At 48.4% G+C, this 932172-nt stretch overlaps 4 protein-coding genes, 2 long non-coding RNA genes and 1 other non-coding gene across 29 annotated transcripts; 4 read left to right on the plus strand and 3 right to left on the minus strand.

Moving 5' to 3' along the window:
* The first annotated feature begins 6254 nt into the window (after window positions 1–6254).
* On the plus strand, window positions 6255–22431 carry LOC142587336 (uncharacterized). 17 transcript variants are annotated; one of them, XR_012829478.1, is made up of 5 exons: window positions 6274–6316; window positions 7293–7365; window positions 9033–9221; window positions 11495–11631; window positions 15747–16243. XR_012829478.1 is itself a non-coding variant. In XM_075698252.1 (4 exons), the coding sequence occupies exons 1-4, from the start codon at window positions 7323–7325 to the stop codon at window positions 17111–17113; spliced, it is 300 nt and encodes a 99-aa protein (XP_075554367.1). In that variant the 5' UTR covers window positions 7125–7322; the 3' UTR covers window positions 17114–17280. The 17 variants fall into 17 exon arrangements, 11 of the variants coding, with proteins under 11 accessions (XP_075554365.1, XP_075554375.1, XP_075554371.1 ...); XR_012829473.1 differs by lacking the exons at window positions 6274–6316; window positions 9033–9221 and adding exons at window positions 18602–18692; window positions 21695–21788 and having other exon boundaries at window positions 7129–7365; window positions 15747–15815; XR_012829479.1 differs by lacking the exon at window positions 7293–7365 and having other exon boundaries at window positions 6255–6316.
* LOC142587338 (uncharacterized) lies at window positions 7374–8837 on the plus strand. Its single transcript, XR_012829486.1, has 2 exons — window positions 7374–7539; window positions 8667–8837. It is a non-coding gene; the product is annotated as an uncharacterized LOC142587338 (long non-coding RNA).
* Window positions 15849–33731, minus strand: LOC142587337 (uncharacterized). 5 transcript variants are annotated; one of them, XR_012829481.1, is made up of 3 exons: window positions 33526–33731; window positions 17358–17458; window positions 15849–15973 (listed from the first exon to the last, which is right to left on the minus strand). It is a non-coding gene; the product is annotated as an uncharacterized LOC142587337 (long non-coding RNA). The 5 variants fall into 5 exon arrangements; XR_012829483.1 differs by lacking the exon at window positions 33526–33731 and adding an exon at window positions 31241–32354; XR_012829484.1 differs by lacking the exon at window positions 33526–33731 and adding an exon at window positions 22357–22420.
* A 5294-nt stretch (window positions 33732–39025) lies between these two features.
* LOC142587339 (isoaspartyl peptidase/L-asparaginase) lies at window positions 39026–751920 on the plus strand. Of its 3 annotated transcripts, none has more exons than XM_075698262.1 (6): window positions 39026–39165; window positions 377307–377511; window positions 599147–599289; window positions 601680–601846; window positions 659278–659507; window positions 751626–751920. In XM_075698262.1, exons 2-6 carry the CDS (start codon window positions 377325–377327, stop codon window positions 751820–751822), a joined length of 924 nt encoding a protein of 307 aa, XP_075554377.1. In that variant the 5' UTR covers window positions 39026–39165; window positions 377307–377324; the 3' UTR covers window positions 751823–751920. The 3 variants fall into 3 exon arrangements, with proteins under 3 accessions (XP_075554377.1, XP_075554376.1, XP_075554378.1); XM_075698261.1 differs by lacking the exon at window positions 39026–39165 and adding an exon at window positions 275444–275533; XM_075698263.1 differs by lacking the exons at window positions 39026–39165; window positions 751626–751920 and adding exons at window positions 275444–275533; window positions 722632–722772.
* Window positions 232775–234426, minus strand: LOC142588559 (uncharacterized). The gene has a single exon (XM_075700399.1). The coding sequence runs from the start codon at window positions 234424–234426 to the stop codon at window positions 232930–232932; it is 1497 nt and encodes a 498-aa protein (XP_075556514.1). The 3' UTR covers window positions 232775–232929.
* TRNAS-UGA (transfer RNA serine (anticodon UGA)) lies at window positions 346552–346624 on the minus strand. Its single transcript has one exon. It is a non-coding gene; the product is annotated as a tRNA-Ser (tRNA).
* Window positions 751921–811086: 59166 nt separating the features above from the next.
* LOC142587340 (uncharacterized) lies at window positions 811087–878741 on the plus strand. Its single transcript, XM_075698264.1, has 3 exons — window positions 811087–811349; window positions 843457–843567; window positions 877012–878741. Exons 1-3 carry the CDS (start codon window positions 811125–811127, stop codon window positions 877117–877119), a joined length of 444 nt encoding a protein of 147 aa, XP_075554379.1. The 5' UTR covers window positions 811087–811124; the 3' UTR covers window positions 877120–878741.
* Window positions 878742–932172: the final 53431 nt, after the last annotated feature.

Below are 932172 nucleotides of genomic sequence, written 5' to 3' on the forward strand. Positions count from 1 at the left end.
CGTGATGCTGTGCAAGCATGTGGCGTTACCTTACAAGAGGCACCCAGAAAGTAAGTTACAATTTACTTTTAAATGAAGCATGGACATCAGAAAAAATATATTTATATTACTAGTTAGAGTGGTTCGCAGTTTTTCCAGATGTGTACTATCCTTTTTTTCTTAACTCATTGCAGCACAGTGTTTTGTTTCATATACTGGTGTAAGGCTATTGTGCCCCCTGTAGCTGAAACAAGGATGTAATTTTTGCCTGAACTGCAGCATCACTGACAAAATTTTTCTTTGCTAGAAACTATTTCAATTTGGTGGAGACCCAGCAGGGCGAAGTTTTGTCAATAATGACGTGTTTCATGCATAGATGTTCTTGTTTAGGTCAATGAGTGAACATTGGAATTATATCAGCATACAGTACAGATCTTTTTTTATTTGCAAAATAATTCTGCCAGGTGGCATTCAACTGATTGGTCTAATTAAAAAAGCACAAATTGACCAATGAGGCTGTACTACACTATTCCCATGGTTCACATCCGAAAAAGAACTACCTCTGCATCACTCTATCCGACAATATAAACTTTTTTTCCTGATGTCCATGCCTCGTTTAAAATAAATTGTAACTGTGGGCAAACGTCGCGTTACTGTAACAGCTGCCGCAAAAATTTGAGGGAATGTCTAATAAAAGTCTTCAGTTGTTCTTGTCAAGCTGTCCATTAGCCAACTTTTAGCGTAACGTTAGTAGGGCTTACTGAAGTACCTCTAGACGTCCATGGCTACAAAATGTCTTGACCAAGACAGCTACTAGGCTTTTGAATTAGCCGTTCAAGACATCTTTTAGACATCAAATAGCTGCTTGCGTGTTTCGTGGGATATCTGGTGCATCCAGGCACCGGTTGTTCGCACTGGAGCAGCCAGAGAAGGCTGTTGGTCGCTGCTGTGGGACATCAGGATCTCAAGTGGTGTTACAGGCAGTCGAGCGAGGCGTCGGCTCCGGCGTGGCACTTGCTGCAGCAGCTCCGTTGTCTTGGTCGAAGTACCCAGCACCTCCACCACAAAACTGTTACGGTTAATGTTAAACCGGCTTTATTCAAGGGACGAGATTGATGGTAAAGTCAAAATGGCGTCCTGAGGCTGCACCAGCTCACGTCTTCTTCCTCTTCTCCTCGCCCGGCTCATGCCGTAGCAATATGATAAGTACGGAAAGAAGGTTACAACGAAGCAATCTAGGATATAATCTGTTGTAAGCGGAAAGGTTGTTGAGCAACCGGGTTTAATATATGCGGACAATATTGTACTGTTATCAGATAGCCAGGAAGATTTGCAAACTCTGGTTAATTACTGTGGAGACGAAGGAGACAGTTTAGGTTTCAGTTTTAGTGCAGCTAAGTCTGGTGGGATGTTTTTCAGCGATACAACTGATCAGGAGCTTACAATGCAAGGCCATGAAATACCCCGAGTGGCCGAATACAAATATCTCGGGGTAGGGATAAACAAAGGGCAGATGTACATAGAAAAGCACGAACAGTCTCTCATAGCAAAAGGGCGAAGAGATGCCGGGATAATGAAACATAGGGCATTGTGGGGGTACCACAGGTATGAGGTACTGAGAGGTATTTAGAAGGGAGGAATGGTGCGGGGGCTTACTTTCGGGGATGGGGTCCTGTGCTTAAGGGCAGAGGTTTAGTCGAGACTAGAAGTAAATCAGAGAGCTGTGGGAAGATTAGCACTCTGTGCCCACGGGAAAACCACAAACGAAGCAGTACAGGGGGATATGGGCTGGGCATCGTTCGAAGCACGGGAAGCTCAGAGTAAAATCGTATACGAAAAACGCCCGAGGAAATTGGACGATAACAGCTAGGTGGGCAGCTAAGGTATTAAATACCTATACAGAAAGAGCGTTCACTCACAATGGCGGAAAAGAACTAGGAAGCTAACCAGTAAGTATGCCCGACACGAGGACGGAGAAAGACAGAGCATTAAACGACAGGTTAAAGGGACCCTGAAACGCTTTTGACGATTTTCTACAAACGTACTGAGTCGTTAGAGTAGGTCCTTCTGATCATTAATTGACACATCTAAGTGCCCCGCGTAAAGCGTGTAATTTATTATAAGGTTTTAAAGATGCACATCGCTGCCGATCGCAGCACTTTGCTCGGCGGAATTTTAAGCCGCCCCTACCCATATGACCGAAATCACCCATGCGACGTCAGTGGGGCGAGCTATCCGATTGGCTGACAAGAGCGCGTGATCGATAATTTTTCCAGCTTTATGGTAAACAAATGATCTTCATAATAGTTGGAATGTTAGCTAATTTGTTTTTATGAAAAGACAGTAACATAAAGAGAATGCACAAGAATAATTTTTCAGTACACTTGAGCACTTCCGGCACACAGCAAGTGTCGTCTGCTTGTGTTACAACATACTCCATTTTGACGAGAGCTCCGCGGTCAGAATCGGTCTGTCTTTTCGCGAGCACTATGATTCGACTTTGTTGCCTTGTGGACTGCAAACGTAGCGAGTGGCAATGTGTCAAGCTGCGACATCGTGTCCCTCTGCAAGGCAGCGTACGAGCGAACTGGCTGCTGGGCATCGGACTGCCGCTATCCGATCGGCGCCAGGATTTGCGCGTTTGTGGCCGTCACTTTACACCGGAAGATTACTAACGCAATAGCGTTTCGCGAGTCCGGTATTAGGGCAAACGCAAGCGCAAGGGGACAGAGTTTGGCCGCTTGACTGTGCCGTAACGGGATGACCCATGAGATGAGCAGAAGGGCAAATGTGAATGGTCTGCACGGTGCAGCCACCTGGTGGCACAGAGCTCAACCATACACAGTAGCAGCATGGAAGTGTTTTCTTTGTTGCTGGTGTGTATTTTTTGGAGGAGTGTAATCATAAACACGTTGTTTTTATAAATGTTTAAAATGTCTTACACTTGGTTAGAGCAATATTAGCGCTGTGTTTGGCTGGTTAAGCGCTGCGCCAACAAGTGTATGGACCGTGCAGACCGATCAGGCCGCTCACGTACGTCTACGCTAAAGTTCCTTCATCAACTTGAGTTTATGCCTCCAGTCGTTTGCCGAAATGACCAGCTTGCCTGTGGTTACCGCTAGTGTGTGGTTAACGGAATACCAGACATGTTCGGCGCTACGACAGAATGCTCGCAACGCACGCTGCTTCGATAGCTCTCGCTTGGGGTCGACGGCCAAGCGGCTAGCGGAGAGGTCTCGCGCGGGCGGGGGCGGGCTCCAAAACAACCGGAAGTGGACGATGTGACGTCGCATCATGACGCTGAACCACTGAAGGCGGAGCTTAGCCCCGCTCGCTCGGCGAACGAGTTGAGGAGGAAAAGCATGGCTAGGAAGGAGGGTAACTTCTAATCGCTTGTAGCTCCATTAATACGTAACGCTTCACTTAAATTGTGGTGCGAATGTTCTACTTAAGCTGAACCCTACGAGTCTACAAAATTTGTCCGAACCGTTTCAGGGTCCCTTTAAAACGCGGAAGGTAAAAATTGGATGAATTCAATGGAAAAGAAGCATATTGTGGAACTATATCTATACTGGAAACAGCAGATTACCAAGGAAGCGTTTTATGATAACTCAAGAGGCAGTGCCCTAGCTACTCTTTGAAGCTAGGTCAGGGTGTCTCAGAACGCGGAGCTATAACAAAATTTAACGAATGGAATGGAAAACTTTATTGGTTCCTTAAGATATTAGCGGGTTGAGGACTTTCTTCATTCTTGAAAACTTTGAGTCCTCTTCAGCCTTGGGTGGGCCCATGTACAAATGTAAATGTGCAGTACCACACATGCACTGTGTGTGGTAAATACATAGAGTTTCTCACTACATTACCTAGAGGGAAATCTGGCGCTGCTGCGCTGTGGTATGCATGGGAATGTATGTTGTGGATTCGGATTGGCGTCGTTCTCGTAGAGACAGGACACCATGTTGACGCGCTTGGCAAGTACCGTTCCGTCTGTAACAATGATTCACTTTCTACTAAAGCAGCACGTGAAAAGCTGTTTTAGCTTTATTATTACGCGAAAACATGTTTTGTTTAACTATGAGAACTTGTTATTGTGTGTACGACTACATGTTACGTAAAAAGTATCAGCGGGCCGCCAAAGTTGGAGAACAGACAACAAGGTTCGCGCTCGCTTTGAAACAGTTGGTCGTCTGTTCTTGCTTTTCTTCGCTTGGTCATGCATCGTGGGTGAGTAAAGATGTAATATGCGTGAATGGAAACATTTTATGAAGATTTTACTTTGAGAACGCGTTATTTGCGTAGCCATATCCACGTTTTAGACGAAGCCTCTTACAATACCAGCCAACACGAGCCTCGCAGACACATATACTATAGAGGCTAGAAGGTTATCCTAGTGTCGGGAGCGGGCGCCCTTTCCCGAAGCGCCGGAGAAACCAGTTTGGATGCTTGGTGGGGTAGTTCGAAGAGGGCGCTGCGCTCCTGTGGCGGGTTACCGACGACAGCCGAAGGAATGCAGACACAAGTCGTCGTCAGTTTTGGGTAGCACGTGTACCGACTTAGTTCACTTTGTTGCAGCCTTTATTTTCGTTGAGACCGTAGTGCCACGGCTCGGTGCGACGCGACGTTGAACTTCTGTGATAATGCCCTCAAAAAAAGAGAGGACATGTTTTGTTCCCCTTTGTAAGGGCGGTTACAAGTCGTTATAGAAAAGGTGTCGTTGTTCCGCGCTCCATCCGACCCTGTTCGCTTGAAGGCATGGGCAAGGAACATCAAGAGAGACGTTGGAAAACGAAAGGCTGACCACCTAACAGAAATTATTGATGAGCTGATGGCAATTTGGAGTGTGCAGAATCTGTGTTGAAAACACAAGGCAAGCAGTTTGATCATGACAACTGTGTCGAAAAGCACAGTGACAGTAGATTAGTATATTATATAGCCGGCTATGTTGTCAGAAAGTCTTTAAAAAATTTTCCATGCCCAGAGTGTGCCTCTTGCCTTTGTATTTTGCCCCTACAAGCAGATTCTGATGTAAATTCTATACTAACCAGGCAGTTTGATCATGGGGGCTTGATCTTCCCTTCCAATGCTGTTGAGGAGCTTGTTTGTAAAGTTGAGGACACATTTACTGTGTATTTCAGCAGGAATAAGCTTCATGCTGAAAGCATGGTCTGCTTTTTGCATTTCCTTCAGGGAGCGAAGCTTAAAGAAGTGGGTTGCAGTGAGCATGGGCGGTGTTTGACAACAAACATAATAAAGCGCTATGCACTGACGAGGCTGCACTTCTTTGCAAAAGCAAAGAGCATGGAACGGAGCAATCAAAGAGAAAAACAGAAGCTCCTGAAAATGAGGCGATGCATGACAGTCGCGAAAATGCTCCCTGCTTTTGTACATACCTTCGTTGTGCAATAAAAAAAAAAGAACTTGTAACATAGGTTTTGAGAGCGCTCCCCATACAGCGTTTTTGCGGACCATAGTGTGCAATCTTGTAAAGCTGCAATAAACTATATGCACGAGAAAAACGGAATGCATTCCATTTTCTCTCCACGCTTGTGGGCTGATTAGTGTCGCTTATCCCGTAGAAAAAAAATATATACCAACCCCATTTTATTACGGCCGCTTGCGTAGCTTCCGTCACTCTGGTTAAAATGGCAGCACAACAGGGACGAAGACAAGGCACATAGAAACACATGACGAGTGCACCGTCTAGTTTCTGTGTGTCTTCATCTCTTACGCTGCCATCATAACCAGCTATGGGCTAACTAGCCCAAAACGAAGTTTTATTTCACCGCTCGTCACGATAAGCGTACTAGCCAATATAGTAAGGTTGACTAGCCCTCATAGATTATTGCGTGCCTGTTTTCTGAACTTGCAAATCGGCGGAAAGCGCCGGTCACTTGCGAGCGCCCGCTGCAAAGCGCGCCGGAGCCCGCAAGAGCAATCCGCCAGCGAGCGCTGGCGCCATCTGCCGGAGCATAGCAAAGTATTTCACGTCGGCACGCGCCTTCACGACACTAGCCACCCTAACGACACTAGGATAACCTTCTAGCCTCTATAGCATAGAGTTTCTCACTATTACCTAGAGGGAAATCTGGCGCTGCTGCGCTGTGGTATGCATGGGAATGCCAACGAGCACATCGAAATTGGATTTCACCGCTCTTTCTGCGCACGCGCGAGGAGCAGTAGTTGCGAGAGAGAAATGTGGGGACTTTTGGTGCTCAAAATTTCTCTTCGCCTAGATACTACGGGGAAGAAAGCTGTTAGCTCCGTTTGTCCCTAGCCGAGCTTGCAGCACAGAATCGACAGGATGCGTGGGCGGCAAGACCAGGAAGCCGCGTCCGAGGTGAGTTTGTTGCTATTTTGTTGCAACGGCAGCATATTAAATTTTGTAGTCGCAGGGGATACGTTTGGAAGTGAGGTGTCTTCTCGAATGACTTTAGTGGCAAAGTATTACGTCGTGCCGATGCATTGTTCATTAGTGTCGTTGATCAAGGTCAGCATACCACGCACTTCAGGGGAATCGCGGGAACGGAAACAGTTTATGAATTAACTGCCGTGCCGATGCATTAGTTCTTAATGTAACTGAGCATACAACACACTTGGAGATTCGTGGGAATGGAAATTTTGTACTCTGTATGTGTATGTGTGTACTTGCGTCGCCATGCGATCGAGCCGTAGATCGTTGTGAGAGCTGTACAGCCACACTGGCAAAACACTACGCCCTGCGGATGAATACGGAAGAAATGTATGCTAAAGAAAAATGGTCGTCATGCAACTTCATAGCAGTAGACCTTTGTGAAAGCTGTACAGTAACACTGATATTGGCTAGTACATAATCCCGGCTGTTACAATGTCTAGCTCATATAAGGGGCGCTCTATGTGGACGAAACAAGGGCTCAGATCGCTACAACCGCATGCGAAATACTCTGAATGCCTGCCAGTACACTTGTTCGGCGTCTCCGTGCTTGTACTGCGGCAGGAGACGTGACGGCAAGTGGGCGCGTATATCACAGTGGCCGCTTTCCACTCTTGGTATACTTTGCCGCAATACAATGCGCATGCTTCATTGCGCGACACTGGTGCCCTGCAGCGAAGCTGGCTTTAGGCAAACGGCATTATGCAACGCTCGAGCCATCTTGTCCTTCACTGCGGATAGAAAACGCATACACGTTCAACCTATTTGAGCTGCATCATTTTGTCGATGTTTACCCCTCTATACTAAATGAAGAGGATAACGTACGCCAGCGTGGGTGATTTAAAAGATTAATAAAAAGCCCGGTAACATATGTGCTGTCAGTGAAAAAACACTATTAATGCAGGTCTCCACGCTCCTGTAAAGAAAAAAAAAGATGCAATTCAGTGGTGACCCTCTGGAGGTGGATCCGTACCTATGTAAGCACAGCCGGCTCATTAGTCACAAAGTAGGGGCTGAAGAGAACTTTTTAATGCTCATTAGACTACATTGACAGCGATTATTTGTGGTCAGCCAGTGACAAATGCATTGCACCAAACAGTGAGACTTCGTCTTAATCCGCAATGCTTACGTGGCGAACAGGAGAGCAAAAGGTGAAAACAATGTTTTCATACAAGGCAAGTCATCCATGTAGTGGAATTGCGTTTATCGTTGGTGTAGTGTTGATGCACTTTCTGAAGTCCAACCTTTAATGCAGCTTAGTTTCCGTTGGTGCAAGTGCTTCTACTGGAAACATCCAAAATATGATTTATCAAATCAGGTTGCCGTCTTGTAATTTTTGAAATTTTCCTCTGGTCTTAAGTCTTTTCTGAATCTGGAAGAGCTGGCTGATTGTACATTTCATCTCGAGATAGTTTACACACTTCCAGCAACACAGGTTACCACACTTTGTTGAGTGCAGATGAGCACTGCAAATTCTATCATTTTGATGAGGCACCGATCTAATGCCACTCACTCTTTCCACAACGCTTTCTCAACTTGTACTGTACTTGTTTCTTCCACCTTCCATTTGCAGCACCAGGGCTAAGGCACAACAGCAATAACATTTCTAGCAGAAAATGCTTGCTCCTTGGCATCTGATCCCCCGTTCATTTGCTACTTTCTTCCAATTTTTTTTAATGTGATGCTCCTGCCTTCACACACTGTCAGACTGTTCTCCTTCATGCGTTTCCTTGTACTCTTTCTGTCCGCTTCTTGCTCAACATACCGTGCATGCCTTCAGTCTTGTCCTTTTCTATCTCTCCTCCAGAACCTGCAACTTTCAACAACCTGGCATTATTTTGCTTCTTTTTGTGATAGTGCCTGGCTATCTGTTGCTGATGCCACACATTCACTTTGCAATGGTTTATTAGACCACATACATAAATTAATAGCTGTATAAAACCTTGACCCTCCAGCACTTCCACAAAATTCATGCAGAAGTGGAAACAAAGATTACTTAATTCCTCACCACACGTTACTATGTCTGCATCAAAGCTTGATATTACCAACATGTGTGCAGTGTCGTTGCCCATGCTTCCTGGACAGGAAAGCCAGTTGCTCCAGTTCACAAGGCTAGAACAACTGCGAAGTGATTGAGCTATCTGCTTGTGCTGCATTTTTTTGCCACAAGCTGTACAAGGTCATGGCTTGTGCTGCAGAAACCGCATCTTTTTGCCTGCTGCATTCCTTTGTGATGCATTGAACGTGTCTGCTTCTGTTTCCCCTGCTATTTTTACAGAGAAGCTGTATATGGCTAGGTTCTGACCATGACCAATAGTGCATACATCGACAGGGTGTGTAGAAAAAAGTTGCGTCGACAAAATTGAATCCACAGTAGCCTGCTGTGCGCCAGCAGTGCTCAGTGGCTCCGGAGTGCATGGCAGAATAATAAAACGTCATTGTGTACCCACCAATGTCTGTGCCTCGTTTTCTTGTGAAGTCGACATCGCTCTAGCGACATCAGCAGTTTTACTTTGGTCCTGCTATGGCCAGGACGCATCTAGTTCGTACTGAAGAACAACAATGTGCATGTTAAGAGCACCGGTGTGAGCAACAGCGTGAAGGCAACGGGCAGTTGCTATAGCCAGACCCGCCTTGTCTGCAGATCCGTAATGTCGGCTAGCTGCTCTGTGACCGATGAAGAACAGCGTGCCCGTGAGGATCACCTTTGCAAACAGAAGCGGGAGTGGGCACGAAAGCATCGGCGACCAATTGCAGTATATCACAGTGACCACAAAGCAATGGTTACCATGGTGACAAAGTAAATAGAAGATCAAAGATAACGAAGTTGTGTGTATGTTTCTTTATTTAATCAATATAGCAATTAACCATATATAACTCAATATACTTGTCAACAAGTACAGCTTCAGCTGGTCTTCCATCTTCACATAGTGGAAGGGCTCTGAATTGTATTTTTTTTATCATTTGTCATCAAACTTGTGCATTTTCTTTTTGTAATGCTACAGCCTGTTTCGTGCCATTACTGTTTTCTCTGCTTTTGCCTATTCTGCAGCAGTTGCTGGCATTGTCTCTTGCCTAGGTGTTGGTCCGCACAACATGCTAGAGATGCCATAGACAGTTTAATCACAGGGTGTTCAATGTAAGAGAAGGTCAAAATTACTGGTGTTTCTAATTTTTTAAGCAGCGATTTTTGAACTCTTGTGTGATAAAATCTCGCTTTGTTGATAAACAAGTGATTATCTTTGACAAGTTGTTTCCTATGACAACATTTTTTCTGCGTCGAAAGTTCACACATTTGCCAACAAGGTGCACACACGAGTCAAAGAACTTTGAAACTTTATAGGTCTTGCTTCATGCTTTGTCACTTGGTTTGACATTTTATTCTCATTTTTGATCTCATTAACCTGGCTGCTGTGTGGGAATACCGAACTTGCTACTTAGTACTCAGCATGAAACAATGCTTTAAAACCACTGTGTTGTCCACTGGCCTCACCATGCCACTGTGTGGTTTTGATCAGAATTTTCCATCATAAGTACACTGTTACAAACTTGCACATGACAAGTATGTTACCCTATATGCAAGCAATGCACTGTTTAAAGCCGAGCTAAATACTTCACCAAAAGAACTGCTTTCACCTCCAGTCCACTCTTTTTAGTCTGTTGTCTAAACATCCTGCCAAATACTGTCATTGCTATTGCGTCCTGCTGCAAATGTTCATTGTCAGTATACCTTAATTGTTTTGCCTGCTAGCGCAAGTAATATGCCTGAAAATGTACTATGGTGGTGTCCTGTCCTCTTAAGGATGACCAATTTTCCTGGAAACCATAGTAGCCAGAAGAATGGTATTTAAAATGTGCATCACCAAGGTCCTGCAGAAGAGCAGAGCTCAGTGTTTGAGCTTTGACATCACTCCATAGAATACCTGCATATAATTTGTGCTCAATTAACCTTGCTGCAAGACTTTTTCCAAGGGCAAGGCCTAGAATGTTAGTCAATTTTTGATGCTCTGACCTAGTTTGATGTGATTTTCTGTGACATTTTTCTCTATTCCTTTCTTGATTATCTTGGATAGTGGCCTTCTTAGGAGCTATTGCTTCATTAGATGTTTCCTAGGAAGGAAAATCTTGGAAGCCATTATACCACACTAGTGCGCATCATCTGTAAGGAAACAAAGCACTGCATGAGCAGAGGTCTGTCTGCGGCAGCTGCTGTGAATTGCGCCCACGCATCACCCATGTGCTGCTCTCGTGGTCTTCCAATTAGCAACGCAGTTGCACCACACCTTGCTTTGTTTGCGAAGTGCCACACGAGATAGATTGTCCATGCTAGCCAATATATTGCGAAATGGAAACCTGTATAGAGCTGCACGCAAATTTCGCATTAGGCAGTAGGCGAAATATTTTGTAAAAGTAACAATTATATAAATACCATGCAATGAAACCAATCAATATGTACTGAACCAAACTTGTCACCTAATCGCACTGCAGGGAACCCCTGATCATTCTAAGTTACACCAAAGGCTTGTCATATTTAAATAGTCTCTTGTGCACGCAGTGTATGAATGGGATATCATTGAAAAATATGTGAATGCCTAACGGAGTGTAATCAGGACTGGCACTTTTTCACTGTAACTGTCAGTTCCCTATATGTTGCTTTGCTATAGGGAGGTTATGCTCTAATAGAAACAGTTGGAAGACGGTTCTGTCCACATTGTCACTTCCATCTATATTTGTGCATTCGTTTAAGACCCATCAACTAGCCCAAATTAATTTACATATCTCATAAAAGCAAGTGCACTGCAGTTGGAGCTTTGGAAATAGGCCTGTGTTTAAAACAGATTCGAGTGGTCGACACATGAAGTGGGCTCGTTCATGCGAGTACCCATGTCAGTGCTGTATTGTCTTTTTTTTGAAGAGGATCGATCTATTGTTCCTGCTTTAGATAAAGTCTAGTGATCTAGAGAGCATATTTTAAAAGGCTGATGAAAAGGGGAACACTTTTGGATTTTGCGTGCTAACTACTATCTTGTCAGCTGCTACAGTTTTTGTAAATATTCAGTAAATATATTTGGTGCATCTCTTTTCCTCTGTAACACTTTCATGGAGGTTGCGGACGCTTCCAGACGCAAGACTTATTTATGCAGCAGGTGCTCCTTGGCTGCATCTGCAATGCTAGCTCAAGGCGAGAATGCTTTGGCCACGTTGCCATCTGCATCCACAGTCATCCTGGCACAACCGCCATGGTATGTTGGCCACAGAAACGTCACGTGGGTTGACAATATGTGTAGGCTGCTGTGAACACAGTTGGCAGGTGGGCTTTGCTTGCCTTGCATGGTTTAGATTCCAGCTTATGATCTTGAAAATCTCACCTTGTGCTTCTATTGAAGCATTACAAGCAATGGTGTCTGTCCTTTGGCATCATTATCTAAAACTTTTCACCTGTGTTGCCATCTGTTTACAGCAATGTTTCTCTAACTTATCTTATGTTCAAGTGCCATTGTAAGTTAATTCTGGTTCACACATTTGACCCATTCTGTCATGTCTCGGCACCAAATGTTACGGAACCTGTATCTGTGAAAATAGAGGGTTTTCACACCATTTTCTCCTCTAACACAGGATACTGATGATGTTTATAGCATCAGCAAATGTTGATAGCGTCTTGTTTCTGCAGAGAAATCGGCAAGGAAATGCTCTGTCCTGACAGACGCATGTACCGTGATGGGGCCGATAACACCTGTGTGAATCAGGCCTTTGTGAGGAACATAGTTGTCAATTTACCTTTTGACTAGTCTGGCCATGTCAAGAATTGCTGGATAAAACATACTTCTCTCTTTCAGAAAGAGATAATTGAAGTGTTTTGGAGGTTTTCCTAATTTCCTGCCTCTGGCTTGAGCAGGTGTGCAAGATGCAAGCATTAGGTCCATAGAATTGACTGCACCATTTGAAGGTGCACCACTGTAAATGTTCGGTTTGCCTGCAAGACTGTGAAACATGCTTTGTTAAGAGTCTTATGGCTTTGGTAAATATTACATCTCAATGTGCAGAAATACGTCTCAAGATGTTGAACTTTAAAGGGGTACTTACATGATATTTTTGACTATTCATTTCTTGCGTTAAATCAAGGTCCTAGACTTCTAAACTCTAGAAAAAATTGTGACAAGCTTCAGAGCGCAGTTAGTAATTAGTAGTACTGACTTTTCTACAGCCAATTTCAGTGTCGTTTTTTTATACAGTGGAACCTCGATACGATTCTGCTTAATACGTTTTTCGAAATGTTAAGTTTTTTTTTTTTTTCTTGAAAATCCGATTTGGTTGGATAATATGTTGGATGATATGATTTTCCTATGGTACACTTTATTTTCCAGTTCCTGTGAAGATCGTATCAATGAGGTTCTACTGTATTTCAGTTTTTAATTTATTTCTCATTAACCCTTTATTGACAATTGTTGCCTACAGGCAACATACCAGAAAAAAGAATGTTTGTCTTGCGTAGTTTCATTATTCAGTACCAAGTTTCTGGCTAGGTGTCTTTGGCCAACACTGAATGAGAGGCAACAACTGTCATTTGTTAGTTCAGAGCAGACGAGGAAGAAGTTTGGCATGTGACTCACTGTCTTTTAAAAGTAAGGTCAGAGGATACAGGCCGATGTAAGATATCCAACTGCGGTGGTGTCACACATCTGAAGTAAAGCAAAAGAAATGTACACCTATGGTTCATATGTGACGAGAGCTGTCTATACAAATTGAAAACAAAGCCTCAGGTGACTTGGGGTGAGGCCCACTTCCAGATTCCTGCCTGGGGCTATTGTATTATTATCATAAATATTTACCCCTTCATATCAGTAAAATCATAAAACTTTCCACATATTTATTCATGAGGTGGAAATGTGCACATCAGCTGCTGTGAAATATAACCTCGCCGAGCATTCGACCTCAGTCAACCTCAAATTTGTCCATGAGGTTGCCACTGCCATAGCTAAAAAATTTTAACAGCCAACCAATGTCGCATCACTTAGGGAGGTTGAGATCAGCTTAGGTTGACTTCATTACGTCAGCCGTGTGAACCTTGTGAGGTTGGCCATCTTTGCATGGAAGCCTACATTCTATGGCCCCCTGTAGAATCCTGGGATGCTATAACATAAAATGATTCCAAACTTTTCTATTCCAATTCTGCAATCAGCCCACCACGATTGGTCAAAACTTTTTCAGGCCACTCCAAACTTCACCCGTCTGTCACGAAAACCGTGATGGCTCTCCATCTGCTATACATGTACACACTGAGTATGAATGATTAAACTGCACAAAAGAAAAATAATTATTCCTGATTCAACGCCTTTTCACCATTGGCCCTCTGCTATTGGTTCAATGTTTTTGGGTAACACCCACCTCGCCTGTCTGTCACGCGACCTCACAAAACCACAAAAACTGACTGCATCAAAGTGACGTGTACGTGGAAAAAAAATGCATTAATATGCTGAACAAAACTGAAAATTTTTCTGAATAGCCAGAGACTGCCCCGTTCTGAAAGGAATAGAAGATGGCTGCCCGCCGATTGCTCAGGCCCTCGCTACTCACACCTGCCGGTCAGCATGTATTTATTTGCACATTATAACCCTTTTTGCACGGCAGTAAAACGTTATCGAGCCCTTGCGGCATGTATACAGCATTGCTCTGCCAACTCTTCCTTGCTGAGGATTTGTTTTAGCGGCATTCTTATCCTTCTGTTGCAAGCCGCCGCGATTTTCGACCAGCCACCGCAAGCTAAATAAGGTGAAGCGGACCATTCGGAGAAGCCAGCACCACCCTCTTCATGCGGTTATCTATTTTCACTGTGCTGGCTCGGCCCCATCGAAACCCTCTCCACTAGACCGTACACCTCGCCTCTTGTCAGCTAATTAGATAAGAAAAACCGCTGAGTGTAGGCAATGTTATTGGTTTTGGAAGTGAACAAAGGTGACCTCCTATAAACGAGGAGAGTGTTTGGTTGGGTTGCTCAGACCACGCTGCAAGTCACTGCCCGATGCTTGCGCCGGTTACATAAATTTGATGTCAGGAGATTGGAATCAAAACAGTTTGAAATCATTTTATGTTATAGCACCCCTGAATGTGCTTTACTTTAGGTGCGTTCAATTCGCCTGCACCGCCTGAACCAGTTCACAAGGTGTTGCACCCTGCCATTCGTTCCAGTGGTGCAGCAATGGCACCCGCTGAACCACTCCGTTCGTTTCAAAAGGTGCAGGGCTGGTTCATGATTTTGCTGCACCTACTCCGCTGTCGGTGCCGACTTGGTGCAGGCGTACAGGTGCGATGCAGCAGTGCAGCAGACAATCCAGCACATGGGTGCAAGCACCATTAAAAGCCCGCTTACACACGTCTGATGTGTCTACAAGTGTGGTTTGTAGTTAGGCCCACAAGCTGATAATTCTTGTAGTTCACAATCTTTCAAATGTACGCACTCTGTGCACATTAATCGGGCATAACATAACGCCTGCACCGCATCTGCACCTTGGCATTTGTTTCGAGTGTTGCGCTGTGCCTGCACCGCAGAAACAAGCTGCACAATTTCTGAACTTCTCGTGAACCTCCGTTAACTGGTTCACAGTTGTGCAGGTGAATTGAGCAGACCTTTTAAGTGCTTCCACATGAAGCTCTTATTTGCCCTTACGTTGCTTGGTGGCCTGATGGCTGCTTCAGGTATTGTACAAAATGTTCGATTCAACATTGAAAGAAAATTCAAGGATATGAATGCTCATGAAGGCCAAAATTCAGTGACATACAAATGCATTAATTCTGCACATAAACTAAAAATTGTCAAATTTCCTTCTTCCTAGCTGCATTCAGTTAAGCATGCTACTAAGTTGTAATTGCTGGAAAAGTGTAAAAAAAGGCAATTCTCTTTTATAGTGTAGAGTGTCGACTGATAACTGGCCTTACGGCCAGAAATGATGTGCTTACCTTGAGGAGGATGCTCTAGTTCAGTGCCAACTCTAATCTCTTCATTCAAATACATGTAAAATGCAGAAATGCTTTTGAGACTACTGGAATAATTTCAATGAAATTTGTTGCATTTGAGAGAAAAAGTTAAATTTTAGTCATTCTAGGCTGCATAATTTTGATTTAGGACCTTGAATATTTAGGAAAAATTGCTGAGAGTCAGTAAGCTTACAAATATAAGCACAAAGTTTACAATTTCATAGTTTTTGTATCAAGTTGTAAACTTCATACGGAAGTCTTTTTAATTTCACAATTTTCAAAATTTCCTGCCACAAAAAATTGCCCCCTAAAACAGTCTCTACATTTCAGCTTTTTTTTTTTTTTACATGTAACCAACCTCATCGAATTCTGCTGCTGGCTTCAGAGAAAAACTATTTCTCTGTTCCCATGTATTCAGATAGGAGCTCCCAAGATAAAACTGCCTCCAAGTCAGGTAAACCATTGTATTAAAGAATATTATAAGGAAGAGGAGGAGAAGGAAAAACATTTATTAAAAGAAAGAAAGGAAAAGCAGGTGTCTTTCTGCTTGTGTGGGAGGCGCCCTTAGTCCAGGACTCCTGCGGCTCTTGCTGTCTCCCGGGCTTGCCACACCTGGTGTAACAAGAATTGTGTTCTCATTTGAATTACTGGAGTATACTTTTTCCTTTGTCATAGGTGGAAAAGTAAAGTATCAGCAACGTTCTCACACCAACACTGTCCTTATTGGTATGTAGTGTGACTAAATTCTGCTTTTGCATTAGTTGTGTTGATAGCATGCTTGTTCCAAATTCTTATTTGTTCCTTTTGCAAATTTTCATTTTGTTCACAGAACTTTCCAAAAGGGGAACGTATCCAATAAAATAAAGCACTATTTTACTTTCATGCTGAAGATTCATAACTCTTACAAATTGATGTGGTTTCTACCTGGTGATCTTCACTTCACTAAAGAGTAATGAGCTAGGTACTAGGGTATCCCAGCAACATCATGAGCAAGCAACACCATCTTCTCTCATCTCTTAGAGAAAAAAAAAATCGTTATAACTTTACTTCACTCTGCAAAATGCTTAAAGCATAAAAATATCACTCGTTTTTTTTATTTTTACATGTTATAGTACACAAGCGCCTATTAAACAATGAACAGTACACCTCATTGTCTTCTCCCATCCAGTCATCCCTGGCCCAAGACTAAGCGACTGCCAGGTCAGCAAGCCAAATTAAAGAAAGTGTACCACACATGAAATAGGACGCTGAAAAACTTTTAGATAAATTGTGTTGTAGTTTAACCTAACCCCTCCTCCTACATGACAAAAACTTGTTTGCATGTCAAGGTAGCATCAGAAAATACTAAATTTCTTTTCTGATTGAAATTAAACCTGGAAAGTATTCTATCAAGTGCAGAGGGCAGAAGGGCATTAGCAAATAGCATCGCTTTCAAGATATTTCACGCGGTGCCTATAGGTTGCCTTGATGCTGCCTCCAATCTCCCTTGTACTGAAGCATGCACACACACATTATACCTCCATTGATACCGAAGTCCCACTCAAAAGTCTCTGGCCAACGCAAATCATCCTGCATGTACCGCTGACAAGGTGTACATCTTTGGCGAAGTTATTTCCAATTCAAACATCTGATGGGCCAGAAAACTATAAATTTCGTTATGTCACCATTAACCAAAACACGAATTAATATTCCTGCTTGCAGGGACACAAACTGACTGCTGTTACTGAACAGCGCTCCGTGGCATTCAAGTGAAGAATGATCTTGATCGTCACTTATACGAATAATCATTCGGTTTTATGGCTGGGATTCCTAGGTCATGTGAATTGTAGTGGAGCTGCTTAGTGTAGTGACTGATTTGGGGCTGCTCAATATTTTTTTTTTTTTGATGCCACTCTAATGTCCACCAAATAAAAGAAAATGTTTCTTTCTACATTGTGTCTTATCATTGCTTTGCAATTTGCAAGCACAGTACAGCAAAAAAGGGGCTTTGCCTTACATTGGTTCTATTTGAAATAGGCTGTTTATTTCGGCATACATGCTGCAGCTTGTGCTCTCCAGGTCTCCAAGCATGAGTACCTGCTTCTGAGAAGATGACAGCTATAAGAAACAAATGACTCTGTGTCACACAATTACAAAAACATGAAAGTGCCTGCTTTATGATAGATACAAAAAAATGACAACTCAGGCAGACTGGCAGAGCAGTCATCAATAATAAAACAAGACATTGCACAGTTTATTTGCCTAAGAAATGAGGTCTGCACATCAAGCTTAGCAATTCTCGGCAGCTTGCTCGCTTTATACAATCAGTCCACATTGTTAGCTCAACATATCCGTTTGATGGATTTCACAGTTCTCTTTAACACTCTGCCTGTCCCTTACTTCACCAAATCTGTTGTTGCTGTGAGCACCGCTGAAATTACAGCGGAATCTCATTGATAAGTGTCCAGGAAATTGTAGCTGTCATTCGTTTTAACATCTATTTCAACAAACCAGTTGGGCAAGGGCCTAAAAACCAGCAATTTGGAACCATCAAGTTACAGTGCACAGGGCTGGGCAAACACTTTGAAATTGGGTGCCAACAGCACAGAAGGTTGCACTACCCGCCGTGGTTGCTCAGTGGCTATGGTGTTAAGCTGCTGAGCACGAGGTAGCGGGATCGAATCCCGGCCACGGCGGCCGCATTTCGATGGGGGCGAAATGCGAAAACACCCGTGTACTTAGATTTAGGTGCACGTTAAAGAACCCCAGGTGGTCGAAATTTCCAAAGTCCTCCACTACGGCATGCCTCATAATCAGAAAGTGGTTTTGGCACGTAAAACCCCACAATTTAATTTTAATGTTTGCACTAACTTTCCAAATGCAGGCAGATTTAGGTGAACAATCACATTTAAGGTGGAGGTTATGTGCTGCTGATCTATGGTGTAAAAACACACATCTTGCTTTTACGTTGGCCTTGTTAATCAAAGAAACATATGTGCCATAGAATCTTGACTGTGGGTAATATTAGTGATAGCCACATTAGACAACTGCACCCGTCCTTCTGGGGAGCTTCTTTGCATTCTTATGAGAGGAACTTTTGAAGTTCAACCATGTTATAGTGCTGCACAGCGAGGGCAATTTCGTTTCAAGGCCAATGAACCAGGAACGCAAAACATTTCTCTATGGAGTGAACAGCGTACCCTACTTTTTTAAACTTACCAAGCTGATTGAGCGTATTTTTTCTGTCCATATCGCCAACAGAAATCTGCCAATATCCAGAACGAAGATCAATAGAAGAGAAATAGCTGGAACCATGGAGGCAGTGAAGGACATCGTCTATATTTGGGAGCAGGTAGACTTCCTTCTTAGTAATTTTGTTCAGATGACGGTAGTCTACACAGAAGCGCCACGTGGCGTCCTTCTTAACCAAAACCACAGGTGACGCCCAGGGACTTGAAGAAAGCTTAACGATGTTTTTATCTAGCATTTTGTTCACTTCACTTAGAATTACTCGGCGTTCCGATGCAGAAACTTGATATGGTCATCGGTGAATAGGCGTAGCATCGCCAGTAGAAATCCGATGCTGGACCGCGAGCGTCTGGCCTAAAGGGTGATCGTTTGAAGTAAAAAATATCTCGGTAGGAGGATAATACGTGGCAAAGGTTGTCAGCCTGCGCAGAGAACAGGTCCACCGCAACCATTTTCTTTATGTTGGCATCGGTGCCCGAGGCTGGTGCAACGGGCTTGCTAAGCTCAGAAGAACCATCGGTTGATAAAGCTGCTACGTGATAGTCGCCGAGACAATCAACGTTGACAAGGCAAATACCTTGCAGTAGGATTTGCTTTCCCAATCAAAAGTTAAAGATAGGCATGCGAGTATGGTTAGCAGTAACAGTCAGAATGCTGTGAGGCACGGTGATGTCATACTGTGGTGGAATGTTGGGCAGAGGAGTGACGAGGTACTCGCCATCAAGAACAGGTGGGCAACACAACAGTTTAATATAGGCTATTGACTTCGGTGGCAGGCGAATAAAGCAGGTGAGGCGTAAGCGACACTGGGGTGCGTTAGAAGGTTCTACGAGAATCGGCAACTCAAGGCAAAGGGTACTGGCAGAGTAGTCAATAAGAGCAGAATGCGCAGAGAGAAAATCGAGTCCGAGAATTAGGCCATGGGGCAATGAGCAATCACGGTGAAGAGGACAGGAGTGTGGCGGCCGGCGATGCTCACACATGCCGTACATATGCTGATGATAGGCACAGTACCGCCATCCGCAACGCAACCAACGTGTGCAGACACTGGGGTGAAGTGCTTTTTCAGTCGTCGTCGGAAGGCAGCACTCATAATAGAAAGATGTGCTCCTGCATCGATGAGTGCAGTGACAGGTGTAATGGTTGGAGTCGGGCATGAAATAGATGGTAGCTGGCCCATGCGGTCATCGAACTTATCCACGCTGAGGACGTTGTTGAAGGGAGAGACTTGTTCTCATCAAGAATGAGGAATCTGGGATTTATTTACAGTATCTGCATGAGAATGTGACAGTTCATCAGTCTAACATGACTGAAAAAGGAATGCACCCTGAGGAGCTGCCAACGGCTCCTTAAATACACTGTCCTCCCGAAATCCCTAGGTGAGGGAAAACGGCAGTTCACCGCCGACTAATTCGGAGCGTCCAAAGTCATCGTAACCAACCCGCCTTTGAGGGGGAGGGTTTATGCACTCACTTCTGCACAGGTTGCACTGACCACACCAAGGTGAGAGGGTTTTCGCAGACACTGTGCTTGACCCGAGCAGGCGCCTCTTTATTCCAGAGTTGACCCTGCAGTCAGTGGCCGCCGCATCTGTCCATTGATTGATGCGTGAGACGGGTTCTAAGCTGCCTGAGACGGCACCGCAAAATATCTTCCAGGAGCTCCCCTGCTCCAAGCAGACCTTGACGGTGAACACACTAACAATACTTGCTCCGTCCACTGTGTCTAGCCATCTCGGCACCCTTCCGTTGGAAACGAGGCGCATTGTCCTCCTTACAAAACCAGTCGCCGCCACAGCCATGGTAGCGCCGATGGGCTGGGGACTGATGTCTGGTCGTCCTTTCAAAGCGAGTCGTCACAGCAGACCTGGTGGCGCCTTCCCGTCGGTCCCTTCCTCGAAGATCGCCAGCACCAGCTGGTCGAACGTAACACAGGATACCCGTCAACGTCAAGAAAGTTTTGGTTCGTAGGTAACATGAGCAGAGAATTTGAGGGCAGGGTCGACAACACAGCTTCACCTCCAGAAGCTGTGGTGCCTAGTTTTTTGGCTGCATCCAGGAGGCAATAGGCGGCGAGGAGAAGCAACGGGCCTTGGGTGTACGAGACTAATGGCATTGAGATGAGGGCGAGTGGCTGTAGCGAAGGTTCGGAGGTGGGGCATCAGCGGCAGTGGGTTCTAGGCGGGTGGCATAGGGAACAGTAGGTCCAAAGGTGCAGGAATAAGCGCAGGCGTATGTCCGAGGAGGTGGTGGCCATTGGTTGCGGCAGTGACAAGCGACGTGGTCGATGCGACAGCAGTGGAAGCAGATCGGCTTGTCATCAGGGGTACGCTATTTGGACGGGTTGCGATATGTGGCAGAAAAAGAGTGCCGGGGACGAGGAGGGCCGCTAGAGAACGGGGGAACGCTGGGTTGAGACGTGCAACACACGGAGTTCAGACCCATGTTCTCAAATTCCTGTCTGACGACGGCCTGAATCCTGGCAATTGTGGTTGCTGGCGGGTCGGGAGGTGTTGCAGAGAAGGCTGGCCAACAGGTGGCCTCGAGCTGGCGGCGAACAATACGGGTTCGGTCATCACAGGTGGTCGCCTGATGTGGTCGACCCTCACATGTCGACGTAGCAGCAGTGTTGGGTAGCTGCGTGATGTGGTGTGTGATACGGCGGCTCTTAGCTTGTTCAAGGCGACGGTATTAATTTGTCATGGCGCCGATAGGAAAGACGTTGCCGAAAACAAGAAAATTGAAAGCGTCGTAGGCGATGCCTTTTAGCCACCTTATCTGCTTCAGACATAGTATGGTGGGCTTTGTGGCAAAGAGCCAAGACGTCTAGGATGTATCAAACGTATGGCTCTGTAGATGTCTGGTCACGAGGCGCAAGAGCCTTTCTCGCGGCAACCTTGCACCCAAAGGGGTCGCTAAACAGTTCTCGTAGCTTTACTTTGAAACTGTCCCAGCTTATTATCTCGTCATGCGTTCAGAGTCGCATGCGTGGGGTGCCACCGAGATAAAAGATTACATTAGCAAGCATAATTGTTGGATTTCACCTGTTATTAGCACTGGCGCATTCATAGAGCTTGAGCCAATCATCAACGTCCTGTCCCTCCAGGCCACAGAAGAGACCAGGGTCACGATGTTGGGCAACCATGACGATAAGAGCAGTCGGACAAGCTGAAGCCATTGCAGATGCGGTCTCGTCAATGGGAGGTATGGTGACAAGCTCGATGTACCGACCACTTTGGAGTGCTGTGACGAGGACGGGGATCGCTAACCTCCACCAGAATGTTGCACAGACACAGACGAAATACACAGATGAAAGAGGCTATTTACATGCTATTTACACTGGAGCCAGACAGCCAGGCCGACACTCGCTCACGCCATGAGCCCAGACACACTTCATCTCTTCCTCGCGGCGGCTCATCTCTTGAGCATCTCTCGATGAGATCGTAATAATATGAATGTCTGTACTACATAGTGTGGTGTGTAGTGTGCGACACTGTGCAGCAGATGGAGAGAGACAATAAGCAGACGAGAAAGAACGTGCGCGCAGAGGCGAATTCCGTACTGGATGGAAGACAACGTTGAAGAGCGTCCGGCACGTGAGCACGCAGCACAAGAAAAAAAAAAAATGAAAATGCATCCAATCAGAAGAAAACACAGAGCTTCCAGGGGCCAATCAGGAAACGAAAAATCGACGAGAGCAGCAGAAAAGCGAGGTGCGCTGGCAGAAGGGAGAGTTCTAGGAAGCGACGCCAAAAGAAGGTCGGTTACCGGACTGGGAGTTCAAGACCGACCGGCAGGTTGCGGACCCGAGCCACCAGGACTTCACCCAACTGGGACCTCCTGCCAACCCGTTCCTGGTCAATGACCTGTCAATCCTGCTCAATGACCTTATTCAATGTGTCGAGGATTGTATTGACAAATATGGTGCCGTAAGGCTTTCACAGGAAGCAGGTTGTTTCAGTAGAAGGGTATTTAGAATTATGGTGTTTTTACATGTCGTCAACATTTGCACAGTGGAACAATAGGCTGCATCTGCAGAAGAAAGGCATTTGCATAGGGTTGTGTCTGGCTCCCGTCTTTAGCAACCTATATTTAGCACAATTAGATAGGCACATATATGACCACCTCACGGGACTAACAGTTTTTCAGCGAGCTTTTAGATTTGTCAACAATTTTTTAGTGTATCTGGATTTCCCTAGTAATAGTTTTCTAGAAAAATGTCCTGATGTCTAAGATTTTTTGCGAGTGTTTGAGACCTCTTGAAGTGCAATACGTTTCAGTTTCTTGACTTTCAGTTCATCTCTACTGATAGTAGGACTTGCTGGGCTTACAGTCCATGAGCTAAGAAACCCCTTCTCCAATTTCGTTCAGCCCATTTGAATTTGGTGAATAGGGGCATAACTAACTAATAGGAATGGCTTTCTGCCCACTGCTGCGCATGTGGATGTAGGCCGAAATTCAAAACATGTTTTATCGTTGCAAAACACAGAGACCGTGTTACACATGAGATAATCAAAGCGGGAGAAATTCTACGTTTAAAGAATGGTTGAATCAGCACCCCTCTATTGCTCTCACTGACGAGGAGATCAGACACCTCGGGCTATCACCACGTTGAATTTTGTGTGGCTTTGTCGTGGCGTTCTAAGTATGGTTGGTGGGCTATTGTGTGACTATAAATAGCGATGCTTTCTGAAAAGAAAATAAACAGTTGGAAGTTCAGCACTCCGTTCTCTCTTCTATCCCTTCTGGTGGCTTTGCGCTGTTAACCTGAGTTTGAAGCATAATTTATCAACAAGCCCAATCTTAAACCCTTCGTAACTAACATGTGTTTCAAAAACATCCTGATGAAAACCAGTTTCCAGCAACAGGCTGCAAGTCTTAAGGAGGCTGGTTACCCTAACCATGTGTTGGTGTCAATGGCAGAAAGGCTGCTCAAACAGGAACGTTCGAGACGATGCCTCCGTGCAAATGCAAGAGCTAGCAGCCGTGACCAGGTGAAAACCGCTGTGATTCTGTATATACACCAGATATCACATAGCCTGAAAAAGATAGGAAGCCAAGGTAACGTGCGGGTGTTTTTTCAGCTCCAAATAAGCTAAGCACCTTGTGTAAAACCACTAACCCAATAAGGACAAAAAAGCCGGTTTGCGGTAGAATCGCAAAGATGAGTTCGTTGGATGCGCTGTAGGAGTGGTCTATCATATTCCACTGTCATGCGGTAGATGCTACATAGGCCAAACCGGAAGATGCATTAATGAGCACTTAAGAGAGCACAGAAATATAGTGTATCAGGTGATGATTTTCTTGCTTTGCATTGCAATACATGTCCATGTCGCCCTCTTCTAAATGACACCGCTGTTATATACAGGGATAAGCACAAGTGTGTAAAATTAATAGTAGAAACTGGGCAAATCCTCTCGGCCGCTGACCAATGTATCAGCGAACTATCACTATCATTGTCCGTGAGAAAGTTAGATTATTTGCGCATGCCATGAAAGTTGACTGCATTTGCAATGGATCATTTAGGTTTCTTGGTGTTTTCTTGTTGTACCGGTTTTAGACAGTGGTGGCTCTACTCATGAGCCATATATACAGTCGACTTCCATTAATTTGATCACCTCTCTGGGGTTTTACTTGCCAAAACCAGTTCTGATTATGAGGCATGCCCGTTAATTGATCCTGACGGGACCATTGAGACTGGTTGAATTGAACAAAAGGCATAAAAGAACATTGAAACATGCCATTGCTTCACTTTACAGTATTTGCCTTTAAAATTAACTTTGGCCGCGTTTCAGTTTAGCGCTACACCTGCAACCATCAACAGCTACCAACTCGCCCAGTTTACTATTTTTCTTAATTTTAGCTTCACTGCAATACAGCCATGTTATGCATAGAACCATACCAAGCAGGGAAAGATGCCATTGTTGCAAGACAGCACGTGTTCCCTAGTTTACGTACATGCACATGTGCAGTCTCCAGTCACAGTATGAGCACCAAGACGCCTAATAGGTGTATGGGCAGGCCTTCAGAGTTTGATATATTCACACTCTTTTGTTGGCTTTTAACATCTCCTCGGCTTATCGCAGTTTTTTCAACTTACTGCCTTCCTTTTTGCTAGCTTTCCCAAAACACATGATTGTTTTCCACTTCTCTGTGCACGGCACATTTACTTAAAGAACACATACTAGGCCTCATTAATGGTCTCATATACGAGACATGCATGGAAGGTGAAAAAAGGACTCAAATCACCACTGAAACGTAAGAAACAGCTCTGAATGGCTGCCAGTATGCTTATTAGGTGGCTAGGTGCTCCTACTGTGACAGGAGACTGCATGCCTGTATAATCAAGGAACACGTGCTATGTCCTGTGACAGTGGCCCTTTTCCATTCTTGGTATGCTTCACCACAGTAAGTTGCATATGCTTCAGCGCTTAACACAGCTGTATTTGGGCGAATCTGACCAGTGAGGTTCGAATTATCTGACGAAGGCCAATTTTGAGATTGAAATAACAGAAGTTTGGGCTAACAGAAACATATTTCATTAAATAAAAAATCAACAAAACTTTACTTAAAAGGGGTGACTGACTACTTCTATATCATTAATATATATTAAAAATGACAAGAGGCCAAGCATGCTGCTTTGAGGAACACTGGAAGTAACTAGCACTTCATGGGAAGGGCAATCGCTTATGCTGACAAATTGTTTGTGCTTAGTTAAGTATGCAGAGATTCAGCCAATTAAGTATGGCAGAAGATTTGTGATTTCGAGCTTCTCAATTAGTTTTGAGTGTCAAACAAGCTCAAATGCTTTTCTGTCTGCAATACAGGAATGTAGCATCAATCTGGCCAGGTTTATCAAGAATGCTAGCAAATGCTTGCATGTATAAACCCGTGATCCAACTTCCAATAAATCGTTGAAAGTACCACTTGTGTGTGGTCTCTTCTCTCGTCTGTCTTGTGTATGGTTTCTGCGCTAAGCACTAAAAAAATGTTGTACCAACAATGTTAAAAGTCCACCCTTGCAATGTAAAGTTTCTTTTTTTTTTCAAAAATATTCCACACTTCTCTGAAATGTGAACATATTTGTTATTCAATATTCAATTGGTCAGTTTCGTCAAATATCCATATTTAATTCTATCCAGAAATATCAGAATATGAAAACCCCTACTACACATGGGCCTTGAGTGGAGCAGTATGGCCTTAAATGCGTGTAATCAATGCTACTTACAGGGGACACAAGAGGTGAGTCTGGGGTTTTATGTGCAAAAACCACGACATGATTATGAGACACACAATAGTGGGGGACTCCGGATTAATTTTGACCACCTGGAATTCTTCAATGTGCACTCAATGCATGGTAAACAGGTGTTCTTGCATTTCTTCCCCGTGGAAATGCAGCTGCTGCAGTCGGAATTTGATTCCGCGCCCTTGGGATTAGCAGCACACAATGCCAAAGGCATTATGGCGGGTTTTGAAACTCGAGAGGTGGAAAAGAAACCGCGGAAAGCTTTAGAAGAGATGTTTTTTAGATTGTTTGACACATGTAATGCCAGTCACAACCAGGCTTCTGGTCAACTGATAAGTTTGTGAATGAGAGTGACTGAAAGGTAATAGTATCTGCCGCACCAAGAGGACATCAGGAACATGTTCACATTGTCCAAATGATAATTTTTACAGCCTCAATTGAGAAAACAAATCTGTTGGCTGCCTAAAGGCGAGGCATCCCTACTGCGTGACTAGAAATTACTAAGCAAAGCAAAAAAGTACCTGCTCTATATGTCCACTCAGGAACTGCAGTTCCCTTTGAGAATGGTCACCACATGCACCTGACTTTCTCCCTAAAGATTCTAGTGTGTGTAATTATTGACAGAAAGGAAGATTTGATAACTTCTAATTGCGTGTTCTCCAATTGAATACAAGTCCAAATGGTCAACAACTATTTGATTTACATTTGACATTTTGAACATTCGCACAGCACAAGCCATACTCGAGAAGAACACCATCAGTGCAGATTGTGAAACACCTGACGAGTAGGGAAAAGAAAGCTTCGTTTTCAGGGCTCTGAAATTATTTTGAGTTTTGTGCAAGTGCACCGTCAGTAGCGTACCTTCTGGTGATCATCAAGGGTTCAGCATTTAATATATCTGCTCTTACCAACACTAACAATACGAGACATTCCTCTAACAATTCTTTCCTTCCTCAAATAAACACTAATTGTCAATGTTTACTGCTCTTTTATGGTGATTAAACACTAAATTAAACCACCCCCTATTAAAGCCTGCCGCACAACATTAACATTCAAGAGAGATATGAAGAAATATTTACTATCGACACTACTGGCTACAGACTCATTACTACGAACATATATTATATACAAATTTATTTTACCACTTTCAGTGCTTCTGTACTTGCCTAATGTATCGCTTTTATTCTCTATATCCCATTGTCTTTATTTTTTCCTTCCTTATTTTTAGAAATTTTAAGTTTTTTGTCGCACAATATATATTTCACTTGTACTTTGCATATTGTAAGCATATTTTTGTTTCTAATTATCTCGTACATTAACCCTGTGTTCTTTGATATGTGTCATCCCTATGTTTCCATAACGTGCCAATTACTACATTTTTATTTATTCATACACATCATCTATTTCATTTGCTTGCATTTGTAAGCACCTTCCTTGTATTTGATTACTTGCTTCATTAACTTCGTGTATTCTGATGTGTATCACTGCTATGTTGCCATAATGTATTCATTACTATATTAACTACTAATAGGTCCCACTGACAGTTTTTGTAACTCTGGGACCTCCATCTGTACTAATGATGAATGATGAAATAAAATTTAGGTATTCTGCATAAATTGTGTAATTATTAGGTATTAAACATCACCATTGCTAGATGTCACAGCGGCACCACTTCCCAGGTTTTGAGCCACCCCTAGTAGAACGAACAAGTGATCTTTTTTTCATGAAGTGGATTGGCTTCCCACATGACATCATTAAGAATACGCAAAGCAAGCCTCCTCATTAAGCTTATTTTTAGTAGGATATGAAGGCACAGTAATTGATGTACCTGTAAAAGTAAACACACTAATGTAAGACATGTAGATGTTTCTTGAGTCCAATGGTAGACTTGCCTGAGATAGCAGATTGTCTGCCACTGTTGTTTACACACATACTATTGACTAAGAAAGTTTACGGACCACGGGATCTCAGAAAACGCTAAATATCCGAGCAGCCTTTAAAAGTAGCCAGTAAAACCGTACATCACAATGTTCGCATATACTAGTAGAGGCTGGAAATGGGAATACCAGGCTTCGTTTTGAGGCTGCGGAGATATTCAGCTTTTTGTGAGATCCCTCCATTCGTTAACTTTTTGGGTCGATAGTACATTTGTATGTGTGTGGTAGGGAAGGTATGAATTAGAAAGTTTCCCCAAAAAATCAGGGCTTTGCTATAGATGTGCCAGGCTGTAGATGTGCAGGCAAAAAGTGAAAAAGAATGCAATAATGTTTAACAATAGCACAGTGACAACAGCAACCAAAGCAAAGCAGCAGAGGGGTACATGTGGTGGCAGAAACTTGCACTGTATCTATTGCACTTATATTCTTGTACTGCAGGGGAGTGCAGAGAGTAAGTTACCACGACTGCACACTGTACAAAACATAAGCGCTCTATGTAAACTTCGTTTTGAGGCCTTCATCACCACAATAACAAAAAAAAGCTGCATCTCTAAGTGACACAGGAACACACTAGGTTCAAGTAAACTGCAAGTAGCCAACACTACTGTCATTGTACGATGTTGTGTCCAATGAGGCAGGACATAGCCAAGGCCACATAGAATAAAAGTGACATTGGAGAGGAAAGGCTTTAGAGGAGGGTAATTTTTAACCACTTGCAGCTCTTTATATAGCATGGTGACATGAAGCTTTTTTGAGTAACCATTCGAGGAGAGATACTGTGTACGTGTAGGTAACACACAACTAAAATAGTTTCAGGGACCCTTTGGGTGATGAGGTTAACATTTAGTCTTTTTTTCTTTATGCAACCACAAGGTTCTGTTACACATGTACAGTTTTTCCGTGAACATTTTTTTTCCTTATCAATTTGTGTTGTACCTGTTTTTTCACCAATAAACTTCCAGTTGTGAATAGGTGCTCGTGTGTGTTCCTTACTTTCCTTGTACGATTTTGTTCTGTTTTCTTTAACTTCAGTCTTTCCTCAGCGGCAATGCTGATGTCATTGTTATTGATTTCTAGTGCTTTAAGCTAATATGGCCAGTCCTACACAATAGAGAAAAAGTGAAATAAAGAAATGCGCAAGATATGCATGCTGGGATGTGAAGTGATTGCTTACGATGGGGCAGGGTGGACACCTTAGGGAATGATGGCTGGAACAATGTTATAATTATTTTCTTTTTCACACTTTCTCATTGGTCTCAGCAGCATTCTGCTTACATTATCATCAGCAGGTCTACCGGTAAATGATAAACAAATTCTGACATTATACCAGCTAATAACTGCCTTGCTCAAGATGGACAACTGAGCTATTTCATGATAGGAGTGTTTGAAAACTTGCATCAATACTGACTGAACGAAATGCTATTTTGCTTCAGCTACCTAGAAAGAACTAGCATTATTGGGGTTGATCTCTTGATATGTCTTATGGTAAATGAATGGAGGTGCATTTGCCCATTTAGAATGAGAATAGTGGAAATTAATGGGACATTGAAAAGACACTTCAATATTCCGACTGTTGTTACAATTATGAAGGGGATGACAGTTCCCGTAGCATTACTGTTCTGCTTACCATTTAAAAGTTACCAGCTTACTGCTGTGGTTTGGACATTAAACTCTACATTCGACCTCACATTGGGTGTTGTTGTTGCACCTGCCTTGAACCCCACCCTTTCCATGCATATGAGGTGTGTTGAAAAAGAAACCGAACTTTTGCTATAACAGCTTTGCTGCTTATGGTACATCTTCAGTGATGTCCCCTTCAAAGTAGTCCCCTCTACTGGCAATGCACTCTTCCCATCTTTTCTTCCATTTTTTGGAAAGCCTCCTGGAATGCAATTTCTGGAATGGCATGCAGGTCTCTTCTCGCATTGTCCTGGATCTCCTCTAGGATTTGGAAAGGGTCTAGGTCCGGAGAATATGGTGGGTGGGGCACAAAAGGAGTGTGGTGTTTCGCTAAGTAGCTGCAGACAAGGAGCCACATGTGAGCCAGGGCATTGTCATGATGCAACATTCAAGCCTGATTTTCCCACAATTCAGGCCTCCTACTGCACACACAATCTCTCAAACATGTTAGGGTTCCCTGGCAAACTTCTTTGTTTACCATCTAACCATGTGGCACAAATTCCTGATGGGCAATGCCTTTGCAGTCAAAAAACACAACCAACATCACTTTCATTTTTGACCGACTCATGCGCGCTTTTTTTGGACGAACAGAACCTTTGGCCACCCACTGCGACGACTGCACTTTCGTTTCAACATTGTAGGCATAAACCCATGTCTCATCGCCTGTTATGATGTTCTTAAGAAAGTTTTCATCGTCATTGGCAGCGGCAAGCATTTCCTGGCTTATTTCAACACGGGTCTGCTTCTGTGCACCAGACAACAAACGTGGCACAAATTTTGCACTGACACGACGCATCCCAAGTTTGTCACTCAAAATTTCATGACATGATCCTACGCTGATACCCACGTCATCAGCGGCTTTTCAAACAGTCAAACAACGATTTCCACGAATCATAATTCGAACTCTCTCGATGTGGTCATCATCTGTGGATGTGGAAGGTTGTCCAGGCTTGGGATCGTTACCGACCAACATTCTTCCCTCTTCAAAACGCTTGAACCAATCATAGCACTGCGTGCGACTCATATAGTCCTCCCCGTATGCTTGGCTAAGCAACTGAAATGTCTCTGTGAAAGTTTTCCCAAGTTTATAGCAGAACTTCACACACACACACTGTTCTTCCAATTCCTTCATTGTCACTTTGGCACCAATCCGAAGAGCAGCTTGTTCATGTGCTCACTTCAGCGGCTGTAGCTCGCCAAATAACAGCCAGAGCGAAACGCAGCGAATGGCAGTTTGTTGTCTAAACCTGCCGCTACATGCGCTCAGTAGCCGCAGCGCGCTCTCTCTGCTGATTGACACGCTATTTCAAAAGTTCGGTTTCTTTTTGAACCCACCTTGTATATATTACTGTACACACACACACACACACACACAAAAACCTTGAGTCGTAAGTGAGCACTGTGTCTGTCCCCTTTCCTTTTCCAATCAGTTGACACTGTTTTTGTTCTAAATACCTTCTAGGTAGTAGGCCATCAAGAAACTGTCTTGAAAGTGCCCTATATTATCTGTGTTGTAGAGTCCAGTTTGTCAGTCCACCTAAATTTAGCATTGTTTATAAATTCTGCTTAAGTGCTTCAAGATTTTATGTATTCTGTACACTTCTGCAGGTCAACACGACCACATATTTCATGTAAGTAAAAGTTACTATGCAGAAAATGCTTGTTTTATTTGAAGACTAAGCAGTTTAAGTGATAATGCATGTCCTGACTAGGTAAAGTTAATGGAAAGTGACCAAACATATTTTTCATGAAAGAAAGGCTATGTATATGTACTACAGGTAATACAAACCTCTATTTGCATGCCGCTGCTATAGCTCCCATGACCAGTGTGACTTGCTTTCTGTAAGCAGTACAGGCTGTACAGAGCTGTCAAGTCAGCTAGTCTTTAGCCTATCTAGCTTGCTTTCCTGGTGCTTTCATGTATACAAACCAGAAGGCCGCCTTCTACAGTATTATGCTGAAGATTATAAACGGTTGCCTGACACTTTGCCTTGCAATGTTCACAGGCATTCGGCTTACCAGGAGGCATCATTTGTGTTGGCAACAGTAGGTGAGAGGTAAATAAAAAGTAAAGTACACATTAATTTAAAAGCCTTCATCTTCACTACATTGTGCAACATGATGCCTTTCCAAAGGAATGTAGCCAGTGCCATCTGCAAGCACATTGCTCACCAGCTGCAGTGGCTTCATATCGACACAGGTGACATGCAAAGACATCATTGTGCTTGAAGTGAGGTGCATGTAAAGCACCACAATCCAATAAAACTGCTCATCTTTTATACATGTACTGCGTTTTTGCTCCCACTTTGAGGATGACATGATGAGCCTGAATGCCATCAGCCATCCCATACAAAAACTGTCCCAACTTTCATTCAAATGACTCAACCTAACTGTGATAGGCTAGCAATTTTCTTGTTTGGATATGCTGTTCAGTTTGTGCATGTTATAGTGCAGGCATACCACCAATTGAGTTAAGCATTGTGAAAATCAAGTACACTACATTGCCTGCTTAAGCACATGAACATTAAGCAACAAAATCTTTTTCTGCTCATGCAGTGACCTACAGCTGCAAAGGAAGACACAAAGACAGTGCAGACGTGTAGGTAATATCAAGTTTTGATGCAGACATAGTAAGCTGTGGTGAAGAATGAAGTGTAATCTGTGTTTCCACTTCTGCATGAATTTTGTGGAATAAACCATTGCAAAATGAATGTGTGGCATCAGCAACAGATAGCCAGGCACCATCACAAAAAGAAGCAAAATAATGCTGGGGAGTGGTTGTCGAAAGTTGCAGGTTCTGGAGGAGAGAGACAAAAGGACAAGACTGCATCGATCAATTGGACATGACTGAAGGCATGCACGGTATGTCGAGCAAGAAGCGGATAGAAGGAGTATTAAGGAAACGCATGAAGGAGAAGTCTGACAGTGTGTGACGGCAAGAGCATCACATAAAAAGAAAAATTTGAAGAAAGTAGCAAATGAATAAGGAGATCGGATGCCAAGGAGCAAGCATTTTCTGCTAGAAATGTTATTGCTCTCCTGTTCGCCACATAAGCATTGCGGATTAAACGAAGTCTCACTGTTTCGTGCAATGCGTTTGTCACTGGCTGACCACAAATGAATCGCTGTGTAATGAGCATTAAAAATTTCTTTTCAGCTCCTACTTTGTGATTGATGAGCCGGCTGTGTTTATATAGGTGCGGATCCACCTGCAGAGGGTCATCACTGAATTGCATTTTTTTTACAGGAGCGTGGACGCCTGCATAAATAGTGTTTTTTGACTGACTGCACATGTTACCAGGCTTTTTATCAATCTTTTAAATCACCCACACAGGCGTACGTTATGCTCTTCATTTAGTACAGAGGGTTAAACATCGAAAAAATGATGCAGCTCAAATCGGTTGAACGTGCATGCGTGTTCTATCCGCAGTGACGGACAACATGGCTCGAGCGTTGCATAATACCGGTTGCCTAAAGCCAGCTTCGAAGCCAGCAATGAAGCATGCGCATTGTATTGCGGCAAAGTATACCAAGCGTGAAAGCGGCCACTATGATATACGTGCCCACTTGCCGTTACGTCTCCTGCCGCAGTACAAGCACGGAGACGCCGAACAAGTGTACTGGCAGGCATTCAGAGTATTTCGCATGCGGTTGTAGCGATCTGAGCCCTTGTTTCGTCCACACAGAGCGCCCCGTATATGAGCTAGACATCGTAACAGCCGGGATTATTCAACGATCTACGGCTCAGATTGCATGGCGACGCAAGTACACACATACACATACAGAGTACAAAATTTTTATTCCCACGAATCTCCAAGTGTGTTGTATGCTCAGTTATATTAAGAACTAATGCATCGGCACGGCAGTTAATTCATAAACTGTTTCCGTTCCCGCAATTCCCCTGCAGTGTGTGGTATGCTGACCTTGATCAACGACGCTAATGAACAATGCATCGGCACGACGTAATGCTTTGCCACTAAAGTCATCCGAGAAGACACCTCACTTCCAAACGTATCCCCTTGCGACTACAAAATTTAATATGCTACCGTCGCAACAAAATAGCAACAAACTCACCTCGGACGCGGCTTTTTAGCCTTGCCGGTCACGCATCCTGTCGATTCTCTGCAGCAAGCTCGGCTAGGGACAAACGGAGCAAACGGTTTTCTTCCCCGTAGTACCTAAATGACGAGAAATTTTGAGCACCTAAAGTCCCCACATTTCTCTCTCGCAACCACTGCTCCTCGCGCGTGCGCAGAAAGAGCGGTGAAATCCAATTTCGATGTGCTCGTGGAATGCCAGTATATTGTGACTTCGGATTGACATCGTTCTCGGAGAGACAGGACACCTTGAAGACGCGCCTGGCAAGTACCGTTCAGTCGGTCACAATGATTCATTTCCTACTAAAACAGCGCGTAAAAAGCTGTTTTAGCTTTATTATTACGCGAAAACATGTTTTGTTTAACTATGAAAACTTGTTATTGCGTGTACGACTATACGTTACGTAAAAAAATATCAGCGGGCCGCTAAAGTTGGAGGACAGACGACAAGGTTCGCGCTCGCTCTGAAATAGTTCGTCGTCTGTTCTTGCTTTTCTTCGCTTGGTGATGCAGTGCGGGTGAGTAAAGATGTAATATGCGTGAATGGAAACATTTCATTAAGATTTTACTTTGAGAACGCGTTATTTATGTAGCCATATCCACGTTTTAGACGAAGCCTCTTACAACACCAGCCAACACGAGCCTCGCAGACACATATACCGTCATTCCCATGACGGCACGGTGCCCCCTTAAGAAACTCCCATAGACGGTGGCGCCAGATTTCCCTCTAGGTATTATAGTGAGAAACTCTATGCTCTATAGACCGTTTTTTCGTAGGCGCCGCCATATTGTGAGCGCAGTGGCGCCGCCTATGAGCAGCGCCATACTGGCTTGGGTGAAAGCGGTCTTTTGCATGGCAGGTATACGCTCGGCGGTAGGTTGTGGCGTTTGTTTTCGCGGTCGTGCGGTCTGTTCAGTATGGCGTGCGTCTTCTACGTGGTAAACGGTTCTGTGAGACGTGCTAAAGCGGTTTAATGCGTCATGGCCAGAATTTCTGCTGGCGTTGAGGTGGACGGAACACGCAGCGCGATGTGTGCGCGCATGTTTGAGCCTACAATCAGCCTCGGAGATCAATTGTGTATTTCTAAATGTTCCAATCACTAATGTGACCTTATTGCAGTATTATCCTCTATTTCTAAGCTGCGGTTTATGAGCCATGAAACATACGCGACGATCGTAACAGCGTGGGTACCGTTCTGCTACGATGGGAGCTGTGCTGTAATACTTTGACAAGCGTTCAAACTGTTCGCGGCAGGTTACATTGCGTGACTACTTGGTTGGATGGATGAGGTTTCCACCTATGAATAAAATAGCTTTGGCTAGTAATAGCAGCATACCTTATAGTCTGAATTAAGCTTGTCCAGCAAAGCGACTATTTACGAACTGCGCGAGCGTCCTAAGCAGTAGTAGGTGCTGGATTACAGATATCTTTGTTCTATATAGCGCATGGTCCAAGCATACGGCATCAGCGGTTATATACTTGTAAACGTTGTGCGGCATTAGCCCGTTTTCTCTTGCTTTTTAGAGAAAGAGGATGGTAACCGATCTTTTTTTCGGTTGAGTTCGTTCCGTTCTCTACGACGCACTCACACGTATTACGGAAATTTTGTCTTCAAAAATAGGCATCGCATTCTTTTTATGCGATCCCTCTCATATATTACGGCTGTATGCAGGCCAAAAAGGCAATGCCGAAGCGCACACCTTGCATATGTATCGTGCTAGCTCACCAACCGCAGTGATCGCTGTGTTGAGCAGCACCATGGGCCTCATGCAGTAAGACATATGGTAATTTGAAGCACACTAGACTTGAAATGGGTGAGTACGATGCCAGTGTATCACGAATATTTGATAAAGCCTGCCGCTCAGATGGTTCGTGGTTGCCTTAGGTTGGCCGTGCACGAGCATGCACCCTTATGTTTTATGTTTTACTCCCTACGCCAATCGATCAGACAGTGAGCTGATTTACCATTTAATGCTGGTAATGCAGAGACGCCGGCTTTCTTTGTTGAATTGAAATAGATATAAGCAAAATAGTAAACAAACACGCACCGCGACTGATAATGCGCGTACATCGCGGCTGATTATGCGCGTCACACTTTTGCGCCCCCAATGCATATTTCTGCCTACAGTATAGTTACTGATGCACCGAAAGGCTTCCCTGACGACCTTATATGAACGAACATTTCGTAAAGTTCACAAAGTAAGGTCTAAAACATCTAGAAATCGTTCCGCAGCACGCGACAGCAATACTTTCAAGCAGCGCCGCGCCGGATCGCCCAAGCCAGAGAGGAGGAAAAACTCTCCGCGCGCCCTATCCTCCTCGTCCGATGAAACGGTCTATAGACCGTTTCATCGGGCGAGGAGAATAGGGCGCGCGGGGGGCCTTTCCTCCTCTCTGGCTTGGGCGATCCGGCGCGGCGCTGCTTGAAAGTATTGCTGTCGGGTGCTGCGGAACGATGTGGAGATGTTTTAGATGGTACTTACTGAAATTTAAGCCATTTCCTTTCATATAAGGTCGTCGGGGAAGCCTTTCGGTGCATCGGTAACTACAGTACGCGGAAATATCTCTTGGCGGCGCAAACACGCGATGCGCATTGTCAGCCGCGGTGCGTCTGTGAGTTGTGAAGTCTTTTGCATTTAACGGTTTTAATTCAACGAAGAGAAACGGCGTCTCTGTATTACTAGCATGAAATGGTAAATCTGCTCATTATCTGATCGCTTGGCATAGGGACTAAAACATAAGAGCGCATGCTCGTGCACGGCCAACCTAAGGCAACCACGAAACATCTAAGCGACAGGCGCTATCAAATATTTGTGATGCACCGGCATCGTTCTCGCGCATTTCAAGTCAAGCAGCCTTCAAATTACCATATGTCTACGCTATCCTTCCTGCATGAGGCTGATGGCTCTGCTCAACACAGCGATCACTGCGGTTGGTGAACCGGCACGATCTGTGCGCTTCGGCATTGCCTTTTTGGCCTGCATACAGCCGTAATATATGAGAGGGATCGCATAAAAAGAATGCGATGCCTATTTTTGAAGACAAAATTTCCGTAATACGTGTGAGTGCGTCGTAGAGAACGGAACGAACACAACCGAAAAGAAATTCGGTTATCATCCTCTTTCTCAAAAAAGCAAGAGAAAACGGGCTAACGCCGCAATAGGACCTCGCATAATCACGCCGCACAACGTTTATAAATATATAACCGCTGATGCCGTATGCTTGGACCATGCGGTATATAGAACAAATATATATGTAGTCCAGCACCTACCACTGCTTAGGACGCTCGCGCAGTTCGTAAACAGTCTCTTTTCTGGACAAGCTTAATTCAGACTATAAGGTATGCTGGTATTACTTGCCAAAACTATTTTATTCAGGGGCGGACACCTCATCCATCGAACCAAGTAGTCACGCAATGTAACCTGCAGCGAACAGTTTGAATGCTTGTAAAAGTATAACATCACAGCTCCTATCGTAGCAGACGCTGTTACGATCATCGCGTATGTTTCATGGCTCCTAAACCGCAGCTAAGAAATAGAGGATAATACTACAATAAGGTCACATTAGTGATTGGAACATTCAGAAATACACAATTGATCTGCGAGGCTGATTGTAGGCTCAAATATGCGTGCACACATCGCGCTGCGTGTTCCGCCCACCTCAACGCCAGCAGAAATTCCGGCGATTACGCCTTAAATCACTTCAGCACGTCTCACAGAACCATTTACCATGTAGAAGACGCACGTCATACTAAACAGACCGCACGACCGCAAAAACAAACGCCAGAACCTACCGCCGAGCGTATACCTGCCATGCAAAAGACCGCTTTCACCCAAGCCAGTATGGCGCTGCTCATAGGCGGCGCCACTGCGTTCACAATATGGCGGCGCCTACGAAAAAACGGTCTATACATATACCGTCATTCCCATGACGGCACGGTGCCCCCTAAACACCCAGCACAGGTAAACAAAAATAAAAAGCTGAGCATGGTGGCAACTACCATCCCCCGTTTCAAAGGGGACGCTCCTACCTTCCATCCATCCATCCATCCACTTTGTTTCCCGCTTGTGCCCGCACGCCTGCCAGCGCCTGCTCTAGCTGTTCTGCTGACACCTTGATCGCTACGAGACAGTCGTATTTGCTTTGTGTGTTAGTAATTTGATCAGCTTTATGCGGCTGTGCGATGGGAAAGTGCTTTGTGCCCTTCTTACTTATTTGCAAACCTGAGAAATAAAGTCTCATCATGATGTTCTGCCCGGGACTGTACATACCTTCTTGATGGTTACATATATAAAGCAGCTGGTTTATCAATTTCTCTACCTGTGCTACATGGGGTGATTACACTGCTTGAAAACATGCTCGTAAGTACGTTCCATTAGGTGTACAGAACAGATAAAGGACTGCGGAATTACTCCGTTGAAACTGGCTCAGCCACGTCGGTAAATCGCCTTCACCTCATGCCGCACACGGTTTTGACTGTTCTGTTGAGACGTACACGAAACATATGAAGCCTTTTCAGTAATTCATGGAAATAGTATTGCACATACAATGTAAGTGAAATCAAAGCGCCCACTGTAACTACGTAGTATCAGGCTCGAAATTTTCAGGAATGCGATCGAGTGCTCGGAAAGAATTTATATGCTGCATAGTCTGCAGTCGCGTGGAATGTGTCAAGGTATGAGGGGTTTGGCATGCGCTATGTGCTTGTAGCAATACCACGCAACTAAAGCGGTTTAACTGTAGAGCTACAATAAACATTTTTCTGAAAATATCCGTCCCGTAAAATTTTGATCGGGACTATTACGTGCTGCTTTTTAACACAGGCTGAAACAGCGACGATACATGGTTATTTCACCTAGTCCGGCGTTCTTTAAAATGGGCATATAAGAGCCGTCAGTAAACACATATTTGATGGACTTTGAGCGGGCGGCCGTAGTTACAGCTTAAGTCGGTACAGGGGCTAGCGCGGCAAATTGCACGTCCGCCGTCTGCTTTCAGGCGCCTGGAAAAATTTTTTTCTAGTGACTCTAGAGGGCCTCAGTTCGGAGCGCTACTGGTGGCGCGCTTTGAAAGCAGAGCATTAGCGCGCTGCGGCTCCCAGCGTCGTTCGCTCACCTAAAGTATTCTTCCATCGTGGTATAGTGTACCAGAATAGTACTAAGGTCAATCCCGCCCGTCACACTACCCCACTCTAGCCACCATGGCGCCAGCCGCCGCCCGTTACAAAGGGTATAGCCGCCATCCATCCATCCATCCATCCAGTAAGCCAACGAGCCAAGCCAAGCGACAAAATTAGACGGCATGCAGAAAGCAGACAGCTTTCCCGGTCCCTACGAGGCATTTTCGGGCATACCGTGGTAGTCGGCAAGCTGTCTGCATCGTTAACGAACGAACGGCGGCATGTCAGTGACACTTAGTGGCAAGCAGTTATCGTTCATGCTTTTTGTTTCCTTCTTGCTGGGCGTCGGCTTGGGCTACAAGCTGAAAAGCCTGCGCATCCATTTCCTCAAGCAGCGCCGGGACTGGCTCGCCTCCCGGCTCGCCACGGCGCAGCAGAAACTTGAAGGTGAACTGAGGCCCTAGCAGACCAGCCCCTGTGGAGGACAAAGCACTGTCGTAAGGCTTCTTGGTTTTCATATGCCTACGCTTATCGCCATGCCTGCTGATATGCTTTGGCTAGTGGACTGCACTTCTATGTCTCGGCCGGTTGTTGAATGCCGCAGGTCATCCTGCACCTAGTTTACTGAAGAACGCAGGCGAGCTGATCATCGCCCAATTGAGCTGGATAGATTTTGCAGGAAATGTTTTTGCATGTTCGGAAAGATTTCGAACGCCTTGCCGCTGTGCTTGCAGCCAATGAAGCTAGGCCAGGTAGCGCTGGTCATGCGCCTAGCACTTGCGGCACTCGACGATTTCTAGAAGCACGAAACCCAAAATTCTGCTAAGGAATCCCAGGAGCTGTTTAGATTGGAGACCATCGTCCGCGTGAAGACTTGTCTGCCGTAGCGCTGCGCAAACCAGCCGACGGACAAACAAAAACAGGCAAGGACTAGCGCTCGCTGTCTCATTTTTGTTCGCGTCTTCTAGCCACCTTGAGCTAGCCTACCGCAGTAAGAATGCATGACCAACTAGTCCAACAATCAGGGCCTCTAAAATTTTGTTGCATGTACTTCATGTTGCATAGGATGGGTATTTAGGGTAGTAAAAAATGCGAGTCCCTGTTCCGCAGAGTATCTGCGCTGCGGTCGAAATATTGAAGAACTTGGTGCATGGAGAAGGATCGACATTTGGACGAGTTGGTACTGGTTGAACATCTTGAAGGGGCAGCGCAAAAAGACGATGACAGAAGGCAGGAACACACAGGACAGCGCTGAACTCACAACTAACTTTATGCGAAGGCATACATACACTTATATACACAACCCATAGCCACGTGCTCTCCCATCCATGGCGTCCTTATCAGTGCGCAGGCAAAAAAACACGCAAAACCATTTAATCTAATGCTACGTTATGAAGCGGCTTAAAAATTCAAATTTACTATCATGCAAATTTATCGATGGCATGCTTACACAACGCGACCCTTTCTTCCGTATATAGAAGGCCTCAATTATCTCCCTCGTAGCCTGATTTTTGTGCGTGGAAAGTATTGTGGTGTCTTTATATATTGGAGTGCACCCATGCTCAGAGCAATGCCGCGCAACATGCGAGTAGGCATTACCCGTTAGTGAGCGCCTATGTTCAGACAATCTAATATTGAGGCAACGACCTGTTCGACCGATGTATACGTGACCGCAGGAAAATGGAATTCATAAACAACTCCCATTCTACAGTGCACAAACGGGGAAGTATGCTTAACAGTACAGCCTTTCCCAGCATGAGTAGAAGCAGCCTGGGCCAATTTCCTATCGATCTTACCACAAATTTTCATCAACTTGTTAGGGGCAGAAAAAACAACCTTTATATCAGATCTGCCTGCTACGGTCCTGCGGTCCGTATACATCCTGCAGCATACTCACTCATGAGTCCGCTGACTCCTACTCGCTTTGCCCGCGATTCATACGCGTGAGAGAGAGAGAGACGAGGACTGTCAGTGGACGTGCATGAGGGCATGCCAGTGAGTGGGAGTAGATGTGAGTATCGGCTTGAGTTGGGGCCAGTAAGTCTGTATGAAAGTGACTATGAACGCGAGCGAGCATTGGTGACTATGAGTGGCCATGAGTAGGAATGGAGTGAGTGCCAACTAGTGTGAGTGCACATTTTTATTTATTTGTTTGTTCAATACTGCCAGCAGCCTCTAGGCAGTTTTATGCTTTAGTTTTACAGCTTTATGAATGATAAGTGCAAAAATTAATACAAGTCATCAATGCATCAAAGAGTTTAATAATAATCTAACTGGCAGACTAATAAGTAACAAGCATAACAAAAGTAAGTTAAACAAGCTGAATATGATTGCAGGCACATTAGGCACTTCAATAAACAAAAGGAAACAAAACAAGGTAAATTACAACGCTGCAGAAGACTAGTCATAACCGATAAATAGGATTCTTGTGATATCACCTATGGTATATCACGAGGAAGGTAGTTCTGTTATGATATTGTTCTCAGAAAAAAAGAGTAACAATACGCATTTGCTTTCATTCAATGTCCTTTCATGTTTGCCCCAAGTCTATCGGGCCGTATTGTACTGCATGTAGAATTAAAATCAAGTTTTGTTCTGTTGGTGATTATATTAAAAACACTTGTAGCCAATGAAGTTTATGAAATGACTCTAGTGAGGGCAGTCCAGATTGAGCACGCAAGTTACAGACATATGTCTACCATTCCCCACAGGGGCGTCTGCGTAAGCAGGCGTTTGGTGTGTTGCGATCCCACGTACCCGAGCTCACGAGGGTTGGACGCTCCCGCATGTAGCCATGCACGGCTTAGCCGTGCCTGGGGAAAGGGGGATCCTGGGTGTTGAGCTGATGCCGGGTGTTCAGGCCTTTAAGGCCCCCCGGCAAAGGCAACACACCTCTTAGGCCTCTGCTTCACACAGACGGCCCCTCCAGACTTACCCACCCGGAGGAAATCGGCAGTCGCCTTTTCCTGTCCTCTTCCATCTTGTTGGGCTCTGTGGTGGGCGGCTGGCATAACTACCGAAGTGACATTTATTTTGATGACTTTTTAATCATTCCCCCAAATCCCTGATCGCCTTCTTTCCAAGAGAGGGTGCACCGATGACTTCCTGAAACTTTTCGGCCAGACCAAGGAAATTTACCCAACATACCATGTCTTAAGTTGTGAAAACCCTGATAAAACTACAAGAACTTTATTGCCATTTGTTGTTGCTAAGTGTCTTACTGAAAAACTAGGTCCCAGCTACAAGGTCATGAAAATGGCCAGCGGTGATCTGTTGCTTGAAGTTAGTGACAAGAAACGGTACGAGAAACTATCTGGACTTGTTGAAATTAATAGTACCCCCATCTCCATAAACCCGCATTGTTCTTTGAACAGTACACGCAGCGTATCTGAACAAGATCTCCTGGACTTCAGTGAAACCAAGCTGCTTGAAGGCTGGAAGGAACAGCACGTGACAAATGTCCAAAGAATAAAGATCATGCAAGATGGACAAAGAGATCCCCACTAAACACCTAATTTTGACATTCTGCACAAGCACTTTATCAGGATATATTGAAACAGGCTGTATGAAAATCCAACTTAGACCCTACATTCTGAATCTGTGCTGCTGCTTTAAGTGCCAGTGATTTGGCTACAGCTCGCAGAGCTGCTGGGGCCATACCACATGTGCAAAGTGTGCATCACACGAACATCCTGCCGATAACTGTACTGAGGCACCCCACTGCGCAAACTGCAAGGGTGACTACCCTGCATTCTCTCGGTAGTGTCTTTCTTGGAAGAGAGAAAAGGAAATAATTACACTCAAAATCAAGGAGAACATTTCTTTTCAATAAGCACGAAAGCGTATTTTTTTCCTTCATACCGCAGGATATGCTGGTGTGGCACGCAGGGGGGGTGACACCGCAGCCGGTTTTCAAAAGTGGTGACAGAACTGATCCATCGAATTATCGCCCGGTATCACTCACCTGTATTGCCTGCAAACTTCTTGAACACATAATCTATTCTCATGTTGCCTCTCATATTGAAGCTAACTCTTTCCTTTTCTGTAACCAGCATGGCTTCCGACCAGGTCATTCATGTGAAACTCAACTCTTTGAATTCACTACTGACCTCCATTTAAGCCTTGATTCTCTCCTCCAAACAGATGTAATTTATCTAGACTTTTCGAAAGTCTTTGACAGTGTACCTCATGAACGACTAATGATCAAAGTAAACAGCTTGTGTCTCCATCCTCTAATCACATCCTGGATCCAGTGCTTCCTAATTAGCCGATCAGTTTACAGTGATTGGACACCGTCGCTCTACAGTCACCGAAGTGTTATCTGGAGTACTCAAGGTTCAGTCCTTGGGCCCCTTTGTTTTTAATTTTCATTAATGAACTCCCTTCTGGTACTTCGTCATTCATATCCGACTCTTTACCGATGACTGCGTGCTGTACCGCCGTATAAACTCCCACAATGATCAGTTGCTTTTACAGCGTGACATCACTACTATTGAAGAATGGTGCACAGAGTGGCTCATGCAGCTAAACGTCAAAAAACGTAACTTCATGCGTGCATCACAGAAACACTCTCTCATTTCATACTCTTACTCTTTGCATTGCCTTCCTATTGAGCTGGTTCAATCATAAAGGTACCTTAGTATCACCTTCACTAGCAAGCTTGCATTGTCAGAACATATCCAAAATCTGGTTACTGCCACTAATCAATCCCTGGGATTCATAAGACGGTCACTATCATCATCACCCCCTGTGATCAGTCAACTAGCATATGAAACATTTATCCGTACTAAACTGGAATTCGGGTCTGCTATATGGAATCCCCGTCAAGCGTACCTTGTTGAGCTACTGGAAGCCGTCCAAAATTGTGCAGCCCAGTTTATTACATCCCAGTATGACTATCGGCTAAGTGTTAGAAACATCTAATCATCCCTTCACATCCAATCATTAGCACATCGCCGAAAAATCTCACGCCTATGCCTCTTTCAAAAGCTCTATTAGAATTTCCCGCATTTACGCGACACACTTCTTTTGCCACCCAACCGTACTTCATGCCGTCTCTCAAACAACCTCAGTATTCAACGTCTTCACGGCCCTACTAAATCCTTCAACAGCTCTTTTTTGCCGGTAGCCATTGCAGAATCGAATAGTTTACTGGACCGCTTAGTAATCGAACGTAACCGTACCAAGTTTTGAAACATAGTAACGAACTTTCTGAGTATTGATGCTTAATGGATTTGACTTATTTTTACTACATCGCACTTTTTTAATGCTTTTATTACTTTTTGTGTTTGACATTCATTTTATTACACCTTCTTTACCCTTCTGAATGTTATTGTTTCTTACTTCAGTCATGACTGTTTGTATGTTTCTTTTTCTTATGTATGCTCCCCCCTTATGTAATACCCCAACAGGGGCTTTTAAGGGTCAATAAATGATGATGATGATGACTGGGGCATCAGCCCACCAAGAGTGTGGCCGTGGCAGTGCCCCCAGGCGACAGCAGCGAGTGCTGCTGCGCCGTCTCTAAAGGAGGGCCCATCGACCTCTGGTTTGGTGGCCTCCAAGGCTCTGCTTTTCGAGGCAAGGCCTACCTTGAGAACACCCCGCCCTAGTGAGCAGAAGTCCAGCGGCTCCCAGGAGTCGATGGACACAAGCCAAGCGGCACATTCAGCGCCTCTGGAGCGGCGCGCTTCTCCTGACCGCTCCAAGAAAGACAAAGCCGAGATCACGGGGCCTGGAAAGGCTCCATAAGCCAACTGGCTCCTCTTGACACACAGCACATAAACACAAACAATATGGATGCACAAATATTACACTGGAGCATGAGAGGTCTGATCCACAACCTCGATGATATCAAAGAACTATTACACAAATACAATCCAAAGGTGCCGTGTATTCAGGAAACATATCTTAAATGTGTACAAACTTTCTCAGGCAACATGCTATTTTCTGGAAAGACCGAGGCGATGCTGTTGCATCGTCTGGCGGGGTAGCAATAATAGTCGACAGAGGCATTGCTTGTCGGCAACTGCAACTCTGAACTCCTTCTGAGGCAGTTGCTATCAAAGCAGTGCTATTCAGTAAACTAGTTACCATCATGTTTGTATACATATCCCCAACTTATCAACTCTCTAGAACAACATTTCAAAGCTTTATTGATGAGCTCCATTACCCTTACATAGTCGTCAGGGATCTAAACACGCCTAGTACACTGGGGGGCGACTTTCGCTGTGATGCGAAAGGACGGCTTATAGAAAACATCCTATTCTCTTCATGTTCCTGCTTGCTAAACAAGAAAAAGCCAACATTTTACAGTTCTTCACATAAAACATTTTCTTCCATAGACCTAAGCGTAGCGTCCAGTACAATTGTGCCATATCTAGAGTGGGATGTCATTAATAACCTTTATGGAAGTGATCACTTCCCCATCGTTCTAAACTTTAAAAAACAAACTGCGTGTCCTGCACATGTTCCTCAATGGAAAGTTGATTCAGCCGACTTGACGAAGTTTTGCAAACACAGCTGCCCTGGAATGATATCTGTAAACTTAGTCGAGACGATGCAGTAGCATACATAACAGTGTTCATTATTAATACTTCATCAGTATGTATCCCCCAAACAAATGGGTTGCCGTCGAAACAATGTATTCCATGGTAGAAGGAGGAGTGCAAGGAAGCTTGGAAACTCCTCCATAACTCCCCAACCACAGAGAACCTAATTAACTTCAAGGCGATCAAGTCGCAAGGTAGAAGAATGCGCTGCACTGAATGGGAAAGTTGTAAAAACTCCAGAAGCAGCATCAATTCTTATACAGATGAACGAAAAGCCTGGAACGGGTTGAACAAAATAAAAGGCCACGAAACTCATCCTTTAACTTTAGTAAATACACAAGGAGACAGTCCTGAGGACCAGGCAGATTGTCTAAGAGCACATTTTGAGCACATCCAATGAAGGCACATCCAATGAACTATACAATCGTCCATTTAAAATGGCTGAGTTCCAAGCCTCACTGAATTGCTGCAACAAGTCTGCTCCAGGAAGTGACAGAATAATGTATGAGATGATCAGACACTTATACCCCAAAAACCAAAAAATGCTACTGTCATTCTTCGACTCCATGTTTGCCGCCGTCTACGTTCTGTTTGCCTGGAAAGAAGCAATCGTAATCCCTATTCTCAAAAAGGGCAAGGACCCTTTCTTACCCAGCAGTTATAGGCATACAGCCCTGACAAGTTGTCTATAACTATTTGAGAAAATGATTAACCGTCGCCTCATCCATTTTCTTGAAAGCAACATGGTACTTGATCCCTTACAGTGTGGTTTTAAGGAGGGTAGATCCACAACAGATCATCTCGTCTGCATCGAGACAAATATCCGTGATGCCTTTGTCCAGAAACAGTTTTTTTTGTTAGTATTTTTGCATATGGAGAAGGCATACGACACAACATGGCACTTTTGAATCCTCCGTGATCTGTCTGAAATGGGATTTAGAGGCAAGTTGCTGAATGTGATTCAGAGTTACCCCTCCAATCGCACGTTTCGTGTTAGAGTTGGCAACATTCTGTCTCGTCCATTTATGCAAGAGGCTGGTGTTCCACAAGGTAGCGTGCTGAGCTGCACTCTATTTATTGTCGAAATGAACTCTATCCAGACTGCCATACCACGTACTATGTTTTATTCTGTATATGTGGATGACATCCAGATAGGTTAAATATCATTTAATTAAGTATTTGCGAGCGACAAGTACAGCTTTGCATAAATAAACTGTCTAAGTGGGTGGATGGAAACGGTTTCAAACTAAACCCTCAAAAAAGTATGTGCGTCCTGTTCTCTAACAAGAGGTATACTGGCTAACCCCGTAATAGATCTCAATGGAGAACGGTTATCTGAGTCATGAACACAAATTTTTAGGGGTCCTTCTAGACAGTAAGCTAACTTTTGTGCCACACCTGAAGTATCCTAAGGCAAAGTGCCTCAAGACTATGAATCTGCTGAAGCTAATATTACACACAGCTTGGGGAAGTGACAGGAGATGCCTTATAAAGATGTACAAAAGTCTAAGATTAACACGCTTTGTTTATGGAGCCATAGTCTATAATTTATAATTCTGCTGGACCTAGTACTCTGAAAATGCTAGATCCTATCCACCATTTAGGCATCCATCTTGCTACAGGCGCCTTTAGGACTAGTCCTGTGCAAAGTCTTTATGACGAATGTAATGAATGGTCTCTATACTACCAAAGGACATATTTAAGCTTTTCGTATACCTTGAAGATAAAATCGGCTGTGGATCATCCACGTCATTCAATTATTCACGACTTCTCCATGGCCAAGCTGTTCCGTAACTGCCCAGGTATCCGGCCTCCTCTGTCCCTCCGGTTGGAAGCACTCTCAGAAAAAACAGGGGTCCCTCTTATAGAGAATGTCCTGATAGCTCCTACTCTGCTTCCACCACCTTGGGAGTGGCAAACTATCCAATGTGACATCTCTTTCTTAGAAATATTGAAACGAGCACTTGAGGCTCACATACAATCACATTTTCTTGAACTTAAAGAGAAGTATTCCTGTGATTAATTTTATGCAGATGCTTCGAAGTCTCCTGCTGGTGTTGTTTACGCAGCTCGTGGACCCTCATTTTCAACGTCTGGGGCACTAAACCCACACACCAGTATCTTTACGGTGGAAGCGATTACTATACTTTCGGCTATTAAATACATAAGGCTCAGAAATGTCGCTAAGGCTGTTGTCTTCACAGATTCATTAAGTGTCGGAGAGCCCCAATTAGTTCACGAAAACATAAGAATTCTGTTTTGAATTAGCTGTATAGCTTGTTGTGCTCTGCATATATGTGCAACCAAGTGATTATGTTATGCTGGGTACCTAGCCACAAAGGTATAAAAGGCAATGTAGCTGCTGACAAAAACGCTATGTCAGTGAGTCTTAGTGACACAGATGGTAATGTTCCCATCCCTGCCACATACCTAAAGTCTTTTCTGCGTGGTAAACTGAGGAGTCATTGGCAAGGAAAGTGACACAAACATTGAATGAGCTCCACATGATAAAACCAAAACTAGGGAACTGGATAAGTGAGAAAACAGCATGGTACAAGGAAGTACTCCTTTGCCAATTAAGAATAGGTCACACGATACTCTTGCCTCTTGAGTGGGGGTGATCCTCCGACTTGTAGTAAGTGTGGCTTGAATAAGCTCCACATGATAAAACCAAAACTAGGGAACTGGATAAGTGAGAAAACAGCACGGTACAAGGAAGTACTCCTTTGCCAATTAAGAATAGGTCACACGATACTCTTACCTCTTGAGTGGGGGCAATCCTCAGACTTGTAGTAAGTGTGGCCATAGTCTGACAGTCCCCCACGTTCTTATTCAGTGCCCTGCAATAGCAATAGAGAGAAAAAAGTATTTCCCTTATGCATATCAGGAGAATATACCTCTTCACCCTGCATTTTTTCTGAGCGATGAACCGCTTTTTAAACTGCTAATAGATTTAGATTTCTTAGCCGAAACCGACACCCTGAAAATAATTTGGCCAGGTAACTCTAACACATGATTAACAGCCATTGTATTTGAGGGCCCTCTTGAAGTTCTACTGTCACTGTTGTTTCATTGTCGTATGTTTTTACCAAAACACAATTGCCATCATCCACATCCCTAACTAATCAGTGTCATTATTTTAGTACTTATACATTTTATGATGTATCTGCGTATGACATCCTCCAGTGCATTACATCTGCAGGCTTGGAGTGGCTCCTGACACCGGCGAAAGACGCTGAGAGCGAGTGGGGCTATATTAATCCAGGTACAACCAAATTAGGAAGGCCCACTAAGCTTGAACAAAGACATTCCCTCACCAGAACAGGAATTGGCCTCCCTGGTGCAGTATTCAGCCACAACCTCCCCAATGATATGTACAATTAACTCACGGCTCTCAGTCCCCAGCAGCTGCGAAGCACCTGTCCAAGGCGGCAGTCAGACCTGTAATGCAGCAGAGGGTGCTAAAAATCTCCGGGTCCGGACAGGCCGCCAATGGAAATTGACCCTGTCAACCTTTAATTGCCGAACTCGGTCGAGTGAGGCTAGCTTAGCAGGAATCTTTGAGGAACTATCAGACATTGTTTGGGATATCATCAGCCTTAGTGAGATTAGAACTGGTGAGGCTTATACGGGGCTGAATAACAGACATGTCCTCTGCTACAGAGTAGGATTCTTAATCCATACGGACATAGCGGGCAACATTGACGAATTCTACAGCATTAATGAGACGGTAGCCATAGTCGTAATAAAACTTTATAAGAGGTATAGATTAAAGGTAGTAGAAGCCTACGCTCCAACATCCAGTCACGATGATGAGGAACTAGATCTGTTTTATGAAGATGTTGAATTAATGATGAGAAAAGTGTGAACTCCGTATACAGTAGTAATGGGTGACTTCAATGCAAAAGTGGGGAAAAACCGAGCGGGTGAACAGGCAATTGGCAACTATGGTGTTGGTTCTAGAAACGCTAGAGGAGAGATGCTGGTAGAATTCGCAGAAAGGAATAAGCTGAGAATAAGGAACATGTTTTTCAGGAAGCATAGCAACAGAAAGTGGACCTGGAAAAGCCCTAATGGTGAAACAAGGAATGAAATAGATTTCATACTTTATGCCAATCCCAGCGTAGCGCAGGATGTAGAAGTGTTAGGTAGGGTAAAGTGCTGTGATCATAGGTTAGTGAGGGCTAAGATTCACCTCAATTTGAAGAGAGAAAAAGTAAAATTGGTCAAGAAGAAACAGGTCAGCTTAGAGGCAGTAAGGGTAAAAGCAAACAAATTTAGGCTGGTACCTGCAAACAAATTTGCAGCCTTAGAACAGAGAGATGATGATGATGATGATGACATAGAGCTATTGAATGAAACCGTAATGAGGCTGGCTTCAGAGGCAGCAACTGAAGTGGGAGGCGAGGTGCCAAGACAACCAGTAGGCAAGCTCTCCCAAATAACAAAGGACCTAATAAAAAAATGACAAAGAATGAAAGTGCCCAACTCAAGAGATAAGATAGAATTCGTGGAACTGTCAAAACTGATCAACAAGGTGAAAATAAGTGATATTCGAAATTATAACGTGAGAAAGACTGAGGAAGCCGTAAGCAGTGGACGCAGCCTGAAATCGGTGAGAAGGAAACTTGGCATAGGACAAACCAAGATGTACGCACTGAAAGATAAGCAGGATAATATTATCAGCGATCTCGAAGGTATAATGAATGCAGCATAAGAATTCTATACTGACCTGTACAGTACCCAGAGTACTCAGGAGAACTCCATTCTGAACGATAACGAACAGGATACAGAAACTCCTCTTACAACTAGAGATGAGGTCAGAAGGGCCTTGCAAGACATAAAATGGGGAAAAGCAGCAGGAGAAGATGGAATAACACTCTATGTAATCAAAGATGGAGGAGACATAATGCTTGAAGAACTGGCGGCTCTCTATACAAAATGTCTGTCAACTGCAAGGCTCCCAGAAAACTGGAAGAATGCAAACATTATAGTAATCCACAAAAAGGAAGACATTAAAGAACTGAAAAATTACAGGTCCATTAGCTTACTCCCAGTATTATATAAAATATTTACCAAAATAATCTTCAACAGGATAAGGGCAATACTGGACTTTAGTCAACCAAGGGAACAGGCAAGCTTCAGGAAGGGATTCTCTACAATGGATCACATCCATGTCATTAATCAGGTTATCAAGAAATCCGCAGAGTACAATAAGCCTCTCTATATGGCTTTGATAGATTATGAAAAAGCATTTGATTCAGTAGAGATACCAACAGTCATAGAGGCGTTGCGTAATAAAGGAGTACAGGCTGCTTATGTAAATACCTTGGAAAAGATCTACAGAGATTCCACAGCCACCTTATTTCTACACAAGGTAGGAAGATACCTATAAAGAAAGTAGTCAGACAAGGAGACACAATCCCTCCAATGCTATTCACTGCGTGTTTGGAAGAAATATTCAAGCTATTAAACTAGGCAGGCTTAAGAGTCAGTATCGACAGCGAATACCTCAGCAACCTTCGGTTTGCCGATGACATTCTTCTATTCATTAACGCTGCGGACGAGTTACTACAAATGATTGAGGACCTTAACAGAGAGCGTGTAAGAGTGGGGCTTAAGATTATATGCAGAAGAACAAAGATAATGATGAATAACTGGGCAAGGGAACAAGAATTCAGGATCACCAATCAGCCTCTAGAGTATGTGAAGGAGTACGTTTACCTAGGTCAACTAATCACAGGGAACCCTGACCATGAAAAGGAAATTCACAGAAGAATAAAAATGGGTTGGATCGCATACGGCAGACATCGTGAGCTCCTGACTGGAAGCTTGCCATTATCATTGAAAAGGAAGGTATACAATCAGTGCATTTTACCAGTGATGACATATGGGGAAAAGACTTGGAGATTGACAAAGAAGCTTGAGAACAAGTTAAGGACTGCGCAAAGAGCGATGGAACAAAGAATGCTAGGCATAACTTTGCGAGACAAAGAGAGCGGTTTGGATCAGAGAGCAAACGGGTATGGATGACATTCTAACTGACATGAAGAGAAAAAATGGCACTGGGCAGGTCATGTAATGCGTAGAGTAGATAACCGTTGGACCATTAGGGTGACAGAATGGGTACCAAGAGAAGGGAAGCGCAGTAGAGGACGACAGGACTAGGTGGTACGGTGAAATTAGGAAATTTGCGGGTGCTAGTTGGAATCTGCTGGCGCAGGACAGGGGTAATTGGAGATCGCAGGGAGAGGCCTTCGTTCTACAGTGGACATAATATAGGCTGATGATGATGATGATATTTTATGCCATTTACAGCGACAGTTTTTAGGCCCTTTTACAGCCATGTCACTTCTACCATGATGAATTCACTGTCCATGCCATTAACTATACATCGTTAAGATTACCATTTGTTGTGATGCTCTTTGTCCATACCTGGCCCATGCGCCATTAAACACCACATATCATCATCATGTCTACCATAGGTGTATTAGATAAATTGTAGGGCCTTGCACCATTTCTATACAATGGATGTCACTTTTTAGATATGGGTCCTAAACTGCGTCAGTATATTCAATAGCCGGACATATAAGGAATGTGTAGGCAACCAGTTTTGTTTTACTCATGCAGTGCTACAGTTGGTCCTTTAGCAGCTACAATTTTTTGCATGCAGCTGAGCACTCTAACTTGAATTTGAACTGCTGTATATGCCTAGATACTTGATTTAACTGGCTGGTGTGATTTTCTTGTTGTTTATGTGATATTTAAAATGAAATGTGTGTTTCTTTCGTGTCATAGTGATGTGTGCACATTTTAAAATATTAATATTCTTGTCTCAAGTGCGACACCAGTCAAACACTGCAGTTGAGTAGTTATTACGAATAACCTGGTCATTTTTGGATTTAGTGCTGTGATACAAAACACAGTTATCTGTAAAGAAATGGCAGGGGAATTGAATGACAGGTCATTTAAAGGGCCTCTTACGAGGTGTTGCCATCTGTAGCAAACAAGTGTAGTGCATACATGACATGCCGGCAGTCATGCCTGCAAAGCATTATGCATGCTGTGAAAACAGCTGAAATTTAAAAGCAAACGCCACACTCCTTCACTCTCGAGGCAGCACGCTCCCAACCATAGTCACACATTCTTCATTGATGTGCGTGTTTCCTCACTTGCCATGACTAGTCATCCAAAGTGGAAGACACAAGAAAGGAGGTAGAGCTTGCGCTGCAGTATGCCCCTCGGCTCTGGTATGGGAGAAGACAAGGAAGGAGCACCACTTGGGAACGCTACTAGAGGCAGAGGGAGCGAGTGTCTCTGTTGACAGTGATAGTCGCCTCCTGACTGCATGATAACAGGGCCATTAATTTTTTTCTGTCTCCTCCAATAATGAACCGATCTGAAAAAATTCTTCGGTAAAATGCTTCTGAGATGGCACTCTACAGCTTCTGGTGTATAACCAACCTTTGCAGTGGGGCCTGGTAAGGGGCCTTTTAGATATATATCAAGGAATGATTCAAGAACCGAGCTCAGTGGGACTTCAGATAAGACTGGCAGCAAGGATGGCTTAGGCGCTCCTATTTTAACATGCTGTGGTCTGTCTAAAAGATAAGAGTCAAGCCACTGTAATATCTTATCATTCTTTAGAAGGTTTCATAGTTTTACCATGAACTTGTTGTGTGATATCCTATCAAAGACCTTTAAACATGATCATTAAAACATGACGCTATTGTTATGCCTGCCACCAGTTGTCACGGGCTGGTTACCGTTGTTGCGGAGATGAGGTTTCGGCAACAGTGTCTGCTTGGAGCTCGAACCAGATTGACCATCGGAGAGGGTTTGGCAGGGAAGACCAGATAATGTAAAAACAAATAACAGAAGTTAATACATCAATACGGGTGAGCGGTGCACTCCAAAAAAAAAAGTACAAAAATGTTCAGCGTGCGTCTCCTGCACACACGCGCAGAGAAGATGTGTCCGTGGTGTCTTGCTGGCCTTCTTATGCGCTACACCATTCGGGCAACCTCATTCTTGCTTGCTTCCTGGTAGAGGGCTTTGTCAGCACACTGGTCAGCCCACACAGAAGAATACGGCGAAAACCCACTCACTGGTGTAGGTGTGGGGAGCGTAGGTTTAATTGGGTCAACACACTGGTCAACCCACACGCAGGAATTCAGAGAGCAACCACTCCCTGCCATATACGGGGTGAATGTAGGACAAAGGAGAGTCGGATTTGCACTGGTGAATAATCCCATCGCACACACCCGATGGACAAGTGTTTTCATGTTTATGAGCGTGACGATTGCGCACATAGTCTCAGGCGCTTGGCATCCATTCCATTCATCGCCGCACACAGTGAACCATAACAGACTGCCCTGCCGCAGCAGATCCTGATGGGTAGGGGAAACATCCGCTGGCCAGAGGGATGATGCTGGTTGGTGCTTGTAGTTGTCGTCGGTTGTTGCACAGCTCTATGTAGCACGAAGCACTATAGCCGTTTTCCCATGTTGCTAATGTCTAGGTCCAGGTCTAGATGCCTCAGAAGGGTCTGCAGCAGTTTCTCGTTCATAGCACGCCTTGACAGAACTACACCAAAACTCAGCCACTCAGTCAACAAGCACGAGACAAATTCTTGCTGAGCTCCACCACGTTTCCTCACTCAAAAGTGACAGTCTTACTGGACTTACAGCAGCACTAGATACATACATGAACTGGTTATATGCTTGACAAGACATGGCTCAACTCAATTGCGTGAAGCAATATAAGACCCTTCCAATTCTACGTCAGGAAGAAAGAACCCGAGTTGTGGGAAACGTTTGAGGCTGGTTCTCATTCTAGGGGCTTCGACTCAAGCTATCGGCATTGTCATTGAGAGTCCCCTTTTTATAGCGTATCTAAAAAGAATATTGCTGTAAAGCGAGACTCCAGTGCAGGAGACAGGCATTTTTGGAAGACGTCTGCAACCATTTGAGGACAATGATTCGTTTCGATGACAAACCTCGAGCCCACAAGATAGCAAGACAATTTTTGAACAGCGCATACGAGGCATGCGCATTGTTTCTCAGTAGTACTGTATGCCTGTTCTCAACTAGTGAGTTTCCAACTTGTGTAAAGGATGGGGTGTTCCTCTTCGCTCTCTCCCTTTTGGCATAGTACGATACCCATGCCTCGCTCGCTCAGAACACATTGAACCACAAGTCCCCTTGTGTAGTCCACCGATCTTAGAATGGGCTGAATCATCAGTGCGCTCTTCAGGGCGTTGAAGCAGGATTTCTTTTTTTCATCCCAGAGGACACTCTATGGCTTTTTTTTTTTTTGGAGAGCATCAGCTAGAGCGCTAAATAGTTCAGAATACCTAGGGATTTACCACTGGTAGTACCCGGCGACCCCTAAGAAATATTGGATGCCAGTCTGTGCGCGGCTTCAGGAAATCTCATGTTGCAGCCGCCTTTAGCTTAGAGGAATAGCCGTGGCCCTGTCCGATTACATGATCGAAATAGATCACTTCCGCTTCCGCCACTTGGCATTTTGGTGCCTTGACGGTTAAGCCTGCTTCACGCAAGTGGGCCAATGCTGCCCTCAGATGTTGCATGTGCTCTGACCAGGATGCAGAATACTATATCGTGACATCACGTAAGTAAGGCAAGGCGAACTCTTCCTGTCCTCGCAACATTTTATCCATAAGGCTTAAAAAATAGTACGTTGCATTCTTCAAACTGAAGCTTAGGATCTTAGGGCGGAATGTTCTCAATGAAGATATAAAGGTGGAATATCTGCTAGCCCATTCTGTGAGTGGAACCTTCCAGTAGCCTTGAACTAGATCCAGGATAGAAATGAATCAAGTGCTACTAACTTTCTCGTTGTGCTCTTAGATCTCTGGTATAGGATAAATCTGATCTTTAGTGATTCACCTGTGGTAATCTACGCAAGGGCGCCGTTCTTTGCCCAACACCTCAACTAAGATCAAAGGCGAGGTGTAAACACTCTCACAGTGCTCGATCACACCTAGATTCAACATTTTTTCCACCTCCACATCCATAATGTCACGTTGGCGCAGTGACACTTGATAAGCCTTTGAACATACCAGCTCTGGAGTGAGCTCGATATTGTGTGTGAGAACTGATGTCCTTCCTGAATGGATGGATGGATGAAAAACTTTATTAGGGTCCTTTAGGGCACGCACTAGCGCGCAGCGGGCCGCTCCCACGTCGCGACAGAGAGGTCGAGCCTCTCCGCCGCGTCGCAGGCCCGTTGGACAGCCCAGATGTCCTTCCTGGCCTACCTACAAATAAGTCCTGAAACTCCTGTGGGATTTCTTGTAACGCCATCATTTTTTGAGGCTCCAGTTGCGTTTTAGAGACTAGTTCCATAATTAGTTTTTCCCCAGCCTCTCCGTTAGTGACTGACACAAGCACCAGAAGCTCTACCGCAATCTCTTTGAGAATGTTTACCATCATGCATACAACTGCTTCCCATTCTCTGTAAGGCTTGAGCTGATTACAGTGATAAACCTGTTGTATCTTCCACTTTCCAGGCCAGCTTATAACGTAGTTTGTGTCAGACAGTTTCTGAACCACGTTTGCGGGATCTTCCCATTGCACCTCGAGCTTGTTTTTATGCGATAGTTGCAGAATTATTACCTTAGTGTTGACTTCAACTCGACAGGTCCTGGCTGTCCGGTTGTAATACACCTTGGACCGATGCTGGGCTTTAGACATGGCCTCTTCTGACAACTTCTGCACTTTGCTTAAGCGTTCTAGTAGCTTAAGTATGTACTTGACCACAACCAAGTCTTCCCCATATCCTTCCCATGATTTGCGGAGTGTGCGCAGTGGTGATCACAGCGAGTGGCTATAGTATAGGATCTCTGCTGGCGAAAGACCAGTTGCTTCATGCGGCGCAGTCCTCAACACAAACATGGTAGCAGGCAAGCACCGTTCCCAGTTTATCTTCTTTTCGAAGCATAATGCCCTTTACGCGCGCTTTGTAATAGAGTGTAGCATCTCTACGGAATTGGACTGAAGATAGTATGTACACTGAGCTATGAATGTGCCTTACCCCACATCGTTCTAGAAAGGTCGTAGTTTGGGCACTAGTAAACACAGTGCCTTGGTCGGACTGCACTTTGGCGGGAAAACCAGCTCGCGTGAACATCAAGAGGAGCACTTTAACTATTTCCACCGAATTAAGTTCTTTAAGTGGGATTGCTTCGGGGAACTTATCAGTGGGGCTAATCGTTGTCAAAATATTGTTACGAAGAGTTGCGAAGAAATGGTTTTATTTACAGGCGATGGATGATGATCGTAGCGCAGCCCGGCCTCTCAAACTCTTCGTCTTCTCTTCTTTCTTCTTGTCCGCACCTTTCGTATCCGTTACATTTCTCTGCAAGCAGACGAAGCCCATGGGGCGAGTCAGGATGGACAAGCAGGGTAGAAAGGCTTCAGGCGAGCAATATGAGTCAGCTGAGTTCTGCTTGATCGCCGACCATTGCACAGGAGGCGAGCTATGACATAAGCGAGTTCGCTCAGGCGGTCCACGACTACAAATGGGCCTGAATGTTGTGACAAGAACTTTTGGCACAATCCACGCTTGCATTGCGGTGTCCAAAGAAGAACCAAGTCACCTTTTTCCAATGATACTTGTACGTGACGGTAGTCGTATCGCTCTTTCGAACGACTTTGCGAGGCCAGAGTACGAAGACGAGCTATTCGACGGGCTTCTTCGGCGAGACACAAAGTCTTCGATACAGAATCGTCACTGTGCAGTACGAAGGGTAAGAAAGTGTCCAGAGGGCATCGCGGTAACCTTGCATACAGGAGATGAAATGGGCTATAGTTCGTGGTTTCTTGTTTCGCCGTGTTGTATGCGTAAGTGATGAATGGAAGCACGTCATCCCAGTTCTTATGATTGGAGGAGACGTACATGGCAAGCATGTTGGTCAGCGTTCTGTTCATCCTTTCAACGAGGCCATTGGTCTGTGGATGATACGGCGTGGAATGACGGAACTGTGAAGTGCACAAACAAAGTAACTCTTCAATGGCATCAGCAGTGAACTGGCGACCACGGTCGCTGATGATGACACGTGGTGGGCCATAACGAAGGACCACGGAACGCAGCAGGAAGACCGCCACACAAGCAGTGGTAGAAGACGGTATGGCTACAGTTTCTGCATACCGTGTAAGATGGTCTATGCAGACAATTATCCAATGGTTCTTGTTGTTAGATAACGGGAATGGACCCAAAAGGTCAATGCCTACTTGCTCGAACGGCATACTGGGCGGTGTCAATGGCCGAAGGGGACCCGGGGCTGAGGTGGTCAGTCGCTTGTGATGTTGGCACGTTTCGCAACTAGCGACATAACGCTTGGTTGTTTCGTACATCTTGGGCCAGTAAAAGCGCTCCTGGGTGCGGTGCAGCGATCGTACGAAGCCGAAATGGCCGGATGTCACATTGTCATGCATGGCGCGTAGAACGGCGGAGCAGAGACTCTCGGGGACAACAAACAGAAAACGCGCTCCATGCCCGGAGTAATTAGTTTTGTAGAGCAATTTATCACGGATAGTAAAGCGACCGCTGCCTTTAGAACTAAAAAGCGGATTGAGGGTAACATCATTCTGTTGTTCTCACTGAAAGTCTGCCGTGTCAGGGAACGTAGCAGTAACAGCAGCGAGACAGTCGTCGAAATTCTCAGCATCACAGTCGGTAGTCGCAAGAGGAATCCGAAAGAGGCAGTCTGCATCAGTGTGGCGACGGCCACTCTTATACGATACCACAAAGTCGTATTCCTGGAGGTGCAGCGCCCAACGTGCGAGGTGACCAGTAGGATCACGCAAACCGATCAGCCAGCATGAAGAATGGTGGTCGGTGATAATCTTGAATGGTCTCCCGTAAAGATAACACCGAAACTTTTGTATGGCGAAAACGGCTGCCAGGCTTTCCTGTTCCGTAACCGTATAATTGCGTTCAGATTTGCTCAGGCAACGGCTGGCATATGCGACATGTTCTGCGCCACTGTGATGTTGTACAAGCACCACTCCTATCCCAATTCCACTAGCATCAGTGTGAACTTCAGTCAGGCAAGATGGATTGAAGTGACGCAAGAGGGGTGCTGACGTTAGTATAAACTTCAGTTGAGAGAATGATGCGTCACACTCTGGTGTGCAATTGAAGGATGCATTTTGTCGCAAAATACTTGTCAACGGGTAAACGATGTCGGCAAACCGGGGAACAAAACGACGAAAATACGAACATAGGCCAATGAATGAGCGGAGTTTTCGTGCTGACTGCGGTGGCTTGAAGGAGCTCACCGCTTCAATCTTACGAGGATTGGGTCTGACGCCATCCTTGTCGACTAAGTGTCCCAGGACCAGTGTTTGACGTTCGCCGAACCAACACTTTTTTGAGTTTAGAACCAGTCCAGCTTTCTCGATGCAGTCGAGAACGAGGCTGAGGCGTTCGTTATGTTCTTCAAGCGTGCGGCCAAAGATTACAACATCATCGAGGTAACACATGCATATCTCCCACTTTAGACGACGTAGTACTGTGTCCATGAATCTTTCAAAGGTGGCAGGAGCATTGCAAAGGCCAAAAGGCATAACATTAAATTCGAATAGGCCATCTGGAGTCACGAAAGCAGTCTTTTCCTTGTCGGCAGGGTCCATAGGTATTTGCCAATACCCCGATCGCAAATCAAGTGTTGAGAAGTAAGAAGCAGCGTGTAAGCAATCAATGACGTCATCGATTCGCGGTAGTGGATATACATCCTTCTTCGTCACTGCGTTTAGATGTCTGTAGTGCACACAGAATCTCCAGGAGCCATCTTTTTTTCGCACCAGGATTATTGGGGCTGCCCATGGACTAGACGTCTCTTGAACGACACCTTTGTTCATTATCTCCTTGACTTGCTCTGCAATAACTTTGCGCTCGGACGATGACACTCGGTAGGGCTTCCAGCTAATGGGGTGTGCTGAGCCGGTATCTATTATGTGACGAGCGCGGGACGACGGTAAATGAAGGGGTGCATCTCCATGTGTGAAGTCGAATGCAGCCTCATGTCTGGCAAGGACCTGTACCAGTGCTTGCCGTTTCGATGTACCGAGAGCCTTGCTGATCATGCCGAGCATTAGCTCTTCAGAATGGCGATTATCGCAAGGAGAGCAAGCTGCAGAAATGTCCGTAGTTAGTGCCGCCATTGAGCTACATTCGGCTTTATCGAAGAGAGCAATTTTCATACCGCGAGGAAGGACAACCGGTGTGGCAGAACAGTTCAGTGCCCACAATGTGGCGACTCCTTTCGTCATGCACACGACAGAGCAGGGCACGAGTATATCTTTTTTAGCATAGTTTATGCGGAGAGGCCTAACTTCAAGGTCAACACAATCAGCATCAACAGTAGTTGCAGAAACACGAACGGGCGTCAGGCACCACGATGGTGCAATCACTTCATCAAGAACACTGAGAGTGTCTGCGTCCCTGTCTTCACCACCCGAGCTATGTTCGAACTGTGCTGATATAAATAACTTGTTCAATGATATTTCGCCACAACCACAGTCCACGGAAGCGCCGCACTCTTCAAGAAAATCTATACCAAGAATAACATCGTGCGAACAACGAGAAAGAACAAGGAATTCTGACACAAACACTTTCCCAGCCAACAAAACACTCACAGCACAAGCACCAAGGGGTTGAAGCCACTCGCCGCCTACTCCACGAAAGCTAATACCGTCGTTCCAAGAAAACGTAACTTTATGGCCTAGACGGTTCTTGAAAGCGAGGCTCATCACAGACACAGTCACCCCAGTATCAACTAACGCCATGGTCGGTATTCCGTCAATCGAGACATTCACTTTGTTTTTGAACATCACAACAGGCAGAGGTATTTCTTGCAAAGACCGTCCGGCGACCACACCTTCATTGGCCGCGGATGCTAGTTTCCCAGCGGCGGTGACGAAGAACGGGGCTGAGGGGACGGAGAGCGACGGGGACGGTTACTTGGTGGCGTCAAACTCCGCTGAGAAGCTGGCGAATCGCTGCGTCTGGTCGCGTGTGAGAAGTGGTCCATTGGAAGCAAATCGGTCGTCTGCAAGTCATATGAAGTATGGGTTCTGGGTGGCGAGAACATTGGTGGTATCCTTCGTGATTGATGGCCTTGGCGACAATACCGAGCTATATGGCCTGTGGAACCGTAGTTGTGGCACATGGGAGGGTCGCGGTTCACAGCGTCTTCCTCGAAATGAATGGTAGGCGGCTGCGGGCGGCGAGAAAGTTCGTTGTCATGTGGATAACATGTCTCTGCTGCTCGCTGAAATTCGTTATGTCGTTCATAAGTCACGTCGTGGTAGTAGGGTCGGTGCTGTTCTTGTCGCGGCGTGACGGAAGTCACAGGGCCTCGGGGGTAAAAACGCGGCTGCTCTCATTGTGGCCGAGCGTCGTAAGTAGGGCCTCTGTTGTAGAGACGTGGCCTCTGTTGGGGCGCGAGTTTACATTCCTCAGTGCCCCTCGCCGCAGGATACGGGGAGAAGGATGCCATGTTTGGCTCGAAATCTGGTGGTAGGCGGAAGTTATGAGTGCCTGGATGTGTCACTTGCGCGTGCAGGCTGAGCTCCTCCCGAACTGTTTGTCGTATCGTTGATGCCAGATCGAGGGGCTGGTTGCTGTCCACGCTTGCAACTGTCGTCACGTTGGCTAGCCTGCCAAACTTCGGCGTTATGCGCCTCGTCTTTAGTTGCTCGAAAGTGCGACAGTGCCGAATGATGTGAGCGACAGAAGCCAGGTTGTCCTTTGCGATGAGGAAATTATAAACGTCTTCGGCAATTCCTTTCAGGATGTGCCAGACTTTGTCTTCCTCAGACATTCCAGAGTCCACCATCCAACACAGTTTTATTACCGCCTCAATGTAGGTCGTGCAGGTTTCGCCTGGCACTTGCGCACGTTGCAGTAGCGTCTGTTCTGCCATTTTCTTTTTCACCTTAGAGTCGCCGAATGTCGCTTTGATTTCGGAAACAAATCTTCCCCATGTTGTAAACGTTTCCTCGTGATTGTCGAACCACAACAACGCAGTATCCGTTAAAAAGAACACGACGTTTGAAAGCTGAGAAGCGCTGTTCCACTTGTTGGTGGCACTCACCCGGTGATAATGGATGAGCCATTCCTCGACGTCTTCGTCCGATCTTCCGGCGAAGGGACGCGCATCTCTCAGTTGTAGAACACAATTTGTCGGCGCAGCTGTTGGAATGGGCCGTTGTTCGTCTGCGTCGTGGGACGTATTCAACTCCGGTAGATTCGGTGGGAGTCCAGTAAGGCGACAGCTCCGTCGAAGAACTTCTACTTCAGCCTCCGTCTTCGGGTGTCGATTACCCTGCACCTCCACCACAACTGTTACGAAGAGTTGCCAAGAAATGGTTTTATTTACAGGCGATGGATGATGATTGTAGCGTGATCGTAGCGCAGCCCGGCCTCTCAAACTCTTCGTTCTCTTCTCTCTTCTTGTCCACGCCTTTTGTATCCATTACAATATGATGGTATCTCGAGGTTGTTACTGGAAGTGGGCCTACTGTGTCGGCTACAAGCTGTTGAAAAGGCTCGGTGATGATCAGCCCTAGCTTGATTGGCTCTCTCGTCTTTTCAGCTGGTTTCCCCACGTGCTGGCATGTGTCGCAAGTCTTTGCAAATTTCTCTGCATCACGGAAACAACCTGGCCAATAATACTCCTGTAATAGTCTATCCTTAGTTTTCTTGACATTTAAGTTACCAGAACAAGAGCTTTCGCGTGACAACAGCAAAAGAGCCTGTCGACAAGCTTGGGGCAAGACCAGTTGGCCAGGTGTGACACCCCTGCAATCTACGTACTTCCGGTACAGTAGGCCGCCTCTCTCATAAAAATTCATGTTTTTCCATGCCACACCTTCGTTTAGGTTACCTCAGATGTTTCGCAGGCTTGGGTCCTTGTTTTGCTCGGGCTTCAAGGCTGAACTATCTACCTCCAACAGCTGCTGTAGGCCATCCGAGGTAGGCACTACAAACAAATCTGGTGACTGCACTTCCGATAACTCGGCTGCTGCCACTACCAAGACCTCTGTGTGTGCAGATTCAATCCCCTGCAGTTCCAAAGCGGCGGCATTCTCGATCTCTGCTTTCCGAAGTTCCGAACAGACATCCACCTCATTTAGCGCCATTTCTGCGACTGCTTTTGCGGCTAACACAAGCTTTCGATCTCATTAGTGCCATCATGCTAGCCTCTCTCAACATTAACCCTTTCTCGTGCAGAATCTGATCCGACCTACTTGAGAACAGGTAAGTAAGGATACTGTGGAGCAAGCTGAGGTGATACGACAGCTTCCCTCTCAAGTGTGCCGAAAGCACCTTTAATAGATACTTTTGCAACCAGAAGACATGCACTGTGAGCTTCTACAGCCTGCTTAATCCAGGTGCATTCACCCGTGAGCAACTTAGGTTCTACATAAGAGCTGTGATCCATGTCCATTGGAGACGTGGATTAACTCAGTACATGACATAGCTTCCCATTTACCTCAAGGTTTCGCATGTGCGGTTTGAGCAGCTTCATGTTTTCGTTGCTGCAGCTGACTGATAAAAACACTTCCTTTGCCTTGTTACATTGCATGGCAATGTGCCCTGGCTAGTGATAGTTGTAGCGAAGAAAGGGTTTCCTCACTTCCAATTTCTTTTGCTGCTCTGCCTAAACTTCGGGGGTCCCTTTCAACCATGAAGTATTACATTTGGGGGTATCCTCAATCATAGACAAGTGCTTTCTTTTTTTTTCAGCCTGGGTTTCGGCCTGCCGAGCCTGAAATTGGGATGGCCTTTTCCACCATTGCTGGCATCATGAGCCCGACACGTCACATATTCTTTGGCTAGCTTAGTGGCTCTGGCTGTCACGCTAACTTCTGGCCTATCTTGAACTCAGTACCTCACAATCTCGGGTAACTGGTTATAAAATTGTTCAAGTGGAAAGCACTGAACAACCTTCTTTTGATCACTATAGGCTTTTTGTTCCTTGAGCCATTCATCCATATTTTATTTATTTTCTAAAGGTGTTTATTTGGCAGAGCTCGGAGCAGCGCAACGTTGATGGGCAGGGCAGTCACAGCTTCCAAGCACGAGAGCCATTGCTGAGCAGGAGCGCTCGACCCACTAGCGTTTAGAGCCAGTAGTGCTGAACCCACTAGCGTCTCTCTTCGCTACAATCACCACCCAGGAGCTAGAAGGGAGCCGTCCGGCGACCTAACAGCTCGTCACGATGAGTGGGTCGTAGTAATGCTTTAAACGGTCGACATGGACAATGGCTCGTCCACGGCGGCGCATGTCTGAAGATAGCTCAACTGGTTCTATGACATAGTTCACAGGAGATGCGCATTCGAGAACACGATAAGGTTCTTCATACTTAGGGACCAGTTTTGATGAGAGGCCAGGGGCAGTTAAAGGGACTGAGAGCCACACGAGCGCTCCCGGATTGAAGGTCAACGTGGCAGTGGTGTCACTGTGAGTGCTCCTCTGGCGCTCTTGATCAGTGGAAGTAAAAGCCTGTGCGAGGTCGCGGCACTCTTCTGCATGTCTGACCGTGGCAGAAATAGGCACGCACTCGTATGCATCCGGCCGGTACGGAAGAATGGTGTTGATGGTGTGCGAAGGGTGTCGACCATACAGCAAGAAATAGGGTAAAAATCCAGTGGTGCTCTGTGTAGCGGTATTATACGCGAAGGTGACGAATGGCAGAATGGCGTCTCAGTTCGTGTGGTTGGAGGCAACGTACATTGAAAGCATGTCGCCGAGCGTACAGTTGAAGCGCTTTGTGAGGCCATTCGTTTGAGGGTGGTACGCCGTAGTCGTACGATGAACAGTGTGGCACTCTTTGAGAATCGCTTCAACTACTTCAGATAGGAAGACGCGTCCGCGATCGCTGAGCAGTTCTTGAGGTGGACAATGCCGCAAGATGAATTGGCGAAGCAGGAATGATGCAAAATCGCGCGCTGTAGCTGCTGGGAGAGCGGCAGTTTCAGCGTATTGTGTAAGGTGATCTACAGCCACAATGGCCCAGCGGTTACCAGTCGACGTCAGGTGAAGTGGCCCATACAAATCGATGCCAACGCGCCCGAACGGCCGGGTAGGGCAGGCCCACCCTACCCGGTTGCAGACCAGCTGGTGAGAGGTGGGGTGAAGATTTTCGGCGCTGGCAGTCGGGGCATGAGCGAACGAACTTTTGAATGTAGTTGTACATTCCTTGCCAGTAGTAGCGTCGTCGGAAGCGCTGGTAGGTTTTAAAAAGTCCCGAGTGAGCACACTGTGGATCAGAGTGGAACGATGTGCAGATTGCAGAACGCAGGCTTCGAGGTACAACTAATAACCACTGGCGGCCGTCAGAAGTGTAATTGCATCGACCAAGCAGGTCATCGCGAATGGCGAAATGGCAAGCTTGACGGCGCAATGCACGAGTGGTTGGCTGCGATGACGGATCAGCAAGGCAGTCATTATGGAGGCAATCCAGGGGTCCTTGCGCTGCTCAGAAGCGATGGTCCCAATGTCGACGGAAGAAACATCAAGCTGGGATATTGCGCAGCAGGCATTGTCATCTGGCAAGGGAGAACGTGAGAGGGCGTCAGCATCAGCATGCTGGCGTCTGTTGCAGTACAGTACGTGGATATCGTAATCCTGTAAGCGAAGCGCCCAGCGGGCAAGACGGCCTGAGGGATCCTTCAATGACAACAGCCAGCATAGCGCATGGTGGTCCGTGACGACATCAAATTGGAGACCATACAAATAGGGCCGGAACTTGGCAAGCGCCCAGATGATCACCAGGCATTCTTTTTCCGTGACGGTGTAATTGGTCTCGGCTTTAGTAAGCATACGGCTTGCATATGCCACAACATATTCAGGAAACCCTTCTTTGCGCTGCGCTAGGACAGCGCCGAGGCCAACACCGCTGGCATCTGTGTGTACCTCAATAGGTGCCGTTGGGTCGTAGTGGCGCAAAATGGGAGGAGACGTCAGCAAACGACGGAGCTTAGTGAACACCTCGTCGCACTCATACGACCACGAATGGAGAGGTCCGTTGCTGCCAAGGAGCTTCGTCAGGGGCAATATGATGGCGGCGAAATAGCGAATGAAGCACCTGAAGTAGGAACACAAACCTACAAAACTGCGCAGTTCTTTGACGGACGTCGGTTTAGGAAATTCAGCTACGGCATGAAGTTTGTCTGGATCGGGGAGAATTGCATCCTTCGAGACGACGTAATCTAGTATTGTGAGTTGCCGTGCTGCAAATTGGCACTTCTTTAGGTTCAGTTGGAGGCCAGCGTTTGCTAAGCACGTCAAAACACGCCGTAGGCGTTGAAGGTGCGTGGTGAAGTCAGAGGCAAAAACAACAACATCATCGAGATAACATAAGCACGTGTGCCACTTCAAACCGTGGAGAACTGTGTCCATCATGCGTTCAAAGGTTGCTGGCGCATTACAAAGTCCAAACGGCATGACGTTAAATTCGTATAAGCCGTTGCGTGTGACAAAGGCTGTCTTCGGCCTATCGACGTCAGCCATGGGTACTTGCCAATAGGCGGAGCATAAATCTAGAGATGAAAAGAATTCTGCTCCTTGTAGGCTATCGATGGCGTCATCGATTCGTGGCAGCGGGTATACATCTTTGCGAGTGATCTTGTTCAGGCGCCGATAGTCTACACAGAACCGTACCGAGCCGTCTTTTTTCGTAACAAGGACGACAGGGGATGCCCATGGACTGTTCGAGGGTCGGATCACTTCGCGGCGAAGCATATCGTCCACTTGCTCATTAATCGCACGACGTTCTGTGGCAGAGACGTGATATGGTCATTGCCGCAATGGTGGTTGGAAGCCAGTGTCAATATGGTGCGTGGCAGCAGACGCCCGGCCCAGGGAAGGTTGCCCGACATCAAAAGAAGAACGAAATTCTTCTAAGGTGCGCAGGAGCTGCGAACACTGAGGTGGTGTGAGGCCATGACTTCGGTGTAGCTGAGTGGCACAGCCGTTGGGATCTGTTGGGGCCTCTCTTCGCTACAATTTATTTATTTCATTACCCTCAGGGCCCGAGGGCATTACAGAGGGGAGTGAGTACATTCGATAAAGTGGAAACCGAAAAATAACAGCAGTCAATTTGTATAAAACTAAAAAGAAAAAAGAACAAGGTTACATCAGTACAATCATGGAAATTAACAATAAATAGTGCACAGTACATGGAGAAAAAAAAAAGCTGCTGAGCATACAAAGCATAAAGAGAACTTATCAACAAAAAAAGAAAACAAGAGAAATGGCTCTCAAAAGAGTAATATATGCCTACAGAACAGAGATTGGTGGGAAACAAAAAAAAAGGCTAAGGAAAAATGAGAAGGATGACAATGCTACCATCTTTTGTGTTATTGACAACAGCAGGTTAGTTAAAGCAGCTTTGAAGTTAGGATTATTAGATATTTCGACGACAGATTGAGGAAGGCGATGCCAACTTGCTGACGCACTGGGCATGAATAAATTGAAAAAAAATTATTGGTGTGGCACGAAGGAATACCAACCTTATGACAATGGTCGATGTGAGCTGAAACGTAACAAGGGAGGGTTATCAATTTATTCTTAAGAATGGGGCTGTCATAATATATCTGATGGAACAGGCAAAGGCAGAATATTTTTCTACGTTCGGATAGAAATGGTAATGATAAGCTTGCTTTCATAGTAGCGACACTGGAGCTGTGGTGATAATTAGAAAGAATGAAGCAAGCCGGCCGGTTCTAGATAGATTCAAGTTGATAGGTGAGCGTCTCTTCACTGGGGTCCGAGACAGATGCAGCATATTCAAGTTTAGTACGAACTAACAATTTATAAAGTAGTAGTTTCACTGAACTAGAAGAAAGGTAAAAATTGCGGCATATGTAGCCCAGCATGCTATTAGCGTTGTTTATTATATGATCTACATGCATCTTCCAAGGAAGATTAGAAGAAATAATGCCTAGATATTTGTAACAACACACAGATTCGAGGTTACTAGTATTAAGATGGTATAAGGGCAGTGTAATATTACGACGAGAAACACGCATGCACTTAGATTTGTTAATGTTTAGTTCCATGTTGCACGTGTTAGCCCAGTCAAGAGCATGGTTGACATCAGACTGAAGAAGACCTATATCAGAGTCACTGTTAATTTTGCGGTATATGACACAGTCGTCTGCAAAAAGATTAATTCATGAGCATAACCTCTTTTGTAAATCATTAATATGAATGAGAAAAAACAAAGGTCCCAGCACAGAGCCTTGTGGCACACCTGATTCAGCTGTAGAAGTGACAGAGGAAGTGTTATTAGCTGTGACAAATTGTGAACAATTGCTGAGAAAAGAGTGCAGCCATTGAAGGACATTAGCATCAAGGTTAAGTTTACATAGTTTTAAAAGGAGTAGTTGATCAGAAACCTTGTCGAATGCTTTCAAAAAATCTAGGAATATACAGTCAACAATGGAACCTCTGTCAAATATGGAATTTAGATGATGTGTAAACAATAAAAGTTGAATTTCACAGCAAAATGACTTGCGAAATCCTTGCTGATGTTCTGTAAAAAAGGCGTTTGACTGTAGGAATGATGCAAGGTGGGAGCAAATGACGTGTTCCATAATTTCACAGGGAATGCACATAAGTGAAATGGGCCAATAATTATATGGCGAATGGCTATCCCCAGACTTGTGTAGTGTAAGGAAATCACCTTCTCGACCTTCCAGTCTTCTGGAATGCAGGCTGTCTGAAGAGATTGCTGGAATAAATTAGAAAGTATTATAGCACTCTACACTGTAGTGCTGATTAAAAAATTGGAATTTATATTATCAGTGCCACATGACGAAGATACTTTTAACTTATCTATTATTCCTTCTAGACCCGCAATATCAAAAACAATAGGGTCCATTGGTAAAAAGTCAGTGCCGGGATAGGTAGGAGTTACAGAACATACATTTTTAGAAAAAGCAGAAACAAATACACAGGTAAGAACATTTGCGCATTGATCAAGTTGGATTAGTTGATCGCCTGAGTCTTTAAGGGTGATAGCCGAGTTGCCTTTTTTTTTGTACTATGCTCCAAAATTGCCTAAGGTTAGTAATTAGAAGAGATCGTAATTTAGTATTGAAAAATTAATCTTTGGCATGTTTGAGAGCTTTTTTGTATTCGGTAGCCACGGCCTGACAAGTAGTCCAACGTTCTTGAGTACCAGTTAGTTTTGCAGAGCGAAAATGAGTTTTTTTCTTATTACAGGGCCTTTTTAAAGGGACACTAAAGGCAAATACCAAGTCAATGTGGACTGTTTAAATACCATTCCAGAAACCTCGAAACCCTTGTTTAGTGCCAAGAAGAGAGTTCAAGAGAAAATTGCATCTGAAGGGTCGAAATACCTTTTTCGAAATTCAAATCCCCCACCACCCAATCGGTGGAGTGATGTTGCATACGCCATTATCGCCCTTTGCTGCCATTGGTGAGTAAAACGGCACCTGACAGACGGCGGCACTGAGCCAAGACTGAGCGGCAGGTTTGCCGCTGCAGCTGCTTTTTGGTCAAGTGGCGTAGACCATTCAGGCATCCCACAACATCACATGGAAGTTGAATTCTCTGCTAGTTGGTTTGTGCGAGTTTCACAAGCCAGCAAAATCAGTGCAGTACTACGCGATCAGGAAAGTACTGAAACGCAAAAGTGTGGGCAGCGCAGAGTTGAGTGAAAATGAAACCTTTCGACCACTCGCATCGTTGTCAACGGTAATTTCAATTAGTTCTTTTTTCTGAGCATGAAATGGAACTGCACAAGTAGCATTGTATTTAATCTTGTAATACAATACGAGGATGTGTTTTGCAACGAGTAGTTAAGTACTAGTGACAGAATTTAACTGAGGAGTGCTTTCGTGATCAGGCAAGCGCTTGAGTGTCCTGGGGGAGTCTGTAATCATGTCCTGCATTTACCTTGATTTTTTTATTATTAAAGCTCTGTTTGCTATAATATTGATGCCTTAGATTCTTGAGCACTTATTTATCACTTTAGCTTGACTTTGTATTTGCCTTTAGTGTCTCTTTAATGATTGAGTAAACCATGGCAATTGCCAGTTTGATGCAATGACTATGCAGGGAACATATTTCTCGGTGAGCGATGAAACTTTTTCTTTGAATAAATTCCAGTTAGTATTCACAGAGTGATCATGAAAGTTGGGAAAGTCATCATCTAAAAAGGCAGAGAGCTAATCTTTAATAGCATCATAATCAGTGTTTTTATGTCACGGATATATTTGTTGTGGTTGCTCTTGTGAGGCACAGTGCAAGTCAAAGAAAAATGAAGCAGTAAGTGATTGCTTAGCCCTGGTAGGTATGATATGGGATGAAAAAGATCAGGCGTAGTGGTGAGTACTGAATTGAGGATGTTAGAAGTAGTAGACATAATTCTAGTGGCCTGCATTAAAGGCTGGGACAACTTGAAATCATTGCACAAATTCAAAAATCTGTTGCCTTCACTGGAAAAAGGATGACAATAGGGATGTGCATTAGACCATATTATATTAGGGAAATTAATATCACCTAGTAAAATGAATGGGCTATTGGATACCGAAATGTGATCATATGGATGACATCGTAAAGGTAGTCAGCAAAGGTGGGTGAACAGGATGGCAGACAATAACAAACGCCCAATATCAATTTTTAGAGTATGTTTGTACTTCAACCAAGACAAGTTCTAAATCATTAGTAAGATGGATAGGAAAAGATAAAACGCATCAGATACTGCTATCTGCTACACCTAGCACCCCTGTCACACCGCTAAATGTTAGTGTTTTTTACAATCAAACAATTCATTATCAATCTTCGCAGATAACCAGGTTTCAGTGAGACACATGTCGGCGTCAGAAGCATAGATAGCAGAGCAAATATCGCCACGTTTGTGAATAAAAGCGAAAGTTGGTTACTTACCGGTAACTTTGATCCACTGTCCCTTGCGTGGTGCTATTCATAGGTGGGTGGTGCAGAAACATGACAAGATTCTACCGATGGCATGAAGGCATTAGAAATTTCACGCACACAATCATTAGAGGGATTGTAGGTGTAGCACTTTTTATTTATGTACAGTTTGTTGAAGCAAAGCTTGAAAGTTAAGGGTTGCGTTTTGCCAAATTCAACCAGTTTCTTCCTAGCAAGATGAGTAGCGGGCAAATAGTCATCACTAATGGTAATATTTATTTCCTTCAGCTTACAGTTATTGGGGAGTATTTGCTCTAAGAGCTCGAAAGAACAGAATTTGGCAATAATTGGTCTGCACTTATTCAAAGTATACCCGTCGAGCCTGTGTGTTCTCTTGATCAGTATTTCAGAGGGTGACATTTTCAAGCAGGATGTAAGCACATTGACCAACCAGCTTTCCCTCCAACTGAGCCCAGGACTCTGACTGGGTGTCTGATAGGCCGTAGAATAAAAGGTTGTCTCACCGCTGCATGTCTTCAAGCTCAGCTTGCTTAGAGCGCAGCTGAACATTTTCACTCTTAAATTGATTAATAGATTGGCAAAGGCACTGTACATCCTCCTCTAATTCCTCAAGTGCAACCGTTTTGCATTCAACCTCTGTTAATCTTTTGTCTATAGCTGTTTATTTTCCTGAAAATTAGCCTGTGTTTTTTAAGGTCATCAACAGATTTGATTAAATCCATCTGTTCCTTTCCCATTTTTTTTTTTGCTCGCCTGTTTACTGTTTGTAACATCACTAACATCTGATCAAATTGCTTAGACTGGGAATCAAGCACGGAGCCCTGCACTAAGGTTTGTGCTCTCGTGCTAGGCCCAGGGTTGAGCTTAACATCTCCAGACAGCATAAGATGTTGGTTTGCAACGTCAAAGTACTCAAGGAACATGCAAAACAAAACTCCCAGGCATGGGAACAGCAACAGACAAACATTATTCGATTTCTTCATACATGTAATAGGACTAACCTGGACGAAGAAGCAAAGCAGATTAGTGAGCCACATCACAGTGATGTTCATGGGCCCACTAAGGATGCCGGGTTTCCGCCAGCTCTTCATATAGGTAACAGAAAATGATGTTGTTGTCGATACAAATCCTTGTTGTGGTAGAGGGATGATCGTGAAAATGTCTGCTGCATGGCCAAGGGGATCCTCACGCGTCGTTGGATTGACAGGGCAACTTGCTGGTATCATTGGTAGATGAGGATAGCAGTATGCCGCTCAAGTAAACCCATGCTGTAACCTGGATGAAGAAGCAGAGTGGATTAGTAAGCCACATCGCAGTGCTGCACATGCACCCACTCTGTTTGACATAAACACACGCGCCCATTCTGTTTGACATAAACTTATATGCAAACTCAGTATGGGACTCATTCCTAGCCTTTTCAATCTTGCAGAAATTCTGCCGAAATGCTTCCGTTGACAGCTTATACTTCCTCAGCAAACTGGACTTTATCGTAATCTTCAGCTTCCTCTCTAGTTAAGTGAGCGATTACGTCCGTTGCCTCGCCCGGTAACAGTGTGAGCAAATGCTGTGGTCACATTTTGCGGGAGAACTCTTGCTTCTCGCACATCTGCTCAAGTTCACCGTGAACAAACCAATGTCCTCTTGAGCTTAAAGAGCTGCATTAGCTCCGTCATCTTTAATGATAAGCGCTCTCCTGTGCTGTTTCCTTTGCTACTCTTCCCTGCTGCTCAAGCCCATTCCATTTGAAGCTCCAGTCACTTCAAGTGCGTGTTCCCTTTCTTTTTGTTCTTTAAGTTCCCATTGTTCACGCTTCTGCTCTTTCTGTTTTTAATGTTCTCGTTCTTCACGTTCCCATAGTTTACTCTCTCCTGCCTGACTTTTTGCAGTCTCCCACTGTCTAATGATCTCCAGGCATTTCGTAAGCTCATCATCCATTGCCTCTAAAGCAAGAACAGCCTCAAAACTGGGGTTTTCGGAGTGCGTCAGTGATGTCCAGTTGCAACTCCTTCGCCAGCTCCAACAACTTCGGTTTACGCAGTAATTTCGAATTCATGGCTGTTTTCAGTGGTGCTCTCTCTACTGTACACAACTATCTTGCCACAACCTGATTAGGCGATAACAATAGCTGGAATTACCCGTTGTGGTCTGATTCTTCAACAAAATCTGGTAAAACTCAACAGTAAAAGTCTCACACTTCACCACCTTGCAGCCCAAAATTCAGCGTAGACCATTGCAAGCATCGCATTCAGTTGCAACTTGGTAGACGAGGCTCGTAGATCCATATCCCTCCGCTGCTTACCAGTTGTTTCAGCTGGTAGAAATTGGTACGGGGACTATGTTTCGGCGACCTTCAACAGTGCCTTCTTGGAGCTTGAACCAGATTGGCCATCGGAGAGGTTTCGGCAAAAACAAAACAGAAGTTTAATAGATCGTCATGGGTGAGCGGTGTGCTCCAAGACAAAAAGTACAAAAAACGTTCAGCATGCTTCTGCACGCATGGGCAGAGATGTGTTCGTGGCATCTCGCTGGCCTTCTTATGCCCCACACCATCTAGGAAACCTCGTTCTCACTTGCTTCCTGGTAGAGGGCCTTGTCAGCGCACTGGTCAGCCCACACAGAGGAATACAGAGAAAAACCACTCCCTGGTAATCCACGCAGAGTAATACGGGGAAAACCCACTCACTGGTGGAGAGGTGGGGAGCGTAGGTCATGTCGGGTCAACACACTGCTCAACCCACAGACAGGAATTAGAAGAGAAACCACTCCCTGGTGTAGAGGTGGTGAACAAAGGGGAGTAGGATTTGCGCTGGTGCATAATCCCGTTACACACACCTGACGGACAAGTCTTTTCGTGTTGACGAGCATGGCAATTAGGCACATCAAGTCTCGGGCACTTGGCATCTGTTTCATTCATCGCCACACACAGTGAACCGAAACACTGTGTAAAGTGGATCAGTAAGGTAGGAGCCATCATGTCGCAGTTTGCCCACTGTTTCATTCTCAGTCAAGTACAACGCGAACTTCTTCAGGCCGCTCGTAAGATAGTTTATTTTTATTCTCTTTATTTACAGAATACTGCAGGCCAACATGTGGCCCAAGCAGGACTGGATTTGTTTATATGGTAATCATATGGAATATGAGCATTCATAGGAGAAGGAAAAGAATGTCACATTAAAAAGAATGATGTACAATGCAAGGGATCGCGTAAGGTGCAATAAAATTAATAAGATTTTTTTGTGGAAAAAATAAGAGTGAAGAAAGATTTGCGACACAAGTAATCCCAGTATTATCAAGCATAACTGATCCTTTTTGCATGCAGGCTAACACACATTAAAGCACACACACACAGGCACATTTATTGTGAATGCAGTTTTGTAATGGCGTACGCTATGTTGTTGGACAGGAATATATAGGCTGGCAGGAAGTTCCATTGATTGTTCCTTGAAAAAAGAAAAACTTAAAGCAATTTGTGCACGCAAACATACAGGTTGTCTTGTGAGGGTGATGATTCCTTGGAGGTGGCTGATAGGGGCTGTAGATAGGATGAATGATCAAATTGTAATTTACATTTGCACAAGTGGAAAAGCAATTTTAGCTGTCCTACCTTTCTTCAGGATTCCAGGGTGGCAATATTATTTTCATTCATAAAATGAGATGGGGAATCGTAATGTCCATAACAGTTAAACATGAAGCGGATGGCAAGTCTGTTTATGTGCTCCAGTTTGGTAACGTTTTTCTTTTGTGAGAAGGTCCCTGCTGATGCAAGCATATGCCTATCGCGACCTTAGCAGTGTATTGAAGGCTAAAATTTTTGCACATGGAGGTGAGTGTTTCAGCTTGTGCCTTGGCAGGCTGAGTTTACGCGAAGAAGACACACAAACATCAAAGTATTGTGACCAGTTCAAGCGACTGCTGATTGTTACACCTAAATATTTGAAAGAGTCTGTTTCAGTGACTTCAGGTTGCTTAATAGCGTATTGATATGCTATAGGGTGTTATTTGTTGGTGATGCACATAAAACTGGTTTTTTTCTTCATTAAGTTTCATTTCTCAGATATTGCACCATTCAGAAATCGCAGTAGGACTTTTATTCAGGATTACTTGGTGATTATCATCGTTAATCACTTTGTAAAGTAAGCAGTCATCTGCAAAGAATTTAATACTTAATCGTCGATGCATACTGTTATGTCAGAAATGTATACTGTATTTTCCGGTATATATGTTGTGGCTTCTTCAGAATTTTTCGTTGTTGCGTCTTGAAGAATGGTGTGACTTATAATCGCTTTTGTTTTTTCGGAAAAACTGCCGTAAAAGTCAGAGTGCATGCTATGGCCATGCGAAGCCCACTGCATTGACCTCCTCTGGCAGTTGCTACGGGTTGTGTGCGCGCTATGGAGGTACCAGGTTCTTTTTGTGATCGAGTTGCCGAGTGCTGTGCAAGAAGGACGGAGCAGCAATGTAAGCGGCGGCAGACCAGCCGCGAGTCGACCGACCCCGAAGTCGTTGCATTTACAGATCGCTTTCAAGATACGGCGTGCACCGCTGCGCAAACTACGCAGTTGCTGCCAGAGTACGAGCCACCCTCTCCCTACCTCCCACGCTTCCTCGCCGCTTTCCTCCCTTGTGTGCGATTTGGCTCACTGTCACGTGCTTTCACTTGCATATACAGCATGCAGTGCGTGGGGACGATGTTATCGGCCTTGGACTTTATACGGAACATCACGGCGACTGCGATGGCAGAAGTGCACCTGGAGTGTCCACATCATTGCTATCGCAGTTCTACAGGAATGGCACCGATGTGCTTGCGCGTGACCCACGTTCACGGAGTGAAACGTCACTGTATTTTTTGTTACATCGTTTACCGAACGAAGAGGTGCGTGTTATATTGAGGTTGGAGGGGGTATAACTTACACAAGGGCGCAAGTTATAGACCAGGAAATACGGTACTAGGAAAAGTAGCGGTCCGAGCACGCTTCCTTGCAGCACTTCGGAGTGGACGGGGAGGCATCCAGAGTAATGGCCTTCAACATCCATGAATTGCCTGCGTGTGCTCAAAAATGTAGATATCCAGTTTACTATAGGTTTGGTGCAAAGCCATAGTTGCTTATATAGTTTTGTTATCAAATCAAAATGAGAGACCCTATAGAAGGCTTTGCCGAAATCACATTGCGGGAATGAGGCTGGGTTCAGTCATCCGGGTCACCAATTTGTGTGAGGTGGCGCGGAGAGGTAGCCGCTGTAGCCATGGTTTGTTTAGGCCGGTCATCTGTGGTGCCGTGAGATCTTGGGAGCGACCGACACTGCGGCTCCTCAGATCGAGTGTACTAGCGTGTTCTATCCTCGTGCTACATGCACGCGAGCTGTCTTTTTCTTCGCTGGGTCTGGAGGCGATAGTCACGCCGCTACAGGGCCCCCCTCCTAGTGCGAAGCATGATTAAAATAAAGTCCACGTAAAGTCTGCACATGCTGTCACCATTAGTAGAGAGATGTACCAGGCAGCACCGGCAGTGTAGGTTGTCAGCGAGGCACAGGCACAGTGATACTGTAGCGCGAAATTGCGACCTGGCACAGGTACTCATAGATGCCCAGGCCTGTAGAAGTCAGAGCTCCGAAAGTAGACTGTCTGGCAGCTCAGGACTTGCGCGGAGATAGCACAAGTGTTGGTCACTCATGTCGTTGACATAGAAGTGATTCTCGAGTTGAAGAAACCAGATGGCAGAACTGCTCCTCCAAAACCTGGACAGGCCATGCATCTGCGGAAGGTGTGAGCACAGAACATTGGATGGCTCGCCTGCTGCTGCTTGTGGTGAAATCTCAAATGCCAATAGCATCAGGGTTGCAGTGGTCATTGAATGCATTGCGAAGGTTGTGCTTGTGTCGTTGCCGTGCTTGCGAGAGAAGTTTCCACCTAGTGGAGCCGGTAGCAGGGCCTCTGAATCTGCGATGAGTGAGGTGCCCTTGAATGGAAAGCAGACAGCTTGCGAAAAAGTCCAAAGAAGGAAAGGTACTGGCTGTAGGGTAGTAGAAAGGGCTCGCCTTTGGCCCAGTGAATTCCTTGGAAAGAGTCTTCGCGTAGCTGCCTTTGAGATGAGGATGAGGTTCACGGATCAAGCAGAGGTGTGATGCTGGGGCCGGAGGGTGCTGTGTTTTTGAATGTGTATGCATGTTTTGTTTTGTTTCCAAGTTGTTCTTGAGCCGCTGTGTCTATCTTAGTGTTGATGCTTGTGATGATGTTAATATTGAACATGAACCCTGCACTTTGTATTGCTTTTTTGTTGTTACCGACCATTGTATATGTAACGACTGCTCCCCCCCCCCCTTATGTAATGCCCTAAGCCAAGTGCCTTTAAGGGTAAATAAATGATGATGATGATGATGACCGGCACGGGTGGATGCAGGCGATATGGGATGACAAGATATGGAATGACACGATGGTTCAATTGGCAATAGCAGTAATGACTGAGTGCTCGAGGTGACATTGTGAGCAAGACCGGCTGCCCGCAAATTGTCATAGAAGTCTGGGCCCGGGGGTGGCAACCGGAACGCCTGGAATACAGCAAGAGCTTGAAACCTTGTTGAGTGGCTATCTAGCTGGATGCACCAGATGTCCGGCATGTCAGTGTAGAAGTCCCAGACACCCTACAACAGCGGGCTGTCTGCCAGACTGCATGAGGCTGCGTCACTGGCCTTGGTAGAGTCGGTGTGTTGATGCTGGCATGGCTGGGCTCGGTCTTCCAGGTCACCAAATTGTGGGAAGGCTGGGTTCGGTTGTCTGGGTCATGAATTTGTGGGAGACAGCAGCGCAACTATTGCCTTCAGAGCCAGCAAAGAAGACTGCTCACGTGCATGCAGCGTGACAATAGAACACGCTAGCGCACTCGACCTGAGCGGCAGCAGTGTTGGGATCCTGCAGCACCATGGCAGGCTGGCCTAAATCAACCGTGGCTATGGCGGCTACCACTTCGCGCGGCTTCTTACAAATTGATGGTCGTGTTAAAGAGATGTTCGTGCATGCTCATGTGAAAGAAGTGGTATCTGGAGCCTTTTATTTTGGCCATGAGAGCCCAGTGCAGATTAGAAAGCACCCCATTCTTAATACATGAGCCTCTGCTTTTCTTCAGTGAAAGCCACTTGACTTGTCACATTAGTTGCAGTATATCCCATGTGATCCAAGGGTTCACATGCTTAGCCATATTTTTTATCTCAGAGGCACATATTTTGATATACATGGAGACTGTTCTTTTAAAATACAACCTTCAGTCATTTAGATATAATAGACCATTCATGTGTTTACTAGTAAAACTATCATATGCCATCTCAAGAAGATCTAATGCACTTTGATTTCGGCATGGTTGAAGTAAAATGTTTTTATTGTGATGTGCAAGACTGGACGCTAACACCAGGGGGGTGTTCAGGGAGGGTAAAATGGCTGCCATTTTGAAAGATTTATACTGGCTTATTTTTGTATGTGAATCAAGCACGTCGCTTACCTATAATAATTAGAGGGCACTTTTAAATTAGTTGCACCTAAACAAGTGAAAAAGAATTTGTGAGTTAAACTTAAATTCTGGTTAAGGCAAGAAATAAAAGTTTGGACTATAACACCGCTGAAGACACACCACCACCACCGCGGTGTGTGTATTATGAATGAAGACTAACTGCCTTTGCGTTGTGGTTACCGTGCACCTTGCCTATACATGTATACTGGTAGCTATGAGCAAATTTTTTTTCCACAGTCAGCGAAACATGTTTTTCGCTTCAGTTATGAACACTAGTTGCAATTTATATATAGATGAATACATGCACTTATCGCAAATGGTGATGTTAGATCTAATTACATTTTGCTTGCACATTGTTGGGCATGCAGACCCATTATTTGTGCACATATTAAGTTCTTCTCAAGGTTCTGTTTGTTTTTCATGAGATACCGATCCCTGTTTACCGACGGCTCCTGACATAACACAATGTAACCATGATACAAGAAAGATATGAATGTTTAGAAGCAAACAAACAAGTAACCTGATACTCAGGTCTTTTTGTTACCATTCGCACATTCTGCTTGCTGAGAAGTTTCCTTGGACTCGCAGAGAGCATAAAAGGGTTGCAGCATGGGCTAGTTGGGGCTAGCTTTTAATGGACTCTTCAAACATTGAGAGCAGTTTAAACCAAGAAGTTGTTCCTTCTTGGCAACTTGCAAAAATCTGTGAGGACCGTTTTGGGGGTCACTTGAATTTCTCTATAGACGCTGAGCACTGTTGGTCCGCTCAATCTGTCTTGGTTCATATGATTCTGGAGGTAGCTCTTCCGCCTTCTCAGTGTCAAGAAAGTCCATTCCAGGGTCGACGTTGACGCGGGTAATGTTGCCAGGATAAAAAGCAGGCTGTGAATGTTAGGAAAAAAGTTGTGGTTACACATCTCTAAGGCATGCAAAACACAAGCTGGGTGATCGTTTTCTTCGATTTGGCAGCATTTGCTCATCCGCAGCGTCAACTCTGCTTCGATGGCATCAGCCAAAGGAGTGTTGCCAAGGTAAAACCTTACTGTGTCATCAGTAGCAGAAAAGCTAGCCGATCTGTAGAATTTCAGCAGCAGCATGTCAAGCCCAACCACAACCTTCCTATGGGCATCGAAACGGTCTTTTAGTTGATTTTTGAAGTCCGCCAGCAAAATCAAATACACATTTCTCCGGTAGTGTTCTTCAGCAGTAACAGAACATGCGTTGCTTCTTTGCATCTGCCTTCTGGTGATGCATGGTAGGGCCATCTCAACATTTGTGATTTGCAGCAAAGAGCAACTTCTGAAAAATGTTATTGAATTCTGTTTCTACACTTGCCCTTTTTCTGGAAAGAAAGCCTATAACATTCTTCGAACACTTGAGGCAAGTCATAGCCAACTTTTTGTAGAAACTTGCAAAGCGGCACTGTTAAAGAGGCCGCTACAGATCTGAAGCGAAACGATAAACTCGGGCTTTGGGATGGCACTGAGCTGTCGAAAAGCCTTTGATGAAGTATAGGATCACACGCCCTCTTTTTCCAAATATTTGAGAAATTATACATGCCCATTGTCCAACTCAAGAAAACACTGAACTGCACCATGATTCTCCACGAACCTTGTCTGGCAAAAAGAGAGAACTGAATTGTTTTTGTTTTTGACTTCGTCTTGCAGCTGGTTCGTCTTCTGTGGCGAAGCCCCCACAAATGCACAAGTTGCAGATACAGTTCCCAAACAGTTGCAAATGCCGGAGAGTTTGCATGTGTGAAGCGGAGCAAGGTTTAATGAGTGGGCAACACAATGCACGTACAACACTTTGGGTGCGGTTTGACGAATGAAGGCTTGAACATTATTTAGGAGGCCACTCATTAATGCCGTATCCTTGCTGCAGTGCCTTGCCAGTGAAATCATACACGGAAACTAAACCTACAAAATCTTTTCTAAGTATGGGTAGTTCCAAAGCGTAGTGTTCAATGCATCCCACATAGAGAGAAATGTGAGCAGTGAAAGATATATCAGTGGCCTCATCAGCTAGAACTGAAAAACATGAATCCGAGTTGACGTTGTCAACTATCTTTCTTTGTATGATTTTACCAAAGATGGTGATCAACTCATTTTGAATTTTTAGGCTTGTGTACAATGCATTTAGGCTTGTGTACAATGCATTTGCCAGAGACATTTCAACACGAGCTCTCAAGGAGCCATCTCCACATTTGGCCTTCATGCTAAGCAGTGCAGGGAAATTTTTGTCATTTGTCAATGGGAGCACCTGAGACTTATTTATTGGGCCAGTGTCATCTGTGCCACGATGCGGCACTTCTTACCTGCCACTGAGAAGTATTATTTCTATTATTGGTAGCAAGTTCTTGCTGTTTTCTTCTGCCGGCTTTTTAAGGTCATGGTCAAGTTGTGTTAAGATGTCGTGCTGCGAGTGGGAATGAACTACTAGAAAGTTCTCAGATAGCATTGTTGACATGGTGTGGTAACTGCTGGAGGCACGGCTTTCTTGTAATTGGTAAACGCCTTAGTTACAAAGCAGCCCAAGCACTGGTGCTCCCCTTTTCCGGCACACTCGCCTGCGAGGACTATGCAATATTTGCATAATGCTCCTGGAAGGTTCTCTGAATAAACAAACCTTGGGTAACAATCTACCCAGTGAGGCTGGAACTTCAGGTTTCTTTTCTGTGTGGCTGGATAATCACAGTTAGATGGAGGGGCACAGGGATCAAGCAGTAGCTTCTCCATCGTCTCTGGATCAATTACATCAAGTCTCTGAGATAAAAAGCCCCAAGTCAAATATTTGCACTCATCCCACCGAGGGCGGGTGAACCAGAATGTGTAGGTGCCACGCCACTCATCTTGCTTCGGAATTGCTCCGTGGTGAAGGAGTCACTTTGCATGGCGTTGACTGTAGATCAAAGGTCACTTGGAGTTGCATGGTGGCTGCCATCATTTCCTGGTGGTGCATGGTTGTCGTGCTTGTCATCCTTTAGGGCCTGCTGCGATTCGTTCTCGGATAATTCACATATGCCTGCACATTTTCCTAAGTCACTACAGAAGTTTTAACACACCTGGCTTTTCGGCTGTGCAGAGGAAGGGTCAGTTTAGTTCACTGATGGAGGTAGCTCTTCTCGTCTGCCTGTTTCATCTGTTAGGACTTCCTTGAAGTAAGTTGCAAGTTTCATTTGCTTGGTTGTTGCAGCATGTCCTCTCATTTTGCTGCCACAGTCCTCTGCACGCAAACAGAAGTGGCCAGTGACTCCAAAGAGACACGTTTACGATTGCCGGGCGGAAATGTCAGACAAATGGAGAGAGAATGAATGCATAGAAAATCTGCCCTGACACCCTCTCCTGCTCGGCGCTTGTGTTCTTCTTAAAACTGCGGAATACCCTTGGGCTCCCCATTTTACTACAAGCCTTTTTTTCGGTAATCCAGCAGGAAGGGAAATGTCAGTTTCACTGCAACAAGTTCGTTGTTTTTTCTCTTCGTTTCTTTTTCTGTCTTATATGGAAGGCAAGGAAAAGCCACCTTCTTTCTTCCTTTTCCTCCCCTCATGCCACCCTGCAGGTTTTCTTTTTTTGTTTTCAGCACGCTCCCATACGGACAGAGCTGTGTGCTTGCTATCAACAGGCCGGCAAAGCCCGAACCACTCGTGTTGCCTGCACAGCACTACACATGGCTTGGGAACACTTGGCACACCTTTTTCGCTCTGTTCTTTACATCCACGCCTCCCCGGTGGCAGCAATTATCCTTTGACGGCATCTGTTTGCTGCCATGTGGAATTGCTTGCAATGCCTTCCTGTCACCACAATCGCAGCTGTCCTTCAACGTTTGCTTAGACTTCTTTTGTTTCTGTGTTAGGACCGAGGAACGGGGAGAGGTGACAGGTGTTGGTGTATCATTGTTCTGCAAATGACTGCAGACGGCTCGCTGCTGCCATTTATTTATTTATTATACATACTTTCAAGGCCATAAGACACTACAGAAAGGAGTGGTACATAATAAAGCAGTGTAATATGCAGACAATGGTATGCAGACAACGTTAAGCGATAGCAATGTAGACTGCTGTTTTGAATGAATATATATCTGTGATCTCAATGATGGAAGCAGGAAGGTGGTTCCAGTCGACACTTTTGCAGGGTAAAGCAGAATTATGATACTTGTTCGTTCGGCAGGATGGGACGGCAACTTTATATCTGTGGTCAGAATGGGAGGAAACGTAGAAAGGTGGGGTGATAAGTTGATTCTTGAGCACGTGATTAGAGAGATAAACCTTCTGGAATACGCAAAGACGAGCACATTTGCGGCATAATATAAGATCTTGCAGATTCAGGCTTTTTTTTCATGTAACACTGGGATGGCTAGGATAGTTAGACAAACTAAAGCGAGCTGCATGATTTTGAATTGCTCGGTTTACGGTTAATGACGCTTGGTTGTTATCCCAAATGGCAGATGCGTATTCTAGTTTTGAGCGAACTAGGGTCTTGTAGAGTGTCAATTTTACCAAAGTAGGAACGGCAGAACAGTTATGACGAAGATATCCTAGCATGCTTAGCATTAGCAGTAATACAATTAGTATGCATATTCCATGAGAGATCATTAGTTATGTGAAGGCCAAGATATTTGTGAGCGTTAACGGACGCTAATGAAGTGTCATTCATTACATATTGGCACTGATTGCTATTGCTGGCTATACGTGATATGCGCATCAATTTACACTTGCTAGCGTTCAGTTTTATGAGCCATTTCTTGGACCAGAGTGATACATTGTGAAGGTCTCCTTGCAGTTTACCTGAATCATCAGGGTTAGTGATATTTCGGTATATTACGCGATGTACTCCAGAATTTACGTGGATTAGTTGAACCCGGACAGGCCGCCATTGGAATATGAACCTGGCAACGTTTAACGCTAGAACGTTATCTAGTGAGGCGAGTCTAGCAGTGCTATTGGAGGAATTAGAGGGCAGTAAATGGGATAAAGTAGGGCTCAGTGAAGTTAGGCCTAAAGAAGCATATACAGTGCTAAAAAGCGGGCACGTCCTGTGTTACCGGGGCGTAGCGGAGAGACGAGAACTAGGAGTCGGATTCCTGATTAATAAGGATATAGCTGGTAACATCCAGGAATTCTATAGCATTAACGAGAGGGTGGCAGGTCTTGTTGTGAAACTTAATAAGAGGTACAAAATGAAGGTTGTACAGATCTACACACCTACATCCAGTCATGTTGACCGTCGAAAGCTTCTATGAAGGCATGGAATCGGCGATGGGTAGAGTGAAAACAAAATACACTATACTGATGGGCGACTTCAATGCCAAGGTAGGCAAGGAGCAGGCTGGAGACAAGGCAGTGGGGGAATATGCCATAGGCCCTAGGAATAGCAGGGGAGAGTTATTAGTAGAGTTTGCGGAACAGAATACTATGGAGATGATGAATACCTTCTTCCGCAAGCGGGATAGCCGAAAGTGGGCGTGGAGGAGCCCGAACGGCGAGACTAGAAATGAAATAGGCTTCATACTCTGCGCTAACTCTGGCATCATACAAGATGTGGACGTGCTCAGCAAGGTGCGCTGCATTGACCATAGGATGGTAAGAACTCGAATTAGCCTAGACCTGAGGAGGGAACGGAAGAAACTGGTACATAAGAAGCCGATGAATGAGTTAGCGGTAAGAGGGAAAATAGAGGAATTCCGGATCAAGCTACAGAACAGGTATTCGGCCTTAACTCAGGAAGAGGACCTTAGTGTTGAAGATATGAACGACAATCTTATGGGCATCATTAAGGAATGTGCAATAGAAGTCGATGGTAACTCCGTTAGACATGACGCCAGTAAGCTATCGCAGGAGACAAAAGATCTGATCAAGAAACGCCAATGTATGAAAGCCTCTAACCTTACAGTTAGAATAGACTGGCAGAACTTTCCAAGTTAATCAACAAGCGTAAGACAGCTGACATAAGGAAGTATAATATGGATAGAATTGAACATGCTCTCAGGAACGGAGGATGCCTAAAAGCAGTGAAGAAGAAACAAGGAATAGGCAAGAATCAGATGTATGTCTTAAGAGACAAAGCTAGCAATATCACTACAAATATGGATGAGATCGTTCAAGTGGCTGAGGAATTCTATAGATATTTATACAGTACCAGTGGCACCCACGACGATAATGGAAGAGAGAATAGTATAGAGGAATTTGAAATCCCACAAGTAACATCGGAAGAAGTAAGGAAAGCCTTGAGAGCTATGCAAAGGGGGAAGGCAGCTGGGGAGGATCAGGTAACAGCAGATTTGTTCAAGGATGGTGGGCAGATTGTTCTAGAGAGTAGAGTAAAACATCTTTATTAATAATATTTGAATGGCGAGAGCAGTGTGGGAGGAACCCTCAGTCCAGGGTCCCTAAGAGGATTCCGGCGATGTTTCGAGCCCGTTGTATCACTGCTCGGAGGACCTCGGGAGGTCCGTCGTGGAGGGCATCTTCCCATAGCTCTTTGTTGCGTAGGGGGTAAAGGAGAGTTGGCAAGGGAGGAAAGAGGTTTGCAGTGCACTCAATCGTGACGTGGAAGATTGTGGGCGAGCTGCCACAGCCAGGGCAACGATCTGCATAACAATGTGGGTAGAATTTATTGAGAGAGACAAGATTAGGAAAAGTTGCGGTTTGTAACTGGCGTAATGCCACTGCTTCCTCCCGCGAGAAGGATGGGGGTGGTGCGGCGTGGGTGCGACGAATGCGTGTATAATGACGGAGTATGTCTTTATAACGGAGCAAGGGATCCCCCCACTCTGAACTAGTCGCCTCACCACGCCGAGTCGCCCGGAGAGAAATTTCTCTGGCAACCGCATGTGCGCGTTCGTTACCTGGCAGCGAGGTATGACCAGGGGTCCAGAGTAAGTAGATGCGGGGAGGTGTGGTTAGTGTATTTTGCGGGATCTGTTTGAGAATTTGGTGCGCCGCTCTTGGGATGCCATGTCCTGATAGGAACGCCCGGCATGCCTGTTGCGAGTCCGTCAATATATACACTTCCTCAGGAACACTAGAGAAACTGGCCACCCTGTATACGCAATGCCTCATGACCTCGAGCGTACCGGAATCTTGGAAGAACGCTAGCATAATCCTAATCCATAAGAAAGGGGACGCCAATGACTTGAAAAATTATAGACCGATCAGCTTACTGTCAGTTGCCTGCAAACTATTTACTAAGGTAATCGCAAATAGAATCATGAACACCTTAGACTTCTGTCAAGCAAAAGACCAGGCAGCATTCCGTAAAGGCAATTCAACAATACACCATATTCACACTATCCATCAGGTGATAGAGAAATGTGCGGAATATAGCCAATCCTTATATATAGCTTTTATTGATTACGAGAAAGTGTTTGATTCTGTCAAAACCTCAGCAGTCATGGAGGCATTACGGAATCAGGGTGTAGACGAGCCGTATGTAAAAATACTGAGATATCTATAGCGGCTCCACAGCCACCGTAGTCCTCCATAAAGAAAGCAACAAAATCCGAATAAAGAAAGGCATCAGGCAGGGAGATACGATCTCTCCAATGCTATTCACAGCGTGTTTACTGGAGGTATTCAGAGTCCTGGATTGGGAAGAATTGGGGATAAAAGTTAATGGAGAATACCTTAGTAACTTGCGATTTGCTGATGATATTGCCTTGCTTAGTAACTCAGGGGACCAATTGCAATGCATGCTTACTGACCTGGAGAGGCAAAACAGAAGAGTGGATCTAAAAATTATCTGCAGAAAACTAAAGTAACGTTTAACAGTCTCGGAAGGGAACAGCAATTTACAATAGGTAGCGAGGCACTGGAAGTGCTAAGGGAATACATCTACTTAGGGCAGGTAGTGACGGCGTATCCGGATCATGAGACGGAAATAATCAGAAGAATAAGAATGGGCTGGGGTGCATTTGGCAGGCATTTGCAGATCATGAACTGCAGGTTGCCATTATCCCTCAAGAGAAAAGTGTATAATAGCTGTGTCTTACCAGTACTCACCTACGGGGCAGAAACCTGGAGGCTTACGAAAAGGGTTCTACTTAAATTGAGGACGACACAACGAGCTATGGAAAGAAGAATGATGGGCGTAATGTTAAGGGATAAGAAAAGAGCAGATTGGGTGAAGGAACAAACGAGAGTTAATGTCATCTTAGTTGAAATCAAGAAAAAGAAATGGGGGGGCATGGGCAGGACATGTAATGAGGAGGGAAGATAATTGATGGTCATTAAGGGTTACAGACTGGATTCCAAGGGAAGGAAAGCGTAGCAGGGGGCGGCAGAAAGTTAGGTGGGAGGATGAGATTAAGATGTTTGCAGGGACGACATGGCCACAATTAGTACATGACCGGGGTTGTTGGAGATGTATGGGAGAGGCCTTTGCCCTGCAGTGGACATAAACAGGCTGATGGTGATGATGATGATGATGAGTTAGTAAGAGGGATGGCAGTGTGACATTAAAATAGGTTTTTTTTGGCATTGCTAGCAGCATAAATGTACTTGGCTTCTACACGATGGTAAGCATCCCAACGATCGGCAATATTGGTTTCTTTGGCCAGACGGAAAATATGTTTCTTTTTGTTGCGTATTCGCTTAAGGTAATTATTAAACCAAGGTGAGTGTGAGTTATAAGGAATCTGCCTTCGAGGTACATACTGGTTAATTAAGTGGAGCAATTAATTTGTGTCGAGCTGCCAGTTTTCTTCGACAGAGCGTTCATCAAATTTAGTAAGGTAGTAGCTGGTAAACGTTTCCAGTTCACTGGTAATTGAGGCTATGTCAGCGTGGTTATAGTCAACAATAATTTTAGATTGTCTCTTTGAAGATACATGCATTTTCAACATGACATTAATAATCAAGTGATCACTTATGCCCTGGAGGTAAGCTAGTTTAGAAACAAGGTCAGGCACAGTGGTGAAAATAAGGTACAGGATGTTAGATGACATAGAAGTTGTATGGGTAGGTTCATGCACAAACTGTGACAAGTTAAAGTCTGAACAGATATGCAGAAATTGTGCATCCTCGGATAAGCTTTTTGCCAGGGTATGGAACCCGAAATCACTTCTCCACAAAATATTAGAAAAATTAAAGTCCCCCAGAATAAACAAAGGTGACGTAGGGTACCGAACAGTTAGATTGTTGAGAACATCATGTAAATCATCGCAGAAAGGTTTTGGTGCTGTTGGGGGTCTATAGCAAGCGCAAAAAATGCATTCATGATCATCAATAACAACACGTACACGCACAAGTTCTAAAGCAGACACTACTGGAACATTCAATGAAGACAGTGATTAGGACACCCCGCCAGCACGAACATCACAATCGTACCGGTAGATCCTGTAGCTTTTTTCACATTAAAAAAATTCACCGTCTTTAATTTTTGCTGAAAGCCAGGTTTCTGAAAGGACAACTATGTCAGCTGAGCATGCATCAATGCGAGATGATAAAGTTGTTCGTTTCTTAAGAACACTGCATGCATTGGAGAAAAAGATTGAAGCACCATTTGCAGATAGGGGAGGCAGCTACGCCAATCTGTCATGTGCTGGATTAGCAGGTGCTTTGCCATTGGAAACAGCACACGCCTCTCTAGGGGATTCCAGTTCACAAATAGTGTCAGTCACTGTGCTGTATATGTAGGCTTTATTGTTGATGACTAGTTTATTAAAACGAAGTGAAAAAGGCTGGCCGCTGGACTTGTCAAATTCGAGAAGTTTTTTTCGTGTCAAACACATTGCCCTGCAGAAATCTTCGCTAATGGAAACACCTGTACTTTTCAGTTTAGGTTTCTGTGAGAGAATACTTTCTTTGGTTTTGAAGGAAGAAAACTTCACGATGATTGGGCGTGTCTTATTTGCAACATAAGCACCCAGCCTATGTGCTCTCTCCACCATGCCATTTGTAATACGCAAATTTATATGACATAAGGGAAGCTCACAAATATGCTCTTCCAATTGTGTCGAAGTCTCGGAAACGCTGTCTGAGATGCCAAGAAACAGTAAATTATGCTGCCGTGACCCATCCTCTAGATCATCAAGACGCGAGGCCAATGCAACACTTTCAGCCTTAACAGCCTGGGCAACAAAACTACTGACATCTGCTGTAGGTAGTGCCATCTCAATACATTCGACAGTAGATTCAAGATTTGCCAATTTGCATGCAAGATCTGCGACTTTATGTGAAAGTTCCTCTTGGTTTTCTTTTAGCTCAGTGAATGCATGCATCACCTCTGAGTGGCGACTGTTGAATTTCGCTGAAAGGGCTCCTGTGGCATCAACCAATTCTTTGTGCGATTTGCTAGGGTCAGCGTTTAGTGGACCGGGATTTTCTTCTACATCCCCGCAAAGCAGTAAGAGTTTCACAACAAAAATGAATTCGCACAGAGTATCATAAAGCACAGTGGGGCACAGGAGCAGAAGCAGGCAAAGATTATTGGATCGTTTAGAATTAAGAGATGGAGTACCACCAACCTGCACATGAAAGAAAAAGGAATTCGTGAGCGACAGCATTCTTGCCGCTCTCCAGTGCTCTCCAGAAGGCGGACAGCTGATGCCAGTCCTTCAAGGGCTCACTGTGGAATGATGGCACTGGTGTTGCCGATGTGCCGCTTGAGTGCAATGCAAAAGCACGGCACCGGTCACGCAGGACAAACCAGTCATCTTTGCTGATTGCAGTCGTGACTGTCAGGGTTGGTCTTGAGTTCAGCACAGGTGACGATAAAGAAACACTTGGTCGACCGGGCAGCAGGGAAAGCCACACGCCAGTTGGGGCAACAAGCTGCACATGAAAGAAAAAGGGATCTGTGAGCGACAGCATTTTTGCCGCTCTCCCTTGCTCACTCTTGAAAGAGACATAAGCATTTTTTACAGCAACTTGAAGCTGACAAGTGCGGTCCGCACAGGTGGAGTACTTCTTGAGTGGCAATGGGCAGGGAAAGCATCTGGAACCAATAAGGAGCCGCCATGGAGCGAAAGCAGAAAAGAAAAAGATGAGACACAAAGGAACTGGTGGGTGAAGTGCAAGGCTGTGCGAGGTGGGCAGGCGTGAGAGGGAGCACTGAGGTGTTGTCAAAGGGAAGCATTATAGGAAAGGAGGAAGAGCGGAGTGATGTCGAGAAAGTTGCAGTGTATGAAAAATTTCGCTAACTGGTGGTGTCTGTGAAGGCATGTAAATATTTTAGTATCACCCAAAAACATAAAAGGATGAAGAAATTTCGGGGAGGGGGGGGAGCCAGTTACAGCCCTGGCCTAACATATTATAGGTCCATCCAATTCACATGCACCCTGTGAACCAGTTTACAGAAGTGCACGAGAAGTTCAGAAATTGTGCAGCGCAATTTCTTCGGTGCAGGCACAGCTTGACACTTGAAATGAACAGAGAGTTTTAGATTAGGGGACGCAAGGCCTTGGGGCCCCTAGCGCTTGGGTGCGTTTGCGTTTGCGTACGCAGGCAGAAACATGTTATAGGTTAGCGGCCCCAAACGCAAGCCGCAGTGAGGTCGCATGCGCTCGCAGCGCCATCAACGTCTGATCTTTGCTGCGTTATCATTTTTTAGAACATGAAATCAAGCATATGAAGTAAAGCACATAAAACTATTCTTATTAAAAGCAGTTAATAGAGAGGTTTAGAGTGTCCGGTATTCGGGTAAACGCAGGCTGGGGCGGAGCCATGAACGAGAGCGGCCTGCATGGTGCAGCCACCTGGTGGCGCAAAGCTCAAACAAACAAGAACAGCTAATATTGCAGTAAGCAAGTGTATTTTACTTTGCTGCCGGTGTAAATTTTTGGCAGCAACACAATTACGCCAGTGCCGAAAATTTACACCAGCAGCGAAGTAGAATAGACTTAGTTACAGCAATATTAGCTGCTTTTGTCCGTTTGAGCCTTGCGCCGCCAGGTGGATGCACCATGCAGGGCGCTCCTGTTTATGGCTCCGCCCCAACGCCTCAACTGCGTTTATCTGAATACCGGACACGCTAAACCTCTCTAATATATATAAAAACGACGTCTGTCGACACTTGGCGAAATATTTATTAGATAATTATCTACCCGCTAGCTACTCGTAAGTTCTCCTACACCGCGAGAGTCACGTGGGTAACGTGACCCTTTAGGGGCAGCGATGTTTTCGGCCGGCCAAACAACCCAAGGACGCAAGTAGACGTAGCGGTCGGCGCATGCGCAGTACCGTCGCCCCTAGTTCTTGCGTACGCAAGCAGCTTGCGTCCCCTAAACTAAAACTCTCTAATGTAAAGGTGCAGACACAGTGCAGGCATGTTGAGTTTTCGACTAATGTGCACAGAGTGCGTAAGCTTGAGAAGTGCTGAGCTGCTGGTATGATCAGCTCCTGAGGCATAAGTACACCCTTGCTTGCATAGACAGCTGATGCATGTAAGTGGGGTTTTAATACCGCTTGCGCATGTGTGCTGCGTCATCTGCTCTGCAGCTGTTTCGCACTTGTACATCTTCAAGTCAGCACATGCAGTAGGGGTTGCAGCAAGATAGTTAACCAGCTCTGCACTTTTGCTGCACTTTTTGAAACGAACGGCGTCGTTCAGAGAGCGCAATTGCTGCACCGCTGAAACGAATGGCAGTGTGCAGCATCTCGTGAACTGCTTCGGGTGGAGCAGGCAAATCGAACGTACCTTATATTTCAAGAAGGCTGACTTATGATCAGATATATTGATACAAGGCAGAAAGAAGCATTTTAAACAACGCGCGCAGATTCGTGCGCCCTCCCAAGAGGACAACGTTGTTTTGGAGGAAAAGACTATGAAATAATGGCATTTGTTTTCACCTCACGCACTCGCATCGTAGGTGGCCATTGTTGGCATGTACAAGAAGAAGAAGAGGTGAAGCGACGCTCGAGAGAGAGAAGGCATTCCTGATCTCCTGTTTAGAAAGCGGCAGTCTTTTTTATTTACCCCCAGGGCACAAGTTAGCCCACAATGAATAGTTGTGTCTGAACTCCCTCAAGTGTTAGTTACAATTCTGGTGGAGGTGCTGGGTAATGATTTCCAGCCCAATTCGAGTTGGAGAAAGCAGCCCGGAGCCTCACCATCTCAGACCCAACGAACTCACGCCAGCGCACGAGTCATCGCCTACGTGGTGAGCCACCTGAGTTTCCTATTTTGCCGGAGCAAACTATAGTAGCAGCAGCAGACAATACCGAAATGACATCCCAGACAGCCTCAACCCGCATCGTCGTTGATCAGCTGCGGGCGCCCGAGCCTTTTCACGGCGACACCTTCGAAGATGCCAAGGACGGGCTGGAAGGCTTCGAGTGCGTCGCGGACTACAATGGATGGGACGAAAACCGGAAGCTCCACAACGTTTACTTCGCGTTGCAAGACTGCATGAACGTGGTTTGAAAACCATGAAGGTGTCCTCCTGTCATGGGATGACTTCCAACGGGAGCTGTTGGCCACGTATGCGAGCACAGACCGCCGGGAAAGAGCTGAAGCCGCTTTGCAAGCAAGAAGCCAACGAAACAATGAAAGCGTGGCAATGTATCTCGAAGATATGTCCCGCTCATTCCGCCGGGCCGATCCGAGCATGAGCGAGGACAAGAAGCTTTGGCACCTGATGCGCGGTGTGAAGCAGGAGCTTTTTGCCGGTTTGGTTCGCATCCCTCCACGCACCGTCGCCAAATTTCGCTCCGAGGCGACAACTTTGGAAAGGACACTTCAACAACGAGCGAGACTCTACAACCGCAATATGAACGTTGCCTCTATGGATGCGATGTTGGCAATGTTCGGGAACAGTGTCGAGGTATTACGAGAACTCGTAAGGTCTGTGGTTCGAGAAGAGCTCCAGAGGCAACAGCTGAACAACGGCCCCACAGCGGTCTCTTTGTTAGCAGAAGTGGTTCGCGAAGAAGATATAGAAGCAGTCCATGAACAGCACCCGCACGTACAGCCGCAAGCGTGATCACCGGTACGGCCGACGGTATCGTACGCCGAGGTACTCAGAGGATCCCCAGGATGTACTTTTGTTGCGGCAACTACGCATGTACCCGAACCTCGATTATTGCCGTCTCCGCCGGAGACGAGATTGCGGAAGGCTGACATATGGCGCACTCCTGATAGTATCCCACTGTGCTACCACTGCGGCGAAGCTCATCATCTCTACAGTACGTGCGAATACCGCAGAGCGGGACTTCGGGGGTTTTCCGTAAATGTTCCTTGCCCAAGAAATGGTGAACGCCCTTTTTGTTGTGTCGGCAGCGGCAGGCAAGTGGGGGCCCACGCCCAGCAAACGCGCGGCGAGCGCCGGCGTAGTGAAGGAGACGCGGAGCTAACTGCTCCTGATGAAAACCGGAACGAAGACTCAGCCGGCTTGCGGCCCTTTATTACTAAATAGGACTTCACACGCCAGATGACACCTCCTGATTGGTCCCAGCTCGTCACATGACAGAAGGGGGGTGCGCCATCTAGCTAAACTACTATGAAACATAAATGTATGATAACAAAGAGATCTGACAGGGGGCGACACTATACTACATCATCCCCCCCTGGAAACAAGGAAGCATATAGTGAAACGCGCACACAAGACGCGCACTTAAGTCCAAGGACAAATTCAATTCGTTCCCCCCCATGTTCACACGCAAGCGTACCAGATGCACACAAGGCACGCACTTAAGTCCACAACGATTCAGTCCGTCCCCGCCCAAGTTCACATACACGCGCACCAGTCTTGGGCACCAAAACACAGGCAGTCAGTCAAAACAAAATCCGACAAGGAACACGACACAAGACTCACTGCACCGCAATAAGGAACACATTTTATACCTGTGTTAATGAAACATGTGAATTGCCTGAGACGGCAATACGCTCTACATTCAAAAAACAAAATCATCAAGCCACGGAGGCCGTTTTCTGTCACGATGAGGACGCGTGCGTACTTCAGAAGAACTTTGGGGGTTGCGACGCGTATCGGTCGACTTTAAAGACCCAGTCGTCCCACTACTATTTCCCTCCCCCTGGTTGGACAATTGAATGTGGGTGTCGCTCAGAGCTGGAGAGGGTTGCCCAGGAAGCTCCTCTCGAAGTCCCAACAAGTCCTGGGAGGCTACCGATTCCCCCACGGAATCAGAGACGACTGCTGACTGTGCAGACTCGGAAGCGATACAGTCAGACGAACTACTTAGCTGATGCTTATAACTATGAGAAGATGCTGTCACTACAGACGAGTCATCAGAATGACTATCCAGATTTGAATATGAGTACAAGAAGTCTCTATCACTTGTACACAATGTACCACCTGCTGGATCCTTCATCACTAAGGTTAACTTAGACACATGCCACGTCTTCCCATCACTGAGTAGAAAAGTAGATGGTCCTATCTGGGCCTTAACTGTACGAGGTTTACTGTACTTAAAGAATCCTTTCCCGTTAAATTAAATTCTGACGGTGTCTCCCACCTTGACACGAGTTGCCTGAGCACCTCTACGTTTGTCTACACACTGCTCAGTTTGCCACTGTTTCTGCAAGACCCTTTCTTGAACTTGAGGCACAAGACTGTCCTGTTCCCGTAGATCTACACAGAGCTGCATGGTTCCATCCTTCTTGCGCACCACCACGAGTGGAGACACCCACTCAGAAGCCTCGACGCGCTCGATGACGTCGCAGTCCTCAAGACGTCGCAATTCATTTGTTACCTGGTCACGGAGAGCCAGGGGTAGTCCGCGCAACTTTGAAGATACTGGTTTCGCATCTTGCTGCCGATGAATTCGGTGCACAAAGTTGTTGACGAGACCCAACTCGTCACTGGAGAGGTGATCAAAACCCGGAGGCACACCTGTGGGGCTCTGTACTGAAGGAAGCGATGGTAGACGACATGTCAGCGACGTACCGTCAATTTGTATGCCCAAGCGTTGGATGGCGTCTAAACCCAGCAGTGATGTTCCTGTAGTCGTTACGTGGAACGTGACGGAGCATGACCTTTGGAAAAACTGGACAGTGGCTTGAAACAGGCCTTGAATGTCGATGCGTTGCTTGGAGAGGTTTCTCAAGTCCACTGTTGCTTGTGACAGCCTGTGCTGTCGACCAAAGTTGTTTCTAAAATCTTCAGCCGTCATCAATGACACAGATGCTCCCGTAGCCACCAGCAGTCGCATGGAGACGCCGTTAACTACGACTGGAACTTCCAAATCTTTTTTAGTTTCAAAAGCGCTTTCCGTCAAGACAGACGCGGAAGGCTGCCCTGCGGAAGTTGAAGACAGCGTCTCTGCGGAAGAGACGTGTTGAACAATACGGGTTTTTCGGCATACTGATGCAAAATGGCCCAACGTGTGGCAGGCGTTGCACCGCCGGTTCCTTGCTGGACAATTCCTGTACGACGCGATATGGTTCCTGCTGACACATCGATCGCATGCACCACGGTTCCCGGAGGAGCCATGTGCGAAATGTCGGCCCTCTTGGCGGCTTGTCGGAAGAAGTCGGTCATCTTGGCGGCTTCTCGGAAGAAGTCGGTCGTCTTGGCGGCTTCTGGGAAGAAGTCGGTCGTCTTGGCGGCTTCTGGGAAGAAGTCGGTCGTCTTGGCGGCTTCTGGGAAGAAGTCGGTCGTCTTGGCGGCTTCTCGGAAGAAGTCGGTCGTCTTGGCGGCTTCTCGGAAGAAGTCGGTCGTCTTGGCGGCTTCTGGGAAGAAGTCGGTCGTCTTGGCGGCTTCTCGGAAGAAGTCGGTCGTCTTGGCGGCTTCTCGGAAGAAGTCGGTCGTCTTGGCGGCTTCTCGGAAGAAGTCGATCGTCTTGGCGGCTTCTCGGAAGAAGTCGGCCATCTTGGCCCGTCGACGGAACGCCAAGTTGAGATGCCTCGATTCTTCGTACATTTTCGGAGCCGAAAGCGCGGTTCGCTCGAAGCAAGGCTTCTAACGAGCGTCCAATTTCTTCGGCCTTGTCCAGGGACAGGGTTTCGCCACGAGCTAATAACTTTTCGCGAACGCTGGCGTTCGCTACCCCATGTATTATTTGGTCTCGGACGCGCTCGTTGTAAGTTGTGCCGAAGTTGCACTGTACCGCCTTCTCCTTCAATGCGGTCACGAATTCCAGGAATCCTTCTCCCTCGAACTGCCGTCGACTGGTGAATTCGTGCCTCTCCGCCAGAACATTTGTTGACGCGGCGAAGAGCCGGTCAAGCCGCTGCAAGAGTTTCTGGAACTGTGACGCTGGCGGGACCGCATCACTTGGCGTTGACGCTGCGCCGGTCGACTGCCTTTCTGCTTCGCTTGACGGTGACGCTGCGCCGGGCGACTGCCTTGCTGCTTCCTGCTCCTCGTCTGCAAAGTACTTCCGTTGTCCCTCACGCCCGAGAGGGCTGACGAGCGCGGACGCTCGTCGCGCGTTCGTCCAGTCGCCACCGCCGGCCGCTTCGAGGTGGGCCTGAAAATTTTTTTTTCCATCGATGCCATGTAATTCACGGTGGCCCGGGCACTTCAATAAAAACGGGAAGGTTCGCCGTAAAAGAAGCCATGCCCGGTAGTGTGCAGGAGGCAGTGCAGCAAACAAGCCGGAGCTCGCAGCAGGAATGGGGCAAGGAAGAACAAAGGGGCGAGTAGGCCTAGGCTCTGAAGCCTCGCGACGCCAAGTGCGTCGGCGGCGTTTGCAGGCCGTGCAGACACCTAAGGGACGCTTCACTTACGAAGCTCATTAGTTTCCCGGGGCTTCGGTCGGAACCGCAGCGGGAATCCCATCCTCGTCGCCATAAGATGTTGTGTCTGCAGCGGCAGGCAAGTGGGGGCCCACGCCCACCGAATGCGCGACGAGCGCCGGCGCAGTGAAGGAGACGCGGAGCTAACTGCTCCTGATGAAAACCGGAGCGAAGACTCAGCCGGCATGCGGCCGTTTATTACTAAATAGGACTTCACGCGCCAGATGACACCTCCTGATTGGTCCCAGCTCGGGGGGTGCGCTATCTAGCTAAACTACTACAAAACATAAATGTATGATAACACAGAGATCTGGCAGGGGGCGACACTATACTACACTTTTGAAATCCAGGAGTATTTGTCAACGCCCCGCAGGGGCGTCTGCGTCAGCAGGCGTTTGGTGTGTTGCGACACCACGTACCCGAGCACACGAGGGTTGGACCCTCCCGCGTGTAGCCGTGCGCGGCTTAGCCGTGTCTGGGGAAAAGGGGATCCTGGGGGTTGAGCCGAAGCTGGGTGTTTGGACCTTTAAGGCCCCCCGGCGGAGGCAACACACCTCTTCGGCCTCGGCTTCACATAGACGGCACCCCCGGACTGACCCACCCGGGGGAAATCAGCAGTCGCATTTTCCTGTCTCTCTCTTCCTACAACCTTCGTCTTTCCCTTACTTTCCACCTTTCCTGTCTCCTTCTCTCTTCTATTTACTTCCTTCTTGGCGGCAAGGGTTAACCCTGTGTGGCTATCCAACCTTGGGTACACCATATTGGGTTATAGTGATGGCGTACGGCTGGCGTCGTGCAGACTTGTACACAAGCTCTGCCGCGTCCCCTCGTTGGGCACCGTGGTGGGCGGTCGGCGCTGTTGCCGAATTTTTATATATTTTAATGGAAACCTCTTTCCCCAAACTTCCTGATCGCCCTCCTAAACGAGGGCGCACCGAAGATGTCTTCAAGTTTTTTGGACACCAGATCCAGAATTTCCCCCGCTTCCACGTTATTCATTCTGAAAAACCAAACAAAGCAGTCCGAACCATTTCACCATTCCTTGTCTCAAAGTCTTTGACTGATGTTTTTGGTCCAGGTTACAAGGTGTCCAGGATGGCAAGCGGTGACCTCCTCTTGGAGCTCCGCGATCTGAAACAATATGAGAATCTACAGAAATTAGTGTCATTCGGGGAGACCCACATAACAGTAACGCCGCACCGTACAATGAACACCACCCGTGGTGTTGTGTCGGATGATGATCTGCTTGAGCTGACTGAAGCGGAACTCCTGGAGGGCTTCAGTGAGCAAAATGTTATGAATGTTAGAAGAATAAAGATAAGGCGAGATGGTAAAGAGATTCAGACGAAGCACTTAATAATCACCTTTGGTTCAAGTGTGCTGCCCGATTCAATCGAGGCCGGGTACATCAAGCTCCGTGTTAGGCCGTACGTGCCCAACCCACTCCGTTGTTTCAAATGCCAGCGCTTTGGCCACAGCTCGCAGAGCTGCCGAGGCCGCCAAACTTGTGCTAAATGTAGTGCCCACGAACACACATCTGAAGCTTGTGAGAATGCTCTCCACTGTGTAAACTGTGACGGGGAGCACGCCGCATACTCGCGGTCGTGCCCCTCCTGGAAGAAAGAAAAAGAAATCGTAACGATCAAAGTTAAAGAGAATATTTTATTCAAAGAGGCACGCAGGCGGGTGTCGTACCTGCCCAAGAAAACCTTTGCCGATGTGGCGCGTCAGGGGGCAGCGTCACAACGGCCTCCCGCGGCTGTCCGACCCTCAAGCAGTGAGGCGGCAGCTACGCCATCTGCCCCCGCGGCGGTTGCAGCTAGCGCTGCTCCGCCAACCCAGCAGGCGGGGCCATCAACCCCGAAGGTGGGCGCAGCCGAGGCTGCCCCAACCTCCGAGGCCCCTTCCAGCGCTGGCAACGGCCAGCGCAGCCAAATCCCTCAGGGAGCCCCATTGACCTCCGGGCTGGTGGGCGCAGGGGTCTTGCCTTCCGGGGCAGGACTCTCTCGGAAAACCTCTCGCTCGCAAGAGCGCTTGTCCGGCGTCTCACAGGAGGCAATGGACACTACACCTGTTCTCAAGGCGCACCAAACGCCTAAGGAGCGCCGAGACTCGCTAGAACGCTTCAAAAAGGGCAGAACCCCTGTTACAGGGCCTCGAAAGGGCTCTGTAATTTAAGGCATCCTTTCCATTTTCCGTAAACACATCACCAATTTACTTTAAATATGGATACACAATTCAATGGAACATCAGAGGTCTCCTTAAAAACCTTGATGATTTGCAAGAACTCATCCACAAACATAATCCAAAAGTGCTGTGTTTACAGGAGACACACTTAAAATCCAAACACGCAAACTTTCTCCGAACGCATGTTACGTTTCGCAAAGATCGCGATGATGCCGTCGCTTCATCGGGTGGTGTGGCGATTGTCACTCTTAAAGTATAGCCTGTCAACCCTTACAGCTGCGAATGCCCCTTGAAGCAGTGGCGGTTCGTGCTGTTCTCCTAAACAAACTTATCACTGTGTGCTCGCTCTACATACCCCCCCATTACAAGTTATCTAAACATGAATTTCAGTCCTTCATAGATGAATTGCCAGAACCCTATATTGTTCTTGGCGATTTCAATGCACACAACTACCTGTGGGGCGACCCTCGTATAGATGGGCGAGGACGACTTGTTGAACAATTCCTTTTCTCATCTGGTGCGTGCATTCTGAATAAGAAAGAGCCCACATATTACTGTCTTGCCAACAAAACCTTTTCTTCAATTGATCTCAGCATAGTTTCTCCTTCTATTCTGCCTGAACTCGAATGGGAAGTTACAAACAATCCTTACGGAAGCGACCACTTCCCCATACTGCTGCGAACACCTAAAGAAAACGATTATCCACCACAGGCTCCCAAGTGGAAGATTGATACAGCTGACTGGGAGAAATTCCGAACTCTCAGTAGTATTTCATGGGATGACATGTCCGCGTTAGGAATTGATGCTGCTGTGGAATATTTTACAGCCTTCATAATAGATGCCGCAACTAAATGTATATCACAAGTAAATGGCTTGGCATGCAAACGGAGTGTCCCGTGGTGGAACGAGGACTGTAGGATCGCTCGTAAGAAACAGAACAAAGCGTGGGGGTTGCTACGCGCCTCTCCCACTGCGGAAAATCTGTTTAACTATAAGAAAGTGAAATCGTAAGGCAGGCGAACACGCCGACAGGCCAGAAGAGAGAGTTGGCAGAAGTTTTTATCCGGTATCAATTCGTATACAGATGAGGCCAAAGTCTGGAACAGGGTTAATAGGATAAAAGGGCGACAAACATATTCCCTTCCTTTGGTAAACACACAAGGTCAAACACTGAAAGATCAGGCAGACTCGCTTGGGGAACACTTTGAGAGCGTGTCGAGTTCAAACCATTATTCGCAATCCTTTTTGAAATACAAACAAATAGAAGAATGTAAGCCAATAATACGAAAATCCAGACAGAATGAACCCTATAACCGGCCTTTCAATATTGCTGAGTTGACAGCTGCCTTGAACACATGCAAAAGCACTGCACCGGGACCTGATAGAGTCATGTATGACATGATCATAAATTTACATACTGACACCAAACTTACACTACTCACACTTTTCAATGCTATTTGGGCTACGGGATACCTCCCATCCACATGGAAAGAAGCGATTGTGGTCCCTGTTCTTAAACAGGGCAAGGACCCTTCTTTGGCGGCAAGTTACCGTCCGATAGCCCTTACAAACTGTATTTGTAAGCTTTTTGAAAAAATGGTTAACCGCAGACTTGTACATTTCCTTGAACTCAGCAATATGCTGGATCCCTTTCTGTGTGGCTTTAGACAAGGGCGGTCCACAACCGATCACCTTGTGCGCATTGAGGGAAACATTCGCGACGCCTTTCTACATAAACAATATTTCCTATCCGCATTCCTCGATATGGAGAAGGCGTACGACACTGCGTGGCGCTATGGAATCTTGAGAGACTTGTCGGGAATTGGCATCCGTGGCAATATGCGCGTCCTAATAGAAAGCTATTTGTCCAACCGTACATTCCGTGTGAAAGTCGGCAATGTATTGTCGCGACCTTTTATACAGGAAACTGGTGTACCTCAAGGAGGTGTACTTAGCTGCACGCTCTTCATCGTAAAAATGAACACGCTTCGTGCTTCATTACCGCCAGCCATTTTTTATTCTGTTTACGTAGACGACATACAGATAGGTTTCAAATCCTGCAACCTTACAGTATGTGAGAGGCAAGTACAACAGGGCTTGAACAAAGTGTCCAAATGGGCAGATAAAAACGGATTTAAAGTGAACCCCAACAAAAGTTCTTGTGTGGTTTTCACTAGAAAGAGAGGGCTCATTGCAGAACCCAGTATCGAAATGTACGGTCAGCGAATTCCTGTGAACAAAGAACAGAAGTTCTTGGGCATCATACTTGATTCTAAATTAACTTTTATTCCACACATAAAGAATCTCAAGGTCAAATGCTTAAAAACAATGAACTTACTGAAAGTGTTATCCCAGGCAACATGGGGCAGCGACAGGGAATGTTTAATGAATCTCTACAAGAGCCTCATCCAATCACTGTTGGACTACGGTGCCGTGATCTACCATTCTGCAGCACCGAGCGCGCTAAAGATGCTAGATCCGGTCCACCATCTAGGAATCCGACTGGCCACTGGAGCTTTCAGAACAAGTCCCATAGAAAGTTTATATGCAGAATCAAATGAGTGGTCACTTCATCTGCAGAGAGCATACATCAGCCAAACATATTTCCTGACAGCCCACTCTAATCCCCAACATCCATGTTTTAATACCATCAACGATATGACATATGCTACGCTCTTTCATAATCGTCCTTCCGTAAGACAGCCTTTCTCGATGCGTGTGAGGGAGCTTAGTGATGAAATGCATGTCCCACTCCTCGAGCTCCGCCTAATGCATCCAGCCAAGCTGCTACCTCCTTGGGATTGGCAGCTCATAGAATGCGATATATCTTTCGTGCAAGTTACGAAACACGCTTCAGACATTGAAATCCAAATGCATTTCCGGGAACTCCAGCACAAACACTCCTGCACGGAGTTCTACACAGACGCATCGAAGTCACACGACGGGGTGTCCTATGCAGCCGTCGGTCCATCCTTCTCGGAAGCCGATGTACTGCATCCGGAAACTAGTATCTTTACGGCTGAGGCCTACGCACTTTTGTCGGCTGTGAAGCATATCAGGAAATCAAAACTCCAGAAATCAGTCATATATACGGACTCCCTTAGTGTTGTGAAGGCCTTGACGTCATTCTCTAACCACAAAAATCCGGTAATTAATGAACTCTATTCCGTTCTGTGTAAAACGTATATAGGTAACCAGCATGTCATCATATGCTGGGTGCCAGGTCATAGGGGCATCGAAGGTAATGTTCTGGTGGACCAGATGGCCACGTCAGTTGCATCGCATTCTGCTAATCCCGCCGCTGCAGTTCCTGTCACAGACCTGAAGCCCTTCTTACGGAGGAAACTACGGAACCACTGGCAACGCCTATGGGACGCGGAAACAAATAATAAGCTCCACGTGATAAAACCACAGTTAGGATTCTGGCCCTCTGTAACAAAATCACGCCGAACAGATGTCCTATTCTGTCGTCTCAGAATAGGACACACATTCGGCACCCATAATTTTCTACTCACCGGAAATGACCCTCCAACCTGCGGTAGGTGCGAGGAGAGGCTTACCGTCCTCCACGTCCTCCTGGAGTGCCGGAAAGCCGAATCTGAAAGAAACATTTTCCCTTAGCATACCGGCAGCACATTCCCCTTCATCCATTAATGTTACTCGGCCCAGAGCCGCTATTTGACACCAATGCAGTCCTAAGTTATCTGAACGATGTTGTATTGCATGTTGTTAGCCCCACATGTTCGTAGCGTCTCCTCTCTTAGAGGATGGCGCTGTGATAGTTCTTTCGTATAGCACGTGCCTCTAGGCCCTTGTGTTTCAAAGGCTCCGGCGAGGCAACAGTGCTCCAGGTATTTTTACCATCTCATATATTTTCAACTCTATGTCATTCTTTTACGATGGATTTTAATGTTCATAGCATTCGTCAATTGTCATCGCCATAATTTTATAGCACGTAGATTTTACGCACTTTACAGCGAATATTTTTAGGCCACTTTACAGCCAAGCTACATCTTCCATAATACATCGTCAACATTACCACGTGTCATGGCGCTCTTTGGCCAAACGTGGCCCTTGCGCCATTAAACACTACACATCATCATCATCATTTGTCAACGCGCCAAAGCCGGTAGACTTCACAGCTACACCAACCTCGGTCAACAGTGCCGCTGAGGTATCGATAACCGAGCCCGCGTCCATCCTCAAGCTCTCCAAGACGACGCCCCCAAAGCCCACGTCGGGAAAACTAATACCGGCAACCTGTGGAGGTAAGGCCGCTGTCGCCGCAAGAACAGAGCCTCCAGCGCTTATTCTGAAATATAACGATGGACGCGAGAGTAGTTGCAAAAAGAGTGACATTGCTTCCGATTTATGTGTGTTTATAGACGGCTGCGAAATTACTGCTTTAGTAGACACAGGCGCAGGCCATTCCGTTATAAGTAAAGTACTTGCCAGAAGACTGAAAAAAGTACTGACTCCTTGGAGAGGACCACAAATTCAAACTGCCGGAGGACACCTTATCAACCCAGTGGGCAGGTGCAGTTCTAGAATCGGAATACGCGGCTTTGCATACGCCGCCAGTTTCATTGTCCTGTCAGAATTCTCAAGGGATTTAATTATTGGAATGGATTTTTTTGCAGGCGAACGGTGCAGTAATCAACTTGCAGGAATCCTGTGTGTTGTTCTCAACGAAGCATGCCATCGCGACATTCGAGTGTGAAGAACAGTTTGATACGCTTCAGATTATAGAGGACGACGTCACGATACCCCCAAGATCCAGCATAGCTGTCGCCGTAAAAAGCACCGTATTCAGTGACTATGAAGGAATAGTGGACAGTAACATTGGGCTCTTACCCAAAAAAGGGATCTGTGTGGCAAGGTGTCTTGTTCGGCTGCATGACGGGTGTTCGAATGTCTTCCTGACTACTTTTGGAAATGAAGTCCAGCATGTTGCGAAGGGAACCGTCGTTGCCCGGCTTAACGATTATGACCAGATTACTGATTTGAGCCCTTCCGATGCTGCACTACTGGATTCTGACAACGTAGACTCCATACTTGCATCCGTCCACATCGAAGCACCACTAACACAGAACCAGAAGCAGCAAATAGAGAACCTTGTAGGAGAATTCGCCTCGTGTTTCTCAACGACATCGAAAGTCCAGAGAACATCCATCGCCAAACACCGTATCATTGTCGACGAAGCTGTGAGGCCTATTTGCCAGCATCCCTACCGAGTGTCGCCAAAGGAGAGAGATCATCAGCAAAGAAGTCAAAGAAGTGCTTAGTGACAACGTAATTCAACCATCGACCAGCCCGTGGGCTTCGCCTGTGGTGCTGGCAAAGAAAAAGGATCAGACCTTCCGCTTCTGCATTGATTATCGGAAGCTAAACGTCGTCACAGAGCAGGATGTAAAGGGAAAAATCAGACGTCCATCCGTTCGTAGCAATTGCTACAAAAGAAATCCATACGGGTTCCTCGAAAGAAAAGCCTCCGAGTTGAAGAAAAATTCGTCCTGGTGGTTCGTCCTGGTGATTCGTTCTACCAAATTCGTCTGAGGCTTTTCTTTCGAGGAACCCGTATGGGTTTCCTTTGTAGCAATTGCTATGAATGGGTGGATGCCTCATTTTCCCTTTATTAACTTCTCTCCACCTTGCGGGTTTCCGCAGAACTACTACTTCAAAAGCGGGGTGTCTATCCACTTCCGAGGATCGATGACACCCTCGATAGACTACGGGATGCGAAATTCTTTTCCTCTCTCGACCTCAAAAGCGGATACTGGAAAATAGAAGTGGACGAACAAGATCGTGAGCAGACAGCATTCGTCACACCAGACGGACTATACAAACTCAAGGTACTTCCGTTCGGCCTCTGTTCTGCACCTGCCACCTTTCAGCGGATGATGGACACTGATGCTCTCCGGGTTAAAGTGGCAGTCCTGTCTGGTTTATCTTGATGATGTCGTTATTTTTTCTACCACCTTTGCTCAGCATGTGGAATGACTAAAGACTGTGCTCAAAGCTATTAGTTCAGCAGGGCTGACGATAAAGCCACAAAAATGTCACGTCGGCTTCCATGAGCTCCTTTTCCTCGGCCATGTGATTAGCTCCGAAGGCATCCGTCCTGACCCTGAGAAGACCGCAGCAGTAGAAAAGTTTCCTAGACCAACCGATAAACAGGCCGTTAGGCGATTCCTAGGACTTTTCGCCTACTACAGGCATTTCATAAAAAATTTTTCGAAGATTGCCGAGCCGTTAACACGATTAATGAAAGAAGATATGCCTTTCTTCTGGCTAAGTGAACAAGAAGATGCATTCAATGAGCTACGATGGCGACATCAAAACCACCCGGTCCTTGCGCACTTTGATGAGGAAGCGGTAACAGACATTCACACAGACGCCAGCAATTTAGGACTCGGTGCCGTCCTCATTCAGTAGCAAAACGTAGAGGAAAGAGTGACTGCATACGCTAGCCGCACTCTTTTGAGGGCTGAAACCAACTACTATTTAGCCACAGAAAAAGAATGCCTCGCAGTAATATGGGCCATAGGAAAATCCCAACCATACTTTACCGTAGACCGTTCCGAGCAATCAGTGACCATCACTCATTGTGCTGGCTTGAAAACCTGAAAGATCCTTCTGGACGACTTGCTAGATGGAGTCTGAGGCTGCAGGAATACGACACAATGGTCGTGTACAAGTCAGGTCGCAAGCACAGTGACGCTGATTGTTTATCACGTGCGCCGGTCGAATCTGCTCCTGTGAAAGATGGACACGACTTTTCGTTTCTTGGAGCCGTGACCACATCTGAGACAGCCAAACACGAACAGTCTGACGCCGAGTTGCTCCTACTCATCAGGCACCTAGAGGAACACCCCGACCATGTTCCGTGAGTTTTCTGCCGGGGATTGTCATCGTATGTGATGAGAAATGGCGTCCTGTACAAAAGAAATTTTGAGCACAGCACAGAGGAATTTCTACTCGTCGTTCCTTCAGCTTTGCGATCCGAAATCTTGGAAGCCTGTCACGATGACCCATCAGCAGGACACCTCCGAGTGAGCAGAACGTTCGCCTGAATTCATGCTAAGTACTACTGGCCAAAGCTATTGAATTCAGTACAACATAATTGCCCAAAATGCAAAATGCCTCCATTAAAATCAGCAGGCCTCCTTCAACCAATAGAATCCCCAGGAGCCGCGTTCGAACGAGTAGGAATGGACTTGCTCGGTCCCTTTCCGACATCATCATCAGGGAAACGATGGATTGTAGTAGCGACGGACTACCTAACCCAATATGCCGAGACATCCTCTCTAATCAGTGTAACAGCCGTTGAAGTGGCTGAATTCTTTGTCACGAAGATAGTATTATGGCATGGTGCCCCTGGAATTATTATCATGGACCGAGGAACTTCGTTCACAGCCGGTTTGACGCAATCCATCATGAAACTCACTCATACCAGCCACAGGAAAACAACTGCCTATCACCCTCAAACAAATGGGCTAACCGAGCGATTGAACAGGATGCTGACCGATATGTTGTCAATTTTCGTAGACTTAGAGCACAGTACATGGGACAAGATGCTACCCTATGCAACATTTGCCTACAATACCACATTGCAAGAGACCACTCAAGTAATGCCATTCCAGTGTTTTTGGTCGAACAGTTACCACACCCTTGGATGCAATGCTGCCTGTCAGCGACAGTACAGAACAGAACCCTGACATCAGCGACATTACACAGAGGGCCAAAGAAACACGTCAGCTGGCACGACATTGCATTCAACAAAGGCAGCGCATCGACGCGGACCGATACAACTTTCGGCAAAGAGAAGTCGAGTATGTACCAGGTGACAGAGTATGGGTGTGGACTCCTTTGCAGATGCGCGGCCTGTCCGAAAAGCTTTTGCGCCGTTATTTTGCTGCATCAGTCCCCTGAACTATGAAGTTCCGCCAGAAGGACACGTGAGTTCATCACGATGCCAGCGTCGCACAGAAACTGTACATGTGGTCAGGCTGAGGCCATATTATGACAGGCAGTGAATATTCTACCAAACATCTATTCTGTGCCATATACCACTTTAGTATGGACAACAGCTTGTGAACAATTTCGTCGCTTTACGCATCGGGACAATGTGTTTTAGAGGGGGGATAGTGATACAAGGCAGAAACATATTTAAAGAACGCGGACAGGTTCGTGCGCCCTCCCAAGAGGACAACGGCGTATTGGAGGAAAAGATGACGAAATAATGGCACGTGTTTTCGCCGCAGGCACTCGCATCGTAGGTGGCCATTGTCGGCGTGTACAAGAAGAAGAAGAAGAGGTGAAGTGACGCTCGAGAGAGAGAAGGCATTCCTGATCTCCTGTTTAGAACGTGGCAGTCTTTTATTTACCCCCAGGGCACAAGTTCGCCCACAATAAATAGTTGTGTCTGAACTCCCTCAAGTGTTCGTTACAATGTCGGGGAAAGTGTCCACTGTGTAAACGGAATCACTAAGTACACTGGAGACAAAGATGAGATCAAGAGCAGAGCATGCGTTTGGGGTCATACAAGTCGGCATATCTGCGACCTGCTTGAATGCAGGAATAGCACGCAGTGAATCCCAATTTATCTTCGGCAAGTTGGAATTGCTGCACAAGACTATGCTTTCATAGTGCTTAGTACAGAGAGACAGAAAATCGTGCAATCCTTCCAGGATTGAAATCTCAGCATTGGGAGGCCTATAAAAAAGTGCCGACAAGAACATTGAGCTGGCGCAGGCAGTCCATGTTATTTCGATATTTCTGTTATGTGGAACAGATGTATACTTGAGCCATTTTTCAACACTACACCACCATCCTTGGAGTTGCCATTATAGCGCACAATTTCGTGGGATCTGGGTATAACATATGCGTCTGGAATTTCACTATTTAGCCACTTTTCTGTTGTTGTGACATCTGGACCCTAGCTAAGGAGAACACTTTCAAAATCATCATATTTATTAGGCAATTCTGGTAATAAAGGGGCCCTGAAAGACATTCTTAACTAATAGTAAAGTGGCCTCACTATAAAGTAGTGAGGCAGTCACTACATTGTCTGGTGAATCTCATGGTGGCAAAATTTTTCGAATCCTTCAACTAAAAGTGTGGATTAATTGTGTCTATACTCGGCTTTCTCTTTCTTTTTGTCTCCGCCAGGGCACTGGAAGCTACACAGCGGAGAAGCCAAGAGGGCAAAGCCCCGGCCAAAGGTTGAGCATCGCAGCGAAAACAGGGCTCGTCGTGGCACGCTGCACAGCACGCCACTGCCATCTCAGAGGCCGCGCACAGCAGGTGCAGCACGCAATTAAAAAATGATCTTTGACATTTTGCGATAACAGGCATATATATTTTCCATTTCTTTAACTCTAAATTAGCAATAATGTGTTACTGAGAATGTTCTTATGATCACGAAATTCGCAAGTAGCTTTGGTTGGCCAACTGCTTTCGATGAGCTTTCGATGAAAACATTGTGGATATGAGTGCTAGCATCAGTTTTAACATGAAATTGTAAATTTCCTGCTGCATTGCAGTGCAATAATATTTGGCCCACATGCCCACTGGAGCCTAATTAACAGATCGGAGTTTTTAAAAATATGTTCAAAAAGTGTTTCCGGGCCCCTTTAAGGCTCTTCTACACTGTGAAACTGCCCTTTTCGTTTGGCATTGTTGGAATAAGTTTGAGAGTTCTCTGTGGCTGATGACTGAAGTGCATGGTCACGAATGGGGCAGTCTGATTATGGCCTAAACGGAATCTGCTTCACCTGAGCCTCGTCCCAATGGAACAGTTTTCCATTTACCTTGACCTTGTTGAAGGACAGATACACCTTATCGTTGTCATTCATATTTTGCTTGGCTCAAGGTTTTCTACATGAGTGTGAGCGAGGACATAGCCTGTAAAAATATTGGTGAGTGAGTATCGACTTATCCTGCCAACCTATGCAAACAGTTTCTAATTGTGCAGTTGAGAGTTAGTAGCTCGCATGTTTCTGCGCAAGAAAGATTGCTCTGAGCCAAGCTGTGTGGCTGTATTTTTTTCTGCCACTTTGCCATTTCTCTGCTTACCTGTAAACGGCCTTAAAACTTGTCCGATATAACTCAGTTTGGTTTATCTCATCTAATATAATAGAACTGCGAGCATTTTCCCCATAAACATAATCTGTCTTCCTTTGCGGTCAATTCATTATAGAATTGCACGTCTAGCACGCTTTTACAGGATTTATCATCATCCTACAATGGACACGCAATTCTTTACAAGACCCCATTATGTATCACGCCTTGTTGATCACTGTCATAAAGTCTGGACCTATCTATGCCATGCGACGCATCTTTCCCAGTCTTTCTTTCTTCGTGCATACCCGCCGTGGTTGCTCAGTGGCTATGGTGTTGGGCTGCTGAGCACGAGGTCGCGGGATCGAATCCCGGCCACGCGGCCGCATTTCGATGGGGGCGAAATGCGAAAACACCCGTGTACTTAGATTTAGGTGCACGTTAAAGAACCCCAGGTAGCCAAATTTCCGGAGTCCTCCACTACAGCGTGCCTCATAATCACAAAGTGGTTTTGGCACGTAAAACCCCATAATTTAATTTTTTTCTTCGTGCATATGTACACTGGAACCACCTTCCCGCTGACATCGTAAATACTACTAGTCATAATAACCTTTTTCATGAAACTTGAGCTAACATTCTATAACCAGGAATTTCTTTTTTGTGACACAGCAGACAAAATTGTACAGAAGGAAACCTCTTGTATTTCAGCATTTTGTTTTGTTCATAATAATCACTGCATTTTGTTTACTTCCTATGTACCACTTTTTCTTTTGTACCACATCCCCCTATAATGTCTCTGGCCCTGAGGGTATGCTAAATAAATAAATGAATAAATAAATACTATTGTTATTCAGTTTCGTTATTAATTTCAGTTCTTTATTACCCAGGGGGCACTTCTGTTCTTTATTATATATATTGGTTGTATATGTTAAATAAATGGCTTTTTACTTCCGGAAAGCTGGAGCCACCTTCGGTCAATACCACATTGGCGACGAAGATGTCGTAAACGTACCCCGAGCCCCACTGCGCCGTCCGTATCTGCCCACCATTAGCTTCACCGGGCTTGCTCCGCCACCGTTTTTCCTTCCAACGTCCGGCCGTCTGTCATTGCCATGGGAGCAGTGGGAGCAGATCGTGTACTTGCTGGCATCCGGAGCCGCCGCATTCAAGCCGGAGCAACGCAAGGCTATTCTATTGCATTGTTTGGGGGCGGAGGGCCAGCGCATTTATCAGATGCTACATGCAGGGACCGGCGCTGCAGCACCGGCAGCGCCAAGTGCAGCAGCACTCTCCGATGACAAGTCTGTCGTGGCCCCTCCTGACGAATACGACTCTGCACTCGCCGCATTACGGCGCCAGTTTTCGACGTCGGGAGTTATGGCGCGACGGGCAGCCGAGGTACGGCCATCGTTTTGATGCCGAATTTCGACGGCCTTGTTATTCGCCATGCCAGAGATTCCGAGGGCCACGTCTTGTCGGTGGATCTTGATTGTGGCATTCAAATTGTTAATGTATATGCTCCAACCCGGGCTACAGAGCAGAGAGTGTTTTTAGATACATTAGAACCCTATTTGGTCGGTCCCTCTCGACTAATTCTAGTAGGCGACCTCAACTGTGTGTTAGAACTGGTTGACCGCCTCTCGCGTAGAGGGACTCCAATATCTAAAGATAAGCGTGGAAATGCTGTACTGCGAGAGCTCATCGATGGGCTGGGACTGGTCGATGCTTGGCGTGTACTTCGCCCTGGACAGTCAGGAATGACATGGACAGGGAGGGGCATGCAGAGCCGCATCGACCGTTTTTACATCTCGTCGTCACTGGCTCCCAGTATGCATTCTTCTTGGTTAATTCCTTCTGCTCTTAGCGACCACAGCTTCCTAATTCTGCGGTTCGCCAATTACAGCATAGTATCAAGAGCAAAGAGACCGTGGCGCTTAAATCCACGTCTCCTAAAAGACAGGCAGGCAACTGTAGCGGTATCATCCATTCTATTTCGATCGCTTCATAACACAGCGAATCTAAGTGGCACGGAATGGGATGACGTGAAGGTTAGGGTGCGTGAGTGCTTCAGGTCTTAGGGCAAGCGTCGAGTGGCGAGGAGCGTGAGGAGATTAAAATAGTCTCCGACGCGATCCTCCTGCTCTCGAGGCCACTGTCCGGCGGGCCTGGTGTTACTTCGGCGCTGGCCTCACTCCGAAAGGAACTTCGGATTCTCCTGCAGCGACGCTGGGATGGCTTGAGGGCCACAACCCGAGCAGAGCTGTGGGAAATGGAAGCGTGGCGCAGCAGAAACGTCCTACGTAAACATCTTTCAAGGAAGAGCGCAACTCTGTCTACCCTAATAGATCCAAGCGATGGTAGCATAGTCGACTCACCAGATGGAGTTCTTGCGCTGGCGAGGCAGTTTTACCTGTCTTTGCATGCCGAACCAGTTGCCTCTCCAGCTGTCTTTCCGTTTGCTTTACCAGCTGAGCCGCCGCAAGTGTGCGACTCGGCCATAGATGAGGACGAGCCATTTTCGGCCTTGAAGTCTATGAAGCATAATTGCAGTCCAGGATTCGATGGTCTTACAATCGAGTTTTATGTTAAATTTTGGACAGTGTTAGGGAAGCCGTTCACATCACTGGTGAACAGGCTACTCAGTGAAGGGACTTTGTCAGCGTCTCAACGAGAGGGGCTAATCACTCTCCTTTATAAGGACGAGTCGAGGAGCAACGATCTGAGAGCATGGCGTCCAATCACGCTTCTGAACTGCGATTATAAGCTCATAGCAAAGTGCCTGTGTACGCGACTCGCACCAGCGCTCAGCACTGTTTTGGGTCCGTACCAGGCATGTAGTGTCCAGGGGCGCTCTACTCAGCTTCACGGTTTAGCAGTGAGGGACCTTCTCCCGTGGGCAAACACCAGGAAACTTCCAGGTATTCTTTGCTCCTTTGATCAGGAGAAGGCTTTCGACATCATTAGCCATAGGTACCTTTTCTGTGTTTTGGAAGAGGCTGGTTTTAGTGGGGGTTTTCGGCAGATGGTCCAAGCTTTGTATTCTCGACCGACTTCTGCTGTTGTCATACTGGACCGCGTCTCGGAGGCGTTCATTGTGCGACGTGGTGTACGGCAGGGGGACCCCCTCTCACCTGCCCTCTATGTGCTCGCTTTTGAACCGCTTCTGCAGAGGTTGTCCTGTGACAGCAGAATTGGCAGGCTCCTCCTCCCACCAGGTTCCCCTCCGGTTGCACTTTTTGCCTGCGCGGATGACTTGTCCATTGTCGTCCCGGACGAAGCGTCAGCTTGCGGCGTCTTGGAGGTCATGGACAGTTACTGCAAGGCGAGCGGTGCAAGGTTGAATAGGTCGAAAAGTGCAGCCATGTACTTGAACTCCACTCCGTCCAGTCTGCAGCCCGTTCATGGTCTCCCCGTGAAAGCGCGGCTGCGCATTCTACGCTTCCAATTCGAACCAGATGGTCTGTCTCCTAAAAACTGGCAACAGGCTAAGGAGAAGCTTGAAACCAGAATTCAGGAGTTCAGCGCATTGTCATGCCCATTGACTGCTCGAGAGACAATCCTGCGCTCACTTTTGTTTTCGTTCCTGACATATGTGGCGTGTGTGTCTCCTGTTCCAACCCGAACCAAGCTTATCTTGGAGAGGGTCCTCTTTCGCTTCCTTTGAAAGGGTACAAATGGTTGTGTAGCTAGGCGGGTGCTCAAGTTGCCCAGGGATAAGGGAGGATTCGGAATTTCCGACCTGGGCATCGTGGCTACTGCACTGCACGTCAGATGGACCCAGGTCGCTCTTAACTCGGATATGCTCCTGACTCTAAGCTTTACCTCGTTTTTCCTTAGCACCCGACTACGCTTGTTTTCGCAGAGCACTTTTTCCCACTGTGTTCCTCGCTCAGGTTCCCCGTCCACCATTTATGCGGCGGCTGCGAACTCTTTGGTAAGCCTCCGCACGGTTCGCCCCGACATCAACATAGTTTCAACTCCACTCCAAGAATTAGTAGACATCCTTACCCCAGGCCTCCCCCCACATTGCCAAGTGTATGACCTGTCCATTCAAGGCCAAACTGGAAGCTCATCACGGCCAGTTTCCTCGACGCTAGGCGAGCCACTTTCATGTATCACCTGGCGCGAGGGTGCCTGCCGTTGGGCTACAGGCCCTTCACAGCCGTCCCGGCTAGTGGAGTGTGCCCGTTCTGTGGCGCTCGTGAGGACTCGGTTCATGCTTTTGCGCAGTGTTTGCTTCCTGCAGCTCTTCTCCGTAGGATTGCTAGTCTTTTTAATCTCCCAGGCGTTCCTTATCAGACAGTTCGATTTTTGCACCCTTTGCCTAATCAGGCGGCCAACCAGTTCGTGCTTCTCCTCGCCGAGTGCTCCTACCAAGTTTGGTTGGCACACAGCAACGCATTTTTGGGGGGGAGGGCACCGGGTCTTCATGAAGTGCTTGCGAAAGCACGGAAGGAGGTCTGGTTCCATCTCACTCGGGAGCGGCACCGCTTGGGCGAGGAAGTGTGGGCCCGTCCTGCAGTGATCTTTGATGAGTCGGGTGGAAAGCTATCCATTAAGTTATGATGCATGCTCCTAAGGTCGCTCGACTCGGCCGTGTGTGCCAGTCGATCTACGGGTTTTTGTTTGGTTCAATGGAACCCAGAGCTGGAACCGGTGGTGGCGCACCCTTGGTTGGTCGCGCTGCTCCGCGGACGGCTTTGGTGCTCTCCATGGTTGTATGCCTTGGCCTCCTTTGCGCCGAGGCAGTCCGAAGGTCAGTCAGGCTTGAGCCCTGTAAGACCGACATGGCTGTTTGTGTGTTGAGTGCAGTAACTCTGTTGCTGCACGACAACAGCCCCCTTGTCCGGGAAGGACCGTTGGCCCTAACCAAAGCCCCCCGCCCAGTCAACCCGGGTTGAGGGGGGGAACCGGGGTCAATGTATCGAATGATGCTGGGTTGATAAGTACACGAAAGCTCATGGACGCGGCGCCTTCAAAGGTGCCAAGTCCTTTTGCCATCTGACAACGGTTCCGTCTATTGGAGGGTGCCACAAGCCCTCCCTTGTTCACGACCCGGGGTGGATCGTGACAAGTTTGAGCAAGCGGCTGAAGAGCTAAAAGAGCTTTCTGCTTCGGTCGAAGCAATTTCATTGCGGCAGCGTCGTAAACCATCCTCGCATTCTTCAAAAAAAAAGGAAGTTACAACCGGCAGCCACCTTTCAGCAGAATTTAACGAGGAGTGCGGGCGATTCACGTGCGCCGCAGCGGAACCGAGAACAGAGTAGCCGCTCCGGCTCGCCACATTGTTTCCGATGCGGCTCGCGGGACCACATCACGTCAGCGCCGCAGTGCCCAGCGCATGGCAAGACTTGTTCGTTTTGCGGTCGCAAGGGCCACTTTCAAAGGGTATGCAACCGCAAGCTAACTCAAATGCAAGGCCGAGTCCGTGAAGTTGAATTTCATGAAGATGTTTCGTCATCTAGCAGTGCTGAGCAAGTTTTGACTGTGCAACGTTCCGCGCCTACCGGAATTCATATTCAGGTGCAAGTCGCGAATCTCACTTTGACATTCCTTGTTGATTCAGGGTCGTCTGTTTCAATCATGTCGGAGCAAGAATTCAGTCGATATTTTCGAAGCGTTTCGCTCCTGCCTGCTCCACATGTTACTCTGACTACTCTCAACGGCCGATTCCCGTGCTTGGTAGTTTCCAGGCAGACATTCTGTTTAAAGGCCGCACAGCGTCGCTACGTTTTTATGTTCACCGAGGAACTTGTCTGATCGGTCTTCACGGCATGAAAGCCTTCGATCTTTGCATTGAGGGTTCTGCTCTCAAGTGCTTATACACGTCCGTCGCTCCACTGCCGACTGTCGTTGACCCGCTATCCTGTTCCATTTCCACAATGTGAAGCACGCAGCCCCGTAACAAAGCTCTTCCGCCAGCCTTATCACATGAGTTCAGTTCACTTTTCAGTCCCGAGTTGGGTCTTGCTAAGGGGTTCACGCATCGCATCAAGACACGGCAAGGCGTGCAGCCTGTAACTTCGAAGCTTCGCCATCTGCTATATTCTCTCCGGTCACCAGTATCAAATGAGCTTCAGAGGTTGCTGAGCCTTGACATCATCGAGCGCATCGATGCTTCTGAATGGGTGTCCCCTATTGTTGTTAACAAGAAAGATGGTAGCATCAGGATATGTGTAGACCTTCGAGAGCCGAACAAAGCTATTGTTCCAGACAGTTTCCCATTGTCCAACACAGAGGAGCTGCTTCACGCTTTGGTAGGCGCTACACACTTCACCGAATTTGACTTGGATTCCGCTTACCATCAGGTTCTCTTGCACCCTGACAGCAGGGATCTGACAGCTTTCATCACTCATGATGGCCTTTTCCGTTTTAAGAGTTTGCTTTGGGTTGGTTTCTATCCCAGCGGCATTTCAGAAGATGATGGCGACAATCCTTGATCGCTGCCTTGGCGTGTTGTTCTACATTGATGATGTCATCATTTTTTGCAAAACCGCAGAAGAACGCAGCTCTGAAACTGAACAACAAATGCCTTTTCGACGTTCCAGAACTGGCGTTTCTACTGCACAAGGTCACTGCACCTGGTATCTCGCCACTTCCAGAGAAGGTAGTGACACGTGTACTTATCTTTATCGAGCAACCACGTTTCGCCGCCTAACAGATGTAATCGCACAGCGTGCGACGCGCCTGCATGTATCCGAAGTTTCTGGAAAGTTATCGATGCTTCTATCCGGTGTCTGTTGTCGCCGAACCTTATGTTATGTGATTTCATCACCTGACGCGAATGGTGTAGAACTTTGTGGAAGGCACGCGGGTCCGAACGATTAATCTGGAATATTCGACGACTGTTCTATAAAAGCCGACGCGCTTGACCCGCTGATCAGATTTTCCGACGATCGCCGACCGTGTTCGCCGCTATCGTTGTGCAATAAGTCTAGCCTGTTTTTGTGGGCACAGGTTCGCCCAATAAAAGCTAGCTTTGTATTCCACCGTATTGGTGCTTTCTTCACCGTCACTACCACGTGACAGTAGACTCCATAGTTAACACACCAGTGCCAACTGATGTTGCCACCCTTCCTTCGCTCCTGGGTCTCGTAGCATGCTACTCAAAGTTTGTTCCACACTTGGCAAAAGTGGTTGAGCCTATGAGAGTCTTACTTCGCAAAAATAAGCCATTCATCTGGTCTACCGAAGCAGACAGCAGTTTCAGGAGTGTCAAAGAAATGCTTTCGTCGAGTACAATCCTCCAGATGTTCGATCCATCACTTCCAGTTATTGTGTCGACCGACGCGTCCGACTGAGGGCTGGGAGCAGTCCTGCAGCAACAAAGTGGCCACGAGCTCCGCACAGTCGCTTTCACATCTCGTACACTGTCGCCTGCGGAGAGAAAATATTCAGTCGGTGAACGAGAAGATCTTGCATGTATCTGGGCATGTGAGCGATGGCACACGTACCTTTGGAGTCGCCATTTCACAATTCGAACAGACCACCAGGCACTGGTGTCCTTGCTGTCGTCACAAGGACATGGAAGACGGCCACTCCGAATTGCACGCTGGAGTGCATGACTGCTTTGCTACAATTTCACTGTTGAATACTGCAAGGGGTCCACAAACACTGTAGCAGATGCACTTTTCGGCTACCAGCACCTACCTCGGAGGCAGAGATTGCTAAGGAGGAAGAAATTGTCTTGTTCATTTGAGCCAGTCTGCGTGACAAAGGGGAAGTTCAGGCCGGCCGCCCTCGACGACAGTTGCCTGGAAACCATCAAGTCATTCGTGCTGAGTTCCTGGCCTCCAAAGAAGTCCATACCAGAAGTGGCGAAACCGTTCTACGCCATTTGGGAGGAACTTTCTGGTGTCAATAACCTGCTACTGCGTGGAGAGTGCATCGTTCTGTCCTCCATCACGGCTCAGATCATCGGCATCGCGCACGAGACACATCCGGGTATCACGCGCACGAAGGCGCGACTGCGTGAGCGGTTCTGGTGGCCAAGAATGGATAAGCAAGAGGAAACGGCAGTAAAAAAACTGCCATATCTGCCTGGAGGCAGATAAGTCTGCCAAAACATCACCAGCACCGTTGCAACCTGTTGAATGGCCTGACAGACCGTGGCAGAAGCTTGGCCTAGACATTGTTGGTCCTTTGGAGCATGCAGCTCACAACAGCAGATTTGCTGTAACGCTTGTTGACTACCATTCTAAATGGCCAGAGGTATATTTTTGCAGCGTCTACGAGCACCGTGAAAGACTCTTTAACAAGTGTTTTTGCCCGTGAAAGCTATCCAGAAGAGATAGTTTGTGACAATGGACCTCAGTTCACTTCGCGTGAATTCATCACTTTCCTGCAAAACAGAGGCATCAGTCTTTCACATTTATTCGGTTTACTGCCCCCAAGCCAATGGGCAAATAGAACGTTTCAATCACACATTGAAAAACTTCATTCAAGTATCACTCCTCGAAAGACGACCACTCCGGCAAGCTGTCACAGAATACCTTGCCATTTACCGCTGTACTCCGCATGCCACCACCGGGGTCGCCCCAGCAGTCCTGCTGCATGGTAGAATGCTAAGTATGGACAGCTGGGCTAGTTGGTTTGATTTTCGGTAGAATGCCCCGAACCAGGCTGGACGTCGTGGGTTTCTCGGCACCAGCATTTGCGGAAGACTCAGCCAAGGAGTTGGCGCGACTTCGACAAAGGGTTAGGCGTCAACAGCAGAGCAGCAAGCACTACACGGACAAAAGGAGAGCCGCCAAGAAGACAAGGATAGCTGTAGGCGACTTTGTCCGTATTAAAAAACCGTCCGTTCGTTTCAAGCGAGACTGCGCCTTTTCTTCACCAACTGAGGTGATCAAGAAATGGGGACCAGCCTCTTTCCGACATGGAGACGGCCGTGCGTGGAATGCCTCCAAGCTTTCCAGGGTTCCAGAGAGGGGCACCTGGGAACCAGGCCAGCCTGCCACGCCGCAGCCGTGGTCTCCTGTTGCGCTGCAGCCTGCCACGCCGCAGCTTCCTGATGCGCTGCAACCTACCACGCTGCAGCCGCGGTCTCCTGATGCGCTGCAACCTACCACGCCGCAGCCGCGGTTTCCCGATGCGCTGGAGCCTGCCACGCCGCAGCCGCTGTCTCCCGACGTGCTGCAGCCTGCCGTGCTACAGCCTCCTTCGCCCAGGACGCAGACACTGTCTCCTGGCATGCCGCAGCAGCAGTCTACGAGCTCGTCGCCAGTGCGACGTCCAAAGCGGCTGACCCGAGAGCGCGGGCCACCGGCCTGGCTCCAAGACTATCAGACCAACTAGTTGGCGGTCTGACGTTGTGTACATAGTTTGTAAATATGTGTAAATAAGTACAGTGTGCATGCTTTGGGATTTTTCTTACTAATACCTACTAACAACTAATCACTAAAATAAGGAAGGGAGTATGTTATATTCAGTTTCGTAATTCATTTCAATTCTTTATTCCCCAGGGGGCGCTTCTGTTCTTCATTATATTAGGAAAGGGCCAGGACTAACCCAGCGCTTGGCGAAGGGGGTGGACGACTGCGAGAGCTATCCCCTCAGGTGCAGATCGTGGTTTGCACGGTGCCGGAGGTGCCTGTGCGTGACAGTCATCTACAAAGAGCCGTAGTGGCTGCTAATGAGGCTATATGGAAAATGAGCCGAGTGAGAGGTTTCGAGGTTGTCGAAGTAAACAGCGAAGTGTGAAGCTTTGGTGGTTTTGAACGAGACAGGATCCACTTCAATTACAGGCTAGCACGAGAAGTGGGCTTGCGACTTGGTGGTCGCGCTGTTGCTTTTTTAGGGGGCCCGCGGGCGCTGAGGAGGTCAGAGTAGATAGTAATGAAGAAGGTCCCCGAGGGGAACATCAGAAGAGCATCGCCGTCGATAACAGAAAAAGGAGGAAAACAAGAAAAAGAGCTCGCCATGCAATAGGCTACATAAACATGCAGGGCGGCAGAAAAAAGGAAAAGTGGGCAGAGATTGAGGAGCAGTTACACAGAGAACGAATAAGGGTGTATGCGGTTACAGAAACGCACCTTAGAGACTCAGAAGAGCCGCCAGTCATTGAGAATTATGTATGGGAAGGGTACAACAGAACTAAGTCGGAAAAAAAGGGACAGGGAGTAGGAATGCTCATCCATCAGGGAGCCAAATGGAAAAGAGTAAATTCACAGTGTCAAGAGCATCTTTGGTTATCAGGTACAATGAGTGGGAAAGAAACTTGGCTGGGCGTTACATATTTGTGGACCGGAAAAAATTGCACAGAGAAGAATAAAGAGTTAGTGGAATGCACAAGCGCTGATATTAGGGGTTTCGGGAGTGGTGCTGAAATTGTCCTATTAGGTGACATGAATGCCCACATACAGGATTTAGCTGGCTATACCGACAATAACAGGAAGTCAATGCTAGACCTTTGCGAGCAACATAACCTCGTGATCGTGAATACAGGGCCTAAGTGTGAAGGACAGATCACGTGGGAAGTGGGAAACCGGCAATCCACCATTGATTACTGTCAAATGACAGAAGGAATTCATGATAAGTTGAGAGAAATGGTCATGGATGAAGAAGGGTTTAGCAGCATAGGGAGTTACCATAAACGCATCATTTTGAATATGGGATATGTAGTTGGGAAAGAGAGCAAGGAGAGCAAAATGGCCAGTCCAAATTTGAACGCTCAACAAATAGCAAATACAGTCACTAGAGTTGAGGAAGAACTTGGCAAGTGGCCAAGTAAGGAGTGGGAATATGGTGAGCTTCTAAGTGTAATAACGACAGAAATACGGAAAGAGAAACACCATGTTCGTTGGAAAGGAAAAAAAGAAACCGAAAAGCTGGTGGAACAAGGAGATACGAGAAGCGATTGCCGAAGGACAGAAAGCATCTCGAGAGCACAGGCAGGCAAATGAGGCGCAGTTGCCAGAGGATGAAGTAACCAGTAAATGGGAAATATACCGGGAGAAAAAGTTTATGGTTCAAATACTGGTGCAAGCAAAATTAAAAGGTGAAAGTGAACGTTGGTTGTCAGAAATACGCGAGAAAAAGAAGGCCGCACCTAGAATATTTTGGAACCACATAAAATTATTAGGCAGGAAGTCAACAACAATACAACATATCCTAGACGAAGATGAAAACAGACTGGAAGGAGAAACGGCAATAAATTACATCCGAAAAGCAACAGCCGAATCTTTCCAATGCAATGACGAGGTTGTACTTGATGAAAAAAAGAGCATGAAAGAGACACAAGTGGAAAAGGAGCTGGTGCTGACAATTTTAAACTGCAAGAAAGCGGAAGAGAAAATTCCTAAGTCCACAGCCACAGGGCTAGACGAGGTTCCCGTTAGGTTGATTAATGAACTAGGACCAAGAAGTAAGGAAGCTCTGGTGAAAGCAGTGGAAAAATTTTTAAAATATAGACGAATACCAGACATGGCGACAAAGTAGAATGAATTGAATTTATAAAGGTAAGGGGGGGAAAGACAGAATTCACTCGTATAGACCGTTGACCATTTCATCGGTAATATACAGGCTAGCAATGCAGGCAATCAAATTAAAGCTTCAAGCATGGGCAAAGAAGAATGGCATTTTGGGAGAGCTACAGAATGGTTTCAGAATAAGTAGGCGTTTGGATGATAACTTGTTTGTTCTTACTCAGTGTATTGAAATATCAAAAACAGAAAGTAGACCGTTGTATGTGGCTTTTCTAGACATTACAGGCGCCTACGACAACGTAGACCGCAACATTTTGTAGGATATTCTGGAAGGGGAAGGCTTAGGTAACGATTCTCTGCAGCTTTTGAGAGAGATTTACCTAGAAAATACCGTTTGCATTGAATGGGAAGAGATGCGCAGCGAGAAGAAAGTTAATTTCAACAGGGGACTGAGGCAGGGGTGCCCTTTATCCCCGCTGCTGTTTATGAGGTACATGGTGAGGATAGAGAGGGAGCTAGAAGGAAGTGATATCGGGTTTAATCTCTCATACAAACAGACGGTACAGTAATAAAGCAGCGACTGCCGGGTTTAGTGTGTGCGGACGACATTGTGTTGCTAGCTAACAAGCAAAGTGATTTGCAACGTCTGGCTAATATCTGTGGACAGGAAGGCAACAATTTAGGTTTGAAATTTAGTGTTAGAAAATCACGTGTTATGGTATTCAATGAAAACAGTGAACAGACAGTGCAGATACAGGGCCAAGAAATACCTCGGGTAACAGAATATAAATACCTTGGTATATGGATAAACGAAGGCAATGGATATATGGAAACACAGGAAAAAACCATAACAGTAAAGGGGAAGAGAAATGCAGCCATAATGGGGAAGCACAGAGTGCTATGGGGATACAATAGGTACGAGGTCGTCTGAGGCATGTGGAAAGGTGTAATGGTTCTAGGAGTTACTTTTGGAAATGCGGTTGTTTGCTATAAATCAGGGGTACAATCAGGACTCGACGGGAACCAAAGGTCAGTGGGTCGCCTCTCATTGGGCGCTCACGGGAAGACTACAAATGAAGCTATGCAGGGTGATATGGGCTGGACGAGTTTTTAAGTGAGGGAAGCTCGCAGTAAAATTGAGTATGAAGAACGGCTGAGGAATATGGAAGAAAGTAAATGGGCTGGGAGAGTGTTCATGTATCTGTACAGGAAAAACATTGATTCACAGTGTAGGAAAAGAACTAGGAAGCTTACCAGCAAGTGTGCGGCCTGTAGGGTGGACAACACAGCAACAAAGAAGGTCAAGCGGAAAGTCAGAGGCTGAATTAATCTCATGGGTGGCGGCAATGGAAATGAAACCTGCCATGAGTAACTACTTAAGAGGAAAAAACAAAATCAAGAAAGAAACCATTTATGATAACTCATAGGGAAGCTCATTACTTTTCGAAGCGAGATCGGGATGCCTTAGAACACGCACCTATAAAGCGAGATATAAGAAGGAAGAAGAAGCATGTGCTTGCTGCGGTAAAGCTAGGGAAACTATGGAGCATGTTTTATTAGAATGTGAAGATGTCTACCCAGCGGTCGATTTAGGCACCACTGGCCTCCTTGAAGCACTTGGGTTCAGAGGGAGCAGTGGTAAAGCAAACATGTCCGCAATAGACATTAGTAAGAGGCGACTGGAGGATTGGTGGAAGAAAAGTAGGGAAACGACAAAAGACGGAGACATAGAAAAGCACAGTTTGCAATAAGGGATGAGAAAAATTGGGCGGGGTAGTTCAGAGCGTTTTTTTTTCCTTTTTTCATTGTTTCACCTAGGTAGAATATTAGGCAGTATAGTAGGAAGTGCTTGGTGGCGCAACCCACTGCCCCATTCCAAAGGGGACGCTCATAATGTCCGTCCGTCCGTCCGTCCGTCCGTCCGTCCGTCCGTCCGTCCGTCCGTCCGTCCGTCCATCCATCCATCCATCCATCCATCCATCCATCCATCCATCCGTCCGTCCGTCCGTCCGTCCATACACACATACATACATACATACCTACATACATACATACATACATATGGTTGCATAAGTTTAATAAACGGCTTTTTTTACATCGGGACGGCTGGAGTCTGACTTCCACCTTCGGCCAATACCCCAACTATTGCATAGTGTGATGCAGTTAACTCAAGTTTTTTATTCACATGCACTCGTAGTAGGCTGTGGATGGCTTGTGGATGACCCCATGAGTTGACCTTGCTGGTTCATTTATTATCTTCTTTCTACATGTGGCTTCGCAGGCACTGTATGCTGTCTTTTGCGCTTCCGCTTAACAGGCTGCGCTGCTTCAACGGGCTTACAAAGCTCACTTATAACATCATAGATACTTTACTGGATGTACAGCACAGGAAGATGGAACCTTACTGGAAAGGCACACAGCACACATTCATTCGTGATTACCCCCGTGCCATGGGACACTGCAACACGCATTGCTGCAAATCCTGTATATTGCTATAAAATATAACAAACATTTTTTAACTTGTCAAGTGCTCTCACCGGACATGTACAGAAAACTGCAGACATATTGGCCAGTTGGTATACATGTACGGCTATCGTCACAATGCTCTGCCATCATGCTTCATTCAGCGAGGCACACCTTCTGCCAGTCTTGAAAACAGCACATCTAAGCAGGCCACGGAACAGCTACTGCTAGCCATTTGGACTGCTAGACCAGACTTGTCCTAAGCCTTAGCTGCCATCTCCCTTTGACGATGTTATTGCACACTTAGCGTTTGTTGTGTGTAAAAAGAACAAACCAGCATATGATACTTTATGTTGGGATTCGCCCCTTCACAATTGCATACATTCGTGGAATCCGAGTACAAACAAAAACTCACTTTTTCTCTGTGTTTATTTGTGCTTATAGAGTGATTGGGAATCACATAACTGTGTAATCTTTTCAGCTTCTACAATTTCCCATCAGGGGATCCCTGTCAAGGTGCTGCCAGGAACAAGAATAAAGGGGCTTTTATTCTATGTACAACGTATCAAATAACTTGAACATTTCAGCAGTCCAAAAGCTGAAAAGCTTAACACTAATTCACAAATTGACAAAGCATTGCATAAATTACTCCAAGAAAAAAAGTCAGACGAGACAAAATGTAGTCCAGCATATAGAGTGCAAGGAAAATATACGATATGCAAAGTACATGATACCTCTCGCGTGTCAGAAAAATGGACTGCTCCACCGATGAACTATTTGCAATGAGGCTTTTGTAACGTCCCACTTTGTGGCTGGTGCAGCACAGCCCAGGTCATGGCTGCGTCATGGTTGATAGCCAGGCCCATGCTTGCAGCATGCAGTGCTTCTGATGCGTATAAGAGCAGAGCCTGTAAAAACGACATGATTGAAATGGTTTCATCCGAAAAATTTCGCCGTTCCCACGGGATGGCTGGATGCAGACTGGCCTTTTGTAACCCGTGCGTTATGTAGGCGCTGCCACTGCGGTTGTCCTCGATGGTCTTTGCACTTGCTCCAATCCATTGAAAATAGCAGGATGCCACATTAATTCCGGTGTGTGATGATCTGCCTCGTGGTTGATAGCCAGGCCCGTGCTTGCAGCATTCAGCGATTTTGATGCGAGCACAGCAGAGATTTAAAAAACAGGACGTATGATTGAAATTCTTCCATGCGAGAAGTTTCGCCATGCCTGCGGTATGGCTGGATGCAGACTGGCCTTCTGGAGCCCGTGCGTTCGGCAGGCATTGCCACTGCGGTTGTCCTCGATGGTCTTTGCACATCCTCCAGTCTATTGAATATAGCAGGATGCCACGTTAATTCCGATGCGCGATGATCTGCCTCGTGGTAAATAGCCAGGCCCATGCTTGCAGCATGCAGCGATTCCGATGCGTAGCAGAGCAGAGCTTGTAGAAACGACGTATGATTGAAATTCTTCCATCCGAGAAGTTTCGCCGTTCCCACAGGATGGCTGGATGCAGACTGGCCTTTTGTAGCCCATGCGTTGGCCAGGCGTTTCCAACGCAGTTGACCTCAATGGTCCTTTCACATGCTCCAGTGTATTGAAGATGGCAGGATGCCACTTTAATTCCGGTGTGCGATGATCTGCCTCGTGGTTGATAGCCAGGCCCGTGCTTGCCGCATTCAGCGATTCTGATGCGTAGCACAGCAGAGCCTGTAAGAACAGGACGTATGATTGCAATTGTTCCATCTGAGAAGTTTCGCCGTGCCCACGGGATGGCTGGATGCAGACTGGCCTTTTGCAGCCCGTACGTTGGGTAGGCGTTGCCACTGCGGTTGTCCTCGATGGTCTTTGAACTTGCTCCAATCCATTGTATATAGCAGGAGGCCGCGGTAATTCCGGTATGCGATGACCTGCATCATGGTTGATAGCCAGGCCCGTGCTTGCAGCATGCAGTGATTTCGATGCGTATGAGAGCTGAGCCTGTAAAAACAATGTGTGATTGAAATGCTTCCATCCGAGAAGTTTTGCCATGCCCACCGTCTTTAAAAATTTGAAAGTATTTGAAAAATGTTTGCACTTATGAATATTGCGACTGTTTGATTTGAAGACTAAAGTTAATATAACACTATTCAACTTGTCATTGCGAAGTTTCGTATAATTAGGGTTACAACAGCCCCGACAGTGGTTCGAGATACTATGGGGCTCCTTGTTGCAACTTTCCACATAGTCAGACCGATAGTAAAACGGGCCTTTAATGAGCTTACACACAATTTCCAGTGAATGCACCTTTTCCACTTATTGAACAACCGCAAAATAATATGAATCACGACCAACTAGCCTGACTTTCCCTTCTTTTATCTGTAATCAAGAGATGATTTAATTCGAACGCACATGTTGCAATGTAGGAAAGCTTTTTTGAGGCTTGTCATTCCTTGGCCTGTGTCGGTATCCCTCTTTTTAACTAATCAGGAAAACCACCAACTGGCCCAATCTGCCATTCTTCTACAGTTTCATAGTCACTTAAGCTCTTTGTTGAGTATGGTGGAAATGTTTAAGGCTGCCACTGTCGGGTAGTTTTCTGAGTGAGCCATGCATGAACACATTGTTTTTGATACTATTGTACGTAGGTGCAGGGCTGCAGTTCAATGTGCAGTATGTTTCTGCACCCACCATTGACGTTGTGCTGCGGAGTGCACAAGGCGGAATTTGGCTGCATGCTCAACCAACCACAGGCTTTCCAAATTAGCCCACGCTCCTCCACTGCCTTGGGGTGTTTACCACGTTGACCCATTTGCCATGTAAGACCGTATTGGGCTTCACTAAATAAACACACAAGCCATTGTCTGGCATTCTGCTTGCTACCATGGTTAATAATTCCCTCTAAGCTAATGGAGAGGTGACCATCCCTCACATTGCCATTGTAATAATTTCAGTGTGTGTCGATGCAGCACTACTTTTTGCACAATGTGTGATGATGTGACCAAATGACTTGAGTATTGCTTTTTCTTTACTTACTAGATGTTGCATAACAAGAAGCGTTGCATCTTTAACAGTATTTGGTTGTTGTGACTCATAATTGTTATAACCAAGTTGCATGAAAAAAGCAGAGGGGACAAACATGGAAACATTTTACTAATAGAAAGATGTGCCCTAGAATCCGCTTCTATCTTTACTCGTTTTGACAGTACTTGGATGCGAAACAGCTGCTGTTTATTGTTGTTGATTTTGGTAAGTGGAAAGTGGTTTATGGTAACATAAACCACTTGTTACAACGTTCCGATGCCGCATTATTGGCTATAATAATCAAATTTGGCTATTGGGCATCTGTACCTAAAAGAAAAGGAATGCAAAATCCAGGAAAATAAGAAAATGCGAGCTGCATCGCTACACTTGCCTTTGTGCCATGGACCCCACGTGGCACACCTTCATCGCCTCTCTCTGTTGCTTAATACGTGCTACATAAAAGTGTTCTGAGCGTGAATGAAGGCAATGAATACACGCAAAGTGTCTCGAGCGGCCATCCGCCCGGCAATTTTGCGTGTATTCACCGGCTTCTTTCATGCTTGGAAAAACGGGTTTATGTGGCATCTTTTGAGCAACAGAAAGCTGTATCGGGAGTTTGTCATGTCGCTCAACAATTTTCTCATTGCGCTGTTAATGTAATTATGATAATTTAGAAGCTGATTAGGTAAGAATAAATATGTAATTAGGCAGAATCAAAAATATTATCTGAGTATCTCCAAGCGACAGTAAACATTATCTTGGTTCTGTCCAACTACGTGGCAGTTGCATACTTTTAAATCTTGATGCATTATAGTTGGGACACTTTGTATGATATAGCTCAAAAATGTTAAACTTAAAGATTAGCGACTAAATAATCAATCTCTATCTTATGCAGCATCACAGGTGGCCTTGCAACGAGCATGTCACCAGACTTGTGAATAAAGGACATGTCGGCAATATTCCGTGAAGTCCTATTTTTGTTTCTCGACTACACCTTAGTATTGGACAGCAATAGCCTACATTTGCTTTCTTTGCAGTGTAGGCAAAAAAATAAATAAAATAAATGACGGCTGCCTTTTCAAGAAGCTCTGTGGTCCATTAATCGGTGATTCAAACGCTGACTGGTTGTACCACTTCCTGCAGGATAGGAGAATGTGATGTTACCAAACCCTTTCCACACACAACCAACCTGTCATGGTGCCTAACTTTGCATTCACTATACTTTTGTGTAGTACCTTCAACCTTTCTTTCTACTTCTGCACGATGTGGCCCAACTCATTTCTTGCTGAAAAGACGCACTAAATCAGCTTGCCACCTTCCTCATGCAATGAGACAAGGCGTGCAGATACGGAATACTAGCAACTGGCCTCTCTTTAGCATTAGCCTTACTTGTCATGACACCCTTCGCTTCCAATTTTACCTTCCTCAGTATTCTATTTCTGAGGGAAGCCTATGTACTCACTCGATAACTTGACGGCGTAAGTATGTTGAATCGATTAGAAAAAAGCTCCAGTCATTCAGTCTGGACAAGACTTGCACAAAGCAGGTTCGAAACAAAATGTGGCGATACCATTTTTCACTAGCTTCGAGTGACCACAGTGGACATCCAGAATGGGTTTCAAAGGAAGCCCAAAGTGGCCTGAGAAGAAGTTTCCAGGGTCTAAAGAATGCAGTGTTTCCTGAAGTTGAACTGGATCTAACACACTTTCTTTGAGGGCAACGAGCTGTGCTGTCAACAGTGAGCTCCTGCAAGCAAAGGCGGGATTGCTAGAGAAAAGGGATTCCGCGGATGGACTTCAATGCATCCAAGAACTGAGTGTCGTTTTATGCGCCGTGCTGGATTTTCTATATGTCAGCGCACGTCAATATCGCAGAAGCTGCCAGAAAGCTACGAAGAGTTGCTTGTGGCCTTTCAACGTCGTGCGATTTCGCTGTAAAACTCGGTCAACTTCAAGCTGGGCCAGCTTGACAATGCTGATCAAGTGCCAGTATATATCTAGACATGCCCTCAGCACTAACAGTGCAGCAGAAAGGCTCCAGGCAAGTTTCTTTGAGTTCGAGTGGAAATGAGAAGATGCTGGTCACCATAATCTTGTCCTGCACGGCAGACAACCATCATCAGTCGCAAGATATACCACCCTACGTGGTGTTCAAACAATAGCCTATGCCGAAAGGGGACAATTTAAAAAATGTCATCTGCTGTCAAGAAAAATGGTGGATGGATGAATCACTGGATAAAGTCTGTGTGGTGTTGGTGGCACGGAGCACTGCTGGGGCTCTTCTTACTACTTGTCCTGGACACTTTTCGCCGTCACCTGGCCGACTCGGCGAAGCGACTGCTGTGCAAGTCTGGCGCCAAGCTCATGGTCATCCTTGCCTGGGTATGACATCGCAGTTGCAGCTCTTTGACGTGTGCATAAATAAACCATCCAGAGACAGCATCTGCTATATGTAGTGGATGAAGTCGGAAGAGCCTGAAGTGACTCCTGCCAGTTCGCTGAAACGGGCTCTCCAGCGATGCTCTGCTCGTGGATGGCCGACGCTTGGGCATGCATTCCTGAGAAGATCATCTGTTGCACGTTCAAGAAATGTCCGATATCGAACGCACTTGATGGTACTGAAGACACGTTTCTGTGGAAGGATATTTCCGACAAGCGACTCTCAGAGGAAAGTGCGATGGACAACGATGACTAAAGAATGTAGTGCAAGAGACAGTGATTAAAGAGTGAAGTGAAATGGAAATAAATGCTTTTAGTGTCTGTTTACCCTGGTCCTTATGCGGATGAAAACTTTTTTCCATTTATGCTGCCCCAAAATATACCTCGGACTATATGCGTGTCTGAGCTAACGCAGGTTTTTATGGTATTTGCGTTTCTGACAACAAAGTACAGTTGTTAGTCTATGCTAATTTCATGTTTCTTTCTCATATCTTGTTTATTATCTTGTTTATTCATCAGTAAAGAACGTCGAACACATTTTTTAAAGGTACACATAAGCTTGTAGCAACCTTTATTGAGTGCGTAATTAAGATTCATATGCTAATGTAATATGTTTTAATCTAAACAAACGCAAATGAACCAAGTTTGCTATTTGTTTCAAAGAAGTAGGATTATTATCGCCTGTTGGGAGCTTGGTTTGGCGGAAGCAAGGAATACCTCTATTGACAGATTCAGAATGGAGAGTCGACTGGCTTTATTCAAAGGTAGTGACTACAGTGACGGGGCCTGGTACTTGAACATCAGCACTACAATGACGGGGCCTGTCACTTTAACAACAACATAGTGACGGGACCGTCGCAATGATGTCGGTATTGGGTCGCGAGCATAGAGTTTCATACAACTATGGGGGCGAGGATTTACGGAGTCGCCATCTATCGGAAGCGCCTCACCTGCGTAGTCCGAGGGATAACGCAGTGTGCTCCGCATAGGTTTGGCTATCGGGGCTAAATAAAGATAGTACGCAGAAGCCCTCCTGGACATTTCTGCAAGTACTCTCGAAAGGACAGAAGTATTTTACCTTCAAAATAATAATCTTGGACAAACAAAGCACAGAATGGTTTACAGACGCTATCTCTTTATCTACTACGTGCAGTAAGCTGGGACACTGGGCGCGGTCGCTGCAATCGATTCCGCTGAAGCGGTTTCTTGCGTGAAAGGTAGGTAATAGGTGAGAAAGAACTATGTGCAATATGTTGTTGTAGTGAGCTGTCTGTGTAACCAAATGGAGCAAAGCAGAATGAAGCTTCAATGCAGCAATCGCACGGATTCGCGGTGGCCGACTGCGCATCTTCATGCATGTAAGCACACGATGTTTCGCTTTCACTGCGAGCGCGTTTTCGCACCGTGCTGTGAGCTTTATGCCGCAGTATATGAGCATCTGACGGTACGCAAGCAATCATTGTTACATGGACACTATCAGAGCTGTTCAAAAATAATTTCATTATGGCTAGGCTTCGACGCCTACGGCGACTTGTGATGTGCCATCGCAACGATTTAGTCTTTTCTTTTTTCTTTTCTTTTAAAGACTTGGAAGCTTCAATATAATTATTTCTCAAGTTGCATCGCACTGTATGTTTATCGGTCTTTATCGGTTTATCGGCGAGAAATTACCGGCTTCTGCTTAATCCAGTAGAATATACATTGTCCGGTGCTACACAAGTATGAACATATGCCATGACTTTTTTTATGTGCTTTTTACCGTTTCCTTTCCATTCAGAATTGGAATTCTAGTGAACTTTCTCTCTTTCTTTATATTTTGATCATAGGTGTTACACTAGTGCATACGCAAAAGACTGTTGGAGCCAATAGCCGCAGGCTAGTTAATGGGTCCGAATATGCAAAATATAATAGACATTCGGTACAAGCATAAGGGGATCAATACAGGGGATGAATGCAACACAGTAGCACATTAAAAACAGAAAAGATTTTTTTTACGGCATGCATAGAAATTATTCCCAGTTACATAAACTATCAAACCCCAAACAACTAGAACGCCAAGCAAGAATACAGGCACAATATCAGTGGGTTATAGCTAATAATTAGTGCTTTGGTGAAATTTTGTTTCTTATTTTGGAAGGTATGTTGTTCCATGTCTTAACTCCAACAAATTCAAGTCGTATTTTGCCCTGTACATTATGTATAGGAGGTAGGTCGAAATTTCCAGCGGCAGTACTTCTGGTAGCACGTGATGATGAAAAAAATATGGACACAGGGAAAGGATGATTACGTTTACCAACACTGTTTACATAGCTAGCTGTTTTATGCTCATGCATCAGATCGAATGACAATATGTTTAGTTGAATGAACAGTGGCCTGCTGCAGGTGTATCGGTTCGATCGAATGTGTCATGATTCTCAAAGCCCGCTTTTGTATAACGAAATGGAGCATAACAGAATGAAGCTTCAATGCAGCCGGGCCCCGTCACTGCCGTGTAGATTTTAAAGCGCCGGGCCCCGTCACTGCAGTGCAGATGTTAATGTGCCGGGCCCCGTCACTGTAGTCACTACCTTATTCAAAAGTAAAAGCAGGCTTGCCAAGTGGCGGTGGTGGCGCCCCAGTTGGGCAGCCGCTCTTCGGTTCCAAGAGAGAGCAGGGGGGATTGACCGCCACGGCGAGGCGGCAAATTGGATTTCCAGAGCAAGGGGCAATGACCCCCAAGGCGGTGACCACGGAGTGACAGACGGTCGCTACAAGAGCTCCCCCCTTGAATGCCGGAGGCTTAGGTGTGGATGGCGGAAGAAATGAAGAGTTAATGTTCAAGGTACGCTGGTTTCGCGCGGTGTCTGTTTCAGTGTCCCTTCGGAGCCGTGAACGTCAATCTTCAAAGTTTTCTCTGAATGCGAAACCACACGAAAGGGGCCTTCATAGGAACGAGTCAGTGGTGGCTTGATAGAGTCGCACTGCAGAAGGACGTGCGTGGTTGTGTCCATTGTTGGAAAACTAAACACCGGCTGCCTGTGGGCAATATGTGGGGGTGTAGGTCGAAGCTGGTCGAGCCAGGAATGTAGCCTCTCTAAGCGCTGCGCGACCGCTGGCGGAGTGAGTGCCTTGCTGGGTGCCGTAAATTGGCCTGGAACACAGATTGCTGACCCATAGAGCATCTCGGCTGCGTTGACTCCGAAGTCATCCTTGATTGTTGTTCACAGCCCCAGTAGTACTAGGGGTAGCCTTGCCACCCCGTGCTGTCTATCGAGCGTGGCGGTAAATGACGCCTTCAGTCGTCGGTGGAGACGCTCGACCGTGCCATTGCCCTGTGGGTGGTAAGCCATGGTGTTATGAAGGTGCGTGCCGAGCAGTCTCGCCAGGGCAGAAAAAAAGCGAGTTTTGGAATTGTCGGCCTCGGTTGGTAGTTATGCACGAAGGGCAACCGTACTGCGACACTGTCACAGAGTGCATGCCCGCGCCCCTCTCAAGATGGCCGCCATTGCCGCCGCAGCAGCAACGCCGCTTGCACGGCGATGGGGAAGAGAGCTTCCCATTGTCCCTGAGCTCGCCGGACCGGTTGGTGACGTGGGTCGCCTGAGCGCGACGGAGGGACGAGGCGGCTCGGCGACCGTCAGAGCGGTTTGGAAGACGGAGCAGCGTGGCGGTGCACCGGGAGACAGCTGAAGATGTGGTCGGCAGGCTGAGACCTCCAGGCCGAAGTCTTCGCCGTTCGATCGACAGACGGTGCAAGTCCGTCAAGATCTTCGGCAGCGAGGTACCAGCAGCCCGACTCTCTTCAGATCGGGATCTCGGCGTGCACGCCACAGATAAGCCTCGTGTTCCAGCCCGCTCTCAGAACTTTCCGCCGGACTGTATTTTTTAATCGCGTTTAATCTTTCATTTATTTATTCATCGCGTGTTGATTCTTGTATGTTCTGTTAGTGCAGTGTTTGCCGCGTTTATTGTCACTTGTATTTTTCATTTGTGTCGCGTATGTTTTGTTTATTCGCGAGTCTTAGGAGCTCCCACGTGGTGGGCTTAGCGTCGCGCGAGTGGCGTCAGGGCGTGCGTTGTGTGACCCGCACGCCTTCCGCGAACTAGGCCCCACTGCTTGTGATTTGTATGTTTCTTTTTTCCGGTATGTCTCGCGCATGATTTCATTTTATTAAATTGAGTGTGTGTGTTGTACGACGTCGCCTCCCGTCTCATGCCTCTGGTTCACGGTCGATCAGGCGTGGACCTTATCGCCGGTCAGCAGTCGAACCCTCAGTAAACGCACGCGGGGTGGGTTTGTCGTCACCCCATCCCCTCCGGTTCGGAGAGTGCGACTAGCTCACCACCAATCCTTGACAGACACCCATGTAGCAACAAATGCTTCCGCCACTGTTTCGGCCGTGATGTCTTGTAGAGTCGTCGCCTCGGGCCACGTTGAGTACCGGTCGACACACGTGAGGACGTACCTAAAGCCTTAGCAGAGTGGAAGAAGCCCCACCAAGTCTAAATGCACGTGATCAAAATGGCTTTCTGGTGATCGATACGGCTGCACCGCTGAACGCGTGTGCCGGGTCACTTTCACGGCTTGACAGGCTTGGCAGCTTCTTGCCCAGCTTCGAACGTCTTTGTTGATCCCTGTTCAGATGAAGAGGTCTGTGATAAGCCTTTGTGTCACTATGATTCCGGGATTGCTTAGCCCGCGCAGTGAATCGAATGTTGGGCGCCGAAACAAATGGGAAACGAACGGGACGAGGAGCTGCATGTCATGTGTCGCACGTGACCAACGTTTTTGTGTCGCGAAGTGGTACTTGCGCAAGCTGCAGCAACTAGCCTTTTTCCCACAATTGGTGCAGCTCGGGTTTATTTTGCTGGGCGGAGGCTAGAGCTTGGAAATCCGTAGGGCCACCAGGCACAGTGCCGATCCCAACAGTGCGTTAGTTGCCTGATTTTCAGTTCCAGAGATATGGCCATAGGCGCCGACTACAGGGGGGCTCCGGGGCCCGAGTCCTCTCCGGAAAACGCCGGAGAGGACTCGGGCCCCGGAGCCTCTGGCAACTCGGACTCGCATTGACTCGCATTGACCGGATAGGGCTGATCCCCCTCCGGTCAATGCCCAAAGCCTGGGTGGCAATGCCAAAGCCCCCCACACAAACTTAAAGCGCCATTACGAGAACTTTGTCACCCACGTCATTTCAGGTTTATTTTGACTTTCCTCGACCTTTTCACTTGAAATTCTACTGGAGCTAATAGCTTACTGCATAATTGTTGGCGCGGACGTGCACTCATACTATCGCGTTACTTCTCAAATCTTAACAATAGGAGGACAAGCGCATTAGAAGCCCCAGCGGCGGCTGCCTCATCCGTATTTTCTCACTTCAACATTGTTTTAATTTTCCACTCAAAACATGATGCACATGCACAACATACTTAAAAATACACACAGCGCTAAGTTTCTAATATTTTTGAAGAATATAGAGGTAGCCAACTAAAAATTATTTCTAAAGCTATGGATCGCCTGTGCCTAGAGAATGAATATGTTGCTGTATGTTCACCACGCGTCAAATTGCTTTGCGTGCTTTTCGGACCATGAAAAAAAAAACTTCAGTGACCCCTTCGGCAGAGTCTTTTATCAGTGGCGTGGGAAATGCACGTGAATGTCGTGTGTCTCAGTATTGCTTATCTTTCCAGTAAGCAATGCTAACGACTCATGAAGAAAAAAAAAACATTTTTAATAATTTACTGCATCTATTAGGGATCGAAACATCGTCAATTGCATGCAAATGATACAAATATATGCGGCGTATCTAAATTAACTATCACGCACTAATATTTAAAGAAAGAGCAATGCGTTATTCGAAAAAACCTAGTGCATATTGTTTGCAGTACAGTGCCCGATACAGTAGCTACCAGTAATTATTTGTTACTGAGATTTAAGCAGGTAATTGTACTTATTTATCTAACTCGAGATGTACTATCCTAATTATCAAAGTGTCAATGACGCATTCGAAAACAGAGACAAGGGACATCTGACTGCGGTATTTTTAGCGACGTACTAATTGCGTACTAATTTTTTTCCGACTGATAAATAAACCCCGCGAAATATGCAGAATACCACGCGACTGTGCTCCCACCTGCATAATAAAGCAGCGCCCTCGAACAGGCTCCCTCTGAGTTATTCAGAAAAAAATAAAGGAAATAAAGAAAAACATCGTGATCGAACCAGTGCTTTATCTGCTGCGCCACGGCTGAAGTAATTACACGTCGGGTTTGGTGTTAGCTGGAAACAAGCTGTGATAGCTGTTGTGTTAGCGTAGATAAAGTACACGGATGTACACAAAGCTTATCACTACAAAAGCGAAATGACCACATCAGTGCAAAGGTTTAAAGGTGCGTTTTGCTTCGTCCAATCGCCATGTCTTTCTGTAATGAGCAAAAGGTAAACGTGATCTTTGCCTTGGGGTCTGCAAATGGCAACAAGAGGAAGGCCGCAAATATATATATATATATATATATATATATATATATATATATATATATATATATATATATATATATATATATAATTTGGTTTGTCTCAGGTTCCAAGAAACAGCGGCAGAGGACTCAATCTTTGAGTCCTAGCCTACGCATGGATGTCCTAGCATTTATGGCCTCAAACAGTCATGCTAGTGTGCGGGACGTGGCCGCCCAGATACCAATTACCAATTCATCAGTTTGGAGAATTCTAAATGACGACCTTTCACCTGTACCACCTTAATCAGCACCAATGCTTAGAAGATAGGGACCTGTAGAATGGTCTAGATTTCTCGAAATGATTTCTCGTCCTCACAAAATGCCGATGAGTCACCGCACTTTTTGAAGACCATCAAGCGCACAGATGAAGGCAATTTTCACAGAAACGCTTAGGTAAATTTGCATAATGTACACTATTGGAGGGACTCCAATGTACAACGGGTAAAGTACAATCGGCAATTTACTCTGGTGCTATAATCAGTTCCATCTTGTTTGATCACACGCTGGCTGGAGAGCGTTATGGGAACGAAATCCTTGAAGGCATGGTGGATAAGTTTCTTAGCGAAGTCCTGCTGTCGCGTCTTCTACTTCTGTGATATCAGCAAGATGGGGCACCTGCACACAGCAGCAGCAGCGGAGCACGAAACTGGCTGGATGATACTTTCCATGCGCCATAGATTGGAAAGCAAGGGCCTGTAAATTGGCCGGCTAGGTCACCTGACCTCTCTCCACTGGATTTGTTTCTTTGGGGTTATGTGAAAGATCGTGCTAACATGACCGAGATGGACATCAGATTAGTTTGAGGCAAGGATAACGGATGTCTGCCATAGTATGCCGGTGTCGGTCATCAAGAAAGCCACTGAAGGTGTGATAAAACAGACACAGTACTGGTGTATAAGGAGACCTATACATTCGAACACGTCCTCTAGGCTTGTGTTCAGCGGAGCTTACGCATTCATAGATCATAAGCCAACACTGAAATCTCATGTTTTTTTGTGCAGATATCCTGATTGTCAATTCGGCTTATATAGAAATGGTGTATTTACTTCCTTGAACGCATTGGTTTTGCCTTTTCTCTTCACATGGGTCGCTTCCGGTCTGTTTGTTTCGCTTTTATTTTTTGACACAAAACTCTTTTTGCAGCTCGTATGCACTTTCATGAAAAATTAAATGCTCACTTTAATTTGGCTTTGGTCCGAAGCAAGTTTCTGACGCGAAATATAACTGCGCGCGCACTCTTTCGATGCGGTGGGAGCTAATACGATATTTTGAAACATTCCATGCCTATTACATTGCTTTTCTCGTTTCGTGCGTAGTCAGAGCGGTGCTTCGGTCGCGTTATCAAGGGGCTTTTGTTATCAATGTGATCAGTTGGCCTTGAGAGATGGATAATAAGTGTGACGTAGCGAGGAAGAAATAGCCACAAAAGTTGCTGTTGGTGCTCCTTCCCTACCTCTATCATGGTGATGCGCTGTCTCTTCAGGTTTGCGACAGGCACAGCAGTTCCTTTCAAACAGCTTATTTGAGGGCGCTGCTTTATGATGCGAGTGGGGGCGCACTCAAGTGGTATTTCTCATACTTGGTGAGTTTTTTTTTTTGCCAGTCGGAAAAGATTGTACGCAATTTGTACATCGCTGAAAACACCGCAGTTAGATGTCATTTCGGGGTGCCTACAAATACCGCATTGACCCTCTGAAAATTAGGACAGTGCTTCTCGAGTAAGATAATAATTGCAATTACCGAATTGAATCTCAATAACGAAAGAATTACTGGCACCTACTCCAATGCACCGGAAACAATATGCACTAGGCTTTCTTCGAGTAACGCATCGCTGTTTTATATTTAGTTTTTGAGCATGATAGTGGGCAACACTGTATAATTCACTTAGTAACCGAAATGAGGCCAACCCAAATTCACTCGAAATCAGAATCAACAGCAGTCGTGCGCAGCAGCGCTTATACTCGGACTCACAGAGAAAAAAAAGAGTTAGAGGCTGCAGTTTCACCGGAAAAGCAGCATTAGTGATACCCAAGTATGCGACAATTACACTAAGGAAGATTACACCACCGAGAGGACTCAGGCTGTTAAATGTAACTGTCTTCTACTATGAAGTGTTGTATATACTCATAGCGCGGTCACTCCAGCGCTCAATTCTTCGAGTTAACAGGAAGTTTCTTCAAGTGCAAGAATTATTATATATATATATATATATATATATATATATATATATATATATATATATATATATATATATATATATATATATTGCCACATCATATATGGTGGCCGCGCCTATGTGCCAGGCGATGAAAACTACGCTGAAGTAGCGCGCGAGTAGAAAAACAGAGACAACGACTTCGCGTTGACTGCTCTGATAAAATGCTTTCATGCTGTCACGTGGAGTGACGTATGAAGAACACAGTAGCAATACTGTGAAAGAAGAAACTAACTATTATTGGGCGAACCTGTGCCCACAAAAACAGGCTACACTTAAAGAACGGCGACAACGGCGAACACAGTCGGCGATCGTAAAAATCTGATCAGCGGGTCAAGCGCGTCCGCTTTTATACATCAGTCGTCGAATGTTCCAGAGTAATCGCTGGGACCCGCGTGCCTTCCACAGAGTTCTACATTATTCGCGTCGCGCACACATGCAATCAGATTACACACCGTTCGGTCACAGACAGCGGATGGAACCATCGATAACATTCCAGAAACTTCCTGTACATGCACGCGCGTCCTGCGCTGTGCGCTAACATTTGTTAGGCGGTTAAACCACAGAACACCTATACAAACTTAGAGAAGGGAAACTGTACCTTCCACAGTGCTACGGAAATAAGCGTAGCGGTGGCGTCGTGAACTAAAGTATGTGACCACGGGTGGCGCTGTACAACAGGAAACGGAAACGGGGTTTTGCACAGTATGGTCGCTTTACCTACTGGGTTCTGGCTGATGCGCATCGATCGTGCTCCCGCCAGTTAGGTTGCTGTGTGGCAAACGTAGCGCTTACATATGTATGTAGGCGCTACGTTTGCCACACAGCAACCAAACTGGCGGGAGCACGATCAAGGCGCAGCAGAATATATGTAGCGCTGAGTCATATCGAGTTAAGGCACACTCTGAACTGACTTTTAAGGGCATCCCGAGCGGTTTTTCGTTTATTACGCCGCCGTTACCCCGAGTTGTGCCGCCGCGCTCCAGCTGTTGCATTTCGTGTAGGGCTACTGACAGAATGCGGTTTCCAGGTGGCACGATGGCCTCGACTGGAATAAACGCTCACGACACCAAAGATTGAGTAAGCCTGAAAATATTTTATTTGCAGTTTACAAGTACAACAAAAAGCACACGTCTACGCATCCACACAAACGCGGTTACATATAGTCAAGAACATAGTCAAGAAATGGCTCATTAATAAGGGTAGCACAAACGCACAAGAAAGAAGACCTAAGCTACAAAACGTATGGTCGGCTGCTAAGTATAATAATTTCCCTGTCACCGCGTGTCACTTTTATACAGCATCTTTAAAGCACTACCAGGCCGGGTAGTTTGGCGGAAAGAACGCAACAGCTTACGGCCGTCAGCTGCCTCTTCCTTACGGGTGTCATAATTATCCTAATCTCCGCATCAACGTCGTGCAAGTCCGCATACAGGTATCTGTATCTGAACCATATGTGCCAGCTTAATACATGTGAAGTGAAATTATGATAACCACTGCGTCTTATCAAAGGTATTGGTTTTGCAAATGCGCATTACAGCTGACGGAACGACATACTGTAAGTGAAGCACAAGAGAACAAGGACAAAAGGAGAATACAACACTTGAAGAAGAAATGAAGAATTAGTAGGCGTACAGCAAACAAGCGATGACGGAGAACACACAATGATGCATCGAGTGTTCTGTGACATCGGTTTGCGTACTTACGGTGTTATGGAGATCAACGGCATAAAAACGTACCTTCAAGCGTACTCCCTCAACCTCCGCCGCATTCATTATGATAATCAACGCCTAAACAAAATGAGGCACTATTTTTTGCCAAGAGTAGACCTCTTTACAGCAAGTCTATGTAGTGACTCGCAGACGAAACCAGCATGCTTTCGAAAATGTTTTACCGCCGTAGTATTCGAACGCCAACGGCCAGGAAAACACATCGATACCAATAGGCTGTCGGCTGTCGGTGGTTAATCAAGTACAAAAACCTTGACGCTATGACTAAAAAGCAGCTTCAACAATCAAATTAAAAAAAAAATCAACTGCCTATTTGCCTGAGGTAAAAAAGCATCCTTAGACACCTCGATTGTTTATGTCAATGGTTTGTGTAAAGTAAAACATTCAGCATGTTCAGCGCCCCTAGCAGAGAAAGCACAAATTAAAGTATTCGACCAAATTACAGTAGCTCCACTTGCGCGCTTACGCTGAAACGCGCCTCGATTGATTTTTCGCCCTCTGTGGCCATTTTTTGAACTTGAGAGTGTGCGGGGCCTGGTTAAACCAGGCCCCGCACACTCTCAAGTTCAACAAATGGCCACAGAGGGCGAAAAATCAATCGAGGCGCGTTTCCGCGTAAGCGCGCAAGTGGAGCTACTGTAATTTTGTCGAATACTTTAATTGGTGCTTTCTCTGCTAGGGGCGCTGAACATGCTGATTTTTTTAATTTACACAAACCATTGACATGAACAATCGAGGTGTCTAAGGATGTTTTTTTACCTCAGGCAAATAGGCAGTTGATTTTTTTTTAATTTGATTGTTGAAGCTGCTTTTTAGTCATAGCGTCAAGGTTTTTGTACTTGATTAACCACCGACAGCCGACAGCCTATTGGTATCGATGTGTTTCCTGGCCGTTGGCGTTCGAATACTACGGCGGTAAAACATTTTCGAAAGCATGCTGGTTTCGTCTGCGAGTCATTACACAGACTTGCTGTAAAGTGGTCTACTCTTGGCAAAAAATAGTGCCTCATTTTGTTTAGGCGTTGATTATCATAATGAATGCGGCGGAGGTTGACGGAATACGCTTGAAGGTACGTTTTTATGCCGTTGATCTCCATAACACCGTAAGTACGCAAACCGATGTCACAGAACACCCGATGCATCATTGTGTGTTCTCCGTCATCGCTTGTTTGCTCTACGCCTACTAATTCTTCACTTCTTCTTCAAGTGTTGCATCCTCCTTTTGTCCTTGTTCTCTTGTGCTTCACTTACAGTATGTCGTTCCGTCAGCTGTAATGCGCATTTGCAAAACCAATACGTTTGACAAGACGCAGTGGTTATCATAATTTCACTACACATGTATTAAGCTGGCACATGTGGTTCAGATACAGATACCTGTATGCGGACTTGCACGACGTTGATGCGGAGATTAGGATAATTATGACACCCGTAAGGAAGAGGCAGCTGACGGCCGTAAGCTGTCGCGTTCTTTTCGCCAAATTACCCGGCCTGGTAGTGCTCTAAAGATGCTGTATAAAAGTGACACGCGGTGACAGGGAAGTTATGTTTAGCAGCCGACTGTACGTTTTGTAGCTTAGGTCTTCTTTCTTGTGCGTCTGTGCTACCCTTATTAATGAGCCATTTCTTAACTATGTTCTTGACTATGTAACCGCGTTTGTGTGGATCCGTAGACGTGTGCTTTTTGTTGTACTTGTAAAATGCAAATAAAATATTTTCAAGCTTACTCAATCTTTGGTGTGTGCGTTTATTCCAGTCGAGGCCATCGTGCCACCTGGAAACCGCACTCTGTCAGTAGCCCTACACGAAATGCAACAGCTGGAGCGCGGCGGCACAACTCGGGGTAACGGCGGCGTAATAAACGAAGAACCGCTCGGGATGCCCTTAAAAGTCAGTTCAGAGTGTGCCTTAACTCGATATGACTCAGCGCTACATATATTCTGCTGCGCCTTGATCGTGCTCCCGCCAGTTTGGTTGCTGTGTGGCAAACGTAGCGCTTACATACATATGTAGGCGCTACGTTTGCCACATAGCAACCTAACTGGCGGGAGCACGATCGATGCGCATCAGCCAGAACCCAGTAGGTAAAGCGACCATACTGTGCAAAACCCCGTTTCCGTTTCCTGTTGTACAGCGCCACCCGTGGTCACATACTTTAGTTCACGACGCCACCGCTACGCTTATTTCCGTAGCACTGTGGAAGGTACAGTTTCCCTTCTCTAAGTTTGTATAGGTGTTCTGTGGTTAAACGTGGTCGCCTGATAAAGATAGGCAAGTACACGTGTCAATGGGCACGTTGCAAGTGCTAGGCGGCGCCCTGTTTTTCCGACCCCTAGCGCCATCTGACGAATAGTTGCGCGAATGCGGTAGGATTACTCACGGCGTCAGGCGTGCGTCTAATTGTCGTACAAAAATCCGTCACGTGACCTGATCCTAGGTGCCTAGGGACAGGATCGTTTAGGGATTTTTGAGAAGGCATGATGGTGGTGCCGAACGACGCCGTGGCGTGTTCGTTCTCGGGGTGATCGTTCTCTGTCCCGCGCGGACCGCGCGTTGTTCAACGTTGCTTATGTGATTGTGCTTGCGTCGCTTGTGTGTTGGTTGTAGGTTCTGTGTCACTTGGCGGAAAGCCGCGAGGAGTGGTGGTGCGTAGGGCGGCTTTCGCCTCGGTGAGCTCTGGCAGTACAGAATCTGCGTTGCGAGACCCGTGCTTCGTTGACAATTTAATTGTCGAAGTGGCCTAGCGCCTCGGCAGCGAAGTTCTGCGAACTGCGATGCCGCGGCGCGCGTTGAATCTCCGGCCCACGCCTACCGCTGGTCGTGTGTCTCCGCAGTGGGTTCCGTATTTGTTGGCTAAAAGTCGTGCAGTAGTAGTGGTGTGGCATGTCGGATTTAAGTCTCGGTGAACTCTGGTGGTGTGAGATCTGTATTTCTGAAGAATTCAGCGCTGCTGACGATTGAAATATTCAAGTGGCGTAGCGCCTCGGCAATGCAATTTGCGAACCGGTGCTGTGCAGCAGCTTCGTCTTGTTCGCCCCTTTTCGGCAGCGTCATCACATCGCACATGCACCTTTACTTGACGGGACTCGTAGGCGGAGGTATTGCACGTGGTTTTGCCACGACTTACGTAAGTAATAAATGCTTAAGGTGATGTTTGCTCACAACTGTTCACGCCTCCTTGGAAATGGGGCAGCGCATGTTTTCAATAGTGTTCAGCGTTCGTGCGCTATCCGTGACTTCCTGTGATTTACTTTTATCGTGGGCTTTACGACAATTATCGCGTAGTGCTGTCAACATAACGGAGCTTTAGTGACATCACATGATCTGCCAGAATTGCACGAAATGCAGAGTAGATGTTTAATATTATTGATACTAGGGGCGCGATAAGCACAGTGAGGTGGAGCTTAATATGGTGCCCTGTGATGTTCAGCTGCATCTCTGCCCATTTTTCGCGCTCTTAGGTTTAGCAAGGGGCGCAGGGTTCGGTGCGAAGTTGGGACGAATGAATGTGTATATACGTCTGCAATAACTTCACCGCAACACATTTGTTACCCTGAAGATACTGCCCCGCCCGCTTTACTATAATCTCAGGTGCTCTCGAACTCTTTATTTGCCGGAATTTTTATTTTCGCATGCTGAATGGTCCTACCGCGGTACATATATATAGTGAGGTGAAGCTTATTAATGTTGCCAAATGCTTTGGCAGTGTCAGACCTAACAATTTTAGAATGACATGGCCAATACAACAGCCCACACCTTCACTTTAACAATTCTATTAGGACTGTCAAACTAATCTTACAGCACAGAAAAACAACGTAAACATCTCAAGAGTTGATTAGCAAGTAATATTGGAAAGTACAAGTCTAGTGGCCAAGGGTGTGGTGAAGTGCTTTAAACATTCAAGCAACACACCTTAAATGCTTAAAAATTTCTAGCATATTGATGCAGGTTGATCAGACTTACTGCGATATTGGTTGCTTTACAATGAAAATAATAGTACTGCATAAGAGGACGCAAGCGACTCGTGTGCTGCTTGGTTATGCAAACCACATGGGTGCCAGAAATACCCAAACATAGTGCTTGTTTACGCATGCTGCTTGTGTCCACTAATCTAAAGCTCTCTAATGTGAACAGCATGAAGAGAGGCTGTAAAAATATGGCTTTGAAGTTCACAACTCCAATTTCGTTTCTTCTGTACTCGTACAACCTACGGTTTCGTGACAGCATCTGCCTAGCTCGTTGCCACATTTTGCGACAAAAGCAGTGATGACTCAGAGTTGCCTGCCCTAATATTACTCCAATAATTCTATAAAGAGTTCATTTTTTAAGCACGAAGCATGTCATGCCCAACTAGAAGATTAAGCTATAAGCTACTAGAAGTGGCTAAAAAATCAGCAGTTTTCTGAAGACAGCTTGATTTGCAGATGCTAAAATTGGCTATTATTGAATTAGGGCAAGGAAGGAACAGCTTGAATAAACATACGTCTCATCAGAAAGTTTCGGTGGTGTGCTGCAGGCTAAGGTAGTGAAAGGAAGCCGTTTTGGCACTGGTCTACCTCTGTCCCAAAACCAGGCACCGCAGCCAAGGCGGCTTCACTTGGCTTTGACAGCTTCAAATTCGCTTTCACAAGCACATAATGCTCTATCGAGGTGAGCTCAATGCACATTACCTATACTGGAGATGCAAAGACGTACGGCCGAGAGGATGCCACCATGACGAAGCAGACACTACAGACCTCGAATTAACAAATGACACCAACTATCCCAACTGCCATACCCTCCATTCAAACCAGAAGGGCAGTACATTTACCTAGCATGGGAAACTGGGGCCTTCATCCAGAGTGTCAGTGCGACTCTGGCCCAAGAGGCAGCGACCATTATGTGATATAATACTTGATGTAGGGGTGAAAATGTGACACATTCACAAAATCAGAGTTTCAGGCTGGGACCATTTCCGTGATGCACTTGAGTCTGCAGAATATGAAGGTGTTGAAGAATCGCTAGCTACACGCATCCTTTAGACACTGCAAAGAGTGACATGCGAACTAGAGCTTACTGGGGCAACATCCAGCCCTGACAAGCATCTGCTGCAACTTTGGGCTGAGCAAGCCGAGCTGCATAATTAAATTGTGGCTGCACGCAACAAACCCTGATCAACGTTCTGCACAAGACTGAGCAGGCAAAATGTCATGCTAAGAAACTTGCCAGGGACCAGTGGATGGACCACTGCGCGTCATTTAAACGTATAGGACTCAGTAAGTTGTAATACATTCTCGGCTATTACAGGATGAACCAAATACTGTAATACTATTAAAAACACGCTGCTCGATCTTCAGTGCACATCTGAGAAATTTGAGGAACAAGCTGCAGTTGCTTTTCCCGACCACCTCACAGTGACTGACCGACACCTGAGTTGTACGCACCTTAATGACCACTTGCCAAGGAAGGAATGGAAAGCCTCTATATACGATGGCAGAACCTGTTGTTGCTCTCGAGCATGTCAACACTTAAAGTGCACGTGGCAAAGATGGAGTCATTTTGCAGATGTTGAGGAATCTTGCCGAAACGAGGAAGCAAGCACTATTGCTTGTAATCAATGAAATCTGGAATATTGGAATTCCCCACCGAGTGGAAACACTTGATCATGATGCCACTACCGAAGCGAGGCAAGAAACCTGACACCATAGACAACCTTTGATCAGTCTCACTCACATTGACAGTGTGCAAATTGACTGAAGGAATGTGCCTCGTGAAGTTGAACCAGCATCTGGGAAAGACAGGGCGATTTCCACCTGTGCCAGATTGGTTTCTGGCCTAAGGTTGACATGTGCCACAATAGCCTCTTGCTGCATCAAACCATCGCCAATGCCAGCTGCTTCGGAGGAAAGATATATGGTTTCTTAGTCACAGTCCAACCAAGAAGGATGTTGAGCACAGTCTGCAACGAGGAGGTACTTACTGGTGGCCTTTCGTGAAGCCTGCCCAGTCATTAGTGTTGCCAGTGTTGTCCAAGCCTCTTATGCAACCAAATGTTTGAATATGAAGTTACAGTAAACAGCCAAAGACTTTTACCAACTGCACAGGTGGAAATGCAGGTAAAACCCGGACCAGCACACTTGGTTGCAGGAGTGATTCGCTGAGGTAAGAAGGCGACTTAGCAGTTTGTGATAAGGCATACCGAATGCAGGTATATGCAGTATGTATATATACTGTTAGGCCAAAACAGATGAAATTTCTCCAAAGTTATATCAAAAGCTCAATTTTTTTTCAGGATGCGACTCGTGCTTTAGGTAAGTGTGGACATCATCATCATCAGACTGGTTACACCCACTGCAGGGCAAAGGCCTCTCCTATACCTCTCCAACTACCCCGGTCATGTACTAATTGTGGCCATGTTGTCCCTGCAAATTTCTTAATCTCGTCCGCCCACCTAACTTTCTGCCGCCCTCTGCTATGCTTCCCTTCCTAGCAGTGTAGACAGGGTTATATAAAGCGGCACAGGCAAAATGATACAACTAGATACAGCTGTTAAGCGTGATATTTTTTTCTTGCTCCGTGAACTCATTCGAGATCATGAACTGTAGCCCCAAAGTAGTGAACCACTACCAGAACAAAGGCATGTATTGTGCCCATCTCAATTCTTCTTATGCCAGTCTTCTTTTTTGCACCGAAAGCTGCTATGGGTCAACTCCCCTGGTTCTGATGTCTACTGGTGTTGTCACTCTAATTCCCAAATTTATTGCAGATAAAGTTCTTTGTGATGCGTGGATTCAAACATATGATCAAAAGATTGGCAGTCCACAATTCTACATTTCAGCCACTCTGCTGAAGGTACAGTCGTGGCGAATACTGATCCTGGAGAGTGCGATCTAGCCAACAGGTGCCATGATTGGCTAACACCTGTTCAATGTCTGCCTACTGTATATAGAGCTGGCGTGCACGCTTTCAAGTTTTTACTCATCACTTTCCCCACATGTGAAGGCAGTCCTATGTTAAATTTTCTCATTACATGTAATGACAGTGATTGGGTGCATCTGCTTCATTAATCTGCTTGGCTTCTCAGATTTACTGGATGGGGCTGGTTGATGGGGCAGAGCGCGAGACCTAGCAATGGGTAGCTCAAATATAGATTTGAGAAAACCAAATGAATTCAGCAGTAAGAAGCTAAAGGGTTGTTTTGGTGGAGACCAGTGACCAAGTCTGGATGTGAAAGAGGTGGAAGTAAGCTAGTCTTCCCACTTCAACACTGGGAGGCACAACTCCACAAATAAGTACGACTCATACTTATTTTATTTCTTTAAAGGAGATTACTGACTTGCACTGGCAAGTGTTCACTTCAACAAACACCGAATGAAGCAAGCTTCCTGCGCATGTTTCACCATCTATTGCATCACTTTCGCAGTATGAGTGAAACTCCAATTTTCTTTATGCCACAACTTGCCCAGCATTGTGTTTTGCAGTTGGATGTTAGCAGTGCTACTAAGGCACTCAAATATTCGTGAATAGTAGTAGAGAAAAAAACGTAAGAAAACAGTGGCTTTTTGTGCATCGATTATGCATACACCTGGTGCTCTCATGGCCATTTTTTCCACTATCTGCGAAACCATTCTAAACAAGAAAAGCTCACACACAATTACTGTGCAGAGTCGCACAACTAAACCAGAGGTATCCTTGGTAAGCAAGGTTTATTTATTTGGTGACATTTTCTGTGGACCTGCTATTGGGCTTTCCTTCCTTTTTCCGCTGTGCAGATTCATTAAGAAGTGACAAGACAGTTTGACAGTTTTAATCACTGAAAGACAGCGAAACCTTTTTGGGTTGTTTTTTCTTGCTTTGAGACTCTGCACAGTGCCTTTAAGGCATGTTTTCAGTGTTTTATTTTTTTATGGGGAGGGCATGATAACATCTTTACACCATGTCAAGTATGTGGTGCCATAATGTTCTTGGATGGAGTCTTGCCCTTTCATTCAGTACAATATAATGTCGTTTTTTTGTGTCGTAGGCCGTTTTACATTTGAGTATGAGTGTAGCATTTCGCCAAGTTATGCCTCTGTAACCCAAGCTTGCAAGTTTTCTACCCACTGCTGGTGACATGTGACACATGTGACTTTTGTTCAATATAAGGAAGTCTGTCACTTATCGTGTCCACTGGTTGTCTTTTTTAATTACAATTTGTTGCCTATATTAGTTCTTTTGTTGCATCTCAGATTAGGAATGGCTATCATGGTTGACATCATTTAACGATATTGCACACAATGTGGATGATACGTACTTGCAATATATGGCCACCATAAATATAAATAGAAGTTAATTCAAGAATAGTGCCTTTGCATGGTGGGGCAGCCATGAATTGTAGCTATAAGGTACCAGCGCTGCAAGTAGCACTGTGTGTGCAGAATATAGTTCAACTCTACTACTTTCAAACATCTTTTTATCTTTTATCTGCACTTGTATAGCTCCAGTTCCTGTGAACAACACACATCTGGTGGAAGAGTGGCTTGCAGCTGCAGTTGGGCCCAATGAATTGCCAAATTTCTGGCCGTTTTCATGTTATTAGCATATCAGTAGAGGCAGTCGTTCTTATAGTAGCCTGTTTGCCCAGTGTAGAAGCCACTGCGGGTGTCAGGATCTTGTACGCATCTTCAGCTTTGCAGGGGACACAGCATCTGGCACATAGTTTGTCACAGGCCGTGTCTTCGGGGCAAGTTGAGTTTACTCACTTGCAAAGGGAGAACCAAGCTTGTTGGATATGAAGTAAACCGCCTGTATACTCAGTGGCCTTCTTCATTTTGTGTGACATATATGGTTATAGCGATCCTTGCTTTATGCACTTCTTGTCCGGCAGCAGTCTGCTGCTTTTAAAACACGCTGGATAGCTTTCAGGAAGCTGGATGGGAATAACGCTGAAAAACCAGCAGTTGTTGATTTTCGCACTTATCATGCGAAACTTCATACAGTATGATGAGGGCGTAAATAAATGAGGGTGTTCTTTAAGGCCTTGCAGCACATGTCGTGAGTTTGGAGCAACGTGATGTATAGCACTTTTCTGATCGCATACTGTAGGTTCAGCAGGTGTAGCCATGGTTGAAGTGCAGCGCAAGGTCAAGAAAACAGATATCTATGAGCAGCACCCTGGCAAAGGAGACGCTGGGAAAACTATTGGAAAGCCTGTTGAACATCTAATTGACCAAGTTGCTGGCTTCATCAGGCAAAGTGTGATAAAGAAAAGGAAGTCAACACATCAGAAGGTTTTATCACATAGACACTGTGCTAAGGTTCTCTGGCAGGTTTCTTGTAACACGCCAACAAGTCTTAGTGCGCAGGCTATGCATAACCAACTAGATATGCCTCCTGTTTGGACAAAGAACTGCTCATTGTAACTGATGAAGATGGAGTGGACAAAAAAAACGGCAGCTCTATTAGTCTGATATCACTGATATCTACAGTGTTTTGTAAGTCTGCATCGCCATACTCCCCAATGCCTTCTTGGGTGGCACCAACAAGGACCAGCTTGAGGCAAGGGGTAGCCTGTCCACAGTAACCACATCTTCACAAGCTTAAAATGCATGCATGCATGGAGAGCACTTTGTGTCCAAAAAGTAGGCACTTCCACAGGGGCACTGGAAAAGGAGCATATTATTGACAGTGGGCAAAGACAAGCTTCTCTGCTACTGTACACCCAGCATTGTTGCCATGTAACGACATCTGAAACAATCCCTTTAAAAGAGGAAATCATCTTTGTGTATCCATAAAGAGGGCAGACAGGCAAAGCCCCTTCAGCAATGATGCCAGATTCAAAAGGCCCACTTCGCACCCATCCTGAATGCTTCCTTCTTAGACTTTGCTGGGCGCAAGCATTCTACTGTCCAAAAGTTGTCATTGAGAGCACTGTTGGTTTGGTGGCAATACAGTTCAAAAGTGATTGCAACAAACTTCCCTTCCTAGTTGGTCTGGAGGCTCACGGCGATCATGAAGCAACACCATGAGACAAGCAAGGTGACTGGATGCCTCCAAGCCCTTGTTCGTTTATCACACTGTTCTGTTAGTGACAACCATGAGATCTGAAACCAACAAGCTCAAGTTCGGCACTGCGGTTACTGTGGAGGATCCATAATAAAAAGTACAAAACAGAAAACTCAAATGAAAGGATAAGGCACCGTTTAACACTTAGTATTACTGCAGCCCACCCCCTTTTATTTTTTCTGGCCAAGTTACATTTTTTTTCTGTACATAGGCATGAACTTGTTCTGTGCACAGCTTACAGCAGAGAGCATAGGTGATGTTCCCAATCGGTGTCCGATATTTATATACACTACGTGCTAACTCAAAGAGGCTCGAAACACTTCAATGGACGCTTCTAGCAGAAAATGTGCCTGGAATAAAAATATGCTGTGCTGCAACCATCTTGTCCCCTTCATAAAAATTGTGCTTCCGTATCAACTTCAGCCCTGCAGTTTAGAGTAAAGTACCAGTGCACTTATGAACAGCGAATGAATTCTCAAAGAGCACGTGCAGTCCAGCCAGAAGCATAGGCATTAATCTGCATTGTGCTCCTGCATTGAAGGTGAATAATGCGTTACAAAATGGCGAATGTGCCTTAGTAAGCTTCCCTGAAATATGAATTTGTAATGTACAAAGAATTGTCAATGAAGCTTACCAAGAGCACAGATGCACTTGCAAATTATATCACAATTGAAAATAATGAGTAAACCTATGTGCCCTTTCCACTCTTAGTATGCTTTACTGCACGATGCTTATTTCCACCCCTGTATTGCGGTGTAGCAAGCTACGAAAGAAACGTTGCACAATTGAGCTTTTTAATATTACCTTTTTCGCAATACACCTATGTTCTGCGGTGAAGCCTAAGCAATGTACTGCGGTGAAGCATACTAAAAGTGGAAAGGGGCCACTGTCACTGGGCATAAAAAGAGTTCTTTAATTATACACTCGCGCAACCGCCGCCTCTCAGGTCGCCTGAGTGGACATACGATTCTGGGTGATAGCGGCCCCCTCCCACTTTTAGTATCCTTCACCGCGTAACTAAAATCTACTGCGGCGAAGAAGCAGTACATTTGTATTGAGTGAATAAACAAATGGTTTTTACAGCAGCACAGAAATAAACGCGCACCATGCATCAGTCTACCACATGGAAGAGCGTCGCAACAAAAGGTTGCTGATTCACACAGGCTGTGTAGCCCACTTATCAGTCGTAAAGGGTATTATGGGTAGTTCAAAATTTCAGACACACAGAAATATGTTTATATGTTTACGTTCGTCTTGCATAATAAGACTGCCAGAACTTCCACAATAGGAAGTAATTTACAATACACAAACGCAAACAACACACACATATGGCTTGTTTTGAACTCGGTCGTCATGCAAATGACATATAGCACGGAAAAACGTGAACATGCTGTGTGTTAGCATCGTAAACTTCATACTAGGCAAGGAGCACACCACAATCCCGCGACAGCCGCTAATGAGACCAAAGCGGGAGCACATATCTGTGAACGTGCAAATGGAGACCCCTAAGCCACTCTACTCCTCCTCCACCCCCCGCTGCACGGCTGCACCACTCGTTTCAAGCACAGTACACCTAACACACATTCAGCACTGAACAGTGGGCGGTCGACGCAGTCGCATTTACATGACTTGTAGCGAGCAGCACATCCGTCGATGTCCGTTATCCAAAGTCGGACACGGCGACGCCACATCGCGGTTCGCAGAACTTCGCTGCCGAGGCGTTAGGCCACTTCGACATTTTAATTGTCAAGGAAGCATGGGTTACACAACGCAGATTCTCTACTGCCAGAGCTCACCGAGGCGAAAGCCGCACTACCTCACCACCACTACTCGCGGCTTTCCGCCAAGTAGCACGGAACTTACAACCAACATACAAGCGACGCAAGCACGATCACATAAGCAACGTTGAACAACGCGCGGTCCGCGCGAGCCGGAGAACGATCACGCCGAGAACGAACACGCCACGGCGTCGCTCGGCGCCACCATCATGCCTTCTCAAAAATCCCGAAACGATCCTGTCCCTAGGCACCTAGGATCAGGTCACGTGAGGTATTTTTGTACGACAATTAGACGCACGCCGGCGTCAGTGGCGTCAGCAGCTCGCGCTGCGTGTTTGGCAACCTGTCAAACGGTAGCGATGGCGCAAAACAGCGTGCCGATATTAATTTTAACCGGGTTTCGGGAATTACAAGATTTTGACAGCTTTTTTCGTGAAAAGAATTTAGAGAAAGGAAGTCGTCTATTTGAAGTGGGGCACGTCTACGACGTGAGGGAAGTGTTGAACTCGCACTGATCGAAGTGACTGCTAGGTGTATTCCGCAAACGAAACATAGCGCACCAGCGAGATGCGTGAAGCTCAGCGTAAGTTACTTCGTTATCTACGGTGTGAATGCATGAAATTATAGGTGACATTGATTCTTGAAGATCGGCGACAGCAGACAAATCCCAGCGGGGAGCTGCGATTGCCGTGCTGGCTTCGCAGGGAAGTACAAGGACGTCGAGGTAGTTTCCCTGTACATACAGGACGGCAAATGCGAATCCAAAACATCTCATCCAAGAACGTGGGGCGTACGAACGACTCGTAAGACCTACCCGAGGTATTCTAACGTTGCTCTCCCCAAACACAAATAAAGGTGAGGAACTTACCAGTTGTGTTAGACTACGATGGGAAAATATTTTCGCCCAAGTTACTGGAAGTGCGATACTTTTATGTTGCGATTTTTCAGTGCGTGCAAAGGAGGTTCCAATAAACCAGGTCGTCAAAAATTTTAGTGATCTCAACTGCTCATTAGTTGATATGCTGGGCACAGGAGGGTGTACACCAGCTTAGCCAGCTGCAACCCCTCCTCAAATCTCTCAGAAGCCCTAGCGCTGTTTAATGGGAAAGGATTGGGAAAGAGTTCCACAGCTTTACTGTGGTAAAGTGCGGAAACAAACTACTTTGTTTGCTGCATATCCTGGCACGCACTGCAGGTGTCCCGTTGCTGCCATCATTGCTGTAGACGCAAAGAATTCAGCGTTAACGCACTTGGCATAACGCCGGAACATAAAACAGCTTATGACAGCTTAGACGAGCGCTATCCAGTGTTAACGCCGTTCTGCTTCATACGGTCGGCTTGGAAACCTGTCAAACTTTGTTCCACGTGAGTCGGTGTACGTGCTGTTGCAGCCCACTACGCAACAGCTCGGGTTGCACCTCGGCATTGCTCAGAAAAGGCAACAGCGGCGCGCGAAACAGTGCACAGACAGGCTTTCCGAACGCAAGCGGGCCGGTCGTATCCTGCCGGTTCCGCGCTCGCCGCCGCGAGGGGCGCCCTAGTAGGCGGGGGAACTATGTTCGCAACCTGCCTATAACCCCCTCTTAAGAAGCAACGACCCGATGCTGCAAAGAAACGAAAGTAATAAAGAAAAACACCCGTAGCAAAGAAACAACAAAATAAGGAAGTTACGTGCACCACTTGAGAACGTGCGCGGCGCCGCTGTGACTGCGAAACGCCGTCTGGCACGACCTCATAGTCCAGTGCGCCAATAGGTCGGATGACCTTGTAGAGTCCGAAATAGCGACGCAATGGTTTCTCACCGAGTCCTCGTCGGGGTATCGGGGTCCAAACCCGAACACGGTCGCCGGGCTGGTATTCGGCGAAGCGTCGATCGTCGGAGGTTGTAGTGTCGGTGCGCTGCTGGTTCTTGATACGTAGGCGGGCGAGCTGTCCGGCTTCTTAGGCGCGCTGGAGATAGGTAACGACGTCAACATTCTCTTCGTCAATGACGTGCGGCAGCATGGCGTCGAGCGTCGCCGTCGGGTTTCTTCCGTAAACCAGCTTAAACGGCGTGATCTGTGTTGTTTCTGGCACCGCCGTGTTGTAAGCGAAGGTATACGTGCGGAAGAACGGCATCCCAGGTCTTGTGTTCGACGTCGACGTACGTACATTGCTAGCATGCCGGCGAGGGTTTTGTTCAGGCGCTCCGTGAGACCATTCGTCTGCGGGTGCTAGGCAACTGTCCTCTTGTGGCTTGTCTGGCTGTATTGCAGAATGACTTGGGTGAGCTCTGCTGTAAAGGCCGTTCCTCTGTCGGTGATGAGGACTTCTGGGGCACCATGTCGCTGCAGGATGTTCTCGGCGAAAAAGTTCGCCACTTCGGCTGCGCTTCCTTTCGGTAGAGTTTTAGTTTCAGCCAAGCGGGTGAGATAGTCCGTCGCCACGACGATCCACTTATTTCCGGATGTTGACGTCGGAAACGGTCCGAACAAATCCATCCCGATCTGCTGGAATGGTCGGCAAGGAGGCTTGATCGGCTGTAGCAATCCCGCTGGCCTTGTCGGTGGTGTCTTGCGTCGCTGACAGTCTCGGCATGTCTTGACGTAACGGGCGACGTCGGCGGTCAGATGCGGCCAGTAATACCTTTCCTGTATCCTCGACAGCGTCCGGGATAACCCGAGGTGCCCAGCGGTTGGATCGTCATGTAGGGCGTGGAGTACTTCTGGACGCAGCGGTGACAGAACATCAAGAAGGTAGCTGGCGCGGACTGGCGAGAAGTTCTTTACGAGCAGGTTGTTTTCTAACGTGAACGAAGACAATCTGCGCTTAAATGCCCTAGGGACAATGTCAGTGTTTCCTTCCGAATGCTCGACGAGGCCTTTTAATTCCGCGTCTGCTCGTTGCTGTTTAATGAAGTCTTCCGCGCTTATTATTCCAAGGAAGCTAGGCGTCGTCGTCCTCGTCGTCTTGCGGCGGGGGATCGATGGGGGCGCGTGATAAGCAGTCGGCCTCAGAGTGTTTTCTTCCGGACTTGTATATTACCGTGACGTCATAGTCTTGCAGTCCGAGGCTCCACCGCGCCAGCCGTCCTGAAGGGTCCTTTAAGTTAGCTAGCCAAGACAACGCGTGATGGTGGCTGACGACTTTGAATAGCCTGCCATTTAGGTAAGGGCGGAATTTTCCTGTAGCCCAAATAATGGCGAGTCATTCCTTTTCATTCGTAGAATAATTGCCTTCCGCTTTTGACAGCGACCGGCTAGCATAAGATATGACCCGTTCAAGTCCGTCTTTCCTTTGGACTAGGACAGCACCAAGGCCGAGGCTACTAGCGTCAGTGTGGATTTTGGTATCGGCGTCTTCGTCGAAGTCTGCAAGTACCGGCGGCGACTGCATGCGTCGTTTGAGTTCTTGAAATGCGTCGGCCTGTGGGGTTTCCCACTTGAACTCGACATCACATTTGGTTAGATGTGTTAGCGGCTCAACGATGCGGGAACAGTCCTTTACAAAGCGCATGTAGTAGGCGCACATGCCAAGGAATCTACGCACTGCCTTTTTGTCGGTGGGCTGCGGGAACTTTGCGATGACAGCTAGCTGTCTTCTGTGGGTCGGGGCGTACTCCAGATTTGCTGATGACGTGGCCTAGAAACAGAAGCTCATCGTAAGCGAAGCTGCACTTTTCTGGCTTCAGAGTGAGCCCTGATGGCTTGATGGCCTCTAATACTGTCGCAAGCCGCCTAAGGTGATCGTCGAAATTTCCAGCGAAGACAACGACGTCATCAAAGTAAACAAGACATGTCTGCCACTTCAATCCTGCTAACACCGTGTCCCTGACGTGCTGAAACGTTGCAGGTTCGGAGCATAGTCTGAATGGCATGACCTTGAACTCGTAGAGGGTGTCTGGCGTGATGAAGGCAGTCTTTTCGCGATCTTTCTCGTCGACTTCTATTTGCCAGTAGCCATACTTGAGGTCCATGGACGAGAAGTATTCAGCGTTGCAAAGCCGATCCAATGCGTCGTCTATCCGTGGAAGGGGGCATACGTCCTTCTTCGAGATCTTGTTCAGTCGACGATAATTGACGCAGAAACGTAGGGTTCCGTCCTTTGTCTTCACCAGGACTACAAGAAATGCCCACGGACTTTTCGACAGCTGGATGATGCCGTCGCGCATCAATTCGTCGACTTGTTGCCTAAAAGCTTCACGTTCTCGCGCCTAAACTCGGTAAGGGTTCTGGCGGAGTGGTAGAGCGCACTCTTCGGTTATTATGCGATGCTTTGCAACTGGTGTTTGTCGAATCCTCGATGACGTCGAAAAGCAGTCTTTGTATCGTCGGAGAAGACTTCTGAGCTGTTGCTGCTTACTCATGGGGAGACCTGGATTTACGTCAAAGTCTGGTTCGGGAACTATGGTCGTCGAGGTAGATGCGGCAGAATCCGAGAGGACAAACGCATTGCTGGTTTCCAGAATTTCCTCGATGTACGCGATCGTAGTGCTCTTGTTGATGTGTTTGAAATTCTGGCTGAAGTTTGTCAGCAACACTTTCGTTTTTCCTCCGTGCAGACGAGCGATCCCTCTTGCGACACAAATTTCACGGTCGAGCAGTAGGCGTTGGTCATTCTCGATGACGCCTTCTACGTCGGCAGGTGTTTTGGTGCCGACGGAAATGACAATGCTGGAGTGGGGCGGGAAATTGATTTGACTTTCGAGCACTCTCAAGGAATGGTGACTACGAGAGCTCCGGCGGTATCACTTGATCTTCCGACAGGGTTATCGACTTCGACTTCAGGTCGATGACTTGCGACGTGTTCGTTTAGGAAGTCCATGCCGAGAATGACGCCGCGTGGAAATTGTGGAGGATAGGTGGCAGGGTAAGTCCGGTCGACGTGATGAGGTGTCCTCCAACGGTCTTAATTTGAGGGCCTTCCCATGCAGTCTTAACTTTCTTCAACTGGGCGGCGATGTGTCCGCTCATTACGGAGTAATCGGCGCAAGTGTCCTCTAAGACGGTGATTGCGTCGCCGTCCAGAAACACGTCGAAGTCGGCGGTTCTTTGTCTTGCGTTAGAATTAGGTGTTAGCGTCGGATCACGGCTGCGTCGCGTTGACCTGTGGCTGATACGTAGCGTCGTCAGGTTGCATTTCGTCGGTGTATTCTTTGCTTCCGGACTTCGTCGGGACGGCGGCGTGTCGTTGTTATGTCGTCGAGGTAGTCTCTTCGGCGTCTTCGTCGGTGACGGAGGATCTTCGTCAGTTCGACTAACAGCAACCGATCTCCATTGGTTGCTGCTTTTAGTTTTCCGGATATGGGCTCGCAGATCGGCTCCGGGCTGGGCCAGTCTATGGTCGGCGCTGCGGCGACAGGTAGCGGCCTGGTGATGGTTAACGGGACGGTAGGCTCCATTGAGTGGCGGCGAGGTAGTCGGCGATATCGCAAGGTCGTTCGCCAAGCTGTGGTCTCAGCGCGTTAACGGTGAAACCTCAGAGTACCCTGAGACATATCCGACCGATAAGTGCAGAGTCTGCCGGAGGGAGACGGCAGATTACACGCACATCTTGTGGGACTGCGTTAAAAATCTAGAGGAAGCAAAATCAAAAACGCTCCCACCGCGGCTCGAGGCAGCTACGAAGAGCTACGACCGAGACGAACAGCTCTGGGCCGTCCAGCAGGTCCTCGGGGCGCTCGAAAGGCAGGGATCCAGCGAGCCGGCAACGGCAAGGGGAGACCCGCGCCGAGTAACGGCGACTTCGTAGATGACGTAGGCCCTCGTCGGGGCGCGCGAGCGCCCAACTGCAGGCACAAATAAAGTTGGCTCCAATCCAATCCAATCAGAGTCCCATCTACTGGTATGGGCATCGATGGTAGGTGTGCCCGGATTCTCCGCAGTGATAGCAAAGTGGACGGTGGTCGGGGACGCGCCAAACATCAGTCTTCCTTGGAATGCTGCGTGGGGCGATGGGTTGGCGTGCTGGCGGCAGGGGTGGTGGCGGACGACGGAACTTTGTCGTCACTGGGCCCTGCCGTGGGAGCGGGGGGGGGGGGGGTACGTGACGGCGTGCTACAGCGGCGTTTGTCATCGCTTGCGGCTGAGGCTGCAGTAATTCAGGGGCTACTCCGAGTTGTTGTTGGAGCTCCTCACGGACGGCGCCGGCAATTGAAGCCACTTGAGGCTGGGATGAAGGTTTCAGCTTTTGTAGCTCCTCCCGCACGACCGCTCGGATAGTCTCGCGCAGGTCGTCGGTGGCCAGTGACTGAACTCCGGCGTAGTTTGTCGAGTTAATGCGGCGGTTCAATTGCCGGTTCCGCATTTCCAGTGTCTTCTCGATTCTGGTGGCCTCGCGAAGAAACTCGTCGACGGTCATCGGTGGGCTCCGTACCATTCCTGCGAAATGTTCCTCCTTTACACCACGCATCAGTAGGCGGACTTTCTTTTCCTCGGACATTTCCGGGTGTGCGTGGCGGAATAGGCGGCTCATTTCCTCTGTAAAAATCGCGGTGGTATCATTAGGCAGCTGCACTCGGGTTTCTAGTAGTGCTTGGGCTTGTTCTCGGCGTACGACGCTTGCGAATTTCTGCAGGAAGCCGCTTCGGAAAAAGTCCCAGGTCGTTAAGGTTGCTTCTCGGTTCTCGAACAACGTCCTGGCAGCGTCTTCCAATGCGAAGAAGACATGTCGCAGTTGACGTCGCTGTTCCAGCTGTTAAATGCAGCGACCCTCTCATACGACTCAAGCCAGGTTTCCAGGTCCTCGAATGTTGAACCGCGGAACGTCGGGTGCTCCCTGGGCTGCTGAAGCACGATGGGGGACGCTGGGGCTGCCATTGGGGTTGCCTTGGCCACAATCTTCTTGGTCTTCTCAGGTAGAAGTCCGTGTTGCGGGGGCAGCTGTTGAAGACGGCGGCTTGCTCGATGGTCCGGGACTACATTGGTGTCCTCTTTGCGGTCCGGGATTGGATCACGGCTTATCGGGGGCGTCCGGTACATGAACGAAAAGCACCTCCACCAGATGTCACGTGGAGTGACGTATGAAGAACACAGTAGCAATACTGTGAAAGACGAAACTAACTTTTATTGGGCGAAACTGTGCCCACAAAAACAGGCTATACTTAAAGAGCGGCGACAACGGCGAACACAGTCGGTGATCGTCAAAATCTGATCGGTAGGTCAAGTGCGTCCGCTTTCATATATCAGTCGTCGAATGTTCCAAAGTAATCGCTGGGACCCGCGTGCCTTCCACAAAGTTCTACATTATTCGCGTCGCGCATACATGCAATCAGATTACACAACGTTCGGTCACAGACAGCGGATGGAACCATCGATAACATTCCAGAAACTTCCTGTACATGCACGCGCGTCCTGCGCTGTGCGCTAACATTTGTTAGGCGGTTAAACGTGGTCGCCTGATAAAGATAGGCAAGTACACGTGTCAATGGGCACGTTGCAAGTGCTAGGCGGCGCCCTGTTTTTCCGACCCCTAGCGCCATCTGACGAATAGTTGCGTGAATGCGGTAGGATTACTCACGGCGTCAGGCGTGCGTCTAATTGTCGTACAAAAATCCCTCACGTGACCTGATCCTAGGTGCCTAGGGACAGGATCGTTTAGGGATTTTTGAGAAGGCATGATGGTGGTGCCGAACGACGCCGTGGCGTGTTCGTTCTCGGGGTGATCGTTCTCTGTCCTTCCGATACATGCAGGCGCGTCCTGCGCTGTGCGATAACATTTGTTAGGCGGTGAAACGTGGTCGCCTGATAAAGATAGGCAAGAACACGTGTCAATACGTCCTTTACATCGGCTTTCCCGTTTCCTACTTGGCTGTGACACTGGTGGAGGTGCTGGGTAGGATTGGCTCAAGCTCGGCACCCCTTCGTGGAGCCATACTTCGAACGCGGAATCACCTTCGTTAGTCGAAACTCCTGTTCACCGGTACAGTAGCTGCCTGATAGGCCTGATGCCCTAGTTCAACCCTTTGGAGGACCCTGCAGGAACGCGTCTACCTACTTCCGCCATGGCTACTGCAGCTCCATCGCAGGTGACGCTGCAGAATCCTAAGATCCCAGAAAGTTTCCATGGTGACGCTCTTGAAGATGACCAAGATTGTCTGGACCAATTTGAGCGTGCCGCCAGATATAATGACTGGGGCTCACAGCAAATGCGGGCTAATGTCTATTCTGCGCTTCAAGACAGTGCGCGGACTTGGTTTGTGAACAGGGAGAGAAGTTTGTCCACATGGGATGCCTTCCGCACCCAGCTGCTAGATACATTCACTAGTAGCGACAGAAGAGACAACCCGCAGCGCCTGCTCGAATCCCGTATTTAAAAACCAAATGAGAGTGTTGCCATGTTTGCAGAAGATATGGCCCGCCTTTTCCGCAGAGCAGACCCTGAGATGATCGAAGAAAATAAGTTACGCAATCTCTTGCGCGGAGTGAAAGAGGAACTGTTTGCCGGACTTGTGAATAACCCACCGACGACAGTGGCTGAATTCACCAAGGAGGCTACCGCTATAGAACGGGCACTACAGCAACGGTACCGCCAATATAATCGCAAGCACTCACCGGTGAATGCTTCAATTCTACCTGAGAGCTGCGGCGCATCTCTGCGGGAAGTTATCTGAGAGATTGTGCGAGAGGAGATCCGGCAGCTCGGTATTTCTCTTATGGCACCAGCGGTGGCTTCTGTCGCTAATATCGTTTGGGAGGAAGTTCGACAGGCCTTTTCGTCGCCCGACTGGCAGGCGGTGCGTCGACGATTAACCTACGCGGAAGCTGTTTCTCGTCCACCTCCCGCCACTTCAATGCTGCTGACACCGTCAACCACTACGACACAGCCATCACCGCTACCCCCGACGCCCTATTCTCGACAGTCGCAGCCCCCGCCAGCTATGCCGTATCGCCGCCAGCCGATCGCTTCGCCTCGGTCTTACGGCGAATCCCCTACCGGCTACCCGCTTCGAAAGACGGACTTGTGGCGTAACGCTGACCGCCGGCCGCTATGCCTTCATTGCGGCGAAGCAGGACATGTTTACAGCGCGTGCCACTACCGCGCAGCTGGGTATCCAAGGTTTCCCAACTGCAATTACCCTGTGTTTGATGCTGCACGTACCTGCGACGAAAATTCTACAAACTTTCGGTCGGAAGGTTCAACGACGCCTCGATCGCCTTCGCCTTCTCCGGCTAGTTACACGCCGACGACGGATGACTCTAAAACTCCGACGGCTCCAACCACACACCCTGTAACCGACGCCGTCAGCGCCGATCTTGTCGTTTGCATTGACGGCCACCAAGTGGCCGCTCTCGTTGATACTGGTTCCCATTTTTCGATAAGAAGTCAAAAGCTGGCCGACAGACTGAGAAAAGTGAAGACGCCGTGGACCGGGCCCAACAGCATAACTGCCGGCGGCCAGTTGATGATGCCGATTAGAAAATGCACAGCCAGAATAGTAATCGCCGGTTCAACCTTCGTCGCCAACCTCGTCATTCTCTTTGAGTGTTGTAAGGAATTTACATTGGGGATGGATTCCTTGAGAGAGTACGGTGCAGTAATTAAAGTCCGTGACCTCGTCGTCACATTTCTTACGAGCTCAGACGACGTGGACCGCACGGAACACCAGCGACCCCGCTTATGTAACGCCGACGACGACGTCACGCTTCCGCCGCGAAGCTGTTTTCTCGTACCTGTTATCCGCGACAACTTGAACACTGGGAGTGGCGTCGCTGAACACATCGACGCACTGGTACTGAGTTAAGGCGTTTCCATCGCCAGGGCCGTAATTAACGTACACGACGGACGTGCTGAACTCCTGCTGTCGAATTTTACCAGGGAACGTCGACACCTTGTTAAAGGCATGGCTGTTGCTTACTTCGACGAATTTACCTCAATACAGGACTGCCTCTCAGTGGAGCACGCGACGTCCACCGTGGCTGTGCCTGCCCCTATGGTTGATATCAATCCCACCTTATCGCCCGTCGAACGCAACGGCCTTCTCAAGCTCATCGATGAGTTTAAGAGTTGCTTCTCATCGACGTCACGAGTTAGGCAGACGCCGCTCACTAAGCACCGTATTGTCACCGAAGCCAACGCCAGAGCAGTTCGGCAGAATTCTTATCGTGTAGCACTGAAAGAGCGTGAGGCAATACAAATGCAAGTGAAGACGATGCTTGAGGACGGGGTTATTCGGCCATCTAATAGTCCTTGGGCATCGCCTGTCGTATTGGTGAAAAAGAAGGACGGTAGCCTCCGCTTCTGCGTCGACTATCGAAAACTCAACCAGATCACAAAGAAAGACGTTTATTTGCTACCGTGTATCGACGATTCACTGGACAGGCTACGAAACGCACGTTACTTTTCGTCGATGGACTTGACAAGCGGCTACTGGCAAGTAGAAGTTGATGAGAGAGACCGTGAGAAGACCGCTTTTGTGACGTCTGACGGACTTTATGAAATTCAGGTGCTCCCCTTCAGTTTGTGTTCTGCGCCGGCAACGTTTCAATGACTAATGGACACGGTACTCTCAGGCCTCAAATGGCAAACCTGTCTGGTGTACCTTGACGACGTGATTGTTTTCTCCGTCACGTTCGAGGAACACTTACGGATACTAAAGACGGTCTTTGAAGCAATGCGCTCAGCTGGAGTAAGTTTCAAACCTGAAAAGTGTCATTTTGGCTGTGCAGAACTTCAATTTATTGGTCACGTTGTTAGTCGTGAAGGTGTCCGACCTGACCCTGATAAAATGTCTGCCATTGCTGATTTCCCAACGCCACCAGATCAAAAGGCCGTGCGACGTTTTCTGGGCCTTTGCGCGTACTACCGACGGTTTATTGCGGAATTTTCGCGCATCGCATGACCATTAACACATCTCACCAGAGAAGATGTCCCCTTCGTGTGTGGTGAAGACCAGCAACGGGCATTTCACGACCTACGGCAACGGCTGCAGACACCTCCCGTGCTCGCACACTTTGATGAAGACGCTCCTACGATTCTTCATACCGAGGCTAGTAATGACGGCCTTGGCGCAGTGCTTGTACAGCGGCAGGACGGCACCGCAAGAGTGATTGCTTACGCCAGCAGGACGCCATCAAGGACGGAGGCTAACTACTCCACTACCGAAAAGAATGTCTCGCACTGGTGTGGGCCGTCCTGAAGTTCCGGCCATATATGTATGGCCGGTGTTTCACCGTCGTCAGGGATCATCATGCGCTTTGCTCGCTGGCTAATTTAAAAGATCCAGCTGGTCGGCTTGCGCGCTGGAGTCCTCGGCTCTAAGAGTTTGACTTCACGGTTGTCTACAAATCAGGGAAACGACACACCGACGCCGACTGCCTCTCTCAGTCTCCTGTTGAGACTGCAGTCCACGACGATGATGACGCGGCTTTTCCAGGCGTGCTAGATAATGTCGCCGTTTCACGCCACCAACGCGAGGACGCAGGACTGGTTCCTCTTTTCGATTACTTGGAGGGAAAAACAAGCAGCCTGCCGAGGTTATTCGCGAGAGGGCTGCCTTCATTTTGCTTGCGCCACGACGTTATCTATAAAAAGAACTTTTCACCTAGGGGCGGCAGCTACCTACTCGTCATTGACGCATCTCTTCGTTACGAAGTCCTGCATGCCTGTCAGAACGAGCCGACCGCTGGTCACTAGGATTACACCCGCACATTGGCAAGAATTAGGCTGAAGTACTATTGGCCGAGACTTGCGTCGATCGTGAAACGTTACATACAGACATGCCTGGATTGCCAGCGCCGCAAAGCCCTATACCCGGCAAGCCAGCTGGGCTGCTGCATCCTGTTCAGATGCCGCAAGCGCCGTTCGAACAAATTGGCATGGACCTTTTAGGTCCGTTTCCACTGTCTACTGCCGGAAATGGATAATCGTCGTCACGGATTACCTTACTCGATACGCCGAAACAGGGGCTATCCAACGTGGAACAGCAGCCGAAGCAGCGCCATTTTTCATCGAAGCCGCCGTCCTAAGGCATGACGCTCCCGCAGTGGTCATAACAGACCGAGGATCTGCGTTTACGGCTGCGCTTCTGGACACCGTTTTGCGATTAAGTGGTACGACTCACCGAAATGCCATGGCTTATCATCCCCAAACCAATGGGCTGACAGAACGTTTGATTAAGACTCTGGCAGACATGATGAGTATGTACATTGAAGCCGACCGCAAAAATTGGGACGATATTTTACCATACGTTACATTTGCGTATAATACGGCGCGCCAAGAGACAACACGCGTGACGCCTTTCAACCTCATTTACGGCCGGGAAGTGACAACAATGTTGGACGCAATGCTGCCACACGAGTGCGGTGACGACGAGACTGGTGCCGAGGAGTTTACGCAACGCGCAGAGGAAGCCGGGCAGCTTGCGCGTTTACGAATGCAAGAACAACAGGAATACGATGCCCGGCACTAGAGTCTTCAGCACAGACCCGTCACATACAACGTCGGTGAACAGGTGTGGGTCTGGACTCCGATTCGTTAGCGAGGGCTGTCTGAGGAGCTCCTGCCAAGATACTCCGTCCCGTATACACAGTTCTGCGCCGCATCAGCGATGTCAATTATGAAGTTGTCCCCGACAGCCGTAACTGCTCCAAACGCCGGCGGCATCTGCCCGAGGTTGTGCACGTGCTTCGTGTGAAACGATACTTTTCCTCGTGACCTTAAGTTTGCACCATCCGTGCACAGCCTTCGGAGGTTGGTGCATCGGGACGATGCCTTTTTTTTCCAAAGGAGGGGCAAATGCCACATCCTGTATGGTTGCCGCGGGTATGTCCCAGGCGATGAAAACGACGCTGAAGTAGCACGCGAGTAGACAAAGAGAGACGACTACGACATCGCGTTGACTGCTCTGATAAAGTGCTTTCATACGTCCTCTACACCGGCTTTCCCGTCTCCTACTAGGCTGGGACAATATATATATATATATATATATATATATATATATATACATATATATATATATATATATATATATATAGTAGGCAAAGAGGAATTCTCCAGGTTACCTTTCAAACAAAGAACTTGAGTGGTGCTACAAGGTAAACAGAACAAGTATTTAATTTCAACAGTTTCGATCGGTCGACCGATCTTCATCAGGGTTTACAAAAAGAAATGGCACTTCGGCCCGGGTAGTGACGACACCAGACTGGGTGCCCGGTCGTTCTCAGATACATCAAACCTAGAGGGACAGTTGTGACAGTGATTAACTTTCGGTGCTGTGGCAGATTTACAGCTGCCTTTGGCAGCTATGTAGGGCAAGAGGAAGGCGGAGTCCCATGTATGTAGAGCAAGGAGGTCAGTGAGAAAAAAAAAGAAAAAAGAAAAGAAAAATAAAAAGGCACACTAGAGGACGGAGACGTAAGTCGGAGAGTGAAAGGGGCGGGAAGTAGTGGCAGCTAGGTTCCCGTTGACCCGAGGCAAGGAGTGAAAAACGGTCGCTGCGCAACACCTGTGTGGGTGCTGCCGTTGTAGCGGGAGAGAGGGCAAGTTGAATCGGGCGGCGGCAACATGTGGATTTTCCACAAGTTGCCGCTCTTCTGTCTTCCTTCTGGGCCCCTTCTCTATTGCGCCCCCCGCCGCCCGATTCAACTTGCCCTCCCTCCACTCTTTCCGCAAGTTGCCGCTCTTCTGTCTTCCTTCTGGGCCCCTTCTCTATTGTGCCCCTCTCTGATTCAACTTGCCCTCCCTCCACTCTTTCCACAAGTTGCCGCTCTTCTGTCTTCTTTCTGGGCCCCTTCTCTATTGTGCCCCTCGCCGCCCGATTCAACTTGCCTCCCTCCACTCTTTCCACAAGTTGCCGCTCTTCTGTCTTCCTTCTGGACCCCTTCTCTATTGTGCCCCTCTCTGATTCAACTTGCCCTCCCTCCACTCTTTCCACAAGTTGCCGCTCTTCTGCCTTCCTTCTGGGCCCCTTCTCTATTGCGCCCACCGCCGCCCGATTCAACTTGCCCTCTCTCCCGCTACAATGGCAGCACGTACACTGGTGTTGCGCAGCGACCGTTTCTTCCTCCTTGCCTCGGGTCAACGGGAACCTAGCTGCCGCTACTTCCCGCCCCTTCACTCTCCTACAGTGTGTTTCTTTCCACAAGTTGTCGCTCTTCTGCCTTGCTTCTGGGCCCCTTCTCTATTGTGCCCATCGCCGCGCGATTCAACTTGCCCTCCCTCCACTCTTTCCACAAGTTGCAGCTTTTCTGTCTTCCTTCTGGGCCCCTTCTCTATTGTGCCCCTTGCCGCCCGATTCAACTTGCCCTCCCTCCACTCTTTCCACAAGTTGCCGCTCTTCTGTCTTCCTTCTGGGCCCCTTCTCTATTGTGCCCCTCGCCGCCAGATTCAACTTGCCCTCCCTCCACTCTTTCCACAAGTTGCAGCTTTTCTGTCTTCCTTCTGGGCCCCTTCTCTATTGTGCCCCTTGCCGCCCGATTCAACTTGCCCTACCTCCACTCTTTCCACAAGTTGCCGCTCTTCTGTCTTCCTTCTGGGCCCCTTCTCTATTGTGCCCCTCGCCGCCAGATTCAACTTGCCCTCCCTCCACTCTTTCCACAAGTTGCCGCTCTTCTGTCTTGCTTCTGGGCCCCTTCTCTATTGTGCCCCTCGCCGCCAGATTCAACTTGCCCTCCCTCCACTCTTTTCACAAGTTGCCGCTCTTCTGTCTTCTGGGCCCCTTGTCTAGTGTGCCCCCGCCGCCCGATTCAACTTGCCCTCTCTCCCGCTACAACGGAAGCACGCACACTGGTGTTGCGCAGCGACCGTTTTCTCCCTCCTTGCCTCGGGTCAACGGGAACCTAGCTGCCTCTACTTCCCACCCCCTTCACTCTCCGACTTACGTCTCCCTGCTCCTGTATCCTTTTAGTTTTTCTTTTCTTTTTTTTTCTCACTGACCTCCTTGCTCTACCTACATGGGACTCCGCCTTCCTCTTGCCCTGCATAGCCGCCAAAGGTAGCTGTAGATATGCCACAGCACCGAAAGTCAATCACTGTCACAACTGTCCCTCTAGGTTTGATGTATCTGAGAACGACCGGGCACTCGGTCTGGTGTCTTCACTACCAGGGCCGAAGTGCCATTTTTTTGTAAACCCTGATGAATATCAGTCCACCGATCGAAACTGTTGAAATTAAATACTTGTTCTGTTTACCTTGAGCACCACTCAAGTTCTATGTACATAATACGGGGTTCGGATAGCAGGTTGCACCCCCCCCCCCCGCAGCCCCTTTCGTAAATATGAAAACTCTCCGCCTATGGATATGGCAGATGTCCGTAGAAAATTCAGAGATGAAGGAAAGTTGCCGAAGCTCACATTCTGAGTGCGAGGGACTGTTGTTCTGAAAATGAAGGTTAATGGCTTGTAGTCGGTCAGAATGTAAAAGCTATAGCCTTCAAGAAAAAAAAAAAACGAAAATGCTTGACAGAACGAGAGATGGCCTAGATGTCCCTCCCGAAGGTGTTGTAGCGAGCTTCTGTAGGTTTGAGGTGCTTTGAGAAGCGCAGTGGCCTCCAGTCTGTGCCATCGTGCTACTACAGTACTGCACACACCACCGTGGTCGACGCGTCTACTATAAGGCGAGTTGGTGCGTCGGGCAGTGAATGAATCGGCAACACTGCAGTTGCCATCCGCGTTTTGGGTTCCTGGGAGGAGTATTCGTGCTCCGAGGACCAGTGGAAGGTAAGCGTTTTTTTGGAGGCGTGAAGCAGCAGGTCGGTGAGCGGCTGAAGAACTTGCACATAGGATGGTATGAAGCGCCTGTGAAAATTTATGAGCCCCAGTAACTCCTGCAACTTTCAAGAGGAGGCTGGAGAGGGGAAGTCCTCGATTTCCTGCACCCGTGATTCTAGTGGCGTGTTGCCTTGGGGTGAAATGCGATGGCCGAAAAAATCCAGGGCTTCAACTCCGTAAATGCATTTCTGGGGATTTAAGACCAGGCCGTGTCCAACCAGTCGCTCAAGTATAAGGCGAACATGCTCTGTGCTCTTCGTCTGTGTGGCTTGCAACGAGAATGTTGTTAAGGTAGACGAAAATGAACGGGAATCCCCGCATAACCTCGTCCATGAACCTTTGAAAAGTTTGCGCCGCATTCTTCAAACCGTAAGGCACACGGACAAACTCAAGTTGGCCAAATGGAATAGTGACTCCTGTCATCGGAGTGTCAGCGAGTTCAACAAGGACTTGGTTGTACGCGCTCATGAAATCGTTCTTGCTGTATATCTTGGCTCCTGCGAGACGAGCGCAGAAGTCATGTACGCGGGGAAATGGATATTGATCCGGAGTAAAAAGAAATTATGGGGTTTTACCTGCCAAAACCATTTTCTGATGATGAGGCACGCCGTAGTGGGGTTCTTTAACGTGCACCCAAATCTAAGTACACGGGTGTTTTCGCATTTCGCCCCCATCGAAATGCGGCCGCCGTGGCCGGGATTCGATCCCGCGACCTTGTGCTCAGCAGCCTAACAAGATAGCCACTGAGCAGCCACGGCGGGTCGATCCGGAGTAGTGTCGGCGTCGGAAGCTCGGTGAACACCATCGCCGCGGTCCTGCTTTGGAACCAGTGGAGAAGTGAGGACCAATTGCTGGAGGGAGGTCGAATAACGCCGAGCTGAAGCATGTGTTCGAACTCACGGTGGGCGACTTCCAACCTCCGTCCAGCGAGCCTCTGTGGCCGGGTGGCGACAGGTGGGCCAATGGTGGTGATATGCTGCGTCACATTGTGTTTTACGGGCAGCGCATCGTTTCGGGGCATCGCGAGTACTATCCTCGGCAAGTATCTTGTCGTTCATTGAGACCGGCCGAAACGTACGGATGCCAAATGAGGTGAAGTTGGACTGCAGGCCAAGTATATTGTCGCGAGAGGAAAAGGCAAGCAGTCAGTTCCAAGCGAACGGCCGTTTACTGTTCGCTTCTGCAGCAGCTACCACGCACACTTCATCCTCGGCTCCTAGCGTAGTGCCAATAGCGAGGGATGTGACGTTATCCTTTAGGCGCCTCGGCGTCAAAGTGACCAAGGATCGGTGGTGTCTGTAGATGTCGCTGAAGGTCGTGGAAGGCGTCGGATTGTACCGTGCCCCAAACAAATGTGACGTCGTTCTTGATAAGTCGTTGCAAAGGTTCGGCAATCTCACAGAAATTGGGCACAAAATGGCGGTAATTCGCACAAAGCCCTAAAAATCGGCGGACATCGTGCTTTGTCTTCGGTATCGGGAACAGAGCAACTGCCATGGCTTTGTCAGAGTCAGGGCGCGCACCGGTGCTACTGACAATATGACCTAGAAATTTATGCTCCTCGTGGCCAAAGGGACATTTTTCGGGCTTCAAAGACAGGCCGGCGGTGCGGAAGGCTTGAAGAACCGCTTAAAGCGGCTCGATGTGTTGCTCAAACGGGGTGCAAAAAACAACTACATCGTCTAAGTAGACTAAACACGAGTGCCACTTAAGGTCAGATAAAACTGTGTCCATCATGCGTTGAAATGTGGCCGCAGCGGAACACAGCCCAAAAAGGAGGAGCTTAAAGGGACACTAAAACGAAACAATAAATCAGTTTAGACTAATGAAGCGTTGTTTCAGAACCCTGCTGGCAGTCATTAAAAATAAAATAAGAATATTTTGATTATTAGATGAGAAAATGAAGGTCCAAGTATCAGTATTTGAATTTCGCGCCGAAACCCGAGCGCCGGTACGTCAGCGTGACGTCAGGGATTCCAAAGTATGTTTTCGCATTTGGGCAGTGTTGCCTGAGTAAAGGTTCCCTAAGCTTGCCATGTTTAATATGTGGTTCCTTTAGAACACAATGTAGTCAATATGTACCGCTATATATAATGAGTGGGCCCTAGAAGATGCCATAAAAATCCATGACGTGACAGCCCCCAGGTGCGGGAACTTAAGGAGGCGTCGCCACCCGTATTTCGTTCTTGCGCTTTTTCTGGCTTACCAAACGTCTTATTGTTGTAAGAGTGGTGTTTTTGGTGTTGTAGAAAGGTAATTTACTGATGCAAAAGAAATCATTTGTCACTTTGTTGTCCCTTTAAATTGATAGAGACCGTAGGGTGTTATAAACGCCGTTTTTTCGTGGTCCCGTTTGTCAACTTCAATCTGCCATTACCCACTACGCAGATCCATTGAAGAAAAGTAACATTGAAGAAAACTAAAGCATCTTTACTTTTAAACCTAAATCAATCATGTTTAAAAGCAAAGATTCTGTGGCGTGTGAATTGTTGGAGGCCAACCAGATTAAGAAATAAGGTGATGCCTGTGTCAGCACCCCGTTTCGGAATATTTACACAAATAAAATCATGTTTTTAGATAAGTTTTAGATTCAGATTAAACGCGATTCCCTTCATATATATCTTCAGTGTTCTCGCACGTGCGCATTCACATAATCAGTGTTCCTCTTTTTTCGCCCCCTCTCCCCATGGCGGTATAATCAGCCACCTTTGACTTCAATAAACAGTTGCAAGTAGCGCCTTGTCCTGTCTTTCTTCATTCCTAGTGTGCCGTCACAATTGGCACTTCATCTATTGAAAGTCACGCAGTTTAATGATGGCCCCATATTCCTGCAGAAAATCCATGCCCAGTATAATCAGCCGAGAACACTTGGGCAATACAAGGAAAGACGCTACGAAAGTCGAAGTACAAATTGCAAGTCTGGCGGTGCATCGTACAATGGGTGACACGAGGTGTCCTCCAGCCGTAATCAGATGTGGGCCGTCCCACGCTGTCAGCACCTTGCGTGGCCGAGTGGCCAGTGAGGCACTCATAACCGAGTGATCAGCTCCCGTATCGACAAGGGCAGTTACCGGATAACCGTCGGCGGAAACAGTAATAGAGCGGAAGTTGTTTTGGCAGTTTTGAATGAAGGCGTCAGTGGTACGTCGCGAGGGGGCGGCGTCGGCGGAGGATATTTGACGGTTCGCATGACAGTGGCCTCAACCCCGGCGGTCGCCGTATTCAGTTTCCCCGGCGCGAGCTTCCACCGTTGACTCCAGCGGAATCAAAGACGGGTCGAGCGCCGTTTGGTTACGCGTACCGACGAGGGGATGGCGACCGTGACAGTCTTCGCTGCGAGGCAGTAGGAAGCCGGTTACTTTACAAGTATTCCTCGATTTCGTGCGGGCGTTCGCCATAGCGCGGGCAACGGGCGTCCGGGTGGTATCCCCGCAGACCAATCCGTCGGTACTGACAGTTGCGATACAAGTGACCAGCCTCCCTGCAGTGGTAGCACAACGGACTGTTGTCGGGAGCGTGCCATACTGTACACTTGAGCGGACCAGGATGAAAGGCTGCCTGCAGATTCGTGCAGTGGACTGGACTTGGGAGGCGTCGAGGAATCCCAGCAGGTGGCTTTGAGAAACGGACCGTCGACAGCGCGCACACCCGAAGAGCATCCGCGTACGAGAACGTGGCAGGTTCATTACGTGTCGGTGGCGAGGGATGAACCACTTTGCCGATTTGCTCCCGAATGACATCCGTAATAGCCGCGGCACTCGGAAGTGCCGGAGCCGATGCATAAGACTTCTGCAGTTCTCAAACAATGTGCCGTATTAGTTCGGTAAGGGACTCCCTGTTATCATTTGCAGGTACGAGAGAGCATGCAGCAGTCATGGTGGTCTGGCGTTCATACTGCGAGAGCCGCTGGCGAGGAACACGTTCCATGACTGTTGCCTCACGAACGAACTGAGACACTGTTGTAGGAGGATTGCGCACGAGGCCCGCGAAAAGCTGTTCTTTTACGCCTCGCATTAACAGGCGCACCTTCTTGTCTTCTGGCATTAGTGGGTCGGCCCGAGGGAACAATCGCGACATGTCTTCGACGAAGATGGCGACGGTTTCGTTCCGCATTTGGAACCTTGAAGACAGTGCCTGTTCAGCTCTTTCTTTCCTTCCGGGGGTGCTGAAGGCGTCACGAAGCAGTCGGTAAAACTCCTGCCAGCTGGTAAACGAGGCTTCGTGGTTCTCGTACCATACTCTTGCCGCGTCTAAAAGGGAAAAGTAGACGTCCTTCAACTTACGGCGATCGTCCCAGCCGTTAAAGGCGGCGACCCGGTCGAAATGGTCCAACCAGTCTTCAGCGTCCTCAAAGGCGTCGCCGTGTAACGGGTTAGGCGTGCGAGGCGCATTGACAATGCATGGTACAGCAGAATTTGGGATGCCCTCCGCTTGGCTTGCGGTTGTTGTTGACATCTTCCTCACGGAGCTTGCCAGGGGACTGTATTGCGGTGGAAGACCTTGGAGGCGACGGCTGCTTCGATTGATTTCTGCCGTCCCCGAGGTACTGGCGTCGGTAGCTTCTGGTTCAGGACCAGTAGGCGTAGGATGGATGCGTACCCGGTGCCTCGACCAGTTTGTCGCGAGAGGGAAAGGCAAGCAGTCGGTTCCAAGCGAATGGCCGTTTACTGTTCGTTTCTGCAGCAGCTACCACGCACACTAGTGCGTGCTTCTAGCGTAACGAGCACGTGCCAATATCGAGGGATGTGACGCTATCTTTTAGGCGCCGATCGCAAACGCTCTCATCTACGTTGAAATGGCTGACAAAGTCCGTTTCCAGTATGGCATCTGTGAAAGCGCCCGAGTCCGATGTCTAGCGTTATTGACCGGACCCCGTGGATACGACGCGATGGCAATTATGTTCACTGTGTGGAGGGTGGGTGTGGACTTGCCGTGTTGGCAATCTGCGGCCGTGGCGAGAACGACAGACAGCTCGGCTGCAGTGTTGACGAGGCCGCGGGTGCGGTCGACTACGAAGAATAGGCAGCTTGCGCGAGGGCTGATGTCGCATGCGCTGTTAGCTTCTGGCCGGTGCTTCTCCCGTCCCCAAACAGGGCTGGGTACAGCAACTTGCTTGTTTGCGAAAGCGACGGTGGTACTAGAACAACTCCCGCGGCGAGTCTCAACGTGCGCTGAGAGATTGTGAAGGCGAATGGTTGCGCCGAAGTTGGTCGCCAATATTGCCACCCGTCGTCAGCTTCTCCAGTGCACTGGTAAAGCGGTCGGTTGTTTCCTCCAGGCGCGAGAGTCTGTCTGCTGGCTCTGAGACTCTCGCACCGGCGATAGGTAGCTGTGCCGCAGACGAGCAGTTGCATCTGTAGTCAGATAGTGCAGCTAGTCGATCGAGACTCGTCTCGTCGGAACCCAACAGTACCATGCTTGTGGACTGTGGGAGGCGTTGCAAGAATAGCTCGAGCAAAATTGGAAGCTGGCTCTCGATTGAGGAGTTTCGACCCAGTTACTGACGCAACCAGGGCAGGAGTTGTGACAGTCGTTGGTCGCCGAGTTCCTCGGAGAGCAGCTGCTGCAGCCTACTCTATTGCAATGGCTCGAGGCGCTGCAGTACCGTGAGTTTCAGGTCGTCGTATGTGGCCGAAGGCGCACCCGCTAGCAAGTCGTCTATGACATCGGCGATGTCAGAGGCTAGCGCGACGACGACGTGCAAGTACTTTGCTGTCTGTGAAGTGATGCGCCGGCGTTGAAAATGAACCTATACACCGCTTTTTCGTAGGCGCCGCCATATTGTGAATGCAATGGCGCCGCCTATGAGAAGCGCCATACTGGCTTGGGTGAAAGCGGTCTTTTGCATGGCAAGTATACGCTCCGCGGTAGGTTCTGGCGCTTGTTTTCGCGGTCGTGCGGTTTGTTTAGTATGTCGTGCGTCTTCTACGTGGTAAACGGTTCTGTGAGACATGCTGAAGTGGTTTAAGGCATCATAGCCGGAGTTTATTCTGCTGGCGTTGAGGTGGACGGAACACGCAGCGCGATGTGCGCGCATATTTGAGCCTACAATCAGCCTCGGAGATCAATTGTGTATTTCTAAATGTTCCATTCACTAATGGGACCTTATTGCAGTATTATATTTCTAAGCTGCGGTTTAGGAGCCATGAAACATACGCGACGATCGTAACAGCGTGGGTACCGTTCTGCTACGGTAGGAGCTGTGATGTTGTACTTTGACAAGCGTTCAAACTGTTCGCTGCAGGTTACATTGCGTGACTACTTCGTTCGATGGATGAGGTTTTCACCCTTGAATAAAATAGTTTTGGCTAGTATAGCAGCATACCTTACAGTCGGAATTAAGCTTGTCCAGCAAAGGGACTGTTTACGAACTACGCGAGCGTCCTAAGCAGTGGTAGGTGCTGGCTTACACATATCTATGTTCTATATACCGCATGGTCCAAGCATACGTCATCAGCGGTTATATATATAAACGTTGTGCGGCGTGGCTATGCGAGGTCGTATTGCGGAGTTAGCCCGTTTTCTCGTGCTTTTTCGAGAAAGAGGATGATAACCGATTTTTTTTTCGGTTGTGTTCGTTCCGTTCTCTACGACGCGCTCACACGTATTACGAAAATTTTGCCCTCAGAAATAGGCATTGCGTTCTTTCTATGCGATCACTCTCATATATTATGGCTGTATACAGGCCAAAAAGGCAATGCCGAAGCGTACAGCTTACATATGTATCGTGCTGGTTCACCAACCGCAGTGATCGCTGTGTTGAGCAGCGCCATCGGCCTCATGCAGGAAGGTTAGCGTAGACATATGGTAATTTGAAGCCTACTAGACTTGAAATGCGCGAGAACGATGCCGGTGCATCACAAATTTTTGATAGCGCCTGTCGCTTAGATGTTTCGGGGTTGCCTTAGGTTGGCCGTGCACGTCCTTGCGCTCTTATGCATGCTTTATGTTTTACTCCCTACGCCAAGCGATAAGACAGTGAGCTGATTTATCATTTAATGCTGGTAAAACTGAGACACAGGTTTTCGTTGTTGAATTAAAACTGATATAAGCAAAATAGTTCACAACACATACACACACCGCGACTGATAATGTGCGTACACCGCGGCTGATAAAGCGCGTCACATTTTTGCGCCCCCAAGACATATTTCCGCTTACTGTAGTTAACGATGCACCGAAAAGCTTCCCTGACGACCTTATATGAACGGACATGGCGTATATTTCACAAAGTACGATCTAAAACGTCTCGAAATCGTTCCGCAGCACGCGACAGCAATGCTTTCAAGCAGCGCCGCGCCGGATCGCCCAAGCCAGAGAGGAGGAAAGGCTCTCCGCGCGCCCTATCCTCCTCGCCCGATGGAAAGGTCTATACTTGCATAAACCTAATTCGGGTATTCTTGGGCCAAAAGCTGGGAAGCTGAAGCTCTGCGGCGAGGACAGGAGACGTAATCGTGGCGTTGTCTCTGTCAGCAGGAGTAAGAGCAGCATCGTCCATAGCTAGTGTTCGCAAAAAAAAAAAATAATAAAATAAAAAAGAAACGTGAATGTCGTCGGTCACCACTTGTTGGGAGCTCAGTTTGGCGGAGGCTAGGAATACACGTTTTGACAGCTTGAGAACGGAGAGTCGACTGGCTTCATTCAAGAATAAAAGCAAGTTTGCCGAGTGGCAGTGGTGATGCCCCTGTTGGGCTGCCGCTCTTCGGTTCCAAGAGCAGGGGGCAATGACCGCCACGGCGAGGCAAACTGGATTTGCGGAGCAAGGGGCAATGACCCCCATGGCGCGGACAACGAATTAACGGATGGTCGCTATACACCTTTTACTCTAATAAAGGGCCCCTCACCAGGTCTGGCCATGCTGAGTTGACAAACGCAGAGCATACAATGTGCGCTAGCGATCTTGCTTGCAAACAATTACATCGCTACGCGCCGCGGAGAGGTCTGAAATTTCAACCCGACGCCCTTTTTCTTCTTCTCGCGGCCGCCACGCTCCAAGCAACCCGCCGTGGTTGCTCAGTGGCTATGGTGTTGGGCTGCTGAGCACGAGGTCGCGGGATCGAATCCCGGCCATGGCGGCCGCATTTCGATGGGGGCGAAATGCGAAAACACCCGTGTGCTTAGATTTAGGTGCACGTTAAAGAACCCCGGGTGGTCAAAATTTCCGGAGTCCTCCACTACGGCGTGCCTCATAATCAGAAAGTGGTTTTGGCACGTAAAACCCCAAATATTATTATTATTATACGCTCCAAGCCGGACGGTAACGTACTCGTGTCTCCAGTGTGACGTCGCTCGTGGTGACACGTGACTTCGAGAATTATTCAAGGCAACTGACGTCTGTTATTTGTGTGATCTGTTGTTTGAATAGACGAATTGAAGTTTAGAGAAATAATAAAACGCGCAAACGGAATGTCTGCGGGCTTCTTGTTTTACTTCTCATCGAATCAAGAGAGATGTACTTCCGCTTCGTCTGCTTGTTCTCACGGTCGTGCAGTCACGTGCGCAGGTACCGAAACTATGTCATTTTCTACAGTGTTCCAGCGCGTGATCATGCTCTGCGACCCGCCTGTGCGGCCTCAGTATTCGTGTAGCACTGTATTATGCCGCTAGTCATGTGTCTTCGGGCGCAGCGCGCAAAATCGCGCGCTGCGCGAAGCCAGACAATCAGGATAGCTTGCTAGCGAGGCCGTCAGCGGAAATGCGCAGCGCCGCAAGAAGAAAAAAAAAAGCCGAGTACAAAAAAGAAGGTTGGGGCCCGTGACGTATGCGCCACGCGATCCTTGAGGTTCGCTATGGGAGAACGCAGGGAAAGAATTTCGCTTGCGGACGGGGTGAGTGGAGAGAATGCCTTGCTTGGCAGTGGAGCTCGCCTTCTGAAGCCATGCATTCGCGGCACTGAAGTATTCCTATCTCGGCTATTAATGAGCCGATTTGAAAAATGTCTGCGGCAGAACTCTCCCTAGAGGACACGTAACAACTTCCAGCGTATAACCAAAATTTGCTATGGGGCCTGGTGAGGGGCCCTGTAAAGAGGCCCTGAACCACCTCCGGGCTTGGTGAAATAACACAGTCCCCGGGTAGCATACCCTGCTGTGAACATCTCAGCCATGTTTTTCTATTGTACGCAGTGCGTGGAACTTGCAAGCGGAGCGCGAAGTGACCTTTCCCTCAATGGTTCTCTTCAACACAAGCCGGCCTCCTTGCTCTCTGAAGGCTTACGCTTTATTTCGTAAGTGGATTCCCCACACAAAACTGCTATTAGCGGTGAGAGTGGCGCCCTCTCACGCTGCTCGCTCCGGCTCGCTCGTCTGCCGCGTGCGCTGGTTCCCTTCGTGTATGTTTCGAGTAGGGGTGGCTCGAGCCGTACTTACTGATGGATATTGACACCTGTGCTTATCTTTATCTAGCGACCACGTTTCGCTGCCTAACAAATGTTATCGCACAGCGCAGGACGCGCCTGCATGTAAAAGAAATTTCTGGAATGTTATGAATGGTTCCGTCCACTGTCTTTCACCGCAACTTGTGTAATCTGATCGCATGTATGCGCGACGCGAATAGTGTAAAACTCTGTGGAAGACACGCGGGTCCCAGCGGTTAATCTGGAACATTCGACGACTGATATATGAAAGCCGACGCGCTATACCCGCTGATCAGATTTCCGACGATCGCCGACCGTGTTCGCCGCTATCGTTGTGCTATAAGTGTAGCCTGTTTTTGTGGGCACAGATTCGCCCAATAAAAGCTGGTTTTGTATTCCACCGTATTGCTAATAATAATAATAATAATAATAATAATAATATTTGGGGTTTTACGTGCCAAAACCACTTTCTGATTATGAGGCACGCCGTAGTGGAGGACTCCGGAAATTTTGACCACCTGGGGTTCTTTAACGTGCACCTAAATCTAAGCACACGGGTGTTTTCGCATTTCGCCCCCATCGAAATGCGGCCGCCGTGGCCGGGATTCGATCCCGCGACCTCGTGCTCAGGAGCCCAACACCATAGCCACCGCCGTATTGCTGCTTTCTTCGCCGTAACTACCACGTGACAATATGTCAGCTTCTTTCTGATGCCATGTCTGAGCCACAGTTCCTTGGATGTCGGACGCTATGTAGCGTTGAAGGGGCCTACTGGTTTTGCAATGCATATATTGCATTACATTAACAATTTACATTAACGACTTACCTTGCATGTGTCCTGCAATATCCGCATGTTTGCCGATAACTGCGCTATTTACCGCGCCGTCAATACCATCACTGACCAAACAACTCTTCAATGCGACCTTAACCGGATACAAGAATGGTGTGATCGTTGGCTGATGACACTCAACTATAATAAATGCAAACTTGTCTCTTTTACCCGTCGTCATCACCCGCTTCGCTTTTCTTATCGGATTGGTGAAGTCACCGGGGAATTCGTAGAATCCTACAGATATCTAGGTATCGCCTTGGCTAATGCTTTAACCTGAAATGGGCATGTTACTTATGTTATTTCATCGGCTAACAAAAAATTGGGATTTCTAAGACGTCACCTTCGCCTTGCTCCATTGCATGTAAAACTGTTAGCCTATACATCATTGGCAAGAAGGAAACTCGAATACGCACCTGCCATCTGGGATCCGCATCAAGCATATCTCGCCAATGCCCTCGAGGCAGTTCAAAATCGCGCCACCAGGTATATTCATTCCACATACTCTTATACCGTCACCATATCTTTAAAAAAGAATCTTCCTTATCGCTTCTATCCTTTCGTCGCCGCATTGCCGCCCTATCCCTCTTCCACAGGTATACAACGCTTAATCGACCGGCGTACGTTGTTGTCCCGACGCACCGGTGATGACGCATGGGCCACCCCCAGCAGATAGCACAACCGCATTCACGCTAAATACATTTTCAGGCTCATTTTCTACCGAGCATCTAAAGACTGGAATGGCCTTCCTTATCAAGTCGCTGCCATCACCTGCTCTTCACAATTTGTTCAAGATGTGAGAGCTTTTTTATTTACAGATATGCATTATAACACTTGTCTGTATATGTTGTATCCCCACCCCTTATGTAATACCCCTACTACGGGGTCTTTAAGGAAATGAAATGACATGAAATGAAATGAAATATGCACCGTGCCTGTCCATAAATTTTGCGTAAAACGAATGTCTGCAAATTTAGCTTATGATGCTTCGCTCAACACTTAGAGAAAAGTATATAACAGCTGTGTTTTACCAGCACTCACGTATGGGGCAGAAACCTGGAGGCTTACGAAAAGGGTTCTGCTTAAATGGAGGACGACGCAACGAGCTATAGAAAGAAGAATGATGGGCGTAACGTTAAGGGATAAGAAAAGAGCAGATTGGGTGAAGGAACAAACGAGAGTTAATGACATCTTAGTTGAAATCAAGAAAAAGAAATGGGGGGGGGGCATGGGCAGGACATATAATGAGGAGGGAAGATAACCGATAGTCATTAAGCGTTACAGACTGGATTCAGAGGGAAGAGAAGCGTGGCAGGGGGCGGCAGAAAGTTAGGAGGGCGGATGAGATTAAGAAGTTTGCAGGGACAACATGGCCGCTATTATTACATAATTGGGGTAGTTGGAGAAGTATGGGAGAGGCCTTTGCCCTGCAGTGGGCGTAACCAGGCTGATGATGATGATGATAGCATTCCCTTAGTACTTCGCTATGAGAGTCATTGCATTTTACATGGAAGAAAATCTTGGTATTTGGTGTCAGCACGTTATCCGTCTTACAAAGACACTGCCCGGCGAAGCTGTCATAATGATTCTTAATACTCTGGTGAACTGTTCTAGTCAACTATGGCCACTTTATTAATTAATGCGTAAGAGAAAGAGTTAGGTGCGCATTTCATATGAAAAAGTTTGCTGCTAGCTACTTTCACCCCTCTCTGAAATTGGCTCCCATAAAACGAATTGCTCATGGCTGCTAACACGACGGTGCGTCATGTAGAGTATTTATATATCTAATTCGCAAATACCATGGTAGCAATCGCTTGAAAGAAAAGTTGCATGGTTAAGATCGAGAGCCAATCAATTGCAAGCGATGAAATGTTTCATGGTGGCACTCAATAGCCTTTATCGACAATATGGCACACCCCTCACGCAACGTTAGCAACTGACTGTCGTTATTACTAGGCACGCATTGATTGCGAAACCCATCGGTTCACAACTTCGAATTGAAACCATGAAGCAGTTTTTTACACCGCAAATCGCTATGCCTGAGGTGTATACTTGAGGTACTACAGCGCAGCTTAGGGTGCCTAGAAGAGGAAAATTCAAGCACATAGCTTACCATGTCTCCATCCATCGGTGTTTAATTATACAAACGGAGAACTATTCGCTTCGTCAGTACATAACAGAGAACCTCGCAAACCTTCATAAGGAAGACACCACAAGGCTTACATATTTCACTTGATGTTTGACCCTACACCGGGGAATTATGGTATCTTCCAATATGTCCCATACTACTAATGAGTGAGGCTTCGGATTCTTTCTGGCTGCAGCCATACGGTCCAAAATGCATACTTCACTAAAAAATTAGGGCCGAGCAGCCTCTGCCAGTTCGCCAAACAGATTTTTCATGTACATTCCTCAAGCAACAAACACCAGTAAATTGCTCAAGTGAGTTGAACGTATAGCACCGAAAAGGGAATATATTGACACGTTTACTTGTTTATCTTTATCGGGCGACCACGTTTCCCCGCATAACAAATGTTATTGGACATCGCAGGAGGCGCCTACATGTATAGGGAGTTTCTGGAATGTTATCGATGGTTCCATCCGCTGTCTGCCACCGAACCTTGTGTAATCTGATTGCATGTATGCGGGACGCGAATAGTGTAGAACTTTGTGGAAAACACGCGGGTCCCAGCGATTACTCTGGCAGATTCGACGACTGATGTATAAAAGCCGACGCGCTTCACCCGTTGATCAGATTTTCGACAACCGCCGATTGTGTTCGCCGCTATCGTTGCGCTTTAAGTGTAACTTGCTTTTGAGGGCACAAGTTCGCCCAGTAAAGATTTAGTTTCGCCATTTACAGTTCTGCTACCGTGTTCGTCCTAGTCACTACCACGTGACATCTGGTGGAGGTGCTAGAGCGTTCATGTACCGGACGTCCCCACAAAGCCGCGATTCAAGACCGAAGCCTGAGGACAACACCAACGTCGCCAAGGACCAGCGAGCTAGCCGAAGACAGCAAGGCCTGCTACCGGAATACGGACCTCTTCCCGAAAAGACCAGAGGGATCAAGCACAAAAGTCAGCAACCCCAATGGCTGCCCCAGTGACGCGCATTCTCCTGCAACACACTCGGGAACCACCAATCTTACATGGGTCATCGTCTGAAGACCCAGAAACCTGGATGGAGATGTACGAAGGAACCACAACTTTTAACGACTGGGATTCCGACGACAAGCTGCGACATGTCTTTCTCGCATTGGAAGACGCCGCCAGGACGTGGTTCGAGAATAGAGAAGCAGCCTTAACGACGTGGGACCTGTTCTGAAGCGGCTTTCCGCAGACATTCACAAGCATCGTACGCAGAGAACGATCCAAAGCTCTACTAGACACCCGAATGCAGCTACCTAATGAGAACGTTACCATCTTTACGGAAGAAATAAGCCGTCTGTTCCGCCACGCCGACCCGGAAATGCCCGAGGAGAAGAAAGCCTGCTTGCTCATGCGTGGTGTGAAGAAGGCACTCTTCGGCCGAATGATACGAAGCCCACCGAAGACCGTCGACGAGCTTCTTCGGGAGGCCACCAGCATCGAGAAGACACTGTAAACGTGGAACCGGCAGTTCAACGGCGGCAGGAGCTCAATAAACTACGCCGGAATTTAATCACTGGCCACCGACGACCTACCCGAGACTACCAGAGCGGTCGTGCGGGAGGAGCTTCAGAAGCTGTTCGCTTCGTCGCGGATTCAAGTGGCTTCGATTGCCGGCGTCGTACGCGAGGAGCTCCAACAATCACTCGGAGTAGCCCCTAAATCGCCGAAGAGTCAGCCGCAAGCGATGACGTACGCCGTTGTAGCCCGCCGTCACGTTCCCCTTCCGCGCCCGCGGCAGGGCCCAGTGACGCCACAGTTCCGTCGTCCGCCACCACCCCCGCCGCCAACATGCCAACGTATCGCCCCTCGCAGCATTCCAAGGAAGACAGACGTCTGGCGCGCTCCTGACCACCGCCTGCTCTGTTCCCACTGCGGAGAAGCGGGTCACGTCTACCGCCAATGTCCATGCCGGGAGATGGGACTGCGAGGGTTCGCCGTTAACGCGACGCGACCACAGCTTGGCAAACAACCTCGCGATATCGCCGACTACCTCGCCGCCACTCAGTGGAGCCCTCGACGACCGTCCCGTTCTCCGTCACCAGGCTGCTCCTGTCGCCGCAGCGCCGACCATACACTGGCCCAGCACGGAGCCAGTCTGCGGACAGCTAAAAGCAGCAACCGATGGAGGTGCGGTCGCTGTCCGTCGAACTGACCAACAACCTCCGCCGCCGACGAAGACGCTTAAAAGTCTTTCTCGACGATGTATCAACGAGACGCCGCCATCCCGACGAAGCTTGGAAGCAAATCGATAACGCTGTCGGAAGACTAAGCGATACCGCCGGAGAGGTCTCGTAGTCACCACACCTTGAGTATGTTCGAAAGTCAAGTCAGCATCCCGCCTCGCTCCAGCATTGTCATTTCCGTCGGCACCAAAACACCTGCCGACGTAGAAGGCGTTATCGAGGGCGACCAACATTTACTGCTCGACCGTGAAATTTGCGTCGCAAGAGGGATCGCTCGACTCCACGGAGGGCAAACGGAAGTGATGCTAACCAACTTCAGCCAGGAGTTCAAGCACATCAGCATGGGCACGACAATCGCGTACATCGAGAAAATTGTGGAAACCAGCAATGTCTTTGTCCTCTCAGATTCTGCCGCATCTACCCCGCCGACCATAGTCCCCGAACCAGACTTCCACGTAAATCCAAGTCTCCCCATGAGTAAGCAGCAACAGCTCAGAAGTCTGCTCCGACGATACAAAGGCTGCTTTTCGACGTCATCGAGGATTCAACAAGCACAAGTCGCAAAACATCGCATATTCACCGAAGAGTGCGCTCGACCACTCTGCCAGAGCTCTTACCGAGTTTCGACGCGAGAACGTGAAGCTATAAGGCATCAAGTCGATGAAATGCTGCGCGACGACATTATCCAGCCGTCGAAAAGCCCGTGGTCATCCCCTGTTGTTTTGGTGAAGAAAAAGTATGGAACCTTACGTTTCTGCGTCGATTATCGTCGACTGAACAAGATCACAAAGAAATATGTACTTATTTATTTTATTTATTTCAAGTACCTGCAGCGCCCAAAGGCATTATTGCAGGGAAAATGCACAGTGTACATAAGCTTGACAAAATACAGAACTAATCAACCAAATATAACACAGCAATAGAAAAGTTCACACCGCTATAAATTCAACAGAAATGCTCTGAACCATGTTTCAGTGCGACAATCAGCAATTTCCTGCGGTTGCTCATTCCACTGTGATATTGTGTGTGGAAAACACGAATGCTTGAAGGGGGAGACGTTTGTCCTAGAAATAAGTTCTCTTATCTTTAAAGAGTGGTCACATCTGTGAGATAAGAAATGAGGGTGTAAAAGGTAAGTTCCTTTATCAATTTTAACCGTACCGAAATAAACTTTAAAAAGCATTTCTTATCTCATGTTTTGTCTGCGTGTGCCTAATAGTTCCCACCCCAAGTTATCCTTAAGTGCAGTTATACTAGAAGTCATCGCTATTACAGACAAAACGGGCTGCGCGGTTTTGTACACGCTCGAGCATATTAGATTTGGTTTGCGGGGCCAGGCCATACAGACATACTCTAATATGTGTCTTACGTTCGAAAAATAAAGTAGTTCTTTAATTTTGGGAGGAGCTAACCGGAAGTTGCGTTTAACAAAATTTATCATTTTACAGGCTTTCGCTGTAACATATTCAACGTGCTTAGCCCAAGTGAAATTCGATGAGAAATAAACACGAAGATACGCATGCTGACTTACTCGCGATAGCTGGACATTGTCTAATCTATAGTGAAACAGATATGGATTTTAAAAAATTATGGGGTTTTACGTGCCAAAACCACTTTCTGATTATGAGGCACGCCGTAGTGGAGGACTCCGGAAATTTCGACCACCTGGGGTTCTTTAACGTGCGCCTAAATCTAAGCACACGGGTGTTTTCGCCCCCATCGAAATGCGGCCTGCGTGGCCGGGATTCGATCCCGCGACCTCGTACTCAGCAGCCCAACACCATAGCCCCTGAGCAACCACGGCGGGTTGATATGGATTTTGTTTACGCGTAAAGAAGACGTATTGGCACTTACTGGGGTTCAAAGACATTTGCCACCTAACACACCAGCGTGTTATACAGTCCAGATTGCGTTGCAAGTACTCGTGGTCAGTGGCAGACCTAATGCAGTAATAAATCACACAATCATCCGCATACAGACGCACATTGCATGACACAACCGGAGCAATGTCATTGATGTAGACCAAAAACAGCAATGGCCCCAGAACAGATCTCTGGGGAACTCCCGGAGTAGCAGTAATTAATCAGATTGTGAGCCATTAATTACAACACGTTGCATGCGTTCTTGTAAATAACACTTAATCCAATGAAGGAATGAACGAGATACCGAGAGATGATAGCTTATGCAACAGCAACACATGGGGAACAGAATCAAATGCCTTTCTAAAATCTAGAAATATACAGTCAGTCTGTATACCGAGATCGAATGAATGAAAAAGATCGTGGCTGAATTCTAGGAGCTGTATCGAACAAGAACGACCAGACCTAAAACCAGGCTGATATTCGCTAAAAAATTGTTTTCTAGATATTTTGTTATGGCACTGTACACTATGGGGTCCAGTGTTTTACTACACACACTCGCTTGAGAAATTGCCCCCTAGAGAAATTTTTGGGCCACTTTTATGGATTGGTACCACGCTTGCAACTTTTCACTCCTTAGGTGAACAAGAAGTACTTAATGATTTCTCAAAAATAATAACCAGATAGTGGGCGATTGTGTCAGAACAAGCCTTTAACACATAAGAAGGCATACCATGAGGACTACTTGCAGAAGAAGCATTTATATTGTCAAGTAACTTGAGTATACCACCGTGTGTCACGACCAGTTCCGGCATAGGTTCGAACACATTGTCGGGAATACGCGGTAATTAATTATGACAGGGGGTTGTGAAAGAAGACTGCAAATAAAGATTGAAGCAAGAAACTTTATGGAAGTCATCAGTAAGAAGTACACTACCGCTTTTAGGCTCGGGATGCAAACTGATTCTTTGCTAATTGTCTTTAAGCACTTCCACATTTCTTTCGGGTGACTTTGTAACATTGGACCTAATGCTAAGAAGTGTTTTTCCTTATCAACTTTGTCTTTTTTTTACTTTTATATCATTTCCAAGGGTTTTTAGTATTAGAAATACAGAAGGGTTATGCTGCTTTCTATAAGCATTCACAAGACGATGTCTCTTAAATCAATCGCTTGACCTCCCGAGTAACTCAAGGCTTATCACTACGTTTTCTTTTGCAGACAACTTTTTACATGGAACATGTGTATCAACCAACTGCTTTACTGTGGAGGAATATGTATCCCACAGGATACTGTAATCTGTTGACTAAGCTGTGTGACTGAATTCTTGCAGAAATATGGTAATATCATTAGATAATGAAACGTAATTGCCTTTCTCAAAAAAGTATACCTTCCTTGGGTGATCATGTGCACATGACAAGGGGACGATCTGAACATGCGCCCACGGATACCCGCTACCATGGATAGACGACGCATTGGATCCGCTCTGCAATGCTAAATACTCCTCGTCGATGGATCTCAAGTCTGGCTACTGGCAAATAGAAGTCGACGAGAGAGATCGCGAAAAGACCGCCTTCATCACGCCAGACGGCCTCTACGAGTTCAAGGTCATGCCATTCGGACTGTGCTCGGCGCCTGCAACGTTCCAGCGCATCATGGACACGGTGTTAGCAGGATCGAAGTGGCAGACCTCTCTTGTTTACTTGGATGACGTCGTCATCTTCGCCGGAAATTTCGACGATCACCTTAAGCGGCTTGCGACGCGCTTGACCCGACACGCTTGACCCGACGCGCTTGACGCGCTGATAAGATTTCCGACGATCGCCAACTGTGTTCGCCGCTATCGTTGTGCTTTAAGTGTAAATTGCTGTTGAGGGCGAAATTCGCCCGATGAAGATTTAGTTTCGCCATTTACGTTTCTGATACTGTGTTCGTCCTAGTCACTACCACGTGACAATAAATTGGTATATTCCTTTTCGTATTCTGCAAACAGCTGTAACCATGAGTTAGGTTTACTTCAAGTTACCGCCGTTTAAAATAAACACGTGAAGAAACGCCTAATTTTCAGAAGCAGTTAAAGAAGCAAGGGGTGCTCGTAGAATCCAAACTGTAGTGTTAGTTAAGTCCACATGCTATAGCTGAGCGTTTCGGTGAAGAAATTCAAAAATCCGATATTATACCATGAACCAATGCTCATGAGCAAACCTGTTTTAGCGGATTAAAATCAAGGTAGAAGTCAGATATAGCCAGCGTTTGTGACATAATTGTTGCACAGCGTCAGGTATGGTATCATAACTATCTTTATATGCTATGTTGTTGCGGTTGTCGATCCCCGCATGAAAAAAGCGCAATGGGCTGGTCTGCGCTCCTTCGGCTGGCACTGTAGTGTTGCCTCTGAGAACTGTATTGTCGTCTAAGAAATACGCTATTTCAATAAATTTTCGCGAACGAAGACGTCAAAAAATATATTTGATGACCGCCATAAGTACGCAAGCAGAGGGAACGAGAGCGAATATTTAAAACAGTGCAGAAGGCACCCAGACACTGCCCGAACTGCAGCAGACAACAGGCGCGAGTCCGTGCCCTGACGTCACGCTCCCGGCGTCCCTGTAGTTCGTTCTCGGGGCTAAATCGCAGCTGCGGTCGGCTGCATAGCGTCGATAGCGCAATCACCGAGGAGACCAGCAATGGGCTGTCCAGCAGGCTCGCACAGCGACTGCCAGGTCGGTCCCTGCGTGGGAGACGCCCACTGCGTGCTGTAAGGATTGGGAGGTCAATCTCACCGTTCGTACCCAGTTGTCAAGATTGGAGTCGGGCGTGAATTAGGTGGTAGCTGGCCCGTGCCGTCCTCCAACTTATCCACGCTGAGGACCTTGTTGAAGGGAAGGACTGCTTCTCATCGAGAACGAGGAATATGGGTTTGTTTACAGTATCTACATAAGGACGTTGCAGTTCATCAGTCTAGCATGACTGCGAGAAAATGTACCCTGAGCAGCCGCACAACAGCGGTTTATAAACACTCGGTCCTCCCTCAATCCCTAGGTGAGAGAACCGTTCTATCAGACATCGTAGACGAGCCGCCTTTCAGCGGGCGGGCTTACGCACACACACACTTCCGCAACAGTTTCACGGACCCCAACGAGGACAGACGGTCTTCGCAGAACTCGGGGTTTACGTCAGGAACGGTGCGTGGGAAGAGGCCTCCAACTACGTTCCCTCGGGAACTCCCTTGCTCACAGCAGACTGGGTCGGCGGTGGCGTGTTCCGTCACAAAGCCTGGTTCATCAAACTCATCTCGGCTCCTGCGACGGAGAGTCGAGGACGCGGCGTATTGTTCTCCGCGCATAGTAGACTTAGTGACGCTGTGTGGCTAGAGGGTTGCGGTGGCTTTCAAGAAAAAGTCGACGCCGCTCTCGCATCTGGCTGGCAAAACTTGCACCTCAGCGGGCCGTTCTTAACAGCGCCTCCATGGCCCGGAAAATCTCGACTGTCCAGCGCTGACCACCGCTTGGCAGGAAGAGAACGGCTGGTAGCCAGGGGATGATGCTTTGGCTCGCAGCGACCACTTGTGTAAGGATGTCACCGCCCCAAAACATCATACAAGGACAGGCAACAGCAAAACGAACCCCACAATACGGCTCTGCGCCGAGATGACGTACCTTCGCTCTCACTATAGACCCGCTAGGCTTAAAAAAACATAAGTGCAGAAACAAAAAAATGCTGCATTTCGCTATGCCAATTTCTTAAGCAATTTCGTGCTGAGAAATTCAGCAATCATGGAGGGAATCCTGCTAAATGAGAGGGGAACTTCTTGGCTTAACAAAATTAACACTAGTAACCCTAAAATTCAGGTGGGACCCTCAAACGCGGAATTCAAATTAGTCTGCTCAAACCATTCGCATTGCTATGCAACTTTCCCTTCTTATATCTAACGGAGAAGTTGTGCTCTTGGAGAGTGAGACTCCATCGGAGCAAGCGGCCATTTATTGTGTGACATTTGATTGAGCCACGTCAGAGGACAGTGGTCGGTCTCGAAGATGAACATCGCTCCGTACAAGTAACACGACAACTTCTGGGCGGCCCAAACTAAACAAGCGCATTCCTTCTCTGAATCGCTGTAGGCTTCCTCCCTTACATTTAGTTTACGGCTGGCATAGAGGATAGGATGCTCCTCGTTATCGTCGCCGACCTGACTAAGTACCACGCCCATACCTCTGTCGCTTGCGTCGCATTGAACAATGAATTCCTTTGTGTAATCTGGCGCGCGAAGCACAGGACGAGAAACCAATAGCGTTTTCAAACCTTGGAAAGCGTTCTCTTTGTCCTTATCCGAGTGTACGCTACTTGGTGCTGCCTTTCGGAGGGTGTCCGTTAATGGACTTGGCATTTGCGAGTAATTAGGAATATATACCGTTGATAGTACCCCACAAGTCCCAAAAACGAACGAAGGTCGTGCGCGGCTGAGAAAATTGTCCGATCGTAGCTATTTTCAGCTCGGCCGGCCGTCTAGTGCCTTGGCCGACAACATGGCCCAGATAAATAACCTGTGAACAACCAAATCTACACTTTTCCGCTTTCATCGTTAAGCCGGCTTCCCTCAACCGTGAGAACACCTGTTTGAGGGGCAATACGTGTTATTCCCAGCTGTCCGAAAAAATTGCTACATCATCCAGATATGGCGAGGCAAACTCCTGCAAGTCTTTTAGGACAATATCCATTAACTTAGAGAAGCTAAACGGCGCGTTCTTCAGCCCGAAGCTGAGTGCGAGAGGGCGAAAAGTGCCTACAGGTGAGATGAATGCGGCATAGCGGCTGGCACTTTCTGAAAGGGGAACTTGCCAGTACACCCGCACGAGATCTATAGCTGAGATGTATTTCGCAGCGCTAACTCTTTCAATTCGTTCCTCAATGTTGGGTATCGGGTACAGCTGATCCCTAGTGATAGCATTTAACTTCCTGTTGTCAACACACGGACGAGGGTCCTTGTTAGCGGTTTCTACCAGTATTAGCGGTGACGTGTAGTCACTCTCGGCGGGCTCAATAACTCCCAACTCTAATATTGCGCTGTATCTCTGCCTCCATAATTTCTCTCTGTCTTGGAGACACTCTGTAAGGCTTTGATCTTACAGGTTCGGTTGATGTCAGCTCTATTTCATGCGTTATTAGTTTGGTTCTACCTGACCGATCGTTGACTCTTGTTGACTCGTTGACCGATCGTTGACAGAGATTCAAAAGGTCCTCCCTGTACCTACTAGGTACGACTACTGATCTAGAATCCTACCCTTTCGATCTCTTTAGTGCCGATACAACACTCCTCTCTCTTGTATCGTCACGTTGCGCCTAGCAAAGCCTTCTTTAGCTGTGTGGTGTAATTTAACGAAGCTGTCATAATTCTTTTGATCGGCTGCCAGTGACTCTATCCACACGTAAGAGCTGATAAATGTTCTTTGAGGCCGGTGATAACAACGACCCTGTCTCGCTTGGGATTGCGTCAGCTTGCTCTTCCTGCAGGCGTGAACTTTGACACTCTAGTGCTACGCTCTCATGGAACTGGTCAGCTGGCAGGCTTTCCTCAACTGTTTTTTCGTCACTCGAGCCTAGCTGGGATTCGGTTATTGCAGTTATCTCCATTGCTACTTCCGCTGGAGCAGCTTGTGCATTTTCAGCCGAAAGCGACGCGATTTTACTAGCTTGGCCTCGCGTCAATGCCTTTACTAAGCCCTCTCCCAGTTTAAGCCCTTTGTCACGCAGTAACCGATTTGAACGATTCGAAAAAAATCTAAGGGTACTGCAGTGATAAAAATTTGGAAACAGCAGCCTCGGTCACTAGCTCCTCGAATGGTCCACTGATTTTGACTTTGGCCATGGGCAGCCACACGCTGTGTTCTTCTACAACCTGTTTGATTCATGCTATTTCTCCGGTGAAGTCATCAACCGTCACGTAAGAGGGATGCACAATGTCCATCGTGGCGGCACTGTCTCTTAGCACCCGGCATGGTTTGCCATTAACTTGCAGGTCGTGAAGATATGGGCTCAAAAGTTCCATATTCTCGTCTTTTTCCTCTACGTAGGAAAAAACTATACTGGGCTTCCCCCAGTTTACAGCTATATGTCCCAGTTTGCGGCACTTATAGCAGTGGATCGGTCTAAAAGATTCGAATTTTCTTTTCTGTTCTTTTTGTGCGGTTTCCCCGTTAAGTTTCTCCTCGCTCTTTTCTGCGGGCTTTTCCTCCACGTCTACAGGCTCTGATCGTCTAGTCTGCGAACCCTTTTTGAACGAGTCCTAATTACCGTCCTCGGCGTTCAGCTTTCTACGCGTTGCGTGCTCTTCGGCTAATTCCGCCGCCCTTTCCACAGTGTTTACATTTGCTCTGTATTGCACCCACAGCTTCACAGATGGTGGGATGCTTTTGTAAAACTGCTCTAGACACATGCATTCAATGATCTTGTCTCTGCTATCGCACACTTCCGCGCTTTTCAGCCACTCGACTATGTTTGCCTTTAAGCTATATGCAAACTCCGGATACCCCTCGCTTTCTTTCTTGCCTTTGCTCCTAAATCATTGCCGAATAGCTTCGGCTGAAAGGCGGTATTTCTTCAGGAGACTAGCCTTAACTTTCGCATAATCATATGCATCCTGTGCGCTGAGTCTGGCGATTACTTCCACCGTCTCACACGGCAACATAGAAAGCAACCGCTGTGGCCATGTACTCGGACCGAAGTTCATCTTCTGGCAAGCCCTTTCAAAATTGCTTAGGAACAAGCCTGTGTCGGTCCCGAACTCAAATGGCTTTAATAGCCTGTCCATGCGGTATGATTCTGCCTCACTTGATCGTCCCAGAGCCCCTTCAATTCCTTGGGACAACTCCAAACGTTTGCTTTCAAGTTCAAGTTGCATTTTTCTTAACTCGCGATCTTATACAGTCTCTCTCTCTGTCCCGTTCTTCTCTGTCCCGTTCTTCTCTATCCCGTTCTTCTCTCTCAATGTCCCGTTTCTCTCTTTTTTTCAGAAGTTCCAACCCCATTTCAATTTCTTCCTCACTGGCCTGTTCGGAAATTAGCTCCAATAATTCCGATTTTAGCATTTCCTTGCGTACATCACCACCACCACCACCACCAGCACCACCACCATCAGCATCATCATCATCATCATCCTGGTTACGCGCACTGCAGGGCAAAGGCCTCTCCCATACGTCTCCAACAACCCCGGTCATGTACTAATTGTGGCCATGTTGTCCCTGCCAACTTCTTAACCTCATCCGCCCACCTTACTTTCTGCCGCCCCCTGCTACGCTTCCTTTCCCTTGGAATCCAGTCCGTAACCCTTAATGACCATAGGTTATCTTCCCTCCTCATTACATGTGCAGCCCATGACCATTTCTTGTTCTTGATTTCAGCTAAGATCTCATTAACTCGCGTTTGATCCCTCACCCAATCTGCTCTATTCTTATCCATTAACGTTACACCCATCATTCTTCTTTCCATAGCTCGTTGCGTCGTCCTCAATTTAAGTAGAACCATTTTCGTAAGCCTCCAGGTTTCTGCCCCGTAGGTGACTACTGGTAAGACACAGCTATTATACACTTCTCCCTTGAGGGATAATGGCAACTGCTGTTCATGATCTGAGAATGCCTGCCAAACGCACCCCAGCCCATTCTTATTCTTCTGATTATTTCAGTCTCATGATCCCGATCCGCCGTCACTACCTGCCCTAAGTAGATGTATTCCCTAACCACTACCAGTGCCTCGCTACCTATTGTAAATTGCTCTTCTCTTCCGAGACTGTTAAACATTACTTTAGTTTTCTGCAGATTAATTTTTAGACCCACTCTTTTGCTTTGCCTCTCCAGGTCAGTGAGCATGCATTGCAATTGGTCCCCTGAGTTACTAAGCAAGGCAATATCATCAGCGAATCGCAAGTTACTACGGTATTCTCCATTAACTTTTATCCCCAATTCTTCCCAATTCAGGTCTCTGAATACCTCATGTTAACACGCTGTGAATAGCATTGGAGCGATTGTATCTCCCTTAATGACACACTGTGACTCCCTTAATGACACACTGAGAGAGAGAGAGCAAATGATAAAGGAAAGATAGGGAGGTTAACCAGGACTGAGCCCGGTTGGCTACCCTACACTGGGGAAAGGGAAAAGGGGACGGAAATATTAAAAGAAGAAAAGAAAGTCTACTGGGTGTATCGTTCGGTCACGCAGTCCAGATCACAGACGCTGATTCAATCCAGTAGCCTTCAAATATCGCAGCAGAGCTTTTGTGACCTTTTGTAGCTGCGATATGCGAGGCCATGGTCCCAAGATCTTCTTCAAGGTGAACGGTGTTCTATCTAGCTGATTGAGAGCTGTGCAGAGGTAATGTCTTTCGTTTTGAAAAGATGGGCAGTAGCACAGTAGATGTTCTATAGTTTCCTCGGCACCGCAGGCATTACAGTCGGCGCTATCAGTCATCGTCACACTGACGATGACTGATAGTGTGTCATTGACTGATAGTGTATCAGTCAATGACACACTGAGTACCGCAAAAACTTGGCGCATACTAAGAGCAATTATGGAACCAACCAAAACCAAGAACGAGGGCTGTAAAGCGGTGGAACGGCTAATCCATACGTACCCAGGGACGGAACAGGAACTCAAAGAAGAATTATATAACAAGTGCTTCGGAACAGACCCATCTCCCGCACCCTGTGAGACGAAATATGAGGGGGGGCGCCTCACCCTGAACTCGATGAACCCATCTCCATCGAAGAAGTTAGAGCTGCCATAGCGAAAATGACCCGAAACACAGCGGCAGGCAAAGACCGGATAACTAACTCCATGATTAGAAACCTAAGCGATGAGGCTTTAGAGGCATATACTGCCTTTATAAATGAACATTGGCAACAGGGTACTATTCCAAGGGAGTGAAAGCACGCTCAAATAGTTTTAATTCCCAAGCCTGGCAAAAAATTAGCAATTAGTAACCTTAGACCAATCTCCCTAACTTCCTGTCTGGGGAAACTATTTGACAGAATCGTGAACTCTAGATTACAAAACTACTTAGAGGACAATGAAATCATTCCAGACACTATGTTTGGATTCAGACCAAAGCTCTCAACTCAAGACATCCTCCTACAGTTGAAGGATGAAGTCCTAACAAATATACCAAGATCAAGCGAACACGTTGTCATGGCCATCGACATAAAGGGCGCTTTTGATAACGTAAGCCACCAAGGAATACTCGATGGCCTGGCTGAAACAAACTGCTTAGAGCGGATATACAACTATGTTCGCAGCTTTTTAAACCAACGAACCGCTGAGATTAAATTTGGCGCAGTAGAAATCAAGACCTTCAAGGCACCCAACAAGGACACTCCCCAGGGCGCAGTGATCTCGCCAACGCTATTTAACGTGGCGATGATAGGCCTTGCAAGGAAACTACAAGCCATCCCGGGTACCCAGCACGCCGTATATGCGGATGATATACAGTCTGGTGTGTCACCGGGTCGCTACGTGAAAAAGAAGAACGATTACAAGCAGCTGCCTGTGAAATCGAGACATACGTGCGAGCCAGAGGGCTGCAATGCGCGTCAGAGAAATCGGAGATTATACGAGTCTGGAGAGGGAAAGGGAATCGTAACGTCCCGACGGACCCTGCCCTTAAACTGGAAATCAGACTCGGCAATGATGCAATACCTGAGAAGACCTCAATCCGGGTACTAGGCATATGGCTACAATCAGTTTAACACTGCCAACACGGGCTTAACCTCATCAAGACGGCAACACAATAAGTCTCAAGAATGATAAAGCGGGTAGCCACTAAAACGACGGGGATGAAGGAATCAGACACCCTTCACGTAATCAGAAGTCTGGTGGTTAGCCGCTTCATTTACAGCTTGCCGTATTACGAGCTAACGAGAACAGAGAGGGATGCGATTAATTCGTGCTTACGGAAAGCATACAAGATCGCCCTACAAATTCCGCAATGCGCCTCAACCGAAAAACTCATGTCTCTCGGAATTCATAATACATACGAAGAACTGGCAGAAGCTCAACTGATAACTCAAAGAAACAGACTTGCACAAACGACCACGGGTAGGAAACTCCTTGACAGACTCGGGTATCACGAGTTCCTAGAAAAACACAACCAAGCTAAACCCATCCCCACAATAATCAGAAACAGCATCAAAGTGGCGCCAATACCCAGAAATATGGACCCAACTCTACATGCAGGCAGAAGAGAAGCCAGAGCTGCATACATTGAGAAAACGCACGGCGACAAACCAAACTCCCGCTTCGTGGACGCGGCAAGATACCCAGGCAGGCAGAAAATAACGGCAGCTGCTGTCACTGACCATTCGGGCAGAAAAATCATTAGCGCCTCCACTCGTGACACCACTATCGTGGAAGCAGAAGAAATCGCAATAGCCCTTGCTATCAAAGCGACGGAACCAAACCAACAACAAATAACCATCCTATCATACTCTCAAGCGGCATGCAGAAGCTACCTCAGGGGACGAGTATGCACCGCAGCCTATAGGATTATACGAGATATAAAACCCCGAGCCAGATTTCACCTTATATGGGTACCCAGTCATGAGGGAATCAAGGGGAACGAAGAGGCTGACAGAGTAGCTCGTGCGCATGCTACACACCACGGGTGCTCACAGGACGCCTCTGAAGACCTGATGCCGATTGACCAGAATTACTCCGCAATTTTAAACTACCACAGAGGAAATAGAATGAAACTACCACCCCCAGATAAGAACCTCAGTAATGAAGAACAGGTATATGGAGAAAGCTGCAAACGTATGCATATAACAACCTGCACATTCTCCATAAAATTCACCCTGAAAGATATGCGGACACATGCCCATGGTGCGGAGCCACGCCAACCTTAGACCACATCTCATGGTCATGCACGGCATATACACAAAAGACAAACACAGAAATCACGGATCATACACAATGGGAGGCGGCGCTGTCCAGCTCACAGGAAGAGGTCCAAAGGGCCATCATCCGACAAGCAAGACGGCGTGCGGAAGCCAGTGGGGCCCTTGTCTAGGGGCTCCAACCATTGAGCGTTTTATTCTTCAATAAAGTTGTTCTATCTATCTAACTCCCTGCCTGACGCCTTTCTTTATTGCGATTTTGTTGCTTTCTTTATGGAGGAATACCGTGGCTGTGGAGCCGCTATAGATATCTCTCAGTATTCTTACATACGGCTTGTCTACACCCTGATTCCGTAATGCCTCCATGACTGCTGAGGTTTCGACTGAATCAAACGTTTTCTCGTAATCATTGAAAGCTATATATAAGGGTTGGTTACATTCCGCGCATTTCTCTATCACCTGATTGATAGTGTGAATACGGTCTATTGGTGAGTAGCCTTTACGGAATCCTGCCTGGTCCTTTGGTTGACAGAAGTACAAGGTGTTCCTGATTATATTTGCGATTACCTTAGTAAGTTGTTTGTAGGCAACGGACAGTAAGCTGATCGGTCTATAATTTTTCAAGTCTTTGGCGTCCCCTTTCTTTTGGATTAGGATTATGTTAGCGTTCTTTCAAGATTCCGGTACGCTCGAGGTCATGAGGCATTGCGTATACAGGGTGGCCAGTTTCTCTTGAACAATCTGCCCACCATCCTTCAATCTGCTGTTCCCTTATCCTCTCCAGCTGCCTTCCCTCTTTGCATAGCTCCCAAAGCTTTCTTTACTTCTTCCGGAGTTACCTGTGGGATTACGAATTCCTCTAGATTATTCTCTGTTCCATTATCGTCGTGGGTGCCACTTGTACTGTATAAATCTCTGTAGAACTCCTGAGCCACTTGAACTATCTCATCCATATTAGTAATGATATTGCCGGCTTTGTCTATTAACGCATAAGTCTGATTCTTGCCAATTCCTAGTTTCTTCACTGCTTTTATGCTTCCTCGGTTCCATAGAGCAAGTTCAATTCTATCCATATTATACTTCCTTATGTCAGCTGCCTTACGCTTGTTGATTAACTTGGAAAGTTCTGCCAGTTCTATTCTAGCTGTAGGGTTAGATGCTTTCATACATTGGCGTTTCTTGATCAGATCTTTCGTCTCCTGCGATAGCTTACTGACATCCTGCCTAACGGAGTTACCGCCGACTTCCATTGCACACTCCTTAATGATTTGACGTAGTAGTTCTGCGGAAACACGCAAGGTGGAGAGAAGCAATGAATGAAGGGGAAATGAGACATCCACCCGTTCGTAGCAATGGTTGCTACGAACGGGTGGATGTCTCATTTCCCTTTATTCACTCCTTAATGATGTACATAAGATTATCGTTCATATCTTCAACACTAAGGTCCTCTTCCTGAGTTAAAGCCAAATACCTGTTCTGTAGCTTGATCTGGAATTCCTCTATTTTCCCTCTTACCGGTAACTCATTGATCGGCTTTTTATGTACCAGTTTCTTCCGTTGCCTCCTCAGGTCTAGGCTAATTCGAGTTCTTACCATCCCATGGTCACTGCAGCGCACCTTGCTGAGCACGTCCACATCTTGTATGATGCCAGAGTTAGCGCAGAGTATGAAGCCTATTTCATTTCTAGTCTCGCCGTTCGGGCTCCTCCACGCCCACTTTCGGCTATCCCGCTTGCGGAAGAAGGTATTCATCATCTCCATAGTATTCTGTTCCGCAAACTCTACTAATAACTCTCCCCTGCTATTCCTAGGGCCTATGGCATATTCCCCCACTGCCTTGTCTCCAGCCTGCTCCTTGCCTACCTTGGCATTGAAGTCGCCCATCAGTATAGTGTATTTTGTTTTCACTCTACCCATCGCCGATTCCATGCCTTCATAGAAGCTTTCGACGGTCAACATGACTGGATGTAGGTGTGTAGATCTGTACAACCTTCATTTTGTACCTCTTATTAAGTTTCACAACAAGACCTGCCACCCTCTCGTTAATGCTATAGAATTCCTGGATGTTACCAGCTATATCCTTATTAATCAGGAATCCGACTCCTAGTTCTCGTCTCTCCGCTACGCCCCGGTAACACAGGACGTGCCCGCTTTTTAGCACTGTATATGCTTCTTTTGGCCTAACTTCACTGAGCCCTACTTTATCCCATTTACTGCCCTCTAATTCCTCCAATAGCACTGCTAGACTCGCCTCACTAGATAACGTTCTAGCGTTAAACGTTGCCAGGTTCATATTCCAATGGCGGCCTGTCCGGGTTCAACTAATCCACGTAAATTCTGGAGTACATCGCGTAATATACCGAAATATCACTAACCCTGATGATTCAGGTAAACTGCAAGGAGACCTTCACAATGTATCACTCTGGTCCAAGAAATGGCTCATAAAACTGAACGCTAGCAAGTGTAAATTGATGCGCATATCACGTATGGCCAGCAATAGCAATCAGTGCCAATATCTAATGAATGACACTTCATTAGCGTTCGTTAACGCTCACAAAATCTTGGCCTTCACATAACTAATGATCTCTCATGGAATATGCATACTAATTATATTACTGCTAATGCTAAGCATGCTAGGATATCTTCGTCATAACTGTTCTGCCGTTCCTACTTTGGTAAAATTGACACTCTACAAGACCCTAGTTCGCTCAAAACTAGAATACGCATCTGCCATTTGGGATAACAACCAAGCGTCATTAACCGTAAACCGAGCAATTCAAAATCATGCAGCTCGCTTTATTTTGTCTAACTATCCTAGCCATCCCAGTGTTACATGAAAAAAAAGCCTGAATCTGCAAGATCTTATATTATGCCGCAAATGTGCTCGTCTTTGCCTATTCCAGAAGGTTTATCTCTCTAATCACGTGCTCAAGAATCAACTTATCACCCCACCTTTCTACGTTTCCTCCCATTCTGACCACAGATATAAAGTTGCCGTCCCATCCTGCCGAACGAACAAGTATCATAATTCTGCTTTACCCTGCACAAGTGTCGACTGGAACCACCTTCCTGCTTCCATCATTGAGATCACAGATATATATTCATTCAAAACAGCAGCCTACATTGTTATCGCTTAACGTTGTCTGCATATTACACTGCTTTATTATGTACCACTCCTTTCTGTAGTGCCTTACGGCCTTGAAAGTATGTATAATAAATAAATAAGTAAATAAATAAATAAATAAATAAATAAATAAATAAATAAATGGCAGCAGCAAGCCGTCTGCAGTCATTTGCAGAACAATGATGCACCAACACCTGTCACCTCTCCCCGTTCCTCGGTCCTACCACAGAAAAAAAGAAGTCTAAGCAAACGTTGAAGGACAGCTGCGATTGTGGTGACAGGAAGGCATTGCAAGCAATTCCACATGGCAGCGAACAGATGCCGTCAAAGGATAATTGCTGCCACCGGGGAGGCGTGGATGTAAAGAACAGAGCGAAAAAGGTGTGCCAAGTGTTCCCAAGCCATGTGTAGTGCTGTGCAGGCAACACGAGTGGTTCGGGCTTTGCCGGCCTGTTGATAGCAAGCACACAGCTCTGTCCGTATGGGAGCGTGCTGAAAACAAAAAAAGAAAACCTGCAGGGTGGCATGAGGGGAGAAAAAGGAAGAAAGAAGGTGGCTTTTCCTTGCCTTCCATATAAGACAGAAAAAGAAACGAAGAGAAAAAACAACGAACTTGTTGCAGTGAAACTGACATTTCCCTTCCTGCTGGATTACCGAAAAAAAGGCTTGTAGTAAAATGGGGAGCCCAAGGGTATTCCGCAGTTTTAAGAAGAACACAAGCGCCGAGCAGGAGAGGGTGTCAGGGCAGATTTTCTATGCATTCATTCTCTCTCCATTTGTCTGACATTTCCGCCCGGCAATCGTAAACGTGTCTCTTTGGAGTCACTGGCCACTTCTGTTTGCGTGCAGAGGACTGTGGCAGCAAAATGAGAGGACATGCTGCAACAACCAAGCAAATGAAACTTGCAACTTACTTCAAGGAAGTCCTAACAGATGAAACAGGCAGACGAGAAGAGCTACCTCCATCAGTGAACTAAACTGACCCTTCCTCTGCACAGCCGAAAAGCCAGTTGTGTTAAAACTTCTGTAGTGACTTAGGAAAATGTGCAGGCATATGTGAATTATCCGAGAACGAATCGCAGCAGGCCCTAAAGGATGACAAGCACGACAACCATGCACCACCAGGAAATGATGGCAGCCACCATGCAACTCCAAGTGCCTTTTGATCTACAGTCAACGCCATGCAAAGTGACGCCTTCACCACGGAGCAATACCGAAGCAAGATGAGTGGCGTGGCACCTACACATTCTGGTTCACCCGCCCTCGGTGGGATGAGTGCAAATATTTGACTTGGGGCTTTTTATCTCAGAGACTTGATGTACTTGATCCAGAGACGATGGAGAAGCTACTGCTTGATCCCTGTGCCCCTCCATCTAACTGTGATTATCCAGCCACACAGAAAAGAAACCTGAAGTTCCAGCCTCACTGGGTAGATTGTTACCCAAGGTTTGTTTATTCAGAGAACCTTCCAGGAGCATTATGCAAATATTGCATAGTCCTCGCAGGCGAGTGTGCCGGAAAAGGGGAGCACCAGTGCTTGGGCTGCTTTGTAACTAAGGCGTTTACCAATTACAAGAAAGCCGTGCCTCCAGCAGTTACCACACCATGTCAACAATGCTATCTGAGAACTTTCTAGTAGTTCATTCCCACTCGCAGCACGACATCTTAACACAACTTGACCATGACCTTAAAAAGCCGGCAGACGAAAACAGCAAGAACTTGCTACCAATAATAGAAATAATCCTCAGTGGCAGGTAAGAAGTGCCGCGTCGTGGCACAGATGACACTGGCCCAATAAATAAGTCTCATGTGCTCCCATTGACAAATGACAAAAATTTCCCTGCACTGCTTAGCATGAAGGCCAAATGTGGAGATGGCTCCTTGAGAGCTCGTGTTGAAATGTCTCTGGCAAACGCATTGTACACAAGCATAAATGCATTGTACACAAGCCTAAAAATTCAAAATGAGTTGATCACCATCTTTGGTAAAATCATACAAAGAAAGATAGTTGACAACGTCAACTCGGATTCATGTTTTTCAGTTCTAGCTGATGAGGCCACTGATATATCTTTCACTGCTCACATTTGTCTCTATGTGGGATGCATTGAACACTACGGTTTGGAACTACCCATACTTAGAAAAGATTTTGTAGATTTAGTTTCCGTGTATGATTTCACTGGCAAGGCACTGCAGCAAGGATACGGCATTAATGAGCGGCCTCCTAAATAATGTTCAAGCCTTCATTCGTCAAACCGCACCCAAAGTGTTGTACGTGCATTGTGTTGCCCACTCATTAAACCTTGCTCCGCTTCACACATTCAAACTCTCCGGCATTCGCAACTGTTTGGGAACTGTATCTGCAACTTGTGCATTTGTGGGGGCTTCGCCACAGAAGACGAACCAGCTGCAAGACGAAGTCAAAAACAAAAAAAAAATCAGTTCTCTCTTTTTGCCAGACAAGGTTCGTGGAGAATTATGGTGCAGTTCAGTGTTTTCTTGAGTTGGACAATGGGCATGTATAATTTCTCAAATATTTGGAAAAAGAGGGCGTGTGATCCTATACTTCATCAAAGGCTTTTCGACAGCTCAGTGCCATCCCAAAGCCCGAGTTTATCGTTTCGCTTCAGATCTGTAGCGGCCTCTTTAACAGTGCCGCTTTGCAAGTTTCTACAAAAAGTTGGCTATGACTTGCCTCAAGTGTGCGAAGAATGTTATAGGCTTTCTTTCCAGAAAAAGGGCAAGTGTAGAAACAGAATTCAATAACATTTTTCAGAAGTTGCTCTTTGCTGCAAATCACAAATGTTGAGATGGCCCTACCATGCATCACCAGAAGGCAGATGCAAAGAAGCAACGCATGTTCTGTTACTGCTGAAGAACACTACCGGAGAAATGTGTATTTGCTTTTGCTGGCGGACTTCAAAAATCAACTAAAAGACCGTTTCGAAGCCCATAGGAAGGTTGTGGTTGGGCTTGACATGCTGCTGCTGAAATTCTACAGATCGGCTAGCTTTTCTGCTACTGATGACACAGTAAGGTTTTACCTTGGCAACACTCCTTTGGCTGATGCCATCGAAGCAGAGTTGACGCTGCGGATGAGCAAATGCTGCCAAATCGAAGAAAACGATCACCCAGCTTGTGTTTTGCATGCCTTAGAGATGTGTAACCACAACTTTTTTCCTAACATTCACAGCCTGCTTTTTATCCTGGCAACATTACCCGCGTCAACGTCGACCCTGGAATGGACTTTCTTGACACTGAGAAGGCGGAAGAGCTACCTCCAGAATCATATGAACCAAGACAGATTGAGCGGACCAACAGTGCTCAGCGTCTATAGAGAAATTCAAGTGACCCCCAAAACGGTCCTCACAGATTTTTGCAAGTTGCCAAGAAGGAACAACTTCTTGGTTTAAACTGCTCTCAATGTTTGAAGAGTCCATTAAAAGCTAGCCCCAACTAGCCCATGCTGCAACCCTTTTATGCTCTCTGCGAGTCCAAGGAAACTTCTCAGCAAGCAGAATGTGCGAATGGTAACAAAAAGACCTGAGTATCAGGTTACTTGTTTGTTTGCTTCTAAACATTCATATCTTTCTTGTATCATGGTTACATTGTGTTATGTCAGGAGCCGTCGGTAAACAGGGATCGGTATCTCATGAAAAACAAACAGAACCTTGAGAAGAACTTAATATGTGCACAAATAATGGGTCTGCATGCCCAACAATGTGCAAGCAAAATGTAATTAGATCTAACATCACCATTTGCGATAAGTGCATGTATTCATCTATATATAAATTGCAACTAGTGTTCATAACTGAAGCGAAAAACATGTTTCGCTGACTGTGGAAAAAAAATTTGCTCATAGCTACCAGTATACATGTATAGGCAAGGTGCACGGTAACCACAACGCAAAGGCAGTTAGTCTTCATTCATAATACACACACCGCGGTGGTGGTGGTGTGTCTTCAGCGGTGTTATAGTCCAAACTTTTATTTCTTGCCTTAACCAGAATTTAAGTTTAACTCACAAATTCTTTTTCACTTGTTTAGGTGCAACTAATTTAAAAGTGCCCTCTAATTATTATAGGTAAGCTAGGTATTATATGTAGCTCACATTAGCCTCACTTATTTCCTGAAAATACACTCAAATCATCAACATCCATGTTTTAACACTGTTAACGATATGACGTGTGCTACACTTTTCCGTATTCGTCCCTTTGTAAAACAGCCTTTCTCGCAGCGTGTGAAGGAGCTTAGTGATGAAATGGATGTCCCACTCCTCGAGCTTCGCTTAATGGATGCAACCAAGCTGTTACCACCTTGGGAGTGGCAGGTGGTAGAATGTGACATATCCTTTCTAGAAGCAACAAACACGCACCAGAGATGGAAATCCGAATGCATTTCCTAGAGCTCCATCACAAGCACTCCTGCGCAGTGTTCTACACAGGCGCTTTGAAATCAAATGCCGGGGTGTCTTATGCAGCCGTCGGCCCATTCTTCTCAGAATCCGATGTATTGCATCTGAAAACAAGTATCCTTACGGCCGAGGCCTACGCATTACTGTCTGCTGTGATGCATATAAGAAAATCAAAACTTCGAAAATCAGCGATATATACAGACTACCTAAGCATTGTGAAGGCCTTGATGTCACTCTATACACACAGAAGTCTAGTATTTAATGAACTCTATTCCATCTTGTGTAAAGCGCTCATATCTGACCAGGATATCATTATATGCTGGGTGCCTGGCCATAGGAGCATCGAGGGTAACGTTCTGGCGGACGAGATGGCCACGTCAAACGCATCGCAAACTGTTACCCCTACCGCTGATGTGCCTGTCACAGATCTGAGGCCTTTCTTACGAAAGAAACTGCGAAACCACTGGCAGTGCATGTGGGACGCGGAAACACACAAAAAGTTCCACGTGATAAAGCCACAGTTAGAATTCTGGCCCTCTGACACAAAATCACGCCGAAGAGATGTCCTATTCTGTCGTCTCAGTATAGGACACACATTTGGCACGCATAACTTTCTACTCACCGGAAACGACCCTCCAACTTTTGGTAGATGCGAGGAGTGTCGGCAAGCCGCATCTGAGAGGAGAAAATTTTCCTTAGCATACCGGCAGCACATTCCTCTTCATCCTGTCCAGAACCGCTTTTTAATACAAACACAGTCCTAGGTTTCCTCAGAGATGTCTTACATGTTATTATTCACGTACATTCGTAGCGCTTCCTCTTTTCAGACGATGCCGCTGTGATAGTCGTACTGTATAGCACATGCCTCCAGGCCCTTGTATTTCAAGGGCTCTGGTGAGGTAGTTGTGCTGTAGCTAATTTTTGCATCTTACGTGTTCCGTATATCATATAATTCTACCGCTATGCAGTGTAAGGCTCATAGTACTCATTAGTCATCGCCATAATTTTATTGCTCGTAGATTTTACGCACTTTACAGCGACTATTTTTAGGCCCGTTTACAGCCACGTCACATCTTCTTCACAGAACTCATCATTCCACCGCGAAATCACTAACACTGTCTTGGCGGTCTTTGGCCATACCTGGCCCTTGCGCCACTAAACAACACACATTCATTCATTCATTCATTCATTCATTCATTCATTCATTCATTCATTCATACGATGTGTCTCTTGACTGCAAGGGTCCCAAAAACTGGAAGAATGCAAACATTATACTAATCCGCAAAATGGGAGGCGTCAAAGTATTGAAAAATTATAGGCCATTAGCTTACTCCCAGTATTACATTGTCGCGGTACAACGCGGACAGAACACAGGGAGACGTTCTTCACGAACAACAGGACAATCTGTTCAAGAACACACAGAGTAGAGACAGGTCTTCTTCGTCATCATCCAATCTCACTCTGACCCACTAGGCGAAGTCCGTTAGTGCTCCCATCGTCGTCGTCTGCATAGAATACACGCGTCATTTGTCCCTCCCTACGAGAGCATCGTCCCGATGCTAGAGAAGAAATGTCACTTGCGGAAGTAAAGGCCGCTAGCACAGTTATTCGCTTACATACGGCTTCACGCGGACAACGTTCAGGACGGTGTGTGCGGCGCCGCGTACTGTTGGGATTATCGAGAACGACCTCGTAAGTGACATCACTGAGTCGCCGCAATACCCGATATGGTTCGAAGTATCGCCTTAAGAGTTTCTCGGAGAGGCCTCGTTTCCGTATGGGTGCCGCAACCCACACTCTGTCGCCGACTTCATAGGTAACTATTCTACGATGAAGATCGTAGCGGCCTGCGTCGTAGTCTTGCTGCTGGCAGATCCGCAAGCGTGAGAGCTGTCGAGCTTCTTCTGCGCGTTGCGTGAACACATCGGCGTACGTATCAGTGTCGTCAAAATCGCGTGGAAGCATAGCATCCAGCATCGTTCCTACATCTCGTCCGTGAACAAGGGTGAACGGAGTCATGCGCGTCGTCTCTTTTTTCGCCGTGTTATAGGCAAAGGTGATATATGGTAGGATGTCGTCCCAATTTTTATGTTCGACATCCACGTACACTGATAGCATGTCTTCAATGGTTTTGTTTAGGCGCTCTGTTAACCCATTGGTTTGTGGATGGTAGGCAGTTGACTTTCGATGGGCCGTTCCACTTAGTAGTAACACGTGATATAAACGTGCAGCCGTAAATGCGGTTCCTCGGTCTAATATTACGACGGTTGGCGCGCCGTGTCGCAACACCACGTGCTCGATGAAAAAGCGCGCTACCTCGGCTGCTGTGCTGCTCTGAATTGTCTTTGTTTCAGCGTAACGGGTGAGATAGTCGGTTGCGATGATAACAAAGCGATTCCCGGCAGTAGAAGTAGGAAGTGGGCCCAAAATATCCATTCCGATTTGATCAAATGGTCTTCGAGGGACCTGGGTGGGTTGTAGGAGGCCGGCTGGTTTCGTCGGAGGCAACTTGCGCCTCTGGCAGTGGAGACAAGTGCGAACGTGATGTTTCACAGCGGTGGTAAGTCTCGGCCAGTAGTACCTTTGCTGCACTCTGGCTAATGTTCGCGTGTAGCCTAAGTGACCAGAAGTCACCTCGTTGTGGCAAACTTGAAGTACTTCCGTACGAAGAGCTGCAGGAATGACAAGCAGATAGGGGGACCCGGTCGAAGAAAAGTTTTTTTTTGTAAAGGACCTTGGCCCGTAAACAAAACGACAACAGCCCTCTTGCGAAAACTCCAGGTGGTTTCGCAGATCTTCCCTCCAAGTAATTGATTAGTTCAAGCAACTCAGGGTCGTTCTGTTGTTGTTGGACAGAACACAAGGGGACGTTCTTCACGAACAACAGGACAATCTTGTCTTGTCTTGTTTCCCAGACAGTGGCGCGTACCCACTATGGGGGATTGGCCAAGAAGCAGGCGGTTTTCCGTATGGTTAGAAGTAGAGAGAAACTAGATTTGTATAGTGGAGCGTGGGACGATAGTACTGTAATTTAGAAGTGTAATTAAATATTGTTAGGAATTCCGATAAAATAAGTAAACGTAAAGAAATGAAATAATATAAATTATGGATAATTTTAGAAATTCAGCAAGGTAATCTTTTTGTGTCTCTAATAAAATTGTAAACTGCCAGAAAAGCATCCCTGTGGCTGGATCCCAGTGAAGTCGCCCCAAACGAAAGAATGGTTGGCGAGGTTAGCGAAAGGCTAAGTTTGGTAAATGAGTATTCTAATAGTTTTCTTTGTCTTAGAAAGCGGCGGCACGAGAGAAAGTAATGTTCGACAGTTTCAGGCTCACTGCAAAAAGAACATAGACACTGCGAGACCAGACCTGTGTAAGTAAAAATTTAGAGAAGGTATGCGACCTCTCAATTTTGTGAAGGAAACTTCCAATTGCCTTGAAGGACACCAATTAGTATTCCATGGGAAGCCAAGATGGTGGAAATCAGAAGACGGTGTTAGCATGGATATTGCAGAGTTTTGAGATATCGCGAAATTTCTGTACCTAGCCGCGGTGGCATAAGCTGATGTCGGCAAAACAGATATGATAGGGCCGTTCAGGGAAGCTCGTGCGAGTGAATCAGCCATTTCATTCAAATGCAACCCATGATGTCCGGATACCCAAAGCAAACGTACTTTTCGTAAGTACGGAGGCACCATCGAACGAAATGTTCTTTGAATTGCTGAATTTAAAGATGCAGTTAGTGCTGTGCATACAGATAGCGAGTCGGTCACAATAACAGCTAATGGGTCATTTTGGGGCAGTTTTCGTAATGCTAATAAAATCGCTAATAATTCTGCCTGATATATAGGTGTGAAGTCGGGAAGGCGAAGGGAGTAAGACCACTGAAGAGATTCAGAGAAGATCCCCACTCCTGCCTTCTCATTGCACACAGAAGCGTCCGTAGCTATTACATTGTCAGTGGTTAGCTGGTGTAGGTGGCCGTTTAAGATATTAATTAAATCTCGCCTGGGTAATAGCTTAGCACGATTTGGAAATATGTCAACGAACTGAATTTTGAGGTCTGGTAAGGCATCATTTGAATGGTAAACATGGCGTAGAGACACATTCAATTTTTGTAACTGTTCTTGTACGAATATTACCTGAGGACTGTGGAATCTCGACCACGATACTTGGAAAAACTCAGACGGTTCAGTGATAAATATATATTGCGTACGCCTTTAGAAATAATCATAAAATTTTAAAAATGTCTGAACCGTAAGTATGCGGAATCTGCAATCTAGGGTGGGTATATGAGCTTCCTGATAAAGAACAAGGTTGGCAACAAATCTAGGTAGCCCAAGGCATGACCGTAGAGCTTCCCTTTCTAAGAGTATCACAGGTTTAATTTTGTAGGTGGGGCCGCCGGAAAATATTACGCAGCCGAATTCTAATATGGGTCGAATATACATTTTATAGATCATCAGTAAGGTATCCCTGCGTAGTCCAGAGCGTCGATGGCTGAGCCGGCGGAGCATAGCTACGGCTCGTTCTGCCTTTGTTTTAATATATTCAATGTGACTGCGCCAGGTGAGTTTGCCATCGTAAATGACACCGAGGTACTTGACTTCGTCAACTTGGGGAATGATTTCCTGTCGGTATTGTAAAGATATATGCACCTGTGCAGTTAATGGGAATACTAATACCGCACTTTTGCTAATATTTAACGACATACATAACCCCTCTAGCCATGTCTCCAGCATTCCTAAGTAATTTTGCAACGACTGTTGTAGTGAATGTATATTATTTGCGGACGTAAAAAATGCGATATCGTCGGCATAAACATAAACACGCACTTCCGGAGACAACCCATGCAAAAACAGAGCAGAGACCCGTCTTCTTCGTCATCATCCACTCTCACTCTGTCCCACTAGGCGAAGTCCGTTAGTGCTCCCATCGTCGTCGTTGTCTGCATAGAATACACGCGTCAATATAGAATATTTACCAAAATAATCTCCAATAAAATAAGGGCAACACCGTACTTTAGTCAACCAAGGGAACAGGCTGGCTTCAGGAAGAGATACTCTACAATGGATTGCATCTTTGTTATTAATCAGGTTATCGAGAAATTCGCAGAGTACAATAAGCCTTTCTACATGGCTTTCACAGATTATGAAAATGCATTTGATTCAGTAGAAATACCAGCAGTCATATAGGCATTACGTAACCAAGGAGTACAGACCGCTTACATGAATACCTTGGAGAATATCTGCGGAGGTTCCACAGCTACCTTAATTCTACACAAGAAAAGCAGGAAGATACCTATAAAGAAAGGGGTCAGACAGGCACACACAATCTCTCCAATGCTATTCACTGCTTGCTTGGAAGAAGTATTCAAGCTATTAAACTGGGAAGGCTAAGGAGTAAGGATCGACTGTGAAGTCAACAACCTTCGGTTTGCCGATGATATTGTTCTATTCAGCAACTATGCAGACAAATTACAACAAACAATTGAGAACCTTAACAGAAAGAATATGAGGGTTGCGTTGAAGATTAATATGCAGAAGACAAAGATAATGATGAATAGCCGGGCAAGGAACAAGAGTTCAAGATCGCCAGTCAGCCTCTTCAGTCTGTGAAGGAGTACGTTTACCTAGTTTAATTCATCGCTGGGAACCCTGTGAGAAGAAAATTCATAGAAGATTAAAAATGGGTTCTATCGAATACGGCAGACATTATCAGCTCCTGACTGGAAGCTTACCATCATAATTGAAAAGGAAGGTGTACAATCAGTGCATTTTATCAGTGCTGACATGGGGCAGAGACGTGGAGACTGACAAAGAAGCTTGAGAACAGGTTATGGACCGCGTAAAGAGTGATGGAGCGAAGATTGCTAGGCATAACGTTAAGAGACAGAAAGAGAGCCGTTTGGATCAGAGAGCAAACGGGTATAGCCGATATTCTAATTGATATTAATAGAAAAGAATGGAGGTGGGCAGGTCATGTAATGCACCGGGTAGATAACCGTTGGACCATTAGTTTTACAAAATGGGTACCAAGAAAAGGGAAACGCAGTCGAGGACTGCAGAAGACCAGGTGGTGCGATGAAATTAGGAAATTCGCAGGGAGGTATGGCCTTCGTCGTGCAGTGGACATAAAATGGGCTGATGATGATGATGATGGTTCTAATCTTTAGCTGCACGTGGAAAGAAGCAAGCTGAAGAAGTAACAGGTTAGGCACGTGGACGAAAAACTTGAAGGCTGTGGTTTGGGCGGCGAGAACTATACGATGCTGCCATGATATAAGGTGAACGATCGAGTGATGAGTAATAGAACAGTAATAGGGTGGCTATACGATGGCGAACTGAGAGAGGCGGTAATGCAGATTGTTTTCAGAGCAGAAACACTAACGTCATACAAATGAGAAGAATGAATGAACCTTGTAGCGCGATTTTGGACGGCTTCTAGATCATTTATGAGGTTAACATGATGGAGGTTGCATGTGGCGTAATGTTCTAGTTTAGGTCGAATGAGTGACTTGTAGCAAGCAATTTCACGTGACGTGGGACGAGGCGAACATGACATTTAAGAAATCCCAGTGTTAGCTGATGATTTCCCGTTAGTGGCATGCGCGTTCCATGTTAGATCATTAGATGATGTGATGCTTAAGTATTCGAAAGACGATACGAACTCGTTAGCGATTTTGTACTGAAAGGCATGTATCTTATGCCGACGGTTAATGGAAAGGAGCTTGCATTTGCTTGGGTTAAACATCGTGAGCCAATTTTCACACCATTGTTAAGTGTGGCTAAGATGCTGTTGGATGAATTTTTGATCAGTAGTGTTACTAGGCGGTAGATAACGCAGTCGTCAGAAAACATTCGAGTTTGGCAAAACACGTGCAGTTGGAGGTCGTTGATATATATCAAAACAAATGAGGGGTGAGAACGGAGCTTTGTGGGACGTTTGATTATACAGAAAGAGGATAGGACTGGTTATTTATGGTGACTGATGGAGAGCGATTTGTTAAGAAGGCTTTAATTCACTTTAGTACGTTATGGTGTAGGTTTAACAGAGAGAGTTGTATTAACCGTTTATGTGCAACTTTATCAAATGCCCTAGCGTAATCGAGAAAAATAGCGTCAACCTGAAGGTACAGTGTCCAGGTCAGCATGCAAATCATTGAGAAACATGGCTAGCTGTGTTTCGGAAACCGTGCTGAGAGGGAAGAAATTGTTCGCGTCTAAGGAGTCCATAATGTGAGGGTATATGACAAGTCCTATGATTTTGGAAGGGACGCTAGCTAGAGATAAGGTGCGGTACTTTAGAGAGAGAGAGATAAATAAACTTTATTGCTAGACCAGGCTTCTTCGGCCCAAAGCTGGGTGGCCTCCTCAGTCTAGGTAGCCATGGCTCGCTGCCGCCGCCCGACCCTGTTCACCAACCGCAGCTGGCTGTCAGGGCCATGCGTCACCAGCAGAGGTTCCCACTGATCTTCAAATTCTTCCTCGAAATCTGCTTTTTTCTGCATGGGATCGCCTGGTGGTGATGATGACGGTGGTGCTTCTCGATTATTCCTGCACCCCAGCACTATATGGCGCAAGGTGTTGGGTGTGTCCGGCGGGCAGAACTTGCAGTCTCGCCCGTAGGCGCCCGGATACATGGCGTGCAGCAGTGTTCCGTGTGGGTAGGTTCCAGCCTGGAGTCTTCTCCAGGTTACCGCTTGTTCCCTACTTATCGTCTTATGCGTGGCCGGGTAGCGACGCCTCTGCTTCCTGTAGTGCGCCAGGATATCCGAGTACTCCTTGCATATCCGTTGATCATCCTCGTCAGCGTCGTTGGTCCACGTTCTCTGCGTGTCGGAGGTGGCTCGGCGTGCACGTCCTCGAGCCGCGGCCTGCGCAGCCTGGTTCCCCGCGAGAGACTCGTGTCTCGGCGTCCAGAGTATTTATGCTGCTTCTATCTCGGTATCTTGTTCTTTGCTGTTGATGCGTTCGAGTATGTGCTTGAGAGCCTGTATTCTCGCCCATCTCCTTTCCTTGTCGTACTCGGTATGCATGTTTCTAGGAATGGTACTTATGCGTAGCCTGTCTCTGATCTCGTGTGGGATACGCTGAGGTAGGTGCCTTTCATCCTCGACTTGGTAGCCCAGATATTGGAGTAGGGCTCTTCCCGTCTTTGCCAGCTTTAGTCTCTCCAGTTGGTTGACGTTGTGCGCTTCCACGAGCTCTTCCCACATGTTGTGGACTCCCATCTTGAGTAGTTTCGCTGTGGACGTGGATGGGGACAGGCGCAAGGCAATTTTGTAAGATTTCCTGATGAGGGCGTTGTCTCGTTGACCGCTCTTCATGTCAACGTATGGTGTCCCGTACCTGACGATGCTCGTGAGCAGCGCTTGGTATCATTCTCGTTCAGTCTTCTTCCTTGAGTCCGTGACTTTTGCTCATCACTCTTTTGATAAGGTGGGTTAATTGTTGCACTATTCTCTGAATTTTTTCCAATTCTACTCCCCCGGCCCCGTCCTTTTGGATCAGGAGTCCGAGGATGCGAAGTGTCGTAACCTGCGGAATCATAATGCTTCCCACCTTTACTACTGGGTCTGGTATGTTCTGCGGTTGTCGGCCTCTTGTGCGCTTTCTTAGCACCAAGTTCTCCGACTTTTCAGGTGCGCACGTCAGTCCACATGCTTCCAGGTACTTTTCCGTTGTGTCAACCGCTTCTTGCAGAGCCTCTTGCTGTTTACCTGTCCATCCTCCCGTAGTACAGATGGTGAGGTCGTCAGCGTATATTGCATGACGAATCCCTTTTATTTGCTTCAGTTGCTTCGATAGCTAGCTCATCACCATATTGGATAGCACGGCGAAATGACGGAGCCTTGTGGCGTTCCCTTTCACGGTATGTCAAATTGCTCAGAGCGTAGGTTGCCCATCCCCACTGTGGCTGTCCGTTCTTTCAGAAAAGCTTTGATGTTATTATAGATTTTTTCGCCGCAGTTATATACGTTGAGGTGTTGCAGTATGGCTTCGTGTGACACGTTGTCGAAAGCCCCTTTTACGTCAAGTGCGAGGATGGCTCTTTTGCTGTGCGTGTCCAATTTGTCAATGACTTTTTCCTTTACCTGCAGTAATTCGTCTTGCGTAGACAGGTGAGCTCTAAATCCGAACATGATGTTTGGGACGGGTCCGTTGTCTTCCAGATGTTCGATCATGCGGTTGCGGACCATGTGATCGTAGACTTTTCCAGCACACGAGGTGAAGGATGTAGGCCGAAGGTTCTGCACGCTGATGGGCTTGTTGGGTTTAGCTATCATGGTTACATTGGCATGTTTCCATTCCGGTGGTACCTTACCGTGTTCCGAGCACTCGTTGATGCACTTTAAGAGCGCGTCTACAGAGGGTCCATCAAGGTTCCGGAGTGTCTAGTTTATTCTGTCGTACCCCGGCGCCGTGTTGCGGGTGAGGTTGCTCAAGGCCCTCTCGATTTCTGCTTCTGTTAAGGGCCGATCCAGTTCTAGATTTAGGTTGCCTCGATACTTGTCAAAGCGCGAATCTACAGTTATGTTCCGCTCCATACCGAGGAACTTCTCCTTCACTTCTTTGATAATGTCTTCCTCTTTCCCTGGATGGTGCTGTAAGAGTACCTGCACTTTCTGTATTGCGGCGGTTTTGTTCTCCTTCTTTGATAGGAGAGTCTTGAGTACCGCCCAAGTGCACTTGCTGCTTAACGTCCCTTGAAGCTTGTTAAATGTTTCGCTCCAGTTCTTTCTTTCAAGTTGTTGAGAGTACTCTTGCGTTTCCTTGATCAGCTTGGAGATTCGAATTTTGAGTTTCCGGTTGCACTTGTTACGCTGCCAGCGTTTCGCGAGGCCCCTCCGCGCTTCCCACAGGTGGAGTAAGTGGGGGTCGACCACGGGGGTGACTTGCGACAGCTGGATTGTCCTCGTATGCTTCTCGGCTCTTTCCACGACTCCTCTGATCCACATTTCTATGTCGTCTATCGTCGCATTAATGGCGCTGTCGTCTTTGTGAAAGGCCTGCAAGTCCTCCATCTTGGCTTTTCCGATCTTCATCGTTGCTTTGTGGTGCGGAGTGATCGTTTGCACTATATAATGGTCGCTACCCAGATTCTCGTCCATGAAGCTCCACTCATACTGTTTGAGTCCGTGTATGAATGTGACGTCGGGGCTGGTGTTTCTAGATACACTGTTGCCGATTGTTAGAATCGGCCTGCAGGGGTAGTGCTCTGCAAAACTATGTCAGCCCGCTGCAGGTGCTTCGATCGATCCGTGGTGGTGGCGCCCTTCAGAGAACCAGCGAGGACGACAGCGCTAACCGACCATGAACTTCGGAGAACTGGAGACTACGGCAGCGTTAATCCACCATGCGCCTCGTTCGGAAAATTGGCGACGGCAGCAGGGCTGGCCGCGTTTGGCGCTCCGTTTATTGAAGGTTGATTTGCCGGGCCTTCATGGTCTCTCTGCAGTAAGAAGAGCTTCCCTAACAAAAGGGTGCTTTGCGGTACGTTTTCCTCGGGCCCCAGGATTCGTCACAGTCACTACCGGAGAAAGCCAGCTCTGGAATTTAGAGGCGCTGGCTGGGGTCAGGCGTGACCACCTGGCTACGTGGACGCGCTCAACTCGGGTTCTGGGAATCCAAAGTGCGTACGTGTGTGTGTGAGCCCTCCTCCTCCAAAAAGGCGGGTCGGCTATTATGACGTTGGACGCTACCAAGTGGCGATGAACTGCCGTTTTTCCCTCACCTAGAGATCTAGGGAACACGGAGTGTTTATAAGCAGGTGTTTGTCGGCTGCTAGGGTGTGCTCTGTGATCGTGCTCGTTAGCAGTGTGCTCATGCTCGCGAAGCAGTGTGTTTGGAGCTTCGTCTTTCGGGCTTCATTTGGGAGTCACGCTAGACTGTCGAATGTATCCCTTGCTCTAATGTAAATACCTGCAAATAAATCCTTCTCGCCTAGTCCTATCCCCCCAAGTTCCTCTCTACGACCCGACTCCAGCTCCTACATGATGCGCGTGTGTGTCTGCAGGTCGTTGAGTAGCGTGAGGAGGTGTTGTAGGGCTACGTTGTGCACATCTCCTTTTTGTGCACAGCCCCAGGCAACACGGGGATCATTAAAATCTCCAACGACTAGCAGGCCGCTACCGTTGCTCAGCTCCTTCACCTGTTGCTTTAGCTTGACTAGATCTTTTTGGTGGTCCTTTGGTGGGCTGTACACGTTTAACACAAAGAGGCTTTGCTGCTGCTCTTTCTCGGGTATGATTTCGACGAGGGTGTGTTTGATGCGGTGTTGGATGTCGTGTCGTTGAGCGTTGATGGCCTTCTTGGTCAAGATTGCTGTCGTCGTTTTGCCGTCGGAGATGTGAGGGAGGCAACCACTGACCTTGAAGTCTTCAGCTTCGGTTTCTTGTAAGTCCATAATATCTGGGTCAAACTGCGTGCCGAATTGTACAAGGTTGCTTCTCTTACATCGGATAGAATGACAGTTCCATTGCCAAATTTTGAGCCGTGGGTGTTGCTCGTAGTCATCTTTCGCTTTAGTTAGCCTCGCCATCTTGTTCGCCTAGGGCCTGCACTATCTTGGCTTCTCTCGCAGGGTACTTAGGTTTCTTGCGAGCATTATCTCTTTCTTCTAGCATGTGGATGCGTTGACTGAAACTTTCTCCGGATTGTGTCATTTTGGTCTGTAGAGCCTGAATCTGGTTCTCTATTCCACTCTTGAGAGATTGGAACCCAGTTTGTATCATCGGTGTTGCCGTGGTTTGCATAACCTGCGTTACTGTGGACAGTGTGGTGTCCAGCATGACGGTCACGTTGGCGTTGATGCGGTCTTCAAGTGTCTTGAGGTCGTTCTGGGTTATCACCGCTTGGTTCGACTGTGTTGATGGCTCCGGTCATGTTGATGATGATGGTGGTGGTGGGGATGAAAGCTGCGGTAGTGGTGTTTGCGATTGCTGGGTCTGTTCTCTCCGTAGTTCTATTTCTCGCATCAGGTATTTGAGCTATTTTTCTGTGCTGGCTTCCTTCTCTTGTGTCTTCTTCTTTTGCTGTTCTAGCTCTCACTTCAATTCATCGTTCTGTCTTCGGAGAATCATTATCGCCTCTTCGCACCTCGAGTGTCTTGTGGTTTGAACGCCATTATTTTCCCTCGACGTATGATTGTGCCCTGTGACGACGTTGGCCCTGCTTACCTTGCGCTGGGTGTTGTGTTCCACGCCCGTTGCCGTTGTCCGGGGGACGCTCTGTTTTCTTTCCCTCGATCTCGATCCTGACTTGGATCTGGATCTTTTTGTCGGCTCGGTCTCATTCGGTGACGGTGGCGATGGTGACATGGTCATCATGTACTCGTTGTCGTTGGTAGTTACTACGCTGGCCTGGTACCAGAAGCTTGTCTGTCTCGATCTTTAGCGCTCCCTGGCTCTCAACGGTGGCGGCGCCGGTTTCAGCTTCCTTCGACAGTCTCTACTCGCCGTTTCATGGGGCATTCCGCAGAGCTTACACTTAGGCTCGCATTGGTGGTTATTTGGATCAGCGTTGTGTTCTCCACAGTTGTCACATAGTTCGTCGTTTGGATTAGGGCAGGCGTCTTGTCTGTGTCCTATATCCCCGCAAGATCTGCGCTACTGGACTGACTTTCTGTAGGGTGCGCAGCGGGTGAGCTTACATCCAACTTTAACGTAGAACGGCACGTGCAGGCCCTCGAAGGTGATCACCGCCGACGTCGACCTTCCCAGCATTCTAGCGTACAGGATTTTGCACCTGTTGATCGTTGCTAGTAGACCTACTAGCTGCTCGTCGGTGGTGCCCTCCTCTATTCCGTGAAGAACGCCACGTCCAATGCCCGGAATTGGCTTGAGGTACGGTGTGACTTCGTATGTTGCGTGTCCTATTTCGGTGCTCAATATTTCTGCTAGTTTAAGTGCGCAATCGTCTTCTTCGGTACTTGCCAGAATTAAGTTTTGTAACCACTTTGTCTGTATGACACTTTGGCGTAGAACTCCTGGAGTGTAACTCCGCATGCTCTTGCCATCACTCCGTCTTTACAGTTTGATACTTCAACACTGGCTTTGGGTCTGTAAGCAATCTTGTAATGGTTTTCTGGTAGCGGTGGGGTCGTTGGCCAGCGAGGACGTGGCTTGCTTGCGTTGTAGTGGCCCCATGGCTTTTGAGGGGCTTGTTGCCGTTTTCCATCATTCGTGTTCTGCCCCTTGCTGTGCTCGTGTGAGAACTCCTTCTGCGTCTTCCACGTTGCGATGGATTCCTTCTTCTTCTGATGTCGCGCTAGTAGCATCACCCACGGTCCGGTCTTGCATATTGTTTTTCCGCTGTTGCTGTCGAACGTCGGCTCCGTGTCGTTTGTCTCAGCTTCATTATTTGTTGTTCCTGTTATGGCGTTCGTTCGGTCAACTTCCATAACGCTAGGTTGCGGCTACGTTTGAAGAGAGAGAAAACATTTAAAAAAGCCGTTGTCGGGCGGCCCGGCGTGCACGTGGATCTCGAGGCGCGAAGCGCGTGGCCTCAGGCAGCAGGGCTCGGCGATCGTGAGTAGGCGTAGCCGGGCACGGCCGCCACCTTGCAAGTTTCAGGATAGTACTTGCGTGAAGAATAAACTCACGTCGGTGTGCGTGGCCTGTCTGAATGGCGTTTCTTGAGGTGAGTCGAATGCTGCGGATAGTCAAGCGTTGCGAGGAGGCGATCCGCAGGAATTGCAAGCTGAATCGGGAGCACATGTAGAGCAAATCTGCTCGGTTTGTTCGGAGGACAATTTTTATCACCTGATTTGTAGAGCGGAACGACCTGCCCAGTTTGCCAGTCTTTTGGAATGAGACCTGTCGAAAGTAGCTGTCAAAGCAACAAATTCATATAGACTGCAGCATTATACTTCATATTTTTTAAGAGTTGAGATGATTTGGTCGATGCCGGATGACAAGGAAAGTTTCATTTTCTCAATTAAGGACCAGATGCCGTATGAAGAAAAAGTTATCGCATCTATCGGTTACGTCGTATAAGGGGGTGGCATCGATGAAGGCGGCTGTTGCACTTGTGCGACAACTGTTGAAAATGCGGTATTCAACACGTTAGCGCAGTCGGAGAGTGCTTCACCCGATGCATGAGCGAAAGCGATTTGCGCAGTTGGTGCAGGGTTGACTGGCCTCTTTGGGTTATCGCATAGCATGCGCGGCAGGTCGCTATTAAAGAAAGGGTGGTTTGCATCGCAGTCAAGTATTCTTTTTCGGCTGTAGTGTTTTTTCCACGCTCCAAGGTTTAACTTTAGCTTAGGAGGGCGACAAAAACGCTTCTTTTTATTTTCCAGTTTTCTAAGTGCCTTGGAAAAGCAAGTTAGAGAACGATTTTCACGAAACGTTATCCTGGGGATAAATTTCTGTGTTAGGTCCTGTAGTTTATTCTTAAACATCAACCAATTCTCGTTAACCGATCTCTGGTCAAAATTGGCTTCGAACAGTGGGAAAAAGTAGCTCGATTCGTGATTAAGGGCATTGTAATTACCTTTGTCATGCAAAGTGATTGTTTTCTTTCTTGTTTTATGACGCTCGGTAAAGAAGGAAAAGCCTGCTTGAATAAATTTATGGTTGCTAATGGGCTCTAAGTACGTAATGGATGAGAAAGTATCAGTATGGGTGCTCAGTATTAAGATTAAAATGCTGCTGGAGTTGCCTGCGATGACTGTTGGGCTGGTTACTAGTTGATTAAGGTTAAAGCTGAAACAAACAGAGAAAATCACTGGATTTTACGCGGATTAGTTGTGAATCAGAGCAGTTACGGCAATCTATTCTGGGTAGTAAAAATCCCCGAAGAGAAGAACATGTGCATTCCGGAATGAGGTCGTAAGTTGATTTAGCATGTTGTTAAGCTCATGGGAAGATTTTGGGTTAGATGGAGAGGCCAATGACACGCGCCTGTTTGAAAAGAAAGAAGCAGACACACAAAGATAGCGCTGTCTCCGTGTGTCCGTTTCTTTCTACCTCCTCGTTGAGTCACGCATACGCATTCTATCGTTGTTAATTTAGTTACTAAGCGAAGGTTTGCAAGTTTATACGGCCAATAAAACTAGTATCCGTACTTTGTACAGCTATCGGCTAATTTGCCGTCGCAATCGGGGCTTCGCCTTTCCGGCGGAACTGCGAATTTTTTTATTTGACTGAAAGCACAGCAGCAGTGTAGCCAGGCGTCGTATTGGCAGCCACGTGCTTAAACACCAAGTCCTCAACATAGTCTAAACGATCCACAAGCGAAAAGGCTTCTATTGCGCCGAAGTAGAGGCGTAAAAGAGCCAAAACAGCCACGGCCGCCGTTGAAGTCGGGCGCGGGGCAACGTCAGCGATTGCGGGATCAACCCCGGCAGCGTCTTCGTTTGGCCGCTACTTCAGCTGCGATCTCCACGTCCGTCAGTCGAATAATTTTGAAACGTTGTCGATGGCAAAGTGTTAAGTGGCGTCGGCGTCTATGAGTGAGCCCAGTGATTGTCAATGCAAACCGCCAGACCTCGCGAGGCGTCGCACCCAGTACAGCAAATGCAATGAGTCGTTGACGTTGTCGAACTAGCCAAGCCGCCGCGTGCAGGTGCAGTGAGCAGCAGTCGGGAACGCCCATCGCGCCACCGCTATCCTGGAGTGTGTTGCGGAAAAGCTCACCGAAGAGCGCACGTGGTCTGGGGTGGCGGAGTTCGATATTGGCCTGACGGGCTGCCCAGGTGGTGCTGCGGAAACGCCTAGGGTGCCTCGATGTCCTCCTCGCCCGCCGCTCCGTTCAAGGTGGAGACATTCTTTGACGGCGCCGGTGCCGCCAGAACCGGTTCGTTCTAGTAACCGCCGCCATGGTCATGCCCGCCGGGCGCGCTGCACGGTGCAGGTGGTAGGACGTTGCTGCGACGAGTTCGCTGGGTGTCGTCGGCACAATATGCCCGGCTGCTGCGTGCCGTTGTGCAGTAATCACTCAAGGTGTTTGTGTCAGCCAATTCTTCCACACACCGTCAACGACTAGCTACGATGTCGATAACGCACAGTACCTGATCGACCTGCTGTCGGCAGGTATGCAAGAAGCGGAAGCCGAGATTGAAGCTATCGATGACGCGGAGATTCCGTTTGTCGAAGAGCGAACATCAGCTGAGTGCGAGATTTTGTTTCATATCGGTGGGTTTCTTATAAAAGGGATCCTCAAATCTATTGGCCACTGGGAGCAGTGCAAGCCTGCATTGTTAGGCTCAAGCAGCAATGAGCATGAGTACTTGACGTCCCACAAGGAATACGTCTCTGAAGGCAGCAACCTTCATTACCCAAGCGATGCAGTCATGCTAGTACTCAAATCTTGCGAGAAACATTTTAATGGTATCACCACCTGGACGGAAAGCGTTTTCACCATGAAATCTCCTTTGAAGGCTGTAGCCGCATACTTGACAAAGTTGTTGCGGTGGGGCGTAACGGGCGCCTGTCAGGAACACAAAGAAACAGTGGAAAAGCTCCTTGTGTCAAACTACGCGAGTCTGAGGCTGCGTGTGCGCCTGCGTCAAGCCGCGGCAACGGGACTTGACGGGCATCTAAGCAAGACGTGTGCAGGAGTGAATCTACAGTGAACACTGAAATTAAATTTAAATGCATATCGCCAGAATTCAAAAACTTTCGTTTCATTGTGTTACTCTTTTAATATAGTTTTCGTTCATGTGTTTATTTTTACTTTGCTGTGCATGCTGATTTTTCACCTTGTGTGTGCACAAGTTTTCCGTTTTTTTTTCCAACTTATCGAGCTGAGCTGCAAGCTGACATTCTAATTTATTTTGTTCAAGTTAATTCAAGGCTTCTTTGTAGTTTCTCGTCGTTTGTCTGAGATCTACAAAAGACCTGTGGCAATTGACACTTCCTGACAGCTCACATAATAAAAACCTGCATGGCGACCCAAACGTCGTGACCGAAATCACGTATCTACTCGTCACTTATTGACCTCTTTTCTTTACCACCGGCATCTTCTTATGCAATGGGAATTTCCAGGGCTGCATACCAACACGCTCACAAGCAACACAGGTTCACGGCGTAACTCTTCTTGAACAGAAATGCTGGCAGCGTAGCAATTTTTGAATTCCTCTATGAACGCTTGTGTTAAACGCATCATTTCCCACTGTGAAACAAAGTGATTGCCTCGCAACTTATCTTCTGTATTTACAGTTCGTAAACAAAACACGCCAGGCCGCTGACCAGTGGTTGCAACGCGTTTTACGAGGGTACTTCCAGACGACAGCATTGAAACGACACTAAATTGAAACAGGAAATTGAGCTGGCATAAAAGAGGGGCCTTAGGGAATGCGCACATATTTTTTCGGTGCAAAAATATTTCTTAATAGTAGAGAAATTCGTAATCGAAGTAATCCAAGTAATCAAAAAAGCGCATTGCTTTCGTCAAACCGCTCATCCACACGCGCGCCAACAACGCGCCGCTCGAAGCGGGCAAGAACATGGCGGACGCCGTAGCAGACGACGCACTTGTCTCCACCCTGAACGGAGCGGCGGGCGAGGAGGACATCAAGGCACCCTAGAAACGCCTAGAGTTACTGTATGTGCTACCGCAGGCAGCATATACAGTAACTCTAGAAACGCCGGATAACCAGAGCCCTCTATGCCGCGCCTATACGCCTAGTGCACCGCCTACAGAGGCGCCACTGATAGCCACCTAGCGGGCGCTTCCAACAATACGCGCGGGAGCAGTAGCAAACGACAACCCTTTGCAGCAAGGATGGCTCAAGTTCGCGGCTGTGATTTCTCCTTTGTTCGGGTGCCAGACTGCTTCTTCTGCGGTGACAGGTGTAGGGAAGACGCTCACCTCTGTGAGAGCGTGTATGAACATGATGTTACCGGTGTGTGGGACAACATGGCCCACATATGCGCCAGGTGCGTCTCGCAGACAAACGCCATGAACCCCATTTACATGAAGTGGAGCTCATGTTAACTAGCCGATAAATTTTGTTGAGTTATGCGAGGTCTCGATCGTCTGATTTATTTCTACCCTTGCCGTAATGCTGCTTCTGTACCTCAATAATAAGCCCGCGTCGTTAGTGAAGACTGCAGACAAATCCGCATGATGCGATGTCTGCATATGCCGTAATGATTTTTCTGCCGATTAATACATGTGACATCGCCGAATAGGTGCAGTCAAAGTCACCTCAAGAAGAGTAATTGCGAATTTATTGATGGAAACGCGTACACTAGTCAACGAAGTCACCAAACGCACGGGTTAATAAAAGCGCGTGTTAGTGCTGTACCGCCGATAAAATTCTGCTGCATACGCCGATAAACTCACGTTCCCGCTGCACTTCTTGCAATTTTCAATTCCCCAAGGGAGCTGCTTGGAAACGTACAAAGCTAAAGTCTGACTAACTTTTCAGTACCTTTTTTTTAATGTTACTATAGAGAGGTGCCACATGATATATTTAAAGGCAGAACAGCGCCAGTCAAAGTAGATGAGCGCTGGCGGCAAGCCGAGTTTAGTCCTCTGTGGCGTAAGCAAAATAAGAAATAATTCAGTTGAGTACGAAATTCACATGCAAGAAAGGACTGCGTTGTGAAACAAACAAATCACTCGGCGTGTTAAGTCTGCTCAGACAGCATCGAGGTGTGATGACTTCCCAAACGTGACGCGAACTTTTCAGCGAAAGATGGAACAAAAGTACAATATGCAGCAACTATTAGCAATTTTCGCCCTGAACTACCTATTTTCTACACACATTTCCCAAGAAACCAGAATATCTAAGATGCCCTCGAGCGAAATGAATAAAGCTGTTAAAGAATCACTTGCTTGGTATCATTCCGATAAGACACAGCGTGAGTTATAGCTTTTACAAACGAGGCAGGCTGAAAACCTCGCAGCTCAAAAGAATCAACAAGAGTTATGCATGACGCAACTAGCAACAGTTAAACATGTGCGAAGCCACGCATAAGATAGAAGTAACGACATGAAGTGCGCGACCGCTAGTGCGAAGGTTTACCGGGCCACATTAAACCAACAATTTCAGTTCTTGCAAACTTCAGTAGCTTTAACATAGAACACAATGCGTTCGTGCAGTCGTGCTGCCTATATAGCGCAACGCGGTAAAGAAGCGGAAAACGATATGAGAGGCAAACGGCATTTCGAACTTTAGAGAAAAGCCTTTGAACCGCATGCTGCACTGCAGACGAACTTCGTCGCTTACGCGTCTAACTATGATCAAGTGAAAAAAAAACACCGACGCGCAAAGGAAATGATGAGACAAGGAATATCCCGCAGAAGTGACTATCCATTGCTACTGTTGCTTCCACTGATGAGGCTTTGCGGGGAATGATTAGAACCGTAACGCCGGCACGTTTTCGCCGGCAGTTGAGCCCCACAGCCTGCAACAATTTTTCTTCAAGATTCCTTGAAGCTTTGGCCATCCCACACATGCGGAGGGTGTTGCCTATTTTGCTCTGAAAACGTGAATAAGACGGAGAAGCGCTATCCAAGACACAACAAACTACGGCGCGCGCCTGGCTCCTCTCCTGTGTGTTCTGTGCAAGGCCGCAACCAGTGGCGCGTCCATCGGCGCGCACAACGGGAAAGGAAAAGTGAGCAGAGATTGGGGAAAAGTTAAATAGAGAACAAATAGGGGTGTATGCGGTTACAGAAACGCACCTTAGAGACTCAGAAGAGCCGCCAGTGATTGAGAATTATGTTTGCCAAGGGTGAAACAGAACTAAGTCGGAAAGAAAGGCAGGGGGAGTCGGAATGCTCATCCATCAGGGAGCCAGATGGAAAAGAGTAAATTCAAAATTTCAAGAGCATCTTTGATTATCAGGTACAACGAGTGGGAAAAAAACTTGGCTGGGCGTTACGTATTTGTGGATGGATGGAATAACTTTTCTGAAAGGTCCTGCGAGCTACGGGACGCAAGGCCCCATAGAGCGGGCTACTCCCACCTTGGGACCGGGAGTTGTAACTCCCTGGCCGGATTGTGGGCTCGCTGGATGGCCCGGAGCTGCTCCGCCAGGCCCGTGCTGCGTAATGCTTCTTGTAGCCTGGCGGAGTCTTGATTCCTGTTTACGTGGGTCAGACCACACGGCCAGAGCAAGTAACGCACGTCTAGTGTGCTATGGCAATTTTCGCAATGTAATGTGTATAGGTCAGACATGTAGTGACGTAGTCTGCTCTGCGTGGGGTACGTGCTGGTTTGAAGCATTCTCAGCGTGAGGGCTTGAGGCCTGGTGAGCTTATTGTGAGGTGTGCTGTATATTCTGCGGTCTATATAAATGTGCTTTGTGATCTTATGGTATGTGGAGGGAGGGTCCCGATTCTCACTGGGATGGTCACGACCAGAATAGGTGGCGTCGCGGAGGGTTAGGTCTCGCGCGCTCCAGTGAGCCATCTCATTGAGATTGGGAGGGGCATCCGCGCTCGATCTCTCCGAGGTGTGCCGGGAACAAGCAGATGGTGTGATTCTGCAGCGGTGCGGATGTATTGACTATATGTAGTGCTTGTCTTGCAACGGCTCCTTTCTGAAAGGCTTTGACGGCCAAGCGTTAATCGTTGTAGACGTGGGTGGTGGTCGGGTCTGTGAGAGCGAGGGCGATAGCGACCTGTTCTGCTATTTGTGGATCGGAAGTCATTGCACAGAGAAGAATAAAGAGTTAGTGGAATGCATTAGCGCTGATATTAAGGGTTTCGGGAGTGGTGCTGAAATTATCCTATTAGGTGACATGAGCGCCCACATATAGGATTTAGAAGGCTATACCGACAACAACGGGAAGTCAATGCTAGACCTTGGTGAGCAACATAACCTCATTATCGTGAATACAGGGCCTAAGCGTGAAGGACAGATCACGTGAGAAGTGGGAAACCGGCAATCAATCATCGATTACTGTCTGATGACAGAAGGAATTTATGATAAGTTGAGAGAAATGGTCATTAATGAGGAAGGGTATAGCAGCACAGGGAATGGCCATAAACGCATCATTTTGAAAATGGGATATGTAGTTAGGAAAGAAAGCAAGGAGTGCAAAACGGCCAGTCCAAATTTGAACGCCGAACAAATAACAAATATAGTCACTAGAGTCGAGGAAGAACTTGGCAAATGGCCAAGTAAAGAGAAGGAATATAGTGAGCTTCTAAGTGTAATAACGACAGAAATACGGAAAAAGAAACAACGTGTTTGTTGGAAAGGAAAAAAAAACCGCAAACCTGATGGAACAGGGAGATACGAGAAGCGATCGCCGAACGACAGAAAGCATCCCGAGAGCACAGGCAGGCAGAGAAGGCGCAGTTGCCGCAGGATGAAGTAGCCAGTAACTCGTAACTATACCGGGAGAAAAAGTCTATGGTTCAAATACTGCTGCAAGCAAAATTAAAAGGTGAAAGTGAACGTAGGTTGGTCAGAAACACGTGAGAAAAAGAAGGCCGCTCCTTTAATATTTTGGAACCACATAAAACTATTAGGCAGGAAGGCAACAACAATACAACAACTTATCCTAGACGAAGATGGAAACAGACTGGAAGGAGAAGCGGCAATAAATTACATCCGAAAAATAACAGCCGAATCTTTCCAAGGCAATGACGAGGTTGTATTTGAAGAAAAAAAAAAAGAGCATGAAAGGGGCCCAGGTGGAAAAGGAGCTGGTGCTGACAAATTTCAACTGGAAGAAAGCCGAAGAGAAAATTCCTAAGCGCACAGCCACAGGGCTAGATGAGGTTCCCGTTAGGTTGATTAATGAATTAGGACCAAGAAGTAAGGAAGCTCTGGTGAAGGCAGTGGAAAAATCTTTAAAAGATAGACGAATACCAGACATGGCGACAAAGTAGAATGAATTTAATTTATAAAGGTAAGGGGGAGGAAGATAGAATTCACTCGTATAGACCGTTGACCATTAAATCGGTAATAAACAGGCTAGCAATGCAGGCAATCGAAGTAAAGCTTCAAGCATGGTCAGAGAATAATGGCAGTTTGGGAGAGCTTCAGAATGGCTTCACAATAGGTAGGCGTTTAGATGATAACTTATTTGTTCTTACTCAGTGTATTGAAATATCAAATATAGAAAGCAGACCGTTATACGTGGCCTTTTTAGACATTACAGGAGCCTATGACTACGTAGATTGCGACATTTTGTGAGATATTCCAGAATGGGAAGGCTTAGGTGACGATTGTCTACAGCTTTTGAGAGATTTACCCAGAAAATACCGTTTGCGTTGAATGGGAATGGACGAGGAGCGAGGAGAAAGCTCATATCAACAAGGGACTGAGGCAGGGGTGCCCTTTATCCCCACTGTTGTTCTGGAAGGAAGTAATATCAGGTTTAATCTCTCATTCAAACAGGCGGGTACAGTAGTAGAGCAGCAGCTTCCAGGTTTACTTTATGCGGACGACATTGTGTTGCTAGCTAACAAGCAAAGTGATTTGCAACGTCTGGATAATATCTGTGGACAGGAAGGCAACAATTTCGGTTTGAAATTTATTGTTAGAAAATCAGGTGTTATGGTATTCAATGAAAACAGTGAACAGACAGTGGTGATACAGGGCCAGGAAATACCTCGGGTAACAGAATATGGATATATGAACCTTGGTATATCCTTGGATATAGAACCTTGGTATATGGATAAACGGAGGCAATAGATATATGGAAACACAGGGAAAAACAATCACAGTGAAGGGGAAGAGAAGTGTAGCCATAAGAGGCACAGAGCGCTATGGGGATACAATAGGTACGAGGTGCTCCGGGGTATGTGCAAAGGTGTAATGTTTCCAGGACAGACTTTTGGAAATGCGGTTGTTTGCTTTAAATCAGGGGTACAATCAGGACTCGACGGGAGCCAAAGGTCATTGGGACTGCTCGCATTGGGCGCTCACGGGAAGACTACAAATGAAGCTATGCAGGGTGATATGGGCTGGACGAGTTTTTAAGTGAGGGAAGCTCGCAGTAAAATTGAGTATGCAGAACGTCTGAGGAATATGGAAGAAAGTAAATGGGCTGGGAGAGTGTTCAGGTATCTGTACAGGCAAAAACATTGATTCACAGGGAAGGAAAAGCACTTGGAAGCTTACCAGCAAGTAGGCGGCCTGTAGGGTGGACAACACAGCAACAAAGAACGTTAAGCGGAAAGTCAGAGAGGCCGAAGTAATCTTATGGGTGGCGGCAATGGAAAAGAAACCTGCCATGAGTAACTACTTAAGAGGAAAAAATGGAATCAGGAAAGAAACAATTTATGATAACTCAAAGGGAAGCTCATTACTTTCCGAAGTGAGATCGGTATGCCTTAGAACACGCAGGTCTAAAGCTAGATATAAGAAGGAAGAAGAAGCATGGGCTTGCTGTGGTTAAGCTAGGGAAACTATGGAGCATGTTTTATTAGAATGTGAAGACGTCTGTGCAGCGGTCTATTTAGGCACCACTGGCCTCCTTGAAGCCCTTGGGTTCAGCGAGAGCAGTAGAAAAGTAAACATGTCCGCAATAAGTATTAGCAAGAGGCGATTGGAGGATTGGTGGAAGAAAAGTAGGGAACGGACAAAAAACGGAGACGTACAAAAGCACAGTTTACAATAGGGGATCAGAAAATTTGGTTGTGGGAGTTCCTAGTGTTTCTGTTTTCTTTTTTGTTGTTTAACCTAGGTAGGACATTAGGCAGTATAACAACAAGAGCTTGGTGGCGCAACCCATCGCCCTGTCCCAGAGGGGACGCTCATAACATCCATCGATCCATCCATCCATACTACGCGTATAGGTTTCGGGAAGTAGAAAACGCGATGCCCAGCTAATAAATGTATTGCGCCGTGGTATATCTTCTCGTCTGAGCTTCGCTGCGGTGGAAATTTTGGAGAATTTTGTGCATGGGAGGTTTTGTAGCATTCGTTCCGTCGCCAAGAAAGCACAGCACTGCGCAGAATGCGTGCGCTGCGCACGCGAGGTCGCCCACGCCGTTTCAGTGGCTGTCGCTTTCATGCGTTCGCTGTGCGAGTCACGCGATGCCAAGCTGCCACGGTAGACTGCTGCAATATGTGTCTATTCGCTTAAGCACGTGCACCAATCGGAACCGTGGCACAATAACAATGAATTAGTGAACTAATGAAATTAACGTAATAAACGGCGGCGTGAGCACCGCGATTCAGCTTGACCGGCTCTGGTATACATTGACACTGAGCCTGCCGGCTACCTGCATGCTTATGGTGGGAAAGCTCATTTCGAGACATGGTAATGAGTAAATGTTGTCATTGGGAATATGTAGCGTTGACATGCAGTAGCTTCTTCTTTTGCAGAAAGAATGATGCCGCAGCAACAGTTTCGTTCGTTGTCATTAATTTAATGACTGTAACATATAGTGTGACAATGGCTGTTTAAACATTTTTTATGTTCCATATCTTATTGCCGCAACCGACTCGGTCCCAGGCCAGTCGATGCATTTTCTTAGCTTATTCTCTCAGCAAAGCTTTCTGAAACAGTTCCACGCGCTCTATATGAAATTCTGCTTAATTAGGTGGGTGGCTTTACCATCAGAAATTCCTCTAAGTCCTGTAAGTTGCTGTCGGTGGCAGTTTTCTAATAGAAAGAACTCATCCGCATAAGCTAAAATGGGGCGAACTCTGGACGAGATGATCCCCTGGCTATTCTCCACGAACGCAGGCACCTTTTCCGATAGCTGAACACCAAAATAAAACGAGAAATGAACACCAAACACGCACACACAAAACATGCGCGATAGGCTGTATACAGCCCAGTGACAGCATAACTTGAGCTGCGATTTATATAGACCGTTTTATCGGGCGAGGAGGATAGGGCGCGCGGAGAGATTTCCTCCTCTCTGGCTTGGGGTATCCGGCGCGGCGCTGCTTGAAAGTGTTGCTGTCGCGTGCTGCGGAACGATTTCGAGATGTTATAGATGGTACTTTGCGAAATTTACGCCATGTCCGTTCATATAAGGTCGTCAGGGAAGCCTTTCGGTGCATCGTTAACTACAGTAGGCGGAAATATCTCTTGGGGGCGCAAAAATGTGACGCGCTTTATCAGCCGCGGTGTACGCACATGATTATCAGTCGCGGTGTGTGTATGTGTTGTGAACTATTTTGCTTATATAGGTTTTAATTCAACAAAGAAACAAGGTGTCTCTTTATTAGCAGCATGCAATGGTAAATCTGCTCACTATCTGATCGCTTGGCGTAGGGAGTAAAACATAAAGCATAAGAGCGCATGCTCGTGCACGGCCAACCTAAGGCAACCCCGAAACATCTAAGCGGCAGGCGCTATCAAATATTTGTGATGCACCGGCATCGTTCTCGCGCATTTCAAGTCTATAGGCTTCAAATTACCATATGTCTACGCTAACCTTCCTGCATGAGGCCGATGGCGCTGCTCAACACAGCGATCACTAGGGTTGGTGAACCAGCACGATACATATGTAAGCTGTGCGCTTCGGCATTGCCTTTTTGGCCTGTATACAGCCATAATATATGAGAGTGATCGCATAGAAAGAACGCGATGCCTATTTCTGAGGACAAAATTTTCGTAATACGTGTGAGTGCGTCGTAGAGAACGGAACGAACACAACTGGAAAAAAAAATTCGGTTATCATCCTCTTTTTCGAAAAAGCAAGAGAAAACGGGCTAACGCCGCAATACTACCTCGCATAGTCACGCCGCACAACGTTTATAAGTATATAACCCTGATGCCGTATGCTTGGACTATGTGGTAACAGGACAAAGATATCTGTAATCCAGTACCTACCACTGCTTAGGACGCTCGCGCAGTTCGTAAAGAGTCCCTTTGCTGGACAAGCTTAATTCAGACTGTAAGGTATGCTGCTATACTAGCCAAAACTATTTTATTCAATGGTGAAAACCTCATCCATCGAACGAAGTAGTCACGCAATGTAACCTGCAGCGAACAGTTTGAACGCTTGTCAAAGTATAACATCACAGCTCCTATCGTAGCAGAACGGTACCCACGCTGTTACGATCGTCGCGTATGTTTCATGGCTCCTAAACCGCAGCTTAGAGGATAATACTGCAATAAGGTCACATTAGTGAATGGAACATTCAGAAGTACACAATTGATCTCCGAGGCTGATTGTAGGCTCAAATATGCGCGCACACATCGCGCTGCGTGTTCCGTCCACCTCAACGCCAGCAGAAATTCTGGCCATGACGCATTAAACCGCTTTAGCACGTCTCACAGAACCGTTTACCACGTAGAAGACGCACGCCATACTGAACAGACCGCACGACCGCGAAAACAAACGCCACAACCTACCGCCGAGCGTATACCTGCCATGCAAGAGACCGCTTTCACCCAAGCCAGTATGGCGCTGCTCATAGGCGGCGCCACTGCGTTCACAATATGGCGGCGCCTACGAAAAAACGGTCTATACTGCCCAGCCAATTTTGTCCCTCGCCACCGCGTCGTCACACAGTGTGTTCAAAATTCCAACGTGTAAGACCTATGACCCTCGTGACAATTCATCACGCTTCCATAGCGGCGGTGACGATGCTTGAGGACCGCGTGCTGCGCGGCATAATCTGCCGTATGCTCGTCTACAGTTTGGCACCTACCAGTGGCGTAGCTAGGTCGTCTGGCACCCGGGGCCCATAGGTGTTCTGTCAACCCCCCGGGTGTTGTCGAGGAAGGCGAGGATATCGACAATTTCCGGGTTTCAGCGCCAGTACAGCCGCCTTGGACACCGCGCACGTCCCCCGTGAAATGAAAAACTAAAAATGCAAGCGATTTTCCAGGTGATATAGAAAGTGTTCGATATTCGCAATAATTCGATATATCCGTGATCTATATATATCGAGGTTTGACTTATAAAAATTCGCAGTTCCGCGGGAACGGCGAAGCACCGATTCCGACAGCAAATTAGTGGATAGCTGTACGAAGTAAGGATCTGTACGAAGTAGGGAGTACCAAGTTTTATCGGCCGTATGAAGTTGTAAACATTCGCTTACTAATTAAATTAACAATGATAGAATGCGTAAGCGTGACTCAACGAGCACGTAAAAAGAAACACACGGAGACAGCGATGTCGTTGTGTGTCTGCTTCTTTCTACATCCTTGTTCAGTCGCACTTACACATTCTATCATGGATTCCAGTCAACTAGCCCGTCAATGCGTTTTAACTAAATTACCCAGCACGCTGTCACGCGCGCCCAGGTAAACATGAACACACATCGCTTGATGACACGGAAACTTGTCTGTGAAAACGCTGGAGTTAGGAATCGCGGCAGTAGCCGCGAGCCAATCGACCTCCCTGCATGTGTCGCTTCAATGCATACGAAACGTCGAAAGCACACCGCATACGAAGCTACCGGCACTACGCACACTATGCAAACATCGCACATCACTTTGAAGAAGAGGCCCGCGCGGGCGTGCACTTTGGCCACGTCGCAGACCGCTTTCAAGACACACGAGCGCCGGCAAGGCGTTCCTTAAAGGGACACTAAAGGTTTATATTAAGTCAACGTGGACTGTTGAAATACTATCCCAGAAACCTCGAAACGCTTGTTTCATGCGAAGAAGAGATTTATTTTAAGAGAAAATGCGTTCTTAAGCGTCCGCGCACCTCTAGCGCAGTTCAAATCACCCGCCCTCCGATCGAGGAGTGGGGACGTCATCGTCTCATAGTGACGTTGCGCCGTCGATGAGTAAAACGGCGCCCGCAGATGGCGCTACTGCTTTTCTGTGCAAAACGCAAACGCGCGGCCACAAAGCCAAGGCAGAGCCGACAGCAGCGCGAAAGCGTAACTATTGTGGCTAGCGGAAGGGAACTCCCGCGACGATAAGCTGGTTCTTCATTTTTTGACGCCAACTTTGACGCTCGTTGCAATGGACGACCCTGAGAACGACACGTTGGCTCGCGTTGCTGGGCTCGATTTCAGCGATTTAAGCACTGGTGAACGTGACCTGCTGCTTAGGGCTCGCGCTGCCGGCGTCGTTCCGTACTACTGCGACGGCAACTGTATGTCATTTCTGTACATATTCGCACATTTGTAGCTTTTTCTTCGCGAAAAACAAATGCCGCAGCCACCGCCCCCCATCTTCGACCTGCAGTTGTTCTTGCGCTTCGGAGAATGCAGGCAAGACCGATGGAACAGCGCTACGGGAAAACATTATTTTGAAAGGCACTCCACACGACTTCAGTAAGTCCGCGTTGAACTCGTAATCCTCTGGACGAAAGTGTAGCGAGCACACGATGCGATTTTTCGGCACTTTGCCAACGCGCTGTGGCAGAGGTACGGCACTTAACCACTTCGAACGGAGAGCTTCACTCGTTGGCACACAGTGATAAGTAACGTTGGATTCACCACTGCAACTGCCCTTGGTCATGTTCCGCGGACCGTTCGCACATCCCACGACATCACATGGACGTGGCATTCTCGCTGCTTGCTCCAAATGCAAGTTTCGCGAGCCAGCAGAACCAGCGCAGCACGACACGATAACGAAACTTAAACTCCAAAGCGCGCGCGGCGCAGAGTCGAGCGCGCAGAGTCGAGCGAAAACGAAACCTTTCGATCACCCATACTACTGAAGGGTAACGGCAAAATGTTATTTTTTCTTAGAATCGAACAGAAGTAGACAAGTAGCATTTTCTTCCTTCCTATAACCTAATGAAATGTTCTTTTTAATACGAGTAGTTGAGTACTAGTGACATAAATTATGATGAGGAGTGCCTTCGTCATCTGGCTACTACTGGAATGTCGCTGGGGGGTCTCAAATCGTGTCATGCATTTACCTCAATTTCTCAGTTACTAAAGCTTTGTTCGCGATTATATTCACGCCTTAGACGTTCTAGAGCATTGCTTTATCACTTTAACTTGACTTCGTAGTAATCTTTAGCGGTCCCTTTAAGCCGCGTTCAGACTACAGTCGCATCCGCCATAAGTGGCGTATTTATTGCTATTTGCGCAACTGCTGGAACTTCTGTTTACGCAGCTAGCAACCGCCTATGTTCACATTGAGCCTTTCGGTAAGATACGTTTTTTTTACGACCGGCCATTCACCGCTCTGGGACAGCCGTGTTTCACATTTTTCAACATGGCGCCGATCAGCAAGCGTTTGTTAGCGACGCTTTTCAAGCCCAAAATTAGCTTATGCGCTTAGCCGACGCAGACGGAGGCATCGTAGAAGAATGTGGGCTCGTCAAATCTTCCTCGATAGAGCCGTTGACGGAAATTTCCACAATCTTTTTGCGAAGCTGAGAACTCGCGATACGGCGTTGTTCTACAACTTCGTGCGGATGTCGCCGCAGCAGTTCGACTTCCTGGAAAGCCTTGTTCGACCGCACATACAAGTTCAAGAGACGCAACTGCGAAAATCCCTGTCATCAGTTGAGCGCTTTGGCTATAACACTGTGGTAAGCGTATTAAATGGAAGTTTCTGTCATGTTCTCTGCTTGGAATGGTAGCGCATGCATCCGGGCCGAACACTCTCAAGTTCCAGCGATCGCCACAGAGGGCGAAAAATCAACCGCCGCGCGTTCGAGCATAAGCGCGCAAGTGGAGCTACTGTAATTTGGTCACATACTTTAATTTGTATTTGTTTCTGCTAGGGGCGCTCTACGCTCCCGCAGGGAGCAGAGTTGCGCATAAGTCCGGTTTGTGATACAGCTCTGCAGTGGAGCCACTCCTCGCGCGCGCAGGAGGCAAATGCCGCGCGGTGTTCCATTTGCTTTTTTATTTCTGCTGGTCGCGAGCTACATGCGGCAACTGTATGCAAGCGCTGAGCAAGATGACACTTTTTAATGCAGGCTAAGCTCCAATGATTGGCGTAGCCGGAGAGGTGCCAACCCCTCGAAATTTTTAGTTAGTGTCTGCATATATACACGCACATATACAAACACACGCACGAATGTAGATATAAGGAATAGGACCCCCTCGGTCCCTCGAAATACAATCCGGACTACGCGCGTGGCTCGAAAAGCTCAAAAGTTCACGTGCGAACGCGCATTACCTTGCAACAAAAAGCGGTACAATATTTTTCAGCATGCATATGACGTTTTCTCGCGGAGGCGGAAGGCAAGAAATGTTTTAAAGGTTGTTTAAAGAAAACTTCACACACGTGTGGTAGATATTTATGTGAGCACATTTTGGCTGCCGAAACGAGACGAATAATGAATCTCGCCAACAGAACTGTCGTGCCTGCAATTATGTCAGTGACCGTTGACGGTATTCAACACTAAACGTCGTTCACAGGAGCTGCACGTTTTCGATATATACGGTGCAGACGTGTAAATTTAAACGCATTTCAAATGTTCCCATGCGCATATGTTATGCGAAACTTACTTTTACGGTTCATACCGCAAGGTTAACAGCTGCTTCTTAGCAGCAAACCTGCAAGTGGGAAAAGATGCAAGATGCACGAGCTTCTAGATCAAAATTATTTCGTACAAGGGAATGGATCATTCATTCATTTCATTTCATTTATTTACCTTAAAGACCCCACTAGGGGGTATTACATAAGGGGTGGGTGTACATAAAAAATAAAACACTCAAATTTGTGACGACAGGTACTCAGTCACATTGGCAGAAAAAGATGATGGACAGGTGAGAACGACGATATTGCGAGGAAGGCTGTTCCAGTCTTTGGCTGCACGAGGAAAAAAAGATGCTGAAAAATTAATAGTTCTCATACGTGTACGGGAAACTTGCAGTTGGTGACCAGTGCGAGGAGATATGTATGTGGGTGGTGTTATGTAAGGGGCACTGTTAAGTGATGAATGATAAAGCTTATAGAATAGACAAAGTGTTGCTATGCGTCGGCGGAGGGATAAAGCTTGCAGCCCAGATTCCGCTTTGAGGGCGGTAACACTGATTTCGTGAGAATAAGATGAGTGAATGAATCTGGCGGCACGATTTTGTACCGCTTCAAGGTCATCTACGATGCATGCTTGATGTGGGGACCATATGGCTGACGCATACTCAAGTTTTGAACGGATAAGTGACTTATAGGCTAGTAATTTAACTTGTTGGGGAGCGTTACGAAGGTGATGTTTCAGAAAACCGAGAGTTCTATTTGCCGATGATATGATGTATGTAGTATGTGCATGCCATGAGAGATCATTGGACAAAGTAACGCCTAAGTATTTGAACGATGTTACTGCTTGTATAGGTTCGTTAGCAATTATGTACGGGAATGTAACTGGGTGCTTTTGGCGAGTAATGGAAAGAAGTTTACATTTAGTCGGATTAAGGGTCATTAGCCAGCGGTCGCACCATTCCTGGACACGGTCTAGATCATGCTGAAGTTTTGCTGCGTCGCAATGATTAGAAACTGATCGGTAAATTACACAGTCGTCAGCAAACATACGGATTTGGCAAGATAAGTGTTGAGGCAAGTCGTTAATATATATTAGAAATAGGAGAGGACCGAGAACAGAACCTTGGGGTACACCAGATGTTACAGGAACAGGGTCAGAGGTATGATTATTAACAAGGACGTGTTGGGACCGGTTAGACAAGAATTCCTTGATCCAAATCAGAATGTTGTGGTCCAGGTTTAACTGGTTTAGTTTTAAAAGTAATCGTTGATGCGGCACTTTATCAAACGCTTTTGCGTAATCTAAGAAAATGGCATCAGTTAGTATGTTGGTGTCGAGGTTAACATGCAAGTCATGAATGAAAATGGCCAGTTGGGTCTCGCATGAGAAGCCCTTTCGAAAGCCATGCTGAGATGGATGAAAAAAGTTATTTTTATCGAGAAATGCCATGATATTAGAATAAATGACATGCTCCATGATTTTGCACGGGACGCTTGTTAATGATATGGGGCGGTAATTTAGCGGGGAATCTTTTTTACCAGATTTGTAGACAGGAACAACCTTCCCCACTTTCCAATCATTTGGCAAGTGACCTACAGAGAGTGAATGTGAAAACAAAATACACAGATACGCAGTAATGGTATGTCTGGTGTTCCTTAACAGCTTGGAATTGATTTCGTCAACGCCTGTCGATGAAGAAAGCTTAATGTTATCTAACAAAGATAAAATTCCATCATGAGTTATTGTGATAGCAGGCATAGTAGACAGAGTTTTAGCTGGTGTCGTAAGCAGAGATGTGCTGGGTTCTTTTGTGAAAACTGTGCTAAAAGCAATGTTGAAGGTGTTAGCGCATTCTAGGTCCCCGACGGTTTCTCCCAATTCGTTGGTCAGAGTGATAGCGCGCGATTCGATAGGGTTGATGACCTTCCAAAATTTTCTCGGGTTATCATTTAACAATTTTGTCAAATCGTTGTTGAAAAATTTGAACTTAGCATTTCTCACAGCAATCAGGTAGGCATTCTCGGCAGTATAGTACTGCTGCCACGCAATAGACGAGGCTCTTGCCTTAGCAGCACGAAAGAAGCGCTTTTTTCTGCCTTCTAATGTTTTAAGTGCCTTAGTGTACCATGGCTTTTGGCGATTTTCACGGAAAGTAATTTTAGGAATGAATTTGTTGGCCAAGTCCTGTATTTTGGATTTGAATACCTCCCAGCTCTCCTGGAGAGGCATGCTGTAAAATTGGGCTTCAAATAACGGGAAAAAATTTCTAAGCTCGTAGTTAATTGCGTCATAGTTACCTTTCTCATATAGAAGGATTGTTTTCTTACATTTTTCGCGCCGTTCAAGGCAGAACGAAAACTCGGCGTGGATAACTTTGTGATCACTAATTTCTTGCAGGTAAGTTATATGTGATAAGCTCTCAGGATTCGTAGTTAGTATAAGATCCAAGATATTAGCACTGACGCCAGCAACACGCGTTGGTTCCCTTACTAACTGAGTGAGATTAGCATTCAAACATACTTCTATAAAATCCTTTAATTCTCTGTGGTTCGCACCTGAGGGAGCTAGTTCCTGCCAGTCGATACCGGGATAATTGAAATCTCCGAATAGCAATATATGTGAATTTGGATGTGCAGTACCGAGATCACTCAGGATACTGTTCAGCTCACTTGCAAAGTTAGGTGAAGTATGCGGTGCCCTGTAGCAAACACCAAGCAAAACGGATTGCGCCGGTGAGCGAAAAATTAACCATAACATTTCCAGATCAGAGACGATGTCTAATGGTGTGCACGATAAATTAGGGCCCACAGCAATCAAGACACCGCCCCCTCGAGTGCATCTGCGGTCATTTCTAAAGACTTCGAAACCTGCCAAGTCGGCAAGTACTTCTGTATCAGTGACATCGGGGGTAAGCCATGTTTCGGTTAGTATAAGTATGCTGCTGTTTGAAGAAATCATGATGTTAGACACGAGTTCACGCTTAGGTAGGAAACTGCGAATATTTGTGAATATGACAGACAATGAAAGATTATTTCTTGGCATGGTTTGGGGGCGGGTAATCACATTTTTTCGGGCGGACGATTGCTATAACACTTCTCTTACAGTTTCAGATACGCTATCAAACACATAGCGCTTCGGTCCGATGTGCAGGGTTTTGTAGCGCAGATTAAATGGGGCAGATTGCTTTCTGGCAAATGCAACGAGCTGGCTGCGAGCAATTCGAACTGCACGAGAAAAATCTTCGCCAATACTATAACTGGTACCTTTTAGTTTCCGGGCGCTCGACAGGACAGTTTCTTTTGTTTTGAAAAATGTGAATTTTGTTATTATTGGACGGGGTTTGTCGTTCGAATGACGTCCGAGACGATGGGCGCGCTCTATTTCTTTTGTGTCGATGTGTATATCTAAATGTTCGCGGCAATGTTTAATGATAAGTTGTTCTGATTGTGCGTACGATTCAGGTGTAGTTTCAGGGAGTCCGTAGAATACTAAGTTGTTCCGTCGCGTTCGGTTTTCCGCATCATCAAAACGTGCCTCTAGTTTTGAAATTAAGCGAGTAGCTTTAGTTGTGTCGGCGCGGAGAACTTCTGTGTCTGTTTTAAGTGTTACAAGGCTTTCGTAATGGCTCTCAAGTTCGGCCATACGTTTGCCGAGGTCAGATACATTTCTGTCTGTCGCTAATAACTGAGATTTTAGATCTTGAACTTCAGAAATAAGCTTGGACTGGCCAGTAGATATCTTCTTTAGCTCTGCGAGGATAGCTGCATTATCCGGACCGGGGTTAGTTTCAATATCTCCGGAAAGTAGGAGTAACAGCGAAAGAACGAGATGAAAACAATCAGCAAGAACAGCGTTAAGGCACTGTGGGCTTGGCAGCTGTACTAAGAAGTAGTTGTTAGACTTTTTGGCAAAGAGGCTGAAACGTTCACCAACCTGCATTACGAAGACGAAAGGATTAGTGGCCTGCGCAGTGGCAAAGCCGCCAAGCCCACAAAGTGCCACTGGTGGCTGCTCCTGTTTTATAGCTGGTCCTAGTAGTGATGCTGGATGCGATGGCGCTTCCCATTCTGCTGCGAGGGACAGGTAATCCAAGGACGAGTGTGTCGTTCCAAAGACGGGTGAAGCGATGGCAGTGGTTCGTTGACGGGCGCTTGTTACATCCACGCTGAGATGGGTTGGTAAAGATGAAGGTGCAGTCAGTGGCGTAGTCACCAGTCCAGGAAGGAAAAGACACGCGATGAATGGTCCGAGCACCTGCATTACGAAGACGAAAGGATTAGTGGCCTGCGCAGTGGCAAAGCCGCCAAGCCCACAAAGTGCCACTGGTGGCTGCTCCTGTTTTATAGCTGGTCCTAGTAGTGATGCTGGATGCGATGGCGCTTCCCATTCTGCTGCGAGGGACAGGTAATCCAAGGACGAGTGTGTCGTTCCAAAGACGGGTGAAGCGATGGCAGTGGTTCGTTGACGGGCGCTTGTTACATCCACGCTGAGATGGGTTGGTAAAGATGAAGGTGCAGTCAGTGGCGTAGTCACCAGTCCAGGAAGGAAAAGACACGCGATGAATGGTCCGAGCACCTGCATTACGAAGACGAAAGGATTAGTGGCCTGCGCAGTGGCAAAGCCGCCAAGCCCACCTTCAATGGGTGGTGGCAGCAGGGTATGAGTGCTGGCTCTTGGACCCTTGGGGGCACAATTCAAAGCCACTGGAGGAGGAGGAGGAATAAACCTTTATTGTACAACCAGCACTTTATGATGGCCGGGCCTAAGCCTCCCATGTAGGGACGTCGAGGGCTTGCCTCGCCGCCGCCTCGCGGGCGTGCTGGGTCGCCCAAGTTTGGTCGTCGAGGGCGGAGCTCCGCAGAGCCTCATGCAACCTCGACGAGAGAGTCGTGCTGTTAGTCTATGTGTACTGTGCTGGGCACTCCCACAGCATATGCGGAAGCGTAGCCGGGTGAATTCCACAGCACCGGCAGTTGGGGGTAGTGTAGACGTCTGGAAATATAACGTGGAGGCGGGCGGGTGAAGGGTACGTGTTTGTTTGTAGCAGACGCAGGGTTGTAGCCTGCGCCTGGCTGAGCTTGGGGTGAGGCGGGGGGAAGATTCGGCGACTGCGGTAAAAGGCCTTAACAAGATCGTTATAAGTTGTCAGATTGTCCCTGGTGTCCAACTCATCTCCAGTGACTCCGGCGCGGTTGACTAGGCCTCGAGCAATGGAGTGAGTGGGTGACCTCGTTGAGATTGGGGAGGTGTGGGTGGACAGGGCCCGCAAGGGCCAGGATCCATGTTAGGGAGATTGTGCTGTCTTTAGAGTGTGGTGCCTGGCAGAGGATGCGAAGAGCTTGGGGAGAAATACGGCCTTTGCTGAAGTTACTGACGGCTGAGCGAGAGTCACACACGATGGTGTGACAGGTGGGATCTAAAGTGGCCAGGGCGATGGCCACTCCTTCAGCCGTCTCGGCAGTGGTGGTAGTGACGCTGGAGGCGTGGTGTAGGACTCCATCGCGTCTGGCGACGGCCACAAATCGTGTGTAATGGCAATATTGGGCTGCATCAACAAATGTGACGCCAGGTACGTGAGCTAGGGCTTTTATGATAGCTCCGGCCCGAGCTTGACGCCGGGCCCTATTATATTCAGGGTGCATGTTCCTAGGGATAGGGTCTATGTAGATCCAGCTACGGATGTCGGTAGGGATCGGTTGTTTGGGGCCCTGTTGTTGATGGTAGGTGAAGCCAAGCGTGGATAGAATAAAGAGTCCCGTTACAGTAAGGGTGAGCCGTTCAAGCTGAGAGCGTTGTTGGGCTTCAATGAGTTCGGAAAGGTTGTTGTGAACTCCCACTTGGTTGAAGAGTTCAGTGCTGGTGCAATGCGGGAGGCCAAGTGCTTGCTTGTAGACCCCTCGCATGAGGGTGTCGAGCTTGTTTTGCTCCCGGTACCAGTTTAGGTACGCAACGTAGGTAATGTGACTTATGACAAAGGATTGGGCGAGGCGTAGAAGGCTTTCTTCTTTGAGTCCCCCTCGTCGGTTAGAGATACGTTTAAGAAGTCGTAGGGTGTTTTGAGATTGGGCACAGATCTTGTTGAGAGCCAAGGCGTTAGAGCCGTCGGTAGAGAAGGTGAGACCGAGGACCCGGATACTAGGGACGTGTGGGATAGGACTGCCATCTTGAAGGCGTAGGGTAATAATAATAATATTTGGGGTTTTACGTGCCAAAACCACTTTCTGATTATGAGGCACGCCGTAGTGGAGGACTCCGGAAATTTTGACCACCTGGGGTTCTTTAACGTGCACCTAAATGTAAGCACACGGGTGTTTTTCGCATTTCGCCCCCATCGAAATGCGGCCGCCGTGGCCGGGATTCGATCCCGCGACCTCGTGCTCAGCAGCCCAACACCATAGCCACTGAGCAACCATGGCGGGTAAGGCGTAGGGTGATGGCGTCACAGGGTAGATGATCAGATTGGTGTTTGGGAGGGCGACCCCGCTGAATGGGCTTGTAGAGCTGAAGCTCCCATTTAGCCGGCCAGCAGCGCAGTCCGGTCCCTTGGAGATTGGCTTCAACCGTGTCAATCGCCGTTTGGAGGGCTGACTCCACTTTACCATCACTGCCTCGGTACGAACAGATGGTGATGTCGTCGGCGTATATGGTATGGCTGATATTGTCGACTCGTTGTAGTTGCTGAGCAAGGCCAATCATGACTAAGTTAAAGAGCATGGGAGAGATAACTGAACCTTGCGGGCTGCCTTTGCTGCCAAGGGGAAGCTAGTCTGATCGTAAATACCCGGCTGAGAGGGTGGGCGTGCGATTGGAGAGAAAGTCACGAATGTAATTGTGGGCTCGCTCTCCCAGGTGGAGGTTGGAGACCTGGTCAAGGATAGCTGTATGGGAAATGTTATCAAGCCATTGGAAAGGCAAGAAATTTTTAGGAGTAACAGCAGGTTATATTTATTAGACTAATCACATAAGATGACGAACTGGCAAAGTAATTATTCACACATTGCAGACTCTAATATGATAGCACATTTTTCTTGATCTCTTCCTACTACTCAGGTTAATTTACTATAATACAGCGCTTATTAAACGTACAAAAATAATTTCACATTCCTGACGTCGACTAAGGCTGATCGAACAAGCAACATATTGCGGGCGGTAAATGCTGAAGCTATCGCAGCTGTCTCATAAGCAGGAGCGCACGGTGTTTTCGCTTACTACAAAACAATGAACACCAGCACATCAATCGACTTTACATGGAAAATCAGAACGCCGACAAAAAAATAAAAAAAAACGGGGCAGAGAGAAACTAGGGTGCAGCGGGCAAATTGTACGTGCTAGTATTTACTCTGTTCTGAACACACTTTTCTGGAGCCGCATAGTCAGAACAATCGTACAAACAACAAAGCTGATTGAGCGAGCTGGTAAGTTAACATTCTTAGCGTATATGTGCAGCGCGACAAAGGCGTGTCGTCCTTTATACCGCGTCTGTGTTGCGCTGCACATATACACCAAAAATTGGGCAAGTGAACAACCTCTCATGCCAGGCGTACGCATTTCAGCGTGTACAGGAGCGTTACTCGAGATAATTGCCGCTTTAGTGTAAACAAGGCGAACAGACCTCGCATATCCTGGTCCCTTTCGGAGCCGGTCGGTCTCGTCCGTCCGCACGGCACCGCGCGAAAAGCTTTGCCACCTTCCGTGCGGTTTGCGCAGTTTGGGGTGCTGCAACCCGTCATACTGGAATTCAAGTGTCAAAACAATCTGCTTCGTAGCACTTCACCAAGGTCATTAACTTAATATCCTCGAATACCGTACCTGCAACCCGGAGCCGATCGTTGCTACGCCCGCTCGACGGTCCGCTGATTGCAATTTCGATGGCACTGACAGAAACGAGTCGGCGCCATTTCCGTAAAGTTGGGTTCGCAGCGGCGCAGTTTACCAGTTGACGTCATTTTGCACCACCTGATAGCGCTTGGCGAATAGCGGTGCGAGCAGAGCCGGAAAAGTTATGCGGGACTCTGTTCCCTGCGGGAGCATATACAGGAGCACTACTACATATTAGTGTTCCTTTATATGCTCCCGCAGGGAGCAGAGTTGCGCGTAACTTTTCCGGCGCCGCTCGCACCGCTATTCGCCGAGCGCTATCAGGTGGTGCAAAATGACGTCAAATGTTCAACTGCTGCCGCTGCGAAGCCAATTTTACGGGCGCGACACCGACTCGTTTCCGTCAGTGCCATTGAAATTGTAATCAGCGGATCGTCGAGCGTGCGTAGCAGCAATATCGGTTCCGGGTTGCAGGTACGGTATTCGAGGATATTAAGTTAATGACCTTGGTGAGGTCATACGAAACACATTATTTTGACACTTGTATTCCAGTGACGGGTTGCAGCGCCCCAAACTGCGCAAACCGCACGGAAGGTGGCAAAGCTTTTCACGTGGTGCCGTGCGAACGGACGAGACCTGCCGGCTCCGAAAGGGACCAGGATATGCGAGGTCTGTTCGCCTTGTTTAAAGAGGCGAGCTCGGCTTGTTTACACTAAAGCGGCATTTATCTCGAGTTCGACTCCTGTACACGCTGAATGCGTACTCCTGGCATGAGAGGTTGTTCACTTGTCCAATCTTTGGAGTATATGTGCAGCGCGACACAGACGCGGTACAAAGAAAGGACGGCACGTCTGTGTCGCGCTGCAAATATACGCCAAGAATGTCAATTACCAACTTGCCCAATTCGCTGTGTTGTTTGTGCGATTGTTCTGACTATGCGGGTCTAGAACAATGTGTTGAAAACAGCAAATACTAGCAGATTCAATTTGCCCGCTGCAGTCTGGTATTTCTCTACTCTGTTCTTTTTCTTTTTAAAACTGTTTTGTCGGCATTCTGATTTTTCATGCAAGGTCGATTGATGTGCTGGTGTTCATTGTTATGTAGTAAGCGAAAACATCGTGTGCTCTTGCTGATGAGACACCTGTGATAGCTTCAGCATTTACCGCCCGCAATGTGCTGCTTGTTCGATTAGCTTTATTCGACGTGGAGAATGTAAAATTCTATTTATATGATTAATAAGTGCTGTGTTATAGTAAAAATAAACTGAGCAGTATGAAGAGATAAAGAAAAATGTGCTGTCACATTACAGTCTGCAGTATGTGAATAATTACTTTGCCAGTTCGCCATCTTATGTGATTAGTGCAATGAAAATAACCTGTTGTTACACTTAATAATTTCTTGCCTTTCCAGTGGCTTTGAATTCTGGCCCCCAAGGCTCCAAGAGCTAACACTCAAAGCCTGCTGCCATCAGCCATTGCTCATACATTCCTTTGTACGAAATAAATTTGATCTAGAAGCTCGTGCATCTTGAATCTTTTTCCACTTGGACATTTGCTGCTACGAAGCAGCTTTAAGCTTACGGTATGAATCGTAAAAATAAGTTTTGCATAAAATGTGCGCATGTGAACATGTGAAATGCATTTATATCTACGTGTCTGCACCGCATATATGGGAAACCTGTAGCTGCTGTGAGCAACGGTTAGTGATGAATGGTAGTCACGGTTAACGGTCACTGACCTAACGGCAGGCACGATAGTTCTCTTTACGGGGATCATTATTCGTCTGGTTTCGGCCTCGAAAATGTGCTCCATAGAATTGTCCACCACATGTGTATGAAGTTTTGTTTAAACACCCTTGAAAACATTTCTTGCCTTCCGGCCTACGCGAAGAAGCTTCATATGCATGTTGAAAAACATTGCACCGCTTTTTGTTACAATGTAATGCGCGTTTGCACGCGAACTTTTGAGGTGTTCGAGCAATGGGCGCAGCGACAATATTATTTCGAGGGATCGATGTGGGGTCCTACTTTTTATATGTATGTACGTTTGTGCGTCGGTTTTATGTGTGTTGTCAGATTTGGCAGTCGTAGCTGTAGGAAGGGCCTTGGGGCGACAGGACTAGGCGAGCAGGATTTATTTACATTATTTATATCATAGACAAGACATACATCGACAGTCTAGCACGACTCCCATATGTAGCCCGCAAGACTATCATACCACAAACAGCTTACGAGCACACAGCTCACGAGTACATTTCTAGCACGACAACGAGCACTCAGCTCACTAGTACATCTCGAGCACGACAACGAGCACTCCCTAGCAGCCGGCAATCGCTGCTTATAAGCACTTCGTCCCCCCTTGATTCCAAGCGGATGGAAACGTTCGTCCAGTCATCGTTCGACGTCACCGTTCGACGTCACCGTAGACCAGCCCTTTCGGAGGAGGATGAGGGCTGTTGGAGGAGGATGATGACTCACATACACGTGCCGCACATACACACTGGTGTAAAGCTCCGGAGCCGACGTCAGAGGGCTTCGTAGAACTCTGCTCCGTCCCGGGTGGCGCGGCAGGGTACTACATTGTCTGGTGTCTCGAAAAGCTCATGGACAGGTTCCGCCAATTGCCTCCCCTCGAGAACTCTCCTGAGCTGACCCCGCGCCACGTGGCTGCCGGTTGTTCGCAGTTCTCTGAAGTGCGCCCCGTCCGGTTGGATTGGAACACGTGCAGCGGGCTGAAATAGCTGGCACGTTGTCACCCTGTACGGCATTCCTAACAGCTCCTCCATGGCCCTGAAAATCTCGCCTGGCCAGTGCTGGCAACCACTGGGCAGGAAGAGAATGGCTGGCGATGAAGACGATGGCTTTGCTCTCTGCAACCCCTGCGTACTTGGAATGCCTTCAACCATCTCACAACAACTGGCACAGAAGAGTCGACCCGGCAACACAATACCGCTCAGCGTTCAAACACCCGGAATTAGCTGTTAACCCACCATACTTCCCATCAAAATTTCAGTGCAAGTCACTCAACTGGGAACCCCAAATTTTGCCCCGAAATTTTGTGCCGCGAAAGCGAGCGTTCACGTTCCTCTTGAGTTCGACCAAACTCGACCGTCGCGCTGCACAAGAGTAAATGTTTACGCAGAATTAAACCAAAGGCTCTCAAACACCAATACCGAAACATAACTTAAGCAGCCTAACTTTGCGAACAGCGTGTTCTTATCCTATCACAGTGGCGTACTTATCTCATGTACTGTTGCCACTGAACAGTCTGGCCAACTCCATCGGTACAGCGACGCGGCGTCGGTCAGAGTGCGCGAGGTGGAGGCGGTACTCTTCAAAGCGTGGCGCTACATTAGGAAGTTTAAAGGGCTTTACTAAATATTTGACCTATATATGTACATATAATAAATGACAAACACAGTTACCATGTCATTTTGTTGCAAAATAATAGAAATATGGCTTGGTGGACTTCTCCTATTAAAGTCTGTGTTTTATTACTTGTATAAAGGTTTTGAGACCTCACTGACGTGCGATATGCAGCAGCCCACTGGCATTGATTACAGTACGTGCCGTTTATCGATTAAAACTGTACGGCGGTGATGTTTTCGAAAAGGGTGGTCGTCTTTCTTGAGCAGCATCATGCAGGTTCGTTTTAATTAGATAACAATAATATCTCAGTCAATTTATGCGTACAACATTCGACAGCCGTCATCAAGCGAACGTGTGTAGCTGCGGCGTTTCACTGTGATAACGGCTGCATGCACGGCTTCCGTCGTTAGTGAACCGCTGCCTATGGCTGCGTAAAAGAGTGTTGCTTTTACAAAATGTGCTAGCTAGCGTGAAAATTTGCCGCTGAAACCGAGCACAGTCTGTTTCGAAACTACCCACCAAAACGGATTGACTTTGCAGCCTCTGGGTGTGTGCACCGGTTAGTAGAAAAGCAGTGCTTCGCATTTTCAACTTTGAATTTCTTTGCGTGCGAGGCGGATGCAACAGATTCCTGTAGTCATTTCTTAAAACAGGAAAATAATAATTATAAAGTTATTGTTCTTCAAAAGGAATTCAAAGAAAGCTCTTGTTATTTTGCCACGTTTATAAAATTCCCAACCCGGAGTACAGCATAAATTATAAATTGTGTTAGCTGTTTAGCATAAATAATACTCTGTGATAAATTCACTGCACATTAGCGCAAATGTACTTCCGGTGATAGATTAATTGCATTTGGTACATAACAAAATTAGTTTTTATTACCTAGTAGCTGGCAAAAAATGTCATCTAATCGGCGCTTCACTAAGCACAGCCCACACAAGGACACCATTGAAAGAAATGCAGACTAAAAACAGTGTTGTGTGCGTGTGCTTTTGTGTCGTGGAGCGTTTTGTGCACTGTTCTTAGTCATACATGACTCACAAACTCACCCACACTTCTGCTATAGTAATTAAGGCTCTTTTTTCTTTCTACTACAACCTCCAAGACGCTACTCATATTTGTTCGCCCTGTTGGTCTCTGTTTGCCCTGGACGTACAAGGCATTATTGAATGTGCCACCACTGGGCCAGAATCCTCACAAAGTATGTTTCCGAACTCTTCACCTAGAACCGTGATTTGTTAATTTATTTGACTAACTTTTGTTTCGCCACTTTTTGCTTGCATGTTTCTCATGGCTTCATCATTTTTCTTTTCAGGAAGACAAACAAAACAGAGATTATTAGTCAGCAAGCTGCCCATGCCAAGGCATAAGAAGCTCAACAGTCACCATAATGACAACAGGTCCTCTTGAACTATGTGCTTCACCATGAAATGTTTGCAAGCTTACCAGATAGGGGGGTGTGAGCATCAAAAAATCAGCAGTCTTCAGTTTTGTATATATCGAGCGGCAATGCTAAAATTTTACTTACAAGCTTACTTGGATTTGAGAGCGTTTCATGACAACTAGAGAAGTAACATGTTGCGTGCCAACTTGCTTCTTTTCAATTCGTTATGGTCCTGACAACCGGAAGAGAAACAATGTAGCAAGCTCCTACTTGCTAGTTCACTAACTATGTCATCTGCTCTTTGCAAATCAGTTTTACGGTCATTACCACCAAGTATCACATGGTTCCTCACAGCGTTAATTTGATACATGAAAATGCGAATAATTTTAAAATCTTCAGAAATGCTCAAAGAAATTTTGCAGAAATTATACTTCATGTTGACTGAAACCCTTTGAAGTGATTCTTCAGTTTATTCTATCTTTTATTTATTGTACCCTCAGGGCCACATGGCATTAAAACGGGGAGTGGTTACAAAGTAGTAGGGCAAAGCAAACACACAGACAAGTGCAGTGAGTTCTGGTAACGTATTGATTCTCCTGAGTATACAATGTTAGCTAATGTTTTGCAAAAAAGTTTGCTGTTGGTGATAGCTTCCATACTTGAGGGAAGATGGTTCCATTCCTGAGATGAACGGAGGATGAAAGATTGAAAGTTGTCAGCATCCTCTATGTGGCTCTCTAGGCTAGATACCAGGTGACCAGTTTCAGAGGTAGTAGCGTACACAGCTTCTAATTCGCTTCGCAGGGGTATCAGTGCCTGGTAGTGTTGTTCCAGTTCCATAATTCGCTTATTTAAATCTGTTAGTGTTGCATCGGTGCACGAAAGTTGATTCTTTAGACCTTGTACCTCAGTGACTAGTGTGCTTTGTCCAACTGTCAGCTTCTGCAGCTCAGCGAAAACGTCAGCTATACTAGGCCCCGGATTGGTTTCGACATCGCCCGACAGCAACAGCAATGACGGAATAGCATGCACACATTCACTAAGCATAGCGAGGCTGCACTGAGGGCTCGGGAGCTGCACCAAACAGTAATTGCTACATTTCTTACTGAAAAGACTGTATTTTGCACTGACCTGCATGGTGAAAGCCAGCATGTTACGGGACAGCGTTGTGGCGCAGCCACCGAGCCCACAAGGCAGTCGCGATGGTTGCTGCTCCTTATAGTAGACGGACTTGATAGTGCATATCATATTGACCGCAAATAAAGACGGGGACAGAGGGAGAGAACACATAAACAGCACGGGCGGTAACTTTCAACTGTGATATAGTATCAACTGTTATTTATACAGTTTCAACTGTGATTGATAGTGTCACTTTCGATGCGTGGTCCCACGCTGGTTGGAGGGTCCAGTACCCGAGTGGCGGCCTAGGTTTCTTCAGCAAAGGCAAGGTAGGTGAGATGTCGGTCTGGTTGGGGTATCGGCATAGTGATGGCGCATGCTCCGTTGGTCCCGTGATGCAAGCCATCCGCAGTGGAGGCAGCATCACGTGGCAAACAACGGCGGTGATCATCTGCATGGTGAAAGCCAGCATGTTACGTGACAGCGTTGTGGCGCAGCCACCGAGCCAACCAAGGAGGAAGCTCGCCGCGCTCGCAGCTGCAGTTGGCTGAGAAAAATTTGCATGTCGGCACCTCTGCAGGCCGTTCCTAACAGCGCGCAGTGCGACGAGCCCCACGAGCCGCTACCATAGCGGCCATATTACTCACTACTTAATAATAATGATATTAGTTTTGATTTTGCTAGCGCCATCTCTCGGTCGCATACTTTAGTTCACAACGCCACCGCTACTCTTATTTTCGTTGCAATGTGGAAGGTACAATTTCCCTTTCGTTGGATGCAGTCACCAGGAAATCACGGAGCGCAGCACGACCATATCACCCGTGGTGCGAGATACGTTCAAGGTAGATCCCCTGCCACATAGTGTCCAACCTCACTACCGTAGGGCGCCGGCTCGCCCAGGCTCGTTCCCCATTAAAAGTGGCTGTGTGCCACTCTGAATCTTCCATGTTTCGCTGACGCCGCCCAGTACGGGCGCTCTGATCACTATGCCGTAGTTTCGGTTGACTCTAATGGCACTCTCATCAACTGAGCATTCGTGCGAAAGGCTTATGCAACAGTAGCCGAGCAGGTTGCTATTAGCGGCGAGAATTTGGAGTGGCGCCCTCTCGCGAGTGACGTCATGGCCAGGGCGCCCCTCTCGCTCCGGCTCGCTCGGCTGCCGCGCGTGCTCGTTTTCTTAGTCCCTGCTTGTGGTATAGGCGGCTTGAGCCGTACTTACAGAAGGTTATTTTGGGTTATTTCTGTTGCCATGCGTGGACCGCAGCTCCTCCTTGGAAACCGCTTGAGTCATGAAAGTTTCCGACTGGGATATCGCAAGCTATGTAGCGCTGAAGGGGTCTACTGGTCTTGCAATGCATGTATGCACCCTGTCCATAAATTTTGCTTTAAAATAACGCCAGCTAGTTCAACACGCGAAGTTATTTATGATGCTCCTCTAAACGCTTACCATTCCCTTATTACTTAAGTATGAGAGACACAGCATTTTACATGGAAGGAATACCTTCATATTTGGTGTCAACATCATAAATCCGTGTTAGAAGGACACTGCCCAGCGAAGCTTTCAACACAATTCTTATCACTCTGGTGAGTTGTTTTAATCAAATGTGGCAACTTTATTAAGGCCTAAATGGAAGAAATAGGCGCGCATTTTGTGTGAAAAGGTTTGGTATTACTTACACCGTTCTCTGAAATAGGCACTGTTAAGAGCGGCTAGCTGCAGTGCAAGTTTTGCCACCCAGTTGCGACTATGGCGGCAACATTCCGGGAGCGTCGCCGCACACCTCTAGCCACGGCGTGACTAAGTCGACTGTGTGTGAACAACAATACGTGCGTCCTGGACTCTCCGTCGTTGGAGCCGAGTTTGACGAAGTCGCCATTGCATCTAAACGGGCTCGGCGGAACAACTATTGTTACCGAGCCGCGGGAACAATTACTGACACCCCTTCCCACAACGCCGGCCAAGACGCCAGACAATGCGCGGACGCGGGGGCGCTGCAGTTCGGAGAATAAATGCCCCTACGGTGCCTCGTTCTCCCCTACGGTGCCTGGTCAACTCGCCTACGGTGCTTAGACGGCCGTTTCCGTCACCTGGTTATCGGGAGATGACCGAGTGTTTAAAAACCGCTGTTGTGTGGCTGCTCATGACACTCTCTCTCAAGCAGTCATGTTAGACTGATGCACTTTCTCAAACAGTCATGTTAGACTGATAGAAATACTGTAAGGAAGAAGAAGTGCGCCGTGCAGAGCTCCGCAGCCGGATCGCCAGTGCTCCGGAAGTGGGGCTCGGGCTAGACGCTGTTCCTGGTGTGACTGGCTAAGCCTACGCTGTTGCGTCTTCTCGTCCGCGTCCATCGTGCCGTCCAAAGCCGTGTCGGACTTCTTTGCCATAATACTGTAAATAAACCCATATTCCTCGTTCTCGATGGGAAGCAGTCCTTCCCTTAATCAACGTCCTCAGCGTGGATAAGTTGGATGACGGCATGGGCCAGCTACCTTCTAATTCATGCCCGACTCCAATCTTGACAACGGATCACGAGCGATGGGATTGAACCCCCAATCATAACAACTGGCTGACAGCGGTGAGATGGACTTTGCGACGTGACTGCGGTGAGTGCTTGGTTCTTGCTTTGACTCTCTAGGCTTCATCTTGTGGTTATTCTGTTTAGAACAGTAGGGAAGCTAGATTGTTGAGTGTTAGCTATGTTGTGTTTTCCTAGCTAGATTTAGCGAGCAGGATCAAGGCAGTAAAGCAGCAATCATGGATTTAAGGAGACTGCTGAGAGACGAATTGTTGATTGTTGGTGAGGAACTGGGCCTAGATGAATGCAAGGAAATGCTAAAATCGGAATTATTGCAGCTAATTTCCGAACAGGCGAGTGAGGAAGAAATTGAAATGGGGTTGGAATTTCTGAAAAAAAGAGAAGAACGGGACAGAGAGAGAGAGGAACGTGAGTTAAGAAAAATGCAACTTGAAGTTGAAAGCAAACGTTTGGGGTGGTCTCAAGTTAATGAAGGGGCTCTGGGACGATCATGTGAGGCAGAATCATACCGCATGGAGAGGCTATTAAAGCCATTTGAAGTCAGGACCGACATAGGCTTGTTCTTAAGCAATTTTGAAAGGACTTGCGAGATGAACTTCGGCCCGAGTACATGGCCACAGCGGTTGCTTTCTACGTTGCCGTGTGAGGCGGCGGAAGTAATCGCCAGACTGAGTGCACAGGATGCATATAGACACGTGTACTTATCGTTATCAGGCGACCACGTTTCGCCGCCCAAATGTTATCGCACAGCGCGGGACGCGCCTGAATCTATCCGAAGTTTCTGGAAAGTTATCGATGCTTCTATCCGCTGTCTGTGGTCGCCGAACCTTGTATTATCTGGTTTCATCGCGTGACGCGAATGGTGTAGAACTTTGTGGAAGGCACGCGGGTCCGAACGATTAGTCTGGAACATTCGACGACTGCTCTATAAAAGCCGACGCGCTTGACCCGCTGATCAGATTTTCGACGATCGCCGACCGTGTTCGCCGCTATCTTTGTGCTATAAGTGCAGCCTGTTTTTGTGGGCACAGGTTCGCCCACTAAAAGTTAGTTTTGTCTTTCACAGTATTACTACTGTGTTCGTCAACGTCACCACCACGTGACGTCTGGTGGAGGTGCTTGTGCGTTCATGTGCCGAACGCCCCCGCAAAGCCGCGATCCAAGCCCGAAGCGCGAGGATAAAACCAACGTCGCCCAAGACCAGCGTGCTAGCCGCCGACTGCAAGGACTGGCCCCAGAGCACGGACTTCTACCTGAGACGAGCAGGAAGATTGCCACCAAGTCCACCGCAATGGCAGCCCCAGCATCCCCGGTCGTGCTGCAGCAGCCCAGGGAGCCCCCCACGTTCCGCGGCTCAACATTCGAGGACCCGGAAACCTGGCTCGAGACGTACGAGAGGGTCGCTGCATTTAACAGCTGGAACAGCGACGACAAACTGCGACATGTCTTCTTCGCATTGGAAGACGCTGCCAGGACGTGGTTCGAGAACAGAGAAGCCACCTTAACGACCTGGGACCTTTTCCGAAGCGGCTTCCTGCAGACATTCACAAGCGTCGTACGCCGAGAACGAGCCCAAGCACTACTAGAAACCCGAGTGCAGCTGCCTAGCGAGACCACCGCGATTTTTACAGAAGAAATGAGCCGCCTATTCAGCCACGCCGACCCGGAAATGTCCGAGGAAAAGAAAGTCCGGCTACTAATGCGTGGTGTAAAGGAGGAACTTTTCGCCGGTATGGTACGAAACCCACCGAAGACCGTCGACGAGTTTCTTAGCGAGGCCACTAGCACCGAGAAGACACTCGAGATGTGAATCCGGCAATTCGACTGCCGCACTAACTATACAAACTATGCCAGAGTTCAATCACTGGCCTCCGACGACCTGCGCGAGGCTATCAGGGCAGTCGTACGAGAGGAGCTTCAGAAGATCTTCCCGTCGTCGCAGCCTTAAATGGCCTCGATCGCTGACATCGTCAAAGATGAGGTTCAGCGGTCGCTTGGAGTTCCGGAGGTGCAACCTCAATTACCGCAACCCCTGCCCGAAGCGATGACCTACGCCGCTGTTGTACGCCGTCAAGGTCCTCCTCTGCGACCGCGCCAGGGCCCTGTAACGGCGCAATTCCGTCGACCACCGCCGCCGCCAGCACGCCCACCCGTCGCCCAGCGCAGCTACCCGAGGAAGACCGACGTTTGGCGCGCTCCTGACCACCGCCGGCTCTGCTACCACTGCGGGGAAGCGGGTCACGTCTACCGACGATGTCCATACCGGGAGATGGAACTGCGAGGTTTCGCCGTCAACGCTCCGCGCCCACAGCAAGGTGAACACCCTCGCGATATCGCTGACTACCTCGCGGCTACTCAGTGGAGCTCTCGACAACCGTCGCGTTCGCCATCACCAGGCCGCTACCTGTCGCCGCAGCGCCGTCCATACACTGGCCCAGCCCGGGGCCGGCCAGCGAGCCTATAACCGGAAAACTAAAAGCAGCAACCGATGGAGGTGCGGTTGCTGTTCGTCGAACTGGCGAAGATCCTCCGCCGCCGACGAAGACGCCGAAGAAACTACCTCGACGACATAACGACGCGCAGCCATCCCGACGAAGCGTGAAAGCAAAGAATACGACGACGAAAGCCGATCTGACGACGTCCCATACCAGCCACAGGTCAACGCGACACAGCCGTGATCCGACGCCAAGACCTAACTGTAACGCAAGGCAAAGGACCACCGACCTCGACGTGCTTCTCGACGGCCACGCAGTCACCGCCTTAGTGGACACAGGGGCTGGTTACTCCGTCATGAGTGGACACATCGCCGCCCAGTTGAAGAAAGTTAAGACCGCATGGGAAGGCCCTCAAATTCGGACTGCTGGAGGGCAGCTGATAACGCCGACTGGAATCTGCACGGCAAGAATTACCATTCATGACCGGACTTACCCTGCCACCTTCGTTATCCTGCAACAGTGTTCACGAGACGTCATCCTCGGCATGGACTTCCTGAACCAACACGGCGCAATCATCAACCTGAAGTCGAAGTCAATAACGCTGTCAGAAGATCAAGCGATACCGCCGGAGAGCCCTCGTAGTCACCACGCCTTGAGTGTGCTCGAAGATCAAGTGAGCATCCCGCCGCGTTCCAGCATTATTATTTCCGTCGGCACCGAAACACCCACTGACGCAGAAGGCGTTATCGAGGGCGACCAACGTCTATTGCTCGACCGTGAAATTTGCGTCGCAAGAGGGATCGCTCGACTCCACGGAGGGCAAGTGGAAGTTAAGCTAACCAACTTCAGCCAAGAATTCAAGCACATCAACAAGGGCACGACAATCGCATATATCGAAGAAAGTACGGAAACCAGCAATGCCTTTGTCCTCTCGGATTCAGCCGAATCTACCCCGATGAGCTTAGTCCCCGAACCAGACTTCGACGTGAATCCAAGTCTTCCTATGAGTAAGCAGCAACAGATCAGAAGTCTTCTCCGACGACACAAAGACTGCTTTTCGACGTCATCGAGGATTCGACAAACACCAGTTGCAAAGCATAGCCTAATAACCGAAGAGAGCGCTCTACCACTCCGCCAGAGCCCTTACCGAGTTTCGACGCGAGAACGTGAAGCTATTATGCAACGAGTCGACGAAATGCTGCGCGACGACATCATCCAGCCGTCGAAAAGCCCGTGGGCCTCTCCTGTAGTCCTGGTGAAGAAAAAGGACGGAACCCTACGCTTTTGCGTCGATTATCGCCGACTGAACAAGATCACGAAGGAGGATGTGTACCCCCTTCCACGGATAGACGACGCATTGGATCGGCTCTGCAACGCTAAATACTTCTCGTCGATGGACCTCAAGTCTGGCTACCGGCAAATAGAAGTCGACGAGAGAGATCGCGAAAAGACTGCCTTCATCACGCCAGACGGTCTCTACGAGTTCAAGGTCATGCCATTCGGACTGTGCTCGGCGCCTGCAGCGTTTCAGCGCGTCATGGACACAGTGTTAGCCGGACTGAAGTGGCAGACGTGCCTTGTTTACTTGGATGCCGTCGTTGTCTTCGCCGGAAATTTCGACGATCACCTTAGGCGGCTTGCGATAGTATTAGAGGTCATCAGGGCTCACTCTGAAGCCGGAAAAGTGCCGCTTCGCTTACGATGAGCTTTTGTTCCTAGGCCACGTCATCAGCAAATCAGGAGTACGCCCCGACCCACAGAAGACAGCTGCCATCGCAAAATTCCCGCAGCCAACCGAGAAGGCAGTGCGCAGATCCCTTGGCATGTGTGCCTACTACAGGCGCTATGTCAAGGACTTTTCACGCATCGCGGAGCCGCTAACACATCTAACCAAATGTGATGTCGAGTTCAAGTGGGAAACGTCGCAGGCCAAGGCATTTCAAGAACTCAAACGACGCATGCAGTCGCCGCCGGTACTTGCACACTTCGACGAGGACGCCGATACCGAAATCCACACTGACGCCAGTAGCCTAGGCCTCGTTGCCGTCCTAGTCCAGAGGAAAGAAGGACTTGAACGGGTGATATCGTATGCTTGCCGGTCGCTGTGAAAAGCGGAAAGAAATTATTGTACGACTGAAAAGGAATGCCTCGCCATCATTTGGGCTACAGCTGAATTCCGCCCTTACCTCTATGGGAGGCCACACAAAATCGTCAGTGACCAGCACGCGTTGTGTTGGCTAGCTAACTTAAAGGACCCTTCAGGACGGCTGGCGAGCTAGAGCCTCAGACTGCAAGAATATGACGTCACTGTAATATACAAGTCCGGAAGAAAACACTCCGACGCCGACTGCTTATCGCGCGCCCCCATCGATCCCCCGCCGCAAGACGACGAGGATGACGACGACTTCCTTGGGATAATAAGCGCCCAAGACTTCACTAAACAGCAACGAGCAGACCGGGAGCCAAAAGGCCTCGTCGAGTATTTGGAAGGGAACACCGACGTTGTCCCTAGGGCATTTAAGCGCGGGTTGTCTTCGTTCACGCTGCAAAACAACCTGCTCGTGAAGAAGAACTTCTCACCAGTCCGCGCCAGCTACCTTCTTGTTGTACCGTCAGCGCTGCGCCCAGAAATACTGCACGCCCTACACGACGATCCAACCGCTGGGCACCTCGGATTCTCCCGGACGCTGTCGAGAATACAGGAAAGGTATTTCTGGCCGCGTCTGACCGCCGCCGTCGCCCGTTACGTCAAGACATGCCGAGACTGTCAACGACGCAAGGCACCACCGACAAAGCCTAGCAGGATTACTACAGCCGATCGAACCTCCTCGCCGACCATTCCAGCAGATTGGGATGGATTTGTTGGGGCCGTTTCCGATGTCAACATCCGGGAATAAGTGGATCGTCGTGGCGACGGACTATCTCACCCGCTTTGCTGAAACTAAAGCTCTACCAAAAGGCAGCGCAGCCGAAGTGGCGAAATTTTTCGTCGAGAACATCCTGCTGCGACATGGTGCCCCAGAAGTCCTCATAACCGACAGAGGAACGGCTTTTACAACAGAGCTCACCCAAACGATTCTGCAGTACAGGCAGACAAGTCACAGGAGGACAACTGCCTACCATCCGCAGACGAATGGTCTCACGGAGCGCCTGAACAAGACCCTCGCCGACATGCTAGCAATGTACGTCGACGTCGAGCACAAGACGTGGGATGCAGTCCTGCCGTATTTAGCCTTCGCTTACAACACGGCGGTGCAAGAAACAACACAGATCACGCCGTTTAAGCTGGTTTCCGGCAGGAACCCGACGACGACGCTCGACGCCATGCTGCCGCACGTCACTGACGAGGAGAACCTTGACGTCGCTACCTATCTCCAGCGCGCCGAAGAAGACCGACAGCTCGCCCGCCTGCGGATCAAGAACCAGCAGAGGACCGACAGCCAATACTACAACCTCCGACGACGCTTCGTTGAGTACCAGCCCGGCGACCGTGTTTGGGTATGGACCCCGATACGCCGACGAGGACTCAGTGAGAAACTACTCCGACGCTATTTCGGACCCTACAAGGTCATCCGACGTATTGGCGCACTGGACTAATGAGGTCGTGCCAGACGGCATTTCGTATTCACAGCGGCGCCACGCACGATCTGAAGTGGTCCATGTGGTGCGCTTTAAACCCTTTTACGGACGCTGACGAAATTCCTTATTTGGTTGTTTTCTTTGCTACGGGTGTTTTTCTTTCGTTTGTATGTAGCATCGGGTCGATGCTTTTTAAGAGGGGGGTATTAACACGTGTACTTATCTTTATCGGGCGACCACGTTTCGCCGCCCAAATGTTATCGCACAGCGCGGGACGCGCCTGAATCTATCCGAAGTTTCTGGAAAGTTATCGATGCTTCTTTCCGCTGTCTGTGGTCGCCGAACCTTGTATTATCTGATTTCATCGCGTGACGCGAATGGTGTAGAACTTTGTGGAAGGCACGCAGGTCCGAACGATTAGTCTGGAACATTCGACGACTGCTCTATAAAAGCCGACGCGCGTGACCCGCTGATCAGATTTTCGACGATCGCCGACCGTGTTCGCCGCTATCGTTGTGCTATAAGTGTAGCCTGATTTTGTGGGCACAGGTTCGCCCAATAAAAGTTAGTTTTGTCTTTCACAGTATTACCACTGTGTTCGTCAACGTCACCACCACGTGACAATATGATTATGCAAAAGTTCAGGCTAGTCTCTTGAAGAAATACTGCCTTTCAGCCGAAGCTTTTCGGCACAGCTTTAGAGGCACAGGCAAGAAAGATAGCGAGGGGTATCCGGAATTTGCATACGGCTTAAAGGTCAACCTAGTCGAGTGGCTGAAAAGCGCGGAAGCGTACGACAGCAGAGACATGATCATTGAATGCATGTGTCCAGATGAGTTTTACAAAACCATCCCCCAAGCTGCGAAACTGTGGGTGCAAGACAGAGGAATGTAAACACTGTGGAAAGGGCGGCTGAATTAGCCGAAGAGTACGCAACCCGTAGAAAGTTGAACGCCGAGGACGGAAATTGGGACGGTCGAAATGGACCGCGGAAACCATTTCCGTTTAAAAAGGGTTCGCAGACTAGACTATCGGAGCCTGTAGACGTGGAGAAAAAGCCCGCAGAAAGGAGCGAGGAGAAACTTAACGGGGAAACCACACAAAAAGAACAGAAAAGAAAATTCGAATCTTTCAGGCCGATCCGCTGTTATAGATGCCGCAAACTGGAACATATAGCTGTAAACTGCGGGAAGGCTAGCATAGTTTTTTCCTACGTAGAGGAAAAAGACGAGAATATGGAACTTTTAAGCCCCTATCTTCACGACCTGCAAGTTAATGGCAAACCATGCCGAGTGCTAAGAGACAGTGCCGCCACGATGGACATTGTCCATCCGTCTTACGTGACGGTAGATGACTTCACTGAAGTAGCCTGGATCAAACAGGTTGTAGAAGAACACAGCGTGTGTCTGCCTATGGCCAAAGTCAATATCTGTGGACCATTCGGGGACCTAGAGACCGAGGCTGCAGTTTCCGAATTTTGTCACTGCAGTACCCTTACATCTTTTTGAATCGTTCAAATCAGTTACTGCGTGAAAAAGGGCTTAAACTGGGAGAGGGCGTAGTACAGGCATTGACGCGAGGCCAAGCTCGTAAAATCGCGTCGCTTTCGGCCGAAAATGCACAAGCTGCTCCAGCGGAAGTAGCAAAGGAGATAACTGCAATAACCGAATCCGAGCTAGGCTCGAGTGATGAAAAAACAGTTGAGGAAAGCCTGCCAGCTGACCAGTTCAATGAGGGCGTAGCACTAGAGTGTCAAAGTTCAAGCCTGCAGGAAGACCAAGTTGAGGCACTCACAAGTGAGACAGGGTCGTTATTATCACCGGCCTTAAAGAACTTTGATCACCTCTTACGTGTGGACAGAGAGTCACTGGCAGCGGAGCAAAATAATGATGACAGCTTAGCTAAATTACACCACACAGCTAAAGAAGGCATTGCTAGGCGAAACGTGACGATACATGAGAGAGGACGATTGTTGTATCGGCACTACAGAGATCGAAAGGGTACGATTTTAGATCAGTTAGTTGTACCTACTAAGTACAGGGAGGACCTTTTGAGTCTCTGTCCTGGAAATGGGTGGTCGGGCCACCTATAGGCATAAACAAATCAAAGGAAAGATTGCTTATGGAATACTACTGGCCTGGTTGTTTCAAGGATGTAGAAAACTTTGTAAAATAATGCGACGTCTGCCAGCGCTCTGGTAAACCAGGAGAGACATGGAAAGCTCCACTGAACGTAGTGCCCCTAATAACAGAACCTTTCAGACGACTCGTAATAGACACGGTAGGGCCTCTACCAAAAACGAAATCAGGTTACAGATAATTGTTTACCATGCTGTGTCCGGCTACAAAGTTTCCAGAAGCAATCCCTCCGAAAGAGCTCAGCTCCACCGAAGTAGTAGACGCGCTTTTGACAGTGTTTGCACGAGTTGGGTTTCCAGCCGAAATTCAGGCGGATCAAGGGTCAGTATGCACCCGCGCACTGACTTTCACATTCTTGCAAAAATGCGGGGTAAAGTTAATACACAGTTCTGTCTATCACCCTCAATCAAACAGTGTATAGAGGTGGCATTCAGTGCTTACGCGAGTTTTGCGTGCGCTCTGTTACGAGCATAAGGAGGACTGAGAGAACTGTCTGCCGGCAACTTTGTTTGCTTTGCGAACGGTTCCACATGAAGCGACAGGGTTCTCGCCGGCAGAACTAGTGTATGGTAGGAGACTCCGTTCTCCACTCAGAATGTTGAGAGCTGTGGGAAGAAAGAGGAGAGAGTCCAACAGTGGTTGAACACGTGCTAAATTTGCTAGAACGGCTAAGCGCAACCCAAGAACTAGTCGAAAAGAACATGGGAGTAGCTCAAAACAACGCCAAATTCTATTACGACAAAAATGCGAGGCTTCGCACGTTTAACGCCGGAGACCAGGTAATGATCCTCAAACCTTCAAGAAAGAACAAGCTTGAAGTTCACTGGGACGGGCCCGTTAAAGTGTTGCACATACTTTCAGATACTAACTATGCTCTGAAAATGCCCGGTCGCAGGAAGGAGGTGAGGATATATCACTGTAATTTGATGAAGCCGTATGTAGGGCGGAGCGGAGTCGTTAACTGTACCATGAAAGAGCAGGATGACACTGGTACCAAGTTTAAGGAGAATAAGGCGACCTCCAACTCTGAAATCGGCCTAGAAGAAGTAGTAAAGGATTCGGTAAGCTCGCACGCTCTAAGACTCGAGCAGCTAGATGAGCTAAAGGGGGTGTTGTGGGAATATCTCGACAGAGTCAACGATCGGTCAGGTAGAACCGAACTAATAACGCATGAAATAGAGCTGACATCAACCGAACCCGTAAGATCAAAGCCTTACAGGGTGTGTCCAAGACAGAGAGAAATTATGGAGGCAGAGATACAGCGGAATATTAGAGTTGGGAGTTATTGAGCCCGCTGAGAGTGACTACACGTCACCGCTAATACTGGTAGAAACCGCTAACAAGGACCCTCGTCCGTGTGTTGACAACAGGAAGTTAAATGCTATCACTAGGGATCAGCTGTACCCGATACCCAACATTGAGGAACGAATTGAAAGATTTAGCGCTGCGAAATACATCTCAGCTATAGATCTCGTGTGGGTGTACTGGCAAGTTCCCCTTTCAGAAAGTGCCAGCCGCTATGCCGCATTCAACTAACCTGTAGGCACTTTTCGCCCTCTCGCACTCAGCTTCGGGCTGAAGAACGCGCCTTTTAGCTTCTCTAAGTTAATGGATGTTGTCCTAAAAGACATGCAGGAGTTCGCCTTGCCATATCTGGATGATTTAGCAATTTTTTCGGACAGCTGGGAACAGCACGTATCGCACCTCAAACAGGTGTGCTCACGGTTGAGGGCGGCGGCCGCATTTCGATGGGGGCGAAATGCGAAAACACCCGTGTGCTTAGATTTAGGTGCACGTTAAAGAACCCCAGGTGGTCAAAATTTCCGGAGTCCTCCACTACGGCGTGCCTCATAATCAGAAAGTGGTTTTGGCACGTAAAACCCCAAACATTATCACGGTTGAGGGAAGCCGGCTTAACGATGAAGGCGGAAAAGTGTAGATTTGGTTGTTCACAGGTTACTTATCTGGGCCATGTATTCGGCCAAGGCAGTAGACGGCCGGCCGAGCTGAAAATAGCTACGATTGGACAATTTTCTCATCCGCGCACGACCTACGTTCGTTTTTGGGACTTGTGGGGTACTATCAACGGTACATTCCTAATTACTCGCAAATCGCAAGTCCATTAACGGACGCCCTCCGAAAGGGAGCATCAAGTAGCGTACACATGGATAAGGACAAAAAGAACGCTTTCCAAAGTTTGAAAACGCTATTGGTTTCTCGTCCTGTGCTTCGCGCGCCAGATTACACAAAGGAATTCATAGTTCAATGCGACGCAAGCGACAGAGGTATAGGCATGGTACTTAGTCAGGTCGGCGACGATAACGAGGAGCATCCTATCCTCTATGCCAGCCGTAAACTAAATGTAAGGGAGGCAGCCTACATCGCTTCAAGAAGGAATGCGCTTGTTCAGTTTGGGCCGCCGAGAAGTTGTCGTGTTACTTGTACGGAGCGAAGTTCATCGTCGAGACCGACCACTGTCCTCTGACGTGGCTCAACCAAATGTCATACAAAAAATGGCCGCTTGCTCCGATGGAGTCTCGCTCTACAAGAGTGCAACTTCTCCGTTAGATTTAAGAAGGGAAAGTTGCATAGCAATGCGGATGGTTTGAGCAGACTAATTTGAATTCTGCGTTTGAGGGTCCCACGTAAATTTTAGGGTTACTAGTGTTAATTTTGTTAAGCCAAGAAGTTCCCCTCTCATTTAGCAGGATTCCCTCCATGATTGCTGAATTTCTCAGCACGAAATTGTTTCAGAAATTGGCATAGCGAAATGCAGCATTTTTTTTTGTTTCTGCACTTATGTTTTTTTTTTTTTTGAAGCCTAGCGGGTCTATAGTGAGAGCCAAGGTACGTCATCTCGGTGCATAGCCGTGTTGTGGGGTTCATTTTGCAGTTGCCTGCCCTTGTTGGATGTTTTGGGGCGGTGACATCATTACACCAGGGGTCGCTGCGAGCCAAAGCATCACCCCCTGGCCACCAGCCGTTCTCTTCCTGCCCAGCGGTTGTCAGCGCTAGACCGTCGAGATTTTCCGGGCCATGGAGGCGCTGTTAAGAACGGCCAGCTGCAGTGCAAGTTTTGCCACCCAGTTGCGACTATGGCGGCAACATTCCGGGACCGTCGCCGCACACCTCTAGCCACGGCGTGACTAAGTCGACTGTGTGTGAACAACAATACGTGCGTCCTCGACTCTCCGTCGCTGAAGCCGAGTTTGACGAAGTCGCCATTGTATCTAAACGGGCTCGGCGGAACAACTATTGTTACCGAGCCGCGGGAACAATTACTGACACCCTTCCCACAACGCCGACCAAGACGCCAGATAATGGTTGGCCGGCGGGCGCGCTGCAGTTCAGGGAATAAATGCCCCTATGGTGCCTCGTTCTCCCCTACGGTGCCTGGTCAACTCGCCTACGGTGCTTAGCCGGCCGTTTCCGTCACCTGGTTATCGGGAGAGGACCGAGTGTTCAAAAACCGCTGTTGTGCGGTTGCTCATGACTCTCTCAAGCAGTCATGCTAGACTGATGTACTTTCTCAAACAGTCATGTTAGACTGATATAAATACTGTAAATAAACCCATATTCCTCGTTCTCGATGAGAAGCAGTCCTTCCCTTCATGAATGTCCTCAGCGTGGATAAGTTGGACGACGGCATGGGCCAGCTACCTTCTAATTCATGCCCGACTCCAATCTTGACAACGGATCACGAGCGATGGGATTGAACCCCCAATTATAACAGCACCCAGAAACGCATTGGCTGTTAATACGACGACACATCGCGTATAGCATATATATATATATATATTTTAACGAATACCATAACAGCAATCACATAAAAGAAAATTTCGTGTTTAAGATAGAGATTCAACCAAGTGCAAACGACGAAATTTGTCATAGTGACCCTCAGTAGCTTTTATCGACGATATGGCACACCCCTGCCGCAACGGAAGCAACCGACTGTTGTTACGGCGAGGCGCGCATTGTTCGCGAAACCCAGCAGTTTACTACAACTTCGAATTGAAACCATGAAGTAGCTCTTTACAGCTCCAATTACAATGCATATATAGCATGCTCGAGGCACTACAGCACAGCTTAGGCTGCGTTGAAATGGAAAATGTAAACGCATTCTGCCTCAACATGTCTCTATCCTCTTTGTTTAATTACATAGACTGAAAACTATTTGCTTCCTCAGTGCATAAAAGAAAGCTTCGCGTACCCGCCTCTTAAAGAAGACACCACAAGTGTCACATGAACGCTTGACCTCCACTAGGGAACAATGATATCTTAAATACGTGCAACACTACTAATGAATGTGCCTTCGGCTTCTTGCTGGCTGCAGCGAACCTATCCAAAAGGCATATTTTACTCAAATATTTAATTGGAGCAGCCTGTGTCAGTTCTACAAAGAGATTCATCATGTCTGTTCCTCAAGCGAGAAGCACCAGTAAATTGCTCAAGTGAGTTGAACGTGTAGCACGGAAAGGGCTGCAAACAGCTGTGAAACTCAATCAGCTTTGCTTCTAGTTACCGCCATTTAAATTTAACCGGTGAAGAACGGCCTAATTTCGAGAACCAGTTAAAAACGCAAGTGGTGCTGGCCGAATTTAAACTGCAGTGGTAGTTATATCCTCGTGTTACTGCCGAGGGTTTCTGTGTAGAAATATAAAAATTCGATATTATACCGTGAACTATTCGTCGTGAGCAAATATGTTTTAGCGGGTTAAAGTCAAGATAAATGTTGTAGAAGTCATATATAGTCAGCGTTTAAATGTGACAAGCATATTGCACCATGGTGGGTATGGAATCTTAACTAGATTCTTATGTGCTGTGCTTTTGCGTCTCTGCTTTTATTATAATTGTGAGCTACCACTCGAAAGTGTAGATCCGCGCATGAAAAACGCGTAATGGGCTGGTCAGAGCTTCCTCGGGTGGCACTATAGCGTTGCCTTCGAGAAATGCATTGTCGTCTAGGAAATAAGCTCCTTGATTACATTTTTGCGAACGAAGACATCGTAAAATATATATTTGAGAGGCCCGTCTTAAGTATACAAGCATTGGGAACGAGAGCGAACAAACGGAAACACTGCAGAAGGCGTCCTGACAGCGCCCGAACTGCAGCGGACGACAGGGGCGAGTCCGTGCCCTGACGTCACGCGAGCGGCGCTAGCAGCGCCACTCTAGGTCGTTCTCGGGGCTAATAGCTATAGCAGTGAAGGACCCTCTACGTCCCAATATATTTACAGACTCCGGGTCTGAAGCCCGGCTCGCTTCCGGCTCGATCTCAAAGGAGGCGGCGGCGATCCTCGGCAGCGATGGGGCTGCTGGTTTTCATATCATCAAATGGTTCCGGCCCATATAGGAATCAATGTGCACACTGAGGTTGTTAACGCCAATGAGTTGGCCCATGACTGTGAGCGCGGTCTTACACACCGCGGCGACTTAGGACTGTACAGGGATTCGCTTCTCACCTTCCATGAAATCTTGGCACATTATCAACTTGCTCGGCGGGCTTTTCCGCTACCACATCCTAAACTCACTAGACCACAATCGTCGGCCTTTCGCATGCTCCAAACGGGGTCGTTCCCCTCCACGGGTCGATTCAGTCACTTCGCGCCTAGTGTAGAACCCCACTTCCAGACTGTCGGGAGGCGTACTGCACTTTATCTCATATGCTCTGGGAATGCCCTGCGTTACGCAGCTCATCGCTTGCCACTCTTACGGACTGGGAGGCAGCCCTTAAGAGCAGCGACCTCTCAGACCAACTACGGGCTGTCCGGAGGGCCTGTAACAGAGCGGAGGACCACCATCTTCCGACCCCGACGTGGGTGCGGCCCACGACGGCTATGGGGACTCCCGAAAAGGGAGGTACCCTAACGCGGTTCCTCAGGAGCATCAATAATGTTCATTGTCTATCTGTCGGTCCCTTCTCTAAATTTATATAGGTGTTATGTGTCCGGCCGCGTTCCTCGCTCGCGCACGCGGGATTGAGGCGCGTTCGCCGGCTCACCCTCAGACGCTTTCGCTCATGCCGAACCCCACGGCGACGGCGACGGCAGAAGTGCGCCTGGAGTGTCCATATAATTGCTATCGCAATAGAAGATGAGAAGCACAATTTCGCGGTTAGCTTCGGTTGAATTGCCCAACAGCTTCAGTAAGTAGATCGACCTATATATATATATATATATATATATATATATATATGTATATATAATTGAAGAAACGAAGGAGCACACTAACGAAAATTACAGGTGCAGCGGTGGCGTAGAGGTAGAACACCCGCCTCGCGTGCAAAGAGGTCCGTGGTTCGAATCCCGGTGCCGGCAACTTTCCATCGGATGAAAAAAAAATCCGCGTGTTGATGAAATTGCACAAACAGGCCTGGAGTATGGCCTGATCCTGGTGACCAGAACCGGTAACGCACTCCCTCACCAGAGCAGGATTGGCCACCCTGGTGCAGTACTTGGCCGCAACCTCCTATATGAACACAACAATCAAACCCAGGCCCTCAGTCCCCAGCAGCTGCGACGCAATGACCACGGCGGCGGTCAGACCTGCGACGCAGCAGAGGGTGCTAAGAATCACTGGCTCCGGACAGGCCGCTATTGCAATATGAACCTGGCAACGTTTAACGCTAGAACGTTATCTAGTGAGGCGAGTCTAGCAGTGCTATTGGAGGAATTAGAGGGCAGTAAATGGGATATAATAGGGCTCAGTGAAGTTAGGAGGCCAAAAGAAGCCTATACAGTGCTAAAAAGCCGGCACGTCCTGTGCTACCGGGGCTTAGCGGAGAGAACTAGGAGTCGGATTCCTGATTAATTCCTGACCAAAGCCCTATTTATCCACCCAGTTAACTTTCCTACACACATCGCCCATTTCCTGGTCCTTCCTATTAGCAAAGATAAAGATACTGCTTAGTTCATATTCCCTAGGTGTGGGCAGCGCGACCCAGACGAAAGGCAAAGTGGGTGATACGAGCGGTCGTATCGCCCACTTCATTTCATTCGGCTCGCGCGGCCCCCCCCCTAGTAATATTGTTGCAGGAAGAAATGAGGCCCACGAGTATAAAATAATGTACATTTACAACAGAGGTATATGGCGTTCAGGGAACTGCCAGACTTCGTCTTCCTCTGGTCTAATTCAACTTCTTCCTTTTCTTCACCGTAACATCACCCTGCCGGCGGAGTAGCTCCGTCCCGGTGCAAGTTATAGAGCCTCACTTAATGGGGAGACATAGGGCTTGAGCCTGGCGACGTGAACAACATCGGTAGTGATGTTGGGAGGCACTGAAGGCTGACCGACTGGGGCGATCTCGTATGTCTCGTCGGACAGTTGGCGTAAGATCTGGTACGGACCACAATAACGGGAAAGTAGTTTTTCCAACAAGCCGACGCGACGTGAAGGCGTCCAGAGAAGGACAAGGGAACCAGATTAAAAATGGGAGTCTCGGTGCCAAAGGTCTTAGCGTCGCTTTTGAGAAGCTTGCGAGACTGTGAGGCGATGACGGGCGACTTCTCGGGCCTGGGCAGCTAAGTCAATAGCATCGCGAGCGTAACCAGCGCTGGGTGATTGTACTGCGGAAGGTAGCTACGTGTCAAAGGGCAAGGTGGGGTCGCGGCCATACGACAAGTAAAATGGTGAAAATCCGGCAGTGTCATGACGGGACGAGTTGTATGCGAAAGTTATGTACGGTAAAGCGACGTCCCAGTCGCGGTGATCGTCGGAAACGTACATGGCCAGCATTTCAGTTAGCGTGCGGTTGAGTCGCTCGGTGAGGCCGTTCGTTTGAGGGTGGTACGCGGCAGCAATCTGGTGTTCTGTAGAACAGGAGCGGAGCAGATCATCGACGACATTCGATAGAAAGTAGCGGCGGCGATCCGTGAGCAACTGGCGAGGGGCGCCGTGGTGCAGGATCACGTCGTATAGTAAAACGTCGGCGACATCTATAGCGCAGCTGGTTGGTAGCGCTCGTGCGATGGCATATCTCGTGGCATAATCTGTTGCTACAGCAATCCATTTGTTTCCTTTGATGGAAATCGGAAAGAGGCCCAGGAGGTCTAGGCCCACACGGAAGAAGGGCTCTGAAGGGATATCTATTGGTTGCAGCAAACCAGCGGGAGGCGTAGCAGGCATCTTCCGGCGCTGACACAGGTCGCAAGAAGCGACATAACGGCGCACAAGCGATAAATGCCGGGTGTTTTGATCGCACCTGCTGGTACGATCTGTTGGAAACTCGGCGCTGACGCCCGTGGTTGTACCTGGGTCGCAAGCCCCAAGGGTAGCGTTGGCCTGGCGGCCTGGGGTACAACTGGAAGCATCCGAAGGTCCCGGCAAAGCAAGAGTCGACTGGTAACAACGAAACAACTTGTTTATTTTAACATCGCAAAGAGTTGGCGGTCAGGTTTGACCGAAGTAGAGAGACGGGAGAGCACTTCACTCAACAGAAGAAATCGGAGCCCTCCCTTTTGGCGTCCGGGGGCAGCTGTTTTTATACTCTCGCAGTTGAGGGCAAGAAGGAACCCCTCAAAAGACGAGCACGTGAATGTACAATGGGCTAATGGTGACGCACACTGTCGTAGCGATGCCGTAGCACCATGTCGAGCACGATCTCGTAGCACCCTGTCGTGGCGCTGCCGGTCGGACACAATGACTGTAATGAGAGGATGGTCCCTGCTTTGGCATCGCCTGTTTCGGGCATAATGACTGGAACGAGATCCCTGCTTTGGCATCGCCTGTTTCGGGCACAATGACTGGAATGAGATCCCTGCTTTGGCATCGCCTGTTTCGGGCACAATGACTGGAATGCGAGGATGATCCCTAGGCGGTCGCATCGCCGCAGTCGCGCCTGGAAACACCTGGCGATGAGTGTTGTGGCGACGACGATCGGGCCAAAATGTCTGCCGCCCCGCCGCAGTCGCGCCGGCAAAACCACGTGTCGCAGGCGAAACGCAACAGACCGCCCCGCCGGGGGAAGGAGATCCCGATGGACAGGGGACTGCATCCGCTGTCCGGAGGGATGTCGCTCGATGATGCTCATAACCGAAGTCGGGCGTCCCTCGACGTTTCTTGAGCGCAGCGCACAGAGAAGGCCTCGTTCTCTTGTTCAGGTTCGCACGGGACACTGCAAAGTGACTTCGGGAGAGTTCACATTTTTTTGTTCTCGTTCCCGGCAAGCGTTAGAACTACGCTGAAACTCAACCGCTCAGTCAGCAAGCACGGCACAACCCTCACTAAGCCCTGCCAGGCTCTTTCCCCTTTTTATACCACTGCCTAGTTCCTTACAGTAGTCTAGCATCACTCAGAACGCGTCCACAAATTGAAAAATTGCACTAGAAAGCATATCATCACTTTGAAACACTAAACAAAAGCAATATGTTAAAAAAAATCCTGCCTCAGGAAGAAAAACATCAGTAACAAACAATTTTGAGGCTGATTCCTACGTTAGGGGCTTCGACTTAAGCCATCGGCGTTACCGTTGAGACTCCCCTTTTTGTAACGCACCTCAAAGGAATATTGTTGTAAAGCGAGGCTCCAGCGCAGGAGGCGGCCATTTTTGGGAGAGATGGTCTGCAGCCATTGGAGAGGGCAGTGATCCGTCTCAATGATAAACCTTGAGCCGGCTAGATAGCATGACAATTTCTGAACGGCTCACACGAGACACGCACACTCTTTCTCGGTGGCGCTATACGCCTGCTCACGACTGGACAGCTTACGACTAGCATACAGGACGGGGTGTTCTACTTCTCCATTTTCCCGTTGGCACAGTACAACGCCCATGCCTCGCTCACTAGCATCGCACTGAACAACGAACCCTTTGGAATAGTCTGGCGATCGTAGCACAGGCTGGCTTGTTAGGGCACTCTTTAGGGCGCTAAAAGCTCTTTCCTTTGTCTCGTCCCAGACGACTGTTTGAGGCTCTGTTTTTCTTAGAGCATCCGTCAGGGGAGCCGCGATATCAGAGTACCTAGGGATGTACCTCTGATAGTAGCCGGCGACACCCAAGAACGACCGAATATCGGTCTTGGTGCGCGGTTGCGGAAAGTCTCGCACAGCGGCCACTTTTATTTCAGAGGGGCGGCGACGACCCTGACCAATCACGTGACCGAGGTAGACAACCTCGGCCTGTGCTAACTGGCACTTAGGAGCCTTGACTGTCAAGCCCGCTTCGCGCAGGCGGGTTAGCACTGCCCGCAAGTGTGCCATATGCTCAGACCAGGATGCGGAGAATATCGCTACGTCGTCTAGATACGGTAAAGCGAATTCTTGCTGTCCCCGTAACACTTTATCCATGAGGCTTGAAAAACAGTATGGCGCGTTCTTCAAACCAAAACTCAACACTTTAGGACGGAATGTTCCCATTGGTGAAATGAACGCCGCATACCTACTAGCCTCTTCTGTAAGTGGAACCTGCCAATAACCCCTGACAAGATCTAGGGTGGAAATAAACTGAGCGCTACTAACTTTCTCAAGGCGCTCCTCAATGTTAGGGATCGGATAAATTTGATCCTTAGTGATGGAATTAAGCCTGCGGTAGTCGACGCAAGGACGAGGTTCCTTGCCCGGTACCTCAACTAAAATCAAAGGGGAGGTATAATCACTCTCACCTGCCTCAATAACACCGAGCTGTAGCATTTTCTTTACCTCAGCCTCCATAATATCGCTCTGGCGGGGTGACACCCGATACGCCTTGGATCGTACTGGCTCTGGGGAGGTAAGTTCTATATCATGAGTAAGTACAGAAGTCCTACCAGGCCTCTCAGAGAACAGACCTTGAAACTCTTGTAATAGCTGGTGTAGTTCGGTTTTCTGCTCAGGCGACAGCGGTGCTTTACTGATAAGGTCACTAATGACTTGACCGGTGTCTTCCCTGTTCGTCACTGAGCCTAGTCCTGGAAGCTCGACCGGAAGCTCTTCAGGAACGTTTACCATCATGCACACCACTGCTTCCCTTTGTCTATAAGGTTTGAGCAGATTACAGTGGTAAACTTGCTGTGCTTTCCGCTTTCCTGGCAGACTTACCACGTAGTTAACGTCTGACAGTTTCTGAACAATTCGTGCTGGGCCCTCCCACTGCACGTCTAGTTTGTTGTTTAGCGATGTGCGCAATATCATGACCTCATCGCCAACCTCAAAACGACGGGCCCTGGCTGTCCGATCATAATAAACCTTGGCCCTCTGCTGGGCCTTTGTCATTGCTTCACCTGACAACTCCTGTGCCCTTCTTAAGCGTTCGAGGAGCTTAAGTACGTACTCCACCACGACTGGGTCGTCGCCCCTACCTTCCCATGATTCTCGAAGCATGCGAAGCGGAGATCGAAGCGAGCGACCGTACACCAGTTCAGCTGGCGAAAACCCCGTAGCCGCATGCGGCGCGGTCCTTAAAGCAAACATCACCCCAGGCAGACACAGCTCCCAGTCAGTTCGATGTTCAAAACACAACGCTCTCAACACGCGCTTCATGACGGAGTGGAGCTTCTCAACGGAATTCGACTGTGGGTGGTACACTGAGCTGTGTAACAGCTTTACCCCACACCTTTCGAGAAAAGTTGTCGTCAAAGCGCTAGTAAACACTGTGCCCTGATCTGATTGGATTTCCGCAGGAAAACCAACTCGCGCAAATATGGACAGTAGTGCATTAACTATCTCAACTGAGCTGAGTTCTTTAAGCGGCACTGCTTCAGGGAACTTTGTCGCTGGGCAGATCACAGTCAAAATGTGTCTGTACCCCGTGGCTGTTACCGGCAGAGGTCCCACTGTATCAATAACGAGCCGTCTAAAAGGCTCCGTTATGATAGGTACCAATTTCAACGGCGCCCTCGATTTGTCCCCTGGTTTGCCCACCCGCTGACAAGTGTCACATGTCCTCACGAAATGGTCTGCGTCCCGAAAACACCCTGGCCAATAGTACTCTTGCAAGAGACGGTCCTTAGTTTTCTTGACTCCTAGGTGTCCGGACCACGAACCCCCATGTGACAAGCGCAACAGATCCTGACGATAGCATTGAGGCACGACCAGCTGATCGAACTCCACTCCTCGGCGGTCTAGATACTTCCGGTACAGGACTCCACCCCTTTCCACAAAACGCGCAGTTTTCCTGGCGATACCTTCTTTGACATTGCAGCGCACGTTTTCCAGGCTGCCATCCTTTTTTTGCTCGGCTATCAAAGCCGACCGGCTGACTTTTAGCAACCTATCAAGTCCGTCTGACGTAGGCGCGATGAGCAAATCAGTAGATAGCTCTTCTAACTTTCCCGTGTCGGGCATTTCCTCTCCAGTATCTGGCGCCTTTAACGTTACAGACTCAAGTTTATTCAGTTCGGGCGTGCTCGGAATATCAGCTTGCTGCGCCTCTGACCCTTTTTCGTTGTTTGATAACGTCGGCCCCGCAACTACCGCCTTTGCAGCGAGCTCCCGAACCTTCGATCTGGTTAAGGCCTGAACACTAGCTTCACCAAACAAAAGCCCCTTCTCGCGCAGGAGGTGATCGGACCTGTTTGAAAATAGGTACGGGTACTGGGGTGGCAGCATAGATGACACTGCCGCCTCTGTCTCAAGCGCTCCGAAAGGTCCTTCAATAAGCACCTTTGCTACTGGCAGACACACGCTATGAGCTTCCACGGCTTGCTTGATCCGTGCGCACTCGCCCGTGAACATATGGGGTTCTACGTAAGATGGGTGAACTACATCCATCGTAGCTGCGGAATCGCGAAGCACTCGGCACTCTTTCCCGTTCACGAGGAGGTCTCGCATGTAAGGCTCGAGAAGCTTCATGTTCTCGTCAGTGCTGCCTATTGAAAAAAACACAACTTTTGGTGTTGTTTCCGGACACTGCGCCGAAAAGTGACCCGGCTTCTGGCACGTATAACAAACGCCCGCTCGCCTCATCTCGAACCGCTTTCTGCGTTCGGCTTCGGCTGCCGCCGTCTCCTTAGGTTCGGTCGCACTGCTTCCACTCGCATCCGCACTACGCGTGTTCCCCTTTGCTCTCATGGGTGTGAACTTCGGCCTCTCAAACTTCGAGCCAAATTCACCCTTTTGACCGTCCTTAGCTCCGCGAGCTCGACGCGTCACAAACTCCTCGGCTAGCTCAGCGGCTCTAGCCACCGTACTCACGTCTGGCCTATCCAAGACCCAGTATCGCACGTTCTCAGGTAACCGACTATAAAACTGTTCTAGCCCGAAACACTGCAGAACTTTATCGTGGTCACCAAACGCTTTCTCTTCTTTGAGCCACTCCTGCATGTTCGACATAAGCCTATACGCAAACTCTGTATATGACTCACTTCTGCCTTTCTCATTTTCCCGAAACTTCCGACGGAACGCCTCCGCAGACAGCCGGTACTTTTTTAGCAGACTCGATTTCACTGTGTCGAAATCCTCTGCCTCCTCTCTATCCAAGCGAGCGACTACGTCGGCCGCCTCGCCGGGTAACAAAGTGAGCAAGCGCTGTGGCCACGTTTCCCGAGAGAACCCCTGCTTCTCGCACGTTCGCTCAAAGTTAACCAGGAACAAACCAATGTCCTCTCCAAGCTTAAACGGCCGCATCAGGTCAGTCATTTTGAACAATACTCGTTCTCCTGCACCGTGTGCCTGACTTCCATTACGAGCGCGTTCCATCTCTACCTCGAGACGCTTCATTTCCAAAGCGTGTTCGCGCTCTTCTTTTTTCTCTTGTTGCTCTCGCTCTTTCTGTTCTTTACGTTCACGCTCTTCTTTTTCTTTCTGTTCTTTAAGTTCGCGCTCCTGTTTCTCTTTTTGCTCTTTAAGTTCGCGCTCCTGTCTTTTTGACCTCTCCTCAATAGTCTCAAGGCATTCCGACAGCTCGTCATCCTCAGCCTCTAACTCAAGAATAGCCTTTAGCAGTTCAGGTTTTCTTAGTTTGTCTGAGACATCCAGACCCAACTCTCTTGCAAGCTCCAACAATTTCGGTTTGCGCAACGACTTCAAATCCATGGCTGCTCTGAATGCTGCTTTCTCTACTGCTTACTATTGTCTTGCCGCAAACTAACCCGGCAGCAACGACAACCACAATTACCAGCTCTGTTTCTGACACTAACAAAAGCCTGGCAAAGCTCAGAAGAAGAAAGTCCCGCACTCACCAAACCTCGCAGGCAGGAATTCCGCGCAGTCGTTCCGCTGCAGGCAACCAGTCGTCACACAGGGCTCGTTGCACTGCTCCCGGATCGTCGTTGAGCTGCTCAGCATACAGTCAACTGCATCTCTTCGCTGCTGGCCTCCGTTGTCGCGATCTCACCGCTGGCAGACAGTTGTTTGAAGTCGGAGGCGATCTCACCGCTGCCAACCAGATGTTTGGTTTGGGATCGGACTGCTGGTACGATCTGTTGGAAACTCGGCGCTGACGCCCGTGGTTGTACCTGGGTCGCAAGCCCCAAGGGTAGCGTTGGCCTGGCGGCCTGGGGTACAACTGGAAGCATCCGAAGGTCCCGGCAAAGCAAGAGTCGACTGGTAACAACGAAACAACTTGTTTATTTTAACATCGCAAAGAGTTGGCGGTCAGGTTTGACCGAAGTAGAGAGACGGGAGAGCACTTCACTCAACAGAAGAAATCGGAGCCCTCCCTTTTGGCGTCCGGGGGCAGCTGTTTTTATACTCTCGCAGTTGAGGGCAAGAAGGAACCCCTCAAAAGACGAGCACGTGAATGTACAATGGGCTAATGGTGACGCACACTGTCGTAGCGATGCCGTAGCACCATGTCGAGCACGATCTCGTAGCACCCTGTCGTGGCGCTGCCGGTCGGACACAATGACTGTAATGAGAGGATGGTCCCTGCTTTGGCATCGCCTGTTTCGGGCATAATGACTGGAACGAGATCCCTGCTTTGGCATCGCCTGTTTCGGGCACAATGACTGGAATGAGATCCCTGCTTTGGCATCGCCTGTTTCGGGCACAATGACTGGAATGCGAGGATGATCCCTAGGCGGTCGCATCGCCGCAGTCGCGCCTGGAAACACCTGGCGATGAGTGTTGTGGCGACGACGATCGGGCCAAAATGTCTGCCGCCCCGCCGCAGTCGCGCCGGCAAAACCACGTGTCGCAGGCGAAACGCAACACGGGCCAGAAGAAGCGACGCCATAGGCGGTCGTATGTACGAGTGATGCCTAGATGTCCAGCAGTAGGAGCATCGTGAAATTGCTGGAGCACGGCGAGTCGAAGGTGCTTGAGAACGACTAGGAGGAGCTCCGGGCCGTCAGGACGAACGCTACGACAGTATAAAGTTCCGTCGCGCAAGGTGAACACACGGAGGGACGGGTCGTTGGGCGAGGAGCTCAGGCGTTCCATAAGTGTTCGAAGAACACGATCTTTGCGTTGCTCGTCGCCAATATGGAGGAAGCCGGAGATGGATAGAACACTGGCGTCCGAGTCTGCATCGGCATCGTCCGGTTGATCCACGGGATTGCGGGACAGGCAGTCAGAGTCTTTATGCAGGCGCCCTGATTTATACATAATAGAAAATGTATATTCTTGTAGACGCAAGGCCCAACGTGCAAGTCGTCCAGTTGGGTCCTTCAAAGAGGAGAGCCAGCAGAGGGCGTGATGATCGGTTACGACGCAGAAGCTCCGACCGAAAAGGTACGGCCGAAATTTCGCGACCGCCCATACGAGCGCGAGACATTCTCTCTCAGTAATGGAGTAATTTCGCTCGGCCGTGGAAAGAAGGCGGCTAGCGTAACCGATGACACGGTCTTGGCCCTGTTGACGCTGAGCGAGGACAACGCCGATGTCATAACCACTCGCGTCAGTTCATACTTCAGTGGGCGCAGAAGGGTCAAAGTGTGACAGAATTGGGGAAGTTGTAAGCCGCTCAGCCAGGGTAGAGAAGGCTTTCTGCTGCAGTGGTCCCCAAGAGAAAGAGACGTCTTTCTTAAGAAGGTCAGTGAGAGGGTGAGCGATGTCGGCAAAATTTTTCACAAATGCACGGAAATAAGAGCATAAGCCCAGAAAACTACGGACAACGTTTGTTGAACAAGGTACAGAAAAATTTCGCATGGCGTGAACTTTCTGTGCATCAGGCTGGATTCCGGCGGCGTTTACGAGATGGCCAAGCATGTTAATTTCACGGTGAGCGATATGGCACTTGGAGGAGTTTAGCTGAAGGCCAGCCCTGCGAAACACGGAGAGTATGGTTGTGAGGCGCCGCAGGTGGCTCTCAAAGTTCGGCGAAAACACAATCACATCGTCGAGGTAACAGAAGCATGTAGACCACTTCAAGCCGCGCAAGACAGAGTCCACCATTCGCTGGAATGCAGCTAGCGCATTGCATAAACCAAAGGGCATAACTTTAAATTGGTACAGACCGTCCGGTGCGACGAAGGCAGTTTTCTCGCGGTCCTTCTCATCGAAGCTAATCTGCCAATAGCCGGAGCGGAGGTCAATTGATGAAAAGTATTGGGATCAGTGAAGGCAGTCGAGAGCGTCATCAATTCGAGGCAGGGGATAAACATCCTTCTTTGTTATCCTGTTGAGGTGATGGTAGTCAACGCAGAAGCGCCACGAGTTGTCTTTTTCTTTACTAAGACAACCGGTGATGCCCACGGGCTACTGGAAGGTTCAATGATGTCTTTGTCCATCATCCTGTCTACCTCTTTCTGTATTATGGCCCTTTCTGTTGCGGAGACACGATATGGCCGCCGATGAATGGGGCTGGCGTCACTGGTGTTGATGCGATGCGTGACAACAGATGCCTGGCCAAGTAAACGGTCGTCCAAATCAAAGATGTCCCAATAAGATGACAGGAGGTGACGAAGAGCTGTTCTTTGCTCGGAAGGAAGGTCAGGGGCGATCATCTTAGAAACATCGTCCGCGGGCGTCGAGTACGGAGGAGTGGGTGACAAAGGTCCGTTGGTACTGAGGAAGGATTCAGAGGCCAGAGAAGAGGCCTCAAATTCTTCCAAAGGAGTGACATGCGCTATGGCGATACCGTGTGGCAGCACATGCGACGAAAATCCAAAATTTAGGATGGGCACGCGAGTGCAGTTTTCGCGGATCCGGACTAACGTGCTCGGCAGGGCAATATTGCGCGAAAAAACCACGTCAATGAGCGGCGACACGACGTACTCGCCATCAGGTACGGGAGGACAGGGCGTTAGGAGGACATTTGTAGCCGTTTGTGGAGACAGCCTTGCAAACTCAGCAGAACATAAGCGGTGTGAAGCACAAGTTGTTGCGTCGGCAGGAAGCGGCAGATCCAGCTTTACAACACCTGCGGAGCAGTCAATTTGGGCAGAGTGTTTAGAAAGGAGATCGAGGCCGAGAATTAGGTCGTGCGGACAGTGCTCAAAGACGATAAATAGAACAACGGTATAATGGCCCCCAATGGTTACACGTGCTGTGCACATTCCAAGGGCAGGTGAAGTACTCCCATCGGCGACTCGCACAGTGCCTGGTACGGCGGATGTCAGAACCTTTCTGAGCCTTCGGCGGAGAGCAGAGCTCGTAACTGAAAGCTGCGCTCCCGTAACAACGAGATCTAACAGGAACGCCATCAACTTCAATGTCCAGTAGGTTTCCACATGTAGGCAGGGTCAACAGAGGATTTGTGGGCCGGGTCGGAGTTGCAGCTTCACCTCCGGGAGCTGCACCGCCTAGTTTCCCGAAGCGAAGCGACCGGTTGCAGAAGGGGACGAAGAGCGGTGAACGAGAGGCGAACGGGACCTACGACCTGGCGGAGACGGGGAGCGGCTGGATCTTGGCGGAGAACTGTCGGCGTTGATGTTCCTAGTCGGCGTATAGGGCGAGAAAGTACGATTGTCTGGTACTTGGCGGTAGTGACTCGGAGACGACCATCGAGGAGGCGACGACCAGTGGTTGCGGCAATGACGGGCGATGTGTCCAATACCGGAGCAATTAAAACAGATGGGTTTATCATCCGCTATGCGCCAGTTAGCTGGTTTGCGACGGAGTGGCGGAAAGCTTTGCGTCTGGGAGCGAGCGGCCGGAGAAATCTGGTAGGTGTTTGTATGGCGGAGCGAGCAGAGAGCTGGAATGCCCAAACTTGCTATTTCCTCCCGAACGACCGCTTGTATAAGGGAGATAGCGGGCACGCTTTCCCGACAGTCGGAACGAACTGGAGCGGGAGCCATGGCCTCAAGCTCACGGCGAACGATGCGCGTGATATCTTCCGGTCGTGTGGGTTGAACGAACCGCGGCGGGTCTTCGCAAAAAGATGTCGCGGCGGTATTGGGCAATCGGTCGAAAGTTTGTTCGCTTGTTCGAAGCGCCGGCACTCCTTTATAACTGCATCCACAGTGGCACAATCTTTGCACATCAAGAGATTGAAGGCATCGTCTGCAATACCTTTCAGTATGTGACCAATCTTGTCTGCCTCGGTCATGTTGTTATCAGCCTTGCGACAGAGGGCCAGCACATCCTGTACGTACATGACAGGATTCTGTGGACGTCTGAGCACGGCACGCAAGTTCTTTTTTTGCTGCCAGCTGACGACCGACAGTTCTGCCAAACAGGTCTCGCATTTTTTCTTTGTAGACATCCCAGCTCGTTAGGTCAGCTTACTGTGTGTCGTATCATTGCTTCGCAGTTCCTCTTAGATAAAATATTACGTTTGCTAGCATCATTGTTGGATCCCACCTGTTGTTGTCGCACACTCGCTCGTATATCGTAAGTCAGTCCTCGACGTCGGCGTTGTCCGTGCCACAAAATGTCCCTGGGTCACGCGGATGAGTGAGGATGACCGTTGGCCAGGGCTGCTGAGGCGTTGTCGCTCGTGTCGGTTGATTTGCCATTGTGGCGGCAGGTAGATGACGTCCGCTGCGAAGTTCCGTGATTGTACCCCGCACCTTCCACCAAAATGTTGCAGGAAGAAAGCAGGCCCACGAGTATAAAATAATGTATATTTACAACAGAGGTATATGGTGTTCAGGGTATGGTATGGTATGGTATTCCTTATGCGATGGCGCACACCCACTGTGGGGGATTGGCCAAGGTTTGGGTAAAATTTGGCAATCATTATTAAATACTAAAATTGGTCAAGCTAACTGGAGGAAAAGAACAAAAATAAAATGTTTAAGAATTCAAGACAATTTCTTTGTAGCAATTTTAAATTCCTCCACGCTTGAGCAAATATCCCTGTGGCACTTTTCAAGAGAGGAGGCTCCTAGAGAAACGATATTTATAATTGAAAAGCTTAAACCAAGCTGTGTAAATCTTGATTCTAGAATATTTTTCCTAAAAAGGTAAAACGTTCAGGGAACTGCCAGACTTCGTCTTCCTCTAGTCTAATTCAAGTTCTTCCTTCTCTTCACCGTAAGAATATGTTTAGTCACCATCGCTCAGCTTGCTGTCTTAATTTAGATTAGTTCATTGAGGACTCTAGGCGAATCCAATATATCAAGCATAAAAAACAACATAGCGATGGTTCAATAATTGTCCGTAACGCTTCTAAATAAACCAGAAACTTTAAAGCTTCTCGACGCGCTGCGTTTAAGATGCGCCCATTTCTTCCAAGTTTCTTAAGTGCAGATTTCTCTTAAGAATTCGGGAAACAGCTTCATAACAGCAACACGACCCTCTTGAGCACTCGTTTTGCAGAACATATATTTGATCGATACTCGTTTAACATCGCACACAAACTTGGCGTTGCGTACCCTTTTTGTTCGGAAAATTTGATCTCGGTTGTCGTTGTAATTATGGCAGGGCAGCAGTCTAAGTTTTATGCTTCTCGTAAAACACACTAATAATGCACCGTACTATCTGCATACATAGCCTCTTGCAAAAGCACGCATTTAAGCCACCTGTTTAGACGTTGCCTGCTTGTTACCTTATACGAGGCTCCCATTTTTCCCCACATGTGAACGTGGGTCATTTTTTGTAGTTCGCCAAGGGCATCGGGGAAACAAACCACGAGCCTCGTATGATGCGCGGAAATAGGGAAAACGAGAGTTCAGTAATACTGTGCAAGGCTTTCGTTTAAAGCAGGAACTTAAAAGTTTCGCAACGAATTTGAAGTTCGCATCTAGTGCAGTTGCTTTAGGAGTGTGGGAAACATTTCCAATGGTGGTAGAGTGACGTCTCGCAACTCTTCAATAGGTAACTTTCTACAAAGGTTGTAATGAACCTACATAGAATAAACATTTTTCACTAGTTACACAGAATGAGCTTTCTACTTCAACTAACCATAAACACCCTGCTTTGCACATTGTTTACCGACAAAACGGGGAATATCAACGAAGTGCCTTATATAACACATAGAAACTGGGAGAGAGCGAGTGTTTATATAGTCATTATTTTCAAAGCACATAAATAACAGACAGTTCCAACTTTGGAACTGTCTGTTAACTGTCTGTCTGCATCACCCAAAAGAACAGTCCCATTCATCTCTAAATACGACATCTCTGCTGATCTCGCTCTTGCCTGGGAACAAGCACTATTGTAACTCTTATGTAGCAACAACCTGAAAATGACATCGGCAGAATGCCAGAACACACGCTGACAGAAAAGTTCAGCTCAGTGCTGTAATGGCATTACAATGATTCTGCACGTTCGAGCAGTTCGTTTCTACCAACACATCTACTATAACACCTGATTGCACAACGAAATCCGACCGTCAGACCTGTAATATGATTGATTTGTTTTTAACTATGAAAAGAGACAAACTGCAATGCTATGTGGATGATCTGGTAGTTCTGGTATTAGATAATCCAACGATTTCATGTAATGCGTAAGATGTCGGCTTTTTAGCTCAGTGGGCCATTTGACACTTTCGCATCAATATTGCAATCTTATTTTGTGTTTTCAAATTTGATTAGGCCGTCCGAAAAAAACTGGGCATAATGCAAGAAGCGCAAGTTAAAATTTGTGATGTCGGGAACTGCCCGTATGGGGCAGGCGTTTTCCGCTACAGCGCGTCGATGCACGAAAGACAATCCTCATTGCCCAAGCAAGGGATATCTAATCTTAAAAGCATTACTTCCGTTGGCAATATATTAATTACGACAAAGCTTTGGCCTCAGCTGTAGTTTTCTTGAATTTCCCAGCGTGCCTGCTATCAAAAGAGGGTGGGAGGGTGACTTTTCAAAAGCACTTGTTTGTTGTTCCTCCCTCCTAGTCGTCGACACATGTGGTTAGTTGAAATATACTTTATATTTATATTATTAACATATCGTTATGTCGTAGTAAATTAATTGACCGCGTGCACATGCTTCCCGTCAACGCTACGGGCTTTAGTTGTGCAGCAGGCAACACTGGCAGGTGGCCGTTCTCGTGCCGCTCTCGCCTGACAGCAGACGCCGAGCCGATAAGCCCAACTGCACTGCCCGCTGACCTTGACACGGCAAGAAAAGGTGAGCCGCTGTTCGCTGAAGCCCTTTCCTTATTTTTTGGGCATATGAACCGAGGCTGCGCGTAACCTGGTGCTGTTTTGCGCGACTGCTGAGGCCGCAAGAAACGCAGCAGATGCAGCGTAATCATGTAAATGCCACCGCGTCGCTGCGGGCAGCTATGCTGTTCCCCGGCTCGTAGCACTTTTCTTATAACCCAAACCTGACTGGAGCAGTATTACGCGCGATAGCGACGGAAGCGCGAAACGGGCCTTCGCGCGACCAAATCAAGGTCCATTCGCGTAGGTCACCAAGGCGAGGCTGCAGCAGCGACCGCCTTGTTCCTGTGCTGCCCTCTGCCGCACGCCGTTGGAAGCGCTTTGGAATGGTGCCGGGGCTTTCGCCGGTTGATTTGTGTGCCTGTGCCTACATGTTGAGTGTGCGTCGGTTGTGTGTTCCGTGGATCGCGATTAATTAATTAATGGCTTCTCCGGGGCTGCATGACGCTCCTGGAACTCGTGCAGCACTCGACACTTCTAGGTACGCTGTTGTGCCAACAGTGCGGCCGATAAAGGCACGTCTGGCGGCGTCGCTGCCTTGAAGTTTGTCGTCGCTGATGTCTGCTCTAAGGGGGGGGGGGGGGGGGGTCTTTATTTATTTCTTCTGCACATTCTTTAGAAGTTTAGCATATTCAACAAGTCTTCGAGCGCAGCCTTTCGCGTCGGATTTGCCCAAGTGGTGCATTTGTTTCAGTCGACATCTACAGCCATAGATGGTTATTAGCTTGGGATATTGTGGAAACGGCGCATCGCTGAGATGAAATAATGTCAAAACGTAGCAAACATATCTGTGCATATGCGCTGCGTTGTTTCAACCTGAGAGGAGTCAATATGAGCGACCAAGCCACTTAACGGCAACTGTGATCTAGACACATATATTATTATATGTTATTACTGATTCTCGCTTTTCTTTTAACTTTATCATACAGTTTGGGCGTGCCATAAACTATTATTAGAAATAACTATCCCCGGCACACGCGCCCACTTGTTTACTGAGCGAGGCGGTTGTTTATATTGCTGTACCGAATGCAGTGTCTCTTCTTTTCCCGTTATACACAGAGGCAAACAATGCTTCTCTGGAGTTAACAAATGTGCCAGTATAGCAACACGTACAGACCCACTTAAATGTCACCTGTTGCCTACAGGAACGGTGGCGAACAGATGTTGGCACAGTGCTGCGTCGCCGCTATTGTGTACGCGCCGTGTGAAGAGTAGTTGATAAGAAATCGCTATGAGGCCATAACTGACCAAGAGGAGCTCTTTCCTTCGTCATAAGTGCTTATATTTAAGTTCAGGTCCACCGGTAGCGGGTGCACAAACTCGACGGTGCCACGCCCAACCCAAATTCGCCAATATTTTAAGTACTTTGCCAGGGCTTACGATATGTTATTCATTTCCAACTCAAAGAAAACGTCAACCGTCCCATAGCAAACAAAAATACAATCGAGACTACAGTAAAGCCGACTACGCATCAATGAACACACTACTTGCAGCTTTCGTCTAAAATATATGCCGGACTTTTACACTCGGAGCGTTGAACAGAACTAGTTCCTTTTGAAAAATAAAGGTAATGAATTAGTACAAAAATACATACCCTTCCGAGTTGTCCGGTGTAACCATCGAGCAGCGTGGTTTAATGCATCCCTAAAACGTGCCTTGAACAGGAAGAAGCGGCTGTTTCGCCAAGCTAAAAAACGCTACACAACTGATATCTGGTGTGGGTATCAGCGGGTTGCTTCACTCTTTAAAAACACAGTCAAAGAAGCTGAACGCATTTTATTTTACAATACACTTCCATTTCTGCTGATTCAAAATACTAAAAAATTTTGTAAAACTGTCAAGGGTTCCGATGTAACACATTATCGTTAACTGATGTAGATGGTGCTGTTGTTCCGCAAGAAGAATGTTGTTCTGTGCTTAATAAAGTGTCTTCTAAATAATTTTTGAATAACGTGTTGCCCTGTACTTCTCTACCTGAAGTTGTTGAGATGAATTTTCCTCAGATGGAGCCATTGTTCATTGATTGCGATGGGGTCGTGAACTTGATTCGCAAATTAAAGATTTCGTCATCGTCAGGAATAGACGATAATAATTCCAAGTTTTTGGAAAATACCGAATTTTACTGCTCCATAATTTTGTGCAACATCTTTTCGCAGTCTATTCTGTCATGTTCATTACCGAAGGATCTTAAACTCGGCAAGGTGGTTCCATTATTTAAGTCTGGCGACGTGCCTTTAATTTAAAGGCCGATTTTTCTAACAAGTGTGAGATGCAAAATTCTAGAGCATATAATGTACTCTAATCCCATCAACTTCCGAGAAACAACTTCATTCTTCTTTAATCGCGTCACCATGGATTCCGTAAATTATTTTCCTGTGATACTCAACTTACTTCATTTACACACGAAATCTATGCCGTGTTAAATAATGGATTTTAGATTGACACCATCTTCTTAGACTTTTCTAAAGCATTTGATCTCGTCTCTTAGCAATTAATTTGTCTAAAATTAAGTACACTCAACATTGACCGTGATAATATCTCATGGATTGAAAATTGCCTATCCAATAGAACACAATTTTTCTTTCATTTATTCTCTCATTTATATTAACGATTTGCCGAACTGTGTAACGTCCTCTATAAGGTTATTTGCAGACGATTGTGTCATTTCCAGAGTAATATCATCAAATTCTGACACTTTAAAATTACAATCTGATCTAGACAAGGTAACTAACTGGTGCGACACTCGGAAAATGCGACCTAAAAGCGAAAAGTGGAAAATGAGGATTTTCCGCAATACTACTTCTTCTAACCTATCCAACTATCACTTGATGAACTCTGTACTCGAAGAAGTCACTTCTCATAAATACTTAGGCGTCCACATAACATCTAATTTTTCATGGCCAACACACATAAACCACATAACTAACGATGCTAACCGCACGCTTGGTTACCTCCGTCGCAATTTCTCTGTGGCACCCGCTAACTTAAAGCTACTTCCGTACAAAACAATAATACGTCCTAAGCTTGAATATGCCTCTTCTGTCTGGGATGCTGGCTTAGATTACTTCACAAATACAACCGCTTCTATACAAAATTGTAGCGCATGTTTCATTCTCACTAACTATTCTCGGACATCAAGCGTAACATCTATGAAGGCTACTTTAAACCTCCATCTCACCCGCCGTGGTTGCTCAGTGGCTATGGTGTTGGGCTGCTGAGCACGAGGTCGCGGGATCGAATCGCGGCCCCAGCGGCCGCATTTTGATGGGGGTGAAATGCGAAAACACCCGTGTGCTTAGATTTAGGTGGACGTTGAAGAACCCCAGGTCGTCGAAATTTCCGGAGCCCTCCACTACGGAGTGTCTCATAATGAGGAAATGGTTTTGGCACGCAAAACCACATAATTTTGAAACCTCCCTCTCCTCTCATCCCGTAGGAAGTTAGCACGTTTATCACTGCTGCACAAAATTTATTACTACAATCCGGAATTAAAAAGTGAACGTTCGTCCGAAACTGCATACATATAACCTCGCACTGACCATCACCATAAACTGAGCGTTCCACACTGTCGCACGAACCTATTTTTATTCATTTATTCCTAAAACTACCAATGAATGGAATCAATTGCCGGCCTCAATTGTTAACATAACGGATACGTCTGCTTTTAGAACTACTATTGAAGAATACTTTTGTTAATGCGCACTTTCTAATTTGTTTTATTATTATACCCTGTTATCTGCACATGCTCTGTATTTCGTTCCACTCCCTACTGTAATGCCTTCGTTCCTTGTGGGTACAATAAATGAATGAATAAATAAATAAATAAATAAATAAATACAAAAATAAATAAATAAATAAATAAACAAATAAATAAATAGGATTAACATTGGCTCAAACTTTATGGGCGTGACTTGGAAGGACTGAAGCTTGTGCATTTCAACATCAAAGATATGTTTCGGCTAATTTTGACTGCGGTTAATCACAAATACAAGCGAAATATTGCAGCTATCGCATTGTCAGTTCGACGGCCCATCGCGTGTTATTCGGTTCTGAACATGGTTGTTACTTTGATATTGTCGGTGCCGTCGACAAGAACCATGAAACACGGAAGCAGCTGTTTTATGTCTAAAAGTTGTTTTGAACAGATATTCAAAAGTCTAGTATCTCTCTTGATCAAGTCATTTTGTAGCCGTGGACATCGAGAAGTACTGCAGTAAGCCTTGCTAAAATTGTGCTAAAAGTTGGCTAAGGGACATCTTGACAAGAACAACTGAAGACTTTTATTCCCTCAAATTTTTGTTGTAAGGTTTATAGTACTACAAGGTTTGTCCACAGTTACAAATTATTTTAAATGAGGCACTAACATCAGGAAAAAAATTATTAGTCGGATAGAGTAACGCACAGGTAGTTTTGCTAAATGTAAACCATGGGAATAGTGGTAGCACAGCCTGATTAGTCGACTAGTGCATTTTGCTTTGATCAATCGATTGAATTCCACCTGTCATAATTATTTTCTATATAAAAAAGAACTGTGCTGCATGCCGATCTCACGCCCATGTGCCCCATTGACTAAAACAAGGATCCCTGTGGTGAAAAATTGCTCGGCCCGTCCTCGGCCATATGTGCAACGGCCAACCACGGATTGCTCAGCAAAATAGGTTGGGCCGTGCTTGGGGATGGACATCAGCCGATTTTAGGTTCCCATTGTAGGGCCGACCGCTTCTGTTGATATGATGCCTAATGTTATCCATGCTAAATTTTTGGTTGGCTGATTATAGAGCCAACTATTTATGCCAACCTGTCTTATGTAATGCCTTGCAAGGCCCACAGGAAATTTTGCTTGGCTCTAGTAACCACTGTTGCCAACCTGGCCGATGTAATGCCTCACATGGTCCATAGCAATATTTTGGTTGGCTCTACATTGATGATTCACTGTTGCCAACCTACTTGCTCTACTCTACTTGCTTAGTCAAATGAAGCAGAGTGCATCACATGGGACACATTTATATTGTAAAAATATCACATAGTGGTTCTGATGACTAAAATTATGGGATTGTCGATAACATTTGCATATGCTCTTGCTTCCTTTGCGCAATAAAATAATTCAAATACTTAGCAAAATAGGGACAACGGCACGGCCACTTTCGCAGCCGTCATGTTTCGCTACAAAAACATTACTACGTGTCTTCACACGGCCTGCTGCAGCCCTTATCAAGGGTGACTCTCATTGCGTTCGCCTTCCCGGTCAGTGGCACCTATCAGCCGACGCTTGATGATGGCACTTGTTTTTAAACACACACCGCCGTGGTTTGCACTTGCACAACCTGCAACAAGTTGAAGAAAAAGGCATACAAGGGTACTGCAGTATTTCCCTCTCAATTGAAGCCGTTTGACTGCAAAATAAGCGATTATTCAGATCTATGATGTAGCTATACTACATGATACATCTGCCCACAACAGAAGCAGGGAGAAAAAGTCATGGCGCACGCATAAACATAACATATAAGTGCGTAAAATGTTGCTCAATGAAGGTGGCACGATTTGGCCAGTTTATAGTAAAACACAAAGCATCAAGTTTTCAGCGAGTATGGCGGTCATTGACATCGGAACAACCACTTTTTTGGATAAAATTCCTAAGGCCCATGGTAGCAGAGCAAAAAAAAAAAAGGAGCCAAACAACTCGTGTCTTCTTTTCGGCAATATGTTACAAACGTAATTACATGTGCCAACACTGAAATTGCACTTTCTTTACTTTCCTACAGATACTCCGCAGGGGCGTCTGCGTCAGCGGGCGTGTGATGTGTTAAAAACACACGCACACACGAGGGCTGAACCCTCCCGCGTATAGCCGCGCGTGGCTTGGCCGTATCTGGGGAAAGGGGAATCCTGGAGATTCAGCCGATGCCGGGTGTTCAAACCTTTAAGGCCCCCCGGCGCAAGTAACACACCTATTTGGCCTCTGCTTCACATAGACGGCACCTCCAGACTGGCCTACCTGGAGGAAACCGGCAGTCACCTTTTCCTGTCTCTCTCTCACCTGAAATCTTCGTCTCTCTCTCCCACTTTATGGCCTTTTCTGTCTTCTTCTCTCTTCCATTTACTTCCTTGCTCCTTGGAGGCAAGGGTTAACCCTGTGCGGTTATCCAAACTTGGGTACACGATATATTTAGTTATAGTGATGGCGTACGACTGGCGTCGGGCAGACTCTTATGCAAGCTGCGCCGCGTCCCCTCGTTGGGCTCCTTGGCGGGCGGTCGGTGCTGTTGCCGAATTTTTTATGTTTATTCATGGAATATTCTTTTCCCCCACTTCCTGATCGTCCTCCTAAATGAAGGCGCATCGAAGTCTCAATTTTCGGGCAACTGAACATACAACTTTTCCCACTGTCACGTCCTCCATTCTGATCAAGCCGGAAAGACGGTGAGAATGATCTCACCCTTTCTCGTCTCGAAATCTCTGACAGAACTCTTTGGACCAGGTTACAAAGCATCGAAAAAGGCAAGCGGCGATCGGCTACTGTAGCTCCGCGATCAGAAACGGCATGAAAAACTGGCTGATCTACTGTCCTTTGGGGATGCTTCAGTGACAGTTACCCCACACCGTACCATGAATACCATCCGCGGCGTAGTCTCCGATGCTGATTTGTTGGAGCTATCTGAAGCTGAACTCCTGGAGAGCTGGAGTAATCAGAGCGTCATCAGTGTCAAACGAATTAAGATGAGGCGGGATAGAAAATAAATTCAGACCAAACACCTAATACTTGCTTTCGGTTCTAGTGTTTTGCCCGAGACCATCGAGGCCGGGTACCTTAAGATTCGTGTTAGGCCGTATGTCCCAAATCCCCTGAGATGCTTCAAATGTCGAAGGTTCGGCCACAGTTCACAGAATTGTCGAGGCCAGCTGACCTGTGCGAAGTGTAGTGACAGTGAACACTCATCTGAAACCTGCCAGAACACCCCACACTCTCAACTGTGATGGCGAGCATGCTGCATGCTCGCGGTCCTGCCAGTCTTGGAAAAAGAAATCGTCACAATCAAAGTAAAGGAATATATAGCGTTTGAGGAGACTCGTAGGCGGGTGTCATACCTGCCAGCAAACAGCTTTGGCGAAGTGGTGCGTCAGGGGGCGGTGCCACAACGGCTACCGGCGGCTGTCCGGCCCACACGCAGTGAGCCAGCGGTCGCGCCATGTGCCCCCTTGGCGGCTAGCGGTGCTCCGCCACTCCAGCAGAAGGGGCCATCGAACTACGGGATGGGGGCCTCAAAGGTCTCTGTCAAAGTGTCGAGGCCTTCAGGTCAAGCACAGCGCTCAGAAGAGCGCGTGTCTAGAGCCTCGCAATAAGCCATGGACACAACCACCAGCCAGACGGCGCCACCAGTGTCTAAGGAGCAGCGACATTCTCGCGATCGCTCAAAAAAAAAAAAAAAGAGACATAGCTCGCCTCACGGCGCCTGGAAAGGGCCCATGAGCTGAGCTTCGTCTCTTAAAGGGACACTAAAGGTTACCAGAAATTCAAGTTAAAGTGGTAGAGCAATGTTTTAGAACGTCTAAGGGTCAATATAATCGCGAACAGAGCTTTAGTAACCGAGAAATTGAGGTAAATGCATGACACGATTTGAGACCCCCCAGCGACATTCCGGTACTAGCCCGATGGCGAAAGCACTCCTCATAATTTGTGTTACTAATACTCAACTACTCGTATTAAAAATATCATTTCATTCGATTATAAGACGGAAGAAAATGCTACTTGTCTACGTCCATTCGATTCTAAGAAAAAATAACATTTTGACGTTACCCTTCAGTAGTATGGGTGGTCGAAAGGTTTCCTTTTCGCTCGACTCTGCGCCGCGCACGCTTTGGAGTTTCAGTAGTTTCGTTATCGCGTCGTGCTGTGCGGGTTCTGCTGACTCGCGAAACTTTCATTTCGAACAAGCAGTGAGAACGCCACGTCCATGTGATGTCGTGGGAAGCCCTCGTTGCTTTCCCGCTCCGGAGAGCCGGTGTCGAGGCCGCAGTCGTAGTACGCAACGACACCGGCAGCGCGAGCCCTCAGCAGCAGGTCGCCCTCGTCAGTGCTCAAATCGCTGAAGTTGAGCCCAGCATCGCGAGCCAATCTGTCGTTGTCAGGGTCCATTGCGACGAGCGTCGAAGCTTGCGTCATAGAATAAAGTACCAGCTTATGGTCGCGCGTTTCTCCTTCCGCTAGCCACCATACTTCCGCTTTCGCTCTGCTATCGGCTCTGCCTTGGCTCTGTTTCTGGCCGCGCGTTTGCGTTTTGCGCAGAAAAGCCGTAGCGCCGTCTGCGGACGCCGTTCTACTCACCGATGGCGCAACGTCACTATGAGACCATGATGTCAGTACTCCTCGATCGGAGGGCGGGCGATTTGAACTGCGCTAGAGGTACGCGGACGCTTCAGAACGCATTTTCTCTTAAAATAAGTCTCTCCTTGGCACGAAACAAGCGTTTTGTGGTTTCTGGGATGGTATTTGAACAGTCTACATTCACTTAATAGTAACCTTTAGTGTTCCTTTAAGCACACATTACACAACACCTTAGTCAAAATGGAGGCACAAAGCTAGAGTGGAATGTTAGAGGACTCATTCCTAACTTTGACGATATTAGAGAACTTCTACAAAAACATAATCCAAAGTTGCTGTGTGTTCAAGAGACGCATCTAAAACGCACACAAACTTTCTTCGTCCCACTAACTTCAGATTCCACAAACTTAAGAAAATAGGACGAAGAGCGGCTATCGGTGTTCTTTTTCTGCTAAAAAAAAACTTGCACAGCTTTGCGTCAAAACCAATCCTGTTGCTAAGGAGCGTAAGTCTTGCAGTATCAATCACAGGGAAAGGTATACAGATTGTTCGAAAGGTGTAGTGTACAAGATACCCCTGAAATGCGGTCGGTCTTATATAGGGCAGACAGGTAGATGTCTCAATGATAGATTGCAAGAACATATCAATAAAGTGCGCAAAGGGCGGGAAGCGTTTCTAGGTGTCCATTGCGCACAATGCGGCTGTATTGCGCTGTTTGAAAAAACCAGTGTCTTAGGTAGGCATCCTAATGAAAACACTACACTTATCATTGAAGCAGCAGCCATGGGCTGAAGGTGACTCGGTTAGTAAGCCGTCAATTGCGTTAAAGGATAAAGAATGTACTTTTCTGAGGTCGCACATGCGCGCTCGTTCATCTTAGGGAGGCGGTCATGGTTCCTTTGAATTTTGAATGCATACTCATGTCGGTTTAGTGCTTTGTGAGGGGGGGGGGGGGCTTTTTTCTTGGTGTCTTCGTATATATGCGCGTTACTCAAAATAAAAAATAAAATAAAAATCAGTTGGAAGTCAGCGCTTGTCTTCGTCGTTCCTTTGGTCCCTGTCTATGTACGCGCTTTCAGTTTCTTCGTCAGTACGACAACTCCCGAAAAACCCCTGACGAGGCTAACGCCTCGTGCAATGGTGTAGCAATCCTTGCAGACAATTCCGTAGCTTGTCGCCACGTAGCCTTACAGACACCCCTTGAGGCAGTGTCAGTTAGAGGGTTTCCTTGCAATAAGTTGGTAACTGTTTGCTCCATATATATACACCAAGCTGTTACCTGCAAAAAATAGATTTCTATATCCTTGTAAATCAACTTCCTACATAATTGTGGGTGATTTTAACGCTAACAACACGTTATGGGGAGACGCGCGATGCGACGCAAGGAGCCGACTCATTGAAAATTTTATTCTTACATCTGGTGCCTGCCTGTTTAATAAGATCGAAACCTATTATAGCATCCAACACAGCTCATATTCATCGGTAGATATAGCAATGGGCTCTGCTTCTCTTATGCCTCATCTGGAATGGAGTGTCATCAATAATCCTTTTAGAAGTGACCACTTCCCTGTAATTGTAAACTTCATAACGCAATACGACAGCCCTACCCGTGTTCCCATTTGGAAATTAGCATTGGTGGACTGGGAGCATTTTAAAGAATGATCTTATCTACGACAAGATTTTATAAATGATTTTACTATAGAGGGTGCTGTTGCATATTCTGCCGTTTTTATGATCGATGCTGCCGTAAAGTATATCCCGCAAAGGAATGGTGGTCCACTTACAAGACCTGTTCCCTGGTGGAACGAAGACTAGAGACGCGCGAAAGAGACAGAACAAGGCATAGGGCGTATTGTGCCGACCGCCAAATGCCTAAAATCTAATTCAGTTCAAAGAAATTAAATCACAGGGAAGGAGGAGACGACGTCAGGCACAGAGAGAAAGCTGGGTGAGGTTCCTCTCTGGTATTAATTGATACACGCAGGAGGCGAAAGTGTGGAATGGCTTAAGAAACTTAAAAGGGCAACAAATCCATCCATGGAGCAGCGGTGGCGTAGAGGTAAAACACCCGCCTCGCGTGCAAGAGGTCCGTGGTACGAATCCCGGTGCCGCGCAATTTTCCACCGGATTAAAAAAATCCGCGTGTTGATTAAATTGCATAAACAGGCCTGGAGTGTGGCCTGATCCCGGTGACCAGAACCGGTAACGCACTCCCTCACCAGAGCAGGATTGGCCACCCTGGTGCAGTACTAGGCCACAACCTCCTACATGAACACAACAATCAAACCCCAGCCGTCAGTCCCCAGCAGCTGCGAAGCAACTGACCACGGCGGCGGTCAGACCTGCGACGCAGCAGAGGGTGCTAAGAATCCCTGGCTCCGGACAGGCCGCCATTGGAATAGAACCTGGCAACGTTTAACGCTAGAGCGTTATCTAGTGAGGCGAGTCTAGCCGTGCTATTGGAGCAATTAGAGGGCAGTAAATGGGATATAATAGGGCTCAGTGAAGTTGGGAGGCCAAAAGAAGCATATACAGTGCTAAAAAGCGGGCACGTCCTGTGCTACCGGGGTTTAGCGGAGAGACGAGAACTAGGAGTCGGATTCCTGATTAATAAGAATATAGCTGGTAACATACAGCAATTCTATAGCATTAACGAGAGGGTGGCAGGTCTTGTTATGCAACTTAATAAGAGGTACAAAATGAAGGTTGTACAGGTCTACATCCAGTCATGATGATCAGGAAGTCGAAAGCTTCTATGAAGACGTGGAATCGGCGACGGGTAAAGTCAAGACAAAATACACTATACTGATGGGCGACTTCAATGCCAAGGTAGGCAAGAAGCAGACTGGAAACAAGGCAATGGGGGAATATGGCATAGGCACTAGGAATAGCAGGGGAGAGCTATTAGTAGAGTTTGCAGAACAGAATAATATGCGGATAATGAATACCGTCTTCCGCAAGCGGGATAGCAGAAAGTGGACGTGGAGGAGCCCGAACGGCGAGACTAGAAATGAAATAGACTTCATACTCTGCGCTAACCCTGGTATCATACAAGATGTGGACGTAAGACAGCTGACATAAGGATGTATAATATGCATAGAATTGAACAGGCTCTCAGGAACGGAGGAAGCCTAAAAGCAGTGAAGAAGAAACTAGGAATTGGCAAGAATTAGATGTATGCGCTAATAGACAAAGCCGGCAATATCATTACTAATATGGATGAGATAGTTCAAGTGGCTGAGGAGTTCTATAGAGATTTATACAGTACCAGTGGCACCCACGGCGGTAATAGATGACAGAATAGTCTGAAGGAATTCGAAATCCCACAGGTAACGCCGGAAGAAGTAAAGAAAGCCTTGGGAGCTATGCAAAGGGGGAAGGAAGCTGGGGAGGATCAGGTAACAGCAGATTTGTTGAAGGATGGTGGGCAGATTGTTCTACAAAAACTGGCCACCCTGTATACGCAATGCCTCATGACTTCGAGCGTACCGGAATCTTGGAAAAACGCTAACATAATCCTAATCCATAAGAAAGGGGACGCCAAAGACTTGAAAAATTAGAGACCGATCAGCTTACTGTCCGTTGCCTACAATGTATTTACTAAGGTAATTGTAAATAGAATCAGGAACACCTTAGACTTCCGTCAACCAAAGGACCAGGAAGGATCCGCAAAGGCTGCTCACCAATAGACCATATTCACACTATCAATCAGGTAATAGAAAAATGTGCGGAGTATAACCAACCTTTATATATAGCTTTCATGGATTACGAGAAAACGTTTGAATCAGTCGAAACCTGAGCAGTCATGTAGGCATTGCGGAATCAGGGTGTAGAGTAGCCGTATGTAAAAATACTGAAAGATATTTATAGCGGCTCCACAGCCACCGTAGTCCTCCATAAAGAAAGCAACAAAATCCCAATAAAAGGCGTCAGGCAGGGAGATACGATCTCTCCAATGCTATTCACAGCGTGCTTACAGGAGGTATTCAGAGACCTGGATTGGGAAGAATTGGGGATAAGAGTTAATGGAGAATACCTTAGTAACTTACGATTCGATGATGATGTTGCCTTGCTTAGTAACTCAGAGGACCAACTGCAATGCATGCTCACTGACCTGGAGAGGCAAAGCCTAAGGGTGGGTCTAAAAATTAATCTGCAGAAAACTAAAGTAATGTTTAACAGTCTCGGAAGAGAACAGCAGTTTACGATAGGTAGTGAGGCGCTGGAAGTGGTAAGGGAATACATTTACTTTGGATAGATAGTGACTGCGGATCCGGATCATGAGACTGAAATAATCATAAGAATAAGAATGGGCTGGGGTGTGTTTGGCAGGCATTCTCAGATCATGAACAGCAGATTGCCATTATCCCTCAAGAGAAAAGTTTATTACAGCTGTGTCTTACCAGTACTCACGTACGGGGCAGAAACCTGGAGGCTTACGAAAAGGGTTCTACTTAAATTGAGGACGACACAAGGAGCTATGGAAGGAAGAATGATAGGTGTAACGTTAAGGGATAACAAAAGAGCAGATTGGGTGAGGGAACAAACGCGAGTTAATGATATCCTAGTTGAAATCGAGAAAAAGAAATGGGGGCATGGGCAGGACACGTAATGAGGAGGGAAGATAACCGATGGTCATTAAGAGTTACGGAATGAATTCCAAGGGAAGAGAAGCGTAGCAGAGGGCGGCAGAAAGTTAGGTGGGCGTATGAGATTAAGAAGTTTGCAGGGACAACATGGCCGCAATTAGTACATGACCGGGGTAGTTGGAGAAGCATGGGAGAGGCCTTTGCCCTGCAGTGGGCGTAACCAGGCTGATGATGATGATGATGGTGATGATGATGATGAAATACATCCATTGCCTCGGGTGAGCTACCAAGGGAATACCTTGCAAGACCAGGCAGACTCTCTTGGGGAGCACCTTGAGCGTGTGTCGAACTCAATCCTTTGCTCTCCATCCTTTTTTTAAATACAAACATACCGAAACACTTAAGCCAGTCTTACGTAAATGCAGACAGAACTAACCGTGTAAGCGGCCTGTCAGTATAGCCGAGCTGAGAGCTGCCGTGATCGCATGCAAGAGCTCCGCACATTGACCTGACAGTCATGCATGACATGATAGAAAACTTACACACTGACACACAAGTTACACTACTCGCGCTTTTCAATACTATTTGGGCTGCCGGATACCTTCCATCCACAAGGAAACAAGCGATTGTGGTCCCTGTTTTGAAGCAAGCACGCTAAAGATACTAGATCCCGTCCACCATCTTGGTATCCGTCTGGCCACTGGCGCATATAGAACAAGCGCTGTCGAAAGGCTGTACGTAGAGCCAGATGAGTGGTCACTCCATTTTCAGAGAGCGTGCATCAGCTTCACGTATTTTCTCAAAGTGCACTCTAATAGGAACATCCGTGTTCCACAACAGTTAATGACTTTTCGTGTGCAACACTTTTTCGTAATAGAACCTCTATGAGGCTACCTATTTCGCGGCGTCTGAAAGAACTTAGCGAATAAATGCATGTTCCAATTCTCGAACATCGCCTAATGCCTCCAGCTAAGCTATTACCGCCCTGGGAATGGCAGCTGACAGAATGTATCCTTTCTAGATGTCACAAAGCGCGCTCCTGTGCTCGAAATGGCTGCGCATTTCCGTGAACTTCGCTCGAAGTGCTCCTGCTCCGAATTCCACACAGACGCGTCGAAATCATATGCTGGCTTATCTTACGCTGCTGTTGGTCCCTCTTTTTCTAAATCTGACGTATTGAACCCCCTGACAAGTATCTTCACTGCAGGAGCCTGTGCAGTAGTGTCAGCGGCAAAACATATAAAGAAATTAAAACTTGACAGAGCAATCATGTGCACATGCTCATTAAGCCTTGTAAAAGCGTTAATGTCTTTACGAAAGCATGCAAATCCTGTTTTTATTGAACTTTACTCACTACTATGCAACATTTATTTATCAGTTAGACATGTAGTAATATGCTGGGTTCCTGGGCATAGAGAAATCGAGGGTAATGTGCTTGCGGATGAAATCGACAAATCAGTAGCATTGCAGGGTGTTCGCTCTGCTGCTGTCCCTGCCACAGACATGCAGCCTTCCCTACGAAACAAACTGCGAAGCCACTGGCAACGCTTGTTATATGCTGAAACGAGGAATAAGGTTCGTTTGATTAAGCCAAAGTTACGTTTCTGGCCCCCAACTACGAAAATACGAAGAGCAGATATAGACGACGACGTCGTCGTCGACGGAGTTTCCCTGCTAAGGTGGCTGCTCACCGCTCCTGTGAAAAAATCTCGCCTTCCGCGTAAATACGTTCCATACATTAAGAGATTGGACCCCAAGGCATCTGAGGACGCTCCGGACGTTCATGCGCAGTCTGGTTTTCTGACATTCAGCGAATGTCACTCCATCGGCCCTGCAGCTGAATTGTACACCGGGACCAGGCCTAGTGCCTCCGGTGAGGCGCTGGCGGAGGTAGATTCGCCGGCGCCGCTCGTCACGACGGCATTACCGGCCGCACAATTGACACCTGAGCCTGGATCCCAGCTCCTGGTTTCTGCTCAAAGTCCTTCTGCTACAGCCCACGCATCGCCTTCCCAAAATGCACATCAGACCGTGAGTGATCTGCCCTCAGGGCGGAGCCCGGCGACGGCTTCCCAGACACCGATCGGGAATGGGGCTCCAGTTGTTGTGCATGACGAAACGAATACCTCTATGGACTTCTCTTCTGCGCTACCATCTGTGCCGTCGGCCCCCCGTGGTTCTAAGAAGCGTCCTTCGGAGCAATCTGCACCAGATTCGTGTTCGGCCAACAGCGGCTCCCAAGGCAAGCGTTCCTGTCTAACGACTGGCCACCCAGTTGTGTCGACACCGGGCTCGGTTTGCTATAACGCAACCATTAAAGCTCTGTCCCCCACAAGCCTCACGGAGATTCCGAGCAGGATTATTCAGGCGAACCTAGACTCTTGTCTTGGCACCACAGGCTTCCGCGGCTTCGCGGCCAGGAAGAAGTCAAATACCATCGTGGTGTGGCTCCCGACATTGGCTGCTGTCGAGCGTTTGCAAACGCTTCATCGTGTCTCGATAACAAGCGAAGTCACCGTGCCGGTTCAGGTGTACCTGGTAGAGGGCTCGGATTTACAGCGCTGTGTCGTTTACAACGTTGACGTTGGCGAGGACCAGACTGCTCTCCAGCGTGAGCTCTACTGTCCTACTCACCGTGTCATTCAAGCGCGTTACGTGGGAAAGGGGCGCTCTTGCATCGTCACCTTGCAGGGCCCACCAACTCCCCCAGCCCGCCTTTACTACTATGGCTGCATTCTGCGACCTCGGCCATAGAAACCCAGTGTCGTCTATTGTTACAACTGTTTCCGACCGGGCCACATGCTCCGATCCTGTCCATTTACAGCGCCAGATGAAGCTGTACTAGCTGGCGCAGTGTCTTACCGATGTGGACTCTGCAAGACCGACGACCACGATATCACTTCTCGAACTTGTCCCACAAAGCAAAAGGCCACTCAGAAGGTTCGTCGCGGGATTCATAACCAATGGCCTCAGCATGCTGCAACACAACCAGCGCCAACATCTAAGAGGTTTGCGGCGCTCCAATGGGATGACGACGACTGGCCAGAGCTTTCCGAGCCAGACCCGCCTGCACCCCATTCCCAACAGACTTACAGTGACAAAGTCCGCAAAGACCGCCGTCGCCCGCTGGTTACACAGAAGCAGAGTGGGCCGGAACATCCGTGTGATGATACGGCAGCAGTTGACAATCAAATTGCCCGCCTTTTAGCGGAGGTATTCAAGCTCCGACAGCACCGTATCAGCACCGCAGCGACCCTTGCGCGTCGGCGACGTGCAGTGGAATCTCACACCACTACAACTATCGATTCCGCTGCATCATAGTCTCTATCACGCCCTGCTGTATCGGTCGCAGAGCCTGCCAGGTCTTCAGCTCCGTTGCCGGATAATAATAATAATAATAATAATAATAATAATAATGCCTTTATTTTCCATCCCAAGGATGAGGGAGGGGGAGAGAAAAAGCTAGATATCCAGCTTGACGGGCTCTCGCCTCCCCGATACAATACATGATGTTTAGAAAAAAAGGCAAACAGTACAAGCATGTGAGTACAGACAAAATATCACAATATCACAATATCACAAATGACAATTTTTACAAAAATGTACAATTCCAAAAAAAAACAAAAAAAAAACAAAGCGATGTGCATAATATCATATCGTATATTTCAAACAGAAAGTGCTGCCCTTCCACTTATAAGTGAAACAAAATGACGCAAATCTTTTGACCGGGTGCGTTGGAGATTTAAATTGTAATGTTGGCACAGGTTTAAGAGATGTGGAAGAGTGTTTCTGAGCATATGTTGTCCGTAACCTGTTCTGAATGAATGTATGTGCCAAATATCGGTGTTTCTAGTTGCGTAAGCGAAATTTCTTTTCTGCAGTGATGCCAGTTGTGCAATGAACGAGACGTTATTTTTGACCTCGGTAATGTATTTAGTGATTAGGCGGTATGCGTACTCTACAACATCCCTTTTGCGGTTCATGGTCAACCAGTTATCCAACCTGACATCAGTGATTTTACAATGCCTGGACTCGTAATCAAAATGGCGGGCACAGGTGTTTGTGGCGTGCTTCAGTGGAACTGTAGACGGCTCTCCACGAAAGTGGGGGAGCTTAAATCCCGCCTACGTATGAACAAGCTGCAGGTGTGGGCCCTGTTACTACAGGAGACTAACGCCTCGCCTGCCATTCCGGGCTTCAGTGGGTACGTGTCTCCTTCGATGAATGACCGTTGCGTGCAGACAGCTGCCCCTCCAGGAAAGGCGGCAGTGTATGTTGATACGCGCTATCGTCAGGTCTGCCTTCCTCTTGAAAACTGGTGTAACTCATATCAGGAGGTAGTGGCAGTAGCTGTGAAGTTACCCAAGGCAACTGTTGTGGTAGTGTCATACTACATAAGACCAGCCGGTGGCTCTTCTTCAAAGATTAATCTGGGCTGGTTAGTGAATGTCCGTCGCCAATACCCAGCGTGCCCTATTTTAGTTGGTGATGATTTCAACGCCCCTCACCCAGATTGGGGGTACCCTACTTCTAGCCCTCGAGGTAGGCGTGTGCGGGACGCCTTCGCGGATGCGTTGTTTGTACTATTGAACCATCCCGATTCAGCAACGCGGGCTGTGCCTCAAGCTCGACGTACAACATACGCACCGGATCTTACGTGGTGGTCGGGTCCCGGCACTCCCACTTGGCACCTGGAGCCCGACTGCTGGGGTAGTGACCACCACCCTATCATCATCGGCCTTCATCCGTCGCAGGCCCGCCGATTGCGCCGCAAGTGTTCTGTGGTCAACTGGGACACATTTCGCTCCGTTCTCCAAGATACCCCTGTGGACTCGTCACCACTACTTGTTGACCGCATACAAAGCGCGCTCAATGAATCTACAACCATCAGCTGGGTAGACGTCGATCGACCGGCACCGGATATCGGCCTGCTCAACTTGTGGGCTGCTCGCAGACAAGCTGAGCTGGCAGCATCTCTAGACCCCACTTCTGCACAAGAACGTGCAAGACTGAATTTCTTTACTGCTAAGGCCCGCAGATATGAACGCGACCTCTCGCGGAGGCACTGGCATACGTGGTGTGAGCGGTTTTCATCCAAGACATCGAATGCTTCTCTCTGGCGAACGTTCCGTGCCATGGAACACGGTTGCCGCCGTCCAGACGCGGCAGCCACAGCCTACTTCGCTGCTGGCTTGTCGGCGGATGATTTCGCCAGAGAAGCAGCCCAGAAGTTTTTCCCGCAGTACGACGTGTTGCCTCAAATAGCCAATGGTGCTTCCTTGGCTGGCATTCCGACACATGTCGACAGGTTGCCATCTACAGCAGACTCCGAGGGGATTGCAAGCTCTTTCACCATGCTTGAGTTGCTTGCAGCGATAGATGGTACCAGTCGCAAGACAGGACCCGGTCCAGACTCTATTACATATGAGGTCTACAAGAACCTGAGTTTCACTGTGCTGCCTGAACTCCTCGACACCATTAACAAGGTATGGCTAGATGGCGTTGTTCCTCCAGGCTGGAAATCAGCTATTGTTATCCCGATTCCGAAACCAAGCAAGCCGCCGACTGACCTTGGCAACTTCCGACCCATTTCCCTAACGTCGACGTTGTGCAAGCTTGCTGAGAAAATGCTAGCCACATGACTGTCGTGGTGGCTAGAGCACCACGGTTTCTACCACCCTGCTCAAGTTGGCTTCCGTCCATCCATAGGTACTGAAGATGGGCTGGCTGTCTTGGCATCCTCGGTTTTATCGTCAACTCGTAGCCACAGTGTCCGTACTGTCCTCGCTATGGACGTCGAAAAGGCGTATGATAACATCAGTCATGCTGCCATCTTGGCTTCAGTTAACATGCTGCATTTTCCCCCTAGAGTACGGAATTTTGTCAAATCTTTCCTTGAAGACCGACATCTTGCAATTCGCCCCAGTGGTGACGCCGTCGGATCTTTTGTCCCTCTTCGTGGCGTACCCCAGGGATCTGTATTGTCACCCACATTATTCAATATTGCTTTCATCCCCCTTGCATGGCGCTTACACGAAGTACCCGACATAAAGTTCTTGTTGTACGCTGATGACATCACGGTATGGACCACTCATCACGACCTGCAGACTCAAGCCGCTGCCCTTCAATCAGCTTTAAATATCACGGCGACTTACGCTTCTTCGGTCGGCCTTCGGCTTTCCGTCAGCAAATCTGCTTACATGTCAGTCGCCAATCGCTGGGGCCGGCGTAAACTCTCTGCAACACCCATTCGTCTTCATCTATCCGGAACCCCTCTTCAACAATGTTCAACTATAAAAATTTTGGGTCTGGTGGTACACGAGTCGGGAACCGGAACTGCTTGGCTCTCCAGCGCTAAAAAGCAGGCAATTCAGACGTTGGGTCTGATTAGGCGCATTGCTCCTAAAACGGGCGGCGCCAGCTCATATGTTGCGCGACAGTTGGTGAAGGCGGTAGTGCAACCACGCCTTGTTTATCAAGCCCAATTCCAGCATTTGACGAGGGCATAATGGGATCGCCTTGAGGCTGTTAATCGCGAGGCAATGAGGGTCATCACTTGCCTTCCCCGCATCACTCCGATCGTGGCTCTCAAATAAGATGCACAGCTCAACACACTAGATGAGCTGGTGCAGCAGCGACGTGATGCTCGCAGGCTTAAGGCCAGCCTTTCACACGAAACGTGTGCTCTCAGGGCTTACGCTTTCTCGAACTCGCTTCTACCACCACCATCGCCAGTTCTTCTTCCCTGAGTTATGTACAGCTGAGTGATAACAAGCCAACTGATATACATCGCCCGACATCAACTCACGCGGCGGCGTCGCTTCGTGACCGAATTATAGCTCAAGATGCCCACCTGCCGCTTGGCTCCATCGTCCTTTACGTTGATGCAAGCATTCAGGACTGTGAAACAACCACTGCAATTTATTACCCATGCGCACCTGCCCTTAATAAGACGACCCGGTTTCAAATCCAAGAACCTCCTTCCTCCTTTTGTGCTGAGCTCCTTGCTGTCCGAGAAGCGTTGTGCTCTGTGGCCACCTTTCCCATGGTCCCCACGGCCCGCATCGTCATCCGCACTGATGCCCTCCAGGCGACGCGGCTTCTGCGACGCGTCAGTCGCAGCCCTGACATATGCCAACAGATCCATCTTCTGGCGGCACGTATCCCGCAGCCAAAAGTGTGCAAGGAGATGTTGGTGCCGGTTAGACGGCGCCAGGTACTCCTCTTTTCTTTATTCAAGGGTGGGCTAGAAAAAAAAAGTGTCAAGCAGAGAGTAGAATGGAATACAACAAAAATTGGAGGACGCTTAAGCTTCGCCTTCAAGAGTGGAACGCGACAGCGTTCCCGTAGACCCGCGAAGCGGTGTAAGACAATGGGCTACAGCGCAGCGACTACGCGCCCCGCATCGGACGCGGTGAGCGTCGAGCAACGCAGCGTTCGGCGCGACAACGAAATGTGCGCCTGAGCAAGCGACGCACGCCTGAGCCTTAGAAACAGCTCGTATCTAAGGCAACACCGCGTTCACTAGAGGCGCTTTTGTACCGCTTTGAAGCATCGAACTCGTGGCTCAGTGGTAACGTCTCCGTCTCACACTCCGGAGACCCTGGTTCGATTCCCAGCCAGCCCATCTTGGAAGTTGCTTTTTATTTATGAAGTGCCTGCCGTGATTTATCGCTCACGGCCAACGCCGCGGACGCCGACGCCGACACCGACGCCGACGACACCGGCTTTTCTGCGACACGAGCTCCTTAACGCTATCGCGTTAATATCTGTCGAGTGGATCCCACGCGACCTTGTAAGCTTCCAAAGCCGTGCGGATTCTGCGACCCGTCTAGCGACCTCTCCATCGTCACTGCCTCAGCTCTTTCACCTTGATGATGCCACCCTTGTTTTAACAAGAAAGAAGCACCTCCGGCGCCGCACACGTGCTCTCATACCTCCGTGTGCGGTTAAACCTCCCCCGCGGTCTTACCCGTGCAGAGGAGGTTGCGCTTCGGAGGATCCGAGTCGGGGTCGCCCTCACTCCTGCCTTGACTAGGAAGTGACTGCACTTTCGCCCGTTATATCCTCGTCCTGAGTTTCCACTCTGCGAATCGCGAAATGCTGAAGCCGACATCCACCACCGGCTGTGGGTTCGCCCTGCACTGAAACCGACGAGGCTCCGGCACCTCGCAGCAGCGGGACTCTCGCCGCATAATTGGAGCGATTACACTGCTTGGACGCAGGGACCGCATTATCGATCCCTCTTTGACTTCATTAGGGCAGCAAATCTCTTTCATTCATTTAATCATCCTTATTCACCCCCATCCCATACCCCTGTATGCCCCGAGGCATTTACCTTCGCATTTAAAAAAAAAGAGCAGATATCCTATTCACTATACTCTGAATAGGACACACATTTGACACTTATCTTTCTCTTGACGGGTAACGAGCCTCCAAACTGTGGTAGATGTGGTGACAGGCTGACCGTCCTCCATGTCTTCCTGGAGTGCCGGGAAGCCGAAAGAGACAGGAAGAAATATTTTCCTCTTGCATACCGCTATTGTGTCCCTCTTCATCCAGCTATGTTTCTTGGTGAAGAACCGCTTTTGAAGGACAAAGCAGTCCTCGCTTTCTTGAATGATGTTGTCCTGCCTGTTATAAGCACATTAAATTCATGGCGCATCCTCTTTCCAGAGGATGCCACTGTGAAAGTTATTTTATATAGCTCATGCCTCTAGGACCTTGTGTTTCAAGGACTCTTCGTGAGGTAGTATTGCTCTAGCCAGTTATAGCATCTCACATATTTTTTATATGGCATCATTCTTTCGCAATGAATTTTAATGCTCATAGTACCATGTCATTAGTCATTGCCATAATCTTATTACACGTAGATTTTATGCAATTTACAGCAACTATTTTAGGCCCCTTTACAGCCGCGTCACATCAACTTCACAGAGTTTATCAGTCTACTGCAAAACATTACCATTAGCAGTAGAATGGCGCTCTTTGTCCACACCTGGCCCTTGCCACCACTCAACATCACATATTCATACTCTCCTACAGATACACATGATGTTCGAAAAATCAGGTGCTTACTAAGAAGTAGATCGTCGACTTTCTGCATCGTTGAAAAAGATTGTTTCTGTCCACGAGAGCCTTTCTAGCTGAAGTTCAGGGTGGCAGATTTCGTAAAGATATATCGTAAGAGGCCCCGCACAGTGTCTTGCACATTTGTACGACTAAAACGTGAGACGTAGGCAACCTGCAAGGTTAAGTGAAAGCAATAATTTTACAGATAAATGATAATTCAATAATTCAATGACTTTAGCTATTAAACTCAAATTTCGATCAAACAAATATTGAAAAGCAAAGTATACATTGTTATCTGGCCTAATAATATGCGGTTTAACAACGGCTGCTGTTGACCTATGTAAAAACAAACTGTGCTGGCATAGTCGACAAGCTGGCTGTTTCAGTTTTGTGCTGTGAAAACTTCGCCGAAAGACTCTGGCTGTTCCTTAAGCCTTTTTTTCGCTGATCCTGTGGCTGCCCACAGGTACCGGTTACTGCATATCTCAGCAACAATCTTTCACCACATTTTGCAAATATCTATGGACTTTTCGAGTGCTTGAATATCTTACTGCAATTCGCCTGACACTGTTTCCATTATAGGCGTCATGCTATTGCAGTTGTATTGATGTGACACTATGCACTACAATATTGACAATTTCTCAGTGCTATTGGGACACCATCCGACCTACGCAGATTATCCATAAACTCTACATGCCTCTAGTCTGTCTTTGTAATGCCCTTGCACATTTACTGCCATTGTCGCAAGAACGAAGGGAATGCTCACTATGGCTTGCTTCAGTTAACGGCTTTCCACTGCAGTCAACGTTGAAGTTATTTTACGTAGAATTCAAAGCCAAGATTTTTTTGACGAACTGAATTATTTGATGCTGGCAGCTTAGGGTAATCTTCCGGCAGTGTGGCGATTCTTCTGTCGGACGGTTTGACAGATGTGTGCACACATTCTTCTCAAAGGGTGAAACACACAAACGCACGCACACACAAACACAGACACACACACACACACACACACACACACACACACACACACACACACACACACACACACACACACACACACACACACACACACACGAACATTACAAAAAGGAAGAGGAGGATTTAGGTAGCCGCCTCCTGTTTCTCTATTCAAATAGATGGAACGCGCGAAATTGTTTTGATCAGGAATACGGTTGTCAGCCAGCAAGGGCATGTCACCATGAGTTGTAGTTGCATATATATATGTATATATATATATATATATATATATAGATATATATACGGTACCGTTTCCTTGAGCCTACTTCGAGTTCCCCAGACCGCATCGAATCGCACCACAGCTAATTCAGGAGCCCAGAAGCACAAATACCACATTCCTGAGGCATGGCACGTGCAAACAAGTTGGCGGCCCCCACTTCGTGTGCCGCCGGTGGAGCTATTCACTGGTTGACTCTTCCCGAAAATGAAGCGAGAGCCTGGCACTGTTCCAAGTAATGTGGGTCCCAAGGCAGGACGGCTGTAATGCACCGTGAAGCCACGACCGCGTCGCCCCCATCCGGCTATTGTGACGGCGCATTGCAAGTCAGCAAGGCAAGACTGCAGGGAGAAATAAGCCCTCGGACAATTGGGGACCCAGCGGCGACTTTCTTCGCCGGGTGTGACTCCATCGCACGGGCGCCTACCATTGGCCGAAAATGACGACACCCGAGCGGGCTCGCCGATTGGCCGAAAATGGCGTCACCTGAGCGGGCTCTCCCATTGGCCGAACGTGACGTGTCTTCGATACACCGAAGGGTTTAAAAGACAGAGACAGGGAGCATTCCTAGAGCATTCCTTGATTCCTCTCTTTCGAGCTTCTTGCCGCGGGCCGCAGCGTCCGAGTTGCTGCCGGCCCGTAATGACTTTAAGACTGTTAAGTGACTCTCACTGCAAATAACGTAAATAAACCTCCCAAGTTTTTCATCCCGACGTCCTCCTCAACTCTTACAACTTGTTGCTAGTGGTGGGATCGCCTCCAAATGCAACAACTGGTGGCAGCGCTACGGATCAACCTTCGTCGAGAGAAATCGTGAGGAACCCGGAACACCGAAAAAAAGCCTTCGTCCAAAGGAGTCGCGAGGAACCGGGAAGAGCGAAGAAGAGAGAGCCTTCGTCGAAAGAGGTCCTAAGAAACTGGGAGTAGCGAAGAAGAGCGAGCCTTCGACCCAGGGAGTCCTGAGGAACCGGGAACAGCGGACCAATGAACCAGATGGCGGGGTGCTGCAACCGTAAGTGAGCGTGTGGTTTTTTTCCTTTTGATTCGCCAGACTTCAAATGTTGTGTGTTTATTTTGATAGTTCTGGGAATCGGGAATTTGTTGCATTGTGTGTTTGCACGAATTAATTTAGGAAAACAGTTCTAACCACCAGCCGGGGCAGCTGCCATGGATCTTGGAAGGTTGACGAGGTTAGACTTGTTGTTGGTGTGCGACAATTTGTGAGTTGAGGCGGACGAAAAGATGAAAACGCCAGCTATCATAAAGGCGATTGAAGATAATGGCAATGCTGATAAAAGCATTGAGCTTGCTTGGGAGGTGATACAAGAACCACGGGAGCGTGAGCGTCGTGAACGTGAGCGTGAGCGTCGTGAATGTAAGAGTGAGCGTAAGCGTCAAGAACGCGAGAATGAACATGAACGTGAGTATCACGAACGTAAGCAAAAGTACGAGAAAGAGAAGGCGGCATTGGAAAAACAGATGCAATATTTTCAGCAGTTAAAGGAACAAAGACAACGCCTGTCTGCAAATTCAGTAGGCAGTACAGAGCAAAAGAATGAGAATGAATCTACCAGATTTTCGCCAAAAGCCGACGGAAAAAGTATTGCCTGTGAGATTGGCTGCACATTCATAAGTGAAGGGAAAAGGCTAGCTGCTAACGATGCCTTAGTGGCAACAGAGGCCGTTAAAGGCCGCAGGGAGAGCGACGAGGTGCTGTGCCAACAGATGACTGTAGAGACAGCCCGGCCAGCTGCGAACAAATTGGCACAGTTACCGCGCGTGTGCGTCGCTTGTAATGTTAGCAAGGTTGCTAGCGAAGAAAAGGGTACTGCTGACCCGACAGACACGAGCACCCATGTCAGGTCAGATCTGCGTATCAAAGTGCCAGCTGGACGATGCAGTTGAGGGTAATTCTCAGGATTGCCACCTCCATAGCTCAAGAGAAAACAACTGCATTGTTCAGGGATCGGTGCAGGTCTCCGCCAGTCTAGGTAGCCAAGAGAAGGGTGATTTAGTTATTAATCATTCGGACTGTGCGCGTGAGACAGCGATCGATACCGACGGGCTGTGTGCCGATGCACAGCGTGAGCTGGGCAATGCAGTAGTGGGCAGTTCGCAAGAGTGCGTGTTGCATAACTCCAGTAAAGCCTGCTGCATTGTTCAAGAGTCGGTTGAGCTGTCCGCCAGTCGAGGCAGCGAAAGTGTTGATTTAAATGAAAATCAATCAGACTGTGCGGGTAAGAGACCGATCCGGGCCGATGAGATGTGTAACGGCCAGCACGAGGCGCCAGAAGGCGACATGAAAGAGAATTCAAAGAGAAAGCGCCGCAGAAAGAAGCGTCGTAAAGATCGAAATGCGGTGGCTAATGTAGCGAAGCCAAAAACGGCGACGGGCGCGAAGAAAAGAAGGGTGCAGTCGTCGTTGACGATGTTGACCCATCCAATTGGATATTCGAGCCACCGGTCAAAGAGAGACCGAGAAACATGTTCTGCACGGACGCGGACAAAGGGCACGGGGCAGTTAAATTCCTCGTCGTTCCGTGGTTCTTTTCGAAGCTCAACGTGTAGTACAAAGAAGCGCAAGGTGGCAAGACGAGACCAAGTGGGCAGTATAGCGACGCGGTTAATCGAGTTCGTGATGAAAGCGGGGCGCCAGGACGCAAATAGGCAGGAGACTGCAATGTCTTGGGGGAGCTGATAGTGAGTCAGCCCTTTTGTTGTTCCTCGGTAGCCAAAGTAGCTTTCGGACCGCGACCACCTCGGGTACGGCTCAAAGTATGAGTCAGACGTAGGCGTTTGGAACGGGAGGCCAAGAGAGCTTCCGTAGAAGTAAAACATTGTTTTGTTTTATTTTTTGAGCATCGGATAATTTTCGCGATTTAAGTTTCTTTCAATATGTAAAAGTATGAGCTTTGTTTGTGTTTTTGTTCGAGAAGCTCCGAGATTAGAAAAATGAGTTTTATGTAAGCATGTAGTTTCGCGAGATGTTCATTATTGAGTAGATAGGTTTTTTTGTGTGTGAGTAACCTGAGTGTCAAGGTTATCGGTGAGAGGCCTATCGTAACGCGCATGTGTATTAGTTAACCTTCTTTTTTTATGTGTTTTTTATTTTCTAAGGTTAACCGCGTAGATTTTCAGGAAGTGCATCATTTGCACTGAGAAGCGTTCTTAGTTCCATTAGCGCGTGTCTTGTGTGGACGGAAGGAAGCAGATTTATCACTGGGTTGCTCGTGTGTGTTAAGGGCAGCCGTATTCTGACTTCTTTAGTAAGCGTGCGTAGTACTAGTTGTTAGCAGACGCATTTTTTTAAACAGGGTTCTGCGGAGTGCCTAAGTTACGCAAATTAAGTTCTTGTTTAGGTTAAGTGTCCTGTATGGACTAGAGAAAGACACGTGAGTAGGCGTAATTAAAAGTTTGCCTACGATGCAAGTACGCGTTCTGATTAGTGACCACAAGGCTAGCGCACTTGTGATTACGTGCTTGTGAAGATGACCAGACTATTCAGCGGCACCAATACGTGCGATAAGTACGCCACTACGATAGGGTGGAAACATGCTGTTCGTGTAGTTAGGCCAGTTATGTTCGGCTGTTTTCATTTTTTGTTTGCAACGGCAACGACCCATTGTTATGCTACAACAATGACACTGTGGTCTTGTCGGCATTCGGGGAGAAATGGATAGCGGTTTGGAAAGGTGGTTGGAACTGCTTTGTCAAAATTGGGGAAATAATTAGACGTCAGGGTCCATTTTGACTCAGTAATAGCCTGGCGAGTCGGGGGTGAAGAGCCTGCGCTTACACGTGGTGCAGCGCTGTGTTGTTTTGTTTGTTTGTCGTACGTTCTCCGGGGCCCAGGATCTCGAAGTTCGTCAAACGAGGCTCGACACCAGTGCCCTGCAGGTTCTTTCAGCGTTCCTCATGGCCAGCGAATTGAGTTCATCGGCAATTCCGAACTTCTGGGGCGAGGACGAGCTGTTAGATACGGGACCGTTTCCTGAGCCTACTTCGAGTTCCCCAGACCACATCGAATCGCACCACAGCTAATTCAGGAGCGCAGAAGCACAGATACCACATTCCTGAGGCGTGGCACGTGCAAACAAGTTGGCGGCCCCCACTTCGTGTGCCGCCGGTGGAGCTATTCACTGGTTGACTCTTCCCGAAAATGAAGCGAGAGCCTGGCACTGTTCCAAGTAATGTGGGTCCCAAGGCAAGACGGCTGTAATGCACCGTGAAGCCACGACCGCGTCGCCCCCATCCGGCTATTGTGACGGCGCATTGCAAGTCAGCAAGGCAAGACCGCAGGGAGAAATAAGCCCTCGGACAATTGGGGACCCAGCGGCGACTTTCTTCGCCGGGTGTGACTCCATCGCACGGGCGCCTACCATTGGCCGAAAATGACGACACCCGAGCGGGCTCGCCGATTGGCCGAAAATGGCGTCACCTGAGCGGGCTCTCCCATTGGCCGAACGTGACGTGTCTTCGATACACCGAAGGGTTTAAAAGACACAGACAGGGAGCATTCCTAGAGCATTCCTTGATTCCTCTCTTTCGAGCTTCTTGCCGCGGGCCGCAGCGTCCGAGTTGCTGCCGGCCCGTAATGACTTTAAGACTGTTAAGTGACTCTCACTGTAAATAACGTAAATAAACCTCCCAAGTTTTTCATCCCGACGTCCTCCTCAACTCTTACATCGTGTGCCGAAGCTTCGAGTAATGCTCTAGCCGGCTCAGTATGAGAAAACTGACCACAGTGTTTGAAAGAGGGCACACGTTTTACAGTGGGTGCTGCCTCACCTGAGAAAACCAAACATTAAGCACATGATCTTCATTGAAGACCGGAAAAGGCGATGTTAATTTTCGGTCTTTTTGATATCGCACACATGCATACTATTATTTCAACTGAATACGAGCGATAATACTATTACTGAGGATGTTCTTGTGATCAAGAAATGAGCCAGCACCTGTTGGGTATTCTTGCTGCATAGCGGATGACATTGCGAAGAGAGTAAGTGATTTTGGGCTGTTTTTTCACACAAGACTTTCTATGCCGCATGTAGTGCAATAATAATTGGCTCACAAGTAGACAGGAGACCTTTCTACAGATGGTCAGTATTTTTTAAAAATATGTTCAAAAAGTCTTTCGGGTCCCATTAAGATACTGTACTACGAAAGCTGCACCCAACGTAGTGGTATATTTCACAGTGGTGCGTATTTACATCAGAATCACATAATTTACATTACAATAAAGAAGAAAAGTCTCCTTCAAGGGCCTTATTCGTGCATTTTACAGAATTGTGGTAACTTTTTTAATCGCTGAAATGGAATTGCTGTCTTTGAATTAACAGAGCGAACTAAAGAATGGACAGTGAGTCAAACTACATGAGCGCCTGTCTCTTGTTTTCTTCGTGCTGTTGATCCAAAGACTATTTATTTATTTATTTATTTATTTATTTATTTATTTATTTATTTATTTATTTATTTATTTATCTGAACATACTGCTAGCCTCACATTTAAGCCTGTTGCAGGAAAGGGGCTGGATACATATTCAAGAGAACACAGTTCAAGTAGGCGCGGACATAGATAAGTTTGGGTCAACAAGGCAGTACATATGCACTCTATAATCATTGTACAATTTCTATAACAGGAGCGGGGAAAATGGTAGCAAACGCCATGTTGGAAGGTTTAGCACACAGAACCAAGAAAAAAAATGTAAATATTTTGGATGTGCAATGCGCAAGAGACAAGATTCAGCAGGTATTTATATCAGGGCAGAATACAAGACACTGAGAAGTGAATCAGAATGCCATTGTACGACGCAGCTCGCCTACGTGCAGATCGTAGCCACAGAGCATTGTTTGATAACTTGGTGATACAAGTTTCGAGTGGTGTGCAGGTGACATCATCACCAGGGCAGCATGTTCTATTCATGGATTGCATGTGGAAAAAAGGACTACCTGAATATGTCGTTGTGAAATCTAATCTGTTAAGTGCTTGGTGTGCTTTGTTCAAGAACTACGTGTATCTCTCTGTAGCAAGTAGTCACTCGCATTGATTTTCATGCTGCCAGTAAGAAAGAAAAGAAACTTAAGAGAAAGTAGTCGGGCTTGATTTTGTATAGTGGGAAGTTCAGCTTGCCTTAATAGTTCTCTGGGGGAGTCAAGACGGCGATACTTACTAAAAATAAATGTAATCGCCTTCCTTTGTACGCTCTCCAATTTTGCTATGTACTGCTTACGGAAGAGAAACCAACGTACTATTCCATATTCCAGTATAGAGCAAGCTAGTGACAGGTATGCTAAGCGTTTAGTATCTATTGATGCGGATCTAAGGGAGCGTCTTAACGAGTATAGAAGTGCCAGTGATTTATTAACAATATATGTTACCTGCTTGCCCCATTAATGATCTGATGAAATTATGACGCCTAAATATTTATACTGTTCTACTTACTTTAACATCTGTCCTTGTAAATAATACGGGTAGATCATTGGCGCTCTTTTATTCGTCACTGTCATACAAACTGTTTTTTTCTGTGTTAATCACCATCTGCCATGTTTGGCACCATTGTGTTATATTTTCAAGGGCACCGTTTAAGGTTATCTGGTCATCACGACAGGTTATTTCCTTGTAGATAACACAGCCACCTGCAAACATTCTTACTGTGGCTTTAGTATTAATATTTAAATCATTGATAAAAAGAAGAAAGACGATAGGAACTAAAACGGCTCCTTGTGGGACGACTGATAGCACATCGCCGCAATCCGAAAAGTAGTCTTTGAAACATACATGTTGACGTCGACCGGCAAGATAACTTTTTATCCACTTGGTGATGTTGTTATCACCGAGGTAGTGGATAAGTTTCTGAAGTAACTTTGGATGGGAAACTCGATCGAACGCTTTAGATAGATCTAGGAATATCATATCTGTTTGACTGCATTTGTCCATTGTAAGCGCTAAGTCGTGGATTGTCTCAATCAATTGAGTAGTCGTAGCCAATCCTTTTCTAAAGCCATGCTGATTAGGGACAATTAAATTATATTTTTCTACGAATGACACTATGTGTCTTAGGATTATATGTTCAAGGATTTTGCCGGCCGTACAAGTAAGCGAGATTGGTCGGTAATTTGCTATGCTGGTAAGGTCGCCGGATTTACGTATAGGGATAACCTCAGCAGTTTTCCATTTCACCAGAACCTCGCCCATTTGCAGTCATTTTACAAATATAATCAGCAAGAACTTGGACATCCATTCCGCGTAGCGCTTCAAAAATGCATTTGGTATGTTGTCAGGACCACAAGATTTTTTTTTTGTCTATTAAGTAAGAGGGAAAAAATTCCCGATTTGGTGAAGGTTAAGTCGTCTAGTTTTGCTGAGTAGCTAGGAAAAGATTGGAGGTTGGGTTATTTACCGTTGTCTTGTGTAAATACTGAAATAAATTATTCATTGAACTCTGTAGCCTTTGCCATAGCTTCAGTTGGTGATCAATTACTGGTCTGACGTGACTTCGAATTAAAGTATCGCCATAACTTAGACGTATATAAAATTACTTATGGTGACATTCATGCATTCATCTTTTGCCTTTTTTACGGCTGACTTTAGTGCCAGGGAGTTTTCGCGTATTTTAGTAGTGTAGCCTGGTAGCGGTAGTTTATTTCTCAGTTTCCTTAATGTGGCAATTTTTCGCTTTAGTTGTATTATGTTTCTTGTTATCCAAGGGTTTGTCTTACGCACTGGTTTGATCTTTGTGGGAATATATTTTGATAAGCAGTGCTGAATGATTCCTTCAAATGTTGACCATAATCTATCTACTGAAACTGTGTGATCATTCGAGAACGATCTAAAAGTGGAGTAAGAGTGATCTAGACAATCAAGAACGCTGATTCATCGGCATAACCTACCTACGAACTCTCCCAGCTCGCTGTTTTATTAGAGTTGCAAGCAAACTAATAGCTTTACGTTTTCTAATTTTGCAATTTTCAACCTATAAAAATGATAGGATTAGCTTTTACTCACTTCTAAATGCAACCTCATCAACAATGGTGCTCTAGCAATTGAAATACATTTCTCCATTCCCAGCTAATTAGATAGGTGCTCCAGAGTTAAACGCGTTTTAATACAAAAACCTCGTTCATAAACTATGCGCCAGCAAGCTGCACCTAAGTAACTATGCCTTTCGCATAGTTACTTAGGCTATTTACAGACTATTTACACTTGACTGGAGCCAGAGCGCCAGGCCGACATTCCCTCGCGCCAAGGGCACAGACCCACTTCGTCGTCGTTCTCACGGCGGCTCGTCTCTCGGGTATCTACTGATAATATCGTAATAATATTTATGTGCATTCAACTCGGGCAGCGAAATCTTTAGTATTAGCTGAACAAACACCCCAGCCTTTACATCACTATTTATTAGTATCGTGGTGTCATATTAACCTTGGCGTTCATATGACACCATCATTATCATGGGTATTGCATATCGATACTATTTGCTCCGCAGCTTACTTAAAGGGAAGCTAAAACACTTTTCGAAAAAAATGAGTTCCCTGCGGCATTTTGCAGTTTTGAGTCCACTGAACACGAATATCTCGTTTAAAAATGGCGGAAACAAAGGCAAGCGGCTGTTTTTTGGAAGAAAACGCGCACCAGCGCCTCAGCGCATCGCGCGAACGCCGCTGTTGCCCGTGTTCGGTCGGGACCGCTTTGACGTCATTCACGGGGATCGCCGGTCGGCGCCGCCGTTTCAGAGCGTAGCATGCTGTTCTGTTCTGGCTTCACAGCTGAGTTGTAAGCATTATGGAGCGTTCTCGCTGTCTCAGAAAGCTTGTATTTTCGCCGTAAATGTTCGAACCGACAGCCGATACAGAAAACGATGGCGGCAACGGGGGCAACGACGATGTTGAGTGTGCCAACAGCGAGAGCGATGTGTGCACCTTCTCGCGCGTTGGAAATCTTAGCTGGTACATATGTCTTTTCATGTAGCTGCACGTTCCAATGACGGGAGAAAAAAACGCGCTAGAGTGTCACTGGGAACTTGCTGCTAGAAGAATGCCGAAGCACTAACATCTCATTAGATTGTAAACACAGGTGGAATCCCGTGATGTCATGCACCTTGCCTCTGCTTGTCTAAAGTTCCGGGGTTTTTTGCGTGTTGATACGCGATCGCGAACATAAGTGCCGCGTTTGGCTCCTTCAAGCTCTTCAACATTATCTGCCTGTGTCACACTGGCTGCTTCAATCTCTTCGATTGGTGATGGTAGTGGAACAGGTTCATCAGGGGCTCGGTTCTCAAGGTGCTCTGCTAGAACCTGAAATAATGCAAGGCATAGATGTCATGAATTTCAGCATATCAGGCATATCAGCAAACATAACAACAGTTGGATTACTTACAGTAATTAAAATACCTTTTCAGTAATTTAAGTGATGGTCTGTAATCTCATGGCTAAAGTAAGTTATTAATTGCGTTAAATATGCACCATTAAGCTGTGTACGGCGCCAGAACGTTGGTAGTGTCGTGAGGTGTCGTGGAGGCACATGGGGGGGGGGGGCGGGGGAAGGCATGAAATGTTGGCAAGTGTATGTTACCTTGAAGAACGGTTGGTGTCCCTTAATACTTTGCTTTTTGCTTCTTGTGTGCATGAAAACTTTTTGAAGCAATCGTAAAGTAATACCATTACTTTTTTGGAAGCGGTAATTCGTAATGGAATTCAAATCGATGAGCGTAATAAGAATGTAATGAGTAATGTATAGTAACGCTGAGCTTAGTGTCCCACATTACTTCCCCCCCTCCTCTGGCTTCTGGAATGGATTGGCGCGGCTTGCTACGTGCTTGCGCGCGCTTTTCCGAGCGCAGATTGCTGTGCGTCTGGTTTTCGCACTACGCTTTTATACGATCGCTTGTCGCTGCTTTCCATTCGGCCCGGCTTGGTGCGGGCGCACAGACTTGGTGTGTGCCTGCTTTTTGCACTGGTCTTTGAACACATCGCTCGCTGCTCGTGCTTATATATATACGAAGTGAGCAAAGTGGGCGTCGCTTAGCGCAGAAGTGCTGCGCCGTGGGCGTACCGTGTATGTAAGCGCGCAGCAATGCCGGGAAACATTCATGCAAAAGCAAAGCGTCAGAAAACTGCGCTTTGTTTTCCATTATTTTGTCATGTACCTTCACCCTGGGTAGCGCCGAGCGATCGCTTATAACAAACGCAGAAATGAGTCTTTGCAGCGCGTGTGGCCATTAATAGACTCCCAACCCACAGCCATGTGAGGTGCGACTCCAGCAGTGGTGCAGTTACTCTGCAGCCGGCGGAGAGGAGGTGGCGCTTCACTTTCCGCAAATAACTTTCTATTTTTGCGTGTGAACGCCCGTGATAGCTCGTGAGGTTGTGCGGGACGAGCTGCTGGCGCGACCCCCACTCGGTGGCCCCGAAGGATTGTGCAAATTGATGAATGCCTCCTTCGCGGCAAGCGAAAACACAATCGAGGCCGCCTGATGACGGGCGACAAGGTTCCGCCGAGCCGACAAAATCACGGCGGCATTGCAGATCTTGGACCATGGGTATTCGGCATGACCTGCGTGACCACCGGGCAGCTCCGACTGTTCAAGGTCTACAGACAAGACGCGGCGACGCTAGGCCCCATTACTGCAGCCAACGTTGAACCGGGGACCACCATCCACAGTGATGTTTGGGCCGCATAGAACTGCATCCCGAACTTAGTGGATGCTAACGGAGCGAGCCTCAATCTGCAATGGGAAACTAAACCACAGCGTGAACTTTGTGGATCCGATCACGGGCGTTGGCAGGCAAAAAAAATGGAAAGTTATTGGCATGCAGAAAGTGAAGCGCCACCTTCTCTCAGCCGGCTGCGGGGTAAATGCATCGCTGCTGGAGTCGCACCTCACTTGGCTGTGGTGGGAGTCAATTAAGTGTCACACGCGCTGCAAAGACTTGTTTCTGCGTTTGTTAGAAGCGATCGCTCGGCGCTACCCAGTGTGAAGGTACATGACAAAGTAATGGAAAACAAAGCGCAGTTTTCTTACCCTTTGCTTTTGTATGATTGTTTCCCGGCATTGCTGCGCGCTTACATACACGGTACGTCCACGGCGCAGCACTTCCGCGCTAAGCGACGCTCACTTTGCTCACTTCGTATTTATATATAAGCGCGAGCAGCGAGCGATGTGTTCAAAGACCAGTGCAAAAAGTAGGCGGACACCAAGTCTGTGCGCCTGCACCAAGCCGCGTCAAATGGAAAGCAGCGACAAGCGATCGTATAAAAGCCGAGTGCAGCAACCAGGCGCACAGCAGTCTGCGCTCGGAAAAGGGCGCGCAAGCACGTAGCGAGCCACGGCAATCCATTCCAGAAGCTGGAGGAGGGGGGGGGAATAATGTGTGACACTAAGCTCAGTGTTACCTAATGTATTATATTTACTTTCAAACAATAATTTTGCCATGCGTGATGCATAGCTAGTTAAAGGCAAGAAAACATATTTTGTCCAGCAGCAATGCCTTTACAATGAACTCTCACTTGAGTGAACTTCAAGGGACCGAAGGAAATAGTTCACTTAACTGAAAGTTCACTAAACTAAATAGTCACTAGACCAACATAAGGCATGGCATACAGATTTAAAAGTTTGTAGTGCAATTCATGGAGGAAAAGGCATGGCATCCATAGTGTTAGAAATGTGTGAAATGGAATTTGTACATATCAACAAGTACAAGGTTCATAACAGTTATAACGCTGCGTTTATCACTTAAAAAATATCTGTAACCTTCTTCTGCACTTGTACTTTTAAAGCACAGGAAGTAGCAAAACTTTCCAAAGAGTCAATGTTTTTGTACACTTCTGGCACAACTTGTTGTTGAGACACAAAGTCTCTCAACTTTCTAATGTACCCTACAACCTCAGCAAGAGTTATAGGGCTTGAAACTGGCTCGGCAGCTGCCTCTTCTTCGTCTTCTACGCCTCTTCTTCAAGAGAAGGAGACGACGACCATACACATAGAAACACACACCACGTGGTTTATGGTGTGACAGATCGCCGCTTTGCACTGGAGGCGTTGTAAGCGCCAGCGATGTTACTTTGTTTATGGCCTCCAAGATTACAAGTTTGCTCATCTTTCGTGGAAGATCTCGGAGGCCATGCCTCGTTGCCGTTGGTTTTCCACGCCGCCGCTTTGCCCCAGGGGCGCTGTAGCGCCAGCGACGTTACATTGCCGCTGGAGCGGCGGTTTGACGAGGGCGGGCATCGGTTCTGATCGCAAGAATAAGCCTTTGTCCACTGAGCGAGTTCGTTAAACTGAAATATTCACTGTTCCGAAATTCGTTTAAGTGAAGCATTTTTGCATAGAATCTATAAGAAACCTGCCGGGAATTTTTCAAAAGCTCGTTATTCTGAAATATTCGATAAACCGACGTTCGTACAATTGAGAGCTTACTGTACAGGACATTGTGGTTGACGAGACGAACAAATCGTCTATTATATCGCCCTAAATAAGCTGGCTAGCACTCTGGAAATGTATAAGTTTGCAGAAATAAAAAGAAAGAAAAAGAACCAATTGGACAATATATCTCTACTTTCTCGTCTCCTTCTCACAGATGTGTATAATAAAATAAGATAACGCATAAAATAAGAAACGGAGAACTCCGTTTACGCTAAAGGGAGGTCTCTATCTTCTAAACCCCACAACGCTACTTCATTATTTGAGCCCATTCTCCTTGCCACGGGCGCGGGTGTGCCGACGCTCGTTTTTGCGGCATTTCGCTGCTGGTAGCAAGCTGTGAGTGCGAAATCTACGGAACGAGGTTTTTACACGACGAGTTCAACTACACTGTAAACGGAAATGAGCCGAAAAGGGTATTTTAAGGGATGTGACTTCCCTTGAGACTACGTGCCTGAAAACCGTGCTCCCCTACAGTGGTGCAGAAATATTCAGCGTCCTCCATCTCGCTCCCTCGCAAAATGGGGATGAAAGAAGTAGAAAGAACCTCAATTCTACAACCTCTTTAAGGGGGAGTTTAGAAGATAGAGACCTCCATTTAGCGTAAACGGAGTTCTCTGTTTCTTATTTTATGCGTTATCTTATTTTATTATACACATCTGTGAGAAGGAGACGAGAAAGTAGAGATATATTGTCCAAGTGGTTCTTTTTCTTTCTTTTTATTTCTGCAAACTTATACATTTCCAGAGTGCTAGCCAGCTTATTTAGGGCGACATAATAGACGATTTGTTCGTCTCGTCAACCACAATGTCCTGTCGCGCTGCAGGAACCCCCGGTCGGCACCTGACGACCTGACTTCGGAAGCGGGACCATGCAAAACTTCGACGGCTTCGGCCGCAGAATGTCCTCGCATCTGTTCGTTTTCCCATCAACTAAAAGTGAAACTGAAGGCAAAGCCCGCGAAGCGCCACTGGCGTCGGCACCGGTGACGGCACCTGTTCTGCTCTTTAGTTCTGCGTGTGTGTCTATGTGCGTTCTTACGAAAGAATTACGGCGGCCGTCGGAGAGTGTTTTGTACACTGTGGAACCTCACAAGAAAACTACCTGCCCCACTTCGCAGCACCACGGTGATCGGCCACCGCGTAGCCATCGCCTTGTGATCTGTGTACTTCAATACACTTTTGTGGTTCGCGCGGCCGTGCTCGGGCATTCCCTACTGCGCCACGATATGAAAGCGGCTAGTGAAACCTCACCCACAGTTCTCACAATATCGGAGCGCGTACGGTGTCGACTGCTTAGGAAACGGCGCGTTTCGGATTACCGCTTGCCCAGTTGCCTCATGTTTCACGCGGCCTTATATATTCAGCTGCGGTGGTGAGTATGGCGCGGGCCCATTGCGTAATGCACATAATGCTCACACCTTTTCTGTTGCTGTGTTGAGACCCGTCGGTCCGCTCAAGAAAACTGAAGGAGCTAGTGACGCACAAGAAAGAGACTTCTTTTTTTCAATTTCTCGCGTTTTACGTGCCGGAACCACGATCTGATTACGAGGCACGCCGCATGCAGTTTGGGACTTCGAATTATTATTGACCTCCTGGGGTTCCTTACCGTGCACAGTTCTTTAATGCACGGCGCGCGGGCGTTCTTGCACGCCACCGCATCGAAGTGCGGCCGCCGTGGCCAGGATTTGATCCTGCGACCTCGTGCTTAATACTAAGCACAACGCCAAGGACACTTATAGCAACCACGGCGGGTCAAAGAGTGTTTGATTTTCGTCATGAAGTGTGTTTGATAACCATTCCCTAAGTGTCGATATAGGTTGTGACAGCGATTTGTGTCACAGCAACGTTATTTCTAAGGCGGCAAATTACTGTTATGCAGCACGAACAATGCGAACAGCCAGCCTGTTTCTGTGTTAAATGGAGCCATGCAGTGTGTGCACACAATTATGTTTATTTTATCAGTTTTGTGAAATACGCTTAAAAGTGCATGCATTTTCACTGGGAAATCCGTACCAGCCCTTTCTTGTACCAAATTGTCTATGCACAAAAGTTTGTGCATTAGAAATAAATTTTAGGCATAGCATACAATTTCTTTTTTGTGTATGCAGACACCAACTGCGTTTTCATAGTCATGTATTGCACGTTTGACCAGTGCTGAAAAGGATAAATGGAATAAATTCAAAGAAGCCTGCGAATTTGTCTGCTTGGTCAGGCTTTGATGTATTTTAGTAACATATGTTCACGTGCAGATGTCGTGTGAATGCATACTTGGACTTTAGTTACGTTTCACTGCATTAAAAGAAAGCACCTAGCCAATCTCAGTTCTTTTTCTTGTTTCTTGCCCTTGGTGTCCACATACCTGAATGTATTCTGAGTTGTTGTACCAAGACAACGGCAGGGCATCACACATGCTAGAAACATTAAAACAAAGAACAAGGAATGTGGCACAAATGATCCACAGAGTCACAAAACAACAAAGAGGCTTCAAAGAAGCGGAGGCAGTCAGACTTGTGCAAGCATTCATTATTAGCAGTGTGACCTATAGGCTCCCCTTTCAAAAACTAAATAAGGCTGAAATGTCTAAAGTGAGCTCCATCATCAGGGCAGTTAGGGGTCCCAAAAGCACAAGCGCCAAAAATCTGGAGGCTCTTGGTATTCACAACACATATGCAGAACATGCCACAGCAGTGGTCACGCCTCAGACAGAAGGTCTCAATTCGACAAAACAAGGAAAGGCCCTATTGCAAAAGGTGGGATATCCCCTGAGAGCGCAGTATGGCTGGGAAAAAACAGTTTCGCTGCCCAGACAAACAAGAGAGAAAATTCTAGTTTCACCAATCCCAAAGAATATGAGCACGGAACACCACCAAAGCAGAAAAGTGCAATCAAAGGCTTTACAAAAGAAATATGAAAGAAATCCAGACATATACTACACAGATGCGTGTAGAGTGGCAACAGACAAATTCACAATAGTGGCCTTCAATCGGTTGATAGTGATAACCTCCATTCGGAACCCTTCAACCTGTACCGTGGATGCAGCAGCCATAGCACTGGCCTTTCGAGATGCAGAAGCAAAAGAAACAATCTGCATTGGCCATGGTATACTCTAAGGCAGCATGCTGTTTGTTAATGACGGGTACCGTCCCACGCAAAATTCACAGAATTGCACCAGGTGGTAATTTGGTACCCGGCGCATTCTGGACTCGAGGGAAATGAGAGGGCAGACCGAACTGCTCGGGCAATAAGCATTCGAGCACTAGTCGGTACTTTCAAGGAACCCCCCATTGACCCACACCACACCTTCGAAAACCAGGAAAAAGACAAAAATACAGCCGCCCGCACCTCAACCTTATGGGAGAACAGGCCAGGGATTGGCGCTGTGTACAGACTAACACATATCTACACCTACAAATACTCAGTATGATACACCCTGCATTCTATGAAAGTACGTGTTCTTGGTGCGGGGAGCTGCCAACTCTTGCCCATGTAACATGAATGTATAAATTACAGCCTCCAAATTCCAATTCGCCCCTTACGGCGCAAGTGCCAAGTAACAGACACTGGGATGTTTGGCTTGCTAGTGAAGATGTAGGGAGCTAGAGTGCTCTTCTCGATCAAGCCCAGCAAACCACAGAGACCAGTGAAGCCCTGAACTGAGGGACGCACCGACCACTCAAACCACTAAGACTATAGAATATAGATTGTAGATTATAGACTATACTACTACTACTTGCCCTTAGTGCTATCAGCCATCAAGTTTCCGTGCAATTACAAATGAGCCACATGTCACTTTATTCACGCAGTTTCCATCCAGAAAATGCACTCTTTGTCGGAGGGCATGCATGATTGCTTGTGTATGTGCAACATTTTGTTGCCACAGAGGGGCATGTAATATGGAAACCGACGTAAACATTAATACGCTCTGCAGTAACTTGTTCTGAATTGAACTTTTAAAAATAAAGAACAATTTCAGTAAATGACAACATCTGTTTGTTTTTTTATCTCGCTGGGTAGTGTGCTACCGTCTGGTTTTTTTTTATTCCACGTCGTAGAGGTGTGTGGCTGTCATTGTATTGCTTTCAAGCCTCTGCAATAAGTGCGCTTCTGGAACCTGGGACAAACTCTCAAAGCAAATATGTTTCAGATAATTGTGAATCCTAGTCAAACATGACACACATATTGCTGTATTTGTCTTGGAAAACTTATTCAAGAAAGCAGCTTTTATAGCTTCAGTAAATTATTCATTGGGGCCAGTTCAGCTGACCCTTTTCAAGACTAACCATTAATTTTACAGCAGTGGCTTCCTGTAATTCTAGTATTCAGTGTGTATACTGCTTCTTTTCAGGTATGTTAACATCATACAAGTCTGCATTCCTAAGAACTTAAACAGCCAGAGGCCACATTGCAAAGACGGGGATCTGAGTATCAAGAAAAAAATCAATAATGAAGGTAGCAAGAAGCACTCACAAGCAAATGTTTATTGTCAGAGGGATGCGAGAATAATACAGCCCATGGAGGGGGTGCACGAAAGCCAGATAATAGCCACAAAAAACAAAGCCTACTCATATGTCACAGCCATTTTAATCAAAAATGGCTTTTAACTCCAGTGTATTCATAATGAAGCCTTGCTACTTATGTCAATTTACTAGCATTACCGCCCAGTACTGCTGTGCTCCTGAATGGTGGCTCACATTTGCAGGCAGCAATAGGTGCAGCGACATCCATCATTCGTGCATCACTCATTTTGGACAATACACGCCTTGCTGTAAGGAAAAGGAGCCACAATATAGCTTTCTAACAATTCTTGGCAATTAGTTTGAGAGAAGCGTTTCCAACCACACCAGACTAGACTGGCATTGCCTTGCAGCATGCTCGACACCGGGAACCTAACTTCTTGCCCCCGAACCCAAAATTTCTGCTTACCTTACATAGGACGATGTGCAGACAATGCTCACCTGCCCCCAGCCCTCCTCGCCACCCCCCCTCCCTCAACACACGCACAAAAATATTCCTGGCTACGGCACTGGTCCTTGTTACAAGAAATAGAAGCACAGATCCTTGGTCTGGATGTTTGCCAATCTGGAACACGATAAAATTGACTAGGCAAAGTAAAGAAGACACCAATGTCAACCTTCCAGCTGATATGAAGGATTGCTTCAAAATATGGAGGGGCATGTACCGAATTAGCCAGTAATGTTGTTTGGTCTGTACTCCAGCCACGTATTATTTATCAGGCTCAGTTTTACTGGCTCTCACCGAAGCAGAGGGACCAGATTGAGATCATTATTCAGAACGTGATGAGGGCAATAGCTGCTCTCCCTCGGTTCGCTCAAGAACACGCCCAGGGGAACACCATGGCAGCGTTGCTAATTCAACGTGAATGAGCATGTGAATTAAAGAGGTTGCGTGTTGCAGTCACTTCTGATTGCTTGGGTGGAAGAACAGACTGCCATGGCACGGCTGTACACTGATGTTCCTTTGGACCAATGTATTTTGTACAGGCGCTGCTATTACACGAGATGGAAGCATAGTATGAGTCAGACTAAGTACTTCCCTCTTTCTAAAAATAAGGAATATACGATGGATGACTGCAACTCTACTTGAGCTTCATACCATACATGACAAGAGTCTGCAGAACAGGGCTGGTACACGGTAAAGTCACACATGACACCAATGAGGCAGCCTCATTTTTATCAAACATCGCCCAAATACAGACACACACCAATTCCTTGAGTGCCATTTAACAGCTGAAGCAAAGCAGTAAAGCAACATAGCTTTTTCAGAAGATACACAAGCTTCACAACTCACTTTTAATGCTTGCTTACACTAGGTACAGGGGCACTCTTCTGGCATTTTCAATGCCATGGCAAATAACAAACACAACATCAAGAACGTGTACCTCTTGTGCCAGGCTCACTTACCGTCTTTCTACCACGGAAAATTTGCTCTGATGCGACACATGCTTTTACGCTCAAATTCGACAGCCTTTGCTGCATCAATTTTGCCAGCACTGTCAAGGACACAGTATTCTTAACTGCAATTTATCATCAGGAAATACGTAATTTTAATAATGTGAGCACAGGCATGTTGACTCACTTATTATGAATGGAAAGAAATGTCACTGCTGCCTGAATGAAGAGAGTAATCTTCTGCAGTTGTAGAGAGTCAGTGCAGCTTCATGCAATACTGTTTCACAGCAAGTTTGTACAAAGGATCATTATAGGCAGGGAATTATAGGCCTAATTGTGCTTTTCACCTGCTCTGAATGTGACCTTAAACAAAGCATTGTGTGTAAAAAGGGCAAATGTTCTTTGAAATGGAGCATCTATCAGCAAGTAGAATTTCTCCTTTTGAGACTTTTTAGCATCCATGGTGGAGAGATTAAATTGCCAATGTATCTCTATAAGTCGTGCCTCGAAAGATGCACGTGGCGTTTAGGAAGGTAAATTTTTTATAACCAGGGAGGGGCATACGGAACAAACTTTAGTGAGAAAAGGATCTGCAAGGTTGCCAGCCTGGACTCGGGCCACTCGGGCATTATGTGCGGTGAGGCATAGCCTTTCCACCGCTGCCCACTGGATAGCCCATAGTTGGTTGTGTAGTTCCGAGCTAGTCAGAGCGCTTAGCCATCGCTCCTTGAGAAGGCCCGGTGCTATCTTGTCCTCTACATATATTGATCTGATCTGTGCGCACTTCCATAAGATGTGTGCCATGTCTGCGTGTTCGTACTTGCAGAGCTTGGAGCTCGCGTCTGGGTAATATGTTGAATTTACTCTGTTTACATGCACTGGGTATCCGAACGTTCTGGTTTGCAACCTTCTCCAATCTGTTTCTTGAGACCTGTCGAGTTGTTTGCGGGGTTGTGGGTATGTTTCTCTTTGTTTCGTATAGTGTGTCGGTATGTCGTGGTACCTGACCGGTCTGTCCCTGTTTCGTATCGCTACTTTGTTGTCGTCGCCTCCCCACAATCCTTCCTCTTTCCCCGAGGGTTTACTGGGCGTTGGGCCATCACTGTCCGAGCCGCAGTGGGTTAGTTCTCACGCGGCTCGATGGGCCTTCTCGTGAGGTTGGGAGAGCCATTCACGGTTACTTCTGCCATATGTGCCGGGATCCATTTGAGGTATTTGGGTCATGTCAGAGAAACACAAATGTATTGTTCCAAAATGGTACAGTGTTACCCCGCTGTTAGAAAGGTGATTCAGAAGAGCTCTCTAACTCCATTGACTAAATTTTCAGAGGTGATTGCAATGGGCGATTCCCCTGTTACTCTGGTATTGCTGGTCTGGTGCTTACGGTCGGTGATATACACAGCATACCAGTCTTGGAGCTCAACTTTCAAGAGCCAAGAGGCATGTCATGGGTGATTAAATCAAGGATTTTCTCAGACAGATGGAATTGTCACATTAAAGCTCTGTACAAGCATTTCATCATCAGTACAGCTGTGAAAAGGTGGTAGTTTTGTGTAGTATAGCCGCCAAAATGCCTGACCAGTGGCGTTCTTTGTTGAGTGGACCATTATTCAGGCCTCCCCGCTAGCTAAATTGTGGAAACCACAGGTAGTATCTCCTCCATGCTCGGTTACGAGTTTATTAGACTTTCTTTTAAACAAACAGAAGTGGATGTGGACAAATGCATGTGCTTGACATAAAAATTGTTACAGCGCAAACACATGCAACCACAAAGTACGAAGGACGGGACACAAGCGCTGACTGTCAACTAAATTTTATTGACGGAAGACGGATACCTTATATAAGGGGAAAAGCAGAAGTGTAGGGGGAAGGGAGTGATACAATCGGGGAAAATGACAATGCGCATCGATGAACGAACGTACCAGCAGTCAACGGAATCAGGCGCAGAAAAAACAAGAAAACGAAAAACTAGAAAAACACTAGCAAAAGACGAGGGATACAAACATACAATGAAATCAGTAAACAGTCGCTTCCAAAAAATGAAGCTCTGCCGCAAAAAGTGATACAGAAGGGGTGCTTACGCACTTGCTGCCATATTTGTCTATGCGGAACGCTTCCAAACTGACGCGCACCGTCACGTCGGCATTCTTGCCGAGAATCTTCGTCTCTCCCAAACGAGCCTAGCATCCTGTGCGTTCAATTACGTGCGCGACCAAATGGGCGTACTTGTCCTTTAAGCTGCTTAAATGTCGGGCATGTTCCCCCAATCGTTCATTAATGCAGTGGCCGGTTTGGCCGACATAAGCCTTTCCACGCTTCAAGGGAATGGCGTAGACCACTCCTGTGGAACACTTGATGAACGGCTTCTCATGTTTTAGCTGACAACCTCTTTGTTTAGAGTTGCAGATGCGTGGGCATAACTGTTCCAGCTTGTTGGGTGCCGAAAAAACAACGGGAACCCCATGTCTGCTGGCTACCTTCTTGAGACTGTGCGAAGTCTTGTGCAGGTACGGCACAACCAAAGGCTTGTCGGTCTTCCGACGGTCATCTTTTTCTCGTGTTCCCAGATTTAGCTTCTGAAGGAGGGTCTCAGAGATCGCAATCAAGACCGAATGGGGGAACCCCGCCACCACAAGTCGGCTGGCCTGATTCTCGAAACTTTTCTGCATCAGCTACCAAAGGGAATGTACAATGAAAAAGCGCGAGTGGCCATCAATAAGAATTTTGAGCCTATTAAGAAGAGTGCCGTTAGGGTCAAGACCAAGTTTGTTAACTTCTGTAGGGAATTAAATCTTGACAAACTTGCGAGGGATATTGCTAATAGCAGAGGTAGTAGCCTAAACGCATTTTTTACAGCCAAGACCCACAAACCAGATATACGATTCCGGACTATCGTTAGTGAAGAATGTTTGTGGCAAATAAACGTTAGTCGGTTTCTGCAAAACCATCTCAAAACGCTTGCTTTGGATGATCCGTTCCTAACAAAGAAATCTACGGATGTCGCGCTGTTTCTTGAGAGCATAGACAACATTGGCTTTGGTTTTTCCGTAGATGTACAAGACTTGTTTTATTGTGTGCCTCAAGATCAGCTTTTGTTGGCTGTTAGAGAATGCGTAGAAGAAAACGGCGAAGTGTCATTCGGGAATTCAACAGGCTTGTCAGTAGATAATTTTATATCGTTATTGCAGTTTTACCTGAAATCTACTTTTATTGTTTATGACAACCTGCCTTTCTTGCAGCGCGACGGTATCTGCATTGCGTCCTGCGTGGCTCCAATTCTTTGGGATATTTTTTTAGCAAAAGTAGATAAACCTTTAGATAGGTCTTTTTTTTTGGGGGGGGGGTTCGTTTTAAAGGTTTTTAGGTACGTAGATGACTTTTTAGTGCTTTTAAAAAAGCAGACGACCTTCACCTACCTCTCTACAGTAGCCGAAGTTTTAAACGCATTTGACAAGCATGCACTTGGGCTAAATTTTACTCATGAATTACCTGACGCAGATGTCTTACAGTTTTAGACCTGAGACTAACCTTTAATGAGAAGCACGTTTGCTGGGGCTACTTCCCTCGCGCAAAAAAAGGACTTGCTACCATATGATTCAGCGCATTCCAAAACTGTAAAAAGAGCTATAGCGTCGCACTGTTTGGAATCTTCGCTTCAGAAGTCGTGCCTGCACCTGATGCAGAAAAGGTTCGAGAATCAGGTCAGCCGACTTGTGGCAGCGGGGTTCCCCCATTCGGTCTTGACTGTGGTCTCTGAGACCCTCCTTCAGAAGCTAAAATTGGGAACACGAGAAAAAGATGACCGTCGGAAGACCGACAAGCCTTTGGTTGTGCCGTACCTGCACAAGACTTCGCACAGTCTCAAGAAGGTAGCCAGCAGACATGGGGTTCCCGTTGTTTTTTCGGCACCCAACAAGCTGGCACAGTTATGCCCACGCATCTGCAACTCTAAAAAAAGAGGTTGTCAGCTAAAACATGAGAAGCCGTTCATCAAGTGTTCCACAGGAGTGGTCTACGCCATTCCCTTGAAGCGTGGAAAGGCTTATGTCGGCCAAACCGGCCACTGCATTAATGAACGATTGGGGGAACATGCCCGACATTTAAGCAGCTTAAAGGACAAGTACGCCTTTTGGTCGCGCACGTAATTGAATGCACTGGATGCGAGGCTCGTTTGGGAGAGACGAAGATTCTCGGCAAGAATGCCGACGTGACGGTGCGCGTCAGTTTGGAAGCGTTCCACATACACAAATATGGCAGCAAGTGCGTAAGCACCCCTTCTGCATCGCTTTTTGCGGCAGAGTTTCATTTTTTGGAAGGGACTGCTTACTGATTTCATTGTACGTTAGTATCCCTCGCCTTTTGCTTGTGTTTTTCTAGTTTTTCGTTTTCTTGTTTTTTCTGCGCCTGATTCCGTTGACTGCTGGTACGTTCGTTCATCGATGCGCATTGTCATTTTCCCCGATTGTATCACTCCCTTCCCCCTTCACTTCAGCCTTTCCCCTTATATAAGGTATCCGTCTTCCGTCAATAAAATTTAGTTGACAGTCAGCGCTTGTGTCCTGTCCTTCGTACTTTGTGGTTGCATGTGTTTGCGCTGTAACAATTCTTATGTCAAGTATGCACCAACTCGCCCAGAAAGAAGTTTTAATAAATGTATGTGCATTGACTTGAACAGTCACCTGCGAAGGCCTAAAGTCAGGTTGCTCAACGGATTGAATAATCTCAGTTGGAAAGCAGCACCGAGTGTGTTCATATGCCTCTCACTCATCCAGTATACGTAAATGCATGCCTAACCAAGACACTTTCAGACTTTAGTACAATAAGTTAATATGTTGTGTAACACTGTTCAGTTGAGACTATGAATGGAACTGTTGTTAAAATGAGCAAGCTAGAGACAACTATTGCAGTGTTTAATGCAGTGTTTATAATTTGTGGTAAGTGCAGCATGATATTGCAAAAGAACATAAATAACGCTCATCTCAATGTTTCTATCAATGCCTTTCATTCATTTCTTAGTCTCTCTGAAATTAAGCAGCAGGGCATGACACAAGCACTGCTGCCTACGTTTATAATGAAGACATCAGTGGGTTTCAGACAGAGCCAACTCCTGTCCCTTACGCACATATTTTTGCACATATGCAATATGCACGGTACTTGTACATATGCCGCACTCATCATACGCTAATAGGAAGTTCGTTTACAGTTGTGTGCGAGAAAAATACTAAACATCCTTTCATCGGCATGTCGTCGGCGAGCAATATATATCTCATGAGAGCCTCTCATACGGTGCGATACATACGGTGCGATTCGGCAAACATGAACCTATCTTCAAGGCCAGCATATCACATGGATTCCTTTCTCAGGGTTACCGTTATTATTATTACCTACCGTCCATATAAACGACCTATCGATGATAGCGTACGTGCAGCACCGCAAGGAGAGGCCCTAGCGAGTACGGCACCTCGATCCGGCCTGCCTGCTCTATCGCCGACGACGTCGCAGGAAAAAAATATATATATTGGCTTAAAGCATAACCGTCGGAATAAAGTGATCGCAATCGCACCTACTGTGTAACACGATAAGAAAAAGCGAATGCCAATTAACAGAGCTGCGATATACGGAAGCGGCCGACGTTTCACGTACCGTCAACACGCTAACCTAACTGTTGAGAAAACATGATTTTACGACTAGCGCTGGCCAGACAGACAGCGTTGTCGGCCGCATATACCAAACTCGGTCCGAGGACGCTCGGGGCGGGCAAGCAATTGCTGACTCGGGCCCGGGCCGGGCTAGGACCTAGGAGCATCTGGCCGGCCCGGGAACATTCACTGGCGACAGCCGGGAAATCAGCGAGTCACTGAAAGCTCTTGCGCGAGGGAAACGCAAGCGAAATTCAAATATGTTCATTTCGACTACATATTTACAATATCCACCGTCTACAATCGAGCAGCGCGAAGCATTGGGCCGCCCAACTGCTACGCAGTTAATCTAAGAGCCCTCGGGCTAATCACAGGTCATATATCGAACCCCGCGTCGTAAGAATGGGCTATTTTCCCATGCCCTTCACTTGCGGGGTTCCCTCACGCAGCGAGCATACCATTTAAAAGTCAATCTATTATTGCCCAGCCGGCATCGCGTACGGCGGACGTGAGGCGGCACACAACGACGGAAGCTTTGCCCAAGCCGGATTAGCAAACGGCAAGAAACTGCCGTATTGTAATAAGTCGTGGTTATCAGCGCGTGAAATGACAAGGAATAGCTCGATCACAACCTACGCTTATCCGTACCGGCCTAGTCGCTGTGGTCGCGGATATGACACATAGCATTACAGAAAAGTGTTCACAAACCATTAACAGCTCTGCTCGTGTATTAACAACATCTTCTATTCATCGTATCTTTGCGCTAGCCGTTAACAAAACTAAGATAAATCCTAGCCACTTCGCCCACCTTGCAGTCTTGCTTACATAATATCACTGGTGAAAGTTATTCTAATGCATGCACATATATCGTATTCACATGTGCCTATATTGATTGTTTACTTCAGCATGTCAAAAAAGGATGCTCCATCTGTATAATTTCACATAATTACATTTTCCTTCCTTTCTTTCCTTTTTTTTACTGTTGTGATGGGTTGAGTATATATACAAATAAAATATTTATGTCGCTTTTGCACTACTCCATCACTTAGGAACAGCAAATCAGCAATCAGGATGACAGATATATTAATTTTCTTCTTATTATTAAAATTTGTATTCAGTATGAGACAACTCACACTTAGCTTGCTTGGTTTTTAACAAGCTCTTGGTCAAGGACGACACGTATGTTTAGGACTCGGAAGTAAACTGTGCAGTGCATCTGTCTCAGCAATATTTGGAATGACAAGCCAAACCTTCATCTTCTGCAAGTGTGGAAACTGACAGCTTATGCAACCACACACCAATAACACTTCTACAAACCTGTCATTTTTATACACAAACGGTTGAAGTGTGATGTCAAAATATATGTCACTTTCATCACTCATTGATTCATGCGCGACATCTCTTCTTGTACTAACCAAGACGTGGCTAAACGATACCATCTCCAATAAAATTTTTCTTTCCACATCTGCATAGAACACTTTTTGTTGTGAATCATGCAACTGCATAGAAGGTGGCATGCTCATAGCTTTAAAAAATAATTTCTTGCAGTTCCAACTGGCATTCGTTCATTCCTAGAGCACATTTTCATTTCACTTCAATGCTCAAGCAGAATGTTATCATAAGCGAATACTACTGCCCACCGGATGCAAATTAAGCATTTTCAAGCGAGTTTCATACCATTCTAAAGGAAGCGCATATGCTATTTTGGGGCATTCTACTCTGATCATTTATGGCAATTTTAATTTCTCCGTTATAAACTGGACAACAGAATCTGTCGCAGCTGCTCATGCTCAATAGCATGTTTTCCTTCATTCCTGTCTACACTTCACGTCACCTCAACTCATTACTCTCCCAACCTGTTCATCATGTACATTGGCCAATATTCTTGATCTCATCAGAGGCAAAAAAATTAACATTCAAATATGCAAAGCCATCAAAATCGCCCTGGGTCCTAACATCTACGGCTTTGACTACGAGACTTCTCAAAATGGGCGTACACAACCCCTGGCAAGAATTAGCTGAAGCTTATAAAGCCAGTCAGTTAGAGTAACTTAAGCTCACGCCCACCAGGAGATCAGTGCTGCAACAGCCGAGCTACGGTGAAACCTTTATAAGCCACCATGGACCGAAAAGGAATTCCTCCAAACATCCGCAAATCCCCTGCAAAGCACCAATCACACGCAACGTGCACCTCACGTACGACAAGAAAAGAAGATAAAGCCGAGTGGATGCCCTACGGTGAAGACACAGGCAAGATCCGGACGCCAGATACACCGACGTAGCCAAATACCCGCAAAGAAGTGCTTATGCACTGAACGTCGTAGATTCTCAGGGCAGAGAGCTAGCATCTGCCACAGTTCATGCACAAAACCCTGAGACTGCAGAAGAGACTGCAATCACCCTAGCAACTACCACGTGCAAGGACGCAGCTGTCGTTTTTTCTGATTCTAAAGCAGCTGTCTGGAACTACGCTAAGGGTCACGTGTCGACAGAAGCAGTAAAGATATTGAAGCATGACAGCACTCCGATCCCCTACACCTGCGTGACCTGGGTTCCTGGGCATGACGGGCTGGAGGGGAACGAAGCAGCACACACCGCGGCCCGAGGCCACACCGGCCGGGCCAACCCTTCCTCCTCTCAAGATGCCCGGTCTGCGTCAGCAGGGGCATAGACTGTACCCGTCACCTACTCAGCGATCCTTCAACATCACAGGCTGGAACGCAGGGTGTACCCACCACCTCACCCAAAGCTCAGCAAAGAAGAAAGTACCACACTCGGAAGACTACAGAGTAACACTTACACCAACGGAATACTCATGCACAGACTATACCTAATGCGACAAGGATACCACTGCCCAATGTGCGGCTTACCAGACACCTTGGCGCACCTTATCCTCGAGTGTCCATGGCATCTAGATACAGACGCATCGCCTTCACCGAAAGAGTATAACGCCAGACAAGAAAGCGAAGACCTCATTGAAACGTGGGAGGACAAGCTCGTCTCTGAGGACCTGGAACAACAAAGACGCCTCGTCGCCAGGGCCAAGGAGGCAGCGAAGGCCAGAGGGTTCCTGGAATGAGACCTCCCACCTAGAGTAGAACTGGGGTTTAACCCGGGATACTGTTTCGAAAATAAATGTTTATTCCTCCTTCTCATCTCGATGAGCGATCCTCTAATCTGTTCTGGCATTACTCACCCGGACGGGCTGTCTGATCATACAGTTACAGTAGGTCTGTTTAACTTCTCTTTAACAAAAAAGAAAACATGGCATGGAAAAGATACATATTATGTGACAAAGAATGCCAGATGCTACTAATATCCACACGTCAGCAAATTTACAGCTATGATTAATCATGAATAACAGTGATTATGGCATGTAACACACCCCTATTCACAGCCTGGCATAATCCTAATTCTGGTGGTGACGTAGTTCTCGAGTTATAGTGTGTGCAGTCATTAAATGACATGTTTTGTTGAGTGTCCACCTGCGAAGACATCACTGCATGCCCTGACTTCCCCATGCAATCTGACATGTCTGAAATTGTTATTAATAAGTCAGGCATTTTATCTTACTAAACAGATTAAAAAATTCATCTACATCAGGTCGCAGCGAATTTAATAACAAGCTACTTAAGAATGTGTCACAGTGTCTCGGCATACCTCCCTGGGTCTATTCCTAAGACTGGTGAGTGGCTAAAGTCATGCCATTCTATAAATCCGGCGAGTGTTTCTCACCCCTTAACTACCAATGAAGATCATCAACCAGTACAATTTGCAAACTTATGGAACACATTAATAATTCACACGTCATCGACTATTTCGAAGATCCCAGTTGAACATTCAACCAGCACAGGTTTTCATTTACATTACGACTTAACATGAAACCACCACATTTACTCCATCTTTGCAGCAGTTGGTCACTCTCTTGGCACCATCAAATGAAACCTAAAGCATGCTCTTGTCAACATACATAAACTTGCTTACACTACACTAATCCACACAAAGCTCGAATACGCATCGCTAATATAGTGCACTGGCAGGTATACATTGTTGACGAGATTGCATTTGTTCAAAACTGGGCTGCTCGCCTTCATATTTTCCGACTATTTTTCTTACACTTGCGTGTCATCATTAAAAGCACGTACTGATTTATAAGCACTATCCCTTCGCCAGAAATCAGTGTGTCTTTGCCTGCTTGACAAACTTTATAATCATACCTCTCTTCGCAATAATTTCTTTCAGTCAACACCTGTCGTCTTTTCATGCCTGGATCACCACCTCAAATTCAAGTGCACACCATATCACTCGTTACAATATCCATGCTCTTTTATACCCTGCACCATCACTGAATGGAACTGCTTTCCCTTTGATATTGCCACAGAATCTGACACTAAAATCTTACGACGTGCTAACGCACTGTTAATTAGTTGCCTTTTTATTACATTCTTGTTTAGTTTACTAATAAATATCTGTATTAATATCGTAGTTCATGTGGACATGCATATTTTCAACATTTGTTTGTGCTGAGCGCATAACTTTCGTTTTACAATTCTTATGATTTCTTATATTCTGTTTCTTAATAGCTAAACAATGTTAGCATACTTTTGTTCTGTACTTAGTCCTATTATTTATTGTAACTATTACTTTGTAATCTCATTTATGTTTGTACTCCTCCCTCGCCTGTTATGTGATGCGCTCAACTGAATGCCTTTAAGGGCACCATTGAGCACTTCAAAACTACTACTTATATGTAGCAGTGTTATGAGGCGTTTTGCCACCCCAGGTAAAATCAAACTACTGCACTCCTCTCTACTCTAGCGCCAAATTTAGGTGCATCATATGAAGAATTTTAAGACACATTGTAAGGCATTAGTAATTAATATGGGAAGAAAGTTGGTGCACAGGTTTCCAGGCATCACTTCATTGTTCTTTCAAAAGTCAGTCATCCATAGTGCACTTGAAATTGGATATTTTACGGAATCCAACATTGTCCTTTGCCCATCGGAGAAATGTAAATGTTAAAGTGGGGTGATGAACGACTAGGTGCGATGTGCCCATCTAGAGCTGCCAAATCTAAGTGGCCACTTGTTTCGCCTACAGAACAATATACCTCTGCTTGGTTGTGTTGCTTGTCAGAAATATACATACAAGATAACAGAAGGTGCTCCTGGGCCAATATATTCATAAAAGTCTTACATGATGATATAGGTGCCATCCATTAGCATCGAAACATGGCCTGCACAACAAGCACAGTATCTTCAGCGGAAATTGTAGTGTTATATCTTGCACACAGAAATGTAGAAAAGTGTAAACAAAGCACTGTGCTAAAATTTGTCTTGTGAATTCCTACTGTGCCAACTGTGCAGATTGATGACACATAGTTTGATGTGGGAGCTATGCCAATGCACATGTACACAAAGGAAAATCATTCACCTCTTAAATATGTGAAATGACGCCCAGGTAGGCACAATAAATTTTCAGCTCTTTATGCTTCAGTGTTATGCTAGAAGAAAACGCTTTTTTAGTGTGATGCTGATCCATAATTATATACCAACTATGCATATAGAAGAAGAATCTGCAATATTTTAGGCTGCGTGTTAAAATGCCATGTATACAAACCCAGGGAAAACATGGGGAAGGCGGGAGATGGAAATTTAAGACGATGAGCAAAACGAGAACACGGTGGAAGCAGGAGCCAACGTTTCAACAAGTGGGCTTGTCTTCTTCAAGGCGACATATGCTTTCCTCGCCGCAGTTACAGATATTAAGAATTAGCTTGGTTGATGCCCAGCCTGATACTGCGTGATTATACTGACACATGCATACAATTGTTTATACTTTGTGGATTGCATTTCACCTACTAACAACTGAAAGATATTAGTCAACGCGAGATGAAAATAGTGTTTTACTTTGCGGAAGGTATATATATATATATATATATATATATATATATATATATATATATATATATATATATATATATATTAGAAGAAGCCAACAAACACTGACACCAAGGACATCACCACCACAACACCACAACCTTCGCGAAATTCGAAGGCTGTGGGTTCGGTTCCCACCTGCGGCAAGTTGCTTTTTCATCCACTTTAATTTACATTATATTTATCGTTTCTTTATTTCATTTATTAAGCACATGTAATTGCGCCTATGTTGTCCTTGGTGTCAGTCTTTGTTGGCTTCTTCTAATACGAATAATAAAAATCGAGCACTCGGTTAACCCTCTTCTCGTTTATCTATATATATACATAGCACCAGTGATTACGTTACGACCTTTGACGAGTCATGTGACGCGCTTGACACACCTTGCTCGCCGCTAGGTTGCTGTGCTTTGAGTGCCACATGTTTTTTTGGGCACAGGTTTCACCAGGAAAGAGTTAATGCTTTGAAGTGATGTTGCCAGCGTGTTATTCTACCCTGTCACGACAACGCGACAATGCTCTGAAATATATTTATTGATTTGACAGCAACAATTTCATAGACATTTTCTGTGGCATGAAGGAAGGAGATGCAGATCTGAATCATTATCATTATTATATATACATATTATAACTGTATTAATCATTAATATACGTCGTTGTACTGTGTGGTAGTACAATATATAGTGTAGCGATCAACACAGTCAGTGCTCAAAGTTAGCCGGGCTCGAGAGAGTCCGGCCTCTCTTCCATTTTCTGAGCAAGGGCTCGGCCCTGCCTTTGCAGGTCAACTGTAACACTGCGGCACCCATTCGACAAGCACTGAAGGTGATGTTATTGCCAGTAGTGCCTTGTGAGGGGAAATTCCAACTCTCCAATTTTCGGAATAATGACTTAAGTAAAAAATAACGACTCTATTTACAACCTCTGTCTGAGCAGCGTGATCGTGAATGCCTTAAATTGTTGTATAATCTAATTAACACCCCATGCTACTCATTAAAGAAGAACTATCTGTCTCCTGATAAATTGAAACCTACTAGGAACAGCCGCAAACGTAACCTTGCACCATTTCAACCGCATACTAACCTATTTAAGTATAGCTTCTTTCCTCATACAATTGAAAAATGGAACTTCATTACTCCCGGGTGAAACTAGGTCACTGCCTTTAGAGAAATATTTGTATAATCTAACTTGATTCATGCTGTGTTTATTATACTGATTGTATTTTTATTTTGAAGTTATCATGTTTCTTAAGGTGGTGAAGTTGATTTGTGCAGAAGAATATTTTGTTATATGGAGTGTACAAACAGCATGTGCCTTATATCTTAAATATAAAGAAATCTAGACGGACATATGTTAGAACTTTGTTTCGTTCCGTCCATATTTAAACTCTTCTAGGTGGCGCCACAACAGCTCATCGAAATGCACGCGGCGCGAATTCGAATCCACGGCGAGATTTGAGCGCGGCAAGCTGCTTTGTGCCAGTATGCCGGGGTAGGCTAGACAGCTCAAAATTTTCTGTTTGTACTTACGAGGCAGCAGTATTTGACAGAAAATAATAATACTTTGATGCTCTTCTCACGCCTACAAGCGAGGCTGGCGTGATTAACAACACAGCGTAATGCGCAACGGTGAATGCCAACGAACTCCACCACCAACCGGACGAAGCATTTTGGTGAGCTTATATTTTATTTCTTGTTTGCAAAGTTTGTCGTAGGCAAACAATTTTTCCTTTATTCCTAAAAGGATCGCATTTGACTTCGCTATCGTGAGCCTCACGTCGTGAACAACGGCTTCTGCGATATCCAGAACGTATTGATGTGCTCAGTGCACATGCGTAATGTAAGACGATACTACTGATATGGAATAAGCAGAACTGTGTAACCTCTATATCGTACAGGGGGGAAAAGACACGCAGAAAATATGTCAGTTAAATAAAGACGACACGTATCGTTTTTACTCGTCCTTTTGTTTTAGTTACTGTATACTTTGTTAATGTATCGTCATATGGTTTACCAGCCATGGCCGGACTTGGTGCTCTCGTTCTCGCGTGCAAATGTCCCGGTTTGCTGAGGTGGCACTGTGAGCAGTGCCAGACAGGGCGCGATTCCCCCGCTTATTGAGCCCCTGGCCAAAAACTTATTTCTGGTACAGGAAAAATTTTCACAGCTCTTCACTGTACCCACCGTTGTCGCTTATAGTGGCTATGGTGTTGGGCTGCTAAGCACGAGGTCGTAAGATCGAATCCCGACCACGGCGGCCGCATTTTGATGGGGGCGGAATGCGGAAACACCCGTGTACTTTGATTTAGGTGCACGTTAAAGAACCCCGAGCGGTCAAAATTATTTCGGAGTCCCCCCACTATGGCGTGCCCCATAATCAGATCGTGGTTTTAAAAGGTAAAACTCCATGATTTATTTTTTTACATCTGCACTATGGTGTCTTGATATGTTCTCCCTTGTTTAAGCGTGTTGGTACAAGCTTTTACGTTAGTTTTAGCTTTATATTTGATCATATTCTCTCGGTGCGTAATGCATTTATATACAACAACCGTGGATAGAAGCTGCGACTGTTTGAGTCGTAGCGCCTTTTCCTCTCAGTTGTAGTGATTGCATGTCATTGGAAATGTGTAAGGCTTGAAATGCTTGTTTTCATCCTTCACATTCTGGAATACAAATTTATACTAGGGCAATTAAAACTTGCAAAATGCAGTGTGAAACTTAATACTAAACTTTATTTATTCAAAGAAAATAAACAATATTTTTAATGTCCCTTTATAATAGCATCATCTTGCACTGTGGACACTGAACTGGTTCGAAGGCACAAAGTGACTGAATGGATTCTTGTCTTGCTTTAGCATAACTCAGTTTAAGTGTGAGAGAAAAAGTACAGGTGACAGGATGAGCGCTAACTTTCAACTGGTTTTATTTCATGACCCTACTGCACATTATATGCCCCGCTCATAGCACACATGAGAGAAACAATTGAAACAACCTTACAAGAAGCATACGGCTGCAGTTCACTGAAGATGTGTCGGCCAACTTAGAAAGTAAAGTTCCTTGTCTGATAAAGATAAGGAGGTTGTACTCACGCACTTCCAACGCATTTGGCAATGGCGTTGGAAGTGCGTCTTAATAATCTTAATAATCTCGCGCATCAGTTGAGTGCGACTGCATCCTATGATGGCACATTCTTTAGAAAAACCAGTTTGCATCCACAAGTCTTGCAATGCATGGCAAGGGACCTACTTCATTAGCTTTTATGAAGGTTGTAACTATGCTCGCCCAAGCAATCATTGATACCCCTTCCCGTCTGTCTAATTGCACAAGGGAAACTTGTATACCACAGCTCAAGTGCAATCAACATGCCCGTTCATGTCTTTTTTCCAACCAGTGTGTCAAAACATGTGTAAAATACTGGCAAACATGCAATGACCAGTGCGTCACTTCACATTTATTCTGCGATACTCTGCTATGTCAACTGCAGGTTGCCAAGAATTAAAAATTACCAGAGGGTACTACTTGAATGGTGTTCACTGTACCTTGATGAGTGTTCATGGCAGCCACTGCAAATATTTCTCATTCATTGTCCACGAATATGTTTCATTAGCTAAATTTTAAGCTTACCTAATCGATGAGATGTCAGCGAAAAAGTTTTGCATGATGGTTACAAATGGCCGGTAACAGCATTTAAAACAGCCTAGGATTTGTGAAGACTTCCTTTAATGAGAAAACGCCCGTGAAATAAATAAAAGGCGAAAGTAAACTGTCCTGACCATGACAACGCTTCAGCGCACCAAATATTGCATTAATCTTTACGCAAACTTTGCCAAATAGGGGCACTGGGAAGGAGCAGCTGCAGTTTTTTTCTCGACATGTCAGCAGTTTTAGGCGTGTAAGTACAGCCCTACCAAACGCGAAGTAGCGCGATCTTGTTAACCGTTCACGTTGCGAACCTTTACAAGACTGTGCCCCAGGTTTGCACATTCGTAATATATGCAGTGCGCTGATGACAATGTTTCCGTCTGAGACCAGTTATATTACTGATGCGGGGCGCATTGTCACGTGAATTTTCAAAGAAAAATTTGCATGTTTTGTATCTTTTTTTTGTCGGAAAAAAAGACCACACTTGAACTAGGTTGTTGTAACGCTATTATCGGTCATTTCTCGGCGTATTCCACAACCTTTGCATTCGCACCGTGTTGGATAAGCAAGGAAATAAACATTCATTACAATTACATATTAATTGCTTGTTCACAATGGAAAAAGAAAACTTGAGTACCACTAACATAAGCCTATCAACATAGAGTGGGTGATGTTCACGGAAAGCACTCATTTATTTTTTTCTTGGCCACAGTTAGTTGTTACATCCAGTATGTAATTTAATGGTGGTTTCCGAGAAACCTGTACAGGTCTCCTTCGTAGCTTCATGCTAAAGTAGGGTGGGTGAAAACTTATCCTGTCATGAATTTTACTTGCCTAGCAGGCTTCCGCAGAACTGATCTGCCATAATCAAATAGTGCTCTGTAAAGTAAAATAAGGAACACCTTTTCTTCTTATGCCTGTATTTCACTCATTGACCTTTACCAAGCTACTCATGTAAACATGTATTTACTGCTCCAAAACGGGCAATTCATGCTCCAGTGTGTCAAATCTGCTGCTCCCAGAGCGGCTCCAGAACTTCTTTGACTGCTTCCATCCCTGTATGTGTGGTCCATATAATGTTTAACGAAATTATGACTGGCATCCCAGAAACTTCAACATGTTAGCGTCCGCCTGCCAAAGTGCCTGCATCTCAACATTTTGGTTAGAAATGATCACTTTATTTGCTGCAGGACTGAAGCTGCCTTGATATCTACAATACATTGGATACTACGTGCATGATAATGAATGGCTACCTGAATGCTGCTTGAAGCGGCAAGCTCTACAGCATCACTTATGCTCCTTTCCATGGGTTGGCAAGAGGAACCGTGGCACGCAACTCTACTGGCACCTGTGCTCTTCACTACCTTCGGAGGAGATACATTGGTATGCTGTACATATATTTGACTGTGGGTTCCAGCCGCATCTCTTGCATTGTCATTTGATGTGCAGGCAGAGAAGTTACTTATTGGGCGCACGTGTTGGTTAAAGATACAAAAAGGAAGGTGCTTCTTTGAACACCGATGACCCTGTCCTCCACTTATTTCTTTTCATTTTCTTGTTACCTTATTTTTGCTGATTATATAAAGGTCGCAACAATTAAGCCAAGAAAATAATTGGTGTAATTAGCTGTGGTTGAAATTGAAATGTAGAAAATATTGAAAAAAGAGTAATGAAAGCAGACGAAAAGACCTTGTCTCCGGTGGTGACTGAACCCAGAACCTTTGCAGTAAACACGCGATGCGCTACCAATTGCGCTAACTTGGGTATTTATGTGTGGTATACGTGGCCCTGTGAGTGTTAGCCAGCGCTATTTAGAGCCGTGGTGGGCTGATGTGGAACATCCTTTTTTGCATGATGGTGTCGTTTAACACCTGAACTGAAGAGAGCAGGCATGTGGCCAATAAACCCATACATGCTACCTTAAGGCATCAAGGCTATGAGGTTTCAGACCCTCGTAAGAATGAATGAGGAGGAAAATGGGTTTGATTATTTTTAATCACGACCATATAAAGCTAGCAGGCTTTTCTTTGATAAAGGTGATTATTCTGCCATTTCACAGGAATTATTGTGGGCATCATTAAGGAGTGTGCTATACAAGTCGGTGGTAACTCCGTTAGACAGAATACCCGTAAACTATCGCAGGTGACGAAAGATCTGATCAAGAAACGCCAATGTATGAAAGCCTCTAACCCTACAGCTAGAATAGAACTGGCAGTACTTTCGAAGTTAATCAACAAGCGTAAAACAGCTGACATAAGGAAGTATAATATGGATAGAATTGAACATGCTCTCAGGAACGGAGGAAGCCTAAAAGCAGTGAAGAAAAAACTAGGAATTAGCAAGAATCAGATGTATGCGTTAAGAGACAAAGTCGGCAATATCATTACTAATATGGATGAGATAGTTTAAGTGGCTGAGGAGTTCTATAGAGATTTATACAGTACCAGTGGCACCCACGACGATAATGGAAGAGAGAATAGTCTAGAGGAATTCGAAATCCCGCAGGTAACGCCGGAAGAAGTAAAGAAAGCCTTGGCACCTATGCAAAGGGGGAAGGCAGCTGGGGAGGATGAGGTAACAGCAGATTTGCAGCAGAACTGATAGTTGGGCGAGTTGGTATTTGTGATCCGGTATTTTTTAACACTGACATTTTGTTTTCAGATAAAATAAACTAACACGTGAAATTGCAGAAGCATTTCATATAAAAAAGTGCGCTGAAAGATGCATAAGCCAACCATCGGTTGTAATCACTGAAAATGAATTCGCTTTTTTAAATACTGGTTGAACCTTCTTAATCTGTTTTTTAATCAGTTTCTGTTTTACTGACACGCTCAGCACATGCTCAACGCTGATAGCTGGGATATATATGTTCTATCTTTCCGAAAATAAAAAAGTAGTTGTGAGTAAGCGCTAGTGTGTCTCCCCTTCACTGTGTCCTTGTCAATTGTGCGCGAAAAATATTTTACTATGATACCAGCAAATTTGTTGAAGGATGGGGGGGCAGATTGTTCTAGAGAAACTAGCCACCCTGTATACGCAATGCCTCATGACTTCGAGCGCACCGGAATCTTGGAAAAACGTTAACATAATTCTAATCCATAAGAAAGGGGACGCCAAAGACTTGAAAAATTATAGACCGATCAGCTTACTGTCCGTTGCCTACAAAGTATTTACTAAGGTAATTGCAAATAGAATCAGGAACACCTTAGACTTCCGTCAACCAAAGGACCAGGTAGGATTCCGTAAAGGCTACTCAACAACAGACCATATTCACACTATTAATGAGGTGATAGAAAAATGTGCGGAATATGACCAACCCTTATATATAGCTTACATTGATTACGAGAAAGCGTTTGATTCAGTCGAAACCTCAGCAGTCATGGAGGCATTACGGAATCAAGGTGTAGACGAGCCGTATGTAAAGATACTGAAAGATATCTATAGCGGCTCCACAGCCACCGTAGTCCTCCATAAAGAAAGCAACAAAATCCCAATAAAGAAAGGCGTCAGGCAGGGAGATACGATATCTCCAATGCTTTTCACAGCGTGTTTACAAGAGGTATTCAGAGACCTGGATTGGGAACAATTGGGGATCAGAATTACTGGAGAATACCTTAGTAACTCGCGATTAGCTGATGATATTGCCTTGCTTAGTAACTCAGGGGACCAATTGCAATGCATGCTCACTGACCTGGAGAGGCAAAGCCGAAGGGTGGGTCTAAAAATTAATTTGCAGAAAACTAAAGTAATGTTTAACAGCCTCAGAAGAGAACAGCAGTTTACGATAGGTAGTGAGGCACTAGAAGTGGTAAGGGAATACATCTACTTAGGACAGGTAGTGACTGCGGATCCGGATCATGAGACTGAAATAATCAGAAGAATTGGAATGGGCTGGGGCGCGTTTGGCAGGCATTCTCAGATCATCAACAGCAGGTTGCCATTATCACTTAAGGAAAAAGTTTATAACAACTGTGTCTTACCAGTACTCACGTACGGGGCAGAAACCTGGAGGCTTACGAAAAGGGTTCTACTTAAATTGACGACGACGCTACGAGCTATGGAAAGAATAATGATAGGTGTAACGTTAAGAGATAAGAAAAGAGCTGATTGGGTGAGGGAACAAACGCGAGTTAGTGATATCTTAGCCGAAATCAAGAAAAGGAAAGGGCATGACCAGGACACGTAATGAGGAGGGAAGATAACCGATGGTCATTAAGAGTTACGGAATGAATTCCAAGGGAAGAGAAGCGTAGCAGAGGGCGGCAGAAAGTTAGTTGGGCGGATGAGATTAAGAAGTTTGCAGGGACAACATGGCCACATTTAGTACATGACCGGGGTAGTCGGAGAAGTATGGGAGAGGCCTTTGCCCTGCAGTGGGCGTAACCAGGCTGCTGCTGCTGATGAAGACAGGAATTATTTGCTCATTTTTCTGTTTTTGAGTGTCTTTGTGGGAATTCTGATGTTGTACAAATGTGGTCTCTTTTGAAAACTAAAGTTACATAACTGGCGAAAAAGTACGTACCGAGTGTCCATTCACTTGGGCTGAAAAATTAAGAAACCATGGGTGAAGCCTAGTATTCTGAGGTTAATAAGGAAAAGAAGAGTATATAACGCAATCAAAAGAACACAAAGCAGTTATGAGTTTAAGAAGCAGGTCGAAGTAACTAATAAACATAAAACTAAAATTCACATTGGAAAGGGTCAGTATTCAATGGACTTAATGATAATTAGAAAACAAATCCAAAGCTTTTTTTTGGAAATACGTGAAAGGATGCGGTTATGACTCAAACGGAGTAAATGAAATCGTTCACCATAATAAGGTCCTATCCGATGATACAGCTAAGGCAGCTTGCTTTAATGATTTTTTTCAATCTGCATTCTTGCCCAAAACAGCCTTTGGAAAATTTCATGTGAGAGCTGAGCCATTTTATGGAACCTGTCGAATTCAGTGTTGGTGGTATCGAATCATTGTTACAAAGTATAGATGAAACTAATGTCCCTGGGCCAGATGGTATTTCTCCCAGCAAATTCAAGCGCTGTGCCTGGCCAATCGCATCCTGCTACACTAAATCTGTTTCTACTGGAGTGCTGCCGGATGATTGGAAAATGGCACATGTAGTTACGGTTCATAAGGGTGGTCCAAAAAATATGTAAACAATTATAGGCCTATCTCTTTAACATCCATTTCCTGTAAAATATTAGAGCATATTTTGTACAAAGAGATAAGGAAACATTTATTACAACACAGATTATTAATTGATAATCAACATGGTTTTCGCCAGGGACTGTCCTGTACAACACAGCTAATTGAATTCTATCACGACTCAGTGGCTCAGGTGTATGAGAACGGGCCAACAGATTGTGCCTTCTTAGATTTTCGAAAGGCGATTGACGCGTTTTGTCACTCATTGCTCCTTCATAAACTTCATGAGGGAAATGTTAATCAAGAAGTGTGTAACTGGATTGCCAATTACTTGTTGCAGTATCGGCAATGCGTAATACTGAACGGCGCTACTTCTCGTTGGGTCGAGGTCACATCGGGAGTTTCTCAAGGGTCTGTTTTAGGGCCGCTGTTGTTCTTAGTTTATATTAACGATATTCCTGCCGGGATATCTTCGCGATTACACTTGTTTGCCGACGACTGCGTAGTGTATAGAAAAATAAAAAATGAACAGGACTCCATCGGTGTGCAGGTTGATCTTACTAACATTGTCTCATGGTGTGAGAAGTGGAAAATTCAACTAAATACAAAAAAATGTGTTTATCTGTCTTTCACGAAAAAAAAGAAAATTATAGAAACCCGTTATTTTTTGAACACTGATATTATTGACCAGCAATATATGTATAAATATTTGGGTGTGACGTTTTCAAGTGATTGTTCTTAGAACGCACATGTGAGTAATGTAGTTGCAAATGCTGCCGGAGCGCTAAATTTTATTCAACGAAATTAGAAATCTTCACCTTTTGCCCTAAAAAATACTGCTTATATTTCATTCGTTCATCCGATCTTGGAGTATACGTGTTGTGTTTGGGACCCCCGTCAGAAAACCTTGATCGACCAAATCGAGAGAATACAAAACAGAGCGGCAAGGTTCGTTCATCGGCGATACAACTGAGAGGAGAGTTGCACTGCAATGAAAAGTGAGCTCGGATGGGAAGCGCTCTCGTCTCGCCGAAGGAAACTGCGACTAAAATTGCTATTTAGCACATATAATAACAAAACCGGAATTAATAGAGACACTTATTTTAAACCACCGCACCATGTATATAATAAAACAGATCATGACTTTAAAATTCGAGAATGCCGAACTAGAACGAACCTTTATGCTATCACTTTTTGCCCAAATTGTAACAGAGTGGAATCGATTATCTTGTGACCAAGTGTGCTGTGCGAATGAAGATGTGTTTTTTTCGAAGTTGTAACCCCCCTGCTTGCACGCCCCCGGGTTAAGTGGGGTATCTCTGAATATAGAATAAAGGCACTGAAGCGAAGAAAAGCATAGGGGTAACTAGCTGTGGTTGAAACTGGAATGTTGAATTGGCTCTGCGGCCATCTATCAAGCTTCACCGCAATGCATTATCGTAACTCAATGCGCAGCACGTTTAAAAATTATAATTCAGAAGACTGCCGGAATTTCAACAAATGATCAGTTAGCAAGAATGAGAGTGCGCGCCTTTCTAATATTCTGCGTATTTATGGCACTTATTTGTAACTTTTCTGCTGTGTTGTATCAGTGTTTTCATTCGGACCAAAACCGTGCTATTATGTAGCAAGGAGGTTACGGTCTAGTGGCGTAAATGTGCATGTTAATGAGAGGGCAAATCGTCTTGACGTTGTTAACTGAGAGTTGCTTAAACTTGGGCAGCCTTCCGAAGTCTACTTCTTTTGATGTTGCTGCCCATTGAGCTACGCTGGTGCACTGTGTCATGTGAGCTGCTGCAATGAGATGGCGCTACGTACACGGTCATGTAAGATGCAGAACTATGCCTCGGGGAGAGTGGACCAGACCCTGTAAGCCGAGCCGGCATGTAGCCATGCGTGTTTTGCATATGCAACCTAGTAAACAGTCCCCAGTTAACACTTATGTTTTGTCAATCACGTATGCTCGTCATCCGACCACGACATGGAGGCAGTGGTGGGATACTCGACAACGCTGTGAGAAATGCACCACGCAAGTAGAAGTCTACACCTGCAGCGCAGTGCGGTGAATACGAAACTTTGCTACGCATGGCTTCACCTACAGTGTCAAGAGCCCAGCACGCAGCTCCGCTTAACTCATTCGTCGTCGAACTGCCGAAAAAACTTTATTTTTGGCGACCCGAGGAGTGGAAACAGTGGTTCACGAGATGGGAGTGCTATAGAGCCATCTCCAGACTAAAGAAGCAATACGACGAGACGCAGGTGAACACACTCATTTATGCCATGGGTCGTGAAGCCGAAGACGTCCTAGCCCTGCTCAGGCTCTGTGATGCTGAGAATCTCTACTATAACACAGTAATGCAAGTGTTCATATTCATAAAAAAATTTTCTGCCACGGATGAACGTGTTATATGAGTGTGCAAAGTTCAACAGCCGGAAGCAAGACGCGCACGAGACAGCCGATAAGTTCATCATCGAACTCTTCAGACTAGCTGAAGCCTCTGAGTACAGTGCCCTGAAAGAGGAACTGATCTGTGATAGACTCGTGGTCGGTCCCACAGACACGCAGGTAAGTGAGAAGCTGCAACTGTACGCCGAGCTTACTCTGGAAGCCGCTGTCAACGCTGCTGAAAACATGGTGACAATCAAACAGCAGCAAAAGGACCTACGGCCACAGCTACAGTAACTTGAAGCTGTAGACACCATGCACATCTTCTCAAAGAGCAAAGGAAAGTCAAATAATTATCGAAAAAACCAGCGTGACCAAACTGCACAGACATGAAAGTTCATAGGGTTCAACAGAACACCTATGTTTCACCATCACACACTATGTGCCCAGCGAATGGCAAAACGTGCAGTGCCTGCAGTAAAAAGGAACACTGCTGCCGTATGCTTTTCTGCTTCCAAAAAGCAGAACAAAAAGCATATACAAAGCTGCTTTGGAAGAGTTTTACTTGGACAATTAACTGACCAACAGGATCCTGGGCCATGGAAAATCAATGTGATGGTCAATGGCTTGCCAATGAAGTTCAAAACGCTGGTGCAAATGTAACTGCCATGCCAACAAGCCTCTACGACAAACAAGTCATGGGCAACTTGAAGCAAGCAAAGGAATAGCTGCTCAGACCCAGTAGGACCAAAATAGCAGCGGTTGGAGTCTTCACTGCGACCCTGTGCTGAAATGGCTGGTTGTGTCAAGAAGAAATTTATGTAATAGACTAGCTGCATGACGCACTTTTTGACATCCTGCAATCAAATCCTTCAATGTCCTACAAGTCTCCTAGAAGTAGCAGAGCCAGCGACCCAGCCAACATTTTATGCCGCTACCTGTACCTAGCTACAGACCTGGGCCTTCTCAAGACCGATTACAAAATATCGCTACTCCTTGATGCCAAGCAGTGTGCTATTATGTACTCGAGGCGAGTACCTCTGCCCATGTTGCCGAGTGTCCAATGTGAGTTGGAGAGAATGGAGAGCCTGGGTGTCATCATAAAGGTAGAAGAGACCACAGAGTGGCGTGCACCTATGGTACTTGCGAAAAATAAAGGAGTCGAGCTGCAAATATGCAGTGACATTGGAAGGTTGAAATAGAACATTCTGTGAGAACGAGTCTTAGAGCCCACCGTCGATGATTGCCTGGCCAAACTCACCGGAGCTGCCTGGTTTAACAAACTTGACGCAAGGGCCCGTTATTGGTTACCTGTGTCCTAGAGGTACAACACTTTCCTGACGCCAATTGGCCATTTAAGTTCCTCCGATTGCCCTTCGGAATTTCCACAACAACTGAATTTTTCCACAGGGAAATGCTAAGACCGCTAGAAAGCCTGGACGGCCAAGCATGTCTGCAAGACTACAGATTAGTGTTCGGCCGCACGAAGGCAGAACATGATGCATGACTGCACAAATCATAAGCCAACAAACACTGACACCAAGAACAACATAGGGGAAATTACTTGTGCTTAATAAATGAAATAAAGAAACGATAAATTAATGGAAATTAAAGTGGATGAACAAACAACTTGCCGCAGGTGGGAACCGAACCCACAACCTTCGCAATTCGCGTGCGATGCTCTACCAATTCAGCTACCACGGTGCTGTTTCCCCATCCACTTTCTTGGGTATTTATGTGTACTAGTAGAACCCTGGGAGTGTTAGCCAGCGCCACCACTCACAGACCTTGGCGGCGGACGTGGAACGCCCTTTTTGCCGCAGGCGTCACGAGAACGTGATTTTTTTGGGTGAAGGCAACTGGTCAATAAACCCACACATGCTACCTGAAGGCATCAATATTGCCGGATTCGAGACCTTCGTTATGTAATAAACGAGAAGAGAGGGGGTAAACCGAGGGTCCCGATTTTTATTAGTCATGTTGTCACGTGGTCGTGACGTCAATGAACACAGTAGCAATACTGTGAAACAGAAAACTAACTTTTATTGGGCGAACCTGTGCCCACAAAAGAGGCTACACTTATAGCACAACGATAGCGGCGAACACGGTCGGCGATCGTCAAAAATCTGATCAGCGGGTCAAGCGCGTCGGCTTTTATACAGCAATCGTCGAATGTTCCAGACTAATCGTTCGGACCCGCGTGCCTTCCACAAAGTTCTACACCATTTGCGTCAGGCGATGAAATCAGATGCCATAAGGTTCGGCGACAACAGACAGCCGGGTAGAAGCATCGATAACATTCCAGAAACTTCGGATACATGCAGGCGCGTCCCGCGCTGTACGTGCGATTACATTTGTTACGCGGCGAAACATCGTCGCCCGATAAAGATAAGTACACGTGTCAATACCCCCCCCCCCCCCTCTTAAAAAGCATCGACCCGATGCTGCATACAAATGAAAGTAATAAAGAAAAACAACCTAGCAAAGAAAACAAAAATAAGGAAGTTCGTCAGCGTCCGTAAAAGGGTTTCAGACGCAACACGTGGACCACTTCAGACCGTGCGCGGCGCCGCTGTGAATGCGAAATTCCGTCTGGCACGACCTCATAGTCCAGTGCGCCAATACGTCGAATGACCTTGTAGAGTCCGAAATAGCGGCACAATAGTTTTTCACTCAGTCCTCGTCGGCGTATCGGTGGCCAAACGCAAACACGGTCGCCGGGCTGCTACTCGACGAAGCGTCGTCGCAGGTTGTAGTGTCGGCTGTCGGTCCTCTGTTGGTTCTTGATCCGTAGGCGGGCGAGCTGTCGGGCTTCTTCGGTGCGCTGGAGATAGCTAGCGACGTCAACATTCTCTTCGTCAGTGACGTGGGGCAGCATGGCGTCGAGCGTCGTCGTCGGGTTCCTGCCGTAAACCAGCTTAAACGGCGTGATCTGTGTTGTTTCTTGCACCGCCGCGTTGTAAGCGAAGGTTACATACGGCAGGACCGCATCCCACGTCTAGTGCTCGACGTCGACGTACATTGCTAGCATGTCGGCGAGGGTCTTGTTTAGGCGCTCCGTGAGACCATTCGTCTGCGGATGGTAGGCAGTTGTCCTCCTGTGACTTGTCTAGCTGTACTGCAGAATGGTTTGGGTGAGCTCTGTTGTAAAAGCCGTTCCTCTGTCGGTAAGGAGGACTTCTGGGGCACCATGTCGCAGCAGGATGTTCTCGACGAAAAATTTCGCCACTTCGGTAGAGCTTTAGTTTCAGCAAAGCGGGTGAGATAGTCCGTCGCCACGACGATCCACTTATTCCCGGATGTTGACATCGGAAACGGCCCCAACAAATCCATCCCAATCTGCTGGAATGTTCGGCGAGGAGGTTCGATTGGTTGTACTAATCCTGCTGGCCTTGTCGGTGGTGTCTTGCGTCATTGACAGTCTCGGCATGTCTTGACGTAACGGGCGACGTCGGCGGTCAGACGCGGCCAGTAATACCTTTCCTGTATTATCGACAGCGTCCGGGAGAATCCTAGGTGCCCAGCGGTTGGATCGTCGTGTGGGGCGTGCAGTATTTCTGGACGCAGCGCTGACGGTACAACAAGAACGTAGCTGGCGCGGACTGGTGAGAAGTTCTTCTTCACGAGCAGGTTGTTTTGTAGCGTGAACGAAGACAATCCGCGCTTAAATGCCCTAGGTACTACGTCGGTGTTCCCTTCCAAATACTCGACGGGGCCTTTTAGCTCCGGGTCTGCTCGTTGCTGTTTAGTAAAGTCTTCCGCGCTTATTATCCCAAGGAAGGCGTCGTCATCCTCGTCGTCTTGAGGCGGGGGATCGATGGGGGCGCGCGATAAGCAGTCGGCGTCGGAGTGTTTTCTTCCGGACTTGTATATTACCGTGACGTCGTATTCTTGCAGACTGAGGCTCCACCGTGCCAGCCGTCCTGAAGGGTCCTTTAAGTTAGCTAGCCAACACAACGCGTGATGGTCACTGACGACTTTGAATGGCCTCCCATAGAGGTAAGGGCGGAATTTAGCTGTAGCCCAAATGATGGCGAGGCATTCCTTTTCAGTCGTACAATAATTGCTTTCCGCTTTTCACAACGACCGGCTAGCATACGATATCACCCGTTCAAGTCCTTCTTTCATCTGGACTAGGACGGCACCGAGGCCTAGGCTACTGGCGTCAGTGTCGATTTCGGTATCCGCGTCCTCGTCGAAGTGTGCAAGTATCGGCGGCGACTGCATGCGTCGTTTCAGTTCTTGAAATGCCTTGGCCTGCGACGTTTCCCACTTGAACTCGACATCACATTTGGTTAGATGTGTTAGCGGCTCCGCGATGCGTGAAAAGTCCTTGACAAAGCGCCTATAGTAGGCACACATGCCAAGGGATCTGCGCACTGCCTTCTTGTCGGTTGGCTGCGGCAATTTTGCAATGGCAGCTGTCTTCTGTGGGTCGGGGCGTACTCCTGATGTGCTGATGACGTGGCCTAGGAACAAAAGCTCATCGTAAGCGAAGCGGCACTTTTCCGGCTTCAGAGTGAGCCCTGATGACTTGATGGCCTCTAATACTGTCGCAAGCCGCCTAAGGTGATCTTCGAAATTTCCGGCGAAGACAACGACGTCATCCAAGTAAACAAGGCACGTCTGCCACTTCAGTCCGGCTAACACTGTGTCCATGACGCGCTGAAACATTGCAGGCGCCGAGCACAGTCCGAATGGCATGACCTTGAACTCGTAGAGGCCGTCTGGCGTGATGAAGGCAGTCTTTTCGCTATCTCTCTCGTCGACTTCTATTTGCCAGTAGCCAGACTTGAGGTCCATCGACGAGAAGTATTTAGCGTTGCAGAGCCGATCCAATGCGTCGTCTATCCGTGGAAGGGGTTACACATCCTCCTTCGTGATCTTGTTCAGTCGGCGAAAATCGACGCAAAAGCGTAGGGTTCCGTCCTTTTCCTTCACCAGGACTACAGGAGAGGCCCACGGGCTTTTCGACGGCTGGATGATGTCGTCGCGCAGCATCTCGTCGACTTGTTGCCTAATAGCTTCACGTTCTCGCGTCGAAACTCGGTAAGGGCTCTGGCGGAGTGGTCGAGCGTTCGCTTCGGTTATTATGCGATGCTTTGCAACTGGTGTTTGTCGAATCCTCGATGACGTCGAAAAGCAGTCTTTGTATCGTCGGAGAAGACTTCTGATCTGTGGCTGCTTACTCATAGGAAGACTTTGATTCACGTCGAAGTCTGGTTCGGGGACTATGCTCATCGGGGTAGATGCGGCTGAATCCGAGAGGACAAAGGCATTGCTGGTTTCCGCACTTTCTTCGATATATGCGATTGTCGTGCCCTTGTTGATGTGCTTGAACTCTTGGCTGAAGTTGGTTAGCATAACTTCCACTTGCCCTCCGTGGAGTCGAGCGATCCCTCTTGCGACGCAAATTTCACGGTCGAGCAGTAGATGTTGGTCGCCCTCGATAACGCCTTCTACGTCAGCGGGTGTTTCGGCGCCGACGGAAATAATAATGCTGGAACGCGGCGGGATGCTCACTTGATCTTCGAGCACACTCAAGGCGTGGTGACTACGAGGGCTCTCCGGCGGTATCGCTTGATCTTCCGACAGCGTTATTGACTTCGCCTTCAGGTTGATGATTGCGCCGTGTTGGTTCAGGAAGTCCATGCCGAGGATGACGTCTCGTGAACACTGTTGGACGATAACGAAGGTGGCAGGGTAAGTCCGGTCATGAACGATAATTCTTGCCGTGCAGATCCCAGTCGGCGTAATCAGGTGTCCTCCAGCGGTTCGAATTGGAGAGCCTTCCCATGCTGTCTTAACTTTCCTCAACTGGGCAGCGATGGGTCCACTCATGACGGAGTAATCGGCTCCTGTGTCTACTAAGGCGGTGACTGCGTGGCCGTCGAGAAGCACGTCGAGGTCGGTGGTTCTTTGTCTTGCTTTACAGTTAGGTTTAGGCGTCGGATCACGGCTGCGTCGTATTGAACTGAAGTTGGAACGTCGCGTCGAGTCGTCTTTCGTCGGTATAGTCATGGCTTCCTGATTTCGTCGGGACGGCGGTGTCGTTATGTCGTCGAGGTAGTTTCTTCGGTGTCTTCGTCGGCGGCGGAGGATCTTCGTCAGTTCGACGAACAGCAACCGCACCTCCATCGGTTGCTGCTTTTAGTTTTCCGGATATGGGCTCGCTGACCGGCCCCGGGCTGGGCCAGTGTATGGTCGGCGCTGCGGCGAGAGGTAGTGGCCTGGTGATGGCGAACGCGACGATCGTCGAGAGCTCCACTGAATAGCGGTGAGGTAGTCGGCGATCGTCGAAAATCAGCGGTTCAAGCGCGTCGGCTTTTATACAGCAATCGTCGAATGTTCCAGACTAATCGTTGGGACCCGCGTGCCTTCCACAAAGTTCTACACCATTCGTGTCAGGCGATGAAATCAGATGCCATAGGGTTCGGTGACAACAGACAGCCGGGTTGAAGCAGCGATAACTTGCGAGAAACTTCGGATACATGGAGGCGCGTCCCGCGCTGTGCGATTACATTTGTTAGGCGGCGAAACATGGTCGCCCGATAAAGATAAGCACACGTGTCAATATCATAAGAAACCAACAAACACTGACACCAAGAACAACATAGGGGAAATTACTTGTGCTTAATAAATGAAATAAAGAAACGATAAATATTTGGAAATAAAGTGGAAGAAAAAACAACTTGCCGCAGGTGGGAACTGAACCCACAACCTTCGCATTTCACGTGCGATGCTCTACCAATTGAGCTACCGCGGCGCTGTTTCCCCATCCACTTTCTTGGGTATTTATGTGTACTAGCAGAACCCTGGGAATGTTAGCCAGCACCATCACTCACAGACCTTGGCGGCGGACGTGGAACGCCCTTTTTACCGCAGGCGTCACGAGAACGTGGGCTTTTTGGGTGAAGGCAACTGGTCATACAACTGGCCACACATGCTAGCTGAAGGCATCAATGTTGCCGGATTCGAGACCCTCGTTATGTAATAAACAAGAAGAGAGGGGGTTAACCGAGGGTCCCGATATTTATTAGTCATATCATAAGAAGCCAACAAACACTGACACCAAGGACAACCTTAGGGGAATTACTTGTGATTAATAAATGAAGTAAAGAAACGATTAATTAATGGAAATTAGAGTGGATGAAAAAACAACTTGCCGCAGGTGGGAACCGAACCCACAACCTTCGCATTTCGCGAAGGGGTGGGGTTCGTGACCAAAAAAGGAAAGTGAACATAATTGTATATTGTAGTTGCAGAACCTAAAACTAGGAAGTGAAATGCACTTAACCATTTCCCTACTGAGGACGAGCAAGGCTTGTCATTGAAATTTGTGCCTGTACAACTGAGGCTGCGCTGGGTTCGTCAAAAGTAAAACCACAAAGTTCTGCTTCGCTGTCCATAGGTTTGGCTCCACTACACACTTCTTTTTAATGCATGATAGATGATAGATACCACAGGGCAGTATGTTTCTGTACTGGCAGCCAACTTTTCAAAATGGTGTCATCATCTTGTAGAAGCTCTGATTGAGAACTCCCGGAGTCAACCTCACAAAACAAAGAACGCAAATCCCTAGCTACTCACGTCATGGCTTAGAAATAAAAATTAAATTCGAGGGTTTTGTATGCCATAACTACAATTTGATCTTAAGACATGCCGTAATGAGGGACTTCAGATTAATTTTGACCATCTGGGGTTCCTTAACATGTACCCAATGCACGGTACACAGGTATTGTTGCATTTCTCCCCTATTAAAATGTGGTGGCTGTGGCTGGGATTCAAGCCCTTGGGCTTAGTAACGCCGCACCATAGCCGCTATGCCCCCACGGCGGGTATGTTATGGCTGGTCACTTGCCAGTTCTCCATGTGCATTCTGCTAACTGCTAAATGTCAAAAGCTAACAAGGATACACCTGGCGTGCTAAAAACATCCCTCAGGTGATCGAAAGAGATGCACTTGAAGGGAAATCAAGACATGGTGTAAATACTGCTGCATGGCACTGGGCACTATTCATTGCTTTGGTCTTCAGAACGGTCAAAGCCAAGTTACACGGGCATTCATCGGTTATAGTATTGCTGTTTTGGAACAAAGAACACATCTTTTCAGCTAAGCTATTTCCTTCGCTTCTAGTAACCCACCTGAACCAGTAGAAGTGTGCTATATGCGACAAAGATACAACAAAGATAAAAGATACAAAGAACTTTTATGTCCCTGTTATATAGCTCACATTGTATTACCAGCATTGCTTGTGTTAATAAAATTACAGGGGACAACATATATTGTAGCAGAGCTTCTGCTTAAGCTACTAAGTCAGACATACTAGTAGACATATAGCACGAAGAAATGGGCACATAGAAACACGTTGAAAGTGCTCGCACCAAGTACCACCCGATTTTGTTCTTGGAGGGAGTGCAATTATAACCACATTCACTCTTTTTGGGCTAGTGATGAGTCTGACTGGTCCAGTGATTTCATTTTACCTACTCAGTGCCATATACAAGCGGCAATGTTTTCATCAGTTTGGTGCGAGTGATGTCAATTTCTGAGCAAAATGATATCTGAGGGTGCAGTGAACAGAAATTGTGCAGAAGTTGGTTTCCCTGGGTTCTAAAGATGACTGTGCAAAGTGAGGTGGCTGCAGTGACAAAGGTTGCCTGTCCAGTGCAAGAATCCCATATCATATCAAAATATGTCATGTATTTGTTCATTTGAAGTAAAGGATTGAAGCTGGAAAGCTAACAACGCATGTTTGGAGCTTCAACTTAATACTAATGATTGGGAGGAATATTTGGGCCCCTGGCGACCTGTTTAGAAAAAACACTTTTTTTACTTACTACTCTGTGGTTTACTTATCGTGCCGCACCTGCAATAACATATAAGAAGCCAACAAACACTTGCACCAAGAGCAACGTAGGGGAACTTACTTCAGGTTAAATGAAATAACGAAACAATAAACTAATGTAAATGAAAGTGGATGAAAATCAACTTGCCGCAGGTGGGGAATAATCCCACAAGTTGCGGCAAGTTGTTTTTTCATCCACTTTCATTTACACTAATTTATCCTTTCATTATTTCATTTATGAAGCTCAAGTAATTTCCCCTATGTTGCCCTTGGTGTCAGTGTTGGTTGGCTTCTTATGATATGACTAATAAAAGTTGGGCCCCTCGGTTAACCCCCTTTCTTCTCATTTATTACATAACGAGGGTCTCAAATCTGGCAACATTGATGCCTTCAGGTAGCATGTGTGGGTTTCTTGACCGGTTGCCTTCACCCAAAAAAGCACGTTCTCATGACGCCTGCGGCAGAAAGAATGTTCCACATCCACCGCCAAGGTCTGTGAGTGATGGGCCTGGCTAACACTTCCAGGTTTCTACAAGGAAACAAACACCCAAGAAAGTGGACGGGGAAACGGCGCCCCGGTAGCTCAATTGGTAAAGCATCGCACGCGAAATGCGAAGATTCTGGGATTGTTTCCCACCTGCGGCAAGTTGTTTTTTCATCCACTTTCATTTCCATTAATTTATCGTTTTGTTATTTCATTTATTAAGCTCAAGTAATTTCTCCTATGTTGTCCTTGGTGTTAGTGCTTGTTGCCTTCTTATGATATGACTAATAAAAATCGGGGCCCTCGGTTAACCGCCTTTCTTCCTGGAAGAACATGTTTCATGGAGGGTAAGAAAAGTACGCTTGACTTTCTTCCAAAAAATATGCTTCGTGTAGACTGTTTCGCGTCCTTGTCTGTTTGCAACCTAAAAAGATGACAATCAGCTAGTAAAAGACGGCAGAAAGTTGTAAACGAACTGCTGATATTGCAGTAATGAAAACTCTTCACAAAGAAGAGCTCGTAAAAATTGTTTGGAAATTTCGGTGGTTTTCTGAAAATAAAATTGGCATGGAAAAGGTTAATCTTGTATGGGGCACTAAGAAAAATAGTGAAACAAATTACCGTATTTATTCGAATCTAGGCCGGTAGTTTTTTTTCTGTTCAAATAATCATATTCCTAACTCTAGGGTCGGCTTAGATTCGAGGATTAAAAAAAATGCGCCAATTGTTAATTGAAACTGCAAAATATGGTGCATAGCTAGCGCCATCTAGAAAAGTCAGTATCGCAGCCGCTACTAGCCATGCCAGTAGCCAACCGTACACAAGCGAGGTTGCCATTTTGACCTGTGTTGTTTCGGCCGTATCAGTGTGCGGCGTGGTGTTATTGCTATGGCACCGAGCAGGTGACACTACAGTGCCGCTTTCAAGCGAAAAGTTGTGATAGCCGCAGAGGCATCGTCGAACCTTCAAGCCGAGCGGGACTTCGGCGTCGACGAGAAAAACGTCCGTCGTTGGAGGGGGCAACGACAGCAGCTCTTTGTGTGCGCCGCAATGAGGATGGCATTTAGCGGACCATAGAAAGGCCATCACCACGAAGTGGAGACAGTTTTGGCCAACTTTATTCGAACGCAGAGAGCAGCTGCCCTTCGAGTGACAACAGAAGTGCTCCATGCAACAGCTAGGGAGCTTTCGAGGGAGCGAGGCCAAATGCCAAAGGATTTCAAAGCCAGCCGGAGCTGGTTTCAGAAATTCATGAAGCGCTTTGGCTTCAGCCTCCGATGTCGCACTTCAATCACCCAGAAGCTGTCAAGCGATTTCGAAGAAAAGCTGATAGCTTTTCAGCGCTACATGCTGCGAAAGAGAGAAGCGGCAGGCTAAAACCTTGGTCAAATCGGCAACGTCGACCAGACGGCTGTGTATTTTGATATGCCAGTGGCGTACACCATGAATGAAAAGGGTGCCAAGGAGGTGAAGCTGCTCTCTGCGGGCTACGACAAGCAGTGCGCATCCGTGATGCTATGCTGCACAGCTGATGGACATAAACTCTCTCCTTATATGATATCTAAAAGGAAGACCGTGCCTGCTCGAGAAGCTTTCCCAAGAAATGTCATTGTGCAGGTAAATGAGAACGGATGGATGACAGGTGCGATTGTGGAAGAGTGGGTTAAGATTGTGTGCCGATGGCGTCCAGGAGCCCTTTTGACAAAGAACTAGCTCCTTGTCGTCGACTCTTACCGTGGGCACTTGACCGACAACGTGAAGGCTGCACTCGCCCAAGCGAACACGGACCTCGCTGTCATACCGGGCGGCATGACGGGCCAGTTGCAGCCACTTGATGTCTGCATCAACAAACCTTACAAGGATCATCTGCGGGAATATTACACGGACTGGTTGACTGACGAAGACCACATGCTAATGGCAACAGCGGCATCAAACGCGCATCGCTATCGCAGCGGGCGGGCTGAGTAGCTCAGCCTGGGACGACATCCCAGGTACATTGATCGTGCACGCCTTTAAAAAGTGCAGCATATGTAATGCGCTTGACGGTACCGAAGATAGTGCACTGTTTGAAGGTGACAGGGACAAGGAACACAGCGAAGAGTCTAGCAGTGATGACGACGTTGAATGAGCTCTGCACGTTCAGATTCAAAAATGCTGTTTCCATTTTGTGAACGCTGTCCTCGCTTTTTTGTTTAGCCTACAATCGAGGAGGTAATATATTTTTTTTTTGTTGGCATCCGACTTTAGGCGGTCGGCTAGAATCGGGGTTGGCCTAGATTCGAGTAAATACGGTAGTCACCTAACGCAACGTGTGTAATGAATCGAGGGTAAATGCTCTATAAAAATTACACGTTTTTAACGAGAGATGGTGATTATTTTCTGACACATGTTGATCTTTGTTTGCTATTGTAGAAAACCTCAATCACATCCCTGTCAGCTCTGTCAGGGCTCTTTGCAACTAACCTCATGTGCTGGAAGATAGGGAAACACCCATGGCTCATATGTGCAGCCAGATGGCTACTGTAGTTATTCTTCATGCAAGTTCTGGGTTCACCCACTCCCTCATTGAAACACTGATAATCGTTATGGTTACTAATACTCGTTTCCATCCAGGAGCAAAATCAGCTTGTAATGGGTGCTGGTCCTGTTGATAGGTCTTTCTCCTTGTTTTTTCATGCTATCATACTTCTTAGAATAAATAATCTTGCATACTATTGCTGAACGCTGCGAGATTTGGTTATTGGCATTAGGAAACAGTTGCTACACTATAAGATGAAGCACATGAAATGCACAGGATGAGCACTGCACATGAACTTGTTTTAGTACATGAGTGCGATTATATGCATGCATGACAGGCTCACATTTGCAGCAAAATTTGACTATATGTGGCATATGAGACACATCACTCATTCTATTTTGCGTGTACCATAGATCTTTTTCAAGTAATCAATTTTTCTATTCGAGATTTCAATAGGTGTGCTATTGCATTTATCGGTTTGTCTGGGAAGGCCCTTATATCAGTGAGCACTTTTAGCCTTACATTTTCTGAGTATCTTGTGCTGTTGTATTTTGCCATGTATTGACATCATTTACAATGTCCTGCAAGTTTTTCAGACCTTGCTAACCTGCGCAGAATGCTCAGGCTGTCTTTGGGGCACCTTTGAGTGCCTTTAATGCCTTCAGCAGCAAGTGCTACGTAGGATAGACCAGGATTTGTGGTAATGGCAGGCTGCAGGAGCATGGTGCACAGATGTAGGTGGTAAGAACATCTGGATATCTCGCAAAACATTGCAAAAGATGCCAAACTGTGCCAAAATTTGACTGTACACATGCCCATTGCAAATATAGGGCAGGGAAGTGCAGATTTGCATACTAGGCCTTTTCCATCCAAGAAACCAATAACTGCATTAGCAAGCCTTCTACAGGGGTCTTGAATAAAGAAGTTGGTTACTTGAACAATATGATGTATGACATGGGTGCATCATGAATCACATAGTTTATATGTCGTGTATTGTGAAATTTCCTGCGAATGTGTCGTTTTTATACCTGTAGTCATTGTTTAGTGAGGTCATTTCATTTCCAGCACCCATTCTCTGCATATCATGTTGGTATTTTGTTTTGTCTTAGAACTGTAATTATGTTTCATAAAACCTTATATTGCTAAAATTAGACTTTGGGGCAGTTTGGTCTTTTCATCCACGTTCACCCGCCGTGGTTGCTCAGTGGCTATGGTGTTGGGCTGCTGAGCACGAGGTCGCGGGATCGAATCCCGGCCACGGCGGCCGCATTTCGATGGGGGCGAAATGCGAAAACACCCGTGTGCTTAGATTTAGGTGCACGTTAAAGAACCCCAGGTGGTCAAAATTTCCGGAGTCCTCCACTACGGCGTGCGTCATAATCAGAAAGTGGTTTTGGCACGTAAAACCCCAAATATTATTATTATTATTCATCCACGTTCTTGTTTTTGTCATTTCCCTTACCATGTAAGCATTTTTCTGGAGCACTTGCAGTATTTCGTCATGCTCTTGCGTTTACGAGCCAGATGTCTGTCTCTGAACAGCCCAAACCACTTGAAGCGTGAAAATCTGATGCATCCTCAATAGAACCCCATAGTGAAAGTATTGCTAAAAATATTTTTCAGGGGATGAAGCACTTCTGTAACTGCCGAGTTTTGCAGCAATAAAGGAGCAGAATGCTTGCATCTGTGTAATCTATATATAACTTTTTCTTTGTATCAACTTTTATCTGACTGTCTGTCAGCATGGTAACATTGCATATTGTCTTCTTTCTTAGCATTCATAGGTTCCAAATAGCTCGTATAATGTTTTTGTCCTCACATTTTCCGCAATATCCTTCACCGGAAGGGCAACTAGCAGTTCACCTGATTTACCACTTTTACTGGCAACAAATTAACCATAATAGTAGTGTCATGCCCATTGCTTAAAAGCTCCTAAACAATTTTGCACATCAGAAAGTTCCTTGAATTCATGCAAGCTGGTGCTGTTTATAAGATGGCTGAATGCTCATGTGATTGGTTTTTTAGGCCAATATGAAAGAAAAACCCCAGTACCTGTGTTGCTTTATGATGTTGACCTGTATTTATTATTATGTCGGTGAACTGTGTGTGCACTCTGAAGATATGCGCATTACTACTGGTGTTTTGTATAATCTGTGTATTTAAAACAACGCATTATATTATCAAGAACACGTTCATTTTATTAGTTTTTGTAATGTGTTGTCATGATTTCCTTTCATTGTCAGTGCGCATCCTAATACCTAATTAAAGAGCTGTTGCAGATGTAAGGAGTTGATTCAAAATTTCAGAATCTTTTAATCACTGCAGCTATAGGTTCTTTTAATGATAAGCTCTTTCTTCATTACAAAATAGGGGTTCCCAAATTGGTTATTCATACCTATGAACCACCCTAGCTGGATGAAAATACCTTTCAGAAATTGCTCGAACGTCTATTATATTTATTGCTCGAAGGTCTATTATATTTAATAAAGTCAGAATAAGAAGATACTCTTTGCAGATACAAAACATTAATGGTCCATCTAAATTAATGAAACATTTTGGAAAGGCTTGTGGTCATTCGTAGAAACACTTGTTTGTAGCTTTGTCAGTGCCGTGATGTTTCAACCTTAGTCTACAAGATAACGATGCTCACATGATGTGAAATTTTCACGAAGTATTCTGTGTGTGTGCTCTGCAACTTAAAAGGAAGAGGTCCAAACACTGGCCAAAATGGTTTAAAATAGTTAATTGCATTTCGGCTCCCCCTGGGAGTTTTGTTCACAAGGCTCCCGTGGGGGAGCCAAAACGTAAATAACTATTTTAAGCCATGTTGGTCTGGTGTCTGGACCTCTTCCTTTTAGTATGCATCATCCTGACCAGACGGGCTTTTGTCATACTCTCGAATTCATCCAGTCTGCAACTGTACAATGCGCTCGTGTTGTCCACTTCTCTACTCTTGTGTCCTGTCTGCACGCCTCACCTTTTTTTGCATAGTGAATCCTTAGCAACTAGCTCAGCTTTCTGTCGTTCTAATGTACAATGGGCTGTAATTTTTCCTAAAATCTGAGGTGGCCAAGATACACTTGGCGTGGTAGCATTGAATGGCCCAGCACTGTTGAATAATTCGTGATGCTATGTTTAAATATTCATGTGGTGTCAGTTCGCAATACAATAGTACATAATCTATTTACGTTTGGTTTTTCAGGATGCCCCCTATCATGCACTGCCATCTAAACAGTAACATGGCTTTTTGTGTGGATTCCTTCCCTTTTGAAGGCCACCACTGCTTGCACAGCATCACAGCCTGCCTGCCTTGATCTTGCGGAAGAAAATACAAAATGCCTATTTTCTGAAATGCGTACATGGCACCACGCAACACCACCCGCCGTCGGGGTGTTAGGCCTTTTTGCAGAGAAAATGTTGGTAATGATGCCTTGTGTGTGCGCTGGTGGAAATGTTGGCCTCTTTGCCTGTGTGAAAATTTCACACTTATGGATACTGTTAAGGGTTCCTGTATAATTGTTATTACTTACAGGTTCCTGTTAAGGATTCCTGTATTAGAAATTTTTGTTTCATTATAAAACTAAAAAATACAGTTGAATTGCTGCTTTGTGTGATATGCAATATTCAGCTGAAGGTGATCAACAGAGGTCGAACAAGTGTTATATCAGGTGGAGAAATTTTTTTGAGAAGGGGATTTCTTCATTAGGGTAACAACTGTTTTCCTTGGCAGTATTTATATAGTTCACTTTTCTTCACTTCATGGACATCCAGCAAAATGACTGAGTGCATAGGGAGGGTGAGGCAAGTTTAAATGCTCAACATGGGGATTTAGTTTGGATAGCAAGGTGTGTAGAAGTAGGGGAGTTTGGCAGGTTGCTGACACCAATTTCTATGAGTGATCTTGTTGTTTGTGTCTATGTCGGTTATATAATGCGAGGCGTCTTTTGAGGCCAGAAATATTGAAAAAAACTCCTTATAGTTGTGGAAATTCAGTACGTGCCCCTGGGGCTACCATAGGTATGTGTGGCCATTGGTTATAAGCATTTGGGGCCACTGGGTAGATGCAGCTCTGCAATAAACTTTTTTGACACAAACTTGTTTATGTACACTGGGTGTGTGCCACTGCATATGTGCCACTCTTTAATGAGCCTATTTGATGCTGACTTAGGTCATGGGGCATCACAACAAGAACCTACGTAGTGACATCTGTGTATGCATGTAAGTGTGAGCTGAAATTGTCTGCTTGGATTTTCTTTCCCTGACGACTAGTCGCCTTGTTGAATTTACTTCAGCCTGAGATATCACCTGTTTGACTACTGTTATCACATTATGCCCATTTTGCTGTGAACTTGTCATGTTCTCAAGCTGGCAAGCTTGAATTTCAAGTATTGCACAGTGCTAAGGAAATTGATTCAGAGTGGATGGTACTACTTCGGCTTTTTCTTTGCAGCTGCGTGTTACATGAGAGAATAAGTTGTACGTAGATGCCGATTAGAAATAGCATAGGTATCCAAAGGTACTTTCATAATGTTCTAGGTCATTGGTGCTCTCTGGCCTCCTTGCATCATTCTTTGTAGTATGCTCGTTTACGGGCAAGAACAAATGTGGCCTGTTCTAATGCATGCAAGGACTGCCCAATAGCTCATGATGTTTTGAGCCACTCAATTTCAGTCTTGGCTGCACTTGCGGATTTTCAACTGTACTGAAGCTTGCAACATGCTTGAATTTCCTGTCAAACTGGTTTGCTTGTTTCTATCCAATTTATTGAATTATTCCACTTTCGTTATGCTAATAGCCATTGATTGTACTGTCATGCTGGCACATTTGATTCTGGAACTGCAATAAATTTCGAGCATTTTATTGCTTTGTCATAATTTTTGCACCTCGTTAGACACAATCTACTAAACACACACAAGAAAACTCCCTTCAACCTCGTAAAATTCCCAAAAGGCGCGTAATAAACTCCCAGACCTACCTGTAAAAGCTTTAATAAAGAGCTAAATGCACTCCCAAAACATCTGTTTAAAACTCCCTTAATAAAACAGCTCCCTACAGCTTTAAAAGTTCACTCCCAAACATTCTCTTATATATTCCCATAAAAAGCAAAAATTGAACCCTCAAAATTAACCATAAGTGCTCCCTTAAGCAAAGCTCCCAAAATATGGGAACAGTTGCTCCCATGTTTACACCTAAGCACTCCTACAAGGAGGCAAAATAATTTCCCAAAGCTCTCCTTCAACACTCCCTTAAGAAGCCAAACGTTTCCGAAAATATGTACGTAGGAACTCCCATCGCTTCTCCTATAAATTCCCATAAGCACCAAAATAAGATACCCATGTCAACTTGTAGAAGCTCCCAAAGCCCCTCATAAAAATTCCATAGTGCTGGTGTTCAAAAGAGGAACAAAAACTCCCAATGTTCCCCATAAAGACTCCTGCAACCGCTCAGGGGTTGGTGTTCAAAGGAGAATTAAAAAAAAAACTCCCATAATTCCCCATAAAACCACCAAACACAAGGGTGTGAATAAAAAAACTTCGTTCGAATGGAGGATATTGTCCTCCCTTAAGGGCTTGAGTTATGCAACGAGGCCAAAACTCCCTAAAAGGGTCAAACCTGTTTACAGTGTACTCTAACGCTAGCATGAAAATATTGCCGTAACGCCTTATGTCGTGCGATTTGAACACGAATGCTGAACAGCTAAACTTGCGGGCACCGCGTGGTAGAACGAATAGCAAATATCACTGAATGCGCAAGCGTACCTCCGGCCAGTTATTTCACCTTACCAAAACAGCGCCGAACAAACAGCCGTAGTACAGTGTTCCGTGACAAAGCGGAGTGGAAAAACAGGATGAAAACGGCAAGCACATTGCACGCATGTGCATATTCCCAGCTGTGCCTCCACCTCGCTTCGTCATAGACCGCTGTAAGGCCGTTTGTTCGACACTCAGGTGATCATTCGTTTAAAAAATTCCCCGTGTGCACAATAAAACCCTTACCTCACCCTTTCTCCTCTTGGCGAAGGGCGCTCTTGGAAGTGGCTAGGTGTTTCTCTTCTGGAAGAATATAGACGGAACAACGCGGGCCTTCAGTCGCGCCGAATGAATTGGAATACCGATTGCCCGCATCGTTGTCAAGCTCCGATGATAATCACTGTCGCGGAAATGGTCCGAACACAGCACCGTTGATTTCGTCGGCAAGAAATTATCTCTCCTCACCACGCGGACGCTGCAGGTTTGTTGTCCTTCGGGAACATGTGAAACACCACCTCGTCTCGCCTGCCTGTGTTCGCAGAGCCGAATGCTGCACAGAACGAGGGCATGTTGGGCGCTCTTGGCTGTAGGCACTCACGCAGCACAGAAAGGCAGCACAGTTCACGAAAACCGCAAAAGAAAATTGGAGGACGCTTAAGCTTCGCCTCCAAGAGTGGAACGCGATAGCGTTATCCCACCCCATTCGCACCGCCTACTCAAACGCGCTACGCCAGGAAAACGTCGCGATCGGCACAGATAGCCGGGCCCCGACGCGCCATGAAGGCGGACGCGGTCATGGGGCGAGCGGTGCCCCACGTGTCGGGGCAGCGCCGTACATTGCGAGTAGGGGGTCTTCTGTGTTTGCCGCAAGATGGCTCTGCGTATGCGCAGAGCGCAGAAGAAATTTTGCGGAAACGTACTTTGCTAATCGTGAAACTGCGACTTGTGTAAGTTACATGGTGATAATTACCGATATACACCACACTATAACTTTCTATGGCACGTTTCTAAGGCAACACCGCATTCACTAGAGGCGATTTTGTCCTGTTTTGAATGAAAGAACGGCTGAGTGGTAGCGTCTTCGTCTCACACTCCGGAGACCATGGTTCGATTCCCACAGCCCTTCTTGCAAGATGCTTTTTTTATTTTTGAATTACCTTCTGGGATTTATCGCTCATGGCCAACGCCGCTGACGCCGACACCGACGCCGACGACACCGGCTTTTCCACGACACGAGCTCCTTAACGCTGTCGCGTTAAAAACAAACGTGAACAGCGGCAGATCTCTCGTAGCGTCGTTTAGTAAAGCGCAGGACGGAAAGAAACATGCCAGCACATGCCAGCACGCCAGTCCGACAGTACGGTCCCCGGGAATGACGTCACTGTGGCCGGTTCTCTCCTCCGGCTGCCTTCTCACTCGGCGCTCCGGGAAGCGACGGGGGCGTGTCCGCGGGGGGATTTAGTAAGCGATTTCTGCCCCTTATATTGACAATACAAAGAAAAAATTCAGAACCGTAAATTAATAGGTCTGTTCTTCCCAACCCTAGCAATTCATGGAAATTGAAAACCGTTTCAGCTTCCCTTTAACTCTTGGATACCTTCGACGTAATCTGAAATACGGATCAATCGAGATAATAAAAAAATTAGCTTACTTCACCTTCGTCCGTCCAAAGCTCGAACACGCTTCATTAATATCGCATCCCTTACAAACGTATTTTACTACTAACTTAGAAGCCATACAAAACCATGCCGCTCGCTATATCACCACGCAACTCGCCATAAATCAGCGTCACAAGTCTAAAACTGCCCCTTTCGTTTCTGGCACTTCACCGGCAGCGTAGATTGTGAGCTAGGCAGAGCCACCGTGGTACCGTATTGCGAAATCGCGACCTGCCGCAGGTTCTAGTAGATGCCCGGGCCTGTAGAAGCCGGAGCTCCGAAAGCAGACCGTCTAGCAGCTCGGGACTTGCGTGGAGATAGCGCAAGTGTTGGTCACTCATGTTGTTGACGTGTAAGTGACTCTCGAGCTGGAGAAACCAAATGGCAGAGCTGCTTCTGCAAAACTTCGGTAGGCCATGCATCCGCGGAAGGTGTGTGCACAGAAGAACGGAAGGCTCGACTACTGCTGCTTGCGGTGAAATCTTTAATGCGATAACATCAGTGTTGCTGTAGTAGTCGCTGAATGCATCGCGAACGTTGTGCTTGTGTTGTCGCCGTGTCTGTAAGAGGGAAGTTTGCGCCTAGTAGAGCCAGTGGAAGAGCCTGAGTAGCGGTGATGAGTGAAGTGCCTCCTAACGGAAAGCCGCACAGCTTGCGGAAACGTCCAAGGAATGACAGCGATGGGCCGTAAAGTAGCTGAATACGCTTACGTTTGGCCCATTGAATTACTTGGGAAGAGTCATGGCACAGCTACCTTTGAACTGGGGAACAGGCTCACGAAACGGGTAGAGGTCTGCTGCTGTGGCCTGCGCGTGATGACCATCGGCACGGGTGCACGCAGCGTTGTGGGACGACAAGACGCCGACTGATGCGATGGTTCAATTGGCGAGAGTGGTTATGATTGAGCGCTAGAGTGGACGTAGTGAGCAAGGACGGCTGCCCGCAACTAACCGTAGAAATCGGGGCCGGGGTTGACAACCCGAGCCTTGTTGAAAAGGAAGTGGCTGTCCAGCTGGATGAACCAGATGTCCAGCATGTCGAAGTAGAATTCCCGGACAACCGCGGGACGTTTGCCGGACTGCGTGAGGCCACGCCTTGGCGCGGAGTGCGTGCACTGACGCTGGCAGGGCTCGGCTCTGTGGTCCGAGTCACCAATTTGTGTGAAGGCTGGGTTTAGGCGTCCAGGTCACAAATTTGTCGGAAGGCTGGGTTCGGTCGCCCGGGTCACCAATTTGTGGGTTGACGCTGGCATGGCTGGGCTCATGTCAGGGTCAACAATTTGTGGAAGGCGGCGCGAAGAGGTAGCCGCCACCGCCGCGGTTTCTTTAGGCCGGCCCGCCATGGTGCAGCGCGATCTCCGGAGCGACCGACACGCAGGTCAAGCGCACTGGCGTGTTTTATTCGCGCACTACCTGCGCACGAGCTCATCTTCTTCGCCTGCTTTGGAGGTGATAGACGCGCTGGTACAACATGTAACCTACAGCTATGTCGGGACAGTTTAAAGCAGCTGATAGAGGCTGTATCACACGTTGTGAAGCATGCTTAAGACATTTCTTTTTCACAAAAACTGTGTTTGATAGAACTCATCTACCTTCTTACAGAGCTCTGTCATAGTGTTGAACTAATTTTTGCTAAGTTGGATTTCAATGAAATTTGCAGTTCTGCCAGGGCAACTGGCTCAATTCTGCCCCGTTTGTTAGACACACATAACGCTCTAGAACGCTTGGATACATAATTTATTACCGCAGCCCCAATTACCGTACACATCAATGCGTACACATCACCCATCACCTCGGCACTGCTGTCACGAAACATAAAGAAGCTGTCCCGTTTAGTTCACTGAGGACATCAGGTGAACCAATATACGCATCACGCAAAAATTTGGAGGACGCTTAAGCTTCGCCTTTAAGAGTGGAACACGATAGGATTCAAAGATCTATGACTACTTCTCATACTTCCCTGTAAATGGAGCGTATGTAAGCGCAATGTTTACTGGCAAACGCTGGCCACGAACGTTATGCACGAAGGCGGGCTTTGCGGCAGAAACGCGGCCTTGGGCCGCGATGCGACGGAGGCGAGCGCCAGCTGGAGGCATTGCAAGGAACCGGGCGCGTCGCTCCGTGGGCCCCAAGACATCCGCGCGCGGGCGCGCTCAAATGGCGGACGCCGCCGCCGGTCTGTGCATTGTAGAAGCGCCGGAAAAGGGGATCGCTGGAGTCGCAAGGGAAGTGTTTTCTCGTAAGGCCAAATTGCAATCCGAGAGCTATCATGTCTGTCGGTCGTGTGTAAGTCATGGTTCACCATTTTCCCACGTATTTTAGCTCGGGAAATTCAATTAATTCAGTAAATTCATCGCGTCACTTGGAGGGCCTGGGTGGTGGAACAGTCTTTCTTTTTCCGAAACGATGTCCGACGCTGGACGCCGGGCGCTGGATACCGACGCCGGATTCTCTGTGACACGGGCTTCTTGACGCTATGGCGGTAAAAATACGCCAAGAAACAATGACTAATGATTATTATCGTGATGGCAATTATATACACACTCCAGGCCTGTTTATGCCGTCGGTGTCGCAGTCGCCGTGAGGTTCTGTATAAAGTCCAAGGGCGATAAAATTGTCGTCGCGCGCCGCGTGCTGTATGCGCGAGCAAAAGCGCGCGAGGGTCAGCCGGCGAACGCAGCTGCATCTCGCGCGCGCTAGGCAAGGGGTTGAGCGAGGGAGGGGGGTTGTTCTCCGGCGGTTGTTGCTTTCGGCGCGGCCGACCTCGTAAGCGTAGCGATCTGCGACGTGGCCAAAGTGCGCGCGCGCCGCATCTTCACAGCGATCGGCGATGTTTGGAGAGTGCGCGTAGTGCTCGTAGACAGCGATGTTACTGCACGCTGTGCTTCGACGTTTCGTTCACGTTGAAGCGAAGTTGCACGAAGGTCCTCCTTCTGCTGCCGCGATTCCTCCCCCTAGCATTTTGACAGCAAGTTTTCGCGCTCATCGAGCGAGATGTGTTCATGTTAGTCTGTGCGCGCGTGCCACCATGCTACGTAATTTAGTTAGAACACGTTGGGGGCATAGTTGGCTTGAATGCGTGATAGAATACGTAAGCGTGGCTGAACGAAGGCGTAGAAAGAAGTAGAGGCGCAGAGGCTGCGCTGTCTTTGTGTGTCTGTTTCTTTTTACGTCCTCCTTGAGTGGCGCTTAGATATTATATCATTGTTTATTATTTAGGCACCCTAAAGGCCTTGAAAGGCATTACATAGGGGCGACGAAATACAAAATTATTGTGTCAAATATAGAAACACTTGAACAAACAAGGAGAAAAAGAAACATATGGCTTGGATAAAAAGAAAAAACAGTGGTATAAGGAAGTTTAACGACATATTCAGGATACTATTCATATTTAAATCAGGCGCAACGAGAGGAATATTACACAATTTCTAATGTGCATAAATAACAGGAACACTGAAATGAATTTCGGAATTGGTAAGCACTCTAGTAGAATATGCAGGTTTTGTGACAGATATAAATATGCACGAGTAAACAAAAAAGAGAAACGTTATATTATACTAAGAGACCCATACACACAAGAATAGGCGTTATTCACGGAGATGATCCAGAAGTTCCCTTTGAAAACTGACTGCATCAGTGCAAGCGACATAGTTTTCTGGTAACGCGTTCCATTCGTTTGTTGATTTCAATAGAGGTGAACATTGGTACTTTAAGAGTAAATTCGGGTTGCACTTTGTGTTCATGGTCCCGCCTGGATGAAATGTGATGTTAAAGCGGTTGGTTGCAAATGTTGACTCGCCGTAATATAAAGAGTGAAAGAATGTTAAACGCGAATATTTACATCGGATGTTCAAAGCGGAAATGGTAATGCTGACTTTTAAGAATGACACCCTCGTATAGGATGAATATGAGGGAAGAATGAATCTTCCCGCCTTATTCTGTACTGACTAGATTCGGTTCTGCAGTGTAAGGGTACCTTGGTGCCGTATTATCGATGCGCATTCTAACAAAGACCGGATGAAAGATGTGTAAGCGTGAAGCTTCGTTTCTGAGTTGGCAGGATACAAACGGTGCTTGATTATTCCTAAATTTTTTAAATGCCTTCTTGGTTATATGTTCTATGTGTGTATGCCAAGTTAGATCTGTGGTTCAATAGACGCCCAGGTAATTGAAACTTCGCGCTCTCTCTATACCTGTATTGTCTAATGTGTAAACGTTTAGAGGAGTACTAGTAAGTGTAGATAATGAAATAAGCCTTGTTTTTTCTACATTTGTCTCCATATGCGAGACCTTGCTCCAATGGCTGAGTTGCACTAGGTCTGTTTGTAAGCTATAGCGACATCCTCGGGAGTTAATATCTGCCTTTAAATGACGCATCCGTCAGCAAAAACTCTAATTGGGAACCTGTGTTATCAGTTATATCACTAACATAAATGAGAAAAAGCAATCGTCCCAGAACTGACCCGTGTGGCACTCCTGAGATGACATGCGTGGTTCCAGATGTATGTTCCTTAAGAATAACTCGTTCATATCGATAAATTAAGAATTCGGCAATCCAACGTGTTGTGTTAGAATCTAATCCTAGGTTATCGACCTTCTGGATCAATCGGTTATGCGCAACGCGATCAAAATCTGTTCTAAAATCAATGAATAGTGCGTCTGTGTATGTTTGCTCATGTATGTAGTCGTGAAGGTGAGTAACTAGTTCGAACAATTGTGTTTGACAAAATTTTTTTGTGCCTGAAGCCATGCTGCCTGTCGGAAAGTTATTTGTTTTTAAATGAGTCACTATCTGTTCTAAAAGTTCGCTGCAAATTCAGGTCAGTGATATTGGTCGGTTATTATTAGGACTTGTGCTATTGCCGGATCGGAATGTGGGAATGACATGTGCCAATTTCCATTTATCGGGAATGCTCCCGATAAATGTGGTTATTATTAGGACTTGTGCTATTGCCGGATTGGAATGCGGGAATGACATGTGCCAATTTCCATTTATCGGGAATGCTCCCGCAGTTTAAGGACTGCTGAAAGATAAGCGACAGCAATATGGATGAAACGTGCACTGTCATTTTCAGAAGTTTAGTGTTGATCCCGTCAGGATCAGGGCTTGAATTAAGCGGCAATCGCTCAATAGCACGGGCTGCGCCTGGTGCTCTTGTGGTTGCTTCTGCTCATGGGTGACGAAGAGTTGAATCAGTGCCCTCAAGAATAGCTTGTAGAAGGGACTCATTAGGGAAAGTTTCAGAAAAGTAATTAATAAAGACATCAGCTGTGACTTCCGCGGGGCAGCGTTACGGCTTTCGTCGTTTATTGAAGGAATAGCGTGTTTGTGATTTAAACAGTCGCCGAAATTTTTCAGTGCTACTTCTTTATTAAGTTAGGTAACGTGTAACGTATAATTCAAGAAATTGTCTTTAGCCTCATTAACTGCTGTCTCAGCAGTGGCGTGCACCTCTTTGTAGTTTGGCCAATCACTGTCAGCGTTTTCGTTCGCTGTTAGGTACGCTCTCTTTTTTCCTTTTAAGGAAACATCTCGTGCGAACCACGGCGCAGCTGTTCTTGTTTTTATTGTTAATTTAGGGATACAAGCAAGTTCTATTTCTTTCATTTTATCGTGGCAGACGATCCAGTTCTCATTTGTTGTCCCTGTATTGAAGGTCACTTTGTACGTGGTGGCAAACTCATCCAACGTTCGGTTCGTTTTTGTGGTGTCAGCGCTGGAGTAATTTAGTATCTGCTTTGTGACCGTAGATTTTGCTTGGAGGGACAGTGGAAGCGTACAGTGAACGAGTCTGTGGTTTCCGCAAGTACATTTGTACAAGCTTTGCCTGGAGTGTTTGTGAACAGCAAATCGAGAATATGTTCGCCTCTAATCGGCTTGTGTACCAGCTGGACCAAATTGAACATGCTTATTGTGTGACGAATGTGGGAACAGTCGGGACGATTAGTCCAAGAGTTCATAGAGGACCTTGTCCATTTTATACCAAGGTAATTAATTGAGTTAGTAATTGAATGTTTACAAGTTTTTACGGTCAATAAACCTACTATCGTTACTTCGTATAATTATCTAATATTTTGCTATCGCAAGCGGTGCTTCGCCTTTCCGGCGAAACTGCGATTTTTTTGTAACTCTTTTAGTAAGCAAGAAACTTTAAAATTTCGCGACACATTCCACTTAAGCTGCGGCCATTTCTTCGCAGTATAAAGTTTGTAAAATGTAGATTTCTCTTGCAAATTCGGAATACGTAGATTGTAACCGCAGCTTGACGCTTGCAAACGATTGCTTAAGATGAAAAAAATTCCAGTAAATATATTTCATCAACACACATTTAACATCGCGCACAAACTTGGCGTGGCGTTCCCCCCATGTTTGCAAAGTTTGACTTCTGTTGCAACTGTAGAAATACCAGGGCAGCGGTGTACATTTTACGCTGGTCGTAAAGCACACTCGTAACGCTCTGGACCACTTGCAGACGTTATCTATCGCTAAAGAGGCGCATTTAACATACCTATTTGGAACGTTGCCCGGGCATTAGCAATACCTTGCCCATAATTTTCCCCAAATATGAACAAGGTTCCTCTTTAGTTCACCGAAAACAGTGGAGAAACAACCTGCGAACCTCATATATGACGAATAAGAATGGAGAAAAAACGAGGGTTCAGTAATTATTTACGACATCACATGGAAAGCAAGTACGTGATAGTTTAGCAGCAATTACACTAAACGTTCTCCCTATTTACATGTAACTTCAAGTTCGTACCCGTGCAGTTTTAGAAGTATGGGAAACATTTTAAATAACGGCAGTAACCATTTTAAACGGCGGCAGTTAACCCACAGATAAGCAATTATCGCTTGTCACTCAGTACGCGGTTGCTACTTCAATGGAATATAAACGCCTTGTCTGGCATAGTTAACTGAGGAAACAGGCAAAAGCAATTGAATGATTTGTGTAACGCATGACGGTTGGAAAAGAGTAGGTATTTAGTAACTATTTTGGAAGTACATAAACAACTTACAGTGTTTCGGCACATGAAGTGTTGAAGCTCGGGCACGGAGCCCGCCATCTTCGCTTCTGCGCCCGGCGTTCCTGAAGTCTCGAGGTTCGGACGCGCAGCCAGACAGCCTCGTCCCCGAGAGAACCTTTCTCGCTCCGCTCTCAGAACTCGCTTGTCTTCGTGATTGGCTGTTGATCGAGGTGCCGCGTCCAGCGAGCTCACGCCAAATCTCACTGTTATTTTTCGTCATTTAGAATCACTGGCAGTTGCCGCACCAGACACGCGCACGTTAGTCTTTATATATGGGAGTCAACAATTCGCCCAGCTGTAGACATTCTGGAAGGTCATTTTCACCAACATATCTAGGATAAGTGGTGATTACACAACGAAATTCGACAGCCTCTCGACATGTATATTCTCAGAAACTTCTTTATTCTTGAAGATTCCGCGCTACGACAACAAAGAAGTCGTGGCTGTGATGAGGATATGTACAGATACGATGATGATATATGCAGATGAAGAATATGAGATGCGAATAATTTGCTCACACTAATTTCGCCCTCTAGCGGAAGTGGCCAGCCTGGCCGCAGAATTACACTACGAAACGCGCCGTACATAAAGTTTCAAACGAGACACGTGCGCAATCTCGGTCCCGCGAGAACGACGGTCAGAGGGAGTAGAAAGAGGCGAAATGCGGTAATTAACAGGCGAAGTTCGTTCAAGAATCCGGTAGGGTCCAAGAAAATGACTGCGAAATTTGTCACATAAACCGGGAACACGTACAGCTGTCCAGAGTAGTACTTCGTCACCAGGGCAGAAAATCACACTGCGGCGATTGAAGTCGTAGCGGTGCTTGCAAGCATCTTTGGAGATGCTGGTGTTAAGGCGCGTGACGTAGCGGCAGTGGGCGAGGCGGGAAACAAATTGTTCGGAAAAAGGCATTGCCGATGATACAGGGGCCGAGAAGAAATATGCATCAAGGGCGAAAGTTGGTGAGCGGCCGTAAACAAGGAAGAACGGTGAAAACTGGTGGTACGTTGAGGTGCAGTGTTATAAGCTAAAGTCACAAACGGTAGGATTGCATCCCAGTTTGTGTGGTCCAGGCTGATGTACATAGAAATCATGTCGGAGAGTGTACGATGGAAACGCTCGGTCAAGCCGTTGGTCTATGGATGGTAGCTGGAAGTTGTCTTATGAAAAGTGCTGGTAGCTCGTAGAACTTCGGCAAGAATGGAAGAGAGGAACACGTTGCCGCGGTCACTGAGGAGAACGCAGGGTGCTCCATGGCGTAAAAAGATGCTTCGCAGGAAAAAGTACGCAACTTCAGAAGCTGTACCAGAATGTAGAGAAGCTGTCTCAGCATAACAAGTGAGATGATCAACAGCTGTCACGATCAAGCAATTACCATTGGCGGTCAGTGGAAGAGGCGCGTACAAATTTATTCCGACGACCTCAAAGGGAGAGGCCGGACAAGGGAGGGGTTGCAGGAGCCCAGTGGGCGCAGATGTAGGGCGTTTGCAGCGTTGAAAAGACACGCGAGAGGCGATATACTTGGCCACGGAGGAGGATAGGCCAGGCCAAAATTACCGGCTTCGGATCCGGTCGCACGTCTTGTGATATCCAAGGTGCCCTGCAGTTGGATCGTCGTGAAAAGCTTGTCGCTTTGCACAGAACACGGGGAATGACAGCTACCCTTTTGTTGCCATCTGGGTGAAAAATGTAGCGGCAACTGGAATTGGTCAAGCTGTCGCGCAGACGGGAGTTTGGGGGCAAGGAGAAACCGCAAAGCGGTAAAGAATTGTCCGGAAGTACGGGTCTGCGTGCTGGTGTGCAATAAGAACGTGATGACAGTCAGTGCCAAACCAGTGTTGCTATTTGTAAAGGGGATGAACATGGCTCGCGAGACGGGCTATTTTCTGGAAGCGTGGGTGAGTGATGCGAGAGCGCAAGCGGGCAGCGGGAGAGAGCGTCGGCTTCTTGGTGCATCTTTCAAAACCTGTACATTATGTCGAAGTCGTACTCCTGCAAGCGGATCACCCAGCGCCCAAAACGACAGTTCTTCAGCGAGGAGAGCCAGCACAGCGCGTGATGGTCTGTAACGACCGTGCAACGGCGCCTGTGTAAATACGGGCGGAATTTTCGCGCAGCCCAAAACGCAGCGAGGCGTTCCTGTTCAGTAATTGTATAATTTCTCTCAGCTGTCGACAGGAAACGACTGGCATAGGCAATGACTCGCTCACAAGAGGTATGGTCACGTTGTAAAAAAAACAGCGCCTATGCCATGACCGCTAGCGTTGGTGTGGACGATGGTAGGTGCAGCCGTGTCAAAATGGCATAATACCGGCTCGGACGTGAGCGCTCGCTTTATAGCCTGAAAAGCGGCTTCGCAGGGCTCTGTCAAGACGAAGGGTACGGCAGCTCGAAGAAGTTGGTGGAGCGGAGATGCAAGTGTTGCGAGGTTGCGTATAAAACCGCCGCATAAACGGACGTTTTAGATGAGGACTGCGACAATCTTCTTCGGGTCCGGTCGAAACCGTTTTTACTGTGTCCCAGAGCCTTAATGGTCTTGCTCGCGAAGTGGCATTTTTTGTGTGTTCAGCTGCAGTCCAGCCTTGGCAAGATAGGTTAAAACTTCATCAAGGTGCTCGAGGTGTTGGGAGAATGTTGAAGAAAAGACAAATATATCGTCAAGACAGCATAGGCAGGTCTTTCATTTAAGACCACGCAACACACTGTGTATCATGCTCTCGAATGTGGCAGGCGCGTTGCAGTCAGAATGGCATCACGTTGAATTCGTAGAGCCCATCCGGGGTGGCAAGTGTTCTTTTCTCCTTGTCAGGCTGGTACATTGGTATTTGCCAGTAGCCAGATCGAATATCAAGATCAAGACTAAAAAAGTACTCAGTGTCCTGCAGTGAGTCCAACGCGTCATCAATTCGTGGCAAGGGATAAACGTCTTTGCGTGCGATTTTGTTCAGGGCGTATTAGTCGACGCAAAAGCGAACTGAGCCGTCCTTTTTCGGAACAAGCACCACTGGGGAGGACCAGGGTCTTGAGGAAGGGCGTATTATGTTCCGGTCAAGCATATCGCACACATTTTTTTTTTTCGATGACCTTGCGCTCGGAAAAGGACACTCTATATGGGCCTCGGTGAACGATGCGGGAGCCATCGGTTTGAATGCGATGAGTGGCGGCAAGCATTTTACCGAGGACGGGTGAATGGACGTCGAACAAGGCCACGTGTTTCTTCAAGGAATCGAGTACATCTCGAGCCTGAGTAAGTGAAAGGTCTGGACTGATGAAAGTTGGCAGAAGAGAGCAAGAGCCGAAAGGAGGCAAAGTCAATTCCGTCAGGGCTACAGTCAAAGAAAGGAGGACAACGGGTTGAGTATCAACAGTGCATCTGACAGTTGATCCACAGGGCAACAATTGGGGATCGGGATTAGTATTCAATGCAGTAACCACTGCACACCCATCAGAGAAGCCAAGGAGGCTGGGAGTGATCACAATCCCTCTAGACGCAATGCGGCCGTAAGGGTGGATGAACACGTCGCCATGTACAATCTCGGCGGAACGAACGGCAATGATTTGTTCTCTAGAGGGCCAAGAAAGCACATAATCTGCGGCTGTTACAAAATGGCTATGCGCATAATTAGTAGAATGGCATTGCTGACTGGTGTCGGTCAGGGAACGGAGACGCTGGCGACAGCTGATAAACGCGGAGGCTGATGACAAGAAATGCCAACCCAAAATAAGTTTGTGAGTGCACTCACGTAGCACGGCAAATACTATGTGATGACGGATGCCATCGATGGAGACACGTACTGTGCATTGCGCGATCAGGTATATTCTGGCATTGTTTGCACCACACAAAGGAGCGCCGCAGTATGGCGTGGTAATCTTACGTAGACAGGAGCATAAATCAGCACGAATGATAGAAATGGACACACAAGTGCCAACAAGAACTTCTACGCGAACACCTTCCACAAACACTAATAATAGATTCGACGGATGCTCTGCAGAAGTTATAGGCAGTCCGATGGATGCAGTTTCCCCACGTAAAACTGCAGCGTGGAGTTTTCATAGCGGATGTCAGGGGCCTGTGAGGCAGGCCGAAGTGGGGACACTGAGCGACGATGTGGGGAACGTGAGCGGCGTCGAGATGAACGGTAGATGGAAGGCATATCGTGAGAGTGTGGGGGAGACGGCGAACGGTGCGACGAAGGTGGGTATGCCATCCGCTGGTAAGTCATAGGTACGTGGGCATCTAAGGTAATCGCAAATAATCAGTAATCGCAAAGGTAATCGATTGCTAAGGTAATCGCAAATAGAATCAGGAACACCTTAGAGTTCTGTCAACCAAAGGACCAGGCAGCATTCCGTAAAGGCTACTCAACAATAGACCATATTCACAAAATCAATCAGGTGATAGAGAAATGTGCGGAGTATAACCAACCCTTATATATAGCTTCACTGATTACGCGAAGGCGTTTGATTCAGTCAAAACCTCAGCAGTCGTGGAGGCATTACGGAGCCGTATGTAAAAATACTGAAAGATATCGTTAGCGGCTCCACAGCGACCGTTGTCCTCCATACATAAAGCAACGAAATCCCAATAAAGAAAGGTGTCAGGCAAGGAGATACGATCTCTCCAATGCTGTTCACAGCGTGTTTACAGGAGGTATTCTGAGACCTGGATTGGGAAGAATTGGGGATAAGAGCTAATGGAGAATACCTTGGTAACTGGCGATTCGTTGATGACATTGCCTTGCTTATTAACTCAGGTGACCAATTGCAATGCAAGCTCACTGACCTCGGTAGGCAAAGCAGAAGGATTGGTCTAATTAATTTGCAGAAAACTAAAGTAATTTTTAGCAGACTCGGAAGAGAACAGCAGTTTGCGATAGGTACCGAGGCACTGGAAGTGGTAAGGGAATACATCTACTTAGGGCAGGTAGTGACGGCGTATCCGGATCATGAGACGGAAATAATCAGAAGAATAAGAATGGGCTGGGGTGCGTTTGGCAGGCATGCTCAGATCATGAACAGCAGGTTGCCATAATACCTCAAGAGAAAAGTGTATAACAGCTGTGTCTTACCAGTACTCACATACGGGGCAGAAACTTCGAGGCTTACGAAAAGGGCTCTACTTAAATTGAGTACGATGCAACGAGCTTTGGAAAGAAAAATGATGGGTGTAACGTTAAGGAATAAGAAAGAGCAGATTGGTTGAGGGAACAAACGCGAGCTAATAACAACTTAGTTGAAATCAAGAAAAACAAATGGGGGGAGGGCATGGGCAGGATGTGTAATGAGGAGGGAAGATAACCGAGGGTCATTAAGGGTTACGCACTGGATTCCAAGGGAAGGGATGCGTAGCAGGGGGCGGCAGAAAGTTAGGTGGGCGGATGAGATTAAGAAGTTTGCAGGCACAACATGGCCACAACTAGTACGTGACCGGCGTAGTTGGAGAAGTATCGGAGAGGCCTTTGCCCTGCAGTGGGCGTAACCAGGCTGATGATGATGATAATGATGATGATGATGACACGGGCATCGGAGAGTTCTTGAGGAACGTAACCGCGCCTCTGGTCCTGTTGGTGCCGCCGGCAGAACCGGGAAATGTGTCCTCGGTATCCACAGTAATAACAAAGAGGGCGGGTAGGACGTCAAGTAGGGTAGGAAAGTTAAGGACGAACATGCGCCGATACTGAAGCCGCGGATATGTGAGCAGATGGTGTGGAGCCAGGCGTGGTCGTAAGAGGAGACATAGCGGTGATGTCGCCATATGTAGGTACAGTAGGAGCACCGGTATCGTCAGAACACATCGCATGAGGAGTAGACGCGAGCTCTTCTTTTGTGATTGTGCGCAAGTCGGCCGCAGAAGGGGAAGTGACGGCGCCAGAAACGAAGAAAGAGCATTGCGCTTGGAGTTCCTTGCGTGTGATATGATGGATCAAAGTGCCTCAGGAATGCGACCGTCGTACCTATCGGTGTGAACGCGAAGAGATTGCAGTTCCTCAAGGCGTTGGCACATGGTGATGACATCTGGCATACTGGTAGGGGTTGTGCAGCCAGGGCGTTGAAGCTAATAGTGTTGATACCCTTGATTACCTTACGGATGCGGTCACTTTCGGACATAGCGGAGTTTACACGCCGGCACAGGCGAGGACATCTTCAGTGTACGACGTGTACGACTCCCCGGAAAATTGAACACGCTGGTCGAGCTTCTTTTTCGCGATCTGAGTGTGAATAGCAAGAACATCAAAAATAGAACGAAACTACTGTGCGAAAGTGGTCCAGTCAGGGCAGTCGGGCTTATGGTTCAAGAACCAAGTTGTAGGATGCCAGAGAGGTAGAGAGGGGCGTCGCGTAGTTTACGAGAAGTGTCCCACCTGTTTTAGCCACTGACTCGATCGTAGTTATCGAGCAAGTCTTCAAAGTCTTCGCCGCGTAAGCCAGCGAACACTTGGGGGTCACACTGACGGCTGTTGATGGTCCAGAGGGAAGAATGCTGGGCAGAGACTGCGGCGTTAGTTGTACAGAGTGGGTCGTGACTGGACGTTGTAGCACACGGTGGGGCGATGCGACGACCTGAGCGGAGCTCCAAGGAGAAACTGTGCGAGGACTTGGGGAACAAGAAGCATCCTCCACCAATTCTGAGAAACTTCTTTATTCCCGAAGATTCCGCGCTACGACGACAAAGAAGGCGCGGCTGTGATGATGATATGTAACATTCGATGATGACATGAATCGATGATGATATGTACAAATGAGGAAGATGAGATGCGAATACTTTGCTCACATTAAACACAATAGTTCGGGTATTTGATGATCTAAAAATTTCATGGCTTAAGGTACGCCAACGTTGGTCGGGGCTGGTCCCCCCGCCTCGCCGTAGGTTAAATACAGCAAGCTGCTTTTGTGGTTCTAAAAATAATTAGGTGGTCCCTCCAAAAAAAAAACATTGTATGATGCCAGAAGCGCAACGTGAAATTTGTTTTGGCTGGAAGCGCCCAGCACCAGGCCTTCTCTACAATGCCAGCGTGTACGGCGCACGCTGTTCGTCGTATGCTACAGCTCTTCGCGGAGAGGCAGGAAAGAGAATTCTCACTGCCTAAACAGGGCATACGCAATAAAGAAAAGCATTGCTCACGTGGCTAATGCATTCAGGAAAAAAATCTGGCGTAGCTGCTCGATTTTCCAGCGTGCAGCCGAAGGCAAGCACCAGCTTTCAAAAGGGGGGGGGGCAAATGGAATACTTTGCCTGTCCACTTCTGGCACTGCGGGCCAAGTGCCCCTATTCCCCCCCGTCGGTAAATACGCTTATGCATCCTCTGTAGCTCCCCCACACAACTGCTCGGTTTCTGTCTTGCATGTCGTGGGTGCCAAGCGCTTGGACCTCGTAGATTGGGGTCGCCATTTGGCGATCATGTTTTCTCTGTCGCATTTCAGCGTCTTCTCGATGGTCGTGGCTTACGATGAAATTTCCGTGACGGGCTTCGGTGGGTTACGAATTATTCCGGCTGACAGATGTTGCTTCACCACCCTGATCAGGAAACGAACTCTTTTTTTTCTTAGGACGACAGAAAGCTGAGCTAGTTGGTAAGGATTTATTATGCAAAAAAGAAGTGAGGCGTGCAGACAGGACACAAGTGTAGAGAAGTGGACAACACGAACGCCGACTATCAACTGAAGGGAGCACTGAGGCGAAAAAAGAAGACACAAAACTTATCTGCGCATGCTCAGGAATGGTAACACCACGTGTCAGTCGGGTACACGTGCCGGTCTACGTGAGAGATAACTGTTAAGACACTTAATCTCTTCCTTACTTAAAGTAATCGAAGGCTGACTCACGCACGCACTTCCACCATTAAAGAAATGCCATGCCTCTACCATAAGACGCGTATGTTCATTCTTATGCCTGTACAATATCGCGCATTCATCTAACTCTGGGGTGCAGTTACAATTTCGGCAATGTAGCGAAAGATTAGAAGGCGACCCACCGGTTAACGACCTTTTATGTTCCATTAGCCTCTGATTGATACACCGTCCCGTTTGCCCTACGTAGAACTGGCCACAGCTAAGGCGAATTTTATACACCACACCCATACGACAGTCAGTAAAACTGTTGTTCTTATTGTGCTTCACTGGACAAATATCTGTTCGTTTTTGCCTTTTACCCGCTCCTTTTTATTCTGTACGGCAGCACATATCTTACCTAGCTTATTGGGAGCAGTGAAAGCAGCATTAACATATCTACTTGCAACTTTTTTAAGCCTGTGCGACACTGGATGAATATACGGAATAGCCACTACTCTTTCTGCGTTGGTGTTGTCCACTTCTCTACTCTTGTGTTCTGTCTGCACGCCTCACTTCTTTTTTGCATAATGAATCTTTTTTTCTGTTCGCTTGTCGTGTTATGCATGGCGAAACGGGTCATCTCTTCAGTGAAGTTGGCGATTTTTTCGTTAGGTAGTTACGTTCGACGTTTTAGAAGGACTTCGACCCTTTCTCTCGGTAGGACAGGTCGTAAATGCCTGCAGAAAGCTGCTGCAAACCAGGTCCCATCTCGTTAAGGTTGAATCTCGATTCTTAAACCATGTCCGAGCAGGGTCATCCAACAAGAAGTTGGCATAGGGCAGCTTTTCCTCGCGGTTCTAATTGTTGAATGTCGCGATTCTTTCGTAGGTCTCAAGCCAGGTTTCTGGGCCTTCAGTTCATGATATACTGAAGGTCGGTCGCTCTTGATGTTTGCTGCAGCAGGGCAGGCGTCGTTGGGATTGCGTTTATGTTCTGGTCTGTTCGGGTGAAGTCCGCGTTCCGAGGGCAGGTTTTGTAGCCTGCGGCTTACTCGGTGGTCTGGGGTGACCCTGGTGCTGTCTTTTGGTTTCGTGCTTGGATCACGAAATTGCGGGGGATTTCGGCGCATGAACGCACAAGCTCCTCCACCAGATGTTACGTAGTAGTAACGGTGAAGAACAGAGAACACAGTAGGAATACTGTGAATTACGAAATAAACTTTTTATTGGGAGAACCTGTGCCAACAAAGGCAAATGACCCTCAAAGCACAGCAATAGCGGCAAACACAGCTGGCGATCTTGAAAATCTGATCAGTGGTTCAAGTGCGTCGGCTTTTGTATATCACAAGTCGAAGATTCCAGTGCGATTGCAGATGCCCGCATTGTTTCCAGAAACAACTACAGAAATCGTGTCGCGCATGCAATCTGATTATACAAGGTTCGGCGAGGACATACACAACAGAGAGAATCGACGATACCATTCGCGTAAGTTCCAAATCAGGCATGTGCGTCTTTCACTGAGCGATAAAGTTTACCGTTTGTTCTTTAGAAGAATTTGTTGGACTAGTTGGTGCATATTAGCTAGCCAAGAATTTTGAACTGCCCGAATAAACGATCACAGAGAGAGCTGTGAACGGCAGAGCAAACAATGACTGCGCCTGTCCTTGTTTACTCTCTGTGTGATCGTTCGTGGAATTATAAAAATGTTTGCTACCATTTTGTATCTGGCGAAAAGCAATCACCGGAGAAAGATAAACAGGTACACTTGTCAATATCACCATTCCTGCTTTACGTTTCCGTAAATCTAAGGTACTGGCAGTCATTGCATTTGATTCCATTGGAATGCGGCCACCATGGAGGGAGTTGAACATGCGACATCTTGTTCAGCAAGAGAGCGTCATATTCAATGAGCCACCAGAATTGGATCTAGTCAGGCCTTTGCATTTCTTACACAAAGCGCATTTATTCCCTCTGTAGCGCTTGTGGCTGCTCATATGGCACAAACAGAAGCCATAAATAAACCGGACGCTTGCGCAGTGCATCATTCCAGAAGACGGGCCGCGCCACAGCACACACCGCAGCCTTTACATGACTAGTTATTACCTTCATTTCTACTTACATCAAAATTATACATGTCTGTGCTTATAGAATATAACAAATGACAGTATATAATGCCGGTGAAATTAGTTGAACATCAGAGATTGTTTTTTTTTTGGCGTCAGTACTAACCCACTTTCAATGTTTTGCGATCTTCAAGTTCTTCCGCCTAAATGAAGAATACTGGTACGCAAGAGTGACTAAATACGCTTTTAATGCGCGTTTGGCTTGTAGAGAAGTAGGCGCCGAAAAAGATCTGGAAATAATTTCACAGAAACAACACACGTTAAAAGATTTCCAGAAAGGACAATTTTTTAGCCTCTTCTTCAAAATTCAAGTTTGTCAGTTTTTGTTCGTGGTTTCTCTGTGTGCGGACATTTGAGTGCACTATATTCTCGTTAAAGAACGTCTGTAATGTAGGCATAAAGAGTATAAGAGCGTTGAATATTGTATTTGGTTTAGTTGCCTTCCGAATTGAAAACTTCGTGCATCGCAGTAGCCGCATTTTTTGCCTTCCGAATTGAAAACTTCGTGCATCGCAGTAGCCGCATTTCCCAGCTTTTCTCTGTTAACATTTTTTCTCATGAAATAGAGGTGTGCGCTGAAAAACAAGCTCGGTTTAATTTTGGTATGAAATTTAACATTTTATTTAAAATACAAATAGTCGGGACCTCCCTTCACTCTGCTTATCCGATCACACCCTTGAAGCTCAAGAGCACGGACTAGTGGGCGAGTTGGTTGACCGTGACCGCTTGAACGTGATCTTCTAGAACCTAGAATTAAATGAAAACATAAGAAAACAAGTTAACCTGGACAACCTATCGAGAATGTGAGTTTCAAATGATTCCGTGGAATTAGGATCCTTGGGCACTGGTGAAAATTGAAGAATGAGCTGATGCTGACAAAAATAGAGCTCACCATCTGGGCAAAGCTTGTGATTGCGACCCTCATCGAGGGAGCACGAATGGAAAAATTACTGCTACGATGACTCGACTAAAATCATATTTCACTCTTCTGCTTGGAGATACTAGATTTTTGCGTATGAAAATATAACGTTGAAGTGTAACTTTGAAATCTAAATCTACAAATGTATATCTTGAAACAAAAATTTAATTTTTTGATGTCGTTTATTCTCTCAAATCTACGAGAAGCACACCATAGACATTCAGCGATCAGAGAATTTGAAAGGTGACCAGAAGGTCAGATGTGTAGTGCGTCACGAATAATCAATGAGTGAGCTGCAGTTATTTGTCTGTTTGTTTCATCATACTCATTTGTCTCTATCCGCTGGCATTGCAGCTGACTCCGTGTGCAGGCATGCTTCCTGTTGTGGCAGTGCATGGTGGGGCCGGGAAGGTCTCTTCGCCCATTCTTGAAGAAAAGATGGTTGCCCTGCGTGCTGCAGTGGATGCGGGATACGCACTGCTTCAGAATGGAGGCACTTCTGTTGATGCAGTCGAAGCAGCCGTCCGGGTTATGGAGGACCACCCTGCTTTCAATGCTGGTGAGGCTGGCTCATTTGACCTTTTTTGACGGACTTGCATGCACTGAGTGTCACAGTTTTGTTTTCAGTTTCCATCAATTTAGGGGTGCCCCCCTACGGCGACGCCAAAATCTTGCGAATCTGCCGACAACAAAGGCACTTTAAGCGAAGCCCTGTTGTGTAGTGGATAGCGTCGGTTCCTTGGGGCGTAGCCATTGACTACAGTTGACAAGACTATTGGCAGTGCTGTGTCAACACTTGTAGCACTGAGCTTGAACTGGGGAAGGGACGCTTGAAGAGCATATTTCCAGCATGTTGTGGGATCTGTAAAGCCATGTGGCTATGTGCATTGGGAAAAAAACTGTCTTGCAACCAAAGGCTGCAGCATTTGCACCAGCCCAAGAACTCAAATACAGACATCAGGTCTCTATGAACGGTCATCAGGTGTTCTCCTATCAATTTAGACCATGGTTATTGCAAACTATTAGGTGTGTAGCGCAAGAGCACTGACTTTTGGGCTAGTCGGTTACGCATAGGAGATCATGGTGAAGTGCGCACAAACACGGACAAAACGAGGAGCCGACAACACAAGTATACTGTCCTGGTGAATGCAAAACCAAATCGAATCCAGTGCACTAAGCTTGATTAGCTTTATTTGAGGTTGTGAGGCACACACTATTTCATGTGTGGGTCGAGTCCCAGTTATGCAGACATCAGTGGCGCTGACCTGGTTGGGTTCAATACTCAAACGTAGAGCTTCGTATGACCCAGCGAAGCAGGACATTCATATTGTATCGAAGAGGAATCCTGGCAGAGATCCGTAGCCTGTTCGGAAAGCAGGTCATGAGCGATCATCTTTGAAATTATGCCGGGATCGGACACTGCGCAACTGATCGTACAGGAGGTGGCTGCAGACGAGGACGGAACGTCCAATACAGAGATGGCGGTATCGTCAATCAAGTCATGGGATCACCGCTCACGACCAGCAAATAGAACGGAAGTGTTGAAAACAGCAACAGTGGTTCGGGCAGTACACATGCCAAGCATAATTGGCGTTTCTTGGTGACGGTTAACGAACGACGTCGCCATGTGGTCTTACCGTCCGTCGCGTGCAAGTTCGGCTAGGCTTGCGGCTGGACATGGTGAAAACCATGAGGGACCATAGGAGCGCATGTATCATTGGCAGATGGGTGAAGAGTGTCAGATTTGGCAGTCGTAGCTGAAGGGACGAACTTGGTAGGAGCTAGGTGAACATGATTTATTTACATTATTTACATCTTAGACAAGACATATCGACAGTCTAGCGTGACTCCCATATGGAGCCCGCAAGAATAACATACAGCAAACAGCTTACGAGCACGCAGCTCACTAGTACATCTCGAGCATGACAGCGAGCACTCATCTCACTACGACGAGCACCCACTAGCAGCCGACAATCGCTGCTTATAAGCACTTGGTCCCGCCTTGATTCCAAGCGGACGGAAACGTTCGTCCAGTCATCGCTCGACGTCACCGTTCGATGTCACCGAAGATGACCCGCCCTTTTGGAGGTGGCGGGCTCACATACACGTGTTGCACACGTTTGAGTGCCGCACACACACACAGGTATAAAGATCCGGAGCCGACATCAGAGGGGCTTCGTAGAACTCTGTTCCGTCCCGGGTGGCACGCCGGGTAGCACATTCCTGAGCTGACCCCGCGCCACGTGGCTGCCGGTTATTCGCAGTTCTCTGAAGTGCGCCCCGTCCGGTTGGATTGGAACACGTGCAGCGGGCTGAAATAGCTGGCACGTTGTCACCACGTACGGTCATTCCTAACAGCTGCTCCATGGCCCAGAAAATCTCGCCTTGCCAGTGCTGGCGACCGCTGGGCAGGAAGAGAATGGCTGGCGAGCAAGACGATGGCTTTGCTCTCTGCAACCCCTGCGTATTTGGAATGCCTTCAACCATCTCACAACAACTGGCACAGAAGAGTCGACCCGGCAACACAATAACGCTCAGCGTTCAAACCCCCGGAATCAGCTGTTAATCCACCAAGCCTCCTATCATAATTTCAATGCAAGTCACTCAACTGGAATCCTAAATTTTGCCCAAAAATTTTGTGCCGCCAAAGCGAGCGTTCACGTTCCCCCTGAGTTTGACCAAACCTGACCGTCGCATTGCATAAGAGCAAGGATTTACGTAGAACTAAACCGAAGGCTTCTCAACCACCAATACCCGAACATATCTTAAGCAGCCTAACTTCACGAACAGCCTGTTCTTACCCTATCACAGTGGCGTGCTTATCTCACGTACTGTTGCCACTGAACAGTCTGGCCAACTCCATAGGTACGTAAATACAATCGCGGTATCTTTGTGGTCCCTATTGCGAACACACGCTTGCAGCATACAAAGTTTTCATCACGCTGGCTCACATTTGTTCCTTTAGTCCCTACAGGACACGTTCCTGAAACGAACAGCCCAACTTGCGTAACTTACGCAACACAGAGGAACCTTCGAACAAATGTGTCTGCTAATAACTCGTTTCACGCACGCTCACTAGAGAAGTAAGAATACGGCTGCCCTCAACACACACGAGCAACCCAGTCATAAATCTGCTTCCTTCCGTCCACACAGGACACGCGCTAATGGAACTAAGTACTCTTCTCAGTGCAAATGATGCGCTTACTGAAAAGCTACGTGCTCAACCTTATAAAATAAAAATACACTTATAAAAGAAAGAAGGCTAACTTAAACACACGCCTGTTACCATAGGCCTCTCACCGATAACCTTGACACTCAGGTTACTCACACACAAAAAAGAAAGCCTATCTACTCATTAACTTAACAACTCGCGAGACTACATCTTTACATAAACCTCATCTTTCAAATCTCGGAGCTTCTCAAACGAAAACACAAACAAAGCTCATTCCTTACACATTGAAAAAAATCCCAGTCTCAAATCGCGAAAATTTCAAATGCTAAAAACAACACCACGTTTCACTCCTACGGAAGCTCTTCTTGGCCTCCCGTTTCAAACGTTTTTGAGTGACTCATACTTTGAGCCGTAACCGAGGTGGTCGCAGTTCGAAAGCTATTCTGGCTACCCAGGAACAACAAAAGGACTGACTCACTATCAGCTCCTCCAAGACGTTAAAGTTTAATGCCAATTTGCATCCTGGCGCCCCGCTTTCATCATGACCTCGATTGACCGCGTCGCTACTCCCCACCTGGTCTCGTCTTGCCACCTTGCGCTTCCTTGTACTACACGCTGAGCTTCGAGAAGAACGACGGAACGACGAGGAATTTAACTGCCCCGTGTCCTTTGTCCGCGTCCGTGCAGAACATACTTCGCGGTCTCCTTTTGACCTGTGGCTCGAACGTGTTGTGTGCGTCAACATCGTCACCGACGACCGCACCTTTCTTTTCTCCGCGCCCTGCCTTTTCGCGCCTGTCGCCGTCTTTGGCTTCGCTACATTAGCCACCGCATTCCGATCTTTACCGCGCTTCTTTCTGCGGCGCTTTCTCTTTGAATCCCCCCTCATGTCGCCTTCTCCCGCCTCGTGCTGGCCGGTACACATTTCGTCGGCCCGGATCGGTCTCTTACCCGCACAGTCTGAGTGATCTTCATTTAAATCTACTCTCTCTTGGCTATCTAGACTGGCGGAGAATCGCACCGATCCCTGAACAATGCAGTGGTCTTCCTTTGAGCTACGGAGCTTGCAATCCTGCGAACTACCCTCAACTGCACCATCCAGCTCGCACTTAACTTCGGCACGCAGATCTGACTCGACATGGGTGCTCGCGTCTATCAAGTCCGTAGTATTCCGTACCTCGCTAACGACCTTGCTACCATGAGATGCGACGCACACGCGCGGTAACTGTGCCAATTTGTTCGCAGCTGGCCTAGCTGTCTCTACAGTCCTCTGTTGGCACAGCACCTCGTCGCTCTCACTCTGGCCTTTAACGGCCTCGGTTGCCACTAAGGCAGCGTTAGCTGCTAGCACTTCGAGTTCACCTGTGAACGTGCTGCTACTTTCACAGGTACTACTACTTCTATCGGCTTTCGGCTTTCGACTGAAATCTGGTGTCTACTTGCTCCCACTTTCGCTGCGTCCAGCCCACAGATTTCTCAAGCCGCTGTTGACTTTGCTCGATTAACTGCTCAAAATCTTGAATCCCATTGTTCAATGCAGCAACGTACTGCCTCGTTACTTCTGTTAGGCCTTCTTCCTGCGAAACCCCTTTCAGTTTCTGCCTAGCTTCTTCCTGTTTTTGCCTAAGTTCATCCTGTTCTTGCGTAATTGCTTCCTGTTCCCGTTTTTTACTTAGAATTCGATTGCCCATTTGTTCTAGAAATTTGGAATCATTGTTACTTTCTAGAATTGCCTTACGAATTTCTGCTTCCGTCAAGTCCTCCTCTACGTCTACCTCGATCTCCTCACACAACCACAACAGGTCAGCTCTGGTCAAACACATTAGGACCATTGTCGCTACTTTAAGCTTTGGCTCTGCTGCCACACAATACTTGCTGCGTTACCCACGCAAATCTGAATACAAATAAAAGATCCCAGCGAATCAAATCCAAAAACACAGAGAAATTGAAGCCTGCTAAATCTTACAGCCAAAACCAACAGCTTAGCCCCTGAAGCAGCACAATATCACCAGTGCTTCTCCGCCGTACCCATTCAGTTGCAAGGGGTGGTCAATCCCAAGTCGCCTCCAACTTGATCACGATACCGGTCGGTCACCATGTGCCAACGTCCGTCAGCTGCCGTTGCTGTCTCCGTGTCGTAGGCCGATTTAGGAGCCATAGGCCGATCTAGGAGCCGTAAGCCGATTCCACCGCTGTCAACCAGATATTAGAGTTGGAGCGGTCGTAGTTGTAGGGAGGATCTTGGGCGACAGGACTAGGCGAGCAGGAATTATTTGCAGTATTTACATCTTAGACAAGACATATCGACAGACTAGCCTGACTCCCATATGGAGCCCGCAAGACTAACATACAGCAAATAGCTTACGAGCACACAGCTCACGAGTACATTTCGAGCATGACAACGAGCACGCAGCTCAGTAGTACATCTCGAGCATGACAACGAGCACTCAGCTCACTACGACGAGCACCCACTAGCAGCCGACAATCGCTGCTTATAAGCACTTGGTCCCCCCTTGATTCCAAGCGGACGGGAACGTTCGTCCAGTCATCGTTCGACGTCACCGTTCGACGTCACCGAAGATGACCCGCCCTTTTGGAAGTAGTGGGCTCACATACACGTGTTGCACAGGTTTCAGTGCCGCACACACACACAGGTGTAAAGGTCCGGAGCCGACGTCAGAGGGGCTTCGTAGAACTCTGGTTCGTCCCGGGTGGCACGCCGGGTAGCACATTCCTGAGCTGACCCCGCGCCACGTGGCTGCCGGTTATTCGCAGTTCTCTGAAGTGCGCCCCGTCCGGTTGGATTGGAACACGTGCAGCGGGCTGAAATAGCTGGCACGTTGTCACCCCGTACGCCCATTCCTAACAAGAGCCGCAGGACACATGGCTTCCAGCTCACGGTGCACAATCTTCGTCAGCTGCTCTGAAGGCTGCTGCTGCTGCTGCCATGCAGTAGAGTCTTGTAGGTCTTCACAAGACGTTCTTACAGCCTTATTCGGAAGGCGTGCAAATGACTGGTAGATGCGACGGCTCTTCACCTGCTCGAAACGCTTGCACTCCATGATGATGTCATGAAAAAGTTGTGGGAATGCACATAGCAAAACAGGAACAATCACGCCAATGTGGTGTTAACTTACGACAAGGTAAGACTTAACGGCAAGCTACTCAGGTGGGATGATACACTCAACAAGGCAGTCCCCTTGAATGGCAAGTGACCAGATGCCGTAAACACAACGAACAACAGATAAAAACGAGAACAGAGCAATAAATTATTGAGTATGCTCCTGCCCCACGAGAGCTCACTATGCTATGTGCTTATGCTAGGAGTATAAGGAAAAAAACTATGAAACTAGAAAGTTTACTCTTGGCCTTTCGTCCGGATGCAACACTCCTAACCGAAACGGGGCTAAGCGAAAACATCTCGAATGCAGGCATAGTACCAAGCTCTCACATAATGGTCAGCAGGGATCGTGGCTCAAGAGGGGGTGGCATAGCAATTATCTTAAAAAGGCAATTGGCTTCACCATTATTTCTCATGCGACGAGTGTTCAAATGGCGTGGATTCTTGTTCATTTGTGTGAATGCAGCCTACTAGTCGGTGTAGTCTACAGGCGTCCCAGCGTTGACGTTTCGATGCTTCAGTCATTAAATGAATTTCTTCAAATAAACACCAAACGCTACAACAAGATTGTCATGTGAGGTGACATCCATCTGCCCAGAATAATCTGGAAACAACTGTGCTGACTACCGCCTTGCGCGCAGTCTGAAATGTTGCTTGAAATTGCGTACTGCTTTAACCTCACACAGCTTGTGCAGATACCGACATGTGTCCATTCCAGTTCCAGCACAACACTTGATCTTGCTTTTGTTTCTGAAGCCATTCATGGAAAGAGCCCTTGCTTGGTTGTTTTACCTGGAATATCCAATCACAACATTATTCTCTTCAAATGCAACTTTGCTATAGCAAGATCGCACGAACCTATGAAAAAATTCTTAGATTTCAATAACGCCAAAGACGAAAGCATTCTCGATTGCTTAGAACAAGATTTTGACATGTTTTTGCCAAAAACAAAGACAGAGTTCCCTAGGTGTCACTGAGCTGTGGCTACACTTTAAGATATGAAAACTGTTTACAGCGCAAACACATGCAACCACAAAGTATAAGGGACAGGACACAAGCGCTTGTGTCCTGTCCCTTATACTTTGTGGTTGCATATGTTTGCGCTGTAAACAGTTTTCATGTCAAGTATGCACCAACTCGCCCAGAAAGAAGTTTTAATGACACTTTAAGATCGCCGTGCATGAATGCGTCATAAATTACGTTCCTAAAAAGTGAAAAAAGATCAACCAAAAAAGCCCATGGTTTGCTCGTAAAATCCCGCACTTAAAGCGTCGATTAAAGCTATTATCAGGCTATCGGTCAAGCCACTCTGTCCTGGCGTCCCTCCGAGGAAATCTTAGATCCGAATTAAAATTAAGTAAGTACCATTTCTTTAATGTCAGAATGCAAAGCTTTCTAAAAGACAACCCAAGGAAGGTTTGGATGCATATATCGAAGCGGAACAGCCTTGTAAACAAGATAGCATTGAATGATGCTGAAGTTACCGACACTCAACGCATTGCGGAAGCTGCTAACACATTTTTTGTAGGTATTTTTACGTGAACCCACCCAGGAAGACGATGCTCACTGCGTTGGTCTCGAGCTTACAGATCTTGCCATATCTGAGGAAGGCATGTTCTCGTCACTCCTAAACTTAGATGTCAAAAAAACCTGCAGGTCCTGGCGACATGCTGTAGGGTTTGTGGTCGTAGGGAAGAACTTGGGAGGAACTAGGCGTACATGATTTATTTAAAAATTTACGTTAATACAAGAGATACATTCGACAGTCTAGCGTCACTCCCAAATGGAGCACGGAAGACGAAGCACACAGCACACGAGCACAAAACTCCAAGCACACTGCTTCTCGCGTATGAAGACACAGCTCACGAGCACACCGTAGCAGCCGAAAAACTGCTGCTTATAAACACTCTGTCGTCCCTAGATCCCTAGGTGAGGGAAAACGTTCTACCAGAGTCATCGTAGCCGAGCCGCGTATGAGCGGAAGGGCTTACACACACACACTCCCGCACAGGTTTCACTGCCCCCACCGAGGTGAGACGGTCATCGCAGAACTGCGTCTTGCGTCATGAAAGGCGCGTGCGACGGTGCCGCTCCCCAAACACCGGGTCGGTGGAGGCGAGTTCACTAACAAAGCCTGGTTCGTCGACCTCGTCTCGGCATTCGGGCGACGAAGGGCTGCCGACTCGGCGCATGGTCCTCCTCACACAGACGGTCGCCCCCGCAGACATCGTGACGCCAAGAGGCTGCGGAACGACGCCTTGTCGTCCTTTCAAAGCAAGTCGACACAGTAGACCTAGTGGCGCCGTTCGGCTGGAGAAGGACGGTCGGTTCCTCGAAAAGGCGAACCGTGCTGCTGCAGCTGACTGAGAAAACTTTGCATGTCGGCACCTCTGCAGGCCGTTCCTAACAATGCCTAATGCTTTTCTTAATCGGTTCGCCGTATGGTCCGCGAGATACCTGTTCATAATATTTAATGCAAGTTTAAACGAAGGGGATCTACCTAATCAAGGTTTGGGTAAGGGCTAGTTGGTATTCCATGGTATCAATCGTCACTTACAGCGCATACATAGACGAGGGACAAAAAAGGACGACGACGCTTGTCTTCGTCTTCCTTTTTTGTCCCTCGTCTATGTATGCGCTGTAAGGGACGATTGATCTACCTAATGACTGGAAAGTCGCCAAAGTAGTCGCAGTCCACAAAAAGGGAGGGAAGCTTAACGTAGAAAATTACAGGCCTGATGTAGAAAATTACAGGCCTATCTCTCTACTCTTCACCTCTTCTAAGGTAATGGAACACTTGATTTGTAAGCATTTAAGTTCCTTTTTAGAAAATAATGACTTCTTTAGGAAGAGTGAACACGGATTCAGGCGGGGCTTTTCGACCACTACGCAGTCACTTCGTATGACTAACGAAATACTGGCAATCGTGGACCGAGCTGGGCAGGTGGATAATCTCTTTTTTTTTTAGATTTCGAAGAAGCCTTCGATCGGGTTTCACACACAAAATAATGATGATGCAGCTAAACGGCATCATACGCAGCGAACAAATTTTGCGCTGGCTTGATTCTTACTTGACGCATCGAACACAATTTGTCGGCATAGGTGCTTCGAATTCATCACTCGCCTCTGTACTTTCGGGGGTTCCACAGGGCTCGGTTTTAGGGCCACTTCTTTTTCTTATTTACGCAAAGGACCCGGCTTTCAAGTTTTCCGTGCGGTGCCGCTTTTTTTGCGGACGACTGTATTGTTTTTACAAGCATTCAATCTGCGGATGATAAATCTAGCTTTACCGACTACCTAATAGCAATACACGACTGGTGTATCCAGTGGCATATTTATTTATTGGTACCTCAAGTACCCCATTTGGGGTTTTACATGAGGGGTGGGCATATTTAGGTCATATTTTCAGTGAGTGCCTTGAACGATGAATGACTGTAGTGGTGCACCGCTTCAGCAGGTAGATGATTCCAGTGTTTCGCTGTTTGAACGAAGAAAGAGTTAAGATGAGCGGAGGTGCGAGCTGGAGGGGGATAAACAGCCTTTGAATGGCTATAACGGGATGAAGTGCGATGCGCAGGCGTGATGTCGGTATGATGAAGTAGTGAGTCATAAAATTTGTAAAATAATTATAATATAACTCTAAACGTCTCGAAATGCACGCACATGGTTATTACCACGTAATGAAATCGGCTAATTTGCACCTACAAGATAAATAATATGGATATTAAACAAGTGGAGAAATTCACATATCTTGGAATTACAGTTCATTCTAAGATACGCCATAACGCTCATGTTCGGTATGTTTCTTCGGCAGCAACGAGAAAGTTATGCTTTTTAAAGCACCGTTTAAAAAAAACTGCACTAGTGCTACCAAATGAATCGCACATAAGGCAGTTATTGGGCCAACACTCGAGTGTGCAGATACTGTCTGGGAGCCTCACAAAAAGGCTGGTATAGATATTATTGAAAGAGTACAAAAAAAGCTCTTAGGTTTATCTGCAATGCTCATGGTTGGCGCATTTAGGTCACCGATTTAAGATTGCGATCTCGGCTCCAGACACTAGAAACTCGTCACGACAGGACCGTCTACAAACAATGGCTACAAACATAGTTAGCAACCACAATAAAATGAGATTTGACAACTACATGCAATTTAATAAATCGCAACTGACCAGAGGTAAGTTCAATCAAACACTATTATTGCCGCATGCTAGAACAAACGCATATCTTTCTTCCTTCCTGCCTAAAACAATTCGCGATTGAAGCGCCCTTCCGCAAAACGGGGTCAATTAAGCCACTCCCGATTCCTTCTTATCTGCAGTACAGACGTACTTGTAATGTCATGCGTTCATTGTTTCCTTTTGCTTGTGTTACATATTCTGATGTCTCTTTTATTACGCTTATCCATTGGCAGCAAATGTGATGGCGTCATCGTATTTCTTTTTACTTGTGTATTAGAATATGTTTGCCTTGCCTATTAGGCTGTCTTTTTATTATTTTTTGTTTTGTTTGTTTGTTCCCTTGAGGAAAGAGAGTTTGTAATCACGTGATGTTTGCAGGACTCCTGCCTGGGCTTCCAAATGGAAGGCGGCAGTATTGTGAAATAAATAAGTTAATTAATCTAAGTACAGGTCTTACAAATCGGTAGATCGAGGCGTCATTGGCGATGCGTTTTAAGACACGCCCAACTTTTTCAGATTCGGGCATTTCAACGTCGGCTTTGCGGCAGAGAGCCAGCATGTCTTGTATCTAGGCTATGTAACCCTCGGTGGAGGTCTAAGCTCGTGATGCCAACTCTTGGCGATTACCTTCCGACCCAAAGGTTTTCTGAAGAGATCTTGCAGCTTCTGCTTGCACGTCTCCCACTCACGGACTTCTCTTTCGTAATTTTGAAACCACACTCGTCCTGTTCCCGCCAAGTAAGCAATTATATTCACCAGCATCACTGTCGGATCCTATTTTTGCGACTGAATACCCACTCATACATCTCAAGCCAGTCGTCGAAGTTGGCGCCATCGGTGCCCCAGCACGTCCTCGTATGACACGAATGCGTGAGTACGAGAGTCGACGCAGTCGATGCGGGCGTTGCCAAACCTGGCACTGTCTCCTGCAACACGGGTGAAGAACCAATGTGGCGGCCACTGCGAAGCTCTGTTCTGAGTCGTTACCCCGCACCTTCACCAAATGTCACGAACAGCAAGCCCGGCGCACAAACATACGTATAACTATTTACATAGGAAAAAGTTAGTGGTTGACGCACAGGCTGGCACAAAGGTGACAGCTCCAGCAGACAGTCTACCACTTCCTCTCCCTCCTGCGTGCACTGTTCTGTACAAATGCACCGTAACAACAGGAACGCGATAGCGTTAAGGAGCTCGTGTCGCAAACGATCCGGCGTCGGTGTCGGCGTCAGACGTCGTTTCGGAGAAAGGATTTTCGAACTACGCATACGAACCATTCATGCGTACACAGAATCAGAGTTGTCCTGGCTTCTCCCTCGAATCTTTATCTCTTTGAAAAGGGATTCTGGGAAATAGCCAGGACCAGACGCGAACTGAGGGGGGCACATAACCTAAAAACGGCCAAGATAGTGTTAGTGACACTTCCTTTAGGTTGTTTCAATGGGAGATATATTGTTTAAATAATTGGTTGCCCCGCTAGGCTGGTGCGTTTTCTTGTTTGCTGCGTTCTGTGCGTCTTCTATTTCTCTATATGTTGCCACGAGTTGAAACGAGTTGAAAGTTACTACCCGTGTCGTTTTTGTGTTCCCTTCCGCTGTCCTCGTCTTTATTTGCAGTCTATATGATATACAGTAAACACCAACTAGGTCAAACTGAAGTTCTTCTGGAGCCTTAGGAGGTTCTTACAGGAGTACACAGGTAGAACACATACAAAATTTACACGTAGAAAACGCAAGTACAGCAGCGGAGAGGCTACATTGAGGAAAGGACATTTTGTCACGAAGCTTGAAAGACAACTGCGGAATAAGAATTTGGAAAAGAAGAGAAACGCACAACCGACAGCATTCTAGAAAAGCTATTAATAGGCAAAAAAAGTTTTTCTGTAAATGTATGTGAGTATTTATGCAATGACGCAGTAGGTTGTTCTATAGTTCCAAAGGAGATGGAATAAAAAAAATGTCAACTCTCATCTCCCATTCTTAAACAGTTCTGCTCCTGTTGCACGAGAGGTGCGCTGACCACGTACACATTTGCACTAATGGATCAGTAACTCTCCAGTGTTCGTTTGTGGGCGTTTTGCTTTTTCGCGGTCTTTTGGCAGTGGTTACAGCTGGTAGAAACACCTACTAATTGTGGAATCTGGCTCCTTAGACCTTCCATACACTTCTGATGCAAGCCATCGTGCGTTCTTTTTGACCTCGCTCCGCCCATTCGGTAAGCGCTGCCAATAGTGGCACGCCCAGGCCGCGATGTGCTGATTATCTCTCTGCGCAGTTTCCATGATTTTTGCAAAGGGCTGTGCACCTAGCGCACCTTGGGGGCCGTAATAAGTGGGCGTTTTACTCCTTGGAGGTCTTTTGGCAGTGGTTGCAGCTTGTGGAAACACCTACAAATTATGCAATCTGGCTTCTTACACCTTCTATGCACTGCTGATGCAAGCCATCGTGCGCTCTCTTTGACCTCGTTCAGCCCCTTCGATAAACGCTGCAAATAGTGGCACGCCCAGGCCACGATGTGCCGATCATCTCGCTGCGCAGTTTCCATGATTTTTGCAAAGCGCTGCGCACCTAGCGCCCTTTGGGGGCCGTAATAAGTGGGCGTTTTGCTCCTTGGCGGTCTTTAGGCAGTGGTTGCAGCTCGTGGAAACACCTACCAATTGTGGAATCTGGCTTCTTACACCTTCCATGCACTGCTGGTGCAAACCATCGTACGTTTTTTTTTTTACCTCGTTCCGCCCCTTCGGTAAGCGCTGCAAATAGTGGCACGCCCAGGCCGCGATGTGCTGATCATCTCGTCGCGCTGTTTCCATGAATTTTGCAAAGGGCTGTGCAGCTAGCGCACCTTGGGGGCCGTAATAAGCTGGCATTTTGCTCCTTGGCGGTCTTTAGGCAGTGGTTGCAGCTCGCGGAAACACCTACTAATTGTAGAATCTGTCTTCTTAGACCGTCCATGCGCTGCTGATGCAAGCATCGAACGTTTTTTTTTTTTACCTCGTTCCGCCCCTTCGGTAAGCGCTGCAAATAGTGGCACGCCCAGGCCACGATGTGCTGATCATCTCGTTGCGCAGTTTCCATGATTTTTGCAAAAGGCGGCGCACCTAGTGCATTTTGGGGGCCGTAATAAGCTGGCGTTTTGCTCCTTGGCGGTCTTTAGGCAGTGGTTGCAGCTCGCGGAAACACCTACTAATTGTAGAATCTGTCTTCTTAGACCGTCCATGCGCTGCTGATGCAAGCATCGAACGTTTTTTTTTTAACCTCGTTTCGCCCCTTCGGTAACCGCTGCAAATAGTGGTACGCCCAGGCCACGATGTGCGGATCATCTCGTTGCGCAGTTTCCATGATTTTTGCAAAAGGCGGCGCACCTAGTGCACTTTGGGGACCGTAATAAGCTGGCGTTTTGCTCCTTGGCGGTCTTTAGGCAGTGGTTGCAGCTCGCGGAAACACCTACTAATTGTGGAATCTGTCTTCTTAGACCGTCTATGCGCTGCTGATGCAAGCATCGAACGTTTTTTTTTTAACCTCGTTTCGCCCCTTCGGTAACCGCTGCAAATAGTGGTACGCCCAGGCCACGATGTGCGGATCATCTCGTTGCGCAGTTTCCATGATTTTTGCAAAGCGCTGCGCACCTAGCCCCTTCGGCGCTGCAAACGGTGGCACGCCCAGGACGCGATGTGCTGATCATCTCGTTGCGCAGTTTCCATGATTTTTCCAAAAGTCTGCGCACCTGGCACCCTTTGGGGGCCGTAATAAGTGGGCGTTTTACTCCTTGGAGGTCTTTTGGCAGTGGTTGCAGCTCGTGGAAGCACCTATAGATTGTGGAATCTGGCTTCTTACACCTTCCATGCACTGCTGATGCAAACCATCGTACGTTTTCTTTTTACCTCGTTCCGCCCCTTCGGTAAGCGCTGCAAATAGTGGCACGCCCAGGCCGCGAAGTACTGATCATCTCGTTGCGCAGTTTCCATGATTTTTCCACAGCGCTGCGCACCTAGCGCACATTGGGGGCCGTAATAAGGGGGGCGTTTTGCTCCTTGGCGGTCTTTAGGCAGTGGTTACAGCTCGTGGAAACACCTACCGATTGTGGAATCTGGCTTCTTACACCTTCCATGCACTGCTTATGCAAGCCATCGTACGTTTGTTTTTTTACCTCGTTCCGCCCCTTCGGTAAGCGCTGCAAATAGTGGCACGCCCAGGCCGCGATGTGCTGATCATCTCGCTGCGCAGTTTCTATGATTTTTCAAAGGGCTGCGCTCCTAGCGCACCTTGGGGGCCGTCAAAAGTGGGCGTTTTACTCCTTGGCGGTCTTTTGGCAGTGGTTGCAGCTCGTGGAAATATCTACTAATTGTGGAATCTGTCTTCTTAGACCTTCCATGCACTGCTGATGCAAGCCATCGTACGTTTTCTTTTTACCTCGTTCCGCCCCTTCGATAAGCGCTGCAAATAGTGGCACGCCCAGGCCGCGATGTGCTGATCGTCTCGCTGCGCAGTTTCCATGATTTTTCCACAGCGCTGCGCAGCTAGCGCACCTTGGGGGCCGTAATAAGTGCGCGTTTTACTCCTTGGCGGTCTTTTGGCAGTGGTTGCAGCTCGTGGAAATATCTACTAATTGTGGAATCTGGCTTCTTAGACCTTCCATGCACTGCTGATGCAAGCCATCGTACGTTTTCTTTTTACCTCGTTCCGCCCCTTCGGTAAGCGCTGCAAATAGTGGCACGCCCAGGCCGCGAAGTGCTGATCATCTCGTTGCGCAGTTTCCATGATTTTTGCAAAGGGCTGCGCACCTAGCGCGCTTTGGGGGCCGTAATAAGCTGGCGTTTTGCTCCTTGGCTCTTTTAGAAGTGGCTGCAGCTTGTGGAAATACCTACCAATTGTGGAATCTGGTTTTTAGACCTTCCATGCATTGCTGATGCAAGCCATTGTACGTATTTTTTTTACTCGTTCTGCCCCTTCAGTAAGCGCTGCAAATAGGGGCACGCCCAGGCCGCGACGTGCTGATCATCTCGTTGCGCAGTTTCTATGATTTTTGCAAAGGGCAGCGCACCTAGCGCCCTTTGGGGGCCGTAATAAGCTGGCGTTTTGCTCCTTGGCGGTCTTCTGGAAGTGGTTGCAGCTTGTGGAAATACCTACCAATTGTGGAATCTGGTTTCTTAAACCTTCTATGCACTGCTGATGCAAGCCATCGTACGTTTTTTTTTCCTCGTTCCGCCCCTTCGGTAAGCGCTGCAAATAGTGGCACGCTCAGGCCGCGATTTGCTGATTATCTCGTTGCGCAGTTTCCATGATTTTTGCAAAGGGCTGTGCAGCTAGCTCACCTTGGGGGCCTTAATATGAGGGCGTTTTGCTCCTTGGTGGTCTTTAGGCAGTGGTTGGAGCTCGTGGAAACAGCTACTAATTGTAAATCTGTCTTTTTAGACCGTCCATGCACTGCTGATGGAAGCCGTCGTACGTTTCTTTTTTTTACCTCGTTCCGCCACTTCGGTAAGCGCTGCAAATAGTGGCACGCCCAGGCCGCGATGTGCTGGTCATCTCGTTGCGCAGTTTCCATGATTTTTGCAAAGGGCTGCGCAGCTAGCGCACCTTGGGGGCCTTAATATGTGGGCGTTTTACTCCTTGGCGGTCTTTGGCAGTGGTTGCAGCTCGTGGAAACACCTACTAATTGTGGAATCGGTCTTCTTGGACCGTCCATGCACTGCTGATGCAAGCCATCGTACGTTTTTTTTTTACCTCGTTCCGCCCCTTCGGTAAGCGCTGCAAATAGTGGCACGCCCAGGCCCCGATGTGCCGATCATCTCGCTGCGCATTTTCCATGATTTTTCCAAAGGGCCCTTTGGGGGCCGTAATAAGCTGGCGTTTTGCTCTTTGGCGGTCTTTAGGCAGTGGTTGCAGCTCGTGGAAGCACCTACCTATTCGGGAATCTGGCTTCTTACACCTTCCATGCTCTAGTGATGCAAGCTATCGTACGTTTTTTTTTTACCTCGTTCCGCCCCTTCGGTAAGCGCTGCAAATAGTGGCACGCCCAGGCCGCGATGTGCTGATCATCTCGCTGCGCAGTTTCCATGATTTTTGCAAAGGGCTACGCACCTAGCGCACTTTGGTGGCCGTAATAAGTGGGCGTTTTACTCCTTGGCGGTCTTTAGGCAGTGGTTGCAACTCGTGGAAATATCTACTAATTGTGGAATCTGGCTTCTTAGACCTTCCATGCACTGCTGATGCAAGCCATCGTACGTTTTCTTTTTACCTCGTCCCGCCCCTTCGGTAAGCGCTGCAAATAGTGGCACGCCCAGGCCGCGAAGTACTGATCATCTCGTTGTGCAGTTTTCATGATTTTTTCCCACAGCGCTGCGCACCTAGCGCACCTTGCGGGCCTTAATAAGCTGGCATTTTGCTCCTTGGCGGTCTTTAGGCAGTGGTTGCAGCTCGTGGAAACACCTACCGATTGTGGAATCTGGCTTCTTACACCTTCCATGCTCTAGTGATGCAAGCTATCGTACGTTTTTTTTACCTCGTTCCGCCCCTTTGGTAAGCGCTGCAAATAGTGGCACGCCCAGGCCGCGATGTGCCGATCATCTCGCTGCGCAGTTTCCATGATTTTTTCAAAAGGCTGTTCACCTAGCGCACCTTGGGGGCCTTAATAAGTGGGCGTTTTGCTCCTTGGTGTTCTTTTGGCAGTGGTTGCAGCTCGTGGAAACACCTACTAATTGTGGAATCTGTCTTTTTAGACCGTCCATGCACTGCTGATGCAAGCCATCGTACGTTTCTTTTTTTTACCTCGTTCCGCCACTTCGGTAAGCGCTGCAAATAGTGGCACGCCCAGGCCGCGAAGTACTGATCATCTCGTTGTGCAGTTTTCATGATTTTTTTCCACAGCGCTGCGCACCTAGCGCACCTTGCGGGCCTTAATAAGCTGGCCTTTTGCTCCTTGGCGGTGATTAGGCAGTGGTAGCAGCTCGTGGAAGCACCAACCGATTGTGGAATCTGGCTTCTTACACCTTCCATGCTCTAGTGATGCAAGCTATCGTACGTTTTTTTTACCTCGTTCCGCCCCTTTGGTAAGCGCTGCAAATAGTGGCACGCCCAGGCCGCGATGTGCTGATCATCTCTTTCCGCAGTTTCGATGATTTTTGTAAAGGGCTGCGCACCTAGCTCTATTTGGGGGCCTTAATAAGCTGGCGTTTTGCTCCTTGGCGGTCTTTTGGAAGTGGTTGCAGCTCGTGGAAATACCTACCAATTGTGGAATCTGGTTTCTTAGACCTTCTATGCACTGCTGATGCAAGCGATCGTGCGCTTTTTTTTCCTCGTTCTGCCCCTTCGGTAAGCGCTGCAAATAGAGGCACGCCCAGGCCGCGATGTGCCGATCATCTTGCTGCGCAGTTTCCATGATTTTTGCAAAGGGCTGTGTCCCTAGCGGTCTTTGGGGGCCTTAATAAGCAGGCGCTTTGCTCCTTGGCGGTCTTTAGGCAGTGGTTGCAGCTCGTGGAAACACCTACGGATTGTGGAATCTGGCTTCTTACACCTTCCATGCACTGGTGATGCAAGCCATCGTACGTATATTTTTTTACCTCGTTCCGCCCCTTTGGTAAGCGCTGCAAATAGTGGCACGCCCAGGCCGCGATGTGCTGATCATCTCTTTCCGCAGTTTCGATGATTTTTGTAAAGGGCTGCGCACCTAGCTCTATTTGGGGGCCTTAATAAGCTGGCCTTTTGCTCCTTGGCGCTCTGTAGGCAGTGGTTGCAGCTCGTGGAAACGCCTACTAATTGTGGAATCTGTCTTCTTACACCTTCCAGGCACTGCTGATGCAAGCCATCGTACGTTTTTTTTTACCTCGTTCCGCCCCTTCGGTAACCGCTGCAAATAGGGGCACGCCCAGGCCGCGATGTGCTGATCATCTCGTTGCGCAGTTTCCATGATTTTGGAAAGGGCTGCGCTCCTAGCGGTCTTTGGGGGCCTTAATAAGCAGGCGCTTTGCTCCTTGGCGGTCTTTAGGCAGTGGTTGCAGCTCGTGGAAACACCTACGGATTGTGGAATCTGGCTTCTTACACCTTCCATGCACTGGTGATGCAAGCCATCGTACGTATATTTTTTTACTCGTTCCGCCCCTTCGGTAAGCGCCGCAAATAGGGGCACGCCGAGGCCGCGATGTGCTGATCATCTCGTTGCGCAGTTTCCGTGATTTTGGAAAGGGCTGCGCTCCTAGCGGCCTTTGGGGGCCTTAATAAGCTGGCGTTTTACTCCTTGGCGGTCTGTAGGCAGTGGTTGCAGCTCGTGGAAACGCCTACTAATTGTGGAATCTGTCTTCTTACACCTTCCAGGCACTGCTGATGCAAGCCATCGTACGTTTTTTTTTACCTCGTTCCGCCCCTTCGGTAAGCGCTGCAAATAGTGGCACGCCCAGGCCGCGATGTGCCGATCATCTCGCTGCGCAGTTTCCATGATTTTTTCAAAAGGCTGTTCACCTAGCGCACCTTGGGGGCCTTAATAAGTGGGCGTTTTGCTCCTTGGTGTTCTTTTGGCAGTGGTTGCAGCTCGTGGAAACACCTACTAATTGTGGAATCTGTCTTTTTAGACCGTCCATGCACTGCTGATGCAAGCCGTCGTACGTTTCTTTTTTTTACCTCGTTCCGCCACTTCGGTAAGCGCTGCAAATAGTGGCACGCCCAGGCCGCGAAGTACTGATCATCTCGTTGTGCAGTTTTCATGATTTTTTTCCACAGCGCTGCGCACCTAGCGCACCTTGCGGGCCTTAATAAGCTGGCCTTTTGCTCCTTGGCGGTGATTAGGCAGTGGTAGCAGCTCGTGGAAGCACCAACCGATTGTGGAATCTGGCTTCTTACACCTTCCATGCTCTAGTGATGCAAGCTATCGTACGTTTTTTTTACCTCGTTCCGCCCCTTTGGTAAGCGCTGCAAATAGTGGCACGCCCAGGCCGCGATGTGCTGATCATCTCTTTCCGCAGTTTCGATGATTTTTGTAAAGGGCTGCGCACCTAGCTCTATTTGGGGGCCTTAATAAGCTGGCGTTTTGCTCCTTGGCGGTCTTTTGGAAGTGGTTGCAGCTCGTGGAAATACCTACCAATTGTGGAATCTGGTTTCTTAGACCTTCTATGCACTGCTGATGCAAGCGATCGTGCGCTTTTTTTTCCTCGTTCTGCCCCTTCGGTAAGCGCTGCAAATAGAGGCACGCCCAGGCCGCGATGTGCCGATCATCTTGCTGCGCAGTTTCCATGATTTTTGCAAAGGGCTGTGTCCCTAGCGGTCTTTGGGGGCCTTAATAAGCAGGCGCTTTGCTCCTTGGCGGTCTTTAGGCAGTGGTTGCAGCTCGTGGAAACACCTACGGATTGTGGAATCTGGCTTCTTACACCTTCCATGCACTGGTGATGCAAGCCATCGTACGTATATTTTTTTACCTCGTTCCGCCCCTTTGGTAAGCGCTGCAAATAGTGGCACGCCCAGGCCGCGATGTGCTGATCATCTCTTTCCGCAGTTTCGATGATTTTTGTAAAGGGCTGCGCACCTAGCTCTATTTGGGGGCCTTAATAAGCTGGCCTTTTGCTCCTTGGCGCTCTGTAGGCAGTGGTTGCAGCTCGTGGAAACGCCTACTAATTGTGGAATCTGTCTTCTTACACCTTCCAGGCACTGCTGATGCAAGCCATCGTACGTTTTTTTTTACCTCGTTCCGCCCCTTCGGTAACCGCTGCAAATAGGGGCACGCCCAGGCCGCGATGTGCTGATCATCTCGTTGCGCAGTTTCCATGATTTTGGAAAGGGCTGCGCTCCTAGCGGTCTTTGGGGGCCTTAATAAGCAGGCGCTTTGCTCCTTGGCGGTCTTTAGGCAGTGGTTGCAGCTCGTGGAAACACCTACGGATTGTGGAATCTGGCTTCTTACACCTTCCATGCACTGGTGATGCAAGCCATCGTACGTATATTTTTTTACTCGTTCCGCCCCTTCGGTAAGCGCCGCAAATAGGGGCACGCCGAGGCCGCGATGTGCTGATCATCTCGTTGCGCAGTTTCCGTGATTTTGGAAAGGGCTGCGCTCCTAGCGGCCTTTGGGGGCCTTAATAAGCTGGCGTTTTACTCCTTGGCGGTCTGTAGGCAGTGGTTGCAGCTCGTGGAAACGCCTACTAATTGTGGAATCTGTCTTCTTACACCTTCCAGGCACTGCTGATGCAAGCCATCGTACGTTTTTTTTTACCTCGTTCCGCCCCTTCGGTAACCGCTGCAAATAGGGGCACGCCCAGGCCGCGATGTGCTGATCATCTCGTTGCGCAGTTTCCATGATTTTGGAAAGGGCTGCGCTCCTAGCGGTCTTTGGGGGCCTTAATAAGCAGGCGCTTTGCTCCTTGGCGGTCTTTAGGCAGTGGTTGCAACTCGTGGAAATATCTACTAATTGTGGAATCTGGCTTCTTAGACCTTCCATGCACTGCTGATGCAAGCCATCGTACGTTTTCTTTTTACCTCGTTCCGCCCCTTCGGTAAGCGCTGCAAATAGTGGCACGCCCAGGCCGCGAAGTACTGATCATCTCGTTGTGCAGTTTTCATGATTTTTTTGCACAGCGCTGCGCACCTAGCGCACCTTGCGGGCCTTAATAAGCTGGCCTTTTACTCCTTGGCGGTGATTAGGCAGTGGTAGCAGCTCGTGGAAGCACCAACCGATTGTGGAATCTGGCTTCTTACACCTTCCATGCTCTAGTGATGCAAGCTATCGTACGTTTTTTTTACCTCGTTCCGCCCCTTTGGTAAGCGCTGCAAATTGTGGCACGCCCAGGCCGCGATGTGCTGATCATCTCTTTCCGCAGTTTCGATGATTTTTGTAAAGGGCTGCGCACCTAGCTCTATTTGGGGGCCTTAATAAGCTGGCGTTTTGCTCCTTGGCGGTCTTTAGGCAGTGGTTGCAGCTCGTGGAAACACCTACGGATTGTGGAATCTGGCTTCTTACACCTTCTATGCACTGGTGATGCAAGCCATCGTACGTATATTTTTTTACTCGTTCCGCCCCTTCGGTAAGCGCTGCAAATAGGGGCACGCCGAGGCCGCGATGTGCTCATCATCTCGTTGCGCAGTTTCCATGATTTTGGAAAGGGCTGCGCTCCTAGCGGCCTTTGGGGGCCTTAATAAGCTGGCGTTTTACTCCTTGGCGGTCTTTAGGCAGTGGTTGCAACTCCTGCAAATATCTACTAATTGTGGAATCTGGCTTCTTAGACCTTCCATGCACTGCTGATGCAAGCCATCGTACGTTTTCTTTTTACCTCGTCCCGGCCCTTCGGTAAGCGCTGCAAATAGTGGCACGCCCAGGCCGCGAAGTACTGATCATCTCGTTGTGCAGTTTCCATGATTTTTTCCACAGCGCTGCGCACCCAGCGCACCTTGGGGGCCTTAATAAGCTGGCCTTTTGCTCCTTGGCGGTCTTTAGGCAGTGGTTGCAGCTCGTGGAAACACCTACCGATTGTGGAATCTGGCTTCTTACACCTTCCATGCACTGCTGATGCAAGCCATCGTACGTTTTTTTTTAAATCGTTCCGCCCCTTCGGTAAGCGCTGCAAATAGTGGCACGCCCAGGCCGCGATGTGCTGATCATCTCGCTGCGCAGTTTCCATGATTTTTGCAAAGGGCTACGCACCTAGCGCACTTTGGTGGCCGTAATAAGTGGGCGTTTTGCTACTTTTAGGTCTTTTGTCGGTAGTTATAGCTCGTAAAAACACCTTCTCATTGTGGAATCTGGTTTCTTAAACCTTCTATGCATAGCTGATGCAAACCATCGTACGTTTTTTTTAACTCCTTCCGCCCCTTCGGTAAGCGCTGCAAATAGTGGCACGCCCAGGCCGCGATGTGCTGATCATCTCACTGCGCAGTTTCCGTGATTTTTGCAAAGGGCTGCGCACCTAGCGCCCTTTGGGGGCCGTAATAAGCTGGTTTTTGCTCCTTGGCGGTCTTTAGGCAGCGGTTGCAGCTCGTGGAAACACCTACCAATTGTGGAATCTGGCTTCTTAGACCTTCCATGCACTGCTGATGCGAGCCATCGAACGTTTTTTTTTTACCTCGTTCTGCCCCTTCGGTAAGCGCTGCAAATAGTGGCACGCCCAGGCCCCGATGTGCCGATCATCTCGCTGCGCAGTTTCCATGATTTTTGCAAAGGGCTGTGCGGCTAGCGCACCTTGGGGGCCTTAATAAGTGGGCGTTTTACTCCTTGGCGGCCTTTTGGCAGTGGTTGCAGCTTGTGGAAACACCTACCAATTGTGGAATCTGGCTTCTTAGACCTTCCAAGCACTGCTGATGCGAGCCATCGTACGTTCTTTTTTTTTACCTCGTTCCGCCCCTTCGGTAAGCGCTGCAAATAGTCGCACGCAAAGGCCCCGATGTGCCGATCATCTCGCTGCGCAGTTTCCATGATTTTTCCAAAGAGCTGTGCAGCTAGCGCACCTTGGGGGCCTTAATAAGTGGGCGTTTCGCTCCTTGGTGCTCTTTAGGCAGTGGTTGCAGCTCGTGGAAACTCCTACTAATTGTGGAATCGGTCTTCTTGGACCGTCCATGCACTGCTGATGCAAGCCATCGTACGTTCTTTTTTTTTTACCTCGTTCCGCCCCTTCGGTAAGCGCTGCAAATAGTGGCACCCCCAGGCCGCGATGTGCTGATCATCTCGTCGCGCTGTTTCCATGATATTTGCAAAGGGCTGTGCAGCTAGCGCACCTTGGGGGCCTTAATAAGTGGGCGTTTTACTCCTTGGCGGTCTTTTGGCAGTGGTTGCAGCTTGTGGAAACACCTACCAATTGTAGAATCTGGCTTCTTAGACCTTCCATGCACTGCTGATGCAAGCCATCGTACGTTTCTTTTTTTTACCTCGTTCCGCCCCTTCGGTAAGTGCTGCAAATAGTGGCACGCCCAGGCCCCGATGTGCCGATCATGTCACTGTGCAGTATCCATGATTTTTGCAAAGAGCTGCGCACCTAGCGCACCTTGGGGGCCTTAATAAGTGGGCGTTTCACTCCTTGGCGGTCTTTTTGCAGTGGTTGCAGCTTGTGGAAACACCTACCAATTGTGGAATGTGGCTTCTTAGACCTTCCATGCACTGCTGATGCAAGCCATCGTACGTTTCTTTTTTTTACCTCGTTCCGCCCCTTCGGTAAGTGCTGCAAATAGTGGCACGCCCAGGCCGCGAAGTGCTGATCATCTCTTTGCGCAGTTTCCATGATTTTCGCAAAGGGCTTCGCACCTAGCGCACCTTGGGGGCCGTAATAAGTGGGCGTTTTGCTCCTTGGTGGTCTTTTGGCAGTGGTTGCAGCTCGTGGAAACACCTACCGATTGTGGAATCTGTCTTCTTACACCTTCCATGCACTGCTGATGCAAGCCATCGTACGTTTCTTTTTTTTTACCTCGTTCCGCCCCTTCGGTAAGCGCTGCAAATAGTGGCACGCCCAGGCCGCGATGTGCCGATCATGTCGCGGCGCAATTTCCATGATTTTTGCAAAGGGCTTCGCACCTAGCGCACCTTGGGGGCCGTAATAAGTGGGCGTTTTTCTCCTTGGTGTTCTTTTGGCAGTGGTTGTAGATCCTGGAAATATCTACTAATTGTGCAATCTGGCTTCTTAGACCGTCCATGCACTGCCGATGCAAGCCATCGTGCGTTTCCTTTATTTACTTCGTTCCGCCCCTTCGGTAAGCGCTGCAAATAGTGGCACGCCCAGGCCGCGATGTGCCGATCATCTCGCTGCGCAGTTTCCATGATTTTTTCAAAACGCTGTGCACCTAGCGCACCTTGGGGGCCTTAATAAGTGGGCGTTTTGCTCCTTGGTGGTCTTTTGGCAGTGGTTGCAGCTCGTGGAAACACGTACTAATTGTGGAATCTGTCTTCTTAGACCGTCCATGCACTGCTGATGCAAGCCATCGTACGTTTCTTTTGTTTACCTCGTTCCGCCCCTTCGGTAAGCGCTGCAAATAGTGGCATGCCCAGGCCGCGATGTGCCGATCATCTCGCTGCGCAGTTTCCATGATTTTTGCAAAGGGCTGTGCACCTAGCGCACCTTGGGGGCCGTAATAAGTGGGCGTTTTGCTCCTTAGTGGTCTTTTGGGAGTGGTTGCAGTTCGTGGAAACACCTACCGATTGTGGAATCTGTCTTCTTAGACCGTCCATGCAGTGCTGATGCAAGCCATCGTGCGTTCTTTTTTACCTCGTTCCGCCCCTTCGGTAAGCGCTGCAAATAGTGGCACGCCCAGGCCGCGATGTGCTGATCATCTCTTTGCGCAGTTTCCATGATTTTTGCAAAGGGCTTCGCACCTAGCGCACCTTGGGGGCCGTAATAAGTGGGCGTTTTGCTCCTTGGTGGTCTTTTGGCAGTGGTTGCAGCTCGTGGAAACACCTACCGATTGTGGAATCTGTCTTCTTACACCTTCCATGCACTGCTGATGCAAGCCATCGTACGTTTCTTTTTTTTTACCTCGTTCCGCCCCTTCGGTAAGCGCTGCAAATAGTGGCACACCCAGGCCGCGATGTGCCGATCATGTCGCTGTGCAATTTCCATGATTTTTGCAAAGGGCTTCGCACCTAGCGCACCCTGGGGGCCGGAATAAGTGGGCGTTTTGCTCCTTGGTGTTCTTTTGGCAGTGGTTGCAGCTCGTGGAAACACCTACTAATTGTGGAATCTGTCTTCTTAGACCGTCCATGCCCTGCTGATGCAAGCCATCGTACGTTTCTTTTTTTTACCTCGTTCCGCCCCTTCGGTAAGCGCTGCAAATAGTGGCACCCCCAGGCCGCGATGTGCTGATCATCTCTTTGCGCAGTTTCCATGATTTTTGCAAAGGGCTTCGCACCTAGCGCGCCTTGGGGGCCTTAATAAGTGGGCGTTTTGCTCCTTGGTGGTCTTTTGGCAGTGGTTGTAGCTCCTGGAAATATCTACTAATTGTGCAATCTGGCTTCTTAGACCGTCCATGCACTGCCGATGCAAGCCATCGTACGTTTCCTTTATTTACCTCGTTCCGCCCCTTCGGTAAGCGCTGCAAATAGTGGCACGCCCAGGCCGCGATGTGCCGATCATCTCGCTGCGCAGTTTCCATTATTTTTTCAAAAGGCTGTGCACCTAGCGCACCTTGGGGGCGTTAATAAGTGGGCGTTTTGCTCCTTGGTGGTCTTTTGGTAGTGGTTGCAGCTCGTGGAAACACCTACTAATTGTGGAATCTGTCTTCTTAGACCGTCCATGCACTGCCGATGCAAGCCATCGTACGTTTTTTTTTACCTCGTTCCGCCCCTTCGGTAAGCGCTGCAAATAGTGGCACGCCCAGGCCGCGCTGTGCTGATCATCTCTTTGCGCAGTTTCCATGATTTTTGGAAAGGGCTTCGCACCTAGCGCACCTTGGGGGCCGTAATAAGTGGGCGTTTTGCTCCTTGGTGGTCTTTTGGTAGTGGTTGCAGCTCGTGGAAACACCTACTAATTGTGGAATCTGTCTTCTTAGACTGTCCATGCAGTGCTGATGCAAGCCATCGTGCGTTCTTTTTTACCTCGTTCCGCCCCTTCGGTAAGCGCTGCAAATAGTGGCACGCCCAGGCCGCGATGTGCCGATCATGTCGCTGCGCAGTTTCCATGATTTTTGCAAAGGGCTGTGCACCTAGCGCACCTTGGGGCCCTTAATAAGTGGGCGTTTTGCTCCTTGGTGGTCTTTTGGCAGTGGTTGCAGCTCGTGGAAACACCTACCGATTGTGGAATCTGTCTTCTTAGATCGTCCATGTTGTGCTGATGCAAGCCATCGTACGTTTCTTATTTTTTACCTCGTTCCGCCCTTTCGTAAGCGCTGCAAATAGTGGCAGGCCCAGGCCGCGATGTGCTGATCATCTCGCTGCGCAGTTTTCATAATTTTTGCAAAGGGCTGTGCACCTAGCGCACCTTGGGGGCCTTAATAAGTGGGCGTTTTGCTCCTTGGTGGTCTTTTGGCAGGGGTTGCAGCTCGTGGAAACACCTACCGATTGTAGAATCTGTCTTCTTAGACCGTCCATGCACTGCTGATGCAAGCCATCGTACGTTTCTTTTGTTTACCTCGTTCCGCCCCTTCGGTAAGCGCTGCAAATAGTGGCACGCCCAGGCCGCGATGTGCCGATCATCTCGCTGCGCAGTTTCCATGATTTTTTCAAAAGGCTGTGCACCTAGCGCACCTTGGGAGCCTTAATAAGTGGGCGTTTTGCTCCTTGGTAGTGTTTTCGCAGGGGTTGCAGCTCGTGGAAACACCTACTAATTGTGGAATCTGTCTTCTTAGACCGTCCATGCACTGCTGATGCAAGCCATCGTACGTTTATTTTTTTTACCTCGTTCCGCCCCTACGGTAAGCGCTGCAAATAGTGGCACGCCCAGGCCGCGATGTGCTGATCATCTCTTTGCGCAGTTTCCATGATTTTTGCAAAGGGCTTCGCACCTAGCGCACCTTGGGGGCCGTAATAAGTGGGCGTTTTGCTCCTTGGTGGTCTTTTGGCAGTGGTTGCAGCTCGTGAAAACACCTACCGATTGTGGAATCTGTCTTCTTAGACCGTCCATGCACTGCTGATGCAAGCCATCGTACGTTTATTTTTTTTACCTCGTTCCGCCCCTACGGTAAGATCTGCAAATAGTGGCACGCCCAGGCCGCGATGTGCCGATCATCTCTTTGCGCAGTTTCCATAATTTTTGCAAAGGGCTGTGCACCTAGCGCACCTTGGGGGCCTTAATAAGTGGGCGTTTTGCTCCTTGGTGGTCTTTTGGCAGGGGTTGCAGCTCGTGGAAACACCTACCGATTGTGGAATCTGTCTTCTTACACCTTCCATGCACGGCTGATGGAAGCCATCGTACGTTTCTTTTGTTTACCTCGTTCCGCCCCTTCGGTAAGCGCTGCAAATAGTGGCACGCCCAGGCCGCGATGTGCCGATCATCTCGCTGCGCAGTTTCCATGATTTTTTCAAAAGGCTGTGCACCTAGCGCACCTTGGGAGCCTTAATAAGTGGGCGTTTTGCTCCTTGGTAGTGTTTTCGCAGGGGTTGCAGCTCGTGGAAACACCTACTAATTGTGGAATCTGTCTTCTTAGACCGTCCATGCACTGCTGATGCAAGCCATCGTACGTTTCTTTTGTTTACCTCGTTCCGCCCCTTCGGTAAGCGCTGCAAATAGTGGCACGCCCAGGCCGCGATGTGCCTATCATCTCGCTGCGCAGTTTCCATGATTTTTGCAAAGGGCTGTGCACCTAGCGCACCTTGGGGGCCTTAATAAGTGGGCGTTTTGCTCCTTGGTGGTCTTTTGGCAGTGGTTGCAGCTCGTGGAAACACCTACTAATTGTGGAATCTGTCTTCTTAGACCGTCCATGCACTGCTGATGCAAGCCATCGTACGTTTATTTTTTTTACCTCGTTCCGCCCCTACGGTAAGCGCTGCAAATAGTGGCACGCCCAGGCCGCGATGTGCTGATCATCTCTTTGCGCAGTTTCCAATTATTTTTGCAAAGGGCTTCGCACCTAGCGCACCTTGGGGGCCGTAATAAGTGGGCGTTTTGCTCCTTGGTGGTCTTTTGGCAGTGGTTGCAGCTCGTGAAAACACCTACCGATTGTGGAATCTGTCTTCTTAGACCGTCCATGCACTGCTGATGCAAGCCATCGTACGTTTATTTTTTTTACCTCGTTCCGCCCCTACGGTAAGCGCTGCAAATAGTGGCACGCCCAGGCCGCGATGTGCCGATCATCTCGCTGCGCAGTTTCCATGATTTTTTCAAAAGGCTGTGCACCTAGCGCACCTTGGGGGCCTTAATAAGTGGGCGTTTTGCTCCTTGGTGGTCTTTTGGCAGGGGTTGCAGCTCGTGGAAAAACCTACTAATTGTGGAATCTGTCTTCTTAGACCGTCAATTCACTGCGGATGCAAGCCATCGTACGTCTCTTTTTTTTACCTCGTTCCGCCCCTTCGGTAAGCGCTGCAAATAGTGGCACGCCCAGGCCGCGATGTGCCGATCATCTCGCTGCGCAATTTCCATGATTTTTTCAAAAGGCTGTGCACCTAGCGCACCTTCGGTGCCTTAATAAGTGGGCGTTTTGCTCCTTGGTGGTCTTTTGGCAGTGGTTGCAGCTCGTGGAAACACGTACTAATTGTGGAATCTGTCTTCTTAGACCGTCCATGCACTGCTGGTGCAAGCCATCCTACGTTTCTTTTGTTTACCTCGTTCCGCCCCTTCGGCAAGCGCTGCAAATAGTGGCACGCCCAGGCCGCGATGTGCCGATCATCCCGCTGCGCAGTTTCCATGATTTTTGCAAAGGGCTGTGCACCTAGCGCACCTTGGGGGCCTTAATAAGTGGGCGTTTTGCTCCTTGGTGGTCTTTTGGCAGTGGTTGGAGCTCGTGGAAACACCTACTAATTGTGGAATCTGTCTTCTTAGACCGTCCATGCACTGCTGATGCAAGCCATCGTGCGTTCTTTTTTACCTCGTTCCGCCCCTTCGGTAAGCGCTGCAAATAGTGGCACGCCCAGGCCGCGATGTGCCGATCATGTCGCTGTGCAGTTTCCATGATTTTTGCAAAGGACTGTGCACCTAGCGCACCTTGGGGCCCTTAATAAGTGGGCGTTTTGCTCCTTGGTGGTCTTTTGGCAGTGGTTGCAGCTCGTGGAAACACCTACCGATTGTGGAATCTGTCTTCTTAGATCGTCCATGTTGTGCTGATGCAAGCCATCGTACGTTTATTTTTTTACCTCGTTCCGCCCCTACGGTAAGCGCTGCAAATAGTGGCAGGCCCAGGCCGCGATGTGCTGATGATCTCTTTGCGCAGTTTCTATGATTTTTGCAAAGGCCTTCGCACCTAGCGCACCTTGGGGGCCTTAATAAGTGGGAGTTTTGCTCCTTGGTGGTCTTTCGGCAGTGGTTGCAGCTCGTGGAAACACCACTAATTGTGGAATCTGTCTTCTTAGACCGTCCATGCACTGCTGATGCAAGCTATCGTACGTTTCTTTTTTTTTACCTCGTTCCGCCCTTTCGGTAAGCGCTGCAAATAGTGGCAGGCCCAGGCCGCGATGTGCTGATCATCTCGCTGCGCAGTTTCCATAATTTTTGCAAAGGGCTGTGCACCTAGCGCACCTTGGGAGCCTTAATAAGTGGGCGTTTTGCTCCTTGGTGGTCTTTTGGCAGGGGTTGCGGCTCGTGGAAACACCTGCCGATTGTGGAATCTGTCTTCTTAGACCGTCCATGCACTGCTGATGCAAGCCATCGTGCGTTCTTTTTTACCTCGTTCCGCCCCTTCGGTAAGCGCTGCAAATAGTGGCAGGCCCAGGCCGCGATGTGCTGATGATCTCTTTGCGCAGTTTCTATGATTTTTGCAAAGGCCTTCGCACCTAGCGCACCTTGGGGGCCTTAATAAGTGGGAGTTTTGCTCCTTGGTGGTCTTTCGGCAGTGGTTGCAGCTCGTGGAAACACCACTAATTGTGGAATCTGTCTTCTTAGACCGTCCATGCACTGCTGATGCAAGCCATCGTACGTTTCTTTTGTTTACCTCGTTCCGCCCCTTCGGTAAGCGCTGCAAATAGTGGCACGCCCAGGCCGCGATGTGCCGATCATCTCGCTGCGCAGTTTCCATGATTTTTTCAAAAGGCTGTGCACCTAGCGCACCTTGGGAGCCTTAATAAGTGGGCGTTTTGCTCCTTGGTAGTCTTTTCGCAGGGGTTGCAGCTCGTGGAAACACCTGCCGATTGTGGAATCTGTCTTCTTAGACCGTCCATGCACTGCTGATGCAAGCCATCGTGCGTTCTTTTTTACCTCGTTCCGCCCCTTCGGTAAGCGCTGCAAATAGTGGCACGCCCAGGCCGCGATGTGCCGATCATGTCGCTGTGCAGTTTCCATGATTTTTGCAAAGGACTGTGCACCTAGCGCACCTTGGGGGCCTTAATAAGTGGGCGTTTTGCTCCTTGGTGGTCTTTTGGCAGTGGTTGCAGCTCGTGGAAACACCTACTAATTGTGGAATCTGTCTTCTTAGACCGTCCATGCACTGCTGATGCAAGCCATCGTACGTTTATTTTTTTTACCTCGTTCCGCCCCTACGGTAAGCGCTGCAAATAGTGGCACGCCCAGGCCGCGATGTGCTGATCATCTCTTTGCGCAGTTTCCAATTATTTTTGCAAAGGGCTTCGCACCTAGCGCACCTTGGGGGCCGTAATAAGTGGGCGTTTTGCTCCTTGGTGGTCTTTTGGCAGTGGTTGCAGCTCGTGAAAACACCTACCGATTGTGGAATCTGTCTTCTTAGACCGTCCATGCACTGCTGATGCAAGCCATCGTACGTTTATTTTTTTTACCTCGTTCCGCCCCTACGGTAAGCGCTGCAAATAGTGGCACGCCCAGGCCGCGATGTGCCGATCATCTCGCTGCGCAGTTTCCATGATTTTTTCAAAAGGCTGTGCACCTAGCGCACCTTGGGGGCCTTAATAAGTGGGCGTTTTGCTCCTTGGTGGTCTTTTGGCAGGGGTTGCAGCTCGTGGAAAAACCTACTAATTGTGGAATCTGTCTTCTTAGACCGTCAATTCACTGCGGATGCAAGCCATCGTACGTCTCTTTTTTTTACCTCGTTCCGCCCCTTCGGTAAGCGCTGCAAATAGTGGCACGCCCAGGCCGCGATGTGCCGATCATCTCGCTGCGCAATTTCCATGATTTTTTCAAAAGGCTGTGCACCTAGCGCACCTTCGGTGCCTTAATAAGTGGGCGTTTTGCTCCTTGGTGGTCTTTTGGCAGTGGTTGCAGCTCGTGGAAACACGTACTAATTGTGGAATCTGTCTTCTTAGACCGTCCATGCACTGCTGGTGCAAGCCATCCTACGTTTCTTTTGTTTACCTCGTTCCGCCCCTTCGGCAAGCGCTGCAAATAGTGGCACGCCCAGGCCGCGATGTGCCGATCATCCCGCTGCGCAGTTTCCATGATTTTTGCAAAGGGCTGTGCACCTAGCGCACCTTGGGGGCCTTAATAAGTGGGCGTTTTGCTCCTTGGTGGTCTTTTGGCAGTGGTTGGAGCTCGTGGAAACACCTACTAATTGTGGAATCTGTCTTCTTAGACCGTCCATGCACTGCTGATGCAAGCCATCGTGCGTTCTTTTTTACCTCGTTCCGCCCCTTCGGTAAGCGCTGCAAATAGTGGCACGCCCAGGCCGCGATGTGCCGATCATGTCGCTGTGCAGTTTCCATGATTTTTGCAAAGGACTGTGCACCTAGCGCACCTTGGGGCCCTTAATAAGTGGGCGTTTTGCTCCTTGGTGGTCTTTTGGCAGTGGTTGCAGCTCGTGGAAACACCTACCGATTGTGGAATCTGTCTTCTTAGATCGTCCATGTTGTGCTGATGCAAGCCATCGTACGTTTATTTTTTTACCTCGTTCCGCCCCTACGGTAAGCGCTGCAAATAGTGGCAGGCCCAGGCCGCGATGTGCTGATGATCTCTTTGCGCAGTTTCTATGATTTTTGCAAAGGCCTTCGCACCTAGCGCACCTTGGGGGCCTTAATAAGTGGGAGTTTTGCTCCTTGGTGGTCTTTCGGCAGTGGTTGCAGCTCGTGGAAACACCACTAATTGTGGAATCTGTCTTCTTAGACCGTCCATGCACTGCTGATGCAAGCTATCGTACGTTTCTTTTTTTTTACCTCGTTCCGCCCTTTCGGTAAGCGCTGCAAATAGTGGCAGGCCCAGGCCGCGATGTGCTGATCATCTCGCTGCGCAGTTTCCATAATTTTTGCAAAGGGCTGTGCACCTAGCGCACCTTGGGAGCCTTAATCAGTGGGCGTTTTGCTCCTTGGTGGTCTTTTGGCAGGGGTTGCGGCTCGTGGAAACACCTGCCGATTGTGGAATCTGTCTTCTTAGACCGTCCATGCACTGCTGATGCAAGCCATCGTGCGTTCTTTTTTACCTCGTTCCGCCCCTTCGGTAAGCGCTGCAAATAGTGGCAGGCCCAGGCCGCGATGTGCTGATGATCTCTTTGCGCAGTTTCTATGATTTTTGCAAAGGCCTTCGCACCTAGCGCACCTTGGGGGCCTTAATAAGTGGGAGTTTTGCTCCTTGGTGGTCTTTCGGCAGTGGTTGCAGCTCGTGGAAACACCACTAATTGTGGAATCTGTCTTCTTAGACCGTCCATGCACTGCTGATGCAAGCCATCGTACGTTTCTTTTGTTTACCTCGTTCCGCCCCTTCGGTAAGCGCTGCAAATAGTGGCACGCCCAGGCCGCGATGTGCCGATCATCTCGCTGCGCAGTTTCCATGATTTTTTCAAAAGGCTGTGCACCTAGCGCACCTTGGGAGCCTTAATAAGTGGGCGTTTTGCTCCTTGGTAGTCTTTTCGCAGGGGTTGCAGCTCGTGGAAACACCTGCCGATTGTGGAATCTGTCTTCTTAGACCGTCCATGCACTGCTGATGCAAGCCATCGTGCGTTCTTTTTTACCTCGTTCCGCCCCTTCGGTAAGCGCTGCAAATAGTGGCACGCCCAGGCCGCGATGTGCCGATCATGTCGCTGTGCAGTTTCCATGATTTTTGCAAAGGACTGTGCACCTAGCGCACCTTGGGGCCCTTAATAAGTGGGCGTTTTGCTCCTTGGTGGTCTTTTGGCAGTGGTTGCAGCTCGTGGAAACACCTACCGATTGTGGAATCTGTCTTCTTAGATCGTCCATGTTGTGCTGATGCAAGCCATCGTACGTTTATTTTTTTACCTCGTTCCGCCCCTACGGTAAGCGCTGCAAATAGTGGCAGGCCCAGGCCGCGATGTGCTGATGATCTCTTTGCGCAGTTTCTATGATTTTTGCAAAGGCCTTCGCACCTAGCGCACCTTGGGGGCCTTAATAAGTGGGAGTTTTGCTCCTTGGTGGTCTTTCGGCAGTGGTTGCAGCTCGTGGAAACACCACTAATTGTGGAATCTGTCTTCTTAGACCGTCCATGCACTGCTGATGCAAGCCATCGTACGTTCTTTTTTTACCTCGTTCCGCCCCTTCGGTAAGCGCTGCAAATAGTGGCAGGCCCAGGCCGCGATGTGCTGATCATCTCGCTGCGCAGTTTCCATAATTTTTGCAAAGGGCTGTGCACCTAGCGCACCTTGGGAGCCTTAATAAGTGGGCGTTTTGCTCCTTGGTGGTCTTTTGGCAGGGGTTGCAGCTCGTGGAAACACCTGCCGATTGTGGAATCTGTCTTCTTAGACCGTCCATGCACTGCTGATGCAAGCCATCGTGCGTTCTTTTTTACCTCGTTCCGCCCCTTCGGTAAGCGCTGCAAATAGTGGCACGCCCAGGCCGCGATGTGCCGATCATGTCGCTGTGCAGTTTCCATGATTTTTGCAAAGGACTGTGCACCTAGCGCACCTTGGGGCCCTTAATAAGTGGGCGTTTTGCTCCTTGGTGGTCTTTTGGCAGTGGTTGCAGCTCGTGGAAACACCTACCGATTGTGGAATCTGTCTTCTTAGATCGTCCATGTTGTGCTGATGCAAGCCATCGTACGTTTATTTTTTTACCTCGTTCCGCCCCTACGGTAAGCGCTGCAAATAGTGGCAGGCCCAGGCCGCGATGTGCTGATGATCTCTTTGCGCAGTTTCTATGATTTTTGCAAAGGCCTTCGCACCTAGCGCACCTTGGGGGCCTTAATAAGTGGGAGTTTTGCTCCTTGGTGGTCTTTCGGCAGTGGTTGCAGCTCGTGGAAACACCACTAATTGTGGAATCTGTCTTCTTAGACCGTCCATGCACTGCTGATGCAAGCTATCGTACGTTTCTTTTTTTTTACCTCGTTCCGCCCTTTCGGTAAGCGCTGCAAATAGTGGCAGGCCCAGGCCGCGATGTGCTGATCATCTCGCTGCGCAGTTTCCATAATTTTTGCAAAGGGCTGTGCACCTAGCGCACCTTGGGAGCCTTAATAAGTGGGCGTTTTGCTCCTTGGTGGTCTTTTGGCAGGGGTTGCGGCTCGTGGAAACACCTGCCGATTGTGGAATCTGTCTTCTTAGACCGTCCATGCACTGCTGGTGCAAGCCATCCTACGTTTCTTTTGTTTACCTCGTTCCGCCCCTTCGGCAAGCGCTGCAAATAGTGGCACGCCCAGGCCGCGATGTGCCGATCATCCCGCTGCGCAGTTTCCATGATTTTTGCAAAGGGCTGTGCACCTAGCGCACCTTGGGGGCCTTAATAAGTGGGCGTTTTGCTCCTTGGTGGTCTTTTGGCAGTGGTTGGAGCTCGTGGAAACACCTACTAATTGTGGAATCTGTCTTCTTAGACCGTCCATGCACTGCTGATGCAAGCCATCGTGCGTTCTTTTTTACCTCGTTCCGCCCCTTCGGTAAGCGCTGCAAATAGTGGCACGCCCAGGCCGCGATGTGCCGATCATGTCGCTGTGCAGTTTCCATGATTTTTGCAAAGGACTGTGCACCTAGCGCACCTTGGGGCCCTTAATAAGTGGGCGTTTTGCTCCTTGGTGGTCTTTTGGCAGTGGTTGCAGCTCGTGGAAACACCTACCGATTGTGGAATCTGTCTTCTTAGATCGTCCATGTTGTGCTGATGCAAGCCATCGTACGTTTATTTTTTTACCTCGTTCCGCCCCTACGGTAAGCGCTGCAAATAGTGGCAGGCCCAGGCCGCGATGTGCTGATGATCTCTTTGCGCAGTTTCTATGATTTTTGCAAAGGCCTTCGCACCTAGCGCACCTTGGGGGCCTTAATAAGTGGGAGTTTTGCTCCTTGGTGGTCTTTCGGCAGTGGTTGCAGCTCGTGGAAACACCACTAATTGTGGAATCTGTCTTCTTAGACCGTCCATGCACTGCTGATGCAAGCCATCGTACGTTCTTTTTTTACCTCGTTCCGCCCCTTCGGTAAGCGCTGCAAATAGTGGCACGCCCAGGCCGCGATGTGCCGATCATCTCGCTGCGCAGTTTCCATGATTTTTTCAAAAGGCTGTGCACCTAGCGCACCTTGGGAGCCTTAATAAGTGGGCGTTTTGCTCCTTGGTAGTCTTTTCGCAGGGGTTGCAGCTCGTGGAAACACCTACCGATTGTGGAATCTGTCTTCTTACACCTTCCATGCACGGCTGATGGAAGCCATCGTACGTTCTTTTGTTTACCTCGTTCCGCCCCTTCGGTAAGCGCTGCAAATAGTGGCACGCCCAGGCCGCGATGTGCCGATCATTTCGCTGCGCAGTTTCCATGATTTTTTCAAAAGGCTGTGCACCTAGCGCACCTTGGGGGCCTTAATAAGTGGGCGTTTTGCTCCTTGGTGGTCTTTTGGCAGGGGTTGCAGCTCGTGGAAACACCTACTAATTGTGGAATCTGTCTTCTTAGACCGTCAATTCACTGCTGATGCAAGCCATCGTACGTCTCTTTTTTTTACCTCGTTCCGCCCCTTCGGTAAGCGCTGCAAATAGTGGCACGCCCAGGCCGCGATGTGCCGATCATCTCGCTGCGCAATTTCCATGATTTTTGCAAAGGGCTTCGCACCTAGCGCACCTTGGGGGCCGTAATGAGTGGGCGTTTTGCTCCTTGGTGTTCTTTTGGCAGTAGTTGCAGCTCGTGGAAACACCTACTAATTGTGGAATCTGTCTTCTTAGACCGTCCGTGCACTGCTGATGCAAGCCATCGTACGTTTCTTTTTTTTACCAAGTTCCGCCCCTTCGGTAAGCGCTGCAAATAGTGGCACGCCCAGGCCGCGATGTGCCGATCATCTCTTTGCGCAGTTTCCATGATTTTTTCAAAAGGCTGTGCACCTAGCGCACCTTGGGGGCCTTAATAAGTGGGCGTTTTGCTCCTTGCTGGTCTTTTGGCAGTGGTTGCAGCTCGTGGAAACACGTACTAATTGTGGAATCTGTCTTCTTAGACCGTCCATGCACTGCTGGTGCAAGCCATCCTACGTTTCTTTTGTTTACCTCGTTCCGCCCCTTCGGCAAGCGCTGCAAATAGTGGCACGCCCAGGCCGCGATGTGCCGATCATGTCGCTGCGCAGTTTCCATGATTTTTGCAAAAGGCTGTGCACCTAGCGCACCTTGGGGGCCTTAATAAGTGGGCGTTTTGCTCCTTGGTGGTCATTTGGCAGGGGTTGCAGCTCGTGGAAACACCTACTAATTGTGGAATCTGTCTTCTTAGATCGTCCATGTTGTGCTGATGCAAGCCATCGTACGTTTATTTTTTTACCTCGTTCCGTCCCTACGGTAAGCGCTGCAAATAGTGGCACGCCCAGGCCGCGATGTGCTGATCATGTCTTTGCGCAGTTTCCATGATTTTTGCAAAGGGCTTCGCACCTAGCGAACCTTGGGGGTCGTAATAAGTGGGCGTTTTGCTCCTTGGTGGTCTTTTGGCAGTGGTTGCAGCTCATGGAAACACCTACCAATTGTGGAATCTGTCTTCTTAGACCGTCCATGCACTGCTGATGCAAGCCATCGTACATTTCTTTTTTTTACCTCGTTCCGCCCCTACGGTAAGCGCTGCAAATAGTGGCACGCCCAGGCCGCGATGTGCCGATCATGTCGCTGCGCAGTTTCCATGATTTTTGCAAAAGGCTGTGCACCTAGCGCACCTTGGGGGCCTTAATAAGTGGGCGTTTTGCTCCTTGGTGGTCTTTTGGCAGGGGTTGCAGCTCGTGGAAACACCTACCGATTGTGGAATCTGTCTTCTTAGACCGTCCATGCACTGCTGATGCAAGCCATCGTACGTTCTTTTTTTACCTCGTTCCGCCCCTTCGGTAAGCGCTGCAAATAGTGGCAGGCCCAGGCCGCGATGTGCTGATGATCTCTTTGCACAGTTCCTATGATTTTTGCAAAGGCCTTCGCACCTAGCGCACCTTGGGGGCCTTAATAAGTGGGAGTTTTGCTCCTTGGTGGTCTTTCGGCAGTGGTTGCAGCTCGTGGAAACACCACTAATTGTGGAATCTGTCTTCTTAGACCGTCCATGCACTGCTGATGCAAGCCATCGTACGTTTCTTTTTTTTTACCTCGTTCCGCCCTTTCGGTAAGCGCTGCAAATAGTGGCAGGCCCAGGCCGCGATGTGCTGATCATCTCGCTGCGCAGTTTCCATAATTTTTGCAAAGGGCTGTGCACCTAGCGCACCTTGTGGGCCTTAATAAGTGGGCGTTTTGCTCCTTGGTGGTCTTTTGGCAGGGGTTGCAGCTCGTGGAAACACCTACCGATTGTGGAATCTGTCTTCTTAGACCGTCCATGCACTGCTGATGCAAGCCATCGTACGTCCTTTTTTAACCTCGTTCCGCCCCTTCGGTAAGCGCTGCAAATAGTGGCACGCCCAGGCCGCGATGTGCCGATCATCTCGCTGCGCAGTTTCCATGATTTTTTCAAAAGGCTGTGCACCTAGCGCACCTTGGGAGCCTTAATAAGTGGGCGTTTTGCTCCTTGGTAGTCTTTTCGCAGGGGTTGCAGCTCGTGGAAACACCTGCCGATTGTGGAATCTGTCTTCTTACACCTTCCATGCACGGCTGATGGAAGCCATCGTACGTTTCTTTTGTTTACCTCGTTCCGCCCCTTCGGTAAGCGCTGCAAATAGTGGCACGCCCAGGCCGCGATGTGCCGATCATCTCGCTGCGCAGTTTCCATGATTTTTTCAAAAGGCTGTGCACCTAGCGCACCTTGGGGGCCTTAATAAGTGGGCATTTTGCTCCTTGGTGGTCTTTTGGCAGGGGTTGCAGCTCGTGGAAACACCTACTAATTGTGGAATCTGTCTTCTTAGACCGTCAATTCACTGCTGATGCAAGCCATCGTACGTCTCTTTTTTTTACCTCGTTCCGCCCCTTCGGTAAGCGCTGCAAATAGTGGCACGCCCAGGCCGCGATGTGCCGATCATCTCGCTGCGCAGTTTCCATGATTTTTTCAAAAGGCTGTGCACCTAGCGCACCTTGGGGGCCTTAATAAGTGGGCGTTTTGCTCCTTGGTGGTCTTTTGGCAGTGGTTGCAGCTCGTGGAAACACGTACTAATTGTGGAATCTGTCTTCTTAGACCGTCCATGCACTGCTGGTGCAAGCCATCCTACGTTTCTTTTGTTTACCTCGTTCCGCCCCTTCGGCAAGCGCTGCAAATAGTGGTACGCCCAGGCCGCGATGTGCCGATCATCCCGCTGCGCAGTTTCCATGATTTTTGCAAAGGGCTGTGCACCTAGTGCACCTTGGGGGCCTTAATAAGTGGGCGTTTTGCTCCTTGGTGGTCTTTTGGCAGTGGTTGGAGCTCGTGGAAACACCTACTAATTGTGGAATCTGTCTTCTTAGACCGTCCATGCACTGCTGATGCAAGCCATCGAACGTTTTTTTTTTTACCTCGTCCCGCCCCTTCGGTAAGCACTGCAAATAGTGGCACGCCCAGGCCGCGATGTGCAGATCATCTCTTTGCGCAGTTTCCATGATTTTTGCAAAGGGCTTCGCACCTTGCGCACCTTGGGGGCCGTAATAAGTGGGCGTTTTGCTCCTTAGTGGTCTTTTGGCAGTGGTTGCAGCTCGTGGAAACACCTACCGATTGTGGAATCTGTCTTCTTAGACCGTCCATGCAGTGCTGATGCAAGCCATCGTGCGTTCTTTTTTACCTCGTTCCGCGCCTTCGGTAAGCGCTGCAAATAGTGGCACGCCCAGGCCGCGATGTGCCGATCATGTTCCTGCGCAGTTTCCATGATTTTTTCAAAGGGCTGTGCACCTAGCGCACCTTGGGGCCCTTAATAAGTGGGCGTTTTGCTCCTTGATGGTCTTTTGGCAGTGGTTGCAGCTCGTGGAAACACCTACCGATTGTGGAATCTGTCTTCTTAGATCGTCCATGTTGTGGTGATGCAAGCCATCGTACGTTTATTTTTTTACCTCGTTCCGCCCCTACGGTAAGCGCTGCAAATAGTGGCAAGCCCAGGCCGCGATGTGCTGATGACCTCTTTGCGCAGTTTCTATGATTTTTGCAAAGGCCTTCGCACCTAGCGCACCTTGGGGGCCTTAATAAGTGGGAGTTTTGCTCCTTGGTGGTCTTTCGGCAGTGGTTGCAGCTCGTGGAAACACCACTAATTGTGGAATCTGTCTTCTTAGACCGTCCATGCACTGCTGATGCAAGCCATCGTACGTTTCTTTTTTTTTACCTCGTTCCGCCCTTTCGGTAAGCGCTGCAAATAGTGGCAGGCCCAGGCCGCGATGTGCTGATCATCTCGCTGCGCAGTTTCCATAATTTTTGCAAAGGGCTGTGCACCTAGCGCACCTTGGGGGCCTTAATAAGTGGGCGTTTTGCTCCTTGGTGGTCTTTTGGCAGGGGTTGCAGCTCGTGGAAACACCTACCGATTGTGGAATCTGTCTTCTTAGACCGTCCATGCACTGCTGATGCAAGCCATCGTACGTTCTTTTTTTACCTCGTTCCGCCCCTTCGGTAAGCGCTGCAAATAGTGGCACGCCCAGGCCGCGATGTGCCGATCATCTCGCTGCGCAGTTTCCATGATTTTTTCAAAAGGCTGTGCACCTATCGCACCTTGGGAGCCTTAATAAGTGGGCGTTTTGCTCCTTGGTAGTCTTTTCGCAGGGGTTGCAGCTCGTGGAAACACCTACCGATTTTGGAATCTGTCTTCTTACACCTTCCATGCACTGCTGATGCAAGCCATCGTACGTTTCTTTTGTTTACCTCGTTCCGCCCCTTCGGTAAGCGCTGCAAATAGTGGCACGCCCATGCCGCGATGTGCCGATCATCTCGCTGCGCAGTTTCCATGATTTTTGCAAAGAGCTGTGCACCTAGCGCACCTTGGGGGCCTTAATAAGTGGGCGTTTTGCTCCTTGGTGGTCTTGTGGCAGTGGTTGCAGCTCGTGGAAACACCTACTAATTGTGGAATCTGTCTTCTTAGACCGACCATGCACTGCTGATGCAAGCCATCGTACGTTTATTTTTTTTACGTCGTTCCGCCCCTACGGTAAGCGCTGCAAATAGTGGCACGCCCAGGCCGCGATGTGCTGATCATCTCTTTGCGCAGTTTCCATGATTTTTGCAAAGGGCTTCGCACCTAGCGCACCTTGGGGGCCGTAATAAGTGGGCGTTTTGCTCCTTGGTGGTCTTTTGGCAGTGGTTCCAGCTCGTGAAAACACCTACCGATTGTGGAATCTGTCTTCTTAGACCGTCCATGCACTGCTGATGCAAGCCATCGTACGTTTATTCTTTTTACCTCGTTCCGCCCCTACGGTAAGCGCTGCAAATAGTGGCACGCCCAGGCCGCGATGTGCCGATCATCTCTTTGCGCAGTTTCCATAATTTTTGCAAAGGGCTGTGCACCTAGCGCACCTTGGGGGCCTTAATAAGTGGGCGTTTTGCTCCTTGGTGGTCTTTTGGCAGGGGTTGCAGCTCGTGGAAACACCTACCGATTGTGGAATCTGTCTTCTTACACCTTCCATGCACGGCTGATGGAAGCCATCGTACGTTTCTTTTGTTTACCTCGTTCCGCCCCTTCGGTAAGCGCTGCAAATAGTGGCACGCCCAGGCCGCGATGTGCCGATCATCTCGCTGCGCAGTTTCCATGATTTTTTCAAAAGGCTGTGCACCTAGCGCACCTTGGGGGCCTTAATAAGTGGGCGTTTTGCTCCTTGGTGGTCTTTTGGCAGGGGTTGCAGCTCGTGGAAACACCTACTAATTGTGGAATCTGTCTTCTTAGACCGTCAATTCACTGCTGATGCAAGCCATCGTACGTCTCTTTTTTTTACCTCGTTCCGCCCCTTCGGTAAGCGCTGCAATTGTGGCACGCCCAGGCCGCGATGTGCCGATCATCTCGCTGCGCAATTTCCATGATTTTTGCAAAGGGCTTCGCACCTGGCGCACCTTGGGGGCCGTAATGAGCGGGCGTTTTGCTCCTTGGTGTTCTTTTGGCAGTAGTTGCAGCTCGTGGAAACACCTACTAATTGTGGAATCTGTCTTCTTAGACCGTCCGTGCACTGCTGATGCAAGCCATCGTACGTTTCTTTTTTTTACCTCGTTCCACCCCTTCGGTAAGCGCTGCATATAGTGGCATGCCCAGGCCGCGATGTGCCGATCATCTCGCTGCGCAGTTTCCATGATTTTTTTCAAAAGGCTGTGCACCTAGCGCACCTTGGGGGCCTTAATAAGTGGGCGTTTTGCTCCTTGGTGGTCTTTTGGCAGTGGTTGCAGCTCGTGGAAACACGTACTAATTGTGGAATCTGTCTTCTTAGACCGTCCATGCACTGCTGGTGCAAGCCATCCTACGTTTCTTTTGTTTACCTCGTTCCGCCCCTTCGGCAAGCGCTGCAAATAGTGGCACGCCCAGGCCGCGATGTGCCGATCATCCCGCTGCGCAGTTTCCATGATTTTTGCAAAGGGCTGTGCACCTAGCGCACCTTGGTGGCCTTAATAAGTGGGCGTTTTGCTCCTTGGTGGTCTTTTGGCAGTGGTTGGAGCTCGTGGAAACACCTACTAATTGTGGAATCTGTCTTCTTAGACCGTCCATGCACTGCTGATGCAAGCCATCGAACGTTTTTTTTTTTTACCTCGTTCCGCCCCTTCGGTAAGCGCTGCAAATAGTGGCACGCCCAGGCCGCGATGTGCAGATCATCTCTTTGCGCAGTTTCCATGATTTTTGCAAAGGGCTTCGCACCTAGCGCACCTTGGGGGCCGTAATAAGTGGGCGTTTTGCTCCTTAGTGGTCTTTTGGCAGTGGTTGCAGCTCGTGGAAACACCTACCGATTGTGGAATCTGTCTTCTTAGACCGTCCATGCAGTGCTGATGCAAGCCATGGTGCGTTCTTTTTTACCTCGTTCCGCCCCTTCGGTAAGCGCTGCAAATAGTGGCACGCCCAGGCCGCGATGTGCCGATCATGTCGCTGCGCAGTTTCCATGATTTTTGCAAAGGGCTGTGCACCTAGCGCACCTTGGGGCCCTTAATAAGTGGGCGTTTTGCTCCTTGGTGGTCTTTTGGCAGTGGTTGCAGCTCGTGGAAACACCTACCGATTGTGGAATCTGTCTTCTTAGGTCGTCCATGTTGTGCTGATGCAAGCCATCGTACGTTTATTTTTTTACCTCGTTCCGCCCCTACGGTAAGCGCTGCAAATAGTGGCACGCCCAGGCCGCGATGTGCTGATCATGTCTTTGCGCAGTTTCCATGATTTTTGCAAAGGGCTTCGCACCTAGCGCACCTTGGGGGCCGTAATAAGTGGTCGTTTTGCTCCTTGGTGGTCTTTTGGCAGTGGTTGCTGCTCATGGAAACACCTACCAATTGTGGAATCTGTCTTCTTAGACCGTCCATGCACTGCTGATGCAAGCCATCGTACGTTTCTTTTTTTTACCTCGTTCCGCCCCTACGGTAAGCGCTGCAAATAGTGGCACGCCCAGGCCGCGATGTGCCGATCATGTCGCTGCGCAGTTTCCATGATTTTTGCAAAAGGCTGTGCACCTAGCGCACCTTGGGGGCCTTAATAAGTGGGCGTTTTGCTCCTTGGTGGTCTTTTGGCAGTGGTTGCAGCTCGTGGAAACACCTACCGATTGTGGAATCTGTCTTCTTAGACCGTCCATGCACTGCTGATGCAAGCCATCGTACGTTTCTTTTTTTTTACCTCGTTCCGCCCTTTCGGTAAGCGCTGCAAATAGTGGCAGGCCCAGGCCGCGATGTGCTGATCATCTCGCTGCGCAGTTTCCATAATTTTTGCAAAGGGCTGTGCACCTAGCGCACCTTGGGGGCCTTAATAAGTGGGCGTTTTGCTCCTTGGTGGTCTTTTGGCAGGGGTTGCAGCTCGTGGAAACACCTACCGATTGTGGAATCTGTCTTCTTAGACCGTCCATGCACTGCTGTTGCAAGCCATCTTACGTTCTTTTTTTACCTCGTTCCGCCCCTTCGGTAAGCGCTGCAAATAGTGGCTCGCCCAGGCCGCGATGTGCCGATCATCTCGCTGCGCAGTTTCCATGATTTTTTCAAAAGGCTGTGCACCTAGCGCACCTTGGGAGCCTTAATAAGTGGGCGTTTTGCTCCTTGGTAGTCTTTTCGCAGGGGTTGCAGCTCGTGGAAACACCTACCGATTGTGGAATCTGTCTTCTTACACCTTCCATGCACTGCTGATGCAAGCCATCGTACGTTTCTTTTGTTTACCTCGTTCCGCCCCTTCGGTAAGCGCTGCAAATAGTGGCACGCCCAGGCCGCGATGTGCCGATCATCTCGCTGCGCAGTTTCCATGATTTTTGCAAAGGGCTGTACACCTAGCGCACCTTGGGGGCCTTAATAAGTGGGCGTTTTGCTCCTTGGTGGTCTTTTGGCAGTGGTTGCAGCTCGTGGAAACACCTACTAATTGTGGAATCTGTCTTCTTAGACCGTCCATGCACTGCTGATGCAAGCCATCGTACGTTTATTTTTTTACCTCGTTCCGCCCCTACGGTAAGCGCTGCAAATAGTGGCACGCCCAGGCCGCGATGTGCTGATCATCTCTTTGCGCAGTTTCCATGATTTTTGCAATGGGCTTCGCACCTAGCGCACCTTGGGGGCCGTAACAAGTGGGCGTTTTGCTCCTTGGTGGTCTTTTGGCAGTGGTTGCAGCTCGTGAAAACACCTACCGATTGTGGAATCTGTCTTCTTAGACCGTCTATGCACTGCTGATGCAAGCCATCGTACGTTTATTTTTTTTACCTCGTTCCGCCCCTACGGTAAGCGCTGCAAATAGTGGCACGCCCAGGCCGCGATGTGCCGATCATCTCTTTGCGCAGTTTCCATAATTTTTGCAAAGGGCTGTGCACCTAGCGCACCTTGGGGGCCTTAATAAGTGGGCGTTTTGCTCCTTGGTGGTCTTTTGGCAGGGGTTGCAGCTCGTGGAAACACCTACCGATTGTGGAATCTGTCTTCTTACACCTTCCATGCACGGCTGATGGAAGCCATCGTACGTTTCTTTTGTTTACCTCGTTCCGCCCCTTCGGTAAGCACTGCAAATAGTGGCACGCCCACGCCGCGATGTGCCGATCATCTCGCTGCGCAGTTTCCATGATTTTTTCAAAAGGCTGTGCACCTAGCGCACCTTGGGGGCCTTAATAAGTGGGCGTTTTGCTCCTTGGTGGTCTTTTGGCAGGGGTTGCAGCTCGTGGAAACACCTACTAATTGTGGAATCTGTCTTCTTAGACCGTCAATTCACTGCTGATGCAAGCCATGCTACGTTTCTTTTGTTTACCTCGTTCCGCCCCTTCGGCAAGCGCTGCAAATAGTGGCACGCCCATGCCGCGATGTGCCGATCATCCCGCTGCGCAGTTTCCATGATTTTTGCAAAGGGCTGTGCACCTAGCGCACCTTGGGGGCCTTAATAAGTGGGCGTTTTGCTCCTTGGTGGTCTTTTGGCAGTGGTTGGAGCTCGTGGAAACACCTACTAATTGTGGAATCTGTCTTCTTAGACCGTCCATGCACTGCTGATGCAAGCCATCGTACGTTTCTTTTTTTTACCTCGTTCCCCCCCTACGGTAAGCGCTGCAAATAGTGGCACGCCCAGGCCGCGATGTGCCGATCATGTCGCTGCGCAGTTTCCATGATTTTTGCAAAAGGCTGTGCACCTAGCGCACCTTGGGGGCCTTAATAAGTGGGCGTTTTGCTCCTTGGTGGTCTTTTGGCAGTGGTTGCAGCTCGTGGAAACACCTACCGATTGTGGAATCTGTCTTCTTAGACCGTCCATGCAGTGCTGATGCAAGCCATCGTACGTTTATTTTTTATCTCGTTCCGCCCCTACGGTAAGCGCTGCAAATAGTGGCACGCCCAGGCCGCGATGTGCCGATGATCTCTTAGCGCAGTTTCTATGATTTTTGCAAAGGTCTTCGCACCTAGCGCACCTTGGGGGCCTTAATAAGTGGGAGTTTTGCTCCTTGGTGGTCTTTTGGCATTGGTTGCAGCTCGTGGAAACACCACTAATTGTGGAATCTGTCTTCTTAGACCGTCCATGCACTGCTGATGCAAGCCATCGTACGTTTCTTTTTTTTTACCTCGTTCCGCCCTTTCGGTAAGCGCTGCAAATAGTGGCAGGCCCAGGCCGCGATGTGCTGATCATCTCGCTGCGCAGTTTCCATAATTTTTGCAAAGGGCTGTGCACCTAGCGCACCTTGGGGGCCTTAATAAGTGGGCGTTTTGCTCCTTGGTGGTCTTTTGGCAGGGGTTGCAGCTCGTGGAAACACCTACCGATTGTGGAATCTGTCTTCTTAGACCGTCCATGCACTGCTGATGCAAGCCATCGTACGTTTCTTTTGTTTACCTCGTTCCGCCCCTTCGGTAAGCGCTGCAAATAGTGGCACGCCCAGGCCGCGATGTGCCGATCATCTCGCTGCGCAGTTTCCATGATTTTTTCAAAAGGCTGTGCACCTAGCGCACCTTGGGAGCCTTAATAAGTGGGCGTTTTGCTCCTTGGTGGTCTTTTGGCAGGGGTTGCAGCTCGTGGAAACACCTACCGATTGTGGAATCTGTCTTCTTACACCTTCCATGCACTGCTGATGGAAGCCATCGTACGTTCTTTTTTTACCTCGTTCCGCCCCTTCGGTAAGCGCTGCAAATAGTGGCACGCCCAGGCCGCGATGTGCCGATCATCTCGCTGCGCAGTTTCCATGATTTTTTCAAAAGGCTGTGCACCTAGCGCACCTTGGGAGCCTTAATAAGTGGGCGTTTTGCTCCTTGGTGGTCTTTTGGCAGGGGTTGCAGCTCGTGGAAACACCTACCGATTGTGGAATCTGTCTTCTTAGACCGTCCATGCACCGCTGATGCAAGCCATCGTACGTTTCTTTTGTTTACCTCGTTCCGCCCCTTCGCAAAGCGCTGCAAATAGTGGCACGCCCAGGCCGCGATGTGCCGATCATGTCGCTGCGCAGTTTCCATGATTTTTGCAAAGGGCTGTGCACCTAGCGCACCTTGGGGGCCTTAATAAGTGGGCGTTTTGCTCCTTGGTGGTCTTTTGGCAGTGGTTGCAGCTCGTGGAAACACCTACCGATTGTGGAATCTGTCTTCTTAGACCGTCCATGCACTGCTGATGCAAGCCATCGTACGTTTATTTTTTTTACCTCGTTCCGCCCTTTCGGTAAGCGCTGCAAATAGTGGCACGCCCAGGCCGCGATGTGCCGATCATCTCTTTGCGCAGTTTCCATAATTTTTGCAAAGGGCTGTGCACCTAGCGCACCTTGGAGGCCTTAATAAGTGGGCGTTTTGCTCCTTGGTGGTCTTTTGGCAGGGGTTGCAGCTCGTGGAAACACCTACTAATTGTGGAATCTGTCTTCTTAGACCGTCAATTCACTGCTGATGCAAGCCATCGTACGTTTCTTTTTTTTACCTCGTTCCGCCCCTTCGGTAAGCGCTGCAAATAGTGGCACGCCCAGGCCGCGATGTGCCGATCATCTCGCTGCGCAATTTCCATGATTTTTGCAAAGGGCTTCGCACCTAGCGCACCTTGGGGGCCTTAATAAGTGGGCGTTTTGCTCCTTGGTGGTCTTTTGGCAGTGGTTGCAGCTCGTGGAAACACCTACCGATTGTGGAATCTGTCTTCTTAGACCGTCCATGCACTGCTGATGCAAGCCATCGTACGTTTATTTTTTTTACCTCGTTCCGCCCTTTCGGTAAGCGCTGCAAATAGTGGCACGCCCAGGCCGCGATGTGCCGATCATCTCTTTGCGCAGTTTCCATAATTTTTGAAAAGGGCTGTGCACCTAGCGCACCTTGGAAGCCTTAATAAGTGGGCGTTTTGCTCCTTGGTGGTCTTTTGGCAGGGGTTGCAGCTCGTGGAAACACCTACTAATTGTGGAATCTGTCTTCTTAGACCGTCCATGCACTGCTGGTGCAAGCCATCCTACGTTTCTTTTGTTTACCTCGTTCCCCCCTTCGGCAAGCGCTGCAAATAATGGCACGCCGAGGCCGCGATGTGCCGATCATCTCGCTGCGCAGTTTCCATGATTTTTGCAAAGGGCTGTGCACCTAGCGCACCTTGGGGGCCTTAATAAGTGGGCGTTTTGCTCCTTGGTGGTCTTTTGGCAGTGGTTGGAGCTCGTGGAAACACCTACTAATTGTGGAATCTGTCTTCTTAGACCGTCCATGCGCTGCTGATGCAAGCCATCGAACGTTTTTTTTTTTACCTCGTTCCGCCCTTTCGGTAAGCGCTGCAAATAGTGGCACGCCCAGGCCGCGATGTGCCGATCATCTCTTTGCGCAGTTTCTATGATTTTTGCAAAGGTCTTCGCACCTAGCGCACCTTGGGGGCCTTAATAAGTGGGCGTTTTGCTCCTTGGTGGTCTTTTGGCAGGGGTTGCAGATCGTGGAAACACCTACCGATTGTGGAATCTGTCTTCTTATACCTTCCATGCACTGCTGATGGAAGCCATCGTACGTTCTTTTTTTACCTCGTTCCGCCCCTTCGGTAAGCGCTGCAAATAGTGGCACGCCCAGGCCGCGATGTGCCGATCATCTCGCTGCGCAGTTTCCATGATTTTTTCGACAGGCTCTGCACCTAACGCACCTTGGGAGCCTTAATAAGTGGGCGTTTTGCTCCTTGGTGGTCTTTTCGCAGGGGTTGCAGCTCGTGGAAACACCTACTAATTGTGGAATCTGTCATCTTCGACCGTCCATGCACTGCTGATGCAAGCCATCGTACGTTTCTTTTGTTTACCTCGTTCCGCCCCTTCGGTAAGCGCTGCAAATAGTGGCACGCCCAGGTCGCGATGTGCCGATCATCTCGCTGCGCAGTTTCCATGATTTTTGCAAAGGGCTGTGCACCTAGCGCACCTTGGGGGCCTTAATAAGTGGGCGTTTTGCTCCTTGGTGGTCTTTTGGCAGTGGTTGCAGCTCGTGGAAACACCTACCGATTGTGGAATCTGTCTTCTTAGACCGTCCATGCACTGCTGATGCAAGCCATCATACGTTTCTTTTTTTTACCTCGTTCCGCCCCTACGGTAAGCGCTGCAAATAGTGGCACGCCCAAGCCGCGATGTGCTGATCATCTCTTTGCGCAGTTTCCATGATTTTTGCAAAGGGCTTCGAACCTGGCGCACCTTGGGGGCCGTAATAAGTGGGCGTTTTGCTCCTTGGTGGTCTTTTGGCAGTGGTTGCAGCTCGTGGAAACACCTAGCGATTGTGGAATCTGTCTTCTTAGACCGTCCATGCACTGCTGATGCAAGCCATCGTACGTTTCTTTTTTTTTTACCTCGTTCCGCCCCTACGGTAAGCGCTGCAAATAGTGGCACGCCCAGGCCGCGATGTGCAGATCATCTCTTTGCGCAGTTTCCATGATTTTTGCAAAGGGCTTCGCACCTGGCGCACCTTGGGGGCCGCAATAAGTGGGCGTTTTGCTCCTTAGTGGTCTTTTGGCAGTGGTTGCAGCTCGTGGAAACACCTACCGATTGTGGAATCTGTCTTCTTAGCCCGTCCATGCAGTGCTGATGCAAGCCATCGTGCGTTCTTTTTTACCTCGTTCCGCCCCTACGGTAAGCGCTGCAAATAGTGGCACGCCCAGGCCGCGATGTGCCGATCATGTCGCTGCGCAGTTTCCATGATTTTTGCAAAGGGCTGTGCACCTAGTGCACCTTGGGAGCCTTAATAAGTGGGCGTTTTGCTCCTTGGTGGTCTTTTCGCAGGGGTTGCAGCTCGTGGAAACACCTACTAATTGTGGAATCTGTCTTCTTAGACCGTCCATGCACTGCTGATGCAAGCCATCGTACGTTTCTTTTGTTTACCTCGTTCCGCCCCTTCGGTAAGCGCTGCAAATAGTGGCACGCCCAGGTCGCGATGTGCCGATCATCTCGCTGCGCAGTTTCCATGATTTTTGCAAAGGGCTGTGCACCTAGCGCACCTTGGGGGCCTTAATAATTGGGCGTTTTGCTCCTTGGTGGTCTTTTGGCAGTGGTTGCAGCTCGTGGAAACACCTACTAATTGTGGAATCTGTCTGCTTAGACCGTCCATGCACTGCTGATGCAAGCCATCGTACGTTTCTTTTGTTTACCTCGTTCCGCCCCTTCGGTAAGCGCTGCAAATAGTGGCACTCCCAGGCCGCGATGTGCCGATCATGTCGCTGCGCAGTTTCCATGATTTTTGCAAAGGGCTGTGCACCTAGCGCACCTTGGGGGCCTTAATAAGTGGGCGTTTTGCTCCTTGGTGGTCTTTTCGCAGGGGTTGCAGCTCGTGGAAACACCTACTAATTGTGGAATCTCTCATCTTAGACCGTCCATGCACTGCTGATGCAAGCCATCGTACGTTTCTTTTGTTTACCTCGTTCCGCCCCTTCGGTAAGCGCTGCAAATAGTGGCACGCCCAGGTCGCGATGTGCCGATCATCTCGCTGCGCAGTTTCCATGATTTTTGCAAAGGGCTGTGCACCTAGCGCACCTTGGGGGCCTTAATAAGTGGGCGTTTTGCTCCTTGGTGGTCTTTTGGCAGTGGTTGCTGCTCGTGGAAACACCTACCGATTGTGGAATCTGTCTTCTTAGACCGTCCATGCACTGCAGATGCAAGCCATCGTACGTTTCTTTTTTTTACCTCGTTCCGCCCCTACGGTAAGCGCTGCAAATAGTGGCACGCCCAAGCCGCGATGTGCTGATCATCTCTTTGCGCAGTTTCTATGATTTTTGCAAAGGGCTTCGCTCCTGGCGCACCTTGGGGGCCGTAATAAGTGGGCGTTTTGCTCCTTGGTGGTCTTTTGGCAGTGGTTGCAGCTCGTGGAAACACCTACCGATTGTGGAATCTGTCTTCTTAGACCGTCCATGCACTGCTGATGCAAGCCATCGTACGTTTATTTTTTTTACCTCGTTCCGCCCTTTCGGTAAGCGCTGCAAATAGTGGCACGCCCAGGCCGCGATGTGCCGATCATCTCTTTGCGCAGTTTCCATAATTTTTGCAAAGGGCTGTGCACCTAGCGCACCTTGGAGGCCTTAATAAGTGGGCGTTTTGCTCCTTGGTGGTCTTTTGGCAGGGGTTGCAGCTCGTGGAAACACCTACTAATTGTGGAATCTGTCTTCTTAGACCGTCAATTCACTGCTGATGCAAGCCATCGTACGTTTCTTTTTTTTACCTCGTTCCGCCCCTTCGGTAAGCGCTGCAAATAGTGGCACGCCCAGGCCGCGATGTGCCGATCATCTCGCTGCGCAATTTCCATGATTTTTGCAAAGGGCTTCGCACCTAGCGCACCTTGGGGGCCTTAATAAGTGGGCGTTTTGCTCCTTGGTGGTCTTTTGGCAGTGGTTGCAGCTCGTGGAAACACCTACCGATTGTGGAATCTGTCTTCTTAGACCGCCCATGCACTGCTGATGCAAGCCATCGTACGTTTATTTTTTTTACCTCGTTCCGCCCCTTCGGTAAGCGCTGCAAATAGTGGCACGCCCAGGCCGCGATGTGCCGATCATCTCTTTGCGCAGTTTCCATAATTTTTGCAAAGGGCTGTGCACCTAGCGCACCTTGGAAGCCTTAATAAGTGGGCGTTTTGCTCCTTGGTGGTCTTTTGGCAGGGGTTGCAGCTCGTGGAAACACCTACTAATTGTGGAATCTGTCTTCTTAGACCGTCCATGCACTGCTGGTGCAAGCCATCCTACGTTTCTTTTGTTTACCTCGTTCCTCCCTTCGGCAAGCGCTGCAAATAATGGCACGCCCAGGCCGCGATGTGCCGATCATCTCGCTGCGCAGTTTCCATGATTTTTGCAAAGGGCTGTGCACCTAGCGCACCTTGGGGGCCTTAATAAGTGGGCGTTTTGCTCCTTGGTGGTCTTTTGGCAGTGGTTGGAGCTCGTGGAAACACCTACTAATTGTGGAATCTGTCTTCTTAGACCGTCCATGCGCTGCTGATGCAAGCCATCGAACGTTTTTTTTTTACCTCGTTCCGCCCTTTCGGTAAGCGCTGCAAATAGTGGCACGCCCAGGCCGCGATGTGCCGATCATCTCTTTGCGCAGTTTCTATGATTTTTGCAAAGGTCTTCGCACCTAGCGCACCTTGGGGGCCTTAATAAGTGGACGTTTTGCTCCTTGGTGGTCTTTTGGCAGGGGTTGCAGATCGTGGAAACACCTACCGATTGTGGAATCTGTCTTCTTATACCTTCCATGCACTGCTGATGGAAGCCATCGTACGTTCTTTTTTTACCTCGTTCCGCCCCTTCGGTAAGCGCTGCAAATAGTGGCACGCCCAGGCCGCGATGTGCCGATCATCTCGCTGCGCAGTTTCCATGATTTTTTCGACAGGCTCTGCACCTAACGCACCTTGGGAGCCTTAATAAGTGGGCGTTTTGCTCCTTGGTGGTCTTTTCGCAGGGGTTGCAGCTCGTGGAAACACCTACTAATTGTGGAATCTGTCATCTTCGACCGTCCATGCACTGCTGATGCAAGCCATCGTACGTTTCTTTTGTTTACCTCGTTCCGCCCCTTCGGTAAGCGCTGCAAATAGTGGCACGCCCAGGTCGCGATGTGCCGATCATCTCGCTGCGCAGTTTCCATGATTTTTGCAAAGGGCTGTGCACCTAGCGCACCTTGGGGGCCTTAATAAGTGGGCGTTTTGCTCCTTGGTGGTCTTTTGGCAGTGGTTGCAGCTCGTGGAAACACCTACCGATTGTGGAATCTGTCTTCTTAGACCGTCCATGCACTGCTGATGCAAGCCATCGTACGTTTCTTTTTTTTACCTCGTTCCGCCCCTACGGTAAGCGCTGCAAATAGTGGCACGCCCATGCCGCGATGTGCTGATCATCTCTTTGCGCAGTTTCCATGATTTTTGCAAAGGGCTTCGAACCTGGCGCACCTTGGGGGCCGTAATAAGTGGGCGTTTTGCTCCTTGGTGGTCTTTTGGCAGTGGTTGCAGCTCGTGGAAACACCTAGCGATTGTGGAATCTGTCTTCTTAGACCGTCCATGCACTGCTGATGCAAGCCATCGTACGTTTCTTTTTTTTTTACCTCGTTCCGCCCCTACGGTAAGCGCTGCAAATAGTGGCACGCCCAGGCCGCGATGTGCAGATCATCTCTTTGCGCAGTTTCCATGATTTTTGCAAAGGGCTTCGCACCTGGCGCACCTTGGGGGCCGCAATAAGTGGGCGTTTTGCTCCTTAGTGGTCTTTTGGCAGTGGTTGCAGCTCGTGGAAACACCTACCGATTGTGGAATCTGTCTTCTTAGCCCGTCCATGCAGTGCTGATGCAAGCCATCGTGCGTTCTTTTTTACCTCGTTCCGCCCCTACGGTAAGCGCTGCAAATAGTGGCACGCCCAGGCCGCGATGTGCTGATCATCTCTTTGCGCAGTTTCCATGATTTTTGCAAAGGGCTTCGCACCTGGCGCACCTTGGGGGCCGTAATAAGTGGGCGTTTTGCTCCTTGGTGGTCTTTTGGCAGTGGTTGCAGCTCGTGGAAACACCTACCGATTGTGGAATCTGTCTTCTTAGACCGTCCATGCACTGCTGATGCAAGCCATCGTACGTTTCTTTTTTTTACCTCGTTCCGCCCCTTCGGTAAGCGCTGCAAATAGTGGCACGCCCAGGCCGCGATGTGCTGATCATCTCTTTGCGCAGTTTCCATAATTTTTGCAAAGGGCTGTGCTCCTAGCGCACCTTGGGGGCCGCAAGAAGTGGGCGTTTTGCTCCTTAGTGGTCTTTTGGCAGTGGTTGCAGCTCGTGGAAACACCTACCGATTGTGGAATCTGTCTTCTTAGCCCGTCCATGCAGTGCTGATGCAAGCCATCGTGCGTTCTTTTTTACCTCGTTCCGCCCCTACGGTAAGCGCTGCAAATAGTGGCACGCCCAGGCCGCGATGTGCTGATCATCTCTTTGCGCAGTTTCCATGATTTTTGCAAAGGGCTTCGCACCTGGCGCACCTTGGGGGCCGTAATAAGTGGGCGTTTTGCTCCTTGGTGGTCTTTTCGCAGGGGTTGCAGCTCGTGGAAACACCTACTAATTGTGGAATCTCTCATCTTAGACCGTCCATGCACTGCTGATGCAAGCCATCGTACGTTTCTTTTGTTTACCTCGTTCCGCCCCTTCGGTAAGCGCTGCAAATAGTGGCACGCCCAGGTCGCGATGTGCCGATCATCTCGCTGCGCAGTTTCCATGATTTTTGCAAAGGGCTGTGCACCTAGCGCACCTTGGGGGCCTTAATAAGTGGGCGTTTTGCTCCTTGGTGGTCTTTTGGCAGTGGTTGCTGCTCGTGGAAACACCTACCGATTGTGGAATCTGTCTTCTTAGACCGTCCATGCACTGCAGATGCAAGCCATCGTACGTTTCTTTTTTTTACCTCGTTCCGCCCCTACGGTAAGCGCTGCAAATAGTGGCACGCCCAAGCCGCGATGTGCTGATCATCTCTTTGCGCAGTTTCTATGATTTTTGCAAAGGGCTTCGCTCCTGGCGCACCTTGGGGGCCGTAATAAGTGGGCGTTTTGCTCCTTGGTGGTCTTTTGGCAGTGGTTGCAGCTCGTGGAAACACCTACCGATTGTGGAATCTGTCTTCTTAGACCGTCCATGCACTGCTGATGCAAGCCATCGTACGTTTATTTTTTTTACCTCGTTCCGCCCTTTCGGTAATTGCTGCAAATAGTGGCACGCCCAGGCCGCGATGTGCCGATCATCTCTTTGCGCAGTTTCCATAATTTTTGCAAAGGGCTGTGCACCTAGCGCACCTTGGAGGCCTTAATAAGTGGGCGTTTTGCTCCTTGGTGGTCTTTTGGCAGGGGTTGCAGCTCGTGGAAACACCTACTAATTGTGGAATCTGTCTTCTTAGACCGTCAATTCACTGCTGATGCAAGCCATCGTACGTTTCTTTTTTTTACCTCGTTCCGCCCCTTCGGTAAGCGCTGCAAATAGTGGCACGCCCAGGCCGCGATGTGCCGATCATCTCGCTGCGCAATTTCCATGATTTTTGCAAAGGGCTTCGCACCTAGCGCACCTTGGGGGCCTTAATAAGTGGGCGTTTTGCTCCTTGGTGGTCTTTTGGCAGTGGTTGCAGCTCGTGGAAACACCTACCGATTGTGGAATCTGTCTTCTTAGACCGCCCATGCACTGCTGATGCAAGCCATCGTACGTTTATTTTTTTTACCTCGTTCCGCCCCTTCGGTAAGCGCTGCAAATAGTGGCACGCCCAGGCCGCGATGTGCCGATCATCTCTTTGCGCAGTTTCCATAATTTTTGCAAAGGGCTGTGCACCTAGCGCACCTTGGAAGCCTTAATAAGTGGGCGTTTTGCTCCTTGGTGGTCTTTTGGCAGGGGTTGCAGCTCGTGGAAACACCTACTAATTGTGGAATCTGTCTTCTTAGACCGTCCATGCACTGCTGGTGCAAGCCATCCTACGTTTCTTTTGTTTACCTCGTTCCTCCCTTCGGCAAGCGCTGCAAATAATGGCACGCCCAGGCCGCGATGTGCCGATCATCTCGCTGCGCAGTTTCCATGATTTTTACAAAGGGCTGTGCACCTAGCGCACCTTGGGGGCCTTAATAAGTGGGCGTTTTGCTCCTTGGTGGTCTTTTGGCAGTGGTTGGAGCTCGTGGAAACACCTACTAATTGTGGAATCTGTCTTCTTAGACCGTCCATGCGCTGCTGATGCAAGCCATCGAACGTTTTTTTTTTACCTCGTTCCGCCCTTTCGGTAAGCGCTGCAAATAGTGGCACGCCCAGGCCGCGATGTGCCGATCATCTCTTTGCGCAGTTTCTATGATTTTTGCAAAGGTCTTCGCACCTAGCGCACCTTGGGGGCCTTAATAAGTGGACGTTTTGCTCCTTGGTGGTCTTTTGGCAGGGGTTGCAGATCGTGGAAACACCTACCGATTGTGGAATCTGTCTTCTTATACCTTCCATGCACTGCTGATGGAAGCCATCGTACGTTCTTTTTTTACCTCGTTCCGCCCCTTCGGTAAGCGCTGCAAATAGTGGCACGCCCAGGCCGCGATGTGCCGATCATCTCGCTGCGCAGTTTCCATGATTTTTTCGACAGGCTCTGCACCTAACGCACCTTGGGAGCCTTAATAAGTGGGCGTTTTGCTCCTTGGTGGTCTTTTCGCAGGGGTTGCAGCTCGTGGAAACACCTACTAATTGTGGAATCTGTCATCTTCGACCGTCCATGCACTGCTGATGCAAGCCATCGTACGTTTCTTTTGTTTACCTCGTTCCGCCCCTTCGGTAAGCGCTGCAAATAGTGGCACGCCCAGGTCGCGATGTGCCGATCATCTCGCTGCGCAGTTTCCATGATTTTTGCAAAGGGCTGTGCACCTAGCGCACCTTGGGGGCCTTAATAAGTGGGCGTTTTGCTCCTTGGTGGTCTTTTGGCAGTGGTTGCAGCTCGTGGAAACACCTACCGATTGTGGAATCTGTCTTCTTAGACCGTCCATGCACTGCTGATGCAAGCCATCGTACGTTTCTTTTTTTTACCTCGTTCCGCCCCTACGGTAAGCGCTGCAAATAGTGGCACGCCCATGCCGCGATGTGCTGATCATCTCTTTGCGCAGTTTCCATGATTTTTGCAAAGGGCTTCGAACCTGGCGCACCTTGGGGGCCGTAATAAGTGGGCGTTTTGCTCCTTGGTGGTCTTTTGGCAGTGGTTGCAGCTCGTGGAAACACCTAGCGATTGTGGAATCTGTCTTCTTAGACCGTCCATGCACTGCTGATGCAAGCCATCGTACGTTTCTTTTTTTTTTACCTCGTTCCGCCCCTACGGTAAGCGCTGCAAATAGTGGCACGCCCAGGCCGCGATGTGCAGATCATCTCTTTGCGCAGTTTCCATGATTTTTGCAAAGGGCTTCGCACCTGGCGCACCTTGGGGGCCGCAATAAGTGGGCGTTTTGCTCCTTAGTGGTCTTTTGGCAGTGGTTGCAGCTCGTGGAAACACCTACCGATTGTGGAATCTGTCTTCTTAGCCCGTCCATGCAGTGCTGATGCAAGCCATCGTGCGTTCTTTTTTACCTCGTTCCGCCCTACGGTAAGCGCTGCAAATAGTGGCACGCCCAGGCCGCGATGTGCTGATCATCTCTTTGCGCAGTTTCCATGATTTTTGCAAAGGGCTTCGCACCTGGCGCACCTTGGGGGCCGTAATAAGTGGGCGTTTTGCTCCTTGGTGGTCTTTTGGCAGTGGTTGCAGCTCGTGGAAACACCTACCGATTGTGGAATCTGTCTTCTTAGACCGTCCATGCACTGCTGATGCAAGCCATCGTACGTTTCTTTTTTTTACCTCGTTCCGCCCCTTCGGTAAGCGCTGCAAATAGTGGCACGCCCAGGCCGCGATGTGCTGATCATCTCTTTGCGCAGTTTCCATAATTTTTGCAAAGGGCTGTGCTCCTAGCGCACCTTGGGGGCCGCAAGAAGTGGGCGTTTTGCTCCTTAGTGGTCTTTTGGCAGTGGTTGCAGCTCGTGGAAACACCTACCGATTGTGGAATCTGTCTTCTTAGCCCGTCCATGCAGTGCTGATGCAAGCCATCGTGCGTTCTTTTTTACCTCGTTCCGCCCCTACGGTAAGCGCTGCAAATAGTGGCACGCCCAGGCCGCGATGTGCTGATCATCTCTTTGCGCAGTTTCCATGATTTTTGCAAAGGGCTTCGCACCTGGCGCACCTTGGGGCCGTAATAAGTGGGCGTTTTGCTCCTTAGTGGTCTTTTGGCAGTGGTTGCAGCTCGTGGAAACACCTACCGATTGTGGAATCTGTCTTCTTAGACCGTCCATGCAGTGCTGATGCAAGCCATCGTGCGTTCTTTTTTACCTCGTTCCGCCCCTTCGGTAAGCGCTGCAAATAGTGGCACGCCCAGGCCGCGATGTGCCGATCATGTCGCTGCGCAGCTTCCATGATTTTTGCAAAGGGCTGTGCACCTAGTGCACCTTGGGAGCCTTAATAAGTGGGCGTTTTGCTCCTTGGTGGTCTTTTCGCAGGGGTTGCAGCTCGTGGAAACACCTACTAATTGTGGAATCTGTCTTCTTAGACCGTCCATGCACTGCTGATGCAAGCCATCGTACGTTTCTTTTGTTTACCTCGTTCCGCCCCTTCGGTAAGCGCTGCAAATAGTGGCACTCCCAGGCCGCGATGTGCCGATCATGTCGCTGCGCAGTTTCCATGATTTTTGCAAAGGGCTGTGCACCTAGCGCACCTTGGGGGCCTTAATAAGTGGGCGTTTTGCTCCTTGGTGGTCTTTTCGCAGGGGTTGCAGCTCGTGGAAACACCTACTAATTGTGGAATCTGTCATCTTAGACCGTCCATGCACTGCTGATGCAAGCCATCGTACGTTTCTTTTGTTTACCTCGTTCCGCCCCTTCGGTAAGCGCTGCAAATAGTGGCACGCCCAGGTCGCGATGTGCCGATCATCTCGCTGCGCAGTTTCCATGATTTTTGCAAAGGGCTGTGCACCTAGCGCACCTTGGGGGCCTTAATAAGTGGGCGTTTTGCTCCTTGGTGGTCTTTTGGCAGTGGTTGCTGCTCGTGGAAACACCTACCGATTGTGGAATCTGTCTTCTTAGACCGTCCATGCACTGCAGATGCAAGCCATCGTACGTTTCTTTTTTTTACCTCGTTCCGCCCCTACGGTAAGCGCTGCAAATAGTGGCACGCCCAAGCCGCGATGTGCTGATCATCTCTTTGCGCAGTTTCTATGATTTTTGCAAAGGGCTTCGCTCCTGGCGCACCTTGGGGGCCGTAATAAGTGGGCGTTTTGCTCCTTGGTGGTCTTTTGGCAGTGGTTGCAGCTCGTGGAAACACCTACCGATTGTGGAATCTGTCTTCTTAGACCGTCCATGCACTGCTGATGCAAGCCATCGTACGTTTTTTTTTTTTGCCTCGTTCCGCCCCTACGGTAAGCGCTGCAAATAGTGGCACGCCCAGGCCGCGATGTGCTGATCATCTCTTTGCGCAGTTTCCATGATTTTTGCAAAGGGCTTCGCACCTGGCGCACCTTGGGGGCCGTAATAAGTGGGCGTTTTGCTCCTTGGTGGTCTTTTGGCAGTGGTTGCAGCTCGTGGAAACACCTACCGATTGTGGAATCTGTCTTCTTAGACCGTCCATGCACTGCTGATGCAAGCCATCGTACGTTTCTTTTGTTTACCTCGTTCCGCCCCTTCGGTAAGCGCTGCAAATAGTGGCACGCCCAGGCCGCGATGTGCAGATCATCTCTTTGCGCAGTTTCCATGATTTTTGCAAAGGGCTTCGCACCTAGCGCACCTTGGGGGCCGTAATAAGTGGGCGTTTTGCTCCTTAGTGGTCTTTTGGCAGTGGTTGCAGCTCGTGGAAACACCTACCGATTGTGGAATCTGTCTTCTTAGCCCGTCCATGCAGTGCTGATGCAAGCCATCGTGCGTTCTTTTTTACCTCGTTCCGCCCCTACGGTAAGCGCTGCAAATAGTGGCACGCCCAGGCCGCGATGTGCTGATCATCTCTTTGCGCAGTTTCCATGATTTTTGCGAAGGGCTTCGCTCCTGGCGCACCTTGGGGGCCGTAATAAGTGGGCGTTTTGCTCCTTGGTGGTCTTTTGGCAGTGGTTGCAGCTCGTGGAAACACCTACCGATTGTGGAATCTGTCTTCTTAGACCGTCCATGCACTGCTGATGCAAGCCATCGTACGTTTCTTTTTTTTACCTCGTTTCGCCCTTTCGGTAAGCGCTGCAAATAGTGGCACGCCCAGGCCGCGATGTGCTGATCATCTCTTTGCGCAGTTTCCATAGTTTTTGCAAAGGGCTTCGCACCTGGCGCACCTTGGGGGCCGTAATAAGTGGGCGTTTTGCTCCTTGGTGGTCTTTTGGCAGTGGTTGCAGCTCGTGGAAACACCTACCGATTGTGGAATCTGTCTTCTTAGACCGTCCATGCACTGCTGATGCAAGCCATCGTACGTTTCTTTTTTTTACCTCGTTCCGCCCCTACGGTAAGCGCTGCAAATAGTGGCACGCCCAGGCCGCGATGTGCTGATCATCTCTTTGCGCAGTTTCCATGATTTTTGCAAAGGGCTTCGCACCTGGCGCACCTTGGGGGCCGTAATAAGTGGGCGTTTTGCTCCTTGGTGGTCTTTTGGCAGTGGTTGCAGCTCGTGGAAACACCTACCGATTGTGGAATCTGTCTTCTTAGCCCGTCCATGCACTGCTGATGCAAGCCATCGTACGTTTCTTTTGTTTACCTCGTTCCGCCCCTACGGTAAGCGCTGCAAATAGTGGCACGCCCAGGCCGCGATGTGCTGATCATCTCTTTGCGCAGTTTCCATGATTTTTGCAAAGGGCTTCGCACCTAGCGCACCTTGGGGGCCGTAATAAGTGGGCGTTTTGCTCCTTAGTGGTCTTTTGGCAGTGGTTGCAGCTCGTGGAAACACCTACCGATTGTGGAATCTGTCTTCTTAGCCCGTCCATGCAGTGCTGATGCAAGCCACCGTGCGTTCTTTTTTACCTCGTTCCGCCCCCTACGGTAAGCGCTGCAAATAGTGGCACGCCCAGGCCGCGATGTGCTGATCATCTCTTTGCGCAGTTTCCATGATTTTTGCAAAGGGCTTCGCACCTGGCGCACCTTGGGGGCCGTAATAAGTGGGCGTTTTGCTCCTTGGTGGTCCATTGGCAGTGGTTGCAGCTCGTGGAAACACCTACCGATTGTGGAATCTGTCTTCTTAGACCGTCCATGCACTGCTGATGCAAGCCATCGTACGTTTCTTTTGTTTACCTCGTTCCGCCCCTTCGGTAAGCGCTGCAAATAGTGGCACGCCCAGGCCGCGATGTGCAGATCATCTCTTTGCGCAGTTTCCATGATTTTTGCAAAGGGCTTCGCACCTGGCGCACCTTGGGGGCCGTAATAAGTGGGCGTTTTGCTCCTTGGTGGTCTTTTGGCAGTGGTTGCAGCTCGTGGAAACACCTACTAATTGTGGAATCTGTCTTCTTAGACCGTCCATGCACTGCTGATGCAAGCCATCGTACGTTTCTTTTGTTTACCTCGTTCCGCCCCTTCGGTAAGCGCTGCAAATAGTGGCACGCCCAGGTCGCGATGTGCCGATCATCTCGCTGCGCAGTTTCCATGATTTTTGCAAAGGGCTGTGCACCTAGCGCACCTTGGGGGCCTTAATAAGTGGGCGTTTTGCTCCTTGGTGGTCTTTTCGCAGGGGTTGCAGCTCGTGGAAACACCTACCAATTGTGGAATCTGTCATCTTAGACCGTCCATGCACTGCTGATGCAAGCCATCGTACGTTTCTTTTGTTTACCTCGTTCCGCCCCTACGGTAAGCGCTGCAAATAGTGGCACGCCCAGGCCGCGATGTGCTGATCATCTCTTTGCGCAGTTTCCATGATTTTTGCAAAGGGCTTCGCACCTGGCGCACCTTGGGGGCCGTAATAAGTGGGCGTTTTGCTCCTTGGTGGTCTTTTGGCAGTGGTTGCAGCTCGTGGAAACACCTACCGATTGTGGAATCTGTCTTCTTAGCCCGTCCATGCACTGCTGATGCAAGCCATCGTACGTTTCTTTTGTTTACCTCGTTCCGCCCCTACGGTAAGCGCTGCAAATAGTGGCACGCCCAGGCCGCGATGTGCTGATCATCTCTTTGCGCAGTTTCCATGATTTTTGCAAAGGGCTTCGCACCTAGCGCACCTTGGGGGCCGTAATAAGTGGGCGTTTTGCTCCTTAGTGGTCTTTTGGCAGTGGTTGCAGCTCGTGGAAACACCTACCGATTGTGGAATCTGTCTTCTTAGCCCGTCCATGCAGTGCTGATGCAAGCCATCGTGCGTTCTTTTTTACCTCGTTCCGCCCCTACGGTATGCGCTGCAAATAGTGGCACGCCCAGGCCGCGATGTGCTGATCATCTCTTTGCGCAGTTTCCATGATTTTTGCAAAGGGCTTCGCACCTGGCGCACCTTGGGGGCCGTAATAAGTGGGTGTTTTGCTCCTTGGTGGTCCTTTGGCAGTGGTTGCAGCTCGTGGAAACACCTACCGATTGTGGAATCTGTCTTCTTAGACCGTCCATGCACTGCTGATGCAAGCCATCGTACGTTTCTTTTGTTTACCTCGTTCCGCCCCTTCGGTAAGCGCTGCAAATAGTGGCACGCCCAGGCCGCGATGTGCAGATCATCTCTTTGCGCAGTTTCCATGATTTTTGCAAAGGGCTTCGCACCTGGCGCACCTTGGGGGCCGTAATAAGTGGGCGTTTTGCTCCTTGGTGGTCTTTTGGCAGTGGTTGCAGCTCGTGGAAACACCTACCGATTGTGGAATCTGTCTTCTTAGACCGTCCATGCACTGCTGATGCAAGCCATCGTACGTTTCTTTTTTTTACCTCGTTCCGCCCTTTCGGTAAGCGCTGCAAATAGTGGCACGCCCAGGCCGCGATGTGCTGATCATCTCTTTGCGCAGTTTCCATAATTTTTGCAAAGGGCTTCGCACCTGGCGCACCTTGGGGGCCGTAATAAGTGGGCGTTTTGCTCCTTGGTGGTCTTTTGGCAGTGGTTGCAGCTCGTGGAAACACCTACCGATTGTCGAATCTGTCTTCTTAGACCGTCCATGCACTGCTGATGCAAGCCATCGTACGTTTCTTTTTTTTTACCTCGTTCCGCCCCTACGGTAAGCGCTGCAAATAGTGGCACGCCCAGGCCGCGATGTGCTGATCATCTCTTTGCGCAGTTTCCATGATTTTTGCAAAGGGCTTCGCACCTGGCGCACCTTGGGGGCCGTAATAAGTGGGCGTTTTGCTCCTTGGTGGTCTTTTGGCAGTGGTTGCAGCTCGTGGAAACACCTACCGATTGTGGAATCTGTCTTCTTAGCCCGTCCATGCAGTGCTGATGCAAGCCATCGTGCGTTCTTTTTTACCTCGTTCCGCCCCTACGGTAAGCGCTGCAAAAAGTGGCACGCCCAGGCCGCGATGTGCTGATCATCTCTTTGCGCAGTTTCCATGATTTTTGCAAAGGGCTTCGCACCTGGCGCACCTTGGGGGCCGTAATAAGTGGGCGTTTTGCTCCTTGGTGGTCTTTTGGCAGTGGTTGCAGCTCGTGGAAACACCTACCGATTGTGGAATCTGTCTTCTTAGACCGTCCATGCACTGCTGATGCAAGCCATCGTACGTTTCCTTTTTTTTACCTCGTTCCGCCCCTACGGTAAGCGCTGCAAATAGTGGCACGCCCAGGCCGCGATGGTCTGATCATCTCTTTGCGCAGTTTCCATGATTTTTGCAAAGGGCTTCGCACCTGGCGCACCTTGGGGGCCGTAATAAGTGGGCGTTTTGCTCCTTGGTGGTCTTTTGGCAGTGGTTGCAGCTCGTGGAAACACCTACCGATTGTGGAATCTGTCTTCTTAGACCGTCCATGCACTGCTGATGGAAGCCATCGTACGTTTCTTTTGTTTACCTAGTTCCGCCCCTTCGGTAAGCGCTGCAAATAGTGGCACGCCCAGGCCGCGATGTGCTGATCATCTCTTTGCGCAGTTTCCATGATTTTTGCAAAGGGCTTCGCACCTGGCGCACCTTGGGGGCCGTAATAAGTGGGCGTTTTGCTCCTTGGTGGTCTTTTGGCAGTGGTTGCAGCTCGTGGAAACACCTACCGATTGTGGAATCTGTCTTCTTAGACCGTCCATGCACTGCTGATGCAAGCCATCGTACGTTTCTTTTTTTTACCTCGTTCCGCCCTTTCGGTAAGCGCTGCAAATAGTGGCACGCCCAGGCCGCGATGTGCTGATCATCTCTTTGCGCAGTTTCCATAATTTTTGCAAAGGGCTTCGCACCTGGCGCACCTTGGGGGCCGTAATAAGTGGGCGTTTTGCTCCTTGGTGGTCTTTTGGCAGTGGTTGCAGCTCGTGGAAACACCTACCGATTGTGGAATCTGTCTTCTTAGACCGTCCATGCACTGCTGATGCAAGCCATCATACGTTTCTTTTTTTTACCTCGTTCCGCCCCTACGGTAAGCGCTGCAAATAGTGGCACGCCCAGGCCGCGATGTGCTGATCATCTCTTTGCGCAGTTTCCATGATTTTTGCAAAGGGCTTCGCACCTGGCGCACCTTGGGGGCCGTAATAAGTGGGCGTTTTGCTCCTTGGTGGTCTTTTGGCAGTGGTTGCAACTCGTGGAAACACCTACCGATTGTGGAATCTGTCTTCTTAGCCCGTCCATGCAGTGCTGATGCAAGCCATCGTGCGTTCTTTTTTACCTCGTTCCGCCCCTACGGTAAGCGCTGCAAATAGTGGCACGCCCAGGCCGCGATGTGCTGATCATCTCTTTGCGCAGTTTCCATGATTTTTGCAAAGGGCTTCGCACCTGGCGCACTTTGGGGGCCGTAATAAGTGGGCGTTTTGCTCCTTGGTGGTCTTTTGGCAGTGGTTGCAGCTCGTGGAAACACCTACCGATTGTGGAATCTGTCTTCTTAGACCGTCCATGCACTGCTGATGCAAGCCATCGTACGTTTCTTTTTTTTACCTCGTTCCGCCCCTACGGTAAGCGCTGCAAATAGTGGCACGCCCAGGCCGCGATGTGCTGATCATCTCTTTGCGCAGTTTCCATGATTTTTGCAAAGGGCTTCGCACCTGGCGCACCTTGGGGGCCGTAATAAGTGGGCGTTTTGCTCCTTGGTGGTCTTTTGGCAGTGGTTGCAGCTCGTGGAAACACCTACCGATTGTGGAATCTGTCTTCTTAGACCGTCCATGCACTGCTGATGGAAGCCATCGTACGTTTCTTTTGTTTACCTAGTTCCGCCCCTTCGGTAAGCGCTGCAAATAGTGGCACGCCCAGGCCGCGATGTGCAGATCATCTCTTTGCGCAGTTTCCATGATTTTTGCAAAGGACTTCGCACCTAGTGCACCTTGGGGGCCGTAATAAGTGGGCGTTTTGCTCCTTAGTGGTCTTTTGGCAGTGGTTGCAGCTCGTGGAAACACCTACCGATTGTGGAATCTGACTTCTTAGACCGTCCATGCAGTGCTGATGCAAGCCATCGTGCGTTCTTTTTTACCTCGTTCCGCCCCTTCGGTAAGCGCTGCAAATAGTGGCACGCCCAGGCCGCGATGTGCCGATCATGTCGCTGCGCAGTTTCCATGATTTTTGCAAAGGGCTGTGCACCTAGTGCACCTTGGGAGCCGTAATAAGTGGGCGTTTTGCTCCTTGGTGGTCTTTTCGCAGGGGTTGCAGCTCGTGGAAACACCTACTAATTGTGGAATCTGTCTTCTTAGACCGTCCATGCACTGCTGATGCAAGCCATCGTACGTTTCTTTTGTTTACCTCGTTCCGCCCCTTCGGTAAGCGCTGCAAATAGTGGCACGCCCAGGTCGCGATGTGCCGATCATCTCGCTGCGCAGTTTCCATGATTTTTGCAAAGGGCTGTGCACCTAGCGCACCTGGGGGGCCTTAATAAGTGGGCGTTTTGCTCCTTGGTGGTCTTTTGGCAGTGGTTGCAGCTCGTGGAAACACCTACTAATTGTGGAATCTGTCTTCTTAGACCGTCCATGCACGGCTGATGCAAGCCATCGTACGTTTCTTTTGTTTACCTCGTTCCGCCCCTTCGGTAAGCGCTGCAAATAGTGGCACGCCCAGGCCGCGATGTGCCGATCATGTCGCTGCGCAGTTTCCATGATTTTTGCAAAGGGCTGTGCACCTAGCGCACCTTGGGGGCCTTAATAAGTGGGCGTTTTGCTCCTTGGTGGTCTTTTGGCAGTGGTTGCAGCTCGTGGAAACACCTACCGATTGTGGAATCTGTCTTCTTAGACCGTCCATGCACTGCTGATGCAAGCCATCGTACGTTTCTTTTTTTTACCTCGTTTCGCCCCTACGGTAAGCGCTGCAAATAGTGGCACGCCCAGGCCGCGATGTGCTGATCATCTCTTTGCGCAGTTTCCATGATTTTTGCAAAGGGCTTCGCACCTGGCGCACCTTGGGGGCCGTAATAAGTGGGCGTTTTGCTCCTTGGTGGTCTTTTGGCAGTGGTTGCAGCTCGTGGAAACACCTACCGATTGTGGAATCTGTCTTCTTAGACCGTCCATGCACTGCTGATGCAAGCCATCGTACGTTTATTTTTTTTACCTCGTTCCGCCCCTACGGTAAGCGCTGCAAATAGTGGCACGCCCAGGCCGCGATGTGCTGATCATCTCTTTGCGCAGTTTCCATGATTTTTGCAAAGGGCTTCGCACCTAGCGCACCTTGGGGGCCGTAATAAGTGGGCGTTTTGCTCCTTGGTGGTCTTTTGGCAGTGGTTGCAGCTCGTGGAAACACCTACCGATTGTGGAATCTGTCTTCTTAGACCGTCCATGCACTGCTGATGCAAGCCATCGTACGTTTATTTTTTTTACCTCGTTCCGCCCCTTCGGTAAGCGCTGCAAATAGTGGCACGCCCAGGCCGCGATGTGCCGATCATCTCGCTGCGCAGTTTCCATGATTTTTTCGAAAGGCTGTGCACCTAACGCACCTTGGGAGCCTTAATAAGTGGGCGTTTTGCTCCTTGGTGGTCTTTTCGCAGGGGTTGTAGCTCGTGGAAACACCTACTAATTGTGGAATCTGTCATCGTAGACCGTCCATGCACTGCTGATGCAAGCCATCGTACGTTTCTTTTGTTTACCTCGTTCCGCCCCTTCGGTAAGCGCTGCAAATAGTGGCACGCCCAGGTCGCGATGTGCCGATCATCTCGCTGCGCAGTTTCCATGATTTTTGCAAAGGGCTTCGCACCTGGCGCACCTTGGGGGCCGTAATAAGTGGGCGTTTTGCTCCTTGGTGGTCTTTTGGCAGTGGTTGCAGCTCGTGGAAACACCTACCGATTGTGGAATCTGTCTTCTTAGACCGTCCATGCACTGCTGATGCAAGCCATCGTACGTTTATTTTTTTTACCTCGTTCCGCCCCTACGGTAAGCGCTGCAAATAGTGGCACGCCCAGGCCGCGATGTGCTGATCATCTCTTTGCGCAGTTTCCATGATTTTTGCAAAGGGCTTCGCACCTAGCGCACCTTGGGGGCCGTAATAAGTGGGCGTTTTGCTCCTTGGTGGTCTTTTGGCAGTGGTTGCAGCTCGTGGAAACACCTACCGATTGTGGAATCTGTCTTCTTAGACCGTCCATGCACTGCTGATGCAAGCCATCGTACGTTTGTTTTTTTTACCTCGTTCCGCCCCTACGGTAAGCGCTGCAAATAGTGGCACGCCCAGGCCGCGATGTGCTGATCATCTCTTTGCGCAGTTTCCATGATTTTTGCAAAGGGCTTCGCACCTGGCGCACCTTGGGGGCCGTAATAAGTGGGCGTTTTGCTCCTTGGTGGTCTTTTGGCAGTGGTTGCAGCTCGTGGAAACACCTACCGATTGTGGAATCTGTCTTCTTAGACCGTCCATGCACTGCTGATGCAAGCCATCGTACGTTTCTTTTTTTTACCTCGTTCCGCCCCTACGGTAAGCGCTGCAAATAGTGGCACGCCCAGGCCGCGATGTGCTGATCATCTCTTTGCGCAGTTTCCATGATTTTTGCAAAGGGCTTCGCACCTGGCGCACCTTGGGGGCCGTAATAAGTGGGCGTTTTGCTCCTTGGTGGTCTTTTACCAGTGGTTGCAGCTCGTGGAAACACCTACCGATTGTGGAATCTGTCTTCTTAGACCGTCCATGCACTGCTGATGCAAGCCATCGTACGTTTCTTTTTTTTACCTCGTTCCGCCCCTACGGTAAGCGCTGCAAATAGTGGCACGCCCAGGCCGCGATGTGCTGATCATCTCTTTGCGCAGTTTCCATGATTTTTGCAAAGGGCTTCGCACCTGGCGCACCTTGGGGGCCGTAATAAGTGGGCGTTTTGCTCCTTGGTGGTCTTTTACCAGTGGTTGCAGCTCGTGGAAATACCTACCGATTGTGGAATCTGTCTTCTTAGACCGTCCATGCACTGCTGATGCAAGCCATCGTACGTTTCTTTTGTTTACCTCGTTCCGCCCCTTCGGTAAGCGCAGCAAATAGTGGCACGCCCAGGCCGCGATGTGCTGATCATCTCTTTGCGCAGTTTCCATGATCTTTGCAAAGGGCTTCGCACCTGGCGCACCTTGGGGGCCGTAATAAGTGGGCGTTTTGCTCCTTGGTGGTCTTTTGGCAGTGGTTGCAGCTCGTGGAAACACCTACCGATTCTGGAATCTGTCTTCTTAGACCGTCCATGCACTGCTGATGCAAGCCATCGTACGTTTCTTTTGTTTACCTCGTTCCGCCCCTTCGGTAAGCGCTGCAAATAGTGGCACGCCCAGGTCGCGATGTGCCGATCATCTCGCTGCGCAGTTTCCATGATTTTTGCAAAGGGCTGTGCACCTAGCGCACCTTGGGGGCCTTAGTAAGTGGGCGTTTTGCTCCTTGGTGGTCTTTTGGCAGTGGTTGCAGCTCGTGGAAACACCTACCGATTGTGGAATCTGTCTTCTTAGACCGTCCATGCACTGCTGATGCAAGCCATCGTACGTTTCTTTTGTTTACCTCGTTCCGCCCCTTCGGTAAGCGCTGCAAATAGTGGCACGCCCAGGCCGCGATGTGCACATCATCTCTTTGCGCAGTTTCCATGATTTTTGCAAAGGGCTTCGCACCTGGCGCACCTTGGGGGCCGTAATAAGTGGGCGTTTTGCTCCTTGGTGGTCTTTTGGCAGTGGTTGCAGCTCGTGGAAACACCTACCGATTGTGGAATCTGTCTTCTTAGACCGTCCATGCACTACTGATGCAAGCCATCGTACGTTTATTTTTTTTACCTCGTTCCGCCCTTTCGGTAAGCGCTGCAAATAGTGGCACGCCCAGGCCGCGATGTGCCGATCATGTCGCTGCGCAGTTTCCATGATTTTTGCAAAGGGCTTCGCACCTGGCGCACCTTGGGGGCCGTAATAAGTGGGCGTTTTGCTCCTTGGTGGTCTTTTGGCAGTGGTTGCAGCTCGTGGAAACACCTACCGATTGTGGAATCTGTCTTCTTAGACCGTCCATGCACTACTGATGCAAGCCATCGTACGTTTCTTTTTTTTACCTCGTTCCGCCCTTTCGGTAAGCGCTGCAAATAGTGGCACGCCCAGGCCGCGATGTGCCGATCATGTCGCTGCGCAGTTTCCATGATTTTTGTAAAGGGCTTCGCACCTGGCGCACCTTGGGGGCCGTAATGAGTGGGCGTTTTGCTCCTTGGTGGTCTTTTGGCAGTGGTTGCAGCTCGTGGAAACACCTACCGATTGTGGAATCTGTCTTCTTAGACCGTCCATGCACTACTGATGCAAGCCATCGTACGTTTATTTTTTTTACCTCGTTCCGCCCCTACGGTAAGCGCTGCAAATAGTGGCACGCCCAGGCCGCGATGTGCCGATCATCTCGCTGCGCAGTTTCCATGATTTTTTCAAAAGGCTGTGCACCTAGCGCACCTTGGGGGCCTTAATAAGTGGGCGTTTTGCTCCTTGGTGGTCTTTTGGCAGTGGTTGCAGCTCGTGGAAACACCTACCGATTTTGGAATCTGTCTACTTAGACCGTCCATGCAGTGCTGATGCAACCCATCGTACGTTTATTTTTTTACCTCGTTCCGCCCCTACGGTAAGCGCTGCAAATAGTGGCACGCCCAGGCCGCGATGTGCCGATCATCTCTTTGCGCAGTTTCTATGATTTTTGCAAAGGTCTTCGCACCTAGCGCACTTTGGGGGCCTTAATAAGTGGGCGTTTTGCTCCTTGGTGGTCTTTTGGCAGGGGTTGCAGCTCGTGGAAACACCTACCGATTGTGGAATCTGTCTTCTTATACCTTCCATGCACTGCTGATGGAAGCCATCGTACGTTCTATTTTTACCTCGTTCCGCCCCTTCGGTAAGCGCTGCAAATAGTGGCACGCCCAGGCCGCGATGTGCCGATCATCTCGCTGCGCAGTTTCCATGATTTTTTCGAAAGGCTGTGCACCTAACGCACCTTGGGAGCCTTAATAAGTGGGCGTTTTGCTCCTTGGTGGTCTTTTCGCAGGGGTTGTAGCTCGTGGAAACACCTACTAATTGTGGAATCTGTCATCTTAGACCGTCCATGCACTGCTGATGCAAGCCATCGTACGTTTCTTTTGTTTACCTCGTTCCGCCCCTTCGGTAAGCGCTGCAAATAGTGGCACGCCCAGGTCGCGATGTGCCGATCATCTCGCTGCGCAGTTTCCATGATTTTTTCAAAGGGCTGTGCACCTAGCGCACCTTGGGGACCTTAATAAGTGGGCGTTTTGCTCCTTGGTGGTCTTTTGGCAGTGGTTGCAGCTCGTGGAAACACCTACCGATTGTGGAATCTGTCTTCTTAGACCGTCCATGCACTGCTGATGCAAGCCATCGTACGTTTCTTTTTTTTACCTCGTTCCGCCCCTTCGGTAAGCGCTGCAAATAGTGGCACGCCCAGGCCGCGATGTGCCGATCATCTCGCTGCGCAGTTTCCATGATTTTTTCGAAAGGCTGTGCACCTAACGCACCTTGGGAGCCTTAATAAGTGGGCGTTTTGCTCCTTGGTGGTCTTTTCGCAGGGGTTGTAGCTCGTGGAAACACCTACTAATTGTGGAATCTGTCATCTTAGACCGTCCATGCACTGCTGATGCAAGCCATCGTACGTTTCTTTTGTTTACCTCGTTCCGCCCCTTCGGTAAGCGCTGCAAATAGTGGCACGCCCAGGCCGCGATGTGCTGATCATCTCTTTGCGCAGTTTCCATGATTTTTGCAAAGGACTTCGCACCTGGCGCACCTTGGGGGCCGTAATAAGTGGGCGTTTTGCTCCTTGGTGGTCTTTTGGCAGTGGTTGCAGCTCGTGGAAACACCTACTAATTGTGGAATCTGTCATATTAGACCGTCCATGCACTGCTGATGCAAGCCATCGTACGTTTCTTTTGTTTACCTCGTTCCGCCCCTTCGGTAAGCGCTGCAAATAGTGGCACGCCCAGGTCGCGATGTGCCGATCATCTCGCTGCGCAGTTTCCATGATTTTTGCAAAGGGCTGTGCACCTAGCGCACCTTGGGGGCCTTAATAATTGGGCGTTTTGCTCCTTGGTGGTCTTTTGGCAGTGGTTGCAGCTCGTGGAAACACCTACCGATTGTGGAATCTGTATTCTTAGACCGTCCATGCACTGCTGATGCAAGCCATCGTACGTTTGTTTTTTTTACCTCGTTCCGCCCCTACGGTAAGCGCTGCAAATAGTGGCACGCCCAGGCCGCGATGTGCTGATCATCTCTTTGCGCAGTTTCCATGATTTTTGCAAAGGGCTTCGCACCTGGCGCACCTTGGGGGCCGTAATAAGTGGGCGTTTTGCTCCTTGGTGGTCTTTTGGCAGTGGTTGCAGCTCGTGGAAACACCTACCGATTGTGGAATCTGTCTTCTTAGACCGTCCATGCACTGCTGATGCAAGCCATCGTACGTTTCTTTTTTATACCTCGTTCCGCCCCTACGGTAAGCGCTGCAAATAGTGGCACGCCCAGGCCGCGATGTGCTGATCATCTCTTTGCGCAGTTTCCATGATTTTTGCAAAGGGCTTCGCACCTGGCGCACCTTGGGGGCCGTAATAAGTGGGCGTTTTGCTCCTTGGTGGTCTTTTGGCAGTGGTTGCAGCTCGTGGAAACACCTACCGATTGTGGAATCTGTCTTCTTAGACCGTCCATGCACTGCTGATGCAAGCCATCGTACGTTTCTTTTTTTTACCTCGTTCCGCCCCTTCGGTAAGCGCTGCAAATAGTGGCACGCCCAGGTCGCGATGTGCCGATCATCTCGCTGCGCAGTTTCCATGATTTTTGCAAAGGGCTGTGCACCTAGCACACCTTGGGGGCCTTAATAAGTGGGCGTTTTGCTCCTTGGTGGTCTTTTACCAGTGGTTGCAGCTCGTGGAAACACCTACCGATTGTGGAATCTGTCTTCTTAGACCGTCCATGCACTGCTGATGCAAGCCATCGTACGTTTCTTTTGTTTACCTCGTTCCGCCCCTTCGGTAAGCGCTGCAAATAGTGGCACGCCCAGGCCGCGATGTGCTGATCATCTCTTTGCGCAGTTTCCATGATTTTTGCAAAGGGCTTCGCACCTGGCGCACCTTGGGGGCCGTAATAAGTGGGCGTTTTGCTCCTTGGTGGTCTTTTGGCAGTGGTTGCAGCTCGTGGAAACACCTACCGATTCTGGAATCTGTCTTCTTAGACCGTCCATGCACTGCTGATGCAAGCCATCGTACGTTTCTTTTGTTTACCTCGTTCCGCCCCTTCGGTAAGCGCTGCAAATAGTGGCACGCCCAGGTCGCGATGTGCCGATCATCTCGCTGCGCAGTTTCCATGATTTTTGCAAAGGGCTGTGCACCTAGCGCACCTTGGGGGCCTTAGTAAGTGGGCGTTTTGCTCCTTGGTGGTCTTTTGGCAGTGGTTGCAGCTCGTGGAAACACCTACCGATTGTGGAATCTGTCTTCTTAGACCGTCCATGCACTGCTGATGCAAGCCATCGTACGTTTCTTTTGTTTACCTCGTTCCGCCCCTTCGGTAAGCGCTGCAAATAGTGGCACGCCCAGGCCGCGATGTGCACATCATCTCTTTGCGCAGTTTCCATGATTTTTGCAAAGGGCTTCGCACCTGGCGCACCTTGGGGGCCGTAATAAGTGGGCGTTTTGCTCCTTGGTGGTCTTTTGGCAGTGGTTGCAGCTCGTGGAAACACCTACCGATTGTGGAATCTGTCTTCTTAGACCGTCCATGCACTGCTGATGCAAGCCATCGTACGTTTCTTTTTTTTACCTCGTTCCGCCCTTTCGGTAAGCGCTGCAAATAGTGGCACGCCCAGGCCGCGATGTGCCGATCATGTCGCTGCGCAGTTTCCATGATTTTTGCAAAGGGCTTCGCACCTGGCGCACCTTGGGGGCCGTAATGAGTGGGCGTTTTGCTCCTTGGTGGTCTTTTGGCAGTGGTTGCAGCTCGTGGAAACACCTACCGATTGTGGAATCTGTCTTCTTAGACCGTCCATGCACTACTGATGCAAGCCATCGTACGTTTATTTTTTTTACCTCGTTCCGCCCCTACGGTAAGCGCTGCAAATAGTGGCACGCCCAGGCCGCGATGTGCCGATCATCTCGCTGCGCAGTTTCCATGATTTTTTCAAAAGGCTGTGCACCTAGCGCACCTTGGGGGCCTTAATAAGTGGGCGTTTTGCTCCTTGGTGGTCTTTTGGCAGGGGTTGCAGCTCGTGGAAACACCTACTAATTGTGGAATCTGTCTTCTTAGACCGTCAATTCACTGCTGATTCAAGCCATCGTACGTTTCTTTTTTTTACCTCGTTCCGCCCCTTCGGTAAGCGCTGCAAATAGTGGCACGCCCAGGCCGCGATGTGCCGATCATCTCGCTGCGCAGTTTCCATGATTTTTTCAAAAGGCTGTGCACCTAGCGCACCTTGGGGGCCTTAATAAGTGGGCGTTTTGCTCCTTGGTGTTCTTTTGGCAGTGGTTGCAGCTCGTGGAAACACCTACTAATTGTGGAATCTGTCTTCTTAGACCGTCCGTGCACTGCTGATGCAAGCCATCGTACGTTTCTTTTTTTTACCTCGTTCCGCGCCTTCGGTAAGCGCTGCAAATAGTGGCACGCCCAGGCCGCGATGTGCCGATCATCTCGCTGCGCAGTTTCCATGATTTTTTCAAAAGGCTGTGCACCTAGCGCACCTTGGGGGCCTTAATAAGTGGGCGTTTTGCTCCTTGCTGGTCTTTTGGCCGTGGTTGCAGCTCGTGGAAACACGTACTAATTGTGGAATCTGTCTTCTTAGACCGTCCATGCACTGCTGGTGCAAGCCATCCTACGTTTCTTTTGTTTACCTCGTTCCGCCCCTTCGGCAAGCGCTGCAAATAGTGGCACGCCCAGGCCGCGATGTGCCGATCATCCCGCTGCGCAGTTTCCATGATTTTTGGAAAGGGCTGTGCACCTAGCGCACCTTGGGGGCCTTAATAAGTGGGCGTTTTGCTCCTTGGTGGTCTTTTGGCAGTGGTTGGAGCTCGTGGAAACACCTACCGATTGTGGAATCTGTCTTCTTAGACCGTCTATGCACTGCTGATGCAAGCCATCGTACGTTTCTTTTTTTACCTCGTTCCACCCCTACGGTAAGCGCTGCAAATAGTGGCACGCCCAGGCCGCGATGTGCCGATCATGTCGCTGCGCAGTTTCCATGATTTCTGCAAAAGGCTGTGCACCTAGCGCACCTTGAGGGCCTTAATAAGTGGGCGTTTGGTCCTTGGTGGTCTTTTGGCAGTGGTTGCAGCTCGTGGAAACACCTACCGATTGTGGAATCTGTCTTCTTAGACCGTCCATGCAGTGCTGATGCAAGCCATCGTACGTTTATTTTTTTATCTCGTTCCGCCCCTACGGTAAGCGCTGCAAATAGTGGCACGCCCAGGCCGCGATGTGCCGATCATCTCTTTGCGCAGTTTCTATGATTTTTGCACAGGTCTTCGCACCTAGCGCACCTTGGGGGCCTTAATAAGTGGGCGTTTTGCTCCTTGCTGGTCTTTTGGCCGTGGTTGCAGCTCGTGGAAACACCACTAATTGTGGAATCTGTCTTCTTAGACCGTCCATGCATTGCTGATGCAAGCCATCGTACGTTTCTTTTTTTTTACCTCGTTCCGCCCTTTCGGTAAGCGCTGCAAATAGTGGCACGCCCAGGCCGCGATGTGCTGATCATCTCTTTGCGCAGTTTCCATGATTTTTGCAAAGGACTTCGCACCTGGCGCACCTTGGGGGCCGTAATAAGTGGGCGTTTTGCTCCTTGGTGGTCTTTTGGCAGTGGTTGCAGCTCGTGGAAACACCTACTAATTGTGGAATCTGTCATATTAGACCGTCCATGCACTGCTGATGCAAGCCATCGTACGTTTCTTTTGTTTACCTCGTTCCGCCCCTTCGGTAAGCGCTGCAAATAGTGGCACGCCCAGGTCGCGATGTGCCGATCATCTCGCTGCGCAGTTTCCATGATTTTTGCAAAGGGCTGTGCACCTAACGCACCTTGGGAGCCTTAATAAGTGGGCGTTTTGCTCCTTGGTGGTCTTTTCGCAGGGGTTGTAGCTCGTGGAAACACCTACTAATTGTGGAATCTGTCATCTTAGACCGTCCATGCACTGCTGATGCAAGCCATCGTACGTTTCTTTTGTTTACCTCGTTCCGCCCCTTCGGTAAGCGCTGCAAATAGTGGCACGCCCAGGTCGCGATGTGCCGATCATCTCGCTGCGCAGTTTCCATGATTTTTTCAAAGGGCTGTGCACCTAGCGCACCTTGGGGACCTTAATAAGTGGGCGTTTTGCTCCTTGGTGGTCTTTTGGCAGTGGTTGCAGCTCGTGGAAACACCTACCGATTGTGGAATCTGTCTTCTTAGACCGTCCATGCACTGCTGATGCAAGCCATCGTACGTTTCTTTTTTTTACCTCGTTCCGCCCCTTCGGTAAGCGCTGCAAATAGTGGCACGCCCAGGCCGCGATGTGCCGATCATCTCGCTGCGCAGTTTCCATGATTTTTTCGAAAGGCTGTGCACCTAACGCACCTTGGGAGCCTTAATAAGTGGGCGTTTTGCTCCTTGGTGGTCTTTTCGCAGGGGTTGTAGCTCGTGGAAACACCTACTAATTGTGGAATCTGTCATCTTAGACCGTCCATGCACTGCTGATGCAAGCCATCGTACGTTTCTTTTGTTTACCTCGTTCCGCCCCTTCGGTAAGCGCTGCAAATAGTGGCACGCCCAGGCCGCGATGTGCTGATCATCTCTTTGCGCAGTTTCCATGATTTTTGCAAAGGACTTCGCACCTGGCGCACCTTGGGGGCCGTAATAAGTGGGCGTTTTGCTCCTTGGTGGTCTTTTGGCAGTGGTTGCAGCTCGTGGAAACACCTACTAATTGTGGAATCTGTCATATTAGACCGTCCATGCACTGCTGATGCAAGCCATCGTACGTTTCTTTTGTTTACCTCGTTCCGCCCCTTCGGTAAGCGCTGCAAATAGTGGCACGCCCAGGTCGCGATGTGCCGATCATCTCGCTGCGCAGTTTCCATGATTTTTGCAAAGGGCTGTGCACCTAGCGCACCTTGGGGGCCTTAATAATTGGGCGTTTTGCTCCTTGGTGGTCTTTTGGCAGTGGTTGCAGCTCGTGGAAACACCTACCGATTGTGGAATCTGTATTCTTAGACCGTCCATGCACTGCTGATGCAAGCCATCGTACGTTTGTTTTTTTTACCTCGTTCCGCCCCTACGGTAAGCGCTGCAAATAGTGGCACGCCCAGGCCGCGATGTGCTGATCATCTCTTTGCGCAGTTTCCATGATTTTTGCAAAGGGCTTCGCACCTGGCGCACCTTGGGGGCCGTAATAAGTGGGCGTTTTGCTCCTTGGTGGTCTTTTGGCAGTGGTTGCAGCTCGTGGAAACACCTACCGATTGTGGAATCTGTCTTCTTAGACCGTCCATGCACTGCTGATGCAAGCCATCGTACGTTTCTTTTTTATACCTCGTTCCGCCCCTACGGTAAGCGCTGCAAATAGTGGCACGCCCAGGCCGCGATGTGCTGATCATCTCTTTGCGCAGTTTCCATGATTTTTGCAAAGGGCTTCGCACCTGGCGCACCTTGGGGGCCGTAATAAGGGGGCGTTTTGCTCCTTGGTGGTCTTTTGGCAGTGGTTGCAGCTCGTGGAAACACCTACCGATTGTGGAATCTGTCTTCTTAGACCGTCCATGCACTGCTGATGCAAGCCATCGTACGTTTCTTTTTTTTACCTCGTTCCGCCCCTTCGGTAAGCGCTGCAAATAGTGGCACGCCCAGGTCGCGATGTGCCGATCATCTCGCTGCGCAGTTTCCATGATTTTTGCAAAGGGCTGTGCACCTAGCACACCTTGGGGGCCTTAATAAGTGGGCGTTTTGCTCCTTGGTGGTCTTTTACCAGTGGTTGCAGCTCGTGGAAACACCTACCGATTGTGGAATCTGTCTTCTTAGACCGTCCATGCACTGCTGATGCAAGCCATCGTACGTTTCTTTTGTTTACCTCGTTCCGCCCCTTCGGTAAGCGCTGCAAATAGTGGCACGCCCAGGCCGCGATGTGCTGATCATCTCTTTGCGCAGTTTCCATGATTTTTGCAAAGGGCTTCGCACCTGGCGCACCTTGGGGGCCGTAATAAGTGGGCGTTTTGCTCCTTGGTGGTCTTTTGGCAGTGGTTGCAGCTCGTGGAAACACCTACCGATTCTGGAATCTGTCTTCTTAGACCGTCCATGCACTGCTGATGCAAGCCATCGTACGTTTCTTTTGTTTACCTCGTTCCGCCCCTTCGGTAAGCGCTGCAAATAGTGGCACGCCCAGGTCGCGATGTGCCGATCATCTCGCTGCGCAGTTTCCATGATTTTTGCAAAGGGCTGTGCACCTAGCGCACCTTGGGGGCCTTAGTAAGTGGGCGTTTTGCTCCTTGGTGGTCTTTTGGCAGTGGTTGCAGCTCGTGGAAACACCTACCGATTGTGGAATCTGTCTTCTTAGACCGTCCATGCACTGCTGATGCAAGCCATCGTACGTTTCTTTTGTTTACCTCGTTCCGCCCCTTCGGTAAGCGCTGCAAATAGTGGCACGCCCAGGCCGCGATGTGCACATCATCTCTTTGCGCAGTTTCCATGATTTTTGCAAAGGGCTTCGCACCTGGCGCACCTTGGGGGCCGTAATAAGTGGGCGTTTTGCTCCTTGGTGGTCTTTTGGCAGTGGTTGCAGCTCGTGGAAACACCTACCGATTGTGGAATCTGTCTTCTTAGACCGTCCATGCACTGCTGATGCAAGCCATCGTACGTTTCTTTTTTTTACCTCGTTCCGCCCTTTCGGTAAGCGCTGCAAATATTGGCACGCCCAGGCCGCGATGTGCCGATCATGTCGCTGCGCAGTTTCCATGATTTTTGCAAAGGGCTTCGCACCTGGCGCACCTTGGGGGCCGTAATGAGTGGGCGTTTTGCTCCTTGGTGGTCTTTTGGCAGTGGTTGCAGCTCGTGGAAACACCTACCGATTGTGGAATCTGTCTTCTTAGACCGTCCATGCACTACTGATGCAAGCCATCGTACGTTTATTTTTTTTACCTCGTTCCGCCCCTACGGTAAGCGCTGCAAATAGTGGCACGCCCAGGCCGCGATGTGCCGATCATCTCGCTGCGCAGTTTCCATGATTTTTTCAAAAGGCTGTGCACCTAGCGCACCTTGGGGGCCTTAATAAGTGGGCGTTTTGCTCCTTGGTGGTCTTTTGGCAGGGGTTGCAGCTCGTGGAAACACCTACTAATTGTGGAATCTGTCTTCTTAGACCGTCAATTCACTGCTGATTCAAGCCATCGTACGTTTCTTTTTTTTACCTCGTTCCGCCCCTTCGGTAAGCGCTGCAAATAGTGGCACGCCCAGGCCGCGATGTGCCGATCATCTCGCTGCGCAGTTTCCATGATTTTTTCAAAAGGCTGTGCACCTAGCGCACCTTGGGGGCCTTAATAAGTGGGCGTTTTGCTCCTTGGTGTTCTTTTGGCAGTGGTTGCAGCTCGTGGAAACACCTACTAATTGTGGAATCTGTCTTCTTAGACCGTCCGTGCACTGCTGATGCAAGCCATCGTACGTTTCTTTTTTTTACCTCGTTCCGCGCCTTCGGTAAGCGCTGCAAATAGTGGCACGCCCAGGCCGCGATGTGCCGATCATCTCGCTGCGCAGTTTCCATGATTTTTTCAAAAGGCTGTGCACCTAGCGCACCTTGGGGGCCTTAATAAGTGGGCGTTTTGCTCCTTGCTGGTCTTTTGGCCGTGGTTGCAGCTCGTGGAAACACGTACTAATTGTGGAATCTGTCTTCTTAGACCGTCCATGCACTGCTGGTGCAAGCCATCCTACGTTTCTTTTGTTTACCTCGTTCCGCCCCTTCGGCAAGCGCTGCAAATAGTGGCACGCCCAGGCCGCGATGTGCCGATCATCCCGCTGCGCAGTTTCCATGATTTTTGGAAAGGGCTGTGCACCTAGCGCACCTTGGGGGCCTTAATAAGTGGGCGTTTTGCTCCTTGGTGGTCTTTTGGCAGTGGTTGGAGCTCGTGGAAACACCTACCGATTGTGGAATCTGTCTTCTTAGACCGTCTATGCACTGCTGATGCAAGCCATCGTACGTTTCTTTTTTTACCTCGTTCCACCCCTACGGTAAGCGCTGCAAATAGTGGCACGCCCAGGCCGCGATGTGCCGATCATGTCGCTGCGCAGTTTCCATGATTTCTGCAAAAGGCTGTGCACCTAGCGCACCTTGAGGGCCTTAATAAGTGGGCGTTTGGTCCTTGGTGGTCTTTTGGCAGTGGTTGCAGCTCGTGGAAACACCTACCGATTGTGGAATCTGTCTTCTTAGACCGTCCATGCAGTGCTGATGCAAGCCATCGTACGTTTATTTTTTTATCTCGTTCCGCCCCTACGGTAAGCGCTGCAAATAGTGGCACGCCCAGGCCGCGATGTGCCGATCATCTCTTTGCGCAGTTTCTATGATTTTTGCACAGGTCTTCGCACCTAGCGCACCTTGGGGGCCTTAATAAGTGGGCGTTTTGCTCCTTGCTGGTCTTTTGGCCGTGGTTGCAGCTCGTGGAAACACCACTAATTGTGGAATCTGTCTTCTTAGACCGTCCATGCATTGCTGATGCAAGCCATCGTACGTTTCTTTTTTTTTACCTCGTTCCGCCCTTTCGGTAAGCGCTGCAAATAGTGGCAGGCCCAGCACGCGATGTGCTGATCATCTCGCTGCGCAGTTTCCATAATTTTTGCAAAGGGCTGTGCACCTAGCGCACCTTGGGGGCCTTAATAAGTGGGCGTTTTGCTCCTTGGTGGTCTTTTGGCAGGGGTTGCAGCTCGTGGAAACACCTACCGATTGTGGAATCTGTCTTCTTAGACCGTCCATGCACTGCTGATGCAAGCCATCGTACGTTTCTTTTGTTTACCTCGTTCCGCCCCTTCGGTAAGCGCTGCAAATAGTGGCACGCCCAGGCCGCGATGTGCCGATCATCTCGCTGCGCAGTTTCCATGATTTTTTCAAAAGGCTGTGCACCTAGCGCACCTTGGGAGCCTTAATAAGTGGGCGTTTTGCTCCTTGGTGGTCTTTTGGCAGGGGTTGCAGCTCGTGGAAACACCTACCGATTGTGGAATCTGTCTTCTTACACCTTCCATGCACACTGATGGAAGACATCGTACGTTCTTTTTTTACCTCGTTCCGCCCCTTCGGTAAGCGCTGCAAATAGTGCCACGCCCAGGCCGCGATGTGCCGATCATCTCGCTGCGCAGTTTCCATGATTTTTTCAAAAGGCTGTGCAGCTAGCGCACCTTGGGAGCCTTAATAAGTGGGCGTTTTGCTCCTTGGTGGTCTTTTCGCAGGGGTTGCAGCTCGTGGAAACACCAACTAATTGTGGAATCTGTCTTCTTAGACCGTCCATGCACTGCTGATGCAAGCCATCGTACGTTTCTTTTGTTTACCTCGTTCCGCCCCTTCGGTAAACGCTGCAAATAGTGGCACGCCCAGGCCGCGATGTGCCGATCATCTCGCTGCGCAGTTTCCATGATTTTTGCAAAGGGCTGTGCACCTAGCGCACCTTGGGGGCCTTAATAAGTGGGCGTTTTGCTCCTTGGTGGTCTTTTGGCAGTGGTTGCAGCTCGTGGAAACACCTACTAATTCTGGAATCTGTCTTCTTAGACCGTCCATGCACTGCTGATGCAAGCCATCGAACGTTTTTTTTTTTTACCTTGTTCCGCCCCTTCGGTAAGCGCTGCAAATAGTGGCACGCCCAGGCCGCGATGTGCAGATCATCTCTTTGCGCAGTTTCCATGATTTTTGCAAAGGGCTTCGCACCTAGCCCACCTTGGGGGCCGTAATAAGTGGGCGTTTTGCTCCTTAGTGGTTTTTGGCAGTGGTTGCAGCTCGTGGAAACACCTACCGATTGTGGAATCTGTCTTCTTAGACCGTCCATGCAGTGCTGATGCAAGCCATCGTGCGTTCTTTTTTACCTCGTTCCGCCCCTTCGGTAAGCGCTGCAAATAGTGGCACGCCCAGGCCGCGATGTGCCGATCATGTCGCTGCGCAGTTTCCATGATTTTTGCAAAGGGCTGTGCACCTAGCGCACCTTGGGGCCCTTAATAAGTGGGCGTTTTGCTCATTGGTGGTCTTTTGGCAGTGGTTGCAGCTCGTGGAAACACCTACCGATTGTGGAATCTGTCTTCTTAGATCGTCCATGCAGTGCTGATGCAAGCCATGGTACGTTTCTTTTTTTTACCTCGTTCCGCCCTTTCGGTAAGCGCTGCAAATAGTGGCACGCCCAGGCCGCGATGTGCCGATCATGTCGCTGCGCAGTTTCCATGATTTTTGCAAAGGGCTTCGAACCTAGCGCACCTTGGGGGCCGTAATAAGTGGGCGTTTTGCTCCTTGGTGGTCTTTTGGCAGTGGTTGCAGCTCGTGGAAACACCTACCGATTGTGGAATCTGTCTTCTTAGACCGTCCATGCACTGCTGATGCAAGCCATCGTACGTTTCTTTTTTTTACCTCGTTCCGCCCCTACGGTAAGCGCTGCAAATAGTGGCACGCCCAGGCCGCGATGTGCCGATCATGTCGCTGCGCAGTTTCCATGATTTTTGCAAAAGGCTGTGCACCTAGCGCACCTTGGGGGCCGTAATAAGTGGGCGTTTTGCTCCTTGGTGGTCTTTTGGCAGTGGTTGCAGCTCGTGGAAACACCTACCGATTGTGGAATCTGTCTTCTTAGACCGTCAATTCACTGCTGATTCAAGCCATCGTACGTTTCTTTTTTTTACCTCGTTCCGCCATTTCGGTAAGCGCTGCAAATAGTGGCACGCCCAGGCCGCGATGTGCCGATCATCTCGCTGCGCAGTTTCCATGATTTTTTCAAAAGGCTGTGCACCTAGCGCACCTTGGGGGCCTTAATAAGTGGGCGTTTTGCTCCTTGGTGTTCATTTGGCAGTGGTTGCAGCTCGTGGAAACACCTACTAATTGTGGAATCTGTCTTCTTAGACCGTCCGTGCACTGCTGATGCAAGCCATCGTACGTTTCTTTTTTTTACCTCGTTCCGCGCCTTCGGTAAGCGCTTCAAATAGTGGCACGCCCAGGCCGCGATGTGCCGATCATCTCGCTGCGCAGTTTCCATGATTTTTTCAAAAGGCTGTGCACCTAGCGCACCTTGGGGGCCTTAATAAGTGGGCGTTTTGCTCCTTGGTGGTCTTTTGGCAGTGGTTGCAGCTCGTGGAAACACGTACTAATTGTGGAATCTGTCTTCTTAGACCGTCCATGCACTGCTGGTGCAAGCCATCCTACGTTTCTTTTGTTTACCTCGTTCCGCCCCTTCGGCAAGCGCTGCAAATAGTGGCACGCCCAGGCCGCGATGTGCCGATCATCCCGCTGCGCAGTTTCCATGATTTTTGCAAAGGGCTGTGCACCTAGCGCACCTTGGGGGCCTTAATACGTGGGCGTTTTGCTCCTTGGTGGTCTTTTGGCAGTGGTTGGAGCTCGTGGAAACACCTACTAATTGTGGAATCTGTCTTCTTAGACCGTCCATGCACTGCTGATGCAAGCCATCGAACGTTTTTTTTTTTTACCTCGTTCCGCCCCTTCGGTAAGCGCTGCAAATAGTGGCACGCCCAGGCCGCGATGTGCAGATCATCTCTTTGCGCAGTTTCCATGATTTTTGCAAAGGGCTGTGCAGCTAGCGCACCTTGGGGCCCTTAATAAGTGGGCGTTTTGCTCCTTGGTGGTCTTTTGGCAGTGGTTGCAGCTCGTGGAAACACCTACCGATTGTGGAATCTGTCTTCTTAGATCGTCCATGCAGTGGTGATGCAAGCCATCGTACGTTTATTTTTTTTACCTCGTTCCGCCCCTACGGTAAGCGCTGCAAATATTGGCACGCCCAGGCCGCGATGTGCTGATCATCTCTTTGCGCAGTTTCCATGATTTTTGCAAAGGGCTTCGCACCTAGTGCACCTTGGGGGCCGTAATAAGTGGGCGTTTTGCTCCTTGGTGGTCTTTTGGCAGTGGTTGCAGCTCGTGGAAACACCTACCGATTGTGGAATCTGTCTTCTTAGACCGTCTATGCACTGCTGATGCAAGCCATCGTACGTTTCTTTTTTTACCTCGTTCCACCCCTACGGTAAGCGCTGCAAATAGTGGCACGCCCAGGCCGCGATGTGCCGATCATGTCGCTGCGCAGTTTCCATGATTTTTGCAAAAGGCTGTGCACCTAGCGCACCTTGGGGGCCCTAATAAGTGGGCGTTTTGCTCCTTGGTGGTCTTTTGGCAGTGGTTGCAGCTCGTGGAAACACCTACCGATTGTGGAATCTGTCTTCTTAGACCGTCCATGCAGTGCTGATGCAAGCCATCGTACGTTTATTTTTTTATCTCGTTCCGCCCCTACGGTAAGCGCTGCAAATAGTGGCACGCCCAGGCCGCGATGTGCCGATCATCTCTTTGCGCAGTTTCTATGATTTTTGCACAGGTCTTCGCACCTAGCGCACCTTGGGGGCCTTAATAAGTGGGCGTTTTGCTCCTTGGTGGTCTTTTGGCAGGGGTTGCAGCTCGTGGAAACACCTACTAATTCTGGAATCTGTCTTCTTAGACCGTCCATGCACTGCTGATGCAAGCCATCGAACGTTTTTTTTTTTACCTCGTTCCGCCCCTTCGGTAAGCGCTGCAAATAGTGGCACGCCCAGGCCGCGATGTGCAGATCATCTCTTTGCGCAGTTTCCATGATTTTTGCAAAGGGCTTCGCACCTAGCCCACCTTGGGGGCCGTAATAAGTGGGCGTTTTGCTCCTTAGTGGTTTTTGGCAGTGGTTGCAGCTCGTGGAAACACCTACCGATTGTGGAATCTGTCTTCTTAGACCGTCCATGCAGTGCTGATGCAAGCCATCGTGCGTTCTTTTTTACCTCGTTCCGCCCCTTCGGTAAGCGCTGCAAATAGTGGCACGCCCAGGCCGCGATGTGCCGATCATGTCGCTGCGCAGTTTCCATGATTTTTGCAAAGCGCTGTGCACCTAGCGCACCTTGGGGCCCTTAATAAGTGGGCGTTTTGCTCATTGGTGGTCTTTTGGCAGTGGTTGCAGCTCGTGGAAACACCTACCGATTGTGGAATCTGTCTTCTTAGATCGTCCATGCAGTGCTGATGCAAGCCATGGTACGTTTATTTTTTTACCTCGTTCCGCCCCTACGGTAAGCGCTGCAAATAGTGGCACGCCCAGGCCGCGATGTGCTGATCATCTCTTTGCGCAGTTTCCATGATTTTTGCAAAGGGCTTCGAACCTAGCGCACCTTGGGGGCCGTAATAAGTGGGCGTTTTGCTCCTTGGTGGTCTTTTGGCAGTGGTTGCAGCTCGTGGAAACACCTACCGATTGTGGAATCTGTCTTCTTAGACCGTCCATGCACTGCTGATGCAAGCCATCGTACGTTTCTTTTTTTTACCTCGTTCCGCCCCTACGGTAAGCGCTGCAAATAGTGGCACGCCCAGGCCGCGATGTGCCGATCATGTCGCTGCGCAGTTTCCATGATTTTTCAAAAGGCTGTGCACCTAGCGCACCTTGGGAGCCTTAATAAGTGGGCCTTTTGCTCCTTGGTGGTTTTTTGGCAGGTGTTGCAGCTCGTGGAAACACCTACCGATTGTGGAATCTGTCTTCTTAGACCGTCCATGCACTGCTGATGCAAGCCATCGTACGTTTCTTTTGTTTACCTCGTTCCGCCCCTACGGTAAGCGCTGCAAATAGTGGCACGCCCAGGCCGCGATGTGCCGATCATCTCGCTGCGCAGTTTCCATGATTTTTTCAAAAGGCTGTGCACCTAGCGCACCTTGGGGGCCTTAATAAGTGGGCGTTTTGCTCCTTGGTGTTCTTTTGGCAGTGGTTGCAGCTCGTGGAAACATCTACCGATTGTGGAATCTGTCTTCTTAGACCGTCCATGCAGTGCTGATGCAAGCCATCGTGCGTTCTTTTTTACCTCGTTCCGCCCCTTCGGTAAGCGCTGCAAATAGTGGCACGCCCAGGCCGCGATGTGCCGATCATGTCGCTGCGCAGTTTCCATGATTTTTCCAAAGGGCTGTGCACCTAGCGCACCTTGGGAGCCTTAATAAGTGGGCGTTTTGCTCCTTGGTGGTCTTTTCGCAGGGGTTGCAGCTCGTGGAAACACCTACTAATTGTGGAATCTGTCTTCTTAGACCGTCCATGCACTGCTGATGCAAGCCATCGTACGTTTCTTTTGTTTACCTCGTTCCGCCCCTTTGGTAAGCGCTGCAAATAGTGGCACGCCCAGGTCGCGATGTGCCGATCATCTCGCTGCGCAGTTTCCATGATTTTTGCAAAGGGCTGTGCACCTAGCGCACCTTGGGGGCCTTAGTAAGTGGGCGTTTTGCTCCTTGGTGGTCTTTTGGCAGTGGTTGCAGCTCGTGGAAACACCTACCGATTGTGGAATCTGTCTTCTTAGACCGTCCATGCACTGCTGATGCAAGCCATCGTACGTTTCTTTTGTTTACCTCGTTCCGCCCCTTCGGTAAGCGCTGCAAATAGTGGCACGCCCAGGCCGCGATGTGCAGATCATCTCTTTGCGCAGTTTCCATGATTTTTGCAAAGGGCTTCGCACCTGGCGCACCTTGGGGGCCGTAATAAGTGGGCGTTTTGCTCCTTGGTGGTCTTTTGGCAGTGGTTGCAGCTCGTGGAAACACCTACCGATTGTGGAATCACTCTTCTTAGACCGTCCATGCACTGCTGATGCAAGCCATCGTACGTTTCTTTTTTTTACCTCGTTCCGCCCTTTCGGTAAGCGCTGCAAATAGTGGCACGCCCAGGCCGCGATGTGCCGATCATGTCGCTGCGCAGTTTCCATGATTTTTGCAAAGGGCTTCGCACCTGGCGCACCTTGGGGGCCGTAATGAGTGGGCGTTTTGCTCCTTGGTGGTCTTTTGGCAGTGGTTGCAGCTCGTGGAAACACCTACCGATTGTGGAATCTGTCTTCTTAGACCGTCCATGCACTACTGATGCAAGCCATCGTACGTTTATTTTTTTTACCTCGTTCCGCCCCTACGGTAAGCGCTGCAAATAGTGGCACGCCCAGGCCGCGATGTGCCGATCATCTCGCTGCGCAGTTTCCATGATTTTTTCAAAAGGCTGTGCACCTAGCGCACCTTGGGGGCCTTAATAAGTGGGCGTTTTGCTCCTTGGTGTTCTTTTGGCAGTGGTTGCAGCTCGTGGAAACACCTACTAATTGTGGAATCTGTCTTCTTAGACCGTCCGTGCACTGCTGATGCAAGCCATCGTACGTTTCTTTTTTTTACCTCGTTCCGCGCCTTCGGTAAGCGCTGCAAATAGTGGCACGCCCAGGCCGCGATGTGCCGATCATCTCGCTGCGCAGTTTCCATGATTTTTTCAAAAGGCTGTGCACCTAGCGCACCTTGGGGGCCTTAATAAGTGGGCGTTTTGCTCCTTGGTGGTCTTTTGGCAGTGGTTGCAGCTCGTGGAAACACGTACTAATTGTGGAATCTGTCTTCTTAGACCGTCCATGCACTGCTGGTGCAAGCCATCCTACGTTTCTTTTGTTTACCTCGTTCCGCCCCTTCGGCAAGCGCTGCAAATAGTGGCACGCCCAGGCCGCGATGTGCCGATCATCCCGCTACGCAGTTTCCATGATTTTTGCAAAGGGCTGTGCACCTTGCGCACCTTGGGGGCCTTAATACGTGGGCGTTTTGCTCCTTGGTGGTCTTTTGGCAGTGGTTGGAGCTCGTGGAAACACCTACTAATTGTGGAATCTGTCTTCTTAGACCGTCCATGCACTGCTGATGCAAGCCATCGAACGTTTTTTTTTTTTTTACCTCGTTCCGCCCCTTCGGTAAGCGCTGCAAATAGTGGCACGCCCAGGCCGCGATGTGCAGATCATCTCTTTGCGCAGTTTCCATGATTTTTGCAAAGGGCTGTGCACCTAGCGCACCTTGGGGCCCTTAATAAGTGGGCGTTTTGCTCCTTGGTGGTCTTTTGGCAGTGGTTGCAGCTCGTGGAAACACCTACCGATTGTGCAATCTGTCTTCTTAGATCGTCCATGCAGTGGTGATGCAAGCCATCGTACGTTTATTTTTTTACCTCGTTCCGCCCCTACGGTAAGCGCTGCAAATATTGGCACGCCCAGGCCACGATGTGCTGATCATCTCTTTGCGCAGTTTCCATGATTTTTGCAAAGGGCTTCGCACCTAGTGCACCTTGGGGGCCGTAATAAGTGGGCGTTTTGCTCCTTGGTGGTCTTTTGGCAGTGGTTGCAGCTCGTGGAAACACCTACCGATTGTGGAATCTGTCTTCTTAGACCGTCTATGCACTGCTGATGCAAGCCATCGTACGTTTCTTTTTTTACCTCGTTCCACCCCTACGGTAAGCGCTGCAAATAGTGGCACGCCCAGGCCGCGATGTGCCGATCATGTCGCTGCGCAGTCTCCATGATTTTTGCAAAAGGCTGTGCACCTAGCGCACCTTGGGGGCCTTAATAAGTGGGCGTTTTGCTCCTTGGTGGTCTTTTGGCAGTGGTTGCAGCTCGTGGAAACACCTACCGATTGTGGAATCTGTCTTCTTAGACCGTCCATGCAGTGCTGATGCAAGCCATCGTACGTTTATTTTTTTTATCTCGTTCCGCCCCTACGGTAAGCGCTGCAAATAGTGGCACGCCCAGGCCGCGATGTGCCGATCATCTCTTTGCGCAGTTTCTATGATTTTTGCACAGGTCTTCGCACCTAGCGCACCTTGGGGGCCTTAATAAGTGGGCGTTTTGCTCCTTGGTGGTCTTTTGGCAGGGGTTGCAGCTCGTGGAAACACCTACCGATTGTGGAATCTGTCTTCTTAGACCGTCCATGCACTGCTGATGCAAGCCATCGTACGTTTCTTTTGTTTACCTCGTTCCGCCCCTTCGGTAAGCGCTGCAAATAGTGGCACGCCCAGGCCGCGATGTGCCGATCATCTCGCTGCGCAGTTTCCATGATTTTTTCAAAAGGCTGTGCACCTAGCGCACCTTGGGAGCCTTAATAAGTGGGCGTTTTGCTCCTTGGTGGTCTTTTGGCAGGGGTTGCAGCTCGTGGAAACACCTACCGATTGTGGAATCTGTCTTCTTACACCTTCCATGCACACTGATGGAAGACATCGTACGTTCTTTTTTTACCTCGTTCCGCCCCTTCGGTAAGCGCTGCAAATAGTGCCATGCCCAGGCCGCGATGCGCCGATCATCTCGCTGCGCAGTTTCCATGATTTTTTCAAAAGGCTGTGCAGCTAGCGCACCTTGGGAGCCTTAATAAGTGCGCGTTTTGCTCCTTGGTGGTCTTTTCGCAGGGGTTGCAGCTGGTGGAAACACCTACTAATTGTGGAATCTGTCTTCTTAGACCGTCCATGCACTGCTGATGCAAGCCATCGAACGTTTTTTTTTTTACCTCGTTCCGCCCCTTCGGTAAGCGCTGCAAATAGTGGCACGCCCAGGCCGCGATGTGCAGATCATCTCTTTGCGCAGTTTCCATGATTTTTGCAAAGGGCTTCGCACCTAGCCCACCTTGGGGGCCGTAATAAGTGGGCGTTTTGCTCCTTAGTGGTTTTTGGCAGTGGTTGCAGCTCGTGGAAACACCTACCGATTGTGGAATCTGTCTTCTTAGACCGTCCATGCAGTGCTGATGCAAGCCATCGTGCGTTCTTTTTTACCTCGTTCCGCCCCTTCGGTAAGCGCTGCAAATAGTGGCACGCCCAGGCCGCGATGTGCCGATCATGTCGCTGCGCAGTTTCCATGATTTTTGCAAAGGGCTGTGCACCTAGCGCACCTTGGGGCCCTTAATAAGTGGGCGTTTTGCTCATTGGTGGTCTTTTGGCAGTGGTTGCAGCTCGTGGAAACACCTACCGATTGTGGAATCTGTCTTCTTAGATCGTCCATGCAGTGCTGATGCAAGCTATGGTACGTTTATTTTTTTACCTCGTTCCGCCCCTACGGTAAGCGCTGCAAATAGTGGCACGCCCAGGCCGCGATGTGCTGATCATCTCTTTGCGCAGTTTCCATGATTTTTGCAAAGGGCTTCGAACCTAGCGCACCTTGGGGGCCGTAATAAGTGGGCGTTTTGCTCCTTGGTGGTCTTTTGGCAGTGGTTGCAGCTCGTGGAAACACCTACCGATTGTGGAATCTGTCTTCTTAGACCGTCCATGCACTACTGATGCAAGCCATCGTACGTTTCTTTTTTTTACCTCGTTCCGCCCCTTCGGTAAGCGCTGCAAATAGTGGCACGCCCAGGCCGCGATGTGCCGATCATGTCGCTGCGCAGTTTCCATGATTTTTGCAAAAGGCTGTGCACCTAGCGCACCTTGGGAGCCTTAATAAGTGGGCCTTTTGCTCCTTGGTGGTTTTTTGGCAGGTGTTGCAGCTCGTGGAAACACCTACCGATTGTGGAATCTGTCTTCTTACACCTTCCATGCACTGCTGATGGAAGCCATCGTACGTTTCTTTTGTTTACCTCGTTCCGCCCCTTCGGTAAGCGCTGCAAATAGTGGCACGCCCAGTCCGCGATGTGCAGATCATCTCTTTGCGCAGTTTCCATGATTTTTGCAAAGGGCTTCGCACCTAGCGCACCTTGGGGGCCGTAATAAGTGGGCGTTTTGCTCCTTGGTGGTCTTTTGGCAGTGGTTGCAGCTCGTGGAAACACGTACTAATTGTGGAATCTGTCTTCTTAGACCGTCCATGCACTGCTGGTGCAAGCCATCCTACGTTTCTTTTGTTTACCTCGTTCCGCCCCTTCGGCAAGCGCTGCAAATAGTGGCACGCCCAGGCCGCGATGTGCCGATCATCCCGCTGCGCAGTTTCCATGATTTTTGCAAAGGGCTGTGCACCTAGCGCACCTTGGGGCCCTTAATAAGTGGGCGTTTTGCTCCTTGGTGGTCTTTTGGCAGTGGTTGCAGCTCGTGGAAACACCTACCGATTGTGGAATCTGTCTTCTTAGATCGTCCATGCAGTGGTGATGCAAGCCATCGTACGTTTATTTTTTTACCTCGTTCCGCGCCTACGGTAAGCGCTGCAAATATTGGCACGCCCAGGCCGCGATGTGCTGATCATCTCTTTGCGCAGTTTCCGTGATTTTTGCAAAGGGCTTCGCACCTAGTGCACCTTGGGGGCCGTAATAAGTGGGCGTTTTGCTCCTTGGTGGTCTTTTGGCAGTGGTTGCAGCTCGTGGAAACACCTACCGATTGTGGAATCTGTCTTCTTAGACCGTCTATGCACTGCTGATGCAAGCCATCGTACGTTTCTTTTTTTACCTCGTTCCACCCCTACGGTAAGCGCTGCAAATAGTGGCACGCCCAGGCCGCGATGTGCCGATCATCTCGCTGCGCAGTTTCCATGATTTTTGCAAAAGGCTGTGCACCTAGCGCACCTTGGGGGCCTTAATAAGTGGGCGTTTTGCTCCTTGGTGGTCTTTTGGCAGTGGTTGCAGCTCGTGGAAACACCTACCGATTGTGGAATCTGTCTTCTTAGACCGTCCATGCAGTGCTGATGCAAGCCATCGTACGTTTATTTTTTTATCTCGTTCCGCCCCTACGGTAAGCGCTGCAAATAGTGGCACGCCCAGGCCGCGATGTGCCGATCATCTCTTTGCGCAGTTTCTATGATTTTTGCACAGGTCTTCGCACCTAGCGCACCTTGGGGGCCTTAATAAGTGGGCGTTTTGCTCCTTGGTGGTCTTTTGGCAGGGGTTGCAGCTCGTGGAAACACCTACCGATTGTGGAATCTGTCTTCTTAGACCGTCCATGCACTGCTGATGCAAGCCATCGTACGTTTCTTTTGTTTACCTCGTTCCGCCCCTTCGGTAAGCGCTGCAAATAGTGGCACGCCCAGGCCGCGATGTGCCGATCATCTCGCTGCGCAGTTTCCATGATTTTTTCAAAAGGCTGTGCACCTAGCGCACCTTGGGAGCCTTAATAAGTGGGCGTTTTGCTCCTTGGTGGTCTTTTGGCAGGGGTTGCAGCTCGTGGAAACACCTACCGATTGTGGAATCTGTCTTCTTACACCTTCCATGCACACTGATGGAAGACATCGTACGTTCTTTTTTTACCTCGTTCCGCCCCTTCGGTAAGCGCTGCAAATAGTGCCATGCCCAGGCCGCGATGCGCCGATCATCTCGCTGCGCAGTTTCCATGATTTTTTCAAAAGGCTGTGCAGCTAGCGCACCTTGGGAGCCTTAATAAGTGGGCGTTTTGCTCCTTGGTGGTCTTTTCGCAGGGGTTGCAGCTCGTGGAAACACCTACTAATTGTGGAATCTGTCTTCTTAGACCGTCCATGCACTGCTGATGCAAGCCATCGAACGTTTTTTTTTTTTTTACCTCGTTCCGCCCCTTCGGTAAGCGCTGCAAATAGTGGCACGCCCAGGCCGCGATGTGCAGATCATCTCTTTGCGCAGTTTCCATGATTTTTGCAAAGGGCTTCGCACCTAGCCCACCTTGGGGGCCGTAATAAGTGGGCGTTTTGCTCCTTAGTGGTTTTTGGCAGTGGTTGCAGCTCGTGGAAACACCTACCGATTGTGGAATCTGTCTTCTTAGACCGTCCATGCAGTGCTGATGCAAGCCATCGTGCGTTCTTTTTTACCTCGTTCCGCCCCTTCGGTAAGCGCTGCAAATAGTGGCACGCCCAGGCCGCGATGTGCCGATCATGTCGCTGCGCAGTTTCCATGATTTTTGCAAAGGGCTGTGCACCTAGCGCACCTTGGGGCCCTTAATAAGTGGGCGTTTTGCTCATTGGTGGTCTTTTGGCAGTGGTTGCAGCTCGTGGAAACACCTACCGATTGTGGAATCTGTCTTCTTAGATCGTCCATGCAGTGCTGATGCAAGCCATCGTACGTTTCTTTTGTTTACCTCGTTCCGCCCCTTCGGTAAGCGCTGCAAATAGTGGCACGCCCAGGCCGCGATGTGCCGATCATGTCGCTGCGCAGTTTCCATGATTTTTGCAAAAGGCTGTGCACCTAGCGCACCTTGGGAGCCTTAATAAGTGGGCCTTTTGCTCCTTGGTGGTTTTTTGGCAGGTGTTGCAGCTCGTGGAAACACCTACCGATTGTGGAATCTGTCTTCTTACACCTTCCATGCACTGCTGATGGAAGCCATCGTACGTTTCTTTTGTTTACCTCGTTCCGCCCCTTCGGTAAGCGCTGCAAATAGTGGCACGCCCAGTCCGCGATGTGCAGATCATCTCTTTGCGCAGTTTCCATGATTTTTGCAAAGGGCTTCGCACCTAGCGCACCTTGGGGGCCGTAATAAGTGGGCGTTTTGCTCCTTAGTGGTATTTTGGCAGTGGTTGCAGCTCGTGGAAACATCTACCGATTGTGGAATCTGTCTTCTTAGACCGTCCATGCAGTGCTGATGCAAGCCATCGTGCGTTCTTTTTTACCTCGTTCCGCCCCTTCGGTAAGCGCTGCAAATAGTGGCACGCCCAGGCCGCGATGTGCCGATCATGTCGCTGCGCAGTTTCCATGATTTTTGCAAAGGGCTGTGCACCTAGCGCACCTTGGGAGCCTTAATAAGTGGGCGTTTTGCTCCTTGGTGGTCTTTTCGCAGGGGTTGCAGCTCGTGGAAACACCTACTAATTGTGGAATCTGTCTTCTTAGACCGTCCATGCACTGCTGATGCAAGCCATCGTACGTTTCTTTTGTTTACCTCGTTCCGCCCCTTCGGTAAGCGCTGCAAATAGTGGCACGCCCAGGTCGCGATGTGCCGATCATCTCGCTGCGCAGTTTCCATGATTTTTGCAAAGGGCTGTGCACCTAGCGCACCTTGGGGGCCTTAATAAGTGGGCGTTTTGCACCTTGGTGGTCTTTTGGCAGTGGTTGCAGCTCGTGGAAACACCTACCGATTGTGGAATCTGTCTTCTTAGACCGTCCATGCAGTGCTGATGCAAGCTATGGTACGTTTATTTTTTTACCTCGTTCCGCCCCTACGGTAAGCGCTGCAAATAGTGGCACGCCCAGGCCGCGATGTGCTGATCATCTCTTTGCGCAGTTTCCATGATTTTTGCAAAGGGCTTCGAACCTAGCGCACCTTGGGGGCCGTAATAAGTGGGCGTTTTGCTCCTTGGTGGTCTTTTGGCAGTGGTTGCAGCTCGTGGAAACACCTACCGATTGTGGAATCTGTCTTCTTAGACCGTCCATGCACTACTGATGCAAGCCATCGTACGTTTCTTTTTTTTACCTCGTTCCGCCCCTTCGGTAAGCGCTGCAAATAGTGGCACGCCCAGGCCGCGATGTGCCGATCATGTCGCTGCGCAGTTTCCATGATTTTTGCAAAAGGCTGTGCACCTAGCGCACCTTGGGAGCCTTAATAAGTGGGCCTTTTGCTCCTTGGTGGTTTTTTGGCAGGTGTTGCAGCTCGTGGAAACACCTACCGATTGTGGAATCTGTCTTCTTACACCTTCCATGCACTGCTGATGGAAGCCATCGTACGTTTCTTTTGTTTACCTCGTTCCGCCCCTTCGGTAAGCGCTGCAAATAGTGGCACGCCCAGTCCGCGATGTGCAGATCATCTCTTTGCGCAGTTTCCATGATTTTTGCAAAGGGCTTCGCACCTAGCGCACCTTGGGGGCCGTAATAAGTGGGCGTTTTGCTCCTTAGTGGTATTTTGGCAGTGGTTGCAGCTCGTGGAAACATCTACCGATTGTGGAATCTGTCTTCTTAGACCGTCCATGCAGTGCTGATGCAAGCCATCGTGCGTTCTTTTTTACCTCGTTCCGCCCCTTCGGTAAGCGCTGCAAATAGTGGCACGCCCAGGCCGCGATGTGCCGATCATGTCGCTGCGCAGTTTCCATGATTTTTGCAAAGGGCTGTGCACCTAGCGCACCTTGGGAGCCTTAATAAGTGGGCGTTTTGCTCCTTTGTGGTCTTTTCGCAGGGGTTGCAGCTCGTGGAAACACCTACTAATTGTGGAATCTGTCTTCTTAGACCGTCCATGCACTGCTGATGCAAGCCATCGTACGTTTCTTTTGTTTACCTCGTTCCGCCCCTTCGGTAAGCGCTGCAAATAGTGGCACGCCCAGGTCGCGATGTGCCGATCATCTCGCTGCGCAGTTTCCATGATTTTTGCAAAGGGCTGTGCACCTAGCGCACCTTGGGGGCCTTAATAAGTGGGCGTTTTGCACCTTGGTGGTCTTTTGGCAGTGGTTGCAGCTCGTGGAAACACCTACTAATTGTGGAATCTGTCTTCTTAGACCGTCCGTGCACTGCTGATGCAAGCCATCGTACGTTTCCTTTTTTTTACCTCGTTCCGCCCCTTCGGTAAGCGCTGCAAATAGTGGCACGCCCAGGCCGCGATGTGCCGATCATCTCGCTGCGCAGTTTCCATGATTTTTTCAAAAGGCTGTGCACCTAGCGCACCTTGGGGGCCTTAATAAGTGGGCGTTTTGCTACTTGGTGGTCTTTTGGCAGTGGTTGCAGCTCGTGGAAACACGTACTAATTGTGGAATCATTCTTCTTAGACCGTCCATGCACTGCTGGTGCAAGCCATCCTACGTTTCTTTTGTTTACCTCGTTCCGCCCCTTCGGCAAGCGCTGCAAATAGTGGCACGCCCAGGCCGCGATGTGCCGATCATCCCGCTGCGCAGTTTCCATAATTTTTGCAAAGGGCTGTGCACCTAGCGCACCTTGGGGGCCTTAATACGTGGGCGTTTTGCTCCTTGGTGGTCTTTTGGCAGTGGTTGCAGCTCGTGGAAACACCTACTAATTGTGGAATCTGTCTTCTTAGACCGTCCATGCACTGCTGATGCAAGCGATCGAACGTTTTTTTTTTTTACCTCGTTCCGCCCCTTCGGTAAGCGCTGCAAATAGTGGCACGCCCAGGCCGCGATGTGCAGATCATCTCTTTGCGCAGTTTCCATGATTTTTGCAAAGGGCTGTGCACCTAGCGCACCTTGGGGCCCTTAATAAGTGGGCGTTTTGCTCCTTGGTGGTCTTTTGGCAGTGGTTGCAGCTCGTGGAAACACCTACCGATTGTGGAATCTGTCTTCTTAGATCGTCCATGCAGTGCTGATGCAAGCCATCGTACGTTTATTTTTTTACCTCGTTCCGCCCCTACGGTAAGCGCTGCAAATATTGGCACGCCCAGGCCGCGATGTGCTGATCATCTCTTTGCGCAGTTTCCATGATTTTTGCAAAGGTCTTCGCACCTAGCGCACCTTGGGGGCCGTAATAAGTGGGCGTTTTGCTCCTTGGTGGTCTTTTGGCAGTGGTTGCAGCTCGTGGAAACACCTACCGATTGTGGAATCTGTCTTCTTAGACCGTCTATGCACTGCTGATGCAAGCCATCGTACGTTTCTTTTTTTTACCTCGTTCCACCCCTACGGTAAGCGCTGCAAATAGTGGCACGCTCAGGCCGCGATGTGCCGATCATGTCGCTGCGCAGTTTCCATGATTTTTGCAAAAGGCTGTGCACCTAGCGCACCTTGGGGGCCTTAATAAGTGGGCGTTTTGCTCCTTGGTGGTCTTTTGGCAGTTGTTGCAGCTCGTGGAAACACCTACCGATTGTGGAATCTGTCTTCTTAGACCGTCCATGCAGTGCTGATGCAAGCCATCGTACGTTTATTTTTTTGTCTCGTTCCGCCCCTACGGTAAGCGCTGCAAATAGTGGCACGCCCAGGCCGCGATGTGCCGATCATCTCTTTGCGCAGTTTCTATGATTTTTGCAAAGGTCTTCGCACCTAGCGCACCTTGGGGGCCTTAATAAGTGGGCGTTTTGCTCCTTGCTGGTCTTTTGGCAGTGGTTGCAGCTCGTGGAAACACCACTAATTGTGGAATCTGTCTTCTTAGACCGTCCATGCACTGCTGATGCAAGCCATCGTACGTTTCTTTTTTTTTACCTCGTTCCGCCCTTTCGGTAAGCGCTGCAAATAGTGGCAGGCCCAGGCCGCGATATGCTGATCATCTCGCTGCGCAGTTTCCATAATTTTTGCAAAGGGCTGTGCACCTAGCGCACCTTGGGGGCCTTAATAAGTGGGCGTTTTGCTCCTTGGTGGTTTTTTGGCAGGGGTTGCAGCTCGTGGAAACACCTACCGATTGTGGAATCTGTCTTCTTAGACCGTCCACGCACTGCTGATGCAAGCCATCGTACGTTTCTTTTGTTTACCTCGTTCCGCCCCTTCGGTAAGCGCTGCAAATAGTGGCACGCCCAGGCCGCGATGTGCCGATCATCTCGCTGCGCAGTTTCCATGATTTTTTCAAAAGGCTGTGCACCTAGCGCACCTTGGGAGCCTTAATAAGTGGGCGTTTTGCTCCTTGGTGGTCTTTTGGCAGGGGTTGCAGCTCGTGGAAACACCTACCGATTGTGGAATCTGTCTTCTTAGACCGTCCATGCACTGCTGATGCAAGCCATCGTACGTTTCTTTTTTTTTACCTCGTTCCGCCCTTTCGGTAAGCGCTGCAAATAGTGGCACGCCCAGGCCGCGATGTGCCGATCATCTCGCTGCGCAGTTTCCATGATTTTTTCAAAAGGCTGTGCACCTAGCGCACCTTGGGGGCCTTAATAAGTGGGCGTTTTGCTCCTTGGTGGTTTTTTGGCAGGGGTTGCAGCTCGTGGAAACACCTACCGATTGTGGAATCTGTCTTCTTAGACCGTCCACGCACTGCTGATGCAAGCCATCGTACGTTTCTTTTGTTTACCTCGTTCCGCCCCTTCGGTAAGCGCTGCAAATAGTGGCACGCCCAGGCCGCGATGTGCCGATCATCTCGCTGCGCAGTTTCCATGATTTTTTCAAAAGGCTGTGCACCTAGCGCACCTTGGGAGCCTTAAAAAGTGGGCGTTTTGCTCCTTGGTGGTCTTTTGGCAGGGGTTGCAGCTCGTGGAAACACCTACCGATTGTGGAATCTGTCTTCTTACACCTTCCATGCACACTGATGGAAGCCATCGTACGTTCTTTTTTTACCTCGTTCCGCCCCTTCGGTAAGCGCTGCAAATAGTGGCACGCCCAGGTCGCGATGTGCCGATCATCTCGCTGCGCAGTTTCCATGATTTTTTCAAAAGGCTGTGCAGCTAGCGCACCTTGGGAGCCTTAATAAGTGGGCGTTTTGCTCCTTGGTGGTCTTTTCGCAGGGGTTGCAGCTCGTGGAAACACCTACTAATTGTGGAATCTGTCTTCTTAGACCGTCCATGCACTGCTGGTGCAAGCCATTGTACGTTTCTTTTGTTTACCTCGTTCCGCCCCTTCGGTAAGCGCTGCAAATAGTGGCACGCCCTGGCCGCGATGTGCAGATCATCTCTTTGCGCAGTTTCCATGATTTTTGCAAAGGGCTTCGCACCTAGCCCACCTTGGGGGCCGTAATAAGTGGGCGTTTTGCTCCTTAGTGGTTTTTGGCAGTAGTTGCAGCTCGTGGAAACACCTACCGATTGTGGAATCTGTCTTCTTAGACCGTCCACGCAGTGCTGATGCAAGCCATCGTGCGTTCTTTTTAACTCGTTCCGCCCCTTCGGTAAGCGCTGCAAATAGTGGCACGCCCTGGCCGCGATGTGCAGATCATCTCTTTGCGCAGTTTCCATGATTTTTGCAAAGGGCTTCGCACCTAGCCCACCTTGGGGGCCGTAATAAGTGGGCGTTTTGCTCCTTAGTGGTCTTTTGGCAGTGGTTGCAGCTCGTGGAAACACCTACCGATTGTGGAATCTGTCTTCTTAGACCGTCCATGCACTGCTGATGCAAGCTATCGTACGTTTCTTTTTTTTACCTCGTTCCGCCCCTACGGTAAGCGCTGCAAATAGTGGCACGCCCAGGCCGCGATGTGCCGATCATGTCGCTGCGCAGTTTCCATGATTTTTGCAAAAGGCTGTGCACCTAGCGCACCTTGGGGGCCTTAATAAGTGGGCGTTTTGCTCCTTGGTGGTCTTTTGGCAGTGGTTGCAGCTCGTGGAAACACCTACCGATTTTGGAATCTGTCTTCTTAGACCGTCCATGCAGTGCTGATGCAAGCCATCGTACGTTTATTTTTTTACCTCGTTCCGCCCCTACGGTAAGCGCTGCAAATAGTGGCACGCCCAGGCCGCGATGTGCCGATCATCTCTTTGCGCAGTTTCTATGATTTTTGCAAAGGTCTTCGCACCTAGCGCACCTTCGGGGCCTTAATAAGTGGGCGTTTTGCTCCTTGGTGGTCTTTTGGCAGGGGTTGCAGCTCGTGGAAACACCTACCGATTGTGGAATCTGTCTTCTTACACCTTCCATGCACTGCTGATGGAAGCCATCGTACGTTCTCTTTTTACCTCGTTCCGCCCCTTCGGTAAGCGCTGCAAATAGTGGCATGCCCAGGCCGCGATGTGCCGATCATCTCGCTGCGCAGTTTCCATGATTTTTTCGAAAGGCTGTGCACCTAACGCACCTTGGGAGCCTTAATAAGTGGGCGTTTTGCTCCTTGGTGGTCTTTTCGCAGTGGTTGCAGCTCGTGGAAACACCTACTAATTGTGGAATCTGTCTTCTTAGACCGTCTATGCACTGCTGATGCAAGCCATCGTACGTTTCTTTTGTTTACCTCGTTCCGCCCCTTCGGTAAGCGCTGCAAATAGTGGCACGCCCAGGCCGCGATGTGCCGATCATGTCGCTGCGCAGTTTCCATGATTTTTGCAAAGGGCTGTGCACCTAGCGCACCTTGGGGGCCGTAATAAGTGGGCGTTTTGCTCCTTGGTGGTCTTTTGGCAGTGGTTGCAGCTCGTGGAAACACCTACCGATTGTGGAATCTGTCTTCTTAGACCGTCCATGCACTGCTGATGCAAGCCATCGTACGTTTCTTTTTTTTTACCTCGTTCCGCCCTTTCGGTAAGCGCTGCAAATAGTGGCACGCCCAGGCCGCGATGTGCTGATCATCTCTTTGCGCAGTTTCCATAATTTTTGCAAAGGGCTTCGCACCTGGCGCACCTTGGGGGCCGTAATAAGTGGGCGTTTTGCTCCTTGGTGGTCTTTTGGCAGTGGTTGCAGCTCGTGGAAACACCTACCGATTGTGGAATCTGTCTTCTTAGACCGTCCATGCACTGCTGATGCAAGCCATCGTACGTTTCTTTTTTTTACCTCGTTCCGCCCCTACGGTAAGCGCTGCAAATAGTGGCACGCCCAGGCCGCGATGTGCTGATCATCTCTTTGCGCAGTTTCCATGATTTTTGCAAAGGGCTTCGCACCTGGCGCACCTTGGGGGCCGTAATAAGTGGGCGTTTTGCTCCTTGGTGGTCTTTTGGCAGTGGTTGGAGCTCGTGGAAACACCTACCGATTGTGGAATCTGTCTTCTTAGCCCGTCCATGCAGTGCTGATGCAAGCCATCGTGCGTTCTTTTTTACCTCGTTCCGCCCCTACGGTAAGCGCTGCAAATAGTGGCACGCCCAGGCCGCGATGTGCTGATCATCTCTTTGCGCAGTTTCCATGATTTTTGCAAAGGGCTTCGCACCTGGCGCACCTTGGGGGCCGTAATAAGTGGGCGTTTTGCTCCTTGGTGGTCTTTTGGCAGTGGTTGCAGCTCGTGGAAACACCTACCGATTGTGGAATCTGTCTTCTTAGACCGTCCATGCACTGCTGATGCAAGCCATCGTACGTTTCTTTTTTTTTACCTCGTTCCGCCCCTACGGTAAGCGCTGCAAATAGTGGCACGCCCAGGCCGCGATGTGCTGATCATCTCTTTGCGCAGTTTCCATGATTTTTGCAAAGGGCTTCGCACCTGGCGCACCTTGGGGGCCGTAATAAGTGGGCGTTTTGCTCCTTGGTGGTCTTTTGGCAGTGGTTGCAGCTCGTGGAAACACCTACCGATTGTGGAATCTGTCTTCTTAGACCGTCCATGCACTGCTGATGGAAGCCATCGTACGTTTCTTTTGTTTACCTAGTTCCGCCCCTTCGGTAAGCGCTGCAAATAGTGGCACGCCCAGGCCGCGATGTGCAGATCATCTCTTTGCGCAGTTTCCATGATTTTTGCAAAGGGCTTCGCACCTAGTGCACCTTGGGGGCCGTAATAAGTGGGCGTTTTGCTCCTTAGTGGTCTTTTGGCAGTGGTTGCAGCTCGTGGAAACACCTACCGATTGTGGAATCTGACTTCTTAGACCGTCCATGCAGTGCTGATGCAAGCCATCGTGCGTTCTTTTTTACCTCGTTCCGCCCCTTCGGTAAGCGCTGCAAATAGTGGCACGCCCAGGCCGCGATGTGCCGATCATGTCGCTGCGCAGTTTCCATGATTTTTGCAAAGGGCTGTGCACCTAGTGCACCTTGGGGGCCTTAATAAGTGGGCGTTTTGCTCCTTGGTGGTCTTTTCGCAGGGGTTGCAGCTCGTGGAAACACCTACTAATTGTGGAATCTGTCTTCTTAGACCGTCCATGCACTGCTGATGCAAGCCATCGTACGTTTCTTTTGTTTACCTCGTTCCGCCCCTTCGGTAAGCGCTGCAAATAGTGGCACGCCCAGGTCGCGATGTGCCGATCATCTCGCTGCGCAGTTTCCATGATTTTTGCAAAGGGCTGTGCACCTAGCGCACCTGGGGGGCCTTAATAAGTGGGCGTTTTGCTCCTTGGTGGTCTTTTGGCAGTGGTTGCAGCTCGTGGAAACACCTACTAATTGTGGAATCTGTCTTCTTAGACCGTCCATGCACTGCTGATGCAAGCCATCGTACGTTTCTTTTGTTTACCTCGTTCCGCCCCTTCGTTAAGCGCTGCAAATAGTGGCACGCCCAGGCCGCGATGTGCCGATCATGTCGCTGCGCAGTTTCCATGATTTTTGCAAAGGGCTGTGCACCTAGCGCACCTTGGGGGCCTTAATAAGTGGGCGTTTTGCTACTTGGTGGTCTTTTGGCAGTGGTTGCAGCTCGTGGAAACACCTACCGATTGTGGAATCTGTCTTCTTAGACCGTCCATGCACTGCTGATGCAAGCCATCGTACGTTTCTTTTTTTTACCTCGTTTCGCCCCTACGGTAAGCGCTGCAAATAGTGGCACGCCCAGGCCGCGATGTGCTGATCATCTCTTTGCGCAGTTTCCATGATTTTTGCAAAGGGCTTCGCACCTGGCGCACCTTGGGGGCCGTAATAAGTGGGCGTTTTGCTCCTTGGTGGTCTTTTGGCAGTGGTTGCAGCTCGTGGAAACACCTACCGATTGTGGAATCTGTCTTCTTAGACCGTCCATGCACTGCTGATGCAAGCCATCGTACGTTTATTTTTTTTACCTCGTTCCGCCCCTACGGTAAGCGCTGCAAATAGTGGCACGCCCAGGCCGCGATGTGCTGATCATCTCTTTGCGCAGTTTCCATGATTTTTGCAAAGGGCTTCGCACCTAGCGCACCTTGGGGGCCGTAATAAGTGGGCGTTTTGCTCCTTGGTGGTCTTTTGGCAGTGGTTGCAGCTCGTGGAAACACCTACCGATTGTGGAATCTGTCTTCTTAGACCGTCCATGCACTGCTGATGCAAGCCATCGTACGTTTATTTTTTTTACCTCGTTCCGCCCCTTCGGTAAGCGCTGCAAATAGTGGCACGCCCAGGCCGCGATGTGCCGATCATCTCGCTGCGCAGTTTCCATGATTTTTTCGAAAGGCTGTGCACCTAACGCACCTTGGGAGCCTTAATAAGTGGGCGTTTTGCTCCTTGGTGGTCTTTTCGCAGGGGTTGTAGCTCGTGGAAACACCTACTAATTGTGGAATCTGTCTTCTTAGACCGTCTATGCACTGCTGATGCAAGCCATCGTACGTTTCTTTTTTTTACCTCGTTCCACCCCTACGGTAAGCGCTGCAAATAGTGGCACGCTCAGGCCGCGATGTGCCGATCATCTCTTTGCGCAGTTTCTATGATTTTTGCAAAGGTCTTCGCACCTAGCGCACCTTGGGGGCCTTAATAAGTGGGCGTTTTGCTCCTTGCTGGTCTTTTGGCAGTGGTTGCAGCTCGTGGAAACACCACTAATTGTGGAATCTGTCTTCTTAGACCGTCCATGCACTGCTGATGCAAGCCATCGTACGTTTCTTTTTTTTTACCTCGTTCCACCCCTACGGTAAGCGCTGCAAATAGTGGCACGCTCAGGCCGCGATGTGCCGATCATGTCGCTGCGCAGTTTCCATGATTTTTGCAAAAGGCTGTGCACCTAGCGCACCTTGGGGGCCTTAATAAGTGGGCGTTTTGCTCCTTGGTGGTCTTTTGGCAGTTGTTGCAGCTCGTGGAAACACCTACCGATTGTGGAATCTGTCTTCTTAGACCGTCCATGCAGTGCTGATGCAAGCCATCGTACGTTTCTTTTGTTTACCTCGTTCCGCCCCTACGGTAAGCGCTGCAAATAGTGGCACGCTCAGGCCGCGATGTGCCGATCATGTCGCTGCGCAGTTTCCATGATTTTTGCAAAAGGCTGTGCACCTAGCGCACCTTGGGGGCCTTAATAAGTGGGCGTTTTGCTCCTTGGTGGTCTTTTGGCAGTTGTTGCAGCTCGTGGAAACACCTACCGATTGTGGAATCTGTCTTCTTAGACCGTCCATGCAGTGCTGATGCAAGCCATCGTACGTTTATTTTTTTGTCTCGTTCCGCCCCTACGGTAAGCGCTGCAAATAGTGGCACGCCCAGGCCGCGATGTGCCGATCATCTCTTTGCGCAGTTTCTATGATTTTTGCAAAGGTCTTCGCACCTAGCGCACCTTGGGGGCCTTAATAAGTGGGCGTTTTGCTCCTTGCTGGTCTTTTGGCAGTGGTTGCAGCTCGTGGAAACACCACTAATTGTGGAATCTGTCTTCTTAGACCGTCCACGCACTGCTGATGCAAGCCATCGTACGTTTCTTTTGTTTACCTCGTTCCGCCCCTTCGGTAAGCGCTGCAAATAGTGGCACGCCCAGGCCGCGATGTGCCGATCATCTCGCTGCGCAGTTTCCATGATTTTTTCAAAAGGCTGTGCACCTAGCGCACCTTGGGAGCCTTAATAAGTGGGCGTTTTGCTCCTTGGTGGTCTTTTGGCAGGGGTTGCAGCTCGTGGCAACACCTACCGATTGTGGAATCTGTCTTCTTAGACCGTCCATGCACTGCTGATGCAAGCCATCGTACGTTTCTTTTTTTTTACCTCGTTCCGCCCTTTCGGTAAGCGCTGCAAATAGTGGCAGGCCCAGGCCGCGATGTGCTGATCATCTCCCTGCGCAGTTTCCATAATTTTTGCAAAGGGCTGTCCACCTAGCGCACCTTGGGGGCCTTAATAAGTGGGCGTTTTGCTCCTTGGTGGTTTTTTGGCAGGGGTTGCAGCTCGTGGAAACACCTACCGATTGTGGAATCTGTCTTCTTAGACCGTCCACGCACTGCTGATGCAAGCCATCGTACGTTTCTTTTGTTTACCTCGTTCCGCCCCTTCGGTAAGCGCTGCAAATAGTGGCACGCCCAGGCCGCGATGTGCCGATCATCTCGCTGCGCAGTTTCCATGATTTTTTCAAAAGGCTGTGCACCTAGCGCACCTTGGGAGCCTTAAAAAGTGGGCGTTTTGCTCCTTGGTGGTCTTTTGGCAGGGGTTGCAGCTCGTGGAAACACCTACCGATTGTGGAATCTGTCTTCTTACACCTTCCATGCACACTGATGGAAGCCATCGTACGTTCTTTTTTTACCTCGTTCCGCCCCTTCGGTAAGCGCTGCAAATAGTGGCACGCCCAGGTCGCGATGTGCCGATCATCTCGCTGCGCAGTTTCCATGATTTTTTCAAAAGGCTGTGCAGCTAGCGCACCTTGGGAGCCTTAATAAGTGGGCGTTTTGCTCCTTGGTGGTCTTTTCGCAGGGGTTGCAGCTCGTGGAAACACCTACTAATTGTGGAATCTGTCTTCTTAGACCGTCCATGCACTGCTGGTGCAAGCCATTGTACGTTTCTTTTGTTTACCTCGTTCCGCCCCTTCGGTAAGCGCTGCAAATAGTGGCACGCCCTGGCCGCGATGTGCAGATCATCTCTTTGCGCAGTTTCCATGATTTTTGCAAAGGGCTTCGCACCTAGCCCACCTTGGGGGCCGTAATAAGTGGGCGTTTTGCTCCTTAGTGGTTTTTGGCAGTAGTTGCAGCTCGTGGAAACACCTACCGATTGTGGAATCTGTCTTCTTAGACCGTCCACGCAGTGCTGATGCAAGCCATCGTGCGTTCTTTTTAACTCGTTCCGCCCCTTCGGTAAGCGCTGGAAATAGTGGCACGCCCAGGCCGCGATGTGCCGATCATGTCGCTGCGCAGTTTCCATGATTTTTGCAAAGGGCTGTGCACCTAGCGCACCTTGGGGCCCTTAATAAGTGGGCGTTTTGCTCATTGGTGGTCTTTTGGCAGTGGTTGCAGCTCGTGGAAACACCTACCGATTGTGGAATCTGTCTTCTTAGATCGTCCATGCAGTGCTGATGCAAGCCATCGTACGTTTATTTTTTTACCTCGTTCCGCCCCTACGGTAAGCGCTGCAAATAGTGGCACGCCCAGGCCGCGATGTGCTGATCATCTCTTTGCACAGTTTCCATGATTTTTGCAAAGGGCTTCGAACCTAGCGCACCTTGGGGGCCGTAATAAGTGGGCGTTTTGCTCCTTGGTGGTCTTTTGGCAGTGGTTGCAGCTCGTGGAAACACCTACCGATTGTGGAATCTGTCTTCTTAGACCGTCCATGCACTGCTGATGCAAGCTATCGTACGTTTCTTTTTTTTACCTCGTTCCGCCCCTACGGTAAGCGCTGCAAATAGTGGCACGCCCAGGCCGCGATGTGCCGATCATGTCGCTGCGCAGTTTCCATGATTTTTGCAAAAGGCTGTGCACCTAGCGCACCTTGGGGGCCTTAATAAGTGGGCGTTTTGCTCCTTGGTGGTCTTTTGGCAGTGGTTGCAGCTCGTGGAAACACCTACCGATTTTGGAATCTGTCTTCTTAGACCGTCCATGCAGTGCTGATGCAAGCCATCGTACGTTTATTTTTTTACCTCGTTCCGCCCCTACGGTAAGCGCTGCAAATAGTGGCACGCCCAGGCCGCGATGTGCCGATCATCTCTTTGCGCAGTTTCTATGATTTTTGCAAAGGTCTTCGCACCTAGCGCACCTTCGGGGCCTTAATAAGTGGGCGTTTTGCTCCTTGGTGGTCTTTTGGCAGGGGTTGCAGCTCGTGGAAACACCTACCGATTGTGGAATCTGTCTTCTTACACCTTCCATGCACTGCTGATGGAAGCCATCGTACGTTCTCTTTTTACCTCGTTCCGCCCCTTCGGTAAGCGCTGCAAATAGTGGCATGCCCAGGCCGCGATGTGCCGATCATCTCGCTGCGCAGTTTCCATGATTTTTTCGAAAGGCTGTGCACCTAACGCACCTTGGGAGCCTTAATAAGTGGGCGTTTTGCTCCTTGGTGGTCTTTTCGCAGGGGTTGCAGCTCGTGGAAACACCTACTAATTGTGGAATCTGTCTTCTTAGACCGTCCATGCACTGCTGATGCAAGCCATCGTACGTTTCTTTTGTTTACCTCGTTCCGCCCCTTCGGTAAGCGCTGCAAATAGTGGCACGCCCAGGTCGCGATGTGCCGATCATCTCGCTGCGCAGTTTCCATGATTTTTGCAAAGGGCTGTGCACCTAGCGCACCTTGGGGGCCTTAATAAGTGGGCGTTTTGATCCTTGGTGGTCTTTTGGCAGTGGTTGCAGCTCGTGGAAACACCTACTAATTGTGGAATCTGTCTTCTTAGACCGTCTATGCACTGCTGATGCAAGCCATCGTACGTTTCTTTTGTTTACCTCGTTCCGCCCCTTCGGTAAGCGCTGCAAATAGTGGCACGCCCAGGCCGCGATGTGCCGATCATGTCGCTGCGCAGTTTCCATGATTTTTGCAAAGGGCTGTGCACCTAGCGCACCTTGGGGGCCGTAATAAGTGGGCGTTTTGCTCCTTGGTGGTCTTTTGGCAGTGGTTGCAGCTCGTGGAAACACCTACCGATTGTGGAATCTGTCTTCTTAGACCGTCCATGCACTGCTGATGCAAGCCATCGTACGTTTCTTTTTTTTACCTCGTTCCGCCCTTTCGGTAAGCGCTGCAAATAGTGGCACGCCCAGGCCGCGATGTGCTGATCATCTCTTTGCGCAGTTTCCATAATTTTTGCAAAGGGCTTCGCACCTGGCGCACCTTGGGGGCCGTAATAAGTGGGCGTTTTGCTCCTTGGTGGTCTTTTGGCAGTGGTTGCAGCTCGTGGAAACACCTACCGATTGTGGAATCTGTCTTCTTAGACCGTCCATGCACTGCTGATGCAAGCCATCGTACGTTTCTTTTTTTTACCTCGTTCCGCCCCTACGGTAAGCGCTGCAAATAGTGGCACGCCCAGGCCGCGATGTGCTGATCATCTCTTTGCGCAGTTTCCATGATTTTTGCAAAGGGCTTCGCACCTGGCGCACCTTGGGGGCCGTAATAAGTGGGCGTTTTGCTCCTTGGTGGTCTTTTGGCAGTGGTTGGAGCTCGTGGAAACACCTACCGATTGTGGAATCTGTCTTCTTAGCCCGTCCATGCAGTGCTGATGCAAGCCATCGTGCGTTCTTTTTTACCTCGTTCCGCCCCTACGGTAAGCGCTGCAAATAGTGGCACGCCCAGGCCGCGATGTGCTGATCATCTCTTTGCGCAGTTTCCATGATTTTTGCAAAGGGCTTCGCACCTGGCGCACCTTGGGGGCCGTAATAAGTGGGCGTTTTGCTCCTTGGTGGTCTTTTGGCAGTGGTTGCAGCTCGTGGAAACACCTACCGATTGTGGAATCTGTCTTCTTAGACCGTCCATGCACTGCTGATGCAAGCCATCGTACGTTTCTTTTTTTTACCTCGTTCCGCCCCTACGGTAAGCGCTGCAAATAGTGGCACGCCCAGGCCGCGATGTGCTGATCATCTCTTTGCGCAGTTTCCATGATTTTTGCAAAGGGCTTCGCACCTGGCGCACCTTGGGGGCCGTAATAAGTGGGCGTTTTGCTCCTTGGTGGTCTTTTGGCAGTGGTTGCAGCTCGTGGAAACACCTACCGATTGTGGAATCTGTCTTCTTAGACCGTCCATGCACTGCTGATGGAAGCCATCGTACGTTTCTTTTGTTTACCTAGTTCCGCCCCTTCGGTAAGCGCTGCAAATAGTGGCACGCCCAGGCCGCGATGTGCAGATCATCTCTTTGCGCAGTTTCCATGATTTTTGCAAAGGGCTTCGCACCTAGTGCACCTTGGGGGCCGTAATAAGTGGGCGTTTTGCTCCTTAGTGGTCTTTTGGCAGTGGTTGCAGCTCGTGGAAACACCTACCGATTGTGGAATCTGACTTCTTAGACCGTCCATGCAGTGCTGATGCAAGCCATCGTGCGTTCTTTTTTACCTCGTTCCGCCCCTTCGGTAAGCGCTGCAAATAGTGGCACGCCCAGGCCGCGATGTGCCGATCATGTCGCTGCGCAGTTTCCATGATTTTTGCAAAGGGCTGTGCACCTAGTGCACCTTGGGAGCCTTAATAAGTGGGCGTTTTGCTCCTTGGTGGTCTTTTCGCAGGGGTTGCAGCTCGTGGAAACACCTACTAATTGTGGAATCTGTCTTCTTAGACCGTCCATGCACTGCTGATGCAAGCCATCGTACGTTTCTTTTGTTTACCTCGTTCCGCCCCTTCGGTAAGCGCTGCAAATAGTGGCACGCCCAGGTCGCGATGTGCCGATCATCTCGCTGCGCAGTTTCCATGATTTTTGCAAAGGGCTGTGCACCTAGCGCACCTGGGGGGCCTTAATAAGTGGGCGTTTTGCTCCTTGGTGGTCTTTTGGCAGTGGTTGCAGCTCGTGGAAACACCTACTAATTGTGGAATCTGTCTTCTTAGACCGTCCATGCACTGCTGATGCAAGCCATCGTACGTTTCTTTTGTTTACCTCGTTCCGCCCCTTCGTTAAGCGCTGCAAATAGTGGCACGCCCAGGCCGCGATGTGCCGATCATGTCGCTGCGCAGTTTCCATGATTTTTGCAAAGGGCTGTGCACCTAGCGCACCTTGGGGGCCGTAATAAGTGGGCGTTTTGCTCCTTGGTGGTCTTTTGGCAGTGGTTGCAGCTCGTGGAAACACCTACCGATTGTGGAATCTGTCTTCTTAGACCGTCCATGCACTGCTGATGCAAGCCATCGTACGTTTCTTTTTTTTACCTCGTTTCGCCCCTACGGTAAGCGCTGCAAATAGTGGCACGCCCAGGCCGCGATGTGCTGATCATCTCTTTGCGCAGTTTCCATGATTTTTGCAAAGGGCTTCGCACCTGGCGCACCTTGGGGGCCGTAATAAGTGGGCGTTTTGCTCCTTGGTGGTCTTTTGGCAGTGGTTGCAGCTCGTGGAAACACCTACCGATTGTGGAATCTGTCTTCTTAGACCGTCCATGCACTGCTGATGCAAGCCATCGTACGTTTATTTTTTTTACCTCGTTCCGCCCCTACGGTAAGCGCTGCAAATAGTGGCACGCCCAGGCCGCGATGTGCTGATCATCTCTTTGCGCAGTTTCCATGATTTTTGCAAAGGGCTTCGCACCTAGCGCACCTTGGGGGCCGTAATAAGTGGGCGTTTTGCTCCTTGGTGGTCTTTTGGCAGTGGTTGCAGCTCGTGGAAACACCTACCGATTGTGGAATCTGTCTTCTTAGACCGTCCATGCACTGCTGATGCAAGCCATCGTACGTTTATTTTTTTTACCTCGTTCCGCCCCTTCGGTAAGCGCTGCAAATAGTGGCACGCCCAGGCCGCGATGCGCCGATCATCTCGCTGCGCAGTTTCCATGATTTTTCGAAAGGCTGTGCACCTAACGCACCTTGGGAGCCTTAATAAGTGGGCGTTTTGCTCCTTGGTGGTCTTTTCGCAGGGGTTGTAGCTCGTGGAAACACCTACTAATTGTGGAATCTGTCATCGTAGACCGTCCATGCACTGCTGATGCAAGCCATCGTACGTTTCTTTTGTTTACCTCGTTCCGCCCCTTCGGTAAGCGCTGCAAATAGTGGCACGCCCAGGTCGCGATGTGCCGATCATCTCGCTGCGCAGTTTCCATGATTTTTTCAAAGGGCTGTGCACCTAGCGCACCTTGGGGACCTTAATAAGTGGGCGTTTTGCTCCTTGGTGGTCTTTTGGCAGTGGTTGCAGCTCGTGGAAACACCTACCGATTGTGGAATCTGTCTTCTTAGACCGTCCATGCACTGCTGATGCAAGCCATCGTACGTTTCTTTTTTTTACCTCGTTCCGCCCCTTCGGTAAGCGCTGCAAATAGTGGCACGCCCAGGCCGCGATGTGCCGATCATCTCGCTGCGCAGTTTCCATGATTTTTTCGAAAGGCTGTGCACCTAACGCACCTTGGGAGCCTTAATAAGTGGGCGTTTTGCTCCTTGGTGGTCTTTTGGCAGTGGTTGCAGCTCGTGGAAACACCTACTAATTGTGGAATCTGTCATATTAGACCGTCCATGCACTGCTGATGCAAGCCATCGTACGTTTCTTTTGTTTACCTCGTTCCGCCCCTTCGGTAAGCGCTGCAAATAGTGGCACGCCCAGGTCGCGATGTGCCGATCATCTCGCTGCGCAGTTTCCATGATTTTTGCAAAGGGCTGTGCACCTAGCGCACCTTGGGGGCCTTAATATTTGGGCGTTTTGCTCCTTGGTGGTCTTTTGGCAGTGGTTGCAGCTCGTGGAAACACCTACCGATTGTGGAATCTGTATTCTTAGACCGTCCATGCACTGCTGATGCAAGCCATCGTACGTTTCTTTTGTTTACCTCGTTCCGCCCCTTCGGTAAGCGCTGCAAATAGTGGCACGCCCAGGCCGCGATGTGCAGATCATCTCTTTGCGCAGTTTCCATGATTTTTGCAAAGGGCTGTGCACCTAGCGCACCTTGGGGGCCTTAATAAGTGGGCGTTTTGCTCCTTGGTGGTCTTTTGGCAGTGGTTGCAGCTCGTGGAAACACCTACTAATTGTGGAATCTGTCTTGTTAGACCGTCCATGCACTGCTCATGCAAGCCATCGTAGGTTTCTTTTGTTTACCTCGTTCCGCCCCTTCGGTAAGCGCTGCAAATAGTGGCACGCCCAGGCCGCGATGTGCCGATCATGTCGCTGCGCAGTTTCCATGATTTTCGCAAAGGGCTGTGCACCTAGCGCACCTTGGGAGCCGTAATAAGTGGGCGTTTTGCTCCTTGGTGGTCTTTTGGCAGTGGTTGCAGCTCGTGGAAACACCTACTAATTGTGGAATCTGTCTTCTTAGACCGTCCATGCACTGCTGATGCAAGCCATCGTACGTTTCTTTTGTTTACCTCGTTCCGCCCCTTCGGTAAGCGCTGCAAATAGTGGCACGCCCAGGACGCGATGTGCCGATCATGTCGCTGCGCAGTTTCCATGATTTTTGCAAAGGGCTGTGCACATAGCGCACCTTGGGGGCCTTAATAAGTGGGCGTTTTGCTCCTTGGTGGTCTTTTGGCAGTGGTTGCAGCTCGTGGAAACACCTACCGATTGTGGAATCTGTCTTCTTAGACCGTCCATGCACTGCTGATGCAAGCCATCGTACGTTTGTTTTTTTTACCTCGTTCCGCCCCTACGGTAAGCGCTGCAAATAGTGGCACGCCCAGGCCGCGATGTGCTGATCATCTCTTTGCGCAGTTTCCATGATTTTTGCAAAGGGCTTCGCACCTGGCGCACCTTGGGGGCCGTAATAAGTGGGCGTTTTGCTCCTTGGTGGTCTTTTGGCAGTGGTTGCAGCTCGTGGAAACACCTACCGATTGTGGAATCTGTCTTCTTAGACCGTCCATGCACTGCTGATGCAAGCCATCGTACGTTTCTTTTTTTTACCTCGTTCCGCCCCTACGGTAAGCGCTGCAAATAGTGGCACGCCCAGGCCGCGATGTGCTGATCATCTCTTTGCGCAGTTTCCATGATTTTTGCAAAGGGCTTCGCACCTGGCGCACCTTGGGGGCCGTAATAAGTGGGCGTTTTGCTCCTTGGTGGTCTTTTACCAGTGGTTGCAGCTCGTGGAAACACCTACCGATTGTGGAATCTGTCTTCTTAGACCGTCCATGCACTGCTGATGCAAGCCATCGTACGTTTCTTTTTTTTACCTCGTTCCGCCCCTACGGTAAGCGCTGCAAATAGTGGCACGCCCAGGCCGCGATGTGCTGATCATCTCTTTGCGCAGTTTCCATGATTTTTGCAAAGGGCTTCGCACCTGGCGCACCTTGGGGGCCGTAATAAGTGGGCGTTTTGCTCCTTGGTGGTCTTTTACCAGTGGTTGCAGCTCGTGGAAACACCTACCGATTGTGGAATCTGTCTTCTTAGACCGTCCATGCACTGCTGATGCAAGCCATCGTACGTTTCTTTTGTTTACCTCGTTCCGCCCCTTCGGTAAGCGCTGCAAATAGTGGCACGCCCAGGCCGCGATGTGCTGATCATCTCTTTGCGCAGTTTCCATGATTTTTGCAAAGGGCTTCGCACCTGGCGCACCTTGGGGGCCGTAATAAGTGGGCGTTTTGCTCCTTGGTGGTCTTTTGGCAGTGGTTGCAGCTCGTGGAAACACCTACCGATTCTGGAATCTGTCTTCTTAGACCGTCCATGCACTGCTGATGCAAGCCATCGTACGTTTCTTTTGTTTACCTCGTTCCGCCCCTTCGGTAAGCGCTGCAAATAGTGGCACGCCCAGGTCGCGATGTGCCGATCATCTCGCTGCGCAGTTTCCATGATTTTTGCAAAGGGCTGTGCACCTAGCGCACCTTGGGGGCCTTAGTAAGTGGGCGTTTTGCTCGTTGGTGGTCTTTTGGCAGTGGTTGCAGCTCGTGGAAACACCTACCGATTGTGGAATCTGTCTTCTTAGACCGTCCATGCACTGCTGATGCAAGCCATCGTACGTTTCTTTTGTTTACCTCGTTCCGCCCCTTCGGTAAGCGCTGCAAATAGTGGCACGCCCAGGCCGCGATGTGCACATCATCTCTTTGCGCAGTTTCCATGATTTTTGCAAAGGGCTTCGCACCTGGCGCACCTTGGGGGCCGTAATAAGTGGGCGTTTTGCTCCTTGGTGGTCTTTTGGCAGTGGTTGCAGCTCGTGGAAACACCTACCGATTGTGGAATCTGTCTTCTTAGACCGTCCATGCACTGCTGATGCAAGCCATCGTACGTTTCTTTTTTTTACCTCGTTCCGCCCTTTCGGTAAGCGCTGCAAATAGTGGCACGCCCAGGCCGCGATGTGCCGATCATGTCGCTGCGCAGTTTCCATGATTTTTGCAAAGGGCTTCGCACCTGGCGCACCTTGGGGGCCGTAATGAGTGGGCGTTTTGCTCCTTGGTGGTCTTTTGGCAGTGGTTGCAGCTCGTGGAAACACCTACCGATTGTGGAATCTGTCTTCTTAGACCGTCCATGCACTACTGATGCAAGCCATCGTACGTTTATTTTTTTTACCTCGTTCCGCCCCTACGGTAAGCGCTGCAAATAGTGGCACGCCCAGGCCGCGATGTGCCGATCATCTCGCTGCGCAGTTTCCATGATTTTTTCAAAAGGCTGTGCACCTAGCGCACCTTGGGGGCCTTAATAAGTGGGCGTTTTGCTCCTTGGTGGTCTTTTGGCAGTGGTTGCAGCTCGTGGAAACACCTACCGATTTTGGAATCTGTCTACTTAGACCGTCCATGCAGTGCTGATGCAAGCCATCGTACGTTTATTTTTTTACCTCGTTCCGCCCCTACGGTAAGCGCTGCAAATAGTGGCACGCCCAGGCCGCGATGTGCCGATCATCTCTTTGCGCAGTTTCTATGATTTTTGCAAAGGTCTTCGCACCTAGCGCACTTTGGGGGCCTTAATAAGTGGGCGTTTTGCTCCTTGGTGGTCTTTTGGCAGGGGTTGCAGCTCGTGGAAACACCTACCGATTGTGGAATCTGTCTTCTTATACCTTCCATGCACTGCTGATGGAAGCCATCGTACGTTCTATTTTTACCTCGTTCCGCCCCTTCGGTAAGCGCTGCAAATAGTGGCACGCCCAGGCCGCGATGTGCCGATCATCTCGCTGCGCAGTTTCCATGATTTTTTCGAAAGGCTGTGCACCTAACGCACCTTGGGAGCCTTAATAAGTGGGCGTTTTGCTCCTTGGTGGTCTTTTCGCAGGGGTTGTAGCTCGTGGAAACACCTACTAATTGTGGAATCTGTCATCTTAGACCGTCCATGCACTGCTGATGCAAGCCATCGTACGTTTCTTTTGTTTACCTCGTTCCGCCCCTTCGGTAAGCGCTGCAAATAGTGGCACGCCCAGGTCGCGATGTGCCGATCATCTCGCTGCGCAGTTTCCATGATTTTTTCAAAGGGCTGTGCACCTAGCGCACCTTGGGGACCTTAATAAGTGGGCGTTTTGCTCCTTGGTGGTCTTTTGGCAGTGGTTGCAGCTCGTGGAAACACCTACCGATTGTGGAATCTGTCTACTTAGACCGTCCATGCAGTGCTGATGCAAGCCATCGTACGTTTATTTTTTTACCTCGTTCCGCCCCTACGGTAAGCGCTGCAAATAGTGGCACGCCCAGGCCGCGATGTGCCGATCATCTCTTTGCGCAGTTTCTATGATTTTTGCAAAGGTCTTCGCACCTAGCGCACTTTGGGGGCCTTAATAAGTGGGCGTTTTGCTCCTTGGTGGTCTTTTCGCAGGGGTTGTAGCTCGTGGAAACACCTACTAATTGTGGAATCTGTCATCTTAGACCGTCCATGCACTGCTGATGCAAGCCATCGTACGTTTCTTTTGTTTACCTCGTTCCGCCCCTTCGGTAAGCGCTGCAAATAGTGGCACGCCCAGGTCGCGATGTGCCGATCATCTCGCTGCGCAGTTTCCATGATTTTTTCGAAAGGCTGTGCACCTAACGCACCTTGGGAGCCTTAATAAGTGGGCGTTTTGCTCCTTGGTGGTCTTTTCGCAGGGGTTGTAGCTCGTGGAAACACCTACTAATTGTGGAATCTGTCATCTTAGACCGTCCATGCACTGCTGATGCAAGCCATCGTACGTTTCTTTTGTTTACCTCGTTCCGCCCCTTCGGTAAGCGCTGCAAATAGTGGCACGCCCAGGCCGCGATGTGCTGATCATCTCTTTGCGCAGTTTCCATGATTTTTGCAAAGGACTTCGCACCTGGCGCACCTTGGGGGCCGTAATAAGTGGGCGTTTTGCTCCTTGGTGGTCTTTTGGCAGTGGTTGCAGCTCGTGGAAACACCTACTAATTGTGGAATCTGTCATATTAGACCGTCCATGCACTGCTGATGCAAGCCATCGTACGTTTCTTTTGTTTACCTCGTTCCGCCCCTTCGGTAAGCGCTGCAAATAGTGGCACGCCCAGGTCGCGATGTGCCGATCATCTCGCTGCGCAGTTTCCATGATTTTTGCAAAGGACTTCGCACCTGGCGCACCTTGGGGGCCTTAATAATTGGGCGTTTTGCTCCTTGGTCGTCTTTTGGCAGTGGTTGCAGCTCGTGGAAACACCTACTAATTGTGGAATCTGTCTTCTTAGACCGTCCATGCACTGCTCATGCAAGCCATCGTAGGTTTCTTTTGTTTACCTCGTTCCGCCCTTTCGGTAAGCGCTGCAAATAGTGGCACGCCCAGGCCGCGATGTGCCGATCATGTCGCTGCGCAGTTTCCATGATTTTCGCAAAGGGCTGTGCACCTAGCGCACCTTGGGAGCCGTAATAAGTGGGCGTTTTGCTCCTTGGTGGTCTTTTGGCAGTGGTTGCAGCTCGTGGAAACACCTACTAATTGTGGAATCTGTCTTCTTAGACCGTCCATGCACTGCTGATGCAAGCCATCGAACGTTTTTTTTTTACCTCGTTCCGCCCCTTCGGTAAGCGCTGCAAATAGTGGCACACCCAGGCCGCGATGTGCAGATCATCTCTTTGCGCAGTTTCCATGATTTTTGCAAAGGGCTGTGCACATAGCGAACCTTGGGGCCCTTAATAAGTGGGCGTTTTGCTCCTTGGTGGTCTTTTGGCAGTGGTTGCTCGTGGAAACACCTACCGATTGTGGAATCTGTCTTCTTAGACCGTCCATGCACTGCTGATGCAAGCCATCGTACGTTTGTTTTTTTTACCTCGTTCCGCCCCTACGGTAAGCGCTGCAAATAGTGGCACGCCCAGGCCGCGATGTGCTGATCATCTCTTTGCGCAGTTTCCATGATTTTTGCAAAGGGCTTCGCACCTGGCGCACCTTGGGGGCCGTAATAAGTGGGCGTTTTGCTCCTTGGTGGTCTTTTGGCAGTGGTTGCAGCTCGTGGAAACACCTACCGATTGTGGAATCTGTCTTCTTAGACCGTCCATGCACTGCTGATGCAAGCCATCGTACGTTTCTTTTTTATACCTCGTTCCGCCCCTACGGTAAGCGCTGCAAATAGTGGCACGCCCAGGCCGCGATGTGCTGATCATCTCTTTGCGCAGTTTCCATGATTTTTGCAAAGGGCTTCGCACCTGGCGCACCTTGGGGGCCGTAATAAGTGGGCGTTTTGCTCCTTGGTGGTCTTTTGGCAGTGGTTGCAGCTCGTGGAAACACCTACCGATTGTGGAATCTGTCTTCTTAGACCGTCCATGCACTGCTGATGCAAGCCATCGTACGTTTCTTTTTTTTACCTCGTTCCGCCCCTTCGGTAAGCGCTGCAAATAGTGGCACGCCCAGGTCGCGATGTGCCGATCATCTCGCTGCGCAGTTTCCATGATTTTTGCAAAGGGCTGTGCACCTAGCACACCTTGGGGGCCTTAATAAGTGGGCGTTTTGCTCCTTGGTGGTCTTTTACCAGTGGTTGCAGCTCGTGGAAACACCTACCGATTGTGGAATCTGTCTTCTTAGACCGTCCATGCACTGCTGATGCAAGCCATCGTACGTTTCTTTTGTTTACCTCGTTCCGCCCCTTCGGTAAGCGCTGCAAATAGTGGCACGCCCAGGCCGCGATGTGCAGATCATCTCTTTGCGCAGTTTCCATGATTTTTGCAAAGGGCTGTGCACCTAGCGCACCTTGGGGGCCTTAATAAGTGGGCGTTTTGCTCCTTGGTCGTCTTTTGGCAGTGGTTGCAGCTCGTGGAAACACCTACTAATTGTGGAATCTGTCTTCTTAGACCGTCCATGCACTGCTCATGCAAGCCATCGTAGGTTTCTTTTGTTTACCTCGTTCCGCCCCTTCGGTAAGCGCTGCAAATAGTGGCACGCCCAGGCCGCGATGTGCCGATCATGTCGCTGCGCAGTTTCCATGATTTTCGCAAAGGGCTGTGCACCTAGCGCACCTTGGGAGCCGTAATAAGTGGGCGTTTTGCTCCTTGGTGGTCTTTTGGCAGTGGTTGCAGCTCGTGGAAACACCTACTAATTGTGGAATCTGTCTTCTTAGACCGTCCATGCACTGCTGATGCAAGCCATCGAACGTTTTTTTTTTTTACCTCGTTCCGCCCCTTCGGTAAGCGCTGCAAATAGTGGCACGCCCAGGCCGCGATGTGCAGATCATCTCTTTGCGCAGTTTCCATGATTTTTGCAAAGGGCTGTGCACATAGCGCACCTTGGGGGCCTTAATAAGTGGGCGTTTTGCTCCTTGGTGGTCTTTTGGCAGTGGTTGCAGCTCGTGGAAACACCTACCGATTGTGGAATCTGTCTTCTTAGACCGTCCATGCACTGCTGATGCAAGCCATCGTACGTTTGTTTTTTTTACCTCGTTCCGCCCCTACGGTAAGCGCTGCAAATAGTGGCACGCCCAGGCCGCGATGTGCTGATCATCTCTTTGCGCAGTTTCCATGATTTTTGCAAAGGGCTTCGCACCTGGCGCACCTTGGGGGCCGTAATAAGTGGGCGTTTTGCTCCTTGGTGGTCTTTTGGCAGTGGTTGCAGCTCGTGGAAACACCTACCGATTGTGGAATCTGTCTTCTTAGACCGTCCATGCACTGCTGATGCAAGCCATCGTACGTTTCTTTTTTATACCTCGTTCCGCCCCTACGGTAAGCGCTGCAAATAGTGGCACGCCCAGGCCGCGATGTGCTGATCATCTCTTTGCGCAGTTTCCATGATTTTTGCAAAGGGCTTCGCACCTGGCGCACCTTGGGGGCCGTAATAAGTGGGCGTTTTGCTCCTTGGTGGTCTTTTGGCAGTGGTTGCAGCTCGTGGAAACACCTACCGATTGTGGAATCTGTCTTCTTAGACCGTCCATGCACTGCTGATGCAAGCCATCGTACGTTTCTTTTTTTTACCTCGTTCCGCCCCTTCGGTAAGCGCTGCAAATAGTGGCACGCCCAGGTCGCGATGTGGCGATCATCTCGCTGCGCAGTTTCCATGATTTTTGCAAAGGGCTGTGCACCTAGCACACCTTGGGGGCCTTAATAAGTGGGCGTTTTGCTCCTTGGTGGTCTTTTACCAGTGGTTGCAGCTCGTGGAAACACCTACCGATTGTGGAATCTGTCTTCTTAGACCGTCCATGCACTGCTGATGCAAGCCATCGTACGTTTCTTTTGTTTACCTCGTTCCGCCCCTTCGGTAAGCGCTGCAAATAGTGGCACGCCCAGGCCGCGATGTGCTGATCATCTCTTTGCGCAGTTTCCATGATTTTTGCAAAGGGCTTCGCACCTGGCGCACCTTGGGGGCCGTAATAAGTGGGCGTTTTGCTCCTTGGTGGTCTTTTGGCAGTGGTTGCAGCTCGTGGAAACACCTACCGATTCTGGAATCTGTCTTCTTAGACCGTCCATGCACTGCTGATGCAAGCCATCGTACGTTTCTTTTGTTTACCTCGTTCCGCCCCTTCGGTAAGCGCTGCAAATAGTGGCACGCACAGGTCGCGATGTGCCGATCATCTCGCTGCGCAGTTTCCATGATTTTTGCAAAGGGCTGTGCACCTAGCGCACCTTGGGGGCCTTAGTAAGTGGGCGTTTTGCTCCTTGGTGGTCTTTTGGCAGTGGTTGCAGCTCGTGGAAACACCTACCGATTGTGGAATCTGTCTTCTTAGACCGTCCATGCACTGCTGATGCAAGCCATCGTACGTTTCTTTTGTTTACCTCGTTCCGCCCCTTCGGTAAGCGCTGCAAATAGTGGCACGCCCAGGCCGCGATGTGCACATCATCTCTTTGCGCAGTTTCCATGATTTTTGCAAAGGGCTTCGCACCTGGCGCACCTTGGGGGCCGTAATAAGTGGGCGTTTTGCTCCTTGGTGGTCTTTTGGCAGTGGTTGCAGCTCGTGGAAACACCTACCGATTGTGGAATCTGTCTTCTTAGACCGTCCATGCACTGCTGATGCAAGCCATCGTACGTTTCTTTTTTTTACCTCGTTCCGCCCTTTCGGTAAGCGCTGCAAATAGTGGCACGCCCAGGCCGCGATGTGCCGATCATGTCGCTGCGCAGTTTCCATGATTTTTGCAAAGGGCTTCGCACCTGGCGCACCTTGGGGGCCGTAATGAGTGGGCGTTTTGCTCCTTGGTGGTCTTTTGGCAGTGGTTGCAGCTCGTGGAAACACCTACCGATTGTGGAATCTGTCTTCTTAGACCGTCCATGCACTACTGATGCAAGCCATCGTACGTTTATTTTTTTTACCTCGTTCCGCCCCTACGGTAAGCGCTGCAAATAGTGGCACGCCCAGGCCGCGATGTGCCGATCATCTCGCTGCGCAGTTTCCATGATTTTTTCAAAAGGCTGTGCACCTAGCGCACCTTGGGGGCCTTAATAAGTGGGCGTTTTGCTCCTTGGTGGTCTTTTGGCAGGGGTTGCAGCTCGTGGAAACACCTACTAATTGTGGAATCTGTCTTCTTAGACCGTCAATTCACTGCTGATTCAAGCCATCGTACGTTTCTTTTTTTTACCTCGTTCCGCCCCTTCGGTAAGCGCTGCAAATAGTGGCACGCCCAGGCCGCGATGTGCCGATCATCTCGCTGCGCAGTTTCCATGATTTTTTCAAAAGGCTGTGCACCTAGCGCACCTTGGGGGCCTTAATAAGTGGGCGTTTTGCTCCTTGGTGTTCTTTTGGCAGTGGTTGCAGCTCGTGGAAACACCTACTAATTGTGGAATCTGTCTTCTTAGACCGTCCGTGCACTGCTGATGCAAGCCATCCTACGTTTCTTTTTTTTACCTCGTTCCGCGCCTTCGGTAAGCGCTGCAAATAGTGGCACGCCCAGGCCGCGATGTGCCGATCATCTCGCTGCGCAGTTTCCATGATTTTTTCAAAAGGCTGTGCACCTAGCGCACCTTGGGGGCCTTAATAAGTGGGCGTTTTGCTCCTTGGTGGTCTTTTGGCAGTGGTTGCAGCTCGTGGAAACACGTACTAATTGTGGAATCTGTCTTCTTAGACCGTCCATGCACTGCTGGTGCAAGCAATCCTACGTTTCTTTTGTTTACCTCGTTCCGCCCCTTCGGCAAGCGCTGCAAATAGTGGCACGCCCAGGCCGCGATGTGCCGATCATCCCGCTGCGCAGTTTCCATGATTTTTGGAAAGGGCTGTGCACCTAGCGCACCTTGGGGGCCTTAATAAGTGGGCGTTTTGCTCCTTGGTGGTCTTTTGGCAGTGGTTGGAGCTCGTGGAAACACCTACCGATTGTGGAATCTGTCTTCTTAGACCGTCCATGCACTGCTGATGCAAGCCATCGAACGTTTTTTTTTTTTTACCTCGTTCCGCCCCTTCGGTAAGCGCTGCAAATAGTGGCACGCCCAGGCCGCGATGTGCAGATCATCTCTTTGCGCAGTTTCCATGATTTTTGCAAAGGGCTGTGTACCTAGCGCACCTTGGGGCCCTTAATAAGTGGGCGTTTTGCTCCTTGGTGGTCTTTTGGCAGTGGTTGCAGCTCGTGGAAACACCTACCGATTGTGGAATCTGTCTTCTTAGACCGTCCATGCAGTGCTGATGCAAGCCATCGTACGTTTATTTTTTTATCTCGTTCCGCCCCTACGGTAAGCGCTGCAAATAGTGGCACGCCCAGGCCGCGATGTGCCGATCATCTCTTTGCGCAGTTTCTATGATTTTTGCACAGGTCTTCGCACCTAGCGCACCTTGGGGGCCTTAATAAGTGGGCGTTTTGCTCCTTGCTGGTCTTTTGGCCGTGGTTGCAGCTCGTGGAAACACCACTAATTGTGGAATCTGTCTTCTTAGACCGTCCATGCACTGCTGATGCAAGCCATCGTACGTTTCTTTTTTTTTACCTCGTTCCGCCCTTTCGGTAAGCGCTGCAAATAGTGGCAGGCCCAGGCCGCGATGTGCTGATCATCTCGCTGCGCAGTTTCCATAATTTTTGCAAAGGGCTGTGCACCTAGCGCACCTTGGGGGCCTTAATAAGTGGGCGTTTTGCTCCTTGGTGGTCTTTTGGCAGGGGTTGCAGCTCGTGGAAACACCAACTAATTGTGGAATCTGTCTTCTTAGACCGTCCATGCACTGCTGATGCAAGCCATCGTACGTTTCTTTTGTTTACCTCGTTCCGCCCCTTCGGTAAACGCTGCAAATAGTGGCACGCCCAGGCCGCGATGTGCCGATCATCTCGCTGCGCAGTTTCCATGATTTTTGCAAAGGGCTGTGCACCTAGCGCACCTTGGGGGCCTTAATAAGTGGGCGTTTTGCTCCTTGGTGGTCTTTTGGCAGTGGTTGCAGCTCGTGGAAACACCTACTAATTCTGGAATCTGTCTTCTTAGACCGTCCATGCACTGCTGATCCAAGCCATCGAACGTTTTTTTTTTTTACCTCGTTCCGCCCCTTCGGTAAGCGCTGCAAATAGTGGCACGCCCAGGCCGCGATGTGCAGATCATCTCTTTGCGCAGTTTCCATGATTTTTGCAAAGGGCTTCGCACCTAGCCCACCTTGGGGGCCGTAATAAGTGGGCGTTTTGCTCCTTAGTGGTTTTTGGCAGTGGTTGCAGCTCGTGGAAACACCTACCGATTGTGGAATCTGTCTTCTTAGACCGTCCATGCAGTGCTGATGCAAGCCATCGTGCGTTCTTTTTTACCTCGTTCCGCCCCTTCGGTAAGCGCTGCAAATAGTGGCACGCCCAGGCCGCGATGTGCCGATCATGTCGCTGCGCAGTTTCCATGATTTTTGCAAAGGGCTGTGCACCTAGCGCACCTTGGGGCCCTTAATAAGTGGGCGTTTTGCTCATTGGTGGTCTTTTGGCAGTGGTTGCAGCTCGTGGAGACACCTACCGATTGTGGAATCTGTCTTCTTAGATCGTCCATGCAGTGCTGATGCAAGCCATGGTACGTTTATTTTTTTACCTCGTTCCGCCCCTACGGTAAGCGCTGCAAATAGTGGCACGCCCAGGCCGCGATGTGCTGATCATCTCTTTGCGCAGTTTCCATGATTTTTGCAAAGGGCTTCGAACCTAGCGCACCTTGGGGGCCGTAATAAGTGGGCGTTTTGCTCCTTGGTGGTCTTTTGGCAGTGGTTGCAGCTCGTGGAAACACCTACCGATTGTGGAATCTGTCTTCTTAGACCGTCCATGCACTGCTGATGCAAGCCATCGTACGTTTCTTTTTTTTACCTCGTTCCGCCCCTACGGTAAGCGCTGCAAATAGTGGCACGCCCAGGCCGCGATGTGCCGATCATGTCGCTGCGCAGTTTCCATGATTTTTGCAAAAGGCTGTGCACCTAGCGCACCTTGGGAGCCTTAATAAGTGGGCCTTTTGCTCCTTGGTGGTTTTTTGGCAGGTGTTGCAGCTCGTGGAAACACCTACCGATTGTGGAATCTGTCTTCTTACACCTTCCATGCACTGCTGATGGAAGCCATCGTACGTTTCTTATGTTTACCTCGTTCCGCCCCTTCGGTAAGCGCTGCAAATAGTGGCACGCCCAGTCCGCGATGTGCAGATCATCTCTTTGCGCAGTTTCCATGATTTTTGCAAAGGGCTTCGCACCTAGCGCACCTTGGGGGCCGTAATAAGTGGGCGTTTTGCTCCTTGGTGGTCTTTTGGCAGTGGTTGCAGCTCGTGGAAACACCTACCGATTGTGGAATCTGTCTTCTTAGACCGTCCATGCAGTGCTGATGCAAGCCATCGTGCGTTCTTTTTTACCTCGTTCCGCCCCTTCGGTAAGCGCTGCAAATAGTGGCACGCCCAGGCCGCGATGTGCCGATCATGTCGCTGCGCAGTTTCCATGATTTTTCCAAAGGGCTGTGCACCTAGCGCACCTTGGGAGCCTTAATAAGTGGGCGTTTTGCTCCTTGGTGGTCTTTTCGCAGGGGTTGCAGCTCGTGGAAACACCTACTAATTGTGGAATCTGTCTTCTTAGACCGTCCATGCACTGCTGATGCAAGCCATCGTACGTTTCTTTTGTTTACCTCGTTCCGCCCCTTCGGTAAGCGCTGCAAATAGTGGCACGCCCAGGTCGCGATGTGCCGATCATCTCGCTGCGCAGTTTCCATGATTTTTGCAAAGGGCTGTGCACCTAGCGCACCTTGGGGGCCTTAGTAAGTGGGCGTTTTGCTCCTTGGTGGTCTTTTGGCAGTGGTTGCAGCTCGTGGAAACACCTACCGATTGTGGAATCTGTCTTCTTAGACCGTCCATGCACTGCTGATGCAAGCCATCGTACGTTTCTTTTGTTTACCTCGTTCCGCCCCTTCGGTAAGCGCTGCAAATAGTGGCACGCCCAGGCCGCGATGTGCACATCATCTCTTTGCGCAGTTTCCATGATTTTTGCAAAGGGCTTCGCACCTGGCGCACCTTGGGGGCCGTAATAAGTGGGCGTTTTGCTCCTTGGTGGTCTTTTGGCAGTGGTTGCAGCTCGTGGAAACACCTACTAATTGTGGAATCTGTCTTCTTAGACCGTCCGTGCACTGCTGATGCAAGCCATCCTACGTTTCTTTTTTTTACCTCGTTCCGCGCCTTCGGTAAGCGCTGCAAATAGTGGCACGCCCAGGCCGCGATGTGCACATCATCTCTTTGCGCAGTTTCCATGATTTTTGCAAAGGGCTTCGCACCTGGCGCACCTTGGGGGCCTTAATAAGTGGGCGTTTTGCTCCTTGGTGTTCTTTTGGCAGTGGTTGCAGCTCGTGGAAACACCTACTAATTGTGGAATCTGTCTTCTTAGACCGTCCGTGCACTGCTGATGCAAGCCATCCTACGTTTCTTTTTTTTACCTCGTTCCGCGCCTTCGGTAAGCGCTGCAAATAGTGGCACGCCCAGGCCGCGATGTGCCGATCATCTCGCTGCGCAGTTTCCATGATTTTTTCAAAAGGCTGTGCACCTAGCGCACCTTGGGGGCCTTAATAAGTGGGCGTTTTGCTCCTTGGTGGTCTTTTGGCAGTGGTTGCAGCTCGTGGAAACACGTACTAATTGTGGAATCTGTCTTCTTAGACCGTCCATGCACTGCTGGTGCAAGCCATCCTACGTTTCTTTTGTTTACCTCGTTCCGCCCCTTCGGCAAGCGCTGCAAATAGTGGCACGCCCAGGCCGCGATGTGCCGATCATCCCGCTGCGCAGTTTCCATGATTTTTGGAAAGGGCTGTGCACCTAGCGCACCTTGGGGGCCTTAATAAGTGGGCGTTTTGCTCCTTGGTGGTCTTTTGGCAGTGGTTGGAGCTCGTGGAAACACCTACCGATTGTGGAATCTGTCTTCTTAGACCGTCCATGCACTGCTGATGCAAGCCATCGAACGTTTTTTTTTTTACCTCGTTCCGCCCCTTCGGTAAGCGCTGCAAATAGTGGCACGCCCAGGCCGCGATGTGCAGATCATCTCTTTGCGCAGTTTCCATGATTTTTGCAAAGGGCTGTGCACCTAGCGCACCTTGGGGCCCTTAATAAGTGGGCGTTTTGCTCCTTGGTGGTCTTGTGGCAGTGGTTGCAGCTCGTGGAAACACCTACCGATTGTGGAATCTGTCTTCTTAGACCGTCCATGCAGTGCTGATGCAAGCCATCGTACGTTTATTTTTTTATCTCGTTCCGCCCCTACGATAAGCGCTGCAAATAGTGGCACGCCCAGGCCGCGATGTGCCGATCATCTCTTTGCGCAGTTTCTATGATTTTAGCACAGGTCTTCGCACCTAGCGCACCTTGGGGGCCTTAATAAGTGGGCGTTTTGCTCCTTGCTGGTCTTTTGGCCGTGGTTGCAGCTCGTGGAAACACCACTAATTGTGGAATCTGTCTTCTTAGACCGTCCATGCACTGCTGATGCAAGCCATCGTACGTTTCTTTTTTTTTTTACCTCGTTCCGCCCTTTCGGTAAGCGCTGCAAATAGTGGCAGGCCCAGGCCGCGATGTGCTGATCATCTCGCTGCGCAGTTTCCATAATTTTTGCAAAGGGCTGTGCACCTAGCGCACCTTGGGGGCCTTAATAAGTGGGCGTTTTGCTCCTTGGTGGTCTTTTGGCAGGGGTTGCAGCTCGTGGAAACACCTACCGATTGTGGAATCTGTCTTCTTAGACCGTCCATGCACTGCTGATGCAAGCCATCGTACGTTTCTTTTGTTTACCTCGTTCCGCCCCTTCGGTAAGCGCTGCAAATAGTGGCACGCCCAGGCCGCGATGTGCCGATCATCTCGCTGCGCAGTTTCCATGATTTTTTCAAAAGGCTGTGCACCTAGCGCACCTTGGGAGCCTTAATAAGTGGGCGTTTTGCTCCTTGGTGGTCTTTTGGCAGGGGTTGCAGCTCGTGGAAACACCTACCGATTGTGGAATCTGTCTTCTTACACCTTCCATGCACACTGATGGAAGACATCGTACGTTCTTTTTTTACCTCGTTCCGCCCCTTCGGTAAGCGCTGCAAATAGTGCCACGCCCAGGCCGCGATGTGCCGATCATCTCGCTGCGCAGTTTCCATGATTTTTTCAAAAGGCTGTGCAGCTAGCGCACCTTGGGAGCCTTAATAAGTGGGCGTTTTGCTCCTTGGTGGTCTTTTCGCAGGGGTTGCAGCTCGTGGAAACACCAACTAATTGTGGAATCTGTCTTCTTAGACCGTCCATGCACTGCTGATGCAAGCCATCGTACGTTTCTTTTGTTTACCTCGTTCCGCCCCTTCGGTAAACGCTGCAAATAGTGGCACGCCCAGGCCGCGATGTGCCGATCATCTCGCTGCGCAGTTTCCATGATTTTTGCAAAGGGCTGTGCACCTAGCGCACCTTGGGGGCCTTAATAAGTGGGCGTTTTGCTCCTTGGTGGTCTTTTGGCAGTGGTTGCAGCTCGTGGAAACACCTACTAATTCTGGAATCTGTCTTCTTAGACCGTCCATGCACTGCTGATGCAAGCCATCGAACGTTTTTTTTTTTTACCTCGTTCCGCCCCTTCGGTAAGCGCTGCAAATAGTGGCACGCCCAGGCCGCGATGTGCAGATCATCTCTTTGCGCAGTTTCCATGATTTTTGCAAAGGGCTTCGCACCTAGCCCACCTTGGGGGCCGTAATAAGTGGGCGTTTTGCTCCTTAGTGGTTTTTGGCAGTGGTTGCAGCTCGTGGAAACACCTACCGATTGTGGAATCTGTCTTCTTAGACCGTCCATGCAGTGCTGATGCAAGCCATCGTGCGTTCTTTTTTACCTCGTTCCGCCCCTTCGGTAAGCGCTGCAAATAGTGGCACGCCCAGGCCGCGATGTGCCGATCATGTCGCTGCGCAGTTTCCATGATTTTTGCAAAGGGCTGTGCACCTAGCGCACCTTGGGGCCCTTAATAAGTGGGCGTTTTGCTCATTGGTGGTCTTTTGGCAGTGGTTGCAGCTCGTGGAAACACCTACCGATTGTGGAATCTGTCTTCTTAGATCGTCCATGCAGTGCTGATGCAAGCCATGGTACGTTTATTTTTTTACCTCGTTCCGCCCCTACGGTAAGCGCTGCAAATAGTGGCACGCCCAGGCCGCGATGTGCTGATCATCTCTTTGCGCAGTTTCCATGATTTTTGCAAAGGGCTTCGAACCTAGCGCACCTTGGGGGCCGTAATAAGTGGGCGTTTTGCTCCTTGGTGGTCTTTTGGCAGTGGTTGCAGCTCGTGGAAACACCTACCGATTGTGGAATCTGTCTTCTTAGACCGTCCATGCACTGCTGATGCAAGCCATCGTACGTTTCTTTTTTTTACCTCGTTCCGCCCCTACGGTAAGCGCTGCAAATAGTGGCACGCCCAGGCCGCGATGTGCCGATCATGTCGCTGCGCAGTTTCCATGATTTTTGCAAAAGGCTGTGCACCTAGCGCACCTTGGGAGCCTTAATAAGTGGGCCTTTTGCTCCTTGGTGGTTTTTTGGCAGGTGTTGCAGCTCGTGGAAACACCTACCGATTGTGGAATCTGTCTTCTTACACCTTCCATGCACTGCTGATGGAAGCCATCGTACGTTTCTTATGTTTACCTCGTTCCGCCCCTTCGGTAAGCGCTGCAAATAGTGGCACGCCCAGTCCGCGATGTGCAGATCATCTCTTTGCGCAGTTTCCATGATTTTTGCAAAGGGCTTCGCACCTAGCGCACCTTGGGGGCCGTAATAAGTGGGCGTTTTGCTCCTTGGTGGTCTTTTGGCAGTGGTTGCAGCTCGTGGAAACACCTACCGATTGTGGAATCTGTCTTCTTAGACCGTCCATGCAGTGCTGATGCAAGCCATCGTGCGTTCTTTTTTACCTCGTTCCGCCCCTTCGGTAAGCGCTGCAAATAGTGGCACGCCCAGGCCGCGATGTGCCGATCATGTCGCTGCGCAGTTTCCATGATTTTTCCAAAGGGCTGTGCACCTAGCGCACCTTGGGGGCCTTAATAAGTGGGCGTTTTGCTCCTTGGTGTTCTTTTGGCAGTGGTTGCAGCTCGTGGAAACACCTACTAATTGTGGAATCTGTCTTCTTAGACCGTCCGTGCATTGCTGATGCAAGCCATCGTACGTTTCTTTTTTTTACCTCGTTCCGCGCCTTCGGTAAGCGCTGCAAATAGTGGCACGCCCAGGCCGCGATGTGCCGATCATCTCGCTGCGCAGTTTCCATGATTTTTTCAAAAGGCTGTGCACCTAGCGCACCTTGGGGGCCTTAATAAGTGGGCGTTTTGCTCCTTGGTGGTCTTTTGGCAGTGGTTGCAGCTCGTGGAAACACGTACTAATTGTGGAATCTGTCTTCTTAGACCGTCCATGCACTGCTGGTGCAAGCCATCCTACGTTTCTTTTGTTTACCTCGTTCCGCCCCTTCGGCAAGCGCTGCAAATAGTGGCACGCCCAGGCCGCGATGTGCCGATCATCCCGCTGCGCAGTTTCCATGATTTTTGCAAAGGGCTGTGCACCTAGCGCACCTTGGGGGCCTTAATACGTGGGCGTTTTGCTCCTTGGTGGTCTTTTGGCAGTGGTTGGAGCTCGTGGAAACACCTACTAATTGTGGAATCTGTCTTCTTAGACCGTCCATGCACTGCTGATGCAAGCCATCGAACGTTTTTTTTTTTACCTCGTTCCGCCCCTTCGGTAAGCGCTGCAAGTAGTGGCACGCCCAGGCCGCGATGTGCAGATCATCTCTTTGCGCAGTTTCCATGATTTTTGCAAAGGGCTGTGCACCTAGCGCACCTTGGGGCCCTTAATAAGTGGGCGTTTTGCTCCTTGGTGGTCTTTTGGCAGTGGTTGCAGCTCGTGGAAACACCTACCGATTGTGGAATCTGTCTTCTTAGATCGTCCATGCAGTGGTGATGCAAGCCATCGTACGTTTATTTTTTTACCTCGTTCCGCCCCTACGGTAAGCGCTGCAAATATTGGCACGCCCAGGCCGCGATGTGCTGATCATCTCTTTGCGCAGTTTCCATGATTTTTGCAAAGGGCTTCGCACCTAGTGCACCTTGGGGGCCGTAATAAGTGGGCGTTTTGCTCCTTGGTGGTCTTTTGGCAGTGGTTGCAGCTCGTGGAAACACCTACCGATTGTGGAATCTGTCTTCTTAGACCGTCTATGCACTGCTGATGCAAGCCATCGTACGTTTCTTTTTTTACCTCGTTCCACCCCTACGGTAAGCGCTGCAAATAGTGGCACGCCCAGGCCGCGATGTGCCGATCATGTCGCTGCGCAGTTTCCATGATTTTTGCAAAAGGCTGTGCACCTAGCGCACCTTGGGGGCCCTAATAAGTGGGCGTTTTGCTCCTTGGTGGTCTTTTGGCAGTGGTTGCAGCTCGTGGAAACACCTACCGATTGTGGAATCTGTCTTCTTAGACCGTCCATGCAGTGCTGATGCAAGCCATCGTACGTTTATTTTTTTATCTCGTTCCGCCCCTACGGTAAGCGCTGCAAATAGTGGCACGCCCAGGCCGCGATGTGCCGATCATCTCTTTGCGCAGTTTCTATGATTTTTGCACAGGTCTTCGCACCTAGCGCACCTTGGGGGCCTTAATAAGTGGGCGTTTTGCTCCTTGGTGGTCTTTTGGCAGGGGTTGCAGCTCGTGGAAACACCTACTAATTCTGGAATCTGTCTTCTTAGACCGTCCATGCACTGCTGATGCAAGCCATCGAACGTTTTTTTTTTTACCTCGTTCCGCCCCTTCGGTAAGCGCTGCAAATAGTGGCACGCCCAGGCCGCGATGTGCAGATCATCTCTTTGCGCAGTTTCCATGATTTTTGCAAAGGGCTTCGCACCTAGCCCACCTTGGGGGCCGTAATAAGTGGGCGTTTTGCTCCTTAGTGGTTTTTGGCAGTGGTTGCAGCTCGTGGAAACACCTACCGATTGTGGAATCTGTCTTCTTAGACCGTCCATGCAGTGCTGATGCAAGCCATCGTGCGTTCTTTTTTACCTCGTTCCGCCCCTTCGGTAAGCGCTGCAAATAGTGGCACGCCCAGGCCGCGATGTGCCGATCATGTCGCTGCGCAGTTTCCATGATTTTTGCAAAGGGCTGTGCACCTAGCGCACCTTGGGGCCCTTAATAAGTGGGCGTTTTGCTCATTGGTGGTCTTTTGGCAGTGGTTGCAGCTCGTGGAAACACCTACCGATTGTGGAATCTGTCTTCTTAGATCGTCCATGCAGTGCTGATGCAAGCCATGGTACGTTTATTTTTTTACCTCGTTCCGCCCCTACGGTAAGCGCTGCAAATAGTGGCACGCCCAGGCCGCGATGTGCTGATCATCTCTTTGCGCAGTTTCCATGATTTTTGCAAAGGGCTTCGAACCTAGCGCACCTTGGGGGCCGTAATAAGTGGGCGTTTTGCTCCTTGGTGGTCTTTTGGCAGTGGTTGCAGCTCGTGGAAACACCTACCGATTGTGGAATCTGTCTTCTTAGACCGTCCATGCACTACTGATGCAAGCCATCGTACGTTTATTTTTTTTACCTCGTTCCGCCCCTACGGTAAGCGCTGCAAATAGTGGCACGCCCAGGCCGCGATGTGCCGATCATGTCGCTGCGCAGTTTCCATGATTTTTGCAAAAGGCTGTGCACCTAGCGCACCTTGGGAGCCTTAATAAGTGGGCCTTTTGCTCCTTGGTGGTTTTTTGGCAGGTGTTGCAGCTCGTGTAAACACCTACCGATTGTGGAATCTGTCTTCTTACACCTTCCATGCACTGCTGATGGAAGCCATCGTACGTTTCTTTTTTTTACCTCGTTCCGCCCTTTCGGTAAGCGCTGCAAATAGTGGCACGCCCAGGCCGCGATGTGCCGATCATGTCGCTGCGCAGTTTCCATGATTTTTGCAAAGGGCTTCGCACCTGGCGCACCTTGGGGGCCGTAATGAGTGGGCGTTTTGCTCCTTGGTGGTCTTTTGGCAGTGGTTGCAGCTCGTGGAAACACCTACCGATTGTGGAATCTGTCTTCTTAGACCGTCCATGCACTACTGATGCAAGCCATCGTACGTTTATTTTTTTTACCTCGTTCCGCCCCTACGGTAAGCGCTGCAAATAGTGGCACGCCCAGGCCGCGATGTGCCGATCATCTCGCTGCGCAGTTTCCATGATTTTTTCAAAAGGCTGTGCACCTAGCGCACCTTGGGGGCCTTAATAAGTGGGCGTTTTGCTCCTTGGTGGTCTTTTGGCAGGGGTTGCAGCTCGTGGAAACACCTACTAATTGTGGAATCTGTCTTCTTAGACCGTCAATTCACTGCTGATTCAAGCCATCGTACGTTTCTTTTTTTTACCTCGTTCCGCCCCTTCGGTAAGCGCTGCAAATAGTGGCACGCCCAGGCCGCGATGTGCCGATCATCTCGCTGCGCAGTTTCCATGATTTTTTCAAAAGGCTGTGCACCTAGCGCACCTTGGGGGCCTTAATAAGTGGGCGTTTTGCTCCTTGGTGTTCTTTTGGCAGTGGTTGCAGCTCGTGGAAACACCTACTAATTGTGGAATCTGTCTTCTTAGACCGTCCGTGCACTGCTGATGCAAGCCATCGTACGTTTCTTTTTTTTACCTCGTTCCGCCCCTTCGGCAAGCGCTGCAAATAGTGGCACGCCCAGGCCGCGATGTGCCGATCATCCCGCTGCGCAGTTTCCATGATTTTTGCAAAGGGCTGTGCACCTTGCGCACCTTGGGGGCCTTAATACGTGGGCGTTTTGCTCCTTGGTGGTCTTTTGGCAGTGGTTGGAGCTCGTGGAAACACCTACTAATTGTGGAATCTGTCTTCTTAGACCGTCCATGCACTGCTGATGCAAGCCATCGAACGTTTTTTTTTTTTACCTCGTTCCGCCCCTTCGGTAAGCGCTGCAAATAGTGGCACGCCCAGGCCGCGATGTGCAGATCATCTCTTTGCGCAGTTTCCATGATTTTTGCAAAGGGCTGTGCACCTAGCGCACCTTGGGGCCCTTAATAAGTGGGCGTTTTGCTCCTTGGTGGTCTTTTGGCAGTGGTTGCAGCTCGTGGAAACACCTACCGATTGTGGAATCTGTCTTCTTAGATCGTCCATGCAGTGGTGATGCAAGCCATCGTACGTTTATTTTTTTACCTCGTTCCGCCCCTACGGTAAGCGCTGCAAATATTGGCACGCCCAGGCCGCGATGTGCTGATCATCTCTTTGCGCAGTTTCTATGATTTTTGCACAGGTCTTCGCACCTAGCGCACCTTGGGGGCCTTAATAAGTGGGCGTTTTGCTCCTTGGTGGTCTTTTGGCAGGGGTTGCAGCTCGTGGAAACACCTACTAATTCTGGAATCTGTCTTCTTAGACCGTCCATGCACTGCTGATGCAAGCCATCGAACGTTTTTTTTTTTTACCTCGTTCCGCCCCTTCGGTAAGCGCTGCAAATAGTGGCACGCCCAGGCCGCGATGTGCAGATCATCTCTTTGCGCAGTTTCCATGATTTTTGCAAAGGGCTTCGCACCTAGCCCACCTTGGGGGCCGTAATAAGTGGGCGTTTTGCTCCTTAGTGGTTTTTGGCAGTGGTTGCAGCTCGTGGAAACACCTACCGATTGTGGAATCTGTCTTCTTAGACCGTCCATGCAGTGCTGATGCAAGCCATCGTGCGTTCTTTTTTACCTCGTTCCGCCCCTTCGGTAAGCGCTGCAAATAGTGGCACGCCCAGGCCGCGATGTGCCGATCATGTCGCTGCGCAGTTTCCATGATTTTTGCAAAGGGCTGTGCACCTAGCGCACCTTGGGGCCCTTAATAAGTGGGCGTTTTGCTCATTGGTGGTCTTTTGGCAGTGGTTGCAGCTCGTGGAAACACCTACCGATTGTGGAATCTGTCTTCTTAGATCGTCCATGCAGTGGTGATGCAAGCCATGGTACGTTTATTTTTTTACCTCGTTCCGCCCCTACGGTAAGCGCTGCAAATAGTGGCACGCCCAGGCCGCGATGTGCTGATCATCTCTTTGCGCAGTTTCCATGATTTTTGCAAAGGGCTTCGAACCTAGCGCACCTTGGGGGCCGTAATAAGTGGGCGTTTTGCTCCTTGGTGGTCTTTTGGCAGTGGTTGCAGCTCGTGGAAACACCTACCGATTGTGGAATCTGTCTTCTTAGACCGTCCATGCACTGCTGATGCAAGCCATCGTACGTTTCTTTTTTTTACCTCGTTCCGCCCCTACGGTAAGCGCTGCAAATAGTGGCACGCCCAGGCCGCGATGTGCTGATCATCTCTTTGCGCAGTTTCCATGATTTTTGCAAAGGGCTTCGAACCTAGCGCACCTTGGGGGCCGTAATAAGTGGGCGTTTTGCTCCTTGGTGGTTTTTTGGCAGGTGTTGCAGCTCGTGTAAACACCTACCGATTGTGGAATCTGTCTTCTTACACCTTCCATGCACTGCTGATGGAAGCCATCGTACGTTTCTTTTGTTTACCTCGTTCCGCCCCTTCGGTAAGCGCTGCAAATAGTGGCACGCCCAGTCCGCGATGTGCAGATCATCTCTTTGCGCAGTTTCCATGATTTTTGCAAAGGGCTTCGCACCTAGCGCACCTTGGGGGCCGTAATAAGTGGGCGTTTTGCTCCTTAGTGGTATTTTGGCAGTGGTTGCAGCTCGTGGAAACATCTACCGATTGTGGAATCTGTCTTCTTAGACCGTCCATGCAGTGCTGATGCAAGCCATCGTGCGTTCTTTTTTACCTCGTTCCGCCCCTTCGGTAAGCGCTGCAAATAGTGGCACGCCCAGGCCGCGATGTGCCGATCATGTCGCTGCGCAGTTTCCATGATTTTTCCAAAGGGCTGTGCACCTAGCGCACCTTGGGAGCCTTTATAAGTGGGCGTTTTGCTCCTTGATGGTCTTTTCGCAGGGGTTGCAGCTCGTGGAAACACCTACTAATTGTGGAATCTGTCTTCTTAGACCGTCCATGCACTGCTGATGCAAGCCATCGTACATTTCTTTTGTTTACCTCGTTCCGCCCCTTCGGTAAGCGCTGCAAATAGTGGCACGCCCAGGTCGCGATGTGCCGATCATCTCGCTGCGCAGTTTCCATGATTTTTGCAAAGGGCTGTGCACCTAGCGCACCTTGGGGGCCTTAGTAAGTGGGCGTTTTGCTCCTTGGTGGTCTTTTGGCAGTGGTTGCAGCTCGTGGAAACACCTACCGATTGTGGAATCTGTCTTCTTAGACCGTCCATGCACTGCTGATGCAAGCCATCGTACGTTTCTTTTGTTTACCTCGTTCCGCCCCTTCGGTAAGCGCTGCAAATAGTGGCACGCCCAGGCCGCGATGTGCAGATCATCTCTTTGCGCAGTTTCCATGATTTTTGCAAAGGGCTTCGCACCTGGCGCACCTTGGGGGCCGTAATAAGTGGGCGTTTTGCTCCTTGGTGGTCTTTTGGCAGTGGTTGCAGCTCGTGGAAACACCTACCGATTGTGGAATCACTCTTCTTAGACCGTCCATGCACTGCTGATGCAAGCCATCGTACGTTTCTTTTTTTTACCTCGTTCCGCCCTTTCGGTAAGCGCTGCAAATAGTGGCACGCCCAGGCCGCGATGTGCCGATCATGTCGCTGCGCAGTTTCCATGATTTTTGCAAAGGGCTTCGCACCTGGCGCACCTTGGGGGCCGTAATGAGTGGGCGTTTTGCTCCTTGGTGGTCTTTTGGCAGTGGTTGCAGCTCGTGGAAACACCTACCGATTGTGGAATCTGTCTTCTTAGACCGTCCATGCACTACTGATGCAAGCCATCGTACGTTTATTTTTTTTACCTCGTTCCGCCCCTACGGTAAGCGCTGCAAATAGTGGCACGCCCAGGCCGCGATGTGCCGATCATCTCGCTGCGCAGTTTCCATGATTTTTTCAAAAGGCTGTGCACCTAGCGCACCTTGGGGGCCTTAATAAGTGGGCGTTTTGCTCCTTGGTGGTCTTTTGGCAGGGGTTGCAGCTCGTGGAAACACCTACTAATTGTGGAATCTGTCTTCTTAGACCGTCAATTCACTGCTGATTCAAGCCATCGTACGTTTCTTTTTTTTACCTCGTTCCGCCCCTTCGGTAAGCGCTGCAAATAGTGGCACGCCCAGGCCGCGATGTGCCGATCATCTCGCTGCGCAGTTTCCATGATTTTTTCAAAAGGCTGTGCACCTAGCGCACCTTGGGGGCCTTAATAAGTGGGCGTTTTGCTCCTTGGTGTTCTTTTGGCAGTGGTTGCAGCTCGTGGAAACACCTACTAATTGTGGAATCTGTCTTCTTAGACCGTCCGTGCACTGCTGATGCAAGCCATCGTACGTTTCTTTTTTTTACCTCGTTCCGCCCCTTCGGCAAGCGCTGCAAATAGTGGCACGCCCAGGCCGCGATGTGCCGATCATCCCGCTGCGCAGTTTCCATGATTTTTGCAAAGGGCTGTGCACCTTGCGCACCTTGGGGGCCTTAATACGTGGGCGTTTTGCTCCTTGGTGGTCTTTTGGCAGTGGTTGGAGCTCGTGGAAACACCTACTAATTGTGGAATCTGTCTTCTTAGACCGTCCATGCACTGCTGATGCAAGCCATCGAACGTTTTTTTTTTTTACCTCGTTCCGCCCCTTCGGTAAGCGCTGCAAATAGTGGCACGCCCAGGCCGCGATGTGCAGATCATCTCTTTGCGCAGTTTCCATGATTTTTGCAAAGGGCTGTGCACCTAGCGCACCTTGGGGCCCTTAATAAGTGGGCGTTTTGCTCCTTGGTGGTCTTTTGGCAGTGGTTGCAGCTCGTGGAAACACCTACCGATTGTGGAATCTGTCTTCTTAGATCGTCCATGCAGTGGTGATGCAAGCCATCGTACGTTTATTTTTTTACCTCGTTCCGCCCCTACGGTAAGCGCTGCAAATATTGGCACGCCCAGGCCGCGATGTGCTGATCATCTCTTTGCGCAGTTTCCATGATTTTTGCAAAGGGCTTCGCACCTAGTGCACCTTGGGGGCCGTAATAAGTGGGCGTTTTGCTCCTTGGTGGTCTTTTGGCAGTGGTTGCAGCTCGTGGAAACACCTACCGATTGTGGAATCTGTCTTCTTAGACCGTCTATGCACTGCTGATGCAAGCCATCGTACGTTTCTTTTTTTACCTCGTTCCACCCCTACGGTAAGCGCTGCAAATAGTGGCACGCCCAGGCCGCGATGTGCCGATCATGTCGCTGCGCAGTTTCCATGATTTTTGCAAAAGGCTGTGCACCTAGCGCACCTTGGGAGCCTTAATAAGTGGGCCTTTTGCTCCTTGGTGGTTTTTTGGCAGGTGTTGCAGCTCGTGGAAACACCTACCGATTGTGGAATCTGTCTTCTTACACCTTCCATGCACTGCTGATGGAAGCCATCGTACGTTTCTTTTGTTTACCTCGTTCCGCCCCTTCGGTAAGCGCTGCAAATAGTGGCACGCCCAGTCCGCGATGTGCAGATCATCTCTTTGCGCAGTTTCCATGATTTTTGCAAAGGGCTTCGCACCTAGCGCACCTTGGGGCCCTTAATAAGTGGGCGTTTTGCTCCTTAGTGGTATTTTGGCAGTGGTTGCAGCTCGTGGAAACATCTACCGATTGTGGAATCTGTCTTCTTAGACCGTCCATGCAGTGCTGATGCAAGCCATCGTGCGTTCTTTTTTACCTCGTTCCGCCCCTTCGGTAAGCGCTGCAAATAGTGGCACGCCCAGGCCGCGATGTGCCGATCATGTCGCTGCGCAGTTTCCATGATTTTTGCAAAGGGCTGTGCACCTAGCGCACCTTGGGAGCCTTAATAAGTGGGCGTTTTGCTCCTTGGTGGTCTTTTCGCAGGGGTTGCAGCTCGTGGAAACACCTACTAATTGTGGAATCTGTCTTCTTAGACCGTCCATGCACTGCTGATGCAAGCCATCGTACGTTTCTTTTGTTTACCTCGTTCCGCCCCTTCGGTAAGCGCTGCAAATAGTGGCACGCCCAGGTCGCGATGTGCCGATCATCTCTTTGCGCAGTTTCCATGATTTTTGCAAAGGGCTGTGCACCTAGCGCACCTTGGGGCCCTTAATAAGTGGGCGTTTTGCTCCTTGGTGGTCTTTTGGCAGTGGTTGCAGCTCGTGGAAACACCTACCGATTGTGGAATCTGTCTTCTTAGATCGTCCATGCAGTGGTGATGCAAGCCATCGTACGTTTATTTTTTTACCTCGTTCCGCCCCTACGGTAAGCGCTGCAAATATTGGCACGCCCAGGCCGCGATGTGCCGATCATGTCGCTGCGCAGTTTCCATGATTTTTGCAAAAGGCTGTGCACCTAGCGCACCTTGGGAGCCTTAATAAGTGGGCCTTTTGAACCTTGGTGGTTTTTTGGCAGGTGTTGCAGCTCGTGGAAACACCTACCGATTGTGGAATCTGTCTTCTTACACCTTCCATGCACTGCTGATGGAAGCCATCGTACGTTTCTTTTGTTTACCTCGTTCCGCCCCTTCGGTAAGCGCTGCAAATAGTGGCACGCCCAGGTCGCGATGTGCCGATCATCTCTTTGCGCAGTTTCCATGATTTTTGCAAAGGGCTGTGCACCTAGCGCACCTTGGGGCCCTTAATAAGTGGGCGTTTTGCTCCTTGGTGGTCTTTTGGCAGTGGTTGCAGCTCGTGGAAACACCTACCGATTGTGGAATCTGTCTTCTTAGACCGTCCATGCAGTGCTGATGCAAGCCATCGTACGTTTCTTTTGTTTACCTCGTTCCGCCCCTTCGGTAAGCGCTGCAAATAGTGGCACGCCCAGGTCGCGATGTGCCGATCATCTCTTTGCGCAGTTTCCATGATTTTTGCAAAGGGCTGTGCACCTAGCGCACCTTGGGGCCCTTAATAAGTGGGCGTTTTGCTCCTTGGTGGTATTTTGGCAGTGGTTGCAGCTCGTGGAAACATCTACCGATTGTGGAATCTGTCTTCTTAGACCGTCCATGCAGTGCTGATGCAAGCCATCGTGCGTTCTTTTTTACCTCGTTCCGCCCCTTCGGTAAGCGCTGCAAATAGTGGCACGCCCAGGCCGCGATGTGCCGATCATGTCGCTGCGCAGTTTCCATGATTTTTGCAAAGGGCTGTGCACCTAGCGCACCTTGGGAGCCTTAATAAGTGGGCGTTTTGCTCCTTGGTGGTCTTTTCGCAGGGGTTGCAGCTCGTGGAAACACCTACTAATTGTGGAATCTGTCTTCTTAGACCGTCCATGCACTGCTGATGCAAGCCATCGTACGTTTCTTTTGTTTACCTCGTTCCGCCCCTTCGGTAAGCGCTGCAAATAGTGGCACGCCCAGGTCGCGATGTGCCGATCATCTCTTTGCGCAGTTTCCATGATTTTTGCAAAGGGCTGTGCACCTAGCGCACCTTGGGGCCCTTAATAAGTGGGCGTTTTGCTCCTTGGTGGTCTTTTGGCAGTGGTTGCAGCTCGTGGAAACACCTACCGATTGTGGAATCTGTCTTCTTAGACCGTCCATGCAGTGCTGATGCAAGCCATCGTACGTTTATTTTTTTATCTCGTTCCGCCCCTACGGTAAGCGCTGCAAATATTGGCACGCCCAGGCCGCGATGTGCCGATCATGTCGCTGCGCAGTTTCCATGATTTTTGCAAAAGGCTGTGCACCTAGCGCACCTTGGGAGCCTTAATAAGTGGGCCTTTTGCTCCTTGGTGGTTTTTTGGCAGGTGTTGCAGCTCGTGGAAACACCTACCGATTGTGGAATCTGTCTTCTTACACCTTCCATGCACTGCTGATGGAAGCCATCGTACGTTTCTTTTGTTTACCTCGTTCCGCCCCTTCGGTAAGCGCTGCAAATAGTGGCACGCCCAGTCCGCGATGTGCAGATCATCTCTTTGCGCAGTTTCCATGATTTTTGCAAAGGGCTTCGCACCTAGCGCACCTTGGGGGCCGTAATAAGTGGGCGTTTTGCTCCTTGGTGGTCTTTTCGCAGGGGTTGCAGCTCGTGGAAACACCTACTAATTGTGGAATCTGTCTTCTTAGACCGTCCATGCACTGCTGATGCAAGCCATCGTACGTTTCTTTTGTTTACCTCGTTCCGCCCCTTCGGTAAGCGCTGCAAATAGTGGCACGCCCAGGTCGCGATGTGCCGATCATCTCTTTGCGCAGTTTCCATGATTTTTGCAAAGGGCTGTGCACCTAGCGCACCTTGGGGCCCTTAATAAGTGGGCGTTTTGCTCCTTGGTGGTCTTTTGGCAGTGGTTGCAGCTCGTGGAAACACCTACCGATTGTGGAATCTGTCTTCTTAGATCGTCCATGCAGTGGTGATGCAAGCCATCGTGCGTTCTTTTTTACGTCGTTCCGCCCCTTCGGTAAGCGCTGCAAATAGTGGCACGCCCAGGCCGCGATGTGCCGATCATGTCGCTGCGCAGTTTCCATGATTTTTGCAAAGGGCTGTGCACCTAGCGCACCTTGGGAGCCTTAATAAGTGGGCGTTTTGCTCCTTGGTGGTCTTTTCGCAGGGGTTGCAGCTCGTGGAAACACCTACTAATTGTGGAATCTGTCTTCTTAGACCGTCCATGCACTGCTGATGCAAGCCATCGTACGTTTCTTTTGTTTACCTCGTTCCGCCCCTTCGGTAAGCGCTGCAAATAGTGGCACGCCCAGGTCGCGATGTGCCGATCATCTCTTTGCGCAGTTTCCATGATTTTTGCAAAGGGCTGTGCACCTAGCGCACCTTGGGGCCCTTAATAAGTGGGCGTTTTGCTCCTTGGTGGTCTTTTGGCAGTGGTTGCAGCTCGTGGAAACACCTACCGATTGTGGAATCTGTCTTCTTAGATCGTCCATGCAGTGGTGATGCAAGCCATCGTACGTTTATTTTTTTACCTCGTTCCGCCCCTACGGTAAGCGCTGCAAATATTGGCACGCCCAGGCCGCGATGTGCTGATCATCTCTTTGCGCAGTTTCTATGATTTTTGCACAGGTCTTCGCACCTAGCGCACCTTGGGGGCCTTAATAAGTGGGCGTTTTGCTCCTTGGTGGTCTTTTGGCAGGGGTTGCAGCTCGTGGAAACACCTACCGATTGTGGAATCTGTCTTCTTAGACCGTCCATGCACTGCTGATGCAAGCCATCGTACGTTTCTTTTGTTTACCTCGTTCCGCCCCTTCGGTAAGCGCTGCAAATAGTGGCACGCCCAGGCCGCGATGTGCCGATCATCTCGCTGCGCAGTTTCCATGATTTTTTCAAAAGGCTGTGCACCTAGCGCACCTTGGGAGCCTTAATAAGTGGGCGTTTTGCTCCTTGGTGGTCTTTTGGCAGGGGTTGCAGCTCGTGGAAACACCTACCGATTGTGGAATCTGTCTTCTTACACCTTCCATGCACACTGATGGAAGACATCGTACGTTCTTTTTTTACCTCGTTCCGCCCCTTCGGTAAGCGCTGCAAATAGTGCCACGCCCAGGCCGCGATGCGCCGATCATCTCGCTGCGCAGTTTCCATGATTTTTTCAAAAGGCTGTGCAGCTAGCGCACCTTGGGAGCCTTAATAAGTGGGCGTTTTGCTCCTTGGTGGTCTTTTCGCAGGGGTTGCAGCTCGTGGAAACACCTACTAATTGTGGAATCTGTCTTCTTAGACCGTCCATGCACTGCTGATGCAAGCCATCGAACGTTTTTTTTTTTTTACCTCGTTCCGCCCCTTCGGTGAGCGCTGCAAATAGTGGCACGCCCAGGCCGCGATGTGCAGATCATCTCTTTGCGCAGTTTCCATGATTTTTGCAAAGGGCTTCGCACCTAGCCCACCTTGGGGGCCGTAATAAGTGGGCGTTTTGCTCCTTGGTGGTCTTTTGGCAGTGGTTGCAGCTCGTGGAAACACCTACCGATTGTGGAATCTGTCTTCTTAGACCGTCCATGCACTGCTGATGCAAGCCATCGTACGTTTCTTTTGTTTACCTCGTTCCGCCCCTTCGGTAAGCGCTGCAAATAGTGGCACGCCCAGGCCGCGATGTGCAGATCATCTCTTTGCGCAGTTTCCATGATTTTTGCAAAGGGCTTCGCACCTGGCGCACCTTGGGGGCCGTAATAAGTGGGCGTTTTGCTCCTTGGTGGTCTTTTGGCAGTGGTTGCAGCTCGTGGAAACACCTACCGATTGTGGAATCACTCTTCTTAGACCGTCCATGCACTGCTGATGCAAGCCATCGTACGTTTCTTTTTTTTACCTCGTTCCGCCCTTTCGGTAAGCGCTGCAAATAGTGGCACGCCCAGGCCGCGATGTGCCGATCATGTCGCTGCGCAGTTTCCATGATTTTTGCAAAGGGCTTCGCACCTGGCGCACCTTGGGGGCCGTAATGAGTGGGCGTTTTGCTCCTTGGTGGTCTTTTGGCAGTGGTTGCAGCTCGTGGAAACACCTACCGATTGTGGAATCTGTCTTCTTAGACCGTCCATGCACTACTGATGCAAGCCATCGTACGTTTATTTTTTTTACCTCGTTCCGCCCCTACGGTAAGCGCTGCAAATAGTGGCACGCCCAGGCCGCGATGTGCCGATCATCTCGCTGCGCAGTTTCCATGATTTTTTCAAAAGGCTGTGCACCTAGCGCACCTTGGGGGCCTTAATAAGTGGGCGTTTTGCTCCTTGGTGGTCTTTTGGCAGGGGTTGCAGCTCGTGGAAACACCTACTAATTGTGGAATCTGTCTTCTTAGACCGTCAATTCACTGCTGATTCAAGCCATCGTACGTTTCTTTTTTTTACCTCGTTCCGCCCCTTCGGTAAGCGCTGCAAATAGTGGCACGCCCAGGCCGCGATGTGCCGATCATCTCGCTGCGCAGTTTCCATGATTTTTTCAAAAGGCTGTGCACCTAGCGCACCTTGGGGGCCTTAATAAGTGGGCGTTTTGCTCCTTGGTGTTCTTTTGGCAGTGGTTGCAGCTCGTGGAAACACCTACTAATTGTGGAATCTGTCTTCTTAGACCGTCCGTGCACTGCTGATGCAAGCCATCGTACGTTTCTTTTTTTTACCTCGTTCCGCCCCTTCGGCAAGCGCTGCAAATAGTGGCACGCCCAGGCCGCGATGTGCCGATCATCCCGCTGCGCAGTTTCCATGATTTTTGCAAAGGGCTGTGCACCTTGCGCACCTTGGGGGCCTTAATACGTGGGCGTTTTGCTCCTTGGTGGTCTTTTGGCAGTGGTTGGAGCTCGTGGAAACACCTACTAATTGTGGAATCTGTCTTCTTAGACCGTCCATGCACTGCTGATGCAAGCCATCGAACGTTTTTTTTTTTTACCTCGTTCCGCCCCTTCGGTAAGCGCTGCAAATAGTGGCACGCCCAGGCCGCGATGTGCAGATCATCTCTTTGCGCAGTTTCCATGATTTTTGCAAAGGGCTGTGCACCTAGCGCACCTTGGGGCCCTTAATAAGTGGGCGTTTTGCTCCTTGGTGGTCTTTTGGCAGTGGTTGCAGCTCGTGGAAACACCTACCGATTGTGGAATCTGTCTTCTTAGATCGTCCATGCAGTGGTGATGCAAGCCATCGTACGTTTATTTTTTTACCTCGTTCCGCCCCTACGGTAAGCGCTGCAAATATTGGCACGCCCAGGCCGCGATGTGCTGATCATCTCTTTGCGCAGTTTCCATGATTTTTGCAAAGGGCTTCGCACCTAGTGCACCTTGGGGGCCGTAATAAGTGGGCGTTTTGCTCCTTGGTGGTCTTTTGGCAGTGGTTGCAGCTCGTGGAAACACCTACCGATTGTGGAATCTGTCTTCTTAGACCGTCTATGCACTGCTGATGCAAGCCATCGTACGTTTCTTTTTTTACCTCGTTCCACCCCTACGGTAAGCGCTGCAAATAGTGGCACGCCCAGGCCGCGATGTGCCGATCATGTCGCTGCGCAGTTTCCATGATTTTTGCAAAAGGCTGTGCACCTAGCGCACCTTGGGAGCCTTAATAAGTGGGCCTTTTGCTCCTTGGTGGTTTTTTGGCAGGTGTTGCAGCTCGTGGAAACACCTACCGATTGTGGAATCTGTCTTCTTACACCTTCCATACACTGCTGATGGAAGCCATCGTACGTTTCTTTTGTTTACCTCGTTCCGCCCCTTCGGTAAGCGCTGCAAATAGTGGCACGCCCAGTCCGCGATGTGCAGATCATCTCTTTGCGCAGTTTCCATGATTTTTGCAAAGGGCTTCGCACCTAGCGCACCTTGGGGCCCTTAATAAGTGGGCGTTTTGCTCCTTAGTGGTATTTTGGCAGTGGTTGCAGCTCGTGGAAACATCTACCGATTGTGGAATCTGTCTTCTTAGACCGTCCATGCAGTGCTGATGCAAGCCATCGTGCGTTCTTTTTTACCTCGTTCCGCCCCTTCGGTAAGCGCTGCAAATAGTGGCACGCCCAGGCCGCGATGTGCCGATCATGTCGCTGCGCAGTTTCCATGATTTTTGCAAAGGGCTGTGCACCTAGCGCACCTTGGGAGCCTTAATAAGTGGGCGTTTTGCTCCTTGGTGGTCTTTTCGCAGGGGTTGCAGCTCGTGGAAACACCTACTAATTGTGGAATCTGTCTTCTTAGACCGTCCATGCACTGCTGATGCAAGCCATCGTACGTTTCTTTTGTTTACCTCGTTCCGCCCCTTCGGTAAGCGCTGCAAATAGTGGCACGCCCAGGTCGCGATGTGCCGATCATCTCTTTGCGCAGTTTCCATGATTTTTGCAAAGGGCTGTGCACCTAGCGCACCTTGGGGCCCTTAATAAGTGGGCGTTTTGCTCCTTGGTGGTCTTTTGGCAGTGGTTGCAGCTCGTGGAAACACCTACCGATTGTGGAATCTGTCTTCTTAGATCGTCCATGCAGTGGTGATGCAAGCCATCGTACGTTTATTTTTTTACCTCGTTCCGCCCCTACGGTAAGCGCTGCAAATATTGGCACGCCCAGGCCGCGATGTGCCGATCATGTCGCTGCGCAGTTTCCATGATTTTTGCAAAAGGCTGTGCACCTAGCGCACCTTGGGAGCCTTAATAAGTGGGCCTTTTGAACCTTGGTGGTTTTTTGGCAGGTGTTGCAGCTCGTGGAAACACCTACCGATTGTGGAATCTGTCTTCTTACACCTTCCATGCACTGCTGATGGAAGCCATCGTACGTTTCTTTTGTTTACCTCGTTCCGCCCCTTCGGTAAGCGCTGCAAATAGTGGCACGCCCAGGTCGCGATGTGCCGATCATCTCTTTGCGCAGTTTCCATGATTTTTGCAAAGGGCTGTGCACCTAGCGCACCTTGGGGCCCTTAATAAGTGGGCGTTTTGCTCCTTGGTGGTCTTTTGGCAGTGGTTGCAGCTCGTGGAAACACCTACCGATTGTGGAATCTGTCTTCTTAGACCGTCCATGCAGTGCTGATGCAAGCCATCGTACGTTTCTTTTGTTTACCTCGTTCCGCCCCTTCGGTAAGCGCTGCAAATAGTGGCACGCCCAGGTCGCGATGTGCCGATCATCTCTTTGCGCAGTTTCCATGATTTTTGCAAAGGGCTGTGCACCTAGCGCACCTTGGGGCCCTTAATAAGTGGGCGTTTTGCTCCTTGGTGGTATTTTGGCAGTGGTTGCAGCTCGTGGAAACATCTACCGATTGTGGAATCTGTCTTCTTAGACCGTCCATGCAGTGCTGATGCAAGCCATCGTGCGTTCTTTTTTACCTCGTTCCGCCCCTTCGGTAAGCGCTGCAAATAGTGGCACGCCCAGGCCGCGATGTGCCGATCATGTCGCTGCGCAGTTTCCATGATTTTTGCAAAGGGCTGTGCACCTAGCGCACCTTGGGAGCCTTAATAAGTGGGCGTTTTGCTCCTTGGTGGTCTTTTCGCAGGGGTTGCAGCTCGTGGAAACACCTACTAATTGTGGAATCTGTCTTCTTAGACCGTCCATGCACTGCTGATGCAAGCCATCGTACGTTTCTTTTGTTTACCTCGTTCCGCCCCTTCGGTAAGCGCTGCAAATAGTGGCACGCCCAGGTCGCGATGTGCCGATCATCTCTTTGCGCAGTTTCCATGATTTTTGCAAAGGGCTGTGCACCTAGCGCACCTTGGGGCCCTTAATAAGTGGGCGTTTTGCTCCTTGGTGGTCTTTTGGCAGTGGTTGCAGCTCGTGGAAACACCTACCGATTGTGGAATCTGTCTTCTTAGACCGTCCATGCAGTGCTGATGCAAGCCATCGTACGTTTATTTTTTTATCTCGTTCCGCCCCTACGGTAAGCGGTCAAATATTGGCACGCCCAGGCCGCGATGTGCCGATCATGTCGCTGCGCAGTTTCCATGATTTTTGCAAAAGGCTGTGCACCTAGCGCACCTTGGGAGCCTTAATAAGTGGGCCTTTTGCTCCTTGGTGGTTTTTTGGCAGGTGTTGCAGCTCGTGGAAACACCTACCGATTGTGGAATCTGTCTTCTTACACCTTCCATGCACTGCTGATGGAAGCCATCGTACGTTTCTTTTGTTTACCTCGTTCCGCCCCTTCGGTAAGCGCTGCAAATAGTGGCACGCCCAGTCCGCGATGTGCAGATCATCTCTTTGCGCAGTTTCCATGATTTTTGCAAAGGGCTTCGCACCTAGCGCACCTTGGGGGCCGTAATAAGTGGGCGTTTTGCTCCTTGGTGGTCTTTTCGCAGGGGTTGCAGCTCGTGGAAACACCTACTAATTGTGGAATCTGTCTTCTTAGACCGTCCATGCACTGCTGATGCAAGCCATCGTACGTTTCTTTTGTTTACCTCGTTCCGCCCCTTCGGTAAGCGCTGCAAATAGTGGCACGCCCAGGTCGCGATGTGCCGATCATCTCTTTGCGCAGTTTCCATGATTTTTGCAAAGGGCTGTGCACCTAGCGCACCTTGGGGCCCTTAATAAGTGGGCGTTTTGCTCCTTGGTGGTCTTTTGGCAGTGGTTGCAGCTCGTGGAAACACCTACCGATTGTGGAATCTGTCTTCTTAGATCGTCCATGCAGTGGTGATGCAAGCCATCGTGCGTTCTTTTTTACGTCGTTCCGCCCCTTCGGTAAGCGCTGCAAATAGTGGCACGCCCAGGCCGCGATGTGCCGATCATGTCGCTGCGCAGTTTGCATGATTTTTGCAAAGGGCTGTGCACCTAGCGCACCTTGGGAGCCTTAATAAGTGGGCGTTTTGCTCCTTGGTGGTCTTTTCGCAGGGGTTGCAGCTCGTGGAAACACCTACTAATTGTGGAATCTGTCTTCTTAGACCGTCCATGCACTGCTGATGCAAGCCATCGTACGTTTCTTTTGTTTACCTCGTTCCGCCCCTTCGGTAAGCGCTGCAAATAGTGGCACGCCCAGGTCGCGATGTGCCGATCATCTCTTTGCGCAGTTTCCATGATTTTTGCAAAGGGCTGTGCACCTAGCGCACCTTGGGGCCCTTAATAAGTGGGCGTTTTGCTCCTTGGTGGTCTTTTGGCAGTGGTTGCAGCTCGTGGAAACACCTACCGATTGTGGAATCTGTCTTCTTAGATCGTCCATGCAGTGGTGATGCAAGCCATCGTACGTTTATTTTTTTACCTCGTTCCGCCCCTACGGTAAGCGCTGCAAATATTGGCACGCCCAGGCCGCGATGTGCTGATCATCTCTTTGCGCAGTTTCTATGATTTTTGCACAGGTCTTCGCACCTAGCGCACCTTGGGGGCCGTAATAAGTGGGCGTTTTGCTCCTTGGTGGTCTTTTGGCAGGGGTTGCAGCTCGTGGAAACACCTACCGATTGTGGAATCTGTCTTCTTAGACCGTCCATGCACTGCTGATGCAAGCCATCGTACGTTTCTTTTGTTTACCTCGTTCCGCCCCTTCGGTAAGCGCTGCAAATAGTGGCACGCCCAGGCCGCGATGTGCCGATCATCTCGCTGCGCAGTTTCCATGATTTTTTCAAAAGGCTGTGCACCTAGCGCACCTTGGGAGCCTTAATAAGTGGGCGTTTTGCTCCTTGGTGGTCTTTTGGCAGGGGTTGCAGCTCGTGGAAACACCTACCGATTGTGGAATCTGTCTTCTTACACCTTCCATGCACACTGATGGAAGACATCGTACGTTCTTTTTTTACCTCGTTCCGCCCCTTCGGTAAGCGCTGCAAATAGTGCCACGCCCAGGCCGCGATGCGCCGATCATCTCGCTGCGCAGTTTCCATGATTTTTTCAAAAGGCTGTGCAGCTAGCGCACCTTGGGAGCCTTAATAAGTGGGCGTTTTGCTCCTTGGTGGTCTTTTCGCAGGGGTTGCAGCTCGTGGAAACACCTACTAATTGTGGAATCTGTCTTCTTAGACCGTCCATGCACTGCTGATGCAAGCCATCGAACGTTTTTTTTTTTTTACCTCGTTCCGCCCCTTCGGTGAGCGCTGCAAATAGTGGCACGCCCAGGCCGCGATGTGCAGATCATCTCTTTGCGCAGTTTCCATGATTTTTGCAAAGGGCTTCGCACCTAGCCCACCTTGGGGGCCGTAATAAGTGGGCGTTTTGCTCCTTAGTGGTTTTTGGCAGTGGTTGCAGCTCGTGGAAACACCTACCGATTGTGGAATCTGTCTTCTTAGACCGTCCATGCAGTGCTGATGCAAGCCATCGTGCGTTCTTTTTTACCTCGTTCCGCCCCTTCGGTAAGCGCTGCAAATAGTGGCACGCCCAGGCCGCGATGTGCCGATCATGTCGCTGCGCAGTTTCCATGATTTTTGCAAAGGGCTGTGCACCTAGCGCACCTTGGGGCCCTTAATAAGTGGGCGTTTTGCTCATTGGTGGTCTTTTGGCAGTGGTTGCAGCTCGTGGAAACACCTACCGATTGTGGAATCTGTCTTCTTAGACCGTCCATGCACTACTGATGCAAGCCATCGTACGTTTCTTTTTTTTACCTCGTTCCGCCCCTTCGGTAAGCGCTGCAAATAGTGGCACGCCCAGGCCGCGATGTGCCGATCATGTCGCTGCGCAGTTTCCATGATTTTTGCAAAAGGCTGTGCACCTAGCGCACCTTGGGAGCCTTAATAAGTGGGCCTTTTGCTCCTTGGTGGTTTTTTGGCAGGTGTTGCAGCTCGTGGAAACACCTACCGATTGTGGAATCTGTCGTCTTACACCTTCCATGCACTGCTGATGGAAGCCATCGTACGTTTCTTTTGTTTACCTCGTTCCGCCCCTTCGGTAAGCGCTGCAAATAGTGGCACGCCCAGTCCGCGATGTGCAGATCATCTCTTTGCGCAGTTTCCATGATTTTTGCAAAGGGCTTCGCACCTAGCGCACCTTGGGGGCCGTAATAAGTGGGCGTTTTGCTCCTTAGTGGTATTTTGGCAGTGGTTGCAGCTCGTGGAAACATCTACCGATTGTGGAATCTGTCTTCTTAGACCGTCCATGCAGTGCTGATGCAAGCCATCGTGCGTTCGTTTTTACCTCGTTCCGCCCCTTCGGTAAGCGCTGCAAATAGTGGCACGCCCAGGCCGCGATGTGCCGATCATGTCGCTGCGCAGTTTCCATGATTTTTGCAAAGGGCTGTGCACCTAGCGCACCTTGGGAGCCTTAATAAGTGGGCGTTTTGCTCCTTGGTGGTCTTTTCGCAGGGGTTGCAGCTCGTGGAAACACCTACTAATTGTGGAATCTGTCTTCTTAGACCGTCCATGCACTGCTGATGCAAGCCATCGTACGTTTCTTTTGTTTACCTCGTTCCGCCCCTTCGGTAAGCGCTGCAAATAGTGGCACGCCCAGGTCGCGATGTGCCGATCATCTCGCTGCGCAGTTTCCATGATTTTTGCAAAGGGCTGTGCACCTAGCGCACCTTGGGGGCCTTAATAAGTGGGCGTTTTGCACCTTGGTGGTCTTTTGGCAGTGGTTGCAGCTCGTGGAAACACCTACTAATTGTGGAATCTGTCTTCTTAGACCGTCCATGCACTGCTGATGCAAGCCATCGTACGTTTCTTTTGTTTACCTCGTTCCGCCCCTTCGGTAAGCGCTGCAAATAGTGGCACGCCCAGGCCGCGATGTGCCGATCATGTCGCTGCGCAGTTTCCATGATTTTTGCAAAGGGCTGTGCACCTAGCGCACCTTGGGGGCCTTAATAAGTGGGCGTTTTGCTCCTTGGTGGTCTTTTGGCAGTGGTTACAGCTCGTGGAAACACCTACCGATTGTGGAATCTGTCTTCTTAGACCGTCAATTCACTGCTGATGCAAGCCATCGTACGTTTCTTTTTTTTACCTCGTTCCGCCCATTCGGTAAGCGCTGCAAATAGTGGCACGCCCAGGCCGCGATGTGCCGATCATCTCGCTGCGCAGTTTCCATGATTTTTTCAAAAGGCTGTGCACCTAGCGCACCTTGGGGGCCTTAATAAGTGGGCGTTTTGCTCCTTGGTGTTCTTTTGGCAGTGGTTGCAGCTCGTGGAAACACCTACTAATTGTGGAATCTGTCTTCTTAGACCGTCCGTGCGCTGCTGATGCAAGCCACCGTACGTTTCTTTTTTTTACCTCGTTCCGCCCCTTCGGTAAGCGCTGCAAATAGTGGCACGCCCAGGCCGCGATGTGCCGATCATCTCGCTGCGCAGTTTCCATGATTTTTTCAAAAGGCTGTGCACCTAGCGCACCTTGGGGGCCTTAATAAGTGGGCGTTTTGCTACTTGGTGGTCTTTTGGCAGTGGTTGCAGCTCGTGGAAACACGTACTAATTGTGGAATCATTCTTCTTAGACCGTCCATGCACTGCTGGTGCAAGCCATCCTACGTTTCTTTTGTTTACCTCGTTCCGCCCCTTCGGCAAGCGCTGCAAATAGTGGCACGCCCAGGCCGCGATGTGCCGATCATCCCGCTGCGCAGTTTCCATAATTTTTGCAAAGGGCTGTGCACCTAGCGCACCTTGGGGGCCTTAATACGTGGGCGTTTTGCTCCTTGGTGGTCTTTTGGCAGTGGTTGCAGCTCGTGGAAACACCTACTAATTGTGGAATCTGTCTTCTTAGACCGTCCATGCACTGCTGATGCAAGCCATCGAACGTTTTTTTTTTTTACCTCGTTCCGCCCCTTCGGTAAGCGCTGCAAATAGTGGCACGCCCAGGCCGCGATGTGCAGATCATCTCTTTGCGCAGTTTCCATGATTTTTGCAAAGGGCTGTGCACCTAGCGCACCTTGGGGCCCTTAATAAGTGGGCGTTTTGCTCCTTGGTGGTCTTTTGGCAGTGGTTGCAGCTCGTGGAAACACCTAGCGATTGTGGAATCTGTCTTCTTAGATCGTCCATGCAGTGCTGATGCAAGCCATCGTACGTTTATTTTTTTACCTCGTTCCGCCCCTACGGTAAGCGCTGCAAATATTGGCACGCCCAGGCCGCGATGTGCTGATCATCTCTTTGCGCAGTTTCCATGATTTTTGCAAAGGTCTTCGCACCTAGCGCACCTTGGGGGCCGTAATAAGTGGGCGTTTTGCTCCTTGGTGGTCTTTTGGCAGTGGTTGCAGCTCGTGGAAACACCTACCGATTGTGGAATCTGTCTTCTTAGACCGTCTATGCACTGCTGATGCAAGCCATCGTGCGTTTCTTTTTTTTACCTCGTTCCACCCCTACGGTAAGCGCTGCAAATAGTGGCACGCTCAGGCCGCGATGTGCCGATCATGTCGCTGCGCAGTTTCCATGATTTTTGCAAAAGGCTGTGCACCTAGCGCACCTTGGGGGCCTTAATAAGTGGGCGTTTTGCTCCTTGGTGGTCTTTTGGCAGTGGTTGCAGCTCGTGGAAACACCTACCGATTGTGGAATCTGTCTTCTTAGACCGTCCATGCAGTGCTGATGCAAGCCATCGTACGTTTATTTTTTTGTCTCGTTCCGCCCCTACGGTAAGCGCTGCAAATAGTGGCACGCCCAGGCCGCGATGTGCCGATCATCTCTTTGCGCAGTTTCTATGATTTTTGCAAAGGTCTTCGCACCTAGCGCACCTTGGGGACCTTAATAAGTGGGCGTTTTGCTCCTTGCTGGTCTTTTGGCAGTGGTTGCAGCTCGTGGAAACACCACTAATTGTGGAATCTGTCTTCTTAGACCGTCCATGCACTGCTGATGAAAGCCATCGTACGTTTCTTTTTTTTTACCTCGTTCCGCCCTTTCGGTAAGCGCTGCAAATAGTGGCAGGCCCAGGCCGCGATGTGCTGATCATCTCGCTGCGCAGTTTCCATAATTTTTGCAAAGGGCTGTGCACCTAGCGCACCTTGGGGGCCTTAATAAGTGGGCGTTTTGCTCCTTGGTGGTTTTTTGGCAGGGGTTGCAGCTCGTGGAAACACCTACCGATTGTGGAATCTGTCTTCTTAGACCGTCCACGCACTGCTGATGCAAGCCATCGTACGTTTCTTTTGTTTACCTCGTTCCGCCCCTTCGGTAAGCGCTGCAAATAGTGGCACGCCCAGGCCGCGATGTGCCGATCATCTCGCTGCGCAGTTTCCATGATTTTTTCAAAAGGCTGTGCACCTAGCGCACCTTGGGAGCCTTAATAAGTGGGCGTTTTGCTCCTTGGTGGTCTTTTGGCAGGGGTTGCAGCTCGTGGAAACACCTACCGATTGTGGAATCTGTCTTCTTAGACCGTCCATGCACTGCTGATGCAAGCCATCGTACGTTTCTTTTTTTTTACCTCGTTCCGCCCTTTCGGTAAGCGCTGCAAATAGTGGCAGGCCCAGGCCGCGATGTGCTGATCATCTCGCTGCGCAGTTTCCATAATTTTTGCAAAGGGCTGTGCACCTAGCGCACCTTGGGGGCCTTAATAAGTGGGCGTTTTGCTCCTTGGTGGTTTTTTGGCAGGGGTTGCAGCTCGTGGAAACACCTACCGATTGTGGAATCTGTCTTCTTAGACCGTCCACGCACTGCTGATGCAAGCCATCGTACGTTTCTTTTGTTTACCTCGTTCCGCCCCTTCGGTAAGCGCTGCAAATAGTGGCACGCCCAGGCCGCGATGTGCCGATCATCTCGCTGCGCAGTTTCCATGATTTTTTCAAAAGGCTGTGCACCTAGCGCACCTTGGGAGCCTTGATAAGTGGGCGTTTTGCTCCTTGGTGGTCTTTTGGCAGGGGTTGCAGCTCGTGGAAACACCTACCGATTGTGGAATCTGTCTTCTTACACCTTCCATGCACACTGATGGAAGCCATCGTACGTTCTTTTTTTACCTCGTTCCGCCCCTTCGGTAAGCGCTGCAAATAGTGGCACGCCCAGGCCGCGATGTGCCGATCATCTCGCTGCGCAGTTTCCATGATTTTTTCAAAAGGCTGTGCAGCTAGCGCACCTTGGGAGCCTTAATAAGTGGGCGTTTTGCTCCTTGGTGGTCTTTTCGCAGGGGTTGCAGCTCGTGGAAACACCTACTAATTGTGGAATCTGTCTTCTTAGACCGTCCATGCACTGCTGGTGCAAGCCATTGTACGTTTCTTTTGTTTACCTCGTTCCGCCCCTTCGGTAAGCGCTGCAAATAGTGGCACGCCCTGGCCGCGATGTGCAGATCATCTGTTTGCGCAGTTTCCATGATTTTTGCAAAGGGCTTCGCACCTAGCCCACCTTGGGGGCCGTAATAAGTGGGCGTTTTGCTCCTTAGTGGTTTTTGGCAGTAGTTGCAGCTCGTGGAAACACCTACCGATTGTGGAATCTGTCTTCTTAGACCGTCCACGCAGTGCTGATGCAAGCCATCGTGCGTTCTTTTTAACTCGTTCCGCCCCTTCGGTAAGCGCTGGAAATAGTGGCACGCCCAGGCCGCGATGTGCCGATCATCCCGCTGCGCAGTTTCCATAATTTTTGCAAAGGGCTGTGCACCTAGCGCACCTTGGGGGCCTTAATACGTGGGCGTTTTGCTCCTTGGTGGTCTTTTGGCAGTGGTTGCAGCTCGTGGAAACACCTACTAATTGTGGAATCTGTCTTCTTAGACCGTCCATGCACTGCTGATGCAAGCCATCGAACGTTTTTTTTTTTTTACCTCGTTCCGCCCCTTCGGTAAGCGCTGCAAATAGTGGCACGCCCAGGCCGCGATGTGCAGATCATCTCTTTGCGCAGTTTCCATGATTTTTGCAAAGGGCTGTGCACCTAGCGCACCTTGGGGCCCTTAATAAGTGGGCGTTTTGCTCCTTGGTGGTCTTTTGGCAGTGGTTGCAGCTCGTGGAAACACCTAGCGATTGTGGAATCTGTCTTCTTAGATCGTCCATGCAGTGCTGATGCAAGCCATCGTACGTTTATTTTTTTACCTCGTTCCGCCCCTACGGTAAGCGCTGCAAATATTGGCACGCCCAGGCCGCGATGTGCTGATCATCTCTTTGCGCAGTTTCCATGATTTTTGCAAAGGTCTTCGCACCTAGCGCACCTTGGGGGCCGTAATAAGTGGGCGTTTTGCTCCTTGGTGGTCTTTTGGCAGTGGTTGCAGCTCGTGGAAACACCTACCGATTGTGGAATCTGTCTTCTTAGACCGTCTATGCACTGCTGATGCAAGCCATCGTACGTTTCTTTTTTTTACCTCGTTCCACCCCTACGGTAAGCGCTGCAAATAGTGGCACGCTCAGGCCGCGATGTGCCGATCATGTCGCTGCGCAGTTTCCATGATTTTTGCAAAAGGCTGTGCACCTAGCGCACCTTGGGGGCCTTAATAAGTGGGCGTTTTGCTCCTTGGTGGTCTTTTGGCAGTTGTTGCAGCTCGTGGAAACACCTACCGATTGTGGAATCTGTCTTCTTAGACCGTCCATGCAGTGCTGATGCAAGCCATCGTACGTTTATTTTTTTGTCTCGTTCCGCCCCTACGGTAAGCGCTGCAAATAGTGGCACGCCCAGGCCGCGATGTGCCGATCATCTCTTTGCGCAGTTTCTATGATTTTTGCAAAGGTCTTCGCACCTAGCGCACCTTGGGGACCTTAATAAGTGGGCGTTTTGCTCCTTGCTGGTCTTTTGGCAGTGGTTGCAGCTCGTGGAAACACCACTAATTGTGGAATCTGTCTTCTTAGACCGTCCATGCACTGCTGATGCAAGCCATCGTACGTTTCTTTTTTTTTACCTCGTTCCGCCCTTTCGGTAAGCGCTGCAAATAGTGGCAGGCCCAGGCCGCGATGTGCTGATCATCTCGCTGCGCAGTTTCCATAATTTTTGCAAAGGGCTGTGCACCTAGCGCACCTTGGGGGCCTTAATAAGTGGGCGTTTTGCTCCTTGGTGGTTTTTTGGCAGGGGTTGCAGCTCGTGGAAACACCTACCGATTGTGGAATCTGTCTTCTTAGACCGTCCACGCACTGCTGATGCAAGCCATCGTACGTTTCTTTTGTTTACCTCGTTCCGCCCCTTCGGTAAGCGCTGCAAATAGTGGCACGCCCAGGCCGCGATGTGCCGATCATCTCGCTGCGCAGTTTCCATGATTTTTTCAAAAGGCTGTGCACCTAGCGCACCTTGGGAGCCTTAATAAGTGGGCGTTTTGCTCCTTGGTGGTCTTTTGGCAGGGGTTGCAGCTCGTGGAAACACCTACCGATTGTGGAATCTGTCTTCTTAGACCGTCCATGCACTGCTGATGCAAGCCATCGTACGTTTCTTTTTTTTTACCTCGTTCCGCCCTTTCGGTAAGCGCTGCAAATAGTGGCAGGCCCAGGCCGCGATGTGCTGATCATCTCGCTGCGCAGTTTCCATAATTTTTGCAAAGGGCTGTGCACCTAGCGCACCTTGGGAGCCTTGATAAGTGGGCGTTTTGCTCCTTGGTGGTCTTTTGGCAGGGGTTGCAGCTCGTGGAAGCACCTACCGATTGTGGAATCTGTCTTCTTAGACCGTCCACGCACTGCTGATGCAAGCCATCGTACGTTTCTTTTGTTTACCTCGTTCCGCCCCTTCGGTAAGCGCTGCAAATAGTGGCACGCCCAGGCCGCGATGTGCCGATCATCTCGCTGCGCAGTTTCCATGATTTTTTCAAAAGGCTGTGCACCTAGCGCACCTTGGGAGCCTTAATAAGTGGGCGTTTTGCTCCTTGGTGGTCTTTTGGCAGGGGTTGCAGCTCGTGGAAACACCTACCGATTGTGGAATCTGTCTTCTTAGACCGTCCACGCACTGCTTATGCAAGCCATCGTACGTTTCTTTTGTTTACCTCGTTCCGCCCCTTCGGTAAGCGCTGCAAATAGTGGCACGCCCAGGCCGCGATGTGCTGATCATCTCGCTGCGCAGTTTCCATGATTTTTTCAAAAGGCTGTGCACCTAGCGCACCTTGGGAGCCTTAATAAGTGGGCGTTTTGCTCCTTGGTGGTCTTTTGGCAGGGGTTGCAGCTCGTGGAAACACCTACCGATTGTGGAATCTGTCTTCTTAGACCGTCCACGCACTGCTGATGCAAGCCATCGTACGTTTCTTTTGTTTACCTCGTTCCGCCCCTTCGGTAAGCGCTGCAAATAGTGGCACGCCCAGGCCGCGATGTGCCGATCATCTCGCTGCGCAGTTTCCATGATTTTTTCAAAAGGCTGTGCAGCTAGCGCACCTTGGGAGCCTTAATAAGTGGGCGTTTTGCTCCTTGGTGGTCTTTTCGCAGGGGTTGCAGCTCGTGGAAACACCTACTAATTGTGGAATCTGTCTTCTTAGACCGTCCATGCACTGCTGATGCAAGCCATCGAACGTTTTTTTTTTTTTACCTCGTTCCGCCCCTTCGGTGAGCGCTGCAAATAGTGGCACGCCCAGGCCGCGATGTGCAGATCATCTCTTTGCGCAGTTTCCATGATTTTTGCAAAGGGCTTCGCACCTAGCCCACCTTGGGGGCCGTAATAAGTGGGCGTTTTGCTCCTTAGTGGTTTTTGGCAGTGGTTGCAGCTCGTGGAAACACCTACCGATTGTGGAATCTGTCTTCTTAGACCGTCCATGCAGTGCTGATGCAAGCCATCGTGCGTTCTTTTTTACCTCGTTCCGCCCCTTCGGTAAGCGCTGCAAATAGTGGCACGCCCAGGCCGCGATGTGCCGATCATGTCGCTGCGCAGTTTCCATGATTTTTGCAAAGGGCTGTGCACCTAGCGCACCTTGGGGCCCTTAATAAGTGGGCGTTTTGCTCATTGGTGGTCTTTTGGCAGTGGTTGCAGCTCGTGGAAACACCTACCGATTGTGGAATCTGTCTTCTTAGACCGTCCATGCACTACTGATGCAAGCCATCGTACGTTTCTTTTTTTTACCTCGTTCCGCCCCTTCGGTAAGCGCTGCAAATAGTGGCACGCCCAGGCCGCGATGTGCCGATCATGTCGCTGCGCAGTTTCCATGATTTTTGCAAAAGGCTGTGCACCTAGCGCACCTTGGGAGCCTTAATAAGTGGGCCTTTTGCTCCTTGGTGGTTTTTTGGCAGGTGTTGCAGCTCGTGGAAACACCTACCGATTGTGGAATCTGTCGTCTTACACCTTCCATGCACTGCTGATGGAAGCCATCGTACGTTTCTTTTGTTTACCTCGTTCCGCCCCTTCGGTAAGCGCTGCAAATAGTGGCACGCCCAGTCCGCGATGTGCAGATCATCTCTTTGCGCAGTTTCCATGATTTTTGCAAAGGGCTTCGCACCTAGCGCACCTTGGGGGCCGTAATAAGTGGGCGTTTTGCTCCTTAGTGGTATTTTGGCAGTGGTTGCAGCTCGTGGAAACATCTACCGATTGTGGAATCTGTCTTCTTAGACCGTCCATGCAGTGCTGATGCAAGCCATCGTGCGTTCTTTTTTACCTCGTTCCGCCCCTTCGGTAAGCGCTGCAAATAGTGGCACGCCCAGGCCGCGATGTGCCGATCATGTCGCTGCGCAGTTTCCATGATTTTTGCAAAGGGCTGTGCACCTAGCGCACCTTGGGAGCCTTAATAAGTGGGCGTTTTGCTCCTTGGTGGTCTTTTCGCAGGGGTTGCAGCTCGTGGAAACACCTACTAATTGTGGAATCTGTCTTCTTAGACCGTCCATGCACTGCTGATGCAAGCCATCGTACGTTTCTTTTGTTTACCTCGTTCCGCCCCTTCGGTAAGCGCTGCAAATAGTGGCACGCCCAGGTCGCGATGTGCCGATCATCTCGCTGCGCAGTTTCCATGATTTTTGCAAAGGGCTGTGCACCTAGCGCACCTTGGGGGCCTTAATAAGTGGGCGTTTTGCACCTTGGTGGTCTTTTGGCAGTGGTTGCAGCTCGTGGAAACACCTACTAATTGTGGAATCTGTCTTCTTAGACCGTCCATGCACTGCTGATGCAAGCCATCGTACGTTTCTTTTGTTTACCTCGTTCCGCCCCTTCGGTAAGCGCTGCAAATAGTGGCACGCCCAGGCCGCGATGTGCCGTTCATGTCGCTGCGCAGTTTCCATGATTTTTGCAAAGGGCTGTGCACCTAGCGCACCTTGGGGGCCTTAATAAGTGGGCGTTTTGCTCCTTGGTGGTCTTTTGGCAGTGGTTACAGCTCGTGGAAACACCTACCGATTGTGGAATCTGTCTTCTTAGACCGTCAATTCACTGCTGATGCAAGCCATCGTACGTTTCTTTTTTTTACCTCGTTCCGCCCATTCGGTAAGCGCTGCAAATAGTGGCACGCCCAGGCCGCGATGTGCCGATCATCTCGCTGCGCAGTTTCCATGATTTTTTCAAAAGGCTGTGCACCTAGCGCACCTTGGGGGCCTTAATAAGTGGGCGTTTTGCTCCTTGGTGTTCTTTTGGCAGTGGTTGCAGCTCGTGGAAACACCTACTAATTGTGGAATCTGTCTTCTTAGACCGTCCGTGCACTGCTGATGCAAGCCACCGTACGTTTCTTTTTTTTACCTCGTTCCGCCCCTTCGGTAAGCGCTGCAAATAGTGGCACGCCCAGGCCGCGATGTGCCGATCATCTCGCTGCGCAGTTTCCATGATTTTTTCAAAAGGCTGTGCACCTAGCGCACCTTGGGGGCCTTAATAAGTGGGCGTTTTGCTACTTGGTGGTCTTTTGGCAGTGGTTGCAGCTCGTGGAAACACGTACTAATTGTGGAATCATTCTTCTTAGACCGTCCATGCACTGCTGGTGCAAGCCATCCTACGTTTCTTTTGTTTACCTCGTTCCGCCCCTTCGGCAAGCGCTGCAAATAGTGGCACGCCCAGGCCGCGATGTGCCGATCATCCCGCTGCGCAGTTTCCATAATTTTTGCAAAGGGCTGTGCACCTAGCGCACCTTGGGGGCCTTAATACGTGGGCGTTTTGCTCCTTGGTGGTCTTTTGGCAGTGGTTGCAGCTCGTGGAAACACCTACTAATTGTGGAATCTGTCTTCTTAGACCGTCCATGCACTGCTGATGCAAGCCATCGAACGTTTTTTTTTTTTACCTCGTTCCGCCCCTTCGGTAAGCGCTGCAAATAGTGGCACGCCCAGGCCGCGATGTGCAGATCATCTCTTTGCGCAGTTTCCATGATTTTTGCAAAGGGCTGTGCACCTAGCGCACCTTGGGGCCCTTAATAAGTGGGCGTTTTGCTCCTTGGTGGTCTTTTGGCAGTGGTTGCAGCTCGTGGAAACACCTAGCGATTGTGGAATCTGTCTTCTTAGATCGTCCATGCAGTGCTGATGCAAGCCATCGTACGTTTATTTTTTTACCTCGTTCCGCCCCTACGGTAAGCGCTGCAAATATTGGCACGCCCAGGCCGCGATGTGCTGATCATCTCTTTGCGCAGTTTCCATGATTTTTGCAAAGGTCTTCGCACCTAGCGCACCTTGGGGGCCGTAATAAGTGGGCGTTTTGCTCCTTGGTGGTCTTTTGGCAGTGGTTGCAGCTCGTGGAAACACCTACCGATTGTGGAATCTGTCTTCTTAGACCGTCTATGCACTGCTGATGCAAGCCATCGTACGTTTCTTTTTTTTACCTCGTTCCACCCCTACGGTAAGCGCTGCAAATAGTGGCACGCTCAGGCCGCGATGTGCCGATCATGTCGCTGCGCAGTTTCCATGATTTTTGCAAAAGGCTGTGCACCTAGCGCACCTTGGGGGCCTTAATAAGTGGGCGTTTTGCTCCTTGGTGGTCTTTTGGCAGTGGTTGCAGCTCGTGGAAACACCTACCGATTGTGGAATCTGTCTTCTTAGACCGTCCATGCAGTGCTGATGCAAGCCATCGTACGTTTATTTTTTTGTCTCGTTCCGCCCCTACGGTAAGCGCTGCAAATAGTGGCACGCCCAGGCCGCGATGTGCCGATCATCTCTTTGCGCAGTTTCTATGATTTTTGCAAAGGTCTTCGCACCTAGCGCACCTTGGGGACCTTAATAAGTGGGCGTTTTGCTCCTTGCTGGTCTTTTGGCAGTGGTTGCAGCTCGTGGAAACACCACTAATTGTGGAATCTGTCTTCTTAGACCGTCCATGCACTGCTGATGAAAGCCATCGTACGTTTCTTTTTTTTTACCTCGTTCCGCCCTTTCGGTAAGCGCTGCAAATAGTGGCAGGCCCAGGCCGCGATGTGCTGATCATCTCGCTGCGCAGTTTCCATAATTTTTGCAAAGGGCTGTGCACCTAGCGCACCTTGGGGGCCTTAATAAGTGGGCGTTTTGCTCCTTGGTGGTTTTTTGGCAGGGGTTGCAGCTCGTGGAAACACCTACCGATTGTGGAATCTGTCTTCTTAGACCGTCCACGCACTGCTGATGCAAGCCATCGTACGTTTCTTTTGTTTACCTCGTTCCGCCCCTTCGGTAAGCGCTGCAAATAGTGGCACGCCCAGGCCGCGATGTGCCGATCATCTCGCTGCGCAGTTTCCATGATTTTTTCAAAAGGCTGTGCACCTAGCGCACCTTGGGGGCCTTAATAAGTGGGCGTTTTGCTCCTTGGTGGTTTTTTGGCAGGGGTTGCAGCTCGTGGAAACACCTACCGATTGTGGAATCTGTCTTCTTAGACCGTCCACGCACTGCTGATGCAAGCCATCGTACGTTTCTTTTGTTTACCTCGTTCCGCCCCTTCGGTAAGCGCTGCAAATAGTGGCACGCCCAGGCCGCGATGTGCCGATCATCTCGCTGCGCAGTTTCCATGATTTTTTCAAAAGGCTGTGCACCTAGCGCACCTTGGGAGCCTTGATAAGTGGGCGTTTTGCTCCTTGGTGGTCTTTTGGCAGGGGTTGCAGCTCGTGGAAACACCTACCGATTGTGGAATCTGTCTTCTTACACCTTCCATGCACACTGATGGAAGCCATCGTACGTTCTTTTTTTACCTCGTTCCGCCCCTTCGGTAAGCGCTGCAAATAGTGGCACGCCCAGGCCGCGATGTGCCGATCATCTCGCTGCGCAGTTTCCATGATTTTTTCAAAAGGCTGTGCAGCTAGCGCACCTTGGGAGCCTTAATAAGTGGGCGTTTTGCTCCTTGGTGGTCTTTTCGCAGGGGTTGCAGCTCGTGGAAACACCTACTAATTGTGGAATCTGTCTTCTTAGACCGTCCATGCACTGCTGGTGCAAGCCATTGTACGTTTCTTTTGTTTACCTCGTTCCGCCCCTTCGGTAAGCGCTGCAAATAGTGGCACGCCCTGGCCGCGATGTGCAGATCATCTGTTTGCGCAGTTTCCATGATTTTTGCAAAGGGCTTCGCACCTAGCCCACCTTGGGGGCCGTAATAAGTGGGCGTTTTGCTCCTTAGTGGTTTTTGGCAGTAGTTGCAGCTCGTGGAAACACCTACCGATTGTGGAATCTGTCTTCTTAGACCGTCCACGCAGTGCTGATGCAAGCCATCGTGCGTTCTTTTTAACTCGTTCCGCCCCTTCGGTAAGCGCTGGAAATAGTGGCACGCCCAGGCCGCGATGTGCCGATCATCCCGCTGCGCAGTTTCCATAATTTTTGCAAAGGGCTGTGCACCTAGCGCACCTTGGGGGCCTTAATACGTGGGCGTTTTGCTCCTTGGTGGTCTTTTGGCAGTGGTTGCAGCTCGTGGAAACACCTACTAATTGTGGAATCTGTCTTCTTAGACCGTCCATGCACTGCTGATGCAAGCCATCGAACGTTTTTTTTTTTTACCTCGTTCCGCCCCTTCGGTAAGCGCTGCAAATAGTGGCACGCCCAGGCCGCGATGTGCAGATCATCTCTTTGCGCAGTTTCCATGATTTTTGCAAAGGGCTGTGCACCTAGCGCACCTTGGGGCCCTTAATAAGTGGGCGTTTTGCTCCTTGGTGGTCTTTTGGCAGTGGTTGCAGCTCGTGGAAACACCTAGCGATTGTGGAATCTGTCTTCTTAGATCGTCCATGCAGTGCTGATGCAAGCCATCGTACGTTTATTTTTTTACCTCGTTCCGCCCCTACGGTAAGCGCTGCAAATATTGGCACGCCCAGGCCGCGATGTGCTGATCATCTCTTTGCGCAGTTTCCATGATTTTTGCAAAGGTCTTCGCACCTAGCGCACCTTGGGGGCCGTAATAAGTGGGCGTTTTGCTCCTTGGTGGTCTTTTGGCAGTGGTTGCAGCTCGTGGAAACACCTACCGATTGTGGAATCTGTCTTCTTAGACCGTCTATGCACTGCTGATGCAAGCCATCGTACGTTTCTTTTTTTTACCTCGTTCCACCCCTACGGTAAGCGCTGCAAATAGTGGCACGCTCAGGCCGCGATGTGCCGATCATGTCGCTGCGCAGTTTCCATGATTTTTGCAAAAGGCTGTGCACCTAGCGCACCTTGGGGGCCTTAATAAGTGGGCGTTTTGCTCCTTGGTGGTCTTTTGGCAGTTGTTGCAGCTCGTGGAAACACCTACCGATTGTGGAATCTGTCTTCTTAGACCGTCCATGCAGTGCTGATGCAAGCCATCGTACGTTTATTTTTTTGTCTCGTTCCGCCCCTACGGTAAGCGCTGCAAATAGTGGCACGCCCAGGCCGCGATGTGCCGATCATCTCTTTGCGCAGTTTCTATGATTTTTGCAAAGGTCTTCGCACCTAGCGCACCTTGGGGACCTTAATAAGTGGGCGTTTTGCTCCTTGCTGGTCTTTTGGCAGTGGTTGCAGCTCGTGGAAACACCACTAATTGTGGAATCTGTCTTCTTAGACCGTCCATGCACTGCTGATGCAAGCCATCGTACGTTTCTTTTTTTTTACCTCGTTCCGCCCTTTCGGTAAGCGCTGCAAATAGTGGCAGGCCCAGGCCGCGATGTGCTGATCATCTCGCTGCGCAGTTTCCATAATTTTTGCAAAGGGCTGTGCACCTAGCGCACCTTGGGAGCCTTGATAAGTGGGCGTTTTGCTCCTTGGTGGTCTTTTGGCAGGGGTTGCAGCTCGTGGAAACACCTACCGATTGTGGAATCTGTCTTCTTAGACCGTCCACGCACTGCTGATGCAAGCCATCGTACGTTTCTTTTGTTTACCTCGTTCCGCCCCTTCGGTAAGCGCTGCAAATAGTGGCACGCCCAGGCCGCGATGTGCTGATCATCTCGCTGCGCAGTTTCCATGATTTTTTCAAAAGGCTGTGCACCTAGCGCACCTTGGGAGCCTTAATAAGTGGGCGTTTTGCTCCTTGGTGGTCTTTTGGCAGGGGTTGCAGCTCGTGGAAACACCTACCGATTGTGGAATCTGTCTTCTTAGACCGTCCACGCACTGCTGATGCAAGCCATCGTACGTTTCTTTTGTTTACCTCGTTCCGCCCCTTCGGTAAGCGCTGCAAATAGTGGCACGCCCAGGCCGCGATGTGCCGATCATCTCGCTGCGCAGTTTCCATGATTTTTGCAAAGGTCTTCGCACCTAGCGCACCTTGGGGACCTTAATAAGTGGGCGTTTTGCTCCTTGGTGGTCTTTTGGCAGGGGTTGCAGCTCGTGGAAACACCTACCGATTGTGGAATCTGTCTTCTTAGACCGTCCACGCACTGCTGATGCAAGCCATCGTACGTTTCTTTTGTTTACCTCGTTCCGCCCCTTCGGTAAGCGCTGCAAATAGTGGCACGCCCAGGCCGCGATGTGCCGATCATCTCGCTGCGCAGTTTCCATGATTTTTTCAAAAGGCTGTGCACCTAGCGCACCTTGGGAGCCTTAATAAGTGGGCGTTTTACTCCTTGGTGGTCTTTTGGCAGGGGTTGCAGCTCGTGGAAACACCTACCGATTGTGGAATCTGTCTTCTTAGACCGTCCACGCACTGCTGATGCAAGCCATCGTACGTTTCTTTTGTTTACCTCGTTCCGCCCCTTCGGTAAGCGCTGCAAATAGTGGCACGCCCAGGCCGCGATGTGCTGATCATCTCGCTGCGCAGTTTCCATGATTTTTTCAAAAGGCTGTGCACCTAGCGCACCTTGGGAGCCTTAATAAGTGGGCGTTTTGCTCCTTGGTGGTCTTTTGGCAGGGGTTGCAGCTCGTGGAAACACCTACCGATTGTGGAATCTGTCTTCTTAGACCGTCCACGCACTGCTGATGCAAGCCATCGTACGTTTCTTTTGTTTACCTCGTTCCGCCCCTTCGGTAAGCGCTGCAAATAGTGGCACGCCCAGGCCGCGATGTGCCGATCATCTCGCTGCGCAGTTTCCATGATTTTTTCAAAAGGCTGTGCACCTAGCGCACCTTGGGAGCCTTGATAAGTGGGCGTTTTGCTCCTTGGTGGTCTTTTGGCAGGGGTTGCAGCTCGTGGAAACACCTACCGATTGTGGAATCTGTCTTCTTACACCTTCCATGCACACTGATGGAAGCCATCGTACGTTCTTTTTTTACCTCGTTCCGCCCCTTCGGTAAGCGCTGCAAATAGTGGCACGCCCAGGCCGCGATGTGCCGATCATCTCGCTGCGCAGTTTCCATGATTTTTTCAAAAGGCTGTGCAGCTAGCGCACCTTGGGAGCCTTAATAAGTGGGCGTTTTGCTCCTTGGTGGTCTTTTCGCAGGGGTTGCAGCTCGTGGAAACACCTACTAATTGTGGAATCTGTCTTCTTAGACCGTCCATGCACTGCTGGTGCAAGCCATTGTACGTTTCTTTTGTTTACCTCGTTCCGCCCCTTCGGTAAGCGCTGCAAATAGTGGCACGCCCTGGCCGCGATGTGCAGATCATCTCTTTGCGCAGTTTCCATGATTTTTGCAAAGGGCTTCGCACCTAGCCCACCTTGGGGGCCGTAATAAGTGGGCGTTTTGCTCCTTAGTGGTTTTTGGCAGTAGTTGCAGCTCGTGGAAACACCTACCGATTGTGGAATCTGTCTTCTTAGACCGTCCACGCAGTGCTGATGCAAGCCATCGTGCGTTCTTTTTAACTCGTTCCGCCCCTTCGGTAAGCGCTGGAAATAGTGGCACGCCCAGGCCGCGATGTGCCGATCATGTCGCTGCGCAGTTTCCATGATTTTTGCAAAGGGCTGTGCACCTAGCGCACCTTGGGGCCCTTAATAAGTGGGCGTTTTGCTCATTGGTGGTCTTTTGGCAGTGGTTGCAGCTCGTGGAAACACCTACCGATTGTGGAATCTGTCTTCTTAGATCGTCCATGCAGTGCTGATGCAAGCCATCGTACGTTTATTTTTTTACCTCGTTCCGCCCCTACGGTAAGCGCTGCAAATAGTGGCACGCCCAGGCCGCGATGTGCTGATCATCTCTTTGCGCAGTTTCCATGATTTTTGCAAAGGGCTTCGAACCTAGCGCACCTTGGGGGCCGTAATAAGTGGGCGTTTTGCTCCTTGGTGGTCTTTTGGCAGTGGTTGCAGCTCGTGGAAACACCTACCGATTGTGGAATCTGTCTTCTTAGACCGTCCATGCACTGCTGATGCAAGCTATCGTACGTTTCTTTTTTTTACCTCGTTCCGCCCCTATGGTAAGCGCTGCAAATAGTGGCACGCCCAGGCCGCGATGTGCCGATCATGTCGCTGCGCAGTTTCCATGATTTTTGCAAAAGGCTGTGCACCTAGCGCACCTTGGGGGCCTTAATAAGTGGGCGTTTTGCTCCTTGGTGGTCTTTTGGCAGTGGTTGCAGCTCGTGGAAACACCTACCGATTTTGGAATCTGTCTTCTTAGACCGTCCATGCAGCTGATGCAAGCCATCGTACGTTTATTTTTTTACCTCGTTCCGCCCCTACGGTAAGCGCTGCAAATAGTGGCACGCCCAGGCCGCGATGTGCCGATCATCTCTTTGCGCAGTTTCTATGATTTTTGCAAAGGTCTTCGCACCTAGCGCACCTTCGGGGCCTTAATAAGTGGGCGTTTTGCTCCTTGGTGGTCTTTTGGCAGGGGTTGCAGCTTGTGGAAACACCTACCGATTGTGGAATCTGTCTTCTTACACCTTCCATGCACTGCTGATGGAAGCCATCGTACGTTCTCTTTTTACCTCGTTCCGCCCCTTCGGTAAGCGCTGCAAATAGTGGCATGCCCAGGCCGCGATGTGCCGATCATCTCGCTGCGCAGTTTCCATGATTTTTTCGAAAGGCTGTGCACCTAACGCACCTTGGGAGCCTTAATAAGTGGGCGTTTTGCTCCTTGGTGGTCTTTTCGCAGGGGTTGCAGCTCGTGGAAACACCTACTAATTGTGGAATCTGTCTTCTTAGACCGTCCATGCACTGCTGATGCAAGCCATCCTACGTTTCTTTTGTTTACCTCGTTCCGCCCCTTCGGTAAGCGCTGCAAATAGTGGCACGCCCAGGTCGCGATGTGCCGATCATCTCGCTGCGCAGTTTCCATGATTTTTGCAAAGGGCTGTGCACCTAGCGCACCTTGGGGGCCTTAATAAGTGGGCGTTTTGATCCTTGGTGGTCTTTTGGCAGTGGTTGCAGCTCGTGGAAACACCTACTAATTGTGGAATCTGTCTTCTTAGACCGTCTATGCACTGCTGATGCAAGCCATCGTACGTTTCTTTTGTTTACCTCGTTCCGCCCCTTCGGTAAGCGCTGCAAATAGTGGCACGCCCAGGCCGCGATGTGCCGATCATGTCGCTGCGCAGTTTCCATGATTTTTGCAAAGGGCTGTGCACCTAGCGCACCTTGGGGGCCTTAATAAGTGGGCGTTTTGCTCCTTGGTGGTCTTTTGGCAGTGGTTGCAGCTCGTGGAAACACCTACCGACTGTGGAATCTGTCTTCTTAGACCGTCCATGCAGTGCTGATGCAAGCCATCGTGCGTTCTTTTTTACCTCGTTCCGCCCCTACGGTAAGCGCTGCAAATAGTGGCACGCCCAGGCCGCGATGTGCTGATCATCTCTTTGCGCAGTTTCCATGATTTTTGCAAAGGGCTTCGCACCTGGCGCACCTTGGGGGCCGTAATAAGTGGGCGTTTTGCTCCTTGGTGGTCTTTTGGCAGTGGTTTTAGCTCGTGGAAACACCTACCGATTGTGGAATTTGTCTTCTTAGACCGTCCATGCAGTGCTGATGCAAGCCATCGTGCGTTCTTTTTTACCTCGTTCCGCCCTTTCGGTAAGCGCTGCAAATAGTGGCACGCCCAGGCCGCGATGTGCCGATCATGTCGCTGCGCAGTTTCCATGATTTTTGCAAAGGGCTGTGCACCTAGCGCACCTTGGGAGCCTTAATAAGTGGGCGTTTTGCTCCTTGGTGGTCTTTTCGCAGAGGTTGCAGCTCGTGGAAACACCTACTAATTGTGGAATCTGTCTTCTTATACCGTCCATGCACTGCTGATGCAAGCCATCGTACGTTTCTTTTGTTTACCTCGTTCCGCCCCTTCGGTAAGCGCTGCAAATAGTGGCACGCCCAGGTCGCGATGTGCCGATCATCTCGCTGCGCAGTTTCCATGATTTTTGCAAAGGGCTGTGCACCTAGCGCACCTTGGGGGCCTTAATAAGTGGGCGTTTTGCTCCTTGGTGGTCTTTTGGCAGTGGTTGCAGCTCGTGGAAACACCTACTAATTGTGGAATCTGTCTTCTTAGACCGTCCATGCACTGCTGATGCAAGCCATCGTACGTTTCTTTTGTTTACCTCGTTCTGCCCCTTCGGTAAGCGCTGCAAATAGTGGCACGCCCAGGCCGCGATGTGCCGATGATGTCGCTGCGCAGTTTCCATGATTTTTGCAAAGGGCTGTGCACCTAGCGCACCTTGGGGGCCTTAATAAGTGGGCGTTTTGCTCCTTGGTGGTCTTTTGGCAGTGGTTGCAGCTCGTGGAAACACCTACCGATTGTGGAATCTGTCTTCTTAGACCGTCCATGCACTGCTGATGCAAGCCATCGTACGTTTCTTTTTTTTACCTCGTTCCGACCCTACGGTAAGCGCTGCAAATAGTGGCACGCCCAGGCCGCGATGTGCTGATCATCTCTTTGCGCAGTTTCCATGATTTTTGCAAAGGGCTTCGCACCTGGCGCACCTTGGGGGCCGTAATAAGTGGGCGTTTTGCTCCTTGGTGGTCTTTTGGCAGTGGTTGCAGCTCGTGGAAACACCTACCGATTGTGGAATCTGTCTTCTTAGACCGTCCATGCCCTGCTGATGCAAGCCATCCTACGTTTCTTTTTTTTACCTCGTTCCGCCCCTACGGTAAGCGCTGCAAATAGTGGCCCGCCCAGGCCGCGATGTGCCGATCATCTCTTTGCGCAGTTTCCATAATTTTTGCAAAGGGCTGTGCACCTAGCGCACCTTGGGGGCCTTAATAAGTGGGCCTTTTGCTCCTTGGTGGTCTTTTGGCAGGGTTTGCAGCTCGTGGAAACACCTACCGATTGTGGAATCTGTCTTCTTACGCCTTCCATGCACTGCTGATGGAAGCCATCGTAAGTTCTTTTTTTACCTCGTTCCGCCCCTTCGATAAGCGCTGCAAATAGTGGCACGCCCAGGGCGCGATGTGCCGATCATCTCGCTGCGCAGTTTCCATGATTTTTTCAAAAGGCTGTGCACCTAGCGCACCTTGGGGGCCTTAATAAGGGGGCGTTTTGCTCCTTGGTGGTCTTTTGGCAGGGGTTGCAGCTCGTGGAAACACCTACTAATTGTGGAATCTGTCTTCTTAGACCGTCCATGCACTGCTGATGCAAGCCATCGTACGTTTCTTTTGTTTACCTCGTTCCGCCCCTTCGGTAAGCGCTGCAAATAGTGGCACGCCCAGGCCACGATGTGCCGATCATCTCGCTGCGCTGTTTCCATGATTTTTGCAAAGGGCTGTGCACCTAGCGCACCTTGGGGGCCTTAATAAGTGGGCGTTTTGCTCCTTGGTGGTCTTTTGGCAGTGGTTGCAGCTCGTGGAAACACCTACTAATTGTGGAATCTGTCTTCTTAGACCGTCCATGCACTGCTGATGCAAGCCATCGTACGTTTCTTTTATTTACCTCGTTCCGCCCCTTCGGTAAGCGCTGCAAATAGTGGCACGCCCAGGCCGCGATGTGCCGATCGTCTCGTTGCGCAGTTTCCATGGTTTTTGCAAAGGGCTGTGCACCTAGCGCACCTTGGGGGCCGTAATAAGTGGGCGTTTTACTGCTTGGTGGTCTTTTGGCTGTGGTTGCAGCTCGTGGAGTATCTACTAATTGTGGAATCTGGCTTCTTAGACCTTCCATGCACTGCTGATGCATGCCATCGTGCGTTCTTTTTTACCTCGTTCCGCCCCTTCTCGTAAGCGCTGCAAATAGTGGCACGCCCAGGCGGCGATGTGCTGATCATCTCGCTGCGCAGTTTTCTTGATTTTTGCAAAGGGCTGTGCACCCAGCGCACCTTGGGGGCCGTCCCTTATGAAAATATGAGACGAGTTTCACATGAAAGTCTGATGAGTTTTGACATCACTGCCATTAGACTTTCTGTTGAATTTCTTTGGAATTTTCTGATGTATTCCTAATGTCATTCTAAAACATATTGGCCACCCTCTTTCTGTAGAATTCTTGACGAGTGTTTTTCTTGTGAGCATGAATAGTCTTCCTAATGTGCGCTCCAAAGCAGTTTCCTTGCGACTTTCTCATGTCTTCTTAATGAATCTCTAATGAGCTTATACATTCGACTGCTGGTACTCATAGCACACCTATAACAAAATTGGCCACCACGTGTGGTAAAATTTTCTTGTGTCCCAATGGCAGTCAGAGCTTATTTAAATATGTTACCCTTGTGTGACTGTCTTTGGTGCATGATATATGCAGCCTGTATGCATGTATGTATGTCCAGCGAAGATGCAGCACTTTTGAAAACATGTATATGGGCCCTACTTATGCTGCATGTTAGACATTACGCAACGAAAGAAATTTAACAAAAACATTTTTTGGGCATATCAATGCTTCCTAAAATGCAGAAGGAGGTTAAATGAAAGGAAAACACAGTATCAGTCTGGTTACGGATGTGATATTTTCCTTTCGTTTAATCTCACTACTTATCATTGAGGAGAGGCTGTTCTTGAGGTGGAGTGTCGTCATCTTGAAGTAGGTGCACGTGTACCCTGCATGGTAGAAAGGACAGAAAATTAAGAAAACTTGGCAATCAACCACAGAAATACACGCTGTATCACTTGCTGCAGAACGATCTGGAGTTGTTATAGCTAGTTCTGCGAAAACTTTATGTGGTGTCGGTTCACACAAAGTTGTTGAGGAACCACTGTGTGGCCTTTGGGTGCAGCAGTAACTACAGTAAATAGAAATTGCTCTTGGCTGTACAAATGTGCAACGTGGATCAGCTGTGGCATGTGTACATGTCGTGAACTACTTCAGCTATATCGGTTTACATTTGACAAAGGACAGCAGTGTCTGTGGATTGCTAGCGTGAATGAGACTATCTATTACTTGGCATGGAAATGAGCGTAGGACTGTTTGTGTACAGGCAACCCAATGCATCTCAGAGACATCCAAGTGCCAGTCGTTATAGAATATTTGCATCAGCTACGGGCACAGTTCTCATACATTTCAGCCTACTATGTCATGCCTGTGTTGGCCTCCTGAATGATGGCATATATCCCATTCAAGAAATACACCACACCATGTCTGGGGTTTTTTATCGTTTACACCCGAGCGCTGCTTTCAGAGGGAGGGCACAAGTCGAAAAACAAATGCGTAGAAGCATGATAAACAAGCTTGCATAAAAAGAATTTAATAAATAAGCTTGGTGATTGCTATCTCACGTAGTTTGAGAGTATTCCTCTTTGTCATGCAATCATAATGAGCATTGAATGACACACGTCTCATTTTTGGATGTGGTATTCCTCACTGATTTTGTTGTATCAATCGGTTGCCATAGGCGAACGAAAGAGATAAACAATCTAAATCCAGTGCACAGCTTGTCGTGTCAATGCATGGTCAAATGGGATGAGCACACTGGTTTTTTGTGTGAATTATGGTGCTCTCCTAGGCGCATGCTGAGGCACCGGTTAGTCAGCGTGCCCTATGTACATTGGACCAAATATGCACGTGATCAAAAGAATAGCCTACATTAACCCTGACAGATACGAGACAAATTTTGGGTATCTTTAACTAAGCAAGGCTCCAATGCCTGGGTGCCTTTGTCAATTAACTTGTGGACTGCAATGCACATATATTTCCAGCAAAAATAAGTTAGACAGCATATGCACAACAGTCATGTTGTATGGTCTCCCTTCCCTCGGTGCGCAAATTTTGTCCTGAAAAGTTACCTGAACTGATTGAATTAAAAATTGAATTGAGAAAGGTAAGGAGGCAAGCGAGGCTTGCTTGGTTAAAGGTAGCACCAAATTTGTCCAGCACGTGTAAGAGGCACTGTACTGTATTCCTTTCACATGTGGTCAAATGTACATAGCGCAGACTGGCTGGTGCCTAAATATGTACCTATGAGATCAGCATATTTCACTCAAAAGACCAGTATGCTCGTTTGACTTGGCCACACATATCCGCAATGGGGCTTCAGGCCGGATTAGGATTGTTTATCTGTTTTCACCCATGGCTGAAAATTGGCAAGAGAATTCAGTCAGGCACACCATATAAATAACAAGAACTGTGAGCCAGCCCCCATTATCAATGCATCAAGAAAGGTATCCTTTTTAGATTACAAGGGATAGAAATTAGTCTGTGCCTATTTACTTACTTCTTTTTATGCAAACACCGTTTATCATGATTTTATGCCTTTGTATTACAACTTCTGCCATCCCTCTCAAATTAACTGGTGCACAACACAAGCGCACATCCAGTGCTATTTTTGTTAATACTTCCATCAACTTAAACAGTCAGTTGTTAGCCAAGGTCATGTTGCATGGTCTCCCTTCCCTCGCTGCGTAAATTTTGTCCTGAAAAGTTACATGAACTGATTGGTAAATTCAAATGGACACTACAAGTTTCGCCGAGTGGACACAGCTGGTTCTCAGAAATGCACAAAAACAGTGATGGGTATCTGTTGGCATCCTGTAGTGTGTGCAAACTAGCTGTGACATTGCTGCAGTAGACACACTCACAACTGCTACAATGCCTACCAGCATGAATAGGGGAAGCTTGCAAAGAAAATAATACGAAGAAAGTGAGAGAAAAGATAGCTTACCAGAAAACACCTCAATACTTAAGTAACTGCAGCACAATGAATACTGGCCTTCCTATTTCATTTCAAGAAATGCGAGTCCATCAAATGTGTATTTGCCAGTGACAGTTATTCTGAGAACAAGACAGACATAATTGTAAATATCAATGCTAAACAATGGTATGCACACTGTGTGCTTAGACCTGTGGCACACTACTCTTCGATTTCTAACATGGACAAAACAGCACATGTGTGTATCATAAGCAGAAAGGAAAATAGGGAAATATATGCTACAGCATAGGAAACAGTTCCAAACAAATAAAACCAAAATAAAAAAGAAACATACTGTGTAATAGGCAAAAATAAAATGGACTTGCAGCCAAGCACTTGATGCGAGAAAAATACTAAACGTCAGGGCATGCGAGGTGTAGTTTTAACAGAACAAGATAACGTGTGCATAATGTCTGCAAACACAGATAAGCAGCAAGTGGAATAAAGTTGCATAAATATTTAGCCTATTTAGCAAAATGCATTAAGTAATCTGTCGATACACTTATCCACTAATGATACCGAGACCCTTTCTTTTGTGAACACGTACACTTAAAGCATACCTGACATGTCCATCCAGATTACACGCCGTGCTGCTGCAGCCATGGCCACGGGTTATGTGGACACTGTTGTGGGTCACGGCTTCACCACTACAAAGAGAATTCTGTGTTAACGTATAGCTGTGGCACAATAAGACTATCACATCGTGAACACATGCAAGGAGCATGTAAAAACAGTCACGAAAACAATGCCTGCGCTGGCGCAGAGTGGCAACAGAGCACATAGTCGAAGTTACTGATGAATGTCACGATAGCAGGGACCCCTTCAACACGGCGAAATTTCACACGCAGCAGCAGCAGCAGCGCATTACATGAATGTTTATTTACATAACGACTCTAGAGTTTCTTTCACGACTTTAAGTAACTATCCCTTGTAATGTTTAGTTACGTCAAAGTTATGGCAACACCCCTTCAAAACAAACCTGTACCAGTAGCACGCTGTGATTACTCACGTTTATTTTCCCTAATACTGCTCGTAAAGCGAAAACCTTGTAAGCAGATATTATCTACAACGTCGCATCATTTATAAGCGAGGAAACGTCATTGCAGTAAGAATCGGTCAAGAGGTAGATGAGTAGTTATCATGCGACTTCAGCAGAAAAGCGGGAGCTCACGCACAAGCGCGCATGATGAACACGATTATTTCCGAACGTAATCTTTCTCATTAGAAGAAAACGCTTATCAAGATTTTCAATTCCGCATTATGACAATAAATTCGCGCAACTAAACTCTGACACCCAGCAAGCATCGGCATAGGTTTCACTGTTGTCGTGGGAGTTTTCTTTCCTACGTTCGCAAGGCACCCTATGCCCACACGAGAGGCACGCACAACACGTGTGTAGTTAGCAAGCACGGTTACTCACCTTTTGAATGGCACGACGCGGTTGAAAAGCGCCCTCCAAGTTGCCGGTGCTTCGATGTTACTCCCAGCAGACATACCGATGCATAGTGGACGAGTAGTGGCACGCTAAGAATAGGCATTAGGCAATAGCGCCACCAACAGGTCGGTTGGGGCCAGCCAATGCCTCGGCCAGCGTAATCTGATGATTTGTGTGGCTACCTAATTGCGCATAGCTGTTGCAAGACAAACAGAACGACAGATAAGTCTATATTGTAAGCTATAGCTTGGCATAGAAAGAAACTTTATAACGCATTTTCAATTTGAGTCGCTTCTGCTATCTGCAGCCAGCAAAAGCATGGCCTTCGAGATCTGAAAATGTTAACCCTATAGAAAGCCGTTGCTGTGACGTTATTAGAACGATTTGCACTTCGGTTACCTCTCATAAAACCCGTGAATTACGCATTTCGCTGCTCCCCATGCTACCTGCGCCGTCACTTCAATTTAAATAACTTCCTGCTGTCGTTAACATCAACTATATAGCCTCAGACATCGTCGACGCGATCTCCGAGGGACACGTGCAGTGTGCGATGTTTCAGTGCCCGTTGCAACAGTGTCAGAGGGAAAGCATCAAATCTGCTCGTGTGGCGCAGCTTACACCCCTGTCGTCCGTATCTTGCTTTCGTGTTAGTGTGTTTAATGTGCGCGGGTTGCACTCCTGTCGCTCGTGCCTTCTGTGTTGATCGTGCTACCCACGAAGATTCCTCGAACAACCCACATGTCTCGGCAGTGTGCATTTGTCCTATGTGGTATATGCCAGAAATTTGCGCTGGCATACGATGTGCTTGCAACCAAGTACTACAGTGCGTTCCAGCAAATAGACGCTGCCGCTTACGCGCAGTCTTTTTTTTTTTTTTTGCCCGCCGTGGTTGCTCAGTGGCTATGGTGTTGGGCTGCTGAGCACGATCGAGGTCGCGGGATCGAATCCCGGCCTCGGCGGCCGCATTTCTCTGGGCGCGAAATGCGAAAACACCCGTGTACTTAGATTTAGGTGCACGTTAAAGAACTCTAGGTGGTCGAAATTTCCGGAGTCCTCCACTACGGCGTGCCTCATAATCAGAAAGTGGTTTTGGCACGTAAAACCCCATAATTTCCTTCCGCGCAGTTTTCCATGTCATGATCATGTCAGTCTGCACAATTGTCGGTTTGCCACTTAAAGACTAGTAACCCATCCGAGAAATCAAACTGCTCAGAACAAGGCATGCGCTGTAGGTTTGCACTGTTTACCAAATGTGATAACGGGGTAACATGAACTTGCACTGCTCTTTAAAAAGGAAAGAAAATGACGTCGTTGTTTTGTGCCTAGCCCTGATATATCGGAAGCGATCCAGAGTACTGGGCGCTCACGCTGTGTTATATCGTTTTCTGCATTTTTGTCTCTTAGACTGCCCCAACGATGAATCAGAACCACTCCCACCAAAGGGCATGGGTCCGAGTGTCTTAATTAACTGTATCATGATTAATATCGTCTTCATTAACACCAATGGTCATGAGTTCTACTCCCACCAATAGTCATGGGTTCGAGTGCTTTCATCAACTATATATTAATTAAATATGCCTTAATTAACATAACCTTTAACAACAAAGGCCGTGGGATCGAGTGTCTTAACTGACTATATTAATTAACAGTACCTTAATTAACATCGCCTTCATTAACAACAAAGGTCGTGTGTTCGATTTCCACCCGAGGTACTGGGTGCGAGTGGCTTAATTGCTAGATCTTAATTAACCGCGCATTAATTAGCACCATTTTCATTAACAAAGGTCGTTGGTTCGAATGCCTCAAATAACTGTATCTTAACATTGACTTAATTAACATCGCCTTCATTAACACCGAAGATCGTGGTTCGAGTGTCTTAATTGACTATATCTTAATTAACATTAGCTCAATTAACACCTCCTTTATTAACACCAAAGTCGTGGATTCGATTCCCACACAAGGTAATGTGTTCCAGTGACTTAATTCCTAGGTCGTAATTAACTGTGCCTGAATTAGCATCCTCTTCATTAACAAATGTCGTGGGTTCGAGTGCCTCAAGTAACTATCTTAACTGCGCCTTAATTAACACCGTCTCCATTAACACCAAAGGACATGGGTACGAGTGTCTTAATTAACGAAATAATACTCACATGTGCCTTAATTAACATATTAATAGGCTTCGACTTCCACTAAGGGTCGTACGTGCGTTCGAGTGCACTAATTAACTATATCTGCAATAACTGTCTCAACGGTGCCTTAATCAACATCAAAGGTCGAGGGTTCGTAGCCTTAATTACCGCCAAAGGAAGTGGGTTCGACTCCCATGAAAGGTTGAGAGTTTGCAAACTCTTTGTACACCGAGTGCTCAAGCCGACAATGCCGGATTTTCCGGCTCATGAGCCATTTAATGCAATCGCATTACAAGGAATTTTTCACGACTTGGCATCGTTCACATTCATATATGATGTACTTTGACATTAGCAATAACACAAAAAAGCTGTATGCTCCTCTCATCAGAAATCATAAGGTGCATTCTCATTTGAGTCTCTGATGTACTTGTGATGCCAAAAAACATTAGACGATGCATTTCTTATGAATGTCTGATGTCACATTAGGAACACATAACGTCCTCTACAGGAACTCATGGTTCATTTTCATAAGGATGTGCGCCTAGCGCACCTTGGGGGCCGTAATAAGTCCGCGTTTTGCTCCTTGGAGGTCTTTTGGCAGTGGTTGCAGCTCGTGGAAACACCTACTAGTTGTGGAATCTGTCTCCTTGCACCTTCCATGCACTGCTGATGCAAGCCATCGTGCGTTCTTTTTGACCTCGTTCCGCCCCTTCGCTAAGCGCTGCAAATAGTGGCACGCCCAGGCCGCGATGTGCCGATCATATCGCTGCGCAGTTTCCATGATTTTTGCAAAGCGCTGCGCACCTAGGGCACTTTGGGGGCCGTAATAAGTTGGGGTTTTGCTCCTTGGCGTTCTTTTGTCGGTGGTTGCAGCTCCTCGAAACACCTAGTAATTGTGGAATCTGGCTTCTTACACCTTCCATGCACTGCTGATGCAAGCCGTCGTGCGTTCTCTTTGACCTCGCTCAGCCCCTTCGCTAAACGCTGCAAATAGTGGCACGCCCAGGCCGCGATGTGCCATCATCTCGCTGCGCAGTTTCCTTGATTTTTGCAAAGGGCTTCGCACCTATAGCGCACCATGGGGGCCGCAATAAGTGGGCGTTTTGCTCCTTGGTGGTCTTTTGGCAGTGGTTGCAGCTCGTGGAATCACCTACTAATAGTGGTATCTGGCTTTTTAGACCTTGCATGCACTGCTGATGCAAGCCATAGTGCGTTCTTTTTGACCTCGTTCAGGCCCTTCGGTAAGCGCTGCAAATAGTGGCACGCCCAGGACGCGATGTGCTGATCATCTAGCTGCGCAGTTTCCATGATTTTTGCAAGGGGCTGCGCACTGTTGGGTTTGAGGACGATCTCGCCGCTGCCACCAGTTGAAGGGGTTGTAGGTTGTAGGGAGGAACTAGGCGTACAGGGTTTATTTTCATAATTTACATTAGAACAAGAGATACTTTCGACAGTCTAGCATGGCTCCCAAATGGAGCACGCAAGACGAAGTATTCAGCATACGAGCACGAAGCTCCAAACACACTACTTCTCGAACACGAGCACACAGTTCACGAGCACGATCACAGAGCACCCTGACGAGCCTACCCTAGCACAGACAAACAGCTGCTTTTAAACACTTCGTGCTCCCTAGATCCTTAGGTGAGGGAAAAACGTTAGACCAGACATCGTAGCCGAGCCGCCTTTGAGTTCGCCCCGCAGGGGCGTCTGCGTCAGCAGGCGTTTGGTGTGTTGCGACACCACGTACCCGAGCACACGAGGGTTGGACCTTCCCGCGTCTAACCGTGCGCGGCCTAGCCGTGTCCGGGGAAAGGGGGATCCTGGAGGCTGAGCCGATGCCGGGTGTTCGGACCTTTAAGGCCCCCCGGTGGAGGCAACACACCTCTTTGGCCTCTGCTTCACGTAGACGGCACCCCCGGACTGACCCACCCGGGGGAAATCGGTAGTTGCCTTTTCTTGTCTCTCTCTCCCTATTATCTTCGTCTTTCCCTCACTTTCCACCTTTCCTCTCTTCTTCTGGTTTCCTTTTGCTTCCAATTTTTCCAGGCAGCAAGGGTTAACCTTGTGTGGATAGCCAACCTTGGTTATTTCATATTTGGTTATAGTGGTAATGTACAGCTGGCGTTTGCAGGCCGTGTTTCACAGGTCCTGCAGCGTCCCCTTGTAAGACTCCACGGTGGGTGGCTGGCGTTGCTGCCGAAATCTCACATATCTTATGGCTAACTCCTTCCCCCCACTCCCTGATCGCCCTCAGAAAAGAGGGCGCACCGATGAAGTATTCAAATTTTTTGGTCGGGAAAAAGAATCTTTCCCTCGTTTCCACGTCTTCCATTCTGAAAAACCAGCTAAACCAGTGCGAACAATTTCCCCATTCCTTGTATCGAAGTCCCTTACCGAAGTTTTTGGCCCAGGCTATAAGGCGTCGAGGATGGCTAGCGGTGACCTCCTCTTGGAGCTCCGCGATCAGAAACAATTTGAAAAACTGCCTAAACTACTATCATTTGGGGAGACCCAAATCGTAGTAACCCCGCACCGTACGATGAATACCACCCGCGGCATTGTCTCGGACGATGATTTGCTGGAGCTCTCTGAGGCTGAACTCTTGGAGGGCTTCAGTGAACAGAATGTTATAAATGTCAAAAGAATCAAGATGAGGCGAGATGGTAAAGAAATCGCGACCAAACACTTAATACTCACCTTCAATTCAAGTATCCTGCCCGAGTCAATCGAGGCCGGGTACATCAAGCTCCGAGTAAGACCGTATGTGCCAAATCCCCTGAGATGTTTCAAATGCCAACGTTTTGGCCACAGCTCGCAGAGCTGCCGAGGCCGCCAAACATGTGCAAAATGCAGTGCCCATGAACACACGTCTGAAGCTTGCGCGAACTCTTTGCATTGTGTAAACTGTGATGGAGAGCACGCCGCGTACTCGCGGTCGTGTCCATCTTGGAAAAAAGAAAAAGAAATTGTCACGATCAAAGTGAAAGAAAATATATCATTCAAGGAGGCACGTAGGCGGGTGGCATACCTGCCTAAGAACACATTTGCCGAAGTGGCGCGTGAGGGGGCAGCGCCACAACGGCCTCCGGCGGCTGTCCGACCCACACCCAGTGAGGCGGCAGTGACGCCATCCGCCCCCTCGGCGACTGCAGCTAACGCTGCTACGCCAACACAGCAGGCGGGGCCAACGACCCCGAAGGTGGGCGCAGCCGAGGCTACCCCAACCTCCCCGGCCCCATCCAGCGCTGGCAACAGCCGGCGCAGCCAGATCCCTCAGGGAGCCCCATCGACCTCCGGGCTGGTGGGCGCAGGGGTCTTGCCTTCTGAAGCAGGACCCTCACAGAAAACTTCTCGCTCGCAAGTGCATGTGTCCGGCGCCTCGCAAGAGGCAATGGACACTTCACCTGTCCTCACGGCGCGCCAAGCGCCTAAGGAGCGGCGAGGCTCCCTCGAACGCTCCAGAAAGGGCAAAACCCCGATTACAGGGCCTCGAAAGAGCTCTGTAATCTAAGGCATAATTTCCATTTTCGTACACACAGCACTTATTTACATTAAATATGGATACACAAATTATTCAATGGAACATCAGAGGACTCCTTAGAAACCTTGATGACTTGCAAGAACTCATCCACAAACATAATCCAAAGGTGCTGTGTTTAGAGGAAACACACCTAAAATCGAAACACACAAACTTCCTCCGAACGTATGTTACGTTTCGCAACGATCGCGATGACGCCGTCTCATCATCCGGTGGTGTTGCGATTCTCACTCATAAAAGCATAGCCTGTCAACATTTACAGCTACGAACGGCCCTTGAAGCAGTGGCGGTTCGAATTGTTTTGCTAAACAAACTTATCACTATTTGCTCGATTTATATACCCCCACACTACAAACTAAGCAAACATGAATGTCAGTCCTTCATAGATGAATTGCCAGAACCTTACGTTGTACTTGGGGATTTCAATGCGCACAACAGCCTGTGGGGCGACTCTCCAATAGATGCGCGAGGTCGTCTTGTTGAACAGCTCCTCTTCTCTTCTGGTGCATGCCTGCTGAATAAGATGGCACCCACATATTATTCTCTCGCCAACAGAACATTTTCATCAATTGACCTCAGCCTAGTTTCCCCGTCTATACTGCCCGAACTCGAATGGGAAGTTATGAACAATCCTTACGGGAGCGACCACTTCCCCATACTGATAAAAACATCTAAAGAAAACGAATATCCTCCACAAGCTCCTAGGTGGAAGATAGACACAGCCGACTGGCAGAAATTTCGAACTCTCTCTTGCATCTCATGGGCTGACCTGTCTTCTTTAGAAATTGATGCTGCTGTGGATTATCTTACAGCGTTCATAATAGATGCCGCATGAAAATGCATATCCGAAGTAAGTGGTTTGGAATGCAAACCACGTGTACTGTGGTGGAACAGCGAATGTCGGACCGCCCGTAAGAATTAGAACAAGGCGTGGGGGTTGCTGGGAGCTTCTCCCACCGCTGAGAATCTTGTCAACTTTAAAAAAATAAAATCCCAAGGTAGGAGAACCCGCCGGCAGGCCAGAAGAGAAAGCTGGCACAAGTTTTTAGCGAGTATTAACTCGTTCAGAGATGAGGCCAAAGCCTGGAACCGGGTTAATAGGATTAGAGGGCGGCAAACATATTCACTCCCTCTAGTAAATACACAGGGCGATACACTGAAAGATCAGGCCGACTCACTTGGGGAGCACTTTGAGAGTGTATCAAGCTCAAATCATTATTCGCAACACTTCCTAAAATATAAACAAATAGAAGAATGCAAGCCACTCATCAATAAATGCCGACAGAATGAACCGTCCAATTGCCCTTTTAGTGCTGCCGAGTTGAAAGCTGCCTTGAGCGCATGCAAGAGCTCTGCACCGAGATCCGATAGAATCATGTATGAAATGCTCAAAAACTTACACAATGACACGCAAGTAACACTACTTACACTTTTCAACACTATCTGGGACGCAGGGTACCTTCCAACGGCATGGAAAGAAGCCATTGTGGTCCCTGTTTTGAAACAAGGGAAAGACCCTTCTTCAGTGGCAAATTACCGCCCGATAGCCCTCACAAGCTGCATGTGTAAGGTATTTGAAGAAATGATAAATCGGCGACTCATCCATTTCCTTGAACAAAACAAAATGCTTGATCCCTCTCAGTGTGGCTTCCGAGAAGGGCGCTGCACAACCGACCATCTTGTACGTATTGAAGGACATATTCGTGACGCGTTTGTACACTAACAGTTCTTCTTATCGATATTCCTCGATATGGAGAAGGCGTACGATACGACCTGGCGCTACGGAATCTTGAGAGATTTGTCAGAAATCGGCATTCATGGTAATATGCTAAACGTAATAAAAAGCTACTTGTCCAATCGTACCTTCCGGGTGAAAGTAGGCAATGTGCTGTCACGTCCTTTTGCGCAAGAAACCGGTGTACCCCAGGGTGGCGTGCTCAGGTGCACACTCTTTATTGTTAAGATGACAACACTTCGTGCTTCCTTACCACCGGCCATTTTGTATTCTGTCTATGTGGACGACATTCAAATGGGTTTCAAATCCTGTAACCTCGCAGTGTGCGAGAGACAGGTACAGCATGGTTTGAACAAGGTGTCAGGGTGGGCAGAGAAAAATGGATTCAAAATCAATCCTCATAAGAGTTCTTGTGTTTTGTTTACAAGGAAGAGAGGCCTGGTTCCGGATCCCTGCTTAGAAGTGTGTGGACAACAGATACCTGTAAACAAAGAACACAAATTTCTAGGTGTCATACTTGACTACAGACTCACTTTCGTCCCCCACATTAAACATCTTAAAGAAAAATGTCTGAAAACAATGAACATAATGAAACTTCTGTCCCAGACTACGTGGGGTAGTGACAGGAAGTGTTTAATGAGTCTATATAAAAGCCTCATTCGATCGCGACTAGACTATGGTGCCGTGATTTATCACTCTGCCGCCCCGAGCGCACTAAAGATGCTAGACCCAGTGCACCATCTAGGAATCCGACTGGCCAGTGGCGCTTTCAGAACGAGTCCCATACAAAGTTTATATGTAGAATCAAATGAGTGGTCACTTCATCTGCAGAGAACATACATCAGCCATACATATTTTCTGAAAGTCCACTCAAATCCTCAACATCCCTGTTTTAATACCATTAATGACATGACATATGCTACACTCTTTCGCAATCATCCCTCCGTAAGACAGCCTTTCTCGCTGCGTGTGAGGGAGCTTAGTGAAGAAATGCACGTTCCACTCCTCGAGCTTCGCCTAATGCATCCAGTCAAGCTGCTACCTCCTTGGGAGTGGCAGCTCATAGAATGTGATATATCTTTCGTGGAAGTCACAAAGCATGCTCCAGAGATTGAAATCCTAATGCATTTCCGGAACTCCAGCACAAATACTCCTGCACGGAGTTCTACACAGACGCATCAAAGTCACACGACGGGGTGTCCTATGCAGCCGTCGGTCCATCCTTCTCGGAATCCGACGTACTGCATCCGGAAACGAGCATCTTTACGGCTGAGGCCTACGCACTGCTGTCGGCCGTAAAACATATAAATAAATCACAACTCCCGAAATCAGTTATATATACGGACTCCCTCAGTGTTGCGAAGGCCTTGATGTCTTTCTGTAATCACAAAAATCCAGTATTTAATGAACTCTACTCCGCACTGTGCAAATCATATATATCTAACCAACATGTGATCATATGCTGGGTGCCTGGACATAGGGGCATCGAGGGAAACGTTCTAGCCGACCAGATGGCCACATCAATCTCTTGCATGCAGTTAACTCTACTGCTTCGGCCCCTCTCACAGACCTGAAGCCTTTCTTAAGAAGGAAACTACGAAACCACTGGCAACGCATGTGGGACGAAGAAATAAATAATAAACTGCATGTAATAAAGCCACAATTAGGTTTCTGGCCTCCTGTAACAAAATCCCGCCGGACAGATGTCCTATTCTGCCGTCTAAGAATAGGACACACTTTTGGCACACATAACTTTTTACTCACGGGAAACGAGCCTCCAACCTGTGGTAGATGCGGGGAAAGGCTGACCGTCCTCCACGTCCTACTGGAGTGTCGGGAAGCCGAATCTGAAAGAAAAAAACATTTTCTCTTAGCATACCGCCACCACATCCCCCTTCATCCTGTTATGTTACTTGGTCCAGAACCACTCTTTGACACCAGCGCCGTCCTAGGTTTTTTGAAAGATGTTGTGTTGCATGTTATTAGCCCCACACGTTCGTAGCGCTTCCTCTCTCCAGAGGATGCCGCTGCCATAATTATTTTGAATAGCACATGCCTCTAGGCCCTTGTGGTTCAAGGGCTTGGGTGAGGCAGTAGTGCTGTAAGCAATTTAACATCTCGCATATTTTAAACAATGCATCATTCTTTTACGATGGATTTTAATGTTCATAGTCATCGCCATAATTTTATAGCAGATAGATTTTACGCACTTTACAGCTACTATTTTTAGGCCACTTTACAGCCAAGTCACATCTTCCATAATACATCGTTAACACTACCACTTGTCATGGCGCTCTTTGGCCAAACCTGGCCCTTGCGCCACAAAATACCACACATCATCATCATCATCATTTGAGCGGGTGGGCGTGCACACACACGTACGCACTGGTTTCACTGCCCCACCGCGAGGTGGGACGGGCTTCGCTGCATTCGGGGCTTACGTCTTGAAAGGCGCGTGGAGAGGTGCCGCCAAATACCCTCCCTTGGGAACTCCCCCGCTCACCGCAGACCAGGTAGACCAGGTAAACTAAAGCCTGGTTCGTCGATCGCATCTCGGCATTCCGGCGAGGAAGAGTCGTTGACTTGGCGTATCGTCCTCCGCACACAGTAGACAGCGTGGCGCCGTTTGGCTAGAGGATGACGGTGGCTTCCCAGAAAACGCCAAACCTGCTGCTGCAGCTGGCTTAGAAACTTTGCATGTGGGCACCTCAGCAGGCCGTTCCTTACAGCTCCTCCATGGCCCGGAAATTCTATACTGGTCAGTGCTGACAACCGCTGGGGAGGAAGAGAATGGCTCGCGAGCAAGAATATGGCTTTGCTCTCTGCAACCCTTGCGCATTTGGAATGCCTTCAACCATCTCACAACAACCGGCACGGAAGAGTCGATCCCGGCTCTTCCGTGCCGGGATCGACCATACCACTCAGCGTGCAAACGCCCCGAATCAGCTGTTAACCCACCAGGCTTCCTATCAAAATTTCAATGCAAGCCACTTAACTGGCGACCCCAAATTTTGCCCCAAAATGTCGTGCCGCCAAAGCGAGCGTGCACGTTCCCCTTATAAGTTTCACCAAACCTGACCGTCGCGCTGCACAAGAGTAAAGGTTTATGCAGAGCTAAACCGAAGGCTCTCAACCACCAATACCCGAACATAACTTAAGCAGCCTAAGTTCACGAACAGCCTGTTCTTGCCCTATCGCAGTGGCGTACTTATCTCAGGTACTGTTGCCACTGAAAAGTCTGGCCAACTCCACAGGTACGTAATCACAAACGCACTTGCTTTGTGGTCCATATTCAGAACGCGTACTTGCGTCGTACGTAAACGTTTCATCGCGCTCACTCGCGTTCCTTTCTCTAGTCCATACTGGACTCGTACCTTAACGGAGCAACTAAACTTGCGTAACTCACGCACACCGCAGAACGCTAAAAGATGCATCTGCTAATAACTAGTTCCACGCACGCTTATTAGAGAAGTGAAAGTACGGCCGCCCTCAACACACACACGAGCAACCCAGTCATAAACAATCTGCTTCCACCCACCACTTCCATCCGCACAGGACACGCACTAATGGGACTAGGAGCTCTTCTTAGTGCAAATGATGCACTAACTGAGTATCTACGCGCTTAACCTTCGAAAATTCAAAAACACTTATATAAAGGAAGGTTAAATAATACATATGCGCGTTTCCATAGGCCTCTCAACGATAAACCTGACCATCAGGTTACTCACAAACAAACACACACACGCAAAAAGAATGCTATCTACTCATTAATTAACACCTCGCGAAACTACAGGTGTACATAAAACGCCTCTTTCAAATCTCGGAGCTTCCCGAATGAAAACACAAAGCTCATACCTTACCTATTGAAAGAAATTCTAGTCTCAAATCGCGAAAATTATCCAATGCTCAAAAAAGAAAACAAAACAAAATGTTTCACCTCACCGGAAGCTGTCTTGGCCTCCCGTTCCAAACGTTTAGGTCTGAGTCATACTTTTGAGCCGTACTCGCTGTGGTCGCGGTTCAAAAGCTATTCTGGCTACCCAGGAACAACAAAAGGGCCGACACACTTTCAGCTCCTTCAACCCGCTACAGTTTCTGGCCAATTTGCGTCCTGGCGCCACGCTTTCATCACTAACTCGACTGACCGCGTCGCGACTCCCTACCACCTCGTCTCGTCTTGCCACCTTGCGCTCCTTCGCACTACACGCTACATTCCGAAAAGAACGACGGAACGACGAGGAATATAACTGCCCCATGCCCTTTGTCCGCGTCCATGCAGAACATGCTTCTCGGTGTCTTTTTGACCGGTGGCTCGAACGTGTTTGATGCGCCAACATCGTCAACGACGACCGCACCTTTCTTCTCCTGGCACCCTGCCTTTTTGGGTCTGTCGTCGCCTTTGGCTGCGCTACATTAGTCACCGTCTTTCGGTCTTTACCGCGCTTCTTTTTACGGCGCTTTCTCTTTGAACTCTTTCTCATGCCGCCTTCTCCGCCTCGTGCTGGCCGGTACACATTTCGTCGGCTCGGATCACTCTCATGCCCGCACAGTCTGAGTAATTTTTCTTTAAATCAACTCTCTCTTTGCCTCGACCGGCGGACAGCTCAACCGACTCTGGAAGAATGCAGCAGACTTTACGCGAGCTATGCAACTCGCACTCTTGCGAACTGCACTCTACTGCGCTGCCCAGCTCACGCTGTGCATCGGCACACTATTCCTCGGTCTCGATCGCTGTCTCGCGCGCACAGTCCGAATGATTCATAACTAAATCATCGTTCTCTCGGCTACCTAGACTGGCGGTCAGTTTCACCGATCCCTGAACCATGCAGTTTTCTTTCCTTGAGCTACGCAGCTCGCAATCCTGCGTGCTGCCCTCAACTGCATATCGTCCAGCTGGCACTTCTCTTCGGCACGCAAATCTGACTCGACATGGGTGCTCGCGTCTGTCGGGTCAGCAGTACTCTCTACTTTGTTAGCAACATCGCTATCATTACAAGCGACGCACACGCGCGGTGTCTGTGCCAATTCATTCACAGCTAGCCTAGCTGTCTCTACAGTGTTCTGTTGGCACAGCACCTCGTCGCTCTCACTACGGCCTTTAACGGCCTCTGCTGCCACTGAGGCTGTTAAGAACGGCCAGCTGCAGTGCAAGTTTGCCAGTCAGTTACGCCAGCGGTGGCAACCTCATCTTGGAATGCCGCCGCCAACCTCTAGCCACGGCGTGGCTAAGTCGACTTTGTGCCGGTATCAATACGCGCATCCTCCACTCTCCGTCGCTTCAGCTAGGATGCGTTGTGACTGAAGGAGTTCGACGAAGCAGGCTTTGTGTGCAACATGACAACGCGGACCCGATCTCCTACGGGCGGGGGAGCTGCCGCGGGAACGCAGACGGAGGCTCCTTCCCACGCACCGACCAAGACGCAAGACAACGCGCTACCCGGAACGGCTCCGAGTTCTACCAAATTCGTGTGGTGTCGGTTTGGGACCGTGAACACGTGTGTGTGTGTGCATGTGTGTGTGTAAACCGTCCTACAGAGAGGTGGCTAGTTTGCGATGACTAAACGAACGTTCGCGTCCCCTTGTATCGCGGGAGGACCGAGTGTTTAAAAACTGCTGTTGTGCGGATGCTCGCACACTTCCCTTAAGCAGTCATGTTGGACTGAGACACTTTTCTTGAGCAGTCATGTTGGACTGAGACTCTCTCTCAAGCAGTCATGTACTTTCTCAAACAGTCATGTTAGACTGATATAAATACTGTAAATAAACCCATATTCCTCGTTCTCGATGAGAAGCAGTCCTTCCCTTCATCAACGTCCTCAGCGTGGATAAGTTGGACGACGGCATGGGCCAGCTACCTTCCAATTCATGCCGGACTCCAACCTTGACAACGGATCACGAGCGATGGGATTGAGCCCCCAATCCTGACAAGGCATCTTTAGCTGCTAGCACTTCGAGTTCACTTATGAACGTGCTGCTAATCTCGCAGGTGCTACTCCTTTCCTGGGCTTTCGACCAAGATCTCTTATTGACTTCCTGCCACTTTCGCTGCGTCCAGCCTACAGATTTCTCAAGCCGCTGTTCACTTCGTTCGATTAACTGCTCAAAACATTGAATATCATGGTTCAATGCAGCAACGTACTGCCTCGTTACTTCCTTAGGCCATTTTCCTGCTAAATACTTTTCAGTTTCTGCCTAGCTCCTTCCCGTTTTTGCCTAATTTCTTCCTGTTCTTGCCTAATTGCTTCCTGTTCCCGTTTCTTACCTAGAATTTGTTCTATGAATTTCAAATTATTGCCACATTGCAGAATGGCCTTACGAATTTCTAATTCCGTCAGTCCTCCTCTACGTCTACGTCGCCCTCTTCACACAACCACAACAGGTCAGCTCTCGTCAAACACAATAGGACCATGGTCGCTACTTTAAGCTTTGGCTCTGCTGTCACACAATACTTTCTGCGATACCCATGGAAATCAGAGTACAAGTAAAAGATCCCCAGCGAATCAAATCTACACACACAGTTAAATTGAAGCCTGGTAAATCTCACAGCCAAAACCAAGCGCTTACCCACTGAAGTAGCACCATATCACCAGTCCTTCTCCACCGTATCCGGTCAGTTGCAAGAGGTGGTCAATTTCAAGTCGCCTCCAACTTGATCGGGATACTGGTCGGTCACCATGTGCCAAAGTCCGTGAGCTGTCATTGCTGTCTACGAGTCGTAGGCCGATCTCACTGCTTTCATCCAGTTGTAAGAGTTGTCGGACGATCTCGCCGCTGCCACCAGTTGTAAGGGTTGTCGGTCGTAGGGAGGAACTTGGGAGGAATTAGGCCTACAGGGTTTATTTACATATTTTTACATTAGAACAAGAGTTCCTTTCGACAGTCTAGCGTGGCTCCCAAATGGAGCACGCAAGACTAAGCATACGGCATGCGAGCACGAAGCTCCAAACACACTGCTAGTCGAGCATGAGCACACAGCTCACGAGCACGATCACAGAGCACACTATAACAGGTGACAAACAGCTGCTTATAAACACTTTGTTCTCCCTAGATCCCTAGGTGAAGGAAAAACGTTCGACCAGTCATCGTAGCCAAGACGCCTTGGAGCGGGAGGGCTTACACACACACTTCCGCCCTGGTTTCACTGCCCCTACCGAGGTGAGACGGGCTTCGCAGAGCTCGGGGCTTACGTCTGGAAAAGTGCGTGGGACAGTGCCGCCAAATAGGTTCCCTCGGGAACTGCCCCGTTTACGGCAGACCAGGTCGGCGGTAACAATAACAACAGTTCAGTAACAAACCTTGGTTCGTCGAACTCATCTCGGCAATCCCGCGACGAAGAGTCGCGGATGCGGCGTATTTTCCTCCGCATACAGTAGACAGCGTGGCGCCATTTGGATAGAGGATGACGGTTGCTTTCCAGAAAGTGTCGACGCCGCTGTCGCACCTGGCTGGCAAAACATTGCATGTCTGCACCTCTGCAGGCAGTTCCTAACATCGTCCGTAGCTCTCCTAATATGAGACGTTTCACACAAATTGCGGTGCGAATTATTAACTTTAGCTGTACCCTACGCGTCTACAAAATTTTTTCGAACCGTTTCAGGGGCCCTTGAAGTGTCCTTCGCCTCGCCGCATATTGAGGACACACGCAAACTATGTGAGCTATTGTTTAGGGAGTTCCACAGACGCTACAGTCAGGGTCCCTTTCTCGTGCAATCTTGTGAAGGTATCGGTTAGTGTACGCCACACCGTGCCGTAATCAATGGCTAAGTGTTTCCTGGCCTCTCCGCAACAGAAGTGGTACCCGGAATGGCAAGCGAGCGTCAAGTCTATGGAGGCGCTCTTGCCGATGTTCGCGGTTGTCCTATTGTCGCGCCATAGAGGTTTCGATGGAGTTGTGGAGCAAGGTGCGGAAGTCATACCAGGAAAAATTGTTTTATAATCTTCCCGTGAACGTTTGCCTTTTTGCCTCTGCGTCAGCCTGTTCATTTCCAGCTATTCCACAAGGGCTAGGAATCCACTTCATCACGATGGTATCCCCGGATTGAGGTGCCTCAGCAAGCAGAGCCATGATTTCTTAAACCAGAGGACTATATATGGTTCTGTCATTCATATAATTACTTATGCGCTGCAGCGCCAGTTTTGAGTCACATAACACTGTCCATCTCTCGAGGCTTTGTTGAAGTATGCAGCGGACTCTTCTCGAATGCTGGTCAACTCAGCTGCTGTTGACGATGTTCTGTGTCCTATCTTGCAACGTGACGTGATCCCCATACCAGGTATCGTTTAAACTACCGCGGAAAAGGTCTGTATTACAGAACCATCTCCGAAAACATGTTCGATATATCTGTAGATGCAAACAATGTAAATAACGGGAAATGCTTGAGTCCAGCAAGCGGCGTTTTCAACTGCTTCGTTATTCCTGGGATCAGGAGTCTCAGCGTTGGCTTTGCCTTCGTCCAGAGTGAAACTTCCGGTATGTCATGTGGTGCGAAGTCCGACGACAGTAGATCTTGTTGAGACAATACGGCTTCTGAGCAGGCGGCGTCAGGCCGTACGCTTGTGACGTTTGTCAGTGGATGATTCCTTCGCCTAGTTAGTAGCCTTAGATGCACTCGCAATGGTTTATGTTGCAGATAAACTCCAGCTGGGTACGCGCATGCCTCTGCATTAGTACCCCAAGTAAAAGCGCTTCATGGTGTTCCTAGGCAAATTCTTAGTGTGCAAGCCTGAGTACTTTGAAGTGTACGTGCGGCAGATGTAATAATTCGAAAAAGTACAGACACACTGTATCGAAGGTATCCAAAGAAAAGTGCCCGGTTAAGCAGCGGAAGAGAATTTAGATGGCCTCCACGATTTTCCAAACATAGGTCGAATGAGTTGATTAAAGCTGCCCAGCTTTTTTCTTCACACAGAGATGTGCTTCGACCAAGATAAGTAATGGCCGATCGTGTCTCCGAGAAACATGTGGTGGGTTACCGAAGGTATAATCTTCCCATCACTCACAACGTGGTAGCAGGCCATTGACTTCCGTGTAAATGTCATGGCTGCACTCATTATCGGTTGGAACTGTAGTCCACGTCTGTTTAGTCATATTGACGTAGCTTCGTTTGTACTTGCAAGTGCGCTCAACTCGTGGTGCGTATGCAGATGTCATCTATAAGTTCTTCTATGGGCCCGAAGAGAACAACTTTAAATAAAGTTGGGCTCAGTACACCTCGTTAGGGTACCCCACGATAGACGGGATGGTTCCTTGTATCACCATCCAGAGTTTACCTACATATCCTTCTCTTTTGAAGATAGCTGGCTATGCACTGACGCAGACAGCCACCGGTGCCACATTCTTCCAGGGAAATTAAAATTATATTATTGTAGAACAACGTCAAAAGGCACCCTTGATATCAAGAAAGACAGCAGCCGTCAATCGACGGCGACGTTTCTGATGTTTAACAGTCGTTACAAGGTCAATAACGCTGTGGATTGATGACCTACTATCTCAGAAACCTGTCATCGAGTCTAGATATATATTACGCTTCTCCAATAACCACTCTAGGCGCGTCAAAACCACGCATGCCATGGCTTTTTTCACACAATTAACTGACAAGCACCACAGGTCTGTAGGAAAGCATAGCATGGGGTGTCTTGCCTGGTTTCAATAATGCCATGATCTCGCTTGTCCTCCAGTGTGCAGGCACCATTTCCGAGGCCCAAGAGAGATTGTATAAAACCAGAAGCTCTTCAGTCGCTGGAGGGCCGAGACGACGCGGGTTAGAATAGGTAATGCCATCAGGCCCAGGCGCATTGGAGTGTCTTGAAGAAATCGCTGCACGTACCTCTCGCAGTGTGAGAGCAATGTCGAGACGATCGTCGATTGTTGGAGGAGTGCGGCGGGACAGTGAAGCTACCGCTGTTGTAGAGCCGCAGATGTGCAAACACAAATCTTCCGCGATCATCTTCTCACTGCGTATCCGGATCATAACCAAAGTTCGGAAGGGGCGTAAATGTGGAGAGGAAAGCAGGGCTCGTACAACTTGCCATATCGTGGACAACAGTTTTCTTGGGTCTAGACTGGTGCAAAAAGACCTCCGACGTTGTCTGTCGACCTTGTCTAAGTATCTTTGAATTTTCTTTTGCATACGGCGTGGCGGCCTCAAGTTTCATATCAATTAAGTTCACCTGTATTTCCTCTCGGCACGACGTCAGACTGCCCGGAGCTCTTCATATATAACGTTAACGGATGTTCTTGAATTTGACGTTGCGACGATGCGTGTTGCTGCGGGCATTGCTGCTGTAATGCGCTCTTCAATCTAATTCGGAGAAATCGTACAGTCGCACGACTCTTGCAAATTGTTTTGAAAAGCATCACAGTCAGTGTGCTGCGCATGAGAACTTGGGAGTCTAGAAAACCATCTCAGTTGTACATAAGTAGGTGAGTGATTACTGTCATACGCTCCAGCATATGTTGTTAAGAACGGCCAGCTGCAGTGCAAGTTTGCCAGCCAGTTACGCCAGCGGTGATAACCTCATCTTGGAATGCCGCCGCCAACATCTAGCCACGGCGTGGCTAAGTCGACTTTGTGCCGGTATCAATACGCGCATCCTCCACTCTCCGTCGCTTCAGCTTCAGTTCGACGAAGCAGGCTTTGTGCTGAAACCGCCAACCTCTAGCCCCGTCGCCGCTGCGAGTGAAGGAGTTCCACGAAGTCCCTCTGACGTCAGCTCCGGACCATTACACCTGTGTGTGTGTGCAACACGAGTATGTGAGCCCGCCTCCTCCAAAAGGGCGGGTCATCTACGATGACGTCGAACGATGACTGGACGAACGTTTCCGTCCACTGGGAATCAAGGGGGGACCAAGTGCTTATAAGCAGCGTTTGCCGGCTGCTAGTGAGTGCTCGTTGTCATGCTAGAAATGTACTCGTGAGCTGTGTGCTCGTAAGCTGCTTGCTGTATGTTAGTCTTGCGGGCTCCATATGGGAGTCACGCTTGACTGTCGATGTATGTCTTGTTCAAAATGTTAATATGAAAATAAATCCTGCTCTCCTAAGTCCCGACGAAGAGTCAAGGTCCTCCCGACAACTACGACCGCTCCAACTCTCACAACTGAATGGCTGCGGTGAGATCGGCCTACGGCTCATAAATCGGCCTACGACTCGGAGACAGCAACAGAAGCTGACGGACGCAAGCACATGGTGAACGACCGGTATCGTGATCAAGTTGGAGGCGGCTTGAGATTGACCACCTCTTGCAACTGACTGGATACGGCGGAGAAGGACTGGTGATATGGTGCTGCTTCAGTGGGTAAGCGTTTGGTTTTGGCTGAAAGATTAACCAGGCTTCAATTTCTCTGTTTTTGATTTGATTCGCTGGGGATCTTTCACTTGTATTTTGATTTGCGTGGGTATCGCAACAAGTATTGTGTGACAGCAGAGCCAAAGTTTAAAGTAGCGACCATGGTCCTAATGTGTTTGACGAGGGCTGACTTGTTGTTGTGTGAGGAGATCGAGGTAGACGTAGAGGAGGACTTGACGGAATCAGAAATTCGTAAGACAATTCTCGAAAGTAACAATGATTTGAAATTCATATAACAAATGAGTAAACGAATTCTAAACAAAAAATGGGAACAGGAAGCAATTAGGCAAGAACAGGATGAATTTAGGCAAAAACAGGAAGAAGCTAGGCTGAAACTGAAAGGGGTTTCGCAGGAAGACGGCCTAACAGAAGTAAGTACGTTGCTGCATTGAACAATGAGATTCGATGTTTTGAGCAGTTAATCGAGCAAAGTCAACAGCGGCTTGAGAAATCTGTAAGCTGGACGCAGCGAAAGTGGGAGGAACTACATAGCAGATTTTGCTCAAAAGCCGAGAGAAGTAACAGCGCCTGCGAGATCTGCAGCACGTTCATGAGTGAACTCGAAGTGCTAGCAGCTAACAATGCCTTAGTGGAAGCAGAGGCCGTTAAAGGCCAGTGTGAGAGCGACGAGGTGCTGTGCCAACAGAGGACTGTAGCGACAGCTAGGCCAGCTGCGAACAAATTGGCACAGTTACCGCGCGTTTGCGTCGCTTGTAATGTTAGAGAGGTTGCTAGCGAAGTAAAGAGTACTGCTGACCCATAGACACGAGCACCCATGTCGAGTCAGATCTCCGTGCCGAAGAGAAGTGCCAGCTGAACGATGCAGTTGAGAGTAGTTCTCGGGATGGTGAGCTCCGTAGCTCACGAGAGAACAACTGCATTGTTCAGGGATCGGTGCGGCTCTCCGCCAGTCTAGGTAGCCAAGAGAGGAATGACTTAGTTAAGGATCATTCAGACTGTGCGGGTAAGAGACCGATCCGGGCCGACGACATGTGTAACGGCCAGCACGAGGCGCGAGATGACGGCATGAAACAGAGTTTGAGGAGAAAGCGCCGCAGAAAGAAGCGCCGAAAGATCGTAATGCGATGGCTAATGTAGCGAAGCCAAAGACAGCGACAGGCGCGAAAAGGCAGGGCGCGGAGAAAAGAAAGGTGCGGTCGTCACGGACGATGTTGATGCATCAAACACGTTCGAGCCACCGGTCAAAGGGGGACCGAGAAGCATGTTCTGCACGGACGCGGACAAAGGACACAGGGCAGTTAAATTCCTCGTCGATCCGTCGTTCTTTTCGAAGCTCAGCGTGTAGTACAAAGAAGCGCAAGGTGGCAAGACGAGACCAGGTGGGGAATGGCGACGCGGTCACTCGAGTTTGTGAGGAAAGAGGGGCGCCAGGGCGCAAATTGGCAGGAGACTCTAACGTCTTGGAGGAGCTGATAGTGAGTCAGCCCTTTTGTTGTTCCTGGGTAGCCAGAATAGTTTTGAAACCGCGACCACCTCGAGTACGGCTCAAATAGTATGAGTCAGTTGTAAACGTTTGAAAAAGAGAGGCCTAGAGAGCTTCCGTAGAAGGAAAAGAAATGCTGTTTTGTTTTATTTTCGAGCATTCGGAAAATATCGCGATTTAAGACTACAGTTTATTTCAGTATGTGAGGTATGAGCTTTGTTTACGTTTTGTTTGAGAAGCTCCGAGAGTTGAAAGACGCGTTTTAAGTAAACCTGTAGTTTAGCGAGTTGTTAGTTAATGAGTAAATAGGCTTTCATTTTTGTGTGTAAGTAACTGAGTGTCAAGGTTATCGGTGAGAAGCCTATGGTAACGAGCGTGTGTATTAGTTAACCTTCTATCTTTATAAGCGTTTTTTTATTTTCTAAGGTTAACCGCGTAGGTTTTCAGTAAGTGTGTGATTTGAACTGAGAAGAGCTCTTAGTTCCATTAGCGCATGTCCTGCGTGGACGGAGTGAAGCAGGTTGTTAATGACTTGGTTGCTCGTGTGTGCTGAGGGCAGCCGTATTCTGACTTCGGTAGTTAGCGTGCAGGGAACGAGTTATTAGAAGACACATTTGTTCTAAGGTTCCTTTGTGTTGCGTAAGTTACGCAAGTTTGGTTGTTCGTTTAAGGTACGTGTCCTGTGTGGACTAAAGGAACAAATGTTAGTAAGCGTCGCAAGTACGCGTTTTGAATAGAGACCACAAAGCTAGCGCGATTGTATTTACGTACCTGTGGAGTTGGCCAGACAGTTCAGTGGCAACAGTACGTGAGATAAGTACACCACTGTGATAGGGTAAGGACAGACTGTTCGTGAAGCTAGGCTGCTTTAGTTATGGTCGGGTATCGGTAGTTGAGAGCCTTCGGTTCAGTTCTGCGTAAACCTTTACTCCTGTGCAGCGCGACGGTCGGGTTTGGTCGAACTCAAGAAGTACGTGAACGCTCACTTTGGCGGCACGAAATTTTGGGGCAAAATTTGGGGATTCCCAGCTGAGTGACTTGCACTGAAATTTTGATAGGAAGCCTGGTGGGTTAACAGCTGATTCCGGGCGTTTGCACGCTGAGTGGTATTGTGTTGCCGGGCCGACTCTTCTGTGCCAGTTGTTGTGAGATGGTTGTGGGCATTCCAAGTGCGCAGGGGTTGCAGAGAGCAAAGCCATCGTCTTGCTCGCCAGCCATTCTCTTCCTGCCCAGTGGTTGCCAGCACTGGCCAGTCGAGATTTTCCGGGCCATGGAGGCGCTGTTAAGAACGGCCAGCTGCAGTGCAGGTTTGCCAGCCAGTTACGCCAGCGGTGGTAACCTCATCTTGGAATGCCGCCGCCAACCTCTAGCCCCGTCGCCGTTGCGAGTGAAGGAGTTCCACGAAGCCCCTCTGATGTCGGCTCCGGGCCATTACAACTATGTGTGTGTGTGCAACACGAGTATGTGAGCTCGCCTCCTCCAAAAGGGCGGGTCATCTACGGTGACGTCGAACGGTGACGTCGAACGATGACTGGACGAACGTTTCCGTCCAGTGGGAATCGAGGGGGGACCAAGTGCTTATAAGCAGCGTTTGCCGGTTGCTAGAAAGTGCTCGTTGTCGGGCTCGTCGTAGTGAGCTGAGTGCTCGTTGTCGTGCTAGAAATGTACTCGTGAGCTGTGTGGTCGTAAGCTGTCTGCGGTATGTTAGTCTTGCGGGCTCCATATGGGAGTCGCGCTAGACTGTCGATATATGTCTTGTCTAAGATGTAAATAATGTAAATAAATCCTGTTCACCGAATTCCTCTCTACGAGCTTCAACTCCTTCAAATGGTGGCAGCGGCGAGATGTCCGACGACTCCTACATCTGGTTGACAGCGGTGGGATCGTCCGACAACTCTTACAATGTGAACCAGGCCGCAGAAGACGAAGGGAGTCTTGAAGCGATAGCTAAATCCAGACAGCTGCCATACGTTGTGCCACAGAAATATGACCCGTGGTGTAGGATGTCAAGACCGTTGGTATTTGCTGCTTGTGTGTTTTCGGACATATCAGGATCAATGAAAATTCCCAAGGATTTGACAGAATATTGGTTAGACAGATACGCTTCGTACCACTACGCACGTGTAGAATAAATGGTACATTGGTGCATATCTGTTATAAATGATTACAAAAGCATACGACTTTTGACTTGCAGCTTATCACATTAATCAAGTTATTTCGAAAAGACGCAAAAGAGGGTGTTGCCACTTTGTCCCTCGGCGACCTCTGCGTAACTTAGTGAACGAGCACAGTAAAGGATGAAAGAGCGAACGCGGAACTCATCGGAAGAATAAAGGTGGCGATAGCAAAAAGAGCGCGAGGAGAGAAGTGGAGGAGGAGGGTGGTGGCGAAAGCGTGAGAAAGGCGTAGCGCGCAAGATGGACTCTGCGGCGACGACCTCCTACGAGATAGCGCCAGAACGCGCCGTCATCTGTTCACCGATGACGCCGTCGAGAAGGCATGCGGTGAGCGCGTCCACCTAATCTGGAAACAAAGCGGAGGCGTGTCTGTGGCGGCTGCTGTGAATCGCGCTCACACGCCACCCACGTGCTGCCTCTCGCGATCTCCCAATTAGCCAGCCAGTCGCGTCACACTTCGCTACGTTTGCAACCTGCCGAACGAGACAGATGGTCCGCGCTAGCCAATATATCACGAACTGGAAACACGTGCGGAGGTGCGCTCGAATTTCGCATTTCTGAGTATCGCGCTAGTCGGTGATGTTCTTATTTGCTTGATTTTGATCCCACTTCTTAAATCACCCATTGTTGGCTTAAAATAAAGTGTCAGAGCAGCGCAAAATGAATAATTTCTACGTGTACACATGGAATAGAACAGTTAACTAGACCGACAAGGCGGCAATCACTGTTTATTTCAGCTCATGCCAGCCCCCCACTTTTTCGTTTCGGAAGAACCTTTCTCGCTTCTTCTTCTTCTTTGGCTAGGTTATAATTCCCCACTCTCTTCGTCACTCCCCTTGTGGTGATAACGAAAAACGTTGCTTATGGCCGTAAACTCAATATGTTCATTATTTATGTGCCCCTCAGTCTTGATTACACCTTCTTGCACCGATAACTTCACTACTTCAAAAGGTCCAAGAATCTTTGCTTCACTGGCCGGTAGTCCTTTTCTAACGACCACAAGGTCTTGTAGTCCAAACTCTGGTGTATGGCCTTGGCGCCACTAGTCAAAGTGAAAGTTCATGGCTTTTCTATATCTGCATCGCTCCTCGGATGTTTTGAAACGCTCAGTTAGCATTAGCCTGTCTGCAATTCCAAGTCTGCGCTTAGCTTTGAAACCTCACCATAGACAGCAAAATACGGACTGCACCCAAGACTGCTTCTATGAGTTCTATTATGATGAGCCACAGCCGCTTCTAGGCAACGTTTCCAGCCACCATTAAAATTTGGATACATCGACATGACTTGTTTCAAATCGCGTATCACCCTCCCCGCTATTCCATTTCCCTGCGAGTGATCGGGCGCACAATGCCGCAGTGTGATGCCGCGCTTCTCTGCCCACTCTTGAACCTTCCTACCAAGGAATGCAGGCTCCTTGTACGATATGACAGCCTTCAAACCGGAGAATGTGCCTCTGCCGAGGAGGGCTATGACACTGTTTGCGTCTTCCTTACCGGGCTGTGCAGCCACCATTCTGGTACATTGATCTATTACGACCACGAATGACTCAGTTTTGCGTACACGTGGTCTTTTTCAGCTCGGCGAAGTCTACATGTATGACTTCAAAAGATTTGTCCGAGTGTTCAGGCAACACAAACTCGTCTGGTCGGGGCCGGTACTTGCCTTTTTTATGGGGCTTAAATGGCATGGCCTTACATAGTTTTCATAGTTTACATAGTCTATTTTTATGTGTTTCCATCTAAGCCTTTGAAAAATCTTGTATGTGCACCAGAAACCATCGTGACCGCCGGAATCTGGAGTGTCGTGGTACAAGTGGAGCATTCTTGAAACAAAAGTCTCGGATACCATGTTTCCGTTTTCAAAGTACAGGTGGTCACATCCTTCCCACAGCTTGGTCATATTAATCATCTCACGTGGGAGCTCAATCGCCAATCGAGACAATGCATCGGCGTCTGTCATATGGCTGCCTGAACGATAGAATGTTTCGAAGTCATATTGTTGTAGTGCATTTATCCAACGAGCAAGCTTCCCTCTTGATTCTGACATAATCAGGAGGTAAATCAAGGCTTGGTGATCTGTATATAATTTAAAGTTTCCCCCATCGATATATGACCGAAAAGAGTGCATTGCCGTTAAAACAGCCAAGACATCTTTCTCTGTCGTAGTATAATTAACTGGAGGAGGGCTGAAGGTGCAGGCATAATAACCTATCACTCGTGTCTGCTGACTCGGGCAAGATCGTCTCTCTTTGGTACAAGACTGCCCCAGAACCGCAGTTAGATGCGTCAGTGTTAATTTCAAAGGGCAGGCTTAAGTCGGGAAACGTAAGCACTGGGTCAGACGATATACGATGTACGAGTTCGTGGTAGGCTGCCTCACATTCTTCAGTCCAGAGAAAAGGGACACCATTTTCGGTCAGTTCAGTCAACCATTTTGCTAGTTTAGCAAAATCTTTGATAAATGCTCTGAAGTGGCCAGGAAGACCAAGAAAAAATCTGAGTGAATGCAGATCATGTGGCTTGGTAAGCTACGAGATTTGTTGCACCGACTCTTGTTTGGTGCTGTTGGTGACTTTATCAAACACCCTTCCAAGAAAGGCTACCTGAGGCTTGAAGAATTTACTTTTCCTTTCGTTTATCTTCAAATCTGCATCAGTAAGCGACTGCAGAATAGTGGTCAAGTGCTGTTTTTGTTATTTCTAGTAAACTATATTGTCATTAATGTAGACGTTGCAAAAGCGTCCAAGATGTGGCTTCAAAACATTATTCACCATCTTTTGAAACCAACTGGCGAATTCTTCCAACCAAAAGGCAGTCTATTATGTTAATATATGTCAAAAGCTGTCACAAATGGTGAAAACCTTTTCGTCAGCTCTACTAAAGGCACTTGCCAAAAGCCCGCGCAAAGATCCAAGTGAGAGAAGACGCTGCAACCACAAGTTTCATTGATAATTTTGTCGATGTGTGGCATAGGGACAGGGAACAGGTCAGTTTGTTAATTTGACAGTAATCGGCGCAAAGTCTATACGTTCCGTCTTCCTGCGTTGCTATAGTGATGGGTGATGCAACAGTAGCCGTGGATGGTCGGATAACACCAACGCTGAGCATCTTCTGCAGTTTTTCCTTGAGCCATATCTTCTTATCGCGCGGCATGTTATAAGGCTTGCGTTTCACAACTGTAGTATCTCAAAGCTCGAACGGTACTTTAAACTTGGATGTAGCCTTAGGATAACCTCCTACTCAGAGGAGCTCTGGGTGCATCCTGGTAACGCCATCCGCTGTAGCGGGCTTCCGAAGGCTTTCACTAAATGGGAAGAACAATCATAACTGATGATCGTCTTGAGTGGTAACTTGGCCATCCCGATAAAGATTTAGATGGAGCGCTTGCATTACTGGGCGTGACAAAATCATTTCATATTTTATTCCATCGATGACCAACGCTCTGGTTTTGATACGCTTGCTCTGACATGTGACGATTACCTCCGCCCACTCATTGTGCACTTACTTTTTGCTGTCGTATCCATACACACTGACTCAAAAATCCTTCATTGGGTTCAAGTCCAGAATATGTTTCTTGTTCACAACGGTGATGGAAGCTCCACTGTAAGCCAACGCACTGACTTTTTTCCATTTACATGCACCGGAACATATATCCAGTTGGCGCGCTCTACAAGAAATATCTTGTGTTGTGGTCGCTGTTAGGAATGACCGTACGGGGTGTCAACGTGCCAGCTATTTCAGCCCGCTGCACGTGTTCCAATCCAACCGGGACGGGGCGCACTTCAGAGAACTGCGGATAACCGGCAGCCACGCGGGGCGGGGTCAGCTCAGGGGAGTTCTCGAGGGGAGGTAATTGGCGGAACCTCACCATGAGCTTTTCGAGACACCAGTCAATGTACTACCCGGCCGAGCCACCCGGGACGGAGCAGAAATATACGAAGCCCCTCTGACGTCGGCTCCGGACCTTTACACCAGTGTGTGTGTGCGGCACGCGTATGTTAGCCCTCATGCTCCTCCAAGTCGACAGCCCTCATCCTCCTCCAAAAGGGTGGGTCATCTTGAATGACGTCGAACTATGACGTCGAGCGGAGAGCTTATAAGCAGCGATTGTCGGCTGCTAGAGCGTGCTCGTTGTCGTGATAGAAATGTACTCGTGAGCTGCGTGCTCGTTGTCGTGCTTGAAATGTATTCGTGAGCTGTTTGCTGTATGTTTGTCTTGCGGGCCCCATTTGGGAGTCACGCTAGACTGTCGATGTATGTCTTGTCTAAGATGTAAATAACGTAAATAAATCCTGTTCACCTAGTTCCTCCCAAGTTCATCCCTACAGCTACGATTGCCAAATCTTACACCTGAATGGCAGCGGTGAGATCGGCCTACAGCTCGTAGATCGTCCGACAACTCTAACAAATGGTGGCAGCGGTGAGATCGTCCGACGACTCTTACATCTGCTTGACAGCGGTGGGATCGGCTTACGGCTCTTAAATCGGCCTACGACACGGAGACAGCAACGGCAGCTGACGGACGTTGGCACATGGTGACCGACCGGTATCCTGATCAAGTTGGAGGCGACTTGGGATTGACCACCTCTTGCAACTGACTGGATACGGCGGAGAAGGACTGGTGATATGGTGGTGCTTCAGTGGGTAAGCGTTTGGTTTTAGCTGTAAGATTTACCAGGCTTCAATTTCTGTGTGTTTTTGGATTTGATTCGCTGGGGATCTTTTTACTTGTATTCTGATTTGCGTGAGTATCGCAGCAAGTATTGTGTGACAGCGGAGCCAATGCTTAAAGTAGCGACCATGGTCCTAATGTGTTTGATGGGAGCTGACCTGTTGTGGTTGTGTGAAGAGCTCGAGGTAGACGTAGAGAAGGACTTGATGGAATCAGAAATTCGTAAGGCCATTCTGCAAAGTGGCAATGCTTTGAAATTAATCGAACATCTAGGTAAACGAATTCTAAGCAAAAGAGAGGAACAGGAATCAATTAGGCAAGAAGAGCGCGAGTTGAAAACGCCAAGAGCGTGAGCAAAAATGGCAAGAGGTTGAAAAGGAAATGGCAGCAGTGAAGAAACAGATACAGGATTTGGAGCAGTTAAACGAACGAAGTCAACAGCGGCTTGAAAAATCTGTAGGCTGGACGCAGCGAAAGTGGTAAGTAGATAGCAGATTTCAGTCGAAAGCCGAGGCAAGTAGTAGTATCTGTGAGAGTAGCAGCACGTTCACAGGTGAACTCGAAGTGCCAGCAGCTAACGATGTCTTAGTGGCAGCAGAGGCCGTTAAAGGCCAGAGTGAGTGCGACGAGGTGCAGTGCCAACAGAGGACTGTAGAGACAGCTAGGCCAGCTGCGAACAAATTGGCACAGTTACCGCGTGTGTGCGTCGCATCTCATGGTAGCAAGGTCGTTAGCGAGGTACGGAATACTACGGACTTGATAGACGCGAGCACCCATGTCGAGTCAGATCTGCGTGCCGAAGTTAAGTGCGAGCTGGACGATGCAGTTGAGAGTAGTTCTCAGGATGGCGAGCTCCGTAGCTCAAGGGAAGACAACTGCATTGTTCAGGGATCGGTGCGGTTCTCCGCCAGTCTAGGTAAGCAAGAAAGGGGTGATTTAGTTAAGAATCACTCGGACTGTGCGGGTAAGAGACCGATCCGGGCCGACGAAATGTGTACCGGCCAGCACGAGGCGCGAGAAAGCGACATGAGGGGGGATTCAAAGAGAAAGCGCCGCAGCAAGAAGCGCGGTAAAGATCGGAATGCGGTGGCTAATAAAGCGAAGCCAAAGACGGCGACAGGCGCGAAAAGGCAGGGCACGGAGAAAAGAAAGGTGTAGTCGTCACGGACGATGTTGATGCATCAAACACGTTCGAGCCACCGGTCAAAGGGGGACCGAGAAGCATGTTCTGCACGGACGCGGACAAAGGACACGGGGCAGTTAAATTCCTCGTCGATCCGTCGTTCTTTTCGAAGCTCAGCGTGTAGTACAAAGAAGCGCAAGGTGGCAAGACGAGACCAGGTGGGGAATGGCGACGCGGTCACTCGAGTTTGTGAGGAAAGAGGGGCGCCAGGACGCAAATTGGCAGGAGACTCTAACGTCTTGGAGGAGCTGATAGTGAGTCAGCCCTTTTGTTGTTCCTGGGTAGCCAGAATAGTTTTGAAACCGCGACCACCTCGAGTACGGCTCAATAAGTATGAGTCAGTTGTAAACGTTCGCAAAAGAAAAGCCAGCAGAGCTTCCGTAGATGGAAAACGCGTTGTTTTGTTTTATTTTTGAGCATTAGAAAATTTTCGCGAATTAAGACTAATTTCTTTCAATAAGTAAAAGTATGAGCTTTGTTTCTTTTTGTTTGAGAAGCTCAGAGGTTTCAAAGATGCGTTTTATGTAAACCTGCAGTCTCGCGAGGTGTTCATTAATAAGTAGATAGGCTTTCTTTTTTTTGTGTGTGTGTGAGTAACCTGACTGTGAAGGTTATCGTTGAGAGGCCTATCGTAACGCGCGTGTGTATTAGTTAACCTTCTTTTTTTTATAAGCGCTTTTTTGTTTTCTAAGGTTAACCGCGTAAGTTTTCAGTAAGTGCGTAATTTGCACTGTGTTCGTAGTTCCATTAGCGCATGTCCTGTGTGGACGGAGGGAAGTAGAAGATTTATGACTGGGTTGCTCGTGTGTGTTAAGGGCAGCCGTATTCTGACTTCGGTAGGTAGCGTGCAAAGGACGATTAAGAAGACACATTTGTTCGAAGCTTCCTCTTTGTTGCGTAATTTACGCAAGAGTCCGTGTCCGGTGTTTGCGTTAGACGCAAGTATGCGTTCGGAATAGGGACCACAAAGTTAGCGCGTTTGTAATTACGTACCTGTGGAGTTGGCCAGACTGTTCAGTGGCAACAGTACTTGAGATAAGTACGCCACTGTGATAGGGTAAGGACAGACTGTTCGTGAAGCTAGGCTGCATTAGTTATGGTCGGGTATTGGTAGTTGAGAGCCTTCGGTTCAGTTCTGCGTAAACCTTCACTCTTGTGCAGTGCGATGGTCAGGTTTAGTCGAACTCAAGAGGAACGTGATCGCTCCCTTTGGCGGCACAAAATTTTGGGTCAAAATTTGGGGTTCCCAGTTGAGTGACTTGCATTGAAATTTCGATAGGAAGCCTGGCAGGTTAACAGCTAATTCCGGGCGTTTGAACGCTGAGCGGTATTGTGTTGCCGGGATCGACTCTTCTGTGCCAGTTGTTGTGAGATGGTTGAAGGCATTCCAAGTACGCAGGGGTTGCAGAGAGCAAAGCCATCGCCTTGCTCGCCAGCCATTCTCTTCCTGCCAAGCGGTTGCCAGCACTGGCCAGGCGAGATTTCCCGGGCGATGGAGGAGCTGTTAGGAATGACCATACGGGGTGACAACGTGCCAGCCATTTCAGCCTGCTGAACGTGTTCCAATCCAACCAGGACGGGGCGCACTTTAGAGAACTGCGGATCACCGGCAGCCACGTGGCGCGGAGTCACCTCACGGGAGTTCTCGAGGGGAGGTAATTGGCGTAACCTCCCCATGAGCTTTTCGAGACACCAGTCAATGTGCTACCCGGCCGCGCCACCCGGGTCGGAGCAGAGTTCTACGAAGCCCCTCTGACGTCGGCTCCGGACCTTTACACCATTGTGTGTGTGCGGCACGTGTATGTTAGCCTTCATCCTCCTCCAAGTCTACAGCCGTCATCCTCTTCCACAAGGGCGGGTCATCTTGAATGACGTCGAACTATGACGTCGATGATGATGATATGTGGTGCTTAATGGCGCAAGGGTGGTGATAACTTTATTGTGACCAGGTGTGGCCAAAGAGCGCCATGACAAGTGGTGATGTTGACGATGTATTATGGAGATGTGACTTGGCTGTAAAGTGGCCTAAAAATAGTTGCTGTAAAGTGCATAGAATCTACGTGATATAAAATTATGACGATGACTAATGACGAATACTGTGAACATTAAAATCCATCGTAAAAGAATGACATAGCATTGAAAATATATGAGATCGTAAAAATGGCTGGAGCACTGTTGCCTCGCCGGAGCCCTTGAAACACAAGGGCCTAGAGGCACGTGCTATACGAAAGAGCTATCACAGCGGTATCCTCTGAAGAGAGGACCCGCTATGAACATGTGGGGCTAATAACATGCAGGACAACATCTTTCAGGAAACTTAGGACTGCGTTGGTATCAAATAGCGGTTCTGGGCCGAGTAACATTCCGGGATGAAGGGGGATCTGCTGCCGGTATGCTAGGGGAAAATGCTTCTTTCTCTCAGATTCGGCTGCCCGACACTCCAGGAGGACGTGGAGGACGGTCAGCCTCTCCCCGCATCTACCGCAGGTTGGAGCATCATTTTCATGGAGTAAAAAATTATGTGGGCCAAATGTGTGTCCTATTCCGAGGCGACAGAATAGGACATCTGTTCGCCGTGATTTTGTTACGGAGGGCCAAGGACCTAATTGTGGCTTTATCACGTGCAGTTTGTTATGTACTTCTGCGTCCCACTTACGTTGCCAGTGGTTTCGCAGTTTCCTTCTTAAAAAAGGCTTCAGGTCTGTGACAGGGACCGAAGCAGTAGGATTAGCTGCATGCAATGAAATTGATGTGGCCATCTGGTCTGCTAGAACGTTACCCTCAATGCCCCTATGCCCGAGCACCCAGCATATAATGACATGCTGGTTAGACATGTATGCTCTACAGAGAATGGAATAGAGCTCGATTATTACGGGGTTTCTGTGTTTACAGTGTGACTTCAAGGCTTTAACGACACTTAAGGAGTCTGTAAATAAAATTGTTTTTTGAATATTTGATTTTCTGATATATTTCACAGCCGACAATAGTGCATGGGCCTCAGCCGTAAATATACTTGTTTCAGGGTGCAGTACACCGGATTCCGAGAAGGACGGACCAATGGCTGCGTAGGACACCCCGGCATGCGACTTAGAAGCGTCTGTGTAAAACTCTGTGCACGAGTACTTGTACTGGAGCTCCAAGAAATGCATTTTGATATGTGTCTCTGGCGCATGTTTAGTGACCTCTACAAAGGATGTGTCACACTCTATCAGTTGCCACTCCCAGGGCGGTACTAGCTCAGCTGGAGGCATTAGGCGTTGTTCGAGAACTGGGACATCCATTTCCGTGCTAAGTTCTCTTGCACGCAGTGAGAAAGGAAGTCTCATAGAGGGTCTGTTATGAAAAAGTGTTTCACACGTCAAGTCGTTAGCGATTGTGAAACACGGATGTTCCTTATTAGAGCGAACCTTGAGAAAATACGTTAAGCTGATGTTTGTTCTCTGAAGATGGAGTGGCCACTCATCTGATTCTACATATAGGCTTTCAACAGGGCTTGTCCTAAATGCGCCAGTGGCCAGACGGATACCCAGATGGTGAACGGGGTCTAACATCTTAAGTGCGCTCGGTGCGGCAGAGTGATATACTACGGCACCATAATCTAACCGTGATCGAACTAGGCTCTTCTAAATATTCAATAAACACTGTCTGTCGCTACCCCACGTTGTGTGGGATAGGATTTTAAGTAAGTTCATTGTTCTAAGACATTTTTCTTTAAGATGTTTTATGTGAGGTATGAAAGTGAGCCTGGAGTCAAGAATAACACCAAGGAATTTGTGTTCTTTGTTGACAGGGATTTGTTGTCCGCCCAGTTCTACACAAGGATCTGGGACCAGGCCTCTCTTTCTTGTGAAGAGAACACAAGAACTTTTGTGGGGGTTGACCTTAAATCCGTTTTCGTCTGCCCACTTGGAAACCTTGTTCAAGCCCTGCTGTACCTGTCTTTCGCATACTGTGAGGTTGCAGGATTTGAAGCCTATTTGTATATCGTCTACGTATACGGAATAAAAAATGGCAGGTGGTAGTGAAGCACGTAGCGTGTTCATCTTAACGATAAAGAGAGTGCAGCTGAGCACGCCTCCCTGGGGTACCCCAGTTTTCTGCGTAAAGGGACGTGACAGTGCATTGCCGACTTTTACTCGGAAGGTACGATTTGACAAATAGCTTTCAATTGTGTTCAGCATATTTCCACGGATGCCAATTTCCGACAGGTCTCGCAAGATACCGTAACGCCATGCCGTGTCATATGCCTTCTCCATGTCGAGGAATATCGCTAGGAAAGACTGTTTATGTATAAAGGCATCGCGGATATTTCCTTCCATGCGCACAAGATGATCGGTCGTCGACCGCCCTTCTCGGAATCCACACTGATAAGGATCGAGCATATTGTTGACCTCGAGGAAATGTATAAGTCTGCGATTTACCATTTTTTTCAGAAAGCTTACACAGACAATTAGTTAGAGCTATCGGAAGGTAACTTGCCGCCAAGGAGGGGTCTTTTCCGTGCTTCAGAACAGGGACTACAATCGCTGCTTTCCATGTGGATGGGAGGTATCCGGAAGCCCAAATAGTGTTGAATAGTGTAAGTAGTGTAACTTGTGTGTCAGTATGTAGGTTTCTGATCATGTCATACATGACTCTGTCAGGTCCCGGTGCAGTGCTTTTGCATGTGTTCAAGGCAGCTTTCAACTCGGCAATACTGAAAGGCCGGTTATAAGGTTCATTCTGCCTGGATTTTCGAATGATTGGCTTACGTTCTATTATTTCTTTATGTTTAAGAAAGGACTGGGAATAATTGATTGAGCTCGACACACGCTCAAAGTGCTCCCCAAGTGAATCTGCCTGGTCTTGCAGAGTTTCGCCTTGTGTGTTTACCAAAGGGAGGGAGTATGTTTGTCGCCCTCTTATCCTACTAACCCTGTTCCAGACTTTCGCCTCATCTGTGTACGAGTTGATGCCCGATAAAAAGTTCTGCCAGCTTTCTCTTCTAGCCTGTCGGCGGGTTCGCCTGCCTTCGGATTTTACTTTTTTAAAGTTGATAAGATTTTCTGCAGTGGGAGAAGCGCGTAGCAAACCCCACGCTTTGTTCTGTTTTTTACGTGCGATCCTACAATCGTCGCTCCACCACGGGACGCGCCGTTTGCACGAGAGGCCATTTACTTGTGATATGCATTTAGATGCGGCATCTATTATAAAGGCTGTAAAATACTCCACAGCAGCATCAATTTCTAACGAGGAGATGTTATGCCATGCGATACCAGTAAGAGTTCGAAATTTGTCCCAATCAGCTGTCTCAATCTTCCACCGAGGTGCCTGTGGTGGATATTCGTTTTCTTGAGGTGTTCTTAGTAGTATGGGGAAGTGATCGCTTCCGCAAGGGTTCTTTGTAACTTCCCATTCAAGTTCAGGCAGAATAGAAGGAGAAACTATGCTGAGATCGATTGAAGAAAAGGTTCTGTTTGCTAGAGAGTAATATGTGGGTTCCTTCTTATTCAAAAGGCACGCACCACAAGAAAAAAGGAACTGTTCAACAAGACGACCTCGCGCATCTATACGAGAGTCGCCCCACAGGGAGCTGTGCGCATTGAAGTTGCCAAGAACAACATAGGGTTCTGGCAGTTCATCTATAAAGGACTGAAATTCATGTTTAGTTAATTTGTAATGCGGGGGTATATAAAGCGAGCAAATAGTGATGAGTTTGTTTAGCAGAACAACTCGCACCGCCACTGCTTCAAGGGGCGTTCGAAGCTGTAAAGGTTGACATGCTATACTTTTATGAGTGAGAATCGCTACGCCACCCGATGATGCGATGGCATCATCGCGATCTTTGCGAAACGTAACATACGTACGGAGAAAGTTTGCGTGTCTGGATTTTAAATGTGTTTCCTGTAAACACAGCACTTTTGGATTATGTTTGTGGATGAGTTCTTGCAAATCATCAAGGTTTGTAAGGAGACCTCTAATGTTCCATTCAATGATTTGTGTATCCATATTTAAAATAAATTGGTGCTGTGTTTACGGAAACGGACGGGATGCCTTAGATTACAGAACCGTTTCGAGGCCCTGTAATAGTGGTTTTGTTCTTTCTGGAGCGTTCGAGGGAGCCTCGCCGCTCCTTAGGCGCTTGGTGCGCCTTGAGGATGGGTGTAGTGTCCATTGCCTCTTGTGAGGCGCCGGACACGTGCTCTTGCGAGCGGGAAGTTTTCAGAGGGAGTCCCGCCTTGGAGGGCAAGACCCCTGCGCCCACCAGTCCGGAGGTCGATGGGGCTCCCAGAGGGATTTGGCTACGCCGGCCGTTGCCAGCGCAGGAAGGGACCTGGGAAGTTGAGGCAGCCTCGGCTGCGCCCACCTTCAGGGTCGATGGTTCCTTCTCCTCGGTTGACGGAGCAGCGCTAGCTGCAACCGTCGCGGGGGCAGATGGCGTGACTGCCGACTCACTGATTGTGGGTCGGACAGCCGCCGGAGGCCGTTGTGACGCTGCCCCCTGACGCGCTACTTCGGCAAAGCTTTTCTTTGGCAGGTATGCTACCCGCCTTCGTGCCTCTTTGAACGATATATTCTCTTTTACTTTTATGGTTACAATTTCTTTTTCCTTCTTCCAGGAGGGGCACGACCGTGAGTACGCGGCGTGATCCCCATCACAGTTTACACAGTGTAGAGAGTTCTTACATTCTTCAGTTGCGTGTTCAAGGGCACTGCATTTCGCACATGTTTGGCGGCATCGGCAGCTCTGCGAGCTGTGGCCAAAACGTTGGCATTTGAAACATCTCAAGGGATTTGGCACATACGGTCTTACACGGAGCTTGATGTACCCGGCCTCGATTGATTCGGGCAGGACACTTGAATTGAAGGTGAGGATTAGGTGCTTGGTCGCAATTTCTTTACCCTCGCGCCTTATCTTGATTCTTTTGACATTTATGACATTTTGTTCGCTGAAGCCCTCCAAGAGTTCAGCCTCAGTGAGCTCCAGCAAATCATCGTCCGAGACAACGCCGCGGGTGGTATTCATCGTGCGGTGCGGGGTTACTACTACTTGGGTCTCTCCAAATGATACTAGTTTAGGCAGTTTCTCAAATTGTTTCTGATCGCGGAGCTCCAAGAGGAGGTCACCGCTGGCCATCCTCGACGCCTTATAACCTGGGCCAAAAACTTCGGTAAGGGTCTTAGATACAAGGAACGGGGAGATTGTTCGGACTTGTTTAGCTGGTTTTTCTGTGTGGATCACATGAAAACGAGGAAAATTGTGGGCTTGGCGTCCGAAAAACTGAAATACTTCTTCGGTGCGCCCTCGTTTCTGAGGGCGATCAGGTAGTTTAGGAAACGCGTTTTCCATAGGTACAGTTGGGTTTTCGGCCGCGATGCCGACCACCCACCATGGAGCCCAACAGGGGGATGTGACAGAAGTTCCTGCTGGAGAAACCCTGCCAACGCCAGCCGTACATCGCTGCTATAACCAAATACAGCATAACCAAGGCTGGCTAGCTACACAAGGTTAACCCTTGCCGCCGGGAAACTAGGAAGTGAGGAGAAGTGATGAGAAGACAGGAAAGATAAAAAAGGCGAGAGAGAAAGACGAAGATTGGAAAGGAGGACAGGAAAAGGCGACTGCCGATTTCCCCCGGGTGGGTCAGTCCGGGGGTGCCGTCTATGTGAAGCCGAGGCCGAAGAGGTGTGTTGCCTCCGCCGGGGGGCCTTAAAGGTCCAAACACCCAGCTTCGGCTCAACCCCCAGGATCCCCTTTTCCCCAGACACGGCTAAGCCGCGCACGGCTACACGCGGGAGGGTCCGACCCTCGTGTGCTCGGGTCCGTGGTGTCGCAACACACCAAACGCCTGCTGACGCAGACGCCCCTGCGGGGCTATGACGCGAGCGTAGAGCTTATAAGCAGCGATTGTCGGCTGCTAGAGCGTGCTCGTTGTCGTGATAGAAATGTACTCGTGAGCTGCTTGCTCGTTGTCGTGCTTGAAGTGTACTCGTGAGCTTTGTGCTCGTAAGCTGTTTGCTGTATGTTTGTCTTGCGGGCTCCATTTGGGAGTCACGTTAGACTGTCGATGTATGTCTTGTCTAAGATGTAAATAATGTAAATAAATCCTGTTCACCTAGTTCCTCCCAAGTTCATCCCTACAGCTACGACTGCTAAATCTTACATCTGAATGGCAGGGGTGAGATCGGCCTACAGCGCGTAGATCGTCCGACAACTCTAACAAATGGTGGCAGCGGCGAGATCGTCCGACGACTCTTACGTCGCGGTGAATTGTAATCAGAGGTGTGTGCAGCTACTTTCCTGCTCTCCTCTTGATATGCGACTTGTTTATTTGCTGGGGCCAGTTCACCTTGTGATTTGACATTATCATAACTGCTCACAGGTTGCTCAACATTGTAACAAAGCTCTTTTATATTCTGTAACTCTTCTGTGTTGTTTGACTTTCAAAGCTTAACACGACGCCGCATGTCTTCTGGAAGTCCCAGCATAATGAGCATGACCGAAGAAACCTGGGATAGAGCAGAGTCAGCTAAATGCAGCAGTCTCCATTTCTCAAAGAAATAGTCAAGAACTGGCCCAGAGTTGTACTTGTCAGACATAGCATTATCCCAGCTTTGAAGCTTGTTCTCACTGAATGAAAATAAAAAGCTCGCATTTCACTCGTTCCATGCGCGTTCAGCTTTTTGAGATCTATGCACTACATCCCAAGTACAGACGCGTGTTCATAACTTTGTCTTTATCCTCTCGCCAACAATTCCTGTCACAGGCGTATTCGTAAAAATCAAGCTATTCCTGGGCACTTCCTTTGAACGACCAGTCGTAGACCTCCAGCCTGACAAGCTTCATGGGCGTCCTCCTTGTTTGCCGAAAGTTTGCTTGCAATGAAAAATCAAATAATTGCTACTGATGCTGGCTATTCGTTTCTAGCAATTTCATTATATCGTGCATCCGCGCACTTGCAGTGTGGTCCTCTAAATCATACGTAGGAGAGGTTACTTGCATTTTCGTGAAGACGGGATTTGCTGCGGTGCAACCGCGAACCTCGCAAGAACGCACGGCGTCTGCGTCATGCTGGGGATCACTTATGGCAAGTTTGGAAGCCCTCGCCAGCGTTCGACTTCAGGGTTGCAGTAGTAAGAGTTCAATAGGACATGTGCTCATCCGAACAGGACCGATCCTCACCATAGATGTACTGTGCACCGTTCACTGGCTTATCACAAAAAACTGTCACGTCAGTACAGATTGTCCATATCCAGCTTTTCTGGACACGTACAAACTAGCGCCCCAAGCGGCCTCATGATAAAGCTAGCGCATTTTCAATGGAACAAGCGGATTTTTCGCGAATAAACAAAGATGCAAATCAGGTATTGAAAAAGGCAGGTGACAGACATGTTCTGGAAGACGATAATCCACACGAGTCAAATGCAATGATCAGGCTGTGGCAAGCAAGGATGTTGTTCCCAGAGCGATTAGATTCAGTAATGGCAGCCTATGGAAGCGACGCAAATTTGTACTCGATTTTCGATACAGAAACGATAGCTGTGATAGAACCACGGCGTCTATCGTTATAGTCGCTGCAGTGTATGTAGTCCGGAGACTCTGCTTTCGATTGATGCCTACCTTGACTCTCTACACATGGCGTAACACAGGTTTCCGAAAGCGATTTTTGAAATAGTCGTGCTAGTTCGCGGAGTATCTATAAAAACCCGAGCGTATCACTGGCGGAAACGTTGGGAGCCGTGGCCGAGTCATTCAATCGCTATCGTACCGCGTCGTGCTGCGATACCTGTTTTTAGCGCCACGTAGGACTGAGTTCGACAGTCTCCCTCCAGATGGCCGAAACACAGAACTTAAGATTTGGTTTCAGTTCTTTTTCAGGAGGGCTCTTCAAATATTCTATTTTCTATTTTTACTACCTAAAACATAGCAATGGGTTGCTTATTTGTTAAGTAATTGCTTTTATTATCAGGTTTTATTCCTTGGACAACTGAACAACAAGCCTGCGTATGTCTTTTTGTTGCGTTAGAAGGTACTATCGTGCCTTCTAGCAGGACATGCTCAGGAATACTGGATATTGCACATTCCCCATCCTGTGGAACTTCACGGAAATGCACATGCGTAACTGAATGGGCAAAATTTTTAAAAGTTTTATTTATATATCATAGCCGAGTATGCACAAATTTCAACTGTCTGCGCCAAAAGGGTGGTCCTTTGTAACAACATGTGCATTTAGGACAGTTAGTTGGAACATTGGCGGTGCGTTAAAGCAGTGTTTTGGCCGGAATAGGGCGGTTATATCACACGACAGGAGCAAGTGGATTTGCACGCTCTCAACAGAGGGCACAGTGACTTGAAGAGGCGCGAAATTTAGACCGTAAGGCGATTTATTATGGCCGGAGTTTTGAACGGTAATTGCAGAGCGACTGTCATTCAGTCTGCTTGCACGTCCTTGTTTTTGTGAGGCAACAGGGCAGGAGAGGGAGTGTATATGGGTGTGCACACCTTGGGTGTGCGTGCGTGTGCACTTATATTTGCGTGTGCGCGCGTGTTTGTACCTCCGTGTTTGAATATGCGTGTGCACGAGTGCGTGTATGCGTGTGAGAGCATACGCGTGTTTGTGCGTGCGCGCAGTTCCGTGTGCGTACGTGCGTAAGTTTTGGTAAGTGAATGCGGGCGATCATGCATGTGTCGTGTCTCTGTGTATTTGTGTGTGCGAACGCGCGCGCGCGCTAGTGTGTGTGTAAGCGAGGGAGCTAGCGAGCATTTAGCCGCTTACATCTACTCTTGGGGATATGGGATATAGAGTATATTTAAAGCCATATATTCTTGGCGACCCCTATCAACCAGTGATTCTGGTGCAAGACTAGGCAAGGCCGGGCAAGCCAGCTATTATGTCGTGACGAATGGCGTTGCCCCCTCAAACGCGGCGGATTGCGCGTATTTTTTATTTTTATTTTTTTGCGTGCTTCTTCAAAGTGTGGCGTGCGCTACACTTCAAATTTTGCGTGACCAAGCGCACTCCTTTCGTTGGCGAAAGGTGTGAATGCAGGTTTCTTGTTCAAGTTCACGCTGCGGCATCCGATGCGCTTGTCTTGTCGTGACGAAAAATGCCGAACGCCCCGCGAAAAACCAGGCGCAATGTTCATTTACTCTCCGTAACACACCCTTTGAGTGTCGGACGGGCAGCAAAATTAGTAAGTGAATGTTTTCTGAGCGATAATGTGGGGCAATGTTGTCTGATAATTGTTTGATATGAAACGATGGTGTCACAAGGAATTATGAATGATTTTGTGAAACGGATTCGGATAGGTTGCTATGCCTTACGACTGTGTGCTGGCCATAGTACTTTTCATCATTTAAACATGTTTTGCTTGGTAAGTTATATTGGTTGCATTATTCGAGACGAATAAAAGCGAAGTTGCTTTTGAAACCTCTTTGGCAGCGTCATTTATTGCCATCCTATTCGCTCACCTTCCTAAGGAAGCTACTGGAGCAATTGCCGTCGACAACACCCTAATTACGTCCACATTAAGCCACTCCTGATTGCTAAAGGACACGCTGGCGTTTCAGCTGAGGCGAGTCGCACGCGTGCCTCAGCCTCGAAAGAAACACAACTGCTGTCATGGCGGCCGTAATGCCGGACGCTAAAGAAGTTCAAACATTCGCGCCAAGCCGCGTAAGATCTTGACGTCACTTCATTTCCACTTTTTATTTATTTTATTTTTTGCTTGCTATTAGTTGTCCCCACGATACATAGGTGGGAACGGATACAACAGGCCCCATTTTCTCGACATGTGGGCTTCTATGGAAGCTCCGCTACCAGTTTACATATACCTTGGCCATACTATTGATGGCAGCATCACAAAATGAAGCGACTTGGCGTGGAAGCTAGGGCTTGTTGGTGAGTGAGCGCTGTGGTGCATGTCGCTGTGTTCTTTTCCGAAAGCATCACAAAGGCTGGGTACGGTCAGGTTGACTTTACAGGCTTGCAAGGATTGACTAACGGGCTAGTTGGTTCATTATAACAGAGAGAATAGCGTTTGAAGTTGTTAGAGCAGTGTGTGTGTGGTTCATCCTTTGTGTTGCGTCTTGTTATTTTTATGATGTTATTTTGCTGCGTTAGTCACGCTTTCCAAGAGCGTTTAATTGCAAAATTTTAGTTCGCATAGCTCTTAGGCGTGTTCAATCAAAATTTCTTCGCTCGGCTAGATAATCTTGAGGATGGGTTTCAAACTGCTCATTTTCTTTAGCCACCTAAGATCACTTACTGCAAATTTAATTAAGGTAGCTTTAATTGTTAATTACGCACACTTCTCAACATATTCCGCATCTAGAGGTTACCAATCTGAACACGCGAATGACAAAATGATGTCACCAATGTCACCAGTATTGGTTGAATAGTTTCTTAAAAGCAGATGGCATATTGATTGTGTGGTAGGCTTCGTATAAAGCAAGTGTGAAAGCTTGAACAGGTTTCCTTGGCACAAATCAAGTTCATGAGCTTAAGCACATGGGCCCAACCCTGAACTTCTGTCTTTATAACCGATTCTTCTACATTGTACAAGAAGCAACTCAGCGCTACGGTAAATCACACAAGGTGCGCGAGAACATTGTCCGTGCTACCGAATAGATTTCTCTGCACTGGTGGCATCAGGCTCGGTTTCCTGGAATCATCGGGAATGAAAACCTGGGGGAAACCATTGGGTACATTTTCAGTGCTATGCAACATATGGATCAGCATGGACTAGTACGTTAGAACGAAATGTATTCTAATATTAAGATGCAGGTTTTGCTGCATATATTTTGGCTGCCTAATGTTAAGATCTAAAGAAAAATTATGTTATTTTGTAACATTTAATGCTGACGTACGTGCAGTCGGTGAAATGTGAGCTCCGACACAGTACCCGTGGTAGAACTTGCCCCTGGACTACAGGGCCACATTGAACCACGACATGCTGGTTTGATAAATACTAGAAATCGGTTCCTTTTCCCCCCTTTTTTTTCTTTTTTTTCATTCCTTTTAATGTCTTTTCCTTTATTTTATCACTGTACGGGAACCCTCCTAAAAAATTATATATATCCTCAATTATGTATGGCCACACATGTGCAGGTCATAAATACCTGGTTCTCTAGCCGAGTGCCATCCGTGCGGTATAACCGAGCTCAGATTGGTACACCTTGACTGATCAAATAGGGCACCACTGTAGGTTAAATGAGGCGTACAACTCCTGCGGGACCCGCCGTGGTTGCTCTGTAGCTATGGTGTTAGACTGCTGAGCACGAGGTCGCGGGATCGGATCCCGGCCACGGCGGCCGCATTTCGATGGGGGCGAAATGCGAAAACACCCATGTACTTAGAATTAGGTGCACGTTAAAGAACCTCAGGTGGTCGAAATTTCCGGAGTCCTCCGCTACGGTGTGCCTCATAATCAGAAAGTGGTTTTGTCAGGTAAAACCCCAGAATTTAATTTTTTAATTTAACTCCTGCGGGGACGGTAGAGTATCCGCCTCCCGTGCAAGAGGACCGTGGTTCAAATCCCGGTGCCGCGCAATTTTTCACTGGAAAATAAAAAAAACCATGTGTTGAGAAAATTGCACAAACAGGCCTGGAGTGCGGCCTGATCCCGGTGACCAGAACCGGTAACGCACTATCTCACCAGAGCAGGATTGGCCACCCTGGTGCAGTACTTGGCCACAACCTCCTATATGAATACAACAATCAAACCCCGGCCCTCAGTCCCCAGTAGCTGCGAAGCAACTGACCACCGCGGCGGTCAGATCTGTGACGCAGCAGAGGGTGCTAAGAATACCTGGCTCCGGACAGGCCGCCATTGGAATCTGAACCTGGCAACGTTTAACGTTCGGACGTTATCTAGTGAGGCGAGTTTAGCAGTGTTATTGGAGCAATTAGAGGGTAGTAAATGGGATATAATAGGGCTCAGTGAGGTTAGGAGGATAAAAGAAGCATATATACAGTGCTAAAAAGCGGCCACGTACTGTGCTACCGGTGCTTAACGGACAGACGAGAACTAGGAGTCGGATTCCTGATTAATAAGGAAATAGCTGGTAACATACAGGAATTCCATAGCATTAACGAGAGGGTGGCAGGTCTTGTTGTGAAACTTAATAAGAGGTACAAATTGAAGGTGGTACAAGTCTATGCCCCTACATGCAGTCATGATGACCAGGAAGTCGAAAGCTTTTATGAAGACGTGGAATCGGCGATGGGTAAAGTCAAAACAAAATACACTATACTGATGGGCGACTTCAATGCCAGGGTAGACAAGAAGCAGGCTGGAGACAAGTCAGTGGTGGAATATGGCATAGGCTCTAGGAATAGCAGAGGAGAGTTATTAGTAGAGTTTGCAGAACAGAATAATATGCGCATAATGAATACCTTTTTCCGCAAGCGGGTTAGCCGAAAGTGGACGTGGAGGAGCCCGAATGGTGAGACTAGAAATCAAATCGACTTCATACTCTGCGCGAACCCTGGCATCATACAATATGTAGACGTGCTCGGCAAGGTACGCTGCAGTGACCATCGGATGGTAAGAACTCGAATAAGCCTAGACTTGAGGAGGGAGCGGGAGAAACTGGTACACAAGAAGCCAATCAATGAGTTAGCGGTAAGAGGGAAACTAGAGGAATTCCGGATCAAGCTACAGAACAGGTATTCGGATTTAACTCAGGAAGAGTACCTTAGTGTTGAAGCAATGAACGACAATCTCATGGGCATCATTAAGGAGTGTGCAATAGAAGTCGGTGGTAACGCCGTTAGACAGGAAACCAGTAAGCTATCGCAGGAGACGAAAGATCTGATGAAGAAACGCCAATGTATGAAAGCCTCTAACCCTACAGCTAGAATAGAACTGGCAGAACTTTCTAAGTTAATCAACAAGCGTAAGACAGCGGACATCAGGACCTATAATATGGATAGAATTGAACAGGCTCTCAGGAATGGAGGAAGCCTAAAAGCAGTGAAGAAGAAACTAGGAATAGGCAAGAATCAGATGTGTGCGTTAAGAGACAAAGCCGGCAATATCGTTACTAATATGGATGAGATAGTTCAAGTGGCTGAGGAGTTCTATAGATATTTATACAGTAACAGTGGCACCCACGACGATAGTGGGAGAGAGAATAGCCTAGAGTAATTCGAAATCCCACAGGTAACGCCAGAAGAAGTAAAGAAAGCCTTAGGAGCTATGTAAAGGGGGAAGGCAGCTGGGGAGGATCAAGTAACAGCAGATTTGTTGAAGGATGGTGGTCAGATTGTTCTAGAGAGACTGGCCACCCTGTATACGCAATGCCTCATAACCTCGAGCGTACCGGAATCTTGGAAGAACGCTAACATAATCTTAATCCATAAGAAAGGGGACGCCAAAGAGTTGAAAAATTATAGACCGATCAGCTTACTGCCCGTTGCCTACAAAGTATTTACTAAGGTAATTGCAAATAGAATCAGGAACCACCTTAGACTTCCGTCACCCAAAGGACCAGGCAGGATTTCTTAAAGGCTACTCAACAATAGACCATATTCACACTATCAATCAGGTGATAGAGAAATGTGCGGAATATAACCATCCCTTATATATAGCTTTCATTGATTACGAGAAAGCGTTTGATTCAGTCGAAACCTCAGCAGTCATGGAGGCATTACGGAATCAGGGTGTAGATGAGCCATATGTACAAATACTGGAAGATATCTATAGCGGCTCCACAGCCACCGTAGTCCTCCACAAAGAAAGCAACAAAATCCCAATAAAGAAAGGTGTCAGACAGGGAGATACCATCTCTCCAATGCTATTCACAGCATGTTTACAAGAGGTGTTCAGAGTCCTGGAGCGGGAAGAATTGGGGATCAAAGTTGATGGAGAATACCTTAGCAACTTGCGATTCGCTGATGATATTGCCTTGCTTAGTAACTCAGGGGACCAATTGCAATGCATGCTCACTGACCTGGAGAGGCAAAGCAGAAGGGTGGGTCTGAAAATTAATCTGCAGAAAACCAAAGTAATGTTTAACAGTCTCGGAAGAGAACAGCAGTTTACGATAGGTAGCGAGGCACAGGAAGTGGTAAGGGAAAACATCTACTTAGGGCAGGTAGTGACCATGGATCCGGATCATGAGTCTGAAATAACCAGAAGAATAAGAATGGGCTGGGGTGCGTTTGGCAGGGATTCTCAAATCATGAACAGCAGGTTGCCATTATCCCTCAAAAGGAAAGTGTATAACAGCTGTGTGTTACCAGTACTCACATATGGGGCAGAAACCTGGAGCCTTACGAAAAGGGTTCTGCTGAAATTGAGGACGGCGCAACGAGCTATGGAAAGAAGAATGATGGATGTAACGTTAAGGGATAAGAAAAGAGCAGATTGGGTGAGGCAACAAACGCGGGTAAATGACATCTTAGTTGAAATCAAGAAAAAGAAATGGGCATGGGCCGGACATGTAATGAGGAGGGAAGATAACCGATGGTCATTAAGGGTTACGGACTGGATTCCAAGGGAAGGGAAGCGTAGCAGGGGGCGGCGGAAAGTTAGGTGGGCGGATGACATTAAGACGTTTGCAGGGACAACATGGCCACAATTAGTACATGACCGGGGTAGTTGGAGAAGTATGGGAAAGGCCTTTGCCCTGCAGTGGGCGTAACTAGGCTGATGATGATGATGATGATGATGATGATGATGATGATGATGATGATGGTGATGAGAAATCGGAAAGTGTTTAAATCTGGAATTTTTTGTATCTCGGCGCCGCCGTGCAGTTTTGTGGGCCCTTTTTAACACATAGACTATGTTTCAGCTACTGTTAAAAGTAACTGTACCCTTTTTTTGTGGGGGGGGGGGGTGAGCTTTCTTTAGCGTCTAACCACTATTCCAATGTTCTCGGTTGGCTGAAGACGGGCCTGCATGTGTTTGTAATATCCAGTATGTTGACACGGATTGAATAGCGAAAGAGCGTTAACTTATCAGATTGCGCGCGTGAAGCGAATGCTGGCGTACATTCTCGACGACATTTCAGGACCCAAGGTTGCGCTGGAATGTTTGAGCATTCCAATCTGATGAAGCAATGGCTTGATCCGTAGATCAGATTGAGAGGAAGCACTATTTTGCACGCAGCCAACGTTGTGCTTTGAGTGTTATTTTATTTTCCAGCGCAAACTCACCTTACAACGTGTTATATTCGTGACTCACTCTTTTGGAACTGCCTTGTTCTTGACATCACTACAAGTTGACACTATAAACGTGCTAGATCTTCATTGAGTGAATAGTGGGAAATGGGCTAGGACTTTTGTTGCGTGTCCGCGTTCACACATTTACTGCAACAATTTATTAACGCGACAGCGTTAAGGAGCTCGTGTCGCAGAAAAGCCGGTGTCGTCGGCGTCGGCGGCGTTGGCTGTGAGCGATAAATCCCAGCAGGCACTTCATGAATGAAAAACAACTTGCAAGATGGGCTGGGTGGGAATCGAACCAGGGTCTCCGGAGTGTGAGACGGAGACGTTACCACTGAGCCACGAGTTTTTTTTTCTTTATTGCCGGAAGTTTTCACCAAGCTAACAAAATGGGCATCATTTCTTGAAATAAGGTAAGCGATACATAAATATACACTCACACATTCAACTTTGTGCGCATGCATATTGTGCTGTCAGTCACATTGTGGCTGGCCATGTCAAGTTTAAAATTCCTTTAATGTGGCGAGGGGCTCAATCCTCGCCAGCCAATCCGGAGGACATTCTTGTTCTTTAATTACATCAATGAACTTGGAAATAGCTTCCCGGAAGAGTAGCCGCGCAGGCCGGCTGTCAGGCTCACAAAAGAAACCGGCCATTCGAGCCCTCCATAAACAGTGACGGCCCATTAGCATAATTAAGTCCAATGGCATGCCGTCCTAATTTTCTACCGTCAAAAATCTAATACCTAATGGGCTTAAAGGCAATTCTTTCTGTAGTGTTCTTTGAAGAACGTCCCAAAAGAAAACCCCTGCCCAACAATGCAAAAAAACATGGTCAGTTGTTTCTAATTGTTTACATATAAGGCAGTTTGCTCCCCATGGCAAATAAAAACCCTTCTCTTGTAAAAAGGCCCCTACCGGCAAAGTTCCGGTATGGAATTTAAAGAAAAAGGATTTAGTGCTTGGCTGCACCTGCATTTTCTTAACACGCTTTAACACGTCGTTTCCCTGTCCTCCACTGTTTATGGCTCTGTACATCGGAACCGGCATAATCATGTCAACTACATCCCTGTACAATTTCTTCCGCGACACCGAAAAGAGATAATCATTAGAAAAACGTACGGACAGAAAACGGACACTGTCAACGACTTCCCTTAGGTACCCTCGAAGAGCACCAGGCGTACTTAAATTGCAGACCACGTACATCGGCAGATGCTAGCTCAGTCGTAACTGGCACATTGTGCGCAGAAAGGGGTCATGCACGTCTCGAAAGAAAGAAAACCGGTTTACTAGCTGCTTCACAAAAAGATGTGACAGGCCTAAGCCCCCGTCCTTGACTCTCCTAAACAAGTTCGTGCGGCTGCACCTCTCCCATTGTGATGCCCAAATCAACACAGCAAAAACTCTATGGAACCTTTGCACATTTAAACGTGAGCAACAGAAAACTTGCATAACGTACCATATTTTGCTTATTAAAAACAAGTTACATACAGTAGCTCTCGCAAACATCGAGAGATGAGCACCTTTCCAATCTGTTGTTTTTTCCTTGAGTCGTTTGGCCTCTTCTAGCCAATAGTCCTCATTCCGCCGGTAATGTTCGAGCGGAACGCCCAAGTATTTAGCTGGCGCTTTAATCCATCTAATGTTGGCGAACATTTCCGGTGTTGACTGCCATTCACCATGCCAAAAACCGAGACACTTATTCCAATTTGCAAAGCTCCCTGTTGTGTTTCCGAAATGTTTAACAATGGTTGTTACCTCTGTAATGCTTTCTTTAGTTATACAGCACACCGACTGAGCCACGAGTTCGATGCTTCAAAGCGGTACAAAAGCGCCTCTAGTGAACGCGGTGTTGCCTTAGCAACAAGCTGTTTCTAAGGCTCAGGCGTGCGTCGCTTGCTCAGGCGCACATTTCGTTGTCGCGCCGAACGCTGCGTCGCTCGACGCTCACCGCGTCCGATGCGGGGCGCGCAGTCGCTGCTCCGTAGCCCATTGTCTTACACCACTTGGCGGGTCGACGGGAACGCTGTCGCATTCCACTCTTGTAGGCGAAGCTTAAGCGTCCTCCAATTTTTTTTTCATAACTTACTCTTTAATTTAGGAGGCTGTAAAAGACAGGAACCTTAGGGGAGGTCTTAATAATACAGAACATTTAAATGCTTATTAGTCGGCTTTCACTTCATGGTAAGAAATTTCGATAAAGATATCCTTATGATAATTAAAAGCCTATCCGCTTGACAACGTTTTATCCAAGTTCCCCCTTTGCAAGCTGATACCGACTTGAAGGTGGTTCATATAGTGGGCCCCTGACATATGTTCAACCGTCAAACAAAGGGTTATTCCGAATGTTTCATTTCAGGAAGGCGTGTTACCCTCCTGCACTTCACTTCTGTTCGTAAACACGCATAAGACAAATGTGCTCCATGAAGAACGTCGTTAGTCCCAACGTACGAGCTACCGTAACTCATTTCGCCTATATTGATGTCATTCAGGCTTAGATAACACATGTACATTTTAAATCGACGCATCACGAATCCGAAAAGAGCTGCCCGCTACCAGCCCAGCTAGGTTTCTTTCGTTTTGTGCTTCTTCCTAGCGGCTAATAGTAGCTCATGGAGCAGTGCACTGGGTGTGGAATTGGCAGAGAAGGGTCTCTATACTGTCTCAACACATACCGAAAATTGCATGCCGTGCTGCTGGCCATTCCTAGAAAATTGTATATGAAACGCCCAGCCATTTGCAACACAGTTTTGCGATGGGAGAGTCCAGGTGAGAGACAGGGTGGTTATGGAGATGAAGACACGCTATTTTCTGCAGCAATTAAGGAACGAATGAATGAATGCCTTCACTTATTGAGAAAAAGGAAGAGAAAACATCGATGGAAGCACGTCTCAGCACATTAGGAAAGGACCGGGGGACGAAAAGAGCTGAAGTCCGGGTGGGAGGCGAAGTCGCAGTTTAGTTTCGAGAGAATATAAGCGAGAGTTGGTAAAATTGGTTGAATTTCAGTAAAGATGTGTGATGTGGCGAGTAAATGATTGGAGTCACCGCCCCGCATCCGTCCTTTCCAGTGGTATCAGCACCTGCCGTTCCTGGTAATAAACGTTTACTGAAAACCAACCTTGGTAATTATTCATTCGCCATACCTCGCCAAGTATTCCTTAGTAGCAGGGTCTGTGGATTACAATTGCGCTGTCGCGACATGTTACGACCATACCGTGACGCTTGCAATTACGGTTGCAGCACTCGTGACTCTCGCTGTTGGGGGCATACAATAAACACGTGTTTACTGCACCAGTTAGAGAACAGACAGTTTCGAACAGCGTTTCTCGCCTTACGTACGCTCAACGCAAGCGCAGCATGTGACGGTGCGCTTAATTTTTTAGACTGTGAATTTATATGCTTAAGAAGAGCGCTCATTAATGCAAAATTTTCATTGGCAGTGAGCAAAAGCGGCTGTCGTGCCTACGGTAGAATTGATTTAAATGGCTTTAATCCCATGACCATCATTTCCAACTTCCGTGGCATCGTAGTCGTCAAAACGGAATACATGTGACAGGAAAACTGAAAGGTTGATGAACGCAAGAGGGCAGAAGCTTGCACAAGACCTCAGGAAAACAAAATTACTTCTTCTGCAGCGTGGTCAGGGTGCGGTGCTGTCCTTTCACCGTTTACTAAAAATCCCCCAAAATACGAACAGAGGCCGACAAAAATGCGGGCATTTTGGGAAATGTGAAACTACTGGAAATCTCACGACAGCATTAGCTTAAATATAGAAGTTGACCTAAAAATTAAAAAAAAACACCTTAATGTTGACAGGGTGGCGAAATATTGGCACAAATAAATTGGCTGTTGAAGCAGTTCAGCTGAAATTTGATGGTGCGAATTAAGGCGAGAATGTGGGCAAGTATTGGAGAGGTCGAGTAGGTCCTGTGGTCGACGCCAATCCCGGCAGTTGTCAGGGGACTGCACGTATAAGCGAGATGCCTGCTGGTCAGCCGTAACACGGTGATTCGGGTCTGAAATTTTGGACGCGGACTCCATCAAATTAAATGCAGTGCACTATACGGCGTCGTTTTTCGATGGCTGGTATCAATTCTCGGGCAATGAGGATGGGAACAAATTGCCTCACGTGCCGACTGACACGTTCCTCTAACTGCCAATATTCCCTACCCGCCGTAGTTGCTTAGTGACTACGGGGTTCGGCTGCTAGTCACGAGGTCGCGGGATCGAATCTCAGCTACGGCAGCCGTATTTCAACGGGTGTGAAATGTAAAAACACCCGTGCGCTCAGATTTAGGCGCACCTTAAAGAACCCTAAGTGGTCCAAATTATTCCGGAATCCCCCACTACGGCGTGGTTTATAATGAGATCGTGGTTCTGCAACGTAAGACCTCATAATTTATTACGTAGCATTCGTTAAGGATGTCCTTAGCAGTCGCACAACTCTTGAATACAAGCGAGTGCCAGGAGTTGTGCGCGGCATCTTTGAGTTTGTTGGTAGCCTTGATGGCGTTTGATACCTGCTAGTCTACATTGAGGCTGTATTATAAAGGCGGAACGGCTACATGGTAGACAATATGGAGAACAGACAAATCCCGTAAACATATTACTGCACAATAATTTTAAATAGCGGTATTCCTTCACGCACGTGAATAACCGTGACAGGAGGCTACATTGTGAACTAACTCCAAGCACTATATAGGTCATATCCAAAGGTCTATCTGGCCCGGTGTCGAGTAAATATCACGTAATATTGCGGGCAGCTGCGGTAATAGCATGGACGACGACAGAGAGAGAGTTGGCACAATTCTTGTGTTGGGCCTTTTGCCTCAATGTGAAAACCAGAATGTCCATGTATATATTTTACTACTTAAGCACATCTCGATATGCAGCTGCTGCGGTAGCCCATGAGTGCGAATAGCAAAGCCGCTAGGGAAATAATTGGGGGTACCTTAACGAAATCGATAGGTCAAAAGCAAAATCCGCCCTCGACGGCGTCTCTCGTAGACGCTGTGCGATGTTCGGACGTTAAGAATGTGTGCCGACTTACGAAAGGCTGCCACGGAATGCTTCTGACTATTACCTTAGCTTGTTTACTCCGCAGCATAAAAAACGCAAAAAAAACAAAAATTAGAGGACGCCTAAACTTCGGCTTGAAGAGTGGAACGCGATAGCGTTATCGCGCCCCGTTCGCACCACCGACTCATTCGCACGGCATGCTCTTCACGGGACGAAGGGGAGAAGCGGGTGAGCGGCGCGCCACCTGTCGGGGCAGCGCCGTATATTGGAGGAGGGGGTCTTCTCTGTTTGCCGCAAGATGGCTCTGCGTGTGCGCCAAGCGCAGAAGAAATGTAGCGGAAACGTACTTCGCTACTCATTTAACGGCGACTTCTGTAACTTACGTGCTCATAATTACCGATATACACCGCAGTATAACTTTCTACGGCCTGTTTCTAAGACAACACCGCATTCACTATAGGCGCTTTGGTCCCACTTTGAACCATCGAACTCATGGCTGAGTGGTAGCGTCTCCGTCTCACTCCGGAGACCGTGGTTCGATTCCCACGCATCCCATCTTGCAATTTGTTTTTGTTTCTGAATTGCCTTCCGGGATCTTTCACTCACGGCCAACGCCGCCGACGCCGACACTGACGACACCGGCTTTTCTGCGAGACGAGCTCCTTAACGCTGTCGCAGTAAAAGAACCGTATCGAAAGCCCAGAATCAATCATCGCTCGTCGCGACTAAACGCTCTAAGGATGATAAGTCATTTGCGGGTGACGAGCGGCTACGCTTCTTCAAGAACACTGATAATGCTGGCGGGACGAGCATTGAGGCGAAGTTCAGTGCGCAGGGTTAGCTTTTAATTACTTTATTTTTGTTTTGTTGACATCATCACCGCGTCGCCGCGGGAAGCTTGAAAAGTTTAAGGTCAGTACGCCACGTGGTGGCACTCACGCAAACTAAAGCGTCGAGTCCAGAGACGCTGGATGCCCACAGAAAATCGGTGCGGCTCAGGCGAGTAGCACGAGGTTCCATATGCGACTGCGCCAAAGTTGTAAGAGAACAGGTAACTAGAACGGCAAGGCAGCCATCACTGTTTATTTCAGCTCATCCCAGCCCCCCACTTGTTCATCTTCGGAAGCACCTTTATCGCTTATTCTTCTTCGGCTAGGTTACAATACACTATTGTGGAATGACTGCAACACTAACAAGTTGAATGTACCATGTGAAAAGACGTGTAGCATAGACTAATAGTACCTGATAACGTTTCAATTCTGGTTTCGTTGCAAGTTCCCAAATATTTTCTCAAGCTTTAGCGGCCACTCAACAGAACTGCTGAACCTGGTAGCTAGTTCCAATGTCTAATTCACAACTGTGCAAGTGAAAATTTAAATGTATTAGTACCGTAAAGTATTAGTGCAAGTTCAAATGCTTATGTTGCGTGGTCGTATAGATCATATGTCCGGTGCAGTTGAGCAGTAAAGCTGTTTACTTTGCTGTAGAAGACGGTAGTATGTAGTCTATGTAAATGTATGAAATATCTGCAAAACTGTTGCTGTTCTAAAGGAGGAATGTATCTTGCATTTTAAGGAAAACAGCAATTAAAGCATGAGTTTTACAACCTCCCTAAGTCTTATTGTGTTGTTGCAGGCTTTGGCTCCTCACTTACCAATGAAGGTAGCGTGGAGATGGACGCGCTGATCATGGAGGGCACACTCATGAAGGCGGGTGCCGTGGGCGCTGTACGCACTGTGCGCAACCCGGTCACCCTGGCGCGCAAGGTTATGGAGGAGGTGACTACACTTTGGGAATTTTGTCTTGCATGAATTGGGCATTTTGTCACTATGGATTGCCCCATATGCTCTTAGGAAAACCGTTGCGGTAGCGTAATAGCTATGACGTTGCGCGGCTAAGCTCGAAGTTCCGAGTTCAATTCCGGCCACGGCGATCGCATCCCAGTGGGGGCTGATATGCAAAAACGCTTACCATACCACGCATTATGTGCATGTTAAAGAATCAAGGTGATCCATATTATTTTATGGTCCTATGGTATGCCTCATAATATTGTGGTTTTTGGCATGTACCATCAAGCCACATCGCCAACTTTGTCCACAATGTAATTGTTTTTCTTGGCCTTGAGAAGAAGTTTTGGTAATTATGATGCATTTCTTGTTAAGGTATGTCCTTGGCCCCCTTAGGCACCTGAGGGCTCGTGCCGCCCGTCAGTTGGCGCAATATTAATTGTATAAATATTCAGAAACTAAATATGTGTTGTGGCGCACAGATTTAGGAAATCAGCTGCACAAGCTGCAGCCTGTAATCCCGGCAATTCCTTCAATGCAGTTGGACCTGCAGTTTTTAGTGGCTTTCCGTTACCATGAAAAAAAAAACATAAAAAGACGGACAGTAGAAGTACGTTTGCGGGAATGCTGCCCTGTAAGCCATATTCAGAAATGGTTACGATGCTCCTCCACGCCACAGCACACTGGGGACGCTACAGCAGGGTACTCTAAGACAGAGTACAGATGAAGTCAGGTCACCAATGAGCAGGGATTTATTAACCCGCAGAGTGCTTATTACAGCATGCTCATCAATATGCCTGCCAAACAAGTAGCGATCTACCGAGCATGAGATATCAATAGAGGGAAGGTCCCACGTAACCATCTTGTAGTGATCTTGCAGGGCATCTCCAGCAGCGAGGAAGCACTAGGCTGTTAAGAACTATCCCGGGGAATTAACCCGGGGATGATTCTCGGGAGACCAGTGGGCATGTCTCGGTGACACATGCAATTCGGCTCTGGAGGGGACAAGCTTGGTTTGCCTAGCAAATTAGCTCCACTGAGCCAACCATGTTAGCCTCATTCCCGCCATGTGGCAGTTCACGAAGTGCCGCCTTGGCAAATGGCCGTCAACATGTGCACGTTGCGGATGAGGCTCAAGAAGGCACCTCAGTCCCCACAAGGAGTTAAAGAGCACCTACTTACAATAGTTTATTTAGGAGACGAAAGGAGCCAACATATCGTTACCGGCACATTTTGGAAACTGTGTGAAAGTGCAGAAAGGGGATGCCGAGAGCAGTTTCAACAGTTCGGTCTTGTGATAACGCAAGAGTGGCAGCAAGGTATCATAATTAAACTGCATACACAAGAAAATGTGCTCCAATGTGGGCAGGTCTCTCACGTCCACAATTTGTGTGCGTGCGTTTCTTCTTCAGCCTTATCCCCGACGCAAGACAGCACTCTTTTGCGGCTTGCCATCATTAATCACTTTTCCCTTAGTGTTTATTTCACATTGCTGCGCTGTAGCTCAGTGCCTTCATGTGTTCTCTTGGCAGCTGGTGCTGTATAATGCCCTGTTCAACATCTTTCATGTGAGAGTTCCAATATTATTTACGTTTGTATCTCGGCACAACAATAGAATGTTACAAATGCGGTGTATTCTAGCTATAGCATTGCAGTGATACAGGTGGCTGAACCTTTATTGTGGAAAGCTTTGCGTACACTGAACGAAGACAACAAGAAAAAGACACAGAGACCAGCGTAGTTGTCTTCGTTCAGTGTGTGCAAAACTTTCCGCAATGAAGTCAAACCAAGCAGCCAGCCTTTTAGACTTACTGACTGAACCTTCTTTCATTCGCTTAGTTGGCACAGATACATACTTGTCATTATACAATGCAAAAATGCAAAAGGAAGCTTAGGACACTGACGGCGGCACTGTCTTCTTCCTTTTTCATGCGCTGTACTGTCAGCGCAAACTTAACGAGAATAATTTTTCATTGACTGATGCGTTGTTTGAGACTGTTTCATTTCCAACTTCAGCTGCATTGTACACTTGGGACTACTCCCTGCTTACGAATTTGCCGCAGAGCGGTTAGACGTCCCACTTCCATGCCATTAAACATAACATGGTACTCCGATCAATTATTTCTACTTTGCGTTCTCAGTTAAGCTGATTGTACATTGACAAGTATGTATTAGTTCCTGCATTATTTTACACCGGCTTCAAATGCAAGATGCATGCTGTTTGGCACTCACATCTCGATTGAATAGGAATTCATTCCGGATCCAAGCTATGTGTGCAACGGTTAGGCTGTTGGTTAAGACACAACTAATAAAGTTTGAGAAAAAATCATTTGTCCGCACCGCGAATTCTTTTATTACATTGTGATCCCTGTTCTGTGCAGACCGAGCATGTGTTGTTGGTAGGGCCAGCAGCAGATAGCTTTGCACAAGAAATGGGGATCCCACCAGTGGACAATGGCTCGCTCGTCTCTGCTAAAGCCAAGCAGAGGTTGGAGGAGTTCCAGTCCTTTCGCAACACCGTGCAACGATCCATCAACGTTGACAAAAAGTGAGTGAAGGAAAGCAAGACTCTATTTAACCTTGCTGCTGGGCGAGTTTTTATTTATTCGATTACCTCAAAGGCCCTTAATCAAGACATATTGCTTGAGGTGTGTACATTCATGACTTGTGCATACATTCACAATTAGTGCGTACATTCACAAATAAATGCAATCGGTACTGTTCTGGAAAGCAGCACAATTGGATTAGAGCGCGACATGTGGATGCAAGTAATTCCATCGCTTTGTTGTTTGTACGAAGAACGGTCAGAGCTGGGCAGAAGTATGCGGGCAGCAGTGATAAGCAGCTGATAAATTACTGGGACTACGGTGAGGTGGTGTGATGACAGGAAAACCAAGCTGCGAATAATAAATCTTTTGGAACACGCAAAGCCGACAAGCTCGGCGCCTAGATTCTACGCTGACAAGGTTAGCACGTTATTTAAGGTCTCTTACATTTGGGGACACCAAAGGGAAAAATTCACACCACTAACACGGTGTGCTCTCATCGTTCCAACCAAAGCTCAATGTTTTTATAATTCATAAATTTATTCTAGTACCTTTCTAAAAAGGGGCCTCACGATGACTCAATACAACAGATGGTTGACTTATACAACACATTTTTGTTTCGTTGATGTGGAAGGCTTCTACTTTTTTCTTGGTCGGCTAATTCTTATGGTGAGGAAAAAATTTAGTGTCGCTGAAAAGCGCCAAGCATCCACATTGTGAACAATGCCCTTTAATGTGCGAATGAATGTTTCCCCCATAATGACGTTTTGTGTAACAAATGTCTTGTGTTCTCACAATGAGCCGTTTGGCGGATGCATACTTTTCCACACGTTAGGGGCAAAAGTATACAAGGCAGGATCTTCATTGACAAACGCTAGCGATGCTTGACCGTGCACTTGTATTACTTTATTTAATTAGTGATGAAACTCTGCCATGCCGCACGGCGCTATGTTACCGAGCTTTTTAGGTGCTTAAAAAACTACTTACAGACCATGCCTTTTACCTACGTGTTTTAGGTGATGCCCCATCATAAACGCATACGCTATAGACACATTTTTTTTGCTGTCCTTATCCTTATGATGTTCCTACTGAAAGCCTTTACATACATAACGAACCAAGTTATAAGCGGATCTACACTTCAAATGCTTTCCGTACCCTGAATTGCTCTTATGCTGATAACTTGGTGACTAAAATTTTCATTTATTTTTTTCCAAGCAAGACTTCCCCATTGCAGCACGCAGACATGCAAAAGCAGATATGCCGCTTGTTACGTCTTTTGAGTGTCGCCGACTGCATGACCAAGAAAGGTAGTACGTTGCGATAGTTGACACCACATCCAAAAACCGTAGCTTGCACTTCTTTGACAACAGTGAAATCTAGCCCTTGGCTGCTGTCCTTGAACACTTAAAGTGAAGCACTCTTCTGTCCAAAGCACCATGTTCAAATAAACATCCTCCACATAACGGGACATCTTCATTCCAGGGCCATTAAGGTTTGAATCGATTGCCTTGTCAAGTCTACTTAGGAAAATTCTAATTACCAGAGAAACATTCGAGTCCACACAGATACCCGAATTTTCGTTTCTACAAATCATTCTTCAACAGTGCAAAAGTGTGTTCAAGGTAAAAGGTTAATTGTTCGAGAAAGGCGTTAATCTACACGCCACATTTGTTGACAACTTCCATCTCATCGTTGTCTTCCGTTATATAATGCCTAACACTCGATAGTAAGAGAATATCCGGAATCTTAAGTTACAGATCATCGTCTATCCTAAAGAAATTGCAGCTTCCAATGTTATGCGTGCAGAAGTACGGTCGGTACTCATTGTTTATTAAAATGAGCAGATCAGCAACAGTGAAGGCCTTAGGGTGGTTTTTCTTATACACTCATATAACCAACTTCCATGAGTCATTTTCTGATACTATGGCTCCGAGCGAAACATAAATCTCATTTGCCTTGACCGAAAAAAAAACAAGATGCTCGCTGCACGAGCGCTTAACTGCTGAAACAAGTCAATCAAAATTTTCGCTTGCCAATCACGTGTCTGCTTTATCCCTAACCTTCCTAGCATTTACCCTGACACGAACAAAATGCTTTTTCCCGCTGTCATTGCCTTTTCTTGGAAGAATCCTGCAGGTACGTCAACAAAACAACCTTTCTTGTCTGAAGTAAGAAATAGTCAATTGTTCTTCGCGCCAATTTTCACCAAGATCTCTACATGTTCGTCTTTTCTGTCGCGGAGTCATAGACCTATAAACAAAATAAACGCACTCTGTGACCAAGTGGGGACGCTCTTCTGCAGCCACTCAACGCGACATGCATTTGACCAATGCTGCGTTTTCCGGTGGGGTGAAGGCCGACTGGAAGCGGAACTTCAGACCAAGTCCAAGAATCATTTTATATTCCTCCGGAACGGTAGAAATCCACGTAAAGCACGGGGCAGGCGGTTTATTGAAATTCAAGACGATGAGCAAGACGAGAATAAGGTGAAAGGAGGAGCCAGCGTTTCGACGAGTGGAAGCTTGTCTTCTTCAAGGCGACATATGCTTTCCTGGTGTGTGTGTGAAGTGATTTTTGGAAAGGAAACGGAAGAGATGAGTGCAGCGCCGTAACTGTCTCTCACAGGAGGACACCTCAACAGCACTGCACGGGGAAGGGGGAATGGGGAGAAAAGGATGAAGGAGAGAAAGACTGGACGAACGTGGGAAGGGGGAAAAAAAGAATGTGAGTGCGGGGCTCACAGCCGCGCTCTCAAGTGCGTCGCATTGCAGTAGTCTAGCAGTGCCGAGAGAGCATGCTTCACGATGGACGAGTGGGCTGCAGGGAATAGCAGCGCGGTCGCCGTATCGTAAGTCAGTCCCAGTCGCCGATAGACTGTACACAAGTCCGTGCGCTCCACATCGAAGGCAGGGCAGCGAAGTAGCAAGTGGTCGAGCGTCTCCGTATCGGCGCAGTTGCTGCACGCGGGGTCGCCAATTCCCTGCAACCTGTGCGTTCTAGCAGCCGTCCTGTAGCAGCCGACGCGCAGGCGAAGCAGGAAAGAGCGGTCCGCCCGGGAGAAGCCCACGCGGGGGAGGAGCCGAAGTGACGCACCCGCGGCGACGCGCTTGTCCGGGTGCTGCGCACGGAGCGTTCGCAGAATGGTTGCTTTGGCCACGTCGAAGCCGCTGACTGAGGTAGCGAGGGGGAAGCGCAGGGAGTGAGCCTGCTTTGCGAGGGCGTCCGCGGCTTCGTTCCCTTGCAGGCCGATGTGCGCTGGAACCCATTGCAACGCCAAATCGCAGCCCTGGCTGACGAGATGGCGGAGCTTTGAGCCGACGCGCTGCACCAATGGAGGTCCAAGGTAATCCTTCGCCAGCATACACAGTGCCGCGCGCGAGTCCGAAAGGATCGCGGCAGAAACAACACTGCGCTGTTGAAGCAGGAGATCAGCTGCTAGGTCGATCGCAGCAAGCTCGGCCACCGTCGACGACCACACAGCACGAAGGCGGCACTGCCGTGTAGCGCAAATATCCGGCGCCGTGCACGCTTCAGCACCAGAACCATCACTCGCCACGGAGCCGTCGGTGTAAACGAGCAGCCGGCCCCCTAGGCGCTCGTGTAGCAGTGCGGCCGTTTCCTGCTGCATAGCACAAACAGCTGTTTGACGCTTGGACTTGACGCCTGGCACCGTGGTGTTTACATCGAGTAGCGCGGAGGCGTGCGGCGATACCGGCAGAGGTAGGAGTTGCGGCGTCGACGCGACGAGTGCGCTGAACTCGGTGGCACGCTGGCCCATGCCCGAGCCCTCGAGGGTGTGGAGGCGACAAACGAGGCGTTGTCCCTGTGGCGAACGTTGAAGGCGCTCGATGTGGTTCATCGCTTGCTTCCGTGCGCGAAGTGAGGGCGGCCAGTCTCCCGCTTCGGCGAGAGTTGCTCCTACTTGCGAGTTGCGAGGAAGCCCGTAAAGTTGGCGAATTACGGTGCGGTGCTCCATGTCGATGGCGTTCCAGTTGGTGGCTCTGGCGTTCGTGAGGGGAAGCGCATAGAGTGCTCGCGTTGTTGCGACAGAGTTGTAAACTCGAAGCGCAAGTTGCGGTGTACAGCCACGACCACGGGCGAGCAGGGAGCGTGCGGCGCCAGCCACCTTCTTAGAATTCTTGCAGAGCTGGGAGACGGCGGCGTTAAAGTTGACCCGGCAGTCGATGTCAAGTCCGAGATAGCGCACTTTTCTCTGCCACGGGAGGGGGCAGAGAAAATGTCCGGCGATTTGGGTGGGGTGGGGCCATGAGCACCCCAGCCTAGGTGACGGCCTCGAGTCCTTGGACTCGGGCGGCTTCCTCGGCGTGCCGGACGGCCCACAGTTGATCGGCGAGGTCGTGACTGAGCAGGGCCGCCTCCCAACGCGCCCCTCGGTGCGAGACTGCCATTTCTATCCCGTTCGTCGGGAACTCCTGCTGCTGGCTACCGGCGCATGCCCACAGCATGTGCTGCAGCGTCGCTCTGGCTCCGCACGCTTTACAGGCGTCGGACGGATAAATGTCGGGGTAGCAGAGGTGAAGGATCGCCGGGTTAGGATATGTGTGTGTCTGCAATTGCCTCCAGGCAACCGCCTGTTTCTTGTTTAGTTTGGCGTGCGGTGGTGGGTATTTACATCTGTTCAATCTGTAGTGTTGCGTGATGTCTCTGAAAGTGGTCATGCGATCCCCCCACGTCCACTCCCGCATCGCTCTCGCGGTGGGCGAGACGTCGGGATTGCCGGCGGGCGCCGCGGCTCGGCATGTAAGTCCTCGAGCCGTGGCGTGGGCCGTCTCGTTTCCCGGGAGCGGAGGGTCCGTGTGGGCGGGGGTCCATACGAGGAAACTGTCGTTATTGCGGCAAATATTGCCCTGTTGAATTTGGAGAATGCGGGCCGCTTCCCGGGAGATCCGGCCGCTAGCGTAGTTGCGTATCGCTGCCTGCGAGTCGCTTATTATCACCTCGGCATCCGTGGTGGCCACCGCGAGGGCTATCGCTGCTTCCTCGGCCGCCTCCGTCTCTTCCGTGCGTATCGTCGCGCTCGCGACGCAAGTTCCGCTGTGGTCCGTGATTGCGACCGCGAAACCACGTTGCCGCTCGTAACGGGCCGCATCTACGTAGACAGTTTCTTTGTTGCTGCCGTATTTCTTTTGTAAATCTCGCGCGCGCCTGTTGCGCCGGCCAGCGTGATGCGTCGGGTGCATGTTCTTGGGCAACGGCGAAACGGCGATGCGCTCGCGAATCGGTGTGGGTATCGCAACCTTTTCGCCCTGCTGTGTGTAGTAGCTGATGCCCAGCGTCTCGAGGATGTGTCGTCCGGTTTTGCTTTTTGACAAACGCTCGTACTGCGCGACGTTGTGCGCTTCTATTATCTCGTTTAGGGTATTGTGTAAACCCAGTTCGAGAAATTTATCCGTACTGGTATTAATCGGCAATCCTATGGCACGTTTGTACGCCTTGCGGATGAGGCGGTCTAGTTTAGCTCGTTCGGCCACCTGCCACTTGAGGTAGGAGGCGACGTACTTTATGTGACTGGTTACGAACGCCTGTACCAGGCGGATCGTATTGCTTTCATTCATGCCACTATGTCTGTTCGTGATACGCATCAGTAACCGGATCGTTTCATTGACCGCACGCTCTAGTCTGCGTACGGTTTCGCCGTTGTGGCCGTTGGCCGACAGGTGCAAGCCCAGTACCCTAATTTTGTGAACATGCGGGATGATGGTGCCGTCAGATGTGACTACCCTAATTTCTCTGTCGGCGTGCTCGGCTGCGGAATCGGAGTTCTTGGGTTTCCGGCCTCTGCGCGTGGGTCTGTAAAGCAGGAGCTCCGATTTGGCCGCGGAGCATTCGAGGCCCGTGTCACGCAGATACTCCTGCACCGCGTCGACAGCCGCCTGTAAGGTTTGCTCTACGTGGCCGTCATTTCCCTCAGCAACCCAGAGCGTAATGTCATCGGCGTACAAGCTGTGGTGGAGGCCTTCAATCTCTGCCAATTTCTGGGGTAATCCGAGAAGCACGATGTTAAAGAGCATGGGCGAGATGACAGAGCCCTGCGGTGTGCCCGTGCAACCTATGTCTATGTCTTGCGATTCCAGTCCGCCGATCACTATGCGGGCATGGCGACCCGTAAGGAAGTCCCGTACGTAGTCGTACGTTCTCTCGCCCAGTCCCAATGCTCGTATGCTTTCAAGTATCGCGGCGTGTTTTACGTTGTCGAACGCCTTTTTGAGGTCAAGACCGAGTATTGCTTTTGTGGATCGCGTGGGATTGTCTACGATGTGGTGTTTGAGTTGAATCATGACGTCCTGCGTAGAAAGGCCACGACGGAACCCCAGCATCGTGTGCGGCAGCATGTCTCGGTCCTCGAGGTAGTTGGTAAGGCGAGTGAGAACCGCGTGTTCCATGACCTTGCCGACGCAGGACGTCAGGGATATTGGTCGAAGATTGTCGATTTGTACCCGTTTGCCCGGTTTGGGGATCATAATTATGCGCGCCGTTTTTCACGAGCTCGGTATCGTGCCGGCATTCCAGCACATGTTAATGTAATCCGTCAGCCGTTCTATCGACTCGTCGTCCAAGTTGCGGAGCGTTTTATTGGTTACGCCGTCCGGGCCCGACGCCGATTTTCTGTTGAGCTTGTACAGTACCGCCCTCACCTCTGCTACGCTAAAGTCTTCATCTAGCTGCACGTTGCTCTTCCCCGCGTACGCCGGATGCGCGACGGGGCTAGTTGCCTTGACGTAACGGGTTCGCACGGCTTCTAGAAAGTCCGCGTACGTGCCTTCGTAGTCGTGTACTAGCTTGTTAATCTTATGCGCGTGCGCTGATTTGGTCTCCTCAGGATCCAAGAGATGCCGGAGGAGGTGCCATGTCTTGGCCATTCCTAGCTGATTCTCCATACCGTTGCACGTCTCCTCCCATTGCGTTTTGCATACCTGCAATGCGTGGACTTCTATGTCTCTGTTTAGCCGTGCTATGCGTCTGCGTAGCGTTCGATTGTGTCGTTGACGCTTCCACCTGTCCTGTAAACTGCGCTTGGCTTCCCACATGTGTAGGAATTTACTATCTATCACCTCTAGGTGTGCTTCCTGCGGTACCTCCCGCGTTGCCGCTTCGACGTCCCCCCTGAGCGTCGCGGTCCAGCTCTCGATGTCGTCGATAGCATCGCTGCCGCGATTATGCTCCTTCCGGGCTTTGCGAAACGCGTCCCATTCTACCAGCCGGTAGTGGTTGCCCTTGGTGCCGTCCCGATGACCGTGGTGATGGTAGTGCGGTCCCACATCGACCTGGATCTCGATCACCGAATGATCGCTACCCAAGTCCTCCTGGGTGTTATGCCACCGCGCCCCAGCGACGTTCTTCGTAAACGTAAGGTCGGGCGAAGTGTCCGCACATACGCTGTTGCCCATGCGTGTGGGCGCGGAAGGGTCCGTAACGAGCTCCAGCCCCTCATTCTGCGCGTCTTCCCACAGGCGCTTACCCTTCAGCGTTTCGTACTTGTACCCCCACGCCGCGTGAGGCGCGTTGAAATCACCCGCGATGATTAAGGGCCTGTAGCCGACTGCCTCGCTCGCCTTTCGCAGTAACGTGCTAAAGCGGTGTTTGCCTTTAGGTCTACTGTACACGTTCAATACAAACAGACCGCGCCCTTTCGTCGGAATAATCTCAATCAGTACGTGCGGTATTCTAACGTTCTTGAGTTCGCGTTGCGCCACGGTGAGGTTGCGTCTCACTAGCGTTGCAGCGGCCGGCGGTGCTCCCGCGGTCACGGCCTCATCGATCGCTTTGTAACCGGCCAGCTTGACCGCGTCGTTGGTTTCTTGTAATAGTATTACGTCAGGCCGTTCCCGGTTGCGTAGGAATTGTTGAAGATGCCCCCGTTTCCTCCTGTACCCCCTGCAGTTCCACTGCCAGATTGTGAACGTGTTCTGTGTGTTACGCTGTCGTGGGCGTTGTGTTTGTGTGGTGTGTTGAGCCATGGTGACTGTCCGCATTACGATTTGCCGTCCGGCTGATCCTGCACCTCTTCGTCTGGTATCGGCCTAAGGTACGGTTTCCCAGTCGTCCGTACCGGGCGACCCGCTGCGCCCGGGAGCCGCATTTCAATATTAACGCGATAGCGTTAAGGAGCTCGTGTCGCAGAAAAGCCGGTGTCGTCGGCGTCGGCGTCGGTGTCGGCGTCGGCGTCCGCGGCGTTGGCCGTGAGCGATAAATCACGGCAGGCACTTCATAAATAAAAAGCAACTTCCAAGATGGGCTGGGTGGGAATCGAACCAGGGTCTCCGGAGTGTGAGACGGAGACGTTACCACTGAGCCACGAGTTCGATGCTTCAAAGCGGTACAAAAGCGCCTCTAGTGAACGCGGTGTTGCCTTAGAAAGCAGCTGTTTCTAAGGCTCAGGCGTGCGTCGCTTGCTCAGGCGCACATTTCGTTGTCGCGCCGAACGCTGCGTTGCTCGACGCTCACCGCGTCCGATGCGGGGCGCGTAGTCGCTGCGCCGTAGCCCTTTGTCTTACACCCCTTGGCGGGTCGACGGGAACGCTGTCGCGTTCCACTCTTGAAGGCGAAGCTTAAGCGTCCTGCAATTTTTGTCTATGCGCGATTGGAGCGTCGCGACCATTTGAGTGAGTTGTGCTATTGCACTGCTCAGCTGTTCGGTTTGCGCGGTTTGCTGAGCTATTGCGCGGTTCAGTTGCGTTGTTTGATGCGCTTGTTGCGTCATCATCGCGTCTACCTTGTCTTCGAGTCTGTCGACTCGCTCGCGGAGTTCCTGCTCGCGCGTTTGCAATTTGGTCTTGGTCTGTTGCGGGTCTAGCGCCTTGCGTTTAGTAGGAGCGGGTTGTGCGTCCTGCGCCTCCATGACTTCCTCCGCGCTCTCGACCGTTCGAGCAGCCGCGTCTGCGGCGACTGGTTTGGTCAGAGGAGGAGGAGAAGGGGTTGATGGGGCCCCTTTTAACGTGGTAATTTCATTCTTTAGCCTAGCATTTTCCTGCTGTAGTGTTTTGATGACGGATTCTAACTGATCCAGTCGCTTCTGTAAGAGGCTTTCTGTGCCGTAGTTGCTGCTCTGAGCGCTACTGCTGCTCCTAGCTGCTCCGGGGTTTCTATTAATGGCAGTCTCGGTTCGCGATAGCGGCGCACGAGGTGCGCCTCCGGAGGCGACCGCCGCCCAGCTCACCTGTGGGGGGTTGGATCCTCGTCCATCTTCCGCTGCAACTGCATGGCTGGCACGGGCCGTAGACCTACTGCGAGGCCTCACCGAGCGGGGGCGGGAGCCGGTGCGAGAGCGGGCTCGAGAACGAGTGCGGGACGAGTGCGGCTACGTGCACGGCTCTCCCTCGAGGTCGAGCGGCTGTCGGCGCTAGCTCGTCTCTGTGTGGGGCGTTGTCGGTAGCTCTCCTCTCTGCAGTCGTAGGTGCTGCTGCTGCCGTAAGCGGCCTCAGCCTCCTCGCGCATTCTGCGTTCCCATTGTCGTCGCTTGACTAGGTACGGCGTCTTGTACTTGGCTTTGCACTTGCGGTCCCCGGTAAGGTGACCAATGCTGCGTTTTCCGGTGGGGTGAAGGCCGACTGGAAGCGGAACTTCAGACCAAGTCCAAGAATCATTTTATATTCCTCCGGAACGGTAGAAATCCACGTAAAGCACGGGGCAGGCGGTTTATTGAAATTCAAGACGATGAGCAAGACGAGAATAAGGTGAAAGGAGGAGCCAGCGTTTCGACGAGTGGAAGCTTGTCTTCTTCAAGGCGACATATGCTTTCCTGGCCGCGGTATATTGATACAAGGCAGAAACATTTAAACAACGCGCGCAGGTTCGTGAGCCCCCTCAAGACGACAACGGCCTATTGGAGGAAAAGACGACGAAATAATGGCACGTGTTTTCGCCGCACGCACTCGCATCGCAGGTGGCCGTTGTCGGCGTCTACAAGAAGACGAGGTGAAGCGACACTCGAGAGAGAAGAAGAAGGCCTTCCTGATCTCCAGTTTAGAACGCGGCAGTGCTTTTTATTTACCCCCAGGGCACAAGTTCGCCCGCAATAAATAGTTGTATCTGCATTCCCTTAACTGTCCGTTACAATTCTGGTGGAGGTGCGGGGTAATGATTTCCAGCCCGATTGGAGAAAGGTTGGAGAAAGCAGCCCGGAACCACGCCATCCCAAACCCAATGAGCTTACGCCTGTCCACCAGTGCACAAGCCGTCGCCTACGTGGTGAGCCGCCGGAGTTTCCTCTTTTGCCGGAGCAGACTATAATAGCATCAGCGGACAATACTGAAATGACATCCCGGACAACCTCAACCCGCATCGTTGTTGATCAGCCGCGAACGCCCGAGCCTTCTCACGGCGACACCTTCGCAGACGCCGAGGACTGGTTGGAACGCTTCGAGCGCGTCGCTGACTACAATAGACGGGACGAAAACCGGAAGCTCCGCAACGTTTACTTCGCGTTGCAAGACTGTGCGCGAACGTGGTTTGAAAACCACGAAGCTGTCCTCCGGTCGTGGGATGACTTCCGACGGGAGCTGTTGGCCACGTATCCGAGCACAGACCGCCGGGAAAGAGCTGAAGCCGCTTTGCAAGCAAGAATCCAGCGAAACAACGAAAGCGTGGCAATGTATCTCGAAGATATGTCCCGCTTATTCCGCCGGGCCGATCCGAGCATGAGCGAGGACAAGAAGCTTTGGCACCTGATGCGCGGTGTGAAGCAGGAGCTTTTTGCTGGTTTGATTCGCAGCGCTCCACGCACCGTCGCCGAATTCCCCTCCGAGGCGACAAGTATGCAAAGGACTCTTCAACAGCGTGCGAGACTTTACAACCGCGATATGAACGTCGCCTCTATGAATGCAATGTCGGCAATGTTCGGGAACAGCGCCGAGGTTTTACGAGAACTCATAAGATCTGTGGTTCGAGAAGAGCTCCAGAGGCAACAGTTGAACAACGGCCCCACAGCGGTCTCTTCGTTAGCAGAAATGGTTCGCGAAGGAGTGAGTCAAGCAGTCCGCGAACAGCACCCGCCAGCACAGCCGCAAGCGTCGTCACCGGTACAGCCGACGGTATCGTACGCCGAGGTACTCAGAGGATCTCCAGGACGTACTTTCGTCGCGGCAACTGCGCATGTACCCGAACCTCGGTTCTTGCCGTCTCCGCTGTCGACGCAAGAACGGAGCCTCCAGCGCTGATTCTGAAATATAACGACGGACGCGAGAACAGTTGCGAAAAGAGTGACGTAGCTTCCGATTTATGTGTGTTTATAGACAGCTGCGAAATTACTGCTTTAGTAGACACAGGCGCAGACAATTCCGTTATGAGCAAAGCACTTGCCGGAAGACTGAAAAAAGTGCTGACTCCTTGGAGAGGAGCGCAAATTCGAACCGCCGGAGGACACCTTATCAACCCGGTGGGCAGGTGCACTTCTAGAATCGGAATACACGGCTTTACATACGTCGCCATTTTCATTGTCCTATCAGAATGCTCAAGGGATTTAATTGTTGGAAAGGACTTTTTCCAGGTGAACGGTGCAGTTATCACCTTGCAGGAATCCTGTGTGTCGTTCTCAACGAAGCACGCCATCGCGACGTTCGAGTGTGAAGAACAATTCGATGCGATGAACAAGACGACGACATCACGATACCCACAAGATCCAGCATAGCTGTCGCCGTAAGAAGCACCGTATTCAGCAACTATGAAGGAATAGGAGAGAGTAACACTGGACTCGTACTAGAAAAAGGGATCTATATGGCAAGGGGTCTTGTTAGGCTGCGTGACGGGGGTTCAAATGCCTTCCTGACTAATTTTGGAAATGAAGTCCAGCATGTTGCAAAGGGAACCGTCATTGCTCGCCTTAACGTTTATGAACAGATTATGGATTTGAGCTCTTTCGATGCTGCACTACTGGAGTCTGACAACGCAGACTCCATACTCGCATCCGTCAACATCGAAGCAGCACTATCACCGAGCCAGAAGCAGCAAATAGAGAACCCTGTACGACAATTCGCCTCGTGTTTCTCAACGACATCGAAAGTCCAGAGAACATCCATCGCCAAAGACCGTATCATTGTCGACGAAGCTGTGAGGCCTATTTGCCAGCATCCCTACCGAGTGTCACCGAAGGAGAGAGAGATCATCAGCAAACAAGTCGAAGAAATGCTTAGAGACGACGTAATTCAACCATCGACCAGCCCGTGGGCTTCGCCAGTGGTGCTGGTAAAGAAAAAGGATCAGACCTTGCGCTTTTGCGTTGATTATCGGAAGCTAAGCGTCGTCACAAAGCGGGATGTCTATCCACTTCCGAGGATCGATGACGCCCTCCATAGACTACGGGATGCGAAATTATTTTCCTCTCTAGACCTCAAAAGCGGATACTGGCAAAACAAGATCGTGAGAAGACAGCATTCGTCACACCTGACGGACTACACGAATTCAAGGTACTTCCGTTCGGCCTCTGTTCCGCACCTGCCACCTTTCAGCGGATCATGGACACTGTGCTCTCCGGGTTAAAGGAGCACTGACACAAAAAAAAAATCCACGTGGTTTTTTCTGCTTTAATAAGTAGTTAATAACCCAGTAATCACGGCACGAAACCTCATTTACTTCAGAGCGCGACAGGTAATTATTTGCAGTCTTTTTTGTAGCGACCAGTCGAAGTTTCGGTTCCAGAGAGCAACGAGCCGGGACGAACGGGAATGTAAACAAAGTGGTCACGTCTTCGCAAGAAGCCATGACCTATGCTCTTACGCGCAGCTAGCGAGCGCGACCAACTTTCTCAATATTTTCGTGCGACTGCCGCATCGGTCGGACGACCGCAGCCAATGACAGCGCCGGTAGCGTGAACGTCATGGCCACGTGGTAGACCCGGCGGGGCGGGGGGGCGGTGCCGGCGAGCGGGCGCCTCGCCGCTCCGATCATGTCTGTTTTTTTCCTCTCCCTGGTCGAAACGCGGGCCTCTTTCGCCGCTGACGGCGGCACATAAATGGGCTACAATTTGTTTCTGAGACGAAATAACTTCTAGAATAAAGTGACCTCGAAAGAGTGCGAGTTATAAAACTTTGTGCGAAATAGTAAATCGTTGGCGTGATTTCTACTCGGACGCGGTAAGCGAAGACGCGCCAGAAATCGTCTGTATGGGGAACCAGCGCTGGAGTTTTCACGGCGCCTGCAGCGCCGCCCTGGCGGTCAGAACGTGCACAATGCAGCCTCCCCCGCGGACGAAAATTGCGTTGCGTGCCCTTAAAGTCGAAGGAAAACAAAAGGGCGCCGACGATACTGTTGCGTATACAAGTGCCACAACTAAGTCGGGATGAGGGAGGATGTATCCTTCTGCGTCTTTCCATCTAAACCCTACGAACAAGAACGAAGGCGGCGTTGGATCCAAGCAGTCAGGCGAGCGGAGTAAGCTCCCGTCTTGTCGCCCTGTCAAGCGGTGTCGGGCTGGTTTCTAAGTCAAATTTTGCGTGTATCCTTGGTTTATTCGATAGTGAAGACGGTCAGCCATGGCAGACAGTACCAAACAGCAGAATCTGCTGTCGGTATTTCGTCGGAAACAAAATGAGCAATAGCATGCACCATCCGGCATATGTACCATTTTTCCTTCGCAATGCCACCGCCAAGCCCCTTCCAACGCCACCGCACCAAGTGAACGATACGAAAGGTAAAAATTATCCATTCATTGCCAAGAATTATGTAGGAGGGAAGCTGCCTTGTAATACGAGTTGTATGCGCATAGTGCCGGCGCACGCGCGACTAAGCCACCTATGTCTTTATAAATATGCGCATGCGGATGAGGACTCGGCGCTGAGATGCATCCGGCAAATTAATGTAATTAGTGCTAAATGTAGCCAGAATTGTTACGGATCAAGCAGCCGAGCACTCAAACCTTTGCTTGCGCGAGTCAGCTGATGCGATAAAGCTTTCTTCTCCATTGACTGCTGTGGCGAAGTAACATCAGAATTTTTCATGTCTAGCCAGAGAAATATGGAATATCTTCAGGCCAACTAATACTTCCGAAACCATAGCGCAGCACGACCGGAGCCATAACTGCTAGATTTGCGAGGCAGGCAGCCACGCAAGCATGGCATCGATACACGACGCAACCGTTAAAGAAACACACGTGCTCGCCGCGACGCACTGTGAAAAACGTATAAAGCTTAAAAAGCTTCTTTCGTCATTTCTTCACTTGATGGCGCTAGCTTCTTTACAAAAACTCCACTTGAAGCGGCGCGAAAACAGAAACATACGAACTATAATACGGCTGCGTATGCGTGTGTCGTCTGGTTGTGTGGCTGGAATATGCCGCGTTTCGTCACCAGGGCGGCGTGCAACGCACTCTTTTCGACGCGCCGCCTATCCAGCGCTGGTTCCCCATAGACATTTGCACCGGAAGCCTCGAACCAGAGAGTCGCAAACGGATATCAGGCCCCCGGTAGCGAGAGTAGCTAGCGTCTCATAGTTGCCCTCTCTTGCTGGACTGTCACGTGCGCAGTTCCCGCATTGACTGCACGACGTTTTCGCGATATTGAGGACGACACAACGAACTATGGAAAGAAGAATGATAGGTGTAACGTTAAGGGATAAGAAAAGAGCAGATTGGGTGAGGGAACAAACGCGAGTTAATGACATCTTAGTTGAAATCAAGAAAAAGAAATGGCCATGGGCAGGACATTTAATGAGGAGGGAAGATAACCGATGGTCATTAAGGGTTACGGACTGGATCCCAAGGGAAGGGAAGCGTAGCAGGGGGCGGCAGAAAGTTAGGTGGGCGGATGAGATTAAGAAGTTTGCAGGGACGGCATGGCCACAATTAGTACATGACCGGGGTTGTTGGAGAAGCATGGGAGAGGCCTTTGCCCTGCAGTGGGCGTAACCGGGCTGATGATGATGATGATGATGATGATGATGATGATGATGATGATGATGATGATGAAGCTTATCCGCACAGACTATGCGAACGTCCGGGCATCACTGCACTGTGTACGGTTGTTCGAACAACCAGAAGAAGCGCAATGCAGCAAGAAAAGTGCCGTGCAGCACGCAGAATGTTCTGCAAGAGGACTGCGGCTGCAACGTGTACCTGTTGTATCGGTTTCCTGCCGACGCGGTACTGAAGCATCGCTGGATTAGCGCTGTAAATCGTAATGCAGGAGACACACGGTACGATTCGTCGTCCGATCCGACGTGCGGCGCCGCATGCTCCGGCATGCGGCATAGGACGATTCCGGGCGCACGGTGCGTGCATCCGAAAGATCGAGCGACGCGTAAACTCCGCCCAGATACAGGCCCCCAGCTTCACTTCATACCACGTCGAGAAACGCTATATAAACAACTCTGCACAACACTGCTTCGCTTTACGCGAACACTGCCAATAAAATTTTGCCCCTGCGAGTGACGGAACACTTCACGACGGCGCGTTGTCCACTGACGGCTCCGCCAACAGCAAGTGATAGGACCGGTAGGCCTAGCTAGGCCGACGGTGCACGCTGCGGCCGACGGCGCTCGCGATCCAACGCGAGCTCGTCAAAGAGCGCTTATTTTTGCCAAAACAATTAACAATGTACACTTAGGTCACCCGTAATTAAATACAATTGGTTTACTCGACGCCGTCGTTGCGAAGGGCAAACGTGCAAGCGAAGCGAGCAGCCTCGCCCAGATGGTCGGTGTGTGCTGTCTGCCCGCGAAATGCCCTCGCGTCGCGGCTCCCGATCTCGCCAGTAGCTGGGTGCTAGTGTACTAGGCGCATAACAGGCACACGTTCGAGATAATTTTACTAAATTGGTAACTATTTCGTGTAGGAAACAAACTACAGCAGGCAAGGAAAAAAAAAACAAGACTGCGAGAAACTGGCCAGCCAGCGCCGCCTCCGTGGAGGGAACGTCAGAGAACGTCACATGCCAGCCGCGCTGTCATTGGCTGCGGCCAAACGACGGTGCGGTTGTCGGACGCGTCGGACGAGGAAAATCTGCCCGGTTTGTCGCACGCCGAGCTTCCGATCCGGCGCTTCGGCACGGCAAAACGTCTCGATTCCGGCTGCCGTTCTAGCGCGTCGGGCGCCGGATCGGACCGTGTATCTCTCGCTTAATAAGGGATTCGTCCCTACGGAGTCGTCGCACGTCTGCTCGATTCATTTTATCGACGGGAAGCGGACATCAGAGAATCCAGAGCCGATGCTTCAGCTCGGCTACGCGAGGAAGGCAAGATGCGCTGTGTGTGTCTCCATCGTCAGCCCCTAATGTTTAGATGGGCTATAAATAAGCAAATATGAGCCAACAAGGTCAAGTTTTGGCCTTGTTTGCTCAAGGCGGCAAGCCGACAGTGGCTGACGTCGACGCCATTCCGCAATCGCACGGACTGATTCGCAGCCACGGGCGCTCAAAACAGGAAAGTATTCGCCTTAATGCGTAAAGCGACACCGCTTAACACTGGTGATACTTGCACTAAAGGTCCAAAACGACGCTGAGGAGACTTAAGACATAGGTGAAAGCAGCTGCAGCGTTGAGCTGACGCTTCCCGGCGCCATCCGACAGTCGCGTGCAGTCGTACGGCCGCTGCCAGCGGGAAAGTTTCCGTCTCGATGTGTAGCCGAGGCCTCTCGACAAGTGGCAAGAGGACTCTGTGAAGGCCGAAGATACGCAGCAACACAGATGTAGATAGCAACCAACGTTTTTAGATCCGTTTGTTCATAGGAACAGCAGCGCTGAGCCGGCTGAGGCTGAGCAACGACAGTCCAGTATGGCGTCGCCGCCAAGCAGACGGTAGGCGGCGCCCATGGAAGCCTCAGTGCAAAGGTCTATACGAAGCGGCTCGCCTGACTGGCCTGCTTACTCATCGCTACTAATGGCACCGGGAAAACTAACCGTATTTTCACTTAAGAGAAACATAAATGTTCAGGCATTGATTGTGCTGACGAATTTAGGCACTTGATTACGAGCTGCGGACGCATCGCAAGGACCGTGGGCCCCGGATAGACGGCCGGCGAGCTAGGCCGACATCGTCTCCCAGCGATCGCAAACTCGCTTGGCATGCTCGTTCGCTTCTGTCAGCGCCAATGAAATCAAATGTGCTGCAATTTAAGCGTGACATAACTGTGTACACGTTGTGCCGACTAACATAGGCGCTTCGTTATGCGAGCTGCAAGCGATCGTGTCACAAGCGCCACCGGCGTCGGATTCGATGGCCCAGCGAGCTATGCCTGCCGGTTCTTGGCCATCGCCGGCTGTCAACGGATCCGATACTGCTAACGCGGCGTTGCGGAAACACGTCTACAGTGCTCGCATAGACGTGTTTATATTGTCATCGTTTGTTTCAAACAAGATAGCTGTGCAAATACGGTTGCTTTCACTTTCTGTTCGAAGTTACGCAGCATTCCGAACTTCCACGCAAGGGTGCCGGTTCTGGGCCGTCGCTCGCTCATTCGTACCATGTGTCCCGAATCGCCACATGCGGCAAGTCGAACACGACGCGCCGTACTACAGATCGCATGGAAAATCGCGCCATGTGTCTCGCGCTTTAGACGTGGCCAATCACTTAGCGACTCAGATATTGCGGCCGGCGATGGCGAGGACGAACCTCAACAAAACCCTCGCATCGGCCACAATCAATGGTAAGGCACAACAAATCGGCGTTGAACGTTGTGGCAGCGCAGTCAAGCTGATAGTGTGGGAAATATACCGATGGACACGACAAAAACTGCAGTTGCAGCGACACGGAGAGCGTCCCACTACAAGTACAACAGCTAGAACAGGCAACAACAGAGGAGAAGAGCACATGTAAGCCGCATGGCAGCCAACTAAAATTCGTGACGTAGCCACATGATGTAGCGTTTTCTTGGCTATTTACAATCCCGGTTGATGTCAATGTCGCGAGGTGCTCTGTTTTGTGGTTGGCTGCGCACACGTACTTTAACATTGATTTTAAATATGTTCTAAGCTATATTCGCCGCTGACATTTTATAGACGATGTGTGTGTGACCAACTAAATCGATCTCACGAGTTATCTCGACTTCAAATTTTTGTGTCAGTCCTCCTTTAAAGTGGCAGTCCTGTCTGGTTTATCTTGACGACGTCGTGATTTTTTTCTACCACCTTTGCTCAGCATGTGGAACGACTAAGGACTGTGCTCAAAGCTATTAGTTCAGCAGGGCTGACGATAGCTGCTAGTTAATCTGCAGAAAACTAAAGTAATGTTTAACAGTCTCGGAAGAGAACAGCAATTTACAATAGGTAGCGAGGCACTGGAAGTGGTAAGGGAATACATCTACTTAGGGCAGGTAGTTATGGCGGATCCGGATCATGAGACGGAAATAATCAGAAGAATAAAAATGGGCTGGGGTGCGTTTGGCAGGCTTTCTCAGATCATGAACAGTAGGTTGCCGTTATCCCTCAAGAGAAAAGTGCATAATAGCTGTGTCTTACCAGTACTCACCTACGGGGCAGAAACCTGGAGGCTTACGAAAAGGGTTCTACTCAAATTGAGGACGGCGCAACGAGCTATGGAAAGAAGAATGATAGGTGTAACGTTAAGGGATAAGAAAAGAGTAGATTGGGTGAGGGAACAAACGCGAGTTAATGGCATCTTAGTCGAAATCAAGAAAAAGAAATGGGGGGGGGGCATGGGCAGGACATGTAATGAGGAGGGAGGATAACCGATGGTCATTAAGGGTTACGGACTGGATTCCAAGGGAAAGGAAGCGTAGCAGGGGGCGGCAGAAAGTTAGGTGGGCGGATGAGATTAAGTTTGCAGGGACGACATGGCCATAATTAGTACATGACCGGGGTTGTTGGAGAAGTATGGGAGAGGCCTTTGCCCTGCAGTGGGCGTAACCGGGCTGATGATGATGATGATGATGATGATGATGATGATGATGATGATGACGATGATGATGATGACGACGATAAAGCCACAAAATTGTCACCTCGGCTTCCATGAGCTCCTTTTCCTCGGCCATGTGATTAGCTCCGAACGCATCCGTCCTGACCCTGAGAAGACCGCAGCAGTCGAAAAGTTTCCTAGACCAACCGACAAAAAGGCCGTTAGGCAATTCCTACACATTGCGCCTATTACAGGCGTTTTGCCAAAAAATTTTCGAAGATTGCCGAGCCGTTAACGCTATTAACGAAAGAAGATATGCCTTTCGTATGGCACAGTGAACAAGAAGATGCATTCAATGAGCTGCGACGGCGACTTCAAAACCACCCGGTCCTTCCAGAATTGTAACGGACAGTTAAGGAAATGCAGATACAACTATTTATTGTGGGCGAACTTGTGCCCTGGGAGTAAATAAAAAGCACTGCCGCGTTCTAAACGGGAGATCAGGAAGGCCTTCTTCTTCTCTCTCGAGCGTCGCTTCACCTCGTGTTCTTCTTGTAGACGCCGACGACGGCCACCTGCGATGCGAGTGCGTGCGGCGAAAACACGTGCCATTATTTCGTCGTCTTTTCCTCCAATGCGCCGTTGTCGTCTTGAGGCGGCGCACGAACCTGCACGCGTTGTTTAAATGTTTCTGCCTTGCATCAATATATAGGTGGGGTTTTTCTAAATGGTAGAGGGCGTAAGGTGGGTGGATGCGGCAACGAGCGAATATGTGTTAGCGTCGAGGGTGTAGAATTGAGAATAAGTTAGTGCTTAGGAACTGAATACTGGTAAGCGCACTGCTTAGACAGGACAGAAGATAGACACATAGGCACAGGACAAGCGTCAACTCGCAACTAAATTTTAATATGAAGACTTCGCGTACTTAGGAAGACAGCAGACCAGGATTGCGCAAGCGCACTGCCCATCAAACCAAACAATGCATCATATCTGGAAGCGTGTAGATTACAAACTCATTTCTAAAACTGTTTTTCTCCGCTACGCAAAGCAACCGAGCTATCGCTAATACATGCATTTCATTTCTTTCTAATATGATATGTATCCATGATTTCTCTGGCCAAAGCATTTCCACTCCTGACTAAAATTGTCTCACCGGGACAGGACCAACAATGCATAGGGAAATGAAAAAAAGCTTTGTTAGCTACAGAGCGCTCATGTTGCCACGCCCGGTCGTTGACGCATCAGCCGGTTTGTCCTATCTTTCCGCACTTCAGCGGAATCTCGTACACAACGTCAACGGCGCATGTGACGTACGACATGGTATGCATCTTTCCACAGGCAGGATTTCTCGGAGGTGCCGAAATGCGTGGGCACAATCCAGCAAGTTTTCGTGGCGCAGAAAACACAATAGGCACGTTGTCCTTTTTTGCTACATTCTTCAGGTTGTGCGCAACCCTGTGAACGTTGGGCACCACTTACAGCTTCTCCGTATAACCTGTCGAGGCATATTTTTACCCTTCAGCTTCCGAAGGAGGGTTTCGGACACAGCTGCCAAATTGAACGAGAGAAGCCAACTCTCTGTAGGCGCTCAATCTGGCAATTGAAGCTATCCTGAGCCAAGTGAGCACAATACTTCGCCAGCAGCCACTCAAGACATTGCGTTGCGATCACTCGTTTTATCACCGTACTATGTGATGAATTAAATGGCAAGAGTTCTTTACGGGCTCGCGGAGGGTAGTTCCAGCAAATGTGCAGCCCACTAAAAACATCTTATTATCTAAAAACTGCAGGGTGTCGTAGTTAGGAAGTTCATGAGTAAAGCCTAAGCTTTTCTTATGAAGTCTAAACAGGCTTAAAATTTCATCAACAACACAGTTACTCGTCTGGAAGGTATTAGAGTTTAAAATCGCGAAAAAGTCATGTACATATCTAAAAACTTGTAGTACCGTCTCGGTGTATAAAGGTTATTCAAGTCGCGTTCAATGGAAGCTAAAACAATTTTACAAAGAACAGGGACAGCACACGATCTAATACAAATGCCCTTTCGCTGGATATACACATCTTTGTCAAAAGAAACAATAGTAGTGCATAGGTCAAACTCCAATAAGGCTAGAAATTTTCAACAGAAATCCCTGCAGAATACTGAAACACCTTCTCGCTATGTTTGTATATAGAAGAGCCTACCGCACACAACAAGACCGCATGTGGTACTGAGTAAAAAAGGTCTTGAATATTTATGGAAATCACAAACCTACACGAATCAAGTGAACCCCAAAAAATGTTGTCACTTCTGCAGGCCTTCTAATAGCGTATGGGTCTTAGTTTCAGTTTCAGTTTATAACTCTAGAAGTCCCCCGCAGATGCATTACATAAGGGGTAGATTTTGAATTAAATTGCAAAAATATCGTGAGAAGTAATCATTTAAAAATGGTCGGCTACAAGTTCTGTGAACGAAGATAGACAAGCAGTGGTAGTGATGTTGGTGGGAAGGCCGTTCCAGTCTGTGGCGGTACTGAAGAAAAAGGAGGCTGTAAATGTGGTTGTCCGAGCATGTGGGCGCGCTACTTGAAGTGTATGGCTGGTGCGATGAGATATGCGTGCTGCTGCTGTGATGTAAGGCTCTTGATTAAGGGAAGAAAAGAACTTGGGGCACAGGGAAAGACTGGAAATGCGACGTCGACATGAAAGCATTGACAAGCCGGATTCTGATTTCGGAGATGAAACGCTGACATGGCATGAGTATGAGGCATGAATGAATCTAACAGCATGATTTTGAACTGATTATAATGCGTCGGTGAGATGTGCTTGATGCGGGTTCCAGGTGGCTGATGCGTATTCCAATTTAGGCCTGACAAGTGACTTATATGCTAGTAATTTTACATCTGGTGGGATGTGCCGTCGATTCCGTTTTAGAAACCCTGGTCATGCTCTGATGCTCAATGACCAGAGCATTTAGGTGTGTTAACAAAAAGCGGCTGAGCTGCTTCTGCCAGGTAAACTTCTCACATACCATGCTCGTAAAAGACGTATCCAATTCATGTGTTTTAACGCTAAAGACTACAGAAACCGATGAAGGCTTACAGTCGATAATAGACTTTGCCAACCTACAAAGTTCCATATCCTTACACATGGAAATAGCTTTTGTCTTTACCTTGGATGTACTCGCTCTTGCAGGTGCGAAGTTCTTGCTTAAAGCCTTAGCGGCTTTTTTGCCAAACGTATCTGTTGGTATTACCACAAATCCGCCGTCTTTATCTCTTGTAGAAGGCGTAAGTCCTTTTCCTGCAGTAGTTGACAGCGGTGCTCATTTTATCTTTAGTTCTTAAATGGGAACGTTTAACTTCCTTCAGTAAGCTTTCAACGCGATCCAACAGGCACCTTTTTTTATCTTTATTCTCCGCCGTAGCGGCCACACATCTCTTGAGTGCAAGAAGCTCATGAGCATGCAACCTCGGTTTAAGGCTAAACATAGGACCTTTCTTGAGGGTCTTGGTGGCGTCTTGTCAAAGGTGCATAGAGCGACAGAAAGCTGAACTAGTTGTTAAGGATTCATAATGCAAAAAATGGTAAGGTGCAGACACGAACACAAGAAAGTGGACAACGCGAACGCCGACTATCAACTGAAGGAAGCACTGAGGCGAAAAAAAAAGACAGAAAACTCATCTGCGCATGATCTGGAATGGTAGTACCACGTGTCTATCGGCTACACGTGCCGGTCTACGTGAGAGATAACTGTTAAGGCAATTGATCTCTTCCTTATGTAAGCTAATAGAAGGCTCACGCACGCACTTCCACCATCATTGATATGCCGTGCCTCGACCGTAACACGCTTATCTTCATTCCTATGCCTGTACAATACCGCACATTCGTTCAACCCAGGCGTGCAGTTACAATCTTGGCAGTCTTGGCAATGTAATGAAAGACTAGGTGATACACCGGTCAACGACCTTTTATGTTCCATTAGCCTTTGACTGATTACACCACCCCGTTTGCCCCACGTAGAAATGGCAACAGCTAAAGGGAGCTTTATATACCACACCCATATGACAGTTCTTGATGTGCTTCACTGGACAAATATCTGTTCTTTTTACCTTTCACCTGCTATTTTTCCTCTGCATGGCAGCGGATATTTTACCTAGCTTATTGGGAGCAGTGAAAACAACATTAACACCATATCTACTTGCAATTTTTTAAAGCCTGTGTGATACTGAATGAATGTAGGGAATAGCCACTACTCTTTTTTTTTTGTATTACTGCTTGCTGTAATCACTTCCGTTTCCCTCGAAATCAACTTATTTACGCGTTCAGCCACAGTGGCTATTGCCAAGCTGGGATAACCTGCTTCCAATGGGCGCTGGACGTGTGCATTAAAACTGGCGCTCATTTTGTGCATAAACGATCTGGGGAGAAAAGACTTAAGGCACGACACGGTAATTCCGTTTTTTACTACTCTGAAATGCTTGGATTGAAAGCTTAACAATGGCTCCGAAGATCTAGGGGAGTACTGCCAACGCACGTGATTTTCTTCGAAGACCAAGGAAATGTCTAGAAATTGAATTACGCGTCTATGGGGTAATTGTTTGGTAAACTTTAATCCTACTCCATTAAGTTTAAGTTGCTCACTCACTGACGTAGCAGCGGAATCGAAGTCTTCCCTATTGCAGGAAATCAGGTGATCATCAGTGTAACGAAAAACCTTAACACAATCGTCTAAGGCCTTCTCTGAGCAACTGTTAATTTTGCTCAGGTAAATATCACTAAGACTAAGGGAAACCTTTCAACCAATATAAATTCCTGATTTCTGCAGGAACGCGCCATCTTCCACCCAACCAGAGTCGACTTTCAGTACATTGGAAGCACATTAAGTACATGTCGTACCTTAAGTCTTCTCTCACCAGATCACGCATGAACAAAATGAGCGCCAGTTTTAATGCACAGGTTCGGCGCCCATTAGAAGCAGGTTATCATAGCTTGGCAGTGGCCACTGTGGCTGAACGCTTAAAGAAGTCGATTCCGAGGGAAATGGATGTGATTACAGAAAGCATTAATAGCTAGAAAAAAGTAGTAGCTATTCTCTACATTCATTCAGTATCGCACAGGCTTTAAAAAGTTGCTAGTAGATATAATGTTAAGTTTGTTTTCACTGCTCCCAATAAGCTAGATAAAATATCCGCTGCCGTGCAGAGGTAAAAGGAAGTGGTGAAAGGCAAGAAAAGAACAGATATTTGTCCAGGGAAGCACATCAAGAAGAGCAATTTTACTGACTGTTGTATGGGTGTAGTATATAAAGTTCATGGTTATATCGCGCTTAGTTTTCCACTGACGATATTAAGTGAAGGACAGGACGTGGACGTACGTAGCGCAAACTACCAACTGTTTAATACTGTTCAAGAAGGCGCTTATACACGAGGAGATATGGCACGAGGGGGGGGGGAGATATAAAAAGATATGACAAGGTGACGACATGTGATCATAGTTCGGGCCAGGCATACATCGTTCACTTGCACCCGTTCGCCCTGGCAAACTCGACCTCAGCTTCGATAAGCGCAATGGACGGAGTGCTTACGTACATCTCTTTTTCTTTAGCTATCGCAAGCGCCTACCATATTTCTCGCTCTGTTTTTGTTTTTGATGTGCCAATGACTGTGGTGCTTTCTAGTAGCGGAGAGCATTTGCATTGTTTGCAATGTGCAGCCAAGTTGTTAGGTGCTGTCAGAAGCTGGCACATGTATTTGTGCTCCCGTAACCTATCATTTAGACAACGTCTAGTTTGCCCAATGTATACTTTCCCGCAATCTAGAGGGAATTGGTAAACCACGGAAGTAGCACATTCCACGTAATTTTTCAAGTGCTTAGTCTGACAGACCGTAGCATTAGGATTGCCCTCTTTGGATCCTGCGTTCACCGTCTTGCACATGCCTTTTCGTTTTTATTTATTCATTTCTTTATTTACTCTCATAACCACAGCGCCATTTAGCCATTACAGTGGGGGGGGGGGGAGGGGTTAATACTATAATGCAAACAGCTTATGACATCCAATATGCAGCATTAAACTATACAATACAATGACAAAAAGGCAGAAACGGCACCATACAATTAAGTAATAAAGCACTATGTAATGATAGCAAACTCTACAATTACTAAACTATATACAACAGATGTATAGATAGATATATATATATATATATATATATATATATATATATATATATATATATATATATATATATATATATATATATATATATATATATATATATATAAAGAACTTGAGTGGTGCTACAAGGTAAACAGAACAAGTATTTAATTTCGACAGTTTCGATCGGTGGACCGATCTTCATCAGGGTTTACAAAAAAATGGCAGTTCGGCCCTGGTAGTGAAGACACCAGACCGGGTGCCCGGTCGTTCTTACATACATCAAACCGAGAGGAACAGTTGTGACAGTGATTGATTTTCAGCGCCTTGGCAGATTTACAGCGGCCTTTGGCAGCTATGCAGGGCAAGAGGAAGGCGGAGTCACATGTATGTAGAGCAAGGAGGTCAGTGAGGGAAAAAAGAGGAAAAAGAAAGAAAACGGAAAGAAACAGAGAAAAAAAACACAGGAGGAGGGAGACGTAAGACGGAGAGGGAGGGGGGCGGGAAGTAGCGGCAGCTAGGTTCCCGTGCACCCGAGGCAAGGAGGGAGAAAGCGGTCGTTCCGCAGCACCAGTGCGTGGGCTGCCGTTGTTGCGGGAGAGAGGGCAAGTTCAATCGGGTGGCGGGGGGCACAATAGAGAAGGGGCCCAGAATGAAGACAGAAGAGCGGCAACTTTTAGAAAGACACACAGTGTCACAGTACACATATACAAGGCACGGCCCGTTCCGGCAACTTTGTGGTCCAGCTACGGTGCGAAAAAAAAATAAAAAATAAAAAATATATAGTTCCAAAAAAAAAAAAAATATATGCATGGGATTCGCAAAGCAGGTGCGCCCATGGGCTTAGATTTAGGGAGTCGAGTTAAATAGCCTCCTTGTGGTCCAGTTTTTGAACGTTTAACAGACAACTGACATCAAGTCAGCACGTGCGTATTTAAAGAAGGGCAATAGGTCACTCAGAATGACCACTTCAGTGGCCAGTGGCAGGGTCCAGGAAACTGAATTTATTGTTTTCCGCTCGCCCCCTTGAGGCGCATGCGGAGGGGTGGGCAAGCAGTGAATAAGCGTCTCAATTTTAGAGTACAGAGCATGTATTCGCGTTTACCACGCACTTTCACGGCAAGTCCCGGAGGCACGTCAGCCGCCCCGGACTCTCATTAATTCCTTTAGTGTAGGTTCCAAATTTATGGATGAAAAAAGATTCTCTCTGCTCGCGTGCACGGGTGTGTTGGAAACCAGACTGCAAGAGCACAACGCTCACGCGTTCAAAGGAGTGATCTGGCAGCCGAACGTGCCTGGAGAAGGGTAAATTGGGGAGACTTTTCACATGTGCGCGGTGATTGTTAAACCGCAGGCGGAAAGGAGTCTCTGTTTGGCCGATATATTCCTGCTTACACACCTCGCATCGAATTTTGTACACGACGTTACTGGAATCACAGTCAAGATTTTCGGTAATTTTGTATACGAAGGGCGAGTTCGATGCTTCAGCCGTGTCTGCTGTTGTCATGTGACGGCATACCTTGCAACGAGGTATGCAGAGCTGATTCTCAAAGCCAAAACCTTGAATCCGAGGCGACCGATTGTTCTGAAGTAATCAGTGGAAAAAAGCACGAGACAGTGGGCAACGCCTCAAATGTCATAAACCTGTCGAGTAGCCCATTGTCGAGTGCGCAACTAAATCTCCTTTCGAAAGGTCTAACTTTTTGTCCGGCGTCGGGAAGGATGAACGAGTTTCAATTGTTTCAAGATTTGGATGACTTCGCGAGAAATTTGCGACTACGGGAGTACTTTTATGATCGAAAAACAACAGAAGGGTGTCTTGATCAGCTACCTGAACTCTCCGAAAAATCATGGACACCGGGCGAGGCACGCGACAAATACTTGGACATGTATATTTGTGCGGTTCAAAAAGACATTATAAAAGAGTATGAGAGGCATAGTCCCATCCGCAGTAACCTTTCAAAAGAGGAAGAGCAGGCACTGCGAACTCTACGTGATGATCAGACAATTGTCATTAAGCCAGCGGACAAAGGTGGTGCAGTGGTGGTACTTGACCGGAATGTTTACATAGCCGAAGGTTTCCGTCAACTGGGAAACTCTAAATTTTACAGAGAACTCCCAAGCAATCCTACCGAGAAATTTGAAAGCGAAATAAAGGACGCCCTAACCACTCTGCGCAGGGCAGGGCAGATAACCGATAAGACGCTCAAAGCATTGATACCAAGAAACTCTGGCCCCGGCCGTTTCTACCTACTACCCAAAATCCACAAAATAAACAATCCCGGTCGGCCTATCGTTTCCAGTAATGGAACAGTGACTGAGAAAATATCCAGCTTTATTGACAGTCTCATTAAGGACATCCCATCTTCATTTCCCTCGTACATTAAAGACACAAACCATTTCCTTCGGGAGGTATCAAACCTGACGGTACCGGCGGGGGGTTACTTGGTCACTATGGATGTCGCATCTTTGTACACCAACATACCTCACGCCGAGGGCATAGCTTCCGCAGTTTCAGCTTACGCTGGCTCCAGCCAACCTAGGCAATTAGATAAAGACACAGTTGAGACTCTTTTAAATCTAGTACTGAAATATAATCACTTTGAGTTCGAGGACAAGCATTATTTGCAAATCAGTGGAACCGCCATGGGAACGAAGATGGCGCCAAATTATGCAAATATCTTTATGGCATCTTTAGAAATACCCTTCCTCGCAAACTCGGCCGTAAAACCAATATTTTATAAGCGATTCCTGGATGACATTTTCTTTGTATGGGCCGACAGTGAACAAAGTCTCTTAGACTTCATTTCCAATTTCAATTCTCTGCACCCGTCAATCAGCTTTACGTACAACTTCTCCCAAAATAGTATTCCCTTCCTCGACGTCACTCTGTCACTGAGTGGCGGTCGCATTTCCACGTCCCTATACAGAAAGCCGACAGATCGTCAGCAATATTTGCATTTTTATAGTAGTCACCCCCATCACTGCAAAACAGGCATTCCCTACTCCCAGGCCCACAGATACAGAAGAATCTGTTCCGAATCTGCGCAATTTGAGCGACACGCGGAGGAACTGAAATCTGCTCTCATACGCCAAAAATATCCTCCAAAAATAGTAGACGATGCCATTGAACGCGCCCGCAGTTTAGATCGAGCACAGATAATGGGAGAAAAGGTTAGCAATACCAATACACAATCAGATCCAAACTTGGTCCTCACATACACCACCGGTGCTCCGCGGGTCAATGCCATTCTCACCCGCCATTTTAATATCATGAAACAGAGCATCCGACTCGCTACTATTTTCAAGCAGCCGCCTCGGGTTGTGTATAGAAGAAACAAAAATTTAAGGGATTTGTTAGTCAGGGCGAGGACACAGAAGTCAAACACGCCCAAGGGCTGTCGACCGTGTGGGAAACCTCGTTGCAAGGTATGCCGTCACATGACAACAGCAGACACGGCTGAAGCATCGAACTCGCCCTTCGTATACAAAATTACCGAAAATCTTGACTGTGATTCCAGTAACGTCGTGTACAAAATTCGATGCGAGGTGTGTAAGCAGGAATATATCGGCCAAACAGAGACTCCTTTCCGCCTGCGGTTTAACAATCACCGCGCACATGTGAAAAGTCTCCCCAATTTACCCTTCTCCAGGCACGTTCGGCTGCCAGATCACTCCTTTGAACGCGTGAGCGTTGTGCTCTTGCAGTCTGGTTTCCAACACACCCGTGCACGCGAGCAGAGAGAATCTTTTTTCATCCATAAATTTGGAACCTACACTAAAGGAATTAATGAGAGTCCGGGGCGGCTGACGTGCCTCCGGGACTTGCCGTGAAAGTGCGTGGTAAACGCGAATACATGCTCTGTACTCTAAAATTGAGACGCTTATTCACTGCTTGCCCACCCCTCCGCATGCGCCTCAAGGGGGCGAGCGGAAAACAATAAATTCAGTTTCCTGGACCCTGCCACTGGCCACTGAAGTGGTCATTCTGAGTGACCTATTGCCCTTCTTTAAATACGCACGTGCTGACTTGATGTCAGTTGTCTGTTAAACGTTCAAAAACTGGACCACAAGGAGGCTATTTAACTCGACTCCCTAAATCTAAGCCCATGGGCGCACCTGCTTTGCGAATCCCATGCATATATTTTTTTTTTTTTTTGGAACTATATATTTTTTATTTTTTATTTTTTTTTTCGCACCGTAGCTGGACCACAAAGTTGCCGGAACGGGCCGTGCCTTGTATATGTGTACTGTGACACTGTGTGTCTTTCTAAAAGTTGCCGCTCTTCTGTCTTCATTCTGGGCCCCTTCTCTATTGTGCCCCCCGCCACCCGATTGAACTTGCCCTCTCTCCCGCAACAACGGCAGCCCACGCACTGGTGCTGCGGAACGACCGCTTTCTCCCTCCTTGCCTCGGGTGCACGGGAACCTAGCTGCCGCTACTTCCCGCCCCCCTCCCTCTCCGTCTTACGTCTCCCTCCTCCTGTGTTTTTTTTCTCTGTTTCTTTCCGTTTTCTTTCTTTTTCCTCTCTTTTCCCTCACTGACCTCCTTGCTCTACATACATGTGACTCCGCCTTCCTCTTGCCCTGCATAGCTGCCAAAGGCCGCTGTAAATCTGCCAAGGCGCTGAAAATCAATCACTGTCACAACTGTTCCTCTCGGTTTGATGTATGTAAGAACGACCGGGCACCCGGTCTGGTGTCTTCACTACCAGGGCCGAACTGCCATTTTTTTTGTAAACCCTGATGAAGATCGGTCCACCGATCGAAACTGTCGAAATTAAATACTTGTTCTGTTTACCTTGTAGCACCACTCAAGTTCTTTACGTTTGAAAGGTAGCCTGAAGAATCCCTCTTTGCCTACTATATATATATATATATATATATCATAAGAAGCCAACAAACACTGACACCAAGGACAACATAGGGGAAATTAGTTGTGCTTAATAAAAGGAATGAAAAAACGAGAAATTAATGGAAATTAAAGTGGATGGGGAAACAGCGCCGCGGTAGCTCAATTGGTAGGTGTTGGAGAGTTACGTAGGCAAGGCGATAGCACAAACCTATGAACCCATATGAATGAGTAAAGCATGCACACATTGCTAAACCGCCACTGCTGCTGCTGAATGAACTTGAGTGGTCTGGAGGACGTTTATATATCCATGCTACTGGCGACTGTGCGCAGACGCAGATCCGAGGGCAGCAGCGAGCTGTCAGAACCACGCCTAGAGTCTGATGACGCACGTTGCTGGCGATTTGGCCGGTTGCTGGCAAGCGCAAGGTCGCGAATAGGTGTTGAGTTGTGTAGGCACGGTGATAGCGCAAACCTGTGAAGCCAATACGGATGAGTCAGGCATGCACACACTGCTAAACCTCCACTGCTGCTGCTAAATGAACTTGAGTGCTCTGTAGGACGTCTATATAGCCATGCTACTGGCGACTGTGCGCAGGCGCAGCTCCGAGGGAAGCAGTGAGCTGTCAGAATCACGCCTAGAGTCTGATGACGCACGTTGCTGGCGATTTGGCAGGCTGCTGGCACGCGCAAAGTCGCGAATAGGTGTTAAGTTGTGTAGGCAAGGCGATAGCGCAAACCTGTGAAGCCAATACGGATTAGTCAAGCATGCACACACTGCTAAACCGCCACTGCTGCTGCTAAATGAACTTGAGTGCTCTGTAGGACGTCTATATAGCCATGCTACTGGCGACTGTGCGCAGGCGCAGCTCCGAGGGCAGCAGTGAGCTGTCAGAACCACGCCTAGAGTCTGATGACGCACGTTGCTGGTGATTTGGCCGGTTGCTGGCACGCGCAAGGTCGCGAATAGGTGTTGAGTTGTGTAGGCACGGTGATAGCGCAAACCTGTGAAGCCAATACGGATGAGTCAGGCATGCACACACTGCTAAACCTCCACTGCTGCTGCTAAATGAACTTGAGTGCTCTGTATGACGTCTATGTAGCCATGCTACTGGCGACTGTGCGCAGGCGCAGCTCCGAGGGCAGCAGTGAGCTGTCAGAATCACGCCTAGAGTCTGATGACGCACGTTGCTGGCGATTTGGCAGGCTGCTGGCACGCGCAAAGTCGCGAATAGGTGTTAAGTTGTGTAGGCAAGGCGATAGCGCAAACCTGTGAAGCCAATACGGATTAGTCAAGCATGCACACACTGCTAAACCGCCACTGCTGCTGCTAAATGAACTTCAGTGCTCTGTAGGACGTCTATATAGCCATGCTACTGGCGACTGTGCGCAGGCGCAGCTCCGAGGGCAGCAGTGAGCTGTCAGAACCACGCCTAGAGTCTGATGACGCACGTTGCTGGCGATTTGGCCGGTTGCTGGCACGCGCAAGGTCGCGAATAGGTGTTGAGTTGTGTAGGCACGGTGATAGCGCAAACCTGTGAAGCCAATACGGATGAGTCAGGCATGCACACACTGCTAAACCTCCACTGCTGCTGCTAAATGAACTTGAGTGCTCTGTAGGACGTCTATGTAGCCATGCTACTGGCGACTGTGCGCAGGCGCAGCTCCGAGGGCAGCAGTGAGCTGTCAGAATCACGCCTAGAGTCTGATGACGCACGTTGCTGGCGATTTGGCAGGCTGCTGGCACGCGCAAAGTCGCGAATAGGTGTTAAGTTGTGTAGGCAAGGCGATAGCGCAAACCTGTGAAGCCAATACGGATGAGTCAAGCATGCACACACTGCTAAACCGCCACTGCCGCTGCTAAATGAACTTGAGTACTCCGTAGGACGGCTATATAGCCATGCTACTGGCGACTGTGTGGCGGCGCAGCTCCGAGGGCAGCAGTGAGCTGTCAGAACCACGCCTAGAGTCTGATGACGCACGTTGCTGGCGATTTGGCCGGTTGCTGGCACGCGCAAGGTCGCGAATAGGTGTTGAGTTGTATAGGCACGGTGATAGCGCAAACCTATGAAGGCAATACGGATGAGTCAAGCATGCACACACCGCTAAACCGCCACTACTGCTGCTAAATGAACTTGACTGGTCTGTAGGACGTCTATATTTTGCCATGCTACTGGCGACTATGCGTAAGCGCAGCTCCGAGGGCAGCAGGGAGCTGTCAGAATCACGCCTAGAGTCGGATGACGCACGTTGCTGGCGATTGGCCCGGTTGCTTGCACGCGCACGGTCGCGAGTAGGTGTTGAGGAGTTGCGTAGGCAAGGCGATAGCACAAACCTATGAGGACAGTACGGGTGAGTCAAGCATGCACACACTGCTAAACCGCCACTGCTGCTGCTAAATGAAATTGAGTGGCCTGTAGGACGTCTATATTGCCACGCTACTGGCGACTGTGCGCAGGCGCAGCTCCGAGAGCAGCCGTGAGCGGTCAGAATCACTCCTAGAGTCTGATGACGCACGTTGCTGGCGATTGGGCCGGTTGATTGCACGCGCACGGTCGCGAGTAGATGTTGAAGAGTTGGGTAGGCAAGGCGATAGCACAAACCTATGAAGACAATATGGGTGAGTCAAGCATGCACACACTGCTAAACCGCCACTGCTGCTGCTAAACGAACATCAGTGGTCTGTAGGACGTCTATGTAGCCATGCTACTGGCGACTGTTCGCAGGCGCAGCTCCGAGGGAAGCCGTGAGCGGTCAGAATCACGCCTAGAGTCTGACGACGCACGTTGCTGGCGATTGCGCCGGTTGATTGCACGCGCACGGTCGCGAATAGGTGTTGAGGAGTTGTGTAGGCAAGGCGATATCGCACACCTATGAAGCCAATAGGGATGAGTCAAGCATGCACACACTGATAAACCGCCACTGCTGCTGCTAAATGAACTTGAGTGGTTTGTAGGACGTCTTTATAGCCAGGCTACTGGCGACTGTGCGCAGGCGCAACTCCGAGGGCTGCAGGGAGCTGTCAGAATCACGCCTAGAGTCTGATGACGCACGTTGCTGGCGATTGGGCTGTTTGCTTGCACACGCACGGTCGCGAGTAGATGTTGAAGAGTTGTGTCGGCAAGGCGATAGCGCAAACCTATGAAGCCAATACGGATGAGTCAAGCATGCACACACTGCTAAACCACCACTGCTGCTGCTAAATGAACTTGAGGGGTCTGTATAACGTCTATATAGCCATGCTACTGGCGACTGTGCGTAAGCGCAGCTGCGAGGGCAGCAGGGCGCTGTCAGAATCACGCCTAGAGTCTGATGACGCACGTAGCTGGCGATTGCGCTGGTTGCTTGCACGCGCATGGTCGCGAGTAGATGTTGAAGAGTTGTGTAGGCAAGGCGATAGCACAAACCTATGAAGCCAATACGGATGAGTCAAGCATGCACACACTGCTAAACCACTACTGCTGCTGCTAAATGAACTTGAGGGGTCTGTATAACGTCTATATAGCCATCCTACTGGCGACTGTGCGTAAGCGAAGCATCGAGGGCAGCAGGGCGCTGTCAGAATCACGCCTAGTGTCTGATGACGCACGTAGCTGGCGATTGCGCTGGTTGCTTGCACGCGCATGGTCGCGAGTAGATGTTGTAGAGTTGTGTAGGCAAGGCGATAGCACAAACCTATGAAGCCAATCAGGATGAGTCAAGCATGCACACACTGATAAACCGCCACTGCTGCTGCTAGATGAACTTGAGTGCTCTGTAGGACGTGTATATAGCCATGCTACTGGCGACTGTGCGCAGGCGCAGCTCCGAGGGCAGCAGTGAGCTGTCAGAATCACGCCTAGAGTCTGATGACGCATGTTGCTGGCGATTTGGCAGGCTGCTGGCACGCGCAAAGTCGCGAATAGGTGTTAAGTTGTGTAGGCAAGGCGATAGCGCAAACCTGTGAAGCCAATACGGATTAGTCAAGCATGCACACACTGCTAAACCGCCACTGCTGCTGCTAAATGAACTTGAGTGCTCTGTAGGACGTCTATATAGCCATGCTACTGGCGACTGTGCGCAGGCGCAGCTCCGAGGGCAGCAGTGAGCTGTCAGAACCACGCCTAGAGCCTGATGACGCACGTTGCTGGCGATTTGGCCGGTTGCTGGCACGCGCAAGGTCGCGAATAGGTGTTGAGTCGTGTAGGCACGGTGATAGCGCAAACCTGTGAAGCCAATACGGATGAGTCAGGCATGCACACACTGCTAAACCTCCACTGCTGCTGCTAAATGAACTTGAGTGCTCTGTAGGACGTCTATATAGCCATGCTACTGGCGACTGTGCGCAGGCGCAGCTCCGAGGGCAGCATTGAGCTGTCAGAATCACGCCTAGAGTCTGATGACGCACGTTGCTGGCGATTTGGCAGGCTGCTGGCACGCGCAAAGTCGCGAATAGGTGTTAAGTTGTGTAGGCAAGGCGATAGCGCAAACCTGTGAAGCCAATACGGATGAGTCAAGCATGCACACACTGCTAAACCGCCACTGCTGCTGCTAAATGAACTTGAGTGCTCTGTAGGACGTCTATATAGCCATGCTACTGGCGACTGTGCGCAGGCGCAGCTCCGAGGGCAGCAGTGAGCTGTCAGAACCACGCCTAGAGTCTGATGACGCACGTTGCTGGCGATTTGGCCGGTTGCTGGCACGCGCAAGGTCGCGAATAGGTGTTGAGTTGTGTAGGCACGGTGATAGCGCAAACCTGTGAAGCCAATACGGATTAGTCAAGCATGCACACACTGCTAAACCGCCACTGCTGCTGCTAAATGAACTTGAGTACTCCGTAGGACGGCTATATAGCCATGCTACTGGCGACTGTGTGGCGGCGCAGAACCGAGGGCAGCAGTGAGCTGTCAAAATCACGCCTAGAGTCAGATGACGCACGTTGCTGATAATTTGGCCGGTTGCTGGCAGGCGCAACGTCGCGAATAGGTGTTCAGGAGTTGTGTAAGCAAGGCTATAACGCAAACCTATGAAGGCAATACGGATGAGTCAAGCATGCACACACCGCTAAACCGCCACTACTGCTGCTAAATGAATTTGACTGGTCTGTAGGACGTCTATATTTTGCCATGCTACTGGCGACTATGCGTAAGCGCAGCTCCGAGGGCAGCAGGGAGCGGTCAGAATCACGCCTAGAGTCTGATGACGCACGTTGCTGGCGATTGGGCCGGTTGATTGCACGCGCACGGTCGCGAGTAGATGTTGAAGAGTTGGGTAGGCAAGGCGATAGCACAAACCTATGAAGACAATATGGATGAGTCAAGCATGCACACACTGATAAACCGCCACTGCTGCTGCTAAATGAACTTGAGTGGTTTGTAGGACGTCTATATAGCCAGGCTACTTGCGACTGTGCGCAGGCGCAACTCCGAGGGCTGCAGGGAGCTGTCAGAATCACGCCTAGAGTCTGATGACGCACGTTGCTGGCGATTGGGCTGTTTGCTTGCACACGCACGGTCGCGAGTAGATGTTGAAGAGTTGTGTCGGCAAGGCGATAGCGCAAACCTATGAAGCCAATACGGATGAGTCAAGCATGCACACACTGCTAAACCACCACTGCTGCTGCTAAATGAACTTGAGGGGTCTGTATAACGTCTATATAGCCATGCTACTGGCGACTGTGCGTAAGCGCAGCTGCGAGGGCAGCAGGGCGCTGTCAGAATCACGCCTAGAGTCTGATGACGCACGTAGCTGGCGATTGCGCTGGTTGCTTGCACGCGCATGGTCGCGAGTAGATGTTGAAGAGTTGTGTAGGCAAGGCGATAGCACAAACCTATGAAGCCAATACGGATGAGTCAAGCATGCACACACTGCTAAACCACTACTGCTGCTGCTAAATGAACTTGAGGGGTCTGTATAACGTCTATATAGCCATCCTACTGGCGACTGTGCGTAAGCGCAGCATCGAGGGCAGCAGGGCGCTGTCAGAATCACGCCTAGTGTCTGATGACGCACGTAGCTGGCGATTGCGCTTTTTGCTTGCACGCGCATGGTCGCGAGTAGATGTTGTAGAGTTGCGTAGGCAAGGCGATAGCACAAACCTATGAAGCCAATAAGGATGAGTCAAGCATGCACACACTGATAAACCGCCACTGCTGCTGCTAAATGAACTTGAGTGGTCTGTAGAACGTTTATATAGCCATGCTACTGGCGACTGCGCACCGGCGGAGCTCCGAGGGCAGCAGTGAGCTGTCAGAATCACGCCTAGAGTCTGATGACGCACTTTTCTGGCGATTTGGCCGGATCCGGGCGCGCGCACGGTCGAGAATTTATGTTGAAGAGTTGTGTAAGCAACGCTATAACGCAAACCTATGAAGCCAATACGGATGAGTCAAGCATGCACACACAGCTAAACCGCCACCACTGCTGCTAAATGAACTTGAGTGGTCTGTAGGACGTCTATATTTTGCCATGCCACTGGCGACTATGCGTAAACGCAGCTCCGAGGGCAGCAGGGCGCTGTCAGAATCACGCCTAGAGTCTGATGCCGCACGTAGCTGGCGATTGGGCCGGTTGCTTGCACGCGCACGGTCGCGAGTAGATGTTGAAGAGTTGTGTAGGCAAGGCGATAGCACAAACCTATGATGCCAATACGGATGAGTCAAGCATGCACACGCGGCTAAAGCGCAACTACTGCTGCTAAATGAACTTCAGGGGTCTATGAGACGTCTATATAGCCATGCTACTGGCGACTGTGCGCAGGCGCAGCTCCGAGGGCAGCAGTCAGCTGTCAGAATCACGCCTAGAGTCTGATGACGGACGTTGCTGATGATTTGGCCGGTTGCTTGTACGCGCACGGTCGGGAGTAGATGTTGAAGGGTTGGGTAGGCAAGGCGATAGCACAAACCTATGATGCCAATACGGATGAGTCAAACATGCACACACCGCTAAACCGCCACTACTGCTGCTAAATGAACTTGAGTGGTCTGTAGGACGTCTATATAGCCATGCTACAGGTGACTGAGCGCTGGCGCAGTTCCTATGGCAGCGGTGAGCTGTCAGAATCACGCCATAGTCTGATGACGTACGTTGCTGGTGATTTGGCCGGTCGCTGGCACGCGCAAAGTCGCGAATAGGTGTTCAGGAGTTGTGTAAGCAAGGCTATAACGCAAACCTATGAAGGCAATACGGATGAGTCAAGCATGCACACACCGCTAAACCGCCACTACTGCTGCTAAATGAATTTGACTGGTCTGTAGGACGTCTATATTTTGCCATGCTACTGGCGACTATGCGTAAGCGCAGCTCCGAGGGCAGCAGGGAGCTGTCAGAATCACGCCTAGAGTCGGATGACGCACGTTGCTGGCGATTGGCCCGGTTGCTTGCACGCGCACGGTCGCGAGTAGGTGTTGAGGAGTTGCGTAGGCAAGGTGATAGCACAAACCTATGAGGACAGTACGGGTGAGTCAAGCATGCACACACTGCTAAACCGCCACTGCTGCTGCTAAATGAAATTGAGTGGCCTGTAGGACGTCTATATTGCCACGCTACTGGCGACTGTGCGCAGGCGCAGCTCCGAGAGCAGCCGTGAGCGGTCAGAATCACGCCTAGAGTCTGATGACGCACGTTGCTGGCGATTGGGCCGGTTGATTGCACGCGCACGGTCGCGAGTAGATGTTGAAGAGTTGGGTAGGCAAGGCGATAGCACAAACCTATGAAGACAATATGGATGAGTCAAGCATGCACACACTGATAAACCGCCACTGCTGCTGCTAAATGAACTTGAGTGGTTTGTCGGACGTCTATATAGCCAGGCTACTGGCGACTGTGCGCAGGCGCAACTCCGAGGGCTGCAGGGAGCTGTCAGAATCACGCCTAGAGTCTGATGACGCACGTTGCTGGCGATTGGGCTGTTTACTTGCACACGCACGGTCGCGAGTAGATGTTGAAGAGTTGTGTCGGCAAGGCGATAGCGCAAACCTATGAAGCCAATACGGATGAGTCAAGCATGCACACACTGCTAAACCACCACTGCTGCTGCTAAATGAACTTGAGGGGTCTGTATAACGTCTATATAGCCATGCTACTGGCGACTGTGCGTAAGCGCAGCTGCGAGGACAGCAGGGCGCTGTCAGAATCACGCTTAGAGTCTGATGACGCACGTAGCTGGCGATTGCGCTGGTTGCTTGCACGCGCATGGTCGCGAGTAGATGTTGAAGAGTTGTGTAGGCAAGGCGATAGCACAAACCTATGAAGCCAATACGGATGAGTCAAGCATGCACACACTGCTAAACCACTACTGCTGCTGCTAAATGAACTTGAGGGGTCTGTATAACGTCTATATAGCCATCCTACTGGCGACTGTGCGTAAGCGCAGCATCGAGGGCAGCAGGGCGCTGTCAGAATCACGCCTAGTGTCTGATGACGCACGTAGCTGGCGATTGCGCTTTTTGCTTGCACGCGCATGGTCGCGAGTAGATGTTGTAGAGTTGCGTAGGCAAGGCGATAGCACAAACCTATGAAGCCAATAAGGATGAGTCAAGCATGCACACACTGATAAACCGCCACTGCTGCTGCTAAATGAACTTGAGTGGTCTGTAGAACGTTTATATAGCCATGCTACTGGCGACTGCGCACCGGCGGAGCTCCGAGGGCAGCAGTGAGCTGTCAGAATCACGCCTAGAGTCTGATGACGCACTTTTCTGGCGATTTGGCCGGATCCGGGCGCGCGCACGGTCGAGAATATATGTTGAAGAGTTGTGTAAGCAACGCTATAACGCAAACCTATGAAGCCAATACGGATGAGTCAAGCATGCACACACAGCTAAACCGCCACCACTGCTGCTAAATGAACTTGAGTGGTCTGTAGGACGTCTATATTTTGCCATGCCACTGGCGACTATGCGTAAACGCAGCTCCGAGGGCAGCAGGGCGCTGTCAGAATCACGCCTAGAGTCTGATGCCGCACGTAGCTGGCGATTGGGCCGGTTGCTTGCACGCGCACGGTCGCGAGTAGATGTTGAAGAGTTGTGTAGGCAAGGCGATAGCACAAACCTATGATGCCAATACGGATGAGTCAAGCATGCACACACGGCTAAAGCGCAACTACTGCTGCTAAATGAACTTCAGGGGTCTATAAGACGTCTATATAGCCATGCTACTGGCGACTGTGCGCAGGCGCAGCTCCGAAGGCAGCAGTCAGCTGTCAGAATCACGCCTAGAGTCTGATGACGGACGTTGCTGATGATTTGGCCGGTTGCTTGTACGCGCACGGTCGGGAGTAGATGTTGAAGGGTTGGGTAGGCAAGGCGATAGCACAAACCTATGATGCCAATACGGATGAGTCAAGCATGCACACACCGCTAAACCGCCACTACTGCTGCTAAATGAACTTGAGTGGTCTGTAGGACGTCTATATAGCCATGCTACAGGTGACTGAGCGCTGGCGCAGTTCCTATGGCAGCGGTGAGCTGTCAGAATCACGCCATAGTCTGATGACGTACGTTGCTGGTGATTTGGCCGGTCGCTGGCACGCGCAAAGTCGCGAATAGGTGTTGAGGAGTTGAGTAAGCAAGGCTATAACGCAAAACCTATGAAGCCAATACGTATGAGTCACGCATGCACACACTGCTAAACCGCCATTGCTGCTCCTAAATGAACTTGAGAGGTCTGTAGGACGTCTATATATCCATGCTACTGGCGACTGTGCGCAGGCGCAGCTCCGAGGGCGCAAGCAACCGGCCAAATCGCCAGCAACGTGTGTCATCAGACTCTAGGCGTGATTCTGACAGCTCACTGCTGCCATCGGAACTGCGCGTGCGCTCAGTCGCCTGTAGCATGGCTATATAGACGTGCTACGTACCACTCAAGTTCATTTAGCAGCAGCAGTGGCGGTTTAGCAGTGTGTGCATGCTGGACTCATCCGTATTGGCTTCATAGGTTTGCGCTATCGCCTTGCCTACGCAACTCCTCAACTCCTACATGCGACCGTGCTCACGCTAGCAAGCGGCCCAATCGACAGAAACGTGCGTCATCAGACTCTAGGCGTGATTCTGACAGCTCCCTGCTGCCCTCGGAGTATCGCCTGCGCACAGTCGCCAGTAGCCTGGCTATATAGACGTCCTACAGGCCACTCAACTTCATTTAGCAGCAGCAGTGGCGGTTTAGCAGAGTCAAAAACGTGGTAGTTTGGGCGAGTTGGTATGTCATGACAGTTCTAGTGCTAGAGAAATGTGCAGAATATAACCAACCCTTATATATGGCTTTCATTGATTACGAGAAAGCGTTTGATTCAGTCGAAACCTGAGCAGTCATGGACGCATTACGGAATCAGGGTGTAGATGAGCCATATGTAAAAATACTGGAAGATATCTATAGCGACTCCACAGCCACCGTAGTCCTCCATAAAGCAAGCAACAAAATCTCAATAAAGAAAGGCGTCAGGCAGGGAGATACGATATCTCCAATGCTATTCACAGCGTGTTTACAGGAGGTATTCAGAGACCTGGATTGGGAAGAATTGGGGATAAAAGTTAATGGAGAATACCTTAGTAACTTGCGATTCGCTGATGATATGGCCTTGCTTAGTAACTCAGGGGACCAATTGCAATGCATGCTCACTGACCTGGAGAGGCAAAGCAGAAGAGTGGGTCTAAAAATTAATATGCAGAAAACTAAAGTAATGCTTAACAGTCTCGGGAGAGAACAGCAATTTACAATAGGCAGCGAGGCACTGGAAGTCGTAAGGGAATACATCTACTTAGGGCAGGTAGTGACGGCGGATCCGGATCATGAGACGGAAATAATCAGAAGAATAAGAATGGGCTGGAGTGCGTTTGGCAGGTATTCCCAAATCATGAACAGCAGGTTGCCGTTATCCCTCAAGTGCATAATAGCTGTGTCTTACCAGTACTCACCTACGGGGCAGAAACCTGGAGGCTTACGAAAAGGGTTCTACTCAAATTGAGGACGACAGAACGAGCTATGGAAAGAAGAATGATAGGTGTAACGTTAAGGGATAAGAAAAGAGCAGATTGGGTGAGGGAACAAACGCGAGTTAATGACATCTTAGTTGAAATCAAGAAAAAGAAATGGGCATGGGCAGGACATGTAATGAGGAGGGAAGATAACCGATGGTCATTAAGGGTTACGGACTGGATCCCAAGGGAAGGGAAGCGTAGCAGGGCGCGGCAGAAAGTTAGGTGGGCGGATGAGATTAAGAAGTTTGCAGGGACGGCATGGCCACATTTAGTACATGACCGGGGTTGTTGGAGAAGTATGGGAGAGGCCTTTGCCCTGCAGTGGGCGTAACCACGCTGATGATGATCATGATGACAGTTCTAGGCTTGTAGCGCAGCTCGGAATAGCAACAAATGAAGGAGGTAGGGGTAATCAAAGGGAACGGAAAAACAGAGTGAGCGCTAACTTCCAACTGACGGTTTATTTCGTGACACAAGACTACTTATACACTCGGCAAACCATATGACATCAAGAGATAACAAAGAAACCAAGCAACAATACCGATAGTAACCAAGTGGTAACATATTCAGACAGCCTGTGGCTGGACTCGGAGATACGCCAATTCATAGCTTGTTAATGATAATGAAGGTTAGCTTACATATGCATGGCCCAGACCAATGATAGCCTTTGCTGCGATGATTTCTCTTGTGAGCTGATTACGACTGCGACCAAGAATGACGCATTCCTCTAAGACAGGTTGGCAACCACACGTTTTACAGTGCTGCGCAAGAAACCCCCCAGCTGTAATACAATTCTTGGCATTGTAACCATGTTCGCGCAGCCTGTCATTCAGACATCGGCCAGTTTGACCAACGTAACGTTTTCCGCACTTGAGTGGAAAACAATAAAGAACACAATGTGCGCAATTAACAAACTTATTTTCGTGGTTCTTGTCACAAGAAAGAGGAGCTACCTTATTGCGATTAGTGAGTTTGCAAATCCTCATTAGCTTGTTAGGGGCAGCAAACACTACACGAACATTCGCTCGCTGGGCGATTTTCTCCAGATTATGTGAAACGGTGTGAATATAAGGGATGACGCTAGTCCTACCCCGAGTAGTTACACGATTATCTGCCTGCTGGTTGTCTTTTCTACGCTCTTTTAGAATTCGTTCTGCTATTGACACTTGTAGGGACAAGGGATAACCAGCCTGCGAAAGCCGTTCGCACTGAGAGGCAAAGCTAGACGAAACAGTATGGTGGCACGACTTTTTCAAAGCATTATAAAGGCAAAGGTTATCAATGCCTCTCTTGATAAACTTGGAATGGGCAGAATGAAACGGAAGCAGTGGTTTGTTAGCACGAAGTTCATAGGACCAACACGTATGAATATCCGAACAAGCTAAGCGCAAATCCGAAAGCAGGATATCATGATCCTGTGGGAGCTCGTAGGTAACGTCAAGGGGCGCAAGGCACTTTTTGACTATTAGAACTACCGAGGCAACCTCAGTCTCAAACCAAAGTACATAGCACAAACCTATGAAGCCAATACGGATGAGTCAAGCATGCACACACTGCTAAACCGCCACTGCTGCTGCTAAATAAACTTGAGTGGTCTGTAGGACATCTATATAGCAATGCTACAGGCGACTGTGCGCAGGCGCAGCTCCGAGGACAGCTAGGAGCTGTCATAATCACGCCTAGAGTCTGATGGCGCACGTTGCTGGTGATTCGGCCGGTTGCTTGCACGCTAACGGTCGCGAGTAGGTGTTGAAGAGTTGCGTAGGCAAGGCGGTAGCGCAAACCTATGAATCCAATACGGATCAGTCAAGCGTGTTCACACTGCTAAACCGCCACTGATGCTGCTAAATGAACTTGAGTGGTCTGTAGGACGTCTATATAGCCATGCTGCTGACGACTGTGCACAGGCGCAGCTCCGAGGGCAGCAGTGAGCTGTCAGAATAACACCTGGAGTCTCATGACGCACGTTGCTGGCGATTTCGCGGGTTGTTTGCACGCGCATGTTCGCGAGTAGGTGTTGAGGAGTTGTGTAAGCAAGGCTATAACGCAAACCTATGAAGCCAATACGGATGAGTCAAGCATGCACACACTGCTAAACCGCCACTACTGCTGCTAAATGAACTTGAGTGCTCTGTTGGACGTCTATATAGCCAGGCTACTGGCGACTGTGCGCAGGCGCAGCTCTGAAGGCAACAGTGAGCTGTCAGAATCACGCCTAGAGTCTGTGACGCACGTTTCTGGCGATTTGGCAAGATGCGGGCACGCGCACGGTCATGAGTAGGTGTTGAAGAGTTGTGTAAGCAAGACTATAACGCAAAACCTATGAAGCCAATACATATGAGTGAAGCATGCGCACACTTCTAAACCGCCACTACTGCTGCTAAATGAACTTGAGTGGTCTGTAGAACGTCTATATAGCCATGCTACTGGCGACTGTGCGTAAGCGCAGCTGCGAGGGCAGCAGTGAGTTGTCAGAATCACACCTAGAGTCTGATGACGCGCGTTGCTGGCGATTTGGCCGGTTGCTTGCACGCGCACGGTCGCGAGTAGATGTTGAAGAGTTGTGTAGGCAAGGCGATAGCACAAACCTATGAAGCCAATAGGGATGAGTCAAGCATGCACACACTGATAAACCGCCACTGCTGCTGCTAAATGAACTTGAGTGGTTTGTAGGACGTCTATATAGCAATACTACTGGCGACTGTGCGCCGGCGCAACCCTGAGGGCAGCAGGGAGATGTCAGAATCACGCCTGCAGTCTGATGACGCACGTTGCTCGCGATTTGGCCGGTTGCTGCCACGCGCAAGGTCGCGAATAGGTGTTTAGGTGTTGTGTACGCAAGGCGATAGCGCAAACCTATGAAGCCAATAAGGATGAGTCAAGCATGCACACAATGATAAACCGCCACTGCTGCTACTAAATGAACTTGAGTGGTCTGTAGAACGTCTATATAGCCATGCTACTGGCGATTGTGCGTAAGCGCAGCTCCGAGGACAGCAGGGAGCTGTCAGAATCACGCCTAGAGTCTGATGACACACGTTGCTGGCTATTTGGCCGGTTGCTGGCACGCGCAAGGTCGCGAATAGGTGTTGAGGAGTTGTGTAGGCAAGGCGATATCGCAAACCTATGAAGCCAATAGGGATGAGTCAAGCATGCACACACTGATAAACCGCCACTGCTGCTGCTAAATGAACTTGAGTGGTTTCTAGAACGTCTATATAGCCAGGCTACTGGCGACTGTGCGCAGGCGCAACTCCGAGGGCTGCAGGGAGCTGTCAGAATCACGCCTAGAGTCTGATGACGCACGTTGCTGGCGATTGGGCTGTTTGCTTGCACGCGCACGGTCGCGAGAAGGAGTTCAGGAGCTGCGTAGGCAAGGCGATAGCGCAAACCTATGAAGCCAATACGGATGAGTCAAGCATGCACACATTGTTAAACCGCCACTGCTTCTGCTAAATAAACTTGAGTGATATGTAGCACGTCTATATAGCCATGATACTGGCGACAGTGTGCAGGTGCAGCTGCGAGGGCAGCAGTGAGCTGTCAGAATCACGCCTAGAGTCTGATGACGCACGTTGCTGGCGATTGGGCCGGTTGCTTGCACGCGCACGGTCGCGAGTAGATGTTGAAGAGTTGTGTAGGCTAGGGGATAGCACAAACCTATGATGCCAATACGGATGAGTGAAGCATGCACACACTGCTAAACCACCGCTGCTGCTGCTAAATGAACTTGAGTGGTCTGTAGAACGTCTATATAGCCATGCTACTGGCGATTGTGCGTAAGCGCAGCTCCGAGGACAGCAGGGAGCTGTCAGAATCACGCCTAGAGTCTGATGACACACGTTGCTGGCTATTTGGCCGGTTGCTGGCACGCGCAAGGTCGCGAATAGGTGTTGAGGAGTTGTGTAGGCAAGGCGATATCGCAAACCTATGAAGCCAATAGGGATGAGTCAAGCATGCACACACTGATAAACCGCCACTGCTGCTGCTAAATGAACTTGAGTGGTTTCTAGAACGTCTATATAGCCAGGCTACTGGCGACTGTGCGCAGGCGCAACTCCGAGGGCTGCAGGGAGCTGTCAGAATCACGCCTAGAGTCTGATGACGCACGTTGCTGGCGATTGGGCTGTTTGCTTGCACGCGCACGGTCGCGAGAAGGAGTTCAGGAGTTGCGTAGGCAAGGTGATAGAGCAAACCTATGAAGCCAATACGGATGAGTCATGCATGCACACATTGCTAAACCGCCACTGCTGCTGCTAAATGAACTTGAGGTATATGTAGCACGTCTATATAGCCAGGCTACTGGCGACAGTGTGCAGGCGCGGCTGCGAGGGCAGCAGTGAGCTGTCAGAATCACACCTAGAGTCTGATGACGCATGTTGCTGGCCATTTGGCCGGTTGCTAGCATGCGCAAGGTCGCAAATAGGTGTTGAGGAGTTGCGTAAGCAAGGCGATAGGGCAAACCTATGAAGCCGATACGGATGAGTCAAACATGCACACACTGCTAAACCTCCACTGCTGCTGCTAAATGAACTTGAGTGGTATCTAGCACGTCTATATAGCCATGCAACTGGCGACTGTGTGCAGGCGCACCTCCGAGGGTAGCAGTGAGCTGTCAGAATCACGCCTAGAGTCTCATGACGCACGTTGCTGGCGATTTCGCCGGTAGTTTGCACGCGCACGTTCGCGAGTAGGTGTTGAGGAGTTGTGTAAGCAAGGCTATAACGCAAACCTATGAAGCCAATACGGATGAGTCAAGCATGCACACACTGCTAAACCGCCACTACTGCTGCTAAATGAACTTGAGTGGCCTGTAGGACGTCTATATTTTGCCATGCTACTGGCGACTATGCGTAAGTGCAGCTGCGAGGGCAGCAGGGAGCTGTCAGAATCACGCCTAGAGTCTGAAGACGCACGTTGCTGGCGATTTGGCTGGTTGCTGTCACGCGCAAGGTCGCGAATAGGTCTTGAGCTGTGTAGTCAAGGCGATAGCGCAAACCTATGAAGCCAATATGGATGACTCAAGCACGCACACTGCTAAACTACCACTGCTGCTGCTAAATGAACTTGAGTGGTCTGTAGAACGTCTATATAGCCATGCTACTGGCGACTGTGCGTAAGCGCAGCTCCGAGGGCAGGAGGGAGCTCTCAGAATCACGCCTAGAGTCTGATGACGCACGTTGCTGGCTATTTGGCCGGTTGCTGGCACGCGCAAGGTCGCGAGATGGAGTTGAGGAGTTGCGTAGGCAAGGTGATAGCGCAAACCTATGAAGCCAATACGGATGAGTCAAGCATGCACACACTGCTAAACCACCACTGCTGCTGCTAAATGAACTTGAGTGGTCTGTAGAACGTCTATATAGCCATGCTACTGGCGATTGTGCGTAAGCGCCGCTCCGAGGGCAGCAGGGAGCTGTCAGAATCACGCCTAGAGTCTGATGACGCACGTTGCTGACAATTTGGCCGGTTGCTGGCACGCGCAAGGTCGCGAATAGGTGTAGAGGAGTTGTGTAGGCAAGGCGATAGCGCAAACTTGTCAAGCCAATACGGATGAGTCAAGCATGCGCGTACTGATAAACCGCCACTGCTGCTGCTAAATGAACTTGAGTGGTCTGTAGCACGTCTATATAGCCATGCTACTGCGACTGTGCGCAGGCCCAGCTACGAGGGCAGCACTGGGCTGTCGGAATCACGCCTAGAGTCTGTGACGCACGTTTCTGGCGATTTGGCCGGATGCGGGCACGCGCACGATCGCGGTTAGGTGTTGAAGAGTTGTGTAAGCAAGGCTATAACGCAAAACCTATGAAGCCAATACGTATGAGTCAAGCATGCGCACACTGCTAAACCGCCACTACTGCTGCTAAATGAACTTGAGTGGTCTGTAGGACGTCTATATTGCCATGCTACTGGCGACTGTGCGCAGGCGCAGCTCCGAGGGCAGCAGTGAGCTGTCGGAATCACGCCTAGAGTCTCATGACGCACGTTTCTGGCGATTTGGCCGGTTGCTTGCACGCGCAAGGTCGCGAATAGGTGTTGAGGAGTTGTGTAGCCAAGGCGATAGCTCAAACCTATGAAGCCACTTCGGATGAGTCAAGCATTCACACACTGCTAAACCGCCACTGCTGCTGCTAAATGAACTTGATTGGTCTGTAGGACGTCTCTATAGCCAGGCTACTGGCGACTGTATGCAGGCGCAGCTCCGAGGGCAGCAGGGAGCCGTCAGAATTACGCCTAGAGTCTGATGACGCAAGTTGCTGGCGATTGGGCCGGTTGCTTGCACGCGCACGGCCGCGAGTAGGTGTTGAAGAGTTGCGTAGGCAAGGCGATAGCGCAAACCTATGAAGCCAGTACGGATGACTCAAGCATGCACACACTGCTAAACCACCACTGCTGCTGCTAAATTAACTTGAGTGGTCTGTAGGACGTCTATATTGCCATGCTACTGGCGACTGTGCGCAGGCGCAGCTCCGAGGGCAGCTGTGAGCTGTCAGAATCACGCCTAGAGTCTGAAGACGCACGTTGCTGACGATTTGGCCGGTTGCTGGCACGCGCAAGGTCGCGAGTCGATGTTGAAGAGTTGTGTAGGCAATGCGATAGCACAAACCTATGAAGCCAATACTGATGAGTCAAACATGCACACACTGATAAACCGCCAGTGCTGCTGCAAATTGAACTTGATTGGTCTGTAAGACGTCTATATATCCAGGCTACTGGCGACAGTATGCAGGCGCAGCTCCGAGGGCAGCAGGGAGCCGTCAGAATTACGCCTAGAGTCTGATGACGCAAGTTGCTGGTGATTAGGCCGGTTGCTTGCACGCGCACGGTCGCGAGTAGGAGTTGAGGAGTTGCGTAGGCAAGGCGATAGCGCAAACCTATGAAGCCAATACGGATGAGTCAAGCATGCACACATTGCTAAACCGACACTGCTGCTGCTAAATGAACTAGAGTGGTATGTAGGACGTCTATATAACCATGCTACTTGCGACTGTGCGCAGGCGCAGTTCCGATGGCAGGGGTGTGCTGTCAGAATCACGCCTAGAGTCTGATGACGCACGTTGCTGGCGATTTGGCCGGTTGCTGGCACGCGCAAAGTCGCGAATAGGTGTTGAGGAGTTGTGTAGGCAAGGCGATAGCGCAAGCCTATGAAGCCAATATGGATGAGTCACGCATGCACACAGTGCTAAACCGCCATTGCTGCTGCTAAATGAACTTGAGAGGTCTGCAGGACGTCTATATATCCATGCAACCTGCGACTGTGCGCAGGCGCAGCTCCAAGGGCGCAAGCAACCGGCCAAATCGCCAGCAACGTGCGTCATCAGACTCTAGGCGTGATTCTGACACCTCACTGCTGCCATCGGAACTGCGCCTGCGCTCAGTCGCCAGTAGCATGGCTATATAGACGTGCTACATACCACTCAAGTTCATTTAGCAGCAGCAATGGCGCTTTAGTAGTGTGTGCATGCTGGACTCATCCGTATTGGCTTCATAGGTTTGCGCTATCGCCTTGCCTACGCAACTCCTGAACACCTATTTGCGACCTTGCGCATGCTAGCAACCGGCCAAATCGCCAGCAACGTGCGTCATCGGACTCTATAGGTGTGATTCTGACAGCTCACTGCTGCCCTCGCAGCTGTGCCTGCACACTGTCGCCAGTAGCATGGCTATATAGACGTGCTACATATCACTCAAGTTTATTTAGCAGCAGCAGTGGCTGTTTAGCAGTGTGTGCATGCTTGACTCATCCGTATTGGCTTCATAGGTTTGCGCTATCGCCTTGCCTACTCAACTCCTCAACTCCTACAAGCGACCGTGCTCACGCTAGCAAGCGGCCCAATCGACAGAAACGTGCGTCATCAGACTCTAGGCGTGATTCTGACAGCTCCCTGCTACCCTCGGAGTTGCGCCTGCGCACAGTCGCCAGTAGCCTGGCTATATAGGCGTCCTACAGGCCACTCAACTTCATTTAGCCGCAGCAGTGGCGGTTTAGCAGAGTCAAAAACGTGGTAGTTTTTGCGAGTTGGTATGTCATGACAGTTCTAGGCTTGTAGCGCAGCTCGGAAGAGCAACAAATGAAGGAGGTAGGGGTAATCAAAGGGAACGGAAAAACAGAGTGAGCGCTAACTTCCAACTGACGGTTTATTTCGTGACAGAAGACTACTTATACACTCGGCAAACCATATGACATCAAGAGATAACAAAGAAACCAAGCAACAATACCGATAGTAACCAAGTGGCAACATATTCAGACCGCCTGTGGCTGGACTCGGAGATACGCCAATTCATTGCTTGTTAATGATAATAAAGGTGAGCTTACATATGCATGGCCCAGACCAATGATAGCCTTTGCTTCGATTATTTCTCTTGTGAGCTGATTACGACTGCGACCAAGAATGACACATTCCTCTAAGACAGGTTCGCAACCACACGTTTTGCAGTGCTGCGCAAGAAACCCCCCAGCTGTAATACAATTCTTGGCATTGTAACCATGTTCGCGCAGCCTGTCATTCAGACATCGGCCAGTTTGACCAACGTAACGTTTTCCGCACTTGAGTGGAAAACAATAAAGAACACGATGTGCGCAATTAACAAACTTATTTTTGTGGTTCTTGTCACAGGAAAGAGGAGCTACCTTATTGCGATTAGTGAGTTTGCAAATCCTCATTAGCTTGTTAGGGGCAGAAAACACTACACGAACATTCGCTCGCTGGGCGATTTTCTCCAGATTATGTGAGACGGTGTGAATATAGGGGTTGACGCTAGTCCTACCCCGAGTAGTTACACGATTATCTGCGTGCTGGGTGTCTTTTCTACGCTCTTTTAGAATTCGTTCTGCTATTGACACTTGTAGGGACAAGGGATAACCAGCCTGCGAAAGCCGTTCGCACTGAGAGGCAAAGCTAGACGAAACAGTATGGTGGCACGACTTTTTCAAAGCATTATTAAGGCAAAGGTTAGCAATGCCTCTCTTGATCAACTTGAAATGGGCAGAATGAAATGGAAGCAGTGGTTTGTTAGCACGAAGTTCATAGGACCAACACGTATGAATATCCGAACAAGCTAAGCGCAAATCCGAAAACCGGATCTCATGATCCTGTGGGAGCTCGTAGGTAACGTCAAGGGGCGCAAGGCACTTTTGGACTATTAGAACTACCGAGGCAACCTCAGTCTCAAACCAAAGTACATAGCACAAACCTATGAAGCCAATACGGATGAGTCAAGCATGCACACACTGCTAAACCGCCACTGCTGCTGCTAAATAAACTCGAGTGGTCTGTAGGACGTCTATATAGCCATGCTACTGGCGACTGTGCGCAGGCACAGCTCCGAGGGCAGCACTGGGCTGTCAGAATCACGCCTAGAGTCTGATGACGCACGTTGGTGGCGATTGGGCCGGTTGCTTGCGTGCGCACGGTCGCGAGTAGGTGTTGGAGAATTGCGTAGGCAAGGCGATAGCGCAAAGCTATGAAGCCAATATGTATGAATCAAACATGCACACACTGCTACACTGCCACCGCTGCTGCATGACTCAACTTAAGCAGCCGTATTGTCAAGGGTAAATTTGGCAGTGTGAAAGCACCACATTGTCTTCTATATAACTAAATGCTTTCTGAACTTTCGAGCTTTCATTATGGGTTTTAAGTATTCTGTCACATTGCAAGAAACACCATTGCTATGCTGTACCATATGCACACACAACGTTTTTATTAATGTAGTTGATGTCTCCTGGGGTGACAAAGGCTGCCTTCAGGCGGCTGTGTTGCATTTCTGTGAGGGCTGTAGGTGCCGTCCTATGCGCATTTTGAAATGCAACGAGCCCATGTTGTTGATGTCAAAATAATTCTTAATACTGCTTCGTGAGCGAATAACAAAAATTTCCTGGCTTTCTGGCAAAGTACGAGTTAAATTTTTGTCAAACTCAGGACACACCGAACTGACCTATCAGAGGTACTACAGCTTCGTTCCAATCACATTGCGGACTTTATTTAGCAGTAATAATTCAACATGTGTGCACTTTGATTGCTTTACTGAGCGAACCGATTGTATTGTTGCATTTACAATATTTTTATGCGCACGACCTATGTGAATAGCTGATTTGTATAAGTTATTCTGATGGTCTTTACTTGCACCGTCAGAGTAATATTTCGATAAGTGAATGTCTTGTAGTGCTCTTGGTAATCTGCTTGCTGTATGTATATACAGGATGTTCCAGCTAACTTTAGCCGGAGTTTAAAAAAATATGCCGATGCACTTTAAGAAGTCGCGACCAAATGCGCGTTGCTGACAATTGTATGGAGTAAGTCACACGATTTTTTGTTTCTGCTGTATTGCTTTAGTCAAAAATAATTACCCATTTGTGAAGCAACGAAGTTAGGCAAAAAATGCCAATTGGAAGCTTTAGAGCGCTTTGCAAAACCAGTCAAGTTAACCTTTTCAACGTAGGTGTATTGTTTTGCGCTTTGTTCAGATACTGGCGAAAAGAAATGCCACGTGACAGACCCGCTACGCATCGGGATTCCAGCGCTCCCTAACATTTCTCGTATAAGTTAACATAGCATATAGCAGGGTGTGCTGCCGCTTAAAAAGCGACAGGGCAGTGAGGAAGACGTTGAATGTGCGATTTATGCACCCGTTGAGCTTTCCTTGCGGCGGTTTATGGCAGCGATAAGCAGGTGCAGCGGCAGGACAGCCGGCTAAATGCTATGTTCTTTTTCACGTGGCGCGTTTGGGAGTAGTGAAATCAGGGCTGTCAAGCATATCATGTCACGTGGTATTTTTTTTTTGTATTTGGCGGGCATCTGCACTAAGCGGAATAACACTAATGCCTAATTGATAGAAAGATGGAAACTATTTAATCAGACGTTTTAAAAAGCTCTCTAACAGTATCTATTTGGAATTTTTTGCGTAACTTCGTTGCTTCAGAAGTTGGTTAACTAACCTTGACTAATTATGCAACTAAGCAGAATACAAAAAATCCTGCGACTTACTCCGTGAGCCCTGCAGACTCAGGCCACGCGCCTCGCGCCTCGTCCCTCGAGATCCACGTGCACTCCGGGCCGCCCGACGACGACTTATCTGAATGTTTTTTCTCCGTTCAAACGTAGCCGCAACCTAGCGTTGTCGTGGTCTATCGTGGTGTGGGCGGGAATTGGCGTATTCTCAGGCATTCAGTTGTTATTTCGCCACCCCTTCTCGCCGTACGAATGGATATGTATGCTGAACTGATGATGAAATAAACCATTCATTCATTCATTCATTAAAAAAAAGAAACCTGGAAAGTTGACCGAATGAACTCCATAACAGGAATGACAAATAATGAAGTAGAGATGAACGACACGGTACCGACGTTCGACAGTAACAGCGGAAAAACACTATGCAAGACCGGACCGCGGGGGATGCTACTAGCGCGACATCAGAAGAAGAAAGAATCCATCGGAACGTGGAAGACGCAGAAGGAGTTCTCATACGAGCACAGGAAAGGGTAGAACACGAATGATGGAAAACGGCAACAAGCCCCTCAAAAGCCTAGGGGCCACAACAACGCCTGCAAGCCATGTCCTCGCTGGCCAACGACCCCACCGCTACCAGAAAACCATTACAAGATTGCTTACAGACCCAAAGCCAGTGTTGAAGTATCAAACTGTAAAGACGGAGTGATAGCAAGAGCATGCGGAGTTACACTCCAGGTGCTCTACGCCAAAGTGGTCATACAGACACAGTGGTAACAAAACTTCATTCTGGCAAGTACCGAAGAAGAGGATTGCGCACTTAAACTAGCAGAAATAACAAGTACCGAAATAGTCACACCGTACCTCAAGCCAATTCCGGGCATTGGACGTGGCGTTCTTCACGGAATAGAGGAGGGCACCACCGACGAGCAGCTAGTAGGTCTACTAGCAATGACCAACAAGTGCAAAATCCTGTACGCTAGAATGCTGGGAAGGTCGACGTCGGCGGTGATCACCTTCGAGGGCCTGCACGTGCCGTTCTACGTTAAAGTTGGATGTACGCTCACCCGCTGCGCACCCTACAGAAAGTCAGTCCAGTAGCGCAGATCTTGCGGGAATATATAGGACACAGACAAGACGTCTGCCCTATCCAAACGATAACCTATGTGACAACTGCGGAGAACACAACACTGATCCAAATAACCACCAATGCGAGCCTAAGTGTCAGCTCTGCGGAATGCCCCCTGAAACGGCGAGTAGAGACTGTCGAAGGAAGCTAAGACGAGCCCCGCCACCGTTGAGAATCAGGGAGTGGTCAAGATCGAGACAGAGAAGCTTCTGGTACCAGGTCAGCGTAGTAACTACCGACGACAACGAGCACATGATGACCATGTCACCATCGCCACAGTGACCGAATGAGACTGAAAAGACAAAAAGATCCAGATCCAAGTCGGGATCGAGATCGAGGGAAAGAAAACAGAGCGTCCCCTGGTTAACGGCAACGGGCTTGGAACACGAAACCCAGCGCAAGGTAAGCTGGGCCAACGTCATCACAGTGCACAATCATACGTCGAGGGAAAATAATGGCGTTCAAACCACAAGACACTCGAGGTACGAAGACACGATAATGATTCTCCGAAGACAGAACGATGAATTGACGCGAGAGCTAGAATAGCAAAAGAAGAAGACACAAGAGAAGGAAGCCAGCACAGAAAAACAGCTCAAATATCTGATGTCGGAAATAAAACAACTACGGAGAGAACAGACCCAGCAATCGCAAACACCACTACCGCGGCCATCATTCCCACCACCACCATCATCACCAACACGACCAGAGCCATCAACACTGTCGAACCAAGCGGTGATAACGCAAAACGACTTCAAGACACCTGAAGACCGCATCAACGCCAACGTGACCGTCATGATGGAAACCACGCTGTCCAGAGTAACGCAGGTTATGCAAGCTACCGTAGCACAGATGATACAGACTGCGTTCCAATCTCTCAAAAGCGAAGTAGAGAACCAGATTCAGGCTCTACAGACCAAAATGACCCAATCAGGAGAAAGTTTCAGTCAACGCATCCACATGCTAGAAGAAAGAGATAATGCTCGCACGAAACATAAGTACCCTGCGAGAGAAGCCAAGATAATGCAGACTCTAAGCGAACAAGATGGCGAGGCTAACTAAAGAAAAAGGTGACTACAAGCAACACCCACGGCTCAAAATTTGGCAATGGAACTGTGATTCTACCCGAAGAGAAGCAATCTTGTACAATTCTGCATGCAGTTTGACCTACATAGTATAGCCTTACAAGAAGCCGAAGCTGAAGAGTTCAAAGTCAGTGGTTACCTCACTCACGTCACCGACGGTAAAACGATGACAGCAATCCTGACCAAGAAGGCCATCAAGGCTCGGCGACACGACATCCAACACGGCATCGAACACACCCTCGTCGAAATCGTACCCGAGAAAAAACAGCAGCAAAACCTCTTTGTGTCAAACGTGTACAGCCCACCCAAGGACCACCCAAAGGATCTAGACAACCAAATGCGAGAGGTGAAAAAGTTGAGCAAGGGTAACGGGCTGATAGTCGTTGGAGATTTTATTGCTCCCCATGGGGGTGGGGGTGTGGTCTGGGGTTACGCGGCCTCAAAGAAACAAGTAGAAGGTGTGCACAACGTAGCTCAACAACACCTCCTCACGCTACTCAACGACCTGCAGACAACAACGCGCATCGGCAACAGTGTATTTAGAAAGACTAGCCCCGACATCACATTCGTACACGGACTCAAACAGGTCAGTGGAGCTGCATGGACGAGAATCTGGGCAGCGACCATTATATAGTGCAAACGATCATCCCGCACCACCAAGCAACGATGAAAATCGGAAAAGCCAAGATCACGGACTGGCAGGCCTTTTACAAAGACGAGAGTGCCATTAATGCGACGATAGACGACATAGAAATATGGATCAGAGGAGTCGTGGAAATAGCCGACAAGTATACGAGGACACTCACACTGTCGCAAGTCACCCCCGTCGTAGACCCCCCCCCCCTCCTTACTCCCCCTGCGGGAGCCGCGGTGGGGTTTCGCGAAACGCTGGCAGCGTAACAAGTGCAACCGGAAACTCAAAATTTGAATCTCCAAGCTGATCAAGGAAACGCAAGAGTACTCTGAAAAACTAGAAAGAAAGAGCTGGCGCGAAACATGTAACAAGCTTCAAGGGACCTTAAGCAGCAAGCACACTTGGGCCGTACTCCTATCACAGACTCTCCTATCAAAGAAGGAGAACAAGACCGCCGCAATACAGAAAGTGCAGAGGCTCATACACAACCACTCGGGGAAAGAGGAAGATGTTATCAAAGGAGTGAAGGAGAAGTTCCTCGGTACGGAGCGGAACATAACCGTAGATTCGCACTTTGACGAGTATCGAGGCAACCTAAATCTAGAACTGGATCGGCCCTTCACAGAAGCAGAAACCGAGACGGCCTTGAGCAAGCTCACCCGCAACATGGCGCCGGGGTACGACAGAATAAACAAGACCCTCCGGAGCCTTGACGGACCCTCTGTAGACGCGCTCTTAAAATACATCATGTGCTGGGAAGACGGTAAAGTACCACTGGAATGGAAACATGCCGATGTAACCATGATACCTAAACCCAACAAGCCCATCAGCGTGCAGAACCTTCAGCCTATATCCTTCACCTCGTGTGCTGGAAAAGTCTACGATCACATGGTCCACAACCGCATGATCGAACATCTGGAAGACAACGGACCCGTCCCAAACACCATGTTCGGATTTAGAGCTCACCTGTCTACGCAAGACGAATTACTGCAGGTAAAGGAAAAAGTCATTGACAAATGGAACACGCACAGCAATAGAGCCATCCTTGCACTTGACGTGAAAGGGGATTTTGACAACGTGTCACACGAAACCATACTGCAACACCTCAAGGTATATAACTGAGGCGCAAAAATATATAATTACATCAAATATTTTCTGAGAGAACGGACAGCCACTGTGAGGATGGGCAACCTACGCTCTGAGCAATTTGACATACCGTGAAAGGGAACGCCACAAGGCTCCGTCATTTCGCCGATGCTATTCAATATGGTGATGAGCTAGCTATCCAAGCAACTGAAGCAAATAAAAGGAATTCGTCATGCAATATACGCTGACGACCTCACCATCTGTACTACGGGAGGATGGACAGGTAAACAGCAAGAAGCTCTGCAAGAAGCGGTTGACACAACGGAAAAGTACCTGGAAGCATGTGGCCTGACGTGCGCACCTGAAAAGTCGGAGCCCTAGGTGCTAAGAAAGCGCACAAGAGGCCGACAACCGCAGCACATACTAGACCCGGTAGTAAAGGTGGGAAGCATTATGATTCCGCAGGTTACGACACTTCGCATCCTCTGACTCCTGATTCAAAGAACAGTGCAATAATTAACCCACCTTATCAAAATAGTGATGAGCAAAAGTCACGGACTCAAGGAAGAAGACTGCACGAGAATGATACCAAGCGCTGCTCACGAGCATCGTCAGGTACGGGACACCATACGTTGACATGAAGAGCAGTCAACGAGACAAAGTAAACGCCCTCATCAGAAAATCCTACAAAATTGACTTGGGCCTGTCCCCCTCCACGTCTACAGCGAAACTACTCAAAATGGGAGTCCACAACACGTAGGAAAAGCTCGTGGAAGCGCACAACCTCAACAAACTGTAGAGCCTAAGCTAACAAAGACGGGAAGAGCCCTGCTCCAAGATCTGTGCTACCAAGTCAAGGATGAAAGGCACCTACCACAGCGTATCCCACATGAGATCAAAGACAAGCTACACATAAGCACCAATGCCAGAAAGATGCATCCCGAGTACGATAAGGAAAGGAGACAGGGGAGAATACAGGCGCTCAAGCACATACTCGAACGCACCAACAGCAAAGAAGAAAATGTGAGATACACAGACGCAGCTGCGTACAGAACAAACGACCGATTTGCAATCAGTGGGGTCGACGAGAAGGGTGAACAACTTACAGCCACATCCATACGTGCCAAGGATGCGAGTACAGCGGAAGAACTGGGCATAGCGCAGGCCATCGCAACGTTCAAGAAGACCCTGGTTACCATGGTGACGGACTCGCAAGAAGCATGCAGAAGGTATATGAACGGAAGGATCGGAAAGGCAGGACTTCAGGTCTTGACCAACACCGAGATATAAGCACCACAAATCCTCTGGACGCCGGAACACGAGTCTCTCGCGGGGAATCAAATCGAGATCATGCACGCCGAGCCGTCTCCGACACGCAGAGAACAGGGACCAACGACTGTGATGAAGATGATGATTGGATATTCAAGAAGTACTCGGATATCTTGGTGCACTACAGGAAGTAGAGGCGTAGCTACCCGCCGGCGCATAAGACGACAAGTTTCTGAAAAAAAAATAAAACAAATAACAGTTTAAAGTACACTCCTTATTGCATATGGTCCACATGGCACTGCTCATGGAACGCTTTTTATGGAAATGGTAACGACGTGTTGAAAAGGTCTGAGCTAAATCGATCGATTTCTTGTGGTCTGGTAAGGAAAGAATGAGCGTTGTGCTAGTGTATAGGGATTTTTTCTGTCTGTTTTATTAAGATAACTAAATGGGGGATTCAATTTACCTAAAGTACCTTATTACAGGTCATTCCTCCTCGTTGCACACTTGGGTCTTGCATATAGTGAGGGCATGACCTCCACGCAGAGAGCACGACACAGTTGGTGCTGTGGCAGTGGACGTAGCCGGCCGCATGGCGTGCGCCACATCAACAGGGGGCCTTACGGGTCAACTTTGCGGCCGGGTGGGTGACAGCCCACTGGTGGGCGCTGGTGGATTCGCCGACGACTCTGTGTGTGCCATCTCCACGACTGGCCATGGCGAGGCAATTGCTAGGTCGTGCCTGGCATATGACATGGCTACCCGTCTGCAAGCCGGTGAGTTTGCGGCTGCAAGCTTTTGTGAACTGCCTTGCTTTCAATAGTATGCATGAAGGCCATTGGGTGGTTATAAATGTGTGCCAAGAGGAATTTAGACTTGTGGTGACCCAGCTGATTGTCCACTGTTACTCGGAACAGATGACACCTGAAAAGTTGCAGAGGGAGTGTCTGATCATGTCTCATTTCCACTGGGCAACAGTTCTGCGAATGACATGGAGTGCTAATCAAAGTACTGTTGTAAAGGAGTCTATACACAACATAATGCGCATGGCACAGGAAGATGGACACTTGAAGCGATGAGCAGTAGTTGAGCCATGAATGCTTCCTGATGAGGACAAGCGCCCTTGTCCAAACATCGTCTTCAGCAACACTCCTTGTTCAACTACTAACAAGGCTGGAAGTTGGGCAAGTTGGTTTAATTTCAGAAGAAATGAAATGGCGTGCGCCCCCTTGTCTCCTTTTCGTCCATCTATGTTCCAATTGCACTGCTTTTACGACTACAAAAACCAAACCTGGGTCATCCAGCAGGTCTCGGTGGCTCTTGAAAGATAAAGGCCGAGCGAAACCGACAGAACGTTGCCCCTCAGGGCGACCGACCGCGGGTCACGCGCCACGCGCTGGAGTTGAGTAGAGACCACCCGCTGAGAAGACGTCAGGGCCCGCGTCGTGGCGCCATTTAGTCATGATGTCGTTCTGCAGGTGACTAAATAAAGTTGTTTCTCTCTCTCTCTCTCTGACAATGAACGTATTAATGTATTTTCATGTGATTAGGATAACAGACACTCGGCACGTTTCTGATATGGACGTACTGCACTTACCTCGTTTTAACACGTTCTTTTTAGAACAGAAAGCGCTGTCGAGGGGGAGGCATAGCGCAACTTGTATCCACTAAACTCTCATGTGCAGTCATTATTGACTTTTCGAGCATCACTAATGATTATGAAGCCCTAGCCCTGCAATGCGGGAAAGATAATTTTGCAGTTGTCTGCCGTGTTCCAGATGGAAATGTTGAGAGGTTTCTGGGTTTCATAGAAAACCCACTCGACTTCTCCTCCTGCAATAAGCTGGACATGGTAATAGGCGGTAGCCGCAATATCAATATCCTACAACCCATATCTCATTCCCGTGAATTACAATGATTACTTACCGTGTTTGACTGCATAAATTTAATACAGAACCTACGCGCATTAGTTGCGCTTCTGAAGCGCTCCTTGACTTCTTTATGTCCAATGCATAGGTAGCAACATTGCATCAGGCGTTATTGCCGTGGACGTGAGTGATCACTTGGCCATATATATGTTTTGCAAAGAAAATGAATTATGAAGAAGCTGCAGAGATCACCCCGCTGCATTTATCATTCAAGGTAATAATACAAGAACACTGGATACGTTTCGTCATAAAATAGAAAACATAGATTGGACACCAATATATCAGTGCAGAAATGCTGACGAAGCGTGTGTAACTTTTATGGAAACATTTCTCAGGCCGACCTCTCTGCCTTTCTGTAATTTCTCTCTCTCTCTCTCTCTCTTAGAGACGCGTCGTTTGCATGTCATCTATTACAAGGTATGACCAGTCGTTTAGACCTAGAATGATAAGTAAGCCAAACAAAGTCAGGAAGCCATGGCGTACGCTTGAGTATATGGACTTCATACAAATAGAGAACTCGGTCCACTGAGTTTTCCTCCTTTAAAAAATTACGAATTTTGTAACATGCTTCTTGTGTAGCACGAGAAATACGCATTACCAAAACTTGTTTTTACAATGCTGGTCAAATGGATGTTCTATGGCGCGAACTTAACAAGATTTCGAATCGTAGACATGGGCTAAATGAACTACAGCTTACGATGAATGATAAGGTCAAGGGCCGGGCACTAGCAGTGCGATTTAATATCTACTTTACTAATTTGATGTCAAACGTCCACAACAATGCAGCTATGAGCTTCCTAAATGAACTGAACGTTCACTCAGCATTTTTCTCCGCCTACAGACGAGGATACTTATTCCATATTCTCGAGCCCAAATAACAGTGTAGCTCGAGATATTGTCGGACTTCAAATACGGCCAATAATGCTTGCACTTTATCTTATTGTACATGTGCTTAACGTCATAAATAACATGTCTCCTCCTGCGGGCATTTTTCCGAAAAAAATGCAACACGCGAAAGTAAAGGTTTTGTTTAAGAACGGAGAGAAAAGTAATTTTTCATATTGTTACGCGGATGTTGGGAATATAAGACTGTATTTACAACATATATACAAGCAGAGGCAATGGGGTCAAAATGGCTGACTAGCAACAACACACAGCAGCCAGCGTCTCGCGATCTTCTTCCTCTCTCTCTTCTTTAATCCTTCCGTAACAGAACCCCCGGGTGCTGAAGCGCCGTCTCGGCGCGTGGTAGGCGAAGAACAGCGAGCGAAGTATGGCTTCAGCCGCGAAACGCGCACGACGTCAACAGGTGGCGCACTTGAGGTTGGACGAAACTGTAACGGCGTGATCTCGTAAGTGACATCGTTAACCTGACGTAGGACTTCATAAGGCCCTGTGTAGCGAGAGAGAAGCTTCTGGGAGAAGGCAACCCTACAACATGGTGACCAAAGTAGCACCCAAGCACCTGGAGCGAACTGAAAATCGCGATGGCACCAGTCATAATTTTTTTGCAGATGCTGCGAGGCGAATAAGCCAGATCGGGCGACTTGCCGGCCTTGTGAGCATGATCGATGACTTCACGAGCGTACTCAATGGCAACGCGGGGTACAAAAGGTAGGATGGTGTCAAAGCGTAAGTGGGGTTGCATCCATACAAAAGATAAAAGGGTGAATATCCCGTGGTGTCATGTCGAGATGACTTATACGCGAATGGGAGGTAGGCCAGCGTGGCGTCCCAGTCGCGGTGATCGTTCGAAAGGTACACCGACAGCATGTCTGTTAGTGTTCGGTTGAGACGTTCCGTAAGACCGTTCGTTTGCAGGTGGTAGGCGGTGGACAACTTGTGCTCAGTGGCACAAGAGCGGAGGAGGTCTTCCACACTCGAGACAAGAAGGAGCGGCCGCGGTCTGTGACTGTCGAGGTGCACCGTGCTGGAGAATGACGTCGTGAAGGAGAAAATCAGTGACGTCAGTTGCGCAACCAGTCGTCAACGCCTTTGTTATCGCGTAGCGTGTCGCGCAATCAGTCGGGACAGTGATCCATTTATTCCCTCTAGTTCTCATCGGAAAATGGCCAAGCAGGTCAAGTCCTACGCGGGAGAATGGTTCAGAGGGAACTTCAATTGGATGGAGTCGGTCAACGGGTAGCAGGGGAGGTTTCTTCCGGCGCTGTCACAATTCGAAAGTTGCGACATAAGGACGCGCGGGGGGGTAGAAACCCGGCTAGAAGAACTGGCGTCGTACGTGGCCGTATGTACGCAAAACTCCAAGGTGTCCCGCCGTCGGTGCATCGTGAAGTTGTTCGAGAACGACGGATCGCACAAGACGAAGGCCAAGGAGCAAATCAGGGTCGTCAGGGTTGATATTTCGGTGGTAGAGGATGCCGTCATTCAGCACGAACATGCGGCACGTGCCGTCTGTGCAGCCAGATTGCACTCCGGCGGTTATGGACTGTAAGAATGCGTCGCGTTGTTGTTCAGCGCGCATGTTGGTCATGTTAGTCAAAGCCATCACGCAGGTCACCGGATCATGCGCAACAGGATCGGGAGGATCCACGGGTTGACGCGAGACGTGGTCACCGTCCTTGTGCAGACATCCAGACTTATAGTTGACAATAAATGAAAATTCCTGGAGCCACAAAGCCCAGCGACCAAGCCGTCCTGTGGGGTCCCGATGGGAAGACAGCCAGCAGAGGGCGTGGTGGTATGTTACGACCGAAAGCCTACGGCCGTGCAAATATGGCTGGAACTAGGAGACAGCCCCAACTAAAGCCAAGCACTCCCGCTCGGTGACGGAGTAATTTCTCTCAGCAGGTGACAGCAGGCGGCTGGCGTAAGCTATCACGCACTCTGTACCATTCTGCTGTTGGGCGAGAACAGCACCGATGCCGTGGCCGTTTGCGTCAGTGTGGAGTTCGGTCGGTGCAGATGGATGAAAGTAGGCAAGTATAGGAGAGGTGGTCAGAAACTCGATGAGAGCGGCGAACGCGTGACGTTAGTAAGGGTCCCATGAGAACGGCGTCTTCTTCTGTAGAAGATCTGTTAAAGGCCGAGCAACGTCGGCGAAGTTTTTAACGAAACGGCGAAAATAAGAATACAGGCCGACGAAGCAGCGCACGTCAGAAGCAGAACGTGGCACACGGAAACTGCGTACGCCACGAACTTTTTCCGGACCTGGTTGGACGCCAGATGCGTCAATGAGGTGTCCCAACACGGTAATCTGACGGCGCCCGAATTGACACTTCGAGGAGGTTGGAGGCCGGCTTTTCGGAAGACCGCAAGAATGGCAGCGCGTCTGGTAAGGTGGCAGCCGAATATGGGCAAAAAACAATAACGTCGTCAAGGTAACAGGTCCATTTGTAGCCTCGCAGAAGAGGGTCCATCATACGTTCAAGTGCCGCAGAAGCATTGCATAGGCCAAAGGGCATGACTTTGAACTGGTATAAGCCATCCGGCGTGATGAAGGCCGCCTTCTCGGGGTCCATTTCATCAACTGAACTCTGCCGGTAGCCGGACCCAAGATCGATGGACGAGAAGTATTTAGCCCCGTGCAAGCAGTCCAAGGCGTCATCGATGCGTGGTAGTGGGTAGACGTCTTTTCGGGTGATCTTGTTTAAATGGCAATAATCGACGCAAAGACGCCAGGTACCATCTTTTTTTTCTTCACATGGACGACAGGCGAAGCCCAAGGGCTGGCTGATGGCTAGATGACTCCTTTGCGGAGCATTTTGTCCACTTCTGATTGGATGACTTGACGTTCAGCATGCGATATACGATAGGGACGCCGACGAATAGGATTCCTGTCTCCAGTGTTGATACAATTGTGAACAACAGATGTTTGCCCTAAAGGCTTCTTACCGAAATCAAAGATGTCAAGGTACGATTCGAGGAGGAGGCGTATATCTGTGGTCTGTGCAGAGGTGAGGTCAGGTGCAATCTTCTTCGCAAAGTCATCCGTTAGGGACCCAGAGCTGTGAGCTGCAATTGGGGGTAAGAAACACTCTCGGCATTCAGACTTTCAATGTCAAATTCGGGAGTATTAGAAGCGCTGGCCAAGAACAAGCCGGCTGGAAGCACTTGAGGGCACAGGCTGAAATTCAGAAGCGGTAGAACGACGTTATTATTAGTAATCGTCACCAGCGTATGCGAAAGGGCAACGTTCCCGTCCAAAAGCACGTCGATGATGGGGCGAAGGATATATTAACTGTCGGGAATCTGTGGCTGTGCGGTCAAAGCGACGTGACTGCCTCAGGTGACAGACGCACATCTTGAAGCGAACACAAGAGCGGTGGAGCGGTGCTCGGAGCATCGGCGACTTGAGGCAGTTCCAACTGAAGAACGCCGGTTGGCAGTGGATGACAGCGGAATGATGGGATAAAATGTTCAATCCAAGGATAATGTCATGAGGGCAGTTGTCGATCACATGAATGAGAACAGATGTAGGGCGGCTGGCTATACATATGCTCGCAGTAGACATTCTAAGTACAACCAGCACGCCGCCGTCGGCCACACGAAGCACTCGAGCAGCTGCTGGGGTGAGGACCTTCTTTAACCGTCTATCTAGGCTAGCACTCATCACAGAGAAGCGGGCTCCAGTGTCGACGACTGGTTGGAGCGGTTACGGCTTCTATTTTACCGTCAATTACACTTCTCTTTGTGGGCGCAGACGGAGGATTTCCTGCAGTATTAGGCAATGCCGCACCATCTCCGAGGGCTGCATTTGTTAGTTTTCCGAAAGGGTGCGTCCAAAAGCCACAGGGGACGAAAGGCGACGTGGCTGCGGCGAAGGGGAAAATGGGCGACGTGTTTGCGGTGAGCGAGACTGGTGTCCACGCGGCGATGGTGAGCGACTGTACCACGTGTTTCCAGAAGAGTTGTCGGCGCTGTTAGACTCGGCGGCGGGTGAAACATTGCGGACATTTCCATCAAAACATCTCCACTTGGTCGGCGTGCGAGGTGGTGTGGGCCACGAGTTGCGACAGTATCTGGCGACATGACGAATGTGTCGACAGCTGAAACATATCGACTGGTCGTCCGCGGTTCTCCACTAAGTCGGTATAGCGATAACGCGGTGAGAAGCGTCGGGGTGGAACGGAAATGGTAGAAGGACGTTCGTCGGCTCTGAAGTTGGTGACAGCACAGACAGAATGTAGGCCAAAGTTTTCAAGTTCCTGTCGAACGATGGCTTGTACGAGGGGACCTGAAAAAGGGGTAGCATCAGGGCTACGCGAACAGAAAGCTGCGGGCGCCATCGCGTCCAGTTCACGTCGAACGATTCGCACCGCGTCCTTTGATGGCGACGCATGCTGCTCTGCGGGCTGATCTTCACAGGTCAACGTTGCGGCAGTATTGGGAAGTCTGGTGAATGGGTGGAGGACGCGTCGGCTTTTGGCCTGCTCAAATTGTCGGCACTCTTTGATAATAGCATCAACTGTACAGCAGCTTTTACACATGAGCAGATTAAAGGCGTCGTCAGCAATTCCCTTGAGCGCATGCTCTACCTTCTCAGCTTCTGTCATGTCGTGATCGGCTTTACGACAAAGTGCCAGCACGTCCTGGATATACGAAAGAGAGGACTCTGTGGGGAATTGGGCACGAGAGGCCAGTTCCTGCTTTGCGGCAATTCTACGGCCGGCTGGTTTGCCAAACAACTCGTTAACTTCTCTTCGGATTGGTCCCAGCTGGTCTGCTCCGCTTCATGGTTTTCGAACCACACCTTTGCTGTGCTTCTTAGGGTCTCACCTGTTGATTCCACTCACACGTTCGTACATAGGCACCCACTCTTCAACGTCGGCGCCATCGGTCCCGCAGAAAGTTCCGGGATCCTTGGGTTGCACAACCACAACCGAAGGGGACAGCGACGTAGCGGGCGATGGTGACGTTGAAGGCGGAAACGAAGTTGAATCCGAGTGCTCACCGTCATTCATGGTTAGGACGGTGATGCGACGTCCCCTGCAGAGCTCAGTTTCGAGCTGTGGTACCCCGCATCTCCTACCAATATGTTACGGGGATGTTGGGAGTAAAACTGTATTTACAATGCATGTACAAGCAGAGTCATTGGGGTTAAAATGGCTGCCTAGTAACAACACGTAGCAGCCAGCGTCTCGCGATCTTCTTCTTCCTTTCTCTCTTCTTTCATCCTTCCGTAACAATGTTATCGACTTGTTTTTGTCCTCCCTGTTTTTTCTAAGGATGGGGAAAAAGTAATTGGCAATAGAGTGACCTCGTTATTGCGAAAAACACTGTTGTACACGACCGCAACAGTTCGGCGTCCGGCAGCGCATGTCCACAGAACTGGCTTTACTGACGCAGAAAGGAATAATATTACGACGTGGTTTTGAAGAAAAAAATTACTTCTAGGCGTCTTTGTGAACTTCTTCAAGGCTTCCGATAAAATGAGTCGTCGAACCTTGTTTGCTCAAATAATCATTGTGGTTTCGTGGTCTACCTCTTTCGCTTCTACAATAATATTTAAAGCACAGAAAATAGGAAGTAGCAATCACAAATTAGCTTTCTCTCTTAGAAGATATTGCGGCAGGGGTCCTTTGAGGAAGCACATTAGCACTGATATTCTTTAACATATATATAAATTACGCCGTAAAATTTAGTAACAATGCACAGTTCATTATTTTTTGCCGATGACTCAAAGATATTCGTCCAAGCATGAGATCGTCATGAGCTCTCTCGCTTAGCCAACAGAACGCTTCAAAAATGTCACACATGCAAATTGAATTGAAATTAATATCACCAAAACAAAATCAGTTTGATTCACAACTTTCCAAAGACAGTTAACCATTCACTTGATTTGTATCTACGGTGTGAAAAGAATGCCTCTTACGGGTGAGGTTCAAACACTACGAGCAATCTTGACCGAACATTTAAGCTAGGATGCTCAAGTACATTGTGTGTGTGCCAGTCTATCACGAGCGTGTGGTGTGCTTTCTAGACTTCGACATGTTCTGACAGACAAGATTAAATTAATACTTTATAACGATCTCTTTGTACCTCAGATTAATGACTGTTCTCTGATATGGGGAACTACTTCATTTAGGAATTTTCAGAAGATGGTGTACTCTACAGTAAAGGGCTCTGCATCATATAGCGAACGTATTACACGATGCGGAGACAAAAGAGTTATTTTTAAAGTACGGCATCCTTACTTCACAACTAGTCTATGACTTTATTATGCTAATAACATCCCAGGAGAGTCTAAAGCAAAAGCAAACAGTCTTTCTTGCATTGTCTGCCTTAACACAACAATTTAACATACTTTTCACAGTGAGAAGTAGGAGCACTTGGCTGACTCCTTCTTCAAGGATGTGTCATGGAAGAAAAGTTAAAATCACGTATAGCTACTCTTTTAGGTGACCTGGAAAATGACAATATAGAGATAAATAACTTATCCCGAGAGGAATGGAAAGCTTACTAAACCGGTGGTACTCTTAAACACATGTAAACTGTTGAATTGTATGAATTGATTATTACATCGAATTGAGATATTTTTGTTGTGCTTTATTTAGGTTTCCTTGTAGATACTCACTGTTATTACTTCTGTAGGGAGGTTTCGAAGTATTTTATGCGATCAGCTTTGCGTTTTCTGTAAGCTACTATTCTGTGGGCTACTGTTCATGGTATGTTTACAAGGGCATACTAAAACCGCGAAATGTTCTACATATGTTTGAATATTTTATGTGATGTGCTTTGTGTTTTTTCTGCTTTTCTTACGTGACATTTCAAATGTATAATTATTTTTCTTTGTTAGCCGCTGAAATGTATTTTTCTGTCTCATGTTTCTGCCGTGGGGTGCATGCACCCAGTCAATCTGCAGGTTAGCAGCTTTTTGTGCTCATCATAGCATTCTTCTCTTTCTTACAAAAGAAATGCTGAAGTAAATCACCTTGAGCTACTGCTCATCACATTATTGCGTAGAGTTTGTATTTACATATATATGAGACAAATTATAACAGTTAAGTAGAGCAGACTTCCTTCAAGACGAACTCGAAAGAATCATGAAAATTTGTTCGCCTTATCAGAAGAATAAATGGCAACATAAGTAGGTGCATACAAACATCTTACTCCAAAACGGCTAATGAATTGGACCAAACACGAGAGAAAAATGACGTAAAAAGCATTTATTTAGCTGAACTTAATATAAAACTGTTTTCAAGTTACACTTTTGCTTGGTTTTATTCAGGCCGCGATGAATGTTTGGCGCTTCTCACTTAACGACCTTAAATATCTTTCTGTGTCTTCGTGTTGCTGGAAAAAGTTCACCAGAGAGTTAAAGCAGGTATCTGCCACCTCACAAGTCATTAGCGCAGGATCCGAGCTGGCGAAAGTACGAAAAGCGCACTGAGCGTGCGGGAAAGCAACGCAACCTAGAGAAAAGGCTAGGTGAAGTTGAGAGAAGTGGGGAAGGAGACAAGAGGTAAAGCGCTGCGGAGGAGGAAGGTAGGCGGAGGCGCGCTGGGCTGACCACCTCTGGCAGTTGCTAAAGGTTTCGTTTGTGATACGGACGTACCGGGTTCGTCTCGGGATAACGGCTTCCTCGCGCACCGTACGCTGTGTGTCCGTGTGAAAGTGCGCGGCGGTGATGACGATGGCGGCCCAATCTCGCTTGCACAAAGCATGAAGAGGTGGGGAGGAGCGCGCCGTCTTCCGTCGCGCGTATGTCACAGGGGAGGGAGGGGGGTGTTGTCCTTCGGCCGCGCCTGGTCGAGCGGGCTTCATCTTGAGCGTGATCTGCTTTGGGGACGCAGTAGTTTGGCGTGCGCTGTGTTCTCGCCGCTCAGTTTACGATGAAGCGATAGAGAGCGCAAGGGTCACTTCGCTCGCTGTTGCTGCCGCGATTCCTCACGCTGGCGTTCCGACAGCGAGCGTCCACGGCAATCGAGTGTGATGTGTCCATGCTTGTCTGTACGCGCTCACACTACGCTGGTTAGTTTAAATACAAGGGGGCACTCTACTCGGGTGGCTGCTGCGTACGGCGCGGCCGCACAAGCCCTGTCTTGAACACATCTGCAATGCGGACCGTCAAGGCGCACCGAGGACCTATAGCGAATTCGTATGCGCTGTAGCACTCATACGCTTGCGCGTCACCAGCGTTCACGAAGTGAAACGTCTCTTGTTTTCCCTCCTCTACCCAACGGCGATGTGCGCCACAGGCCTCCAGTAGGGTGCCTTGATGTGCGCGCCGCCGGGCGCGTCGCATCACGGCACCTGAGCCGCCAGGATCGGTAGCCGTGGCGGTAACTCCGAATGTGCGTGTTAGCCGAAGATCACGTCTTAAGCGGATTTCTTGGTATTGAATCTTTGGAAAACCAAACAAATGCTCCCATGTTTTTTTTATATGCGAGAATTTGGCTTAACCCAATTCGACTTAACGAGAGTTCACTGTATATATACACAAACAGGCAGGGTTACGAGGCATTGTCTCAGGTATTAAAGAACAAAACACATGTTTACCCTTCTTGTTCTTCCCGCGAAAGGTAAATGAGTGGTGTTGACAAAAGTAGCAGGTAATGGATCGATCCCCGTAACCAAGCGCTGGAAGCGGAAAATAGGCGCTTAGACGAGAGCTCGCAGAGATTAAGGAAACCTTTAAGAGCATAAAACGAAAATTTATAAACCGCCACGAGGTTAGCAACACTAACCCCAGACCAATAGCCGGGCAGCCGAAGCGCAAGGTGCTCAACCTGGAACCATTTAGAGACACGGAGGAGGAAAAAGAGGGCGACATAACAGAGGTCACCGAGACCTCGTCCGCAGCCTCGGCTTCCCCTATAAAAAACGAGGGTGAATGTGTAAAGACCCTGAGTAGGATTATTGAAATGCTCTGCGCCAGAGAGTTGAGAGCAACGCCACTAGAAGGACCTAGGGCTCAGGCCAAATGTAGAAAAACAACACATACTGAACCGCCCCAAACCGGCTCAAATCGCGACGGCTGCGCCAAAGGTTTCTGAAAATTTGACGGTAAACAAGATGACGATCACAAATAACAGTACCATCCAAATTTGCCACTGGAACTGCGCTAGCTCCCAGAGGTGCTAGGCTCTGTTAGGTCAGCTCGTCAGATCGGTGGCAGACAGCCATAAATCATCTTACCGCAGGAGACGCTCGCGGAGAAGGTCACTGTCGGGGTATCCTGCCGCAGCGTACAAAAGCCACACGGGGCCGTAGTTAAAAAGAACGTCTCCTTTGTGGAGCACACCAGTCCAAAATATAGGAGCGGACTAAAGGCGCAACTGATCGAGATCGTGCCCAGTAGATCGATCAAGGTCTTTATCCTTAACGCCTACAGTTCGTCTGCGGATAGAAATGGAGACTTTAACGTACTATACGTTCTTGCTGTTAACAGCAAGAAAGGCGCAAACTCAGCAGGATGTGCAGCCGATTATAACCTCAAACTTGTTAGGGCTCCTAGGTTTCCCACCAGAAGGGTTCATTCGGTCAGTCGAGAGACAGCGCCAGACCTCGCATTCTTTCGAAATATCGAGGGCACGTGGGATAATCTCCAGGAGGACTTAGTTAGTGACCACTGCGTTCTCGAAATCGCGATGAAGGTCGAACGCAAACCTCCCGTAAAATACCGATACATCGATTGGGATCTTTTCCAGAAGATTCGAACCGCAACGGCCACCTCAGCGAATCCTTCAACGGTGGAAGTGCCAATCTTGAACAGGCCGTCAAAAACGCAGCCAAAGAAACCGCCACACACCTCGAAGTCCCCAAAATGTCCTCGTGGTTAGTGCATCTCCTGAAGGCTAAACACGCTCTCGCGGACAGGTAGAAAACGCAGAAATTAAATCGTCCACTATGAGCAAAACTAACGTCAGTAAACAAGGAAACAGATCAACGACAGTCTAGGAGTGCGTTCAATCTTGCCGTCAGAATTAGACGAACCTTTCACAATTTCGAAAACTGGACACGTACTCTTTAACTTAAATGAAAGATGAGCCCCAGGGCCGAAAGGGCTAACTAACAACACTACCATAACCTGGACGACGAAGCCATTGAAATCCTGACGGCATAGATAAACTAGGTGTGGAGCTCAGGGCAGACCCGTCGGAATGGCGCACCGCCAAGGGGGTGCTCATCCCTAAACCGGGGAAACTTCTGCGCATAACCTGCGTCCCATCTCTCTAACATCGCGCATTTGCAAAGTGGCCGAACATGCAGTACACAATCGAATCGTCGAATGCATAGAATGCCGCCAACTGTTTAGGTACATCGTACCTTGCTGGTGAAGCAACGCACTGAATGCACGACACTTGCTGCAATCGATAGTATTTTATTTCCGAGCACATATTTCATATTTATATATCTGCGCACCCTGAGGCGCCAATATAATCAATGTAAGATTAAAAGCATCTTTCACATTCATTTGCCCGCTCATACTCGGGCGTCAAAGATGGACACCTGTCTATCATGGTGTGCAATCCTATCCTATTTGTCGCGCACCTAACAAACATTTTTATTACACATTTTTTTTCCTTTAGTGTTCTTCCAAAAAGGCAACCTCACCATGGCTTGGAAGTACAGATGGCTGACTGATACAATTGATGCAGCCAACTGTACATCTGGTCATCATAACCATTAGCTAACGGCCCGACTCTCGCACAGGATTGTCCCTTCAAATATTCTTTTACCACCTATCAGGATATTACGTCCTTCATTATATATCGGGTGGATGTTCCTCGGTGCTGGCTCAACCTTTATACATAATCATCATCATCATCAGCCTGGTTACGCCCACTGCAGGGCAAAGACCTCTCCCATACTTCTCCAACAACCCCGGTCATGTACTAATTGTGGCCATGTCGTCCCTGCAAACTTCTTAATCTCATCCGCCCACCTAACTTTCTGCCGCCCCCTGCTACGCTTCCCTTCCCTTGGGATCCACTCCGTAACCCTTAATGACCATCGATTATCTTCCCTCCTCAATACATGTCCTGCCCATGCCCCCCCCCCCATTTCTCTCTCTTGATTTCAACTAAGATGTCAATAACTAGCGTTTGTTCCCTCACCCAATCTGCTCTTTTCTTATCCCTTACGTTACACCCATCATTCTTCTTTCCATAGCTCGTTGCGTCGTCCTCAATTTAAGTAGAACCCTTTTCGTAAGCCTCCAGGTTTCTGCCCCGTAGGTAAAAACCTGGATGCTTACGAAAAGGGTTCTACTTAAATCAATAAGTCCTTTATACCTTCCCGGGTTAATTTAGACAGGGGGTGTTTGTCGAGTGGTGCCTGTTTCGGGAGTATACCAGCCTCATCAAGAATCCTAATGCCCGTATTAGTTGACGAAAGCTTGCAGATCTGTTCTATAAAATGTGCTGCGATTAATTCGTCTGTGTTATTGTGAATTCAGAGGTCGAGTAGTTTAACCGTGCTAGCGTACTGTGGAATACCGAGTATTCTTTTGACGCCGAAGGGGATGAGCGTGTCCAGTTCTTTTCGATTTTGCTCCATTGGAGATATGGTGCCATGTAAGTAATATAATAATGTTTATTTGCCATGATACATATTAGATGGGAGGTCAGAGGGAAAAAGCTGCTCGCAGGCAGCTTGACGAGCCGACAACCCCTGGTCTGTTTATTTTGGCAAGCACAGCAACATATCAAAAGTACGCAAACAAAACAACAGCATGTGCTGCTGCTACTACTGAGTTAAATATAGATACGGCGTAATGATCGAACAGAAACGGATTCTAAAGACAATACAAACCATGTAATAACATGATGTCACTGCGAGAGGCAGTCTCCAGCATCAAGCACTATATTACAATATGACTGTTGAAAAAAGCATGGAAGACGCTGAGTAGATTGTCCTCCTTGAGGCCTCCCCTTTTTCTTGTGATTATAGTGGGCTTCTTCGATTTTCCACTTCTGGCTACCCGCGGGCTGCCAGAGCCAGCCAGAGCGTCTTCGTTTTTCTCGGGTTGCTCCGCCCACCGCGCTACGCACTTCCGCCGGGCGTTCGTTTTGCTCGCGCTGGGCGGTTCTGGCTACCCGCGGGCTGCCAGAACCTGCCAGGACGATTTTGGTCTGGCTGCTCTCTGGAAGTTCTCTGGCTAGCAGACGACTAAAACAGGCGATGGGCGCTCGCCGCCATCTTTGCTGGGACTTCACGGATTGCAACGCGGGCGCTTGAGGACTTACATTTACCTCGCTCAGCCAACTGTATACGGTCATCTTCGAATTTCCTTACTTCTAGCGTTATCTCTTTAGGTGCTAACGCTCCGTTCCGCATCGCGAATCGGTGTGATACGAGCCGTGGTGAACCGTTTGAAGCTTTTGTGTGTGTGTATATGTGTGTGGGGGGTTGTCCCCTGATTGCTTCTTCGCGGAGGTAAACAGAGCGCCGCGGTCTCATGCGTGCATGTTAACTGCATCGTGTTCCACGCAAGTTGTTGGCGCTCATTCACACATTGCGGTACATTTTGGGTTCGTCTTTCACTGGTGGTGTTCCTTTTCACATATCTCGCGTATGTATGCGGAGGTATCTCCTTTTTCTGCAGTTAGCGAAGGCTTTGCAGCTAGCCCGTGTTCGCTCCGTCTCTCCGTCGTATGCTTGGGTGGCAGCTCGAAACCGATATGTGTTCGAATTGCAGGCCGTTTATATAAGAATACACTGATTGCACTCGGTACATTAGACACGTACACGTACATTGGCTTATTGCTCTCGTGATTGCGACCAATGTTATTTTTTGTGTGAAACGTTTCGCTGGTCACAGGCGACGTGCATTTTCGCGCGCCAGCCGCGTCCTCAGCTCCATAAATGAGAAGCACCATCAGCGACAACAAACTTTCTGAAATCGAAGCCCAAGCAGGTCGGCGCGAAATTTTATGCGTGTGAGACGTACCCGATAACCTGCTTTCTCATGTCTTGTGATGACACAACGCCAACTCATCAATGTCGCCGGTGGTCGACGTGATCGCTGCGAGCAGGGATCCTCCAGCTATCGCTTTCGAGTATACGATCACGATTTCGCGTCTTGTCATCCGCCTCGTCGGAGGCCATCTGTTGCGCTGCGCAAGGCGAGGTTGGCCGAGTACGCATCCTGCGCCGAGTCGCGCGAAATCGCGCGAAAGTGATCGTATTCCTGAATGCAACAATATATCTTCAAGCTGGCAACGCATAAATGGGCCGACTACGCCGAGCGCGCGTCGGCCTCGACGGGCGCTGCCATGCTGGTAGCATGTTTACATTTGGCCAGCTGTACCGGCGTTCGATTTTGCAAACTTCGGGCAGGTTCGGGTTGTCTTGGGATCCCAGCCCACGTGACTTCCTGTCAGAACCGGAACTAGCTGGCTGCCGTCTGGCTCCCAGCGGGCTGCCAGAACTCTGAAAATCGAAGAGGCCCAGTGATGAGTCTCAGTATACTTTTAGGCTGCGTGCTTAGCTTGTTCAGAGCTTCCGCATTACAGCGTTTGGCGTTGATTAAATGTCCTAAAATTTTGATGGAGTTCCCCCTGAGAATAGGGTGCCCTTCTCGTGTTGTAATTTCGACTGGTAGCTTTTACAGAGGCTCAAGGTTCCTAACGCCCTGTCTGGACTGTCTGTAGAGCAGGAGTTCGGATTTGGTCGGTGAAAGCTTGAGACCCGTGCATGTAAGAAATTATTGTGTGCTATCTATGGCCGCCTGGAGATGTTGCTCTTGATCTGCCAAAGATCCCCCGGGGACCAGATTGTGATATCGTCTGCATAGATTGCCTGGCCTATTCTTGGGAGTTCGACCAGCCTTTCGGAGAGTTTTGCGTGGAGATATTGAATAGTGGCTGGGATAGGAGCGAGCCCTGAGGGGTTCCGCAGTCGCCCACTTCGTAAGAACCGCCCGGGATCATGCCCAGTCGAATAAACGCTTTCCTTTCTAATATGAACGGGAGAGTGAAATTAAAGAATTTCCGCCCTAGGTTGAGATAGGAAACTTAGTTCAAGATTTGTTCGTTAGCCACTTTATCAAATGCCTTGTGAGGTCGAGTGCAATCATTCCTCGTACGTCCCGCGTATAGTTCTCGAATATGGATCTTTTCAGGAGCAGCATTGCGTACTGCGTGGACAGACCCTTTCTAAAACCTTTTAGGTTATTCCTAAATAGTTTGTGGCATTATATGTGCTCAACGATTCGATTGTAATAATAATATTTGGGGTTTTACGTGCCAAAACCACTTTCTGATTATGAGGCACGCCGTAGTGGAGGACTCCGGAAATTTTGACCACCTGGGGTTCTTTAACGTGCACCTAAATCTAAGCACACGGGTGTTTTCGCATTTCGCCCCCATCGAAATGCGGCCGCCGTGGCCGGGATTCGATCCCGCGACCTCGTGCTCAGCAGCCCAACACCATAGCCACTGAGCAACCACGGCGGGTGATTCGATTGTGTCCATCATGTTCAACCACTTGGCAAATGCACGATGTTAGAGTAGATGGGACGCAGGTTATGTGCGGAGGTTTCCCCGGTTTGGGGATGAGCACGCCCTTGGCGGTGCGCCATTCTGACGGCCCCTTCCCCGAGCTCCACGCCTCGTTTATCGCTGCCGTTGGGATTTCGATGGCCTTGTCGTCCAGGTTCCAGAGAAGTTAGTTGGCGACCCCGTCTGGCCTGGAGGCAGGGGGGGGGGGGGGGAGTGATCTTCGATTTGAGTTGAGTACGTGTCTGGTTTCCGAAATTGCGAAAGGTACATCTAATTCTGGTCTGTCTAGCCCCGTGTAACCCGCTCTCGCATGTATGCCCTGCAAATCATCTTCCTTGACGGGTAGATAAGTTCGCGCCAGGTTGTTTACAATTACTTCGTTTGTGAGGCCCGAGATGACCTGCTTATCTATGAGCCTATCAACGGCGAGATTTAACGCATTCCTGCACTGTTTGTCGTTGAGCAGGCTTTTAAGCAGATTCCACTTACTACCTTTTCTCATGCGACCGTCGGTTTCGTTGCATGTCTCGTCCCAATGTTGCAGGGCCAGTTGTGTGGCATACGAATCTATTTAATTTGTGAAGAAGAAGACGCGCCTCGCGGCACAGCCGCATCGCCAACGCGCGGCTCGTCTCGCCTCGCGCTGTTGATTGCTGGCGTCCGTTTGGACAGTGTTTCGGGCTGCTTCGCCGTTCCCGGTTGCTGTGCCTTTACATTAGGAGCCGCCAATAAACCTTTTCTCAATTGGTGGAGGTGCGGGGACTCAAACCCCGTCGCTTGAAACCCTGGAGCTGAGATCAAGAACGCTACCACCCGCCATGACCGACAGCTCCTCCCAAACGGCACCGACGCCACAGTCCATCACCTGCACCGGCGTTCCACGACAACGGGACCCCAAGGTCTTCAGCGGTGCAGACGACGAAGACGTAGAAGACTGGTTTGCGTCATATGAACGGGTGAGCGCACACAACAAGTGGGATGATCCAGCCAAGTTAACTCACGTCATCTTTTACCTGGCTGGTGTTGCCCAACTGTAGTTTCACAACCACGAAAGTGACGTGCCCACATGGTCAGTCTTCAAGACAACCTTTACGGAAGTGTTCGGCCGACCCGCTGTTCGCAAGCTGCGTGCCGTACAGCGCTTGCGCGCCCGAGCACAGCAGACGGCGGAAACGTTCACAAGCTGCATAGAAGACGTCGTGGACCTTTGTAAACGAGTCAACGCCGCAATGCCCGAAGCTGAGCGAATTCGCCATATACTGAAAGGCATCGATGACGGCGCATTCCAGATGCTCCTGGCCAGGAATCCGCGCACTGTGTCTGAAGTTGTCAGCCTGTGCCAAAGTTACGATGAGTTAAGGAAGCAACGCGCTTCGACTCGGCGTCCTTTGGGAAGCGACGAGTTGTTGGCGAGCCTTGACAACTTGTACGACCCATCCTCATTCTTTCAGCGGGTCAAGGACTTTGTGCGTGAGGAAGTTGCCCGCCAACTTTCTTTAGTCCCCTTCACTCAGGAGCCCACCTCCCGTCTTCCAAACTCGCTCCGCACCCTCATTTCCGAAGAGGTCGCCCAAGTTGTCCCTTCCGCACACCATCAGCCGCCTGCAGCCGCGAATCTCAACTCTACGCGGGCAGTGCAGCCTGTCGCTACGCCTCTCACCTATGCGCAGCCAGTCCTGCCTGTGGCCGCGCCTCTTACGTACGCGCAGGCAGTACGCAGGCCTCCACCGGCGTCTTTCACGACCCAGTCCCAACCGCTGCCACCGGAAGCCCATGCTACATCTTGGACCGCACCGCGCGCTAATCCTTGGCGAACACCTGACAATCGACCCATCTGTTATTCTTGCTGCACTCCCGGACACGTCGCCCGATATTGCCGCCGTCGTCCTCAAGCGTTCGGCGACGCCTCGCGGCCCTTCCAGTACGGCAGCCTGCCATTTCGCCAATACGCCGCTCCTTCCCCCCAACCGTATGCTCGTGCTGACATCCCAGAATTTCCTTCGCGTCGCTCGCCATCCCCTCGCCGACGCTCGCTCTCCCCAATGCGTCGGCGACCCGCACCACCTGACCAGGAAAACTGAACGTCGCAGTTCAAGAGGCAAGAACTGCGCCCCATTCGAACTGTCAAAGTCCGCGCGCCTCTCCTGCTAACGTGGTCGAAATTTGTGTAGAAGGTGTTCCAGCATTCGCTCTTGTGGATACCGGTGCAGCCGTTTCTGTGATAGCCGCCAAACTGTGCCGTTCGCTGCGCAAGGTGACCACGCCGCTTTCTGGACTGTCGCTTCGTACGGCAAGCGCGCAGCACGTCACTCCGCACGCAGCCTGTACTGTGCGTGTGCTTATTCACGGCATTATTTACATCGTCGAGTGTATTGTTCTTCCCACCTGCTCGCATGACGTCATCCTCGGATGGGACTTCTTATCCAGTCATAAAGCCGTGATCGACTGCGCACGCGCCGAAGTTGAATTTGTCCCTTGTGACGCACCCTTGGACGAAGATTGCGACCGCCCTTCTAAACTTACCGTGCGCGAGGACACAGATATTCCACCTGGCTCCTTCGCCCTCGTACCCGTCTTTTGCGATGCCATCGCTGATGCAACGGTCCTCTTCACGCCGTCCGACGTCTTCATGGGCCGTAAATCTCTCCCACTACCCTTCGCGACGCTTGACATGGCTGGCGGCTGCAGCAATATATACTTTTACAATCCCCTCTGTGCGCCTATTACGTTGCTCGTTGGTGAATGCCTTGGCTTCGTGGAACTCCTCGACTCTTCGTCTTTGGTTGACGTCCCTGGAGACTCTTTTGACGTCGACCCCGGCCAACCATCTTCGATGTCCGCGCTTGAGGAAACGTCCAGGGTTGCGTTCTTGAATGTCATCGCCGATACCCTCACACCTGCCGAACGCGCCGACCTTCTTGATCTCCTGCACAAATTTAGAAGTTCATTCGACGTTTCACAACCTCACCTGGGCCGCACGTCGGAAGTGCAGCACTACATTGACACCGGTTCACATCAGCCGTTACGTCAACGACCATATCGCGTCTCTGCCGAAGAGCGTCGTGTCATTACCACCCAAGTCGAAGATGTGCTGCGCCGTGATGTTATTCAACCTTCGCACAGTCCCTGGGCATCTCCTGTCGTTCTCGTTCGCAAGAAGGACGGGTCTATTCGCTTTTGCGTCGACTACCGTCGGTTAAATAAGGTAACGCGCAAAGATGTCTATCCTTTGCCGCGCATCGATGACGCCCTCGACAGTCTTCAGGGAGCAGAATTCTTCTCGTCCCTTGACTTGCGTTCAGGGTACTGGCAGGTCCCGATGGCTGCGGCCGATCGCCAGAAAACCGCATTCATTACGCCTGACGGTTTATATGAATTTAAGGTGATGCCTTTCGGGCTTTGTAACGCCCCTGCCACCTTTGAACGACTCATGGACAACACGCTGCGTGGCCTCAAGTGGTCTATATGTCTGTGTTACCTCGACGATGTCGTGGTTTTCTCGCCTGATTTTCCTACTCACCTGCTCCGCCTCAGACAAGTTTTGACCTGTCTAACGAACGCTAGCCTTCAACTCAACCTCAAGAAGTGCCGCTTCGCCGCGCGAGAGCTCACCATTTTAGGCCACGTTGTGTCCAAGCACGGCGTTCTACCCGATCCTGCAAAACTTCGAGCAGTCGCCGAGTTTCCGAACCCTCAGACCATCAAAGAACTTCGAAGCTTCGTGGGCCTATGCTCATATTTCCGGCGCTTTGTTCGAAATTTCGCATCGATCATGGCGCCATTGACTCAGCTTCTACGCGGTGACGCCGCCCTCTCCTGCTGGTCCCCTGCATGTGACTCCGCCTTTGCTACGCTGCGTCGTCTTCTCATCTCCCCACCTATTCTTCGCCATTTCGACCCGTCAGCTGCAACTGAAGTACATACAGATGCCAGCGGGGTCGGTCTCGGCGCCGTACTCGCCCAACGAAAGGCGGGCTACCCCGAATATGTAGTCGCCTATGCGAGTCGCACACTGACGAAGCCTGAGGCCAATTACAGCGTGACCGAAAAAGAGTGCTTGGCTTTAGTATGGGCACTTGGCAAGTTCTGACCATATCTGTACGGGCGCGCATTCGACTTGGTCACAGATCACCATGCGCTTTGTTGGCTCGCCAACTTGAAAGATCCCACTGGCCGCCTAGCCCGTTGGGCACTACGCATCCAGGAGTACGATATTCGCGTCGTATACCGCAGTGGACGCACACACTCCGACGCAGATGCCTTGTCTCGTTCACCTTTACCTCCAGACTCGGCCTGCGCAACAACTTCCGCACATTCCGTATCATCTCTCGACATGGACTCCTTTGCAACCGCACAACGTCGTGACCCGTGGATCGCTTCTCTTTTCGACTATCTTTCTGGATCGTCGACCATCCCTGTATCCCGAACCCTTCGACGCCAAGCAGTTCATTTTGCCATTCGTGACCAGCTGCTGCACCGACGCAATTACACTCCTGAAGGTCGTCGGTGGCTTCTGGTGGTTCCCCGCAGCTTAAGGTCTCAAATATGTGCCGCTTTCCACAACGATCCGCAGTGTGGCCATGCCGGAGTCTTCAAGACGTACGAACGAATTCGCCACCGCTACTACTGGCGCGGCATGTACAATTTTGTTCACAAGTTTGTTCGGTGCTGTCTTGACTGTCAACGCCGCAAATCGCCGCCTTTACGCCCATCTGGTGCCTTGCAGCCGCTCCCGTGCCCTGCCACACCCTTCGATCGCGTCGGCATCGACCTATACGGCCCGCTTCCTATGACACCAGACGGCAATCGGTGGATCGTAGTTGCTATTGATCATTTGACACGCTACGCCGAAACTGCTGCTTTACCAAGTGCTACAGCGCGGGATGTAGCCTCTTTCGTCCTACATCGCTTCGTGCTTCGACACGGTGCACCTCGGGAACTCCTCAGCGATCGAGGTCGCGCCTTCCTCTCCGAAGTCGTCGAAAGTTTGCTTTCGGAATGTCATATTATTCATCGGACAAGCACGGCATACCATCCACAGACTAACGGGCTCACAGAGCGATTTAACCGCACACTTCGTGATATGCTCTCTATGTACGTGGCATCTGATCATGGTAACTGGGACCGCATTCTTCCATTCGTCACGTTCGCGTACAACACCGCGATCCAGGCCACTACGGGATTTTCACCTTTCTTCCTCCTGTATGGCCGCGAGCCTACGCATACCATCGACACGCTCCTTCCATACCGTCCTGACGCCTCCGAGTGTCTACCTGTTTCCGAAGTCGCCCGACAAGCCGAAGAATGCCGCCAGCTAGCGCGCTCCTTTACGGCAGAGCAACAGCAGCGCCAGAAAGAAAACCGCATCGACACGCATCCCAACACGACCTACGCTCCAGGCGTTCTTGTGTGGTTGTCGGTCCCTTTCCAAACGCCGGGGCTTTCCTCGAAACTCGTCCCAAAATTCGAAGGGCCTTACCGAGTGTTGGAGCAAACATCCCCGGTGAATTTTCTCATTGAGCCCCTGTCACCACCTGAAGACTTGCGCCGGCGTGGACGTGACATTGTCCACGTCTCGCGTCTCAAGCCCTACCACGACCCTCTGCCTCCCGATTCTTAAGGTGCCAGGATGGCTCTTTTTGTCCGGGGGGAGATTGTGAAGAAGAAGACGCGCCTCGCGGCACAGCCGCATCGCCAACGCGCGGCTCGTCTCGCCTCGCGCTGTTGATTGCTGGCGTCCGTTTGGACAGTGTTTCGGGCTGCTTCGCCGTTCCCGGTTGCTGTGCCTTTACATTAGGAGCCGCCAATAAACCTTTTCTCAAATTGTTTACTGAGGTTAGTTTTGCTCGTAGTCGGCGATTTAATCTCTGCGTTTTCTATCTCACAGCAAGAGCGTGTTTAACCTTCAGGAGATGCGCTAGCCGCTAGTCGATATTGGCAGCTTGAAGTTGGGTGATTTCTTTGGTCGCGTTTTTGACAGCCTCTTTAACATTGAGAAGTAGATCTTTGAAGGATTCGCTCGAGGGGGCCATTTCGGCTCGAATTCCAATCCCAATCGACGTAGTTCCATCCCAAAAATCCCCATCGACGTATTCGTATGTGACCGAAAATTCGGGTTTGACCTGCAGCGTGATTTCGAGAACGTAGTGGTCACTACCCAAGTCCGGCTAGAGATTATCCCACGTGCCCTTGATATTTCGGAAGAATGCGAGGTCTGGCGTTCTGTCTCGACTGACCTAATTGCTCGTTCTGGTGGGAAGCCTAGGATCCGTAAGAAGCTTGAGGTTAGAATGTCCTTCTTGCTGCTAAACCCATTCCGTGTTCGGAGCGTTGAAGTCACCCGAAATTAAGAGGGGCGCGTTTCTGGCTGCCCTGATTAGGGAATGAAAAAGTGCATTAAAGTCTCATTTCCTATCCGCAGGCGAACTGTAGACGTTAAGAATAAAGACATCACCCTTGTTCGATCTACTGGGCACGAGCTCGATCGGTTGTGCTTCTAGTCCGCTCCGATATTTTGGAATCGCTTGCTCCACAAAGGAGACGCTCTTTTTGACTAAGGCGGCGATGCCTGTCCCCATTTCGTTTTTGTGCGCTACGGCACGATACCCCGATAGAGTGATCTCCTTCTTCGCAAGCGTCTCCTGCAGTAAGATGACTTGTGGCTTGTCTGTCACCGATGTGACGAGCTGACCTAACAGAGCCTTGCGCCTCTGGAAGCTAGCAAAGTTCAACTGGCCAATTTTGACGGCATTGTTATTTGTGATCGCCATGTTATTTACTGTGAAATTTTCAGAAATCTTTGGCGCCCACATCGGGATTTCATCCAGTTGGGAGCGGTTCTGTATGTGTTGTATACTTTTAGGCTGAGCCCTAGGTCTTTCTGGTAGCGCTACGCTCAACTCTATGGCTGAGAGGATTTCGATAATCCTACTCAGGGTCTTTACCAATTTACCCTCTTAACTTAGCTTGGGTGGCGGATGGGGTCTCGCCTAACTCGGTTATGTTGCCCTCTTCTTCATCCTCCGTGTCGCTTAAAGAGTCCGGGTTGAGCCCCTTGCGTTTAGACTGCCTGGCTGATGATCCGGGCTTACTGTTGCTAACCTCGTGCAAGTTTATGAATTTTCCTTTCATGCTGTTAAAGGATTCCTTAAGCTCTGCGAGCTCGCATCTATGTTGTCAACTTTCCGCTTCGAGCGCTGAGGTACGGGGATAGACCCTATGCTCTGGCTGTGCCTCACCTTTTGTTTCTTTGCTTGATGCGTTCTTCTTCCCAGAAGGCTGCGTGGCTCCCTTGATTTTGTCGGCACACGTGGCCCACTTGACGAATTGGGCGCGAGACCGGGATCACGATCCTGAGGAGCGTTGCCTCGCTTCGGATTATCTCCTTCCCGAGCGCCCTCCGGATCGAGATCGGGCGCCGAGGGTGGAGCAGCTCCGCGGAGCTGGCGCCGCCGACGAGCTGTCGCGAATCGCGTCGGTGACGCAGACTCTTCGTCCAGTTGTGCCTTCCTTGCTCTTTGTCGGCGCCTTCGCGTCGGCGTCGTGCGATGTATGGGATTTGCTCGCGCTTATCTTGCGCTTTCGGTCCCCTGTGACGTGGGGCCCGCCGCACGCCTCGCACTTAGGGGCGCATCGATGTTCGTTGTCTGCTTTTGCTTTTCCGCAACCGCGGCATTTACTTCTCTCTTCCTCGCTGCTGATGCAAACGTCGTCACGGTGGCGTACGTCGGCGCAAGCATGGCAAACGTTGATTTGGCGTCGCTATAGGAGCATGTCAGCAAGGCCATGCCGCAGATAACGTGGTTGGGCACACGCTTGTCTCTCAATAAAATCACGACTACGTGCGAGTTCTTGATTCGCCTGGCTTCTAGTGCCGTGGAATTTCTTTCATTCACAATAATTTTTCTAAGCATTCCTTCGTCGTGAGCGGGGTCGATGTGCCCTGTTACGTCTTTGCACGTATCCTCAGGGGCGGCGATGTACGTCGAAACTTCGTAGGCGCCGTACTTGGTAGGGATTTTATTTAGTCGTGCATAGGCCCTCGCCTTAGAGGTGTGCGCAGTGGAGATGATAAAATATTCTGTACCTAGTTTGGGCACACGGTGTCATCCATCGCTTGCTGCACAGGCAGGGCCGCCGCCATGGCCAGCGCTCTAGCGAGGAGTTCTACGTCGGCTTTTGCTACGACGAGGCCTCCCTTGGGGCGCACGATAATCTTAATCTGTTCGTTGGGGAGCTTCGGAAACCGCAAAGCTGCCTTTACTTGCGACAACAGACTTTCAGCCAGTCCCTTAGCAGTGTGGTAGCCAGCCGGCTTGTTCATGTTGCCACGTTGTTCATCTCGCAATGGCGGCCTCTTTGTCTCCTGCTTTTTAGGGTTGCTGAGGGCAGTGATCCACCCTCCGCTGAGGTCTTTTACGTCCATACCTTCCGCGGTTAAGACTTCGGGCATGGCTTCGCTTTCGATGAACGCACGTGTCGTCACTTCAGTCGCGCACAGAGGCGGGAAAACGCGAGCGCGGGGCTCGAGCCAGGCTAGAGTCACTGTATATGCTACCGTAGGTAGCAGACTTGCGCGTAGGTCCGCCATCTTGCCTGAGAAGCAACCAAGTCTATGCGGCGAAGCCGCACTCTGTTTTTGCGGGCGACATGCCTAGCGTATCGCCGATCGACCGTGGGCGCTTTTGCATCGCTTGTGCACCGCTTTTCCGCCTAATCGCAAACAAAGCGCATCGAAACAGCTGACTGGATTAGATTGAGAAGAAAAAGGCACTGCCCTTTTTTAGCGCGCGGCGTAAGATGCAGCGCGTATATTAGTGTTTTTTGGACTTTCATTCACCTGTGCACTTTCTCCGCCCTAATAACGTATGGGCACTCGCGTATCTAGAATAGATTGTGTATTCTATATACGCCGATCAGATGCAGCATTAGTGAACCGCGACGGTAACGATTAGATCGCACCGAATAAACTTAGGGAATCTGTTGATGTTACTTTACAGATTCCGGAAATCCTAAAAAAAGTTTCGTGCGAAAAAGCTACTTCACAAGGTAGTATAAGGCTCGAAATAACATAGCGTATTAAAAACTGGACAAACGTTAGTAATTGAGGTAAACAATCAAATACTTTAATAACTTTCCTTCGCTTGAATACTGCTTGACATTCAGGTTTTGTATCAACGGAGATAAATACGCTACTAAGAGCACTGCAGTGCTCTTTTAGCATGTAGACAGTAACAAAAAGCACCAAGCCGCAACTACCTCTTCTTTTGGCAATAAAATCACAATGAGAATTTCAGAGAAAAAAAACAAAAACACTAGTGTATCTGCGTGCAAATATTTTGATATAGTTAGCTTTATCAAGTGGTGCTCTTTTACAAAGGGAACTGTGCTAAATATAATGAGGCCCATACTTGCTTATGTGCCATATCTCTCAACATGTAGCCAGTCTAAAATATTACTGGTGAATCAATGACCAACCATTGATATTTCGACTCTGGTACCCCATTACATCTTGTGTAGGAACATATCCATCTACCTGCAAGCAATGCATATCAGCTACACCTGCAAGTGTGATTTCATTATGTGCCTTTTCACTGCAGGGATTCCAAAAGTAGCCTTCTGTGGGAGTGTAGCGAAAGTTTTGCTCACAGGATTGACATAGCTACATTATAGGGAATAATTCAAAACACAGTTAGGCCCTTACCGTATGTTAAATGACGACATTCATTCCTCTTGCATCCTGCTTCACATAAGCAGTATTAGATTAAATATCTTTGCTTAGTAGTAACCTTTTTCATATTCAGAAACAACCCAAGAAGTGCATAATCATGAAAATGTGAGCTTGCTTTTTACGACACTTCTGTGAAAGCAGTGTGGTGCATCACATGCAGAAAACTGGTAATTCCAGCTAATTCTTCTGTATAACTCTATGTGCTTCCATTATTTTTTAAAAATCCAGACTTGCAGTAGCTTTTAATATTCCAGCTGTGAATTTTTTAGCACAGCCCAAAAGCACGTAGCTGTTAGTCAAGCAATTTGATCTCATACACACCTGATGCAATAGGCAGTTGACTGAAAAATTGTTCAGTTGTCTTTACCTGAACACCGTTCACTAGTTTTACAAAGGAAGAAAAACAATTACTGCAGTAAGGTGTCACGAGGCAGGCTTTGAATATTTTATTATACCCAAGCACGTTGCTACGAACTAGCTACAGTTGTTTCTTCAATTTTCAAGGAATGCACTCGACCTACCACAATGCAAATATGTTAAGCATCCAAAATAGAAGAGTGAAGTGCACATGGCCACTGCAGCAAGCATCAGCACTAATGTGACCAGCTTTTACCATTTTCGCAAGTGAGGTGGGCTTCGATTCACTTTTAAATGAAGATGTGATAAAAAGAGTGTATTTATAAAGTTTATTTATTGCAAAAATAACAAGCAGACCATGTAGGTGCACGAGATCAAAGCATTTCATGTTTATTGCAGACACAGGCAATTCATAAATAAGACAATGCATAAGTATGGAATACAGGAGCAGGCCACACAGAGAAGTTGAACCACATTAGTACATACCAGTTCCAAAATTTGAGCAATATCTTTTGTTTTTTAAGTCGCCTATGCAGATATCATTAATGCACATACTGGGCAGGCATTACGTGGTAAACAATTTATAGACAAAATTTGACAATATAACAAAACTGTTATGAGTAGTAGAGACTGGAATTTTAGGCAGCAAAGAGTGAATTTTAGCCGTTTCGAAAATCGGCACTAGAGGGGCAGTCTTGAGTACTAATGGAATGTTGTGTCCACAATTGAGAAATATGTACTTACTGAGACTGACAACTAATTTTCATGCCACTGATTTTTTTAATCCAATGGCAAGCTTACTGGTCAGTCTAAGTGTGAAGTGGTAACGCGGGAAACGCTGTGGAACATCTTTATCAGAGTTTTTCAATCTGCGGTGAGGATGTAGTCGTTCACTGGAAGCATGCGAGACACCCTGGATACGGCGACAGAGCGCGATAGCGATTATACGCCGGCATCAGTGGGAGGGTGCGAGGCAGACGACACGTGCAGCCTTAGTGTGAAAAAGTATTGTTTTATTTATCAAACTGGTGGCCTGCGATTCATGTTTTCCGAAGTGTTAAAGTATTTCAGCAACCATAGCTACGTGTTTGCGTGGTTTCCTGTCCAACTGCTTTGGTATTTAGCAAGAGCAATCTTAAGAAATAATTATGTGGCACTTAATAACAGCCAACTTACGTACAGTAATCTCATTGACTACATCCGATTACCAAGATTCCATCGCCAGGCCTCACCATTTACAGGTTTTTGAGACTTTCTTTGCATATTTCAAATTATAATTCCTACTTACATCGCGAACCGCATGCTGTATTCTATCACTATAAATCATGGTCATTTCATTTCCATCAAGGGCTCACAACACATTCTGGCAATTTAAGTCAATGATTAAAGAAATATTCTAACAATAAATGTAGCCGCATGAGTGGACGACGAAGAACTAAGTGTGAGTGAAGGGTACGAAGGAAGAGAAAAAGGACATTTTTGGTCTTATCTGAGGCTCGCCCTGAAGCCTAACTAAACCCCATTTCTTTCACATTGTAACAGTGTCCAACTTTCCTTGGGGATTTACTGAACAAATAATGCCTGCCCAGTAGAGTTATCCAACCTGGAAGAGTACAGTAGTGGTATCTGTAACGAGCCATACTTAAAGAATTGCTTAGATTTCCCAGAACCAGTAGCTTACATAGTCCCGCAAACTTGCACATATAAGTAGCAACTAACTGTTGAAAAGTACAAGTCATACACAAATGAAGACTAGCTCAATGACTAGGAGAAAAAAGGTAAGCAGTAGGGAACAACCATGATAGTCATACATGAATTTAACATGATTAATCATGTCATCATTTTAAAGCATATACAAATCTGACAGACAAAAACAGTATACATAACAAAATATGAAAAGTCAGAATACAATATGAATTTGTCATGCGAGTGCGAAATATTACAGTGACAGCAAAATTATGGAACATTAGTCAAATTAGGTGACTGAGACTCCAGCAACGTTTTTGTGTGCAGTAACATTGCACAGAACACTAAATTCGTGCAGTTTGGAGCAGAGCACCCGGTCATTGTATCACTCCGATGAAACTGCGATGACACTCCGACGGAACAAACGTGGGATGTGCTGCGCACGTTGCCTTGTTGCTACGCAGCTAGCACGCACGTGGACAGCGAACGGCAAGATGGACCGGATTGGATTTGAATTTGACTGGCGATAACTTGTGTCAATCCAGTTCGCTGCAGCGGCGGCGTCGGGAAATACAAAAATTTGCCCGAACATCTGCTTCTCCGCAATGCACGGTTGCTTGGCTACCACGTGATGACTTTCTGCCAATAGAGGCTCTAGCGGCGGTATAAAACAGACGCGCAACTCTGCTACCTGCGGTAGCACATACAGTAACTCTAACCTAGGTCTGCCTGCACCGCCGCGCCAAGAGCAGGCTGCGTCCGTTAGGGCGAACTCCCTCGTCGGCGTGGTCGTAGAGTAAAGGCCTCAGATTATGAAGACAAGCCCGCCCACCGATAAAACTTGGCGCTTCCGATAAGGTATATATTTCCAGGTTTCTTCTTGGAAAGAGGCCCGAAAACATTTTGGAACGCGGGAGCCGACGTGGATACGTCCGCACCATTCGGCACCTCTTTTTCTGCATCACAGACAAAGCAGGAGGAAATTCCCTACCCCTTGCGCGAAACTGAACAGGGCTCAGGCCGTTACTTTTAGGCTCTTACGGACGAGATCGTACCTCACCCCCTGAGCACTTCGTCGGATAGACGCCAACTTACCGCAGTCATGCTCCAAATGTGTTCACGCATACTACGAGAAATAGATAGGTTCTTTCCTTTAATAATTTGAGAATTTAGATTTAGGCTAGTTTTTAGATCTAGGCTAGTCTAAGTGCTCGCGTAAGAGCAGGTCAGTGACCTAACGGCCGGGTATTTTCCGGCCGGCAGCTGTAGATTTGCGGGGCTCATTTGTGAGTTAACTAGTTTAGACAGGTAGTTAGTATTTCTTTTCTAGGTGATCGGCTTTCTGCGGTAGGCAGAATTTTATTTGAGCACGTGGTTGCAAGTGTTTTTTTTTTCTAGCTTTTGTGGTAGCGATAATAGAGTGCTGGTAAGATGGTCAAGGAACGGAAGGTTAAAGGCAAGGAGTTTGAGGCGTCGGTGAATTGGAACGAAACACGCTTCGAATCTGTAGAGGAGGCCGAAGGCGCTGATTTTATGTGCAAATGCTGCGTATTAAGTGCACGCCTCGACAGGGCTGACGAAGCAAACACCAGCCTAGCGTTACGTATGGATGCTCTAGAAAAGTAGCTACAGGTAGAGACGGCGGAGAAGCGCAAACTCCAAGAGCAGCTTAGTGAAGAGTTGGACGAAAAAATGGTTGACACCGCCATGCGAAGTCACATTGGCGTACTTCCCAGCGCCAGCCACGTGGATGGGGCCTGCACTGGCATGGACAGCGATAGGAAAGAAGGTCAGGCAGGTTCAGACAGGAATAGCTACGCACACGCGGCAACTAGGATGTCGGGAAGCGATGGGGAAGAGGGGAACAAAAGTAACCCCAAGAAATGAGGTCACAGTCAATGATAAGAGGCAGCATAATCTGGAAGTTAGGCGGGAGGAAGGGAATACCCTAGTACTTATCGGCTGTAACTCAAATATGAGTAGGTGCAAAAGAGCTATAATGGAGTGTAAAGGGTGATAAGCGGGTAGCATTCGGGGCGTTCCCAGACAGGACAATGGACGCAGTACTGAGAGAGACAAAAAGCAAACTTTCTAAAAATGTTGCAGAGCGCAATGTGGTAGTGGTAGCGGCAAGGCTAAATGATGTCCTGAATGGTGAAGCCGCAGTAGTGGAAGGATTAGCGGAGGGAGTTGACGATTTAAGGGCGATAGCACAGCAAGTCCAGATGGTGGTATGCACAGTGCCGGAGGTGAAAGGACGGAATGGAGAAATTACCAAGGACGTTGTGGCTGTTAATCGAGAGATAAGAAAGCTAAGCCAAGCAAAAGGCTTTGAAGTGGCAGACATAAACAGAGTTCATAGAGCAGGCATTGGCGGAGGCTTACACGAGATGGCACCCACTTTAATGGAAGCTGGCTAGGAGCCGAGATCGGATGGCGCCTGGCAGGCCGGGCAGCAGCTTTTTTAAGGAGTCCACTGATGCTCTGGGCGTAGGGGTAGGTAGAAACAATGTAGAAAGTGCAACAATAGAGGCTAACGCCAATAAAATGGCCGCTAGGAGGTCAAGGAAGAAAATTACAAAAGAAATGTAACGCCAGGATCAGGTACATAAGCATGCAAGGCGGTAGAAATAGGGCGAAGTGGTTAGAAATAGAACAGCAGTTAAAGGACGAAGAAGCAGGTGTATACGCGCTATGCGAAACACATCTCAGGGATCGAGAAGACCCACTGTTTATGAGGGCTACGTCTGGGAAGGGAGCAACAGAACAAGAACGGAGAGGAAGGGAGGAGGAGTAGGTATGCTGATACATCAAGGAACAAATTGGCAAAGAATAAAGTCAACTTGCAAAGAACATGTCTGGGTATCAGGTACAACTGCCGGTAAAAAGACATCACTAGGAGTAGTTTATTTAGGGACAGGGGACAAATGCAGGCAAGAGATCAAGGGTCTAGTGAAGTGTCTCAATGACGATATAACGCAGTTTGGAGAAGGGGCCGATGCTATTTTGCTGGGCGAAATGAACGGCCACATCGAGTATCTGGATGGATACACAGATTGTAGCGGGAAGTTGATGCTAGACTTCTGTGAGCAACACAACCTAGTTATAGTAAATAGAGAAACTAAGTGTGAGGGACAAATCTCGTGGGAATCCCGTAACAGGCAAACGACCATTGACTACTGCTTAATGTCGCAGGGGATGTACAGCAAGCTCGCAATAATCGAAATAGACGAAGATGGGAAGTACAGCCTCGGAAGTGATCATAAGCGTATTAATCTACAGCTGGGAGCCCTGCTCAAAAGAGAATTGCTGGGAAGTCAAAAAGAATACGCAAAATTAAATGACGAACAAATAGCGCAAATAGCGACCGGCATAGAGGAAGCAATAGAGAAACATCCAATGGAAAGGTGGGATTATAATCATTTAGAACTATGTACTCATTGGTAGAGAAATAAAAGAAGTAAAAGGAGTAAACCGCTGGAGAGGAAAGAGGAAGCCACGAAGTTGGTGGAATAATGCAATTAGGGGGGCCATTGAGCAACGACGGTTGGCATCACGGAAACACAGAGAAGCAAAGAGGGCGCAGTTATCCGAAGAGGAAATAGGCCACAAATGTGAAGCTTATCGACAAAAGAAACAAAAACTGCAAGTCCTCGCCCAGGCTAAAATAAAGCGGTCCTCTGATATCTGGCTGGCTGAAGTTCGCGATGAATCTAAAGGGTGGTCAAGAAAATTCTGGAACCATATAAGCTGGCTGGGTGAAGCGAATCACAGAAAGCAGGAACAGATTCAGGATGCCGAAGGAAAACATTTAGAGAGAGATGACGCTGTGAACTACATTGGTTCAGTTATGGCCTGAATCATTTAGGCAAGACAATAGGGTAATCTCTCCAAATGAGGGAGCAACACAGTATAGCACAATAGAAAGCCAGCTTAGAACTGACCAATCTTAACTGGAAAAAGGCGGAAGCAAATGTTCCAAAATGCACGTCCGCAGGGACAGATGAAATTCCAATCAAGCTAATTAATTAACTTGGCCCAAGAAGCAAGGCAACGCTGATAGAAGCATTGGAGGCAGTTATAACAGTTATAACAATTCCGCACAGCTGGAAACAGAGTAAAATGAATTTGATGTATAAAGGGAAAGGTGATAATACGAACTTAAATTCCTTCCAACCAATTACGATAACATTCTGCACGTTCTACGCAATGGATCATTCCATTGTGCAAAACACACTTTGGCCGACAAATGCTCCGCTTCACTGTTCCTGTTTTATTAAACAAATTAATTTAAAAAAAGATAATAATTGAAGAATGTGGCATACGTGTTATTAGGGAAGCCCTTCTATCATGAAATCAATGCAATATTGTTTATCACTAACTAAACTTTCAGTGTATATTGGAATTTGTCTTCATGTATTATGCTGTATAATTTAACCGTAAAGGAATCTGTATATCTATATTTTCAGTTCATGATGAATCTATGTGTATTACGAGTTGTAAATATTAACCCCTTCTTGCTATGAACGAATATTGTTCGTCTGTCCTCAATGCATTCCATGTATCAGGGAGGTTCGGGTTCCCCTCAAGTGACTGATGTCACTTTTATCCCGAGCCTGCCCTCATCCTTGAGATGAAAAATAAACTGATTTGAGTTGATTTGATCAGTTATATATAGGCTGGCGATGAAGGCGGTGAAATTAAAAATGCAGTCACGGGTAGAAAGTAATAGAATACTCGGAAAACTTCAGAACGGGTTCAGAAGTGGTAGGCGCTTAGATGATAGCCTGTTCGTGCTTACCCAGTGCATAGAAATCGCTAAGGCGAAAAATATACCTCTGTATTTAGCCTTCCTGGACATGAGCGGTACATACGACAACGTGAACAGGGAACTCCTGTGGAACATATTAAAAGATGAACGAATCGGTCATGAGATAATTGATTTCCTACAGGAAATATATCGAGCAAATAATGTAGAAATAACATAGGAAGGAATTAAGAGTACGACAAACTGTCGAGGTACACAAAGGATTAAGGTAAGGTTCTCCTCTATCACCGCTGCTGTTCATGCTTTGTATGATAAGTATGGAAAGAAGGCTACAAGCAAGCAATCTAGGGTATAATCTGTCGTTCAGATTAGGTGGAAAGGTTGTTGAGCAACGACTACCGGGTTCAATGTATGCGGACGATATTGTACTGTTAGCAGATAGCCAGGAAGACTTGCAAACTCTGATTAATTATTGGGGAGACGAAGGAGACAGTTTAGGTACAGTTTTACTGCAGCTAAGTTCGGTAGGATGTTTTTCAACGATATAATTGATCAGGAGCTTACAATGCAAGGCCATGAAATACCCCGAGTGGCCGAATACAGATATCTCGGGGTGTGGATAAACAAAGGGCAGATGTACACGGAAAAGCACGAACAGTCTCTCATTGCAAAAGGGCGAAGAGATGCTGGGATAATGAAACATAGGGCATTGTGGGGGTACAGCAGGTATGAAGTACTGAGAGGTCTTTGAAAAGGAATAATGGTGCCGGGGCTTACTTTCGGTAATGTGGTCCTGTGCGTAAGGGCAGAAGTTCAGACGAGACTAGAAATAAATCAGAGAGTTGTTGGAAGATTAGAACTAGGTGCCCACGGGAAAACCACAAATGAGGCAGTACAGGGGCATATGGGCTGGGCATCGTTCGAAGCACGGGAAGCTCAGAGTAAATTCCTATATTAAAAACGCCTGAGGAGATTGGACGATAGCAGGTGGCCAGTTAAGGTATTTAAATAACAATGAAGAAAGAGCATTGACTCACAATGGAGGAAAAGAACTAGGAAGCTAACCAGTAAGTATGCCAGACACGAGGACGGAGAAAGACAGCATTAAACGACAGGTTAAAAACGCGGAAGGTAAAAATTGGATAAATTCAATGGAAAAGAAGCATAGTGTTGAACTATATCGATACTGGAAACAGCGGATCAGGAAGGAAACGTTTTATGGTAACTAAAGAGGCAGTGCCCTGCTCTTTGAAGCTAGGTCAGAATGTCTTAGAACGCGCAGCTATGAAAAGAAATTCAACGAAGAAGAAGACACATGTACTGCGTGCGGTAAATCTGTAGACACAATAGAAAACCTCATACTAAAATGTGATGGTATCCATCCCGATGTCGATACGGACACAGTCACGCTTCCTAAGGCCCTAGGGTTTAGAGATATCTATAGTCATGTAAATAAATATTCTGCGGAAATAAGCAAAAACGATTGGAAGATTGGTGGCTCAAAAGCAGAAAGATGACATAAGGTTAAAAGTGTAGGAAGAAGTATTTAAAGAAAATGGCTAATTTTAATAACTTACAATACAGTTAAATAAAAATAAAAAGCTGAGTATAGTGGCAACTGCCACCACCCCGTTTCAAAGGGGACGCTCCTACCTTCCATCCATTCATCCATCGTGCTAGGTGCTAATCTACAACCAAAGAGGCTAGGTGACTATTGGTCACCTAGCCAATATCATATCCAATCAATATCAATAGCCAATCCAAGGAGACTCCAATAAATCATTGACATCATCATCATCGCGCAACCGCGCACGTTCGCGGCATAGACCGACGTTGGCATAGTACAGATGCACTGCGCTTTTAGCCACGAAAGCTGTCTTTCTCCTTGCCTTGTCTGAAATATTTACTTGCGGGACACATACCGGCCTGGCCCTATCAAAAGAAAATCCTCAACCCAATATAGCGACGAGGCCGCCGAAACGTAGAACGCCTACTTCCAGCGCGCTAACCGGCTGATATTTATAATTTTGTTCTTCGTTAAATGAGATTAAATTTGGAGCATCCAACAAAAAACGCCCCTTGAAACAATAACTGAAGGTTTGTCTACTCGTTGATTACAATGTCATTCTGGATGAATTTGCTTCACGGCTATTTATATCGCGATCCAGTCAATCGCGGGCATAGCATGTACAGTCCTGGGGTGCTATGCAGGATGCGCCGAGTTTCTCGTTCACCCGAGTTTTACCCGAGTTTGCTCGACGGCAGTCAGTGAACGGAGATAGCGTGAAACGCGCAAAAGCTACAGGCAAAAAATTATGTAGACAAAAAGCCGCGTATGACAACATGAGCGCACCCTGCGCGGCACGCTGCTTCCACGTTTCAACCGCAGACGGCTGCACAACGAAACGCGCCAGCGCCACGTGTTGTTATCAACGGATTATGGCAACTTAGCAACACCGTGACTGTCCCGCTGTCTGTCTGCACACTTGCCGTGAGCCGATGGCCACGCCTTTCCCGGGCGCGTCAAGGGCGTGCCTCCTCTTTCGGGCACTATCTTTTTATCCTCCATCGAATGCGAACGGGGTACATGCGGCGCATTCTTGCACCTACGCTTTCGCTCAAACGAATACGTTAAAATACAACAAATAAAATAACGAACATTTTTATTTCTTTAAGTGTCTGTTTTTCGTTTTGAATGCTAGAAATTTCTGATCACAAATGGAGATCGAGCAAATGATTAAATTTTGCACTTCTTGCCGCGAGTGGCGACAGTGAGGGGAACGCTTAGAAGCTGGTACATTGAAGCGAGTCGCACGCACGAGGCTGTTCATACGGTGAGAAGTCGCCCAGGGGCGCTACAGTGTTATTCTCAATAACGTCGGTGATTGCCACTCTTTCCCTATTAGGAAAATAGAAACGCAGCGCCGCGGTACGGCTGTTCATCGCAGGCGCTTTAAGGCCTCTGCTTTACCAACTAAAAACGACACACTACTTATAGTCATAAATACGGGAGCAACGGCTGTCGCTGCGAAATGGCGGTCCGTAGGGCCCGTAGTGACGCGGTTCAGTGAAAATGTACCAGTTTATCTTTGTTCGCGAAGCCTCGGCGATACATTGCGAAGAAGTGCGTGCTTCCCAGTGACACAATTCATCGCTTGTCATCGCTTGCCCATTGAAAGTGCCTCTGAGCGCATGTACGCAGTATTTGAGTGTTTTGTGCACACCAAGGTGCTTGCGGATTACTTATGCTGGAGCCAGCAGCGATCGCACAAGGATATCGTAACGACACCGCAGCAATCGCATTTTGGCTGGTGATGGCTCTTGTGTGCGGTTATGAAATCAGACTTCGAACTGAGGAAGGTGTTGGAACTGTTGAGTGCGCAGTGCTTGTGATGAAGAAATGCCATTGCACTGGGTCTAGAAGAGCGAGCGATTCTCGGACGCTGATCGTGTTTACGACGTTGTGGCTCCGATACATCACCGAGGACAGAGCAGCCATCTCAAACGACTGCTGCGATACGCATTCCTCAGCATCGTCGTCACCCTCCGCGCATCGACGCCTTGCAAGCAGCTACAGTGACGTGCCGATAATTATTTACTGGGCGCTATGTCGCCACAATGCTGGCTATGAAACCGTGCTGTGGGGCCATCTCAGCTCGAGAAGATATATGCATAAGCCAGCGACAGTCAACACTATGTTTTTGATAGTAGTGCGCAGTACATCACCGATGACAGTGCGTTGTGCGTGTTTTATGTCGGCGGTGAATATTGTTGATGCCTCTCAGCTCGGCACCGCTAGAGTACACTAGAATGGGGGAGGGGGTCCAGTGGAGACCCCGACAAGCGGCGAGAGTGAAGCAAAAAACATTGAAATTTGCGGCGGCGCTGCAGTAGCCTTCTTCTTAAAGCCCCTCAATTTTTCAAAAGTAGCGCCATTCTTAGATCTTTCCGCCACCCCGCTCACCCTGGTGCGTCCTCCTCCCCGCCTCCTGTCGCCCTAGCCTCCTCCGCTCCCCCATTGGCCAATTTGTGTCACGTGGAAGCAGGCGCCGCGCTTTTGTGCATTTTTTTCTTTCCAGCGCGGAGCAGGCGCCGCTAAAGCCCCTAAATCTCCCAAAGTAGCGCCATTCGCTTCCCTCCTCCTCCGCTCGGCGCGGCCTCGACGGTGGCGCCGCCGGTGGTGGGCCTGCCGTAGCAGACGACGGCTAACACGCTACGGGAGGAAATCCGCAGAAAAGTTCGTTCGAGCCCTGCGGAGCAGTTTTTTCAATCGAGATCTTTCTTCGTCAGTCGGTAACTGGTCTTTAGAATTGCGTGTTGGAATTGCGGAAGAAATAGAGAAAATGACCATTATTCAAGGCGTAAAGCACGCGACGTTGAGAGTTCGTGTTGTTGAAACACGACGCCAGCACGCGGTGTACTCAAACGCGCGCGTAATTACCAAAGTTTCAGGTCTTGACAGCGTGAAAGTATGTGTACGTGGTTTCGTAGGTTCATTCACGTACCTGCAGGACACTTTTGTTCGGTCGGCGCGTGAGAGATTTCGGCTGTGTGCGGTCAGCAATGCCTGGCAACAGGGCCGTTTTTTTCATTACGGGGTGCTTTGGTAATCGTGACGATATATTGTTTTTTTTTACAAGTACTGCTCCAGGAGGGCACATGTAATGGCTAACGGAGGCCTCTGAAGAGCACGTAACATTACACTAATGCAGGCGTCGCAGGGAGTGTTCGCATACAAAATTGGCTGTCCGCGATCTTACAAACCCTTGGCATGCACAGACTTCGGCGAGCCCCATCCAGCCCTGGTTCTAGCTTTGGTGTTCCCGTTGCCGCTTTGGTGCCCTGGAGGCGCCGTCAATAATACCAAATAAATACAATTTGTTACAACTAGTTAATAAAATTTATCGAAGAAATACAGTCGCGCCGAGGCGCGAACTTCTAAAGCAGCGCTAGCGCGCGAGTATTATGAAACGCCAACGAGGAATTTACCGGCCCACGTACGGCTCTACGATCAAAGTGCACGTTAAACATCCCCAGGCGAGCTAGATAAAGTTATGCGGAGCCATCCACTACGACCTCCATCCTAGCTTTAGTCGCTTCGGAACGTTAAAAACGTTAATCACCACAAACCAAATCAATACATGCGGGCGTACATTCGAAGCTAAAAGACTGCATCGTAAGTCATAGTGAGCCTTGCAAAAGCGTCGAGAATGTGCTAACTTCTGGTGGAGCTCAAAACACACCCTGAATAAAATCGCTTTTATGTCACAGGCCAGCTGCAGAAGCGTGCATTTCACTGCAAGACGAAACTACATGAAACAAAGAGCACATTCGAAAAACAAAAGTCAAACAACGCGCTAAAAACCACGCAGAGCATGAACACACACTTTTTCGAAGCGGAAGGCGTGAACTAGGCTCAAGATAAGAGGTTGTGAGTAGCCGTGGCCCTAAGCCGTGCGTTCTTTGCCACTTCCTCGAAGTCAGCCCGCCCGATCCTGCGAATCCACACTTCTTTTTGCGTTGCGCCCGCCGGACGGCAAAGCAAAAAGCTTTTTGACCTCGCTGTGTCTGTTGTGGCAACCGAAGGCGCAGGAGCATGGCACCGCAATTAAGTTCTCGGCCCTGCACATTCTATTACGCTAACGCGCTCCGTCAGTCCGCCTGCCGTACTTTCGTCGCGCAGGCCCAACAATGGAGGTCGGCGCGCGATGGAAAGAAAAAATATACAGAAGCGCGGCGCCTAAAGCCCCTCAATTTTTCAAAAGTAGCGCCATTCTTAGATCTTTCCGCCACCCCGCTCACCCTGGTGCGTCCTCCTCCCCGCCTCCTGTCGCCCTAGCCTCCTCCGCTCCCCCATTGGCCAATTTGTGTCACGTGGAAGCAGGCGCCGCGCTTTTGTGCATTTTTTTCTTTCCAGCGCGGAGCAGGCGCCGCGCTTCTGTATATTTTTTCTTTCCATCGCGCGCCGACCTCCATTGTTGGGCCTGCGCGACGAAAGTACGGCAGGCGGACTGACGGAGCGCGTTAGCGTAATAGAATGTGCAGGGCCGAGAACTTAATTGCGGTGCCATGCTCCTGCGCCTTCGGTTGCCACAACAGACACAGCGAGGTCAAAAAGCTTTTTGCTTTGCCGTCCGGCGGGCGCAACGCAAAAAGAAGTGTGGATTCGCAGGATCGGGCGGGCTGACTTCGAGGAAGTGGCAAAGAACGCACGGCTTAGGGCCACGGCTACTCACAACCTCTTATCTTGAGCCTAGTTCACGCCTTCCGCTTCGAAAAAGTGTGTGTTCATGCTCTGCGTGGTTTTTAGCGCGTTGTTTGACTTTTGTTTTTCGAATGTGCTCTTTGTTTCATGTAGTTTCGTCTTGCAGTGAAATGCACGCTTCTGCAGCTGGCCTGTGACATAAAAGCGATTTTATTCAGGGTGTGTTTTGAGCTCCACCAGAAGTTAGCACATTCTCGACGCTTTTGCAAGGCTCACTATGACTTACGATGCAGTCTTTTAGCTTCGAATGTACGCCCGCATGTATTGATTTGGTTTGTGGTGATTAACGTTTTTAACGTTCCGAAGCGACTAAAGCTAGGATGGAGGTCGTAGTGGATGGCTCCGCATAACTTTATCTAGCTCGCCTGGGGATGTTTAACGTGCACTTTGATCGTAGAGCCGTACGTGGGCCGGTAAATTCCTCGTTGGCGTTTCATAATACTCGCGCGCTAGCGCTGCTTTAGAAGTTCGCGCCTCGGCGCGACTGTATTTCTTCGATAAATTTTATTAACTAGTTGTAACAAATTGTATTTATTTGGTATTATTGACGGCGCCTCCAGGGCACCAAAGCGGCAACGGGAACACCAAAGCTAGAACCAGGGCTGGATGGGGCTCGCCGAAGTCTGTGCATGCCAAGGGTTTGTAAGATCGCGGACAGCCAATTTTGTATGCGAACACTCCCTGCGACGCCTGCATTAGTGTAATGTTACGTGCTCTTCAGAGGCCTCCGTTAGCCATTACATGTGCCCTCCTGGAGCAGTACTTGTAAAAAAAAACAATATATCGTCACGATTACCAAAGCACCCCGTAATGAAAAAAACGGCCCTGTTGCCAGGCATTGCTGACCGCACACAGCCGAAATCTCTCACGCGCCGACCGAACAAAAGTGTCCTGCAGGTACGTGAATGAACCTACGAAACCACGTACACATACTTTCACGCTGTCAACACCTGAAACTTTGGTAATTACGCGCGCGTTTGAGTACACCGCGTGCTGGCGTCGTGTTTCAACAACACGAACTCTCAACGTCGCGTGCTTTACGCCTTGAATAATGGTCATTTTCTCTATTTCTTCCGCAATTCCAACACGCAATTCTAAAGACCAGTTACCGACTGACGAAGAAAGATCTCGATTGAAAAAACTGCTCCGCAGGGCTCGAACGAACTTTTCTGCGGATTTCCTCCCGTAGCGTGTTAGCCGTCGTCTGCTACGGCAGGCCCACCACCGGCGGCGCCACCGTCGAGGCCGCGCCGAGCGGAGGAGGAGGGAAGCGAATGGCGCTACTTTGGGAGATTTAGGGGCTTTAATTCTTCTGACGTTCCAGCCAATCCGGTGTCTCGACGACCCGGCGGAACCACGCCTACCGACGGTGGTTACGGCGGCGCCCAGCTGTCGTCTGCTCGACGCGCCGCCGCATCCTGAACACGCCGTCGCGCTTGCGTTTATTTCGTCATTTTCCCTCCAATTGATTTTTGTACCTAGTATGTAAAAGAAAGAATACAATAAAATTACTGCTTTGCCATGATGTTCCTCGCTTCCGTCAAACGATGCCGTCTGCACGATGTCTACGCGCGCAGACGGCCCTCGCATATGTCTATGGTTTCTCTCGTAACTCGGCGACTTGGCACAGTGTTCGAAGAATGAGAGGATGAGCACACTTTGGCGAAATAACTACTGTTGTGTAGTGGGTTGCATAACCGTATACAGTAGATTGAAAGGTCAGGCCAAGCTCTCGCTCTTCGGAGTCGCTAAAGATGAAGAACGGCGACGCGTGCAGGAGCTCATTCTTCACCGCACCGATTGGCCCCTTGGAAGTCACCGACTCCATTCGTGAGCTGCACTTTGATGCAAAGTACATACTGAGGCATAATGTGCACATCATCGAAGGCCTGGAAGTGTCTACACAGCGTGGAAAGCCTGCGCTTCGGTCTGATGCGGTACCCACAATCTTTTGCCGTATTTTCCGGAGTATCTCTACGAGCAGCCTACACCCGAGCATCCCGCGCGAAAGAGAACGGCCTCATACGCAACAGATGAAGGCCGGTCATGAAAGAGAACCCTCCCGCTCTCAGTTGAACTGTCATTGAGATAGGAGGCATGTGACAATGGAAACCTGCAAGAGCTCGAAGACATAGACAACCGATAACATGCTTCCTAATCCAAGCAAATATAAACAATGTGTTCTGCTTTATTCACCCATGGGATATGGAAAACCAACTACAGCTCAGGAGTATGTTGCATAAAAATAGGGAAGAAAACGGCTATTCCATAAATATTTTCAAAACACAATTAACCTACAAAAGAATGTGCTGCACGTAACGAATAATGTGACCCACATGCTCCCTAAATGTCAAATTGCTGCCGTTATTAGGGCATCGGGGAAATATTGTTAGCATTCAATATATCGCCTTGAGAAAGGAAGAAAACAAAGATTTACCAATTTTTACTTGACCCCTAATTATGCCACACAGTTCATTTATTCCTGTACCTCATCCCATTACTGCACATGATCCCCATTTCTTCGGAATATGAGCTCTGCATTTCGTTATCTCTTGACACAGTGAAACACGCACATAAGGTTTAAAAAGGAAAGCAAACTGCAAACGGGGGGGGGGGGGGGCGATCCATCTGACTGCGTGGCTCTGGCTAATCCAGGCGCGGTCATCCTCGAACGCAACTGCAACGCTATAGAAACCTTTCTAGCCTCTATAGCAACGCTGCGCTCGACCGCGGCCGCCGCGCGCGGGGGCGTGGCGTCCAGAAGAAGGCGACAGTGGCGCCATCTGGATTTTCAAAAAAAAAATGCCTCAGCGCCACGGAGGAAGCAAACTAAGGAGAGGCCCTACCCCTTCGCGCGCTTGGAGAAAAGTGTGGTGGAAATGACGTAGTAGGTTCTCAGTTTTTTTTTTTTTGCTGCTTTTTAATTTATTTATTTATTTATTTTTTGCTGTATGGCCACGCCTTTCGGGCCACAATGGCGGCGTTGTTATGGTTTTGAACGCTCACACGTGTTGCTCTGGTAGGTTTCATGCCGTGGCAAAGGCGCTGTGTGGGCGGGTTTGCGCTAGTCACCGTGTCTTGTTGCGCTGTGTTACCTGCACTGTGCTCTGCCGAATGTTGCTGTGGCCATGTGGGACAGGAGGAACTAAAGCTCGTGAAATGAACGCGCATATGTAACGCTGTACGCAATGTACCGCGCCACGGAACTGACAACGGACGAAGGAATATCCGCGGGAAATTTTGCCTCCACTTCAGCAGAATCATGCTAACGTGCCATCGCAGACCGAAACCGATGCGTTTCAGAATCTGTACAGTGAACGCCTTGCAGGTCACTGATTCTTGCTTTTGACAGCGCATGTTGCATTTGCGGCACGTAGAACGTGCGTTATTCAAGAATGCATAATCCTAGTTTCAGAACTTCGTGTTCAGTAACAACATGCTTTTATTTATTTATTTATTTATTTCAAGTACCTGCAGCGCCCGAAGGCATTATTGCAGGGAGGAATATACAGTGTACATAAGCTCGACAAAATACAGAACTGGTCAACCAAAAAAAAAAAATAACACAACAATAGAAAAATTCACGCCACTATATGCTCAGCAGAAATGCTCTGAATGATGCTTCAGTGTGACAATCAGCAATTTCCTGTGGTAGCTGATTCCACTGTGATATTGTGTGTGGAAAAAATGAATGCTTGAAGACGTTTGTTCTACAAATAAGTTCTCTTATTTTTAAATAGTGGTCACTTCTGTGAGACAAGGAATGAGGAGGTAAAAGGTAAGTTTCTCTATCTATTTTAACCAGGCCGAAATAAATTTTAAAAAGCATTTCCAACCTCATGTTTTGTCTGCGTGTGCTTAATAATTCCCACCCCAAGTTATCCTTAAGTGCTGTAATACTAGAAGTAAAGTCATAGTTAATACAGACAAAACGGGCTGCGCGGTTTTTTACATGCTCGAGCATATTAGACAGAGTTTTGGTTTGCGGGTCCCAGGCCATACAAGCATACTCTAATATGGGTCTTACGTTCGAAAAATAAAGTAGTTCTTTAATTTTGGGAGGAGCTAGCCGGAAGTTGCGTTTAACAAAATTTAGCATTTTACAGGCTTTCGCTGTAACATATTCAGCTTGCTTAATCCAAGTTAAATTCGATGACAAATAAACACCAAGATACTTATACTGAGTTACTCGCAATAGCTGGACATTGTCTAATGTATAATGAAATAGATGTGGATTTTGTTTACGTGTAAAGGACACGTGCTGACACTTACTGGGGTTTAAAGACATTTGCCACCTAACACACCAGCGTGTTATACAGTCTAAATTGCGTTGCAAACACTCGTGGTCAGTGGCAGACCTAATTAATGATAAATCACACAATCATCCGCATACAGACGCACTTTGCATGACACAACCTGAGCAATGTCATTGATGTAGGCCAAAAACAGCAATGGCCTAAAACAGATCCCTGGGGAACTCCCGATGTAACATCAACATAATCAGATTGTGAGCCATTAACTACAACACGTTGCATGCGTTCTTGTAGATAACATATAATCCAATCAAGCAATGAAGGAGAGATACCGAGAGATGATAGCTTATACAAGACTAAAACATGGGGAACAGAATCAAATGCCTTTCTAAAATCTAGAAATATACAGTCAGTCTGTATACCGAGATCGAATGAATGAAAAAGATCGTGGCTGAATTCTAGGAGCTGGGTCGAACAAGAACGACCAGACCTAAAACCATGCTGATATTTGCTAAAAAAATTATTGTTTTCTAGATGTTTTATTAGGGAACTGTACACTATGTGCTCCAGTGTTTTACTACACACACTAGTTAGAGAAATTGGCCTGTAGTTGGAGACAATATTTTTTGGGCCACTTTTATGGATTGGTACCACGTTTCCAACTTTCCACTCTTTAGGTGAACAAGAAGTACTTAACGATTTCTCAAAAATAATAACCAGATAGTGGGCGATTGTGTCAGAACAAGCCTTTAACACATAAGAAGGTATACCATCAGGACCACTTGCAGAAGAAATATTTATATTGCCAAGTAACTTAAGTATACCACCATGCGTCACGACCAGTTCCGGCATAGGTTCAAACACACTGTCGGGAATAGGCGGTAATTCATTCTGGCAGGGAGTTGTGAAAGATGATTGGAAATAAAGATTGAAGCAAGAAGCTTTATCGACATCATTAGTGAGAAGTACACTACCGTTTTTTTAAGTTCGGGATGCCAACTGATTCTTTGCTGATCGTTTTTAAACACTTCCACATTTCTTTCGGGTTATTTTGTAACTTTGGGCCCAATGCTAAGAAGTATTTTTCCTTAGCAACCTTGTTTTTTACTTTTATATCTTTTCCAAGGGCTTTTAGCAATACAAATACAGAAGGGTTACGCTGCTTTCTATAAGCATTCAGAAGGCGATGTCTCTTTTTAATCAATTGCTTGACTTCCCGAGTTACCCAAGGCTTATCACTACGATTTTTTGCAGACAAATGTTTCCATGGAACGTGTGTCAACCAGGTGCTTTAGTGTGGAGGAAAATGTATTCCATAGGGTATTGCAATCTGCGGACTGAGCTAAATGACTGAATTCCTGCAGGAATATAGCAAGATCATTAGACAATGAAACATAATTGCCTTTCTCAAAAAAGTATACCTTCCTTGGGTGATCATGTGCACATGAGAAGGGGACAATCTGCACATGCGTCACAATGCAGTCATGGTCACTAATACCGGGAATTACGGCGTTATCAGACACAAGCAATGGCTGGTTTGAAAAAAGCAGATCTAAGACAGAAGAGCTGTTCGGACCATACCTAGTAGGTTCAGTAACAAACTTATAAATGTCATTGGTAACTATTGCCTCGCGGAATGCTATAGACTGAGCGGAAGAATTAGCAAGGACAGGCTTATAGTGAACCCACCTCACGTCAGGCATGTTGAAATCACCGCCAACAATATAGTCATTATTTATTGTAGAAAGAAACTCGGATAGGGGGGTTGTGAAGGTCTCAGGCGATGTGGAAGCGGGGGAACGGTAAAAGGAGCCACTGTCAGTAATTGCCCAGTTTCAAATCGGATATTTCACCAAACTGACTCGGGACAATCAGTTCGGATTAACACGGGGGATGATTGCAAGCACGAGTCAACAAGTAGAAAGACACCACCGCCATGCGCATTGCGATCGGAACGGTAGACGTGAAAACCAGGCGGAAATACTTCGGAGCTACCAACAGCTTCGTCGAGCCAAGACTCCGTACCTATAATCACGTGGGGTTTTACTGAAGAGGTCAGAGTAGCAAATTCATCAGTTTTGTTTTTTACACTTCTGCAGTTCACGACTAAAATGGTAAGCTCTGAAATTGGATGAGCGGAACGTCCCATGCGCACACATTGCTTTGAGGACTTATTGTTCGGGTACCGCCCCTTCTGCTACTTTTTCAATTCAACAACAATATCCTGAGTTCCATCATAAACGTAGCACTTCTTATCAATGAGTAGCTTATCGTATCGAAGTTTGAAAGAGCAATTCAATGTTTTTGCATAACTTACAAGTTTAGATCGCGCAAGCCTGACGTCAGGGCTGAGATCCTCACGGATCGCAAAGTTAGTATCCTTGAGCCTAATACCACGAGATAGGATACGTTCCTTATCGTTGATTTTAACAAACCTTATAATGATAGGTCTGTTTTTGCTTCCGTGGGATTTACCAAGCCGGTGAGCACGCTGTACACTTTCTGGGGTAATCTGTTCATCCAGCTGCGTTTCGAAGAAAGACAGTACTTTTTCCTCCGATACAGACCATGTCTCATCGGTTGAATCATCCAGGCCAAAAATAATGAGGTTGTTTCTTCTGGATCTGTTGCTCTCGCTATCAAGTGACGCCCTAAGCTTCATCATATCATGACGAAGGGCGTCGAGAGCGCACGGAACTGAAGCTGCATTGAAGCGTATCAATCTGTTTGAGAGAACGCATATCAGTTTCCAGAAGATTCACCCTGCTAAGAAGGGCTTGGACTGACGTATTCAGCACATTTTGTTATTCTTTAACAACTTGTATTTCTTGAAGAAACCTCGCCTGATTCGTTTCCAAGCCTTTAACAACTTCAAAAATTTCCGTGATTTTGGCACTGTCAGAACCTGTAGGTGCAGCATTGGTTCTAGGGCCAGGGTTACTCTCGATATCTCCCGAGAGCATTAACAGAACACTCGATACAGCATCAATAGCAGAAACCAACCCTACAAGGCACTTTCGCAAAACATATAGAAAGTTGGTGGGGCACGACACCGCTACTGTACAACGATTAGAACTACGATAACATTTAGCAGGTTGTAAGTAACTGACCTGTGCGTAGAACGGGTGTGAGAACATAGCCAGAGCAATGTCGTGCCCCGGACGCTCAGCTGACAAGTGCTGCTTATATATCCGCCCCTCGGATCGCGTGATGCTGGAAGGCTTTGGTTGCCAGGTGAGAGCAGATGTCGCAGTCAGTCTTGGATGCTGGCACGGAATTGGCTGGGAGCGGTGAAACTCAGCCAGCACATCGTCATCAATGAAGCTCGTCGAAGGCCGCACCAGTGGCAAGGGAATGCCCGGCGTAGCGAAGCCCCCGAAGGAAGCTTTCAGGAGCGACAGCACCAAGACCTGTGCGTAGAACGGGTGTGAGAACATAGCCAGAGCAATGTCGTGCTCCCAGCAATGTTGTGCATATTAAAACACGTGTTGCTCAACTGTTGCTTGTTTCTCGCATTACTCGCGACAGCGCCGACTCTTTTAGGCAGAGCACGTTCGAGGGTCATGCACACCTGCACAGGTGTACCACAATTAATACACACGTGCTGATAGAGATTTACCCAGAATATGTGCATTTTGCTGCCCTCGACATCGACATTTTCACAAGCTGCATGCCTGCTTTATACCAACATGTAGTGTTTCATGACCTAGATTGGCACGTCGATGTGCACAGTAGCCGTTAAAGCGCTGCATTCATGTAACGGCGCACCGTACAGAAAAGCACGCGGGTCTATAATTAAAAAAAACTAAATAAAACCAGTACTGTACAAAACTATTTGGAAGGCATTCATGGCATGCACAAGTGGAAGTGAAATTTCAATGCGCACAAAGAGCAAGCAATGCGCAATGCTCGCGAGCCAGTTTGCATAATGAGTTTATTAAGCAAGTTCTCCAAATTGCGTCTTTGTCTAATACGATTTGAGCGTAGGGAAAAACATTAGTTTAATTCGGTCACCTTTTCTATAGGCACTTGTGACTGGCAACTGTAAAAGTTTGCACACCCTGTGTCTTAAGTCCAGAAAAGGTTTGTTCATCTTCAAGCCTTTCATGGGAGGGGTTAAAGATTATCATTTAAATACAACATAGCAAATGCAAACCACTGAATCAACAAGTTGAATGTAAGGAGTTCTGCGCCATATAAATGGGACTAATCTAATAAGGAATATACGCATAAGATACTGCTATGTATTGGTATGAATCAAAGAGATAGGCGTGGCACTTGTATTCATATAATAAGTTCAATAGAACATTTAAACCATGGAGTAAAAATGTTGTGCATTAAAACAACTTAGATTGGCAACACAATCCGTTGTTTTCATCCATTTTTATTTTCCTTTCTTATTCATGTACATCAATTAAGAAGTATTGATCTCTCCTATGCTTCATTTTTTTGATTTCCTACCGTTTTAAGTAGCAGACATTGAGCCCCTGGATAAAACATGTTTTAATATGTTGCTGTCACGTGACAAAATCACCTAAAATTATGTGACCGTGTTGGAAAATGCCTAATGGAACTAATGTGTGTTTTGTTTATTTCTTATATTGTGGTGGAGAAAGTAAACGTTCAAAGAAGCAACTCGCACCAGAAGATAAATGCGTATGAAATTGTATACGTCCCATACAACAGCAGCATATTCTAGCAATAGCCCGATATATTATTTTTTGCAGACTTGCGGAAGCTCTTCTTAAGTGCGCCAGTTTCTTCCCTGCTTTTTTCCACTATGGTTTTTCAAGTGTGAATTATTCTTCCTAAGGCTATCAGAAATATCAGATATTTCTGATAGCCTTAGGAATAAGGGCCTGTCAGATTCTGACAGGCCCTTATTATTAGATAGCACGGATAGTAGATTGTGACTGATGCAATGAGTAAAAGGTTCTTCTAGGTATTGGTCAGTCAGAGTTCTTTATTTTTAGCATGGGATAAAAATGTGTTTAATGAGCCCATTTTAAGGCAAAATGGTTTCGTGGTACAGGATTGAAACATCAGCAAACTGCCATATATCCATGGCCATGTTATGGACAGTGTTATTAACAAATAGCAGATCCAAAAGAGAGGCACGCACAGAACATGTCAGAATACTCAACTGTATAGTAGCGCATGAATTTGTGGCAACACAAATTAAACACACATTATTGTTTACAAAAACAGTATGCTTCATCAAAACGCCGAAGTCATTTCTCAGTATTAGTTTCAACTTCAGTAGCTAATCGATTATTTCTTTTTTTATACCCTCAGTGTTTCACATTGCATAGGGGAATGTTTTTAGACACTTGTGAACAAAAACAATAGACGGAAGTGTGATATAGGAACAATCTTGCAATCAACAAGAACATTTCAACGTACATGTATGAGGAACAGTGAATGCAGGGCTAATGAAGCACTAAATAACGCCACCGGTGCATACGCATTGGAACATCAGCAAAGTCAAAACTTGATGAAAAGATAAGCAGGAAAATGAGAGAAAAAAAACACATTGAAGGTTTCAGTACACATTCAACACAAGCACATATTTGGCATTACCTTGACTGGAAAAATTGAAATGACGTCATTACTTTCCTTAGTAAATTAAATGTTGCAACAAAATTTTATTGCCCTTTAAATTGAGTCAGTTTTGCGAACATTTGGCGACACTTGACTGCTGTGGAAAGTCTGAGTTATCTCTTTTCCGACATGATAGAGGCGTACATTCAAATAACATTCTGCTACACTTCTTGAAGGATGGACATAATGATTCTCCAGTGGAGAATTATCAAACATGTGCGAGTGTAGCTCTGCAAACAGCTCTCTTTGCTGCAGTGATTCAAGCACTTGGTGTACTAAGCCCTGCAATAGTGTTTTTGATGACATTTTTTTTCATATGCACAGCCCATCGAAGAAGAGATTCTGATTTTTGGCAAATTGAAATGACACTCTTTGATGGGTAGTGAAGCCTTCCTCTGCTCTTTCTTTGTATATATGCAGTCTCTCCTGTCCCAGGTGTACTAAACAATGCCGCTGTGCACTGCTCACACATCAGCTTTTCTCCCAGCTTGTATACCACGTAGCCAGCGACGTAGGCCACAACACGACTCCCAAAATCACTGATTTTTTCTAGTGATGCAGAGTAATCATGTTCACTGGCTATTTGTCTCTGCTCAACCACCGACTCCTCAGTCAAAAGCTGCTTCCTCTGTGTGCTTGCATTCAGCACATCGGTTGGTGAACGTCTTATGGCTGAACTGCATGACAATATTGTAATACTGTCCAGGACTCGACAATTTCCCGAGACATCACAAAGTTCATTTTGCACTATCACTTTCTTGAATGCTGCCTGAAGCTGCTGTGATGTGGGGTTGTCGTTGTGACCGCCATGTGCTCTAATTAAACCCAAAAGTAATTCCAAATGGTCCTGGCAAATCTTGTGCACTGGAATGTACTGTAGTACTTTCTTTTCAACAAGGAAATTATACATGGCTATCACACTCTTCATGCATATAATAAATCCCAAGAACCCAGTCTTCCGCGCTGTTTCTATCAAGTTTCTTCTATTTACAGGCTCTTTCAAAACGGAAAGGTACTGTACTGCAGTATTAAACATATCTTTTGCAGTATTTATATTTTCTTTGCATCGTGGCTTCTTACACTCTCTTTGATTCATACTGCGGGAATTCAACACATTAAAGAGGTTGTTGACAATGACTAAAAATTCCTCGGTTGGTTCTGTATTCGCAAACCCTTCCACGTGCATGATCCTGCATTCAGCACGTGCCGTCGCCACGGACAGGTTCATCACTTGGGCTGCCAGGCGAACCTTCATCGGTTGCCTTTGCCACTCAATATGAGCCTTTCGCAACTTGTTTGCCAAATCGACACCCTCTTTTTCTTGCAAATTGTGCAGCTTCTCCACATATGCCCAGGATACGACCCTTCCATCTTGGTTGATAATGTATTTGTCATGAGCAAGTGCATTCCTCACGAACTTCAGCATATGGCAGGGATCTAAAAAGGCTGCAACTGGTTCTTTGGTTGCTGGGTGCTGGAAGGTTGTTTGCAGATTGTCAATATCTGTAAAATTGCAGCCAAGCTCTTGAAGCATTGCTATGTTTGCTGGTGCACCATTACAAGTTATTGAGACAACTATGGCCCCTGCCTCATGTGCAGACAGCAAGTTTTGCTTAACTAGGTTTGCTCGCTGTTCACCTACAAGTCTATCTACAAGGAAGTAACCCAGAGGAACCTTCCAGTGCCCATTAATACAGGCAACCATTATAACAAGGGCAGCTTTTTCCTGTGGCAAGCAGTCACCTTCGGCTCATGTGCCCGTGTCCACGTAGCCTTCAAAGTGGCCCCCTTGCCATTGGATGGCAAGGGGGCCATCCAATGGCAAGGGAATTCATGGCAGCCTGAAAACAAGAGCGCTTATTGTAATCAGCTGTATGTCGTAAACTGCCTGTTTGAAGTACTACAAAGGTGTAGGAAAAGTGCAACCCAGAAGGAAATAATGTGCACCTGTTCAAATGTAGTCTGACTGTAGAGACCAGCACCTAAGCCAGACAAACCAGGGGTAGGTAGGCTGGCCTGAGCTCTGCGTTCATCAAAACTTGTGGCAACCTGAGGGCAAGACATCAATGAGTAAATAACCGCTTCAAGTAAAACTGTGCAGCATGACGTGGACTAAGCGAGACGTGGAATTTACAGGGATGAGCGTGCGATAGCCGCATTCATCCCTATTATGCGTTGTGCAGTCTTATTTGAAACTGATATGCACCAAATGGCCTGATACAATTTTGTGTTCAATAGCAACTGCTGACTATTATTAGTGAATTGAAATGTTCACCTGTACAAGCACCATCAAGCCTTCATCACATCCTTGCGTGAGTTGAGAGGATGCAGAGTGCGAGTGTGCAATATGGCTTGTTGCATCAGATGCACTGTCACCTTGGTAAACTGCATGAGGCAGCTGGGAGGTTGCAAACTTCATATTATTAATATTACACATGATAAGGAAGGGATGTCAAATAGCAGTAACTGAATATGTGCTTGGCCACTTTGGGACTGCTAACAACATATCCTTTGTTTGCTCTAACAAAATTATTTGGCATGGTTTGCCAAAATTACTTCTGAAATTGTGCTTGCAGTAGAAAGTTTAAAATGCATGCAGTTAATTTTTTCCATCACTCCAACTCATGTACTGGGTGCCACGAATAACCAGAGAAGCAGGTACGATATGCATAATTAAAATTTATGAGAAACATATAGTTTCTTAACTCGTGTTAAAGTTGGAAAACTAGTATAGTGAGTACTGTATACTGCGGAAAATTTATTTATTTGTTTCGGTAAGTCGGTTGATTGTGTGTAAATTTGCTTTCTAAAATTTCATCCTCTACTAAAATTCTGGTCGCATACAGGTATCAGCATTGTTTGCCAGTTTAAAAAAAGCCCCCCCCCCCTTTATATGCATGTGTGTATGTATTGCAAGAGCCATGCCACATAAGAAGCATCAGTTCTCACCAAGAGCGTCGGCACTGCATGTTCCCGCAGACGTACTCAATTTAGCGACGTGCGATCTATATGTTCATCCCGAAAGTGAGTTGAACAAATACGGGCTTGCTTCTTAGGCTCTCGATCAACACTGGAGGATGGCCAAATTGCCTCTATCGCTTTTTCCGACGAACGGTGTCACTGGGAAACCTGATAATGAAGAATCACGTGCATATGTATTAGATGATAACTTATACTGTGCGAATAAAATATTTTACTGTTATAATATAACTATAGAATTATTATCGCTATGTGAATGCGTGTATCATAAATTCTAGTTTTTCCTCCGATAAAACACTAACCACATAAGGAAATTTACTTACGCGTGAAAAGACATGGGCGGTCCACTTTTCGGCGTGCGCGACTTGCATCCTGACACACAACAACTAGGCATTGGATGAGCGGATATCTGGGCAAGCGTCCGCACAACTCTTGCGCGGAACGAAAACTGAAAAAAAAAACGGTGCCTTTCGCGCATTGTTCGCTGGGAAAGAAACGCAGAAAAAGCAGTCATGGCCAGTCGACTCTTCATTCGGGACGGCTGCTTTGACTTATTAAGGAACGAATCCTCCCTACCACAAGCTTATCTCACCTGTGCGTGCGAGAAGCGCAGGGAAGTGAAGGTTAGCGGATGCGCTGCAAGAATATGCAAGGCTCCGCAGAACGTACACCTGCGAACACGTCGAACGGCTAGCTATTCCATGCTCCCACGTAGGTCGGGTCCACGCGCGTATTGTTCGGCACCGTGCGCCGGCCAGTCGACTCTTCATCCGGGAAGATGGGAAAGAAGCGGCTGCTTTCACTTATTAAGGAAATAATCCACCCTACCGCAGGCGTACCTTATCTGTGCGCGCGCGAAGCGCAGGGAAGGTCAGCGGATGCACCGCAAGAGTGAGGAAGGCTCCACAGAGCGTACCTGCGAACACAGCAAACGGCTGTTCCATGGTCGCAGGTAGGCCGGTTCCACGCGCGTACTGTTCTGCATTGTGCGCCGACTATCGCAAAACTTTTGTTCCGTGACGCTTCACTTACCGTGCGAAGAAGGCCCCTCAAGCCGCAGTCAATGAACCTAAACGCGGAGTCAGAAATGACATTCTGCCTCCTCGCCGGCGCGCTGTCGAAGTGATGCGCGGCCACCCGAAGTTTGTTCAATAAAGCACGACGATTCCTCAAGCGAGAATGTGTTTGTGGTCATTAACTCCAAATGAAACGCAAATGGGTTGGTGTGTCGTACGTGTCTCCAGTGCGTTCTTGCAGTGCAGTAAGAATGCGTACATCTCTTTTCGCATCGCCAGACGTCTAGCTCGCAAGACCGTATGAGAGCCCCAGGAAGCCCAAGCAGAGAAAAGCAAGTAGAAGGCAGCGATAAAGGGGACCTTTTTTTAAAAAATACATGCAAGAGCTGGGTAGCTGCCGGTACCTGCGGTTAATGAGAACAGTTTAGTTGGTTGGCCTTAGATTTAAGGCATGTTAATTTTCATAAAAGCCGGTAAAAGCAGCCGATTCAACCTCACGGCCCAATTTGCGAAGTTCATTATGAACTTCTTTTAACATGGCTTCGGCAATGGCAACGCAATGAGACATCGCGATTTTTTAGCATTGCTGCGGAGCGAGCGCGCGCGCTCGGCACGCGAAACCACGCTCAGCACGGAGTGGTTTCGCGAAAGATGTAAACAAGAGAGGAGGGTGGCCCAAAAGGCGGAGCATCGCCATGAGCAACGCCAACTTCCGGCTTCACTTTTGCTTCACAAAGAGTGACGTCAGGGCCTCTCCTGAGTTTCCTTCCTCCGTGCTCAGCGCGGAGCCCTAGTTGGACCCACTCTCCCAATCTAGTACATTCTAGCACCGCGTCGTTGTTGCCGAAAGATAAGTTGGGCGTGGCCCAACCGTGGTGGGTGCGCGCACAAGAGTTACATGCATAGAGTTACTATACTGACTCTAGAGGACAAGCTACCCATAGGGCCCATGCCACGGAGGGAGGAAACTAAGGAGAGGCCCTGACGTCACTCTTTGTGAAGCAAAAGTGAAGCCGGAAGTTGGCGTTGCTCATGGCTATGCTCCGCCATTTGGGCCACCCTCCTCTCTTGTTTACATCTTTCGCGAAACCACGCCGCGCTGCGCGTGGTTTCGCGCGCGGAGCGCCCACGCTCGCGCAACATCCGGCAGAGCACGGTACAGGTAACACAGCGCAACAAGACACGGTGACTAACGCAAACCCGCCCACACAGCGCCTTTGCCAACGCACGAAACCTACCAGAGCAACACGTGTGAGCGCTCAAAACCATAACAACGCCGCCATTGTGGCCCAAAAGGCGTGGCCATGCAGCAAAAAAATAAAAAAGCAGCAAAAAATGAGAACCTACTACGTCATTTCCGCCACACTTTTCTCCTAGCGCGCGGAGGGGGTAGGGCCTCTCCTTAGTTTCCTTCCTCCGTGGCCCATGCATTGAAATCGGGAACCGCAAGAGCGGCGCCATGTTGCTACGCGCCGAGGTTGCCAGCTCCTGAGACGCTTGCTAGACTTGGTGACAGTAGTCAGTTTTAATCCGGCAACCGTAGCAGCGTAGCAGCATGGCGTCTCGCTTGTAGTGTCGTGATGTGTGGGTGCAGCCGTGTGTTTGGGCTTTATAAGTTGGTTCTTTATTTTATGTTGCGGGACGGTGTGGGTGTGGTCCATGTTGACCGTACAGGTGGCAGTTATGCAACCGAGGGATGATCCTGTTGAAGTTTCCGGCAGTATGCGGTTTTCAGCGGTCACGCCTGTTGCAGGAGTGTCACTCGACGAGGTTACGAGCTCGAAGCTGTGGTCAGATTCCTCGTTGTCGTTCCGTAATTCTCTTCGCACGGGCGCGGTATGTTGCAAAAGCCGCTTTCGCGATCTATCGTCGCGACAATAGATCGGGTTTCTTTATTATTATAAGTACTGACCCAGCTGTAGGGCACATGTAACCGACAAACGGAAGTCTCTGGAGAGCACCTCAGATTATAAGAAAGCAGGCGGCGCAGGAACTCCAGGGCACCCAAGGGACAGTGGGGGGATCAAAGCTCGAAGCAGAACGGTACGTCAGTTGGGGCGGCCGAGGCCCCAACAAGGGAGTGTTCGCACGGACAGCTCCCCTGGCACGCGCAGCAGTGCCTCGCAAGGTCGAGATACTTTAAAGGCACCTGCGCCCATGATCTTTCTTTTGCCTCGGTGCAGTAAGCACGATTAACGAGAATAATATGGAGGGCATCTGGTGCAGTCGCAAATGTGTTATGGCAAATGTAGCTCGCGTCGCCTGGCGTGTGTAGTAATATCAGAGTTGGTTGTATGAACTTTATGCATAATACGCTTTGTTACGGTACCTTAACGGAATGGGACTAGAGGACGGTGTTGGTACATTTTTTCGTACCGCCCTAATCCTATACCCCCACTACAAACACACACACACCCGTTTTTTTTAATGTATACATACAATTCCTTGCCATGACGGATCACAGCCTCCTTTATTTTTGAAAAATAGAGGAGGCTGTGGACGGATTGACCAGTTCAAGTTTCAACTTGTCCGTAACTGTCATGGGAATCACTGTAATAAATACAATTCCACGATCGGATTGTTTACTTTCATTTTTTGTTGTAACACTGAGGACTACATAGAACTTAAGCCAATGTGCGATACACAGACAAAGCAGCTGCTACAACATGAACTGCATTGAGGGCCACACAACTCATACGTAATCAAAGGTGCAAAATATAGGGGGAAGCTTCAAAATACGCTCTGTAGCACTGCAAAGTATAACATATATTGTATGCGTACAATAAATGTTCAAAACAACAATGCATCAACGTCCCATTTGCCTTCAAGTTTATTATCAAGTTCAAGTTTACTGAAGTTTATTATGAGCATATGTACAACAGGAATCTACTGACACACCCGCAGTCAAGGTGGCTGTTCGAGGTGTGCTGGCTGTCTCAGTATAAGAAAAAGAAATTGTGTGAATGTCGACACCAGTACCACTGCTTCTTGCCTCTGACCTGCATGTGCCTCCGCGGCATCTTTGTGCACAAGTGTGCTGGCGTGGCGAGGCATAGGAGTCATCCGAGAGAAAGAGTATCGTTTACATGGAGAAGTGGCTGATCACATTGCTTGTCGCTTTCCCTCAAATGTTTCCTTGGCGACTAGGGTGACACCTCCGCAGTCAAGGTGGCTGTTCGAGGTGTGCTGGCTGCCTAAACGAAAGAAAAAGAAATAAATTAGATGAATGTCGATACCAGTGCTATTGCTTCTTGCCTCTTACCTGCATTTGCCTCCATGGCCTCTTGGCTTGCGGAGTCTGTATGAGGGAGCTGCTGTGGCTAGGCGTAGGCATTATCTAAGCGAAAAGAAAAGGCCATTCAAATGGGGAATTATGGAAATAAATGCAGTTGTTATGTCTGCTTCTTGCACTCTTCTTGCCTAAAAGTTTTCAAACATAGTGTCCAGAACACACCAGCACTTTGACTGCTTCTGCTTTTTACCAGCAGGTGTTGCTGCGAGATTCTTAGTATGGCTGCGTGCAGCATTGTAACACTTGGTGGAGGCACTTGGAGTGGTAGCCAAAAATACAAAGAATCATGCTTGTCTGCATGAATGCTTTCAATTTCTAAATGCAGTGGTAACTATCACTGTTAGTGCAAGGCCCCCCACATCTATGCGGCAAGTGCCATAGCTTGAAACTGAATTTTTGCTTTAGTGTTTCACAAGCGTATGATATGTCCACATTAGATTTGATGTGTTTGTTTTTATTTATCCCAGTGTGGATAGAGCATCATTAAATTGTTCTTTATTTTTGCGTGTCTTGTTTTTTGGTTTATTTCTGAATTTATCAAGCAGCAGTGTCATGATGCGAAAGTGACTCATGTAATGGCAATCAGCTTTTGTTTTGCAGAAAAACAATGCATTTCCTGACCCATTGTTTGACATCCCCTCACTCGCATAATTTTGCAGAGTATTATACCTATAGTGACTTGCTTGACCTCCACTAAAGAGTTTTGCATTTTGAAATAGCATTCTTTCCTTAAAATCATTCAACACTTCTCATAATTTCGGTACCTTGGGCTTCTGATACTCTAGATTCACCATTTTTGCTTGTTTCTGACTAGAAATGTCTTCTTTAATTTAGAGCTTAAATTTTACCTTTGGAACACATGGAAGGGCTTGCCATCGCATATCTGCATAAAAGGGAAACATGTTTCATTAAACATTTGCAAAATTTAAGATTGATGACTGCAGCTTGATTTGACTGAATGAGCCATAAAAGTAACTCATCTCACTTGGTAAATTAAAGCACATATTAGTGTGATGTACAAGATATGTTACACTAACGTTGTGGGTTCTCTTGCTTATACAGCAAAATAATCGTTGCGCGAGAAAAAAATTATTTTTGCATACCCCTTGTACACACTGATTTAAGGAAAATGAGCTGGAGCTGTCCACATGATCTACTTATTTTACCTGCGAGTATGGTCAACAAAAATGTGTCCCAGCTGCTTAGTGGTATTTGAGATTATGTCAGTATTGCATATGTGCCTGTTGTCTAAAATAATTGAATTTTGAAAATGCTCGCAGGGATCTGATGTGAATATCTGCAGTTTATGGATACATGTGAAAGACTCAGCATCAAGTGCAAGTGAACGGCCCCACAGGCGCGGAGTCGATCATGCAAATAGATTCGCTGCACAAATTTGTGCACAGAAAAGATATGCCACATGAAATGGCATGCAAGGAAGTGTTGAAAATATTGCACAGTTAATAAAACGCCTACGCTATTAATATGTGGGTTGCTGCACTCGTTATGCAAAACGGAGGTGAGACGTGCAGACAGGACACAAGAGTAGAGAAGTGGACAACACGAGCGCCGCCCACTTCTCTACTCTTGTGTCCTGTCTGCACGCCTTACCTCTGTTTTGCATAATGAATCCTTACCAACTAGCTCAGCTTTCTGTCGTTCTAAGTCTCGATACACTCGATTTCGTCCGCATTAGGCACTCGCCTCTTGATTACTTCGTGGCACAGAAATACTCGGCATCACACTGTTTTTCTGCTGTGGCCGTTGTAGAAGCATGATTGTTCAAAGTGCAACAATTAAACAGATTCTATGAGTTGCTTGTGGATTAGCCAGCACAATGCCAGTGCGCTGGTCCGCCTGTCCAGCAATTTCCTACTGAAGAGAAACCTGCAAATAAAAACACCGCTCCGCATGTAGAAAAATGCTCTACTGTGACGCTTCTGAAACGATTGTGATGCACCACAAGAGCTGCATACTCGCGTGATAGTCTCAACAAGGAGATACATTCCTTTACTTACATGTGACGCTATATGCCAGAGCACTTCGGGGCTTCGGTGGCACATAAGGCACGAGTGTGCCATAGCGTCCGCTGTCGACGCGCGATCGCATGTCAAACCTAAACTGTGCGAAACTACTACGCATCCAAAAAACAGATTCGAAACCGAAATTCGCGTCATCTTTTATTGCATGAATGCGTACATCGGGATTTATATAAGTCACGGACTTAGCGATCGCTTTCTGTAAACTTAATATTGACGTACCACCTTCATAAAGCCATCAGGTATGCGTTTTTAGATGACAAACCATAAGGTGACCTGTACTTGTTTTCAGCTCTTTCCATAGTAATTGCGCTGGCCACATTGACCAGTAGCAGCAGGGCGGCGCCCTAGAGGTTCCCACTTTTCCGGCGCTGCTTTTCCTCTACAGTTGTTCTACTAACTCTATGGTTACATGTCTCGCGCGGGGCGTGACCTCTGGCTTTGATTGACAGGCGAACTCGTGCCAAACTCTTACATCGCGAAACCACCTCCGAGTTCAACTCGGGAACATGGCGGCGGCAGCAGCAGCCTGTGTTATTGCATCCAGCGGCAGTAAGCGTCAGTATGACCATCTGGACCCGTTCACGTACGTACATGACCGCCGTGGAGTTTCAGCGTCATTTCGGCCTGTCGAAGACATCAGTGCGCTGGCTGTGTGACGAGCTAGGCGAAGACTCTCGTCTGTGGAGACAGCGTGACGGGCTTCATTCGCTCACCGTCGTAGAGCAAGTCCTCTGCGCCCTCCGTTTCTACGGGACTGGGAGTTTTCAGGGAAGCGTTGACGCCGAGCGTTACATTGCACATCATCAAACTACTGTGAGCCTCTGTGCCAGAGATGTCTGATGCGCTTATTGATGCGGCAGTGTGGAAGCGGTGGCTGGCTTTCCCGAAGACTGCGGCTGAGCGGTGTCAGGATCGGGGGCTCAATCCCATCGCTCGTGATCCGTTGTCAAGATAGGAGTCGGGCATGAATTAGAAGGTAGCTGGCCCATGCCGACGTCCAACTTATCCACGCTGAGGACGTTGATGAAGGGAGGGACTGCTTCTCATCGAGAACGAGGAATATAGGTTTATTTACAGTATTTATATGAGTCTAACATGACTGTTTGAGAAAGTACATCAGTCTAACATGACTGCTTGAGAGAGTGTGTCCTGAGGAACCACACAACAGCGGTTTTTAAACACTCGGTCCTCTCCCTATACAAGGTGATGCGAACGTTCGTTTAGTCATCGCAAAGTAGCCGCCTCTCTGCGGCACGGTTTACACACACACACGCACACACGCATACACACAGGTGCGAAGGTTCCGGAGCCGACGTCAGAGGGGCCCCGTAGAACTCGGAGCCGTTCCGGGTAGCGCGTTGTCTTGCGTCTTGGCCGGTGCGTGGGAAGCAGCTCAAAACGGCGTTCGCGCGGCAACTCGCGCACCCGTAGCAGATCAGGTCCGGCCGCGTTTGGGAACAATAGTTGGCCCACCGAACTCATTCCGTCACAACGGCGATGAGGCTAGAGGTTGGCGGCGGTTTCAGCACAAAGCCTGCTTCACCGAACGCATCCTAGCTGAAGCGACGGAGAGTGGGGGATGCGCGTCTTGTTCCCCGACACAAAGTCGATTTAGTCACGCTGTGGCAAGAGGTTGACGGCGATGCCTCCGAGATGTTGCTTCCCCAGTGGCAACTGGGTGGCAAACTTGCACTGCAGCTGGCCGTTCTTAACAGCCGGCATTTATAAAAGAACGCATCTTACTTCGCGGAAACATTACGAACGTAGTCGGGTGTATCGACGGAACGTACGTAGGAATTAAGGCGCCTTCAATGTCAGCGTTACTGTGATTTGCATTGAAGCAATGTCTAGACGCACCATATCGCCAAATTTGTCACTTCTGTGTAGCCGACTTAAATTTTGTGTTACAGACATCACACATGCGGCAGCGTACGATACTGACTTTTTCGCTGGTTGCTGACTTTTTACCGATTGTTCTACTTGTCTATCAGGGTGCCTTCCAAATGGCTCACTTTTTGGGGAAAGAGGTCAATGAAGTATAATTAGATAAATGGATATCACAAATTGTGTGAAGTACCCTTGAATGCTAATCTCATAAATAACTTGGGTTTTTTTATGAGATTACTTAGTACTTAGTACAAGTTACTTAGTATGCATAATGCTGAATTTTGTTCATGCGTCATCTATCGGTCGCACTATGAAACAACAAGGCATTGCACAATTCGTTGCAGTGCGAGATGCGGATGTCGCGCCAAGCCCGTTGTGCCTATGGATTTATGGCGAAATGAAAATGCATTGAGAATCTTAGTGTGCTGGCTTGCATGAAGAAAATACTTCAGAGTGTCTGCTGTTTTCACTGTTGGTGCATGTACCAGTGGTTCAGTGTATCGTCTTTTTTTTGGGGGGGGGGCAGCGTTATTCTGTATGGACAAATCGTATATTTTCGTCTCATAATGGGGCTCTAATTATTCAGCAGTAGAACAATGCAGATCCAATGCTCTGCAGAACTCGGTGTGCGTGAAGATGTCGTGAACCACCAAGGCAAAATTTCATATCGGAAGAAATGTGGTGCAGATTAACCCGCCATGATAAAAATAAAGACTGCAGCGCGAATATACCTTTTGCACAGCTTTAGAGCAATGATTACAGAAATTGTGACATGCTCAAACGTGTAAAAGCTTGCCGCAATGCCAAAGTAGGATGAGCGATATGCAGCATATTTTGGCATTGAACATGTCTTGTAAGTGCTATTTTTATTGTAAGATTCGCTGTCACGCCTTTCCCTCCGGCACTCCCTTTACTGAAACGCACCACTGTCTTTCTATTGGTGTCATGATGATGATGGTAACAGCAGCAATAATGCTGCCTAATGTTTGCCCCTTTGATTCCTGCGAGTTTCGTGGCACAGAATATGGCATGTGCATACACCTGTGCAGCAAAATTTTACGCTTGTGGTGATTTGTTGGAGAGCTGATTCGTGTTGGGACATTTCAAAGATGTGCGCCATTGTGGCTTAATAACTGGTGAGGTTGAAGACTGGTTGTATTAGTATAGAAGCTTGAAGTTGAATTGCACAACAATTCGACGGGACTCAAAGAAGAGAAATACACACAGCAGAACGCTCTGCTGTGAGTGTTACTTTTCTTTGTGTGCCGTCGAATTGTTGCGCGATCCAACTTAATATAGAGCATTGGGCTTCTTTGGTGCTGGACCGAGGAAGTGTGTGCTATTCGACACAATGCCAGTGCCTTGACACACAATTATGGAAGTGTGAAGGTTTGCAAACAAAGCTTTGCTTTCATATCCACCTGCTCGTGTAATACAAGCACTGATTGAAAGAACCGTCATACAAAAATAATGGGTGAAATGAACGGCCTTTAAAAATTTGTGTGTTGACACTAATGACATAATAGGTGCCACACCGGACTCGACAATTGTACTGGACCGAGCAGTTTGTTTACTATGTGAAGCACAAGCTTCCATTACATGATGTGCAGATAACCAAGCTCAATTTGTTTTAACTTGGTACACAAGATTCACTGTAATCTGTTTTTGATTCTAAAGAAGTGCCAAACACCACCTCTTTTTCAAGGACGTCATGGGAATATTTGGCGAGACCTTTTTACAGCCCCTCTTAATGGAAGTGTGGCCAGCCAGCTTTGCTTGGGCGCCTTTATAGATTTCTCTTCCTGATCATTGTGTGCTATCAAGTTGCTAAAGTCTATGCAACCAGTGCAAGGCATTACGTGATTCTATAGTCGGATACAACTTTAGGAGGCCGCAGAATCTGCACTTCAACGGCAGGTGAACACAAGCCTGCACCAATGGGCACACACTCTACACTGACGTCGTGCCGTTGGATGCACTAATACCCGCTCATTGGAGAGGGACTATTTCTTTAGACGTGGAGGCAATCGGCTGCTGCGCTTTGGTTATCTGGGCGGGGCCTCTCCTATCTTGTGAAGTTGTATCCGACTAGAGCATGCCGCTTTTCATACAACACAAAAGGACAAAGTGTACAATTATTTGGCCTATGAAATGGATGCATCACAAGTGAGCTATGCATGGAGTTAAGCTGTGTGAAAATTAGTACATGCAAATATATGACATTGTTAAAGAATATGTGGTATCGAACATGCATGTAATGGCAAGTTTAAATCGGGGAGTGCTGCATTCATATGCACAGTCTATAGGTGATAGCATTATTAAGCTCATGCCGTTTCCTGTCTTTTCATTGTGAAATACACACACCGTTCATCTTGTGGCTAATCAACACCCACTGTATTCTTGCACATAGAAAGAACAAACAGCACAATGACGTATATGCTGCATTAGTGTCTTTTTCATTTATACGGTCCAAGAGTGGCACAGGTTGTCTTACGTTTTTGCCCATTTTGAAGAGACATCAAGTGCATGTTACAAGTGTCCCAATATGCACAGCACAATGTTTACTATAATAATTTTATTCATGCTCTTGAATAATAAACAAAATAATAAACTGAAAGCTCCTTTATAAGGTGTGTTCTGGGGGCTCGACTAGAGAGCAGTGAGGGCACTGATCCTTCTGTTGCAGAACAGTCCTCTGGACCTTGTCACACTCTCAAGAGCACATGCCTGGCGCTCGCCTACTGCCACCAGGCGTTTGAGTGTCTCCAGCAGCAGAATGTTTTGCTGCAAAAAAGTGGACTGTTGGAATGAATCAACCGCATATAAACCATTATTTACAAATAAAAAATCTCATTGCACTATTGGTACTAAATGCCCTTAACTGTGGAGGCCTTTAGTGTATGCATAATAAAACAATTTGTCGGGACAACGTTGCTTTATTTTAGAGCGCAGCTCTTTGGCGTCCGTTCCTGGGTTTCGCGTCGTCGTCGGCGTTGTCGTCGGCCTCGTAACCAGCTCCGCCCCCCTTTCATCCCCCCAGCGCTAGCAGCGACCGACTGATACCGCTGGATGCCGCTGACGCCGCTAGAGAGTCAAGATAACGTGACTGCATAGAACACCGTCGCCGCCATGCAGAAAGAGGAGGAAAGGGTCCCCCCACCCTGTTCTTGTGTGGCGGATAGGGTGCTCTTCAGTTGCCGACGCGCCGGTTATTTCACGTAGGCCCCGGCACGTCGACGAATACGTGACCACCTTCCCACGGCTAGACCTGGTTCTTAGCGCTGCGGAAGCGAGGGTATCATATTGTTTGTGTCGGCATCGGCGGCGTTGTCCCTGAAACCAACTCCGCAGCTGGGGTTGACTCACTATCGGCGTCAGCGGCATCAGTCAGTCGCTGCTATCTCTTCCCTCCTCCCTTTATCGTGTTGTCCGCTTGCTGCGCGCGCTTCTGCCCCCATCGTTTGCCGCTGGGTGTACACGCCGCCCCCCTCCCCCCTCTTCCTGCGAGTCTCCGGTTGTCAAAGCGCCGGCTCGAACTTAATTCCTTTCTTCGCTCCTCCTCCAATGCAACCCCTGTGCGGTGGCAATCAGAGAGCCAGATCGGTGGCGGCGGATCTGTATATGTGCACCGCCCGAGCCGAAATTGCCGCTGCCGTTCGCCCTGTGCGGTGGCAATCAGAGAGCCAGATCGGTGGCGGCGGATCTGTATATGTGCACCGCCCGAGCCGAAATTGCCGCTGCCGTTCGCCACTGCGAAATTATCTGCCAGTTCTTTCTGAGCCATGAGCGAGACGACCGATGGAAGTCCTCCGTCTGCTGCTGCTGCTGCTGCTGCTAAACGAGCTGCCAGAGCAGAGGCCCAGCGCCGTCGCCGTCAGAATCCAGAGGTGCGTGCCGCCGAAGCAGAAGCTTACCGTCGCCGCCGTCGAGATGATCCATGAGCACGGGAAATATAAAAAAAAATTCTGTGATAGCGCATACATGTGTTGCTCGATTTCTTTGCCTCAATCTATCGAAAAGGTGAAACAGCTTATTTGCTGCGCTCAAATTTCGCATTAGGAAGTAACGTAATCGTCGGTAATTTTTTTCATAACGGGTTGTTTTTTTCAGAGCCAATTGTGATGTTTATTATTGTGCCAACAGCTGAGGTGTCCTCGCACCTTCACGAGATTCTATTGCCAGCACCAGAAACCTATTTTTGTTCACTGCAAAACCAATGCCGCTCCCTACGACCACGTCTTATGCGAGCTGATAGCATCCTATGCCTACAAACATCATATTTTTGTCCCATTACGCAATTTTCTACCATCCTCGGCTGCAGTTCTCTTTCCTTGACGTCCATTCTGTCACGCTTATGTAATCACCTGTCATAAATTGGCAACAAGTGATTGAAGACGTGCATGGCCTGCACGCCGATTCCATTTTTTTTTCTTATTCTCAACTAGCATATCAGTTGCCACGGTTTACTACGCCACTGTCTTCCTGCCCTAATGCTATCTCCAACAATTTTTGTTACTTCGCTTTCTGCACAGCCCTGGACTTCTCAAGTTTCTTTGTTAACCTCCAGGTTTATGTCCCATAGTGCATAACCGGTAGAATGCAATGATTCTAAACATTTTTCAAGGATATCGGTAACGTGGCGATCACGATTCGGGAATGCCTCCCATATGCTGTTCAACCCATGAAATTTTTGTATAAGTTCCCTGCTTTATATCAGTACTTGCTATTGATATTTCACCTGGATAAAGATACTCTTCCATAGATTCTGTGGGCTGAATGTCACTGATGAATTTCTGTTATCTCACCAAGTTAGTGAAGGTTACCTTTATCTTTCCCATATTTTCGCGGGCCCACGTGCATGTAAAAGCACAAGCACTCATTGGTTCTCAATGCCTTTTTTTAAACTGCTGGACATTCAGTTCGTTACTACGAAAGTGACTTAATCTGTGCACCATTATTATGCTAAATATGAAACAGTAGAAATATACTTATCTGCAGTTTGTCAATGTCTCCTTCACTGTGTTGGTTGCGAGATCCATCGTCGGCACCACCTCTTTGTCGCATCGTAGCTATATTGGCTGTTTTCCTTTTGCACACACTATGCAATATTCGTGACGCTCGCAGTCACGCAGAGTGCAGGAACTCAGCGCACTCACAGTAGCAGCACCGGATAAGTTGTTTGTTCAGGATTGTGCCGTGAACAGTAGGTGCGCGTTGCGATCTGTAAAATCGCCTAACTATTCGCAGTCTTTCGAGGTGCACGGAAAGATTGCTCACGGAAGAACAGAACTATCCAAGAAATAGTGGTCATAGTCGAGCCTGATCACTACGTCGCGCACTGCAAGCTCGTTGCACGAGTTTGTTTACACTGGGCCTCTTCGATGTTTAGCCGCCATGCTCGCCCGATGAATGTATGTGATGACGCCACCACACCGTTCCCTCGTGGTATAATGCGAAGCGTACTAAATTACAAATTAGTCGAATACACATTCAGTGTACATCTTGTAAGCTTTAAGATGCTTTTAAACCACGTTAAACTAACTAATAATATTGTACTAAATGTATTTGTTTTATAACTCGCTTGTGCGTGTAATGCACTCGGTGGAACGACAAACAAGTGAAAGAAGGCACGACCATGCACCTATGGCATGATCACGTGAGCCTCAGTTTGTCGAACGCCCAAGGAATGATAGCCACCCAGAGTGAATCTAGATTAACCAATGAAACTGGCGGCTTGCGAAAGATAAACTGTGTTTCGGTACCATTTGTGCTTTCATCTTGGGGTGTCGCCAGAGCTCGTGAAGATCCCGAGTTTCGCCAAACTCGGCGCATCCTGCATAGCACCCCTGCTGAGTGAACTGAATCAACTGTATCCTGCAACCATTCTCAATGGCCAGTAAAAAAAAAATGTGCCGCGTTACGAGGGAGGCGGCCCGCATACTCCAAATTTGTGACCATGGCGACTCAACATCGCCCCCGCAACCCCAAAATTCTACGACCTTCGTCTTCTGCACCGCTACACACACCGATGTCCCGCTCGCGGGCAACAAGGCGGCCCATGCCACGGGTCTCGGTCTCGCACGCCGAGCCACCGCAGATTAGGTGGCCGCGGCTTACGCCCCTCAGAGTGTGGCATCGGTTCGGCCGGACTGAGACGCTAAAATAGAAATGCAACAAGAATCACAATGGGCGTGGGGCGATCGCCTGACCAAGTTCAGACTTCACGCAACACTAAATACTCGAAAGACGCACATTCCCGCCACTGCAAGATAAATTAAACAGGAACGAGGTCTTAACCTTACGCTTACTGCAAACACGCACCTACCCTGTCTTAGGCCACTGTTACCCTGGTTATACACGACTGCTTCGCGTAAAGCGTGCGGACAGAGAACAATGCTGCGACACATTCTCTGGGAATGTGCCTACGGTACTGAAACCGTCGCCGTTCCCGACATAACCGCGGCCGTTGTTCGCGTACAGGAACCTCGCTCTTTCTCGACGCCTCCCCAGCTGCGGGTGCCGCCGCTGGGAGGCGGCTCTCAAATGTTGGAAGACCAGCTCTGGGCCGTCCGGCAAGAAGCCGCTCGAGTTCAAGGACTTCGAGCCGCCACCTGAGACCACCACAACCAAAAGTGCCGGTCCATTCTTTTTAATAGAGTTTATTTTCTCATTCTTCTTCAATGGTGTGTCTGTCGCAGTAGCCATTGCGCAAGTGACATAGGTATTAGCCACCAGCTCGCGTTTTGTTCGCTTTCTTCTTAAACAAAGGATCTCAGTGTCAGTCAGTGGATGCTAAGGAGCGTCGCCTATCTGCACAAGGAAAGCAGGAACACCTTTGCTCTTTCGAAACTTGTCACTATCTCCGATGATCGTATGGGGTAATCAACACCAGCAGTCAGCAGATTCGCTATACGTGCATTCAGTTTAGAAGGCACAACTCGCTTTACGTAGGTAGTTCTAATGCGGGGACTCTAACATTGCATTTCGTTTTGTCAGAAAAAAAGCAAGCACGAACAGGAAATTTTCATCTGGAAATTTCACCATAAAGCAGAAGGACTGTATAAAAAAGGATAACCCAGAAGCATAACGTTTTCAAATCCGTGCTAACTGTTATAAACAAAGTAAACAAGTTGCTGAACAAGTTCTTTTATTAAATGACAAACACACACTTTAGGATTGCTGTTAGAGCGACGACTATTCCGCCACATGGCTAATACATAAAAATAAAAAGGCATAGAACACCACACAAAATTGGTCTTTCTCGGGCGAGCTCGTTGGCGACGCGGTCCGACATTACTTTGAAAATTCTCTGGATGTAAATCTCTTCCGAGTGCTTCTCGCAGAAAACACAACCTACGGTAACCTCTTTCGATCAGCCGCTCCCATTCTGCAAGCCGTGCAGTGCCCCCGGCGGTGCGCCGAGCATAGATACCCTGCCTGGGTTCGATCGGTAGCCGCGCCGACATTGCGGTACGCGACAAGTCTTCTCCATGAGGCATCATTAGTCGCTGGAACTTCCACTCACATGGGCTCAAATTACAGCGCACAATATGGAAGAATGCTGTACACTTGAATGAAACGATTTTCACGAAGCAAAAGTGACGGATGCAACTGCAGCGCATAAGAGCCGCTGACACAATGATGATGAGGATATTGTTACGGGGATGTTGGCAGCATAAGACTATATTTACAATTTAAATACAAGCAGAATTAATCGAGTTAAGATGGCAACAAGTAACACCACGCAGTAGCCAGCATCTCGTCATCTTCGTCCTTTCTCTTCTTTTATGCTTCTGTAATTGGACCCCCGGGTGCTGAAGCGCCGTCTAGGAGCATGATAGGCGAAGAATTGCGAGCGAAGTATGGCTTCAGCCGCGAAACGTGGACGATGTCAAGAGGCGTCGGACTTGAGGATGTATCAAACTGTAGCGGCGAAATCTAGTAATTTACGTCGTTAACTTGACGTAGGGCTTCACAAGGCCCTGTGTAGCGAGAGAGAAGCTTCTGGGAGAGGGCAACTCGACTGTCTGGTGACCAAAGGAGCACCCAAGCACCAGGCGTGAACATAAAATCGCGATGGCACCGGTCATAACGCTCCTTTAGTGTATGCTGCGAGGCTAATAAACGAGATCGGGGAACTTGACGTGCATGTGAGCGCGATCGATGACTTCACGAGCGTACTCAGTTGCAACGCTGGCACAGAAGGGAGGATGGTGTCAAACGGCAGTGTGGGAGATAAGAGGGTGAATATCCTTCGGTGTCAGGTCGGAACGAGTTGTACCCGAACGTCACGTAGTCCAGCGTGGCGTCCCAATAGCGGTTACTGTGGAAGTCGTAAATCGACAGCACCTCTGTGATTGTTCGGTTGAGACGTTCCGTAAGACCGTTCGTTTGTTGGTAGTAGGCGGGGGACATCTTGTGCTCAGTGGCACAAGAGCGGAGCAGGTCATCGACAACTCGAGACCAGAAGGAGCGGCCGCGGTCTCTAAGTAACTGTCGAGGCACACCGTGGTGAAGAATGACGTTGTGGAGGAGAGAATCGGCGACGTCGGTTGCGCAACTAGTCGGCGATGCCTTTGTTATCGCCTAGCGTGTCGCGTAATCATTAGATTCCCTCTAGTTCTCGTTGGAAAAGGGCTAAGCAGGTCAAGGCCTACGCGAAAGAACGGTTCAGAGGGAACTTCAATTGGATGGAGTCGTCCGAAATGTAGCAGGGGACGTTTCTTCGGGCACTGACAATTCGCAAGTTGCGACATAACGACGCACAAAGCGGTAGAGACTCGGCCACAAGAACCGGCGTCGTATGCGGTCGTATGTACGCAATACTTCAAGTTGTCCCGCCGTCGGTGCATCGTGAAGTTGTTCGAGAGCGAAGGATCGCAGATGACGAGGAAGGACAAGGAGCAACTCAGGGCCGTCAGCGTTGATATTGCGGTGGTAGAGGATGCCGTCCTGCAGCAGGAACATGTAGCACGTGCCATCAGTGGTGCCAGATTGCACTCCAGCGATGATGGACTGTAAGGATTCGTCGCATTGTTGTTCAGCGCCCATGTCGGTCATGTCAGTAAAAGCCATCGCGAAGGTTACCGGATCCTGCACAGCAGTATCAGTGGGATCCACGGGGTGCCGAGAGAGGCAGTCGGCGTCCTTGTGGAGACAACAATTGACAACAAACGAAATTCCTGAAGCTGCAAAGCCCAGCGACCAAGCCGTCCAGTCCGGTCCCGGAGGGAAGACAGCCAGCAGACTGCGTGGTGGCCTTTAACGACCGAAAGCGTGCGGCCGTGCAAATATCGCCGCAACTTGGCGGCACTCCAAACTAAAGCCAAGCACTACCGCTCGGTGATGCAGTTATTTCTCTCGGCAGGGGACAACAGGCGGTTCGCGTTAGCTATCACGCACTCGGTACCATGCTGTTGTTGGGCAAGAATAGCGCCTATGCCATGGTCACTTGCGTCAGTGTGGACTTCGGTCGGTGCACATTAATCAAAGTGGGCAAGTATGGGAGGGATGGTGAGAAATCCAATGAACGCCGCGAACGCGTGAGCTTGTTCAGAGCCCCACGAGAACGGCGTGTTCTTCTTTAGAAGGCCTGTCAAACGCCAAGCAAGGTCGGCGAAGCTTTTGACAAAACGGCGAAAGTAAGAACACAGGCCAACGAAGCAGCGCACGTCAGAAGCAGAACCTGGCACAGGGAAACTGCGTAAGGCGCGAACTTTTTCCGGATCTGGTTGGACAGCGAATGCGTCAACGAGGTGTCCCAGAACGGTAATCTGACGGCGCCCGAATTGACACTACGTGGAGTTCACTTGGAGGCCGGCTTTTCTGAAGATCGCAAGAATGGCAGCGAGTCAGGTAAGGTGGCTGCCGAACGTCGGAGAAAGAACAGTAACGTCGTCGAGGTAACAGACAGGAGGTCCATTTGTAGCCTCGCAGAAGACAGTCCATCATACGTTCGAATGTCGCAGAAGCATTGCATAGGCCAAAGGGCATGACGTTGAACTGGTATAAACCATCCCGCGTGATGAAGGCCATCTTTTCGCGGTCCATTTCATCAACTGACATCTGCCAGTAGCCGGATTGAAGATCCATGGACGAGAAGCATTTAGCTCCGTGCAAGCAGTCCAAGGCGTCATCAATGCGTGGTAGTGGATAGACGTCTTTTCGGTTGATCTTGCTTAAATGGCGATAATCGACGCAAAAACGCCAGGTACCATACTTTTTTTTTCACAAGGACGACAGGCGAAGCCTAAGGGCCGGCTGATGGTTCGAGGAACTTTTTGCGGAGCATTTTGTTCACTTCTGATTGGATGACTCCACCTTCAGCATGCGATACACGATAGGGACACCGATGACTATGATTCGTGTCTCCAGTGTTGATACGGTCGTGAACAACAGATGTTTGTCCTGATGGCCTGCTGCCGAAGTGAAAGATGTCGTGGTACGATTCGAGGTGGAGACGTATGTCCGTGGGCTGTTCAGAGTTCAGGTCAGGTACAATCATCTTTGCAAAGTCATCGATTAGGGAACCAGAGCTGTGAGGTGCAATTGGCGCTAAGCTCTCGGCATCCAGACTTTCAATGTCAAATTCGGAAGCATTAGAAACGCTGGCCAAGAATAAGCCGGCTGGAAGCTCTTGAGGGCGCAGGCTGAACTTCAGAAGCAGAACTACGTTGTTATTAGCAATCGTCACCAGCGTATGCGAAAGAGCAACCTCCTGGTTGAAAAGCAGGTCGATGATGGGGCGAAGTACATATTCACCGTCAGGAATCTGTGGCTGTGCGGTCAAAGCGACGTAAGTTACTGCCTTAGGTGGCAGACGCACATTGTGAAGTTAACACAAGTGCGGTGGAGCGGTGCTCGGTGCATCGGCGACTTGAGGCAGTTCCAACTGAAGAATGCCGGTTGCGCAGTCGATGAGAGCGGAATGATGGGATAAAAAGTCCAATCTAAGGATAACGTCGTGAAGGCAGTTGCCGACCATAGCAAAAAGAACAGAAGTAGTGCGGCCGGCTATACTTAAACGCGCAGTACACATTCGAAGAACACATTCCAAGCCCATATTTTCCTGTACGGATAATAATATCGCTCTACGACGCATTTCTTCACTACAGATCTCTTACTGCATTTATTCTTCGAGGAATAGCTGCGTAACTCACTTGGCGCCCCTGCAGCACACACAAAACCAAGCTTTGAGAATAATCACTTACAGGCATTTTTCATCTAGTGATTTGCCATTACTCCGCAATTTATAATATTTTGTCACTAGTGGATTTAAATAAATGTTCTATTCTTGTCCTGAAGTATAACTTTTCTCAAGGAGAATTACCAATTTCGTTGATAACAAAAAAAACAAACCCTACATTTCACTGGCACTCGATTTTCACACCATAACAACTACCTGCTACCGAAACCAAGGACTAACTATGGCAAAGTTACTGCGAACTTTTTGGCAACATCGATTTAGAATTCACTACCGCCCTCCAATAAATCATCGCCTTCCATTCATTTATTTAAGAGGAAACATTGTCACCATTCGTTGGGAACGTGATTGTTTTGTTTATTTTACGCTTCTTTATGTAGACTATATTTCCCAGGATCTGGCTTTTGTGTTTATACTTCATTGTTATTAGCATGACGACGTTTTTTGTTAATACTTTTTGTTTTCATAGGATTGCTACTGCTGTAAACCGCATTAAGTCTACTTCTATGTATTTATTGTTGGAGGTGCCTTTCCACTCAATGGCTACGGGACCTCCTAGATTACTTTTTCTGTACAAAATTTCAGTTGCATCAGTAAACTGAAACGGAAACTAACGCACCGCCGTCGGCCACACGAAGTACTCGGGCCGATGCTGGGATGAAGACCTTCTTTAAATGTCTACGTAGGCTAGCACGGATCACAGAGACGTGGGCTTCAGTGTCGACGACTGCTTGGACCGGTTACGGCTTCTATTTTAACGTCAATTACTCTTCTCTTTGTGGGCGCAGACAGAGAATTTCCTGCAGTAGTAGGCAATGAAGCACCATCTCCGAGGGCTGCGTTTGTTTGTTTTCCGAAAGGGTGCGGCCAAAAACCACAGGAGACGAAAGGCGACGTGGCTGCGGTGAACGGGAAAATGGGCGACGTGTTTGCGGTGAGCGAGACTGGTGTCCACGCGTCGACAGTGAGCGACTGTATCGCGTGATTCCAGAAGAGTGGTCGGCGCTGTTAGACTCGGCGGCGGGTGAAATATTGCGGAAATTTCCATCAAAACAACTCCGCTTGGTCGGCGTGCGAGGTGTTGAGGTTCATGAGTTGCGACAGTTTTGGGCGACATGGCCAATGCAGCGACAGGTGAAAGATATTGGCTGGTCGTCTGCGGTTGTCCACTCAGTCGGGTTGTGATAACACAGACAGAAGCGTCGGGGTGGAGCGAAAATAGTAGCAGGGTGCTCGTTAGCTCTGGAATTGGCGACAGCACAGAGAGAATGTCAACCAATGTTTTGAAGTTCTTGACGAACGATAGCTTGTACGAGTGGAATTGAAAATGTGATAGCATCAGGGATGCGCGAACAGAAAGCTGCGGGCGCCATCGAATGCAGTTCACGACAAGGATTCGCAGCACGTCATGGCGACGCATGCTGCTCTGCGTGTTGATCTTCACACGTCAACGTTGCGGCAGTATTGGGAAGTCTGGCGAATGGTTGCAAGACGCGTCGGCTGTTGGCCTGCTCGAATTGTCGGCACTCTTTAATAATACCGTCAACTGTAGAGCAGCTTTTGCACATGAGCAGATTAAACGCGTCGTCAGCAGTGCCCTTAAGCACGTGCCGAACCTTCTCAGCTTCTATCATGTCGTGATCGGCTTTACGGCAAAGTGCCAGCACGTCCTGGATGTACGAGACATAGGACTCCGTGGGGGATTGGGCAAGGGAGGCCAGTTCCTTCATTGCGGCAATTTTACTGCCGGCTGGTTTGCCAAATAACTCTGTCAACTTCTCTTTGCATCGGTCCCAGCTGGTTAGCTCCTCTTCGTGGTTTTCGCACCACACACCTTTGCTGTTCCTCTTAGTTAGAACAACAGGTTAGCTAGTATAAGCGTAGGGTCCCATCTGTTGATTCCGCGCACGCGTTCGTACATGGTCCGCCACTCTTCAACGGCGGGGCCATTGGTCCCGCAGAAAGTTCTAGGATCCTTGGGTTGCGCAAGAACGAAAGGTGACAATGACGTAGCTGCCGACGATGACGTAGGAGGTAGCAATGACGTTGATCCCACGTGCTCACCGCCATTCATGGTGCGGACGGTGATGCGATGTCCACTGCGGAGCTCCGTTTCCACCCTTGGTACCCCGCATCTCTCACCAATATGTTACGCGGATGGTGGGAGTACAAAAAGAGTGTATTTACATTATATATACAAAATGAGTTAGAGTAGTTAAGATGGCTGACCACCAACAACACGCAGCAGCCAGCGTCCCGTGATCTTGTTTTTTCTCTCTCTTGTTTCATCCTTCCGTACAATATATTGGCATCTCTGTTAACGCGAGGCGGTGACAAATAGTCACTTATCCCGCTTGATTTAATCAGGTTTGCCATGCATATCTTCGTTAAAGCATTTTTTTTACAGCTGATTAATATTTTTTTCGTCCTGAAAACTCCTCCTATAGCTTGTACTGCTACGTATGCCTGTAACAGATGCTGTTGTATCAATCTCTTTCCTGCTTTTTCCCCGCCAATGCTCTAAATGTCTCTTGCTTATCTCGACTGGTGGCCGGTTGATGCTTCGGTTCACTTTAAATCCAGTTGCTTCTGGAACGTGTGCGTTAGTTTCAGTTGCAGTTTCAGTTTTATTACCTTAAGGACTCCTTTCTGGGGGGCATTACATTACCTACGGGGTCTCACTGGGTGATTGCCATCGCATTCCATCAGTATGTGCTGAGTGGTCCCCAGAGTTTTGCTGCAGCGTACACATGCCTCATCTAATTGCGAATACTTGATTCGGTGTGTTATTGTGCTTGCGCAACGAGCTTGAGATTCAAATATCAAGACACTGTCCTTTGTATTGTCGTACAGATTTTCCCTTCTAATTTCTTTATTCCCATTCTTGTAGTGTCCATGGTCCTTTTTCTTTCCATTCTTGGCATCCAATTTCCGGTCTCTGCTTCTCTCACTTTCTTTCTGATGACTACTAGTTATCTATTTACGCATTCAATTGCCCTGTACTTGGTTGCCAACTTTCTTGACCTCTTCCTTCATTCTGTGTCCAGGCTTTTCTGGTATGGATACTTGTGCACCTTAGCCGCCCACTTATTTCGATCCATGCTTCTGAGTCTTTCTTCAAAACTAATTTTGATCTGCGCTCCTCCGACTTTAAAACAGGCCCACCCCATGTCACCCTGCACTCCTTCATTTGTGGTTTTACCTTGGGCAACCAAAGCCAACCAGCCTATCGACCTTTGGTCATCTTCCAACCTTGATGAAATATCCAATTTTAAGCACAGAATTGCATTTGCGAGCGTTATCGCTGGCACACTGCTTCTTTTTAGGTTCCACGCACCACCTCACACTTATTGTAGCCCCAGTGTGGTCCATGTATGATTATTGCTGCATTCCGCTTCCCCTTTATTTTCATATTATCTTCGTGGCTGCGTGAGTAAGTCTTTTTTATGGTAGCTATATTGGTATCGATATTGCTTCACTATGGGTATGACTTGCTGTTTTATTGACACCACGTAATTACTCGTCTCTTCAATAAAGATCATAATTCCCGATCTAGGTTTGTCGCTGCCTTGTCACAGATATCCGCAAGTGTCTGTAAATCGCTTGCATTGCCAGCTAGTAGCACTATGTCATCTACATGCATCAGCTCAGGGACGTTTTGTTGCACCATTTGTCCACTACGCTTGTCGGATAAATCAAACCCTACTTTATTGTTTTCCAGTCGTCGTTTTATGCTCCTAACCTATAGCGCGAAGATCAATTGACAGCGGACATCTTTACTTCAGTCCTTAGTGAATTTCCACCACATTATTACTATCTCGGCCTTCCCATACAAATTGTGCTTGGTTGTCTGTGTATATATCTCTCAGCGCCTCCACGATATCACCATCTATGCGTTCCTGCTTAAAGGGTCCCGGAAATGGTTCGAACAAATTTTATACACGTGTAGGTTACAGGTACAGTTAATCATTCGCGCCAGAATTTGTGTGAAGCGCCTCATATAGGGAGAGTTACAGACGATTGCAAGTTATCCTCCTCCATAGCCTTGTATTTCCTCCTCGACTCGTTCGCCGAGTGATCGGGGCTGAGCTCTGCCTTCACTGGCTCTGTGTCATGATGGCATGTCGTGTCGTCTATTTCCGGTTCTGTAGGAGTGAGCGCGCGAAGCCTCTCCGACCTCTCCGGCAGCTGGGCAGTCGGCCCTAAACGAGAGCTATCGAAGCAGCGTGCGTTGCGAGCATTCTGTCGCTGAGCCGAACGTGTCTGGTATTCCGATAACCACAGGCGAGCTGGGCGTTTAGACGGATGGGTGGAGGCATAAACTCAAGTTGATGAAGCAACCTTACCGTAGATGTACGTGAGTGGCCTGATTGGTTTATACCCAGACAACACACTGATGTCCTTTGGATATCCCTGGGATGTCCTGCTCAGGAGGTGTGGGATGTCCCTGGGATGTCCCATAGAAATCCCCAAGTCCTCCCAAATGAGAAAAAAAATGACATCCATAGGATCTTGCATTATGTGTCCTTTCCGGGACATTCTGGGATCATATTTGGATATCCACAGGATGTCCATTAAATGTGCTCTCCGGGACATTCAGGGATCATATTTGGATGTTACATAATCGGCTGTTCCTAAAAATTACCAGTGCATGCAGCATTTAAAAGGCAGGTACCTATAAATACAAAGAATTGTCTTTTTGAAAGTTGTACATTTTTTTCGAACATTTTTTTCACTTTAGTCACCTCCAATGTATTCTTCCAGAGATGTAATTCACTCGTTTTCCTGCTTTTTCCCAAGACTGCAGCCTTATGGCTTTCAGTGGTTCTGTTGCTTTCCTCTTTGTTTTATATTTACCAAATCATGAGAACACTGGAAACATCGCTGAGGGGGCAGAAGCACACGTATCCAGCTACACAGCAATAGGTGTGTGTAAGTTCCCAACATAAAATGGACAACAACGGATATTGACCTCCGTGTTTCAATTCCAAGCCTGAAACAAGAGCTTTAAGATGCTCTTAGGACGAGGAAAAGGTAAAAGAGCAAATGACAAACGTACTGAAGGCCATCATGCTGTAACAGTTCTAGAACAGAAATAATAGAAAAAGTAATGTGATAAGGCAAGGAATTTTGGAGTACACTGAAGATGGCTGAAGTTTAGAAATGCTCTGACAGAAAAAAATGAATTGTTAAAACATTTAGTATTTTAGGATTTTTTGTTGTAAATACACGACTCTAATTTCATGTTGTACAATGCACTATATATTGGACAGTATTTCACGCCAGTTGAACTTTGGAAATTTTAATTTTATTGCACGCTTCCCATAAATAAGATGAAAACAAATCTAATTAAGTCACATTCTCCCCACAGGACCTATTAATACAAAGTTTAAAATAAACTTTTGCTGTGTTGTTTCCTGTGCCCAAGAAAAATTTTGATTTCCTGGAACCTAATTTCTTTACTGGTCTGCACAGCCTGCTTAACTCTCATCTAGTAGAGCAGAATTCAAAGTTGTATTTACTTGCTAAGGTGCTTTTGTGTAGATTGCTGTGCACTTAAAACATTGTACAACAGTTCCAAGTTACACCAATGATGCATTTAATTAGTCTTAGTTCTGCTCTCTTAACTCTTAATCCTACACTGCTAGAAGAGAGTTAAGCAGGCAGTGCAAGTTTTGTGCACCTTTAAAAAAATTAAGTTTCAGGAAACAAAAATTTCAGCTAGGCACAGGAAACAACACATGAAGAAAATGATGGCTCTCAAAGTGGAAAACGGTAACATTAAAAACAAAACCAAAAAGGATGAAACACTAGTGAAAAAAATATGTTCACACAGGCCATGCAGATAATCTGCAACAAGCTGACTTCAGCATGATCATATCTGACAGCGAAATTAAAAAATATATATATTTGTTGAGCAGCAAGTCGATCGGCACCATGGCGGAACCACGTCATGGCAGCCCTCTCGAGATCCTTTAGGGTGGCATCTGGGTGTCTGATGTCATTAGTCGATGTGCCTGCATGCGTGAGCAAAATTATCCTTCCTGTAAATTTTGCACAGCACACAAAACTTGGACCAGTATATACTCTACTAAAGAGACAAAACTAAATACCAGCACTAAACTTAGCAAAGTGTGATAATAGGTGTATAAGTCATAAGCTGTTACAATGTCGTACATTATATATATTTTGCCATGGAAAATCCATCTAGTTAGGCAATAAGGGATCAAATCTATCAAAGCAGCCTCAATACAGTGAGTATACTGCTTGACACTAGATTTAAAAAGAGGTAAATGATATCAAACTTGCTACACCTAACTCACCACACATTAGCTTGCACAGATTCAGCTCGGAGAATTTCTTTTTCCCCTTCGTTCCAAACCAACTGAAGCTCATTGCCGCGTTCCTGCTAAGGAGGGACTGTAAAATGCGTGTCGTTTTCTGTTTTTTTCAGTCCCCTCCTTGGACAACCAAGTGCTTCTTCAGTTAAAAAGAAACAAGAAAAAATACAGCTATAAAGATAAATTGGGATTCAGTTAACACTGAAAGTTTTGCAAGCTAAATGATTTCTTGGTAATAGAAAAGTGCTAACTGGCTTTTACTCATATTCTTTAAAATTGTCATAGACAGTTAATGTAAAATCCTACAGCATGTCATGAATGAGACTTAGTGTCATAAGTAACATCAGTATCAATTTCTGTTTTGTAGCTGCAGCCCACTGTAGTTACAAGACAGGCAATTTCACACTGAGCCTAGGCCATCAAGCAACATGATTAGGGAGTGGAGTACTAATTAAAACGTGCTTACAGCCATAAAATTGGCAAAATTACAAGAATAGACGAAGCAGAGAACTTACCATCTGATGTAGAGCTTGTCTGTCGAGCTTTTTGTCAAAGTCGAGCACGTCTGTCGCATCCGAAAAAGGCAAACCAGGGAGGTCACAAGGTTGTGAAGATGTACTGTTGGTATTGCTGAGCAGCTCATTAAGGTATTGTGAATGGGCCTGCTGGGTCTGCTTAATACCAATAAGTATCTGTGAGACCTTTTCCATGAAGGCTACAAAAAAAGAAAAAAATTAATGGCATTAGTATTATGTAAATTTTCATTTCAGCGCTATTTGCAAGATGAAAAATTACCGCATTTATTCGAATATAGGTAGACCATTTTTTTTTCGAAACTGTTACCAAAAATTAGCTATCGACCATATTCGTGAACACAGCTAGCCAGAGTACCAAGCTGAGTTCCACCATTACGCCTGCCGTAAGGCCAGTCTGGAGATTATTAAGACTGGCTTTAAAAAATGCTGCATATTTTATGCGCTCAATGGTGCACGAACGTCATTCGGGATGCCAAAGATGCCTGTGAAGCATCTAGCGAGGTTGTCTTCTCTGCCAGTTCAGACGAGGTTACAGCTTGTGGCATCAACTAACGAGATTTAGTAGCCGAGCGGTAAATAAAGGTGTGTCATGGTCAAAGTGTTTCATTTTTCTAGAGAGATATAGGTCTACCTATATTCAAATCATATTTTAACATTTTTTCTGTGAGTTTACTATATAGGGGTCAAGTATGTCAGTAGTCAACCTATTTTCGTGTACATATGGTAGTTGATGTGGCAACAATTGGAAACAAGAAACAGTGATAACCATACTAAACGTACTACCAGCCATAGTTTGGTATAAAGTTTGGAACACAAACAGCAGAACACATGCCTTCTTTATAGTTTTCGTCACCTAGCATTGGCCTTGGGATAACAGCGTGAGTTAGGATTCACGATTTGTGCAACGGCGCAGCCACACCACGGACCACAAGTGCTTTTCTAAGTCACCGCGTCCACGCTAGCAACCGTCATAGCTCGAATGATGGGGCGCGCTCCTAAAGGAGGTAGAAGCGATAAACTGCCCCACTGACTTATGGCAGTGTCACTCCATCAAGATGACATTGAGAAAAGATAGTGTGCCAGCGGCGACATACAAAAGCTTTTCTTAGATGCTGCATAGCTGCGCCATAGGGTTGGCTAATGAATACTCACGCTCACACCACTATCGTGAAGCGAAAGCTAGGTGAGGCAAACTGTGCAGAAGCTATGCACGTTGCTGTTTGCATTTCAATTTACACAGGTACATAGCACAAGTGAAAGAAACATATTGTTCAATTACACAAGCTTAAGAGATGGAGCTCTAAGAACTTGCTGCTTATCATTTACACTACAGCATTCAACAGGAAACTTGTGAATGCAAGCTGAAAAATAAAAATGCAGATAAATTAATGACTGGACAGCCAGCAATATTGCGAGAAATTCTGAACCTGTGCTTGTTAGTATGGCTTCATGACAGAAAAGCAGAGTGACGAACGGGACGAGAAAGAGAGAATAGGACTAAGCACTGGCTGCTACTCTGCAACCGCAATATATACGCTTTAGAAAATAAAAAAGGTACTAAAAAAGCGCCTTAAAACCAGACATGTGTCCTTAATGAAAACGAAATGAGCATCTAATCTCTTCGTCACGGAGATAGCCAGTTTCTTTTTCGGTCAAGGAAACTATGGATCACTGTGCATTGCAAAGGGCTTTCATGTGTCAGCTCACTTCTTGCTGCAGCGGCTTAGAGGCTATGGTGTTGTGGTGCTAAGGTTGAGCTCGCAAGTTCAATTCCTGGCTGTCGCATGCACATTCTGATGGGGGCAGAATGCAAACATGCTCATGTGCCACGCACTGGGTGCATGCTTAAGAACCCCAGGTGGTCCAAATTATTCTCGAGCCCCCCATTATGGTGTGCCTGGCTCATAATCATATCTTGCTAGAGGCATGTAAAAAGCCAGAATTAAAATTTTTAGTGTCAGCCTGCGGTCAGTTGCTTTGACCGACAAAAAAAGTTGGCTATCTCCATGACTGAATGATTGGACACTTCATTGTTATATTGCCGTCGTGATGCCGTAATGGTCGTTCCACCTTCGTCATTCTATCATCATCCGACTGTCGCCGTGCCATCACTACATCATCGTAATCCCATGGTTATCAGCACACCATTGTCATCGCACTGTTTTCCATTGTCATCACTTCAAACATGTCAACTTATTGCCGTCGCCATCGTTGTCATGCAGTTGTTGCCGTACCTTCATCACAGTCGTCGCCATGCACTTGCATCATCCCATTGTCCTCATGCTGTAGTCTTCACATTGTCGTGATTATACCATAGTCATCGTTTCAAAATTACCATCTCCTTGTCGCCATGGCATTGTCGTCATAATACCTTCGTTGTTCCATAGACGTCATACTTTATCATTACATCTTCGTCACACAGTCTTCGTTACGCCCTCATGCTGATGGGCAACCTCGCAAAGCGAGAGCTATACGAAAGTGAGCTGATACCGGAGACACCATATGTCGCTTATAGGCAAAGAAACGATAGTCTTAGAATGACCACTGTAGATTTTTTTAATGAATGTGGCTTCAGCAATGCGGTGTGCTGCTGTATTGCTTGGATGCTAATCACATCACGTCGACAGTCATCATGAGATGGGTTCTGCCATTTTTTCTGTCATGAAGCTGCAAGATAACTAAAGAACAAAGCTGATTTAGTGCTGAGGGCACCACCTTCTCTTTTCAATATGTTACAATGAAAAAACAATCTAAGTTAGTGCTAATGGACTATCACGAATGCGAATGGTACATATAGAATATAAAAAATAACTTGTCTCAATTAAATATTAAATGAGAAAGCAAGACAAATCAGTCTTCACAGATAAAATACTGAAAATATCGCCTTAGCAACACTAAAACCCATCACTGAACCCTATTAACTATAATGATTAATAGAAGGTAGACGACATACCAAGCACTTGTGGATCTGTGTGCGACCTTTTAGCTCCAGTCGGATATGTGGATACCGGCCTATACGATGAATCTCAACATAAACGACACCACAGGTCGCCTGACTCTGGCTCTGCCTGACTGCAGTACATTAAATGTCCAAAAACAAAAATTATAATCGCTGAACAAAGCCAGCATAAAGATTTATATTGCATGCGGGACATACCAAGAGGTTGCAACTCTGTGAAGCTGGAAACTTCAGCATGTGTCGAAGCAGGCCTGCATAAACCACCTGAAACAAAGACGTAAGAGGATAGTTAGGTAGATAGGCTCAAAACGCCTGAAGTAGGCAAAGAATCCTAATTGCATTAAAACAACTAAATATCAAGAACTACAGCACCATAACAAACATAGCAATGTGACATCAGAATGACACACCAAGCACATCTGGTTCCGTGTGTGGCCTTGTAGCTCCAGCAAGGGGTGTGGATACTGGTGTGTATGATGAGCCTAAACATAAAACAGACCACAGGCATTTGACCATAGCTAATAAATGTACTAAAAAATTAAAAAGTGAAAACAGTGAAAGACATCAACATAATGATGCATATTCCATAAATGACATACCATGAGTTTGCAATTCCGCGAATGAGCCAGCAGCTCCTGAACTGTGTAAAGCATCTAAAACAAAAACACCATGGATTAAACTCCACCTGCATAAAGAACATAACATTGCATATGAATTACAAACCGAGCACATGTGGATTCGTGCGTGACCTTGTAGCTTCAGCAAGATATGTGGATACTGGCCTGTAGGCTGAACCTGAATGTAGAACAGACCATAGGTTATGCTCCACATGACCATAGTGTAATAAATGTACAAACAGTAATACTAGGAACAGTGAATCACAGTTGCACAAAAATGTATATCACATAGCTGACTAACCTTGAGTTTGCGAGTCTGTGTATAACCTTGGAGCTTCAGCGTGAGTAGCTACAGACCTGTGCAAAGCATCTGAAACAACAAAGACACCATAGCTTACACTCTGATAGCAGAATGCACAAGCAGACAAAAATTTAAATATACTAGCTGAGACCAGCAAAACATTGAATGTGCCAATAAACTGCATGTATGACACACAAAGCATTTGTGTCATGTCCTGTTATGTCTTACGCTGACATTTGTTCGAAAAAGTCTCAGTAGCCTGTAAGTGGTCTTAAATTTTTTTTTTACAAAAGGTGCACAAGCTGGGATGGTGGGGCAAAGGGGTATTCTGTAAGTGTCCCCACAGCGGACACTTACAGAACATACCCTTTCTCCTAGAATCTGTACAATCCATTTTAATCATAATATGCAGTGCTCCAGCGCACAAGTGTGGTACAAAGCAACATTAAATTGCAATCACGTATGTAAGGACATACCAGGCACTTGTGCTTCTACCTGCCTTCTCTAGAATGGCATAGATGCTGGTCTGTACAGTACAGCTGAAACAGAAATAGGCCAATGGTTATGCTTCACCTCAACGCAAAATACATATAAAAAGAAAGAAAACGCTATGTGCCAACACAGAGGCATTATTTCACGACTGGTGAGACAATTAAGAAGCTGCAGGAGAATAATTAGCTTTACATAGTCCTGTAAAAATGCATTACAAACATTGTGCACCAGTTCGCTAACAACATTGCAGAGCGAAATTCTTATGCTAGAGCGGCTGTCTTAAAAGGCCAGCTTAGAAACCTTGAAGGAAATGTAATATGGTACTGTAATTTGCTGAGCCTGTGGATGAAGCTTCCAGCAATCTGACAGTCTTAAGCAGATACTGTCATTACTGCCAGTTCAGAGAATGGATTTCATCCTCATGCTGGATGCATATATGGAAAGATAGGTCAAAATAACTAGTTCCTAAGTTAGGAGCTGTAGGTGAAGTTAAAGATTAGCACAATGCTCCACAGTGTGCATAAAGTGAAGGCCTGAGCCTGCAGACTCAGATCATCAAGCCGACATTCAAAGTGAGGCATGGTATGAAAGATCTACAAAAAATGGTGCACTAAGCATGTCATAAAGTTTCACCTCCTCAAGAGCCATAAAATTCACAGGCAACAAACTGTTGATCAGAACTCAAATATAACAGCTAAGTAAAAGGAAGAGCAAGTTTAAGTGTGCCTGGCTGAAGACTCGATATGGTGCGACCAGTGGTCACCAAGCAAAGGTGTACAAAATGGTTTAACTTTTGAGTATGATACCGGTTTAATTGCTACCACAGCATAAATGACAAAACAATTTAGTGTGGACGACTATCCTGGCAGTAGAGCATGCGTGCCTTTTGTTACTCTCTGTTTTAACCTGAATAACAAAAGGCACGCATGTTCTACTCAACGTCGCAAACAATTTGTAACCTGAGACAACTCATAACGTTGTCTATGCCATTCCACTTTCATGCGGAAGAAAGTATGTTGGTGAAACCGGCAGATGCATCAATGAGAGATTAAAAGGGCATCGACATAACGGCACTAGGGCAATCTCGGGTCATTTGGGCATTCACTGCCGAGACTATTCCTTCAAGCCCATGTTTGAAAGTACTTCCATTCTGTATAGGGCTCATAGCTGGATGACGAGGGAGATTGTGTAGGCCTGCGAGATTGCAAAATTAAGAGGAAAAGTGCGTAAGCAAGCCTTCGGTATCGCTATCTGAAAAGGAGATACGATTGCTAGGTTTATCTTTGTGACCACTACAGTACATATTTTCCCCATGCCTTGCACACGTGTACGGTTTATCAAAATTCATCACTGAATGTTCTTTTTTTTTTGCCGTTACGTTTGTTTCCCCTCGTACGGTATATATTTATCAATGCGTGCGAAAATAACATCTGTAGTTGAAAGTGAAGCGCTGTGTCTATCTGTTTTTTCCTACGTCCTCGTACAGTCGCGCTGCGCTTGTAGCACTCTACCATGGATTCTAACCAAGTAGCCCGCCAACGTGTTTTAATCTGCGGGAAAGCTGTGATTGCTATGTATGCTGTCACCAGACTAGCCCACATTGCAAAATTCCTGCGCACCGCCACAAATGCTGCCCCTCGCAACTTGGCCGAGCGAAAGGTTCGGATGTGATTCGCCAACTTCCACTGGCTGAAGGAGGTGGCAGCGACACCAGGAACATTCCTTGCGTTAATATGTTCGCCAGCAGCTGCCAGTATTTCGCGCACATCGGCCGGCACGGCTTGGCTGACGCGACGGTAGGCAGTCGCTCTAGACATGGAAGCCATGCTGACATTACTGCTCGCTTGTATTCCTCGTTGTTCAGATTCTAAATCGCCAGTAAATTGATGTGTGCGTGTTGTTTACGCGAGTAACATTGAGAGTATAGCACTGGACTGCAATTTAAGAACGGCAGACTAACGCTACGAACATGGAGGAATGAAAAGTGCGCCGATAACTTACTTTCGTCTTCATTTTCCATGGCGCGCTTCCCGCCAACCGTAAGCTCTAAAGGAGGTGAAAAACAAGGCCATCACACGTATGTCCGCAGGCCAGACTGATCAGAAACAGTTAGCAAATGACAACAATTACCTTCGATTGAAGCGCAGGCTTGCTCCACGAGCCCAACTATAAAAACTATTTGAGAAAGCGCGCGAAACCCCTAAACTATGTAAGACCTATGCGAACACGGAGCGCATACGGAGCCCACGGGAGAAAATGCGAAACCATGGCACCAGAACAGCCATAGCCGCCGTGCCGTATATAATGAACATATAATAAAGGCAAAAGTAAAAAGAAGCTATTCGGTATTTTAAATACTAATAATAATGCTTTTGTTTTATTGTGCTTTCCCTGCCTATTTGGAATTAGTTATGGAGCAAAAGATAAATTCAAAAAGAACTGAAACCGAAACCGCTCGCCGCTTCTCCAAGAATTTGGCAAGTAGGAACTATGCAGGCAGGTCTGTCGCACGGATGGTTTCAATCCCCAATAATGTTTACGTTGAACTGCATTCGTGCGCCGTTGGAGTTGAACTGGTTTAGTGCGCAAGGTTAATGTATACATAAATGTGTGACCAACGACCAACGTAGCCTATCGCGCGATATTGTTCACGCACGTACGTATTGCGCTTGCTAATTAACGCGCGAACGGCAGAATTCATATGCAAAATTACAGTAAATAGGCAACATTTTGTGTTCTCGCCTCCGTAATGCATATTATGTGTGCAGGGTTACGCAAATTTAATTTGAGCGCGTACGTGTACTGGGATGGCACATAAAATACTCGTGAAATCAGCATATATATATATATATATATTGCAACGGGGGGGTGTTCGCCTAGCAGCACTAGCTCTAGGTTGCAGCAGTAGGCTTAAAACAGGTCGGTGCTATCTCGAAACGGGGAAGCAAGCACACCTCGTCGTCTTCTTCTCATCCACTAGCACCATGCCCGCTGCCCAGTGCCTTCAGTACAATCACTCCGCACCGAAAGAATAGCCATCCTGGCGACCTAAGGGCAGGAAAACACAGAAGGGTCATGGCACTGCTTGAGCCGGGAGACGTGCACAATTTCCTGGCCGCGACGACGCTGGTCGGAAGGCGCTTCCGTTGGCTCGATGAGGTAGTTGACCGCGGATGTTTTCTTCAGTACCCGATAAGGACCGTGGTACTTGGAGAGGAGCTTAGAGGAAAGGCCTGGAGGAGTAGAGGGCACCCACAACCAGACCAGCGAGCCAGGAGCAAAGCACGTAGCCGCAGTAGATGAATCATGGCGATGCTTTTGGCGCCACTGGTCCTGGGATGTCAACGAACGAGCGAGCTGGCGACATTCTTCGGCGTAAGCAGCCGCTCTAGAAACAGTCATGCACTCCGAAGCATCTGGTCGGTAAGGCAGAATCGTGTCCATAGTGCATAAAGGTTCGTGTCCGTAAAGGAGAAAGAAAGGGGAGAACCCAGTGGTGCTTTGCGTGGCGGTATTGTAAGCGTAGGTGACGAAAGGCAGAATGCTATCCCAATTCGAGTGGTCAGATGAAGCATACATGGCCAACATGTCACCAAGGGTGCGGTTGAAACGCTCTGTCATCCCATTAGTTTGAGGATGATATGCCGTGGTGGTGCGGTGAATGATGCGACACTCCTTTAGCAATGCTGCAATGACGTCGGAGAGAAAAACGCGACCGCGGTCGCTCAGTAATTCTCTAGGTGCTCCATGGCGTAAAATCAGGTTTCGAAGGATAAAACTGGCGACGTCTTTTGCTGTGGTAGATGCTAGGGCTGAAGTTTCGGCGTACCGCGTGAGGTGGTCGATAGCGACAATAACCCAGCGGTTGCCACTTGGAGCATTGGGAAGCGGACCGTATAGGTCAATGCCGACGCGGTCGAACGCGCGCGCGGGGCATGGTAAAGGTTGCAAGGGACCGGTGGCATGTTGAGGTGGCGTCTTGCGTCGTTGGCATATGAGGCAGGACCGGACGTACTGGCGAACGAAGCGGTACATACCGCGCCAGTAGTACCGAAGCTGGATGCGAGAGTATGTCTTTAAGACACCAGCGTGGCCGCATTGGGGATCGTCGTGGAACGTGGCGCAGATGTCAGGGCGCAGTTGTCGGGGTATAACAAGCAACCACTTGCGACCGCTCGAATTGTAGTTGCGGCGGTACAGCAGGTTATCCCGAATGATGAAGTGCGCGGCTTGACGACGGAGCGTCCGAGAAATTGGCGCTGGCGACTGGCTAGACAGGAAGTCAATAAGCGAAGAGATCCAGGGGTCCTTGCGCTGCTCTGATGGCATGTCGGTAATGTTGAGGGCGAAGGCTCCATGTGTGGAAATAGACGAGTGGACAGGACCGGAGGGCAGGGGTGACCGGGATAGAGCGTCTGCATCTGAATGTTTTCGGCCGGAGCGATAAACAACGCGGATGTCGTACTCTTGCAGGCGCAATGCCCAACGGGCGAGCCGACCAGTTGGATCTTTTAATGAAGATAACCCGCATAGGGCATGATGGTCGGTCACGATGTCAAATGAACGCCCGTACACATAAGGACGAAATTTTCCGATGGCCCAAATGATGGCCAGACATTCCTTTTCAGTAACCGAGTAGTTCGCCTCGGCTTTGGTAAGGGTGCGGCTGGCATACGCGACGACGTACTCTTCGAAGCCATCCTTGCGTTGTGCAAGAACAGCGCCGAGCCCGGCACCGCTAGCGTCCGTATGGATCTCAGTTGGTGCAGATGGATCGAAGTGTCGCAGTACTGGAGGAGAGGTGAGAACGCGTCGCAGTTCTTGGAATGCGTTGTCGCATGCCGGGGACCAGGCTGATAGGTCAGAACTGCCGGTGAGAAGCCGCGTCAAGGGGGCGATGATAGAGGCAAAGTTACGGATGAAGCGCCGGAAATATGAGCACAAGCCGATGAAACTGCGAAGCTCTTTCATGGTGGTTGGTTTGGGGAACTCGGTTACGGCGCTAAGTTTCGTGGGGTCCGGGAGGATACCGTCTTTGGAAACTACATGACCGAGAATAGTAAGTGTGCGAGCTCCGAAGTGGCATTTCTTCAGATTGAGTTGCAGTCCTGCAGTGGAAAGGCACGCAAGGACTTGCTCGAGGCGGCTGAGGTGGGTCGCAAAGTCGGTGGAAAAAACTACAATGTCATCCAAATAACAGAGGCACGTTTTCCACTTCAGCCCTCGAAGAATGCTATCCATCATTCGCTCGAAAGTGGCAGGCGCGTTGCAGAGGCCGAACGGCATGACGGTGAATTCATATAACCCATCAGGAGTTACAAAGGCTGTCTTTTGGCGATCGGCCTCTGCCATTGGCACTTGCCAATACCCGGAGCGTAGATCCAGCGAGGAAAAGAATTCCGCTCCCTGCAGACTGTCCAAGGCATCGTCGATGCGTGGCAGAGGATAGACATCTTTGCGCGTTATTCGGTTAAGGCGGCGATAGTCGACGCAGAACCGAATGGAGCCGTCTTTTTTTTTAACAAGGACAACCGGAGATGCCCAGGGACTGTTAGAGGGCTGGATGATGCCACGCTCCAGCATGTCGTCAACGTGCTGGTCGATGACACGGCGTTCAGCGGCCGACACACGATACGGACGCTGGCGCAATGGTGTTTGTTGGCCGGTGTCGATACGGTGAACGACTGCGGACGCCCGGCACAAGGATGGTTGGCCAACGTCAAATGAGGCACAAAACGCTGGACGCTGGAGCGTCCGACTGCGGAGTTCCAGGATGTTGAAGAGAAACCCCGCACCTCCACCAAATGCAACGGGGGGGTGTTCGCCTAGCAGCACTAGCTCTAGGTTGCAGCGGTAGGCTTAAAACAGGTCGGTGCTATCTCGAAACGGGGAAGCAAGCACACCTCGTCGTCTTCTTCTCATCCACTAGCACCATGCCCGCTGCTTAGTGCCTTCAGTACAATATATATATATATATATATATATATATATAGCACGCAGGAGCCCATTCATGTACTATTCTGGGACGTTTATTGGACATCCGTTCGCTTAAGTCCATGGGCCATCCCTATTACTTCCTTTTTTGGACTTGGGACTTCAGTACTTGCTTGGGACGTCCTTAGGACACTTGGTGTTGTCTGGGTACAGTCTAGCCACCTGTTGGCGCAGAGCTTAGCAGAGACCTGAATTCCTCTAGCCTAATGTAAATCATTTTAAACACTTACAAAAAGAGCATGCTAACGATTACACTCCTGCGAAAAATTTACACCAGCAGCAAAGAAAAATACACTTCGTTACTGCTACTGTGTTTGGTAGAGCTTTGTGCCGCCAGGTGGCTGCACCCTGCAGATCATTCACGTTCGCGCTTCTCCTCATCCCGTGAAACGGCACGGTCATGCGGCCAGGCCCTGTCTCCTCGCTTGCATTTACTCGAATACTGGACGCGCGAAACGCTATTGTGGTAGCAATCCTCCGTTGTAAAATGGCGGCCGTAAGCGCGCAAATGCTGGCGCAGATTGGATACCGCTAGTCCGAGGCGCTGCAGCCACTCCGCTCGTCTGCTGCCTTCCAGAGGGACATGTCGCAGCTTGACATCTTGCAGTCGCTACGTTTGCAGCGCACAACGCAACAAAGGTGATTCGTGATGCTCACGAAAAGACAGACCAACATTGACCGCGGAGCTCTTGTCAAGACGGAGCACGCGGTAGCACAAGCAGACGACTCTTGCTGCGTGACGGAAGTGCTTAAGTGTACTGAGAAATTGCTCTTGTGCATTCTCTTTCTGTTACTTTCTTTTTAGAGAAACAAATTAACTAACATTCCAACTATTACGAACAACATTTCTTTACCATAAACTTGGAAAAATTATCGTTGACGCGCCCTGGGCAGCCAGTCGGATAGCTCGCCCTACTGACGTCATTAAGGCAATTTACGTCATATGGGTAGAGGTGGCTGAAAATTCAGCCGAGCAGTGTGCTGCGATCGGCAGTGATGTACATATTTAAAAGCTTATAATAAATTAAATGATTTACGCAGAGCACTTAGATGCGTCAATTAATGATCAGAAGGACATACTCTAACGACTCGGTAAATTTGTACAAAATCGCCGATATCTTTTCAGGGCCCCTTTAAGGATATCCCATAACAATTCCCTGTCTACGTTGTCATAGGCTGGATTGATACTTAGAAATGCTTTCCGTAAAGGCCTATTCTGAGCTAGTGAAATGTCTATGCCGCCAGTTAATGGAACCATATTATGCTTTAAGCATCTGCCTGGTGTGAACCCATTCTATAGTTGCCCTAGTACAGTGTTTTCCTCCACTACTTCGACAGTTCTAAGTTTATGGCTTGCATTGTCACTCTATATTTCACCGATGTTATTGTAACCGGCCTCTACGAGCTTGTCTTATTCTTATCCCCTTTGATTTTGTACATGAGGTTTATCTTGCTTTCACGCCATCTACAGGAATTTTCTTCCTTCTAATCACTTTTTCTATAGCATTATTCAGCAGTGTCTTGTTCTTTGAACCAAGCTTTTCTATTAGCTGTATTGGGACTTCATCGGTTTCTTCTGCCATGCTACTAGGCATATTTTCTTCAGGTTTTTTCCAATAAATGCTTTCTATGACAATTTTTTTTTCTTTCACGCTTCTGTGTCGTTTCTGAATCTGTTTGAGATTGAACTACGCTTTCTTTCGTGCCGAAGTTATCCCTAATAACGTCTGTGATGCGCCGCAGCGCATCGTCTCTTTCGAAGATGGTAGTGTTTTCATCCCTCATAGTCGTTTGCGAATTGTTTGTTAAGCTCTGAGTGCCCTTACATGCTTCCGGAATCTTTTTGGGGCGCCTTTTATTTTCTCTTGCGCGAGCTCACTCACCACCCTTTTCTTTTCTCGGTATTCCATCAGAGGAACACCTCTCCTTCGTGTAATCCTAACTTTTTAGCTTCTAAATTATTACTATTATTAGACCCCGGATCGCTAGACGACCGCTTACGGCAGCTTGATTTATTTCCTTGTTCCACCACTTACGTGATTTCATCTTCCCAATCTAGCAAGTTCATTACCGGGTCTCTCCTACTGCATAGCGTCTACGAGTTTTTTGTGTTCCCAGACTGTTTTCGGAAACGCTTCCATTTTCTTCTCTGTTCTTTTGCGATTTCTGTTATTTGCTTTTCATTCATTTTTTGAAGTCTTGAAGCTATTTGTTCTTGTTTTGTCTTAGTATATCTCCCAAACATTAATGTTTTCGGGTCGCTACCCAGGCTATTTTTTTCATGTTCGCCTATAATCATTTGGCCTATATAGTTCTTCCTAAACCATTTCCGAGACTAGGACGTTGTCGATACATAACTGCCCGCTTCCACGTTGCCTCGTTACCTATTCAAGACACTTATTCTCCCTGTTAACAACTATAAGGTTCCGTTAATCACACAGATTCAGCACTAGAGCACTGTTGTAATCAGTATATCTATATGAATCCTCCATGTGCGCATTCTTATCTCCTACCACTACCACCTGTCCCGATTTCTTGAGCTCATGAATGTCGCTTCTAATGCAATCGATCAATTCCTTATTTTTGTCTGACACTTTAACGACACGCAGCGCCCTTGGCGACCAAAGCTAGAAGGCAGTGCCAGTGGTCCTCAGATCGGTGGACCCCTCCGCTCGCCACACTAGAACGCGGCGATGCTAGCGGGGTCAAATTGTCGCAATTTGTGTTCGACTCGTGCTAGCAGAGTTCGAGTTATTGATGAGTGCGGTATGGCGTCCGCCAGTTTGGTCGTTCTGAAGCCTACGGGGCCAGTGGTGGGGCCGCCAAGCAGTCAGAATAACCAAGCATGTCTGAATTATTCATGTCCGAGTATCCTTTCCGCAACTGTAATATTGCGAATTATTGAATAGGAATAAATCGTACTGGACGACTATACAAAAATCACTTGTTTAAACTTGATAAGGTGTAATGATCCTTTTATTTAGTGAATATATCACCATCTTTTCTCCAACTAAGTCTCCAAGTTTTCTCCAACAAGCCCATTTTCCCGTACTTGAAACTGGCTCGGGGCTCTGCCAGCTGATATCACCATCGGACGCATACGACAGGTGGTCAATAACCTCCACATCCACAGTTGAGTGCCTTACACAGGCCACCAACTGGGTGCACTCCAGGATACAAGTAATGAGAGCAGCGTTAACGCCATTCAATTGATGGGCATTTCTGTCTCTCCCTCAGGTTCACCTGCCGGTGAGGCCGTGGAGCAGGCGTTACAGAGGATGCGGCTCAAGACGCAGGGTGGCTGCGCGGGTGCCATCTTGGTCACCCCCACGGGCACTGTGATCACCACGACCACCACCGAGCTTATGCCCTGGGCTTGCCGCAACGCACGAAGTTATCAGTGCGGAAGCCATCCCGACGAGCACCCGTTGTAGCCGTTGCCATTCTAGCCTCCCCAATGGTGGCAGCTCCACAATGGTCGTAGGGAGGCGGCGGTCGTCACTGCGTGAAATAAACACTTTTATTACCAAGGGACTATTTATGAAGTATGCAGCGGAACCGCTTATCCTTGGTGGCGTCAATAGTGAGAGGGTGCGCTGAGCAGCTACCACTATGCCACTATGAAGGCGTATAGCGAATTTTTAGTCTTTTCTAGGCATTTTTAGTCATTTTTAGTAATTATCTGTTGCATGTTGGAAGTGAGCATGCAATTACACTTCGGCCAAGCATTCCCTACCTTCAGCATACCGTAGACTGGTGAATTAGCTGCGACAACATGCTCAAAGATATTTTCCTCGGCAATTGTGAGCAGGCGCTCACTGGTAGTGCTGTCGTTCAGATTTTATTGTTAGACACACAATTACTAAAGCTTGTGTAGACGCATTGTGGAATTCTTATGCATATGAAAAATGAGAATGTTGAGTAAAGTGGTGTCTAACGCGAGCAACATAGCTTCAAAATTTGTCGCGGGATTTCATATAGAAATTGCCTGATGGAGGCCAGCTTATAAACGACATCCTTCCATAAATGCTGCTTCCTTGAATAGCTTTCGCTTGCGCTACTGCATAACACTAAAGGAAGTGTCTAGCGCTCAGGACATGCAAGTCTAGAATAATTGGGAATCAGAAGATCGTGCGTCATATTGAGGGAAACAAGGATGCTTTTATGCCAAGTATAAGGAGTTATATTAATGCGGCTTGCATTCTTGGGCTGCGTCACGAACTTTGCGGCCGGGGTGGTCTATATGTCTGTCTCTAACGACAGGGTGTACGCACAAACTAGAGCGACCGGGCAGCGCGCCATGTTAGCGCACTCCGTTGGGAGTTGCCAAGCAAGCGCGCGTTCTACAAGTGGTGTGATGGCGCTGTTATTTGTTGCAGCAACAGCTCCAAAGTAAAATAATACAAGCTCGAGACGAAGTAACGGTAATGTGCTTTGTTTAGCATTTTCCATGGTGTGCAGAGGCGTGTGCGGTAAAAATATGGAACTTTCTGGACAGCGACAACGTGAAGGATCCCCCGCTTAAGCGTGCGCGGATCAACTCGCTGTGAATCCTGAGAAAAACACAGTTTCATCTCGGCACGTTTCAGCAGACGCATGAACATTCGATTCTTAAACTATGCGTATTTGTCCCGTGCAAGTGGGTCGGATGGTGGCTTTGCACATTGTGAAGCATAGCTTTGTTTGCCTCTTCCCTCGACTTTGCCACTGCTGCTGCTTCTGTCGCGTTCTTGCACGCCGCGTCGGGGCGTAGTTGAGAACGTGTATACTTTCCTGACGGGGACGCCGCAGAGCAAGACAATCTAGAACAAGGGGCGTTGAAAGGATTTTGATGATATTGTGCAAGCGTAGGGAGTGCTTAGGGTCGGTCCTTCTGATCATTACCTGACACATTTAGGCACTCCCTGTAATGCCTGCAATTTATTATTAGGTTTTTATGGGACTGACAACCGATTCTTAAAGACCTAGCCTTATTTGGCACAGCGCAAAGGTCACGCTATTTATATAGTGTTCACCCCTGCAGCGGTTGCTTCCGAAACTGCGTGGATATATTGTAAGCAGAATTTTTCGGTCTGAGCGGTGATTCAGAAAGGTTGTTGAAGTTTCAGAATCGTACGGAGACGCCGGGAGTCACTGCTGATTTCGTGTCGCTAGAGCACAGAGGCTGTAGACACCAATAATGAAGCGCCGATCGCCTGCATTGAGGCTCGGCCTGCGCTTTGGTGGAAGGCGAAACACAAGCGCCACAAGAACAGCCACATGGCGAGGTGCTCGTGGATCGTCATGCCCGACGCTGAATAACCGGCAAGTGCTCGGAATTTTATGCAAACGTCATACCGGAGCAGTTTCGATCGCCATCGAGCCCGATCAGGATCGCATTTTGTGATCACGATTGGCCGTACTGCGCAATCTGCGTACAACCAATCGTGATCGAGAAATTTGATCGCGCTCGATCGCGATCGCAAGCCTGTGTGGAACCGGTTAAGCTGCCTCTCTTATCAGCCGCCTTGCCGATGTCAAAAACGCGTTTCTTCTGTGCAGATGTCATTATCACAGCGCTGCAGAAGTGATGGAAATCTTTGAGGGATATATTTCGGTGCCTTTTGAAGACGCTTCAGGAAGAAAAGAGCTGCGCGGTGGCAGACAACGTTCAGGACGACGTCATTGGCTGTTTTTTCGACCAGATGAAGCTCCTGCACTACACAATGCAGTGCAGACTGTAAGTGATTTTAAAGGTTCCTTCTTAGCCATTGTGCTAAAAACTGAACACCGGATCTTAGCGCTTTTCATTTACCATGTCGAACGGCAATGCCGTATGTTTGTATTATAGCTGGTAATGCATCGCACTTATGTGGACTCAAAATTGCGCTTACATGCGTAAATCGACGCGCAGTGTGCATTATATTCAACTTTGTCTAATTGGCGATAAAAGGTTTGTGCGGCACCACTGCTCCGATTATCGCATATTTCGTTAAATGTGATCCGTTCAGGGGACATATATGCAGTACAAGGATAGCTTTCCAGTTTTATTTTTTTAGGTACCCATAAAGCGACTTTGGCTTTGTAGTGGGGAGCAGAAAAAGCAGCAATACAGGTAAAAAACAAGTAAAGTAGCACAAAAAACACAACATCATAAACATAATAATAAACGGCGCGTTGCAAGACGATTTTCTTCTTGATAACCAGCAGGCGCGGGAAATTCAAAGTTCAGGCAGAATACGGCCGGCACAGTTGCTGGTTAAAATCCAAATGAAGCTTTGAACACAGGGTCTGTAATGTACAAGAAGAACGGTCAGACGTGCGGCCTGCACTGTCGCCGCTGCCAAAATGATTCACAGCGCGAGCCCATTTCGTTCTTCCTCCGCTTTTCTCGAGGGATGGTGCCCACGCGCCTCGTTCAAACAATCAAATACCACACAAGTGTAGCAATATGAGTATGAGGCATTCAGTAAGAGCTATTTGGCAAGACAGCAGCAGCAGCGGTGGGAAAGTCCAAAGAACAGGCAAATAAAGTTTAGCTTTAAGAAACCTTTTGGAAAGATTTGCTCGCTAAGATTAGCTTCACTGGGCCAAAACACCCTTTACAAGGCAGGTGGCAAAATGACAAACAGTATTATACTTAACTTCCTAAATGCAAACAACTGCACTGAATCCTACGTACACAGCTTCACACTGTGTTTGGACATACATTCAATAAAGAAAAATAGTTTGGAATAAGATTAAGTTTCAAAACAAATGAAAGGAAAAGAAAGTTAAAAGCCAAGGACACCTCAAGCACAAAAACTGCGACAGGAAAGACCGTCATGTTAAAGCAAGACATAATAATACTTCTATACTATGTTTAGAAAGTACAAGCCTAGGTCTTTCAACATCTAATTTATTTAGTGGTTGTACAGATTAAATGTAGTGAAATGCTTGCTGCTGATTATTTCGAAACTGAAAAATTCCAGATATCATGCACTCTTTTGGGCACGAGGTGTCACTTGGCTTAGCCATGCAGATCTCATAAGAATTGGCTAAATGCATCAGAAGCAAACAATAAAAAAAGAATACAAAAGCTACACTTCAGCTCATGCAGAAGAGGTTCATTCTGGTTGTTCACGCAAGTCACTTTTGTCCCTACAAGATAGACTCATTGTGCAAAAAAGAGGTGACGCGTGCAGACAGGACACAAGAGTAGAGAAGTGGACAACACGAGCGTCGACTATCAACTGAAGGGAGCACTGAGGCGAAAAAAGAAAGAAGACACAAAGCTCATCTGCGCCAGCTCAGGAACGGTATCTCCACGTGTCAGTCGGGTGCGTGTGCCGGTCTACGTGAGAGACAACTGTTAAGGAACTTAATCTCTTCCTTATGTAAAGTAATGTAATGTTAATGTAAATTATTAAAGAAAAACAGACTCAACGCTTTGGCGTTGTTGTCTAATAAAACGACACCTTAAAACAAATGTGGACGGACTTGAGCCATTACATATTTTTGCACTCAGACCAGCACATTATTTACGCATTGACAATATGTGCAAACATTATTACTCTCACGTGCAACACGTCAGGCAACCTTCCACCAGTGAGGAGGGAAGCGCTGCGGTTATCTTAATGAAGATGTGCCAGTTTTCCAATCTAGCAACGCTTCAAGTGCAGTCACCGTCAGGAGAAGAGCCACGAGCACCAGCATCGACTCTGTCTACAGCATCGCATGAGTCTGCGGAGTCTTCGGACGTTTTGGAATCTCTTGAATCCCCAGTGCTTCAAGAAGTGCAGGTTCCTGAGACTTCCGGGGCACGCAACAGCAGGCTGCAGTCACAAGCATCGTTGGCTTCAGCAGGCAATCACGAGCTGGGCACGTTGGGAAGCATTGCTTCTGAAGCGACAATGACAAAAGGGGGAAAAAATAAAGACGTGTCAGTAATTATTAGAGGAATTAGGCAATGTTTCAAGTGAAAAGGTGCAAACCAAAGGGCGACCTCAAAAGTTTTGCTGTCTTTCTGCTCAAACACACGAGATAGGTCAGTGAGCATAAGCATCTCAATATGAAAATTTTATGGATGCAAGCAGTGAAGCGATTCAAAGATTAAAGTTTTTTAGTGCATGCCTTTTGTATAATAAAGTCAAGAGATAATGAAACAAAGGAAATCACTGAGGAATAAAAAGATAACTTCCCAATGATGAGAGACTAACCCACAACCTTTGAATTATGCTTGGATTGCTTTACCAATAGAGCTGCAGCAATGGCTATCTCTCTGCAAACTTCTTGAGCTTATACGTGCATGTACTAGATCTCGCCCTGGCAGTGTTAGCCAGTGCTACTCCTGCAACGATCCTCCCAGAGCCTAATCTAGTACACGTATGCATTCCAGTAAATTGGTGGCGGAATAGCTTCCACTGTAGCTCAATTGGTTTTTTGTTTAGCTCCCACCAGTGCAAGTCATATTTTGTCCACTTTCATTTCCCTTCTCCTTGTGACGTCGACATTACAAATAAAACGACAGTTATTTTCTCTATGCTTTACTATGTTTTTTTGCTGTTGGTGCCATATCAAACCCCCTCGGTTCTCCTTCTTTTTTGTGCATTTTACATTGTGGTGTATTTGTAGCATTGGACGTAATTATTCAAGAATTTCATAAAGTTGATATCTGTGGGCCTGATTGGTTGGCCATTGCTTCTGTAGAGATCTGTGAACATGTTTTAGAAACACCTACGAGAGAAACAAGCACTGACTTGCAACTGTAGGTTTTTTGTTGCAAGACAGCTGTTTATCGCTTTCATCTGTCCTTACTCATTTAACCTGTCTTGCAGCAATGAACCTTTTTGTGTTCACTACTTGTGCATGCAACTACGGGTGCCTGTACATGCCTGTAAAGAAAAATAAATGTAATGGACCTTCAACCAGTCCTCATTGGATATTTCGATTATATGCTGCAAGTTGTAAAGCGTTATGTCAGGGCGTTCTAGCACCGCAAGCATTTTTCAAATTGTTTCATTTTTAGAAGAGACAGCAGAAAGTGGGAAGTTTTGCCACCTAGCCAGCAGGCAAGGTAGACTGCCAACATATATAACCAGTCCCTCTCCCACAAGTAGCGTCAAGAGGTCATATTCCTTGTCCTTTTTTTGCTGTTGTAAAGCTAACTTCCAGAGTTGGTTTGGCATGTTCTGCATTGAATCTTTGGCCAACGTCCTTGCACGTAATCAGTCGCATTGAAGGCAGTACGTAAATGAGGAATTTGTGCATATGACCCTGCTTGTCTGGCAGGAAGCCGAGCTACCTGACAGTAGCCGTAAACAGCATATGTGAGCCTTAAAATATTCTTAAGCTTAAAAAAATGTTAGAAATTTTTGCTGGTGTCGTACTGTGCAGCAGTTTATTACTTTGCATACATGATCGTCACAATACACACTATTGCAGAGTCTGGCCGTCTCAATCCCCACACGGTAAGTCAAGGCAGCGTCTTTTGTGTCTTGTCCGGACGCCAAGTAGCTGTAATGCAAGTTGGAAAAAAATTAGTATCCATGTCTGAATTGTTTGCGTATTAATTATGAGGACATGACTTTTCTTGACAATGATCTCCATGGCAGTGGGGGAACTTTTTGGGTGACACACGATCAAAATTCATTTGTGTAAGTTAGCTACTACCTTTGTTTAATACCACATGTGCAAGCATTCCTCAGTGCATGTTTTACAAGTTGCGCAAGGTGAAAAGCGCTGAGGTACTTTTGTGATTAAGTTAGCCATATCCGCTACACTGGTGATGCACTGAAACTTTCAGTCTCAGTGATTATGTGATAATTTTTTTCAGGTATTTTCTTCATGCGCATTGTCAACCAATCAGTCAATCAATCAATCAATCAATCAATCAATCAATCAATCAATCAATCAATCTTTATTTTCCAGTAAAAGAAACAGAACAGGATGGTCATTTTGGGCTAAAAGCTACGACAGTAGCTTGACGGGGTCCAAAAGATCTTACACGACAATATCATCTTGGCACATGATCAAACACTCTAGTAGATATATACGTATATGTGAGGCAAAAACATAATTGTCATGACAGAATTATAAATAACTCTCATAGTGCACTGTAGTAATGACAACAAATGCATATACGCAGAAGAGAAAAACATGTGTTTCTGCAAGAAAGAGAAAAAAATACATTTGGACACTAGGAAAAACAGATTTTACTGAAAGAACGAAAAGCGCGTGGAAAGAAAAAGAGACGATGGAAACGGAAATATTGCTACGGAACAGAATTTCCGATGACGAAGAGGCGAGCAGTGAGAAGACGACGACGACGACGATTGGAGGCTTGCGCGGGCTGTTGCCTCTTGGCCAAGTGCGGCGTATTCCCTTCTAAATATACGTGTATATAGCTTTTCGTCTGCGTCTACCTGCGTAACAATACTATATTTGAAAAAAATATCATAACTGAACAAATAATTATCCGAGTTCCTTCCTACTGCAACCTGCAATATCTACATATTTGTTGAGAATGAACGATAAGTGGTAGGCTAGCGAATGGTGCTTGTAGCAGTATGTACGGAAATGTGGAGTAATCCATTTCTTAGATTTCCTTGTGTTTAGATTAGGCTGGCGGTGTTCTAAGCATGCTAGATGTTCAATGAAGTTATTTACTAATGTGTCAGAAAATTGAATCACATATAATAAACGGTATGTGTAAAGGTGATCTACTGTGACAATATTAAACAGTTTATATGCATCTCCAGTCGCAGACAAAGGTTGCAGGTTTCCCATGTGACGAATAATTTTTTTTTCTGTTATATCAAAAGTCTGTTTATATTGGCTTTAGTTGTCGTACGCCACACCAATGCACAGTAGTTTCGGAGTGAATTGAAAAGGGTGCAATATATCTGTAGTTTGGCGGAGGCTGGCAGCATGCCGCGACAACGGCATAGTACTCCTGTCACAGAGGATAGTTTATTACATAGATAGCTTACATGTGTATCCGAAGTTAAAGTAGAAGAAAAATGAACAGCGAAAATTTTGTCACTGTCAACAAACCCTATTCTCAATCCTCAAAAGAAAAATATGTGATGGTTCAATGTTGCCTCTTTGTTTTACGCATGAAATATCATAACCTTAGTCTTTGTTGCATTAATCTTAAGTTGATTTTCCTTAGACCATATAGATAGCATCTTTAGTACATCGTTACATTGTGATGATAACTGGTTTATATCAGATCCTTCCATTATAATGGTGCTGTCGTCGGCATATGTAATAAATTTTCCCATCTGCCTAAATCTACGATATCATTAATATAGATATTATACAAAAGTGGTCCCAGCACACATCCTTGCGGTACCCCAAATTTATAGTGTAAGAGGGTTGAGGTTTCGCCATTTATACATGTGCACTGTAGGCGTTTACTAAGATGTGATAGTAATAAATTTAGGGAATTAGCACGTATACCATAAGACTGCAATTTGCCGAGTAGTGTAAAATGATCAAGACAGTCAAACGCCTTGCTCAAATCCGCAAATAGCGTAAGCGTAAACGTGTTCTTTTATGTTTTGTAGGATGTATTCCTTTAATGAAAGTAGGCTGTCTCTGTTGGTCTCCGCTTTCTGAATCCGAACTGTGCATTTGTTAAAACGTCATACTTGTCGAGAAATTTTGTCATGCGAGAGAATAACATTTTTTCGAGACCCTTAGACAAAGCTGGCAATACAGATATTGGCCTATAGTTACTCGGTACATTGTGATCACCACATTTAAAGATTGCTGAAACCCTGGCACATTTCATACATTCTGGGAAGCTTCCAGGTTGCAACACTAGGTTGAATATATGTGCCAGTAAATTAGAAATGTAACACAAACAGTATTTTATGGGCTTTAGCTGTAGATTTTCAATATCAACTGCTTTGATATTTTTCACTCTAGCGAAGGTACTGTAAACTTCATGTTCATCAGTGGTGTGCATAAAAATGGTTTGCTGAACATTGCTAATTATACCTTTGGTGGTAGAGGGTGTATTTGTGGGATTGCCGTATGCTAGGGGGTGTTAAAAAAGTGCTCGTTGAAAAAATCTGCAAGTGATTTACCGCTGTGAGTATTGGGAGGTCAATCCCACCGTTCGTACCCTGTTGTCAAGATTGGAGTCGGGCACGAATTAGGTGGTAGCTGGCCCGTGCCGTCCTCCAACTTATCCACGCTGAGGACGTTGTTGAAGGGAAGGACTGCTTCTCATCGAGAACGAGGAATATGGGTTTATTTACAGTATCTACATAAGGACGTTGCAGTTCATCAGTCTAGCATGACTGCGAGAGAATGTACCCTGAGCAGCCGCACAACAGCGGTTTATAAACACTCGGTTCTCCCTCGATCCCTAGGTGAGGGAAACGTTCGACCAGTAGACGAGCCGCCTCTCTGCGAGTGGGCTTCCACACACACACTTCCGCACAGGTTCACGGTCCCCAACGACGTCAGACGGTCTTCACAGAATTCGGGGCTTACGTCAGGAACGGCTCATCTTATTCCCCAAGCTGACCCCCGCAGCGCGGCCCCCGGTTCTCCACTGTCTTGCTTCTTGAAAGACACTTGGGACGTTGCCGCCAAATACGTTCCCCCGGCAACTACACCGCTAACGGCAGACCAGGTTCGCGGTGGCGGATTCAGTCACAAAGCCTAGTTCGTCGAACTCATCTCGGAAATCCCGCGACGCAGAGTGGCGGTCGCGACGTATGGTCCTTAGTACCCAGCATACTTAGTGACGCCGTTTGGCTTTCCAGGAAAAGTCGACTCCGCTGTCGCACCTGGCTGGCAAAACTTGCACCTCAGCAGGCCATTCTTAACACCGCTGAGTACGGTTCTGTACTCAGCGGTGAAATAATCAGAAGAATGAGAATGGGCTGGGGTGCGTTTGGCAGGCATTCTCAGATCATGAACAGTAGGTTGATATTATCCTCCATGAGAAAAGCGTATAACATCTGTCTCTTTCCAGTACTCACGTACGGGGCAGAAACCTGGAGGCTTGCGAAAACGGTTCTACTTAAATTCAGGACGACGCTACGAGCTGTGGAAAGAAGAATGATGTGTGTAACGTTAAGGGATAAGAAAAGAGCAGATTGGGTGAGGTAACAAGCGCGAGTTAATGACATCTTAGTTGAAATCAAGAAAACGAAATGGGGAGCATGGGCAGGGCATGTAATGAGGAGGGAAGATGACCGATGGTCTTTCAGGGATACAGACTGGATCCCAAAGGAAGGGAAGCGTAGCAGGGGGCGGCAGAAAGTTAGATGGGCGGATGGGATTAATAGGTTTGCAGGGACAACATGGCCGCAATTAGTACATGACCAGGATAGTTGGAGAAGTATGGGAGAGGCCTTTGTCCTGCAGTGGGCGTAACCAGGCTGATGATGATGATGACGGAACCGTTGTGTATTATTGTATTCGGGACACTGGTTTTGTTGCTGCCCCCCGACCCAGTAAAGTATTGAATATTTTCCACGTTACATCCGGCTGCTGTCGACTGACATCCGCAAAAATACTTTGATATGTATTTTTTTGCTGTCTTGAACTCAGCATTCAACCAATTCCTATAAATTTTGAATTCTTTTAATGCGGTCCCAGAACGTGTCCGTAAAAATGAATGGTACTTGCGATGCTCTTCTTCATCATCTTCAAATTTTATTTAGGGATTCATGGTTTTCTAGCTGTTGTTGGTGATTTTATAACTTTATGATGGAAATGGTTATGGTAAATTCTTGTAAAGCTATCGATGAAAATGTATGCGTCGTTCACATCTTGGTTTTCTAACACAGATGACCAATCGTAACTAGCTATCTCCTTTTAAAAAGACTCAAGCCTACCTTGTGTGGTAAGCTGTATCTTAAATGCAGTAGTCGAGTTTTACACGTGTTGGATTCATTACGATACATCGGAAAAGCTGGACAGTGATCACTAAGGTCCGATGCAATCGTGCCAGCACTATAGACTGCAGTGTCTATATTTGTCACAATAAGGTGAAGGGAAGATAGGGAGGAACACGTATTTGTTATTGGAGTACCGATGTTACTTTCAAAACCCGATGATGACAGTACAGAAAAGAAATCTTGCGAGCATTTATCATCTAAAACATTGATATTGAAATCACCACCGCATATTGTCACGTGGTGGTGACGTTCAAAACACAGTAGCAAATATTGTGAAAGACAAAACTTTTATTGGGCGAACCTGTGCCCACAAAACAGGCTACACTTATAGCACAACAACGATAGCGGCGAACACGGTCGGCGATCGTCGAAAATCTGGTCAACGGGTCAAGCGCGTCGGCTTTTATACATCAATCGTCGAATGTTCCAGACTAATCGTTGGGACCCGCGTGCCTTCCACAAAGTTCTACACCATTCGCGTCAGGCGATGAAATCAGATAACATAAGGTTCGGCGGCAACAGAAAGCGGATAGAAGCATCGATAACATTCTAGAAACTTCGGATACATGCAGGCGCGTCCCGCGCTGTGCGATAACATTTGTTAGGCGGCGAAACGTGGTCGCCCGATAGAGATAAGTACACGTGTCATTACCCCCCTCTTAAGAAGCATCGACCCGATGCTGCAAAAAAAAAAAACGAAAGTAACGAAGAAAAGCACTAGTAGGAAAGAAAACAACCAAATAAGGAAGTTCGTCAGCGACCGTAAAATGGTTTAAGGCGCACCACGTGGACCACTTCAGATCGTGCGCGGCGCCGCTGTGAATGCGAAATGCCGTCTGGCACGACCTCATAGTCCAGTGCGCCAATACGTCGGATGACCTTGTAGGGTCCGAAATAGCGTCGCAGTAGTTTCTCACTGAGTCCTCTTCGGCGTATCGGGGTTCATACCCAAACACGGTCGCCGGGCTGGTACTCGATGAAGCGTCGTCGGAGGTTGTAGTGTCGGCTGTCGGTCCTCTGCTGGTTCTTGATCCGTAGGCGGGCGAGCTGTCGGGCTTCTTCGGCGCGCTGGCGGTAGGTAGCGACGTCAAGGTTCTCCTCGTCAGTGACGTGCGGCAGCATGGCGTCGAGCGTCGTCGTCGGGTTCCTGCCGTAAACCAGCTTGAACTGCGTGATCTGTGTTGTTTCTTGAACCGCCGTGTTGTAAGCGAATGTTACGTACGGCAGGACGGCATCTCAGGTCTTGTGTTCGACGTCGACGTACATCGCTAGCATGCCGGCGAGGGTCTTATTCAGCCGCTCCGTGAGACCATTCGTCTGCGGGTGGTTGGCCGTTGTCCTCCTGTGCCTTGTCTGACTGTATTTCAGAATGGCTTGGGTGAGCTCCGCTGTAAAGGCCGTTCCTCGGTCGGTGATGAGGACTTCTGGGGCGCCATGTCGCAGCAGGATGTTTTCGACAAAGAATTTCGCCACTTCGGCTGCGCTACCTTTCGGCAGTGCTTTTGTTTCAGCGAAGCGGGTGAGGTAGTCCGTCGCCACGACGATCCACTTATTTCCGGTTATTGACGTCGGAAAGGGTCCCAGCAAGTCCATCCCGATTTGCTGGAATGGTCGGCAAGGAGGCTCGATTGGCTGTAGTAATCTGGCTGGCCTTGTCGGCGGTGTCTTGCGTCGCTGACAGTCTCTGCATGTTCTGACATAAAGGGCGACGTCGGCGGTCAGGTGCGGCCAATAATACTTTTCGTGTATCCTCAATAGTGTCCGGGAAAATCCGAGGTGTCCAGCGGTCGGATAGTCATGTAGGACGTGCAATACTTCTGGACGCAGTCCTGACGGGACAGCAAGAAGGTAGTCGGCGCGCACTGGTGAGAAGTTCTTCTTTACGAGTGGGCTGTTTTCAAGCGATAACTAAGAAAATCCTCGCTTAAATGACCTAGAGAAAACGTTGGTGCGCACTTCCAAATACTCGACGAGGTTTTTCAACTGCGGCTCTGCTCGCTGCTGTTCAGCAAAGTCTTCCGCGCTTAAAATGCCAAGGAAGGCGTCGTCATATTCGTAACCTTGCGGCGGTGAGTCAATGGGGGCGCGTGATAGGCAATCAGCATCAGAGTGTTTTCGTCTAGACTTATAGGTTACAGTGATATCATATTCTTGCAGTCTCAGGCTCCACCGCGTCAGCCGTCCTGAAGGATCCTTTAATTTCGCTAGCCAACGCAAGACGTGATGGTCGCTGACGACTTTGAATGGCCTGCCGTATAGGTAACGGCGAAATTTCGCTGTAGCCTAAACGATGGCGAGGCATTCCTTTTCGGTTGTAGAGTAATTGCCTGCCGCTTTCGATAACGATCGGCTAGCGTAAGCGATCACGTGTTCATGTCCATCTTTTCTCTGGACTAGGACTAGGCTACTGGTGTCAGTGTCGATTTCGATATCGGCGTGCTCGTCGAAGTGCGCAAGTACGGACGGCGACTGCATGCGTCGTTTGAGTACTTGAAATGCGTCGGCCTGTGGCGTTTTCCACTTGAACTCGACGTCACATATAGTTAGCTGCGTCAGCGGCTCAACCATGCGTGAAAAGTCCTTGACAAATCGAATGTAGTAGGCACACATGACAAGAAATCGACGCACTGCCTTCTTGTCGATGGGCTGCGAGAACTTTGCGATGGCAGCTGTCTTCTTCGGGTCGGGGCGGGCTCCAGACTTGCTGATGACGTGGCCTAGGAACAGAAGCTCATGGTAAGCGAAGCGGAACTTTTCTGGCTTCAGAATGAGCCCTGATGACTTGATGGCCTCTAGTACTGTCCCAATCCGCCTAAGGTGATCGTCGAAATTTCCGGCGAAGACGACGACGTCATCCAAGTAAACAAGACAGGTCTGCCACTTCAATCCTGCTAACACCGTATCCATAACGCGCTGGAACGTTGCAGGCGCCAAGCACAGTCCGAATGGCATGACCTTGAACTCGTAGAGGCCGTCTGGCGTGATGAAGGCGGTCTTTTCGCGATCTCTCTCGTCGACTTCTATTTGCCAGTAGCCAGACTTGAGATCCATCGACGAGAAGTGTTTTGCTTTGCAGAGCCGATCTAATGCGTCGTCTATCCGTGGTAGGGGGTATACATCATTCTTTGTGATTTTGTTCAGTCGACGATAATCGATAAGGTCCCATCTTTTTTCTTCACCAAGGCAACAGGGGATGCCCACGGGCTTTTCGACGGCTGAATGATGTCGCGCAGCATTTCGTCGACTTGTTCTCTTATAGCTTCACGTTCTCGCGGCGAAACTCGGTAAGCGCTCGGCTTCGCACAGCCGCACGGCCTTATCGACTTCGACTGCAGGTCGATGATTGCGCCGTGTTGGTTCAAGAAGTCCATGCCGAGAATGACGTCTCGTGAACACTGTTGGAAGATAACGAAGGTTGCAGGGTAAGTCAGGTCATGAACGGTAATTCTTGCCGTGCAGATTCCAGTCGGCGTGATGAGGTGTCCTCCAGTGGTCCGAATTTGAGGGCCTTCCCATGCAGTTTTAACTTCCTTTAACTGGGCGGCGACGTGTCCACTCATAACGGAGCAATCGGCCCCGGTGTCCACTAAGGCGGTAACTGCGTGGCCGTCGAGAAGCACGTCGAGGTCGGTCGTTCGTTGTCTTGCGTTGCAGTTAGTTCTTGGCGTCGGATCACGGCTGCGTCGTGTTGAACTGAAGCTGGAACGTCGCGTCGTCCAGTCGTCTTTCGTTGGTGTAGTCTTGGCTTCCGGACTTCGTCGGGACGGCGGTGTGTCGTTATTATGTCGTCGAGATAGTCTCTTCGGCGTCTTCGTCGGCGGTGGAGGATCTTCGTCAATTCGACGAACAGCAACAGCACCTCCATCGGTTTCTGCTTTTAGTTTTCTGGATATGGGGTGCTCGCAGACCGGCCCCGTGCTGGGCCAGTGTATGGTCGGCGCTGCGCTGACAGGTAGCGGCCTGGTGACGGCGAACGAGACGGTCGTCGAGCGCTCCACTGAGTGGCAGCGAGGTAGTCGGCGATAGCGCGAGGTCGTTCGCCAAGCTGTGGTCGCGGCGCGTTAACAGCGAACCCTCACAGTCCCATTTCCCAGTATGGGCATCGGCGGTAGACGTTACCCGCTTCTCCACAGTGGTAGCAGAGTGGGCGGTGGTCAGGAGCGCGCCAAATGTCCGTCTTCCTCGCGTAGGGGCGCTGGACGACAGGCGGGCGTGCTGGTGGCGGCGGCGGTGGACGATGGAATTGTGGCGTTAAAGTTCCCTGGCGCGGTCGTGGCGGCGGGCGACGGCGGCATAAGTCATCGCTTCTGGCTGGGGCTGCGGTGATTCTGGTTGCACCTAAGGAACTCCAAGGGATCGCTCTAGCTTATCTTTGACGATTTCAGCGATATAGGCTACTTGAGGCTGCGACCTAGGGTGCAACTTCTGCAGCTCTTCCCGTACCACCGCTCTGATAGTCTCGCGCAGATCGTCGGTGGCCAGCGATTGATTTCCTGTGCAGTTGGTAGAGTTCGTGCGGCGGTGGAATTGCCGGTTCCGCATTTCGAGTGTCTTCTCGATGCTGGTGGCCTCGCGAAGAAACTTTTTCTACGGTCTTCGGTGGGCTTGGTATCATTGCGCCGAGAAGTTGTTCCTTCACACCACGCATGGGAAGGCGGACTTTCTTCCCCTCGGGCATATCCGGGTCAGCGTGGCAGAACAGACGGTTCATTTCTTCCGTGAATATGACAACGTTTTCGTTAGGTAGCTGCACTCGGGCGTCCAGCATGGCTTCGGCCCTTTCCTTGCGCACGACGCTCGTAAAGGTGCGCAGGAAGCCGCTACGGAACAGGTCCCATGTTGTCATGGTCGACTCCCGGTTCTCAAACCACGTTCTGGCGGCGTCTTCTAAGGCGAAGTATACATGCCGCAAGCTTGGCATCGGAGTCCCAATTGTTGAAAGTCGCGATTCGTTCGCAGGTCTCCAGCTGCAGGATTCCGGGTCTTCAGTAGCTGCTCCGTGGAAGGTCGGTGGGTCCCGAGGTTGTTGCAGGATAACGGGGGACGCTGGGGCAGCCATTGGGGTTGTCTTGGCCACGATTTTCTTTGTCGTCTCAGGTCGAAGTCCGTGCTCTGGGGGCAGTCCTTGCAGTCTGCGGCTAGCACGCTGTTCTTGGGCGATGTCGGTTTTGTCCTCGGGCTTCGGGCTTGGATCGCAGTTTTTCGGGGGCGTCCGGTAAATGAACGAAAAGCACCTCCACCAGATGTCACGTGGTGGTGACGTTGAAAAACACAGTAGCAATACTGTGAAAGACAAAACTAACTTTTATTGGGCGAATCGGTGCCCACAAAAATAGGCTACACTTATAGCACAACGATAGCGGCGAACACGGTCGGCGATCGTCGAAAATCTGATCAACAGGTCGAGCGCGTCGGCTTTTATACATCAATTGTCAAATGTTCCAGACTAATCGCTGGAACCTGCGCGCCTTCCACAAAGTTCTACATTATTCGCGTCGCGCACACATGTAATCAGGTTACACAGGGTTCGGTCCCAGACTGTGGATGGAACCATCGATAACATTCTAGAAATTTCCCACACATGCAAGCGCGTGCTGCGCTGTCCGATAACATTTGTTAGGCGGTGAAACGTGTCACCCGATGAAGACAAGTACACGTGTCAATGTACAATACATGGAGACGGGATGTCTAATTGCATGAGGCGTGCATTAGAGCGCAAGAGGCTTTCCTGAGCAAGCCAAGCATGCTGCTGGTCTCTGTACATGTATATCTAGTCTAAAAAGGCAATGCATGGAGACGCGGTGTCTTATTGCAAAATGCGTACATCAGAGCGCAAGCGACACCTCTGAGGGTGCCAAGTGTGGTGAGGGGGTCAGTACGAGTATATGTAGTCTAAATATTCATTACATGGAGACGGTATGTCTTCTTGCATGGTAGGTACATTAGAGCGCGAAAGGCACCTGGGACCCTGCCAAGTGCGCTGCTGGTCTCTGGATGTGTATATCTAGATTAAAAAGGCAAAACATGGAGACGTGACGTTTGATTGAAGAGGCACCCCTGAGCTTATCAAGGGGGCTGCTGGTTGCTGTGCATCTATATCTAGTCTAAAAGGCAACGCCTAGAGATGTTTTATTGCATGGCGCGCGCATTTGAGTTGAAGAGGCTCCTCTAAGCTGTCCAAAAATGTTGCTGCTGTCTGCATTTATACACATACCTAAAAAGGCGATACCTGGAGGCGTGATGTTTTATTGCATGGTGCGTGCATTAGAGGGCAGGAGGCTCGTCAGGCCAACCATACTGCTATACGTGTGTATGTAGTCTAATTAGGCAATATATCGAGACGGGATGTCTTATTGCGTGCATCATAGCCTAAGAGACACTGCTGAACTTGCCAAACATGCTGCGGGTCTCTGTACTTGAATATCTAGTCTAAAAAGCAATACATGGAGACGTCTTATTGCATAGTGCGTGCATCATAGCGTAAGCGACAACTCTGAGCTTGCCAAGTGTGCTGAGGGTGTTAGTACGGGTACATGTAGTCTAAAAATGCATTACATGGAGGCGGTATGTGTTATGTTGCTGCGTGGGTCATATCGCGAGGCACCATCGCGACAAGGCGTATCGGCAATAACATTTTATTGCCGTCACGAAACAAACACAGAACAGGGTAACTTGATAACCACTGGAATATATACGTTCTTGGGGCCAGATGATGGCACTCTTCAACACCAGGGTTGACTGACGAAGATACGTCATCCGCTCAACGCAGCGGCCAGAATCGGTACACAACACTCCTTCCCCCTTAGTTCGGACTCAACAGTCAGCCAATGCCAGCACAAAGTCCCGAAGATGCTGGGGTGTCTTCCGGGAACGCTGCGAATGGCGTGGGCGTGGCAACTCTACACTTTGCTCTGTTGGTGCTGGCTCAGGTGCTGCTATGTCGTCCGAAGGGAACGTGACTGTTGGTTGCTCCTCGGGTGGTAGCATGGCTGTTGGTTTCTCCTCGGGTTCAATGGGATCTGACGTTTTGCTGCTGCTCACTCCACCAGGTGAAGGGCTTGATGCAGGCCGGACCCCAGGCTGTCCTCCTTCAGGTGCGGCTTCGGCTAGCCTCATGGGAACGCTGCTCCACCGACGAAGCTGGTCCACGTGCCGGCGACACACAAGGCCATCCGGAAGAACAACCTCATAAGAGATCGCGCCAGTTGCTCTGGAAATCACAGCAGATACCCATGGTGGGCCCTGGCCGTAGTTACGTGCAAATACAGGGTCGTCGGGCTGGAATGTGCGTGGTATAGGCAGAACTTCTGCAAACCGGGAGGACTTGTCAGGGGCCAGCTCCGGGTGCAGCCGATCCAGCATGGTAGACAGTCGGCGGCCCATCAACAACTCGCACGGGGAGCGTCCCGTGACAGTGTGCGGAGTTACATGCTGCTGCAGAGTGAAGTCTGCCAGGCGCTGTGCCCAGCTTCCTCGGATTATCCGAGATGATGCCTCCTTGGTGATCCGTACCATCCTTTCGGCCTGCCCGTTCGTGAATGGATCGAACGGTGCAGATGTCACTTGGCGGAGGTTGGCATCCAGGAACCCTCGAAATTCTGTGGATGTGAATTGCGGACCATTGTCTGAGACAAGGGTACCTGGCAGGCCATGAGTTGCGAACAATCTTCGTAAGGTAGTGATTAGAGCACTCGATGTCATTGACGACATTGGTATGACCTCCAGCCCCCCCCCCCATTTGGAATAAGAATCCACCACAATCAAGAAGGTCTGTCCTTGGAATGGACCAGCGAAATCAATGTGCAGGCGTGACCATGGAGTCCGCGTCGTCTTCCATGGGTGCACAGGTGCCCGAGGCATCTCGGGCCGTGTTTCCTGGCAAGGAAAGCATCGCCGGACCCATTCCTCAATGGCCGCATCCATGCCGGGCCACCATACATAACTGCGGGCAAGCGCTTTCATTCTGACGATGCCGGGGTGCCCGACATGCAGAGCTTCGAGGACCCGGAAACGCAAATTCTGTGGAATCACCACACGGTCACCCCACAGCAAGCATCCCTTGTGGGCGGACAGCTCATGTTGCCTGGCCACGAATGGTGTGAACTCGGAACTCGGAGCGCACCTTGGCCGCCCCTTCCACACCCAGTTGAGGACACGGGAGAGGATAGCATCCTTGGCGCAGTACTTAGCCACATCGTCTGCAATGGACTGGAGATTCTGGAAGTGCTTCCAGAAGCATGACGACCTCTGCTGGCGAAGGGTCATCCTGGCACTGGTCCGTTTGAGGCAGTCTGCTGAGACCATCTGCGTGGCCTGTTTTCCTGGTCGGTGGTGGAGAGTATGCTGGTATCCATTCAGAAAAATGAACCAACGCAACATTCGCGGTGAAAGCATCTGTGGCGTTTGCCGGTCTGACGTGAAGAGCTCCAGGAGCGGCTTGTGGTCTGTAGGGATCTGAAATGGGCGGCCGAATACGTAGTCATGGAACTTCTTTACTCCGGCAACAACAGCGAGTGCCTCCTTATCAATCTGGGCGTAATTACGCTCCGTAGAGGACAAGGTTCTTGAATAAAAAGCGATTGGTGCTGCTGTGTCATCCGGCATTCGGTGACTCAACACTGCTCCTATTCCGTACGGCGACGCATCGCAGGCAAGGATTACCGGCTTCTTCTCGTCGAAGTGTGTTGGCACCTGGTTGGATGCCAGTAGCTTCTTCAGATTGTCGAACGCAGTTTGTTGTAGGTTTCCCCACAGCCAGGGGGCCTTCTTGTCCAACAAACGGTGCAGGAGTTCAGCGACAGTGGCCTTGTGTGGAAGGAATGCATGATAGAAATTGGGAATACCCAGGAAGGCCTGCAGCTCGGCTCTGTTCAACGACCGCGGTGCATTAAGGATGGTTTGCGTCTTGGCTAGTGTGGGGTGGATTCCCTCAGCATCGACTCGGAAACCCAAAAATTCCACTTAAGTCACTCCTAGCTGGCATTTCTCCTTCTTGACCTTAAACCCTGCATCTTCGAACCACTGAAGGACCTCTTGAAGGCGACTAAGTAATTCCTGATGCGATGCACCTGAAATGAGGACATCATCAAAATATGGAATGACGCCTGGTAGTCCGCACAGTAAATTCTCCATTAAACTCTGGAAGATGCCAGGTGCGACGCTGACACCGCATTGTAATCGTCGACCGCGGAAAGCACCCCGGTGCGTCACAATGGTCTGCGCCTCTGCAGATTCATCAGTCACTAGGAGCTGTTGGTAGGCCTGTGTTAAATCTAGCTTCGCAAAGACAGTTCCACCAGAGAGGGATGCCAGCAGGTGGTTGACAGCTGGTACCGGATACGAGTGCTGATGCAAGGCTTTGTTGATGGTGCACTTGTACTCTGCACAGATGCGGACGTCCCCATTTGCCTTCAGTGGCGTAACGATAGGGGTTTTCCAACGAGCGTGGTCAACCGGCTCTAGGATTCCTTGTTGTATCAGTTTGTCCAGCTCGGCGTCGATTTTTGGTCGCAGTGCGAAAGGAACCCTTCTTGCTTTCAGGCGGATAGGCACAACCTCAGGGCTAAGTGCAAACTGAATGAGCGGTCCCTTGTAGCAGCCCAGCGTCCCGTCGAACACAGAGGCAAAGTCTGGGAATATGTTATCGAGTGAGGATGGTTGCTGATCGATGCGTTGCACTCACGTGATATTGATACCGCGTGCCGGAAACCAATCCAGCCCGAGAAGACTTGGGCGCTCGCCCTTGACAATGACCAGGCGCAATGGGCCGTCAAAATCTTCGAACTGCACTCGAACGGTACCAACTCCACGAACAGCGATATGGTTGGCTTGATAGTCCCTCATGATAACATCAAGTGGCTGCAGCTTCTGGACACGCCCCTTTGGAAAAATGCGTCTGGCTGTGGCGTCGGAGATAATGGAAAAAGTTGATCCCGAATCCACCTCCATCTGACACTGTCTGCCTTCGATTTTGCACTCACATGTATCTTCCTCTTGGCGGGTTTAGACACTTCGTTGATAGCAGTAACTGCCAAGTCGTCGCAGTATGAAATGTTTGTGCGAGGAGTGGTCTTGAATTGTTGCGTCCGGGCTTGGTCTCTGGCATTTCGACGTGGGCTAAGCTGCCTCCGGGACCGGCAGACCTTAGCAATATGCCCTGTTTTTCCACATTCCCTGCAGTGGGCAACACGGAACCGACACAGGCGTTGTTCGTGCGGGCCTCCACAACTGGCGCAGGGTCCGCCCACCAGTCTCTCGGTGTCCCGTCACTGAGTGGGGCTCGCACGTAACCGAAGAACACCTTCGGCGGTGTCTTGCTCGCCATCATCGCCAGTCGTCGTCCCTTGATGCACGGGCTCGAAACGCGGCGCGTTGGTGGTTTGAAACGTGGCTCAGCTGGCTTCCCGGGCAATGGCCTCAGCGACGACTGCTTCCTAGACAGCACTGGTGAAAGACACCTCTTTTTTAGCCTGTAGTCGCCGCTTCACCGTGCCGTTCTGCAGTCCGAACACGAACCGATCCCCCGTAGCACGTTGTCGAGGTCGTTAAAGATGCAGTGCTGTGCCGTCGTTCGAAGAGCAGCGAGGTAGGCGGCGGCAGACTCACTTGGTGCCTGGTCGCGGCGATGGAATTTATATCGTCTGACAAGCTCCGGTGGTTTTGGCGCTAGGTGGTCGCGCAGAACGGCGAGGATTGTTTCGAACGGTGTATCCTTCAGCTGGGCCGTTGCCACGAGCGCCCTGGCTAATTGAAAAGTGGCGGGACCGCAGCGGCTGAGGAATGTCTATCTCTTCTTGTTGGCATCCGTAACGTCCTGTGCCTCGAGGAAGAACTGGAAACGTTCTGCATAGTCCTCCCACTCTTCAGGGTGAGTGATGTCGAAAGGCTCGAGCCCCTCCGTTGTGGTGGCCGTCGTTGTGAACGAGTACGGACAGGAGCTAGCTTCCGGCTGCGGCGGTCTCATTCAGTCCCACCCTCGTCGCCAGTGTTATGTTGCTGCGTGGGTCATATCGCGAGGCACCATCGCGACAAGGCGTATCGGCAATAGCCTTTTTATTGCCGTCACGCAACAAACACAGAACAGGGTAACTTGATAACCGCTAGAATATATACGTTCTTGGGGCCAGAAGATGGCGCTCTTCAACACCAGGGATGACTGACGAAGATATGTCATCCGCTGAACTCAACAGCCAGAATCGGTACACAACAGTATGTCTTATTGCATGATAGGTGCATTAGAGCGCAAGAGGCACCTGGGAGAGAGAGCGAGAGACAAACAACTTTATTGAGCCGAGCTCGACACCTTCTTAGACGCCGTCGATGGAAGTGGTTCCCTCTTCACGGGACCCATATGCTTCCCTAGCCGCCTGGCCCCTGAAGATCAGGACGAGCTGGTCTTCCAGGGCGGTGCTGGTTAGAAAGGTCTCCCATCGCATGGTAAGGGTGGATGAGGGATGGGGTAGGGTAGTGGGGCAGGTAAGAGTTGGGGAGAGTGCCTTGATGAAATCGCATACGCCAATGACGTGTAGGAGCGTGCCTAACTGAGTTTTGCAGAAGTTACAATCCTCCTCGTGCCTTTCCGGGTACATCTTGTTTTGAAGGTAAGGGTGCTGGAAGGATCCTGCCTGTACCTGCCTGTAGATCGCTTGCGGTTCTCTGCTAAGCGATTTGTGACGATCGGGGTAACGGCGCCTCTCCGTCTTATAATGGTTGGTAGTGTCTCTATAACTAATTATGGACTGTGGCTCACCTTCCTCTACCCAGTGTTCCATCTCTCGGACGAACTGGTGGGCAAGTTCGTTGCCCTCCAGCCCAGAGTGAGCCGGTGTCCATATTATTTCAACTTTCCTTTCAGGTACGTCGCGTTTACTTTTGAGAATGTCTAGTGCTGCTAGAGACACCCACCCTTTTCTCTGGTTGCTATACGCCTTTTGCGAGTCGGTGACAATTCTTCCCACCTTGGGCTGCGCGAGTGCTAGCGCTATCGCGGCCTCTTCTGCCATCTCCGGAAAAGACGTCTTGACGGAGGCGCAGGGTACGAGCACATCCCGCGTCGTAACTGCCACCGTGGCTTTCGATGAAAGCTTGAGTAACGAAGCGTCTGTGAAGAGGGTGACCCCCTCTCCCTCTTCTGCTATTTGACCCAAAGTCTCCGTCAAGGCCGCTATACGAGCCGCTCTGCGGCCGTCGTTATGATGCGACCTCATGTTACTAGGCGGTGGCTTACTATGGATTTTATGCGCCCACAAGCTGGGTAACGGCCCCGTTTCCTTCCGCTCTGCCTCTTGCCAACGCAACTTGGCAAGAATGCGAAGTCCCGCCGACGTCTGACTGAGTCGAACTCTTTGATTAGACAGATGAGCTTCTATTAACTCTTCGACGACGTTGTGCTTGGCCATGCCGAGAAGCTTGTCGGCCGAAGAATGCTTCGGAATGCCCAGTGCAATCTTGGTTACCTTGCGTATAATGACGTTCAACTGGTCCCTGTCTTTCTTCAGTAACTTGAGGTACGGCGCCACGTTGTTAGATAAGGGACCGCTTTCCTGAGCCTACTTCGAGTTCCCCAGACCACATCGAATCGCACCACAACTAATTAAGGAGCACGCGGCACGTGCAAACAAGTTGGCGGCCCCCACTTCGTGTGCCGCCGGTGAAGCTATTCACTGCTTGACTCTTCCCAAAAGTGAAGCGAGAGCCTGGCACTGTTGCGGGTAAAGTGCAAGTCCCGAAGCAAGACGGCTGTAATGCGCCGTGAAAACCTGGCGGCGTTGCCCCCATCCATCTACTGTGACGGCGCATTGCAAGTCGGCAAGGCAAGACCGCAGGGGGACCAAGCAGCAACTCTCTTCGCCGGGTGTGATTCCATCGCACGGGCGCCTACCATTGGCCGAAAATGGCGTCACCTGAGCGGGCTCTCCCATTGAACGAACGTGACGTGTCTTCGAGACACCGAAGGGCTTAAAAGACATAGACCGAGAGCATTCCTGGAGCATTCCTTGATTCATCTGTTTCGAACTTCTTGCGACGGGCCGCAGCGTCCGAGTAGCTGCCGGCCCGTAATGACTCTAAGACTGTTAATATACGCTCACTGCAAATAATGTAAATAAACCTCCCAAGTTTTTCATCCCGACGTCCTCCTCAACTCCTACAACGTAAACGATGCGCGACGTCACGAAGGCCTGGACGAGCGTCCCCTTTGTCTGTTTGTTACTCTTCTGATCATGTTCGAAATTTGTTCCGTTGAAACCTTGATTTTGTCGATCGACGCCCCCGCCTTGCCATTCTTCTGGAAGATGACACCCAGGATACGTGCTTGCGTGGTTGGTGTTATGGTCGTCCCGTCGATGGTGATGCGTACGTTCTCTTGGTCTCCTTTCTTTCTTCTTGGCTTGGTGACGAGTAACTCTGACTTCTGTGGCGAGCAACTGAGGCCGCACGATTTCGCGAACTCGTGCACAGTCTTTGCCACTCTCTGAAGGGTCTCCTCCATCCAACTCTCCGACCCTGCCCTCGACGTCCACACAGTGATATCGTCTGCATAGAGGGCGTGATCTATGCCCTCTATGTCTTGAAGCAACGCCTGGGAGCTAACCAAGCGTGCTGCTCGTTTGTGTACGTGCATATGCAGTGCTCTAAGGATGCAACATATTTAGGAGGGATATCTTAATTGATGATGCGTACAATAGAGCGCAAGAGGCACCTCTGAGCTGTCTAAAGGTGCTGGTAGTCTCTCTACGTGCACATCATACGTAAAAGGCCTGATGTCTTATTGTATGGTGCGTACATAGAGCGTAAGAGGCACCTCTTAGCTGCAAAATGGTTCTGGTTTCTGTATGTGCATATCTAGCTTAAAGATAAAATACATGGAACCTTGGTTTCTTATTTGTATGGTCCGCGCACTGGAGCGCAAGAGGCACCTCGGAGCTGGCCAAGTATGCTGCTGGTATCTGTAGGGATGTAGGACGGGATGTCTTACTGCATGGTTTGTGTATGAAGGCGCTAGATGCACTTCTGTGGTAGCCAAGCGTGCTACTGGTCTCTCTACGTGTATATTTAGTCAACAATATGGAAAACCGAAAAAATTGGGAAGTCTTATTTCATAGTGCGTCCATTGGAGCATAAGAGGCACCTATAAGCTGGCCAAGTGTGCTGCTAGTCTCTGTAGGTGTATATCTTGTTTAATAAGGCAATACATGGATATGTGATGTCTTATTACATGGTGCGTGCATTTGAGTGCAAGGGTCACATCTGAGCTCGCCAAGCATGCTACAAGTCTCTGTACGCACACATATAGTATAAAAATCCAATGCAAGGAGGCACGATGGCTTATTGCATGGTGCGGGCATTAGAATGCAAGACGCATCTCTAAGCAGGCCAGGCGTGCTACTTGTCTCTGTAGTGTATACCTTGTTTAAAAAGGAAATACTTGGATAGGGGATGTCTTATTGCATGGTGCGTGCATTATAGCGTAAGAGGCGCCTCTGAGTTGGCCAAGGGTGCAACAGGTGTCTGTGCGTGTATATCTTGCTTAAAAATTAAATATATCGAGACGGGATGCATGGTGCATGATGCATGGTAAGTGCAGTAGAGCGTTAGAGGCACCGCTGAGCTGACCAAGGGTGCTGCTGGTCTCTACGTATATATCTTGGCTAAAAAGGCAATCCTTGGAGACGGGATGTCTTATGCCATCGTGCGTGCATCAGAGCGCAAGCTACACGCTTGAGCATGCAAAGTGGTCTGAGGCTGTCAGTACGTGTATACCTAGTCTAAAAAGGCAGTACATGGAGACGGGATGTGTTATTGCATATAGGGCGTGCATTCGAGCGTAGGAGGCACATCAGAGCTGGCGAAGCGTGCTACTGGTCTCTATGCGTGTATATCTTGTTTAAAAAGGAAATACAAGGAGACGGGACGTCTTAATGCATGGATGCGTGGAACCTCTGATGATGGATGCATGGAACCTCTGAGCTTGCAAAGCTTGCTGCTGGTCTCTGCAGGCGTATATCTTGTTTAAAAAAGCAATACATGGACACGTGATCTTTTGGTGCATGGTGCGTGCATTAGAGCACAAGAGGCACCTCTGATTTGAACAAGCGTGCCCCGGGTCTCTGTACGTGCATACCTTGTTTAAAAAGGAAATACGTAAAAACGGGATGTCTTATTGCATGGTGGGTGCATTAGAGCGCAAGATGATTTTCTGAGCTGGCCAAGGGTGCTGCGGATCTCTGTACGTATATGTCCAGTCTGAAAATGCAATACCTATATACATGTATACCTAGTCTAAGAATGAAATAGATGTAGACGGCCGTGTTATTGCGTGGTGCGTGCATTAGAGTACAAAAGGTACATCTGAGCTGACCATGCATGCTCCTGGTTTCTGTACGTGCATATCTAGTCTAAAAAGGCAATACATGGAGACGTGCTGTCTAATTGCATGATGGGTGCATTAGAGTGCAAGACGAACCTCACAGCTGATCAAGGGTGCTGCTGGTTTCTCTACGTGGAAATCTAGACTAAAAAGACAATACATGGAGACGGGATGTCTTACTGCATATATTGCGTGCATTAGAGCGCAAGAGGCTCTTCTGCGCTGGCCAAGCGTGCCCCTGGTCTCTGTACGTGCATACCTTGTCTGAAAAGGAAATACATGGAGACGGGATGTATTACTGCATGGTGTGTGCATCAGATTGAAAGAGATACCTCTGAGCTGGCCAAGCGTGTTCCTGCTCTCTGTAGGTGTGTATCTTGTTTGAAAAGGAAACACAAGGAGACGGGATGCTTTATTACATGGTTCGTGCATGGAGCGTAAGATGCACCTGTTAGCTGGCCAAGAGTTCTGCTGGTTTCCGTACGCGTATATTAAGCTTAAACATAGAATACATGGAGATGTGATGTCTTAGTGCATGGTGTGTGTATTAGAGTGCAAGAGGAACATCTGAGCTCGATAAGCGAGCTGCTGGTCTCTGCACATGCATATCTAGTCTAAAAATACAATGTATGCGGACGGGATGTCTTATTTTATAGCGTGTGCATTGAAGCGTAAGAGGCACCTCAGAGCTAGCCGCGTGTGCTGCTGGGTACGTGCTGGGTACGTGTATATCTAGTATAAAGAGGCAATAGATGGACACGGGATGTTTTAATGCGTGGTTTGTCCATCAGATCAGAAAAGACACCTCTGAGCTTGCCAACCATGCTGCTGGTCTTTGCACTTTTATATCTTGTCTGAAAAGGCAATACAGGTAGACGTGATGTTTTATGGCGTGGTGCGTACATTAGAGCGCAAGAAGCATCTCTAAGCTTGTCAAGTGTGGTGCCGGTGTCTCTACGCGAATATCTAGTCTAAAAAGACAATTCGTGGAGACGTGGTATCTTTTGCATGGTGCATATATTAGAGTTAAAGATACACCTTTAAGCTGGCCAAGCGTGCTGCGGGTTTCTGTACGTGTATAACTAGTCTAAGAAGGAAACACATGCAGACGGGACGTGCCATTGCCTGGTGCGTGCATTAGAGCACACCATGTTCCTCTGAGCTGGCCACGCGTGCTCCAGGTTTCTGCACGTGCATACCTAGTCTATTAACTCTCAAGAGGAAAGTGTATAACAGCTGTGTCTTACCAGTACTCACCTAAGGGGCAGAAACCTGGAGGTTTACGAAAGGGGTTCTATTTAAATTGATGACGACGCAACGAGTTATGGAAAGAAGAATGATAGGTGTAACGTTAAGGGATAAGAAATGAGCAGATTGGGGGAGGGAACAAACGCGAGTTAATGACATCTTAGTTTAAATCGAGAAATAGAAATGGGCATGGGCAGGACATGTAATGAGGAGGGAAGATAACCGATGGTCATTAAGGGTTAAAGACTGAATTCCAAGAGAATGGAAGCGTAGCAGGGGGCGGCGGAAAGCTAGGTGGGTGGATGAGATTAAGAAGTTTGCAGGGACATCATGGCAACAATTAGTACATGATCGGGGTAGTTGGAGGAGTATGGGAGAGGCCTTTGCACTGCCGTGGGCGTAACCAGGCAGATGATGATGATGATAATGATGATGATGATATCTAGTCTAAAAAGCAATACATCGTTACGTGATGTCTTATTGCATGGTGGGCACATTAGAGCGCAATCTGCTTTTCTGAGCTGGTCAAGCGTGCTGCGGGTCTCTGTACGTATATATCTAGTCTGAAAATGCAATGCGACGATAAACAGTCCAGAAAATTGGTTCAAAAACAAAGGAAATGAGATATCTTGAATCAAAAAACAACCTTCCAGGCAAACAGCCGCTTCACCCCAACAAGAGGGACGAGCTCGAGTTTAGAATTATCAGCCGTGACGGAAACTTCCACAAAATTAAACCAGTCCAAGGTTGCAGGCAATCCAAACCAATTAATTAAAGAAGAAATAGGCGGGCTCAGCAATGGCCTAAACTTTTGTCCCACGAACGACACTATAAATGAATTCGAGCTTCACAAGGACCACTAAGAATTTTCGCGACGAATGCGTATCAGACACTTTTTCGCAGACAACAACACACCAGACACCGGGACGACACCACTTGGAGCGCAATCCACTTTGACTCCAGAACCATAACAAGCCATAGAACTTGGCATATACCTTAAATCTTTCAGTAAAGAAATTATAAGGCAATCCAAGACATCTAAGCAACCTAAATACATAACTGCGTCGAAGAGCCGTATCATTTCAAATCTTAGTTACCGGAATGACATTATTATTAAGGATGCAGATAAGGGTGGAAGTATAGTTATTTCGCCAGTACAAAAATACAACCACGAGGCTTACGCAATATGAAACAACCCAGAACATTACCTTAAGCTAGGTAACGATCCGACATTATCCTACACAGTGACAATTACCAACAGGCTATCACTTTTGGCTGAAGAATAACAACGTCAAAATAGAAATTTCTTACACCAAGCAACAAAACTGTCGGCCGCTTCTACCTCCTTCCAAAAATTCATAAAATTTCATGCACTGAACTATACACCGCTATTATGCCAGGTCGACCGATAGTAACAAACAACACCCCGACAGAGAGCACCTCCACATTCCTTAACCACTTCCTTGGTGGCTTGCCAAAAGCACTTCCGTCATTTGCACAAGATACGCCCCACCTGCTGAGTATCATGGAGGATATTGACACGTGTACTTATCTTTAGCGGGCGACCACGAATGTTATCGCACAGCGCGGGGGACGCCTGCATGTATTCGAAGTTTCTGGAAAGGTATCGATGCTTCTATCCGCTGTCGGTTGTCGCCGAACCTTGCGTTATCTGATTTCATCGCGTGACGCGAATGGTGTATAACTTTGTGGGTCCCAACGATTAGTCTGGAACATTCGACGACTGCAGTAGAAAAGCCGACGCGCTTGACCCGCTGATCAGATTTTCGACGATCGCCGACCGTGTTCGCCGCTGTCGTTGTTCTATAAGTGAAGCCTGTTTTGTGGGCACAGGTTCGCCCAATAAAAGTTAGTTTTGTCGTTCATAGTATTGCTACTGTGTTCTTCAACGCCACCACCACGTGAGAATATTAATACTAAAGGCACACTACCTCACAACATAATTTACGCAGCGATAGACGTCACGGCCTTGTACATCAATATTCCAATTCCTCATGGTTTATTTTCGATAAAAGAAACACTGTCTAAACACAAGGCACACTACTCTACTGAAGTCTACTTCTCTATCCTTGAATTAGTTCTAACACTTAACTACTTCGAATTTGAGGACAGTTACTACCTACAGATACAAGGTACAAGCATGGGTACGCTTTTGCACCAACGTACGCGAGCATATTTATGGGGAATGCAGAAATAGATTTCCTATCGCGCTGCACTGACAAGCCCCACACATACCTCCGATAAATAGACGTCATATTCATAATATGGGGACATGGCCAAGACAGTCTAGATAAATATGTAGCATTTCTAAACACTTTTCATCTAACAATAAAATTCACATCACAATCTTCAACTGAACGCATAAACTTTCTGGACACAGCGATAGACATCGACAATGGGGCGCTGAAGATAACGCTGTATAGGAAACCTTTCGACTAACAACAGTACCTAGAACGTACGAGCCACCATCCCAGACATTGCAAACAAGGCATCTTTAAAGGCCATGCCACACGACTGCGTCGCATTTGCTTTGAAAACCAAGACTACATAGATAGACTCAATCACCTTAAGTAAACCCTATCAAACAGGATCCACCCAAGCAGTGACTTCCAAAAAGCCTACACCACTGCAACCAAACTTGATCGAGCTGACGTACTCAAGCCCCGCCCGGGATCACAAGAGCAACACCTATTCTTATTACTAAATTCTCAAATGGACTCCCAAACGTGAACAACATCCTCAGTAAATGCTACCCAATTGTCACCAACAACCAGATACTTCATAAGATTTTTTCCCGCCTATTTCAGAGTAGCCTACAGGCGCAACATTAATTTGAAAGATATTCTTCTGCATGCCAAGCTAAGGACAAAGACGAAGTTGCGAACCGGTCCCTGTGGCCGCCCCATGTGCTCTACATGCAAAAATATTCAATCTGCTACTACAGTAAAAGGTACAGCGTTGAATTACTCACACAAGGTAACTTCGGGTTTCACCAGTACATCAAGCAACGTAGTCTACTACCTAAAATGTGCCGTTTGTAGCAAACAATACATAGATGAGACCGGACAACAAATTCATGCAAGACTCAACGGTCACCGCGCGGATACAAAACAATTTACCTAAAGCAGGAGCCAGCCACTTTAATGAACATGGTCATATATTCGACAAAGCAAGGCTCTACATACTACAAAAAAATTTCTGTTTACCTCGCGAAAGGAAATATATGGAATCGTACCTCATACACTAGTTTAATTGCCTACACCTGACGGGAATTTACTTGGCATGTGACAACTAGGAATCTTTAAAAGCGGTAACTTAAATCTGAAATTCTCATATCATCAAGCAAAGCACAAACGACGTGTGCAACCAGCTAGACTAATACCCCTGACACACGGGCAAAACTAAAGTCCTTTCCAGTAAATCCCTTTTGCTACTCTGAAGGACCCTTTGCAGAAAGGAGTTGCGCCGATAACACACGGCACCGCACTGAACTTCTTTAGGTAGTTCTTCAGATGAACGCCGCAAGAAAAATAGCGCTGGCTGTTAAAGCCACAAGAGAGAAAACATTCTTAAAAAGCTGCGCATTTAATTACACTTAGCTACTGTAGAACCTAAGAATACATTTTTTCATTGTTGATGGCTGATAATGCTTATAGTCGTTTATTTTATTCGCGGTTTTGCGTTGTTAGCAGCCATTTAACTTGGTCCAGCAACTATGTGCAGCCGGTGTTTTGCTGTGCGTGCTGACAAACTGGTGCTGCCCACGTTTCTGTCGTCCTTTTTCACGTCTATGTCGTCCCTTCCTTTGTGCGCGCAGGCGTAACGCGTTTTATTCAATATGTTATTCCAACAACTGTGGTTTCTTCTGAGCGTCCTGCGGGCGCTGATTGTGCAGTCTCCGTCTCGCGACGTGAACACACCACATGCGCGCAGCAAACGACGACGATACTGCCGGAATTCAACATGGCGGCACTAGCGACGTTATGCGAGCGTTTGAGAGTATAGCTAGAGGAAATCTTCACTATTCGACAAATTGTATTACCGCTAACAATTAAAACATTTTCGCAAGGTAAAAAAAATACCTATGGGCACCGTAGTTGTGTGGCAGGTTTCCTTCTATTGACGAGTTGTGCACGCTGTGTGCGAGAGTAACTCCTCTTCCGCTCGAAAAGTAGATGCACGATCTCCTCTCCCGAAAAGTAACCTTACCGCGAAGGAGTGTGTCACTGCACTTGAACGCCTTTTCCGGTCGATGTCCCCTTACCTAAAGGACTTTAGAGTGCCCGTGTGTCAGGGGTATTAATTCCTTGACCTCCTCTATTCCTCCATATCGAAAAAAAATTTTCCCTCCTGACTACTCAATGTAATGTTGTATTTCGTGTTTTTATGGTTGTATCAACTGTGCGACCCCCTTTTCCCAGGTACACCTGGCCCCGCCCCCTTCTGCCCACGTCACCCTCCTATTTCTTATTCTGGTTTTGGTTCCCCCCCCCCTTTTTTCTGTTTTTTTTTACTATGTATATTTTTTCTGGAAACACCCTCACCAACACATTCCAAAGTCCGAGATGCCAGTATACCTTTTTCGGTGATTCAAACACACAGGGTATCGCCATTTCTGTACACCACCGTAACGACCCCTACGTTGAGCTCTAGGGCTAGCGTCCCTTGAAAGATCCTGCCGCTGCCTTACAGTTATTCCATGCATTTCAGCCCTGACTCCTTGTCGCCATCTTAACTCCTTCAAAATTATCCGACACATTGCTACTATGCTACTAATGTCACTCTTTTCTACCGCTGCCTTTCTGGGTCTTTTTTATTACTCGCGCACTGACCGCCTGACCGGTTCTTCTAAAGCCACAAAAACATGCCGTCGATGACAAACCTGAGTGCTCCCTACCTCTCGCTTCCCCAACACCCTCCCATGCCCTTCTTTTTCCTTTGTTTTTTTCTCCTTTTCTTTTCTCCCCGCCTTCCCGCTCTCGTCCCCTCGTCTTGGGAACCAGGCTCGCAGACGCCAGGCAACAGCGCTGATCTTTTAGAGGTCTCCCTTTACAACCAGCCGCCATCGACAACAACCGCACGTGACGTCACTGCACTAACCCTTTAAAGCTAACGTGCCCAGGATGACGAGGCCGACTTTGACGAAGATTTGACGTTATTTTCATTGATTTTATTTTTTCTATGTCGCATTTTCGCGATTGTGTTCGTTTCATTTAGTTAGCTTGCTCTTCTTCACTCTACATTGTTATACCCCCTAGGGTCCCGCTGCAGTCTTTGACTTTGGGACCCTCGTCTGTATATTGTATCTTATCAATTCATTGTATTTAATGAATAATAAACCGGAAACAGGAAACTGAATGGTGCGTGCATCAGATAGAAAGAGGTACCTCTGAGTAGGTCGACCGTGCTACTCTCTGTACGTGTATATCTAGTCTAAAAAGGCAATACATGGAGACTTATTGTAATGTGCGTGCATGGAGCGGAAGAGGCACCTCTGAGCTTTCACGTGCGCTGCTAGGCTCTGTACGTGTATATCTAGTCTAAAGAGGCAATAGATGGACTCGAGATGTCTTATTGCGTGGTTTACGCATCAGAGCGGAAGAGATACCTCTGAGCTGGCCAAGCATGCTGCTGGTGTTTGTACTTGTATGTTTTGTCTAAAAAGGCAGTACACGTGGACGTGATGTTTTGTGGGCGTGGTGCGTACATTAGAGCGCAAGAAGCACCTCCAAGCCTGCCAAGTGTGCTGCGGGTGTCTGTACGTGAATATCTAGTGTAAAGAGGCAATATATGGTGACGTGGTGTCTTATTGCATGGTGCATGGATTAGAGCGGAAGATACACCTTTGAGCTGGCTGAACGAGCTGGTTTCTGTATGTGTATAAGTAGTCTAATACACGCAGACGGGACGTGTTATTGCGTGGTGCGTGCATTAAAGCACACGACGTACCTCTGAGCTGGCCATTCGTTCTCCTGGTATCTGCACGTGCATATCAAGTCTAAAAAGTCAATACATGGTGACGTAATGTCTTATTGCATGGTGGGTGCATTAGAGCGCAAGAGGCTTTTCTGAGCTGGCCAAGTGTGCTGCGGGTCTCTGTACGTATATATCTAGTCTGAATAAGCAGTACGTGTAGACGAGATGTCTTATTGCATGGTGCTTGCATCAGAGCGCAAGGGACACTTCTGACATTTGCAATTTATTTATGTATTTATTTATTTACTGATACACATACCTCACAGGCTCCAACTGGAGTATTGCGTAATGGGGGTAAGAGAAACAACATGTCGAAAACAGGAGCAAAAAACATAGCTGTGGGTTTCTGCACGTTGATGCGTAGTCTAAAAAGGCAATACATGAAGACGTGATTTTTATTGCATGGTGCGTGCGTTTGAGTGCAAGAGGCACCTCTGAGCTGAACAAGGGTGCTGCTAGTCTCTACACGTGTTCATCTAGCCTAAACCGGCAATACATGGAAACGGGATGTGTTATTGAATGGTGCGTGCATCAGAGCGCAAGGGACACCTCTGAGTTTGCCAAGTGTGTTGTGGGTTTCGGTACGTGTATATATAGTCTAAAAAGGCAATACATCGAGACGTGATGTCTTACTGCATGGTGCGTACATCAGAGCGCAAGAGGCAGCTCTAAGCTATGCAATGTGCTCGTGATCTCTGTACGGGTATATCTAATATAGAAAGTATTTACTTGGAGACGGGATGTATTATTGCGTGGCGTGTGCATCAGAGCGGAATAGACACCTCTGAACTGCACAAGCATGCTGCTTGTCTTTGTACTTGCATATCTCATATAAAAAGGCAATGCATGGAGCCGTGATGTTTTATTGCATGGTGCGTGCCTTAGAGCACATGGCATACCTCTGAGGTTGCCAAGTGTGCTGTGGGGGTTGGCACGTGTATATTTAGTTTAAAGAGGCCACCCACGGAGACGGGATGTCTTGTTAAGTGGTGCGTATATAAAACCGCAAGAGGCACCTTTCTGCTTGCCATGCTTGCCCCTATTTTCTGTGAGTGCATATTTCGTCTAAAAGGAAATCCATGGAGACGGGATGCGGTATTGCATGGCGCGTGCATCAGAGCGCCAGGGGCACCTATGAGCTGATCAAGAGTGCTGCTGGTCTCTGTAAGTGCATAGCTAGTCTAAATGGCAATACATGCACACGATATGTTTTATTGCGTGGTGCGTGCCTCAGAGTGGAAGAGAGGCCTCTATGCTGGCCAAGCATGCTGCTGGTCTCTGTACTTGTATAACTTTTGTAAAAAGCAATACATCGAGACGCATTGTTTGTACTGCATGGTGTGTGCATTAGAGCGCAAGAGTCTTTTCGGAGCTGGCTAATATATATATATATATAGCCTAAAAAGACAATGCATGGAGACCGGATGTGATATTTCTTGGTGCGTGCATCAGAGCGCAAGGGCTTGCTGAGCTTGCCAAGTGTACGTCGGGTGCCTGCACGCGAAGGGTACCTCAGAGCTTCTCAAGTGTGCTGTGGTGTTCTGTACGTGAATATCTAGTCTCAAAGGGCAATGCATGGAGGCGGATTGTTTTATTGCGTGGTACGTGCATTAGAGTCCAAGAGGCACCTCTCAGCTTGCCAAGTGTGCTGCAGGTGTCTGTACGTGAATGTCTTGTCTAAAAAGGCAATACATGCAGACGTGGTTTCTGGTTGCGTGGTGCATGGATTAGAGTTGAAGAGGCACCTTTTAGCTGAGCAAGGGTGCTGCTGGTCTCTGTACGTATCTATCTTGTCTAAAAAGGCCACCCTTGGAGACGGGATGTTCTATTCCATAGTGCGTGCATCAGAGCGCAAGCTACACCCCTGAGCTTGCCAAGTGTTCTGAGGCTGTGAGTACGTGTATATCTAGTCTAAATAGGCAGTACATGGAGACGGAATGTATTATTGCATGGTGCGTGCAAAGAGACTAAGAGGCACCTCTTAGCTGGCCAAGGGTTCTGCTGGTTTCTGTACGTGCATATCTGGCTTACAAAGAGAATACATGGAGTCTTGATGTCTTATTGCATGGTGCGACATATTTGGCTTCCGCATACCATCAGGTTCTTCTGCACCCTGACAGCAGGGATCTGACAGCTTTCATCACACATGACGGCCTTTTCCGTTTTAAAAGAGTTTGCTTTTGATTGGTTTCTGCCACAGCGGCATTTCAAAAGATGATGGCGAAAATCCTTGACCGCTGCCCTGGCGTGTTGTTCTACATTGATGATGTCATCATTTTTGGCAAGACCGCAAAAGAGCTACTTTCAATCTTGAAGACAGTGCTGCAAAAAATCAAGAACGCAGGCCTGAAAGTGAACAACAGATGCCTCTTCGACGTTCCAGAACTTGCGTTTCTATGGCACAAGGTCACCGCACGTGGTATTTCGCCACTTCCAGAGAAGGTAGACTCCATTGTTAACACAACAGTTACAACTTATGTTTCCACCCTTCGTTCGTTCCTAGGTCTCGTAGAATACTACTCCAAGTTTGTTCCTCAATTTGCACAAATGGTTGAGCTTATGAGAGTGTTACTTCGCAAAAATGAGCCATTCATCTGGTCTGCCGAAGCAGACAGCAGTTTCAGGAGGGTCAAGGAAATGCTTTCGTCGAGTACAGTCCTCCAGATGTTCGATCCGTCACTTCCAGTCATTGTGTCGACCCACGCGTCCGACTGTGGGCTGGGAGCAGTCCTGCAGCAACTAAGTGGCCACGAGCTCCGCACAGTCGCTTTCGCATCTCGTACACTGTCGCCTGCGGGGAGAAAATATTCAGTCGGTGAACGAGAAGATCTTGCATGTATTTGGGCATGTGAGCGATGGCACACGTACTTTTGGAGTCGCCATTTCACATTCGAACAGACCACCAGGCACTGGTGTCCTTGCTGTCGTCACAAGGACATGGAAGACGGCCACATCCGAATTGCACGCTGGAGTACACGACTGCTTCGCTACAATTTAACTGTTGAATACCGCAAGCGGTCCAGAAACAATGTAGCGGATGCACTTTCTTAGCTGCTTGCACCTACCTCGGAAGCAGAGATTGCTAAGGAGGAAGAAATTGACTCGTTCATTGAGCTAGCCTGCATGACAAATGAGAAGTTCAGGCAGGCCGCCCTCGACGACGGTAGCCTGGAAACCATCAAGTCATTCGTGCTGAGTTCCTGGCCGCCAAGGAAGCCCATACCAGAAGAGGCGAAACCATTCTACGCCATTCGGGAAGAACTTCTTGTTGTCGATAACCTGCTACTGAGTGAAGAGCACCTCGTTGTTCCGTTCTCCCTCACGGCTCAGATCATCGGCACCGCGCAAGAGACGCATCCGGGTATCACGCGGGCGAAGGCGCGACTGCGTGAGCGGTTCTGGTGGCCAAGAATGGATAAGCAAGTGGAAACGGCAGTAAAAAACTGCCACATCTGCCTGGAGGCAGATAAGTCCGCTAAAACATCACCAGCACCGTTGCAGCCTGTTGAGTGGCCTGAGCGACGGTGGCAAAAGCTTGGCCTAGACATTGTCGGTCCTTTGGAGCATGCAGCTCACAATAGCAGATTTGCTGTAACGCTTGTTGACTACCGTTCTAAATGGCCAGAGCTATATTTTTGCAGCGAAGTGTCCACGAGCACCGTGAAAGACTTTTTAACAAGTGTTCTTGCCCGTGAAGACTACCCAGAAGAGATTGTTTGTGACAATTGACCTCAGTTCACTTCGCGTGAATTCGTCACCTTCCTGCAAAACAGAAGCATCAGTCTTTCACATTCTTCGGTCTACTACCCCCAAGCCAATGGACAAATAGAACGTTTCAATCGCACATTCAAAAACTTCATTCAAGTCGCACTCCTCGAAAGAAGACCACTCCGGCAAGCTCTCACAGAATACCTTACCATTTACCGCTGTACTCCGCATGCCACCACCAGGGTCGCCCCAGCAGTTCTGCTGCATAATAGTATGCCCCGAACCAGTCTGGATGTCGTGGGTTTCTCAGCACCTTGCATTTGCGGAAGACCCAGCCAAGGAGTTGGCGCGACTTCGTCAAAGGGTTAGGCGTCAACAGCAGAGCAGCAAGCACTACACGGACAAAAGGAGAGCTGCCAAGAAGACGAAGATGGCCGTAGGTGATTTTGTCCGCATCAAAAAAAAAACCGTCCGTTCGTTTCAAGGGAGACTGCGCCTTTTCTTCAACTAATGTGACCGAGAGGAGGGGACCAGCCTCTTTCCGACTTGGAGACGGCCGTACGTGGAATGCCTCCAAGCTTTCCAGGGTTCCGGAGAGGGGCATCTGGTAACCAGGCCTGCCTGCCACGCCGCAGCCGCGGTCTCGTGGTGCGCTGCAGCCTGCCACGCCGCAGCCGCAGTCTCCTGATGCGCTGCAGCCTGCTGTGCTACAGCCGCCTTCCCCCAGGACGCAGGCGCGGTGTCCTGGCATACTGCAGCAGCAGTCTACGAGGCCGTCGCCGTCGTCGCCAGTGCGACGTCCAAAGCGGCCGACCCGAGAGCGCAGGCCACTGACCTGGCTCCAAGACTATCAGACCAACTATAGTTGGATACAACTTTAGAAAAAAGGTGAGGCTCCGCCAAGATGACTGAAGCGCGACGTCCGATTGCCTCCGCGAGTAAAATAGTCCCGCTCAAAATATCGTGCTTCTGAAACGCGCAATTCTCGGTATAAATAAAGACTTTTGTACTTTGATGACTGCTTTAGTAGAGCTCTAATGTGCTACAGCACATGCCGGATCGCGACAGAAAAATAACCCCGTGCTTTCCACAACGCAGCCCGTCGTCTGCTCTTTAGCTTCATTGCAAGTGACAAAAATAGAAAGACTGGGAATGCGGGAGATGGAAATTCAAGACGATGAGCTAAACGTGAACAACGTGAATGCAGGAGCCAACGTTTGGCAAGTGGACTTGTGGACTTGTCTTGAGTTTGTCTGGTCTTGTCTTGTCGACTAGTGTACTTGTCTTGAAGAAGACAAGTCCACTTGTCGAAACGTTGGCTCCTGAATTCACCTTGTTCACGTTTTGCTCAAAAATAAAAAGAGCAGCTCTGCATGGCTTTTGCGCTTGTTTACATGTATACGGCGCATTTACTACTCATGTTCTGAGCTTCAAATGAATCAGTTGCTATTGAACAACTATTTATATAAATCAATGCATTTATCGCAACCATTACAAACTCAAGATGCTCGGTGTCAGCGAAAGCACAGTGTTCAAGGTGAGGAGGGAGGTCAGAGCTTCGCATATTTCGGGTGGCAAACTGTCGACGCCCTCGCGAAAGCCCCCACGAAATGCGGAGAAAAGAAGACGCAGCACGAAGTATCACACGTTGTGTGCGCCGAGGTCGTGTGCACGATTTCTTTCGCCGCAACGAGATAGCGACGGTCGAGAAGATCACTAAAAAGTTCTCGAAGTGTATGTGGTGTTATGTTTGTGCCCTGGGATTTGCCTGACGGAAGGTAAGTGCTATGGCGTGTCGACCATGGAGGCAGCATTCATCCCCGCATGGTGCCTGCTTCGGGCACACGACTACGTGCACGGTTCGGGTTTCCATGCGGCTGCACGGCATCCACGACGGAAGCGGCCACCGGATCACGGACTGTTATTCGGCCCCTCCCCGTGCCGGCAGCAAAGCAACCCCCCCCCCCCCCTTTGTCCGGCGGCGCCCGCACCGCTGTGTCGGTTTCCAAAGGAGGGCTGTGTTTCGACCTCGTGGATTGCAGTTGGTTCCCTTTGTCCGATGCGAGCCATAAAACTTCCCCGGCGCACCATTCTGACCGACCGCCAGATCGGCCCGACGCCGCAGCGCGGTTCGAGGTAGCGCCGGCCACCGAGAGCGGCGTTAGGACCACGGAGGCGTCCCGGAGCCTCTCTCTCTCGACCTTGTTTCGTCCTTAGGGATTGTCTGGGGAATCTGGGGTCTGAGGGGTGTTATTTAAGCAGTTTGCAGCTGCTCTGTTGGTCTCTCTCCTGATAATGACGACAACATGTAAACATTGTATAAAGAATTCTTCGCCGAGAAAGCTCTCCTCGTCTCTGACTCTGCGTGAAGTGGGGTCCAGACCTCCTACCGGCCACACATACCTCGGCATACGCAACAATGGATCTCCAGTCACTGAAGCGGTGTACTGTGCGTCAAGCACAGCAGCCAAGCAGCACAGCAGCCAAGCATTCTCCCGTGACATCTCAAATAAATAAACAGTTCATTTGGTGACATATTCCATTGAATGGAAGGCCAATTCTGAAAAACCAACGTTCTGCACAGATCGTGCTCAATATAAGTATTGGCATGGAAACGTGCTGAAATGCTGGAAAATTTAAATGCAAATACAGGTATTAACTCTGAATAACTATGTGGGGTCCAAAACGCTCATTCGGGCAGCCACTGTCCAGCTTCACACGGAAAAGCAGTAGTCAACGTGAAATTGACAGCCACTCTTAGCAGCCTGCACGCCAAAGCACATCGTGCTTTGCGTACAGTTGTGCTGCCCCTACTGTTTTTCCAGCCCGTTGAGATGAATAATGCCAATGTCCGAAGGCCCAAAATACTCTATTGGGCAGCCACCTACGAGCATGACGGGCCCTGTGATGATCCCACAACCCTGGAACAATTACAAACCTCGAAATCAGGCTTGAGGTTCAAGAAATCTGTTAAAACGTATTTTCTTCGCTGCTTTATTGTATAACATCCTTATGTACCTTAATGTTATTGTGTTGTTTTCCTTTTTTAACATGTTCTGATTGAGATTCGAATTGTTTATCGTTTTGATATGTTATCATATTTTGAAAATTGTAACACTTGTTGTGTTGTTGTTTGCTGCAGAGTATCAACATGCTTTTGGTGCTGCAGCCTTTGTCAGGCAAGAATACTGCCTTTTGCTGCAGCACCTGCTACAGCTGTATGTCTCCAACAACAAATAAATGAAATGAAAAAATGAAATAACAGTCGTCGGGGCATGCTGGAAAGGCACTTTAGCATCTGCACTTCAAAGCGCAGTCACGTCGTCGCCACTGTTGGTGAAACGGCAGCAATCAACGCGAAAATGACAGCCACTGTTGGTAGCTTGCATGCAAACACACATTCATGTGATCACGTTGTTTATTTTGGTTACCTAGCCCAGGCAAGTAATGCGAATAAGAGAACAATTATCAAACATCATTAGCTTAGGGAGGCCCAAAATACTCATTCGGGCAGCTATTAATAGCAGTAGTCGAGGGCACGCTTCAAAGGCACCATTAGCAGTCTGCACGTCAAAGCGCAGTCAAGCCGTCGCCACTATTGGTGAAATGGCAACAATCAACGCGAAAATGACAGCCACTGTTGGCAGCTTGCATACAAACACACATTCATGTGGTGGCAGTGTTTATTTTGGTTACCTGGCCCAGGCAAGTAATGTGAATAAGAGAACAATTATCAAACGTCATTAGCTTAGGGAGGCCCAAAAGACTCATTCGGGTAACAATTAATAGCAGCAGTCGAGGGCACGCTTGAAAGGCACCATTAGCAGTCTGCACATCAAAGCGCAGTCAAGTCGTCGCCACTGTTGGTGAAACGGCAGCAATCAACGCGAAAATGACAGCCACTGTTGGCAGCTTGCATGCAAAAACACATTCATGTGGTGACATTGCTTATTTTGGTTACCTGGCCCAGGCAAGTAATGTGAATAAGAGAACAATTGTCAGAACATCATTAGCCTAGGGAGGCCCAAAAGACTCATTCGGGTAACTATTAATAGCAGCAGTCGAGGGCACGCTTCAAAGGCACCATTAACAGTCTGCACATCAAAGCGCAGTCAAGTCGTCGCCACTGTTGGTGAAACGGCAGCAATCAACGCGAAAATGACAGCCACTGTTGGCGGCTTGCATGCAAACACACATTCATGTGGTCACGTTGTTTATTTTGGTTACCTGGCCCAGACAAGTAATGCGAATAAGGGAACAATTATCAAACACCATTACCGTAGTTAGGCTCAAAATACTCAGTCGGGTAGCTATTAATCGCAGTAGTCGAGGGCACGCTTGAAAGACATCTTTAGCATGTGCACTTCAAAGTGCAGCCATGTCGTAGTAGCCCTTGTAGGTGACGCAGCAGTAGTCAACGCGAAATCGACCGCCACTTTTAGTAGTTTGCATGCAAAAGAACATTCATGTGGTCGCATTCCTTATTTTGGTTATATGGCTTAGGCAAGTATTGCGGATGAGAGAACAATTATCAAACATCATTAGCTTACTGAGTCCCAAAATACTCATTCGAGTGGCTATTAATAGCAGTAGTCGAGGGCACGCTTGAAAGGCACCGTTTGCAGTCTGCACGTCAAAGCGCAGTCAAGCCGTCGCCACTATTGGTGAAATGGCAGCAATCAACGCGAAAATGACAGCCACTATTGGCAGCTTGTATGGAAGCACACATTCATGTGGTGCCATTGTTTATTTTGGTTACCTGGCCCAGGCAAGTAATGTGAACAAGAGAACAATTATCAAACATAATTAGCTTAATCATCATCATCATCATCAGCCTGGGGACGCCCACTGCAGGGCAAAGGCCTTTTCCATACTTCTCCAACTATCCCGGTCATCTACTAAAGCTCAGTGAGGCCCAAAAGACTCATTCGGGTAACTATTAATAGCAGTAGTCGCGGGCACGCTTGAAAGGCACCATTAGCAGTCTGCACGTCAAAGCGCAGTCAAGCCGTCGCCAATCTTGGTGAAACGGCAGCTAGGAACGCGAAAATGACAGCCACTGTTGGCAGCTTGCATGCAAAAACGCATTAAGGAGGCACGCCACCGCATCGCAACTCGTATTGCAGACGCTCTTTAGCTAGCACGAAAAAGCTTTTTCCTTATGGCCAACGAACTAACGCCTGATTTAAGATCCGCTTTGATAAGTTGCTTATCGACAGAAAATTGTTCACCTACAACGCCGAAACAGATTCCGTTGTAGAACTACATTCATAGCGGTTAACCCAAGCCCCGTGCGACACTTCCCTGCCGCAGGTCCGGCTGTCAGAATGCCTGCGCACAGCAAAAACTAACAAAATTTCTGTCCTACTGACAAATATAAGAAGCTACCGGCAAAAAAATAAAAGAAATAGTTGAGGCCGTCCTAGAAGACCATAGCACTTACATAGCCTTATTTACTGAATCTTGGCTAACATCCGATATTCACGATTCAGAATTGCTTCACAGCAAACGGTCCTTTCACATCTACAGGCGAGATCGAATAGGTCGCCGGGGAGGCGGCATTCTTGCTCTTGTGAATTCAACTTTTTCATCCGCTTTACTCGAGATAAACAGCCACAGCGAAATAATCTGTCTGAAAATTTGCCTTCCCTCTTGTACCAATGTACTAGTTGTATGTTATCGAGCACCTGACACGGATCATTCTTTTATTACGGACCTTCACTCTGTAGTTCCAAGTCTTGCACTCCCAATTTACTTATACCAATCTAATACTTTGCGGTGATTTTAACTACCGGGACATCGACTGGGACGCTCTTACTGCGCCATCTCGCCAATCTAAAGATTTCCTTGAAATCGTCCTCACTTCAAACCTTTTCCAAGCAGTAAATAAGCCAACACGAATCTCAAATATTCTTGACCTCATTCTTGTTTCCAGCCCCCACCTAATTCAATCCTTTTCATGTCACAGTGGGCTGAGCGATCACAATCTCTTGTTCTTTAACCTGATGATTGAAGTCTTCCCCCGTCAACCATCCATCAAATACACCCGTGATTACAATAAAGCTGACTTCGCAAGCATAAACTCCGACCTGGAACACTTTTTCCCCACCTTTCATGCGTCGATGGCTACGAGATCCGTGAACGAAAATTGGTGCCTGTTTAAGCACAAAATCTTATCACTCATAGACGCCTACGTCCCACTCATCTGCATCCGCGGGGATGCCACAAATCCATGGTACTCTAACTCACTGCGTAAGCTATCACGAAAAAAGAAGCGCCTCTTCCGAAATGCCAAGAACTCCGGATCACCTGTAAAATGTGAAAAATACTTCGGCATCCTTCGCGAATATACTAGATTATTGCGTTCGTCCAAAACAAAATTCTACAGTCACGATCTTCTAGAAATATTGCGTGTTAACCCCAAGAAATTTTGGAATTTGCTAATGCCCAACAAGAACAGTTCCTATAACATATCCTTAAAATGACATGACGGCACAAACGTTCCGCCTTACGAGCGATCACATACAATGAATTCCTACTTCACCTCAGTTTTCACCCACGAGCCAGCTGATAAAAGCATTACCTTACCGAGCCTAAATTTTATTCCAATGCCACCCGTAACCATCACATCTGAGGGAATTTCAAAGTTCATCGATAACCTCAAGCCGTCTACTTCACCCGGACCTGATAACATTCCTGCTAAAGTACTTAAAGGCACGAAAGATTTCACTAGCCAATTCCTGCAACTCATCTTCGCCCAGTCCCTCAATACCAGTCAAATTCCGGACGACTGGAAATCAAGCAAGGCTGTGCCAATTTTCAAGAGCGGTGACCGTGCTTACCCCTCTAATTATCGTCCCATTTCATTAACATGCATCTCATGCAAGCTCTTCGAACATATACTCTACTCCCATATTGCGAATCACCTCGATCACAATTCTTTCTTTCCCAAACAGCATGGTTTCAGGGCAGGCTCCTCGTGCGAAACCCAACTTTTTGAATTTACAGCCGATCTTCACCTCAATTTAGATTCTTCATTCCAAACAGACGTCATCTACTTAGATTTTTCAAAAGCATTTGACCGCGTTCCTCACCAACGTCTATTGTGTAAACTTGCATGCTTATCACTCGACCCTCTTATCTTATCCTTCGATTCGCTGCTACTTAACTAACCGCTCACAGTTCACATCGCTCACATCGCCAGTCATGCGTCCGAAACTACTGAAGTTATCTCTGGAGTTCCCCAGGGTTCCATTCTTGCTCCGCTTCTCTTCCTAATTTTCATCAACGACTTGCCATCTGGGATTTCGTCATCCGTCCGTCTTTTTGCGGACGATTGCGTCATTTATCGCCGCATCGCCGATAATACCGACCAATAATAATAATAATATTTGCGGTTTTACGTGCCAAAACCACTTTCTAATTATGAGGCACGCCGTAGTGGAGGACTCCGGAAATTTTGACCACCTGGGGTTCTTTAACGTGCACCTAAATCTAAGTACACGGGTGTTTTCGCCCCCATCGAAATGCGGCTGCCGTGGCCAAGATTCGATCCCGCGACCTCGTGCTCAGCAGCCCAACACCATACCCACTGAGCAACCACGGCGGGCCAATACCGACCAGGAATCATTACAAGACGACTTAAACAAAATCCAGAAATGGTGTTCTGCACTTTAGCAGGGTAGAAGTTTGAGCGTGTTGGTGGGATACATTCAGACTGGGATACATAGCGCAAAAAAATGACACAGGGACAAGCAGAACACAGGACCTGTCCTGTGTTCTGCTTGTCCCTGCTTCATTTTTTGCGCTATGTATCCCAGTCTGAATGGTGTTTCACTGGCTTATGCAGCCTAATATTTCGAAATGTAAATGCATGCACATCTCGCGTAAACGTTCCACTACCATTTTCCCGTACTCGTTGAACTCCACGGCACTATCAGTAACATATAACTAACAACAAGTTAACTTGGATGGACCATATCACGAAACTTTGTGCTAACACTTCCAGAACACTCGGTTTCGCTGGCTATGTCCCCTCCATTCATCAGGCAACTAGCATACGAAACATACGTCCGCTCTAAAATGGAGCACGCCTCAGCCATATGGAACCCTCACCAGGTTTACTTGATTCAGTCGCTCGAGGCCATTCAGAACCGGGCAGCCCGCTTCATAACTTCCCAGTACTCGCCTTGGCATAGCGTTACTCACAAGAAATCGTCTCTCGGACTCGAACACCTAGCACTCCGCCGGAAATTTGCAATGCTCTGTCTTTTTCATAAATTACTTTCCTGCACTACGCGAAAACTTATTACATGCTGCGTTACGCCCATCTCACCGTTTGTTTAACTCCCTTAGCATACAGCGTTTGCATGGTTCTTCCAACACCTTCAACAAATCCTTCCTCCCCACCGCTATAGAAGAATGGAACAGTCTCCCCGAAGCCGTGGTTTCAGAGTCAAATCCCTCCAAATTTAGGCAGTTACTATCAGTCCATTTGAACCCAAAATAGCCACTTTTCCTCACGTTTCCTCTCCCAGCAATCCGACTTGCTTGTGTCATCGCCTATTTTTCCTTCTCTTCTTTTTTGCCACTTTTGTTTAGCGTTTTTCACATTTACGTGTACAGTTTTCTTCAAATTTATTGCTACTCAGTTTGAGATATTTTCATTTTTCTGTTTATACCTGATGTTTCCTACACAGTTTATTGTTTATTTTTTGTTACCTTTGTTTTTTTTAATTGAGCTGATGTATGGCACTTTCCCATCGCTGTCTCCTCCCCCTTATGTAATGTCCCTGAAGGGACCCTTAAGGGAATAATAAATGATGATGATGATTCATGTGGTGTTGTTTATTTTGGTTACCTGGCCCGGGCAAGTTATGTGAATAAGAGAACAATTATCAAACATCATTAGCTTAGTGAGGCCCAAAATACTCATTCGGGTGGCTATTAATAGCAGTAGTCGAGGGCACGCTTGAAAGGCGTTCCCTTGACTACTGTGCACTTCAAAGTGCAGCCATGTCGTAGTAGCCATTGTAGGGGATACAGCAGTAGTCAACGCGAAATCGACCGCCACTTTTAGCAGTTTGCATGCAAAAGAACATTCATGTGGTCGCATTGCTTATTTTGGTTATATGGCTAAGGCAAGCCTTGTGGATAAGAGAACAATTTTCAAACATCATTAGCTTAGTTAGGCTCAAAATACTCATTCGGGTGGCTATTAATAGCAGTAGTCGAGGGCACGCTTGAAAGGCACCGCTTGCAGTCTGCACGTCAAAGCGCAGTCAGGCCGTTGCCACTATTGGTGAGATTGCTGCAATGAACGCGAAAATGACAGCCACTGTTGGCAGCTTGCATGCAAAAGCACATTCATGTGGTGGCATTGTTTATTTTGGTTATCGGGTCCGGGCAAGTAATGCGAGTAAGAGAATTTATTCTCTTGCTTAGTGAGACCCAGAAAACTCATTTGGATAGTTATTAATAGCGGTAGTCGAGGGTACGCTTGAAAGGCACCGTTTGCAGTCTGCACATCAAATCACAGTCACGCCGCAGCCATTGTTGCATTTGTTTATCTTACCGGGGAAGTAACACGAATGTAAGCATAATTTTTCACCATGAATAGCTCTGCTAGCATCGCTTGTACTAAAAATGCTGAGTGAAGTTGAATGTGTTCTATTAAGGCAATTATTTAATTCACAAGCCATCGGCATAGCGATCTACGGCCAGGTTCAGACAATGAGATTTGTGAAGTAATAAATGGTGAAAGCGTTGCAGCAGTGGCATGAAGGTAGAACATCCGCCTCGCGTGCAACAGGGTAGTGGTTCGAATCCCGGTGCCGCGCAATTTTCCACCGGATTAAAAAAAATCTTCGTGTTAATAAAATTGAATAAACAAGGCCTGGAGTGTGGCCTGATCCCGGTTAGCAGAACCGGTAACGCACTCCCTCAGCAGAGAAGGATTGGCCACCCTGTTGCAGTACTTGGCCACAACCTCCTATATGAATACAAAATCAAACCCCGGCCCTCAGTCTCCATCAGCTGCAAAGCAACTGACCACGGCGGCGGTCAGCCATGTGACGCAGCAGATGGTGCTAAGAATCCCTGGATCCGGACAGGCCGCCATTGGAATCTGAACCTGGAAACGTTTAACGCTAGAACGTTATCTATTGTGGCTAGTCTAGCAGTCCTATTATAGGAATTAGGGGGCAGTAAATGGGATTTGATAGGGCTCAGTGAAGTTAGGAGGCCAAAATAAGCATATACAGTGCTAAAAAGTGGGCATGTCCTGTTGTTACCGGGGCTTAGCGGAGAGACGAGAACTAGGAGTCGGATTCCTGATTAATAAGGATATAGCTGGTAACATACAAGAATTCTATATCATTAACGGGAGGGTGGCAGGTCTTGTTGTGAAACCTAATAAGAGGTGCAAATGAAGCTTGTACAGGTCTACGCCCCTACATTCAGTCATAATGACCGTCGAAAGCTTCTATGAAGGCATGGAACCGGCGATGGGTAGAGTGAAAACAAAATACACTATACTGATGGGCGACTTCAATGCCAAGGTAGGCAAGATGCAGGCTGGAGACACGTCAGTGAGGGAATATGGCATAGGCACTAGGAATAGCAGGGGAGAGCCATTAGTAGACTTTGCGGAACAGAATAATATGCGGATAATGAATACCTTCTTCTGCAAGCGGGATAGCCGATAGTGGACGTGGAGGAGCCCGAACGGCGAGACTAGAAGTGAAATAGACCTTATACTCTGCGCTGACCCTAGCATCATACAAGATGTGGACGTGCTCGGCAAGGTGCGCTGCAGTGACCCTAGGATGGTAAGAACTCGAATTAGCCTAGACCTGAGAAGGGAACGAAAGAAACTGGTACATAAGAAGCCGATCAATGAGTTAGTGGTAAGAGGGAAAATAGAGGAATTCCAGCTCAAGCTACAGAACAGGTATTCGGCTTTCACTTAAGAAGAGGACCTTAGTATTGAAGCAATGAACGACAATCTTGTGGGCATGATTAAGGAGTGTGCAATAGAAGTCGGTCGTAACTCCGTAAGATAGGATACCAGTAAGCTATCGCAGGAGACGAAAGATCTGATCAAGAAACGCCAAAGTATGAGAGCCTCTAACCCTACAGATAGAATAGAACTGGCAGAACTTTCGAAGTTAATCAACAAGCGTAAGACAGCTGACATAAGGAAGTATAATTTGTACAGAATTGAACATGCTCTCAGGAATGGAGGAAGTCTAAAAGCAGTGAAGAAGAAACTAGGAATTGGCAAGAATCAGATGTATGCGTTAAGAGACAAAGCCGGCAATATCATTACTAATGTGGATGAGATAGTTCAAGTGGCTGAGGATTTCTACAGAGATTTATACTGTACCAGTGGCACCCTCGACTATAATGGAAGAGAGAATAGTCTAGAGGAATTCGAAATGACACAAGTAATGCCGGAAGAAGTAAAGAAAGCCTTAGGAGCTATGCAAAGGGGGAAGGCAGCTGGGGAGGATCAGGTAACAGCAGATTTGTTGAAGGATGGTGGGCAGATTGTTCTAGAAAAACTGGCCACCCTGTATGCGCAATGCCTCATGACATCGAGCGTACCGGAATCTTGGAAGAACGCTAACATAATCCTAATCCGTAAGAAAGGGGACACCAAAGACTTGAAAAATTATAGACCGATCAGCTTACTGTCCGTTGCCTACAAACTATTTACTAAGGTAATCGCAAATAGAATCAGGAACACCTTAGACTTCTGTCAAGAAAAGGACCAGGCAGGATTCCGTAAAGGCTACTCAACAATAGACCATATTCACACTATCAATCAGGTGATAGAGAAATGTGCAGAACATAACCAACCCTTATATATAGCTTTCATTGATTACGAGAAAGCGTTTGATTCTGTCGAAACCACCGCAGTCATGGAGGCATTACGGAATCAGGGTGTAGACGAGCCGTATGTAAAAATACTGAAAGATATCTACAGCGGCTCCACAGCCACCGTAGTCCTCCATAAAGAAAGCAACAAAGTCCTAATAATGAAAGGCGTCAGGCAGGGAAATACGATCTCTCCAATGTTATTCACAGCGTGTTTACAGGAGGTATTCAGATACCTGGATTGGGAAGAATTGGGGATAACAGTTAATGGAGAATACCTTAGTAACTTGCGATTCGCTGATGATATTGCCTTGCTTAGTAACTCAGGGGACCAATTGCAATGCATGCTTACTGACCTGGAGAGGCAAAGCAGAAGAGTGTTAAACATTACTAAAGTAATGTTTAACAGTCTCGGAAGAGAACAGCTATTTACAATAGGTAGCGAGGCACTGGAAGGGGTAATGAAATACATTTACTTAGGGCAGGTAGGGACCGCGGATCCGGATCATGAGACGGAAATAATCAGAAGAAAAAGTATGGGCTGGGGTGCGTTTGGCAGGCATTCTGAGATCATGAACAGCAGGTTGCCATTATCTCTCAACAGAAAAGTGTATAATAGCTGTGTCTTACCAGTACTCACCAACGAGGCAGAAACCTGGAGGTTTACGAAAGGTTTCTACTTAAATTGAGGACGACGCAACGAGCTATGGAAAGAATAACGATGGGTGTAACGTTAAGGGATAAGAAAAAGCAGATTGGTTGAGGGAACAAACGCGAGTGAATGACATCTTAGTTGAGATCAAGGAAAAAAATGGGCATGGGCAGGACATGTAATAAGAAGGGAAGATAACCGATGCTTATTAAGGGTTAAGGACTGGATTCCAAGGGAAGGGTAGCGTAGCAGAGGGCGGCAGAAAGTTAGGTGAGCGGGTGAGATTAACAAGTTTGCAGGGACGACATGGCCACAATTAGTACACGAGCGGGGTAGTTGAAGTATAGGAGAGGCCTTTGCCCTGCCTTAGGCGTAACCAGGCTGATGATGATGATGATGATGATGATGATGATGATGAAATGGTGAAAGTTGCAAAAGGTCTCAGTGTACTGCTTTACTGGGCTCCATTCACTGAAAAATGTCTTTTCAACGACGAAAGCGTCAGACAGGAAATGACACCTCACTGCACAATGTTATTCGTGTTTAAAATGTTTACCATCATATGTGATGGGCAGCGAAACCGTCTGTTTACCAAGACTGAATGCGTGAAAAATGCAACAGCACAGCAAGGTGTTGTTTCGCAATGTGCAGCCTTTCATGTGCACTTCTGGCGAGCTGCCACATGCACTGATGCATTAACATGAACAGAGGTAAGAGGCAAAGTTACTGTGCAAGCCACATGACGCTTTTAAGAAAATGTATCTCTAAACCTTTCTGTTTTCATAGGCGATCAAAATTTGTTTTGAGCAAGTTAGTTAATCACATTGCAGCAACAACACAAGAAGCAAGGACAGAAAACACAGCGAGTAGGCATAATGAGAAGACGAGGTAAACCAGTGAGAAAGGTTTTAATGAGATGGAAGAGGCCAGCCCTGCAGTGTACAGGAGTTAGTGCTTTGAATGAGATTGGTTAATGAAAATGTGTAAAGACTTTGCTGAAAGAAAACTGGCAAAAACAAATGCTAATATAAAATAAAAGGACCGAAATAAGAGTAAGCGCAAACACGCATGGAAGCAGGCACGTATTCACCCACAAACGCGAAAACTATGAAAAACTCAAATATAAAGAAATGTGGGAAATAAAAAAATTGACAAATGCAAGAAAACGCAAACATTTACCAACAGACGCGGGTACAGGTACTATAGGAGCGGGTTCACAAGCTGCTGTGCCTACCTTCTCGTGTGTGTGTGCGTGTGCGTGCGCGCGTGTGTGTGTGTGTGTGCGTGCGCGCGTGTGTGTGTGTGTGTGTGTGTGTGTGTGTGTGTGTGTGTGTGTGTGTGTGTGTGTGTGTGTGTGTGTGTGTGTGTGTGTGTGTGTGTGTGTGTGTGTGTGTGTGTGTGTGTGTGTGTGTGTGTGTGTGTGTGTGTTGTTTGCCGTTCTCTTGACACTGTCTTGGGAATTTTTAACTGCAACATATCACGAGAACCTGAGAATCTGGGAGCACTGGTGGAAAGCAATCAATCCACGGTGCTACACAACGCTCGAACACCACCGTTAGACGCTCGTCTATCTCACTGCTGACAAAGATTGTTTACGCTAAGTTGACGGCGAGAAATCTTTGCGTTGGAGGCTTCTTTTGCAAATATTTTCTGTTGAGACGCTCGTAGGTTTGTTTCAAGCGCGCACGCTTTTCTCATTTCTCCTGAGAATGGTTTTGCTCCATCACTTCACCCCGTCCGACGAGAAACGCAGCGACACAGTACACGGACACACCTGCCGCTGACAGCAGGCACCAGACTTTGGCAAACTTTTCTCGTCGTAACTTCACTCGGGAGCGAAATAAAACAGACATGGAACAAACAGGTAGGATGTGTGTTTGCAGCGGTCGCCGTGGGATCCTGTTTTCAAGCAAAGCGTAGCGCAGCGTCAGCGATGCTCGCTGCAATATTTCTTCGCCGGATCACGGCTTAGAATAAACGCACGCGGTACAAATGCTGCATCGTAAGCTCCCAGTGATATTTCCGGCATGATAGACAATCACAAATAGTTTGGGAATTCACTGGGACGAGACGTTGACACGCAGAGCTGACGCGGCTTGGCCCAGTTCGAAGCCCGGGCGGCCACCTTCTCCGACGGCGGGGTCACCGGCCGTCCGGCTCATGACGTCGGTCCAGAGTGCGCCGGCTCATGACGTCGGTCCAGAGTGCGCGGCCATTGGTGGATGGTCGTGTGCCTCGGAGGAGTGAACGCCCCCTTTTTTCTGAAGTTGTTCTAAAGTTCTATGAACTTTGACAGGCTTGCCTTACCATGAGCCCAAATCTAGAAGATATTGTTAATAAAGCACTTGTAAAGGAAACGGTGCAGGTGAGTACTGGATAAAAAATCATTTTCCAGAACACCAATGAAGACAATGTGCAGAAACAAGGTTCAGGATTCCTTGCTTGGATATTCTAACATTGCTAATTGCACAGAACAATTGCACAGAGCGAGGAGGAATTTCGCCATTGTCCTGTAAATATAGTGACTTAAAATAGCAATGGAACGTTTTAGCAATCGCAGTGGGATCTCTTATTTCGGAGTCACGTCATAGAAATGCCTGGGCGGTTTTTCACATATGCGAAATGGAGCTCGGAAGTTTCCGGGGTATATTTGTAATCAAATGGGTAGAGTGAACTGGGTAGAGTGGGTAGAGTAAACACTTTCTTAGCTGCATCCATGATTTGACGAAGTTCTTGCTTCACAAAGCAAAGTTACGTATTTGTTCCGGCATTTTTGTGCCGCTTCCGCCATGCTCTGGCTACTCGACGCTTCAAATGCAGTATTTCCCTTGTCATCCAAGGAAGGTCAACGTAACTAAAATTGAGGATTGGGCGAGTTGGTATTGCATTCTAAAATTGGTACAGCGCAGCGCGCAAAAGAAGAAACAAGCCGAGCAGGCCAGATGAAAGAACAGAAGCGCTGACTGCCAACTCTATACTTTCATCTGGCCGGCTCGGTTTGTTCCTTCCTTTCTATTTGCACGGTACCACTTTTAATAAGGTCAGCGTAATTTATTCTGTTTTTTATTGCACACAGTACTCTATGATATTTTTAACAGTGTTTTCAAAATGGGATGCTATAGCATTGATATCACTGTTAGTCTATATCAAGGAGAATCTGTCCAATGAATTGCTCAATGTATCAAGTATGAACCTATCATTTGCACGCATATAATTGTACAAACTGGTATATTCGTAGTGGCACCTTGAAACTGAAAGATTATCAGTAGCACTAACAGCTTTGTGATAGGAAATACCGTCGGTAATCTCACTCTCAAAGCCACTTGTAAAGAGCTGTGCATTTAGGAAAATCAAATCTAGTATGGCGGACTCTCCAGTAAGATCAGATACAGTTTGTTTCATTCCAAGGGACAATGAAAATTGAACCAACTCTCTAGAAAGAGAGACATTATGACCAGTTACTGATCATGAAGCCAACGAAATGTTAGGTACATTGATGTTCCCCGTGCAGATAAAATTTGTAGAGCAAAAACTGCGCTCTTGTATGAACGTGTTAAGGATCGCTAATTAATTTCAGGCATGTCTGGATTGAACACACCAATGATTATGTGCGTTTTGCTAATGTGCCCCATAGACCAGATTGTGTCGATTTCAAGTGGGGATTGTACAGAAAACTGTAGGTCAGGGCGCAAAAACAAAGCAGCGCCTCCGGCTCTGCCTGCTTTTCTGCAAATACTTAAAACTTTATATCCTGTTAATTTCGCAGTCATAGATGTCGCTATGCAAACCAGGACTCATTGTGGCCCATAACATGCGGGGAATGTGCCTGCTTTCCTGTAAATACTTAAAACTTTATATCCTGTTAATTTCGCAGTCATAGATGTCGCTATGCAACCAGGTCTCATTGTGGCCCATAACATGCGGGGAATGTGCCTGCTTTCCTGTAAATACTTAAAACTTAATATCCTGTTAATTTCGCAGTCATAGATGTCGCTATGCAACCAGGTCTCATTGTGGCCCATAACATGCGGGGAATGCGCCTGCTTTCCTGTAAATACTTAAAACTTAATATCCTGTTAATTTCGCAGTCATAGATGTCACTATGCAACCAGGTCTTATTGTGGCCCATAACATGTGGGGAATGTGCCTGCTTTCCTGTAAATACTTAAAACTTAATATCCTGTTAATTTCGCAGTCATAGATGTCGCTATGCAACCAGGTCTCATTCTGTGGCGTAACGTGGCGTAACCAAAGAGGCAGCGCTTGAATATTTGTTAGGCTTTTTACATAAAGATTTATTATGCACACTTTATCATGCATGTCACCATTAGGTCAAGGATTATTCTCTTGAGACCATGTTAAATGCTGGTCAATGGCATCATCACAAGCTTCCACAAGCGAGCTAGACACAATCTCCCTATTGTAAAGCTGATTATCAACCAACGCGTGGTCGTACCTGGGGTGCATCACAGAACTGTCATTACGGATTGGTGCTGCAGCATCCCACAGCTTCTCGCGGACGGAGCGTATGTTTAAAGACGAGTCTTCGGACACGCACCACTGGGAGACCTCTAGTTTATAGCCATTGTACAGCCATGATGGCACCCATTGTATGATTTTGGTGTCGTATCCTTTATTTCCTGCCTTGTAATTCACCTGATTGCTTGCTTCACTCCTCGTTGTCTCTTTCTCGTGGCTCTATATGTTTCTGTGAGTGCAATAAAAAAATTGGTTGAAACTGGGAGCTTCGTCCGTTTCCTTCAGTGTGCCCTGTTTCTTCTATTGGTTATCGATTTAACTTCAAGAACTATACGCTGGATAGTGATGCTGGTGGGTTGCAGCTGCAGGTGGGTTTAGCCTGGCGAATGAGACCGGCAACTGCTCCGTCGGAGCGTCGCTTTCCCTGGCGCTGGATTATTATTCAGCAAGGCGTGAAGCTTCCTTGCGGGCTATGGCGGATCGATCCGGAAATACAAGGTGTTTGTGAAATGTATGTGGGAAGCCTTCTCTTTGTGATTTCTCATAAGGCAGTCTTTTCATCACGGTAGCTTCGATGCCACCACAGAAAGTTTCCAATGTCTCCTCTCTCTTTGTGAAAAGTACAGAGTGGAGAGTCGGTACATCTCGTCTTGAATGACCATCCTGGGATATATTCAGAACCTGTCTTTATTCGATGCGATACCGAGGCTTCCTCTCGACGAAACGGCCTGGTTAAGCAGGCTGCATGCTGCGAAGCCCAGAACATTAGAATGCAAGCGTGGATTTTGTGACTTGATTTCTCTTGGGAATTTTAGCTTTTGGGAGATGTGAGAGTACTGCGTACGGAAGAGCATCAGTGTCAGTGTCAGTTTATTTCTTTAATAAGTAGCTATACATGCTTACGCAAGTATACCGAAGGAGGTCCCACAGTATGTGGCTGAAAGGGGACCTCCTGTCAGAAAATATACTCATTAGAACAAATGCACAGCATACAACAGCAATACAGGAGTCACTAAGTGGAAGATTATACAAAGTCAATGTAGTACAAACTGCAAAATAATATAAAGTCAATAGCTAGTGGTAGAATTAAAACAATAGTTTAAGGCATTCGCAACAGAACAAACCAAAAATATTGGTAAAGGCTACAAATGAACGAAAAAAAAAACAAAAGAAAAAGGAACAACAGAGAGGAAATTAGCAGGAGTGAAGTGAATAGCTTAGATATGTGCAATATTTTTCCTATCAAGTAGAAAAGTTAATAATGTTTTCTTGAAAAAACCTAAAGATTAAGAGCGCTTGACATCTAGTGGGAGGCTGTTCCAAGTAGATAATGCTGCGAAATATCCTGATTGTTTTCCATAATTAGTATGTATTAGTGGCAATAAGAAATTGTTGTTAGATGCAAATCTTGTGCGGTTCAAGTTAACCAAAGTAGCCTCAGAAAATATATTGGGGAGGATTACGCGTTACCTTAAATACCATTGCAGCTAATTTATATTTAACAAGATTTTTTTACTGAGAGTATTCTGTGGTTGAGAAGCATATCAGAAGTATTGCAGTTAAATGGGCTGAACCATCCGGATGGCTTGATTCTGCAAATGCTGTAGTGGTGCTATATGTGTTGGATATGTGTTACCCCATGCTGTAATGCAATAATTGAGATGGCTGTGAATAAAAGAATAATACAAGCTTAGCAATGTTGGTTTGCTAAAATAATATCTACACTTAAGTAAAATTCTAATACCGAGAAAAATTTTGCGCTTCAATTAGGCGATATGCTTCGTAAATTTTAAGTTTGAATGAAAAATTATACCAAGAAATGAGCGTTTATTAATTGCACCGATGTCAAGAGAGTTTAGGTTGACAGCGGGAATGAATTCTAGTGTCCGATGATTCGAGTGAAAAAGCATAAAAGATGTTTTGGTATGATTTGTTCTTAGCGAGTTGAGCTGGCACCACATTAAAGTATTTTTCAGATCAGTGTTTAGCTTAGTAGTCAGAGAAGTTAGTGAACGATCGGTTGCAAGTAATGTGGTGTCGTCAGCGCAAGGGAAGGCCTCAGTTTCTGATAAACAAATGGGTAAATCATTTATATAAAGCAGGAATAGTAGTAGGCCAAGTATAGACCCCTGCGGGATCCCTTTTTTCGTTATTCTGAAATTATAAAGTGAGGGAACTAGAATACACAGCTTGTTGTCTATCTGTTAGGTAACTTTTTATAAGTGCAAATGCTGGGCCATTGACGCCTACTGCCCGTAGTTTAGCAAGTAAGATGACGTGGTTTATTGATTCAAATGGTTTGGATATATCGATAAAACTGATCCTGTGTAGAAATAGGCATATATAGCGCTTTTTATTTTATCCGTGAAAAAAAGTGTAGCACAGTCAGTCGAGGATCCTACCCTGAAGCCAAATTGATTTGGCGAAATAATGTTAAATTTTGAGAAGTATTTAGTTAAGCGCTTGCCAATACATTTTTCGATAACCTTGCTACCGAAAGGAAGAATACCAATAGGGCAATAATTAGAAATGTAGGAGTGGTCACCCTTTTGAAATAGTGGAATAGTCTTTGCTTATTTTTAGTTGTCTTGGAAATACTCCAGTCTTAAAGATCAAATTGGTAACATGAGACAACGGGTGAGCGATAAGATGAGCTACTAATTCAATATTAATAGAACTGGTTTCGTCGAGACCTGCTCCTGTAATCTTTAAATCATCTATGACATTGATTATTTCATCTGAGCTAGTTGGAAATAGGTACAATGATCGTGACCATCGCTGAAAGGACCGTTGAGTATCAGTGGCATGATCAGAGGAATCTTCACAGAAAAACTCATTAAATGCGTTCGCGATTTCTCTTGCTTGTTTATAAGTGGCGTCTGATGAATGAAGCTTACTTATTGGTTTAGCCCGATGAGGGCGGTTCAAGAAGGAATTTATTATTTTCCACTGTCACTTTGAATCTGTGCCAGCCTCGGCTATTCTGAATTCGTGATAATTTATTTTGGCTACCCTGATCAGCCGGTTTAGCGAGTCAGAATAGATCTGATAGCGAGTTTTGTGTTGAATGTTAAATAACTTTTTCGGACAGGTTATCTTTTTTACGTTGGCTGGTTAGTAGACCATTGGTTAACCAAGGGTTCCGTAACGCTGGAACATGTCCTCTGCATTTAACAAAGCTTTCAGAATTAGCGATACGTTTGTTTATGTTGTCCGAAAAGTCATTAAATGCTGATTCAGCGTTTGACTATGAAAACACAGAACACCAATTTAGCTCCCCAACGCGAGCGATCAAATCGATCTTCTTTATTAATCACAGCTTTATACGATTCATTACAAGGTTTCTATAATTGATAAGGAAGTTTAAAAAGATAGGAAAGTGGTCAGTGATGTTAATTTCAAGTACACCGCAAACTGGAGGGCACATAAGGTTGGAAAATATGAGATCTATTAAGGTGGTGGAAGCCCCTAAACTACATTTAGTTGGAAGGGAAACCAATGATTCGAAGCCACCGTGAAGGCAGTTAGTGTAGGCGGTAGAAGCCGCGCTGCAGTCATCCGAAATGATTGATGTTAATGTCACCAAGAAGCACGTTATTCTTTTCTGAAGTTACCAAGTATAGTGTTCAGATCACTGCAAAAAGCAGATGTTGAAGTTGAAGGTGAACGATAAAGACAACCGGCAATTGTCTGGCTCGCATCTTCCAATTCAATCCACACAGCTTCACAATTTGGCACTGAAAATATGTCATGTCTTCGTTTGTAACGCACATCTGGAGATATAAAAAGAGCGACCCCTCCGTAGTTCTGATGAGGACGGTAGCAATATTCCGAATCATAAGAGGGAGTGCCAAATAAATCGTTATCTGCAACTGAAAGCCAAGTTTAAGAAATGCAGATGAGAGAAAATGTGTGGTCTAAAGACCCTGAAAAGTTGTAGATGTCATCATGGTGTTTTTTAGACTTAGAGCGGTAAAGTGAAGGGCAGATAGGCATGGGTTCCTAAAAAAGATTTAACTTGTTCAGTTGTAACATAAGACAAAATTATCGAACACAATAAGTTAGTTCCTTGACGCTCCTATAACTACCGGAAGACAGATAAATCACTCTCGGACAAGATACGAACGACTCGACTGTCGCACGTCTTTCTTGCTTTTGTTTGACAATTCTCGGTTCATGGAAGTCGCCATCCTTTGTCCCTTTTCCGTGACTGAGCCTTCGCAAACTGCACGTTGTTTTCTCTGATTCGGTCCTGCGAAACCGAGATCTTTAGAATTCAGCCTTGCTTTTCATGCTTTAGAAACAAAATCCTGCTTCTTTGTCCTTGAGCAGAATCGAGCAATAATGTTCTTATTGCCCGTTCCTGACCTCGTTGAGACGCGGTGTACAACATCGATGTCGTCATCAGAAATTGGACAGCATATTTTTTCACCGACAGCTTTCGTGATCGCAAGACAGTTCTCACCGTGTATACATGCTACCTGATCAGTTTTGTCATTTCCATTTATTCATATGTGAAATGGGATCGCTATAAACTTCAGCTTGAAGTCTTTCTTGTTGAAGCCTTTCGCAAATGAGAGTGACTTGCGCGGGAACTTACCTAATGGCAAATGGCGATATAGTGGTTTCAATGCCGACTCCGAGTCCGTAAGGATTAAGGCAGAGCCTTGCGCATTCGTAAGGCAGCAGCCATGACTACGCACCCTTGGCAACCGTTCATGAGACCAAACAGCCGGCAAGACGATGCAGACCGCAGCAGGATCGTTTTTATGGACCCAGGTGTATATACTCACAGGTAATCCTTGTAATTAGCTGTCAACGAATCCAGAATGAGGGACTTTGCTTCTGTAGCCGAAATAGTGTCGTTTGGATGCAGTCTCTGTGTGATAAGCATAGGCCACATCTTCGAATGCCCCTGGCAAATCTATCTTTTTGCCAGTTGAGGACATATCAGCTCCTTGCGCCGAATGAGGTCTCATAGAGAGATACTGTTAGTATTGTAGGCCTTATCTATACTGCAGTGTTTCTACAACATACAGTGAAGGTTTTGTAAAGCAAGTCTAGCAGCGTGTGATTTTTCGCATACCGTTTCCGGATCTTACTGGAAAGAGGCACTTCGTAAGTAGGAATTATTTTTTTCCTAGCTGAAAATTGCTTTTCGGTTTAAATACTAAAACTATCGTGTGTTGTAGGCATGAAATTACGATGTCAGGCTAGTTGGTGGACAACTGTCAGCGTTTGTGGCGCAGAATGTTAGAGGTGGGGTATGGACAGAAAGCCTGCCAAGTTCGCAAAATATTTTTCACGACATAACATCAGGGCGCCGGATTAACTTACCCACATATTCCAGGGAGTTATTAGGTTTGTCTTGGAGGTAAATTTACGAGTTCTGAAAGCGTATTCGAGCAATAATATCGCAGTTTTAGTGCCAGGAAGCCCGCACGTCGCCTAGCTGTGCGTCGGCGCTCTTGTCCCCGGGATGGAGTCGTCGCTGCTCCTCATTGGGTGAGGGGCGCGGGTCGATGACGGCCAGCCTCCCCGACTCCATGGACGGCGTCCGGCTGCTGCTGCTGCTGCTCGCGGCGGCCGCCTTCGCCGCGCCGCGTCTCCGCGCCGTCGATCCCGAGGAGCCCGACGCTCTCCTCAAGTTCGCGCTCACCGAGCTGCAGCGCGTCAAGGTGGAGAACCGCGAGATGGACGACTGCCACGGGCTCGAGCTCGCTTCTATCGACACCCGCGACGAGAAGGTGGGTGCTGCTGCACCTCGCTTGGCTGTGTCACCGGGCTGGCTGCAGCGAACAGCGGTGCGCTTTAACCGGCGCCTCTTGTTGCCGCCCTTTGTTTGAGCCCATTCCTCGCACCCGATGCGATAGCCTTCGGAAATCCTTTTAGCTGGCTCGTAACCCGGCAAAGTCAGTGAACAGCACGGACCAAGGGCGTAGCAGTTGTGTGTGTTCTGCGCAGCCGCCGTGCGAGCGACTCGATTCGCGTCAAAAACTTTTGTCAGGTGCGACGAAATCCCACGTGCGCATTTCGGCACAGCATAAGGGCTGCGCACAAACCGTAACGACGCATTTCTCAGGGCATCATTTCATCTGTTTATTTAGTTCCAGATGGCTTTTGCCGGTCGAGGAAGGAGTGCCTGCATAGTATGACAAGAATGCGTACTTTCCCTTCGAGGGAGCAAACAGAGTAACCATTTCCACGTCATAAACGGTGGTCATCGAATGGTGTTGACGCGGTGTAACTTTCCTGTCAAAAACAAAGACGTAGAAGATTGCTCAGAACCTCAAGCCACGAAAAAAAAAATCAAAACCGATGCATGACATTATAAGTGCGTCTGAAGCCCAGAAAAAAGGATTAACAAGTGATTGAGTGCAACAAGTTTTGCGGAAGGACGTTACATTCTTGGAAAGTACGATAAACGATATCAGGTGTTTCTTGTCTGCAGCATTAAAATTATTTTATTATGTTTATCACTTGTCTGTTGCGACTTATTATATTGCATGCAAGTGTCCAATTTCATTTTAATAAAGTTGCTAACGACATTCAAAAGCATAACATCTGTAAGAGGAGTAATCTGGGGCGAGCTTTTAGTGTGTGGCCGTGACTCAGGTTTCCCTATTGTACTCGCATGTCTGGCCGTGACTGAGGTTTGCCTATTGTACTTGTATGTATAAGAAATAGGATCCTTCGACTCTCGTTCTCCGGTAAAACCCGGCAGTTTACGATTTTCGCATTACGACAAAATTTCATGACAATGTAATTAAACCCGATTTCTCAACGAAGCTTCGCCCTTTCGCAAACGGTGTGCAGCTGCTACATGTCCAAGGAACACTGCCTGCCTTGTGTGATCAACGGGCCAAGACGTATAATAAAATTATTATAAAAATAATAATGTGAGACAAATGCTTCATTTTCACTAAGATTCAAGCAGAAACCGCGATATGTATTACGTTCAGCGCCTGCCGGCCTTAAGTGAAGAAACGTTGGTCGCCCTTTTGTTAGCCGCGGTCGCAGGAACACGGAAATGGCGCATACCATCGCGTCTTGCGCACGTCGCAAATATCTAAACGACGTTAAATCGCTAGGAAGAATATGCAGCGCTTACGTTACTCTGCACTTAAATGAAACATTCATTTCCGAAAATGCATAATTGCCTATGTTGACGGTTTCAGAAAACACCAGCAATATTCCGAACTTTAGACGGCCACACAACAAAAACCCCGATATCTCCCTAGTTTCTGCCTTTTAACAAGACGCGACTTTTACCCTCCGAATTTCTAGACATAAAACCCTCACATGAAGAACCCTATTTTGTGAATTAGCCGAAGCGCTTTTCCTCTCGTGCGCTGACACAAAGTACACGTGACCGCACGTACTCGCCGTGCTGGTTCGCCAACATGGCAGCTAGGATGGCGTCGTGTTCACTGTAGCAGCTAACCTGCGTAAATGCTATGGCGACACGGTCGGACCGCCGCTGGCACCTGGGCCCCAGCAGAAGCTGCAGAGCGCAGGCGGTCATCCGGGCATTCGGCGATTGAGTGGCCCAATTACTGTGCTCGATAGCCGTTATTTTGGTGGCACTTTTGAAATCTTTAAGGCGGCGCTTTAGCAGCCATAAATTTTCATTGCCGCAGAGGAAACCTACTGGATATGCACTTTATAGATAATCATGGAATCAATAGTTTCTCCAAGATATATAAATTCACTGGCTAGTCTAATGTCCGTATTGTTCATCATGTAAGTGAACTGGCATCTTTCTTTTTCTTGTGCGTAATTACCAGTTTTATACCTATGCGAAGAAACGACCACAGAGAAAGCATACGAGGACAGACTTGCCACTGATCTTGATTCTACAGAGACCACGGATAAGTACATCCCAGAAATGCACCACTGCGCGTGCGCGAAAAAAAAGCCGTAATCACCAAAAATCCTTTCTGTTCAAGCAAACGCAACGTAACTACGTTAATGAATAAACCACAGCTCATTGTTTTACAGATAAACTGAGGCGTTGCTGACACAATCATGTTCCTTCTTTCTGATACGATACGCCTCGCGTAACTCTCTTGCTCGACTATCTCGGCACCGGCGCAATATATTCACCGCTTACAGTATCGGCTTACACGGGCCAAGCAGTGGGTTGGAAGGTGCCCACTAATTGACAATTCATGCTGACGCAAGCGTAACTTCACGAGCCTTCGGCCTGCGTAGGCACACGAGAGAGGAATCTGATAGACTACCCAAACACTGTAATCTACGTAGGAATTGGTTTGCTTTATTCTGAAACCCTGGGACATATTCCTGATATCACCTTGCGCCACCCCGTCTGATTGTTCCTCTCTTTATTTTTCCTTTATTGCTTTTCCTTGCTTTTCCTGCTGGCGCTTCGTATGTGTACACATGCCTAGCGTCGTAACCAGCAGAAACTGTTGGAAGTCAGCGTCCTTTTCACTCAGTCACTATCGTCGTCCTTTCCTTATTTTTTTGAGCTTTTACATATAAGTTGCAATGAACGAACTAACCCGGCAGGGAACCATTCTGATCATTTTAAATTTCTTTCCATTTTCATGTAAACAATTATCGTTGTCAGGGAGATGTGATACTTGGTCGTATCTCCAATCAAGGTGATCTGCCAATCATCAACATCATTTATTGTCCCGTAAGGACCCCTTTCATTGTACTACATAAGGGGGGGGGGGGGGGCGAATGCCTCAATAAACACTATGGTCATTACTATACAATAGTGGGGGACAGAACTTGCACATTAGCAAGTAAGAGCTTGCCACCTTGTTTCTCTTCTTGTCGTCGTGGTTGTAATGAGTAGAAAACAAACAAGTGGAGACTCAACGTGGTACTTCTCAGTTTGTTGTAAAATGGCCTTAAAAAAAAGTAAGCTTGTATGTCACATTTCAGCATTCCTGTTTGGTGGAATAGCCACAGTATATTTAGGTGGGGTTCATCTAAAGGGCAGAGGGCGTAAGGCGGGCGGGAGCAGAAACGAGCAAAGGTGTGTCAGCGGCGAGGGTGTCGCATTGAGGATACAGGAGTGCTGTGCACAAGGCCAGTGACACGGCCGTCTGTCAATCGCGTGTCAACGGTCGTGTGTCAGCCGGCGTGTCAATGGCGTGCACAGTAGCCTTCTATTACCTGCTTCGCTGGTGTTCGTGGGCTATCACGTCTTTGAGAGATATGATAGAACGAGCGCCAGAAACCGGCCGTTTGTGAAAAAAATAAATAAAAGAAGATACTGAAATGGAAAAAAAAAACAATAAATAGAGGGTAAAGAAATAACTGAAAGAAACCAAACTAAGTGTTTAGACCATAGCTTGAAATTTAGCATAGCGAATAGAACGCCATTGATACGCCGGCTGACACACGGCCGTTCACACGTGATTAACAGGCGGTTGTGTCACTGGCCTTGGGCACAGCCCAATTCGACTCCCTAGCCGTTAACACACCTTCGCTCGTTACCGCTTCCACCCGCCTTACGCCCTATCTCCCTTTAACATGAACCCCACCTATGTACGGTATACTGTGGCGAGGAAAGCATATCTCGCCTTGAAGAAAAGTCAACTTGTCGGAACGTTGGCTTCTGCTTTCACCTTGTTCTCGTTTTACTCATCATCTTGAATTTCCGTCTCCCGCATTCCCCGTGTTTTCCCTAGTAATAAGCGCAGTCATTTTATTACGTTTGAAATACAATTATTCGAAATGTGTCAGCAGAAGTACATTTGACACTAATGTGGAGTGAATTTATTGCGGTGGATTATTTATACAGAAACAGCCAAAATTATTTATTACTTATGCTCGACTAAATGTTCTCAATTTTAGAAACTTGGTGAAATAACGAGCTCCTCGTTTCCATTGCCACTGAAGAGCAATAACCACATAATTATTAATAATGCAAAAACTCTGTGTGCCCCATTACGCGAAAATTGGGCGTCATCGTCAGCGTTTTGAGCGAGCGATGGTAGCAAAATGACCGACGGCGCAAAGAGTGAAAACACGTAAAAAAAGCTCGGATTGACCTAGAATTTTTCAGGTTCCTGTAAACCAAGTAAATCAATACGTTTGCGAAGAAAATTTATTTCTTCGTTGGAATCTAACCGAGGCCGCCGGTGTGCGAGACGAGCATGTGACTAAATGTGAGCCTAGTGCGTCCATCATGGCACGCGTGACTTCGCAGTCATTTTGCTGCTTAAATGCGTGGCCCAGTGCATGCGTCAATGGCACGCGACGGCACAGCCAATGGGGTGTCGCCATGCCATGAGCGTGCTGGGAGCTCGGTTTAGCGGGGGCAAAGAATACACGTTTGGACACCTTGAGAACGGAGTGGACTGACTTTATTCAAAAGCAAAAGCGGGTTTGCCAAGTATCAGGGCTAGCGCCACAGCCGGCGGCAGCCGCCTCGGTTTAAAGAAAGACCAATGACACCCACGGCGACGCACGGCGAAATCATTTACGATCGTTTCAAAAGCGCCCGCCCCCCTCCCCCCAGAATGCCGGAGGCTGAGGTCAGAGTGGCAAAATAAATCAAGAGTTAATGTTCAAGATAGGCTGGTTTCACGCGGTGACACAACACGGTCTCTTCTTTGCTCCAAACGTTAATCTTGAAGGCAAAATCACACGAAAGGGCCCTTCATTGGAAGGGTCAATTGCTGCTTGATAGAGTCGTGCAACTAAAAACAGGCTACCCGCGAGCGATACGTGGAGGTGTAGGTCAAAGCTGGTCGAGCCAGGAATGTAGCCTCTCTTAGTAGTGCTGTGCGGTCGCAGACGGACTGCCTTTATGGGTGCCGAAACACTGGCATCGAACTGGCATTGGTGACCCATAGAGAATCTCGGCTGTGCTGACTGCAAGGGATCCTTGACTGTTGTTCGCAGCCCCAGTAGTACAGCGATAGCCTTTCCATCCTGTGCTGTCTGACAGTGGCGGTCAATGACGCCTTCAGTTGTCGGTGGAGACGCTTGATCATGCCATTGCTCTGTGGGTGGTAAGCGGTGGTACTTGAAGGCGCGTGCCGAGCAGCCTCGCCAGGGCAGAAAAAAGCAAGCTTTGCAATTGTCGGCTTCGGTCGGCAGTTGTGCGCGAAGGACAACCGTACCGCGGCACCCACGTAGCAGCGAATGCTTCCACCACTGTTTTGGCGGTGATGTAGAGGCGTCGCCTTACCTTGAGTACCGGTTGACACACTTGAGAAGGTAGCCGAAACCGTGGCAGGGCGGAACCACCAAGTCTAAATGCACGTGATCGAAACGGCTCTCAGGAGGCACCGCTGAGTGCGTGTGCCAGGTAACTTTCACGGATTGACACGCTTGGCAGCTTCTTGCCCAGCTTCGGACATCTTTGTTGATCCCTTTTCAGACGAAGCGGGCTGTGATAAGCCTCTGTGTCGCTCTGATTCAGGGATGGCTTAGCCCGTGCAGTGAGTAGAATATTGGCCGCCGAAACTGATGGGGCATGGACGGACGAGGAGCTGCCTGCGATATGTCGCACGTGACCTATGTTGTCGTTTAGGGAAGCGGTACCTCCGCAAGCTAGAGCGACGAGCCCTTTTCGGAAACTGGCGCAGCTCGGTGTCGTTTAGCTGGGTGGAGGCTAAAGCTCGGAAATGCGCAGTGCCAGCAGGCTAGCGCCGATGCGCGACAGTGCGTCAACTGCCTCATTTTCTGTCTCACGGATATGGTGGATGTTCGTAGAAAATTCGGAAATAAACGAGAGTTGGGCGAAGCTCACATTCTGAGTACGAGGAACTGTTGTTCTTGGAAATGACGGTTAATGGGTTGCGGTGGGACAGAATGTAAAAGCTACAGCCTTTAAGAAAAAATCGGTAATGCTTGAATGCGCAATAGTTAGCCAACATCCAGCTCCCAAAGGTGCTGTAGCGAGCTTATGTAGGTTTGAGGAGCTTTGAGAAGAAACTTAGCGTCCTCCAGCCTATACCATCGTGCTGCTGTAGTACTGCACCGACCGGCGTGTTCGACGCGTCTACCATAAGGTGACTGGGCGCGTCGGGCAACAGATGAATCAGCAACACGGCAGTCGCCAACCGCGTTTCGGTTTCCTGGTGTAAGGAGTTGAGGAGGACGTCGGGATGAAAAACTTGGGAGGTTTATTTACATTATTTACAGTGAGCGTATGTTAACAGTCTTAAAGCCATTACGGGCCGGCAGCAACTCGGACGCTGCGGCCCATGGCAAGAAGCTCGAAAGAGATGTATCAAGGAATGCTCTAGGAATGCTCTTCTGCTGCTCCCGGTCTGCGTCTTTTAAGCCCTTCGGTGTCTCGAGGACACGTCACGTTCGGCCAATGGGAGAGCCTGCTCAGGTGACGCCATTTTCGGCCAATCGGCGAGCACGCTCGGGTGTCGTCATTTTCGGCCAATGGTAGGCGCCCGTGCGATGGTGTCACACCCGGCGGAGAGGGTCGCTGTTTGGTCCTCAATTGCCCGAGGGCTTACTTCTCCCGGCGGTCTTGCCTTGCTGACTTGCAATGCGCCGTCACAATAGGCTGATGGGGGGCGACGCTGCTATGTTTTCACGACGCATTACAGCCGTCTTGCTTCGGGACCCACTTCACCCGCAACAGTGCCAGGCTCTCGCTTCACTTTCGGGAAGAGTCAAGCAGTGAATAGCTCCAACTGTGGCACACGAAGTGGGGGCCGCCAACTTGTTTGCACGTGCCGCGCCTCAGGAATGCGGTATCCGTGCTTCTGCGCTCCTTAATTAGCTGTGGTGCGATTCGATGTGGTCTGGTAAACTCGAAGTAGGCTCAGGAAACGGTCCCGTATCTAACACTGGGAGGAGTATTCGCGCTCCGAAGACCTGTGCAAGGTAGGCATATTATTTTTTTAGTTGTAACGCAGTAGGTCGGTAAGCGGTTAAAGAACATGCGCACAGGATGGTATGCGCTCATGAAATCGATCCTCCTGTATATTTTGATTGCTGCGAGACGGGTGACGAAGTTATATGTGTGGGGAAGGGGACATTAGATCCGGAATAGTGACGGCTTTCGAAACTCGGTAATCACCACAAGGCCGCCACTGTCCTGCTTTGGAACCAGATGGAGAGGTAAAGAACGATTGCTGGAGGAAGAACGAATAACGCCGAGATAAATCACGAGTTCAAACTCACGACGGCGATTTCCAACCTCCGTCCAGCGAGCCTCCGTGGCCGCGTGGTGACAGGTGGACCGGTGGTGGGGATATGATGCGTCACTTTGTGTTGCAGACAGAGACATGTCACAATCTGTTCATTTCACATGCGATATATCCGGAGATTCACCCTGATGACGCGTGCCCTGCTTGCGCGGATAGCTCAACATTTTCACACATGCTAATACGTGTTCTGCTGGACTGAAAAATAAGTTAATCAATCAATTTATCTATCTATATTTGTGACCGCTGCATACAGGTGGCTATGTTTGCATCCCTAATAACGAATGTTGTAGATTATTACAAGAGTTTTCTTTTTTTCCATGAGTCCTTAGTATTGCTTACTATTGTTCACATATTGACATATTGTTCACATGCATTTCGCACGCCTTTGATAAAAGACTGTGCCGAAGGGGTCACTGAAATGTGCAGGTTTTTTCAGGGTCAGAAAGCACGCAAGGCAATTTGAAGCGAGTCAACATATAACATATTCATTTTCTAAGCATAGGCTACCAATTGATTAAACTACCTGTCAGCCGACTACCTGCATCCCTTTAAAAATATAAGAATATTTGCGCCATGCATATTTAAGAGGAAGCTTTAACTCGGGCCCAACTCCGACGCGGCTTATTCAAATACATGTAAAACGCAAGAACGTCTTTCTGAGATGACCCCTACACCGATTTGAATGAAATTTGTTGCATTTGAGAGAGAAAGTTAAATTCTAGTGACTGTTGGAAGCAAAATTACGATGTAGGTTCTGAATTTTCTTAAAACAATTTTCAAATATTTGACCGTATGGAAAAAATAGAAGCACGCAGTTTACAAATTCATAGCTCTGCATCAAGAACAGATATCGCGGTTCTGTAAGCGGCATCCATTTGATCATACAAAGCGGACCAATTCAATATGTCATTTTACATCTTACGTGAAGTTGTTAGGTTGGTTACAAGGGTTCTGCAAAAGCTGTATTTCCACGCTACAATTTTTTTTATATTCATGTGTCACATATCAATTTTGTCCGCTTTATATGTAGCATTAGACTCAATTCACAGAATTGTATTATCCCTTTTTGTTGAGTTACAGAGTTGTAAACTTGACAGTTTCGGTTTTTGAAAATTTTTGATTTTTGCCAATTTGTAGTAAAAAATTGACGACCTAACTCAAAAATTCGAAACTAACAGTCACTAGATTTTAAGTTTGTATTTTAAATGCAACAAACGTCGTCAAATTTCGTGCAGTAGTTGCCGAGAAAAACGAATTCTCATTTTACATGTATTTAGATAAGAGCACCCGAGCTAAAGCTTCCTCTTAAGCATATTCTCTCTGTGCATGGTATTTAGAGTGGAAATAAGTTCATCGACTTTTACGATGCTCCCTAATGCGAAGTTTGAGCACAGCTCTACACGTGTTTTCATTTCGCGATATACTGGGGCAAAAAGTTTGAGACAGATATGTAGCAGAGACGGCAACGGTCGAAAATCTTGCCTGCGAGTCAAGCGCATCAGCTTTTATATATGACTTGTCGCAGGTACCATGGTAAGCGCTAGTGCCACTTGGCATCCAGAAAGTACCACCCAATTCGCGTCGCACAAACAATCAGTTTACAAAACAGACTCAAAACATGACAATTGTAACAAGCGCGAACGAGACTAAACCAAGCAAACCAAGCAAGCGCGAGCGAGAGCTGACGCAAGCAGACGGCAGTACGAAGCCAGAGGTCCGGCTGAAACCAGATACCAGTACGTATCTAGCGGTCACGTGGTTCCGCATGAAACCAGTCTCTCGCGTCCACGTTCCCGAAGCAACCGCCCCGTCGTTCGGGGCTCACGTCTTTTTTTTTTTTTTGGTCTGCCACTGCGCGTTCGCTCCTTCGTCTTTTGCTGTTGTGCTCGTTGGCTCGGTTACACCAAGCACCACGCCGGTGCTTGCCGCAGGAACGCGCGCCTAAGGGCTGCGCTCTCAAAACAATGTTGAAGTGAGAAAATAAGAATGAGTGGCTATAGTGTTGGGCTACTGAGCACGAGGTCGCGGGATCGAATCCCGGTCACGGCGGCCACATTCCGACGGGGGCGAAAACACCCGTGTACTTATATTTAGGTGCACGTTAAAGAACGCCAGAATATCAAAATTTCTGGAGTCCTCCAATACGGCGTGCCTCATAATCAGAAAGTGGTTTTGGCACATAAAACCCAAATTTCTTTTTAAAAAATAGAATGAGGCAGCCGCCTCTGGTGCTTAATGCGGTGGTCAACGTACTGTCCGGATTTGTAGAAATAAGCGAAAGTATAAATAAAAAGACGTGTACGTCCACGCTAACAATGACGGAGTAAGCATTTAGCCACAATGAAATGTTAGGTCAAAATGCGAAGGCAACTCAAGAGGCACCTCAAATTATGTGGGTGACAGAACACTTGTAATGACGCATTAGGTGGGAAGGGGTATGCTACCGCATCGCCGGGGGAGGGCTCTTCCCCACCAGAAAGCTTTGGAGGGAGATCGGGCTCCGGACCCCCTCCCGTAGTCGGCGCCTGTGCTTTTCATCAGCATTTTATTCAGCAACGAAACAAGCTATCAGTTGGCATTGTAACGTTTCAACCGGCCACATGAACATTCGCAATGTAGCTACAGCGATTATTATCAGAAGAAAATACTGACACGTGTACTTGTTTATTTTCATCGGGTGACCGCGTTCCATCCACCGCCTAACAAATGTTATCACACAGCGCAAGACACGCTCACGTGTATCGAAGGTTTCGTGAAAGTTATCGATAGTTCTATCCGCTGTCTGTTGTCACCGAACCATGTGCAACATAATTCCTGCGCGCGACGCGAATGGTGTAGAACTTTCTGGAAGACACGTGGGTCCCAGCGGTTACTCTGGAACCATCGATGACTGATGTGTAAAAGCCGACGGGCTAACCCGCTGATCAGATTTTCGATGATCGCCGACAGCGTTAGCCGCAATCGTGGTGCTTTGGGTGTAGCCTGTTTTTGTGGACACAGGTTCACCCAATAAAAGTTAGTTTAGTCTTTCACAGTATTGCTACTGCGTTCTTTACCGTCACTACCACGTGACAATACACTAAGCAGTACAAGGCACTCCTCATCCTTCATCACCGTGTCTGCACTCCCATATATTACTCGCACGCTCCGGCATGGTGCGTGGCAGATCGAGTGGCCCATCCGCTTGCAACGCGGTTCTTCTGGGACGGGCAGGTTGGCTCAGAGATGCGGAACGCGCACAAGCTTCGCCTCCGCCGGTTCCGCCAGTGTTTGCTCGTGCTCCACGTCCCGGGATGTTTCGCCTCCTCTGAGAGTATTCACTCGCCCTGCTCGTTAGAAGCCGGTTGAAAATTATTTTTCTCGGTGTTGTCTAGTTCTATGCTTTGGGCAAAATCGCGCGCTGATGTTTGCAGCTGCTGCAAGAAAATCAGGAGTCAGGCCAGCTACAGCGCGGTCTCGCGCTGTTTGATCCGGGAGTTGCCTAGTTTCGCAGATCAGCCTTTCCAGTTCAACAGCGAATGCTGCCTTTGTCTCATTTCTGGGTTCTGATCTCCAATCCATGATACAAAATAACCCTGAGACGATGAGCAAAACGTGAACAAGGTGAATGCAGGAGCCAACGTTTCGACAAGTGGACTTGTCTTCTCCAAGGGGACCATATGCTTTCCTCGCCACAGTATATATAGGTGGGGTTCTTCTAAAGGGGAGGGGGCGTGAGGCGGGAGGACGCGGAAACGAGGGAAAAAGTGTTAGTGTGTCGAAATGTGTGTAAAGGAACGCTGTATACAAGGTCAAAGACAGCCCCTCCCCCCCTCCCCCCCACCCCGGTCTGTCAACACACGCGCGTTAGCCGGCGTGTCAAGGGCGTCTGACACGCCGGCTGACAAAAAAAAAATGAGAAAGGAAAGGGGATGAATTTCCATCTCCCGCATTCCCCGTCTTTTCTCAAAATAACCCTGAGAAATTCTGGGCAGTGATTTCCACTCGAAAAGACTGGTGCCGAATTTCACTCGAAGACAATACCGGAGCACCTATTTCAGAAGAATCCTCAGTTGCTCTTAATCTTTTTTATCTCGATGTTTACACGTAAGGATTACTCTATAATTTCCGCAATCGCAGACTTAAACTACAGGTATATGGCACCAATAGAGATTGATGCCTCCGGCATATCATATCTAATTAAGAAATTAAAGGTCTCTACCTCAGCTGGAATTGATTTTATAAATAATAATATTTTATAGCATACATCCACAGCCCCCGTGCTATCAGGCATTTTTGAGCAGTCCTTATCCACAGGGGAGCTACCACGTGACTGTCAAATCGGGAAAATCATTCCCATCTTTAAGTCTGGCGATAAAAGCAAGATAATTACCGACCCATATCATTCACAAGCATTCCATCTAAATTACTAGAGCATGTCATAGCATCTAATATTGCGCAGCACTTAGAAGCTAACAATTTCTTCTATCCAAACCAACACAGTTTTAGGAGAGGACTTTCCTGTGAGTCTCAGCTAACCGAATTCCCTAACGAGCTATCCAAATACGTAGACAATGGTTTCCAGGTTAATAATATCTTTATTGACTTTGCCAAAGCCTTTGATCGCGTTTCCCACTCTAGATTGATAGTCAAACTATCATCATTACATTTAGACAGGCTTACACTATCATGGTTAAGAACTTCCTTACATCCCACAAACACTTTACGTTTACTGACATTCATTCATCTTCCTTGGCCGATGTGTCATCTGGTGTACTTCAAGGTAGCGTGCTGCGTCCCATCTTGTTTCTCATCTGCATAAATGATTTGCCGTCCAACATAGCATCAGCAATCAAATTTTTGCTGACGATTTCGTAGTTTATCGCCCAATTAACACACCCGACGACCACTTCGGTCTTCAAGAAGATTTAGAATAAATTACAAACTGGAGGACGCTATGACAAATGTAACTAAACACAAAAAATTCAAATTAATGACCATCAGCCGAAAGAAAACAAGCTCTCTCTACACTTACTCGCTTAATAACAGTGCTGTCACTGTCACCCCTTGTACAAATATCTCGGTATCCATATTACCACAAACTTATCATGGAAGACGGCACATATAAAAGATGTTACAGCAAAAGCATCTAGCACACTTGGTTACCTAAGATGAAACCTGCGTGAAACCCCTTCAGCCATCGTGAAATAGCACACAGAACTTTTGTCCGTCCTCAGCTCGAATTCGCTTCCGCCACCTGGTCGCCACGTCAGGAATACATTCTCTCGAATTCGTTCAAAACCGTGCCGCACGTTTCATCGCGAAAGATTACAGTAGGCATTCTAGCGTTGCTGCTATAAAGAAATCACTCTCATCTCTTGAATCTAGAAGGACGATAACTACTTTGCTTACTGCACAAAATCACTCACAGTTTACATGCAACTACATTACCCCTTTCCCGCCCATTTCGCGCATCTGGCCGATAATAAAACGCACACAGTTTCACACGTGTGTTTGGCCACACAAATGCATTTAACAAATCTGCATTGCCGCTGGAAATATCAGCTCGGAACGATCTTCCAAGCCACACTGTTGAAATTAATAACCTGGAATCATTTAGAGAAACATTAAATAATGATTCTGTAGTCATGTGCACACGTTGTTTCATTTGTACTATGTGACTTAACTGTGGTCATTCTCGCTTCTTGCAAGCAGTTTATATGTATGCACGTGTTTTGCAGTTCTTTGCCAGGAGTTGGATGAGCCATGTGTGTTTCTGATTGTCCGGAGTGTTGTCGTTGTTCTTCGTTTACTTGATGTTAAACGGCGTTTTTTTTTTCAATTGTTTGTTTTATTGCGGGCAGATGTAACGGATAAGAAAGGAAGGTACAAGAAGAAAGAAGAGGAAACGAAGAAGACGAGGAGCTTTAGAGGCCGGACTGCGCTACGATTACGCTACGATCATGGTCCATCTCCTGTAAATAAAACCATTTCTTCACAACTATTCGTAATAGTTGTGGTGAAAGGTGCCGACGTATCGACACCCGAAGACGGAGGTTGCACCACAAGTCCTTCGACGGAGCCGTCGCCTTGCTGGACTCCCACCGAATCCACCGGAGTTGAATATGTCCCACGATGCAGACGAGCAACGGCCCATTCCAACTGCTCCGCCGAGCAGATCCGTTCTACAACTGAGAGATGCGCGTCCCTTTGCCGGAAGATTGGACGAAGACGTTGAGGAATGGCTCATCCATTATCACCGGGCGAGCGCCGCCAACAAGTGGAACAGTGCTTCTGAGCTTTCGAACGTCGTGTTCTTTCTAACGGATGGTGTGGTTCAACAATCACGAGGAAACGTTCACAACATGTGACAGATTTGTTTCGGCAATCAAAAAGCGATTCGGGGCGACTCCACGACAAAAAAAGAACAGAACAGACGCTACTGCAACGCACGCAAGTGCCAGGCGAAACCTGCATGACCTACATTGAGGCAGTAATAAAACTGTGTAGGATGGAGGACACTCGAATGTCTGATGAAGACATAGTCGGGTACATCCTAAAAGGAATTGCCGAAGAGGTTTACAGTTTGCTCATCGCAACAGACACCCTGGCTTCAGTCGCCGACATCATTCGGCACTGTTCCACTTTCAAGCAACTGAAGACGAGGCGCATCACGCCGAAGTGTGGCAGGCTAGCCAATGTGACCACAGTTGCAAGCGTGGACAGCAACCAGCCCCTCGATCATGCATCAACGATCCGACAAATAGTGCAGGAAGAGCTCAGCCTGCACGCGCAATTGACGCACCCAAGCACTCGTAGCTTCCGCCTACCACCAGATTTCGAACCAAACGTGGCGTCCTTCTCCCCGTTTCTTGCGGCGAGGGGCACTGAGGAATGTGAACTCGCGCCTCGACAGCAGCCACGTCTCTACGACAGAGTCCCTGCTTATGACGCTCGGCCACAAGAACAGCCGCGTTTAACCCCCGGGGCCCTGTGACTTCTGTCACGCCGCGACAAGAACAGCACCGACCCAACTACCACGACGTGACTTATGACCGATATAACGAATTTCAGCGAACAGCAGAGACGCCTTATCCAAATGACAACAAACTTTCTCGCCGCCCGCAGCAGCCTAGCATTCGGTTCGAAGAAGATGCTGTGAACCGCGATCCTCCCGTGTGCTACAACAGCGGTTCCACAGGTCATATAGCTCGGTATTGTCGCCAAGGCTGTCAATCATGAAGGACACCACCGATGTTCTCGCCATCCGGAACCCGTACTTCATATGACTTGCGGACAACCGATTTGCTTCCAATCTCACACACCTTCCTTCTCACACGAGATCAGACGCAGCGATTTGCCAGCATCTGAGCGGAGTTTGACGCCGCCAAGTAACCGTCCTCGTCGCTCTCCATCCCGTCGGCAGCGTTCCTCACCGCCGCCGGGAAACTAGCATCCGCTAAAGAAGCAGGTGAGGTCGCCGGATGGTCTTTGCAACAAATACCTCGGCCTGCTGTGGGGCTCAAAAACAAAGTGAATGGGTCGATTGACGGAATACAGACCATGGCGTTAGTTGATACTGGGGCGACTGTGTCTGTGATGAACCTCGCTTTCAAAAGCCGTCTAGGCCACAACATGTTTCCTTGGAACGACGGTATTACGTTTCGTGGAGTAGGTGGCGAGTGGCTTCATCCCCTTGGTGTTTGTGCTGTGGGAGTTTTGTTCGCTGGGAAAGTGTTTGTGTCGGAATTCCTTGTTCTTTCTCGCTGTTCGCACGATGTTATTCTGGGTATCAATTTTCTTGAACAATACGGCGCCTCCGTGGACTGTTGTTGGGGCGAAATATCTTTGAACAAGTTATTTATATCAGCATATTCCGAACAAAGCTCGCGTGGCGAAGAGAGGGACACAGGCCACTCAGTGTTCTTGATGAAGTGATTGCACCATCGTGATGCCTGACGCCCCTCCTTGTTTCTGCAACTACTATTGACGCTAATTGTGTTGACCTTGTAGTTAGACCTCTCCGCACAAACTGTGCTAAAAGTATATATTTGTGCCCTGCTCTGTCGTGTGCATGACGAAAGGAGTCGCCACATTGTGGGTGCTTAACTGTTCCGCCCCGCCGCTCGTCCTTCCTCGTGGTATGAAAATCGCTCTCTCCGATGAAGCCGCATGTAGCTCAATAGCGGCACTAACTGCGGACGTATCTGCAGCTTGCTCTCTTAGCGATAATCGCCATTCTGGAGAGCTAATGCTTGGCATGCTCAGCAAGGCTCTCTGTACATCGGAACGGTAAGCAATGGTACAGGTCCTTGCCAGGCATGAGGCTGCATTCGACTTCACGCATGGAGATGCACCCCTTCATTTACCGTCGTCGCGCGCTCGTTACAGAATAGGTACCGGCTCCGCACACCCCATCCGCCAGAACCCCTACCGAGTGTCATCGTCCGAGCGCAAAGTTATTGCAGAGCAAGTCAAGGAGATGATGAACAATGGTGTCATTCAAGAGTCGTCTAGTCCATAGGCAGCCCCAGTAATCCTGCTCCGAAAAAAAAAGATGGCTCCTGGAGATTCTGCTTCGATTACAGACGTCTAAATGCAGTGACGAAGAAGGATGTCTATCCGCTACAGCAAATCGATGACGTCATTGATTGCTTACATGCTGCTTCTTACTTCTCAACACTTGATTTGCGATCGGGGTTTTGGCAAATACCTATGGACCCTATGGACAAATACCTATGGACTCAAAATTGATCCTAACGTGTTTGCTTGGATTAAGTGTTTTTTGTCTAACCGTTCACGGTTTGTTTATGCTAACGAATGTTTCTCTTCCACTGGCCGAGTAACCTTCGGTGTACCACAAGGGTCAGTTCTAGGACCATTGCTATTTTTTAATTTATATTAATGATCTCCCAGACCAAATTAAATCATTATTTAGATTATTCGCCGATGACTGTGTTCTCTATCGTGTCATTTCTAACCAAGACGACTGCGATACTCTTCAATCAGACATTGGCATAGTAACATAATGGTATTCTAGATCAAAAATGAAACTCTATTCTAATAAATGTAAGGCGATGCGTGTGCCCCGTGCTATCAGAAATACAACCCTTCTTACGTACAATATTAACAACTTACTTGTAGAAAATGTTTCATCATACAAATATCTTGGTATCCACATAACACACAATCTTACATGGAACATTCATATTAATTACATTTACGGTAACGCTAATCGCATGCTTGGGTTTTTGCGGCGTAATTTTTCGTCGGCAACTGCAGACGTCAAGTTACTTCTGTACAAATCCTTAGTGAGGCCTAATCTTGAATATGCATGCTCCATTTTCGACCCTTCTACTCTAAAGCTAAAAATATCATCGAAACCATTCAAAACCGAGCTGCTAGTTCTATTCTTTCGAATTATTCTCGTCATGCAAGTGTCTCGTCAATGAAACTAACCCTTGGTTTGCCTTACCTAGAGTTACGTCGTAAATACTTTCGCCTATGCCTCTTTCATAAGATTATATTACACTAACAAAACACTTAAATATGAACTAATCTAATCATCGTTTTAAGGTTGAAGTTCCAACTAGTCGCACCAACGTTTATTTTGATTCTTTTTTATCAAGAACTACGAATGACTGGAACCACCTCCCTGCCTCCATCATTGCCATTTCTGACGCTGGAAACTTGAATAATATTGGCAACGAATTTACTTGTAATAATTACCACTCCTCTCTGTAATGCCCCTGGGCCTTGAGAGAATGACAGTAAATAAATAAACAAATTGTAATGAAGAAAGGCAGAAATGACATCCCGATCATCATCAAGAGCGGAGGGCACGAGATCGGCGCTCGAACACCACCATCTGGCTCTCCCGACCTACTGTTCTGAGCGACCGCCTGTTTGTTGGACTCGTCCAATAAACCTCCTTACATTTGGTGGAGGTGCTGGGTACGCACATCGCCGACACCCTGGAACCCCGATCCCGTACGTTGCACTCGACCATGCAAGCTGACGCTGCCCAGCCGCCGCCATCTCTCCCGGCCGCCGTTTGCCCCGGCCCGGTTCGCCAGCGAGACCCCCCGGTATTTTCGGGTACGGAAGACCAGGACGTCGAGGACTGGCTGTAGGCCTACGAAACAGTTAGTGGACCCAACAAGTGGAATGACGCTGCTAAGCTGAGTACCGCGAACTTTTATCTGGCTGGCGTGGCGAAGCTTTGGTATACGAACCACGAATCGGAATTTGAGAACTGGTCCGCTTTTAAAGAGGCAATATCTGCCGTTTTCGGTCGCCCTGCCGTGCGGAAGTTACGCGCCGAGCAACGGCTGCGCACACGGGCACAGGAACCAAACGAAACCTTTACCGCCTATATTGAGGACATAATCGATCTCTGCAGACGCGCCGATGCTTCAATGAGCGAAAGTGCCAAAATACAACATATAATGAAGGGTGTCGACGACGATATCTTTCAAATGCTTCTCGCGAAGTCTCCTGGCACAGTATCTGAAGTGGTAACTCTGTGCCACAGCTATGACGAATTGAGAAGGCAGCGGGCTCTCACCCGACGTTCATCTCACACACACACTCAACCACTCGCTGCACTGGACATCGTGCCTGACCAGTCACACCTTCTCGCGCAAATGAAAGAATTTGTGCGTGAGGAGGTAGCCCATCAGTTGTCTCTCCTGCCGTTTGCTCAGCGTCAGGAGCTCCCACAGCAGCAGCAACTGCAGCGACCAATCCCGTTGGCTCCTGTGCTTCGACACGTCATCCAAGAACAGATTTCCGAGGCCATGTCGGTGCCCATTCAGCAGCAACCTGTCGCCGCGCCTCTTAGTTACGCTGACGTAGTAAAGCGGCAGCAGCTTCAACAGCCCTCACCGTCCCATGGTGTGTCGTATGCTGCATCCCCGATTCAGCCGTCCGTGACATGGGCTGCTCCCATCACTGCGAATCCCTGGCGAACGCGCGACAACCGGCCGATCTGTTTTGCATGCGGTGGCCCTGGTCATATCGCCCGATTCTGCCGCCGTCGCGCGCCAGGATACTCAGACGCCCGTTCGCAGAACTACATGGATCGTCCCCGCTCTCGTTATGAGAGTCCGGGTCCGCAAACAAGCACGTCTTCACGTGACTATCCGCAACCCACGTCTCGTCGCTCACCTTCACCCCGTCGCCAATCCTTGTCGCCCATGTGTCGTCGACCAGCCCCTGAAAATGAGGGAAACTAGCCCCCGCAGTTCGTGAGGCAAGAACTGCGCTGTCGAAATGCTCAAGTCCTCGAACTTTGCCGTCGAATATTGTCGAAGTTTCTGTAGAAGGCACCCGTGCATATGCTCTTGTCGATACCGGTTCTGCCGTTTCTGTTACAGACGCCACATTTTGCCGCAAGCTTCGGAAAATGACCACGCCTCTTGAGATGATGCCCTTACGTACAGCGAATGGAGACCCTGTTCGGCCTATAGCTGCCTGCACTGCTCGACTTATTATCGCTAAAGAGCACTACACTGTTGAGTTTATCGTCCTTTCATCCTGCTCGCACGACATCATACTTGGCTGGGACTTTCTATCGCGTAATCACGCCGTTATTGATTGTGCCAGATCTGAACTTTAGCTCTTTCCGTTGTGTGACCAGTCCTACAACCCCGTTCATTAAGCCGCACACAAACTAGTCGTAACAGAAGACACAGAAATTCCGCCGACAGCAGCTGTTTTGCTCCCCGTGTTCTGCAACAGCATATGTGATGAACCATCACGCCTCCTTCTAAGTCGGAAGCCACTTCTTCTGCCTTATTCGACCCTCTCTATTTCGAATGGAACAAGCGCTCTCTGCCTCACAAATCCTCTTCCGTATCCCATCAAACTGCTTAAAGGTGAATCCCTTGGATGCGTGCAACCCATTGATATCGGCCAAATTTTTTCCGTGCAGCAAGATTCAGCTCCACGCGACCTCGACGTCGTCAGTGCTCTTAATCCGTCTGATGTACCAGCTGCCGACCTATTCGATTCGTCGATCGCAGACGGACCATTTGAACACTCTGCTCTTCTGCAGCTGCTCTACCAGTTCCGCGACTCTTTCGATGTTGCCCAACGTGCCCTTGGCCGAACTTCTACCATTGTTCACTACATCGACACCCGCTCCAACTCGCCAGTGCGACAACGCCCTTACCGTGTCTCCACCGCGGAACGTCAAGTTATTACCTACCAGGTTGACGACATGCTTAAACGCGACGTTATTCGCCCTTCACAAAGTCCATGGGCATCACCTGTGGTTCTCGTTAAAAAAAAGGATGGATCAATTCGCTTCTGCGTGGATTACCGGCGCCTAAACAAGGTCACTCGAAAAGACGTGTACCCGTTACCCAGAATTGACGATGCCCTTGATTGCCTACAAGGTGTCGAGTTTTTTTCATCGTTAGATTTGCGTTCCGGGTATTCGCAGGTGCCTTTAGCGGAGGCCGACCGTTCAAAGACAGCCTTCGTCACGCCTGACGGTCTATATGAATTCAATGTCATGCCCTTCGGCCTCTGCAATGCGCCTGCCACCTTCGAGCGCATGATGGACTCTGTTCTGCGGGGTTTGAAGTGGCACATATGTCTCTGCTACCTCGACGACATTGTTGTCTTTGCGCCAGATTTCGCAACCCATCTGGAACGCCTCAACCATGTCCTGACGTGTCTGAAGACCGCTCAGCTGCAACTAAATCTCAAGAAGTGCCGCTTTGCAGCGCGGAAACTTACAATTCTCGGTCACGTCGTATAAAAAGACGGTGTGCTTCCGTACCCGGCTAAACTACGAGCCGTGACCGACTTCCCCAAACCGACGACTCTAAAGCAGTTACGAAGCTTCATAGGGTTATGCTCCTACTTCCGTCGGTTTGTGCGCAACTTCGCCTCTATAATTGCGCCTTTGACCAAACTTTTAAGCAGCGCCTCAAATCTTTCGTCATGGTCTTCTGAGTGTGACCAAGCCTTCTCCACCCTTCGCCGTCTCCTGACGTCACCACCTATACTGCGCCACTACGATCCTACGGCCGCAACTGAGGTGCACGCAGACGCCAGCGGTGTCGGCCTCGGTGCTGTTCTCGCACAACGAAAGCCTGGGTTCGCAGAGTATGTCGTCGCATACGTCAGCAGAACGCTCACCAAGGCTGAGTGAAACTATAGCGTCACCGAGAAAGAATGCTTGGTAATAGTCTGGGCGCTTGCCAAGTTCCGCCCTTACTTATATGGCTGGACGTTTGATGTAGTGACGGATCATCATGCATTATGTTGGTTGTCTTCGTTGAAGGATCCGTCAGGTCGCCTTGCCCGCTGGGCTCTTCGACTTCAAGAGTTCGACATCCGCGTTATATATCGTTCCGGAAGCAAGCATGCCGATGCTGATGCGCTGTTGCGGTCACCACTATCCACCGAAACTGCGTCCATATCCACTATAGACCACCCATTGTCAGCTCTTGACGTCGCCACCGTCTCCTCTGCACAGCGCCACGATCCCTGGATCGCTTCGCTTCTTGACGTTTTATCCGAGGCATCTACCCTTTTGACCACTCGAACACTGCGACGCCAAGCTTCGCACTTCAGCATCCGTGATGGCCTCCTGTACCAGCGCAACTACTCGCCGGATGGTAGGAAGTGGCTCCTAGTTATTCCCAGAACGCTGTGCTCTACAATCTGCGCGTCCTTTCACTCCGACCCGCAGTGTGCTCACGGCGGTGTCTTCAAGACCTATGAACGCTTACGCCAAAGGTACTACTGGCGCGGAATGTTTCGCTTTGTCCGCAAGTTCATTCGCGGCTGCCAGGAGTGTCAGCGACGAAAAAAACCACCGCAGCCTGCCGCAGCTTCATTACAGCCCCTTCCATGCCCAGACCGCCCATTCAACCGCGTTGGAATCGACCTTTATGGACCTTTACCTTTGACCACGGCGGGAAACCGATGGGCTATCATTGCTGTCGACCACCTTACACGATACGCCGAAACCGCTGCTCTCCCCACCGCGACAGCACAGGACGTCGCCTCTTTCATTCTCCAGCGTTTTGTGCTTCGACACGGTCCTCCTCGCGAACTCCTCAGTGACCGTGGCCGCGTGTTTCTCTCTGATGTAATCCAAGCACTTCTCCACCAGTGCAACATTGTGCATCGGACGTGTTCTGCCTACCACCGTCAGACGAACGGTCTCACTGAGCGGTTTAATCGGACACTGGGCGACATGCTTGCGACACATGTTGGATCTGATGAGTCCAACTGGCACCTGGTTCTTCCATTTGCGACATACGCGTACAACACCGCTACGCAAGTCACAACCGGGTATTCCCCCTTCTTCCTTCTGTACGGTCGCCAGCCGACGCACACTATCGACACGTTGCTGCCATACGCACCAGATGCCTCAGAGTGCGCGCCCGTGTCGGACGCCGCCCGTTACGCTGAAGATTGCCGACAACTACCCAAGCGCTTTACTACAGCCGACCAACAACGCCAGAAAAACGCCCGCGATGATGACCACTCTCCTGCCGCAACATTCGCTCCTGGAGCACTTGTGTGGCTGCTTGTACCACCCTGCGCCCCTGGCTTGTCGTCCAAACTTCTCCCAAATTATCATGGTCCCTACCGCGTCGTCGAGCGTACTTCGCCCGTAAACTACGTCATTGAACCTCTTACGCTGCAAGGCGACCGTCGTAGACGTGGACGTGATGTTGTTCACGTAGACCGCCTCAAGCCGTACTTCGACCCTCTTGTCCCCATCTGTTCGATCGCCAGGATGGCTCCACCTTTCTCGACGGGGGCAATTGTAATGAAGAAAGGCAGAAATGACATCCCGATCACCATCAAGAGCGGAGGGCACGAGATCGGCGCTCGAACACCACCATCTGGCCCTCCCGACCTACTGTTCAGGGCTACCGCCTGTTTGTTGGACTCGTCCCCCCCCCCCAATAAACGTCCTTACAAAATAAATAAATAAATAAATAAATAAATAAATAAATAAATAAATATAAATATAAATAGACCCTGCCGACAAGGAAAAGACCGCTTTCGTGACTCCAGATGGCCTATTCGAATTTAATGTTATGCCTTTTGGCCTTTCAAATGCTCCTACCACCTTCGAAAGATTCATGGACACAGTACTAAGTGGTCTAAAGTGGGAGATATGCATGTGTTACCTCGATGATGTTGTAATCTTTGGCCACACGTTGGAAGGACATAACGAACGCCTCAGCCTTGTTCTCGACTACATCGAGAAAGCTGGACTGGTTCTAAACTAAAAAAAATGTCGGTTTGGCGGACGTCAAACACTGGTCCTGGGACACTTAGTCGACAAGGATGGCGTCAGACCCGATCCTCGTAAGATTGAAGCGGTGAGCTCCTACAAGCCACAGCAGTAAGCACGAGGACTTCGCTCATTTATTGACCTATGTTCGTATTTTCGTCGTTTTGTTGCCCGGTTTGCTGACATCGTTTACCCGTTCACAAGTATTTTGTGAGAAAATACGGCCTTCACTTGGACACCAGAGCGTAACGCATCATTCTCTCAACTGAAGTTTATACTAACGTCAGAACCGCTCTTGCGTCACTTCGATCCAACTTGCCCGACTGAAGTTCACACTGATGCTAGTGGTATCGGGATAGGAGCGGTCAACGTCACAGTGGCACAGAACATGTCGCATATGCCAGCCGCTACCTGAGCAAATATGAACGCAATTATACGGTTACGGAACAGGAATGCCTGGCAGCTGTTTTCGCCGTACAGAAGTTGCGGTGTTATATTTACGGTAGACCATTCAAGATTATCACGGACCGTCATTCTTAATGCTGGCTGGTCGGTTTGCGTAATCCCTCTGGTCGCCTCGCACGTTGGGCACTGCGCCTCCAGGAATGCTACTTTGTGGTGTCGTACAAGAGTGGCCGTCGTCACGCTGACGCAGACTGCCCCTCTTGGATTCCTCTTGCGACTACCGACTGCGATGCTGAGAATTTTCACAACTGTCTCGCTGCTGTCGCTTCTACGTTCCCTGACGCGGCAAATTTTCAGCGAGAACAATGGAATGATCTTACCCTCAATCCGCTTTTTGTTGCCACCCGTACCTTTTAAGGCAGCGGTCGCTTTACTGTCCGTGATAAGTTGCTCTACACAACTAATTACTCCGGGCATGGAGCGCGTTTTCTGCTTGTTGTCCCCGAGAGTCTCCGCTTCCACGTTCTACGCGCCATGCATGACAATGCGACATCCGGCCATTTCGGTTTTGTACGAACGTTACAGCGCACGCAGGAGCACTTTTGCTGGCCCAAGATGTACGAAACAACCAAGCCTTATGTCGCTAGTTGTGAAACGTGCCAACGTCACAAGCGACTGACCACCGCAGCCCCGGGTCCCCTTCGGCCATTGACACCGCCCAGTACGCCATTCTAGCAAGTAGGCCTTGACCTTTTGGGTCCATTCCCGTTATCTAACAAGAACCGTTGGATTATTTTCAGCGCAGACCATCTCACACGGTACGCAGAAACTGCAGCCATACCCTCTTCCACCGCTGCTTGTGTGACGGTCTTCTGGCTGCCTTCCTTGGTCCTTCGTCATGGCCCACCAGGTATCATCATCAGCGACCGTGGTCGCCAGTTCACTGCTGATGCCATTGAAGAGTTACTTCGTTTGTGCACTTCACAGTTCCGTCATTTCACGCCGTATCATCCACAGACCAATGGCCCCGTTGAAAGGACGAACAGAACGCTGACCCAACATGCTTTCCATGTACATCTCCAATCATAAGAGCTGGGACGACGTGCTGACCTTCATCACTTACGCATACAACACGGCGAAACACAAAATCACGAACTATAGCCCATTTTATCTCCTGTATGTAAGGTTACCGCGAAGCCCTTTGGACAATTTCTTACCATTCGTTCTGCACATTAAATAAAAGAACAAGCCTAGCAAATGATTTTATTGTTGTTGCGGCACCGCTAGGCTAGGTAACGCATTGGTGCGTGGAAAACTCCAGAGCAACAGCGTGAATACTAGAGCAGCATAGGCGAAACAATCGACAATTCGACCAGGGGCGACGTGCTAGCTAACTTAACATTACTCTGATTACTACCTATACGCGAAATCACTAATACTACCATTACTCTAAAGCCATGAAGCATTGCATACCCCCCTCAACAGTTGTGGTGGTTTTCAACAGCTTCGCGGAACACCCTCTTTCGCAGGGCCGTGATGGTGAGTCAGTATTTTTTACTACTGCCCACTTAGCACTGCCATATGCAAATAGGGCGTTTTGAAGTTGTAAATCTCGATTTGAATATTCTAAATGAAGAAGGCGGCCAATGAAGCGTCCTGTACGTCGCGAAGGGATACAGAGAGGGTTCTACCTGCTCATTGTTGAAGAGCAAAGGACGCGCAGAGGTTTCAGCCCACTACACCACGTGCGAACGGGTAAGCAAGTTAGTTTTGTCATGACAAACATAGCGTTTCTCTGAACATTATATTATAATAATAATAATCTTGATTTCTCTCTTTCCACAGAATACAGAATGAGAGCGGACGTAAGGGTAAAAGCCGCATGCAGCGGCTTGAAAGAAACCCATTACGGCCCACATGACAGTATGACGAGGAAACAGCTTAGTCATGACAAACGCAGAGAAATACTGGAAGCATTGGAATACATTGCGAAATTTGTGAACGTACAAGGGCAAAAATACAGTAAGGATCAGTAAGAAAATATACGTACAAAATTGAGAACAACCTTAGTGCATTTGTTAACATTGTGTGATGTACGAAAGAATAGCGCGACATACAAAAACAGAACGAAACACCATACATTAGTGCAGGAGCGGCAAAACACTAACTTATTTTTCGATATTTCTTCCAGTGAGACGTTATTCCGTTCAAGTGTGTTAAGGTAACAGGGAAGTTTATAGGCGCTTGATTGAAATCGGTACACAGTCCGACAAAACGGTGTAGACCAAGCGGTGCAACGGCGTACATTTTACATGGGCACATGGCTTTGAAGGTTGAATAGTGTCAACATACCTGCTTGTTTGTTCTAATAGCATTCTTGTACATAAAAATTAATCTGAAGGCATAAAGATTAGGGACTTGAATGATGTTAAACTTGGAATAATAGCTTTCTGTGTGGGCATATCATGGTATGTTAGCAGCAATTAATCTTATCGCACGTTTCTGAGTAACAATAATCTTGGATAAATTATGCTTCGTACTTGTGCCCCAGACAGTGTGGCAATAGTTAAGTATTGGAACTAAGAAAGCGTTGTAGATTAATAGTTTAATTCTTGTTGATAGCACATACCGTTGACGACATAGCACCCCATTCACTTTGTTCATTTTTGATCGTATGTTATTAATTTGGGCATCCCAATTAAGGGATTCCGTGAAGGTTACTCCCAGACATTTGATACTACGCACGATTTCAATATAGTTGTCCCCAAACCTGAGCATAATATTTTTTACAACCTTGTTTTTCGCTCGAAATACCATGGCTTTAGTTTTGCTTGTGTTCACCTTTAGGTAATTTTCCTGCGACCACTGACACAAGTATAGCAAAAACTCATTACCTGTAGAGGATATGTCATTTTCTCTACTACCCGTAATGAGCACCGTAAATTCATCAGCATGGGCAGTCAGGTTCACCGGTAGCTTAGCGTCAAATATATCATTTAAGTAAACTAAAAACAACAAAGGGCCTAAGATGCTGCCTTGCGGCACGCCCGATTTTATGTATTGGCCATCAGACAGAGCATCATTGTGTGCTGCGATTTGTTTACGATGTTGACGGTATGATCGTATCAAATAATTAGGAATCCCTCTTATACCATAGTGGTTTAGTTTATTTAATAACAAGTCATGATTGATTAAATCAAAGCCTTTGGAAAAGTCAATATAAATTCCCAGGACAAGGAGCTTGTCTTCAAATGCATTTATGATGAGTTCCCTTTGCTTGAGCAGTGCCAACTCAGTGGATCTTTTTTGGTCTGAACCCGAACTGATCATTCGACAAAACGGAATGCTTGTCTAAAAAATTTGTTATTCTCGTGAGAATAATTTTCTCTATGCCTTTAGAAATTACCGGTAGAATAGAAATTGGCCTATAATTTGACAATTCAGAGGCATTGCCTCCTTTGTGTATCACGGTAACTTTTGCAATCTGCATCTGCTTAGGAAATACTCCACTACTGAGACAAAAGTTGAATATGTATGTTAGGTTAATGTTAACTTTACTCCATCTAAGACAACATTATCAGTGTGGCAGGTGATATAGTCATGTACAATTGTAGTGTTTTGTTTACAAGTAATAAACGTGCTAAAAATGGTGTTGCTCTGCGGTTACACTGGGCACTTGCAAGCTTGTGCCCCGTGTTACTCGTGGAAGGAAGGAAGGAAAAAGTGGAGAAGGAAAGGCAGGGAGGTCAACCAGTTTAGCTTAACCGGTTTGTTACCCTACACATGGGAGCGGGAGGGGGGATGAAAGATAGGGAAGAGAGAAAGAGAGAGAGAGTACATAGCACAGCAAACACACATCGTCCGTTAGAGTCCATCACTCTGGCGTGGTACGTCATATCACTGTCACAGCCGCTTGTCGAATCCTGTCTCTTTCAAAAACCGAAGTAGTCCCTTCGTCGCCTTCAGCGGCGATGTCTTCTGTCGGCGGCATGTGAAAATCGTGTCGAGGGACAATGGTCTAGTGTCAAGGTGCACTAGAACGGATGCCAGGGACTGTCGCTCGACATTATATTCAGGACAGTCGCACAGAATGTGTTCCAGCGTCTCCTTGCAAAGACAGGCATTGCAGAGAGCATTGTCGGCCATTCCAATGCGAAATGAGTAAGATTTCATGAAAGCCACCTGTAGCCATAAGCGATAAAGCAGAGTCGCCTCGTTTCGTCGGAGTCCAGTTGGCATATAGAGATGCATCAAAGAGGGCAGGTGGTATTGACGGTTGCTCCAGTTGGTCTGGCTGTTTGGTGTGCACCATAGAGGGAGCGTGATCTCCTGTGCAAGCACTCGAAGTGTGCTAGCTGCGTCGGACCGTGAAAGTGGTATGGCCTCTTCTTGTGCTTCTTCAAGAGCTGCCCGAGCGGCATTATCAGCGTCTTCGCTTTCTATGGCGCCGCAGTGACTTGGCAGCCACTGAAACGTCACGTGGTGTCCTTTCTCCTGTGATGTATGGAGTAGGCATCTAGTATCGAATACGACCTGTTCGAATGGCCCGCGACGCAGAGCTGATAGCACAGATTGTAGGGCTGCCTTTGAGTCGCTGAAGATTGACCATTGTCAAGGTGGCTCCCGATTGACGAAACAAAGTGAAGCGCGAAGAGCAGCTAGTTCAGCAGATGTCGATGCTGTTGGGTGGTCAGTGCTTAAGCTGATGGCAATAGCTCTTGCTGGGACAACCACAGAACCGGACGAACACTGGATGTTTGTGGAACCATCAGTATTCGCTGTCCGCGTACCTCTCGTGCAGAAGAAGCAGAGACAGTTGTTTCAGCACGGACGACGACAGTTCCGACTTTTTCCCAATTCCTGGTACACTGAGATGGACTGTGGGACTCATAAGACACCAAGGAGGTATCGATGGTTTAGATGCAGCGGTGAAGCCTGAGGGACTTTTATCGTTGTGCTTGATGATAGGTTTAGAGAATGATAATTGGTGCCTGTCTGAAGGTAGTTCTGCAAGGTGGTGATAGGGGGCACGTGCAAAATGTTAGATGTGCGTTCTCAGGGCTTCCACCGTGATGTGAGTTTGCATTGGATGGTCCCGAGCAATCGCAAGAGTTGCCTCTGTTGTCATGCATCTGGGTAAACCAAGGCAGACTCTGAGTGCTTGAGCTTGTGCTGCCTGCAGAACACGAATATTTGTCTTGCAGGTGTTCTTCAGTACAGGTAGACTATATCTTAAAAAACCGAGAAAGAGAGCTCTGTAGAGTTTAAGCATTGCGTCTACTGACATCCCCCACGTCTTTCCTGCCAAGTATTTAAACAACTGGGAAGTTGCTGTCAGGCGCCGTTTCATGTAGGCCACGTGCGGGGCCAACAGAGGTCTCGGTCAATAATCACGCCAAGAAATCTGTGGGTTCGGACATAGGAAATGGTCCGCCCATTGATTTAGATGACATAAGGCGTCATCGGTTTGCGAGTAAATGCAACTAGTGCACATTTTTCTGGTGATATGCTGAGACCCTGTTTACACAAGTAGTTCGCTGTCAAAGTGGCCGCTCTTTGAAGCCGCGCACGTATCTGAGGACGTGTGACTGCCGAAGTCCAGACACAGATGTCAGCAGCGCATATTGAAATTTCGACGGTAGTTGGCAAGTACTCAGCAAGTCCAGCAAGAGCAAGGTTGAATAGCGTCGGGCTGAGAGCACCGCCTTGAGGAACGCCCCTGCTGGTATGGCGTCACGTAGTTGGGCCATCGTCAGTTAACACATAGAATGATCTTGCAGATAGGTAACTTGCAATCCACAAAAAGGCTCGACCACCTAAGCCAACCGTCGCAACAGCGGCGAGAATGGCCTCATGTAATACGTTATCGTATGCCCCTTTCACATCTAAGAATAAAGCTGCAGATAAACGCTTACGGGACCTTTCGTGCTGGACATATGAAACGAGATCAACTACATTGTCGATGGAAGAGCAGTCACGTCGGAAACCAGCCATGGAAATCGGATAAATCTTGTAGCATTCAAGATACCATTCCAGGCGGCCAAGGATCATCCGTTCCATTATCTTTCCTACACAGCTGGCCAGCGCTATTAGGCGGTAAGAGGTGAGCTCTAGTGGGGATTTGCCCTGCTTTAAAAGTGGCACCGGGCGGCTTACTTTCCATTCGTCAGGAACATTTCGCTCCTGCCATGAAGTGTTGTAAAGGCTCAACAATTCTATCCGTGCGGATTCTCCGAGATGGCACAAGGCCCGGTATGATATTGACACGTGTACTTATCTTTATCGGGCGACCACGTTTCGCCGCCTAACAGATGTTATCGCACTGCGTGGGACGCGCCTGCATGTATCCGAAGTTTCTGGAAAGTTATCGATGCTTCTATCCGGCTGTCTGTTGTCGCCGAACCTTGTGTTATCTGAGTTCATCGCGTGACGCGAATGGTGTAGAACTTTGTGGAAGGCACGCGGGTCCCAACAATTAGTCTGGAGCATTCGACGACTGCTGTATAAAAGCTGACGCGCTTGACCCGCTGATCAGATTTTCGACGATGGCCGACCGTGTTCGCCGCTATCGTTGTGCTATAAGTGTAGGCTGTTTTTGTGGGCACAGGTTCGCCCAATAAAAGTTAGTTTTGTCTTTCACAGTATTGCTACTGTGTTCTTCAACATCACCACCACGTGACAATATACCATCTGATGACGAGCGCCTGCAGAGAGCTAGTGCCGGTTCGAGCTCCTGCATTGCAAAAGGAAGGTCCATGTGGCAATCACGGGAATTGGGGACGCCAGCTTGGGCTGGAGGATCTGGACGAGTCGCTTGGTCTGCGATCCACGCACAAAAGTCTTCTGCGACATCGATGTCTTGCCGCCCTTGGAAAAGCGCTAGCGCCTTGAATGGAAAACGCCGTTCCGGAAGGCAACGCAGACTTTGCACCGTTTTCCAAATGTGAGACAGTGGCTTGCGGCGGTCGAGTGTCTGGCAAAACGTTGCCCAACGTTCCGACGCTTATCTATCCATACGACGCTGAATCTTCTTTTGCATCCTCCTGGTTGCCCTAAGGTCATGAATAGATTTTGTACGCCGATATCGACGTTCCGCCCGGCGACGAAGTGCTCGAAGTCGCTCTAATTCTATGTCGAAGTCATTTCGGGTGGAAGAGGTCGTCATCATGCGAGTGGCGTTTTGCATCGTAATTTTAATCGTTTGCTCTAACCCAGAGGGTAGGCCCTCGCGGCAGGCATCTTCCATCTCTGATTTGAAGATTTGATCGCGGTACGCGAGTAACGCAGCGACAAGTATGTCTCTATCATGATATGCGGTCAGACTGGGTAGACGTGTATCGTGATAATATATTGATAGGCGTGTATCATGATTAGCATTATGAAACATCGTTCCAGCGCACAATTGAACACGGACGAGAACAGAAAGACAGCACGAACGCCGGACTTCAACTGAAGTTGAAGTCCGGCGTTCGTGTTGTCTTTCTCTTCTCGTCCGTGTTCAATTGTGCGCTGGAACGATGTTTTATAATGCTAATCATAACCAACTAGCCCAGCTGTCCATACTTAGTGTATCATGACTTTCGCGGCTTTTACTGCTATACAGGGAACGAGGACACATATTCGTTTCTGTCTTTGTTAGACAAGAAATATAGTGTCAGTTATTATTGTAAATTTCATATTTTTAGATAGAGACGAAAATTACAGTAACATCGCTAATGTTATTTTCTTTCTTGTCGCCTCTTTTTCTTGTATGTTAGGCGAGAAGAGGAAGAAGAATATTTCTAACAGATGAGGAATACAACAGAACATTTTTTCACACATGAAGGAATACGGCACATCTTACTGTGTCCAAGAAGAGGCACGCAATCAGACGCTGTGGCCGTATGCGCGAAGGCGTGAAGCACGTGATTCTTGTTGCAACCCCAATACCGACAGTCCATACAAAGTGCGAACCACTGGCCTTCGTTCAGTCCAAAGACGAGCAGATGAAAGGTCCGGATACATTTTAGTCCACTGCGCCAAATGCAAGATTCCTTCCGCCAAGCCGGAGCTGCTTCAGGCTGCTCCATTAGAAGTAGTACCCAATGTTGCTCGGAAGCAACAGCTCATTGTATTTCCCCAAATAAAGATTCCTTTTTTTCATTGGCTTTGCTATGTCCCATGCGGTCTAAAGCTATCTGAATGTTTTCATCTACATGTCTAATTTCGCAGTATTGGTTGTCAAAGGGTTAAGAGGCTTCTAGGTATGGTCTCACAAAGCCATGCGTATCGCGGTTATGAAGAAATCTTGTGGAAGGTGGCGAAGTGCAAGGATGAAATGATTCTGACGCCCGAAGGTACCGCGGTAAAAAACTTGCGACCGTTCAAGGTCGCAACGGTGCTGGTGCGATCGCTTTGTGGCCGAGCAACAGGAAAGAGTGTTGAGGCAGAAACGAAGAAGGCTTGCGAGGCAAGGCTCTGCAAGAAGCTGCAGAGTTACCGTGGGAGAAAGCTTTCAAATAAAGACGACACGTGCATAGGGCGTGGAAATGGTGTAGAAAATGTTGAGCATGTTTTGTTACAATGTCACAGTGTCCGTTCCAAATTTGGAAGTAGTCTGCTCGCACCCTTTAGTTTTAACGAAAGTTGCAAAAATATCTTGAGTGGCAACTTGTAAGAGTCGGCAGAACGGCTGGTTGCGCTATGTGAAAGAGAAAACATGCATTGAAGCGAATTTCTTTGTCCCATAACAACAGCTTCGATTACAGAAGCATTTAAGCATAAATATCAACCAGAAAGATGAAAATAATGTGGCATGTGCCGCCACCTCTTTTCAAGGGGGCCCACGAGTAAGGAAAGCACGATTAACAGACTTAGATGGGCTAGTTGGTTGCTCACTTGATGGAACGTGGTTATGCGTTTTGAGGACAGGACACGGAAAGCGGCGACTGTCCTGTGTGCATTCTTTCTGTGTCCTGTCTTCAAAACGTGCCGTTATAACCATGTTTCAAGGAAAGCACGAAGCATGTGAAAAGAGTCAGCGCGCCTGTGCAGGTTGAGAATGGCGTCAAGCACCACCTGAAGCTCAAGGTGCAGCCTGCAATGATAGTGACACCTGCCTGCAGCCACAGGAACGTCACCACGTCCGTCAACGTTCGCCTCCAGGTGAGCATCAACAGTGAAGTGCAGCAGTGCGTGGCGGTGCCGGCTGTTAGAGCAGGGCCGCGTGTGTCGCTGCTCACAATAGCGATCGAAAACCAATTTTTCTTAGTTGTTATCACAGAGTCATCGTTTTGTTGAAAGGGAGTCCCCTGTGTTACGGCAGCCTGCTTTGCTGTAGAAGCAATTGTCCGTTCCCTCTCTCGTCTTCCATTTCTTGTTCGTGCTACAAACATATATGGAACACTGCAGTGGTCTGCAATTTGATCCAATTTTTCTATAGAATTGCGATGCTAGCAAAAGCCTTCGCTGGGCTTGATGAAGTAGCTATTGTCTCACATATGATGTCTAGCAGTCAGGTATTTTTACCGATTGCGTCAGCTGTGAGAACCCGACGCCTATCTTTTCACCCATTTCAATGAAAGCATAGCCCTATCAACTGGACTGGACTGGAAAACTTTATTCTGGTCCTGCAGGACGCGCTAGCCCTGTCAAGTAAAACCTTTATTTGACATGCCAGATGGCGAACAAGCTTGAGAACGTCAGAAGAACAGTGGCGAGGTGCAGGCTCTTTTCCGAGCCCCTGTGATCTCGTTGCTTTCATCTTCTTACGTTCAGAGTGCGTGAAAATGAAGGCTTCCTGTCTCCACAACAGCTTGCACTTTTCTCTCTGCCGGTACCACAGCATCGGCAGGCTTTTTTCTACTCACCGCTTCAGAGAAATGCGACACGGAGCTTTGTCGGCATGGTGTCACTTTACGTTAAATCATGTTGGCGGGCTTGGCGGTTTGAATCCATAAATGATTGTGTAAGCGCAATTTAACGAGGGCGTAGAAAGAAACAGATACACAGATACAGCGCTAGCTTTCAACTATAGATTTTATTTTCGGACGCATCGATCAATATATACCCCTACGAATGCAAACAAATGATACAGCAAAATAGAACATTCAGTGTTGCATGTCGATGAACCGTACACGTGTGCAAGGCATGGTCAAAACATACACTGCAATGCTTACAACCATAAACCGAGGAATCGCATCTCTTTTTCAGTGATGACTTGCTCGCGTGCCTCTAATTTTGCAATTTCATAAGCCTCTACAATCTCCGTTGTTATCCTGCTATGAGCTCTATACAAAATTCAAGTGCTTCAAAACATTGGTTTCATTTATTGTATTCCGCATAATCTAAGCAAAGTCAGGGGTGGACGTGCTTTTCTCTGCCCGTCCGCCGAAGCCGTGCAAACAGGCTTATAACAAAATGAACGCATGTTCTAATCAACATCGCAAACAATTTGCAACCGGCCCTCATAACGTTGTCTATGCCATTCAGCTTTCGTGCGCAAGAACATAGCTGACAGATGCATCAAGGAGAAACTAAAAGAGCATCAATATAACGTCACTAGGCTAATCTCGGTTCATTTAGGTATTCATTACCGAGAATGTCCCTGCAAAGCAATGTTTGGAAATACCTCTATTTGCTACAGGGCTCATAGCAGGATGACAAGGGAGAATATGGAGGGTTACGAAATTGCAAAATTAGAGGAAAGGTGCGCGAGCATGTCATCAGTGTCGCTATATTAAAATCGTTGTAACCATTGCAGTGTGTTTTAACCATACCTTGGACACATGTACGGTTCATCCACATGCAGAATTGAATGTTCCTTTTTTGCTGTCTCGTTTGTTTCCGCTCGTGCGGTATACATTTATCGATACGCTCTAAAATAAAATCCGTATTGACAGTTAGCGCTGTTTCTGTGTATCTGTTTCTTTGTACGTAGTCGTTCAGCCGCGCTGACACATTACATAATGGGTCACTTGACGGCCAAGCTTAACCTGGACCACTCACTAAGACTTGTCCCTGGTATACGGCTGTCGACGACTTGAGTAGAAGTTGAGGTTGAAAATGTGTGTCACAGATGTGGCCCGACCAAGTAGAGAGAAACGAGCGTCCCCTCGAAGTAGCGTTGATTTATTTAATCCCACAACTCACGGGCTCCTTTACATGGCAGCATTGTGTTAGCAATATACATGAAGATCGCAAAAGCATAAGATCAAATGCAGCGATTAAAAAAATAAACGCTATGCAATTGTTAGCGACAAAACACCAGATATTATGCTCTTAAAATCGGGGAAAGCAGTTATAGAAATTTTATGTTTTAGTATATGGCTATATAAAAACCGAACACGATTCGTCTCAGAACTAAACAACATCACACACATACCCGCCGTGGTTGCTCAGTGGCTATGGTGTTGGGTTGCTAAGCACGAGGTCGCGGGATCGAATCCCGGCCACGGCTGCCGCATTTCGATGGGGGCAAAATGCGAAAACACCCGTGTACTTAGATTTAGGTGCACGTTAAAGAACGCCATGTGATCGAAATTTCCGGAGTCCTCCACTACGGCGTGCCTCATAATCAGAAAGTTGTTTTGGCACGTAAAACCCCAAATATTATTATTAAACAGCAGCACAGTTTCATACATGTGATACACATTAGAAAACTTTTTGTTTCGGTAAGAGCACATAAAAAAAGATATTCGATAAGTATGGCCGTTATCCTGTCTCTAAATGCGTTAGTATCTCTGGTGTTTGCTAACCTTGGGAGTGTTAGCCAGTACCACCACTCACAAACCTTGGCGGCAGATGTGGAACATCCTTTCTGCCGCAGGCGTCACGAGTGCGTGATCTTTGTGGGTGAAGGCAACTGGTTGATAAACCCGCAGATGTTTCAGAAGAACTTCAGTTTGGCCTTGTTACTATTTACTGCATATCATATTAACCGCAAATAAAGACGGGGAGAGTGGAAGAGAACACAAAAATGACACGCGCGGTTACTTGCAACTGGTTTATGCACGACAACTCGTGGAAATATATACACATTTAGAACATGCGCAGAACGCAGCAACAAGAACACTCGTCAGCCGAGCGGGGCAACCAATTATAAAAAGAAGTATATCTCCGATTGAAACAACCTAATAGAAGTGTCACTAGCACAGGCTTGGTTTTTCTTTTTTATGTGATATGCCTCCATCAGTTCGCGTGAGGTCTCGTCTTGGCTTCTCCCCAGAATCTTGATCTCCTTGAAAAATAGTGCACAGGGCCAGGCATTGAAGTGCGCTGGCAAGTACGCCAATTCATCTTTCGTCAACTTTGCTCACGTTCCCTGGTTCGATCATTCAGGCACTGTCACGTCCGCCCTATGTTGGACTTCCCACACGCCAGAGGGATTTCGTACACAATTCCTCCATTGCGTTTTGCATACGGCTTGGTATGGTTCTTGCCACAGCCTTGCCTTCCTTTGAGATCACGAGAGGGCAGAGCCGCGCCAGCTTAAAAGGGGCTGAAAAGACAAGGTGGATTCTAAGCCTGCCTGCCACCTTCCTTAGTTTAATTACAAAGACGGCGCCGAATAAAACAACAAACGAAGAAGGGAGACACGAGACAGCACGTGGGCGCACTAACAACTGAGTGTTTTTTTTCTTCACATAGTAATATATAGCTGCTGTCAAGGATCAAAACAACAATAACGATGTCAAGAAATAAGTTGAAAAAGTTGTTAGTGTGCCTACGTGCTCTCTCGTGTACCCCTTCTTCGTGTTGTTTTATTCGGCGCCGTCTTTGTAATCATGCTTAACCAACTAGCCCACCAACACATGCTCAGGTACCTTCCTTAGGTTGCGAGTGACCCTGTGAACATACGGTAACACTTCAGGTCTTACGGGCATAGTAGTCGTCCTCACCATAGCTTTGTTCCTAGATCATTTTACCTTCTGCAGGAGGGTGTTAGCGACACTTCTATTAGGTTGTTTCAATCGGAGCTATATTTTTTGTATAATTGGTTGCCCCGCTAGGCTGATGAGTGTCTTTGTTGCTGCATTCTGCGCATGTTCTATTAGTCTGTACATTGCCACAGGTTGCCGCGAATGAACCAGTTGCAAGTTACCGCCCGTGTCGGTTTCGTGTTCTCTCCCGCTCTCCCCGGATGTGCCGCAAATGCTGCCTGAAGGCATCAGTGTTGCTGGACTCGAGGCCGTGGTTGTGCAAGAACGAGAAGAAAGGGGGTTGACCGAAAGGCCCAATTTTTAATAATCATGAGAATCGAACAAACGAAGACACCAGGGAAAACATAGGGAAAATTACTTGTACTTACTAAATGAATTTTTTTTAAATATATAAATTAATGGCAATGAAAGTGGATGACCAAACACCTTGCCGCTGGCGGCGAATGATCCCACGTCTTCATTGCCATTGTTAATTGTTGGAGAAAGACTTACGTAACCCATTTAAACTCATTTCAAATGAAACAGAATCAGCTATTAGAATAAATACATTTAGCCAATATAACCATAATACATCATACCTTTACGAAGAAATCACATTGTTTCAGTCACACAACTCGTTCAATATAACCTACGTACCTTTTTGTTCCATCAAATCAATTACACACGATGCGATAATTTCATATCACAATCTTCCCTAATAAATACCAATATTACCAGGTTGGCAATAAGCAGGAACTTCATTTTACGAAAAATACATACTAATTATGGCATGCAGAGCGTCCATTGTTCATCTATCGCATTCTATAGCACGCCACCATTAGATATAAGAACACTTAACATTCACGAATGCAAGAAAGAAATAAAACAATACATTCGGTCAAATACTAATGCCTAGCTCATACAACCATTCTTTCAGGGTGCCTTCATTTAGTTTTCACTGTCGTATGATTAGGTTTCTGTTTGATGTCCTTGCCACACATATATATTCGAGTTCGCAAATTGTCCTGTCTACGTCATGTCACTTACGCTATTACCTTATTAGCCGTCAACGAGATTGTGTTAGAGTTCATTATGCGAAATAGAAGTGAGGCGTGCAGACAGGACACAAGAGTAGATAAGTGGATAACACGAACGCCAACTATCAACTGAAGGGGGCACTGAGGCGAAAAAAGAAAGAAGACACAAAACTCATCTGCGCATGCTCAGGAATGGTAACACCACGTGTCAATCGGGTACACGTGCCGGCCTACGTGAGAGATAACTGTTAAGGCACTTAATCGCTTCCTTATGTAAAGTAGTCGAAGGCTGACTCACGCACGCACTTCCACCATTATAGATATGCCATGCCTCTACCATAAGACGCGTATCTTCATTCTTATGCCTGTACAATATCGCGCATTCATCTAACTCTGGCGTGCAGTTACAATCTCGGCAATGTAGCGAAAGATTAGAAGGCGACCCACCGGTTAACGACCTTTTATGTTCCATTAGCCTCTGATTGATACACCGTCCCGTTTGCCCTACGTAGAACTGGCCACAGCTAAGGGGAATTTTATAAACCACATCCATACGATAGTCAGTAAAACAGTTGTTCTTATTGTGCTTCACTGGACAAATATCTGTTCGTTTTTTGCCTTTTACCCGCTCCTTTTTATTCTGTACGGCAGCGCATATCTTACCTAGCTTTTTGGGAGCAGTGAAAGCAACATTAACATCATATCTACTAGCGACTTTTTTAAGCCTGTGCGACACTGAATGAATATACGGAATAGCCACTGCTCTTTTTTTGCTATTACTGCTTTCTGTAATCACGTCTGTCCCTCTCGACACCGACTTCTTTAGGCGCTCAGCCACAGTGGCCGCCGCTACACTAGGATAACCTGCTTCTAATACGCGCCGGACCTGCGCATTAAAACTGGCGCTCATTTTGTGCATGCAAGATCTGGTGAGGGAAGACTTAAGGCGCGACATGGCAATTCCGTTTTTTACTACTTTGGAATGGTTGGATTGAAAGTTTAGCAACGGCTTCGAAGATCTTGGGGAGTACTGCCAACAAACAGGATTTTGTTCGAAGATCAAAGAAATGTGAAGAAACTGAATTACGCGTCGCTGAGGAAATTCCTTGGTAAACATTAATCCTCCCCCATAAAGCTTAAATTGCTCACTTACTGAGGTAGCAGCGGAATCGAATTCTTCGCTATTGCAGGAAATCAGGTAATCATCAACGTATCGAAATATCTTGATAACGCTATCACCTAAGGCTTTCTATAAGAAGTTGTGAACCTTACTCAGGTAAATGTTGCTAAGAATAGGGGCAACCTTTGAGCCAATACAAATGCCTGATTTCTGCAGAACAACGCCATCTCTCCACCCAATCAGCGTCGACTTCAAGTACATTGAAAGAATTTCTAGAAAAGCTCCCGTAGAAACACCGCATCTGTCACTTAAAGCCGACTCTTGCACTTGTTCTTTAATGCACTCATTTACGGAATTTAGCAACCAGTCATGCGGCAAGGAATAATACAGGTCTTCGATATCCATACTAAAAGCTGCACAATCACCAGGATTTTCCTCTCTCAAATACTGAACTGGTGCCTGAGAATTACGTAAGCAAAAGGGGTCTGAAAAAACTAATGAAGCTAAGCAGTTCTGTAGGTAACTAGCGACACAAACCTGCCACGTCCCTTTCTCTGGCACTATAGCACGAAAAGCAATTTCTTGTTTATGGGTCTTGGCCGAGAAAAATCGTTCTAAGGTGAGGGATTTAGCTTTCTTGACATTACAGACAAGCCTATCCAGATTATGTCTTGACAAGAGGTCAACGGCACGTTGCTTAACTACCGAAGGCTTGAGTTTTACTGGCTGTAAATTGTTTTCTATGGCCGAAATCGCTTTCTCTGAAAACATGTCATCAGGAATAATTACGAAATAACCTTCCTTGTCAGATATTACTGGTCTAAGTTTATGCTCCACAAGGTAATCAACTAACGGTCGGACAGGGTCAGGCGTCTTAAAATGAGAATCTGATTGTTTAATGCTAGCAATGCAATCCGAAATACATCGTGAGAGTTCTTCTTCCGGGACGAACCTGGTTATGCAGCGCGGTATGCTTAAAACGTCAACGGGTTTTACGTTAGGCTTAAAACAGTGCTTAGGACCTAAAGCAAGGGTTCCTCTATGGTTATCACTCACGATGGCATCTCCAAGAACCAGTACGTTATTTGACGGTGAATTATTAGAAAGGTGTTTCCTCTTACTTTGTTGAAGCTCCGGAAGTTTCATCCTCCATAGGAAGTCTGCATGTTGCACGGCTAACTTATTCCAGTTGGCGTAGGAGCTGTTCCCATGGCGATCGTCTCCCAGGGCCGCGCAACGGACCCTTATACACTCCTGGTAGAACCTAACTTGGCGCCATGATTCAGCGGAAAGAATAGCTCCAATCCTTCTGGCATGCCCAGTTGATGGTTGAAGAAAGCCGCACATCATTTGAACTTCCAATGGGACGACACGATTACGACTAAACCACGACATGGTTCTAGCGCGTAACATACATATCGCAATTAGGGAAGCTAACGAAGCAGGATTGTGCAGATAAGTAGGGGAACATGGAAAAGGGCTCAGAGTACTAGAAATGAAGCTTAGTGCTCAGTGCCCCCTTCAGTTGACAGTCGGCGTTCGTGTTGTCCACTTCTCTACTCTTGTGTCCTGTCTGCACGCCTCACTTCTATTTCGCATAATGAATCCTTACCAACTAGTTCAGCTTTCTGTCGTTCTAAGATGTGTTAGAGTGCCTTTTATTATGACTTATTTAGGTACATGTAATTGTTCAGTCATGCTGTTCATACTAAAACCTGTCATTCTTTCATGTTAACAATTTGTTGAAACATGCTGTAATTTGTGTTTTATTATGTTTAGTTTGTAAAGGATGTCCCATTGCAGTCTTTGATTTCGGGACCTCCTTTTGTATATTAACATCTTGTATTCTCTCTGGTCATCACAATGAAACCGATTCTTATTCTGATTATATGATCATTTCTTTATTCGAGTTAGTGAGCACAAGTACTTTCCCGTATGTTTTCCTTGGTGTCTTCGTTTGTTGGCTTCTCATGATATACTTGTGCACATCATCACGGTGGCCTCTTGTACGATGATGTCTTTCGATGTTGGGAAAGTTTAGATTTGTACCCGGCGGCTAGCAGCTACGGCTATGCCATAAGCTGCACGGGTGGCATGATGATAGTAGTAACACATAAGTACCCAAGAACGTAGATGGGGAAACCGCGCCGCGGTAGCTCAATCACTATAGTGTTTTAGTTGAGCGTGCTTACGCTCCGCTAAGCAGTTAAGCGGAGCGGAAGCGCGAATGCGCATGCGCCGTCCGCTTAGCCGTAAGCGGGCTAGCGGAGCGAGGAACACGGTCCGCTTAGAAGCTGCCTGAGCGGAGCGTGCCGCGCAGCACTTTGGGTTGGCGTCCGAACGGATTGGATGCGGAAAGCAAGCGCGCTGGCTAACACGTGGCGTTCCTCAAGACGGCGCTTTATTTTCCATTGGATAAAATGGACCGGTAACGCATTACAAGCGCACGTCTAGATACTTCATGGAGAAATAAGTTATATATATACATATATACGTTTCACTGCATAAGAGTGATCATAAAGTGCTTTTATTTTCTTTCATTACCCTGAATTTAGCCGGAGGGCGCTGCAACTACGAAAGGTCCGCTCCGCTACGCTAAACGTACAACTAAAACGTCAAAATCGCCCGCCCCTCCGCTGTGGCTTAGCAGGGCAGCTCGGAGCGGAGCGTACCGTAAAGACGCTCAACTAAAACACTCTACTTAGAATATCGCACGCGTAATGAGAAGACGTGGGATCGTTCTCCACCTGAGGCAAGTTGTTTTTTCATCCACTTTCATTGCCATTAATTTATAATTTCTTTAATTCATTTAATAAGTACAATGAACTTCCCCTACGTTTTCCTTGGTGTCTGTTTGCTGGCTTATCATGATATGATTAATAAAAATCGGGCCCCTCGGTTAAAGCCCTTTCTTCATGCGCACAAGTAAGAAAATATTGTTGAGCTGCGCGGTGGAGCCGAAGCCGAGATGGAAGAACTGCGCGCGGCGCAGACTGCCTGCCTGCGATTTCGTCTCCACGCCCGCTCGATAGTTTTGCACATGAATCCATCAAATCCGTGACAACTCTGGCGGAGGCGCTGGGTAATCGCTCTGGACAACCTTCTTCCACACACCCTCCGACGAAGCCGGCGCTTGCTAGGACTACCGCCTGAAGACACGGACATGAACCAACCTCAAACCAGCCATGACACAAACACGCAAGATGACAGTGAGCGCCCGAGGCAAGTCATCTGCTGGATCCGTCAGAAAGAACCGCGCATCTTTTCCGGCGAAGCTGATCAGGATGTTGACGACATCACAGGGTAAGCGCTCACAATGGGCGGAACGCAACGGAGGGACTTCGTCAAGTTTACTGGGCACACGGTCAAAGTAGTGTTGGAGGCCACCCTGGCAAGAAAGATGTAAAAATATAGCTTGACGAGGCCAGCGGGCCACCGGCAGGCAACATCAGTATCGCACACATGCGTAATACAAACAATAAGGCTTCGTAAGTAGCTTCATTAATGCAACACGTGGCAGATATCCACTTCCTTGGGCATGAATACATCTACATACATGTATACTCATTACGAGCGCATTGAAATTCGGGTAAATAACATTAGCGCCAGGGGAATATATACTGTCCCACTTTTAAAAATGAACCTTATTAAAAGGAATTAAAAAGAAGTTAAGCAAGAGTAAGGAATGTGCACGTGCAACTTACAAGAAATGAAATGAAGATACATGTGATGAGTACATTCTGAGGGTATGGACACAAACTAATTGACAAATTTCAAACAGTCAGGTGAAATTTATCAAACACAAAGATATCGCGCAATAGCGTGCGCGATAGAACCGTATCTCCATTTAAGCCCTTCTGCAGTTGATTTAATTGCGCGGATACGTTGAAGGTCAAGGTTTGCATAAAGTAATTCGTTAGATGGTGCCTTATCATTCATTTTTCCGATCCTCGTGTTACACGGGTGCTGGGTCGTTAATTCTACGAGGGCCGACACATTTTCTTGCGAATTGTATGGTTTTTTTTAATCTGCAAATTGTAATTGGTGTATGAGACGGTACGGGTAAATAACGCAAAGAAAGCGTCGTTTTCTTTCTCCCCGGAACCGCACTTCTCTGATTGGACAATAGCGAAAGCACGATGACAACGTGGGAATGGCTCGTTGCGGAAATGAACGGCTGACTCACTTTCAAAGAGAAAAATGGCTGAGGATACGCTTTCGCGTAGAGCGCAGTTGTCCGGAGAAACATGCACAACCTACATCGAAGAAGTATTGACAGCGAGCAGAATCGTGAACACGGGCATGTCGAATGAAGATAAGGTTGGACATCTTATGAAGAGCATATCGCTGAAAATGTCTACAATTTACTTATATTAAAGGAAGACCTGCGTACTCCGTCTCATCTGAGACGTCACTGCCACGCTTTTGAGGCACTGAAGACGCGTCGTGTATTGCCAAAGTTTGGTAGACTTGACAACGTGACCACGGTCGCAAGCGTGCACGTCTCCTCTTCCCACCACATCGCCTTGCTAAAACGTCAATCCGTTAAAGAAGAATTGGCGCGCTTTAAAGCACAAGGTGGAGAAAGAGACGCAGGACGGAAGCACCCCCAATGCACGCTGCCAACTGCAAACTCAAAGCGAAATTCGGCCTTTGCTTGATAAACGCGTCCGCGTCAACACGGCGGAGTTCCGGCATCCATTGCGTACCTTCGAACGTCGTCAGACCGCACCTCCCCAACACCTGCTCCCCGGTACAGCAGCCCGAGGCCCCATTTTATGGCTATCCTATGCACCGCGAGCCAGCTACTTGCATTAGCTGCGGTATCCGTGGACATATCGCCAGGTATTGTAGCCGACGGCAGCAACAAGTTTCGGGCATACAAGATTGCCAATCTGGAGGCCATGACAGCGCGCCGTGGCAGACCACTGCGCCTCTTCGACGAAAACCGCGTGAACGTGGATCCCGGCGTGATCTTCCGGCTTCCTACCGTAGCCTTACTCCTCCTCCGACCAGCTATCGTCGCTCGCCATCACCTCGCCGTCGCTCACTTTCACCTACCTTAACTAGCTGGTGCGACCGATGGAGATGAGGTCGCGGGATGGTCAAGTAGTCCTCCGCCTATATCTCCATGCGCAAAAACAAAGTTTGTGTCTGTGTTGATGGCTTAAATACTGATCCCTTAGTCGATACCGGTGCTACAGTTTCTCTAATGAGTGTTTTGTTTAAGAATCGTCTTGGACACAGTGATGTTTGCGTGGGACCAAAAGACTATACTTTTCGTGGAGTTGGGGGCGAACCACTGCGGCGCGTTGCAGTTTGCTCTGCTATAGTAAGTGCGGGTGGACAAGATTTTCCAACTGAATTTGTTGTTTTGGAACACACCACTCACATCATCATCCTTGGGATTGACTTTCTTGATGAATGTGGTGCAGTGTTAGATCGTGGGGCTGGCGAAATTTCTCTTCGAAGTCACATGATAACACCTACACCAGCAGTATCTGGTGCGCACAAGCAGAGTGTATTTTCTGTGTCTCACGATGTCCTTTTACCGGCTCCCACTGCGGCATTTGTTCCGGTGACTTCCACGCATTGACCTCTGCATCGCTATCATGGTTTAATTGAGCCGTACTACCATACAATGTTGAAGAAAGATGTCTGGGTTCCTCGATCCGTTATAGAATGATTAGATGGTGGTGCTCGCGTGTGGACGGTGAACGCGTATTTAGAGCAAGTTTTACTGCCGACGGGACGCAAGCTGGCCGCCTTTGACTCAGACGCGACCGTTAGTATTGACGCCGTTGACGCTTCTACTGACGAAAGGGCAGCAAATTGCGACTACTCTATGGAATTATACCGCATGATGAACAAGTCGCTATCCTCTTCAACGCGGAAAGAATTGCAAAAGGTGCTCGTCCGCTATGCGCCAGTTTTCGATTTCGCGCAAGATGAGCGTCCAATTTCGCTTCCTGACTCACCAACGCAACATCGCATAAACACGGGCCAAGCGACGCCTATTCGCCAGAAGCCGTACCGCGTCTCTCCCGCAGAACGAAAAGTAATCGCTGAGCGAGTTCAAGGAATGCGGCGGAAAGGCGTTGTGTAGGAGTCTTGCAGTCCCTGGGCAGCTCCAGTGATATCAATTAAGAAAAAGGACAATTTTTGGAGATTCTGTGTTGATTGTCGAATACTTAACGCCGCCACAAAGAAGGACGTATATCCTCTGCCACGCTTCGACGATGCTATCGATAGCCTTCATGCAGCCTCCTAATTTTGCTCCGTTGACTTACGATTGGGATACTGGCAAATACCGATACACCCGACAGATAAAGAGAAAACTGCCTTTGTTACGCCAGATATGGTCTCTTAGAGTTTAATGTCGTGCCTTTCGGTTTATGCAATACGCCAGCAACTTTTGAAAGCTTTATGGACACAGTGCTGCGCGGATTGAAATGGGAGATCTGGATGGGCTACCTTGACGATGTAATCATTTTTGGCAAAACACTTGAGGAGCACAGTCAGCACCTTGGCGTCGTACTGGACCGCGTGCAAAACGCTGGACTGCTTTTTGAACTCAAAGAAGTTTCACTTCGGTGAGCACCAGACTCTCGTGCTCGATTTTCTCATCGACAAAGATGACGTTCGACGTGACCCTGAAAAGATTGCTGCAGTGCGGTATTTTAGCCAACCGAAGACAGCGAAATACCTCCGTAGTTTCCTTGGCCAGTGTTCGCACTTCCGCTGGTTTATTAAGAACGTCGCCCAGCTTGTTCACCCACTCACGTGCCTCCTTCACAGAGACGATGCCTACGTATGGACTACAGGGTGCCAGGACGCGTTCCGTCAGCTGAAGTACCTACTAACTTCCGGGCCTGTCTTGCGCCATTTCGATCCCGAGGCATGACTGAGCTACACGCTGACGCTAGCGGCGTGGGCGTTGGCGCAGTCCTCGTTCAACTTCATCATGGGCGCCAGCACGTCGTTGCGTACGCAAGTCGGACACTGACGAGAGCGGAGCAAAATTACAGTGTCACCGAATTGGAATGCCTGGCAGTAGTCTTCGCCATCTAGAAGTTTTGGCCATATTTGTACGGCCGCCATTTCAAGGTACTGACAGATCATTCGCTTTGCTGGCTTGTTCGACTACGGGATCCGTCTGGACAGCTGGCACGTTGGGCGTTACGCCTTCCAGAACATACCTTTTCTGTCGGCTACAAGAGTGGTCGGTGTCATACCGATGACGATTGCTTGTCTCGTCTCCCGTCGCCACGCTCCACTGCTAACGATGATGACTTCGACGACTATCTTGCCAACATTACCGAGGTTCCTGACCTCGGCACCTTTAAACGTGAGCAACGTCGCTATCCCACACTCATAGCCCTATAGGAGGCTGCCCGCAGGTCAGGTCGGACAACGCCCTTCACGCTGTGTAACGGCTTGCTTTACAAAAAGAATTTGACGAAGGCGCTTCCTCCTTCCTAGTCATTCCCGAACGCCTGCGTACTGCTGTTCTTCACGCCATGCATGATGACATCACATCGGGTTATCTTGGCTTTGCTCGCGCGCTTCATCGATTACGCCAGCGCTTTTATTGGCCAAAGCTATGGAAGAGCAAAAGACAGTACATTGCATGTTGCCCGGATTTTCAATGTCGTAAGAAGCCGAGTACACCTCCTGCGGGCTTTTTGCAAGCAGTGAAACCACCTACCTTACTTTTTGAAAAATTTGGTATTTGGTGTGAACAACAGATGTGAGCCTCTTCTTCAAGTGGGCAACCTGGGGGCTCCAAGAAAGGTCCCGGTCAACAATGACACCCAAAAACCGATGATTTTTCTTGTAGCAGATAGGCTGGCCATTGATGTATACTGGATAACCAGACATCACTTTTCGCGTAAAAGCGACTAACGCACATTTTTTCTGTTGAGATGGTAAGGCCTTGTGTCCGAAGATAGTCAGATGCCTGTGTTGCTGCTTGCTGTAGCCTTGCGCGAACCTGCAGGTGAGTGACCGCTGATGTCCAGATGCAGATTTCGTCGGCGTATATTGAAACACTCACTGTTTCCGGTAGGGATTCAGCCAGCCCAAGAAGCGCGAGGTTGAAAAGAACAGGGCTTAGAACACCGCCTTGGGGAACGCCTCGGCATGTGTTGAGGTCGGTAGTCGGACCATCTTCCGTACGCACGAACAAGGACCTTTGTGTCAAGTAGTTTCTGATCCATCGATAGCCCTCCTAGTTCAACTGTCAGAAGTGCGTCTAGAATGGTTTGATGGGAAAGATTGTCGTAAGCGCCTTTCACGTCAAGAAAGAGTGCGACTGATAATCGCTTCCGAGATTTTCGTTGTTCTACAGATGATACCAGATCGATGACACTATCAATCGATGAACGGCCTCGTCGAAATCCCGCCATTGAGTCAGGGTAAATTTTGTTGTGTTCAAGGTACCATTCGAGACGCATGAGGATCATACGTTCCATGAGTTTCCCGACGCAGCTGGCAAGTGCTATCGGCCGATACGATGCCAGTTCGAGCGGTGACTTTCCTGTTTTTAGTAGCGGTACCAGGCGGCTTCGTTTCCATTCCTGTGGGACGACACCATCTCGCCATGAGCTGTTAAAAAGGCTGAGGAGTTCTCTTCGTGCTTCTTGACCTAGGTGGCGCAAAGCACTATATGTTATCCCATCGGGCCCTGGGGAAGATGAACACCGACAGAGCGCCATAGCAGCTTCTAACTCTTCCATAGAGAATGGAGCGTCCATACTTGTATCTCGTGGACCGGGGATGTCACCTGAAGTCATGTCAAAGACTAAAACTGTGCCGCCGGCGACTTTCGCACAAAATTCCTCCGCAACTTCTACCTCACGGCGGTTTTCATAGAGAGCAAGGGCGTTGAAAGGGCGTCGTTGCTGGGGGCTTGAGCTAAGGCCCCGTAGGGTACGCCACACACGGGATAATGGCTTGCGGGGGTCCAGTGACTCGCAAAAGCATTTCCATCTTTGATCCGCTAGCTTATCCATTCGCCGCTTTATCTTCTTTTGCATGCGCCGAGCTTCTCTGAGGTCAAGAATTGACTTCGTGCGCCTGTACCTCCTTTCAGCTTGGCGACGAAGTGCACGAAGCCTTTCCAACTCAATGTCATTCTCTGTACGCTTTGATGAATGTGTGAAGCCACGCGTGCAATCTTGCATTGCGTCAGCAATTATTTCATCTAATTTGCATGCGATACGTTTCTTGCATGTGTCTTCTACACGAGCTTGAAAGACTGACCAGTCGATTTGGCGAGATACAACCGGTAATGCGGCGTCTAGTCCATCGATTCTCACATAGGTCGGAATGTGATCACTTCCATGGGTTTCAATATCGGTGAACCACTGCACGCTCGAAGTCAGGCAACGTGACACAAAAGTCAAGTCAAGGCAGCTGCTGTACGTTGTTCCTCGCAGAAATGTCGGGCTTCCGTCGTTTAGAAGACATAGGTTGTGGCCTGATGCAAATGATATTAGTGACCTGCCCCTCGAGTTTATCCTGGAGCTTCCCCATATATGGTGGTGAGCGTTGAAATCCCCTGTTATTATCCAAGGACCGGGAGTAGCAGTCATAATATCTTCTAGTCTTTTGCTATCAAACTGACTGGTTGGGGATAGGTAGACGCCAATAAGACAGCCTCTTCTTTTTCACAGTAACACACACATATTGGTTACCGTCGTGTGGCGCTACCGGTTGGGAAAAATACATAAGGTCTTTGCGGATGTAAACCAAAACCTTACTGCTACGGACACGCGTGGTTGAAACAAAAGGTTCATATCCTGATAGTCTTATGGAAGCTGATAAGTTCGGTTCACAGATAACCAATATAGGAAAGTGGTTGTCAAACACGAACTGCCGCAACGCCGAAATACGTGATCTCAGGCCTCTCGCATTCCATTGGAATATGGAGGCACTTCTGACATCATCCCGGAGCGATCGCTGTTGTTGTCGATGAGCCATGGTTCTGCTGTAGAAGCTCTCAAGCACTGGACTTCTGAAGGTTCTCAAGAACCGGACTGATGGCATCCAGCACTTGCAACGCACTTCGAGCTGTTGGTGTCTGTAGCATGTCCAGAAGAACACGAATAGCACTCATCAGAGAGCTTATCATGACAACAACTTGTTGATCCTGGTCTGACAATTTATCAGGAACCGATGAGGTATCCCTCATCGCTGGCAAAACATGGGGATTGTCAGTGGGCTCCATGCTACAGTTATACCGAGTACTTTTTATCGGATTTCTACGCTATAGTTCTCCCGTGCTTGCTAAAACAAGCAAGTGAAATCTTCGAGAACTTCAGAGCGCGCAAGGACAGGCACTACGTGTTTGCCTAGGCCTTCCGCGGAGCGCCTCAACAGCAGGAGCCATTATAATGGCTCAAGACCATCCGATCACGACTTACATCAGCACCGACTCGCTTAGTGCCCATGTTCGTCATATTTCACGGATTCAATCAAGCTTTCTTGCCTGTCTGCCAGAACGACGACCACAGGCATCCTTCTCCAACGAGGTCAGCAAGCATCGTGCCTCCCTACCATCGGGGTTCACACCATCAGCACGTTCAACCTCAGCTTTGTGGTGTTTAAAACAACCTCAAGTGCGTCTTACGGTTCCAAGGATAAGAAAGAAGAACGACCTGCCTACCTTGGCCTTGAAGCAAGCAGCTCTGGGATTGTTTGCACACTTTCTACTTTGACCGAGTCCACATATATACGGATGGCTCTTCCACCCAAACCAGCTCCACCGGGGCAGTGGTTATACCATCACGATCACTAAGCATCCGATACAAGATTTCTCACTTGACAACATCGACCTGTTCGGAGCTTGTTGCCCTCCGAGGTGCCGTTGATTATATTAACAACCAACCGGCTAATCGGTGGGCAATATTCTGTGATTCAAAGGCGGCCTTACAATGTCTTCTGTCATCTCTTCGTCGCGGGTCCTGTGAACAACTCGTATCGGAGATACGAGTAATGCGCCATCACATGATTGCGAAAGGGCACGACGTCGTGTTTCAGTGGCTGCCTGGCCATTGCGGTATCTCCGGCAACGACCTCGCTGACGAAGCTGCTAAGAAAGCACACGATGGAGCAACCCTTGTTTCTATACCTTTATCGCGTACTGACGCAGCCCAACACTTAGGCAAGCTAGCGCACCGTATGACATTGGAGAAGTGGCACACACCTGATTTCACTCAACATCGATTGCATTCCCTCGATCCATCTATGCAACTGCGGCTGTTACCAGGGCTTCCGCGTAAAGAGGAAACAATGCTGTGCCGCTTACGCTTGGTCGTCGCATTCAAGAATGCATATACGTTTTTAATTGGAATGGCTGATAGCGTCGAATGCAATGCCTGCGGTATCGAAGAAACTATAGACCATCTACTGTGCTACTGCCCATCATTTGAAAATGAAAGACAAGATCTCTGCACAGCTCTCAACCAGTTAGATAGAAAACCGTTCACCTTGAACAAGATCTTGGGACCATGGCCTCGCATATCGCAGCTACAAAAGGCCACAAAAGCGCTGCTTCGATATTTGAAAGATACAGGATTGAGTCAGCGTCTGTAATCCGGACTGAGTGACTGAACGATATCCCCGGTGGACTTTCTCCTCTTTCTTTAATCTTTCCGTCCCCGTTTCCCTTTCCCCAGTGTAGGGTAGCCAACCGGGCTCAGTCCTAGTTAACCTCCCTACCTTCCATTTATCATTTGCTCTCTCTCTCTCTTTTGGTATTTTGGCAGTGGCAGTTGCGGCGGGCTGAACAGCGTCTAATTCTCCTGCAATCTGTTCCCAGGCTCATTTCAGCGTGCTTCCGTGGCTATCTTCACGTGCGGCCATATCAACTGCGCAGCGCCACCTAGTGGGGCTCGTCCCGACCGGCTGCGTCTGCGTAGACTGCTCCCTGGACAAACTATAAGAACCGCTGCAAGGCACCAGTCTTCATTTGGCAGTGGCAGTTGCGGCGGGCTGAACAGCGTCTAATTCTCCTGCAATCTGTTCCCAGGATGATTTCGGCGTGCTTCCGTGGCTATCTTCACGTGCGGCCATATCAACTGCGCAGCGCCACCTAGTGGGGCTCGTCCCGACCGGCTGCGTCTGCGTAGACTGCTCCCTGGACAAACTATAAGAACCGCTGCAAGGCACCAGTCTTCATTTGGCAGTGGCAGTTGCGGCGGGCTGAACAGCGTCTAATTCTCCTGCAATCTGTTCCCAGGCTGATTTCGGCGTGCTTCCGTGGCTATCTTCACGTGCGGCCATATCAACTGCGCAGCGCCACCTAGTGGGGCTCGTCCCGACCGGCTGCGTCTGCGTAGACTGCTCCCTGGACAAACTATAAGAACCGCTGCAAGGCACCAGTCTTCATTTGGCAGTGGCAGTTGCGGCGGGCTGAACAGCGTCTAATTCTCCTGCAATCTGTTCCCACGCTGATTTCGGCGTGCTTCCGTGGCTATCTTCACGTGCGGCCATATCAACTGCGCAGCGCCACCTAGTGGGGCTCGTCCCGACCGGCTGCGTCTGCGTAGACTGCTCCCTGGACAAACTATAAGAACCGCTGCAAGGCACCAGTCTTCATTTGGCAGTGGCAGTTGCGGCGGGCTGAACAGCGTCTAATTCTCCTGCAATCTGTTCCCAGGCTGATTTCGGCGTGCTTCCGTGGCTATCTTCACGTGCGGCCATATCAACTGCGCAGCGCCACCTAGTGGGGCTCGTCCCGACCGGCTGCGTCTGCGTAGACTGCTCCCTGGACAAACTATAAGAACCGCTGCAAGGCACCAGTCTTCATTTTGCAGTGGCAGTTGCGGCGGGCTGAACAGCGTCTAATTCTCCTGCAATCTGTTCCCACGCTGATTTCGGCGTGCTTCCGTGGCTATCTTCACGTGCGGCCATATCAACTGCGCAGCGCCACCTAGTGGGGCTCGTCCCGACCGGCTGCGTCTGCGTAGACTGCTCCCTGGACAAACTATAAGAACCGCTGCAAGGCACCAGTCTTCATTTGGCAGTGGTAGTTGCGGCGGGCTGAACAGCGTCTAATTCTCCTGCAATCTGTTCCCAGGCTGATTTCGGCGTGCTTCCGTGGCTATCTTCACGTGCGGCCATATCAACTGCGCAGCGCCACCTAGTGGGGCTCGTCCCGACCGGCTGCGTCTGCGTAGACTGCTCCCTGGACAAACTATAAGAACCGCTGCAAGGCACCAGTCTTCATTTGGCAGTGGCAGTTGCGGCGGGCTGAACAGCGTCTAATTCTCCTGCAATCTGTTCCCACGCTGATTTCGGCGTGCTTCCGTGGCTATCTTCACGTGCGGCCATATCAACTGCGCAGCGCCACCTAGTGGGGCTCGTCCCGACCGGCTGCGTCTGCGTAGACTGCTCCCTGGACAAACTATAAGAACCGCTGCAAGGCACCAGTCTTCATTTGGCAGTGGCAGTTGCGGCGGGCTGAACAGCGTCTAATTCTCCTGCAATCTGTTCCCAGGCTGATTTCGGCGTGCTTCCGTGGCTATCTTCACGTGCGGCCATATCTAGAGTTACTGTATATGCTACCGTAGGTAGCAGAGTTGCGCGTAGGTCCGCCATCTTGCCTGAGAAGCAACCAAGTCTATGCGGCGAAGCCGCACTCCGTTTTTGCAGGCGACATGCCTAGCGTATCGTCGATCGACCGTGGGCGCTTTTGCATCGCTTGTGCACCGCTTTTCCGCCTAATCGCAAACAAAGCGCATCGAAACAGCTGACTTGATTAGATTGTGAAGAAAAAGGCGCTGCCCTTTTTTAGCGCGCGGCGTAAGATGCAGCGCGTATATTAGCTTTTTTTGGAGTTGCATTCACCTGCGCACTTTCTCCGCCCTAATAACGTATGGGCACTCGCGTATCTAGAATAGATTGTGTATTCTATATACACCGATCAGATGCAGCATTCGTGAACCGCGACGGTAACGATTAGATCTCACCGAATAAACTTAGGGAATATGGTGATGTTATTTTGTAGATTCCGGAAATCCTACAAAATTTTCGTGCGAAAAAGCTACTTCACAAGGTAGTATAAGGTTCGAAATAAGATAGCGTATTAAAAACTGGACAAACTTTAATAATTGAGGTAAACAATCAGATACTTTAATAACTTTCCTTCGCTTGAATACTGCTTGGCACTCAGGTTTTGTTTCAACAGAGATAAATACGCTACTAAGAGCAGTGCAGTGCTCTTTTAGCACGTAAACAGTAACAAAAAGCACCGAGCCGCAACTACCTCTTTTTTGGCAATAAAATAACAATGCGAATTTCAGAGAAAAAAACAAAGACTAGTATATGCGCGTGCAAATATTTTGATATAGTGAGCTTTATCAAGTGGCGCTACTAAATATAATGAGGCTCATAGTTGCTTATGTGCCATAACTCTCAACATGTAGCCAGTCTAAAATATTACTGGTGAATCAATGACCAACCATTGCTATTTCGACTCTGGTACCCCATTAGATCTTGTGTAGGAACATATCCATCTACCAGCAAGCAATGGATATCAGCTACACCTGCAAGTGTGATTTCATTATGTGCCTTTTCACTGCAGGGATTCCAAAAGTAGCCTTCTGTGGGAGTGTATAGCGAAAGTTTTTCTCACAGGATTGACATAGCTACATTATAGGGAATAATTCAAAACACAGTTAGGCCCTTACCGTATGTTAAATGACGACATTCATTCCTCTTGCATCCTGGTTCACATAAGCTGTAGTAGATTAAATATCTTTACTTAGTAGTAACCTCTTTCATATTCAGAAACAACCCAAGCAGTGCATAATCATGAAAATGTGAGCTGGCTTTTTTACGACACTTCTGTGAAAGCAGTGTGGTGAATCACATGCAAAAAACTGGTAATTCCAGCTAAATCTTCTGTATAACTCTACGTGCTTCCATTATTTAAAAAAATCCAGACTTGCAGTAGCTTTTAATATTCCAGCTGTGAATTTTTTTAGCACAGCCCAAAAAGCACGTAGCTGTTAGTCAAGCAATTTCATCTCATACACACTTGACGCAATAGGCAGTTGGCTGAAAATTTGTTTGTTCAGGTGTCTTTACCTGAACACCCTTCACTAGTTTTACACAGGAAGAAAAACAATTACTGCAGTAAGGTGTCACGAGGCAGGCCGACGACACAAACGTGAGATGCGCTGCGCACGTTGCGTTGTTGCTACGCAGCTAGCACGCACGTGGACAGCGAACGGCAAGATCGGCCGGATTGGATTTGAATTTGACTGGCGATAACTTGTGTCAATCCAGTTCGCTGCAGCGGCGGCGTCGGGAAATACAAAAATTGGCCCGAACATCTGCTTCTCCGCAATGCACGGTTGCTTGGCTACCACGTGATGACGTTCTGCCAATAGAGGCGCTAGCGGCGTGATAAAACAGACGCGCAACTCTGCTACCTGCGGTAGCACATACAGTAACTCTAGCCATATCAACTGCGCAGCGCCACCTAGTGGGGCTCGTCCCGACCGGCTGCGTCTGCGTAGACTGCTCCCTGGACAAACTATAAGAACCGCTGCAAGGCACCAGTCTTCATTTGGCAGTGGCAGTTGCGGCGGGCTGAACAGCGTCTAATTCTCCTGCAATCTGTTCCCAGGCTGATTTCGGCGTGCTTCCGTGGCTATCTTCACGTGCGGCCATATCAACTGCGCAGCGCCACCTAGTGGGGCTCGTCCCGACCGGCTGCGTCTGCGTAGACTGCTCCCTGGACAAACTATAAGAACCGCTGCAAGGCACCAGTCTTCATTTGGCAGTGGCAGTTGCGGCGGGCTGAACAGCGTCTAATTCTCCTGCAATCTGTTCCCAGGCTGATTTCGGCGTGCTTCCGTGGCTATCTTCACGTGCGGCCATATCAACTGCGCAGCGCCACCTAGTGGGGCTCGTCCCGACCGGCTGCGTCTGCGTAGACTGCTCCCTGGACAAACTATAAGAACCGCTGCAAGGCACCAGTCTTCATTTGGCAGTGGCAGTTGCGGCGGGCAGAACAGCGTCTAATTCTACTGCAATCTGTTCCCAGGCTGATTTCGGCGTGCTTCCGTGGCTATCTTCACGTGCGGCCATAGCAACTGCGCAGCGCCACCTAGTGGGGCTCGTCCCGACCGGCTGCGTCTGCGTAGACTGCTCCCTGGACAAACTATAAGAACCGCTGCAAAGCACCAGTCTTCATTTGGCAGTGGCAGTTGCGGCGGGCTGAACAGCGTCTAATTCTCCTGCAATCTGTTCCCAGGCTGATTTCGGCGTGCTTCCGTGGCTATCTTCACGTGCGGCCATATCAACTGCGCAGCGCCACCTAGTGGGGCTCATCCCGACCGACTGCGTCTGCGTAGACTGCTACCTGGACAAACTATAAGAACCGCTGCAAGGCACCAGTCTTCATTTGGCAGTCGCAGTTGCGGCGGGCTGAACAGCGTCTAATTCTCCTGCAATCTGTTCCCAGGCTGATTTCGGCGTGCTTCCGTGGCTATCTTCACGTGCGGCCATATCAACTGCGCAGCGCCACCTAGTGGGGCTCGTCCCGACCGACTGCGTCTGCGTAGACTGCTACCTGGACAAACTATAAGAACCGCTGCAAGGCACCAGTCTTCATTTGGCAGTCGCAGTTGCGGCGGGCTGAACAGCGTCTAATTCTCCTGCAATCTGTTCCCACGCTGATTTCGGCGTGCTTCCGTGGCTATCTTCACGTGCGGCCATAGCAACTGCGCAGCGCCACCTAGTGGGGCTCGTCCCGACCGACTGCGTCTGCGTAGACTGCTCCCTGGACAAACTATAAGAACCGCTGCAAGGCACCAGTCTTCATTTGGCAGTCGCAGTTGCGGCGGGCTGAACAGCGTCTAATTCTCCTGCAATCTGTTCCCAGGCTGATTTCGGCGTGCTTCCGTGGCTATCTTCACGTGCGGCCATATCAACTGCGCAGCGCCACCTAGTGGGGCTCATCCCGACCGACTGCGTCTGCGTAGACTGCTACCTGGACAAAGTATAAGAACCGCTGCAAGGCACCAGTCTTCATTTCGCAGTGGCAGTTGCGGCGGGCTGAACAGCGTCTAATTCTCCTGCAATCTGTTCCCAGGCTGATTTCGGCGTGCTTCCGTGGCTATCTTCACGTGCGGCCATATCAACTGCGCAGCGCCACCTAGTGGGGCTCGTCCCGACCGACTGCGTCTGCGTAGACTGCTACCTGGACAAAGTATAAGAACCGCTGCAAGGCACCAGTCTTCATTTGGCAGTGGCAGTTGCGGCGGGCTGAACAGCGTCTAATTCTCCTGCAATCTGTTCCCAGGCTGATTTCGGCGTGCTTCCGTGGCTATCTTCACGTGCGGCCATATCAACTGCGCAGCGCCACCTAGTGGGGCTCGTCCCGACCGACTGCGTCTGCGTAGACTGCTACCTGGACAAAGTATAAGAACCGCTGCAAGGCACCAGTCTTCATTTCGCAGTGGCAGTTGCGGCGGGCTGAACAGCGTCTAATTCTCCTGCAACCTGTTCCCAGGCTGATTTCGGCGTGCTTCCGTGGCTATCTTCACGTGCGGCCATATCAACTGCGCAGCGCCACCTAGTGGGGCTCATCCCGACCGACTGCGTCTGCGTAGACTGCTACCTGGACAAAGTATAAGAACCGCTGCAAGGCACCAGTCTTCATTTGGCAGTGGCAGTTGCGGCGGGCTGAACAGCGTCTAATTCTCCTGCAATCTGTTCCCGCGCTGATTTCGGCGTGCTTCCGTGGCTATCTTCACGTGCGGCCATATCAACTGCGCAGCGCCACCTAGTGGGGCTCATCCCGACCGACTGCGTCTGCGTAGACTGCTACCTGGACAAAGTATAAGAACCGCTGCAAGGCACCAGTCTTCATTTGGCAGTCGCAGTTGCGGCGGGCTGAACAGCGTCTAATTCTCCTGCAATCTGTTCCCACGCTGATTTCGGCGTGCTTCCGTGGCTATCTTCACGTGCGGCCATATCAACTGCGCAGCGCCACCTAGTGGGGCTCGTCCCGACCGACTGCGTCTGCGTAGACTGCTACTTGGACAAAGTATAAGAACCGTTGCAAGGCACCAGCCTTCATTTGGCAGTCGCAGTTGCGGCGGGCTGAAAAGCGTCTAATTCTCCTGCAATCTGTTCCCACGCTGATTTCGGCGTGCTTCCGTGGCTATCTTCACGTGCGGCCATATCAACTGCGCAGCGCCACCTAGTGGGGCTCGTCCCGACCGACTGCGTCTGCGTAGACTGCTACCTGGACAAAGTATAAGAACCGCTGCAAGGCACCAGTCTTCATTTGGCAGTCGCAGTTGCGGCGGGCTGAACAGCGTCTAATTCTCCTGCAATCTGTTCCCACGCTGATTTCGGCGTGCTTCCGTGGCTATCTTCACGTGCGGCCATATCAACTGCGCAGCGCCACCTAGTGGGGCTCATCCCGACCGACTGCGTCTGCGTAGACTGCTACCTGGACAAAGTATAAGAACCGCTGCAAGGCACCAGCCTTCATTTGGCAGTCGCAGTTGCGGCGGGCTGAAAAGCGTCTAATTCTCCTGCAATCTGTTCCCACGCTGATTTCGGCGTGCTTCCGTGGCTATCTTCACGTGCGGCCATATCAACTGCGCAGCGCCACCTAGTGGGGCTCATCCCGACCGACTGCGTCTGCGTAGACTGCTACCTGGACAAAGTATAAGAACCGCTGCAAGGCACCAGCCTTCATTTGGCAGTCGCAGTTGCGGCGGGCTGAACAGCGTCTAATTCTCCTGCAATCTGTTCCCACGCTGATTTCGGCGTGCTTCCGTGGCTATCTTCACGTGCGACCATATCAACTGCGCAGCGCCACCTAGTGGGGCTCATCCCGACCGACTGCGTCTGCGTAGACTGCTACCTGGACAAAGTATAAGAACCGCTGCAAGGCACCAGTCTTCATTTGGCAGTCGCAGTTGCGGCGGGCTGAACAGCGTGTAATTCTCCTGCAATCTGTTCCCACGCTGATTTCGGCGTGCTTCCGTGGCTATCTTCACGTGCGGCCATATCAACTGCGCAGCGCCACCTAGTGGGGCTCGTCCCGACCGACTGCGTCTGCGTAGACTGCTACCTGGACAAAGTATAAGAACCGCTGCAAGGCACCAGTCTTCATTTGGCAGTCGCAGTTGCGGCGGGCTGAACAGCGTCTAATTCTCCTGCAATCTGTTCCCACGCTGATTTCGGCGTGCTTCCGTGGCTATCTTCACGTGCGGCCATATCAACTGCGCAGCGCCACCTAGTGGGGCTCGTCCCGACCGACTGCGTCTGCGTAGACTGCTGCCTGGACAAAGTATAAGAACCGCTGCAAGGCACCAGTCTTCATTTGGCAGTCGCAGTTGCGGCGGGCTGAACAGCGTCTAATTCTCCTGCAATCTGTTCCCAGGCTGATTTCGGCGTGCTTCCGTGGCTATCTTCACGTGCGGCCATATCAACTGCGCAGCGCCACCTAGTGGGGCTCGTCCCGACCGACTGCGTCTGCGTAGACTGCTACCTGGACAAAGTATAAGTACCGCTGCAAGGCACCAGTCTTCATTTGGCAGTCGCAGTTGCGGCGGGCTGAACAGCGTCTAATTCTCCTGCAATCTGTTCCCAGGTTGGTTATAGGATCTTTGTACAAGACTTTGTAACCTTTTATTCTAGCCGCAACTGCTGCCCAGTTATACTTTCGTGTTGCTCAATTCTATTGTCTTGTGCTAAAGAATGCCGTCAAACGCGGAATTATCCAAAAAAAATGATATGCTTGAATCCTTGTTCAATGCAAAGATGGAAACCTTGGTAAGCGACCTAGCATCGAAAATCAAGGATCAACTGTCCGGCGAGGGCTTGAACCAGCATATTACCCTCAGTGCGAGTGTCGAACACCTAAGCGGCGTCTTCGATGAATTGATGACGAAACAGGGCTAACTGCTTGCAGCGAACAAAGCCCTGATAGCACGCAATAATGAGCTTTAAAAGAAAGTCACGCATCTCGAACAGTGTTCTCGAACGAATAATATTGAGATTAAGGGTGTCCCGTGCACCGATGGGGAGGATTGTGTCGCGATTCTCAAATTAATGGGCGACGTGATTGAATGTCCTGCTTCACCCTCTGACCTAGACACCGTACATCGCGTGCCTACGAAGTCTGGTGAAAAAAACATAATTGCCCGCTTCTGCTGCCGTGACAAGAAAACCGAATTTCTGCGCAAAGCGAGAAAGGCTCGCCTACAGACTAACCAAATTGGTTTCTCAGGCTCCACTCCATCCCCAGCTCCAGTCTTTGCGAATGGCCACCCGACAACAAGAGGCTTTCCGCGAAGGCACTCGCGCCAAGGAAGGACCGGCAGTTCCTGTGGACAGATAATTGCCTCATTAAAGCTCGTAAGACCAGTGACAGCAAAGTATTCCGCATTTCATCTGAGGCGGACCTGCGCATCTTCACCTAACCGTCTTTCATTCATCTTTTCCTTGCGCGTGCGCACCTTAATCTGCCATGTCTTTGACATCCCCACATAGATTTAAGTATCAACTTGCAAATAATAATCGTTCACTGATCCATTTTAACGCTCGAAGCCTTAGGAGGAATCATGCTAACATTAGTAACTTTATCAACAATCTTGATCACTCTTTCTCGTTTATTTGTGTTTCTGAGACCTGGCTTTCTGACAACGATTTCAATTTATACGGTTTTCCATCTTACAGTTGTGAGTACTGTCATCGTTCGTCTAATAATCATGGAGGTGCTGCTATTTTCATTGCTTCGGACGTCACTTACACCCGTAGGCACGATCTTGCAATAAATGTTAGTTCCTGTGAGGCTATTTGGATTGAGGCTGAACAACCTTTCTTTGCACATAATCGGAAAAATCTTATTCTTGGTTCCATCTATCGCTCCCCGTCATCTTGTCACTGACTTCCTACTTGCTCTTGACGTCATACTTAACAAATTATCGTTCGAAAACAAGAATGTTTTAATCGTTGGCGACATTAACATCAACTTGCTCGATACAAATACCAGCGCATATTTTGCCTACTCGGACTGCTTTTTCGGATATGGCTACGAGTCGCTTATTAATTGCATACCAGATGTAGCCATAACGGAACGCAAACACTTCTTGATCATGCGTTATCTAACATAACACCGTCCCCTGTGTCGGGAGTAGTGCGTACTGATATAACCGATCATTTTCCCATTTTCGTTACATTTAACAGTCTAATGCCAACCCCCAACATCTCTTTCAGTACATCAGTATTTAATCAAGATACATTTATTGATACCATTAGCAATACTAATTGGACTCAGGTCAATCTATTTAAAGATCCGGCAGCAGCAGTTGATAAATTCTCTGCGTTGTTTTTACATGCCGTATCAATAAGCACCCGGACCGTTAGGTGTAAGAATAAATATAAGTATGCCTGAAACCCGTGGATGACGTCCGCATTACTGACCAGCTTAAGGAAAAAAAGATAACCTATACAGGAAAACTAAGCGGCAACCGTTTAACTCTAAGCTGGCTCTGCGTTATAAAAAATATTGTTATGTTCTTAACACGCTACTTAAACAGGCTGAAACGCGCTACTATGATAATGAATTTAATAAACACAGCAATAATCCAAAAAAGCAATTGAAGCTTCTGAACGAATTCATGAATAAATCTTCTACGCCTGAACAATGTTCTAAAATTAACCTGAATGGTACAACATACCGCGAGCCCACTCATGTTTCCAATGCCTTTATCGACTATTTTGCTCTGACACAAATAAATAACAACCAAGTCACTCAACCAGTACTCCGCCTTGCGGTACACCACGACTGGTATAGCTACATGGCGTTGGTCCGTCTTCAGTCAAAATAAAGAAAGATCTTCCATGCAAATAGTTGCATATCCAGCGAAAGGTGCGTCCACCAATCCCTACAGCTTCTAAGGCGTCCAGAATTGCCTGATGATCTACATTGTCGTACGCACCTTTAACATCAAGGAATAGGGCCGCAGTGATTCGTTTCAGATGTTTCTGGTGTTGTACGTATGTTACCAGGTCGATAACGCTATCTATTGACGAGCGGCCACGTCGAAAACCCGCCATTACCTCTGGATAGACGTTGTAGAATTCCAAGTACCATTCTAGCCGTGCAAGTATCATTCTTTCCATTACCTTGCCGACACAGCTGGCCAGTGCTATTGGACGGTAAGATGATAATTCCAACGGGGATTTGCCAGCCTTGAGGAGTGGAACAAGCCGGCTGGATTTCCACGTTGTAGGGACCAAGCCGTCACGCCATGATGCGTTGTATAGGCATCATGGGATAGGTTGATAAGGGACACAACATAATCTTTCAGTGGCTTCCAGGACATTGTAACATCAGCGGGAATGACCAAGCCGACGAAGCCGCCCGATCGGCACATGAAAGTGGTCAACGAGTCTTCATTCCGCTTTCGCGAACAGACGCTGCGGCTGGGCTGCGATTGATGTCCCGTGAGTGTACTTTGCCCCTGTGGGACTCAAATGTTTTCACCATGTGTCGGTTGCGTTCGTTGTCTCCGGACATACGGATGCACCTCCCGCCTGGATTACCACGACGTGAACAGACCATGCTTTACCGTCTGTGGCTAGGCGTTGCGTTTACAAACGCCTATGCTTTCCTCATAGGAATGGCCAACAGCCCCACGTGCGGCACATGTAACATCGACGAGACGCTCGCACACATTATCTGTGTCTGCCCGCGATACAGTGCTGAGAGACAAGTGATGTGCAGGGTACTGGACCAGCTGGACAATCGTCCTCTTTCAGAACTAAAAGCTTTAGGCCAATGCTCCGAAAGAACATCCGCGTTGAAGGCCTTATTCGCGCTATTAACGTTCTTGCGGTCTACGGGGCTTCACGACAGACTCTAAGAATGCCGCCTCCTACCGTTCTGTAGTGTACGCGCTTTGTTCGTGCTTGTCTCCCTTTCTTTCTATCTCCCCCTTCCACTCTGTTTCTCTTTTTATCCCTCTTAACCCTTCCCCCTGCGCAGGGTAGCCAACCGGAACTACCTCTGGTTAACCTCCCTGCCTTTCTCTGCATTATTTTCTCTCTCTCTCTTCTCTTACTTTGCTTTTATCCATAGTCATATTAACTATGGAATCGCTGCCTGGGGCAACACGTACAATTGCCACCTGTCATCAGTTCAGCATTTACAAAATCAAGGCATTCGTATCATTACTAGCAGTCCTCGTCAGTCAAATGCATCCATTTTGCTTATTTTAACGACCGTGAACTTGTTCCAATATAACTTAACAATCTTATTTTTCAAGTTACTTAACAACCAACTGCTTTACGAATTCGTTAACCTAAATGATTTACATAACTACAATAGAACTAGGTTTGCCTTTAACAGAAATTTTTTACTGCCTCGTGTCCGTACCAACTATGGTAAACTAACATCATCTTTCGCTGGCATATCTTTATGGAATCACTTACCATCAAACATAATATCACTCGCATCATTCTATGCCTTCAAAAAATCCCTTAAACAGTTCCTTTTGACGCAGTGACGCAATTATGGTTCCAAATGTTTTATTTGTTATCACTATTTCTCTTATGTTTTGCTGTTCACATGCTTGCTGTTGCCTTTAGTCGTTTTGTTCATAATGCTTCTTTTTATGTATTCTCATGTTTTTTGTGTCTGTTGAAATTTTGTATATGTATATTTCTAGCACACTTATATTTTTCCTTCATGTTCATCTCGGCCTGCCGATCGATCATATTTTTCTCTATTTCGTTCTGTTCCTTCTTTACATAATTTAAAGGTTCTGTTGTACGCCGATATTATTTTTATTTTATTGTTAGTAGCACTGTACATTGTAATCATAATCACTTTTCTGTTGCACTAGAGCTTTTCGTTTCTGTTAGTGTACATTCTATAAATTTTATTTCTGTCCTGCCACCCATGTAATTTTTTTCTTATAGTTACCCACCGAGGGTCCCGGTTACAGTCTTCGACTTTGGGACCCTTGTCTGCAAAACGAAAATGTAACCGTTTCTTTGTTTGTAATGAATAAACTTGATTTGATTTGATTTGCCCGGCCCCCTTCCCAAGAGCTCTACCGGCCGTCAGTGGATTATAGTGTGCGTCGACTACTTGACGCGCTATACTGAGACTGCGGCGCTTACATCTGCTACCATCGCCTATATGTCGTGCTTTCTGCTTCATTCTGTGATCCTGCGTCACGGCGCTCCACGTGTTGTTGTAAGTGACTGTGGACGGCAATTCACCGCCGACTTTGTTGAAGAACTGCTGCCCCCCTTTGCGGTTCTACTTTTCGCCATTCAACGCCGTACCACTCACAAATAAATGGCCTCACCGAACGCGTGAATCGTACGCTTACCAACATGTCCTCACTGTATGTCTCAGCTGATCACAGGAATCAGGATGCCGCGCTGCTCTTTGTCACGCCCGCATACAATACAGCCAAGCACGACGTAACTGGGTATGTGCCTTTCTATCTCTTGTACGCTTGCAGCCCCCAAACGTTCTTGGACACAATTTCGCCGTAGCCACTGAACGCAGACGCATCCATTCCGCAGACATTGTGTAGTGCCGAAGAAGCGCGTCGGCTCGCTCGGTTAGGAACACGGTCTTTGCAAGTTTCAACCAAGGCACGCTATGACGCCGGGCGTATGTCACTTTCGCTTCTGGCGATCATGCGTTACTAGGGACACCTCTACGGAAGGAAGACTTGTATCGCAAATTCGTCTCAGCGTTCAGCGGTCCATTCGCGATACTCAGCCGATCAAGTGACGTCGACTACGCCATCGCAAAACTGACCGCCAATAATGGCCGGTCGCGGGAGACTCATGTGGCCTGGCCTGAGGCACTGCCAGGATCGGGTTCCCGAATCAAGAACTACCATTTATGGTAGTTCTTGACAGTTTATGGCTCGCTCGACGAGCTTCGTCTGCACCGCAGGAAGATGTTATGCTGCGCCGAAGAAGAGGAGAGGGGAGAACTGCGCGCGGCGTAGAAAATGCCCGGCTGCGCGCGATCTCCTCTCTGCGGCCCCTCGATCATATTGTGAATAAATGCATCTCATCAGTAACGACTTATATAAACTGGTCAGTCTAAATTAATGATGCAGGTTAGCTTTATTGTGTTTTAGTTAATGCCACAACAAAGAGCGTTGAACTTGTATAACAGGTAAGATTCGCGGACTAAACGATTGTGGTAGGAAGGAAAACCAGATTGCAGTATGGTCACTCTAATATCGTCGAAACAGTGCCCAGTTGTACACAGGTGTTTTGACAGCGGAAGGTGTGGGAAATGCTTTGCATCAGAACGATGATTGTTAACTCGGATTCTAAACGGTGTTTCTGTTTGACCAACATTTTGCAGGTGGCACGTACCACATTCAAACAAATAAATGACGTTAGACGTGTCACAGTTCAAGTCCGTGAATCTTACCTGATATACAAGTTCAGCGCTCTTTCTTGTGGCATTAACGAAAACATTGAAAAACTAACCTGCATCACTAATTTAGATTGACCAGTTTATATATATATATCTTCTTACTTGTGCACGTGGTCACGGTGGTCTTTTGTACGATGTTTTCCTATGTTGGAAAAGTTGAGATTTGTGCCCCGCGGCTGGCAGCTACGGCTATGGCATAAACGGGTCGCATGATGGCTGATGCTATGGGCGTGACTATTGCAATTTTGAGAAGATATAAAGCTTTGGTTTTATAATGCATGATACACCGGTTTTCGTCCACATTTACGTTGTTAAATCTATCGGTTCGTGCGTTTTGAAATCCCGATTTCTGCTGCAGTGCGTTATACAGCCTTCATATTTTACTCGTGTGCAGCTTGTGCTTCTTTAGCATCACATGATCATGTGATTACATGTAGTGACGTTGCCTATCTGCCGTTTTTTGTAGAACTGCCTGGCTATTTTTGCGTTTGTACACCATGTACTCGCTTTGCATTTTGTTTGACTAGGGCTTGATCATGCGCATGTTCGTGTGGAACCATAGAGTTTCTCACTACATTACCTAGAGGGAAATCTGGCGCTGCTGCGCTGTGGTACGCATGGGAATGCCGGTATATTGTGGATTCGGATTGGCATCGTTCTCGTAGAGACAGGACACCTTGAAGACGCGCTTGGCAAGTACCGTTCCGTCTGTCACAATGATTCATTTTCTACTAGAACAGCACATGAAAAGCTGTTTTAGCTCTATTATTACGCGAAAACATGTTTTGTTTAACTATGAGAACTTGTTATTGTGTGTACGACTACATGTTACGTAAAAAGTATCAGCGGGCCGCTAAAGTTGGAGGACAGACGACAAGGTTCGCGCTCGCTTTGAAACAGTTGGTCGTCTGTTCTTGCTTTTTTCTTCGCTTGGTCATGCATGGTGGGTGAGTAAAGATGTAATATGCGTGAATGGAAACATTTTATGGAGATTTTACTTTGAGAACGCGTTATTTGCGTAGCCATATCCACGTCTTAGACGAAGCCTCTTACAACACCAGCCAACACGAGCCTCGCTGACACGTATGCCGGCATTCCCATGACGGCACGGTGCCCCCTTAAGAAACTCCCATAGACGGTGGCGCCAGATTACCCTCTAGGTGTTATAGTGAGAAACTCTATGTGTGGAACAAAGTGATAAGTGTCTGGCGTCTGGATATATGTGTGATGTGATCAGACTTGCATTCACCCTGACGAAGGCCGGTCCTCAGGCCGAAATGTCGGTAAAAAGATATGTCATAACATTCGTGTTCTTTCTCTTCATATATATATATATATATATATATATATATATATATATATATATATATATATATATATATAGGGGTTTTCTTCAAAGTTCAGCACGCAGGACCCGACGTAAAATACGCAGGAAAGAGACGACGAACTTTTTGGGAGACTTCTTTTTCTTACTTAACGTTTTCGGCTGGTGGACCAGCCTTCGTCAGAGTACAGTGTTGCCTGTACTCTGACGAAGGCTGGTCCACCAGCCGAAAACGTTAAGTAAGAAAAAGAAGTCTCCCAAAAAGTTCGTCGTCTCTTTCCTGCGTATATATATATATATATATATATATATATATATGAACGAGAAGAAAGGGGTTTAACCGAGGGGCCCGATTTTATTAGTCATATCATGAGAAGCCAACAAACACTGAAACCAAGGACAACATCGGGGAAATTACTTGTGCTTAATAAATTAAATAAGGAAAGAATAAATTAATGGAAATTAAAGTGGATGAATAAACAACTCAAGTAGCTCAATTGGTAGAGCATCGCACACGAAATGCGAAGGTTGTGGGTTCGGTTCCCACTTGCGGCAAGTTGTTTTTTCATCCACTTTAATTTCCATTAATTTATCGTTTCCTTATTTCATTCATTAAGCACAAGTAATTTCCCCTATGTTGTCCTTGGTGTCAGTGTTTGTTGGCTTCTCATGATATGACTATATATATATATATATATATGTGTGTGTGTTGTTGTTGACTTTTCGTTTCGTTTTCTCCGCAGCCCGAAGTTTGCGAGGCCGAGGTGTGGGAAAACCAGGACGAAGACGGCCGTCACCAGATGGCGCTCCTCCGCTCTAGCTGCATGCAGGTCGAGGAGCTGCGCCACTGATTTGCTGCGCAATGAACAAACATTTTTATGGACTTTATGGATTCATTGTTGCCAGCTTCACCACCGAACCTTAGGTGTACATTGCGTTGGCGCCACAATTAGAACTGATTTCAGCTGTTTTTCATCATCACTCATCAATAGTACTACCCGCCGCGGTTGCTTAGTGGCTATGGTGATGGCTGCTAAGCACGAGGTCGAGGCATCGCATCCCGGCCACGGCGGCGGCATTTCGATGGGGCGAAAACACCCGTGTACTTAGATTTAGGCGCACGTTGAATAACCCCAGGTGGTCTAAATTTTCCAGAGTCCTTCGCTACGGCGTGCCTCATGATCGGATCGTTGTTTTGGCACGTAACGGCCAATGCGCCGACTCTTGGCTTTTTCACACCGCCGGCATTCGGTAATAGTGGCTTGCACAGTGGAAGAATCCTTGAACACAAGGAGGTGGAAAGCATCATCTGCTATGCCTTTAATGACATTGTCGACTTTGTCAGGTTCGGGCATCTTCGGATCCACGTTGTGGCACAGGGCAAGCACGCCCTGCATGTACGTTATGCAGGATTCAGTCCACGTCTGGACACGCGAAGCGAGGTATTTTCGCGGAGGCGCGCAGACGTGCAGCAGGCTTTCCGAACAAATCGTGGAGCTTCCATTTACAAATGCCCCATCTAGTAAGTTCCTCCTCGTGGGTCTGAAAGCAGACGCGTGCCGTTCCGGCGAGGTAAAATATCAAATTGGCGAGCACGATGGTCGGCTCCCAGATGGCGCTCACCCGCTCACATAGTTGAAGCCAGTCTTCGACACCAGCGCCGTCGGTGCCAGAAAAGGTTCCCGGGTCGCGGGGCGGTGCGAGGAGGGCGCGGGTGCCGACGTGCCCGAAGCGTCCTCGCCGCGAGCTGGCATCGCAGGTGGAGCCAAGGAGCGGCCGCTGCGTAGACCCGTCTCGACAGTGATCCCGCAACCTCCGCCAAAAATGTTGCGGGGCTAAAAGAATTCAGATGTACACTCACAGAATATTCGCAACAATTGTATCAGCTGACGATGGACGGCGCGTGACGCCCAGAGCGACCAGGATTGAAGACCAGCGTGTCGCAGTGTAATTTTTTAAGCGTTAGTGCGGGAGGAGGTCCTGGAGTTACAAAAACTATCAAAGGGATGTCCTATTAGTAATTTAGCAATATATTAAGTAATGCATTGTGGCAACCCAGCAGTGACAGACATGAGATTACACCAAGTTAGTGAAGAAGATAATCGAATACGAGAAAGATGCTTGCAGTAATTCAAGTTCAAGAGAAACAAGAAAATTAAATGGATACTGCGTATTAGTAAATGAAGATGTAATTGACTTTTAAGAAACATAGGAATGACATATATCAAAGAACACGAGGTTAACGGAGCAGATAATGCGAAACAGAAATATGCTTACAATATGCCAAGTACAAGTCAAATATATCCTATGCAACGAAAAACATAAAATTTCTAAGAAAGGAGGCAATGGGAGATTGAGAATCAAACGAATACATTAGGCAAATACAGAAGCCACTAAAAACCTAAAATTTCGAAAAAAAAAAACATAAGGAAGCCAATTGGAGATCGAGAATAAAAGCGATACATTCGGCAAACGCGGAAGTACTAAAAACTGTAAAATAAATTTGTCTACAATAAATGTTCATAGTAATGAGCCTGTTGCCAGTAGTGTCGTTAGTAAATATTTCTTCGTAACTCTCTTGAATGTTAATGCTGTGCAACAGGCTTTAATATGGGGTGGTAGTTTATTCCAGTATTTAATGACCGTAAACAGGGCAGTAAACATTGCATAATTAGTGCTTATTCTAGAATGTACAGAACTGTTGTTAGAGGAAAATGTCGTATATTTAGTGTTCGTTATAGCAGATATATTAAATGTATCGAAAATGATTTCATGTTTTAGCGTGCGCCACATTAGTAAAACGAATTTGAGCTGGAGCACATAACGTAATGGTAGTATTTTTAAGGAAGTTAAGATTAGTATTTCATGTGACACGTAACTAGAGAAATTGATGATCATCAAGGCTTGATTTCGTAACTGTTGCAGATGTGTTATGCGCATGCAATATGTGTTTCCCCAAACTAAGATTCAGCGTTCTAAGTCGCAATGTATATATGCGTAATAAAGTGAACTTGTTCTGTATTGTGGAAAATGCGAGCGCGTTAACATTAGTACTCTTATTCCAAAGGCAATTTTTTAGATCATGTCAGCATGCAAGTTACACCTAGGGTGGGGGTCAAGTTTGACGCCAAGGAGCACAACTTCATGTGCAGGTGAAAGAATGTGGGTTTGTGAGATGAGCGGTGGTGCGGGTGCCATGACACGCTTATGAAAAAGCATAAACTGTGCTTTCGAAAGTGCGTTTTGATCTGAAGTTTATTATTTGTGCACCACGCAGATAAATTGTCTGGGTCAGAGTTTAGTCGATTTATTACAGTATTTATGGATTTGCGGGTGTACAATAAGTTCATTGGCACGCTAGGCATATGCCAGGTACCTGGCCACAAAGATATAAAAGGCGACGTAGCTGCCGACTAAAACGCTGTGTCATTCAGTTTCAGCGACAAAGATGGAAATATCCCCACGCCTGCCGCAGACCTTTTCTACGCTGTAAACTGAGGGACGGCTTGCAAGAAGAGTAGGATACCCAAACACTGAATAAGCTTCACATAATAAAACCAAAACTAGGGAACAGATGTACATGAACAGTTTTACACGGACGACGTTACGGAAGGACAGGACGCGGAGGGACTGCGTCCGTCCACGTCCTGTCCTTCCTTAACATCGTGTTTGTAAAACTGAGCGCAATATAACCATGAAGTACTTATTTGCCGATTTTGAATAGGACACACTTACGGTACTCACTATTACCTCTTGACTGGGGGCGATCCTCCGACTTGTAGTAGGGGCGTCAATCGTTCGACAGTATTCCATGTTCTTATTCAGTGCCCTGCAATAGAAACATAGAGGAAAAATTATTTCGCTTCTGCATATCGCGAAAACATGCCTGTTCCCCCTTGCATTTTTTTCTTAGCGATGAACCGCTTTTTAATCTGCAAATAGTCTTAGATTTCATAGCCGAAACCAACACCCTGCGAATAATTTGGCCAGGAAATTTGAACAAGGGATTGACAGCCCTTGTATTCGAGGGCCCTCTTGGAGCTCTAGTGCCACAGTTGTTTCGTCCCTAATTGATCAGTGTCATTATTTTAGTACCCATATATTTTAAGCCATGTACAGCGACAGTTTTTCGGCGCTTTTGCAGCCACGTCACATCTACCGCCATGTATTCACTGTCTGCACCATTCACAATACATCGTTAAAAGCAAAATTTTTCATGGTGCTCTTTGGCCATACCTGGCCCTTGCACCATTAAACACCACACATCATCACAATCGGTTCAGTGTGCATGTGCTGACATATGGGGCAGGAACTTGGACACTGTCGAAGAAGCTCGAGAACAAATTAAGGACCGCACAAAGAGCGATGCAACGAAGAATGCTAGGCATGACGTTAAGAGACAAAAACAGCGGTCTGGATCAGGGAGCAAACGGGTATAGCCGATATTCTAATTGACCTTAAATGAAGAAATGGAGCCGGGCAGGTCATGTAATGCGCAGGTTAGATAAGCGGTGGACCGTTAGGGTTACAGAATGGGTTCCAAGAGAAGGGAAGCGCAGTGGAGGACGGCAGAAGACTAGGTGGGGCAATAAAATGAGGAAATTCGCGGGCGCTAGTTGGAATCGGTTGGCGCAGGACGGGTGTAATTTGAGATCGCAGAGAGAAGCTTCCGTCCTGCAATAGACAAAAGATAGGCTGATGATGCTGATGATCATATACTTATATATCATGACGATGCTGGTGAAGAAATTAAACACTCGCCGTGTACATCACCGCTAATTGTCATAAATCAAAGGTACAGAAAGCCTCACTTACAACGATTCCCAGACCGTGTGGGCTCCACATGATTTTTTTTTTTAACCGTGAGCTTAAGATCGTATAAATCCGTCATCCATTCTGAAGCACAATTTTCCCTGTCCCCTCCCCAAATAGCCAGCATCTCTGGTTACCTTGCCGGTTTTTACTCCTCGTCTCCTTCTAAGAGATGTTGAAAGTAGCTCTATTTTGGCGGGAGATAGCAGTCTTCGGAGCATTCACTGTCCCCCGAACGTCGCAAAAGTAGATGGTTAGCTTCAACATTTGTGTCATGCACATGCACGTCGAGCAGTCAAGTTCGACGCATTAGCTCAAAATCAATAAGATCTGCCATTCAGTGGCAACAGCAGCCTGTTGACGAAACATTAGTGGTGTAACTAGCTGCACATTGCCCCAGTGTTCTTTTTAATGTCAACAACTCACACATCCGGCATGTGCATTTGCTAGTTTCGCACAGGTTTGTAAATTTCATTAGTTGCAGAAAGGGTGCCAATTGCTGAACAGGTAGGGAAAAAACAGGTTGCGAATAACAAGCCTTGTCAGTGTAAATACTACTATAACTGGATGGACATAAAAATATGCAGTTTCTTATAGGGCCATTATGTGCAGTTATTTTCAGTTGCACTAACTGTAGAAACAAAGGGCAGCTTTAGACTACTAATGGCCGCACTGGTTCGTACTGTGAGACCACGGGGAAGGTGGGAGATTCAAAACGATGGGCAAGACGAGAACAAGGTGAGAGCGGGAGCCATCGTTTGGATAAGTGGATTTGACTTTTTCAAGGCCTTGGTGAAAGACAAGTCCACTTGTCCAAACTTTGGCTCTCGTTTTTACCTTGTTCTTGTTTTGCTGGTTGGTGCAGTGGCATTCATAATCACAAAGAAATGCTTTAGGGAACGAGAAAACAAATGTTCACCTAGCTGCGTAGCTGTCCAACCATGATGTTTTCAATGAGTAGAGCACAAGAACTTCTGTCCTGCATTTTTTGCAGCGCATTTCATAACTACAGCCTCCATTCCCCGTCGAGTGCCATAAATAATTACAGCACTTGAATTTTAATACAACGAAGAGGAGACTTCATACCACCAAAAGTAAAGGATGCGGTCATGTGTGAAAGAGCGATGGAACGAAGAATGCTAGGCATAACGTCGAGAGCCAGGAAGAGAGCGGTTTGGATCAGAGAACAAATGGGTATAGCCGATATTCTAACTGACATTAACCGAAAAAAATGGAGCTGGGCAGGCTATGTAATTCGCAGGTTAGACAAGCGGTGGACGATTAGGGTTACAAAATGTGTGCCAAGGGAGTGCAGTCGAGGACGGCACAAGGCTAGGGGTGGGGATAAAATTACGGAATTCGCGGGCGCTAGTGGGAATCGCTTGGCACAGGACAGGGGAAATTGGAGATAGCAGGGAGGGGCCTTCGTCCTGCAGTAGACCTAAAATAGGCGGCGGCGGCGGCGCCGCCTATTCTTGCTGCTGCTGCTGCTGCTGATGATGATGATGATGATGATGATGATGTGTGTGAAAGCCGGTTAACCACCTTGTAGCAGTATCTGAATGCCATAGGGAGACCACGTCACTGAAAGCTGCCAAATTGGCCCTTTAAATCCAGTTGTTAAAGTTTTGGAAATGCAGGACAACAAGCTCCTCCCTTTGGTTCCTTTGAGAGGTGATTGAACAGTGCTTGTAGGTGCACGCACACATTAGTGGTATCTGGTAGTCGTTTTGTAGTATCTACCACAGGACTGCCACGAAAGATTACAGCGTAAAGATGACCCCTTTCTCATATATAAGCCGCACCGCACATTGTGCGCATTTTGAACTCAACACGTTATACTGTAGCGTCACTATTTGCTACACTGTTGGGGAATCGGGGTTTATTTACTCGGTCTACGACTATACCCCCGCCACCCCCCTACAAAAAGAAGTAACAATTATGATATTTTCAGCCTGTATACGTTTAGTGCTGCCTCATAGTTTGAAACATGAGCAGGACTTTTCGAGTCGCAGGCTTGACGAATATCAAGTTCAATTTTATTTAATCCCGCAGTATATTACTTTTATCATAGTTTCATAGCTTGTCATAGCTTGGCAAGTTGTCATAGCTTGACAACTTTTTCTGGGCGTAAGTTTTTACACACACAAGAGCATAACCAATTGAAGGTCGACATTATGAAATTCCACATAAGTGAAATACAGACAGAACAACAATAAGTTTCTTAAATTGCACAATAGTATAGCTTAAGCGCCCTAAATAAAAATAAAACTATTATCCTAGTGATATTAATGTTTGCGCGTTTCCGCCTTGCCTGCAGAAAAAAAAATCTTCAAGGACTTTTGCATCTCAGTTCGTAGACTTGGCTACAGATTTTCGCGTATTCGATTATTCAGCATAATCTGCGGCACCTCGTGACGCCTAACGTTTAACAGATACCGTTTTGTAAGCCAGGCTGCATGGTTCTTTAGATATGTCTGGCGTTTTGAAGAGCCATGCCGTGAATATTGTTTTTACGAATGGAGCTTTGACATTTTCGTTATCGCCTGTTTTCCACAGCCGGTATTCGACCACTAAGGCTTGCAAAGCCAAAATATTCCATTTTGAAATGCAGGGTCGCAAGTTTGTTTTGTGCCATGATAATGTTCAACTATTGCATTCCAGGTTTATTCAAAATCCCCTATTAGCCGTCTGCGATTGGCCAACATATTTCAAGCCGTGCCCATTTTGCCTGTCTGTCAAGCGACGACAAGCAGTATGGGCATGGCCTGAAGCAGGGCTAATGGGAGTTTTAGAACAAACTTAGAGTGGATTAGTTTTTCGATATTGCAACCGTGACATGGTGCTGTTGTATCTGAAATCCAAATGAGTTACAATCACAGCTGCCACTCGAGATTTGTTTAAACAATGTGCTAAAGCAAGCATACCATTTGTCATAGTGCGGCACTGTCATCCTCAGCGACTGGGTGTGGTGCAGACTAAAAATAAATTCCTTGCCCTTAGAGTGCCGTATAAAATGAGCAGCAGTTCCACATCATCAAATCATCTTCAGCTGGGGAGAATATGTTCCTGATTTACTTGCTTGAAATACCTGCCGTGGTTGCTCAGTGGTTATGGTGTTAGGCTGCTGAGCACAAGGTCGCGGGATCGAATCCCGGCCGCGGCAGCCGCATATCGATGGGGGGGCGAAATGCGAAAACTCCCGTGTACTTAGATTTAGGTGCACGTTAAAGAATCCCAGGTGGTCGAAATTTCCGGAGTCCTCCACTACAGCGTGCCTCATAATGAGAAAATTGTTTTGGCACGTAAAACCCTATAATTTAATTTGACTTGCCTGAAATCTAAGGGGCTCTACTCACCTTCCTACTGAGCTCCGTTTGCTCTTGTCACGCTAATATGGAACCATATAGTACCCCGACATATGTTGTGATTCTTATAAACACGCCTCATTTATTAAATAGCCTACATTCCCTGTAGCCAGGTTACAATGCGCCACCAAATGCTCGCAATACAAAAACGCCACTCCTGAAACAGATTGCCTCGGTTTAGACTGAAGAGTCACATGACAGCGAACACATTGCAAAGGCATTGCACTGCCACTGGACATGTACAACCAGCTAAATTTAGTGACGTTCAAAAATTGGGGTTGGGAGCAGGCTGGCGCAGCTTGAAGGTTTCTCCTAGAATTGCGCAGTGCTTCTACCCCTGCATTATTTGTTATTTATTTATATATAAAAGTATATAATATGATGTATTGCTGTACAAAGGACGTAAAGGCTGTTACTTCTGGTGCACAACTTGACCAAATTCGCTTCTGAATGAAACTGATCAAATTTGAAAGTCGAGTGTATGGAGATTAGCGGATGCTTCCAAACCTGAGGGCCATTGTTGGAAGAGCCTATATATATGAGAGAGAAAACCAGACGCTTGCTGCGAGGACTCAAAACAAATCTTCCCTGTGTAACAGCTACGTACCCGTTCAAATTTTTGAAGCCACGGCTATCCCATTTAGCAAGGACATTACTGCCAATATGTATGCCGCGAAATCGGTAATTCGTTCAAGCAGATGTTGGATACCTGCGGCAAGAAACACACTATATATGTTTCAATTTTTACCAGTACACTGTTAAAATGCATTATCTATTATTTTTCTTTTGTACTTGTTCTAAAACTGCAGTTGGAAACATTGCCGGGGGCGAAATCCACAAACCAGTCCTGCAAATTCTAAACAAATATCGACCACCAGATTCGAATTATCTGGCTCCAGGCACATTCCTCTCACCAAAGAAATTAGACTGGCAACTTGACGATGTCAAAGACTTCGTCAACCGGGTGGTGGGAGGCCTCGACTAGCGAGGACGGTGACGTTCCATGAACTTACGAAGCACTACCGCAAAGGTAGACGAGAGTACTCCCTCCCCGTAAACCATGTTATAAGCTGCAACAGGTTACCTGGAAACAGTCGCAGACTGGCTCATTCGCCAACCCTAACAAGTATTCAATAATATATCCGGGCTGCTTCTCACCTAATCGCAGAAACTGCGTGGCCCATAACGCCCACCTTGCACATATATTGAACGACTGCCCTGGGCTAAAATACTCGGATAAGGAGGTAGCGGTGTGTCCAGCTCTGATCCCGCGGTTCAGCTGCGGACCACGAATTGGGCTTTGGAAATCGTCGAAAGTCAACGGCTCACGGCCACCTCACGCCACCTGGCTGGAGAAAGAACACAGTAACTCTAACAACATACGAAAATAAAATTTCTCCTCCTGCTCCTCTTCTTCTTGGGCTGATTATTTGCCATGAAGGCGAGCAAGTAGTGTGTTTCTTCCATTCAAAACAAGAACCGCGTTATGTTTTATGTGCAAGAGTCTGTTGCACTTTATTTTGTCAAATTACATCGTTAAAGGACAAAACATCAGAAAATGAACACGTTTCTAGTGCAGACATGCGAATCTTAGAATGTGAAAGACATTACAGCGAAGTCCAAGAAATACTTGAATTCAGTAAAAAGTATTAAATTTTATTCATGAGCAAAACGAGAACACGGTAAGCAGGAGCCAACGTTTCGACAAGTGGACTTGTGTTTTTCAAGATATTTTTCAACGTCTTTTTTCAATATTGCTTGATCATCTATATGCTGACTCTTCCTTAAAGGTTGGCCGATCTTGTTCAGTACGGGCTTTGTGAAAAGCGCGCTGCTCTATAAAGCCCCAACAGCAATGACCTGCACCACAAACAAGCGGCAATATTTGTGATTCAAGTTTATTAATGAAATAATCTCGTGATAGCTGTTAATTCTATTCCTTTTAAATCGCATGCATTTTTTACCCTTACCAGAATTGCTTAAAATTGTCTGTGCCATCCAGCACAAGTTTATTTTAGTTACATTACTCGAAGAGACGCGACATTTCTTAGAATGCAAATAAAGGTACGTATTTAAAATGAACAATATTTCACTAATAACAGATCACTGCAGCGAACGCATTGCAATGTACAAGCTAAAGCCATTATTTTAGAAGGCATAGCGACTGTTACGAGTTGTTGAGAAATTAGACCGCCCTACAATCTGCTAGCCGCCTGGTTAGTTCAGATGGTTGAGCGGCTGACCCGGAAAGACGGTGGTCCCAGTTCGAGTACCGGACCAGGATGAATTTTTCTTCAACCGCAAGGCTTTTTTTCGAGGAACCCGTAGGAATTTCCTTCGCAGGAATTCCTAGGAACAGGTGGATGTCTGATTTTCCCTTTATTAGTTACGTCTGTCCACCTTGCGGTTTTCCGCTGAACTATTACGCCAGACATCACGTATACATATATTCTCTATTTACACTATAGAAACACACACACAGACCAGCAACACGTTTCGCCAGCTCAGTGGCGCCTCTTGCTCTTAAAGCACCCAGAACAAATTCAGACATAGCCGCTGCATATGTTCTCTGTTTACGGTATAGGTAGAATTACTGTGTATGCTACCCAATGTAGCAGAGTTGCGCGTCTGTTTTATCACGCCGCTAGCGCCTCTATTGGCAGAACGTCATCACATGGTAGTCAAGCAACCGTGCATTGCGGAGAAGCAGATGCCCGGGCCAATTTTTGTATTTCCCGACGCCGCCGCTGCAGCGAACTGGATTGACACAAGTCATCGCCAGTCAAATTCAAAGCGAATCCGGCCGATCTTGGCGTTCGCTGTTCGCGTGCGCGCTAGCTGCAGAGCAACAACACGACGTGCGCAGCGCATCTCACAGTTGGTTCATCGCAGTGTCCGCGCAGTCCCATCGGAATGATATAATGACCGGGTGCTCTGCTCCCGTCTGCACGAATCGCTCTGAAAGCGGAAAAGCTTTTTATTCGATCCCATTCAATCCCATGCACCACACTGCTTTCACAGGACTGTCATAAAAAAGCCAGCTCACACTTTCATGATAATGCACTGCTTGGGTTGTTGTTTCTGAACATAAAAGAAATTACACTACGAAGTAAAGATATTTCATCTACTACTGCTTATGTGAAGCAGGATGCAAGAGGAATTAATGTCGTTATTTACCATGCGGTAAGGGCCTAACTGTGTTTTGCATTATTACCCGTAATGTAGCTATGTCAATCCTGTGAGAGAAAAACTTTCACTACACTCCACAGAAGGTTACTTTTGGAATCCGTGCAGTGAAAAGGCACACAATGAAGTGGCACTTGCAGGTGTGGCTGATATCCAGTGCCTGCTAGTAGGTGGGTACGTTTCTACAGCAAATTTAGTGGGGTACCAGAGTCGAAATACCAATGGTCGGTCATTGATTCATTAGTAATATTTAAGACTGCCTACACGTTGACAGCTTTGGTACATAAGCAGGTATGCCTATTGCAAAACCCAGCACCCAGTGCAGCGCCGGATTATGGGCCCAACGCCGCGCGTTGGAAGCTGGGGCGCTGGGCTCGCGCGGCGTACTGGGAGGTGCTGGGTACTGGCGCGAAAAACAGCTCTAGCGCGTTAAACACGCGGTGCCTGGACACCGTATATATATTTCTTTAAGGACAGAAAGCAACAAAGAGCGTTTTGGTGGTGTTACGTTTCGCCTACGACGCGCGGTTTAGCCGGCGCGACTGCAACAAAGCGGCAGACATTTTGGCCCGTTCGGCGTCGCCGCTACGCTCCCCGCCAAGCGCGTCCAGGCATGTTCCGATGCCCCGTGTCTTCATGTGCGTGTGTGAGTGTATGTGCCATTGTGCCCGACCGGAGGCGCTACGAGAGTAGAAGTCACCTTCTCCTCCCAGCCATTGTGCCCGACCGAAGGCGCTACGAGAGTAGAAGTCACCTTCTCCTCCCAGCCATTGTGCCCGACCGAAGGCGCTACGAGAGTAGAAGTCTCCTTCTCCTCCCAGCCATTGTGCCCGACCGAAGGCGCTACGAGAGTAGGAGTTACCTTCTCCTCCCAGTCTTTGTGCCCGACCGGCGGCGCTACGACAGTATGCGTCACCTTATCTCATTGTACAATCACGTGCTCGTCTATTGAGGGGTTCCTTCTTGCCCTCAACTACGAGAGTATAAAAGCAGCTGCCCCCGGACGCCAAAAGAGGGCTCCGATTTCTTCTGTTGAGTAAAGTGCTCTCCCGTCTCTCTACTTCGGTCAACCTGACCGCCAACTCTTTGCGATGTTAAAATAAACAAGTTGTTTTGTTGTTACCAGTCGACTCATGCTTTGCCGGGACCTTCGGATGCTTCCAGTTGTACCCCAGGCCGCCAGGCCAACGCTACCCTTGGGGCTTGCGACCCAGGTACAACCACGGGCGTCAGCGCCGAGTTCCCAACAGGTCGTACCATCGGTGCGACCACAACAACCGTTGCCATCGGTGGGATTCAAACAACTGTCTGCCAGCGGTGAGATCGCGACAACGGAGGCCAGCAGCGAAGAGATGCAGTTGACTGTATGCTGAGCTGCTCAACAACGATCCGGGAGCAGTGCAACGAGCCCTGTGTGATGACTGGTTGCCTGCAGCGGAACGACTGCGCTGAACTCTTGACTGCGAGGTTTGGTGAGTGCGGGACTTTCTTCTTCTGAGCTTTGCCAGGCTTTTGTTAAGTGTCAGAAACAGAGCTGGTAATTGTGGTTGTCGTTGCTGCCGGGTTAGATTGCGGCAAGACAATATTAGGCAGTAGAGAAAGCAGCATTCAGAGCAGCCATGGATTTGAAGTCGTTGCGCAAACCGAAATTGTTGGAGCTTGCAAGAGAGTTGGGTCTGGATGTCTCAGACAAACTCAGAAAACCTGAACTGCTAAAGGCTATTCTGGAGTTAGAAGCTGAGGATGACGAGCTGTCGGAATGCCTTGAGACCATTGAGGAGAGGGAGACCGCAAAAAGACAGGAGCGCGAACTTAAAGAGCAAAAAGAAAAAGAAGAGCGCGACCGTCAACACGCGTTGGAAATGAAGCGTCTCGAGATAGAGATGGAACGCGCTCGTAATGGAAGTCAGGCACACGGTGCAGGAGAACGCGTATTGTTCAAAATGACTGACCTGATGCGGCCGTTTAAGCTTGGAGAGGACATTGGTTTGTTCCTGGTTAACTTTGAGCGAACGTGCGAGAAGCAGGGGTTCTCTCGGGAAACGTGGCCACAGCGCTTGCTCACTTTGTTACCCGGCGAGGCGGCCGACGTAGTCGCTCGCTTGGATAGAGAGGAGGCAGAGGATTTCGACACAGTGAAATCGAGTCTTCTAAAAAAGTACAGGCTGTCAGCGGAGGCGTTCCGTCGGAAGTTTCGGGAAAATGAGAAAGGCAAAAGTGAGTCATATACAGAGTTTGCGTACAGGCTTATGTCAAACATGCAGGAGTGGCTCAAAGAAGAGAAAGCGTTTGGTGACCACGATAAAGTTCTGCAGTGTTTCGGGCTAGAACAGTTTTATAGTCGGTTACCTGAGAACGTGAGGTACTGGGTCTTGGATAGGCCAGACGTTTGTACGGTGGCTAAAGCCGCTGAGCTAGCCGAGGAGTTTGTGACGCGTCGGGCTCGCGGAGCTAAGGACGGTCAAAAGGGTGAATTTGGCTCGAAGTTTGAGAGGCCGAAGTTCACACCCATGCGAGCAAAGGGGAACACGCGTAGTGAGGATGCGAGTGAAAGCAGTCCGACCAAACGTAAGGAGACGGCGGCAGCCGAAGCCGAACGCAGAAAGCGGTTCGAGATGAGGCAAGCGCGCGTGTGTTACACGTGCCAGAAGCCGGGTCACTTTTCGGCGCAGTGTCCGGACAGAAAGCGGTTCGAGATGAGGCAAGCGCGCGTGTGTTATACGTGCCAGAAGCCGGGTCACTTTTCGGCGCAGTGTCCGGAAACAAAACCAAAAGTTGTGTTTTTGTCAAAATGCAGCACTGACGAGAACATGAAGCTTCTCGAGCCTTACATGCGAGACCTCCTCGTGAACGGGAAAGAGTGCCGAGTGCTTCGCGATTCCGCAGCTACGATGGATGTAGTTCACCCGTCTTACGTAGAACCCCATATGTTCACGGGCGAGTGCGCATGGATCAAGCAAGCCGTGGAAGCTCATAGCGTGTGTCTGCCAGTAGCAAAGGTGCTTATTGAAGGACCTTTCGGAGCGCTTGAGACGGAGGCGGCAGTGTCATCTATGCTGCCCCCCCAGTACCCGTACCTATTTTCAAACAGGTCCGATCACCTCCTGCGCGAGAAGGGGCTTTTGTTTGGTGAAGCTAGTGTTCAGGCCTTAACCAGGTCGAAGGTTCGGGAGCTCGCTGCAAAGGCGGTAGTTGCGGGGCCGACGTTATCGAACAATGAAAAAGGGTCAGAGGTGCAGCAAGCTGACGAACTGAATAAAATTGAGCCTGTAGCGTTGAAGGCGCCAGATACTGGAGAGGAAATGCCCGATAAGGGAAAGTTAGAAGAGCTATCTGCAGATTTGCTCATCGCGCCTACGTCAGACGGACTTGATAGGTTGCTAAAAGTCAGCCGGTCGGCTTTGATAGCCGAGCAAAAGAAGGATGGTAGCCTAGAAAACATACGCTGCAATGTCAAGGAAGGTATCGCCAGGAAAAATGCGCGTTTTTTGGAAAGAGGTGGAGTCCTGTACCGGAAGTATCTAGACCGCAGAGGAGTGGAGTTCGATCAGCTGATCGTTCCCCAATGCTATCGTCAGGATCTGTTGCGCTTGACGCACGGGGGTTCGTGGTCCGGACACCTAGGAGTTGAGAAAACTAAGGACCGTCTCTTGCAAGAGTACTATTGGCCAGGGTGTTTTCGGGACGCAGACCACTTCGTGAGGTCATGTGACACCTGTCAGCGGGTGGGCAAACCAGGGGACAAATCGAGGGCGCCGTTGAAATTGGTACCTATCATTACGGAGCCTTTTAGGCGGCTCGTTATTGATACAGTGGGACCTCTGCCGGTAACAGCCACGGGGTACAGACACATTTTGACTGTGATCTGCCCAGCGACAAAGTTCCCTGAAGCAGTGCCGCTTAAAGAACTCAGCTCAGTTGAGATAGTCAATGCACTACTGTCCATATTTGCGCGAGTTGGTTTTCCTGCGGAAATCCAATCAGATCAGGGCACAGTGTTTACTAGCGCTTTGACGACAACTTTTCTCGAAAGGTGTGGGGTAAAGCTGTTACACAGCTCAGTGTACCACCCACAGTCGAATTCCGTTGAGAAGCTCCACTCCGTCATGAAGCGCGTGTTGAGAGCATTGTGTTTTGAACATCGAACTGACTGGGAGCTGTGTCTGCCTGGGGTGATGTTTGCTTTAAGGACCGCGCCGCATGCGGCTACGGGGTTTTCGCCAGCTGAGTTGGTGTACGGTCGCTCGCTTTGGTCTCCGCTTCGCATGCTTCGAGAATCATGGGAAGGCAGGGGCGACGACCCAGTCGTGGTGGAGTACGTGCTTAAGCTCCTCGAACGCTTAAGAAGGGCACAGGAGTTGTCAGGTGAAGCAATGGCAAAGGCCCAGCAGAGGGCCAAGGTTTATTATGATCGGACAGCCAGGGCCCGTCGTTTTGAGGTGGGCGATGAGGTCTTGATATTGCGCACATCGCTAAACAACAAACTAGACGTGCAGTGGGAGGGCCCAGCACGAATTGTTCAGAAACTGTCGGACGTTAACTACGTGGTAAGTCTGCCAGGAAAGCGGAAAGCACAGCAAGTTTACCACTGTAATCTGCTCAAACCTTATAGACAAAGGGAAGCAGTGGTGTGCATGATGGTAAACGTTCCTGAAGAGCTTCCGGTCGAGCTTCCGGGACTAGGCTCAGTGACGAACAGGGAAGACACCGGTCAAGTCATTAGTGACTTAGTCAGTGGAGCATCGCTGTCGCGTGAGCAGAAAACCGAACTACACCAGCTATTACAAGAGTTTCAAGGTCTGTTCTCTGAGAGGCCTGGTAGGACTTCTGTCCTTACTCATGACATAGAACTTACCTCCCCAGAGCCAGTACGATCCAAGGCGTATCGGGTGTCACCCCGCCAGAGCGATATTATGGAGGCTGAGGTAAAGAAAATGCTACAGCTCGGTGTTATTGAGGCAGGTGAGAGTGATTATACCTCCCCTTTGATTTTAGTTGAGGTACCGGGCAAGGAACCTCGTCCTTGCGTCGACTACCGCAGGCTTAATTCCATCACTAAGGATCAAATTTATCCGATCCCTAATATCGAGGAGCGCCTTGAGAAAGTTAGTAGCGCTCAGTTTATTTCCACCCTAGATCTTGTCAGGGGTTATTGGCAGGTTCCACTTACAGAAGAGGCTAGTAGGTATGCGGCGTTCATTTCACCAATGGGAACATTCCGTCCTAAAGTATTGAGTTTTGGTTTGAAGAACGCGCCATACTGTTTTTCAGGCCTCATGGATAAAGTGTTGCGGGGACAGCAAGAATTCGCTTTACCGTATCTAGACGACGTAGCGATATTCTCCGCATCCTGGTCTGAGCATATGGCACACTTGCGGGCAGTGCTAACCCGCCTGCGCGAAGCGGGCTTGACAGTAAAGGCTCCTAAGTGCCAGTTAGCACAGGCCGAGGTTGTCTACCTCGGTCACGTGATTGGTCAGGGTCGTCGCCGCCCCTCTGAAATAAAGGTGGCCGCTGTGCGAGACTTCCCGCAACCACGCACGAAGACCGATATTCGGTCGTTCTTAGGTGTCGCCGGCTACTATCAGAGGTACATCCCCAGGTACTCTGATATCGCGGCTCCCCTGACGGATGCTCTAAGAAAAACAGAGCCTCAAACAGTCGTCTGGGACGAGACAAAGGAAAGAGCTTTTAGCGCCCTAAAGAGTGCCCTAACAAGCCAGCCTGTGCTACGATCGCCAGACTATACAAAAGGGTTCATTGTTCAGTGCGATGCTAGTGAGCGAGGCATGGGCGTTGTACTGTGCCAACGGGAAAATGGAGAAGTAGAACACCCCGTCCTGTATGCTAGTCGTAAGCTGACCAGTCGTGAGCAGGCGTATAGCGCCACCGAGAAAGAGTGTGCATGTCTCGTGTGGGCCGTTCAGAAATTGTCATGCTATCTAGCCGGCTCGAGGTTTATCATTGAGACGGATCACTGCCCTCTCCAATGGCTGCAGACCATCTCTCCCAAAAATGGCCGCCTCCTGCGCTGGAGCCTCGCTTTGCAACAATATTCCTTTGAGGTGCGTTACAAAAAGGGGAGTCTCAACGGTAACGCCGATGGCTTAAGTCGAAGCCCCTAACGTAGGAATCAGCCTCAAAATTGTTTGTTACTGATGTTTTTCTTCCTGAGGCAGGATTTTTTTTAACATATTGCTTTTGTTTAGTGTTTCAAAGTGATGATATGCTTTCTAGTGCAATTTTCCAATTTGTGGACGCGTTCTGAGTGATGCTAGACTACTGTAAGGAACTAGGCAGTGGTATAAAAGGGGAAAGAGCCTGGCAGGGCTTAGTGAGGGTTGTGCCGTGCTTGCTGACTGAGCGGTTGAGTTTCAGCGTAGTTCTAACGCTTGCCGGGAACGAGAACAAAAATGTGAACTCTCCCGAAGTCACTTTGCAGTGTCCCGTGCGAACCTGAACGAGAGAACGAGGCCTTCTCTGTGCGCTGCGCTCAAGAAACGTCGAGGGACGCCCGACTTCGGTTATGAGCATCATCGAGCGACATCCCTCCGGACAGCGGATGCAGTCCCCTGTCCATCGGGATCTCCTTCCCCCGGCGGGGCGGTCTGTTACGTTTCGCCTACGACGCGCGGTTTAGCCGGCGCGACTGCAACAAAGCGGCAGACATTTTGGCCCGTTCGGCGTCGCCGCTACGCTCCCCGCAAAGCGCGTCCAGGCATGTTCCGATGCCACGTGTCTTCATGTGCGTGTGTGAGTGTATGTGCCATTGTGCCCGACCGGAGGCGCTACGAGAGTAGAAGTCACCTTCTCCTCCCAGCCATTGTGCCCGACCGAAGGCGCTACGAGAGTAGAAGTCACCTTCTCCTCCCAGCCATTGTGCCCGACCGAAGGCGCTACGAGAGTAGGAGTTACCTTCTCCTCCCAGTCTTTATGCCCGACCGGCGGCGCTACGACAGTATGCGTCACCTTATCTCATTGTACAATCACGTGCTCGTCTATTGAGGGGTTCCTTCTTGCCCTCAACTACGAGAGTATAAAAGCAGCTGCCCCCGGACGCCAAAAGAGGGCTCCGATTTCTTCTGTTGAGTAAAGTGCTCTCCCGTCTCTCTACTTCGGTCAACCTGACCGCCAACTCTTTGCGATGTTAAAATAAACAGGTTGTTTCGTTGTTACCAGTCGACTCATGCTTTGCCGGGACCTTCGGATGCTTCCAGTTGTACCCCAGGCCGCCAGGCCAACGCTACCCTTGGGGCTTGCGACCCAGGTACAACCACGGGCGTCAGCGCCGAGTTCCCAACAGGTCGTACCATCGGTGCGACCACAACAACCGTTGCCATCGGTGGGATTCAAACAGTGGTATAAAAAAGAAACAGCCTCCAACCGGGATTCGACCGTCGTACCTACAAATCCCAAGCCCGGTACTCTACCACTGCGCCAAATCGGAGCCGAACGTCGGCGCCTAATTTTCCACGTCAAGGACCGAGAAGCAGTTTTAGGTTCACAGAGATGAGTCTCGCTCAGTTATGGTAAATGTGCTATCGCCCAGCAACTAAAAATCACGCCTGTACCACACAGCCAAAACAGAGAATATGTTGCGGCTAATTGCTAGGGTGTCCAACCGAAAGAAGGGGTTAGGTGAAGACAACCTCCTTCGGATGTACAACGCGTTCCTCATGAGCCATATTAACTATGTGGCGTCAGCTCTAGTGTGGACAAAAACGGAAAAGATCAAATTAAATACACTCATGCGCAAGAGCATCAAGAAAGTGCTAGGCTTGCCTATTGCCACGAGCTCCGACAAGCTAGATCAACTCGGTATGCACAATAGCATAGACGAGATCATAGAGGCACAGGTCACTGCCCAGGTGGTTAGGCTATCGTCAACCCAAGCTGGCAGGCGAATTCTCGACGAGGTTGGCATGGCTCCTAGGATAATGGAGGACCGGCGTATAACATTGACACGAGAAACGAGGGCGACCTACCTGGTGAGGCCCTTCCCGCGGAACGTACATCCTCAGCATAACGAGGGTAGACGTAAAGCCCGTGCGCGAGCCATATTGAAGAAAGTTAGAGATGACAGAGACTCCGCGCTCTTTGTCGATGCGGCGCAGTACGGGAACAGGAGAGTGTTCGCGCTGTCGGTTGTAGACGGGCGGGGGGTGCTTCGGTCCTCGGCCTCGATCAGAGCGGCCACCGCGAGTATAGCAGAGCAAATTGCGGTTGCGCTGGCCTTGTGTGATACAGAGCGTTCCTACATTTACACCGACTCGAGGGACGCAATCAGAGCTTTCGAGTCGGGTAACCTCGCACGAGAAGCGGCCTCTATTTTAGAGAAAAGGGCTTGCCCCGGTTTTCATTATATCACGTGGTTCCCCGCACACATGGGGACGAACGTTCTCAAGGGATTCCCAAACCCCAACGAGCTTGCCCACGACCGTGCGCGAGAACTCACGCGCCGCGACGGTCTGGAGGCTCCGGAGGGGCAGGAAGGGCCTCAGCAGAACGATCCACTCCTCACATTTAATGAAATCACTAAACATTATCAACTTGGTCGGAGAATTTATCCTCTGCCTCACCCGAAGCTCAGTAGAGGTCAGTCAGCTACACTTAGAATGCTGCAGACGGGATCTTTCCCGTCGCGGGGATTCCTCAGTAGGATGTACTCGGATGTGGACCCTAGTTGTCCCGACTGTACTGAAACCTTTTGCTCAATGGCTCACATGCTCTGGCGATGTCCCGCGTTGCCTAACGACTTCCTCTCCAGCGAATCCGAATGGGAGGAGGCCATCAGAAGCACGGTACTCCGAAAGCAAGCCCAGGCTATCCAGAGGGCCCAGGAAAGAGCGGAGCGTCACGGCGTTCTGTCCTTTACGTGGGCGCGGCCAGCGGCTACAATGGCCTCCCGTTAGGAGGTCCTGGTAGCTCCTCAGGATTAAATAAAGTTCATTGTCTGTCTGTCTGTCTGTACCACAAAGAAAATTTTGCTGTCCATATTCAGTAGCATGCTCGGAAGTGCCACAACAAACATTTTCACTTGCCATTGGCATTTTAACTTGGAAAAAATTCTAAATGAACCGCCGATACAGGACGCTGTATAGGCTGTTATTACAGATTTGGATAGCCGTTTCTTGTTCTTCACGCGCAGTATATGCAAAGTTTTCTTAGTTCAGTGATGCCTTTCAGTCGACACGTCTGTCTATTCATACATCTTCGTCAGAGAAGCGCAGGCTAGGGCTGTGAGCCTTCGGCGACAGCACATGTATACCTGTGTTTATGACGCGTCACATAGGCGCTCATTGCTACTTGTGCTGGAACTGTAAACATAAAGAAATGGTTTATTTAAGAACACTGATGCGAAAGCTGAAATATGGTTATTTATCCTTGTTAGAATTCTTGATTCCTGAGCCTAGACGCGCCGAGAGCGTGCAGATGGACTCGCCGGATACGCTTGACCTAAGCTTCGGTGGGGACCGGTCTCGGCGCCTTTTTCTTGACGATCTTTTCAGTCAGCTGTTTCGGTGCACTTTGTTTGCGATTAGGCGGAAAGGCAGTCCACAAGCGATGCAAAAGCGCCCAAGGTCGATCGACGATACGGTAGGCATGTCGTCTGCAAAAACAGAGTGCGGCTTCGCCGCATAGATTTGGTTGCTTCCCAGACAAGGTGGCGGACCTACGCGCCACTCTGCTACCTTTGGTAGCATATAGAGTAACTTTAGGTATAGGCACACACACACACGCCTGGAGCAAGTTTGGCCAGCTGGTTGCCGCCTCTTGCGCTTAAAGCACCCACCACACAATCAGATATCGCGTGTACATATATTCTCTATAAACGCTATTGACACACACACACACGCACGCACACACACGCACACAAACACACACACACACACACACACACACACACACACACACACACACACACCAGAAGCAGGTTTGGCCAGCTTAGTGGAGCCTTTCGCGCTAAAGCACCCACTACACAATTCAGACATCGCGACTGCATATATTCACAATTTTCGCTATAAACATACACAAAACACACACACCAGGAGCACATTTGAACAGCTCAGTGGCACCTCTTGCGCTTTAAGCACCCACCACACAATTCATACATCGCGTATGACAGTGACAAGAACTTTATTAGAGTGTCCTGAGGAAATCGATTGGGGGGACCGAAAGCTCCCCGATCAAGTTGAAGGCTCCGCCCACGACGGGACAGGGAGGTGGTGACTCTCCGCGACGTCGCGGGCTCTCTGGATGGCCTGTAGCTGGTTTGTGAAATCCGAGCTCTTCAGCAAGGCGTCCCACTTGGACTTGTTATGAAAGTCGGAGACCGCGTTGTACGCATATATTTTCTGTTTACTCTATTGACACACACACACACACACACACACACACACACCAGGAGCACGTTTGGCCAGCTCAGTGGCGCGCCTTGCTCCTAAAGCACCCACCACACAATTCAGACATCGCGTCTGCATATATTTCCTATTTTACGCTATTGACACACACACACACACACACGCACGCACACCAGCTGCACCTTTGGCCAGTTCAGTGGGACCTTTCGCGCTTAAAGCGTCCACCACACAATTCAGACATCGCGGCTGCATATATTCACAATTTACGCTATTGACACACACACACACACACAGACACACACACACACACACACTAGGAGCATGCTTGGCGAGGTCAGTGGCGCCTCTTAAGGTTAAAGCACCCAACACACAATACAGACGTCGAGTCTGCATATATTCTTTATTCACGCAACTGACATACATATCCACACACACAAACGCACACACCAGAAGCTTATTTGGCCTGCTCAGTGGCGCATCTTGCTCTTAAAGCACCCAGAACAAAATTCAGACATAGCCTCTGCATATGTTCTCTATTTACGGTATAGGCACACAGAACACCTGGAGCACGTTTGGCCAGCTGGCTGCCGCCTCTTGCGCTTAAAGCACCCACCACACAATTCAGATATCGCGTGTCATATATTCTCTATAAACGCTATTGACACAGACACACGCGCACACACACACACACACACACACACACACACACACACACACACACACACACACACACACACACACACACACACACCAGAAGCAGGTTTGGCCAGCTTAGTGGAGCCTTTCGCGCTTAAAGCACCCACCACACAATTCAGACATCGCGTCTGCATATATTCAGAATTGTCGCTGTAGACACACACACACACACCAGGAGCACGTTCGGCCAGCTTAGTGGAGCCTCTTGAGCTTAAAGCGCCTGCCACACAATTGAAACATCGCGTCTACATATATTTTCTATTTACGCTATTGACACACACACACACACACACACACACACACACACACACACACACACACACACACACACACACACACACACACACACACACACACCAGAAGCATGTTTGGCCTGCTTTGTGGAGCCTTTTGCGCTTAAAGCACACACCATACAATTCAGACATCGCGTCTGCATGTATACACAATTTACGCTATTGACACACACAAAAACACACACACACACCAGGAGCAGATTTGGACAGCTCAGTGGCACCTTTTGAGCTTAAAGCACCCACCCCACACAATTCACACATAGCGTCTGCATATATGCCAAATTTACGCTATTGAGACACACACACACACGCCAGACACGTACCCAGGATTTTTTTTCGGGTAGGGGCCAACCCAAGGTAACTTTTCTATGCAAATGAGGGTGTGGGGGGGTCCATTTACTAGTAGAAATGTGAATAACGCCCGCCATTGGCCATAACGACGGGTAAACCCGCAAAGAAGAAATGAAATAAAATGTATCTCACAGGTAGTACGCCTGTAAGATACACCTCTTCTTTACTTGGCAAGCAAGGAACCACATCGAATGGACTCGTGCAGGAAAGAAGCGCAAAAAGAACTTGAATTAGTCAACGCAAGGCGCAGAAGACCAGGACTTAAGAAAAAGAACATAAACGACAGGACCGGCGCCACTCACAATAAGTCTTAGGCGTTTGAAGTCTGTTATGTTGTGGATAGTTTGATAGTGAAGCATAGACGGTAATTTTCATGTCTCGTTTTTTGTCCCTGTTGGCTTGGAAAAGACTATACTCGATGAATTGCTTCCCGTGCTGCTCCACGTGTGGTTCTTGTTTGCTCATTTGATATTTTGTGACAGATATGATTCCTGAGTGGTCGATAGATTGCTGTTTTTTTTTTAGTTCTAAAGTTTCGTGTGTGACTCGGCTTGATTAACCTACATAAGGCAGGCTTGTTGCGGAAATAAACTTAGTTGTGAGTGGCGCCGGTCCTGCCGTTTGTGTTCTTCTTCTTGAGTCCTGGTCTTCTGCGCCTTGCCTTTACTACTTCAAGCATGAACCAACTAGACCAAGCAGGAGTTTTACTTGTGCAAGAAGAACACTGCCAAGAACAAGTAAACAAACGTAAGTGCAAAATAGAGATTTGTATCATCATCATCAGCCTATTTTATGTCCACTGCCGGACGAAGGCCCTATTAGCCCCGAGAACGACCTAGAGGGGCGCTGCGAGCGCCGCTCGCGTGACGTCAGGTCACGGACTCGCGCCTGTCGTGTGCTGCAGTTCGGGCGGGCTCCAACGCCTTCTGCAGTGTTTCCGTTTGTTCGCTCTCGTTCCCAATGCTTGTATACTTATGACGGGCCTCTCAAATATATATTTTACGATGTCTTCGTTCGCGAAAATGCAATCAATGAGCTTATTTCCTAGACGACAATACAGTTTTCGAAGGCAACGCTATAGTGCTACGCGAGGGAGCTCAGACCAGCCCATTACGGGTTTTTCATGCGCGGATCTACACTTTCCAGTGGTAGCTCACTTGAATAATAAAAGCAAAGACGCAGAAGCACAGCACATAAGAATCTAATTAAAATTGCGTACCCACCATGGTGCAATATTTGTGTCACAATTAAGCGCTGACTGCATGTAACTTCTACAACATTTATCTTGATTTTAACACGCTAAAACATTTTTGCTCACGACGAATAGTTCACGGTATCGAATTTTTCTATTTCTTCACAGAAACCCTCAGCAGTAACACGAGGACTTAACTACCACTGCAGTTTAGATTCGGCCAGCCCCACTTGCGTTTTTGACTGGTTCTCAAAATTAGGCTGTTCTTCACCGGTTAAATTTAAGTGACGGTAACTTGAAGCAAAGTTGATTGAGGTTCACAGCTGTTTGCAGCACATTGAAAGAACTGTACCAATATTTATTTCCTTTCCGTGCTACACTTGAGCAATTTACTGGTGCTTCTTGCTTGAGAAACATACATGATGAATCTGTTTGGAGACCTGACAAAGGACGCTCCGGTCAAATATTTGAGTGAAATATGCCTTTTGGGCCGGTTCGCTGCAGCCAGCAAGAGGCCGAAGGCCCATTCATTAGTAGTGTTGCACATATTGAAGATATTGTTCCTCAGTAAGGTCAAGTGCTCATGTGAGACTTGTGGTGTCTTCTTTAAGAGGCGGGTACGCGAGGTTTTCTTTTATGCACTGACGAAGCACATAGTTTTCAGTCTGTAATTAAACAACGCAGGATCGAGACGTGTTGAGGTAGAATGTATTTGCATTTTCCATTTCAACACAGCCTAAGCTGCGCTGTAGTGCCTCGAGTATGCTATTGGCGGCGAGGAGTTACGGAGTCGCCTTCTATCGGAAGCGCCTCGCTCCATGGCGTATTATGAGGGATCACGCGGCGCGCTCCCCGTGGGTTTTGCTGTCAGCGCTCACTGAAAACACCGCGCGCGAGCTCTCCCAGACATTTCTGTCAGTACTTCCGAAACGAGAGAAGTTTTTTTTTACTCTCTAAATAATAATCTTGGGCAAACTGAAAGCACAGAATCGTTTACAGACGCTATCTCTTTACCGAATACGTACAGTGAACGCCAGAGCGCGCGGTCGCCGCGATGGAGACTCCCGAACCGGCTTCTTGCGTGAAAGGTAGGTAAACGGTGACAGAAAACTATGGGAAATATGTTCTTATAGTGTTTGTATAACTAAATGGAGCGTAATAGAATGAACCCTCAATGCAGCGATCGCACAGATTCGCAGCGACCGACTGCGCGTCTGCATGCTTGTCCGCGCACTGTTTCGCTTTCGCCGCGTGCGCGCTTTCGCACCGTGCCATGAGCTTTAGGCCGCAGAATATGAGCGTTTGACAGTATACAAGCAACCATTGTTGCGTGGGCGCTATCAGAGCTGTTCAAAAATAATTTCATTGTAGAGACTTTGACGCCTACGGGGACTGGGATGTGCCGTCGCGACGATTCAATGTTTTTTTTTTTATTCTAAATTATATTACCTTTCAATATTATTTCTCGAGTTACGTCGCACTGTATGTTTATCTGTGTTCTCAGTGTGCAATTTCCGGCTGTTTCTTTTTTGTAATCCAGTGCATTAATTCATAACACAAACAGGACCATATGCCACGCTTTTTTCTCATTTATTTATTTATTTATTTATTTCTATACAAATACTGCAATCCCGTTACGGGATTCTTGCAGGATGGCGATACATCATTATGACATGATTAGCAGGGCAAACAATAGAAAAATTACATGTACTAGTAAAAAGACAATACAGATATCATGAAATAAAAGATACGCTTCGAGTACAACTAAATCAATGCATCTACCGCAAGTGCAAATGTAACAGAGCAGAAAATAAGGAAATTACACAATATGGGACATAAACAAATTCAGGGATGGCTGCAACACCACATCGTTGGACAGCTGATTCCATTCAGTTAGGACCCTGGGAAAAAATGAGTATTTAAAGCAATTTTTGCGGCTATGTGAAGGGGGTAATTGTAATTGCATGCCATTGCCTTGTAGCATAACCCGGTGAAAAGGAAATAATCTCGGAAATATCTACGCTGTAGTATCCCTCTATGAGCTGAAACAAAAATTTTAATCTGAGAACACCATTACTTTGGGTTGCAGTTGGCAGACTGGCTCTGTTTAGCAAGGCTGTCATTCATGTGCACCCAAAGCTGTTATATATGTAACGAACCACCCGCTTTTGACTGCCTTCTATTTATTAATATATTTTTAGTGAAAGGATACTATATTATAGATGCGTAATCTAAAAGCGGCACCACAATTGCGTTAAATGCAAGAAGGCGAACTTCAGGTGTTGTCAGTCTCAAAGCCCTCCTGAGAAAGAAAAGCTTTTGATTGGCGGAATTGCACACAGTATTGATGTGTTTGTTCCATCTGAGATCTTTAGAAATCCAAATACCAAGATATTTTATGTCCTCAACCTCAGATAGCAAGACATTACACGCCGAGTACTGGAAGTTCAGATTGCTAAGCTTGCGCAAAATTTTCATAAAGACAGTTTTGTCAAAATTGATAGCCATTTGCCAGTCACTACACCATTTCACAACTTTTTCAGAGGCTTCATTTAGTCGTAGTTGGTCACTGACGCTATCTATTTCTGAATACATTACACAATCATCCGCATATAGTCTAATTTTCACAGGAATTTCATTAGTGATATCATTAATAAAAACTAGAAACAAAACAGTGGTCCGAGCACCGAACCCTGTGAAACGCCAGACTCAAAGGGAAACCTCCGAGAGGCATGGTTTTTGAATGAAACATTGATATCGGTTTGAAAGATATGCAGAAAGCCAAGTAGCAATTTTGGCATTACCCTGAGTAACATCAAGTTTCTGGAGTAGCTTTTTGTGGGAAACCTTGTCAAAGGCTTTCGCAAAGTCCATGAAGATTTCATCAACCTGCTTACCTGAATTTATTGCCTTAGCGAAATCGTGTACGGTAGCTACTAATTGTGTTCATGTAAAAAAAAATTATGGTGTTTTACGTGCCAAAACCACTTTATAATTATGAGGCACGCCGTAGTGGAGGACTCCGGAAATTTCGACCACGGGGGGTTCTTTAACGTGTACGTAAATCTAAGTACACGGGTGTTTTCGCATTTCGCCCCCATCGAAATGCGGCCGCCGTGGCCGGGATTCGATCCCGCGACCTCGTGCTCAGCAGCCCAACACCATATCCACTGAGCAAGCACGACGGGTTGTGTTCATGTAGAGAAACGCTTTCTGAAGCCATGCTGATGGCATGATAATATTTTATTCTTTGAAAGGTGTGGGGACCCCTTTTGGGACCCCCGTCTCCTGTGCACGCGCGACTTGGGCCATTCGGCCGCGCGATCGCTGGGGACACGCAGTTCCAAGCCTCATTTTGGATAGCGTACATTCCCCGCGGGCGCCGGCGCGACGCGGAGCCTGCTGCTTGCGCGCGCGGCTCCCGTTACGCCGCGCGTAAGAACAGTGCCTGAGGAGCGGGGCCCTCTCGCCCTCTCTTCGGTTTCTCTCTCCTTCAGCATCGGAGGTGCGCGGGCGCTTTCGCCCGGACAGATTGACTTTCGGTGCTCGTGGCTGTCGGACGTGCGGACCCCCTTGGTCCCGCGCCCCTCTGAGCAAGGCGGCCCCCTTTGGTGTGGCGAACCTGCTCGGGAGAGCCAGCGTGGCGGAGCAGACTTCCCGGGAGCTTTCACCCGTAGTCTGCGACTTCCACCCCAGTGCCGTATTCCTGTATTGTACTCGCATTTTGTACATAGCAGGAAATAAACCCCCATTCGTTGGTGCCACGGCTGGAGTCGTCTCTACGCCTTGCCGGTGAGTCAGCGAACCCGCCGCGGCGCCCCTTTGCGTGCGCTGCGGAGTGGGGACGAGCTACGTGTCTCCTTAGACCTTAGCTAGCCGGGTCCGGGCACGTTAGCCCGAAGCCCCACATATCTGGCGCCCAACTAGGTTTCGGCATGGCGTCGGAGCAGGCCCCTTTGCGGCCCCCATAGCAGCCTGAGTCCTTGGTTGCGGACCTTCTGTCGTTTGAGGCAGCGGACAATGCTGTAAGCTTCAGGGATGCTCTTCGTGGCAACCCCATGCTATCAGATGCCAAGTGCGACCCCCTAGGGACGCCCATTGGTCAGTCCGTTCGCCCAGCGGCACCCTACGGTCCAAGCAGCGTGAGCCCTTTAACTGCTCAGCTGCTTCGGCGTTCTGCCGAGCAGGAGCCATCCCGCTCCACCGGCTACTGCGATCCGCTATCCGGCCTCAGTTGGCCTGGAGGGCAACCTTTTCGCAGCACCGTCGGCCGGCCTCCCATAGGCCCGCACGACATTTCTCCGCCGTTCGCCGGTCCCTTAGGGCCACGAGCGGGCACATCCCGGCAGGCACCCTGTGAGCCTCGCCCGGACCAATCGCCGCTGCACAACGCAGCCGCACAGTTGCTGTCATCGCTTATGGAAATGGCGCAATCTCAGGCTAGCGTCAGGCCTCCCGCGGTGGACCCTAGTCCCCCTAGGCCTGCCCTGCCGAGCAACTTCAAGGTACATATTCCGACGTACAGCGGTTACTCAGACCGCATGAGCGCTACCGAATACCTGGAGTCTCTATGCCAATACCAGAAAGCGATGAGGCTGGAAGACAGCGTGATTATAGGCACCATACTGCCTGTCTCGCTGACCGCCCAAGCTGCGCGGTTATACCGCCTAGTCGGACAGCGCGCTCGTAGCATGGAGGAGTTTAGGACGCTGTTCAGCCATGAATTCCTCCCTCCTGACTATGAGCGACGCATGCGGCGCGAGTTGGAGCTTCGAACCCAACACAGGGACGAATCTCTGCTCGAGTACATGAGAGCCATGCAGGAGCTTTATCTCCTAGCAGAGCACTCGGCGTCGAACTCTGAGAAGGTGGAGCGGGTGATTCGGCAAGCCCATCCAACCTTCGCCGCTTACCTTCGAAACGGCCGGTTCCACGACCTGGACGATTTGGCCGCTGAAGCGAAGCGTATTCAGGGTGACATTCTGGCCGCGCGGGCCTACCGCCCGCCGCCGCCAGCGTCGTTGTCCCTTGAACCCCGGTGCGCTTGAAACGGCGGCAACGTGCTTACGCCCGCCCCTTTCCGGCTAACCGACGCAACGGCAGCCTTCGTTGGAGAAACGGAGCGAGGCGCGTGGGAGCTCTCTGACCGCGCTCTTGACCCGTACTCGTATGCCAGGCGGGCGCACACAGTCGCCCAGCCCGGCCGAGCACGAAACTGGGACCGCCGAAGCGGCCCGACGGTGGAAACTGATACCAATGCCCACGCGGCGCAACAGAAACCACCGCCGGCGCGCCGCGAGCAGCTCCGCCTGCACGCAGCGTCGTCTGCTACAAGTGCAATGAGACGGGCCACATTGCCCGGGAGTGCACAAACCGCCGCGCTACCGAAGGGCACATTCGCCCGACGGGAAACGGCGTGCGCCGCCGGTGACTCTGCCTTCGCCGGCGGTGCCTGAAACAAGGGGTTCCTTAGCCCCGATGGCGTGTAGGGTCGGAATTGATGACCCGTCGCCAGCCCCCTTCCTTGCGCTCACGATCGCTGGTCGAACGTTTGCAGCGCTACTGGACAGTGGCGCCACAGCCTCGCTGTTCGGGGAGGAAGTTTTGGCTCACTTTGGCACTTTTGGCACTCAGTCCGGCTGCGAGCCTGCAACACCGCCTTCCATCTCGCGAGCGGTGCGGCTACCTCGTGTGACTCGGCGAGATTGGTTGTGCGCTGGGAGGAGCGTCTACGCCGTCACAGGTTCGTGTACCTCCCTGGTCTGTCCGTACCCGTGATAGTAGGCCGAGACTTTCTGGCCCGCACTGGGATCGTGATAGACATTGCGAACAAAGGATACAGGGAGGCCCTGGTGCGCCCCTGAAACCTTTTGCGCATTTCCCTGTCGCTTCGGTGGCACCTAGAGCCCCAGGCGCGGCACCACGGCAGGAGGAGGGGCGAGTCCCATTGACCCCCCAGACGCCGGCTGTCACAAAACCCGCTGTACGCGGCCCCTCGTCGGCCAGCGAAGCGGGCAGAGGTCGTTGCGAGACTCATTCTCTCGAGCCGAGCGCAGCGCTAGCGGATCGGATTTCATGTAATCCTACGATCGCAAGCGCGCGCGGCGAAACGAACCGCTCGCTGCCGCCTTTGCCTGGCAGTTTGTCGGAACGTGAGAAGGCGCGCCTGTCATCGCTGCTGAACCAATTTCACGCGATGTTTACAGATCGGCCGGGACGCACCACTCTTGTGCGACACCGGATCGACACAGGCGACGCGCTACCGTGGAAATGCAATCCCAGGCCCGTGAGTGTGGCCAAAAGGAAAGCTATCGACCTCGCAATGGACGAAATGATCGAGACTGGCGTAATCCGCCGATCTAATAGTCCGTGGGGTTCTCCGGTAGTGCTGGTCCCGAAAAAAGACGGCTCCTCTCGTCTTTGCGTGGACTACCGCCGACTCAATGAAGTCACTCGGAAGGATGCTTACCCTATGCCGAGCATTGACTCAATCGTGGCGAGCCTAGGTGGTGCACATTATTTTACCACTCTAGATGCTAGCCGCCGTTACCTGCAAGTGCAGATGGAGCCAAGGGACGCGGAGAAAACCGCTTTCACCTCACATAGAGGCTTGTACGAGTTCACTCGCATGCCCTTTGGCTGCTCGGGCGCTGCAGCGACTTTCCAGAGATTGATGGACAGAGTTCTGGGAAGGGCAAAATGGCAATACGCCCTAGCCTACCTAGACGATATTGTCCTCTTCTCTCGCACCTTTGAGGAACACCTCCGCCACTTGGAGGACGTCCTCAGAAGGCTGCACGCTGCCGGGATCACTCTGAACCTGAAGAAAGCTCAGATCGCAGAGACCCGTGTCTCACTGCTGGGCTTTACAATAGAGCGACGCCGTGTTTTGCCGAGCGAGGACAAGGTCCGAGCTATCCTCGAGTACCCAACGCCGGCTAACATACAGGCTCTCAGACGCTTTTTGGGCATTGTGAATTACTACCGCCAATTCGTGCCCAACTGCGCCGCTCTACAGGCTCCCTTGACCTCGTTGTTGAGGAAGTCTACAAGCTGGAGCTGGGGTCCGCAGCAAGATGAGGCCTTTAGGGCTCTCTCTAAAGCTCTTGTGGACACAGCCGAGCTGAAGCTGCCCGACCTGAACAGGGAGTTCGTAGTCCAAGCTGACGCGAGCGACCTGGGTATAGGTGCGGTGCTGCTCCAAGAACATGAGGACGTTCTTCGGCCAGTGGCTTTTGCCAGCCGGTCGTTGACGACCGCAGAGCGTAACTATTCCGTGACCGAACGTGAGTGTCTAGCGATAGTGTTCGCTCTGCGTAAGTTCGATCACTACGTCGACGGAGTGCTTTTTGTTGTTGAAACGGATCACATGGCGCTCACCTGGCTGAAGCGCTTGCGCGAGCCCTCTGCAGGCCGCCTCGCGCGCTTGGCATTGACGTTACAGCGCTACAACTTTGTTGTTCGCTATCGGAAGGGGAGCACAAACGTGGTGGCCGACGCCTTGTCACGCGCCCCCGTTTCAGACCCGGACACCTTTGACCGGCACCTCTCCGCGACAACGCTTCCGAACGAAGCCGGAGCCCTTGTCTCCAAAGGCACAGAAGGAGCGTGTTCAGGCGGCTGTGCGGCCTATAAGCCGCCGTCGCCGGGCGGAAGTGCGTACCTGCTGGACCCTGTAACGTCCATGGGTATCGCGTACAGCAGACGGGAGCTGCTGGAAGCTCAGCGGAAAGACCCATTTTGTCAGCAAATCGCTGACGAGCTCGAAAAAGAGCACAGCTCCGAGAGGGAGCGAGGCGGCAACGCCGATGGGCGCAAATTGACAGCTGGTATTGCTGTTGGTGCCGGGTGCGACGCAGCTGGTATTGCTGCAGGCACGTTGGATTCGTATCTGCTGGATGCTGATGGAGTGCTCCTGCGCTATCTCCCAACTGAAGAGGCTCCTAATGAGTCCTTTAAGGTGGTGATCCCCCGCAGTCTACGGAGGGCCACATTGAGCTATTTCCATGACTCGCGGTTGGCCGGACACGCGAGTGGCCGTAAGACTTATCTTAAGTTGTGCCGCTCCGCAACCTGGCCAGGCATGAAGCGTGATGTACTTCATTACTCTCGCTCGTGCCGCGTATGTCAGAGTGTGAAGCCCCGTGGTGGCAAACCCCCCGGCCTCATGCAGCCGATCGACAGCCAGCTACCCTGGCAAATCGCGGCCTGTGACGTTATGGGACCTTTCCCAAGAAGCCGGCAAGGTCACACATTCCTGCTGGCCGTCACAGATCATTTCACGAAGTGGGTGGATCTTTTTCCCCTTCGGAAGCTAACGGCACGCGTCATATGGGACAAGTTGCTCGAGGTATTCACCCGCTTTGGCTTTCCGGCGGAGTTGATCACTGGCAACGCGTCCTATTTCACGGCCAAGGTGTTCGTCGATGTCTGTGCAGCCTTTGGCATAAAGCACCGCAAAACAACGACTTATCACCCTCAGGCCAATCCCACCGAGCGGATGAACCGAAATGTGAAGCCCTTGCTCGCTGCCTTTGCCCGGCAACACAGGGACTGGGACGCCTGTCTCCGCGAGATAGGTTTCTCTTTGCGCACATCGGTGAACCGTTCGACTGGGTACACGCCTGCTTTCCTCAATTTCGGGAGAGAGCTGCCAAACCCTATGGATCGCGTTCTGCGAACCGGCAGCGGGGCGAGCGCCGTTGCGTCGGGTCTCTCCGACTACGCGGTGCAAGTGCGCGCTAGGATGAGCGAGGCCCTTTCTCATGCCCGCACCAACCTGGCGAAAGCACGCGCTGGACAAAAAGCACAATACGACCGGTCGCATAGAGAGGTACATTATCAAGTAGGTGACCTTGTCCTCAGGCGCAATCATGTGCTGAGTGACGCAACGAAGGGCATCTCAGCCTCTCTGTCGGCCAAGTGGTCGGGCCCATACCGAGTGGAGACCAAAATGTCGCCTCTTGTGTATAAGCTGGTGGACTCAAACGGTAGACCATCCGGCGGTCCAGTGAACGTCTCTGACCTCAGACCTTTCGTTGCCAGAAGCAGCAACTGGGAAGAGGAAGAGACACACTAAGCGCAACCGAGCAAGACGGCGGATCTCAATCCGCGCACTCGCCGGTATAACTTGCGAAAACGCTCGTAGTCGCCGCTTCTCGCTGGTAGGCCGAGGGACCTTATTCCCCACCGAGCTGGCAAGCGGAGAGGTGTGACTATAGCGTGAATGCACGCGTTAAAGCGAAAAAAAGGCACCCATTAGCCGAATAAGACGCTTTTTCGTAGTGCGCAGCTTCTGCTGAGGGCCGTGGTGAACCAAAGTGATCCGTGAGCCCGCCGGCGTGAGCTGTGAAAGCCGACCTAGCCGTTGCCTTACTGCTCGCGCCCGGTGAACTTTATCCTCCAGCGGCGCTCGAGTGCCATGAAAGGCACGGTTAGCGTTTCAGCGCTGGCCGGAGGGATGCATGAGGCTACCATAAGCCCAATATGCCCCTTTCCGTGAGCCTCCTCCTTCCCTCTGGCAGCCGCCTGCAAAGGTGAATGCGCCAGAACGATGCGTGATTGGCAAGCTGACGGATGCAGTGTGAGCTTCGTGTTCTGCGTGTTTTGCGTGTGAACATTGTCAGCGGAAGGTGAGATTTGCTTGTAGTGTTGTTATTATAATCGGAGTGCGATTAGTTGTGTGAAGTGTTGATTGTCAGTGTGGTGCCAGACGGACGCCAACAATGAAGCCGTCGCAACACGCCTCGAGGACGACGACCGACTCGCCCAAGTCTCGCGGGAGCCGTCGCCGCCGCCGCGGGCGCCTCCAGTCGCAAGCCGTTCGAGAGGCCACTGCGGTCACACTCGCTCCTGAGACCACAGCACGACCCGTGGTGCAAGCTGGCGCTGTTACCACCTCCGCATCCTTCCAGGTGCGGTCGTTGCCGGTGTCTCCACAGCCAGCTGCCCGTTTGCCTCCACGCCGCCATGTCGCTACCTGGGCCTTCCAATCCGGTTCCGAAGCACCACTTTGCTTCGTGTCGACGAAACGGTGGAAGGAGCAAAGAAAGGTGGAGAACCACATGAGCGGGCGAGAGATACCACGCATTTTCCGCGGCCGCACGCTGTCAGCCATGGTCGAGGCCTCGGGTGGAGCCGTCATGGCCTCGGACCCTTCGGCAGTGTACTGCAGCGTGTGCGGTGTGCTGCGGCTGTGTGCTGCCCATGACTCCAGCGCGGTGCACAAGCTTCACGTGAAGGGGACGGAGCCAGCTGACGAGGAGCCCGGGACGGATCCAGCCCCACAGGTGCTGCAGAACACGGACCCGGACGTCAACCCGGCCCTGCTGCGTTCCGTGGTCGGCGCTCTCGCTTCGGACCCTGTGTTCGCGGCGACCATCGCGGCAGCTGTGCAGCAGGCAACGGCGCTGGCGCCCCTCCACAACTCCGTCCGTTCTCCGGAAGCCGGAGGCACCGACCCCGCGAGCGAGAGCCTCGACTTCGACATTTTCGCTTGAGAAAATAAAACAGGTCAGACGTCAGCTTTGCCTTTGATTCCGGTCGGCTCCCTCATGGGCCGGCCCGAGTCTTCAGGAGGGGGGGGATGTGGGGACCCCTTTTGGGACCCCCGTCTCCTGTGCACGCGCGACTTGGGCCATTCGGCCGCGCGATCGCTGGGGACACGCAGTTCCAAGCCTCATTTTGGATAGCGTACATTCCCCGCGGGCGCCGGCGCGACGCGGAGCCTGCTGCTTGCGCGCGCGGCTCACGTTACGCCGCGCGTAAGAACAGTGCCTGAGGAGCGGGGCCCTCTCGCCCTCTCTTCGGTTTCTCTCTCCTTCAGCATCGGAGGTGCGCGGGCGCTTTCGCCCGGACAGATTGACTTTCGGTGCTCGTGGCTGTCGGACGTGCGGACCCCCTTGGTCCCGCGCCCCTCTGAGCAAGGCGGCCCCCTTTGGTGTGGCGAACCTGCTCGGGAGAGCCAGCGTGGCGGAGCAGACTTCCCGGGAGCTTTCACCCGTAGTCTGCGACTTCCACCCCAGTGCCGTATTCCTGTATTGTACTCGCATTTTGTACATAGCAGGAAATAAACCCCCATTCGTTGGTGCCACGGCTGGAGTCGTCTCTACGCCTTGCCGGTGAGTCAGCGAACCCGCCGCGGCGCCCCTTTGCGTGCGTTGCGGAGTGAGGACGAGCTACGTGTCTCCTTAGACCTTAGCTAGCCGGGTCCGGGCACGTTAGCCCGAAGCCCCACAAAGGAACTCAGTAATATGGTTACGTATTATTGGCCTCGAGCTCCACCACTGGAAAATCTGGCGCCACCGTCGGCGTGACGTGCTATTAGGGATCACGTGGACATTGCGGCCGCGTCGGCTGCTTCGGAAGCGCCGAAGTGAGCTGAAAACGAGAGTTTAAAGTCGCACCTGCGCCGCGGTTCTGATTAAGTGGTGCGGCTTTACCGCCTTGGGTGTCTGCTTGACAACATCTGAAACTACAATAATAGGTAGTGGCTGCTTTTGGAGGCGTGCAGCATGGTAGGCTACTCCTTGGTGCCACAGTGCCGGACGTACGCAACAGAGCCCGGTGTCAGCCTTATTCACACGTAGCCGCAGGGCAAGGAGATGCGTGAAGCCTGGCCGGCGCAATTTAGAACCGGCAGACAGCCATCGGCTACAGCTCACGTACGCAGCAAGCACACACGCGAGGAAGAATTCTGCTACGGCGCTTTCTGCTAAGAAAGATTTCTGCTACGGCGATTTCTGCTACGGGACTGCGCAATGTTCGGTGAGCAGCAGAAAAGGCGCACTGAGACGCTCGCCCGCTGCCCGGCTAATGTCAGGACGGTTTGGTCTATGAACCTGTTGCTAGATGCTGGCAAGTTCTCTGGAATGGAAAGGGAGCAGTAAGACGCATATTAAAGAAAGGCATGGCATATGGTCATGTTTGTCTTATGAATTAATGCACTGGATTACAAAAAAGAAGCAGAGGGAAATCGTGCGCTGGGAAGACCGATAAACATACGGTGCAACCCAACTTGAGAAATATTATTGAAAGTTCCAAGAATTTAGAAGACAAAAAAAAAAAGATTGAATCGTCGCGACGGCACATCACAGTCGCCGTAGGCGTCGAAGTCTCTATAACAAAATTATTTTTTAACACTTCTGATAGCGTCCACGCAACAATCGTTGCTTCTGTACTGCCAAATGCTCATATGCTGCGGCCTAACGCTCACGGCACGGTGCGGAAATGCGCTCACAGCGAAAGTAAAACATTGTGCGCGGACATGCATGCAGATGCGCAGCCGGTCGCCGTGAACCCATGCGATGGCTGCACGCATTGATGGTTCATTCTATTATGCGCCATTTGGTTATACAGACCACCAACTATAAGAACATATTTCACATAGTTTGCGCTCAGCGATTGCCGACCACGCAAGAAGCCGGTTCGGGAGACTCCATCGCGGCGACCGCGCGTAGTGGCGTTCACTGTACGTATTCGGTAAAGACATAGCGTCTGTAAACGATTCTGTGCTTTCAGTTTGCCCAAGATTATTGTATCGACAGTCAAAAACTTCCCTCATTTTGAGAGTACCTACATAGATGTCCAGGAGGGCTGCCCCGTGGTGTTTTTATTGAGCGCCGTAAGCGAAACCTACGGGGAGCGCGCCGCGTGATCCCTCATACTACACAAGGGAGGCGCTTCCGACAGATGGCGACTCCGTAACTTCTCGCCGCCAATATGCTCCAGAAGTTTGCATGATCTTGAAATCAAAGAAATAGGACGATAGTTCAAGACGTGCTGCTTATTTCCATTTTTGAAGATAGGTTTCACTGCTGCCGTTCTCCAGTCGATTGGAATTTCGCCTTCATTTAGTGATTTAGAAAAGAGCACACTCAGATATTTAGAGACCCATGGCGCATAACCCTTTAAGAATTCATTTGGCAAACCATCAGGTCCAGGTGATTTCTTAATATCAAGGTTAAGCAGCATGTTAAGTATTCCATTCTCATTAATAGTAACATCAGACATAGGGGGGTCCCCGCAGGGGCGTCTGCGTCAGCAGGCGTTTGGTGTGTTGCGACAACACGTACCCGAGCACACGAAGATTGGCCCCTCCCGCGTTTAGCCGTGCGCGGCTTAGCGCCGTGTCTCGGGAAAGGGGGATCCTGGGGGTTGAACCGATGCTGGGTGTTTGGCCCTTTAAGGCCCCCCGGTGGAGGCAACACACCTCTTCGGCCTCGGCTTCACATAGACGGCACTTTCAGACTGACCCACCTGGAGGAAATCGGCAGTTGCCTTTTCCTGTCCTCCTCTCCAATCTTCGTCTTTCTCTCCCACTTTTTCATCTTTCCTGTCTTCTCATCACTTCTTATTACTTCCGTATTTCCTGGCGGCAAGGGTTAACCGTGAGTAATATATCCTGTCTTGGGTATATATATATTAGGTTATAGCGGCGATGCATGGTTGGCGTCTGCAGGTATTCTTCGAACCTTGTAGCGTCCCCTTGTTGGGCTCGGTGGTGGGTGGCCACCATCGCCGCCGAATTTTCCTGCTCCATATGGCAAATAACTTTGCTCCGCTACCTGATAGCTCCCTGAAGAGGGCGCACAGATGAAACATTCACGTTCTTCATGCAGCCAAAACAATCTTTTCCAAAGTGCCACGTTGTACATAGTCAGAACGATAAGAAAACAGTCAGAATGATCTCACCATTTGTTGTAGCGAAATCTCTCACTGAAGCAATTGGCCCAGGCTATAAAGTAACGAAGATGGGAAGTGGCGGTCTTCTTCTCGAACTCCGTGACAAAGTGCAGTATGACAAACTCTCGAAAGTTGTAGCATTTGGGGAAATTCCCGTCTCAGCGGGCCCACGCAGATCAATGAACACAGTGCGCGGAGTCGTCTCAGAAGAGGACCTCCTCGAACTGAGCGAAAGCGAACTGCTTGAAGGATGGCAAGACCAGAACGTAGTCAAAGTACAAAGGATAACATTGAGGCGAGATGACATGCAAATACCTACCAAACACATAATCATTACTTTCGGAACCTGCAACCTACCTGAAACAATAGAAACCGGTTACTGTAAGCTTCGCGTCAGGCCGTACATCCCAAATCCGCGTCGATGCTTCAAGTGTCAGCGCTTTGGCCATGGGTCGCAGCACTGCAGAGGACGTACTACTTGTGCTAAGTGTAGTTCTTCTGAACACGCTTCTGACATCTGTACATCAACAAACCACTGTGCCAACTGTGAAGGAGATCACCCCGCCTACTCGCGATCGTGCCCCACTTGGAAAAAAGAGAAGCAAATCATAGAACTGAAAGTAAAACTCAACCAATCTTTTCCAGAGGCACGTAAGCGTGTCTCACTCCAAAATCAGTCCAGTCCTTCCTACACCGATGCGGCGCGCCGGGGCGCAGCGCTACATCTTCTGGCGGCCGCGCAAGTCACACGGAGTGTGACGGCGGTTACGCTATCAGCCCCTCTGGCGGGAGCAGCCACGGCTCTTCCGCCCCCTACCACGAAGGGCCAGCAGACCTCGGAGCAGTGGTCCCAGGGCCACTGCTCGTGCAGACAGGCCCGAAAAACCTCCACGCGTGCCCGCTGAGCGGGCGTGATCCAACGCCTCTGACGAGACGATGGATGTAACAAAAGCTTCTCCGGCGTCTCAGACGCCGAAGGAACGGCGTTGCTCCCTTGAGCGCGCCAACAAAAAAGAAATACCCCGCATCAAGGGGCCAGGAAAGGTCCCTTGAGCCAACCTAATTGATATCTCTTGACACACACCATAAAACACTTCCAATATGGCCACACAGATAATGCATTGGAATGTGAGAGGTCAAATACACAATCTTGATGACATTAAGGAACTCCTTCGCAAGTTTAATCCAAGGGTGCTGTGTGTGCAAGAGACACACCTCAATCATTCACATATTAACTTTCTCAAACAATATGCCATTTACCGCAAAGATCGCAGTGACACCTTGCCACGACTCAGCGTCGATGCGTTAGCGCCTCCTGAGTGGTGGCATAAGGGGTGGAGCCTGGTGCCTGGCTTTCGCCAATTACCTTCGTGAACGAGACAAAGGCCTGATGAAATCAAGCAAAAGCAGTGATTTAATGTGATTGCTCAGCAACAAAATAAACTGACGTTATTGAGTAATGGATATGAATATGTTAGACGGAAACAGCAAAGTTACAATTCCAAAGAACAGGTGTAACCAAGTTAAACAATTACTATGTGTAATCGCAACAGGAACAATGAACATCAGTTCCAACTAGATTCCTAAACAGTAATCGAGAAGGCAAATGTTTAGAGTCCACAGTCCACAGAATCAAAAGCGACATACAGTCAACCGGGCGCGCCGGCAGTCCGTCCCAACCGATGCGGCCCGTAAGTGACCCTCGAAGTCGGCGCCTCGACGTCGGCGGCTGGCTTCCACGGCGGCTGGCGGTGTTCGGTGTCGGGGCGTGATGTCGGCAGCTTATTTGCCCGGGAGTTGCTCGGCGTTCGTTTATCGTCCCCGGAGCAGACTGGTGAAGTGTAGGATCGGCACGCTTTTATAGACCTCTCGAGGCGCCGGCGCTCACCTCTTGTCGTCCAGACATGGATCACACACGCGCACACTGGTTCTCGCCGTAGTTCAGGCTCCACTGGCGGTCACCTTCACCGGCAGTCAATTTAATCACACACAAAACAATAGCTGCGGACGAAGACGACTTCAGGTAGGCCGGGCTTGCTTCCACCGTGGTTTAGACTCTGCTTGCGGTCACCTTCACTGGCAAGCAATTTAATAACACACAAAACAACAGCCACGGATGCACCCGGCCTCACGTAGCCCGGGTGTGTAGCCACCAAGGTTTCAACCCTACAAGCGGTCACCTTCTCCGGCGAACAAATTAATCACACACTTTACAGCAGTCACGAACACATAGCTCAACGTGCTCTGGATGTACCCAAGATCACGTTCGCCACCGTTTGCGAAACTGTGCGGCACGTAGGCTTGCGGCCTACTCTTAAAGAGGGGAGGCTTAATAGGCGTGCATACATAGGATGCGGGGGCGGAGAATTGAAGAAATAACGCGACTTTTGTGACACACCTACGCCTCGTCAGGCGGTGTTGCTATTATAGTTGATAAGGGTATCGCCTGTAAGCATTTACATTTGCAAACGCCCCTTGAGGCAGTGGCAATCAGAGCCGTGCTATTTGATAAGCTAGTTACAGTTAGGTCTCTCTGCATTCCTCCGAGCCACCAACTTTCCAGAACAGAATTCGAAAGCTTTACCGCAGAACTACCAGAACCTTACATTGTACTTAGTAGGCGATTTAAATGCACACAACACCCTCTGGGGAGGTTCTCGTGGTGATACGAGAGGGCGCTTATTAGAAAACTTCCTTTTATCTTCCAATGCATGCTGTTACGAATGGCCGGACGGGGTGGCAACGTGCCAGCTTTCAGCCCGCTGCACGTGTTCCTATCCAACCGGACGGGGCGCCATTCAGAGAACCGCGAATAAACCAGCAGCCACGTGGCGCGGGGTCAGCTCAGGAATGTGGTACTCGGCCGCGCCACCCAGGACAAAGCAGAGTTCTACGAAGCCCTCTGACGTCGGCTCCGGACCTTTACACCTGTGTGTGTGTGTGCAACACGAGTATGTGGGCCCGCCTCCTCCACAAGGGCGGGTCATCTTCGGTGACGTCGAACGGTGACGTCGAACGATGACTGGACGAACGTTTCCGTTCGCTTGGAATCAAGGGGGGACCAAGTGCTTATAAGCAGCGGTTGCCGGCTGCGAGGGTGTGCTCGTCGTGGTGAGCTGAGTGCTCGTTGTCATGCTCGAAATGTACTCGTGAGCTGTGTGCTCGTAAGCTGTTTGCTGTATGTTAGTCTTGAGGGCTCTATATGGGAGTCACGCTAGACAGTCGATGTATGTCTTGTCTAAGAAGTAAATAATGTAAATAAATCCTGCTCTCCTAAGTCCCGACGAAGAGTCAAGCTCCTTCCTACAGCTACGACTACCAACTCTGACAATGCCTACTAAACAAGAAAGAACCTGCATTCTACAGCGTGGCGTACAAAACGTTCTCATCTATTGACTTAAGCATTACATCAAGTACACTAGTGCCATGCCTGGAGTGGAATGTGATCAAAAATCCATATGGGAGTGACCATTTCCCAATTGTCTTAAATTTAACAAAAAGCGATAAGTTTTCTCCACATCTGCCCCGTTGGAAGGTCGACTGTGCTGACTGGAAACGATACAGAGAGCTGACACACTTGACCTGGTATGACGTCTGTACTCTCTCAATCGACGATAAGAGTGTCATATTTGACGGCATTTATAACTGATGCTGCATCAATATGTATCCCTCAAACGAATGGATCACCCTCTAAACGACGTATTCCTTGGTGGAATGAGCAGTGTAAGGATGCCCGCAAAAATCAAAATAAGGCTTGGAGTCGCCTTCGCGACTGCCCAACTACCGAGAACTTGATCAGCTTCAAGAAAATAAAATCAGAAGGTAGAAGAACGCGCCGCCTTGCAAAAAGGGAAAGCTGGCAAAAATACATCTCTAGTATTAATTCATATACAGACGAAAGAAAAGCCTGGAACAGAGTAAACAAAATAAAAGGCCGCGAAACTCATCCTCTACCATTAGTAAACACGCAAACAGACACTCTCGAGGACCAGGCTGACTGTCTAGGAGCACATTTCGAGCACATTTCCAGTACATCTCATTACACAGATACATTCCTAAAATTCCGGCGACAAGCAGAACAGATGGCTCTGGGTGGGAAAGGCACATCGAATGAAGTATACAATCGTCCATTTGAAATGGCTGAGTTCCAAGCCTCACTGAACTGTTGCAAGAAGTCCGCTCCAGGAAGTGACAGAATAATGTATGAGATGATCAGACACTTACACCCTGAAACCCCAAAAAACACTACTGTCACTCTTCAATTCCATGTTCTCTGCCGGCTACATTCCTTCTGTCTCGAAAGAAGCAATCGTAATCCCTATTCTCAAAGAGGGCAAGGACCCTTCCTCACCCAACAGTTATACGCCTATAGCTCTGACTAGTTGTCTATGCAAATTATTTGAGAAGATGATTAACCGTCGCCTCATTCATTTTCTTGGAAGCAACAGGACACACAATCCCTTTCAGTGCGGATTTAGGGAGAGTAGATCCACAACATATCGCCTTGTCCGCATCGCGACAAATATCCGTGATGCCTTTGTCCACAAACAGTTCTTCCTGTCAGTATTTTTAGATATGGAAAAGGCATACGACACAACCTGGCGCTTTGGAATCGTCCGTGACCTGCCTGAAATGGGAGTTCGAGGCAACTTGCTGAACGCTATTCAGAGTTACCTCTCCAATCGGACGTTCCGTGTTAGAGTTGGTAACGTTCTGTCTCGTCCATTTACGCAAGAAGTTGGTGTTCCACAAGGTGGTGTGCTGAGCTGCACTCTTTTTATTGTCAAAATGAACTCGATCCAGACTGCCATACCACATACTATGTTTTATTCTGTATATGCATGGATGACATCCAGATAGGTTTCAAATCATGCAACCTAAGTATCTGCGGGCGACAAGTACAGCTCTGCATAAATAAATTATCTAAGTGGGCGAACCAAAACAGTTTCGAGCTAAATCCACAAAAAAATACATGCGTCCTATTTTCTCACAAGAGAGGCATACTGGCGGTCCCCGCAATAGATCTAAATGGAGAACGGCTATTTGTGAGCCATGAACACAAATTTCTAGGAATCCTTTTAGACAGTAAGCTGACTTTTGTACCACACCTGAAGTATCTGAAATCAAAGTGCCTCAAGTCTATTAACCTGTTGAAGCTCTTGTCACGTACACCTTGGGGAAGCGACAGGCGGTGCCTTTTAAAGCTGTACAAAAGTCTAATATTAACACGCATTGACTACTGAGCAATAGTCTATAATTCTGCCAGACCTAGTGCTCTGAAAATGCTAGATCCTATTCACCACTTAGGTATCCGCCTTTCTACAGGCGCCTTTAGGACTAGCCCTGTGCAAAGCCTCTACGTCGAATCAAACGAATGGTCGCTGCACTACTAAAGAACATACTTAACTTTCTCCTACGCCCTAAAAGTTAACTCAGATGTTAAACATCCTTGTCATTCCAATATATGCGACTTGTCCACTGCTATGCTGTTTCGTAACCACCCGGCCACTAGGCCTCCACTGTCCCTCCTGTTGGAAGCACTCTCAGAAAAAACAGGGGTCCCTCTTTTACACAATGTCCTAATGGCTCCTACAGGGCTTCGACCGCCTTGGGAGTGGCAGACTATCCATTGTGACATCTCTTTCTTAGAAATATCGTAACGAGCCCCGGAGGCACACATATATTCGCATTTTCTGGAACTCAAGGAGAAGTACTCATGTGATGAATTTTACGCAGATGCTCCGAAGTCTCCAGCTGGTATTGCTTACGCAGCTCTAGGACCCCCACTTTCAACATCTGGACCACTAAACCCTCACACCAGCATCTTTACAGCGGAAGCATACGCCATTCTTAAGGCCATTCAACACATGCGGCTCACAAATATCGCTAAGGCGATTGTCTTCAAAGACTCATTAAGTGTAGTGAGAGCCCTAATTAGCTTACGAAAGCATAAGAATTCGGTTCTTAATGAGCTGTATAGCTTGTTATGGTCCGCATATATGTGCAACCAAGCGATTATCCTATGCTGGGTACCTGGCCATAAAGGTATAAAAGGCAACGTAGCTGCTGACGAAAACGCTACGTCAGTGAGTTTTAGCGACACAGATGGAAATATCCCCATTCCTGTCACAGACCTAAAGCCCTTTCTGCGCCGTAAATTGAGGAATCATTGGCAAGCAGAGTGGGATACACAGACATTGAATAAGTTACATATTATAAAACGAAGATTGCGGGATAGGATAAGTGACAAAACAGCACTGTACAAGGAAGTACTTCTTTGCCGATTGAGAATAGGACACACTTACAGTACTCACTCCTACCTCTTGACTGGCCGGGATCCTCCTACTTGTAGTAGGTGCGGCGATACTCTGACAGTCCTCCATTCCGTTCTGCGTATCGGGAAAATATACCTCTCCATCCTGCATTTTTTCTTAGTGACGAACCATTTTTTAAACTGCAAATAGTCTTAGATTTTTTCAGCCAAAACCGACACCCTGAAAATCATTTGGCCAGGCAGTTTTTAGCACATGGCTAACAGCCCTGCATTCAAGGGCTCTCTTGGAACTCTGGTGTCAGTGTTGCTTTATTGCATAATGTTTTAACGAAAGCCCGTTGCCATAGCCCACATCACTGCCTAGTCACCGTCATTATTTTAGCAACTATATATTCTACGCCACTTACAGCTACAGGTTTTAGGCCCTTTTATAGCCATGTGACATCTACCATGAGGAACTCATTGTGCACGCCATCCATAATAAATCCTCAACATTACCACTTGTCATGGCGCTCTTTGGCCAAACCTGGCCCTTGCGCCATAATACACCACACATCATCAGACATAGGGGAGTATGAAGCATGAAAGTATGGCAATGAACCATTGTCTTGCGTAAACACAGATCTAAAATGTAAGTTAAATGCATCTGCTATTACTGCACTATCATCACTCAAAGCATCATTTACGACGAAAACATAATTAATTTGCTTACTGGGAGAAATTAGCCTCCAAAACTTTTCAGGGGATGTTGAAGTAAATTTAGGAAGTTTGTCCCCAAAGTAGACAGCTTTGCAGAAGCATGTGCATGTGCGGTAAGAAGCATGTGCTTCTTACCGCTCCCTTTCCACTCCGTATCTATAGCATCGACAAGTTCATAGACCGAACCGTCATGACATTAGTCGGGCAGCGGACTCGGGCAAGCGTCTCAGTGCGCGTTTTCCGAACATCGCAGACCCGGCGCTGTAGCAGAAATCTTCCTCGCGTCTGTGCTTGCTGCATACCCGAGTTGTAGCCGATGACTGTTTGCCGGTTTTATGTTTCGCGAGCCAAGCTTCACGCAGCTTCTTGTCCTGCGACTACGTGTGCTGACACGGGGCTCCGTTGCGTACGTCCGGCACTGCGGCACCGAGCAGTAGCCCACCATGTTGCGCGCCTTCAAAGGCAGCCACTAACTATTGTAGTGCTTTCAAGCGTTGTAAAGGAGACACTTGAAGCGGGAAAATCTCGCCACTAAATGAGGACCGCAGTGTACGAGTGAATTTAAACTCTCGTTTTCAGCTTGCTTCGGCGCTCCCGAAGCAGCTGACGCGGCCGCAATGTCCACGTGATCCCTAATAGCACGTCACGCCGGCGGTGGCGCCAGCTTTTCCAGTGGTGGAGCTCGAGGCCAATAGGCATTGTAATTGGAGCTGTAAAGAGCTACTTCATGGTTTCAATTCGAAGTTGTAGCGAACTGCTGGGTTTCGCGAACAATGCGCGTCTCACCATAACGACAGTCGGTTGCTTCCGTTGCGGGAGGGGTGTGCCATATCGTCGATAAAAGCTACTGAGGGTCACTATGACACATTTCATCGCTTGCATTTGATTGCTTCTCGATCTTAAACACGAAATTTTCTTTCATGTGATTGCTGTTATGATATTCGTGAAGTATATATATACTATACACGATGCGGCGTCGTGATAACAGCCAATGCGTTTCTGGGTGCCTATTTCAGAGAACGGTGAAATAGTATACCAAACCTTTTCACACAAAATGCGCGCCTATCTCTTCCATTTAGGCCTTAATACAGTTGCCACATTTGATTAAAACAACTCACGAGAGTGATAAGAATTATGAAGAAAGCTTCGCTGGGCAGTGTCTTTCTAACATGGATTTATAATATTGACAAAAAATATCAAGGTATTCTTTCCATTTAAAATGCTATGTCCAGTGGCGTAGCAACAGGGGCGGGGGGGGCCGGGTGCAAGGGGCCAGTGCGTGGGGGGGGGGGTGTCATATACGCCTGAATACACCCCTCTTTCCGCCGGCTTGACTGGGCGCAAATTGCAAAGAATGTTCCGACATCCAGTAGCCCGAGCTCATGCACCCGATGCGTTGCGCCGCAGAATTGTCGGCTGACTCTCTATCAACACCCCACGAAATAATTGAACGAATGTGTGGGCTAAAAAAATTTAATTCGCGAAATGGTCGCTAAACTACTCGCCTTAGCGGAACGTTTCATGTGGGGTGCGCTCGCGCTGTGCGTTCATGCTGGGAGCAGGAGTCGCTAAACATACAGTGAGGCGTTGCAAGGCGTTGGGGCTCTTGGGTCCCTCTTCCGTTCAGAACGCGCAGCGAAGACGAACAAAAACAGCAGCAAGAGGGCGTTCAACCAGCGCGCCGGGCGCTCGCGTTTACGGCGAAGCGTTCGTTGAGAGCGACGTTGCATAAGTGGGGCCGTCAAAAGTCGCGAATGGGATTCTCTGGATCGTCTTCAGACTCGGTTCGGCCGAAGAGTATGGCGGCGTGTGACTCGACAGGCTGTGCCATAGAGTTACTATAGTTGTTCTACTAACTCTATGGGCTGTGCAGTCGCGGTAGGGTGGCTAGAATTCTAGCCACCCTAGTCGCGGGCCCGCCGCGATGTCCGGCTCGCTTTTACTTCCCCTCTCCAGCTCGCTCCGAGAATCCGCTGCGAAACCTGCCGTTATGTTTAACGCTTTCCTTCTTACCCTCGAAAGTTTCAGAAAACTGTTGTTGTTGTGTGACTTCATGTCACAAGTAGAGTGTCTGTATCAGCTGCACAGAATTTTATATTAAAAAAGGTGAATTTTGTAAGGATATTTGCCGATCGAGATTCTATGAAGTTATGTCTTTTTGGGATTACTAGGAACTCCGTAGCGCGAAAAATATGGCAGATAAGTAATAACCATATCCTTAATCATCCCGTAATTAGTACTTATAGAGGAAGCACTTCAATTCGAGCATTGAGGACTCAAAGTCATATTATTAACTCAACAAAAGCTTCTTAAACAAAATCGTTTTGGGTGATGCAACCTACAGTACTTTGGCACTGCGGGCGGCACCCAGTATATGGCAGCAGCGAAAGAAATATGAAATAGTGGACCAGTGACGTTGATCCCTCAATCCTCTCCATTGCGAGTGCAGACCAACAGTAGTGCAAGCTTTCGCTGGCACGGGCTTTATCGCGGCCTTTTCTTTCTTTTTTTTTTATGGCGACGCCAAGAATCGACGCGAAGCGTGCTCTATTCTGTTCCCAATCTTGCGGTGGTACCGCAGCTCGGATAATCACGTTTGTCCGTATAGCAGCAAATGAAAACAAGGCTTTATTGATCGGAATGAAGAGAACTCGTAATTGTCATAGCATTGGCACCCGCGCGGCGAGGAGGCAGGTAGCGTTTTCTAATAGGGTGGTGTTACGTTTCGCCTACGACGCGCGGTATAGCCGGCGCGGATGCAATGGACGCCGGGGCTTCGTTCAAAGCGGCAGACATTTTGGCCCGTTCGGCGCCGCCGCTACGCCTCCCCGCCAAGCGCGTCCAGGCATGTTCCAATGCCACGTGTCTTCGTGTGCGTGTGTGTGTGTGTGTGCATGTTGGTGCCCACGCTTGTCGAAGCGCGGCAGCCGGGGAGAGGAGCTCCCCCAACTGTGAAGCGAGGAGGTCCGAGCGGCGCCGGCCCGGCGGATGCGTCACCCACTCATCCCAACGTTCCCGAGCGGCGCCGGCCCGGCGGATGCGTCACCCACTCATCCCAACGTACCCGAGCGGCGCCGGGCCGGCGGATGCGTCACCCACTCATCCCAACGTACCCGAGCGGCGCCGGGCCGGCGGATGCGTCACCCACTCATCCCAACGTGCCCGAGCGGCGCCGGCCCGGCGGATGCGTCACCTACTCGTCCCAACGTGCCCGAGCGGCGCCGTCACGTGCGCCCCCTTCCAGAGACGTTCCTTCTTGCCCTCGACTCCGAGAGCATAAAAGCAGCTGCTCCCGGACGCCAAAAGGAGGGCTCCGATTTCTTCTGTTGAGTAAAGTGCACTCCCGTCTCTCTACTTCGGTCAACCTGACCGCCAACTCTTTGCGATGTTAGAATAAACAAGTTGTTTTGTTGTTACCAGTCGACTCATGCTTTGCCGGGACCTTCGGATGCTTCCAGTTGTACCCCAGGCCGCCAGGCCAACGCTACCCTTGGGGCTTGCGACCCAGGTGCAACAACGGGCGTCAGCGCCGAGTTCCCAACAACTCGTACCAGCGGTACGACTACAACAGTGGGCAGATCAGCGTCACTGACAAACAATTTAATTTTCGTTTTCGTTCAGGGCTGCCCACAGACAAAATACTGCGTGCCATAGTACCTACGACGATTTTTGTGAAGTTGTTGTTGGGCAAGATATGAATGTCGGGCTTCAATTTTGCAAAAGCAATATTGCCGCTAAAATTGGTAATTAAAACTTTATTATAAATTATGGCAAAGAAGTCCGACACGGCTGTGGACGGCACGATGGACGCGGACGAGAAGACGCAACAGCGTAGGCTTAGCCAGTCACACCAGGAACAGCGTCTAGCCCGAGCCCCACTTCAGTAGCATTGGCGATGGGGCTGCGGAGCTCTGCACGGCGCACTTCTTCTCCATTACAATTTCCCCCCTCGCTGAAGACGGAGCCGCACAGGAGGCCTAAGGCGTCGTGAGGACGAAGGGCTCGTGATACGGCTTGAGCCGATCTACGTGCACAGTTTCGCGGCCTCGGCGACGCAGGTCCGTAGGGGGCGTCAGAGGTTCGACGACGTAGTTCACCGGAGAAGTTTGCTGTAGAACACGGTAGGGCCCATGGTAGCGGGACACAAACTTGGAGGAGACACCTGGTGTCGAACTAGGAGGCACCTACAACCAAACTAGAGCGTCAGGCGAAAACTGGTGGTGGACAAACTTGGAGGAGACACCTGGTGTCGAACGAGGAGGCACCTACAACCAAACGAGAGCGTCAGGCGAAAACTGGTGGGGGGGGGGGGCGCCCGTCGTCATGAAGAAATTTCTGTAGGGCTTGTTCTTGCGTTGTAAGGGAGCGAGCTAGTTGCCGACAATCTTCTGCATACCGGGAGGCTTCGGAAACAGGTGTACCCTCTGATAAATCGGAACGGTAAGGAAGAATAGTGTCAATGGGAAATGATGGTTAGCGGCCATATAGAAGACAGAAGGAAGAAAAGCCCGGCGTTGACTGGGGTGCCGTATTGTAGGCGTACGTGACATAGGGAAGGATGAGGTCCCAGTTGGTGTGGTTGGAGGCGACATACATCGAAAGCATGTCGCCAGAAGTCCGGTTAAAGCGTTCTGTCAATCCGTTTGTTTGCGGGTGATATGCGGTGGTACAGCGATGAATAATGCGGCATTCAGCGAGAAGTTCTTGAATGACATCGGCGAGAAAGACGCGGCCACGGTCGCTCAGGAGTGCGCGGCGAGCGCCGTGACGTAGAACATAGCGTTGAAGGAGGAAGGAGGCAACGTCACGAGCCGTCGCCGCTGGCAGAGCGGCCGTTTCTGCATACCTCGTGAGATGGTCTACAGCTACAATGACCCAGCGATTGCCAGCAGCTGTGTATGGCAGAGGCCCGTAGAGGTCTATCCCAACCCGGTCAAAGGGTCACGAAGGGCACCGCAAAGGTTGCATTGGTCCAGAGGGCGGCAAGGATCAGGCTTCCGGCGTTGACATTCTGTGCAAGAGCGAATGTACTTTTGCACAAATGCGTACATACCACGCCAATAAAACCTATGACGTAGTCTGGTGTAGGTCTTGAAGAAACCAGCGTGCGCGCACTGAAGGTTGGCGTGGAAAGTAGCGCATACATCAGTGCGGAGCTGCCGAGGTATTACAAGCAGCCATTTGCGGCCGTCAGAACTGTAGTTACGCCGATAGACAATTCCGTCGCGGATGGCGAAGTGCGAAGCTTGTCGGCGTAACGCTCGGGATGGTGGGCGTGTAGGTGAATTAGAGATGTAATCTATCAAAGATGAAATCCAGGAGTCCTTGCGCTGCTCCAAAGCCATGTCGACAGAAGTGAATGGAAGTGGGTCGTCTAGGACGGACACACTGACAATGTCGGCGTGAACAGGCGAACGCGAAAGAGCATCGGCATCGGCGTGCTTCTTGCCTGAGCGGTAGACAACCCGGATATCGCATTCTTGGAGCATCAGTGCCCACCGGGCTAGGCGGCCGCAGGGATCCTTGAGAGACGACAACCAGCAAAGTGCGTGGTGATCTGTAACGACGTCGAAGGACCGGCCGTACAGGTATGGGCGAAATTTTGTGATGGCCCAGACGATCGCGACACATTCTTTTTCCGTGACGAAATAGTTCGCTTCAGCTTTCGCCAGAGTGTGGCTCGCGTAAGCAACAACATATTCTTGGCAGCCGCGGGCTTTCGCTGGGCGAGCACAGCGCCAAGACCAACCCCGCTAGCATGCGTATGGATTTCCGTGGGAGCAGTTGGATCGAAATGGCGCAGTATCGGTGGTGTTGTCAGCAGGCGACGTAGCGTTGCGAAGGCATCATCGCAAGTCGGGGACCACGCGGAAAGATTGGGGTCTCCCCGAAGAAGCTCTGTCAGAGGTGCCATAATCGAAGCGAAATTTCGAATAAAGCGGCGGAAGTACGAGCAGAGGCCAATGAAACTGCACAAGTCTTTTAGAGACGTTGGCCTCGGGAATTCTTTAACAGCACGGAGCTTAGCGGCATCAGGGAGAACGCCGTCCTTCGACACGACATGTCCGAGAATTGTCAGCTTGCGTGCCACAAAGTGACATTTTTTCAGATCTAGTTGGAGGCCAGCGTCACTGAGACAGCGTAAAACCTGCTCCAAGCGATGAAGGTGAGTAGGAAAATCTGGTGCGAACACTACTACATCATCCAAATAACACAAGCACGCGTTCCACTTGAGGCCTCGAAGAATAGTGTCTATCATCCGCTAAAAAGTGGCGGGCGCGTTGCAAAGTCCGAATGGCATTGCACGAAATTCGTATAAGCCATCTGGTGTGATGAAAGCAGTTTTAGTCTTATCTTCTGCAGCCATAGGCACCTGCCAATAACCAGAGCGGAGATCGAGGGAGGAAAAGAACTCTGCACCTTGTAAGCTGTCGAGGGCGTCGTCGATCCGCGGCAATGGATAAACATCCTTTCGGGTTATTTTGTTTAGACGACGGCAATCCACGCAAAAGCGGATCGAGCCATCCTTCTTTTTAACTAAAGCAACTGGCGATGCCCATGGGCTGTCGGACGGTTCAATGACACCACGCCTTAGCATGTCACCTACTTTCTCATCAATGACGCGTCGTTCTGTCGACGAGACGCGGTAGGGTCGCTGCCGTAGCGGTGAGTGAGAACCGGTGTCAATACGGTGACATACAGTCGTCGTTCGGCCCAGAGAAGTGCTATGGCTGTCAAAAGCAGGGCGAAATTTCTCGAGGAGACGGAGAAGGTCATGGCGTTGCGTGGGGCTTGAGGCGTTGTCGATGACGTGGCTGAAAACGTCTTCAGGCGATGCGACAGGTGCGGGACGACTACAGTAGAGGGTGTTGACCTCTGACGATCCAACAGGAAGTTGCGACGTGTTAATGGTGTCGTAAGGCTCCACAGTGCCGAGGGATTCACCGCGAAGCAACGCAATCGAGAATGGGAAGTGGTTGTGTATAGGAAGGTGGGTAGCACCAGCTTGAAGGCTAAGCACCGCAGTTGGGAGTGGTGAGAGGTGGCGGTGAACGAAAGCAGTCGAAGGCGTGAAGAGTACGGTAGAGTCGGAGGCAACGGAACAGGATACAGGTGCCAGAACGGATGCGTGCGGAGGTATATGGATGTCGTCAGTGGGGGATAACTTGGTGCAGCAAAGCGAAACGTCATCAGATATGGCATTGCCAAGCGAAGAGAAGGCGACTTCTGCACGGGAGCAGTCAATAACAGCTTGGTGACGGGAGAGAAAGTCCCAACCTAAAATAATATCGTGGGAACAGTGGGGTAGAACGACGAACTCGACTGTGTAGACCAGTCCTTGAATTTCAAGTCTGGCGGTGGACGCAGCCACCGGCTGGACGTGCTGTGCTGTGGCTGTGCGGAGTAAAGGACCGAAGAAAGGCGTCGTGACTTTTCGTATTGAGCGGCATAGTTTTTCGGTAATTACAGATATGGCGGCACCTGTGTCAATGAGGGCAAGCACAGAGACACCTTCAACAGCGACATCAATAACGTTGGGCGGCGAAAGAAGAGGGCTTGAGTGTTGTGACGATGACGCAGTTCTTGCCTCGGGAACTGCGCCACTTAGTTTTCCGTGTCAGCGGTAGACGGACGTCGACGCATCGGGGAGAGCGAGCGACGACGAGGAGAAGGAGAACGGCGGTCGGAAACTGGGCGAAGGCTTCAGCGGGGAAGGGGTAAATCGCGGTCTGGAGCGTAAGACAGAGGATGGTCGTACGCGGCTGTGCGTGGGTCGTCACGTGGATGAAGTGGACGGCGGCGGCACAGGCGTGCAACGTGTCCGGGAATACCGCACGAATAGCAGATGGGCCGATTGTCCGGTGTGCGCCAGGGATTAATTACTCGATGGGCTGGAGGTCGTGGCGACGTGAGGGTAAAAACAGGGCTAGGCATCGGAGGCGGAGCCCGGAAGGTCGGCGGTCGTGGTCGTGCGACGGCGTCGGCGTAAGTCAAGGGGCGGTGAGTTGAGGCGCCCGTTCCAGAGGAAGAACCTCGGACACTTGCTCTTCTATAACATGTCGTAGAGTCGGACTAAGGGACGAACTTGAGCCCGGTGGGTTGGAGATGAGGGAGAGCTGGCGAGCTACTTCTTCCCGGACGAAAGCCTTGATCTGCGAGAGGAGGGTGGAATCTTGAATAGGGGAGGTCAAGCCGGACAACGATTCCTGACGGGTAACAGGGCGGCGAGTGAGGATGCGTTGACGGCGGAGCTCGTCATAGCTTTGGCACAGTTCAATAACTTGTGCAACAGTAGAGGGGCTCTTTGAAATGAGCATCTGAAATGCGTCCTCGTCGATACCCTTCATTATATGCTTGATTTTATTGCCCTCAGTCATGGATGCATCGACGCGTTTACAGAGATCGATGGCATCTTCGATGTAGCTGGTAAAGGTCTCACCAGGCTGCTGAGAGCACGACTGCAGGCGCTGTTCGGCACGAAGCTTTTGAACAGCAGGGCGGCCGAAGACCTCACTGAACTTTGTCTTGAACACCGTCCAGCTTGGGACTTCGCTGTCGTGGTTCCGAAACCACAAGTGGGCAATTCCGGTGAGATAAAAAGGGACGGTGGTCAGTTTCGTGATATCATCCCATTTGTTGTTCAGACTGACGGGTTCGTATGATGAGAGCCAGTCATCAACGTCGTGGTCGTCAGTGCAGCTGAAGATGGGAGGGTCCCGCTGACGGAGTGTGCCGGGGCATACGGAGGACTGGGGAGCACGTGGTGGTAAGCTCGTGGCGCTTGCGGTAGTCATGATGGCAGGGAGAGTCCGGCTGCGCAATTCCAGGATGACAGGAGACCCAGCAAACCTTCATTAATTATGGCAAAGAAGTTCGACACGGCTGTGGACGGCAGGATGGACGCGGACAGCCTACGCAACAGCGTAGGCTTAGCCAGTCACACCAGAAACAGCGCCTAGCCCGAGCCCCACTTCAGTAGCATTGGCGATGCGGCTGCGGAGCTCTGCACGGCGCACTTCTTCTTCCTTACATAAAGATATTTTTTGTTACTTGTGACGTGAGTCATGTTTTCCACGATGCTGCATTTGTATTGGCTGCCAAGCCTTACAGTCTGACAGAAGATGTGCACATGGGCTTATCACACGTTATCAGTGCAGCACCCTGTGTTATTTGGGGCAGGAAAAACAGCGTGTATATTTGCTACATTCGCGATCTCTGGGAAAGAAAGCGAAGGAGAGGGCGACCCGGGGAACGTGCGCGGAATCCAAGGTGGCTGTACTGGAGCTGAAACTCGGAAATTGTCGATACCCTCGCCTTCCTCGACTACGTAAGGGGGTGGAGGGGGGGGTGACAGAAGACCTATGGGCCCCGGGTGCCAGACGTCCCTCATACTTAAGTAATAAAGGAATGGTAAGTGTTTAGAGGAGCATCATAAATGACTTTGCGTGTTGAAATTGCAGACGTTATTTTTAAGAAAAATTGATGAACAGACAGGGTACACATATGCATTGCAAGACCAGTACGTAGACCCCTCCAGCGCTACATAGCTTGCGATATCCAAGTCGCAAATTTTCATGACTCACACGGTTTCAAAGAAGAAACTGCGGTCTACGCATGGCAACGGAAATAATCCGAAACAACCGTCCGCAAGTACAGCTCAAGCCGCCAATACCCCAAGCACGCACCAAGAAAACGAGCGCGCGCGGCGGCACAGCGAGCTGGAGCGAGCGGCGTTCTGGCCGTGACGTCACTTGCGAGAGGGCGCCACTCCAAATTCTCGCCGCTAATTGCCGCTAATAGAGATTTCTATACCAAGGCACACGGACCACGATTACTCCGCCAGCTAACCACAGAAGCAAACAAAATCGTCGTCATGCGGCCTTTTCAGAATGGCGTCGTACCTGATACCTCCAGAGCGTCTGCTGTTCTTGAAGAGTCTTTTAATCGACAGAAGCAAGGGGTGTGTGCAACAGACATGGACAAATTTAAGCATATGGAGTCCGAGCATCTCACCCTTCAAAAGTCTACCCGCAGTGGTTGCTTAGTGGCTATGGTGTTGGGCTGCTAAGCACGAGGTCGCGGGATCGAATCCCGTCCACGACGGTCGCATTTCTATGGCGACGAAATGCGAAAACACCCGTCTACTTAGATTTAGGTGCCCGTTAAAGAACCCCAGGTGGTCCATATTTCTGGAGTCCCCCACTACGGCGTGCCTCATTATCAGATCGTGGTTTTGGCATTCCATAATTAATTAAATGTTCGGAAGTCTGCGGTACGGTTCATTTCACTGCTGAGCCCGTTTTACTCATGAATTAACTTCACTGCCAACTGAAGTGAAACTAGACAATAAATAGCTGCAGCGAAGCAAGCATTTTATTTCATTTCAATAAAGAATTAGGCTTTCGCCATTCCACTATAATAGGCGAGGGAAAAAGTATAAAATTAGCGCTAATAATTTTATTTTTGTGGTTACCGCCTTATTTGGGCAACAGGAAAAGTTTGAAGTAGGAATTATTTGCAGCATCGAGGAGGAACAGTGGCTGGCGGTTATGAGGGCGTGCGCGGGGCTTCACTGCAGACTTAAGTTGTACCCGACTATAGTGGCGTTTTTTAATAATTAGCTCTGGAAGAATTATAGAAAAATTCGTATTTTCGGAACAATCACAGTCTTTTGGATCCCTCGTTTACTGCTCTACCAAGTGAAGTGCCAAAACCGACACGTATTGTTTGATTCTGATTCTGATTGTTATTTGGGAAGCTGCGCAAGGATGCGTGGCCGCCAGTACCGTACAACCGCGTAGAGCGCAGGACGCTGCGGTTCTAGACGTACTGCGCCCGCCGAGGAAGGTTAGAAAAACACCTACATAACCACAGCAGAGAAGTAGCTACGTCAGGCGGCTCGACTGATAACTGTAGAAGTGTAATTCAAAATCAAGGAGGATATATCCTCCTTGTTCAAAATACACAGAATTGTTATCCACTTCCGGC

The sequence above is a fragment of the Dermacentor variabilis genome, chromosome 7 (genome assembly GCF_050947875.1).
Source record: "Dermacentor variabilis isolate Ectoservices chromosome 7, ASM5094787v1, whole genome shotgun sequence".
Lineage (NCBI taxonomy): Eukaryota > Metazoa > Arthropoda > Arachnida > Ixodida > Ixodidae > Dermacentor > Dermacentor variabilis.

Coding starts and splice junctions, on each gene's coding strand:
- LOC142587336 (XM_075698250.1), top strand. CDS start 6,281: ATGCGTGGGCGGCAAGACCAGGAAGCCGCGTCCGAG. Junction 6,317..11,494: donor ACCAGGAAGCCGCGTCCGAG/GTGAGTTTGTTG, acceptor ACTTTCATGGAG/GTTGCGGACGCTTCCAGACG. Junction 11,632..21,694: donor ATCCTGGCACAACCGCCATG/GTATGTTGGCCA, acceptor CTGTCCCTCCAG/GCCACAGAAGAGACCAGGGT.
- LOC142588559 (XM_075700399.1), bottom strand. CDS start 234,426: ATGCAGGTGCTCGGACCATTCATCGCGTGTCTTTTCCTTCCTGGACTG.
- LOC142587340 (XM_075698264.1), top strand. CDS start 811,125: ATGACGGCCAGCCTCCCCGACTCCATGGACGGCGTCCGGCTGCTGCTG. Junction 811,350..843,456: donor TCGACACCCGCGACGAGAAG/GTGGGTGCTGCT, acceptor GCGCCTGTGCAG/GTTGAGAATGGCGTCAAGCA. Junction 843,568..877,011: donor CCGTCAACGTTCGCCTCCAG/GTGAGCATCAAC, acceptor TTTTCTCCGCAG/CCCGAAGTTTGCGAGGCCGA.
- LOC142587339 (XM_075698262.1), top strand. CDS start 377,325: ATGCTTCCTGTTGTGGCAGTGCATGGTGGGGCCGGGAAGGTCTCTTCG. Junction 377,512..599,146: donor CCACCCTGCTTTCAATGCTG/GTGAGGCTGGCT, acceptor GTGTTGTTGCAG/GCTTTGGCTCCTCACTTACC. Junction 599,290..601,679: donor CGCGCAAGGTTATGGAGGAG/GTGACTACACTT, acceptor TGTTCTGTGCAG/ACCGAGCATGTGTTGTTGGT.